This window comes from Pristis pectinata, chromosome 6 (genome assembly GCF_009764475.1).
Source record: "Pristis pectinata isolate sPriPec2 chromosome 6, sPriPec2.1.pri, whole genome shotgun sequence".
Classification (NCBI taxonomy): Eukaryota; Metazoa; Chordata; class Chondrichthyes; order Rhinopristiformes; family Pristidae; genus Pristis; species Pristis pectinata.
The window spans coordinates 23,524,711-24,678,143 of record NC_067410.1 but is presented as its reverse complement, the minus strand read 5'-3'; the positions used below and the strand labels follow the sequence as shown (position 1 = coordinate 24,678,143).

The following is a 1,153,433-nucleotide window of genomic DNA, read 5'->3' as shown; positions in this document are numbered from 1 at the left end:
CCTCCCAGTATTGATTTGCATTGATTTAATTATTCTAACTAATAATTTTTGGTTTGGACTCAGCACTGCTCTTATGATTTTGCAGTTTGATCATTCAAAGTGATACATATTTGTTTGTTATGTTCGTATATCCTAGGTTCCATGTACAATGTACCATGCAGTTTTGACCCCAATTTCAATGTATTTCTATGCAAATTGCCATATCTGTGATCAATTGTAGAGAATGACTTGTATTCTTCACCAAGAACAATGTCTGGTCCAGAGGAAACCTTGACCAATTATGTTCCTTAATCTGGAATAATTAGCTCAATTGTCTTAACTTGAATTAATCATGTTTTTCTGAGTTATCATGTTGTGTCAATAATTAAATCATGTTTTAAATTGAGATAAAAGCAAGTGAATCAAAGTTTAGCAAAGTTAAGAAGGAGTATTAAAAAAGATTAACAACCATCTATAAAGGGGAAACTGAGGTTTTGTGAAGATGAGTAAATAAAGGGCAGTGTTGAATATACATGAAAGCCTCATGAATGTGAAAGAATGATAGAGATATCAAATAAATGTACTTTTCACAGGAATGTGTGGTCATGCTAGTAAAGGTTACAAGGGTGGTTCATTCAGATAGGATAACTATGAGTAGAGGGATATTCCTGGAAATGTTGGAGGAACTCAAATGTACTTAATGATGCATTCCATCCTTGAATCGTGAGAGAAGTTATGAGCTATAACCACACTGTTTCAAGTTTCCAAGGTAAGAATGTTCCGCCAGGATTGGGCAATCACAAATTTAGCACTTCTATTGGGAAACGATCACTGTTGATCAATGAGTATAATGTTAAGATAAGCATTAAAATTAATACTCACTTTGTGAAATGAATCTACTGACTTCACCTCATATGGTAGACAAAATATGTTTAAGAATTCTTTAAGAAGTAAGTTGTTCTTAAAAGATAATACGGTTGGCATCATATTCATGTGTTCTTTTTTATATAGAGAGCAGTCCAATCAACCAGATTGCTCTACTCTTTCCTCTTGGTCTTACCTTAACAGATTTATCCTATTCCTTTTTGAAAACCACAATTGAACCTGCATCCACCACAATTTAGGGCGCTGTGTTGCACTTTATGACTGCTTGCTAGGTTAAAATAAAAGATTTGCCATATTAAATCTGTTTTGTTTTTCTGGTCCTATATTCCTCTAATATGCAATAGATTTTCTCTGTTTACTCTATTCAAATAAATTAGGGTTTTGTGTACTTCCATCAGACTTCCCCTTGACCGTCTCAGCATCCACAGTGCATCTTAACTGCATTATGTACAGTGCTCCCCGATATGTGGTGACCAGAATTTCATGCAACATTTTAATTGTGACCAAACCAATGATTTTTAAAGGTTAATGGTAACCTCCTTGCTTTTGTACTCCATACATCCACTAATAAAGCCTAAGATTCCGTATGAATTATTAGCTAGTTTCCCAATATGCCCTAGCACTTTGAAAGGTTTATGTACAGTATGTATTAAACCAAACTCTTCCTGTTCCTGAACCCACTTTAGAATTTTACTATTTAATCCACGTTGTCTTTCCTCATTCTTCATCAACCACAAAGCAATCATTCCACTAACATCTTTGTCCTATTACCAAATTTCCAAGCTTGCAGTGTCATTTACAAATTCAGAATTTTTACTCTGCACATCTACATTTAACCAATTAATATATTTCAAAAACAGAAGGAGTACCACTATCTACCTCCATACAGAAAAAAAATTATCATGGTCCTCTTATTTCCACCTTAGGCCAATTTCTTATTTTTTCAGTAACTAACCCTTTTATTCTGTGGGCTTCAATTTTTATAACCAGCCCTTTAACACACACACACACACACACACACACACACACACACACACACACACACACACACACACACACACACACACACACCTGCACTATTTTTATCAGTCTTTTCTGTTAGCCATTCAAAGGAATGTAAAAATATGGCATGTCTGAGGTTGATGAAATTAGGATGCAAGGCAGTAAAATAGAAGAATGGCTCAAATGTAGCAGGTGAAAAACAAGTAATTTAGCAATGAGTGTTGCCTGTCATCCATGTTCACTACTGCATTCCCCATCTCACCAAAATTGCCATCTTTGGCTCTGGAAAGCTGATCTCATTGGACCAAGTGGTTCTAGAGTTGAGGGACTAGGGTCTGAGTGGCAACAGAGCCTTGAATAACAAAATTGGGTGATGTGGACAGGTTGGAGCCCATAGAACCCCTCTAAAAACAGCTTTGCTGTTCTGTCACAGCCATCTGAAGTTTTTTGTACCTTTCTGAATATCTGACATTCACAAACGTTTAGTTGTTTAAAATGAACCAAATTATTCTCTTAAAAAAATAACTTTTCGAAAAAGAAGAGCTCTCAAAAAATATAGGAACAAATAAAAATATTAGCCTGAATAATAATGAAAAATAATTAACTTTTCTATTCTTTCCTATTTATTCTGCAACTCTATATTCCAATAAATTAGTGGGCTCATGGATCCTCTTGGAGGTCTGATCTGACAAAGGATTCATGAGCAGATTTCCCAAATATCTGCTTCACCACTAGTCTCTAAGGGGAGTCTAACAATGCATCACAGCCAGTAAATTGTTTGTGGAGTTTGGCCAGTGAGTTTGGGGCTTCCGTGGTTGAGTGGGAGTTCTGAAACCTACCAACATTTTGTTAGAAATTCCAGGAATTCCGTGCAGAACTGCCAGTAAAATTTAGCAACTTTCAGGTATTTTCTTCAGCTTAAATTTATTTTGTTATAATACACCCTCCTTGATTTTATCCTGCCAAAATAAAGTGTTGCTTTGGTATAAGCCAGAGAAAATTGAAAAACATGAAGGCCACAGTTTTTTTGCAAGTTGTGCTGATGTCTGACAGCTCATTAACAGCTCCTCGCTTGTTCCTTTCTATATTATAGGGTGCATTTGCTTTGCTTGTAATTTATGAAAATACAGACTTGTGGGAATGCAAATAACATTGCAGAGCACAAGTGCACCTTGCTACATTCATTATTAATTTGATCTGTGGATAGGATAACCACCATGATTTTTGTAGCACTACTTCCTAACATTGTCTCCATGCAAGAAAGATAAGACCATACGATATAGGAGCAGAACTTGGCCATTTGACCTATCGAGTCTGCTCCATTATTCAATTATGGCTAATTTTTTTTTTACAACCCCACTCTCCCACCTTCTTCCCATAACACTTAACCACTTTACCAACCAAGAACCTATCAATCTCTGCCTTAAATACATGCCAACACTGATCCCTGTGGAACTCCACTAGTCACTGGCAGCCATCCTAAAAAGGACCCCTTTATCCCCACTCTCTGCCTTCTGCCAGTCAACCAATTTTCTATCCATGGTAGTGCCTTGCTTCTAACACCATGGGCTCCTATCTTGCTTAGCAGTCTTGTGTGCGGCACCTTGACAAAGGCCCTCTGAAAATTCAAGTAAATAACATCCACTGACTCTCCTTTGTCTAACCTGCTTGTTATCTCCTCACAGAATTCCAACAGATTTGTTACTCAAGATCTCCCCTTAACAAAACCATGCTCCATTGTATTATGTACTTCCAAGTTATCTGAAATTTCATCCTTAATAGTGGACTCTAAAATCTTACCAACCACTGATGTCAGCCTAACCAGTCTTAATTTCCTGTCTTTTGCTTCCTTTTCTTCTTCAACAGAGGGGTCACATTTGTGATTTTCCAATCCTCTGCGACCCTCCCTGACTCCAGTGATTCTTGAAAGATGCCTCCACAATCTCTTCAGCTACCTCTTTCAGAACTCTGGAGTGTAGTCATCTGGTCCAGGTGATTTATCCACCTTCAGGCCTTTCAGCTTCCCCAGTACCTTCTCCTTAGTAATGCCACTACACTCACCTCTGCCCCCTGGCTCTCTTGAATTTCTGTGTCAATCTTCATACTGATGTCTTCCACTGTGAAGATTGATGCAAAGTACCTATTCAATTCCTCCACCATTTCTCTGTTCCCCATTACTACTTCTCCTGTGTCATTTTCCAGCAGTCCAATATCCACTCTTGCCTCGCTCTTACCCTTTATGTATTTAAAAAAATCTTTTGCAGTCTTCTTTTATATTATTGGCTACTTTACCCTTGTATTTCATCTTCTCCTCCCTTACAGCTTTTTTAGTTGTCCTCTTGGTTTTTAAAGGCTGCCCACTAATCTTTGCTATATTGTATGCCTTCTCTTTTGCTTTTAGGCTGTCCCTGATTTCCCTTATCAGCCATGTTTGTCTCGTCCTCCTTTTAGTATGCTGCTTCTTCCTTGGGAAGAAATTCGGCTGTGTCTCCCAGGTTACTCCTAGAAAAGCTACAGTATGTTAATGTTTTATCTTCATAAAGCATGAAATATTAGAAATAGAATATGAGAGTCATGGAGTCATACAGCACAAAATTAGACCCTTTGACCAAATAAGTTCACGTCAGCCACCATGCATCCATCCACATCCATCTTATACAAACCCGTTTTATTCTCACTACGTGCCCATCAACTCGTCCGAGATCCTACCACTTGCCCACACAATGTACAGTGCCCAAATAATTTACCAACCTGCACATCTTTGGGTGGTACCACTCAGACATGGCAGCCCCAAACTCACATCTATGAGAGGAAACAGCAGCACCTGGAGGAAACCCACACAGTCACAGGCAGAAAATGCAAACTCCACACAGGTTAGGATTGAACCTGAGTTATTAAAGTTGTTAAATGATAATTATAAATAAAGGGGATGACTTGTATCACATCCACAAATAAATCATTGAATCTTGTTTAGAATTAAAAATGTATGAGGAGACAATGCAGTGTTTTGTATTTAATATACAATGCACATTATTTCATAAAAATTTGTTTAAAGAGTGAACAGAATTTTTACCAAAGCATTGTTATGAGTTTTATTGTTGTATCATACCAATTGTAAAATATAACAAATAGCTAATAGTTACAACTGACATTTTCTTGGCCCGTTTGCTTCTAATACTACTTGGTATTATTCCTTTTGCTTTTTGGGGTCTCTAACCCAGCCAGTAACATAATGCCAAAAGCACGACATTTTACATACTGTTCTTCAAATCCATAGAGAGGGATTTTCTGTTTCATATAATTAAAACAAATAGAGTACCATTGATGAAGGAATCTGAATTTATACCTGCAGTGAGCATCACTCCTTTGACTCCACAAGATGAAATAATTGCCATTTTTATTGCTACCTGGCAACTGTTCACCTGGTTAAAAATAACTTGGAATCTGGGCAGAGTCCAGCATCTGTCCTTGATGCTGAATTATAAGGCTGATAATTGTCCTGTGGGTGGTTTATTGCAACTTTGTCCATGTTGTTTTATTTGAACTTAATTATTATCACATCTTGTTGGATCATGGCTAAGTTGGAAATTTTGTTTTTTTTCTGCCTATTTTCCCAGTCAACCGGATTGTGCACCCCCACAATACTGCCTTTATTCATATGCTGTGGCAATAACTTTTCGAGAAGTGACCAGCATAATGCTTTCACATTTGACATGATAATATCTTAAAAATTGGACAGTCTGGTTCTACGAACTCTTCCACATCTGTTACTCTAGACCAGAAATAATGGATGCTCAGTTGCAATATCTTGGGGTACATGCATGCTTCTATCATTTTTAGATGCCCAGACCAAACTATGTGTGAAGTGAATAAGCAATTTTTCCAGACTTGCTTTAACATAAAGCAAAGTTAATGTCCGGCATCTTGCAAATTTTATTTCCCCCTTTAACTAAGTATCTTGGTATAGCAACTCTGTCATAGGCAGAACTAAGTCGCCCAGTCTTGGCACATGCAACGATTAATTGAACTTGCTAAAGAACAAGCTTGCCTTGGGGATCAGGCCTTATCTGTGCTTCCTCTTGAAGCATTCAAGTGCTTTGGAGATACAAAACCAACTGCCTGATTACATTTTTTAAGCATAAATTTTTGTGGTTTGGTTATTGAAGCTGTGGCTTATAGCAGAACCTTGTTATAATAAACTGTGTTATTGCAACTTTGTTCCTCCCTCCCCGTCCCCACTTTTCCCCCCTTCCCCTACACACCCAAGGTTTTGCAAAAACCTTCATTATAGTTGAGAGAGGACTTTGGAATTCAGTTACATGCATCTATGATTAGAACTGATATTTTTGTGGTCTCCACAAGTTTATAATGACCAGATTCAGTTACTTCTTAATGAGATGTCTTGCTAATAGCTGTTATTATTACATTGCTTTAAGTTAGCAATAGTTGGATCCAGTCTCTTGGAAATATGGCAGCTCAGGATGCAATTTTTATTGCAACTAAAATAATCTAGACATGGTGAACAGAAGAATTAGACAGAATTTTTTCATGAAAACAGAAAATGTTGGAAATATTCAGCAAGGCAGGAAGGCTTTGCATTCTAACATTGCAGATTGATGACATTTCGACAGAATAGAGATGTATATTTGAGTATGTGTTGACCAAAACTTTCAGCTGTGTAGTAAAGTAATAACTTCATATGATGGCATGTGAACGTTTTTAACCACTCAAAACATTAACTGAGACACTTATAATGTATAAATTATGGAAACTTTTATTGCATTCTAAAATTGTTTATAGGATTCATAGTAACAGCAGCTTACAGCATTCATCAGTAATATGCTAATAAAGTTTTTGCATCACTGTTAGGGTGGCATGGTGGCACAGCCAGCAAAGCTGCTGCCTCACAGTGCCAGAGACCTGGGTTCAATCCTGGTCTCCTCTATCCACTTGGATTTCCTCTTTGTGCAGTGGTTTCCTTCTACATCCCAAATACATGCTGGTTGTTAGGTTAATTGGCCACTGTCAATTGCCCCTAGTGTGTAGGTGAGTGATAGAGTCTGGAGTGGTTGCTGAGAACCTGGGGAGAGTTGATGTGAAGAGTGATTGGTGTTTGGTGCAGACTCAGAGGCCTAAGGGCCTGTTTCCATGCAATTCTTTTATGATTCTGTTTTATAAAATAAAAATCTAGTCATTTATTGTTAGTAGCAACATGCAAAATGGACCAGTCCTGATGAAGGGTCTCGACCTGAAACATTGACTGTCTATTTCCCTCCATAGATGCTGCCTGACCCGCTGAGTCCCTCCAACATTTTGTGTGTTGCTCCAGAGTTCCAACATCTGCGGTTTTTCTTGTGTCTCCATTCATTGTCAATACTTAGATTGCCTTTAATTGACAGGATCACTTTTTTTCATTTATAGGAGAGAATTATAGAACGTCTCAAGGAACAACGTGAAAGAGATGACCGTGAACGATTGGAAGAGGTTGAATCATATAAAAAAGAAAATAAAGATCTTAAAGAGAAGATTAACAACTTGCAAGCAGAACTGGCAGAGAAAGAGGTTAGTACTATCAGATTACAGCTTGTGTTGCAAGAAAAGTGACAATGGTCATTTCACCACAGGTAAGTAGGTATCTCAAGGCACTTGAACAATGCTTTCAATGCTAACTCTGCAAAATCCACCAAATTGACTGGAAGAATAAGTGAACCAATGTTACAATCCTCCCAGGCTAATATTTCCAGCATTGAGGCCTGAGCTACTCTCAGTTGGCTATGTTGGGCAGGCTTGACACCACTCCCAAAATAAACACTCTAGTCTGATTTCTGTTGTGGGAGAATATTACCGAGTGGAGAGAGAAAAAGCTTCATGGATGTGTTCAAAACTTTTTTGAAGAAGTGCAACATCTCTGACTCCTGCAAACCTCTTGTCCATGACTGCTCATGGTGGGGAAGGTATTGGCCTCCTGGAGTCCATGCATCGGAAACACACAGATGCCCTGCGCAAGGGACAAAGGAGCACACTACCCACCCGTTCCATCAGCCACCACCTGGTCCAGAGATTGCAGTTCCCACATTAACTTCATTTCAGAACCCACAAATTGGAGTGGAAGCAAATCATTCTCGTTCATGAGGGACTGCCAAAGAAGAAGGTGACCAAATATTCATTGGCTCAAGACACAGTGTTACCGATTATCATTTACTAATAAAAGTTTAGACCAGCAATGTTTAGCTGGAATCCACTTCATATAATCTAATCTTCCATAATATTTTATATGGACAAATTTAACATTTTCACACTCCGCCACCTCCCCACCCCCACATCTCCTGTCCACTCACCTGACACTCAGAAGATGAGGCACCCAAGAGACCTGGGCTGTTCTCCAACTTTCATTCCCATCAGGTTCAGCTTTTAGGTGAACTTACAGTAAATCTCTGGAGTTCAGTACCAATGTATTATTACTAAATTAAAGGATGTGATTTATATATGTACAAGTGCAGAATTAAGCTCTCTTAAAGAGCAAGCTTTACTGTTTATTTTTAGATTGTAAGCTATAGAACATGATCTGTTACTTTAAGTGATAATTGTTTATTTTCTTTCAGTCTAGTTTGATTGACTTGAAGGAACATGCATCTTCTTTGGCTTCAACAGGCTTAAAGAAAGATTCCAAATTAAAATCTCTAGAAATTGCTATAGAGCAAAAGAAAGAAGAATGTAGTAAGTTGGAAGCACAATTAAAGAAGGTAAGGATTACATTTTGGCTGAAGGTGTTTCTTGTTCATATTTGTGGAGAGGTGAAATAAAATCTGTTCCTGAATTAATCTTGAATTAGTGTAGGACTCGAGCTAGGATTTTTAAGAAAACTGACATCCAATCAGTCTGAATCAAATTCTCAAAAGACCTAGACTTTCCTGAATGAAACAAATATTTAGACTGCCTTCTTAGTATGCATAGTCACTTGTGCTTTGATTCTCATAAAAGCATATGTCCTGTTCTGTGCAAGGTGTCTCTTACCCTGAGTTCATTCTAACTTTATCACTTCTTAAAGGAACTCTTCTTCAGGATTCGTGTGCTTTTTTATGCTAGTGAGAAAGAAGCTTTTTTTTTGATTTGCAGTGATTCAAGGGATCTGAAATGCTTGTCAATTTATGATAATTACCCAAGAATAATTTTTTGTATTTTGTTTTTAGTACACTTTGAAGTACCTAAATAGCCCCCATGAGGCAACATCCATTAAAATGTATACTGTCAGGCATTACTCCCATTGTATTATGAGTCCTGAGTCACTGGTTAGACAGGAGAGAACGGTTTTCTGAAATTCATTTAGTGGTAGATCTCTAATTTAGTCAATTAGTTTTTAGAAATAGAAATATAGGCTACAATTTCAAAATGCTTCTAAATTGGCACTGTCTAGTGAATGAAATTTTATTGAAAGCTTTCATAATTTTACAATGGTTTTAAATACAAGAAGGATAGTTACATTGTTAATATTAGGATGTTTGAAATGATTAGGAAAAAATAAATCAGTTGTTTCTCCAACTTTATACATTAGACTTTCTCTCTCAGTTTGTTTTGAAACAATGTATTTGACTTCTTTCCCCATCTAATAATCTTTCTGAGCTGTCAAGTAATCCTAACCTTTTTTTTTGAATGTAGCTCCTAGAATCTCAGGGAGAGGTGTTCATCACTTGCAGTGAATAGTTGATAATGGAACTTTTTAAACATATTTCTCATTAGTTCTCATTTTCAAACTCTGATCTATCAAATTTCCCAGTGTGGATTCTTTTGTGAAGTAACAATATCGCGGTGGTGATTTTTGTACAGCTGAGATTGTGTATGGGGTGCAGTGTTGGGTTGGGCATGGGTGCTGAGCAGTGGAAAAAATTAAATTTGTTTAGTTCTGATCTCCAAAGTATCTAACCAGACCCCATCATTAATAATTATACTTCTTGGTTGAAAGAAGGAATTTCCCATGTAAGCAATTCTGTGATTTACAAGACATAAACTGGATCTTTGATGAGTCGAGAAGAAGATTGTTCTTTTGCTGAGAGATGGCAAAAAATATTTTTGGTACAATTAACATTAGAAGTTGCATTTGCAAAATAGTACATTCTTAATTCATACTGTATATTCCTGTAATTTTTGTAGTTGGATATTAATTGCAAAGAGAACCATGTATTCTTTCATTGTTCATTGAAAGAGGAATTTCAGACCGTACAATTTTGTTTCAAGTAAACAACACAAAGATCTTCTATACTTGACAATTTCTTGCTTGCTGGAATCCAAACTGATCATTATCAAAACTAGCAAAGTACAAAGAGTATTTGCAATGCAACCACTGAAACATGTGAATTTTCACGTAAACACTTGGCATACACTTTTTGTTAAATAAAGACACAAATCAAATACAAGCAAATTTTTTCAAATCTATTCTAAAATAAACTTTGGAAACCTATATTGTGTGAATCACTGCTGCTGATTTTCAGTGAAGTGATAATTATCTCAGAGATGTAAAATAATGCAGTGATAAGCATTCTGCTGGCCCTGTAATTTTTGCTGGCTCCCTTTGTGATGCAATTTAGTTTATTTTGGCTAAAGTTATGTAGACGGAATCCAAATGTCTGCTGTTTGATGTTTAAGTATTGTTGGTCTTCTCCTTGGTAATGAGAATTTTTAAAGAAAATCATTATTTAAATGGATAATTGATTTTATTTAAAATATTTTAATTAAAGATTCTTCAGATTGTCCAGTAGCAAAAGATTGTATTAAAAATGTAGAAGTGCATGAATTTAATAAAAAATAAAAATACAATAACCTGGTGAGAAAGTTTTTAAATAACTTGGTGGTTACTTCCTTGATGCCAAAAAATATTAGATTTTGACAAGTTTCATATACCAAGTATGTTTTGAAGTAATTTGTTATTAAGTGTCACTTTTTCATTGAAATGGATCCCGTGGGCAGAAAATTCTGCTTAATTTTTAAAATAGTTCTAATAGACCTGTCACCGCATTATCCACAAGGTATCTCTCTTCTCCTTTACAACCACCCCCTGCCATTCAAAAAAGAGGAAATTGTTAGAAGATGTCAAAGGAATGTTTTTAATCCTTAGGGTGTGATTAAAATAAGTATTACTCCTTTTCATTTAATAGAACTGAATTTTATTGTTCTCTCTGCACAGCATTTCTAGAATTATACTGCATTGATTTCACAAGTTCTCCCTTCATCAACATTTTCAGGAAAATCATACTTAGAACTAATTAACAGAATTTGGAAAAATAACATTTGTTTAGAACTAGCAAGTATTAATCAACAAAAAAAAAACAGATGCTGGAAATCTGAAATTAAAACACAAAATGCTGAAAATACTCAGCAGGCCAGGCAGCATTAGTAGAGAGAGAAATAGAGTTTACTCTATTTCTATGTTACTCTATGTTAACTCTGTTTTTCTCTCTCTACAAATACTGCCAAAGCTGCTGAGTATCTTCTGGTTTTATTATAGCAAGTATTAACAATCATCATGGTCAAATTAATATTGAAATCTTTAGATGCTGAAGATGCTAAATTGCTTTTTATACTGCATGTTTCTTTAATGTTTGGTTAAAATTGTACCTCTCTATTGTAGGCAGTTAAAATTTAACACATCTGGTATTTCATATTCAAAAAAAAGCAATAACCAAACATGATAGTTTTTTGCTTAAGGGCATTTATTGCATTAATTTGCTTTTCTTTTAGTTGTGGGAGGAAAATCTATGAATTGCATCCGATAGAGCCTGCTTTATGGAGCAGACAATGTGCTGATCTTCTCAGAATAGTAATGTTATAATGACTTTGGTTAAAATGCATGGAATAATTGAATTCCCAATAGCTTAAATTATCACGATGCAATACCATGTACACACCCAAGACGTTTATAGAGAAAGCAACTGTTTTTCACAAGGTAATAGAATAGCCTTACCCTATAAGTTCTAGTCCCAAGCTTCTGGTTGCGAGTCATGCACACGAGTCGCATATTCATCTCCCCATCTCCCATTATGGTGTGAATCACAGTGTAGCCCAGAGCTCTGTACTTGCATTAATCCAAAAATAGAAATAGTGCTGCAGTAAGGAAGGTGTAACTGTTCAACACATTCATTTAAACTGAAAATAGAAAAAAATATTTGGAACACTTACTTTATAAGCAGTTTTACATTTGAGCTCTCCAGCTGCCTTAGTGAGATTTGAATTTCTTTTCTAGGTCATTACTTGAGACTTCAGGATTGATTAATCTTACCTAAAAAAAACAGCTTGTGTATTGCAGCTAACTGTGTTGAAAAGTTATGTTATACTTTTAACAATTCATTGCAAATGCCATCATTATGAAACTAACACAGATGTTTAGTTATATTTAGTGGCTGCTGTAATATTTTCAACAACCTTTGTTAGTATTTACCACAATCTTGGTAATTTTTCACTGACCTTTGAACTTCCACTAAATTAATTCAGTTCAAGTAGGAAATTATCATGCTATTATTAAAATTCATTTTTCTTGTCGAACCAATTTGTTTTGAATACCGTCATTTCCCCACGTGGGGAAATCAGGATTATAGTCACTGAATAAGGGAACCTTCCATAACCAAAGATGTCATTTTGTTTTTGAGAGGAATTGAGAATGTTGAATTAAACTTGTGAATTGAATAAATACGTACTGATGATGGCAGTAAATAAACAGTTAAAGGTAATGATGTGTAAATGAATTATAAAGTTAGTTGGTTAAAGGCAACAACCATCTATGGGTTATCATGCCAAAATTCCACTTCCTTTGATATCTATTAAATAAATTATGTTGGCATTAGAAGAATAAAACTTTACATTTAATAATCTGATTTAATCAAGCTTATCATCACAACTAACTTTGAAGCTTTTTGATTAATTATAGCCTTAATAAACCAATAGGCCTGTCAGTAATCCATCACTTGAGCAGAACACTTTAAATGTATCATCAGTGGTGGGAAGCTTTCTTTGTTTCATGGACTATTTAACTTGGGGAATAAAGAAAGTAATACAAACCTAAAAGTTATGATTCAAGTTATTCTTTTCAATGAGCCAAAAACAACATTTGTGTTTCCTTATGCCTCTCATTTTCACTGTGGAATGTTTGGAAACTTGAAATTTCAACTAAAAGAGACATTTTTCTGTGTAAATTCATTGAATTTGTTGAGCTAATGCTGTTTTCCTGAATCTTTCCTTCTTCCTGTCTTTGCTTCATTTCTTCCCAACTTTACAATATAGCAAGCTGAGCAGTTGTTCAATCAGATGTACACGCCAGTAAGTGGTTCTAAAATGCCCTCTGTAACATATGAAAGCATGAGGACCCATTGACCTAGCAATGTGCTTAAACCTAAGTGCAGCTCTGCAAATATTTTAGACTTGCAATTTTCAGCCATATTGGAAGTAAACTCTGTAGACTTCAAGGTTTTGGTTGTTTTTGGTTAAATGGTTACAAATTAAAAACTGACAAAATAAAATTGTTTTTTGTGATGTAACCTTTACGTCTACAGAAATTTGGTAAAGTGGCAGTTTATGCACAGACTAAATTCTGTTATATTTTGGCATACCCCAATATTTTCAACTTGTTAGGATGTGATAATTGGCAAATTGGTGACACTGGTACGTTTTGTAGCAAAGGTTTACATAAAAAATTCTTTTTCAAAAAATCCTTGATTATCAGGAAGAGTGGTAATGGGGAACACAGACACCTTTTGTTCTGTGCCTAGACTGTTGTCAGACAGAGGAATTCATTGCAGAACTGGGAGCACTTAGAGGGTTAAACATTTTTATAATTAAATTAAGTATTATAAAGCTTGCATGTTTCAGTTGCATTGTTTCAAGTCACTTAAATTCCTGCTTTTTTCTGCACTTGAATGATTTATGTTCATTAAATTATTCAGATTCCTAATATTTTAAGTGACTGATTTTGTTCACCATCTAAAAAAACGTCATGTTTCTTGCTGTTTTTGTGAACTTAACGTGCAAATTTTCAAATGTAACACAAATGCCACTGTTTTAGCTTCCAGTAAAATCAAATTTTGATGCATCTACTTCTGGGCATATGTCCTTTCACAAAAATACAGCAACTTTTGAGATTAGACCATAATTGAAGAATTAACTAAAGTGACTTTATTCTTAAACTGGATCCATGGACTGCTGGCATCTGAATGAACTATTATATGTTAACTATGCTCTCTTGAGACTCCGATCATGGAATTAATACTGTTAACAGTAACTTGTTTCATTGTGTTCATTACCTTTTGGAAAGCTGGTCAATCTGCTTTTCTTCATCCTGCCAATCTAACATAAATAAATGACAATAAATGGAAAACATTTTAATGTTGAATGCAGACATTAAGATGTTTTATTGCTGATATGTATACAGCAATATAAAGACTACTTTGCATTGTCTTTTCTAGATTTATTTCAGTGGTATTTAAATTGGCAATGAATGAGGAATTTGTTCTCATCTCCCCTCTCTTAATCTGTTGCTACATACCTAATAAATTAAAGGTAATAAACCACTGGTTTTAAAGGCATATGTTTAAGTACTTCAGAATGATAATATATAACAGAATGTTGTTTAGTTTGGCAGTACAAAGAATCAAGTTTACTGAAAAACGATACATATAATTAGTAACAGTGGTCCTATTTACCTTCACATTTAGAAATGTGTAGAAAAAAGCCCAGCAGTGTCTATTTAAATCACAAAAAAAACTAACTGTATTGTTTTGGATGAAGCAGATTTTCTTACTCTCTTGATCAGTTTAGCATCTAAGACAATTTAGCGACACAAAGCATCATTGCAAAGAATTTTAGGGTCCTCAGAATAATGCTGTATTTTTTCATTCTGTAACAAATTTGCTTTCGTTTAATTTCCTTTCTCATCTTTGATTACCTTGTTTTGTCTTATGTGCTTGGTTTTGTTTTCAAGATACCAATTAGGAATTATGAGGAAAATAGGGTAGGCCACACAATGCAGTGCTTACTTCTTTATTTTGTGTGCTTGCTTGAAGTCTCAAGTATTAAACTTAGGCTGTGAATTTTCCTGCAATATCGTATTTCAATCACTATCCAACATAATTGAATTCCTTTAATGGGAAAATTGTGCTGCATTTTAAAGCATGTTTGTTAGGCTTGTTCTGCTACTTATGGAAGTGTGTGTGTGTTTGTTTTCAATATATTTTGAGTGTTGTGCTGTGGTGTCAAATTGCAGAGATTAAAATGTGGTGTTTATTTTGATGATGTCAGTTTCATTTTTCTTTCCTATCCACAAATTAGGCTCATGATGCTGAAGAAGATGCTCGCTTAAACCCTGAAATGGGTGAGAAAATGAGACAACTTGAGAAAGATGTGGCTTACTACAAAGAGGAGTCTGATAAATCCCAGGCCGAAGTTGATAGACTCTTAGAGATCTTGAAAGAAGTGGAGACGGAGAAAAATGACAGAGATAAGAAAATAGCAGAGCTTGAGAGGTAAGGCTTAACTTCCTGTTTAACATGATAAAGAGAATTAAGTAAACCAGAAACTGTGGGATCTACTTTGTGGGAAGAGGCTATTCCATTATTGATTGAAGTATATAAAACACTTTCAAAAATTAATACCATCAACTGTGGCTTTGAACTATTTCCAAAGCTTGATCATGACAATTATGTTCAACTTGTTTGAGTTTTTAGAAGAAGATGAAGTGTAAGACATTTTGAAGGCATGGCAACTTTCACATTATGAAAGGAAGCCCTCCACAGGTGCTTCAGAGGAGCATTATCAATTGAAATTTGGCACAGCCACATTTGGATCTGTTCTTAGCAATAACGGGAGTATGATCAGATTTCATATCAAAGTTGCGGACATTCTGGTTTAGCCTCATACTGGGGCTAGGGAGAGGAATAGAATAAGTGCCCAGGAATTAGATTTTGCTTGTCACTAAAAATAATTTTTGCTCATGCAGTTAAGTTTAGATTTAGAAGTCATGAGGTCGAGCAGAGTGTTGCAGATATCCATTTGAGAACTGATCCTGTGTTTTTGGATGTCTTGCTGAGTGATGACATGTAGATTAGTCATAGGGGTATAGAGTCGTATAGCACAGAAGCAGGCCTCTTCACTAATCCCATTTGCCCACATTAGGTCAGTATCCTTCTATGCCTTGCCTATTCAAGTCCCTGTCGAAGTGTCCTTTAAATGTAGTGATTGTATCTGATTCCGCCACCTCCTCTGGCAGCGAGTTACAGATATCAAGCAATATTATAAAAAAAAACTTTTCTCTCAGGTCCTTTAAACCTCTTTCCTCTCACCTTAAACCTATGCCCTTCTGTTTTTGATATCCCTATATGGGAAGAAGATTCTGACTATCTACCCAGTCTGTACCTCTTATAATTTTATATACCTCTATCAGGTCACCCCTCAGCCTCCTTTGCCCTGGGAAAACAAGCCCAGCTGATCTAATCCTTCCCCAGAACCTATGCCCTCCATTCCAATCTCCTCTGTATCTTCTCCAGTGCAACCACATCCTTCCTATAGTGTGGCAACTAGAACTGCACACAATGTCCAAGTGTGGTCTAACCAATACTTTATAAAGTTGGAAGATAACATCCCAACTTTTATATTCTGTGCCCTGATCTCTGAAGGCAAGCACGCTATATGCCTATTTCACCACCCTATGTAGCTGTGTTGCCACTTTCAGAGAACTATGGACTTGAACCCCAAAGTCCCTCTCCTGTGCAACCTTCCTTAGTTCCCAATCATTTACTGTATATGTGCTACCCCTATTTGACTTCCCAAAATGCATCACTTGTTGGTATAAAATTCCATCTGCTAAAGATCTGCTCAACTTTCCATCTGATCTTTATACTGCTATAGTCTTAGACAACCTTTCTTGCTCTCCACAATACTACCAAATTTTGTGTCATCCACAAAATTACTAATCATACTTCCCACATTCACATCCTAGTCTTTAGTACGTATCACAAACTATGAATGTCCTAGCACCAATCCCTGCAGTACACCAATGGGCACAGACTTCCAATCAGAAATGCATCTTTCCACCACCACCCTCTGCCTCCTATCGCCAAGCCAGTTTTGGATCCAATTAGCCAACTTACCTTGGATCCCATGTGCCTTAACCTTCCTACTTTGCGGGACCTTGTCAAATGCCGTACTAAAGGCTATATTGACAGTGTCTACCTCTCTGCCTTCATCAGCCTTCTTTGCTACCTCCTCAAAGAACTCAATCAAATTAGTGTGCCAAGAGATCCCAACACAAAGCCGTGCTGACTATCCCAGATCAGTCCCTGCCTTTGCAGATGGCACTCATCCTATCCCTATAACTTTCTCAAATAATCTCCCTCCCACTAATGTAAGGCTCACTGGCCTATCCTTGCCTTTCTTATTCCTGTTGCCCTTCTTTTAAAAAAGGAAAAACATTAGCTTTCCTCCAGTCTTCTGGTACCTCACCTGTGGCTAACAAAGAAGCCAGAATCTCCATCAGAGCCTCAGCTATCTGCTCCCTTGCTTCTCATAGCATCCTGAGATTGACCTTATCTGGCAGTAGGGATTTTCAACCACTGGGTGTTCCGTGACCTCTAACATTTCCACCTTAATACTGACATGCTCCAGAATATCAATGTGCCCCATCTACCCTCTTGCTACAGATGTAGAATGTCTTGGGATTCTCCTTAATCTTATTTGCCGTGGATATTCCATGGCCCCTTTTAGTCCTCCTACACCCTCTATATTCCTTAAGGGACTCTCTCTATCCAGTTGCCTATATCGGTCATATCCTTCCTCCTTTTTTCCCTGACCAAACCTTCAAAAATCCTTTGTCATCCATCTTGCCATCTTTATCTTTCACCCTTACCAGAACATGCTGGCCCTAAACTCACTAATTTTCTTTTAAAAGGTTCCCACAAGCATCTGCTCCCAATCTACATTCACCAATCCACTTGTGCTATTGAAATTAGTCTTTTCTCCAATGTAGAATCTTAACGTGAGCATCAAGCTTATCCCTTTCCATAATTACCTTGGAATTTACAGTATTATAGTCTCTATTCCCAAAGTGTTCTCCGAATGACACTTCCACTTCCTGCCCAGTTTCATTTCCTAAGATAAGGTTAAGTACTGCCCCATCTCTTGTAGGACTCTCTGTATTGTCTCAAAAGGCTCTCTTGGGCACACTTAACAAATTCCACCCCATCTAAGCTCCTCGCACTAAGGCAATCCCAGTCAGTATTGGGAAAGTTAAAATCCCCCACTACCATAACCCTATTGCTCTTGCACCTTTCTGCAATTTGCTTACATATCTGTTCCTCTAATTCCTGCTGACTATTGGGAATCCTATAGTGTAACCCCAGCAAAGTGATCACCCCTCTCTATTCCTAAACTCTTTCCTAAACATACTGACTCATTGAATGATCCCTCCAGGATATCCTCTCTAAGTACTGTCATGATGTTCTCCTTAATCAGTACTCTGACTCCACCACCTCTTTTGCAACCCCTGTATCATGTCTGTAACTTCAATACCCCTGGAACCTTAAGCTTCAACCAAGTTTCAGTGATTGCAGAGATATCATAATTCTAAGTGTTGTTTAGAATTATGTTGTTTGCTTGAAAACAAGGTGGACTGTTGATGTCCTCACCAGCTTCTTGTGCTCTGCAAGCTAATGTCTATTGTTTTGCTCCATGATCCAACAGACATCTGCTTGAGCAGTCACACTCCCCATTCTTCTGCACAGCCAAGACTGCTGACAATATGCAGGAAACCACTTTAATTAACCATGTTAAGCAGTATTATTAGGCTTTTTTTTTGAAGCAGCTCGTCTGAAGTAATTTTATGAGTGGTTTCGAAAGGAACAGTGTCCGTTTTTTTAAAATAAGAATGACTTGCATGCATTCATCACCTGCAATGTCGGAAAATAGACCAGAGCAATTCTAATGAGTGAAATTAGATAAAAAAAATGACCAAGTGAAAAAGTTATATTTTGGGGGAGATATTTAAGAACTTAACAGGTTTTTATGGAGCATCTTAAGAGAGGAAGGGAGAATTGAAGAGATTTATGGAAGAAGTTCAAGAGGTGGGGCCACTTGGATGAATTCATAATATTGAGTTAAGTTGGGTTATGTAAAAGACCATAGCTGAAAAGAATTGTAGAGTTGCAATAGTTATGAAGTTGTGGAAGGAGATTGTAACATTGAGACATAGGTGGACCAGGAGCCAATATAAATCAGCAAACATAACGTGATGGATGGATGGTACGGTGAAAGTTAGGGTCTGGGCAGCAGAGTTATGTGTATGAACATCAGTTTATGGAGAGTAAAAGATCAGTATTTTGGAACTGATGTCATATTTGGAGGTAACAGTGTGGTTCACCAAAGATCATGCACAACAGGAGTAATGCAAGTATTGGATAAGAGGAGTTTCTTGCCATGTCTAATAACAATGACTTTAACCATCTGAGCTCTGAAACTCTCTCACAGGACATGTCCAGTTTGATCCCTTTTAAAATCCGTTTATCTCCAGCTAAGCTTTTACTCGTGTACTACTGTCTCCCATGCTTGACTGAGTTTAAATTTTCTTTGATAACTCTACTGTGACATGAGAAGTCTTGCTATTTTAAAGATGGTTTATAAATGTGTGTTGTCCTTGAATTTTTCCAATGTTTAATTAGGGGTGTTTTGCACATTCTGTGTTGGTGTCTGATAGGCAATCTTATAATGTGATGCCAATACAGAGGTTGAAGGAGATATTGGCAAGTTAGAATTGGGTGTCACCATTATACAAATTAAAGATGATCTGTTTTTGGATGATGTCATTGAGGGCAACACGTAGATCAGAAACAGAAACAGAATGTGCAAAACACTCCCTAATTAAACACTAGAAAAATTCAAGGACAACATGCATTTATAAACCATCTTTAAAATAGTAAGACTTATGTCACAGTAGAGTGATCAAAAGAAATTTAAACTCAGTCAAGCATGGGAGACAGTAGTACACATGAGTAAAAGCTTAGCTGGAGAGAAGGACTTCATTCTTTAAAATTCATAGTGCCCAGAAAGATCAGAGTGGCATGAGGAGAGAAGAGCAGGATTAGGCTATTCAGCCCATCGAGTCTGCTCTGCCATTCGATCATGGCTGATTTAAAGTTTCAAGCAGAGTTTCAGCATTTAACTTACTTTGATCCTTGCATGTGGACATTTGGCTGCTCCAGATATTATTGAACATCATAAAACATATAATACTGCTCATAAATTTCTTGTTCCCATTTTGTCATTTCACTCATCTGATTGCTGCTAGAACAGAGTCGATGGTAATTTATAAGTAGATAAGTGATGTTATGTGCTGATTATAAACGTTCATGTGTGTATTTTGAGCTATAAATTTAAGTAAATTCACTGGATTTAAAGAAACTACGTGTTACCAAACATTTAAGGGTCCAATTGCTCAAACTGTTCTTTTTTTCTCTACTTACTTCTTTCTTAAAAGTATAGCAAATATAACTGAAGATCACCAGAAAGTTAAAAATCTTGATCCCAACTGAATACTGTTTCCAGAGCTTATTTGATGATAATTAGTCAGTTACATAAACTTTCCTTGCCTCGGATTATGAAAGAAACGCTGATTGACTTAAATAACTTGCAAGAAAATTAAGTCAGTCACCAAATTGTAAACTACCTATCCTTTTTTACAAATTTTAAAATGCAAATAATCATTGTATGTTATTTCTGCAAGATGGTATTTTTAGCATTTACTGTTTTATTGACTGCTAATTCATGGATCATAAAATACCTAGTTATACCCTCCAAAAGCTTTTAAAGCTTTTCACCAAGTAATACAAAATCACTGAGTGACCAAAACCTGAAAGAAAAAGAACCAGTCTGGAGAATTTTTGTTTAAGAGATTAACATTTTGACTTCATCAAAAATGGAGGCAAAGAAACTCTTTGAATACAGGTCTAAGCTTTGAGTGTTGTATTCAGTTCTCAGTACTATATTCACTAAAAAGTCATAGAGTCATACAGCACGGAAGCAGGCCCTTCAGCCCAACTTGTCCGTGCCAACTGAGATGGCGACCTGAGCTCATCCTGTTTGCCTGCATTTGACCCATATACCTTTCCTATCCAGGTACCTGTCCAAATGTCTTTTAAATGTTGTAATTGTACTCACCTCTACCACTTCCTTGGGCAGCTTGATCCACATATCCATCGCCCTCTGTGTGGAAAATGTTGCCTCTCAGGTCCCCTTTAAATCTTTCCACTCTCGCTTTAAACCCATGCCCTCTAGTTTTTGACTCCCCAACCCTGGGAAAAAGACTGCGACCATTCACCTCATCCATGCCCCTCATGATTTCTGCCAACTATGCTTCAGGGAAAAAAGCCCTAGCCTATCCAGTTTCTCCTTATAACTCAAGCCCTCCAGTCCTGGTAACATTCCTTCTGAAACTTTTTTGCACCCTTTCTAGCGTAATGACATCCTTCCTATAGCTCGGTGACCAGAACTGCGCACAGTGTTCCAAATGCAGTCTCACCAATGCCTTGTACAGTTGTAACGTGAGTGATTAATCACATTACTAAATCATTTGCCAACACAATACATTTAAAGGTTGTTTGCCAATAGATACTATTTATAGCAACTAAAATCTGAGGCTGTAAATTCATATAGGTTTGCATCTAAGAATCCTAAGTGTGTTTAGATTTATATTCATTACATTGCCTAGCTATAGTAAGGATGTCATTGTGCCATCTGCCATATGTTTGGAGAAATTGGAACACGTGTTGATGAGATGTTTTCCCCGTTTTTGCTGTTTTTACCTCATCACCAGTGGCAGAGCACACAATCAGCAGCGCCTCATGATCTCAGCCCTGCACCAGGGTGGGGGCGGTGGGGGGGGGCGGTGGGGGGAGGGTTAGGGGGTTGGTTTGGGATTTCTTGGGAAAGTGAGTGCTCTGCCTCAGCATGCATTGCAAATATTCCATGTGCTATGTTATTTATGCACATGCCCTAATGACTTGTATGTGGTGGTTTTCATACATTTTGAATTTTGTTAAATATGCAATGTCCTGTGTTTGTTGGCCTACAGCAAGTATTAATATACCATCAAGCGATGAACAGCTTTTCTATTCCATGCAGTTTGGGAATGTTCAAGTGACGCCTGTGTTGTATTAAGATCTCAAATGATAATAGACAATCAGATACAGTAGTGAATATCTGAAGGGATTGATTCTTCCCATTCTCTGGGTGATTTTATAAAAACACATTTCCCTTGATATGCCAACAACAAATGCTTATGCAAAAGCAGAATAGTACTAAATTTGTGTTTTAAAGATGAACTATAGATGATTGGATCAAAATTTCTTTTTCCTAATTTAGTGCCTAAAGATTTAGATCTGTTACCTTGACTGCCCATGTTGTGAATGCTCCAGGTAGGATAGGATGTAATGTATGTGCCATTTCTCAGCCATGCAATACTTCATTGACCATTGACATCATGAATAACGAATACTTAGTTGAGGTAACAAAATGTATCAACCATAGCACACACTTGTCTCTTAGTACTGTACATTCAAATTCCACTTCAGACTTGAGTCAAACACCTAGCTGATACTCCAGTGCTGTACTGAGCAGGTGTTGTGTTGTTGAACATAGAACATAGAACACTACAGCACAGTACAGGCTCTTCAGCCCACAATGTTGTGCCGACATTTTATCCTGCTCTAAGATCTATCTAACCCTTCCCTCCCACATAGATAAGGTATTTATTTGTCACATGTACATCGAAACACATGGTGAAATACGTCTTTTTGTGTTGCTAAGAATGTGCTGGGGGCAGCCCGCAAGTGTCGCCACGCTTCTGGCGCCAACATAGCATATAGCAATATAGTCCCCTATTTTTCTATCATTCATGTGTCTAATAGTCTCTTAAATGCCCCTAATGTATCTGCCCCCACAACCTCTGCAGGCAGTGTGTTCCATGCACCCACCACTCTGTGTGTAAAAAAAAACTTACCCCTGACATTCCCCTTATACCTTCCTCCAATCACCTTAAAATTATGTCCCCTCCTGTTAGCCATTGTCGCACTGGGAGAAAATCTCTGACTGTCCACTTGATCTATGCCTCTTATCATCTTGTACACCTCTATTAAGTCACCTCTCATCCTCCTCCTCTCCAAAGAGAAAAGCCCTAGCTCGCTCAACCTATCTCCATAAGACATGCTCTCCAATCCAGGCAGCATCCTAGTAAGTCTCCTCTGCACCCTCTCTAAAGCTTCCACATCCTTCCTATAACGAGGCGATCAAAACTGAACTCAATACTCCGAGTGTGGTCTGACCAGAGTTCTATAGAGCTGAAGATGCGATCTTTTAGGAGAGGTGCTAAATCAAGCTGTGCTTGCCTCCTTGACATTATTTTGAAGACCAAGGGAATTCTACCTAGCTCCCTGGCCGCTATTTAAATTCATCTAACATCACTAAGATATATTATCAAGTTCTTATCATTATTGATGGTTCTGGTATGATCCAGTATATAATTTGATTGCTATCAGGGAGACATTTCCAACAGTGCAAACAGTGACTGCACTTCAAATCTTAATTTGATTGTAAAGCACTTTGGATGTACTAAAAGCTATATAACTGCAAGTTCTTTCAATTACTTCATAATAGAGTCATAGAGCTATACAGCATGAAAACAGATCCTTCAGCCAACTCATCCATGCTGATCAAATTGCCTAACTGAGCTCATCCCATTTGCCTGTGCTTAGCCCATATCCCTCTAAACCTTTCCCATCCACGTACCTATCCAATTGTCTTTTAAGTGTTGTAACTGTACCCACCTCTACCTCCTCTGGCACCTCGTTCCATGTACCCACCACCCTCTGTGTGAAAAAGTTGCCCCTCAGGTCCCTTTTAAATATTTCCCCAATCACTTCAAACCTATGGCCTCTAGTTTTGGGACACCCCTACCCTGGGAGAAAGACTGTGGCTATTCACCTTATCTATGCCCCTCATGATTTTATAAACCTCTATCAGGACACCTCTCAGCCTCCAATGCTCCAGGAAAAAGTATTATTGGTATTGGTATTAGTTTATTATTGTCACTTGTACCGAGGTACAGGGAAAAGCTTGTCTTACAAACCGATCGTACAGGTCAATTCATTACACAGTGCAGTTAGTACAGAGTGCATTGATGTAGTACAGGTAAAAAGTCCTAGCCTATCCTGCCTCTCTTTATAACTCAAACCATCTAGTTCCAGTAACGTCCTCGTAAATCTTTTTTGCACCTTTTCCAGTTGAATGACGTCCTTTCACATGGAACTCCCTTCCTCGAAGGGTGCTGGAAGCAAATACATTATAGTTTTTAGGCAGAGGTAGATGGACTCTTGATAAGCAAGGGAGTGAATGGTTTCTGCAGGAAAGTGGGAATGAAGAGTTGAAGTTACAATCAGATCAGCCGTAATTTTATTGAGTAGCGCAGCAGGCCTGAGGGCCAAGTGGTCCACTGCTCTGACTCCATGTGTTAGTAAATTGATGAATCTTGGATGAAAAACATTGTTGTGGAATTAATGAGTAAAGGCAGAAATTTGGACCTCGCTCCAATATTAAATGTCAAAAATTACTTTATCTCAAACTAAAGACAAAATTCAAGCATTGAACAAAATCAAAAAACCAAATTCACGCAAAACATAGGTAGCACGGAAATAAAAGAAATTTGTCATACATTTCATGTGCCCCCTCCCAATATTTTGATGACTTCATTTAATTATTCAGATCTGTTAGGTCTTGTTGATAAGCTTTCGGATATGTCTGACTTTTCAGCTGAGGAAAACTAAAATAATCGTGCAAATTATTTCACAAAAATAGGCTTTTTTTAATATATAATGGAGCAGCTAACTACTTTAGCAGGGTATCTGTTCCACATGTATTTTTGCTGCAATTCTGATGCTATTTCCATGTTGCTCTTGATGGAAGAGAGCTGCCTGAAAGAGGTAATTTTCATCAGATGCTGAGCATATACCCCACCAGGCACCATCAAGGCTTTGAAATATTCCACTGTGCTAACATCACCACTTTAATTAGCTAAGTAATAATTTACCCGCAGGCACGCTAACCTGATGAATGGCAAACTGTGGGAAAAACTCGTTAAACTGTTTGTTGCATCATTTAACTGCATGTCTGGTTGTCGAAAAAATGTGGATTTGGATGTTTAAATAAACCATTAAGAGAAATGAACAATTGTAAACTTCACTAAAAACTAAACAAGCAGATGATCTACACGTTTTTTTAAAAACTTATAGTTTATTCATTGTTGGTGGTTTGAGAATTCAGTTGAGCAAATATTTGGGATCAAAGGCCGTAAATTTATTAAATGTTCTTTCAATATCAGGCATTTTCTATGTTAGTGAATTTGTCTGTCGTATCTTCAAATTGTTCTTAATATTATATAGTCCCTTGTGTTGACTTAACCTAATAAAGCAGTCATAATACTGTTAAGTGTTCACACAGACCATATTTCTTGAATTCTGATTGGTTAAGTGTTTGACATTAAAGCAAATGAAAATTTTGTAGAATCCTGAATATTGAACTATTGACCAGACCACTGAATTAAGATAACTAATCACTACCTTAAAATGAAAGTAACCTTATTAATATCTCAGTATCTAAAAATAGAAAACACCCTTTTTAAATTGTGCCTTTGACCTTAATCAAGTCTTGTGTAACTATCAAGCATTGAAATCTTGCTTCCCTTCTGAAGGCAGGGATGATCAGATGAGGAAAGGGGTTGTTTATCTGTTGTAAACAGACTAGTAACTATAGGACAGTCAGTTTAACCTCAGTGATTGGTATGCTTTTAGAAATGTTGATGTGGGAGAGGATTTACAGAAGAAACATGGATTAATTAAGGCAGGCCAACAAGGCAAATCTTCTTTAATCAATTTGATAGAATTTTTAGATGAAATAATGGGTAGAGTTGATGAAGATAACGCCATCAATGTGGTCTACATGGGGTTCCTGAAGACTTTAGATAATGGGCTTATCAGCAAAGTTGAAGCACATGGTATAAAAGGGACATTGATAGCATGGAAGTGAAGTTGCTTTTTGGACTGGAGAATGATGAATAGTGGAATTTTCCAGGGATTGGTGTTAGAGCCATTGCTTGTATTGATCTATATTAATGACTTAGACCTGGGATTGCAAGCCATAATTTAAAAATTTACAGATGATGCAAAACTAACTCCTCTTCTGTGCCAGATCCCCATAGCCCTCAATTCTCCAATCTTTCAAAAAGTTATCTAGCTCTACTTTAAATATTTATAATGATTTAACCTCCTCAATTCTCTGGGGTACAGTATTCCAGCGAATGACTATACACCATGAGAAGAAATTTCAATGTACTTTGGTTTTAAACAACTGGCCCTTTATCTTAAAATTCGGTTCTGTCTACCCTGCAAATACCCTCTTAGATTCTACAGGTTCCCTTCTATCTACTCTGCATGTTACATACTCAAAGAACTCATGAAATTGTGTTAACCAGGTTTGATGATATTCTTTCCTAAATGATTAGCCATTTCTTCTTTTAATTATTGGCTCTAACATCTTGCTAACATAGAGTATAAAAGCAGGAAAGTCATATTGAGCCTATATAAAACACTAGCCTTGCCTCAGCTGGAGTATTGTGTTCAATTCATTGTGGCCTTCAAGAAGGAGTTGGATAAATATATGCTGAGAAAAATTTACAAGGCCTCAGAGGAAGGGCTGGGGGTGGAGCTAGTGAGTTGTGAAGATAGACAATCAACGTGGATATCAGCCAAATAGGCATGTTCTGTGCTGTATTCAATCTGTGATTTTATGATTGTATAGGTAAAGAAAACAGTTTGGAAGGCAAATGGTATGTTGGTCTTTATTACAAGACCAAACATAGAATATTATTTATTCTAGAGTATAGTGATTCTTTGGATTTCTTTACTCAAGAGGGCTGTGGAGGCTCAGTTGCCGAATATATTGTTATACTTGTTGATTTTAAGAGAATCATGGGATTTGAGGTTAATGTGGTGATGTGACACTCGAGTAAAAGGTCAGCCATGATCTTCTTGAATGGGAAAGAGACCTGAGTGACATAATAGCTGCCTCTACTTACATTCTTAGTTCACTCATGCTATCCATGTAGATTCCTGAAATGTGCAACTTCTGTAGGTCCGGGGATATTGCAATTTTCATAGGCCCACATTTTGTGGTGAGCAGCAACCAAAAGAGTCTTTGCCACTCTTTGTATTCTTACTGGCCTACCAAATTTATTTCTTGGGACCTGGGAATTGTACAACCAAGGGAAGGAACATCTCTTCAATCAATCAGATGAAGGAATCTTCCCTGAGGGCTGCAGTCTGAACTTGGACTTGTTGGTTAGAATTGTTTTAAAATCAGAAAAACGGCAGATGCTGGAAATCTGAAATAAAGACAGTAAATGTCTCATGTTGCTTCAGCAGTCAGACAGCACCTGTGGAAAGAGAAAAATAATGTTTCAGGTTAGAGATTCTTCATCAGAACTAGGAAAGAGAGAGATAAAAGGTAATTTGGAGTTGCAAAGGAGGTGGCAGAAGAGTTAGATGAGGGGGAATATCTGTGATAGGATGAGATGAGGTCAAATGAGTAAATGGGGCAGTTACAGGGTGATTGTGCTTCTTTGTGTTATGTAAGACTAATGGTATCACTGTGGTACATGACCCAGGAAGCTGTAGTAGAGAGGAAGAATGGAGTCAAGATCATAGATGCATGACTTACAGCAGAAACGGGAATGGCCAGTTCTGATACAGACTGGAAAAACGAGTTATCTAAAGTTGGAGGAGTTGAAGGCTGTAACATATACAGATGAAGAAAGAAGTGTTGTTCCTCAAGCTTATGTTGGGCCACATTGTAACAGTGCAGGAGGCAACAGGGAGAAAGGTCAGAGCGAGAGTGGGATGGAGAATTAAATTGGCATTATTATGATTAAATTAATTGTTGGGTAGAGTGCAGAAAAAATTCATTAGGCAGGCACCAGGGATATTAGGTTTGCTGTGTGAGGTGAGATTGTGTAAACTAGGATTGTATTCTCCAGAGTTTAAATCAATGAGAGGAGACTTACTGAACCTTATAAAATTGTTAAAGGGATTGACAGTTAAGATGCACTGGGGATGTTTCCCCTGACTGAGAAGTCTCAGGCTGGGGCACAATTTGACCATTTCGAGTAGGCCATTTAAGACTGAAATGCGTAGAAGTATTTTTATTTGGAGCACGGTGAACCTTTGGAATTCCCTAATCCAGAAGACTGTGGGGGCTCTGTCACTGAGTGTCTTCGAAACAGAGATCATTGAACATCTGGATATTAAGGGAATCGAGGATTTGTTGATGGTACTGGGAAATGGCACTGTGAGAGATTGATGAATGGTGGACCAGCTGCCTCCACTTGCCTCCTATTTCTTATGTTCTTGTGCTATGTAATTCAAAGTTAAGTACAGAAAGCTAAGAGTGGGAAAGAAAACCTGTGTTAAGGGATGGAGAAACATTAGTTATTGAAATCTCCAACAGTAATGAATTTCTGATTGTATGTGACTCCATACTTGTAAATGGACATTTTCAGTGTCAGCAAAATTATTTGACTATAATCAAGGGTCACCATGGGCAATTGAACAGGTATGCCATGCCATGCCATGCCACTTTCCAATGTGTACCTAGTGGATAAATACACAATATCACAGTTTATGTTTTTATGCAGAATCTCTTAGCAAGGTGAGGGTAAATTGGGAGAAATTTCTTGATCTCCATGTTTAACGCAACGTGTTTAAACACTGTAAAAATTGCCATCTGATTTATTCCATAATAATCACCATTTGCCTCACTATTATTCTGAGCACAAAATCTATCCCTTTATATTCATTTGGAGAGTAAAATACCAAAGTATTTCTCCTTTCAAAACAATGTGTTGAGATAGGAACATGAGTAGACCATTTGGATCCTCAAACATGTTTTACTATTCAGTAAAATCATGGGTCGATATATTTACATTTTCCTCACTTTCCTTTGATTTTTGTTGGATGCAAAGATATGTCAATCTCACCTTTAAAATTAACAGCTGATTCAGCATCAGTTGAGAATGGAAGTGAATATATTTATTTCTCATGTCTGGTTTACTTTTAGATTATTAATTATGAAAACAAAATGCCTGGATGTTCTAGCAATTTTCTGACTTTAAGTTTTTTTTCAGGCTGCTCCCATTAAAGTAGTGACATGATTCATGGGCATTCACTGTCTGCAATACTCCACAGTATGGGCATTCATGAGGCATACACCAAAGCAATGAGTGTTGGCAGGTTATTGGACCTTGGTTCACATTCATATTCAAATAACACCAGCCAGTGCCAAAGACTATAGACTTCCAGGGTAAACAGACATTGCTTCACAGGAGAAAATAAAGTTCTACAATTTTTAGAGTATTCAAGAGTGAGTAAGGCTGCCTACAACTCTACTCTTTAAGAGCAACAGTCAGTGTCTAAGAATATCATTTTCACCATATGTGCAAAATTTGCCTTTCCCTAAAATTGGATTGCCAGATAAAATTGGACACATGTCACTCCACCCTTGTTTTTTCTGTCGTGCAAGCTTGTGGACTACATGTGTAAAATATTGCCAATCCATTTCTGGTACATCATGGTCTAGATTTGGCTGAGTTTGCTGGCAGGCTTGCACAGAATTACCAACATTCTCAGCATAAATGACAGCAAGTTTCAGGGGATGTGTGCTGATGTGGAAGTCCTGAATTTAATGACAAAGAGCCATCAGCCATTTCCTGGCTGAACTCAGCTGCTGGGCGTTGTATGGGATCTAACAGTGGTGTAGAAGCTTTTCAAGATTCCCCCATGTTAATGCTGGGGAATTTGCACCCAGATTGTGCTCCTGGTTTAACAGTGCATGATTAAGAAGTCCTTTCATTTGAATGGCTACAAGGAAGAAAGTTAAGAATAAAGTATTATCTTTTCCAATTGTGTTTTGTGTAATGTTTTTGATTATTTTGTGTTTTGAAGTGTTCTTTGTTGATTTTAATTTTTACTTTTAATTTACAGTTTTCCAATTATTCATTACATTCTTAAGTTTTTGAATGCTTCTGAATATCAGTTGAAGCTGGCGCCAGGGCTTTGCCTTCAACCAACAGCTTCCAGCAGAGTATTGTGGGCAGGGCTTTTTCTGATCTGCCCATATCACCCAGTTAGGTTGCTTGAGGTTCTGCTCTTATTACTGGACCCCAGGGCAGTCTGAGCTAGCAGGAATACCCCTCCAGATTTGAGAAGGAAAATTTAGAGGATTGGGAAGTGGATCCCTTTTGGGAAAGTCTAAGCCAATGTAGAAGTGATTACCTGAATGTAGATATAGCTATGTGTGATGGGAAAACAGGAAATAAGGTCCAGTACACAGGATGTCAATGCAGCCAGAAAAAAATCTTGTCCATATATCTATACATCTGTATGCATTTCTTCTCACTCTTTCTGTCATAACTGCCTTTCCCACCTTTCTAATTAAATTTTTTAAACCTTTATAATGAGATCACCTGTGAGTGGGTGTGATAAATTGTATTTGCACCCTTTGTCCAATTACTCTGTGCCACCTTACATCATCTCATACCTGAAAAATAAACTCAACTTCCTATCTCTGATGCAACAGTTATTTGAAAAAGGTACTGTATGTACATTAAAACCAGTTTGAAAGAACATCATCTCATTCATTCACTCATCAAATATTTACAAGATTAGGAAAAGAGGAATTGAGCACAAAGACATTTACTTTCTCTTTTAAAATTAATTTGTTGTTAAACCCCATTGTTTTCCACAGACTGAGATGGTGGGTGAAATCTGCACATCAGTCCTTTATTAATTTTGTTAAATACTAGTCACAGGGAGGTGTCCAAAGATAACAAGCTTTATGTAAAGGAGCATCTAATATGTATTTGAGAGTTAGCAGCCTGAATTAAATATGCATCCTGTCATTACATGGTTGGGGACTATATGCTTTTTCTTCTAAGGGCTAAATCTATTGTAATATGAATTAGGCAGAAATCAGGCCACTGGTGTATAAATTGAATACCTTTGTAGTTTTAAATTTAAAGTTTTAGAATCCATTCTGGTGCCACAAATGGTTAAAGTGGTAAATAGTTGTGTTTTAGAGAGGGGAAATCCAAGATTGATTATTAGTCTGTCCAGAGTTAATTGGTTCTAGTGCATTTGGATTAGAAATATAATCATATCAAATCATAACCAGATAACAATTGCCATTGAGCTAAGGAAGATATGAAGCAGACCAGAAACTGGGTTAATTTGTGTTTTAAAGTAGAGTGGGGCAGTAATTTGGAACTTGGAGCCTAGATGCTTAAAAGGCTTGGCTACTAATGTGTGCCAAAAGAATCAGAGGAATCAGTATTTTGTGGATTCTGGAGCAAATGAAGATTATAACGAGATTATAATATTAAGGAGGGGGGATGCTATGAAGGTCTTGTTCACACAATTATTTGTGACATTGATTAGTGGCAGTTTAGTGCTCTGGCAAGGATAAAAAATTGATTGAAATTCAGATGCGGAGTTAAAGGAAACATTGACTCACATTTTAGAGATAATGTGGTATTTGAGGTAGAAATATGCGGGTTCAGGGCCATAATAACGTCTAAGTTTTGGTTTGACATTGAGGAAAGAGAACGAGATGCGAGTTGAATGGATATTCTCAGTCTTAGCCACAAAGAGGTTTTTGAAGTCTTAGCATATTGAAGATGAAAGGTGAGGAAATGATGAGGAAAGCTTTATTTTTACCTTTTGTGAATGAAATATAAATGTTGCCATGAAGAAGATAGGTGAGGAATTTAAGATAGTAGTCAAACATGGCACTGCCTCTGATTGAGAGGGCATGAGTAAAGAGGCACCATGAGATGGCACATTCAATAGGAGGTGGGAGAGAAAAAATAGAAGGAGAGATCTGGAGAGGATAAGTGTGACGTGAAAGGAGGTCAAAGTGAATTGAGATGGAAATAGACGTCACAGATGAGGAATGTTTAATATATGGACTAAAATAGAATGAGGGAGAAAGAGTGATATAGTGGGTACTAGGAGATGGCAGTTTTAGAGAAAACATTCCACTGGTGAATAGATCAATTTGTGATTTGATGCAGCCGTCCATTAATTTTTAGGAAAATCCCTTATTTCCATATTAAGAGGCTGAAGTTGTATGCTTTATTATGGCCACCCTTGATCCAAGCTTCAGTCAAAGCAAAAATATCATTGCAACAAACAATCTAGAACAAAGAACAGTATGGACGCTGCGGCCCACAATGTTGTGCCGACCTATATAAACCTACCCCATAATCAATCTAACCCTTCCCTCCTGCACAGCCCATAATCCTCCATTTTTCTTAAATCCATGTGCCTCTCCAAAAGTTTTTTAAATGTTCCTATTGTGTCAGCCTCTACCACCACCTCCAGCAGTGCATTCCAGGCACCCACCACTCTCTGTGTAAAAAAAAAACTACCTTTGACATCTCCCCTAAACTTTCCTCCACTCATCTTAAATGTATGTCCTCTGGTATTGACCATTGCTGCACTGGGAAAAAGGTGCTGGCTGTCCACTCTATCTATCCCTCTCATAATCTCATACACTTCTATGAAGTCGACTCTCATCCTCTTTTGCTCCAAAGAGAAAAGCCCTAGCTTGCTCAACCTTTCCTCATCGGACATGCTCTCTAATCCAGGCTGCATCCTGGTAAATCTCCTTTGCACCCTCTTGAAAGCTTCCACATCTTTCCAGTAATGAGGCGACCAGAACTGAATACAATACGCCAAGTGTGGTCTAACCAGAGTTTTATAGAGCTGCAACATCACCTCATGGCTCTTGAATTCAATCCCCCGACTAATGAGGGCCAGCACACCATACACCTTCTCCTTCTTAACCACCCTATCGACTTGTGTGGCAACTTTGAGGGATCTATGGACTTGGACACCAAGATCCCTCTGTTCCTCCACACTGCTAAGAATCCTACCACTAACCTCGTACTCTGCCTTCAAGTTCGATCTTCCAAAGTGTATTACTTCACACTTTTCCGGATTGAACTCCATCTGCCACTTCTCCACCCAACTCTGCATCCTGTCTATATTCCATTGTAACCTATGACAACCTTCTACACTATCCACAACACCTCCAATCTTTGAGTCATCTGCAAACTTACTAACCCACCCCTCCACTTCCTCATCCAAGTCATTTATAAAAATCACAAAGAGCAGGAGTCCCAGAACAGACCCCTGCAGAACACCACTAGTCACCAACCTCCAGGCAGAATGCTCTCCATCTACTACTGCTTTCTTGGGCAAGCCAACTCCGAATCCATGCAGCCATGTCTCCATGGATCCCATGTCTCATGACTTTCTGGATGAGCCTACCATGGGGAACTTTGTCAAACGCCTTACTAAAATCCATATACACCACATCCACTGCTCTACCTTCATCAGTTTGTTTTGTCACCACCTCAAAAAGCTCAATTAGGCTTGTGAAGCACGACCTACCCCTCACAAAGCCATGTTGACTATCCCTAGTAAAACTATACTTCTCCAAATGCATATAAATCCCGCCCTAAGAATTCTCTCCAATAGTTTACCCACCACTGATGTAAGACTCACTGGTCTATAATTTCCAGGATTATCCCTGAACAATGGAACAACCTCAGCTTCCAGGCACATGTTTCCCCCTTTCATCTTTGAATGGTCCTACCCTCACACCTGTCATCCTCCTGTTCTTCACATACGTGAAGAACACCTTGGGGTTTTCCTTAATCCTATTCGCCAAGGCCTTCTCATTTTCCTTTCTAGCCCTCCGAAGTCCCTTCTTGAGCTCCTTCCTGTCTACCTTATAATTCTCAAGAGCTCTGTCTGATTTTTGCTTCATAAACCTTAAGTGTACTTCCTCCTTCCTCTTTCATCGCACAGATGCTGCTCGAAGCAATGAGTTGCTCCAGCAGATTGTTCGTTGCTCCAGATTCCAGCATCTGCAGTCTCTTGTGTATCCAGGATATCAGTGAAGTTTGGCTATAACAATATTTTTATTTATAAGACATACAGGAAATGCCAAGTGGAATGCTGAGTATCAATCTGATGATAGGAGATCCAGTAAGACCAGCAGTCAGTAAGATGAGCAAAATAGGGAGATTGCATATAATAGGTTTTGGTATTGAGGCAACAGGTACCTAGTTGGGTACTTGCATTGAAAGCAAACAGAAGGTCACCAGATTCTTACCAAAAGTGGTTGAAGCTTGGGGTTATAGCAAGAATGTAGGAAGGTAGTGATTTAGAAGTAGACAGAAAAATGATTGGTTGGAGAGATTTCATTTTCACTGAGCGACAAGTCAGCTGCATTGCTGGAAATGCATGTAACAACAGGTTCTGTCCCATAGGTTATAATTAAATTTTAAGTTGTAACACATTTAGTATTGTGGCCCCACACCTGAAAACAATTGGATTTGAGTCTTCCTATGTAAATTTACTTCAGACATGGAATTGACACAGTTAATTCCTTTCCAGACTGATCTGCAGCTGGAACTCCAGAGGTGAAAGTTTTAATTTGCTGCATTACCCACTCCTGGGCACATCATCTTTAATTTTCTAATTTTAATATTTGGAGTTGGAAACAAAGATCCTTCACTTGCATCTGTTTGTTTACATTTTAAATGTTAGAGTCCCAATTCGGAGCTGTATGTTTTTGAGCTTTGTCAATGAAGTTTAAGTTTTCAATTTGGCTACTGAATGGGGCATCGCACAGAAGCAAGGAAAGTAATCTTGGGTTGGGGAGGTGAATTGACTGATCCTAGCTTCTCCCTCTTGAACTATGCTACAAGTCAGCTGATTACAGGCCAGTGCCTACAACAGCAATGGAGGATCTTGCAACACAGTTAACCCTTTCCAACAGGAATTAAAATGTTCACAGAAATCGGCAGGGTATTTTTTACCTCTAGTGACTTCAGATTGTACTATCTTAAAGTCATGTACACTTGAGTTGATTGTCTGTGTTGAAAATATGTTTAGTGGAATATTTAGTTGTAAATACAACCTATGGGAATTTTGAACTTTGGCCTGTAATATACTGCTAATCAAAATGAGACATTCCGTTAATTGTTAATTCTTACTGAAATGCACAGAAATATTTTTTGTTTTATTTTTCAAAGAACATGTTTTTTTGTTGCTTCAGTAATTGTTTTTTCCACAGCCACATGGAATCAGTGCCATGGAAATAGATAGTAAATTCTTTTCAGTCCTGATTAAGGAAAGCCAGTTATAAAAGACACAGCATTTGAACTGCAATACTTTTCTGCTGATATGCCCAAGTGAGCAATTCATAATGCACCTAACCCTTAACCAGTGAAGGTAACCACCTGAATAATATGTATATTTTCAGAAATGTTAATAAAGGGTCACCTTAAACATTTGGTCACGTGTCTCAGCTTACTTTTCATTTATTATCCATAACGATGTATCGAATAGTTATGCAATAATGTAAAATAGTACATTTTTAAAATGATTTAACTGCCTAATATATTCCTGTCTTAAAAAAATTAAACACAGCAAAAATCTTAAAATTACTTCTTTAATGTAAACAGTAAAAGTTAAATTGAGACCAATATTCAACCACTTTATCTTACTCTCTCAACCATAGAAGAAGCAGAGACTTGATGATCCTCATCTGCAACATTTCCCATTCCCATTTTTGTTTTGCCATTGACGTAAGTTAGGAAAATGATTGTGGAAAGTAGCAGTTAATAACTTTTAACAATTGATTATCCCATTGGTTCTTAGTGTTTTAAAAGAAATGTACAAATATGGCATCTGTGGAGAATTTTCTTTTAAGTTATAAAATTTTGTATTTTCTAATTTGAATAACATGTTAGATAGAACTGATAGGTTATTAAGCATGATATGTCGTTAGTTATAAGTTAAAAGTTATAAGTTAAGATAAGTTATTAAGTGGATATTTTCAATGACCAAATACTTAGCACTATCTAGTAACTAGTCCAAAAGCTGAATCTTAAGAACTTAAGCTGAACTGTTTGGTTACATTAATGTCACCAGGTCCTTAAGAATATTCAAATACTTGGAAGTTACTTATGTTTGTGTAATAATGTTGAGTAATCCTAAACTAATCTTTTTCTACATTATTCTCAACTTTGTCTGGTATCTCCTGTCTGTACTTCAACCTCCTGTTTCCCTTGCTTCAATCAGCTTGGCTTCCAGGTCAGTACCTTCTGCTACCTTTTAATTTGTGCCATTCTTTGTCTTAATTAATATTTGATAACTCCTGTTCTGCTTGCTTCCAACATATTTCTTAGATTCCTGATTTAACAAAAAGTGTGACTTAACTAAGTGACAATTTAGAAGTCAGTTACCAGGTATTTCATCAAACTAAGAGCACACATAATGTGTAACAGTTGAACAAATGAGGAAGTAAAAGAAATTAGTGATAAAGTTTAACACTTTACAGTATAATTAAGCAGTAATTTTTTGCAAATGTTGTCATTTTCCGTATTCCAATAAATAAGCCACGAGGTCTGTGTGCATTAAATTATCTTGCTTGCAGTTCTACTTTTAATACAAACCTACCCATACCATTGCCGAAGTCATTTTTCTTAGGGATTTCAATTACAGCCAGCAACTAGGGAACAAAATGGAAATTTTTTGTATGTACGTGCTGAGGATTTTGATTCAATATCCTTTGCACCATTGTGAGAATTATGCACTGGAGAATTACTTCACATTGTATTCCTGCATGCCTTGTACTCACCCACCAAGGGAGGGAAGATAGCTGAAATATTAAATCTGTCATTCTTGAAGTTTCATTATTTGTTTTATGATAAGACCAGAAATTTTCCATTTCATTACAAATGTGAAAAATAGGTAGTAGGAGCAGTTGACATTCTTGCAATTAATTTTGAACATGTACTCCTTAGGTCATAGACACAAATTGATCTCTTTCAGAATGAAAAGAGAGGTCTTTTTTCATGGTTCTCTTGTCACTTGATGTAGAATAAACACGTCCCCTTTTCTTGTAGAAATATTCTTTATATACATATCCTCTTGGTCAGTAGGTTAGAAATAAAATTGCAATAGGACTAAATGTCGATTTTCTGGAATTGTTTCTAAAATAAACATTGTGGAAAAATAATGGATTGACATTTGATATTGATTTTAAGCAATTTTTATTATTTTAATATTCAATGTCTGTCTGTATCAAAAATGGAAATCTCTGCAAAGCTAACCTGAATTATAGTTAGATGCTGTTCAGTCAGCACTAGACAGTGCAATATTTTCATTTGCGATTTGTTAAAATTACCAACACAAAACCCATGCTATATTTTTTCCATGAGGAACAAACTGGGAGTTCTTCACTTTCATTGGATTTCTAATAAATCCATTTTTGAAATAGGCCATCACTTTCTCCATCCATGCTTCTCTTTGACTTGTATTTAACCATTTTAAGAGGCAGCCATTTATGTGTAAGGACATACAATTTAATATTTTGCTATAGTGTTTGTTGAGAATGCTGCTTGTTTTTAGTTTACTTTTCTAGTTTCTGCTAAATATCATGCACGAGAAGGACTACAGTCATTCAAAAATATGGCACACTATCACCTTATGAAGGGCTGTTAGGATTGGGCAATAAATACTAGCCTTGCTGTTCATGTTAGATTCTGAATAATGAATGAAAACTTTTAAAAAATGTGACAACTGGGGGGAGAATTGTAACAAATGTGGAGAACACAAGAGCTTGACTGTGAATGGGTTAAATCTCAGTTACAGTAGCAGGATTTCAACATGTCTGCACAACCATCCTTAGTTTTATGGAATGTAATTTTTAGATTGGTGAAAAGAGGCTGCAAAGCCTCACATTAGCTCAACTCTTGAACAGAATTTAGTAGATTTTTGCTTTGGAGCAGATGTAGCAATAACAAATGACAGTTTCAAGAGCAGATTGAATGTGTTGATTGAAGATAATTTCCTTGGAGGAAAAAGGTGCTACCCTTACTTGTAATATGAGCTCAAAATTGAAAATTGTCTTTGAAGCAAGGATGCAAAGAGGCCTTGAAGTTAATGTTTATTGACATAGCATAAACTTACCAATCACTGTCTCTGATTAGAAGTGTCTGATTAAACTAGCCTTTTATAAATTTAGTGCTTGGAGATATTAATTTCCTTCTGGCTTATCCTAACCTAAATTTTTATGCTGGAGTATAGATCTACTGGTACCACTATTAGTCCTGTGCTAACTTACTTATGTTCATAGTTCATAATAACATCAGTAAACTATACAATCTTGAAGGTATTACTGCATGCCTGGATCTGTAGATGTTTGTCCTGACTACAGTTATTGAATAACAATAAAGAGTAGTTTAATTTTCTTCCTGATATGAGTTGACAGAACCCCATGTTTCTTAAGCAGATCATTATTCCCAAGGGAAGCTCACATATTCGACTGCTGAGAAGTGGAGAAGTTGGCGGTGGGGAAGGGAATGATTGCATGCATCTCAGTTGGTAGGCATGACTTGTAGTCAGTACCTTACAGGTGTTCTTCCACAAGGCAAGACTGTTTTACTCCCTCTTATAAAAGACTTGAGTGCTGCAACTTTTTGCAGTGGCCTGAATGAGAAGTGCTTGGATTGTTCAAAGAATTGAGAAGGAATCTATTTTCAGAGAACCCCCATGTTACAGGAGGTTGCATTCCTAGAAAATAGTCCGTATTGCGATTTTCCGTAATGTGAAGTCACGTTATCTGCACGTGTGTCAAGAAACACAAGTTTAAAAAAAAATAAGTTGTGTTTATTGATTTGCTTTTTTCACATAAATCTGTGGGAGTGAATTTTATTCCATGTCTTCAATTTTTGGGTAGTGATTTGTGAATTCTGTAAGGGCGAATTTCTCTTACCTAAATGGCTGTAACATGGGGGTCACTTGTATTGTTATTTCTGGTACCTAGTAGGACAATCTTGTGCATTTTTGCTGAAGTAGTTATCCTGACAGTGAAGTAATTGAAGCAAAAATGTATGTATGTTCATTGCAGAGAATACATTTTCCAGAACAGACTCGGTAGCAATCAGCCATTAAATTGGTTTTCAACATGTCAGGCGTAAAAGTAGGATTGCCTTTTAAATAAGAAGTGTGGACTGGGAAATTGTTGTGCTTAGCAAGGAATTTCATTTTCAAATAACTTGAATGTAAGTCAATTAGATAAAGCATTTATGTTAATGCTTCAAATTACAATAGTACAGAGGAAGTTAGATAATGTACAATTGTGTACATATGTTGAAAATTTGCTGCTTAACTTTGAGTCAACTTTGAGAGTAGCAAAAAAAACTGTACATGATGCAGATAGATGTTCATTTACAAGATTGTGATATCTAGATTTATTTTACTGAAAGACCCAGTCATACATTTAATTTGTTTCTTAAATTAAAGTTGCAGTTCAAATTCAATGATTTATTGTTTCAGGCATTAAATTTCTGTTTTGCTTATGTATTTTTGTTGCTTAATTCAAATGAATGTTTGGGTAATTTAAATATTTCGATGAAAATTGACATCGGGTATAGACTGTAATATTTTACAACACTGCAAAGAAATCCCACAAAATTTTGTGTAATTTACTTAAAAAATGTAGCCATTGATATGTTTCTTCTAATTCAATGCCAGGCAATAGAATGTTGTAGGTTTTGAAGTTTAGCCATTGATATTTAGATAACTTCACAATGAGATCTAGCCAAACTGCAGTGAAATAATGATTAGTTAATCTGTGATTACTTTGATGGTGTTGGTTGGGAATGATTTGTTGGTTAGATGGTTGCATGTTTTTTTTATACATACAAGCTGAGGGATCTTTATATTTGGGGGGATTGAGCTTTGATTTAACATCTCTGAGTATATGGTATTGTCTTATTATTGTCACATATCAGAACCAGGTTTATTATCACTGACTTGTATGTTGTGAAATTTGTTGTTTTATGGCAGCAATACAGTGCAAAGACACAAAAATTTCTATAAATTAGAAAATAACAAAATAAATAGTGCAAAAACAAAGGAATAACAAAATAATGTTCATGGACCATTCAGAAATCTGATGGTGGAGGGGAAGAAACTGTTCCTGAATCATTGAGTGTGGGTCTTCAGGCTCCTGTACCTCCTCCCTGATGGTATTAACGAAAATAAGTCATGTCCCAGATGGTGAGGGTCCTTAGTGATGGATGCCACCCTCTTGAGGCATTGCCTCTTGAAGATGTCCTCGATGGTGGGGAGAGTTCACATATACCGAGATAAAGTGAAAAGCTTTTGATTGCGTGCCATCCAGATAGATCATTCCATGCATAAGTACATTGAGGTAGTAAAAAGGAAAACAGAATGCAGAATATAGGGTTACAGTTACAGAGAAAGTGCAGTGCGGGTAGACAAATAAAGTGCAAGGGCCACGACAAGATAGATTGGGGGATCAAGAGTTCATCTTTTAGCATATGAGAGGTCCGTTCAAGAGTCTGATAACAGCGGGATAGAAGCTGTCCTTGAGCCTGGTGGTACATGCTCTCAAGTTTTTGTATATTCTGCCCAACAAGGGAGGGGAGAAGAGAGAATGACAGGTAGGAAGGGTCCTTGATTATGTTGGCTGCTTTCCTGAGGTAGTAGGTATTGTCATTGGACTGAAATATCAGCTTAGATTATGTGTTGAAATTCTGGAATAGGATTTCAATCCACAACTATCTGCTTCAGAATAGATTTGTTAAAAGAGAAGTGGTTTGTTATGAGCTTGTAATACACTCCAGTATATACATAACCTATGGTATGAATATGGCATAGGTTATGTATATACTGGAGTGTATTGTGTGTACACTGAATAAGCATTGTATAAAGTATCTTAGATATATAACCTTTTTGTACAAAATCCTAATTGCTGAGCATTGAATTATAGGTATATGTTTAATTGTTGTCTTAAGAGGATTTCCAAGGGAGGTATTAATGTAGATTTTGGAATTGGGTGCACCTGATGAATGGATGTAAATTGAGTGTAATATATCAAAAAATTGGCAGAGATCCATTATGCCAATTTCCTTACGTTTAGCACTTAATTAGTTTTCCAGTTGAATCTTATACTGGCACCAGAGGTTTGTCCCACTTTGCAATTCATTAGATTAAAATTGGACTCTGATGCTGTAATTTAGACATTGTCACAGTTTCCTGACATGTACACTTGTATAGAGTTTGAGTGTCTACCAGCTGATAACAAAATAAGTATCTCGGGCTGCAAAAGTGCATTTAAAGAGCTCTGTAATAAAAACTGTAAGATAATTTTAATTTTTTTTGTACCTTTTGTTACTTAGTTGGGTAAGAGGATCTTTGTCAAGTGTTCTGCTACTATGTTTTCTCTAATGTCCACTGTACTCGGGCCATGGGCTTCCCAGTAGGAGTCTCCCATATTCATTTATAGATTCTATTCATTTCCATCTCCACAGTTGAATCTTTCCTGTCCCTGCTGGATTGAGTGATCTAGATGAAAGATAAGTAAATGGAGTTGAGCTTTAAATCAGCCTTTGACTAATTTTAATGGCAGAGCAGGCTCCAGAAGCTGAATGGACTTCTGTTCCTCTGTTGAACACCCTCTTATCACCTGTCCTGTTCTGGATGCTGATCACTTTCATGGAATGAATTCTGTCTTGACAGTGTCTGCTTGCATCCTGTGTCAATAATGCTGCTCAGTTTTGCCTGTTCTGAGGAATCCTCCACCAACTTCAGTTCTCATGTTGGTACTGCTGTTTCCAGCCTTCCATGCTTCTCATTACTTTCCATTTTTATTTGCATATGATCCTATGGATTCACATCTTATACATGCTTTTAATTCCTGCTATTCCTTTATTCATTTGTTTACATGTTTACTATTATTTGAATAGAACGAAAACTTCTAACAAACTTAAGTTATTGTATCCTACTTTTTCCTAATTATTTTGGTTCTTCACTTTCATTATTAAGTACAATTTTATACCAGCTTTTTTAATTGTAAAACATTTGACAAAAATGCTGAATAGTACCTGGAAATTTGACCTGCATTGCTACATTATCTTGGTTATTATGCTGCTATTCAGAGAAAGTGCTCATTTGAGCCAGGCAGTTCTTAAAAAAGCTACTTTGTGGAAAAAATGCAAATAGAAAGTGAAAAGAGAAGTGTTTTCTTGTATTCCTCTTGCAACCCCCCCCATTCCCTTCCTTACAGACCATTATTTTGTAGTTGCTCAGGTAGTTTGACCTGTATTTTGGGCACTGGCTTCTTTGCTGTTGCAACATTGCTAAAGAAGTTGGCCCAGCAACTCAAAATTTTCTATCTTTAATTTTCTGTTACTCTTTCCTTTGCTTATTGCCTTTTTTTGGGGACATGGTCAAGATTAGGAACTACATGTGATTCGTGTGGCAGTGCATTGGTATGTCCTTGGACTGAAATAATGGTACCTCTCTAGGATTATGTTGATAAGACTATAATTACATTGTACTCTCATGGACAAAACACTGAGAATTCAGACTATTTACTTTTCTTACAAATGCATGCTTTATGTTGCAATCAGTGGACAATTCTCCGACTTGATCTGTATTCTGGTTAATGTTTAAATTTCTTTCTGTAGACAGCTTTTTTCTTGATAAATAATGCTTCCCAGAAGTCTGATGAACTGTAAGCAAAGTCAAGCTATACTGAAAGAAAACTGAAGAGCTACACCATGTTTCAGTTGGTTATTGTTTCCTTGCCATTATAAGCAATATATATCTCTCTTGAATATGCAATGCACTGTTTAAATATTTTGTTTGAAAATTTATCATTAGTAAATATAAATTTTGTGTTGGAAGATTACACTGAAATTTACATTTAAGTTGGTGTATTTTCTAGTGGTTACTCCACTGAGTAAAACAAAATCGAAATACATCCTGGTCACAGAATAAAAAAAATTGTTGCTTTTGCTTGGGTGTGCTAAAGGAGCAAGCATTATTTATTAGCTTATGAGATTTAGAATAACATAAGGATAGAGAATAGCTAATTGGCTCTGTCAATCTAATGATGCAAGTGTTAAGAACATTAATATGTGAATATTATCTAAATGTCAGGATTACCATACAGTTTTATTACGATGCTGTCTGTAAAACCCTTTTATGGTTGTACACAAGGCATATGGAGTGTATTTGTGAAGCTTAAGCTATGTGATGTAGGACAAAGTGTTTTACAGTTGACTGAGATTTCCCTGAAGAAGAACTATAAATTATGTTAGGTACTGTTTATTAAATAATGCATACTGCCTCCAAAACCAATTGACCATCAAACTCTGTGCAAGTTCCAGAGAGAGGCCACAAATGACCAGACACCAAATTTTATAGGTTATGGAGCAAATCACCTAATTAAAAAAGGACATCTGATTCCTGTGCTACCACATGTATTGTTGGTGTCCATTTGCCAGACTCTGAAAATTGTTTCCCAGTACATCTGATTGATAGAAGGAGGATATGATTTATAATCATATCACTGTTTGTCCAAACATTGGAAACCAGGTCTGGTGTAGGACCAAAAGAACAGAGAACATAGAACAGTAAAGCACAGGAATGGGTCCTTCAGCCCACGATGTCTGTGCCGTCTCCGACGTCTCCTGCACATGGCCTATATCCCACCATTCCCTGTCTGTTCATGTGCCTGTCTAAATGCCTCTTAAATGTTGCTATTGTATCAGTTTCTACCACTGCCCCTGGCAGCGCATTCCAGGCACTTGCTTACACATCTCCTTTTAAATTTTCCCCCTCTCACCTTAAACCTATGCCCTTTGGTATTTGTCATTTCCACCCTGGGGGGAAAAGACTCTATCTACCCTGTCTATGCCTCTCATAATTTTATATACTTCCATCAGGTCTCCCCTCAGCCTCTGATGCTCCAGAGAAAGCAATGCAAGTTTATCCAACCTCTCCATATAGCTAATACTCTACTATAGGCAACATCCTGGTGAACCTCTTCTGCACCCTCTCCAAAATGTCTACACTCTTCCTTAATGCAGTGACTAGAACTGCACACAATACTCCAAATATGGCCTAACTAAAGTTTTATATAGCTGCAATTATACTCAATGCCCCAACTGATGAAGGCAAGCATGTCATACGCCTTCTTTACACCCTATCCACTTGTGTTGCCACTTTTGGGGAGTATGGACTTGTGAAAGAATGTGGATAAGTACTAGCATTACTTCCACTCTCCTTAAGGTCTAGTCCATGGCCTTGTAACCCTAGATGCGGGACATTCTGACAGCCGTAGGCCATTACGGCTGCAAGGATTAACCCCCATAAAGCACGGCATTGGTAGTCTGGAGCCAGGGGCATTGGAGGCCTGGGAGATCTATCTTCAGCTAGGTTTTCTTTGTTGAAGTTGAAGAAAACCTAGCTGAAGAGGGGTCTCCTAGGTCTGGAGAATTAGCAAGCTAGATTGCAGTAATTTCAGTACACTTTCTCCCCTAATCCTACCCCCAACCAAGTATCCAAGTATTTACACAAAATCATAGTTTTTGGAACTTTAGTATGTTAAGCCAAGAGCACTTTGGAAGAAATCTGTGTCCTTAACACTTTACAATTCATTTTTCCCACCTAACCTCTACATACCCAGAGACATTGCAGGTGAACTGACTTGCATTAAAGACATCCCTGCTGCAATTCCAGACAACTTAGACTAAGTTAGACTTTGAAAGCAATCTCCAAAGCTCATTACAGTGGACTAATCAGATCCTTTTACCCCAGATTGTTGCCTGTACACCCATACTGGGTCTCACTGGCCTGAAGCATCCTGAATTCAGTGATGAAGTCTTGCCCAAAAGCAGCTTGAAATCTTTAACAATTGGCTAAACACGTTCAGCAACATTTGGAAAAACAGTGAAAATTAAAGTAAATAATTTTCAATTGATATCTAAAAATTTGAATTTAACTAAAAATAATATTAAAGGGAAATAATAAGACATGTAAAAATTTTTCAGCTTTGCCTCCTAATTCACAGCCCTACTATCCCCAGTGAAGTAAAGGTATCATGGATCCTATGCCTGGATTTACCAGGTACAGGTTTGAAGTGGCAATTTTTTTCCTTGTGGCAGCAGCAATTGTTAGATCCTGGAGTTGTGCTTTTACACTTCTAAACTCAAGGTGAATTCTTAATAAATTTGTAAAGTTTAAATATGTGAACTTGAAGGCAATATTTTTTGCCAGCTACTCTCCAGCACACTAAATGTGAAGTTGAAAGAGGAGGAAAGTCTTGAAGTGCTTCACACTAAAAGTGCTTCATTTTGTGGGCAAATTTTTGCAAAACAATGGAAGAAGATATCTCCTACATGTTGGTGAATGATTACAATTTGGCCATTCTTTGAATTAGTTTAATGCGTGTTCTTATAAAAGGGAATCAGAGTAATGGAATCGGTTAATTCATACAAACATCCACTTCTGATAGCTCCTCTTGTTGGCCCAATATGGTCCTGCAATTGGCAGGTTTACACCAATTCAGAGAGTAAGTTTGTTTTAATTGTGGCTAAATTGATGTCTGACTTCCATATCCGTAGCCAATATCAAGCTGGACAATTATTGATCTATCTTGCTAGCAGTCATATTCATCAACACAAACTGTTGTCTGCAGTTAAGGGAGGCTTCTTGAGCGATAACTGGAATTAAAAACTACATGTTGTTGCACTGAGAATTCTAGTTTCATGTTACTTTTAAGCAAGTTTTTGGCTGTATTTTCCAATTTCTGTCAGTTAGTTTGGATTTCCAGGAGGATTTACGTTTAAAGGTCAGGAACCTTGATTCCTGTGACCTCACAGGCTATTGTGGAGATCAGGGAATATCTTTTTCTATTTGCACAATTTTAATAGGTTTTCATGAAGAATTTCAGGGAATACAAAAAATGGATTATGTATTATTATGTACTACAATTAGTTATGGAAAAAGTAGTTGAGAAAACTGTATTTGGACTAAAGTTGTGGTATCCCATGAGGTGGTTGATAAGCAAGGTTAATTCAAGAGAACTGATTCTTTGATACAAGTCTATATAATTTAAAAATGTATTTCATGACCATAATGGAGCTGTTTAATGCATTTTTGATGTTATTGCCTTAGAAGTTATTGAGTAGGATTGAGGTAAGATTAGCAAAAGGGTAATGGATGCACCAACTATGTGGATATCCTGAAGTTTTTGTACCCTCATTTGTATATAATAGTTATGTGAGCAGGTTTGAAACCTATCTTCTATTTTCATGTTTTTTTTTTGGATAACTTGTTACTTCCAATTTTAAAATTCCTGGGTAGGAGTAGCTTCTGTTTTAAAATGGTGTTTTGAAATCATCTTGTCTCCTCTGAGTGAAATCGCACACTGAAGTTATGTGGAATCTTGTTTTGTTTTCATGTAATGTCTGTAATTATAGTGTAGCAGTAAAAAGAGAACATGGTAATTTCATTAATTGAATGAAATTGCAATGTACATTTTAATACTTGCTTAAAAAGAAAGCTATTCATAATGACTAATTTAAATGTAGGGTTTAAAGTTGAATTTATTTTGATGCTGTTGGAGTAATTAAGCTTGTACCTTGTTATCCATCTATTGTTATGTTAATCCAAATTTTGAGCAACTTTCAGGAAAACTGAAGCATATTTAATTTTGCACTTCTCTTTCATCTAAGAAGCCTGTTTTCTGATTACTTTTAAACAGTTTACACCTCCCTCTGTCAGCTAAGAAACCTGTTTTCTAGTTATTGCTGATGTGCTTGAGCTAGCCACCAGTCACTATACAAAAGCAAAAGTAGAAAATGCTGGAAATACCTTTGGGGGGGGTGGGGGGTTGCGGGGGCGGGGAAAGTTGTCTCTGATAGGATAAAACCAGGTTGACCATGGTTATCTGTCAATGAGTTAATGGGAACAGTTAAAGAGTGAGAACATGAACATAAAAGGATGTAGGAACTGTGAAATGCAGTGCAGGAAGACATGCTGGCAGGTCAGACTGGTCATGTCCTCCACTTCCAGATGAAAAAACGAAAACACAAAAATGAGCAAATATAAAAGATGGATAATTGATGTAGATAGATAAAGTTCCCTGAAGTTGTATAGAATTCTGGACTCGATATTGAATTAGTATAATATATCACAATACTGTATTGGTATATTTTGCATTTGGATTTTTAATGGCTCCTTATACAATGTATTGATGCAAGTACTATATGGTGTCAAATCCAACAGAATTTTATGCATTTTTCCTTTAAGAAATAATCAGATTTTTCACAGATTGAAAGCAGTATTAGTTATAGTTTTGTAAATAATGGTTTTTAGTCTTCACCAAGCAAATATTTTGTCCAGTTCTCTTTGTACCATTGGTATAGTTAGGTACCATATCTTCCTTAGGACCTTTCTTTAATGAACACATAAAACATTCAGTGTTTTCTGAGTTTTGAGGAGAAAAAGGCCTCTTGATGTAAAAGCAATGTGTTCTAACTTGGCCATATCTAATAACAAACGGACCCAATCTTCAGTTTCCTTTTGGCATTGTACTTTTCCAATGCTGTAGGATTTAATTCCTTGCCAGTGTCAACATTAAACACAGTACGCTGCCACATTTAAGCATTCCCCATTTCTTGTCTTTGTCAATGATCCCAGTCTGGGGAGCCTAAGAATTTTATGTCAAAAAAAAATTCTGGAGTGATCATTCTCTGCAATGAGTCATGACTGGGCACTTAAGGATCCTTCACTAAACCAAAAGTGGCTCTCCTACATATCTCTCTTTTACTTTTCCACCATTTAGAATTATTTGAATATTTTTTTTCCTTTGGGCTTAATTGGCTTATTTAAAAAAATCAGTATTTCTTTATACTTATATAACAGATGTAATGAAATTGTCTTGTGAGCATGGAGTTGTGGCATAAATGGAAAGTAACTAGTCAGACTCCTTAAGTATTTGCACTTTGTTTAACAGCAGAATTTGCAGAAGCATGTCAAAAGATATCCAATCAGTTTGCTTGGTGAGGAAATGTGTTGTAAATGTAACATGGGTAATAAAATAATTGTTGGTGGGGCAAGGAGGAGTGTGAGGGGTGTTTAGAATAGAGACTTGCAGCTTGGTAGATCGTATTCTATTAATTTGAAGTGTTTCTTTAAATTATTTGCCTTTGAGTTCCAAAATTCAAGGTAATGAGAAGGCCTTTAGTCTATTACCAAGTGTTTTGTTGTTGTTTTCATTTTCCCTAATGGAGAGTAATAATTATCACATAAGCTGTTCTCCTTATTACTTACCACACTTCCAAGTTTTGTATCAATTAGGCTTTTGTTTGGGATATTATCCAATGCCTTCTGAAAATCTATTTAAACAATATCACTATATTCCCTTCATCAAGCATTATTATCAAAAAATTCAGTCAGATTAGTCAAATGTGATTTTCCTTTAGCCAATCTATGCTGAATCTCCTTTTTCAATTCAGACCTTTCCAAGTACCTATTCCTTTTCCCCCCCCCCCCTGCAAAAAGCTTCCCCACAACAGAGATCAAACTGGTAATTATCTTGCATGTCCTTACACCCCTTTTTGAACAAGGCAATCATGTTTGTCATTTTCCAGTCCTCTGGCACTTCCTTGTATTTAGCAGAGACTGGAAGATTATTGCAATAAATCTGCCTCAAAGAGCCATAAATTAAAAACATGATCGGCTATGAAATTCATGCCATGACTCGATGCTGAGAAGGCAATTTTCGTGGAGTTTTCAATCCAATGACACCTTGTACTTGCAAGTAACTAACTCCCTGGTAGATCTGGTCATTTTCATCCACTCAACCTGGTTCTTTCCGGTAGTGAGACCAAGAGTCTTCAAGTTGCTGAATATGATTGACTTCAGGGAAGTCCAGATACACTGCACATCATGTTGGCTGGGAGTTGAGGTTTTCAGTGAGGCGCTGTCTATAAAGAGCTATCATTGTTGCACGCTGGAGAGCTTTAACATTGGTTTTCTTGCAACAAATTTGAATATCTCCTCAACTGCAAAGTTGTCCTTGACATAACTACCCTTGACTCCATCTCAATTTGGTTCAGTCATTTCACTACCCATAACTGACCAAAGTCACAAAGGCGACATGCTAATTGAAAAAGCAAACAAACACTGGGAACAGATGGTGACCCTGCTGAAGTTCTAAAACTTGGCAGTGAGGCACATGAGTCACAAATCCAGCAGATCTCAGAGATACCATAATAATGACCATCTTCAAGAAAAAAGACAACTCTGATTGCGGTAACTGCAAAGCAGTCCCCTTGCAATTTTCCACAGGAAAGCATAGCATCATTGTCCAAACATTTTTTTTCATTCTCACTGCAGTCCAACAATCTTCCCACTGGAGTTAAACTACTGTGCAGGATGAAAGAGAAACTGTTCAATTTTTGTTGCTTTCACACCAGAACCAAGGTTATCCCATCCTCAGTAGTTGAGCTTCTGTATGCTCATATGCACATGTTCAGAGACAGAGATCTAACTCATTGTGACTCATTTTCTTGATTCATATGAGATAAAATGCAACATTTCCTCTATCTCGTGGGAATCCCTAGCCCATGAGTGGAGGAGGAGCAATTGGAATGGCACTGAGAACCTCTGGTCCATGCGTCAGGAACGTGCAGAAGCCCAAACCCCATCACAAAAGGCAGAAGCACCACACCGACTTCCAAACTACCCACCCACCAGCCCTACCGAGCACCCCCTATCTCCTACCTGTGACAAAATCAGTAGGCCCCACATTAGCCTTATCGGTTATCTTGAAATCCACATAACTGGAATGTAATATGATCATCCTCAATCCTGAGGAACTTCTTAAGAGACAAGAAGGCTTGTTAACTTTTCTGATTTTATGAGAGTTATTTTTCATTACTGCCTATTTTGTTTAGAAAAATAAACAACAACCTGTCTTTCTGAATTGTGGAATATATGCCATTGAGAAATGGGTCAACAAGAATCAGCCCAATCTTTCTGGTGCAGTCACACGGTCTGTGGCCACTCCAAGCCTATATCTCCTGCTCCAGCCGTGGAGAGCATGTTTTGCTGGCCTAATGTTTCCTGGACTCCCAAGAGCGTGGCCTGATCTCCATTGGCACACTGAGGCTTACCATGATTCTGAAATGCCCCTGAAAGTTCTGCTGACCAGCAAAGCCCCATTGGCAGCTTTGTCAGCTGTAGCTGTAGAGAGGTAGCACAGGAGACAGGCCTTTCATCCCACTGACCATCAAGCACCCATTTTTAGACCAATCCTACCCTAACCCATTTTATTCTCCCCACATTTTCATCTATTCCTCCCCCCCCCCCCCCCCCCCCCACCATATCTGCCACTCACCTAAGCACTGCAATTTACAGTGAACAATTAATCTACTGACCCGTATGCCTTTGGGATGCAAGAGGAAACCAGAGCTTCTGAGGGAAACCTATGCAATCATGGAAAATGTGCAAACTCCATTGGATGTCAGGATTGAGCCTGGGTTGCTGAAGATGTGAGGCAGCGGCCCTACTAGCTGTGGCACTGCGCTGACGAAAACAAAGAAAAATGAGCATAATATGAAATATTTAAAAAAATGAAGTAAATAAAACGTTTTAAAAATTGGTTAAAAGAAAGCCCGAAGCAACTGAAACATTGTTTAGCACTGCCTTATTATAAGCAAGACTACAATCCCCATTGAAATCAATGCAATTGTGTAACCTGCATAGGTTAACCTGGCACAGGATCAGAGACGGAAGTGCTGGGAATTCTTGTCAAAGTGTCAATGTGAAAATGAGTGCATTTTTGCACCCAGGTATATTTGAACAGCAATTACATTTTTCTTTTCACGACATGTTGAAGATTGCTGTAACTGTTTGGCACTTTTTGAGCAAGGCAGTTGTTAATATATTTGTGACTTGATATTATCTTTTCACATTTCAGTTCATGAACTTTGGCCCTGCTTTTCAATCCAGGCTTTGTGACCAGAATGGAATGCATTTATGCATTGTAGATACATAACATTTTCTGACTTGTAGTTCTGAATTTTATTTGGAATTGCTTCGCTACTTTTTCTGGTTATTAAAATTGATGATTGCATGTTTACTTCTATAAGTCCTTCTCTTAATTTATTGTAAGCTTGTTATGTGTTGTTTCAGACTGCTGTCAGCCTTCTCTCTGGAGTGTTGTTTTTCATAGATATCTAGGAAAAGGCACACAAAATGATTGAACAGCAAGTTGCTCTCTGTTTGTCAGCAACTGAATGTACTAGTGTTTCAAGATAAGTTGTTCTTTGGAGGAGAGGAAACAAAAGTGCCCCAGTGTCAGTGCTATGCAACATCATCCTGCACACTCTTCAACGGTATTATAATTGTACCCCAGGGATTTGAAATATATTTACTTGTGTCAGTGAGTCCTGATAACTGTTGTGGGTCAGAAATCAGTCTGAACAAGGGTAATTCTTCCTTCACTCTTGAAATAATAACAATTTATCTTAAAAAAAACAGCAAAATATGATTGCAAGTTAGCTGTGTAAAGTCAGGATTCAAGCAGCTATTCTCAAATTAACATTTATTTTGGTTTAATGTTAAAATATCTGAATTAATTCATTGGTACGAAATTACTGCGAAGTGTTTATGTACAGAAAACCTGTATTTACAGAAAAATGGAAAGAACAGAAAAATGTGATGAACAGAAAAATGCCCTGTCCTCCTTTTCCGATCTTATTTTATTTCAATATGATAAACAAATTACTTAAATGTTTATGCAGTTGAGGTTTTCTTCCCACCAGTCAGCTCTTGAGCTCAGTTCACTGCTCATAGGACAAAGCAGAGAAGCGACGAGCATTTACAGTTCTATGTGGGACAAGAACTGCATTGGTAAAACAGTTTATATTTCCTCTTCCACCTTGGCTTGAAGGAGGCATATGATCCAGTGAGACATGAAATGGGAGAATATAAGAGTAATAGTAAACACTTTAAAATCATTAATCATTTAAAACATTAAGTGCATCTTACAAAAAATTCAATCACATTAACAAAAAATAAAGTCGCAGTTCATTGTCGGCAGGTTTATTGGCAAGAGTTTCCTGGGTAATGCTGGCTATTCACATTTACCTCTTTTAAGTAGTCAGAAAGTATGAGACTTCAGCATGAATATGGAAGTCCCAGCCTTGCTGGCTGTGGTCTAAAGGTAGATTCTGCATGGACTGAATTAGAACAGATGTAGGTACAGTGAGCATGGTCGTTTCAATGGAGCGGAACAGCTGAGAGGGAGATGGGCAAGTACAATGTAATTTTCATGTTTTTTTAATTATTTAGATTTATTTTACTGTTTTAATTCCCTAAGACATCTCCAAATGATTTTAACAAATCATTTTTTGTAAATTTCATATTTTTTAAATATTTTTGAATGAGAGACATTCAAAGCTTTTCAGATGTTTGACAGCTTTAACAGTTGACAAAGTTTGGATATGTGGCTTTGCCACCTGTCATTGAATTTTTTCAGCTATTTCATGGGCAGGGCTTATTCTGGCTTGCTCAGATGACAACGTTTTTTGGACTGTAATGACAGACTATTCACATTGAGCAAACCCATGCTTGGAAACAGTGAGCATGCTTTTAATTGCCAATTGATTCCAAATATTGTTCCATGTTGTTTAACATTGAAATGAAGATGAGGGATTTTTCAAGCTTATTTTCCATTGTTACCTAATGTTTGTTGAAAATACTGGTTAATAATTATTTGTGATCATCTTTGTTACACTAAGCATCAATTTCAGAAAAGCTATCTTGTTAGACTGAAAAATTATGCATGTCTTTATCCCTTTAGATAGCTTTTGCCTGTGGACTTGTCTTGTTCTTGTCAGTTGATGATTAATCGAGGAAAAAGTGGTTGATGTTAATGTAGGCGTTACATGTTACTTTTTAAATTTATTTTTGTGATCTGGGAATTACTGACAATGCCAAGCATTTATTATCCATTCCTAATTGCACTTGAGAAGTTGGTAGTGAGCTGCTGCAGTCCTTCTGGTGGAGGTACTCTCACAATGCTGTTGGGGAGGGAGTTTCAGGATTTAGACCAACAATGTTGAAAGGCTGGGGATACATTACCAAGTCAAGAAGGTGTATAATTTGAACCTGCTGCCCTTGTCCTCCTTGGTGCTGGAGATTGCAAGTTTGGACAGTGCCTGGTTGAATAATCACATTGCATTATGTAGAAAATACTCAATGTGGCCACTGTGCACTGATGGTGGAGGGAAAGATGTTTAAGGTAGTTGATGGGATACCAATCAGGTGGGCTGCTTTGTCATGGATGGTGTTAATCTTCTTGAGAGTTGTTGGAACTACACTGATCCAGGCAAATGGAGGGTATTCCATTGCGCTCCTGACTTACCTTTTGATGGTGGAAAGGATTTGGGGTGTAGGGATGTGATCACTTGCTGCAGGATATCCAGCCTCTGACCTGCTCTTGTATTCACTCTATATTTGTGGCTGGTACAGCTGAATTGCTGATGAATGTTGCTGCATCCATCCCCCCCACTCCAGGATATTGATAGTGGGGGATTCATCAATGGAAGCTTCATTTGCTGAGGAGTTGAAAATAGAATTGAACATGTGTAGTCACCAGTGAAATCCCCACTTATGAAGGAAGGTTGGTCCTTGATGAAGCAGCTGAAGATGGGCCAAAGACATTGCCTTGAGGAACTCATGCAATGATGCATTGGGATTGGTATGATTGACTTCTGATAACTAAAACTATCTTCCCTTATGCAAAGTATAACTCCAGCCACTGGAGTATTTTCCCTTTGCTCACTTACCCTGGCTTTACCAGGGGGCCTTGATGCCACACTTGGTCCAGTGTCACATTGGTGTCAAGGATACAGTCTCATCTCAACTCCAGTCCACATTTAAACCAAGGCTTGATGGGGACTGGAGCCAAGTAGCCCTGGTGAAACTCAAACAAGGCTAGGTAACTGGTGTCATTTGACAGCATCACTGACCACTGCTTCTATTGCTTTGCTGATTGAGTGTAAATTGGTTACGCAGAAATTAGCCAGGTTGGATTTGTCCTGCTCTTTGTGAGCAGGACGTACCTGGTCAATCTTCCACATTGTCAATTAGATACCAGCATTATAACTATTCTGAAACAGCAATGCAAGGGGTGAAACTTGTTCTGGAGAGCAGGTCTGCAGTACTACAGCTGGGATATTGTCTACTCTCATAGTCTTTACTGTATTCAGGGCTCTCAACCATTCCTTGATATCATTTGGAGTGAATCAAATTGGCTGAAAGCTGGCTTCTGTGATGGTGGGGATTTTTGGAGGAAGATGGATCATCCATTTGGCACATCTGCCTAAACATGGTTACAAATATTTTAGCTTTTTCCTTGGCACTCAAATGCTGGGCTTCGCCATCATCGAGAAACCAAAAGTTCTTGGGCCCTTTTCCTTCCATCAGCTGTTTAATTATTCACGACTAATAAAATCAGAAAATGATGGAAAGAATACCAAAGGCATTCTGTGCCATATGCCTGTAGAATGGAGATTGTTGGGGGGGTGGGGTGGGGGGGAAGATCAAGAACATCAACAGTCCTCAGGCACATAGCAGCTATGTGTTATACTCCGCTTCTGAAATTGGATTTCAATTCATATCATGAGCAGAAGATCTACAGATACTGGAATCTGAATCTGCCCAAAGAACACAACAGGTCATGCAGCATTTGTGGGTGAAAACAAATTGTCAACGTTTTGGGTCCAAACCCTGCATCAGGACTGAGAGCGGAGAGGTGAGATGGCCAGTATAAGGAGGAGAAGGGGAGTGGTGATAAAGGATTCTGAGGTGAATGGTGGACTGAGGAGGGGTGTAAGATGATAGGCAGGTAGTGCCAGGTAGGAGGGGTGAGCGGGGTGGAGTTGGAAGACAGTGGCAGGTGGATGATAGATGGAGGCAGACAAAGAGAGACGAGGAAAAAAACAGATGGAGCAAGGTGGGGGGAGGGGAGTGTGAAGATGGGAGACAGCTGCTAGAGGGAGATAAGTAGGAACACAAAGTGCTACTGGAGCTGGATTCAGATAAGTAAAGGAAGTGAGAATGGGAACCAATAGGGGAGAGGTGAATGACAGTGGAAACCTGATGGCAGGTGGGGCAGGGGGAACCTGTGTGTGAAGTGGGTGAATGGAGCCAGGAGGATGAAGATGGGTGAAGGGGGGCTAGGGAGAGTGTGGGAAAGGGGACAAAAATGGGAGGACTGGAGTATCAGAAGGAGGGGGGGAAGAGGGAAGGAAAAGGAAAATGGGAGAGATACCTAAAATCGGAAAACTCAACATTTGTGCCATTGGGTTGTAGACTACCCAGGTGGACTATAAGGTGTTGCTTCTCCAGTTTGGTTTGGGCTTCATCCTGGCAGTGGAAAAGGCCAAGGATGGACAGGTCAGTGTGGGAATGGAAAGGGGAGTTGAAATGGTCTGCAACTGGGAGCTTGGGATGGCCATTGCGGACAGAGCCTAGGTGTTCTGCAACATGGTTGCTGAGTCTGTGCTTGGTCTCTCTTTCCACAGATGTTAACTGACCTGCTGAGTGCATCCCACATTTTCTGTTTTTATTGGCTGATGTCTACATCTGAGCAGCTGGGATGCAGTCTGCATAATTCCACACATTCAAGCATCAGCATTATGGTCATCTAAGTATTCACATTTGTATTCATTATTTATAATGGATTCTCTTAATAGAAATGCATCTGATGGATTTTAGAAACAATACTTACAGCAGGAAGCTCATTGTCAGCACTTGACACTTGCTGGAGTTATGATGAATATGTGCACTCCTTTTGGGTTAACAATTAAGTGAATGAATGCATTCTATGTCAGACCACTCAGCATACCAGTAAAGTGGAAATCAGCACTTGTAGCCATGATTCAGGGCTGCCCATTTCCACCTTGGGTAATCGTTCATTTCATAATTATGTCATTAATGATGATGAAGCTTTGTTGAACTGTTTTGGAAATTGAGCTATGAATTTCTTATAGAGATGAGTAAACAAAATCCTTAAAAGTTCCAGTAACATTGATAGCCTGCACATGTAGGATAATGACTATATATTTAAGAAATGCTTGTTTAAGAGGATTTTGAAGCTTGTCCGGTTTGTCCTTTTGCAAACAATGGAATTCTAATTTATAAATCAGATTGGGACAAACAGTGTAAGAAATAATACACAATTTGAACCATTTAGTCCTTAAAGTTAGTGTTACTGGTGTTATGTGTCTTGAATAAACGTTGAAGTCTACAAGTTTATGCATTACATTTTTAAGACTTAACTGGTAAAGATAATGATGAAACCACAATAGTATATATTGAAACTTGAGCTGAAATCTAATTCTGGGTTAATGAACCATTGGGGACTCAGTTGATGGCTTTTGCTGTGGACTTAATTTTGTAGAAAAAAACATTTCCTTGCTTTTTGCTCTATGTACAGGAAATACTTCACAGTCTTGAAGTGCATGGTGAAAGGAAAACCTTTCTCCTCAGGTCAACCACACACCAATGATGGCAAGATAGTAAGCTGACTTAAAACAACAAGCACTCTTTTTGAAGTTTTCTATCTAAAACTGGAATAATTTTTGTGCCTTATTTAGATGCTATCATTTAAATAGACCAAAAACTCATGAGAAAACACTTCCTTTTGAAAAAGTTTCATGCACTAACTTATTTAATGTGAAATTTTGCAGACCGTGCAATGTATTAAGCAATACTTTGTGATTTTATTTCTGTACCGTTTTGTAAAAAGATTCCATGTTTTATTTATGTCAGCAATTAAGTACATAAATAAATGAGTCATGTGCATGGTTCAGGTTTCAAACCTTTATATTATGTCCTATTTATTGCTCGTTTAGATTTAAAAGAAATTCCTAAAGTTTCCTTTAACAGTCATAACGTCAAATAGTTTGTAGGTTCAGGATGGTAAGGGACTTCAAGTGTAATGTATAGTTTAAACGTTTGATGACTTCCCTCGCTTACAAAGAGCTTTCCTTAAATGTTTGTAGATTCTTCAGTTTGATTATGAGCACTTAAACTTAAATAGCTAAGTACAGCATTTCTTCAGTCTGATGCACCATAGATAGCACAACTTTGTTTATTAACAATCAGTTCTCTAAATCTGCTTAAAATATGGTGGTTTTTGTAATGTAGTGATCATCAAGGCCTCATATTTTAGATTTGTATTTGCTGAATAAATCTTTACAAGGATCTATCCCAAGGAATATTTTACTTGAATTGATCCAAACCAAGTAAAAATGGCAAAGAATTTATCTTTGATTACTACTGAAACGATAACTTCAAAAAAAACCTCAGATCTTTTTGTTCTTGGTTGGGCAACATAAATACATAAATGGAAGCTGCAAGTCTGAAAATGTAATTTGCAGTCTAGTGTATTTGGCTGACAATGCTTCTTTCCATTCCATAAGTACTTACTCACTTATTGCTATCATTATTTAAATTTCATAAGTAAATGCCTGTGACACCTTGTTAGTTAAACCATCACTTTATTTAAAAAGAATGTTATGTGGAGGAAAATATAAATGTTGTCTACTCATGTAGGTAAATGAATATATTCCTTCATTAACAACATTAGAGGACTTTGACTAATGAATTTAAGTCATGTGAACTCTTCGTGTGAAATGTCACAGCTAATCAACCTTAAATAAAAACAGTTCTTCAGCTATCACCATTCCTCTGCAAAGCTAATCATCTTCATTTTTTTAAAATTAAGTATTGTAAATGAACTGTTTGTTCTTAAAAGAGAGTTTCTGCAATTTTGTGAGAATTTCTGCAAGAGATTTATTAATTAATATTTAGCTTAAAAATTACAATGCATCACTGTTTGATCAAGAATATGTCAATTTGCCTGAAATTCAGTTATGTCCAAGTACCTTACTTGCCAGATTTGATGCTGAGTGCATCACTCTCACAAAGTAGTTAAAGCAACTGGAAAAGTTCAAGCAAAAATTTGGGTATTGCTTGGGAAAGATTAAAAATAAAATGCTAGTGTGTTATCAAGAACTTGTATTACTTGACTGATTCCCTTTTGAAACTTGCAGACAAGTAAAGGATCAGAATAAAAAAGTGGCCAATCTGAAGCACAAGGAGCAGATGGAGAAAAAGAAGAATGCACAATTATTGGAGGAAGCACGAAAACGAGAAGATAACCTGACTGATAACTCACAGCACATGGAGGTGGGTCAATTGATAGCTCTCTTTTGTAAGGCTGTAGTTTTGACATCTGTGATATAAAAAGGCAAAAGTTACCACGAATCCTGATGACAGTGAGATAACAAAGTGACAAAATGGGTAGTAACAGTTTTAAAAAGAGAATAGGAAAACAACCTTACAAGTAACATCAGAGTTGACACAAATTGCTACTATAGGTCAGGAACAAAGTGGGACCTTACAAGTTAACAATGGTGATAGTGTAAATGAAAAAGAAGAAATGGTAGGCATGTTGAATAATTACTTTCTATGTATATACAGTGGTAGATAAGGTTAATATGCCAAACATCCCAAGAAAATTAATAGTGAATCAGTGATGAGGACTCACCAAAATTAACAAAAGCAAAGTAATAGTAATGAAGAAATTAATGTCACTTTGTGTGATGGATTTCCAGGACTGGGTAGTTTCCATCCTGGGGTTTTAAAGAAAAGAGGTTGGAATATTGTAAAGATCTTAATTATAATCTTCTAATGTTTTGTTTTGGATTGGAAAATAGCTTATGTCATTAAGAAAGATGAGGGTGGAAGCCAAGGAATTGTAAACCATTCATCTTACTGTCTGTTGTCAATAATTAAAGATAAAATGGCTTTGAAAATTGTCAGCTGATCATAAAGAGTTTGCATGCATTCAGGAAAGGTCATGCCTGACTAACTTTGAGGATGTATCTAACACAGTTGATAGGGGAATGTCAGGGAATTTTATATGAACTTTGATTAACTCCCTCATAAAAGACTCAGCTGAGGTCAAATCTTATGAAATGAAGGCAAACTATTGGCTTGACTCAAACTGTTGACCAGCTGGAAACAGAAATTAGCCATAACAAGCAAGAGGTGATGAAAGAATCTTTGTTGGGGGCCACAACCATTCAAGGTATTTGCAAACAACTGAGGGAAGAAAGCTGCTTTTCTATATTTTACAATAATAGAGGTTGATAACTTTATAAGCAGTGTAGATGGAAGCATTAAATTGTAAATATAGATTAAGTGAATGGACAAAACTCTGACAAAAGAATTACAATGCTGTCAAATATAACCTTATTCAGTTTTTACCTAAACAAATATAGAAGAATAATTTCTACATGGTGAAAAGCTAGAAGCATTGAATGTCTAAAGAAACCTGGAAAGCCATTTACCTTGTTAAATGGCAATGGGCATGTACAGAAAAGCTGAATTTTGCACTTTTATTGTTGGAGAGCTCAAATGCAAAAGAAGTTATGCTACAGCAATATAAACTCATGATTCACCTGGAGTATTATTATGGAGTTCTGGACTTCACGCTTTACAAAGTGTGTATTTAATCTTGGGAGTGGAGTGTGGAATGAAATCCAGGCTCCAGGGTATAAACTACAACTAGATGTTGCATAAGTTTAGTCCATGGAATTTAGATGATTATAATTCCATTTAAATGAAGAGTTGAAGATATTACAGGGAAGGGAAACTATATTTGCTGGTCAAGGAATTGATGATTAGAGACATATCCTGAAAATAAGCAAACTTTTTAGGTGTGAAATTAGGAAACACTTTTTCATGCAGAGGGTGGTGGGACTTTAGATTTTATTCTGAAGACACAGCTCCAGATCATTTGTTAATTTTAAATTTAAGATTGCTAGGTTTTTTTATTTGCCTAAGATACTGAAGGATATAAAGCAAGAATGATTACGTAGTAAGAGGTTGCAAATCAGCTATTTTCTTATTCAATGGCAGAGATTTTAAAGGATGAATTGCCCAATTTTTACTGTTATTTTCCCCATGTAGCTTTTTGTGTTCACATGAATGCACATGTACTTGCACATGTGTACACACATTCACATGCATAGGCACCTTACCCACACATGTCACTCACAATAACATTCAAACACACTTGTGCTCATGCCCATTCTCTCACATGCTCATGGACGCGTGCGTGCATGCGCGCACACACACACACACACACACACACACACACACACACACACACAAATCAAAATGAACTTTTGAATACTAAAAATGCTTGAATAGCGTATGTACTTTAAAGACCCAAAACTGGGGAAAAGTGATGAACACATATGTTTCACATGCATGTATAACTAAATTTAAACATTTACAATTCACTCAGAACCATTTCATAGAAGGATTCTGATCAAAAATATAGCTTGAATTTTCAATGCATGCCTGACGTTGTGAAGAAAATTGTTATTTTGATTTCAAGAATTAGATTTTAAGATATTTTTGCATCTTCTGTCTAAAAATTGGGAAGAAATGATCAACATTTTTTCTGTGGTTTACCAGGCTGTAAGACTGAGGCAGAGTGAAAGTAATTTAAGTTTCCTATTGATATAGTTGCATTTTTAACATTGCTGATTTAATCAATCTGTATTGATTTCATTACGTACATTCTTACCGGAATGCCATAGTAGTCTACTTTCACCTCTGGACTTAACTAACCTAGTAAATGGGTCTCCTGTCATAATATGTTAATGTTGTATTCTCTAGCAGTTGTGGAAAGCACCTGACAATGGAGGATAGTGGTGGTTGCAGGTTAGAGTCATAGAGCAATGTAGCACGGATACAGGCCCTTCGGCCGAAATGAGTCCATACTGCCCATGGTGCTCACCCACCTAGTCCCAACTTTCTGCATTCGGCCCATATCCCTCTAAGCCCCACCCCTCTATGTACCTATACAAGTGCTTCTTAAATGATACTATTCTACCTGCCTCAACCATTTCCTCTGGCAGCTTATTCCATAAACTCAACACCCTCTGTGTAGAAAAAGTTACCCCTCAGGCCCCTTTTAAATCTTCCCTGTCTCACCCTAAATCTATGCCCCCTAGTTTTGGACTCCTCTACCCTGGAGAAGAGACTGTTAACATCCACCTTATTTATGCCTCTCATAATTTTAAACATCTCTATAAGGTCACCCCTCATTCTCCTGTGTTCCAGGAAATAAAGACCTAGCCTGGCCAACCTTTCCCTTTAACTCAGGGCTTCTAGTCCTAGCAATATCCTTGTAAATCTTTTCTGCACTCGATCCACTTTAACCACATCTTTCCTGTAACAGAGTGACCAAAATTGTACACAGTACTCCCAGTGTGGCCTCACCAACGACTTATACAACTGCAACAGAAAGTATCAATTCCTATAATCAATGCCCTGACTGATGAAGGCCAGCGTGCCAAATGCCTTTTTCATGACCCTGTCAATCTGTGAAACCGCTTTCAAAGAACTATGCACTTGTACTCCAAGATTCCTCTGTTCCATTACACTCCCTAGTGTCCTACCATTCATAGTCTAAGTCCTATGCTGGTTTGATTTGTCAAAATGCATCACCTCACAATTATCTGTATTGAAATCCATCTGCCACTCCTCGGCCCACCTTCCTGACTGATCAAGATCCCCCTGTTATCTACGATAACCTTCTTCACTACCAACAACACCTCCTAATTTCGTGTCTTCAGCAAACTTACTGATGAAGCCTTGTGCATTCGTATCCAAATCATTTATAAAAATAACAAATAACAAGGGTCCCAACACCAACTCCTGCGACACGCCACTAGTTACCGGCCTCCATTCCGAGAAACGACCTTCAACCACCACCCTCTGCTTCCTACCTCTGAGCCAATTTTGAATCCACCTAACTAACTCTCCCTGGATTCCATGGGACCTAACCTTCCAGACCAGCCTACCATGCAGGACCTTGTCAAAGGCTTTGCTAAAGTCCAAATAGACAACATCCACTACCCTACCCTCATATACCTTTTTGGTTACCTCTTCAAAAAAAACTCTAAAAGGTTTGTCAAGCACTACTTTCCATACACAAAGCCATGCTGACTCTCCTAATCTGACTCTGTCTATCCAAATGCTGGTAGATCCTGTCCCTCAGAACACTGACCGGCCTGTAGTTCCCTGGCTTATCCTTGCTATCCTTCTTAAACAATGGAACATCATTAGCCACCTTCCAGTCTTCAAGAACGTCACCAGTGGCTAACGATGAAGCAAATAGTTCTGCATGGGCCTCCACAATTTCTCCTCTAGATTAACTGTCCAAAAAATGACTGATAATTCTAAGGAGTTTTGGTGCAAGACAAGTAATTTTTTTCTTTATCAGCAATTAAAATTTCACATGTTCTCAAAATATGAGGCCATTTGGCCCATTGAGTCTTTTCCAGCTCTCAGTAATCCCATCAATCCTATTCCCTAAATCCTCTCTGCAACATATTCTTTCACACATGTCTGTTAATCTTGACGATTCTCTTGCCATTCACTTACACTAGGGGTGATTTACAATAACCAATTAACCTGATAACCAGCATGTCTTTGACATGTGGGAGAAAACTGAATCACTGGGGAAACCCAGAAAGAAAGATAAGCCTCCACAGAGAAAGCATTGGAGGTCAGAATCAAATGAGGATCGCTAGAACTGTGAGGCAGTTGACCCATCTGCAGCACCACTTCAAAAGCTGTTGGATAGCTTCTGCTTAGTCATTGAATTATTCAAAAATAAGAAATTAGAATCTATTTTCCAGTGCAGTGGTGGTCTTCTGTTGTAACGTCGTTCTTTGCAATGCGTTGGTCATTGTGGTTCCCTGGATGTTGCTCTTACGTGACTTTCATTTGGACCTGCAGCATGGAAAAGTCCTTTAGACCAGTTAACCAGGATGGCCAATTTCTGTACTGTAAATTCTTTATAATACCACAAATCAGTTTCCAAAGCAAAAATGGCTTGTGAACCCGAATGTCAGTGTGAGAGAAAATTTCTTTGCAGGTCATACAAGCAAAGTCTGTAGAGCAAATGATTCATAGAACATTATCTCATTTTAGCCATCTTGAAGGCAATCTGGCAAATCGTGTGGTTGAAAGTTAAATGTGGACCAATCTAATCTGTTGGATGAAAATCCAGTATGGAACATCGGTCTTTCCGGAACAATTACTTTTGTGTTGGTGCTTGGTTAATTTGCAGTTTTTATTTGGTGCATTCTTATTTAGCAAGAAAATTGAAGTGTATGTCTGAAGAATGGTTAATTTAAACATGTAGATTGAAAATGTAGCTGACATGATAATATTTTCAGTTTTGACCCTTAGTTTATTTGCTTCGGGATCATTACTTGTATCTGCTCTGCGTAATTTGTACCATATGATTAACATCTTTCTTTTTGCCATCCTAAATCAGTCTACTTGTGTTAGCTTGCATTAAATTCAGTTCAATTGCTTGACAGTCATGACAGAATTTGGGCATACTTGAGTTTTTCTCCACTGTTATAAAGGACGTTGATCAGACAGCAAGGCTTTCAACACCACTTTCTCTCTTGAATTTCACACTTTTCATTGCTTGCATTGGCTGTGGTTTTCTTACTAAATAGTTGCTTGCAGCAAAGGCAGACAGCTTTAAAACCGGGGTGACAAGTTATGTAAGCAACTTACACAAGGACAAATTTAAAAATGCATTTGTAACAAATGGGAGCAGGTGTAGGCCATACAGCCCCAGTGCTTGCTCTATCATTCTACCCCATTCATTCTTGCCCAGTCTCCATTTTCATTGATTCCCTTAGAGTCCATTTAGTTCCTAAACAAGATGATGCTGGAGAAGGGTCCTGAACAGTCCTGAAGAAGGGTCCTGACCTGAAACATTGACTGCCTGCTTTCCTTCTCCAGCATCATCATGTTTTTCATCTAGATTCCAGCATCTGCAGTCCTTTGTTTCTCCACTTAGTTCCTTATTAAACATAAAGTGTATTGATCACAGCTTTGAATGCATTCCAAAACTGATTATCCACAGTCCTCTAGGTTGGCAAATTCCAAAGATAGGCAGACCTTTGTTAAATATATTTTTGTCCCTGGTCATAAATAGCTGAATGTTAGTCTTGACGGAATCGATGTTGTCCAACTTGATCACCGGGTTCACAGTTTATTTGACTTCTGTGGCTATTTTTTGAGGTTATTTCTAATGAAATCAATGATATTGGTCTTTTACTTAGATAAGCTCCACAGGATGGTTGTGCAGGAAATCACTTAAGTGGATTTAGCCTAACCAGAATGGAAGCTTAAAGGCAAAGGTGTGCCCCAGAGCCCCAGGCTTTAAACCTCTCTTGCGGACAATATTTTTCCCCTCAATCAAATTTGCACATTTTTTGTGAAGGAGTATTTTTTTCTGTTTTTTTTAACAGAAAAAACAGTGATAAGTGGTGGAAGTAAACAGTTCCAAACAGAGCATTTTAAACCAGTGACAGAAAATAAGGCCAACATCTATCAGTGAATAATATGCAGTGGAATAAAGTTCACAGTGCTCATATTTTAAATCAATCAATCACAGTATTTGAAACCAATTGGTCTTTATCTGCTCTACCAAATAGAGTATTAATATATTTCAAGATTGTTAACTCGGATGAGTTTGTATGCATTTGTCTTCACTTGACCTGTGGGGGTTCTATTAAGTAGTGGATAAATTCCATATGTGCTGCTGAAATGTGTCTTGAACTACAGCCAATATTTTAAAACTATGTTCAGGAGAAAAACTGTGCCATTGTTGAAAGAATTTAATTTGAAGAAGTCTGCAGCTGAGGGGAAAACACAGGAAGGTTATAAAAGCCAAGTTTGCACAGGTCATTAAAGTCAAAGCAGTGCAAACTAATGTACAAATATTGACTTCCACAGAGGCTGCTACAAAGTGAAATTTATTCCTTTGTAAATAGTGCTAACTTCATAAATTTAGATATTACAAATGGAAGATATTTCAAGGTATAAAGTTGTCTGGTATTTAATGCAAAAATTTGAAGAAAATCCTGCACATCAGCTGCAATTCTAAAGGACCAATCACACGTATATGTACAAATGACAAATAATAGAATCTGCTTCAACCAACTGTGATATATTTAGTTATACTTAACAGAAAAATTATGAGCAGTTCCTACAGTGTAGCATTGCAGCATAAGGCATGTATGCATTATATCTTTGCAGGCATATAAAGGTCCATAGTTTGCAATAGCATTTCTGTGAATAGCCATGATCAATGAAGTGGGGTAGAATTATAGCTACATCATGTTGCGTTGTAACTCTTCAGTAGTGAATTTGCTGTAGTTGTGTTATCAATACCCACCATGCTACTGGGGGAAAAAAAGACATTCTAATTCCAGTATAAGTAAAATTTTAATGGCATGTTAAGTCTACTTGCTACCTTACAAGCTCTTATACTGGAAACTAATTTTCACATATGATGAGTCTCATTCTTTCACAACTTGTAAGATCACTTTTCCTTTATCCCTTTTGTCTCTCATTCAGTCCCACCTGCCTTTCCCTCTTCACTTGATGTATCATAGAATTAAAGTTTCTAACTTCCATTTCCTGGTTCAAAGTTTACTTTGTTCAGTAAAGAGCCTTCAGTCAGATTTGTTAATGAGGTATACAGATGCTTGTCCTCCTTGCATGGGTTCTGGAGGGTGTTTTATCAAATTGGTTTCACAGTTGCAACAAGGTTGAGTATAGAGCCCCGTATAAAGTCTGTGGGCAAGGGTAGCAGTAATAAGTGATTGGCATTAGTTGCTTTATCACTAACTGCAAAGTCCAGGCAATAGTTCTCTGCCATAAATATGAAATATAGAAGATAAGTTAATATGAATTTTGAGTAAGTTCTTGATGCAATCAGCCTATGTTTAAATCTTAAAACAACAAGAACAGGTTAATTTGGACATTTGTTATCCAGTGTACCTTTATTACAGTAGGTGAAGATAGAACCAAAAGTACTCCCTTAAATGAAGAAGATGCATGCTAAACTAATTAACCCAAATTTTATAGTTTAACTGTTCCTTTGGGATATTTTAAAGCTTTCCTTTTGTTTTTTTGAAGTGTACACTATTTTCTTTCATAAATATACAATCCTACATATATATTTTTTTCCACAGTTTGGACATTGTCACATGCACTTCGCTCAATAAAATAAATTTTCAAATAATTGAAAAGCTGGAGGTGGCTGAAATGAATCATTGTAATGTAATGGGGAAGTTGTTTCTTAGGTACCAAGATATTCTTAATTTATTTACGAGGTGTGGGTGGCATGGGGATCGTCAACAGCTACTCCTCATTCCTAATTTCCCTTGAGTAGTACATCCAGTCTTGGAAATGAAGATTCTGTCATTATGCTGTTGGTTAGGAAGCTCCAGGAGTTTGATCCAGAAATGAAGTATGGCAGATATTTTTTATTTTGAATCTTAGATAACATTAAATTATACTTAGCTTTCCTATTGTTAGTTGATTAGTCTGACAAAGCATTGAATGGGTTTGAAAAGCTGAGGTAGTTGTGAAAATAAGACCATGAGACATTAGAGCATAATTAGGCCATTTGGCCCATTGAGTCTGCTCCGCCATTTGATCATGGCTGATTTATTAGCTTGAAGCACAGTCTGAAGCACACATTTGAAAAAAGAGTGTTTAAAATATTATAGTACTGATTGGCAATCTGATTTGAAGATGGGAGGGGACAGAGATCACGAGGTACCCCATTAATGCAGCTGCCCAATTCTTTGAAGTATTGTTGTCCAGTGGAAATAGGTTTGGCTAGAAACTGAAGGAGATTAATTCAGGTATGTTAACTCCATACCAGCTGAGGCAGGTAGTTCGGTACACACAAGGTTGGAATGGTGTTACTTTGTGGAGAAAGGTGGTGGGGGAATGTTAGGAATTAGAAGGGAACTTAGTGGGCTGAGATCAACAGAGTTGCTATAAGCAGGTAGAGGTGAGAAACCAGTAGGTTTAAGGATTAGACAAGGGTCAGGATCACAGGTAGAAGGATCAGGATCAGTTGGAGAATTTAAGGTGAGAGTTGGTAGGGATGGGGATGAAGGTTAGCTGCTATGGATTGTTGGGCAGCACAAATTCCTTTGTTGATAGAGAAACAAAGGACTGCAGATGCTGGAATCTAGATGAAAAACACGATGATGCTGGAGAAAATCAGCAGTCCAGGCAGCATTTGTGGAGAAAAGCAGGCGATCAATGTTTCAGGTCAAGACTCTTCTTCAGGACTCCTGAAGAAGGGTCCTAACCCAGGACATTGACCCCCTGCTTTTCTCCACAGATGCTGCCTGGCCTGCTGAGTTCCTCCAACATCATTGTGTTTTTCATGTGTTGGTATGATGATTGTCAGCTGTGGTGGGTCTATCAGATCGGTAGCTCTCCAGGGTGAGAAGGCATTTGAATCATCAGACTGCAGGTGAAGATTGTGAGCTGATAGGTAATTGCTACTGGGGTGGCTAGGGGCTTAGCAGAGGATCAGAGAAAGTATATTTGTTAGGTGAGAGCTTCCTGAGGCTGGTTGTTAGCATTGGACTTCACTGGCTGGCACTTGTTCAAGCATGGCACCTTTAAGTAAGGCTAAAGTACGTCACACAATAATTGGCCAATCTTGTTTCTGCATGGATTGGCTGCAGATTATTTGGGCGATATTCATGTGGATAAAATCCCAGAAATGATGTTCACTTTGGCATCACATAGGAAACAGACTTTGTAGTTGGATGATTCAGTGAAGGGGAAGGTGAAATCCTAGTACACGTCTCCATAAATAAAGAGAAGTTACCCGATTCCTTAGCAGGCTTAAAGAGAATACATCCCTGGGGCTGGGTGAGATTTATCCCCAACTGCAATGGGAGGCAAGGGAGAAGGGATTGCCACAGCTCTGAAATGGATTTTTAATTCTTCACTGGCATTGTGAAGTACCAGATGACTGGAGGATGGCAAATTTAGTCCCCCTTTTCAAGAAGGCAGCAGGGAAAAACCTGATAATTACAGACCTGTGAGTCTAACATCAGTAGGAGGAAAGTTATTGGGAAAAAAAGTCCGAGTGAGGAATTAATGATCACTTGAAAAGGCAGGGACTAATCAAAGGTCGTTATTATGGCTTTGTCAAGGGCAGATCTTATCTGACTTGAGAGGTAATAAAGTGCCATGATGAGGACAGTGCAGTAAATGTGCTTAACATAGACTTCATTAAGGCCTTTGACAGGTCCCACATTGGAGACTGGTCCAAATGGATAGGGCCCATGGGAGCCTGGGTAAGTTGGTAAATTGGATCCAAAATTGGCGATTGGAGGAAGAGGGTGATGGTAGAAGGTTGTTTTCGTGATTGGATGCCTCTGACTAGTGGCATTCCGCAAGGATTGGTGCTGGGACCCTTGTTTATAATATATTTGAATGATTGCTGGGACCCCTGTTTGTAATATACTTGAAAGATTGGTATGTAGGAGGCATGATCAGTAAGTTTGCAGACGACGTGAAGATTGGTGGAATTGTTGACTGTGTGGAGGGTGGTCGTAGGCCACTGAGTGATATTGATATGTTGGTGAAATGGGCTGAGAAATGGCAGATGGAGTTTAATCCAAATCAATCTGACATGATGCATTTTGGGAATACTAATAAGGCTAGGACATACAGAATGAATGTTAAGGTCCTATGGTCTATTGAGGAACAGAAGGACCTTGGTGTTCAAGAAAAAGATCCTTGAATGTGGCAGTGCAGCTAAGTAAAGTGGTTAAGAAGACTATGGGGCACTGCCCTTCATTGGGCTTCAAATGCAAAAGTAGAGAGGCTATGCACCAACTTCATAAAACATTGGTAAGTCCTCTGCTGGATTACTGCGTGTTGCTCTGGTCACCACACTATAGGAAAGATGTGATAGTTCTGTAGAGGGTTCAGAGGAGATTCATCAGGATGTTACCAAGGTTGGACCATTTCAGTTATGAGGAGTGACTTGAGAGGCTAGGTCTGTCTTCTCTGGAGTAGAGGAGGTTAAGAGGGTATGTGACTGAGGTACATAAAAGTATGAGGGCTATTGATAGGGTATACTTGCAAGAAATTTTTCCCTGTATCAGTGGTAGATAAAACTAGAGGACATAGATTTAGGGTAATAAGTAAGAGATATAGCGGGGATCTGAGAAGAACTTTTTACACCCAGAGAGTGACAAGTACCTGGAAGACACTGCCAGAGGGAGTGGAGGAAGCAGAGTCACTGTCAGCATTTAAGAAGTGTCTATATGAGCACTTGAATCACCTCGGTATGGAAGGCTATAGGCCAAGTGCTGGGTGGTGGGATTAATACGGATGAGTTCCCACTGATTGGTGTGTTCAAAGTACAAAGGTCCAGAGGGAAAGTTATAGATTCATGCACAAGTCCCCGAATTTCCATTAGGTTTAATGTGTAGCTGTCTAGCACACAGATATATGGTAGTACGCAATTTAGTTTCCAGGCAATTCTGTTATTGAGAGCCATCATCTCATTAGCACATGGACATGAATAGGTTTCACAGCAAAAAAGCCATGTATCTGAATTTTATTGTTTTGATATTAATCTGGCAATTCACAGAAGTATTCCATTTTGCATTGATACAACCTCTTTAATATGAAAAAAACTATTATTACAGAATGAAAGATTTTACGTTTAGGTGCAAAAAATGAGTAATAGTCCCCTGTAATTGCAGGGATGCCAGTCACTCAATTCAACGGCTGTTGTCCTGTGTGTAAAAAAAAATGTACTAAGTAATCCAGAAAACATGATGCTGTAAATTGGTTTGCAGTCTTTAACATGCCATTTTAATATCCTCACTCACTATTCAAGGAGGAGATGCTACTGGACAAATATTAATTCATCCTATTTTCTATTCTAATTTCACAGCTTCACCATGGAGTTGCTTTACCATGGTGATGCGTGCACATTAACAAACCTTGATTAACAATCAAAACTGATGGTATAGGGAATTTGAGAACTGTTCACCATTCATTTTGTTAGCTCTGTGTAATATTTAAAAGTACTAATGAGGGACTATTTTTGTTGTCTTTTTGAATAAAGCATGACTGTTTCTACAGCAGATAGCTTCATCTAATATTGAATGTACAAGGAAGCATGAAATCAGAAATAGTTCTTTAATTTTTTTATATCATGTCATCCATCTTTAAAATGAATACTGTTTAGAATTATTTCCCATGACAGTAAATTTAAAACTTTTAATACCATCTTCTGAAGATTAGTTTAGGTGGATGCATAAAGGAAATACAATACGTAGCTGATGATCTTGGTATTGCTGCAACTCCCATCTCTAACCACACACATGATTCTGAAGTTTGATCCTAGATACATAGAATAGACTGCAATAATGAAATAAGAAATGGGCAGCAGTTGGCCAGTCTATTCCCTCAACCCTGCCTCATCATTCAGTAAGAGAAACCATGCATGGATTGGACAACTGTTTTGCAGAGTACCTGTGCTCTGTCTGCAATTGCCATCTTGAGCTTCCGGTTGCATGTTATTTTAACTCTTCTTCCCGCTCCCATATTGTCCTTTCTGTCCTTTACCTTCTCCATTGCTACAGAGAGGCCAAACACAAATTGGAAGAGGAACATATATTCCACTTGGGTAGCTAATGGTATGAACATTGAATTTTCCAATTTCAAGTAAACCATACCGCATGTTCTCCTCCCGCACACACTTACCTGTCCACCTAGTTTTATTCTCTGTATGTTCTTCCTTCATATCCCCCTCCTACCCACCTGGTTCCATCTGCCCATCATCCCCTCCCCATCTGGTTCCACCTATCACCTACTAGCCTCTGTTCCATTTCCCTCCTCCACCCAGTTCCACCTCTCCATCATCCCCTCACCATTAGGTTGCACTGATCACTTACCAACCTCTATCCCCTGCACCCCCTGACCAACTTCCTACAGCTACATACTGGCAATCTTTCCCTTTCAGTCCTGATGCAGGGTCTCAACCCGAAATGTCAGCTTACTCTTTTGGCCTCCACAGAAGCTCCTAGACCTGCTGAATTCTTCCAGCATTCTGTTTTCATTTTGACTCTATTTTATGTTAGTCGGCCACTCCCCTATCCATGTCTATATGTTACTTCCAACCATGAGTGCTCTTATTTTATGCAGCAACTTTTTATGTGCACCTTATTGAATGCCTTACTGAAATCTAAATACACCACATCTTTGCTTTCCCGTTATCCATGATGTTTGTTACATCTTCAAGGTACTCAAGAAAATATGTCAAATATAAATTCATAAAACTGAGTTGACTACTTGATCACATTTATGATTTTCTAAACGTCCAAATATCATTTCCCTTATATTGGATTCCAGCATTTTCCCAATGACAGGTGTAGGTCAACTGGCCTATAGTTTTCTGCTTTCTATCTCCCTCCTTTCTTGAATAGTGGCATTACATTTGTGGTTCTCCAATCCTGTGGATCCACTCCAACATCCAGACTATTTTGAAACATTATAACCAATGCATTCACCATGTCTATAAACACTTCATTTAAGACCCTAGGGTGCAGGCACCAGGCCCAGTGACGTTTTTTTTCTCCAAAGTAATAGTGATTCAGTTCCTCCCTAACTAGGCTCCCCTGACTACCTTTTAGTGTCTTGTACTGTGAAGATTGATCCAAAAGAATTTTTATGATCTTTGCCATTTCTCCAGTCTCATCCTGCAAAGGACCAACGTTTACTTCTATCTACTTTCTTTTTATATATCTGTAGAAGCTCTCAGTATTATATAATTTAGTATTTGCTCTCATATTCTATCTTCTCCCTCTTTACAATGTTTAATCATCATTTGTTGGTTTTTCAAAGTTTGTTAATCCCCTGGTCTACCACTAATCTTTACAACATTGTATGCCTTTTATTCCTAAATCAACCATGAATGGCACCTCCTTTTTGTACAGCCTTTCTTGCTCACCGGAATATATCTTTGCTAAGATTTATGTGCTATCCCTATAAATGTTTGCCACTGCTGATCTACCATTTTACCCAATAATCTATATTCTCATGCTACCTCAGCCAACTCTGTTCTCCTACCGTTGTAATTGCCTTTATTTAAGTTGATATTTAGGTTGATTTAAGTTGATATTTAGGTTGATTTAAGTGTTTAAGTTGATAGCTTCATGGTATTTTGCCATGCCATCATGACTGTTTTCTAGGGGACCCTTTACTATGAAATCATGAATTAATTCAGATCTGAAGTAACCTGTTCTTCAGTTGATTCTTCAACATTCTGAATACATTCTCAAGACTACCCTTACTAATTTGATTTGTCCAATCTACACGATAACCAAAATTTCCCATGATTATTGCAGAACCTTTCTTACAAGCCCTCATTCCTGGATTATACTCTATCCTACAACATATAATAAACCCTTATATATTGCAGTTTTGTGATTTTGCAGTGGAAACCCAAGACTAATTCCAGATGAGGCTTCTGTGTGGCCACAGTGTGATAGAAGAACTAGTGTGAGCAGCATTTAGTATCACTCCCATCTATCGCCATCTGCATCTCATAGTCTTAGTGGCCCCTAAAAGAAATATGAGTGTATGTTCAGCCAGTGAAATGAAACCCAAGAGGCAAAAGAAAGTGATAACAAAGTTAAATTTTTGGACAAACTAAAGGGTGGGATTATTGCTCCAGCCATTGGCTACTTGTTTAGGGTGAAGAAGTTGATGGTGAGGTTTGTCTTTAAGAAAAAAAAATGAAATTTGAGATACCCATAATATCAAGTGCCTCAGCCATTGCCAAAGTAACTTAGCAAGTTTGTGACAAAACATTAGTGAAAACAGAGAAAACTTTGAGCTTATGAATTGAAGACATGCAGAGGACAAGAGCTTATGGATGGAATGGTTATCCATAAGAATATCATGTGAATATTTTTGAAAAGCCACAGTTAGTCAAGCCTTCTTTAATCTGAGCAAAGGATGGTTTGAGGACTTTAATAAAAGGTTCTTTCTTTATAACGTAAAACTATCTGGCAAGGCTGCATCTGCAGGTCATGATGCAGCACAAGTGCACATCGCCTTATTTTGCCGTCATGCTTTTTTAACTTTCCTAGTTCCCTAAACTCTGCCTGCAGGACCACGCCTCTCTTTTATACCTCTGTTATTGGGACTGGTGTGGACCACGTCCTCTGGCTAGGGACCTCACCCTAGAGGATGCTCTCTAGTCATTCAGTGGCATCGCAGACTCTGCAGGAGCTCCTGGACTGCATGCCTGCTCCTCTTGATCTGTCTGGTGATTACCTATTCCCTCTCTGCTCGCATATTCTTAAACTGTGTTGTGACCACCACTCTAAATGTGCTATCTGCCAAGCCCTCAGCCTTGCAGGTAAACCATAATGATTCCAGCCACAGCTCCAGCTTCAAAACCTAGAGCTTAAGCTGCTGCAGCTGGAGACACTGTCTGCATTTGTGTCCCTGGAAGAATCCACCAGTTACTAAATGCTACAGCATTTCATTCAGCTGAGCTGCCCTGATGTTCTTTACCTTTTAGAGTTTAGAATTTATAAAGCAGAAATTAAACAACTGAAAAGACTGACCAGCTATCCACTAATCAGCTTACAGTACCTGCTTTCTACCAACATCTCTTTTGAACTCTGGCATCAGATATTCAAACTGTTGCTTTTCCTAAACTCTCCAAGCCTCTGTTTCACATTTTTTTTAAAAAGTCAGTACGATAAATGTTGTTTATATTTGTTTTCAGATGTGTTCAGTGAGGCATTTCATTTATTATCTGGTGCTATTCAATGTTTAGATATTTGGTACAAAGAAATTTAATAACTTGGATGTGTGACTGAGGAGCAGGAAACAGAGAGAGTTATCAACCCACTATTTGAAGTTAGTTGCAAAGTAAATCTGCTACTGACATCAAAGCTTCCCAAGAAAATCTAGCAAAAACACCTCTTTCTGACATCAGCTGGTGACAAACAGGAGGTCAGTGAAATCTCTGACACCCTGTAGTTATGATGTTGTTACTTTGGCAAGGCAAGAATTCTCACAAAAATCTACAAGGTAGTGTTCCCCCCTCCAAAATAAAGGATGTGCATTTGATTAAAGTGGAGGCTGCAATATCATAAATAACTTTTTCTATTTTAAGTTACTTTATTTTTTGAAACACTTGGGTAATGAATTACAATCCATATGCATAACTTAAGTTATTTTTTAGGGCATGAGAATTTGCCCCACAGCAATTATGGATTAGTATGCCATGAACCTCTTGCTGACTTCATGTAATCAAGCATCTGACTCTCTGGATATTTTGTAATGGGATTAGTTTAGAAGTAGCTGAAATTCACTTTGGTTCAACTGGTTTCTCTTGATTATGGTGGAAAAGACTAGAAATATGCAGCCTTCAAAGGTGTGCTAAATTAGTATTGGCTAGCTTCAACATTTGTGTTAAACTATACAAGTAAAAAAAAATGTAATACTTGGTGTCTCTTTTCCAGACTATTGATGACAAATGAAAGCAGTTTCAACTTTTTACTATCACAAAATCGGGTCAATGACTTTAATCAAGATGGGCATATGATGCAAAACTCCATGGGTTCCACTATAGTTCTCACTGTAGATGATGATTTTGCTTTGAGTATAAAGAGCTTCACTTTGGATTTCTTTGGACATTGAAGGGAGTTTTGGAAAAGATCTGGACAGTTAAATGAAATGAGTGGATAATTGACAAATACAACACTGCTGAGAAGTCTGATTTTGGGAGGGTAAAATAAAATGTAATTATCCGTTCAGAATATTCCTAAATGATGTGGATAAATGGAAACCGAGAATTTCAAATATGTAATTCCATCAAAAAGCTTGTGATAGGTAAAGCCATCTAAAGGATAAATGTTATTTTATGTCTTGAAAATAGAGGTATAACAGTGCAAGGCAGTGGCTAGGTCCTTGTGTCCATTTTGGAGACCCCTTTTGAGCAAATATACTGTGTATATTAACCAAGTTAATACCAGAGTAAAGAATATATAGGAACGAGTGTTTTTCTTTCAGAAGAAAAAATTAATAGAGATTTTTGAACCATAATTGGTTTCGTAAAGTGAGTAAATTCCACTAATTCTTCTGTTTGGGGATTAATTGAAGAGAGGCCATCAATTTAAAGTCATCATTGTCAGATTACACAATGACATTAATGGAAAAATTTATAAAGTGGAGGAATATGCAGGCTACATGGATAAAAGTAGACCAAATTTGTTTGGGATTTCTGTCATCAGGAATTGGCATAAATATGATGGTCAAATAATTTTACTTCTTAATTATTTACAAATAATTTTCACTACATACTTTGAGCATTTGGGGAATGAGGAGTAAAGCGTTTTTATGTATGTATTTTCAAAGGAAGTTTATAGATAGATGATGATTTATTTGACTATCAAATTTAAATACTACATTTTATCAAAAGGAAATTTTAATGCTCTATTCTATAAAAGCCAAACCATTAATTTTCCAATAACTTATTTACTGTATTTAGAGTTTACTTTGAAAGGTTAATACATATACAGTACTTCTGCTTGATCAAATAACCCAAATTTACTTAGAAACCATTTTTGCACCCCTTTCTTAGGAATTACAATACTTGTGAATGTTTGGTATATAATATGTCTTTGCTTTTTTGTTCTGTTTCTGGCTGCACTTACATCTCATTTAAGGGCAATCTCTCAAAATGCTTTTTTTTTCACCAATGTGCTACAAAATTCTGAAAATAGCCCCATTGTCAAGTTCCACATATGGATTTAAAATTGCCCCTTCAGTATTGAGGTGGGTAACACATTCACTGTTGATTTTAGTGAATTAAATTGCTACCATGCTGTCAAGTTCAATTTATATGTTGGATAACCGTCACACAGTGTCCCTGTGTGACCAGTCAGCTCCAACAACAGCTTATGTATCTTTTATTTGTTTTTGTTTTGTTTTCACTTATAGTTGTGAAAAGGACCATTTTCAGAAATTAGAAGCCACAGATCCATACCATTTCATGATTTGATTAACTTTCGTCTTGTGTGTACAATTTTTCAATGTCTAGCCTATGTATCAACAGTTCCAGAACATTGGACTGAATTGGCTCTCTTTTAACGTTTCTAATTGCAGGTTTACCTTTCGACTCATCTTACATCTATAGTTGAGTGGCAAAATGTTGAACATTGCAGGGCAGGACCATTGATTAGTGTTCTATTTCTTTTATACAAAATGTACTTTTGGTAGATTGTGATGATTTATGTATATTTCACCTCTAATTTTTATCATTTCAGAGTTTTATTCTGTTTTAATTTTAATCTCTGAGAATGGTTACGCCCGGAAACATGTTGGGAGAAATACTAACAGTTATCCTTTGAAATAATATTCCTAGTTTTCCTGCTTTTTCTCAGGAATCAGTGCAAAAGAAAGACGAAAGAATTGAGGAATTGGAAGAAGCCCTGCGTGAGAGCGTACAGATAAATGCGGAGAGAGAGGTGGTTCTCGCCCAGGAAGAGGCTTCTAGATCTTCTGCAGAGAAACAGGTCTGCATGAGAGAACTTGCCTTTACCCTTTCTTCTCAGTGGCATAATGTCAGGGGACATTCAATGGATTTCAAATTTTTAACCACACTCCCTCCCATTGTGTGTTTTTTTTAAAATAACTTCATTATTTTGAAAATCTGTAGCATCTTTCATTTCTGAGAAAGGATTCACAGTTGAAATACAAATTGTCTGGACAAATGTTGCCCAGTTGTTTAGCTTTTGTCCTTTGCAAACAAAATGTTAAAGAATTTGTTTATTTTGTTGAATGGTCAGAATAACTTTAAGCTAATTTTACTCAAATTATATTGTAAATTTTAATGACCTCTTATGGATTAAACTGAAGATAAACAGAAGTGGCACTTTATTAAACATGAAAGCATTCTGTGAGTGAGTGATGAAATATAAGCCCCACTCATTCAGGAAGATTTACCAATCTCTTTGTAACACAACTTGTAATGTTTTTTTTAAGTCATGCAGTTTTAATTTGTAATGGTAAAGGCAGTAATAAATGTGCAGAGCTAAATTTCCTTTTCATAAGAGTCATTTATTTATTTTTTCCTGAGTTGCCATTCTTAATTCTGTTCTAAAGTCATGTCAACTTGCTAGATAAGAGTTATAAGCTGCGAATTGACTTAATAATGTTTGGTTGAGAGCAATCTGTCACAAAGATTGACAAACCTCCTTGTATGAGAGAAAACGTATTCCATTGGTCAAACACACAATTCTTTCTCAGGCACGAAAGTGTCACTTCTATTTATCTTTGTTTGAATCCTGCATTGAATGATTTAATTTGATTGCCAACTAAAATTAGCTGTTGGTGCTTCAGCAAGATAATTGTTTCATTTTAAAACTTCACATTCTTCCATGCTAATTGTGGAAATATTCTTTATTGTTTCTGTTGATCCGCCATTGTTTTATCCTGAGCTGAGAACCACAAAAATGTAGTCCACAGGTGTTTCCATCCCTTCACTGTCATCCATCATAAATCCAGTGACTGTTCCCTGACAGAAGCCTAATACTAAAAGTTCTTTCATGTCCTGTACTTTTCATTCTCTGTACCTTTCAGCCAGGCTTCACCTAATTATAAGTATGGAGCCAGCAGATATAGAATGAAACTTTTTCATGGTGAATGCTTCAAGTTGTGACTATTGCCACTATATTCACTTGCTCTTCTTCCAGTCCTCATTTTTCAGTTATTTCAAAGTGTGTAAGTTATGTTTAAGACCATTGAACATTGAATAAATTTTAACTGTTTGAGTACCATTGATCAAAATGCACATTTATGTTTTCTGGAATGAAATATTTCAGTCACACAAACAATTTGAAGTATGACTTGTTTATTCAGTATTATATATGTAGTAACAGTTTCTAGCACCCTAGAATTGCAACTTAATTGATAAATATTGTAAATCTATTTCACTTTTGTATTATTAGATTAAAGCTGTGTACTCAAATGGCTAAAATAGCAATTGCAGTAATGAGTTTCATATGTAGAGTTCTATAGTATATACGGTTGAGATGAATCAGGCATCTTCCTGCTGAAGAATGCAAATAACTTTTCTTATTCTTTGAAGCAATGTTAATTTTACCTTATACTACTTAAATGGTACATAGCAACCATAGAATCTCTTATCACTGTAACTTATTTCCTTGTAGTTCTACTTTTACTTACCATCTAAGCTACTGTTATTTTTATAAATGCAACTGCATGATTATTCTATGTAATAATGCATTCCTGTTCCTAATCTTATCTACTTAAAATTATGATAATGCAAAATATCTCTTTTCCACACCACTTCTTGATTTTGAATCTCAATTGTGATTTCCAGGTACATCTTCTGCCTGACTCTTAAATTTCCCTCTGTTTACTTTCTTTCACAGGGAAACAAATTTTGATCGCCTATATATCTATAGTGATTATGAAACAAACCAACTAACTAACTAACTTGATTTCTTCCAGATATCTTAACCTCTTTCTCTATTTCATCCTTATTTCATTCTGCTGACATGCAACTATTCAACATAACCTTCAACTAATATTGTTTGGTTAATCTGAGTCATTCAATGGTCTTTCTGAACATCTACTCATTATGCAGCTCAAACCAAAGAGGTATATTGACTTCACAATTGCTGCCTGTGGTAATCATGAATTATTTGGAGATTCGTATTATTGATATTTTGTTTGGCTTTTTGAATGGATTTTTTTGTCATAAAACAACTAAATAAAAAATTGCAAATACTCAACATGCCTGACAGCATGTATGGAGACTATGTACGAGAGAGAAATAGTGAGAGAGAGAAAGAAATAGTGAGGGAGAAATAGCTAGAGAGAGAAAGAGACATAATGAGGGAGAAAGATAATAAGGGAGAGAGAGAGGTATAGAGTTATTATTTTAGTCCAGTGACCATTTATCAGAAATATTAATGTGTTTTCTTGGTTAGAAGGGATCTATTTATTAGGAATGTTTGTTGTTTCAGATTGGCAGTTTGGGAAATACCTCCATGCAAAAAAACTAAGCTTTCCAATGTAATTTAAATTGCTTTGGATTCTACAATTTGAAAAGTCTTGTGTAAAGTTGATGTTTGTTAGGAGGGAGATTTTTATCAATGAGCGATATTAAATGGGTTTTGGGGGAAAATAGAAGATGGCAGATAGCACATGGTCCAGCCCAGAAATTTTAGCTTGTGAACTACATTTCCAAATCAGAGCTTAACTTTCCACCAGTGCCAGTGGGATCCTATTTGGCCAGTAGATGAGAGGTGAATTTCAGTTGGAAGAACACTGTTACTAAGTGTTCAAAGTTGATTTTGAACACTGGGGTTTAGAATCCTAACCCCAGAAGCAACAATGTTCAAGGGATGAATTAAGGTGCAAGAAGTCTCAAGGAAGGGAAGAAACCCTTGTCTTCTGATCCATAAGGAAACACAAATAATTTCTAAGTATTTTTATTTCACGGGGCCTTTTCTGACCCTAGATTAATTTCCTGGAGGTTCAGCTTGATAGCCATGTAGGACCACCATTATGATCTGAATTACACAGCAATGAGACGCAAAGCAGGTGCAAATTGTATTTCAACCAAGTCTCCAGTAAGTTTGGTCCGTGGTGTGGGGATTCCATAGAGCCTCTAGTGTAAAGTCTTGGATGTCTGGATTGGAGCAGCAGGCTGGTAATTATCCTGCTTTATTTGTAGCTATCACCACTCTACCCACTGCCTGGCCTCAGTTGGTGAAAGGGGTTAAAACTTGTTCATAGTTTATAAGAGTTAAATTGAGTAGCTTAGAAAAGTAGAGTGAAACAACGGTGGTGTCTTCAATTTTTTTTTAAATGCTAACAACTATGTTGAATGCTGGTTTCCAACCCCGCATCTATATTAATTCTCATGGGATGGCTATGGGCTTACTGCCTCATGTTAAGGAGCTACTGTTAGGATGAGTGCAGGCTGACAACTCTATTCCACATGCAGAGGTTTCTTGAGCAAAAACTGTGCATCTCTGGGGTATTTACATCCTGTTCCTATATGACCTGAGAAAACATAAGCAGTTTGGTTAATATCTCTGCCACCCAGAATCTTCATTCTCAAGAAATGGCAATGCAACTTCTTTTTAATGAAGACAATTGACCTCAAATCAACTTAAGGTCATTTTGTACACCACACCAGTAACTGCTATCCAGGATAATGCACTTTGTCCTATCCCTGTTGATTCCTGTTCCTTTTTTATGATTAATTATGATTGTTAGCTTTGTATCCACTGTATGTTAATACTTTGCTCTTTAAACCAATGTTCAGATCATTAGTTTTTTGTTACATCTATTGAAATGAGCAGATGTCATAGTACTGAACCATGGAGAGCACTATTCAATTCAGTCTGAAAAACATCTGTTCAGTTTAAAAAGCATCCATTAACTGTTGCTCTGCTCTCACTCCTTTTAACCAGCTTCTTGTCCATCCAAAATCCTTTGCATTTCTATTATTAATTTTCACTCAGGTCCAGTAACAACTTGCAGTTTTCAGCTTTTTCATCGTATTGAAACATCTGAAAGCACTTAACAAAAATTTGACACCAAGCCACAGAAAAATCAGGTTTGATGACTAAACACTTAGTCAAAGAGTCAGGTTTGAAGGAGAAGATATAAGGTTTTAAGGAGAACATTTCAGAGCTATATGCTGAAGAATGCAGAAAGCATGGTGGTTAGTGATGGAGTGATTAAAATCAAGGATGTGTGAGTCAGAACCTGAGGACAGATCCAGAAGTCAGAACCTGAGGAGGACAGATCCAGAAGTGTTGTAGGGCGAAATGTAAAAGTGTTATCAGGGTGGGAGCCATTTCAAGATGTAAAATGTAAAAGTGACCGTTATCAGGGTGGGAGCCATTTCAAGATGTAACAGATAATTGAGATTTGGAGCAAGTTAAGATACAAGCAGCAACAGTTCTAGCTGAACGCAAGTTTATATGTACCAGTAAACGTGGGGAGCCAGAATAGTTTTGGCGTAGTCAAGGACAGAAATAGCAAAGGTACCAATGAGGTATGGATAAAAATTTAATTCCACACAGTATCAAAGTTGCAAGCAATCTGGCTCAGCTTCAGGCTATTCCTAGGGGTGGAAATGGTTGCCATGGAGCTGTATTGATGATATGTACCAAAGACAATGGCTTCAATCTTCCCTGTATTTATTTGAAGGAAACTTCTATTCATCCAATATAAGATGTCCAACGAAATACGTGACATGTTTGAGGCAGGGGAATGGAGCAGGGATGTAGCAGTGAGATAGTGCTCAGTATTATTGGTATACATGTTCAGTTTGTTATGGCTATGAACTATATTGAATAGAGGTAGCATGTAAATGAGAAACTGAAAGATGCTTTTGAACGATTACAGTGGTAATGAAGCAGCAATGGGAAGAGAACATCTGGGAATGGTGGGATCTGGGAATTAAATTGTTATAATTTGGAACAACATCTGGTGTTAGTAATAATGGTCATGAAAAGTACTGGATTGTGCTTAGGGCAGTACAGTAGTGTGCTGCTGACTCAAAGCTCTCAAGACCTAGGTTCGCTTGTGATCTTGGGTGTGGTTGTATGGAGTAAGCACATTCTCCCTGTGATCACAAGGATTTCCTCCCACATGCCAAAGATGTGCCAGTTGGTAGGGTAGTTGATCACTGTAACTTGTCCCTCGTGTTGGTAGATAGCAGGAGAATGGGGTGGGGGAGGGAGTGATGGTTAGGGGGAGAGTTGATGTGGATGTGAGAAGAATAATGGGATCCGTGTAGGATTACTGTAGATGAGTGCTTAACATGGTGGTCCTGTTATATGACTCTGACTCATTGCAGATGATTCAGCTTGTGATTCAGTGTACAAGAATCAGCCCAAGCCAGAGAAGTCCCACCATCTGAGTCATAGAACAATGGAGTAGATAGACACAGATTTGGAAGGTGACAATGCTTTTAAAGACATTGGATAGGAAATAGAGTATTGAGAAGAGGTAATGATTTGCAAGAATAGTGATGTTAAGGTTGTTGTTTTTGAGCTAGGAAAAGGATGATGACAGCAGATTTTAAATTGGGTAGAAGGATGATACTTGAGGAAAAACATTTACGTTGTCATCAACATTGGATTCAGCTAGTGAAGTGGGTTTCATATGAGACTGGTTTTGTGTAATATGATCTTGGAGAAAAGAAGATGCTTTAGAATCCTAAAAGGGACACATTTTCAAGACTAGGGGAGAGGAACATTGTTATCATCTTTGACTGTTGTCTTTGTTAATATTGATTTTGAGCCTGTTTGTTAATAGCAATGCTTTGGGACATCTGAGGAAATGAAAATTCATCCTTCCAATTTTCTGCTTATTGCCCAAGTGTAGCAGTTTAGTTCAACTGTTACAATTGTAAAGGTCTGTATAATATTATGTGCTTGCTTTACCTTTGCACTATTTTTCAATCATCCAACATTTTCATCTCTGCTGGGATTTCTGAGTAGATGACATGTTTGTGCACTGTACTAAATTATAACAATTTTTATTTTGGCAATGTGTTTAGGCCTATCCTTTGCCACCAAAATCTGATTATGATGGTCCATTGCAAAAGTTACCAGTTTATGTCAGGGTTGATGAAAATTCAGGCATTTTTCTGTGCTTTATTACAGCGATTGCATTGACTGATGGCTGAAATGTGATTTTTCCCAATTTTTGCTCAACAACTGCTGACAAATAACTGTCTAAAAGTAATCCTTTTTGTTTCTATCAGTTAAATGAACAATTTAACTTAATGGAAAGCATTAAAGGATTGCTATTATGATTTAATTAAGTTACTTTAATTAAATCATATTATTAGCAATTATATTTTAAAAATGAATGATCCATTAATTTTGTAGCAATTCATAAATGATCCATTATTTTTGAAAAGTGGAAAATCAATCCTATGATAGATTTCTTGTTATGGAGATAACTGAATAATTAGTGGAAAACATAATCTAAATGCTGAAAGTCTCTTGCCTGCATACTTGATAATTGGATGTTTTGAATTACTGTGAAGTTTATAGCTTGACATCCACAGTATGTGATGGGAAGGGAGTTCAGGGCAGGAGGGATAACGAGCTCGGAATTTACCAGAATACAGTAATCTCACACACAGGTGTTGATTCATCATTTTGCCTTGGGCAAGAGCTCAGACATGCAGCTGTTCTGTGCATTCTGGCAGCATGACACAATCATAAGCAAAGAGTATTTCCTATTGCTGTATTTCTTTATGTGCGGCAGGATCCAGGTGTCTTTCATTTAATAAAAAAACGACAGCTCCAGAGGCACCAAAATTCACTGCTAACGTAAAGTTTATACCTTGCAGCTGCAATGTTGCCATTCAATGAAAGCCATTTTTTTGATCAACCTATTATTTTTCTTAATTTCTCCTTGTGTTACCTGATTTGTTTTGGGTCTCTTTATAGAAGAGTTTAAAACTGTCAGTGGCATACAATTTGAAAGATTTTCTGTAGTTCAGCACTGGTGCATCCCTTACTTAGATCTGCACTTAGTGTTGCTGACATTGTACAGAGTTATCAGATTGACAATACGGTTAATTGCATGATGCACAATCCAGCTCCTTGCTCTGGCACTCACATTCCCGCATTCCTTTTGTTTTAAAGAAAGATGTTCAACTAAGTCATTTCACATAAGTCTGATACTTACTCCGTTTATAAAACAAAAATATATCTTCATTTGACAATTTTACAATTCAGATAGCCTCGTGTATAAACTAGAATTTTCAGGAAAAGAAATGAAAATCTGTTGTTACTCTGAACTGATAAGCTAAGGGGCAGGATGGAGCCATGTTATCATATGCAAATGGTCAGTTGTCGACTTTATTAATCTTTCTTATGAAGTATTTACATACAATATTAAAACCCATGTCAGTATAAAATCAGAGGAATTTGTTACTGTGTGAGCTTCTCCAGGAAATTCTTTATAAATGGGGGTTGAGTTGATCATTCCAGTCACAGTCTTATATAAACAGATGTGCATCACAGAACAGCTTCAGATAATCTCTTTTATTGCCAGGGTCAAAAACGCCATGCAAATGGGCATTTATAATCAGCAAACTTGCAATAAAAGCTTGTAAATTCTTGGACTGGTAGTGCAGTGGAAAAATGAGAGTACATACAAAGGACCTGGGTGTTTTCTATTGCGCAATTGAAATGTTTGACACCCTGCTTAAAATATATGTGTATTTTGTTGTGTATTTATCAGATTTTTAAGGTTGAATTATTTAAAGTATTTATCTTGTTCCTTTAGTTTTATTAGACTGAATGCAATTACCAGTGGAAATGTCTCCACAGCACAAATCTGCTCTCATTCCTCACTATTGCTTGAGTCTGATTCCGGAATAGAGATAAAAATGGAAGTGTCAACAAGCAGTAGGCAGTTATTTTGAGGTTTTTTTTAAAAGTCTGGGCTTATTTGATTGCTTTACTGTATCTGACTTGGGACCGTTTTAATGCTGATGTTCGGTCATAAGTATGAAAATTTGTCATTCCCAAGAGAATGTCCTTGGTTTGGTTTGTTCTGTCTTGCCCCAAATTTTTCAACATAATGTGTGAATATAAAGTAGAAATGTGTTGTGTTTGATTTAAACTTAATGGAAAGAAACATAGCTTGGTTTTATTTTTATTCAGCATTTTGTTCAACTCTGACTTCCCTTCTCTAAGCTGTGACTGACATTGCACTCTGGGTGACATAAAATGTCTTCCCTTTCCCAGCTCCACCTGGTGGCAGAGCATTTAGTGTTTGCAGATCTTGTATTCTGGAACATTTGCCCTCTACACATTTTGAAAAGCTTGTTTCAAAACCTACTTCTTCTCTGATTCTTGTGCTATCACCACTTCCATCAGTTTTTGCCTTTGTAAGGAAGTTAGGGCATTAGTGTTGTTTAAAAATTCCACATAAATGCAAGTGGTTTTTCTTCTTGATTGTACAACATCCAGAAATTTCACACTCAAAGCCTTAACCATTTATATCCTCGGCAGATTGCCGTTGAATTTTGAGTGGCCTTCTACGTAAAAGAAAAATCTCTAATTAAGGAGTTGGGAAATAAAACTCTGATAAACTTTACATCATCAAGGATAAGTGAGTTAATTTGTTTAAGAACATGTTTTTTTTAAGTGCCAAACACATCTTAGGAACATAGTGTGGAACAAGTGACACTTTCCATTCTAACATTTCGGAAATGCTCCTCCCTACCACCACCACTCCCTCCACTACTACCAACCCCTACATAGAAAGAGAAGCTTTTTAAAAAAGGGGATTTATTACAGGAATGCACCATATTCTGGATCAAACATTTTGACCAGTAAATCCTTTGTGAATCCAAGCATTCTTACATTCTGTTTGACCATATGCACTATCATAGTTGACCCCAATACTGTTTTCACACTAAATATGCAGAAAGATGTGCTTTCCAGTGCAGCCAATTCACTTCAAATAGCAAGTGGAAAATATGTGACTTTTTTCCCTTCTTTTTCCCAGAACAATAAGGTTAATTATAGTGTTGCAATTAGTATCTTATCTGAGAACAACAAACCCCAAATAGAATAGGAAACAGACCTGAGGAATTATAATTTTTGTGTGATGGTTTATCAGTGGGTTGTGCTTTTACCCAGTGGGGGGTTTTGGAGGAAATCTGTACATTACTCTTAACATAGTGTTTTTATAATTGTGTTACAATATGTGGTTTTATTTCCCATGGCCTACAGCTAAGGTATGTTTGCATGATTTGAATACAGTAAAAAAAAATTAAAAATTCTAGTGCACTATAGAAAACTATAAATTTGTGAACTTCAAGCTGATTTATAGATTATTCTTTTCTATTTATTGGTTATATTGTGCTTTCAACAATTAATGAGTTTCATCTGCTTTTTTTTAAGAAAAATTCCATGCTCTAATTAAGAGAGAGTAAAATCAAGTCATTTTTCCCAGAGTTCAGGCCTCCCATCTGAGATCACCCATCCTTGATAACAACCAGGTGGCTCTACATATTCCAGACAGCCTGTTAACCCCTGTTGTGATCAAAGCATAGGCTTTCCAGAAATCAGGGACATCTCTCTCCTATCCCATTGATAGCTGAGTTAATATGATGTAAAAGGTATATAAAACCCAATAGTACCCAGACTCCTATTTTCCTTGATACTGTTGGACTAGCCATTCAACCAGACATTATGCAACTTCTTAAGAAAATAAAAACTGCTTCCTCTATGTTTCATCAGATGTGTGTTTTGTTAGAGGATAAAATATTCTACATTAACTTACTGATTAGTATCGATTCTTTCAAAAGTTCAGGAAGCTTAGAAGTGTTTAATTGTGTAGGTTTATGTAGTCCTACTTCCTATGAATAGAAAGTAGATGCATAGGTAAAACAGTGTAGATATTAGAGACACATAGAAATGAAACTGATTCAGCAAAATATCCTGTATAGTAATTATTGTTGCAAATTTACTCCCTCTTTGGCACAAGTATTCAAGATCCATATTGATATTCCAATAGGAATTCATTTATTTTCAAGGGGTTACCATGAGTGGTGATATTGCTCAGAAATTGTTTTAAAATAGTACTGCAGTAGGATATTGATATTAATATTGTGCTAAGGTTTCTCCCACTTTGGATCCATAATTTTATGAAGCATAAGACAGAAACTTGTTGGAACTGCACAGTCAGTGCAACTGTGAATCCTCTTCATTTTAAGTTTGTTTTCTTCCCCCCAATGATTTGAGGTAATAAATTGGTTCTCTTTTATGATCCAGTTAGAGAATTCCAGCTTGGAAAGATCTGATCTGAACTGAACCTATCTATACCAGCTTACATCTGTCATACTTCAAGGATCAAATTTTCAAATATTATACAAACAAGAGGCTCAGCTGCCCTTTTTACTCCAAGTAATGGTACCTTGAACCTGAAAAGACACCATAAACTGTGCTACACCCAGAAAAAAAATCCATGTTAAATCATGAAATCCTCCTTAAGAAACAGTTTAAACTCTGACCAATAGTGAGTAACAAAAGAGAACTGGAAGAAGTCAAAGTGGCCTGCTGCCATTGCTGTACCCTTCTTAAATCATCATCGTAGCACTCTAGATGTATTTGTCATCCTCTTACTGACTAAAATTGAAATGCAGATAATTTTAAATAGAATGAAGGGTCCCTTTGAAAAAAATAAAAGCTTCTCTTACTTGCACACAGGTTGAGACAAGCTCCACTATTATTAAACACTGTCAAAACATTCAGATCAACAGGCATCAGGGCATCATTGCTTTTGATGTTGATCAGAGAAGTGATTCTGGTTTGTGAATTGAAAGATTATTTGATGGCTTAATGTGCTTCTGCTTAACAGTTAGAAGAGCTAATGGCCACTCTGGAGAAGACCAAGCAGGAACTAGATTCCACTAAGGTCAGGCTGACCTCAACTCAGCAGTCTCTTGCTGAGCGGGAGGCACACCTTGCCAATCTGAGAATAGAGCGGAGAAAACAGCTGGAAGAAGTGCTAGAGATGAAGTAAGTACTTGCTGAAAAATTATTGTAATCTCATACAGATCTTATGTAAAAAATGTTATATAGTTTTAAATCTGAAACTGAGAGATTGTTACTTGAACAAATATTGCATAATTTTATTTTGCTATTAACAATTAATAGTGCCATCACTGGGAACACACTGAGATTTTTAAAACTATGGTTGACACCATCTGTTCAGCTGACCCTGGCACTTTCCTCCTTTTTCTTTGTTTTCTACTTGCATCTTTTTCTAATTTCTCTCTAATCTTCCCTCAATCTCTCTTGAACATTACCTTATCCATGAGATTCACCTCAAACTCCCTTGATTTTGTTTGTGGAATTCACCTCCCAATAAACTGCTGACTCCCCCTAACTTCCCTCCTGTCCCCCAATTTAGTTGGTGCTGTAAGCTGTTCCCTCCTCTTCAAATCCACCATGATCACCCCACTCTTCAAAAACATCTGTTGACCCCTATAACCTTGCAAACAAGTCCTACCCTCCTCCACACCCTAACTCACCCCCCCCCCCCCCCCCAATCTCTAACCTTCCTTTTCTCTTCCAAGTCCTTGCATGTGTTCTTATCTCCTAAATCTCAGGCTGTCGCAGGATTACAAAAAATGGAGATACAGCAACAGGCCATTTGTCCCAATTTGTTCATTCTAGCATTTTCCACTCCACATTGTTTGAAGCCCTCTAATCAGGATCCTCCTTCATCTTTTCAACTCTTTCATCCAACTGGGTGGCTAGCTCCATTTTTTTTGATGTCATGTAATAAATGGATGATCACCTGCAGTGGCTACTTTACTGATTTTTCCCCCCCCCCCCCCCCCCCCCCCACCACCTTTTCATTAATATCTGGGTCCCTTTTTTTCATCTATTTGTTACTCCTCTATCCGTTAAAAACACATTGCCTCTTCCTCACGTGCACAAATGACAGCCAGCTCAACACACTACCACTTCACAGCCCACCTGTTGCTTCTGTTTCATGCTACCTACACATTGTATGGTTCTACATAGTCCCCAGTCCAATCTTCCTTGATGGTCTGCTCCCAGTATTCTGCACAGGTCACTGCTTCTGATGTTAATATGGCCAAATCCTGTGGCTTATTGGTTAGGCAGAACTAAGCATGGGAAAGACATATAAGCATTTTTTTTGTCTGACCTCAGCTCATCTACTGCTTCAGTGCTCTCCTGGCCACCCTTCTACCCACCATTCTGCACAGGTCACTGCTTCTGATGTTAATGTGGCCAAATCCTGTGGCTTATTGGTTAGGCAGAACTAAGCATGGGAAAGACATATAAGCATTTTTTTTTTGTCTGACCTCAGCTCATCTACTGCTTCAGTGCTCTCCTGGCCACCCTTCTACCCACCATGAGTCTCAGCTCATCAGGACACTTATCCTGTTCACCCATCACTGCTGTGCTCACCAACTTACTTTGGCTCTTGATACAACAGTGCTTCAATTTTAATATTCTTATTGTTGTCTTCAAATACTTCATCGCCTTACCTCTTGCTATTTTTGCAATCTCCACCTGTACTAGAACTCTCAGATCTCTGCAGTTTAACTGGGCTTTTCAATCATCCCATCATTGGCCATTGCTTCAGCTACCTAGACCATAAAGCTTTGGAATTCCCTTGCTAAAATCCTCTCTTTAAAACCTACCTTTTTGACAAGATTTTTGTTAGTTGTATGAATATCTCCTTATTTAGCTTGGTGACAAATTGTTTTCATAGATATTCCTGTTAAGTGCCTTAGGACATTTTGCTTTGCTAAAGGTACTATGAGTGCAATTTGTGATTTTCTATTAGTTGTATTGGTGCATTGGTTAAAATGCTCTCAAATGCATGATAGTTAGTAACAGTTGCTACTTCTGTTCATGGAATTGTGGCAGGAACAGCCATGAAGAGCAGTACACCAAATGTATGAGATGAGTAAGTTGACTGCTGTTAGATTCAGTGCAGTTTAGTAGCTAGCTTAGCTGATGATGGAGTTGGAACACATATGGTAAAAAATGAAATGATTGTGAAGTAAACTGCCTTGGTCACACTGACTTGGCTACAATGACAAATGTGCGTTATCAGGCTTGTTATTAAGATGTATTGTCTTCAGCAATTGCTACAACACTGAAAAATTTCTTTCCAGGTGCTCTCAAAAATACAAATTGAAAATTATTGCTATTGTATAGGTGCCCGCACCCCCCCCCCCCCCCCCACCACCATTATGGCCATTTGGGTAATGGAATTTCGCCCTGATAGAATTCACAAATCACTACCTAAAATTTGAGATGCAAAATAAAATTGACTCCTGTGGAATTTGTGTGATAAAAAGTAATTAAACAAACAAAATTTTTTTTCAACTTGTGTTTCTTGGGGATCACCTGTAGGTCAAATTGATTAGTCCTCCTATTATAAAACTGCACGAGTAGCCAATAACTATATGAAACTTGATCAGCTGTCACTCCAGTGTCGTCAACCAACCAGTCTTTTAGTGGAATGGAATTGTATGATTTTTGATGGTCATTGTATTGGATGCGTTTCAAATTATTTGGTCATTAAAGGTGAGAATCATGTACTCGCTAATTCCCTTTGTTGCTTAAAGTCTGAACGCTCGGTGGGAGTGTGGAACAAGGTTTCAAGCTTCTTAAAATTGATCAGCTGTTACTAATTGCCAATGGAGCTTTTACTAATTTTAATATTGAGGTTTTGTAATTTGTAGAATTTGTTAGTAAACATTTGTTAGCATAACAGATTAAGACTGTCAAGAATTCCAAGTTAGCTACAAAATCAGTATAAATTAACAATACTTCCTTATATTGGTTTCAGCTATTAATGAATTCTGAGTCTTTTGTGACTGTGGAAATCTAATGTAAAAAGATTGCTTTGGCAAAGTAGTACACAAACCTAAAATACATACTTATGATAAAATTATATTGCACTATTGGTCACAGATGTATGCACACAATTTCTCTCCCCAGTCAGCAATTTTTAATTTTATTTATTCCTTTGCGAGCACAGGTGGAAGTAGCCAGACTTCCTTATTATTGAAAAGGCTTTGCAGTAAGCTAATAAAGTACACAGAAGGTTGATAGACTGAGTATTTTTAAAAATGTGGTTTAACACCCAATTTGGTTTCAATGTATTCCAAGTTGGAATGAATGATTGAGAATAAATTCCCTGCTGATCTGAAAATAACAGAAGACAACTTAAGTTCGTCTTATTAATAAAGGTGTGGAAGGAATCAATGTGCTAAAAATGTCTAATTAACTGCAGTCATTTGTTTTATTTAGCTGGTTTTAAAGCAATATTCTTCCATCATTATCTCATTGCTAAAGAATTAATTAGGCTCTCTAGCAGATGTTGAAATTCTGCATTTTAAATATAATTTGTAGGGCCCTGCCTGTGTGCAATGTTGCAACTTCTATAAAATATGGCCTGCAGTGAGCCGGATGATCCTATCTGCTCTTGCTTCCAGGGCTCTGGCCTTCCTCTCTGCAACTCACAGGGTTTGTAGACTGCTTACCCAATCTTAGACTCCAGACTTGCTCCTTTTTGCAATAGAACACATGGACCAAGCCAATAATGTCCCTGGATCAGAGCAGTGAGAGTGAGGGAACATGTTTTGAGGGAAAAAACTAACAGTAAAACACCCCACTGGCATGGTTTAAATGCCATTCAAAGTGCAGTTCTGCCTGCCCAGAAACAAATATGTTTGCAAATGAAGACAATTAACAAAATTAAATATTATTTTTGTCATGATTTTGTCTTTGTTTGCAACTCAGCCAGAGTTTTTGAACTTCATCTCACAATTTAGGTAGGGCCTTAATTACGTATTTTGAAAGGGCAGGAGAGAATCTGATACAGATTCCTTCCAATTCACTATTACACCAGGGACTTCATTAGAGTAGCATTACATTTTTAGAGAATGCTGTCTTCCCAGTCAAATGTTCATCTGTGCTTGCTACCTCTGGTATGCTCTATTGTTATCATGTCTGGCTATCAGAACAGGGTACAGGGAATGTTACACTCACCCAGTTCCAAGTCATTGTTATATTTTCCCAAAACATCTCTATACTTTCCTGTAAACTATCAAAAGCTATGAATGCAGCCTGTAAAAGGAAATATTTGCAATTAGGCTATTTTGTGGTATAAAAAATGTCATCTGTTTTTTTTTGCCAGTTCATTTATAAGGCCATCTGCAGCCCTATTGTTTTTGCAATTTGAAGTGCTTACATTAGCTATGACTGGAATGATCCAGACCAGCATATGTATTTGTCCTTGTGCAAATAAGTTTTCAATAGAGTTTTTCTGTTCACATATGAATTGCTGGCTGATTTGGGAGTCAGGGCATCATACTGGGAGCAATGTGTGCCCAGCAATGCTCTTAAGAATGTTGGGTTGTGCTTTGTGAGCTAAATTGGAGTTCAAATCTACCTGGGATGTTTGACTTTGGTACAGCTTAGATTCTTGAAACTCTCTTCCAGCCTGTGTTATTCCCAGTCCACATTCTAATCCTGTTCAATAAATGCTCATTAACTGTGCTTTGACAACCCACAGATGCAAATGTTTTGCACTGTCCTGCACACAAATTGATGGACATGGTGAATGTTAATCCTAACTTGACCCACCAGGTGGTGTACTTAAGAGATGCCTGTCTTCTTCAAATACGTTTTCTTTCTTCTCACCTATAATACCAGCAATGTGATTAAGAAGTTCCTTCTAAAGAACTACTAAGAATAAAACTAATTTGAAATTTGAGTATTGTTAATATTGTAGCAACACCTGCATTACAGCCCATATCATGATTTTCCGCAACACACAGCCGGTTCATCTTTGCATGCGTCAAGAAACACACGATAAAAATAACTTTGTATTTATTTATTTACTTTTTTCCCCATAAATTCTATGAGAGTGAATTTTATTCCATACTTCAAATTTTTGGGCAGTCATTTGTGTATTCTCTAAGGGTGAATTTCCATTACCCGAAAGAATACAGGCGACTAATGCGGGGATTGCCTGTATTCAGCACTTTTAGAAGACTTGATAAGTCGTGAAAAAGAGCACAGGACTATTATTAGGAAGCAGAAGTTAAAGAAAATGCAAAAATATTAGTGCAGAGATTGGAGGTCAGTTGTACAAAGCAGCTGTTTAAAAAACTAAAAATTATGAATTGCATCATCTTGAGAAGAATTGTGAAGCTACATATGTAGTTATTTTAAGTATTTTTTTATTACTTGGGTAATATTTGGATTATAACTTTGTACAAAAATTACAACAATTCACGAAGAATTCAAATGTTTGTCCTATAGACATGAGGAGTGGCTTACAGAAATATTCACTTGAATTGCTTTCTGTATTCTTATGATATCAGTGAAATAACACTTTAAAACATGAGTAATTACTGAAAACTGTTTACAGCCTACAAACTTATAATGCACGGTCCACTTAAAAATTTAATGGTGAATGTTCGCAAAACTAAATTGCTCAAGAAACTGTACCAGTTACTTGTTTTACTTTTTTTTGTCTTGTCCATCTGGATCTCAAACACCACCCCAAAAAGGGAATTGCCCTCAAGTAGTTACTTTCTAGAATTCATGCTGGGAGCACAAAGTCATATCCACAGTTAAATACTTCACAACACACAAAACAGCAGGATGTTGATACAACTGTGACTTCCACAGGAAGTTATTTGAATTGTAGCAGGCGTTCTTAAAAAAACCACCTACTTGGTAGAAAGTCTCCTATGACAGTGTTTGCATCTTAGCAGACCTGTAAGACAACAGGCCTTGACCAGCTCTTTTCACACAAGCTTGCAAACATTGTAAAGATTAGAGGAAACCCAAATAAAGGCTTTGTTCACAGTGTAGATGAAATATATTGGAGCAAGGTGAGGCAATTCTTATGTGAAAGGATCTAGCAAATGGGCAGAAAGCAGTAAAATTCCTGTGAATAAGAATGTATCTAAGGATAGCAGTCATTTATTTGGCAGTAAAAACTTGAATCAAATAAAAAAAAGTGTGGTTGCTATGACATTGTTACATTTGTTTATTATATTTGGAAGACATTTCCAAAGTGTACCAGTGTGATTTTGTTGATGAATTATAGTTGTAGTTTGCATGATTTCAAAATAGAACAGAATTACTGCATTAATTCAAAGCAAAATATCTTCAATTAAACTACACAATGAATTTTAAACTTGTTTTTGAAATGGCATTAGCTTTGTGAGATGTTGAAAGGTTTTAGATTTATACCCACTAAATGAATCCATTGTTTATACAGGAAAATAAATTCCTGTTTGTAAATAAATTTTTTAGACTAATAATGTTGTGGGAAATGAAAGTTTTACTATTTTAAGAAATCTGGAAAATTTAACCTGATATGGAAGGTTCTAAGAAAGATGACATTTTATTCCATTTTTAACATTCTTGAGAAACTAATTTGAAGAGATTTTAGTAGTCTTTAAATTTATCCCATCCTTGGAATACAAATTGGGATCTGCCATACAATGCTACTGAGTTCAGTGCTATCACTTTCTTTTAAAGAGTCTGGATGCCATTCTTTGGGATTTGACTTATACTGTTCATATTTTCTTGTGCAACAAACCCTTATAATTTGAACTAGATTTTTGTCCCTTTTGAGCACAGATTTGTGAAGTCTCTCTTAAAGGAGCAAGAGTAGAATATAGCCACTTGTGCCTCTCTGCCATTTACTGACTGAGCTGATCGTTGGCCTCCATCTAGCTGTTTGATCCCCATGGGGTTTGGTTCCCATATGGAGCAAATATCTATCTCAGCATGAAATATACTCGAATAATTCAATAAACAGAACTAAATTGACACCAGGTCAGGAAAAAAAACTTGGTTTGAATGACAATAAACTCGACTTTGACTTTCTACTTCTTTATTCTGCTGTAAGGTTAACATACAAAGTTATAGCTATGACCAGATTCAATCAATGTAGGTTAGCTCCATGTAAGCACTACTACTACAATTCATTCTTGTATAAGATGCACTGTAGACCCAATATTTCTGTGTTTTGCTAAAATGCCTGGCTGGTAAATGGAAAATGAAGTTACTGGTGTTATTGTGTGCAGCTTATTGCTTCTTAGGCTGTCTCTCGGGATCAAGGATAATTCAGACTGTGGATTTTTAACTAAACTCTTCACATCAAATGTACATAGAGGTGGCACAATAAGTCTTCTGACTGAAATTTCTTCAGATGTTTAAATTTCTGACTTTATTCATTCTTTCTCATCGTGCAGCCATTGCTGGCAAGCTTTCATTTGTATCCCATTCTCAATTGCCTGTGAGATGACATCCGAATGATGAATAAAGTCCCTTGGGGCTATTTTAGATAAGGATTTTGACTCAGTGACAATAAAGTTTGTGGGAAGTTCTGGACATCATGAATCCTAGTCAGCACATTCTGCAACTATCTGCATTACATAGTCTCACAATCTTCTTATCATAATGATTCCAAAGGAGGCCATTCGGTGTACCCAATCCATATCTGCTCTCACGAACTCCCTTTAGTCCCTTTTCCCCTCTCCTTATTACCCTTTAGCCCTGCAGCTATTTCTATCCCTCACAAATACCCTTTGATTCTTTTTGTCATTGATCTTGTTTAAGTGGAAATCTACAGGAGCAACTTAGCCTACCAGTACATCCTTTGGATGTATGAGGAAACCGGACCACCTGAAGAAAACCATGCAGTCATGAGGAGAATGTGCACAGAAAACTGTTGAGATCAGGGTAGAACCCAAGTCTCTGCAGCTGCAAGGCAGCAGCAGTAACTACTGCAAGACTGTGCCAGCCATAATGTTTTCTTCTTAGTATCTTCTCGTCATCATTTCAAATGATTGGTAATTATCAATTGGTTTAGTATTGTCACATTTACTGAGATACAGTGAAAAGCTTTGTTTTGCATGCCATTCAGACAGATCATTCCAAACATAAGTACATCGAGGTAGTACAAAAGGAAAAATGAAAACAAAACACAAATTAATAATCTTCTTTTCCATTACTCATATGCAACCACTCCCTGAGTTTCTGTACTACTTTGGACATCCTCAATATTCAAATATAACAAATTCTCTGGTTATGAAGACACAAAATACTGCAAGTGTTGTAATCTGTAGCAAAGAACCAACTGCTGGAGGAACTTAGTGGGTCAGGCAGCATCTGTGGAGGCAGAGGGATGGTCAACATTTCAGGTCTGCTGCATGGTCATGACCTGATACATCAACTATCCCTCTGCCTCCACAGATGCTGCCTGACCCACTGAGTTCCTTTAGCAGTTTGTTTATTGCTCCAAATTTTCTAGTTATATTATGGCACTATTTAATCAAGCAGCTAGTGCCTTGCATCTTCCTTTCACGTATTCCATCAGGCTGTCCAAATCATTAGTAAGAGTGGAACTGGCCATCTCTTTACCACAGTACGTCAGTTGCATGACCGCCAAGGAAGATCTACAGTGAAGCAAAAGAGGGAAAGTATTCTTGGTGATGCCAAAACAAACACTTCAAGAACTCCCTCAAGTCCTTCTTGAAACATTTTAACATTGAGTTGGAGTCTTGGATGTTGCCCATGTTGTACCTGGCTACACTTCATCCATACTTGAGCAACTGTCAATTAACAGAAGAGAACTGCAAAGGCAGAGCAGGAGTACAAGCAGAGTGAATCTCACAATAGCAGTACAGTCATTATTAAAGCAATATCTTTTGCTCAGTGTGTCACAAGTGGTTCAAAGCACACACAGGTCTGATCAGCCTTTCACGCGCACACACAATCCAAACTTGCCATCATTGTGTTACCTTTAATCTCTCTTGGTCCTACTGAGCTACAAATTTGCCGACCTGTTTGATTAGTAGACTAGCATAGGGATTTGTTTTTGATCATATTTGATGTCTTACCTATGTGTGCAATGTTATAAAGTAATTAACGTGTGTGACTACCTATTTTAGTGTCTTGTAGCCTGACCCAGTAATCACATTCCTAAATTGTTTGGAACTATCTCCAGAATTCTATCCCTCAGCATTAAACAGCATAGGTCTATTAAGAGTCATATAGTAATACAGCACGGATACAGACCCTTCGGCCCACCGAATCCATGCCGACCTTGGTGCCCATCCAGTCAGTCCCAATTTCCTGTGTTCGGCACGTATCCCCCCCAAGCCCCGCCCCTCCATGTACCTATCCAAGTGCTTCTTAAATGATACTATTGTACCTGCCTCAGCCACTTCCTCTGGCAGCTCGTTCCATATACTCACCACCATCTGTGTGAAAAAGTTGCCCCTCAAATCCCTTTTAAATCTTTCCCTTTTCACGCTAAATCAATGCCCCCAAATTTTGGACTCCACTACCCTGGGGAAAGGACTGTTACCATGCACCTTATCTTTGCCTCTCATAATTTTAAACATTTCTATTAGGTCACCCCTCATTCTCCTACATTCCAAGGAATAAAGACCTAGCTTGGCCAACCTCTCCCTATAACTCAGGGCCTCTAGTAATGGCAACATCCTATGCACTCTTTCCAGTTTAACCACGTCTTTCCTATAACAGGGATACAGTACTCCAAGTGCAGCCTCACCAATGACTTATGCAACTGCAACATAATGTCCCAACTCCTATACTTAATGCCCTGACTGATGAAGGCCAATGTGCTAAACACCTTTTTCACCACCCTGTCTACCTGTGATGCCGCTTTCAAGGAACTATGCACTTGTACTCCAAGATCCTTCTGTTCCATTACACTCCCTAGTGTCCTACCATTCATAGTATAAGTCCTATGCTGGTTTGATTTGTCAAAATGCATCACCTCACAATTATCTGTATTGAAATCCATTTGCCACTCCTCGGCCCACCTTCCTGAGTGATCAAGATCCCCCTGTTATCTACGATAATGTTCTTCACTATCAACAACACCTCCTAATTTCGTGTCTTCCGCAAACTTACTGATCAAGCCTTGTGCATTCGTATCCAAATCATTTATAAAAATAACAAGGGTCCCAACATCAACTCCTGCGACACACTACTCGTCACCAGCCTCCATTCTGAGAAACAACCTTCAACCACCACCCTCTGCTTCCTACCTCTGAGCCAATTTTGAATCCACCAAACTAGCTATCCCTGGATTCCATGGGACTTAACCTTCCAGACCAGCCTACCATGCGGGACCATGTCGAAGGCCTTGCTAAAGTCCAAATAGACAACATCCACTACCCTACCCTCATATACCTTTTTGGTTACCTCTTCAAAAAAAAACTCTAAATGGTTTATCAAACATGACTTTCCATGCACAAAGCAAAGCTGATTCCTCCTAATCTGACTCTGTCCATCCAAATGCTGGTAGATCCTGTCCCTCAGAATTCCCTCCAGTAACTTCCCCACTACTAATGTCAGGCTGACTGGCCTGTAGTTCTCTGGCTTGTCTTTGCTACCCTTCTTAAACAATGGATTAACATTAGGCATCTTTCAGTCTTCAGGAACTTCACCAGTGGCTAACGATGAAGCAAATATTTCTGCAGGGGCCTTTGCAGTTTCTCCTCTAGCCTCCCACATAGTCCAAGGACACACTTGGTCAAGCCCTGGGGATTTATCCACCTTAATATGCTGTAAGACTGCAAATACCTCCTCCCTGGTAATATGAATGTTCTCCAAAACATCACCACTTGTTTCCCTTATCTCTTAAGCAACCATGATTTTCTCCTCAGTAAACACTGAGGAAGGATATTATCTGATCTTTATCTGATCTTCTTTTGCATTCCAACCATATCTGCCAAGTGAGCTTGACAATCATTTCTCTTTAAGTATTGTCCAGAATCTTATTTAGTTTCTTAACTTATGTAAGCTGCAATCATCACGTCACCAGCCTGAAAGATGACACACAATAATAATCTGGTGCTAATAATAATCAGAAAGTTCTTCTCCGTCAATTTTTCACCCATTGTGGTGGGTGGTTAACAATTTAACAGTTCAAATACGTCAATAAACTATCAATATCAAGCACCACCTATAAACTTAGAATTAGATACCTTTTATAAAATGGCAAGCCCCCAAGAACATTGATATCGTTTCCAGGACTTGCTGATGATGCAGGCTTCTTTGGCTTTAAAAGAATGGATATACCAGGCAACCTTCATATAGTCATTTTGCTCAACTGAAACAGAACATGCCATTCTAACTTTAAGCTTGTTACTTTTTATCTTAGACTTTATCTTAAACTTCACCAAACATGCAATGTTTTTCAAGCATATTTGGATAAACTATTTTTCTGATCCCTTGAAATACATTTGACAGATACTAAATGATGGACATTTCTCCCTTCATAGGTGTAGTATATTGCACACTGAACAACTTGCACCCCAGGAGCCCAAGTGTTGTATGGAAATCTCAGTGAGGGATATGCATTTCTTGTTTTCTACATGGCATTGTGTGGCAAATAAATGTCTTGCTTTTTGTGGAAATAGGCCTATGCTTTCAGTTGGGTTCTTGAAGAACAATGTTTCACTTTATGTTTATTTCACCACATAAACCTATTCTAAACTTCCTTAGAATTGTATCTGGATACTGCTTCTATGTGTTGCCTCTAATCTCTCCATGCATCATGTGGATGAAGTTCATGCACACAATGAGCGGCTGTCCCTATCTTCAGCTAGGCAGCATAATGCATAGCCTACATTGCCTCCGTTAGGTAGGTAAGACGTAAGGATATGACTCTTTCCGCTTGAGGAGTAGTAAAATCTGCTTTTAAAAAAATCCAAAAACAATTTTTCTGTTAGCCTTCTCTGAAAACTCATTCTTGAGTGGCTGTGTTTGCTACTTTTTTGGTGGTACTTCTTAGGCAATGTCTAAAAGCTTGATACTTGACTTTTATTGCAGTAGCATCTCTCTACACACAAAAAAATGAACACACATCAAAGTATTTTTTTCATGAATACTGTGATAAGGCTATTAAGTTGTTAGTTTAAACGGTGTTGTAAATGTTTAATTCTTTTTTGTGATTTTTTTCCTTTTATTTAGCAATTCTCTTCAAAATAAAAAAAAGTGGTTATCTGCCTATGTGAACATCGGGTTTCTCCTCAAATGACAGCAATTTGGGGAAAAAGTTGATACAGGTAGTGAGCAGTGGAATTTATAGACTGGCATACAACTTCATTCACAGCAGGGTTCCAACATACCATTTGGGAAGCCATGCTTCAAAATGGAGCAATTTTAGGTTTTACCTTTGGGAAACACTTTTCTGCAGTTTGTTCTTGCATATCTACTTTTAAAACTCAACACGGTATTTTAATTGGTAATGTTTCCATGTGGTACCTCTGCTCCTGATAGAAATGTGCATGTATGGGATAATAGCTGCAACGTCAAAATGGTTAGAGCAGTTTAAAATTAAATTCAGTGAGGTATTTATATAGAGTTTAAATATATCTTGGGGCATTTCCAGTAATTTTGGTTGGAATGTGGTCATGTCAGAGTTTAACGGCAAATAAAAATGAATAGGTTACAGGATCTCAAATTTCATTGCACCAGTGACATGTTTTAGGCAATAGTATAGTTTTGTTTATTCTCTTTTTGCCCCTCTAAATTTTCTATCCTCTAGGCAGTGATGTCCTGACAGTGATGTTTATTAATTATTTCCCACAAGTGACCACTTTGCTTGCGTGAATGTAAGCAATGAATGCAAGCAAGCTGTCAGATTGTGAATGCTTCACTGATGACAGTTGAATGAAATGATTTATTCCCTTATGTCCTTTCACTTGCATTTCCTAGTAGTACTCACTTGATAGTGATTAGGAGCAGAAACATTGTTGATGTTATTTTGGTTCTCAAATTGGAAGATCATGCACTACGATTGACCATCACCATTACAAAACAGTTTAATTTTTTTTACTATTGGAGAGATTGTTAAAATAATCCAATTTTTTTCAAAAAGCCTATCATCTTCAGTTTACAGGATGACCTTGCAGTTGACTTGAAAGGCTATCAGTTGCAGTGGATAAGTTGCTAATAGAAAACTTATTCTCTTTTAATAGTCAGATGATAGAAAGAAATTGTCATTAGATAATTTAATATCTCTAAAATAATGGAAAGCTATGGAAACATTTTTTGATCTCTGATTTTTATTAGTGCTACATTGCATGAATTTATTCATGGTGTTCTTACATTGTAGAAAAGTGAAAATGCACATCCATTAGTTTTGATAACTCTCTACCTTGGCTGATACAATGCATGTCTTTATACTCATGTACATTATACATATGTACAAGTAGTTATTTATGTCAGAAACTTATTATGCAGTGAATGGACTCTGTTCACATATTTCAGCTCCAATATTCCTCCCTGTAATACATTAACAGTTTTACCTTGATACAAGAGAATCAAGAATATATTGTCGTAAAGCTGGCCATTTATCCTGGGAGTTAAATCCTGGGAATCAGATCATGATCTAACACCTGAGTCACTCTCACCTATTTCTTTTGATCAATACCAAGGAAGTACAAATTTATACTCCAGAGAACGTTGGCCACAATCAGAGAACAAGGTAGAGTTGACAGTGAGAACTCTGTTATGTTGGTCAGTAAACTATTCTTGACACCATGTTTTAATACACCATTTGCATTAAGCCACATGTGCATTATTGGCTGTTTTTGTATCTCAGGGCAACTTTCAAGATGTTAGGATCGGCTTTGTAATAAGTAGTGCTAATTAGTGGTTTCACATCCTAGTGAGAGAGAGAGAGGGATATTCTTTGAATGAGCATATGTCCAAAGCAAGTCTGCCACTGTTAATCACCCCATTTAGATGTCATAAGGTCCATGTCTTCAATTCACTATCTGGTAAACGTAAGTGAGCTCTTGGGGTGATGCATCTGAGCAACAAATACATGAAACTGAAAGCATGTGGTATACTTTTGAGGAAATGCCTATGAAACACCTCTGCTGATATTTTGTTAGATATGCAAACTATCATCCGTCTGAAGGGAAAATTGGACTTCCTGTGTCTTTTATTGTCTTTACTGAAATAGACAAAAACTGCACAGTAGAAAGGCTTGCTATTATATAGTGGCTTATGGGGCCTGGAGTTGTCTCAAAGCATTTTATAGCCTATGAAAAACTTTTTGAAATGTTATTGTTGTAATGCAAAAAAATGCTGTAGCCAAATTGCTGCATTGGGAATCTACATGTGCAATGTGATCATGATCAGATCTGTTTTAGCAGGGGTGATTGAGGATAAATATTGGCCAGGATACTGAGAATAACTCCCCTTCTGTTCTTAAGCATGATGCCAATTGGATATTTTACATTTTCATAAAATTGTTTATGACTATATACTGTTAACAAAGCATATGAAGTGTTTGAGCTTCCTGTTTTTTTAATAAATTTCCCAGTTATATATCTTGGAATAACTTTCAAGATGTTAGACTCGGATATAAGGCCACCCAGTATCTGTTTCCAAGGGCTAAATGGCCTCCTAAGCTTGCAATATCTGGGTTAGAAATGTTATGCTCATTACATGCCAGAATGACTGAAGCAGTGACACATGACAAGAATAGAACAAAATTGATCCACAAGCCTTAGTGTTTCAATTTCAAATACCTCAAGGGAGTAAAAAAAACAATTGGAAAAGTGATAATTTTTTGGTATATGTGCTGGCCCTGACCCTTTCTTTACATTAGTATGAATGTTTCCATTAACATAGCAGACATGACGGAGGATAGGTGAAATAAGGAATTTGCTGTGTTAAGATATGTGAACCTGTAGCCTGCTTAAGAATAAGGGAAAGACTATTTTCTGAAGTTACATGTCACTGCACCCAGATCACGTGTCTTGGGCACAAAGTCTGGAAGCCCATTATTTTGATTATTCATTATGCATACAGTTCTATAGGTATTGCAACAGCCACAGGTTTAGTTTTAGAAAAATTGGAGATGTTGACACAAAAAATCCATGAGGAAAGACAGTATTTCAACAATGCACATAAATATGAGAAATCATTTAATTACAATGCAGATGTGAAGCATATTTTATACACTAGTTTATGGAGCATTCATTCTGACCAAATCAACAGATATTGGTGCTTAGCATTTTATCCATTCAATCAGTCCAACAATTACATTGCTTTCAGGTTTGGACTCCATACTCCCATGTATTTATGTGTTGCTAACTAACCATAATGGATGCATTCAATATGAATCAAAGAAAAGAATGATTCTAACCTCTTGGTCAAGACAGCTTGAGATAAATAATAACTTAATGGCTGGAATAACAGTGTAACAGAGCCCCTGTTCTTAACAACAATATGATATGGAATATAATTAAAACAAAGTATTTAGGACAACAACATACAATGATTACATGTGTACTTTTAAACATAGAACCTTGTTCTTTCACAAATGTGCCATTAGATGTAAAGTTATAAACCAGGAAGAATGCAAAATTTTAAACACAAAATTTTGGAAATACCCAATAGTTCAGGTAGCATCTCTATAGGAGAGAAACAATATTAATATTTCAAGACAATGACCTTTCATCTGGGTGTGAATTTGCTGTATTTACCCATTAGATCCCCAGTAAACTCACTAGAAAGAGTTAGGCCTTGTATATTACTTGGACTGTGGAACTTGATTCCATCAGATCTTACCTAATGGAGATACAAAGAACATTGGGATGGTTGCTCAATTAAGGAAATTGAGTAATTGAATCTTTTTAAATAGCAAGCTAACTGTCATTTTAATCAAATTGTTAAGCTGTAATGGAATATCAATACCAAATGGAATACTAATATGTACATGTTTTTCCATATTTTCAAATATTGAGCTCAGTTGAGGCACAAAGTGAACAGCATTCGCTGTCCCTAGTTATGCTCTTGCTTTTAATGTATGTATACAATGCCTTGGGACTCTCTTTAATCCTACCTGCCAAGGAGATTTCATGGGCCTCCTGATTCCCATGTTTAAGTTCTCTCCTGCTTCCTTTATATTCCTTTAAGTCCCTGTCTGATTTCAACTTCCTAAATCGTAGGTATACTTTTTCTTTTTAATGAAATTTGCAACACTTTTCATCATCCAAGGTTCCTAAATCTTGCCATCCTTGTCTTTCTTCCTCACAGGAATGTGTTGGTCCTGAATTCTGACCAGCTGGCATTTAAGCAACTCCCACATGTCAGATGTGGACTTGTCCAATAACAGCTGCTCCTAGTCTTCTCTCCCCAGCCCCTGCCTAATACTGTTGTGATTAGATTAGCTTTTCCCCATTTTAGCACTTTGCTAGTATTATCCTTATCCATAACCATCTGAAAATGCTCTCCCGCTGAAACTCCAATCACCCGGTCCTGCCCTGGTTGGATTATCTACATTCTGTGCCAAGAAACCCTCCTGGATGCATCAGACAGCTTCTGCCCCTTCTAAGCCTCTGGCGCTAAGGGAGTCCCAGTCAAAATTATGGAAGGTGCTGCTTTTACATCTTTCAATAATCTGCCGACATATCTGTTCCTCTATCTTCCCCCCTGTTATTGGGAGGCCTATTAGTATAACCCCATCATAGTGATTGCACCTTTTTTATTGCTGAGCTCTACCCACATTGCCTCACTGGATGAAGGATGAGCCCTCTAGGATGTTCTCTCTAAGTGCCACTGTGACATTCTCCCTGATCCATAGTGCAACTCCCCCACCTCTATTAAATCTGGATTGCATCTGAATCCTGGAATGTTGAGCTTTCAGCCTTGCCCTTCTCTCAACCAAGTCTCTGTAATTGCTACAACATCATAGTCCCATGTACTAATTCAGGCCCTAAGTTCATCTGCCTTACTTGTAATACTCCTTGTATTGAAGTAAGTACACTTCAGCCCATCAGCCCCACTGTATTCATAGCCCTGCCTATCCTTCCTTTCAGCCATACTTGAGCTAGCCCCTACCTTCTCTTCAATCCCTCCACTTACTTACCTTCTGCTCTAGTTCCCATCCCCCTTCCGTGGTAGTTTAAACTCTGCTGGGTAGCACTAGGAAACTTCCCTGCGTGGATATTGGTTCCCCTCCAGTTTAGGTGCAACCTGTCCTTTTTGTACAGGTCTCACTTGCCCTGGATGAATACCCACAGCATCCAGCGACCCTCTGATCTCTGTCTCAGAGGCCGGTCTCAGAACATCCTTCAAGAGGGTGAACCCTTGCAAGGTGTTGGGTGCCGATGGTGTATTGACAACCTGTGCCAACCAACTGGCTGGAGTGTTCAAGGATATCTTCAACCTCTCACTGCTGCGGCCTGAGGTTCCTACCTACTTCAAAAGGGCAGCAATCATACTGGTGCCCAGGAAGAGCAAAGTGAGCTGCCTCAGCAACTATCGCCCGGTAGCACTCACACCTACTGTGATGAAGTGCTTTGAGAGGTTGATTATGGCTAGAATTAACTCCTGGCTGAGCAAGGACCTGGAACCGCTGCAATTTGCCTATCGCCACAACAGGTCTACAGTGGACGCAATCTTACTTGCTCTGCACTCTGCTTTGGAGCACCTAGACAACAGCAAAGCATATGTCAGGTTGCTGTTTATCGATTACAGCTCAGCATTCAACACCATCATCCCCTCAGTATTAATCAACAAGCTACAAAACCTGGGCCTCTGTACCTCCCTTTGCAACTGGATCCTAGACCACAGTCAGTGCGGATTGGTAACAACATCTCCTCCTCATTGACGATCAACACAGGCGCACCTCAAGAAGGCTTAGCCCATTGCTCTATTCTCTCTACACTCATGACTTTGTGCCTAAGCACAGCTCAAATGCTATCTGTAAATTTGCTGATGACACCATTGTTGTTGGCAGAATCTCAAATGATGACAAGGAGACATACAGGAGTAAGATAGATCAGCTGGTTGAGTGGTGCCGCAACAGTAATCACAAACAAGGCATGCCCATGGCTCTACTTTGTTAGGAGATTTGGTATGTCACCAAGGACTCTTTCAAATTTCTACAGATGTACAGTGGAGAACATTCTGACTGGTTGCCTCACAGCCTGGTACGGAGGCTTCAATACACAGGATCACAAAAGGCTGCAGAGGGTTGTAAACTCAGCCAGCTCCATCACGGTCATAAGTCTCCCCGCAGTTGAGGACATCTTCAAGAGGTGATGCCTCAAGATGGCAGCATCCATCACGAAGGACCCTCACCATCAGAGACATGCCTTCTTCGCGTTACTCCCATCGAGGAGGTGGTACAGGAGCCTGAAGACCCACACTCAACGATTTAGGAACAGTTTCTTCCCCTCCATCATCAGAATTCTGAACAGTCCATGAACACTACTTAGTTATTCCTTTTTTTGCACTATTTATTTATTTTGTAATTTATAGCAATTTTATGTCTTTGCACCGTACTGCTGCTGCAAAACCACAAATTTCACAACATATATGTCAGTGATAATAAACTTGATTCTGATTCTGGAGAGAGCCCAATAATCCATGTAACTGAAGCCCTCCCTCCTGCACCAGCAACTTAGCCATGCATTTAGCTGTATTATCCTGCTATTGCCTTGCCTTGCTAGTACATGGCACAGGGAGTAATCCTGAGATTACAACTCTAGAGGTCCTGCTTTTTTAACTTTGTGCCTAATCCCTAAATTCCCTTTGCAGGACCTTATCTCCCTTCCTGCCTATGTCCTTAGGACCAATATAGACCACAACCTCTGGTTGCTCACCCTCCCCTTTCAGAATGTCGTGTGTCCACTTGGAGACATCCTTGATCCTCGCATCAAGAAGGCAACACACCATCCCTAAAGTCTCACACGTGGCCACAAATATGCCACTAACTGAAGCACTAAACTCAATATTGCTTACCTAGCCATTGACCTACCCTGCTGTACAACAGAGCCAGTTGCGGCACAATTGATCTGGATGCTGCTGTCATTTTCTCCTAAAGAGGTCATCCCTCCCTCCCCCAACAACAACCAAAATGGTATACTTGTTTGAGAGGGGAACAGCTATGGGAGAATCTTGCACTGCCTGGCTACCACTCCTGGCGACCATTTATCTATCCGACTGAACCTTTGGTGTGACCGCCTCCATATGACGTGGTGACATATCAAATCTCCTCGGGAGGAGCGTACCACTCCACTGACTGCCATCACTGCCCCTTTTAACAACTAATGGAATCAAGAAAAGGGAAAAAAAATCATACCTTGCCTCACCTTGTTGCTGTTTGCCTGCCCCACTGAGCCCTGCTTGGTATTGGTTTATTATTTTCACTTGTACTGAGTTACAGTGAAAAGCTTGTCTTACAAACCGATCGTACAGGTCAATTCATTACACAGTGCAGTTACATTGAGTCAGTACACAGTTCATTGATGTAGTACAGGTAAAAACAATAACAGTACGGAGTAAAGTGTCACAGCTACAGAGAAAGTGCAGTGCAATAGGGTGCAAGGTCACAATAAGGTAGATCATGAGGTCATAGTCCATCGCATTGTATAAGGGAACTGTTCAATAGTCTTATCACAGTGGGGTAGAAGCTGTCCTTAAGTCTGGTGGTACGTGCCTTCAGGCTCCTGTATCTTCTACCCGATGGAAGAGGAGAGAAGAGAGAATGTCCCGGGTGGGTGGGGTCTTTGATTATGCTGACTGCTTCACCAAGACAGTGATAGGTAAAGACAGAGTCCAAGGAGGGGAGGCTGGTGTCTGTGATGCGCTGGGCTGTGTCCACAACTCTGCAGTTTCTTGCAGTACTGGGCAGAGCAGTTGCCATACCAAGCCATGATACATCCAGATAGGTTGCTTTCTATGGTGCATCTGTAAAAGTTGGTGAGAGTCAAAGGGGACAAACCAAATTTCTTTAGCCTCCTGAGGAAGTAGTGGTGCTGGTGAGCTTTCTTGGCCATGGCTTCTACGTGATTTGACCAGGACAGGCTGTTGGTGATGTTCACTCCCAGGAACTTGAAGCTCTCAACCCTCTCGACCTCAGCACCATTGATGTAGACAGGTGCATGTACACCGCCCCCTTTCCTGAAGTCAATGACCAGCTCTTTTGTTGACATTGAGGGCAAGGTTGTTGTCATGACACCATTCCACTGAGCTCTCTATCTCCTTCCTGTACTCCGACTCATCGCTGTTTGAGATACGGCCTACAACGGTGGTATCATCTGCAGACTTGTAGATGGAGTTAGAGCAGAATCTGGCCACACAGTCATGAGTATATAGGGAGAAGAGTAGAGGGTTGAGGACACAGCCTTGTGGGGCACCAGTGTTGAGAATAATCATGCCAGAGGTATTGCTGCCTATCCTCACTGATTGTGGTCTGTTTGTTTAAAAAGTCAAGGATCCAGTTACAGAGGGAGGTGTTGAGTCCGAGGTCTCGGAGTTTGGTGACAAGCTTACTTGGGATTATTGTATTGTAGGCAGAGCTGTAGTCAATGAATAGAAATCTAACGTAGGTATCTTTACTGTCCAGATGCTCCAGAGCTGAGTGAAGGGCCAGGGAGATGGCATCCACCGTAGACCTGTTTCGGCAATAGGCAAATTGCAATGGGTCCAGGTTGTCTGGTAGGCTGGAGTTGATGCGTGCCATGACCAACCTCTCAAAGCACTTCATGCTGGTGGATTTCACCAAAGCCCACACTTTGGCTTCACCAGCAGCACTTTGACCTCAAATAGTAGTTGATTGGTACATTCTGCTGGCTGATCGTTCAAAATTATCCTAAGGAAAGCACATTAATTGCAATGAATCTATAGGAAACACTTTGCCTTGTTCAGTGGATCAATTTGAAGTACTTTGCTTTACTTGTGGTTCAGTGAGCAGTCTCACAACATCAGATTATTGGAGCAGCAGGGCCATGGTTGGGGATAAGAGGGCTCTGAGTTGGGATGCTGGGGGATGGAATCAATTGAGAAGACTGATTCTCATTCTATTTGGAGAGAATGGGGAGGCAGATTCCGAGTCTGTTGAAGGTTTTGGGAGCCAGGAGGAAGTAGATGCAGAAGGTTCTGAGATTTGAAGTTCAAGGCAAAAACATGTCTGACATCTGAGGATGCAATGTGGATGGCCAAATGTGGACCTTGGCAGGTATTGCACAACACTTATTTTTTGAGAACCATTGTGAGTTTTGTCTCTCTCCACCCCAACTCCCCATTTTACTGCTTTTTGTGTCTGATTGTGCAGGTTAACAGCCCTAATTGCTGTTATCTGTGCCTCTCTGGTTCAGTCCCATCTTCTGTTCTTTCTCTGTTTTATTTTTGTGATTCTGATTTGAGTTGAATATTCTAAATGGCAATTCCTTGATTTTACTTTGTACATTAAGAAGAATTCCCCAGTTTGATTGGTTAAGGAGACGTATTGTTGTTTGCCCTTTTCTAAAAGGGCCCTGTAAAGGGTGCCACTCTGAAATGGATTTCTGGTTATTGTTGGATGAGTTCTAAAAGTTCACTCCAAGTCTGCGGGCAGCTTTAAGCTCCATAGATGATGATTTGGTTTTTCACCACCAGCACTGAAATCTGAGAATTTTTAAACTGAGGTATAATTATTGACTATTACAGCAGGCAAACTTCTCTCCTCTTCAAGGAGTGTTCTGAGGAATTTATGATTCTTCTTAAATAGTGCAACATCCCCTCAGCACAGCAGTTAAATATAATTAAAGGTTATGTGGTCAAATCTTTAGAGTTTGGGTGCCTTGTAAAGTCATTTTTTATCTTGGAACAGAAGGCCACAAGATTAAATTTTTGCCAATGCTTTCCATGCGCTTGCAACAGTTGTTTGATACTACCTGTGGAAAATTCTACTGTGCATACAAGGCCTGCAAATGGTGCAAGCCTTGAACACTTCAATAGACCTCAACTAAAAGGTTGAAGTCTCATTTCCTGTTCGTTGAAATATATGACCAATGCTAGGGGCCCCTCAAAAGTTCACAGTATATCTCTTCCATGCAGATCTCTTCTCACCTTCTCCACCCCTCCCCCTTATCTCAGTCCTCTCTCTGATGACACCCAACTGCAGCTCTTATTTTCTCTTCGACCAACTGACTCCACCCTCCCCCCCCCCCCCCCCCCCAATACTCCTTTACAGGTCCTATCCCCAACGTTTCCCTCCCAATCCCAAATGTTTTGATTGAGACCCTTTTCCCCAGGGTTTGATCCTCTCTCTGACATTCCCCTGTGCTTGTTAGTACTGCCTGTCTGTCCACCACGTCAAGGACCACCATGAATCCAACACTATAATCCTCACTCTTTGCTGCAGCTGGAGAAGATCATTGGGGAATTCTATAATCTTGGACCTTATGCATACTGGAATGTCTGAGAACTGGCCCAACACAGTTGTTCAGTCTGCCATTGTCATAGAGTCACTGAAAGATACAGATTGGAAACAGGCCCATGCAGACCATCAACCACCCTTTTTTCCACTAATCCTACATTGATCCCATTTTATATTCTTCCCACATTCTCTTCAACTCTCCACAGATTCACACTCTCACCTACACACTGGAGACAACTTACAGTGGCCAATTAATCTATTAACCTGCATATCTTTGGGATGTGGGAGGAAACCAAAGCACCCAATCACAAGGAGAATGTGCAAACTCCACAGAGTACCCAAGGTAAGGATTGAGACCAGGTCTCTGGTGCTGTGAGACTGTGACTCTACTAGCTGTGCCACCCATCGTTGGTATTGGTTTATTATTGTCACTTGTACCGAGGTACAGTGAAAAATTTGTCTTGCAAACTGATCGTACAGGTCAGTTCATTACACAGTGCAGTTACATTGAGTTAGTACAGAGTGCATTGATGTAGTACAGGTAAAAACAATAACAGTACAGAGTAAAGTGTCACAGCTACAGAGAAAGTGCAGTGCAATAAGGTGCAAGGTCACAATAAGGTAGATCGTGAGATCATAGTCCATTCATTGTATAAGGGAACTGTTCAATAGTCTTATCACAGTGGGGTAGAAGCTGTCCTTAAGTCTGGTGGTATGTGCCCTCAGGCTCCTGTATCTTCTACCCAATGGAAGAGGAGAGAAGAGAAGAGAGAATGTCCTGGGTGGGAGGCGTCTTTGATTATGCTGGCTGCTTCACCAAGACAATGAGAGGTAAAGACAGAGTCCAAGAAGGGGAGGCTGGTGTCCGTAATGCGCTGGGCTGTGTCCGCAACTCTCTGCAGTTTCTTGCGGTCCTAGGCAGAGCAGTTGCCGTATCAAGCCATGATACATCCAGATAGGATGTTTTCTATGGTGCATCTGTAAAAGTTGGTGAGAGTCAAGGGGACAAACCAAATTTCTTTAGCCTCCTGAGGAAGTATTGTCTGGGATTTATTGTTGTAGGGTCATGGTCTTTTGTCTCAGAGGTGAAATTGATGGAATGGGTAGAACAGGTCATCTTTATTCTTCAGAAGCTTAGTATTGTATCATCCAGAAACTTAAAAACATTAAGCAAAATAGGAAACAGTGGATCCCAAAACAAGCTGAAAGTACTTAGTAGGCAGAGAGAGAATAGAATTCATGTTTTAGGTTGATAATCTGGCTTTATAGTAATTCTAATGAAAACCATCAATTGAAAGCTTCTCGGCTCTTTTCTCACCATAGATGCTGCCTGACTTGCTGAATATTTCTAATATTTTGTTTTATTTCAGGTTTCCAGCATTCACTGTATTTGCTGTTATGTTAAGGAGGAAGTTACAATGGTTATATTACATGCATATCTAAGTGCTATATTTAATATGCATTTTCTCAGCACTATGCAGAGAAATGGAGAATCATCTGACTCTATAAGGTTCTGTCATCCCAATGCTGGAGAGTATTTTTTCTCTGTGGTCTCTACTTTACGGTCACCCCCCTTAGAGCAGGTAATTCTGGAGTCCAGGAAGTAGATAGAAGGGTGACTGTCGAGGGAGGGAAAAAGAAAAAGAAAATGAACAGGCAAATAGAGCAGAGGACCCCGGAGGCTGTTCCCCTCAGTAAAATGTCTTCCGCTTTGGAGACTGTTAAGGGGGATGACCTGCCGGGGCCTAGCAGCAGTAGCCAGGTCTGTGGCACTGAGACCGGTCCTGCTGCTCGGAAGGAAAGGGAGGAGAAGAAGAAGGCGGTAGTGATAGGGGACTCAATAGTCAGGGAAACAGATAGGAGGTTCTGTGGCAGTGAGCATGAATCCTGGATGGTTTGTTGCCTCCCAGGTGCCAGGGTCTGGGATGTCACTGATCGGGTCCACAGGATTCTAGAGCAGGAGGAAGAACAGCCAGAATTCGTGGTTCATGTTGGTACCAACGACATAGGTGGGAAGAGGGATGAGGTCCTGAAAAGTGAGTTTAGTGAGCTAGGCAGAAGGCTGAAGCACAAGACCTCGAGGGTAGCGGTCTCAGGATTGCTGCCAGTGCTACGTGATAGTGAAGGTAGGAATAGGAGGAGATGGCAGATAAATGCGTGGCTGAGAAGCTGGTGCAGGAGGGAGGGTTTTAGATTTTTGGATCATTGGGATCTCTTCTGGGGAAGGTGGGATCTGTACAGAGAGGACGGGTTACACCTGAACTTGAGGGGGGCCAATATCCTTGCGGCCAGTTTTGCTAGAGTGGTTCAGGAGGGTTTAAACTAGATTGTGAGGGGGAAGGGAACCAGAGGAGTAGGTCAGAGGAAGAAGAGGATGGAGAAAAGTCAGATCTGACAGGTAGAGAGGGTTTGAGGAAGGAGAAGCAGAGTACAGGCTACAAAAGTAGTAAGGTGGATGGGCTAAAGTGCATTTACTTGAATGCGAGAAGCATCAGGAATAAGGGAGATGAACTGAGAGCTTGGAGAAGTACATGCGACTATGATATTGTGGCTATTACAGAGACATGGCTGACATCGGGGCAGGAATGGATATTGAATATTCCTGGTTTTCAATGTTTTAAAAGGGATTGTGGAGGGGGGAGAAGAGGAGGAGGGGTGGTGATACTGGTCAGGGACACTGTCACAGCTGCAGAAAGGGTAGATAATGTAGAAGGATCCTCCCTAGAGTCAATATGGGTGGAAGTTAGGAATAAGAAAGGGGCAGTTACCCTCTTGGGAGTATTCTATAGGCCCCCCGGTAGCAGTAGGGATACTGAGGAGCAGATTGGGAGGTAGTTTTTGGAGAGATGCGAAAATAACAGGGTTATTTTAATGGGAGACTTCAACTATCCAAATATTGATTGCCACCTACTTAGTGCCAAAGGTTTAGACGGGACGCAGTTTGTTAAGTGTGTCCAGGACGGATTCCTGACGCAGTATGTTGACAGGCCGACTAGAGGGAATGCCATATTAGATCTAGTTTTAGGTAATGAACCGGGTCAGATGACAGATCTATCGGTGGGTGAGCATTTGGGGGACAGTGACCATTGCTCCATAACCTTTAGAATTGTCATGGACAGGGATAGGAGCAAAGAGGACTGGAAGATGTTTAACTGGGGAAAGGCGAATTATGGGGCTATAAGGCGAGAACTTGGGAGTGTAAATTGGTGTGACATTTTTGAAGGGAAATGTACTATGGAGATGTGGTCGATGTTCAGGGATCTTTTGCAGGATATTAGGGATAAATTTGTCCCGGTGAGGCAGAGAAGGAATGGTAGGGTGAAGGAACCGTGGGTGACGAGAGAGGTGGAACAACTAGTTAGGAAGAAGAGGGCAGCATACATAAGGTGTAAGCAGCAAGGATCAGACGGAGCTCATGAGGAATATAGAGTAGCAAGGAAGGAGCTTAAGAAAGGGCTGAGGAGAGCGAGAAGGGGACATGAAAAGGCTTTGGCGAGTAGGGTTAAGGAGAATCCCAAGGCTTTTTTCTTGTACGTAAAGAGCAGAAGGATGGCTAGGGTAAAGGTAGGTCTGATTAAAGACAAAGGTGGGAGGATGTGCCTGGAAGCTGTGGATGTGGGTGAGGTTCTCAACGAATACTTCTCTTCAGTATTCACCAAGGAGAGGGGTCTTGATGATGCTGAGAACAGTGTAGGCGAGGGTAATGTTCTAGAGTATGTAGATGTTAAGAGAGAGGATGTGTAGGAGTTGTTAGAAAATATTAGGACAGATAAGTCCCCAGGGCCTGACGGAATATTCCCCAGGCTGCCTCGTGAGGCGAGGGAGGAGATTGCTGAACTGTTGGTTAGGATCTTTGAGTCCTCGTTGTCAACGGGGATGGTACCGGAGGACTGGAGGGTGGCAAATGTTGTCCCCTTATTCAAAAAAGGTAGTAGGGATAGTCCAGGGAATTACAGACCGGTGAGCCTTACGTCTGTGGTGGGTAAGCTGTTGGAAAGGATCCTAAGAGATAGGATCTATGAGCATTTGGAGAAACATGGACTGATTAGGGACAGCCAGCATGGCTTTGTGAAGGGAAGATCTTGCCTCACAAGCCTGATAGGGTTCTTTGAGGAGGTGACCAGGAAGATTGTTGAGGGTAGTGCAGTGGATGTGGTCTACGTGGATTTAAGTAAGGCATTTGACAAGGTTCCGCGTGGTAGGCTTCTTCAGAAGGTCAGGGGCCAAGGGATCCAAGGAAGCTTGGCTGTGTGGATTCAGAATTGGCTTGCCTGTAGAAAGCAGAGAGTTGTGGTGGAGGGAGTGCATTCGGATTGGAGGGCTGTGACTAGTGGTGTCCCGCAGGGATCGGTTCTGGGACCTCTACTTTTTGTGATATTTATTAACGGCTTAGATGAGGGAGTGGAAGGCTGTGTTAGCAAGTTTGCAGATGACAGAAAGATCGGTGGTGTTGTGGATAGCGTGGAGGGCTGTAGAAGCTTGCAGAGGGATATTGATAGGATGCAGAGCTGGTCTGACAAGTGGCAGATGGAGTTTAATCCAGAGAAGTGTGAGGTGGTACACTTTGGAAGGACAAACTCCAAGGTGGAGTACAAGGTAAGTGGCAGGATTCTGGGCAGTGTAGAGGAGCAGAGGGATCTGGGGGTTCATATCCACAGATCACTGAAAGTCGCCTCACGGGTAGATAGGGTAGTTAAGTAAGTTTATGGGATGTTAGTTTTCATAAGTCGTGGGATCGAGTTTAAGAGCCGTGAAGTGATGATGCAGCTTTACAAAACTCTGGTTAGGCCACACTTAGAGTACTGTGTCCAGTTCTGGTCGCCTCATTATAGGAAGGATGTGGAGGTGTTGGAAAGGCTGCAGAGGAGATTTACCAGGATGCTACCTGGATTAGAGAGTATGGATTATGAGGAGAGACTAAATGAGCTAGGGCTGTTCTCATTGGAGAGAAGGAGGATGAGGGGAGACATGATAGAGGTATACAAGATATTGAGAGGAATAGATAGAGTAGACAGCCAGCACCTCTTTCCCAGGGCGCCCATGCTCAAAACAAGAGGACATGGCTTTAAGGTTCAGTCATAGAGTACTACAGCACAGAAACAGGCCCTTCGGCCCATCTAGTCTATGCCAACCTGATCATCTGCCCAGTCCCATCTACCTGCTCCTGGACCATATCCCTCCAAACCCTTCCCATCCATGTACCTATCCAAACTTCTCTTAAATGTTACAACTGAACCCACATCTACAACTTCCACTGGCAGCTCATTCCACATTCGCACCACCTCTGAATGAAGAAGTTTCTCCTCAGATTCCCCTTATATATTTCACCTTTTACCCTAAACCTCTAATCTCACCCAACCTGAGGGAAGAAAGCCTGCATGCATTCAACCTATCTATACCCCTCATAATTTTGTACACCTCTATAAGATCTCCCCTCATCCTCCTGTGCTCCAGGGAATAAAGTCCTAAACTATTCAACCTTTGTCTATAACTCAGGTCCTCAAGTCCCAGCAACATCCTTGTCAATTTTCTCTGCACTCTTTCAAGCTTATTGATATCTTTAGGTTGGTGACCAGAATTGCATACAATACTCTAAATTCAGCCTCACCAATTTCATATACAACTTCAACAATAACATGCCAACTCCTGTACTCAATGCCCTGATTTATGAAGGCCAAAGTGTCAAAAGCTCTATCTACCTGTGACACCACTTTCAAGGAACTATGGAACTGTATTCCCAGGTCCCTCTGTTCTACTGCACACCTCAGAGCCCTACCATTCACTGTGTAAGTTCTACCTTGATTTGTCCTCACAAAGTGCAACACCTCACACTTGTCCACATTAAATTCCAGCAGCCATTTTTCAGCCCATTTTCCTAACTGGTCAAGATCACACTAAAAGCTTTTATAGCTTCCTCACTGTCCACTATGCTCCCATTCTTGGTGTCATCTGCAAATGTGCTGATCCAGTTTACCACACTATCATCTAAATCATTAATATAGATGATACCAACAGACCCAACACCGAAGTTCAAGGGTGATGTCAGAGGGAGATTTTTCACCCAGAGTGTGGTTGGTGCATGGAATGCACTACCTGGGGTGGTGGTGGAGGCTGATACATTGGACAAGTTCAAGAGATTGTTAGATAAGCATATGAAGGAAGTTAAGTTAGAGGGATATGTGGGAGGAGGGGGTTAGATAGTCTTAGGTGTGGTTTGAAGGGTGGCACAACATGGTGGGCCGAAGGCCCTGTATTGTGCCGTATTGTTCTATGGTTTACAATATATTCTTCCTGATGGAATCCCGCTGCCAAAAGAAACTAAATTTTACAGCACAAAGCATGCAAAAAAATCTTGCAGACAATGTTCAGAACAAAGTGAGTATGAGAAATGGAATATCAATATAACTCAGAGTGTAGTTATACTTGGCTGATAATAATACACTCCAAGCACTGAATACTGTTGGCAAATCATTTCCACTTTCAGGCAGTTTGTTTTCTTGGTAAATTAGCCAAATCCCAGATGGAATGTATATTATATCACCTCAATAGAACCCTGATTTCTGTTTCCCTGCCAAGGAATGTCGGGCATTCAAATTGTGGTTCTCATAGTTCCTTTTCCTCGAGGAGTTTCACCTCTTCACTAAACCAGATGAGGAAGAACAGTTTTCTATAAGAAGGAAGAGAGGTTTGGTGATCTGTATTGACCACATTTTGTGTGCATGGTTAAGAAATGGGCTTAACCATTAATAAATGTCAATAGAGATGATAATTGCTTTTATTCGCATTTAGAAAATATATATGTATATAGGGATGAAAGTTACTAGATGCCAGTATAACGTGAGTAATCCTATTATATATGACAAGAGCTGTGTCTTATCTGGAATACTTATCAAACTGAAATATTTTACTTCCCTGGGCTGTAAGCATTTGAGCAAGTAGTATTGAGATTTCATTTCAAATTCCAAATAGGAATTTGAATTCTTCCCTACTTGAGGTAGCAGTATTATACATTTCCTTCGAATTTCACATGAAGCTGAGATGTGAATATGTAAAGATAATTGCTCACTGGATAACATCTGTCAAAAATTGGTATCGCTGTGCCTGAGAGGCAAGCAGGCTCCAGATTGTGTCCTGCTGAGTCCTGTTCCCGGATTGCCCTGACAGCCTTTGATAGCTCATTGATGAGTGGGAACTTGGTGGAGGCAGAGAATTCTCTATTTGGAGATTTTAGATGTGGAAACGTCTTTGAGGCATAGGAAACAGGGCAGACCATATATTTAGGGGTGTCAGAAGATGTAGGAGATTTTGTTAAGCTCTCTTTAACAAGAAGCCAATAAGAATAGAAATACCACAGCAGATTTTAAATTAGAACAGGATAATTTAAAGTGTAATGTATTTCCTTGAAGTATCATAATAGATTGCACTTGATTGCACAAAGCTTAAAAAGTGCAAATTACAAATTATAAAATGAATTGGTTGAGTTTGGTGTTCCCTTGGGTTCTGTCTCCGAGTCATGTGGTTTTGATCGTCTGAATTGTTAAGAACAAAGTTGCTTCTATCTCATTTTGTGCTGGCTCAATACATTATTGACTTGTGGCTTTTTTTAAAATGTCTGTGGTTATAACTAAAAGGTACCGAGTATGAATAGATTAAAAAGGAATCATTTTAACTAATTATATATAAAATTAATTACAATGCATTCCTAAGATATAAATCTCGGTGCTTGTTTAAAGGTATTTACTTGTATGCAGGTAACCTTTTCAGCTGTGTAGAGCATTCTGTGTGGTCCTTGAAAAGGGGAAATGAGTTACATACAAGTCTATGGGGCTTCGTGTGGTATTGAGTGCTAGAGCTGTAATGGGCTTCATATTCAGCAGCAGGAAGGCAGGCTTCGATTGGAACCGCATGCCAACAGCAGAGCCACCTATAGCATGCCATATTTTTCATGCTGATATCCAACAGTCTAATACATTTAATCCAAGAGAAATGAATTGACTATTTTGGAAGGATCAGAAATTCAGCCTCTGAAATATTGCAAATATCAAATTGTGCAAGTGAAAATGAATTAGTTCCAAGTTTTTGGAATGTAACCTTCAATGGTAAAAACCATTCAAAAGAAAGTAATAATAAAAACATAGTTTTATTGGGTGATTTAAATTGTGTTACTTTTTACCAAGATGATATAATGCTTGATTAGTAATCAGATCTAATTGTTTTCATTTTATGCTAACAAAAGATGTACTTATTCCAATGAAAATTAACAAATAGTGAGTTGCTAATAATCTGGTTTAGCTCAATATTCAGAAATTCGTATGTAATCCTGATTTGTTACAGTTATAATGTCTGTAACTTCAATGAGGCAGTATTCCAGCTAAAGAGGTTTAGACCTAAATAGTTGTGGCATAAAATATACAGCCCTGGTGGGACTTCTGGTAAAAAGAGAAAGTTAATCCTTCAAGATGAAAATTCAAAGATGTAATTCTGCAGAAACATGTTTAAGGAGTCATTCAATGCATTCAATTTTTCAAGAACTTGTACCTCTTAAATTTTCAAATTGATTTTTAGCTGAAGTTACATTTTTACGATCTTGACAACTGCTTGATTGAAAAATGGATATAAAAATTTGTGCTTAATGCTAGCAATATAATGTTTTCATTCTGAAGCAATGTGACACACAGGAAGTTCCTAGTATTCTTTACTGTAACACCTGTTTGGCTTAGGACAGAGGAACTAACGGGCTCCAAGGAAGACTTTGCATTCAGTGTATGCTTTCCTATCCTACACCATATGATTCCACTTACATCTTTATTGCTTGTCTGTATGAATCTACAATTAGGTTATGTTGGGACTATTTCAATGTGTATATGATAGGCTTCTTGATAGTCATTTACTTTTTCATGTAATTTGGCTCTAATCCATATTCAGAATAGCATTAAGTAATCCTGTTTTGTTACATAAGAAGATTGTAACATCACTCGGGCAGTTATCCAACTACGGAGGTTTAGACTAAAATAGTTGTGGCATACAGTATACAGCCCTGCTGGGACTTCTGGTGAAGAGAGAAAGTCAAACTGTTGAGCTGAAAATATAAGGGTGTAATTCTACAGAAACTTATGATTTTTGTTTTGAAAGGAGAAAATATATTTAATTTGTTTTTCAAGGACTTTTACCCATTAGACCCTCAACCTAAATTTTAGTTAAAGTAGTTGGCAGTTGTTATCACCCAAGAGTAAACTGAGTAGAGGATTTTAAGTTTAATATCAAATACAGTCCTTTTACTTAATTTACCTTTTACGAGTTAGAATCATGGAAACTAGCATATGGAATATAGTGCAAATATTTAAAGCAATGCAAATAATCAGGGAATAATAAATACCTGAGAATGGTTACAGCAGAGTCTTCTAATTGAAGGGATAGAATCATAGAAACTTATAGCACAGGAGGAGGCACTCTGGCCACCATTTTCTTGCTGGCTAAAGAAGAGTTGACCATGGAATCCCACAAGTCTACACAACCACTCGGTTAAGTCATGGATGATTCTGTGCTGTTGTTGTATTCAAAGTCTAGTTCTCTGCCTTGTCCTTATTGTCCAAGTTCTGTCATTCACAGCCTTGAATATTTAACATAAAACAGTACAGCACAGGAACAGGCCCTTTGGCCCATGATATCTGTGCTAATCACAATGCCAAATTAAATTAAATCTCTTGTGCCTGTACATGATCTATATCCCTCCATTCCCTGCATAATCATGTGTCCATCTAAAAGCTTCTTAAATGCCACTATCATATTTGCTTCCACTACCACCCCGGCAGCCCATTCCAGGCACCTATCTGGGGAAAAAAAATCTGCCCACACATCCCCTTAAAGTTTCTCCCTCTCACCTTAAATTCATGTCCTCTATTACTTGACATTTCTACCCTGGGAAAAGGTTCTGATTCTCTACCCTATCTATGCCTCTCATAATTTTATAAACTTCAGTCAGATCTCCCCTCAGCCTCTGATACTCCAGAGAAGACAACACAAGTTTGCCCAAGCTCTCTTTATAGCTCATACCCTCTAATCCAAGCAACATCGTGGTAAACCTCTTTTGAACCTTCTCCAAAGCTTCTACATCCCTCCTGTCATGGGGCAATCAGAATTGCGCACAATTGTTGACAACTAAATACCCACTTCCTCCAGAGAAGAAAATTCCAAATATTTACAACCTCATGAGTAAAGAAATTCCTCTACCTTTCTATCCTAAAAGGCCAACCTCTCATCCATGAGTGTGCTCTCTAGTTCTAGACTCTCCATCCTGAGGAAACAGTCTCCCAGCATCTACCTCGTCAATCCTGAGAATCTATTTTGTCTCAATGAGATAGATTCTCATCTGAGAATTCTTCATCATCTAACATCCAGTGAATGCAGGCTGATCTTGCTTTATTTTGCTTCAAAGGACTACACCCTAATCCCAAGAATCTAATTAATCTACAATTCACTAACTCCAAACAAGTATACTCATCTTAAATGAGGGGAGATAACTGCATTATAATACTCCAGGTATAGTCTGTATTTCCTGAAGACTTCCTACTCCGACTACAAACCCCTTACAATAAAGGCCAACTACTATTTGCCTTCCTTATTGCTTGCTCTGCCTACAACTTTATTTTCTGTCTTTCATGGACAGCATTCCAAGATCCCTCTGTACAGCCATTTTTACTAGTTTCTTACTATCTTGTTCATCCACTGCTTGTCCAAGCACTTAGGGTTTTTGCCCAACCATCATTTCAGACTGTCAGTTTCAGATAACTACCACCCTCTGGACTGAAATAAAATTCAGTTCCTCTTTAACCCTTTCACCATCATGTAGGAAGATAAGTCCTACTCACTCTATCTGGACTCTCTTAATTTTGTATGTCCCAAATTAACTGTCTTCCTGGTTAGGTCTATTCTTCAAAACAAAACTTCAGACTAGAATTGAATGACATTGAATTAAGTGAAGTAGATGGGTTCACTTACCAATCTAGTAACTGATAACAGATGATATCTTCAACACTGATGACTTTCTATTCTAAATTATTAACTGAATTTAAATTCCACAGTTGACATGGTGGGATTTGAACTCTGGTCTCTGGATTTTTACCTTAATCCTCTGGATTACTAACCTTGTAATTTAACTGCTGCGCCATCACTTGGCAAACATCCCATTATCCTTCTTGATTATTATCTCAAAGGCACCCACGGTGGGTGCTGTATGGCCAGTAGGGCAAGATCTCTCCCAATAATTCTTAAACACTTTAATGATGCATGTGTATGTGAGTATGTGCATAAAATCCGTATGCTTGAAATGTGTAGAGGGTCCTAATGCATGATTCATAAAAAGTTGATATGTATGTACAGCACATAGATCACAAGACAAGGGAGCAGAAGTAGGCCATTTGGCCCATCGAGTCTGCTCCAAAGAAAAGGGGAAAAAAAGAGAAATTGGGGGGGGGGGGGGACAAAGAAAAACTGTTCTAACCCCAATTTCCAGCCTTATCCCCATATCCCTTGATACCCCGACCAATTAGATATCTATCTATCTCTTCCTTAAATGCCTCCAATGATCTGGCCTCCACTGCTGTACGTGGCAAGGAATTCCACAAATTCACCACCCTCTGGCTAAAGAAATTTCTCCTCATCTCTGCTTTAAACCTGTACCCTCTAATTCTAAGATTGTGCCCTCTGGTCCTGGACTCACCCACCAAGGGAAACAGCTTGGCCACATCTACTCTGTCCAGTCCTTTCAACATTTTAAATGTTTCTATGAGGTCCCCTCTCATTCTTCTGTACTCCAGTGAGTACAGTCCAAGAGCCGACAAATGCTCATCATACGGAAGCCCTTTCATTCCAGGAATCATCCTCGTAAATCTCCTCTGAACCCTCTCCAACATCAGCACATCCTTCCTAAGAAAAGGGGCCCAAAACTGTGCACAGTATTCCAAATGAGGCCTCACTAGTGCCCTGTAGAACCTCATCAACATTTCCTTACTTTTATGCACTATACCTCTCGAAATGAATGCCAGCATAGCATTCGCTTTCTTTACCACCGATCCGACCTGGTGGTTAACCTTTAAGGTACCCTGAACAAGTACCCCCAAGTCCCTTTGTACTTCTGTACTTTGAATTTTCTCTCCTTCTAGATAATAATCTGCTCGTTTATTTCTGTTTCCAAAGTGTACAACTGCACATTTCTCAACATTGAATCTCATCTGCCATTTCCTTGCCCATTCTCCTAAACTATCTAGGTCTCTCTGCAACCTTCCTGCCTCGTCAATACTCTCTACTCCTCCACCTATCTTGGTGTCATCCGCAAACTTAGCCACAAAACCATTTACTCCATCATCCAAATCGTTAACGTACAAGGTAAAAAGAAGCGGCCCCAACACCGACCCCTGCGGAACACCACTAGTAACCGGTAGCCAACCAGAACAAAATCCTTTTTTTCCCACCCTTTGCTTCCTGCCAACCAGCCAATGCTCCACCCATTCTGTTATCCTACCTGTAATTCCATGACCTCTCATCTTATTAATCAGTCTCTTATGCGGCACCTTGTCGAAGGCCTTTTGAAAGTCTAAATACACAACATCTACTGTCTCTCCCTTATCCGCCCTACCTGTGATTACTTCAAAAAACTCAAAAAAAACAAAAATGGGTTGGTCAAGCAGGATCTTCCCTTCATGAAACCATGTTGGCTAGGACCTATCTTGCCTTGCATCTGTAGGTATTCCATAACCTCATCCTTGAGGATCGATTCCAATAACTTTCCCACCACTGACGTCAGACTAGTAGGTCTGTAATTTCTGTTATGCTGCCTCCCACCTTTCTTATACACCTTTCTTAAAGCTAACAAAAGTTATTGTTTTTCATTATAGGTACTGAATACAAAAATAGGTAATGCTTCCAAAATATAGGGCATTCGTGAGACCATAGCTGGAATATTGTGTATATTATTGAATATTGTGTATACTATTGGTCCTTTTTCTCAAGAAAATATGTTTATGTGTTGGAAACAGTTCACAGACTAATAGTTGGCATGAGTAGTTTGTCTTTTGAGGCTTTTATCTGGTGGAGTTTAGCAGATTGAGAGGGGACTTGATTGAAGCATATAAGATCCTGAGAGGTCTTGACAGGAGGCATGTGACATGGATGATTTTTTCCTTGGGAGAGAATAAGAGGTCACCCATTTAAGACAGATGAATTTTTATCTTTGAGAGGGTCATGGGTGTTTGGAACTCACTTCCTCAAAAAGCACTGGAAGCTGGGTCTTTGAATAGTTTTGAGGCTGAGGTAGATAAGTAATTGATAAGGTAGTGAAAGATTAGTGTGGATGGACAGGAATGCAGAGTTCAGGCTACAGTCAGACTAGTTATAATCTTATAAAATTAAAGAGCAGGCTTGAAGGGCAAAATAGCTTATTCATATGTTTCTTCATATTTTCCTCCCAAAGCAGTTGAAGTTAAATGCCTGGGCATCATGTTGTATTGTACTGAGCTGTGCCAAAATTGGTTCATGTTTTCCTACATTACAGTTCAAAAGTTCTTCAGTGGCTATGATGTACTTTGAGTTTGTGAATGCTATTATAATAAATGCAAGTTCCCTACCTGTCAATCCATTCTTGAGACCCCCACAGTAAGTCTGTTTTAAAAACAAATGCATTTGTTTAATTTAAGCATTTTAATTGGAGTGAAGTTGACAGCAGTACAGTTTTCTCCGAAAGGTATGTTAAAGTAGAAATGTGTTTAAATATAACTTCCTACCAATCAGTATCCAGGAATATTTAACAAACATGTATTTCAGGTCAAATATGAAGTGAGCTTTGAGCTACTTGCCTTGCCTATTACAAAGAGTGCATATTTCCACTTTGGGTATCACCTGACTTTGCTCTTGCCTCACTTACTACTACTGCAATTCTGAGTAATTAATGTTGGAAATCTGAAATAAAAACAGAATATGCCAGAAACATTCAACAGGACAGGTATTTGTGGAAAAAGAAATAGTTTTCGGGTCTAGGACCCTTCATCAGATTTGCTCTAATGAAGGGTCCTGCACTTGAAACGTTAATTGTTTCTCTTTCCATAAAGGCACTGCTCTCAGTTTGACTCATCCAATGCTCTGATGGTCAGACTTCCTCTTCATACTGAGTACAAGTCATCTAAGCTCCAGCTCATATCCTAGCCTAAGTCCATGCAACCATCACCCCTGTGCTGCTGACTTATAACAATTCTCAGTAGAGCAACATCTTGGGTTCAAAATTTTCATTCATCTTTTCAAATTCTTGCATGGCTTTGACCCTTCCTGGGTCTATAAACTGCTCCAGCCCTACAATTTTCAGACAGATAGGCTCTTCCAATTCTAGCCTCTTTCTCAATCATTCCTGATTTTAATTGCTCCATCATTTTCAACTATGCCTTCAGCTGCTTGGACACTAAGCTCTGAAATCCTTCAAGAAACCCCTCCACCATAGGATCTTTGTCCAATTCTTTGACCAAACTTCTGTCAAAAACCCTAATATCTCATGTTTTGGTTGGATGTTACATTTCATTTGATAATATACATGACATACATTTCATTATGGTGAAGCACCTGGGGACATTTTAAACCATGTTAAACATGTTAGATATGTACAGGTTGTTGGTGGTTTTATAATTATATGTAATATCAATTTCTTAAATGCCTTTGCAATGTAGACATTCTGATTGTGTGAGTGTATCAGATCAGTTTCCACTTCTACTATAAATCAGGGAACTTAGATAGATAGATAGCATTATAAGTCACGTGTACATCGAAACACACAGTGAAATGCATCTTTGCATAGAATATTCTGGGGGCAGCCTGCAAGTGTCGCCATGCTTCCGGCGTCAAAATAGCGTGCCCACAACTTCCTAACCCATATGTCTTTGGAATGTGGGAGGAAACTGGAGCACCTGGAGGAAACCCACGCAGACACAGGGAGAAGGTACAAACTCTTTACAGACATTGGCCAAAATTGAACCTGGGTCACTGGCGCTGTAATAGCGTTGCGCTCACCACTAGAATATCATGCCACAAAAGCAATGAAATAATTGCAAGGCACTTTAATCACCTTATAGATAAGGCAAACCAAATTTGCTAGAGTAGCTTGGAAGGAAAGTTCATGGAATGCATTTAAGAATATATTGGCCTAGAAATGCTGAAAAACAGTGCTGTGCTGTTGAAATAGGCTTAACCCTATGTTAGACCAATTTTGCGCTTATTTTTGGGCATCTTAATATGCAGTGGGATTTCTTTGTTAGCATTAGAAACAACATTCTAACTTAAAGCTCACCCAACGACATCAGCAATATCAGTGTGCAATATTTATATCCAGCATGATTTTAGCCACATGGGTATGAAGAGCACTGGTTGTTTAATCACTGAGCAATAAAGGAGCCATGCTGAAACTGCATTCTTGCCAGCTGCTTCTGAACTCTGAAGTCTCACTGTTCCCTTTACACAGTTCACACTTAATTCTCAGCTTTTCTTGCATCCTTAATGACTTCTGTGCACTCCAGACAGATTTCCAGTGGGGATTTATATGCACCTCTTGCTGGATGGCATGGAGATGGGCCATAGATTCAGAAATATCAGAAGCAGCCATGGGATTCCTGTGGGAGGAGGCACGGAAGAGTACATCAGTCAAGACCTCATCTCCCATCCTCTCATCTCTTTTTAGTTAAGCTATCAGGGTTGAGGATGACTTCAGTTCTGTGGGTTCTGAGGTGATTGAAGAGCCCTATGCAGCATCCTCACATAGCCATAGGTGGGGCAGGTGATTCTTGATGGGATGTGTGTGTCCTTCTAAAATGTCTTGTCACGACAGAGTCCAGAGCAGTACTTGTTTCAAGTGCCTCAGGTCAGGTTTTCAGAGGCATACAGGAGTGAGATAGATCAGCTGGTTAAGTGGTGTCGCAACAACAACCTCGCACTCAATGTCAGCAAAGCCAAGGAATTAATTGTGGACTTCAAGGAGGGGAAGAAGACAACCAGTCCTCATTGAGGGGTCAGCGGTGGAAATGGTGAGCAGCTTCAAATTCTTGGGTGTCAACATCTCGGAGGATCTATCCTGGGCCCAACACATTGATGCAATCTCGAAGAAGGCATGCCAATGGTTCTACTTTGTTTGGAGTTTGAAGAGATTTGGCATGTCACCAAAGACTCTTACAAATTTCTATATATGTACAATTGAGAGCATTCTGACTGGTTGCATCACAGCCTGGTATGGAGCCTCCAATGCACAGGGTCACAAGAGGCTGCAGAGGGTTATAGACTCAGCCAGCTCCATCATGGGCACAACTCTCCCCACCATCGAGGACATCTTCAAGAGGCAGTGCCTCAGAAGGTGGCATGTGTCACTATGGGAACTCACCATCTGGGACATGCCCTCTTCTTATCACTACCATCAGAGAGGAGGTAGAGGAGCCTGAAGAATCGCACTCAATGATTCAGGAACAGCTTCTTCCCCTCTACCATCAGATTTCTGAACGGTCCATGAAACCCATGAACACGATCTTGTTATTCCTTTTCGATGCACTATTTACCTATTTTTGTAAATTATAGTAATTTTATATCTTTCACTGTACTGCTGCCGCAAAACAGCAAATTTCACGACAAGTATCAGTGATAATTAGACTGATTCTGATGTGGCCAACTCATCAGAGTTGCCTAATTGTTATTTGAGCCTCGATGCAAGAGATGTCTGCCTGGGACTGTGTGCTTATGTTGATTTGCCTACCCTGCCTATGGATTAGGAGAATTCTACAGGGACTGGTAGCGGTGGTACTTCAGTGCTTTGAGTGGTCTACTGTATGTCATCTGTGTCTCTGATACACATAAAATGGTAGGAATCCCTTCTGCTCAATACACCAGGAGCAGAGTGCATAGTTCTGAGGTCTTAGTCTTAAAACACTCCTTCCTCAGTGAGGTAAGAACTATACTGATGCAGTGAAGAGAGTAGTGAATTTAGGACTTTGCTGAGAGATGGGTCCCGAGCTACAGAAAATAAACCATTTTTTCAGGAATTCATTGTGGATCTTGATTGCTGGGAGAAAGGGGAGGGGTGCTGGTGAGGTTGCTGTGTGGTGCGACAAGGACAGGTTGGTAAGGAGCTATATCTTCTGGATATTTAATGTAAGGTCCATTCTTTTCCACACTTGACTGAAGGAGTCAACAATGACTTGGAACTTGACTTGAATGTGCACATACATTGTCTGTGTGGTGTAAATTAATGACTGAGGTTAAGTGATCTTGGTTCTATCGAGAAGACCTCAAAAGTTGACATTTTCCTGTTCATCTTATAAATTCACTCCATTCTAGCAGGAACTTTGTTGGAGATGAATTATATCATGACAGTCAGCAAGAAGATCCTCTGTAATTATCACAGTCAAACCTTTCACCGTTATGGAACATGGAACAGTACAGGTACAGGCCCTTCAACCCACAGTGTCTATGCCGACCATGATACCAAATTTAATTAATCCCACCTGCTTGCACATGGTCTATGTCCTTCCACTTCCTGTCTGTTCCTGTGACTGTCTAAATGCCCCTTAAATATTGCTATCATATCTGCTTCCATCACTTCCCCTGGCAGCATGTTCCAGGCACCTACCACACCCTCTGTAAAAAAAAACTTCATGTGTAAATCTCCTTCAAACTTTCCCCCTCTCACCTTAAAGCAATGCCTTCTAGTCTATGACATTTCCAGCCTGGGAAAATGACGCTGACTATCTGCCTTGTCATTGCTTCTCATAATTTTATATACTTCTATCAGACCATCCCTCAGCCTCTGATGCTCCAGAGAAGACGATTCAAGTTTGTCCAGCCTCTCCTTATAGCTAATACTCTCCGCTCCTAAGGGTCTTGCCATTTAATATATACCTTCCTCTAACATTTGATCCCCCAAAACAACAGCTTACTTACTTACTTACCAGATTAAACTCCATCTGCCATTTCTCTGCCCACATTTCTAACTGATCTACATGCTGCTGAAGACTTTGACAACCTTCCCCACTATCCACCACTTCACCAATTTTTGTGTTATCTGCAAACTTGCTAATCAGCCTACCTGCATTTTCATCCAATATATATGAACATCACAAATAACAGAGTCGCAGCACTGATCCTTGTGGAACACCACTGGCTACAGACTTACAGTCAGGATAACACCCCTCCATCACTACCTTTTGCCTTCTAAGGCCAAGTCAATCTTGAATCCAAGCGACCAAGTCTCTTTTTACCTGTACTACATCGATGCACTTTGTACCAACTCAATGTAACTGCACTGTGTAATGAATTGACCTGTACGATCGGTTAGTAAGACAAGCTTTTCACTGTACTTCGGTACAAGTGACAATAATAAACCAATATCAATACCAATCCATGTGCCCTAATCTTCTGGTTCAGCCCACCATAAAGGAGCTTGTCGAAAGCTTTACTAAAGTCCATGTAGACAACATCCATTGCCCTACCCTCATCAATCATCTCCATCACCTCCACAAAAGCTCAATCAAGTTTGTAAAACATGACCTCCCATGCTATCCCTAATATATCTATGCTTTTCCAGTTGTGAGTGGATCCTATCCCTAAGAATCTTCTCTAATAATTTACCTACCTCTGATGTAAGGCTTACCAGTCTATGATTACCTGGTTTGTCTCTACTGTTCTTCTTAAACAGAGGAACAAAATTGGCTATTTTCCAGTCCTCTGGGACCCCTCCTGTGGCTAAAGAGGATTCAAAGATCTTGGTCAAGGCCCCAGCATTCTCCTTTCTTACCTCTCTCAATAACCTGGGATAGATTCCATCAGGTCTTGGGACATCCACCTTAATATTCTTCAAGCGACTCAACACCTCCTTTTTGATGTCAACATGCTCTAGAATATCAGCATACCTCTCCCTGATCTCGCTATCCTCTACGTCCTTCTCCCTGGTGAATACTGATGCAAAGTACTCATTTAGCACCTCACCCATTTCTTCTGGCTCCAGGCATAAATTTCCTCTTTTGCTCTAGAGAAGTCCTACCCTCTCCCTAGTTACCCTCTTGCTTTTAATGTATGTGTAAAATGCCTGGGGATTCTGTTCAATCCTACTTGCCAAGAACATTTTCTGACCCCTTTTAGCCCTCCTGATTCCCTGTTTGAGTTCTCTCCTGCTTCCTTTTATATTAATCAAATGCACTGTCCGATTTCAGTTTCCTAAATTTTACATGCTGTATGTTTCCTTTATCTTTTTGACTAAATTTTGGCAACATCTCTTGTCATCCAAGATTTCCGGACCTTCCATCCATTTCTTTCTTCCTGACAGGAACATGTTGGTCCTGAATTCTGACCAACTGGCCTTTAAGCAACTCACACGTGTTGGATGGGGTCCTACCCAATAACAGCTGCTCCCAATCTACTCTCCCCGGCTTCTGCCTAATACTGTTGTAATTTGCCTTTTCCAAATTTAGCACTTTCCCCTAAGGTCTTATCCTTATTCAGAGCTATCTGAAAACACATGGAGTTATGATCAATTTTCCCAAAGTGCTTTCTCACTGAAATTCCAATAGCCTGGCCAGGCTCATTTCCCAATACAAAGTCTAGTATGGCCCCATTCCTGGTCAGATTATCTGTATAATGTGCCAAGAAACCCTCCTAGATGCACTGAACAGATTCTGCCCCATCTAAACCTCTGGCACTAAAGAAGTCCCAGTCAATATTGGGAAAGTTAAAGTTGCCCTTTACAACTACCCAGTTGCTTTTGCATCCTTCTATAATCTATCTACATATTTGTTCCTCTATCTCCCACTGGTGATTTGAAGACTGAAAGTACAACCCCATCATAGTGATTGCACCTTTCTTATTCCTGAGCTCTACCCATATTAGTAATGGGTTTATTATTGTCATATGTACCAAGATACAGTGAAAAGCTTTTGTTTGCATGCCATCCAGACAGATCATTCCATACATTAATACATTGATGTGGTACAAAAGGAAAACAATAACAGAATGCAAAATATAGTGTTACATTTACATGAAGTACAGTGCTGGTAGACAAATAAGATGCAAGGGTCATGACGAGGTAGATTCAGAGATCAAGAGTTCACCTTTATTGTACAAGAGTCTTATAACAGTGAACTAGAAGCTGTCCCTGAGCCTTGTGGTACATGTTTTCAAGCTTTGGTATCTTCTGCCCGATGGAAGGGGGCAGAAGAGAAAATGACTCGGGATGGGAAGGGTCTTTGATTATGATAGAAACATAGAAAAACTACAGCACAATTCAGGCCCTTCAGCCGACAAAGCTGTGCCGAACATGTCCCTACCCTAGAAATTACTAGGGTTACCCATAGCCCTCTATTTTACTCAGCTCCATGTACCTATCTAAGTCTCTTGAAAGACCCTATCGTATCCGCCTCCACCACTGTTTCTGGCAGCCCATTCCACGCACTCACCACTCTCTGAGTAAAAAACTTACCCCTGACATCTCCTCTATATCTACTCCCCAGCACCTTAAACCTATGTCCTCTTGTGGCCACCAATTCAGCCCTGGGGAAAAGCCTCTGACTACCTACCCTATCAATACCTCTCATCATCTTATACACCTCTATCAGGTCCCCCCATCATCCTCCGTCTCTCCAAGGAGAAAAGGCCGAGCTCCCTCAACCTGCTTTCATAAGGCATGCTCCGCATTCCAGGCAGCATCCTTGTAAATCTCCTCTGCACCCTCTCTATGGCTTCCACATCTTTCCTGTAGTGAGGCGACCAGAACTGAGCACAGTACTCCAAGTGGAGTCTGACCAGAGACCTATATAGCTGCAACAATACCTCACGGCTCCTAAATTCAATTTCCCAGTTGATGAAAGACAATACACCATATGCCTTCTTAACCACAGAGTCAACCTGTGCAGCCGCTTTGAGCGTCCTATGGACTCGGACCCCAAGATCCCTCTGATCCTCCACACTGCCAAGAGTCCTACCATTAATACTATATTCTGCCAACATATTTGACCTACCAAAGTGAACCACTTCACACTTATCTGGGTTGAACTGCATCTGCCACTTCTCAGCCCAACTCTGCATCCTATCTATGTCCCTCTGTAACCTCTGACAGCCCTCCAAACTATCCACAACACCCCCAACCTTCATGTCATCTGCAAACTTACTAACCCATCCCTCCATTTCCTCATCCAGGTCATTTATAAAAATCACAAAGAGTAAGGGTCCCAATACAGATCCCTGAGGTACACCACAGGTCACCGACCTCCACTCAGAATACGACCCTTCAACAACCACTCTTTGCCTTCTGTGGGCCAGCCAGTTCTGGATCCACACTGCAATGTCCCCTTGGATGCCATGTCTCCTCACCTTCTCCATAAGCCTTACATGGGGTACCTTATCAAACGCCTTGCTTAAATCCATATACACTACATCTACTGCTCTCCCTTTATTGACGTGCTTAGTCACATCCTCAGAAAATTCAATCAGGCTCATAAGACAGAACCTGCCCTTGACAAAGCCATGCTGACTATTCCTAATCATATTATACCTCTCCAAATGTTCATAAATCCTGACTCTCAGGATCTTCTCCATCAGCTTACCAACCACTGAGGTAAGACTCACCGGTCTATAATTCCCTGGGCTATCCCTACTCCCCTTCTTGAATAAGCTTTCCCGAGGCAGCAAGAAACAATGAAGTTGTTTTCAGTCCCACTAATTTCTCTGGTAGTATTTCTCTACTAATATTAATTATTTTTAGTTCCCACACTTTAGTTAGACCTATGGGATGCCCTATAAATTTTGCTATGTTCTTTTTGCCTTCTACTATGAGGACAGACAAAATATTTGTTAGACATTTTTTTCATTATAATGTCACTAGTCTCTGCCTCTAAGGGATCCATGTTATGCTATCCATGTTATGTTATCCATGCATTGGCTGCTTTCCCGAGGCAGCGGGAAGTATAGACAGAGTCAATGGAGGGGAGGCTAATTTTTGTGATATACTGGGCTGCATTGACAACTCTGCAATTTCTTGCAGTCTTGGGCAGAGCAGCTGCAATACTAAGCAGTGATGTGTCCAGATAGGATGCTTTATAAGGTGCATCTGTAAAAATTGGTGAGGGTCATTATTGCCTCACTGTATGAGCCCTCCAGGATGTTCTCTCTAAAAATGGAAATAGGAAGAACATTAGCTAAGGTGATTGTGGGCCTTTTACAGACTTAGCAGGAGAAAATTACAGAAATGTTTTGAGTCCATCTTTGTGGAAGAGGACAAAGAAAATCTCGAGGAAATAGTGACAGAGTACCCATCCAGCACTGAAAGAAGTTAACATTGGTTAAAAAAATAAGTGAAAAGTGATTATGGTCAGAAATTAGAGCAGGAATAAACAATTCTTTTTCAGTTTGGGAGGTTGTGACTAATGGGTTGCCACAGGATTGGTGCTGAAGCCCCATCTAATAATGATCTATTTTAATAATATAGATGAAGGAATTAAGGATAGGTAGGGGACTGTGTGGATGAGTCTCCACTGGAAGAATATGTATAATTTGGTCTTACCAATTAAAGAATGATATACTTGTGATCGAGAGAGTGGAGAAGGTTCACCGAATTAATCCATAAAAAAAATTGAAAGGGCTTTTATAAGTACAAATTAATGTAAAAAGGAAACGGATAACAAAAGTAAACATGGATCCCTTAGAGGCAGAGACTAGTGACATCATAATGAAAAAAATGTCCAACAAATATTTTGTCTGTCCTCACAGTAGAAGGCAAAAAGAACATAGCAAAATTTATAGGGCAACCCATAGGTCTAATTAAAGTGTGGGAACTAAAAGTAATTAGTATTAGTAGAGAAATACTACCAGAGAAATTAGTGGGACTGAAAACAACTTCATTGTTTCTTGCTGAGTTACTCTCATTGTGTTTCCTACTTCCTTCAATTTTTTTTGGTTATTCTTCACCAGTTAATAAAACCTTTCCAATCCTCAGACATCACAAAATTAGCAATGTCAGAAGTCTCTCGTAAGAACATAAGAAATGGCCTACATCCTACAGTTTTTAAAAAAGTGATTGTGCATGTTGTGGATGTGTGGAATTTGATCTTCCAGAATTCCCTAGGTTCTAGAATGGGTCTTGCAGATTGAAAGGTCACAAATATAACCGTTATTTTGAAGAAATGATAGAGGGAAAACAGAAAATTATAAGTCAGTCTGGCCGACTTTAGTAGAGAAATGCTGGAATCTATGTTTTCAAGAAGTATTTACAGGGGTTCTGGAAAATCACAATGCTTGGGTAGTCAACATGGTATTTTTGAAACGGAATCATGTTTGACACTTCTATTAGAGATTTTTGATTGATGTAACTGCCAGGTTAGATGAGGGAATTATATGTTTGGATCTTCAGAAGATGCTGAAAAAAGTGCCACATGAGCAGTTTTTACACAAGATTGAACTGATAGGTATGGAGTTAACATGAAGGCTTGTTTAATGGATAGAAGACAGAACAGGAATAAATGATTCTTTTTTAGGAGGCTGCAGCAAGGGGAATAAACAAGGAAAGTGCATGTAGTACTCAGCTGGTTAGGCAGCATTTGAGGAGAAAGCTGCCAGTAGAGAGATGTTAACTGAGTATGTTCAGCATTTTGTTTTACTTCATATTTCCACCATCTGTATTTTTTTGATTTTTAATTTCTTTAACTCGGGGGGTACTGCAAGGATAAGTGCTTGGGCCTTGCTCATTCATTGTCAATGTAAATTACTTGTCTGATGAGATTGTATGTGACATATCTAAGTTCAGAGATGGTACAAAGCTAGAAGGGATGAAAGCTATGAGGAGGATGCAAAAGGGACAGAGACAACAGGTGTATAGACAAGAAATCTCGGAGGTGGTGTATAACCTGGAGAAATGTGAAATAATCCTTAAGAGTAAAAAGAATGGAAAAGCAGAACAGTTTTTAACAAATGAAAGACTATTAAATGCTGGTATTCATTGATAAAAGGCAGCTATAATGCACGAGTCACAGAAAGGGATGTGAAAGCCATGTTAGTCTTTATTGCAATTAGTTCAGAGTATTAAGTGAAGAGCCTTACTGCATTTATGTAGGACTTGGGTGATATCACACCCGCAACCCTGTAGCTAGTTTTGGTTTCCCACCGGAGGCCTCTGAGGTGTGCAATGAAGCAACCTGGATTAATCCTTTGTGAGGCTGACCTATGATGAAAGGTTAAATAGAATTGTTCTCTTTTCCCTGGAGTTTAGATGAATGAATGGTGATGTCATTGTTGGATAAAATTATTACATGATATGATGGGGTGGATTCTGAGAGACTGCTTCCTCATGCTGGAGCGCATTGTACTTTAGGTTATAATCACAGAGTAACGAGTCTGTCATGTAGGAGTGAGATGAGAAATTTCTTTACTCGTAAGTGTAGTGAATCTTTGGAATTCTGTGTCTCAGAGGGCTGTGAATGCTGAGGTGATGAGTACATTCAGAACTGAGATTAATATATTTTTGGACCCAGAGTCAGGAAATAGGACAGGAAAGTGAAAGTGATCTGTCAGCTTGGCCATGGCCTTATTGAATGGCATCACCCAAGCTTAATGGACAGTATGGCCTACTTTTCCTAGTTTAGTGTTTCTACATTAATCTCAGTAAATATTGAAAGGAAAGCAGAGTTCCTATTCTTCCTAATTATATTTCCATATTCGGTGCATGTTCATTTGATTTGTTCCTTCCTCACAGTGCAATTGTGCTTGAAAAATTAAAGTTACCCTGTGTGTGTGCCAGAAATAGTTGTTTAAGATGTGTTCTCATCTATGACGGATTGTGAAAAAAAAGATCATTACTGGTTTAATTTGGCATTTTAGGCAATGCCGTAGAATATTCCCACTGTCGTTCTGTGTTTAGTTCAACTACAGAAAGTGTCTAGATAATTTTCACTTTAAAGGCAGACTTGTAGTTGGCAAGCTAGGCTGAGTAAGTTCTGTAAGTTCTAACAGCTAAATAGTTGTTTGAAAAAAAAATTGATATGTTTTTATCTGTGGCAAGCAGGCATTGCAATCTAGCCAACATATTTTTTGTGTGCATAACAAATAATTGTTCTGCTTCATGTTGTAGCCATTGATCTTTAGAATGCAAACTGAATCCAGATGAATGGTTGTTTACTTGGGGAAGTGCTTTGTTAATTGCCACCCTCCTAGTTTGTTACACATTTAGATTGGTGTGTGTATATGAGAGTGAGAGAGAGATTGTGAGTGTTAGGCAGCCATTCAAACAGAAGTTTTGTTTCTTTCTCATTTAAAGACGCAGCCAGTGACTGGTAACCTGAGTTACCCAGGGTATTGTAAATTGTAAAACAAAGACTCACGATAGCTATGAAGACATGTATTCTGAGTTTTGCATTTCTGGATCAGTGTTTTAAGCTTGGGGTCTTCCTTCTGTCCACCAGACCTTGCATACTGATATTCAAACCAATTGAGGAAACATTTATTCCTTTTGCTACTGTAGCACGTCATCCAAAAAGAAACAGAGAATTCCAACTGTCATGTGGCTAGCTGGCAGGGTTGGGCAATATCAGGTATGACTTGTAACTTTTAAGAAAAAAATGGGTAATATCATATTTAGAAAACAGTTTTATGTCTGATTTTCACATAACGTGGCTGGCAATTTTCCTTTAGTCTAAGTGATTTCAGGGTAATACTCAGAATTCTTGATATACAGAACAGATAGATTGATATAACCAGGAGATGCCATTACAGTTAGAAGTATGTCTTTGGCAACCATATTTGTTCTCTTAAGGCAAACTTCTAAACCTTTGAGGACCAACAAAGTTTTTCAATATATGTGTTTGTTTTCCACAAGATCATCCTCCTCCCACAATGAATTGAAATGATTGAAATTGTATTTTACTTAAATTTAATTTGAAACAGTATGTATAAAATTATACTATGTTCACAGAAAAAAGTGAACATTTTGAATGGTCTTTTATTTGTCAAAGAATAATACATCTTTTTTGAAAATGTATAATATATTCTAGTTTATTATTATACTTTATCATTGAAAATATGTTTATATTGCTTGGTAATACTTCTTCCATTTTATTGATTTAGTTGCCATCTATTCACTGAAAGCCCTTCACAAGATATCATTCAACCTTTGCAATAGTGTCTTCCATTTATTAGAACTTACATGCTTTTTAAAATTGGCTATGGCTTGAATCATATGAGTCAGATTTGAGTCCATGAGGAGTCATCTCAGTTCAGCTGCATTTTAAACAAACTTGGGAAATGGTTCTTTGTTCTTACTCTCTTCTGCAAATGGACTGAGTAGGTGTGTGTCTGTGTATGTGTCCAATAATGTACTCAAGCAGACCAGCACTTTTATTGCAAAGCAAACAGAACCAGCCATAAAAGTATATTGTTCTAGTGTTGCCTTCAAGATGTCACATTTCAAGAACAGAAGTAGTGTTAAACAATAACTTTTTGCTACAATATTGGAAGCCAGCGGTGAGAAAGGCCTGTAGTTTAAAATCATATATTTTTACTTTACATAATCTTGGAAGTTAAGGAATCGTTATACCAAGTTATAATATGTTTGAGCACTTGGTTATTATTTTAAATATGTACCTCACTTTTTCAGGCCTATTTGAGATAATTAACTGCAATTATAATGATGCACTATTATCAAATTTCATAATTCTATTTAAAAAAAACTAAAAGCAAGAGCCTGGGATAGCTCAGTGACTACATATTCAGCCTACAGAATGACCTGCAGTGGTAATATCGTTATCCTCAAAATTAAAAGAAAATAGTCTTGCATTTATGTGGTGCATTCAGCTAACTCCAAATAACAAGAAGCTTTGTAGCCAGTGAAGAATTTTTAAAGTTAATTTACTGTTGTGACAAAGATAAATGGGACACCCAATTTGAAAAGAATAAGACTCCAGAAGTCATAATTAGCTGCACGATCACCTCTTCTGTTCCAGTAGGCACAAGAGACAGCAGATACTGGAATCTGAAGCAACAAACGAGACACTGGAGGAACTCAGTAGGTCAGGCAGCATCTGTGGAGAGAAATGGACAGTCAACATTTCAGGTTGAGACCCTTCATCTGTTCTGTGTGTCCAGAATGAATGGTCTCAACGCGAAATGTTATCTATTCTAGGATCTGATTGATGAATAAGTATTGACTAAGCACATGAGAATGGCTCTTATGCAGGTATACGATTAATGCAATGGGTGATAGTAGGAATGGAAATTCACAAAGTGCTGGTGATCAGAGGTGACAATTCATTGACTTTGTGGATCAGAGATGGTACTTCTCTGGGATCAGCAATGCCAAGCCAGTTTTCTAGTGGGTATCAGAGGAGCCAATTCCAACAAAAGGTGAGGATCAGAGGAGACAATTCCCAAGGAGTGGGGGTCAGAGAAGCCAATTCCCAAAGGGTGGGGATTGGAGGTAGGAACTCTCAGAAGAACCCTTGCAAGTTTTCCAAGCCCTTGTCAGCCCCTGCCATTGGTAATTTTTGCAGCGAGGTGGCTTTATACAGATTGAGAGCTAAATGCCACAGTAATTATGCACAATAATTGTTCAGGGAAGCAAATGCCTTCATTGAGCCCTGCGAGATATTCGGACCAAATTTTTCTTTGAGGCACACTTTAATTTTTGTCAAGCTGTTTTGCTTAGTGAAGTTTTTCACCAATGGGCAGGTCACCATAACAATCAGGATCTGGTTTTTGATTCATCTAACTTAATGCATCCTCTGTTCATATCCGGAATTCTCCTCCTCCAGTTTTCACTGTGCAAATTGTTGTTGGCTGGAATGTAGTATAATGTTATTGAACCCTTTGTGAATAATAAAAATAGATTTATATTACATTGGAAGAGTAGTAAGAGTAAATGACTGTAAAATACATGAACGTGGCCAAGGCTAGTTACAAGTTCAATATATATTGTGGATTATATCAATGGGTGACAATATTCAGTAATTGGTTTATTATTGTCACATGTACCAAGATACAGTGAAAAGTTTTTGTTTGTGTGCCACCCAGGCAGATCATTCCATACATAAGTACATCGAGGTAGAACAAAAAGTAAAAACAGAATGCAGAATATAATGTTAAGAGTTACAGAGGAAGTGCAGTGCAGGTAGACAAAGTGCAAGGCCATGACGAGGTAGCTTGAGAGATCAAGAGTTCATCTTTGTTGTATAAGAGGTCCGTTCAAGAGTCTTATAACAACAGGATAGAAGCTGTCATTGAGCCTGGTGGTATGTGTTCTCAAGTTTTCAGAATCAGGTTTATTATCACTGACATATGTCGTGAAATTTGTTGTTTTGCCGCAGCAGGACAGTGCAAGACATCAAAATTACTATAAGTTACCAAACATAAATAAATAATGTTAATTGTGCAAAAGACGAATAAAGAGGTAGTGTTCATGGACCATTCAGAAATCTGATGGCAGAAGGGAAGAAGCTGTTCCTAAAACGTTGAGTGTTGGTCTTCAGGCTCCTGTACCTCCTCCCTGATGGTAGTAATGAGAAGAGGGCATGTATCTTCTGCCTGATGGGAGGGGGGAGAAGAGAGAATGACCTGGACTGGGAGGGGTCTTTGATTACATTGGATGCTTTCCTGAGGCAGCAGCAAGTGTATACAGAGTTGATGGATGGGAAGATGATTTTCGTGATGGACTGGGCCGCATTCACAACTCTCTGAAATTTCTTGCAGCCTTGGACAGAGCAGTTGCCATGCCAAGCTGTGAAGCATTCGGACAGGATGCTTTTTATGGTGCCTCTGTAAATCTGAATCTATTACGATCTCTCCTTGCCTGAGTGTTATACTTCATCCAGCCTTTATCTGGGTCTCACTACTTTATGCACTTTTTATTTGAACACCTGTACTTCAACCTGATTTAATGTAAAGTTCAAACAGGAAGTGCTGGAAATACTCAGCAGGTCAGGCAACATCTGGAGAGAGTAAAAGAGTTAACATTTCAGGTCAAAAATCTAGATTTCCGATGAAGGGTCATTGATCTTAACTATTAACTCTGTTGCTCTCCCTCCATGGATGCTGCCTGACCTGCTGAATATTTCCAGAACTTTGTTTCTGTTTCAGATTTCCAGCGTCTGCAGATTTTTGACTTTCAAGCCAATTTGCCGGTCTCCTTCCTGACTCCCGTGTATCTCCTTTTTGCAAAAACTCAAAGGGATCCAAGTCTACACAAATATGAGGAGCTTCTGTCTTAATTGGGCAGGCACATTGCTTATCGGGCCAGATCATACTGATCATTAGCTGATGGTTCCATAGAGAACCACTGACCAACTACAGGGCATGGATCAGCTCCTCTCGTCTCTTATTTTCATGCCTGTACATTGAAATACAGAAGTTAGAGACAAGCTGGAGGTCACGTGCCAGCACATCTAGCTGTTATTTTTGCCATAAAGTTCGGTGGTAAAAGGCAACGTCCTGAGCTCAGTGGCTTGATGAATTTCACATTCAGTCATTCAAGTTTACACCAGCTGTAGCTTAAATAGCCCAATTCCATTCATTTGGATGAGTTCAGCAAGCTTGATTGAATGATTTGTTTATTTTTTTTATCTTTCTTGATAATTTTAGTTTAGGGTATTTTTAATTAAATTTATTGCCATTCCTTTTTAAAATTTTTACTTAGTTAAATAGATTATCAGAGGCATTTAAAGCAGTTCTAAAGCTGTGGAATCCACACTTCTGCAGCTGCAAAAGCTAAGAGTGGCTGCATGAAAAATGCAGGAGTGAGTGTGGGTGGCGGGTCGGATTTGATCCATTATTTACACTTTTTGAGGAAATATAAAAGCTAACTCATTGGAACTGCCTAAGTATTTGGCGTTGCTTCAATATACAGAGCAATGGCAATTACTGATTCTTGCATATCCTTTCTGGTTCCAAAGATTCCCAAAAGATGACAAGTCCCTAAATAAATATTTTAAAATTTAAAAAAGTATTGCACACGAATGTTACCATGTAATTAATGTATTGCTGCAGTATATCTGCAGCCTAGTGAAGTAACTTGTAAATCAGTCCACAAGTTATTAAAGTTGCTTATTCACTGCATGTTTAATTCAGAAATATATTTCATCTCAAGCTTGACAGAACCTTGTTACAGATAACTCAACAATGATACCTAAATTAGTGATAGCATTACGGTTCACCAAGCCGCACCTATTGCATACAATTAATGGATGGAGCCTGATCTTGGAACTGTTTGTGCTGCAATGGGAAAGTGAGTGATGTGTCGGGGGGGGGGGGGGGGAAAGAGGACAGAGCTCTGGCGAGAGCACCTGGCTGGATGTCAATCTGCACATTCCTTGGACCTATCAAACTGGTAAGGGTGCTGTAGAGGAATTTGTGGAGTGTCAGGGATTGTTTGTTCAAACAATATGTACCCAGGAAGAGGCTGTTTTACATTTAGTTATGTGTAATGAGGTAGAAATAATAAGAGATCTTGTGGTTAAGGAACCCTTAGGAAGTAGTGACCACAACATGGTAGAATTCCAGATACAGTTTGAGGATAAGCAACCCGAGTCCAAGTCCTGTGTCTTTGACTTAAATAAGGGCAATTACAAATATATGAGGGTAGAGTTGTTTAGTATGGATAAATAGGCTAAGAGATATGTTGGTGGATGAGCAGCAGCAGATATTTGAGCAGCTAATTCATGACACTTTTATCCATATTAGAAAGGGAGATTCCATGAGAAAGATTAACTACCATGGTAAGGATTATGTTAAGTCAAAAACTAGTGCATACTGTGTGGCAAAGGCTTGTGGAAGATCAGTGGACTGGGAATTTTTCCAGGAAGCAACAGCAAAAGACCAACAGGTTAAAAATGAGGAAGAAAATTGATTATGAAAGAAATCTTCCAAGTAAAATCAAAATGAACAAATGAATAAAGTAAGAGGATAGTTAAGGTAAGTGTAGGACCCTTAGAGGCTGAGACAGAAATTCATAACAAAAAAACATGGAAATCATGGATATGTTAAGCCAATACTTTGCACCAGTATTCACAGTGGAGGACACTGTAAATATCCCAAAGGTAACAAGTTAGCCAGTTTGAAATAGCACGGAAGAATTTTTCCCTCATGATCGGATTGTTACAAGTTAATGAAGAAACCAACAGGACTAAAGGCAGACAAGTCGCCAGGACCCAATGGCCCGCATCCAATGTGGCTACAGAGTTGATGGATCCATTGGTTGAAGTTTTTCAAAAGCTGCTGAGTTCCAGGAGGGTATTGGTGGATTTGAAAGCAGTAACTGTGCTTCCCTTTTTCGAAAAAAAGAGGGAGACAAGACATGGGAAGCTATAGGCCAGTTAGTTTTACATCAATTGTTGGGAAGACGCTACCAGAGTCAACAATCAAAGAAGAAACGGCTGATCATTTGGAAAAGAACGTAATCAAACCAATCAGCATGGTTTTAAAGAAGGTAAATGATGTTTGACAATTTGCTTGAAATCTTTGAGGATGGAACAAGAAGGGATTCAGTAGATGTTGTTTATTGGATTTATAAAAGGCATTTTGACAAAGTGCCGCATAAAAGGTTGGTGCACGAAATGAGAGTTCTTGATCTTAGGAGATGTGTGTTAACTGGGACTGAAGGACTGAAGTACTGAAGACTTGTTATCACATAGAAGGCAAAGAGTCATAATAAGTGGGTCATTTTCAGGTTGGAATTATGTAAGTAGTGAATCAATTCTTGGTCCTCAATTGTTTGCAGTCATAATAATAGCCTGGGGAAGGGGGCAGAGTATAAGGTATCCAAGTTTGCCGATGACATGAAAATAGCAAGTTCTGTGAGGATAATTATCACTCTGCAATAGGGTAAAGATAGGTTGAGTGAGTGGAAAACTTTGCAAGTGGATATGAATGTGGTGAAGTGTGAGATTGTGCACTTTGATAAGAGGAATCAAAGACAGTGGAAAGAGATTGTAAGTGAGTGATGTGCAGAGGGATTTAACCGTTCTTGTGCATGAATGGTAAAAAGATAGCAGGCAGATGCAGCAAGTAGGAAGGGTTGCAAGTGGCATATTTGCCTTCCTAACAAGGTAGTTGGAATAGAGAAATAGGGAAGTATTGTAACAGCAATACAGGGTGTTGTTGAGGCCATACTTGGAATACTATACACTCTTTCGGTTCCCTTGTTTATGCAAGGAAATGGTAATATTGGAGACAGTCCAAAGGCATTCTCCAGGCTATTGTGATGATAATCCTATCCTGTAAGGCTAAAAGAAATTTGATCTGTATTCCTTTGAGTTTAGAAGAATGAGAGGTGATCTTATTTTATCATATAACATGCTAAGGGGACATGACATACTAGATATTGAGATGTTTCCACCAGTGAGAGAGCCACAGATAAGGGGAGATAGTTATAAGATAAAAGAATGGTCATTTAAAATCGGGATGCACAGAAGTTTCTTCTCGTAGAGGGTAGTGGATCACTTGGGGTTGTGGAGGCTAGATCATTAGAGGTATTTAAAGTGCAAGGAGAGACACTTTTGAAAGATTATGGAATTGATGGCTAAGGAGAACTGGCACAAAAGAGGAGTTGAGGCCTGAGGCAGGTCAGCCATGGTCATAGTGAATGGTGGAGGAGGTTTGAAGGGCCAATTTGTCTAATCCTGCTCCCTTTTCTTGTGTTCTTGCATTCAGATAGTGAAACACATCTTTGTTTTCAAGGACATTTAATCAGTGGATACTGAATGATTTCATTATAAGTTTAAGAAAATTATCAGTAAGTCAATCATATTAAAAATAGCAAATTTTGCACTAAATTGAAAGTACTTAAATAAGCTTAACTATCAAGGATGTAGACATGGCCATAACAGAGAAAAATACTGAGACATAAGAGATTCTGCAGATGCTGGAATCTGGAGCAACACACACAAAATGCTGGAGGAACTCAGCAGGTTTCCTTTCCAGTCCTGATGAAGGGTCTTGACCCGAAACTTCAACTGTTTGTTTCCCTCCATAGATGCTGCCTGACCTGCTGAGTTCATCTAGAGAAAAATACTGTCATTTTAAAGGCAATTAATTGTTTTACTACTGACTAAGGAACCCTTCAGGTGGGCTTGACTTGGCTATTTGCTTGTATTTTATTGATGAGGGAGGCAGGGGTTGGGATTATGTTTGGGAAATGGCTAGCTTCTTCTTCCCACGGTTAGATTCATTGGTGTGAAATCTGACAGTGACAAACTTATTCTGGTGAAGGTCCGGTTCCCATATGAGATTTGGTTGAGCAGAACCTGGCTGTTGTACATGGCTCTCAGGGAAGCCTTTAGTGGATGGGAGAAAATAGAAGTAAAGTACTCAGGCTGGACCCATGCAGAAAGCAGAGAAAGTTATTTGAAAAGGAAGAAACAGGAGCAGAGGGTGGGCAAAATAATTTGAGGAAAAGCATAAATCGGCTGTAAGGTATCAAGGGAATGCAGTAAATTGACATTTTCGTCCACTGATGTCTTTTGTTTTTTGACATGGTTACAATTCATCAATTGTTAACACTTTATGGGTTATTACAATATCAAATTTTACATATCAAAGACTTTATAGTCTAGTGTTACGGTGCAAAAACCAATGTTAGAAGCTTACATGAACTATCCTTTGTGTTACTGAGTAAATCTTTCTTGGAGGTTTTCTGCATAGCCAGCTCATAGGTTGAATGGTGCTCTTCAAAACCTCTGTTGAGAGTGAAGGAAAACAGCTGTTTGATACACACCCTTTGCTGTTTTACACTTAAGTCAAAACTACTTGTATTTTCTTCTGGGATTCCTATACCTCTGGACATCACTAAGCTAATCAAACATGAAGGTGCTTCTTCACCTGTCTGCAATGCACAACAAACATGTTAGCTGTTGGTTTCTTTTGGGGTTTATTTATGTTTGACATGGTAAAGAGAGGCCTGCAGTTTATCATCCCTGTTCAGTATTTGCATAACCTTTCCAAGCTAATGGCTGCCACCTTGACACATTAAATTGGTCTCTTTATGGAGTAAAATCCCTTGGACAAGCTTGCCCCTGCCTCATTTCAAATGGTGGATGTTATTGAGCAGATGTCATTAACAAATTGGTTACAGGTTCTCATTATACAAGTGTATGAAGTTCAAGGGGAAGATAATTGTCTTAAAAGTTTTGAAAACACCACAGAGATATTTAAGCACTGACCTAAAATTAATTATTCAATGATTTGTTACTGTTGGGATATTGTAAACGTGGCATATTAAACAATACATTAATGTTGAAATCAGAAAAAAGTGATGACGTTTGTGTGTTGTAGGCTGGTGTGAACTTGGAGGCAAACTGTTCGGATACATGTGTGAATAAAGGTTTAATCTTCAAAGTTGTCTGTCTTTGTCTTATATTACAAGCAAGATTGAAAGAAAAGTCATCAGAAATCTCTAAACTGAATAAAATTCATAAGTTTAATTGAAAAGAACCTTGCATTTTTTTCAGTATCTCAAACACTACTGTAAAACAAAATTCCGACAGAAACCTGAACTTCACTTAGGACAGAAAGCCAGAAAGAAGTGAAATTTATACAGAATTTTGAATTTCGTCTGGACATCCCAAAGTGTTACAGCTGATAAACTTATTTTGAAGCATTAACACAGATTGCATGTAACTAAATGTGGCTGCCAGTTTTACTCACTCAAACTGCAATAGAGTAAATGACTGGTTATTCTCTTGGCTTTGTTATGGTTTTTGTTCCCTTACAGTTTTTATTAAGGGATAAATGTTGGTCAAGGCATTTGAAGAACTACAACAGTTCTTCCACAAATAATGCCACAGTCTCTTTATTGCCCACCTGAACAAAGTGTCTGTGATAATGAATTCCTAACTGGAATTAAAACAGGTGGTAAATATCTTATTTACACATGAAAGAAGGTGAGATGCAAGAGACGGCAGATGTTGGAACCTGGAGCAGAAAACAAACTGCTGGATAAACTCAGCAGATCAAACAGCAACTGTGGAGAGAAAAGAATGGTCGACCTGTCGGGTCAAGACGCTGCATCAGGAAACATTGATCATTCCTTGCCCTCCACAGATTCTGCCTGACCTGCTGAGTTCCTCCAACATTTTGTTTTTTGTTTGTGAAAGAAGTTGAACCTGTTTTGATGATAGCCTGCAGAATCTAACAATGCACTTTCAGGTTTTAAGTGCCTTTGGAAAGTAGGACTTTGATCAAAAGTATTAGGCCTCATCATATCGATTCTACAGCTAGTTAAAAAAAAACACATCAATGTCCAGTTAGCACCCCACAATATCTGGTTCTTTCCCCAGCTCAATTTACCATTTATCCCAAAGTTTATCTCAGATTTCTGTTTTATTTCTTTGGTTTCATTCTCACCTTTAAACTTATGAATATAGAGAACAAACATTGGGTTAAGCATTTTCTGTCTGTCCCACTTGGATTCTGTAAGAGTGCAATGCTTTTGCATTTAGTCTACCTAACTATCAATATTAGATTTATGCTACTGATGTAGTATTGCGATCATTCATTATGTAATTTATGCAGTCCCTTGGGATTGAAGATGACTCACTTGCACTCTGGTTTTCTGAGGTGGTTAGTGAGGCCATTGTGGAAACTGTAAACTTTTCCACAGATGGGGCAGGAGGTAACTGACGGGACAGCAAGGTGGGCTAGTTTGTAAGCTGGGGTGCTCCTTCCACTGCTTTTGCAGAGCCTCTGTGTGCTCTCAATGCATGACTTTGAGGTTCTCAATACCATTCCAAATGCTCTTTCACCACTTTGAGCAGCCATGAACCAGAGATTCCCTTGGGTCAGTGAGGATGTTACATTTCTTCAAGGGGCCTTTGTGCATATCTTTGAATCTTTTCCTCAGTACACCTGGTAATTCCTTCCCATGACAGACCTTGGAATTCTGTATCCTTTTTGGGAATCTGGTGTCAGACGTGCAAGTGATATGACTTGCCCGATGTAGTCGACTGAGTGTAACTTGGGATCAATTCTGGGCATGTTGGCCTAGGAAAGGACACTGATGTTGGTTCACTTGTCCTTCCAGAGGATTTGGAGGATTTTGCTATGAATTGTAGACAGGGTGTATTCCAATTAATGGCAAGACAATTTTTTTTGTATTTTCAGACTTCAGAAAATTAAATAATCTTATTCAGAATATTTTACACTCTGCATTGTATCAGCATAAGTATGTGTTGTTTCCGTTTTTGGGATTACATTATGCACAATAAACTATTGCATTTGTCCAATTCTTGCACCGCCTTAATCCTTCTTATCACATTCTTTTAGGATGTAACGTGGATCACAAATTTATTTCATTCAAATACTGACCTTTGCATAAGCAGTGAGCAGTTTTTATATTGGGTATCTATTTAATGTACTTGTGTATTTGGGGAAAAATCATTTAGTCATAATGAATGCCTGATCTTTCTTGAAATTGCCAGATTCGTATCTATTGCACTCCTTATAAAAATTGACACCATTGTGTAGAACTCAGTTTTAACTCTATAAATGGCAAATTGAATGAAACATAAATACCTTCATGAGTTCTGGTAACTAGATTAAGGAGCATAGCTGCATTGTTTTAAGGATTATGCTTTTGAAAGATTGTTAGTTTGTATAGATTAGGTCCTGACCTATCTATCTTTCCTGTCAGATTGGTGTAAAGGTCATGGTATGTTAAATAAATTTACTTAGAGTAAGGTAGACCATTGCAGAACTTGGCCATACTTTGAAAGACTTTTTGACCAGATACAAATTGGACAAAAAAGCAGTGAGTGTGATCAACTTTAAATGCTTTCATTGCATAATTCAACAACATTGACATGCATGTGTATTTTTGAAAGCTTTTCCATTTGGATATTTAGAGATCAATCATTGGTACTTGAACTTATTTGTACTTTGGTGTAGTCAGTGAAAACAGAATTTTATTTTCATCAAGTTCCTAATCCAGCAAGGCATGGTAACTTTAAAATGTGTTTGTTGTGGAATATTTTGGGTGAGCCTGCAAAAAAGAATACTGTTTTTTTAAAAGAATTCTGTGGAATGTAGGGGAGAGGTGAACTTTAGTCTGAAAATTGTAATCCTGATTTTGCTGACATAATGTTCCCTTTATAAAAGCTGAGGTTTTTAATATTGAGTAGTAAAACCATCATTATCAGATTGTACATGGAATCCAGTGTGGTTGTTAATCAAACCCATTGCAGCATCTGGTAAAACTTAGTCAGTATGGACTTGTTACAATTAGGGGTTTGCCATGTCAAAGACATCATTCACTCATTGCAGCGACCCATGTTGTGCTGAACAAACACATGAGTTTTTAATACAAAACAATAGTCTAACAAACTCTTTCCCAGCATCCTTGAAGGAAAGGTATGTGCCTGAGGCAAAGCTTGGCCTTAAGTCATGTTTCTATGATTCTGCTTATTTGAAGCTTTCACCCGCTATTGAATAAAATTAAATATGCAAACAATTCTTACAATTGGGCACTAGAATGTAACGACTGTGTAAGTATAACAGCAGTATGACATTAAATTAAAATTAACACACAGATAGTACCTTCATAGCAATCTCAAGAAAAGGTTAAAAACGTTGTGTAAAGCAATAGAATAAAATGTTTGTAAATATTAAACTTGCAAGAATTCATGATATAATTTATCCATTAATAATTCATATTTGGTTAACAGTTTAATAAAATTTCATGTTTGATATTAAGGAAACAAATAATAATACAGCAATTGTATTTTCTAAGCAACGGTCTTAATGTTATTACCTGTTACCATTGTTGATATTACATTTACAAAAGGAAACAATATTAGGGAAGCAATATGCATCACACAGAATGCATATGTATACATTGGAAAAAATGGAAAAGTTTTGTTATGAAATAAGTACTTGAATGAAGTAGCTACTGATCTGGCAGCAGGAGGAGGAAGTGATGCAAATATCTTGGAAGCAGTGATGTGTGCAAGCAGCATCCCGCAGTTTGCTAATTTTGTAAACCCTATTTTCTGTAATTCAAGTAAAAAGTGAACATTTAAAAAGCACTGTCTTCCATTCAGTGGGATGCCATAGAACATTCGATTAGTGACTACATATCAAAGAACTTCATTGGGTGTAAATTGGGATGGCCTAGGGCCCTGAAATATGCTTTTTAAATGCAAGCCTTTCTTTAACCAATCTGAGCATTTGTGTCAGTTTAAATCCAAATCATGACTGTGGTTCTAATCCTTTAATCTGGAATATTGATTTATACTTGCATCAACACTTTATGTATGGTTTCTATTAATATAACTTTTATAAAGTTGAACAGTGCCAACCTGGAGTTTTCATGCTGAATATGTAGTCATGACCTGCACAAAAGCAATTTGATGAAATATCGTGAAAATAGACATTTTGACAAAATGGGGTAGCATAAATGGAAGTCCCAGACTATGGGAGATTAACTACTTTCCTACGATTAGCCTTTTTCAAAAGTTTTGTTTCCATACTCAATGTTGTTGGCAAGTTTCTATTTGCTAGGTATTTTTCTTTATTAGGAGGTAGATTTATTGAGCCATTTTATTGTGGCTTTGGGCATAAGGGAATGATGTATTAAAGGACTCTCAATATGTGGGTAATATTTGGGTACTAAGCATCATCTCCGCAAGCGAGGACAGGAAAACATGGTGGGAAAATTGCATGTCAGGAATTGAGCATACCTGATTATTTTTCCCCATTGAAATTAACAGGTGCTGAATCTGGTTGGCGCTGTAGGTGGAACATCAACAAACTAAATTTTCTTTCTACTCTTCACCAGGCAGTGGTTAAGTTTGATTGTTTAATTAGTGAAATCAAAAGTCTAACCTAATGATTAATTTCATTGCTAAACCTAGGTTTGATTTAAAACTGGCCACATGTAATAAAGTCTGTTCTCCTGGCATAAGGTCTTGCCTTAAACAAGTTTGATTCTCTTCAAATTACATCTCAGTGGTGATGAAACTGCTGGATAAAGTTACTCATAGTTTCATTTAAGTCTCCTCTTCTTCATTAGCACTAGGCTGATAACTTAATTCAGAACAAGACTTTGAGGATAGATGATGTGAGGCAAGAAACTAATATTAATATATTGCTGGAAGTGAATTTACAACATGTTGTTGGAGAGAAATCATGTGAAGTTCACTCTTTGTTGAAATATGAACCTCAAGTTATTTGATACAGACCTCGAGTAAATGCAGAAAAATGTTTCATATTTCAAATTTAACATCCTTTATTTTCATCAGTAAACATTAGTTTAAAAATATCAGTTGAAAGTATTCTAAAGTCTTCACAACATTTTGTTCATACTGCAACTGAAGTCTCAGAAATATTTAATTGTGAACTATACATTTTGTGTTACATAGTTCATGCATGCTATATAATTCCCTAAATTCTCCATAACCCTTTCTGTTCAATGGATTTTCTTGACTATTGTTGGAATAATATTGACCTAAAATTTGCTGAAAAATAACAGTTTAATGCGCACCCCATTATTAACATGTAAACTGCTCAGCAATTAGGTGTAGAAGAGATACACCATTACTTGGGAATAGAGAGTTGAATGATTTGGGCTGCTCCACTTTTGGACTTAGTGGGCTAGTGGCATCTAGCTGAGAACTTCACTCAGTGTCAAGAAATAGTTAAAGTTGCAAGATAAATGCAAAGTAAATTTATTGTGAGAAGCTGGACCTGGTGTTCAGCACCACATGGTGACTTTTCATTACAAGACTTGCATTGCAATTTCATTCACCTCTCCAGCCTAGAAAGGGCAGAAATAAATTTGAAAATCAGTTTTCTTGCAGTTAGAAAATAGTTCTACGACACTTCAGATGTTTTTTTACATACTTTGAATTTCTGTCTCTTGCTTTGTTCTCTCACTTATCCTTCTATTTACTTTTCTCTACCTAATAATTAAAATATTTTTGTTCTCTAGTTACTCTGCTGATCTGCTCTAGTAAATTCTGGCCCATTATTACCATTCTCTTGTGTTGTTTTACTCTCATTTATTATGAGTTAATTGGAATATCATCTTGCAGCTTTGCATTGAACAACCAAGATTATAACAAGAACTTTCTTTGCTAATCTTTGTACCATCAGATGCGATTTGCTTGTTCGGATGTTACCTGGCAGAATTTTGGTTTAAGTATTTAATCCATGTCTGAAGAAAAACTGCATTTCTGTGGGCACGTGAAATAAATGTTGATTAAAAATTTAAATACCACAACCATGAAGTGGATGTGGCAGCATGGGTTTACCTCATTATTATTTAACTTTTATTTTAATGTTTTACTTCCAAAAATGCATTTTGTTTTCATCACGAACAACTCTGTCCATAAATTCTTCCCCCTATTTTTGAGAGATAACAATTCTGTTTATAACCACTTTATTTACTTTCACATTAAGCACATATAATGATTTTGTTAATGAATGTACCGGTCACATATTTCCTTCATAGTCAAAGCATAAATTTGGATTTCTTAATATTAAAAACAATGTGTAAAATGTTCAGCAGGTCAAGCAGCGCCTTTGTTGAGAGAAAATGAGTTGTTAGCAAGTCAATAACCTTCCATCGGTTCCAATGAAAGGGTGTCATCCTAAAATATTAACTGCTTCTCTTGCAACAGATGTTGCCCAACACACTGAGTACATCCAGTATTTTCTTGTTTTATTTCAGATTTCAAGGAACCACGGTATTTTGCTTATATTGACATTCTTAATAAATTGCCACAGCTTTCTCATTTTTAACTTCCCTATTTTCATTCCTGCTTTGAATTCTGGTTAGGGCCACTACATAACATTTCAAAATAGAACTGGAGCTGGTCTGTGATTTCGTTACTGTGTGCATTTTGATTATAAGAACAGAGGAAGGTGGCCTTATTTTGTTACTGAATGTAATGTATATGTTGCAGTGTGCACATAGAATTGAATGGGCCCTCGGATGACACAAACTGGATTTTTTTTTACTGGGAGATTCCTCTAGTGGACTGGGAAAAGTGATGTATTAAAATGTTCCTCACAAGGAATGATTTCCAGACCTGTGCCTTTTTACATTTTAAAAATGCAGTGTATGACATGCACAGGATGTTGATCAGCACCTAAAAGTAGATCTGCAGAGAGCAGTTTGCAACACCATTTCTGAAAACACCATTTTGCATTATTAATTTATTTAGTTGTTAAAGTTACCAACTGAAGGTGTTGATTTAGAGTAATTCAATTAAAATATCATTAATGTAGGTACTCTCTCATTGGTATTGGTATTGGTTTATTATTGTCACTTGTACTGAGGTACAGTGAAAAACTAGTCTTGCAAACTGATCATACAGGTCAATTCATTACACAGTGCAGTTACATTGAGTTAGTACAGAGTGCATTGAGGTAGTACAGGTAAAAACAATAACAGTACAGAGTAAAGTGTTACAGCTACGGAGAAAGTGCAGTGCAATAAGGTGCAAGGTCACAATAAGGTGCAAGGTCACAACAAGGTAGATTGTGAGGTCATAGTCCATCTCATTGTATAAGGGAACCATTCAATAGTCTTATCACAGTGGGATAGAAGCTGTCCTTAAGTCTGGTGGTACGTGCCCTCAGGCTCCTGTTTCTTCTACCCGATGGAAGAGGAGAGGAAAGAGAATGTCTCGGGTGGGTGGGGTCTTTGATTATACTGGCTGCTACACCAAGACAATGAGAGGTAAAGACAGAGTCCAAGGAGGGGAGGCTGGTGTCCGTGATGCGCTGGGCATCACGTGATGGCTGGTGTCCACAACTCTCTGCAGTTTCTTGCAGTCCTGGGCAGAGCAGTTGCCGTACCAAGCCGTGATACATCCAGATAGGATGTTTTCTATGGTGCATCGGTAGAAGTTGGAGAGAGTCAAAGGGGACAAACCAAATTTCTTTAGCCTCCTGAGGAAGTGGAGGCACTGGTGAGCTTTCTTGACCGTGGCATCTACATGATTTGATCAGGACAGGATGTTGGTGATGTTCACTCCCAGGAACTTGAAGCCCTCAACCCTCTTTACCTCAGCACCATTGATGTAGATGTGATCACAGAGCAGATGTGATTATGAACCAATGTTGCCTTATAAATGTGTGGTTGGTTAGACTCATTGTAGGTATCTTGGAAAAGATTTCAACATCCGATTATCTTGATGTGTTGGGATTAGGTTGCCAGATTACCAATGAAAAATTTTGTAAACTGCATTGAAGTCCATTTAATTGCTCTTATGTTCATAATTAAAAATCTATAAATTGACAGTCACTGCCAAAAAGATTGAAGATTATCTGTATCATCCAGTCAGATTGGTAGTAGGCAGAATTCAAAATTTACTTATTTGAAGGTATTTTCTCCTGTGGTTGGTGGCACACATCTGCAGATTTAAAAAGTTTTCAGGTGAGTGTGTGATTTGTGATAATTGCAATGTGAAATCTTCATTGTGCCAGCAGGTGTGTGTATTTAGCATTTGTTGCTAAAGATAGGTTGCTAAAATTGATTTTTTTTTCATCTAAGGAACATTTGGGCGCATTGTTCTGACTCAGCTGTTTTATATAAAGACTCAAATTCATATAACGGTATTGTGCTTTTTGTGATAAGGTGGATGGTTCATCAGATGTTCTTATTCACATTTTGTGGCCAAGAAATGTTTTTATACGGATTAAAAGCTTTATTTTCATGGTTTATTCATGTTATATTTTGCCTGGGGCTTTAAGTGCATGAAATGAGAAATGTACAGTTCCATACCTTGATGACAAAAAAAAGCTTGCTTTTTGTTAGCATGTATAAAGTCTGAGTTATATATAAAAATCAAAGAATTGATGCAGGTTTCATCCACATACAGTCAGTGTTGTGGTTGGTTCTGACTTTGTGCTATTTTTCATTTTGCACAAGCCTATTTTTTCTATGCTTCCTTAATGTTCTTAGCATTCATTATGTGCTAAATGTCTTCAAATCAGATGCAACTCAATTTCTGTTATTTATAAGCTGCTTTATACTCTTTAGTGCATTTCTGACCATTAAAAACTTGTCATGTTGTAATTGTACTTTTCCATCGTGTCAAAAAACTGAAGATACTGGAAATTTGAAATAAAATAAACTGCTGGAAACACTGAAGGACCTTTGAGCTGAAATATTCACTTTGTTTCTCTTTCAACAGATGCAGAGTGCTTTCAGCATCAGAGTGTTTTCTGTTTTATTTTAATTTTGTATTTCCCAGCTCCTAACCTTTATATCAGTAATATATATATATCAAATGAATTTTTTGGAAATGAATTTTTTTTCATTCAGATGATTATATTCACAAAGTAGCAACATTATAATTGAAGGAATTGAGCAAATTGAAAAAGAAGAAAATAGGTAGAGGAATTATAATCAGGGAATTACTAAGGATATTTAAAAATAGCAAAATCTATTTTTATAAAGTTTTGCTGTTTAGGGAAAGAGAACAATTTTGGCTGGGGTACTTGAGATAAATTTTCGGATGAGTTGAAGTTCACAATTTGTTGAAAAATCGGATTGTGGGGGGAGAGGGGCTAGTTCTTGACAATCTCAAGTGGTGATAACAGGAATGGCAAGAGTTACAGCATCATGACATGGGGGTGGAAATAGAGAGTCTTTATATTAAAGATGATCCAATTTATATCGGCAGACCTGAATCAGTTGAGGATTAGTAACAACATCTCCTCCTCACTGATCATCAATGCAGGTGCACATCAAGGATGCAGGCTTAGCCCCCTGCTCTATTCTCTATACACACATGACTGTGTGGCTAAGCACAGCTCCAATGGCATCTTCAGATTCGCTGCCAACACTACTGTTGTTGGACAAATATCACAGGTGGCGATGAGTCAGCTTACCGGAATGAGATAGGAAACCTGGTTGAGTGGTGCCACCAAAAGAACCTCTCGCTGAAAGTCAGCAAAACTAAAGAGCTGATTGTTGACTTCAAGAAGGTGAAGGAGGGCGAATGTCTGCCAGTCCACATTGGGGGATCAGTGGTGGAGAGAGTCAGCAGCTTTAAATTCCTGGGCATTAACGTATCGGATGACCTGTCCTGAGCCCAGCACATAGCTGTAATCATAAGGAAAGCGTGCCAGCGTCTTTACTTTCTTAAAGAGGTTAAGGAGGCTTGGCTCGTCACCAAACACTCTAACAAACTTCTACAGATATACTGTTGAAAGTATCTTGACTGGTTGCATAATGGTCTGGTACAGTAATTCGAATGCACAGGAACATAAGAAGCTTCAGAGAGTAGTGGACTCTGCCCAATACATCATGGGCACATCCCTCCCCACCATTGGTAGTATCTATAGGAGGTGCTGCCTCAAGAAGGCAACATCCATCATCAAAGATCACCACCTGGGCCATGCCATCTTTTCACAGCTACCATCAGGTAGGAGACACAGAAGCCTGAAGTCCTGCCCCACCAGGTTCAAGAACAGCCACTTCCCTTTAACAATTTGGTTCTTACACCAACCAGCAAAAGCCTAATCACTACAGTTTAGCAACACTATGACCACTTTGATCACTTTGCACTAAAATGGACTTTTTTTTGTTCTAATTGTGTTCTTTCTTGTAAAAATTGTGTATAATTTATATTTTTCTTGTGAATGCTGCTTATGTGATGCTCTGTGTCTGTGATGCTGTTGCAAGTATGTTTTTCATTACCCCTGTGCATACATGTACTTGTGCATATGACAATAAACTCGACTTTGATACAGGATCAGAACCACAACTCTGCATCAAAAAGGTCAAATTGGTATTATTTTTTTCTGAGCTTTAATTTTAAGCAGGTTTAAATGTGACATAAATTAGGTAACAGCTGGCTGAAAATGCCATTTGTCACAGTGTCATGGCTCCTCCTGGGCCCAGCAATATTATTGGACTGAGTCATATTGGACCAGGCCTGTTACCTAGAATTGTCACATGCTCACACTTACCTGGGGTCATTCCACTGCCTTCTGCTAGAGTCTGGCAACTTGACTCAAATGTCAGCAGGCTCTCAGGTAACATACTGTGGAGACTATGCCCCGAAATGCACCTGTCAGGAATTAATAAATAGCTGCCACTCGTCCCCATTGAAATCAATTGGGATTTGGGTACTATTCAAATCTGGCAAAGGATCTGAAAGGCAATTTCCCCAGCAAAATGCTGGAAAATCCAAGCAAAACTAGACCCTGCTGTTAGAATCCATTTGAAAAGTGCGTGAGCTTGTTTCTGAGCACGGGCAGTTATGATTGGACTACCAGCAAGGCTTGCTGCTATCTGCCTGTTAGCTTGCAGTTGATTCAGGCAAAGCCTGAGTATCCACTCTTCATTGGGTGCCTAAATTAAAATCACTTTTATGGTTTCTTGAACTTTGGTATCAAAATCTACACTCTGAGTCAAATTCTGTATAGAGAACCATCATTGCCTCCAAATTAGTTAATGGTACTTGCATGAGCTAATATAATATTGTCAGTGATACAAATCTACTTGTGTCCACAGGTTGAATTGCAAATTGTAGTGATGGATTTATGTGAACCCCATGTTGGTCCATAATTATTTGAGCAAACAAGACAAGTTAACATTTAGAATGTAAACCCTTTGTCAGAATGGGAAATTTAGTGATCAGATAAATCACAATCTGTTAGGATACGCACTTTTAACTTTTTCAAGGACTTTCATTGGAGAGATGTTTCCTTATCCTATTTTCACCCAGCAACATAACTCCACTCTGAGACATATGAATTGCTTAAGTCACTAATTGCTTAAGTCTTTGTTAAAATAAATTTGCCTACCCCAAAATGTCATGCAGCAAACTAAATCTACAGTAACATATCAAGGGAAACCATAATTTTCAATGTTGTCTTTCTTATACATGCATGCATTTTACTTTGTTCCTAGAGGTAAGATAATGGAACAAAGTAAAATATAGCACTTTTAGGCATATGGAGCTGACAGAAAATACTAAAATACCAGCGTTGTGCCCATTAAACGGGTCTGTCAAATTGAAGTTCTTTGCTCATCTTTATTTGCCTGTCTTCTATTGACCGTTACTTAATGCACAGAAACCTCTTAATAATGTTTCTAAAACTTGTGTAAGTATGTCTTATTAATTTCAGCATACTTATGGAAACATTAAGAGCAAAAAAAAGTAAACTTGGCTGGAATCCATTCCAAGCGATTCAACTGTAAAGGTTCCCAAAATACTAACACCAACTAATACTTCAGAGTGATCAAACAGAGTTGTACTGATTGATGAATGAGCTTCATCAGTTACTGTAGATTAAATGCTGATGTTCAGAGCTTCACACACACGAATGTTTAATGCAGTCTGGTAATGGATTTAGGGGAGGTATGACTTTACATTTTCGGAGTGTTAAAATTTCTGTGCCATTGCACAAGTGTGACAGCCCAGGTACTGTGATTTCTACTTTGTTTTGCTGTAGAGAGCAGTAATTTTAACTGATTGATGGCTTCCTTGTCTTTACATGCAATGTAAGATTAATCATCCTCCTTGTAGCTTGGTATCAGACACAAAAGATCTGCCAGCTTTAGATTTGTGCACACTTCCAATTGAGGATCATTCCTGACAATGGTTCAATATTTAATCTAATTACACGTGGCATGAATCTTCCCTTGTGCATTGATTCTGTGGGCTTACATTATCTTGAAATATGTCAATTGATAAGCAACTGGAATGTTCTGAAACAATTTTGGACCATGCATATGCTTCATTTTATGAGTATATGGCTTTAATTAATAATGAGATGTTCAACAACGCTGAAAACTTGCTTTACTTTTAAGATGGCATTTGGTTTTAAGATGTTTGACAGTATTTGTGTATTTTAAGAATCCCTTTTTCAAAGTTTACTGCATTGGAATAATCTTTTGTAATTTATTGACATTTATGTATAATGTCTTTTCTTTATGTCTATCCATGTAGAGTTTAAAGGAATTTCCATTCTTAAAATCTGCCAAAAGAGTTAACAGCAGTAAACCAAGAGCTATAATATGGTCATTGAAGTGGACCTGAATAAATAAATAGAAATAGAAAACTCTTTTCCGCTTGTGTATTGGAAAAGAATTTTGACCGAGATTACTTACGTAATGCATGCTGCTCTCATCGTATGTTTAAAAGAAGATCCAAAAATACAGCTGCAAGTATAAATAGAAGTCCAATACCTATTGCTGTCATATTATCCAAATATACTTCATAATGTTTTGTTCTGTTAATGTGTCTGCGTAACTTAATACAAAGAGAAAACAACCATAGCTCATCTGTTTTCTAAGGGAGATTATGTGGCTTATATTTACTTAACACTTCCTGTTAATTGACCTTAATCTTTGCTTTAAAGAATATTATGAATCTTTAGGAAATTAATGCTAGATTTAAAATTATTTGTTCATACAAATAATTCCTGTAAAGGGGTTTACTTAGTCTCACAGTTAGTGTTTCACTTCATTGAATAGTGAAAGATAAATTGTTTATTTTTAAATTAAGGACCTACACTCTTGTCTACTTTCTTTATGCCTGCTGAAAAGTCATTGCATGTTACCTTCTCTACTTGTAAAGTATACTTTTTCAGCCACTCCACCCAATCCATTGTTGCCTTGTTACCTCTTCTCTCTTTCAAAGGTTTCATAAATATCTTTTTCTTTCACCATGGCTTTGGTTTCCTGCTCTCTTCAAATTCATCCGCTTCTTGTTTGGTATTCAAAATCCTGCATTGTGCAGTGTTCTTGTATATCTTCTGAATAATTAAGGTCATGTAGAGTGTGTTATAACTAACAATGTTTGACTTGAGTTGGTGGATTGAGATGTGAGGGCAGGGGTTTGTTGGCAGTGGTTCCTGCTTTTAAAAAGTGGTGAGAAATGATATTGAATTAAACCTGGCTTTTCTTGGAACCTCATTGTCCCACTTATTTTGTTTATTTGATGTAATCTCATCTTGAAATGCCTTTTTTGATAATTCTAGAGGATGACAACTTGCTGGTAACATCTACCAGTGACATTATTAAGGAGCACACTAGGAAGTGTATCAGAATAGCCTGGGGTGATGTCCCCTCCTTCTGTTTGAAGTGCAGATTTCTTTGTGGATCCTTTGAAAGCATGCCAAAAGTTGTAAATTATCAAAATATGGAAGAGGAAGACAAAAAAAACTTGTGTAACTGCATGGTTTGACTTAAAGTGTTGAGAGTATTTTGCAGCAGTTTTGTATCACATTTTTCACCATGGCAACTTCAGTAAATCTCTGAAGGTAAAATTCAACTATGACAATGGCATAAAAAAAAGCAGATTTACTGCCAATTTTGTACCTTGCCTGTGCTTAATAATAGATAAGTCAATGGGTAAAATTTAGGATTACTCATTTGGTGTTGCCACCCTAAACCGAATTTCACTTTTTTTTGCATGGCAATCTTGTCTTTGTTATTGCTTCCCTTCAAACCCAACTGATTTAAAAATGTTATACAACTAAGATACCAGTATCTGCATCTTTAATAAACTGTTCAAATCTGACTGGTAATGTTTCAGATTATAGACACTTCATCAGAATTTTCTGATTAAATGCTGTCAACCTGAAATGTTATCTCTATTTCATCACCTCCAGAGATGCTGCTTGCCCTGCTGCGTGTTTACAACATACATGGATTTTAGTAAGACATTTGACAAGGTTCTGCATAGTAGGCTTTTTCAGAAGGTCAGGGGCCAAGGGATCCGGGGGGCTTGGCCGTGTGGATTCAGAATTGGTTTGCCTGTAGAAAGCAGAGGGTTGTGGTGAAGGGAGTGCATTCGGATTGGAGGGCTGTGACTAGTGGTGTCCCACAGGGATCTGTTCTAGGACCTCTACTTTTTGTGATATTTATTAATGACTTAGATGAGGGGGTGGAAGGGTGGGTTAGCAAGTTTGCAGATGACACAAAGATTGGTGGTGTTGTGGATAGTGTGGAGGGCTGTCAAAGCTTACAGAGGGATATTGAGCTGGGCTGAGAAGTGGCAGATGGTGTTCAATCCAGAGAAGTGCGAGGTGGTACACTTTGGAAGGACTAACTCCAAGGCAGAGTACAAGGTTAATGGCAGGATTTCGGGCAGTGTGGATGAGCAGAGTGATCTGGGGGTTCATATCCACAGATCACTGAAAGTTGCCTCACAGGTGGATAGGGTAGTTAAGAAAGCTTATGGGATGTTAGCTTTCATAAGTCGTGGGATCGAGTTTAAGAGCCGCGAAGTAATGATGCAGCTCTACAAAACTCTGGTTAGACCACACTTAGAGTACTGTGTCCAATTCTGGTCGCCTCATTATAGGAAGGATGTGGAGGGTGCAGAGGAGATTTACCAGGATGCTGCCTGGATTAGAGAGTATGGATTATGAGGAGAGACTAAAGGAGCTAGGGCTTTATTCATTGGAGAGAAGGAGGATGAGGGGAGACATGATAGAGGTATACAAAATATTAAGAGGAATAGACAGAGTAGACAGCCAGCGCCTCTTTCCCAGGGCACCAATGCTCAATACAAGAGGGCATGGCTTTAAGGTAACGGGTGGGAAGTTCAAGGGTGACGTCAGAGGGAGGTTTTTCACCCAGAGAGTGGTTGGCGCATAGAATGCGCTGCCTGGGGTGGTGGTGGAGGCTGATATGTTGGGCAAGTTCAAGAGATTGTTAGATAAGCATATGGAGGAATTTAAAATAGAGGGATGTGTGGGAGGAAGGGGTTAGATAGTCTTAGGAGTGGTTAGAAGGTCGGCACAGCATGGTGGGCCGAAGGGCCTGTATTGTGCTGTATTTTTCTATGGTTCTATGGTACTGTTCTTTCCTCCGATTTCGAGCATTTGCAGTAAACTTAACAATTTGGTTATTTTTAATTTTAAATAGATTATATTGAATATTCCCTTTAGGTAAACTTACAATTTTTTGTTTGAGTCATATATTGCTTTATTTGTCTCAAGCTTGCATTTATTTAACATCCAGAGTACGGCAGCTGAAAAATCTCCTGTTTTGAAAAGGTTCGTGTCTATTATATTTGTACAAGTGAAATGTAGTTACACCATTCAAGGGGTCAGCTGATATGAAGACTGATAGAATAAAGCTTGAGGGCAGTTTAGGCACCAAACTTTTGTGTAATAATCTTTCACCACGAACTGTTTTATATAATTCAGTCACCCCCTTCACCACATGAAGGTGTCAGGAGCTGTGGTAGCAACCATGACTTGGCTTGACCTGCTGAATAGTAAAATTACCATTCTTGCAAAGACAAGTGCTACTTTTTTTAAACCACAAGTTCTCTTGCCGTAACCAAATGATAAGTACAAAATAAAACTTGGCTTGCAATATTTCACCATTAGGCAATTCCTAAAGAATCTAGAGAAATGAGTGCCAATATTGAAAAATCAAGAAGAAAAACGTAGCTAAATGACCTCAGCTCTTCAGCTTCCTCATAAGTATGTCTTCTAATATGCAGCTTTCCTAGAATTAATCCAATCCTGCAGGCTTTCTGTCTTCGAGGAATCAAATAACTAAGTCACTTGAGCTTTACAGCAGAAGATGAGTAAACACAGCAAAAGCAAGTGTTAAAAGTGTGTATGCCTGAATGTTGCAATCTGAGATTGTCTGCCACCTTCTCTTTTGTTATACTTTTTATTAGAAATGGGAAAGAAGAGAATGTAACCTTTCTGCAACCTATCCTCACATGCACCCTGTCTTTTGATGTCTAGAGCCCTTGCAAGAAAACCCCATCCTACATCTTGCCTAAATTGTCACTTACCACTTTGACGTAAAGCAACACTGAGTAACACGAATTACACAAATGTGCAATTCATTGACATTTTTGTGATATGTTTATTTATTTTCCTCCCTTCCCTTCCTGTGGTTAGCTGGTGAATCATACCAAGGACATCTAAAGGATCCAGAGTTCAGAATGAGGGGAAGATGGAGAGGGTGTGTGGAGGTGCTGTGATGTGGGTGCAGGAAGTATGAGTAGGTGCAACAGATATAGGCAGTCAAACTGGGGAAATTGTGGAGTAGATACAAAAGGCTTTGCACAAAATCTGTGGAATAGGGCAGGGTAGGGAATGGTGAGGAAAAGAATGCCATGGCATATTGTTCAAACATTTTGCACATCAGAGCTCCAGCGTATTGTGGCTGTCATAATTTGATTTCATTATGGGTTTATTGTTGCATCAGGTGATTCACAACATGTGACTGTTTGAAAATGTTCAAGGTTGTTTCATTGAGATGTCAGATTCTCTATATTAAAAAGTTTTTTCAGTCTGTGTTCTAGATAAAATTTCACAGTAACAATTAAGCTTAAGTTCTATCAGTGTTGTTTTTGCAGGATGTGGTATAAATTTAATTTCCTAGTGACTGTTCGATTTCTTTGGTACTGATACTGAAATGATCTTTGGCAACGTATTACTGAGTCTGCCAGAAGGTTTAAAACAGGATGGGAAAGTTATTTTTACCTCTTGTGTGTCTGAGGATAAAAGGACCAATGTTGCTACAGCATTTTATAAAAAAAATCCTTCCTGCTACTTTGTTTTTCACAGCCGCAAACTCTTCCATCCATGGAACTGTGGTATCAAATAAACCAGGCATGCCATAATTGGCACTAACAACAAAGGCACACGCACTTGTAGCCTCCAGGCAGTTTAAAACCCAGACTCTTCTCTTCACATCCTCTTGAGTAACAGATGCAATAGTAAACATCTTTTCAAAAAAGTGTTTATTTAAAATAATTTTGAAATGTGTCCTTGCATCTGTTTTATTCTTACATTTGAAATAGAGACCCTCACATTTGGGATGAGTATAAAACCAAAAATACTAATAATGTTTTCCTTTGATGTTGTTTATTTTTTTAACTGGTACCTTATAAATGTAAACAACCAAATACTCTCTCATAGATCTGGCTCTTTAACTTTCCCAGTAAGTTCCTGAATTGTGGTTTCAACAACTGGAAATGAGTCCTGGATCTTTTGTTGCTTTAATCTATGTGCTTGTTGAGTAATTATCAATTATTTTGTGGCAGGCTGAATATTTTTGTGCAGGATGTGTTAATTTTTTAAAAGGGCAAATAGTCTATGATCCAATTATAGTTTTCTAAGGATAATCTATTTGTAACGCACAGTTTAATGTCGCTTCAATAAAATATCCAACTATATAATTATTGCAACATGATTTCTTAAGCTTATGAAATCTGCATTTTGAAAGCTTGGTAGGCTTTATATTGGTAAACTGTGTGAAATATTAGGATATAGTCTTTCTGTATAATCCCTTAATGCTGCTACATTCCTGATTTCAAACCTTTTCCTGTGGAATAGTGAGCAGAAAGCAAGCTCATTCCACAAAGAAATAAGGACTCTCAAAGTGAGAACCTCTCCACGTGCAACTCCATGCATATGGTACTCCCAGTCCTCAAGGCACTGGAAAAATGCCACCAATGCTATTCCTACAAAACTGTCCAAATTCACTCTAAGGATAAGCAAATCAACAGCTTCCTGTCCCAAGCCAACATACCTATAACTGAGGCCCCATTTACTCCCAGTCATATATGTTGGAGTGACCACATTGTTCACATGCCCAATACCAGACTGCCCAAACAGGGACTCTACCTTGAGCTTTGTCATAGAAAGAAATGACCAGATGGACAGAGATAAAGATACAAAAATGTGCATAAAGCTACTTTGAAGAAGAGCAACATATCCACTGGCTCCTAGAAACCTCTGATGCTTGACCACTCAAACAATAGTATTGGGAATCTTGAGGCTATGCGTTGGGAGTCCTATGTAAGTGGCAGAAAGAGCATGCCATCTCACAAACTACCACCCATCTGCCCAATCAGCCACTTCCGGTCCCATCTCTGGAAGAGTCTCTGGTTCTCAAATTGACCTCATTAGCCACCTCAGAACCCATAAAGTTGGACATGTGGCATGTCATCCTTGGTCCCAAAGGATTTAAAGAAGAAGAGGGAGGTCACATCTGATAATGTAGGGATTTGGGGAATTTCGCTTGTGGGGGAAAAAAAAACACTTTTTTTAAAATAGACATAGAGCTAAAATTTTCATTTTCCTAAACTGATGTGATTGTTGTTTAGGTATTCACTGACTGACTTGCTCGACTACATTCTGGTTATAGAAATTGTCTGTTTACTCAAGGTCCATGACTACTTGTGTCATGTAATACTCCAATATTATGTTCAATGTCATGATTTCACTCCCATTTCATCTATTATGGGCTTCACAATTGATTTCTGCAGAAAAGTGACATATGCTCCTGGACATGATCTATTATTTAATTATATTTTTCTTGGTATTGCCCAAGCTTGTCTGCTGCTTCAATGCTCTATATCTTTCCCTTTCCTGTTAACAAATGTAGAGCTTCTAAATCTTTTTAACCTTGGCCACTCCATTTTTCCTCCTTCATTGATTTGTGCAGATTTTCCCCTTGCCTGCCATATTTGTGTAAATCTTACCCCACTGCAAAGATAGTGTTGATACTGGTTTGATCTGGATGAAGCCCATCCCATGAATAAAACCTCTCCCTGCCCAGACATGTCTTAACACCTTGGAAATCTGAAACCAATCCTTCTACACTATTTGTTAAAGAAATGTGTTGACATGTTTAATCTGCTTTTCATAACTTTATTCAACAGGTGACGCCATCAATAATCCCGAGGTTGCTTTGTTTGAGAACTTGCATTTTGCTTTAGAACCTAATTCGTGAAGTTTCCTGTGCAAGATCACCATTCTATTACTTTTTGTCCTATCGGTTGCCATTTTACCTCCAACCTGTGGATGATTTCCTTTTCTCTACCTGATTTTTATATCTTTTATCCTGCAATTCAGGACCTCCAACCACAATTGCAAAATGGGCTAATAATCCTTCAGTTGTCAAATCCTATAGAGCTGCTATTCCCTTGCTTTATATTTGTTTACCATGGACAATTGATTACCCCATTGACACTCCTCTCGATAGCCTTTCCCAGTCTCTCCATCCTTATCATTCTTGCTGTATATTTTAAAAATATGCTTTTCTATTGTCAGTTCTCCTGCCTTTTCAGACTGTTGTTTGTTGTAAGAATTTTGAATGCTTTAGTAATCTTGTCTATGTAAGGTGGCCACATTGTGGAATGTTTTCCAGAAAGCTTTCCTCCCCATGAATGTTGTAGGCAGCAGGCAGCTAGTCACTGATCTGCATATTCTACCTGAGCAGCATACCCCTCATGCAAATCACGTAAGCATCTCTTGGGTAGTTTACAGATTTGATTTGATTCCACATCATTTTGTCATACATCACAACATTAACCACAGAAATGATTTGTGTTATTGCCTTGCACAGTATCGGTTAATGTGTTCCTCCAGCTGTAGAAGTGAAGTCTTTGTTGTGACTGATGTTCTTTACAGGGAAATGTGTCACATGATTACCCAGTGTTCTGCAAAACTAAGCCATTGTAGATTGGGAGGATCATAGGATCTTTGACTCTTGATCATAGCTGAGATTGCTAATTTCTCATTGATATATTTTAATTTGCTTTGGTGCTCTCTGGTAATGGAGGTGGGAATTGTCTAGGGGTGCTCCTCTTGATTGCTGTCTGGCAACTGCAGACAGAATTGAATGAACAAAATACTACAGCCAAGTTAGTTCTCAAAATTTACAATGAAAGCTCACATAGGGCAGGCATGGTAGTGTAGCGGCTAGCATAACACTATTACAGCACCAGTGACCCAGCTTCAATTCCGGCCACTGTCCGTAAGGAGTCTGTACATTCTCCCCATGTCTGTGTGGGTTTCCTCCGGGTGCTCTGGTTTCCTCTCACATTCCAAAGACGTACAGGTTAGGAAGTTGTGGACATTTCTTGCAGGCTGCCCCCAGAACACTATGCAAAAAAATGCATTTCACTGTGTGTTTCGATGTACATGTGACTAATAAAGATGTCTTATCCTGTCTTATCTGAACAATCTCCATTTGAGTAGCTTACCATTTAACTTCCTTGTGACACCTCAGAGAGTTTCCAAAGGATAATTATTTTGAAGTAAGTTCAGGTGTATGTAAACTAACATCGAGGCCCATTACATATAGCTGGGGCCTTCAGAATGTAAAATAGAAAAATTGGCAATTAGTTTGGTGTTTTATTTAGGTTGTGTTTGCTGAGGAAGAAATTTTGCCCAGGACAGTAAGGTAGCTTTCTCTTGGTTAAAATTATGCCATGGAATCTTTCCATCCAGAACAGATCGACAGGGCCTCAATCTGATGGCTCATTCAAAAGTCTGCATTCCTAAAACATTGCCATATTCTCATAATACTGAAATTGACAGCCTAAATTACATTCTGAAATCTTAGAATGGGGCTTAAGTACTGACAACTAAATCAGATTGGCACTTTCAGTTCTCTTGATTTTATGTCTATGATTTTGATGTCTTTGAATCATAGAATATGGAAGGAGACCATTTGGCCTATTGAGTCTGTACCAGCTCTTATGTAAGAGCAATCCTGTCAGCCCTCTCCCTTAGTCTCTCCTCTTGGCCCTGCAAATTCTTTTTACCCAGATACTTATCCAGCTCACTTTTGAATGCTGCTATTGAATCTGCCTTCAATATCGCCCAGGCAGTGCATTCTACATTTTATCTACTCACTGTGTAAAGAGGTTTTTCCTCATGTCACTTTTGGTTCTTTTGCCAATTACCTTCATTCCAGGTCCTCTAGTTCTTGATCCTTCTACCAACATTAACTTTTACTTATCAACTCTTTTTTTATGCCCTTCATGATTTTAAATATCTCTATCAGATCCTTCACAAAATCCTCTTTCCTGAGGAGACCAACCCCAGCTTCTCCAGTCTGTCCAACAGAAGTCCCTCATTCCTAGAATAATTTTAGTAAATCCCTGCTACACCTTGTCTGAAGCCTTTACATCTTTCCTGAAGAATGGCACACAGGACTGAATAAAATTCTCCAGATTTAGATGAGCTTCCAGTGTCTTATACAGTTCATCCAGTGTCCAGTGACTAAAGGCAATTTATTCTTTAAAGTTACTATATTAATAGGTTTATATTAGAAAGTTTTAAGCAATTATTACAAAGTATCCTAGGAAGCAGTCATTACCTCATGAAGAGATGATGGAAGAACTTTGTGGAGAAAACTCAGAAGAAAACTAGAGGAAATGTGCCTCTCCCAATTAAAGCTTACACTTCCCACTAATAAAATATAAGCAGGTCGCCTGCTCAGCAGATGTCTGAGTTGGCTGAAGGATGTCTGTTTTCTGAAAAGTGTATCAAATAATAGAGGTCACAAACAAAAGAAACCTGTGGGGTCTGGCACTTCTGAAGCCAAGTGCAGGCAAGAGACTGGGATTAGTAATGGTGGTTGAGTAGGAGACAGAATAAACTCACAACAGCGTTATTGTCTCTATATACACAGCCACTCATTCCTCAAATCCTGGATTGTGCCATTCCCTATTTCAAAAAGTCATGGTAATTATCCCTGACTTCCCATCTTCCCAAACATGACAAAAATTTGCATTGCTAGGAAATTCTTCAAATAGCTTTTAACAATCCTCAAAAGCTTAATTCTGACATTTCATGCTTGCAGCATTATTTTAAACATTAAGCCCCTAAATTTTAAGTAGCTTAAGGGTTGTATTTGTTTCATTTTAATGAAACTAATTATAGTTCTTGTGGATTCAATAGAAAGAGGAAGATAATGAGATGGTTCCAATTTTTCTTAAACATTTATGTTTTATGCAGAGCTATTCATAACCTCTAACTGACGTGCAGTAATTTATGCTGTAATTTTTCACATCTGAAATAAAGTTGTATTTTATTTCCTTGGCTGCATTAATGTGTGTGTATACATCTATTGTAAACAACATATTAGAAGTTATAACATTTTGAAACTAGATTTGATTGATATTTCAGAAAGGATAGAATCACGCAGCTCACCTGTCTCTGAAATATCAGTCTTGAAACATTGTGCATTGCTCTTTTCATCCATTGACTTAATTGCTCTTAATCTCTTTATAACTCTCCACCCTGTATAACTGACAATTTTACAAACCTTCACTACGTGTACCCTGTCCTAAACTGAGTCTTCCTTACCCATCATCTTTATTCTTGTTGATCTAAGCCACTATGGTTTAAACTAATTTTATTCCTTTTGCAATCTCCTCCATTGTCCTCCTTACACTAGTTGATTTTTCATTCTTTGACTGAAACCTTTTATGTAAGTTACCCCCCCCCCCCCAATCTCTTCATTGGTTAAACCCATTTGGCCAGATCTTAGCCTCTCTGCCTTATTAACATCTAAGTCTATTTTCTAATCAGCTTTGTGCTGCATTTGTGTTTAAAAACACCATATAAAGGTAGAAAATGCTGGAAACACTCAGCAGGTCAGACAGCATCTTTGGAAAGAGTAACAGAGTTAATGTTTCAGGTTAAAGACTTGACTTATTTTGATTTTCACAATGAAAATGCAAGTCGTTATTTGTAGTTTAATTTTATAAGACTCAATCTAAAAGAATTCTTTAAAGAATTAGGGAAAAGAAGCTATTTTTTCTTTTAGTTTTGGGAGCAAGGGGGCTGATGTGGCAGGGTGCACATGTGAGCAGAACAATTGTTTGGCTTTAGTTTTGCAAAAAAGTCAGCTGTTGAATCATATGTTTTTTTTTATCATTCATGTTCCAGCAAGTCAAGTTCCATCAATTCTGGTTCACTTTGAATTTGAACTTCTGTATCTAGATGATTGATACATTTTTCAGCACTGTACTCTTATGATATTTAAATGAAATTGTTGACGTAACCAAGAGACTTGGGTGTTTTTTTTCCCCTTTGCCCACTTTCTCATCTCTTTTACTGTCTACCTGTCTTTCTGTTTATTATCTGCAGCTGCAAATTTGTTACAGCGGCAATCTAATTTCCTCTTTCAAAAGAACTGCTCTGGATAGAGTTGATATTCTGAATAAAATAAAGTTGAACCAAATGTGTTCTTTGGAGGTACCGATTTGCACGCGCACATACGTCACACTACTAACTAGTGAAGTTTTGCTTGGCCTTAAGTCATCCTTTTAGAAACAGCTTCATTAAATCTCATGGGTTTTATTTGATCACCACTATTTGGGAAAAATTAGGCTGTAGAGTTTGTTTGGACAATGTCCAGCATATGATTTACTCTTTATGAAGGTTAATGTAATACTTCACGTCTAGATCAGATAAAATTGCTCCAATGCATTGATATTTTGGATTAGTTTCTCAGCTCCATTTTAATCAGAAATTCGGCATCTTCTAATAATGGTTTTCTCACATCTGTGCTTGTTGAATCTGCATCGTACATTATTAATTTGATTCTTCGGTTTTTATTTTAAGGACAAGCTTTTGCTTTCGTAAGATGATATGAGTGCAGTGTTAACTATTCCAAACTTGTCTCATTTCCTGACATACGTGTCATACTGCAAAATAAACATAAACCATGCACTGTTTCCACTATATGTTTTCTGTACATGGCGTTGAATTCTCAACGGCAAGCCAAGCTTTTGAATAGGAAGAAGCTGAAGATTAAAAAGTATGTTTGGAATATTTCCAACTAATAAATCATGTTATATCCACTACAGATTGCATTTTTCTCTTTTTTTGATGCTTCTTGTCATGGATATACTGTAGTTAATAAATTAGACTGTAACTTGTGCATGGTTTTCCTGACAAAAGAAGGAACATTTTAAGTATTTTTCAGTCTGTTGGGGATATATCCCAGGGACTATTGCTGATAGCTGACTCATGGAGAATGGCCACCATATGAATGTGCCAATTGGCATTTTTCCATAACTTAAAAGAACAGAGCTCTTTGAGTTTTTTGCTGTCAAAAACCTTTGTTTGCAACTCAGCAAACAAATTTTTATTAAAAATAGATCAGGATAATAAACTGCATGTTGAGATGCTTGCAGGGTCTAAAAACATTAGAAATTAAATGTTTAAGTGGTAAATACAGGCATTTCTGGGAATCAAAATCCATAACAAATCTTTCATGTAAATGTTATTCTCAGATGAACTGTATTATATCTTTATAAACAGGAAAAAATATCAAACTTCATCTTCACCATGCTGAGAACAGAAATGTGTATTATTTTACCAATAGTTTAGGCAGTAATCCTTTCCATTTAAAGGAGATTTGAGTTTGGTTGATTAGCCTTTCGCTTTGATAGATCAATAGTAAAATCTAATTTGGAAAAACTGCACAGATCCCATAATGTCATATAAATGATTTGGATGAACTGAAAAAGCAAATTTCTCATTTGAACAATTCAGGTTGCAGCTTCATAATGACTTTGCTGGATGTGAAAAAGAATGAACAGAATTTTTTTTAAACTTAGTGAATGAACAGTGTAAGTATCAAATTCTTACAGATGTAGCATGACAAGGGGTTTCTTCAACTGATTTGTGTTTCATAATAACACTAATTGCCTCTGAGGTTTGGTGTGGTGCGTGGCAGTAGTAATGAGACATCTCTATATTGCTTCACAAAAATTTACTGCTTCCAAGTAACTGGAGTGGTCTGGTTCTTGCATGTGTTTTCTATTCTTACTTTAAGCTTTAAGGAGCTGAATTAAACACTGGAATTAATTATAATAGATCATTAGGTAAAAGTAATCTTGTTACTTTCTTTGAGGGAAAAGACATGAAGTTTTTTGTCTTGTGTTAGTGTTTGCTAGGAACCTTAGCTTGGCAAATTTAAGCCGATGTAATGGAGGAATGAAGCTGGGCACCTTGGTTTTCTATTTAATTGATTTTGTGTATGCCTTACTCAGTAGAAAGCAGTACTGAATGTCTTCTTTTAATTTAATTTATCAGATGTTATGGAACATGTTCCACATGAGCAGAATGTGTTTTGGAGCCTGTGGGAGTTAGAATTAATCCTGTAAACTGTCAAGTGTACTTGGGTCATAATCTTGAGTTGAGTGAATTTAGTATTCAGAGGTCTCCAATGTATATTCTGTTCATATTATACAGCGGTTGAATTTGCATGTTTTGCAGCCACTTTCTATCACTGTGAGATGATGTATTATTTGGACGTGATTGAATCATTGCTTCCCTTTGAATAGATTTGACAGAAACAGTACTTCATTCATATTAAACCATTAGATAAGCTGAATTTTTCATTAGCATATAAAATAAGGGGTCAGAAATAAGGTAAACATCATAGTTCATAAGTCAGAAACCCTGTTAAAGTCAATATCACGAATGAAATTGTTTGGAAACACAAAATGATGTCAAACATGTCTGTGTGGGGAATTCCAGGGTATACTTCATTCTAATTTCCAGAATGCAGTGTCAGTTACCAAAATGAAAACTGATTAATTGGAAAGAGTCTAACTGGGCTGAATCATGCTCAGCCACTTCTATGCTAGTAAGACCCTGCCTTGCACAAAACCCATTTAACTCTGGGATGTGCTGAGTGACAGATGCCAGCACATTACTGGACTCCAAAAGTGGAGTCCTGTCTTCCTGGGACTCCCCAGCATTATCGTGGGAAACCTGCCTCTCCAATTCCACAACCTGTCAGTTTGGAAAATCAGAGGTATTTAAAAGCTGTACAATAGTCTCACAGGTTTTGACTCAGCTAGTTAGGCAATGCAGGCATGATAAACACATACTGCAAGAGCACAGAGCAGACAGCAGGAGATGCCAATTACTATTCGGGGCTGATTTTACAGCAGCCTCGCTGTATTAGACTGCAGTAGCCAGCTAAAAGCATGTGTAATCACACATTGTGGACCTGGTATTTAGCGGCAGGAATTGTCCTCCCACGTGTGCTATTCAGAGGGATCCTCATTGACTTTCAGTGTTAGCTGCTAAGTAGGAAGTCATTGGATTTGAAAGAACAGTGCTGAGAGTTATTCTAAAGGTAAAACATTTTCCTCTGACATAAGTATTGCTGAGATTCAGAGGATCTCTTTCTTGGGAAGATGTGGCTGCTTTGGTGGCAGCCTCGCTGAACCTGTGGCATGGTGCAGAGGAACTGCTCAAAAGTCAGGCTTGAGCAATGAAGCAGTGAGATGGGCTCTGGCAAAGAGGGCAGTCCTCTAAGAAGGAGTTTGGAGATGCAGGTTGTCCAAGGAGGTGGACAATGCGCATGTATTTTTTGCATTTCAGGCAGCCATGATAGAGCCTAGCTGTGTCTAGCATGAAGGAAGAGCAACATGCCCACTATTCAGGGAAGGGGATCTTGCTGCGTAGGTAGTGATTACCAGATAGCTGGGGCACATGACTTCCCCATAGTACACCTGGGGCCCCATATCTTCCAAGGCCTCAAGGAGTTTTCTTTATTTAATGCCTCGATAGTCAGCAATAATGCCAACAAATCCAAATGGCACTCAAACAATTCCTGATCCCTCCCCCGAGTCAAGCGTGCCTAATGTTTTCATACCACTAGGCCAGACCTGGTGTCTACTGCAGTTATTCATCCAACACCAAGCACAGTTAAACCACTTGAAATGTAATGGAGTCCACTGTTGCCTGGGCTGGTTCAAAGGCTTATTCCAGCAAACATCTGCAAGTCTCTCACTTCCCTTTGACTTGTGGCCTGCACAAACCTGCCATTATGCTGACACATGCCTGCCTCAGATTTTGCAGCAGGAAGGAGGAGGAGGATCCATAAGCAAGTGATAATGAACATCTCTTTTCGGTTGTGCTCTTGTTTCCCCCTGCTAATAGCTAGGAGCCTATGCACCATTAGAGCAGGTCGTTAGGTATTAGATGGAGATGTACAGTGTAGAACATCTAGTGGCAGAGTTGTTGGAAGATGGTTTATGAGTATCACATGGCTAAAACTTTTTCTGACATTACATACATGTTGATTGACCCCATTTGCAACTTTCTCACACTTTTACTTCATGATGGACCTGGATGCATTCCTTGGTCCTTGGAGGCAGATGACATCTCTCTTTAGCTAAGGCTTCCAGAACTGTGTCAAAAATTCGATGTGCTTACTTTCTGCCCCGTTCTGCCATGCCTTCCCAGTGTGTGACTAAAAGTTTGGAGTGGTTTCTAGAAGTGGGTAGAAATAATAACATGTGTTGCTTAACTTACAACTTTCTTGCTTCAAGTATTGCTGAAGTTGCACCATGTGAAGAATTCCCATTTCTATAAGCTGAGCATCAGTGAAGTGAGAGCACAAGTTTTGCTTATGGCTTGAACTTGTGTCACACTGGTATGGATTAACTGCTCATTGCTAGTCCTGTGCATGTGTCTTAGAGCTGTTCTATTTCAACTTACAAGGAGCTTAGAATCAGTTTAACAACTAAAACTAGTATTTATAATGTACATAGTAATTTTTTAAAAAATCATCAGGTACAAGTACAGGATCTACAGATGTTCTTTCAAGCAGCCTGCTTTACTATTTGATTCATTTTATTGTATTTCCATTTGGCAAGAAAACCAATATTGAAATAAGTTTGTGGAACATATCACATTGGTGATTTAAAACCCTGGCTTGAATTTTGCTTTAGGAATAACAGTAAGGTGGTTGCTCTGTGCTAAGGGAGTAAGTTGGACATCCAACTCCTGGCATCCACACATGCATAGTCAAGCACTGAAATTAGGAAGTTTCTGTCCAATTTTCTTTGCTTGGCCTTGTGGTTCACCCCACATGATACCTTGCAGAAAGTTTTGGCATTAAGGCTGTGAAGTATCTATTTGTCCATTAATTACTAAACATGGAAGCAAAAATTAGGGCAGATGTATTCAGGTATGTGATGTTTATAATGCTATGATAAGTTTTAGTTACAGCAAAAAAAAACTGGCACTGGAAATTTAATTTTAGGAATGAAGGGTTTAATTTCTTGTTGAATATGGTCATTATTAGTGGTTTTTGTCTCCTTTTCTCTCTTTTAATCTTACCTTTTGCTTCATTTCTCTTTTTGATCAAGGCTTTTGCACTGAATTAAAAATTTTACATTTTACTTCCTGATGTAGATATTAAAAGAATTCTCAATAAATGATGCAGTCTGATCAGAGCCATGTTGTTTGGCCTGTCCTTGCATGCAACAGAGTACTTTGGAGGACTGCTTGCTGAAAGGTTTTCTCATGACCATAGGTCACCAGTTGAAAGCCTAAAGAGAGTCTTTGGACAGCAGGTTTCCAAATAATGAATTCTAGTAGTAGTTCAATGCTTTGTCCATAAGCTGATACGTAGCAAAAGTTGAATTATTAAATAACTTTTGATTCATCTCCTTGTACAATTCTATCTTTTAGCTATTGATGGAATACAATAAAATGTCAATCAAAGACAAAGCAGATTTCTAATGGTCCTGGATTTCATAAGGTGTGCAAAACAATGGACCAATAATGTGACCTTTTGTGTCATTATTTCCTCAGTTAATACATTGTGTTCTGAACTGAAAATGGAAAATGCTGGAAATGCTCAGCTGGTATAGTAGCATTTCCAGAGAGAGAAAGTAAGTTAACGTTACCGGTAATAATCTTTCATGAAAACTAGGGAAATCAGAGATTAACAGATCCTAAACTGCAGAATAAGGGCAATCTAGAATAAAGATAAGAGGGGGTATCTGCATAGGATTGAGGTTAAAGGCCATTTCACATATACTACAAAGACACCCATAGGAGCTCCAACAGCTAAAACATTTTATCTGCAGCAAATGAATAGTCAAAGAAGAAATTGTTCAATGTGAGAGCAAATTTATACAGATGGACAAAGTTGATGGTGGAAGGAAACCGGCTGAAGTAACAAAATGCTGAAGGAACTAAGTGTAACTAAGCATGCATCTGTGGAGGGAAATGGACACTCGACATTTTGGGTCGAGACCCTTCATCTGGACTGGGAGAGCGGAGAAAGCCAGTATAAAGAGATGAGGGGAAGGGGTGGAGCCAGAGCTGGCAAGTGAAAGGTGGATCCAGGTGAGGAGGGGTGATAGACAGCTGGCAGAGGGGAGAGTGGAAATAGTGACGGAGGGTGTGAGGTGGTAGGTGGAGGCAACAAAGTGCTGCAGATGATGGAATCTAATGGGAAAGGAAGGTGGAGCATGGAACCAAATAAGGGTAGTGGCGTAGACAGATGGGGACAGTCGGCAGAGGGGACCTAGTGTGAGGAGTAATGTACAGATGGAGTGGGTGGAGGAGGGGAAAGAAGAGGAATAAAACAGTTGGGTGTAGGGGAGACTGGGTAGATTGGGGGGAGAGAGAAAAGGGATAGGGAGAGCAGGTTAACTGAAAGCTGGGAATTCAGTGTTCATGCCACCGGGTTGTAGACTACCCAGGCGGAATATGAGGTACTGTTCCTCTAGTTTACATTTATCCTCACCATAGCAGTAGAGGAGGCAGAGGACAGGTGTGGGAATGGGAAGGGGAATTGGAATGGCTGGCAACCGTGTTCTCCAGAAGATCACGGTGATTGGATTTCTTTTAAAGGAGGAAATGAAGGATGCTCAGGCCATGTTGTTGTCGAGGGATTAGATATCCAGGGAGAAAATGGGATACTTGGGTCAAGGAAACTGAAAACCCTTAAAATGCCTGAATGCACAATAGGTGTTGCATATATAGGTGGGAAGAGAATGGCCAAGGGACAAAAATATAATTAGGATGGCAAGAAATCTATAGGAATCCATGTTTCTGAATCTTGTGTACTGTTGTCTCTCTAAGTGGGGCAAATTGCATTCTGCAGCTAAATGACAAATTGCCATGGTTTCATAAAATGCCATTTGTAACAATACATTCTAAGAATTGCTAGTAAATGTGTAGTAAGCACATGACTCAAAATATGCCGGTTGATATCATTAGCAACATAAATGATTGCTGATTAGATTAAAGTGCAAGGCACTCAGTTGCAACTTGTTACACTAAATGCTTTTAAATTAATTTATGGCATTTTTTTCTATTTGAGGCATAGTAGATCCACTGTCAAGTTTCATTTGGAAAGAACAACATTTTAGTCGTTCAGGATCATTTTTGTGCAGAATGTTGTTTTAATTTTTTTTGATGCCTTTGTTTTAATTAACTTGTATAACAGATGATGAATGGCATCTAGAATAAAGATCTAAAAGTTGGCTGTTTTATCTGTGGTTTCCAGAAATCCTGATCCAAGCATAAAATAGTCTGTAAACGAGCCAAACATCGAGCAGGATTCAGCCAGGGTGCACTAGGTTTCTATCGCTGACACTTCCACTTTAGCAGCCAAAGAAGTGATGAGTTTGAAGGGGCACTGTCACAGTTTCACTGCAAAAATATTTTTGGCATGAATAATTTTATAATTGCTATAAGTTACTGTTTTCAGTAGTGACAGGTTTGTGAAGAATTTATTACATTGTTCTTAATAACTGCTATCTCTGATTAGACAAAGTATTTAAAAGGAATAAAATTTGGAATGACTCATTGTGGAATCTCCATTATTTGCAAAAGTAGTAAGGCCATTACTACATTCCTCTGTCAGATGGACAACTGCAATGCACAAAATGTGGTGCATTTATTTATGCTTACATCTGTGTCTAAGTTGATCAGTGCTGAAGTTTTACTGTGGTTTGATTCAATTTTTTTAAGGCAGAACAAGTCCTCAGATTTCAGGTGCTGTTCTCAACAACTGAAGTTATTTTATCGAGCAAGCATACTCATTTCCTTTTGAAGCAAGTTACTAATTTGCATGACAGTTTTAATGGATAATTGTGTATAAGAGTAATGGGTAGTGGGGATGGATCGGGCCTCCATCAGAGTACCTCAAACCATTCAGCCTCGGATCACTCTTGTGCTGCATCCACTTAAAGTATTCAGATGGCTTGTTGGATTTCCTGAGCACTTTTTAAACTTAGCTTAGGGTCCAATTTTAGCATTCATGACGAAATAGATGCTGCTACCCCTTTCTCTTAACATGTAAAATTATATCACAGGCAAATGGAGCTCCTCCAATACTTTTCAATGTGTGTACTCAGGGCTGTCCTCTTCAGATGACAACTGGGGTGTTGGTAGGTTATTGTACCAGCACTTTGTATATAATTGAATCTAAGGCATTGCATACTCATTTTCTGATCTCTACGGTCTTTTATCATATGGCTGTTACAAGCTATGTGAGACGTTCAAATCCAGCTATTCATAAAATAGCTGCCATTCAGTATGTTAACCAGGTCTTGTTTCCGTAATTTAACATAGTCTCAAACATCTGCAAAAACATTTTGTAATGCTAAAAGCCAGAACATGAATACTAAACTTCTTACAATCTGTATGTACTTTTAACAATTTTGTTGGGCTTGACTTCTTTCCCATCTGCCAGTTCAAATGATCTGAAGGGAGAATTCTCAGCTGGAGCAGGACAAGTGGTGCCCTTGTCTGATGACGACAGCATGAGGGTCTGGTGACTAGCTCTAAAAAAAATAATTTGCATCTGGTTACTTGTCAAAAATGGATAGAAAGTCGTCTTTGACTTGGAATAGCAGTTTGGGTGCCAGGAAACTGCCTGCTAGCTCCAAAGCAAACCCACTGAGAGTGAGAGAAATTTTAGGAATGGCTTCACAGTAAGGAACATGGTGGGGCTGTGATGAAGGCAAGGAAGGTTTATACTTGGGGGCCCTGGCAGAGCATTTCTATTCAGGATTTGGGATAAATGTTACATTGTAAATGGCCACCACTAATCCCTATCTTGCTCTTACTGACTTCACCTGGTGACAAGATAGCTAATGAATAACCCTCTCTGATCAGATATGAAACTATAGGTACAGCTCACTTTTATCTACATGTTTGAGAAGCATTCCACTGGCTTTTGGTTGGCCCATTTACTGCCTGCTGAGGGAAACAAGTTAAAGAGGAAGAGATCCAAGTGGGGCTTTGGTAGGATGGATCAAGTTTAACTTTTCAACATGGTTTTTTTCCCTGAGCAGAGAAGGGTGATATTTACTCCCATATTCTTTTGATTTACAGCTGGCATGAGTTCACAGCACATAATTTTTAGTAATTATGCATTTTTAATATTTGAAGCTTTATCCTTTTAATTTGTGCTTCAGTGGGTAAAATGGGCTATTCATACTTAGGTGACCGATTCATTTGACAGATTTGTGAGTAGTACAGTACAAGTACAATCTAGTAGCTTCTTGTGCTAAGTATGAAAGCACATAATCTGAGAACTTCAAACAATATTAATGAACTTTTTTGCTTCCTGTTCTTATTACCTTATCTGTTGGATTGATAGTCTGCATTATAGTCTTCTTGCTCTCTTTGGGTTTGTTCACACTTCTTTGATTCCCCCATGACTCTGCAGTTTCCTTTGACTTTTCTCATTTCTCAGACCCTCTCATAAAAATTCTTTACCGAAGTTTTTTATTATTCCCATCACTTGTCTTGTTTCATCTCCCCCTGCCTCCACACCCTTCCATTTCTATTATTTTTCTGTATCTCTGGTTTCCTTTTTGTTTCCAACATACTCCCTTGATGCTTAGGAAGTGAAAGAATTTGAAGGCCATGAGAAGAGTTGTAATGAAATGAAACTTCTTGAAAGATTGAGGGAAACCTACTTAATGGCAAAAGAAGAAAATTAGACACAAAAGAGAGCAAGTGGAAAGGCCAAAGTTGATGAGTGTACTCTGTAAGAGGGAGAAGCAAGTAAGATTTCTTTATTAGTCACATGTACATCGAAACACATAGTGAAATGCATCTTTGCGTAGAATGTGCTGAATGCAATCTTTCATATGAGTTTTTTTAAGCTACAGTTTGCTGGCCTACATTGTATAATTTCATATAGGTATTACATTTACGATTAAGCATCAATTTTTCCTTTAATCTCTAGTATGTCCTATAATTTTTTGATGCTGCTATTAGAGGAAAAATGTATAGCAGTCTTTGACACAATGTTGCAACAGTCACGTAACGCCTTAACAAATACAAAGATTAAATTTCTGATATCATCACTGAACATCCAATAATGGAAGGAGAGCCATGTGATGCAGGGGTGCAGCATTTTATTGTTTGTTTATAGGATGTCACACTGCTTCTTATGGATACTTTGATAACGTATACAACTTCAGCCTCAGGTTTCTTGAAAATTTCCCTTCATCCTCAACAACTTTGGTCAGGCAATACCACTTCATAAGCATTGGGCTTTACAGTACCATCTGAGTGTCTGAGCCCCGGTATAATCTGAGGAAAGGTGGTGACATCACTGCTCATCTGAGCTTTGAGCATTTGGGCATCTTTGCTTGTATTGCCATAAGTTGATATATCACAACTAAGGCTTGGTAAATATTAGTTCTTTACATTCAGAATAGAACTTAATCTCCAGGTTATCACAAAATTCAAATATTATCACGTAAGAAAGAGAGCTAGATCCTGTATTGTCATCTTCAGATGACAGTAAATTTATATATAAAGTAACAACAGTATTACATATGGTTCTTCAGTAATGGAAAATTTCCCAAGAAAGTTTATGGAAAAAAACTGCAAAGCTACTAAGTAGTCAAAGAATTGGAGCTAGCCAAGAGGTAGGATTTAAGGTGTTTGAAGACAGATTGAACATTACAAAGACAAAGGTTCAGAGAGTGTTAAGACCAAGACCATTGAACATTGTACCACTAAGTGAGGAGATGTGGAAAGCAGAGAAACCCAGACTGAAATAATAAGAGGACCATAGGCATGGTCTTGGATGTAGAATTGGGGATGCAGTGTTGAGGGAGAATTGGATGAGCCAAACCACAGAGCGATTTGCAAATAAACACTTCAATTTGTTTCTTTTGGTGATGGCAGCCAGTGAATATCAATGTGGAATAGAGTTTTGAATGAGTTGAAATTTTCATAGACCATTGAGGAGGCTATTGCAGGAATTGAGTCTTGAGGTAATGAATACTTTGATACAATTTTTGAAAAAGGACTCAAATTATGTTCCATAAAAGGCAAAGTAATTATTTCTAGATTAAATTATTGAGAGCTTTATTTGTTCAGTTGGTCCCTGTGGACATTTTGGATGGTTGTTGGAGTGTTTGCAAATAAGTTACTTCGTCAAGAACTGTGTCAAATAATGAGTAATTTAAGATATTTGTCAGGGACTTATGAGAGTTGGTTAAATAGCTTGAAGCATTTGAAGAATAAGTTTCATCTTAGCAATAAATAGAAAGTAAACTTAAAATGGTGATATTACATAATTAAATTCTTTATGCTGCCAAACAGAACCTTTGACTGTTTACAACCACTATTTTGGGGATGGACAATAATTTAAATGTTAATAAAATTTTAACTTGCAAATATTCTAAATATTGTACAGTTTAATTCTATTATTCTCCTCATTTTATGAGGAAATGGCACTCTCCAGGTAACTGAACCTCATCGTATTTCCGCTTCCCTAATTCTTCTATGATAATGACAATGGCAGTGATGAATATAGAATTTGCATAGTGATTAGTATTTTATGCAGATATATTTGTAAAATGGTGTTTGAACTTTTTGAACCATTTTTCATTCAATATTTGAAGAAGTATTATACGAGCAGCTGTCTATTGCCCGTGATCTCATGTTTGTCATTTTCTGAAAATCATTCTTGTAATTATTCTGCTCAAGATAGTTCATAAGTTAGTACAGTTATGGGTTGAGAAATAAACAGTTTAATCCATAGCAACTGAAGATGTGTGTTTTTGTTTCACGTAATTCAACAGTCTGGCAAAATCATCACAGCTGGTAAGGTAGCATCACTGTGGTGTAATTTAAGTTTAATATTCTTCTGAACAGTTAAACCATGACCTTGCCTGGCTTTGCATCTGGGTTCATAGTGTATAAAAGGCCCTTGCTGTCACTGGATATCATATGGCTGTGTTCCCTCTGCTTCTTTGTAAGTCATGCCATCCATGTTTTTTCCCAGTTTACTCAGCACATTAGTATCCATGTTTTTTGATGTTACATTTCAAACGGTAGCTTAACTCATTTCCAGTCTAATCTTCTAGAAGAGGTGGCTGATATTTGGGAGAAAGTTGAACAAGCTCATGTGTGGCGCAAAGATTCCACAATAACGTCAGCTATGTTCAGAGAATTTTCCTCCAAACTGTGGTTTAAAAAACTATGGTTCATGGCCTGATAATTATTGTTGTACTTAATATTTAGCAAGACTCCTGTTACATGTATAGGAGCACTCTACTGTTATTTTCTTTCTATAACAGTGGATGGAATTCAGTGGATTTAAATGCATGCCTTCATACCATTAATTTAGTACTTTCACTGTTTCATTACCGTTGTATGCCAAATAAATGTCTGTTGTTTCCCTTTCACATGTCTTACATATGATTTTAATAAATAGCAGTCCAATATGTTTTAACACAGGCCAGTTTCAGTGATGTAGTTGAAGAACTATTTTTCAGGATATAACAGTGTCTTATTGGTGTGCCTGGACTGTTTTTCCCTCAAACACCAGATTGCTCTTATTAGGAGTTGTCATTCTTTTCAAACCACTTTTAAACCTAAGAATGTGATACAGACCCTAAGTATTTAAACGTGGCCATTCCTTTTGAGTACATCAAAGCCTTAATGTAAGATATAAGTAGGCTTTTCTGAATTAGATTGTGTTTCATTGTGAAATATTTGTTCTATCTTGTTTAATTTTACTGCAGCATTTCTTCCAAAAGAAAGAACTTTACTAAACAGGGTTCCAGACTAAATATTTTTGGTGACTGCTGTGGTGACCTTATCAGCTTCATGGTGCATACCTGAACTGGAAAAAACAGAAAAGTTCATTCGTTGGTCCATATTGAATTAGCAGCACTCAGTTGTGACTTTTTTGGAGACACAATAATTGACTACTGCCTTTGCGGTGAGGAAAGAGAAAACAAAGCAAGGTTCCTGGTGAAATTTGGGGCACTGAGTTGAAATTGATGCAAGTAGAAGTGGGCGTGGCTATGACCTCCCCTCCTCCTCCCTCCCAGCCAAGCAGTTGAAAAGCTTGCTGATGCTTGTGGTAAAAATCCATGTGAACAGTGGATGAAGTACCGATGGGTAATTGTTAATCAGAAATTGGAAGCTGGTAGTGCTTTCAGAAAAGGAGACAAGAAATGGCCATAATTTTGTTTTAACTATTGGTGGCAGTGCAGCATATTGTCTTGTGTCATTATCAAATCTTATCACAAGATTTCTTACCATTTGCTATTATAGCAATTTTCTGCCTCTGTTCAATACTTTGAGATTCCTTGCCTTAGTGGGTGGTAACTATATTCCTTTAGTTGTTTTTTACCTCCCCTTTTTATTATTTTTGAAGGCTGTTAGCTTGGCAGTTTTGACATGTGTTAAATGTTGTTGGTGCTCTACACACCATCTTCCATTTTCCCCCATATTTGTTTAAGAACTATCTTTTGACAGCTGTTTAGACTAGAGTTTGATAAAATAATACACTGTATTTGTTTTTATCAGTATTCAGCAGCTCCATTTTGTGGATTTTTGCCCTTTGATAATGTGTCGCCTTATCTATGTTTCAAATGGTATTAAGTTTCCCTATTAAATAAAAATCCTTTCCCTATCATTTGCCAGCTGTCTCAGGAATTGTGTTTTGCATGAGTATACCGTTTTCTGTTTTATAGCCATCTTAAGCCAAGCACATATTCTGTAACCCCAGACAATATTTTGTGGATTTATATTCCACTACTCTCAAGTTGCTTGTTTATTCTGGTTCATTCTTTTTGAGTAAACTAAGAATGAAAGGATTGGGAGACAGAGCAATATTAAGTTGAGGCAGTTGAATGAAATGATTAATGTTGCGATTAGGCACAGAATCAGAGCCAGGATTCTGTGCTAGACATAGTTAATTGAATATACTAGCCAGGTCCAGATGTTTTCTTCAGATAATTGCACCAAAAGACGTGGTGCTGAATTCCAGAAGAGTAATGTTGTTTATTTTCAGTATGGATTAAAATATAAAAAATGGCCTTTATTTTTAAAGAAATAGTTCTCGATGGCTAGTATTTTTAACTGAAGAGGCACTTCAGATGAAAATGGCATGCACCAAATGTGTTACACAGCTGTTGTTTTCTAATTTCTTTTAGTAATAGCTAGAGTTTACTTGAACGGTCAAAGCAAATGGATATTTCTTTTCATGTTTTGAGGGTACTTGTAGAGTACAGTCAGACCCCAGCTTTGTACTGTATTAAATAAAACCGGAGCATATCCTATAGGTAAGTCAAGAGTACAAAGTCCTTTTGAAATCCTACAGATCACTTTGAGTTGGCTTTTGAAAACTATTATAAGCAATTATAAGCAACTATTATAAGTAGACTTAAATTCACATTTCAAATTCTCAGGAATAGTGGCAAAATATGTCAGAAGGGTTTGGAATAAGATGTGTGGTTTGTATGGACTGGAAAACACTTAACACAGTGTCAATTAGGTTTGATTTTAACAGTTAATAAAAAGTCACTTTGGGCCCCAACAAAGCTTTAATGCCCTAATGAGATCTGTGTGAAGTAGACCTATTCCTTATTTTAGATTTTGTTTTCAAAAAGAAATTGACAAAGCACCCCATAGTCATATTATCTGCTGGCCACTGGAAAGAGACCCAACTGATTTGCAAGCATAATCTTTCAAGGCAAGAGTCCTGAAAATTTGATCTTTCTGAATCTGTAGAGGTTAGTCTACTTAGCTTAAACTTTGAAATAGTTTATGTGTTCTTTGAACACATTTCTTTGAATATTTAATACAAAACAATGTATTTAATTTCCTTTTACTTTTTAATCTAAATATTGTGATTTGGCAAATACTAATTATTCAAACACCCAAGTGAAAATTTGAATGAAGTAGCCAGAAAATATGTGTAATTTAGTAGAAAATGGTTCATTAATGCAAATGTATTTTGTGTCTGAAAATAAATTATATGGAGGAAAAGGGAATGCTTATGATAGTGTAGAGACCAAGAGAGATGTAATGACACAAGTGAGGATGGTAGAGGTTTGTTAAGCACAGCTGATCTGTCTGGAGGACAGTAAAAAGGAGATAAGTACAAAGGAGGAAAGAGAGAAAAATTGCTGGAACTGTGAGATACAAAACATTGCAGTTGTTGGAAATAAGAAATAAAATAGAAAGCAGGAAATTCTCAGTAGATCAGCCAGCATCTGCAGTGAGAGAAAAACAGTCAAGATTACAGGTTGATGACCTTTCATCACAATAGACCAGTTCTGGTACAAACTGATATAAAAAGCTGATTAATTGAAGTTGTTGAATTCAATGCATGGTAAGAATGTCAGTGCTGGAGAATGATTTGGGACACTTAGTGTCCAAAAAACTTTCCCAGATTCGGATTACACAGCTAAAAGCAATACAGTGCTCCTTACAGATTAACTCAATAATATTCAGTCTCAATCTCAATGGAGCACCTACTAGTGTATCAGTGTGGCATTTTTACTATTTCACTTCTTCAGGCCTTGCATTGCAAGTTAGTTCCAATTTTGTATCATTACATTTATCTGAAGGTTCCAGTGGGTGTAAGCACCATGCAGCACCACGTGTAAGCTGCCATTGAATATATTAATGCAATTGCTTTAGAAAAATGCGCCACTAGTGCATAAGGAGCGATCTGCTATGACTGTGAACTACTTATTGAGTCTGAGTGAATGGTGTTTTCCTTGGGTTTTGGAGATAATAAACATGAAATCAGAAAGTAGATTACTGTGTTCTGGCAAGCATGTATTTGAAGAAATATGACAAGAATAAGGATTTTCCACGCAAGTACATGAAGTAAAATCTCACAGGGTGGCTTATCTTTACCACTGATAGGTAATAATCATGATGTATTGATGTAGCTGTGATTTTTGTTGCAGACAAGAAGCACTACTGGCAGCCATCAGTGAGAAGGATGCAAACATTGCCTTATTAGAATTGTCTGCCTCCAAAAAGAAAAAGACACAAGATGAAGTGATAGCTCTTAAACGTGAGAAGGACAGACTTGTACAACAGCTGAAACAGCAGGCAAGTTGAGCTATTCTATAAGAAAAGACATCTTTTAACACTAGAATTTTTTAGCCTATTAACCTTCAGTGTGATATGGGAGTTGGAATTAAAATTACTAAGTAAAGAATAAATGGAATGTGTGAAATGTAGAAACTACTTGAATTCACATTAACATGCACGAAAGGTGCCTTGATGATCCTGATGAAATGAGAAACAAGATATATATTGAAGGAAAAAAGCATAAGAGTGTAGAAATGTGTCCTCTATTGTTTGCACTGGACTTGCATCGGTAGTGATGACTGTATGTTTCACTCCATTTCTAAAATTTCTCCATACAAGGCTACTATACATATACATTTAGTGCAAGCAGCTAAGGGTCCAAATTTCAACCCCAGTCTCCACTGAAAAAACAGCATTGCTAATGTTTTGCAAGAGTTCATTTTAACTTACTTTGCTGTTCTGAAAAAAAGTGTATCACTCATGCAGGTTCTCCAGATCATGCTGGCTTGCCTCAAACCTTCAAAGAATCTGAAAGATATAAGTGAGCCAAAATAATGATCCAACAACACCTCTTTTTACTTAGAGCAGCTTGTTAATGCAGGCACAATTGACCCAGGTAGAAATGGATTTGATCCAAATTTTTGTTGTTGCCCAGTAGTTTTGCAATTTGTTTTAAGTTGAGGATTCCAGTATTTGGAACTGCTGAGAGACCAGCACTTTTTCTACAGGTAATTGGATATGTAAAGCATTGTGTAAATACAATCATGTTTGTTGCAGAATAAGATATTAAAAAGTGTGAAACATGGTCCTGTGGAAAAAGTGCAACCTAATATTGCCTGTCTTCAAAGGATGAGCTTAATAAATTGAGAAGACTAAATGTATATTAAACATGAAAATAATTTTCACAAGGATTTATTGTGCTTAATGCTGTTATTCTGTGTAAAGTACTTGTTTTTTTTAATTGGGCTCCAATTTCAAGGAAGTAGTTTGCCTGGGTGCACTAATTGTTGACACTGTTTGTAGCAACACTCCACTTTACATAGTATCTTTCAACTAAGTTAACTCCTGATTGTTGTCCAAGTCATTTAAATATCACTTTATTCTTGCAAAGTTGCTGCATTTATTTATTCACATTTTGAATCCGAGTAATATTGTATGATTTATCCCATTCATTGGAATTTAGGGAAAATGTGAAATTAATTCCAAAATGTACTGAGATTTACTTTTGATCCCAGTTCTTATGAAGACAGTGAAGTAAAATCATATCCCAAATGATAGCATACTGAGGCTAGTTAGAAATAAAACAGAAAATTCTGCAAGTGCATAGGTCTGCCAGCATTTGAAGACAAAAGGTTGGTTAATCTTTTAGGTGTATCCTCATCAGAACAAGCTTATCATCTATAGTTTATGTTCAGGCTATGTGTAGCTGGTTTCATTTTCAAGTTTTTCTATGACATTGCATTCCAAGAGATCAAAAGTTTATCGAGGATCTCCACCTGGTAGTGCATTACATGCTTTCTGCGATTTCACCACGATTCACAGAATTGGTGGTGATGCTGCTGGTATTCTGTGAAGTTCCAGCAGCATCAACAATCCACTCAGTCATTACTGTGCATTCCTGGTTTTGATATCCCAGTCTCTGATGCTGTCTCTTTGCACATTATCCAGAGGCGAGACAGAATTCCATTATCGTGAGGTTCAGTTTTAACCTTCAGTACTTGAAATGACTGTGTTGTTCCACAGAACAAATTTTAGTCTCTGAATTCATTTCCTATTTATATTAGAATGTATGACTTTGTTCCTTAATGATCAGCAGTATTACAGTTACACAGATAAGATTAGCAGTACTTTTTTCAATGTTTCACAGGCAAGCAAGATTTTTTACACCTTGTTGAGCAACTCATTTAGAACTGCCTTTGCGATAAAATCTGGCTTTGCCATTTATTTCCTGCAGTTTTTCTCACTGACTTAAAATGTGTAGCATTGTCTGCTCTGTGCTTCCTTTGCACAGCAAGGTGAAGGGAGATTTTGTAAAAGTATAATTGATGGAATCCTGAAAACTACCCTAAGAGTTCTGGTGAAATATTCCCACATCTCATGGAAACCAGATGAAAAGCAAAATAAAAGTCACTGAAGACTAGCCATCTAGTCAGAACCCTGATAGTGAACGTAGATAGGATGTAAATACCCAGATGTTAGGTTTGCACAACTATATTGACCACTACGTGCTGCCTGTACTTCTGTCTTGTACCTAGTATTTGTGACATTATCCTGCTACTTATTTGTCCCCTTGGCTCTGGTGAGGTGCAGTCCAGCATTGATTTGATTACAGCAGAAGCTGGCTGAGTTAAGAGTCTTAGAACAGTTCATTTTGACTGTAACCCACATTCATTCTATGCCCCCACTTTTTTTTTCTCCTTAATCCTTCTGTTGTGTTGCCACCTCTTCTCAATCCTATTCATAACACCTTGGCACACCACTTTCATTCCTCCCTCTCAGTACTTTATAGTTACACTTCCCTGATCTCAGTCCTTCACTGCAACATCTCAGACACGAATCCCTCTTGAATAAGCCCACAGCTATCCTTGGTGCCTCTCTTGTATCCTACAAAGAGTCAATCAAGGTGTTTGCCTCCACTTCATTAAGAGCAACAGTTGGCTGTTTTAGAAACCAAACTTGTCTCCCACTGTCCAAACCTTTTTCATCCTTGTCCTTCCAGTCTCTGCCAACAGATCAGCAATTGTCACCATGCTTCACAGTTCCCTCCAGAATATCCATTTGCAAAAGTACTTCTACCACCTATGATCATATTGTGGATAATTCTCCTTATTTAATTTGCTAAATCCTTCTTTCTTTGTCTTCATCCTCTGGAATTCCCAATTCTCTCCCACGTAGATAGCTAAGATCATCTTGAATTTGCAGGTTCATGAGAGCCAGTGCAGGGAAATCCAAAAGCACAGTAAAAAGGACAAAGAGGGGATGTGGTCAGAAGGAGAAGAAAGGGAGGGCAGAAAAGAGATGATAAAGGGCAAAGAGGAAGAGATGGGAGAGGGATCTGTGTAGTGTACATGGGAAATTCTGTCAATGCGAGAGATTGGCTGCCGCCAATTACCAGAAATTTAGGTGGTTGTGGAAGCACACTGCTAAAGGCAAAGCACTCAGACTTGCTTGGGGGTGGTAGGTTGAAGGCAAGCCTTGCTGTCACTGTGGATTGGGGCAAAAAGAAGATGAGCTGGGACAGTGGGAAGTGAGTAGTGTCATGGAATTGGTGCAGCATTGATGGATACCATTCAGGCCATTCAGTCTGTGCCAGTTGTTTGTGGAACAATCCATTGAATCCTATCCAAATGCTCTTGCCCTACAGCCTGGCAGTTTTAACCTTAACATGTTCATCCAATTTTCAGTTAAAAGTCACTCAACTTATTTTTAAAATTCTCCATCATTTTTAGGCAGTGACCTCTAAATCATAACCACTTGTATTGTAAAATTATTTTTCCTTATGGCATATCTGGATATTTTGCAAATCATTTTAAAACTGTAACTTATTGTCCTTGACTCTTCCACTAATGAGAGCAGTTTCTCTATTTTTACACTATCTAAACTTGTCAAGGTTTTTCACATTGCCATCAAATCTCCTCCAAGCTTTAACTGCTCCAAGGAAAACAACCTCAGGTTCTCAAGACTATTCTTCTAATTGAAATCCCTCATCCTGGGAACCATTCTTATAAAGTTAATCTCTGTCAAATTTGAGTAACCTAATCTGACTTCTACAAATTATCATTTGTCATGCCTTTTCCATTTCATTTGATGTGCAGAAACTCTGATTTGGGCTTGGGACTCAGCTATTATCCAGCCTTGCTATATTTCTCATCCTTTTCAGCTTTATGCCTTCAGTTCCCTTACCATTCACAATTTCCACTTTTCCCCAACTCCATGCCTTTCATTCTCTATCACGGGGGAAGGGGGAGCTGTTCTTAACCCTGATACTCAGAATTCCCTCTTCTCTAATCTTTCACCCAGCAAAACACCTCCAATCACAGACTCAATTGCTTCCTCTGTTATGCTTTCAACACCATCTATGCTCAAGTCTGTCGGCCATAATGTAAGCTTGACACGAGACTGGCCTAATAATTCACTGTTAGATCTTGCTGCATTATAATGAGGTCAACCATAGCTGGGGATCTGAAGTAAAAACAGAAAACTGGTCGGGGAACATTTATGGAGAGAGAAGGATAGGGTGTACATTTCAGGATCTGTCTGATGAAAGACCATAGACCTGAAATGTTAACTCTACCTTGCTCCCTCCACTGAGTATTTCCAATATTTTCTGTTTTTGTTCAAGTATTTGAAACTGGTAAGTGAGTGAGTTAACCTTGAACCAATGTGCTGAATAAAAATACGCTTATGGAATTATGACAGGAAATTATTTTCAGACATTTTCTAATTGATGATCTGTCTTTTTAGGATGACATAAAACTTAGGAGGAATAAAAGCTTTAAGAGTCACTGCATATTGTTTCTAATAGTAGTCAGCATTGAATCTAGTGCTAATGCTGTACCCTGTTTCCAGATGGAAGAAAGCATACAAATGATTGATGCTCTGGATACACACCCCAGGCTTATGGTAGAAGCTATTGTTGTATATTGTAGCTTTCTGAATGAATAAACTATGCAGTATTATTTTCTTGCTAATATTTTCTAGGATTAATTTTCATTAACCAGGTTAACCTCTACTTGCCAAGCAAGATGATCTAATTCAAGGATTTGCTTTTGAATGTGATTAAACAAAAGCTTTTCCCATTTTGACTGAGATATTGCTTTCCTACAACTATATATTTTTGTTAAATCTGTTTTTTTGCATGACAACCTGAATATCAGTTGCATTGCCATAATTTGCAGGACGAGCATTGGCTGTTAATGGACTGTTTACTTCTCTCTTTCTTTAGTGGAGCTTTTACAGAATGAAAGTACAAAATTATGCAGAATTTAAGCATGCTTCTTTTCATTATTTCTTTTGTTATAGTAATCGGCTATGCTTTGGATTGATTTCAATTTCAAAGGCATTTTGGCTTGTATCCTATTACAACTATTTGAAAAATTAGACTGTTTAGTTAATTCCTTTTCTTTCCTTAGACACAAAACCGGATGAAACTCATGGCAGATAATTATGATGATGATCACCACCACCATCACCACCACCACCATCACCATCGTTCACCGGCAAGATCACAGCACAGTAACCACAGGCCCTCTCCTGATCAGGTGAATATCACTTTGTACCAGCCATTTGATAAATTCCATTTTGCTTCCGTGTCAGATTAGAAAGGTTAGGGCCTGCCACTGATGATGCAAGCTCAACCTTTATCATAATTGATCTTCGGTTCAGTCAACAAGGCAAATTTATTACAAGTGTTTGCTCTCTGTACTTGCCTTCCATCTGAATAGTTCTGCCAGCTACAGTTAAGGAAATGAATAGTTAGTCTTTGTGAGTGTTGGTGTATTGTTGTTTAAATGTGCTGTTGCATTTTACTTACGTTCACATTTTGAGATAAATTATTTACTTTGCTGTTATTGCTGCTTATAATGACAATTTGTTCCTAATCCAGAAAGCAACTACTATGCATGCTTCATGATGGAATTGTAAACATGTACTTTAATATTAAAGTTGTTTCTCAAAGCATTAGTAATTTTATTATCTAGCTACTTTAATGGTTTTATTTGCTGATAGAATGGATGCCTATGAAATATGCTGCTTTATGTGTTCATTTTATTGGTAAACTAGTGATACTTCAGAATGCATTCCTTTCAGGATTCTGATGTTTTCAATTATATTGTGGAAATGTCTTTGCCTTTATCTTTTGCGTGAACTGATCTTTTCTTGGTCACCTGTCACCTGTAGCTAAAGGCATGGGAATAGGTTATCTTCTTTTGCCTAGGTAATGAAGAATAATAACTTAATTCCAAACTTAATAATATTACTTTGATAGTTCAAGTGTTATTCAGATTTGAAGTTGCATTTTCATTTCATGGCCTTGAACAAGAGTTTAATCGTGGAACATCAATACAGTATTTATGGTGGTCAGTAGAATGTGTCCTGGTTCACAAGTACAAAGGCTTTGATAGTATTTCAGTTGATACAATTCATAAAGAGTAATATATGTGTAGGTTGCATAAGTTCACAAGTCAAGCTCATCTGAAGGTCTTTCAAGTCTATGTGATCTCATCCTTTGAGAATATCAATTTAACAGTCTTCCATTTGTTTCCCAGATGAACCCAGTTTCCTGGTCTCAGAAATCCTTCTTGCATCTGTCCTAAATTTGCCCTCGAAAACTCATCACCCATAATATTCCTGCAGTTCTGGCTTATTTATAAAGATGGATTGCAGTTTACTACATTGTATTTATTTAAGTACAAGGTCCCTTCTGATTTGCATTTCTTGAAGTCTGACGAGTTTAAACTTTTTTTATTCTTAAGGAAACGTAGGAAATAATATAAGAGGATAGGAAAAGGCATAAACTATTTAGTGCCTGGAGCCTGTGCAATGTTTAGACTGATTGTGGCAAGTTAGTGATCAAACTCCACATACCTACCAACTCTCCATTTTGGTTAATGCCTTTAATTAACAAAAAATCTGAGTCTAACATTAAAACCAACAAATGTAATAGCATCAATTGCTCCTTGCAGAAGAGAGGTCCAAACTTATGTTTCTATTTGAACTCCCAAAAGGCTGGCTCTAATTCTTACACAATGTCCCCTAACCCTACACTTCCCAATTAATGCGGATAATTTCTCTGCCCAAGCATTTCCACCTTCCTGTCTTGAAGACGTCAATCAAATCACCCTTTAAATTTCTAAATTCCAAGGAATGCAATCCTAGTTCTTGTAATTTTTCCTTAAAACTTAACCTTTGGAGTCCAACTGTCATTCAGGTAAGTTTGTACTGACAGTTCAAGACAAATATATCTTTGCTAAAGCATAGTGCCTAGAAATGGCCGGTAATTCAGATATGATCCTTCCAGGGCTTTATATCACTGTTGGCAACTTCACTCCTTTTGTACTTTAGTCCTTACAATTTAAAGACCAACATCATTGGTCTTTTTCATTGTTTTCTGTACTTGTCCAGGACATTTTAATTATCTTTCAAATGAACCTGGGTTTTCTTTGGTCAACTTCTGATTTTAGCTTTGCACCATTTAATAAGCACCTCTTTACATTTTTGTTGGCTCTAAAGTGGTTTGTCTTAAATTTTCTCGTTTTGAAATACGTTTGCCACCATTTTACCCATACTCTTAATTCACTGCTCCGAAATAATGCTTATGTGTGTCTTGCAAAATTTGATATGTGACTCTCTGTCCCAAACACTATGCTACTTATAAACATGATGAATATTAGTAGCCCCAACACAGCTCCTTGAAGAACACCATACTTCATATCCAGCCATTCCAATTACCAGGCCATCTTCTTTATCTTCATCTCTGTAACTCTGTTAGTTTCCTAATCAGTTCAATAATTTGTCATAGATTCTTTCAGGAAGCCTCAACATAGCTGACAGCTTCCTGTAAAAGCAAAAGAAATTGTCTGTTCAAAAGATCATGAATTATCTACCCCCAGTCCACTTTCCCAAATAATCCATATAATCCCTGATTCCTTCATTATTCAACAACCTATTGATTGCTGCCTAAAAGATACTTGCTTGCAGCGTACCCACAGCCCTCTGAGGTGGGGAATTCCAAATTTGTACCAAGAACTATCATACTTACCCCCTTTTTTGAGACACTAATACCTACTTCAGGACTCTCTAGATGCCTGCTTCTGGACTCTGTAGCTTCCAGATCTGGTTTACTGATCTACTTGGCTAACTTGTTCCTCATACAGTGGCATGCAAAAGTTTGGGCACCCCTGGTCAAAATTTCTGTTACTGTGAATAGGTAAGCGAGTAAAAGATGACCTGATTTCCAAAAGGCATAAAGTTAAAGATGTCACATTTCTTTAATATTTTAAGCAAGATTACTTTCTTATTTCCATCTTTTACAATTTCAAAATAACAAAAAAGGAAAAGGGCCCGAAGCAAAAGTTTGGGCACCCTGCATAGTCAGTACTTAGTAACACCCCCTTTGGCAAGTATCACAGCTTGTAAATGCTTTCTGTAACCAGCTAAGAGTCTTTCAATTCTTGTTTGAGGTATTTTCGCCTATTCTTCCTTGCAAAAGGCTTCTAGTTCTGTGAGATTCTTGGGCCGTTTTGCATGCACTGCTCTTTTGAGGTCTATCCACAGATTTTCAGTGATGTTTAGGTTGGGTGACTGTGAGGGCCATGGCAAAACCTTCAGCTTGTGCCTCTTGAGGTGGTCCATTGTGGATTTTGAGGTGTGTTTAGGATAGTTATCCTGTTGTAGAAGCCATCCTCTTTTCATCTTCAGCTTTTTTATAGACGGTATGATGTTTGCTTCCAGAATTTGCTGGTATTTAAATGAATTCATTCTTCCCTCTACCAGTGAAATGTTCCCCGTGCCACTGGCTGCAACACAAGCCCAAAGCATGATCGATCCACCCCTGTGCTTAACAGTTGGAGAGGTGTTCTTTTCATGAAGTTCTGCACTTTTTTTTTCTCCAAACTTTCCTGCGTCCTCACCACAAAATTCAGCGTCAGAAGTTTGCAAAGGAACATCTAAACAAGCCTGATGCATTTTGGAAACAAGTCCTGTGGACTGATGAAGTTAAGATAGAACTTTTTGGCTGCAGTGAGCAAAGGTATGTTTGGAGAAAAAAGGGTGCAGAATTTCATGAAAAGAACACCTCTCCAACTGTTAAGCACGGGGGTGGATCGATCATGCTTTGGGCTTGTGTTGCAGCCAGTGGCACGGGGAACATTTCACTGGTAGAGGGAAGAATGAATTCAATTAAATACCAATAAATTCTGGAAGCAAACATCACGCCATCTGTAAAAAAGCTGAAGATGAAAAGAGGATGGCTTCTACAACAGGATAACTATCCTAAACATACCTCAAAATCCACAATGGACTACCTCAAGAGGCACAAGCTGAAGGTTTTGCCATGGCCCTCACAGTAACTCAACCTAAACATCACTGAAAATCTGTGGATAGACCTCAAAAGAGCAGTGCATGCAAAACGGCCCAAGAATCTCACAGAACTAGAAGCCTTTTGCAACGAAGAATGGGTGAAAATCCCTCAAACAAGAATTGAAAGACTCTTAGCTGGCTACAGAAAGCATTTACAAGCTGTGATACTTGCCAAAGGGGGTGTTACTAAGTACTGACCATGCAGGGTGCCCAAACTTTTGCTTCGGGCCCTTTTCCTTTTTAGTTATTTTGAAATTGTAAAAGATGGAAATAAAAAAAGTAATCTTGCTTAAAATATTAAAGAAATGTGTCATCTTTAACTTTATGCCTTTTGGAAATCAGGTCATCTTTTACTCGCTTACCTATTCACAGTAACAGAAATTTTGACCAGGGGTGCCCTAACTTTTGCATGCCACTGTATATAAGATTTTTGAAAAGTTCAAATCTACAACCCTAATTATAGACTTGACTAAATAATTCTTAAACTCAATATAAAATTCAGTCATATTATGATTGCAGTTCCCCAGAAATTCTTGTTGGCTATATGATCAGATATTTTCTTCTCGAAGTCTATTTAAATAGCATTCCACTGGACACAACATAATTCTTCATTCTTTTTATTCAATAGATTTTGTCAGGCATGTGTTATTCTTTACAGATAAATACTGACCTGACCGTCTCCCAATCAGCTCAAAATGTTCAATGGATTCTATCTTCTTAATTAGAGACTCTAGTAAATTCCCAGCAACAGATAGTAAATGGACTGCTGAGTGATTCTCCGGATTCTGCACCTGTTCCCCTCAGCTTCCTTAAGCTGTGGAGTGACATGCAATGTTCTAGTCCAAGAAAGCAGTTTTGTAACAGTGTCCTAATTGTATTTTGTTTTAGAAATAGAAGCAACAGTAGGCCAATCAGCTCCTCATGCCTGCTGCACTTTGCAATAAGATCATGGCGGTTCTTGTACCCCACTGCTGTTTTCCAGCTCTAATCCTGGTGCCTGCAGATCTTAAGAACGACACAGACAGATCTTTTAATAATATACACAACAACTGGGTCTCCCCAGCCCTCTTCAGTTAGGCAATTCTAAATATCCCCAATCATCTGGATGTAGAAATTTCTCATCTGCCTTGAGTGGCCAACCTCTTGAGAGAATAACCTGTTGTTCTGGACACCTCAATCTAAGGGGAACTTTGTATCAAATCTGCTACCCTGTCAAGCCATGTAAGAATTTTGTACATTTCGATGAGATCACCTCTCATTCTTCTAAACTCAAGAGAGCATAAGCCCAGTCTGCTTAGTCTGTTGCAGTAATTACGCAAAATGTCCACCATTTCCTTATTTTCATTTACAATACTGATACCAGTTTTCCCTAGGGCTCCTAACCCTCTCTTTCCCTAATATAGCAAAAAAATCTTTACTCGTTTGACTGTGATATTCCATGCAAATTAATGGTCACAGTCCCATTATATATCTCCTACTCTCTTTTTTTTTCCACCTTGTTTATTTTGTTTCTTTGCCATTTGCCAAGATATGTTTGTTCTTTGCATTTCTTTTCCTTTCAAAACTTTTAGCTTTGTTTTGTTCTTGATGTTTTTGGTCAACCATTTTTTTTTTGGCAAATGGAGTTCCTGCTCCTTTGTGCAATATAATGGATCAGTTTTAGTTTTTTTATACCACCTTGTACAAATTTTTCTTTATTTCATCTATTGACAGATTTGACTAGTTAGTGGACAGCCCGTCTCATTACACTCAAATCAGATTCATGCAAATCTTGGCACACAATAACGTTTTTTCCTTTTTTTTGTAAATGGCATTGAACTTGATCGTGTGATGGTTGCTGTTGGACAAATAGAGTCAAAGAGAGCTACAGTATGGAAACCAACCCTTCGGCCCACCGAGTCCATGCTGACCATCAAACACCTATTCACACTAATCTTATATTAATCCCATATTTTATTGTCCCCACATTCTTATCAACTTCCCCTAGATTTTACCACTCACCTACACACTAGGGGCAATTTACAGTGGCCAATTAACCTACCAGCCTGTACATATTTTCGATGTAGCAGAAAACCGGAGCACCCAGAGGAACCCACGCGGTCACAGGGAGAACGTGCAACTCCACACAGACAGCATCCAAGGTCAGGATTGAACCTGGGTGTCATGCTGTAAGGCAGCAGCTCTACCAGCTGTGCGACATTAATGTTCACAATTAGTAGACTGTTAATTAAATTTGTCTCATTATTCATTTCTAAATCTGATATGGCCTTGTTGCATGAATCTATAACATAATCGGAACAAACTCAAGACAATCACAACCTTTCTAGTATTTTATAACATCACTACAGCTTGGTCTGTGTTCAGGTAACAAGTAGAACTAGAATATTTAAAACTGCCATTATCACCTTCACATTTGCTTCCAGATGGTACTTAAGTAGAAAAATTACAGTGTCTAGTTCGGGGTCATATTTCAGTCTGATTCCCAACTGCACTAAACTATTATGTGTGAGACCTTTTTTTAATATAGTATCATACCACTTGAATGAAGTGTAGCATGACACCAATCCAATGCAATGCCATACTTTATATTGCCCAGTCTGTAGACACTCTCTCAAACTTTATAAAGTGAATACTGTAACAACATAGGAAATTAGCTGTCCTGTGAGCAGAATGCTGTGAGCATTCAATAGGCAAATGCAGAAGTTAATAAGAGCTGTAATAACAACATAAGAAATAGGAGCAGGAGTAGGCCATCTGGCCTGTTGAGCCTGCTCCCCCATTCAATGAGATCATGGCTGATCTGGCCATGGTCACAGATCCACCTATCTGCCTTTTCCCCATAACCCTCAATTCCCCTACTATGCAAAAATCTACCTAACTGTGTCTTAAATATATTTAATGAGGTAGCCTCTACTGCTTCCCTGGGCAGAGAATTCCACATATTCACTACTCTCTGGGAAAAGCAGTTTCTCCTAATCTCTGTCCTAAATCTATTCCCCCGAATCTTGAGGATATGTTCCAGTTCTAATCTCACCTACCAGTGGAAACAACCTTCCTGCCTCTATCTTACCTATCCCTTTCATAATTTTATATGTTTCTGTAAGATACCCTCTCATTCTTCTGAATTCCAGCGAGTATAGTCCCAGGCGACTCAATCTCTCCTCAGAGGCTAACCCCCTCATCGCTGGAATCAACCTGGTTAACCGCCTCCAAAGCCAGTATATCTTTCCTCAAGTAAGGAGACCAGAACTGCACGCAGTACTTCAGGTACGGCCTCACCAGTACCCTGTAAAGTTGCAATATTACCTTCCTGCTCTTCAATTCAATCCCTCTAGCAATGAAGGCCAACATTCCATTTGCCACCTTGATAACCTATTGCACCTGCAAACCAACCTTTTGCAATTCATGCACAAGCACTCCCAAGTCCCTCTGCACAACAGCATGCTGCAATCTTTCACCATTTAATGTAAGTCTATTAGCTGAAAATTGCACTGCACCGGTACTGTTATGATTATGTTTTAATTATCTTTCATCTAGGTACATGATCTTTTAAAGGTATCCCAATATGAACACCCAATGTTTTTTCTTCACACTTTCTAGTCTCTCAGTATTAAGGAATATGAAGATCCTAATTCAAGTGTAACATTTAATGGCAAATTATTCCCTGTGGCTCTGAGAGAGTTGAGGAAAAGCGCTTTCTTAATGGTGAAAGCAATCATGAAGCCAAAGGACTTGTGATTTCATGTACATAAGTCACAAAAATTTTCAAAATACAAGTTTGATATATTTTTGTTAAGTGCATTGAACAAAATGGGGAAAAATGGGTAAATAAAGTTGAGCTCTAAATGTTCCAAGATTTGATAGAGTGGCTATAGGAATAAATGATTACTCCTTTAAAAAAAATCATACCAAAGGCCATTTAATCATCCATTCAACAATTCATTATAAACTTCAGTGCTTTTTATACTTGCCAGCTTTTGCTAATTTTTCTCAGTCAAAATTTTCTTCCTCCCATATATTGTAAGTTGTCTTAACTGAAACCATGCTGTATTAATCACACTAGAATTATTTCAGAATTAAGTGGTTTGAGCTAATCAAAACTGGAAAAGGATGAGGTTAAATAATCTGAAAATAGCTGCTTCTCTTTGTTCTTTAAAAAAAGCATTGTGAGCTTTCCTGGGACCTACTATTTCTTCTGGTGTTCAGGATGATGGGTTGCAGACTCAAGAATTTGTGGGTCTCCATAATGATTGCAACTTTAGTTCATTTATCTCTAACCTACTTTGAAAGGATATCCAACTCAGTAACCAAATCCAAACTAAATTATTTTGCACTCCTCTTATAAAAATTTTCTACTCTTTAAAAGTAAGGTAAAAAGTGTTCTTTTGAAACTATAATTGCCGAAGCCCTGAGAAGATCCATTGCATTCTGAGTAGAGATTAAAGCAAACTGATCTGATGCTGTAACAAGATAGGTATTTAAGTGTGAAATGGGCATTACTTGTTTCACTAGAAGCAAGTGATTAATTTGCCAATCCATTGCTAAGTGGCAGAAGTAGATAATTGCGGTTGGTTCATAGAGGCTCATAGCTGGGTCATCCGTCACCTAATGCTGCTGTGATTAAATCTGTATGTGTTTATCTTCATTTTTTTAGTGAAATACTAGAACAGCTATAGTTCTCACAGTCTACCGCTAAAGGCAACAATTTGACACGCTGCTTGTTGAAAGCCCAAATCCGTTAAGCCGCATGTTCAAATTGATCTCTCCATTGTTGCAATGGTATAACCAATCCATGGATAAAGATCCATTTAAATTTCTGAATGTCCTCCTTATGTTATTCGCTTTGGACCCAGGTGGCCATGGGAGCAAAAGTACCTAAAGTTTTTAAATGAAAAATATGTTCAGAGTTTGTTGAAGTGAATAAGATTGGTGTAGCTACTTTATTTATTTTTAAGACATTGTTATGACATGTAAGTTAATTATAACTTCTTGGCTCTGCTGAATTTTACATGAACAACCTATTTTGATGTCAGCTATTAAGAAAGAACATTATTAATTTAACAGGAATTAAAAGGATCCTTTGTTTTGCAGGGTATATTTTCAAGTCACTGCAGGTCTCTTAAGAATATCTAACTTTTTTTTTGCACACTTTTCTAGGACATCTGATAATCTATTGTTGCAAGCAGGTAAATCCTGGCATTGAAAACAGACCTAAAGGAAGTTAATGCAAATTGAAACTGGTTGACTGAATTAGCAGCAAAATTGGTGTTCTGTAATTAAAGATTAATAATTCATGATTGCAACTTTGTGAATTCATGATCTGTATTTTGTATATCCATTAAGCTTAATCCCCATCATCTCCTTTTAATTAGAGTTTGTAGAATTAATTCAGAGGTCCAGCTTGTTGTTTGGATTCTGAAGGAATTGTGTCAGAATAATTATTTTTTTAAACTGAATGTCTAGTGGCACATATATGAGTCACTATCATGAAATTGCATAGTCTAAGCCTGCATAATATTTGCCTTTGTTGGGATATTGTTTTATGAGGATACCAATTGTTTGTTAGAGAGTATACAGGGATTACTAAACAATCAAGAAACATCCTTCAAATTCTAAACTCTTTTACTGGGTAAGTATTTCTGTAAAATGGATTCTGCTTGTTTTTGCTTTGGCTTCTGTTTAGTAGGTTCCAAAGGGGTGAAATTGTCTCTGTAGACAATCTGTATGTTTGTTTATCTTTGTGCTGAAGCTGCGGGCTGTCTATTTTAAACAAACTCACATTTTCAACCAACAGAGATAAAAATGTCCTAATGTGTCAAACTGACTAACCCTCTCTTTGTTTCATTCCAATGCTGCCATGCATGTCCTCAAACATATCGGCCAATAGGATGATGAGGAGGGCATATGGGCGTAACAGTACACATGAACCAAAGCTACAGTTTTGTTCTGAGGGGTGAGAGCCTGGATTTTCTCTTCTCAGATCAGATTGCACTGGATGCTGTAATGCTCAAATATTCTGCTCTGTGTGCAATGTTTCTTTGTGTGTGTTCTCTCTTTGTTGTTCCTGTGTCACCATCTCTCTTTCCACATTGCTTCTAAAGAAATGTGAATTTGAAACTGATTTTGTGGCAATGCAGGTGAGAAATATTCACTATAGTAATTCTAGCAGTGTGCATAAAAGTAATACTTAAGGCCTTGGAAGAGCAACAATTAAGTGACATACATTCCAATGAAGAGATGCACTGCTAGCCAAATATATTATTGTATGGCATTTCCTGGTGGCAAAATCCTTGCATTTTCAAAAGATGATTCTGCACAGCAGTGTCATTTTTGAAATTGGGTCTAGAATGCATTGCCAATTTTCCAGAATGGAGGAATGTGAGGAAACAAATTCAGAATAGGAAGGAAAATTGGGCTTAAGCTCCCAATAACTGTGAAGTTAACCCGCTGTTTTACGTAGGAGATCCTTACCAGATACAAATTGTTCGCCTAATCAAGTTAAAAACCATTTTCCCCACAGATTTGTACCGAATTCCTTTGATCCTTCTTGATCAAGAGAGTTTGTATTGAAATGTTTTGTGATTAAAAAACCACATGTATATTTTCCACTATAGCATATAGTGGCTGATACTGAAGATGATTATGCCTAAGATTGCTGTTAAAATTATGTGTTCAGTTAACCTATATTTTTAAAAGTAATGTGCCATCAGTTAAACACACGGTTGATGTTTACATCAATTTTGTACGTCTGTATTCAAAAAAATCAATGTGCATCATTCCTTAATATTTTTCTATTGATTTGAAAAGGTGGAAATTAAGTTAAAGTTGAAGAGTGGCAATTTTGCTGAACCACTTTTAGGGATCGTGGCAGTCGTATAACTTACAGTTCATTTTTAAATGCTACACATGAAAAATAAAGTTTGCACTATTACAAAAATCACTAATTAATTCTAATTTCCTGTCTCTTTTGGAAATTGAATCATAATAAAAGAAAACACAGAAAAAACATTAAGGTTACTACAGACATCCGTCTCTGTACTCCTCAAGAATTTTAATACAAATTTGTTTTGACAGTTTGATGTTGCTTGTGCAGGGACTTTTATGGTCTGTGAAACCAGAGATTCTTGTAGAGACTTATTTTGAATTGGTGTTTAATCTCGGTGTTATACAAACAGTTGAGCTCTCATCTGATCGTGAAATTCCATTCTTGTGTCAGGAGGTGTCAGTTACAGAGTTTGGTTCTTTTTTCCTTGCATGAATGTCTAATAGAAAATAATTTTACTACTTAATATAATGATGCTGTTACAGGCTAAGTATAAATGTGTATTTGCAGTTTCTTCTTCAGAATGAATTGAATCATGAAAATGTCACAGAATAATACATATTTGTGACATGATGATGCAGTAAAAATGCTCCATGAGTGATCCTTTCTAATTTCACATACCTTTCCATGGATCTCAGTATTAATTTGTTCTGTTTTGTAGGCGAACACCACACTTGCTGGAAGATGGTCATGGCCCATTTTCAATATGTAAATTGTGTTTTGGTGATCTGGCCAGAGCCCAATTACATACTTGACTATTTGCCTTGTGGCTTCCATTTCATGTTAAATCTACTAGGAAGAGAATTTAGGACCAGAAGTGTCCCAGGAATGTAACGTTTCATTGTCTGCTAGCTGGAGCTGGAATGCTCATTGGCACTCCACAAGAAATTCCTGGGCCTTGCCCTCATGCTTCCTTTCCACTCAGATGGGAAGGCATTAGATAAGGTGCCATGTAAAAGCCTGGTACACAAAATCAGAGATTACAGTACTGGGGGGTAGGGGGGTGATGTTGACATGTACTGAAGACTGGTTATTACATAAAAGAGAGAGAGTTGGAATAAATAGGTCTTTTTCAGACTAAAGGGACGAGCAAGAAGCCTCAAATATCAATTCTTGTCCCTCAATTATTTACTGTCTGTATCAGCGACTTGGAGGAAAAGGCAGATGGTAAGGTATTCAAGTTTGTTGATGACATAAATATAGGTGGAGAGCATGCTGTGATGAGGATACCTAGACTCTGCAAAAGAGTTAGGTAGTTTGAGTGAGTGGACGAAAAGTTGGCAAATAGACTTTAATGCAGGAAAACGTGCAGTCATGCATTTCAGTAGGAAGGATCAAAAGGCAGCTATTAATGGAGAGGAATTGCAAATGAGAGAAATATAGATGGATATAGGTATTCTTGTGCATGATTCACAAGAAGTTAGCATGAAATCACAGCAAATAATTAAAGAGGAAAATGCCATATTACCCTTTATTGCTAGGGTGTTGGAGTTTAACAGTGGAGAACTATTGTTACAATTTAACAGGGTGTTGGTGAGGCTGCACGTGGAGTACTACGTATAGTCCTGATCACTTACTTAAGAAAAGATATACTGGCAATAGAGGCACTCCAAAAGAGATTCACTAAGCTAATTCTTGGAATGAGAGGATTGCCCTAAAAAATGGATAAAAAAGTTAGACTTGTTTACTTTGGTGTTTAGGAGAATGAGGGGTGATCTTATCAAAACATACAAGCTCCTAAGGAAACATGATAAGAGGAAATTTTTAGATGTTTTTACTAGTAGGAGAATCTTGAATAAGGAGGCATATTTACAAGATAAGAGGGCAGTTATTTAAAACTGCACAGGAATTTCATCTTGCAGAGTGTGGTGAATATCTGGAATTCTCTATCCCAGAGGGTTGTGGAGACTAGACAACTCAAGGTATTTAAAGAGGAGCCTGACAATTTTTTGAAAGATCTGGGAATTGAGAGCATAGAAGAGAAGCTGAGGCTTGGGACAGATTAGCTATGGTTATTTTGAATGGTGGGGCTAAGTGAACCACTCGTGCTCCTCTTGTACAACCACTTAAGCTTGGAATACACTTCCTTCAGATAACTTTTTTATCAAGAGGGAAAAACTTTAATACGGTCTGTGTTGTGTCTGGCTTTGGATAGTTGGCCAGGGATAGTTAAGGTGTGTTTAACATTTTAGAGATTATCTTTCATATTTGAACAGTTGACAAATGATTAAAAATTTGCATAACTCTGCAAACATTCCTGTAAATGAACACTGTTCCTACTTCCATTTGAATTGTTCACATTGTCTTGCATGCTTTTAAGGAAAGGAAAATTGTTATTCCATCATCTTATGTAAGCCAAGAGGTCTTGGGTGGGTAGTGTGGGTAGGCAAGAATCATGCATTTCAAGAAAATTATTCCATTAATGTATTTTCAATCTCCTGCCAGAAATATGTAACTTAGAAGAATTATGTTGTCAACTCTATACTTTCCTGAAACAAAATGAGTTCTGCTCAAATGGTCATAAAGTTAAATTCTTCAGAGAAGAACTTCATTTTGATCATATTATGAACTATTCCTTCACTTTGTCAACATACAGAAACAATTATTTTGCTTGAATTATAAGGAGAGACTGTATTCCCTGGAGCAAAGGAGGCTGAAGGGGGACCTTATGAAGGCTTATAACATCATGAGAGGCAGAGAAAGGGTGGATAGTCAGCCTTTTTCCTGGGGTAGGGGAGTCTAAAACTAGAGGGCATAGGTTTAAGTTGAGAGGGGAAAGATTGAAAGGGGATCTGAGGGGCAACTTTTTCACACACAGGAGTTTTGGGTATTTGGAATGAGCTGCCAGATGAAGTGTAGAGGCAGGTACAATTACAATGTTTAAAATACATTTGGACAGGTATATAGATAGGAAGGGTTTGGAGGGCTTTGGGTCTAACCCAGGTAAATGGGATTAGCTTCGGTAGCCAACTTGGTCAGCACGAACGAGTTGGATTGAAGGACCTGTTTCTGTGCTGTATAACTCTATGACTATGTGACACCGGCTAGCAATAAAAAATTATGGCACAGAAGGTAATCATTCAGCTTATTGTATTCTTGTTGCCAAAAAAGAGCTATTTAGATTACTTCAACTTCTCAGCTCTATGTCTATTGTCCTGTTGGCTAAGGTATGCCGAGTGGTCATCTATGTATGTTTTAAATGCAATGCATGTTTCCGACTACATTAATCTTTCAGACATTGAGTTCCAGACCCCACCATTCTCTGGTGGAATTTAGTTTCTCCTCAACATTACTTGAAGTCATGTTCCTTAATTATTGACATGTCTGCTGAAGGAAAAATTCACCCCATCTATACCTCAGGACTTTTTGAACATCAGTTAAGCTTCCTTCAGCATAGCTAATCTCTCTGCTTAACTAAAGTTCACCAGTCTTGATAAAGTCCTTTATAAATCTGCTTTGTACTCCAGTAACATCTTGCCCTTCCTATAATGTAGTGAGTTTAACTGGACACGAGTACTTTAGCTGCAGCTTACCAGACAAATGATTTATAAAGTTCCAGCAGGACATCCCTCCTCCTAGATCATGTGCTTTTACAACAAACGTAGGTATTCTATATCCCTCCTTAAGCACCTTATCTAAATTCAGGAATTTGTGGGCATGCGTTTTAAGGCCCTTCTGTTCTACACTCCTACATACCTGTAATGTTTGTTCTCTGTTCCTTTTGCCTTGTTTGCCCTTACCAATTGTACTAGTTCATAAGTCTCTCCAGATTGAATTCAATTTGCCTCTATTTTGCCCATGTGACCAACCAGTTGCTATCTTCCAGCAGTCTACAGATTTGTTTCTCACTGTCAACCACGTGGTTAATTATGGTATCATTTGCAAACTACTGTTTCATTGCTCCAACATTTAAATGAAAAAACATTTATAAATTTACCACAAGAAGCATGGGACTACAGAACACCGCTACAAATAATCTATGAGGAAACACTGGAACACCTATTTACCATCAACCTGCCACAGAACCATATGTGGTTCCAATTTGCCATTTTCCTCTGGATCCCAAGAGCATTTTAATGCAGACTGTCATCTGTGATCTTGTTAATGCTAAAATCCATGTAAACTGCATCAAATGTATTACTTTCATCAGCCATTCTTGTGACTTCCTCAATGTATTCCATCAGGTTAATCAGAACAATAGTCCTTTAATAGATCCGTGCTGAATATCCTTGCTTCATCTATGCCTTTTCTAAAGGTTGAATTGTTCACCCTCAAATTTTTCCCAGTATCTTGCCCACCACCAATATAGGGTGTTTGGCCTGAAAGGACTTTATCTGGTCCTTTTTCTTTAAAGAAGAATATCAGTTCAACAGTCTTCCTTCACTTCACACCACACCATTAGGCTAAGAGAATTTGAGAGTGATCAGAGCCATCACTCCCTTGTTTCTCTTAAAAGTAAAGTCAGGATTATAGTTCTTCTGGTTCTAGTAATTTAGCTACTTTTGAGAACACAGATCCTCTTAATATTCATGTTCACAGTATTTCACACCATTCCTTCTTAACTGCAATGATTGTATTGTTCCTCTTCTGTTTGAAGGTAAAAAACGTTCATTTAGAACTATAACATTCTTCTGTTTCTACATTACCCCTCTAAGCTTTCTGCAGTGTTGATCTCTGGGCATCAGCCTTAACTTTCCATTTATCATACTCTTTATGATCCTTGGCATTCAAGAGGGTCCAGACTTGGCAATCTCATTCTTTTTAGTAGGACCATATTTGCTCCAAATCCATCCTATTGTCTTCGTGAATTAATTCCGCTACTCCACCACTAGTTTATTGTCATTAAGTTACTTCCCATTCACTTTTGCAGAATACCTCAGCCCCATACAATTAGCTTTACTCATTTTGCGACCTGAGAGCTCTGAAAATAAGTGCTTCAAAGAACAACTTGTTTTAGGTTGCAAATTGGTGGACAGACAACCAACCACGAAATGTCTCTCCATAGTCAGTTGGTTGCACTGGATACACAAAAATGATTTTGTTGAAGCACAAAATTTTGGCTATTGCTCAAATAGGATTTTAAGAAAAGTGGTAATATCCATACACAGTGTTCAGAACTTTAAGCACTCTTACTTTGGGGCCAAAATATTAAAGAGATTATTGACATTAAAGCTTGCAAGCCAACTCATTTATATAATCCTTTTAGGAATCCAGTTTGTACCAGGTTCCGCTATCTTTTTTCAAACATGCTGATTTTCAGTTTAAGCTAAATTTATACTGTGGGTGAGGTGCATTGTCATCATTAGACATAGGAACTTTAACAACTTAAATATACATTTTCATTAACATTAGCAAGTGATGTGACGGTGTTTGTAATTGTGGTTTAGCCGTCCTTCACTAGGTATAATTGGAGTTCATGAAATGCTATCCTATCTTGTTTTCTGCTGCCACAGGAAGATCATAATGTCCAGTCTTCCTTTTGCCATTATTTATCATGTAGCCATCTGGCCCTTGCCTCCTGCACTTTTGCCCTAAAACCTGTATGAATCCCATGACCTCTGTCACTAAGATCGCATCCTCTCCCTTAATGAGCAGATCAGGCCTCCTGCAGGATTCTTATGCTCTAGTTTTGAATCAATTTTTGCAGTGCTTTTCTATTCCCCCCCCCCCCACCCCCCACATCCTCACATCTTGTAGGAGATCCACCTTCTTGATTACATTTCCAATAAACTGTTGATCTGCAATTTATCTTCCTGGTATTCGTGCTATGAGATCTTGTAGCTGGGTTTGTCACCTTTGGTGATGCTATTTCCTTACAGGACCTGATCATTAACTCACTTCATAAAAAAACTGATGATGCTCATCTGCAGCTTGTTAAAGTTCGCAAAGATGTTGTCTCCTCTCTGGTCGGTGCCTTTTTTTTAATGTACTTTCAGTCTGAGTCTCTTCAATCAGATTAATATCTTTGAATAGCATTGGAAAGATCCTGACCAAGTTTGCAAATGACATGATGACTATCTTGCAATTTCCCTCCTAATTCTCCTTCATCTCTCTGAAGCTACTGATACTGTGCTGAGCTTCCAAATTGTATCCTCTGTATCAGAAAATCTGCCCCTATTTCCAACTGCATAATTTTGCTCACTCTGACTCCAATATCATTCCATCTGTCACTGAAAGCTCTCCCTTCCACATCCAGTCTTGCTGTCCCAGTGCTGTGTTGTCTGGCATACACTTCTCTGCTCTTGATAAATTTCAGCTCATCCACATTTATTCTGCTCATGTCTAATGCTACAAAAAGTCCAGTTGACCTGCACCCATAACCTTATTGAGTTTTTTCATTGGTTCTTTGTCCCTAATGCCTCTTTCACAATCAGCAAATGAAATGTTCCTTTTTCTAAGCTCCTACGTGATTTTTGTTGGTTAGGGCAATATAGTTTTGCCATTCCAACACACCCCAATGGCCTCACCACCTCCCAAATGCAATACCTGCAGCTTGCAACATTCCTGTGGCATAGTAATTTGTGTGCTGGACCTGTACCAGGATTCAAGTACACAATGCTGATTTATATGTGTGTCCTTGCCAATTTCTTTGGTGGAGGTTATGCAGATTAAAATAGTTTTTGGTTCAGTTGTTCATCTGGTATTTCATGTTAAGGTATCTTACAAACTCTTTTTTAATTTTGTTGGGGATTAGTGAACCTGAGGTGGGGATCAAATGTCTGAGGAAGGTAAGTATATGAAGCCTTTCAGGATCAGCAGCTGGGTGGCATTAACCAATGTATTCGCATCTGATGGTAGTGAAGGGCAGGTATGAATAAGCACTGAGCTCTTACTGATCTGAATGATGAAAATTAAAAATGAAGATCAAAAATCCTGAATATGATAGCATTCAGTGAGGAACACAAATGAGCTACAAAACAAAATTCACTTGAATTGTAATGTTTTATAAGCTTAAACATTTGGCAAACAACTGATTGGTTAATGCAGTGTACAAACATGATAGCAATTGTAGTTTTAAGTTAGTTGTTTTGCACATAATTCTTAATGTGATATTCACTATATTCTCATCCAGTAATTTTTGCTCTTAGCCTCATTCAAATATCCCTTTCTTCATTCTCGCTTGCTTTGAATAATCTGCACACTGCATCACTACCTGCCAGCACAAGCTGCTGTATAATGGTCTGTTTATTTCCAGAAATACTCAATAATTTTCTGTTCATCGTTCATAATAACTAGTTTTGTACAAATGAATACATTCTTGGCCATATCCACCCTTGCCAGGAATTGTTTGTTATTTAAATAGAAGCCGAGGCAGTCAGTTGAAAAAGTGTTGTGACTATAACCCATCGACAGATTTCAATATAGATGTACTTGAAACTTGTAGAAGAAATGTAACTGAGTAAGCTATCAATTGCTAGTTGTTTTTGAACAGTTAATAATTTACATTTTTTTAAAGAAGTATCTGCATTTGTTGTTCAAAATTCATGCCAAGGAATTGCTACACTGTTGAATTTGAATGAAAATAGCTAGAAGTTTCCTTTCTCTACTATCTAAGGATTCTGTCTAAATTAAGTTTGCTAAGTCTCAACAACTTACTTTTAAACAACACTTCAACGCAGTAAAACATCCTATGTTGGTCAACGTGTTTGATAGTGGTAATAGGCATGTGGTGCAAAATTGTCCTTGTAACTTACCACAAATTAGGTGCTTAAACTCAAGTTTTGTCAAGCTTTTATTGTCAACAGAGAAGAAGAGATTTTTCCAATCAGTATATACTGATTTAAAATTCAGTTTCCAAAATACTTCATCTACTGTGCCATTCCAGCTTTAGTAGAAGGTATCGTATATTCTCATGTGGAATGTAGAAGAAATGTAACTGAGAAATGTAAATGGCCAAGAATGTATTCGTTTGTACAAAACTGGTTATTATGAACGATGAACAGAAAATTATTGTGTATTTCTGGAAATAAACAGACCATTATACAGCAGCTTGTGCTGGCAGGTAGTGATGCAGTGTGCAGATTATTCAAAGCAACTGAGGATGAAGAAAGGGATATTTGAATGAGGCTAAAAGCAAAAATTACTGGATGAGAATATAGTGAATATCACATTAAGAATTATGTGCAGAACAACTAACTTAAAACTACAATTGCTATCATGTTTGTACACTACATTAACCAATAAGTTGTTTGCCAAATGTTTAAGCTTATAAAACATTACAATTCAAGTGAATTTTGTTTTGTAGCTCATTTGCGTTCCTCACTGCATGCTATCATATTCAGGATTTTTGATCTTCAGATCCAAGGTCATCTTAAGCGTGGCTCCCCCATTTCTATGATAGAATCATGGAATTAACAATGCTTTTTTTAATAGGATGGAACAGATGTAAAAAAAAGCTTTGACAACATTGAAAAGTTTACCCATGTGGACTGTGTTATACTTGAAACTTAGATTTTCTTCTTCCTTGCAATTCACTTTTATGTATCTGCATTGGATTTTGAGGATGACTTTGCCGTGATTGGTAGTGGAGCATTTATGCAGCATTGAAATAAAATGCAGTTTGAAGTTGCAAGAGTAAGTGAAGCAAAATGGAACTGAGTTACTGACATCTTTCTGTATGTTTATAGCATTCCTTACATAGAGGAACATTGCGGCTGCTTAACAAATGGGAAAGAAGTTAAGTGGGAGATAGGAAAGCTTAAAGAGGAAGACTGCAGGAATGATTGAAGAGATTTGTTTTAAGCAGCCTTTGAAGCAGGAGAGAGAAGCAGCAAGGCAAAGTAGCTTAGGGAGAGTTACAAAGAGCAGGAACATAGTGACTGAGAGAATGGCACCAATTATAGGGCAGATGAAGTCAGTCCAGAAGTTTGAATGAGGTAATGGAACTTGTTTCGAGCCCAACATATGGAAAAAGGAAACCAAAACAAAATAAAATTAAGATTGAAGGACAACTATGGAAATAAAAAGAACTATGTCAATATAAAGAAACAAATAAGTTAGGAATAAAGGAAAATGGCAACAAATTTAGTTCTGAATTCTCTAGTCGAAAGGGAGGTGTAAACCTATTATCCATAAATACTGATTATTTTCATTCTCAGTTTTGTCCGGTTTATTCCTATTTAACTAATGAACTTTGTCTTTATTCATCCATGGGATGTTGGTGCCTCTGATATACTCAGTATTTAATGCCCATCCCTGTGCATTTTTGAGGAGGTGGTAGTGAACTGCTGTCTGAATTGCTGAGATCTTTCCGGTGAAGGTATTCATTACTGTCCCATTAATTAGGTGAGCAGCTTCAGGATATTGACTCACCTATGATATAAACATTCCTATTTCTGACCTTGTGGTAGAGGGAATTTACACTGAAGTAGATGAAGGTGGTTGGTCCTGGGACTTTGCTCTGAATAACTAATGGATTACGTTGCTTTGTCACTATTTGACTCGTTATATTTATTTAATACATACTGCAACCATTGTCAGAATAGCATAGCAGTTTTCAAAGAGCCATGATTAGCATTATAATCCTCATTTTGTTTTTGGTAACAGTCTGCATATTTGAGACCCTAAACACAGGAGGTGCACTAAACTTTTATTTAAACTGCATAATGTTGATAATGTATATTTTATATGATTATAAATGACTATGGTATTAAACTTAGTGACATTTAGTCTGTACAAATTAGCTGATTTGTAGTCTAGTTTCACTGTTTCATGAATATTGGTAAAACTATGCACTTTGGGTGGCATCATTCACATTAGGTATGGGGCCATTTAACTGACAACAAATACAGCATCTTGAGTGTTATCTGTTTGATTGTGTGAGGTCAGAAAAATCTCTGTAACCTCAGAGAGAACCACCATCTCAAAATAGGTTGGTATGAACTTCAACACTGCATGTTATCCCTCATAACGTAATACCCATTTTGGTTTAAGTCCTAAGGTTTTGGTGAGGAGAACTTTAAAGATAAACCTTGTCATTTCCATTGGCTGGGTCATTGCCAAGGTGGCCTGTCTGAGCTTTTACTCTTATAGTAGTTTGATAAAACTGCTTAACTTGCTAATCAATTTCAGAAGAAGATTATGAGTCAACCATGTTGCTTTGGATCCAGAGGCACATTACATGTCAAACTGATTAAAGAAACCAAATCTGCTCCATTAAAAGACACTGCTGAATCAGGCAAGATTTTACAATGATCTGGTAGTTTCATAGATTCAGGAGAGATAACATACAATGTAGAACTGCAGGAGATGCAGCATCTGCTGTTTTACCTTGTCCCTTTCCGTCATCCAGAGTCCCAAAGAGTCCGCCCTGGTGAAGCAGTGATTCATTTGCATTTCTTTCAATCTATTGTATTTCATTCAGTGCTCATAATATGGTCTTTTCCACATTGGAGAAACCAGCTTTGTAACTAACTTAAATTAAGCTTTGTATAGCTAAATTTCTCAGCTAAAATAAAAACAGAAAATGCTGGAAATACTCAACAGTTCAGGAAGTATCTGTGAAAAACAAAACACTTTCAGACAGGACTCTGTTTATCAGAACTAGGGCAGTGAGAAAATAAGTTAGTTTTAAATTGCTAAAAGTTAGGAGAGGGAATTTCTCTGATAGGCTGAGGCTAAGATTGGGATAGCCCAAGTAATCCCAATGTTAACACAATCAGTAGATTGAGGGAAGTTAGAGAAACTTACAAATGGAAGTGTTAAAGCTGTGAAATGCAGTTCAGTGCTGTTGCTTAAACCAAAAGGAGAATGCTGGAAATGCCCAGCAAATAGGCCATTGCTTAGTGAGAGAGAAAAACTGAGTTAATATTGTAAATGGAAAACCTTTAAAGCAGAACCAACAAAAAAAAGTGAGTTATCTGAAATTCCTGAATTTTTTATTGAGTACTGAAAGTGGCATCTTACCTTGATGGAAGATGAGGCGCTATTCCTTGAGCTTACCTTGGGCTATGTTGGAAGAGATCAAAGTAAGAATGAGATGGAGAATTCAATTTACAAACAACTGGATTCCTCTGCATCTCCTGCAGTTGTATGGGAATGTGTAGTGAGAAGAGGTATTGCTGAATGAGATAGAAAAGTAGACCAGAGAGTTACAAAGGAAATAATCCTTTCAGAAGACTGGAAGAGGAGGGAAAAAAAGATGTGATTGGTGGTGGAAACTGCAAAGGATGATCTGTTGAATGTGAAGGCTGGTGTATGGAAGGTGAGAATCAGACAACCCTATTCTTGCTGTGGCTTGGGGAAGATGGGGTGAGAGCTAGAGGTTCAGGAGATAAAAAAGATGTGATTGACACTCCTGTCAACTATGACAGAGGAAAAGCTGTGGTAATGGAAAAAGGAACAGGAAACTGTGTGCAAAGTCTTGTCATCGGAGCAGATACGACGGAGCCAAAACAACTTGGAAAATAGATTGGAGTCCTTACAAGAAGCAGGGTGGGAGGAAGTATAGTTGAGATTGCTGTAGGAATGTGTGGGCTTGTAATTGTTTGCTAACATATCTCCTCAGATGGAGACAGAGATATCCAGAAAAGAAAAAAAGTCAAAGATAGACTGCTTGAAAGAGAGAGCAGGATTGAAATTGGTAATGAAATTTCCGAGTTCTACATAAGTGCGGGAAGCAGCATCTGTGCCATTGTCAATGGACTGGAAAATAAAATGGACGAAGGGGGTCCGAATAGTACTGAAACCAGAATTTTTGCACCTATCCCACAGAGGGGCAGGGATAGCTTAGGAACGTGCGAGTTCCTGTAGCTGCATCTTTGATCTGGGGAAGTGAGTGGAGCTGTAGAAGTTGTTCAGTGTGAGAATGAGTTCAATTACACTGAGAATGCGTGTGTTGGTACAGGGGAACAGGTTGGGCCTCTGTTCAAGGAAGAACTGGAAGACCTTTAGACCATCCTGGTGTGGGATGGAGGTGTAGAGGGATTATTCATGGTAAAGATGAATTAGTTCGAACCAGGAAACTGGCAACTGTCTAAGTGGTGAAAGGCATTTGAGGTGTCAGAGATGTAAGTGGGAAGGAACTGGGCCAGGGGAGAAAGGTGAAGCCAATGAAAGAAGGAATAAGTATAGGGCAAGTCCAGGCTGAAGATTGATTCATTACTGGTGGAGCACCAATGAGGGGGCAGGAATTCACATCAGGTTCCTGGCACAGCCCAAGGCAGATGTTCTTCTTTTAAGTACAGGAGAGTTGTACCTGTAAATATTCAGACTACCAGACCAAGAGTGCTAAAATGAATCAGCACTGTGCAAGATAATACTAGACGGGGTACTAGTGTATTTCAAATATCTGATTAACTGGGCAGAGAATTTCTAGTTCAATATTCCTTTTAATTTTCTAAGGCAGATCACTTGCTCCCTCAAGATTGCCAGCTGACTGTCCTTGGACCATGTTGTTTTCTCCATTGTGGTCCAGAGCATAGTCTTGTGTTGGAAGCCAGCATATCGGCATGGTGTAGGATCTGCCTCATTTCAAGCAGCTGGCTGTGCCCACTGAGCCACTTTAATAGCCAATAGGATCCTGATCCTAGATTCTGGCTGTCAAAGCTGTCATCGTCATTGAATGTTTGAGGATATCTAACATTAATAACCATTCAAAATCACTTGGGACACATTTGAAGAAATTAAAATAATGTTTAAAATATTGAGGTTACAAGACTGAAATATGCACACACATAGACACAAAAATGGGAAATCTGTGGTAATTAATGCTGCACCTGTGGACATCATAAAGAGTCCATGGATGCAGTAGAGGTGTACTGTGGACAGCTTGTGTATAATACAATTCTGGGCTTACTTGTATGCAGATCTGCGCCGTTTTCAGCTGATGAGCTGTCTTTTACATTACACATAATGTAAAGAACACCATGCTGGAAAACCTACAGTAGAGAATCAAATGAATTCATTAAGTACAGTAATACTCCAATAATCCGGCACGCTTCGGGCTTTCCTAGTGCCAGATTACATATTATATGGACTATTGGATGTTACTCTCAAACACATTTTTATTTTACTTTCCTTTGCATGTTACACAGAAGTATAATATATTTTCCAATGTTTCAGTTTGGAGGTTTTGGCTGTCAAACAATCTCTCTAGACATCAGCCCATACTCCAGACCCCCAGTGTTCCTGGCACTGCTGCACACCGAGCTCACACTCCAGACTTCCGGTGTTCCCAGCTCTGAACTTGACCCCAATCCACATTCTGGACTCGGGTATTCCTAACCCTGGCCGGGTCTGCATACCCAGCCCACACACCTTGTACTACACAGTTGATCTTGCAAGTATGCAGATCCACGGATGGCAGTTCTGTGGATACGAAGGACTTAATATACCAATGAGTGAGACAAATGCTGAACCACTGGAATTTTTGAACAATCAGAGTTTTGCTATAAAACTGAAGATGATGTTTTGAATAGATAGTTGATTAATTCTACCTTTAGTGTCTGAATTATTTTGTACAAACTTTAGCTGCAATTGTCTAATCTGTTAATAAGCTTTAGTATTCATTATAACAAAATATTTTCTTGCAGTCTGCAGTCTCTTGTGTCTCTAAAATAATTTCTTTTTTGGTGCTTTAAGGATTTCCTTGTTTATAAAACCAAATTAAGCTAAAATAGTGACTCTGACATCTTGCAAAATATATTGTAATGCACAAGAATGAAACTTTCATGTGTAATAAATACATCTGCTGAAAGCTGCAGTTTAACAGCAGCTGTGGATTTCTTTAATCTGATGTATCCGGCCTACATACTTGATATTTCATAACATAGTTCATCATAGCTTGCACGAAAGACTGGTGCGGATCTTTTGGAGCAAACTGGGTAGTAATTATATAGCATAAAAGATTCAAGCTGAAGTTTCAATATTTCTTAATCAACATGTCTGAGACAGCTACTTTCATGTCATAGCTACATGATGGTTTTATCCAGCAGTTTCCCAATGTCTTTTACAAATCCGACTGGAAAGCAGAACATCTGATCCATTAAAAGCACCAGATTATAAATACTTCCTAGTAATTCACAGTCCATTGGTAATCAGCAGCTGCTTTTATCTCCTTTCTGATAAATCACAAAACCCTTTTGTCCAATATTGTAAGTTAGCCTCCAGTTATAAATCACACCAGCAACACCAGGTTGTTTGAATAATAAATGCAATTTCTTGTGTATCAACTGACAAAATTGACTTTTGCTGTTGAGCAGAGTGCCAGAGTTCTTTGTAATATTTATTCATATGATAGGAGCAGTTAATCATTAAACTAAATTTTTTTGAATATAATGTTTTCCTCAATAGAATGAACTAACTCGGTATTGTCTCTTTGCCAATGTCCCAATCTTTATGCATCTGCTGAGATGAGTAGAATTACTATAGTTCAAATGTAGTTAGATACATGTTAACCAAGTTCAAAGTGATCAGAATAAATTAGACTAACAAATGGGAACTAGCATTCAATGTGGATGTGGAAGCTAATGAAAGTAAAGTAAATATATTTTGTGGAAATATAAGCTCAGTGACTGATTTGAAACATGGGTTAGTTTCTGCTTCTACTAGTATGTGCATTCTTTTTTCCATATGACAAAAAAAAGACATTGAAGTATTGGAGAGAGTGCAGAGGAGACTTAAAAGGATGTTGACAGAACTGGAAGTATGTACTATCAGACAAGCTTGAAAAGGCATTGGATTTTTGCTCTGGAAAGGAGCCTAATAGGACGACTCTTGAGAAACTGTTTCCAATTGAGAGGGAGATAGAACAACATGGCATTAATAAACGATAGCCACCGAAAGATCAAAAAAGAGTTTAGAATAAATTTCCTTACGTTGGTAAGAATGCAAAATTTCTTGGCATGTGGTATGATTGAAGCAGACATTATTGAACGCTTTTAATGGAGAACTGCTCTATACACAAAGGGGCCAGGGTGAGGAGAATGATGAGAAGATATAACTAGTTGGGATGCAGCCTCATGTGCAGTATGAATATCAGACCGAATGAATTTTTTCTATGCCATAATTCAGGATATAGTTTTGGGAATATTGCTAGAAAAGTCAGAAACAGACAGCATATGTATTGTAGTAGCTGGATTTGTGGATGTTGTTAGAAGAATACAGCAAAAATTGCCACGTATAATGAATCTGTGCAGACTGTTCTTTTGACCAACCATGAAGCAATCTGTGCAGTTTTGATCTGCATATTAAATCAAGTATTTCTAGACGTTGGAGGCAGTACAGAACAACTAATCCAAGAAAAGTTTTAAGTATTTGAGCTATGAAGAATCATTGGAGGCCTGAGCCTGTTGTTCTGTGGAAGAGAAGATTCAGGGGAAATATTATTTAAGTAATAATCATCTTTAGTGCACATAGAGTAGTTGGACTCTGAGTACATATGAGATTTCCACAAGCAGAGGAATCAGGGAACGCAGGAACTAACCCAAAACTTAGGTTGGCAAACTAGTGAAGTTAACTGCACAGAGTCAGTAAAGACAGTGCAGATAAATTTTGAAAGCATTAAGGAAGTGGATGTTAGAGTTATAATTTTTTCTGTAACTTAATGTGAAAAAAGGAAAAAAAAAGGACTTGCATTTATACATCTCCTTTCACAATCTTCAGATATCCAAAGATCAAACAGTCAATGAAGCGCATTTGAAGTGGTTGCCATTACAATGTAGAAAATGCAAGAAATAACTTAAGTACAGTAAGGTTGCTGAAACATGGGTATTGTAGAGTAAAGGTGGACTTGATGCAGGTTTACAGGGTTTAGAAAGAGATCGATAAAGTAGAGAGAGAGAGAGACAGAGAGAGAGCAACATTTTCTGCCAGTTGAGATGAGGACAAAGGAGCATAATCCTAAAATCAGAGGTAGACCATTAGAATGATAGAATTGTTTCAGCACGAATGAATCCATTTAGTCCATTGAATCTGTGCCATCTTTTATGGACCAATTTAATAATTTCCATGTCCCAAAGCCCTGCAAATTCCTGTTCTTCAAATATTAATGCAGTTCTTGCCTGAATGCCACAATTGAATCTGCATCCACCACACTTTCAACCAGTGAGTTCCAGATCATAACTGCTTACTGAGTAAAACTGAGTTTTCTCATGTCACTCTGGATCTTTTGTCAATTCCTTAAAATCTGTGTTCTCTGGCTCTTGACTGCTCCTTTAGTGAGAACATACCTACCTACCCAAGCCAACCAAAATTTTGTACACCTCTTTCAGATCTCTTCTCAACCTTTTCTGATCCAATGACAACACACTCAGATTCTCCAGTCACTCCTTGAAACTGAAATCCTTTGTCCCTGGAATCATTCTAGAAAATCTTTTCTGCACTTTCTCTGGTGCCTTCACAACCTTCTTAAAATGCTCTAATGAGAATTGGATGCTACCTTCCAGTTATGGCCTTACCAATGTTTTATAAAAGTTTGATATACACACACAGACACAAGAGATTCTGCAGATGCTAGAATCTGAAGCTACACACACAAAATCCTGGAGGAACTCAACAGGTCAGGCAGCATCTATGGAAGGAAACAGTCGATGTTTCGGGTCGAGACCCTTCATCAGGACTGGAAAGGAAGAGGGCAGAAGCCAGAATAGAAGGGGAGGGGGAGGACCACAAGCTGGCAGGTGATAGGTGAGCTCATGAGGACCATAGCAAGCATCCATTTTCTCTAATCCGACATTAATTCCATTTTATCTCTACTCAGTCCCCTAAACTTCCCCCAGACTCTACCACTCATCCACATACAAGGGCAATTTACAGTGGCCAATCTGCACATCTTTAGAGTGTGCAAGGAAACCAGAGCACCTGGAGAAAACCCACGCAGCCACAGTGAGAACGCAGCACCAGAGGTCAGTATTGAACTTGGGTTGCTGGAGCTGTGAGGGAGCAGAACCTTTCGCTGTGCCATTGTGCCGCCTTGGGTGCTTTGGTGCTTATGTATCCGGATCTTTCTGTCCCTCCAATTCCTTTAGAATTGTACAAATGTCTAATTTTTTTCTCTCCTTTCCAAAATATATCACTCTGCACTTTCCTGCATTAAGTTTCATCTGCTATGTGTTTATTCATTCCACCAGCCCCCTTATGTTCCCAAGAAATCTATTTCTATCCTTATCACTGTTTACCACGTATCTAAGAGAAAAGCTTGGAAATACATTCTCACAGGTGTGGAACAGCCTCTCATAAAAATTACAGATGGTAGCTATTTTTAAATATGAACTTGATAGGTTTTTGCTAAACTTGGTTATAAAAGGAACCAAAAAATTAAGATGCAGATCAACTGTTGTCTCTTTGAATGGTGTAATAGGCCTGAGTGGCTTTTTCTACTGCTGTTCTTCTTTTTCCATAAATAGCAATGAATTAACCAATATTATATTTTAATAAATTTGGTTAAATTTTAGATATTGGTCATGGGAAGAGTTCAATTGCTCTATGTTGAAACATGTCATAGGATCGTTTGCTTCCACTTACAAAGCAAATGGGGACCTGGTTTAACCTTTAAATATTAGTTTCTCTAATAGTATGGCATTTACCAAGATTTAAGTGTTAGCCCAGATTTTGTAATGAACTCTCTTGATTGGTACATTACCCTTACCTCATGAGAGAAGCATTTGTGCATTTCGCTATGTAGTTCCACAAGGTGATTCTAAATAGTGACAAGAATATGTTTCATTATCTAATTTTAGATCCTCAGAATATGATGATACATGCGGCATGAGAAATTGAAACATTTTAATTAAAATATCCCACAGAAACTGAATGATATTTTCCAGATCAAATCAAGAAAGATTAATGCTTGTTATGAATAAACTGAAATCTGTTGGTAGCCAAGTAAATCCTCTTATCAACCATGGGACTCAGTTTCATTAAATTGAGTATTGAGATTGTTCTTTTCATGACTAAAGTTAAAAGGAATAGTCATAGCACACTTTTGTGTGGAGAAAACTGGTACTGGAATTGGAAGGTGCCCTTGAATGAAAAGGTGCTAATAGATTTCTAGGCTAGCGTGCCTCGAAGATGGCTTTGCTTGGTCTTAAGTGATATGCTTCTGCAGGTGTAGTTTTTAACATTAGTTTCTCTGTAAGCCTTTAGTAACTAATGCTTAATCTATTTGATTGTCATTTGAGACATAAACTTTACATCAGTAAACATAAATTACAGATAACTTAAAAGAGTAGCAAATTTCTGGACAAACTGTTATGGTTTGATATATGAAAGAAGCTGGTTCCTCTTCAGTATTTAAATTCCTCTAGAAATTACTTAATTTGGACAGTTTTGATGACCTTCCTGTGAAAGGACCACAAATTGTGTTTGGATTATAACCTGGTGCCTTGAGTGATGGTATGCAATAAGTAACGAAATACTTGGTATGAAGAGAAATACTGAAATTTATCCCTACAGCAATGGGTCAGTTTAAAGAGAGACAGGATGTAAAGTAAAACCATTGCTTGTCCCTTTGATCAAAGGACAGGTTACCTACCTCCACCCAGCAGGCGATGAACACACAAGTACATTCTGCTTTAAACAGTGACAATGTGGTGCTAACTATTTGAAGAGTGCTTTCTAACCCAAACAGCAAGTATGCAGATAATTTAAGATTTTTCCTATATTTGTGTGCAAATACACAAGGATTATTGTAGCGCAATTTGCATGTTGATTTTAAACCATCTTTTACAGTTCAAAGTTATGATTTTTTTCCATAAATTCTTTAATGTAAGAGCTTACTTAGAAACGTATTACTCTATAGTTGACCTTCAAAATATTGAATGATGAAATGTCAAGTTGATCTCTTTTTGAGTAGTTGGGAAATTAACAGTATCTGAGTTGAGACTGATAATTATCTAATATGTAAAATTATTGATATGATTACCTAATGTCTAAAATTATCTATTTTGTAAAGTTTTAAAATTTACATAAATCATCAAAATTATGAAACAAATTCAATGGAAGAAACTTAAACTTGTCTTAAATAAAGAAGTAACCCTAAGTAGAATGTGAAATAGATCATATCATTGCCTAAATTGTGTAAATTTTGCTTTCTAATCCTAAATTGACACCACACATGCACAGCCACAAACAAGAGTGCTTAGTATTCCGTATGACCTCACGATCTACCTTGTTGTGACCTTGCACCTTATTGCACTGCACTTTCTCTGTAGCTGTACTCTGTACTGTTATTGTTTTTACCTGTACTACATGAATGGGCTCTGTACTAACTCAATGTAACTGCATTGTGTAATGAATTGACCTGTATGATCAGTATGCAAGACAAGTTTTTCACTGTACCTCAGTACAAGTGACAATAATAAACCAATACCAATAAACAGAAGACCTATGTCACCCAAGGCGACTCCAGTATCCTTCCCTGTGGAGAAGAGTTTGGCCTGTGGTCTAAGGTAGCCGCCCTTCTAAACTGTTTAAGATTGAAAAGCAAATGAGCTATTAAATCAAACAGAAAATGCTAGAAAAACTTGGCAGGTCAGGCAGCATCTGTGGAGAGGGAAACAGAAATGATATTACAGTCAGTGACATTCTATTACAACTTTTATGGAGATTTTACTTTATCTTCTATGCAGTAGTACATTGCAATATTGACAAAAATCCAAAGAAACTATGGAGAGAAAGTGGAGCTTGAACACTTAGCTGCCAGTTGGACTTACAGAGGTCATAAAGAGATCTTTTATTAGAAGGAGACACAGGAGACTGCAGATGCTGGAATCTGGAGCAACGCACAAATGCTGGAGGAACTCCACGGGTCACGCAGCATCTATGGAGGGAAATGGACAGTCGACGTTTCGGGTCGAGATCCTTCTTCTGCACTGAAAGCTAGAGAGGTGATAGCAAGTTTTGTAAGAAGTCTGAGTGAAGAGAAAAATCAGTTGGTGGTTTTAGGTCCATCAAAACAAGGTGAAGCAGCTACAAGTTCTGTTACCAGTTCTTGTGCCAAGAAAACAAGGACGTATAGAAATCCTGTTGTGGAGTGTGTAAGGGTATTGAAGGAATGTAAGTTTGGAGGAGTTTGTAGAGAGGATGGAGCAGGATCATAGAGGCTGCATTGAAGAGTCACAGCTGGTGCAAGCTAGTAAGGTTGGTGGAGTTGAGCACAAGAGACAGAGGCTCAAGAATAAGGTCAAGAAAAAAAAACAAGACTGAGTGACAGAAGCAAAGGTAATTTTTTTGGCAGCAGTGGGAATGAGGTGGGATGTAGATGAAAGATGATACAGAAGTAAAAATAAACATCCTTGGTGTTTGATGGGATTTGTTTGGACATGAAATCTAACCAATTCATTTTTTTCTTCACTCATTCAATGTGGGTTTCGCTGACATTTGTTGCCAATCCATAATTGCACTTGAGAAGAAGGTGGTGGTGAGCTACATACTTGAACCAGTGCAGCCAATTTGGTGAAGCTGCTCCCAGAGAGCTTTTAGGTTAGAATTTCCAGATTTTGATTCCATAATGATAAACAATAGTATATTATGAAATCACAATAGGGTGTGACTTTTTGATGGTGGTATCCCCATGTGGCTTCTGCCTTTGTCCTTCTTGGTGCGTGAGGTTGTGTTTTTTTGTTGCTACTGTCAAAAAAGCCTTATCAGCCTTCTGCAATTCAGCTTCTAGATGGTACAACATTGGTGGAAGGAGTGAGTATTTGAAATGTCTGATAGTGTATTGAAATAGTGTATTGTATTCAAGAGAACAGCTTCATCCAAGATGAGGCTACTTGTATTTTGGAGCTAAGTAAGTGGAGAGTATTCCATCACACTGTAACCTCAGGAAAGACTTTCGGAAGTGAATATTTCACTGCAACATTCCCAATCTCTCAACTTGTAGCTACAATTTATATGACTTGATCCAGTTATTTGTCAGTAAGACATTGGTGTTAGAGGATTTGGCATTCACGATTACCATTGAACGTTAGGAGGATATAGTTAGACACTCTCCTGTTTGGCTTGGGCTGGTCTGGCATTTTTCTGGTGCCATTTACCAGCACCAGCCTGAATGTTGTCCAGATCTTGTTGCAGCCAAATGAGGACTAGTTCATTATACTGTAAATGGAACTCCCTGGGTTAGGAATGATGTGACTTATGGAAATCCAACTTTACACAAATTCTCCCATACGTTTTTAAAGCATTTTCCAAACTAATGATAATAAAATGTTTCATGGTATTCATTAATGACTGGATACAGTATATGTTCATTAGTTTAATTATTGATAGTGTTAGGGTGACTATTCAGTGAAATGAAAGAATTATAGCAATTATATGTGGAGCGATACAATATGGCTAGCTATAGAAAACACATTTCTGACTTACAGAGAAATCAGCTTATGGATAGTCCTCAGGAATGGAACCTTTGCATAACCTAGAGACTAACTGTAGTATATAATCATTCAGTGAACATTCACTTTTCTGACCTTCTGTTGGAAGGATGGTCATTAGTAAAGTAGGTGGACCTAAAACAATGCCCTAAAGAATTCTACAATAATGACCTGGTGCTGAAATGATGTCTTTTACAACAAAACCTATATGTAAGTGATATTACTCTAGGAAGGAGACTATTTTCCCCTGAATTTTATTGATTTCAATTTTCCTGAGGCTTCTTGACCCTACATTGGTCAAATGTTACCTTAATGTAATGGACGTTCACTCACACCTCACTGTGGAGTTTAGATTCTCAGCCAATGTTTGGGCCAAGATTAAAATAGCATTCTGGAGCCATATGGTCATGTTGGGATCCAAACTGAACATCAACGAGCAAATTGGTGAGTAAATGTCACTTGATAGCATCGTCAAGCACATTTGTAAAGAACATGAATGTATAAAGAATGCAGAGTTGGTGTCAGACAACACAGCCAACCTGTCTTGGGAACTAATAGTGCATTTAGAATATATTTCGGATTTAAATCTGAGGACTTCAACTAGTTGTGAAATAAGGGTAATATTTCATGTCCTTATTATTATCTAGTAGTTAGTACATTAAGCTGTCCCAATGATGTAAGTGATTTAATAAGGGCATCATGTTTCTATGGATAGTATGTGATTACAGCTGCAGTGCCTCATAATTACAGTTCCTCAATGTATGTGGCATTTTTTAAATTTAAATTTCCAGGTATTCTTAGCAATGTTCTATTAAGTGCAAGCTTCATCAAACACTGCTAAAGTCCATGACAAAGAGTTAGTTTAGGATTTTCATTCTAATGTTCCATACCTAAAGTGGGAATATCTGCAGATTAAAGGTATGGAATTTTTTTTCTTGAAAGTATCCAGTTTTGCAACATTGCAGATACCATAAGTAACACTGCTGAGTACTGAATAGATCCCATGATAATAAATCAATAGTCATTAAATGTTCACCAATTTAAAATTGTTTTATCATGCATAATATTTCAGTAAATGCTAATTGTGAGCAACACAGTTTTGCTTAACATTCCAAGCACCCTTTAACACCCAATTATTTTTCTACAAAATTTCCCTTACAGTAGTGATTACTTACCAGCGTTTTATATATAATTAAATATTGGGAACACTTAATAACATCTTTGATTAATCCAGGTCTAAAAATTCATAAGCATGCTCCTAATGAAAGGTATAAAAAGCTAGCTGTAATGTTCAGGTGATAGGTGCGTGATTTTCAAAGTAGTTCAAACTTAACCAAAAATTAATTACTATCTTTAAAAATAAATTTACATTTACCTACCCACCAAATATTGTGGATATTCTAATTGATAAACATTAGCTAACCTTCTGTTGTATTAGTTTAAAACAAGTGATAAATGATTTAATTTCTTCCTTTTAAAAGAGGAAGTGGTAACAGTATTTTGAATTAAGGATGTTTATAAATGTATTGCAGCTGATTAATCCTTTTAAAGTTCCCATAACTACACAAATCTACAGTGTATTTGTTGTTAGATAGCTGATATGTTTGGGATTGGACTACAAGATAAAATTAAAGGTTTCAGCCATTCAAGAATTTATCTGATGCAGAACAAAGTTACTAGGAATGAATAAGGATCTCCACAAACTGCCTTCTCTGACCTTTGTCTGCTATCTTTGCCTATCAAATAAGCAACATCTTTTACTGTCTCCAAGAATTAAAGAGCAGCTGTGTGGATGTTTCAGACTCCTCTAGTTGGGAAGATACTGGAAAAAGTGCTGAGGGAAAGGATTAATGATCATTTGGAAAGGGAGAGACTAATCAGAGACTGCCAACATGCCTTTGTTAAGGGCAGATCCCATCTCACTAATTTGATTGAATTCTTTACAGAGGTAACAAAGTGTATGGGTGAGGGTAGGGCAGTAGATGTGATTTACATGGACTTGAGTTAAAGTCTTTGACCAGGTCCCACATGGAAGACAGGTTCAAAAGCTTTGGACCCATTGATTCCAGGGCAAGATGGCAAACTGGATCCAAAATTGGCTTGGCAATAGAGACAGTGGGTGATGGTAGAGGGTTTTTGTGTTTGGATGCCTGTGACTAGTGGTGTTCCACACAGATTGGTGCTGGTAACCCTGTATCACTTGGATGTGGATGTGGTAGTCAAGATTAGTAAATTCGTGGATGATGCAGAGATTAGTGGAGTTGTTGATAGTGTGCAAGATAATCTTAGGATACAGAGAGATATCGATGTTTTGGTGAAATGAGCTGAAAAATGGCAGCTGGAGTTTAATCCAGACTAATATGAGGTGATGCATTTTGGGAGCACTAATGAGGCTAGGACATACACCATGGATGGTAGGTTCTTAGGGAGTACTGAGGAACAGAGGGTCCTCCAAATACAGGTTCATAAATCCTTGAAGGTGGCAACACAGGTAGACAACATAGATAAAAGCCATATGAGTTACTGGCCTTCATTAGTCAGGCATTGAATACCAAAGTAGGGAGGTTGTGCTCCAATTTTATAAAATCTTGCTGATACCTCAGCTGGAGTACTGCACACAGTTCTGGTCACCAAGGTATAAGAAAGATGTGATAGCACTGGAGAATATGCGGAGGAAATTCACCAGGAATTTGCCTTGGGTGGAGCAGTTCAGTTATGAAGAGAGACTGGAGAAGCTAAGTCTTTTTTCCCTGGAGCAAAGGAGGTTAAGAGGAGACATGATTGGGGGTGGGGGGAGGGGGGGGTAAATAAAAGTAAAGGATATAGGTTTAAGGTAAGTGGGAAGAGATTCAGAGGGGATATGTAAAGGAACTGCTTCACCCAGAGACTGGTACATACCTGAACTAACTGCCAAGGTAAGTAGTTGAAGCTGGATCACTGACAGCAGTTAGGAAGTGTCTAGATAAGCACTTGAATCACTTTGGCATGGAGAGTATGGACCAGATGCTGGTGTTAATATTGTAGGGTGCCCAGTGGTCAGCATGGATTTGTTGGGTCAAATGACCTGTTTCCATGTTGTACAATTCTACCTATTCCTTTCCTCATACCCAAATCCAGCAGCAGACCTCATATCTCTACTGACCCCCTTCAACATCCTGCACTCTTCATCACCACTATAAGCCCCTCCACTTGCCCCATGCTGCAGCTTCCCTTCTATCTCCCTGATCCCTATCCTTGGCTCCTACTGGAATTCATCACCTTGCCAGCTCACCTATCATTCCTGTCTCAACTCACATCCCTGCTTCACACTTCATAGCTGTATAGTTATCAATGTCATCCTTTCTCTATCTGACATAGTCCCATTTCCAGTATTTTCATCTACCTTACCTGCAAACTGCCCTTCCTGAGATGCCCCATCACATTGTCCTTACTGGTTATTCAGCCTTCTAGTCCACCCAATTCAGTTTACTCTTGCAGTAAGGTCCCAATGGTAGAGGCCATTGATGGCATCCTGTATGACTGTGACTGTGGATCACTCCTTATGTTATTCAATATCTTGGTTGTCTCTTGAACTACTTTCTTTCACAGCTGATTTGCTTGAATTTACTGTGATGTGTTCCATGATTGTAGCCATAATCCTTCCCACTTCATCACTTGTACACTACCCCTTGGCTTGATCACTTTACTTGACCTATAGTTTACCTTTTCCCTCATTTGATCTGGACTGTTTTCTTTCCCCTACACTGTATGATCCAGTTAGAGTGATGTTACCCAAGTTCAATTATAATTTGCAGTGATTTTAAAGGAAGCCCTTTAACTTAAATATGTCTTTCACGATAGCAGGATCTTCCAGAACACTTCATAGCCAATAAAGTACTCTCGAAGTGCACTTGATCCAGTAATAAGGTGTAAGAAAAAAGTGTAAAAAGAAAGTGATTTGCATTCAGCATGGATCCAGTGAGATTAGAGGCCAAATAAACTGTCTGTGATGTTGGTTCTGGGACAAATCGTGGGTAACACAACAGAAGGATTCCCATGTCCTCCTGAATAGTGTTTTGGGATTTCTTGCAACCATTCAAAAGAGAGGTGGGGTCTCAGTTTAAAGTCTTGTGCGAGAGGTGGAACCTCAGACTTTGAAACCCTCAGAACTGCACAGACTTGTCAACCTGAATTATTCTGCTGAAGTATGAATTCGTAGACAAGGGCTAGGCTGAGACTTCAAGGCTCATTTGAGATGGTAAATTTCCATTGTGCTTTTATCAGGATGACATGAGTGCTTTTATCAGGATGACATGACATAACTGAAAGGTGTAAATTTCTGACAAGGACACAATTATTAATTTTATGATGAATATTCAGTTAACTATCTAGGAAATTTGAGGGTGGTTTCTACTACAGATTTACTTGTGGGTTGTAAGATGATTCAAGAGTCCCAAAAACACAAACCCACCTGCAAAGGTACGGACATTTCCTTGTAGGTTGGTTGCTTTTCTTCTCAGTTTAGAGCGCAGAGTACTTCCCCTCGAAGCAGGCCACTACCTAATGGAGGATGTGGTGCCATTGAGGCTGATTGTTTACATGCTCCACCCACCTTGTGGTGTCTACATATCTTTTTCTGAGATATGTTTTTAGTGTGTAGGAAACAGCCAGTCAATGAATAACCTGCAGGAGATAGTGCAGGCTTACCTCGTCACAGAGAGTAGTCTTAAGTGGTTTAGAAAGTGTACATTCCTGTTGCTGAAATCATAGATGATTACCATATGAAAAGAGACCAATGACAGGAGAGACAAATTCATTTATTAAGTTAGCAGCTGGGAAATTTAAATAAATTAATTAGAAATCTTGCATAATAGCCTTGAAACAACCAGATTGTTGTCAAAGCCCATTTAGTTTGCTAATATGAATTTGGGGAAAGGATTCTGCCACCCTTTCCCTTCTAGTCTTGTATGTGATTCCAAACTGCAGACAAGTAGTTGACTCTTAAATACCTGCTGGATAGGCAATAATGCTGACATGCTCAGTGGCTCTTACTCCTGTGACTGACCTTTGCTAGTACAATCCAGTATGAACTCCCACTATTTTGGATTCTTTCTCCCATCCATGCTTAATTTCTCATGCCACGTCGTCAAAAGGTACAATAGGTTCTCCTTGTACTATTTCTCTGATGAAGCAGTTTATACTGAAGTAACTGTCTGCATAAATATATTTTTCCAAACCCCTATTCTTACTTCATTGTTACAATTTTATATAGATGATCATTTGTCACTGGTTCTCCAACCAGAGGAAACGGCCTCTTCCTGTTGATCTTATCAAAAGCCCTTCAGCTTTTTTTTACACAGTCTTATTTGTTTATTATGCTTTAGCACAAGTTAACCAAGCTCTAAATACAAAGTATCACCAAGTATCAAAGGCATCCTTGGGCAAGAGTAGAAAAATACTAACAGTGACATTAAATTTGGTTTAACCTGATAATTATGCAGCTTAAGGTGGGAACTTGGATCACCTTTGAATTTATGTTATTGAGTATGTTGATATCTCCAGTTAATTAGATTGTATTGTTCATTTTTTAAAAATGTATAATTGCATTTTAAAGTGCATTAATCTGTGATTGGCATGTTGATAATTCTTAACAGGATGTTGGAATCAAAAATAAGCTTTGCTATCATATAAAAATGTTTACCCCACTTCAGCCTTTTTTCACATACACCAAGTATAGATGTTTGCCATTTTTAAATCATTAACTTTTATTGTACTCTTACTAAACACCATTCAAACACATTTTGGACAATTAGTAAATATCAATATGCACCGGAATCCTTTTATGTTGTGAACCTAACAAGCTGAAACTAGTCAAAAAGTACACTCCCAAAGCAGGTGCTGAGATCAGACCTAAGTGATCGGTTTTATGCTGTCATCTCATGTGAAACTAGAGGGCTCAAAGGCTATTCATTGCTCTGTTTACATGTTAACTTGCTGAGTTAAATAAAAGATCAATTCCTCTATGTTGCTGTTTAAGCCATTCTTATCTGGGTGCTTTGTGGAGTACTGACAAGTGTCTTTCCCTAGCCAGCCCTTGACATAATGTCACAAATGCCAATCACAGAGAGCCTTAAGTAATCGGGCTGCGCCTGGGGTGACTGTTTGTTTGCTTTTCTGTGTTTCCTGTCAGTAAGGCCACTGGGCATTGTTACACCTGTAGGTCATGAATGTCACTGACTTATCACCTTTTCTGGCATCAAGTGTGAACTTTAGTTAGAGCAGCATGTTTTACCATTCAGTCTGGAATACAAGTCACTAATTAAATAAAGTTCTTTGTCTGGAGTCCATTTTAATGGTGGTATCTGTGACAAAAAGCAGCTATTTAACAAATGAAAAATGTTTGTTTGATAAACTGCAATCAGAGGTGATCTCAGTTGATTTTTATTTAAATGCATTTTCCATCTTATTAACAGCCTACTGCAAGGTAAGAAGGTCATTGCAGTCCCAGGTTTTTAAGAGAAATTCACCAATGAATTGCTTTTCTCAGTTCATTTATTTTATTTCTGTCAAAAGTTGTGTAATTTGAGTGAACCTAAATATATCATCAATATATTTAATGTCAGCTATTATTTTAAAGTGGTGAAAAATCAACATTTGGACAATAAAATGTTAATATTTAAATCAATGCAGCCTACTTCCACAAAAATTCTATCCATTTGTGCCAATTTGATTAGGTACTTTTCTATAGAATTCCAGTTCAGGAGGGCAAACCTGAATCCTAGCTTAATTTTTTTTGTTATCTGCACATGGTATAAGGGTGACATCTCTAGTTGCCCTTGAGAAGGTAGTGGTGTGCCCCTGTCTTGGACGACTGCAATCCCTATGGTGAAGGTCCTTTCTCAGTGCATTCAGTTAAGGGGTCCAGGATATTGATGGGGGTACAACAATATATTTCCAAGTTGGAATAGTGCACAGCTTGGAGAAATTGGAGTTCCCAAGTGGCTGCTGTCCTAGCCAAGTTCCACCAGCAGTGCAGGAAATGGCTGTTTGTGGTAGAGGATGGAGAGCCAATCAAATAGTCTGTTTTCTTTTGGATTGTGTCAAGCTTCTACAGTGGGTTTTTTTGAGCTACACTAATTCAGGTACACGGAAAGTGTTCCACCACACATGGGGAAGTTCTGAGGTGAGATGCTCGCTAAAGAATGCATGGTATCTGATGTCCTCTTGTAACCACGTTATTTATTTACTGATCTAGGTTCTCACAATGTTTAGCCTCTGGTTATTCATGACACTGCCCACTAATTTCACGGTTTGGTAGAATTTGGCAATGTTAATGCCTTTGAACATCAAGGTGAATTAGTTGGACTCCCTCTTTTAAAGATGGTCAAGTCAGCATTTTGTGGTATGACTTGGCACTTATCAGTCAAATCCTTAACCTTGGTAACGTCTTGCTGATGCAGGCAATCCTGACTTCAATATTGGAAGTTTTTCAAATAGAGCAGAACACTGCAAACATCAGTGAACTTCTCCATTTCTGACCTCATTATGAAGGAAGCATTATTGCTGAAGCTGTTATGGATTTAGGGCACTGCCCTAAGGATCTCCTTATAGTGATGTCCAGGTGCTGAGATGTTTAGGCTATTGGTGGAGTTATTGGCTGGATTAGATTTGTCCTGCATCTTGTGGGAAGGATGTACCTGGACAATTTTCCACTTTGCTGGCTAGATGCCTGCTTTTGTAGCCATATTGGAACGGCTTGATTAAGGCCGTGACTGGTTCTGAAAGTCTGTAGTGCTGCAGCCCATGGCCCTTGCTATATCTAATGCACTCAGTGTTGCTAGTTATTGTGTGGAGTGAATTAAATTACCTGAAGCTTGGCTCTGTGATGATGGCAGTCTCAGGAAAAGGTAAGCTGGTTCATCCACTCAGCGCTGCCAGTTGATCAAGGTGGTGACAAATGCTTCAATCCTGTGTTTTGCATTCATGTGCTAGACACTGACTTGTAAAGGATTGGCATGTACATGGACCCTTTTCCCTGTATTAGTTGTTTAATTGTTCACTACCATTCACAAATGGATATGAGGATGCCTGGACTTTGATCTGATCTGATCTGTTATCTGTGAGAGTTCAGTTTTTGTCTGTGCAGCAAGCTGCTTCTGTTTTTAGCATACGTGTTGTCCTGTATTGTACCTTCACTCAGGTCACCTGATCTTTAGGTGCACCTGGTGCTGCTCCTAGCATGCTCTTCTACACAATGAATCTGAGTTCGCCAGTTAACCTGATTGTAATCGTGGAATAAAATATGCTGAGTCTTGAGGTTGCAAATTATGGTCAAATACTGCTGCTGATGGAGTACAGTGCCTCATGGATGTTCAGTTTTGGCCTGCTAGTTATGTTCTGAATCCATCCCAATTAGCTTCAAGGTATTGCTGCACAATATTTCGGGGCATAGTGGTTGAGAAAGCAGACTGGCATCCAGAGGCTAGACAATGGATCCAAAAACGAGAGGTGCAATCCCACTGGAACAACAACAGAAGTTATGTTCAAATAATTATATAAATCTAGAATTTAAAACTGCTACCAGACAAATCCCTGAGGAAAGGAAACCATCATTCCAGTCCCCAAGAAAAATAGTTTCCTGTCTTGATAACAACTGACCTATAGCTCCAACATCAACCATAATGCAGTCCCAGTCTCCCAGACAATGTAGACCCCTAACAACGTGCATACAGGAAAAATAGGTCTCTGAGGACGCCACCTCCTTTGAACTACATTCAGCTCTGGATCACCTCGACAATAAGAATGCCAATGGCAGGATGTTATTCATTGACTACAGCTCAGCCTTCAACACCATACTCTACTCCCTGTATAGCCATGACTAGGTGGTCAGGTACAGTGCCAACTTGATCTTTAAGTTCGTTGATGATACCACTGTTATCAGCCAGACCAACAGCAATGATGAGACGGAGAACAGACAAGAGGTTGTCAACCTTGTGTTATGGTGTCAGAACAACAAACTAGCCCTTGACGTTAGCGAGATGAAAGAGTTGGTTGTTGGCCTAAGGAAGCAGGGGGTTTGAACACAACCCTGTCCTTGTCAACAGAGCTGCTGTAGAGATAGCTTCAAGTTCCTTGGCATCCATGTCACCAGCAACTTCATCATGTCCTTTCACACTGATTTTTTTTTCCTGATCCCACTGGCCCCCATCACCCTCTCTTTCCCCTCCCCCACATCTCCATCTGCCCAGCACCCATACCTTCTTCCCACTGGTTTCCCTCCCCACCTCCTTCCCTTTATTCCATGGTCCAGTGTCCTCTCCTATCAGATTCCATCTTCTTCAGCCTTTTGTCACTTTCACCTATCACCTCCCAGCTTCTTACATCATTCCCACTCTCCCTCCTCCCCCACCTGCCTATCACCCCCCTCACCTGGATCCATCTATCACCCACCAGCTCTTGCTCCACCACATCCCTCCACATTTTTATACTGGCTTCCAGTCTTGATGAAGCATATCAACCCGAAATGTTGACTGTCCATTTCTCTCGATAGATGCTGCCTGACCTACTGAGTTCCTCCAGCTCCTTTGTGTGTTGTCACACTGATAGTGCATCAGCATATTCACTTTCTTTGGCATCTGAGAAGATTTGGCATGTCCACGAGGATTCTCTCAAACTTCTACAGATGCACTATAGAAAGTATTCTGATAGGTTGCATCTCTGCCTGGTTTGGCAGCTACTCTGCTCTTGACCATTGGCACCTCTAGAGAGTGGTAAACAGTCCAGCCCACCACAGACTTGTCACTTCCTTCCATCCAGTCCATGTTCACAGTGCATAGCTTCAGGAAGGCTAGTAGCATCGTCAAGGATTCATCCCACCCTGGCCATTCCCTTTTCTTTCTTTAACCTTCTGGTAGAAAGTACAGGAGCTTGAAAGCCCAGATAACCACACTTAAGAACAGCTTCTTCCCTACTGCTATCAGATTGCTGAACCAGTCCTCTATTTCACACCCCTTTCCCAGTGGTGCTGCCATGTTCTCATACCCTTAACTCTACCTCTCTTGGTTAGTCCACTGTTGTCATTTCAGTATCTTTTTGCACAAATTCAGATTGCACTACAATCTTTGCACCATCCTGCTGTTTTGTATTTGTCATGGTATTTATTGTTGGATTTATTACTACCGTGTATACTGTTTACTCTGAACTTCATGTAAACAAGGAATTTAATTGTGCCCTGATATATATGACAATAATCTGATCCAACAGTTTTGTAGGTATACCCACACCTCAAGGACTGCAGTAGTTCAAGAAGGCAGCTCATCACAACCTTCTCAAGGGCATTTAGGGATGGGTAGTTAAATGCAGGCTCAGCCTATGAAGCTGACATCCCTTGAATGAATAATAATAAAAATAGAAGGCCCACCAATGTAGTTGACACTTTCCTGTCTTCTTGGTTCGGGAACAATTTTGGATGCATAGTAAGTGCTGGCCCTGCCAACAATGTGCACTTACTGTGAATACACAAAGAAGTATAGATGCTGTTTTCTGTATGACATGGATTGAACAGCAGTCACTTTTACCCAGAGTGTCATGGACAGATGCATCTCTTAATAGCTATATTGGGGTGACAAGGTGTCACAGGCTTTTCCCACTTGTTGCTTCTCTCATCACCTGCCACTGTCCCAATCTGCCTTTCATGGCTGCAGTCACTGGAAGCACCACTAAGCTACTTTTTCTAATTAAGAGAGTTCAAAGGATGTGGATTACAGCAAGAACTGGTGTTGGGATAAAATATCAGCCATAATCTTATTAAATTTCAGAGCAAGTATGGGTGGCTGTATCGCCTACTTCTGCTTCTATTCCTTATTTTCTTTCATAATTAACTTTGATGTTCCTCTTCCCTTCAGAATATGTTCTGTGCTTTTGCTGACATAGAGTTATAGAGTAAGACAGCATGGAAACAGGCCCTTCGGCCCAACTTGTCCACGTCAACCAAGATGTCCATCTAAGTTAGTCCCATTTGCCCTCATTTGGCTCAAATCCCTCTGAACGTTTCCTGTGTACCTGTCCAAATGTCTTTTAAATGTTGTTTATTCTAGTGGCAGCTTGTACCATATACACACCATTCTCTGCGTGAAGAAGTTGTCCCTTGGGTCCTTTTTAAATCTTTCCCCTGTCACTTTAAACCTATGACCCCTAGTTTTTGATTCCTATTCTCTGGGAAATAGATGGTGTGCATTCACCCTATCTGTGCCTCTCATCCCAACCTGCCCAAACTGTACCTATAACTCAGGCCCTCGAGTCCTGACAACATTCTCATAAATCTTCTTTGCACTCTTTCCGGCATAATGATGTATTTCCTATAACAGGATAACCAAAACTGTACATAAAACTCCAGGTGCGGCCCCACAACTGCGACAAATGTCCCAAGTTTTATTCTCAATGCCCTGACTGATGAAGCCAGTGTGCCAAATGCCTTGCTATTCATTGTGAAAGTCCTACCCTGGTTTGACTTCCCAGAATACAACATCTCACACTTATCTGAATTGAATGCCATTTGCCATTCCTTAGCCCACTTATGGGTCTCCAGTCTGGAAAAAAGCCTTCCATCATCACCATCTGCTTCCTACCATCAAGCCAATTATGTACTCAGTTAGCTCTCCCTGGATCCCACGCAATCTAACCTTCCAAACAAGCCTTGCATGCGGGACCTTGTCAAAAACTTTGCTAAAGTCCATATCAACAAGGTCCACCACCCTGCCATCATCAAGCCCTTATTGTTTCTTCTAGCATGGAGGAGATTTGACTTGTCAGTTGAGGGATGACATTGAGTGGGAATCAGAAGGTTGCTTCCTTGTTACTTTTGAGTTGATGCCATGTGATTTCATGGAGTTCAATGTCCTTGCTGAAATCTCCTAGGTCTGGTGTGACAGGACATACTTGGGAATAGTGATGGAGGAGTCTGGCTTGACGATTGGAAGATACAATTGTGCTAGTATGATTACATGTGCCTTTTGGCAGGTGTATGTGGCAGTTCTGAGGACAGTGGCACAATGCAGAAGACTTTGTAAGGTTCATGGGGCTGGGATTAATGCTCGATTACCTCAGAGAGGCATTTGGAGTCAACAACATTGTTCTGGGTTTGTAGTAACATGATCTGTGACCCTAAATGAATCAGTGGTGAAGTTGACAGGCACAGCAAAATGACCAAGGAGACATGGAAGGTAAAAATAAACAGGAAAGGATAATTGAGATTCCAAGTTTGATTGGTGAGATTCCTCTGTCCTAGAAAGCAATTTATATCTTGATGAATGGGCACAGTCAAAATGTTTCAATATCCGACTGCAGCACTAAAGACCTCTTCACCAGAATTAGCTGCTATTGCTGTATAGCATTTACCCAGCAGCGCAGCAATTAGCCTACATATGCCTTATCCACAAAAAAGTGATATATCTAACCTAGCCAATTTCTGTTCAACAAACCTCTTCCAAATTACCAGTGAAGTGGTGAAGGGACGTTACTGGTCATTCATGCAAGAGACATATGCATGCCAATGATCTGATTACCAATGTTTATGGCAGAATCTCTCAGCTTCAGTCCTTTTACAGCCTTGAGCCAAATGTAGCTCATTTAACTGAAGGAAAGCAGAGAGTTGAAAGTGACTGTCCTGGTGTTATGAGAAAGGTTCTTTTGGATCTTAAAGATAGAGGTATCTGGACACACAGTCTTTGTACTTTGAAAAGGAGGATTTTATTTACAAAGACCGACACGGGAACAGGATGTGAAGGAACAAATGCACACTCACACACTGGTGATTGCAAAACGTGGGGGAAGTCGCAACAGGGGTGAAATGCACACATGCACGCACACACGCATGCAACGAACTAGTACAAATGATCAGGGAACGAACAAATACATTGTCTGAACCCCCTGAACCTGGACAAACAACAGCTCTACACTACTGGGAATCTACTTAGGACACTCCTAGACCCCTGTGGAAGTGCACCCTCTCACCTGTGGTCTCGACCCCGGCAGCAATCTGAAAAGAGAGAGAGCTGCCCACGTGTACCATCTTTTATAGGGCTGGAACTGGGTGGAGCCTGTTCAGGTAATTCAAGCAAGTCAAGAAAGGTGTGTTACCAAGCCAATCCTTAGGTGTGCTCTTAATGGGTGGGGCGGAGCCGAACCCTTGATTGACAGTGGTGTAGCTTCCGACCCAATGGGCAATGCTATCATCCGACCATGGGGGTCAGTAGTGTTGTCACTGTCATCTGACCCCTTGCCTTTCATATTACACCCTGTCCTCAAGATAATATGACACCAAGGGATTCTGGAGAAGCTGGGCTCTATGGACAACAGAAAAAAATTCTGCAGTAGCTGCAGTCATACCAGGTATTGTGTTTGTCAGCAGTTAGTTATTATGGCCTTAATATATCAGTGTATGAATTCAAAAGATACTTCTCAACTGGTATTACCATGTCACCCACTATAAAGATTTCGGGAGCATAACCATTGACAAGAAACTGAACTGGGCCAACTATATCAACACCATAATTGCAAGTCTAGAACTTGTGATAAGGGATTCATTTCATAGCTTCTGCACTCCCTGCAAAGTTTAAGGCAAGATTGTATGGGAATACTCAACATCTGCCTGGATAGATGCAGCTGTTGCAACACTCAAAATGTTTTTAGTGTGGTTATTTTTTAAATTTTTAATGGGTTCCTTTATTAAAGGTTTTGAATGTGTCTGGATATCAGGGATATTTTGAAGCATTCAAAGCCCTTAACAGCTGACTGTCAAGGTTCTTCCAGTCATTCTGTGCATGGAGTTTGGTGCAACCAACTCGTGGGGGCTTTACATTGAATGGTGGCATTGCCTTGCCATTCAGGATTGGAGTGGATTCAGGCAATACAATGACATAAATGACTGCAGAAAAGTAAATTCATATTTGCCTCAAAGGTCAGCAGTAAATACATGCAGCTCACTGCTGGCTGCAACCTTTGGTCCGAGCTGCATGCCCTGTCTCTCACTGGTACAGTTAATACAGAGCTATTTTCTGTTGTTGACGGAACATCCATCCCTGCTAAATGTGTGTTAATTTATTTTATATCAACTGGTAGTGTAAAGATCTCTTTTTAGAATTTTATTACAAGAAGGAAATGGAGTTTTTTTTCTATGTTGAGATTTTAAAATCCTTATGCATTCTTTGTTGAAGACAGGGAACCATGTGGTTAAGATACCAATAAATCAGTGTTGATTTTGTTCAAAAAATAATCTTTCCTTTAAACTGTCAGAGCAATCAAAAATACTTCACACCCATTGTACCTTTGAACCACTTTTGGGGCTATTAATATTTAGAGATCAAGCATAGGCAGGCAGCCAGGTTTCTGTAATGGAATGCTACAAAGCAATCCATTAGGTTGCAGTGCAGGAGAGAATAATCGGATTTTGACAAGTAAAGTGGCTCACTAATGTGGGGAAGTGTGGTCTGTTCTTTATTTTGTGTTATTATGCAAAGATAAAATGCATCCAGTTGTAGCAGCTTTTCTCTATGTCCATCTCCTGTAAAGGCTCTTATCAATTATCAATTTGAATCAACTGTAATTTCACGAATGCTTTTGCATGATCTACCTTTTGAGAGATTGAAGTAGCATGTGTGAAAGACAACATGTGGGCCAGATCACAGAGTGTTCCTATTGCAACATTCCAGGGTTTATTAACTTTTGAATATATGTAGGTGCTGGATTATTGGAGTTTTACTGTAAAATGGAAGTTTATGTAGAGATGCCACTATAATTGTACATTTGGATATAAATAAATGGCCAAGAGCAGAGATGTTTGACTCGATGTTAAATTTCATAGCTTCTTAATAATTTCTGAGTTTATTACTAATTAGTTTATTACTGGTTAGTTTTCTGAGCATTCTGAGAGTTTGGTGCTTGTAGACATGGCCCTACTCCCCTCTGTCTTACAATGAAAATATAATGGGGAAATAAGAGGACTCCCATTATGTTCTGAACTATCACATCTTTTGCATCTGTCCTCTTTTCCAGTTTTACACAAGGAAGACTAAGAGGTACTTGAGTGAAATGAGGGAAAATATAGACTGTTGTACTGGTCTATTGCACAAACTGCAAATAAATTGTAAAAGTACATTCTTCTTAGCTGAATCCAAGTCCTCCCATATAAGCATATACAAAGTAATAAATCGCATCTTTATGTCTTTCATGCTTCAAGTTTTGTCCAGAAGTGACCAACAACTATTTCTTGCAGTGGCAACTTCAGTTTCTTGTTTAAAACCTACTTCCATGACCCTTTATTTTCTATAAATTCTGTTCCCAGGAAGTAGTGGTTTGATCCAAGTACTGAATAAATCAGCATGTATGTCACAAAACTGATTACCTCCTCTCTATGCATAAGTCACACCATGCCCACATGAAAAGATTCATCTTCAGTACAACAGATATTGTTTAGAATCTGACATTACTCATGGTTATCCTGCCTCATCTGGTTTTAATACGTAATGTCTTTTTAAAAATATGTTTATGTTGTTTTAAAATTAATCTCAAATATAACTTGATCAGAAAATCCATTCCACAAAATGCTAACATTTTTTCTGATGATAAAGTTAAAACTGGCTAGTCACATGCACAAAATGCTGGAGGAAATCAACAGGTCAAGCAGCATCTATGGAGGGAAATAAACAGTCGACATTTCGGATCATCAAAGGGTCTTGACCTGAAACATCGACTGTTTATTTCCTTCCATAGATGCTGCCTGACCTGCTGAGTTCCTCCAGCATTTTGTGTGTGTTGCTCCAGATTCCAGCATCTGCAGAATCTCTGTGTCTCCGTAAAACGGGCTAGTGTTTACAGTTTACTTTATTACCTGGACCCATTGTTACCATTCATGGCACACCAGTGATAGCAACCTTGATGTTTGTGCAATCAGGAGTGAACAAACAACAGTGGAATAATGCAGGAAACCAATGAGACTACATAGTGTGGGGAGTGACATTTGCATTTTATGTGAACCATTTTTAGAAAACACTTCTGGAATCATGTGCTTGGATTTACTGGGTTTTGTGGAACTGCTGAGATTTGGTACCAATAAGTTTTGCAGAAGTGGCAAACCTCTGGCTGAGCTCTGCCAGCACTTCCCTGTCTGCTTTCATCAGTGGACTCAAGGATCCAATGGTGAGCAGAAGCTTTTTCTGTATATTCACTTCTCTGGTTCTGGGTATTAATGTCAAGGCCAGCATTTATTGTCCATCCATTATTGCCCATTTATAGCAAATAATGGTGCTGAGTCACCTCCTTGGACCCCTGCATTCCTCTGGATTGTGACCTAGTGGTGCTGAAGGTCCTGGCAGTACATTTCCATGTCAGGATGGAAGATGACTTGAAGAGGAATCTGCATTGAATGGTGTTTCCATGTGACAGCTGCCCTTGGTCCTGCAGTAGTGGTCATGGATTTGAGAGCTGCTATCAGGGTAGTATAAATGAGTTACTACAATGCCTTTTATTCCACAGCCAATGTATTGTGGAGTATAGGGAATCAATGTCTAAGTTGTTTAATAGGGTTCCACTGAAGTGGCTTTTTTGTCCTGGATGGTGTTAAGCTTCTTGGGAGTTTGTTGGGAGCTGTACTCATCCAGGCAAGAGGAGTGTATTCCATTACACTTCTCACTTGTGTGGCGTAGATGGTGCAGAGTCTTTGGGGTGTCAGGTGGTGAATCACTCACTACAGGTTATCGTGACCTCCTCTTGTAGCTGTAGAATGTATGTGTCTGGTCAATGATGACCCCCAGGATGTCGATGGAAAATAAATAAAACTGTAGATGCTGGAGTATGAAAGGAAAACAGAAATGCTGCAATAATTCAGCCAGTCAAGCAGCATCTGTGGAGAGAGAGAAAAAACAGTTAACATTTCAGGTTGGGTCAAATCAGAGTTGCCGGAACAGGAATGAGATATTTAATTCTGGATTCTCCCGCAAGGGGAAACATCCCCTCATTATTTATCTTGTCATACCCCCTGTCGTTCTTCCAAACTCCCATGTATATTATCCTAAACTGCTCAGCCTTTCCTCATATGCTAAACCCTTCATTCCTGGAATCATCTTTGTAAACCTTGTCTGAACTGCTTCCAATGCAAGTATATTGCCCTTAGATAAGGAGAACAAAACTTTTTTGCAGTGCTTCAGGTGTAATCTTTTCAGTAACTTATACAGTTACAGCAAGACTTGTTTACTTTTATATTCCTTCCCTTTGAAATAAAGAGGAACATTGCAATTGTACACCTAATTATTTGCTGTTCCTACATGCTAGCTTTGTGTGCTTTATGTGCAAGGACACCCGGATCTCTCTGTACCACAACTTCTGTTGTCCCTTTCCATTTCAACAGTATTTTTTATTTATACTTATTAAAATGTATAACCTCTTATTTACCCACATTATATTCCATTTGCCAGATTTTTGCCCAGTCACTTAACCTACCTATATCCCTTTGCAAACTCCTCACCACTTGTTCACCCACATATCTTTGTACCATCAACAAACTTGGCTACAACATACAATAAAACTCTGATATTCCAATATCTGATTGTTCAGAAATCCCGATGGTTTAGCACCTGGCTCACTTTGGCACCATTTCCTGCTCCCTTCAAATTCACCAGAGCCTCATTTCCTGCACTCCCTTTAAACTTGCTGGGGCCAGATTTGCCATGTTCCTGTTAAACTTACCAAGGCTCTGTTTCCTACACTCTCTTGAACTGTCCAGGGCCACATTTCTCGTATTACCTTTATAGTCATTGGGTCCTGTTCCCTGGACTCTCTAAACCTATCTGGTTTCTTAGAAAATTTATTATACTACTATGTAACATCTTAAAATTAATAGTATAGTTGGTATTAAGAGGAGTAATATCCAATAGTACAGCGCCATCAAGGTCCGAAGGGTGCCAGAATATTGGAGTTTTACTGTACTGAGCTTCTTCATCCAAGTCATTAATATAAACTGTAAATAGCTGAGGCCCCAGCACTGACTGAATCCTGTGGCACCCCACAAATTACTGCTTGCCAATCTGAAAATTACTCAGTTATCCTGATTCTCTGTTTTTTGTTAGTTGCTAATCCTCGATCCATGCCAATAGATTAACCCCAAACCCATGTGCTATTCTCTTGTGCATTAACCTTTTATATGGCACCTTTTCAAATGCCTTCTGGAAATCCACCCTGTTAGTTACATCCTCAAAGAACTCTCATATATTTGTCTTGCATGATTTCCCATTCATAAAACCACATTTCTGCTTGATTGAATATGATTTTCTAAATATCCTGCTACAACTCTCTTAAAAATGGTTTTCAACATTTTCCCAAGCACAGACCTTTCCAAAATCTCAGGAATTTTGGAATATCACAACCATACATTATTTTAAGTTCTTATTTTAAGATCATAATATCATAAGTTCCAGGAAACATTCACCTTTTGCCCTACTTACTTTGCCTTGTACCTCTTGTTTAGTGAGGGTGATTGTTGTAAGCTCCTCTCTCCCTTTTACCCCTAATTTTCCACTATTGCTGGGCTTCATTCAATGTCTTATACCATGAACGCTGATGCAAAGTCTGTGCTATTTCCTTATTTTCCATTATTAATGTCCCAGTCTGATCTTTTAAGGGAACAATATTTACCTTGGCTACTTTTTTCCTCTTTTTATGTATTTGTAGAAGATATGCCTGTTTTTACACTTTTTAGCTTACTCATCATAGTCCCTTTCTTCCTCTTTATTTCTTCTAGTTATCCTTTGCTTTTTTGTAAACTGTTCCCAATCTCTGGCCCAACAACAATTGTCCTAGTATTGTTTTCCTTTCCTTTCAAATTGATACCATCCTTAACTTATTTAATTAGCCACAGAAAATTCATTCTCTTTTTGTATTCTTGATTTCTCAATGAAATATATATTTGTTGAGAGTTAGGCTGTGACAAACATTTAAGGAAACATTTCCTATCAGCTGGCCTACTCTTAATCTATTTTTCCTGTCGGTGACAGAGTAGACTATGCTTTATAGCTATCTTATTTCAGACACTAGTTTTCAAATCTATGTTTCTCACTCTTAATCTGAATATGAAATTCTATCATTTTATAATCACTCTTATTAGATCTTATTTAATCCTACTGATTACACATGACCATATATAAAATAACATGATCCCTAGTTGGTTCCACAATATTCTACTCTATGAAAACTGCCCCAAGTGCATTTGAACATATCCTCTGGGCTACTTTTGCTAATTTATCCAATCATATGAAAATTAATGTCACCATGATTATTGCAGTACCTTTCTTACAGACCCCAATTACTTATTTGATCTATCTTCAAATGTACAATTTTACTATTTTGGTGGCCTATGGATGACTCCCACCAGTGATTTCTTGCCCATGCTATTCCTTATCTCCTACCAGTCAACGTGATCCTCTTCACCAAGATTATTATTTACCAGTGCACCTTGAACCACAAGTTTGTAAGGCTGTCACATCATATCCATATATTTATATTTTGCTATCATTTATAAGATCACAGAATGGTTACAGCATGGAAGGAGGCCATTAATCCAATGAATATATATCAGCTCTGTATAAGAACTGATCTTGCTTGTCCTCCTTCCCATAGCCCTGCAAATTCTTCACTTTCAGATCTTATCCAAATCTATTTTGAATGTTTACAACTGAGTTTCTATCTGTAATTACTCCTGGCAGTGCATCCCAGACCTTAACCACTTGCTCTTTTTTTCCCTCAAGCCACTTTTGGTTGTTTTGCCTGTCACCTTCATTCAACATCCTCCGTTTCTTGGTGCCTCTGACCATGAGAACAAGTTTTCTCCAACTATTCTATATATGTTTCATGACTTTATCAGATTATCAAATCTCCTCACAACCTCTTTTGTTCCAAAATTACCTTCACCCTCTCCATTCTATCCATATAACTAAAGTCTCTCATTCTTGGAATCATATTTGCAGATCTCAGAAGTCAACGTTGAGTTTATTGTCATATGCACAAATACATGTATGCACAGGTACAATGAAACTTACTTGCAGCAGCATCACAGACATATAGCATCAGATACACAACATTAACAAGAAAAACAAATTAACATAAATTATGCAAAATTAACAAGAAAAAACACAACTAGAACAACAAAATAACAAAGTCAATTGCAGTGCAAAGTGGTTATAGTGTTGCTTATACTGAGGTAATGATTAGGTTGTGCAGGTTGGTTCAAGAACCAAATGGTTGAAGGGAGGTACAGTAGCTGTCCTTGAACCTGGTGGTGTGGGACTTAAGGCTTCTGTACCTCCTGCCTGATGCTAGCTGCGAGAAGATGGCATGGCATGGCCTGCATGGTGGAGATCTTTGCAATCCTCTGTGCTCGTAATCTCCTCTGTACTCTCCCTAAAGTGTGTACTTCTTTACTAAAGCATGGCACCAGAACTAGATACAGTATTCTAGTTTTAGCCCAACTCATGTTTTATGACAGTTCAAGACAACTTCCCTGCTCTTGTGCTCTATTTTTCAGTTTATTAAGTGCAGGATCCTGTGTTCCTTTTCATTCATTTTCACAACTACCCTGCCATTTCAATCAACCATGCACATATACACACAATTTCTCTATTCTTGTATTCTTTTTTAAAATTGGTGCCTGCTAGTTTATACCACCTCTCCTGATTCATCCTGTCTACAAGTAAAACTTCACAATTCACACCATCCAGTTGTGAATGCTGCTTGCAATAAGATAATATTGACACTAATTGCAGGTGCACTAATGCATTTGTATGGTCTGACCCTTAGGGTCACACTATGGTTTATCATTAGCCATTTTGCTACCCTGCACTATCACGTTGATCCTTTCTTTTTAATTTTCTAATTTTTCCTCACTTGAACCTTTTCCCTCCCACCATATAGTTTTAAAGCCCTAACTGCAGTCCCATTTATTCAAATTGCCAGGACACTGGTCTAATCCTGATTTAACACTGAACTTAGCAGAAGAGCTCTCTCCTTTCTTGCTCGTGGTGCCTGGTCGCATTAACAAAAACCCACTATGAGCCACATATTCAACTTTCTGAACTTAGTAACACTAAACCATTTGTGCACAGTTCAGTTTGTAATCCAGAGATTATTATCCTTGTGGTTCTGCTTTTTAATATAGCTAGTGGTACTCCCTTGGTGCTTTTCTTTAGTCCTCCCTATGCTGTTGGCACCTATATGGACAATTGTATCTTTCATGGCTAGGACTTGTTCTGGGCAAGCTGCATTGTATTGAACAAGGCCACTGATGGTCCTTGCCTCTCAACTCTGGATTGTGGGCAGGCAAGATCAGCCTGCTGAATCGGCCAAAGTTCAATGAACATGGATGATGAACAGAAGTGTCAAGTCTCTGTCAATAAACCTGGGCAATTGAATGTATGTGTCATTCCATATACAACCTGAACTGAAAATACTTAAAGCAATTTGACAATTTATATATTACAATTGAAAGCTCATTTTTCTGCTCCCACCAATTTTCCAAATTAGATAGTTTGATTTCCACAGTATGCTATAAGTTTAGTTTAAAGCAGATGTGATTTGTATTGCTACTTTGATGACTCTTTTTTACTGTGTTTAGGTTTTATCCTTCCACTTATTTTCCAGTAAAGCCCAGATAAATTGAATAACAGCATTCAGTTCTCCACATTCTAGATGTAGTCAACAGACCCCACCTAAGACTGGAAATCTCCATTCCCATTAATTTACTGTGCCTAGAAAACTATGCCAATTTTTGTTTTGTAACCATTCATCTGAAAGATTTAGGACATGTCATAAATAAGCAGATTAATACTTCTGGCACTACTGAACTTGAGTAGATAAACCAATCCCAGCCTCCCTACGCATTGCTATTATGTTGGCAGCTGTAATATCTGTGGGAAGTGTTTGCTATGGCGCAACAGTAGACTGATTTACTCCCTTTAAGGAAGCATTTGGCTTCCACTTTGGAAACCTGTCTGCGATTGACAATCTCTTGAGTGGGGCATAATAGCCTTGAATTTTCAGACTAGCACGTCATGGCTCAGCATGTGGTATTGTATACTTTGATACCGTGCCCCCAAAAGTCTGAAATGCTTTAAAAAAACATTTAACCGTATATACAGTCTGTGCTGCAGTTCCATACATAATCAAATATTCCCTTAGGCAAACATTTTTGAAGCTACTTATTCTGCAAAATGCAGAAAAGTTTATGAATTACATCAAAAAAAAACTGACTACAGCTTTGGTATAAATGGACAATGCAAAAGGAACAATGAAAAATATCAAGATCACTGCCTTCTGTTAATTGCATTGGTTAAAAGGCACTTCTTTTGTATTAGATTATTCTATGCACCCTGAAAAACTTTGTAAACTATCCAAAATGGTCCACCCCTCATAATGTACTATATATTAATACTGACTTTGAGAGATTTATCTAGAAAAATGATAGTTAACATTTAGCTAGCCTTGTGGCTGCCAGCTGGAATATGAGCATGAGCAGAATGCCAATATTGCTTGAACAGTTGGAATGGTGTGAATCTGAAAACAAATCCCAGAATTAGGGGATACATGATGATGAACAGATAGTCCAGCCAGATCATCCAGCACCACTTTACACAAAGGTTTTTAACCAAAGTAGTCAGCTGTTAACTTGCATTAGTCATAGAGTTATTCAACATAAACACAGGGCCTTCAGCCAAACTCATCCATGTTGACCAAGTTGTCCACCTGAACTACTCCCATTTGCTTGCATTTTGCCCATATCCCTCTAAACCTTTCCTATCATGTATCTATCTAAATGTCTTTGTAATTGTTGTAATTGTACCTGCCTCTACAGCTTCCTCCGGCAGATTATTCCATATACTCACCATCATCTGTGTGAAAAAGTTACCCCTCGGGTCCCTTTTAAATCTGTCCCCTCCGACTTTAAACCTATGTCCTCTAGTTTTAGAGTTCCCGACTCACAGAAAAAGACTGTGACTATTCACCTTATCTATGTCACTTGTGATTTTATGTAGCTCTGTGTACAGTTTTGGTCACCTTGTTATGGGAAAGATGTGGGTAAACTGGAAAGAGTGCAGAAAAGATTTACGAGGATGTTGCCAGGACTAGAGGGCCTGAATTACAGGGAGAGATTAGTCAGCTAGGTTCTTTATTCCTTGGAATGTAGGAGAATGAGAGGCGACCTTTTAGAAATGTTTCAATTATGAGAGGCATAGATAAGGTGGATGGTAACAGTCTTTTCCCCAGGGTAGGGGAATCCAAAACTAGGGGGCATAGATTTAGGGTGAGAGGGTAAAGATTTAAAAGGGACCTGAGGAGCAACTTTTTCACGCAGAGGGTGGTGAGTATATCTGTCAGAGGAAGTGGTTGAGGCAGGTACAATAGTATCATTTAAGAAACATTTGATAGGTACATGGAGGGGATGGACCTGGAGGGATATGGGACGAACACAGAAGTGAGACTGGCTAGATGGACAATGTGGTTGGCATGGACATGTTGGGCCGAAGGGCTTGTATCCGTGCTGTATTCCTCTATGACTCTTTGACTCTACAAGGTCACTTCTCAGCATCCTACACTGCAGGTCCAAAGCTTGTGAATAACTGAATAATTGACTGGTTTTGAAAGCTTCCCAAGATGTACTGTTAATAACTAAATTCTTTTTGTGTCTTATCCATGACCATTTGAAATGACCAATGAAACAGTGGTGGTAGTTACTGATGCATACAGTTGTTATTGAGCCTTACATCTCATAAATTTAACTTGACATCAGAAATCAATGAATGCACACTGGTACTGATCCATTATTTTAATTAAAGCCTCAGTGGGTTCAAGCACTCCTCAGGAAGGCAAAGGAAAAAGAGAAGAACGATAGTGCAAGGAAATGGCAGGTAATAGTGCAAGGTAGTGACAGGTAATAGTCCAAGGCACAGATAACCAGAATGTATCAGGAAGGCACAGAAGGTTGAAAGAAAAAAAACACTCCAGCAACAAAAATCAGAGTAAGGAAAAATGATAAGATAAAGTTAAAGGCAAAAATGGAAAAAGAAATGGGAAAAGTGGTTAACACTATGTTAGATCTGCATAATAATTTTTACTGGGATTAGTAAATATGGAAATGAAATAACTATATGGTATGGTAAATAAGATTGGTGAATGACAGGCAGAGTGTGGAATATGTTCTGGCATTAAATATTGGAGACACAGGACTACAGATGTTGGAATCTGGAACTTCAAGAAGTGGAGCCTGTGGGTGAACTATGTATGGTGGGGTGGATGGAACCACGAGGGGGAGTGGGACAAAGATGGGTGATGGGGGGCTTGAGGGAAAGGGGACAAAAATAGGAGGACTGGACGGAGTGAGGGGGCAAGGGGAAAGGACCCACCAGAGGGAGGGTCACCTAAAATTGGAAATCTCAATATTCATGTCATTGTGTTGTAGACCACCCAGGCAGAATATGAGATGTTGTTCCTCTAGTTTGGTGTTGAGCCTCACCCTGGCAGTGGAGAAGGCCGAGGATGGACAGGTCAGTGTGGAAATGGAAGGGGGAATTGAATGTCATGTAACTGGGAGCTCGGGATGGCCACCACCAGACCGAGCATAGGTCCTCTGCAAAACGTCACCCAATGCACAGAGGAGGCCACATCGGGAGCATTGCATGTAGCAGACGAGGTTGGAGGAGGTGCACATGAATCTTTGCCTCGCCTGAAAGGGCTATTTAGGTTCCTGGATGGTGATGAGGGAGGAGGTGTAAGAACAAGTGTTACACGTCTTGCAATTGCAGGGGAAAATGCCATGGGTCATGGAGGGGTGGGTGGGGAGGGATGAGTGGACCAGAGGGTCACAGAGGGAGTGGTGCCTGCAGGAGGTGGAAAAGGGTAAGGAGGAGAAGATGTTGCTGCTGGTTGGATCTCGTTGCAACTGGCGGAATTGACAAAGGATGATACGCTGGATGTGGAGGCTCATAGTGTGAGAGGTGAGGACTAGGGGAACTCTGTCTCTGTTCTGTATGGTGGGAGGTGGGGTGAGAGCAGAAGTACTAGAAACAGAGGAGATGTGAGGGTGGGGTCTATCAACCACGGCAGAAGGGCATTAGGTATTCTTGGATTCTAAGTGTTCAAAAAGGTTAGGAAAGGAAAGAAAAGAGGAGGGGTAGCAGTAGTGATTAAAGAGAATATTAAAGTGTTGGAGAGAGAATTTCAGAGAAGATTCAGAGACAGTCTGTTTGGTTAGAACTAAGCAACAGTAGAGTGAAAATTAGACTTCAGGGTATATTCTGTTATTCATCAATGAGTAGGAAATATAGAGGAGCAAATATGCAAGGAAATTACAAAGACTAATTGCAAAAACCAGATTTTAATTATAATGGGGATTTAAGTTATCCCAATGTAAACTGGGATAGTAATAGTATTAAGGGCAGAGAGATTGAAAAGTTTATAAAACGAGTCTTGGATAATTTTCTTGAGCACCTTGTTTCTGGTTCAACAAGGAAGAAGGCATGCGTTCTTGAGCACCTTAATTCTGGTTCAACAAGGAAGAAGGCATGGTTCTGGGGAATGGAGTGGATTAAGTGCACCAACTTCCAATAGGGGAATACTGAGGAAATAGTGGTCATAGTATCGTAAGGTGTAGGTTTACTGTAGAAAAGGAGAAGGAACCATACAAAATAAGAGTAATTAAGTGTAAGAAGACTAATTTTAGTGGGCAGAGAATGGATTTGGGCTGGGTAAATTGGAACCAAAAGTTGACAGGCAAAATTATAACAGAACAATGGGCTGCTTTAAAGGAAAAGATGGTTCAGGTAGAGTTGAAGCACATTCCCATAAGGAACAAAGGAAGAATAAATAAAAATAGATCTCCCTGGATGATGATATGCAAGGAGATAAGGCAAAAAAGTCTCCATACGGGAAAGTGCAAGTACCAGTGCACACCAAGCTGATTGTAAAAGATTCAGAGGGGAAATGAAACGTAAGCGAGGCAAAGACAGTATATGAGAAAAGATTGGCTGTCAACATAAATGAAACTCCAAAGTATTCTTTAGGAACATAAATTAACACTTCAAAGAGAGTAGCGAGGAAAAAAAAGGAACTTACAAGTGAATACTGAGGACACTGTTAAGGTACTGATGAATACTGTGCATTCATTTTCGCTACAGAGGAGGGTGCTTCCAAAGCAGTAGTGTAGGAGGAGATAGTTGAGACAGTAGAAAGATTAAAAATTGATAACATGGAGGTCATAGAGTCATTAAAAATATGCAACAGAGAAATGAGCCCTTTGGCCCAACTCGTCCATGCCAACCAATTTGCCCACCTGAACTGGTCCCATTAGCTGCATTTGGCCCATATCCCTCTCAATCTTTGATCGTCATGATACCATCTATGTGCACGATGCTCATCTCCTAACTAAAGACTGGAATTCCTACAAAATTGTGCTACCTATGAGTCCCTGTCCTTTTCACTCACTGTCCTTCAAGGAGTCAAGTGTGGACAGTGTCACTGCTGGGTCATAGATATCCTGTCTATGTGAATGAGGACTGATTGGCTTCAGTAGTAGGTCTGTGAAACTTACAGCAGCTATTAACTGCAGAAATAAAAGCTTTTCATCTCTGCTTGCATCATAATTTTGGTGCCTAAATGTGACTTAATAGCTCTTGGGGCAGGGGGATGAATGTAAGGGCAAAATCACAAAGGATTTCTAGAACAGTGAGGATGGAAGGATATTTTAATTTAAGCATCTTTTGGAAGGTGAGCATCACTGGTAAAGCCAACATTTGATGGCTATCCTTAATTGCCCTTGAGAAGCTTGTGTTGAGCTATCTTCAATTACTGAGGCCTTTCTGGTTGGGTGGGAAGTTCCAGGATTTAGACCCCGTGACAATGAAGGACTCATATATTTCCAAGTCAGGATGCTCTGTGATTGGAGGGTAATGTTCCCCTAGGCCTGCTGACCTATGCACCTTGCTGAAAGAGGCCACAGGTTTGGGAGGTGCTGTTCAAGTAGCCTAGGCAAGTAATTGCAGTGCATTTTATAGATGATACTGCAGTTACTGTGTATCAGTAGCACAGGGAATGAATGGTTAGGATGGTGGATGAGATACCAATCAAGTGTGCTGCTTTGTCCTGGATGCTGTTGAGCTTCCTGAGTTGGAGCTGCACCCATCCAGGTAAGGGGAGAGTGTTCCATCACACTCCTAACTTGTGCCTTGAAGCTGGTGGAGAGTCTTTGGATGTTCGGTTGTGAGTCGCTTGCCACAGAATACCCAGCTTCTGAGTTGTCTTTTGTTATTGCCTACTTCTTTTTGTGGTGGAGATGTTGCCACTTTTCAGCCAATGTCTGTATATTTTCTAGCTTTGCAGTAGGCAGGTTTAGACTACTTCATTTCCTGAGGATTTGCAAATGGCATTTAACATTGCACAAATCATGCATGAACATTCCTACTTCTGACCTAATGATGGAAGGGAGGTCATTGATGAAGCAGCTGAAGATGGTTAGGCTTACGGCATTGTCCTGGGGAACTCTTGCAGTGATGTCCTGGCGCTAGGTTCTTGACCTTCAATAAAATAGGATCATCTTTATATACTCAACATATCACTACAGCCATTGGTATGATTTGAACCTTTGGAGGGTTTCTCCAAGATACCCCTTGACCAGTTTTATCAGGTTGGGTCTGGTTGAACTGGTTGGGTCTGGTTGACAACAGACCCAACCAGTTCCCTCCACCATCACCCACCTCTGAGCTGGTACTCACCCTCAACAACTTCTCTTTCGGCTCCTCTCACTTTCTCCAAACTAAAGGTGTAGCCATGGACACTCGCATGGGCCCCAGCTACGCCGCATTTTCGTCAAGTACTTGGAACAGTCCATGTTCCAAGCCTACACTGTAATGGTCCCCAACGCTTTCTCCACTACATTGATGACTGCATTGGTGCTGCTTCTTGCACCCATGCCAAGTTCATCAATTTCATCAACTTTGCCTCCAACTTCCACCCTGCCCTCAAATTTACTTGGTTCATCTCCAACAACTCTCTCCTCTTTCTGAATCTCTCTGTCTCCATCTCCAGAGACAGATTAATCACAGACATCTTTTAAAAACCCACTGACTCCCACAGTTACCTAGATAACATCTCTTCCTACCCTATCACCTTCAAGGATGCTATTCCCTTCTCTCAGTTCCTCTGCCTCCTCTGCACCTGTTCCCATGATGAGGCTTTCCATTCCAGGACATCTGAGATGTCCTCCTTTTTCAGTAAACAGGGTTTCCCTTCCACCACCATCAATGCAGCCCTCACCCGCATTTCCTCCATTTCCTGCACGTCTGCCTCACCCCATCCCCCCACAACATAACAGGGATAGGGTTCCCCTTGTCCTCACCTACCACCCCACGAGCTTCCGCATCCAATACATCATTCTCCATAACTTCCGCAACCTCCAAAGGGATCCCCACCACCAGGCACATCTCCCTACCCACCACCACCCCCCCCACCCCCCAACCTCCACTTTTGGCAGGGATTGCTCTCTTCTGCACAGATGACCCTCCTGGCACTTATCCCTGCAACCGCACTAAGTGCTGCACCTGTCCCTACACCATCTCCCTCACCACCATTCAGGCCCTAGACAGTTCTTACAGGTGACGCACCTATGAATCTGAGGGTGTCATTTATTGCATCCAGTGCAGCCTCCTCTGCATCGTTGAGACCCGACGAAGATGACCGCTTCATCGAGCGCCTTTGCTCCGTCTGCCGCAAAAGCAAAGATATCCCAGTGGCCATATCCTTCAATTCTTTATCCCACTCCCATATTGACATGTCTATCCATGGCCTCCTCTACTGCCACGTTGAGGCCAGACGCAAGTTGGAGGAATAACACCTCATATTTTGCCTTGGTAGTCTCCAACCTGTCGGCCTCAACATCAATTTCTCTAACTTCCGGTAACCCCTCTCCTCTTCTTCTCCCCCCCCCCCCCCCTTTATCTTCCCTCATTCCTGTGGCCCCCTTGCCCCTTCTCTTTCCCCATTCCCTGTCCTCATGACCTGCCCATCTATTCCCCAGCTCCTTCCCTTTATTCCATGGTCCACTGCCCTGTCCTACCAGATTCCTCCTCCTTCATCCCTTTGCCTCTTCTACCTATCACCTCTCAGCTTCTTACATCTTCCCCCTCTCACCTGGACTCACCTATCACCATACAGTGTGTGCTGCCCCTCCCCCAACCTTCTTATTCTGGCTTCTGCCCCCTTCCATTCCAGTCCTGATGAAGGGTCTCAACCTGAAATGTCGACTGTTTATTTCCCTCCATTGATGCTACCTGACCTGCTGAGTTCCTCCAGCACTTTTTGTGTGTGTTGCTCCAGATTCCAGCATCTGCAGAATCTCATGTGTCCTAGTTTTATCAGAGCTCTTTAATGCCACGCTTGGTCAAACAATACCTTCATGTTAAGATGAGTCACCCTTGCCTCGGCTCTTTGGTCCTGGTTTGGACTAAAGCCCTTCTGAGATCTGGAGCTATGCTTCCCTGGTGAAACCTGTCTTTTGCTGTATCCAGTGCTCTCAGTCATTTTTTTTGACAGCATGTGGAGTGAATGGAGTTGCTTAAAGATTGGCTTCTGTGCTATTTCATTTAGCAAGATTAGAGTGTTACACACCATTATAGAAACATAGAAACAGAAAAACTACAGCACAATTCAGGCCCTTCGGCCCACAAAGCTGTGCCAAACATGTCCCTACCCTAGAAATTACTAGGCTTACCCATAGCCCTCTATTTTACTTAGCTCCATGTACCTATCTAACAGTCTCTTGAAAGACCCTATCGTATCCGCCTCCACCACCATTTCCGGCAGCCCATTCCACGCACTCACCACTCTCTGAGTAAAGAACTTACCCCTGACATCTCCTCTATATCTACTCCCCAGCATCTTAAACCTATGTCCCCTTGTGGCCACCAATTCAGCCTTGGGGAAAAGCCTCTGACTATCTATCCTATCAATACCTCTCATCATCTTATACACCTCTATCAGGTCCCCCCTCATCCTCCGTCTCTCCAAGGAGAAAAGTCCGATTTCCCTCAACCTGCTTTCATAAGGCATGCTCCGCATTCCAGGCAGCATCCTTGTAAATCTCCTCTGCACCCCCTTTATGGCTTCCACATCTTTCCTGTAGTGAGGTGACCAGAACTGAGCACAATACTCCAAGTGGGGTCTGACCAGGGACCTATAGAGCTGCAACAATACCTCACGGCTCCTAAATTCAATTCCCCAATTGATGAAGGACAATACACCATATGCCTTCTTAACCACAGAGTCAACCTGCGCAGCCGCTTTGAGCGTCTTATGGACTCGGACCCCAAGATCCCTCTGATCCTCCACACTGCCAAGAGTCCTACCATTAATACTATATTCCGCCAACATATTTGACCTACCAAAATGAACCACTTCACACTTATCTGGGATGAACTGCATCTGCCACTTCTCAGCCCATCTCTGCTTCCTATCTATGTCCCTCTGTAACCTCTGATGGCCCTCCAAACTATCCATAACACCCCCAATCTTTGTGTCATCCGCAAACTTACTAACCCACCCCTCCACTTCCTCATCCAGGTCATTTATAAAAATCACAAAGAGTAAGGGTCCCAGTACAGATCCCTGAGGTACACCACCGGTCACCGACCTCCACTCAGAATACGACCCTTCAACAACCACTCTTTGCCTTCTGTGGGCCAGCCAGTTCTGGATCCACACTGCAATGTCCCCTTGGATCCCATGTCTCTTCATCTTATCCATAAGCCTCACATGGGGTACCTTATCAAACGCCTTGCTTAAATCCATATACACTACATCTACTGCTCTCCCTTCATCGATGTGCTTAGTCACATCCTCAAAAAATTCAATCAGGCTCATAAGACAGGACCTGCCCTTGACAAAACCATGCTGACTATTCCTAATCATATTATACCTCTCCAAATGTTCATAAATCCTGCCTCTCAGGATCTTCTCCATCAGCTTACCAACCACTGAGGTAAGACTCACTGGTCTATAATTCCCTGGGCTATCTCTACTCCCCTTCTTGAATAAGGGAACAACATCCGCAACCCTCCAATCTTCCGGAACCTCTCCCGTCTCCATCGACGATGCAAAGATCATCGTCAGAGGCTCCGCAATCTCCTCCCTTGCCTCCCACAGCAACCAGGGGTACATCTCATCCAGTCCCGGCGACTTATCTAACTTGATGCTTTCCAAAAGTTTCAGCACCATCTCTTTTCTAATATCTACATGCTCAAGCTTTTCAGGCCACTGCAAGTCCCCACTACAATCCCCCAGATCTTTATCCGTGGTGAATACTGACATAAAGTATTCATTAAGTACCTCTGCTATTTCTTCCGGATCCATACACACTTTCCCACTGCTGCACTTGGTAGGCCCTATTCTTTCGCATCTCATCCTCTTACTCTTCACATACTTGGAGAACGCCTTGGGGTTTTCCTTCATCCTGCCCGCCAAGGCCTTCTCATGGCCCCTTCTGGCTCTCCTAATCTCTTTCTTAAGTTCCTTCCTTTTAGCCTTGTACTCCTCCAGATCTCTAACATTACCTAGCTCTCTGTACCTTTTGTATGCTTTTCTTTTCCTTTTGACTAGATTTATTATAGCCTTCGTACACCACGGTTCCTATATCCTATCATAACTCCCCTGTCTCATCGGAACATGTCTATGCAGAGCTCCACACAAATACCCCCTGAATATTTACCACATATCTAACGTACTTTTCCCAGAGAACATCTGTTCCCAATTTAATCTTCTAATTTCCTGCCTGAGAGCATCATAATTCCCCTTACTCCATGTAAACACCTTTCCAGCCTGTTTGTTCCTATCCCTCCCCAGTGCTAACGTAAAGCAGAGAGAATTATGATCACTATCACCAAAATGTTCACCCACTGAGAGATCTGACACCTGACCAGGTTCATTTCCCAATATGAAATCAAGCACAGCCTCTCCTCTTGTAGGTCTATCTACGTACTGTGTCAAGAACCCTTCCCGAACACACCTAACAGACTCCACCCCATCTAAACCCCTCACTGTCTGGAGATGCCAATCGATGTTTGGGAAATTAAAATCCCTCATCACAACCACTCTGTTATTCTCACACCTTTCTAGGATCTGCTTCCCTATCTGCTCCTCAATAACCCTGTCACTATTGGGCGGCCTATAAAAAAAACACCCAGCACAGTTATCGACCCCTTCCTGTTCCTAACCTCCACCCACAGAGACTCCGTAGACAATCCCCCCACAACATCCACCTTTTCCGCAGCCGTGACACTATCTCTGATCAACAGTGCCACTCTCCCACCTCTCTTACCTCCCTCCTCTCTTACCTCCCTCCCTGTCCTTCCTGAAACATCTAAAACCCGGCACTTGAATCAACCATTCCAGCCCCGGAGCCATCCAAGTCTCCGTAATGGCCACCACGTCATAGCTGCAAGTATCGATCCAAGCTCTAAGCTCATCCGCCTTATTCACAACATTCCTTGCGTTAAAATAGACACATCTCAAGCCTGACTGAACACGTCCCTTCTCTATCACCTGCCTATGGTACTTACTCCTAGCCTCCTCTATTTGAGAGCCAAACACCTCTTCCCCAGTCTCTCCAGTACGGATCCCACCCCCCGACAATTCTAGTTTAAACTCTGCCCAGTAGCCTTAGCAAACCTCCCCACCAGTATGTTGGTCCCTCTGGGATTCAAGTGCAACCCATCCTCTTTGAACAGGTCATACCTGCCCCAAAAGAGGCCCCAATGATCAAGAAAACTGAGTCCCTGCTCCTTACTCCAATCCCTCAACCACACATTTAACCTCCTCCTCATTCTGTTCCTATACCTCATTCTGTTCCTATATATGTTCATATTGTATCATCAATATGAAGACTGGAACTGTTTCCACAAGGACTGTGGAGTGTGGTGGGGGACTTACCTCTATTAATGCTGTCATGGCGAGATGCATCTGCAATTGATAGATTGGTGAGGACACAGTTTTGGTTCACCCACTATCTGTATGATTGATGTGTACAATCAGTATGCAAGACAAGTTTTTCACTGTACCTTGGTACAAGTGACAATAATAAACCAATACCCATACCAATACCAAACACACTCTGACAGCTTTTTCCTTCAGAACCCAGCCAGCTAAGTCAGCTGTGGTGCCATTAAGCCACTCTTAGTGAAGCATCCCACTCTCTGTCTATTTTTGTGCTTTTTATGAACACTCCTCATCTGAAATGATATTGGGCCAGATTGAGTAAGGATGGCTGCTTTCCTCCCCTGAAGGACATTTGTGAACCAAATGTGATTTTTACAAAAATCAGTAGTTTCGTGATCATCTTTACTAAGACTTTTTTAAACATAAAATTATTAACTGAATTCAAATTGCACAGCTGCCAAATTAATTTATCCACTAACTTAACCACTGTGCCATTATTGCAGCCATGCACAGATATGTTGTAGACACATGTTCTCCACACCTCTTCACTCCATAGTAGCCATGTGCAACTGCATTGTGGCTACCATGGCTAGTGGCTACTGTACCTATAATTTGAGCAACTGTCGCCCTTCCCAGGGAAGTTTGTGGGAATTACATGTCAGCTTAAACTCTCAATTGGGAAGTGCACGAGCAATGTTTAAGCAAAGGAAACAAGGTACAATCTACCTAAATAATATTTTAAAGATAATTTTCACCAATTTTGATGTACGTTGTTTATGGATCCTTCACTTGGGTGTTAGGGCACCCATTTAGTTCACCAGGAATTGGCGCAGTCTAGTTTCAGAGAGTGTAGTTGGTAAAGTAAAAATGAAACCAAAATAATCAGCAGGGTAATGCCAACAGGAGTAATAAAAAAAAGTCAAGAAAATGATAAGCTCAAGTGAAAGAAAGATGATGGAAATGACAATAATATTTATTTATTTTAATGAATAAAAATGATTATGCAAGAATAAATAAAATGTATATATTGTTTTGACAATTTATTTTCCTGATTTGGAGAGTGATAAAATTGCCTTTGATTATTAAAGTAAGATTCTTATGTCAGGACGGCACAGTAAAATGCTTGCTCAGTTTATGCACTATCACTTGAAGTATCAGATGGTGTCATGCATTGTTGACAGTGTATTTAAGAGGATATTACTCACACAGTTATTTTTCTGTTATCTTTCTTGTTTTGGATCACATGTGGCACACCTTTCATGCAGTACTATATTTTATCTGTTGCTTAAGTGAACGTTACTAAGGTTTTGCATGCACTCTTGAAGTTCAAGCTATAAATTATACTTTCCTTACAAACATGTTTTTGATTCAATGCTACTAAGTTGGCAGCATACTCACAGCAGTGAAACAATCTCTTCATCCCTTAGGCTGTCTGCAGAAATTGGAAAAGAGTTACTTTAGTTACTGAAAAGCAAATCTAGCCAATTGAAAAGCTCTAACACTTAGGAATAGAAGCGGGTCACTCAGCAATTTATTATATTTTTCTAGATTGATAAAATGTACCAACTGTTGATTTTAAATTATTCATTCCCCTAGCACAAAGTAATGATACTTGAATGATCCATGTATATTGATCCCCAAGGATTTCTGCTGCTTCTGGCTTTTCACTATTAGAAAGTATTCTATTCTATCCCTTTTGGTTCTGAAGTAGATTGACTTCACATTTGCCTATACATAAAGCATTTGCTGAAGATTTTCACATTTGTTTCAACCTATTACTACCTTTTCATAATTTATTGCTGCTATCTTGTTCCTTACAATGTATTTGTACCATTAGCAAATTTGCATAAGTGGTTTTCTGTTCCGTCATCTAAGTTATTAATAATCCAGTTGACCACCGATCATTGTAGATACCATGAACCACATTCTGCTATTTGGAGTACTTGCTCATAATCCTTGTTTGTCTTCTGCTGCAGTCTGTTTCCTAACCAAGTCAATAATTTGTTTTCAATTCCATGAAATTTCAAATGTTAAGTTCCTCAAAAAAGACTGTTAGCTATCAAATGCCATCTGGGAATCTATTTAAATATCGTCTATAAGATTTTTCTCATCAGCTACTTTTGTCACCTCTTCAAAAATGTTATCTGCTTCATCACTATGAGCTGTGCTTTGCCTGGCTTTGATCAGCTGAAAATTTTTGAGCTGTTCAATCACTCTCTCTTTAATCATAGACTCTAGTATAATTTCCCAACCATGTATGTTGCAATCCTGAGTTAAGACAACAGTTCTTCATTTCCCTAAGTAAAGTGACAGTGGGTAGTTGTATCACTTGTATTTGCTCTTTCTAAAGGATGTTTATACAAAGTTCCTTGACTTAATAGATTACATCTTGCTTTTTAAAATCATGTGGAATATGTGTTAGTTTATATTGGTAATACTTGAACATTGCCATTCAAAATGCATGGCACTACCTGTGAAATCAAAATAATTCTGTTTGCTGGTGGATTTTATTTTATGTTAACATTTCTTCACTGCAAAATCTATGCACATTATTTTGGTTACATTAGATATCATATACACCACCATACCAACCCCAACCTTACGTTCCTCTCAAGTTTTCTGAAGAGTTGTTGCCGCCAAAATCCATACCCTTCTTTCACTAAATGCCGTCTTTAAACCTGTCTAACCAGACTTTTGCCTTGTTCCTTAATAGAAATCACAAGTCGTATCCTTTATTACTTTGATTGGTTTGCCCTTTTATTTTCATATCGTAATTGCACATACACATCTTGATTAGCAGTGCCAAGCAGTACATTGAGATTGCTGTATTGCCTGGTTATCAATCTTTTAAATGAGATGGCAAACCAAGGACGGATATAAAAGATCCCGTGGCACTATTCTGAATAAGATGGAACATCCTAACTGATATTTCTTCCTTAATAAATATCACAAAATAAGACACATTTTCTTGTCATTATTATATCAGCATGTTAACTTACTTCAAAAGTAATTCATTGGCTGTGAGATACTTTGGGACACCTTAAACTCATGAAATGTGCTACAAAAATGCAAAATGTTATTTTTTCTGTAATTGCTGCATTGACTGCAAATGTTAATGACGTTTTAAAGTTCTGTTCTGTGGAGACAGATGTGGTTGTAATAGAAATATTGGTTTAGGTTGATATAATGGAAAATGTGAGAAGGGAAATCTAGGCAAGCAGATGCTCAATATTTGATATTTCTATTTAAATCGTTGTTTAGTATGTTTATTTAATGGTAATGTTCTGCTTCCATTTGAGTTGTTTCACTATCAGAGTATTAATATTTGTGTCGGTACTACTTCATTATAAACATTTTTAATGACTGGCCATAGCTGGAATCTAATGGTTAATTTTGTTTAAAAAAAAGGAACATTCTCACATTCCATGGCCATGTTCCAGAGGTGCCAAATCCTCGACTCATCGAATGCTCTGTGTAGACCTTGCATTACAGGGTCTGTTTAATTAATCAGCATACATTGCTGTATTCTAATAAATAGGAGAGCAGCAAAGTCACCGCATGGGATTTCAAGAGCCTATAGCAATAGACTTCTGGCTTCCTTTGGAACATTTCTGTTTTCTGCCTGGTGTGTATCAGCTTGACTTTGCATTTGGCCTTTGAAAATAGGGAAGAATGCAAGGTCCTGCAGAAATAAAAATAAGTATCAACCTTCCCTTTCAATGCCCAATAATGCTGAAAACATTGATTGCCTAGAGTGCTTCCGTCACTTTGTTGACTTTAGTTCCTTTGCTTTTTTAAGTAATTATATTGAAAGCACAAATAGTTCTCTTGGATAGTCTACATTTAAGATTGACGAAGAGCAGGTCCAAGTGATTGTGAAGTACTTGTCATGCCAAAGGACTGATTTTGTAAAGCAAATCCAATTGGATTTTCTTCAGAAAGTTTAACTATTGTTATTATTGTTTTTGTTAATCTGTTTTTGTCCTATAAATGAAGTGAGATCAAATCAGTGGAGCTGTTAAAGGTTAATTTGGAATTTGTTAGAGAGTCTTGCCCAGGCAGAACCTAAATACCACAGGGGGTCATTTTGGCAGGAGATTATCAGAACCGCATAGAGAATAGCATGAACCTAATTCTGTTGAGTCCCCACTATTTCAGGTGATTTCCACTGTAACTTTCAACGTTCATCTTAAGAAAAAAAAACAAATGATAGACCGGAGGCAGAAGCTGCAAAGAAAACTGCTTTCTGGATTAAAGCAATGGTGAGGTGGTTTGAGCTCAGCCAGAGGAGACCATTCCAGCTTCCTGAAGAAAGGAGCAGGGCTGATGTCAATGTTATTCTCTGAGTGAAATTTGCACTCACTAGCCCCACACAAAAGAGATGCCATCCCTTTTACCCAGATGTTCTGTTGGGGTTAACATTGGAAGGCAGCAGGAAGAATCATGACCCGTAGAAATGTGGGGTCTCAGGGTTACATATTCAACATGCTTACTTTGAAATTTTCATTCAATGGAAATGAATTTCCTCCGAGATTCTCTGTTATTTAACCAGAAGTACAATGTAAATTCCATTAACCTGCATGGAGGTTTCTGACATGCTTTCAGAGAAGTTGTAATAGCAGAACAGGAAAGACTCAGGAAATTCACTTCCCAGAAGTATACTTTTTAAGTTGAACAGGCTGTCTCTAAAATTTGATTTTATAAAACACACTTCTAAATTTCTGACCTAGAATAAATAGCAGATGCTTGTCAGATCATGGTATCTACTGACCTGCCCTGGCTTGTGCTGAATCTGTGCCACTCCCCATCCTTCACTTTGAGTTCAGCCATTAGGTCACCATAATACTTTGTTTTTATTTTGTTTTAAGCCATTTTCTTGCCTGCTCACCTAACTCTTGCCCTACCATTAGCTCACAAGCATCTACATTGTGCCAAGAGTTAGTTCAGATAATCACAGTATTAGAATTTAAAAATCATTCTCACATCCTGTAAAATCATCGATGATTTCTGAGATGCCTGCATAATCAGTAACTTTTTTTTTAATTCCATATGTTCAGACTTTCTTTGTTGCTTTAACTCAGGCAGGTTCTCTTCTCTTTTGATGTTCTGCAGTCAACCTAATCATTATAATTCAAACAGTTGGTATGTGCACAGTGTTGATCCTCTGTTATGATGAGAGGGCAATATGCTCTGTTTACAAACAATCTATGCCCAGTTTTATGCAATTTGCAAAGTATGTAAATTTTGTCAGCACTTTTAAGTAATATGTAATAATATATTTGTTCTTCATGGGAAGTAAATTAAACATTTTATTTTAGGTTTAAGTTAGAATATGGATGAAGATATGTGAATAGAACACACATCTATAAATTGCTGTTTAGCTATTGTAGAATTCTGTTTAATTTTGTGAAATATGCAGGACTGTTCCCTGGCTTTAAACGTTCTGATGGACCCCATTTAACTATAGATATGTGAATTGCATTTCATACGTCATCAGCCTTTATTTCCAAATACCGAGTTGAATAGAAATCGTCAAATGAAAGGGATTCATTGTTCAATAAGATTGTTTACAGTGTCTCCTAAGAAAAATTGTAAATTGGCTTTGAATTATACGATAGCAAAATGAGAGGACTGAATTTGCAAATTGACTGAGAATGATATGGTGTTCAATAGCTTTTATCAAATAGTAATATCATTTTTTTTTTGCTAAATATCTGGGTGTCCAGCTGTTTGGCATCATGTTCACAAGGTTGACAGCATTAAAAAGAAAGGTGATGTATGTAAATATGACCTTTTTTGATGGTGTCAAAATAGGTTATATTTTTTAAACATGTAAAATGCTATTGTAATTACGACAACTTTTTGAAAAGCTAAAAATGTGTTCAGTGAGTAATATTTTCATTTTCAAGCTGTTGCCAATGACCTATTCACTGTCAGGTAATTTTAAATGTTTGCAAAATAATTTGTTTATGCCACCGTTTTCTGGGTTATTTAGCTCATTTCCTGTAGTTAGGGAGTGTGCCTCAAACAGTCTTAAATTTAATTGTTTATCACATGTGACTGCTTGTTATTTCTAGACTGTGAGTGATCTTATTAGTGGTTGATATTGGTGATTCTTTTAGACTTTAATTGGTATGGCTAATTGCCGATCTTTGTGTTTCATCAATGGTTGAATAGTAATTTAGTCTCATCCAATTTTAATTTCATGGATGTCCCTTAAAGTTTGCTTGTCCTCATTCACGCAGCTTAGCTCTTGAACAGATGCTTTTTGTCTGACATCTTTTTAGTCGACATCAAGGAATGTTTTGCAAAAGGGACAGAAATGTTTTGTAAAGGCTGAGGGAATGTTGCAGACACGTATGCAGTAGTTATTCTAAGATCTTTGCTTTGTAAATGTGATATGCTATCCATGTGCAGGGGCTTACATTCCCAGCTACTTAAGAGTTTAGGAAATATGTATCTGGTATATTTTATTCTGATTCATGAAGACTGAAGACTGTAGACAGAAATATCAACAATTAGCACAGTACATTGATTGCACCTCATGCAGATCAACCAGATAATAAAATGACTGGTAAAGCAAATTCCCACCCTAAATTTTCAAGCCATTAAAAAAAATGCATGGAAATTGAATCTTTATTTTTTGGATCTTGTGATAAATAAGGTTTCAGAATAGTGAGTAGTCATTTTGGAATGGACAACAATGCTGAGTGTGCAAAGAAAATCCAGGCATATGAAAAGCGAAGGTTAAAATAAGATTTATTAGTGTGTAAAATCATGAAGGATTTCCTATTGCAGGAGGTCACGGGTTTAATGTGATTGGTATAATGTTAAAGATGAGATGAGGAAACAGCTTTTTTTTAAAAACACAATTAGTTGTGATCTGGAATGTATTGTGATCTGAAAAGATAGTGGAAGAAGATTTAATGGTCCCCCACAAAAAAGAATTAGGTAAGTACTTGCAAGGAAAATAATTCAAAGAGCAACCAAGGAAATGTTATGAATGTGATGGGCTGATTGACCTCCTTTTGTTCTGTAAAATGTACATTACAGACATAGTTCGTTTTCCTCTTGTTATGGAAGCATACGAGAGAAAGTTCTTTGATTTCATGTTCTCGAAAAAAGGTTTCGTCATTTTGCTTTGCCCAATAGATGGATTTCCATACCGAGTTCAAGTTTTCAGCAACCTAAAGCTAAAATGGTCCTCTTTCATTGTCATTTTACAAGTTGAAATTATAGTTCGCAACTTGAATGTTGCTTTCTGCACTTTCGTATATACTTCATCATTCTGATGCATCTGACCTTATGGCCAACACACTTAAAATCACCATATTGAGACCATTCCTTTGTAGTTTTCAGGTTGAAATTGTCGTGCACATTATGTAAAGTCACCTGAGATTAAAACCAGTCTTCAGCTGAAATATGATGTACACTAAATTGTCAGCAGGAACAAACAAAAATGATGAAAAGGAGCAGCATCTAAAAATGACAGCTACAAGATTATTTCTTTATGATAGTTATTTGATTCCAAACTATTTTTTTAAAACATAACTTATGGCATTTGTAATTGTGGTTAGAAGTGCTTATATTCTTGACAGTACACTGATCTGGAAACTGGATACGTGGATGTTAAATGCAATAAGTTGTCTAAAATATTTAATCCTTTGATCCTTTTGATAAAGATGCATATTTGAAGGATTGCAGTATTCTTGAGGTAAACCTATAATTGAAGGTTTTTAAAAAAAAACTGATTTTAGCTGGAGCAGAGTTGCACTTGTTGATTTAGACCATTCCCATTTTGTTTACAAGAGGCAGTCTACTTCAGTCTTTTGTGAAATTTGTTAAAGCTAGGTGACAGGAAGGAGATCAGTTTCTCTGTGCCTTTTTAATCAGTTTGGCATTTACTCCTGTCTGGATAGGAGCTTGGCTTTGCGATGACAGACTTTGCACTAAGATAAAGATCAAAGATTCCTAATACAGAGCTTTGTCTTCCAACAGAAAATTCAGTGTCAGAGTTATACTGTATAACTTTTAATTTTTTTTAAAGTTTACCTGTATGGTCCTGTTAATTTTATTTACTTCCCTTGGCCTTCACGTATTTAAGTCAAGTTCTTCAGCAGGTATATTGTTAAAAAATTGTTTGAGATACCAGCTGATTGGTCCTTTCAACTGTAATTATCTCAGTAAAATCATAATAGGAGCTAACAAATAATTTGTCAAAATATTGAGTGGTTATCAAGAGGAAATTTCTGTACATTCAGGATTACAAATCCCTGGATCAGTTTAAATCATTGAAGTATTAAAAGTATTAAGCACAGAACATAACAGCACAGTACAGGCCCTTCAGTCCATGATGTTGTGCCGACATTTTATCCTATTCTAGGATCTCTCTAACTCTTCCCTCCCACACAGCCCTCCATTTCTCTATCATTCATGTGTTTTATCTAAGAGTCTCTTAAGTGTCCCTAATATATCTGCCCCCACAACCTCTGCCGGCAGTGTGTTCCACGCACCCATGAATCTCTGTGTAAAAAAATTTACCTCTGACCATCCCCCTTATACCTTCCTCCAATCACCTTAAAATTATGCCCCCTCATGTTAGCCATTTTCGCCCAAGGAAAAAGTCTCTGACTGTCCACTCAATCTATGCCTCTTATCATCTTGTACACCTCTATCAAGTCACCTCTCATCCTCCTCCTCTTCAAAGAGAAAAGCCCTCGCTCACTCAACCTATCCTCATAAGACGTGCTCTACAATCCAGGCAGTATCCTGGTAAATCTCCTCTGCACACTCTAAAGCTTCCACATCCTTCCTATAATGAGGCGACCAGAACTGAACACAGTACTCCAAGTGTGGTCTAACCAGAGTTTTATAGAGCTGCAACATTACCTGGCAGCTCTTGAACTCAGTACCCTGACTAATGAAGGCCAACACACCATACGCCTTCTTAACAACCCTATCAACCTGCGTGGCAATCTTGAGGGATCTATGGACGTGAACCCCAAGATCCCTCTGTTCCTCCACACTGCCAAGAGTCCTGCCATTAACCTTGTATTCTGCCTTCAAATTTGATTTTCCAAAGTGTATCACTTCACACTTCTCCGTCTACCACTTCTCAGCCCAACTCTGCATCCTATCAATGTCCTGTTTGGTATTGGTATTGGTATTGGCTTATTATTGTCACTTGTACCAAGGTACAGTGAAAAACTTAAAAAACCAATCTTACAGGTCAATTCATTACACAGTGCAGTTACCTTAAGTTAGTACAGAGTGCAATGATGTAGTACAGGTAAAAAAAACAAAGTACAGAGAAAGTGCAGTGCAATAAGGTGCAAGGTCACAACAAGGTAGATCGTGAGGTCATAGGTCATAGTCCATCTCATTGTATTCAATAGTCTTATCACTGTGGGGTAGAAGCTGTCCTTAAGTCTGGTGGTACGTGCCCTCAGGCTCCTGTATCTTCTACCCGATGGAAGAGGAGAGAAGAGAGAATGTCCCGGGTGGGTGGGATCTTTGATTATGCTGGCTGCTACACCAAGACAATGAGAGGTAAAGACAGAGTCCAAGGAGGGGAGACTGGTGTCCGTAATGCGCTGGGCTATGTCCACAACTCTCTGCAGCTTCTTGCAGTTTTGGGCAGAGCAGTTGCCATACCAAGCCGTGATACATCCTGATAGGATGCTTTCTATGGTGCATCGGTAAAAGTTGGAGAAAGTCAAAGGGGACAAACCAAATTTCTTTAGCCTCCTGAGGAAGTAGAGGTGAGCTTTCTTGGCCATGGCATCCACGTGGTTTGTCCAGGACAGGTTGTTGGTGATGTTCACTCCCAGGAACTTGAAGCTCTCAACCCTCTCGACCTCAGCACCATTGATGTAGACAGGTGCATGTACACCGCCCCCTTTCCTGAAGTCAATGACCAGCTCTTTAGTTTTATTGACATTGAGGGAAAGGTTGTTGTCATGACACCATTCCACTAAGCTCTCTATCTCCTTCCTGTTCTCTGATTCATCACTGTTTGAGATACGGCCTACAACAGTGGTATCATCTGCAAACTTGCAGATGGAGTTAGAGCAGAATCTGGCCACAGTAACCTTCTACACTAACCACAACACCATCAACCTTCATGTCACCTGCAAACTTACTAACCCACCTTTCCACATCCTCATCCAAGTCATTTAAAACAAAAATCACAAAGAGCAGGGGTCCCACAACAGATCCCTGCCGAACACCACTAGTCACCAACTTCCAGGCAGAATACGCTCCATCTACTACTACCCTCTGTCTTCTATGGGCGAGCCAATTCTGAATCCACTCAGCCAAGTTTCCCTGGATCCCATGCCTCCTGACTTTCTGAATGAGTCTTCTATGAGGAACCTTATCAAACACCTTACTAAAATCTATGTACACCACATCCACTGCTTTACCTTCATTAATATGCTTTGTCACATCCTCAAGGAAGTCAGTCAGGCTCATGAGGCATGACCTGACCCTCACATAGCCATGCTGACTGTCTCTAATCAGCCTATGCTTCTCCAAATGCCCATAAATCCTGTCTCTAAGAATCTTCTCCAGTAATTTGCCCACCACTGAAGTAAGATTCACTGGCCTGTAATTCCCAGGGTTATCCCTACTCACTTTCTTGAACAAAGGAACAACATTTGCCACCTTCCAATCATCTGGCACTAGTCCTGTGGCCAGTGAGGACACAAAGGTCATTTCCAAAGGTGCAGCAATCTCTTCCTTCACTTCCTGTAATAACCTTAAACGTATCCCATCCGGCCCCAGTGACTTATCTATCCTCATGTTTTTCAAAATTCCAGCACATCCTCTTTCCTCATGTCGACATGCCCTAGCATATCAGTCTTTTGTTCACCATCTTCACAAAGGTCAAGGTCTCTCTCACTGGTGAATACTGAAGCAAAGTATTCATTAAGGACCTCCCCTGCCTCTTCCAACTCCAGGCATACGTTTCCTCTTTTATTCCTGATCAATCCCACCCTCACTCTAGTCATCCTCCTATTCTTCACATGTATACAACACCTTGGGGTTTTCCTTAATCCTACTTGCCAAGGCCTTCTCATGCCCCCTCCTACCTCTCCCAAGTCCATTCTTAAGCTCCCTCCTGGCTACCTTGTAACTCTCCAGAGCCCTATCTCATCTATGCTTTCTAAACCTCAGGCAAACTTTTTTCTTCCTCTTGACAAGATATTCTATGTCTCTTGTCAGCTGTAGTTCCTTCACTTTACCATCCTTACCCTGCCTCAGTGGGACAAATCTGTTCAGAACACCATGCAAGTACTCCCTAAACAACCTCCACGTTTTCTTTGTGCACTTCCCCAAGAATATCTGTTCCCAATTTACGCTCCCAAGTTCCTGCCTGATAGAATTATAATTCCCCCTCCTCCAATTAAATACTTTCCCATATCATCTGCTCCTATTCCTCTCCAAGGCTATGGTAAAGGTCAAGGAGTTATGGTTACTGTCTTCAAAATGCTCTCCCACCGAGAGATCTGAAACCTGATCAAGCTCATTGCCTAGTACCAGGTCCAGTATGGCCTCTCCTCTCGTCGGCCTGTCCACATACTGTGTCAGGAATCCTTCCTGGACACTCCTAACAAACTCTGCTCCATCTATCCCCTTTACACTAAGGAGGTGCCGGTCAATATCAGGGAAGTTGAAATCACCCATGTTATTTTTGCACCTTTCCAAAATCTGCCTCTTGGTCTGCTCCTCAGTGCCTCTGCTGCTATGGGGGGGGGGGGGGGGGGGGGGTCATCTGTAGAATACTCCCAATAGAGTGATCGCTCCCTTCCTGTTTCTGACTTCCACCCACACTGACTCAGTGGACGATCCCTCCAGGACATCCTCCCTTTCTACAGCTGTGATACTGTGTCTGATCAGCAAAGCCACTCCCTCACCCCTTTTACCTCCATCTCTGTCCCTTTTGAAACCCCAGAATATCCAGCAGCCATTCCTGCCCTTGTGACAGCCAAGTCTCTGTAATGGCCACCACGCCATAGAGCATGAGTAAGTACATGGAACTGAGTTCATCACCCTTGTTCCTGATACTTCTCGCATTAAAGTAGACGCACTTCAGCCCATCCAACTGATGGCAATTTTGCCCTTTCAACGCCTATCCTTCCTCACAGTCTTTCTACACGGTGCATCTACTTGCACACTAAATGCACCAACCTCTGACCCATCACTCAGGTTCCCATCCCCCTGCCAAACTAGTTTAAACCCTCCCCAACAGCTCTAGCAAACCTGTTGGCAAGAATATTGGCCCCCCTCCAGTTCAGGTGTAACCCGTCATTTTTGCACAGGTTGTACCTTCCCTAGAAGAGATCCCAATGATCCACAAATCTGAAACCCTGCCCTTTGCACCAATTTCTCAGCCACGCATTCATCTGCCAAATCAACTTATTCTTACCCTCACTGACACGTGTCACAGGCAGCAATCCAGAGATTACTACCCCTGAGGTCCTGCTTTACAGCTTCCTACCTTGCTCCCTATATTCCCTCTTCAGGACCTCATCTCTTTTCCTACCCATGTCATTGGTACCAATATGTACCACGACCTCTGGCTGTTCACCCTTCCCCTTTAGAATGCTGTGGACCTGATCTGAGACGTCCCTGACCCTGGCACCAGGGAGGCAACATACCAACCAGGAGTCTCTTTCACATCCACAGAATCTCCTGTCTGCTTCCCTTACTATTGAATCAGGTCACTGTCCTCTCCTCTTCTACTTCGCTTCTGCACTACACAACCGGGCTCAGTGCCAGAGACCTGGTCGCTGAGGCTTCGCCTGGTAGGTTCCCACCTCCCCCCTGTGTAGACTCTTGCAAGGTGAAACACACAAGCACACACACAGGGACTCACCTCCTTTCAAAGCTCCCACTCCAAAACATTTGCAAAGTAAGTTAGGTATCTTTTGAAGTAAGAGGTTATTGTAAGAAATTAGGTAACTAACAAAAATCTTTTCAAATATGCACGAGAGGCTTTGGAGCCCAGTTTCCTGATGATGCTACCTCAGCATCGGACAGATACATTGTATCTGTCCCAGCCTAGTTATGCCTGAATTTGATGGGTGGGTCATTCACATGGTTCAATAACAGGTTTGCCTCCTGGCAAGGCTTTGTATCTGAAAAAGGTGACAGAATGTAAGCAGGCTGAGAACTCGTAGCTACTAGCTTGGAGAAATAGCAAAAGCACACACGAGCCAAATCTCTTGTGGGTCATTGCAGTAAAAGAGGAACCTACTTTTGGACATTGGTAAATTGCTGGCTGTCTTCCTCATATGCTGTAAGTGAGAGAAGTTAAAATATAAAGCGTATATTAGCATCTTGGTGTATATCTAGGCTTCAGTAATAAATTGTAATACGAGATCAGATGTGTCCTCATCTCATTCACATGTGCTTCTTATGTACCTATTGCAGGATGGTCACTGGAGCCATACATACACTTGTGGATACAATAAGTCAATACCAGAGCAATTTAAAAGGGTCAGACATCTGATCTGATATACAGTCTCCAACCATTTTTCAATAAAATCAAGATTATCAGCCTTTCAGCTTACAATAATGTGATTTATAACTGTTACATTATGTTTTATTGACCACCAAGGGAATCATATAATGGTAATTGTAACTGAGGATTATACTAACCCTAAGGCATGCTATACAAATTTTTGAGCCATGTGGGAGTTAACATAAACATAAAGCAGTACTATCATAAATAGAGCAACACTTCAAAAGGCAAATCACATTTTTTTTGTAACATGAAAATTGCAAGAACTAACCAAAGTGTGTTTAATGAACCTGAAGGCAAGCCTTCAAAGCAAAGCCTATGGTTTTACCATTGCTGGGGCCATTGCCTTTGAACTGTGAAGAAGTTGTTGATCCACAGTTAGGTTGATCTTTCAGCTGCCCTCCTAATCTGGTGAAAAAGGCCTGAGCATCAAGTGTTACCCTCATTACCCTCATGTAAAAGTGACAGGTTTGGATAAAAGTGATATATAGGCTGTCCCTAGGTTATGTAAGGGTTATGTTCCTGAGAACTGTCTGTAAGCTAATTTCTCCGTAAGTCAGAAACGTTAGTTTTCTGTAGCTACCCATATCATATCACTCTGCATTCACTTGCTATGACTCTTTCATTTCATTGAATAATCACCCTAATGCCACCCCATAATTAAACTAATGGAATATATACTGTATCCACCCATTAACAAATACCATGAAACATTATTATTGCTAGCTTGAAAAGTGCTTTAAAAATATATGAGAGAATTTGCATAAAGTCTGATTTCTGTAAATCAGGTCATTCATAACCCAGGGAACCCCTGTATAGTTACAAATTCTGGTCCTTTAATTATGTGTACCTGAATAAAAATTGATAACCTCAAAGATTAAATATCTGTAGTGAATCTCAATTCAAGAATAATCCTATTGAATCTATTTTCTGAAGCAATCAGTCAAATTACAATGAAATGCAATTATTCTGCTTTGCCAAGTAAACCTAACAGGTAGATTCTTTGCTTTGCATTTTTATTATAGTTTAAGCACATACTGAACAAAGCTACTAATTTTGACTTTAACCAGTTGCTGTCATCAGCCTCTTTTTTTCTCCAAAATTGAGAGTACAACTTAAAATACTACTGAAAATATTGAGTGCACAGGGTTAAAGAGATTATTGTGATATATTGTGAAGTAAATGTGTGATAATGTGCACATACTTCATCATGGGTGTACAGACAAGGTAGGGTTACACAAGGCATATGAACCATTTCTTTCGTTGTCAGTTTCTTTTGTCCTGTGAGTGGAGTTCTTTGAATACAACACATTAGTTTTCACACTTTCCAGTCATTTTCAAATATGTCATTAAAAACAACAAAACACAAAGCTCCCACTGGCCAAAGTAGTTTCTTGTTCCCAGACTCTGCTGAACATTCTAGTTTGTGATGATGGTGTTGGAAAACTATCTTAATGAGAAGAAAACATTATATAATCCTTTACCCTGTAGTCCTTTCAAAAACTGAACCAATCACCTGAGCAACAATAACCCAGAGGGCTTGCATTTTCAGGCGGATTTAACTTCAAAGTCCTCGGCTACTGTTAAGTAACTGCAACAGCTTTCAAAAATGAATTAAAAAAATATACCATTCAGCTATGATTCGCACAACATATCATAAATGTAAAAGCAAACTTAATACATGTATTTAAAGAATATATGCAAGTCAGTACTTGATGGCATTTATTTATGGTATTCACACTGCTCTTTACAGTGACTTTCTTTATGAAAATTTAACACATATTAGAATAACATTTGTATCCTTGGTCTTTAATTAAATTCTGACATTTCTACTTTTAAAAAAATCTTTGCTTGGAATGTTAGTCAAGTCAAGATAATGGGTTGTCACAAAACTATTGGTGCAGCTTGAAGAATAGAACTATGTATTTTGTCAGGTGTGTATGAATATAACATTTTTAACTTTACATTTGATCTTCCTATGGATAAAAGTGTGACTGACATGGGTTCATTTCTATGTCATGTTATAAAATATTTCTGTGTTATGTGAAATGGTACCTGGACCAAAACACTCAGATTTTTAATGGAGTAACATACACTGTTGATGTAAAAATTTCCTTTAGCCCAACATCAGGTCCTGGGTGTTTGTAATTATGACTGTTGACCAGAAGTGCATTGTGATTCAAAGAGGAAATCCGACCTATGTTTATGGTATACTCTGTACTTTGATTTCCACCAGGCTGAAATTGTTTGACTAAGATCTTAGATAACATATCTAAGTTTGTCAATAAATAGAGATATAGGTATCATCTATAAGGACTTGACTATGAATTGGGGAAATATGTCAAAATTAAGACACTTAACAGAAATTCTGAAAACAGTTTATATGGGAGCAAGTCAGAATAGCAATTCTAGGTCCTAAAATTCACTTGTCCAACAGTGTTTTGTAGGTGCAGTGGTGAAATAGGACTTGTTGGGAAAAATAGCATGTTCAACAAGCTTAATTTAAAGAATCTGAAAAAGAATGGAAATGTTTTTGTTGATTTCATTCATTTCTCATTCTTTGATCACATGTGGCCAACTTACATGAAATAACAGGCCAGATTATACTTAAATGGCCTGCTCCTTGGGCTTGCTGTCCATGCTCGCCCCATGTCACACTTTGTTTTTGAGGCCCCACAATCCAAATTGAGCTCTGGACCTCACTGCCATTGCCATCCCGTCAGATGGAGCAGTCTATGCTCAAGGGGTTACCTTTCAGGCACTGGATCCTGAGGCCCTGCCCCTATGCATTGATAATCTTTTCATAACTTGCTGCTGTCAAAGGCCATTGAACTGCATTAAATTGTCTCTGATATGTAAAAATAGTTCATAAAGTGTTCAAAGCATTGCAAATTAATTATAAAATAATTTAAAATAATTAATGTACTTGAAAATTCAATTGACATTAATTTTAAAAATCAAATAAAATGAAGGGAAAAAGACTTTGCTGCACCCAGCTTTTTAATGAGGGTCAGCAACATCCAGAATACACTCAACATGACTATGCACCATCTGTGGACTGAATGCTGAGCTCTGACCTCCAGCTCGCTGTGATTTCCACGCTGCAAAGTGCAGGAATGAAAGTTGGGTTAAGCTAATCATCAGAACACCTCCCCAGTTGATTTCTACCAAATCAATATCAAAAAGTAAGCACATTTCATACCAGTGATGTGATGTCACTCAGTGAAAGGTTGATGGCTAATCCTGGGTAAAAATATTCATTCCATACGTAATAGGTAAGGAACTGGCCATCTAAGACAGAGGTGAGACCATTTTTTTTCTGTCAGAGCTAAATCTTTGCAACTCTCTTCCTAAAAGGGCAGTGGAAGCGACATCTTTGAGTACTTTAAAGGCAGAGTTAGATGAATTCTTGGTAAGTAAAGGTGTGAAAGACCACTTAGAGTAAGCAGGAATGTGGAGTTAAGGTTACAATCAAATCAGCCACGAGAGGTCAGCTAGCCTACTTCTGCTCCGAACTTGTGAGTTCACATGGATCATGGATAAATATTGAAAGAGCAGCCAACGTGTAATGACTTGGGTCTGTATGGAATCATCTTCAATGGCAAAATGGCAGTTCATACGGGAATCAAGAATATAACCCAGGAGCTGAGAGACAGAAGTGACTGTGGTGTTCATTCCCCTGCTCTAAACAATCGTGTAAAAAGTGAAGGGTGTTAGGTGAAAGGCAGCATTCATATTGTACAGCACCTGAGCAGTTGGTTTGTGCACCTTAAATTTCAATAAGAATAAAATTCAACTTTAAGCAATAGATGCATTAAAGCACAATTAAAAATCATTTTTTTTAAAGTAAACATTGGTATATATTACAATGTTTATGTACATTTAATGTGTGTAATATATATGTATAAATGATTTTAACTGGGTCCTTGGTGCCACAATCAGCATTAAATCAATAGCAGTTGTTGTGACTCTGTTTATAGTATTAACCAAACCAACAAATTAGCTCTTTCCTTATCACAACTTAAAACATTTGCTTATTTATTTGAGTTCTGCAGCTACCAGCTGAAGTAATTAGTTTTGAATTATCTGTTAACCTTTATCTTAAACTTGCTGCCTGTAAGGGTATTGGAAACAGAGTCAATCAGAGCTTTCATTGGGAAAATGGATAGGCACTGGGAAAATAATTTGTTGGGTTGCAGGGAAAAAGCAGGAGAAAGGGACTGTTCTGTAGGAAATGCATTGACCTAGTGGACCAAGTAGACTCCTAGGGTGCATTGGCCAATTCTCTGCCTCTGTGAACTTTCTGTTAGTTTCAACTACCGAACTTTAGGAATAGAGCTCTAAAAGTGCCCTTAAAATATTAAGTACTTTTACATGAATTTAAGTAATCTTAATGTTTAATTTTGTTCATGCCATATCCAGTGCCAATTTTTAAACATTAAATGCAGCTATTTGGTTGGATAAAATGCATGGTGAAAGATATTTAGATCTTTATTAAAATGACAGTTTTGTGTTATGTGCCATGCTTGAACACGCTATATCTATTTAGCATATATTTAGAGTAGTTCTGTTTGCATTCTCTGAGAAGCACAGTTACCCTAAAGCAATTTTAAAACGCAACTGTTTCTTCAAGGATCAAAACTCTTTCAATTTCTGTCACTATTTTCAGCACAGTTTCTTCCAGTCTTATAAATCCTAACTCTGTTTTCTCCACATGCTAAAGGTTTGCTGGTAAGTTCATTGGCTTCTGTAAATTGCCCCTAGTGGAAACAAGTGGCAAAAGAATCAAAGGGAGGGGTGTGTGAGGGACAGCAAGTTTCGGAGTTACAGGGTAACGAAGAGGGAGAAATGGGACTCTTGGGATCGCCCTGTTGGGAGCCAGCATGGGTCTGCTGGGCCAAATCATCTCAATGTAAGTAAGTGCAATGGGGTGCCTCAGAAACACTGCTCCACCACTGATTACTTGTGAGTTATTTATCCCTTTGGAAATGAGCATGTTACAATTTATCAATAACACCAGTTTCTTCAAAGAGACTTAAATAATTCCGAAGTCAGAAAATATTTTTCAGATCAAACTGCCATGTTTTTGGAGGCAGATATTGTGAAGGAAATGATGTATAACATGAAATTAACTTGATTTTTGAAATTTGTGCCACCTATCCCCCATGGACATGATGATTATGTTATCAAATTATTATCATTTAATCTTCTGTCAACCTCGTTGTGGCCTTTAACCTGATCAGCAAGACCATCCTCCTCTCCTCCATTGTGCATTTTTGGGAGAACTTGTCTTGAACATCTCCAGCAATAGTTTCTCTTCCACCCTCTCTCTGTGAAGATCAATATCTTTGGAATCCCTTGAAGATCTACCTTGCGCCCCTTTCCCATCCATATCCTGCTTCTTGGCAATATCATGTACAGCCCATGGCTGAGAAATTTGTCTTGTATCTGAAACAAGTGGGATAGAGCTAAGGAATTGCTTCATGCACCTTCTGGATCTGCCCTGCCAAATGTGGCATTCAGTCTTATTTGAATGAAGCTAGCAAGCTATGAGCATTAACTGTTGGTACTAATGGGAATGGCTAGTCATGTTTAGAGGAATTCTATTCTGTTCTAAGACTAGAAGTGAAACTTACCAGCATGAATATGAGTGCCATCAGAATGTGAATGTAGGAGGCATCACTAGTAAGTTTGCAGATGACACGAAAATTGGTAGTGTTGTTAGTGAAGAGGACAGTTAATGATATTGATCAGTTGATAAGACGGGTAAAGCAATGGCAGATGGAATTTAATCCTAATAAGTGTGAGGTGATACACTTTGGGAGGACTCATAAGGGTAAGGCATTCATGATGAACGGTAGGGCCCTAGGGAGTATTTAGGAACAAGGACCTCAGAAGGTGGCGGCACAAGGTGGTAAAGAAAGCATTAGGGATACTTTCTCTATTAGCCAAGCATAGAATAAAAGAGCAGGGAGATTATGGTACAACTTTATAAAAACATAGGTTAGGCCACAGCTGAAGTACTGTGTACAGACTGGTCATCACATATAAATAGGACGTGATTTCACTGCAAAGGGTGTAGAGGAGATTTACCAGGATGTTGCCTGGGATGGAGTGTTTCAGTTACAAGGAAAGACTAAGTAGACAGGATTTATTTTCCTTGGAGTGGAAGAGGCTGAGGGGGACCTGATAGGATTATACAAAATTATAAGGAGCATAGATAGTCTCAATAGTAGGAAACTTTTCCCCATTGCTGAAGCATCTAAAACCAGAGAGCATAGGTTTAGGGTAAGAGGTTTAGAGGGGATCTGAGGAACAACTTTCTCACCCAGAGGGTGGTTAGAATCTGGAACACACTGCTTGAGTGAATGCAGATACTGTCACAACACTAAAAAAGTATCAAGAGGAACACTTGAACCGCCAATTCGTAGAAGACTAACGGCCATTGCTGGCAAATGGGATTAGTATAGTTAGGTACTTGATGGTTGGTGCGGATATAGTGGGCTCAGGGGCCTGTTTCTAAGCTGCATGACTCTGTGACCCTATAAGAAACTTACACTTTAATATGATCACCTCTCATTTCTCCTAAACTCGGGAGTAATCTACTTAATCTTTCTTCAGAAGACAACTCCTTCACTAGAAGAATCAATCTAATGAACCTTCTTCAAATTGCCTGTGAGATTCGTGCATCTTCCCTAAAATAAGAAGGCCAGTCAGTCCTCACCAGGCAGTAAACCTTAGCATTTTGGTTGTGCTGGGAGGGGCAGAAGTGCAATATAAATGTTCTTGTAAAAACCATTGTGGTCATTTCATGAGCGGCCTCCAGTGGTCTCTTTAAGGACTGCTATTTAGGCTACTATAGGCCGAGTGAACTAAATCTGCCCACTTGTACCTGAATTCTTTTACAGGATCCTGCAACCCATGTTATGATCCTAATAAGTATAATCAAAAGAAGAGTGCCCTCAGCAACAAAAAGGGGCTGCTTCCAGTACTGTGACTGGCATGTTAATGGCTTGGATAAGGAAGGCCATAATCCAGAATGAATGTCCATATCATTCATTTTACAATCAAAAATAGATAAGGCCAAGCTGAATTTCTGTTGTCAGATTCCACCTGTACAAAGAGCATACCCTGCTGCACATCTCTTGACCCTCCATGTATCTGTGTTGTTGCAGCTAATTTGACATCCAGTCTTGGATGAATTGCCCTTTGCACTGGTTGAACATGAGGAGAATGAAAGCTGTTGCTTTTGAACTCTATCGCTAACTGCCACTAATCCCAGCCCCATCATTGCAGTCTTGGGTTTTAACGGGTTATTTGCAACTTCTTTTGTGAACATAAACTTCCAGAGTCTCAAAAATCATAATGTTCAGTGCCTTAACCCATTTGCTGCAAGTCATCCCTGCCTCTCTTAGCTCTGACTTCAACCATTTCATTTGTCTCTCAATTGGCCTTCCTTTATGTGTACCCAAAATTACACCCACATTCTGCTCCTAACTTAATTCGCACATCAGAACTAATGCTGCATACCTGCTTTGACTTCTGAACCCTAGTGCATTCAATTTAAAATTCTTATTGTCTGTAAGTTCCTCGTCCCTTCCTATGTCTTTAATCTCTTCCAACTCTACAGCTCTCAGAACTATGTCTTTCTTGGCCTTTTGTGCACCCTCCTTTCCCCCACCCAACCACTGGTTCCTCCATTTTCAAGTCTTATCGTTCCCTCTGTAATCCCTACCTCCCTTGTTTACATTTTCAGCTTTGTCTCCTTTAATGCTCCTATAACTCTCCTCCTTAACAAGTCTTCTTTGATGATGTCCATTTTTATCTGATCGAGACTTTGCTTTCGGATGCATTTTCCATTAAAGGCATTATGTTAGTGCAGAGACATTATGGTTATACAGTCTAAAATTTCTAATTATTTCTAGATACATACTCAGTGTGAGTATAATATTAACTAGATCACTAATAAAATGATATTTGAAATCAGCAGGAACTTGATTACTTGCAATTAAAAGTATTATTAACTTGATGCTGCTTTAGCAAAGACAGTGGAAAAGCTGTGGTTGTGTGCTTGTTCACTGTGCTTACACTGGTAAAAGCTTCCTATGTTTACATTGCTAAACCAAATCCAGTAAATTAGGATGATAGAGACATGTAAAAATAATTGGACAATAATTCCATCAGCACATGACACTTCTGTATTTGAACCAATTAAACATGTGTAAAAGTGGTGGTGTATTTGAACATAAAAGTACTTTGAATCTCCTTCACTTGGAGAATGTCTGAAGACTTTGTTTATCCAGTGCAACACACACAAAATGCTGGAGGAACTCAGCAGGTCAGGCAGTCATAGATGCTGCCTGACCTGCTGAGTTCCTCCAGCATTTTGTGTGTGTTGTTCCAGATTCCAGCATCTGCAGAATCTCTTGTGCCTTTGTTTATCCAGTCACAGGATTGAGTAGTACAAGCAAGAGCAGCATTTATTGGCCATTCGTACTTGAAATTGGGAAGATGCTGGTGAGCTGGTGTCTTTAATAGGTGTAGTCTGCGGTGAAGGTATACCCATTATGTTGCTCAGGCAGAAGTTCCAGAATACTGACTCAGCAACATTTGCCTTATGCTATAATTTTGGATGGTAGAAATGGTGGTATGTTAGGTGCTCCTAAATAAGTCTTGGTGAGTAGCTGCAGTGTGTTGAAAATGGTACACATAGCAGCCATGTTACTTAGATGGGGGAGAGATGAATTGTACGTGTTGAGTGGGTGGGGAGTTGGGGGGCAATCAAGTGGGTTGCTTTGTTCTGGTTTATATTAAATTTCTAGGATAAAATACCCCCTTGATCAAAACTCTCATTCCCTCAACCATTGGTTACTCACCTCAAGGTGACGAAGATGGTTTTGGATGTCGGAAATAGGAAAATACAGCGTTGTGATAATTAGAAAGAATTGGATAAGGTTCCTGTTTGCAAGAAAGTGGAAACTGAATTGTTTTAAACAATGGTACATAATGAGACAAAAATGTACATCATTCTGTTTGTCAAAAACACTTAGTTTGTGGTTTCTCTTACATTTGATGCTCAAGACTATTGGCGCTCAAATCCCTTGCATTTTGAAATGCAGTATGCCTGAACAAAATAAGTAACGTTCATTATTTTGTCTAAATAATGACAGTTATCAACAGCACAAAGATTTCTTTTATAAAAACTAATAATGCTTCAATTTTGTGAAGTTCCCCTAAGTGCTGTACAGTATATATGCTTCAGCCTTCTTATATTCCATCTAATTACTAAGTACGTTATGCATTCTTGTGTTCTTTCCTTGTCAGTAATTCAGAAAAACTCTATGATGTGATGTAACCATTCTTGTCCTAGAAATGTTCATTAATCAGTGTAAAATACTAACTGAATCCCTCTATTAAGGGAACAGTTGTAAGCATTTAGTGAGTTTCCCTTGTACCTCATTTCAGATGTCTCTTCTTTGTTGTGTGAAATATGGCCTTATAGTAGCTACTGTTGTACGTTGCAATTGAAGATTAATCTTGTTGACCTAAGGTTGCTGTAAATTCCAATGGAAATGGTTTACAATATCTTTGAAGCACTTCCGTTGTCCTTTATCAATGACTGCATCTCTTATCAGCAAGATGATGCATTTTATAATTGAACATAATTAAGTTTACAAGCTTCCAAAAGGTCTCTTGATTCTTTTTGTTCAGTAATTTGCAGCGAATGCAAGCAACTTTGCAAAATTCCAGATTAGCCAAAATGTAGGTGTCTATTTCTAACATTTGTGGTTACATATGTCATTGTAAATATTGGAAATAACTTTATTCTACCATTGCACAATGAATGCTTGTGAAAATGCTGTAAGTTTGGAAAAGAGATTGCATGGTTGGGAAATTTTTTTGTGAGTTTTAGCAAAGGATTGTATTCCTCTATGTTTACTTCTCTGGCGTAAATCAATACCATTTTCTGTTAGATGATCCAGTCACTGTTGGAGGCATTCAACCACCGCATCAAATTAAAACTGTACATCGATCACCTGACTACACTTTGCCTGGAGCGGAATCCACAAGTCTTGGCAGGATTGCCATCATTATCAATCAAGGAGGAAGAGGAGGATGAGGTTTCCCGGGAGAGTCAGTTGCAGAGTTTGACACCTGTACAGGTGAGATATTCTAATTACATCCTTCACAGATTGTTTTGTGTTTTGCAGTGTTTCTTGAGATCCTACAGCTGGAGGAAGGTACAAAACATGTAATCTACTGGTAGAAATGCCAACTTTTCTTCAATCAAGAATGAGAAAACTGATCACTGTACTCGTCACAATTGATTGTAAAATGAAAAGTCTTAGTTTAAAATTTAGTTGGTTCAGAGTGAAACCCTTTGTAAATAGTGATTTTGAAGAAATTGTGGATTCTGTGCTATTGGTAAGTTTTTTGGTGCTGCTTCCCCATCCATTGCTTCATTAACACACACACACTCACTTTCAGAGAGAACTGGAATGGACAGAGAGAGAAAGAGATGCGGCACAGCGAGGGGGGGCATTGCAGAGGGGGAACAGTCTATGTGGCCTCAAGTCAGGAGTCATTGACTATTAGCAGGAAAAATGGTGGGTTTGTCTTCCAAAGTGCAAGGAAGTCAGCTTGCCTTCTGGTGAGGAGCAGTTTCAGGCTAGTGAGATCTGCCTCTGGGGCTGGATTGAGGTAAGTGTTGTGGCTGAGCTTCCCACAAAATGAACATGAGAGGGAGAGAAGTTGTAACTTCCACCTCTAACCCTTGACTTTGGGCCAGTAGTGCTGAGTGACACCTACACTCACTTCCTGATCCTTGCTGAAGAATAGTGGCTGACGGCTGAAGAAGAACAACAGCTGAACAGGAGCCACAAGACAGCACCATTCTTAGCAGGTACAAAATGTTTTTCAAAAGTGTAGGCATTTATCTAGTTTAAGCTGTTTTTCTTCCTAAGTCATTAGAAATAAATATGCTTGCTGATATTTGCAAAACACCTTTATTAATTAGAAAGTCAATATTTTTTGCATTTTTGTCTGCCTTGTCTATACCTCAGCTGCAATTTTTTGAAGTTCATCCTGCAATTTAGGTAGGGGTTTACTTGTGAATAAACAATCAACTTGAGCCTGTTCTAAAATGGAACATTTACCCATGTCAAGCCAGAGTTCTTTGTTTCTATAAAATAATGAAAATGGTATCCCTATTGTACATATGGATACTGAGAATGAGAAGATGCTGAAGAATTTGTTACATAGGTATTTGACCTCTTCACCCAAGCCGTGCTGAGTGGTATCTGTAAATCGCAAAGAATTCATTGAAGTACTGCTCCATTGAAAATAAAGAGAGGTTTTCAGATTTTGCTGCTTCGCAATAATAAAAGTTAAGCAATCTGAACATATGCACCAGTGGGTGCACAAAAGCAACTTTGAGCTATTAAATAGCTCATTATGTAGCTTTTAATCCAGTCACATGGGAAACTACGAACTGTAACAACAGCTCATGAAATGTGAAACTATGGGAACAGCTGAGTAAATGCAAACACATTCTGATTTTAGAAAGCTGATAATATGAAAGATAACTGTGAGAGACCACTTCTGTTGTGGTTACATTAAAAAATAGCTTGGATTTTATTGAAAAATATGTAATGTAAGCAGTTCTTTTTTAGAAAAAGTGAAGCTTTTTAATGAACGTCCATATTTGAGCCCTGTGCACAGTTATCATCAATGGAAGATTTGTTGTCAGCAACAATCCAGTGGTGTAAACAGCGCAGCATTGCAGTGGCCTCATCCATTACCAAAGGTATGGTTTTCTATGGTTGCTTTATTGGCAACAAAAGCAAAACATGTGCTTGCAGATGGAAGCAGCTTTGATTTTTCTTTGACTGCTGACAAGCTGAACAGCTTATCTTGCCCACACAGGACAGTGAAGCTGTTAATGTGCTCACTGGCCCATACAGACCTTCCCAGCCATTGCAAGAAGGTGTATATACTAGTATTATGTTAGTACACCATAACATTGTAACAAACATGCATGTAGCTTTGGAAAGCAAAACTTGGGCTACTGTAAAACTATTTTCTATATAATGCCCAAGACCTGAAATACACATTGTGAACAGTTTCCTGATGAAATTGTTTTCTGTTTTTGTGAACAAATAAGGTGGAGGCTGCAAACTCAAAAGCAAAGAATTGCAGAAATTCTGTGGCTTTGTAGTTCTAGGAATATAATAGAGACTCCGACTGGGATCCACACTGCCTGACATTACATGTGCAAAGATTCAAGTTGATATACGTCTTTAAGTATTTATTTGAAAATACCGACTTATTGATCACGTGTTGAATCTGTCAACAAGAAATAATAGCATTGTTTTAACCCCTGACCTTCACAGGATATGAATCCTTACTGGTCTTATATAACAGAATTTATACTTCTGCCTCCTGACACCAACACTGATAGCCAAAGGAAACACTTTCTGTATACCCACAAATTATCAGGCTTCTCGAGGTGAATACAATTATTTTGGTGCAACAAAAGCCTCAAGGAATGTGCAGTATTAGGAGAAATCCTATTGAGCTAATGATTCCCAATTTCATTTGGAAAGCAAATAACTTAAAAATGTATCTGTTTTACTTGATATTATCTAAAAGAAAAAAACAGCTATGCCAAGACAGTAGCAGCCATCAGCTATTTCTGGGTTTTAGTTTACATTTTCTGCAGACTTATAGTTCCAAGTAGGAAAGTAAGTCCAGTCCTCTTCCAACTTCAACTTCCTCAGCACTCATTCATCCAACTTCAGAAATGAGTCAAATCTTTAACGGAAATTAAGTTTTATTCTTATAGTATGCTGCACTCCCAGTGAGCGGTCTTTTCACACCTCCCATCACATGAAGAGGGTGAAAGAGCTGCCCACTGGGAGAGCAGCATGGTGTTGTAATGAAGTTTTTATTTCAGTTAAGTGCTTGACTCAGCACTGAAATCAGAAGAATACTGGACCTAGCGGTTGATATTCCCACATTATTATGTGTTATTTTAAGGTATTATAACCCTCTAAAAACAAGGACAGGAATAAACTCAAGTAAAATTGTGACTGTAACTGCTCTGTGGACTGAGTAAATCATTTGTGGATTAAAAAGCCAAATGGGTCATATAAGAAAGAGCGGTGGATACTAGTAGTAAAATTTAACAAACATTTTTGTCAGCCGTCCTTGAATTATTTATTTCAAAAGTTAGAATTATGAATTTTTTTTGTCATTAAGAATTATATGGCATTGATGATTTTAATTGTTACCACTAAGCAAAATATTGGTTGGTGTACATTATCTTCGTCTAACTGTGCCACTGGTTATTGGTTGGTGTACATTATCTTCGTCTAACATACAAACTGTGTTTGTATGTTCTCCCCGTGTCTGCGTGGGTTTCCTCCGGGTGCTCCGGTTTCCTCCCACATTCCAAAGACGTACAGGTTAGGAAGTTGTGGGCATGCTATGTTGGCGCCGGAAGCGTGGCGACACTTGTGGGCTGCCCCTCAGAACACTACGCAAAATATGTATTTCACTGTGTGTCTTGATGTACATGTGACTAATAAAGATCTTATCTTCTTTTCATCAACATCTTTATTTTTCCCTGATTACTCTTCAGCGTCTTTCTATGCTAAAGGGACAATGAGATCCAAGTTAATTACAGCGATACTGGGGAGGTTTTCTCTTTGTTTCAAACACTAGTGCTAGATTGTTTCACTGAAATCTGCTGCAGAATGGCTTCTAAAAGCTGTCGCAAGTCAATTGGTATCTAATCTTTGAAATAGCATGTCTGATGGTACTAGAAAAAGGGTCAACACTTCCTTCAATTTGATTCAAGATGCATGGAGTATATTTAAATACAGTTTCTAGTTAAATCATAAAATTATAACATTACTAAAACTAATCCAGCATTGGCTTTTCCATACAGAAAGATGCCATTCAGCCCCTCATTTCTGTACCATTTCTTTTCCTAAAACAATTCAAAGCTGTCTTGCTCTTTTCACGTCTTTGATTTTTTGTTTATTTCAACTGTTTACCCAATTTTTTTTCAAGATTTATTGATTCACTTTCAATCTCAATCCTATACCAGGGCATTTTATGCTCTAATGATCTTAAGTGTAGTGAAATTTCACTACTCCCTTCATTTTTTTATTGGTCAGTCTAAAGTTAAACTCTCTTGTTGTGATTTCATCAAAAGAGGAGATAGCTTATCCCTATTCTTAATCATTTTAAAAATCATCACCATATTTTCTTTCAGCTTCAGTGGAAATTGATTGGGCATCCCGGAGGACTGGAGAGTAGCAAATGTTGTGCCTTTGTTCAAGAAGGGAAATAGGAATAATCCAAGTAATTATAGGCCAGTGAGCCTCACATCAGTGGTAGGGAAGCTGTTGGAGAGGATACTGAAGGATAGGATTTATGCGCATTTCGAAAGGCATAGCCTACTTAGGGACAGTCAGCATGGTTTTATGCAGGGCAGGTCATGCCTTACAAACTTGATTGAGTTTTTTGAGGAGGCCACAAAGGTGCTTGATATGAGTAAGACAGTGGACTTCAGTAAGGCATCTGATTAGGTCTCTCATGGTAGGTTGATTCAGAAGATAAAGATGCATGGGATCCAGGGTGAATTGCAAGTTTGGATTCGGAACTGGCTTGCCCATAGAATACAGAGAGTAGGGGTAGGAGGCTGTTACTCTGACTGGAGGTTTGTGACCAGTGGTGTTCTGCAAGGATCAATGCTGGGACCTCTTGCTTGTGATGTGTATCAATGATTTGGATGAAAATGTAGATGGGTGGATTAGCAAGTTTGCGGATGACACCAAGATTGGTGGAGCTGTGAACAATGTAAAGGACTATCAAAGAATACAGCGGGATCTAGATCAATTACAGATATGGGCAGAGAAGTGGCAGATGGAGTTTAATCCGGGCAAGTGTGAGGTGTTGCACTTTGGGAGGTCAAATGAAAAAGAGAAAGTATACAGTTAATAGTAGGCCTCTTAATAGCATTGAAGTACAGAGGGATCTTGGGGGACAAGTCCATAGTTCACTGAAAGTGACTACGCAAGTGGAGAAGGCAGTAAAGAAGGCATACGGCATGCTTGCCTTCAGTGGTGGGGTGTTGAGTATAAGAGTAAGGAAGTCACCCTGCATCTATATAAAACCTTAGTCAGACCGCACTTGAAGCATTGTGTGCGGTTCTGGTTGCCCCTTTAGGGGAAGGATGTGGAGACTCTGGAGAGGGTGCAGAAGAGATTCACCAGGATGCTCCCTGGATTAAAGGGTATGAGCTATAAGGAAAGGTTGGACAACCTTAGGTTGTTCTCCCTAAAACGTCAGAGGCTGAGGGGAGACCTGATAGAGATTTTTTAAATTATGAGAGGCATAGATTGGGTGGACAGTCAGAATCTTTTCCCCAGGGTAGAAATGTCAAACACCAGAGGACATGCTTTTAAGGTTAGAGCGGGGAAATTTAAAGGCAATGTGACGGGCAAAGAGAGTGGTAGGTGCCTGGAATGGGTTACCAGGGGTAGTAGTCGAAGCAGGCTAGGGTTTAAGAGGCTTTTAGATAGATACGTTAATATGAAGGGAATGGAGGGATATGGATGATACACAGGAAGAGGACATTTAGTATAAATTGGTATCAAGATCGGCACAACATCATGGGCTGAATGGCCTGAACGCTGCTGTACTGTTTTATATTCCATTTCAAATTGCTTCTCGTTGTTTTGCTGTCAGCTTTGTCTCAGTTGGGAGCACTCTTATCTCTTGAGCCATTGTGTTTTGGGGCCAAGCCCCACTCCTGAGGCTTGAGCACAAATCTAGCTGACGCTCCTAGACAATGCTCTGCTGGGATATTAAACTAATGCCCTGCCTGCCATCTTGGGTGCATGTAAAAGATCTCCAGGCACTGTTGCAAAGAAGTGGTAGGGAGCTATCTCTAGTGTCGCTGACAATATCTTTCCCTCAATCAACATTTCAAACCAGATCATCATCACATTGTTTGTGGGAACTTACTTTACAAATATTGATTGCAGCATTTACTACTTTACAACAAAGACTAAAATGGAAGAGTTGGTCATTGCTGTTCATTAAGACATTTTGAACAAGGTGGGCAAGTCACTATGTAAGCTGCGATACAAATTGTATCTTTCCTTTGTATAATTCTGCTAAATCTACCCTTTGGCTTTCCTCTACATTTCTTAATGGAGCAATACAATTGCATATAGCATTCAAAGCTATATTTTTAATTAAATTAATCATTGCTTCTTGAAGAAGAAAGGAAGATTCGTAGTTTTGCAGCACCATTTATACTGCTTGCAGGGTCTCGCGAAGCACATTATAACCAATGCAATAGTTTTGAAGTGGAGTCATTTGTAGGAAAAGCTGGAGCCATTTGCCTACAGCAGACTCTCATTGATAATAATGTAAATAATAACCAAGTAATCATGCTTGGTAAGGTTGGCTGAGGGGTAGATATTAGGAAAACACAAGCTTACTCCCCTGGTAATCTTCAAACCACTGCTATGAAATCTATTATGATCATCTGGTACCTCGTTCAACATCTTATCCAAAGGACAGCATCTGCAAGAGTGCAGTACTCTCTCAGTACTGCACCAGAGTGTCAGTCTAGGTATCTGCTCCACTCTGGAGTAAATCATCATCCTAAACATCTTGATATAGAAGCAAGAATTCTGCCAACTGAGCCATAGATGACAATTTACACTGTACCTTCATCTATAAAACATAAAATTCTCTTGCACTTCTCTACGAATTTAGTTACTTGCATTTATCACTTCCAGATAAGTGTGCTTTGTAATCCCCATGTTACTGTGCTGTTTCATCCTTCAGTACTTATTCATTGTTTTCAATCCCAAAATAGACTGAATCTACAAATTGTTTGGTCATTCTGATAACTCATTTCTTCCAGAAGCATAATTACTGTTATTGTCATGGTTGCCAAAACTTCTATTTGTATGTTGTCAACAAATCTCAAGGTCGTGTTTCCCATTTCTAAGTGCAGATCATATCTGGACCGAGTCCTAATCTGGGGTGCCATCCTTCAAACTCTTCTCCATGCAATGCTACATGTATTTTTCCTGTATGGTTTCTCTCTGTAGGCCAATTTTCTGTTTCTATTGCTGCACTTTTTTCTTTTGTTATGGATCTGAGTTGATTAGGCCAGAACCCTGCTCACTGCTGGACTACGAGGTACATATAAATTTGCTCTATCTGGATTGACTGGCATTGACTTGCTACCCAAAGCTATCCTGATCCTAAATGATGAGGTTCGATATCACAGTGTTGTATAACATAATAACATTGCATAGATAGATCAGAACAGCCCTATTAGCTTTTTAAATTATTTGTTCACAAGATGTGGACAGTGTTGACAAGGCCATCATTTATTGTCTATCCTTAATTGCTCTTGACTGTGATGCTTGCTTGGCCATTCTAGAGACCAATTAAGAGTCAACCACATTGATACATATAAAGCAAGCTGGTAAAGATGGCAGATTTCCATTCCTGAAGGACATTAATAAGTCAGATGACTTTTTGCAACAATCTGGTGGTTTCATGGTCACCATGATTTCACATTTTTAATTCCAGATTTTATTCTCCTGCTGCTGTGATGGGGTTTGAACTTGCATCTCCAGATCAGTAGTCCAAGCATTTGGATACCAGTCCCAACTCTTAAACATTGCACTATATATCTAAATGGACACTCCATTCTTAAAAACCTACTAAAATGCCTTTCTCAAATATTCATCGGCTTTACTTGATTAACCCCTGCATTTCAAATTGATCTTATCCCCTAAGTTATAGACTTTAATAGTTTGTCTGTGACTGGCTTTATACCACAGACCTTAATCTGACAAGATCTGTAATTAGCCAATTTATTTTTCACTCTGTTCTTGAACAAAGGATATGGTGGCCTATCCACTCAAGTTGCGCTTCTTTTAATGAGGCCGTTTTCTACAGGATAGCGGTACACTCTCATATAACATATCTTTGTTCTCTTCACCACCATGATTAAAAAAAAAGTAAAATATGTGTTTAATATCTCTGCCAAATTTTTATCCTACAGATTAGACTTCTTCATTCCTAACTGGTACTAGCCTTGTCTGTTGAGCAAATTTATTACTTTTTATGAGCGTATAAAAGCCATTGTAATTTGCTTATTATCTTTTTTCATATTTCCTTTTAATTTCTCGAATGTCCTCTTCATCCCTATGTAGTAATATTGGCCCCACCTACCAAGTGCCTTACTCTTACGTTTCAGTTTATTTTTAAATATCTTTATTAAACAAAGGAACCTTATATTTTATCACATTTTCTTTCAATTCATAAAAATGTACAAACTACTATAGCAATAGGACAAAGTTCAAAGAAATAAAAAGTAAAGTTAGAAATGATATCAGGAGGTTCTTCACACAAGAATGACCAATACATAGTAGGAATTCTTAGGTAACATAGAAAACCAAATAATGTTGGTAATCGCATAGAAATTGTTTAGTGCTGTGAACAACTCAAGCTTTCCCTACACATAGCACAGGATATATCATGCCCTACTTATCTACTGTGTTTATTCAAATGCCCCCGCCCACCCAAGTGAAAAGGATTGTCCCTCCAGATTAATTAGAACTACTGGTTTCTATTGTATACAACCTTAAAACTATAACCCATAAAATTGGAAAGTTATCTTTGAATATAACTAATAAGAGCTTGAAATTGCAACCGATGTTGAAAAAAAACTTATTGTTCTACTCTGCTATAAGAGACCACACAAAAAGAGGAGGATTTTATTAAGAAACTGAGCATTTAAAATGAATATATGACCCAGAATGAGGCATTTGAACAAGTGGTAAAGATGGTAAATATATTACATAGACAAGCTAAGTTTTTTTTAGCCTAAAGGGGAATGTCATGAAAAATAAAATAGTTTCCGTTTAATTCCTCTCTTTTCCTGTCTAAAGAACCACAGTTATATTAGTGTTGTCTTTGCTATTATTAAAGCAGGATTATTGCCCTCATACTTTCAGTGAACCAAGGCAGTAGACCCCTACTGTCATTAAACCAAACATTCATAAATATACTGGGAATATTGGTTGCTGATTGTCCATGACCACGCACTAGATTTCTCTCCTACATTGACCAGTAATTGAGCCTAGGGGTATACTCAAACAGTGACTGCATTAGTTTCTGGCAGTGGTAGAAAAATTATTTCTCCCCCTTGGTTTCAAGTTCCCCCTAGTGTATAATAATGCTTGTTATAACACCCTCTGCACACTCTTTCAATTCACTTGAGGCAATACTCTTATTATTTATGACATTTTTCTACTGTGAAACAGATACTAAATTAAGCATTGAAGCTTAGTTGAGAATTTGAGGATCGCTGAACAGGATTTTAAAAATATCCATGGTATCCTGGAAGGAATGCTGCTGCATGAAATTGTATGCAAGTTATTAAATCCTCTGTTTGTCTGTGCTAATTGATGGAGAAGATTGCATAGAATTGTTCATGCTTTCTGCTGATGTTTAACATACTTGTAAAGTTATTTACTGAAAATAAAAATGAAATCTGCTGATTAAATATTCTGTGGTGAGCTCACATACTAAGTGAACTGAAACAGTAGGAACTCCTCTTGAATGAGGATTTATGTGATTATAGATTGTTCAAGCTTTCCTCTCCAGTTGAAACGAATACGTTTTCTTTTTTTTTAATGGGAGGTGTCCATCACTTCAAGGCCAACTTTTACTGCCCGCCCCTAATTGCCTCGAAGGAGATGATAATGGGACACTTTCCTGAAACGTTGCAGTCTTTCTGCAGGTATCATTGTTTCTATGCTACGCCACAGCTTTGGAAGGTGCTATCAAAGTGCCATGTGTGAATAGCTATGATTCATTTTCTGGATGGAACACACTGCAGCCACAGTGAAGGGAAGAGGAAATTAATGTTTAGGGTGGATGGGGTGCTAATCAAGCAGGCTGCTTTGTTCTGAATGAATGGTGTTGAGCTTGTTAAATATTGTTGGAAGTGCAGTTATGTGGACAAGTGAAGAGTATTTCATCACACTCCTGATTTATGCCTTGTATCGGGTGGAAAGACTTTGGGATGTCAAGAGATGAGTCTTGCAACTCTGGATGCCTAGCCTCTAACCTGTGCTTGGAGCCACAGAATAGAGTCATAATACAGCACAGACACAGGCTCATCAGCCCAACTCATCCATACTGACCAAGATGTCTGTCTGAGCTAGTCCCATTTGCCTTCGTTTGGCCCATTTCCCTCTACACCTTCTCTATCCATTATGCAAACCATGACTAATGGTTACCACCCCATCGTTGCCCACCACCCCATCCTTCCCCCCTCACTTCATGGACTGCTTCATTTTCTAAGGAGTTGTGAATGGAATTGAACATTATGTAATCAACAAACATCCCTTCTCCAGACCATATGCAGCTAAATATAGTTGGGCCTAGGAATTGCCGTTAGGAACTTCTGCAGTGATGTTCTGGGAATGGGATGATTGACCTTTTTTGTGATGTATAACTAAAATCATTGGAGAGTTTTCCTCAGCATCCCTATTGACCAGCTTTACCAGGGCTGCTAGATGCCATGCTTAGTTAAATGCTGCTCTTATATCAAGGGCACTTACTTTTGTCTCAACTTTGGAATTCAAGTCTGGAGCAATTTGACCACATTTGGACCAAGGCTGTGATAAGGTCTGAAGCCAAGAGGTCCTGACAAAACCATACTGAGGATCAGTGAACAGGTTGTTAATGAGTATGCGCTGCTCAAAAAGCACTGTTGACATCTCCTGCCATCATTTTGAAGGAAGACTGCTGGGAACATAGTAAGCTGCTTTGTATTTGTCCTGCTTTTAGTGAATGGGATAAACCTGATCAATTTTCTTACATTGCTGATACATGTCAATATTGACCAGGAAAAGTTTGACCAGAGCCACAGCTGGTTCTGCAGTGCAGATCTTCAGTACTACAACCAAGCTGTTTTCTTGTTCCACATAGCTTTTCTATTTGCAGTGCTCTCTGTCTTTCCTTGATACTATATGGGATGAATCAAATCGGCTGAAGATGGCTTCTGTAATGTTGGGGATGTTGGGAGTTCGAAATGTTGCGAGGAGTCTGAGTTAGATCACCCACTTGGCATTTCTGACTGAACATGGTTGCAAATAACTCAGGCTTATATTTAACACCCACATGCTTGGCTCTGCCATACTGAGGATGTTTGTGGAGTCGCCACCTCTTAATGGCTAATTACTAGGTAAAGCAAGACTGCAGTTTTGATTTAATTCATTGGTTGTGGGATCACTTAGCTGAGTCTATTGTGTACTGCTTTTGCCGTTTAACTCACCTGTGGTCTTCTGTCACAGCTCACCAGATTGGCACCTCATTTTTAGGTTACCCTGGTGTTGCTCACAGCATGTCCCTGTACACACCTTATTGGACCAGGGTTAATCCTCTGGCTTGATTGCAATGGTAGAGTGAGGGATATGCCAGGTCATGAGCTTGATGCCCAGTTTTGAGCTGCCAGATCTGTTCACAGTCCATCCCATTTAATGCTGTGGTAATACTACACAATGGAGAGTGTCTATGGTATAGAGACATTTCTTTATCTTCATAAGGACTGTATGTCCTTGTCATTCCTACCATGCTGTTATGGACAGGTAGATCTGCAATAGGTAAAATAGTGAGGATAGTGTCAAGTAGCTTTATCCCTTATGTTGCATTACCTGCCACAAACTATGTCCTTCAAAATTTGGACAGTTCAGTCAATTGTGGTGCTACTAAGCTGCCCTTAAGGATAGGGATTTTCAATCCCCCAAACAGTGAATATTCTGTGCTTTTGCTACTTTAAGTGTTTCTGCAGTGCTGTCAGCACTGGGGAGCACTGATTCACCAGCTCACAGAGGATGGTCAGTGATAATCAAGAGCATGTCTCCTTGCCCATGTTTAACCTGACACCATGAGACTTTGAGGTCTGGAGTCAAATTTGAGGGCTTCCGGGATAACTCCCTCCTGTCTGTATACCAGTGCAGCACCACCTCTGGGGGTCTGTCCTGTTAGTGGGACAGAACATCCTCAGGGATTCTGATGAAGCAGTCAGGCCTATTGTTTGTAAGATATGATTCCCTGAGTATGACTATCAGGCTATTACTTGACTAGTCTGAAGGATAGTTCTTCAAACTTAGACACCATTCCCAGAAGTTTGAAGATGACTTTGCAAAGTTGACTGGGCAGGAAGTGATTTTGTTCTGTCTGAATTGGGTGTCTAATATGTTCATGCAAAATGCATTTATAAATTCTCATGAAAACTACATTTATAAAATATAAGGGTGTAACATGTGCAACACTTTTCACAACGTTATGTTACTTCAAACTATTTCATAGTCAATGATGTTCTTTTAAAAGTAGTGACTATGGCAAGCAATGAAAAATAGCAGCCAATTGCATGGAGCAACATCTCACAATGAGATAAATGACTAGGCATTATGTTTTGATGGTGTTAGTCTTGATATAAATGTTGGTCGGTACTACACGAACATTTCCCTGCCCTTGTTTGATTAATGTCATGGGATTTTTTTTTATCCAGGTAAGAGGGTAGATAAGTGACTTGCTTAGGTAAGGTTTTGTTTAATTTCTCACCCATGATAACACTACTCTCTTAGTTTTGCATCAAAGTGTCAACCTATATTACATTCTTGGATCTCTGGCATAGAACTTCAATACAGATCTATCTCAGGTTGCTATGGGAAGAAAGGGAGGGGATAGCTTGGGCCCTGAGAAGATTTTTGCATCTTTGTTAGCAGCAGATGAGGTGCCAGAAGACTGGAGGATAGCTAATGTTGTTCCATTATTTAAGAAGGGCATTAGGGATAAGCCAAGTAACTACAACCTTACATCAGAGGTTGGGAAATTATTGGAGAAAATGCTAAGGGATAAGATTTATGAACATTTGGCAAAGGCTGATTAGGGATAGTCAACATGACTTTATGCAGGCAAAATCCTGTCTCACTAATTTGATTGAGTTTGTTGAGGAGGTAACTAAGAAGATTGATGGAGGCAGGGCAGTTGTCTTTGTGTACATGGACTTTAGTAAGGCATTTGACAAGATCCCTCATGGTAGGCTGATCCAGAAGTTTAAGGCACATGGGATCCAAGATGAGCTGGCTATTTAGAAGCAAAATTGGCTTAGTGATAGGAGATCAAGGATAGTGGTGAAAGGATGCTATTCTCATTGGAAGTCTGTGACCTGTGGTGTATTGCAAAGATCAGTGCTTGGACCCATGTCATTTGTGATATAAATGATTTGAATGTGAATATTGGAAGCTTGATTATTAAGTTTGTGGATGACATGAAAATTGGTGGTGGTGTGGATAATGAGAAAAGTTGTCTAAGTCTGCAGTAGGATATCGAACAGATGGAAAGTTGGGTGGAGCTTTGGCAGATGGAATTTAATCCTAATAGTGTGAGGTGTTGCATTTTGGGAAGTCAGATAGGGTGGGACATATGTAGTGGATGGGAGGGCGCTAAGGAATGTTGATGAGCAGAAGAACTTTGGGTTCAAGTCCATAGTTCTCTGAAAGTGGCAACAAAGGTAAATAGGGTGGTGAAGAAGGCATATGCCTTTCAGAGGTCAGAGCATAGAATATAAAAGTTGGGATGTTATGTTACAACTTTACAAAACACTGGTTAGACCTCACTTGGAGTATTCCGTGAAATTCTGGTTGCCACACTATAGGAAGGATGTGGTTGTGTTGGATAGAGTGCAAAGGAGACTCACCAGGATGTTGTCTGGATTGAAGGACTGTAGTTATGGAGAGAGATTGGATCGGCTGGGTTTGTTTTCCCTGGAGCAAAGGAAGCTGAGGGGTGACATGATAGAGGTATGCAAAATTATAAGAAGCATAGATAGAGTAGATAATCAGAATCTTTTTCCCATGATGCGGGTTTCAAAAATGAGAGGGTAGATGTTTAAGGTGAGAGCGGTTGACTCACTGCCGGAGTAGATAGTGGAGTCGGATACAATCAGTACATTTAAGAGATATTTAGGCGGGCTTTAAAATAAGAAAGGCATAAAAGGATGCTGATCTAATGCAAGCAAATGGGTTTAGTGTAGATGGGCAAAAGGATCAGCATGGGCTTGGTGGGCTAAAGGGGCTGTTTCTCTGCTGTACAACTCTATGATCAAGAGATGAAATTAGTCCATGTTAGTAACACAAGGAGCTGTTAGCAAATCTACAGCTTGTTTAACACTGCATCCAATTTTGTTTTCCTGAAAGTAAAATTGGATGTAGTGTAAAACAGATTTCCATTCACCCCCAGACTGTTTTGTTCTGCTGGGTTGACCAATTTTACCCCAGCTTAATCAAAGCTCAGCATACTAGTAATGAACTGAGGCTAAAGCAGATAAACAAAAAGAAGAAGCAGATTTATACAATACCGGGATAACCCAATGTGTCTTATGATGAATGAAATACATTTGGAAGAGTAGTCACTAATGCAGTATAGAATACATGGCAGTTAATTTGTCACGCCAAGATACCATGCACAAATGAAATAATGGCCAGATAATTTATTTTGATTATGTTTGCTGAGAAATAATTATTGTCCAGGACACTGCTGAACCTCCCTGTTCCTCTTAACTTCAAATCTGCTAACCTTAAAGAAAAGGATATTAACTTATTCATCCTTGCAAGCTTCCACCCCCATCTCCTACCTCCCTTACTTAATAGACCATAAAGGTTCTTTCAGCTCCCATATCCATACTATATTTCCCAGAACTTCATGTCCTTCTAAACAAATTTATTTGCCTTCCACAGTTCCAAAATTGTTTTTTCGAGCCATAGAATTGTACAGCCTGAAAACAGACATTTCGGCCCAACTCATCCATGCCGACCATGGGCACTCTTCCATATTAATTCCATCTGCCAGCACTTGGCCCACAGACTTCTATACCTAGGTAATTCAAGTGCTCATCAAGAAACTTCTTAAGTGTTGTCAGCACCCCAGCTTCAATCACTCTGTCAGGCAGTACATTCCAGGTAGTTACCATCCTCTGGATGAAGGTCCCCCTCATCTATCCTCTAAATCTCTTCCCCCTTACTGTAAACCTATGTCCTCTAGTTTTATCTACCTCTGACCTGCAGTCTACCTAGCTAAACCCCTCATAATTTTATAATAACTGGGATTGCCTTGGAGTTAAATGCTCAGGGGGTGGAATTTTTGAGGTGTGTCCAGGAAAGCTTTTTGACACTGTAGGTAGATAAACCAATGAGTGAGGGAACATTACTGAACCTTATCAATCAATCATGTCCCCTCTTAACTGCCTCCACTCCAGGAAGAACAGACCTAACTTCTCCAGTCTCTCTTCATAAATGAACTGCTCCATCCCAGGCAACATCCTGCTGAATCTCCTCTGCACCCTCTCCAGTGCTATCACATCCTTCCTATAGCATGGTGACCAGAACTGCATGCAGTACTCCAGCTGAGGTCTGACTAAGCTTTTATAAAGTTGGAGCACAACCTCCTTACTTCTGTATTCGATGCCCCAACTAATGAAGGCCAGTATCCCGTATGCCTTCCTGACCATGTTTTCTACCTGTGCTGAAGGATCTATGGACTTGTACTCAAAATTCTCTCTGTTCCTCAGTACTCCCTAAGACCCTACCATTCATGATATATGTCCTAGCATCTTTTTCCATAACCACTTTGAAATATACAGAGTTATGGTCACTATCTCCAAAATGATCACCCCATTGATACTCCCACCACTTGACTGGCTATATTCCCCATGTTAAGATTCAGTAATGCTCCTTCATTCATTGACTTATCCACCTATTGTGTCAAAGAGCTTTCCTGGACACACCTCAAAAATTCCACCCCCCTGCGCCTTTAATTCTAAGGCAATCCCAGTTAGTATTTGGAAAACTGAAATCCCCCAGTACGATTACCCTATTTTTATTGCATCTCTCTGATATCTGCCTACATACTGTATCTGTTCCAAAGTCATTAATGACATTCTATATTATTGTGACAAACTTTCCCTTCTCATATGTCTCCCAAGGATCTATCCTTAGCTGTCTATTTTTCATCCACATGGTTCTCCTTGGTGATCTCATATGAAACCAACATCATTTATGTTGATGATACCCAGTTCTACAACTTCACTAACTATCTACTATCTTTAAATTGTCATATTACTTGTCTGGAATATATTGGAAAGACTGAAACCATTGGGCCAGATAGAGCCAACAGGGTCTAACCCATGGGTCTGGAGAAATGCATGCACACACTGAAGAGCAGAAGTAGAGACTGCACTGAATGTTGGATGTAGGCACATCTTCTCTATCTCTAGACCTCTGAGTCCAAAGGTTTCCCATAATGACCTAAACTGATGGACTGGATATACTTAGTATGACTAATATAGCTATCACAGCCCCATTCAATAAAAAGATGAATGGTTTGGTTTCTTTTTATTTCGTTTTAACTAATTTATGCCCGCTTATTGTGTTTTACATGAATTTATTGTATTTTATTTTTAATTAATGCTTATTTGAAAAATCCCAAACAACTTGCTGGATGACGATCAAGGTGGTCCATAAGCAGGGTCTCAGTTTGCATTGTCTGAGACTTAGTGGCCTGATTTACTTCACAGGTTATTTCTACCATTCAGATGAGCAGCACATAAACTGAGGCCAGGGGCAGTCAGGAAATATTACAAAGTCGGGAATGGGGCATCTTAGGGAAGGTGTAGCTATGTGGTCCAAAGATCATCTTGGGGTCAAATGTGGCATCAAGGCTCTGAACAGTTTGATGCAACTTCAAACAGCTATCATAAGGAGAGGTGGGGTCAGTGACAAGGGAGTGAAGATTATGGCAGAGACGAAAGACATTGTGCTGGACCATGCTGCACCTGTGCTGTGCTTCGTAGCCATTCCCTGCACTAGCCCTATGGCTATGCTAACCTTCTGTAATTGGGCAGAGAAGTAGAGAAAGAGGATTAAAGATAGACAGTGCTCCAAAGCTCAGTATTAGGGCATCAATATATATTGGATTGCAAGCTTTGACTGTTATGATGTTAAGCAATGGCTTTCCATAAAATCCATGCATTCAGCCCTTTGAGCCTACTCTATCATTCAGTATGATCAAGGTTGATCCTCCATCTCAATACCATATTACTTCTCTCTCCTTGATGCCATTTGTGCCCAGAAATCTATCATCTTCTTATATATATTAAGTGACCCACAGTACAACTTCCCTTGTGTCAATTGCTGCTTCTCTTGAGCCCTTGCTGTGATTAACAACTCCCTACACTTCCACCCCAGTCAAGCCTTGATGTGCAGCATGCTACACAATTACAATTCCGAAGTACCATGCCCCAGGAGTTCCAAATTACAGCTTGCTCTCAAAAATTATAATGAATTTGCAGTTAAATTCAGCATGACCTCCACTTTTCCAGCCTTACCAGCTGGTGTAGGCTTTTAATGCAAACCATAAAATCCTAAATTCATTCCTTGGTTGGACTTGGCTGAATTTACTGTTGGTTAGGGCTTTGGGTTGGATTAAAGTGGTGATCAACAATGAATTTTTTGGAATGTTTTCAAAATGTGAATTACGTTGATGAAGATCATATTCACTATCCCTGGTTATCTTGTGAAGGCAATATCCCTTTTTAAGTTAATGATGAGATGTTTTCTTCCAGAGCATTGACTCAACAGTAGTGAAGGAATAGTAGCAGATGCTAGTGTTGTAGGGCTGGGATGTACCATTAAGGTAACTTGATGAAAACAGTGTTGAAACTCCATGTACTTGGTCATGAAATGAAGATGGGGTTGGACTGTAATATGGTCCCATGTTAGATCAGCCTGCCAGTTTGCATTGTTTCAGCTCATGTGTGAAGAATGATCATCCTGTTAGCAAAAGATGTGCAGAATGTGAAAAGGTTTGCTCCAACAAGAGTTATTGCTTTCTATTCAGTTGGTTAAATGGGCAAAAGAGATGCGTTTGCACACTCCTAAATGTAGTTTAAGGTCTAGATGTTAGAATCCAGTGAATTTGAAAATCGGAGAAATTAGCATTTAGATCAGAAATATTGTTATTCAATTTCATTTCAATGCATGACTAACTTTACTTTGAAAAAATATGATACATATTGCTAATTACTATTATTGTACTAAATTGTGCAATTCAAGTAATGCATTTTTAAAAACACTAGCATATTCAATACAATTTTAATTTGTGTAATATATATTCTAGAACTCATTATATTTGTAAGTTTTACAATGTTTCCTAGTCCTTTAATCTGGAATAAATATTGGGAATAACATGGTTCTCTCTACAGTATGGAACAGGTTGTACTATGCTAAGCTTCCCACAGATAGACACATGTCCCATCTTGCAAACTTGACTTTTGCACAATATAACTGGTTGTACAATATCTATGCCTTTTTGTATAGTTTTCTGCAGTGTAGAATGTAAATAAGGGAACTATAGAACTGAAAATGTATTAAGTCTTCCATTTGGCTTACATTTTTTATTTTAATTCTCATACAGTTGGCACTGCTTTTCAAACTTCAACACAGGAGCTGGGTCATCTTGATCATCATTAAATTACCTTTCAAAATTAAATTAGTCTTGCATATTGTCAGTGTAGATAAACTTCTGGTTCAGTGCCCTACAGTATTTGGCTTTCTAACAATGTTTGCTTGCACAGATTGCGCAAACTGCAAGGTTCACAGCTGGTTTTAGGTTTAAAAATGAATGTCTCTGCATGTCCCGAAGCAACAGCACTATTGGCATTTTTCCTCTAAAAGACAGATGTTAAGTGTCCCACAAAAACACCAGTATATGTGCATGATTAGTCTAGGTGAAGTTTCTGACTTTTTTTCAACCTAAAATGGCATGTGAGTTATATACATGCTGGTTTAGCATGAGGCTTTGTGTGCAGAACTCCTCTGTATATAGATTCAAATTAGAACATCTTTTACTCTTGTCAGGCTTGTATCTGTCAAGAAATGGACCAGTGGTGAGTGCTTTGTTGCACATTCTACCTGGAATGTTCAATAATTACCGACAGTCAGCTAAAACCTTGCTACACAAATATTGCTTCCACTCAAATTTCCTTCACCACCACCTGTAGTGCGTGCCATTCCTTGGCTGGCTGCAAAAAACAAGCATATCATTTAACAAGTTAAACGGCGATCAATGTCAAGGTGCCAGGTGTGCTGGAGACATGGTACAGAGGCATAGTGCATTCACTTGGGGTTTTATTTCAAGTTGCCTGCATGCTGACCAGAAAGTTTCATATACATATCCTTTCAGCACCCATACATTGAATTGCAACAGACAGAAGCTCTTGTGCGTTGCCAATGCACACAATATATGTGTAACCAAAGGGACTGTAAATTTACAGTATTGATCACCTGGCCAGCAGCTGATAAGTTCAGACTGACTAACCTCTTCCACTCTAGTCCACGAACATTTTGCAGTGATTTTGAAACAATAAAGGTCATATCTCAAAAAGAAAGTACTGGCAAGCCCACGTTACAGAGGAATGTTGCGTTCCTAGAAAATAGTCTGTATCATGATTTTCTGTAATTTGAAGCCACCGTCAGAATGCTGTTATTGCACAATTTCTTTTGCATTTAAATGAAGGATTCATCACCTTATATTGATTTTCTTTTTGTTCATTTTGTAATTATACATTGTTGAATCATTTTCAGTATGTCATTCTTGCTCTTTTTGAAGTTTTTTTTCAAGTGCATGATATTCACATAATATATTCAATGATGTTTTCCATTTGCAGTCAATAAATGAGCACAGAGCAGTGCTACACTTTCCATACAATTTATGAGTGTTGCAGCAAGTGCCAGTATATATTGCTACCATATTTGAATGGAAATTAGCCCAAGTTAGAGTAAAACATTCTGTTAATAGCTCCTGCTTTTAATCTTAAAACCCAAAATTTAGACCATACTAAACTGCATTTAGAGAAAGTTATGAAATTACATAATCATTGACCTTGGGTGTTAGTTTTTGTTCAGTGGTTGCACTGTCATTGTGAAGTCAGAACTTTTATTTATTCATTTTTCGGGATCTGGGTGTTGCTGACAAAAAGCCAGCATTGCTTACTCATCTCTAATTATCCTTGAACTGATGATTTGCAAGGCCAATTCAGAGGCCATTTAGGAGATAGCCACATAAATTATATAGACCAGACCAAGTAAAGATTTTGAACTTCCTTTTTTGAAGGATGCATCTTCACAACCATCTGATGGTTTTATGGTGATCAGTACAATTGACTAGTATTTTTTCTCAGTTTCAGATTATTAAAGAAGTAAAAATTCCACAGCTGCCATGGTGCAATTTGACTCCAAAACTCTGGATTGTCAGTCCAGGCCTCTAGATTATTAGTCTATTAATTTAACCATTTACCACTGTAAATACCCGGTACTATTTAGGCCTTGCTGCATGTAGGCATAGATATCTTCATTTTCTGACAACTTGTCAATGGAATTGAACGTTGCATAATCATCAGAGAACATCCCACTTCTGACCTTGTGATGCAAGGAAGTTGAAGGTTGGGCCTAGTACATTACCCTGAGCAAGTACTACGGTAATCTTCTGGAGCTTGGATGATTGACCTTCAATCACACCACCTCTTTTGCACAAGGTATGACTCCATCCATCAAGAGTGATTCGCCTTGATGCCTATTTCATTCAGTTTTACCAGGACTTATTGATGCCATACTTAGTTGGTAGTTTCTCTCACCTCAACTGGACTTCATTTCTGAGGTCCATTTTTAGACTGAGCCTGTACCCAGTGAGCAATTTTTTTAGTCTGTAAGTGCCATTGGCACCTTTCTCCACTTTTCTGGTTGGGAGTAAACTGATTCATCAGGCGGTAATTAGCCAATAAGATTTGTCCTGCGTTTTGTGAACAGGACATACCTGGGCAATGTTCTACATTGTTGTATAAATGCCAATGCTGTACCTGTTCTTGGAATGTCTTGGATAGGGGCTTAGCTAGTTCTGAAGCACAGGTCTTCAGTACCACAGCCGAGATATTGTTTGGTTCCATAGTCTTTGCTATTTCCAGTGTTCTCAGCCTTTTCTAAATGTCACATAGTCAGAATCAAATTGTCTGGAGAGTGGCTTCTGTGGTGATGGAGGAAGTCGAATTGGACAGCTGGCTGAATACTGTGGGAAATGTGGGTTTAATTCCCAATCCAGTGACGTGATCGTGATCCACACTTAAGGCAGTATTGGTCTGAAAAAGTTTTTTCTTAATGAATTGTAAACCCAATGTCCTATCTGCCCTTACAGTTGGCCACAAAAACTCCCATGGCACTTCTAGAGGAGCAGACGGATTCTCTACTGGCCTGGTCAATATTTATTCCTCAATTAAAATCATTAAACCAAATTAGCTAGCTAATTTATCTTATTGTTTGTGAGATTTGCTGACTGCAAATTGTTATGTTTCTAACTCTACAATAGTGACTATGCTTCAGAAATGCTTCATTGTCTGTAAAGCATGTTTTGTGAAAAGTTGTATAAATGCAATTTTTTTTCTTTTCGTAAAGACACTTATTAACAATTAGTTGTTTGTCACATTAAATTTGCTATATCTTAACTGAGATGAATACTTTAGAATGATCCACAGTTTTTGTTAGTAAGAGACCGTCATAAATTCGTCACAACACACAAAGTGCTGGAGGAACTCAGCAGGCCAGGAAGCATCTATGAAGGGAAATGGACAGTCATCATTTTGGGTTGAGACTCTTCATCAGGACTGTCCTGATGAAAGGTCTCGACCCGAAACATCAACTATCCATTTCCCTCCATAGATGCTGCCTGACCTGCTGAGATCCTCCAGCACTTTGTGTATTGCTCCAGATTTGCAGCATCTGCAGTCTCTTGTGTTTCCATCATAAATTCGTACAAGTCTTGGCATCAATTGGCTTTAGAATATGCTTCATCTTTGCAAGGCACAAAATAGAATGGAATAAATATTTTAAAAGTAAAAACATATATTTTCCCCAAAAATTCAGATAGTTTATCCAAACATTAATGAAGGTTTCAGGTTTGTCTGTTAACTGATTTCAACCATGCCAATGGCAGCAGCCCACCAGTGTCCTTAGTACCATTAAGGTAGAGCTGAAGGTGCAGTATCAAATTGTGCATTTAGTTCAAAGCTGCAAAAGTATTATTCTTGTGTCCCTGAGAACTACTAGTCATGGATTCACTGCTTACTTCCTATGTAGTTCCATTCAAAGACCAAAACTACTGTAAAACAAGCCTAATATTAATTAAGTGACTAAGATTCACCAATTATTTTTGTCAAATTGGGACCATATTTAAGGGTCAGCTCAAATGTTGAAATGCATGTTTCAACTCATTTTTAAGCCTGAAAAGGAGTGCAAGACCAGTAGCTGCAGTTCAAATTTCATACAGGCTCTACCCTATTTACACAATTTGGCTCCTACCTGGCTGGAGCTCTAAATCATCTTGCCCAGGAGAGAGCTCTGCAAAACTGTAACTGTAGAGAGAACAGAATGGATAATTCCCTCTGTATGCATTTAAATTAAGGTCAGGTTGGTTTAGTAAGTGTCCAGTGGGTCCAACAGTCTCCCTGACTTTATCAGCAAGATTTGAGACCACCAGTGGATTCACACACTATTTGATATCTAACCCTAGAGGTGTGAGATCACTTTCTCCAGGGAATCTCATTTTACATTGCTAGGGAGTCAGGTTGGATTCTAACGCTGGATTTACACTGAAGGTTTGCTGTGAATTTGCAATATAAATATACCCTTAGAATATCAATAGCGGTCTCTTTATGGGAATCAAACAATAGAATCCTAATCTTAGCCTGAACTAACAAATTTCAAAAAAAAATTCTTGTGAATAGAGTAATTGTTAACCAAAGAATGATTAGGATGATTAAAGAAACCCAGTAAGTTAATGGTAAGGTTAAGAAATTTAATTGCAAAATAAATGCATTTTCCTCTTCCAGCTCCACCGCCATACAGAAAAAAACAGACATTAATCTTGTGCTTTGATCATGGCCTTCTTTCCAAATATGTGTAAACTGAGCAACATGTGGTCCATTTCTAATAAATCCAGTGTAATAGTTTGTAACTGGTCCATAAAACACATAAATTATGAGGTAATTTTGTACATTTTTTATCTTGTTTGATGAAGAACAATTTAGATATGGAATTCAATTTATTTCATGTGATGCCCATCATGCATTGACCGTCCATGACAAAGCAGCTTTCTTGATTGGCACCCCATCAATCACCCTAAACATTCCCTCCATCACCTGTGCACAGTGAATGCAATTCTACAAGATGCACTGCAGTTATTCAGCCAGGCTACTCCAACAGTACCTCTCAAACCTGTGACATATGCAACAAAGGACAAGGGCAACAGATACATAAGAACAGTAACAGTTGTAGGTACCCCTACAAGTCACAGACCAACCTGACTTGGAAATGTATTGCCATCCTTCATCCCCACTTAGTCTAAATCCTGGAATTCCCTGCCTTACAGCAGTGTGGGAGCATCTTTATCTGAAGGACTGCAGTGGTTCAGGAAGATGACTCACCACCACCTTCACAAGGGCAGTTGGGATAGACAATAAATCTTGGGTTTACCAATGACTCCAAAATCCCAAAAATGAATTATGGATGCACATACCTGTCTTCATTTAAGTCCCTGACCATGGAGTGTAGAATTCCCACTTTTTTAGGAGGGATGCCATTACTCAGTTTTACCTCCAACATTCTGTCCTGCACAAGATCTCTTACGTGGAATTGAAATGGGAGGGATCGTGGGATGGGGTAGTATAATGGAACATAACTGGACAACCTTATTTTGGAGGATGATCTGCAGATGGATTGCGTTTACACTGTTATTAGCAAGAGCTGCGGAATAGTACTATCTGCTTGTGAAGAGCTGGGAGTGTGTATGTGTATGAGTTCACATTCTCACCACTCTTTGAGGGGAGAAAAATAATTCCTGGTTATCTATTGGGTTTATTAGTGACTATCTTATTTATAGCCTGTACTTCTGATCTACTTGCATTGGAAATATCTCTGTGATTATCCTATCAAATACGGGCAAATGGGACTAGCTTAGATGGGCACCTTGGCTGGCAAGGATCAGTTGGGCTGAAGAGTCTGTTTCTGTGCTATATGACTCTATGACTTTTTATAACTGTATGACAAACCCTTTGATGGTCTTAATCTTTAATAGACCACCCTTGAGTCTTTTTTTCTTGAGAAAAGACCTCCAGCCTGTTAAATATTTTAATCATGTGTAATTTCTAAGTTCTGATATCAATTAATCTCTTTTGTACTTTCCCCAGTTCTATGCTTTTTTTAATATAATATGGAGACCAGCAATGTTCACAGCACTACAAGTTTAATGTAACTATTCTGTTTTTTTAATTTTAACCTTCTAGAAATGAGCCTCAGTACTTTCTTTGCTTTTTTTGATGGCATTATTAATCTGCACCACTAATCTTAGTCATCTATGCCTCTGTACTTCTCAGGGGAAGTTACCAACCTTAATTAAGGAAGTAATCTTAGCCAAGTTTCATATCTTTTTTCTTTATTTCTCTGAATATTGATACTTTTTATTTAATCAATGATAGCTTAAAGTGTTCAAGTAAATAATTTTCAATGTTTTAAATTATATAAATCATCAAAAATTTTTAAATGTCTCTGATTGTTAGAGACACTTAAAACCAGTGCAACATGCCAAGGAAAGCATAAACTGATAGAATCCCACATCAGGGTGTGTTCCAGGTCTTAGGTTGCATCCTCCAGAGGCCTGGTTACCACCTGCAGCCTGATGCAAGCATGGAACGCAGCCCAGGCGTCACCAGCAGCCACAAAGAGTTAGCGTGGCTGGGGATGGCAGTGCAGGTGGGGTGGGAGGCCAGTGGTTCAATTGAGTACTGTCACTTTATCCTTATCTCTTCCGTTACTTCTTGAAATAATTCAATAAGATTGGTTGAGTGTAACCTTCCCTTTTAAGATCTCTGCAGATTATATTTTCAATTCCCAGATTTTTAAAAAATTCTATCCTTGAGTAATTCTATTATCTTTTCGACAACAAATGTTTGGCTAATTGGTCTATAGTTCCCAGAACTACTTTTATATCCCATTTCCATTATAGGGGTCACATCAGCCCTCCTGCAAGTCCACTGGCTCTACTTTCTTTTCTGATTAATTTTTGTGTCTTCATAATTGTATCTCTGCCATCTCTTTCCTACCTTCTATTACATGCATCTGAACCAAGAGTTTTATCTTCTCTAAATTTGACTATTTTAATTGGTAATTTACCAAGGTACAGTGAAAAACTTTGTTTGCATGCCATCCATACAGATCATTTCGTCACATCAGTACATCGAGGTAATACAAGGGAATAGCAGTAACAAAATGCAGAAACTGGTGTTACGGTTACAGAGAAAGTGCAGTGCAGGCAGACAACAAGGAGCAAGACCATGATGAGGTAGACTGTGAAGTCAAGGGTCCATCTTATCGTACAAGAGGTTCGTTCAGTAGTCTTATAACAGCGGGATAAAAGCTATCCTTGAGCCTGGTGGTATGAACTTTCAGGGTTTTGTGTCTTCTGCCCAATAGGGAGAATGTCTGGGCTGGTAGGGGTCTTTGATTATGTTGGCTGCTTTATCGAGGCAGCAAGAAGTGTAGACAGAAGTTTATTGTTTATATCCTCTCTCTTTTCCATCATATCTTTACACAGAAATCAAAAATAATATAATATCATATCCTCTATTTTAGTTAGGCAACATAATTATTTAATAGCATTGTAATTTTGTAGCTATGACCTGTGAGCATGTCACATGCATCAGTTGACGGCCTTGTCTCTAACCTGATTTTCCTTTTACTATTTGTGTCTGTAAACTGTTCTACCTAAAACATTAATGTTAGAATCACGTAGTGATTTAACTACTGACCTTAATGCAGAACATTTACTATGTTTTAAAAATAAACAAACTGGAAAGCAAAGAAGCACTTTTACTGCCAAGGCTACCAATTTAAATATGCATTAGTGTGGGGAATTCCATTTGTACATTCTGCTCTCCTGCAGCCTGGCATCACGCCCATAATAGTGTGTAGTGCATGATAGCTAACCAAGCATAATGTTTAATGTCCGTGAGTACCTTTCAGGAAATGATGGCCCCCAAAATACTTTCAAATACAGGTTTAAATAGAAAGATATTTTCAACATTTTTGAATAAGTGCCATAAGTATGAACACGAGCAGAAATGTTTTCATGTCAACTGGAGCATCAACCGCAATGACAAGTAGATATGTGGTGTCTGACAGTCAGAAGGAAGAAAAAATTCTCACAGGCCATATTTCACTGCTTCTACTGCAGGCATTGAGTTACAGTTTTGTGGGCTGTGGACATATCTGTGGTCAGCAATCCACCTGCCTGCAAATGTTGCATCAGAGTGTAACTTCATATCATTCTAAAGCAGTTCAGTGACATGCACACAACCAAGAAAAAGAGAAACTAAAGTTTATAATGAATCTTTTAATTATATGGCATTTAAAAAGTAATTACCTTTTCTTATCTATGGGTGTGGGCATTGCTGGTGAAACCAGCATCTTCTGCATGCCATGCAGCAGATTCCTGAAACAAGAGATTTCCAGGAGGATGGAGAAGACTCTTCAAGATTATTCCTACAGTTTCCTAGAAAAAAATGTAATATTCTCTCAGGGACCCCTGACCCATGACTGCTCAAAATGAAGATGGAATACACAGGATTCACCCCCGTAAACTTTATGGGCCATCTCAGAGCCCACAGAACTACAGTGGAAGCAAGTGTCCACAATCCCAGGGGGCTGTCTAAGATGGTGCGCATTTATGTGAATTGTTGCCCATCCTTAATTATCCTTGGAAGATGTTTAACCAACATCTTGAATGGTGAAGATACTCTCCCAATGTCAATGGGTAGACACTTCCAATATTTAGACCAGTGATGGTGAAGGATTGACAATATATTTCTAAGACAGGATGGTGTGTGGCTTGGAGGGGAACTTGGCAGGTAATGATATTGTGAACCTTCTGCCCTTCTCCTTGTTAGTAAAGGATAGAGGTTTTAGAGGTGTAGCTTAGGCAAGTAATCACTGTGGATTTGTAGATAGTACATGCTGCAGTCGTGGTGTGTTTGGTGGTGCATGGTTAGGACTGGCATCAGAAGTTGATTTCTGCTCTGTATCAGTACCTTATGTTAAGTGAACAGTAGATAATGGTGGGATATATGCTGAACAGATTTAAAGAAATACTTGGTATTGGTATTGGTTTATTATTGTCACTTGTACTGAGGTACAGTGAAAAACATGTCTTGCATACAGATCGAACAGGTCAATTCATTACACAGTGCAGTTACATTGAGTTAGTACAGAGTGCATTGATGTAGTACAGGTAAAAACAATAACATTACAGAGTAAAGTGTCACAACTACAGAGAGAGTGCAGTGCAAAACTTCATGTGCCAGATCTGATTTTGTGAATGTCATTAGGCCGATTTCATTAAGATGGTATCCTTTCCCTCCTTAAATGGACTTCCTACTTTTCCAGGACAATGCCACAGAAAATGATGTTTGGCGTGGGGAAGTGGGCAGGAACCTGTTGGAGCCATGAGATGAAACCCTTAGTTTCATTGCATGAACCACTTCTAACAGGCAAAAGAATACCTCATCACCGTATTCTCAGCAGGATGATTCTTTCATTTTTGTGAAACAAATAGATACCCCTCAATGTGTTCTTCAAACTCTGTTGAATGTGGCTCACAGCTTCTGCACAAGTTGAAGCTAAGTAATTCCTGTCTGGTGTGTTTGTTTGGGATGTCTTGGGCCTTCTAGCCTGCATGCACAATACAACATGCAGCAGACGTGTCTTTGAATGGTTTCAGGAAGATTTGCTGGTCTTTAGCTTGCTCAGTGGCAATCTTTTAATGTTCTGCTGTGATGGTAGCTGCAAGTCTATCCTTTAATTACAATAAATAATGAATTATTATATTATTGGAAATAATGAAAAGGCCAGGAGAAAATTTTGCCTTTGTATTAATTTTTTTTTAGCAAAAATGCTTGTAAATCTATAGTGTCTGATACGTAAAGCAGTTTAGTTTCAAATCTTAAACAACTAATGGGTATTTTATACTTTCTTGTCTGTTGGAAATGGTGCATGTAGTGAGGGCAGGGATTTCATGTTGTAATCCTTACGGGTTTCTGCCTGCCAACACCTCGTCTAAGGGGTGGAAGTAACAAATTTCTTACTTGTTCAAATGTATCACTAATGTTAAACCTATTTATACCATTGTACAGCCACTTTCTTACTGGTACACTGTACAAGCTTACCTTCCCCTCCGAGTTCTGCTAAAGGGGAAGGGTCAACTTAAGTAGTGAAGGGACACCAACTTAACTGAAACCCTACTGATGGTCACCATAAACTTAAATCAGTTCCATTGTGGCACAGAAGGTTCAGTTTAATTTTTTTAGCTTCTACGGGTTCCTGTGGCCCAGGAGGAGTAAGAATAAGCTCCCCGAATCTCTTCCCACTCTCCTTGTTAGTCACAATCTGCCCATTTCTGCTTCCTCACCCAACCCGCTGGAGATGATTTGTGTGTGTACCCAATGCAGCCTGACCATAAATTTCTCCCAAATTTTCATTCCCATCCACTGGCTGTTCCCTACCAGGGTCATGCAGAGATCAGAAAAATGATATTCAGGACTTAATTCTGCTGGCGTTCAGATTTCTGCAGGGGGCAAATAGATTTTTCGGTCCTTCAATCCCCATTGCTGTCCCATATTAAATTTGATGTTGTTGCTTTGTGTCTGTTCATATGCTGAGTATTCCCAGCATGAACCAGCTAGAAAGCCTGAATGTTTTCCTTTTTTGTAAATGTTTTCAGTTTGTAGTTACGAGTAGTAAATGACTAGCCACAACCTTAAGGTTATGATTTAATTAAATTCCGCTAATTCACTACCAGTCTTCAATATTACAATGCATCATAGTTGTATGAAGTTGCATGACACATTACAATTACAATTTAACATACAAACTCCACAGGAAAATTGATGTCTCAGCCCATCATTCAGATTTTTAAAGCAGTGCTATGAGGTAACATGATTTCTTTGAAAACCTTCATGAACTGTGATGTATTTGTACCCTCTGCATCTTCAAAGACAGTTCCACAAGCATGAGTTTTGTTTTGCCCTCATTAAATTCATTTCTCAGTGTTGGATGCAGATGTACAGCTTATTAAGGGGGCCTCTTGGGTGTAGTAATATTTTAACCACTTAGTTTATCACAATTTCCAAGTATCCTTGCATTCTCTTCCCTGATTTTGCTAAAATAATTACAGCTGAATATCAACTTAATTTATTTTCTTTAACCAAACCTCCGACAAATTCTTGACTGTGACCCTTTAAGAGTTTTCTTTGTTGATGGCTGGGATGGGGTAAGGGAATGGTTTCATTACTTGTTTATTAGATACCCTCATGGTCATCTTTTAATATCTCCTCACATTTCTGTTCTTTGTTCTAAGTAATATGCATTGATTATACTTTCTATGTCCAACCCAGTGGAGATTGCCAAGGGATCAGATTATGATTGATGGAACAACAAGTTAGGCAGAAAAGTCACCTGCTTTTCTTAGAAAATAACAACACTTCAGAAGGAAGCAGGTAAAATTATTTTTATCTGGTTGAACACCAAAACACTAGTTTGCTTTTGTTTAACTACTTAAGTTTTACTGTCTTTGAGATTTTAGAATAGTTTCATTGTAAAACCCTGAACCACACACAGTAGATTGTGTATTGTGAGATCAATGATAACGTTTCCCACATGCAGGTTTGTAAGACATAAATCTTTTAACTATAGTGGAAGAAAGTGTGTTTTATTTTATTGCCTACATAAGCTATATTACAGAACTTTTAATAAAAGTTACATTTACATGTATCAGTCATAAAGGAATCCTCCAGTGGTTGAAACATTTTGAAGCAATTCTCACTGTCTGCGAAGGATTTTGTGAACAGGTGCAGGTACATAGTAAATACTTCTGTACAGGATGCCTTTTAAACATTCACTATATTGAGCAAAAAAATCTCAGTGCACAGAAATAACCATTGACATGAATTGGCTACGATATTATGATACTTTAACTTCAAGAACAATTGCAAGTATTAAGGTAAAAATACAGTTACTACCTATTTACGGTAAAGTCAACACCAAAACTCTATTGTTGTCTTGCATCTCTTGAAAATCTTTCCTTGAGCTGAAACGGTACTTCATCTAATAATGCCAAACAAAAAACAAAATTCAGCCACTACTAAATTTTTTCTCAAGTCCATTTTCTCATACTTGTTTATTCATACTTGACTTCAAATGTCTCTTTATATCAACCCCACCTTTCTCAAGTCCTGATGCTCAACTTAAAAAAAACTGTTTGATGACCAGGGTCCAACCAAAGTTGTGATCTTGTGGATTCTGGAATAACAGACCTCTACTGCAATGGATTGAACTATCTGATCCACTTCCATTTCCGGTGTCTCTGGCCTCCATATTGGTTAATCCTTGAGTTTTTGATCTCCCTTTCTGCTACTCCTTGGCTTTGCTATCTGCCTACCCAATTCCAGCGGTCAGACTTGCACATTACTGCAACTAACATTGCAAACAAAGCCAGGATTGTAGCAGTGAGCTGCAGTGTACCAAGGGATATATGTAAAAAATTATAATTGAGAAGGTAAAGTACTCCATAGATATAATACATTAATACATTTTTTCAAAGTATTTATGAACTTCATTCTGCTTTCCCCTGAGAATACCTTAACCTATTGACTTTTGTAAATTACCATAAAAGTAAATATTACTTTTCTGTAATTTTATCTTTGTCTGCAACTCAGGCAGAATTGTTTGAAATTCATCCCACAATTTAGCTATAGTCTTACAGATGATGTGCATTCCATCATCAGCAATGATAGTGAACTGATGATCCAAGAGTTTGCCCTGGTTGACATGCCCACTAATTTTCTATTTCATCTCATGGGCATATAATTTGCTTCTGCCTAGTACCTTCTCAAGGACTTGCAAGGCAGTAAATGCCTACAATTTTGTAGAGGGTGGAAAGTATTTTTTACATTGTCCGTTGCATGATTTAAGTCAGTAGTATTGAGCTACAGATTAATTAGGCTTCAATTGGTTCAAGTAATAAAATCATATGTAGGTGATCCTTCGGCCACAGGGCCTCATTTTGTGATTGTACAATCCAAATTTATGGTGATGGCAATGTTTTTTTTTAAGTAAGGTAAGTGTCCAGTGTCCTGGCCTCAACGACCAAGCAATCACTTCCAGCTTTTATTAAGCTCTTAGAAAAAGAATGCTTCCTGATATTTGTCTGAATCTGACCTTGAACACCCTGCATCTCAGTTGGTTTACACCAGTTCATTCATCCTGTAAGTGCCTTCATTGACCTATCTGAGACAATTTTAAAGTTTAATGAGCATTAACATATCACGTTGTTCTTGTTATTCTGCTCTGTGCTGACCTTACAACCTGAATTTATCTTTTATGTACACTTTTGGGAGCTGGGCATTGCTAGCAAAGCCAGCATTTATTGCCATCTCTAATTGCTGTTGAGGAGTGGATGGTGAGTCCCACTTCTTGAATCACTGTAGTCCTTCTTGCAAAAGTACTCCCGCTGTGCTGTTCAGTTGAGAGTTCCAAAATTTACATGCAGTGATGGTGAAGGACAGCAAGTGATTTCTGAGTCAGGATGATGTGAAACTTGAGGGGAAACTGCAGGTGGTGGCGATACCATTCACCTGCTGCCCTGTCCTTGATGGTGGAGGTCGCAGGTTTGGAAGGTGCTGTTGGAGTAGCCTTGAGGGAGTAACTGCAGTGCATTTCGTAGATGGTACATGGTGTAGCCAATGTGTGCCAGTGGTGGAGTGAATGAATGTTTAAGATGGTTCCTGGGGCGTCAATCTATGGGATTGCCTTGTCTGGCTGTTGTAGAACTTCTGAATGGAGCCCCTTCAATCACAGTAACGAAAGCTGTACATAGTTTGCTAATGCTGCAAGAATTACAAACTGTCTTCCCAACCCATGCGATATGATAGGCCAAAATACTTTCAGCACCATACCACTTGATCTCTGAACCAATGTTTCATCCTTTAACTCATGCAAACTAAGAGCTCAATTTCTTCATACTCAAGAGGGATGTTTATATAAATTTCATACATTGTTCAACAAGAGGCAATATTGAAAAGGTACTGGTTTGTCAGAGAGAACAGCAATAATGCTTCTGAGAAATATACATTTGCCTCCAATCACCTGAACAATGTGTTCACCACACAAACTTATGAGTTTACCCTAGACAAGTGTGGGGTGTTGCACTTTGGGTGGTCAAATGTAAGAGGAAAATATACCATGAATGGCAGGACCCTTAGGAGCATCGATGTACAGAGGGGTCTTGGGGTGCAAGCCTTAGCTCCCTGAGAGCAGCAACACAAGTAGATAGGGTGGTAAAGAAGGTGTATGGTATACTTGCCTTTATCAATCAGGGCATTGAATATAAAAGTTGAGAAGTCACGTTGCAGCTGTATAAGACTTTGCTTAGGCCGCATTTGTTGAATTGTGTGCGGTTCTGATCACCGCATTACAGGAAGAATGTGTAGGCTTTGAATGTGATGTAAAAGAGGTTCACTAGGATGTTGCCTCGATTACAGAGTATTAGCTATAAGGAAAGGTTGGACAAACTTGGATTGCTTTCTGTGGAGCGTCAGAGGCTGAGGCACGAGAGGTATAGGTAGGATAGAGAGTCAGTCTTTTTCCCACGGTGGAAATGTCAAGTACTAGAGGGCATAGATTTAAGCTGAGGGGGGGAAAATTCAAAGGAGATTTGTGAGGCAAGTTCTTTTTACACAGAGAGTGGTAGGTGCCTGGAACGTGCTACCAGGGGAAGTAGTGGATGCAGATACGATAGCGACATTTAAGAGACATTTAGGCAGGCACATGAACAGGCAGGGGATGGAGGGATATAGACCATGTGCAAGCAGATAGGATTAGTTTAAATTGGGATCATGGTCAGCACAGACATCAAGGGCCTGAAGAGCCTGTTCCTGAGCTGTACTGTTCTCTGTTCTATATATGTTCTATGAACCAGAGTTCTGAGATGTTATAACTGATGACAAAGGAAACAATACAAAATAGTGAATATTGTAACGCTCCTACTGACCTGACCTCCTCAGATAACTAACATGATAAGTGATCATTTCACCAACATAATTTATTACTGAGCTGAAGGGGAGAACTAGAGAACAACTTGTGGAATACTTAATAATGTAAAGGGATTAAATACAAGAGCATTATACTAGTAAATTTGATACAAAGGTGTAAGGAGATATTGATGCTTATTCAAAGAAATAGCTGGACCAGTTAATATTGAGAATGCCTACATTCTCATGCATTGGTTTCCAGAATTAAAGAACCTCATATATGGTGGAAAATTATTGTTTTGGAGGAAACTGTAGAGATAGGAGAGGGTGCACTTAACAAATTCCACTCCACCTAAGCCCCTTGTGCTAAGACAATCCCAGTCAATCCTGGGAAAATTAAAATCCCCCACTAACATAACCCCATTGCTCTTGCACCTTTCTGCATCTTGCTTACATATCTGTTCCTCTAATTCCTGCTGACTGTTGGGAGGCCTGTGCTATAACCCCAGCAAAGTGATTGCCCCTCTCTTTTTCCTAAATTTTACCCATATAGTTTCATTGGATGATCCCTCCAGGATATCCTCTCTCAGTACTGCTGTCATGTTCTCCCTAATGAGTAGTGTGGCTCCCCCTCCTTTTTTTGCATCCCCCCTATCGTCTGAAACTTCTGTCCTCCAGAACATTAAGCTACCAGACCTGCCCTTTCTTCAACCACGTTTCTGTGATTGCAATAATATTATAATTCCAGGTGCTGATTCATGCCCTAAACTCATCTGAATTACCCGTGAGGCTCCTTGCATAAAAATAAATGCAATTGAACCTTCCATCCTTCTCTTGCTCCCTAACCTGCCTCGGTCTGCTCTGTCCACTGGACTTGCATGATTTATCCTCTACATTTGTTGGTCTCACCACCTGCTACTATGCTTCCTATCCATCTGTCAGGTTACTTTAGACCATGAGCAAACCTCCATGCAAGGATGTTGGTCCCCTTCCAGTTCAAGTGCAACAAATACTGCTTATAAGGGTCCCACCTACCTCAGAAGTGATCCCAATGACCCGAGACCCTTCCTCCTGCACCAGCTCTTTAGCCATACATTCAACTGTTCTATTCTATTTATTCCCTCACTAGCATGTGGCACAGGGAGTAATCCCGAGATTATGACTCTAGAGGTTCTGATTTTTAACCTTCTGCCTAACTCCCTTTAAATTCACTTTGTAGGACTTCATCCCTCCTCCTACCTATGTCATTAGTACCAACATATACTATGGCCTCCAGCTGTTCTCCTTCTCCCTTTCAAATATTCTGTAACCAATCCAAGACGGCCCTGACCTGGCAACGGACAATTCTGGAGTCTCACTTTCAGCCACAGATGCACCTGTCTATTCCCCTCACTAATGAATCCCCCACCATGACGGCTCACCTAGACTTTTCTCTGCTGTGCATCAGAGCCAACTGTCCAACTGTAGGACCATACACTTGGCCACTACTGCTGCCACTTTTCCCTGAGGGGCCATCCTTTGCCCCATCACAACCCCCCTCCCCCAAATTGCATCCAAAGCAGTATACCTGTTTGAGAGGGGATGACCACAGAGGACTCCTGCTCTACCTGCTTGGATTCACTGCCCTTCCTAGTAGTCACCCATCTCCTTTCTTTCTGTGATATGACTACTTCATTCTGCACTCATGTCATTAATATGTATCAGAAAAAGTGATGGTCCCAGCACTGATCCTTGGGGTATACAACCATCCTCTAGGTTAGGAAACAACTGGTTACCATGGTTGCTTTTTGTTCTTAAGGTATTTTTTGTTAATCCACACTACCATTAGCCCTTTTACACCAAAGGCCTCAATTTTGTTCATGAATCATCTATCTGGCACTTTGTCAAATGCGTTCTGAAAATTCATATCGATGAAATCCATTGCATTCCCTTCACCAGCCTTCTCTGTTATCTCATCAGCAAATGGCTGTGTTGCATACATTTTTTATCCAAAAAAACAAAGACTTCAAAGACCATGTAGTATATTGGAAAGAAACCTGCTAATCTCAAAATTAATGCTACATGGATAGGATGAGACAAACAAATTAAGTTCTTAATCTACCTATGTTAACAAACTGTAAGAGTTTACTACCTAGTAATGGTGAAATATATCAAATGGAGAGGCTGTAGATTTGGTGTCCAGTCCTCCTTAGTTGATTAGGCTTAGTGGTCATAGCAAGAACCAAAGCAAGAAGTATTAAATGAGAATTGTTTCTGTATCAGAAGAAATTGGTGTAGTAACAAGGTTTACCTTTTGCAGAGTAATAATCATGGCTTCTGGGTTTCTAGATGAGGTTTGCTAGTCTATGCTAACAAGATGTAAATAAGAAAAGCTTGTGGTTTTTTTCCTAAATAATTTAATTTCATTCACAGATTGTGTCTATTGACAGGGTATTCAACAGATGTTTGGTATTATCCACAGCAAAGTTTTTTGTTTGCAGCCATCAGAGGAATTGAAGGTGACATCAAAGTCTGGATACAATTCTTGGATCATTTCAGTGGAGCCACCTACAACTCTTTAAATAGCTATTTTATAAATTAAGTGCACCCAGATGTTACTGTCTATAGTTGGCAACATATCTACAAGGATGCAGCCACAATATTAGAGGCAGCAACAAACCTGGAGCCCTCTATGACATCACTGGGCATACTTGTAATAGAATAAGAGCTATTGCTTATTCTATGCACTGAATATTGACAATAATCACATAAGTTTTATATAAACACTCCAACATTATTGGAGTTATTCCAAAAAAAAGAGTTAACATCTACCTCAATGTCCTTGGCAATAAATATAAAATATTCATCTGCTTGCTAGCATTTTCCATTCAATCCAGAACCTTCATGCGGTGCCTTTTAGATTCTCAAGAAATTCCAAAATAATGTCGCAATGAGTGGTTACTTTAAGACTAATTGGTGTTTGATACAAATGGTAAATGAATGTTTTACCAAGCGTTGGTTGAAAAAGGAATGCTGTCCTGGAAAACGTTTTCATTTTCAAATACTGATGTGATATCCTTTTCTTGTTTCTGGCCAGATAGATGGAGCCTCAGATTAACAGTTCCTATCAGTTCACTGCTCTCCTGGTACTGTACTGAAGTGCCTGCTTCAATTACATGGTACCACATGAGTCAAAGTACTTCTTTGCTTGGATGTAGGTATACAAAACAGACAAAGTGTTTGCCAGGGAATGCTAGGTTAAAGCTACTCAAAGTAAATATGCTGCCTTCATGGAATTGAATAAATCTTCTAGAGTAAAATAAACTTGTAAAATGTGGTACTGAACTTCATGTGAAAAAAATCAAGTACATTTAACTGAAAAAATAATTTGTGTATTTTCAAAATGAACAACTGATGGCAGCAATAATAATACATGAAAAATTTTGAAGCAACATCATTCTTGCACATTTTTACTATGCCTCAATATCTGTTTTTGGGTTAAAATGACAGTGGATTTTCCTAACATGGTCAGTGCCAATCAGCATATTTGAACTGGCTTCTCTGCCAGTTTGTGTGCAAACCATATCAGATCTACAGTTCCTGTTGCCAAATTCTCTTGGCATATACTATTTGCATCCCCACATTCCCACAATAAATTAACTGATCATTCATTCATTTGCTACTTGTGTGCAGATTGTTTGCCTACACCATAAAAGCAACATTCTTGGTTGTGAAGCATTCTGAATCACACAAGTGTGCTGCATAAATGTACATTGTCCTTTTACTTGTTTGATGCATAAGCTTGTATTTTCATCTGGATTCAGCAAGAAAATTACTTGAAGTTTTATGTCTGCCCAATGTTATAGTTAGTCTTGTTTTCTATTCCCTAAATCTGTTTCTTTCTCTCCTCTTTTTATAGACATCCTTTCTGTCTCATTTTCTTTCTAAGTCAGAGCATTTACTTTAAAACTCTAAATCAGGTATTTTAACCAAGAATAACATAAGAACAATATAAATAACATTGTTTGGTGAATTCTTTCATTATCAACAATGTATGTGTTTAATATGTGGAAGTGAGGTAGCAGTTAATAATACAGTAATTAACTGTTTATATTCCAAATGGGTTAGTGAAGAAATGTGTTTTTACATTTTTTTAATGCATTATTGTAAAACTTTATTTTCTCTAAAGTATTCTCCTTCCATCATCTATATTGTATCCTCCATCTCCCTGACTTTTGTTTGTCCTCCTGTCTACATCTCCCCACAATCATTCATTCACTTAACTGTATATCACTTCCTCTTTCGGTCATTTTGACCTGTCATTTTTTTTTCAGTCTCATTTTATTTCTGTTCTCTTTATTCTTTTTATTTGTTTATTTCCATGTCCTTTTGGATACTGTCCTTTTCTGCTCTTATTCTTCCCAAGATCCCCATCATCACGGGAGTGCATCTTCAGCTGATTTGACTCACTCCACGTGATATCAAGAACCGGCTGAGAGAGCTAGAACTATTGGCTGCGGTACTGAAGAATTGCAATCCAGAACTAGCCCAACTCTAAACCAGCTACTCCAGTACAGTTATAACACTAGTGTCACTCGACAGTGAGGCAAACTGCCCAGGTATGTTCTGTCCACACATTAAAAGAGGACATGTGAGTGGCACAGTTGTGCAACTAATAGAATTATTGCTTCACAGCAGCAAATTGGGCTCAAACCTGATGTGCCCCCCCCTGGTGCTGTCTGTGTGGAATTTATGCATTCTCTCTGTGACCGCATGGATTTCTGAATGCCCTGATTTCCTTCCACGTCCCAAAGATGTGTGGGTTGGTAGGTTAATTGGCTGGTGTAAATCGCTCCTAGCGTGCAGGTGAGTGAAAGAAATTGGAGGGGAGGGGGGAGACTGTGGAGTGAATAAGAAGGAATTAAGTGAAGGAATGACATAAATGAATGCTTGATGCTCGCACTGGCGCTGTGGGCCAAGGTCTTGTTTCTGTGCTCTATGACTGACTGACTGCAAGACAAAATCCAATCTGGCTAATTACCAGTCAGTCTACTATCAATCATTAGTAAAGTGAGGGATTTTTCCATTGACAGTGCTATCAAGTAGTACTTTCTCAACAGTAACCCACTTAAGAAGTGTGAGATTGAGTTTTGTCAAGACCACTCGGCTCCTCGATTGTTCTGAATATGGGCCAAAAAGCTGAATTCCAGAGGTAAAGAGAGAGTTGAAACAAAGGCAGCATGTGACTGAATCTGACATCAAGGAGCCCTAATAAGACTGAAGTCAATGGGCGTCATAGGCAAACGCACCAATGGTTAGAGTTATACTTGTGCAAAGGAAGATGGCTATTGTATTGACTCAACCACCTTCAACTGCTCCATCTTCAGCTGCCAGCCTTGATGAGTATGCCACCACCATCACAGACTTTATCAGCAAGTGTGTGGAGGACTGTGTACCAAAGAGGACAATACAGGTGTTCCCAAACAGGAAGCCATGGATGAACCGGGAGATCCACTCCCTACTGAAGGAGAGGACTGTTGCACACAAATCTGGTAATCCTGATCTGTACAAGAAAGCGAGATATGACCTTCGTAAAGCTATAAGGGATGCCAAGAGGCAATACCAACTCAAAATAGAGTCCCTGACCAGCCGCCAGTTATGGCAGGGCTTACATGCCATAACAGGCTGCAAGACGAAGTCAGGCTGCATAGCTAACAACAGCGCATCCCCTCCTGATGAACTTAACGCATTCTATGCACGTTTTGAACAAAAAGGAAATGGATTGTCATCATCCACTCTGACAGCCACCAACGCAGCTGAACCTGTGATCACAGTGGAGGACGTAAGATCAGTCTTCGGAAGAGTGAACACAAGGAAAGCACCTGGCCTAGATGGTGTCCCGGGCCGCGTGCTCAGATCTTGTGCTGATCAGCTGGCAGGAGTATTTGATCTCAACCTCTCCCTGCTTCAATCTCAGGTTCCCTCCTGTTTTAAGAAGACCACTATCATCCCAGTACCAAAGAAAAGTAAGGTAATATGCCTCAATGACTACCGACCAGTGGCTCTGACATCCACCATCATGAAGTGCTTTGAGAGGTTGGTCACGGCACGCATCAACTCCAGCCTACCAGACAACCTGGACACATTGCAATTCGCCTGTCGCCGAAACAGGTCTACAGCGGATGCCATCTCCCTGGCCCTTCACTCAGCTCTGGAGCATCTGGACAGTAAAGACACTTATGTTAGACTATTGTTTATTGACTACAGCTCTGCCTTCAATACAATAATACCAAGCAAGCTTGTCACCAAACTCTGAGACCTAGGACTCAACATCTCCCTCTGTAACTGGATCCTTGACTTTCTAACAAACAGACCGCAATCAGTGAGGATAGGCAGCAATTCCTCCGGCACGATTATTCTGAACACTGGTGCACCTCATGGCTGCATCCTCAGCCCTCTACCCTACTCCCTATACACTCATGACTGTGTGGCCAGTTTCTGCTCTAACTCCATCTACAAGTTTGCAGATGATACCACCGTTGTAGGCCGTATCTCAAACGGTGATGAGTCGGAGTACAGGAAGGAGATAGGGAGCTTAGTGGAATGGTGTCATGACAACAACCTTTCCCTCAATGTCAACAAAACTAAGGAGCTGGTCATTGACTTCAGGAAAGGGGGCGGTGTACATGCACCTGTCTACGTCAATGGTGCTGAGGTCGAGAGGGTTGAGAGCTTCAACTTCCTGGGAGTGAACATCACCAACAACCTGTCCTGGACAAACCATGTGGATGCCATGGCCATGAAAGCTCACCAGCGCCTCTACTTCCTCAGGAGGCTAAAGAAATTTGGTTTGTCCCTTGACTCTCACCAACTTTTACTGATGCACCATAGAAAGCATCCTATCAGGATGTATCACAGCTTGGTATGGCAACTGCTCTGCCCAAGACCGCAAGAAGCTGCAGAGGGTTGCGGACACAGCCCAGCATATTACAGACACCAGTCTCCCCTCCTTGGACTCTGTCTTTACCTCTCGTTGTCTTGGTGTAGCAGTCAGCATAATCAAAGACCCCACCCACCCGAAACATTCTCTCTTCTCTCTTCTTCCATCGGGTAGAAGATACAGGAGCCTGAGGGCACGTACCATCAGACTTAAGGACAGCTTCTACCCCACAGTGATAAGACTATTGAACAGTTCCCTTATACAATGAGATGGACTATGACCTATGATATCAATGGTGCTGAGGTGATCAATGGTTCCTCACAATCTACCTTGTTGTGACCTTGCACCTTATTGCACTGCACTTTCTCTGTAGCTGTGACACTTTACTCTGTACTGTTATTGTTTTTTTTTACCTGTACGACATCAATGCACTCTGTACTAACTTAATGTAACTGCACTGTGTAATGAATTGACCTGTAAGATCAGTTTGTAAGACAAGTTTTTCACTGTACCTCGGTACAAGTGACAATAATAAACCAATACTAATACCAATGAAGTACCTCTCATCCTCCAACATTATGGATATGTTTGTTGATGATTGCACAATGTTCAATTCCATTTGCAGCTCCTCAGCAGAAGAAGCAATCCATGTCTGCATGCAGTAATAATGTAGCATTCAGGCATGGACTGATAATTAGTAAGTCAAATGCAGACCGTAGTGACTAGTAAGAATCAGTCTACAGTTCTGGAACCTTGCATTTGTGCACATTTTGCCAAAATCTTGAACTTGCTGGTATTTATGTACACATTACAGTAAGTTCTCGGCTAGTAAGCCTGTCTGTCTATGTATCTGTTTTTCTTTGTAGGTAAATTTAAATATTCATAGTTACTTGTCTATTTCTGCCAGCTATTTTCCTCTCAATTCAAATTCCTATCACCATTTCAACATCTCCCACAGATAAGAACAGTTATTAATAAACCTTAAAGTTGCACATGCACAACCACATAAGCATGTGTGGTCAATCCTGATACAGGTGTAGCATAAAGTACAAGAAATGATCAAGTCAACAAATACATCTGAAGTTCATAAAGTGCTGCAGACAAACCAGAAGTTCTCATAACAACAACTCTCCCCAAAGGAAGACAGTTCTCAGTACCACTACCAGATCCTTTCAGATAATTAGAATCCCTTGTTTTGTACACCTAAATCAGAATTATCACCCACTTAGAAATTAAAATACTACCCTGTCAATGATCCCAGACAACATCACCATTCTCTTCCAATTGGTCCCAATGTGGGAATACCCAGTTTCACATTAAAACATCGCAAATTTTCCATTGCTACCAAATCCCCAGTTAATTCTGCACCTCATCGTTCCCCTTTGCAGTAGGAGATGCTACCAAAAGCACCTTACCCAGTGCTTCCAGACCCTATATACATCTTCTGTAATAAAATATATCAGAAATGTATCCTACTGTAGGGCCATTTCCCAGCGCTCCTATTCCCAGGAGTCTTTTTCCCAACTACTACACATTTTGAAATGCCCTCTTTTGTTTCAACTACTTGTGAAACATCAGGCCATCTAGTTGTGCACCCAAGCCCCTTCTTACTCCTTGCTAATTATTAATATCTCCAGGACCATCCTCCAATATGCGATCAGGTCTTGAGGATTTATAAGGCATTAGTCAGACTGTATTTGGAATATTGTGAGCAATTTTAGGCCCTATATCTAAGGAAGGATGTGCTGGCCCTGGAGAGGGTTCAGAAGAGATTCACAAGAATTATCCAGGGAATGAAAGGTTTAAGCAATGAGGAGTGTTTGATGTCTCTGGGCCTGTAAGAATGATGAGGGGGAATCTCATTGAAACCTACCAGATACTGAAAGGACTGGATAGAGTGGACATGGCAAGGATGTTTCCATTAGTAGGAGAGTAAGGAGGAATTTCTTCAGCCAGAGGGTGGTGAATCTGTGGAATTCGTTGTCATAGCGGGCCATGGAGGCCAGGTCATTGGGTGTACTTAAGGTAGAGATTGATAGATTTTTGATTGGTAAGTGGGGTAAGGGTTATGGGGAGAAGGCGAGAGAATAGGGTTAAAATAATCAGCCATGATTGAATGGTGGTGCAGACTCGAGGGGCTGAATAACCTAATTCTGCTCCTGTATCTTATGGTCTTAAGATCACTCCACTTTTAGGACATTGCTGCTCACTTCTCTGGTACCAGTAATGTATACAATACTGCTCTTTCTGTTTTCAAACCCTATTGCTTCTCCCTATCCTTCTTCCTTTCCTGCCATCTACCTAAGTTCCAGGGACCTTGCTGTAAATTAAACTTCCATTTCATCCCAAGTGCAATACAGCTACCACCATGCTATTAAAATCCAGAACTCCAATAATTGCTCCTAAAACCCACATCATCTCCCTCCCATTACTTTTAAATCTTGTGCCTGCCATCTTCCTCTGTATCCTTTGCTTTTAAAAGGGTAAGAAACAAATTAAACACATAGGCACAGGAAGCTTAGTTCAGTTAATAGCACTCTCACGTCTGAGTCAGAAGGTCATGATAGGATTTTTTTTTTACTGCCAAGCACAGCCTTTTGCAAACTGGGGGTTGCGAATAGGAGCTGTGTTTTGTGGAGCATTCCCTATTTATGATCTCATTGGAATGCAACTTAGTGATATCAAATATAAAGCAGCAGTTTATAGCATTAACCATTGTAGCAAGGACAAAAGAGAGGCAGAATGAGTACCCTGGCTGGGATTGTTATTCGGCTTAATGGGATTGCAATTGTGGACTTGTACCTGTTTTGTAATGGAGACATTGAAATAAAGTTTAAAAATTGCTGTCACGCACAAATGTGTCCATGCTCACAACCACATAATTGTTTTATTTTATAAGCAAAATGTACAATGTTTGCTGAGGCAATTTTTTTCTGGTTTGATAGGAAGGCTAGAGGATAGCTGTGGCATTACTTCCATGCAGATTGGTAGCCAACAAGAACTATAGAGTTGATATGGGTGTGAAGATAACTTCTGCATGAAACATCTACATGAGGATTCCTCAAGCCAGTGCTGGTGATCTTGTCCGTTGATCTGCTAAATGTGGGTGCCCATGCACCCTGTTTCCTGCAGGTTCACCATTTTACTTTGTTTATGGAATGCAAGCATTACTGGCAAGCCGAGTGGTTATGTCCCAACCCTAACTGCTGTTGAGAAGATTGTGGTGAACTGCCACTTTAAACCATTACGGTCCATCAGGTAAATTATCACTGTGTTTTGGATAGGAACTGAAGAAGTTGTTGTGTACACTCAAATCAAGATAGTATGTGACCTTGAATACAGCTGAAAGTTTTTAAGAGTCTGTTAGGTAGCAGAGATTGTTTTTTTGAGGTGGGTTGTTAAAGAAGATTTGGCTAGTTGTTACAATGCATTCTGTAGATGATGTGCAATGCAGCCATAGTGCCCTGCTGGTGGGGAGTGTTTAAGGTGGCAGGTGTGGTACCAATTGTGTTGACTGCATTATCCTGAATGGTGCCAAGTTACTTCATTATTATTGGAGTTGCATTCATCCTGGCGAGAGAAAAGTACAGCATCTCATTTCTTTGTAGAGATGGTAAAAAAAATATTCAGGAGTTGCTAGACACCCAGCCTCCAAGCTGCTCTTATAACCACTATATTACTGTGGTACCTACACTTAAGTTTCTGTTTAGTGGTGATCGACAGGATATTGATGGGACTTGGTAGTGGTAATGCCATAGGATATCAGGGGCAGGGGTTTAAACTCCTTGTTGCAGATATCATTGATTGGCAGTTAAGTGGCCAAATGTTGCTTACCAGTTATCAGTCCATGCCTGAATATTATGAAGCTCTTGCACATTGTGGACGTGACTTGCCTCATTATTTGTGGAATTGTGAATAGATTGAACATTGGACAATCAACTGTGAACATCCATTGCTCTGACCCACCATGGGGAATGGGGGCAGTGGTGAGCAGGGTGAATTCATCGATGAAGCAACAGAATATTGGTGAGCATAGGCACTGAGGTACACCTGCAGTGATGTCCTTAGGACAATTCAAAAGTAGTGATGATTAGCTTTCAATAGCCACAAGCATGCTTTTCCATGCTCAATGCAACTTCAAGATGTATTTGCCCCTGATATCTGTTGATTTCAGATATACTAGAGCTCCTTGATGCCACACTTGGTCACATGCTGTCATGATGTCTTGAATGGCCATTCACACCTCACATTGGAATTCAGTTCATTTTTAATCCATGTTCAGGGGAAGCCTGTAAATGCAAAATTACAGCAGTAAGGTGTTGGTGAGTAAATTTTTTTTGATAGTACCACTGATAATGCATTCCATTATTTTGCTGATGATTGGTAGTTGGCTGATGGGATAGAAATGAGCTGCATCAGATTTGTCCTTCTTGTGAATGTTGTTTACTTTGGCAATGTGGAAAAATGCCCCTGTTGTTGCTATACTGGAACAGCTTGTTTGAATCAATACAAGTCTTCAGCTCTGCAGCCAGAATGTATCTGCTCCCGTGGCCTTTGCTGCATCCTGTGCCCTCCTCTTGATATCACCCAAAGTGAGTCAAATTAGTTAGAGACCGTCTTCTTTGATGGCAGGGATGACAGGAAAAAACTAAGATGGATTATCCAAAATGGGTGAAGATAGAAACTGAAATGGAAATTACAATTTTTGGTGGGAAGTTTCATATTTAGTGGGAATAAGCATCAACTCATCAAGGCACAAAACATTTCAAAGGTTGAGTTCCCAAGAATTCAGAGAACAATTGATGGTACACATACTTTGTAAATGATTTGGGAGTCAAGATAGAATGGTATTCTATAAATGTGTGGTTTATATATTAACATTATTGTTCCTGGATGTTGGCAGACCCATGTCAATTGGATGTTGATACCTTGTAAGTCTCACTGTTTTACCTAAATACTGTACTAACAACATATTAAATTCCATTTTTCTAAAAATCCTGATGCACATATCCTCAGAAAGCTACAATTCCAAATCTTTTGTTTCCACAAATTGTGCTGTGAGATTGGAATTCCGCAAAGTATGATCTAATCTGGTGAAGGCTAACATTTTTTAATGATTTTATTACCATGTAGCATTGGCAGGAGGGTGTTGCAGATTAGGTTTCCCACAGAAGCTTGATGTGCTAATTCCAGGGAAACAGGAAGTTTACAGCAACACTTTACATCTGTGCAATGGATGCTTAAAGTAAATTATTGCTAACGATAATTCATAAATTGTTTTTGCCACAAATGGTGAGCCTCTTAATCATAAATTCCATTGATAGTCCTGGTTGCAGTGAATTTAGACTATCAATATCTTAATTGGAAAATCTCAATTTTCTCAACTTTTAATTTATTTCTGCTTCCTTTGTTCCTTGAGGACAAAGGATGCACTGCTGAGTTAAGTGTATTTGATGTAATGCAGATGTGCAATTCAATGACGTCTCCACTCCCTACCTCCCCCAGGCAACACGAAAACGTACATTTGTTAGGCCTGTTGTTCTATGTCAATTACTTTACTGCAAATATAAATTGGTGCATGTTTTCTCCTCCTTCTCCTGTTCCTCAGCAAAATAATCTCATAAGTAAGTCGGTTCTGTAGAATGACTTTGACAATAATTTTGTTATTCACCTGGAATCTTGAAGTTCTAAGTGTGTGTGTGTGTGTGTGTGTGTGTGTGTGATTAACTACAAAGTGCTATTTGACATACTTTTAAATGCTAAAGATCATCGCAGGATGCAAAATGGTATTCTGAAGATTGTTGTTATATGAATGTAAAAGAGCATTCTGTATTGAAGTTACCACATTTCTTTAATGTTAAGTTTTGGAGTAACTCCACGAAAACAAAATTTATGAAGTTTTTGGGATATAATAGGAATTTGTTTTGCATTGTAATTCATATGTAATGACAGAGATTACTATTCATGTAGTTCACCCCATCATTCTGTGTGGTACTGTTTGCATTCTCTCAGCTTCTGTTTTCTCAGATGAAGAAAATTATGTAATTAGTTGTGGGATCTTTACATATTATTTGAGAGATGCTTTTCATTTAACTCTGAGCTTACTCCCTTCCTCCATTAATAATTGAGTCAATCACCAAAATCGTTTCAGCTTGATTTGATTTTGAGACTTTAGATTGATCTGAATAATGTCATGTTTCAAAGGGAAAAGGATATAAGTGATCAAGTTAGTAATGGTCAAATAAAGGAAAAAAATATTCTTCTCCTTTCTGAAGCTTATGGTGCTTTGGTTCTATCTGAAAGACAAACATACCTCCCTTTCACTCCTAAGTTGCACTGATACTGTCTTTTTTAAAAATGTGATTTTTGATACTGCCAGCTTGTCATTCTGTCACTATGCATCGCCTGTAAAAACAATACTTAAATAATGCAAAGAATGTGGAAATCTGAAGGTTTGAAGAATGTTATGAAAAGATTAGTTTAAAATAGGATCCAGAGGGAGTTAACGCTGGTAACTTACAGCTGTAACAGAGTACACAAGCTGCAAGAATTATCTCAGAATCAAACTATTCCAACTTTCAGTCTCCTCCAAGTAAACGTCAGCGCATTGGAGAAATGTAGATCAGCCATTCCGAAAATGTCAGCAAAAATTATACTCTGCTGCAACACTACATTATACCCCATGGAGTGATCACACTCTGAATAAACAAAAAATCAGGATTGCAATGGTGATTTTAATTCTGAGATATATATTCCAGAGTTCAATGCTGCTTAGAAGCCATTTTTATGTCGTTTGAGTATAAAAAGTAAAGAAGACAGCATAGACTTTGAAGTTGATAAACTCGCACTTTTGTTGATCACTGGACTCTGTCAGTAACACCCAAGTTAACAATGACAGTAAAATCAGTGGAAAAGAAGGGCACTAATTTAACCCCTTAGGTAATCCATGTTGTAGTTTGTAACCACTTAACTTCTAAATACATTATCAATTGATAAAGAGGTCCAAGTAGAGCTCTTTATTAGCCCTGTACAAATCCAATAAAATTTAACTTTTACCATCTTCTTCCTACCCAATTTCAAAGAATAATCAGTTTTGAAACCCTGTTTAACCTGTTCACTTAATTTATTCTTTTTTTGCTAGGCACTTAATCTGAGTCTGGTTTTTAGGGGAACAGATTTTATTCAGGAGATGCTACATTTCTTTTTACCTGTCACTGTGATTATGGGGGTCCTGAGAACTGCTGTAGCTCTTTGCATTATATGACCTTTGTGCTTGTTGATGGATTTTAGCAGCTGATTAATAACCAATAGAATTAAATTGACTGCAATTAATGCCAAATAAAAGCCAACCTTCTATTCACCTCTTTACTTTTAGGTGACATATGTATATGGAGATCTACGTCTCTTTGCTCTTCACAGCCTCTAGACTCCCACCATTAAGAAACTGTTATAATTTTTCTTTCTCAGATCCAAAGTGAATAATCTCACAGTAATCCATTTGAACTTTATCTACCATAGATTTGCCCAGCTAAGTCGAATATGTTTTTTTGTAACTTCCTGTTCTGCTATTGCTATTCCTAATTTAGTGTCTTCAGATTTGAATAAACAATTCTTTGTTCCCTCATTAATGTTGTTAGTATATATACAGCTAATGAAAAGCTGAAGCCCAAAAGAGAATTCTGAACGCCACTATTTTTCATATCCCAACCATCAGCGAACCAGTCCATAGTTATGAATTTCTGTCTTCCACCAACAGCTCATTTATGGCTTCAAAATTGGTTACTGTAGTGCTTGATGCTTGAATTCAAGTGGTAACATGACTGAAGTTGTGTACAGACACCAGAAGCTCACAGAGTAAGTAGATTGCAATGTTAATCAGTTTGCTCCACTAATTTGAAGCCAGCATTATCAAAATCAGCTTCCCTTAACAGGGAATCAAATGTTACGGGAATAATGCTGAAAACCGGTGCTGAGGGTAAAGATCAGCCATGATCTTAATGAACGTAAAGTAGACTTGTAGGGCTGAATGCCCTACTCCTGCTCCTGTTTCCATTGTTCTTATTGTCACATTGGATGTCAGTAATCCAGTTAACATCAAGCAGCTGGAAATTACCCTGCCACTTTCATTGTTTGAAGGAATTAGCAATTACTTGTAGGCTTATTGGTAATGGTTGAGAGTTGTTCAGTATGTGGAGAATATTGAATGAATCTAGAACTAGGGAGAATGTCTCTTAAATATCCATTTAAAAACTGAGATGAAGAAGAATCCTCTTGGTGGACCATGAATCTTTTGAACACTTCTAATTCATTTTTGGAATCTAGATGTTGCCTGCAAGGCCAGCGTTTGTTGTCCACTTCTTAATTGCCTTTGAAAATGTGGCAGTGAGCTTCCACTTTGAGCTACCGCAGTCCTTCTGGTGAAAGTACTCCTGTGGTACTGTTGGGTGAGGAGTTCCAGGAATTAAAGCCAGTAACGATGAAGGACCAGCAGTATTTTTCCAGATCAGGATTGTACGTGACTTGGATGGGAACCTCTACTTAGTGGTGTTCCCATGCACTTGCTGCATCGTCCTTCTTGGCAGTAGAGGTTGCGAGCTTGGGAGATGCTGTTAGAGTAACATGCACAAGTAACAAAATATAGTTAATGCTGCAGTTACAATTACAGTTGCACATTAGGAGTTTGAGGAGATTTGGTATGTACCAAAGACTCTGGCAAATTTCAATAGATGTACAGTGGAGAGCACTCTGACTGGTTGCATCACAGCCTGGTATGGAGGCTCCAATGTACAGGATCGCAAGAGGCTACAAAGGGTTGTCGACTCAGCCTGCTCCATTGCAGGCACAACCCTCTCCACCATCAAGGACATCTTCAAGAAGTGGTCCCTCAGGAAGGTGGCACCCATCATTAAAGACCCTCACCATCCGAGATATGCCCTCATCTAGTTACTACCATCAGGGAGGAGTCTGAAGACCCACACTCAAGGATTCATGAGCAGCTTCTTCCCCTCTCATCAGATTTCCGAACAGTCCATGAACACTACCACATTGTTCCTTTTTTTTGCACTACTTATTTATTTTGTAATTTACAGTAATTTTATGTCTCTGCATTGTACTGCTGCTGCAAAACAACAAATTTCACATCATATTAAGACAGTGATAATAAATCTGATTCTGAGACCTGAACTGTGTTGCCAGTGACATCAGCCATGAATTTCTAAGCATTTGAGTCACTTCACACTTGTTCTGAAGACACCAGTGACATATTGTAATTGCAGTTGTAACTGGGACTTATTACTTCCAGGAGAGTCAAATTCAACTCCTTTGCTCTTTGGAGAGAGAGAGTCAGCAGACAGTTTATGTGGATCCAGAAGGATAACAGACTTTGCAGTTAGCCAGGGTGCCCTAGACTGCAGCCACAACACCTTGAAGGTTCATCATAAGAATCCTGAATATTCAAGAATTACAAGGAATATCATTCTTTGAATGTCCATCTGGTCTGCACCCATTCACAGAGGATCATGATGGTCAATATCCCATTATCGAGGAACAATCACAACTCACTGTAATGGCCCAATGCACCCCTTGAGTCAGGCCAAGATGTGGCTTCTTGGTGGCATCATACTCTGACCACAAGACTCCTGACTCTTCTCCAAAATCCACACAAGGGGAATGCTTATCCATCAAGAACTATAGAGTCATAGTCATGGAGATGCAGCACAGAAACAGGCCCTGTGGCTCACTAAGTCTGGGTGTACCATTATGCTGCCATTTTTACAGTAATCCTATCGTAACCCACTTTATTATCCTGCATTCCCACCAACTTCCCTCCAATCCATAAATTCTACCATTCATCTACACATTAGGGCAGTTCACAATAACCAATTTACCTTCCAACCCATGTGTCTTTGGATGTGGGAGGAAACCAAGTACCAAGAGAAATCAACACAGTCACAGGGACAACATGCAAACTCCACACAGACCACACCAGAGGTTGCTGGAGCTGTGAGGAAATGGCTGTACTAGCTGCCTCACAGTGCTGCCACCAGCAGCATAATTGAGCAATCCATCAGTGCCCTGAAGCAAATCTTTCAGTTCCTGGACTGCTTTGACAACATCTTACAGTATGCTGCAGAACAGTTCTCTAAATTCATTGAAGCCTGTTGCACAGTTATTAACCTGGCAGTGATGTGGGCTAAGCCCTTTCCTGCAGCTGCAGAGCAGAAAGTGAAGGAGCAGGAGGAATAGCAGGAGAAGAAGTAATGGAGATGTCAACATGAGGTTTTTTTTGCTGGACTGATATGGACTTACTGCTCAGGTTGCAAGTTCAATAGACATTCCCAGTTCCCCATTTACTGCTTCTATCTGGTACCCTCTATTGTTGCTCCTCTCAATCTTTACTTGACCAAAACTACAATCTACAAGATCAATGGAGACACCAAGAGAGTGCAGATGCTGGAATTGGAATAACAAGCAAGATGCTGGAGGAACTCAGCAGGTCAGGCAGCATCTGTGGAGGAAAATGGATAGTCGACATTTTGGGTCAAGACCCTTCATCTGGACTGCACTCGTTCAACTTTCCAATCCATATTTATACAATCAACCATAGAAAAAACATTCAATCATCAACTAATCGTTGTTGTGTATTCCAATAGCGTCCTCTAGCACTTTTCTGTCCCAGTACTCCGACACTGGCTTCTTATTAACAGTAAAATCCAATGATAATTGGTAAAATTTATTCATCATTCTGAAATTGCATGTATTTTCCCCCAACTTTTGTCTGTAGGATATTAGAACTTCATCAAGATTTTCACCCAGCATTTTATGTATTTACTTCCTACTAAAGAGTTTGTTATCTGTCTGTGCACCTTGAGCTGAAAGTTGATGATTTTCAGTCTGATGGCTACACCATTTACATACCCTGCAAACAGCCAAATACTGAGAAAGAAGTGCATGCAAAACATAACGAAGGACATCAGTACTGAAAGGATCCTCATCATGGGTGATTTCAACTGCCCTCAAACAAGCAAGGAGCGAAGCTGAAATTGCAGACGGGAATGCTGAGTGTGTACATTGCCCGTTTTGTAAGGTAGGTAAAAATCCAAACGTGAGAGAAAACATTGCCAGACCTAGAAGGAAGAAATAACCTTGAACAAATATGAGATCTAAGCATCAGGAAGCAACTGGGGGAGTCTGATGGAGAGAATGTGGTGAAACTGTTTCCACTTGAGGCTAAGTTTAGAACAAGGTGATATTAGTACAAAATAATGATTAGAAAATCAAATATTGGATAAATTCTTTAGTGATAAAAATGTGGAGCTCTGCCACATAGAGTGGCTGAAACAGACAGTGTTTAAAGAGGTAGTTGACGAAAATGGGAGGGAGAAGAAAATAGATGTGTGTGGAAGACATAATTAGAGTGGGAATTTGTAATCAGCGTGAAATATAAACATTGTCATGTGCCACTTGATCCAAATGGTCTATCTCTGTACTGTAGTAATTGTATGTGATTACTAAATTCTTGTTCCTATCCATTATTTCTACCACCTATTTTTACTATCCTAGCGATTTATTATTTCCTAATAACGTCAGTCCTTTTATCTTTGGTTGCAATCATGTTTCTATGTCAATACCATTGTTAACTGCATAGACCTCTAATTGCAGTAGCTTATCAATGCTCCTTTCATGAGTGCAATAGAATTTTAGCTTTCAAAACTATTAACCCTGATTGCAAATTTTATTATCTTTGCATTTCTTTCAATGTTGTTTTTGCTATGGTCCGGGTCAGCAATAACTGTTTGCTTATGTTCTTTGTTTACTTGAATTATTAATTGCTCCCTTCTAAAGCTAGATTAAATTATGCCAATTTACTTATTATCATTTATGTCAGTAGCTTAGCTTACTGTGTCTTGTGTAGAATACCCTTGTGATATTCTCCTGCTTGAGAAAGCTGTCCAGTTTATCTGCTATGTTGGTTACTTTCTGTATGCACCATTCCAGTAATATCTTGTTCAAATATGCTTATTCTTTGCTAATACTGAAAATAATTATGATACTGCCTCAGCACATTTTATGTTTTTACTTGCCTACAATATGTTTATATTCCTCCTTTGAAAAACCTTCTATATCCTTTTAACATATTCATTGTGGAGCACCTTACTAAACACACATTGAGTGTTCTATTTGAATGTTTTATCCAGGGAGGCGCAACCCCAGTCAAAGGCAGGATTTCAATCCACCTTCTACTACTTTATTTGTTTAATTTATCTGTTGCTTGCCATTGGGGTATTGGTTCTGGCATTACTTTAGTTAACCCGAAGCACAGTGTTGTGTGCTTATCAATAGTCTCCATAGCATTGTGTTCCAAGAGTGTATTCATCATTCTGACCTCTTGCAACTTATTGTGTTCCTTGAGCTTTTACTGTTTATTTCCACTTCTTGACATTCAATCACTTTAATTTTCAACTAGTTGAATTGGGAGTTGATCTGTGACTTTTTTTTCCTATAGAAACTTACATTTACGTTATAGTTTAATGGAACTGTATATTTTTATTGCTCAATACATGTGGGCATAAGGCACTTTGTTTGAAAGGTTTCCGGGAATTAATTAGGTTTGAGTTTCAAAGAAAGGCTCTGCTAATTGCAGAACTTGTTGTATGAGGCTCTTGGTGTCCAGCGCTCTGAGGCATGCACGGAGTTTGGGTTTACTGGAATTTCAAACTTCAGCATGCTCTTTCTAATCTATTTGCTGTCTGGAATGGTTGAAAAGTGCTGGAGGTGGTAGAATTTTTAATGCACATCCAGGAGAGCTTTTTGAGCAAGTACATGGATGGTCCTAATAGAGAAGGGGCAGTAGTGGACCTAATATAAGGATTGTAGCTGGGCAATGGTTGAAGTGTCAATGGGGGAACATATTGGTGATAGTGAGCATAGCTCTGTAAGTTTCAAGCTAGTTATGGGAAGGGATAAGGATGCTCTGGAAATTAAGGTCCTGAGTTGGGGGAAGGCTAATTCCAGTATCATAAGGAAGGACCTTGTAAAAGGGGAATGAGAGCAGCTACTTGCAGGTAGGTATACATCTGACAAATGAGATTAATTCAAATGTGAAATAATAAGAGTTCAAGGCCACCATGTTCCCAAAAGGGTGAAAGGTATGGACAGCAAGTTCAAGGAAGCCTGAATGGCAAAGGTATCATGGGCTGGATAAAGAAAAAGAGAGGAAGCATATTGCAGGTATAGAGAACTGAAAACAAGTGAGGCCCTCCGGGAGTACAGTAAGTGTAGAAGGTACTTAAAAAATAATTTAGGAGGGCAAAGAGAGGGCATAATGTATCACTGGCAGATAAGATTAAGGAAAATCCCAAAGCATTTTGTGAATATATATTGAAGGCAAGAGGGTAACCAATGAAAGATAAGAGCCCCTTATGAAGTAAAGGGACAATCTGTACATGGAGACAGAGGAAGTAGATGAGATCTTACGTGAAAACTTCTCATCTGCATTCAGTAAGGAGGATGTTGTAGTTGGAGAATTCAATGAGGAGGTGGTGAAATTTCAAAACATGTAATCATTAAAAATGAGCCAGTATTTAGTGTCTTAGCAGGCTTAAAGGTGGATAAAGGTGGATAACTCCCCAGGGCCTGATGAGATACATCCCTGGCTGCTATGGGAGGCATGAGAGGAGACTACTGGGGCCCAGAGAAAAACATTTAAATCTTTGCTGATTGCAGGTATGGTGCTAGAGGACAGAAATTGTAATACCTTTATCCAAGAATGGCAGCATGGATAAACCAGGTAATTACAGGCCTGTAAAGTCTAACTTCAGTCCTAGGGAAATTATTGGGAAAAAAAAATCTGAGGGACAGGATTAATCTACACTTGGAAAGGCAGAAATGGTTCAGAGATAATCATCATGGCTTTGTTGATGGGAAATCTTGTCTGACTAATTTGACCAATTTTTTCGAGGACAGCGCAGGTGAGGTAGTCTACATGGATTTTAGTAGGGCCTTTAACAACTATATGGGATACTGATCCAAAAGGTTGGAGCCCATGTGATCCTGGACAAGTTAGCAAACTGGATCCAAAATTGGCTCGGTAATAGCGGGCAGATGGTGATAGTGGAGGGCTGTTTTAGTGATTGGAAGCCTGTGTCTAATGATGTACCACAGGGATCTTGGGATATACATTAACAATTTAGATATGACTGTATGAGGTATGGTTAGTAGGTTGGCCGACAACACAAAAATTGGCAATGGTGTTGATGGAAGGATAGTTTTAGGCTACAGGATGATACTGATCAGTTGGTAAAATAGGTAGAGCAATGTCAGATGGAACTTAATCCTGATAACTGCAAGGTGATGCATTTTGGGAGGACTAATAAGGATAGGACTGCATATTGAATGGTGTGGCCCTAGACTATACTGAAGAACAGAGGGATATCGGTGTGCATCCAAGGATCCAAGTACTAGGCAATGAACCTGGTCAGATAACAGACCTCTCAGTGAGCGAGCATTTCGGAGATAGTGACCATAACTCTCTGACCTTTAGCATAGCCATGGACGAGGATGGGAGCAGGCGATATGGGAAAATATTTAATTCGGGAAGGGCTAATTATGATGATATTAGGTAGGAACTTGGGAGTGTAAATTGGCAACAGATGTTCTCAGGGAAATGCACAGCAGAAATGTGGAGGTTGTTTAGGGACCACTCGCATTAGGGTTAGGGGTTCTGGATAGGTTTGTTCCACTGAGACAAGGAAAAGATGGTAGAGTGAAGGAACCATGGTTGACAAGAGAGGTGGAACATTTAGTCAAGAGGAAAAAGGAAGCAATAATCAGACAGGAAGAAGGATCTAGGAAACAATAATCAGACAGGGCCCTTGAGAATTAGAAGGTAGTCAGAAAGGAGCTTAAGAAGGGATTTAGGAGAGCTAGAAGAAGACATGAGAAGGCCTAGGTGAGTCGGATTAAATAAAACCCCAAGGCGTTCTACACATATATGGTGAACAGGAGAATGACTACAATGAGGGTAGGACCGTTCAGGGATAAAGGGGGAAACATGTGCCTGGAGGCGGAGGAGGTAGGGGAGGTCCTTAACGAATACTTTGCTTCAGTGTTCACCAGGGAGAGGGACTTTGACGAATGTGAAGTCAGCGTAGAACAGGCTAATGTGTTGGAGCACGTTGAGGTTAAGAAAGAGTTAATGTTGGAGCTCCTGAAAAACATTAGGATAGATAAGTCTTGGGGCCGAATGGGATATACCCCAGGTTACTACGGGAAGCGAGGGAAGAGATTGCTTGGGCATTGACGATGATCTTTGCATCCTCCCTGGCCACAGGAGTGGTACCAGAGGATTGGAGCATGGCAAATGTTGTTCCATTGTTCAAGAAAGGTAATAGGGATAATCCTGGGAATTATAGACCAGTGAGTCTTATGTCAGTGATGGGTAAACTATTGGAGAGAATTCTTAGGGACAGGACTTACAAGCATTTGGAGAAGCATAGTCTTATTTGGGAAAGTCAACATGGCTTTGTGAGGGGCAGGTCGTGCCTTACGAGCCTAATTGAGTTTTTCAAGGAGGTGACAAAACAAATTGATGAAGATAGAGGAGTGAATGTGGTGTATATGGATTTTAGTAAGGCGTTTGACAAGGTTCCCCATGGTAAGCTCATCCAGAAAGTCATGAGGCATGGGATCCATGGAGACTTGGCTGTGTGGATTCGGAATTGGCTTGCCCACAGAAGGCAGAGGGTGGTAGTAGATGGAGAGTATTTTGCCTGGAGGTCGGTGACCATTGATGTTCCACAAGGGTCTGTTCTGGGACTCCTACTCTGTGATTTTTATAAATGACTTGGATGAGGAAGTGGAGGGGTGAGTTAGTAAGTTTGCAGATGACACGGAGGCTGGAGGTGTTGTGGATAGTGTAGAAGGTTGCCATAGGTTACAATGGGATATAGACAGGATGCAGAGTTGGGTGGAGAAGTAGCAGATGAAGTTCCATTCAGAGGAGTGTGAAGTAATACACTTTGGAAGATCGAACTTGAAGTCAGAGTACAAGGTTAATGGCAGGATTCTTAGCAGCGTGGAGGAACAGAGGGACCTTGGGGACCAAGTCCATAGACCCCTCAGAGTTGCCGTGCAAGTTGATAGGGTGGTTAAGAAGGAGTATGGTGTGCTGGCCTTCATTAGTCAAGGGATTGAGTTCAAAAGCCGGGAGGTAATGTTGCAGCTCTACAAACCTCTGGTTAGACCACACTTAGAGTACTGTGTTCAGTTCTGGTCGCCTCATTATAGGAAGGATGTAGAGAGGGTGCAGAGGAGATTTACCAGGATCAAGCTTGGATTAGAGAAGATGTCCAATGAGGAAAAGTTGACTGAGCTAGGGCTTTTCTCTTTGGAGTGACGAAGGATGAGAGGCAATTTGATAGAAGTGTATAAGATTATGAGAGGGATAGATAGAGTGGACAGCCAGCACCTTTTTTTCCCAGGGCGGCAATAGTCAATACCAGAGGAGATCTGTTTAAGGTGAGTGGAGGAAAGTCAGGGGTGATGTCTGAGATAGTTTTTTTTTACACAGAGATAGGTGGGTGCCTGGGGTGGTGGTAGAGGCTGATACATTTAAGGAACATTTAAGACTCTTGGATAGGCACATGGATGTAAAAAAATGGAGGGTTACAGGCTGTGTAGGAGGAAGGGTTAGATTGATCATGGGGTAGGTTTATATGGGTCAGCACAACATCATGGGTCGAAGGAACTGTTCTATGATCCCTGAAGGTGGCTGCACAGATAGATAAGGTAATGAAGAAGGCATATGAATCACCAGTGCACAGAAATCTACAGGCCAAGTGCTAGTAAATGAGAATAATATCAATAGGTACTTAATGGCCAGCATGATCAGAGTAAGCTGAAGAGCCTATTTCTATGCTATGTGACTCTGACTCTAGGTTATCACATTTGTGCAACTTTGTTTGTCCTGCAAAACATGTAATCTTTGAACTATTATTAAAAATCTATATCTTACTTTCTTCCAAAATACCTATTATCTTCAATAAATAGTGGAATTTGTGAATAAAAAATTGTTATTTTTGGAAAAGCTGCTAATTTATTGGAAGCTTTATAAGAATACTTTAAACCATCCATGTTGCCCATTTCTCATTATCCCACAACTGATTAGCTCATTTGACCACTTCAAATGACAATGGGAGTCCTTATGGTCTGGACCCCAGTCATGCATAGGTTAGACTGGGTAGCAGGGAACTTGAAGGGATAACTTTGATATCTACGCCAGTCCTGCAGCTTTTATGGTATTTTTCTGGTGTTAATTCACAAATACAGAAAGATATATCACAATATTTTTTCACATCACAAATGAATCCTTTTTATATTCACATGAAGCAGGTGGTGATATCATAAAATGTGATGAACGAGGCCAATAGAGCAGAGCTCTGTACTCCTCACCATTCCTCCCTTGTTATTGGAATGTCCGGGTCCTGTTTCTAGACTGCCTGCAGGTATTATATCATCTTTGGCTACAGAGATGAACATGGTGCTAAAGATTTGAGAGTGGAAAAGGAGCCCCAGGGATGATGGGTCATCCTGAATTCTGTTATTGCAGATATTGCTAGGATTTTTGGTTGATTCTCCATCTGTGAACAACTGCTGTTTGTGTACTTATACAACAAATAAAATTACACTTTTTAAAAACTCTTCCATCAAATCAGTTAGTTTTTCCAAGGACATGGCCTTTTTTGTTTTAAGTATTTGTTCAGAAATTTTTATTGCATATTAAAGAAAGGAGTGCTCTTTGAAAAAAGGAAGATGTAGGTGTTTAACATTCAGAGTTCAATGCTTTTGATTATGCAATTAAGTTTTAGAAATGTAAATCCTCACTGTTTAAGTAAAGTTTTAATACAAAATTATTTTTGTAAAATATCAGAGCAAAAACATGTTTCTGAAAGCCTTTCTGTTGTATTAATAGGGTACCGATTATAATTTTTAGACTTTTGAAATTTATTAGCTGAATGGTTAGGCAAAAAACTTTAAGTATGGTACTGTATCTCCTCAGGCAGTTAACTGTAAAAATTTTAATTGCCACATTTAAGGTGCTTGGCCAAGATTGCAAGTAACAATTTACCACATTCCTGAAGGGTTTTACAGAAATATTTTAATTTAAAAGCTTTTAATTATTACAACCAAAAGCTGAGTTTTATATTTTGGCATGAGAGGGATGTGGTTCATTATTGTGTAGTCTTTCTTCTGTTTCATAATGTTGTAGGATTATTCTTGTACAAAACCCTATTGTTCACAATGTGTTCAGTTACTTAAACATGTTTGAAACACATTGAAGTAGTTGTTACCACGTTACTCCTTAAATAGGCTCAGTGATCACAACCACACAGACTCTAAAACATGTCAGCAAAGAGGAGGCAATGCTCATTTGCACTTAGCAGTTAAAGCTGTGTCATGGTAAGTTACACTTTTGGCAGCTCAGCATCAAGCTGGCTAGTTCATTTGATGCTTATATATTGTGACCATCTTTAGCCACGAAAGCCCAGCAGGAGTTGAGTAGACAAGCCGCAGGCAAGGGCAAATAGAGCATAACAACTTCCTAATAAGATTCCTGCCATTTGATTGGAAATTTGGCAGAGCATTGCTGGCTGTGTATAGGGTCACAAATGCAACACAATTCGCATCTTGGGCTTCCTGTCTGCACTTGCTTTTGCCCTAGGGCAGTGCCTGCTGTTGAAGAGAAACTAGGCTGCTCCCAGATGGCAGACAGGCACACTGTGTTATTAAAATCCAGAGATTGCGAACCCTTGATGTTGTTGTAGACTCCTAATTAGTCCCTTGCATAAAGGTAAATGGCATCCCACGTTAATAAAAAAAAGTCTTGGCAACTATTTACTACCAGGTCAGTTACTAATTTTTCAGATTATGCTATAACTTGAAAAATCAGATCAGTAATTTAACTTTTTTTAATTTAACCTTTATATTTGTCATTGTGTTTAGATAGTTTAAAGAAAATCAAGGGGTGGTGGAATGGGGGTTGGTTGTAATTCCTGGTACACTTAAAGATGTTTTACTGATTAACTTTTTATGTGAAACTTTTATGAAAAGCAGTTTCAGGTGACATGGGGTGCATTTTGATGGACTGCAGTTACATGAAAGCTGGACTTTTCACATCCACATGGCCCAACCTTGTTAAAATATCAATTGTGTCGAGTCACGAAATTAAGCATGTTTGCTCTCATTAATCTGAAGAGTGCAGACAGAGATTTTAATACTCTTTTTGGTATTTGCTGTGGTTGCTTATTGTACAGGGGTTCTGGAAGCAAACAGCAGATGCTTTTGTTTCTTTTCAGTTTGCTGTCCTTTCTGGAGTGAATGAAGGACAGTGAAGGAAGTATTGTTCCTTCTATGAATTGTTTGTTGTATTAGAGTAAGGTTTGGGATTGCAAATTCAGCACAAAAGTAATTAAAGCATTGCTTATTCACAAATGTAGTTTTGTTAATGGCACTGTTTAACCTTTCATATGAAGACTATGAAATCAAGTCATTTCACAATATAGTTGTACTTTTCCACAAACAACATTCATGAAATTAAGTGTGTGTTGCTCTGCATTTCATTTTCTATATTTACCACCCATTGTTGGATTGATGAAAAACATAATGTGAAGGTGTTTCAGGTTTACCAAGCAAATACTAAGTTGGTGCTGAATTCCTTGGTTTGCATCAATACCACATTAAATTCTCATTGCATTTTCTCCTTTAGCTACTGTGTCCAAATTCAAGAAAAAATGAAATAGTGGGGGTGAAAACTATTAAAGTGAATTATAATTTACTGTTGATGGAAACCTAACTTTGGCAGTGAATAATCCTCTTATGAAATACTAGGAATGCACTTGCCTCCCATGGCCCTCCCAACGGAAGATACACCAGAAAATTCCACTTCAGACTTGCCACATAGCCTAAATCTCTGATCACTACTCCTCTCTGCCAATATCAGTTTGCTGGACCACCTTAGTCGATTGGTCTGCTTTCAAATCCTCAGTACTCTTATAACTCCTTTCCCAAACTCTGTATAAAATCACTCATTTAAAATTGTGATCCATTTCCTTGCTGTAGCTAAGCATTTGGAAGATTGATGGTCTGCCTTGATCTGCATTATTAGAACTTTAGTGTCCCTAGCAACCAATGTCTGGATTTTTAATACAGTAGCACATACAGTTGAAAAAATAGTAACAATGCTATTTTATAGTTCTGAATGAATGAAGTGCTAGATGGTAAATGTGCTTGTGCTGTGAGGGAGTGCTCAAAGTAGCTGCATTAAACAATTGTAACTAGCAAGGACTTATGAAGCCAAAAAATGCAAAACTTACTTTGGGTCTGTTTCTTCCAAGTGACTCAGTTGGAACTATGTATAATGATGATAGCCAAAACAAAGATCTAGGACATTATAAGTTCTAAAACAGAAGGAAAATTCTGATTTTTTTTCCAAAAACAAATATGCAAAATAGTGCTCACATCGACAAAATAACCAAGAAGAAATCTATTTGGCTTATCAAGCTTGTGCAATTAACCTGTTTCCCTCTACACCCAAGCCTATCACCTCCTCAGTCATCTAGTCTCCTAAAGAAGAAATGATGTTGATGTGTCATGTTCTTTTTGAAATGTAATCCTGTATTCATGGGCATATTCAGAAATGGGAAAGAATACATTCTATAATTTCTGTTCTTCTGAACACTTGCTCGAAGGACCATATTATTGATGTGAATTTATCCCCTCCTTTCCATATACTCCCTTTTGCATTGTGAAAATGAAGGCTTATGTTAGCATTTGATTTTAATAATCCACTGGCAGCTTGTCCACATGCCTTGTTGATGTGTTGATTTCTAATTCTCTACCTCAGAGCACTGTGGAAGCTGAATTGTTAAATATGTTCAAGGGTGAGATGGACAGATTTTTTGGATTTATTGGGAAGTCAAGGTTATCAGGATCGAGCAGGAATATGGAATCGATGGCATATCTGTTCAGCCATGATATTGATAAGTGGAACAGGCCCGAGGGGTTGTGGTCCTAATCCTATTCCTATTTCTTGTGTTCTTATTAGTTCAGAGATTACAACCAGAACTTTTTTTGTTCTATATGGCTTGGTTTCACCCTGTCACATTATGGGACTACCATCACCAGCAGGACCACAATGGTTCAAGAAAGTGGCTCTCTCCCACCTTCTCAAAGGTAATTAGGGATGGGTAATAACAGCCAGTTACTATTGATCAATAATGTCCACATCCAATAAAATTAATAATATTTAATATAAAAATAATTCTGTGATCAAAGTATTAAAAATATTGAGATTCAACTAATCAAGATGTTGAAAGTACCTGAAACTACTTAATGGCTGTGAGGCATTTTAGGAATTTATATTATTTTCAGTGGGATTTGGTTGACCACTGTTGGAATTCTCATTATTTTCATTGGGATTTGAATGACCACTTTTAGGTTGGAAAGTGCTAGTCACAGGTTTGAACTTTGGCAGAAGTCAGAATAAATATGTAGTCATCCTGTTGCAAACTATGTGGCACTGCTCCCATTAGTATTAAAGCCATATGTGGTCTTCTGATGGAACAGCTAAACAAATTATTTCATTCCTTGGGATACAATAATTAAAAATGATTTACAAAATCTTGCACAGAATTGTCAAAAATATCTACCTTAACAGTCATCCTCAAATGAGCTTATCTGAAAAATAATACTTCTTAAGATAGAGACTTAATAATGCATTAGATAGCTTTTGCATTGATGCTCATATCCCATAAATGAATTGTAAAAAATTCACAATGGCTTATGGATTTAACTTTTCCAGTTTAAACACAGATTACTCCATGAACATGATGTGATATACGTATTTTTTATGCATCTTACTGGGTCAGAAGATTACTTCAATGCTCAATTATAGTACCTGCATTAGTATCTGAATAAAAATGTAGCTGCCTATTTTTTGCCAATATTAATTATCATGTCTATAGTTTGTGGAGTATCAGAAGGAAGAAATATATTTTATATTCTGCATTTGTAACAGTAATATATCCCTATTACCAACTTGCACAGTAGATTTTTGTTTTTCTGCTGCCTACAAATTTTATTGGCAGATTTGGAAACAACATTAAAACAAATACAAAACCTCAATATGAATGCAAAAGAAACCAATATGGAATTACATTTCAGTGTTTTTAGTCAGCTTTTTACTCTTGGATTCAGGATGCCAGACGTCTCGTATCGGCAAACCCTCACTCTCTGTACTCAGATTGTTCTTTTACTTCCCACATCTAGATCATTTGTATCAATACTAGGGATTGATTAGTTAAAAAATGGGTCCTTTGGCTGAGTGGCAATATTATTTGTTCATTTATCATTCCTCAATTGATTGATTGCCTTCCAGAACAGAAATAGAACACATTTCAATCCAATGTATTGGCGATCTATAGATATGATTGATAAGCTTAATTGATCATACCTATAAATTATTACCAATACATTGGATTGAAATTCCAGAAGATATAAATAATTAACAATTGCATTCAGTGCACAAAACTGCAATGTAAATTGAATTGGACAAATGATCTTAAGATTTGGTGAAGAATGGGCACCAGCAGCCTTTTAATACTCCCAGTCAAATATTCACTTCTATCGATGCCAATTTATTCTTCTGCACTAAGTGATTTTTGTTTTGCCTTTGGTCTGAATATTGCCCTTCGCTTTATGATTTGTTACTTTGTTAGTGCAGTCTGTTTTCTATCTCTCTGTCACTAATAACTTAAGAAGAAGACTTATTCAAATTGACCAAACTGGTCTGAATATTGAAAAAAGTAACAAAGACAAAGGAAATTTAACTGTTTCTGTTGAATTCAAGAAAACATTACAATTGAACACTGACAGAAGACGCTGACAGAATGGTTATATTTCAATTGACTGACCACTTATCTTTTCCTCAGGTTTCTAAAACAATATAACATTTGTTTTTGCAAAATTATGTATCAAAAGGTGGTGGGACTGGATTGAAAAGGTGTGATTCAATTTGATTTCTAACTCTGCTAGAAAGAAAGAAACCAATTCCACTCTACACCATGAACAAAATGCTTAATGTTTTTTGTACAATGAACTGTGAAAACAATGATTATAATCAGAAGTCCAAATGTTCTCCTGTAGAATCCATTTGACCTTGTTTTGGCAGCAGTGATGATCCTAAGAAGAGATCGGTTTCAGATTCAAGATCTGGAACCTACATCTGAAACTGATGATTATGATATGTTTTATCAGGAAATAAGAATGTTTCCAAAATACAGTATATTGAGGAGAGCACCAACCCCATACACTTTTGTAGATTCCCAAGATACATGCTGTGTTAATGTACTCAGGAAATTATTAAAAAGAATGCAAGCCTTGATACAAAATGGCAAATACTTCCACTGGGTCATTCTCGGAGCAGGACGAGTTGAATGCCAAGTTATTATTTTCCTCAAAATTCCCATGTAGCTGAAACATTAACAGATCATTTTCTGCTACTTGTAGCAGAAGAGATTAAATGTAGAAAATGAGAGTGACTACAATGGTGCTTACCAAATAATGTGAAACAATAATTTAATTTATTATTTAAATTCTTAAAGTGTAATTTTGGTGCATCTACAAGGAATTTGTACTCTAATTTAGAGTTAACTATTGAAAGATCAACTTTTTACTTTTTGTGCCTGGACTTGATACAGGAGCAGTCTGCCCCTACGATACAGGTTATTTCTCCCCAACTCCCGTTCCACATCAGTTTTATTTCTATATGTCAACTTTTTAAGTCAGACTGAAATTAACTCATATGGGTTTAGTTGTAGTCATGCCACGAGGGACTACATTAAAATTGTCCAAATTAATTTCAACTAAACGCCCTCCATTCATCCTACCTGTCTAAGCCGGAATCAAACCCAGTTCCTTGAGGTGAAAGGACAGTATATTAACCTACTGTGTCACCTTGTCCTTCAGTATACACAGTTTTCTGAAAGCTAAATTTAACTCTGCCTTTGTATTATATTAAAATGTGATGAAAAACATATTGGCTAAATTTTTGTTATTCATGGCTGTCAAAGACATCAGATGGAAATCCACATCAAAAAACATTGCTTTTGGTTATACTTCCCAGTTTTGGAATATAGTATTATTAAATTAAGTACTACAGGGTTGGCTTAAGGTGACACAAAGAATAGTGGTTAGAAGTCATATCTTTGAATTACTACTTTTTCTGCAATATAATCACATCAAGAAAAATAAGTAATTGAGAAAAAAACATTTTTCCTTTGATCACAGAGACAATAAATAAACCTCCAGGGAAGAAAGAATTGCATTGAGGCAGAATTTCTAAGATGACAAGTTATGATATGATCATTTAGTTCTGGAATTCATACAGGCAGAATGCCTGCTGCGACTTTTAGCCAGAGACAACTTTAATACCAGAGCTTGGCTGGAAACTCCTTTTTCAATAACAAAATAATACTCTTCTGTTTTGTTAAGCTAATTTATCCAATTGGTATTTAGTCTTTCCTTCAGGTGCCATGTGTGTCTTGTTAGAGATAGGGAAAGCTGTTTCTTCAAATGCTATTCCTGGATTTCTGCTGTGGTATCTGGACACATGTTCAAAGCAACATTTGTTGGCCACATGTAACAGGGGAGGGGTTTTTGCCTCAGATCCGAGGTCACTGCAAAACAGATACTTTTCGGAATGTGAAGTATGTGGTAATGAAGGTGTGCTTAAATGTATCCTACTTTAAATTGAATGTCCCTGGTGAAAATAGATAGTTTATTTTAACTTGTATTTTATTGTTATCACCAAAACAATGAATCTTTATGATGAACAAGCAAGATTCTTTTGAAGAAACATAATTAGATTTGTCAGGAGGGCTGCCACACTTTTGGTTTCACAAATGTGCAGACTATAGTTTTGCAGGGGAGCAGTTGCTCTGGGTCTACACGAGTTTTGAATATAAATATCTTATTTAATATTTGCAATACATTGGTTTTATTTGGATATCAGAATAAATGGATAATGTAACTTCAGTACATCATAATAGTGCAGCTGAACCCCAAAGAAAAATAGAGACTCAAATTGCAATAATAACAGTGTGCCCTTTCTCTCTATGATGTACTTTAAAAAAATTACACTCTAGAGAGGGGTAGGTTAACATGTATGCAAGGCCTTTATCTCTGCAGGGACGCAATACTTTTTGTTTGAAAAATATTAAAATGAAATATGAGAAAACAGACTCATTAAATGTCAATGTTAACTCCAGCAGATTGGGTAGAGAAATTGTTTGCTAATGAGGTCATAAAATTAAATAATCACAAGTACTACTGACCTTGCAATTCAGGTAGGTTATTTAGGTCACTGATCATTAGTTTACTCCATTTAATGAATGCTCAAATGTTCAATAATGCCACGTGTTGAAGAGAATGTCTTAATTAGTACCCTTTTAATTCTTTTCTGATGCAGATAAGTGATACATTGTGTTGGGTGCAGACATTTATCGTGCTGGTTGGCTTTTTGAATTAACTGTTCCTGCATAAATATCAAAGTAAATTTTGAAGGGGTGCAGTTCAAATTTATTTAAGAGTTTTTTTTAATCAGTTTCTTGTGAAGGTCAAATGAAGTTAGTGTGGAGAAAATTTACCATCACAAGTGGGAATGCATTGTCCTTTTATCTTTTGTTGTTAGGTACCTTTGTAAAAATCTAATTAATGTGTGCGAATAAATCAGGTGTGTGTATTTTTATCCGGGTGACAACTTAGAATCAAATTGTGTTTAATGATCTCACTTACAACACTATTTTCTGGACCTCTAAAATGCTTTGGTCACATAATATCAACAAAAGAGCTGACTTTCTCTGAGATTTGATACCTTGGTAGATTTAATTAATCTATATGAATTTATATATAAGAAACCTCTTCAAAGTGCAGTATGACAACTTTGCATTGTTTAGGTTTTAAATAGAATTAAATCCTTCATCTCTGATTCCCAAAGTATAACTTAACTTTAAGAATGGCCTCAGTGCATTAGTGGTATTATAAACAAAACTACGCAACATTTTCAATATGAATTATTTTTTGTAAAGGTTATGTTCTGTAATTTCAATCATTGCTGATACTTATTCTATACTGTGTTTTAATTAAGAGATGTTATCTTTAATTGCACTTTGGCAATTTACCACAACTCCTGTTCCCCGAGGACTTTTTTGTACTTAATTTAAATGATTGTTTTTCATCTTTATTTGTAAATTATTGAACCCTTAATTACTTTTTCATATCCTCCTCTTCAAATATGTTGCATTCTGTATGCTTTACCATATAATGGAAACAAAAACATAGATTTTTAACTCCTGCTTGGAGCAAAATACTTGGGCAGTCAAGAGTGTGAAACAGAAAACTGCAGGCAATGGGTCCATGATTTTCTTACCTGAAACATTGTGGCCTGGCACCTCACCATCAGCAAGGACTGAAATCAAATCCTTAAATATCAGCTAACCACATTGGTCTTTGAAAATTATTAATGTTTTGTTACTAACCCAACTGCTTTTTTTATTATCCCAGTGGACTCTGTTATTGAAGTAGCTTTAGTCATATTTTTCCTTCCATCATATTTTACGCTGCATCTTGATTAAATCATCTCTGCTATTCTGCTGTTCCCATGCAGGACTCTGCTAATTAAACCTAATGGTTTGATCAGTCTGGAGTATTCCAATCTAACTTTATTTCTTCTTATAATATCTACAAATTGACAGTTAATGCAACCAGCAAAACTTTACTGAGGGAAAAATGTCAATTGTTTTAGAACAGCTCGTGCTTCTTGTATCTTATATAGCTTTTCTTTATCAATATTCTTGTTGCCTCAATTGCTAGCTTCCCCAAACTGGCATTTTTTTTGTTGACTTCCTTTTACTCCTCCAACTCTTACTCCATGGCCTTGGAATTAATCTCCTCTCTTTACCTTACTCTTGCATTATGATTGAGACCGTGTTTTACCTTTCCCCATCAGCTGGATCTTACCTGCAGCCAGAAAAATATTTCTAAACTGTGTTTACATTATAAGGCTATGCCCCACCAAAATTAACTGTGTTTTGACAACTTTTTTATCTTCTTTTCTTCAAATCTATGGGTCCTTCTCTCTGGAACAAATAGTGATCTATTTTACATTTCAAACTACCATTCTGTTGTTACATTTGTACTTTATATAGTTGTGGAAATTTGTTATATTTTAAATTGTCAGTCATTGGGATATTCTAGTTTCAGTACATGACCTTTTCTCTGGTAATCTTGCTGCTTATGGTGAAATGCTCTTTGAGCGTTACTAAGATATTTTTTTTCTGGCACATTGATAAGCCTCTTACTGAGCTGGCACCACATATTTATAAACCAGTTGTAATTAAATAGCATACCACGAAATTTATGTATCTGCCCAGTTCCTTCTCAAATTGTTCTTTTTTTCTCTGTTCAGTAGTTGATGGGTTATCTTTTGACTTTTATCAGAGCTTTGTCCTCATTCCTGTACCACTTCTTTATACCATCAATGACCTGCATTCATCACTCATTGTTATCCATCCCTGTTGCTTTGCATTCATCAATTTCCTGCATTTTCAATCAGTGTACACACACCCTGTCGCTTTCACAAGTAGAGAAACTAAGTCTCTACTCTTAAACTCTAGGACATTTGATTACTAAATGAAAATGCTGTTTCTTTAAGTTTCAAAAGACAGATTTTCCATTTTTCACAAGTCCAACCAACAGCTGGGATCTCTTGCTTACTGATGATCCTATTCTTACAGTCAGTTATACAAGACAGACAACAGCCCTTAGGCCCAATGAGTGTGTGCCAGCCATCAACCACCCTTACACTGATCCTACATTAATCCCATTGTTTTATTGTCCCTGCATTCTCATCAGCTCCACCCCCCCCCCCAGATTCTACCATCACCTACACACTAGGGACAATTTACAGTGGCCAATTAACCTACCAACACACATGTTTTTGAGACGTGGGTGAAGCCAGAGCATCTGGAGGGTCTCAGGGAAAACGTCCAAACCCCACAAAGGCAATGCCTGAGGTCAGGATTGAACCTTGGCCTCTAGTGCTGTAAGACAGTGGCTCTACTACTTTTAAAACCATCTCCAAGGACAGTTTCCATCCAAAACAGATTGGTCTTACAACCATATGAATTAGGAGCAGGAATAGGTCACATGGCCATTTGGCAATGCTCCACCATTTATATCATGGCTATTCTAATTGTAATCTCAATTCCATTTTCTTGTCTATCTACAGTAATCTTTCACCTTGCTGATCAGGACTCTGTTTACCTTTACCTTAGAAATACCAGAAGTCTCTGCATGTACCACCATTTTGATGAAGAGTTGCTAAGACTCGCAAAGCTCTAAGACCAAAACTATCGCCTCATCTCTATCTTAAATGGGAGATCCCTTATTTTTAAACAATAGTTCTTGGTTCTCCCACAGGAGGAAACATCCCCTCCACATCCATCGATCAGGATCTTGTATGTTTTAATTGTGTAGCCTCCTCTCTTAAAAACTGCAGCAGATATAAGCCTAGCCTGTCCAGCCTTTCCTCTTAAGAAAACCCATTCCAGGTGTCATTCTAGTGAACCTTCTCTGAACTTCAATCCATTAATATTCTTCCTTCATAAGGGGACCGATATAGTACACAGTACCCCAGATGTGGTCTCACCACTGCCCTATATAACGGAAGCATAAATTCCCACCACCACCACCACATTTGTATTCAATTTCCCAAGAAATAAATGAAAACATTCTGTTCGCTTTTCTAATTGTTGCATCTGCAAACTAGCCTTTTGCTACTCGTGCACGAGGTCTTCCAGATCACTCTGCATCTCACTGCTTTGCAATCTCTCACCATTTAGACAAGATGTTTTTTTCATTTTTCATGCCAAAATAGACAATTTCACATTGTCTCACATTATACTCCATTCATCAGATTTTTGCCCACTCACTTAACCTATGAATCTTTTAGCCTCCTCGTGTCCTTTTCACAATTTACTTCCATACCTATTTTTGTGCCATCAGCAAATATAGCAACCATACCTTCGGTGCCTTCATTCAACTCAATAATATTAATTTTAAATGTTGAGGTCCAGCATTTATTACTGTGACACACCACTCCTTACATTCTGCCAATGAGAGAACAAATTTTTTTATGCCTGAACCTGTTTCCTGTTAGCCAACCAGTTTTCCATCCATGCCAATGTGCTGCTGCGCACACCTTGAGCTTTTATTTCCTACAATAACCTTTGATGCAGCAGCTTATCAATGCCTTCTGGAAATCCAAGTATAGTGCAGCCACCAGTTCCCTTTTATCCACTGCACATGTTACTTCTTCAAAGAACTGCAATAAGTTGGTCAAAAATGATTTCCTTTCAGAAAACCATGTTGAATTTGCCTGATCAACTTGAATTTTACTCTGCTGTAATATCTAAAATAAGACCTTTAATAATAACTTCCAACATTTCCCCAGGACAGACGGTAAGCTAACTGACCTGTAGCTTCATTCTTTCTTTGTCTCTCATGCCCCGTCTTCTTTTCTCAATAAAGGAATTACATTTGCTGTTTGCCAACCTAATGGAACCTTTCCTGAATTGAGGGTATTTTGTCATTTCTTGCAAGACCATCAGGGCCCAGAAACTTGCCAGAAGGCTTTGTTAACCTATTTTCCATAACCCTAGATAGCTTACGTCAAAATGCTATCATCTGATGGTGTACACCTTTTCTAGCTTTTGGTTTCTCTAAACCAAATCCAATTTCTCTCTTTAAAAGAAAGTCTAATGTTTATCAAATTCATTAGATGCTTTTTTGAACTTCCTACAACACTTTTCTATCAGCGAGTACCTTTTTTTAACACAACATTCTGCCTCACTGCATGTGTCACTGTATTAAAATCAAGACTGTTCACATCTTTGACATGATCTTCCCCAGGACTCTAAAACTGTGGACATCTAATTTGCCAACCTAAAGTAAATGAGTCAATGAGCTTAGACATTTGCACTCCTAGAGAATACATTTACTGAGCTTCACTCGTGCCCCATTTCTTTTTTTCCTTTATCCCTTGATGTTGCCAACTTGGAATACCTTCTTTGTTCAACATGGCTTCTCATCTGAAGTGCTTAACTGAATTATGAATATATATTATATTTGTATGACCATTCTTTCTTTGCATGAGATATATGGATAATTTGAGTAATTTAAATTCTATAGTATTTAAGTAAAATCTGTGTATACGTTAATTTATACTTTGAACCCTTTAAGGAATGTAGAGTGGAATCCATCCCACAGTGTTTATTATAAAAGAATTGCATCATGTTATTTACTCTTCTGGTTCCAATCACAGAACAAATGACACTCATATTGCTCATTAACATTAGAAAAGCATCTACTTGTTCCAAATATCCATTTGTGTATGAAATCTAAACAGTGCATTGATGTTTTTACTAGCTAGCAGAGGAGCTGGAGCGAGGAGAAAAGGAAAATGTGGCACTGCAGGAGTACACAGACAATTTGCTTCAACGAATTTCAGATCTATGCCCGGATGTCCTAGAGCAAGTCATCAAAATGTTGGAAGAAGCAGCTTGATACAGTAAAAAGTGAGGTAATGGTAGCTCATTATGATGTGAGATGAAAAGACCCCCTCTTGCCAAATTCAGTATTTACACAATTAAATATTGTTCTAAAGCCAATCTTTATCCAGCTGTATTTATTTACACCTTAATGGTATTATGATTATCATTCCAAAGATAATTGGATTCCCAATAATTAGTAAGAAATAATCAGTACTCTGAAAGCCCACATTATGATTGGATGCACCCTTCTTGAGATGCCCATTGCTTGCAATTCTTTCTTGTTAGCTTCAGCCTTCAACCCAATATTGTCAACTTCTGCAGGTTCAACAGTCAAAGTGGGTTCAGGGATTTCCTTGGGTAATCTTATTCTCTCACTCAAATCTGAATATCCGGATGAGTAGGAAAGAGAAGAACTTTTATAACCTTTTAACATCATAGTGTACAATGCATTAAATAGTAAGCTTTTGTGTAGAGAAAAAAAGTGTTCAATTTTTAAGGTGGAAGAATTATCAAACAGTTGACAAGGATTATCCTTCTGAACAAAAACAACCTGTGCCTCTCAAAATGTACTGTACATCTGAATATGTTCATTAGCTGATTGATTTACAATAGACATTGCTGAAATGGAGGAGTATTCAAAATTCAGGAACTGGCCCATCAAATTGGGATTGCTTTGTGTGAAGAACATGTTCAGGAAGAAGGAAATGTAGTTCCTTCTTGCTGATGTAGTGAAGTGCTCAGATGGTAACTGTTGTACTTCATTATGAAAGATTCTTGAAAATACTTAATAGCTTCTTACATCTGATTTATAAGTATGGAAACGTGCATTTGTATGATTTGAATTCTTAGTGCATTATCACACTTAGCAGCAGAGATACTTCACTGCTGTGAGTGGAAATGCAATAGAAAACTTTCTACTGCTTAAATGAAACCAAACCTCAGAGCTTTCTTCGGTAAAGGGGCAAAGTTCTTTGGAATATGTTCAGCACATCTGGCAAATTTTGCACTCCTAGAGAACACAGGCAACAAGAAGCAGTAAACAACACTGTTGTCACATTGGGGCTGTGATTCTTTGAGTGCCCTAACAAGCAGTTCTCTATGTTCTATAGTCCAACTGAATACTTGAAGTAGGAAATTCTTACCACGAGGACCCAATGTTAAGTAAATGTCATAGTAAAAGCATAAGAACAGTGATGTTTAGCTGTTAGTTCATTTATATGTAATGTGCCAATTTTGGAACAGTTGGGGAAATTAAGTTGTTCCCAGATTATAGTGATACTGATCGAAAGGTTAACCTCAAATCAGGGTATCAAAACAAGACTTTTTGGGGAAAAAGAAAACTGTTCTACCAATGGAAAAGAACATTTCTCATTACATGTTTTACAGAATTTCAAGATATTTTCTTTTGATACTTCGGCATAGAACACTGGTTAAGATAAACACTGTGACAAACTGACAGTAACATTTTAGTTTTGCGTCATTGGTAGACATCTTGCTTTGAGTCCTAACAAAAATATGATTACCATTAATGCAACTTCTCTTTTCCCTGGGCTTGTTTTCAAATAAATAACTTGACTGGTGTTCTGATTGTTATTACGCCTGTATTATATACTGTGTCAATTACTGTACAGTAATTTTTGTATTTGAGATTTGTGTATTAAAATGCACGCAATTTCTGTTTGACTTTTATTTGAAAGTGGATTAAAAATATAATTTCCTAATAGTCTTTACAAGCAAACCATAAAAATATTGACACAGTGCTTATCTGCAACGTAATTGTGTAGAATGGTGTTTGGATGTGATGTGCTGGAATATGTATATCAGCAATTCTCCAGGTTGCCCCTTTTAAGTGTTCTGTCAGATTTTAGTAACCCTTCTTGTCCTATTCTTTTCAAGTTTGTGGCATGTCATGGGCTCTGCTGTTGATATGTAGTGAAGATGTTGACATGGTACCAAAAGGAATCCTTGAGTATGGTTAACCACCATGGGCATGTTTTAAAACTGTTACTGTGCATCATTATCTCGTGGACATGTAGGGGTATATAAGGTTCAAAACATTGTTATTAATGTGCAAGAAATATTTAGTGTTGCCCAGCTTGTTTATATATTCATTAAATAAAAATTCCTTTCTGATATTACAGTTGTTGTTTAATAAAGAAAAGTACTTTTTTGTGGAATCCCTGCTTTTTAGTTTATTTAAGAACCTAAATCAGCCATTGTAAACAATTAATGTATGGTATAGCTTACACCAGCTTCTCAGTGTCACTATTTCCCTCCTTTCATATATGTTGCATTGTCCATTTAGCCCCTTCCTCTTCGGAGTGCTTCCTCCAGAGTGGTCATTAGTACATTTCAGTGATTTTCCAGCAGAGCATGCAGTTTATGCCAAGAGGTGTCAAATTTTCCCTTCTCAGAGCTGTATCTTGGCCTTTATTTCTCACTCCATAGGATAGTACAGAACTGGAACAGGCCCTTTGGTCCAAGATGTCTGTGCTGACTATGATGCCAAATTAAACTAATCCCATGTGCTTGCACATGATCCATAGCCATCCATTCCCTGTTCATGTGCCTGTCTAAATGCCTCTTAAACATCACTATTGTATCTGTTTCCGCTATGCCGCCTAGCAGCACGTTCCAAGCAAAACTTACTTGGAAAACAAAACTTGCCTCACATGTCTCCTTTAAACTTTCCCCCCTCCACCTTAAAGCTATGCCCTCTAGCATTTGATATTTCCACTCTGGGAAATTGACTCTGACTGTCTACCCTATCTATGCCTCTCATAATTTTATAAACTTCTATCAGATCTCCCCTCAGTCTCTGACACTCCAGAGAAAACAATCCAAGTTTGTCTGACCTTTCCTTATAGCTAGTACTCTCTAATCCCAGGAAACATCCTGGTAATGTCTTTTGCATCCTCTCCAAAACCTCCATATCCTCCTTGTAATGCAGTGACCAGAACTGGACGCAATAATCCAAATGTGGCCGAACCAAAGTTCTATACAGCTCCAACCCGACTTTCCAACTTTTATACCCAATGCCCCGACCAATGAAGGCAAGCATGCCATATGTCTTCTTTACCACCCTATCTACTTGTGTTGCCATTTTCAGGGAGCTATGGACTTGCACGCCAAGACCCCTCTGTACTTCAATGCTCCTTACTGTACTCTTTCCCCTTAGATTTGACCTCCCAAAGTGCAACACTTCACACTCATCCAGATTAAACTCCATCACCTTAGCTGGCCAAGTCAGAACTATCAAAGGTTCTGCAAACTCAGGCAACTGATTCTGAGTTTAAACAAATGCCAACTCCTAAGCTTGTGACCTGCCTTAAGGTCAATCTATCAGTTGCTTGCTCTCAACAATATATCTGTATCCTAAGGAGAATATTTATTTTTGCATAATCATTTTGATGATACAAAAATTTACAAAAGTGAAATGAGAGCTCATGTCTATTAGTGAGAATGCTTTGCTGCTAATTCTGTAGAAACTATGTTGGTGTAAGTTTATAAAAACTCAAAACCTTTGTGCGTTCTACGTACTTGTTTCATTATTCTGATTTCATTTTGCATGCTCCAACTACTAAAATACATAAAGTGTATCAGTTATCTAATTATTTTATGCTGCACCTCACTTTTGACTGCTAGACTCTGTGGAATTTAAGGTTTAAAATATAAATATGCAGAGATCACTACACACAATAGTCTGAATACAATCACCATTGGCTAATCAAATATCAAGGGACTTCAGAATGAAAGTATAACCATATCAAAGTTATATTTTAACCAGATCTCAGTTGTTCTCTCAACAATGAGTAAAAAGCATACATACTACCAAGAATGCTTGAGAGCTCCACATGCAACTGGAGGTAGGGTAGTTAAGTTAAAATATTTTGCAGAGGAACAATTATTCTGTTGTATGATTTTCAGCAAATTCTATTCTTATAAATTTAAATTAGAACTTTTAAGACTAATTAAGTTTAAGTAACCTTCAATTTAGCGAATGTTATGGATCAATGTTGAAATGGTGGTATTTTATTGAACCTATTAAGAAAAAAGATGCATTATTAAAGTTGATTGGTTATGTCTGAATTTTGATCATCAACCCCTTTAGAATGATTTTTATAGTTGAACACCTTAAACACAATGGAAAAACATTATCCATAAGGATATGATAGTATAGATATTTTACTACTGGGCTAATGATTCCACTGTCATCTGTTCAAATCCCAGTCTAGCAAGTTGTTAATTTAGGCTAATTACACCTGGCAATTTATGAGTGGACTTCAGAAAAAATTACCATGAGCACTGCCAACTTTCAGAAGAATGAAATGACTTACTGATCTCTGTTGCACACTTTGTTGACTCCTTATGCAAGGCAAGCCATTCAGCTGTAACTGGTATTCAGAAAGCTGATCAGCATCTTGGGGCAACTGGCCTTTGAGCAATAAATGTAACTTGGCAATGTTGGAAAGCTCATATATCCAGAGAAGACATTTTAAATTAATATCTTAATGCATTCCTAAAGTAAAACAAGCCTCCAAACTTCTCTTTCACAATAATGATTTAACCAAGCAACTTAATATTTGCATTAACTTGTAGAGCAAGACTATACAAAATCACCCCTGAAGTTGCATCATGTTGAGTGTGTTTCTACAGGTGTGAAACAGGCACTTAATGGGTCATTATTTATAAGGGAGCTTATGCATGCTCATACCATGCCAGAGGTTTGCTATCATCCAGGCATACCTGTCTCCTCCTGCTTGGGTTAGGACTGCATCACAAGTCCTGGGTACTATCTCTACCTCTGGTATTCATTTCTCTATTTTTCTCTACCATCCACTGCTCTTTAAGAGGTGTGGGTAATTTTTAAGTGGCATAACAGTTGTCCTATTTTTCCACCAGTCTGCCGCACCAAAATTCTCCAAAAAGGCCAAAGGTAATAAATAATACTGGTTGTATGCCTGGCTTATGAATCATGAATGAGAATTTCATTGTTGCCTTTGTACCTATTTGAAGAAGTTCACATAACAAACATCACTACACCAAAATCCCTCTCCCATCCCCACCCCTCCACATACCCATTTTAAGGTGCAATTGAATTTCTAGACATATGTCTCTAAACTGAGTGCAAGGAAGGTAACATACATTTTCCACAAAATCGACAGAATTCTAGTATTCAGTATTTAAAGATGTTACTGAATTCAGAATAAAATTAAAAGAAAGTTATAGCAATATCAGTCTTGATTTCCATTTAGCACACTGAAGACTGGCCTTAATTGTTTGATGAAAGTTTCACTTTGGGAACAGTTGACTAGGTCCCACTTTGAAACTTGTACAAATGAAGTGCTTGCAATTGGACAGCCTTAGTGTAGGCTGAGGAGGAAACTCCCAGTGTGCATCCCAGAATACAGTTGTGAAAATCATCGGTGAGGCCACATTTGGAATAGATTAAAAGAAACATAATAGAACCACAGAATGAACATTCACCAAAAAACTAGTACTGAGAAAAACTTGAATCAATTGTAAGTAAGCAGCAGTTACATTGAGGGGTTGAAATAAGAAGAAATACTTGCAGCTTAATCAAAGTTAAGGAGGAAATAGCCAGTAAGTGTCATCTTTATATTTATTAATCTATTTTCTGAATAGATCTGTTGAATTGTGCATTCAGAATAAAATCTAAAGTACAACTTTCTGATTGAACTGGAAAAGATCCCAGTTAGCTTCTAGCTAAAGGGTGTACTTTATGGAACAATTTAAAATTTTTACCATAAATCTTTTTTTAATTAAATGTTCATGATTGGAGTACAGAGTAGAATGATCGAGAATGTTTTGGTGTTTAAGGTAATTGATATCCTGCTCAATAACTTGTTAATATGAGAGCTGGTCGAACTAGGCTGATTTTCAGTTTATTCTGAGGAACTGTTTGTGAGCATGAGGATTGTTTCTTAGTAACCATTACTTTGCATTCAGTGGTAATATTCTCACTTTACCTAGATTATAAAGTGAAACTTCTAAAAGTTAACAAGTAAATTTAATGCCATAATTTGCTGATGTTATTGACATTTCCTTATTTCATAAGGACAAAAAGTGTTACAAATCTTTTAATATTCGAGTTAGGATTTTCAGTTATGTCCCAAACAACATAACTAAGACAAGATTGTTTTACAAATTCCTTAGAACAGTAATATCATGTCAGTCTGTAACAATTTATACTATGCACTATATACTGTTCATTGGAGAAAGCAGCATACAATGGAACTCAAATTACAATATTATGTACCTGCATATTGAGCACAATTGGGGAAAGGCTGACAATTTGCCTTTGCTGCATTGGAATTTCTCCAAAATATGTTTATAGGATTTTTCATTTAATCTATTTATTCTGCCAATCTAATTTAATGTTTATATGCTGCAGCATTTATTTTTTCCTACTGTCAACGATGTTTACCATTCAAAGTTATGTGTTATAATGGTGAATTTTTATTGTTATTATCTTATGTGCAACCACAAAGTATTGATTACTAGATAAGGGATCAGGATAAGGAATGAAATATCAGACCATAAAATTGATTCAAATCAGTTGAATTTTAGGATATTTTCTATTTATTATTGTGTAGAGGCAAATCCCTATAAATGTTACAAATTGACAATAGATTCCAAATTATTATCATTTGTACAATTCTCCTTTGACATTAATTCCTGAATAAGACACAACATTCCCCTGCCTAGCATCGAATCTGTTGTCTTCATCCCCACTATTCCTTTGTTACAAACATTCTCCCTGACCCAAACACTTTGAAACAGATCATGAGTAATTTTACTGTTCTGTTCAACTTCATACTGAACTTTAAACCCCATATCCTATCCATCAGCAAAATGCTTACTTTGGTTTCTGTGATATTGCCTACTTCTATGGATCTTCTGCCACTAAAACCTTTCTCTTAGCCAATCCCTTAGGATTGAAGGTAACTTGCTTTCACTTCAGTTCTCAGGTGGCAGAAGAGTTTTATGGAATTTCCCATTGTAAAGACTCAAGGTGTTTGGTGCCCTCCTGCTTGCTTCTTTTCCATCAGTTGGTGTGAATGTTATATTTTTTCAAGGGCACTGTGTGAATCTCCCTGAAGCAGTTTCTCTGTCCTCTTGGAAATCCCGTGCCATGACAAAGCTTAACCTTGCTCATAGCAATAATGCACTTATCTCCAATGAGCTTCATGCTGGAGTGGAGTTAATCCACAACTTGAATGGATAACTGTTCATTTCCACTATGGAAGCAAGATCACCCAACCACAGTCACCAACTTACAATAGGCAGACGTGACTTACACATGTGCATTTTTGGAATCTGAGCTCCAATCTATCACAAATCCCTTCACTGAAATGAATGATAGGAAGTGCCATACACTAAGCATCCAGCAGACAAAAATGTCTTCTAATGACCTCCTTTCATTGCACAACACTGCCTCCTGACAGTTAAAATCCATGACAAGACACTGGAAAATGTGGATCACTTTCCATATCTCAGGAGCCATCCCTCAGTGAAGATGGACTTTAGTGATAAAATTCACCTCTGTGCACCAGCATAATCTTCAGCTGACTGAAGAAGAGTGTTCATAGAACAAGACTTCATGCAACCAGATCCAATGGAAAGTCACATGGTCCACATGCTTGACACCGGACTTTCAAAACGAGCAATTTCCTCATAACTCCTTCACTGCAAGATATTTCCAGGATGAAGGAGGAAAAATATTTTAAAAACTTATCCGACCTTTGTCACTCCTGCATTGGATGCAGTCTTTTGCTGGCTTCCCACACTCCCCCACCCAATCCCCATTAATTTAAACTTGATATAAGCCCGTTCAACCCCGTCCTGCCTCTTATTTCCTTCATCCACTGTCATAGTCCTTGCTAATCTGCATTGATTTCTAATAAACTAGCAGGATCCTACAAAAAAGATGAATAAGTTTTCATGATTAAGTCATCTTTTGCTTAGAACATATATGCTAAGAAATTAAACTGGTTAGCACCCTCTTTTATGCATTAAGTGTGCGAAGTCCATCACACTCAGAGTTGATTGTGCCAACAATCATTTCCAAGTGAAGTTATAACTGTCACAAAATGGAACCAAGGCACTTCCAACCAGGATCCACACTAGCACATCTGGCATTTATGTGACATCAGGAGCACATGCAATGAAGTTTGACACCCCACTTTTCACCCTATTCCCACAGAAATTGGACCCACCATGTTGAGAAAATGACTTTCATATAACTGTAAAACAAAATACCAGGAGCAAATCCCACTAAAGACCACCAATGAAACATGAATTATACTGTTTCCACTCTAACATCAATCTATTAAGCACAGCATCTATCAGCATTATTTTGCAGTGCACAAGGTTTCTGCAAACTCACCAATGTTTGGTCCAACAAGATTATATCCTCTTTATGTTATGCAGCTCATTGCAACATAATGTAATCTTGGTCTTGTGGATCATCCATAACCTCGCAATGTTATGGAACAACACACAGTATGGGACTCCATCAGGAGACGTGGTTGTGTGGTGTGGTGGGGGTGGCCACATGCACATGGTCATCATGTTTTCCCTCACCCAGCAGCCTTTTATGGAGTTGGTCTGTGGGTGCCATGGGGTGAGGACTTTAAGATCTGATGAACCTTCCCAGTGATCAGCACAGCAATGACATGGCAATTGTGAGCTTCTTGTGCAGCTTCTGTGGGAAACATACAGCTCGAGACATTCTGCTTCTTTTGAGGTAAGAAATACGATAGCATGTATTCAAAGACCTTTTCATCTGATTTAACTATTTCCTTTTAGGTGGGACCCAAAGTGGTGTTGGCATTACATACAATAACATCTTAACTGAGCCTTATCAGTCCAATCCAATTTCCAGGCAACAAAGTCTGCAAAATTACTTTAAGTGTTCAGATACGGGTAACAGGGCAACCAACTTTGCAGAGCAAGTTCCCAAAAACAATAAGAGCCATATAGTTATGCAGCACGAAAACAGGCCCTTTAGCCCAGCCCATCCATGCTGACTGTGGTACCTCCTTGAGCTAATCCCATTTGCTTGCATTTGGCCCATATCCCTTGAAGTCTTTCCTATCCATGTACCTGTCCAACAGTCTTTTAAACATTGTCATTGTACCCACCTCTACCACTTTCTTTGACAACTCATTCAGTATACCCACCACCCTCTGTGTGGAAAAAATTTGCCCCTCAGGTTCCCTTAAAATCTTTCCCCTCTCACTTTAATGCTACGTCCTCTAGCTCTAGACTCCTCTGTCCTGAGGTCACCCCTCAACCTCCTTCACTCCAGGGAAAACAGTCCCAGCCTATCCAGCCTCTCCTTGTAACTCAAGTCCTCCAGTCTCTAGTTTAATCCAGTCCCGGCAACACCTCTAGCTTAATCACATCCTTCCTATAGTATGGAAACCACAACTGTACACAATATTCCAGATGCAGCCTCGACAATCGTAACATGACATCCCAACTCTTGTATTCAGCCCCCTGTTCAATGAAGGCAAGCATGCTATCTGCTTTCTTCCCACCACCTTGTCTACCTGTGTCACCACTTCAGGGAACTATGTACTTGTACCCCTAGGTCTCCCTGTTCTACAACAGTTGTGAGGGTCCTGTGTATGTCTTGTCCTGGGTTAACTTCACAAAATGCATCACTTCGTGCTTGTCTCAGTTAAAATTCTATCTGCCATTTCGTTTGCCCACTTTCCTAGTTGATCTAGATGCTGTTGTAATATTAGACAACTTCATGTCCACTACACCACCAATTTTGGTGTCATCTACAACTTATTAATCATGCCATCTGCATTGTCATCCGAATTGTTAGTATATATGACAAATAACAGGGGACCCAGTACCAATCCCTGTGGCACACCACTGATCACAGGCCTCCAATCTGAAAAACAACCCTCCACCATCACCGTCTGATTCCTTCCACCAAGCCAATTTTGTATCCATTTGGCTAGCTCACCCTGGATCACATGTGATCTTACTTTCTGAACCAGCTTACCATGCGGAACCCTGTCAAAATCCTTACTAAAGTCCATGTAAACAGTATCTCCTGCCTTGCCCTCACCAATCCCTTCAGTCACCTCTTCAAAAAAAAAACTCAATCAAATCCAGGAAACACAATTTCCCACTCACAAAGCCATGCTGACCATCCCTAATCAGTCCTCGCCTTTCCAAATGCAGATAGGCCCTGTCTCTATAGACTTGTCCTTGCAGCCCTTCCTAAATAAAGGCACAACATTAGCCACCCTCTAGCCTTCCAATACCTCACTCATGGCTAAGGAAGTACAGAAATCTCGGCTGTGGTCCCAGCAACTTCTTCTCTTGCTTTCACAACATCCTATGATATACTTGGTCAGGCCCCAGGGATTTATCTACCTTTATGTGCCTCAAGACAGCCAACACCTCCTCTTTTGTAATACTGATATGTTTCAGGACATCACTGTTCACTTCGCTTAATTCCTTAGCTTCCATGACCTTCTCCACAGTAAATACAGATGAGAAGTATTCATTTAAGACCTTGCCCATCTCCCGTGGCTCCACACGTAGACAACAACATTGATCTTTATTGTGACCTATTCTCTCCCTATTTACCCTCTTGCTCTTAATATACATAAAATCTCTTAGGATTCTCTTTTACCTTATCTGCCAAGGATATCTCATGTCTCCTTTTTTTCCCTCCTGATTTCCTTTTTAAGTGTACTCCTACATCCCTTACACTCGAGGGATTTGCTTGATCCTAGCTGCCTATACCTGACATATGCCACCTCCGTTTTCCTGATCAGAGCCATAATTTCCTTCATCAACCAGGGTTCCCTATTTCTGCCAGCCTTGCCCTTCACTCAGACAGTAATATGTTGGCCCTGAACTCTCCCGCTCACTTTTAAAAGCCTCCCACTTGCCAGACATCCCTTTATCTGGTAACAACCTCTCACAATCAACCTTTGCAAGTTCCTGTGTAACAAGTAGTATTGGAATATTGGAAGCAGCAATCCAAAATATTCCCTTCAGTGATGGGAGTGGAATCAAAATATATTGCATTCCTAAGTTTCTCCAAAATGTGGTATATAACTTCAAACTTTGGTACAGGTGCATAAAAAGTACAAGTAAATGCCAGTTTTCCAAAAATTCCAAGACTAAGGGGAGCACACAGCCATAATGTACAGCATAATCAACATAAAACATTTAACTACTCTTCACTGCTAATTGTTCGTTACCAGTCTGAAGTCAGCCTGCAGAACTAGGTTCAAAAATTCAAAAGAAAAATTTAGACTGGCTGTCTACATCTCTCAGAATCAAGCCACAGTCACCAAATTCATTGTGCTAAGCACTGAATCATACATGCCAACTGAGAAACTAGTTAGTTCAGAACAAGAGTTTTAAGAAGTTAATAACTCAGGAACAGCCGTAATATGAGATAAGAAGCTTTGTAGCTTAAGCATTTACTTCACTGACATTTGTTGCCTTGAATTAGAAGACAAAAAAAAATGAAAACCTGAAGTGAAAAATCTGAAAAGGCAAAAATTAAAGTGGTACCTGCGCATAAGCTCCTCTGGAGAAATTAAAATACACTATTAAAGTATACTGGCTAATTTTACACATTTTAATATTTAACAAGACTTTTGTTCAAAGAGAGAAAAAGCAATGACCTATTTGGATTTTTCTTGAACCAACCAGGTTGCCTAATGATTATCTGAGTAGACAGCTTTCTACTCTCTGTAACTCCAAACTCCAGACCACAAAATCCCTGCACCTCAAAGACACTGCACTCAATCCAACACTTTTGCTGAGGTTTTAAACAAAGGGCTATAATTAAGGTCCAAATTTTAGGGATGATTGCGAGGAAGGCCTAGGGATAGCTTAGGTTGGTCAGAGATGTTTCGAGAAGTTGGAGTGTAACAGGTGTGGAGTCAGTACATTCTTAGCTCTTGCCAGAATGATTAGAAATGCAATGTGGAAGAAAAAGGATGGAATTTTGGAAAAGGAAGCTCAGATTGGCAGAATAAAATATATACAATAAGCAAATGGGCAGATCAAAGGTAGATATGACTGAATGTAGACTATTGTGAAATGCCACGTGTAGGAGGGAAAATAGGTGCGAGATACTCTGTAAATGCCATTGAAACAAGAAAGGGTGAAGCTAAAAGACACCCAAAGGAATTTAATGGACATCACAACAGATAAGTTCACCAGTTAACAGCAATTAATAAATATTATAGAACTAAAGCAAAGGAGTATAAATTAAAGGTGGGATCAATCAAACCTGCACAATGTTCAGTTCAAGCCACACCTTGAATTTTGTAATGTGCTTGCTAAGCTATGAGAAACTTTCCAATGCTGGAGGCAGTTCCAAGACCTTCATTCTGAAATCCATTGTTTGTTTGATATATGAGAATATAGTGGAGATATTTTCAAGTAATAAACTTATCTTAGGCACTACAGCTCACTGTATATCCCACTGTATTATGAAAATATACCCCTTGAAATGTTCAACCTATAGACATGAGAGGATATTTTGATGGGTGTATTGGGTTACGTGCATTGAAAGTAATCGAACATAGAACATTACAGCACAGTACAGGCCCTTCAGCCCACAATGTTGTGCCGACCTTTTAATCCACTCTAAGATCAAACTAACCCTTCCCTCCCACATAGCCCTCCATTTTTCTATCATCCACGTGCCTATCTAAGAGTCTCTTATATGTCCCTAATGTATCTGCCTCTACCAGCACTCCTGGCAATGCATTCCATGCACCCACCACTCTCTTTGTAAAAAAAAACTTACCTCTGATATCCCCTGTACTTTCCTCCAATCACCTTAAAATTATATCCCCTTGTATTAGCCATTTCTGCCCTGGAAAAAAGTCTCTGGCTGTTTACTCTATCTATGCCTCTTATCATCTTGTACACTTCTATCAAGTCACCTCTCATCCTCCTTCGCTAAAGAGAAAAGCCCTAGCTCGCTCAACCTATCCTCATAAGACCTGCTGTCCAATCCAGGTAGCATACTGGTGAATCACCTCTCCACCCTTTCTAAAGCTTCCACATCCTTCCTATAATGAGGTGACCAGAACTGAACACAATACTCCAAGTGTGGTCTAACCAGAGTTTTATAGAGCTTCAACATTACTTCACAGATCTTGAACTCAATCCCCCGACTAATGAAGGCCAACACAGCATATGCCTTCTAAACAACCCTATCAACTTGCACGGCAACTTTGAGGGATCTATTGACTTGGACCCCAAGATCCCTCTGTTTCTCCACACTGCTAAGGATCCTGCCAATAACCCTGTATTCTGCCTTCAAATTTGACCATCCAAAGTGAATCACACCACCCTTTTCCGAGTTGAACTCCATCTGCCACTTCTCAGCCCAGTTTTGCATCCTATTAATGTCCCGTTGTAACCTACAACAACCTTCTACAGTATCCACATCACCACCAACCTTTGTGGCATCTGCAAACTTACTAACCTATCCCTCCACTTCCTCATCCAAGTTCTTTATAAAAATCACGAAGAGCGGGGTTCCCAGAACAGATCCCTGCAGAACACCACTGGTCACCCACCTCCCGGCCGAATACTCTCCATCTACAACCAACCTCTGCCTTCGATGGGCAACCCAATTCTGAATCCACACAGCCAAGTTTCCCTGGATCCCATGCCTCCCAACCTACTGAATGAACCTATCATGGGGAGCCTTATCAAACGCCTTACTAAAGTCCAGAAACACCACATCCACTGCTCTACCCTCATCAACGTGTTTTGTCACATCCTCAAAGAATTCAATCAGGCTCATGAAGCATGACCTGCCCCTCACAAAGCCATGCTGACTATCCCTAATCAGACTATGCTTCTTTAAATACTCATAAACCCTGTCCCTTAGAATCTTTTCCAATAATTTGCCCATCACTGAAATAAGATTCACTGGTCTATAATTCCCAGGATTATCTCTACTCCCTTTTTTGAACAAAGGAATAACATTTGCCACCCTCATAATACTTCAGAGGATTCCTATAAAATTAACTAGTTGATATAAAATTAGAACCCACAGGTTCATAAAAGTAAAAAAGAAACTTTGACTAATATTGGTCCATTTTGTTCGTGCAAAGAGTGATTCTCTTTGAAGTAAATTTCGGGGGGTGGGGGTGGGGGGGAGAGAGAAATAAAACATGAAATAATTTAAGAAGCATTCATCTGTGGAGTGATGTCAGGATCAACCTGAACAAATGTATTGAAATGGGCTGAACTGCATTCTCAGATGTATGTATCCTGTATCTTGTAAGATCCTGTCCTAGAAATTGTTCAGCAGGTGGGATAAGTTGGTAGTTCATTATGGACCAACAAGTATTTTTATTGGATGCCCACTACTGAAATATTCTAATACACATGAAGCCTGTGGCATCATTTACTTGCGTTTTCCACCACCATAGAACGAATGAGCAAAACCCTGTAGTTCATGGGTTCAGGCAGTGAATCTCAGATGGAGCACTCCTGGAGAAGCAATACAAAAGTTGGGGTAGGTTGGAACATCAAGCCAGAATGGAGGAATGGAGGATTGGACCCTTGAAATCAGAGAGCATCAGGAGGGATGAGTGGTAGCTGCGATTGGAGGGTGGGTGCCCTGGGAGACCCATCACGAAAGGTAAGTAAACTGCTTACCTGAAGACTTACCTGAAGCCAGACTCCACAACTTGCGTCTGCTCAGGCCTCACCCTTTAATTAACAACAAATCAGGCCTCGCATAAAATTTCTCTAATGTATTCTTACATCTTACTCAGACATAAAAGGCTGCCAAGTGACGAAAACATTGTGACCTCGTTCCTGTGGTCAGCCCCACCACGCAACCACATGTCCTAATGTACTTCCATGCTGTGAGTTATGCCACAGCATTGCAGGGTGATGAGTGATAAGTGAGACAGAGATTATATGTAGTTTGCATTGAGCTGCATAAGATAAAAAGGATATAATCTTGATGGACCAAGGAGATCATTTCAGCCTTGAGCCCCTCTCAGAACTGGTTGACATGAGGGTAAAATTATCTTAACTTTGGCATAAAACTACTTAGTCAAAGTGGTCACACCTATAGAAATTTTGCAGAAGATAAAAGAAAATATTGCATCTTGAAATACAATAGAAAATTTCCAGTTCTAACTGTAAATAATCACTCAAAGCAGCAGTGGATCAGACTGATGTACCTCCCACTGTTTGGAAAGGCAGGAGAGGTATATGTCATGTCATTTATGAATGTTTGCCTATTAACTGCTAATGGGAGCTTGGGGTTGTTTTGCAACAAGAGATCTTGTACAATATGAAATGGTTACACTCATCCTGGTGATATGATGCCATGGAATGTCTATAAGAACTTTACGCATTCCATCATAAAGTATTTGAGAATTGTACACAGTGGAGCATACACACAGAAACGACTCAGCTAAGAAGTACTGAAACCAAGAAGTGAACATGACTGTTAAGGATGATAATCTCACTCCCTTATATCAAGAATTGGAGATGCTTCATAATTCACACTTCACATTTCATATGTAGGTTTACAACTTTGACCTAGCTCTTTACAAATAAATGGTATATTAAATAAGAAAAAAATGTTCACTTTTGAATTGTTCTATTCAGTGGCATTTTCTCCCCAGAACGGAGCACATGCAACAAAGGTGGCTTGGGTGAGGTAGTACACTTTCATTCACGTCCTGAAATGCCTCACTGATCCAATGAAGTGAGAATGAAATCAGCAAACAGGTATAGAGACTGACTAAACTTTCTGTTCTAAGAGTAATATTTTGTACTCCAAGACTAAATTGTTTGATGCGATTCAGCTGATACATTGGTACAGCCTTTCATTTACATTTGGATTATTTTCTGCAAAATGCTTGAATCCTCCTTGTTCAATCATCAAAAAGAAAAACTATAAAGTGACACTAAGCAGCTCAATTCAAAATCCAATCTTTGACCATTGAAGATCATGGAGAAATGTACAGTAAAACTTACCAAGTCTTTCAAAAGACCATTTTACTTCTCAGCACTATGGATGACCAGTCAGGTTGCTTTCCATGAAAGCATGGATAACACTTAAATGTCTTTGACCATTATAATAACCTTCAGCACAATCGCCTGCTCCTGGCAGAGCTGCTTGGTCTGATTTGGAATTGATTCTATTTAGATTGTCAGTTCTGATTTTTGTGAATACGTCAGTAAATGTTAGAGTTAAGAAGAGAGATGAGAATGTAGCATTGGAATCTTTCAAGCTGAGATAAAGGTATATCTCACAAACATCAGCCTTTGAACCAGAATTGCAAAACATTCAAAAGATGGTACCAAATCCATTCAATTTCACCACAGTGTTAAGCTTTGTAATCTAAATGGAGATCTGAGAGGAGCAGGCACAGCACTGTAAGTTCGAGTGCTTGTGTCACTGGGGACAAAATGAGCTGAGGTTTAGTGCTACAAAGTGAACTTTTCTTCCCAAATCGGAATTCTGCAAAAGTAGCATTTCAGAGTTTAGTGCAGGGCCAAAGTTTACGGTAGAAATTTAGGCGATGCTACTTAGTTGTTCATTTGCCTTCCTTTTCAGTACTGCGCCTTCCAGTGTAGAGGTCATAGCTGAATAAAACTTGACACAAGAAAATCTTTTGAGGCAGTTTGGAGAACTGTAGTTTAAAAGGAGCAAGAGAGACAGAAGTCGCCTAAGTTTAAAATTATTGTGGGCAACAGAGGCTCCATACGATGAAGAGAAGCATTGGAGACGGGTCCATTGTGTTTGAAAATGCACATGAGATAAGGGCCCATGAGTTGAAAAGCATAGTGGAAAACAGAGGCCTTGTGTGTTTAGAGCCATTAATATATGCTGAGCAATGACAGCAGATGAGTGAGATGCTTTTGGTCCTTCAGGATGAATCCTTCTCCATAGGATGGAAAATTGCACCCACCGGGAAGCCAAAATTTGCTGACATCAGTCAGCTCCTGGGAAAGCTGAAGATTGTCCTAATGTTTGCCAGGAGAGTTCCAAGGGGTCCCAGGCTAGGCTGCTGGCTCTAGGCAGTGGAGCAGCTGGGACCGGGTTTGGGGCAATCAGAGCAGCCCCAAAAAAGATGAGCAGTAGCTTGAGAATGGGGATAGACAGGGACCGCAGGGTGGGAGAACAGGGGAATTGAGAGGGAAAGAAAGAGACAAAGAGCCAAGAGAGAGGGAGGCAGTTAGAGGAAGTGAAAAGAGGTAGAGAGACTGAGGGAGGAGTGTCTGAAGAGGGAAGGGATAAGGGTGGAGCTGTGTGAGGGAGGAAAAGGGGCATAGGCAAGATTGTGTATGTACCCAGGTGTGTGTGTGTGGTCAGTGTGCATTTGTATTTGCTAAGAGACCTTGCGTACAAAGTTCCTGCATGTGGGTGCTCGTGTTCTAAGTCACTGCAGCAGAGCCTGGTCTCCAATCATCATCTTTATGATGAGCAAGACCATGTGTAACAGGTGGGCAACATTAACAGAATTCACATTTTGGCACTTCCACTCCTTAGAACTGGAGCAAAAATAAGCCCTATTCAATCCCAAGGGACTGCCCGAGAAAATGAATAAGATTAAGATGAAGAGCCTTTCCACAGTGTGCTACCACTGGACCTGCTCTCAGACACTTTTTTAGATATTAATGTGAGTCAGGTGATGAAGAAGACATTTGGCAAGCTTGCCTTTATCAGCACAAGAGTTGGGACATCATGTTACAACCTCTCAAGTCATTGGTGAGACCACACTTGGAGTACTGTGTGCAGTTCCAGTCACCCAGATATATGGGAGGATGTGACTAAGCTGGAAAGGGTGCAGGAAAGATTCACGAGGATGTTACTAGGACTGGAGGGCTTAAGCTGGATAGTCTGGGCCTTTTTTTTTTCCCTGGAGCACAGGAGGTTGAGGGGTGACCTTATAGATGTATATAATATCATGAGGCGCAGAGATAAGGTGGATAGGGGAGTCTAAAACCAGAGAGCATGGATTTAAGCTAAAAGGGGAAAGATTTAGAAGGGACCAAAGGGGCAGCTTTTTCATGCAGAGGATAGTTGGTATATGGAAGGAGCTGCCAGAAGAAGCTGTAGATGCAGGTACAATTACGATGTTTAAAAGATATTTGGATAGGTACATGGATAGAAAAGGCCTAGAGGAATATGGAGCCAAATGGGACTAGCTCAGATAGACATCTTGTTCGGCATGGATGAGTTGGTCCAAAGGGCCTGTTTCTGTGCTGTATGACTCTGTGACTCTATAATCCTACTAAAATTAGGACGCATCATAACATCATTCAAGATGTTCACAGTGGCAAAGCAACATTCCAGTTTTATGAAGGTCTGTTAGTGAAAATCATCCTGTTAATAAGAAGCATATGACAACCTATCTTGTGATCTGAGTGAGTTATGATAAAGTGATGTTTAAGACTGAATAGTATATGCCTTGGAGATTTAGTCTGAAGAAAATTGTAATTTGTTTGACACATACACAATGGAAGCAATTTATTTTTGCTTTTCAGCCTTTATTCCACACAATTTTATTCATATTCACAACTAAACTATAGATCTCATATGTAGTCTAAATCCCTTGTGAAACTATATCTTTATTCTTCATGCCCAGTTTTAACCATTATATCACTTGTAGAATACATGGAATCCCTGCTGCATGTTCTCATCACTTTCAAACGAAAATAACAGGCCAGTAAAGCAATGTGCACAGACTAAAGCCATTAGATTTAGATACATTCAAATAATCTACAGAAGCTAAAGGCTACCTGGGAATCATTTTTCTGTAATTCTCACATGGGATGAGGGTGTTGCTGCAAGACCAGTATTAACTCTTGTCTAAATCATTGCCAAACTCCGAGACCTATGACTCAACACCTCCCTTTGCAACTGGATCCTTGGCTTCCTGACCAACAGACCACTATCAGTAAGGATAGGCAACAATACCTCTGCCATAATTATCCTCAACACTGGTGCCCCACAAGGCTATGCCTTCAGCCCCCCACTTTACTCCCTATATACTCATGACTGTGTGGTCAGATTCTGCTCTAACTCCATCTACAAGTTTGCAGATGATACCAAAGTAATGGGCTGTATCTCAAATAACAATGTCAGAGTACAGAAAGGAGATAGAGAGCTTAGTGACATGGTGTCATGACAACAACCTTTCCCTCAATGTCAGCAACACAAAAGAGCTGGTCATTGACATCAGGAAGGGAGGCAGGGAGCATTTGCACTGCCCCCTTCCTGAAGTTCAATGACCAGCTGAGGTCGAGAGGGTTCAGAGCTTCAAGTTCCCAGGCGTGAACATGACCAATAGCCTGTCCTGGTCCAACCACATTGACACCATGGCCAAGAAAGCTCACCAGCGCCTCTACTTCCTCAGGAGGCTAAAGAAATTTGGCATGTCCCCTTTGACATTTACCAACTTTTATTGATGCACCATAGAAAGCATCCTATCTGGATGTATCATGACTTGGTATGGCAACTGCTCTGCCCGAGACCACTAGCAACTGCAGAGAATTGTGGACACAGTTCAGTACATCACGGAAACCAGCCTCCAATCCATGGACTCTGTCTATACTTGTCACTGCCTCGGTAAAGCAGCCAGCATAATCAAAGACCCCACCCAACCCAGACGTTCTCTCTTCTCCCCTCTCCTATCAGGCAGAAGATACAAAAGCCTGAAAACACGTACCATTAGGCTCAAGGACAGCTTCTATCCCACTGTTATAAGACTATTGAATGGTTCCCTAGTACAATAAGATGGGCTCTTGACCTCACAATCTACCTCGTTATGACCTTGCGCCTTATTATCTACCTGCGCTGCACTTTCTCTGTAACTGTGTCACCTTATTCTGCATTGCATATTGTTTTACCCTGTACTACCTCAATGTATTGTGTAATGAATTGATCTGTATGGACGGTATGCAAGACAATAATAAACCAATTCCTAAATACCTTTGAGAAGGTGGTGGTGAACTGCCATTTTGAAGAGCAGCTTTGGGAGCTCTGTGGAGGAGCTACTGGGCATTTAGTGGTTGAGACACAGTGCTCCATATATGGATGAAAGATGTAAACATGGACTGTTTCATTGTCTGGGGAACTTTGAATTGAAAACTGTATATTCATCAACAAATATTCTTGCTTCCGACCTAAAGGGAAGGTCATTCATGAAGCAGCTGAAGATGACTGCAGGAAATCTGGCATGATTAACCTCCAACATTTGAGTTTCTGGTCAATGGTAACCACCAGGATGTTGATGTTGGGGTACTCAGTAATGTTAATGCCATTGAATATCAAGGGTGAACATTGAGCAGCACAGCACTAGAACAGATCCTTCAGCCCGTGGTGTCTGATCAAAACTAATCCCATCTGCCTGCGCATGGTCTACACCCCTTGTTGGAATTGGTCACTGCCTGGCACTTTTGAGGCACAAATGGTATTTGTCACTTATTAGCCTTTATTTAAATGCTGTCTAGGTTTTGTTACATGCAAGAATTGCAGTGACTTGATAATGGAATTGAACATTGTGGAATCATCAGCAAACATCGCTGCGCCTGCCCTAATGAAAGAAGGGAGGTAATTGATAAAACATCTGAAGATAGTTGGGCCTAGGACACTGTCCTGAGGAGTTCCTGCAGTGAAATCCTAGGGTTGGAATGCTTGACCCACAAGCGTTGTCCTCTATGCAAAGTATGGCTCAAGCCACTAGAGATTTTTCCCCTTGAAGCCCACTAACTTGATGCCACACTCAATTAAACATGGCCTTGATGTCATCTGGAGTCACTCTCACCTCATTTCTGGAATTCAAGTTTTGCGTCTATGTTTGGATAAGAATGTGATCAGGTTGGAAGCAGAGTGATCCTGGTGAAACCCAGGTTGAGTTGTGGTTATTGATAAGTAAATGATTCTTGATCGAACAGAGAACGAAATAGTGTATCACTTTGCTCAGGATTGAGAATTGACTAATTGGGTGGTAATTAACCCTAACCTGTCCTGTCCTGGGCCCAGCACATAGATGCAATCATAAGGAAAGCACATCAGCGTCTTTACTCTCTTAGGAGGTTAAGGAAGTTTGCCTTATCACTGAACACTCTAACAAACTTCTACAGATGTACTGTTAAAAGTATCCTGACTGTTTGCATCATGGTCTGCTATGGCAATTTGAATGTGCAGGAATGTAAGAAACTGCAGAGAGTAGTGGACTCTGCCCAACACATCACAGGCACACTCCTCCCCACCACTGGTAGTATCTACAGGAAGCGCTGCCTCAAGAAGGCAACATCTATCATCAAAGATCCCTGCCATCCGGGCCATGCATCTTTTGACAGCTACCATCAGGCAGGAAGTAAAGAAGCCTGAAGTCCCATACAACCAGGTTCCAAAAACAGCTGCTTTCCTTCAACCATTCAGTTCTTGAACCAACTGGCAAAATTCTAATCACTACAGTTTAGCAACACTGTGACCACTTTGATCACTTTGCACTAAAATGGACTTTGATGTTTTTGTTCTAATTATGTCCTTTCTTCTAAAAATTGTGTGTAATTTATGTTTAATTTATGTTTTTCTTGTGAATGATGTTTATATGATGCTATGTGCCTGTGATGCTGCTCTAAGTAAATTTATCATTGCACCTGTGCATACATGTACTTGTGCATATGACATTAAACTCGACTTAACCAGACTGGATTTTTTTTTGTGGACAGGACATACCTGAGTAATCTTCCATGTTGTTGGGTGGATGCCTGTGTTGTAACTGTGTTGGAACAGCTTGGCTAGAGGCAGAGCTAGTTCTGGAGTGCAGATCTTCAGCAGCATTGCCAGGGTGTGGTCTGGCCTCATGGCATTTGCTGTATCCAGTGCTCTCAGCTGTTTTTTGGTATCAAGAGTGAATTTAATTAGCTGAAGACTGTCTACCATGATGGCCAGGGTCTGAGGAGGAAGCTGAGATAGATCCCCCTTAGTACTTCCGGCCAAACCTAGTTGCAAATGCTTGGTAAAATGGTAAATTGGTTTATTATTGTCACATGTACTGAGGTAGAGTGAAAAACTTGTCTTGCATACCGTTCATACAGATCAATTCATTACAACAGTGTATTGAGGTAGTACAAGGGGAAACAATAACAGTATGCAGAATAAAGTGTTATAGTTGCAGAGAAAGTGCAGTGCGGGTAGATAATAAGGTGCAAGGTCATAACAAGGTAGATTGTGAGGTACAAGGTCATAATGAGGTAGCTTGCTTCAGCCTTTTTTATAGAAATTACACATTGGCTCCCACCCTCTTTGAGAATGGAGATGTTCTTCAACTTTCCTCCTCCTCCCATTAGCTATTTAATTATCTATCACGATTCTTGATTGTAGAGCAGTGATCTGATCTGTTGGCTGTGTGATTGCTTGAGTCTGTCTGCTACAGACTTATTTTTGTTCTGTGCACATGCATTTCTCTGATGCAGCTTCACCAAGTTGGCAACTCATTTTTAGACACACCTGGTGCTGTTTCCAGCATTCCCAATTCTAAACTCTTCCCTCCCTGCCCATATCCTTATATTCGCTTCACCCTCAGATATGCATCAAACCTTCCAGTAAATGTATGCTGCTTTCTGCTCCAGCCATTCCATACGGCAACATTCCACATTCTTACTATTCTCTCTAAAGACATTTATACTAATTTATTTGATTTCCTAGTTGCTATCTTGTATTTATAGCCACTCATTCTGTACATATGGACAGGTGGAACAGTCTCTCCACATACACCTAATAATTTTGAAGACTCAATCAGATCTTATCTTCATCTCCTACAGCTTTGCATTTTTCTATGTAAACTGCATCTGCTCTCTTCATCCCAGATTTGCTAGGGACCTTCCTCTGTCTTTTCACACAGTTTTCTTTGTGGTTTCTTAACAGTTGTTTGAAAGAAGTGTAAACAAAAAATATACACCCTGCTACGGAACAATAGAAACATCCTGACACCTACAAACCAATGGGCTCTTCACACAAGTATACAGACCGGCATGCAAAAAGTGTGTACACTCATATCCAAAGGATGCAGGCACATAAATGAAAGTGTACACATATAGTTAAATACTGTGAGTTTACGAACAGTAATTGTACAGAAGGTAGAATATTGGCTCCCAATGTGCCTTCAACCAGTGCTTGAAATGCAAAATATCAAAGACCAAAAATAACTACAGCTTTTTTTTTATTCATTCAGGGTGTAGTGGGTGGAGCAATAAAGTTTTCAGCCCAATATCATAGTGTCTGACTTCTGGACTTTTCCAACCTACATGTTATCAACCTGGAGTAGCCTTCTACCAGCTGTGCTCATCAGGGAAGTACTCTGTAGACGTGCTGGATGTTATGTAAGGAAAATATCATGGATTAGCACAGATACTGAGAAGCAAAAGATTTGAACAGAGGAATACGTATTTCAGAACTGGAGCATTGATTGACCTGTGTACATTGGTCAGGTATGACTCCAGCATCTGTAATGTCTTGTGTCTCCAGGTACGATTGGTTAATGGACTTAGGTTATAAGCAACGGAGTTTTGGATGAACTTATGTTTATGGAGGACAAATGATAGAATACAGTTAAGAAGAGCATCACTCCACACCCATTCTATCCTCACTGTATTTGGACCTTCAGTCTTAGATCAGGCAGGGGTCTTCTGTTATGCAGATCCCATGTACAGTTCTTGATGCACATCATTTTACAGAATCCACCACACAATCAGGAGATTCTGCAACAATTTGCCAAACCTGTCCAAGCAGTGAAAGCATTGAATAATCAATGGTATGCTCTGGTGATTCCATGGCCTTCCAATATCTTAGTCTCCTGGTTTTATAAGTGGTATATATGGGAACTGTTATTTTGCCACATCTTTTAAAATCTGCCATCTCCACATACTTAACTTCAAGTTGTTGCAGATATTCTGTAGGACTTTGAGTCTGGCTGCCACCTCCTGACAAGCATGGTATACTGCTGTACCCTGAGGAGTCTTCTCTGGAGTGCCAACAGGCCATCCATATGTTTACCTTACCAATCACCAGACATGGGCTCAAGTTCTTTGCCACTCCATCCCTTCCCCAGACACTCTTAATGTTTCTGAATCAGGGTTTCTTTTACGTTTCCCTCTCCCTGCCGGATTTGGCAAAGGTTGACAAATATTTGAGATTCATTTTGAAACTTTATCAAAATTGAAACAATATTTGCCTTCATGTGGAGCTATTTGCCTTTAAGCAGCTGCAGCCCCTCAAGTTTGAGCTGCTGCCTTTTAAGGGCTGCATGCAAGACAGATTTTTCACATCTCTCATTAGACTTGCTTTCAACGCAAGGCCAAAGCTGTTCTGGGATCTCAGGATAATCACCCATATGAGCTGACCTCAGCACCTTGGCCAGCTTTGGGATAGCAGCTAACCAATCCTGGCTCCACTTCACCAGGACTGGAAAATCTACAATCTAATGTGCTAAAAATTTGACCATGAATAAAAGATAATGGAGAAATATGCATGCATGGGATGGGATTTTTGTCTCATTGCTATAGTTGGATCAGAATGGAACAGGAAATGGTTTGCACATTGGAATTTTGTGATGGGGTCATTTGGGTAGTTATATGGAGTTGCCTATGATAGGACGGGAAAAAATTCTCCCATTGATTCTTTTAATCATTCTGTTGTGGCTGTTCTGAATTTTCGATGACTTACTTCTGTCTTCTCTGAGTCTGGACTGGAAGAGTGCCACCCAGAAACAAATACAAGAGTTACGTCCACCAGTGTCATCAAGCCCCAAGTAGAAACAAATTTCATACACCGCTATGTTCCACTTCATGAGGAATTCAAATCCCCTGCCAGATTTCAAATTGAAATAAAAGCATCCTTTATCTGAAAATATTTTACTTTATATCCTAGCAATGAATTTTTAAAGTCATCTGCTTCTGCAGAAAGGAGACACAAGAGAGACTTCAGCTGCTGGAAATCTGGAGCAACACACATGAAATGCTGGAGGAACTCAGCAGGTCAGGCAGCATCTATGGAGGGAATGAGCAGTTGACGTTTCGGGCTGAGAGCTTTCATCAGGACTGGAAAGGAAGAGGGCAGAAGCCAGAATAAAAGGGTAGGGGGAGGAGCACGAGCTGGCAAGTGATGGGTGAGTCCAAGTGAGAGGGAGAAGGTAGATAGGTGGGGTAAAAGGGAATGATGTGAGAAGCTGGCAGGTGATAGGTGGAAGAGGCAAATGACTGAAGAAGAGGGAATCTGATAGAAGAGGACAGTAGACCATGGAATGAAGGGAAGGAGGTGGGCAGGTCCTGAGGGTGGGGGAGGGGAAAGAGAAGGGGTGAAAGGGCCACAGTAAGGAGGGAAAACAAAGAGGGGGGGGAAGGGAAACAGGGGAGTGGTTACTTGAAGTTAGAGAAATCGATGTTGATGCCATCAGGTTGGAGGCTACCAAGATAGAATACGAAGTGTTGCTCCTCCAACCCGCGTCTGGCCTGAACGTGGTGGTAGAGGAGGCTGTGGGCAGACATGTCAGTGTGGGAACGAGAAGTGGGATTAAAATGGCTGGCCACCGGGAGATCCTGGCTGTTGCGGCAGATGAAGTAAAGATGCTCAACGATGCAGTCCCCCAATCTCCCTTGGGTCTCACCAATCTAGAGGATGCCATACCGGGTATTCTGGCTTCTACCCTCTTCCTTTCCAATCCTGATGAAGGGTCTCGGCCTGAAATGTCGACTGTTCATTTTCCTCCGTAGATGCTGCCTGACCTGCTGAGTTCCTCCAGCATGTTGTGTGTGTTTCTTCTGCAGAAAGGAGCTTTCACAAAATGGCGGTGGCAGTGAACTTCTACTGAGAAAATGGCAATCCTTATTTTAAATTATAATTGCTATAGTCCCTACAGCAGTCATTCAAGTAATTAGAAAACATTTTTTAAGTGTTACATTTCCTTTCCTGCAAGAGGCTGTTAAAGAAAGAGCTAAACGGTGTCAAATAAGCTAATTAACAGATGCTGACAAAGTAATGGAGAAAACCTATAGAGGCAGCAATGAGTAATCAGGAAGCAGTGAATCATATTGTTCTCAAGTGTTAATGGTTCCCCCCCCCCTCAAGTAAACAATGAAAAATTAAAAGCAATCATTTTTACTCACACCAGAGCACTGTGGTTGCACAGTTGATACCTGCAAAGCACAACATTTGCAGCAGTATGTTGCTGATAACTGTGGGCCTCTTTGTTTGAAGTCTAGTGGGGAAAAACATTGGTTTTCCACAGAGAACACTGACATCTGTTCTTCAAGGCTGCAAAAGGTTGGGTTGGGCCACAATTAAAAGCACAGAATTCACTTGTTTTCTGTAAAGGGAGCATCTTATTCACTTCAAAACTCTTTAAGACACGCAATATGGCACAGGTTTGCCTGTGTTATTACTTCAGAAACTCTTCGATAGACACATGAATGATAGAAAAATAGGGGGGCTATGTGGGAGGGAAGGATTAGATTGATCATAGAGTAAGATAAAATGTTGGCACAACACTGTGGGCCGAAAGGCCTGTATTGTGCTGTAGTGTTCTTTGTTCTATGTTCTAAACATGGTTTACTGTTACATAATATATATAAGGTGTACATAATGCATGAGTGTTGAAAAACTGAGGCATGAATCAGCAGTGTGCTATTTTATCTATTTTATCTATTTTATCTGTCTACATTTTGATCTCATCCAAGCCTAAATATTGGAAATTTATCTCCCTTCAGTTCTTCAGAGGAATGAAGGAAGAAGTTGGATTGTGCTGGGAAGTGTGCACTGGAATCATGGGCTGGAGAATGTACGACTGGAGTCATGGGTTGGGAAACATGGACCAGTTTTACCTGGTGCAGGTTGCACTGAAAATTTATAGATCCATCTTATTTTCATGATTGGAGTTTTCAGTAGTGGCATTTGCTCTGTTTAGTGCATTACTGCACACCTATGTGGTGCAATATTGGGAGTCACAAGCATCAAATGAAACTAAGTGGTACTGATTGAAACCTGTCCACATCGTGCAAAGTCAAGGTGACTTTTACCTCCAAGCACTGACGGGAAGTGTAGACAAGCCATGACGGAGAAATGAAAAGAGCAGATAACCAAATTTTGTGTTGCAACTCTGAATACTGTATTTGACAAGGCAGAGGCTCCAGACCCAGGGGTTCAGGAAACCTCCAGATGTATCATAAGTCATTGATGGCAGAAGGATGCTAATGTACACAATGGCAGGGGTGAAGCACCTGGGTTCAGTGCCAGAGAAAGTTTTATGACTTGTGTATCTTCATCACTTATCTAACAACAGCCCCTATCAATTACATCATACCCAGCTCATATTTCACGCACCCTCACATGATTACAACAAATCCAACACTTACACCCACACATCACATCTTACAAAGACTTCCAGCTTTTTGATTGCAATGGGCATTTCACCCAGGGAAATCCAAACACATTCATTGACACACTTGCCTCTCTCCAGTAAGATGAGGTTACACACAATCACTGCCAGCAATATCCAGGGTAGAGAGTGCTGGCCATTTTTGGAGTGGTATTTGCAGGACTCAAAAACAGTGGCGGTGCAGTGGTCAATGGAAATGACAGGTACGCTTACATCTAATCTGCCTTCTTGCATCTCAATTTCCCCTTATCCCACAATCTTTGCTGAAGATGGTGTACGCATGCCCTCGTACCTTCCTGCTTTCAGTTAGCAATGACTTCACGTCTTCTCAGACTCCTGCCTCAAGGGAGTCACAAGAGAATCAAGAACTGTACAGCCCATGACTTGATTTGAAGCCACCAGCCCAAATACCATTACTTCATGCAACACAGACAGTAGACCTAATGTAAGACCAGCACATGGTGAGTCACTAGATCTGCCTCCAGGGCAAGAGGTAACATTAGAGTCATAGAGCTACACAGAGTGGAAAACAGGCCCATCGGCCCAGCATCCATGCTGACCAAGTTGCCTAACTGAGCTAGTCCCATATCCCTGTGTTTGTCCCATATCCCTCTAAAATATTCCTAATACCTGTCCAAATGTCTTTTAAATTTTATAATTGTACCCACTTCTACCACTTTCTCTTCCAGCCCATTCCATATACATCACCCTATGTGTAGAAAAAGTTGCCCCTCAGGTCCCTTGTAAATCCGTTAGCCCAGTATCTCAGCAGTTCTAATAACCTGTTGGCTGACATGTTGCAGAAGTGCCATTATACCTCCAGTATAAAAAGCCAAGATGGGTGTAGTCTAGATTGGCGTTGCAGCAAGCTGAACTTGCATACCAAGGGTCTTTTACTGCAGCACTCATACATTAACCACTGTCCCAGAGGGCGAGGTTGCACAAATACTTTGCTCCCAGTACATTTAGATGAAGACCTTGATGAAACAGCCAATGGAAGGAGGTTGCCAGTCATGCAGAAGGTTTGTGTCAAAAGGAGCATGGGTGGTGGGGTGGGTGTGGCTTGTGAACAGTGCAAATGCTTTGCGATGATGCAGGAAGAAGAAAGCAAGAATTGACATGTTAGCCCTTCATACCTGTTCCACATCTCGGTGATATTTTCTTCTGATGCAGCCCCTTGGGAACAAGAACAACTTGCTTCATCTCCAGTTCTGTGGCTGAGAGGTGGATGCAGACTCTGCCACAAGTGGGGCAGGAGGTGCTTCGTGGGGTGAGTGGGTGGGTAGGTAAGGGGGTGGTGCTCTCCTTCCACCCTTATTCTGAATTTCTGTATTCTCCCAACAAAGGGACAGAAGGTTCTTAATGCCATCCTGACAGCTCTTTCCCCATTCCATGGACCATGGATTTCTGCATGTTGATGGGGATGTTACACCTTTTCAAGGCATCTTTGGGAACATCCATGAATCTTTTCCTCTGTCCATGTGGTAGCCTCCTGCGGTGTCAGAACTCAGAATAGAGTGTCTGCTTCGGGAGTCTGCTGTCAGGCCTGTGAACAATGTAGCCCGCCCATTGAAGCTGATTGACTGCTCCAGCTCTCTTTACCCCCTGTAACCATTATGTTTTTTGTTGTGGCACTTTCAGTCTGAATTTTCTTCTTTTGCTGCTTGTAAGCTAAAATTCTATTCCTTACAGATGGTCTCCCTCCACATTTGCTTATCTGAATGTGACTATAAGCAAATTTTTGGAAAGCCACATCAGTGCCATGATGAATGAGGAAGCACAGTGATCTGGCCTTAATCAAGTCTGGATGTTTTTGTTCCATTTACTTGGTGTCTTGAATTTTGTTCTCAGGCTTCTAGTCAAGCACTGTCACTGTGGTAGGAAGCACATATGTGCGTGATCATTTGTGCAGTCTTTTGCACAAATTTCTCATACTATTTATTATTGCTTGAATAAGTGTAGAGCAAATTCCTCACAGCTTGAAGCAATTAACAATAAATAGTCATGGACATGGAGTTGTCCTGAGAAAGCTGGATGAGTCTCTTCAGATTTCCTTTGAAATCAGTAATGATTCTACCAGCTTGACTAATCTGCTGTCTCCTAATTCTCCTTTAGTATTTTGCAAAGGTTCCATGATACCTTCAGAATATCTTTGCAGTGCTTTCATTGATTGAGATAGTTGGAGTCACCACCATGCTGTATAAAAAGAATTTTGTCCAACTTGTAACATCTGCCTACAGGATGTGTTCGGCAATGCCTTCATTATTAGTGGCCATTTCTTGATGTGTTAGTTGATACATATTATGCTGTTGCAATCGATATGTTGGCTAGTGTAAATCTTTTATCTAATCTCACCAAAGTAGCAATTCTGATGATTATTTATTTCAGTTCTTTTTTATGGGATCCACCTGCCCAAATTCACATCTTAGTTTCCCTATATTACAACAGTAGTCACATTTTAAAAGTATGCGACTGGCTGAAAAGTGCTCAAAAGGTTTTGGAAGGTGCTTGTATAACTGCAAGTCCTTTTTTAACTGTAGGGCTATTTGAAGGCACAATGTTGATAGCCAGGAGCTGAAAAAAACTTTGCTTCTGTTTTGGCCTTCTTCTTTGCTTGAAGCACATAACAGTAGATGTAAAATAGTTTATGATGTATTGGAACTTGTGATCTGCCTAGGCTATCAGGACATTAGAATCAGCAAACAGAAGTTCATATATGATTGTTCCAGAGACCTACATCCTACCCTGGAGCTGATTAGTGTTGCATTTGGAACTTGTTCTTAAAAGTCAGTGTTCTCATGGAAGATGTAGCACTTCGTAAAAACTTAGCAGATAAGAACAGCATAGAAATAACAGGCACATGCCAGCAATACAATGCATTTCCTTTTGGCCTTGCTTCAGTTCCAGGTTTTACATTTGCTGCCTAACCCTGACAGAAATACATGTTCCCAAAAAGATTAAATGATTCATGAGTCTAATTTCTCAGAAGAGGAAGAAGGGGAGATGTTGGGCAGATAGTCATAAATGTGCAGCAGTTGTGATTGCCATTTAGTCGAGGCAGTGAATGAAGACGGGGAGAAGCACGTCCTCACAGCTGTAGGAAGAAGAGTTTTTTATTGCTGATGGTACTCTGATGAAGCGCATCTGTGTCAAGTTAAAGTTAATAAGGAATATGGTTATCATACTTGGAGAATGTTATAAACCACAGAATAAAGTGAATACATTAAGATTTGTAGGCAATATCTAGAAGTTTACAGTAGTATTGTAACAGAAGACTATTAAGATAAATTGGATAGGCAGATACTTTGACCAAAATGAGAATTACAGGATCTTTATTATATATCTCGAACTGTCCCTTGACATGTTGCACTTCTATTCGGAAAGAAACAATGTAGATTTATTTCCAGGTAATGAAATGGGACATGGTTTGATCCACAGGTAGAAGAGCATTGGCTGAATAAAGAAAATGGTCTAGAACTTAGTTGATGCTGTTCCCAATTTACCACTCTAAAACAGGTGCTGGTGGTCCAGTTTACAGGTAGAGTGGGATATAGGTTCCATACTGCCAAAGATTGAAATGCAGGATCAAGAGCCAGTGTCTGAAACAGATTTTAGTCCCTCTGTGTGCAAGGTGATGCCCTAACATCTGATTGAAGCCTTTTTCCTTAAATGTAGTCATTGCCAGCCAATTACATTCAGGGTAGCTAAGTCTATTTGCAACTCATCGAGTGGGCCTTTTTGGGTGTGCTAAAGGCAGATAGGATTAGTTTAAGCTGGCACCATGGTTGGCACGGACATCAGAGGCTAAAGTGCTGCACTGTTCAATGTTCTAACCATAGAGATAAGGTATTTAAAGAAAAATATACGTCCTTGAACGTGGAACTGGGAGGGGCACCAGTTCCCCCAGCTCGATAGCATTGCCTAAGTCCAGTGCTGCCTGTTTGGTTCTCTCCCAATCAACTCTCACCTGTCTGATCCTCTTCTTCCATCTTGGTCAACTATGCCCTCTTGGTCAACTACATCCCTCCTGATTAACTTCCCCTGCCTCCTACCCCAACTGCTCCTGATCATACCTCTTCCCCACCCCCTCTGTACCAGGACTTGTATAGAGGACACTGCGTTGCAATGACCCAACACATCAACAGCTCTGCCTATGAGCTGATTGGGGACATGTAGCAGACATGAATAACCTTATGTGTTACAAATTACAGCATTGATGTATTAAGTTGGAAATTAGATAGTTGAAGTGGGATGAATGTATCAGTTCAGGAATTACACTGGTGATCAAACAGTGAACTAGCAGTAGAAAGTATACTCATTTATAGTTGATAATTAAGTTAAATACATGATAAATAGAAATAATATGCTTGTATTGGGGCTGCTGTTCCTTTGATAAACAGGAGAACTAGATTTAAGGATAGATTTCACAAAGAAGCATATGTTAAATATCAATAGAAGAATACTATGAGGAAAATAATGAAGCAAAAAGAAATGTTGAGAAGCCAAAGCAGAAGGAAGACTGGCATTAACATGGAGCCTTTTTAAAGGGACCACAGGAGGATAGTTAAGGAAGTGGCGTGATCAGTTTGAGATGAGAGGGGCCAGCTTGTACATGGAGCCGAGTCAACTGTGGAGGTGTCTCCGATTTTACAGAAGGTGAAAATCAGGAGGAGGTGGCAGATATATTAATGCAGTTAAATATTCAAGTAGAGACATTTTGAAAAATGAATGAGACTAAAATTTAAAAAGTCACCAAACTGAGATGAGAAATAACCCAAAATGTTGAAGGAAAGTAGGGTGGGAACAATCATCCTTGATTTAGTGCCACATGTTGGGTCAGGGCTAAGATTAGGCCACGTGGATATTGGGACAAAAAGCTGCATTGACAGCAAATAAACTAAAAATAGATAGCAGAGTGTAGGGCAAAAGATGATTATTCAGTATATGGAAAGAAATGTAGCAGTGGCCCACAGGCATCCATACAGGGACCACTTGCTTTCATTAATTACATTAAGGACTTGAACTTGGTAATAAGTAACCCAGTATCTGAGAATACAATTTAAATTATGTGGCAAATGGATTGTAGCATCATAGAATAAAAGAATAACCCAATGCAGTGGGTGGCACAGTGGTGTAGCTAGTAAAACCATTGCGTCACAGTGTGGAGTTTGCGCATTCTCCCTGTGACTGCATGAGTTTTAACTAAATGCTCCAGTTTTCTCCCATATTCCAAAGACATATGGGTTGTTAGGTTAATTGGCCACTGTGTTTTGGCACCAGTATGTTGGTGAGTGGTAGAATCTGGGTGGAGTTGATGGGAATGTGGGGAGAACAAAATGGGATAAGTGTAGGATTAGTGTAAATGGGTGCTTGATGGTCAGCATATGCTCAGTGGGCTGAAGGGCCTTTCACCTTGTTGAATGACTTTATGACCTGAGAAAATAAGGCCATTCAGCCCATTACTGCTGTGTCCAATTGGGCCCACTCCCATACTCTTTCTCCACTTCCCTGAAAAGCTTTTTCCTTTCAATTACTAATTCAGTTATCTTTTGAAAATTACTATTGAATCCTCTTCCACCACTTTTTCATAGAGCTCATTTCAAATTACAACACTCGCTCTGCAAGGAATGAGCTTTCTCGTATCCTTTCCTGCCTTTATGTCCTCTCATCTTTGGCCCTTCTACAACTGGAAATAGTCTTCTTTTCATCCAAAAATGACCAAGGATTAAAACTGAGCATCCAAGGCTATTCAATATTTCAGACGGACAGGCAAAAGGGGGGGAGGAGGTGAAGTGGTTGTTAGTGAAAGAGGTAATCAATGCAATGGCAAAGATGGACATTGGCTCAGAAAATCCTGATGTGAAATCTGTCTGGGTGGAGCTAAGAAAACCAAAGAGCAGAAACCATGTGGCAGGCAGTGACCTGTGAGGTAGTGCATGGATCAGTGCTTAGGTCCCAGCTATTCAACCTTGAACGGTTCCCTTTTACAATGAGATGGACTATGACCTCACGATCTACCTTGTTGTGACCTTACACCTTATTGCACTGCACTTTCTCTGTAGCTGTGACACTTTACTCTGTACTGTTATTGTTTTTTTTACCTGTACTACATCAATGCACTCTGTACTAACTCAATGTAACTGCACTGTGTAATGAATTGACCTGTACGATCGGTTTGTAAGACAAGCTTTTCACTGTACCTCGGTACAAGTGACAATAATAAACCAAACCAACACCAATACCAATGTAACTTCACAAAGTTTGTTGTTGACACAAAGCTGATGAGGAATGTGAGCTGTGGGATGGATGCAAAGAGGCTTCAATGTGATTTAGATAAATTGGGTAGGTAGGCAATTGCATGGCAGATGCAGTTTAACATTAACAAATGTAAAGCTATCAACTTTGCTTCTAAAAACAGAAAGACAGATCCATATCTGAATAAGTATAGATTGGAAAAGGGGAAGTAATGAGACCTGTGTGTTCTCCAGTAGTTTTTTTTTGTTTGCTGAAGGTAAATGGTATGTTGGGCTTTACTACTAGAGGATTTGAGTATAAGGATGAGAATGCTATGAGGCTCCACAGAGCCTTGGTAAGACACCATCTGGAGTTTTGTGTGTAGTTTTGGTCTCCTTATCTGAAGCAAGATGTTCTTCTCATGGAGGGAATGTAATGAAGGTTTGTTAGTTTGATTCCTGGGGTGGAAGGACTGATGTATGAGGAGGAATTGGGACAATTAGGCCTATATTTACCAGAGTTCAGAAAAATGAGAGGGAATCTCATTGAAACATGTAAAATTATCACAGGACCCAACAGACCAGATACTGGGAGGATGTCCCTGATGACTGGATATAGATCTCAGGATATGAAGTATGCCATTTCAAATCAAGATCAGGAGAAATTTCTTCACCCAGAGAATGGTGAACCTGTAGAATTCTATATCACAGGGAGCAGTGAAATGAAGTAATTAAATATATTCAAAAAGGAGGTTGATGGATTACTAATCACTAAAGGGATCAAAAAAATGGGAAGAAGGTGGGAACAGGATATCGAAGTGAATAATTAGCTATGTTCATGTTGAATGGTGAGGAAGGCCTGAAAGACTGAATGGTCTACTCCTGCTGCTATTTTCTATGTTTTTCTGAACACATATTAAAACCTCTAATCTATTCTGCAGTAAAGGGAGAACTTTCCCAATTTTTGCTGTATCTCCACACAGCTGAAGTCCCTCTTCCTAATATAAGATTCATAAAGTCTCTTTTATAGCTTCTCTTTAGCATCTAATTTTTACTTTAACAGTGCTTTATGCAGTATTAGCATAGTTTCCTTGCTTATATACTTTATTAATAATAAGTAGATTCCATATGCACTCTTAACAGCTTTCACAATCTGTGAAAATTAAACATTCTCAGATTAGAGTACACACCCTCCCAACTTGTATAATTTCTACATACTCTTCAAAATTGTATTATTTAGTTCATAATAATGTTTTTCCTCATTCTTTCCCTGAAAAACATCACCCTGAAATACATCTCTATTTAAATTTCATTTCCCACATCTGTCCATTTCACCAATGTCCCCTTGAACCCTATTATTATATTTCTCATTGTTTACTCCATTCTAAGCTTTATATCATCTGTGAGCTTTGAAGTAATGCCCATATTCCTATGTCCCCTTTATTACTATATATCAAGAGAAGCAATAGTCCTGACACTGTGCCTGAAATATTAACATTGTTTCTCTATCCAAAGACGCTGCCTGAACTGTTGAGTATTTCCAACGTTCTGTCTTAGTTCTTAGTTTTCCAGAACTTGTAGTAATTTGCTTCTGGAGTCCTAACAGCACCACCTGAGAACACCCCTGCATATGTCATCCTGTCTGAAAGCAACAGTTCACCAATATGTTTTGTTTGGCTCTTGGCTGCCACTGTCTCTTCAATCTATGGGCTTAAATATTGCAAGCAAATCTACTTTATGATGTTTTATGAAATAGTTTGATGATGTGTTTGTGTAATTGCATTACCTTAATCAACGTCTCTGTTTCACCAAAGAACATAATCAAGCTAGTCAAATAAAGTTTACTTTTATAAAAAGCAAATGGACTTTCACTTATTACTTTTGCAATTCATTTTGACCTGGATTAATGTCACCAAAATCTTCTCCACCACTAATTCACAAGTTAACTGCCCTTTAATTGTCAGGTTTATTCTTCTTTTGTAGCGGTTGCTACCGCGGAATAAACCAAGACTCTACTCGGAGGATTGCCAAACAGAACTGGTTTATTTTCCTGCCTTGCGCGGGCCCTTTAAGGGAGAATGTTCCCGCCCAAAACAACCGGTAATGACGTAAGTCCTACGTCATCAGGACTTTCCCGCACGCGGGTTCTCCCCGTCGCTCAGAAAGACGAGGCCCGCCGCCATCTTGGGCCTCGTCTCTCCGACGCCGCGCGACCCGACTGCCGAGCCGGTTCGCCCGACTAGACGGTGAGTCGCCACACTTTCTTTTTAAACAAGTGAAATATCAGCAGTTTTCTAATCATCTGGTAGCACCACTCCCCCACCCCCCCCCCCCCCCCCCATCACCCTCCATCGAAGGAAGCTTGAAAGTTTCTGGTCAGAGCCTCACAATTTCCATTCATATTTCCACTGCATCAAAAAATGCAACCCATCCAGCCCTGTAACTATTCTACTTTGAGCATTACAATTTTTAGTACCTCTTCTCTACATACTATATCCTATCAGACATCCTTAGAACCTTCTCCTTTGCTGTTGCATTAATGCTCTGATCATCCAGTACTGATGCAGTAACTGAAAATATATTTTTATAGGTCTACCATTTGGCAAGAACAGGGAACTGATTAGACTTTTGTAAGCAAAAGCAACTCAGCCTTGCTAGTAGACTCAGGAAGAAATGGAATTACACACAGGTTAATCTGGTGGCACTGCCCAAATCCGTGACCTCCAGCACCAAAAAGGACAAGGCCAATAAAAGCATGGGAATACCACCACCTATGGGTTCCCCTCCAAGTTACACATCACCTTGACTTGGAAATAGATTGCTATCGCTTCATCACTGTTGAATGTAAATGCTGGAACCATACCCAACAACGCGGCAAGAGTATTTCCAAAAGAAGGACTGCAGATGCTCAAGAAAGTAGCTCACCACCACCTTCTCATCAATGTTTAGGGATAGGCAATACATTTTGGCATTGCCAGCATTCCCTACCTTCCATAAATGTAAATAAAAATGTTGGCTGAGCAAGCTATCGCCAGAAGGAACACGCCAAATTTTCAGTTAATGTTTTAAACATATTGCAGAGCGTGAAATGAGATTAGATCACGCACATAAGGCATAAATTGAATTAAATAAACTCTTTAACTAATAAAGCTTTCATTTAACATCCTCTAAATTTTGAAATACTTGTTTTATTTTTTATGACCAGAATTTGTTAGTCCATAATTATGGCTTGGTACATCATGAAACCCTCATTGAGACTTCAAGCAACAAAATATAATGCATTAAGGGTATTTTAAAGTGCAAGGAAACCTAAAGTTTGTGTCAATTCAACTGATTCCCCTTTATTATAGTAGAGTTGCCTATAAAAAGCCCGCTGTCTGAAGGAATATAAATCACTGTAAGTAAACAGGATTTCCACATTAAAGTCTATGTGTGTGGAAATCCCAAAGTTGTGATCAGTTTTACAGTGTAATGGCAATGGCCTCCAATGCCTTTCTCATCATTTCAACCTCAGAAACTGGGAGATCGTTGTTGTAACCCATAGTGATCTTATCACTATATTTATATATGATTTGGATAAGCGAATAGAGAGCTGTATTCAGTCCCTACCTCAAGAAGGATATATTGGCCTTGGGGGGGAATGTGGTTCAGATTCAAAAGCAACATACCATGGTTAAATTAGATTAAGTTTTTAGATCAGGATGCATCCTTCATGAATATAAAAGGATCAGATGAGATTTCCTTAATACAGTTAAATTATAGGATTTGATCAGGCAGACAGAGAGGAACTGGTTCCTCTGGTAGGTGAGCCCAGAACAAGGTGTATAACTTTGAGATTAGAGGTCGGCTGTTCAGCAATATTGTCAGGAAACACTTCTTCACAAACAGAATACTGGAAACCTGGAAATGTCTCCTCAACAATCTGATAAGCCTCAATCACTTGAAAATCTTAAAGCTGAGTCTGATAGTTTTTGTTAAGCAAATGTGTTGAAGGTCTTAGAGTTATGGTGGATTGACAGAAATAAATAAAAGATCACCTATGATCTGATAGAATAGCAGAACAGGCCTTGGGTGATAAATGACCACTCTTGTTCCAATCGCAGTTCCATTAAATTATTTGTAGCAGTTATACATCCATTAAAAGAGGCCACTGCTGCTATCTGGATAGAAATGGAACTGTCAGAACTTCCACAATAGAAAAAAATATGCTGAGCTGCCAATGGGTGTGGGAGTACATTTTCAACATCTCTCAATTAGCAATGTGAAACTGATGATAAAGTAGAATTCTACTCTTCCACCAACCCATTATTCACTTGAAGTCTTAAATTAAAATATTACAGTAGATACCATTTGATGATTCATAACAACAGAAATTGATGGAAATTTTCAGCAGGGCAGACAGCATCTGTGAAGAGACCTCTCAAGCAGGTTACATGTAGTCTGACCGTGCAGTTCATTTTGAAAGTTATTAGAGCTTTTCTTAGTCCACGGATTTATGATGGGTTGTAGATTTAGTGGTTTCATTCTGTCTCTAAATAGAATGGGTTTGGGGGTACTTTGTTATGACAGGTCTATCTAAAGTTTTCATATAACCTCAATGTAGTGATAAATGCAATTTCTATTGTGTAGAAATTGACCAATAAAGACTAAGGTAAATTCTTTATTTAACGTTTTAAATTCAAGGCCTCGAATTTATTATTGCCCAGTGTAGGTCCTGTCATATTGTTTTCTGCTTTGGTTCTACAGTCACTGGATTCCTTGTCCCATTCTATGTTCCAATTAGAGGGTGATTAGTGAATTGGCCATTGTCCCCCAACAACGACAACATGGGACAAATTCCGGTGACTATTTTATCGAGTAATAAAATGATCTCTCAGTAATGAGATTGCGTAATATGGCGAATGACAGAATACTAGCGTTACCCTTCATAGAAAATAACAAACGTTTGAAGTGTCCCCGATTAAAATCGCAAATGCGGTACAACTTCTTGATTCACAATTTCATCTACTTTATCTGTTTAAAAATGAGGAAGACAAACACAATTGGTTGTTTTTCATGCCAAATAATAATTACACTAAGGACCCGTTTTTGCTTTATTTTACATGATGCTTATAACGGGGTCAACCGTGCAGCAATATCTGAAGGATTTGATATTTATTACGTATTTCCCTCGGAAAGATGGCTTGAAGTGCTGACTGATTATGCGAATTTCAATCCCACGAGTTTAAGCACGAGCAATGCCTTGCTCACCCTAACATTGTATTCGCGCCTTTGTACCAACACACGGACGTTTCTACAATAGCCTGACTTTTGTGTCGAACATTATGTGCATTTTATGTGAATTTTGCATGTGTGTGCCAAAATCAGCTGGATTCAGTGGATCTTTCCGAAAAGCTATGAGTGCTCAAACTTACAAACCAGTAATTGCAAGGGGTTGCATCCTGTTTAGACATACGACTGTAGACAGAACAGGCTATTTCTTTGTCTTCCTGAAGTGGAATGGCTTCTTACAACCATGGAAATCGTCAGTCTAATAGGAAATCTCATTAATATAAAATACCACCCCTTTTATGAACGGCACTTTATTGCTGTTACCCCGAAAATGTGGCTGTAACAGACAAGATATCGGAACGATCTCTCTCCCGCTCGCTCGCTCGCTCTTCCACCCTTTCCGGACGTAAGACCGCCAGTAATTACAGCGTTGGAGATGCATTAGGAACTGAATGACACTGAGAGAGACCACAGCATGATACATGGACTCCCTTAATGAAAGATGATAAAAGATCCGACAATTCTCTGGCTGTAATAGTGAAGTGGGTTATATGAGACTCTTCTAATCTCAATTCAATCTAGCGGTTGTGTGTTGAAACTGTTGACTTTTTTCTATTGCGGTTCCATAAATAACCAAGGGACGCTTCTCTAAAAGCTGGGGAGGCCCTATTTCGATTATCTCCTATTAATTTCACTTGCTTCTTATTAAACTTACTGGATGCTTGAAGAATTGCTGATCAGAGTCGCCGGCTGCAGGGCAGCAACTTCCATTTGCTGTCTCGTGCGGCGTTGCCCGTGAAATTGGGCAGTTTTATTCTCTGAAAAGAAATACCTATAATAAACAAGGGGGCTTTTTTCGGTTGCCATTCTATTTATTCCGAAGTGAAATCATCCCAGCTGTAGGGACAGCGAGAGTTAGCGATGTTTTAAACAAACACTTTATACTGCTAAAAGAGTTGTAAACCTTGGTGCAGGTTATGTATGAGATGACATCTAAATCCACGGATATCCAGTACGCGGCTCACGAACTCTTGCCCAACAAGCCGAGCAACTCAGCCGGACTTGTGTTTACATTTTCTATTTGCTGTTTTTATTATTATTTGTTCGAATGTACTGCGTCCGGAGTTTGGGTGAAGATTCTATGTTCATGCCCTTTGCTTTGCTAGTGAACAAATCCTAAATCGGACCACCACTACCTCTACATATACATACAAATTAATGAAACCAAACTTTCTCTGTATACACACGTGCCACTTAATCATGTATGCAGCGAGACGAACGTTTGGACACTGTTACGGTGGCTTTCAATGTTCTCACATTGCTGATGAACTGATACTGTATTTTCTCCCACCGGCTTATATGAGAATTATAAACGTGTGGTTGGATGATTTCTGTAAACATTCGGTTAAAATACACACATTTTACTCCTTTGACCAAAGTTTATGAATAAACCATTACCTTTTCATAGTTTTCGCCCAATTATAAATGTGTGGAAATGTAGACATCATCCAGTATTGTTACAGTTTTCATTGCTGGCTTCAAGTTATTTAAAAATGCAAAGTAATTGATAATAGATTGTTACTCTTCGGTAAACATCCGGTGCAAAATTAAAATTAATTTTGATGTCTCTTTTTTTAATGGTGGAATGAGGAGGGGAGGGGACAGAACACCCAGCTTTAAATCCAAATCTGCTGAAAGTTGGGTCACAGTGCGAGTGGCGCATGCGCGAGCGGCGGAGTCGGTTGCCCGCGGGAGGAGTCAAAGCTTCGAGTCGAAGAGAGGAGCCAGAGTGGGAATCAGAGCGGACAGGTGAGATCGAGGGACCGAAGCGACGAGGAGGAAGGCGGTTGTGGATCATGGTCCTCTCCGACTCGCACAGCTTCGCTTGAGCCGTGTTTCCAGGCTGTGGCTGCAGACGGCAGTGGATTGTATGTGAAGGGCTTGGGGTTGTGTGGTGCAGAGCCGAAGGGTGAGCCGCAGAGTGGAGCTCAGGAAATACTTAGCGGCTGCAATCAGGGGGAAATCTCCAAGCTCTTAAACACAGGCTTCTGACCACAGCCTCAGGATGTCAGCAAGAACTTTAGAACCATGTTTGCAAGACGCATTGCTACCAGCGAGTTTGGTTTAATAAAAGTTCAGAAGACTGGAAAAGAGGACTGCAAAATCTCAACCGAAGTTCCAGCAGAAACTTTATTTGGACTTGAGAAAGGAAATCTTCCCGGAGATTGCCTGTTTGAAACCTGTGCCAGCGGAGATCAGAAGTGTGTGAGCGGGGGAGGGGATGGGGGGCTTCGCTCTGGAAGTTTATTGCTGACGATCTGGCCAAAGGCATTTTGTTCCTGAATATTTTATTTCTTCCAAAGTGTTTCCGCACATCACGCCCACAGTTTGTTAGGAGCACTAATTATTTCTATTGCAGATGGACATTGTTGTAAATAGCCTTCATTCCTTGGAAGAGAAATAGCCGTGTTATTCTCCGCTTGGATCAGTGAAAAGGGGGAATGCGGTTGAGACGATTAATTCATTGATCTGGGTTTAAATAGTTCGATTTTCACCGCGTTGATCCTAGGAGCCCTTACTGCAAAGACCGTTTCATGCTTTGATGGTAGGGATCAAGACTTTAAGCACAAGATCATCGCAGAGGAATTACCTGCTTGATACTGTAATCTTGGATTACTTGGTGACCGTTTTGCCAGAGAGATATGGGGGTAGGTCTGCAATGAGACTACAACATCGCTCGTGGCTCTGTTTTAGATAGAGATGTACGTTTTGTTACTGCTCCATTAGCAAGGCACTCGACAACAATTCTCTGCGCAAACTATTGTAGAAGCGTGTGGTAGCTGTGCGAAGAGTGACCATTTCCAAACTCGGACGTGGTAGTAAACTAACGTTAGGCTCTACAAGGGTGTGCATCTGTTTGCTGGCTGTTTCAGTCGGGGAACTTGCATAGACAAAAACTGCAGAACATTTTGCTTGCACAAAATGGCCTTTCTAACAACCAGACTGCAACTAACGCACCATCTGATAACCCATTGAAACATCGACTAACACAATTTCAAGTAGCACAAGGGCTCTTTTCTTTTTACTTTTTCCTATGTAAGCGAACCTATGCATGGTAGGATGCAATAGTAGTAAAATTCTTACTAGTTCCGACGTGGATAAACATGCACTTTGTACCAAAAGGTAGGGCAGGTATTGCTGTGCTTGCAGCGGTTAAATGTTATATTCTTTGATCGGATGTACAGTATTTGTTCATAACGCGAAACACACAGAAAGAACGCCTAATCATGAATATATTAAACGTTAGAAGCATTATTTTAAACCGTGTGGTAATAACCACAAGTTCCAAAGCGGTGTGTAGCCCCATCTAGTGGAGTTGTCCCTCGTCCGTTTGTTTAACTCTGAAACCCCCTCGTTAATCATTTTAAACACACATAACTCAAGCCGAAAAGTCAAAATCAGCTTAAGTACTATTTCATCAGAATTATTGTTAACGCTCTAACGCCAAGGTATTGTCCACTAACAACCTGATATATTGCAAACAAAACTTGTAATGACCCATTTTACTCCAGGTTGAAATCAAAGTAGGCACAATAATGCACGAAAAATCATACTTAAATCTCTGTCCGTTGCGGGGGGGGGGGGGGGGGGGGGGAAGTTGATGCTTCGAGAATGTGGAGAATTGTAACTACAGGAAGTATGCTGAGCTTCTCCAATGCAATAATTGAACGTGCAAACTCCTGCCGAAAAAAACCAGTAATGCGTGACTAGAACGAATATGATTTGATTTACAACCTGTTAAATTCACGATTTTAATTAAGTGCCGAAGAAAATAGTGCTGTGTAGTGGTCTCAGATGACCAGTGAGCTGAAGGCTTGTTAACCCCAACCACTGCTGGCTGACCCGGGCAGGAAGGACTTCTGAAAGATGTGGTTCTGGGCTTGCCAAAGGATGACAAGTAAAACCAATCTCTTCAGATGTTACGTTCTCCCAAAAAAAAGTTCGGCGAAGTTAATAGACGCAAGACCCGGATTTTCGAGCGCCATCGGACTGCAAGAGTAAGAAATAAAAGTTAAACTGGTGCATTTGAGAAAGTAGGTTCTGCTGCCAAAATTATATTCAGACGGCTAAGCCGAAACCAAACCAACTTAGAAAAAGTGCCAGGTTTAAAATGTAACATTTTCTTAGTTTGCAGTCGTTGAGTGGCTCAAATTACATATTTATCAGAAAACCATCCCTACTGTGTTTAAACGCATACTACGGGGTCAACTGATTAGTTTCGGCGAATGGAAAATTCACACCATAAAAAGAGCAACAGTTAATTCCAGAACAATCCAGACTTTCTGGTTTTAGAACTGTTCATCTATTTAAACATCCGGAAGATCATGAATTTAATATTAGTGACTGAAACCAATTAATGAAGCAATTTTTCTTTCATACGTAATGCTTTATTTACAGAGGTGAGGCGAATTTAAAGGTAAAAAAAACTATATTATTCCAACCGTTGCGATGCTCCTGAATTGCTGAAGTTACGGACTTACCTTTAAGGGAGTGTAATTGTGCAAAGAATTTGACACAGACAAAGTTAGGGGGCCGGCCTTTAATGGGGACAGTAAGTACCAGAAGAAGCAGTCAGTTGCTTAGTGTTGTGAGTTGGGGCTGGGATGGGGGTGGGGGTGAGGGTCTGCGAGGTAGGGAAAAGGAAACTTGTTAACAGTAGTAACCGGGAACCTGGAATGATGAGCGTTTGTCACTGTTAAAGGGAGGTGGATGGACGTCAGTGAAGGCAATAGGCTGCCTGCTACAGGCAAAAGTAAAATGTTAGTAAGAATAACGTGCTGGTGATTCTGAATTCTTCACAGAGAAGGGGAGAGTAGCGTGGGTGTGGGAGAGAGAAATATGTCGAGGGGAGAGAGTGTATGGCGCTGTGCAGTTTACTATTAGAGGTGACAGATTCTGTGCAGTTGGAAGAGGCTTGGACACGATTCGCTCTTTTGGGATTTGGGAGAGCAGTGGCGGCTATCTGGTCTTTTATTCCCTCCAACCTGATCGCTAGAGAACCGTCAAAAATAACCAGCATTTTCTTTTGGTAGAAGTTGAACATTTGAGACTAATTTCCGCCAAAAGGTGTTTTAAAATACACATTTATAATTTATCAGTTGTTTTTATTTCAGCCAATATTTACATCCAAAGGACAATAGCTGTGTATGAGTTTTAATAAAAAAATCGTTGTCTTGGAACTTGATTTTTGTAAAAGGACCGGCGGTACACTTTGGGTACTTTAACAATTTTTAAAAAAATTGCTTTGACTGAGTATTATCATTGACTTTGCGATAAAGGCTTCCGGATTTTTTTTTGGCAAAAAAAAAGTTGGCCTAAATGTCACTTTAAAAAAGAGGGGAGGGGGGTCTTTCTAAGACACAGATCAACTGGATCATTGTTCAATATGTAGAAGCTAAATTCTTTTAAGAAAAAAGGTGCAAGAAAATATGTGGTGTAGTTGTTATACCAAGGTGCAGTTGGTTGTAAAATCGTATTTTAGTTTTAATTGATCGATAGGAGCAATAGAATCTACTCCGCAGTATTAAAGTGCTGAATGTGAAATAGTTAAATTGTAGAAGTACGATTAATTCGCCATTTTGCCGAAAACTGCTAGACGGTCAGTGCCGATGTGGGAAAGTGTAGAAACTATTCCGGAATCACACAACCAGAATGAGCAGTGTCCTTGATAGCCTCAGTTATTGGCTTTGAGATGATTTGTTTTCGGAGGAGTTTTGGCTCTTACATCGCGCTCTTTCATATCAACATTTATAGGGGAAAGGGAGCCCCCAAGTGTTGAACACGGGACCTTTGGAACCTCAGCCCCCCCAGTCAGGGTTTGAAAGTGCGGCCTTTGCCACTTCGACTGGAAGTTTGGCGGGAGGGGAGAAACTGTATTCCAAACTTTGAAACTAAATATCTGCATGCGTTTATTATATTAAACAGATGGAGTGTTTACGGTCGAATACAAATGCTGAGCGATTGTCCGGTGTTGTACTTTCACATCTCCACTAATTGCTACTTTCCTGCGCTATAAAAAAATAATAATTTATTTCAAAACTGCGAAAAAAATGAAAGAAGTTGCCAAATAAAATTCCAGTGGATGTCATGTGAATCACCTAAAAACTAAAGCTGAATTCTCATCTTTTATTTTGATAGACATTGTTTAACCATATTCTGAATAAGTTTATATGTACAAAGCTTCCTCCGCCCATCTTCCGCTGTTGCATGCAGTGCAGCACAACGTTAGTCACTGGCTGAACAACACATTGAACTGTGGTTACCTTGTATACATTTCTCGCTGAGCGCCTCTGCTTACTCGGAACCTTGTGCACATAGACGATGGTGTTGATGTTTTTCAATTTGGCTTTGGACATTGGCATTTTCAGATAAGTAAGTTTACCTAGAGACAAGCTTAGTGATAAATGAACAGGCTGTGACACCTTGGTGATTAATGTTGGGATACGGATATAAGGTGAAGTTGCTCAGTGCAGCTTCGTGTTTGGTCACAGGACAGGAACTAGCTTGAAAGGGATGTCTGGTCCATTCTGCTCTTCCCTTTCGTCATTTCTTCGCTTCTAAAGAGCATCTTAAGACTGGCACAGTTACGAGTCTACGTTTATCATTTGCATTCGAGGAATGTAAAATGATAGCAGAAAGATCAGAGGAATTGGATTCTCTACTGGAACAAAAACGGTGGCTCAACAGGGCCCGAATTCTACTATAGTCCGTTCCCTTTAAAAAGCGAATAGTTCCAATTCCCCAAGTGAACCTGATAGCAGTGAGACTCCCATAGGTGTGAATATTCTTCGTTCGATGTCTTGCAATCGATCATTCGTCTTATCTCTCCCTCTCACTGGCAGTAATTCGGAAATCAGGGGTTTTGGCAGTATATTTTACAGTATTGTCTGTTTTCTACAATTTCCACCCTGCTTCTATGATTCACAATCTTTCCTGTCTCAGTATTTCTGCTCGGGAAGATATTTACATAACTTTTTGATGCGACCCTAACATGTGCTAAGTGCACTTAGTACATTTTATGTAAACAAATATTATGACTACTAGCGGTAGTGCGCTTATCTCCCATTGATTATCATCAAACAGCCGTAGAAGGACGGTTGACTCCACACAATCCTATCATCTGTTAGTGTATCAGATTGCAGTCTGAATATTTCAGTGATAAAACATGAAAAGCAAAACAGAGCCTACAAGACATGTTATTTTATCTATCGGTCTGAAGACTGGAATTAACGTGAACCATACCCTCACTAAAAAGACTAAAGGCATGATGAAATTGGATGTTACCGTTACCGTAAACTGTATACTGGCATCGTCAAATATTTCAATTCATGTTATCTACTTTATGTTTATATTTTTTTATAACCACGAGGTCCGTTTGCCTAGGTTTGTTTATTAAAAATCACTTCACATTATTCTGCTGCTGGGTGATATCCTCTCATTCTACCACAGACCCCGCAAAATAGAAACGCTATCTCAGTCCAGCAGTGGACCAACTTTAATGTTTAACCTAATTAAATTGGTCCGAGACGTATACTGTATGCTTTTGTTTTAAACGCATTTGAACATCGCTGAATGCAATATGTACTAAATTCCGTTGTAACCAACAGTCCGATTGTGTGAGATCACATTGATTTATTCTCACTACTTTCGTGTTTTAATCAGAATTAGATTTTCACTGACGAGGGTTGATACCCATTGTCTTGAAGCTATCATTGGCTCTGGTTTAAAGTTAACACTCGATTTCGGAATTTATTTCGAGAGCTTTAATTATCTCTATAATAATAGAACACAGATGGCATTTGAATTTCTAGTGCAGCCAACTTGGAAGGAGAGATCGGTAGATTATGGCATGTGGACATATTGATGCACATAGTTCATACCTCACAAGAAAGATCTGCTTAAGATTAACTTTAACTTTCTGGATCTATCTATATTTCGTACTGACAAACTAGATGTTTTACGTCTTGCTTTCTAATCACTTTTAAATATCCAGGAACGTGCCATTTGGTTCAAACTCATCTTACCATATGGCAGTTGCTCTGAAAATTCATTTGGGAGATTCACACTTAATATACTTTTAAATGTTTGGCCCAGTGTTTTATTTTAAAACCAGTTTAACATGCATCATTTCATATTTAACCGTTTGAAGTAATTGATAAATGACGTCTTCAAGTATTACATTTTTCTTCCACCTGTCTATTCGCTGTAGTGATTATGGGCAATAAGTGAAAGCTATGAAGGTAAAACAAAACGTGCCATGATAGACCTTTAATGTTTCGACATTCACTTGTAATATATTTGTGTACTGAGGACTACATGAACACCCTCCCTTTACAGGCAAGCGACCAGATCTTAGGCTGTTGTAGACGTTTCTGAAAAGTGATTAAAGTCTTGGGTTCCAATTGTCTTCAGGTCTGTCTTGGTGGAGAATCTGACCTTTGTAGATATTGGAAGATTAGACATATTTAGAACAGACTAATCATTTGCGATACACCGGTTAGCTCTTTGAACTAAATTATAATTGCTCGAAAATGAGTAAGAGCAAACTTTGGTTGTAAGTGTACGTTTGTATGAGTGTGTGTGTGTGAGTGAGTGTGTGTGTGTGTGTGTGTGTGTGTGTGTTGGGGAGTAGGGAGCGGTAATAAACTAACTTATCATAATTAAGTAACATCTGCACTGGTTTACAACTAACAATATTTAATGAGGGTACCTGTTGAGTATAGCTCACCTCCAAACACCTTGTTTTCAAACTGAACAGAACGTAATGTTATCATCTTCAATCCATGATGCGTTCCCGTTTACAAACAAAAATCATGTTTTTTCCATAGAGTTTTCGTCTTAGTCTGACAGAAAGCTGATTATTGGATGGGTGTTTCATTTTTGTAGGAGATGCGGGAGAAAATCAATGTTACGTTAAAATTCCATGTTCTAACATGTGGAGATACATTTAACAATATAATAATAATTTGACAATATAACAATATATTAGGTAGCCCTTTGTAAAATGAAGATTAATCTATTGAAAATTGCAGTTTAGATTAATAAAAAATTGCGAACACCGTTGGATTACATTTTAATGTGCCTGACGAAAAATGCTTTTAAATGCTGGAGATGAGTTCAACTATATACCTTACAAAAATCTAACATAACTTGTATATATCCATTATATGTTATAATAAAATGGATAATAGAAGCCTATAATTTGAAAAAGTGATGTCTTTTTGTTCATCTTCTTGTTTAATAGAAACTAAACATTAGTCTTCTTTCAAGTTTATGGACTCCTTTTGATGCAGTTACACCACTTCCATGAGTGTTCAGCATCATTGGCCCGTTGGCAGTAAGCTCTTAGACATTTTCACGCCAAAAAGCACAACTTGTAGAGCTATTCAATCATATCCATATGCCCAATTCTGGCAATCAATTTAAATGTTTTACATTGCATGTGGATCGCACTGCAGTGGTGCTTTTGTACTTTTGATTCTTTAGGGGAAATGTTTTCGTTGAAATCTAAACATTTTAAGTGTCACCCAAGTTTTCAAACAAGTCCGTTGGATTAGATTTTAATGTGCCTGCAGCCATTAATTGATTTTGCACAACCCTAAAATGAGAGAAAAAAAACTAAATGTCGTGTCTCTATCGTCTGGCAAAAATAGATTAGAATGTCAATATCAAAGGACCGAACGGAAATAATTACAATATGTAAATTGTGATGAAAACTTCTCTCGAATAATTTGATATCATGCTTCACAAATGGAAACCAGCAAAAGGAGTTGCGCAACTGCTGTAGAACTGCAGTCTGAAATTGGAAACAGGGACACAGCTAGGCTGGAAATTGAAAGGATCTTTAATTTATGGGCGCGGTGCAGTTCTATTTAGGATTTTAAAAAAGTCAGATACACTGCAGCATGGTAACATAGAGAACAGATGTTTCAGTGGTAGGATTTGATTAAACATTGGTGACGGAAATATTTATATGGCTTTGTAGAAAATAAATACTTTAGAAATTTCATACTTTGACAGTTAAGTCGGGGTCGACAAAGTGCAGGGAATAAACTAATTAAGAATCCAAAACACAGATCCCTTCAAGTTCGAACAAACTAAATATATTTTGGGTGAGTACTTTGTCAATAAAATTAATTTGTTCTAACGTTGCCAAACACTAAAGATCGTTTAGAGAATTGTGCTCCAAATGGCGTTTGTGTTTTGGACCTGGTATCTGCTGTGGAATTTATGGACTTAGTTTAACTGTGGTGGGCATTTCCATTATATTCACCTGGTGAATCGTGGGCTTGTTAAAATAAGTTATCCTTTGTGAAGCTCGGCAAGTTGTATTTCAGAAAATATAATTCTTACCCCAATACAGAACCCCACCATATTTACACAAGACTAAAACTTGGAAGTGAGTAGGTAAACATATTGAATAGCTGCAGGACTGTCCCACTGCACAGTAATATGTTCCCTAGAATGTCCCTTAGTTTGCCGTGCTCTCACTGACATGCATTTCGTGAGGACTTCCTTTGGATGTGACTTGTGAAAGAAAATCAGTAAACTAACTTGCTATGTTTCTTATTACTATTATGTTTTCAGATTTCTATTGCTACAGTTTGAAGTGAAATAGCTTACTGCAGATCAGTTTTTTGACATCGTATCTAAAATGATGGTGGGCGGCCTTTGCTTTTATTTGTTTTAAGATTATTCTGGAAAACGTTTAACGTTTTCTGAGTAGTTGCTACCTTTTGGAGAAGTGTTTCATCCCGGGGGAAATATCGTTCAGTCAGTCGAGGCAAAACTAAGTGAGTAAATGGAGTTTAAGCTTTACAGTATTTTGCTTTTCAATAAGTATCCTTAAAACGATTACCTGAGTTTATTTATATGAATTTTTAAATAGAAGTATATCCTTACCCAGGAGAAATAAATACTTAGCATGTCAACAAACAGCTATTTAATCTAATTCCCATAGCTATTTGTTCTTTTGTTATAAAGTCTAGCACCTACTTTGGTATAGTGGGCGATCATACTTCTTGTACCCGAGTTCCGTCTTTCCTCAGTATGAACTCGCATGAACTTGGATCTATTCGCATGACGATCAGTATCACGACTAATATTTACATTAACGACCAGCGGGCATAGGAGTGAAATTAGTTGAGCCGTGATTACTTATTATGCATCGTTTCCCGAAGATGAGAATGATTCTGGTGTTCTGAAGAATCCCGTCTCAACATGTCAAATTCCTTCGGAAGATCAATTCTTGTATTTTGTACGTCAAACCTCATAGTAGGAGCTCCTACCTCTTGGCGAGTATTTACTGTTAAATTATCACCTCCTATGAGAATAATTAGGGGAGTTCTCCCTTTTGATTTCATTATTTTGGCTATAATTCAAAACTATCAAAAAAAACCCAGATAGATACACGATCATTGGATACAGTCCGCAAACATGCGAGGGGATTTTTAAATGCGTGAAATATTCATTAATATTTTGAAAGTGCCTTCCACATTCCAGATTTACCGAATTTAGCAGGTCCAGCTAGGAATTTATTTAGAATCACGCTATGGTAATGTTGCTGCTAATATTATTCCAAGTAGGCAATCACGTCATACGTTAGCCTTTGTTTCACTGAGGCGTAACGGCAACCTTATGACAAATGGTCTTTTTTAAGACCATCTTGCCTGGACTGTAATTGTCCGCCAATTACGGTGATTCAAACACATCTGGTAAATTATACCAGATGTATGTGAATCAGTGTAATTGATGGTCAGCCAATAGGAGATTAAAGATGGTCCTTGAACATAAGGAGCCACCTTTTCACCTAAAGGTTCTTATTAGCGTTATTGTATAGCTAGTCAAAATTCTGATGAACGTTTGTCTATCCTCCCTGGTTTCCTTGATGTGCATGAGTTGTGATTTATGTTGTGCAGAGTGGAGCGGAGACAGTGCAAGGAGCGGTTTACTCAGCTTTGAAAAGTGCCATGGCCTGGAGGTACCTGCTGGTTACTGTCACTCTCTTATCGGGCTGCAGACAGGCCCTAGTAGAAGCAAGCTCGTGGTGGTGAGTCCGCTTTTGGTTAAAAAGAAATCTAACTAATATGAGTTAATTTTCAACGTCATGGGTGCAGATTTATGACTAGTGCCCATTCGAACGCAACGATGTTATAAGTGCACATACATATAGATATTATCCAGCCTATAGCTTTTCGTTCAATGGGAATTGAAGCAGTAGATAATATTCGTTTCACGTTAGATTCTTGAAATAGTTAAATCGCATAATCTAAGTCCACCAAAGTGCTCCTTTCGGAGATGGAAAATTCTGAAATCCCACCGTTTGCTGTAGAACCCCTGCTGCTCCAGTAAACCTGTCCACAGCTCGGTGACTCGTCCATTATTGGAATGTCCCAATATAGAGCATGATGTTTCAGATGACTTCAAAGGAGGATCTTTCCTCGTACAGATGAATCTTCCCATTAGTATTTTTTAAAAACCAAGTTGCCACTTTAGGGAACCGAATTCGTCTTGTTTTGGTAAAGTCTGAGTGAGCCCGTGCTGGTGTAGTCATTCCTTCCAGCTTCATCACTTCTTACCCCTCTCCGATGCTTGTCAGAATAAGTACAACGCTAGCTATCTTCACATATCTTTATTGCATCTTGCTATATTATCGTTCAGAGGTGATGTACTTGAATGGCGTCGTTAGGTTATTTCTGTTACACAAAATGGGACAATATTAAAAACTCAAAACCAGAATTGGAATGATTAGTTGGAAGGGGAAAAAAAAGACTTTTATTATCTCCAGAGAGCAAGTGGAGATCCACAACAATGTTTCAATAAAATTGTCATGTTTTTATAAACATTCACGCAGCATTGGCAGAAGTAATTGCACCTTTATGGCAAACTAAAATATATGAACGGGAGATTTCAGTTGATTATTAGTGTTCTAAGTAATTCCACCGAGCCAGAAAAAATTCTGATTATTTTGTCTATGTAAATCAATGTATTCTACTTTCAAATATTCCAGGAATGGTTAGAATCTGGGATATTTGCAGAATAAAAATAACAAATCAATAATTTCTAATAAGTAAAATATCACTTCCAAATAGTGAAAGATTTAATTAAGCATTTCACAATATCAGAGAGTCAACTTAGTTTTCACCAAGGACTTCAACTCTGCAGGTAACATTACAAGATGATATCTTGAATTGCCAACACTGTTCCCTTCCTTTAAATGCCCCCCAGATTCCATATATCTTACATTTGCCCAAATACATGGAACACTTTGAGGTTTTTCTGCAGACTACAGTTGTTATAATGCCTGTGAATAGAGATGCTACCTTCTGCTAAACTTTTTTTCCCCACTCCAGGTCTTTAGCCATGAATCCAATTCAAATACCCGAGGTGTACATTATAGGAGCTCAACCTTTGTGTAGCCAGCTGGCTGGGCTTTCTCAAGGCCAGAAGAAGCTTTGCCAGTTGTACCGGGATCACATGCAATATATTGGAGAGGGTGCTAAAACTGGCATCAAGGAATGTCAACATCAGTTCAGACACCGGCGGTGGAATTGCAGCACAGTTGATAACACATCTGTCTTCGGCAGGGTCATGCAGATAGGTACATTTCTCTCAATAAGTATGCAATGTCTCTTTAGGAATTGTGTGTTTGGGTGTGTATTTTTGCAAAGTTGCGTTTCATTTCCTACTCAACATAACTGTACAAATTGGAATATTTCGTGTGCACATTTTGTCTGTCATATTATTTTCCTGCTTCCTTCCCTATATGTTCAAACCAATGAAAATTGGTTTTCATTCTAATTATCCTCAGCTTTTTAAAAATCTGTTAAGCATTACCATTTAACAGCACATTTAGTTCTAGGCCAGAAGTCTTCCCATTCTTGTCCATTAATTTGACTTTTTCTTTTCTTTTTTTCTTTTTAAATTATGGTCTTGGAAGTAATTTTATCTTCCTATCCCATCTACAAATAATTCTTCTTATCTACTATATCCCATCATCAAGAACCTAACCAACTACAAGTAGTGGTCCATTGTACTTAAAGTAAAACAAAATTAGCCAAACAATTCAAAATATTCCATTTAATGACAGTTTACCAAGGAAAGGTTTCACTTATATTCTGAGACCAATGGGTGTAAATTACTATTTGTAGTTGACGAGACTCATGTTATACTGTCACTTTGTAAATCCCTCGCCATAGATGTCTCTATGGTGAAAGTTCTGATCATTGATGCTCAAGTATTAATGTTAAGAGAATCTGGATAGAATTGCTTGTTTCACTGCTAGTTAAATTTACGATGAAGACATGTAAAAACTTAAGCAAAATAGGAATTTGTACTTAGTGACTTAAATTAGTATTTTATAAATCCAACCCCTTCAAACTGACTAACTTCATCAAAGGTATAGAATCTGCTTAGCTTTCACATCTTGATGAGAGCATTTGGAAATTTTTAGGAGCAGAATGATTGTAGAAGTTAAAGGCTGTGGTCATGAAATTTGGTCTTCAGTGGTTTTGAGTTGGTTTTTGAGATGAAATTTGGTCTTCAGCTGGTTTTGAGTTGGTTTTGAGAGGGCCACATCAGAAGAGTCATGCTGAACCAGTCAGAGATATATGTTATTTAAGTGAAATTTAAAAATAACTGTAAATGCTGGAAATTAAAACAAAAGCAGAAAATGCTGGAAATACTCAGCAGGTCAGGCTACATCTGTGCAAAGATGTGGCCTGACCTGCTGAGTATTTCCAACATTTTCAGTTTTTGCTAGTTTTGTAATGCATGTTTGAAATGGAATTTTTTTGAATTCATTCATACCAAGTTTTACATTCTTCAAGCTTAACAACTTGCTTCTACAATTGGATTCAATGGTTATCCTTCAATCAACGTCACAAAAAAAACTCATTATCCAATCATTATCACAATGCTATTTGTGGGACCTTACTGTGAGCAAATTGGCTGCCACATTTCCCACATTACTACAATCACTAAACTTCAAACGAAGGAATTCATTCATTGAAAGCACTTTGGAATGCCCTCAAGTCATGAAAGGTGCCATATAAATTCAAGCTTTCTTATAATATGTGAGAAGCATTACTTCCAGTCTCAAAGTGCTGTTATGGAATCACATTATTTATTCAAACCAATTTACATTCTAGTTATCCTCAGTATTTTTTAAATCCGTTAAATATTACCATTTAAAAGCACACTTAATCCTGGGCAGGAGTTATGTTCTTCACAACTACAGTTCCCAAATCCATTTCTGGCTAGTGTCTAGTGAAACAACAGATTTTGTTTTTGAAGTATTGAAAATTACAATAACTTTCAGCCCTGTTTGTATTTGAAGACCATTTGGAACCACACTCTGATGAAAAATATCAACGAATGTTGCCCATCCTTCATGTCCTATGCAAGGTCTGGTATAGTGACTCAGATTCATTTTATTTCTGTTTTGTATGATGTTAGAATTTTTATTGCTTTTCCTTTTCACTTTGGCTTTAGCTATTCTGTAGCACCACTGGCAAGATGCCTTGGGCTAATTACTTTCCAGCTTTGGTCAGCTGAAAAGCATAGGAACCAGTTTGCTTTCAAGTTGCATTCTTCCATCTGGAACCCCTCATATTCTCTTTGCTTTTCTTCTGCATCTGATCCTTATGTGGCCTTTTGTAGAACTTCTCTAACCAACAGGAAAAGTTCGTGCCTGTACCAAAGCTATATTTTATTTAATTTTATTTGCTTGGGTTAAAATGACAAGTGAAAAGTTAATCTGGACTTTTATTACTCCCAAATGGCAAGCAACCTTTTCAAACATTTTGTCAGTAAAAACTGCATTATATTGCTGTACCAATCATAAGGAGAGTTAAGTTTATGTTCTTTCTCTTCCTGAATTTTTGTTGAATTTCAGATTTTATTTACTAGATTGAATAGGGACTTGCACTTCTGTTAGTATGCAGTTCAGCTCAATTCACACCAGATCAGCCAAACTAATGTAAGAAAATGAGTAACTTCAAATGTAGGGAAATCCAATTTCCACAATCTTTTGTGCTAGTTGAAAATACATTGTGCTGGAGTCCAGTCTCATCTACAACAATGGCCACATGCCTACAGTGAACTAACTAAACCTGCAGCTTCCCAGGAATTGCTCCATGTGTGCATCATCCAAAAGGATCTTAATTATTTTTGGAAGGACTCTAGTAGGTGAATTTTAAATGCTTTAAAAACATTTCTTTTTAAATCTTCTAAGTAATTGCGTACTGTGCATCAATGTAACCAGTAACCAGTTCTGTAGTATTTTTAATGTCACCTTCAGTTATTAAAATTGGGTTGCAGGGAGAGGACAAGACTGATTAAAATGCTTACTTTTTGTGCAATATAAATATATTTTTAGCTGTAATAATAAAAAGGCACCATTTACCATTCTTAAATCTATGCAAGGGAACTTCCAAAAATTTATGTGAACTGCTTCCTGATTAGGCTGGTGCGTGGAAGATTCCATGTTAAATGATATGCAAGTGAACTTGAGCAGAAATTTGAGTCAAAAATAGACTTCTTATATGTTGGGCAATCTTGAGCACAATTTATGCCCAGATTGCCAATTATGTCCAAAGCAGGAACTCTTGGCTGAGTTAACTTCCTGTGATGCAGATCTATCCTCCATTGGTAATGCTCAAAAGATTTTTCAGGACAAGGTTGCAAATTACACTAAAGTGCTAATTTTATTTTTCTTGTTTCAAGGAGATCTTAGTTAGAATGTTAATTATTAAAACTCTGTGAATAATTTGCATATCCTTAACTATACTTCAGAATCATGCAACAATCAGTTCGAGGGAGACAGCTACACCGCTCTGATCTGGCATGAAAGCACATACTCCCCTCTTCGGATAATATGTAAAATGTACAACTATTTCGATTATGAAACTACTAAAACCCTTCAAGATTCCCCACAGATAGCAATGACATTATGGAGGAAATAGGTTACTAAACTAATTTGAATTTGTCTTTTGTTTAAACTCAGGTGATTGATTTACTCTTCTGCATTGAAGCCATTTGTGTTTTTTATTAGGAAGCCGAGAAACTGCCTTCACTTACGGGATTTCTGCTGCTGGAGTGGTGCATGCTATCAGCCGAGCTTGTCGTGAGGGGGAGCTGGCCACGTGTGGCTGCAGTCGTGCTGCAAGGCCCAAGGATTTACCACGTGACTGGCTATGGGGTGGCTGTGGAGATAATGTAGAGTATGGCTACAGGTTTGCAAAGGAGTTCGTGGACGCCAGGGAGAGGGAGAAGATCTATCAGAAAGGAACTTATGATAGTGCCAGGACATTTATGAATCTGCATAACAATGAGGCTGGAAGAAGGGTAAATCATCTTTCATTTCTTCTTATTTATGATATAAAGTTCTAAAGTTCATCTATAGAAATAGATTGAAAATGTATTAATTAATTTTCATAGTTTTTAAATTATATTTTGTAATTGGTAAACTATGGGATAATGTTTATTGCATGTAAGTGGAGTAGTTCAAAGCTCTTTCAGTTGAGCTGGGATATTCAAACATGTCCACATTACAAATTCTATTTCCATGAATGTGGGATTCATCTGATTGTGCATATGATCAGAAACGAAAAAATGGTCCATGATATCAGATCTAATCATTCTAAACTAGAGTCATGAGTATGTTATAAGGTTGATTCATTTGGGTTGTTTTATTTTTCGTAAAACATTGCTGCTAAATCAGGCATAAATTTCTCCTACTGCATTTGAAGTCAATTTAATCTCGTTATACTTTATTGGACAAAGTGCTAGTACTTGGTTCTGAAGTAGAAGAGGGATGAAACCTATTGTTTATGAATGTCAGTCTCTATTTGTATTGTTTAGGGATATATTACTGACAATTGCACTCCAGAAAGGCTGGAGGATTATGAGCAGAAGTGTTAGAAAAGTCAAAGGAGAACACTTAAAGTACACTTGAGAGAATTTTTGCTGGCAGGTTTAACTATTTGAACAGGAAGGAGCCGGGTATAATATAGATGCATAGGAGGCAGTGAAAATGTTTACATAGAGATTTGGGGATGGTAGGTAAAGGTTTGTTCTGGTGATGATACACTCAGGTACGTGTTGGAAATCTCATTAATTGAGATTTCACCCGTTCTTTTGGGAACATTTCTTTCTGAACTGACAACACCAGAAGAAGACAATCAACCAATTTTCAGCTTGTGGCATCTTGCTGTACATATATTGGTTGTCACATTTAATCACATAATAGTAATTACATTCTAACATCAGTTGTAATATTCTCTTGCTTTGCAATTGAAGAATATATGAAAAGTGGAAGAAAATAATCAAAAATATTGACTCTATGTTTTTAATGCACCCACGTCAAGTGATCTATTCTTCATATTCAAATAGTTTTGTACTTCACTGATTTCAAAATTACCAAAAAGGATGAGGATAGCAGATTGTTTTAGAGGTTCTTCATTGCTTTGTACTAAAGTATTGAGAAAATCTAATTGATTTTGGCAGGAGCAGAAGTTGTTCAAATTTCAACATTACAATTGTTTTTACATTTCTCTTTTATCCAAGCCAAATAGTTTATACTTTGTCTCTATGTGCACTAATGTGTATAATCAACTTCTTAATGATTGAGTCTGGACCTTGCACTGACTGGCGTAATCCCTGGCAGTGAAATATGGTCCAAAACTCACAAAGGCCTATATGAGTGAGTTGTTTACAATAGTTTTTTAAGATATTTAAATAGATTTTTTTTCTATATGTCCATGCTTTAATCATACTCATAGGCCCACTGTTTGGAAACACCATTGCAGTAAGAAGAATGTGTTCCTCATTTTCATGCCACTACACATTTGTACCACACATACACTTCTCAAACCTAACATTATCTTTTAGTTGAGCCAGAGAAATGCTGAAAAGGTTAATGTATTGAAAGTTAATAGAAGCATAAAGGATCAATTGTACAAAACTTCCAACAATAAGTAGCCTTGACTAACAAGAGGACAAGTTGGGAGATTATGGACACAAGCTCCATAATTTTCTCTTCATTCTAGATGGAAATCATGGGCAGCATTAGAGAGATTTCTTGCTATACAGGAATGATTACACAACTGATCCCGAATTCTTGACTAAGCCAGGATCAGAGTTAATATTCCATATGCATATTTGGCATTTTGAATTGTCTGCTTTTAAAATGCAGTAGAAAGTGGGCATCAGTAAAAGTAGACCAAAGTAACAGTGTTGTAAAAATCCAGCTGATTCACTTTAGTCCTTTAGTCCATCCATCCTTATTCAATGTGGCTTGTGACTTAATACTCATGCAGCAACGTGGGTTATCTCTTAAGCATCTACCCTCCAAATTGGTCTAACAAGTTATTCAACCACACCAACAGATCCTTGCACCATGCAGACTACATTGGTTCAAGAAAGTGGCCTCTACCACTTTCTCAGGCCATGTTAATAAATTTTATGCCAGCATACCTTCAGAATGTCCAAGTTGCCTGCTAGAAATGGGCATTTACAAAACTAGTCTCAATATGCAAAATGGTTCAAAAATTAATATGTGGGCAAGGGCTCCTCAAATAAAGAATATGTGACTCTGTGCTGGCACTTTGGGTGTTTGGAAGATTTAGTCTTTGTCTAAAGCCTTTGCATAAAATTATTTCTAACATCTAATTAAAAGCAGCCAGTACTAACTGCTTTAGTCATTATTGCTAATTTTTTTTATTATTTACAGACTTTGGGGAAAAATTTCACAATATGGCATAATATGAATTAAGCATATTTACATGAATGGTTTATACAAAATTCTGTTGTCCAATTTTTTTAATGGCATTGCTAAGCCATTTGAATGCATTTTTCCACGCAACTGACAGCTAAGGTTCTACAGGGTGCTGTAGAGGCAATATTGGTATATTCAGGCTGACTTGATATGAAAATGGCATCCAGAACAAGGAAATGTATGTTACTGATAAGTGAATTGTGGCACCTCTAGTTATTTGATAGCGTATGAATAAGTAGACTCTGCTGCAGTGTTGTAAGAGTTAAGATTTATTATTGCTTTAGAGAACTAAAATAGCTTTGTTTTCTTGTATGGTTTAGGTTATCTGAACCTCCTGATTGGATTATCGTCTTAACTTTTCTGAGATCCATTTATTTCCTATTCAGTACAAGCTTTGTGTGCAGCAGAGTTGAATTGAAGCTGTAATTTTATATCAGGTATAGAAGAAATTTCATCCATACTAGATGAAGCAGGTTATAATAGTAGCTTTTAGGCAACTCATGTGGATCAAGCAGCATTTGATACATGCCCGTAATCTCAAGTATATGAAAAATAGATTTTAGTGTACATGAAATAACCTGACACAAGATATTTTTCCATGAAACATTGGTATGTAAAAAAACCAGCTGTTTGCTACTCTTTGCTCAGTTAATGAATACACAACTGTACCTTTGGCAATTCCATTCTTGTTGATTTCTCTGAGCATTCTGTTGTGTCAGCAGGCTGCATAAAGTCCTTGATCATTGAGGTGTGGCCAGCTCACTAAAATAATTTTCCCTGAGTGCTGCAGTTAAATAAAATGAATCCCCTCCCATTCTGATCCGTTGTTTGGGCATAATAGGCCCCCATTCTGCTTTGTATTTTCTGCATCATATGCACACATACATTTGCAGTATGACCCAGAATGATGTCTGAATTGAAAAGGACAGCATTGCATGTGACACTTGCACATGCTGAATTACAGAGTGGCTGTGACATTGATCAGTGTGTTACACTCATTTGTTGATAATGCTGGAAACTGGACTCCCAAAATGCAGATAATGTGTTCAACTTGCATGGAAGAGCCAGCAGGGGAGTCACAACCCTTGGCCAGTGCTACTTAAATGTACCATCAATGGTTTGCAGATCTGCAGATGGTTGATGTGTCGAGAAATACTTGATGATGTTTGCAAGCATGGTCACAGTTTCTGAAAGTTACATGGAATGGTACTGCAGAAGTGAACATTTTCCTTGTTTATTGGCTTCACCCAGACTCTGTACCTGGGGACTTCTGTGCTCATTCCTCTCAGTGTGCAGTATGGTGGGTAAAGTGAGGAGGATAGGGCAACTTGTTGGTAAGAGGAGTGGGGGCAGCAGAGAAGAGGAACTGCAGGTCTACTCCCCCACCCCCAAGGGTGTTTTTAGGGATCAGTGCTCCTATGAGCAATATCCTAGGAGATTCTCCTGCAGCTGCATCTGGAGCCCCAGAGCAGGTCTAGAGCTGCAGTGTCAGTGGCAGTGAATGTCATGGTGGCTGTCCTGGACCTTTCCAGATGATGCAAGAGATGGCAATAATGTGTTACAGTTTTCATCACACAGCTGCAATATGGAGATACCAGTTACTCTCAACTTCGGGAGATCCAAATTCATCTCCTTTCCTCTTGTCAGAGAACAGCAGACAGCAAGAGAACAAGGTCTTGCCAAGACTGCAGGCCTTCTGGTTGTACAGGGAATCATTGACTGCTCTGATGAGGCCACCACAGATGGATCCTGTAAAGTCCCATAACTCCAAAAGCTTGCATTCCCTGAATATGTAGCTGGTCTGTGACCAAATTTAGATGATCTTGGTGTTGCAGTTAGATACCGGAGCAGCAATCACAGCACTTTCATTTCATGACCATCTGCTTTGACCCCCATTATTGGACCTCCATGTCAGACCAAAGGGTTGGCAGTTGGAGCCAAGAGCTACACTCTCATGCATTGGCTGCTGAGTCCAGACTGAAATTCATACAAAAGAGCAGCAAATGCCTACAACAAGCAGCTGACTGTCACCCTAGTGTTGTTGATCAGATGACTGAAGTACTTGAGCAATATTCTTACTGCATGGACTGCTCTGGAGTCATTTTGCAGAACATGGCAAAGCAAGTCTACAAGTTCATGGTTGTCTGCTGTATGCTTCACAAGATAAGATAAAATAAGATTTCTTTATTAGTCACATGTACATCGAAACACACAGTGAAATGCATCTTTTGCGTAGAGTGTTCTGGGGCAGCCCGCAAGTGTCGCCATGCTTCCAGCTCCAACATAGCATGCCCACAACTTCCTAACCCGTACGTCTTTGGAATGTGGGAGGAAACCGGAGCACCCAGAGGAAACCCACGCAGGCACGGGGAGAACGTACAAGCTCCTTACAGACAGTGGCCGGAATTGAACCAGGGTCACTGGCGCTGTAAAGCATTGCGCTAACCGCTACACTGCCGTGCCTGCCGGGAATCATGAGGTTTCAACCCATAACAGCAGCTGCAGAGTAGAAAGAGAACAAAGAAAAAAATGCCCTGTCTGAGCTGTCCATGTCCAATCAATGAGCTGTAATCTCCACCAATCACAACCCAGTTTTCCAGTACACTACTGTTCTTATCTTTCCCTTGCTCTGGTTGACCATCACAACATTAGCTGATCACAGAAATAATGAAAGCCAACATCCCACGTCTTCACAAACTATATTCATAAATACAACCACAGAAACATCCACTGATGCCCTTAGTGCCTGTCATCTGGGTACCTTTACCCAGCCTGGTGCTCCTACTCTTGTGCCTACCCAATTGCTGCAGCATGGTTGGTGGGGGCCGTGTGGGGGGCAGTGGAGGAAGTTGCAGATGACCTGGAAGGACAACTTTGAGCAGCTCTGCCCCTAAAGGACACAGTGTCAGACTACATCTTTACACCATGAGCAGTCTGCACTTAATATCTCCTGGGCAACATCAGGATCACCTGCAGAGTGATAGTGGTCAAATGGTGAATACTGCTCACCTGAGAAAGGTCAGCAAGTTCTTCCTCCACAGAGCTACCGGCACTCGACAATGAATCTCAAAGTTATGGACAGAGATTGCAGTTAGGTGAGTGAAGTGGGTGTGGTGCATTGAGTGGTGCTTAAAGCTGGTGGGTGAGGAGAGGTAATGATGTAGTCTCTGCCCATGAAACATGTAAGAGTTAAATGGAGCAGTGTTGTCCATACCAGTGAGGGATTACTTCTTGTGTAGATATTGACTGTAGACTCCTCCCATTACCTGGAGGGTTTTGTGGTCTGCTGCAGTAGATAACCCTTCTGTTCTTCTGTTGAGATGATGAGATGAAGATATGATGAGATGATGAGAAGATATCATCATCATCATCATCATCATCTCAACGGGAGCACCTGGAGGAAACCCAGGAGTTTACAAGGAGAGCATGCAGACTCCAGACAGACAGCACAGTAGGTCAGGAATGAGCACAGGTCACTGGAAATGTGAGGTAGCAGCTCTACTAGCTGAGTCACCGTGCCACCTTATTGAATAAGGTCCAGGAGCTTGTTTATTTTCTCTTAGCCAACACTTCCCATCAAAACCTGGAGATACTGTGACTCCACTGTGACTGCAAACCACTCTGCACTATACACTTACCCAGAATATGGAAATCCATTACTGTAATGTTATGTGTAATTGAATACAGATATTGATTCCAAATCCCCGACTTTCATAATGTAAGTACCAGGATGTACTTACAACTGTGACAATTTCTAGCAGAAAATGTAATTGCAGAAGTCTGTCCTCTGTTAAAGTGGATTTTTGCAAGCACGTTTTCTAATGATTAACACAGCACCATGAACATTGCATTTTTTATAGATATTAATTATTGTACCCTGCAGTTTGTTCATACTAATGTGACTTATCTGGGCGCAAAGGTGAATTTAATAGAAATTTTCATGATAAGTGGATGCCGTGCTGGCACAGTAACTGTGAACTGCACTATGGTGGAAACAATTGAGTTCTTTTTTAATACCTCTAAAAAATACTCACAGGACTGTACTTTAGTGTTCATAACTCAAACAGTTGGAATCCATTCTCATCACCTAACTAAGCACAAGGGCACAAATGCTATATATGGAATTCTTTTATGAGATCCAGTAATGTGTATGCATTGGAAACAATTAGATCTGCAAACCTAGTAACTGCAATAGTTGTGTTAAACTTTAAAAAAAAAGGTATTAAATTTTGATACTAGTCTAAATCATTATTTACAATCGGCTATTCTCATTTGACAAATATGCTGCATTTTTGTCTGGACATTTCATATTGGAAAAATTATTAAGTTCTGTAACACTTTTATAGGCGAACAGCTTTTCATAGTGGATTATGGTGCAGCATTAATGGTGTCCCCAGAGAGGGCTATAGACATTTTCTGGAGGTGTGAAAGGCACCCTGAGTGCATAGAAATGTTCAAAAGAGGAAAGAAAATGCAGCTTGATTAAATGTTTAAGTCACAACTGCAATACCATTAATTGTTCCATTTTCAGTATGGAAACTAGGCAAGATTTTATTTTTAAAGTGTTAACTTTTAAACTGTCATTGGATCTAAGAACATTCCAGTTTTTAGAGGCCAACCATTTATAAACCAATTTTAAGTTCACCCACTTACACTTGACTACTTGAATCTAAATGCTGGTTTTACTGAAATTTGGATTTTAGACAAATGAAATAAACTATTAAATCTTTTAATAACATCAGCACAGTGTGCTTCCTTTTCCCACATTTTTTAATCTAAACTTTGGATTACATTTAATTGTTTCTAATTTGTTTCTTTTTTTTCTTCCCATTTGGACATAGTAAGTTGTAGAATTCGAGCCTTGATAAAGCCTTGAGTTGCTTTTGGGTCCTGAGTAGCATAAGTTAAGACTTCTGGATCGTAAAGACAACTAGGGCACCTTTTCCTTCTGCTATCAGAAGAACAAGATTGAATCTCACACAACAGTAGCAAACTTGTCATACCATGATGAGAACCTCTCTGTGTTTCAGGAAGGGATAATTTAACTTTTGTTTTGCAATGTGTCATTACATTGCTAAAATAGGAAATAATTGGTTATAGTAATTTGTGCAATGTGCAATCCCATCAAATTCATTTATCTTTTAAAAAACTTTAATTAGATCATCATTCAACCATCAACAGTCAAGAAAATACAAAAAATGCTGATGAAATCTGCTTTCACAATTTACTGTTTAAACCCTGATTTCATTCTAGTGAATCCATGCTGTTCCCCTTCCAAAGCCAATTTCAAGCCACATTTTGTTGAAGACATAAAATGATCTTTGTGACACAAGCCATCATTGACATAGAAGTCTGCCAGGAAATCATAGCAGAAAGGAGATACTCCACGACTTGCTGGATGATTGGTGGTGTTGCAATGTCAGCTTCATGGAATGGCATTTCCAATATCATTTCCATGAAGTTGCTACAATTGCACATCAGTTGCCTCATAAACTTTCCACAAAGTTAATTCTGGTGAATGATAATAAAGTGCCTTTTAGTGGCATAGTAAATGTTAATGGTAGCCAATCAACCTCGTTTTCCAAGAGAGTGAACCGTGTGGAGTGCTGTCTCACTTTTCCAGCTTGTGAATTATTTTAGGAGATTTTAGTAATGACAAATATTTCTATTTCTGATTCTTCTTTCTTTCCCCTCTCTTAATCCATGCTTTCTTTCACTCGCTTTACTTCACTTGGCAGACTTGATTAAATCATGGGCTGGATTTAGGTAGCTAATTTTGCCACTTCTAGATGCTCCATTGCTATTTATCCATTTAATCGGCAATGTCCAGTACTTTCATGTATTCGGTGCTGCACCTGTCATTTCACTCTGCCGTTAGTTTCCATGTGCAATCCTTTTTATTATCAGTACTTATGGTGAGAAATTGTCTCTTGATCTGGCACTGTCTCTGAAATTCCATTGCTTTCAATCGGAATTATATAAATGAGACTTGGGAAGCTGAGGGGAAGTGAAGTTACTTTTTTAAAAATTGCTTTAGTTTAATGTTTTTAATTTATGTGTTTCGCAATACTTTGGATGACTATTTAAAGCAAAAACAATTTAATTTGTTTAAGTGGTTGATTTTAATGGCTTTTAAACACCTCCAAATTTCAGAGACATTTAAGAATGGTTAAAAATTATACTGTCACCTTTTTCAGGTGACAAAATTGGTGACAGGCTTTTCCCAGCTGCCAAGGCTCTTGGGGTGGGGGAGGGGGGCGGTGGGGAGAGGGGATTGCAAGTGCAGCTTCTTTGGTGCGTCATTGAAGACCTTGCCTTCACAAAGACCATGTCACTGGAGTTTTGGTTACTCCGGTAACAGGGTGTGCAAATGTCAACAAAAGGGACAGCAAAATTGATCCTCTGCATCGCACGCGGGCAAGTACAGATTTGGAAGAAACAGGACGGACGGTTCCAGTACAGGGATCTGATCAGCAAAGCCTTGCCCAGTGAATGCATCTAGTCTAATTCGTCCTCCCTCTTAGTCCTCTCTCTGTTTATTCTTAAATCTCCTCAGCTAAGGGGATCTGTTGGTTATTCCATTATTTATCAAGACCTGAGATGCCCTGGTTTCTTGTTTTGCTGTTTTCCACTATCTAACAGCTTTATGGGCTAATGATTTAAAAGTCTAAATGTGGCAAATGATTTAAAAGTCTAAATGTGCTCAAACCCTTGCAATTAATGTTGCATGTGACAAGTTGCCCACTCTCGCAAAACATGGCATAATGTATCATGAGGCTCAGGGGATAAAACTAAAATCAGTGCTTATGAAAGCATCCGATAGTTGAAGCATAATTTCCTTGTTTCAGCATTCCAGCATTCTAGAGATCAAGGACAATGTTTCATTAAAATTTTTATCCCTGCATGCATGGAAGGAGAAACTGTCAACGTTTCGGGTCCGGGGACCCTTCGTCACAACTGTTTGTTTCAGTCACTTCGAGACCAGGGAAGTGTCCCGACTGCCCAAACCCTGGAGCCCGTGGAGTTGCCAGTTTCCCAGCCCACCACCCTGTTCCCCCGCCCTCCGAACTGAACCTGTTGACATCCCTGGACCTACAGACTTGGCTCACTGATTCAGTCACTCACCCTTCTCCCCAGCCAACTTCTGTGGACGTTTCCCAATTCTAAAGGCTAAATACTCCACCCCCATATCATTCAGACTCTTAATCCTATGGGCTCAACCCACAGAGAAGAACCTATACCCACCTAGAAGCCCACAATCACCTCCCAGCCTGTCCCTCTCCACAAGGGGAGGACTTACAGTAACATCCCACTCCCACTGTTTAACATAATAAGCAGACCAAATGCCATTTACTCCTCCACAGAATATATTTCCTTAAAAATGCACCTCTTTGTCTTCTTTGGACCTGTTGGGCAACCCTATACTTGCAGTTCATCTTCTGCATTTTGACCACTCACTAAGTTTGATTTTCGCTGTAATTTTCTCTTTCCATTTTGAGAATAATATATCATTTTGAAATGAACCACGTTTAAGCATTAGGTAAGGGGAAGAATTACAGACATAACCAATGATTTGCAAAGCTATACTACTGGGGTCACTTCTGCTTTTAGCCAAATCATCTGGTGCAAGAGTTGAATATAATTTAAACATAAAATAGAACTGCCAATTTTATGTGTTGAATTTATTTATACTCTAAAACATTGATAATAAGAGGATATTAAAGCATAGTTTTTTTTGGAATTGATGAAGGGAGGAGGTTGGTCAGACTTCTCAGTATGGGTTTAAGTGATTTCTTACAGTCTCATATTTTCTCAGAAGCTGTAACCGCACAGATTTTCCAAATGCCAATCAAACTGATACCAACAGAGATAAAATGTTATCTTATCAAACTCTGTGACATAAGCATTGAATCTGGAGTGTTGCCTGCCACAATCACTGGTTATCATTTCTATACTGAATGAAGAATTAAGTTGCCTGTTGTTCTTTCCTTTGTAATTTGGAACAGTTGAAACTTAAGACTGGTCATTCTATGGAAGAAATATTTTGGTTCACTAAAGTAATGAATAAATTGGACAAAGAACTGCAGCAACATGAGGAAAACCATGTTATTCTAATGTTTTCATGGATCATCATCCGGTGTTATGGTGAAGCAAGATAATTCCTGTTTAATTTCACTCCCCCATTAATTGAATTGCTTGTTATTTGCTAGCATATTGTCTTTTTCAAAATAAATACTGGTTAAAATAAACCTTCTATTTAATTGTTAATTATTTTTCATTTCCTAATGGGTGATACTTTAAACTATATTCACATAACGTAGACAAAATTTTAAGTGAAATGTGCACATTTGGCTGCTGGGCATTCCAGTGAATTCCTTCATTGCGGATATCGGATACAGTGGTACATACACAGAACTTATCTGGAAGTACACAAGACTGAGAATGGAGATTAACTATTTTCTCAATTTGTGTAACTTTGGTTCTAATGTTATATTCAACTGCTTCTGTTGATGTAATGAAAGCTCAAGTGACACTTAATAATGCTCCATTTTATATCATTGTTATATGATCCATCCAAAAGAATTATAGTTTATAGTGCCTCCCAAACCATGATTTTTCCATGATTTGCAAGAAAAAGTAACTGGCAACTAATACTAATATTGTTGCCGTGAAATGTTTCAATCTAATTGATCTAAAACATTTCTGGCCCTAATTCCTAATAGAGAGTTGTTTGTTGAAGTGTTAACTCGTATTTCTCTTCACTTTTGAAAGGAGTTTGTATTTATACAGCACTGTATCATTCCCCTCACCTAAATTACCCTTGAAGGAAATGTAGTCATGCTAAACATGACAACCAATTTGTGCTTATCTAGGTTCTATAATCAGGAAATGTTTGCCTTTTGATTGCATCCATTATGGGAATATGTTGTTCAGAACAACATTAGAATACTCTTCTCAGCAAATAGTACCAGAAAACCTAGTTATGTAAATTGTTCATCAATGACATCTTAGTTATATTGTAAAGTATTTATAATAAAGATTCATAATTGTAAGTATGCAATTATTTTAAATTCACTGCTTGACTATCATCGCTTTCATAGCAAACTTTCTAAGTTGGCAGGGAAAGACTGAGAAAATTCAATATGGGTCAGTAGGAGCAAACCTGCTTCACACAGAGGTAGACAGGAGTGCCTTAATTATTCAGTCCCCTGGCAGTCATAATTTTTTTCCTGCTGCCTGTCCAAAAACAATTGTTTAATGGGTATTTTATTGATCTTAAAAAATCTGCGCATCTGTGGATGAAATGTCATTGCAGCTCCCTTAGGAATTTGCTACTGACAGATTAGTTAATCAGGTCTTTAAAAACGAAACTTTAATGACATCTCTGTATTGCTTTCCCTGATATATGTATTTGTGTTTTTGCACTGCTTTTCCTATAAACTGTAGGAGGTGAATTTAACAGCAAACTAGAAAAATAATTTAAGTTAACCATGAGATTAACATAGAACTAGTTCCATGCATCTAAAAACAAGTTCAGGTATGCAACTTCACATAATTTCACAAACATATAGGAACACCTTGCATTTTTATTGATCCAAAATGGATGAACAGTCTTGAGACTGGTTTCAAGATCCTTGGGAATGTATGTCTTTGATTTTGTCCAGACTCCAAACTATCTATACTTGAAACTGCTGTTGATGTAGTAGATTTAGGCAATCCTCACACTTACTGTTCCTGTGCAGAAATTATTGATCCAATATGGATTTGGTTTAAGTTTTTATGGACTGAATATATTGAAAAGAGATGCATTGATCACCTAGCTTTAGACTGATAAAGGTAAGAATTTTCACAGATTGTATTTAGATTTGAAAATTATATTATCCAGTAAAAAAGTTATATTATCCTGTTCCTCAGGAGCAGAACTCATGCCACAATTACTTATAATGACATGAATCAAAATATTTATAAAAGCACAAAATCAGTATTATTTTATTAGACAACAATACATTTAAATTTCAATCAGTTTATGTTTATGGTTAAGTGTGAATTAGAAATTAGGCATTTGACCAGAGTTTAGTGTTGCAATTTAGGAATGTAGGACAAAAGGAACAGGAGGTTTATAATCTTGTTTTGTCAGCAATGATCTAGACTTTACTCTGTTGACTCACTATTTTCCCCTATGTCTTAATATATTTGGTTAGAACAATCTACCAAATCAGAGATTTACAAGCTGGCTTGAACGTTTTACTGACCAACAAGTTGCAACTTTGCCGAGATGATAATTCATAATTTTCAAAACCTGCTTTAACCTGTCACCAGGCACACTTTTCTGTTGGAAGCTGTCTCCCAGCAGATTAGTAAGTCCCAGAGCAGTGCAGGGCATTCTCGATCAAAAAATAACAGGCTCCACCTCCAGAATTGCTTTGAGAGCCAGTTAAGCCCTGCCCTCAGGCTTACTGGCTTTGACATTCACAACGGTTCAAAAACTAAAAATTAAAAATATAAAACTATTCCTGCATCAGGAAACTCACAAGCATAAAAAAGACATTGCAATTAACTGAATTAAATAATGAAAAAGGAAATTCCTTGTTCAAATGCTGGAAGATATTTGGAAGCTTGTGCTCCTGTGCTAGACTTGTGGGAAGTCAACCCCTGGCCTGGGATTAGATATGAGTCAACCAGATGATCTAAGCTTTCACCTTTGCTCAGACACCCCAAACATCCACCCCATGATGTGTAACTGTTGTATTTTTATAGGAAGACCCAGGCCATTGACAAACGACTTAGCGTCAATTGCTCTTTGCTGAAGAGAGTTCCAAACTTCTACCTCTTTTGCATGCAGAAGTGTTTCCTAAATTCACTCTTAAAAGGCCTGGCTCTAATTTTTACATTTTGCCCCCTAGCCTAGACTCCCTAGTCAGCAGGAGTCATTTGTCTCTATCTACACTATCAGTTCCCCTTAATATCATTGATGAAATCACCCTTTAACCTTCTCAAACACAAGGAATACAACCTTAGTTTATGTTATTTCTGCTTTTAATTTACCCTTTGGAGTCTAGAGATATAATCCTGGTAAATCAGTGCTGCAATCTCTCCAAATCCAATATGTCCTTTCGACAAGACTCTCAGAGTATCCCAGGTGTGATCTAACTGTGACCTTACACCGCCATGGAACAACATCTACCCTCTTGTACTCTGGATCTCTAGAAAATCATCCATTGGCCTTTTTGATCATTTCCTGCAGCTGTATATATTTTAAAACTCCATGCCATTAGCCTTGTATCTTTTTGGGCATCCATCGCTTCCAATTTTATTCCATTTGGAAAATGCTCTTCTATCTATTTTAGTTCATGACCTCACATTTGCCTAGATTGAAATTTATTTTCCAGCGATTTCATCTACTTGGTTAATCTATTAATATCTCTCTAATTTAGTGCTTCTATCTATGCTGCTTAAACAGTCACCTGTGTAGGTCACAGATAAAACATGTGACAACATGACTCTTTTGGCGATCAGCACTGTGAAATTTTACTTGCACTTTTTTGAGGATTCTGGGTATGTCACACACCTGTGACCAGTAGGACTGGGATGTGAGAGTCATGGTATGGTGAGCAAAAATGCCTTCTTAGCCAGAAATACCAACATTAATTGGCTGGAAAAATACTGCCTTATTTTCGCCGTTTCCAGTTGAATGCTGTTTCTGTATTTGATTTTGCTTCCAGTTTGTATTTCTTTCCACCCTGAAATACTGAGCAGACTTTAAGTCAGCCAGGTGTTTGTACAGCAGATTATGAGCTGCGAAACTGGTTGCAATGTAGGTGCACACCTTTGCATCCAGAGATTTTGAATTGTTCTGAAAGGACGCGTGGCTGGAATTCTTTAATGGAACGCTAAACAAGAGCCTGGGGGTGGAGTGGCGGTGTCTGTTGGACTGGCAGCCACTGCTGGCTGGGGTTGGGGGAGAAGAGGGAGTGCAGGTCTTGGGAGTGGGATGTTACTGTGAGTCCTTCCCTTGTGGAGGGGGACAGGCTAGGAGGTGATTGTGGGCTTCTAGGTGAGTATAGGTTCTTCTCTGTGGGTTGAGCCCATAGGATTAAGAGTCCGAATGAGATGGGGTGGAGTATGTAGCCTTTAGAATTGGGAAACGTCCACAGAATTTGACTGGGGAGAAGGGCGAGTGGCTGAATCGGTGAACCGAGTCTGTAGGTCCAGGGACGTCAACAGGTTCAATTCGGAGGGCGGGGGGAACAGGGTGGTGGGCTGGGAAACTGGCAACTCCACGGGCTCCAGGGTTTGGGCAGTCGGGACACTTCCCTGGTCTCGAAGCAACTGAAACGAACTGTTGTAACGAAGGGTCCCCGGACCCGAAACGTTGACAGTTTCTCCTTCCACAGATGCTGCCCGACCCTCTGAGTTTTTAACCCCCAGCATTTTCTGGTTTCATTTCAGATTTGCAGCATCTGCAGTCACTTTTTCATGAACTAACTTTACCCGGGGTTGCCCGAGTTTTATTTTAACGTGTCCCCTCTGTGTTTGCTGCAGACGGTGTACAACCTGGCGGACGTGGCGTGTAAGTGTCACGGGGTGTCGGGCTCCTGCAGCCTGAAGACTTGCTGGCTGCAGCTGGCCGACTTCAGGAAGGTGGGCGATGCACTGAAGGAGAAATACGACAGCGCCACGGCCATGAAGTTGAACGGGCGCGGCAAACTGGTGCAAGTCAACAGCCGCTTCAACACGCCCACCACCCTGGACCTGGTCTACGTCGACCAGAGCCCCGACTACTGCGTCCGCAACGAGAGCACCGGCTCCCTGGGCACCCAAGGGCGCCTGTGCAACAAGACCTCGGAGGGGATGGATGGGTGTGCGCTCATGTGCTGCGGCCGGGGCTACGACCAGTTCAAGACAGTGCGCACGGAGCGCTGTCACTGCAAGTTCCACTGGTGTTGCTATGTCAAGTGCAAGAAGTGCACCGAAGTGGTTGATCAGTTCGTCTGCAAATAACACCCCACTTTCCACCCCCAGCCCCCGCCCCCCTCAAAATACAGCTACACAGGGACTCCGAGAACTAGAGACACCCAGGGGCACTCTGCCGTAGCTGAAACAGTCCATCTAATACTTGAGCTAATTGAAAATTAATTGATCAAGCCAAAGAAAACAAAATAGCACATGGACTCTTATCCCCACGACCCATCTATAAAGTCTGGCCAAAGTGGAAGTAACTAACATTTGCCGTTCAGTGATCTTCGATACTGGCGGGTTATCAGTCCAGAACAGCAGGGCAATGCTGGACTCAACAGTGCACTCAGAACAACGGCCTCGCCTCTTATTGGAGAGAGGGCAGAGGTGGGGAGCAGCAGAGGGAAACTTCGGCAGCTACTCTTGTTAGCTGATCCCGTCTGTAAAATGGTCCAGACTGGCCACATGAAATAGTTGGCATTGACTAATTCGAAGGATCAATGGCTAAATTCTGAGCGTACTTTTCTATGGATCTAAAGGAGAAAGATGTCAACTGAACGCCCGTAACTCGCCCTTTGAGGAAAACGACGCCACGCCAGCAGCCCGATAAAAGGATTATTTTTTAAATATAAAAGTGACAATTTATTAGATATATTTCAGAATATGCATTGAAACATGCAAAAAAACAATTATGCTGACAGTCGTTCATTAGCCAGTCTGAGACTTAAACTTACAGGGTTCATGTCATCTGATGGAAACGTCCATTTTTATGTCGCTTTCGTATATTTAAAAGCATGGTTTACTTCATCGCTTGTCAAGTATTTATTTTGCGGAAAATATTTGCTCTGGTGGTTGTCCGGTTTCTGTGCATTTCAACTTTCTTATTCAAACATGTCACGGTTAATGGGAGCTGCCTTACAGACGGGCAATAACTTACTGATCATCTTTAATTGCAATATTTTAGTTTCCAAAATAATAGATATATAACTGCAGGTCGAAAACGGGAGGACTTGCTGGGATGGTAACTATATATTACGGGCAAACTAAGGTTTATTTGGTGTCTAATATTCCAGCTTTGTATATACGTTTACAATCAGCGATTTAAATTGTATTTATTTACAAGTTATATTTAGAATAGAGTCGTCTACCTTTCAGCGTTTTAACGGATTTGCTGTATTAGTGGTCACCTAACACTTTTCATTGGTTCCTATTTCTTTAAATCCGTGGAAATGTCGCGCGAATTGGGCATTGCTTCTGTCTGTAGGATGTTTGGTTTTCAACCCCGGGAGCAGTTTGGGAACATTCAGTTCCATCGGAATGTTGCACTGACATAAGTTGTAAAATTGTTACAGTCAGCACTTGTGCACCCTACATTCCCATTTATTAAATCGTCTGGGGCACATTTTTTTGAGGTTTGAATTGGTTCATAATTTGTGTTACGTTTGTTCCGAAAGGCATTTTATTATCGGGTTAGCGCAGAAAATGCCCACCCGGAAAGCATAGCACCTGAACTTGGTGGCTTCTTTAATAAGACAATCATTGTCTATGTGGCACTCACGTTTCTGGCACCGTTTCATTATTGCTTCGCATTCGACGTGTCTTAAATGTTGTACATTTTTAAATGGATCTTTTTTTTAGTTATAACAGTACAATATTGCAAAAATAGATATAACCCAGGCCAGTAAAAATGTCATCGCAATTAATTTAACCGTGGATAACTTTAATCTAGTATAATGTGTTGTATGCTTTTGGTGGTCTGATTGAACCGTACCTTGATCAAGGTTCACCGAATAACCTTAATCCTTATACCACCCCTTAATGTTTAATGGCTATTTATAAGGAGAGTTATTTTCAACGTTGAAAATAAAACTGCTATAGTTGAAATGTGTTATTGTTTGTATATTGACATGTGAAAACGTGTGTTGGTTCCAGAAATACTTTTATTAATTCAATATTTTCTTTCTTTTTAAAGCCCTCCCAAACTTTATTTCAATCGGAGCGGTACCCTTCCAATCGTATTTCTTTTTAGTCGCTATCAAGAGTAACATTAATCGGTTTAATACTCAAGGCATTAACGAGAAGCATCAGCGATTTATTTTGCTTTTCAATAACAGGGAACCAGCTTCCTTCTCTTTCCAATGATGCTGCCTGACCTACTGAGTGTTATTCCAGCATTTTCTGTTTTTATTCCTTCTTTTATTGATTTGAAGTACTATCAATTGGAGGCCAAGGCGCCAACATCGTCTAACAGGTTAGCGCGGGAAGCAGGTGGGAAGAGTGGGAATGAAGTGTCATTTCTTCTACTATCTTTGGAAGATCCAAATGAAGGTAGGAGCCAAGCGTTGGCAGTTTCTGCCTCGGCCATCCAAGGAGGCGCTCCGGAGTTTTAAAGTATTGCCTCTGCCACTTTAAAAGACACAGTCCTTTGTAGTGAAGCCTGAGAGTTTCTTCTTCATCACTGATTTGGAGACAGGAAGACATAAATTGAAGGAAAGATAACCTTGTTAAAATCTTCTTCATGTTCCGATGCTGCAAAGCAGAGCCGCTCAGGGGGTGCCGCTCTCGGATTCCCTCGCCATTCACTCCATCTGTTTCCAGACCTCTTTAAATGAGAAAATACTGCTCCCCCCTCACCCCCCGTCCTCCTTGTCTTACTGGAATTTAGTATTAACCGAAAGTAAGGCAGTCAAAAGCAAACCCATATGCTCTAAAATACCCCGAGGTATAAATCTGAGCTCGCTGGGTCTTCCCAAACCCGCCTTTCGTTCAAATATTTCCAGCTTACTTTGTCAGCTTCATTTGTTGTATTCTATTAGCAGTTTGATGTCGCCGCACTCTGAGAGAAAATGTTGTATTTGATCTGAAAATGTCCATCGGCATCCACTTGAATGCAAACCAGATATTCTAAAACCAGTTTGCAATAGCTATTTTGGGACTGTTAGCATTTTCTAGGGCACGCATCCTGTCTGTCAGAGTGGGATAACCGAGGGGGCAAAAAGACATCAACCGGGCTAAACTTGAGCATTCGGTTTACCGCACTCCCAGCAATTTGAATTTTTATCCTAATTAGTATGTTTCCTTCAAAAATCCACTAATAAAATCACCTCCTCCTTTGACAGACCCTCAAAAGATGATACATGCACTGACATAACTAAATGAATTTGCCAGATATTCTGTTTCTGTCCAGTACCTTGGACTGCGCGTAAACAACTTCTTTTACCAAACTCACGAGGTAATCTTCCACTTGAACAAATTTGTCAAATGTCCATTTGACGATAATGGACACTCTTGTTCTGAAACTTCACCAAGTTTAACAACAGACCGCTAAAGGCATCATTCCAAATATAAGCACTCCATTAGAAACGGTTTCTTTGCAGTAAAATAATTTGTGGTACTTTAACAGTGAACAATCTGTTTCAGTTCTCTTTACCCACAAGACCCCTCCCCCAACTCACATACACTTCTCCACATTATTGATCAATGCTCTCAGTTTGGGAAAATTTACATGTCAGCGTTTTTCCTCTGTTCAGATGGCCCGTCTAGTTTCTGCCTCGTTGCCTACAGCGTAGCTTTCGGTCTTACAAATCGCCTTCATGTACATCCCTTCAAATCAAAGGCGCTTTTTAAACCTAGAGAACCTCGCAACAATTACTCCAATTGTGTATTGCACTGTGCATAATTGGTAAAACTAAACACAAAACAATTGACTCCTGTATATATTGTCAGCCTACAAGCACAAGACCCACGGATAGGTTTCCCGGGAACTAAATGAACGTGTTGGGTAGCTGATAGATGGACACAGTTCACATGTCTGCAAGATCCCATTCTCTGAAAGTACCGCCGAATTCAGATATTCAACTTTCCTGAAACCTAAGTATGTTTGGCTAAGTATTTGTCACCCCATCCTCACTCCGAAATTGAGGGACGGGGAGTAAGTCAACGCTTTGATTATTCCAAGTCAGCAATTTATGGAATGACCAAGTCATCGGGGCACACCTGGGAAATTTGTTTTGGAAGTCCGCTGAATTCTCCGACGTGACACAAAGGTGTTTAATTAGTTAGAGAGCTCGGGCAAAGGAGTGGTGGCGGATCGCTTCCTGAGATGAAGAATGGCAATGTTGAAATGTACATTCCTACATTCATTCGGGGATTGAATAATCGTGCTTTATTCGTCTCCCAGTAAAAGAGCTGTACAGATAGGTAATGAAAAATTGCTCCTGAATGTTATGGCAATAGGGTAACAACCAACTTTCTTTGGGCATTCACACTTTGACACTTCATAGCAGGTGAGTCAGCTTTGAAAGTAGGAAGATAAAGGCATTTATTTTAATAAACATTGTCAAATGAAAAAAGGGATAATGGTTATTGACCCTGCTTTATAACTAGAAGACCACAGGAATTAACTGTTTAGCCCAAAGAGTAACATTTCAGAACTGATGAAATAAACTTTTAAGTTAACTTGATGTGCATCATAAAGTATTAGGGGACTCAAAGCAGGAATAACAAAGCCTTTACCCATCATCTTTCAAATAATTCTTGAATATAGGTTGTAGTTGAGATTTGGAGGATTGCCAATATAACACTTCTATTTTAAATCAGTGAGTTATGGAGCCAACTATAGGTACTGGTAGAGGATAAATGTCTACAGGCCATAACGTGGGCTTGTAAATACTCACTTGTAAAGATATGAGCTAGTTAAAAACAGCCAGCACACATTGCAAATGATAATTTGGATTTTTCAAATTTAATAGAATTCTTAAGGAGGTTAACAGTATACTGAAAAGGAAATGCAGTAAAAGTTGTGTATATGGAATTACAAAGGCATTTGTTAAAAAGCTGTAAAGCAAGCTTGTTGATAAAATGAACACATAGTATTGAATAACATATGGCAACTTGCAGAGCAAACTGGTGAAAGGACAAAGAATATAGAATAGTGGTAAACTTTTCTTGGGGTCAGAGGTTTATAAGCAGTAGTGCCTAGTTATGTTTAAAAAAAGAATTTAATAATTCGTAGGTGAATTTATGGGAATCATTGTCCACGTCTGCAAACGCCAAGGAAATCAGGGATTACCTGTGATCAATGAATAATGAGAAACATCAGATAATATACTTTGGGGGAAGACTGGGAAGAGGAAACATGTATGAAATATTAAAACTTTAAAATGAGCAAAAAAGGAAGATTTAGAGATTCATCAACATACTTTTTTTTAAAGAAAGAAGTAATGGTTAATAAAATGTTAATAAAGGCAAATGGGATCATAGATTTTATAAATGGGGCCATGAAGCTCACAGAAAGATGTAATGCTAAACTAATGAGATATTTGATTGGGCTGTGGTTGGAATAATATATTTAGTTTTGTGTGTCCTTCAGAGGTTACTTCAAAGGCACAAAAAGGGCAGAGAAATTATTCACTTAGATGATGGCAGGGATCAGGCAGTAGCCATGGATGAAGGGTAGAGAACTTGGGATCTTTTCGTTAGAGCAGAGCAAGTTAATGGGAAATATGGCACAGGTTACAAAGTTATCTCCGTTTTTAAAATGCTAAATAAAGGAAAATTATTTCCACTAGTTGGTTGGAGGACACAGATTTAAGGCCATCTCTAAAAGAACTAAAGGAGCAAATTATAACAATTTGTTTATACAGAGGGTTCATCATTTGGAGAATTAGAGTCAGAATTCATGTGGCTTTAGAAAGGAATGGGACAATTTATTATTCAAAAATGCATAATTGTAGGAGAATGGAATCAAGTTGATGGCTCTCTTAAATAGTCAGCAGGGCACAACGAGCAATGCAAACCCATATGCTTGGGGGGCATATTTAAAGGTTGTATTCCAATTGATGTATTCTTTTCATTCCCTTACAGAGGCAGATTGGGCTATTTGTTGACCATCTGCGAACCAGTCTTGGATAGAAAATGGTAAATGCAATTGTTTAAAGACTTAAATTAGTTTGCCACTAGCTTTGTTCACATAAGGTTAACCTAAGTGATAGAGGGTGCGTCTATAATTAACTGCAGTAGAATTGAAGTATCAATGTTTGTAATCAGGAAAACAAGGATTGTACTTCCAGAAATATCTTAAAGATATGACATATAGGCAATGCTTGTCATTATCTGGAAGGAGCTAGCAATTGACAAGGTTTCCATTCAAAGTCATCAACTACAATATTCTGACAATAAAAAAAACTTACACTTAGACTTTCGCATGAGATGTATGATGTGCTCACTATGAAACCACATTGATAGCTAATTGGTTTAATAAAGACAAATGAGATGAAATAGTTTAATTCGCTATTGAACTATGCAATATTGTCTGTTACAATTTCAAGAAAGGCAAGAAGTGCATCAGGTACTCTTCTTGAATCTTGATTTAACATTACTTACTGAATGATGATATTCTAAATAATTACAAAAGAAAATATGTGCCACTAATGGACCTTTATCAGGTTTTTAGAAATAGGCTAGTTTTCCTAATTGCAAATGTTGCAGTTTTAATTCTATTGTAGTCACTGAGTTACTTTTTATGAAAAAAGCAGGTGCTTCTTAGAACAAGACATAAACTGCAGCACTTACCATTAATAAAAATATCAAATGTTTGCAAATATTTGAAATTTGTTACAAAACTGAAAGAATCAACGTCTGCAGAAAGACATCTATAAGAATACATAGGGCTAAAAACTTTCCAAGTTCTGCTCCAGGACAATCTGTCACCATGAAACATAATCACTATTGTCAAGGACGTTTATCTTGTTCTGGAAAATAAATGTAGTTTCAGGGTATGGTGATTATAGCGATGTGTGTGCTAAATGTCTGCCAAATTTCAACTTCCACAGGCTGCTGATAGGGTTCCAGACTTCACATAACAGTCTCCATTTTCTGCTTTAATAAACTATTGTGGAGAGGATAGAGAAATAAACCATCAACATCATCCAGCTACAAATCTCACTTAGATATGCTTTGTATTTACTGGAAGTTGTCAGTTTCAGCTAAGTCTATACATTCTGTGTTTCTGTATAAACGTTTTCTAAATTCAACCATTTATTTCCATTCCATAGCATTTGAGAACAAACTAATACATTGATTGCCTGGATTCTTTCAGTTAAAATGTCCAGCAAATTAAGTAGTCAATTTAATGAGAAATTTAAGTAAAACAGAAAATAATATTTTAAAAAATTGTATTTTCTCATATGAATTTATAAATGATTGTTGCTATAGGGAGCATGCTTTGGAACTCATAATTTCAGAAACATCCCGTCTCGCATTCTGAGGTTTGGTTGCACGGTTAATATCTCTACTGTATCCTGATGGACAATAATTTAAGATTAAAAGTTCAGTTCATATTTATTCAATCATATCTTTAACATTGATTTTTCATTTCTTTTGGTTCCAAATTAGCTGCTTCCCCTGTATTTCCTTGGTGTTTGATCTCGCATGTACTATTCTCTAGATATTCTGGCCAAGTCAGAACACTTCTAGTGCTGTCCTATGATCACTTGAGCTTTGCTTGTTTCCTGACTTCCTTTCTTAGTGTGACTATGATTGAAACTTATTTCGTAGATGGTCACGGATTCCAGCATTATATCTTTAGGGTTTTATACATCTCATCACCATGCTGATGAATTCAAATTTACCTTTAAGCTTAGTAGGTACTGAGGGTGAAAAACATGAAAGCTTATCAGCATTTCATGGTTAGATGTTCTTCAAAAAAATTGCTGGCAACTTAATCCCAATATTTTACGAGTGATTTTAGATCCCTAGATAAAAAGGCAGTGGAACAGCTGCAGGGTTGGTTACTGCAAGTTTGAACATTTTAACAAGTAGGATGATTAAAGATGGCAATCTCTCCAGAATGGGCTAATGACTTAAACAAACAAAGTTGTCTGTAAATGAATTTAGGTCATAGGAGCACAATCAATAAAATAAAAATGTATGTTCTAAAAAATGAGTACTTGGGAGCTACATACTTAAGAGACGAACAATTGATTTGGAATTCCAGGAAGGTTGAGTTGTTACTTAGACTTAATATAAATATACAGTGCAGAAAAAATCTGGGTTAGGTCCAGCCATAGTTCCTTCCTGTCAGTGAGTAGTTATCAATTTCAGTTAATTTTGTCATATGGAACTTCTATTGACCATGCAAAACTTTTTGTAGGGCTGAGAACCACAAACCCAGCTGCTGTAGGAGTAACTGACAAGTGCTGGAAAATACCTATCATCAGTTTTATAATAATAAAATGTAATTTAGTAGAGGGATAGCGTCCCTATTATGGAATTCTGCCAAAATGTCACGCTACCAATTGAAACAAAATGTAAATTAAATCTGGTGGTGATAGGTGACATCTTCATTTAACAGCATTGTAAGCAAGAAGTTCTGAATACCAGGCCTGAAAATCTTGTGAAGAAACATAATCAGCAGTGGATTCAGTATTGGGATTTGACCAGTTACTTTCACTGCTCATAGTATTATGGTAAAGCAGTTATCAACCATGATTTTAATCTGTTATATGATTTGGTATTGCTAAATAATTTTCTTAAATCTATACAGTTTTATTGGAATTGATAATAATGTGGCATTTTCAGTCATTGCAGGTTTAGTAGGATTTAGTAGGATGTATATAGAAAGTACAATGCTGAATTTTTTAATATCTGACTTTTTTATTTGACATTGTAAGTATGATAACCAAATATGATTGGATGGTTTTGAAAATATTTTAGCAAACTAATTTTGTGATTAATTATAATATTGAATTTGTTACTGTCTATGAATTTTGGAAAACATCTTTTTATTGTGCCACATTCTTTGAAATAGTTTGAAGCATCACAAGCCAACGGAAACATAATTCAAAGCAATCAAGTTTTGAGAGGATTTGGAAGAGAAATGTGGATTTTCAAAGTGATTCCCTAAATTTTATGTATGTGCTATTTCATGAAATAAAGTTAACTTCTTGTTTTCAATTCTGTGCTCATGAAGACAAGGGATGTTGATGTTGAGGAAAAGAACAGTTTCTATTTCAGGGATTTATTTGTCACCATCTGGAACTCCAGTTTTGGTTTAGGTATAGACTAATGTCTGTTCAGTTTTCTTACAGTGGTCACAACACTACAGCTCCAGCCTGATAGATACATTCCTATTTTTCCATTTTCACACCAGCCATCTTGAGATTGGGGCAGTTTTATCGCTGTGCAAGTTTGATGCTGTCAAAACTAATTGCCCTTAAGAAGGTGGGAGTGAACCACTTTCTTGAACTGCTTTGGTGCCTCTGGTGAAGGTTGTCCTAAAATGAGGTTGCATGCGGAGTTCCAGGATTTAGACCAGCAAAAATGGCAATATATTTCTGAGTCAGGATGGTGTGCGACTTGGAGGGCAAACTGCAGATAGTGTTGTTCTCATGCACCTGTTGCTCTTGTATTTCTTAGGGTAGAGGTCACAGTTTGAGTGATCCTGTTGCAGCAGCCTGGGTGAGTAACTGCAGTTTATTTTGTAGGTGGTGCACAATGCAGCCACTGTGTACCTCTGTTGGAGGGAATGAATGATGAAGGAGGTAGATGGGGTTCAAATCAAGTGGCCTGCTTTGTCCTGGATGGTATCAAGCCTTTTGAGAGTTGTTAGAGCTACGCTCATCCTGGAAAGTGGAGAGTTTCCCATCATGCACCTGATTTGTGCCTTCTAGATCGTGGAAAGGCTTTGGCTGTCAGGAAATGAGTCACTTACTGCAGGATACCTAGACCCTGACCTGCTCTTGTGGCCATGGTAATATGGTTGCCCAGTTGAGTTTCTGATCAATGGTGACACCCAGGAATAAAGGAAACACCTTATCTAAATATTAAGAGATTGCAGAGCTCTGAAATGCAAATGGATCAGGATGTTCATGATTTGGAAAAGACAGAGTCAGCAATTAGTTAGTGATAGTAACAGAATGCTTGGAGAACTGGATACAGAAGTAGTGATGCTATGCCTCAATCATATAGGGAACTGGTGAAATCACATCTGGTAAACTGTACAATCCCTTATTTAAGGAAAGGTGCTAATTGATTGGAAGCAGTTCACAGAAGTTATACCGGACTAATATTGTTTTATGAAGAAAAGTTAGACAGGCTAAGTTTGTATGCACTGGAGTTTAGAAGCATGAGAGAGACTTGACTAAAACATATAAGATTCTGAGGGGTCTTGATAGGATAGATATGGAGAGGTTATTTCCTCAGACATCATAGAGTCATGAAGTCATAGAGGATCACAGAGAGAAACGGTGAGTCCATACCAACCATCAACATTTACACTAACCCTACATTTATCCATCTTTTAAATTCTCCCCACATTGTCATCAACTCCCACCAGATTCTACCACTAACCTACACACTGAGGGCAATTTACAGTGGCAAATTAACCTACCAACCTGCACGTATTTGCAAAGTTGGAAGAATCCAGACCATCCAAAGGAAACCCATATGGTCACATTGGGAATGTCGAAACTCCACACAGACAGCACCCGATGTCAAGGTTGAACCCGGGTCTCTGGTGCTGTGTGGCAGTGGCTCTACTAGCTGCTTTACTGCCCACTGTTACAAGTTACTGTACCAAAATAAGGGGTCACTCATTTCAGACAGAGATAAAGTGATTTTTTTTCTCGGTCAGAGAGTCATGAGTCCTTGGAACCTTTATTGTCAAAGATAAATCGAAGCAGTTTCATTGAATATTTTAAAAACAGAATTCTTGATAAACAAGGGAGTGGAATATTATTGTGGGTGGGGTGGAATGTGGGGTTGAGAGGACAATCTGATGAGCTATGATCTGTTGGAGCGTGCTTGAGGGGCCTGCTCCTAATTTGTATGTTCGTATGCATATACATAAGCTGACTCAGTTGATAGAGGGAAGTACTCTTGCAAAGGGAGCTGATTAATTGATTCTGACAAGAATAAATTTGTATGGTTCAGTGAACAACCAGGTACATGCTCACTATGTAAAAACAGGAAATGTACCTGAGAAACACTTTCTATGAGGCTATCAACAACAAGGTGAAGAGAAAAACCTTAATTCTACCCATATGAAAAGATTAGACTGAACCAGACAGTACCTGTGGAAATATCCATCCCATTTCAACATTAGATTTGGTTGAGGAATATCAGGAATGTTAGCTACAAACCATTTATTTGCCGATCAAGGTACCTGGAAATAGATAATATCAGAGGTACATTGTAGTTTTAGGGAATTTCATGGTATGAAAGATCAATAAAATCTCCACAATGTGTTCTTTCCACTGTGAATGCTGCTGTGACTTCACTGAGAAAGTGGAATAGATTCATGGATGAAAAGGGGAGAAATCATAAATCACAATCCAAGCAGGAACTAAAGAAACAATTGAAGCAGAAAGGAGGACCTAAAAGAGGCACTTCATAACAAGTGAAAAGTATTAAAAAAGACATCAAATAATAATCTAAGACATCCAGATGCTGCATCTTGATCATTGATAATTTAATATGTGGTGTGGATGCGAGGGCACAATGAGAGAAACCCAAGGGGAAAGGAAGACTCCACCTGGATGCCTTTACTGAAAATGAGCAGACACCCTTTTCTCAACTGGGGTCTGGATGGGGCTGAATTTGTTAAATGTGTTCAGGAGAGTTTTCTCAAGCAATATGTAGATGGCCCTTCTATAGAGGGAGGAATGTTTGACCTCCTATTGGGAATGAGGCTGGGCAAGAGGCTGAAGTGTCAGTGGGGGAGCACTTTGGGACCAGTGGCTATAATTCTATTAGTTTTGTAATAGCTATGGAAAGAGTTAGGACTGTCCCACAAGTTAATGTCCTGAATTGGGGCAAGACTAATTTTGATGGCATTGGACAAGAATTTGTAAAGGTTGATTGGGACAGGCTGTTTGCAGGTAAAGGGGCATCTGGCAAGTAGGCGGCTTTTAAAAGTGAGATAGGGAGAGTTCAGGGCCAACATGTTCCTGTTAGAGTGAAGGACAGAGAACAGTGATGTCCTGAAACATATCAACATTACGAAAGAAGGGGTGCAGGCAATGTTGAGGCACATAAAGGTGGATAAATCCCAAGGCCTGACCAATTATATCCTTGGATACTATGAGAAGCAAGAGAAGAAATTGCAGAGTCCCTGGCAGAGATTTTTGTATCTTTCTTCATTAGACGGGGCATTGAGTACAAGAGTTGGAACGTCATGTTACAGCTGTAAAAGACATTGGTGAGACCACACCTGGAAGATTGTGTGCAGTTCTGGTCACCATACTATCAGAAGGATGTGATGAAGCTAGAGAAGGTGCAGAAGAGATGCTAAGACTGGAGGGCTTGAGTTATAATTGGAGACTGAATAGTCTGGGACTGTTTTCCCCAGAGCAAGAAGGCTGAGAGGTGACCTTATAGAAATCTATAAAGTCTATTAGGTTTAGATAAGACGGATTGTCACAGTCCTTCTCCCAGGGTAGGGGAGTCTAAAACTAGAGGGCATGAGTTTAAGGTAAAAGAGGAAAGATTTAAAGGGGATCTGAGAGGTAAGTTTTTCTCAGAGAGGGTATATGGAACGAACTGCCAGAGGAACTGCTAGAAGCGGCTACAGTTACAATGTTTAAAATACATTTGGACAGGTACATGGATAGGAAAAGTTCAGAGGAATATGGCCCAAGTTCAGACATATGAAACTACTCAGGTGTGCACCTTGGTTGGAACGGACGAGTTGGGCGAAGGGCCTGTTTTCACTCTATGACCATGACTCCATGAAAAGGTAATAACGCAGAACATTTATTCAGAGGAAATTACATGAATAAACAAATAAGAGGATGATTGAGTTGAGAACAGGTTATCTGTGTGGATAGTGGAACAAAAAACTATGGAGACTTTTTTTTCTTTAAAATAAAGGATGAAATGACAATTAGTTCCAGAATCACAGTGTGAAAATATAAATGAGGTCGAGCTTGTTCAAAGCTTTACTGCATTGAAACTAAAACAGTGGGTTACCTCAAAAGTAAAGGGTCTGTTTTTGTTGCCTGAAATCAGTTGAGTCAGAGAATGGACACCAACCTTTGGATTTTATGATGTCTCAGAACATACCGTGAAGTATCACATCTGTGTGGTTACCAGCACTTTACATACTGAGATTATCATCAGTCTTGATGTCATAGGATGTCTGATGACAAAAAGAAACAGAGATGAGAAAATTGGTGGACTGTTGGCAGAAAGAAACTTGTGTAAAGATGAAACAAGACAGTCTTCCCAGACTCCAGCTAGCCCACTGTGATTGTTATGCACTCGGAAAGATATATTGCAGCTGTTGTTAGTTTGTGTTATTTCGTTCTCCATTCTGTTGAATGAAGGCAAAATAACACAACGCAGTCAACAAAACATGATAACATCTGGCTGCATCCCTGCTTGCACTCCATAGCCCTCATTGCTATTCAATCATTCATTGGCAAACACCAGGCTAGATAGAAGCATTCAAGAAGTGTCAGATGAGTGATGAGGGAGGTCCTCAGGTGGGCAACACGTACTCCCCTGATAGCCATTAGGAATGAGGAATGGAGGAAGATAATGGTAACATCTATGATGCAAAGTCCTTGTTTGTGGAGCTTCTGGACATGCTTTCTGTTGAAGGATGCAACTAGAACTATGAACCTACGAGAAGCCAGTGCAGACAGTATCCCGAAATATGGTGTATTCTTCTGATCAGCTAAAGGAATCTATCTTTAGCATACTCATGGAGAGTGGCTCTTACTGCTACAACAATCTCTGAAGAACACTTACATAATTAGGAACCCTGAGATTTTGTCTGATTTGTGAAAGTTAGTTCCAAGATGCCAGGGAGACCTTGAGCATCTGCAGTGAGAGGATCATAAATAATACGATTCACAATTCTGATTGAGATCATATGATTTGTTTTCTAGTAAACCTACATTGCTTCAAGGAATAAACCCAGCAGGAGCACTTTGCTGATTTAATTTCTTCTTGGAAATCTTCTCAGTAAGTTCTGGAAGGTTCCCCAGAGATGTGACCATGCTACTTCACAGAACTAGATTACTTCAACCCTCTGCCTGATTTGGAGATACAATCAATAGCCAATTCTTGTGATAACAGTTTCTGTTATAGATAACAACCACTTTATTCCTCAACATTCATGTAGGCAAACAGCATGGAATAATTTTCTCCACCTTGACCAAAAGTGACTCCCAAAGATGTTCACATAAAGTAGAGATAATAAAACACACAGAAGCACAATGGTCAAAACTTTGGAAACTGCTATCTTGTTGCTATAAAAGTGGGTGCCGCTACTTGACCTCAGTGGCTGCAGTTCAGGCAGAGAGGTCTTGAGAAATTCCATTGAGTGCCTGTGGACAACTTAGGTATTTCTTATTGGTTAATGTCTAATTTGCCATTCTGGTTCTGGCAAGTGACTATTTTTGTAATTGAACTTTTACATATATGGAACAGGGCTCAGATGCTATTATCTGGGAAAAAATCTTCAGATTTCAAAAAATCAGTGTGTACAGCCTTGAAGCTGTGTTGTAATGTGTAAAGTGTTGTGTTGTACTTAGGACTACTGTCAAAACTCTTGTTTAAATGCTAATGCTTCTTGGGATTTGATCCTTCTCTTTAATCTCACTCACCCACAACTGATGGAATATTCAGTTGAATAGGCCCAATGCTGCCTTCCCCTCATCCTGGCTCACTATGGCTGTTGCTGACTCCTCCTTTCCTGATCATCAAATAGAGATTCCATGAGCCGGATTCACAGTGGATCTTTCTCTCTTCCAGGGATTATGATGGGGAAATCGGTGCTAACCATTGAGGATGTTGATGGTAGCCCTCATGCTCTCCCCAGCTTGGGACAAACATGCTGTTGTGCACACTTGGATGAATCACAAGCTAGAAAACAGGGTCAGAATCGCAGGAGGAGAGATGGAAAATTGCAATCCATTTGATTACCTCTCCCCAAACTGTGTAATGTCATCCACAATTAATATATTTTCAATTCCAACCTCAATCTGGTGATTTCAAAATTATGTTCCTTGTCTAGATAATGATTGATTCAGATTGAATTCAACCATTGGAAGGAAAGACATCGAATGGAGGTTGGACAGTTATCAGTTTTAAAATGACATTGCTATGTTGGAGAAGTACTTCAGATCAAAGGAACTAAAGGCATGTGTTTCCAAATATTTCTTGTGGGAAATTCCAAATCATATTTAAATAATAGAACAAATCTGCCAGGTTGGTTCTGTTCCAGCTGTTGGCGATCAGATACTAGAATAGATAAATGCTGTAACTTGTACGTAACTACTCAGGAAAAGGAGGCACCAACAAGTGCTTTATCATGACAATATTTATGTAACAATATTGATCCGTGTGTTTAGGCTGAGAGGGATAGCTTGATTTTGTACAATTTCTACATTTAATTTTTCAAATTGAAGAAGATAACTATTTTATAGTGTTGCCTCTCTTCAGCCACTTCTAAATTCCTAATACATGTTTTCCTGTTAAATGACATTAAGTGCCTTCCTCACAGGCCTGCCCTCCTTTCTAGCTTCCAATTAATCAAAATCCCTTCATTCAAGACTCATCTTGTACATTAGACTTGCTCATTATCAATGTCCTCTGGTAGTTGTTCCTCACATAAGGTTCATTGTCCTTTTTTTTCATTTACAAATCCATCCACAGTTTTGCACCTTCATTCTTGATTGAAACATTCCCACTAGGCAGATTACAGAGATGTGGAGGGAACTAGACATAAGAAAATAAGAATAGGGGGAGCAGTCGGCCATATGATTCCTGCCTTACCATTGAACAAGATCTAGATGTTCTGATCCTTGACTTCAAAACCACATTCTTACCCAATCTCCTTAATCCTTATTGTCCAACACACTACCTATCTCATCCTTGAATATATCAATGATTTAGTATCCTTAGGTCTTTGGTGGAGACCTACCAGAAATTCACAACACTAAAAGCAGAAATACTTTTTTATTTGTCATATCCTAAGACTGCAATCCATTGTTCTAGACTTCCCGACCAAGGGAAATATTCTCACAGCATCTACCTGTCAAGCACCTCAGAATCTTATATGTTTCAATGCAATCACATCTCATTCTTCTGAGCTCCAGAAAGTTTTGCAGAAGTGTGAGTATTTTAAAATCAAGGTTTTGCTCAACTGAGAGCCAATGTGGTTCAACATGCACGGACCTTAGTGCAAGTTAAGATATAGCCAATGGAGTTTAGGACCATTTCATATATTTACAAGAGGAGGAGACTGGCCAAGAGTAATTTGGAGCAACCTAGAGGGATCAAGTGCATGGCTGTAGGTTTCAGGAATAGGTGAGCTGAGGCAGGAGGAAAGAATGGGTGGTCCTATCAATGGCATTTATAAAACAATCCAAAACTCATCTAGGAATCAGACATATTACCATGGTTGTAAACTCTCCGGTTCAGTTTCAGGCAAGGAGAGGGATAAAGGCTAGGGAATAGAGCTTGTGATTATGATCGGGGGTGCTGGCTTCTGTCTTCCCAATACTAGGAGTAAATTCTGCTCATCCATTACTGGATATCAGACAAGTAATTTGACAGCTTAGAGAGTGGAGGGTTCAAGAGCAATGGCGGTTGAATTGAGGAAGAGCTAATGTCATCAGTGCACATTTGGACACTGTTGCTAAGTTTCAGAAGCTGTACCATAAGGGTAGTGTGTAGATGAGAAAAAGGAGAAAGCCATGGATGTATTATCGAGGAACAGCAAAGGCAATGTCAGAGTTGCTGGGAACGAAACCATTGCCAGTCGTTCTTTGAATAGTTATTCTCTGGTTAGGACTATTTAATTGATCATGTACTGTCCACCTTTTAGGTTGAATAGAAAATGTAATTTTTTTTCTGCTTAGGTGTATGCTAGTGGAACAATTTTCTGCCATTCTAGAATTAAACATTATAGTCAGAGTTGGAACATGTTGTTTCAGGATTTCACTGTAGTGAGGTTTGGAGAAATAAGGCTCAAAGGTGTTTTATAGTGGAAAATAAGCCCCTCCCTGGTGATTAAGTCCAGGGATATTACTGGATGAGTTTTTATTGCTGGAAGAAGTTTAAGATCAGTAAATGACAGATATTGTATGCACAGGGTTGCAAACGGGAGCTTCCGCTCCCAACTGTGACCTTGTGTGCTTTTTAATTGAAATGCCAGACTTTATTATGGTGGGTTGATTGGTGCTTCATTTCTGTTTTCACAAGGGAATGACTTATTGTTTCTTCAGAAGCAGCTGCTGGAAGCCAGTAATTTTTTTTTGTGTAGAAAATGTATTGGATGTTTTCATTTCTTTCAATATGGTATTTTAATTTTTAAAGTATGCAGTGATTTTTGATTAATAATGGTTGGACTTCATAAAATCTGTAAAAAATAAATTGTTGGTGAATGGCAAGCAAGAAACTTTAAAGCAGAGAAGTTCCATGGATTTTTAAAATTAAATAGAGAGAGAGTCAATAATATTTAAATGCACCTGAGTTTTACATTCATAAATCTATACAGAACACTTAGATACTAATACTTCCAGAATATAGAATGAAGAGTAGATCATTCATTTCACAAGCCTGTTGCATGTAGCATAATTCTTTGAACTTCAAGAAAATTATTTCACTCTATGTAATTTATTTTATATTCCCAATTTTTAGTGGGGTGTGCATAACATACCTATCTTCCTTTTATGGATAAACAAAGATATTTATCTGGAGTATGAATAATTATAACATAATTTATTGTTACACATTTTCTATAATTAGATTTATTGGAAGTTTATTCAATGGTTATGCATCTCAAGAACACAATATTTGCTCTGCCTGTTTTCAAAAGAAACTCAAAAATATCAGTGGCACAAATCCCTGTGGGCTTAATAAAATATGATATACTCTGTGCCCATTTGTACACGTCAATATTTATCTCCACTCAAATTTCCTGACAATCGCTTCAACACATCATGGAAAATAGAAGTATACATAAATAAGTGGACATCAGGGTGTATAGATTGAGCATCTGAGAAAAGAACCAAACACACCAATTTTTAAGTGTGAAAATTAAATTTTCAAGCAATTTAGCTATCATTCCTGCAAATTAGGCCAGCATGTTTAATAATATGTAATTGTGGAAGCTTTTCAGCTTTTAATGGTGCCATGAAAATTTATTCAAGGAAAATACAATGCTGGTCTCAGTGAGGATTAAAAAAATCTCAAAATGGCAATAAAACACCAGAAAAATTGTTATTTCCTGCTGTAGCTAAAATTCTGGGCTTAATTTTACAACTGATTTGAACCTTTCTGCAGGAAATTCATGTATACAGCTTTTTAGCCTAAGGGTGGAGCCATTATGTAAACCAAGTTGTAATCAGGACAGAGACTGATTGATACGGTTAAAAAGCGAGGAAATTCAGGCACAGCATAATTACATGTGTATCACATTTACAGCTAAGTTTCTTCAACCTTTTTTTTACCTGATAATTACGTTACATTCTGATTACAAATTTTTGGATGAATCTCTGGAAAAATCTAAAATATTAAGATGCAGAACTTAAATTATATCCTACTTATTGACCAACTAAACAATTGTACATAATAAAATCATGCAGTCTCACAGATCTGGGAACTTTAGGCCAAGTTGTCAAAAGAAACAAAGTTTATTTTCGTATCCCCTTCTGTCATTTAAGTAGCCCACATGAATAATATAACTTCAGAGGAGGGTGTTAAAAGATTGAAATGTTTCAGCGGTTTGTGAAGAGCACCCAAACCTAGAGTGTCTGATTGCTTTAATGGCCCACTTATTTGCCTCTCTGGCCATATCAGCAAATAGTACTTCTTTAAAGTATCTTAGCAGATTTTTTTTTCCCTAGAAAAGGAACACAGTGGCACAGCTGCCATCTCAGAACTCCAACAGCCCAGTTTCAATTCTGACCTCCAGTGCTGACTCTGTGGAATTTGCAAGTTCTCTCTGTCACCTCATGGGTTTCCTCCTCAATCTCCGGTTTCCTCCCACATAGCAGATCTGTGGGTTGGCAGGTTAAATGGCTGTTGTAAATTTCCCCCAGCATGTAAGTGAGTGGTAGTTGGTGGAGAGTTGACGATATGTGTGAAGAATAAAATGGGATTAGTATAAATGGGTGCTTGGCAGTTTGCGTAGACTTGATGGGCTGAAGGGCCTGTTCTGATGTGTACAACTCAGCTCACAACCTGAAGATGAACCAAAGTGCTTGTGCCAGAGCCAGATGGAAATCAACTTACCTGAAGTAAATTTATGTAATGTAAAGACAGGATATCCTCTCAGGTATTGGTTGAGGGTCAGCTCACCTGTCTCTTCATGTATTTCATGGGATCTTTTATGTCCAACTGAAAGGGCTTTGGTTTAAAGTGTTATCTGACGGATTGCACCTCTGTCAATCCATCATATCAATGTCAGCTTGAAAAGTCTGCTTAAATATCTGGAAATGCTGTTTGAACCCATAACCTTTTGGCTCAGAGGTGAGAGTGCTACCACTGAGCCACAGCTGATGCTGCTACAATTGAGGAAGTAATTGAGTTGAACAGTGATGAATGAAAAGAAACCACAATTATTTCACATGACTTGGATTGAAGTTTTCTTTTAATAAATTAACAACAGGAAATTGTGCATAATGCGTACATCCCATATGGATGTGCGGTTAACTTTCCACAGCAGGAGACAGCAGAACCACAGGTGATAAATTACACTGGTCCACAAAAACATTCATGAGACCACCTACAGTTTAATTATTTATAAAATATTTTGATTTAATGCTTTATCAAAATAATTAAGATCTAATTTTGACAAAAAAATCTTGTACAAAGAAGTTGCCAGCCGAGGGCAAATCTTTTTGCACTAAGATCTTCAGATGCTGCATTATATAATATAAAAATAATTATTTTTTTTTAGTCATCTACTTGCAAAAACAGAATACAAATACACTTCTCATGTTATAGGTCTGAGAGCTGGTACTTAGACTTCAAATAAGTTTTCTCTTAGCTGCACAAGTTTAACAAATAACATTTTAGTTGTCTTACCATATACTAGAAACAAATACAGCTTAACTAATGTCTCACTGAACAAAACCATTACCAATTCTTTGTCCAAATTCCATAGCACTAAATAATCCACTGGTGTGAAAGTAATTTCTATTTCCAAAGGGAACAGTTCTGAGATTTAGTGGCTAGCATGTGTGAAATTTCTCCTACCAGTTACAAGCATAAATGATGTCAGTTGCTGCAGAAGGAGGGATCACAAGGAAGTTCCAGTAACAGAAAGGAAACCCTATCATGTCCTGGGAAATTTTTGGGCAGCAGTAATGTATGTATGGTTCATTTGTACTTTGTGCACAGATCAATGAATGCTTTTTGCAGTGTGACCATCTGTTTCTAAACCACTTTTTTGGGTCAATTTAAACTCCTGGTTATATTTTGATTAATTAAGTCAAGAAGATACGACATTAAGACCTGTTACTGCACATGGTTACACACTGCCACAACTGAGATTTGAAGTTCTTCAGGTAAAGTTGGATAGCAAGAAAATGTGAGAATAATGAAACAAAAATACAATAAGAATTATATAATGCTGAAAACCAAAGAATGCAGAGGGCATTAACACTGCTTTGGTACTGATTTGATCTGAGCCGGAGGTGAGGCAAGTGATTGGAAGCATACTCCCTGAATTACTAATGACCTCCCTCAACAAATCTGGGATAAGGGAGTCTTCATTGCACAAGACAATTTTATTTTCCTATATGGATAATAGCTGTAAATTTAAAATGTCAGACTATATTAAAATGCAAAATGCTACAAATTCTAGATATTTGCAATGTGCATCATCACTTTCTTTTACACATTTTCCTTTAATTATTTCTTCACTTTTATTTATTAATGCCTCCTACTGTAACACATGGTTTTATTTAACAATACTAAAAACCATTACACAAACTACTGGCCAAGGGGAACTAAATACTACGGGGCTGCAGAGGATAATCACATTCTTCTGCCATTTACTATCTGCCTATTTTTGCTGTGTTTTGAAGGGAAGGCAATCATCACCACTGCTTTATGTAGGATTAGACTTTGAATGGCACATGACTAGACCTCAGCAGGATGGAGCAGTAAACAAGCTTGCAATACTGAATTCAGCATTATGTGGATTCTGAGGGTTATTCATGAAGCTCTTTCTCTCCTTACTCTCACAAAGAGATACAGTATGTATAGCCACACAAAGAGCCTACCCAGTTTGTATTCTGTAATCTGAGACCTGTTGGAAGGCTCTGTCATAGTTGGTACTCTAACAGCAGCCTTGCTAGTGTTTGCGAAGCCCTAAGGCAGCAATTTGAAGGTGTACCTGCCAGGACAAGCCAGCAGTGTGGCGATTCAGCTAGGAGAATGAGCAAACAGCTATAGCGGCTTGAGAATGTGTTGTGCTGTTTGTCTGTGATGGGTGAGTTACAATCAAGATCTGGTATGAGGGTTATGTAGTTTGAATGTGTGTTAGGCTGATGAATGTGGTGATGTCCAGAATGGACAGAGAGTATATGGAAAATATTATGCTTGCCTGGCCTCCTGGCATGATGCACTTCTTTCTTCATTGTTGATTAGTTCTGAGTGTGAGGGGGGTTCATAATCAATGGTAGTTCTAGATCCCTGCCTGACTGACATTGGTGCAAAAGTGCAGCTGCAGTTCTGATTAAAGGATGCTGATTAACTCTGCTTCTGTCTCCTCAAAAGCTGTATGATGTGCTGAGTATTTACAGCATTTTCTGTTTTTATGATTAACTTTGTGAGAGAAAGACACAGGAATATGAGACTCCTGCAACCCCAGCAAAGGCTTGAAAGGCCTTTTCATCAGTTATGCTTCTGCATGCTGCCATGGCCAAGTGTCAAATAGTCACAGCTGTGCCTAACTGCAAATGATGATCCTAATCTTGGCCGATGCTGCCAACGAAAGATGCCTTGAAATGATTTGGTGGAAATTGCCAGGATACAACACCTTGTTGATTGGACAGTAATCTGTTATTCCTGAGGTGCATTAAAGAGTTACACAGCTATTGCTTGGAACTTTCCTAAGCTGGGTGCGGTTCAGGGTGGGGTGGGGTGGCGGAGAGAATCATCAATTTACTCCACTTCTACACTCAAATTCAACTAATAAACATTCAATGAATTTTCCAGGAATCTGGTGTGTAACTCCCTTTGATGCTAAATTGTAAAGTTTTCTGCCTTAACTATAATATAACGACATAGCTGAAACTGATGAAATTCAGGCACATTGTTAAAGAGCTTGCAAATATTTAATTTCTGTTTCTTCAAATTTGGGACTCTGAGGAGCTTGGTTTTGGTGCCTTGTAATGAAAGGCAACAATGCAACTTTACAAGGTGTTTGTTCAAATATCAGAATGAGAAATGGGTGTGCTGATATTTTGTATCAGATGTTGCAGATGTGTGTAATAAGGCTTTTGTTCAAACATACAGGGATGATTGCCATGAACACACTTTAATGGAGACCTTTAAGATTGCAATTCCAACTGTTTGAATAATGACATGTTCTCTGGGGGAAAATCCACTATTTCAACTTATACAGTTACTCATTGAGAATGCTGGAGAATTGCAATAGTGGCTAAATGATGGAAAAGTTTGTAAAACTGAACTTATTTTCTTTCAAGAATAATAAATAGAGAGGGAATTAATTCTTTAAAATGCTGAAAGGCACTGATAATGTAATAAAGCTGATAATTTAAATTCATATAATTAAACATCGTGCTGGTTTGAGCTCTTAGAATGAGCCACCAAGTTAGTCTTCTGCCCTCTCTCTGTGGTCTTGAAAATTTTTCAGTTTCATCTATTTATCTACTTCCCTTTTGAAAATATTACCAAATCCACTTACAGTCCCTTATCAGGTAGTGCTTTCTAGATCACCCCAACTCACTGTATATTATTGTTTACTTTTTATTACCTTGAGTTCTTCTGTCCCATTTACCTTGAATCTGTGTCCCTGATTACTGGCCCCTGTGCTATTGAAAATGGTTTTTCCTAATTTATTCTGTCAAAACCACTTAAGTTTTTTGGTATTGGTATTGGTTTATTATTGTCACTTGTACTGAGGTACAGTGAAAAACTTGTCTTGCATACTGTTTGTACAGATCAATTCATTACACAATGCATTCACCAAGGCAGCGAGAGGTCTAGACAGAGTCCATGGAGGAGAGGCTGGTGTCCGTGATGTGCTGGGCTGTGTCCATAACTCTCTGCAGTTTCTTGTGGTCTTGGGCAGAGCAGTTACCATACCAAGCTGTGATGTATCCAGATAGGATGCTTTCTATGGTGCATCGATAAAAGTTGGTGAGTGTCAAAAGGGACATGCCAAATTTCTTTAGCCTTCTGAGGAAGTAGAGGAGCTGGTGAGCTTTCTTGGCCATGGCGTCCACGTGGTTGGACCAGGACAGGCTATTGGTAATGTTCACTCCTAGGAACTTGAAGCTCTCAACCCTCTCGTCCTCAGCACCATTGATGTAGACAGGTGCATGTACATTGTCCCCTTTCCTGAAGTCAATGACCAGCTCTCTTGCTTTGCTGACATTGGGGGAAAGGTTGTTGTCATGACACCATGTCACTAAGCTCTCTATCTCCTTCCTGTACTCCGACTCATTGTTATTTGAGATATGGCCTACTTTGGTGGTATCATCTACAAACTTGTAGATGGAGTTCGAGCAGAATCTGGCCATGCAGTCATGAATATATAAGGAGTAGAGTAGAGGGCTGAGGACGCAGCCTTGTGGGGCACCAGTGTTGAGAATAATCTTGGTGGATGTATTGTCACCTATCCTCACTGATTGCGGTCTGTTGGTCAGGAAGTCAAGGATCCAGTTGCAGAGGGAGGTGTTGAGTCCAGATCTCTTTTTAGGCATCTCTACCAAATCTCCTCTTAGCCTTCTCTGCATGAAGGAGAACAATTGCAGCTTCACTAGTAACTGAAATATTTCATCACTGATACAACACTGTGATTCGCCTCTGTATCCCATTCTGAGATGTAGAGCTCAGAATTACCCATAACACTCCCTCTGAGGCCTAACCAATGTCTTTTAAAGATTTGGGATAACTTCCTTGTTTTTTTACGCTATTTTCTACTTATAAAGCCAATGGTCTTGAATGCCTTTTAACAGTCTTCTCAATTTGTACTGCTGTTTTTAAAGCTGCACATATACATCTCTGATCTTTCTCTGTTCCTGCACTCTCTTTTAAGTTGTAAGATTTAGATTATTTTACCTCTCATTCTTCCTATCAAGATAAATAACCCTACATTTCCCTGCATGTCTTTTCAAAGTCTATTAGTTTCCCCTTCATAAAAACATAATAAGTAGAAGCAGGAGTAGGCCCTTTGAGCTCGCCCATTTGCTTCACCATTCATCGAGACCATGGCTGATCTTTTACCTCAATTGCACTTTCCTGTATTAACTTCATATCCCTTGATTCTCTTAATATACAAAAATCTAAGCTGTCCATCTTGAATAAACTGAACAAATGAGCCTTCTTTGGTAGATAATTCCAAAGATTTGCTATCTCTTCTCATATCAGTCTTGATGGCCAACCCTGTATTTTGAGTCTGTAAATCCTTGTTCTTGATACTTCAGCCAGGGGAAACATTCTCCTGGCATCTACCTTGTTAAGTCCTGCAAGGATTTTGTGTGCTTTAATGAGACCATTTCTCATTCTTTAAACTCAAGAGAGTGCTGGACCGGTCTGCTTAATCCTTCCTCATAGGGCAATTCATCCATCTCAGGAATCTAGCTAGTGAACCTTTGTTGCTCTCCTCTTTATTACAAGTATATTCATCTGCAGTTAGGGAGACCAGAGCTGTGCACAATATTCCAGGTGCAGTCTCACCAGGCACTATATAATTACAGCAAGATGCATTTACTATTGTACTCAAATCCTCTTGCAATAAAGGCCAACATACCATTTGCCTTCCTAATTGCTTGCTATAATTGCACATTTCAGTGATTCCTGTACAAGGACATTAAGGTTCCTCAGAACAACAATACTTTTCGACTCTCACTGTTTAAAAAATACCCTATTGTTCTATTTTTCTTCTACTGAAATGGATAACCTCACACTTTTCTGCATTATATTCTATTTGCCATATCCTGATCCAGTCACTTAGCCTATATTTATTCCCATGAAGCCTCTCTGCATCCTCCTCACAACTCACACTACTATCCAACAGACTTGGATATATTACACATGGTTCCCTTATCCAAAGCAATGATAAAAATTGTGAACAGCTTACCTCTATGGCATCTTACTGATTACAGCCTTCCAACATGTAGGGACAACTCTTTTATTCCTACTGTATGTTTATGGCCATCAGCCAATCCTCATATTACCTTCAATCTCATATGCTCCAATATTGTTTAATAATCTCTTGTGGCATCTCATCAAAGGCTTTCTGAAAGTACAAATACAGCACATCCTCTAGTTCCCCCTTATTGTTCCCCCTTATTTATTCTGATAGTTGCAACCTCAAAAAATTCTTAACATATTTGTCAAACAGGATTTCCTTTTCATAATTCTGAAAGTTTGCACAGTCCTACTGTTATTTCCTTAGTGCCCTATTGTCTTTTCCTAACTTATAGCTTCTGATGTTTTCCCTTCTACTGATGTGAGGTGATCTAGTCTATAGTTCCCCTTTTCTCTCCCTCTCCTTTCTTAAAGAGTGGGCTTACATTTGCTAAGTTCCAATCTGTGGGAACTGTGTTAGAATATATGGAAATTTGGAAGAAGATATCGGTTCTTCTATTGCCACCTTTTTTTTTAGAACCTTGTGATGCAGGTTACCAGGGCTTGGGACAGACACAAAATATTTGTATAATTGCCCTGCTATTTTCTTATTACTCAGTATAATTCCTTGTGTCTCATTCTGTAAGGGACTCACATTAACTTTTGCTAATCTTTTCCTTTTCAAATATCTATTGAAGCTTTTACAATTTAATGTTATGTTTCTTGCTAGATGACACTCACATTCTACTTTCCATTTCCTTATCAGATTCTTGGTCCTCTTCAGCTAAACTTTGATATCTTTCCAATTCTCAGGCTTAAACTTTGATCTGATGCCACCTTCAAATATAAAAAAACACCACTGAACCATTTTTTCCTGTTGGGTTTATGTGCCTTAAGGGGAAATATATTACTTGTGAACTATGATTTAGTCCTTCAGATGTTTGCCATTGTTTGTTTACTTTTATGCTTTTTAATGTCGTTTTCCAGACTACTATAGCCACATACTTATAGTTTGCTTTGTTGCTTTCCAACTGAATACAACCACTTTCAAACTTTACCTAAAATTCAATCATATTATAATCTTTGGATGACTTATTTCCACTCTGGTTTTGTGGATTCTGAGGTGGCCAATGAGGCCAATGTCAGAACCACAGACTCTTCCACAGATGGGGCAGGTGATGGCTTATAGGCTGGGCAGACAGATAGTTTGCAAGGTGACCTGCTCTTTCTGCCACCTATGCAGGGCCTTTGTGTGCTCCCGATGTGTGACCTCTACATCCTCACCACCATCCTGAATGCTCCATTTCCACTTTGAGCAGTCATGGGCCAAAGATTCACTGGTGTCAGTGGGAGGGAATATTTCTTCATGACTCCGAGCATATCCTTGACTGTTTTCCTCCATCTGCCTGATAATCTCTTCTCATGGCAGAATTTGGAATTGATTGTTTGATTCAGAAATCTGTCCTTGGGCGTGTGAATGATGTGGCTTTCCCAAAGTAGCTCAATTTTATGATCCCATCTTCCCTTAATTACAAGAGTATTAATTAACCTTATCTCAAGGTAGATCAAAAGTAGCCAGTTCTTTAGTTGGTTCCTCAATGTACTGATCTAGAAACCTTCTCGTGTGAATTTGTCCTATACACTACTACTAATTTGGTTGCTCAGTCTATATCTAGATTTAAGGCCCCATAATTGTTACATTACCCATGTTACTTGATTTATACTGTGCCCATTCTGTTTATTAACTTTATTTTTTGGGGTTGTCTAGACAAGTTCAGTAAAGGCTACACCCAAACTAATTGTACTTGATTTTCCATGTTAAGTTCCTTTCTCTCTGTTGCCTCTATCTCATCCCTTATTATCAAGGTTACCAATTCTTTTTTTTTGCCCAACCATTCTAAAAGTTACATTTCCTAGAATATTTAATTGCCAATCTTGGTCATTTTGCAACAGAGTCTCTATGATAACCAGTGGATTGTACCCATCTATTTCCTTTTGTGCCGCTAATTCACCCATCTTGTTTCAATTACTGTAAACATTCAGACTGAGAAAATTGGATTTTCACCATTTCTCCTATTCTGACTCTAATTAGAGGAATACTCTTATGTTTGTATGCTTTGTCCCTTCCTAATAGACCCTGTTTATCATTACCCATTTTAATATCCTGCATTATTGCCTTGTCCTTCTTTAACTTTCTAAATTTGCCCTCCCCACCCTCTATTTTGTTTAAAGCCTTATTTGCAGTCCTAGTTATTTCATTCACCAAGTCACTGATCCTAGCAAGGTTCGAGTGAAGCCCATCCTAATGAAACACCTTCTTCTTTTCCCAGTATTGGTGCCAGTGTCCCAAGAATTGAAGCCCATTTCTCCCACACCAATCTTTGATCCATGGTGTCAGGTTTTGTTGACCTGATGCCAATTTGCATCTGTTTCATATATTTTGAGATTGTTATCTTTGTGGTGCAGTTTTATAATTTTGACCCTGGTTGTTCATACTCCTTGAACAGAAACTCTATCCTAGTAGTAGCTACCTTTTTTCTTACCTGGTCCATGACAACACGATCTCTTCCCACCCACTCCATCCCTAAGGATGTCCTTAATCCCAGCACCAGGAAGGGAACACAGTCTTTGAGGTTCACACTTACCATTGCAAAGAACAGTATATATCACCCTAACTATACTGTCCTCTATCACTACTACATTTCTTTTCACCACTCAGTTGGAGTGTCCCCTGTACCATGGTGCTATGGTCAGTTTGGTCATCCTCTCTGAAGCCTCTGATCTTATCCACATAGGCTGCAAGAATGTCATTCCTGTTGGGCAAATGTAAGGGCAGTGGTTCCTGCACTGCCTCATTCAGAGTGTGTCACTCCTAATGCCTCACTCATTGTCATGCATTCCCATACCTCTTGACTGACCAGTTCTGCAGTCCCTAATCTAAAGGGGATGACTGCCTTGTTTGGAATAAAGTGTCCAGATAACGTTCCTTTTCTTTGATGCTTTGTAGTATCCAAACCTCGGACTTCAACTTTCCAACTCTGGGCTAAAGTTCCTGCAACTGCAAACTGTTTTACTGTGGATGTGTTCACCATGGATTACAGTGGTTTTAATCAGCCCTCACAATTTACATCTGCACATGTTACCTGTCTTGCCATGACTGACTTCATATTATTATTTGTTTAATTAATATATTTAATCTTTTAAATATAAAGCTGCATCTTTTTCCTTGCCTCACCAAAATCTCTTACCACCAAAGTCCACGCTCCACAGACACTTGTTGGGCACGACAGGCTGCACTGAGCAGTCTGCTCCACTAACCAGAATTTTCAGACTATTGGATGTCATTCCTATTAATATCCCAATGCACTTTTAATTCACTTTTTTTTTAGTATTATAATAGATTTTCCAATGAACCTGGTAAATTTAAAGGAAGCAGGAAAAAGAGAGCCCTGGTGAATCAGAAGAGAGCCGAGGAACTGAGATCTTGGTGAGTAGAAAGGGAGCACGGGAACTGGGGCCCCGGTGAGTGGGAAGGGAGTGTGGGAACTGTGACCCTGGTGAGTGGGAAGATAGTGTGGAAACTGAGGCCTCAGTGAGTGAGAAGGGAATGTGGGAACTGAGGCCCCAGTGAATGGGAAGGGAGTGTGAGAACTGAGGCCTCAGTGAGTGGGAAGGGAATGTGGGAACTGGGGCCCCGGTGAGTGGGAAGGGAGTGTGGGAACTGAGGCCCCGGTGAGTGGGAAGGGAGTGTGGGAACTGTGACCCTGGTGAGTGGGAAGATAGTGTGGAAACTGAGGCCTCAGTGAGTGGGAAGGGAATGTGGGAACTGAGGCCTCGGTGAATGGGAAGGGAGTGTGGGAACTGGGGCCCCGGTTAGTCGGAAGGGAGCACAGCAATCATCAGCTAGTAAACCAAATGCCAAACCGTCAGGACATCTGAATAGTTGGATAGTGGATAATTGAGTTTTACCATATTCATGCTGGCTTGAACTCCAAAACCCATTCACAGGTCAGGGAGAATCTGCTGGCTTTAAAAATATTACATTATACCATATAATCTGAAACTTTTCAACAAAATAAAACTTAATTTTTGTCTACATGATCAATAAAATAACCTCTTTGAAAATTAAAAAGCACTGTTTGCGCAGAGGGTTAAAAGTAAGCTGGTCTCAGTCACTTCAATTAGTAGTCAGCACGATAAGCTAAATTGTTTTTCGGCTTTCTGCTGACTGGAACACCTCCAGCTGCTGAAAATCTCACTCATTAACTGGATATGAATATGTGCTGGTAGCTCATATTGCAGCTGTGCTGCACTGATGGTTTAAGACTGGTAGCTACCATGTGTGAAGCATAACCAAGAAGACAGGAGTTACACAAACTAATTCTCTGATCCCATGCACCCAGCGAGGAAGTGGCTTGTGAAGGAACTGGAGGTCAGATAAAGTGGTGCAATCTTGTAGCCACAATTCTCTGGCCTGCATTCGATATGACTGTAGCTCTTGGCTGGCGCCCCAGAATTAGCCCTTTACTGAGAGATGTGATTATCACTCTTCTTGCATACACAAAGCTCTGATTCCCCTGTGGCTATTCCTTAATGCGTGTACAGTATAAAAATAACTGAGATGGCCCCATTTGATGATAATTCATACTGCTGTGCTCTTGAACTTTGCGGGATAAGATTGACACTTGACTCTCTTCTCACACAGACATTTATACGTGGATGTGTATCCGAACCCACTTTGCATTTAGCATTTTCGTCGAAACAAGCATCCAACATGACCTGTCCTTGATGGTTTGGGAGTCCTGATTCATTGCTTTATTTGCTGAATAAAAAAGAGTATATTATCTGCTCCAAAGATGACACGAGCAAGGTCAGTGTCTCTCTATGTTCTGGAAATGGTCATATAATGTGTAAACTGGCTGTGCCACAGTAGCTACTGCGCACACCACCATCGAACTGGATGTAGGTGCAAGCCACACGAGTAAAGGGATTATTTCCACCTTTCCTCTATGCCCGCACTTTTGGGCTCAGGTGAGGATCTTAGGCTCGCAGGGGCTGAGCGCTTGGTGGTCCTTGGGCAGTGACTTGTGCCTCACTCCAGGAGTGAACAAGCTGCAGCAGTGGTAATAGGCAGATGAAAGACTCTTACTTCTGTTGTCCATCCTGCTGGCCCCATGGCAGGAAAGAATGACCCGATGTCCTTCGTAGATCTCTGGGTACAAATACCAAGTGGTGCCCTTGGTGTACCTCTGCCAAACAGAGACTTTGGAAAATAAGACACGAAGAACAGGGTAATTGCATGGGATTACTACCCTTCTCATATCTCCCTTCTCTTCTGCCACCTGCCTTTCCTACATATTGTTTAGTGGTCGGAAGGAGCCATTTCCCAACCCCAAACACAGCAGACAGTGGTGCTTTGCATATCGGCTGATCTACTACTTCTTGGAAACAGCCAGTAGTGAGAGCTGCGTTGCTGCAGTTGCTTTTATTTTTATTGTGAGTGCTGATCTGAGTGGTTTCTGGAGTTCACACACAGGCATTCACCAAGGACCATGTAGGCATCATACATTCTGCATCAGGGATAAGAGGTCTCCTCTTCTTACAGCTTGAAACTTCCTGGGCCAGTAAATCCTCTTTATTGTTGATGCTTCTCCTTCAAATGAAATATATGAGTTCTTGAGAGTAGAATATCTAGAACATAGATCGAAGATGAAAGATGACATTTAAATCAGGAACAGGAGTAGGTTTTTGATACAGATGTAAGATTCTGTGAGGCAACAACCAGAATTTGTTAATGAAGCAAAGGCCATGTCGATATATTGGGTACATAGGAAGAGGAAATAAAGAGAAAGTGGAAACAATAGGATCCTGAGATTAAAATGATTGCATGTGTTGCAGGTTAACCTTATATCTTATTGCATGTTGGACCTCTGACTGGTTGGTTCAACCTGTTTCATGTTGTACTGTTTATGGAAAAAGTTGAGCCCAAACAAGTTTGTTGCTAAACTATACTAAACTATAGTGAAGACTTCTCCCACCAGAAGTATCTCCTCATCTGCTCACTACTGCCAAGACCTTTCAGTTTTTAAACGCCTGCTTTAAGTGTATGTACCACAGAGCTAACCTGCTTTTGAGGAACTTACCAGCAGAGCAGGCCGAGGAACATAGGTCTGATGTCCAGTCAGTAATCTAATAGCTCTAGAAGATAGAAAGAGAGATGTCTAGATAGATAGATAGAGAAAAAGAGAGAGAGAGAGAGAGTAGGCCAAGGTCCTGCTAGAAACTAGGAAAGTTTTAAAAAATAATTGCTTAGTATTTTCTATTTTTGTATTGTTTATCAATATGATACCAGAACTGTTTAGCATTACAGTAGCAAACATCAGCAAGGACATGACAAAATCTGCTTGGTATCTATAATGCTCTTCATTGGACAGCACTTACTTATAATTCTCTCTTTGTTCACTTACATAAGTATTAAGCTGTTATTATACTGAGGTAATTGTAAGTGACAAAGATAATTGAATGATACAAAATATGTGGGAGATCATATACATTCTGAGATCATGGAATCATACATTAGTACATCATATAAAAAGTCCATGCTGAGTCTGCTCTGGCCCATTGGAAAAGCAACCTAGTTTATTCAATTTCTCTCTCTTTCCTTATCTCCCATGCAATGTTTTCATTTTCAGGAATTCATCCAGTTCGCTTTTGAAGGTTACCAGTGAAATCACCCGACAAGGAAGTAGGTTCTAAGTTTTAACCAATTATTGTGTTAAGAGATTTTCCGTCTTGTATTTCTGATTCTTTTGCCAATCACTTTAAGCTTGCCAATCACTGACTAAAAAAAAAACTGGTAGCACACTGTCACCTGGCAACCAGGCACTATGAACGTTGTTACATTTGACTGCCAAGCCTGGAGGTGCAGTAATGGTAAATGTAAGCCTGGCAAATAATTGCAAATCTAAATCAGGCTGAGAAAGGTAATTCTGCTAAACCTGGAACCTTAAATTGCGATGATATTTTGAGTGAAGACTGTAGGTTTAAAATAGTCTTCATATACTTAGGATTGCTTAACAAGTGACTTGTATTTCTATTGAACACAAAAAGAGTCTCAAGAGAAATCTAAAAGCAAAGACACTGCACCTGTGGAGTCACTAAAGTCTTAGCTTTTTACTGGTTTATGCAATTATTGTGTATAAAGTTGAAATGATGGCTATTAATATTCTGAATCAATTTCTTCAGTCATGTAAATTCTATTTTGCATAATAGCATACTTTTGTTCCAAGTAAAACTTTATCAAAATTTATACCATTCACTGTGCACGATAACGTCTCAAGATGTAGTCAATCTACTTCATATGAATATAGGTTACGCTGCATTAGGAAACATTTGTCGTAATTTATTTATTTGCTTATCAGGAAGCTAAATCTATATGAGTATTAATTGACCTTCCAGTTCCCGGGTTGACGAATGAGACATGCATGATTCACTTTCAACAAGAGACAAAATACCTTGGGGAACTATGTTTTTTCTTTACAGACATTAGGTCTTGAACATAAAAGGTGCTTGAATTACAGGAATATTTGAAAGAAAAGATGTGCACTCTGTGCACTGTCCAGCCCATGATGAATATTGTAAGCTTAGCATTACAAGATGGAAACTATTAAGTGTACTGACAGTAAAATAATCTCTGTAAGAACTGCCAGGGTGAACATAGGGGAATAATTTTCACAGTCAGTAGTTGTAAATTTATGAAATATGTCCTGCTGTGAATAGTTTGAAGTGGAATGTTGACTTGGTATTCTGTGGTATACTCTACAATTCGTTCCAAAGCCAAGATTATATTTCGGAAGCAATTGCTTAAGGGTTAAGAATCTATATATTTTTCTTAAGCAATGCAATTTGTGAAAATAGCAGTTTTTTTCTAAATGCTATTAATTTAAATGCCAGACTTTCCCCAGATAACACTGTGGCGAATGTTTTAAACCTCTGGGTGGTCCAGGAATCCCATCAAGAAATCATGCTTGTTAGAAAAAAATGTACAAATCGTGTTACTGTAACAATTTTCATCCAGCAACTCCTGCCACTTCAGAGGCACAGCAAGACCCAATTTCCTTCCATTCTGCGGACGCCCCTCTATTGCTGATTATCTTCAGAGAATCAACTGCTTTTAGCTGAAATTATGATGAATCTTTCTTGGTGACCATTGTTATATAATGAAAATTTGATTGTACAGCTGTTTCAGAATGCTGTGATTACTTGAAACTATTTGAAAGCAAATGATGGAGTGGAGGGAAGGACTGTGAATATAAAGATGCTTCCCACTGTCCTCCATAGTAATATGACAAAGCTTGTTGCAGAGGGCAGCCCACTTAAATGTGCCACTGAAAGATCTGAAAAAGATGCTAGAGCTCATGCAGTGCAAGCTGTAAGCACTTTTAAACATTTATGGAAATGGTCCCAGCAGCTCATTTCAATATCAAAACAAGGGTTGTGCTCATTTCAGACAACTGCTGCCCAATAAAGGCCTTAGTTCAGCAGTGGACCGGACGCAGGTACAGATCAGATGCACACCTTCCCAATGATAAATTTACTATTGTTTTACCTCTTTCATATCTGTGAGACATTTGCAATAAACATGGATTTCAAACCCAAATCCCCCATTGTTTCACTGCGATCGGGAGGCTTGGTGTCTATGGACACCTGTATGTTCTTGCATCTTTTACTGCTCCTTCATACTGCTGATAACAATTCCCCTCCCTAATCACCCTGAATGCACTTCAAGTGAAGGCATGGCATGGAGGTAATTATAAGATATAAAATAAAATTTAGATGAACTGGATGCTTTCTTTATTTGAAATAGACGATGCTATAAGCTTTATTTCAACATTTTATTCCTCAATGTTGCCTGACACATTGTTGGTGGTTTTGTTTTACTTTTGATACTTGTGTAGTAGCAAAAAGATTGAGAACTCAATGGATCTAGGATATGGGTGGGTTCTATAATGGGGAGCAAGCTTCTTCATTAGGAGACAACCCAGGAAAGCTGACCCTCATCTGTTGTTAGAATAATTAATAGAGTTATCACATATGCTTTGATACATCAGAGTATTGTGGAGAATTATGATTGTTGATGAAGTTAGGACCATCTTTCTGATTATGGTCCCAAGGTGGGAGAGGCTCATTTTCCGATACAATTTGTATGAAACATTTCAGTACAGCAAGTACTTGCACTACCTGCGGAATGTTAACTACTATATGGTTTACAATAGAAAACTGCTGATTTCAGCTGGATACCCATCTGCTTGTGACAGAATGAGGCCACAATGCTTTTAGCTCATTAACATGCAACCAGCAGAAATGACTGCTGAGGAGCAGGAACTCAGCTGGACAGTGGCCAGCAAGCAGAAGTCAAATGCAGGGACCCTGGTTTTGGGTGGAGGGTGGCTGATGGTGCTTGCAGTACAGATGTAGCGGCTGTCTTTGGCACTGGAGCCTCAAACTTTCCTTCCTATATGTAACTTCTGTTACATATGGCTATATGAAAGAAGCTGAAACAATTATCCTAAATGGTCTCCACTGCTTCTAAACATCTTCTCACTTCATCGTAACCGGCAGGAAAGAGTTCCCCACTCAGGTCATTGTTAAAATTGCAGTCAGACTTCAAGCTCCATGTTTAAAGAAGAATCCTCTCAGCAAGACCATTCAGTGGGTGACTTTGATGCCTGCTCCAAAAGAGCAGTTTAAGATTGAAGACAGTAGGACTCACTTGAAAACTTGGTGGGTAAGTTACCATTGAAATTTAATAACCCACCAGCCTAGTTTTCACTGGTGGGTAAGGTTAAGTAATGAGTTTGCCACTTCAGCATTAATTATAGGAAGATGCAATATTTATAGCTTAACCTGTTCAACTGTTCATCTTGTAAATGATTTGCAATATTTTGCTGCACAATCTTTTAAAATAACTTATCATTATGTCATGGAAGGCTGAAATGTTTTGGTGTGATGAAAGTTATCACATTATTGTGAGCATTTTGTTTATATTAATAATAGAAATTAATAACATACATTATATTCCTATTTACAGAAGTTCTTGTAAGTACAATTAGACTATCATTAGTTATATAAAGGTCACAAAAGTATTAATAATAATTTATCTCTGGAGCAAGAAGTTCATGTGCCACCCCATCAGTGCATTTGATCATTCAGTATAGTTGTTAGAGATACTTACTAAATTTCACTGGTAACAATGAACTCACATTTTTACATTAAGATTTTAGAATGTTGGGATAATTTCTCTGCAAAACAAGGGATGAAGGATCGAAGGCAGAAGACAAGTCATTCAACGTGGCCTTGGGTTACTGCTTAACTTTAAAAAAATGTCCGAAGTCTATCAATTCCTTTTGGGACATAATGCAAGAAAGGAGGAAAGAAGGGAATGCCGGGGGGTGGGGGGGGGGGTAGCAGAAAATCTTGTGAGAGAGAAATAATGGAAAGGTGATGCAGTGCTAAAATTAACAACTAGTAATGTGGAGATCTGGGCTAACAATTCAGTGGTCCTGGTAGTTGGGGAATTTAAATTCAGTTGATTAAATAATTTAATGACAAAAAATTGAGCTCAGTGACAGTGATCATGAAATTACCCAATGGTTATATGTCCAACAGGAAGGGTAATCTACTCCTCATACCACATCCTGAGTGACTCCAGATCCACTGCAAAGTGCTTGACTCATAACTGATCTCTGTAAGGTGATTTCTAGCAAAAGGTGCTCTGTATAATCAGAATTAGGATAAAATCAGATGGATTGCATGACATCAGTGAAGGCAATGAGTTTGAAAACAGCAAAGCTGGTTCAGCCCCTGTCAACCTTGCCATGCCCTGCTCGGGTGCATTTGGGACTCTAAATTAGGAGGGAAGTCCACAGACAGGTCAGCCTCACACTGGCATACCCACAGGGGTCTACCTTAAAGCCAATATGCCAAACCTCTCCATCACAATATCTGTGTATTCAATCCCATTGGCAGGGCACTCCCACCAGTACACTACAGCTGTGCAGTTGTACAGTTGTAGTATACTGTACAGCTGCATACATAACAAACACACAGTTGTTGTGAAAAAAAATTCTGTCTTCATAATGATGACACCCTCCATTATGTTGTATGGTACAACCACCATGTAAAATGAGATAGACTCAGATGTGGCAGCTTAGAACTGAGCATCCATGAGGCACAGTGGCCACGAGCAGCAGCAGAAAGTTGTTCCATCACACTCTGCATGTCTTGGCAAGCAATTGAGGGGCTCAAAATGGTGCAGTGAGGAGTTCAGAAGGGCGTGCTGGAAGCAGCACTGGACATATAGAGAAATGACCTGGCAAAACTACTATAGCCGTGCTAAATAGGAATACAGCATATTATAGACAGAGCTAAGTGATTTCCAAACCAAATGATCAGATCACAAATCTGCTCTTATCACACGGTAGCAGCTAACAGGAAGAGAAGGCTCCAAGAACATTCCCAACCTCAATGAAGGCAGGGCCCACCATATGAGATCTAAAGATGAAATTGAAGCACTTGCAACCATGTTCACTCAGAAGTGCCAAGTGGATAATTCTTCTTGGTTTCTTCCTGAAATTCCCACTATAACAGAAACAAGTGCTCAGCTCACTCAGTTGACTCCACATGATATAAAAAGATTACTGAGAACATTGGATACTGTGAGATCTATGGGACCAGATAGCATCCCAGCTGTAGTCCAGAAGACTTGAAATACAAAGCCGAGCTTTATAAATATAAAGCTGACCTTTAGCCGAGCTGTTCTAGTGCAGTTAAAACATCAAAAACTATATGACAATGTGGAAATGTGCCCAAGCATGTCTTATTCATGAAAGCAGGAAATCTATTCTCAATCATGACTGAAACATTGGGAGGTATAGTCAATTGTGCCATCAAGCGAACCTTAATAACCGGTAACATGCCACAGGTGTTCAGGTTGGGGTTAACCAGGAACACTAAGCTCCAGACCTCATTAGAGCCCTGGGCTAAACATAGACCAACGAGCTGAATTGCGGAGGTGAGATGAGAGTGATCATCCTTGACATTAAGGCAAAATTTGACAAGTGTGGCATCTAAGAGCCCTGTTAAAATGTGTCATTGGGTAATTAGGGAAAATCTGCCAGAGGCTGGAGTCATACTTCACATTAAGGAAGCTGCTTTTGTGGAGAACTCTTTGTCTTTAAATTCATTTTCAGGATCTGGGTCTTACTGGCAAAGACTGCATTTATTGTCCATTCCTAATTGCCCTTGAGATGAAGTGATGATCCATCTAGTGAAGGTTCTCCTAGAGTGCTGTTGGCAGGGAATTCCAGGATATTAATCCACTGACAATGATGCAATGGTGCTATATTTCCAAGTTAGGATTGTGTGCTGCTTAAACCACACACTGTAGGTGGTGATGTTATTGCTCTTGTCCTTCTTATGAGCTGTTGTCAGAGTAGTCTGAGTGAGTAACTGCACTAAATCATGTGGATGCTACTCACTGCATTCTATGCTTTTGCTATTTTCAGTACCTCCTCTTAGTATTGTTCAATATGGCTAACATCATGGATAACATCAGCTGAGGGAGGATGGTAGGTCAGGAGGAAATTTCCTTGCTTATGTTTGTCATGATGCTATGAGACTGTGGGTTCTGGAGTTGAATTTGAGGAATACCTCCCACCTATAAAGCACAGTGCAGCCACCTCTGGTGACTCTGTCCTGCTGGTGGGACATACCTAGGGATTGTGATGGAGGAATCTGGCACATTGTAAAGTATGATTCTGGAGTATGACACCTCTCCCATTTAGACACCAGTCCCCAGATGTTTGTGAGGTGGACTGAGCTGGGAGAGATTTTGCCACAGCAAAATATATTGCCTAGGTAATCGATCCTGTTTCATTCCTCCTCTGTCTGGTAATGATGCTGACTGTCTGAGTGGCTTGCTGGGGCACTGCAGAGGACATTGAAAAGTAAATCACCATAACTGGGTCTGGACAGATCAGGTAAGGCTGGCATATTTCCTCCCTGAAGGGCTTTAGTGAACCAAACTGGTTTTTATGACAATCAAGTAGTTTTCATTTCCATCATTACTAAGACCACTTGGTGTTGTACTCCCCCACAATTCAAGATTCTTAACTGAATTTAAATTCCATAGATGCAATGGGTGGGATTTCAACTCTGATCCCTGGATTATTACTCAGTTAATTTACAACTTGCACTGAGTATTAGTATCAATCATACTGCTGCAGGAGCTCCTAGGCCTAGCCCTCTTCATCTGCTTCATTAATGACCATCCTTACATCAAAATTCAGAAGAGGGGATACCAGCTGATGATTGTACAATGTTCAATTCCATTCATAGCTCCTCAGAAATTGAAGTGGTCTACACCTGCATGCAGAAAGATTTGGGAAACTGGCAACTGCTATGTGTGCCACAAAATGCCAGGAAATAAATATCCGTAACAAGGAAGAGTTCAGCCATTCAGTGGCATTACCACTGCTGAGTTGCCCACTATCAACATCCTAGGGTTCATCATCACTGGGTCTAAATCCTGGAACTTCCTTCCCAACAGTATTGTGAAAGTACTTTTACCAGAAGGGCTGCAGCAGTGCGTCACCACCTTCTCAGAGACGATTAGTTATAAGAACAACACCTCCCCCAGTGCTCCTTCCCCACTCCCACTGGTCCACCTAGGTTTACCTGAGGTGGTTGTTCACCTTTTCCATCCCCCCACCCCCCATTACCAGATTTGTCACCCTCCCCCACCTGGTTCCATCTGCCCATCACCTACACACCTATCTGCCTGGGCTTCTTCTCTCTTGGTCTACCCTGCCTATCCCCTCACCCATCTGGTTCCAAATACTTATCATCCCTCTTTTATCTGGTTCCACATCGCCTTCCAGCCTCTGTCCCCTTTCCTTCTCCCCACCTGGCTCCAACTGCCTAATATTTTTTTCCTTATCTGTTTCCATCTATCACCCACCAGCCTCTTGTCTCTAAACTCTCCCCTCCTTCTCCCCACCTGGTTCCATCTGCCCATCATTCCTCCACCTCATTTGGTTCCACCTATCACCTACCAGTCCCTGTCTCACCCCTCCCTCTCACTTCTGCATACTGGCTACCTCCCCTCTATACTGTCAGTCCTGATGCAGCATTTTGATCCAAAACATCAACCCAGAGGCTGCTTGATCCACTGAGTTCCTCCAGAGGTTATTTTTTGATCCAGATCCCAGCATCTGCAGTCTCTTGTGTCTCCACTAGCAATAAATATTGGCTTTGCTAGCAATACACATATCCAGTAAAAGGATAAAAAAATTGCACACCATTTTGACCCTTGAAGTTGTTCCATCAGTCAGTGAAGTCATAACATACGTGCTCTATCTCCATCCACCTACCTTAGCCCCATCTCCTTTAACCTTTCAAAGTGCTGAAAGAATCACCTTTCAACAAGCCCTCACAGGCAAAAATCTCCAGATTCTTTCCAATGTTATCTCTTGCTAGGTTTATTTGAAGTTGTTGATGGCACTTAGCGTATGTAGACAAGGGCTTTAAGCCCTGTACCATGATAATAGATTCCAGCCACGCAGAAGCATAAAATGTCATTTTATTTCAGGCTTCTCCCGCATTCCCTTTGCATATTGCCTGCTGCATGTCTGATACAAAACTGAACACAATAATTCAGATGCACTTATGTCAAAATCTTGTACCATTTAAGAGTCCTGCTTTTAGTGTAAAAAACATCACTTTGCATAAAAAACACAACCTAGAATCTTATTTGCATATCCTGATGCTAAGAACACAAGGGAACATATCTGAAAAAGTGACTACGTACATAGATCGTACAGACAGAAGAGCAACAGGGACCGAGGAAATCCTGCAAAGAGTATAATGTCTAAAAATTAAGTTATTTCATGACCAGAGTAATTTGAAATCAAGCTAATTCTATCATTTAAATATAATTTAAACATCAGATGTTCAAGAGACTCTGAGCAAGCAGGAACACTCCACCTATTCCCACTTCAACAATCATCTAAGAAGTTTCCATAACTTGAGGTTATGGGCATGAACACGTGTTGATCCAACATCATTAAGCAAACTGCCAATGCAACAGATGACCACAAATCCTGGTCCTGCCATCTCCTGTCTTTTTGGCTGTTTCCTTTTTCTCCCCACCCTTAAAAGAAACCAACAACCACCACAGTAAATTTTGAAGGCTATTTAACCTTTAAAAGTGGAAGTCAGAAAGCAGCTGCAAAGTCAGAAACCAGGCCAAGAAATTAACAAGCAGCCTAAAAACCGAACTTTTTGATGTACCACTTACACATGGAATAGATGAAGACTTTAAGTGGTACAGTCATAGAGTTGCTTAGTGAGTTTGTCAATATTATTTAAGGGTTCAAGAACAAGCAGAGTATCCATATTTAAATGAAAATCAAAACCCATATTTAAATATTTTTATAAATGCACCTGGATATCCACAAATGAGCCCAGTCCAACAACATGAGTGCCATACCTCTGGCCTGGCTACACTGTGCACAAATTGCTTGCAATATTTGATAATTAAAGTCCAATATGCCTGCAATATAGTTCCAGGCCTTTAACTCTTACTGTACAGTTCCAACGGGACTAGTCAGAGGATCATGACATTTTATTTAAAAAACTATGTACATGCACTCCAGTAACATTATATTCAACGTTTGTATCTAATATTGATTTTTACTGATATGTATTTTAGAAGTTCAGATAAGCGGCGTTCAGCTATGATTCCTGCCCACAGGGTGGCGCTGTGAAAGAATTACACTAACCCCCACTCCCCCCCACCAAGAAAACTAACAACACTCTTCCAATGGCATTTCCTGGGATTTGTCTAAAATGTGCTATAATTGTATGGAATTAAACTTCCAATAAGCCTAAATGGGACTAAAAGAGAAAATGACAAGTTACATGGGGAGGATGAAAGTAATAGGTTTTAGTCCCATTACAAATAAATCACAAGTTTGCACCATACTTGGCACTCCAAAAATGTTGGAGAATTACTTTTCCTGCATGTAGATTATCTGCATCAATAAAAACATGAATTTAATCAGTATCCTTGCACAGATCAATTCACAGTGTTTGATGCTGGCTGACATTCCCTCTCCACATCACTCAGCTTTGTTAATTGACTTCCCACTCTCAAAAGCCTCTACAAAGCCTGTCCTTTGACTGCATCTTTTCTTTTCTGTTTGATGGTCATCCCTCCCATTTTAAAACACTTAAGACATATCGAGGGCCATTTTAAACAGACAAGGAAACTAAAATTAGACAAAGGGTCAAAAAAGGCAGCTGATCAAATTCTTCAGGGTGTGTTTTAACCAGCCATTCTAGATTAAAATCACCACCAATACCAGATTGCACCTTTTGCTGAGTGGGAGTATTTCTGCTCCTGAATCAGAAGACTGAACCTCACACAAAACAATTCCAGTTTGGAGATTGGAATTCTTGAAAGTCAGTCTCTGAATTCTGGGTTGACATCAACTGGGATATCTGCATTTCGTGGATGTGTTGTTTTGCCCACCATCCCCTTGCATCTTTTGTGACCTGACCAGACCCATTAAAGCTTCCCTCTGTACAGATCTAACCACATTAATGGCTGGTGTTAAAATGGCTTCATCATGGAAGGCATATTCATTTCTGTAAATCTACATGCTCATTTTAGGAACTAAATGCTCTATAATTGCCATTTTCTTTTCATGGGTTTTTTATTTGATTAATTATCTTTTTAATATGCAAAATCAGACCAACAGATCTGAGAGTTTTCTCCTTTTGAAATGGAGATTAATCTATTTTAAAAAGTGTAATCCTAGTTGTCCATCTTAATATGTCTTTCTTGCTAAAAACTTCATATGATCCATCATCTTTTACAGGTTCCTTAACCAAATATCTTGTGAAGTATCCCTGATATTTTGTTAATCATTAATTTGTATTAATATAACTCTATTACTCTGTTGGTGTCATGTGAATTTTAATATGAGATTTCAGACATTGCCAAATGTTTGAGCACATGAAAGGATTTATGTACATTTTAGTTTCCAACATTTGTTTGAAACTTCAATCATATTTTAAGTGGAGTCGGGTGAGGAATTTGGTCCTGACTTTTTTGCCTTTCTTGATGGGAATGCAATAAATTTTGTCAACGGTTATTTTTGCCCACATTTTCATTGGCACAAACAGTACCTGGGTGTACAGCCAAAAGCTGGCCTGGTGAAATGTAGCTATTATGTGGTTATATGATTAAAAGTCAAGATGACATTTAAAATAGCACCATACACATTTGAACTGAAACCAGAAATGGACATAGAGTTGAAGAACAACATTTCATTGTTTGCTTGCTTTGTAACTAAGAATGAGCAAGGGAATTACGATAGAGGGTGAGGCCTGTGGTAATTATGGGGTACTAAAGGAAACTCACAGAGCTGATGAAGGCCTTATTTTCCATGTTTCTAAAGTTTTATAAACAGAAAGCTTAAATAAAAAAAAAACCCACCCTTTGGTTTCTCTGCCTTGGTCTCCGCTCCTCATAGCTATTGAAAGGCAGATTACTCTGCACTGCAGTCATGTTACAAATCCCAGACCAGATAGAAAGAGATACTAAAAGGTTGATCAGTAAGTCTTTGTAATCAGGTGAAAATCCCTTCAGTGCTGTTCCACATGGTACAGATGTGGCCCCTATCCTGCTTCTGTGTTGCAGCAGTCATCTAAGCCATCTTCCACTTTATCTGGAGACTGAAATTGGCTCGAGCCCACAGAGATGCAATGTAAAATCCTCCAGTGAAAGGTGAGAATAATGTATCCAACATGGCCCTCCATTCTGATAGCTAACTTTGTGTGTGGCAGTGTCAAGCTGTGTATCAAAAAATGAGTGTCATTTTGTGCTGAGGTTCTATCTATCCCTAGTGTTGCAATAGATGGGCCTGGCAATGTTGCCACAGATTGTTCCATCCAGTTGGACCATGCTGTTCAACTTATCCTTCATAGAAAAGTTTGTGCAGAAGAACACCCTTGATCAATGAGATGGTACTCTACACAGAATGCCCTTGTGATCCTTCGGGAAAGGGGGATGGTGGATCTTGATGGGCTGTTCCCTGACATTCAAAAACACTTTGCAGAATGTCTCATCACCTGAGTTTTCCAATAAGCATCAAGACCTTGATCGCTAATGGTGATAAGGACTCTGATTGTCATACCATTTATGCACAACTGGGATCCAATCGCCATTGAATACAAACCTTGAGGTGGCTGCGCTAGGAATAAGACATTATCCATCTCCTTTTGGAATGTGCATTTGCCAAGAAAGTCTGTAAAGAGATCCAGTGACCCTTGTTGAAGTTTATCCTGTACAGCTGCATAAAACAGGACTATATGCTCTATGGGCGGTCCCAAGGAAACCATTTCAAGATAAACATCAGCTGATCATCTCCTGGGTGATGGACATGCTTCCTGAAATTTGCCGATCTTCCAGTGCAAGGTGCTGTTCACGAATGTTACATTCAGACACATTCCAAGCTCTAGGACTGAGAAATGCACTGAAGCTTGGTGCAGCCCTGGGCTAAAGTTCTCCCATCACTGCACCTTGAGAGGCTGGAATCTGTGGAGGAGCTTCTAGGACATTACCCCATTGAATGTAAGTGGTAGAAAAGTAGATGTTATGTTGATATAATGTCAATTTTGTAAGTAAATGGAATGATATCTCTTGTACGATGGATAGGAACGTATGAATATAATGTATCATATATTTGAAAATTTTACGAGAAAAGAATACACTTTGGACCAAAAATATAATTTCTTAAACTCGTCTAAGTGGAATCTTCTGTTTATCTTCATTTTGTCACTGTATCCTTGACAAAGCCTTACTGCAGAACATTATAGAAACCTTGTTTCTTTGAGGGTGAAGAAAACAACAGAATAAAGTCCGTTTAAGACATGCAAAAAATGTTGTTTGTTCACCCACTCTAACCCTTCCTACCACTTTCCTGGAACTTAATTGGCCAGGATATGTTTTTGTTTCTTCTGGCCATCAAAAATATCCATGACTGTGTAACTCCGGTAACCAACAACTGTTCACTGAATGGGTTACACTTCTAGATATTGTGTAACTAAGTCAAGAATAGTTTGTGGAGCAGAATAGTAAGAGAGCCCAGCTGGTCATCATATTAGTTTCAAGCAGTAACACCCTGTTCTGTGTCTCAAAGCATTCTGAAGTCATTACTATTCTCTTATTATTTGGAGAGATCTGGAAGTCTTTCTGTTAGGACTTTGGGGTCAGAATTGAATTCCGGTGGGGTAGTGGGTGTGATTGAGGTCACACTGATTCAGTAAACATTCCCCAGAGAATCCTATCTGTAATTGATTCTCTGAAACCTCCATGGGTTTTATAAACCTAAGCATGGAATAAACTCAAGATGAAATATCTTACTTTGATTTCATAGCTTTTTTTTATTGGTTTCAGTGGTAATTGAGGACATACTTTATGCAAGTGCTAATATGCAAACCACTTTCACATTTGATTTCATTTTCAATTTTTTTTTACTATTATTGAAGGTGTTGCAATACAAATGATTGTGCAGTGCAGAGTAATAGCTGATCCAGTGGTTTTATAGAAGTAGGTAGCAGCAGCACTGGGTTGGCTTTGGAAACCTACTTATTCTTTAGGAATTCCTGTCTTGATGCTCAAAGCCAACCTTCCAGGAGTACTTGCTCCATTAGTTTATATGTGTTGTAGAGGAGGGAGGTGTCCCAGGCTTGAGAACAGCAATGACCCTTGTGTGCCTGTAAGCCTGTGGAAACTCCTCTGATGTTTGTGAGAAGGGTTCCCATTCAGTCTCGTCTGAAGTGCTTGCAAAGTGTTTACTTCAATGTCAGTGGCCTCACTGGATTTAACCTTCTGTGAGAATGCACAAAATGTGATGTTGTTGTGACACTATTGTTGCTTTCAAAGCTTTGCTTTCTAGGTTGCAAGGAACATAATTTCTGAGACTACAAAGGCAAGTTGGAGGCTGGATATTGAATGGTAACTTCTGACCTCACTAAGCCTTTTGGCAATCAACAAGACAGGAGTCAGGTGTGAGGCAAATATTCTCTAGATGTTGAGATGAATGCATCTCCAATGGCACTGAGGAATATACTCCACTTACCTGAATGAGTGCAGCCCCAGCAGTTATTAATGCATGTCATTCCTGTGCATTTGCTTTCCCAACAAGGGCATAATGTGAGGTCTATTTACACCATCTGCATCTTGCAAATCAGGAGAGATCGTGAGATGTAAGTGAACAAGTGAATTAAATATGAGCACATCCATCTCTGATTTTTGTGCTGTCACAGATGCTGTGGTGGAAATTCCAGTAATGGGCAATGCTCTGAGTACTGGGCTGCTGAGTTAATGAACAAAGTCCCATTGCCATTAACCCATTAACCTATTGCTGCTGGTTAATGTGGGCCGTCCCTTCCTGTGAGAGGGAGAAAAATATGTTCGCTACAATCTGTCTGTGCTTTGTGTCTGGCAGAGTGGACCAGTTGCCAGATTGTGTAAACTGTGAAGATGCTGCTGTGAGTGATGAATGATAGTAATCTGTATGAAGGGTGATGGGGCTTTTGAATGTTTGGTAGGACTCATGATTGATAGAGATTGTTGTTTGGTGAGTGATGAAGATGCATGACGTGGAGCAGTGTGTGAGCCCAGTCGTGTGTGGTTATTGCGAGACTGGATGTGTTGATGTGTTGCACACTTTGACTCAGTATGTTGGGTTATCGTCCAACATGACATCAGTACCAGGGTGAGGCTGTGGCAAATCCCCAGCACTTTATGCTAAAACTATACAGCTTAAGCCAAGAGCAGGAACAGCAATCTCACTCAAGTGGGATGGATGCAAAGAGCAAGAGAAGTAATAAACAATTTAAATTATTTCTAATATATATGTTAAATGTGTTCTTAAGTGCTTTAGTTTTGTATTTTATAAATATTTTAAATATATGCTTTCATAGCTTGATTGTTGAATTTCTGAATGTTTCTGATTGCCAGGGAATTTCAGGAGCATTAATAATTTTTGATGGGCTTGACAATGTTCTTACTATTTTACCATTTGTTTCATGTACGGCTTTGCTTCAACCCCATACCCATCTCCATCCCTCACTGAAATACAACATTTATGAGTGCTAGGCCCAAGCACTGTACGGAACCTCTCCACTGAAGACTGCCCTGGCGCTTAGCAGCAAGATGACACCTGGAGCCCACAAAAGATAGATGTTCCAAGGCTAGCTGCTGTCTGAAATATCTGGCCCAACAAAAACCTAGGATGAGGTTTTAAAAGAATTGGAAAAATCGCCTGCATAATAGGTGGTTTCTATCAACTGGTTAAATTGGTGTTTAAAGTTTTCGTTTAGAACAATGACATTTGATTAATTAAGTTCTTATTGCAAAATGCCAAAGTACCATTGGTATTTGAACAGTACATTTATTGCCATACTGAAAAGTGGGCACTTTACTTTGCACTTTTCATTTTCTCTTGCTCTGAAGAGTCATTTTCTGAGAAATTGTGCTAACATTCCTTGTAGTACTTTAACAAAATGCTCTATGCCCAGGAAGTTTGTGGGGGTAGTGGATAATTTTCTATGGGGGATGTCGCTCACATCTAATTCTGCCCTCACCAAACATCTGTATAAAGTACTTTGCACCAGGGATCACTGTGATCCAGAGAGTGTGTGTTGGTTGTTATATTTGTTTTCTTGTCCGACTCCAAGAAGATCTCACTGGCACACCAGTATTCCAAACCTTGAGACCAAGAAGTTGAAATTTCCCCTACACATTTTTTTGCACATTTGTTAATCCAGTCTTGTTACCTGTTTAAAATATGTTAAGAGTATTGGTTAAGAATCAATAAAAGAAATTAGCCATGTTGTTAATTTTGATGACAAAGTGTAGGCAAACTTACGTAGCATGGTACTGAAAGGGTTCACCCTGTCAATAATGGCCCTGACTGTCTTCTCAGGATAATGCAAAGAATTCCACAGCATCATAAATGGGCTAAAGACTACGAAATTGGAACGTATAGGGTGATTATAAAGCTCAAAGGGGTACTTCAAACCCAATATTTTTCTTCCAATGCAATGAGCAGGCAATATCATTTAGGAGAAAAATAATTCAACTGAAAATTTACTTTTGGAGCATAAATTAGACTAGTTGACATTGCATTTTTTTCTGGCACTCATCACGATTGGCAATTTATGGATAGGAATAATAAATGGATGATTATGGACTTTGAAAACTTGACTTCCTTCCATATTAGAGGTATGTTGTACTCATTATGAGATGCAGGCAGTGAGATATTTTTTTCTAGAAACACTTTTAAGGCTAAATTGTGCTTCAACGTCATATTGCTAAAACTGAAATTCAATTCAGATTGCCACTTTTGTATTGGGAAGACCCACTTCAGGTCAACAGTATAATTATAATAGGGAGTTTTGATCAGTAGTTTCTAATGAGCTAAATTTGCAGACAAGGGTCATTCTAAAGGCTATCAAAATTCTATTGGATTTATAAATGAATTGGTAATTGCAAAGCAGCTAGGTGGCTGGCCAGTTGGATAAATACTACACAGATATGTTTTTTTTTAATCAGTTGTAAACATAAATTTGATGGAGAAATAGAGAAGTTAGTTTTTGGTTTAACAACCATTTAAATAAATAGACTTTCATTCATAAGGTGCCTTTCATTACTTCAGGAGGTTGCAATGCCCTCTTACAATGGCCTTTGGAACCATATGTTTGATGTCCAGCTACTGTTGTAGTGCATCCTAGAAATTCATCTGTGCTTCAAGCGTGTGATAAAATGATGGCGTGCACCGTCTTTTTTCTGAGTGGGCTGTTCTATTTGTGGACCTTTAATGTACAAAGGAATTTTGGACAGGTAATCTTGCAATATGTGTTGGTTCCTGTTTGACATCACTGCACATGTCTGACTGGCTCCATGCAAATACACCCCAGATACTTAGATGACCCTTGTAAAACAATGACCTAAGAATGACCAGGGATGGTTCAAATGCTTCGACGACCTGGAAAAAAAAATTGGAAGCCATGCCACCCATGTACAAAGGATTTGAAATGTTACTCCACATTTTTTTTTAAATTCCAGGAATTATTTTCCAATATGACACACGTTAATACTAGACATTTCATGTGACCAAAACAGTAAAATTAGAATAACAGTAGACCAATGTAATAAATAGTACAGAGCAAGATTTGACTATTAGTAATATGGCAAAGGTAGGTTGATTAGTGAATAAACGCAAGTGAGGACACCAAAAATAGCTCACAGCTATTCCTGGAATAGTGAATTGGGATTTTTTGTATCTAATTGAAGGAGAAGAATGAGCCTGGGTTTAAAGATGCCATATCCAACAATGCAGCCCTCCCTCACTGCACTGGAGATTCAAGCTATATGTTTGGGTTGCCACCCAAACATATAGCCTATATATATAGCCTATACAAACACCCCATACTGTTTTCTGACTCTGGCAAGAATACTATCACTGCACACTCCCACCTCCCCTCTTCCCTTCCACATAGACAACTCTCTCTCTCTCTCTCACACTCTCTCTCTCTTATACATAGTTTATATATCTCCCCATACTTCATTTCATTCCCAACCTTTGTCCCTACTTTTCCTATCTTTCCTTTAAAAGCTCCCTTACTTCTGCTCACTCTCCCTGCCTCCTTTCCAGAATGCCTTATCTCTATTCGACATAATATTCTCCCCCTCTCTTGCCCTCACAGTTCCCCCTCTCCCTTATCCTCTTTCTCTCTTACTCTTCCTTCACTCACCCTCTACTTCCCCTTTCCCTTTTCTCTCTTGCTTCCCCCACTTCTGTTTCTGTTTTTCTTTTCTATCTGTGTCCCCTACTGCTCCTGTTCAAAGGCACTTGCTTTCTCCTCTCTCTGCCAGGGCAGCCTTGGCAGTAAGAATTAGAGACAAGTGCTGTTCACTGTCGTTGCTAAGCATTGGTAGAGTAGGTAGTTATGCCTTCTCCCCAGCACCTGCAGTTATCGAGGCAGCAGGAATGACAGAAAGCTTTTCTGCCCTTCTTTGATACAATGCCATGGAATTCTTTGCATTATTCAGAGAAGACAGTTGGGGCTTTGATTCAATGTCTCATTCAGAAGACAGCATCATTGACAGGATGGTACCCTTTCAGTACCACGTAGCTGAGATTTTGCTATCAAGATTAATTATATGGCTTGTCCTGTTTGTTGATTCTATTGTTTACAAATTGAACATAATCAGAACAACAAAGTCAATAAAATTCTGAAAATTGGCTCAGGAATGACATATATTTAGATTTTTGTCCTGAAGTAATGCATCTTATGTTGAGCATATTGTATCAGTTTTAAATGTTTGTGTATCTTTGCTTAGTTTCATTCATCTCAGGAAATGGAGTTCTGTGTACATCATTGTCAGTCATCAGCATCTGTGCTATTTATACTATCCAGTGTAATTATTCTGTATACAGCACTAATAAACAATGACCAAAAATTGCTGGGCTACGTATTTCACAATCAATGCCATGAATTTGATTTCTTGCTTCATCTTTGTTATTCTATAGTTTCAGGTAGCAAATTGCTGGAAATGTGAATTACAATGCCACATTACCATCTGGGTATAATAAAGCTCAGTTAATCTGGCACCCTTGGGGCTGGCAGAATTTCTGAAATATTAGATGTTCTCCAATTAATGCTTCAATACACTTTAAATTCATTTTCTTTAACTTAGATGTTGCAAGTACAGTAGGATAATAATTTTTCCAGTGAACCCAGTAAGTTTCAGGTACCACAGGGAACAGAATCAGGTGAGTTTCATAAAGGGAGCATGGGAACTGGAGGTCCTGTAAAATTAAAGGGAGCATGTGATACAGGGTCCCTATGAATTTATGTGGAGCACAGGAACCAAGGCTCCAGTGGATTTAAAGGGAGTGTGGGAACCAGGATTCCAGTGTGTTAGAGGGAGTGTGGGAATCAGCATCTGGTGAGTCCAATGCTGAACTGTTGGGGTTTCTGAACAATTGATAATTGGAGTTTTACAGTGTCTGGAACCTCATCACCATCTGGTCTAATGACCTCAATCAAAGACTTTTAAAGGTAGAGAGAAACTGAGCAAATGTCAAACTATTACATAGATGGAGAAAGAGAAATAAAGAGGAAGAGATTAAGAGAGACAACAACATAAAGCATGAATTTGAATAAAGACTGATTTTTTTTAACAAGACACCAGGAGCAATTTATCACACGTAAGAATGAGATTCCATGCTTTCACTGCTCCTTTTGTGAGCCCCAGAGTTGAGCTGCATGTCATGATCATTAATCACCCCTAAACTGTGACATGAATTATCAGTCCTAAATGACTGGAACGAGAGAACTCATATCTGCAGTACAAATCATGGTGAATGGGAGGTTGCTAGAGAGGACCAATATTTGTGAGACCAACAGCTAAGCATAGTCAATCATTCAACAATTTTTGCATACCTCTTCCTTGTCTCAAATTGCTATTCTTTCGGAGATACAATCAATGGCAGCCACCAATAACGGCAGCCACCATGAACTTGTTATTTTTCCAACAGTATCTGAGCCAATCCTCAGCAATCTTTTTTTTTCAACATTAGAGATAGCTCAATAACCTGTTCTTGATTTTCATTATAAGGCAATGTTCTGACCACACCCTTTTTATAATTAAGGACTTGAGTTCCTTTCAGACATTAGTATTCCAACATTCTTACCTGAAGGCCAAAGGTTTCACTGGATAATATCTACTTACAAATGAACTCTTTTGCCTACTATGTGAATGAGTCTATTTTGATAATGAGCCAAAGCAGAATTGGTTCTGGGATTCAGAATAGAGACATGACATGCTATTATCTCAGCTATCTGGCAAAGCTAGACAGGAGACACAGTGATTCATTTGAGGTGTAATAAATCTCTTTATATACATTATAAAGATACTGTACAATGTTTACTTAAGGTAATAATCCTGCATGAATTCAAATGTACTACATGAACAATTGTGCATGTATGAGTTTAATGCTATGAGAAGAGAATGTAATTGAAAATATAATCAAAGGAAACTCTGGTGCAATTGCAGGAATGAAGAATGAATGCTGAATGCTCTTATCCAAATCATTATAAGGACACTGTCTGCTAAATTAGTCTCAGAACATGTGACCTTTAGAGTATATTATTTCTGAGCTGACAGGTCACCCTCACATACCAGCTGGCTAACCCTGTAAGCTTCAAAGTGCCTGCTTGGCTTCTTGCCTGAGAGCATGACAGACTGGCTGCCAGCCCAAAACTTGACAGCCTGGCTCTCTGCCTACAACCTTGGCTGACAGGCTTACTGCAAAGCCCTGATGGATGTTTTCTGGCACCTTGCAGAAGGTCCTGACTAGCTGACTATTTAAATAATATCCTGTCAGAGAGGTTTGAGTACAACTTTGAACCCTCACTGCCTGGTTAGTCGGCAAGTCTCCAGATGAGGTAAATGTTCACACCCAGTTTTTCCTTCTTGTCTGATGTTCTTTCATACTTTAGCTAATTCAATAGGTAATTCCTTAATTGTTAGATATAACCACATGAAAATCTTATAAAATTTATAATTATCAATGACAACCTGAATGAGTTAAAGTTTCAAATATTTTATCATTTACTGTCCCATGTTTACTCCATACCTTATTTTCAAAACAATGTTGAAAATAAATGAATTTGTGTTTCTATTAAAATAATGGAAAATGAGAATTCAAAAGAGTACAGAGGTATATGTTTTCAATATCCCACAGCATGGTTTCTAGTGAGTTAAACAGCTTGTTTAATTTATTATCTGTATTAAATGTCAGAATCCAGGTCTTCACATGCTCTTACGCCTTTGTCTTTTACTTGTCATGTGGCACCAACAACATATATCTGACATCATTATGTAGGTACAGGCAATACTGAGTTTTAGTTGATAAGGGGAGAAAAGAAAAGTCAGACACGCAAATAAATTCTTAAGTGCCCTGTCCATGATTTGAGGTTTGGCATGATGTGAGGCTGCATCAGAAGGTTTTCTTGGCTCTCCAAGCAAAGTTTTAAGATATGCATTTGACTTGGCCCCTGATTGTCCCAAAAGATAATATTCCTTGTGTTAATCTGATCGACATTTCTTCCTCCCCGCCAGAGGGATGTCTTTTTAGACAAGCCCTCCCAGACCACCTTCTGATCTATTTCAGTCTGCCATACACCTTGCTACTTGACACATCTTTCCTTCCTCCAGCAAATACCTAGAAACAACTCCTAAATTCAACTAACTTTATGCTCAGGTTCTAGGTGATTTTAATTTTCATCTCTGATGCAGCCTTTAAAACCATGTAATTTTAGAATTTATATTAAATCTAATTTTAACACAGAAGTCATTATTTAATGCTTGGAGTATGATTTATTTATTAGTTATGTGAAAAAGATTGTTGAAGCAAAAAACTTATTTCATGAAATAAAGTAAGTGCAGGGCCAGCGTAACATCTATCAATAGTGGTTCAAGATTGACCACAAAATTGTATTTTGATAGCATTCTTTAATGTGGAGACATATCCCAGGCAGCTTCATTAAAAAACAGAAATGGAAACTGAGATTGCCTTGAGTAATTGGTAAAGGTAACTAAAGGCATGGCCAACAGAGGTTTTGAAATGTTTTTCATATTGAATACATCAAAGTACTAAAAATTGAACCAAATGATGGACTTCAGTAAGTGAGTGAGTTCCAGAAAGTGGGGCCAAAACAACCAAAGTATCTGCCAGTGACGATCAAATGGAAAGTGGGCAGATGGGCAGCCTGCCAGTATTAGAGAAACTCTAAGGAAGAAATACGAGTCAGATTGGACAAGGGTGGGAAGGTCACAGTCGGGGTGAAACCACGGTAGAGCTTGTAGATAAAGTTGAATTTATAATGTGAAATTAATTCAGACATTTTCAGTACAGTTGCTAGATCTAGAACACATTTTTGTAATGTAGTACTAATTTAATAGCATACATAGATGGGCCACAGGGAAGTTTAAAGGAGATAACATTTACATTGTATAGGGGCTGATGTTCATTTCTTTGTTAAGACTTTATTTGTGCTGATGAATCAATGGATCTTTGCTCTACAATTAGCCATGCTTTACATTGATGTGTCTACTGGTGCTATAGGTGCCAAAATGAAAGCTATGTTCCAGGCTGCAGCAGATCTCATAATTTGATGCTTAGAAATAGAATAGAACCAGAACATGTTAGTTAGAGAAAGATGTAAGAAAAAAATTAGAGAAAGAATGGAAGACAAAATGATTTATTCCAGTCTATTACAGTTCAATAGGGCAAATATATATTCCATGGGCTTAACTGGTATTTTTATGCACAAATATTTGCTAATCAAGTGAGTATAATCATGTCTAATGGATTTCATTTTAAGCTTGGAGTAAGACATATTCATCTCCATCTTCTTGCCTATATTGCGGAGATATGCAAAATCTCCACTGTGTATATACTGTGATTCCCTTCACCACTGTCAAGGATGAATGATAAGGTGCTTAAATTGAAAGGAATGTTAGTTGTTGGACTGTCCTTTGGGATGGAGGTTCACATCAGGAATCTGTAGATTAATGACAAGTATTGTAATAATATAACTTAGTGATGCATGGAAGAAAGGAAATATGGAGTTAGTTAAACTGTATATTCTCTATTTCTTTTTAAAAGTTTTTTCAATATTAAGCAATATTAGCCAATGTTTTTCACTGGGAATATGTGACCACATGTAATTTTATTCATTACTATTAGTTATACTTATACAATTAGAAGATATCTGTGACTTTACATTAAATGACAAAGCAAAAATGCCACAGATGCTGGAAGTCTGAAATGAAATTCCAATTGCTGGGAATACAGTTCAGATAGCAAATGTGGAGGGAAAAGCAGAAGTATAGTTTTGGGTCAGTTACCTTTCATCTGAACTGTGGAAGGTTAGAGATATAAAGCTTATAAGATGCAGTGAAAGTAGGAAGGGGAGGAGAGAACAGGGGGAGGGTTTGTTATAGGGTGGAAGGCAGGAAAAATTAAAATAGAGTGTACTAGGATGCCCATTATGCTTAAAGTCCTTTCTGAAGCACTTGACATAATTGACCACACCATCCTCCTCTAAATTTTTTTTCATTATCTAGCTTCATGAAATAGCTTTTGATTAGTCCCTCTCATCTATCCAACGGTACTTCCGTAAGCATCTCCATTTTGGTTTTCCTTCTCAGCCCATAATGGTAAATTGGTGTTACTCAAGGATTTGAACTTGGGTTCTCCTCTTTCTCATTTGAAAGCTACTTCTCACTGCCTATTTACCTCCTTTTTTTTACTTTACCCTGTTAAAGACCACCATTTTCATTTTCTTCTGCTTATTCATAAAATTAACGCTATTTCTAATTTTTGTGATTATCATTCTCTCAATTATTTTTCTGGATTGAAAAAATGTGCATGCAATCTATTTCTATTTTCAACAAACTGTTTGGATTAGATTTTCTATTGTCCAATGATACTTCAAAATGTTTTCAGTGCAATGGAAAATTGACATCGAAAAGCATGGTTATCAAATTTCCTCTTTTGTTTACTGGTGGCTTTATCTTGTTGTGCCTGTCGCTATTTAGCATAAACAAGTTCATGGCTCCCGGGAGAAGGAGCATGCAGTATTCATGGGTACAATGGGGGATTTCCAGGACCGGTGGGCGCCTCAGGGGCTCGATTACATTCTGTATAGTGATGACTGTGTTAGAATTTGAAACTGTAAATAGTGTGAATCATGAAGTACTGGAATATTGTATTCATGTGATTCTATAACCACTGAATAAACCACCTTTGGAAAAAGGAAAAAAAACAAGTTCATGGCAGAAAAATCACTAGAGGAAATTGGTGTCAGCGTTATGAAAACAGCCTCAAAATGAGACTGGTTAATGTATCTTCCCACTAACCCTGATTGTTGGGCTATTGGAGCTATCACATTAGATCCATCATTGGGGTGTCCAAAACAATAGACTTTTGCAGGAGGAAACCTATGTTTTATATCTTCATTTGGAGATCCAGGACATGGGTAGGACCCAAATGTCATTTTTAAAGAGACAAATTAGGATGAGAGTGTCAGTTGGTTTGGAATGCCCACTTGCAGCTCACTAGATGGATTTAAACAGGACCTTGTCCTTAAGAACGCAGGGTCCTTTTGCTGCCATGAATTGCATGGCAGTTTCATAGAAAGTGTAATGTGCAAAATAGACCTGAGTACTTTTGAACAAAAACGTATTCACTTTCTAACATCATAATCTGTTACCCAGAAAAGAAATATCCAGGGACTTTTCTTCAGAATATTTGAAATTCATTAACTGTACAGGGTCTTTGACTTTGGACTGAATTAAGAAGTGTTTTGACTTCTCTTGCACCAGCTCCTTTAATGTTGCCTCCATCATGAGACCCTAAAGCCATTCAGATCTCTGTTGCAGATAGAAGTAGCAAGCAAAAAAGATTTGGCTCTGATTATTTTCCATTTACAGACTGTTGTTGCCAACTAAATGAACAAAAGCAAAACATATCTAACCTTTTGAATGCAAGTTAGACATTTTTTGTTCTTTATTATGCATTGGTATGATCATAATAGATATATTATTTTGGTTTTGATTATATTAGCTTTGAAAGCATATTAGGGCGCAAAACAAGTTCTGAGGCAAACACAGGCAAATGTGAGTTGAGACTCACAATACCATGGGCTAACCTTTGGGTGTGGCCAGTTTTGGAGTGCATAAATAGCCCAATTGGGAGGCCTAAGGCGGGCCTAGAATTAGACCTCTGCCTCATTTGAGCTACCAGTGCCTCCTGTGTCTCTCAGGCAGCAATCTTGCTGGCAATGGGCCTCAGTTCATTCCTTATGTGTTGAAGTAACAACAGAGGTGGGGCTAATTGTGAAGGCATTGATATTGTTGGCACAACTCCTGCTCAACAGAGATCCTCAGTTACATTTTGCTTTAAACCTTCTCATTTTAAGGAACAAGTGACTCTTTATTGTCAGGCACTGAAGAATCCACTTGCCACAATCCTACTTCCTCTATGAGACCTAAAGAGATCAGTCAATCCTTCAAGTTCATATGTAAGGTGCCTACTTTGTGTGGCTGCCAGGGACACCTGAAAAATGATTCCATTCATTATCAGGTCAGGCATCTTTCGGTTGTCCCTGGACACCGGTCCTTTGCGTGCCACTTTCATAACTATAAAATAGTCTCATCCAGGACAACTTCCAAGCACCACAGCCCTGACATGAGACTGGAAGGTATTAGTCCATAAGTGCTTAAAGTATTCATCTGATATTACTTTCTCTGCTTTTCTAGCAGGGGTGTTGACCTATTTATTTTAAACAGCTTGGGATAAGAGTATAAATGTTAACATTCCACCATTTAAATTTGGATCTAAGTTCCATCATCTTACCAGAATAATTGTGCTGACTTTCTATACAACCAATGAATGAGAGAAGTCACGATCTAAGTCTTTAAAGTAAAAGGTAGGGATAAACTTGACAGAAGCAAGGCACTTAACAAACTCTGGTCACAGGTTAGAGGAAATAAATGTAGAGTTAACAGAACTCTGCTGAGGCCAGAGATTATCAGTTTTTTTTCCCTCCCCTGTGGAGTATTAAATTTGTGGAATGGACACCTCGCCCTCCACTCCCCCACCACCCTCAACTTCCCCCTCCTCCATCACCTCCCACCACCCCCACAGTAAATGCTATTATGATTAACGGCTTTCCAAAATAACTGGAGAGATATCTGGTTATGGAAAAGCTTGAAAATTGTAGAGATAAGTACAAACAGAGATGATCAATTCACTTTGGAGTATTCAGGCTCTTGTTCTGCAGCAGCTCCCTGAGTATAATTTGGCGAACGCACATTGTCATTAATATATCTGGTAACATTCAATTGCTATTGTGGAAATTTCATTCAATTGCTATTTGGCTCAAGAAGAAAATTAACTTTCTCTTCAAGCTCTTACCTGTAGTAATTTACCTCCCACTGGAGATTCAACAAATTAGAGACCCCAAAGGATTGCAAATTGTATATGCCCAATTGGAAAAGCAGACACATGTTCCAAATGTGCCTTTTTGCCATTCATTAAATTCTTTCTTACGCTCTTAATCAACTGCCTGAAACAAAATTAATTCCAGAGGGGATAGTTACAGAGCAAAAATCAGTTGAATTGTTTTTGAGTCTCCTGATTTGTTTGGCAAGTTTTCAATAGTGTGCATACATTGTTTGCTTTTCGTAATGATTAGAATTGTAAATGGTATTTTAATAAGAATAGATGTAATATTCCAAATACTTATACTAATTAAAAAATTTCCTCTTAGTTGAAGATATACATCTTTGAGAGAAATTCAGCTTTGGTTACTTAGCAGTGCTAAGATCACACTGTAATATATTGAGTGAATGAAAAAGGAATTTAAAATCTAAAACAGATAAACCATCTATGAGTTTGGAAAGACCTGATATGCCATCACCCTTGCTCTGTATCCCTCATGTTCCCATAGTCTTCAATATGCTGCTTAAATCCCTTTTCCTTCTACAAGCACTTTGAACAAAACTACATGCTGGAAAAAGGAAGATCTCAGCCTAGGAAATGCCAGGAAATGTCATTATTTTATGACTGTATCAACATGAAGGAACATGTTGCTTCATACTTGACTCTTTTACAGGGTGATACAGTCGGCAATATTTTACGGTATTATGGAATTACATGAGCAAGTCAGTACATTTAGAGAGATGGCTAATAAGATAGCACACTATGTTCTCTTCCTCAGATTACCGTATGAGCAATTAAAGATGTTTGCAAGATTAAAACAGAGGCGCATGCTTATATGCACACTTTGGCAAATGTGCAGTCTGAAAATATCTTCCTCACCTGCTCTAGGTTAAGCTTTGTTTCAAATACTTTAAAAATTGCTCTGGAAAACTTGAGGTTTCATCAACACCACTTTGCTTTTACTGATTTACCAAACCAGGGTCACAAATCTCTACCCTTCTGGAGATGTGTTCAACAGCAAAAATTGCAACACCAAGGAGTTATCTTCAAGGATTAAGTTATATCCATAACATTCCATTCAAATACCCATTGAAGAATGCTTAGGCTCTGTCATCTGCCACATTAAAACACTTGGCATCTACAGTTTCATGTATATGTTTAAGAATATGTAGTGATGTTTATAATATATGTAGTTACAGATATTGAATGCATATAGTTGATAGTTGTTCTATTCCAGCAGGTTGGACAGCATCCCTTTCCATGCAGAGATCATCAAGTTCATCACCTATGTCACCAACTTCCACCCTGCTCTCAAATTCACCCAGAATATTTCTGACACTTCTCTTTCTTTTCTGGTTCCCTCTGTCTTCATCTAAGGAGATAAACTACCTGCGGTTACCTACTATAATCCTGCAGACTTCCACAGCTACCTCGACCACACTTCCTCCCACCCCATATCCTGTAAGGATGACATCCCCTTCTCTCATTTTCTCCATCTCTGCGGCATCAACTCGCAAGATGATGCTTTCCACTCAAGGGCTTCAGGAAACATGGCTTCCTCCCCTTCCCCCACCCCCCACTGTAGTTGATGGAGCCCTCACACACATTTCCTCCATTTCCCACACATCTGCTCTCACCTCCACCCCTTCCCCAGACAGAACAGAGATAGAGTTCCCCTCTTCTTCACTTTTTACCCCACTAGCCTTCAGGCACCTCTTCCCCCTCCTGCCTTTCTGCTTTCCGCAGAGACCACTCCTTCCGTGATACTGTGGTCCACTCATCCCTCCACCTCTTGTTACCTAGACACATCACCCTCCCCCACTGGTACCCTTTGCCATCACCCTCATAACCATCTACTAGGCTTCTTCTCCCTTGGTTCACTTTTCCTATCTCCTCCTCCAGCTGGTTCTGCCTGCCCATCTTCCCTCCCTTGTCTGGTTCCACCTATCATCTGGTTCCACGTACCACCAGGCTCAAGGACAGCTTCTATCCCACTGTGATAAGACTGTTGAACGGTTCCCTTACATGATGAGATGGACTCCTGACCTCACAATCTACCTTGTGGTGACCTTGCACCTTATTGTCTGCCTGCACTGCACTTCCTCTGTAGCTGTGACACTTTAATCTGTTACTGTTATTGTTTTTACCTGTACTACCTCAATGCACTCTGTACTACCTCAATGCAGTCTGTACTAATTCAATGTAACTGCACTGTGTAATGAACTTATCTGTACGATCGGCATGCAAGACAAGTGTTTCACTGTACCTCGGTACAAGTGACAATAATAAACCAATACCAATATCAATGGGCAGATGGATCCAGGTGTGGGAGGGGGAAGCTGAAGTGTTGAGCTTCTGCCTCAACAATCCAGCTTCCCCTTCCCCACCTGGTTCCATCTGCCCATCATGCCTCCTTTGCCTGGTTCCACCTATCACCTACCAGCTTCTGTCTCAACATTTCAGCTTCTCCCTCCCCCACCTGGTTCCATCTGCCCACCATCACCCAACTTCTGGTTCCACCTATCACCTACCAGCCTCTGTCCCACCCCTCCCTCTCACTTCTATATACTGCTACCTTTCGTCTACACCCTCATTTACTGCTGCAGGGTCTCAACCCAAAACATCGACCATCCCTTTGTCTCCACCAATGTTGCTCGACTCACTGAGTTCTTTCAGCAATTTATCTTTTGTTCTAGCATCCTTTCTCAGTTCTGATGAAGGGACCCAGACCAGACATATTTGGGAGAACAATTTGTCTTGCCACAGATGCTGTTCCGTCTTCCGAGGTTTTCCAGCATTTATGTTTTTATTACAGCAGGAGCAATGGTACTTTTGTGGGCTTATTTTGTGTCCTTATTTTGTTCTTTGGCAGACACGTTTTGGTTCATCTCTGTAAGGGTTGTGTTAGCAGACATGTGAACTGTGTAGGCTTGAAGAAAATAAATAAACTTTCTAAAGGATGAAACTCCACCTCCATTTTTTTGTCTGTTAAGGTACAACATAGTGGGGATGAGGAAAATTGTTCCCGATGTCTAGTAAGACCAAAAGGAAACTCTTTTTCAAAACAGAAACAGGGAGAGAAAAGGAAAGTCTAACAACTGCCTTCTTAAAAAAATAATTTAACAAAAATCACTACAACAATAAGTTCAATTTCAGCATTTGATTCTCAAATCCAGTTATGGAAGGAATATCGTGAGATACTATCACATTTCTTTGCTGCAAATGGCATTGATGATGAAAATAAACAGAGGTCTATCTGAATTAGGAGCTCCTACATACTGCCATGAGTGACCCGCTGAGCCCAGAGAAACCCAAAGGTGTAAGGAGTTGGTCGATTTGGTAAAGCATCACCTCAACCCAAAGTCAAATAAGGCTGTGCAAAGGTTTAAGTTTGATTTATGGTTAAAGAAATCAAACAAGGTGGTGGCTAAATAAGCAGTCAAATTGATAAAGTTACCACAAAGCTGTGCTTATGGTAACACACTGTCTCGGATGCTAAAGAATTGGTTTATGTGTGGAACCAGTCATGACCACATTCAGAAGTGGTTGTATCAGAGGTGAATCTGATCTTTGAGAAAGTACTGAAAATTGCCCAAGGAACAGAAACAGCAAGTATAAATGTTCAGGACTTGCAAATGAGATTAGCTGTTCCACACAACAACAAGCACTGTGGAGAAGAAGCAAAACACTGTTCTAAAGCAAACAGAAAATAATTTTTCAAAAGTAAACAAAGGCTATTACTGCTGTGGAGGGAAACGTATGCCATCTGGTTCAGGCAAGAAAAGTGTCACATATGTTGCTTAAAAGGTCACATTTGCAGAAGCTGTTGGAATATGTTGAGCAAGCAAATTGAAAGTAAGAAATTAAAGGAAGGATCTCAAAATTTCTGGTTCCTATAATTCTCACCAAGTGAAGGATGGAAGTGAAGACTATAGTACAGAGGCAGTGCTCACATGTTTAATTAAAAAGGGACAGGCTTACCAAAAATAGAACCATTGATTGCTGTCATGAAAGTGTATGACAGAGATATGACATTTGAGCTTGACTCTGGGTCTCGTGTTGCACTGATGAATCAGAATGAATATGCAGCAGGATGGACAGAAAACTCCACTTAAAAGGGTACAGTTAAATCTGAAAACCTGTTCAAGTGAAAGCACTGTAGTAGTTGGAGTTTCAGATATGACAGTGAAATATTGGTTTTGGTTTATTATTGTCACTTGTTCCGAGGTACAGTGAAAAACTTGTCTTGCATACCGATCGTACAGATCAATTACTAATGGCAGACTAAAACCTTAATACTAGCAGTCTTAGCAAGCTCTGACCCAAACCTGTTGGGAAGAGGATAGATGAATGAAATTCCCCTGGATCGGAGGAGCATTCATCACATTAAGAAGATCTCTTAAGATTTCTTTATTAGTCACATGTACATCGAAACACACAGTGAAATGCATCTTTTTTGTGTGGAATATTCTGGGGGCAGCCCACAAGTGTCACCACGCTTCTGGCGCCAACATAGCATGCCCACAACTTCCTAACCCATACGTCTTTGGAATGTGGGAGGAAACTGGAGCATCTGGAGGAAACTCATGCAGACACGGGGAGAATGTACAAACTCCTTACAGACAGTGGCCGGAATTGAACCTGGGTCGCTGGTGTTGTAAAGCGTTACGCTCACTTCTACACTACCATGTGTGATGGAGACAAAAAGAGCTGGTTATAATAAGCACCAACCCAAAATTCCTGTGGATCCCAACAATCTACCATAGTTCTTCAAGCCAAGGTCGGTGTCTTATGCAATGAAATGAAAATTGGAGGCAGGAACTCTCAGTGAGAAAATAATTGAATCTCTTGAGAACTCTGAATGGGCCATAGCCATGGTGCCAGTGTTGGTAGATCCATCAAGAGTTGTGGAGATTACAGCTGATTGTTAACTGAGCCCTTGGAACAGTATCCCACTCCTGGAATAGAAGACTTATTTGCAGATTTATCTGGAAGCGGCAGTTCACTCAAGTGGATATATGTCATGTCTATCAAAGATAGTTTTACAGGAACGATCTAAGAACTTTATGACTTTAAACACCTAGAAAAGACTATTAAAATATAACTGACTACCTTTCAGTGTTTCATCTGCACCTGCTATCTTTCAGAGAACCATGGTGGGGTCACTGTATACTACTATGATATCCTGCTTAAAGGAGCCTCAGGAGATGAACACCGATGGAATGCAGAATAAGTGTTGAGCAGAGAGGATTAGACAGTGCTACATGTAAAGAGAAGTAAATATACATTTTTGGTGAATGGAGTACTGTATTTGGGAAATTGTGTTGATGCTAATGGACTACAACCAGTTAAAGAGAAGTTACCGATGATCTTTCACCAGCTGATGTAACTGAGATGAAGACATATCTGGGATTGTTGAATATTTTTTTGCCAAATCTCTCAACGCCCTCAACTTCATTGCACCAATTGCTGCAGAGTTTATGAAGTGAGGTGGACTAAAGATCAAGAAAAGGCTTTTGTGCATTCCAAGGAATTGCTATAAGCTGCCGATGTGCCAGTCCTCTACTCCAGAGACAGAGAGCTAGTCTTATCTTGTGATGCATCACCATGTATTGTTGGTACTCTGTTGTCCCATTGACCTGAAGGTGCTTCTGAAAAGCCAGTAAGGTTTATGCCCAGATCACTGACAACAGCAGAGAAAAAATATTCTCAGCTGGATAAACAAGGTTTACAGTCATTCTTGGAGTGCAACGGTTCAGTAATTACATTTATGGGCATCACTTTACACAGACGACAAACCCCTTGGTCTTCCTCTTCCATGAAACAAAGGCAATGCCTCAAATGGATTCTCCACAAATTCAAAGCCGGGCTTTGACTTGGAGAGCAAATGAATAAACTATTGTTTTCAAAGCCAGGAAATACCATGGAAGCACAGATGCTCTCAGTTGTCTTCTAGTGCCAAAGATGACTGCTGATGAAAGAGTAAAGGGCCAAATGCTGATAGTGGACCATTGGGACACTAAGTATGTTAATACTGGGTAGATCAGTCAGAGGTCAGATAAGGTTTCTGTACTGCCTCAAGTTTGTGAGTATGTCATAGAAGAATGGCTCAAAGAGAAAACACCACTGTTAATGACCAACCATTCCCTGAGCTGAGTGTATGGGACGAATTACCTGGGGCTATCCAAGTGGTACATGCCATGGCCTAAAATGGACTCTGACATTGAGATAGAAGTTCAGTCTTGAACCAAGGGTCAAGAAAACAGAAATATATCTGCTTCTGCCCCCTTGGGAGTGGCACAAGCAGCTGTAGAGTAAACTCCATGTTGATTATGTGAGGGGCATGAAATGGCCGTGTCAGAAGAGGTTTCCACTGGAGAAAAGAGGTCTGAGAAACAATCTGTTCTGCCTCAGGCAGAAGTCAGCTGCTCCACTGGGGGAGGGAATGTATACAATTTAAGTAGTATTATATCTATATGTAAAGTTGAATGTATATACTTGATAGTTGCTCTCCTCCAAGCCAGCAGGGTTCATAGTACTTTGGGGGCTCATCTTGTGGCAGACACCATTGTGGTTGATCACTATAAGGACTGTGATTGCAGATTTGTGATGAAAATAAACTTCCAAAAGGATGAAACTAATACTCCATCTTTTTTATATGTTTAGTTACAATAGACGTATAAAGAAGTACTGGGTTGCCTTCTTCCTTAGAAACACAGATCCTTGCAACTATCCACTTTGCTTCCTCTACCTATTAGGCAAGCACAAAGTACAAAAGACACATTCTATGTAGGGCTTTGTTTGGGAAAAAGCACACTGAATGCACGTAGCTGTTCAAAATTAGGTCAACAAAATGTGATCAGTGTTAAGTCCCATTTCTTTCTAAAAACCAATTTAGTTCCTTCTGGTAACTCATTTAGGTTTCTTGTGGCAGGACCTCAAGGATGTCAAGAAGCAACTTAATGAGTTCTTGTCAACAAATATATTTCAAGATAATTAGAAATGTGCCAAAGGAATAATGTGAATAGGTAGGTTGGATGAGCCAAAGATAATCTGCCTGAAATTGTTACTATGTTACATTGTTATAAGGACCATATGCCAAAGCATATTCAGAGCTGTTATCACCTTGACAGTAATTGAAAGGCAGATTTCCCTCTCTTGGACTAGCTGAAGGAGACACTAGATCTGACCTTCCTTGAGAAATGCAGTGGCAATTTTCAAAAGCTGCCTGCCTGTTTCTCATCTATATCTCAGATTTCCTGGTGTTTGCCCAACAGTCTTTTCTGTGGCCTCTAACCTGAAAATCAACGTTAGAGTCCAAAGCAGCAGTGGTAGTATGTGACCTCACCCTCCAGCATGCTGGAACCTGTGCCATCCCACCATCCAACATCAGCTTCTGCACACATGTGGCACTACTTCATCACTTGAAGACTGCATTTTGTAGCCAAAACTCTGAACTGCAAGCAGTGCACTACTGGAATTTTCTGCACCTGACAATGGTGATAAGAATTGAGAACAATATTCAAAATATGACATTATGATTTGACATGTGGTAACAGTTTAAATTCCCAGTAGGGCGCAACAGTGAGAATTGTCTTCCTATCTGTACTATAGATGTATTTAATATACTTGCGGCCATATGACTTGCATCATACGTAAAAATGCAACCTGTCGTTCCGTAATTCTTGATGTCCTACCCTGCATAATATGCTTCCTGTACAAGCAACAGGTTCAGAATGGAAAAATCCACCGCATTTCAACCTGCTAAATGTTTAACCCTTTCAGCAATCTTTTGCATTCACTGAAAAATTGTAATTACATCAAAAAAGCCTTCCTATTATTTTAATGCTTACACAGGTCCCTCCCCATTTTATGTCCTGGATGTGACGGTCAAGGAAGTTGAGCTGCATTGGTGCTATGAGTATGAGACAAAAGAAGTGAATGGGATGCTGTGATTAAAAGAGAATGAAGTGAGATAGGTCAGGGTGAATCATGGGGCTGTGGGCAGTGTGTGCCAGCAGAGAGTAACTGAAGTAAGATTCTTACTTTGGCAACTCTGGTGAGATCATCAAGTATCATTTGGCATTGCAGAAATATGATCTCCTTCCACCAATAATGAGGATTTTTCTGGATGGCAGCAGGATATCCCTTGTCTTCTCCACTGACTGAACCAATTTCTCCAAAGAGGCATCAGATATAGTGTCATCCAACCTTCCTGCAGCCAAACACACTGGCTGTCCTTAAGTGTCAGAGAACTTCATTTTTTTGAGCTCCTGCATCGACCAAGCCTGCAGGCATAACAATAACGAGTTTGTGCCTGACATAACATACCCAACTGTTAGTTCCTGTTTTCCCATGTTCACTGTGCTCCCCACCGCTCCACCTCTCTGCCTTTGAGCACATTCGAGCTCCTCAGTACTTTTCCATTATTATTGTGGGCTCTGGTAAAGCAGGACTGCAGACTGGACCTCAGGCTTCAGGGCTCAGTGTCCAATAGCGTAGATAAACGAATTGGCAGTTTCTGGAGTATTTTTGAACTTAGAAAAGGAAAGGTCTAGTTCTTGTGAAACCAAAGGGAAAAAGAATACAAAAGCTAAAGGAAATGAAAAATGAAGATGAATGGAAATAAGCTGAAATGTAAAAAAAGAGGAGAGTTACTGGACAACAATCGTTCCTTGTCTTCTAAACTTAGGACAAATAAAACATGTATAGATATGGGCTATTTTCATTCTTTTTTACATTTTTCACGGACATATCAATGCATCATATTACAATTACTGGAACTTTGAAATTTTGTTTGAAGAGAATGTTCAAAGCGTAAACATCCTGAAACCACATCACACAACAATAGAATAATTAGCACTCATACGGGCTCCAGCTGCACTGGAACCAATCCATAAAAGAATTGCACCATTAAAACCATCTTTTTCAAAAAAAAATCTTCACTCAGTTCTTTTACCAGATTAACTTCTAATGCATTATGTGAACCAAATACATATGAATACCCTTGGGATATGATTTACGTCCTTCTTCTTTTCTGACCATAACCTTTTTGTGGCTGAATTATTCGTTATACACTATAGTATGTGCCTGAAGGTAAGGCAGCTGGAAGATACTTTAGGCATGATGCTTCAGTATAGATGGAATGACTTGCAAAATCAGAAAAAGAAATGGACAGAAATAATCTATGATTTTGTTGCAGTTTGTGTTTGTAAAGAAAGAGGAAAGGGCTTGCAATTATATGGTGTCTTTCATAGCCTCAGGTGGTTCCAGACACTTTACAACCAATAACATACTTTATGAAAGCAATCACTATTATGATATAGGAATTGTGGAAGACATTTTAAACAGGGCAAGCTCCCTTAGACAGTAGTGTCATATTGAGCAGGTAGAATTGGCCAGGACACAAAGGAATGTACTGTTTATTCTCTCTGAAATATGAAAACATAATGTTAAATAGTTTTAATTTTGAAGATGTGTCTTGAATCAGAGGATGCAGATCTAAAGCCTTTAGTGAAAAAAATACTGTGGGGAATATGAGGAGAATTAGTTTTTATGCAACAAATGTATTGTCTGATAGGAGAGTGGAATAACTGTCCAAAAGCTTATTGAGGATAGCAAGAAGGATAAATAAGGGAGGATCAGTGGATGTAATTTATCTGGATTTTCAAAAAGCATTATATAGCCACAAAAAAGTTTTCCACATAAAATAAAGACTCATGATGTAGAGGGTAACAAATTAGCATGGATAGGTAATTGACTAAAAATCAGAAAAGAGTGAAAAAAACATTGTTAGTAGTTTGTTATTAATGCACAAAGATCTAACTTCATTTTTACGTCAACTAATTCTAATCGATATTGACAGATGAAAAGACGGTATATAAGCCTTTAGTGATGATGCAAAATTAAATCAAAAGTAAACCATGAGGATGAACCAATGAGACTGCAAAGAGATAAGTAAGTAAGCAAGGTAGCAGATAGCGTAATTATGTAGGAAAATGTGAAGCTATTCATTTTGGTAGGAAGAACAGAAAAACAGAATGGGCCAAAGCCTTCCAAATCTGTGGAAAACTGCATGAAATTTACCCACATAAATTCAAAACAACTTTGACACATCCAAACATGGACATACCATATTTCTGAAACATCCATCTGGTGAATCTGTTGGCATGATCTGGTACCGGAATCCTCCTAAAGTTCAATGATAAATCCATTCTTAATGAGATTTCCCACTTTCTAGGAAACTTTTCTATGAATCTACTGCTAAATCAGGTCTGGCAGAGGATTTCAATAGAGATATTCTAGCTGAAGAAAGAAAGGTAAGAATAAGCTATGTTGCATTGTTTTTAATTATTTGTAATTATTGAACTAATTTTTGAATCTTATTTTTAATAGTCTTAAAAATATTTCTGAATTCATTCAGAAGCACTGCGAAAGTTTGACGACTTTGACAGATGGCAAAGCTGGGACCATGTCTTTGTATTCTTCCAAGGATTTCCTTAGAACTTTGGCACCTGATTCCTCTTCTGGCTCCCTCCATAACTCATTTACACTGCAATGATACAGTGACTCATACCTGTCCTCCAGGAAGCTTTCAGCCAACTTATTCAGTTGTCTAGATCTGAACCAGGTAAGTAAAAGACAATCTGAATTTACCTGAGCAGCAAGTGTGGGCAATGGGTTTCACTCAGCAAAATCCAAGCCAATATTTTCTAAATTGTGGAATATGGTATATGGAGGGAGCTTGCTGAGTCTGTTCACAAGACCCAGAAAGTAAAAATGAAAGTGCAGGAGGCATTTTAGAAAAGGTGGCAGGTTGCTTTCATTTCAAGCAGGGATGAAGTTGGAAGTAAGGACACCTTGGATGTTTAGAGGGCTTTAGTGGGAACATAACCAAAGTACTGCATGCAGTATTGGAGTCCGTATATGAAGAAAGGATATATTTGCCTTGGAAGTGGTATAACATAGCTTCATTGTATTGATTCCTGGGACATGGGTTTTATTCTACAGAGGAGAAATTCAGCATAATTGACCTATCCTTTCTGGAATTTATGAAAATGAAGGGTGATCTCATGAAAGACATGTTGACGTGGTAGATGCTGAGAAGCTGATTCCACTGCTGGACTGTCTGGAACTAGGGGACATAGCTTTAGGCTAAAGGGTTGGCCATTTGGAACTGAGATAATGAAAAAAATTCTTTGGTTATATCTTTGGAATTCTTTACTCTAGAGAGTTACAGATGCTCAGTTGTTGATCTCCAAGGGAATCAAAGAAGAACACATTAATGCAGGAAAGTGGACAAGGTAAAGGAACATTTTATTGAATATCATAGCCAGCTTAAGGAGCTGTATGATCTATTCCTGCCTGTATTCCTTTAGTTCTTAATAACTTGTAATGCCTTTGGGAGTGAGTATGGAGACAGTCCTTTCAACAGCAGGCACTAGCTTGGTGAATCTCTTTGTGCACTGAACAATTCTATGATTCCATGATTTTAACTACTGTAACTTCTTCAACTCATAATTAGTAAATGCCAACAGCTTTACTAAGTTACTGTGTTTCAATCATAATTTTAATGTCATTATTAACATGAGATGATTAAATTGATTATTATGCCTCCAACCAGTCTAACTAGTTATCTATCAGTGCATCATCAGTCTGTAGTCATGGACAAATTTCAAGTAACCCCTAAAAAGTTTTAGACTGCTCTTTAACAAGTTACGTTAAGTTGATATTGTAGCGGCTAGCTACACTACTATAAAATAAAGACATGGAGTCGGTTGCTTGGAGTCGGAAGTTGGTTGCTCGACAGGGGTGTGGTGCACCTTTTATTCCCGAAACTCTTCCTGCGCTTCAGTTCCCACGCTGATGTCACGCGCGGGTCACCTGACCTTCCCGCGCGCAAGCTTTCCTAACCCAACGAGGGAGAAGAAGGAGGGCCCCGCGCCATCTTGGGTCGGGGCCTCTGACGATGCTCGCCATCTTGGGAGCCAGTTCAACACTGGTAAGGTGAGTCGCCACGTAACGCCCCCCCCCCCCCCCCCCCGAACCAGCGATTCAGTCGCGAAACCTAGAATTAAATAAACTATGACTTGGGTGGCCTGCCCCTGCGTCACGCTCGCTGGACCACTATCAGTTGGTCCAGGTCTAAATGAGCCGGCTTCAGCTGGTCAATTGTAAAAACCTCCTCACGCCCCCCAATGTTCAGCACAAACGTAGACCCATTGTTCTTGATGACCCAGAATGGCCCTTCGTACGGCCGCTGCAGTGGTGCTTGGTGCTTGCCCCTCCTGACAAAGGCAAACTTACAGTCTTGGAGGGACGTCGGCATATGGGTCGGGGCCTGTCCATGTCGTGAGGTGGGTATCGGGGCCAGGTTGCCAAGCTGCTCGCGCAGCCGGTCGAGCATTGCAGCAGGTTCTTCCTCTGGCCCCTGAGGGGCTGGTAGGAACTCGCCTGGGACGACCAAGGGCATTCTGTAGACCATCTCCGTGGATGAGGCATGCAGGTCCTCTTTTGGTGTGGTACTTATCCCCAGCAGGACCCAGGGGAGTTCGTCCACCCAGTTGGGCCTCTTAAGGTGGGCCATGAGTGCCGACTTCAGGTGTCGATGGAACCTCTCCACCAGCCCATTGGATTGCGGGTGATAGGCGGTGGTGAGGTGGATCTGGGAACCCCACAAGTTGGCGACGGCAGACCACAGGCCAGAGGTGAATTGAGCTCCCCTGTCTGAGGTGATATGGGCCGGGACACTGAAACGGGCCACCCAAGTTGACAAAAGGGCCCGTGCGCATGACTGTGTGGAGGTGTCCGTGAGGGGGATGGCTTTGGGCCAGTGGGTAAAGCGGTCGACAGTCATGAGAAGGTACCGCGATCCTCGGGAGACTGGGAGGGGACCGACCAGGTCGACATGGATATGGTCAAACCGTTGGCGGGTAGGTTGAAAGTCCTGCAGAAGGGCCTTGACATGCTGCTGTACTTTCGAGTTTTGGCAGTGAGTGCAGGACCGGCCCATTTGGAAACCTGTTTACGCAGCCATGCCAGACGAACTTGTCGGACACCATCTGGACTACTGTCCAGATGGATGGGTGTGCCAGGCCGTGGATGGAATCAAACACCCGTTGACGCCAGGCAGCTGGAACGATGGGGCGGGGTTTACCGGTGGAGATATCGCAGAACAGGGTGCGCTCACCGGGGCCTACCAGTAGGTCTTGCAGTTGCAGGCCCGAGACTGCGGTGCGATAGCTGGGCATCTCCCTGTCCATTTGTTGTGCCTCTGCCAAGGCGCTGAAATCCACCCCCTGGGACAAAACTTGTATGATGGGCCGTGAAAGTGCATCCGCGACCACATTCTTTTTCCCGGACAGATGGCAGATGTCAGTGGTGTACTCTGAGATGTACGACAAGTGCCGCTGCTGCCGTGCTGACCAGGGATCTGAGACCTTGCTGAAAGCGAAGGTCAATGGCTTGTGGTCGGTGAAAGCTGTAAACGGCCTGCCCTCTAAGAAGTATCGGAAGTGTCTGATGGCCAGGTACAATGCCAACAGCTCGTGGTCGAAGGTGCTATATTTGAGCTCTGGTGGTCGAAGGTGTCTGCTGAAGAACGCCAGCGGTTGCCAACGCCCTTCGATGAGCTGCTCTAGAATGCCTCCGACCGCTGTGCTGGAGGCGCTGACCTCCTGCTTGGTTTTGATGAAGGCGGTGTCAGCCTCCTCTGACCAAACAATGTCCTTGCTTCCGCCCGACAGGAGAGCAAACAATGGGCGCACGATGCGGGCCGCAGATGGTATGAACCGGTGATAAAAGTTTACTATACAGAGAAATTCCTGCAGGCCCTTGGTGGAGGTGGGTCTGGCGAAGTGGCGGATGGCGTCGACCTTTGCAGGCAGGAGTGAGGCACCGTGTTTGTTGATCCGATGGCCCAGGAAACCGATTGTCTCGAGCCCGAACTGGCATTTGGCTGGGTTGATGGTCAGGCCGAAATATCCTCAGGCGAGAACAGAGTTGGCAGAGGTGTGTGAGATGTTCCTGGCGGCTGCTGCTGGCGATCAAGATGTCGTCGAGGTATATGAAGACGAAGTCAAGGTCGCGCTCGACTGCATCCATCAGTCGTTGGAAGGACTGAGCAGCGTCCTTGAGGCCAAATGCATCCGGACGAATTCAAAGAGGCCGAAAAGTGTGATCAGAGCTGTCTTTGGAATGTTGTCCGGATGCACTGGGATCTGGTGATAGCCACGGACGAGGTTGACCTTGGAAAAAATGGACCGCCTGTGCAGGTTGGCAGCAAAGTCCTGAATATGCGGGACGGGGTACCAGTCTGGGGTAGTTATGTTGTTCAGGCGTCGGTAATCGCCACTGGGTCGCCAGCCTCCAGCTATCTTGGGGACCATGTTTAGCGGAGAGGCCCATGGGCTGTCTGACCTGCTGATGATCCCCAACTCCTCTATCTTCTTAAATTCCTCCTTTGCGAGGCAGAGCTTGTCTGGGGGTAGCCGTCGGGTGTGGGCGTGGAGGGGAGGGCCCTGGGTGGGGACGTGATGCTGGACGCCGTGCTTGGGCAAGGTGGTGGAGAACTGGGGCGTTAGTACAGACGGGAACTCTGCCAGGACCCTGGCGAACTCGTTGGTCGACATAGTGACGGAGTCGAGGTGTGGGGCCAGTAGCTTGGCCTCACCTAACGAGAACATTTGGAAGGTCCTGGCATGTACCAAATGCTTACCCCGCAGGTCAACCAGCAGACTGTTGGTGCGAAGGAAATCTGCCCCAAGGAGCGGTTGCGCCACGGCGACCAGGGTGAATTTCCACGTAAAGTTGCTGGTGCCAAACTGGAGTTGCACTGAACGGGTGCCAAAGGTCCAGATGGCGCTGCCGTTGGCAGCTCTGAGGGCGGGTCCTGGTGTGCAGTTGTGAGTCTCGTGGCTGTTGGGAGGCATGACGCTGACCTCGGCTCCGGTACCTACCAGGAAATGATGGCCAGAATGCCTGCCCCACACATGCAAGAGGCTATCCGGGTGGCCAGCCACCGTAGCCATCAGCGGCTGCTGGCCCTGGTGTTTCCTGGAAACCTGCATGGTGGCCGGCACCTGCGAGCGTCTGCACCCCACCGCTGGTGGTAGAAACACCATTGGTCGGTTGGTGTCTCAGACCTGGTGGCGGGTGGGGTGCGGTTGATTACCGGGTCTGGCCTGCTGGGCTGCTGGGTACGTGGCGTGGCAACGCGCTCGACATATGTCCTGCTTTCCTTCTTTGCCCGCCAAAGGACATCAGCACGGGCGGCCACCTTCCGGGGGTTGCTGAAGTCGGCATCCGCCAGGAGCAGGTGGATGTCGTTGGGTAACTGCTTCAGAAAGGCCTGCTCATACATCAGGCAGGGTTTGTGGCCATCTGCCAGGGCTAACATCTCGTTCATGTGCGCAGAGGGGTGTCTGTCACCCAACCCATCGAGGTGGAGTAGGCGGGCGGCCTGTTTGCGTTGGGAAAGGCTGAAATTCTCGAGAAGGAGGGTCTTGAACTTATCATATTTCTCCTCCTCCAGGGGTGCCTGGGTGTCCTTGACCTGGGCTGAGGTGTCTTGGTCAAGGGTGCTCACCATGTAGTAGTACTTGGTGTCGTCCCTGGTGATCTGGCGAATCTGGAACTGGGCCTCGGCCTGGTCGAACCAGACACGTGGCCGGAGGGTCCAAAAGGTGGGCAGTTTAAGGGCTACTGCCTGTACTTCTTGCTGTGCAGACATCGTGGGTCCAAAAACGTTTGGACCTGTCGGGGTCACCAATGTAGTGGCTAGATACCCTACTATAAAATAAAGACACGGAGTCGGTTGCTTGGAGTCGGAAGTCGATTGCTCGACAGGGGCGCGGTGCGCCTTTTATTCCTGAAACTCTTTCCCGCACTTCAGTTCCCGCGCTGACGTCATGCGCGGGTCACCTGACCTTCCCGCGCACGGGCTTTCCTAGCCCAACGATGGAGAAGAAGGAGGGCCCCGTGCCATCTTGGGTCGGGGCCTCCGACGACGCTTGCGATCTCGGGAGCCGGTTCGACACCGGTAAGGTGAGTCGCCACAATATATTCTTTAAGTAAAATGTACTAGTAATTGAATATATGAATCATAATTGCACATTTGAAGGGCTTAAGTAACAGTTCTGCATCACTTCAAAGATACCAAGTAAGAGATTTCTGATTTTATTGTGAACTAAGTTGTGCCTTATGTCTGCACTTGGTTCTAATTTTGGTTTTAGGAATTCACCATTATGATTTCTCCAAAATACCATTTCAGAAAAAAATTAATAGGAAACACGTTTTTTCACTGAAAGCAAGAAGAGTTCTTGGATTGCAGAGGTTCACCTTGGCAGAAGAGGGACATCTGCCTAGGGTTCGTGCCTTAAACTCTTTGTGCTTCAAGAGGCTACAAGTTAATGAAAATAGTGTGTCTGAAGTACTGGAAGATATAAGCAGTTGTAATTACTACCGGGTGAATCGTGCATTGTAACTTGTTTTGCCTATGGCTTGTGTTCCTACTTATTATCTGTACATTTTGTTTTCTTACCAGTATATTTCTCAGTATCCCGATACAACCAGATGTAACTATTTTTAATGTAAGTTTGGTAACAATGTTCCTTGGAAAGGTTTGATATTTTATTAGTTTTTACTGTATTTGAATATGATCAATAATTTTATGAAACAAAAGTATCAGTAACGGAAAAGAGCCAACACATCTATTTATGGTTATCTCCTGAAAAAAAGTCCAAAGCTTAGCTGCAAAGGTATTCTACAAATTTGAAAAGTCCTTCCTTTCCTTAGAAGGCATTTATTTTAATGATTTAAATGACAAACAGGATTTTATAAAATGTTTTTATCATATCTTCAGTTTTGATGACATGTAGATAATATATACTAAAATAAAAACTGGCACTCTGCATAATTGTGAGACTGGTAAATTAATGGTTCTTATATTACTCAGCTTGTCTGTAGTCTTTGCCTCTGTTGTCCACATCAGCCTCCTCCCACTCTCTCTTGAGAGGCAGTCTTGAGGAGGACTTAACAGAATGCATCTGTGATAGCTTTCTTGAACATCATGTTAGTGAACCTACAAGGGAAAATGCTATCTTAGATCTGGTCCTGTGCAATGAGACAGGTAAAATTAATGATCTTGTAGTTAGGGATCCTCTTGGAAAGAGTGACAATAGTATGATTGAATTTCTCATCCAAATGGAAGGTGCAATAGTTCAATCTAAAACCAGTGTATTATGCTTAAACAAGGGAGACTACAATGGGATGAGGGAGGAGTTGGCTAGTGTAGACTGGAAACACAGGCTATATGGTGGGACAGTTGAGGAACAGTGGAAGATTTTCAAAGAGATTTTTCACAGTGCTCAACAGAAGTATATTCCAGTTAAAAGCAAGGACTGTAAGGGTGGGGAGAGCCAGCCTTGGATAACTAAGGAAGTAAAAGAAGGCATTAAGCTAAAAGCTCATGCATACAAAGTTGCCAAGAGTAGTGGGAAACTGGAAGATTGGGAAAACTTTAAAAAGCAACAAAGAACTACAAAGCACACAATAAGGAAAGGGAAGATAAATTATGAAACTAGCACAAAATATAAAAACAGATAGTAAAAGTTTTCATAATTATATAAAGTGGAAAAGAGTGGCTTAAGTGAACACAGGTCCCTTGGAATTAGAAGGGGGAATTAATATTGGGTAATATGGAAATGACCAAGGCCTTGTGTTGGTCTTCATGGTGGAAGATACATCTAACATGACAAAGAGAGATGGTATGGATGCGATGGGAGGTGAGGACCTCGATATAATCACTATCACTAAAGAGGTAGTGATGAGCAAACTAGTGGGCCTAAAGGTAGATAAGTCCCCTGGTCCTGATGGGATGCATCAAAGGGAACTGAAATAAATGGCGGTAGTAGAGGTGTTTGTGATAATTTACCAAAATTCTCTGGACTCTGGGTAGGTCCCGGTGGATTGAAAGACAGCGAAAGTCACGGCACTGTTTAAGAAAGGATGTAGGCAAAAGGCAGGTAACTATAGGCTAATTAGCTTAACGCCTGTAGTCGGGAAAATGCTTGAAGCTGTCATTAAGAAAGAAACAGCGAGACATCTGGATAGAAGTGGTTCCATCAGGAAGACACAGCATGGGTTCAGGAAGGGCAGGTCCTGTTTGACAAACTTCCTGGAGTTCTTTGAGGACACAATGAACACAGTGGATAGAGGGGAACAGGTAGATGTTGTATACTTGGATTTCCAGAAGGTTTTTGATGAGGTGTCGTGTAAAAGATAAGGATGCATGGGGTTGGGGGTAATGTATTAGCATGGATAAAGGATTGGTTAAGGATACACTGGCTTTTGAGATGGTGCAGAGAAGGCTCACCAGGTTGCTTCTGGAGATGAGGGGGTAGCCTATGAGGAGAGATTGAGTTGCCTGGGGCTATACTCATTGGAATTCAGAAGAATGAGAGGGGATCTTATATAGAAACATATAAAATTATGAAAGGGATAAATAAGATAGAGGTAGGAAGGTTATTTCCACTGGTAGGTGAGACTAGAACTAGCGGACATAGCCTCAAGGTTCGGGGGAATAGATTTAGGATGGAGATGAGGAGGAACTGCTTTTCCCAGAGAGTAGTGAATTTGTGGAATTCTCTGCCCACTGAAGCAGTGGTGGCTACCTCATTAAATATACTTAAGACACAGTTAGGTAAAGTTTTGCATAGTAGGGGATTAAGGGGTATGGGGAAAAGGCAGGTATGTGGATCTGAGTCCATGGCCAGATCAGCCATGATCTCATTGAATGGTGGAGCAGGCTAGACAGGCCAGAGCCTGCTCCTATTTCTTATGTTCTTATGTTCTTATTTTGATATTCAAGTGATCTGTCCTTGTTTGCTTCCATTTCTATCTGTCCTGTCATAGATAGAGAATCATCTCCAAAAAGTTCTTTTCGGCTGCTATTACCTCTGAAGTCCCCCAAAGATCTATTCTTGGTCTCCTCCTTAATCTTTTCCCTTCATAATATCATCATCAGTTTTCATGTATGCAATGTTGCTACTCAGCTCTGTAGATCCTTCCTCTCTCTCTTTCTCTGATTTGTTACTCTCTTTGTCTAACCTAGTACTGGATAGAAAGACATTTCTCCAATTAAAAAGAGGGCAACTTGAAGCAACTGCCATTAGTCCCTGTCAAGATCTCCACTGTCTAGTCACCTACTCAATCCTTCTCCTTTACAAATGTTTGAGACTGAAGCAGATGACTTGTCATTGTCTTTTCTCATCAAACATCTGCTCCATCATTTAAGATTGCATATGTCTCCCCACAAATTTGCTCCCCACATCTCTTGCTTCAGCACATCTACTTTTGATATATTCATTCATGAATAGATATCTCGACTTGGTTATTCTAATGAATTCCTAGCTAACAATCTACCATCCTACATAAACAAAAGCTCATTCAAAACTCTGCAGCCGATATCCTATTTGCTTAACCTTCTTCCAACCCTACAAGCTTGCAAGATCTTTCAACTCCTTCAATTCTGATCCCATGAACATCTTCAATTGTACTTGCTCCACCACTGAAGTTCACTTCCCTCAGCCTCTGCCTCCCTGTACTTTCTTGACACTTTCTTCTGTGACCAAGCTCCTGGTTATCAATCATCTCCTTAGGTGACTTCTCCATAAAATTATTTTGCTAATTGTTCTGTGAAATGCTTCAGGACACAATATAAATGCAAATTATTGCTGGTAAAAGATGCTATAATGTTACTGGATATTTCCTCAGCAAACCAATCATGATTTTTGGCTTGTGCTATTTTAATTGTCAGTGAAATTCCCATGCTTATAATATGAAATAAAAGTCACAATTATCAATATATTTGTAATATCTTGAAAAGTGTCATGTGGAATGAAAATTCAACCGTCAAGGTGCCAAGATTATTAAGCATGATTTTAAATTGAATGTGTTCAAGTGATGATACAAGAACTGCTATCATTTTGTATACCTTGAATTCAGTTATATTTTTAACAAGACAACATGGATTTTTTAAATGTACCATTGGTATTCCCTTTTTGTGAGTCTGGTGATAAAATTCAGCATAGTATTTATAATATGACAATATGATTTGACATGTGGTAACATTTTAGAACAACAGAACAGTGAAGTAACCAAAAATTTTGTTCCCATCCATGCTATGATAATTGGTGTACTTAATCTATAATTTTGATACTTATGGCCATATGACTTGCATCATGTGTAGTACTGTGACCTGTCATTCCATAGCCGTTGACTTTTTTCACTGTATTACAGGCTTTCTTTACAAATAGCAGCTTGAGCCCTGTCAAACCCATCACATTTCAGATGATCATCTAATCCTAGCTTCACTCTGGAATTTCAGCTTGCAAAATGTTTAACCCTATCATAGGGGCCTGGCCTTCACTGAAAAGCTATGTTTAGGATAGAAAATATCTCATTTACATTTCTTACATATGTTATTTTTGCATGGCTCGATGCCCACTTTTCCTATTCCCTTTCTGATACTGTGCAGCTCAGCTCCATCTGCCAACAGTACAGGAGATAGTCTTGATGAAAGGCACCAGCACGTGCTCTATGACAGAATTTGTATCATCCTACTTGTTTCCTTCAACCTCTTTTGGTTTCTATTTAAAATGGTAAAGTTCTCCAGTCATCTCTCTCTCAATTGGCTACCCTAACAGCCTTCTTGATTTCTCCTTCTCCTTTTCCAATGCAGCCATCACATCTCTGTAACAGTAGCTTCTGTTCCTATCCTGCGCAGTCACCTTGGATAAACTACAGATTTGCGTTACACTTTGTGATATTACCAGCTTCCATATAGATGCTTGGTTTTATTTTCTTGCATGATCCTTGCTCTCTTTATAACCATATGATCTCATTACTTGCTAACATTCAAGTTGTGGATGTGGCAGTTGAGACTGAGCCTGACGAAGACCAGGCTTCAGAAAGTTTACAGCATGAAAGGAGGCCAAAAGGTCCATAACAACTCTATGCAAGAGAAATCCACCTCGGCTCCATCAGTATCTTAAAATAGTCAATTTAACTTTTAAAGTAAGTTTTTCTGTTGTCTTGGTCAGCACGAGCTCCTTCATCCAACTTTACAAATCATATTAGCATGTCATTCTCCTCTTTGTTGTTTGTGGGATCTTGCTGTGCACAAGTTAGTACTCAGGAGTGGATTATGTAACAACAGAAATTGTGGTTCATAAATCTGTAATATGCTTCAGCATATCCAGAGGTTGTCGAGATTCCATACAAGCCTTCTCCTTGATGCTAACCACTTCACCACAGAAGACAGTGTTTTCAGGCATTTTTCTGAGCATTTAAGATATTGACATTACAATTAAAGATTGTGTTTGGTGAATATCTTGTTTTTTTAAATAGCTGCATAATAGTTTTGCGTAAAAGAAATAAATAAAATTTGCACATAATGTAGTGACAAGGTAAAAATCAATGATGTTCAGTGACAAAGTATGTATTGACAACATCTTGCTTCTCTCCGGGTTGTATGGAGTTTTAAAAAAATTACCTTTAAGTTTGTACATTATGTTAGTTAATTCTTTCCTTTTTGCGTAGTTGTGGTACAGCATTGAAGGAAAATTGCAAACATCTGAACAGATTTATATTAGGTAGTATTTTGCTCAAAACTACATACTTAGTTTCACTTCTTTAGTTGAAGATCAAAGGAGTGATTTTCTTTGCTTCTTAGAAAAAGTAGTTTTCCTTATATATACAGTGTACATATCTGGTCTGCTTGACTCGTAACCTGTTAATTTATCTGAAACTCATACCAGGAGAATTGATGGTCATTTTCCTCAAACTTAATGAGAAACAATATTTCCTCCCAGTTGTAGCTACCATTGCAATTAATGATGGAAGTGCATTCCAAAATAATTTTGCAATTGCTGGGAAATATATCGACCGTGTATTACCTCAATTGCCTATTTAACTGCTTAAATTCCATGAATAGCAAAATGGCCTAGTCTCCCCAACCCACTGAGGAGCATCTGTAAATGAGAAGGGCAGAAGAACTCCTTTTTGTAACAGATTATCCAGTTGACATCCCCTGGTGTCTGAATTTAATATTCACTTTTCATGCTCCTACAAGGTAGTAATCCAGTTGCTATTGCAGTTGCTGGTCTTGTTGACAAAAAGCAAACTATAACACCTGGTTTACTGCCAGGGCAGTCTGGCCCAGCTGACTTCCTGGTATGAAGATGGGCAGTGGTTGAAGGGTTGGTAGATGAGTAGGCTGCTGTGATTCTGAGGAGGAACAGAATCATCACTCCAATGTCATCCACTGACATTGGTATGGGCTTGAGCTTCAATCGTCATGCTGATCTGTGGGACAGCAGATTGCAGGAGGGCAGTAGCTACATGGAACCTCCATTCTACACATTCTTATCAGCTGGAGATGATGGAGTACAAGGAATGGCAGCTACAGTCTGAACTTCCATCCGAAGTTCTGTTGCTGAGATACTACTGATCATTCACAGATGTGATTTCCTGCTCCATTGCTGACTGTTTTATCTTGGCACCATGTGCAACAGTTCTGCACAGTTTGGAAGTGGACTGTGCTCCCTCTCTCAGACATAGTGCAATGGCTCCTCAATGAGCCATAAAAATGTAGCAAACAATTGATGATCTGGAACTCCAGATTTGCAACATGTTCAGCACAGCTGGAATGTTAGCTATCGCTCCTGGATAGATGTGCTCTTTGCCATTCTTTCCCACAACTTTGCTTCTGCTCACCTGAGAATTACCAGTGGAAGCCCCTTTAGTATGTGCTGCTGATTTCTGAGGTGGTGCTTGCAAGTGATGAGGCAGACCTCTGAAAATGAAAGAGATACGCACTCAGTGCCTTAGAGGGTTGAAACTGATGATCAGCTAATCTATGGACCACTAGGTTGTCAGTACGTGAAAGAGTTCAGTGCAAAGAGAAAACTGGCCAAGCCCCCCGTCTGCACTTCTCCAGCTTCACCACCTTCTAGTGTTTGAACTTCCTACCTGCTTACAGCATCCATCATTGCCTTCTCCATTATTGTGAGATCCTGAATTGATGCTAGCAGGCCCGGGGAGTCCCTGCTATCGTGTGCTAGCATGCCTTGCAACATGAGCAGAGAATGTTAGGTGAGATTAGTTGGGGGATGAGAAGGTGCCTATTGCAGCTCACTGTAGTTTTTCATGGTGAGAGAAAGAGGAAAATGCCCTGCAGGGCCAGAATGTGCATATGGAAGCAGAAGGCGGTACAGTAACGTTAGCTGCACTGATTGGGTGAAAAATATGAAAAGCAAGGTTTGGCGGGCCTGGTTAGTGCTAGAGACAGTCCTGAATGTAAGAATGCTGTGAGTGACAACTCTAGTCCAGCTATCTTCTCATGTGTCTGGGAGGCTTATGGCACTTCCCTGGTATTTCCGTCTTCAATGACCTCTGCCCACTTACCTTCGCTGTGTTTATTGGATGAAGCACCCTGCCCCCTCATGAAGGAAAATGCATTTTCTTCCTTTTAGCCACTATTAAGACCCTCACAACATTGGGAGAGAAGTGGTGGTGGTAAGTCTAGTGAGAAGGATGGTGGAGGGTGTAATAGTGCAAATATTTTTCAGGCAGCAGCAGCTCTGTGATTCAACATTGACCAAAGGCATTAAACAATACACTAGATTTCTCATCAACTGGTGGGTCAGTTGGCAAATGCAAGTGCTGACAATCAGTCCTCCTACAGCAAGATAGCATCCATTTTGAAGTGCCATGTGCCTTGTGCCAGGTTTGCAGTCTGCCCCTTTTACTCCTGTTTTGGAAACTCAATGAAAATTTTCTCTTGCCTTTCGTGTCTCCATCTGTTTGCAATTGGACAGAAAGGAAAGCACGTATCAGAGTAAGATATTAGATTTTATAAATGTGCTGATTTAAGGAAGATAAAATTCTGTCATTTCTATTACACTGATGATCATTCTCTTGACTGACAAAAAGCCTTTGCATTAGCATGCGTACCTAAATACTTTGAAAGTGGCGATCAGCTAGAAGTGTTAAATTTATTAATTTTGTATATTTAATTAATGAAACATTTTCATAGTTTCAGTTGTTCACTGAAGTCAATGGGCTGTAAATTGTGGACTCGTTTCTCTGGCTGATGGCAGTTCTGATCACATTGTATTTTTCCTGTGCATCTTCCCCATGTAGTGAGACCTTCCCTGTATCATGTTCATAGCTATTTCCACAACTTCCAGATGCAGCAATCAATTCTTCCTCATGATGTCTCATTTTGCATCACAAGCTGCAATGATTCTTGCAGCTTTCTCTGAGCTGAATAGCAGCCATTTGGCTGCGTTGACTGGTGTTGAATGTTGACCAAAGCATCATATCAGTTTCCTGATCATCATGTAAGGAATGAGGCATCCACAAATAAAAGCCAAACTTATTCATAAAGTTAAGCTATCATCATTTGGGGCTCTGAATGCCTCAAAAATTCTGTCAATTTCTTCTTGCACAGTCTGTAGAACTGGATTGATCTGACTCTTGGTTCTTTTGGTTCCACTGGCAAGGATATCAATGATATGGCCAGAATTGCTGGCTTTAATAACAAGCATGCTCATTAGAATATATTGCTTGTTGCAGGATAGCTCCCTTGAGTTGAAGACTGTAATGTGCTTTCAGAATGATGACCAACAAGCCCTGATCCTCTGAGCTCACCACAAAATCAGAACCAACATCTATCCTTTTGTTTTTGAAATGTGGCTAATTATAATGATTATGTCTAAGATATCAGATTAAACTTTCTTATGTTTTCATAGTGAATTAATCAATAACTAAGCGTTACCAATGAGTTTTGAACAGTAGGGGAGCACTTCTTTATTTTATATAATTTCAAACAGAGTAAACACAATTTAAAATTGCTTTAGCCATCTATGATGACTCTTGTTCTGTTGATTAATACATGTAACTGATTGCATGTAATCAATCTGATTTGTGCATTCATTAGCAAACATCTGTTGCAAAAATATTTCTTTGTTATTTTCAATGCCTTAGTGCACTACACCATTAGGTCTAAATATTGCTTATTTTGAAAAGTTAACATTACCAGGTTAGCAGATTGGGGACTAGACAATTCCAGAGTCTTCATACCTGAACCATAAAGGGAAATGCACAGAGGAAGAGAGAAAGGTCAAGGTTTTAATACCTCATGCCAGAAGAGATCTTTGAAATCTGCTAAGCTCTTAGTCAGTTTCCTTGCATCAAAGAAATGGTTGTAAAATGAAACGTCTCTTGGCATAAATCATAGTCCATATGGGGAACATTTACATTGCATCAAAACATCTTCTTAAAAAGGGAAATCTAATCATTTAGAGATTGGAATAAGCTTCAAACCTTTTTGTCATTAATGAATGTTCTGGAGCTCAATTCCATTTATCAATCCCACTCTACAACCCTTAATACACTTAATTAATACAGATCTATTAATTTAAGTTTTGAAATCTCAAGTTGTCCCAACATCCATAGCCCTTTGGGAAGACAACTCCAGAAGAGATTCACCAGGATGTTGCTTGGCTTTAGTTACAATGAGAGATTGGATAGGCTGGGATTGTTTTCACTGGAGAGCAGGAGGCTGAGAAGTGACCTTATGGAGGTTATAAAATTATGAGGGGCATAGATAGGGTAGGTAGTCACAGTCTCTTTCCAAATATAGGAGAGTCTAAAACCAGAGGACATAGTCTTAAAGTGACAGGGGAAATATTTAAATGAGATCTGAGGGGAGGTTTTTCACACAGAATGTCATGGGTTTATGGAACAAGCTGCCAGTGGATGTGGTAGAGGCAGGTACAATTACAGTGTTTAAAAAGCATTTGGACAGGTGCATGACAGGAAAGAATAGAGGGATTTGGGCCAAGTGCAGGTGTTGCTTGACTAAAGCTTATTAATTTTTAGTTTATTAATACAACTGATCCTGTACAAATAAATGCACACCAATCCATTGTTAGCTCATTATTCTTTTAACTTTAACTCCTAATGTTGATGTGTCCTAATTTATAATTTATTTCCTCATGACTTTTGGCACAGTTTGGAAAGATTATTAAAGATTATTACAACAATAAATATTGACAGCTATAATCAAAAGAAGCAAATGATAAGAAATGGAAATCCTTAGTTCGGTAGATAATTGATATTAAAAGAAACAAATGTTCTAAAACTCATTATCCGGAAAAAGATTTTTAAGGCATAAGCTGGCAGAAGTAAAAAAGACTTCTTGTAAACCCCAGCTTACTGGTTTGTGGTGAGATCGAAATATTGCACATACATTGGAGCTTGGATTACATTCTCAGGATGTGGTGTTCATTCCACCGACAATAAAAGATTGCCAATCCAAGCAAGAAGGCTTCTGGTTTTAACTACATAATCCCATGCTCCCAGTTATGACAACAATTAATTTTAAGCAATTTCACATTCTTCATGTTTCTTCAAGTTGTAGATATTATGTAAACTACTGTCCATTTTTCAGATAAATTTGTTGAAATTGAGTTTTAAAAAAAACATGGATATGGAATCCATATTTTAATCTACTTGGAAATATTTCAGAAGTGTAATGCTTACTGTAAAACATAACTATGGTTAAAAGATCATCCAACTTGCTCAGCACTCCTTTCGAGGCAAGATTTTGGCAGCCAGCTGGGAGAATGCTTCACTGGATGATAAGATTGGGCCTCAGTTACTTCTACACTTCAAAGGTTAAGAATGCTGCAGCTCACCAAACTTACACTGCTGAGGCCTAAGGATGAACTTCTTTCGGTCCTCCCTGTTTCAGTATATCATTGCTGCATGCTGCTAAAGTTATGCCCAGTTTTAGCACTAACGAATCCTGGCCCCATTTATTGCTAAATATTTCCAAGATTCAATATGTGCCAAAATTGTTCAAAATAAATATGTTAACACTGGGGTTAAAATAACGTTGATTGAAAAGGCTCGGCTTAATATCTGCTTCAGGCAGTGTATGTCACGTTGCCTTGATTCACCTGAGCAAATGTGATGTACAAGAAGAAATAAAGTATCATCTTATAAAGAAATTTGACCACTGTTTATTAATATGTTTTCAATGTAGAACAATAAAGTAATATTGTGATCAATGTGTCCACTAATTTGGAGAATTAACTGCGGTAATGGAATTAAAATTATGATGGAAACCATCTTGTTCACTCTGCATTGTACAAGAGTGGAAGTAAACATGCCCCCTTTGGTAATAAGGGAAAGAATAAAATAATATGATTTATCAATTACTGTAACGTAATCAGCAGGAAATCAATCCTTTTTTACTGACTTTGAAGAATTACGATTTATTAACAAAGTAAGCAACATTGATATCATCAAAAGTGAAAATATTTGTAGTACTCAGTTACAAAAAACTAAACACAAAAAATGGAGCTTCCACTGCATCTGCTATAATCTATAGATGAGCATTCCATACTTAATGACCAACTAACTATTGGAAGCCCATAGATAGCTAGCAAGCAATATGAGCCATAGACTGAGTAAGCTTGTCCCTTGTAACTATTGTAAAGCTTAGCCAATTTGAGAATCGTCCTTCATGTACATAGAGCCAGAGATCTGAGGTTCTCAAGCCAGTAAAGCAAAGTAGTTGCAGAATGGTGGGTGTGGATGGCTGAGAAATAAGATGGCACGTGTAGAGCCTGGGTGGTAAGGGGAGGCTCTCTTCACACGCTGACACACACTGGTGGTCTTTTTATCTACACATCCACTTAGCTGTCTCCACCTTCACTCTCCCCTCCCCACACCTGGCTCCATCTGCCCTTTTTTTGTCTGCCTCCATCTATCATCCACCTGCCTCTGTCTCCAAGCTTCACTCCTTCCCGATCTGGCTCGATCTACCCATTATTCTCGCTCCTCCTTGGTCCACCAATCACCCTCTGGCTCCTGTCTCACCACTCCCTCTCTCCTCTTTATACTGGCTATCTTCTCTCTCCGCCCTTAGTCCTGATGCAGGGTTCTGACTTGAAATGTCGACAGTTCCTGTTGCTCCACAGATGCTGCTCAGCTTGCTGGGTTCCTCCAGCAGATGTTTGCTACTCCTCAGGCCCCACCCTCAGAAGGCCTGAAACTGTTTTAAAACATTTCTAATAATAATTAAAAATAAAACATAATCATTCCTAAACACTTTAAGTTTGAATAAATCAATTAAAGAAATTAAGATAAACTAAATTAAAGTAACTAGCCAATTTTCCTGCACACGTCTTTTTAAGCAGGTCAGTGACTGACTTCATGTGATTGGGGTTACATTATCTATGCCAACCATGACTGGCAAACAGTTGAGGGACCTTTGCAACGTGTATTGGATCCCTCAGCTGCATGGTGTGTGCACTGACCAGTGAGGAAGGAGGTGATAACCGACACTTTTCCAGGGATCCATTGACAGAGGTGAGCCCAGTATCCCCTATATGTGAACGTAGAACATTACAGCACAGTACAGGTCCTTTGGCCCACGATGTTGTGCCAATATTTTATCCTGCTCTAAGATCTATCTAACCCTTCCCTCCCATGTAGCACTCCATTTTTCTATCATCCATGTGGCTATCTAAGAGTCTCTTAAATGTCCCTAATGTACCTGCCCCCACAACCACTGCTGGCAGTGCGTTCCATGCACCCACCACCCTCTGTGTAAAAAACTTACCTCTGATATCCCCCTTATACCTTCCTCCAATCACCTTAAAATTATGCCCTGTCATGTTAGCCATTTTTGCCCTGGGAAAATGTCTCTGACTGTCCACTTGATCTATGCCTCTTATTATCTTGTACACCTCTATCAAGTTACCTCTCACCCTTCTTCTCTCCAAAGGGAAAAGCCTTAGCTCACTCAACCTATCCTCATAAGACATGCTCTCCAATCCAGACAGCATCCTGGTAAATCTCCTCTGCACCCTCTCCAAAGCTTCCACATCCTTCCTATAATGAGGTGACCAGAACTGAACACAATACTTCAAGTGTGGTCTAACAAGAGTTCGATAGAGCTGCAATATTACCTTGTGGCTCTTGAACTCAATACCCCGACTAATGAAGGCCAACACACCATATACCTTCTTAACAACCTTATGGCCTGCACAGAAACCTTCAGGGATCTATGGACATGGACCCCAAGACCCGTCTGTTCCTCCACACTGCTAAGAGTCCTGCCATTGACCTTTCATTCTGCCTTCAAATTTGATCTTCCAAAGTGTATCACTTCACACTTATCCAGGTTGAACTCCATCTCCCATTTCTCAGCCCAGCTCTGCATCGTATCAATGTCCTGTTGTAATCTGTATCAACCTTCTACACTATCCACAACACCACCAACCTTCGTGTCATCTGCAAACTTACTAACCCACCCTTCCACATCCTCATCCAAGTCATTGATAAAAATCACAAAGAGTAGGGGTCCCAGAAAAGATCTCTGCGGAACACCACTTGTCACAGACCTCCAGGCATAATACATTCCATCTACCACCACCCTTTGTCTTCTATGGGCGAGCCAATTCTGAATCCACACAGCCAAATTTCCCTGGATCCCATGCCTCTTGACTTTCTGAATTAGGAACCTTATCAAACACCTTACTAAAATCCATGTACACCACATCCACTGCTCTACCTTAATCAGTGTGCTTTTTCACATCCTCAAAGAATTCAATCAGGCTCGTGAGGCACGACCTGCCCCTCACAAAGCCATGCTGACTGTTTCTAATCAGCCTATGCTTCTCCAAATGCCCATAAATCCTGTCTCTAAGAATCTCCTCCTGTAATTTGCCCACCACTGAAGTAAGACTCACTGGTCTGTAATTCCCAGGGTTATTCCTACTCCCTTTCTTGAACAAAGGAACAACATTTGCCACCCTCCAATCATCTGGCACTACTCCTGTGGCCAGTGAGAATGCAAAGATCATCGCCAAAGGCTCAGCAATCTCTTCCCTCACTTCCCATAATAACCTTGGATATATCACATCTGGCCCCGGTGACTTATCTATCCTAATGCATATGAAAAGTCCCAGCACATCCTCCTTCCTCATGTCGACATGCCCTGGCATATCAGCCTGTTGTATGCCATCCTCACAAACGTCAAAGTCTCTTTCACTGGTGAATACTGAAGCAAGGTATTCATTAAGGACCTCCCCTATCTCTTCTGACTCCAGGCACGTTTCCACTTTTATCCTTGATTGGTCCTACCCTCACTCTAGTCATCCTCCTATTCTTCACCTACGTGTAGAATGCCTTGGGGTTTTCTCTATTCCTACTTGCCAAGGCCTTCTCATGTCCCCTTCTAGCTCTCCCAAATCCATTCTTAATCTCCCTCCTGGCTACCTTGTAACTCTCCAGAGCCCTGTCTGATCCTTGCTTTCTAAACATTAGGCAAACTTCTTTCTTCCTCTTGACAAGATATTCTATGTCTCTTGTCAACCATGGTTCCTTCACTCTACTATCCTCACCCTGCCTCAAAGGGACAAACCTATCCTGAACCTCATGCAAGTACTCCCTAAGCAACCTCCACATTTCCTCTGTGCACTTCCCCAAGAACATCTGTTCCCAATTTACGCTCCCAAGTTCCATCCTAATAGCATCATAATTCCCCTCCCCCAATTAAATACTTCATCATATCGTCTGCTCCTATCCCACTCCAAGGCTATGGTAAAGGTTAAGGAGTTATAGTCACTGTCTCCAAAATGCTCTCCCACCGAGAGATCTGAAACTTGATCAGGCTCTTGGGACTAGAAATTAACGTGGAAATCCTAATGAGCAAAATAAGGTTTTTAAAAAATTATCAAAGGATGAGCTGGAGTAGTCAGGAAGAGAATTGCAAAGAATAGATTTCAGCAGCTGAAGGTACAGTTCACAATGATGGGGTAAGAATGTCAGATGATGGTTATATTTATCCCAGCATTCAGTCCATTGACTTTAGTCAGCTTTCATTGACTAGGGGATGGTGTGACTAAATGAATGGACAATAGTGGGTCCATTGAAAGTTGTGAATAAAAGAATGACAATTTTAAACTCATATACCCACTTTTTCTGACACATAGTGCAAACTGTGGGATGATGAAAAGCAAGGTGGGAGGTGTTAAGTAAGATATGATGTGGGAGGAATACATCTATTTCTAGTGTCTTCATCAATGTGTGACATGCTGCTCTCACTGAAGATTTAATACTATGACTCATGTTTATCAGATCTTTTAAATTCAGGTCATAAGTTAAATAATTGTTAACTGTGGTTCATTTGGTGGCACCCTTGCTTCAGAATTTGATGGTTACAGGTTCAAGAGCTATAGCAGGTTTGAGGACAATATTCTCGTCTGGCGATCCAGTGTAGCACTGAGGGAGTGCTTCTCCAATGAAACTCTTTTCTTTCAATGAGATGTTACACCAAAGTCCAGTCTACCTTCATGTATATATAGATCCCTGTGGCACTACTTCATTGAAGAGCTGCAGAGTTATCCCCGGCATCCCTGCTATTATTTGTTCCTCAACCAATTACATAAAAACGAATGATGCGATTACTACTAAATTATCATGTACGTGACTTCTTCGTGTTTGCGAATTGGCTGCTGTATTTCCTTTGTTACAGTAGCGACTGCATTTCAGAAGTACTGATTGTAAAATGCTTAATGAATCAAAGGCTATGAAAGGCACTATTTAAATACAAGTCTTTCTTTTCATTAATATCAATTTTAGAATTTATTTTCTTGACTGCTGAAAAATTTTGGGGTGGGGGAGATAGACTGAGGAGAGGGAGGTGAATGGATGGAGCCTGTTGATATTCCAAAAGTTTAGTATTTGGCAAAATATGGGTAAATTCAAAATAAACCTGAGTAATTGCTCATTGATGGAACATTGAAACTGAATAACACATCACAGAATAAGAAATATCCTCGTAATTAGATATATTTAATGCATCTATTTACTTGTAAAAATATTAAATACATAATTAAAAATTGAACAACTGTATAAATTCAAATTATCAGTCATCTTTGATTGTAAGTTTTATTATAGTTTTTTTTGTAATCTGATTTGATGTTAGTCTTATTTTGTCAACTAGAAGAGAAACAAATGTATTTATGTGACATCTTAATATACTCACCATGAATGTGGGAATAATTTACTTGTTTTACCTTGTTATGCACAAAGCACATTGTGGGTTTCTTGATGCCTTAAAAAACATTTTAAACCAGATGTATTTCCATTTTGCAACAAAGGGACAGCTCTCACTGTTGTTCATGAATAAAACTGACCACAAAGATTAAATGGGATCTGTGGCCTGGACTTCTCCAAAGTGATTTGCAATCTTTTCGGGGATAGAGAGCTTGTTCACCAGTAATTACATCTCCATATGCAATTAAAAATCCAATTACAACTTGCTCAACAAGGTTTAATATTGTGAACATTGTTACAGCAAAAATGATGTATAATATTGAAGTGGACAACAAATCACTGTGTTTATGTTGATTGCATTTGGAAATATAGCAAAACTGACAGTAACTTCATGATTTCTGTCTTGATTTGCATGTGTTTGGATGTCAGTTTTCATCAGTTTTATACATTAATGTATTTTGCCATCATAACAACCACAAAGTCCAGACATTGTTATCTTTTAAGAAACAAAAGAGGGGTGAAAATACCACATGATTGCTTGTTTACAAAAATTGCACTGCTAGATGTTTTGAGAAATGACATTAAAATATCAAAGAAACCACATAATATCTAACCATTTTTTTATTACTTACTCAATCTGATGTCAAATGTCCAAGTAAATTTCCAGATGTGTTCCCAAGAGCGTTGGTCAGATATTTTCAAAAAACAAGTGCCACAGTAGAAAACAAGTATAAGGGACAATGGAAACACAAGGTCCTATTCGGTTTCATTGTTTTGACCCTTCATAATGTTTCAAACGTATGTATTTAAAATTTCATCAGAATGTTTAGTGAAAAGGTTTTGCTAAAATTAACTTTATCAAAATAATATTATTACTCCAATATTAACTTGTAAAAGAAAATACTAAATATTAATTTGCAAAAGTAAATACTGTGAATGATGGAAATAAATTTTTCAGACAATGTCTATGGATGGAAAAAATGAGTTAACATTTCACATTGAATTCTGATGAAAGCTCTCAAATCTGAAATATTGGCTTGAAACTTGAAGTAAGTGACTTACCGCTCACATTTGTGGCTCAAATCTTATTTGTACCTGATTTGTACCTGGAAGGCTGAATTTACCAGCCAAGTTTTGCAAGGCCCTGCATGGCAACAGGGCCATACATTAAGTATTCTGGTCATGTGAACAGATCAGAACAAGCCTTGTCCATGAGAAGGTCTTTGAAAGATGGAAAGTCAGAGAGTTGGTTTCCAAGTATTACCGTCTGGCTGTGACATTCCAGTCTGCCTTGGCAAATAAAGCCACCAGTGGTGGAGTGATTAAAATTGGAAATGTGCAGGAGACCAGAATTGGAAGAGTGAAGATAATTAAGAGGACTGCTGGGCTGGAGGAGAAAACAGTGATAGGAAAGAGCAAGGCTGAGGAGATATTTGAAAACAATGTAAACTATAAAAACAAGGTATTGCTCTGATGAAGGCCAATTAAGAAGGTCGAAAGGTGAACGGATTGGGTGTAAGTTAGGATCCGGGCAGCAGTGTTTTTTGGTGAAGTTAAGTTAATTAGCTTGCAATATCTAGTAGCCCAACTGCACCATTGGACACATTTTTCACCCAACTCTTCTTTTCAAGTGAACTGATTCCATTATGTTTCACAACGATGCTTTCTCAGGAAACCACTTTCATTACCATAATTAAACAATGATTAAAATAAAATTTGATTGCAACACATCATCTGCAGAAGGGAAGCTTGGCATTTGAACACTGGGTTATAATTCTTGAAATGGTTGGCAGGAGGCTGAAATATCAATGGTCCATATCTGCAAACTACTTTTCAGTCTTCCTTTTTAAATGTGATGTGAAGTAGCCAATAAGATCATCAATAAACTTTTGGTTTCATCTTTCTATTCTGAAATGCATCCAAATCAGACTTATTTAGCCACCTACATAGTTGCAGTCAAGCTACCCTGAAATAAGTTGTAAATTCATTAATTTTTATTTTCAATTCAATGCCTAAATGGATGTTCTAACAGTTTTTTTGTGTGTTAAGGATGAAATGAAAGCAGAAATGTGTGTGTGGTTAGAGGGAAATGGAGTTGTACAGCACAGAAATGGGCCCTTTGGCACAGCACATCCATGCCAACCTTTTTGGCCATCTACACTGATCCCATTTGTCTGCATTAGGATGGTAGCCTTCGATGTCTTGCCTATTTAAGTGTCTGTCTCAATGCCTTCTTAAACGAAGTAATTGTGTCAGATTCCACCTCCTCTTCTGGTAGTGCATTCCAGATTTCAACTACACTCTGTGTAAAAGACTTACCCTTCAGATTGTGGGATTCATGCTCAGAAACACAGCTTTCTTCTGTATTTATTCTGTTCTCCTGTTGTGACAAATGGAAGAAGCCCAATAAAGTGAAATGAAAAAACTGCAGATGTAGGAAATCTGAAATAAAAAGAAAATGCTGAAAAGACTCAGCAGGTCAGGTAGCATCTGTGGAAAGAAACACAGAGTCAGCATTTCAGATATAAGATACTATTTTCCATCATTTTCTGCTCTTATTTCAGAAGCCCAATGAATGTTTGCACGGCCATAGCCACTGTGACTGACTTCAATAACATGCAATAAATATAAGCAATACACTGCACATGTGATTATTCTCTTCCAGATCTCTGAGGGAAGGGAGGAAACCAAGGAGACATGGATACCTAAATGGGGACTTTTCTTATAATCATTCAAGGGATGTGGGCCTCACAGGCTGAGCCAATATTAAATTGCCATCCCTGGTTGTCCTTGAGAAGGTGGTGGTGAGCTGCCTTCTTGAACCGCTGCAGTCTATGAGGTGTGGGAATTCCCACAAATGCTGCTGCAGCTAAAATCTCCTTTGGACAGATTCAAGATGTACTAGCTTCCTGAGGAGATAAGATTCAAACACAAAGGAAAAAACTGCATTTAATAGAAAGCTTCCATCAATGTTATCTTTATAATACCAATTCATTGAGTAATTAATCAAGCATTGTATTGAAAGCATAATATCTGACTGTTTCAAAATCTGGACAATTTGCTGCTTTCATTTGATCATCTAATGTTCCAGGTTGCTCCTTACACTTATCTTGAGCTAGGTTAGGAAGCAACATGTCCATGCTTAGCTGAAGTGATTTTAATTTGCTGAAATCAATGTTAAGTAGCTGGCAATGGCATTGCAACAGGCTCGGTAGACTTATCTGCCACTTATGCCTGCTGCTAAAGGGACCCACCACAGCTTGCTGAAGCAGCTGTGTGTTTCAAGCAGTAGGCCCTGAAAAAATAAGTATAAAATTACTTTTGAGACTCCCTCCTGGCCTCCCAAATTAAATACAGGCATGATTGCCCTGGGCTCCCCACCTTTTCCATGATTGCAATTCTCCACCACCCACCTCCCCCACCCCTCCACACCCCCCCCATGGACTTACCTTGCTGCTGGCTATTAAACACTGTGTTAAGCGTCGCGAATTTGGCGAGCTTCATCGTGACACCCGCTAAGTGCCTGTAGGCTCAGGCCTTAAAACGGCTTTGGTCTCCTTCCCACTGGAATGTTTCACTAGCTGGCAGCTTGGAAGTTAAAACTGACCCAAGTCTCTGTTCCTCCAAGAGAAAGAAGCTCAGCTCCTTGAGCCTCTATGCATAACTTTCAGACACTATCAGGTTGCTCTGCCTCAAAACAAATCTTTTTACAGGTAGGCTGTCAAAAGTTGTTTTTCAAATTCGAAACCACTAACCACAATGTTAAATTAAGTTGTTTTATCTCATAGACAAATAAATTTTGTAAACACAAAATTAATTTAGCCAAAACTTATTGGTGAATGTTGGTAATTGTGTGATGAGCTGTTAGCACTTACCCCTTAAGCGTCTTCAAGTTTAGGACTTCAATGCATGTGCTTCTTAACATGCAGGTCCTGAACATGACAGATATCAGCTGTCGAATCTGTTTATATGCTCCAACTTGCTGTGATTCCCCAACACTTACACTGAGTAAACTGCTCACAGATCTTGTACAAAGCTTGACACAAGTCCATTCAGTTCCAAAGATATTTTACTGCTGTGAGGAAGAAGGGTAAGGATAAGATAAATTACATCATATTTGATAGTTTGTGTTTTTAATTGTTTGAAGGTATTTTAAGTAATTTTATCTATTTCGTTGTGTGTTTCAATTTTCAGCTTCTGAAAGTCATGGGTAAGTCTAAAGCAATGCAAAAGCCTGACAGCTTGACAGGTATCAAACCTGGGACATGGAATTACCAAACATCTAAAGTTTTCTCATAGGTTTCATGGGCAGGCCTTGTTCTGACCGACCTATTATCCCAGTTATGTGACCCAAGGCTCTGGTGAAGCTTAAGACCTCACTGCCTGGGCTCAGGACCCTCCTGACCAGCAAGTTCTATCTTCCAGATCTGAACCAAGTAAGTATGAAACAACGAGTGTGATTGGGTGGCTCCAATCAGCAGAATTCAGGCCATGACCTGAAAACTGAATGAAAGTTCAATAAACTACAATATTATTTGGTTTTTCATCTTGTCCAAGAGAATAAGGGTGGGACGACTGTGTGGGCTTGCTTTATCCATGCACCTGTGTGACCACTGGGTACTTAAACAAGGAAATGAAATTGAGCTGCCATCTCCTAATCTATTATAAATTTGGCAAAAGATGGCACAGCCACGATATCAATGGGATTGACAGCCGACAATGGCTATTTACGCTTTTCTCTTGACTTCTGCTGGACTCCCACTGAAGTCATGGCAGAACATTGGTAGAATGGAATTGTTAAGCAAAGGTCTGGATTATTCAGTGCCAGTGGACACTGCAGAATGTGTATTGCAACATGTTTTTTTTCTGAATCCGCCATTTTAATTTAATTTTTTACTTTGACTTAATAATTTTATTTACATTAATCACTTTTCCCAGAATTACTAATATGCCATGTGTGTTGGAGTGTGTTCTGGAATTAGTTGAACCACTTGCAATAAATTGATCTTTCATTCCCAGCGCATCTGCCTAATGGAGTAAGAAACTGTAGAGTTTTTGGTGGATGTAAATGTTACGCAGATATAAATAAGCTGTGCTGAGTTTTAGTGAAGGCATTGTTTAGTGAAATGTTTAAATTTACTAGTATTGGGGTTGTAGCTATTTTTAAAGTCGCATGTGTATTGTTGGGCAGGGACGGGGGCACTTTATGGTTTAACAGTGCAGAATAAAAGCAAAATTCATACCTTTTTATGGGCTCAGAAACAAATTCTTAAGTAGGATGTGGGCACTGTTGGGAATGTTTTTGCTTAGTGTAACACATATGTAAGTGTACGTATTTTGAATGAACTAGTCATATTATCATAGCAATACATTTTTTTGTATAAACAAAATGACTACAACTTGTGGGGATATTAAACCCAAAAACAAAACAGGCAATTTTGCTTATTCACCATGAGACCACTTCAACTCAAGGAGAAAATGTGTGTTGAAGAATCTGTGGATGTTGCCAGTTTTAAAATTTCAATAACTCCTGTAGGCCAGCATAAGGAATAAATTGTATATGAACTTGAATGACATACTATAATGATTGCCTGATGGTAAACTGCCATATTTAATTGATTACACATATAAATGACATTTCAACAAACTGACAGGAATTATACATGAATTGTTTTCAAAGAAAATTAAGGCTGAATGGCTCTTGGATAAGGTAAATATCACTGTCATTATTCAGTCATATTTTAATTTTTCCTCAAGACAGCTTGCAATATGTACAGTCATATCATGGATCTATTTGTTATAACAAATTTCACAAAATATGGATTGTCGCCATAGGACTGCCTGGTTATTTCTAAAGTTTTAATACTTCTCTTTTTCATACAAGTCACATCCTCTCAGTTTCAGCAACAAGTTATGAAGTATGTAAACTTCCTACTTTTAATTAATGACATTATAGGCTCAGGAAATTCTGCATTCTTTTGATTCCTATTTTTAACAGATATTTTAACACCAGGACTTCCAGGTCTTTGATATCAGCACTGTTTCTGTTGACAGTCATGCTGGCACTCTAACCTAAAACATATTGGAGAAAATGCAATAAAGAATTAGAATATCTCCCACAATCTATGCCTTTAATAAAATGAAATAGGGGGACTTGCAGGAACATGATGACAGTCTTCGGTTAGTGAGTTTATCACCACCTATTTAATATTTCATCATTTGCCTGGAATTAATCCACCTCCAGGTGTTGATTTGCTTCCTGAAGTTATTCCTAAAAATGCTCCAGGCTCTCAAGGTAAAATAAAAACACTTGTGGTTATCAATAACACTAATACTGCTTTATTGGCTGTGACTTCCAAGGCAACAGCATGTTAAGTTGAAGTGTCCTGACTTTAAAAATTCTCACGGTTTGGCAAGTTGCAAAGATTTGAAAGCTATTGGCCCAGAGATCTGTTCATTTAAAGCAAAAGTTTATTATTGAGCAAATGGAATTCTCTATCTGCAAATTCGAAGGAAAATTAGAGGATTGCATACAGGAGAGATTTGAGCAGCTCACAGCTTGAGTGGCTAACATCTCTGCAAAGACAGATGACCTAGACCGTTGGTGAAGGAAGAATAGCTTCCAGATTTTTGATGTCCCTAACAACCTCAAAGGAAAGAACCCTATCAATTTATTTCAAAAGCCATTACGTTACAGGACCAATTATGCAGTTGGGTGCATCAGTACTAATGGCACTGATTGGGCAAGCAGGGGGCAAAGACTCAGAAGAGCAGGCCATGGGCCTGTTTTTCATTAAAATGCAAAGGGAGCTATTCTGCAGCCAAACCACATTTCTAGCACAGGGGCTTATGCACTTTTCTTATGTTATCCTCATTAAGAGGTCACAAATTATGCTAATTACCAAGAGGTGGAACTTTCCATGTTTACTGTCAATAACATGGTGAAGTTAATCATGTCTTTATCATCCCCACTGCATGGAATTAAGATAAAAGTAAAGGAGCAGCACAGTTATATGGAGAGGCTCATGGAACTATTATCCTGGTTCAAAAAAAGACTCAGAATTTCTTCATCATTTTGGCTACAACCTTCTGAGAGCTACACTTTCTTAAGGAAATTTCCTGAGGCACTTTAATGACAGAATCTTGCTATGTGTGAATTACCTCAATCGTTTATGCTGTTATACTCTCCAGAAGTACCTACTTGTTATTAGCTCTGCTCCTATTATGTGAAAAAAGAGAGAATATGCAAATCTTGCAATTATACCAGTTGTGAATGGACTTCAGTTTACAATCAAATACTTCAGCAAAGTCCAAAATGATGTGATCAATTTCTAAATGGAGTAATCCATATTATTTATCATAAGTGCAAAATTTATGAATATTGGATTATGAGCTGCCATGTCACATCTTTCCTGAAAGCACATCATCTGCCATAATTTTGGCCTAACTTCAATGGGGTTCTCCTTATAATATTTAAGTAAGGGTCAGTTGTCTTACTTACACATTGAAATGTGGAAGTGTTGGATCACACATTCTCAATCCATCATCTGCTGCCAAGCAAGTTGAATCAGCCATATCTAAACAGATCCTGAGCAGCACATGGGTCCCTTTTGCATGCCTGCCATTCTGTGCCTATCTTGTCTGCTACTGCATTTGCAAAACTTGTAGAAGGTGATTTTTAGGAGCATCATCCACTTTTATGCAAGGGCTCCAGTTCAGTATTGGTGAATGGTCAATATGTTGCTCGGGCTGTTCTTGGATCTAGAGGATGTGATAAAGGGAGAGCATTCAATTAATGAGTAATGTTACAACCCCATGAGCTTCAGCAAGGGCATCCTAAAGTGAGCATGTAAATGCAGGAATTCTACGCTGCTTGTTGGCTTGTTTGTTGGAACAGAAAAATTGACTTTGGTGTATGGAAATCTGTTTAGGTTGGGTATCTGTGCACCAAAATCCATTCCAATTAAATAAATGGAAAGGAAAAGCAGGCAGGGTATAACACAGACAACCAGTATACTGGTTGCTGCCACCACCAATATGAATACTGGCCTTGATAATTCTGACAATGTGCACACTTATGTAATAAACAAAGCTGATTTTGAAACTTCAACTTTCAGAAAAAGTGATGATGACTTTTCATTAAAGAAATGTCTTTAAAAAAGCCCAGATCTCTTTTCAGTAAACAGGTAAAAAGGTTGCTCATCATTTATATCTTCGTTCTTGTGAGTCAACCAACACAGACATAGCAGCCAATTTAAAATCATACCCATGTCTGAACAGACCATCGCAGCACTTATCCTGACTCAAAGAGACACGGAGACAAAATAAATCTCTCCCCAAAAGGCATTATAAAAGACATTTAAAGCTGTTATGATACTAATATAGCTGCACAGTGCTATAAATATGTATAAACAAAACTGCTAGATGCCTGTCCCATTTCCATGCTAGCCAACATTATGGTCTCACTTTGGCTGCCAAATGAGAGATTACTCTGCACTATGGATTTGCACAGACTGGGAACTGGACTGAGACTGTCCCCAACTTTTCATTAATGCTAGTCAATGAAAGGATATTGCCAAATCATAAATATAGGCTGAGGCTGAATGCAGATTGCAGAGAATAGAGGTTGCCTAGACATTAGAAGGGTCAGAAAAGGACGCCGGTCCAATGATTCCTGGCAGACCCCAAGGAACAATTTGTTTGTGGGCTTGCTGCTGGAAAATGCAGAAGTGCTTGAGGCCCATGTGCTTCTGAAAAAAGCCTTGCACTCTCTAGGCTTTTCCTTTACATGCTCTGGCATTAGGCAGGGTGTAAATGAAACCAGATAAATTGAAGGCAGCTGTAGATCTGGAGCCGGAGGTTGTGGGATGCAGAGGCTCAAGGTTGGGGCTAGGGATGGGAACAAAAGGAGTCAGGGAAAATTGATGGGTGGGGAGGTTAGAACAAGGGTCATCTGTTGGAGCGAAGGACCACAGGTGCAGTGTTGGTCTGCCTCTACAAGGGTGAACCACAAACAGCATTAAATTGCACAAGTTTAGTTGCATTTTGCAAGAGTTGTGAGCTTGGACGCAGTTACACGTGCATCAGTGTGTAAGACACAGAGGAGATTATTGCATCATTTATTCTGATTCAGTACAAAAAGCACGGATGGTGCAACTTGCAAAAGGCCTCAGTTTTCCAGTATGATTAATTTTTCTTTGAAATTGCATTGATTTTTTTTCACAAAAAAATTGCACTTTGTAATCTAATTTCTAGGCCAGTGCTTTTTCCAATGTACAATCAATCTACCAATAGCAGTTTATTTTAAATCATACATCGCACTTTGATAGTAATGCTGGCATTTTTGTTTACACATCCTGAAAAGCTGAAAAGAATGCAAAGAAGCTTTAAGAGAATGTTGTCAAGACTCAAGGGCCTGGGAGATCTATAATCCATATTATTTATCATAGGTGCAACATTTATGAATATTAGATTATGAACTGTCATGTAACATCTTTCCTGAAAGTATATTGTATCATCTGCCATAATTCTGGCCTAACTTCAATGGGGTTCTCCTTATAATATTTAAATAAGTGTCAGTTATCATATTTACAAATTGAAATGTGGAGAGTTGGACAGGCACGTGGATAGGAAAGGTTTAGAGGGATTTGGGTAAAAGGTGGGCATGAGGTGACTCACCTTACTGGTATCGAACAGGCTCCCGACATCGCGAGCGTCGTCAGAGGCCCCGACCCAAGATGGCGTGGGGCCCTCCTTCTTCTCCATTATTGGGCTAGGAAAGCCCGCGCGTAGGAAGGTCAGGTGACCTGTGTGTGACGTCAGCGCGGGAACTGTAGCGCGGGAAGATTTCGGGTATTAAAGGCGCACCGCGCCCCTGTCGTTCATTTGACTTCTGACTTCAAACAACCGACTCTTTGCCTTCATTTCATAGTAGTGCAGCTAACCGCTACAGGCAAATGGGGCATGGATGAGTTGGACCAAAGGGCCTGTTTCTGTCCTGTATGCCTCTATGACTCTATGACATCCCTCATTGCCCCTGAAATGAGGAAGCATTTAAAGTTCAACCACACTGGTGAATCTGGAATCTCATATAGGCAAGACCAGCTAAGGAAGGAAGATTTTGTTTCCTGTCAGATATTAGTGATTCCAGTAGTTTTATATTTCAATAATGCCATAGTTCCTTGATTACTCTTACTAACTTTATCACAGATTTTTCATTTTTTAATAAATGAATCCCCCAGTTGTCTTAGTGGGATTTTAAATAACATCTCTGGATCAATGGTCCTGAACACTGGCTACTAGTCCATTAACTTAGCCACAATGTTACTGGTTGTTGGGGTCTCTCTTCTCCTATGCTAACCAGAGACCTGTCTGTATCTACCATCCCTAACAGTACCAGCCCCAGCCCCCCAAAACACCCTAGCTCTCCCCTTTCTCATATCCAAACATTAACTGCATACATCAACTCCTACAGCCAAGGGAGGCTAGGAACTCTATGGACTTTAGAAGGATGAGGGGGGATCTCATTGAAACCTACTGAATATTGAAAGGCCTGGATAGAGTGGACGTGGAGAGGATGTCTCTAGTGGGAGAGTTTCGGACCAGAGGGCACAGAATAGGAGGATATCCCTTTAGAACAGAGATGAGGAGGAACTTCTTTATCCAAAGGGTGGTGAATCTGTGGAATTCATTGCAACAGACGGCTGTGGAGGCTAAGTCTTTGGGTATATTTAGAGCGGAGGTTGATAGGTTCTTGATTAGTAAGGGTGTCAGAGGTTATGGGTAGAATGCAGGAGAATGGGGTTTAGAGGGAAAAATAAATCAGCCACGATCAAATGGTGGAGCAGACTCGATGGGCTGAATGGCCTAATTCTGCTCCCATATCTTACAGTAGGCAAACAGCAGCACAAACCTACATTTTTTGACTGGGACTGGGACCTTCCAAAAAGATCTTGGAAAACTGTTTCCTCATAAATCTTCTTCAGAATAACTATAATAAATATAAGAGTAATTTATTTACTTGGAGAGTGGTTACAATATGAAACTTGTTACCAAATGGAATAGTTGAAGTGTAACACTCTTCACTTTGCCAACTGTTAAATCATCAAACTTTTCAAAATTTCTGTCTAACATACAAAAACTATTAACAATCAATAAACCAAATAGCATTTTAAAAAAATGTTTGAAACATTTTAAGAAGTAAATCAATTAAAAACACTTTTGAACAATTAAAAACATAATTAAATCAAAACTTTGTAAATTATCTGGCATTCTTTTGAGGAACAGCTAAAAGGGCAATGAGGTGGAAAGGAATAGAAGGATGTGATAAATTAGTAGAGGAGCAGAAGGGGAGCAGAGAATAAACATCAAAAAGATATGATTATGGTTGCGGTGAAAGCACACTTGAAAATATTAAACAAGTCTCCATCAGGGATATTCCTTTTATCCTCTTCATCCCTTCCCCACTCTCTCGGCAACTTAAAATTAACTTCTTTTAAATTAAAATTCTAAATTCTGATGAAGGGCCTTTATGTTGAAACATTAACTCTGTTTCTCTTTCCACAGATGATGCCAGACCTGCTGAGTCTTTCCAACATTTTCTGTTTTTATTTCAGATGTCAAGCATCTGCAGTTCTTTTAATTTACCTTAGAAAATTATATTGGGCCAGAACCTGCTGGCAGTAACAAACTAACCAGGCTGACCAATGGAAAAAAAATATGCACTTTCCTTTTATGGATCACTCAGTATCTACTCACTTGTGAGTAAGGGACAGATCCAAAATGGTGAGCTCCTACCTGGCAGCAGAGCTTTGTATGATGTCATTCCAGCCTATAGGCTGGACCAAACAAGCCTCTTCCACCAGTTAAATTTGACAGGCAGAGAAGCCACAACCCCAGCTTTGCTGATTGTCAAAATTATTCAGGTTTCTGAGAGTTCTGAATATCTTTGATGTCAAAAGCATTAAAAAGCTGTTAAAAAATTAAACAGAGAAAATGTTTTTAAGAATGATTGAAAATTAATGTAAAGTAAATCAATTAGAAGCATGTTTAAACAATTATAAACATTAAAGCAAATTTAATTCAATCAAAGCATTCTGAATTACCTGAAACTTACCTTTCTCCCTCTCCACTTAAGTGAATTACTGTTTGTTCCTGTTAGGCCTGGCATATGCTGAGTGGGAAGATTCCCCAGTGTAAATGCTGGTGAATTCAATAAATTCATTCTTTGTAGAACACAGCTGGGAAATTGATAGTAAAGCTCAGAATCAAAATCAGATGTATTATCACTGACTTAGATGATACCAAATTTGTTGTTTTGTGGCAGCAGTACAGTGCAGACATAAAATTCCTATAAATTACAAAAATAAATAAATAGTGCAAAAATGAATAACTAAGTAGTGTTCATGGGTTCATAGAAAATTCAGAGATCTGATGGTGAAGGGGAAGAAGCTGTTTCTAAATCATTGAGTGTGGGTCTTCAGGCTCCTATACCTCCTCCCCAATGGCAGTAACAAGAAGAAGGCATGTCTCAGATGGTGACGGTCCTTACTGGTGGATGCCGCCTCTGGAATACGTGTGCAGTTTTGGTCTCCACACTGAAAGAATATGTTTGCCTTGGGGTAAGTGCAGTACAGATTTATCAGATTGATTCCTGGGATGAAGCTGTTGTCCTATGAAGAGAGATTGAATAACTTTTGCATTTGTCCACTGAGATTAGAGAACGAGAAGTGATCTCCCTGAAACAAATAAGATTTTGAAAGGGACAGGCAGCAAAATACAAAAAGGTTCTTTTCTCTAGTTGCAGAGTTTGGAATGAGGAGGTATTGTCTCAAGGTTAGGAACTTTTATTCAGGACTGACTTGAGGAGAAATTTCCATCCAGAGGGGTTTGTAAATCTTGGGAATTCACTTTCCAAAGGGCTGTGCATACTCAGATACTGAGTGTATTCAAAGGTGATACTGACAGTTATTTGGATACAAAGGAAATCGGGAGCTATAGAGTTCGGGGGGGGGGGGGAAGTGGATGAGACACAAGAATCAGCCATGATCTTATTGAATGCCAGAGCAATTTCGAGGGGCTCTATGGTCCACTCCTGCTTGTGTTTCTTATGCCCTATAATTCTCTGTTTTATTCTGGGTGAATACCTTCCAGGGCTGCTGACTTATGAAGTTTATCCTTCCAATAACCTTCTAACTGTTACGACAATGCCCTTCCACAAGCTTTCAAAGATGGAGATATCTGGTATAAACCAGGATGTGCAAGATAAAGTGAATTGAGTTATACTTATGGTTAGAAGTATGCATCCAGGAAAAGCCCCTGGTCATGATGGGTTTCCTGCAGCTTTACTTTATAAAGATGACTTCCTGAATTAGCCTCCCCCTCACTGTTTGAGTTATTAGATTATATGATTTCTAATAAAATTACGTTTTTATTCCTGGAGGGAGGCCACAGTATCATTCATGCACAAGATGGAGAACTGTCATTTTCTTTGCTTCTCCCTCACTTTTTATAAACACTTCATTGTGAAATCAATTTATGAAAGTTGAACCTAAAGATATTGAAGAACTTTTGTATACAAAGGCATCAGATATTTACATAGTGTTGCTTTCTAAACCAAGCAAGTGTTGGGACTTTAGTAATATATTGAATGATTCACATATGAAAAATCAAAGGCACCATGTTCATACTGCTAGTGTGAAGGAATATTTGGCAGAGCTTGGGTGCTAACTGTGTTGAGTTACTGCCAAACTCTTAATGTCCACTATTTAGACCCACTGCATAGTAATTTATTGTTGGTGATAAATTAAGCTGTCCAACTGCTAGACCAGATGTATAAAAGAGTCGTATTTCTGAATGAGGCAGAAATGTATCATTGGCATTTCCATGTAGCTGCAAAGCAACAGCATCAGAAGTAGGGAATGGAAAAAGCAAACCAGAACATAAAAAGGTGAGAAAATGCATATTTATAGTACAGTAGCTGTAGCTTGCGGTGGAAAATTAATGGCAAGGCTGAGTTGATTTCAGCAATTACAATCTTCTAGTGCTTTGGTACCACCTTTTATAGATATATAGGTGACATCAAATGACTGCCAAATTGCAAAAGCAGAAAAGGGGAAACATAGAACTTACAAGACAGTTGGTTTAATTCTGGTGGTGGGAAGCTTTTAGAAACAACGGGCTGGATTTTCCACATAGAACTGCCAGCATTTACCTTGATACTTGTCATGGTGCTCACAATGCGAATGTACTAATTTTCCTCACTTGCTCTGAATATGTTGGCATCAAGAAGTCTCTGAGGATCCTCTCAAACACAACACATTGGTGGAGTATTGGGGAGGTTCTTTCTGCTACAAAAAAATAAGTTTCCTTTACATGATATTAACACATGAAAATAGTTACGTATTCATGCTCCATTTTGGCAGTGGTGATACCAAATCAGTTTTGCACAAGGATTGATAGCCACCATTGTCTTCTCTGAATAATCCTGCATGTGCTACAGCAGTACCCAATTCACCAAGTAATACAAGTGACATCAAAAATGTGGATTCACAATTGACAAACTGAACTGGAAGCAATTTGGCATCCATTGACTTCCCAAAAAAACAGGCTATGTTGCATATCTTTGTGGCTCCTGAATCATATAAATTTGCAGCACAGAAGCCATTTGACATATTGTGTCTCTGCAGACTCTTTGAAAGGGCAGTTGTGCTTGGCTCCACATCCACAATCTTTGTCCATAGTCCCGTCAACAAACACCCCATATTCCTTACAAGTATCCAGAGTTCAGTAAATTCCTCATTCAAGGGAACTGTTCAAGTCCATTTTTAAATTATTAATGGAATCAGTTTCCATTAGCCTTTTCAGGAAAGGCTTTCTCCTCGTCTCCTGTTTTTAGCTTAATAATCATTGTAAAAAGTCTATGATCTTAGTTAGTAAATCACATATCAATTTTCTAACTACTCTCAAGATGCCTCTTTATCTTGAAATCCTCCACTATATCATCTTTAAATCTTTTCTTAAGGACAATAATTCGAACTTTTCCAATCTCTACTCATAACTGAAGTCTCTCATCTGTGGTAACTTTCTGATAAACTTGCACTTTTCTCCTTTTACTGTCTTTATATCTTTTCCATTGCGTAGGACCAGGACTCTCCAACAAGTAAAGGAGCTCTAGCATGATCGCTTTGCCTTTACATTGTAATCCTCCCAAACAACCCATATTCCTTTCAAATACCCAATTAACTTGTCCTTGAATCCTTTAAGGATTTGAGCAGATGGACACCATGGATAATCTGCATTATCAGATTTTCCAATCATATTTAATTAGAAATCCACCCATAAGACCATAAGACATAGGAGCAGAATTAGGCTATTCGGCCCATTGAGTCTGCTCCGTCCCCTTTTGGTAACACTAAATTCCCTATATTATAGTGACTGAGTGTTCTAAATTGTTTCCAAATCTTAGCTCCATTGACTTTCAAAGCAATAGTGTTTCTTCCAAATGTCTTTGTGACTCACATTAGTGCACATTCTTTCTGCGGAAGACGTGGATCGTTGATTGGAGTGATTCAAATGGAGAGTGACGAGAAAGAAAATCAGAAAATTGCAAATGCCAGAATTCTGAAATAAAATGAGAAACTGCTGGAAACACTCAGCAAGTCAGGCAGCATCTGTGGAAAGAGAAACAGTTAATGTTTCAGATGCGAGACTTTTCATCAGAAATACAGAATAGAGAAAACAAGTTAACTTGCAGAGAAAGTGGCTCACCCCTTATTCTTCTAAACTTCAAAGAATAAAGATCTAATTTCTTTAGCTATTCATTATAGGACTGGCTTCCTATCCCAAGAATTAGCCTAGTGAAACTCTTTTGGACTGCTCCAATGTCGGTATATTCTTTCTTAAATAAGTGGACCAAAACTGTGTGCCATACTCCAGGTGTGGCCTCACCAACACCATATATAATTATAATAGCACTCCAAATCCATCCCTCTTACAATAATGGCCAATATACCATTTGCTTCCAAGCCACTTCATAACTTTTCATGATTCTTGCATAAGAACACATGAATCTTACAGCACTTTGATCATCTGTAATTTTTTTACACTTAGATAGTAGTCTACCTTTAGGTTTCTCTTAATGCAGTACATGACCTCACACTGTCACACATTAAACTCCATTTGCCAAGTTTTTGCCCACTTACTCAACTATCAATAACCTTTTGTAGAGTCCAAAGATCCTCATAGCAACAAGCCCTCCCGTCTATTTCTGTGTCATCAATAAGCTTGGATACCTTACACTCCTCCAGATTATTAATATGCATAGTAAGTAATTGAAGGCCAAGAACTGATCCTTGGGGCACTCAACTACTGACATCCTTGCAGTCTGAAAACAACCCTTTTTTGAACTTTCTGTCTTCTATGTGACAACCAATACTCAATCCATTCTAACATATTTACCCTAATACAATGAGATCTTACCTTGTGCAGCAGCTTTTTATGTGCCACCTTGTCAAATTCCTTCTAAAAATCCAAATACACCACATCTACAGGTTCCCTTCCATTGACTCAGCTTGTTACATCCTTGAAGTACTCAAATGAATTTGTCAAACATTATTAACTTCTCATAAAACCATGTTGATTTGATTTGATTGCATCAAGCTTCTCTAAGTGACTTAGCTATTTCAATCCAAGATGATTGTCTAGTCAGTGGTTAAACTACTCCACAGTAGGGATTCAGTCATAGTCCAAGCCCCAAGTGGTGCTGGCATCACTTTGGCACAGTGTACAATAGTAGACTTCATTAGCTTGACATTTGATCAGTAGCTTATGCAGTAATACTACATGTGATGAGATCAATGTACCATGGCTTCCTCTTTGGCTCATATAGGATTCTGAATGTTCTCACAGTCCGAACGTTGAAAAGAATTCAATATATAATAACATTCAAACACCTGGCAAATAATGAATTGCTATATTATTGACTTCTAAGAGAGACTGGGAACTGCATTTTACCCATCTTGATTGTATTGGATGAAGTAAAAGAGTCAGAGCGTAGCACTGCCCTCTCTCTTCCAGCTAATTTTCCACAAATAATGCATTGAGGAAAATACAATATTCTTTCATGTTATAAAATCTATCCATATGCTTACTGAGGTAGATGGGAATATTAGATTTCCAAAGGTCTAAAACGTGATGTGCACAAATTTTAGTTTTATTAAACTAGGAAATTCCATACAAGAAAAAAAATGTTTGAAGAAACTCTTTCAGAAATTGATTGAGTTGTGGAAAAAGTGTATCTGACGCGTGGTTTCCTGTACAACACTACATTTATCTTAAAATATGACAGGAACTGGAATGTATTTATTCCAACTGCAAACCATGCATATTGAGAATTAACTGAAGTATGACATTTGGAGAATACCCCTGAACAGAATCTGAGTAAATAAAAAACCTCACATACCAGAAACATAAATCAATTCATGAAGCTGGAAAGTCACAGGAGATAGAAATTCTTGCAAGTATGGGCTGATTTTTCCAAATGGCCATATCAGTACAGCCGGCATGATTCAAATGTGTGGGAACTGAAAATTAAGTACTGATTACTTCCACCCAGTCCCTGATGAAAGCTGTCCAGTTAATATATGACATTCAGGTGTTGGTCGAATTACTCCCTTTTTAGTAATCGAGTGAAAGGCTCAATTTGGAGGAGGGCTGTTTGCCAGTGATAACCTTTAGTAAGTCTTTCAGTGGTTGAGCAGAAGTACCACCTAGCATTCCTTTTGGGTAGAGAAAGAAATATATTATTTTGGGTATGCTTATTCTGTATAAAAATTCAGATTTGCATTAGATTGTGTTTTGTGTTAGTGCAGTGCTCAATCACCGTTTCTATTATCACTGATAGGTTAATTGTAGATAATGAGATCTCTAAAGAAACATCATTTTATAAAGTGGCTCCAACAATATTAGCATTTATTGTATCTCAAAGTTCACTAAGATTGTTATTATGTTAAAAATGTCCTAGTTCAGTGCATTTCATGCTTTAGTCAATACAACTTGCCAATATGTTAATCTGAAGTGGTGAAAGGAAATTACATGGTCAAAATGATAAAAGTGCCTTTAACATAGCAAAACATTTCAAGGCATTTAAGAAATTAAACTCAATTTATTTCTCTATTTCTGCTCAGAATCACTGAATTTATGGCTTCCTCTAGGATGTCCTGTTCTCTTCCACTGTTTCCTCAAATAGCCGCACAAATAGCCTTGCTCTGTCTACTACTCTGGTGGTTGCCTATTGCTGCCAGGATTTCTATCATTTTGGAACAGTTGATGGAAAGAACCAGAAATGAGAGACAGCAGTCTAATCTGTAATAATTCCTGAATTACCCTTGCTGTTCGTCCATCTCTCAGAATGCACAAAGAATGCTCTTCTTTGTAGGCCATAACGAAAAAAAAACTGATGGGTGTACAAATACTCCATCCATCCAGATAAAAAACAAAAGAAAAACCTGCAGATGCTGGAAATCTGAAATAAAACAAAAAACATTCAGCTGGTCACGAAGCACTGGTGAAGAGAGAAATGGGGTTAATGTTTCAGGTCAATGACCTTTGAAAAGAACCCTTCATCCAATCACTAAGCATGTTGAAACTGGAGAAAAGTAACCTTTACTAAGTTATAGCCATAAGCCCCTATTGGGGAAATTTGATTACTAATCAGAAAAACAGTCATTCAAGAATTGTCCCACACTCTTTGGCGGATCTAAATGCTCAGAAGTTTTGTGTACAGCAGTAGAGATGTTACTAGCGAGTTCACTTGACTTGTAAGATGCTTGGAACATTCCCGAATGACTGGATAAAATGTTGCTTGGATAGCATAATTCCTAAACAGCCTCTGTCTCCTGCCACTTTAGGATATGACTAAGCAAGAGAGGGGTGCAGAAGAGATTCACAGGAAAGTTGCCTGAACTGGAAGACTTGAGTTATAAAGAGAGATTAGATAAACTGGGATTGTTTTCCCTGGATTGAAGGAGGTTGAAGGGTGACCAATAGAGGTCATGAGAGGCATAGATAGGGTCGATAGTTGCAGTCTTTTTCCAAGGGTAGGGGAGTTTAAAATTAAAGAGCAAAGGTTTAAGGTGAGAGGGGAAAGATTTCAAGGTTATCTGAGCGACAAGGTTTTTGCACAGAGGATGGTGTGTATGTGGAATGGGCTGTCAGAGGAGGTGGTAGAGCCAGGTACAATTACAAAATGTAAAAGACATTTGGACAGGTACATGGATAGGAGAGGGATATGGGCCAAATGCAGATAAATGGGATTACCGTAGATGGGCATCTAGGTCGACATGGATGATTTGGAACGAAGGGCCTGTTTCTATGTTGTATAACTCTGAGTCTCTGAATCTATGAATTCTCTGTGCTCATTCTCCCACGTTCCAATGAAGTTCAATACAAACTTAAGAAGCAGCACGACATCTTTCATGTGACCACATTGTAGTTTGGTAATTACAGACTGCACCGTCATCCCTTTTATTGTTTAATCTTTCCTGCTTTCCTTTTTAATTCTAATTCTCCTCTTGTGGCTAGAGTTAGCTAGTTGACCTTTTTCTAGTTTTGATGAAAGATCCTAGATGTAAAATATTATTTCTATTTCACCACAGATGCTGATTGACCTGCAGAGCAACTCCAGTATTTTCTGTTTACATTTCAGATTTCCAGCATTTGCTTTGTTGAAGTTGAAGTTGTCTGTACTGGGACTGTGAACAGTGCTGTGAACAGTGAGACACACAGGATACTAGCTGTAACTTTGGCACTGGCGTTCAGCCTGACATCTTATTCAACGTCTCTGTGAAAATGTCTTTTATCAAGATGAGGTCATTAGTTTGGAATGAGGTTTATTGAGTTTCAAACCTCACATATATTTCATCTATAACACGGCTGATATTAAACTCCATAACATTATGTGACTCCAGCATTGCCTCAGTTTTTGCTGTTGCATCAAGTTGCTTATATGAGAATACACAAAACAATTTAATGTAATTCTTGAGGTTATGAATAGATTCAACACTTTCTGCAAGAAGTAATTTCTTGTCATCTCAGTCCTGGGACTGTGACCCTTGGTTCTAGACTCCTCATCCAGGGGAAACATCCTCCTTTCATCCAGCCTGTTGAGGCCTGTAAGAATTTTGTAAGTTTCAACACAATCTTCTCTCATTCTTCTGAACTTTTTTGAGTACATGTCTAATATACTCAATCTTCCCTAATACAGCAAATTGGCTATCGATGGAACTAGTCTGGTCAACCTTTATTTCATTTCTTCTATTGCAAGTGCATTCTTCCATAATTAGAGACACCAGACTTGCACACAATATACTAGATGTGGTCTCTTTACAACCTCATCCTACTGATGACTTTACTTAGTTTTGTATCATCAGCAGAATTTGTTCCCTCAGCCAAAATGTTGATGCAGATTGTGAATAGAGCTCCCTGTGGTACATAACTAGTCACAGTTCTGCCATCCTGAGAAATACCTGTTTATTCTCACTATGATTTCTGCATAACAACCAGATCTCAATTTATGTTAGAATATTACGTAGTCGCCCAATCTCCCGTGGGACTTCATTGAAAGCCTTCTGAAAAACCAAATACAACACATCCTCTGGTTTCCCCTCAACTATTCAGCCAGTCATATTCTCAAAGAACTCCAGTTGATTAATGAAACTTTATTTTCCTTTTATTTAACTATACTGACTCTGCTCAGTTATATTATTCACATCAAGTTGTTCTGTTATTACATCCTTCACTATGGACTGCAGCACCTTCCCTCCTACTGGTGTTTAGCATGTCAGTTTAGTGTGACTTTCCTGGCACAAAGGTATCTCTAGGGCCTTAAATATGAATGGAGGTAGGTTGAATGTGGCTTAACAAAAATGATAAAGTACAAAAAGGATTTTACTGAGTTAAAACAATACAATTACCAGATATAGAGACTGATCCCCCACGCTACACAGTAGATCATTATAGTTTTTTCTTAGCTACTTAAACTCCTAAATTTGACGAAGTAGCAATCTTCTTCAGCAGGCATTTTCTAAGTGACTCTTAAGACCTAGAGGAGCCCTGTATATAGTTTCTGACTGTGGGTCTTTCTGTCCAGTCTTTTCCCCTTTCCTTAGGGTGGTATAGTTTTAGCCGACTTCCCTCATTTATTCTAACTGCAGACAAGGAAGAATTTTGAAAGCCTGCAAATACTCAAACCATACTATAAACTAGGTATTGCAAAATTTTAATTAGAAAGTTTTGTTTGTCATGGTTCCAGCACTAAATTATAAAATTTGCCCTATTATTACTTTGGATCTCCTGGTACAGTGTGCAGACTAATGTGTGCCATAGAATGATGTGGTGCATGTCTGCATCTGTAATTCTCTGATCTCAGCTGTGCTACCAGGACACAGCTTTAAATGGTTTGTTGTAAGGATGTGGGAAATAGCAAAGAATGAGCCTGCTCATCCCAAGTCTGTTTCAAAAATCACATTGGCAAAGACTTAAGAGCAGATTTCTTGCCTGTTTGCTTGGCCAGGGATCATGAGAACAACTTACAACTGAGGGGGATGAGGGCTGGGGAGATGGGGGAACTGAAAAATAGTAGAAAGTTTTTTAAGATAGATCTTTTATAAATGAAACAAAATATAAAATCCTCTGCCAATTATAACAGCTGCCACATGGAAAGCTTTCTGTGGTTACGAATATACTTCAATGATTTATTTTTACAGAACCTGATTATAAGCTAAGGAAATCATAAATGTAACCTAAGGAGCAACAACTTCACTCTGAAACGTTATTCATTTATGAACCAGACTGCACCTAGCTTTTGAATGCAAGTTTACTTGAAGCATTTTAGAAAAGTAGAAGATTGCATTTTGGTGAGGAAATGGAGTGATGTAGGCTTCATGTCATGGCTGGGAGGAGATGAAAATGATCTGAGTGCGTACTGTGTTTGAAGAGCTTGTAATTGAGTGAGTGAGATCTTTTCTCATTCTTAATATTTCTGTTTTTTAGAAAACTCTAATGGAAAAACATACTTCTTGAGGCATTATTTACATTATAATCTATCCTTTATGCAAATGCTTGGTTAAAATGGACATACAATAATTGAAAAAAGCATAAAACCAAGTTTCATTAATGTATTTGTAGGTTTCAAGTGATTCCATAAATAAAAAGCAGCAGGAGCATCCTAATTATCTCTTTAATTGACTTTTCCTGCTTAATTAAGTTCTTGGAAACCACAATGACCATGATTGGCTTCTTAGTCTTGCAACCTCAACTGTATGCCTGCTGGGCCTAATTAGTGGAAAGCTCCCCTTCCTCCCAACCCCAGCAGCACAGCCCTCATCATAAACCACAGTAAGAGGCTTCTCCAGAAATAAGAGGCCACAAATTCCCTAGTCTGTACTGCCACTGTGATGCCAGAATTATGATGAAAGCTATTATAACAGACAAGGAATTTCAGAAAATTATGGGGACTGATATTGCACCAGAAACTACACGGATCTTCAGACAGACAAGCATGTCAATGAGCAACCACTGAGGAATCTGTGGTACAGTCTTCAGTATAGGGAAGTGCCAGCCACAGGACACTTGAGTTATAAGGAAAGATTGCAAAAGCTGGGTCTGTTTTTCCTGGAGTGAAGGAGGCTGAGAGGTGACATAATAGTGGTATATAAAATGACGAGAAGCATAGATAGGATAGATAGCCAGAGTCTGTTTCCCATTGCAGAAGTGTTAAAATTAGAGGGCATGGGTTTAAGGTGAGATGGAGGAAGTTTAAAAGAGATCTGAGGGGTACATTTTTCACATAAAGAGCAGCTGGTATCTGGAATGAGTTGCCAGAGGAGGTGGTGGAGGCAGAAGCAGTAACAACATTTAAGAGGCATCTGGACAGGAACTTGAATGGGCAAGGCATAGAGGGATATGGAATTAATGCAGGCAAATGGGATTAGTATAGATAAGCATATTGGTCGGCATGGATGTGGTGGGCCAAAGGGCCTGTTTCTATGCTGTAAAACTCTATGACTCTATAACCTTTCCACGTCCACCCTGTCAATTTGCCTCAGGATCTTGAATGTCCTTTCTCACTCATCCAAACTCCAGTGGATTCAAGTCTAGCCTGTCCAACCAATCCTCATAAGTCAACCTGCGCATGTCAAGTACTGATATAGTGAACGTTCTCCTAATTTTTTCAAACATATCAACATTCTTCCTTTAATAAGGAGACCACTACTGTAGACAGTTTTCCACATGGGGTCTCACCAATACCCTATGGTACTGAAGCATAAGTTTCACTTGTATTCAGTTACCCCAGCAATAAACATTAACTTTCCTAATCACTTGCCATGCCTGCATACTAGCCTTTTCTGAATCATGCAGGAGGATACCCAGATCCCTCTGCATCTCAGGGCTCTGCAATCTCTCACCGTTCAGATAAGCTGTTTCTTTTTATCTTTGGTGCCAAAATAGATAATTTTACTTTTGCACAATCTCACATCTGCCCGCATTATACACTGTTCACCAGATCTTTGCCCACTCACTTAACCTCTCGTTTCCCTTTGTAGTCGCATTATGCCCCCTTCAGAAATGACTTTACTGTCAATCTTTGTACCATCAATAAAGCTAGCAACCGTACCTTTGGTCTACCCATATCTTTATCCTTCATCCAAATTATTTATGTAAATTGCAAATAAGATTATACATTGAATCATACAGCACAACACTCATTAAATATTGCTGACCAGAAAAAAACCTTTTCCTAATCTTTGTTCCCTGTTAGCCAGCCAAACTTCCATTCACACCATGAGAATTTATTTTCTGCAATAACCTTTGATGCATTCTGACAGTCTAGGTATGATATCTAATAGCATTGGAAAGGCATCTACTGATTAGCAAAATGGCAGGAAAGATTATCAATCTCATCTCATGGGTCTAAAATGCTGATCTATCAGGTCTGCACGCTTTACATATTGCTGCATGATGGTGAAACATGAACTACATTCTGTTGTGAAAAAAGAAGCAACAGCTTCCATCTTCAATGTCTGCAGTGTATTCTTGACATTTCGTGGAAGAAACAGTCCCCTCAGAAGCCAAGATGCCAAGCATTCCAGCATTCATCAAGCAAAGCAACCTGCACTGGCTCAGGCTTGTGCACAGGATCAAAGATGGCTGCATTCCTAAGGAGGTACAGGAGGTGGCCTGGGCCCAATAAACAGTGGCGCAGCCAAAGCTCCATTTTAAGAATGTTAGTAAAAGGGATGTAAAATCTTTCAGCATTGTTTGTGACAGGTGGGAATATGTAGCTGATGACACAAGCAAGTGACAACATTGGCTATGGTTAGGGATGAATCAGCCAATGTGATTATCAATCGTTTCAACATCTCCATGGTAAATTCTAATACTGCAAGGCCACAGGCTATAGTCCCTCAACATCAATAACCAAAGATATGTACAGTTGTGGCACTTGAAGTAGATGTTGTATTTCCAGAATAAACATTAGTGGAAATGCAATATGTATTTTACAATATGGTCTCCCATAGTTTAAAAGCTACATGTCCATCACCGTACATAGCCGGAAGGATGCCAGTGAACCAGTTTAGTTGGTTACCATTCACTTCTAAATATTTTAGAGTCATGGAGAGCGATAGAGTCGTACAGCACAGAAACAGGCCTTTTGGCCCACCTTGTCCTTGTTGACCAAGTGCGCATCTACACTAATCCCATTTACCAGCACTTTCTTTTAAAATCATCACCAGGTTTATTCGGGGAAACTGACAATTACAGATTGAAAACTGGAATATAATTTAACTGCCAGGAATGTGAATTTGAGCAATTTAAAAGCAACAGCAGGTTCTGACCACCACCAACCCTTCAAAGCTGCATGCTTGGTCCCAATAAGAATTGCCTTTTTAAATGCATGGATGAGGAGTGGGAACCCGAGTAAGCAGGTCCAGGATTGACCAAACCTTACCTTTCAGGTTCAGTAGGGGTGGAGATGGGGGAGAAGGAACGAGAGAGGTAAGAGAGAGGGAGTGGCAGAGGGCAGGGGCTAGCGTGGAAGAGAAAGAGAGTGAAATGAGAGAAAAAAAGAGAACAGAAAGAGATTTCTATTAGTTCTAGATCTATGCTCTCTCCTGAAACCCAGCTCTCCCACTCTCCACCTCCACTCCCTTCCCTTGTCCCTCCACCACCCTCCTTCCCCCTTTTTTCCCTTCCAGTTCTTGTTATTTCTTTCTTCCATCTCCCTTACCCGGCTTCCTGTCCTAAGGCAACATCTGAGCCAAATGGCCTTACTGCAGAGTGCAGTCTTTGGACTGCAAAGAGGCTTTCAGCCCTGTGGTTCTGTCAGGGTGTGTGGGGGGTAGGGGGAGAGGACCGATGGTGTCCTGGTGCTGGGCTGGGAGGAGGGTCTGACCTGGAAATAACAGGGGATGCAGAGTTAAATTAATCAGCCCTGTACATTTAGCTGAAAACTACACTCAGAGATTGAACTACAACATATTTCTGAGTGTAGTTTCCAGCTAAGCGTACAGAGCTGATGTACTTGACCTTGCATCTCCTTCTATTTCCAGGCTGGCTTGATGCTTGTTTGAGGTATGATCTTAAATTTATTATCTAGCATGGAGGTCACATACTGTACATACAGGATCAGGTTCAATGCATAAGCTACTACTGAAAAAAATAGGAATGTATTTTGAACAATGTTCAATCTGTTTAATGTATATATTTCTTTGAAATGCTTGACCGATGATTAAATAATCTCATGGGTAAATAGATCTATGGTGCATGTTAAATAATTAAGAGTTGTTTGATTGTTTCCCATGGTGTCAATAAAATCAAACTTGCATACACATGTTAAGAAGATGAACAAAACTGAGTGTACATCTCAAAACACTGAGAGTAATTTGATAAGGTAATGTGGTGAATATGTCACTTTTAAACAGACTGATGCAATATGTGGCATGCCTGAATCATGTATCAACGTATCCAGTGTTCAGTGGCCTTGAATGTTTCAGCTATGCTTCTTAACTGACATCTTTATAAATTCAGTTATGAATATGATATGTTCCTAAGGTCATATTTGAAATGTTTTTAGACGTAAAGTTACATGCATGTCAGCTGGCACTGCAACTGAGCTAGTGTTTTAATATTAAGGAAGCAGAAGAAGAGAACTGCTGGGAATGGGAGCGTGTCAGCTAAATGTGATTTCACCTCTACAACCTGTGCGAGAATCAAGCTAGATGTGTTGCTTTAAGATCTTTTATTTATTTAAGCAATCCATGTATCTAATCATGATGAATTTGTAAAGTTTTGATAAAATTCCAGGTGGCCATCAGTGTACAGCACAAAATTATAGTTTAGGATTAAAAACAAATGGAACTAAAAATGTTACAGTTAAATCTCAACATCAAATGTCTCTTTAATAGCTCAGTAGGTTTCCACAGTGAGTCGCTCGGCCTCATTCAATCAGTTGTCCATGCTGGGTTAAATGATCTTATGGGAAACATTAATCCTTGTTCACCTTAATCTGTTATGATATGGTGAATTGTCCTCACACATCAAGACCATCAAAACCTTCCACATCATTCAAACATTGAGGGATTGACTTACACAAAAAACAGAAAAATGGGACAAGTAGGCTATTAGGTCCTTCAAACTTGCTCTATATTCAATATGATTATGGCTGATCTACTATCTCACTACCATATTCACACACACTCTCTCCATGTACCTTGATATCTTTTGTGCCTAGGTATCTATCTACGCTCCTTATTAAATATATCTGGCCATTTGACTTCCATGGTCTTGTGTGGTAGAGAATTCCACAGGTTTACCGCCATCTGAGTGAAGAAACTTCTCCTTATCTCAGTCCTAAATGTTTTACTCTGGATCCTGAAACTGTGACCCTTTGCTTTACATCCTCCCAGCATTTAGCCTGTCAAGCCCTGTCAGAAATTTCTGTTTCAATGAGGTCTCCTCTCATTCTTCTAAACTCTTATGACAATAAACTCAACTTGACTTGACTTATGAACACAGGCTTAGCAGAGCCTCATATGACTGTGCTGCCGTGCCAGGAATCTATCTGGTGAACCTTTGTTGCAATCCCTTTGTGGTGTATATCCTTACCAAAACTGTAAACAATATTCCAAATGTGATCTCACCAAGGCCTTGTTTAATTGTAACAAGACATCCTTGCTTATGTACTCAAAACATCTTGCAATGAAGGTCCGCATACCATTTGCCTTCTTAACTTCTTGCTTCACATCCATGTTTGCTTTCAGTGACTGGTATTCAAGGACACCAAGATCCTTTTCTACATCAGTGCTCCTCAATCTATAAACAATTAAATAACACTGTCTTTCTGTTTTCCATGTCATTTATCCGTGTTAAACTGCATCTACCATGCATTGCCCACTCAATCAGCTTAAAGCCTCTTTGCATTTCCTCAGAGACTCACAATTCCACTGTCATTGGTAAATTTAGAAATATTGCATTTGGTATGCTGATCCAAATCATTGATGTATACTGCAAATAGCTGGAGTTGAAGCATTGATCCTTATGGCATCCTATAAGGTTTTCTGGCAGATGCATTGTGGGCTAAAAATGCATTGGGTCACCAATTAGCCTATTGATGCATGCATTTCTGTCATTGTCCTTTAAGAGTTCATAAGGTGTATGGTCAAAGAGCCTCCTTGTTTCAGATTGGATGGTGATTTCAATATGCAAATTAAATCCCAACATTGCATTTAACGGCTTTGAGCCAGACTATGTGTGCCCATAGTACTTGTACTAGTACAGAGAGAACTAATCCACAGCATTTAAAAGGGTCATTGAAGGTTGCTCAAAAACATGCTAAATCTGATTTCAACATATGTTTAATGGGGCAAGGAAGACCATTCCTGTTACTTAAAATCCACTGAAAAGCTCCCCTGGCAACCAATGCAGAAAGCCCCCATACCCAACAGCCACATACCAGATTGTGTGTTTTATGTACCAACAATGCATTTAACACTAAACGACTTATCAATAATAATGACCACTCGTGATTATTTTCCAGGAAATCTTGCTTAAAGTGCTCCGATGTGGATAATGGATCAGGAAAAGCTTGGATTCAAATTCAGCTGTGATAGATCCTGCAGATGATTAATCTAGTGATACATTTAGTCACAGCATAGTTTTGTATAATACTGCTTGGGTTTGGTACCAGAAAACTATCAGTGCCTCTGAAACCACCCCAGCTAGTAGTCAAAACTAGCCTGTGGAATGGGAGAAAAAGATTATTAGATATCGAGATAATAATTTGTGTTTTTTTTTGTCCTGATGATTGTCCAATATTTCTCCACTTTTGACTTATTAAATAGTGTGACAGTACATTCTAGAGAACTGCAAATTACTACATTTTGGAGACACCATGTTGCTTTTCTTTAAATTTCATGAAAAAAAATATATCTTCACATCTGAAATAAATTCTTCATGACAACATGAGCGGGTCAAAAGAGATGTTGGAAGTCCATCCACATAGCTGTAATCAGCTGTGTCAAAAGACAGTTATCAATGTGTGGTCTTCTGATGTGTTCTTGGAGTCACCATTTTGAAATACTTCTGTCGATAAGGATAACCAGAGTTTCAGATTTCATGAATTTATATATCACAAGGATGATTAAATATTCTCAAGAATTGGGAAAGTGGATGATTTCCTCAAATCAGAAGCTAAATAGTTAAAGGAATGGGTGATTAGGTTGAAAAGGCATAACTATCTAAGTAAAATCAGAAGTCTTATTCTCTATGCAGAAGAATGAATGCTTTTGATTCTAACAAACCTGGAACTAGTGTATAGGGGGCATCGGTTGAAATGTAATTATTTGCAGTATCAATAGCCTGCAAAGCAAAATTTAAAATGCATATTCAGGGCATGGAAAGGTTAACTGGTTTTATCTTTTAAGTCAGCCCCAGATAGTAATACATTTTCTCTAGTTTCAGAAAAAGTTAACTGTTCTCACATGACTGTGCAATACAATATTCTTGTAGCTTTACTTAATGATACCTTTGACTTCTTAGGCAAAAGAATCACAAAAAGGTGTATAGAAAGTCTCTGTGCAAAGCATCTGCTGACAGTAAAATGGAGTTTAATTGACTTTCATTTACTGCTGGACAAATGTCTGAACTTACATTTCTGATGCATTTATTCAAATTATGTCAAGTCCCTGTTTAGCTACACATTCCTCCAAATGATTTTTGAGCTTCTCTGAAAGAATGACTGCAGGAGATAGTGAGAATTGATTTCAGCACAATAAGAATGGAAGAACATAAGGTATAGGATTGTACAACAGCTTGGAGTGAGCAAGTAGTTGCAGAGGAAAATTATCATTATGTATTGTGTACACTATTCATTCTAAAGTAGGGGTGAAAAAGAATGTTTCAATGAAGACATTTGTGAGGCATCAGCTATCAAAAAATAAACCTGAATCTCATTACTTCTTCAGCATTGACATGCCTCTGAATTAGAGTGTTGCTGGGTTCACTTCCACTCTAGGTATTGGATATATCATCTATCCTGACTTTGCACAAAATATAAATGCTATTAAATAAGTCTATTCATGATTCAGCTGAATACCTAGAGTTCCGTGATGCTTTCCAATGATCTGCAAACATTTTCCCCGGCTCAACAAGACCAAATTATAATTAGTACGTCATTCATCTCATTGTTACTTTGAGAATATTGCTATTTGCAGAGTTTCTGCTCTTGTTCACTAAGTGTGATTAATGGTGAAGGGTACTGATATGAAGGAAGAATATGTGAAGGATAGGGAACCATAAGGAAGTAGGGGGACAATAATTAGGAAAATAATTACTAGTTATGACAAAGATCATGCTCAAGAAATATCTCTGCATCTCAAAAAGCACTAAAGGTGCCATGCATTTGGGTGGTAGTGCAGGTATAATATATGTACATGCACATAAAGGCCTTTGTTCCATTAGCTTTGCCATCAAGAAGATTGCAGAAGTCAGTAGCTAATGGCTAGTGTCATAGAGTCATAGAGTAATACAGTACCGAAACAGGCCCTTCGCCCCAAATGCTGTCCACAGCATCCTCTCTGCTAGTTCCAGTTGCCTACATTCGGACCATAACTCTCCAAGCCCATCCCCTCCATGTACCTATGTGTCTTGAGGATTGTGGTAAGGTGGGGGATATTGGTTGGGTGAGGCCCTGCAGGATGAGGAGTTGCAATAGGGAGTGCTCAGACTCGGGGGAATACGTTGAGACTGAGCATCAAGCCAGGACATTTGAAAGCTGAGCAACAAACAAAATGCTGGAGGAACTCAGCAGGTCAGGCAGCAAGTGTGGAGGGAAATGGACAGTCGACTTTTTGGGTGGAAACCCTTCATCTGGCTCCAGATTCCAGCATCTGCAGTCTCTTATGTCTGCATTTGAGAGTCATGTCAGGACGAAGGATCAGAGATGCAATCAGGTGAGGGGATGTGTGGTTAGGGAAATGATCAGGTCAGGTCTGGGACCAGATACATGGTCAGACGAGAGATCAGGAGTCCTAACAATGTCAGAGAGCTAACAGTGAAGACATACCAAGGACAGTAATAGAGAAGTAGGCCTCAGCCACCTTATTGAGATTTGCTAATATGGGACTAGCCACTGGGATTTTTGTGCTACAGACACACAATATAATTTTGTGCAAGTGATGTACAAATGTGTGTTTCATGGTTCTATGCTTGTGTGTGCCATTCACACGGCAATGCAAAAGGAGTATGGGAAATCTCCAATGAGACTGGTTGCAAAGAGGCTTGTAAGAGACCAAATACATAGAAATGTTTCTTGAATACCCACTGGAAAATAAATTTAACAATAATGGATATCATCAAGCAGGCATGGTAGTGTAGCGGTTAGCGTAACGCTGTTACAACACCAGCGGCCTGGGTTCAATTCCAGCTGCTGTCTGTAAGGAGGTTGTATGTTCTCCCCATGTCTGCGTTGGTTTCCTCAGGGTGCTCCGGTTTCCTCCCACATTCCAAAGATGTAAAGGTTAGGAAGTTGTGGGCATGCTATGTTGGCAGTGGAAGTGTGGCGACACTGGCGGGCTGCCCCCAGAACACTCTACGCAAAGATGCATTTCACTGTGTGTTTCAATATACATGTGACTAATAAAGTTATCTTATTTTATTACCTATAATCAAAAATGATGAATAATTTCTAAATGTATCATTCTAGCACCACACTTTATAAAGCTAATATATTGATTATTTATTTTTGATATGTTTTTCCCTTGGTTAAGAAAAAAGAAAATTACTTACATTTCAAAAATGTCTTTACCATCTTCAGTATGCCCCACAGAGCTTGAAATAGCCAGTTACATTTTGAACTATCATGCCAATCATGCTGGAACCAGTGGTACAAACAATGAAGGGAGCAGAAGTTTATGGTAGAAGGAATAACTGATAACTTTGCTCAGTCAATACATGGCAAGCATTTTTGAACCTCATTCTCACAAAATTGCATTTCTGGAAGTATTCTGGGGATGGAGGTACCTTTCTCCTGTTAATTTATCTGATGTTACTAAATCTTTTGTACCTTTTTTCATGTCTCCATTGTGGTAATTCACTGCTGTCAAAGCCTTTCATTCCTTTGCAGACTGCAGCAAACCGATGTCTTGCATGAGTGGCCATGATTCCACAACCAACAGTCTTTAATGTTTCCTTTCTATTTCATTGGTTATAAATCATGCATCCTAACAGCATGGTCACCCCATTGAATATCATAACCTCAATGTTACTTTCCTCAGTATGTTCAGAAAGTTGATGTTTGTGTCCCACCACCTAAGTTGCAGTGGCTTTTTGATGAAATGTACACAGCTATTGAGAATGCTTTCTACAGAAGGTCCATGCTTTCATCCATTTGGGAGATGGATAAGGATGACTGGCCTCTAAACAAATGTTGACTGGAAACCTTCCTAAAATAAATAGTTAGTTCGGTCTAAGGGCAACACTGCCTTTCTGTAAGAATGTACTACTGCAACAATTCATCCAGTTAAAGGAAAATGCAATTAACATAAGGATCACACAAAAAAGGCAGCACCAGGAAATTGGAAAACTTTCTGTAGAACATTTACAATAAAGGTTAAAAGGAATCCCATTGGAAACTGTTCCCACAAAATCCAGGATGAGCAAGCTTGCAGGTTACATACAAATTAGACAAATAAATTTGATACAAAAGTGGAATACATAGGTAGTAATATGTTAAGGCTGTTCAATTTTGGATAATATGTTAAATGGAGTTTCATTCAAAACATTAAGATGAACTCAGTTTTATGTTTTTTCTCTCACTACTGTGAAGACCACATGCAGTTCTGCAATCTCTCCCTGTGGTGGAGGAGAAATAGGTGAAGTGCTGTGCTGAATATTTTTGGAGGACTGCTATGCATAAATGCCTTGTTTCTCAGAATCATCTGATTTCTAAATACAGAGCTAAATGTGTATTAGATCCGTTCCGATGTTGCAGAAAAATGCTAGGCCTTGCAGAACGACCAGATGTTTTGTTACCTTCCTCAGCCTCAATGGTTGGCATTTTCCTTCTTGATTTTGATGGGGCATTGACCAAAACTCACTCCCACGGCCACATCCCTTTCCTCAGCAAATGGTTCCAGCTCCTGCTTATTTCAAGTGGATTCCAACGGAAATGTCAGTTGTCACAATTTAGCACATGATCACAGATAGGTTCAAACTATCCAGTGTTTCTCTACTTACAGTTCTCATCACATCCTGAAATCCATGTGTAATGCCATTCTTTGATACACACATGCTCTTGACTTCTCTTTCAACAGCACCAATTTATCTTAAAGTTGCTATGGTCCACAGTTTTACTTTATCTTTCATTGTAATCACTGCTTCAACAAAAAAATACTTCTCTTTTCTTTCAGACATCAAAGATTGCAAACTTCAACTATTCTTGACTTTTAAAAATCTCCTTTCTTCCTCTTCACTTCCTTCTGTCTCCATCCTTCCCCCCAGTTCCATCTGTTGCTGTGTTTTCCTTACCCCTTTTTGCCTTCCCCTCTCTGATCTTGAATAGTCAATTCTGAGCAGAATCCTTAGCTTCATCCCCCTATGACACTGAATACCAAGCCCAACAAGATATTAAACTCTTCTTCCATCACCTTCCTGTGCTCATTTCTTTGGCCAAAAATCCTGATCCCTGGCTATGTACCATTTCTCCCAACTCCAGAACTTCTGATCCAACAGGACCTTCCTTCTGGCCTCTAGATCTGTTCATCACTAACTGCTGAGACATTGACCATCTCAATTTTCCCACTGCCTCTACTCACTCTGAACTAATCATCTGAACTTGCAGCACTCTGCTGAGGAAGGATCAACCCCAATGTTGTCATCAAACCTGCTGTTAAGGGTGGCGCTGCTGTGGTCTGGTAAACTTTCTACTTCGTATAAAGCAAACATCAGCTCTCTGACACCTCATAACTCACTCTGGACTGTGAACCCATCACTGAACATCATTGTTTCCCAGTCACTGACCTTATTTCCCCTGGAGCTCTTCCCTCCACAATCTTAGCCTTCATAGCTTCCCAACCCTGTGCATCCTGCTTATACCTGCTCCCCAAGATACACATACAGGACTGTTATGGTAGACCCATGGTTTCAGTCTGTTCTTCTCCCACAGAATTTGTTTCTTCTTAACTTGACACTAGTCTTTCTTCCTTCGTACAAAATGTCCCCAGGTTATGGAAGACCTGACTTAGGAAAATCCAACTTTAAGCAAATTCTCCCAGATTCTGCTTTCAAGTACAATACTCAAATCTGTTCACCAGGAAACAATGCAGAGATCAGCCATAGAAAAAGTCAATGCCTTCCCCAAATTCTGCTTCAGGTGAGATCAAATGTTATAAAGCCCAAGCCACCTCTCATTAGTGTACACTTCCTTTTATTAAACTATTGATAGTTTCTCATTGGTTAGCAGATCAGCTTCCACCGTCACATTCAGCTACATTCAGACAAATATTTGTCACAGTTCACTTGCTGTGATCAACTCTTATCACCTGCATTGACCTTCCCCAGCCTACTCTTTGCAAATCAGTCCCCTAGGGCTGCTGAGGCTAAAGATTTCACATTACAATTTTGGGGGAAGTTGTTCATTTCCAATTTACGGAAAATTCAATTGATGGACTGTTCTCAGGGACTGAACTGCTATGTAACCCCGGCGACACCCCCTACAATCCCTTCCCACATACAACCATGACTCCTCTGATGCCCACTGTCACTTTGATAGAAAGATGCTTGGTTTTGGATGCCCCCTGTGATCCTTTGTTGGAATCATTTTATGGAATCTACAGGATTGAAGAGCCCCTGCCTGTCTGTGTTTTCCATCAATAATTAAGTACTAAGTTGGTCAGCAAACAAAATGCACAAAAATTCACTACAGAATCTCCATGCAACAAAGTGTATCCATTGCAGGTTAAGCAAGTGAGGTCAATTGACGTTTGTTGTCACAAGTGAGATCCAGAAAATATTGCAGGTTTTATAATGACTCAATATATTTATACCCTGCACCTTCTGTTGTGTCAAGGATGCCGTGGAAAGGGAGAGACCAGAGAGACAAATGAGGGGGAAAGAAAAGTAGAGGTGAAATATTTGGTGCTCCAAATGCTTTCCATGATGAAAATGCAGGCAGGTATGGAAAAGCTGAATTATTTACGTTTACGACTCTGTGTAAGCTTGAATACTACGTCTGCATTGAGCTGCTTGGTTTCTTCCTTCTGTACAATTTGTGTTGGCAGCTTCGTATGATGGCACCAACTATCTATCCTCCTGCAGCAGGAACTCTTGTCATCAGTAGTGAGAAGAGCAGTTTTTCACCTTTTATTCTCAGGAGGTTCTCTACTCTGGAAACTTAGGTAATTGAAAGATAAGATCTTAGTGAAGCCTGACCCACACTATTAACATGGTGGGAATCACTTTGGACAGGTGAAGCCGGGTTTCAACAGGATTATATAATTCATATTATATTATTGCTATTATATATCTTGCTGTAAGAATTTATGTTTTATGCAATCTCACTACTCTAAGTGCTTTAATTTCTTCAGATGTTGTTCAAGAATTAAGAAAATGCTTATTTTTGAATCGACCCTGCACATTTTCTACCCTGTTATTTTTTCTGTATTTCTTCCTATCTGTTGCACTTTTAATCCTTCTTTCTCTTTGATTGTCAACTCTCTGTATCGCTTTTTATCTTCCTTTCTCTCTCTTCTGTGCTATTATTTCTGTGCCTTCTAAACCACTGACGGCAAACTTGATGGAATTTCTTCTTGCTTCTCTATGTATGTCTCTGTCTGTCTGTCAATCTGTTCCTCCTCACACCCTTTAGGGTGTTAGATACAGGTGCAAGTCAATCTCTTACTTACTCACATAAAGAAATCGACACACACCAAAATCAATGTATTCATAACAAATCCTAAAATGCATTTTTCTGCAATAGGTTTCATTTTCTTTAAACACATTGAATTTTAACTCAAATTCCTCTTCAAATTAGTAATTACTAGGCACTTATATGTGCTATATATTTTCAAATATTTTTAGAAAGTATTAACAGCAGTTCTACCTCACGAAAACAACTAATTCATTAAACATATATGCCACAGCAAATTGCATGTCACAATATAAATATATTATTTTAAAATTACATCTATCACTATATTATTTAAACAAATCAGTGCAGAGCTGGTAAGAGTTTATATACAGGAAAGATACTGGTCTTTATAAATAAGATATTTATATGTTGGTCTGTCATTGATTGACCATTCAACAGCAGTCACTGTAGAAAGAAGGTGTAGTAAGTGAATAGAGAAATTCAAAGTGTATACTTGTAACCCACCCGCTATCTAATGATTCCATTAGCAAATGTTTTAATTATTCCTCATAAAAATCCAATAGTGTTCTGCACTAAAATAAAAAAAAACAATAGCATTACAATATTTCTCTTTATTTAGAATTATGTGAATGATCAAATATTCTATGCATATTCATACATTTCTCCAATATTCCTCTCATAATATTTAGCATCACTGGGCATATCATACAAAACGTGCATATTTGGAAAGCTGCAATGAACACTTTTTAAGATTAACTAAGAATTATCCTTGCTACAATATTCCTAGGTTTTGAAATATGGAAATGTAGACCTACAATAAAGCAACAAGTTGCTAGTTTGAACAAATAAACATTTCAATTGAAACATAAGTTGATGCAATAATTATTTAATTTATTTTTGTTTTTAAAAGGCTGTTGAAAAGGTGATTTAGCATTCCATATCTATTTCTATCAGGACTCTAGCAACTAGTCGAACATATTTTAGCACTGTAAACAGTTTTTTGTACAGAAACAACTAGTTTCCTTTATAGTAAAGTCACATACAAGTGATATGCAGAAAAAAAACAACGCAACCGTGAAACATAGAGTTAACAATCGACACAACAAAAGGTACTCCATGCTACATTGAACCTGCAGTTTTCAAAAGATAATTTATTAAAAAATGTACACAAACATGTCCAATCTCTTAAGGATAAGGCAAGGCTCAAAACAATCAATCACCAATGATGCCTGCAAAGTGATTTTTTTAGGCTCACAGTTTATGGTTACCATAATGACAATACCTGTATATGTTTTGCATAAGATGCACATCTTTTGCCTACTTCTGTTCTGATATTTATCTTCAGTATGATTCCACCAATAGTTTCCATTTCTAATATTTTGTGTAATGTAGAAGAGGTTTTCCACTGCTTGACATTTCCTTTAAACTGTGTCATTCAGTTTTTGATTCATCATGCCAAAATGCTGACACTAGAGTTTCTGTCACCTCTGAGATAATGCAAGGATGAGAGGCAGCAGCAGAATTGCAGGGCAAGGTCCTAAGCCCAGTACACCTCCACATTCTCTTGCATTTTCCTAAAAATAATGAAAAGTGTTATAAATCTATAAAAGGATGAATAAAAACAGTAACAAAGGGACAGATAAGGAATGGCTATTTTCACGAGTAAACATTAATGACATTACTGATCATTGAGCACTAATGATCCTATTGGAACTTGAGCTGAGTCTCTGATTTCATTTGCTTTCTATCACAAAGACCACATACTTCCAACTGCTCAGCTCATCTGCTACTCCACTGCCTTCATCACCTCCATGCCCAATAACTTCAATGCTCTCTTTGTTGCCCTAACATCCTCCACCATCTATAAACTTCACTTTATGTCTAAATCTCAATCACCAATCATACTTGTCCCCACTGACATAAATTGTCTCCACCAATATGCCAAATTAAAAACTTTTTTCAATAGGTTTGTATCTCTGTTGCCTGTTCTGCCCTACAATCCCAACCCTATATTCTTCCTTCTTTTAACTTTGGACTCATGCAACATCCCCTCTCTTTACTACAACACTGAAGGCTGCATCTTCAGCTTCACAGACTTGATGCTTGGATTTTCCTCCTTGTACCCATCTATCTGCTTGAGTTCTTGGTCAGCACTCCTCATCGCATTTTTTTCCTTTTAAGACATTCCATAATATTGACCCTCTTGACCAATCTGTTAGCTACTTATTTTGATAACATTTTTATTATCTAACTGCAGTTCCTGTAAAGTGCTATAGGATATTTAACTACATTAAAGATCCTCTATAATGTAAGGTCCTGTGGTCACCCAAGTCAATGCACTATTGCAACCTTTTGTATTTCATATATCCTTAAATTGAGAACTGTTATCTTATAACGTCAATCAGAAGAACAACAACTGTTAAGTGTTGTTTTATTGCCTCTTTATTTAGTTCAAAGAGGGCAGTAATAACCTTTATAGGGCATTAAAGGTCACACCTAACAGCCCACTCATAGGGCTGAGTTACCTCTTGAATAATTCAAAGGATTTCCCCATGATACTCTGTGCTAGTTACATTGCATACATGGTTGGATGATTTCTGCTGAAACATTTTAAAAAATGAACTATTATGAATTTGCTGGAAATAGAGACTGTAGAAAATAATTTTGCTACATTCATTCATCAGCCCTTAGGCCACATTGAGGAAACCATGGATTCTCAGCACACATCCATCTTCATTTTAAGTTCACAAATCAAAGGATACGTAATTTTTACACCATTCAAAAATGCACTGCTTCCTGTCCATTCAAGTCACTACTTGAAGTTCACATCTCTCTGATAGGTACTACCTCAAAGCACTGTTGTAATGAAATGATTTGTATTAGTGGCATGCAAAAGTTTTCACTGTACCTCGTGACAATAATAAACCAATTGACCAATTTACTAATTTCATTAAAAAATGACAATTCACTATACCAATGTAATTAGCTGAGCAGTTAATAATTGCGGTTCCTATTAAGCAAGTGTTAGTTAAACGTTTTTAACTTCCATTGGAAAAAAACAAAATTCCTTTGTAGAACAACAGGTTAACAATTATGTGATGTCACTTGAATGGTCTGTTTCAAATATATTTGCTTACTTCAGCATGGAATGGATGACAGGAGTCCGGACGTCTTCTGATTTTCTGAGATCTGAGATGATCACATTTCATGGATTCATTATGTTCATTGCAGTTAAGGGATAAGATTTCATACACAGACAGATGTCAGTTATGAACTTTTTTTAAAATTACTGCATTTTAGTGCTTGTTTCTGACTGCAAGGCAACTAAACTGATTGGAAAGTCATGTTCGGTTTCAAATTTAGATTCGAGACATTTTAGATATGATTCCTCCTGGCCAACCTGACAGACAGTGAAAACCCACAGAATTAAGGGACAATGCCAAATTCGATCCAAATTTGGTTCGGTGGCGTGAAGCAAAGGATAATGGTCAACATTTAATTTAATGTCTACAAGGCTTTTTGCTGTGGGGTTCTTCAGGGTTCAGTGCTAGGTCCCATGTTTCTCATGATACTGTATATATCAATGATTTAATCTTAAATGCAGAGACCATGCCTAAGAAGCTTGCAGGGGATCTAATAAATGGCCGGAGTTGCTGGAGAGGTAAAATATGCAGATGGCTGGAAATCTCAATGGACTAGGATGGGTTGAAGAGTGTAATACAGTCCAAAAAAAGTGAGTTAATACATTGAGAAGAGAAAACAAGACAAGGGAGTACTGAATAAATGGTAAGATACTAAAAAGTGTCAAAAAATTTGAGGATCTTAGAGAGCTTGGCCACAAATCCCTGAAGGTACCAAGTCACATAGGACAGGTCAAGAAGGCCTGTGAGAAGTCTTCCCTATTTGCTCAACAATGGAAGAAAAGAACAGGTCAGTCATCCCAGAACCGTACAAAACACGAACTGACACGATTTTTACCTATAAGGAATAAATGGATAGGCAAATTTGTTTTCTTTAGAACAGAAGACATTGAGTGGAGATGTCACTGAGGTGTAAAAGATTATGAGGAGCCAAAATAAATTGATAGAATTAGCAAATTTTCCTTCTGAGAGGTCAGAAATCAGGGGAAAAGGTTTAAAGTTATTGGTAAAGAGGACTTGTGGAAAATCTTCTCACATTAAAAGAGTGGCAGGGGTCTGAAAGCCGTTGCCTAAGGAATGGTAGATGAAGATGGTCCTTGTACTTAAAAGCTTTAGGGATGAATACTTTAAGTCCTGGTAGTGTAATGGCTATATTGTTACAATGGGATTTTAACTCATTCTCTCAGAAGTTGAACTCAGTTAATCAAAAATCTAGAAATAAATACATGGTACCAATACAAATGCAGACATGAAGCTTATAATTTGTTGTTAAAAACTCATTGGTTCATGAATATCTTGCAGGAAACAAAAGGAACAGTTCTTCCTTGATCCAGCCTTCTTGTTGCTCCATTCCCAGAGGTGGCCATTAACAACCTCCTGAAATGATCCCATAGCAAGACAGTTGGTTTCCCTGTTAACTCTCAGCACATATAGTGACAGAATAAATGCAGAACTTGAAACTGATCACTGTCAGTCTCTGGTTCATGTAACATACTGTAGACTAAGCCAATATACCAAATGCCTTTTGATTGAATTCAGTGAAATTTTCAGAATGAATGACTTGCTTGACAGTCATATCCTGAGAACTAATAAACCATCTCCACTGGAATTATCTTGGAATATTGAAATATAGGAAGAAGATGGTTTAAACCAGATAGTTAATCTGAGAAATGATTTAAATGTATTCAACACGGTTCTAAGAGAAAATTATGACCAACAAATTTGAAAGGGTGCTTTAAAAAATGTAACCAGCAGGGTAGGTATGATAAAGCTAGATGATGTGGCATGAATGCATTTTCAAAAGGCAATTAATGAAATACTACATAAAGAATTCTTATACAAGATATAGTCTCATGGTGTTGGGGGTAATATATTACTGTGGATAGAGGACTGATGAAAGAGCAGAAAATATAGACTATGAATTGGTTGGTAGATAGTAACTAGGGAGATGCTGCAATGATTAGTACTGCTCTCACCTATTCATAACTGGTGCTGATGATGGTGCAAAGCTGAGTGAGAAAATGAGCTCTGAGTAGGAAACCCTCTGACTGCAATGGGATGTAGAGAGTCAAGTGAGTAGACAAGAACATGAAGAAGGTGGCAAAGGTGGCAGGTAAATAATAATGTGGGGAAAAAAGTGAGGTTAATCACTTTGATAGGAAGAATTGAAAATCAGGTTATTTTTTAAATGGCGAGAAAGTGGTAAATATTCATGGACGGACCTACCTTGATGTACTGGTTCATGAGACACAAAAAGAAAACGTATAGGTCCAGCAAAGAATTAGAAAGACAAATGGTATATTGGCCTTTTTTTTACATTGGCTTGGAATACATGTTTAGATTGCCTGGCTTTGGTAAAACCTCATTTGATGAATTGTGCATGGTTTTCTTCTTTACACTGAAGAAAAGATAAACTTGGCTGGGAGTCAGGCTGTGCAAACTCACTGGATTGATTTCAGGGATGAGGGGTTTGTCATGTCAACACAGACTGTGGAAACACAAGAGACTGCAGATACTGGAATCTGGAGCAACACACAAGATGCTGGACGAACTCAGCAAGTCAAGCAGCATCTGTGGAAGGAAATGGACAGTCGACATTTCGGGTCGAGGCCTTTCATCTGGACTGAAAGATAGAGGGAAGGGATGGAGCAAGAGCTGGCAAGTGATAGGTGGATCCAGGTGAGAAGGGGTGATAGGCAGATGGAGGAGGGGAGAGATGAAGGAGGTGATAGAAGCTGGGAGGTGTTAGGTGGAGGTGACAAGAAGGGCTGAAGATGGAATATGATTGGAGAGGAAGGTGGAGCATGGAATCAAGTGAGGGAGGTGGGGAGGGCAGACGGGAACAGTGGGAGGAGTGTGTGGGTGACGGGCAGATAGAATGGGTGGAGGAGGGGAAAGAAACGGTGACGGGAGCTGTGGTGAGTGGAGAGAAGTGGAAAATTAGCCTATGCTCACTGGGGTCTAGAAAAATGAGAGTTTATTTCAGTGCAACATACATGATTCTGGGTGGGATGTAGGGAGTTGTTGATAGGATAAAGCCAAGGTGCCCAACCTACTGCCTGTGAGTCTGATCTGACCAGTGAGATGCTGCTCACACTCACCATTCTGTTACCCCATGACTTGTCTTTAAAGCTGGCCCTTTCCCACTGAAATGCCTTGATGATCAGCTCGGACACATCTCCAGACTTGGAGACACAAGAGACTCCATAATTAATGGCTGCACATCTCTGTACCTAATGGCTTTCAATATTGTTAAAAAATTTCAAACATCTGTGAATGTATCAAACATGCACAAGCATTCAAAATAAATTAAAAAATGACAAAAAAAATCTTAAAAGTGCTCTAACATTAGTATTTTGAAAAATTAAAAAATTAAAATATAAAACAATGGAAAACATAAATACAATTAAATATATTTAATTTAATTAAAATGCAAACCATCTCAGACTTATTGAGGGTCTTTGACCTGAATTGTTAAATCTGTTTCTCTTTTCCCAGATGGTGCCTGATCTGAGTGTTTCCAGCATTTTCTGTTTTAATTTCAAACTTACCTCTCTTGATCATTGAAGGTAATCAAATAGCTGAATCCATATCAGGTCGAACCTAGCACAGGTTCAGCAAGTGAGTTTCCCAGCCTAACTACAGTGAAACCATAGCAGGGTGGTGTTCCACCACTGTATTTCACAAGAATTCCAAGCACAGTCAGAATGACAGCATTAAGATCCTCCTAGCAGATTTGGGACTTCTGTGTTCTTGCATTAATTGCCCTCAGAAGCGTTTCCATTCATCAGTCTGGCCCTGCTTGCAAGAAGTTGTGCAACATTGGGATGAAGGGCTGGGTATTTAAGACTGAGATGTGAATTCTCCATTTCAATGGACTGTAGATGGTCAGTTGTAGATCACAGATTATGTGGATTGACTGGGTGAGTGGCCTGCTCCTGGGTCTTATGTTCTTACAGCAGCTCTTTTTAGTTATGGCTACAGCATCTGTTCACAAGTAGGCTGCTTCAGAGTTACTTCTAAATTCAAACTTGGGTCTAAATCTTTTCTTGTTCCTTTCCCTAGAAATATTGAAAAATGCAGAATAATCCTCACAATTGTGGGCAAAGGCAATATCCACCATTGTCCTGAACTGAACTGTCTGGAAATGTCCCTTGATACATTCCTGAACCATACAGAGCTGATGAGGATTGCTCAGTGTACAGGAACGTATTATGTTTGGAGTACCGGCATGTATTCTACTATTATTATCCACTTATTCCACTTATTTGTGGTTGTAATGATGAGAAAATTACTAGGGCCAGCAATCATTACACTGTGACCCTGACAGCAGCTTCAGGATTTCCACATATGGATAGTTTCATACAAAATTCCCAAACTTGCTGTTAGTGATTCAACCTCCTCCCCAGGATGTGCTGTCTTGCATCCTCCCACTGTTGCAATCAAAGGAAATCAGCTGAACTGATGAAGATTTCAGGGATTTACAAACTAGCCTCACTGTCAAATATTCTGGAAATGTTAGGCTTTGCTTCATGATGTCTATAAACTTAATGGTGTAATAACCATACTTACTGCTTGGCAAATGCCCTGGCCTAAAAACTAATCTATGCATAATTTTAAATAATAGCTTTACACATTTTGAAATGTTTACTTATATTTCAGTATCTATCAATTGTATGTATGTTCCAATCTTTATTTAGGCCTCAGTAAAACACTTAAGTATTTCATTGTAACTTGTACTTCCAGTTTCCTGGTTTATATTTGTGAGAACTCATTAATGTGATTGGCTTCTCAATCAACCTAATAGCATCAAGGTGGCTTGATGCCAGGAATCCCATTGAAATGATGCTTGACAGCAAACAACATTGAGTAAGACTACATCCATACATTGGGATCATTAGATCTTTGTGAATACCATTATTCAAGGCTATTGGCCAACACTTTTTTTTTGCCGGGGGGGGCGTGGGGGGGGGGGGGAAGGGGGATATGATAGCACCTGAGAGGGTGCAAAGGAAAATTACAATGACTGTGCCAGATCTCGGGAATTATAGGTATGAAGAGAAACTGATTGGGCTTCAGTTGTTTTCTTTGGAACAAAAGAGACTGAGTAAAAGTGCACAAAATTATGAGAGGCCTAGGCAGAGTGAACAGGAAGGACCTATTTCCATTGGCAAAGAGATCAATAACAAGGAGACATAGATTTAGATTAAGTTAATTAGAAAAAGGATTAGAAGGGAGTTGAGGGGAAGAAAACTTTCAGTGGGAGTCTGTAACTCATTAATTGAAAGGGTGGTGAAGGAAGAAACTCTCAAAAGAAGACTTCTGTGAGGAATCGAACCATATCCTACAAGTCTACAGCCTGAGAGCCGGGAACTGAAAGTAACCTATGTCAATTCTTTTTTTAGTCGACATGGACATAATGGGAAAAATAACCTCCGTCTATGCTAAAAATTTTGAAGTGATCTTACATGATTGTTAGGTGAAAGTACGCTGGTATGGGCCTGTATGGTGCATCCATAGTGCAGGAGGCTGAAGCTTTATTTGTGATACAGCCGTACCCATAAGAAACTTAAATTACTTTCCTGTCTGCAATGACCACAAAGTCCAGGCTCAATTATGTAAATCTTCAGATATCATCAATCATGATTTGTTGTCTTTATTATCAAGATTCAGATGATTTCCATGCATTAAAGTCCCTTGATCTTCTGAATAATAGTACCGGCTGAGATACTGCTGCATTAGCGCTTTATTACTTCTTACAGTTTATTAGTTTCCAGCGCTGCTGGTCTGAGATGCTGGGGCCTGAGCTCTGCTGCCAGAAGTGCAGTGAAGCAGGACTCCAAGGCTCATGCTGGAAAGTCTTGGGTGGCCTCTGTCAGTTCTCCCTGCATGATTTTTTTGTGTTCACCCAGGTGATTCAATAGCCCTAGGCAGAGAAACAGGAAAATCTGCTCCAGAGTAATTTTGAAATTCTTAAAACAAAGACAAAAATGGAACAGTATCCAAATAGGGGAAAATAATTACACAATCAAATTAAATTTAAATGAAACTGAATAAACTGACGTGAAACAAATAGAGGACACCTGCTTGGGTGTCTTCCAAAATAACTAAATAACAGTCCTGTCTGCTGCCAAGTTACATATGCAATGCTTTGTACAAACAGACACATATATTATACTGAGGTGTTTTTATCATACATCTGCTTTGATACTTTGGCTTGTCCGCACACTTGCATTCACAATATCAAGAATTTTTAAGAACTCATAAAATGCATAGACTATGTAAAAGGATATATATAATTTCTATGGGGTCCATTGTAATTGGTCCAATACTGCATTCACAGCTGGCATCTACAACTACCATAAACAGGTTGCTGCTTGGAATCTGCTGGATCACAAATGACCTACATCAAAAGCAAAGAATGCATTAATCAGGCGTGAGCTTATTATGAAATAGGTATCATTTCCTTAAACATTCAATCATTATACATAATTCCAATAGGTAGTGAAGATAAAATTTACTTTTACATGAAGAGAATTTTTTTGTGGTCATTCCCATTGTGTCACAGGGTAGAAAAGGTCAAAGTTCCAATGTGCATTTGTCAGCAATCCATACTTGATCTGAGATGTCACAAATAGAGGCACAGAATAAGAAATAAGGTGGTTAGGTTCGTGGCGGCACGCACACGCGGAACTCGAACTGCCATCGGGCGCCGCGGGCACATGCGCGGAAGTGCGGCTTGAACTATCTCCCGGGGTCGGACCTTCTGGGAACGTTCTGACGTGGTCGGGGCCTGCACAGTGGTGGGGGCTTGTGGGTAGAGTGTTTTTGGCGTGTTTTGGTGTGGTTGAAGTAAAGTTTTTGGAGATCAGCTCTCTCTGCCTCTGCATTGTTTATTCCCTAGCGCACCGTGATCGGCTACATATTGGCGACCCCGACGTTCCAGACGGCATCTGGAAGCGACGACTCAGCGCCCAGCCATGAGTTCGAGCAACTCACACAGCATGGTTGCTCTGAAGCTCCCGACTTTCTGGGCCACTCAGCCCCATGTTTGGTTCGAGCAGGCTGAGTCCCAGTTCGCCATCAGAGACATTACATCCGAAGCCACGAGGTACTACTACGTGGTCAGCGTGCTCGACCAGGACATGGCAGGCCAGATCATCGCACTCCTATGCCAGCCAGCAATGGAGGACAGGTACCCTCGGATTAAGGTGCTCCTGATCCGTACTTTCGGACTCTCCCGCCGCGAGCGAGCCGCGTGGCTCCTACACATGGATGGTCTGGGCGACCGCACACCATCCGAGCTCATGACCAATATGCTGGCACTCATGGATGGCCATAAACCATGCCTTTTGTTTGAGCAGTTGTTCCTTGAGCAACTGCCAGATGATATTCGCCTCCTCCTCGCGAGTGAAGATTTCAGCGACCCAAGGGGGGTCGCGGCCAAAGCAGACGTCCTTTGGCAGAGCAAGCAACGTGAAGCAGCCTCCATCGGCCTGGCCACGACCGCGCGGCCCAAAGCCAGGCCCCGCAATCGAAGCCGTCAAGACCCACGGGGCAGAAGGACGAAGCTTCGGAACAATGGTGTTTCTTTCACCGAAGATGGGGTTCAGGTGCGCGCTGCTGCTGTCCGCCATGTGCCTTCTGGGGAAACGCCGGGGCCAGCCGTCGCTAATGGCTACGACAGCTGGCCAGCAAGACAGTCTCCTCTACCTCTAGGACCGACACTCCAGGCGGCGCTTCCTGGTAGACACCAGGTCCGAAGTCAGTGTACTTCCCCCCTCGAACATGGACACTCGTAACACGGTCCCAGGCCCTGAGCTCACTGCTGCAAACGGCACCAGCATTCGAACATATGGCTTGCGAACCATCCTACTGCGTTTCGGGTCCAGCCGTTTCACTTGGACTTTCACGTTGGCAGCGGTGTCGCAGCCATTACTAGGGGCAGATTTCCTATGGGCCAACTGCCTCCTGGTCAACCTGAAAGGCCGGCGTTTGGTCCACGCCGAGACATTTCAGACTTTCCAACTCAGAGAAGCCAAGCTACCGGCCCTCCACCTGGATTCCGTGACCCTCTCGGGTAATGAATTCGCCAGGATGTTGGCAGTATTCCCCTCCATAGTCACCCCGCAGTTCTCCATGGCTGACCCCAAGCACAGCGTGCAGCACCACATTCCCACGCAAGGACCGCTGCTGCATGCCCGAGCTCACAGGCTCCCACCCGACAAGCTCCACCTCGTCAAGGAGGAGTTCCGTAAGATGGATGAGATGGGAATCCGCCAGTTCCCTAAGCCCCGCACGGTCAAGGGCCTGCAGGAGTTCGTAGGGATGGTCAACTTTTATCATTGGTTCGTGCCGGCGGCGGCACGCGTAATGAGACCCTTGTTCAGCCTGATGGCCGGCAAGGCCAAAGAGGTGGCATGGGACGCGAAGTCCACGGAGGCGTTCAAGCAAGCCAAGGAGACGCTGGCAAAGGCGACCCTCCTAGTACACCCGAGAGTCGATATACCCACGGCACTCACTGTCGACGCTTCTGACACAGCTGTCGGTGGAGTCCTGGAGCAGCTCGTCGAGGGCCAGTGGTGACCACTCGCTTTCTTCAGCCAGCACCTACGGCCACCAGAGGTGAAGTACAGAGCTTTCGACAGAGAGTTGCTAGCGCTCTACCTGGCTGTCCAGCATTTCCGGTATTTCCTCGAGGGAAGGGAGTTCGCCATCTATACAGACCACAAACCCCTCAACTTTGCACTGGCCAAGATATCAGATCCATGGTCAGCTCGGCAGCAGAGGCACCTGTCCTTTATTTCAGAGTTCACCACGGACGTCTGCCACATCGTGGGGAAGAACAACGTTGTCGTCAACACACTGTCTTGCCCCTGCCTCCACTCAGCGGGCATATCGTCCTCAGGCATTGACTACACAGCACTGGCAGAAGCACAATATTCGGACACTGAGATCCCGGCTTACCGCACCGCCGTTTCGGGACTCCAGTTGGAGGACGTCCCCATCGGCCTGGCCGCGATTCGACTCCTGTGCGATGTGTCTACTGGCAGACCCCAGCCCGTGGTACCAGCAGTATGGAGGCACCGGGTGGTTGACGCGCTGCACGACCTGGCCCATCCGTCCATACGGGCATCCATCAAGCTTGTAGCGGACAGATTTGTCTGGCACGGTTTGCGCAAGCAGGTCAGACACTGGGCCAGGACCTGCGTACACTGCCAGACCGCCAAAGTCCAGCGGCACGTGAAGGCTCCCCTCCAGCAGTTCCAGCCTATGCACAGGAGGTTCCAACACATCCACGTGGACATCATTGGCTCCCTGCCAGTATCCTGGGGCGCCAGGTATATCTTTACCATGGTGGACAGGTTCACCAGATGGCCGGAAGCCGTACCGCTGGCAGACACGTCCACTGAGTCCTGTGCCAGGATGCTCATTGCGAACTGGGTCGCCAGGTTCGGCATCCCTACGGACATCACCTCCAACAGGGGAGCGCAATTCACATCTGGTTTGTGGACAGCACTGGCGCAGCTCCTGGGCACTCAGCTGCATCATACCACAGCGTACCATCCCTAGTCCAACAGTTTGGTCGAGCGGTTCCACCGGCATCTCAAGTCGGCCTTGATGGCGTGCCTCAAAGGCCCCAACTGGACAGACGAGCTTCCCTGGGTTTTACTGGGCATCCGCCCAGCCCCCAGGGAAGACCTGGGCACCTCCTCAGCGGAGTTGGTCTACGGCGCTCCCCTGACGGTCCCAGCCGAATTTGTACTGGGGTCCCGCGGTCCAGGAGAAACTCCGGCAGAGGTGCTGACGAGGCTGAGGGACAAGGTAGGGACCCTGGCACCGGTCCCGACCTCCAGGCATGGTCCCACGCTGGCCTTCACCCCTAAAGATCTCCGGGACTGTGAGTATGTTTTTATTCGCAGCGGCCTACGCAAGTCACCTCTACAGCGACCGTACGAAGGACCCTTCAAAGTGATCTGACACAACGGATCTACGTGTGTCGTGGAGGTGGGTGGCCGGGAAGAGACTTTTACAGTGGACCACCTCAAACCGGCATACCTGGACATTGAGCAGCCAGTGAGGGTACCCACACCCCGCCGGCGTGGCCAGCCACCTCAGCAAGCCACACAGATTGGGGGCTCCACTTCCCTGATGGACGTTTCTGGGGGGGGAGGTGGTGTGGCGGCCCGCACATGCGTAACTTGAACCGCCATTGGGCGCCATGGGCACATGCGCAGAAGTGCGTCTTGAACTATCTCCCGGGGGCGGACCTTCCAGGAACGCTCTGACGTGGTCGGGGCCCGCGCGGTGGTGGGGGCTTGTGGGTAGAGTGTTTTTGGCATGTTTTGGTGTGGTTGAAGTAAAGTTTCTGGAGATCAGCTCTCTCTGCCTCCGCGTCGTTTCTTCCGTAGCGCGCCGCGATCATCTACAGGTTGAACCTTTATAAAACATTGACTAGGCCGCTACTGGAATAGTGCATCAAGGTCACCAGACTTAAGGAAGGATGTGACCATTCCAGTGAAGGTGCAAACCAAACCATAGTGAACGGGGGATGAACAATGAGGGATTTCAGCTGTCGGGTTAGACTGTGGAAGCTGGGTACTTGCTTGAGGTAAACAAGACCATGCTGGATTTAGAAAGGGTAAATTGAGGGAAGGAGTTTAAGATTTCTAACAACTGCAGTTTTTAGCTATTCAATCTCTGGCCAGTTCTGATGTACACAGATTTTCTCTCTCTGCAGACGCTGCCTGACCTGGTGAGCTGTCCCGGCATTCTCTTTTTTTCAAATTACCAGAAGTTGCTGGTGCTCTCTTGCACAGCCCTAGCAGCTTGTTTTCCTCTTTTTTGCCTTCCCTCTATTTCTGCCATCTATCGTAAACATTCTATTTATTCTCTTCATCCATCCCCTTTCTCCGCAAGTTTAAACATACTTATTTTCAAAATGTTTCCCAGTTCTGGTCATTGACCTGAAACATTAACATCTCTCCTCACAGATGTTGCCTGACCTGCTGAATATTCCCAGGATTTTCTGTTTTTCTTTCAGATTTACAGCATCTGCTTTTTTTTTGTTTTTCAGAAATATGGAGAAGTTATTCTCATTAGCTTATGGTTCAAGAAGAAAATGACACAAATTCAATGTGATGGCCAAGACACAGGGGAGTTGTGAGGGACATTTTTTTTTACTCAGAAGTGGTTATACTTTGGACTTCACTTCCTGTAAAGTTGGTGGAAACAATCAAACAAGGTTTTCAAAAGGGAACTGGATATGCATTTGAAGGAAATTAATTTCCAGGAATACAGGGATAAAGCAGGAGAGCAGGACTGCTTGGATTGCTCTACAAGGATTCGGCATGGAAGCAATGGGCCATAATTATTCTGTGAAATCCAGCTATCTCTAAAGGATATTGCTCGCCTTTTCTTAACATTTGTTACCTTTGTTTCCTGTGCTCTGCACAGATTGTTCAAAAACAATCAGAAAATAGGCATTTTCTTGGCAAGTCAGCTACAGGTATTAAATAATGTCTCACAATTACTTTTTTGTCCTATAGGTTTAGCAGTTGAAAGCATATTACTCTGAATAAAGATAGTAGAAATTCTAAAGCATTCCAGAAACAAAATAATCTACTCATACTTACCTACAAGAATCAAACAAAGACATTGGGCAAGAGAATGGATATTACATTGAAAATCAGAAACTATTAAACTGACAGCATTCCATCTTTTCAACATTACTGAAAGACTTATCGCATAAAGAACTCCATTAATGCACTGTATCAAAGTGTAAGCCTTTCTTTACAGACTTCCCCTCCTTTCTTGTACAATGACAGTTCTTTCAGGATTTCATTACCTCGAGTTAATGGCTTTTTGTTTGTTCTCCCTCAGCTAAGAAGAATTAACTTTCCTAACGATTCACAATTTGTTACATAATTTGTATGAATGACAATATTTCAGATGTCATATTTGCAAGGGACTAATCCAATGGCTTAGAATTTCCTGCCAGTGGCAAGACTCCTGGAATTGCAGCTAATCTACATGGTAAATCCTCACGTACTGTAGCTGATCCTCTGGTGTCGATTTCCTGCAAAGTGCAGGCCTGATCCTCAATGACAAGGGGCTACACACACACAGGGCCTTCTGCATTTAAGTGCCAGAAAAGACTCAGCCCATGTCTCTGACATTCAAAACTATTAAACATAAATCAAACAATTAAACTATTTATTTTTTAAAATTTAGTTTTTTTTAAAACTAAGTACAGTGAAATACCTGAATCATTTAAGAACAATTATCTATGAGTATATGAACCTGGAGCAGGAGTGGGTTACTTGGCTTCTCGGAATTGCTCCACCCTGGAGTAAAATCATGGCTAATCTGACTCTAATCTCAGCTCCTCATTCCCATCTACCTGCAGTACTCTTTCATCTCCTTCTTTATCAAGTGTCTATTTATCTCTGCCTTAAAGATATTCTGACTCTGTTTTCACCTCCCTTTGAAGAAGATAGTTCCAAAGACTCACAACCCTCCTGAGAGAAAAAAATTCACCTCATTCATGTCTTAAATGGACGATACTGGATTTTTAAACAGTTATCTCCAGTCTAAGGTTCTCCCATAATGAACTTTTTTCTTTAATTTTTCCAGCCAAAAAGGATAATTTCACATTTTCCCATATTATGTTCCATTTGCCAGATCTTTATCCATTTACTTAACCTATCTATATCCTTTAATACTTCCTTCTGTCCCTTTCAAAACTTACTATCCTACTACAATGAAATCCCAATAATCCGCTATTCCATTATTTGGAAATCCTGATGATTCAGAATCAGGTACACTGGAGAGTCCATTCTCATGCTCACTTTAAGCACATTAGGGCTCCATTCCCTGTACACCCTTTAAACTCACTGGAGCACTTTTCCCAAACTCCTTATAAACACACCAGGGCGCCATTCCCAAACTCCCTTTAAACTTACTGGGTTTTATTTCCCATGCTCCCTTTAAACTCAACTAGTTTACTGGAAAATGTATTGTACTACAGTGTAAAAGGTGCATTAAATGCGAGTTGGCATACTAATAGTGCACTACTAGAATGCAATAGTCTGAAAAAGTCCAGAGGGTGTCAGATTATTGGAGTTTCACTGTAACTTTGCGCCATCAGCAAACTTAGCTACCATAGCTTCAGTGGCTTCAACCAAGTCATTTTATAAGTCATTTAAAGTTGAGACCATAACACCTATCCCTCTGGCACACTATTCATTACACCTTTCTAACTACAAAAAGACTGAATTATCTCCACTATTTATCTCCAAATTCACTAAAACATTTAACCGCACTCAATTAATTCCAAAAAAAATGTAAATTAGCTAATATTTACCTTGGTCTGTCACAACCATTCCTCTACATTCTGATAAATGGAGCCTCTGTTCCTAAGCCAGTTCCAAACTGGGATAGCCTTTTCAAATAGATTCCCTAGTGTAAGTCTGGGAATCTGTTGCAATTTGGAGAGTCCAATGTTGGAGCACAGACTGGAATGGTTAGCAAACAGCTGCCAGCAAATTTGGGACTTCCGTATTCACATGTGAATGTTCCAGGAATCAGTAACCTGATGGAACATGGAATTGCTGGCATTTCTCTACAAAATCCAGGCCAATGTTTCATACCTTAGGTGGCTACAACAGGGACTAATATTAACAACAATATTTGACACGAACATATATCCTACTTGATTAAGTGTTGAACAGATATAATAATGTCAAACCCAGGACTGAGACAATTCCAGCTACAGAAACAGTAAATCTTCAGATATGTTCCTATTAATTTCTACTACTGTAGATTCATGAATCAAAGGTATGGAAAATTGAAAGAAGATACACTCTGGCACTTTAACCTTAGGAAATGGAAATAGCCTACAGTGAAATCTAACAAATCCAAGTATAGAATTACAGTATAATATTGCCATTCACTCCAATAATATAGCTCTGTTTTGTATAAAATGCTTTGGTAAATATACTTATGAGTAGATCAGATTTCAATCATACCAATAGATGGATCTCATGTGACAATGTTCATCTATCAAAAATGTACATAAGTAAATATTATGCCCTTGGTTATTTGTAGAAAAATGAAAAAAAAACAGGATTTTGCATCTCACACTATAGTTATAAAAGTAAATGTATTTCCATATATGGCATGTCTGCATGCAAATCACAACTTTCTGAGCTTTATCAATGGAGGCATAGAGTATAAAAGCAGCAAAGTCATGCAGAAACTTGATAAAACACTGGTCTGGCTTCAGCCAGAATATTGTGCTCATTTCTGGTCACCTCTTTATAGGAAGAACGTGGAGGCATTGGAGAAGATCCAAAGGAGATTCACAAGAGTTGATCCTGGCATGAGGGATTGTAGTTACAAGGACAGACTGGAGAGACTGGGACTGGCCTCTTCTGTGCTATGACTCTGGCTCAGTCCAAAGGTAACGCTAAGTTCTCCCTCATGCCCTTCAGTTTCTGCCTTTCCACACATTCAGATTGAAAGTAACAAATGTACGCAGAATCTGTTGGGGTAACCTGAACTCACAAAGATTGCATTTTGGAATCCTAATGCAACAGGCAGGTACAATCCTTGTCACGTTTAGTGTACGTGACTGAGAACAAATTTTTACCCCACTGGCACTACTGATTTAAGTTTACTTTCATTTTGGACGTTTTCATGGGAAAAGAGTGTTATTGTGGATGAGAGGTAAAACACTGTGGGCAGTCATGGGAATTTTGCTAACATTGCCTTCTTTAAAATGCCCTGGCTCCAATCCCAGTAGGCAAATCTGCTTGTTCCTTCCCCCTCCTCTCCCCTTCCCCTCGCCAACCAAGTCCTTTGCATCAAATCTACATCCCTACACTTGACTCTGTCGTACTTAGGGCTGGAGAGTATAGTGGGCCTGGGTATGGAAAAGAAGCACAAGGTGGCCCAATCTGGCTGAAGTAAGTGCAAAATGTCTTTTCTCTGCAACTTAAAACTCATTTTCTCTCTAACTTTTCCTAGTTCTAATGAAAAGTCATCAGCTTGAAAAATTGATCCTGTCTTTTTCTCCCTCCATTGTTGCTGCGTGTTCTGCTTGAATTTTAAGCCTTTTCTATTTTTACTTTGGATTTCCTGTATTGTAATATTTTGCTTTTGGGTCAAGCCATACCCCAGGTTTACCACTTGTTAAAGCTGTCATGAAGATTGTCTCTGATATTCACAAATATTCAACATATATCAAAAGTTAAAAATTACATTAAAAATGTCTTAAATTATTAATAAAATAAATTAAATATTTTAAACACCAGCAAACAATTAAAACACTTAAATATATTCAACTCAACTCAACTAAATTGGGAAAGGAAGGAAATTATCTTGCACATATGCTTCTCTCTCCATCTGTTTCTTCACATTAAATTGAATGGATCCACTGAACTTTCAGCAGACAGATTTTCCAGCCTAAAGCCCTGGGAATCTGTGAAAGTTTGTGCTCCTCCCTGCTCCACTCTGATAGAGTCCAAAAGCGGACACGGTTATCTTAAGAACATTACATGTCTGGGACTTCTGCCTTTGCTTAGGAGCCTTGAACTTCTGCACATATAGTTTTGTATGTAAAGGCCAGCAGATATGAGTGGAGCCGCCAGCTTTAAGCAGAAGATCTGAATGTTTATTTTAATATAATAATGATACTGTGACTCAATGAATTATTGTGATGAGCATTTAAAGGAATTAGCAGCCAACTAGCCAAGTATACAATTACAATATACATTAAAAGAACTCTAGTGTAGACATCTTGTTTCATTGGTCAAGTGAAACAACACATTACAACAGTGACTAGACTAAAAAATTGCTTGAATGGCTTTGGGATGTCCTGAGATCACAAAAGGTCATAAATCAAAGTTCTTTTTCCTTTCCCCCATGTAATGGAATCTGAATGTACAGAATAATTATTGAAACAGTAACTTTTAATCCAGTTAGCAAAACGTTTCAGTTCTCTAAATCATTTATTTGTAAATTATTATATTCACTGCACATGAAAGACCTGACTTATGTAAATTTGGCATGAGGTTTTTAAAGGATCTATAATTAACTTCACAACTTATACCAGTTTGATGTGGATTAGTTTTATCAAGAGCAGATTTTATTAATCTCCGCTGAAAATCTTTTATGACTTTTGTCAGATAATAATACAGAGATGGTCTTGCATTTATGTTGCGGGCTTTGATGAGCTAATGACATCCTAAAGTGCTTTACAGCTGGTGAAGTAGCCTTGAAGAATGGTCACTTCTGTTAAGAACTATGACAGCCAATTACCACTTGTCAAGATTCCATAAACACTAACACTCTGATAACTTTTTATCAGTTGTTGTTTGGGTGGCAAATATTGACGAGAGGAGAACTCTCATGTTTTTCTTCAAACAATGCTGTGGGATCAACTGAGAGGATAGATGGGCCATCATATCATAAAATATGAGTTCCATCATTGCAGCACTCACAGCATTGTACTGGAGCATCAGCCTGAATTATGTGCTCAAATCTCTGGAACTGAGCTTAAACCCATGACCTACTGACTCAAAGAGAAGATTACTAACACTAAGCCAAGACTAACACATACATAATACACACAGATACTTTCACAACCTCTCCTCAAATGTAATAATCCTGTCAAGGGGTTCCTTTTAATGCTCCAGTTCAATAAAAAATAGCACACTGAAATCAAATAGAACATCAGCATCAGAAATAACAAGGCTGTGTAGAAACTCTGCTCCCATGTCTCTGCCAATGTAGTTCTTGACTAGTTGCCAGGAAGTATATAAGCAGTTGCCAGGTGGAAACATGAACAGATTTTCCCTTCCTCCACTGGAAAACAAATTATTGAACTCAACTAGGATATGAACACAACAGAATGGGGGATTACACTTGTAATCCTCTATATTATGCAATGTTCACAAGTATCCTTAAGAAATCTGCCATTCTTCGCTGGTCTGAATATTAATGTGACTCCAAACCAAAGCAATGCAATTCCTTTTAACTGTCCTAACTAGCACTCAGTTGTACCAATTATAAATAACATGAATAATATTAGAAGGTCCTCTGGTTACTTACTGGATTCTGATATGAAAAAGGTATACCCAAACTCATCATCTCCACAAGGTCCACCGCAATAACTTCTGGGTGCTTAAATTCTGAGAGCTGTGGCACGGACTAGTCAAGAAAAACAGCCTGTGGAGTCATAATCACAGAACCATACTTTTCAGCCAACATCCTATATGCGCTATTACCTCCTTGAGTGTGCCTTGTCTCACCCGCAGGACAAACCTGGCAGAAACGCTAGAGGTATGCAGTTGGGAGGAAATTGCATGGGAGTCTTCAGTATTGACTCCAGACCGCTTGAACTCTCATGCCATCAGGTTTTTCATCTTCTACCTTTTGGCTATGGCAAGAAATGGCCGGAAAGGAAGGGCATCTGGTCAAATATAGGACAGGAAATGTCCTGCTGATGACCACCTGCCAGCCCCCTTCTGCTTTCCATCCATCTATCCATGACCATCAACAGTCTTTGTGGAGACAAAGAATACACTGAGGACACCTTACTTTGTGTAGTGCAGCACTACTACTGAGCTCATTGGAATAGAGTTAAAATGAATCCAGGAGATCAAAACTGTGTTTCATGAGCTATGACAGTATTCCTTCACAATTTGTAATTTTATATTGGCATATCATTGATACTTGCATTACTATGAAGTCATGGAATAAGTGCTGTTTAAAAGAGAACACCAGCAGGCAGATCTAAAAAAAAGAGCTGCCAACCTGGTGAAGCTAAAGGACAAAATGTATGAATAAGACTGGAAGCAGCATGGTATAGTGATCCCATAATTAGCAGATCAAATCTATCCAGTTTTCAATGGTATTGGACAATTGAACAACTAATAGGAGGAGAATCAATGGATAACCACTTCCTCAAATGATAAGACAGCCCAACACATGGGTGTAAAAAACAAGACTTAAGCACTTGCAACCATCCTCAGTCAGAAACACCAAGTGGATAATATATCTTGGCTCCTCCATGAAGTTTCCACTGCCATGGAAATCAGTCCTCAACCAGTTCAATTCACTCTACCTGATATTGCGAGATAACTGAATGGAATGGATACTAAAAGCTCTGGCAACCCCCCAGCTGTAGGCCTGAAGACTTATGCTCCAGAACCAATTGTTTGCCTAATTAAGCTATTTTCACACATCTACACAAGCAGCATCTGCACTCCAAGTGGAAAACTGTCCAGGTGCATCATGCGTTCAAAATCCAATCTGACCAATTGCTGTCCCATCAGTCTACATCATCAGAAAAGTGGTGAAAGGTATTGCTAATAGTGGTACCATGCAACATTAACACATCAGCAATTTTCTCACCAATGCTCACTTTGGATTCTGCCAGAACCACTCAGCCCCAGACCTCATTACAGCCTTGGTTCCAATATAGTCCATTCCAGAAGTAAGTTGAGAATGAGTACCCTTGACAGCAAGGAAGCATCTTATTGAATATTGCATCAAGAAGACCAGTAAAATTGAAGTCAATGGGAATCAGGAGGAAATTGACTGAAGACTGGAGTAACAGCTAAGTACAAATGAAGTTGACTGTGGTTGTCATAGCCAAGCGTTTTAACCAAGGACATTTGAGCAAAAAGTTGGAGCGCAGGGTCCCGGGCTCAACCATCTTCAGGTGGTAAATCAATAACCAGCACTCCATGGGAGGGAAATATTAATTTATGATAATAGGCTCCAGTTCCATTTGCAATGCAGATAATGAAGCAGTGTGAATCTGCATGCAAAAAGGTAAGGAGCAGAGGAAGCACAAACAAGTCCTGCACTCCCTGGCTGACACAAGAGAAAAAGAGGAAGGTAAATTTTTAAAAAAAGGCTCCTTATGACAACTGTCAGGTTGTAACTACGAGTGAGAATCAGGCTGATTACAAAAGCATCAGAGCAGAAGTGAAAACTGATAAGAGAGGCAAAGTGTGTATGTGAGAAAAGATTAGCTGCTAACATAAATGGGATACTAAAAGTATTCTATAAATAACCATATAAATAATAAGTGTGGTGTATGGAGGAGTGGGGACCATTGAGGATTAAAAAAAGGGAACTTGTGCATAGACGTAGAGGGCTTCATTAAGATACCAAGTGAATATTTTGCATCTATCTTCACGAGAGAAGAGATGCTTCCAACGTATTAGTGAAAGAGATAGTTGAGACACTGAATACATTCACAATTGATAATACGGAGGCATTAGAAAAGTTGTCTGAACTTAAAGTAGGTAAGTCAGCAGGGCCAGATGGGATTCATCCTAGGATTCTGAGGGAAGTACAGGAGGAAATCATGGGGCACTGACCAAAATGTTTATATGCTCTTCGGATAGAGTTGATAAGGGCAATACAGTCGATGCGGTGTATATGGAGTTCCGGAAGACTTTTAATAATGTTGCAGAACAGATTATCAGCAAAGTTTAAGCTGATGACATAAAAGGAGATAAATAGGATGGATATGAAATTGGCTAATAGACAACAGAGTGTGGTAGTGAATAGTTAGTTTTGAGCCGGAGGAAGATGAATTGTGATATTTCCCAGGGATTGATATTAGGGCCATGCTTATTTTGAATCCATGTTAATGACTTTGACTTGGGAATGCAAGACACAATTTCTAATTTGCAGATGATAAAAAACTTGGCTATACTGTGAACGGCGAAGAAGATAGTGGTAAACTGCAGCAGGATATTAATTAGCTGGTGGAATGGGCAGACATGTGGGAGATGAAGTTGCATGCAGAAAAATGTGAGGTGATGTATTTTGACAGGGAGAATGGGAGTCAATATAAAATAAAGCATGTGTTCTAAAATGAGTGCGGCAGTGGTGGGACCCGTGTGCACAAATGAAAGTGGCAGGGCAGGTTGAGAAAGTGGCTAATAAGGTAGACCCAAGTCTGGACTTTATCAATAGAGGTATAGTATGTAAAAGCAGGGATGGCGTACTGAACCTTTATAAAGCAGTGGTCCAGACTCAACAGGAGTACTGTTTTCAATTCTGATCACCTTGTTATAAGAAGGCTATGAAGGCATTAGACAGATCCAGAAAATATTTATGAGAATGGTTTCTGGGATGAAAGACTACAGTTGCAAGAATAGATTAGAGAGACTGGGATTGGATAGATTTACAGCAGAGAAGGATGACAGAGTTTTGATAGAAAAATATGCAATGAGGAATGGTCTGCACAGAGCTGGAAAGTGGGGAGGCTGAGCGTGATGACTTGAGGCCGCAGGTACAAAATAAAAGGGAAGAGAAGTGCGAGTTACCTGAGGAAAAACATGTGGTTGGGGTGTGGAATACATTGCCTACAAATGTGGTGGAGGCGGGTTCCACTGTGACCTTCAAGAGGGAATTGGATACATAAATGGTGAGGAAAAGTAAATACATGGAGAAGTGGCAGGGGGTAGATCTGGTAAGTTGCTCTAGTGGATGCTGAAGTGGGCATGATGACCTGAATGGCTTTCTTCTATGATTCTATCCTACATTCAGGTTTACAATAATATGTGGTATAATTTTGAGCCACAAAGGAATCAGGCAATAACCATCTCAAAAAGGGAGAGTCTAACCAGCAATTCTTACCATTCAATCGTATTACCATTCATGAAGCCCTCTGATTACCCTTGATGATGATGTTGAACTGCCTCCTTCAATCACGACAGTCTTTGTAGTGAAGTCACTCTCATTGTGTTATGGTAAAGCAAAGACATTGAGCCCATTTATGGAGGTCCAGATCCTGTGGCTGCCCACAAAGCTGAGAGACCATAAGTAGTGACAAGGCCTCAGGAGGTGAATCCTGAAGCCCTGCCCCAGAAGGCTGCTGTCAAAGGCCTCTGATAATCAGAGATATTTAAAAATAGCTCAAGTAGATATAAATCATTTTTAAAATGCTTAACATACATTAAACTACTGGAAATAATTAAAACATAAAGAGGCCACTTACATGCATTTATTTTTTTTAAATTTAAAGTCAGTGACCCCTTTCAAACACTGTACAAAGTTGCATCCAGTGCCTCAGCTCAGGACATTTGTGCTTCACAGCTGGATTCAGTGCTCAGTCCAGCAGTGTAGTGGAGCTAAGGTGCACTGGTTTGTGAACTGCAGCTCATCTCTGACTTATGCCTTTCAATGCACTGGCACACAAGCCAGAGATGATTATAGTTAGCTGCTGGTTCCTACATTTAGGAGTATATCACATGCACACCCACTGAAAGAGGGAGAGTGTGTACAGGTAACACAGCATCATGTAATGTGGGTTTCATGCTTATCCTATGAATATGATTTACTTATTTGCAAGAAATACAGTGTGTGGAACATGAACAGGAAATCAAGTCTGAACAGCAGGACCCAGCCCTGCAGCTGTGTAATTTAACAGGATTATCCATTACTTGCAATTTTGTTGGAGATTCATTTGGAGCAGAGCTCATAGGAATTAGCAACAGAAAATCAACAGAGCTGACACTTCTGAGATTTCAGCACACTTTGGAGGTGAATGCTTCCATTTTCCTCAGAAATATATGGCTGAGGAAAGGTGCAGAAGCCTGGTGTCCTCTACAAAGGAGGTTGAAGGAGGACACAGAATCACTGTTGACCAGAAAATGGCAAAGGATTCAACTCAATAGTTTGCAAAGCTATTCTACCACCTACAAAGCTTGAGTTTTCTGTACAGAACTACACACTTCTGTACAGTTCCAACAACACCAAAGGATACTGTCTATGAACCATGGTGAGTGGAGCCTGGAGGTATGGAACAATGTCCTACTTTCCAGCAAAAACACCCTACTGCATTACCAGCCCCATTAATCACGCTGATCATTCAATGCACTCCAGCCCTGAAGCAATGCCTACGATGTGTACTATGCCAAATGGATGGCAGCAAAGCTTTCCTCCCAAACACAAGGAAATACTTTGAACTGCACCATCCAGAAAGGCAAGGCTAACTGTTCCTTGAAGACTCCAACACTCACAAGGAACACTGACTTGGAATGTACGTGCAGCAGCCCCCACAATATCAGAGTTCCTCATCACAAGCACTGCAGTGGGTTAGGAATGTGGCTCCATTTACTGCCACTGGCCGTTCAGAATGAGCAATTAACAATGACCTTGAGGCGACACTAAACACCCATGAGTGATAGCAAATAAAAGAAACCCGAATCCTTATGGTGGCACTATTCCCATGTTACCATGCTTCTGTTGTTGATCATCATATTATCCGTATCTGTACAAATCCTGAAAGCCAGAATCAAGCAGATCAACATACCTGAACTGTTATGACATCCAATCAAGATGAAATTCATTAAGTTGGTGACAAAGCATCCTTGTATAAACAGCAGCACAATGGTGGAGCCAGTAGAGCTGGTGTCTTGCAGTGCCAGTGACCCGGGTTCAATCCTGACCTTGGGTCCTGTCTGCGTGAAGTTTGCATGTTCTTCCTGCGGCCGTGTGGGCTTCCTCCTGATGTTCTGGTTTCCTCCAGCATCCCAAAGGCTGGTTAACTGGCCACTGTAAGTTGCCCCTAGTGGGTAGAATCTGGGGCAGTTGATGAGAATATGAGGAGAATAAAAATACGATTCGTGTAAATGGGTGGTTGATGATCAGCATGGACTTGGTGGGCCAAAGGGCCTGGTGTGCTGTATCTCTTTATGACTCCATAATCCTGTAGTAATTGGCTCTTCTTTGACCTTCTACCCCTATGCCACATTCACGACATGGCAGCCACCAAACAGATAATGTTCATCAGCTGGCTACAAAGGGACCTGGGCCAATTTGGACTGCCAGAGGAGTTCCTTTCTCCCCCTACCTCCCTGTGATGATTCACCACACGTAGATCCCACCTGTAAACTATCCTCTTCTCTCTGTTAAATGCTCAGATCGAAGTTGACTGATCCAGCAGTCAGATTGAATATGTGGTATGTCCTTCAGTCTCTAGAGGCTCATCAGCCAAGCCTAGACTGCCACTGCTTCTTAAGTAAAGGAAAGGCACTGCTGTATGATTGCTGTGAGAGCAGAGTGCAAGGGAAAGTAAGGTGTTTTAAATATCTGAGTCTTATAAGATAGAGGAAAGTGTGAGTTGAGGGGGAAGCGTGGTGTAAGAACTCTTACATAAAAGCATGCCATTGTGTTTAATAATCTCTGATCCTGCAGTGTGCTCTAGCACTCTGATTATTACCAGCATCGTGTCCTCAAAGGGGCTAAGCTTGTGAATATGGCAAGTACTACAACTGGTATTTACTAGCCATCTTCTCCAGTAAGATTATAGGAAGTTTGGGGTGTGTGTGTATATAACATATATGGCAGATGAACTTTATTCCTGCTTGCTTGGGCCTTCACCATGTCTGAGGTGAATAAACTTCTTTATCCACTTGGCACATCAGTCCTGGCACTCAGCACTTTAGCGTCCTCCTTTCATTGTCTCTTCCTTACATCAGGCCTCTGAGTGTCCTGACCTATTTCCAGAAAACTACCTCTTCAACGATGATATTGATGCTGGATTACAACTCCTTAAGGGAACGGCTACCACCATATCTTCAAAGGCAAAGAGCAAAGAGTAATACAGCTGAAACTGACATCATCGCTCGAGGATACAGTAACACTAGTCAATTATCTTCATGAATTCCAACAGTATTTATACACAATTTCATAATTCTAGCTTAATTCTTTCATCACCTCTTTCCAGCTGATGAGCAGCTGTATTTTCATATCTTCAACGTAGAATAATTATGCTTCAAAGATTCAGCTGACACTTTGTGAATTTAAATCACAGCTAAGGGAAGAAAGATTAGGCCTGGAGTCAGATGCAAAATATGGAAGCTTCAAAGCTGAACTCTCAGTTTTGAACTGCACTAAAATATATGGAGTTTCTCAGCTTCTTGATACCATTAGCACATCATCTTGAGAAAGAGGTCTCATCTGATTAGCCAACATTCCCTTCTCATACAGTATTTAAGCTTAATTCATCAACATCTGTTGATGTTGAAAAAGCTTCTTTTACTAGGCTAAGTGTGAAACTCAGTAAAATAATCTTTATTTAATTTTGGATTTCACTTGAAATAAGTTGCCCGTAATTTCCCCTCGTCACACATATGAGCCTAGAAATTGTTCCACACCATTTTGTTCGTGTTCAAACTACCCTTTGGGATACCCTAACACTCCTAATTAAAGGTGCATGAAGAGTGGGAGTTTCAACTGCAAGGTTTGGAGAGTGATATTGTTGCATTTCCCTTTGGATCACTGTGCTGAAATTGCCATCTTAAATAAACATATCATCATATAAGCCTCACTCCTCCAGCTGTAGAGGCTATAGCTGCTGAATAAATAGATGCCATAACAATGGGAGGTGAATGGGAAAGGTCACAGAGTCCTGGACAAACTGGTGGAGATAATGCCCACAGGAGATATGTTTTTTGCTCATGGGGATGATGGAGATCTCCCAGGGTCACCACCAGGTGTTCCTGAGAGGAGGTTGCCAAGGAGGTCTCTATAAGGACAAGACTCCACACTATGAATGTCTGCATTTTGGAGAAACCTGCAATGAAGGCAAATACTTATTCCCATTCTGCCTGTCCTTGTGGGCTGAAGGAAAAGTAAATGACATGTCCTCTCCTTGAGAATAATATTTGTACAACCCCCTGAAATCAGCAGTGAGATGTGGTAAGGATCAACAGCAGCAGCCTGAATGATGCTGAGGCTAAGGAGCTGAAAGCAACCGTGACTCTGACCTTCATGGGTAAAACAATCAAATAAGATTGAGATAAGGGAAGGTTTTAGATCTGTGATGATAAAGTATGCAGAACAAGTGTTGGAAAATAGGATTAGTAATAGCAGACTGTTCTGTGAATAAATAAAGAATTGTCATTTCTCAGACCACTGGGATCAAAAAGCTCACAAGAGATGAAGTTTGCATGTAGTGCTACTATTAACATCATTTGGGGGATTAAACACTGGAAAGAATATGCTGGGGAGAATGAAAATCCTGCCAAGAAGGGAGAAGTTTCTGAATGGGCTCAAAGGCACCCAGTAGTTAGTGCAAAATTCCTCTACTCCTGGTTAACCCAATTTCCCAACAACACAATCCTGATGCACTTGGAGAACATAATGAACTTCTTTAAGCGGTTTGGAGCTTAATTTTGCAAACTATTTAAAACATGCACAAAGAAAGTTAGTAAAAGATGCTTAAATGCGAGTTCAAATCTCCAATACACATATTTGGAAAAGTTATGAAACACTTTTTCTCAAACTTTGTATAGAATAATTGGACTAAGATCCATTTTGTAGGCTCTTATGATTACAGTGGGATGAGAAAGGAATCTAAGAATCATACATATTCCATCTAGCTGTAAACATCAGCCTGTAGAAGACATACCTGTGGCGATTGAAGCTGAAAATGAGAAGTGTAGGGCTTCATTTTAGTCATTCAGCTGAGCTGCAGTTCTGGTGTATGAACACAGCTCATTTGTCAGGGCCTGATCAACACCAGCTACTGGTTAGGCCAGGAGACAAGTCCAGGAGGGAAGTGGATGTTATCTGGTAGAGGAGGTGCACGGATTGGCAGCTGCAGTCCTTTAGAAATACCCTATTGGGGTTATCTTAAGAGATACCATATTCCTGTTAGCTTTGAAGCACTATTTTTTATTTTCATCCAATAGTGAGCTCTTGTTAGGCTGCTCATGGGATCTGGACCTACCAATAAGAACTTAGGCATCACAGCTCCTGTTCCAAGCAAATTTAATAATCTGGGTTGATGTTTCATTGAGAAACTTTCATCTATTAATCACATGAATAGTGGACTTAAAAACCTTCTCTGCTAAAATAATTAAAGGTGGTTTCTAAGACTAATGTTACAGAAAATCATCAACTGCAAAATATTTGGAATATCATACCAGAACTGGAGGATGTACAAACGGCTTGACCTGTACTGTTGTTTTCAAAGTATCATGCAAGGAGTGCTGGACATGGGTAGTGTCACATTGGAATAACCTGTATCTCAGAAACCAAATCCTGAAAATACAAATTATTTCCTAGTAATTTTATAGTTTTCAGAAATTTTAAGGAGAATGTATGCTCTCAGGCAATTATTTTATATTATTTCATGTTAGTATGATATTGATGGGTCTGATTTTATGATTTATGAAATAGATATGGAAATTTCTAGCAGCCACAAGATCATTATCATCTATTTGTTTATATGACCAATGGTTTCAGCATCATCATACAGTGTAATTAGAATCTCTTAGTTGTTTTACAGTAAAACTTCAGAACACTGTGCTTTTCATCAAATCTTGGAATATTTCATGAAACGTTCCTGTTTGCATAAACCATGCTTGGGAATACAACGATGTGGATGGTACACAAGTTAGACTGAGTTCTTTTCCTAATCAGCAGTGGCATTACAACATGCAACTTAAAATAAATCCCCACAAAAGTAATGTAAGGAAAAATTTCAAACAGACTTAAGGGAGGCTAAATCTGATTTAACAGAATTGGGTCATGAAATGAGAAAGCAAGCTTAAAGATGTCTGCCTGAGCTTCAGACTTCCTGAACTTCCTGCAATCACAAGTTCCTGATATCGGGTCTGCCTACATGAATGCTACACCTGACAGCCAAGAAGGTCAACAGTTTAATTTCCTGCAGCAGGGCACACTCATGAACAAAGTGAACACATGCTGTGTTAGCTGTTAGCCTGATGTCAAGAATCAGAAGGGCAATATTTTGCGATGCATTTAAACATAACCAATTCACATTTTTCTCCCCAAAAAAATCAGTCACTGGACACTTCTCTTGGGACAATGGTGGGGTGCATGCTTCTTGACCTTTGCAGAAAATGTTGTGAAGGCACACTGACTGCACCATCCATTAGAGTTGCAGGATGTTGATGCTGATGGAGAAGCCATATATTTCTAAGACAGGGTGATGTGTGACTGGGAGAGGAAATGGGGGTTACTAGTAATCCCATTTGACTGCTGTACACATCCCTCTCAGGATGGAGCTTGGGAGGTGTTGTGGGTTGACTGGGTGTTGAAATTCATCTTGTAAGTGGCAAACAATACAGCCAGTCATAATGGTGATGGGGCTGGGGGAGGGGCACAGGAAGATTTAAGATGATGGATGAGGTGCCAACCAAGTAGGATGGTTAATCTGCTGTTTGTTGTGTATTGTTGGAGCTATACTCAGTTGGGCAAGTTGGGAGTATTCCATCATAAACCTAAAGTGATAGCTACATGGTGGAAAGGCCTTGTGGAGTCAGGAAGTGAGTTACATTTCCCATAGTATCTACATCCTAATCTTCTCTTGTTGTCAAAGCATTAAGGTGTTTTGTTCAATTAGATTCCACTGGAGGAGCTACTTGAGGTAAGGCCAAACATATTTTTGCAAGTCACTGAGCCGTACATGGAGCTGTAGGTTTGTATTACTGAATCAAGATTTACTTATGGCACAATCATCAATCATGTCTTCACACGAAAGGTTCCTGCAATGTAATCTTAACTGTCAACTCACATTTCTGCAAATTTAAAAGACACTGGATTTATTGAATAAAACTCCATACTGTATATATTATGGCATACAATGTAGTGATATAATCTGTGCTTCATGAGACAATTTTATCTATTTTGTTAATCAGACCAGTATATTGAATGTAAATGATGCAATAAGACCTTGCCCTGTAAAAGCTCACTTCCTTTGAAACAAAATAAAATGCAACATGAAAAAATGAACAAAAACTGGTGAGATTCAATATGTGACAACTAGTGTAGTGGTTAGCGTATCACTTTACAGCGCCAGCGACCCGGGTTCAATTCCGGCCACTGTCTGTAAAGAGTTTGTATGTTCTCCCCGTGTGGGTTTCCACCGGGTGCTCCAGTTTCCTCCCACATTCCAAAGACGTACAGAATAGGAAGTTGTAGGCATGCTATGTTGGCGCTGGAAGCTCGGTGACACTTACGGGCTGCCCCCAGCAAAAGATGCATTTCACTGTGTGTTTCGATGTACATGTTACTAATAAAGATACCGTATCTTATCTTAAAGCATTCATGCAATATCATTTATTAATTTATTACCAAGAACTGGCAATGTTACTTATGTGAGTTAGTTTGTTTACAAAAATCTGCTTTTTAGTAGCATAATATATGCAATGGTACACTGGTGGCATAATGGTTAAACTGCCAGACTTCTAATCCAGAGACCTAGACTAACAATCCAGAGACCTAAGTTTGAATTCCACCACAGCCGATGGGCAATTTAAATTCAGTTAATAATCAGGAATTAAGGGGAAAAAACACCATGAAAAGGACCAGATTGTTGTAAAAATCCATCTAGTTTACTAAAGCCCTTCAGGGGAGGAAATCAGCCGTCCTTACCCTAGCCTGGCTCTCGAATATTCTTGGAAATGGCCTAGCAATCTACTTAATCGTACCAGTACTGCTTAAACAGAGAATGTATAAACTGGATGGATTACCCAGCATCGAATTGGTCATCAAATTCAGGCAAAGTCGCTCCCAGAAAAGTGAACCTTGCTAAGTTCTCCTCACAACCATCTGGGGGCTGGTGAATAAATTGGGAGTGCTGTCCCACAGGCAGGACAGACCCACAGAAATGGTGGCACAGTGGCATACAGGTGGGAGAGAGTAGTCCTAGGGATCCACAGCATTGACTCTGGACCCCATGAAGAATCATGGCATTGGGTCAAACACAGACAAAGAATCATCCTCCTCGTTATCACTTACTGTCCTCCCTCAGCACTCACAAGGACTGTGTAGTGGTCATTTCTACCAGTGTTATCATGGGCAGATGTATCTGCCACAGGTAAATAGGTAAAGACCAAGTAAAGTTGGTTTATCCTTCATGTCCGTTCACTCACTAACTGCCGTGGACTCGGTATGGATGCTAAGTCTTTTAGAATTGGTAGATCTACCTTGGTGATACTACCAAGCCTCTGTTAGTGATAAGTCCCACACCCAAGCATTTTCTGTGACCTTGCTTCTTGTTGTGCTTCTTCCAAGTGATGTTGCTTTCCATGCCCTAATGTGAACTCTGATACATTGTAGAAAATAAACAGTGTGATCTCCTCTGCATGAAGAATATGCAGGGTAATTACTTTGCAGAAGTTCAGTCTGCAAGGGCAACCCTGAGCTTTCAGTCACTTGATACATCAATTCCCTCTCTTACTTCCATTCTGACCTGCAAGCTGATCTCCTAAACTGTTCCAGCAAAGCCTGACTTAAGCCTGAGGAATAACATCTTCTGTCGAGGCACATTGCAGACCTCAATTTCTGATGACCAGCTTTTCCTATTGATTTAGAGCTATCCAGTTTTGAAGTAAGTTCATTCACCTTAAGAGAGAGTTTTTTCCCTCTCCACATATGTAACCTGACTTGCTAAGTTTTCTCAGTATTTCCTTTGGCTTCAGATTTCCAGCAGCTACTGTGTTTTGCCTCTCACAGTTCCAGCCATCATTTACCTATTAACTCGGCAGCCCCAAAGCTATTATGTCACCTGCACAAGCTTGGTCTCCACCCCATCCTAGGCCTTTTTGTTGTTCTCTCTGCCTTCCCCCTCCCTGCAACTTAAAACACACTTGTTTTCTCACTTCTCCAGTTCTGATGAAAGGTCATTGACCGGAAACATTAACTCTATTTCTCTTTCCACACAAAGCTGCCTGACCTGCTGGGTATTTCCAGCACCTTCTGTTTTTAATTCAGTTTATTGGTTCTACTGACAGTTTTATAGCCAATTATTTCATCAGAACAAATTGATTGAATTAACTCACTGCTATTTTAATTTTGCTTGTCTACCTTGTAATATACAAATGTTAAGGTATCCTTTTCTGGATTTAATCAATTTAAAATAGAAATTGTTAGCTTTTCACATTTAAAATTATAAAACACATTCAAATCTATTTGTAATGATTCAGGTACACTGCACTTGCTATTGACTATTCAATGAAATTATGTGCAAATAATTATTGATATCCGTGTTACATTAATTTTATATTATAACAGCAAACACTTTTTTAAAGAGATTTGGATCATATGCACATGGGAATATTTTAAATGCCTTAAAATATTCTGAAGGTTCAATGTTTAATTCCCGTTTGCAAAAATACTTAAAATATTGATATCAATAGAAAATGAAATTAAATATCATTAGCTCTGTTTAAAATGTGGAAGGTAATTTTCAGTGCTGAGAAATAATGTAATCATGTCAGGACAAATAGGCATTCTGCAGAGTTGCTCACACTTGAATCTATAGGATAGCAGTGGTTTTTAGATGTTAAGCTGCCCTGTCTCTTTAAGTCCATTGCTGAATATTCCTCAGGGAAGGTAATAGAAACAGGGAAATTCAGGTAATTGTACTTGCTTTTAATCCTAGGGTCAATCAAAGAGCAATTGTCACTAGTTGTAAATTTTTGGCTCCAGGACAGAGGAACCTATCGTGAAATGGCTGACTTGATTTCTCAGACTTTTTATGGATTGTTTTATATCAGTAATAAAATGTGACACTTCCAGCGTCCATGCCTGCAGTGACCATATTTATAATGAAAACTGCTTGAGAAAACTATAAGTGCATTATTCTGTCAGTGGTGGTATTGCAGAACCTCCACTGGCAGGGCAGTGTAACTACAGGTTAATAAGTTTACATTGATAATTTGCACAAAAATGTGGTGATATAACAAATTGTAAGTATATTCAGATGCAAAATTATGAATACATTACTACTGAATTTCCATTGACATTACTCCTGGTCTGTAAGTGAATATTAATTTTGTGCTCAAGATGGTGACAAAATTGGGGAATGGATATCAGAAACTTGATATACAGCCTTTCCTTATGTACTGAATCCATTGGGTAAGAAAATTCATGGTATTGATTCATGGACAAAATGTTTGTCCTGTCCCAGAAGGAAGTCTGCATTGTCAAAAAAATAACCTTTTGTGATCTTAGAGGCTGTTCCTGACAGGTTTTGCCGGAGGGGGAAGTTATTGTTAATCTCCCACTCAGGCCACAGGACCTGAAGACATTCTATTTCAGTTATCCCTCCATTCTACCCTCTCCCCGCCACTTCCACCTACCTTCATCTAGGTAGGGAGAGTTAGTGTGTACGGTACTTGCAACCTAAGAACTGAATATAAGAAAACCCACCAATGGGAATGACCACATTTTAGCTTCTCTTGTATTGCTCCTGCTGGTCACTGATGAGAATATTCTTGAGGCACTGAAAATAAAATCATTTGTTTATTATCACACAGATAAATATGGTTAATTAGGCACAGCCGGAAAAAAAGTGATTGGATTACCTGAGTGAAAGTAAAAATCAGTCATAATTTTTAGAAGAAATTTAGGCTTGAAAACTATTCCATTCTTTCATCAAATTATCCATGATTGGTCAATGTTTAGATGATGAGTCTGTGAAACATTTCCCAAGAAATATAACCAGACAGTATGACAACCATTCAGAGGTTTTTTTCAAGATGGGGTGGGGTGGTGGGCACATTACACAAAAGCAAATGGAGTTCCTAGACCAAGCAATGAGATACTCCAGGTTTCCATGCCTTTCAAGTCTATCCCAACCTGACTGCTCTCTTACATTTGAAGCAGGGGGTATTGGAATCATTATAGCATGAAAGGAGCTCCACTTAAAATTCGGTGGGCAATGATTTTGTTAGAGATCCTTATAATCCTTGAGAGCTGTCTCAACCTTTTCCCCATAGAGCTGTTTTCAATTAAACTGAAACTCTGAAAGCTTCACTCAGAGGTCTGTGGAGATCACATACTCTGACCCCCTGGAACAAGATACCCAAAGTATTATATTTTATGCATAAATTGAAGACATCCAATATACACTGTTGTACACTGTATTTAAAAGAAAGGCAGATAAGCATATGAGGCAAAAAGGAGTACAGGAACATATTAATATGGTGGAATGAGGTTAAGTGGGAGTAGCTTCATTTTCAGGGAGACCTAATAGGCCAAATTGCCCAATTCAATGCTGTAAAATATCCATGTAATCATTTATGTATATTGTTGTCCTATTGTCTTAGTGCCTCTTAGATGGCTAATGCACATTAGTCATATGCTGTATTGTAGATAAACCTGCAACATTATCATTTGGAGGATCAATAGGAGACATGCTGGTAACTATAAGTTAAAATAGGTCATTTTGCTATTCTATTTTGAAATAAGTTAAGGAAAATTTCTATCATTTTAGGTGGCATTCCATACTTTTCAACCTGAAACATTACGAGAAGGGACAAAAGAAACACAATGATACAAGTTTCCTGACAGCAAAATGCTCTCGTCAGAGTTTGTTCACTTTAGCTAGGACCCTTTATTTATTTGAGTTTCCTAAATCCCTGAAGTGCATATTCAGGAAACCAGATCCTAAGATAGGCTTAGATCTACAGCAGAGTGTTATTGATGGATGCCAAAGAAATGAAGTCAGTTGGTTCTGGCCCTGATAACCTGTTGGTCTCCATGTATTGGCCTGGCCAGTTAATCTGCCATCCTTAGTTTAGACTCCACATATGACACAGATTCAAAAGTCCTCCAATTGCATAAGTGCACTTATTCACCAAAGATTGCCATTTGATCTACAATACTGAGATCTAGCCAAGTGACAGACACTGTGCCACAATTTTAAAACCCATCCCTTTACTGGCACCATGCATCCTTGTAAAATGTCCCATAGTTACTGACTGCTGCCAGATATAAATGATGCTTGATGTGGGATCCAAAGTAGTCATGATCTTGCTCTAGTTCTTTGAATTAGATCAAATTGGTGTCAAAATGCTGAGAGTTTTAGTTTGTTGCTGCTGTTTGAATGGTAAGTGTAATGCATTTATTGACAGTCATTATGAAATGAGATGTAGATATAATTAATATTTTTTGAACAACAATCCTAACATCTATTGCAATTCATTCAACTAACCAAATCAGATGGAATCAATTTGTGAGATTGCTTTAGTGTTAGCGTGAAAGCCATCCAGGCTCTGTGCAGGCAATGTAAGTGTGTCAATCAAATCACTTCCTTGTTGGGGTTTGGAGTTCCCTTCTGGATGATATGCTTCCACCTCTTGAGATGCTTTCATTGAGATGTCTTTGAAATGTTGGAGCAATGCAAGAAGTCTGTGAAGTCATGCTGCATTAGAAGCTCTGGTGGCATGCCCTATATAGTTTGAAATCCCTTGGAGGCACAGATTGCTCACTTTGATCAACCATCACCTGTCAAGGTAAAATGCATGTCAAATTTTAGGGGCTTCAATCCAAAACTTTTCATCTAGAGAAAATAATATATTTGATGTCAGTCAGCCAAAATAAAGTTAGATGCTGATTCAGTTTTTTCATAAAAGATAAAAAGACTTCTAATACCACAACCACTACTTTTCTATCAAGACGCACCAACAAAAGTTCACATGCATAACTGTTGTGAGTCACCCCTCATTAGCATGCTGGAGATGAACGGATAGCACGAAACAGCGGCTTACTTGCTCATTGTAAGATGGGAAATCAGATGCTACAGCAGGCTCTTAAAAAACTGACAGCAACCAAGGGGAGTAATTTTTTTTACTTGTGACAAATCAATAAAGGCAGATTATAAAGTTGCAGGAAGATGTCTGGGTGCAAGATAATTTACAGCAGGGTCTCATTTTTGGATTTAGCTGTTCAGTGGTTGGTGAAGCACATTAATGAATGGAAAGGCTCCTCTCCTCTCGGCAGGTGTCAAGGTGAGTAAATGTCTGTGGTACGTGAGTGGCATTTTCCAAGATACAGATACACTTCAAAAAGATCTCATTAGCAGTGGCAAAGTGAGACTCTTCTTCACATCCATTGATTCTTTCTACCTAACCCTGTAGGATTTAACCTTCAGCCTCACACAACCAATCACTTCTACGTTCATCTGCCGTGGTTGGTCATTGGTAAACTGGGACAACTTCAGTCTGCTGCTTTCACCCAATAGATGCTCCAATTTCCAAATATTTCTGCCTTTTCATTTGTGGTTTCTTGGTTCTTCTTCTTCCTCTTCATAGGCAATCCCTTGGGATTGAGGATGATTTCCTTCCACTTCAGTTTTGTGGATTCTGAGGTGGCAAGTGAGCTCACTGTGGACACCACAGCTCTTCCACAGATGGGGCAGGTGGTGGCTGTTGGGATGGGTGAGTGGGTAGTTTGTGAGGTGGTTCTTGACATCATTGCACATTGTGCAGTAAGCTGTGTGTATTTTCAACTTTTCTTGCAATATGAGTTTCTTCATAAAAGAGGGCAAAAAACCAGAAGAGGCAAAGACCTTGCCATTGAAGTACAGACTCCAAGGGGAAGAATGCAATAATTAGCGTTTATGTTCATTTTTCTACCTCTTCACTTTGTCCTCAGCCCTTCTAGTCACATTCTCAATGTCTCCTGGTGTGAATATACATGGCATAAAAATGTCATCATAATCCTTTCCCTCTTCCTTTTGATCAAATACTAGTGTCAGTCAGAGTGAAGATAAAAATCACACCTGTTCTCATTGTAATATTCCCATGCTGAGCAGATAATCTATTATTTAGTGTATGAAAAGTATCAAAAGCAGAAGAATCACATTTCTACCATGCTCTTACTTTTCTTTCACAGAGTGGAACAAGGTCACAAATCAACAACCCATAATACAACATTAATCACTGCCTGGATTATAACGGGTGCAAAGTGGATACAGCGCCAGCTCATCTGCAAGGTGATATTTTCCTCAAGCACAGCTCAATTTGCAGGCACACAGTGATGATATACAACTCTGTATTCTGCTTGTAACCATGGTTACCCCTGTGCTGTCAGACTGCCTGTCCACATCACAACAGTATTTACTCGCATTTGGAAAAGCATGCGTTTATGAGGGAAAGTCAGCATGACTTTGTGTGGGGCCGGTCCTGTCTCATAAATTTGATTGAGTTTTACGAGGAAGTGACAAAAATGATTGATGTGGGTAGGGAAGTGGATGTTGGCTACTTGGACTTTAGTAAAGCATTTGACAAGGCTCCTCATGGTAGGCTGGTCCAGAAGAAAAAGTCACATGGGATCCACGGTGAGTTGGTAAATTGGATACAAAATTGGCTTTTTCATAGAAAGCAGAGGATAGTGGTGAAGGGGTGTTTCTCTGACTCAAGTTCTGTGTCCAGTGGTGTTCTACAAGGATCAGTGCTAGAACCTCTGTTGTTTGTGATATATATAAATAATCTGGATGAATATGTTGGTAATCTGATTAGCAAGTTTGGGGGTGACACAAATATTGGTGAAGTTGTAGATAATGAAGATTGTCAAATGACACAGCAGGATATTAATCCAGACAAGTGTGTGGTGTTGTATTTTGGAAGGTCAAGTGCAAGAGTACAATAAATGGCAGGAAATTTAGGAGAACTGATGAACAAAGGGATCATGGTGTGCAAGTCCATAGCTCCCTGAAAGTGGTAGCACAAGTGGATAGGATGGTAAAGCATACGACATATTTGCCTTCATTGGTCGGGGCACTGACTAAAAAAGTTCAGAAGTCATGTTGCAGCTGTGTAAAACTTTAGTTAGGCTATATTTGGAGTATTGTGTGCAGTTCCAGTCACCAGATTACAAGAAAGATTTGGAGGCTTTGGAGAGGGTGCGGAAGACGTTCACCAGGATGATGCGTAGACTGGAGACCATTAGCTATAAGGAGAGTCTTAGAGCAATACAGCATGGGAACAAACCCTTTGGCCCAACTCGTCCATGCTGACTATGGTGCTCACCAAGCTAGTCCCATTTGTCTGTGTTTGGCACATATCCCTCTAAACCCCTCCTATCCATGTACTATCCAAGGTTAAGTACATGGGGTTGGACAAACTTGGATTGCTTTTGCTGGAGCGTCAGAGGCTGAGGGGCAACCTGATAGAAGGATATAAAAGAATGAGAGGCATAGATAGGGTAGATGGTCAGAGTCTTTTTGCTGGGGTGGAACTGTCAAATACTAAAGGGCATAGTTTTAAAGTGAGAGGGGGAATGTTTAAAGGAGATTTATGAGGCAAGCTTTATTTTTTTACCCAGAGAGTGGTCAAAGCCTGGAACACGCTGCCAGGGGAGGTGGTGAAAGAAGATACAATAGCAATGTTTAAGAGGCATTTAGATGGACACATGAACAGGCAGGGAATAGAGGGATACAGACCATGTGCAGACAGCTAGATTGGCATCATGGTCAGCGCAGACATGATGGGCCAAAAGGCCTGTTCCTATGCGATGCTGTTCTATGTTTTATGCTTCACGCTAGCATTGGGAAGGCCAAACACATTATTTCTTCCTTCACCATTAATTATATTCCTTTCTCATTGATTCCATCCTCTTCCTTGACCACTCACTTCAGCTGAATACTTTCTACAAGGCGATGACTTTCAGTATTTTAGAACATTTTTCCCAATGCTCTTGGATATTCTGTCAAATTTACAACAGACAAGTGCAAGAAACTTTGAGAAAGTTTCCTGCACTTGTCTGCTGTAAATTTGACAGAACATCCAAGAGCATGTAAAAACATGTTTTTATAATAGCAAACTTACTAACATTAAACATTCTTTCCCTAATGAATGTTGTTTAATTTTAAGTAATCTTTTGTAATTGTACTTAAAGTCTTTCTCTGAGCATCAACTCTGAATAATTAGAATTAATACGATATTCTAGTTTAGAACAAAAACAGAATGTGCTGAAAACACTCAGGAGGTCAGGCAGCATCTGGGAACAGAGAAACAGAGTTAATGTTTCATCAGAATGGGTGACACACAGAAATTATTTCTCTCTCCACAGATGCTGCCTGAATGAATTTGACCAGGACAGGTTAATCACACCATATCTGTACATCAACATATAATGCTACTCCAAATATCAGACTATTTATTTTTATTTCATGAGGCTGAACCAGAAATTACTTTGCTGTAGAACACTGAAAGTTCAGTTCTGAGAGTACACTTGCCTGTGATTCAGAAGGTTGTAGGTTCAAGCCAAATTCTAAGTAGTTGAGCAGAACAAACTGGCACTTCACTGCTCTATGAGGAAGTGAGAGTTAAACGAAGGTCCCTGTGTGCCTTCTCAGGTGGATACAAAGGTTTCTACAGCACCACTTGAAAAAGAGCTTCTATTAGCCAAGTTTATCCCCTGGCTATTACCTAAAACATATATATTTCATTGCTGTTGTACAATCTTGTCAAGTGCAAATTAGCTGTCACACTTCCTATTTTACAATAGTGACCACATTTCAAAAGTATTTCATGGGCAATTGAGCATTCTGGGAGGTCTTGAGTTCATAACAGGTACTAAATACCTGTAAATACTTCACGTCAAGAACCAACTGTTGACAGAAAATACTTGTTTGGAAAAAGTAAACCAGTGTTAGTCAATAAATTAAAAAAGTCTTTTGCTCCACGTGTATTTTTTGGCATTAAGATAGTAACTTGGGTCCTAAAAGAGGACTTTAAAAATGTCCTCTAAAAACTTTAAAACAGCAATGTGAGTTTTCCTGTATAATGCCATGCTGAAGCTGACATTTCAGGTGGGCTGTTAGTAGTCAACACTTAATGGGGCATTTCACTAAACAAGCAATACTATTCCCGTTGCCAATGAATCAATGGATGTTGTAGTGATGTGAGGTGGGTGGGAGAATCTTCTGAGGGGTTCAGAGAAACCTGGATAGCTTCGTGAAGAACAGTGCCCACAGGAGATTTGTTAAGCATTATAGGTTTACTATATTTCTTATATAGTTTCTGTAAAGACGTGTGTGCCGTCTATGAATGCCTACACTTTGGGGAAGCCTGCAATGTAAAGAAATACCTATGTCTGCACATCAGTCAGAAGGTGCATCTTATTCTGTTTATAACTAATAAATTATCTTGAGTGTGTGATCAGAGTGCATTCTTCTGCAGATGCTCAACTGTAAGTCACTTCATGATCATGTATAAATACATCTCTATTGGAAGTCCCAGTATGGACTGCCTTAAAGAAAGATGCAATCAATAGTTAGAATAATATCAATGTTATGATTGGCTGGACCAGTCGACACGTACTAATTATAGAAAATTCACTAATACCAAAACATTTCATTTCCATTTTGCCTCTGCAATCTTCCTACCTCTATTTGCTTCACACCAAGTGGTTGACGTTCACCAATTGCATAGACACAAAGTTAACTTAAAAAAGGAGGCTGACCTAGTGGCCACTGCTTGGAGGTATTTCAAACTGGGGAGGGCAGCCAACACTGTATCTTTCATTTCATTAAAATATGTCTTATGGTTAATTCATGAAGAACAAAGATCACAAAGGAATCTACTGATCTACCAGTTGTAGACAGATCCATTAAAATGGAAAGGAATTTGTGATAAGTAGCAAACAAATGAAACTTGTGTAAAACTAGAAATTTTATTTATGTGCTGCTAAATGTTGGCTTTGAGATTAGAGTGCTTTAAATGTTTAAAAATTCTTCCAGTGTATTGTGTTGCCAGCTTTGTAAAAATTGCAAACCAGTTGTAATACTAAAATGTAAAATCTAAAACTGTATTAAGACACAAAATAATTATTTGATCAGCATATTTGCAAATAGCAACAGATTACTGGCAATATGAAATATTCACCAATTTAAATAATTTTAAATAAAATATTTAAGTAATAGCATTAAAGTCAAATCTGCACATTTCAAAGGGTAGATGATCTGAGGTGCTTCATAAAATGTAAACAAATAGATTACTTAATCAAGATTTTTTGAGATATATTTCAGATTTATTTGAAATTGCTCAAATTTCCAAAATTATAATTTGGATTCCATTTGTTCTTTTGACACCTGCATGCCTTGCTTACGTCAGATAATTTCATAGAAATATCAGCAATATGTCTATATTTTATTTTATCAAAAACTATTCTTAACAGACAGTTTAGCCAGTCATAGTGTGGGGTATGCTGACTTTATCCCATCTTCCATTGCTATATCTGAGGTTTGGCCACATGGTCTGAATTAGTTGTGCTGTTCAGACAGCTACATTCCAGCCCATGTCCTGTCATACTGCTGGAATAAGACCAGATGCAGGGCATACCTGCTGCTGCATGGTGGTCTTGGCAAGGCACTAGGAATATTTAATATCAAGTAGAAAGCTAATAAGTAAAATCCATGGACCCTAAGGGTAACTGAAATATTAGGGGAGGAATTTCTTTTATATTCTTAAAATAAATAAAAGACCTACAGAATTAATCTCCTATTTGAAGAGCACTTACATGAAATACACAATGCTTGAAGAAATATTTTGTTCTCTTTGATCCACTAGCATCAATTAGAAGCACACTCTATTGGTCACTGTCTTCTTGGTAAAAAGGTAAAATTCAGGCTAAAGGAACTTTTTGTTTTAGAGAGCTCTGGCTGATAGCAACAGTCCAATTCAGAAATGAAAACGATATTATTTCAAAATTCTTATGGACACTCCAGTAGTTACAGGGTTGACATTAATTTAATGTTTATGCACTTGAGAGATATTGACTGCTTTGATGAGAGCCTTGTAATAATTAAGAATGAGTTTGTTTGTGGAGGGGAAACCGAAACGGCAATAGATATTTTATACGCATTCCTTCTTCCATGATCAAAACAAACCCCATGGTCTACTTGGTTTTCTTGAATGATGGAAGCCACAGAAATAATTTTTGACCTCATAGTGTCAACAGGTAGTGTATATTTCAGATCTGGGTGTACGCTAAGTCTGATTACCTAACCATCAATTTAAATGCTGGAAAACCAACTTAATGTCCAATAAGTGCTGCCAATGGGCAAGGTGCCCAAACAGCAATGTAAGATTAGTAAATGTCTTGTAAACATTCACAGATGAAATACTTGCTTAGTATGGGAGTATAAGAACTTTTAAAAAATGAAATGTTTCAAGTATGGAAACAAAAACTGAAATGTGGTAAATACAAAGATGGTCTGTGAGGCACTGTATAAAACATAGGTTAATTTTTTTGGATGTGGACCTTGGTTATTCCTGAAAATGGAAATTATCCTGCTCCTTTTCTTCCACAGTGGAATTCAGGGACAATCATTAAGAAAATAGTCAAGGACCCGTTGTTAACTTGGGCTGCTAATTGAGTCAAAGCAATATCCCCACATTTTCATTAGTGAAAGGCTGGGGTCATTCTAACTCTTGGACCTCAGTTGCATTTGGCTGAGGGCTACTCTCCAGTTCAAAATAGAAATCACACAGCCTACCCCATGAATAACATAAGTTATAATGTGGCCCTTCAAACCTACTTAAAATGAACATGCACCTCTTGAACTGAAATGGCATTCCCTGCTTTCAATTTTGTTTATCCAATTTTTCCAAGAGGTTTTGCCAACAGAGATGAGTCAAACAGAAGCTTCCTGCTCAAATTGATGACAGGGCAAAGCAGATGATGGTTACCAGCAGCCTCAGTACTATGCGCACGGCCACTGTCAGAGAGAACAGAACTGACAGACAGGATGACTGCCATCGTACTAACCCCGTTTTCAAATTTAGAAACATGTGCCTCTCTACAAAGAGCGGCAAGGACAAATACAGCCCTTTATCTCCTCAAACAAAAACAGAAAATGCAAGGAACAACTCAGCTAGTCACGCAGTATTTCCGGTCCAAAACATTAACTGGTTTCTCTTTCCACAGATGCTGCTTGACTGGCTGAGCTCTTCCAGCATTTTCTGTTTTTGTTTCAGATTCCAGCATCTGCAGTTTTATTTGTTTTCCATTTTTCTTTACCTCCTCAGCTGCCCCAGAAGCACTTGACAACGGTCTTTTCAGCACCATCTCCTCCCTGCCCATCCCAACCCATGTTCCCACAACCACCAACAGTTCCCTCACCTCCATTTCATCCTTCAGCGCAGAGTGGCAAGTGCAGAAAGAGAATGATGTCATAGTGAGGTACAGACAGTGTTTTCAGCTTCCCTCTGTAAGGCCATGTTTAAACTATTGATGTATCAATGTTCTTGCAGTAATCAGTGTAGACAGGAAGGTGCAACCTTTGCAACCAGCTCCTAAAGGGGCATAGTACAACACAAGCAAAATTCTTCCAGCTACAGGGAAGTGTTGGTACTGAATGAATGGATGCGACAGTGATGGGAGGGAGGTGAGAGAGTGTTCCCAAAGGATCAGGGTGACCTAAACAGGTTGATGAAGAACAGTGATACAGGAGGAAAGTTCTTTGTGCAAAGGGGGTATTTAGACCCCCAAGGGCTTCAGGCCATGTCTGAAGAACTCTAGAGCTCTCTGCAAAGAGCGACACCACACGAGTACAGTCGATTAATGCCTGTTCTTTGCCTATAAGATGATTGACTGTACCACTCAGCCTGTTCCTGTGGGCCAAAGGATAGATGGATGAAATGTCCTCTCCCTCAGTAAGGAGTTTGGGTGACTTCTCTATTGCAGCTGTGAACAGCAATTTGGAATCATTAGCAGCAGCAGCCTGGAATGATCCAGGCTAAGAAGCTGAGAATGACCTTGATCTCCATGGCAAACCAGTCAAGGGATACATATGAGATAATATTTGAGGTTGCAGGTGGTCACGATTTTCAGTGAGAACAAAGAATGCAGTTTGAGTGTTGGCTCTTTGAAGTAGCAGGTCTCAGGTGACAGGGCGTTGGTTAAAATTGGCTCTTCTATGAGTGAGTATTGCTTTTCAGATGACTGAGGTTGAAAATTTCATTGCAGATGAACTTTGCTGCACTAATGTTATTACTGTTTGGGGGAGTTTTACTCAGGAGAAAAAAAATATGAGGAAAAATGAAATCCCTGCTAGAAACCAAGTTGGTGAATATCCTGCTGTGTGCCTAGGCACCCAGAAATGTGTGCAAAATTGTTCTACTCTAATTTAATGAGATTTTCCACTGAAAAGCATCAATTTTCTTGGAGTTGTGTGATTGTGTTTCTGGTCCTTTAAATCTACAACAATTAGGTGTTAACTGTCAGGAATTGTATGATTTGGATTCCAGCAACTCTGATATGGGGGGAGTGAAGGATATTCTGTCACCAACATATACAAGTTAAACTTAGCTTTTCAGTCATTTTACTTCGCAGAAAAAAAGCAATATTGCTGAAGAGAGTGAATTAAAATCCAGGAGATTATTTACATGCCAAAGAAGAGAATCAAGCAACCTGGGTGACCTGGTTCTTTTGAACTTATTTTTTAAATTATTTTTTAAATTATTTTTCAATAGCACATCGCTTTTTTTTGAGTTGTGTGAACAAACTTCTAGTCTTTAGGTTCTACATTGTCGGCAATGGTGGAGTGATATTCTCTATCTAGAGAAGACCAAGAGGCCCTTGAGATAAATATCATGAAGGAAGTGGTAACAGATAGCTTCACAGGTCCGCTCCAAGCACATGGATGCACTGTCAAAAAATAATTCCAACAACCTCACACTTATGGTCAATGTCAGATAATATATACTCCTAACTACACTAGAAGTTTGAGGCATTTCTGAATGCATCACATCAGCACTTGCCAGCTTTGCACCAGCCTCTCAGATCTTGCATACAGTCACACTTACAGTCATTCAACCATTACTGCCACATCACCCGGACACATTGCACTGCATTCACTTATGTACTTCCCTCCTTCACCCTGTCTGAACTGAAGCACAGTCAAAGCAACTAGAGTTGACCAGTGGGAGAAAGGCACAGTGGAAATCAGAAACGAGAGAAGGTGATGGTATCCAATACTTCATTTCTTTCTCACACCCTACTACCTGGCGTCCCGTCAGTACATTTGTGGACCTGTCCGCGATGCAGCAATTATGATGACTTTTATGTACCACCTATGCATATTGGGCAGCATGCACACAACAAAAACTATGCTGCCATGCAAAATATGATAGAACAGATCATGAGATATTAATGGCTTTCTCTTCAGGACAAAAAGAAGCTACCTAATAATTGAATGCTCAGTGGAAACTCAATGTTTGGTCCCAGAACCTCAGCTTGCTACTTATCAAGGTTAAGAATGCCTGTATTCAGAAGGCTCACAGGTTGTATTGGCAATTCAGCAATGTGTGCTGCAAAACACTGGTATCATGGCTGAGATGAGTGGTAGTGTTTTCACGGAACATTAACCTGCTGCCCTGTTTCAGGATTAAAGCATTTATCTTCTCATTATTAGCCCTCCTTGCTGGTTCTTGGAAGTCATCCAGCCCAGTCTCCCACTGCTTATTCATGGTGCTGTCTGAAGCCAGCCCTTTTAGGCCTGGAGCTGTTTGAGGTCATCCTCAAAGGTCATCTGAAATCTCTTCCAATGAAAGTCAGCAGCCTTCAAGCAGCCAAGCTGCAGCTCCTGCAAAAGCAATGTATAGGAGTACTAGGACAGGTAAGGATACATGCAGGATCCAAGTAAAGGAGGTTAGTTCACATTTCCATACAAAATGGTCAGTGACAGAAGAAAGTCAAGAAAAAGACCTTTGATTAATAGAGAATTAGGTTTTTGTTTGTTGGTCAAATGAATTAGTTACAAACAGTTAAAAAACACTATGATGCTGGAGGAACTCAGCAGGCCAGGCAGCATCCGTGGAGAAAAGCAGGTGGTCAACGTTTTGGGTCAGGATCCTTCTTCAGGGTCCTGACCTGAAACATTGACTGCCTGCTTTTCTCCACGGATGCAGCCTGGCCTGCTGAGTTCCTCCAGCATCATTGTGTTTTTCATCTAGATTCCAGCATCTGCAGTCCTTTGTTTCTCTAGCTACAAACAGTTGGTGCAGAAAGAAATTTGCATTGTTGCTTCCTCCCTGTTCTGGTCCTCTTCCTCCTACTTGGTGGCAAAGCCCATATCGTTAAGTAGTTGTGGTTTTGCAGCATTCAACAGAAAACCATGAATGTTAACAGTACTGCAGGGCTGTTCTTGCTGGTCATTGAGTGGGAACCTTCAGCATGCAAAACATTCATCCCATTTTGTGTGGCAACATGTTTTTTGTGGTTTGCATACTGTGCTCGAATCACCAATCCTGATATCCACAAGCAACCCTTGTCACCCCATAGAGACCCTTTGGAATATTGTGATGGTTCAAATCAGATGGCACACCAGATCATGGCAGTATGCAGGCATGGTAATGTAGCGGTTAGTGTAAAGCTATTACAGCGCCAGCGACCCGGGTTCAATTCCGGCCACTGTCTGTAAGGAGTTAGCACATTCTCCCCGTGACTGTGTGGGTTTCCTCCGGGTGCTCCGGTTTTCTCCCACATTCCAAAGACGTACAGGTTAGGAAGTTGTGGGCAAGCTAAATTGGCGTCGGAAGTGTGGCGACACTTGTGGGCTGCCCCCAGAACACTCTACGCAAAAGATGTATTTCACTGTGTGTTTCGATGTACATGTAACTAATAAAGAAATCTTAAAGGCATCATTATTGCAGTCAGAATAGAGGGTTATTGCCTGAATGATTTCCTGACTGCTCACTCACTGGTTGAATGCTGATGCACTGTAATCCCTTTAGATTCTTGCATGTGGCAAAGTTGAAATACATTATTGCATAGCACCACCTGCATAGCCAGTGGCATCTCATGCCATGGGAAACCTGCAACACTTGCAAAGTTGTGGATTCATTTTGGGACCCAGACGTTAATTGTTTCTCGTTCCACAAATGCTGCCTGACCCGCTGAGTGCTTTCAGCTTTTCTGTTTTAATTTCAGATTTCCAGCATCTACAGTTTTTTTTGATAATCAGCTCATTCCACCTGCTGCTCTCTGGCAAGTCAGCACTCCTAAAATAAAGAGTTTCCATTACTTTTTTATACCAACCAGTGCCTTGCTAATGAATAATGGCACAGGTAACCTACCGCTGGAAAACAAATCAAGAAGCCAATTGCTTCTTTACAAAACAACCATATTTTAACAGGGTCACTGGATAGCAATCAGGACTGAGACTCCATCGATGTTCCAAGAGATGGCTGACCATTGGTAGCTCTGGCAGTGCTGCAGCTAAGATTAACCTACAGCACAATATAGGGATTCAACCTGGGCTGTCCTTTTTGCTATAGTATAGCAAGTCCCAGGATAAATTCAACAGGACAATCTGAAATATTCTTCAAAATAAATCTGGTTTCACATAATTTTATTCCACCCACGTGGTTGACCTTTGACTGCCTGCCTCCTTAGTTCAGAGGCAGTAGGGATGGATAATAAATCTTGGCATTGCCAGTGATACCACATGCTCGAAATGAATAAGTAAAAAGATGTTCATTACAAATTTTCCAAACTATTTAGGATATTGTCAAAACCTGGTAAGATCAGTGGCTGCATCACAGCTGCAATGTTGCTGTCAGTACTCTTCATCCTTGCCATCTACCTCAGCATGATTCACTAAATAACGACTGGTAATTTGGTCAGTCACTACTAATGGTGCCGATAAAAGTCAACTAACTCAACACCTAAGAAGTGTCAAACTGTGGGTTCCACTGGATTGCACAGTTTAAGTTTGCACTGCTTGCTATTTTTTTAAATATGCCAGTGAAGCCTGCTTAATAATTCAGTGCTGGCTGCACTCTCTGATTGAAGCTGTGTGTGAAGGAGATTTGAAGTGATGAAGTATCTCATCATCATTTAGCCAAGGAGCCAAGTTAAGAAAAGCTGAAATTCTCTCAAGAAAACAGCCCTCCCTCAGTCTCAAACTACTAACAAGCTGCTTTCGGCAGCAAATGCCTTTGTACCTGGGTTATGATAATCGTTATGACTGACATCTCTTTTCTGAGCTGTCAGAGTAAATTTTTTCATTGGCAGGAAAGTAATTTATTTTCTTTGAATGCTAAGTCAGTTATTAGATAACTTGGCTCAGCATCCAACATTAGATCTGGCACCTTAAAAGTTGATCCTTTGAAAGAGCATGACACATTTATCATCCCTCCTGAGATGGCATGAGAAGGTGGCACAGTAACTTTTTTTAAATACCTGCAGTCTATGTGGGGAAAAGGCTTCTGCAATGCTGTGAGCTAGGAAGTTACAGAATCTTGATCTGGTTTCTTTGAACATAGAGCATAGAAGAGTACAGCACAGTAACAGGCCCTTCAGCCCATGACATATGTGCCGACCATGATGCCAAACTATTCCTGTTTGTGGACATGGATTGCTTCATTATCCAAGTACTTTGGGATATTGCTGAGCAGTTCAAAATCATTAGCCAAACAGACCAACCTTGGTCCTTTGAATAGAAGTCCCTGATGAAGCAGTTGTATTTGGGTGTCACTGAAGGAATTCCATTTGCAGTGTCCTAGAGCTTAAAGATCTAGCCTCAACAATCACAGTTGTCTACCTGAGTGCCCTTTTACCAGTCATGGGTGATTTTCCCTTCTGCTCCCCAATGGCTTTCAATTTTACTCAAAATATTTTGATCTTCTAAATGCTGCCTTGATACTGAAGGAAATCATTTTTACATCTCCACTGGTGTTCTACTCATTGATACATGCTTGAACCAATGTTGTTGAGACTTCATGTATTCTAATCAACATGTTACCCGATACAAGACTGTAAACTTTCATCTGCATCATATTGCCTGTCTCCCACCCAGGCTCAGTTCATCTGCTGCTAACATTCACATTCACATTCTAATCAACAACTTCAGTGCTCTCCTGCCAGCTTGCACTCACTGTAAACTTGAGCATGTCCAAAGTTCTGATATCCAGATCCTAACTCACACCATCCCACTCACTTACTACTGTGTGCTCTTACCTACATTGCCTCCAAGTCTGGTAACACATGGATTTATCTGTGGCTTTGTCCTTATCTAACTCTGGGATTTCCTTAAACCTTCCATCCCCTCATGATTGCTATACCGTTCCATTTCTAGCCTTCTGTGCATCCTAATTTTCTTTACTATTGATGGCTGTGTCACTAGGCCTAATGTTCTAGAACCACATCCCCACCCCCCCATGGCCCTCCATACCTCTGACCTCCAGTTCCTAATCCTCTTCATCTCCAAGTCCTCCTTTAAGTTGCTTCTGAAAACCATTCAGCTCTTCAGTTGTCTCAGAATCTCCTCATGTGACCAGGTGTCAAAATAATGATAATGGTGTCAGAGCCCACATGAGTGCAAAGGTGGGTGGCAATCTACTTCTGGTTTGCAAAGTGGTGAAGTTCTGCTGCCACATAGCTTCAGGGGTGTGGTTTAGACCCTGACCGGATGCTATCTGTGTAGGGTTTGTACATTCTCCCTGTGACCGTGTGGGTTTTCCACAGGTGTCCCACTTCCCTCGCACATTCCCATGCATGCTGATAGGTTAATTAGCAACCATAAATTATCCCAAAGTACATAAGAAGCAAAAGAATCAAAAGGGGAGGTAGATGGGCATTAGAGAATAAGAACTTGTAGGGTTTGAGGAAAGTAATTTAGGGAATAGGATTGATGGGATTACTCTGCAGGGTATGGCATGAACCTGATGGGCAGAATGGCCTCTGTGTCATAATAAGTAAGTAGATTAATCTGTCATTACTGATGTCTATCTCATTCATCTGAGAGCCACCTTTAATCAGGAGTGGTAGGAAGCAGGAGGTTATTCTATGCAGATTACCATGTCAATTTATAGTCATTACCAGCAATAATTACATAGTGTAAAATGCATTCCGGTTTTCACATCGTTCCTGAATGGTCATTGGTAGCACAGCTCATTATTTATTCGGGCACTATTCAGGAACACACAGGTCAGAGACCACATCGGAGCGGTGAAGGTAGGTATGTCACAAAACCCTTCCTTTTTATTTTATTTGTTCACAGGATACGAACGTCACTGTCATTTATCAACCTTCTGTAATTGCCTCCTGTGCTACCAATGACCATTCAGGAACAATGTGAAAACCGGAATGCATTTTACACTATGTAATTATTGCTGGTAATGACTATAAGTTGACATGGGACATAATAGATCATTTCAGAGGGCAGTGAAGAGTCAACAACATTGGAGGCTGATATAGGTCAGAGTGGCTAGGATTGTAGACTTATTTCCCAGGATGAATTAGTGAACCAGATATCACAAATACCAACACTTTATTCAAGGTTTGGTTAAGAACTGGAATTTGAATTCCCCTGTTGTGATGCTGCGATTCAAGCTCATGCAGCCAGATCAATAGTCAAGGTCTCTAGATGCTTGAGTAACTTAAGCAGAATGCCATCACACTCCTTGATGATATGAGACCTAACTTTTGTGGAAATTTCATGTTCCATCATTTTTCCAATTCATGAGTAACTAATAATTTGTAACATCAACAGTATCTTGAATAAAACATATTCTCTAGCCTTTTCTTTCCCTTTCTAAAATTAGAGCAACAGCTCATTCCTGTCACAATAAGATAAGAAACTTGAAAACATGAGGATGAGATACAGGGCTCAAATTAATTATAATCCCACTTACATCCAGTAAACAAAAAGCACTGAATTTTTTTTTAGTCTAAGTGATAACTAGAATGCGTTACATAAGATATGAACTTGTACTCTGTATTCATTAGAAACCTAAAAACCTAAACCTAAAAATGAACTGAATTTTCGCTATAAATAAGTCCCATGACTTACTATAGACCCTGCCAGCCAGTGTCAAGTCAGGGAGTGAACAAATGCAATAAATTGCTCAAATGAATGGAAACTATAACAAAGGCTGGTTGACCCAAATAGTGTGATTCCATGTTGCAACTTCTGCATAAATCTATGTATCTGTGACTCTACAGGTTCAACTTTAAACAGTATGTATAAAAATAATTACGTAAATCAGAGTGTGAATTCTATTTCATGATTTCAGGATACAGGTGATTCCAATTGTGACATAATGTAAATGCACAGATTTCTACCTTTATATTGAAATATTATGTTATGTCTTCATAATCATAGATATTAATTATTATTGGCAGCAATATTTATTGACTTAATTATGGAAGGCCATTCTGCAGCTGTTTCTCAATTGGCTCCAAAATGAACAAGTGATCGTTATAATGAATGGCATAGCTTTTGAAAACTATTGGCTCACACCTGCAATAAATAGTCTACCATGAAATATCATGTGGAAATGAAAAGGTTACACAGTTATCATGAACTTAGAAAGAGTAAATTTTCTGTTTATCCAACTAATAATCAAATACAATGACCTTTATTGCAACAAAAAATCTAATCTATGGATCAAACCTTGACAACTTCATATTGCTATCATAATTATTTCAGCTGCTCGGCTAATGCTTTACTCCATGTTGGGTCAGCCAGTATAGAAACTGCTACATCAAAATAATCCCATCACCCACTGGGAATGTTCAGTTATTGAAAATCCCTCAAGGTCATCTGCAGAGAGGACATTCTAATTCAAATAACTCACCATGCAAATTCATAAATATATTGTGGTATCAATCTATCCTCATAACTGTCTCTTCTTGATGATCTATGATGCATAGAATCTTGGATAATGTCTAACTGGAGGAGCTGTAACCTCTCCCACCTGTCAGTGTGGGTTTGGGAAAGGGAGGATTCAGCTTTGACCAATATGCTTGGAAGTCTGTGCATGGCATTTGAATCGTTTTTCATAAACTTAGTCAAACACTCACATAAATCACTGTTGTAGGAGCTTATTTTAAGTTCAACGAATTCGCATACTTTTTCTCCGTCTACTGAGTAAAAGGAGCAAAGGATTTAGAATCTGTCAAAGGCTTTAAAGTTAATTCACAGGATTAATGGCATTACTTTAGATGTACTTTATACATCCAAATGCCAAATCAGGAAAATTCAAGTAAGAATGTAAGATAAGGTTTCAATCAAGGCACAGCTAAACTTTTCATCATGCAGAATTAAAGTAAGCATTTATTTGTGTCTTCTGTGTGATTCCATTCCTGAAAATGTCAGAAATTTTCTTTGGGATGATCTATAACTAGCCTAACATATAAAATGGATTTGTGTGTGCACACAACCAGATGATTGTAAAACTTGCTTTGCGCAGGATTATTGATTGTACGATGCTTTAGAGGCCTTAAGATATACAAGATACTTACTATTATAGAAAATAAATCCATGCTGATACCTATGTTAAAATACATCATGTGGGAATTGTAACTAACTGCCAGAATCAATCTGGCAAAAGGTTAATGATCTGAAATCATAACTACAGCAATGGGCAAGATGGAAATTCAATCCATTTTATGAGCTACGTTGCACTTAATATAATACTTATATGGTATGATACTTTATTGAACCCACTGTTGCCACTGAATGCTTTGCTTATTATGTTACATGGAACATGAGATATCTGGCCCAGACTTTACCATTCATATTTTTCTTAAGCAAAGATTTCAGAAGGGCATGCTTCTAATAAGCTTGCCTCACAAGTATAAGGACAATGTACAAACTTAAAATACTTAGTTTTGGCAATTGAGCTGCACCAATGTGGTAGGATCTGGATCCAAACTTAAGACTCTCCAAGCATCTTGGCTGCCAGTAGGGAAATGCCAAGCAGAAACAAAACACACACTGGAAAGGAAATCAAAGCATGCACACCACAGGCTCAAGTGTGAGTTTAGCAATGTGAGTGCAGCTTTCCAATCTACTGTTAGTTAGGTACATAAAGACCAAGGAGTGGAAGTGACAAAACTGGAGGGGCAAACAAACTGAAGGACAGTGTAAGGGCTTCATACTTGCATTAAATCAGTTCTAGGAGGGACCTCTAGTGAACATAGGTCCAAACAGAAATGATGCCCATATCATCTTGACCTTTGTTGAAAAATGATGTCATTCAACTTGAGTGATCAGCAAAAGGGTATGCGGAAATGTTGCCTACCTTTAAAGATGAAACTAAAAGAATGTATTAGTCTTACTAATTATGTGTATTTTAAAATGGATGGTATGTTGTGGTCAGATATTTCACACAAAATATATTATTCTTGAAAATCAATTAATACTATAGATAGAAAAAATATATTTAGTTTCCTTCAAATACTCATTATGTAACTGACTGGAAAATGTTCCTATTATTTTTGATTAGAAATAGAATGTCTTGTGCTCATATGGTGCTTATTACAACTTAATTCGATTGTTATTGAAATACTTTTGTTGTGTTCATTGTTCTAATGTAGGAAATGTGGCTGTCAAGTTGTGCTCAATAAGCTCCCACAAACAGTACTGTGATAGGACCAGATCATCTAAATTTTGGTAATAATGATTGAGAGTAAATAGTTGGCAATTCGCTTGCATAATTCCTCTGCTCTTTGATATCAAGCCATGAGGTCTTTTACATTACTTGTTAGAACAGATTCCAGTAAGACAGAATTTCCAATAGCGCAGCACCCTCTCAAGCTATTGTCATCCTGAATATTAGGCTCCAGAATTAGTTTAGCGAAATGAAGAATCATTAACTCAGTGTCAGTTTCATAAAATCAGAAAAAAATTACAACGGAATGTTCCCTTTCACATAATACTGTGATTACCATTTCTAAGTTTTGGGTCTCTGTCACAGCTTCTCTCAAAGTTCAGGAGTTACCTTCCCTTTTCCACAAATGGAAACAAGTGTCTGAGGCAGTATTTTGGATTCTCGTGGTATTTCATAGAGCTGGACAACTTACATTTCTACTCCTGCGATTATTTGGCATCTACAAATGGATCTGGCCATTGAAGTCACCAGTGTCTTTTGTAGTTTAAAGGTATTTTGATGTCATTTTGAACTGTGTATATATTCGCACAATTGATACACATTTATGCTTGTAATCATTTCTTACTAGCACAGTACGCTTAACAATTTCACAGCCAAAGTGCCATAAGAGCAAAGCAATAGCATTAAAGCTCCTCCTACAGGTAGCAAATATTTACCAGCATTGCGGAACAGATTTTAACTTCCACTGTTACGTGGAAAACCTGTGTTGGGGATAAAGCCTTCAATATACAGTAGCAAAAATTTCCTTTCCATTTGAAAGGAAAATCCAGCACAGCATCAGGTCAAACATGGCCAAGGAAACCTCCTCCTGATTACTACCTACCATCCTCTCTCACTGATGAATCAGTGGTCCTCCATGCTAAACAACACTTGGAAGAAGCACAGAAAGTAGCAAGGGCATAGAATGGACTCCAAGTAGGCATCTTCAATGTCCATTACCAAAAATGGCCTTATAGCACCATCACAGACTGAGCTGGCTGAGTCCCGAAGGACACTTTTGCTAGAGTGTATCTGAGGCCTACTTAACCTTGTCCTCACCCATCAACCAGTAGCGGATCCATTTGTCCAATGGTAGCATTGGTAGAAGTGACCACCACACAGTATTTGTGGAGACATCTTCATATGAAGGACAACCTCCATCATGTTGTGAGGTACAATGAACATGCTAAATGGGATAGACTCAGAACAGATCTGGCAACTCAAAACTGGGCATCTGAGAGCAGCTATGGACCATCTGTAGCAGCAGAGTGTACATGGCTACAGTCTGTAACCTGAAGGCCTGAGATAATACTTCTACCAAGAGAGGGGATCAACCCTGGTTCAATGAGGACATGCTGGAAGTAGCAAAAGGCATACCTGAAAATGATGAGATTTTAGTCCAGTAATATAAGATACAAGTAAATACGGCGTGCAAGAGAGAGAGCTAAGCAATCTCAAAAGTAATGGAACACATCAAAGCTCTGTTGTCCTATCACAGCAAGTTATGAGTGGCTAACAGAAGGAGGTGCCTAGAACAACTACATTCACGTTGATGCAAGGACCACATGTGAGCGCTAAGGAAAAGATTGAAGCATTTGCAACACCATTCGACAAGAAGTGCTAAGTAGATGATTCATTTCTGCTTCCTTCTGTGATCCCCTGCATTGCAGAAGCTAGTCTTCAGCCAACTCAATTCAGTCCATGTGATATCAAGAAATGGCTGAGAACACTGGATATCATAAAGGCTACAGGATCAGACAACATCTCAGCTGTGGTACTGAAGACCTGTGCTCCAGAACTAGCTGTATCTCTAGCCAAACCATTCCAGTGCAATTACATTTACCAAACCATGTGGAAAATTGCCCTGGTACATACTGTTCAGGAAACAACAGAACAAATCCAATGATGCTAATTACCACCCAATCAGGCTGTTCTCAATCACATTGAAGTGATGGAAAGTTGAGAGTGCTATTAAGTAGCACTCACTTATCAATAACCCACTCACCAATGGGTTTCACCCTGATGACTCTGCTCCTGACCTCACCATCGTTTGGTCCAAGTGAACCGAAGAGCTGAATTCCAGAGGGGAGGTGAGGGTGACTGCCCTTGGTGTCAAGGAAATATTTGACCAAATGTGGTGCCTGGTAAAATTGGTCAATAGTCATCAAAAGGAAAACACCCAAATGATTAAAATCAGACCTCACACAAAGGAAAATGATTTTGGCTGTTGAAGGTCATTCATCTTGGACCGAAGACTTCACTGCAGGAGTTCTTCATGGCAGTGCCCAAGAACCAACCAGCTGCATCCTCAAGTTCACAAATGAGTGCACAATATTCAATTCCATTGTCAACTCCTCAGCCTAATAATCCCACATTTTTAAACCCTAACCCTAATGCAACCAGTCTGAGGCAACTTTCAGGCATGGTCTGGTAAACAGCAAGTTATGTTCACAGCACAGATACACCAGGCAATGACCATCTCTAGCAAGGGGCTAACCAAATACTCTTGACATTCAATAGCATAACCATTGCTGACTGCCACACCAAGACTATCCTGGGAGTCACCACTGACCAGAAACTCAACTAGCTCAACTATATAAATACCACCACTACCAAAGTAGGTGAGAGGCTACGTATCCTGTGTTTGAGTGACTTAGTTCTTGACACCCTATGGTCTCTCTACTATCTACAAGGCACACTACAAGGCACAAGTCAGGAGTACACTGAAGTACTCTCCACTTCTCTGTATGAGTGCAGCACTAACAACTCTCAAGAATCTTGACATCATCCAGGACAAAGCAGCTCACTTGATTTTATCACTATCAACCACCCTAAACATTCATTCTATCCACCACTCAGGGACAATGACCATCTACAAAATACACCACAGTTTCTCTCCTCGGCCACTCTGACAACACCTCCCAAACCTGCAACTGCAAGAGGGACAAAGGCAGCAGGTGCATGGGAGGGAGCAACACCATGTGCAGGCTCCCCTCCAAGTCACATGCAATCCTGACTTGGAAAAATGTCACAGGTCCTCACTGGGGCTAAATCCTGGCACTCCCTGCCCAACAGCACTGTAGAAGTGTCTATACCAGAAGAAGTACAGTTGTTCATGAAGGCAGCTCACTATCACCTTCTCAAGGACAATTGAGCAATGCCAGGAATCCCCAGATCGTGAAAATTAATAAAAAGTAAAAAGGTTGATCTACCCATAGAGCTGTGGTTACCACTTGGGAGAGGAAGGTATAATCCATCCCACAATGTTTATTTTATTATCATGGCAGAACGTACTTAAAATTAAAACTCAGGAAGCCAACTGATGAAGGATGGAATACTACAGCCAAGTCATTACTGCTTGTAAGCCCTTATTCACAGTGACACACATCCCATACTGTAATTCCCCCAGTTAATTACCTGCCCTTCCTAAGCCTCTGCACTTATAAATGGACATAAGAGAGCTCAACAAAACTGACATAAGTAAGAAAAACTAGTGTTGGAAAAATTAATGAGACTGAAAGCTGATAAGTCCCCAGAGTCTGAGAACCTTAAATCATATTGCAGCAATTGAATCACAGAACTATTGCTTACCTGTGGGCGCAAACAGCGTAAAGAATGTTTCATCAATATGCACAAGATATACTAAGTTTACTAAGCTGATATAAAGGCACCGTATACTGCAAAACAATATTTAGAACGCTGCATGTTAAATCAAAACAATTAAATGCAACCAGTCTGAGGCAACATTCAGGTCTGGTCTGATTAGTAGCAAGTAACATTCACAGCACAGATGTACCAAGCAATGACCATCTCTAACAACTCGTTTGGTGACAACACAGAAACCTTTCCTCCACTTTATAAACAGAAGCATTTACTGACAAAGTGTTCATTGGTTACACAATATATCAAAATACATCATTGCAAAAAAAAATCTGAAATAATCCCACAAGTTTAAGTGACTGATCTTGTGAGTGCCAACCACAAATTGTTAAGCTTAAATCCTTGGCTGCACTTCCCAGTAACTCGTTTGCTTTGATTAGGTGATAGGGAGGCATTCTACCACAGAAAGATGAAGAAAATGCAGAGCAGAATTCAGCTCTAGTTGCATTCCCTATTGGCAGATCATGTGTAGACTTTCGATAGAACATAAAGTCACCTATGGTTCACTATGCCCTTTCCAGAATTTTTTTTATGGGAATCTGCAGCAACCATAATTATATAATGAACATTTGAACAAATGTTTGAGCTTTATGATGGCAAGTTTAAATATTCAACCAGTATGTTTGTTTTAGTTTACAAGAATATCATTATGCAAGCTTGTCGCTGAATTGTTTGAACAGATCCGCCCTGTTTGAACTGAAGCTGGAAGAAAAATGGAAATTGCCCTACTTGTGGCAGCCATCACAGCTGATTGTCCCCGTAGTTTCCTTTATCGTCCGTTCAGACACAAAAGCTGCATATTCAGTGTCACATGGCTGGAGAACTTGCTTAGGTCTCTGTGCTGAAAGAAAAAAGCAGAAGCAACAATGTAAGTCATGATTCATACTATGAAATGCATTAGTCCATTGGTTAAACTCCATTATACAGAGATAAATCTTTAATTACCATCAATAAATGAAAATGATCAAAAACTCTGTGATAACAGTAGATTTTGGCTTATGTACTACAGTAAGTTTTACATTAAAAATTGGATTTGATGATAGAGTTAAATGTGAAAAATGTCAGTTTTCAGACAATGCATTTCTCTCGCCACCTTGTGGTAATTTCGGGCAATTGCTGGGAGTCTCTTTAACTAATTATGTTCACGTGTTCCATACTGAAGATCCATGGCATATCAGATTTCCACCACTCTCAAATTCAAGCCAGGTGGTTCTTTTTGGTACCAGATTTAGTTTAAAAATAAACTTGATAGTTCTAATCTTTATGTCATTAGTTTCTTAGAAAAATTACTTATGTCAAATATTTTCCCAGAAATTACAATTGTTGAAAAGTTAAATGGGGAAACAGTACAGAAGTTTCATTTTTCATTCAGAGATCCTAGGAATACTCTGACATTTCAAGCTTCATTGAGTTTCCCCTTATAAAAATCTTCTGTTTTAATAAGTTGCTTGAATAGGATAAATAATTGTAAATGGTCAATTTACATCTCTGCTGCAAAGACTACAACCGACTTCAAAGGGTAAATGGAACCTGTTAAGAATCTGGAAACCTTTGTGCTTTCAGTTATATACCATATCACAAAGAAACAAACTGAATTATTTACATCTTTTATGTTCTGCTTGTAGGATAATTTTGTGAAATCACTGCTTTGGACCAGAGAGCTCAGTACAAATTAACTTGTCTATTAAATGTCCTGTGGCCCAACAATAACAGCAATTACTGGAGCAATTTTATCATTTTTTTTGCACAAAGGCATGATTTTGGCAGTGATTCTACAAGGACTGTGCTTATGGCATAACATGGTACATCAACCACCTGCTTTGGCGTCATGCCAGCAACATATAGGGATTATGTTTTAAGTGCTGGTTGAATGCTCCCCAGTACTAAACAACACATCTTTTGTGTCTTTGGGCCCAGAATAAATAGTGCAGTAAGGGAAAAGAGAATTTATTCATCTTCCTTCATTTGTTAAATTTCATAAAGTCTGTATATGTGTCTGTTGAGGAGAAATTAGATGTAGCTATTTAAATAGTTTTGTAATATATTACAATGATTGCACTATTATTCTATCATTCTTAATGTCTACACTCATTGTATCATAACTCTGAAAATTACAGATTTACCTTACAAAATCACAAAGTGCAGATGATAGTGATGAGACGAGACTACTCCCCCATAATTGTCCCAATTTTTCCCATTGACTACTGGCTTCCATCCCATTGGCAATGTCTTGTCTTAACTGACAGCTTCTATTCTATCTGGTGGTGCACAGTCTTGATTACAATCTCCTTCCTTCCAATTGCTTGACAATGTTTCATCAGTGTTAATACTGTCAAAACTCATGAGCCGTTCCCACGGAACAAGTGATGATTTCTGCAATACAGCTTAACAGTGATCCAATAAAATACATTGTAAAGCTGCTAAGCTTCAGTATTTATCACACACATTCCAGTTTCATCTCTTAATCTATCCAACTTTGGCTGCACTATAATAACACACAAATAGCCAATGAATCAAGCTGAATGGCATTGGTACTTCTGGCTCAGTTAACAGTGCTGCTACCTCTGATTGTGAGTCGTGTCTCACTCCAAACACTTGAAGATTTTGAGTGGTGCTGCTTTTTTGGTGGTAGTACCTTTTGGATTAGAAGTTAATGAGGCCCCATCAGCTTTCCCTTGTAGTCTTAAAAGATCCAATGCCACACTTTCAAAGAAGACCAGATGAGTAAGTCTCTGGTGTCTGAACAATGTTTGCCTCTCAACCAACACCACTAATCTGGTCATTATCATATTGCTATTTGTGAGAACTTGTCATGCACAAATCCACAAGGACTTTTGGCCCCCAACAACACCTTCCTTCCACCTCATCACCATTGTCTGTCTTATGGCAGTGAAACACTACAGTATTAGGAGCCCCTGTCCCCACTCCAGTCTCCTCCAGCACAAATGGTTTTGTTGGGGAGATGGAAAGGAGATGGCAGTCAAAGGTAATACTTTTGGTCTCCTGAATAAAACTGAGATGTGCTGAAGACTGCTTCCACTCTGGGTGTTATGTTTGTTGGATAGACAAGTTGACAGCATGGAGGTTGCTGTGGAAAACTTAGGAATGCTTACTCCCATTCCTGTTCATTGCGCTTACATGTTGTTTTAAACAATAAAAGGCTTGCAACCAGTGGGAGTCATTCAAAATGGAACAGTGAGAGTTCAGGGCCAACGTGTTCCTATGAGGGTGAAAGGTCAGGTCAATGTCCAAGGAACTCTAGATGTCAAGGATATTGAGGGCTGGGAAAGAGAAGAAGGTAGCTTCTGGCAGGTGTGGAGAAATGAAAACAAGAAATCCTAAAGGTAAGTGCCCATAGAACCCAGGGCAATTTGGCAAACTGGATCTGAAATTTGCTTGGCGATAGGAGACAGAGGGTGAATGGTCAAGGGTTGCTTGTGCCACTGGAAGCCTGTGACCATGAACATTTGTGGTATTGTTAATAGTGAGAAGGTATTCTTCAACTGCAAAACAATACTGATGAGTTGGTAAGATGAGCAAAGCAATGACAGATGAAATTAATGCTTAAATATCTGAGGTGATTTGTTGTGGAAGGACTAATGCACAATAAATGATGGGACCCTCGGAAGTACTGAAGGACAGAAGGACCTTGGTGTACATGCCAAAGGATCCTGAAGGCAGCAGTAGAGGTAGATAAGGTGATTAAGAAGGCATTCAGGATATTTGGCTTCATTAGCTGGGGCAAAGAATATAAGAGCAAGGAAGTTATGGTACAACTGCATAAAACATGAGCTAGGCTAGAGCTGGGTATTGAGTGCAGTTCTGGTCGCCACACTATAGGAAGTTTGTGATTGCACTGGAGAGGATCAAGAGGAAATTGACCGGGTGTTGCCTATGAGGAGAGGCTGTCTAGGCTAGGTTTGTTTTCCTTGGAGTGAAGAAGGCTGAAGGTAGACCTGATAGAGCACTACAAAGTTATGAGAGGCATAAGAAGGGTAAATAGTGAGAAACTTTTCCCCTGAGCAGAAGTGTATGTAATCAAAGGGCAGAGGTTTAAGGTAAGGGGTGAGAATTATAAGGGGCTTGAAGTAGAATTTTTCACTCAAATGGTGGTTGAACTCTCGTATGCATTGTATTGGGGTTGGTGGAGGAAGGTACTTTCACAATATTTAACAATTATGTGGATGAACACTTGAAACACCAAGGCATAGAAGGTCACAGGCTAAGTGCTAGTAACTGAGATTAATATAGATAGCTGCCTGATGGCCAGCATAGACATTGTGGGCCAAAGGGCCTGCTGCCATCTTGTATGACTCTATGATTCTAAAGTTATCCATTCACAGAAAATTAAGTGTTGAGGATCTTAGCTATCTCTTAAATTATCTCTTGGTGTCATATCTGATTTAAGTAGGATGGTAGATTGAAAATGAATAACTTGTGTTTAATGATAACCTAGTCACCAAATCACCTTAATCCATATCAAATATTAAACCAATGTGCCTTGCTGAAAGAATTTAATGCATAAGGAATTTTACTTTAATAAAGACAAACCAACAGAAATGGTTTAGACATTGGGATCTATAAATCAGCTAATGTTTGGTTTCGAACATGTAATGCCATTCCAGGGAAATGCATGGAAGGCAAAAAAGTATTTTCTGACTACAATATAGCACCTCCTTATACAATAAGTTAACACTAATTTATGAAATAGTTTGTTTTCCATAACCAAAGAGCTACAGAAGATGAAACAGATGTAATTGATAATTCATTGTAATTTTTCAGTAAGCTGCAGGGGGAATTTATAACTATAGCATATTTGCATCCAAGGTTACTGCAGAATTTAAAACTATTGAATGGGTTTCTTTGTGGAATTCCATAAACAAACTGGTAGAGTCTGCAGTGAAAAGATTGCCATTAGATCATTCTGGCTCTTGATAATTGCCTTCAAGCAATGTGAGAATTAAATCATCACATTCCCAGTATAGTTCGGAAGTTAACACACTGCTCAAAAATTGATTATGTACCATTCCAGCAACCTCAGTGTTGTACGATAAGCCCCTCTAAGTTACATTGAAATTGTTGTTTGGGAAACTTCTATTGAAGGTCTTATTAGGAGGGGAGGACATATTTGAGTTGGCTTCATTCCTAATCCCGGAATATTGTGTTTTTCCAGATTCTGATGTGGGTTGAATCTAGACAAAAGCTACACAAATATGGAATAGTTCACTAACTAATTCTTAGTTTCTCAGCACTCAATTACATCATTGAAGTTGTGATCATAGAAACTTTGCAATCCTGGCAGACCTTGAAGTCTGACTCAGTTTCAGCCACCCACAATTTTCAGACGGTGAAAATAATATCAAATTTAAGAAATGGATAGGAGGCCTAAAGAAGTTGGGAAGAATTAATATTTGTAATATTTAGGAGGTGGACTTCAGCAGAGGTTCTCTTGATCAGCCACTGTAACTTTAGTGAAAGAGCCACAGAAAGTCAGGGAAACAATTTGCCAAGGTTTCTGTGATCTTTCTCCCAGACCCAAGGCAGGTGATCAACATGATCCATTCTGGAATTTATGTCCTGAGAGTTTTGATACAGAAATTAATGCTGGGGCTATCTAGGGCTTAGAAGTGAAATAGGGAATGTTCAGTTCAGTTTTGGAACAGAGGCATTTTTGGAGGGAACCCAGGTTAGAGATAGAGCAGCAACATTGTAAAGCCAATTTTTTTGATCCAAATTTCCCTGAATTCAGCTCCCTCTGGGAGAATAGAATGGATAAAACTACCCATATTGCATTCATTGTGCAGATTTAGTTATGTTAAACATATATCACAGGCAAATGCGTAACAAAAAAAATCTGTTGATTCACATGAAGGAAAGAAATGTATTTATGTAACACCTTTTCTGACCACAGGAAAGCTCAAATGCCTTCAATGCTAATCTTTGATATTTAGTCAGTATTGGGAAATGCAACAGCTATTTTTCATTTAGCAAGATCTCACAAAAAAATGAAAGATGAAACAAATCTTAGTGGCACTAGTTAAACGTTCAACAGAGGTACACTGAGCCAAGAGACCTGCTCTTCTTCAAATTGGGTTGTGGGATATATTAAAGCCACTTTGGAGTGCAGATGTAATCTCAATGTAAAGTCCCCTTGGGGAGAGGGTGGTGGATCTGCCGATGCAAAGTACCCAGGTGTAGCTCCAAGATTATCCAATTAGGTGTTTGTATGTAGAGTGAGTCCCCAACTCATCACCTCCAGCTTCAGGGCAACATTGGCAAAACAAGAAGACTCACAACTTAGAAACAGCAGGGAATTTTATCTTGAGTCATCCAGGGTAAATGCAGTGGTGACTGCTCTAAAGTGGAATACTATATGTTTTGTCATCTGTCAGTCATGAACCTTGATAGATAGGAGTTTATTTAATTTACTATGCTCCCTTTCACCAAACTAGACTAGCAATGAGTTGCTAAAACAAATGAACCAACAAGGAGAAATGGATTTTAAGACAAGTTATAATGGAAAACGAAAGTAGGAGCTTTAATTCTTTATACTTCCATTATTGGTGTTCATGTTTATCCATGTAGATTGCTATAGGTTATGGGAAACAAAAAAATCAAACGGTTGATGGGTCAAACTTTTTTCAGCAGTGAGTTATTGTGATCCAGAATGCACTGCTTGAATCTGTGATGGAAGCAAACTCAGTTGAAATGGAAATTAATATATATGAAGACTTTGCAGAGTGATAGAAAAGAGCAGGTGAGTGAATCAATTGTACTGCACCTTCAAAGAGCCAGTGTAGCAGATTCTATGCACGTGCTATTGTAATAGGGCTATAGATGTGGACGTCTTCAGAGTCATAGGGAAATACAGCATAGAAACAGGCTCTTCGGCCCATTGAATCTGAGTCAATGACCTAGCACCCATTTCCACTAATCCTACCATAACCTATTTTATTCTTCCACCATTACCATCAACTCTCCCCCCCACCCCCAGATTCTATCACTTACATATATATTGGGGGAAATTAACCTACCAACTCGCTTGCTGTTGGGATGTGGGAGGAAACTAGAACACCTGGAGGAAACCCACACGGTCACAGGGAAATTGGGCACATTCAAGAGCAAGAGTGAACCTGGGTCTCTGAAGCTGTAAGGCAGCAGCTCTACTGGCTATGTGACTGCTTCTCCCTCGTTCTTTCTTTTCACAAATCAGACTCTTTTTGATATAAAATTTCTTCTTTTGTTCTTTTATTGTCTAGGTCAGAATTTTGATGCACAAACTTCAGCTTTCAAACTTGAAAGTAACACATACTACTGGTCACGATAAAAATTCAGGGAAACAGCAGTTATTAACAATGGCTGTCAGGCTTGCTTCATACCCTGACGTTTCTTCTATGACCAGATTTAATTTACAATCTATTTGGGGTCATAAATTCTTTGATATTGCCAGTAACAGGTACTAACAATTACAAATGACCTGCCAACATTAGAAAGTAAGTGCTTACAGACATTTCTTGACTTTGGTTTATTTACTAGTCTAGTAGTTTGTTTAGTCAAATAGGTTAACACCCATGGTAAAATTGGAGATGGATCTCTTACTAATATTGATAAATAGTAATTCTGAGCTATAGCCTTTCTTGCTTACAAGAGAAACTACTTAAAAGCAGAGAATGAACATCTTTAGTTCTATGGACAATATCCTCATTGTCATTTCTGTAATATTGTTAAAACTAAAGTCACAATCAAGTGCCAGTTTAGATTAACATGACAGCAGGAACCTTTCCAGATTGACATATGATAAAAGCTCTAGTAAACAATAAGATTTGTTTTGAATTTTCTTGAACTTCTTCATAAAGAAGTTCTATTTTCTGAACTGGGAATGAACCTAGTTGGATGGAATTGTGTTTTTTCCAATTTCAAAGTGTTAACTGTTGTCTTATATGCACGTGTTTTAAATTGTTCTGTTTATTCTGTTTCAAGGAAGATTGATGCTGAATTATACTTTTAATACATTGAACACTGAAACAATGATCTCCGATCAGCTTATCCTATGTTGTACAATACAAGTGAATTGGTTCAATTGTTGCCTACAGATGCACTGACACAGTTAATAACTGATGAAATATTATCTTCCGTTCGATAATATAAATGAAATAATTATGTCTGGACCTAACTTCTGGCTGTCATGTGTTCATAACTAAACTGTTAAAAACTTCATGATGTGACTCAACAATGGTTCAGAACTGTAAACATTTTCTTTTAATGCTATCATCCAAGTTGCACTATGATGTGTTGAAGTGGTTTACAAAGGGAATGTATACATTTCAAAGCTATCAGTAAGTCATAAAGCTAAAAGTTTCAGCGTCTCTCTAACCATCAGGGAAACTACAGTGAATTTAGAGATGTAACAGATCATTTAATTTAAATTTACACTTCAAAGGCACTGAATAAGGCAGCAAAGTACCACAAAAATAAACTGAAAATGATTCATATGTCTGCATGGACAATTAAACTATTCACATACTTATCATAAAGCCCACGAAAATTAACTCATAAGTTACTGTTAGGTCAAAGGAAATTCCAGTTCCTCTTGGATTATCTTTACTTTAAGATTGCTGGAACAATGAAATAAACATCACCATTATAGTAATGTATCAACTCAATTCAACTATGAATGTTCTTCCCATAAAATGTAATCCTGTGCTATAAAAATAAAAGCATTCTATGATGAAAATAAAGATTTTAAATATTTATGTGTTGTCATACAGTTTATTCTTTTGCATCTGTATTAAATTAGCTTACTATTCTCCTATGTACTTTAAACCTTCGCGTACGTTTATTACACTTTTGATCACTGTGCAATAGCAGGTCAGTTTTCTTTTGCACTAACTTACAAGTGAAATTCTGTCTTCCTGGTCTATGGTATCCTTTAAGCTCTATTACTGGACTAATAAGACAGCAGTCGTGAGATTGAATTGCATCGTGGCAGTTGTGAAACCTAATTCAATAAAATTCCGGACAGGGTGGGGTAATGGCTAAGTTATTGTCTTAGTGATCCAGAGCCTTTGAGTAATAATCTGCAGAAAATGACTTCAAAGGTCACATTGGAGCATTTTAATTCAATTGAAAAAGAAAACTGGTAGTAAAAAAGGTAGCGGCAGTAGAAGTAAATGAGTTGCCTTTTAAAGAAAGAAACCTGCAATAATTAACCAGTTTAGCCAATATATTAGACCTAAGCCTGCACTCATGTAGTTGACACTTAATTGCTTCTGTGGTTGCCTAAACAGTTAGTTACATCAGACTGGTACAAAGAATAACAAGAATTAGGGTGGTTCATGGGGGTGGTTCGTAGGGTGGTTCAAACACTAGAAATTGCTAATAAATACCTAGCTTGCCAGCCATCCTTAAATCTTGAGAATGAATAAATAAAATGCTTGTTAGTGTTAGTAAAATAATCATGAAAGCTTTCTGACTTTTATAGAACCACTAAAGTCCATAATTGAAGGAAGTCTTGTGCTCCTTTATTGAAATACCTAGGGGTCATAACACAGAAACTGGCCATTTGTCCCACTCAGTCTTGGTTGGTGTTTACCATCCATGTAGGCAAATAGTTCTAATCATATTTACATAACTTGTTTCATTATCTCTTCATTCACCTAACCAAACTAATTTTATGTGTTAATGCATTTTCTAACTCAGTCTCAGATTGTGGAAGCAAATACTACATTCTTAAAATGCTGCCCTTTGCTTTCTCTTGCTCCGTTCTAAATTTCCTGCGTTTAGTCTATTATCCATGCACTTCATCCTCAAACCATTGGAAGTCATCTAGTTCTATCAACTGTGTCTCATCTTTCCATATATTAAACAGTCCTTTGTTTGGTGTTGTAAAGAAAAATGAAAAAAAAGACATTGTTTTAAACCTTCACATTATGACCCACATATGACTTTGGTTTCACAGGATGTCATTGACTAATTTGGCTCTCTAAATAGTCCACCAAGCCAACCAGTCATTAAAAAAAAAGTCACCACAAAGATGAGGAAGCCATTAAACTGATAGAATTTACAAGAACTCAGACATTATATGACCATTAGACTAAAACAATCCTAGTCCAGTCATCATTACAAATAACAGAATAATATCTATGAGGTGCCTTGGCTGAGAAGCTGTCCAGCAGGTCATTTAAGCAAAAAAAACATGCTCACAGGATCATCGTATTAGCCAACATTTCATACCAGCTAATTCTCCTCTGACATTTAGTGCAAAGCTATCATCAAATATGTGCTGAAAGTTCATCTACACCAGGAACTGATCTGAGATTTCCATCTCTGAGCTGGGCTCAAACCCATATCACAGATTTGAAATGATGGACTGACACTGCTTCATGGAAATGCTGTTTGAAGTTGACACAATAACTCTGCTTGGTGATCTAGACAAACAGTTTTCAAACTTACCCTTTACCGTGAAGTCAGAATTCCACCAACTACAAAGATTGAATTCCACCAGGAATCTAGCAAAAATTACAAAGGAACTTTGTTAGGACATCTATAAAAATTACCTCACTAAGACATTTGTTTAAGTCTGCTCTGGCCAAAATTATCAAGACTAATTTGACAGTTTGCTTAGTAACATACTGCAGTGTAAAAACAGGATATGTCGAGATGTTTATTTTACTGCTTTCTTCAAAAGATATTTCTGCTCAAATATTATATAAACAAGGTAATATTAATTCTGTATTTTTCCCAAATTAACAACATAAAATGTTGTTATTATTATTATTATTAGTATTATTATTAATAAGAAGGACATATTTACTTCTGAACCTTTTAAGCAGGTACAAGGAAGATATCGTTAAGCTGACAGAGAGAAAATGCATTATTAAAAGCTTCCTACAAAGGTCCTCACTGGTTAAACTCAGGTGCCTTTGCAGAAGAGAGGTTGAATTGATTATTAAACAGTGCTCCTTATAAATGGATGGTTGTCTTATACTTTAATTCCTAAGAACATTATTTGTTGTATGCTGGAATATAACAAGGTGAATGAATATAATGCAGGTGTCTTATTTATGATAAAAGAAAACGTGCATTTTTGTTGACACATAGCAACTAATGTTATTAATTTTCAATTATTGTCCTAAAGTATTGACTGCAAGCAGTAAATGAAGCGTTAATGCAGCAATGCAGGCACAGTAGTATAGTGGTTAGCATAACGCTATTATAGCGCCAGCGACCCGGGTTCAATTCCGGCTGCTGTAAGGAGTTTGTACGTTCTCCCCATGACTGCATATGTTTCCTCCAGGTGCTCCGGTTTCCTCCCATATTCCAAAGACTTATGAGTGAGGACGATGTGGGCATGCTATTTTGGTGCCAGAAGTGTGGCAACACTTGTGGGCTGCCCTCAGAATATTCTACACAAAGATGTATTTCACTGTGTGTTTTGTACATGTGATTAATCTATCTATCTATCTATCTATCTATCTATCTATCTATCTATCTATCTATCTATCTATCTATCTATCTATCTATCTATCTATCTATCTATCTATCTATCTATCTATCTATCTATCTATCTATCTATCTATCTATCTATCTATCTATCTATCTATCTATCTATCTATCTTATATATATACACACGTACATACATATATATATATATCCAGGTAAAACAAAATTGAGTGCTAATCTGCAACACATAAGCTTATAGAATATTTCTTGAAATATGAATTTTGATCCCCTTAAAGCTACAATTTCTGGTACGCTTCTGATAATGGTTTTAAAGTCTAGGTTCAGTTTAGACAGTCAATTGAACAAACGAGGCAAACAAAATACATCAAGCAGGCTACATCAGATATTACAGCCAAGGACAAGGGTTAGAAATAACAGTAGAAGGGACAGACTGGAAGTAAACATGACAATAGTTAGACTTAGACTGGCAGTTTATCAGTAGAGCTGATTTTCTCTTTTACACCTGGCTCTTGGCAGCTTACCAAAGCAGAACATGAAGCAGGCCCATCTAAAGAGAGGTTAGATGGAGGGATTGCACACACAATTAAGTGGGGGATGTTGGACAGATTATTAGGATGGGAGGGGAAGAAATCAGACTCATTAGCGGCTTGTTTGGGACCAAACCCAAGCAAAATACTTAGAGAAGACTTGTCTACCAGATGTTTGTGCTCTTGGGACTCCTCAGCTACAGAATGGATAAGTATGGTCCCCTTTAATGAATGCTGAAGCAGATCAGCATCAGTATGAGTGCAACTGAATTTTGCACAGGTGCTATCAAGATATATGTGTGTGGTATGGACAGAGGACCCAGAAATGCTTGTAAGTTCATGACCCATAGTGTGCTCTGGATTAAATTCCGTCATGTAGGATACAAAAACTATGCACTATCCAGAAGAATTATTAGCATTCTGTGTGCACACTGCTTTCCTCCTCAAACATTCCTGAATAATTTTATAAAGAAATCAAAGTGGCCAAAGGCAGCCTGGTCACTTAAAATAATATAAGGTCTTGCATTGAACTGGGCTTGTATTTCAAATATTCCAAATTGTGTGCTGTTGTCTACCAGGCAGAGGCTCACATCTTCCAGTTTCTGTGTTCTGTGCAGTTAGATCAAAGTTCTGATTTACAATACAGTTCTGGCAATGGAAACCATTTTGCCTCAAATGAGAATAAGATAATGGCGCCCTTGTGATCCGTTTTCCAGAGAGGAACAAAATCACTGAAGTTTGCATGGTTCAGAATGAGTATGTCAGAGGAAGACAAAATTCTATTTTCAAATTCAGTGCTCCAATAACATAGACAGCAATGAAGTCCTCCATCCAATCATAGAAATTTGCGAAGATTTTGAGAGTTCCGATTTATGTTTATATATTTTTTCACTGCACAAATAATGAATTTTTGACTTCTTTCTGCTTTCAGCCCAACCCAGTTGCACAAACGATCCAAGGTGGGAAACATTATTTAAAGCACTTGACTGCAAAAGCATTTTGCCAGCTGAGTATTATAGAAAAAATAACCACCTGGGATCACTTTAGTTGGGAAACCTGCCCACGGTGAAGTCACTTTGTTAAGAGAAAATGATAAAATGTCATTCTCAATGTCCTTTAAAAAAAGTGCTGTGTTATGATCCATTTTTTCAAATGCAGCTGCATCCAGTTTACAACATGAGACAAAGAACTATGTCGATGAGTAACTTATATGAAGCTGATTATTTTGACAATAGACCAAGAACTCTTTTAAGATACTATTCATTTGAAATGGGCTCAATCAGATTGCTCCTAATGTTCTGTGACAATATTGGTTAATTTTCCATTGGAACAGGCTGTTGGTATCCCCTACTGTCTATTCACATAGTACACACATTCCTTCTTTATTTCAAAGCAAAACCCTTGCGCAATAGCAAGATTATAAACCATAATCATTTCACAATTCTGGCTGGTCCATACTATCAATTAAAATATAATGACACTGCAATAGGGACAAGTACTATTTCTTTGTTCTGAATTGTATTGTGGGACATAGCTTAATTCCCTAAACAACCAGCCTTCCAATGAGTCATTCCATTAAAATGCCCCAGACATAATCTTTTAAGGACAAATGCATGGGAATCATTATGGGTAATATAGGAGTTCCATGCACTTTGCAGACCAGTCTAATGTCGACTAACTGTCGTACTGTTTGAATCATGGAGTGATACAGCACGGGAGGCATCCATTCGCCCCACATTTACGCAAATCATGGTATGGATTGTGACTGAATATATTTCCACATAGCTGTAAATAAACAATATCCAAAATTCTTGGGAACTGTGCAATGCCACAAAGTTAAAACAAAGTAATAGCTGAAATATTTAGCAGGTTAGGCAACACCCTGTGGAAAGAGCTGTTCAGAACGGCTATCCTTTTCACCACTTTTGATCCTACCTGATCTGGTGGACATATAAGATTTTCAGCATCAGCAGTGCTTGGCTTCAGTTACAGCACAGGATTATTGGGTCTGATATTGACAGGAAGGTGGGGATGGAGGGAGGTACACAGTAGTGGTGAGGAGACCAAGTTAGAACTGTTGGATGTGGTCTCAGCAACAGGAAAACACTGCTGGTTGGTGGAGCATTTGGGCAGGATGAGATTCAAGACACTGGTTGTGAGGGCCACTGTGGAGGCGAGTTGCTCATAGCAGAAGATTTTGCTTGAGGTGCGGAGGAAAGACTCCTGCTCCTTATGGCTCAAAAAACACTTACCTGTTTTATCAAGTTACCTCTGCCTCCCTTTAGCTGCTAGGTTTAAATCTCAAATTAAATGGGCATCAGGATGAGGGAAAGGGAGGTTCATTAAAATAATCACAGACTTCCTCTCCAGTGTGACCTGATTGGGCACTTGGGAACTTACAATGTTTAAAAGAGAAGCAGAAGTTTTATTGGCAGTTTCTGGGTCAATATGTTTGCTAATCTAGTTACTTTCCCAACCCTCACTTTTCTGTTGTGGCCATGGGCAGGGGGTGGTGGGCAAATGAATTTAAAATTCCTTTGCCTGTTATCCCTCAACATATCCATGGGCATGGATACACCTGCAGTCCCTCTTGAATAATGCATCTGCCATACATCTTAGATTATGCCAAAAGGTGTGAGACTTGAGCTTTGTGGAGAGGCTGGTGAAACTGCAGTTGTTCTCACTACAGAGGAAAGGTGTAAGTGAAGATATAATAGTGATGTTTAAATTCTAAACAGAAAAGTAAGTAACAGCCATTTCCACTAGCAAAAGCTCTGGTAACTAAAGGAGATAGAATTAAAGTAAGATAAGGTAAGTTAAGGGCAGGCATGGTAGTGTAGTGCTTAGTGTAATGCTTTTACAGCGCCAGTGACCCAGGTTCAATTCCGGCCACTGTCTGTAAGGAACTTGTACTTCTCCCCGTGTCTGCGTGGGTTTCCCCGGGTTCTCCGGTTTCGTCCCACATTCCAAAAGACCTACAGGTTAGGAGTTGTAGGCATGCTATGTTGGAAGTGTGGCGACACTTGCGGGCTGCCCCCAGAACACTCTACACAAAAAATGATGCATTTCACTGTGTGTTTTGATGTACATGTGACTAATAAAGATATCTTATAAATAATTAATAGAATTAAGAAGAATAATTTTCTATATGCAATAAATTGTTATGATCTAGAATTTGCTGATAGAAAGACCAGAAATTGCAATAATCTGCTTCTCAGTTATTCATTGTATGAATTCTGGCCCTACACATGCACCAACGATACAATCTGAACTTGAATGTTCCATGTGTGAATTTACCACTGAACCCTCTCTCATCTTAAAGGATGAGAAGAGTCATGGTTCAATTATAACTTGCAAAAATAAATTAGAGAAATATTGAATAGTAAAGATCTGCAGGGATGTGGGAAACTAAGTTGGATAGAAGGACTTCTGGGACTGCTTTTATAAAGAATTGGCATGTGCATGATGGACTGAATAGTTGTCATTTGTGTTGTCACCTTCTATGATTATATTTTAACTAATGCAAACTATGTAACATAGTGGAAAGGCAATTCACATTGTGAAGGGATTGTCAAACTACATCCTATCAATTACAATAATCCGCTTCTCAATTATTCATTGTATGAATTCTGGCCCTACACATGCACCAACGATACAACCTGAACTTGAATGTTCCACATGTGAATTTACCACTGAGCGCTCTCACATCTTAAAGGATGAGAAGAGTCATGGTTCAACAAAAATCATTTTCCCTTTCTCTTTTTGCTAGCTTGTTAGTTTCATTAGTGTTGATTACATGGTCTATACACAGATGTAGAGATCTGCTTTATTTCCAGAAATCAGACTCTACAAAATGGCCAATAAAATAAGGAAGGTGTCTCTTGCACCAGGTGATGTGGCTGGTTACATTACTTCCCTTGCAGAAACACGCTTTGGTATGGATAATGGATCAGCGGTCCATAAGAAGGGAAAAATTATCCAGCCATTATTATAGGTCAGCTAACTTTTGCTTCCTTCTTTTATCTTGATCTATATCCAAATCACCGCTGTCATGAAACAATGATCAATGTAGGTATGGAGACCCCAAATAAATGAGAGGGAAAATTTCTACACAGTAGGGGATACATTCTTTGTTTCTTATTTTTAAATTTACAAAGTTGAAGCAATACTTTGTTTTAAAAATACATGCACTGAGCTTTCTTTCCCTTTTAAGTGCAGTGCTGTTCAACAGCAACCTCAATTTCACCAGAGGGGCATTGGATAAACCTTTCCATTCATAGCATCTTGAAGTCTTTTCATGCTGAGATTAAAGGCATCCAGCTTACTTGAAGGATTTAGAAATCATTTTGTGATATAAACTAGACTAAAATGCCAAACACATGTCACTTTGAATCTTTAATAGACAGTAGCTGAGAGCTAAATTTTACCCATCAGTACTGAGGAGTTCTTAAATGCTGACTTTTTGAAATGAAGTGTAGTTATCATTCAAGTCTGCAATGTTGCTATTTGATGGTGGTGGAGCATGTGGAAAAGCAGCATCTACCCACACTAAAAAACAAAAATAAGCTAAAACTGAAGTCCATGAATCTTGGTGTTAGGTTTAATAAATTATTATTAAAGCAGTTGATTGAAAATTTATAAAAATGCAAAGTTATATAAATTCTTTACATGATCCTCACAGAAATCTCTCAGAAGAAATGGGAATGGAATATTTATTTTATTAAGTTCTAATTTAACTGAATTGTACCCTTGAAAACTGAACTAAAAGTGCTTGACTGTGAACAACTGCTGGCATTACAAATATTTAAACAATGTCATTTACAAATATGATCAACAATATCAGATTTTATTATAAATAAAATGAAAAGGGTCAATTAACATATGGTTTCCTGTTTGAATTTATAAGCACTGAAATCAATATGAGTAACAAATCATAATTCAGGACTCAACAGAGAATTTACTTACAAGATAAGTTCTGTCATAATCCACTTTACTGCAGCAAAGAAGACATAATAAGGCTGGAGAGAAGTAACTGAATTAGTTTAAGCAGCTGTGAATACTCTGTTCTCCATTAGCACCAACAAGTTAGAAAATCATGGAAATAGCTCATACCAAGATGTGGATTGTGCTTGATCTTAGATATAAAAAGTGAAGGTTTAAAAAGAATTATACCTAAAAACTAATCAGAGAGCAAGTTCATTGATCCTTGATTCTGCTGTTCCAACAGAATTTTCCTTTAAATATATCCTTTTTTTTAATCACTAGGATGTAGGTATGCATCTTGTTATTCTCTGTGGCAACTGAATACAACTGAATGGATCCTAGGCCACATCTGAAGAGAGTTAGGAAACGCCCACCCTGGTATGGGAACGCAGTTACATATAGGCCAGACTGGGTTAAGGACAACTGAGTTCCTTACCTAAAGATCATAAATGGATCATTCATTTTTCTTTCCTGAGAGTCAGAGTCCAATGGCAAATTGCTGGCATTTACAATGGGGGAATCTGCTCATGGATAGGTTTGGTGCAGGATAAATCAACTTGTTAATCTCAATAGTAGCCAGATAGAAACGTAAGAATAAGGCATATTAAAACTTTAATTATATCTGTTTCTTGTTTTTTTTACTGTGAGTGTTTTCAGGTGATTTTAACTTTTTTAAAAAAAAATGCCTTTTAATGTTCTTAAATAATTAAGTTTTGATGGTTTTTGAAAGATTCTGAATGCCAGGAACAGTTATGGACAGCTCAGTGGTACAGCTGGTAGGGTTCTGCCTCACAGCACCAATGTTCAATCCTGACCTTTTATGCTGTCCGTCTGTGGAGTTTGCATGGTCTCCCTGTGAACATGTGCTTTTCCCGGTGCTATGTTTTCCTTGCATTCCCCAAAGATACAGGGGTTGGTAGGTTAATTGGCCAATGTAAATTGCTCCTAGGTGAGTGGTAGGATCTGGGGGGAGTGAGGTGGAGGAGATAGGTTACACAGAAAAATTAGTGGGGTAATGGGTTGGGTCTGTGAGCTGGTATAGACTCAATACGCTGAATAGCCTCCTTGTCTGTCATATGGAAATATTCAGAAGCATTTAAAAACTTTGACAATTGGTAAAGCTTGAGGAAGGGTATTGGTGTTAGTGGCTTCCTCAACAATTTTGTGGTTGGAGCTTGTTCTGATCTGCCCAATTACATTGTGCACAGCCTTCCAATTGGGTCTATGTCATTCTCGACTGGCACATCCTCCATCAGGGATAAGCACGAGATAACTTCGGGAGAACTGCATATCTCAATGGCGAGTGCAGGCAGCATGATCTGGATTATTACATTCATGGTCATTGTTTTACTGAAATTAGCGTCTTTATTTTCATATTTTAAAAAAATTCAATCTAAATTCTCAAATTATACTGGGATGTTCTATGGATATTTAATCCACAGTTTCTATATTACTAGTTAACTAAAAGAACTACTGCAATATTGTAATCTAAAACTAGTTATCTTTATTATTTGCATGAAACTGCAGTCAGCAAAGACATAAAAATGCCATTGCATTTTCTCTGCTTTTATATATTTAGATTAAGGAAGTACATCCAAAAGCAATAATCTATACATAGCTGGTGTAAGCAGTAACAATATCAATACATTAACTAAAAGCAGTAAGAGACTCCCCTTGCACATTGACAGTATCCTTATGCCATATAATAAGTAGATCTTTTATTTTAAGATTGCTAAAACTAGTTTGAAGATTTAATATTGGGAACCTATTCAATTCTTTTCAAAATTGGCACACCCCTACAAAAACATAACACCCCTAATTTGATTTCTTTGCTCATCAATCTCAGTATATGGAGCATTTCTGTCACGCTCACTCTACTTACATCCAGTAAGCTATGTGCACTGTCGCTATTGTCTACGGTTGTTCTACACATGGCTTGGTAGTCATAAAGTGTTATTCTAAAAAAGAAAAGCAGAAAACTACTTAATGGGAAAAGAAACACAAGCAGATATTAAAAATCAAAATGAGAAACAATACTTTAACAACGGACTATCATAACATAAAATAATGGAACTGAAGAAAAGAGACAAAATACAATAGATCAAGGCATAGTAACAAATATAAAACACTATCACAATAAAAGTGTTCTTCCACAAGGGATTGGTGAACATTTCCACCATCTAATGAGTTAAGGAAAACCAGAGGTTACAAACACATATTAATTTCCGTGCAGCAGACATTGATGGAAAAGAGCTGGATAACTAGACTTACATTGAACAGGTGCTTCCTTATCCAATCCAAGTAAATGAGAACTACAGCAGTTTGCCATTTATCCTGGACCAGCAGGAATACATTACTTAATAATGTACTCCTAATTTAATCAGCATTAGTTTTAAGGCATTACTCAGTTGTGAATAGGCTGCTGTTAGTGTGATGTTTTATTCTATTGGCAGTAATAATCCATTTAAAGAAAGTTATTTGTTAACATCAGGCCTGTAATGGTGACTTCTGTGCATGATTTCTTCTCTAGTGGAGTATTATTGTTTAAATTACAATACTCAAGCAACTAAGCAGCAAGATTTTATACTTGTGAAATGTGATTTCAATTCCTTTAATGTTCAATGTAGGAGAAAAATGTTGCTATGCCCTTTTCAGTTTGCAAACTTCCACCCATCTCCAAAATTCCTATTCCTCTTTAAAGCCCATGAATGTATTGTCATTTGCCAACTCCATGAGCATCATCCCCAAAATATTATGTTTGAATATGTCCAACCAATTTTGAAAGTCTCAGAAAGGTACTTCTGTTCCTCCTAGCTCAGAAGAAATCCTTCAAAATTTCTGTTTCTCTAACCTTTGGAAGCTGGCCAGAGTACATGGAGCAACATACTACCAACAGAGCAACTAAACTGGCAGTGGTAGGGAGCAAGAACAAACAAATCCATACTATATCCATATTATTAATTATCTAAGAACCTATCTCTGATTGTATCTCCCTGATCTTATTTGAGTTGATTTGAACTGTATCCTACCTGAAGCCACTTGGAATAATGGCCAAGTGGATGACAATATTAAATAACGTTAGAGCTGTTAGGAACCCAAGGGAAAGCTCCCTCACAAAGAGTTGGTCCTGGGGTTTCCTAGCTACAACTGAAGAGGAAGGGAAGGCTTGAGCTGGAGAGGCCCAAGTCATAATGTTACTTCTACTGACCAAACACGTTAAGGCCGGTTGCCTTAACAGATGTGTACCTGCTATTCTTCTCAGTTAAAAGTCCATCACAACACAATCATCAGGTTGCAAGATCTTAATGCTACTTATCCCTTGTTTCTCTGTGCCAACAGCTGTTCTGAACAATTTTCTTGCTGACTTAAAAGGAGCATCAAGCTTCTGAATGCATGACCCACTGACCTTTTTCACATTGGACAGGTTGAGATGCTATCAGAGATTTACTATGGAAAATTAAATTCCCATACACTGGAATCATTAAAGGAATAATCCTGATTATCTTGTTCAGTTTTATTTGATGAATATTTTACCCTAATAAAGAAATGTTTGGAATCACTGTCATTTTTAATACAACATTTAGAAAATGAGTCAAATTTAAAGCCACATGATTTAGTTCCATCATGGGTTATTCTTACCGTTTAAATGAGCCCATCAGTAACAGTTTATTCATAACAGCTCCTTCCACTTCACCAAAAAACGTTCCAGTCTAGGAGGAAAAGAAACAACAAGCAATTTTAGAGGGACTGCAAAGTACAAAATTGAAAGTGACAAAGACTAGTATTTGACATTTTCCAATGTGACAGTTACAAAGATAGGTTTTGGAGAGCTCATTAGTATTCAGAAATCACAGAAAACACAGCAGTCAAGATGGGTTATGAAAATAATGCACTACAGATCAGATGAGGGAGCCAATACAACAGGTGAATTATGTAGCATACAATTTTTAAAGAGAAAATATAAATTTTGTGACAAAATGTGAGGAAATATGAGTAACAGTTTTAAAGTTTCCATGTGGCAAGCAATTATTTATCGATAAATAAATATTCCACATGATGTATGGTTCACACAGCTGGCATTGAACATCTGATCCATCAAAGGGATAATCATTTTTATAAAATGTGAAATCTAGTAATTAATAAAAGGAATTAAAATGTAAATCTCAAATAGGAATTGAAAATTACTGTTTGGAAATAATCACCATTTGAAAAGTAAAGTGTCATAACCAGGTACAGCAGAAGCTGGAAGCATTTGTACTCTTTGTTAAAAGACATCTATATTGAACTAAGTGGAGTCTTCTTTAAATAAATTCACATCAGTGAAATGCTAAATCAGACAAAGGCTGATTTATAAATATATAGCTGTTTTTATAAAAGAGTTTATTTAGATTTCAATTGTCTTCAAATTAGGTTTCCTCTTATGGTCACTCCAAGTTAATTGTTAATACAGAAATTTGTCCTCAGTACACAGTGCTGAGTGTGCAATATTATTTGCTGTACATTATACTCCACTTCCTAACTTCAGTTTTACTGAGATGAACTGAGTTTTAGAATCAGAATACAACCTACAACCTATAATGGATTACGTGAAGATTAAGCCTCTCAGAGTTTTTAGAAATTACATTCATAACAAAGCTAAAGCGTTGGTGGAGTTCATAAATTGAGATAATCTAGAAACTGATTCTTGACGTAACTGTGCAATGCAAAACATCATTATACTTCCTTTTTTATGTAAAATGATAGTTTCTCTGTCAAAAAAGAGTATGTAAATAAAAACGGTTCCTGTTATTAGGCAAGCTCATCTAATTCATCGGGTTGGTTGAAAATCTTTGTTAAGGTATCAGTTCCAATTAACATTGTGGATAAAGGTGCTGTCAAAAAAGCATTATTTGGTACAAATATTATTTTATTTGCTTTTTATGCTTATTTGTATATGTACATCATTCCATGTATTTCATCATCCCTACACAGCTTATAATTTTATGTGAAGATATACATGCACATATTAGGCTGGATTGGGCTTGATCCAGCCCATGCCTTGCTTTCACCTCCACCACTCTACGCCCTGTGCACCATCATCTGACCTCCATCCTCCCACACACAGAACTGGAAATCAAAGATGTGGTCAATATTGGAGGGCAAGTTGGAGCTCAATTACTCCCAATTTTCCTTAAATCTCTTAATGAGCTATGAAGCTGAAGTAGAGCACAACCATCATAAAGCTATGTTATTCCAGTGCCAAAGCATGGTGAATGACAGAACAGGCTTTGCACACTTTGTACAAAGGCCTTTCCTCTGTTAGCTTCACAATTGCAGAGAGCATCTGGGTTGGTAGTTACTAGATAAGAGAAATAAGGTAAGATTGGGCTGGATGAGTTGCATTTGGAGACAGGGATTCAAGGTCTGGTGAAGGGGATTGAAAATTAGGGTAGGAGATTGAGATGGTGTGGTAGAGTCAGCTGGACAAATGATCAGGAACCAGGGGCAGATGGGGAGTGAACACAAAGAAAACCACTTAAAGGAAGCATTTGATGGACACCTCAAAGTCACCAGTTCACCAGATGTGGGTCAGGTAACGTTGGGTTTCTTTTAACTGAGCCAAAGCACATCTTTGCCTTCCATTTAATGTCTGATTCAGCATGATTACTAATTGCTGTCTACAGGCCTTGATCATGCACAAGAATTTTGTGCAAGTGTTGTAGAGTCATATTGCATAGAAACAGTCCCTTTGGTCCAACTGGTCCATGCTGACCAAGATACACATCCATGCATGTCCCATTTGCCTGTGTTTGGCCCATAACGGTCTAAACCTTTCCTATCCATGAACTTTTCCAACCGTCTTGTAAAAGTTGTTATTGTACCTGCCTCAACCACTTCCTCTGGCAGCTCATTCCATATACATACCACCTTCTGTGTAAAAAAGTTGCCCCTCAAGTTCCTATTAAATCTTTCCCCTCTCACTGTAAACCTATGCCCTTTAGTTCTTGATTCACCAATGCTGGGAAAAAGACTGAGTGCATTCATCCTATTTATGCTCCACATGATTTTATACACCTCTATAAGATCACCTCTCAGTTTCCTACACTCCAAGAAAAAAGTCATAACCTGTCCAACCTCTTCCTGTAACTCAGTCTCTCAAGTCCTGGCAATATGCTTGTAAATCTTTTCTGCACTCTTTCCAGTTTAATAGCATCTTTCCTGTAGCAGGGTGACCAAAACTGAACACAATACTCCAAGTGTGGCCTCACCAGCATCTTGTACAACCACAATATAACCTCCCAACTTCTATACTGAATGTCCTGACTGATGAAGGTCAGTGTGCCAAGAGCCTTCTTCATCATCCTGTCTACCTGTGGCTCCACTTTCAGGGAAGCATGTACCTGAACTCCAAAGTCTTTCTGTTCTACAACCCTCCCCAGGGCCTTACTGTTCACTGTGAAAGTCCTACTTTGATTTTGGTATTGGTATTGGTTTATTATTGTCACTTGTACCTAGGTACAGTGAAAAACTTGTCTTGTATACCGTTTGTACAGATCAATTCGTTACACAGTGCATTGAGGTAGTACAGGTAAAAACAATAACAGAGTACAGAGTAAAGTGTCACAGCTACAGGGAAGTGCCTTGCAGGTAGACAATAAGATGCAGGTCATAACAATGTAGATTGTGAAGTCAAGAGTCCATCTCATTGTATAAGGGAACCATTCAACAGTCTTATCACAGTGGGATAGAAGCTGTCCTTGAGCCTGGTGGTATGTGCTCTCAGGCTCCTGTATCTTTTGCCTGATGGGAGAGGGGAGAAGAGAAAATGACCGGGTGGGTGGGGTCTTTGATTATGCCGGCTGCTTCACCAAGGCAGCAAGAGGTATAGACAGAGTCCAAGGAAGGGAGGCTAGTTTCCGTAAGGTGCTGAACTGCGTCCACAACTCTCTGCAGTTTCTTTTGGTCCTGGGCAGAGCAGTTGCTACACCAAGCCATGATGCATCCAGATAGGATGCTTTCTATGGAGCATCAATAAAAGTTGGTGAGTGTCAAAAGGGACATGCCAAACTTCTTTAGCTTCCTGAGGAAGTAGAGGCACTGGTGAGCTTTCTTGGCCATGGCATCTACGTGGTTGGACCAGGACAGGCTATTGGTGATGTTCTCTCCTAGGAACTTGAAGTTCTCAACCCTCTCGACCTCAGCACCATTGATGTCAACAGGTGCATGTACACTGCCCCCTTTCCTGAAGTCAATGACCAGCTCCTTGTTTTGCTGACATTGAAGGAAAGGTTGTTGTCATGACACTGTGTCACTAAGCTATCTATCTCCTTCCTGTACTCGGAATCATCATTATTTGAGATATGGCCCACCACGGTGGTATCATCTGCAAACTTGGAGATGGAGTTAGAGCAGAATCTGATAACGCAGTCATGAGTATATAGTGAGTAGAGTAGAGGGCTATGGACGCAGCCTTGTGGGGCACCAGTGTTGAGAATAATCACGCTGGAGGTGGATTTGAATTTGTAAATGCAACACCTTGCACTTATCTGAACTAATCTCCATTTGCCATTCCTCGGCCCACTTACCCAGCTGATCAAGATCTCCCTGTAATTTTTGATAACCTTTTTCACTGTTGACAACACCACCTATTTTAGTGTCATCTTCAAACTTACTAGCCATGTCTTGTACCATCAAAAAGTGATATCAGAGTGTGTGCTGTTATGCTGCACAGTGTCAGTACACCTGTTTGATGCCCTCTGTGCTTTTGTGGGCTGCCAAGGTGTTATAGACCAAAGCCCAACTGAACTTGTAAATTCTCCATTTACTTTGAAACTTTATTGTATGCTCAGTGGTAGTCAGGATTCAATAGTATAATAGCTGATCTGATCTTGGTCTCACCTCCACTTTCTTGTTTGTTCTTCTTAACTTTTGCACACCCCCCTCCCACCCATAATCCAAAGATCTGTCCAGTTAAGCCATGAAAATATTCAAAAACTCAGTCTCCACATGGAAGTCAAGGAACAAATATCTGGAAATGTTCTTCCTGCCCATTCAGACAAAACTTAATTGTGTAAAGATGTATAACTTGCCGATCATGAATTGTTCATTATCTCTCCAAGAATGCTGTGCACAAAAGTGTTGTGTGACTGATGTCAAAGCACGTGTGGCTTCCTGTACCACATCTCTGTGATGACCTCCAGGATGAGGGTGTTCTGGGTTTCACCCTCTTGGGGGACTTTTCCGGGTGCAAGGGGACCATAGATCCATACATACCACTCATTTCCTCTATCTGGCAGCTATCCTGTTGCCTGGCAGAAAAGCTAGAGGCAATGAGATGCATGATAGGCTGGCTAGTTGCCTGGCAGAAAAGCTAGAGGCAAAGAGATGCATGGTCAGGGACCTTGTGGGACTGTAATGGAATTCACGATGTGGGAAAGAGAGGAAGGCTGTTACTCTCAGCGGGTAAGGAGAAATTGTGATTAACAGAGGAAAGCTAAGGATTTCCTTGAGAGCTGGGGTCAGCTCCAAAAGGAACAACCTTATTTAACAGGTATCTCCTTGTTGCAGGGCTTGCCATTGTCATGGAAATCATGACTGGCTTGTAGAAAATGGGTGTCCTGTTTTGAAATTATTAAAGCACTCATCTCCTCCTGAACCTTTCATCTTTTCCTTTTACTTAGATTCTAGGTTTGGGTAAGACTAGCTTCAACTGGATGAGACTGATTTTGTCCACAGTAAACTCAACCATCAGTGGAAAGAGTTGTGAAGAGAAACCATTGTGAAACTGAACCAGATTTTAGCCCTCAGAGAAAAAGCTCTACTTGCTGAAAGAATGTCATGAAGCGGTATGGGATGATATAAAACTAAAGGAAATACATACCAAAATGTGAAAAATCGTGGAAATCTTGGCAAGAGAAAGAAATGCAAAGACTTGCAAAAGATAACAGTTATAAGACGTGAGTGTGAAATGAAGTACACAAAGAATATCAAAAGCAACATTATGTACGGAATAAGGTGGTCAAGAACAATGTGGGTTCCTTGTAATCTGACAAGGGCATTGTAAACGAAAATGAGGAAAATGCGGACAAGTTGAATAATTACTTTGCATGGTCTTCACAGAAGAAAATTAAGGAAATTAAGAGTGAACCAAAGGAACCTCACCAGAAGTGGCAGGTGGCCAGTATCAGGCTTTTAAAGTAATTGGGTGAGAACACCAAAGTTGCTCTAACTATATTCATCCAAGTTTTCTGTTCCTTTAAAAATTATGCAGTCTCTGTGTTAGTTAAGAAATGTGAGAGAGGGAATCCGGAGAATTATAAACCAGTTATCGTGCCATCTCTTGTTGGCAATTAGTAGAGTGCATAATTAAGAACAGCCACATCGAAAATTTTCAGCTGATCAGAAAAAGCCAGCATGCATTGATGAAGGGCAGAGCATGCAGGATGAATCTTACAGAAAGTTTTGAAAAGGTGGCTAAAGGAGTTGATAAACAAAGTCAGTTGATGTTATTTACATTGATTTGATTAAAGAAGAATGTTAAAGCTCATGAGATTAAGGATATTACTGATCCATTGAGTGGTAGGAGACTGAAAATAGGAATAAAGGAATGGTTTTCTAATCAGCAGAGTGTGACTGGTGGAAGAATCTGTGTGGGGGAACCACATATCCAAACATTCTGATTAACAAATTGACAGCGCGATTAGCAATTTGGATGGAAGCATAAAGTTACAGAGAGGTATCGATGGATTAAAAGTGTGGGCAAAGTTCAGGCAATGGAATTCAATGTCAGCAAATATGAGTCAATCTATTTTAAAAATAAAAATAGACAAATGGTAGAAATAGTGCAAATCAAAACAGACAGATCCACACGCATAGATTATTAACTTGTCAACAAGTATAGGAATAGATAGAAGCAAATTGAATGCTGGCTTTATACAGAAACAGGAATACATGAAGACAGAAGCAATGTTAAAGCTACAGAACATCTTGGTTAGATCACACCTGAAGCACTGTGAGCAGTTCTAGCCACAACATTTCAATGGTAGACCTTCAAGAGTGTTGCAGTTTATCAGGATGAAACCTGGATACCAAGGATAGATTACTCAAACTAGGATTGTATTGACTGGAATATAAAACATTATAGTTTGCTTCGCACTCTGAAGTGTTTTTGCCACTTCAAATTCCACAATCCCAATGATCTTCTGGCTGATCTCTAATCAGCCGACATCCTTAAAATTCATCTCATTAAGAGCCTGCTGATCCAACCCCATTTTCTACTTATCCAATGACCCCTGTCACCTGTTCCCATGACACCTCAAAAATAGAATTAGCACTTTTGTGCTTAAATCTGTTCTTGGCTTTCCTAATCTTGATCTCTGTAATGTTCTCCAGCTCTAAAGCCTCTGCACTCAACCTCTACCCTCACTCTGCTCCCAAAAAACCCTCTATCTCTCTGACTTTAGTGCACCCTCTTCTTCCTTCCTCCTGCTGGTAAATAGCCTTCAGTCATCTCGGGTCACTTTTCTGGAATTCCTCCCATGAACATCTTTGACTCTCCAGCATCCACTCTTACTTTAAAATCCATCTCTTTGTCCAAGCTTTTTGTCGTCCCTCTTATGTCCTTTTTCAGCTGGCACATCTGTCTGCTTATACTTTTTTGTTGTTAATTATCTTTCTGCTCCTTTAGGTCCTCAAAAAATAAATTAGGAAAAATAATAAAAATCATTTCAAAAGTTATTATCCCACCAGGGAGTTGAACTAGACTTCTATGAATATTAGGAGACAAATGATTTTAAACCATAATTTTACTAACTGTAAAAGATCACCAAAGTGAATTCAGGGAATTTGGGTATTTCCCTTAATAATTCCTATTCTCTTTGGCTGGAACAATATTATGATCAAGTGGAAATTATATCCTTTGTGAAATGAGACATAGATCAGTTTCCTTGGCAGTAGTACTGCGATTACCTACATTTTGCCAGCAATTAAACTTAATTCAGCCGTGCAGTTCAGTAAATTACATGACTTTGAAAATAGGTTATTCAGAATAGACGAATAAATTGATTTGATCAAAATACAACAGCAGGCTTATAATCAAGGCGATTTATATCGAATGCTTCTGCATTATTATTAGAAAACTGATATGTGCAATAGTGGAAATTAGTTGAGGAATCTGATGAAAAATTAAGTAAGATTAAAGACTGCTTCAATTTTATTTTAAATGCTCCTTTCATTAAATATGAAACCTGTTTATGGGATAGTATTTCAGTGGGAAATCTGATTATATAATCTCCAAATCAACACACAAATGTGTGTTGGAAATAGGAAACACATGGATTTCCTCTTTCACAAGGTTATTTGCATGAAGACCAATCATTCCTATTCAAACATGATAAAAAATTAATTTTGTCTCTATTTTATTCGACTGGCTATTTGAACTTCAGATTATTAATGGTCAAGATTCTTTTTCTGTTTCCAATTCATTTTGGGCTCTAGCTTGAGAGGAGGGATTGAAAAAACATTTAGCCATTCAACTATGTCAGATATTTTGATCTTTCTGCATTTAATATAACTGTTTGTTTAATAAAATTATTTTTCAGTTTTTAGGAATGTTTCTATAAGGAATCAACAGGTGGATTGAATTAAAAAATACAACATCTCGGTTGTTTCAAGAGCCTGCATTTATTTGTGGGAAATGAATCCCATGAATAATTAAATCCATTCTTTTCCATGCTGTTGTTATGCACACATTATATTTTACTGTCGGCCTACACACACTATCACTTAGATTATTTAAAATACTACTCGATCTTCCATGATGTTGCTCACAAAAATAAATAAACATTGAACATAATTTGGAATTCTGAAAAATCCTAAATAATTATTTTGGATTGGTCTTCATGCTAGAAGACAACAAAAACATCCCAATCTCAATATTAATGGAAAATCAGGGCCTGTAGGGAGGAAAGAAATGAAAAAAAATCCCTATTATTGGGGAAAAAAGCAGGAAAACTAAGTTGCCTGGACCTGTTGGCTTGCATCCCAGCGTCTTAAGGTGACTGCAGAGATAGTGAATGCATTGGTTGTAATCTACCAAAATTCCTTGGATTCTGGAGAAGTCCCAGAGGACTAGAAAACCATAAATGTAACACCACTATTCAAAATAAAGGACGAGAGAGAAAACAGGAATGAAAGAACAATTAGCCAAACATCTTTCATTGGGAAAATGCTGGAATTCATTATTAAGGAGACAATATCAGGACATTCAGAATATCACAAGACAACCAAGTAACATGATTTTATGAAAGGGAAATTGTGTCTGACAAATTTTCTGGAGTTCTTTGAGGACATAGACAATAGGGTGAATATAGGGAAACAAGTAGATCTAGTGCATTTGAAATTCCAGAAGACATTTGATAAGGTACACATATAAGAATACTGCACAAGAATGCATGTGGTTGTAGGTAATGTATTGGCATGGCTAGGGGAGTGGCTGACAGAAAACAGGGAGTCAGGAGAAATGGATGATTTTTGGACTGGCAATCAGCTTCTGGTGATAACGGAATAAAAATAGAAAATACTGGAAATATCCAGCAGGTCAGGCTGCATCTGTGGGAAGAAAAACAGAGTTAACGTTTCAGGTCAAAGATCAAAGATGTTTGCAATCATGGACCTAGAAAGCCACAGACTACAGATACAAAGCACCTTGGACAACTGGAACTGAAGTCAGGCTCCCTTTGGATACTTGACAGATAGAGTAAATGGACATGGGCTCTTCTTCCTCGGACTCTCAGACAGTCCTGTGTCCAATATCTGTCTGCAAGTTGTAGATCATGCAACACATATACTGGGACCAACATAGATGCATCCATAGCAGAGACAATAACAACAGTAAATCTCACCCAAAGTCAATCTAATAATGTGCAACTGGCTCTTAATTTCCCAGGTGGTCTCCCAAGTATGGTGCAGTACACCTCAGAAGTAAGTGTCAAGTGAATAAATAACTCTTTAAAGAGTTCAGCTGCTATCTTTGGAGTGCTATGAAAACCTAGTTCCCTACGAGTGACCAACAATGTTTCTCAGCCACAAAGCACCACCCACTTTCAGCAGCAAATGTTCACAATAAGTGTAACATTACAAATTATGTTGTTCCTACATAGCAAATATTTTAAGTGTGTTAGATGCCTAAATCAAGTTTGTGATTCACGCAGAATAATTGTGTTTCTGCAACTTACATCTAAAAAACTCAAAATTCAATCGCACAGTGCTGAACAAGGCAGTATTATGCAATCTGATTTAAAGGTCAAAAGGCCAAAGGTGGCGGGTTGTCAGAAGAAGAGCAAATAAAGGAATGAATAATTCACATAGAAATGAAAAGTACACCAAAGAGTGTTCTTTCTAAAGTACAGACAAGCAGATTGATGGATCCTACACAAAATAAAATGGGCTTATTAGGTTTGAAGAAATGAGGAACTAATTGCAGATTAGAAATAATGAAGAGGATATTCCGCCAAATTAGGCAAGTGACCAAAAGAATAAACCACTGGTCCACCACTGACGAGCCCTGGCCCACTGTGGGAAGCAGCTTCTCATGCACCAGCCTGCTAGACAGTGTCTGCACTCTGATATTCCTGATACCCCTGCTGGACTTGAACAGAAGAAAGATAGGTTTCTGCAGAGAACCCATTGTTGGAGGACAGAGTGAGAAGAGTAGTGGAGGATGATTCAATACTAATATCCAAAAATGAACTTGATTAGATGAAAGGAAAATATCTGTTTTCCTTTATTCAGTTCACTTTTGTACATCACGATTGAATTTTCCTCCACTTCTGTTCCCACTCTGATGCGAGAGAGTGGAGGAATGGGACCAGCTGGACTGCATCAAACTGGCCTGAACTTGATGGGTTAGATGGCCTCCTCCTGTGCTGTTATTCAGTTTCAGTTATTTGATTTGTGACGGGAGAGAAAGAGCTTAATTGCTTGAGTTTTTGTGGCAGGGAGGAGATGAAATAACAGACAGATTCACCTGCTTTTCTTAGATTGCTGAATAATTATTTTTAGAACAAGAACAATACAGCACAATACAGGCTTTCGGCCCACCATGTTGTGCTGACCTTCAAACCACTCCTAAGACTATCTAACCCCTTCCTCCTATATATCCCTCTATCTTAAATTCTGCCATATGCTTATCTAACAATCTCTTGAACTTGCCCAACGTATCAGCCTCCACCACCACCCCAGGCAGCATATTCCATGCACCAACCACTCTCTGGGTGAAAAACCTCCCTCTGACGTCACTCTTGAACTTCCCACCCATTACCTTAAAGCCATGCCCTCTTGTGTTGAGCATTGGTGCCCTGGGAAACAGGCGCTGGCTGTCCACTCTACCTATTCCTCTTAATATTTTGTATACCTCTATCATGTCTCCCCTCATCCTCCTTCTCTCCAATGAGTAAAGCCCTAGTTCCTTTAGTCTCTCCTCATAATCCGTACTCTCTAATCCAGGCAGCATCCTGGTAAATCTCCTCTGCACCCTTTCCAACGCCTCTACGTCCTTCCTATAATGAGGTGACCAGAACTGGACACAGTACTCTAAGTGTGGTCTAACCAGAGTTTTGTAAAGCTGCATCATTACTTCGCAGCTCTTAAACTCGATCCCACGACTTACGAAAGCTAAAATCCCATAAGCTTTCTGAACTACCCTATCCACCTGTGTGGCAACTTTCAGTGATCTGTGGATGTGAACCCCCAGATCCCTCTGCTCCTCTACACTGCCTAGAATCCTGCCATTTACCTTGTACTCTGCCTTGGAGTTTGTCCTTCCAAAGTGTACCACCTCACACTTCTCTGGATTAAACTCCATCTGCCACTTGTCAGACCAGCTCTGCATTCTATCAATATCCCTCTGTAAGCTTCGACAGCCCTCCACACTATCCACAGCACCACTGATCTTTGTGTCATCTGCAAACTTGCTAACCCACCCTTCCACCCCTCATCTAAGTCATTAATAAATATCACAAAAAGTAGTGGTCCCAGAACCGATCCCTGTGGGACACCACTAGTCACAGCCCTCCAATCCGAATGCACTCCCTCCACCACAACCCTCTGCTTTCTACAGGCAAGCCAATTCTGAATCCGCACGGCCAAGCCTCCCTGGATCCCTTGGCCTCTGACCTTCTGAAGAAGCCTACTATGCGGAACCTTGTTAAATGCCTTACTAAAATCCACGTAGACCACATCTACTGCACTACCCTCATCAATCTTCCTGGTCACCTCCTCAAAGAACCCTGTCAGGCTAGTGAGGCAAGATCTTCCCTTCACAAAGCCATGATGGCTGTCCCTAATCAGTCCATGATTCTCTAAATGCTCATAGATCCTATCTCTGAGAGTCCTTTCCAACAGCTTGCCCACCACAGATGTAAGGCTCACTGGTCTGTAATTCCCTGGACTATCCCTACTACCTTTTTTGAATAAGGGGACAACATTTGCCACCCTCCAATCCTCCGGTACCATCCCCGTGGACAACGAGGACTCAAAGATCCTCGCCAACGGTTCAGCAATCTCCTCCCTCGCCTCATGAAGCAGCCTGGGGAATATTCCGTCAGGCCCCGGGGACTTATCTGTCCTAATATTCTCCAACAGCTCCAACACATCCTCTCTCTTGATATCTACACACTCTAGAACATTACCCTCACCAACACTGTCCTCAGCGTCATCAAGACCCCTCTCCTTGGTGAATACTGAAGAGAAGTATTCATTGAGAACCTCACCCACTTCCACAGCTTCCAGGCACACCTTCCCACCTTTGTTTTTAATCAGACCCACATTTACTCTAGCCATCCTTCTGCTCTTCACGTATGAGTAAAAAGCCTTGGGATTCTCCTTAACCCTACTTGCCAAAGCCTTTTCATGTCCCCTTCTCGCTCTCCTCGGCCCCTTCTTAAGTTCCCTCCTTGCTACTCTATATTCCTCACAAGCCCTGTCTGATCCTTGCTGCTTACACCTTATGTATGCTGCCTTCTTCTTCCTAACTAGTTGTTCCACCTCCCTTGTCACCCATGGTTCCTTCACCCTGCCATTCCTTCTCTGTCTCACCGGGACAAATTTATCCCTAACATCCTGCAAGAGATCCCTGAACACTGACCACATCTCTATAGTACATTTCCCTTCAAAAATGTCACCCCAATTTACCCTCTCAAGTTCTCGCCTTATAGCCCCATAATTCGCCTTTCCCCAATTAAATATCTTCCTGTCCTCGTTGCTCCTATCCCTGTCCATGACAATTCTAAAGGTTATGGAGCAGTGGTCGCTGTCCCCCAGATGCTCACCCACCGATAGATCTGTCACCTGACCCGGTTCATTACCTAAAACTAGATCTAATATGGCATCCCCTCTAGTAGGCCTGTCAACATACTGTGACAGGAATCTGTCCTGTACACACTTAACAAACTCTGCCCCGTCTAAACCTTTGGCACGAAGCAGGTGCCAATCAATATTTGGGAAGTTCAAGTCTCCCACTATAATAACCCTGTTATTTTTGCATCCTTCCAAAATCTGCCTCCCAATCTGCTCCTCAGTACCCCTACTGCTACCAGGGGGCCTATAGAATACTCCCAGTAGAGTAACTGCTCCTTTCTTGTTCCTAACTTCCACCCATACTGACTCTAGAGAGGATCCTTCTACGTTATCCACCCCTTCTGCCGCTGTAATAGTGTCCCTGACCAGTATCACCACCCCTTCTCCTCTTCTCCCCCCCTCCCTATCCCTTTTAAAACACTGAAAACCAGGAATATTCAATATCCGTTCCTGCCCTGATGTCAGCCATGTCTCTGTGATAGCCACAATATCGTAGTCCCATGTACATCCAAGCTCTCAGTTCATCTCCCTTATTCCTGATGCTTCTTGCATTTAAGTAAATGCACTTTAGCCCATCCACCTTACTACTTCCATAGCCTGTACTCTGCTTCTCCTTCCTCAAAGCCTCTCTACCTGTTAGATCTGACTTTTCCCCATCCCCTTCTTCCTCTGACCTACTCCTCATCCCCCTCGCAAACTAGTTTAAACCCTCCCGAACCACCCTAGCAAACCTGGCTGCAAGGATATTGGCCCCCCTCAGGTTCAGGGGTAACCCGTCCTCTCTGTACAGGTCCCACCTTCCCCAGAAGAGATCCCAATGATCCAAAAATCTAAAACCCTCCCTCCTGCACCAACTTCTCAGCCACGCATTTATTTGCCATCTCCTCCTATTCCCACCTTCACTATCACGTGACACCGGCAGCAATCCCGAGATTGCTACTCTTGAGGTCCTGTTCTTCAGCCTTCTGCCTAGCCTCCTAAACTCAATTTTCAGGACCTCATCCCCCTTCCTACCTATGTCGTTGGTACCAACATGAACCACGACCTCTGGCTGTTCTCCCTCCTGCTCAGGAATCCTGTGGACCCGATCAGAGACATCCCGGACACTGGCACCTGGGAGGCAACATACCATCTGGGATTCATGCTCACTGCCACAGAACCTTCTATTTGTTTCCCTGACTATCGAGTCCTCTATCACTACTGCCTTCCTCTTCTCCTCCCTTCCCTTCTGAGCAGCAGGACTGGTCCCAGTGCCAGAGACCTGGCTACTGCTGCTAGGCCCCTGCAGGTCATCCCCCCCAACAGCTTCCAAAGCGGAAAACCTGTTACTGAGGGGAACAGCCTCCGGGGTCCTCTGCTCTATCTGCCTGTTCGTTTTCTTTTTCCTTTTCCCTCCCCTGACAGTCACCCTTCTATCTACTTCCTGGACTCCAGAAGTACCTGCTCTAATGGGGGGGGGGGGGGCGACTGTCTCCTGATGTACAGTATCTACATAACTCTCTCCCTCCCTGATGCTCTGCAGTGTTTGAAGCTGTGACTCCAGCTCATCAATTTTGAGCCGAAGTTCCTCCAGCCTCAAGCACTTACTGCAGATGTGGCTGTCTTGGACCACAGCAAGGTCCACGAGCTCCCACATCAAGCAGCTGCAGCACACCACCATGTCCTCCATCTGAACTAATTCTTCCCCCCCCCTCTAAATTTTAATCCACCTAAATGCAAAAGAACTACAAATGAATGGAGAATATGACATATTGCACAATGTGATAGATATTACAAGCCCTTCATTGTTCTTTAATTATACAATTAGCATCACATTTGGACCTATTGACTTAGATAAAAAATTAATTGGTGTGTCATAGTACAGGGTTAACACAGCACCACGTGAATCTTGCCTAAACCAATGTCATTTACTTTAACAACTTAGATATGAAATGACAAGACATTTGGAAATATTTTAATTAGGAATGTGAGCTGCATACACTGTTTAATAATATTGTATTGGAAACATCTGAATAACTGTCAGAGTCTGTTACTTCACTCACAAAGATGTCCGTGCGCAGAAAGTTCAACATTAGATTATGATTACATAAAAATTCACATTAATACCGCAATTTAACCACAAAAAGGAAATAGCCAATATTTGTTTGATTTGCAAATGGGAACATATGTGAATTTATTCTGAGTCACCAATTGCTGTCAAATGCAGATAAACATTCTGGCATTTTTGGCCATAATTTTGTAACTAACTTGACTTTGAATGCAAAGTTAGTTGTTTTGAATTGCCACAGCATCTGCAATATCATGACTAGAATTATACTTAAGCATATTTTTTGATAATTAAGATGATCTTTACTGAGAAATTCGTCCTCAGTTGGGAAAACTAAACACAATAGACAGTTGCATCAGCGTGTTGTATTCTGCCTCCAAAATCCATTGCAATGTATTCCACAGAATGAATGAGGCTGACCCTATGCGCTAGTGCATTTGGTGCTACCAACTGGCCATGAATTTCTAGGTTTTAAGTGATTTACTTGCTGTCATATGTTTACGAACAGATCATGAGAACTTCATCTGCAATGACCCACATGTACAACAAGTGTTTTTTAGCCATTGCATATAAATACAAAAGAGGTGGGGTAATTAATCCAATCTCCTTGACAGGAGACATGCAGTTAAGGTAGCAGAATTCACTCAGCACTCATCTTGATTTGCACTTTATTTTTAGGTGGCCAAGATTCCTGCCTGACTAAAGCTAGTAAATATACATTGGATTCATGTGTCATTCAGAACCCTGCCAGAATTTTAGAAATGCAGGGCACTTGCATTTTGTGCTGCATGATTTAGTAAGCTGACCAAAGCCACCTGGCAAACAGGCTAAAAAGGAGGTCCCTACCTCGTTTTAAAATAGTCCCCTCTCAAAGTGACGACCTTTGGAGAATTTGACGCTCATCCAGCCACTCACCTGCCTGACATAAGCTCTGAGGTAACGAATGCTAATTCTAAATGCTGAGAAACAGATGGATGCAAATTGCTCATGCAGTTCATTACCTTCAAAGTCTTACTTGGCATAGGTGGTATTCCATTGTGAGAACTTACCTCATCATAATTTTCCGACACCAAAATAAATCCATTGTTATCTATGAGGTAACAGTTTATTATCTGCAAATATAAAATATTGAAATATTTGTAACATATTGTCAAAAAGAAGCAATTTTGCATCAAGGTATCAAAATGTCACAATCTGAGATAAAGGTATGGTATGACATGAAATATTAACACAATAAAAATGTATTATTTTTACCGGATATTAACACACATTTGCCAAAAACATTTAGTCTTCTAGTAATCAGATTGTGCCTGTAAAGATCCCATTGCAGTATGTGCTGAATGAGTCTAACAAACTGGTCTGCTGGCCTCATTAGGAAAGTTCCCCAAGCCATATGTCTGTTAAAGTGGTGTGACATGATCTGATTTCCTAGGCCCATATACTTTAGTATAGGTTGGCAAAGCCAACTATGTGCTTACCCTCATCGTCACAGCTAATACTGCATTTACCATCAAGTTGAAGCACACTGTAACAGAAGATGGACACTGTTAACCACTAAGAATAAATACAGAACATGCCCCATAGTTAGAAGCCAAATTTGTTTAATTATGACATTAAACTATTGCTTATCAAAAAGTTGGCAAAATCCCGTTCGAACATGTCACCTTTTTTGATGAGCTAGATTGCATGCAGCACTGGAGCTGCTATTTTGGATTCCAGAAGATATCTTCATGTTGCCGATGAACGTTGACACCACACCAAGATTGGCTCCACCCTCACCATGTAAACACTGCTGGGATTCATTGCCAGAGGCTGACAAGACTCAGCAGGTCTAGCTGGTCCCAGCTATCTGCATCCCAAATGCATGAGACCCCTGCACAGGTGTCTTCCAAGCGCTTTCATTGCAATACAACAAAACAGCTATATTTACTGCTTTTCCACTTCAAATTAATTCACCTGTTTGTGAAGAAACTTGAGGTGTTGCAGAGATACAAAGTACAGCACAAAATGAAGTTTTTCCATCTTCCAAATATGAAACAAAATAAATTTGTTAGAATAAATTAGCATTTTATTATATTTTATCCTATGAGGAAATACTTACTGATAACATAAATCCCTGTACAATTCTAGTAACAGTTACAAGATATGATTTGTATTTGATGCTTTTATTAACAGGGGTATCCATACCACTATACATTGTGCAGAGTAACAACGGACTTGCAAGATGTTGGAATCTAGATGAAAAACATGATGAGCTGGAGGAACTCGGCAGGCCAGGCAGCCTCTGTAGAGAAAAGCAGGCGGTCAATGTTTCACCATCTTTTGCCCACCCCACCTCCCCTCTTTTGTCCACCTATCACTGCTCTGCTTTTCCTTCCTATATATTGGGCTTCCCCTTTTCCTATCTTCAGTCCTGAAGAAGTGTCCTGACCTGAAATGTTGACTGCCTGCTTTTCTCCATGGATGCTGCCTGGCCTGCCAAGTTCCTCCAGCATCATTGTGCTTTTCATACATTGTGCCAGACTTAACCCACAGACTAGTTCCAAAAGACTGGCTATGATAAAATGGAAACATCTCAGCTCATGCATTTTATTGCTGAAAATAATTCTGATCATTCTAATAATCAGGTCTCTCATGATTGGAGGCCCTGTGACTTGTGGTGTGCCGCAGGGATTGGTGCTGGGCCCGTTGTTGTTTATCACCTATATTAATGATTTAGATGATAATGTGGTAAATTGGATCAGCAAGATTGGGGGTGTAGTGGACAGTGAGGAAGGCTATCAAAGCTTGCGAAGTGATCTGGGCCAGCTGGGAAAACGGGCTGAAAAATGGCAGATGGAATTTAATGCAGACAAGTGGGAGGTGATGCACTTTGGGAGAACAAACCAGGGTAAGACTTACACAGTGAATGGTAGGGCACTAAGGTGTGTGGTGGAACAAAGGGACCTGGGAATACAGATCCCTTGAAAGTGGCATCACAGGTAGATAGGGTTGTAAAGAGGGCTTTTGGCACATTGGCCTTCATAAATCATGGCATTGAGTACAGGAGTTGGGATGTTATGTTGAAGTTGTATAAGACGTTGGTGAGGCCAAACTTAGAGTATTGTCTGCAGTTCTGGTCACCTACCTGCAGGAAAGATATCAATAGCTTGAAAGAGTTCAGCTAAAATCTACGTGGATGTTGCTGGGACTTGAGAACTTGAGTTAGAGGGAAAGGGTGAATAGGTTAGGACTTTATTCCCTGGAGCACAGGAGAATGAGGGGAGATCTTATAGAGGTATACAAAATTATGAGGGGTATAGATAGGGTGAATGCATGCAGGCTTTTTCCCCTCAGGTTGGATGAGACTAGAACTAGAGATCATAGGTTTAGGGTGAAAGGTGAAATATTTAAGGGGAGTCTGAGGGGGAACTAGTTCACTCAGAGGGTGGTGTGAGTGTGGAATGAGCTGCTAGCAGAAGTGGTGGATGCAGATTCAATTGTAACATTTAAGGGAAGTTTGGATAGGTGCATGGATGAGAGAGGTATACAGGGCTATGGTCCAGGTGCAGGTAGAAGGGACTAGACAGAAAAACAGGCCAGCATGGACTAGATGGGCTGAAGGGCCTGTTTTTTGTGCTATAGTGCTCTATGACTCTAAAACAAAACAATTCAAATGACAAAAATAACTTTAATACAATGATATAAACAGACATTTTATGTATTCTTGCCAGATTTCTCCCTTCCTTTCTTTCCTATGAACCAGAAAGCATCTGGTGTGGATCCAAAGAGGCATCATTCAAGTCTGAGGATATCTTAACTGAGTGCTTGATTCAGCATCGACATGTACAGATGTTCACTTTGAACATGGATGGTCAGCAAAAACACATTTAGGAAACTGAATTGATGCTGTGGCCAACTGAACAAGCTCTGCCATTGCCTGACATCAGTTTGAACTTGGAATCAAACCCTTCTGCACTTTCTGCTGGATAAATTTAATAAGCCACAAGACTGAGTTGCATCGGGCAACCTAGTAGTTAGGCTGTTAGTCTGTGATGCTAATGCCTGTCTTAAAAGTGCAGATGAGGTACATTATGACACTAATCAGTGTGCATTGTTGATTTGGCACTAGTGCTGTCCAACAATATGCAACCCAATGCCTTCTTGTAACCTTGTACAGCTGAACAAACACTGAGCAGCAGGCAAGATCCCCACCCAGTATGATTTAAAGGGATCATAAACTGGCTGTAGGTTAGATGCTGATTGATTTCTACTGCTATTACAATCCTATAAAGATTTGGTCCTTTCCAAAATCAAAGGGAATGCAGAACAAGGTTTGATTCAAAGGGAGGGGTGTGCCACAGCAGTCATTCCTAGATATGGTTGCATCAACAGTTGTTTGCTTTGGAAGACAGCAAGACAATATACCTAAAGGGGGAGGAGCAGAAGAGTAGGTCAGAGAAGAAGGGCTTTCAGAGGATGCCAATCCATGCTGGGTATTCAGGGAGCAAATGTCCTCTTTGTGCTTGAGCAAGGAACAGCATATGAGGTGCCAGTACTTTAGTAAGGACATCCTCAAGGGAATATGCCAGCTGCTACATCAACAATTCCAATCGCAAGGCAGAACGAAGATCGAGTTTCATAGTGATGCAGCTGGTAGAGTTGTTGCCTCACAGCTTCAGCATCCCAAGTTCAATATGACCTCAGGTGCTGCACATTCTCCCTGTAACTATGTGGGTTTCCTCCAGGTGCTCTCATCTCCTCCCACATCCCAACTGCTTGCAGGTTGGTAGGGTTAATTGGCCACAATAAATTGCCCCTAATGTGTAGGTTAGCGATAACAATTCCGTCAATTGTCCAAAGACTGCAAGTAGCAGTGAATTCATTCATTAATGTCTATCTTCTCCGAAAGGTGGCTCCCAAGATATGGAAAGTGGTCCATGTTTTCCAAGGTCTCAAGGTTCTGGGGTGTCAATGCTGTAAGATGAACAGTTTCACATTAGTTCTGAAGATTAGCTCTACTCCTGCAGGAGGCTTATTGGAGGGGAAATGCAACATTACAGCAAAAAAGAGTGAGAACAGTGTTGCAGGAATGGTGAGATTGGTTCTGTTGTAGATCCATTGGTGAGGTTCATGGCTTGCACGCAGTCATGGAGCCATCATAAATGGAAATGAATTTCTGTGGGCAGCCATATGTTAGGAAGGTGTTCCACAGTCCCTCCCAATTGATGGAGTCAAAGGCTTTGGTGAGGTCAGAAGAGCCTCTGTTTTGTGGCTCTACCGCTGTGCTACATACGTGAAGGTGTAGTGGAGTATATGAATGAGAGTGCTAATTGATAGTGAATGTTGGTAGGTGAGTGCCGGGGTGTGGTGCATTGAGCAGTAGCTGAGATTGTTGATGCAGATGTTGTAATTTGAACTTGCATCTATTCAGTGTGACCATTCATGAGGACACTGATTGGCCTGTGACATTTTCAGTCTCTTGGAACTACTACTGTGGTTGCTTCTGAATTTCTTCTGATTGTGTTTGGAGGGCACCAAGTATAGTGTCTTCTCTTCACTCTGCATCAATGACGTCAAGGAATTTTCAGAACACTGTGGAGTCTATCCTCTCCCATGCCGTATTCCAACGTCCCCCAGATCGGCTTCAGTTAATGGTCTTCAACCTGTAATGTTAGCTCTGTTTCTTTTCCCATGTGGTCTGACCTGCTGAGTGTTTCTAACATTTTCTGTTTTTATTTCAGTTCCAGAATGCCAGGCAGCCCCTGTTACAGCCACAGTGAAGTGTAGGCTGGCTTTAAGTATGAGAGACAAACTGTAACTAGGATAGGGTTGTTACTGAAGCTAAAGGCTCAATGAAATGTATGGTTAACATAGGCTGGATGCTGAAGTCATTATAATGAATAGGGGCCACTTATGTACATGGTTGAATCAGGAATGCTTAATTGTACACCACAATAACTGCACACATTCTTGGTCAATGTCCACTTCAGTCCTCCATCAATTAATACAAAATGTATGTTTAAATTTTATTTCACTTTCTTCATCTGTCTGATATTTACCATTTACCTCAGAAATAATTTTGGAAACAATTTAGGATTTGAAAAACTATAAGTCAATTCCTAAGACCATTTTTAGTTCATAACATAGCAGAAGACAACAGTACTTAGAGAGGATATCTTGAAGTGCCATATGGGTAGAACTCAGGAATAAGAGAGGGTGATCACTTTGCTGGGGTTGTACTATAGGCACCCCAATAGTCAGCTGCATTAGATGAATGAATATGAAAGCAAATCAGAGTAAGGTGCAAGAGTAATAGGGTTATGGTAATGGGGGATTTTAACTTTCTCAATATTGACTCGGATTGACTTCGTGCAAGGGGCGTAGATGGGGTGGAATTTAAGTTCATCCAAGAGAGTTTTTTAAGACAATATGTAGATAGTCGGAGCAGTACCTGACTCACTCTTAGGAAATGAAATCAGGCAGGTGATAAGATCTTTATTAGTCACATATACATCGAAACACACAATGAAATGCATCTTTTGCGTAGTATTCTGGGGGGCAGACCGCAAGTGTCGCCATGCTTCCAGCGCTAACATAGCATGCCCACACCTTCCTAACCTGTACGTCTTTGGAATGTGGGAGGAAACCGGAGAACCCGGAGGAAACCCATGCAGAGACGGGGAGAACGTACAAACTCCTTACAGACAGCAGCGGGAATTGAACCCGGGTTGCTGGCACTGTAAAGCATTATGCTAACTGCTACACTACTGTGCCTGCCCCTACACTACCATTGTATGGAAGTACCGTTGTACCGTGGAAGTGTTGTTGGGGAATACTTTGGGAACAATGACCATAATTCTGTAAGATTCAAGGCAGTAATGGAAAAGGATAAGGTTGGTTCCATGTTAAGGTCCTAAATTGGGGGAAGGCTGATTTCAATTGCATAAGAGAGGGCCTGGTGAATGCATATTGGGGGAAAACCCAAAACCCAATTCTGGCACCGCATAGCTGGCTGGTCCAGACAGTTAAGTCACATGGGATCTGAGGCAAGCTGGCTAATTGGAACCAAAATTGGCTTGGTGATAGGAGGCAGAGAGTGGTGGTGGTAGGTTGCTTTTCTGATTGGAAGACTGTGACCAGTGATGCACTGCAGGGATCACAGCTGGGACCTTTGTTGTGTGTGATATATATTAACAACTTGTATTTAAATGTTGGAGGAATGATCATTAATTTTGTACATGACATGAAAATTGGTGGTGTTGTGGACAGCAAGGAAGGTTGTCTAACTTTACAGCAGCATGTAGATCAGGTGGAAAGTTGGGTGCAGTGTTGGCAGAGGGAATTTAATCCTGACAAATTTGTGGTGATGAAGTTTGGGAAGTCAAATGGGGTAGGACTTATACAGTAAATGGTAGGATGCTGAGGAAGGTTGATGGACAGAAGAACCTTGGCATTCAAGTCCATAGTTCCCTGAAAATGGCAATCTAGCTAGAAATGGCAGTGAAGAAGGCATCTGGTATACTTGCCTTTATAGGTTGGGGCATAGAATATAAAATCTGAGATGTAATGCTGCAATTTTACAAACCTTGGTTAGACCACACTTGGAATATTGTGTGCAGTTCTGGTTGCCACACTTTAGAAAGGAAGTGGTTTTTTTGGAGAAGATGCAGAGGAGATTCACCAGGATGTTGCCTGGAGTGGCAGACTTTAACTATGGGGAGAGATTGAATAGGCTGGGCTTGTTTTCCTGGAGCAAAGGAGGCTTAGGGGTGACCTGAGGTATATAAAATTATAAGAGGCATAGGCATGGACTGGCAGGCAATAAGTGGAACCAGGTGGAGAGGGAGATGATGGGCAGATGAAGCCAGCTGAGGAAAGAGAAAGGGTGGAGTCAGGAGACAGCAGCTGGTGGGTGATGGGTAGAGACAGATAAGGAGAGAGAAAAAAAGGGGGCAGATGGAACCATGTGGGGGTGAGGGGAGGGTGGAGGTAGAGACCAGAGGCTGGAAGATGATAAGTGGAAACAAGAGGCTGCAGATGCTGGAATCTGATAAGGAAAGTGATAGGTGGAACCAGATAAGGGAGGGATGATGGGCAGATGGAACTGTTTGGGGGGAGGAGATAGGAGACCAGAAGGTGCAGTGTTTGGGTGGTAGGTAGATGGAACCAGGCAGGGGAGGGAAAACATGTCTACTTGTAAGTGACCAATTAAACAATACAACATCTGGATAAGTATGCACTTTTCTGAATGCTAATTGTCAAATATAACTATTTAAAATTCTAAAATGGAATTTTCACAGATTTCCATTTTAAATCTGCATCAGATTTAAGGTTCTAAACTCAATACAACATTACACAATAGTGTTTGTTTTGCTTCAGATATTTCTAGCATGCCTTACACTTATCATGTTATAAAGTATTTACAAAATAAAGGCTGAGCTCTACTTTAATTTGGCAGCTTATTTTAGGCATTGCTCTGCTTCTGATGACCATATATGTCCTGGATACCTTTGGATTTCACACATGCAATTATGATCATTACTCTGGTGTTTCTTTCCATTAAAGGAAATAGAGTATATCATTGTTCAGCTTTGAAAACTTCATGATTACTTCTTTTCACCTTTGCCATACATATGTCAGCAAAAATGAAGAAAAGGGAGTCCCTGGAGATATCAAAATCTGTGCTTGTTAAGTTTTAAATTGTTGGAAATTTCTGTTTTAGCTGAAACAGCTATTGATTTTATCTAGGCTGGAGTTGAGTTTGGATAAAATCAGCAGGAGTATAAGCCATAATTACTTGTTACTGAAGCAGCCAATCATTGTGGACATTCCTGAAATGAAATATAATTGATTTTGGTACGAACTGATTAATTCTTGCCAAGCAAGCGGGCAACAACTGAGAAGAAAGCAAGTCATCAAAAACAGAAGTCTGAGCATCTGAAAATTGTATTTCTGGTTTTTGAGAAGCTGACTAATAACCTGAATTTTTAATGCAAGTTTTTTTAAGTTTCTATATATTGAAAGAAGTCTTAACAATGACAATTTTCTTTAGCTGATAATAAAGTAGCTTCCTATGTCCAGAGTTTCCTATTAACAGACTTTCAAGTTAATTTCAGGCTTAACTTTGATTTTCACCACAATACAGTAGTCTATAGTAATTAGCTTGTACCATATTCTGTACAGCATACTACTTGTACCTTTTTCGTTCTGAGGTTCAGAAATTTGTATATCTCTTTAAAAGGGTAATGATGTATTCTTTACAAAAAATAGGTTATGCATACTTGTTTTATTCTGTAACATGATGTACTTCAGGAGATTAGTTTGAATTTGAACAGATTACTGCAATTTTTGGGTTACCAATGATGGATTCTGGCCATTTACCTGCCTCAGCTTGTCGTATGATTGCATTTGTTACATTAGTAGCCAGGAGATCCATTCAATTTAAGTGGAAAGATCCTAAAGCTCCTACTACATTCCAGTGGTTTTCGCAAACTATAACATGTTTAAACTTAGAAAAAATTAGGAGTGGTACTATTAATCTTTCGGTTAAATTTGAAGAAACTTGGAGCCCATTTATTCAGCATTTTCATATGATGTAAGTTGACCTTTTCTGAATCCTTTTCAATAACTTTCTATTCGAATATAGAGGAGCGGAGTTAATGACATAATAATGCTTTTAACCAAAGAAATACGACAGCCCAGCTTTTGTTTCGTTTTTGGTTAGTTTTTGTTTATTATTACTTTTCTTTTGTTTTGTTACTTTTTTTTAAATTTTGGATTTTTTTCTTCATATAATCAAATTTCTTTTTAAATCTTTCTCATGTTCAATTATGAAGAGATTGGGAGGTTCAGATTATGTATCTTACTCTTTGTGTCTGTATATGTTAACTGTTATTATTGTAATCCCGATCTCTTTGTATCATGTGTATAATTAATATTGTTATGTTTATTAATTTGAAATTTAATAAAAAGATTAAAAAAGAAAATAATTTGAACAGATTGATTTTAAGAGATTTCAACAGACAAAATGTATTCAAAGATATCTTTGTTATTACAGAGTCACAAATGATTTTAACCAATGTGTGATTTGCCAACATTTGCAAATGTCCTTTTATCTTTTTCAGCACAATTAGGATACTAAAGCAGATAATAATAAGCAGCTCACCTGACGGCTTGCAGTCCAGAACTTCTTTTGGAAAAACTCCAACTTCATTTGAATACCCACAGCTGTTAAAGAACAGAAGAATATCTTTCAGATATCCTTGACAATCGTTTTTATCATACACTAATCAATATTTTTGTTAGGAGTATATGTTGAACTTTGAAAAGTATGCTTGGAACAGAAATATGGATGGCAGTATTCATCAAGTGTTTCTACTGATAGATCAGGACTATTTTTTGTAACAGCCCAAATGGGCCTAATTCCCATGGTGTGTATCATGATGCAGAGGTCCATATTAAGTACGTCCTTGAGTTTTTATAATCAGATTCCAATTGGGAGCCCTGATGCAATGTGTACTGGGACATTAACAATATTGTATTTTAACAAGACTTACAGATATGTCATTTGGAAAGCAATGGATGGTGGAACAAAAGGGGCCAACCCATTCAAGGTTTGTCCATGGGTCCTTTGATGCAGGCAACTTCCCAATTAACAGGATGTCAGAAGTTTGGGGGCTTTAATTTGAATGACATCCTGGACTTCTTTCAAATTAAAGATACCTTTCAGAGTTTGTACAAACACATTTCCCAACAGTTTTTTGAGCCACAAATATAGGAGCATTTTGTCATAACTAAACCAAGACCACCATCCTCATCAGGGCCACCAGAGCAACTTAAAAGTGATTCCATCCTGTTTTTGGGGTGGATCTCCATGTAGTTTGGTCTTGGGCCTTTGCTCTGCTAAACTGATCATCAGTATTCTGGTCATGGACTCATAAATATAGACTCCTGTACGTTCTCTATATTTCTGAACATAGCATTTTTTAGAAGCACATAATATTTTACATCTTTAAGAAGCCTGTTGAAAGAAGAGAGATTGTAACATAATTTTACAGGAATATTTTGAAGGATATATGATAAAGAATTGGTGCCCCTTCATCTTTCCAAATATTCCTCTTCCTCCCAATAAAATCAACTCAAGCTGAAGTATGGCACATAGAGGTATCAATGTCACTTTCAGATCATGTCTAAGTGTATGATCAAAGGTTGTCAGAAGATATATACGTCATTGCAAATCTCATAATAGAGAGGGTAAAAATTAGCAGGATCTAATATAATACCTGTGTCATTATCAGGTAATCCAAGTACTATTGTCAGGATCTTTTTGAGCAAATAAGTATAGTTAAACTTCCAAACTTCTCCTCATCACCCTTACAGAGACGTTGAGGACATTGCAAGATTGCTCTGACCACACCTGCCTAGTCTCGATGTAAATGGTGAGCTTTTTAGTAATTTCATTGTAAAAAAAATCACCCTGCCAATCACTACCTGTATAATAGAAATGTATAACATTCTTTGAAGTTCAAGGTCAAAGGTTCAATAATTATTTTCTATATATGGTAACAGCAGAAAATCCATAAGAAGGTAAAACCTTACACTGACACCAAATTCCTATCAAACCTCACCCGTTATACACTTCATGCCAAATTCTAAATGGAAGCTTGTTTTGTAAGTAGTCACAATATAATTGCATGCTTCTGTCAACGAGGTTACTAGAGATTTTTACATAGATTTACATACGTGGCAAGTCTATATTGGTTCCATTACATATGTGACAATATATATTCACAAGGTTTCATTATAAATGTGACAATATGAATTCATAATGCAGGTCCAAGAATAAGGACAAACTGGATAAATCTCAAATCTTGACAAAACTAGACCTTCTATCCCCCAGCCCCCACTTGACCAAAGTCTACACTTGGTCTTGATACTCATCTGAAATGCCCAAGTGATTGGCTAACAGAAAAGAATTCTAAAGATGCACTGCCCTTGGATGACATGTTAGATCTTCCAATACATGAACAAATACTTCAAACCTTGTCAATTCTCTATACCACCGAGATAAGTTTCCAACACTGGTGTACACTTCATCTGGTTTAATATATTTCAGAACTTCAGATGGATGAAGCATACTTTTCTCAATTTTTTTTGTTTTTTTACCCCTGCATATGTAGCTGGGATAAAGTAAGAAAATTATAACTCATATCTCTTTCAGAGATTAACACATTGTAAATTAGGAACATTTCTTAGCTTAGAAATTACTATCAGCGGTGATAACGTATGGATATTTAACATGAGATTCCCTTGTACAAAGTTTAAATTGTGGTATTTGTTTATTCATGTGGGTTAATATCAAATGAAAATAAGATATAATCTGCAAAATTTGGCAATGTTTGCAGTATTTGTTTATAAGAAGCCATAATTCTCTGTAATGGTGTTTAAGACAAATGCCAAAACCACAGTGATGTTATAAGGGCCTTCAATGAAAGGATTTTTTGTTTGAAAGCCTTTGATTATATCCATGCTGTGGAATTGGAATGTCAACCACGCCTTGGGTACATGGACATGTAACAAGATCCAATACTACTCTCCAAAATACTGGGTAACAGTTTCTATTAGCACCATTCAATCAGCACCATTACAGTTCCAAAGCCTGTGCTTTTACAAGCTTTTTACTTCCTCAGTACATTTTATGGAATGGAGTCTGGTGAGTTCAGAAAGAACTTATCAGTGACCGTGGCAGACCTAAGGGAATTCACACACTGTGCTTCCATCTCCTTGGACCAAAATTAGTTAGGAAAAAGGTAACAGGAAAGCAAGGCTAAATATCCAGAGTGACAGAAGAAAACTATATAGTAACACCTGTCAAAAATAGTTAAAAATGAATAAGGTGAGACAAAGTTTTGAGATAATTGCAACAGGTTGTATTTGAAATGAATTACAAGAAAGTAATTTAGTTACAATTATATAAATTCTTTTATCACCGATCTACAAAAGGTAATCTGATAATGCAAATAACATTAATTGAGTAATAGATATTGGACAGGATACCAGAGAGAACCATACCACCCCTCCCCAAGCCTCCCTCGGTGCTGCAATGGAAAATCCCATGGAATCTTTCATATACTTTTGAGATAGAACCTCGCCTAAAAGGTGAGTGCTCCAACAGTGCAATATTCCTTCTGCACCTAAGTTTCATCCTCAGGAGTTTGGGTTGCAGTTCAAACTTGTGACCCCGGGTCAGAAGTAGAATTCACTATCATGCTCCAATGTGGACTGAAAATAACTAGTATTCAGTGACACATCTAAATATTATTCACTGCTAAAAATTATATCAAAGAAATGCATTTTGTAACAACATAACATGCGCTTGCACTTAATGAGAGCAGCATAGCTAATTTATGGAACAGAGCTCTTTCAGAAGGATTTTCTATATTGTTGGCTTTTTTTTGGAGTTCAGTTTAATTTTATTTACTTTATCAAAATCACACAATGCAAAATTTGTTCTGATCAATTACCAAACAGTATATTAAAATGTTACTGCAGAACTAATTCTTATAGTTGGTCTTAACATCATCAATGAATAACATGGTACATAAGATATGGATTAGAGGCTTAACACATGCCATCAAGGAACAAGATACAGGAAAGTAATTTTCAACTTCAGCCTCTCATTATTGAAGATGCTGGCCTTCTTTCCCATCGGTTATAATGGGAAGCACAAATCAGGAGGGTTCAGTACAAAAGGGGCTCTCCAAATGGTCACCTTGTCAACCAAGTGAAAAAGATGAAAGTTTTTGGATAAAAATATTATGCACCAAGAGTTTTCACCAGGGGATCCCATGTAACTATATCCTAATGTGTTCCAATTAAAATGAGTAATTAGCTTTAATTTGTCCTGAGTGCTATTCAATTTAGTGTTAAAAATCCATTTCAAATGTTGATGCGTCTCTAAGTACACCCAAAGGACTACAAAGAATATAACACACAACTTCACAGGCAGTGTGTTTATATTAATCTGAATAAACTATATTGTTTTAAAAATTCATACAATCACTTGCAGGTTGTTTTTATGCTCGTACCATGAAATCAAATCTGCAGTGTTTGCTGACAGACAAATATTTCTAGCATTGAAACCATGGATGGTTTATCCATGTGCAGGTTTCCAGTTATAGCAAGAACATGAGATGAGCAGCTGCAAACCAGACAAGGCAACTGATACACAAGAAGCTTGGATCTTCGCCTGCTGTAAACAGCAATGCAGCTTTGATGACAGTTAGAGAAGATGAAAATAATGAGCAGTCACCAAGGAACAGTTAAAGACCAGAGTAAGTGCCCTTGTGCTCAGTGTGCATAATAGATCAGTATCCTGAAACTCAAAGATAAAACTTGCTTATTAAAAACATAATGGAAACATAACTGAATAGATGTGTGAATTTATGTCCTGCAGTTCACAGCATCTCTGAAATGTGACAATATTCATTCTATGATAAAACTATGATATTCAAAAATACAAGCAACAAAATACAAGAGGGGTTCAATCTAACAATTCTGCATCTTTGATTTCGGAATCAAGTGCTGTGTAAACAAAAGGAGCTGATGCAACTGGGAAAGGACCCAATACCATTAATCTCTTTGTTCCTTCAGACACAATAGATTGGCAGTCATTGGCAAGCACTCACTCTACAATCCAGGAAAATACACATTATACGATGTCATAGCATAGATTCTGCCATAAGCAATATTTGAAAGGGTTATATTTAAATGCATAATACTATTTTTTAGCAAATTCACAGCCCTATTATAAAATACTGGTGTGCTTCTAAGTACATTCAAAGAAACTAAAAAGATTATATCACACAATTTTATAGGTACCACAGTCAAAGAAATGAATAAAGAGAATCATTATTTAAGGTGTTATTGGCCTCGAGGCAAATCAGAAGATCACTCCCACTAGGAAGGTATCTTATATTTGGGACATGTCTATCTGGCTTCTGGGATAGTACTACAAGTCATTACTCTGGTACACTGTTTCAAACAAGAAGTTGTGCCATAACAAATGGTCAGAACCAGGCTTGTAGATTTGTTGGAGCAATTTATAAGAAACACTCAGTGTAAGAAACAGAAGAAATAAAATTAAAAATGCTGGAAACATTCCGCAGGTCAGGCAGCATCCGTGGAGAGAGAAACAGAGTTAATGTTTCAGGCTGATGCCCTTTCAGTAAAGCTGAAACATTACCCATCCTTCTTACTCCACAGATAGTTCCGAACCTGCTGGGTATCTCCAGCATTTTCAGTTCTATTTCTAATTTCCAGCATTTGCAGTATTTTGTATTTGCATGAGGAATAACGATCATTTCAATTCCTACATGTCCTTATTGAAATGCAACAACCAGCTAAATATGCAGATTCTTTCAACTTCTTCTTCTATTGAAAATAGATTCAAATTTCCCTTCCTCCAAAGAAAGGTATAGATTACTTTATTAAATAAATAAAGATTACAAATGCAAATTTCCGCACCACTGCTCCCCACCCAACTCTAGAACAACGATCAGATGGCTTTCTACACCCACCTAATCATGCGCCCGCATTGGGGTGCAAAACACATCAAAAGTGAAAGGGATGTATGAGAGTGGAAAGAAGCATTAGCAGTGTGATTTTTCTGCAAAAAATTATCCTGATAATCTCTTGCTGTCAGAGAGATTAATGGGATTTTCATCATCTTGTGCTGGTTGAAAGGTGTCAGTTTCAAAGTAATTTGAGGAATAATGTCATATTGGTCTGCCTTATCTCGTTAGAGTCTGTAGCTTCCTGTCAGACGCACTACCTACATACCCAGGGATGCGACAAAGGCTAGTACTGCAGCAGACATCTTACAAATCTTTCTTTCTTTCAGAATCTTTCCACTCTTGGACTATATGTTACACAATGTTTTTCAATGACTTTCAAACAAAGATTCAGGCAACAGACACATTCTGGTCTGCAAAAATAAGCAAGCCTAAATTAAAAAATACAACATGCGCTCATTTAAAATTTACCAGAATACTTTCAAGGTCTGATCTGCATAGGGAGAACTAAATTTGGATAGAATAGATGAGAGAACCACATTCTCCCATTTGCTTGGAGATGCCTGTTAAACTAATATTGCTGGGAAAATGGGTATAATAACTTACTTGGTTATATATCCAAAACAGAAGATTGGAATGGAATAATACCAGTATAAAATTAATGAAACTGCAGAGATTTTCATTTCTCCCTTCTGCACAGGCCCTGATATCAGTAAAGTAGCAGGGAGGACAAGTGACTTACTTCATAGAAAACCTGTAAGGCCTACAATGAGGAAATCCTTCCAACTGAAATAAGATGCTGCAGCCTCCTGTCTCATGGGTATGCAAATTAACAGCCTTGTCTTTGGGCAGGAGCTCAAGCAAGTGGAAGGAAATCGCAAGTTCAGATGGGTGGGGATAATCCACAGTAGCAAATGTTAAGGAAGTGCTTGGGGCTATGGGATGCTCAAAGGTTGGTAATGGGAGACAGAGAGGCCATCGCCGCAATTAATAAGGTTGGAGGATAGATCCAACAGTGATTGGGAGAAAGAGTACAGTCTGATACAAGGGGAGACCATGGCCTGGAGGTGCTGCCCTGCCCCACTTGAAAAGCTGAAAAAAATCTTCAGTTGATCCTCTTAGCCTTGTCAGCCTCAGGTTCTGACACTGCCCCTGCAGGCCACTGGTCAATATTGCAAATCAGGACCTGATCTGCATATTTAAATTAGGACTGCGTCCCCTACTCAAACATTTCACTCTGCATCTTCCCAATGCTACATTGCTCAAACATGCAAGTCAATGTAGAGGCACTGTGGGAACAAAACTGTATCAAAGAGTCCAGTTATTTTATCTGCACACCTGTCTGATTTATGCCAGCTCAGAAAATTGAAAATTGGGACTGATATGTCAGAATTCTGCAAGATATGCCATCTCCAGAAGAGAAACAGGAGCAGTTGTGACATCTTGTATTGAAATGTTGGGTCACCCATCATTGCCTTGAATCAGGATCTTGGCAAGTTGAAAAACTGGTATGATCTTATCTAACTTAGAGAGTTTATCAGTGCAGGGCTAATCAGTGCAAAGAATTTAACATTTGCCCTGGATTTCAGAAGGCAGGTTTATTTCTGTCTCCTGAACTTCAGGCAGATTAAAAAAAACACGCAAAACCTGAACTGTCAAATTTTGATTTGTGAGGCACAGCTGTCCTCTATAAGCTGACAGCTACTGCTCACATGGTTTGTGAGACTTTGAAACCTGGCCTTGACTGTGTGTAAAAACTATGGAAAAATAGTCTAATGCAGTAAGAACTAGGTATCCTACAGAGGTCACAGTTAATAACTGATGTGTGACTTCATGAGGTAACAAACGTCTCTACAGTTTGCAGTCAAATGGAGCACTAGACCATTATCTGTGGAAATCTAAATCAGTATTAAATCCTGTGTGTTGATTTTATGTTGTATAACTACCTGGACTTGTTCAATTCTTTCTAAAAGGAAAGAAAAAGACAAAATACAAACAATGAAAGGTAAGAGCTGTGTTTTAAATGCCTAATCTGATATATTTTTGGGAAATGCTCATTTAGAATTTCTCTCTTGTATGTTTGTCTCTTGATTTAGTTTTTGAAATCAATATTGGACCTAAAGCACTGATCCAGGTTTTGCTGGGTTGGGCCAGTTTGCAGCCTACCCTATGAGTTTATCACAGTTTAGATTGAACATCTATTGCAATGCAAATTGGAAGAAGTACAAGTTGATAAAGCAGGTACAAAGGGATTTTCAGAGTGAAGAATGGGCAAACAGTTCAGTTCCTTAATGAGATTTAAGTGCTGAGAAAAAAACAGAGAAATGCTGGAAAGGGAAATAGAGTAAATTAGAGTCAAATCAGGTCCAGAAAGAAAAACAGATTTCAATGAGAAGGACACAAAGGAAAACTAATAAAATAGTAAAATTTTAAATCCCAGCAATACACTACAACTTCAATTACATCCTATCCATGTCTGTGCACTTTTGGCTTTGCTGGAAACGTAATCATGACCTTAAAAGACTACTTAAGCCATTAAGTGCTAGGTCTTATTTTCAGTGAACAATTTGATTGGTAGTTAGTGGATTGTTGGAGCAAATTCTTTAATGTTGTGGGGAGGTTGTGCATGCTCCCATTTTTGTGAGACCAAATCATTTATCAAATTCTGATGATTTATCAATTAAAGGTTATCCTCTTCTTGCCACAGGTTGTTGAACTGTTTGCACACTAAAGTCACTGTTACTCAGTTATGAAATTTTGTCGCAAAAATCTGAACATCTCAATTAAATAGTAGCACTTTCAGAGCCAATACTGCAAATCGACAGTGAAATGAACATCCAACAAATCTTATCCTATTCCTTTATTCCATGTTATGATTTAAGAAATGTAACTTTACATGCTTATGTGCACCATTCTAAATAATATTCAACAAGAAAAAACATTACTACTTTTAGATATTACATAAAAGAATCAAGTTTGTAATTTGAAAGCTTTTTTTTAACAATAGTTGGAGTTAAGCATTTTACATTCTAAGTAAATCAGAAATACAAATCTGCAGCGTATATTTCCTTTCGAGTGCTATAAGTGTCAATCTTTCAGTCCTCTCAAATCCCTAACCCAATCCTTCAAGTCTCCTTGACCTTCCTATTTTTCCGTTTTCATTCTGGGTTTGACTCTCTTAAGCCTAGAATATCCCTCTGTGTCACTTGCAGCATCAAGGTTGCTTCTGTTTGAGCAGCAGACCCAACTGTGTCATCCCACTCTCCCACTGAACTCCTCACCCAGCCTACCCACTGGGGCTAAGCCAACAGATCTTCTAAATGCTCAACTAACTCCATCCCATGGTCTCTGCAGGATCCAGAATGTCCATTCCCTTAACATTGTCCTGCAGGTCATTGTATCAATATTGTGGCCTCTGAGGAGGGATGATACCTTCTCCCAAAAGAAGCATCCACACTTGAATATACCTTCCACCATTTGCTATGCCCAGACTGTCAGTTGCCAGTGTAGGTCACATCACCAAGCTACTCTTCTGGCCTTTGCTCCTCCATAGGGCATTTGATCTTGTTGCAAGCCTCTTGTCTCTCATTTAAAATCCTCATTCTCAACTGGCACCCAAGTGAAATGAAACTTTTCTCACTGAGGTATCTTTACCACTTACTTTACTCAGCCTTTGCACTGAGCAATTTTTCATCCTTCATTAACTCGAGCTCCAGCTCCAGCTCTATAGTGACAGTGTAGAAATTGACAGCACAAGCCATTTAAAACCTAAGCCCCAGTAGGGAACAGATTGGTTTGAAATAGCCATTACTTTAACACATCACTCAATTTCACATTCCAGTGCAGGAAAGTATGACTATAATTGGTGCCAATGTATCAAAGTGACAGATCACATCTGATGTTTTGTGGAGTATAATGCTCCTAGTTATGTCACGAGTCACCAATATTACAGTTGTAGTGAAACCTAAGTCATTTTTGTGCTTCTCTTGTATTAGTTTGCTTAGTTAACTCAACAGGTAACTGAATTTACAGCTGCCTATTTTCATTGGATACAGGTGAAATCGGTTTGGGAATTATCGTTTTCTTATTTGTACATTCAGTTACTGGATGTCCAGAAAGATGTCAATGCAACATTACTCGAAAAGAAGTGAGCTGCACAGGGAATGGACTGTCAGAGGTTCCAAAAGATGTTCCTCTTAACACAGAAATTCTATACTTACAGAATAACCACATTCATACAATATCAAACACTGCATTCACTGGTATGTCTCAGCTACAAATTTTAGACCTGTCCAACAACATTATTTCAAGTTTATCATCAAATATACTTGATGGACTGCATAATCTTCTCAACCTAAACCTTGCAAATAACTCCATCAACTACATGGACAACAAAGTCTTTCATTCAACTGGAAACCTCAAGCAACTGGATTTATCATTTAATAATCTTACTAATTTGCCTGAGGGTTTGTTCAAGAACCAAAAGAATCTGACCTGGCTTGCTATGCATCAAAACCAACTTCATCAAATCAGCAGGTCCCTAATGGATTCCTTGTCAAATCTGCAAGTACTTTTGTTCGAGAAAAACCAGTGGAAGTGTGACTGTCACCTGACTGGTTTAAAACTTTGGTTGGAGAGCTTTCTGTACAAAGGTCAGTCAACAAATGTAATTTTACCTCTTCAGGAGTTATTAGTGCAGTAGTGCTTATGGTTTGCAGAGATTAGCAATGCCATCCCTTTAAGAAAACCTACAAGCTTTAACATTCTGTCAGTTCTGCAGTGACACCAGCTGATATTCAAAAATCACAACAATGTCACAATGAAAGTTACAGGAGTGAATCCTTTACTCATTAATCAAAGATATCTTATTTTTTAAAATCACCTTCCTTTACATGAGATTATTACTTACTTCACCTCCTAGAATACAATGGATAAAAGAACTGGATTGAATAATGGATTAATACACACAAAATGCTGGAGGAACTCAGCAGGTCAGATAGCCTCTTTGGAGGGAAATAAACAGTCGATGTTTCGGGTCAAGACTCTTGATCAGAATTGTCATAATGGATTAATAGCTTTTCCTTCAAATAATTGTGCATAATCACATAAATTATGATCACCACAAAGTTATTACCAGCAGCAGGTTGAGTTGCAAGGAGCAGGTTTTACTGAGTGTGAAAATGCAGCAAAAACAATTTAGTGGAAAGAACGATACAGACTATAATAATGGAGGACAACTGAACTTAAGCTTATTTTGTTTTTAATAGAAGTTAAAATGAAGGAATAGCTGAGGGCATTATAAACAAAAGGTGGAAAGGAGAGGTGAAGGACGATTATTTAAAAATTGTGATTAAGAATGTAATATTACAAAACTGTAGAGCACTTTTAGGTGCATTGAAGAATCCTTAAAAAATACAATGCAGATGAGATTCTGGATATTATAATTTTTTTCAATAAATTAACAAAATTTGGACAGAGCCTTGTTGCAGGCCTACTAGCAGGTTGCATGTATATGTTCTAAGTTAGGAACTTTGCATTTACCACTGCATGTTTGTCTGATTACTGCAGTTGTCTATCTCTCTGCCAGTCATGCCATCACGACATCCACATCAGATCCATCATACCTTCCACATGTTCAGACTCAGATGTCAAGGTTTCCACCTACAGTTGCCTTGTTTTTGGTTTGAATGTGGGCATGTTCTCAGAACTTCCTTAATAGAAAGGGGCTTGTGTATCTTATGTAGCAGGAAAGGATATTGCCAATGAGTTCTGTTCCTCAAAGAGTCCTACAATTCACAATTTAACCTTTTTATGTGTTCTCAGGTCCTTGAAATTTCAGGTTCTTATTGCTTTCACATGTGAATGCAACACATTGCTGTTGTGCACATCTTCTATTTTTTTTCTAACTATCCACAACAGGGAGTGGAAAATCAGTTGCTTGAAAGTGACAGTGGTGAAATAATCAGTAGTATTTTCTGATTGTGGGTGGTGGAATCTTTCTCTTGATATCAGGGAGCCCTGCCCACCTATGATCACAAGCTCTAATATAGCAATGAGTTCATCCAACCACAAGTACCCTTGGTTCATCATCCCTCAGAACCAGCCCTCATCATTGCAATATCTAATTGTCTTTCATATGTGTTCAAGTTTTGCATTGTCCAATCTGAGTGAACATGTAATCAAAGTGTTCATTATATTATCAAGAAAAGCCTCCTGATATCAGTTCGCAAGTCAGAATCCATGTCTTCTTGTCCTAATCCAAAAGTATTTAAAGTAATATTTTGGATTCACCTCTTGTTTTACAACAACTTCTATTTACACCACCACTTGAATATAGCGAGAACACCTTGAAGTGTTTCATGGTAATGTTATCAAACAAAATATTAAGGCAGATGAACTAAAAGCTGAGAAGTCAATGACTATATCAGGTCATGCATAGCTGTCCAGAATTGGAGAAGCATAGATATCTCAGAGGATTAAAGGGCTGGAGGTGATTACAGAGATGGTGAGGAACAAAAGCACGGAAGGATTTGATAATAAAAGTGAGAATTTTACTCCACTATTCAACATAATTATGACTGATTATCCATCTCATTAATATATTCCTGTTGTTGCCTTGTACCCCCTTTGAGTCTGGAGATTTCTCCATCTCCTTCTTAAATTCGTTCAGTGACTTTTCTCCACCACTAAATAAAAATCAAAAGAAACTGCAGATGCTGGAAACCTGAAACAAAAACAGAAAGTGCTGGAAACACACAGCAGGCTAGGCAGCGCCTATGGGAAGAAAAACGTAGTTAATATTTCAGGTTCAGTATCTACTTTTTAAAAAAAAAATTATCCATATGAAAGTTATAAAACTGAGGTGTTACTTAACCAAGTACCATGTACTTCACAAAAGCGAGCATGATGAGTAAATGTGACAGTACAAGTTAGAACACAGGCAGCACAGTTTTGGATCATATCAAGACTGTGGAGAATAGAATGAGAAAAGGCAGCCAGGAGTGGCTCTGATATAACCAAGTCTGGAGGTAATAAAGACACAGATAAAGGTTTCAGTAGGAGATGAGTTGAAATAAAGCTCGAATTGAGCAATATTATGGAAACAGAAATGGGCAGACTTAGAGATATGGGTCTGGATATTAAATATCATATCAAGGCTGAGCATAGCCTGGTTCAGTTTTAATCAGTGGCCATAGAGAGAATTAGGTTCCTCATCCCTCAGTTCCAGACATCATCATTGGTGATCAAGGAGTGGTGATTGTGGTAGGAGCAGACAATTACAGCTGTAGCCCTCCAATGTTTAATTGGGTGATACTTCTGCACAGTTCTGGACACTGGATGTGATCTGACATTTTAGAGTCAATGGAGGGGGACATGAGGTGAGGCAGGTATAAAGCTGGATGACAACAGTGTTCATTTGGAAACTGACATGGTATTTTCTGATGATATGGCAAAGGAACAGATTGTAGATAAGAAATCAGAAGCTGCTAAACCCAGATCAGAGTAACAGAAGCAATGGTTTGGGTGCAGGAAGTGAAGTCATCACAGATGATTTTCTGGATGGATAAGAATGGAATCAGCAAGTTCAGTCCCATCCAGTTCAACGGGGGGGGGGGGGGGGGGGAGACTTTGAAGGAGAATGATATCAATGGCTGCAGGCAGGTTGAAGAGGACAAGGTGGAAAGGATCATATAGGATGTCATCGGTTACTTTGATCAAAGCTGTTCAGTGCTGCAGTAGGAACCAAGACTAGGTTGGAAGGATTCAAACAAGGAGGTCTGAGCCAGCTGGGAATCAATTTTACAGGTGTTTCTATTTCACTTGCTTCTTTTTAGGATACACTTCATTCTGGCCTGGTGATTTATTCACTTTAAAAGATGCTAGATCCCTTTCTGTGTCCTTGCCTTCTCTGTATATTATTTCCAATACTTTTCATTGTTTATTTCCCGTTTATATCAGTGCCTGTGTCACCCCCTTTTGCTCTGAAGATAGTTGCAAAGTATTGATTTGTTCTTGTACAACTGCCTTCCCCCTGCACATATAGGCAAAAATTGTGTCTCTAAAAGGACTCATTGTTTCCTTTATAACCCTCTTTCTTTTCACATAGTTATAAAATAACTTCGAAGTTTTCTTCGATTTTACCTTGCATTAATTTTTCATGTACCTTCCCTTTCTTCTAGGTTTCTTTTTAATTTCACCACAGTACCTTCAACACTTCTGTTGGCTTTCTGCAGTGCTGAGCTCTTAGTATTTGACATAACATATAAAGATATCAATTAGGAGCAGGAGTAGGTATCCTGATCACTTGAGCCTGCTCCCTCATTCAATAAGATCATGGCTGATCTAACTGTATCCTCAAATCCACATTCCTGTTGACATCTGGTAATCTTTCACTTCCTTGCTTATCAAGAACCTATCTATCTCTGCCTTAAAAACATTCAATGACTTTGCTCAGATTGCTTTATGAGGTAGAGTTTTCCAAAGACTCAGCTCCCTGAGAGAAATAATTTCCCTTCATTTCTGTCTTAAATAAGTGGCTTCAAATTTTTAAACAGTGACCCTTAGCTCTAGATTTTCCCACAAGAGCAAACATCCTCTCCACAAATACCCTGTCAAGACTGCTCAGGATCATATAAATTTCAATCAGGCCAGTTTCAGTCTTTTAAACTCTAGCAGATGCAAGCCTAGCCTGTTCAACTATTCCTTGTAAAACAACCAGGTAAAACAATCAGAGAAGTCTAGTAAACCTTCTCTGAACTGCTTCCAGCACACCAACGTCCTTCCTTAATAAGACCAGTACTGTACATGGTATTCCAGATGTGATCTCACCAGTACCCTATGAAACTGAAGTATAATGTCCATGCTTTTGTATTTAATCCCCAAGCAATAAACAATAATATTCTGTTAGTTTACCAATTACTTGCAGTACCTGCATACTACCCTTTTGCAAATTATGCACTAGGACACTGAGATCCCTCTGCATTTTAAGCTTTTGTAATCTCTCACCTCTTGGCAAAAAATGCTTTATTATTTTTCCTGATAACATGGAGAATTTCACATTTTCCCACATTATTCATTTGCAAGATCCATAGTCTCCCTAATCCCTGTGTGGCCTCCTAACATCCTTTTCACAACTTACTTTTCTACTTGTCTTCATGTCATCAGCAAATTTAGCAACTATTACTCCCTCCTTTTATCCAAGTCATTAATGTAAACTGTAAAAGGTTGAGGCCCCAACTCTGATGCCTGTGCACACAGCCATTACACCTCTCCAACCAGAAAGACACCCATGTATGCCTATTCTCTGTTTTCTGTTAGCCTGCCAATCTTCTATCCATGCCAATGTTATCTTCTGCACCATAAGCTTTCATTTTCTGCAATAACCTATGATGTGGCAATTTATCAAAAGCCTTCTGGAAATTTTAGTGCACCCACTGGTTCTCCTTTATCCACAGCACATGTTACTTCTTCAAAGAACTTCAATAAATTGGTCAAACATGATTTCTCTTTCACAAAACCATATTGACTCTGTCTGATTACATTGAATTTTTCTAATTGCCTTGCTATAACATCTTTAATAATAGCTTCTAACATTTTCCTTATGAGAAATGTTAAACTAACTTGCATGTAGATTCTGGCCTTTTTGTCTCCCTCCCTTTCTAAATAAAGGAGTTACATGTGCTAATTTACAATCTAATGGAACTTATTTGAATTTAGGGAATTTAGCTTCCATTTTTACCTTTATCCTATCCTCTATATTCTTTAACATTCATAGGATCTAGATTTGAGAATTTCTGTTTTCTTTTCTTGGAGGAACATTCTTGGTATAAACCCTATTGCCTATTTGAATGTTCTTCACTACTTTAATAGTGATTTAACATCAAGTAGCTGTTTCCAGTTGACTTTTGTTATCTCATTTCTTTACTCTTGGTCTATCATTGTGTTCTACTATAACAATGCTAAATCTACCTGAATTATGATTGCTGCCTCCAAATTCCTTTCTCACTGTCATCCTTTGTCCATTTATGTAGATTCAGTCCCCCAAACTAAATCCAGTACTGTTGCTCCAGATTCCAGCATCTGTCGTCTCTTGTGTCTGCCTCCTCTCTTGTTCTGTATACTGAAAAAAAAGGTTCTCTTGAACGCTTTTCAGGAACCCTACTCATCCTATATTCTTTACTCTACTACCATCCCAATTATTGTTTAGGTAATTCAGCAAGTAGTCTGTATTTTTGCTCTTCCACTTACCTCTGACTGGGGGCTTCTAATACAGTCCCAGCAAGTTAACTACCCTTTTTTTGTTCCTCAGATCAAACCATCTGGATTTGTTTCCTTATCTTCTCAGTATATAATCCCTTCTCTCAACTATAATTGTTTCCTGAACCATTGTCATACTCCCTCCTTTTTTACCCCTCTGCTCTCTACATTGTAACTGGAACACTGTAACCAGGAATGTGGAACTGCCATGCCTGGCGATGTTTTAGTAATGGCAACAATATTGTACTTCTTTCCTTTGCCTCCCTGATTGGTTTATTAAATCCTTACCTTCCACAACCAATTTTGCATTTCTCCTTTCTAAACCTATTGCCAGGACTATCTGTGCCCCAAACTAATTCTTATATTTTCAAGATTTTTTGCATTAAAGTATATACTAGTAGCACTGCCAAAATACTTTGTGATTCCTGTCTCCAGCCTTTCTTTCCCCTGCCTTCCTGATTTGTTTATTAAACCCTTACCTTCCACAACCAATTTTGCATTTCTCCTTTCTAAAACTATTGCCAGGTTCCTATACCCGCTCCAAGCTAACTTAAAGCCCTCCACAAGGGATCAGAATATAAAATACATGGCAGGAAAACATCTCAGTTTGTCAGTATTGAAACAATGAAAAATGTTTTTTTTAATCAGCAACCTTATTGGTTGCTCCATTTATTGAAAGATTTCTCAGAAGTAAAAATAAAAAAGTAAGAGGAATAAGGGAAAATGGGAAAGGACTTTGAATTCCTCTATTTGTCTTAATTGTCTTTTCAGTTCCTCCAGGAATCCTTCCAGATGTAATGACTGTACAGCTTACATGAAAATGCATTTTCTCTTTACGTTTTCTAAAAAAAAACCACAAATTGTAAGAAAATGTTCCATACAATGACTCATTCTGCTTTAATACAGGAGGCCAGATTGATGAAATTCTGTGTACAGAACCAGAGGATTTAAGAAGTAAGGATCTTATGAAAATTCCTCATGAATTATTCAAGGCGTGTTCCTCTGTTAAGTACAAGTCATCTCATGTTGACTCCAACCACAGAAGCTCCACCACCCAAAACTTGCATCACAAAATCGAACATGACCACAATCCAGATTGCAGTCCGAAGGCCAAGCAACGGTCTGGCAGTTTACGTCATGCTATTGCCACAATTGTGGTAACTGGAGTCATTTGTGGCATTGTTTGCCTGATGATGCTGGTGGCAGCAATTTATGGATGTTCGTATGCAGCTGTTATGGCTAAGTATCAAAGAGAGCTAAAGAAACTGGACCATCTGGGTCCAGTTGTTGAACAGGGAAATGCTGAAGAAAAGGAACCTCTAGACGGTTCATTGGTATGAGTTTCCATTTTCTGCCTTGCTTTTCAAATATCAAGACAAAATGTTGGAAACAAACTGTTACAAATCTATAATCAACATTTCTTTTATAAGGAAGATGGCATCTAACATCCTAGACTGTTTTAATTTGCTAAAGATCTTTGGACCTTGATTAGTTTGCATGTAAATCATGTATTATGTATATGAGTTCAGAATGGCTTTAATCAGTATCAACAGAATAATGAAAAAGGTGAAGAGTTAATACGGAAAGGAATTATACATAATTATTAAACACATCAAAGGAATGTCATCCATTCCAGGTTATTATGCAAGAAGGATCTTTTGTCTTTTTCAACTGACTACTTACTGTAGGATAGTTTTGCTTTGTTCATGGCTCTATACGAATATAAGTCAGTGTTGTGGTTTATTCTAGGACTATGTTACAACTGGGAACACATTGGTATCCTTTACTAAAGATACACTTTAGCAATTTGTATTAGGTTTTTGGGCTATAATTATTCATATCCAGTAAGATGTGAATACTATGGCCTCAAAATTATACAGTGAAGTAGTGTGGGCCACTGGGTACTGCAGTCATATGAATTCATTTGTCATATTTCAATAGAAGCATATATTCACTTAATGAAGTATATTTAATTAATCATTTAAAAGTATTATGTTCTCATAAGTAATGTTATCACATGTAATTTCAAAGTCTATGTCACTGGAAACCTAAAATTACTTCAGAATAAACTTCTGAAAATGTTTTCATGTTGCCATGACCAATAACAGTACTGCTCCATTATTTTTTAAATGGAAAATGAAAGCTAATGACAATCAAGATTTCTGCAAGAATTCTGGGTCAATAACATTAAATTAATAACAGAGAAGGTAGATAATACTGTAAAAATATCATTTAAAATATATGTTCTGTGAAAAGTATTCTCTGTAATCAATAACAAACATATCTGAAATTTCAAATTAAAATGTTGACAAAGTTATGCACATCTGTTTTCGTTTTTCTTCCCCAATTACCTCAATATGTTTACAAAACCACTGTGCTCCAAGATATAAAATAGACTTTATAAAACTCTTCATTGCTTAATATGTGTTGCATGTTTTATTTTTTATTTTTCTTAGTTTATCTTAATGCTATCAGTAAAAATATTTTTCAGTAGATTCTGCTATGTGCCGAAAGTAGTCTCTCAGTGGAAGCATGGTTATGAACCAGAGTAATTGAACCAAAAGAACATCTGCAAAGCATGTCCATGAGGCCCCAGATGGCCATTTGTATGGGCCACAGATGTCATTATGTTTGATGAACATATGACAATTTTCAAGCTCTTTAATCTATGACCTATATTCATAATACCCTTCTTTCCTAAAGAAAAGTTTTGCATTAAATTTTTTCTACAAAATGTATAGCTATCATTATACTTTAGTTTGAGCACTTTAGAACACTGGGTTTACAAGCAATTTAAACCAGAACAACAGGGTAATATAACCCAACAGGTCAATAATGGTATTTATGCTCCATGTGAGTCTCCTCCTACCCTACTTCATCTCACCTTATCAAAATATTCTTTTATTTATTCCATTCTCTATCACATACTTATCCATCTATCTTTCACACTTATCTTCCCTATACAGTCCCTCTGGATCAAGGATGACTTGTTTCCACTCTGAGTTAGCTATTGAGGCCAATGCAGGAACCACAGACTTTTCCACGGATAGACTATGTAGTGGCTGACAGAGCAGATGGGTGGGTATTTTATGAAGTGCTGCACTCCTTCCATGACTTGTACAAGGCTTCTGTATGCATCCAATGCACGGTCTTGAGGTTCTCAAAATGCCCCGATTGCTCCTTCTTCATTTTCATGGTAATGGACATTGGATTCCCAGGAATCAGTGGCTGTATTGCAGTTCTTTAAGAAGGTTTTGAGCACATCCTTGAAGGCTTTTCCTCTGTCTCTCTGGTGATCTCTTCCCATGATTGAGCTCAGAACAGACTGTCTGCTTTGGGACAAAAAAACAAAATGTTGGTGGAACTCAGCAGGCCAGGCAGCATCTGTGGTGGGAAATGGACAGTCTATGTTCTGGGCTGAGACCAATGCAGTAGTGGATTCCCCCATTCACATTCTTGTTGTCATTGAACTCAAACACATTACCCACCATACTTTTAATGCATCAAGTTTTTCAGAAACCACTGGCAAATACTTGCTGCAAAACTGTCATGTGTGTGGCAGAGTTTCCACTTCAGGGGCTCATTTTCAAAACAGGTCAACATGGGGTTCATTGGCTTTATTCCAAATTGCACCACTGCTGGAATAAATTCATGAGTGATGTCCACCTCTTCTTCAGTCTCCTTTCCCATTTGGGTTACAGTCCATGTTAGTGACCTTTGTACTGCTTCAGAAATTGAGACTGGATACGTTAATTTAATGTACAATGTATGCCACCTGCAGTTTTACTCTTCAGGCTTTTTCCACTCCTGTCAGGGCACAGACCAGTGAATCCCACAAACAGATGGGATTGGTCAGCAGTCTATTTGCACATTTTGAAACTCATGTGCTGCATTCTGAGAGCAAAATGTAAATTCTGCATGGTAAACATTTATTGCTGACATGGAGTTTTATATGTGAAACAAATAAAAATCCATTTTTCCAAGTAGGCTTTTGAAGTTGTTTTTTTTTTGTAATTAAACCAAAAAGCTCTATGTATAAGTGAACATAACATTTTAAATATATGTCAGGACCACCAACATTCAGGAAAATGTGTTATTTGGTAAAGACTCAGCTAGTACATGTATTGGTTTGTCTTGAAATTGAAAGGGTTATAATTTGTGAGCAAATTCCAGCATTTATTCCCTTGAAGTGTCTGGATGTTTAGGACTCTGATGCAAACACAGGAGTAATGAACTTTCTGACCAAGCTTCACCAATGATTTCTTGGCTGTTCTCTGAATTCCCCATCAGTTCATCTGGGGAATCTGCACAAGGTTAGCCCTAGCAAAGGAACAGCGAGCTCATCAATTTCAGTGGAAAGAACAGCTGCAAGGGAGAAAGCAAGTAGAAGGCAACTTACACGTTTATGAATTACTTGAGTTTGTTTGATATTTCTAATTGTTTAAAAATATTTTAGGTGCTTTACCTTTTAGCATTTAAAAAAATTGAATATTTGTTTAACTCACATAATAGCCTTTGAATGTTTCTGAAGTGACATAACAACTTCTTGGCGACTTTGATAGCCAACAAAGCTGTTGGATGTGACTTTGTTGGTATGCAAATTTTTTCAGCTGTTTCATGGATGGGATTTGTTGTGACCTATTCAGTTGATGTCTTTATGTCCCCTGGGGGCCTGCAGAAATCCCCCACCCCCCAACCCATTTCGAATTGGTAAGGCACTTACCAGCAAGTTGATACTGGGTGATCTGTAAAAGGTATTTCAACAAGCTCACCATCAGCAACAAGAAACTGCCAGATATTAGAATCAGAATCATAATTTATTATCACTGACATATGTCGTGAAATTTGTTGATTTTGAGGCAGCAATACAGTGGAATACATAAAGACAAACAAATTACTATAAGTTACAAAAATAAATAAATAGTGCAAAAGAGGAATAGCGAGGTAGTGTACATGGGTCCATGGGTCATTCAGAAATCTAATGGCGGAGGGGAAGAAGCTGTTCCTGAATCATTGAGTGTGGGTCTTCAGGCTCCTGTACCTCTGATGAAAGGTCGTTGATCTGAAAAATTAATTGTTTTTCCTTCACCTACTGAGTATTTATAATGTTTTTGGGTTTTAACTTCAGATTTCTAGCATCTACGGCATTGGTATTACCTAATACAACTATTTTGGTTGAGGAAAATGTGGCAACAGAATTTAAATATTTCAATCAGTTTTTAAGACTCAGATGAGGTCATAAGCCCTGAGCTAACACTGTAGTCACCCTGAGGGACTACATTTTTCATTTGCCTGTCTGTTTCTATTGAATATGCAAAGTATTGGAAGTACTATGTGAACATGACAGCTATAATTTGGCTGCCCACTTAGTAAATCTCATTATTGGCATAAGTGAATCAGGCTCATACAAATTAAGTAGATACAGAGAGATTTAAATTCAGATTATACACATCAAATTCTGGAACACTTTACCTAAAGCTGGAGAGGGCCAGCATAGTGTTTGGAGGATGAGATTCAGTGCAGTCAGACTGCAGACTGTTTACTGTGAATTTTGTGGCACTTTTACATTGCTATCAGCAACAGACACAGGACAAGTAATGTTTTAGTTATGCTGCAGATCCTAATTAAGTGTAACATTCTTTGGTTCCTTTATATGCCCTCTTATCACATAGTTAGTGTTCAGTTTCATACTGAGAAGCATAGAATAGTGAGAATGTAACAGGAGTTCATAACTAACTGGATTGATGAAGTTATTTTTCCATTTCATTAAACTAATTCCAGTGACATTATGAGTGGTTTCAGATGACTATTGATGCAATTCAGAGATCACACCAGCAATCTGTCTCTCAAATACATTGATGTGAGAGCATCACAACACACTTTATGAAATTGCTTTTGAACTATTTTAGTCTTAAGACAAGGTAGAATTCACTACTTGTGCTGTTCCAGCATGAAAAATTAACTGCCCTGTAGATGGATCTCCATTCTTGCACAGAGGTGCAGAGTTCCATTCTCACTGAGCTCATTGTAGAGTGCTGTGTTAAAATAATGCAATTGTAGTAATTATGAAGTACTCAGCTACAGTGATATTTACTATTTATGTGGATGATCAAGGATGTTAGTGAATTTTATAGATGGTGCACATCACTGTGCATCAGTGGTAGAGGAAATGAATGTTTAAGATAGTGGATAGGAAGTTTTAATGATGTGGAACTTCTGGAATGTTGCTGGCATTGCATTCATCAAGACAAGTTCAGAGTATTCTATTACAATCCTAACTTGTGCTTTACAGTTGGTGCAAAGGATCCAAGATGTCAGGAGTTAAGTCCCTGCTATGGGATACTTGACCTCCAATCTTTGCTTGTAGCCACAGTATTGATGTGACTGGTGCAGCAGAGTGGTGATCAATGGTAACTCCCATGCTGTTAATTCTATTGGATGTCAAGAGTTAGTGGTTAGACTCCCTCTTGTTGGAAATGTTCACTGTCTGGCACTTTTGAGGCATAAATGTTACTTGCCACTCACTTAACAATTGTCCAGATCTTGCTATATGCAGGCATAGACTGCTTCACTTGCTGAGGAATTGCAAATGGAATTAAATATTTTTTAACCATCATTGAATACCCTCACTTATGATCAGGAAGATGAAGCAGCTGAAGATGGTTGAGCTGAGGACATTGTTCCAAGGAAATCCTGCCGTGATGTCCTGGGGCTGGGACAGCCACACCTTCCTCATCTGTGTAAGTTATAACTTCAACCATTGGACTGTTATCCCTTTGACTTTAGTTTTACCAGGACTCCATGATGCCACACTCAGGCACATGCTGCCTTGATTTCAAGGGCAGTCACTCCCACCTCATCTCTTGAATTCTGCCCTTTGGTCCACATTTAACGATAGCTTTGGTGATTAAGAGTAGACAGATTGAGGGATAATTAGCCTGATTAAACTTGTCCTGCATTTCTTGAACAGAACATAGCTGGGTATTTTTCCACATTGGCAGTTGGTTGCAGGTGTTGTAAGCTGGAATAGCTTGGCTAGAGTGTAGCTAGATCTGGAGCATGAGTCTTCAGTACTATAGCCAGGATACTGTCTGGTCCCACAGCCTTTGCAGTCTCTAGTGCTCAGATTTTTCTTGATATCATGTGGGAAGAATCAAGTTGGCTGAAGGCTAGGCTCTGTGATAGTGGAAATATCAGTAAAAAGCCAAGATGGACAACCTATTTGACCTTAGGCTGATCATGATTGCAATGCTTCGACCTTGTCTTTAGCACTGCCCTGCTGAGCCCCGCCAACAGAGGCTGTTCTTGGCACTTTGTCATCCCAGTAGCTGTTTAAATGTCCACCACCATTCATGTATAGATGTGACTGCCAAGTTTTGATCTGATTGTTGATTGTACTCTGTCTGCTGCACATTGTTTCTGCCGTTTAGCATGTATGTATTCCTGTGCTGCAGCTTCATCAGGTCGGCAACTTATTGTTAGGTAGGCCTGGCACACCTCCCAGTGTACTCTTCTTCACTCCTCTGGCTTGACAGTAATGGTAAGAGAAGGAATACGCCGGACCATGAGGTTACAGATTCTGGAGGTGAATGGAGCTGAATTTCTGCTGCTGATGATGATCATCCCCTCCACCCTCATCTCTCCATTTCACAGATGCTCAGCTTTGAGCTGCCAGCTATATTTTGAGTCTATCTCATTTGGCACAACTGTAATATCAAACACAAGGAGAGTGTCCCTTATGTGAAGATAGGAATTTATCTCTACAAGGACTGGATGGTGGTCACTTCTACCAATGTTGTCATGGTCCAATGCATCTACAGGTAGACTAGTGAGGACAAGGACAAGTAGGTTTGTCCTTTATGTTGACTTGCTCACTAACTGCTGCAGGCCCAGTCAGGAAGTTATATTCTTCAGAATTCAACCAACTCAGTCAATACAATGCTACTAAACCACATTTGATAATGGACATTAAAGCACCCCTCCCAGAGAACATTCTGTGCTCTGGTTACTGCCATTTAAGTGTTGTTCAATATGAAGGACACCTCTTCAACTGTTGAGGGAGTTGGTAGGCATGAATCAGGAGGTGACTTCCTTGCCAATATTTGTCCTGAAGCTACAGGACTTCATGGGTCCTGGAGGAAAATATATGCAAAATCTTGCAAAGAAAAAGTTATTAACCTCACTTTTGCATGTTCATTCAGAATTATAAAGAGGAAACCTCGATCAATTTAGTGTCATTGACTGGACAGTTTACAGAGTGCTCAGCACCAACACCTATTATGCCAGCAGTCCATCAAAAATCTCATTAATAATTGTTAATATTCAAAAGATTCAAAAGAGTCATATTGAATGAAATACGAGAGTTCTCCCTTGTAAACTGATGCTTCATCAGATTAATAATTTAAGGGACGTGAACTTTATGTACTGCTGCATGACAGAATATATGCTGTATTTAGAACAGACCATTGAATAAACTGCTAAACAATTTTCTGTTCTTTCAAGTTAATTTAAGGATGCATGCTACAGAACTAATAATTTAAAATAAACTGCATTGTTCAAAATATGACTTATGAGCTGTTAACTATTCAATGATCATTTTTAAATACACTAACTCTGCTAAAAGTTGGCAGTTTATTTCATTTGCTTCTGAATTCCTCAGCGGTAGAATTATGTCCCAAACCGCAACATGGGAATCATTTGTATCGCCACCTTTTAATTCCCCATTCGCCCACTGGAAGCCTGGTGAAAAAGCAGCTGATGGTCATTGGGTAACTCTTGCTAATGTACTACCTGTATTATGCTGCCTTCAATTTCAGCCAACAGTTCTGACAGCTGGTGCAGGAGCCTACCTGAAGCTGGGAGGGTTCTTCTGAAAGGGCAGATGGTATAATTTCCCTAACCACAACAGTAGGTCTGACTTGATTGGGAAAGCCAAAGCAGTTTTCCTTACAAGTAAGTTCAAATGAGAAGTGGATCACAACCCAAAAAGTTAATTGACTGTCTATATTTCACTTTCCTTTCTCGGCCTGGAAGTGAAGGCCACAAGGAAATTTTAGGCCTCCCTGTTCTGGTTCTAGTTATCTCCCTGCTGTAAGACTGGTACCCTACCTCATCTATAAAGGCTGGAACTGAGCCTTTCATCACTGGATTTGCCACAATCTTATGGCCTGTTCCTTCCCACCTTTTCCTCAGCCGAGATAGATCTCAGAGGTCAAAACTGCTCTGTCCTCATCCTGCTTGCATTGATATCTCAGTGAAGTTTTTGGGTAATGCTTCAAATAAAACAGTGAACTGAAGCCATCCTGAAATAAAAATGGAAAACGAATCTGATGAAAGGTCCCATACCTGAAACATTAGCCATTTCCCTTTCCACAAATGCTGCCCGAACTGCCAAGTTTTCCAGCATTTTATGATTTTATTTAGGATTTCCAGCTTCTGCAGATTTTTGATTTTCTTTTTTAAAGCAGAAAATACTGGAAATATTCAGCAGGTCAGGCGCCATTTATGGAGAGAGGCACAGAGTTAATTTTTCAGGTCAACGACCTTTCATCAGAACTAGAAGTGAGAAATGAGACATGTTTTTTTGATGCCAAAAAGGGAGTGGAGAGGACAAAGCGAATTTCTGCAATAGTGTGGAGACCAAGAGAGGCAGAATAACACAAGTGGTGGGGTTGCAGGCTGAGAGAAGGTGGCAAAATCTTGTTAGTCCCAGCTGACCCGTCATGAGCAGATATAAACAGGAGACGAATAAAGACAATCAATTTCCTTTTAACAAAACATTATAAATAACCTGCAAAATCATTTCAAACCCAGTGCCACAGACTTGGGAAAGTTATATGTTTGGAACTTACAATCAGAGGTTGGGGGGAGACAATCCGAGTTTAAACAGTCATTCTAAAAGATCTGTTGTGGCATTAGCAATCTGGTGCATCCATGGATCATGCAATGGTGAGATGAGTTGGTATGCAGACCTGCTGATTAGTATATCCAGTCCAAGTTACCAAACTTGCTGGATCTAATGAGCATGTACGTTGATGGAAATTGCCTCCAAATGGCAAAGGAATTTTGGCCAGCACAGGTTGCTATAATAAACATTAGTGTTAAATGCAGACCAACAGTAAGAGCAATGATGAGAGTTCTCTCAGAGACTGGCCACATGAGTGTAAGTGATGCAAAAGCATGTTTGGCAGGAAATTCTGATACCAATGCACTGAGAATCACTTAGCACAGTGTGTCTGTGAGAACAGCAAGGTGCTTTAGTTGTGTAAAGCAAAGCCCATAGCCTTTGCAAAAATAGGGTATGGCAAACCGATATAGTTGAGCAGCATCCTAATGGAAGGGAAACAATTCCAATAGAAAGCCGCAGAAGGAAGGTTAATTTAACATTGAGGCTGATGAGCAATGCAAGGAATATATGCCTCTTGTGGAGGTATAAAAATGAAGGGGTATTTCAACATTAAAGATAATTAATCAACAAATCAATATGAATTTTTACATGGTCACTGATTGCTCCATCATGGGAGGGGAAACCACAAGACCAGGTTTGGTAAGGCACCATTTGTAAAAAGAATATTAAAGCTGAGAACATGGTCTGGAGAAATGCTGAGAACATTTAGACAAATGGAATGCATAATCCTTCATAAAGAGAAAAATTCAAGGCTATCAATTAAAGCAACTGAATATGTGAAAAGATTAACTTTGCTAGGAAGAGACTGGCTTTAAGAGTTGAGGATCAATTGAAAAAGTATATTTAATATAAATACATCTGCATCATTTTTAAAGAACATATAGGAACATTATGAAGATAAGCTGAAGAATTCATACATGGGCATTAAAGGTATCAAGCTTGCATATATATTAAACCAAATATTAAACTGATTTATTGCAAACTTTGGCTGGTACATAAATGTTGAGAGCTCAGGTGAAAGACGAGCTTAATAAACTGGAGTATCATGGTGTACTGGTGAACATGTCACAGAATAATTGAATGAAAGCTTTCACGGTTGAACCTGAGGCAGTAAGACTGTCTGGATTGGCAGTGATTATAATGAACGATACGACAAAAGATACCTTCTGGCTTCACCTCAAGATCTGTATGCCAAACTAGCAGCAGCTGAGGTCTTCACTAAGTTAGACCAGACTCATGCTTATGCATAACAAAATAGACAAAGAATGGCAATACTACTTGACAGTTAACAACCACAAGCGATTTTTACTTTCATACTAAACTACTGTATGGGATAAAATTATTATCAGAAATATTTCAGGAAACAATGGATAAAATGCTACAGTGGATGAAGTATTTTTGTACACTCAGGATGTCATTCTTATTGCAACCACCATGGAGAAGGATAATTTTTGCATATTTGAGGAAGTGTTTCAGAAGACTCTATTAACACAATGCTAAGCTTAATAAAAAGCATATGCACCTTCGAGCAGAAGGAAATGATTAATCTGGATCTGCAGGTAGCTGAGAATAGGCTGTCGCTAATTGTAGAGACGTTTGAGGCCATGATCACATGCAGCAAAACGAAAAACATTATTGTTTGTTGCTAATTTTCAGTACGATGCAGTATTGTGCCAGATGTCATCCTGACCTTACCACAGTGTTGACTCCATTTTTATGTACTCCACTCATCAAGGAAGCATGGTAAGTGTTTCTAGAGTTCATATAGGTATCCAGAATCAAGATATAGATCAGCAGAGGTGTCCAATGGACATATAGTTTTGAAACGATGTTTACTGCAGGTGGAGAAAAAAGCACAGCCAAAATTGGATGGCAGCTAAATAAAGTGTTTTAGGAGGCTTGACCAAAAGCTAGAGATGAGTTGTTAAAAGTTGCTGGAAAGTTTGAGCTGCATCTCACTGAACACACATGGAAAATAATGTGGTAAAATTTCTCTTGCCAACATCACATTTAAATGCAGCTTCCAATTGTACAGATAATGTTGGTGACATACACCCTAACATGGCTGAACATAATTAATTCAGATAATAAACAAACAAATATATTGAATAATAAGAATTTCAAAAATATTTACCTGCAACCACTGGTGATTTTCTGTTGTCCAAAAGCTGCACAGTTGTACTGGCTGTCACAACATTACTTTTATTTTCTGCCTCTATCAAATTGAATCATAGCTTATTAGTATCAAAGTAAAATGATTCAAACATGAATATTTATTGTAAACATCTTCATTCAGAGAAATGCTGAGAAGTATTTCAGTTGTTTAAAACTTGCAGTGTTGCAGGAACCTAATGATACAGGCCCATATTATTTCCCGATGCGCATGTGCCCTTGTGGAGGTCACCTCAATGGCCATGTTTGTACAACGATAGGAATATAAAATAATCCAGGACAAGGAAAGGCTATTCTGTGGCAGCTTAATGCCAAATATGGCCAATCTACAATGGATTTCATTCCCACCCATTTGCAGCGCTTGACTTAAGAACCAGCATTACATCCTCATATCCTCTCGAAAATAGTACAAGAACTCTGCAACTTCTTGTGGGCTGCTGGGATGGGGAGAAAGTGCTATTGGCACATTATCTGCTGCAATATATTGCAGGTAACTGACTACATTAGTGTTATTCTATTTATCACTTACATTTATTTAAGAGCTTTGATTCATTGGAAAATTGTGGTGACTACCTTTCTATTTTGAACACAAGTTAACATTACTATGGGGAAAGCCAGAACTGAAACAACTGGCATTGGGGTAATTAGAACACGGAGCACAGATTAATATCTCAAGTTAAATAATTTCTACTACTGACTCTCATCTTTTTTGGATGCATACAACTTGAAAATCAGAAAACTCCTGAAAGAATAGCCAATTAGATTTTATATATTTACTTGAACAATTCTGCATCAAACAATGTCAAATCCCCGATTGTGTCCCTTATTTTTGCTCTCCTTCCAGAGTTTAAATTCCGTAAAGTATGACACAAGGATTACGAAGCATTTTTACTTCTAGTTTTTGCACCATGGAGTTTTATTTCTATTGTCATCTCCCTGCCTGTATCTCTCCTGTAAACTGCTTCCAGTCCTGTTGTGAAATATTTAATCAAGCAATAAAGAGGATGAGAGTTCCAGATTCTGTCATTATATTACTGGATTATTTTACAAGAGCACTGTAGCAGGCAGCTGAACATTATGTATGAGGAGTGGGCATCATTACTTGTTAAAAACTGTAAACAGGGGAAGAACTTAAGGAAGGTGACAGGTGCCAAGATCTAAACAAAACACTGCACTGGGCAAGAGATGGTGAAGGTGGAGGTAAATAATCACAAGGGTTTTGAAGAGAAGTAATGGATTCAAAGTAATAGCACGTAATAAAATCTCAGGTGCAGTGAAAGGGCAGAAAAAATTAATAAATAATGGCAAAATTTAGAAAACAAGAGGAATCTTTGAAGGGAACATGAAAAACAAAAATGAAAGTATTGAAGTAAAAGGGGAAGAGATTGGGAGACCATTTTGACTCCATTAACTAAGGGTGATTATCTCACTCTATTTTCCCCTGTTCAAGTGATCCATATACCTGAATACAGTCAATCTGATCCATTTTTACAGTATATGGAAATTGATTTCTGGTTTTAGGTCAGAATTTCATTACATAATTTTTCAGATGGGGTTACTTTGTGGTGGTTGTATGAATTTTAGTGGCGGGTGAAACAGAAATGGGGTAGATTGGGCATTTTGTATTCTGAGCAACAGAAGTTTTTTTTATCTGGTATAATCTTAGATGTTACTTTAATAGCTTCAGTTAGGTAGCGCCTGTATTAAACATATAGGCCTATAAATTCTACATTGGTTTTCTGGTGTTACAATGTCTTTAGAGGTCACCTTAACATTGTTTCAGAAACATCTAAAAGACTCCATTAAATTCTTCAGCACCAAAACAGCACTTGCAGGCTGCATAATGTTACTCTATTTCAGAAAGAGTGGATGTTAGGAGTTGAATTTCCCACCGAATAAACCTCAAGTAGCAAAGAAAAACAGATGCCTGCACTACTCTCAATGTCAGAATCAGAGTTATCTCAACTCTCAGAAACCTTGCTTCTGGATCCTAGACTATCTCTGCTGATTTAAACTACATTTGATACTTTGATGCCTGCTGCTGTGTTTCAGAAGTGAAGAATATCTCTTCCAGTAAGATGGGGGCCTTCTATTTCCAATAAATACATTTTTTTCCATTCACACCTAAGAAGAACATTTGGGTGCTGTCTAGAATTCCCCAAAATACAAGAATTCATAGAGGGCACTCACATCCTTATGGACACTTCCCTATTAACACCTTGCTAGGAGTACCCACCTAATGCTGTCTTGTTAGATGTCTTTTTTCCAGCCTTTAACCCACTTCTGGTCAAATGAACATTGAAACATTTCACTTCATACAGACTTTCTTCTGGCAATTAGTGTTCCCTTGATTTTGCAGAGAGCTGCTGAAACCAGCAGGTGGTGTGGTCACTGGGATCCCAGTTTCAATCAGTCTATTTGAGATTTGTTTGCAAAGAGTTAAGCAGCAGCCTGCTTATAGCTGTATGACAGATATTTTTGACACTTAATATAATCTTCAGTTTGAGCCTTCAGCATTTATGAATATGTGTTTTTCTGTGTGTAAACAGCAGCAATAATAATTCAAACCAAAGGAGTTCAAAATCTTGCCAGAAACGAATTTTGGGTACAGTACACATGCTGATGTTATTTGGATGAGATAGATGCCAGAAAATAAGTAGAAAGGGACAGAAAATTCTTACACCATTAAGTCCAGACCTTATTAATGACTAGCATTACCCCAGAAAGTGCACAGAATTTGTTAATGGGATTTTCATCTGCACAACATTGGTTTCTCAGGCATTGCAAAGACAAATTTCTCAGCCATAATTTGGGCTGTGTTGAACAAAGTTTCAGATCACATTCTATAGATAAATGCTTCAGTTATTTACTGGAACAAAACCTCTAGGCTTGACATTACACTGAGGTACCACCAGCAGATCCACTGGTGCAAATCTAGCTCTGGAGCAAGGCCAGTCACAACCTTTGATTTATCTTTTCCATAATCATCAAACACTGAAGGCCAGTCTGATAACTTGATGTAATCAATTTGTTGTCATTATTCAGCTTTTGGGCCTTTGGATTTACATGGTTATAAAATATATTGATGACTGATCAGTATACTCTTATTTATAGATAGCCTGTTGTTTTAGTCTTAGATGCAGCTATGCATCAGAATTATATGTAAAGGAAGCAGTTCACTCTGTGTAATAAGTGCCAGAGTCCAAAGACCATATGAATGTGTGTGTGTGTGTGTAGATATAAGTTATGCAAAGAAACATATTTATAGTTCTCAAGGATTTCAGCATCATTTTGTACTCTGCCCAGAAATAAGACATCATTATCTTAAATGACAGTCATATTCCACATATTTGGCACACAATTCAATGGCATCATTACTTAAGTTCTTGACATATAAAAAGGATAAACTTTATTCTGTTCTATAACATTCTAAGTTCTTCATTAAGTTCTTAAATGTATTTAAGCAGTAAGTGTGTGTGTGTGTGTGTGTGTGTGTGTGTGTGTGTGTGTGTGTGTGTGTGTGTGTGTGTGTGTGTGTGTGTGTGTGTGTGTGGTACAGAAATTTGCATGTGGGAAATTGGGGAAATAGGGTCTTACCTAAACAGATTGGGTAAAATTGAGCTGACCAACAGCCGGCAATTCAGTTGGGGACCACTGTTTATCAGACATTTGGGCTTCAAGATACAGCAAACTTTTGCTTATGTTCAAGCAAGTCTGAGGCAAATCGGAGGTCAGATGTCAGTGTATGAAGATCCGATGTCAGTGTATGGAGATCAGATGTCAGTTCATGCAGCCCAGTGAAACAGCACTGATATGCTGAGGAGAGGGGCTTGATGCTGTGGGAGTGCCAGGGCCAACTGGTGGCAGAAGGGTGATTTGATTCATGTGAATGGGGTCACTGACTACAGAAAAAGGCAAGTGAAGGTAAATACTTGAGGTATTTTACTTTATTTTAATGCTTTTGGTTGTTTGTTAGTATTTTACAGTGTTTTTACTTCAATTCAGACTTTACCTTTTAAACTTGTAATTCTTTTAATTATTTAATTCTATTTGAGTAGCATTATGTGTCCATATTCGAGAGATGTAAATATAGTTCAAAACCTTTGACAGCTTATCATGGTCGGAGATTGTGTGCATATTCATGAGCCAGTGCCTTATCAACATACTAGCTGTGGCCGAGTTTTTGTATGTTGCTCCATCTCGGGGTATGTCTCAGGTGCAGAGGGTCAGTTCATTGAACCCTCCACTTCTGGGAAAAGTACATTCAGGGAGCAGGCTGGGTCCAACAGGATCCAGCCCATTATAAAAAGTCTGAAAAGCAGGGGCTGCATGTCAGTTTTGCTCTTACTGTGTAATTACATCAATGTAAACAATTGTTGGATGATAAATGGTACATTGACACCAGCTGGCAGTTTGATGAGATCTGTTTACACTTCAGTCTAAATATCTACAGTGGTGATAGCTATTCAACAATTGGTAATTGGTTTAAGTTAGAAACCAAACTGCATAGGTGACTTATAGCAGCTTGCTTTTACTTGTGAATAAAACAGGCAGTGCCACTCCTCTGGCAGTACACTCCAAGTTGGCTGTCTGTGAATATAACCTTCATTATGACTTCTGTTCCAAACCACTCAAAATAAAGTTGATGGAAAGACAGACACCAGTTTATGGTTTTCATTGAAAAATGAACAAGTCCACAGAATGGATTCATTAAACTACCAGCAAATTTTCATATAACAAGAATGACATGGGACCTTGAATTCAGTCAGTGCAGACCCATAGATGTATTCAGAAAAAGATAATGTTGAGAAACTAGACACCCAAAAGTTTCTGTTTGTACATAAAGTCATAGCAAGTTGTCAGGTATCTGAAATATCATGTTGTAAAAGTAGTATTTAACCAATTAGGACATTGCCATACAGAACTCGCTGTGAACTGCATTCCTGAAGTGGGATTATTTATAAATGGTTTTAAGAACCAAAATAAACTGCGATAGAAATGCACGTGTCCAAATGTAGCATAGCTAAGTAGGAAGTAGTAGATAAATATTGCTAGTAATTGAGGAGATAAAGGATGACTTGCATAACACAGGGAATAATTTACTGAATGAAAGTTTAAATCAACTTTATGAAAACATTTTAAGTAAACACACTATTTGTAAACTACATTAAACTTATTTCAAAATGTAGAATTAATTCTATTTAATTCTAATTAATTCTATAGAGATAAAAATCACTAACCTGTACTAAATGGAATGGAATAGACAAAAGTTCCTGGAAGTTGTTCTGCTGACTTTCTGTACCACAGAGGGAAATGATCTGCTGTAAAAATATTTTCCTTGTCTTGTGGACTCAAGAAGTCTCTTGAAGCAGGGAAAAAAATATGAATTGCATATAGTTATTTTTTTAAATTTTCACGGTTAGTGGGTCACAGTTCCAAAACACTGTTTCCACTTCCACTGCTTCTTAACCTGCTATAAAATTATGTGGTCTGGAATTAGATCCAAAACAGCTGCAGTTTTGGTCAATGAAGTGAACACATTTGACTACACCCTTATTCTGAAAATTAATCTTTAAACTTCTGTGGTCTATTTAACAATTTCTCTTTCCATTCAAGGAGCGTGACGTTGCTCACTGAAGCACTAATGAATGGCACATAGTGTTGTATCCCCGTAGGTTTAATGTACGCTTACTGTGAATTTCCAGTTTTTGCTGTACAAAAACTAAAACCTCCTCCAGGGATTAAAAGGAAATACTAAATGACAATCACCCCTGAGAGTTTGCAGATGATACTTTGGGTTAACTGATCTTGGCAGGTGTTACCACATGTTCGGTTTCAAAGGCAGACAAAATGGATATTTATATTCATTTATGGAATGAAGATATCAGTGTCAAGGCCAGTATCTATTGCCCAACCCTAGTTGCTCCTGAAGAGTTGGAATTATTCACCATCCTAAAGCACAGCAGCCCCTCTGAATAATCCCATGGTGTTGAAGGGGAGGTTGTTCCAGGATCTAGGCCCAGTGACATTGCAGGAATGGCAGTATATTTTCAAGTCAAGATAGTGTGTAACTTGGAGGGAAACAGGTTACAGGGTTCTCATGCACCTGCTTCCCTTGTCCTTCTTCCAAATATTTACAGATTTTCATAGAACAAAGTTATTTCAGCCCATCAGGTCCACATCAGTTCACAGAGCAATCCCATCACCCCACTAATTTTTTCTGTAACCTGTTCTCTACACTTTCCCATCAACTCCACACAGGTTCGACCACTCACCTATGCATTAGGGGCAACTTACAGTGGCCAATTAACCTACCAACCTGCATGTCTTTGATACGTAGGAAATCAGAGCAGGGGGAAGAAACCCACACAGTCGCAGTTACGCTGGAAGAAAAATCTTTGATAAGTGAGCGAAGATGACTGGGCCTAGGAAGTTGCCTTGATGAACTCCTGCACAGATGTACTGGGAATGGGATGACTGAACAGCCACAACTCTCTTCCTTTGCGCAAGTTACAGCTCCAGTCAGTGGAGACTTTTCCCCTTGATTCCCATTGACTTTAGTTTCACCAGGGCTCCTTGATGCCACATTCAGTCAAACAATGATTTCATGTCAGAGATAGTCATTCTCATCTCACACCTGAAATGTAATTCTTGGGTCCATATTTGAACTAAAGCTGTAATGTGGTTCTGAAGCATAGAGGTGAAACACAACTGGGTGTTGGTGAGATTATTGGAGAATAGGTGCCGCTTGACAGCATTGTCAACAATACCTTCTAGTATTTTGTAGATGATGGCCTTCAGATTAATGAAGTAGCCAAACTGGATATATAGAGTCATAGAATCATACAGCACAGAAAAAGGTCCGTCAGCCCACACTGGACCCATCAAGTACCCATCAATGCTAATCTCATTTACCAGCACTTGGTCTGTAGTCTGCTGTGCCCTAGTGATTCAAATGCTCATCTAGATACCTCCTAAATGCTGTGAGAGTCTCTTCCTCCACCACTTTCTCAGGCTGCACATTCCAAATTCCAACTGCCCTCTGGATAAAAAAATTCTTCCTTATTTCCCCTCTAAACCTTACCTTAAACCTATTCCCTCTGGTCATAAATACATCTGCTATAGTGAAATATTTACTATCTATGCCCCTCAATTTTGTATTCCACAATCAGGTCACCACTCAGACTCCTCCTCCACTTCAAGCAAAACAAAGCCAGCCTATCCAGTGTCTCCTCATAAAAGAGACATTCCATACCAGGCAACATCCTGATGAATCACCTCTGTAACTTCTCCAGAGCAATCACATTGTATCTATACTGTGGGGATCAAAAAGCACACAATATTCCAGATGTGGCCTCACCAATGTTTTACAAAGCTGTACCATAACTTCCTTGCTCTTATATTCAAAGTCCTGGCTCATGAAGGCTAGCATCTTGTATGCCTTCTTTACCATTCTATCCACCTGTGCTGCCACCTTTGGTGATCTTTGGATTTGTACATCAAGGTCTCACTGGTCCTCATTATTCCTTTGGGCCCTAACATTCATTGTGTATGTCCTACTCTTAACTGATCTCCCAAAACATGTCACTTTCTGTGGACAGGACATACCTGAATAATTTTTCACATTGTCAGGTAGATGGTATTGTTGCAAGTGTATCTGTAGGGTATATAAATAAATGTCATGAGACTGCATGGGTATTTGATAATGTGAGTGCTGTTGTACGCACACCAGACACAATTTCTAGCTGCTAGATCTGTGTTTCTTGTGTATTTTACTCTCCACATGCTGCATGCCACTGCACTGAAGATCAGGAACCTACTGGGGCGCACACATCTAGAGATATAGCTGGTTTTGGAACTAGTTTTAAGCTAGATGTTATCTGGTACTGTACCCTTTGCTATATCCATTGCTCTCAGCTGTTTCTTAATATCATGTGGGATGAATCAAATTAGTTCAAGACAGGCTTCAATGATGCCAGGGGCTTCAGAAGGAAGCATTTCTGGCTGAACATAATTACAAAGCTTCAGCCTCATCTTTGGCACTCGTGAAGTAGGTTTTGCCACTGACGATCTGAACATTATTATGGTGTCCTCTTCTTGCGAGCTACTTCATTGTCTACCACTATTCATGACTAGATATAGCAATACTGCAGACCTTTGATCCATCATATCTATCAGTGTGGCAACACTAAGCTCTATCTTTGCCATCTGATCTTGCTCACATAATCCTGTATTGCTTCCCTGGCTTGATGGGTATGGCGGTGTAAAATATATGTTGGGCCTTTATGTTATGTATTACATAAGATTACATGGTATATACAGCACAGAAAAAGGCCTTCAGACTCATCTGTGGTGGACTTTTGTTCCACTTAATCCTCCTCCTGTCTTCTCTCATCTAAATCTATCAGCATAACCCTCTGTTCCCTTCAGCTTCCACCTTAAATATATCTGTGCTGTTTGCGTCAACCACTTCCTGTGATGGTAAATACCATCCTTTCACCATTCTTTGGGTAGACAAGCCTCTTCTGAACTCCCAACTGGAGGAATCTGGTTCTGCTGCTTCTGATGGTCCACAGAAGTTCATAGATTTCTTGTTTTCAACCATTCAATCTGTTCCTAATCCACTTGTTTTAATAGGGCAGAAGTGTCACACACATGATGGAGAGCATTTTTAGTGTAAAGGTGGAGTTTAAAGTCTACAAGGAACATCATCTGATTGATACATATGATGGTTGGGGGAAGAGGCTAATTGATGTTTTAATCACCCTAAAATTTCATGTCCGACACAAAGTCATTGTTTCAGTATTTTTTGTATTTGTGGGCTAATGGTGATTTATTCAAAGGAAAAAAAAAACAATTCAAATCTGGAGCAATCATGCAAGCTTCAATTTTTTCTTCTTATCATGGGCCAAGAAACCCTCTCCTACCTTTAACTGAACCAAGCGAACCTATCCAGTTTTATCATAGGCTTGTGACCTGGAATAATGTGTCTCCTAATCTTGGACTGAGATAAGTACGAAAGGGTAAGAATTCCCGATGCCACAATAGCATACAATGGGCAAAATTCTGCTCTTCAGTTCATGGCTTATTTTGGCTTTATTTCTACAACATGTAATTTTGTCTGCAAATCCGTATGTTAACCTAGTATACTGGGTTATTTTAACCCTGAATTTATTATGCTTTAGAGCCTTCTGGATGAAGCAAGCTCACAATATACAGCAATGATACAACACTAAAAACAGTATGTGCACTATTAAACTCAATGGAGATTTCAGCATTAAAAGCATGTCTGAAATGCACACATTCAATCACAGAATGCTCCATTTCTTCAGCAACCCTTACAAATGAGCATTCAGCACAAACTGCATCATTTTATATGTAGACAAGTGTAAACTTCCTGTGATTCTGTGAATACATTAAGGAAGAAATTTCAAGAAAAAATTCGATTGGATGTTAGTTAATCAATTGAAAGAACTAATAATATGATGCCAATTAACGATATAAAAAGTACCTAATTATAAATAAAGGTCCTAATTTGACATTAAGAGTTACTTAATATAATTCCTTAAACCTAATTTTAGAGCAGATTAGAAAGTCACTGGAGAAGGCACTAGTATTACTATTTGTCTCTCTCAACTTGTAAATTTCAATGTTAGGACTAAATTTCTCCACATGTGAAATTAATTTTAAATCTACATCAAAAATATTAAGTACGAATAATTTTATTCAGGCCACCTGGTTCTAGCGATGATGATAATTGGTTCAGACATGTCACTGTCAGACAATGGTGTCATTGCTATCAACGATGCAACGAGGCAGGAATGTCAGCTCCCAAAGCAATGGGTCCTACAACTGACAGTCAGCCTATGTCACTTGGCAACTCATTTCTAATGGTAATTTTAAACATGTCAGTTTGAGACTAAACAAAAGAGAATTCAGGAGAGTCACCCAGAGCACTGCTAATTTTTTTTATAATCTTTAAACAGTTTCTTATTCATTTACAAAAAGTCAATCTAGAATCTACAGAGGATGTGATTTAAAGCTGTATTCTCCTTTTTAATTGCACCAAAACATTGCAGTGACCTTGGTTTTAATTAAAGATGTAAATACCATTGAACCAATATTGAACTGGCCATTTCTATGTGTCATCATTTTGGTTCAGTTTTTCCTTTCTTCTGCCTGCTTGGCATGTCCTACAGCCTTGCTATTATCAACATATTACACAGATTAAGAGGCATAATCTGATCCTAACTACCACTGCTACAGCTACATTTACTCATTTAGTCTCACCCTATCAGAGATGTTCCCTTTGTTCTAACCTTCCCTGCCCCCATCTTCTCTGTTACTGACCACTAAATTGTTTTGTCTCTTCCCCATTTCTGATGAGGGGTTCTGGACCTGAAATGTTAACTCTTTCTACGGGTGCTGCCTCACCTGCTGATTATTCTTTTCTTGTTTTGTTTCAGATTTCCAGCATCTGCATTTTTAAAAAATGTTATTATTACATAAGTACTGTTATGCAGGGAAACTTGGGAGCCGATTTCTGCACAAAAAGAGACTGGATAATCAAGGGGTACAATTGAGAAGCATCTAAAATTGATTCATCACCACATTGTTATTGAAGAGGGTTTGAATGTCAGTGATACTGGGTGACTCAGGGGTACATTAGTACTCCATTGCTCCTGGGATGACACTGAATGCTTCTACAGTCAGATCTCTGTATGGGAACCATGCAAAGGAAGCACTACTCCCAAACACTTTGTGGAGTTTCTGAACAAGACTTCATGCTGAGTTGTGAATAATTTTGTGCAGTCAACATTCAGTTAAAGGGAAATAAATGATACTGCAAAAATTTATCTCACTTTATCACTTGTAGACAGAAATTTGAATGTCACCAGTTTAAGCTAGATCGGAATCACAATCATAAGAATAAAAATACAGTTCTAATGGACTATTTTACTCAATCGTTTAAACACATTGATTTTTAAGAGCTGTATTTTGCACATTAACTTCAATGATTCCATTTGCGGTCTGAATTCTTTTGATGCTCTTTGAAGTTGTTAGATGTGTAAATGCATTATAAAATTAGATTAAAAGGGCACGATTCATGTGTTAAATTTTAAAGTACAATAAACTCACTGCAATTATAAAGAGCTGAGACATATGTGCTCTGATTAATATACCAACGTTTATATAGAAATGGAAATCTATCTAGTGTCTGGATAAAGTGAATAGGGACAGGGTAGATCAAAAGACATTGTACGACTACGCCTACTCTCAAAAAAAGAGAAGGCTAGAGAGTTCCTAATGCAAACTTTTAAAACATCCTTGTACTTGTTCCTCTGTTCTAAAAAAAATCAATTTCCAGGTGGCAATCACTTCCTTTTTTTGAAGTACAATACAAATATTTTCCACAACGGCCCATCAACTTAATTGGGCATTTTGTTAACTTAATTGTGGTTAACAGCCATCACCTTTGTGCATACCCTGCTTTTGGAAATTCAGTTAATCAGGCTTCAGGTGTTACTGGATTTGGAATTATATGGGACAATTTCACACTGACTGAGAGTAAGTAATAATTCTTTACACTGCAAGTGAATAAAAAGGAAGCAATTGTATTGATCCAAATCCTAGGTCTCATGAAGTTAAAATTGCTCTATATTTCAATGAGCTGGAATTTTGCAGGAATGCTACTATTAGACTGCTGTAGTTCCCAAACTCTAAATATGATTTTGTGTCATAACTTACTGAACAAATAATTAGCATGCCCAGAAAAAAAGCTTAGTGCTGTGTGTGCATATTTTATTACCAGTTGCAAAGCTTGCTATGTGCACAAGGTCAATAAAAATTCATAAGAAATATCAATTGAAAGAAAAATCTGAGCATGTCTTGCTGTTGGTTTCAATGTCTAGCAGCCTGAGTGATGGAGTACTTTAATGATCCTAAGCACTTCACCAGCAATATTTCACAGTCTAGTTTCTGTTATGGTTGTAATGACAATTATTCAGCAAACTTGATCTTACCACTAATTTTAAGTAGGATGGGTTATGATAATTGGTATTTTTTTTTTGGTAAGTGGCAATATGGATTAGAACAAACATTCTAGAAAATAATTTTAGGACTGCCAACCCTGCTGCACTTTCCTGGGAGGAATAGTTTAAAGCAGTTAGGCATTTCAGTTTGCTCCTGTCAAAATGCAACATAAATTACTAAATATAAGAAGTATTTCAAAGTAATCTGTTCTGTGATTTGGTGTAAGGATGTACCTGCAGTTCTTCAAAGCTACAGTATATATTAATGTGCTGGATGTTACCTCTAAGGTGTTTTAGGTAGGATTGAATCATTATATCTCCATTACAATCCTTTGCAATCTGCAAGGTTGCCACTATCCATGATACACTGCAGTTCAAGCTCAGGTATACAACGGCAATGTGGCAAATGTGGGATCAATTACTCGTCCACCCTGCACTTTAAATCATAGCTGAATTACCCTTTGGATAGTGTGAATGTGGAACAGGGACCTACCAGCAGTAAATAGAGAATATGGAGTGTTAGCACTGGCTCCATGTGGCATTGTTCACAACAGCTTCATCAAAAGAAATACTGGAGCAGACTGCACATCAAACTTATTTGTAGGTTACCCTACACAAAATTTGCCTCAATCCTATGGAATCCAACATTCTAGCAATCTAGAATACAGAACATACAACAGTGCAGCACAAGAAACAGGCCCTTTGGCCAATCATGTCTGCACTGACCATGATGCCAGTCTAAAGTAATCCCATCTGCCTGCACATGGTCCATTCCCCTCTATTCCCTGCCTGTTATGTGTCTGTCTAAATGCTTCTTAAACATTGCTATTATATCCGCTTCTACCATCTCCCCTGCCATGCATTCCAGGCATCTACCACTCTCTATGCAAAAAAATCTTGTCTTACAAATCTCCTTCGAACTTTGGAGACACAAAAGACTGCAAGTGCTGGGATCTGGAGCAAAAAAACAAGCTGCTGGATTAACTCAGGGGTCAGGCAGCATCTATGGAAGCAAAGGGATAGTCAACATTTTGGGTCTGGACCCTGTGTCAGGATTTTAAACTTTCCCCTCTCACGTTAGAAGTACATTTAAAAACATCAAAAATCTTTTAAAAATTTGCTTTAAATATTTCCTTTGTTATGTTTAGGATGTAAGTTTGCAGCAGGGCATTTGCTCCTGTCTTGCTTGTTATTCTCAGCACTCAAGATTATTAAACTGCCACTTTAATCTGGCTCACACCTTCATTCCCCCAGTGCAATTCCATTTGCCTTTACCCACCCAAAACTTGCAGTATATTTGAGATTTCAGGCTAAATATCCTATCACTTTAAAGAAGGAGCAGTCATGCTTACTGATTCAGGCTGCTGACTTGACAAGCTGGGGCAAAAGTAAGGTCAGATTGATAGTTAATAAGTATTTGCCTTCAAGATTCTTTGTGGGGGTTTGCTTTGGACATGTGATTTATTTTTCAAATTATGAGCTGGGGAGTTAATAATTCACGTTTCCAACAGTTTGTGGTACAAAAATAATTGGAGATAAAAGGAGAGGAAAAACTCAGACCACTCACTGCAAAGTGTCTAATTCCATTATGTACCAGGTTTTTATTTGTATTTTTATTTTCATAAAGTATTTAATAACCCATACCTGTGATAATCAGGAGTATTTTCAAAACCATTTCATTATTACTGATTGAATCATTTAGTTTCATGATGAAAGCTGGCATATTTAAATGATAACATTTGGAGAAAAGCCAACAAAGATAAGTGCAATTAAACCGCAATGAAAAATATTTACAGATGATTTCAGAATTAGTTTCCATGTTTTCATGGTTATAAAAACCTGGAAACTAATCCTGAAATCATCTGTAAGTATTTTTCATTTCATTCATGGTTATAATTATGAGCTTTTAAACAAGCAAGTTTCTTCACTGGATAAAGATACCAGGATTATCATTGTGAATGTGTTATAATACTTCCATTGAACAATAGATCTTTTTAAATTAAATCATCAGTTACTTTGCTTTATGTAAACTACACAGCTTTATGGTTAATTCTTTATAAGAAATAGCATAAATAACTGGTACATTTTTGTTGTTAAATATACTATATTAATTGACAATGAGGCTTACTGATCAGTACGTTGTTCCGGTCCAACAAACAGATTGACACGACTTAGGCCTGTGCGAGTTCCCAAGAAAGAAACTTCAACTCCTTTGTCAGCATTTCTGGAAGAAAATTTTCAACGCAATATGCATACATGGAACAGAACAATCAACACACCCAAAATGGAATCCATACCTCAGCTGCAAGTATGGAAAACTACTATGTTATTTTGTCACTTTTTAGGTACTGAATAGGTAGCTGGCAATATTACAGAAGAAAAAACTCAAATTAAAGACAATGAAGCATGAAACAAAAACACAGACATGAAGGAAAAGGAAAGAAGCTAAAACTGTACAAACTAAAAAAGTATAAAGTCCTGAACCAAATTCTATAAGTGGAGTTCAGCATACTTATGCTGCTGTGTCATGTGTTTAGCGCATGGGGCCAAGAACAAATGTTAACCCCCTGAATGTGTGCTTATTATATTTTGACATGGGAATAATTATAAATGCCAGAATAATTATTAAAATGTCTCTGGGGATCATAGAATGTGGGATTCTGTGCAAAAAGCATGTACTTAAATGGCAATCTGGGCTTTATGTAACAGCATTTTTACACGAAGGTTAGCTGACCATTATAGGGACTATTTTTTCCTGCTGTTCATTGTTCACTTAATTTAACCAAAGAAAATGCTTTGAGAGATCTTTCTGTAGATGGGAAATGATATAGCAATAAAATTTGTTAATAAAGAATCCCCCTTACATTTTGTGTTTTGCTACATGCTATCCAGAAATACCAGAAAGGTAGTAACAAACAATCTGCTAGAGGAACTTAGCAAGTCGAGCAGCATCTATGCGGGGAAAGGAAATGGTGACTCTTTGAGTCGAGAATGCAGGGTCTCAACACACAGGGTTGATAATTCCCCTCCATAGTTGCTGCTTGACCTGCTAATTTCCTCCAGTAGATTGTTTGTTGCTCCAGATTCCAGCATTTGTAGTCTCTTGAGTCTCCAATATCAGAAAGGTCGTAAGAGTCTTAACAAAACTGGATGTTGAATTCTAAGCCCAGATATTGGTTTAGAGAAATTCTATTTGTGCCCATTTTTAAAATGTTAATCTCACGTAAAATGTGATTTTGGGTGCATTTCGTATTGTTTGCTGCTAAAACCCCAGCCATCGGGAATTCACCCTAATACCAATGTTATTTCCCCATGATATTTTGAACCTGTAATGGCATCATCGATGTGTGCAAATTGTTTTATTTACTTAATGGAAAAAATTGGATCAGAAGTCTGTAATTTATGACCTGAGTAATTAGCACAAATTGTAATGGTGAAAGGTGTGAATCCTGTGTATTTTAAAGGGAAACCGTTTTTATTGTTAATAAAATCACTGATTATTTCTTCTGGAGTGTTATTATAATAAGAACATCTTCCACCTGTGGCACACAGATTCATTTGCAGCCCTGGCCCACCCAACTCAATTGAAGCACTTGCCACTAACCCACCGCTGCCCCACCCCTGCAAACCCTGGCCCATATGACTGCTTATCCCATAGACTCCATACTCCAGGGCTCCACGCACTGTTAAAACCTTCACCCACCCTGATTCTCCCTTCCTGATTTCCCATCCCCTTGATTACCCCCTCTCCCACTCTATTTCCTCCTCTCTACCCACCCTTAGGCCTGAGGCTGCCATGGAGGCAGCTCTTTAGTGAACTAATTTAACTCCAATGGGTCAGTGCATAAATTATATTACTGCTGCTAGCCTAAATGCTCAGGCTGGGATTTAACATCTCTTAAAGCATGTAAATCACACAAAATTTACATAAAACAAGAATATTTCTAATTCTGTGGGTTTTGTTTTGTAGACAACATTTGGCATTCCTTTAGCACATATTTAGTGCACCCAAAATGAGTTCAATCCAATTTCAAAGCACTAGCCTTGTTGGAAATTAAGAAATGTTGATTAATAGAAGTCATTTTTTAACTCCAGCTTTCAGTTTTTTTAAATTTGAAGTTTAGAGACCAGAACATTTTAATCTTTCATGTGTATATTTATCACAATCATTTAGGACTATCCATCTAACAGCACAGGAGGAGTTGTGTCATTCCTGATCTGTTCATGGTGGAGCAATCAACCATTTGGTCTGTGGACTAGAAATGTCATCAGAAATGAATAAAGCATCAACTGTGTGCTCACCAGATTAGAGGCATGGAATAAAAGACAATGATAATAGAGCTGAAGGTGGGATAAATCTGAAATAATAGCTAATACAATAATTGAACAACTTATTGTAATAAGAGAGGTTCTTATTCTGATTATTCTTTTCTGTGCAAAAAGGACAGAATTATAGAGCACAGAAACAAGTCCTTTGACCCATCATGTCCATGACAGCCATCAAGTCCTACCTATTCTAATCCCATTAGTTAAACACTTACTCAGATCTGTTCAGAGCCAAGCTGGTCCAGTAAGCTTCCAGGGGTGCTGTCACTACAGCATCAAAAAGTACTTCCTGGATTAATTCTTTGTCACCTATGGATGCAAAATTAAAGCATTTCTTTTTTGTCTTCTTCATTTTGTTGTCATGCACCATACTAGAGTAAAATTGTAAAGCATTACAAAATTTTACTTACACTGTAGAAGTGGCTCTTTCCCTGTGAGGAAGAGTTTGACAGCTTCAAGCTGAAAGAGGTTACGATACTGAGGATGTATGTCAATATTACAATAGTTCCTGAAATCAGAAGAAAATCCATCATGTTAATTCCAAGTGCCTTGATTAATCTAGTATAGTATACTCAAATTTGCTTTGTCTTGTTCAGAATAAAGGTCAGCAGTGCTCTGTTCTGAATATTCTCCACTTTGACCTCAGTTAGAATGACCCAAACTTCCCTGAATTAATAACTGCTAACATTTGATCTTTTGTTGGGTAAAACTTACAGCAATGTCTAGTATCCACACACATGAAAATGGAAATCTGAAAGCTACTGTCAGTAATGAATGTGTCCGTCCACGGACTGCATTATTGCAGATTACTCTTGTTATGATGAACATAAGGTAATTATCACCTGTTATTGCACCAAAGGTCAATGACTCACTCTGTGTTTCGATGTACATGTGACTAATAAAGATATCTTATCTTATTCAATTAGCAATCAGTGAGTTTTAAGTCTAGTAAATCAGAATTATTGCTGAGCAACCTCTCTGGCTCTGAATAATTCATTTTACAAGCATAGAGTTCTTTTCCCCTGAGGAAATATTGTTGATTTTTTAAAAAACATTATAAAGCTTGTGTGTTTTGCTTCTCTGTCTTTTTTAATCCATAGTCTTGTTTTGCTTCCTGTGTCACATAAGTTTTTGTACTAGTTCTTTTTTTTTGCTATAAGGCTTCTCCAGTCTGGCTTTTCAGCTCGCAGATGTCACAGATCTTCTGGAAAAGTTGCTGTACTCAGATAACAGGAAACTAGATATCTGATGGACTCGCCCACTAAATGTCTGTGGACAGCTGTTTGCAAGATGAGGAACAAAAGCTATTCCTTCACTGTTCACAACAAAATATCTTGCTTTAGGAAATCAGTGTGGGCCAGTCTTGAGGGGATAAATAGGTCCCAGAGCAAGCTATCACCAATTAGCATCCTCCTTTTTCTGCTTTGCACTCAAGAAGGGAAGATTCCCATGTGTAGTGCAGAGGAAAAATCATCCCTTGGTATCAACTCCATGCCAGAATTTTTTTAATGCATTTAAGTCCAAGGGACTTTGTCAATTAAACTCATATTTCCCATCAACTGATTTGTGATAACGTGCACGAAGACACAGATTTTATTGTGCTGGTAGTTTTCAAGGGATTGGGCATTGAAATACATGGAAGGATGTGGAGTTGCAGTAATTATGGGTTGGATAGTACTATACTTGACCACAATTGTTCAAAGCACCACCCTCTCTGGGGCAGTAGGGGTGGGCAATAATTGCTAACCTTGCCAATATGCTCACACATCATAAATGAATAAAAATATGACACTCAACAGAAAATGTCAATCTTGTCTATTCCATTGCATAGGGATTGTTTACAGCATAGATTGTAATCATTGCAACCAACTTCTCCAGCACTGAAAACTAATGGTTACAATCGTTCAGTTTCATTTCTTTGAATTATTATTAGAGAGAGTAAAAAAAAGTGAACTTTCACATTCTGTTTCTTTTCTCTCTCCCTCTCCCTTTTTCTGATCTTTTCTTCTCCTTTATTTTGGTTTCCATTGCAGATTTGACATTCAGTTTTCTAACTGACAGCAAGGATTCTTCAAACTGATTGATTAAAAAGATGCACAACTCCTCAGCCTCTTCATATAGGTCAAGTCCCTTTTACTAGTCGTTATGCTGAAATAAATTTCTATTCTTCCAGGGTAAAAGCGCAAAGAAAGCTCTGGGGATGCATGAGTGTCATAATCAACTGATGTCATTCATTCACAGGACTGGTGGCTGAGATGATGAGTCACTGGAAAAATAATTAATCCCTCTTTACTGATGTGTTGCACAAGGAATAACGTCAACTATCATTGTATGTTTCAGATCTGTAATACTAGATCAATAATATCCCAGGCTAAAGCTATGAAGCCTTTATTTAATCTTCCTTCAATTGGCAGTTGGTCTATATGGTATAGATGAAGCACAACCGCAGTCCTTTCTTGTAATATTTTCAATGAATCCATTTTTCTTTGAACAGCTGATGTGTTGGGAGTCTGCTTTAAGTGCAATTCTCACATCTTGGTCCCAAATCGAAATCAGCATTTGTTTTGACATCTACTACAACTTTCTGTTTTCCAACTTTTTTTGCAACCCAGCCAAAAGCAAGAAGCACCATCAGATAGTCTGCATATTATTTCTCCACCAATTGAACAGACTAGATGCACATGCTGATAATCAGGACCATTATCAATGCATACTTTACTGGTAATAAGTGTTAATCATCTTCACTGTTATCCCAACTGAATTCATTCATAAAGTCACCAACGAGTTCATTGGTAATGTAGAAAAAGAAGCCTAGAAAATTAACTTCACTCTTATTTGCTGTGCTAAACATTTATTGCATGATATGCTAATGCAGATTTGGATCCATAGCAAAAATTCCTGATGTTTAAAATGGTGTTAGAATGGTTTTCATTCAAAAACAAATGCTTAAATGTAACCTGTGCATTTCCTGATGGGGATCACACTTCATTCAGTGCAGCTGCAGACATTTTCTGGAATACCAAAGACATTATAGCATCAGCCCTTCAAGACACTCCCCAAGGCAGACAGAGACCAGTGAAACATAGCATGGTTGCCGTGGAGGAAAGACGCTGCAGGGAAAGGGCCTAGCTTTACACAACGTGACAACAGGTCCTGATGCAGAAGGCAGAGGACTGGATGGATGGCTGGTGTTGAATGGGGTTGTGGGGTATGTGACTGACACAGGAAAAACACCACCCAAGGTGAATAATGCATGGAATTTCTTGGGCCAATTTCCTAATGAGTCAATTTCACCTGCAAATGATTGTAGGTGATATCTGCAAGACCTAACCTGCGTATATGCATAATGTGCACATTAAAAGCATTTATGTATGGATTCAATTTCTTTATTTTTTTGCTTTCCTTCCCTTATTTCTACCTCAATATCTGATTTGACATTGAATTCACCTACAATAATCCCTGTAATATTTTGATATGATTCTTCAACGTGATTGATTACAGAGATACAAAGCCCTCTTTTCCTTAATGCGATGTTATCAACTTGTGCTTTAAGTAACATGTCACATAAAATTTTGAGGGACTTAAACATTTAAGTGCAAGCATAACAAGATGCTATGTACCCTGCCATAGCAATTTGGAGCACAGGATCTCTTACCATTCCTCCATCAGTGATAAATCTGGGTGATCCAGGTCATGCAAACCTTAATTAAGACAAAGTAAATAGGTTAAACAGTTATCATCATTCATCAAGATCCATGCAGTATACCATCAACTATTTTCTGTGAATGACTGTAAAACTTCTCTGTCTTTCATGCTTGTATGCTATTATGAATGTTAGTGGTGCAAAACTAATATTTATATGATTTCCTATTCCTGGAATTAGCTTTCACTATTAATTGGCATTAGCTTTCTATTTTTAACATGAATTTTGTGGAAATATGCTGGTTACATGAAATCAGTGAAGTTTTATTCCAAGTGCAATGGTGCTGATGTTAGTTTTTGGTACATTTTGTCTGCAGCTGCTTTAAGATGTAATTCAAGCATACCAGGCAATGTGACCTAACAGACTGCTGCCCACAACTGAGACCATTCTAATTTCAAGTTGAATCCTGAGGTATCAGAAGTCAAAGTTCAAATTGTGCAGGCATTTCCATTAGATTGTTGGAAAGAGATTGCTCTAATTTGTAGATGGCTGCCAGACTGAATGCCAACTCCAGAGCATACATGGGAAACCTAGAGCAAGTGGAAGGCAATGGAGCTATCAGGATGGACCTTTTATGGAGGAAAGTCTCTCAAGACTCATAAATGTTCAGGTGAGTGAGGTTAAATCATTTACAAGTCCATTCTGTTACATTCTAAATGTTCCTCTTATAGTTAGGCCTTTGCTTCAGTTGTTTACTGATTCATTTTCTTCTTCCTTATTCCCTTTCTTTGCACTTATAGATTTCCAGTGAAAATCCTCTGGGCCCAGTTGTTTGGAAGCCAAGGGGGACTCTAGGAAAATTCCACATTGGTTTGACTGTCTGGGACATACTCGATTGACTCCTGCACCTCTGCATTTAAAGAGGTTGGTGAAGTTAACTGCCTCTGGCAGACATAGTGCTGGTGGTGCCTTCTCCTCTGGAAATAAAAGGGCAGCCAGTACCTCAATGATTGAGCAATAATTTATTCATGTACAGACACAAAAGGTAGCATAAAAGGATAATGGATTGTTGGCCTTTATTTCAAAGATATTGGATTCCAAATGTGTAGAGTTCATGTTACAGTTCTGAATAGACCCCATCCAGAGTTTTGTGTCTCTACAAGGATACATTGGCCTTGGTGGAGTTGTGGTGTGAATTTAACAATGATATCAAGGCTAAAAGGTTAATTATGAGGATAGACTAAGCTTGCATTCCCTTGAATTTAAGACTAAGGGGTGATACAACTGTGTTGTTTAAGATAATTAATGGATGCAATAGTTATGGAGGGAAACCATTTTCTGTGATGGTAGATCACGTAGCTGGAGGACATGGCTTTAAAATTAAAACAAGGCAATTCAAGAGTGATGTATAAAGTATTCTTCATACGATAGGGAGTGAGAATTCAATCCGCAAAGGATTTGAAGCCAGGTCAATCGAACATAACAAAACTGAGATTGATAAACTTTTGTTAGACAAAGATATTAAAGAACAAAGATAGCAAATGGAGTTGCGAAACAGATCAGTTGTGAAGGGCAAGCAGACTCAGGGGAGTGAATGGCCAATTCCTGTTCTTATATCTGAAAGCCTGAGCAGTCATGATGCTCTGTGATTCTTTAGGGGGTCCTTATTCACCATCATGCATTAGAAACATAATTCTTAAACTTACAGCACTGAATTAGGAGGGATAGGCAACACTGAGGATTGTTGCAACAAATTATAGGTTGACCCTAATAAGCTTGCATAATGAAGATAATTGGCAAAGGAAATTCAACACGGGTAAGTGTGCAATAATGGGCCATCTTGATGATCATCTTGCAGGCACAGAACTTGTCTGGAGGTGGAGTGCCTACCTTGCAGGTCTTCCACATCCAGGGATCTGGCATTGTAATTCAAACAGCAGCAGAGGGCCCTAATTATGAAATGCCTCTGAAAGCCTTTCATAGCTTGCAAAGCTTTGTCAGCTGTAAAAGCTGTCAAAGACTCTAACATATTTTTGATATGCAGAAAAAATATTTTATTTATATTTTTAAAATATATATATGACAGATAATAGTTAACCAAAATCACTTATAAGTAAAGCAAAACAAATTTTTTTTTTAAAAATTAACTTATTCTTGCCTCCTATGTTTTTATTCTACAATCCCCATTAACATTGATGGGATCTCAGAAGGCTGCACCTAGTCTGAGCTGATACAGAATCCAAGAGGTGATGCCTGAGCTCCCATCCTCAGAATGCGAATTAAATAATAGCTTCAACATGTATCTGGCTTGGAAATGACTGTGTTATTAAAGACTGCTCAGAGAGGGTGAAATATCCAAAAGCATCAACACTGATATTTCACCTTTTTTTATCTTTGTTGATTTATTTTTACATAGACATGCTTTTAATCTTACATTCAGTTTATGACCTTCCTTTAAAAAAAATTGTAATTAAAACCTGCTGACTGAAATATACTCTCAAGAAATTTCTGCACCTGTGGATCTATAGAATTGAGCATAGGCTCAATAACTGAGCATATTCAAGACAGATATCAAAAGATATTTGGATATTAGGGAATAAAGAAATGTGTGGTTAGTGCAAAAAGCATGGTGCTGAGGTAAAAGATCCATCATTATTTTATTGAATGGGGGAGCAGGCATAAGGGACCAAATGGCCTATTCCTATTTCTATGTTGTACATTCACAACCATTTGGGATGCCATGTGCTTTTGCATTATTAGTGAGAACTGTGATAATATTTAACAATAGCTAATACTTATTACAAATAATGTTAGAGATAACAGGATCTGCTGTTTCCTTTATTGATTTTGTTTTGGAGAGTTTGTGACTGATTCCACAACTACATGCATATTGCTTGATTGTTCTGAAGCTGGACAGTCCAAAAATATTAAAATAAACAGTTGATTTTAATTTTCCATGGTGGCAAAAAGCAGGTGTTAATCGATCAGCAGCTTGTTTACACCCTGACTAATTTTCCCTTTTTTTCATTTTGTTGGAAAGAAAAATCAGATGGAATATAAGAAGAGTTCCTGATCTGCTACTTGTCATTCCCTGGAACCAATGGATGTTCAACCCATCTGTCAAGTCTATTTTAAAGAATTGCACATATACAGAAAATTAAAGTAACACCTCTAACTTCTGCATCATTATTAAACTTGCATTTACTGCTTTTTTTACTGTATTTTTCTGCTTATGTCTTCAGTATTATATTATCGCTTTAGTCATACCTTCTTCCAGAGTAACGTTTCCCTGGAGGAAGTACTTCCCATGCCCTCGAGATAAAGCCACACCTAGACTATACACAGGAGATTGGAGATAATTATATGCTGGCATCGAAAACTTTTTACCTCAATTCAAAAAAAGCTTAGTAAGTAGAAAAATTATTAAACTTACCTGAAAGGAGTGCCTTTGATGTCTGTGTAATAGTAATCATTTGTCATCACAAAGACTCGTTTCTAACATGAAAAATAAAGCAGTAGTAGTAACAGGCAGACAAATTATTGGAGATTGTACAAGTCTCAGTGTATTGCTTCAATATCTGTAAATCATGTCACCACTGTAGAAGATTTCTTGTCACCTTTGCTGCAAATATCCTTGAAACTTCACTAGACCTATCACTTCTAAAATTATGTTATACCATCTGTAAGAATATCTAAGTCACTGATGGTACCATGTAATAAATCCTGAGCAGAGTTTGAAACTCGAACAAATATTTCAAAAGAACAAGGTGATTAAAATTCTTCTGTATATCCTGTTTTGTCCTAACACATGATGCTCTAAATCATATATTTAATCTCAACAGTTTCTACTGTGCCATATCCTTTGAACACATACCTGTCATTCTGTCCATTCTTAAATGCATACTTAAAAGACAAAGTTCACCCATGTGTTCTAAACACACTTATCCTACAATCCTTTCTGCAACCGCTTAAAAAGCCTAATGCCAATGTAGCAATGGTGAATGTGACACTGTAAACTGAGTAAACATTTATGTGAACTTCTACCAATGTAAAATCTAAAATTATACCCTCAAAGTAACAATTAAAATGTGATTTTATAACAATATGGCCTGAAGTCAATTACAGAACAATGTCGAAATTAAATTTTAAAGGAGTAGCATCAATATTTTAAAGAAAGCTACAGGATTTCCATTATGTACAAGCAGTTTGTATGTGAAAGAAACATAGAAGATAGCTTGTGCTAACTTGCATGTAAAGCAATTCAAAACAAATACCAGTGCTCACAGTTTATCCATATCCTTGTAACTTTTTCTTAAGGGTGCAAATATCTCTAGATCAGGCACTCCATATGCCAAAACATTCAATGCTCCAACACTCTTCATCTGAATAAATTTCTCTGAACATATCTTTATTCTTTCAGTGGTAATTCTAAATTGATAACTCCTTCTCAGCAACCTGAACACCCTATCTATATTTTTCATAATTTTAAAAAGCTCAGTTTAATCTCCTTTTAGGTGTCTCTGCCCCAGTGGAAATATGCTATCTTTAGTTTCTCTCCTTTAATGTTAAATTCCCATTCTTGGTATCATCTTGGTGAAACTTTGTCAAATATTGTCTATGCCTTTAATGATCTTTTAGCTCCATTAAAGAAAATGGATGGTAAAACTGGGTATGGCATAAAATGTGCAGCCAATTGGATCATATCAGCTTTCTACAGATGGGTTATGTCAATATTACTCCCCTAATTTAACTTGATCTGCAAAACTATGTATTATTAACATTCAAGTATTTGACCCAAATTCATAAAAATAATATCAAGAAGTTTTCAAGAAATCTTATTTTAAACAAAAAACATTTTATCTTTTCCTACACTGTTGGATGAATCTCAACATTCTGTAGCAAATCACTAATTTTTCCCTAAAATTATTAGGAGACTCCTTTGTATAAGTGAATTCCAATAAAAGACACAACAATTTGGTACAAAGTTTCTTTTTGTTTAATCAGAGAGGAAGAAATGCCTTACCCCTTTTTCCACAGTCTTTTTCACCTCCATAGAAAATTTTCCTGTTTTCCGGTTTACCATACCATTGCGCAGCTATGAAATAGTGCAAATAATTAATATTTTCACAGAACCTCCACATTTACCACTGAGACAATGTTCTTAGCCAGCTTTGTGGTGATGGGTAGAATAGCTGGTTAATTAATCATGAAGTTGAACTATGAAATTTATAGTAAAGTAGTTATATTTAAATATATAGCTACGTCTTATCATTTTGAAGATTAAACATGAAGTCACATAATATGGAAATTTCCACAATGTACACATTAAGTGTATGGAAGATACTGGAAATTGTAGTTGATAACAGAAACATTCCATAAAGGTAATTTCTGACTTGCTGCTAAGGGCATGGAAACCCATATGCCAAGATCCCTGATTAAAATTTTACTGCTCACGCTTTTGTTACTATGGGTGACCACTGTGTTATGGCTATTTGGGTAGTGGAAATTTACTCTTACAGAATTCACAAATCATGACCCAAAAATTTGAAATACAGAATAAAATTCACCCTCATGGAACTTACGTGGAAAAAAAAGTTTCTGATATGGACCGTTTTCTAGGAACACAACCGCCTCTGATTACATGTCCTTTTGCTTTTTGGAATAGGTGCATCTGCCACATCAGGATTTTACGCTTATATTTTATGCATTTTTATTTTAGATCTGATCTGGGATTTTTTGCTTTTTCTTCATTTTCTATAGACCTTCCACAACTTTAGCTTTGGCTGTCACTTTTTTAATGCTTCTAATTATCTAAATGAGGTGACTTGTTACCTCACCAAACAGTTATTCTATTTAAGCCTTGGTTTTACATGTTTTAAAATCATAACTTCAGTGTTAATTTACTGGAATGACCTGAAGCTCAAGAACTAGATATGACAGGATCTGGCCTCATACAACAGTTTGTGGATGAACATGTGGACTGTTTCTGCTTACCCAGTCACTGGTTTATAGAGTAGGGGGAATGCCTTTAACTGGGATTACCAGAATCTAAAATATGCAAAGGTGAGAAACTTGTAAAAAGCTAATGGAAAAAATAATGGGACTTAAATTTCAAAGCCCTTAAGAATATTGACAGATATTTACAGGATATTTAGTGCATAATTTCAAATTTCACTCCATTGTTTAAATGAGGGAATGGTGGAAGTGTGGAATGAAAAATCCAATTAATCACAGTTCTGTCTGGATGATATGTTAAATTTCTTTCCTTCTCAAAAGCACCATTAAGATTTGTCTTTAACAGATAAAATGAAAATTAAACATCAAAATTAACGAACAGGTAAAAAGATGAAACAAAACGTCTAAAAGAATGTGGGACTTTAGTTGAAGAGGAGTAGAATGAAAAAATGAAAAAGTGATCTTTCATTTAAACAGAACCTTGATTAAACTCAATCTGGAGTATGACTTTCAGCTCTGGGCACAACACCTCAGGAATGCTTTGAAAGAATTTCAGTGCTGATTAACCAGAATAATGAAGGGATAAACAGTTAAAGTACATTGATTGGATTTGTAAATTTGGCTTCAATTCCTTGAGTTTAGAAAGCTGGAGTAGATCTAATCAAATAGTTCAAAATGCAAAAGGGAATCAATAGGCTAAGGACAATGCAAGGAAACAATTTTATCCCCTGGCTGAATCTAGAACAACTGGGCATAATCTTAAATTTAGTGTAAATCTACTGAAGAGTGAAATCAATAGGAAAGAAAAAATGCACAGACAAAGACAGGAATATATATATATAGGGTCTTTAAGGCACCTCAAAGTATCTTACAACCAGTAAGCTGGTTTTTAAGTTTTATAATGAAAGAAATATGGCAGCCAATTTATGCAGAGTGGTGGAGAGCTGAAAGGCTTACATAGTGTGTTACATACCACTGGTTGAGGAATCCCCAGTGAAACTAAGACATCTTTAGGTCATTTGCATGGAACGCAGCTTTATCACAGCTGATTTTAGGCCTCTTTGCTGGGTTGGGGTTAGTAGTATCCAAATGACTTTCCATATCTTTCTCACTATTCATTTAAGTGTACCTTTGTTAGAAAAAAAGTTCCCATTTCTACTTGTACATCCCTCAATTATTTATTGTATTTGGGGAAAAAATCACAATGCAAAATGTGACTATTCCCATTTTCTCCACAAATGTTTTCAGCAACTTAGTTTTTAATTTATTTTGTTCTTTTGTGGGTGGAGCTAAGACAGATGTAGCACTATATAAAAAAAACACATTACAATGATTACAATGTATTTTGATTACATTTTCTCGAAGAGGAATCCTATGTGCTGGCAATGGATAACAGAAATTTGAATGTATTTAATTTAAAAGGTTAACGTGCACTTGCATTTGATGTTTATCCATCTGATGGATAAAGAGCATTGCAAGCACAAAGTTAGAAACCTAGACCTGAAATGCTGCTTTAAAAAAAACCAGGACAAAATAGGGACTTACAATGTTATCCTTGTCTTCCCATTCCAGTTCAGAGAGGTCAACACTTTTATAGCTGGGTTTTATCCTCCTTTTTCCTTCTTCATACTTAAAATAAAACAAAAGGTTAACGTTCACTAAATTTCATGTTCATTCATTATTTCTTCCACCTTTGAGTTGGAATAGATAGACACAAAATAATGATTAATAGATGACAAAGAAATGAAAGATTAATAATTATTTGCCATTTAAGTTCCTATTCTTCAACTGACCAGATGAACAAGCCCCTATACTCAGTATGCAACTTTCTGAAGTTTGCAACAAGGAAAAAAGTTATTATTTAGAGGCTACAGCAGTGCCCGGTGTAAAATGTTGTAAACTGTTATCAAACTGGTTTAGACTGTTTTCTCACCTCTTAGCCATGAAAAATCAGAACACTGGGACAACTTCACCAGAGGAAACAGTTTTAAAGGCTGGCTAACCATTTGAAAAGTTGTTTTAAACCTGGTAGACTTGGATTTCCCTCAACCCATGTAAAGGGGCAACCATTCACTGTCACTGGGAAAAAAGTAGATAGGAGTAGTGGGAAACAATGCACTGCAGCCAAAAAAATTAAAGCTGCTTCAAAGGGGAAGGAAAACCTCAAGGCTGGCCTCAAGAGTGAGTTCAGTTGTGTTCCTGGCTATGAGCATGGAAATGTCAAAAACCAGTTAAGGTTTTAAGGTCTGAAATCTAAGCCCTTTTCTTTCAAGGCATGTCAAAATGGTGTCTTGCTTATACTTAGGAATAACCACGACCCATCCTCTGATGATCCTGGGCTTGTTGACTGCAGGAGTGAACACAAGGTATTTGAGGAGTTCAGTATACATCTTCTCCCCATTATCATTTACACGTGATGGGTCTTTGGTCAATGGCTTGAAACTCACAGGAAACCTGAGGCAGGAATTCAATAGTGAACATTTGTATCCAACTTTTTGGATCTTGGTGAAGAATATGAACTGCCCTGTTAATTCTCAACCTTATGTTGAATACACAACAGGCCACCAAAGCAGGAACTCTCTCCAGTGTGTTCTTGTGCAATGAACATCCAATTGTTCAATTTAAAAGTCCATGTACTTTCCACAGACCTCTTACTATTGATGAAGGGTTTCTGACCTGAAACATTAAATCTGTTTCTCTTTCCACTGATCTGATCTCCTGAGTGTTTCCAGCATTTTCTATTTTTGTTTCAGATTTTCAGCATCTGCAATTTATTTGATCTTCCCTTACTACTGGAAGTTTTTTAGGAGGATCAGGAGCAGCTCCAAATTCCTCACAACAGATATTCTGCACTGACTAGCTTCTAGTGCACTATTCTTAAACTGCCAATTCAAATATGGCGGGTTCATCTGGTTGCACCCAAAAATTGTCTCTGCCCCTTCTAACATTTACCTTCACTTACTTCACAGTCTCTTTCATGCCCTCAGAGTCTGGTGCACTCCAGGGTCCCACATTTTGCTGCCTCTCTATCACTTATCATGTCATTTGCTCAATTGTCCACATGACTACTGCCAACTATATTATCAACTTAGAGGCCTGGATGAACCAAAACTTCCTCTGGGCATAATGATTTAAAAAAAATCAAATCCAATAATTACTGCATAGCATCTTCCTGAAGAGGCCTACATGATGGTCTTTTCACTGTCATTCTTCCATTGTCCAGTATCGTGCATTAACTTTGATGAGTTCTACTTTTACCTTTCTCTCTGCAGCTGGAATATATTCAACTCTTTCTGTTGCCACACCACCACCTTGGATGCCTCCATGAATCCACCTGCTCTTCAAGTACATGTGGCTCTTCACATCATAATTCATAGAAATGGAGTCCATTTCCAATTTTCACTACCTCCTTACCAGCTCTACCCTTCCATCACCTCTTTCAAACTCTCCTCCACCTCCGTGCCCTTCAATTGCTTGGCAGGCATCCAGTAGTGGAAGAGCTTTAACTTTCTAAAGTTAAATGTTTAGTATCTTTTACTAATCAGGTCTGAGCCAGAGTACTTTGTCTATTTCTGGAAAAGATGTCAGCACCACCAATTCCACCTTGCTCCATGGTTACTGGTCTTAGTCCGAACCAGACTGTGGCTCAACCTCGTTGCCATGTTTGAACCATTCCTCAAGCTCCACACAAAAAAAGGAAAAGTGGCTGTACACTATACCAATAGCAGAGGCCCTGACAATGATATGAGAAAGAAAGCTGTATATTACCAAGTTTCTCTTTAAAAATTGTGTGATATTAAACCACTGAGTTGCAGAACAAAGTAGCAGGACAAAGAACAGAGTGAATACGTGAATTTCAAATTTTACTCAGAGCTGGAAATTGTTCTGTGGTACAGGTACAGAAAAAGCAGAAGTTGAATGGCGGTTGTGGATCATTGTTGAGAATTGATCATGTGAATTAAATTTGTCTAATTACGCACATAAATAATGGTAGGTATGATTAAGTATGGCATTGAGTATAATAGGAGGTCAAATGTAGCAGTCAATATATGTAACCTTGCAGTTGGTTATAAATAGACATTACAAAAATTGGATTAATTCTATAGAAGGATTCGCAATTAAATCTGAAAAAGACAAAGGGCAATGCAAAATATGCAAATACATCTCTTTCCTTTGCCAATATTCAACGTAGTTATTTTTTGTTGGACAGGATCACTTTGGCATTTTGAAGTCGACAAAGACCATGTATAGTGCCTGGTGCTGCTCCCCGGATCTTTTTTCATGAGTTATTGCCTGGTGAAGATCATGTCCACTGTGCATCTGGGTAGACAAAATCCACACTGTGATTTGGGGAGCAGCTCTTCAGCCACTAGCAGGAGGCAGCTGAAGAGGTTTTCTCCACCCCACTAAAACATTTGACTCCATCAACTGGGAGGGATCGTGAAGCACTCTTCTCAAACTTAGAGGGCTACCAAAATGTGTCTTCATCTCCTGTTTGCTTCAGGATGGCCTGGAAGCCATGATCCGGATTAGTGGGACTGCAGCAGCTGATCTCAGTAAAGACTGGTGTCAAACAGTACATTTTCCAATCTTTCTCATTGTAATGCTGCACCTTACTTCCATCAAAATTCCTGCAGCAATGGAATTAATTCTTCCCAACAAATGGGAAACTGTTCCACCTACAGCAACTGCACTCCAGAACCAAGGTCACCCGAATCTCAGTCATCGACATACAGTTTCAGATGAGGCTTATGATGCTTGCATTTACACACACTCAACGGTTGAGTTCCGAGCCACCTGAACATTTAAGAGGATGGGCCTTATACTCAACATCCACAAGACAGAGGTCTTCTACCAACCTGCCACCATGGTGCAACAAGGCCATCTGACAATAAAGGTTCGGGGTAAAATACTGTAAAACATGGAGCACTTCTCATACGTCAGAAGTCACCTTCCAGTGAAGGTTGAAGCAGTTCACTATTGCCTTCAATGCAACAAACAGTTTTTGGTCCATGGAAGAAATGGTGATCTAGCACAAAACTCATGACATATTGCAGTGGTTTTCAAAGTGGGGGCTGCAACCCATGGGTGGGACATGGAATGTTTAAGAAAAATGGGATGCCAATACCAATTTTACTCATGGCTCGACCATGCATAGGCAAGAGAGAGAGAGAGAGAGAGAGAGACATTGTCTGCTGTGTACACCTCAGCTGTTGTTACAACAGACAGCAGCTTGTTAACACCTCTTCACCTTGTGATTTTAAAACTGATCACTGCTTGTAAGGATCAACACATTCAATAAAAGTAGTTTGAAGGCTAATAATAATGGTTTGGTTGTGCCTATCATTAAATTTATAGGTAGCTAGTTATTATTATTAAGTCACATGGGTGAACCATCTGGTTAAGACTGCTCGCCTGAAAAAAAGTTTGAAAGCTTCTGGTCTTTAGGGCAGGATTCTGTCCTTCTATATGATCCTGAGATCTGGAGTATCTACAGCAGGCACTTCAAGGCACCAGAAAGATATCACCGACACATTCTCTAAAAAAATTCCTCCAAAGTCATTGAAAGGATAAAGGAATCAACAACAGTTTCATCTCCCAGGCCAACATCCCCATCACTGAGGCCCCACTAACTCTGTTAAGAGACCACACATTCCCCCCATCAGACTCACAGTACAGATGCACTATTCTGTCATGGGGAGAGATTGTCAAGTGGACAGAAGAAAAGAATCAAGGATGTGTGAAGAAATGCAGCATCCCCACTGTTACTGGGGAATATGTGGCCTATGACTGCTCAAGGTGCAAAAGGAGCTCTTGAGATGGTCTTGAGAACCTTGAGTCCATGCATTGGGAGCACACAGAGAACTTGCATAAATTGTAGTAGGAGTGCAGTAGCTCACAAACTAGCCTGCCATGTGGTTCACCATGCACCTCCTGTCCCAGCTTTGAAAATATTTGAGGTTCCCACATTGTCTTCATCCATCACCTCAGAACCCACAGAACCAGAATGGAAGCAAATCATCCTGGATCCCAAGGATCTGCCTAAGAAGAAGAATATAGCTGGAAATTAGATGAGCTTGGCCAGTCTTGCAAAGGCAGGCCCTTGCAGTACTTCTTCAATATTTTTTATGCACTGCAGTTCAATTTCAAATCAAATGTAAAGGAATTTCGGGGATTTACGACAGGTTGCACAGAGTTTCTCTTTGTCCCTGAGTCCTTTGTATGTCTCAAATGCTAACCTTAGAAGAATCAGGTCACATCAAGTGGTATCCATTATCTGGAAGTGTACATTGTTTGACATGATTCTGGGATTTCTGCCCTTGTATGCATGGCCCATGGATGATTAGTCCACTCTTGTACAGGTCACCACGGTGTTTGTGAGGCCTGCTTCAGCATTAATTAAAGGGATATATATTTCTGCTGAATAGTTTCAACATTTTCTGTCTTTAATTAAAGGGAACCTGCGTGAGGAGATCCCAGCCTTTGAAGTCTGGCAGTGGGAATCCACCTCCAATAGCTCCCATTTCAGTAATGTACACACCCAGTTTTTACTCCCTTCTTCTTCCACCAAGTCATAACCTCCATCCCCTAAGTTCATGACCCTCACCAAACTTCCTAGTCTGCTTATCATGGTCCAATCATTCTTCCCCCAACTTCCTTATTTCAACCCAATGATCTCCCCTCTGATCCTGTCCTGACACAGCCCTGCCAACCTTCTCGTCCAACACCCTACCAGCCTCCGACTCCGACAACCTTCCTTCAGTACCAGTACTCAACAGTGAGCCACTGGGCAAAATCTTTGTTGGTTCATTGTGCATCTACATTTGAAAGCAACTGCATAGGCTCATTCATTTTCTAGGCATTGATTTACTTGGGTAAATATATAAATCATACAAAGCCACAAGATGGCACTCTATTCCCATTAATGGCCACACAAGGTTAATTGTGCACAGATCAATATTTTTTCATTTAAAGAACACATCATAGTTTATTAACTTTTTATTGTAATCACTGCTACCCCTTCCTGCATAGCTCTGTGCCCACCTGCTTAAAATCTTCTCAAGTAAACATTTGGCTCCATACACTTCCACTTTGACAGGTAAGTTGACATTTTCACACCCAGCTGAATGGTACATTCATTTGTTTATAAACAGGCACACATGTACGAATTATCTAAGGTGGTAATTTATCTTGAAATGATAGTATTCTGCCTTCCAACCCATGTTCCTGGAATTGTTTTTGCTACTGTTTCTTCTGATAAATTTACAATTTTTCTCAAAACAAAACAGTTAGTTTCAGGCATAATGGAAAGTAAATCTGCATAGTGAAATTTCTTGATGGCTTTGTGGTTTTCCTTCATAAGCCCTGCCAAAGAAACCATCCAGAGAGCATCACCACTCCCAAACTATAGTGACTCTGCCTGATGTTTGATAGTGACAGTCATGGTATGTGTCTTTAGATGAGAATATATCCTGTACTGGTCTCAGGAGAGTGAAAGGCAGCTGGCAGTGTCTAACCCCACCCAGGAATTGGATACAGCAACAACATACCTGGATTCCCTGGATGAAGGCAGATAGCAATGATGGAGAGAAACCAAAGAAAATCTGGACTTCTCAAAATCCAGCATGAATCTCTGAGCCTCACTCCACAGGTAATGCAGCCTCAGAGCCCTAACGCCAAAGGTTAGTGCCATTGCTGTTGCACCCAACCTCCTAGCCCACTCAAAGACAACAACAATCTCCCAAAACTGAAGAAGCTGCTTAAGAATTCCCTGCTTCACACACAACCTTCAAAACATCCTGGCCAAATGAGCAGAGAGTCTTCAGAAAGGGAAGAATTTGCTCCGACCCACAATCAACACTGAGGCAAGGTTTCAGAGGAAGATGAAAACTGGAGCTGTATTCAAAGACTTACCACAGTCTGGCATGAAAGTCCACAGCTGCAACTTTCAAGAATCATCCAGTGCTGCAAATCTCTCAGGATTATTGGAATCTCATTGAAAAATTTAATTTCTGCAGCTACCTGGGCAAACTGACCTGCCACTAAAGTATAAAAGTTCATTTTTGAAATATTAACACTGCAACAAGCAACATGCACTGACTGGTGTGCTATTTGGGGACCTGTTGCCCCTGGTCCAGTACAGATAAGGTTGTAATATCAATGTTCCATGTGAACAGCATGAACTTCAGGTCTCCTTCTATGGAAGGCTGCTTACCCAAGTCTCACCCTAATATCTTCATGGCATCATAGGTAGATGTTTCATGCACTGATCTTATCTAACTAAAGCTAGCCAAAAGACATAAACAAGGGTGAGTCTGAGATGGAAACTTGGACAATGTCTACAACAACAGCACTACAACACTTGCCCTTCGAGACCCTGCTGCAGAATTCTGCTTTAACTCAAGGTCCAGCAGGCGCCACACAAAAATCATAAACATGCTGGTTGCAAAGCAAAATTTGTTTTAATGGATGAGTATTTTATTTCAATGCTGTAAAGCTGAAAATTGTGACTCCCTTTGAAATGTGCTCTCAGTAGTGGCGTAACATAAAATAAACTCTGTCCTTTTGGTCATATATAATGAATTTAATTAATCTTTATCAAATGAATAAAAATAAATATCATTACAATGTATAGATGACTTGCTTCCACTTCAGTTTTGTTGTTCACAGCTGGCTTAAAAGGCCAATATGGGGACTGCAGACATTACCACAGATGTGGCAGAAGGTGGCTGATGGAGTGGGTGGGTGGGTAGTTTGTGAAGTGGTGCCCTCCAATCACCACTTACAAAGGGCTTTTGTGTACTCCTGATGCATGGCCTCAAGGATCTCAATATTATCCTGAATGCCCCTTCACCACTTTGCATGTTTGTGGGCTTTTACTGCGCAGTTTTGCTAAATATGTAAGATGTTCATATTTAGTGTTTTGAAGGGTTGCCTTGGATACCATAAGCCAAGTAGCCTTTTTCTGTGGCACAAATATTTGTGATTCTCCATGAATACCAGCATGTTCTGCTGGTATTTTTAAACGGCATTCCTAAATATTTTCTTCGCTATTCTTTGTGGTCCTTAATATAGTTTTTGATTATTAAATTAAGTTGTTTTTCTTGTTAAATAAGATATAAGCTTGTAATAGTTGCTGAAGTCTTAAATTATTTTTGGTAATTGCTGCACAGGGCTTTGCAAGGATACCATGGCAGCAGGGTATTCTAGCTCTATAAATCAGAATAAATCATTGACAAAGACTGAACAGGAGCAACAGAGTTTTCTGAGATAATGAAAATTATAATTTGGTATTTTATTAAGGTGTTTCTGACCTTCAACTTTTGACTGTCAACAAAGCTAATAGGATTTTGTTGTGCTGCTTGTCAGAGGACAGACGTGATTAGTTCTGTTATTAACAGGTGAAGTTGGATGCCATCAAACATTTGTCAGAAGTTGATAGATGTTAAAAGAATTTCCTGGGGTCTTGACAGTTTTCAGTTAACTTACAAAGTCAAAGTCGAGTTTATTGTAATAAGCACAAATACATGTATGCACAGGTGCAATGAAAAACTTATTTGCAGCAGCATCAAAGGCATATAGCATCAGATAAAGCAGCATTCACAAGTAAAAGACACAAATTAAACAAATTATACACAATTTTTACAAGAAAGAACACATTTAGAATAAAAAAAGTCAATTATAGTGCAAAGTGATCTTTGAATTTTAGTGCAATTATAACTTGTAAGCAATTTTATTTGAAGAATGTGGTTATTCTTGGTTTTATTTCTTTCAGTAAAGTTTTCAATGTGTTACAGTGTTCTCTCAACAATCCAAGACTGAAAGGAGATGTGATTGAGGCGTATAACAGTATCAGAGACCTGGACAGGGTGAACAGATATTATGTATTTCTGTTAGTAAACAGCACTGTAACTAAAGTGTATGGTTAAGGTTGAGAGGTGATTTAAAGAAAATCTTCTTCACTCACCAAAAGAGTGGGGTTTGTTTGGGGCGATGGTCTGGAATTCATCACCTGAAAAGTGGTGGAGGCAGTAACTGTAACCACATTAAACAGAGTTGGGGTGATCACCTGAACAGCCACAACCCACAACACTTTGGGCTAAGAGCTTGGCAGTGGAATTAACTGTAAAGTTCACTTTGGTCAGCTTGGACGTAATGGGCTGAATAAACTTCTTTAGTGCTGTGATTTTCTGTGATTCTATGAATGGTGGGGAAGAAACATTCCTTAGGGCATATTTGCTAGCAAAATTTCCTTTCAAGCAGATATTGTGTGCAAGTAAGTAAAGACCTGGCTTCAGCAAGATTTCCTGTTTATCTTTGTGATTGGGTGTCATAAGCAATGGGAGTGACCAGCATCTGATTTGCTAAAATAGCAACCCATCCTATGTGGAAAGAAACAGTATTGACAGCAAATGGCAACTCCCCAACACTGAAGCAATTCTATTACCAGAAGTTTCATTTAACAATCTTAAAAGGTCAGTAAAGGGATTAATTTTTCAATAAGGGATTAGTCAAAAATTTCTTACAAATTGTTCAATAGTTGTCAAATAAACAAGTTTGCACCTGATAATAATAATCATTTGGCTCTTACTCACAAAGAAGATGAATGTAATTTGTGGAACAGCCAACCATAGGAAGAACAAAAATAGGCACTTCCAGTTAACCCATCAGAAGGAACAGATAGCATATAAAGCTTAGACAATGGGACAAGGAGACACAAGAAGTCCTAGACCCAAGGATGGTCCATACTAATGTTCAAATATCCCAGAATTTCAGGTTTCTGATAAATCACATTCTAGATGGATCCCCATGTGAGCAGAATAGAATGAGAGGGATATGTCCAATCCTTACTGTAGTTTTCTGCCTTCTTTTTGTAGGTACTGGGAATACTGTATCTAGAGCAGAGAGAAGACCATTGTTGGAAACCAATCATCATAAGCCTGAGAGTTCACCATATAATTGTTTCTGGCAACATTCTAGATCCAATTATCCAACTGTGTTTCCTCAAAGACCTTCCTCTATTATAAGGTTATAAATGAGGCTACTTTTCTGTCAATTAAGTAGTGTTAATTTTTTATTAGACATATTTTAGATTCCATTGCTTAACATTTAATATAATTTTGATGCAGATGATCGTAGCCATGCTGGATGTGCTGAAGATGCTTAGCTTTTTATATGGCTTGGGTTTTGTACTCAGAGTCTTAGAACATCTCAGATGAAAGGAATAAAAGGTAACATTGTGGAAAGTAAAATATTCTAAAAAGACAATGTTATCTGGAATATATCTAAGGGACTGGTACAGGCAGACTGAGTTTCTGACTACACTGTAAACTAATCAAATACACCAGGAACTCTACTGCAATCCAACTGTTCCATCGCCATACAATTTTGATCAACATGATCAGAATAAAAATAGAAGTCACATAAAACACTGACCTGTCCCTCCAGATGTAACATAAGCAAAATACATAACAGCACGGTTTATTATGGAACATTACTATCTTACTAAACCTGGATAACTTAGAGATACAGCACTCAGGGAGAATTAAAACTACAGTTTCCTACAATATATTGTTGATAAGTGCCTACCTATTAGCCAGCCATGGCATAAAAGTAAAAATTTCACACTCAATCTTTTGGCATGGATTCTCTAATGTAATTTTATATTACTGTATTAAAACAACATATTTCTCAACATCTAGCTGATTATTTCCATTCATATGTCTTTGTTAATGAATCAGCCTTATGGTGAGCAGCTGTTTTTCCCATTATTATGATTATTGTACTATAGAAATTAATTACAACTGTTTGTCAGTTTATTTTGCACTGATTTACTTATAAATTTAATTATCTTAACTATTAATCCAAAACAAGCTTCTTCATGGAATATATTAATTGTTCTAAGACAATCAGATATCAAAGCAATTGTAAGCCTACTTCTCTTCAAGCATTTCTTTAAGATAATCCCTTCTACTTGATGTTCAAAAGCAGAAATAAATATTTATTTCACTGAGCTCTTTCAGAATCACTTTGGCCCTGTAAACAACTGATTGTATTGACTGAAATACTGGTGATATTAATATGTGGCTGTACAGATGGAATTTTTGTATCTGAGTATTCTGATACTATATTAATCAATTTTGTACAAACAGGCAATGTTCAAATGCCTCCTTATTTGGGGGAAATCACATCCTTCACTGTGCAGGGATGTGACATTGAAGTGGTAGCTGCTGGCACTGCTGCAGGCTTTGCCATGCTTCATCTAGAATGGGACCTGTCAGCAGTGACACCCACTGAATGCTGCAGAAGGCTCTCCCTATTAGTTTTACCACACTCCGTGGACTTTAGAAGGTGTCTGCAATGAGTTGTGAAGGTGCCCACTCAGGAGTCCCAATATCAGTGGTATTAAATAGCAAGTTAAGCAACAATATGCTCTAACTATACTGAGACTTGCCCATGATGGTCGCAGTTTGCACCTTTATATTGGTGAGGACAGAAATGGACTTTGTGTGAGTACTAATGCAATTAGGAGACACAAGAGAGACTGTAGCTGCTGGAAGTCTGGAGCAACACACACAAAATGCTGGAGGAACTCAGCAGGTCAGGCAGTATCTATGGAGGGCAATGAACAGTCGATGTTTCGGGCCAAGACCCTTCATCGGTACTGGTCTGGTTGAGCACAACATCAAAGAGGGCTGGAGAGCAGCAGAGGTCACAGAGGGTGAGCAGTGGGAGAGGGTCTCACAGAACTTCCATCAAAGAGAGGAGGAAAACTTCTTCAGGGTAGGCATACCTCAAAGAGACTTTGCAGTGGAGCAGCAACATGGAGACACAAGAGAAACTGCAAATGCTGGAAATGCTGGAAATCTGGAAAAACACACATGAAATGCTGGAGGAACTCAACAGGTCAGACAGCGTCTATGAAGGGAAATGAACAGTCGACATTTTGGGCCGAGACCCTTCAAGAGTCTCGGCCCAAAATGTCGAATGTTCATTTCCCTCCATAGATGCTGCCTGACCTGCTGAGTTCCTCCAGCATTTTGTGTGTGTTACTGATGCAATTATTTATATTTCTGATGCCAGAAACAAATCAGGCTCACTTATGTGATTAGCACTTGCTCGGTCCAACATCATCCAGGAAATGATTGCTGTTGCAATCTAGCCTGGGTTAAATCTATTTTTTGTGTGATTTGCACATATTAAACAGTCACCACAATCCAATTTCTGGACAATTACAGGAAACAATTCATTAAGAACAGTTAACTACTTCGTAATTTTGTTTTAAAGTAGGCGTCTACCTATTAATTAGATAATATCTAATTATATCAATACTTCAGCCATATATTTAAATGGGGGAAATGTACATTTACAAAAAAGTTAATGTTACACTTTTGATTTATCTGCCCCCAGAACACTCTACGCAAAAGATGCATTTCATTGTATGTTTCGATGTACATGTGACTAATAAAGATATCTTATCTTTCGTCCATATATTCTTCCAATTTTTTAAAGTAAAATATACCTTTCAATTAATGTATAATTCATCTTTAATCTGGTATAAAAATTAAAATGATGTTTCAGAACAAGAATACACAATTAGCATTAATTTAGTGAAAACTTTATAACTGAGAATATTGTAAATTTTAGCAGATTATTAATAAAAATATGAAAAATAGCTAATGAGAAATCTGTCATTATTTAAGTCCTGTAAACAAGGCCAAGAGCCTTGCCATCATGCAAGACGTTATCAAAATTTTTAAAAAATAAAGTAGACCTGACTCTGAAAATGGTGATTAGATTGTTACCATGTTTGAGATACAGAAGCCTGGATTTTATGAGGAAGAATGGACCAAAGAAGATGAAAATTCCATACTTTCAAAATCCTGGGAAAGAATGAATTATCCCAGAATTTAGCAATATGGCATTTTATAATAGTAGAGCTAAATTTATGATAATCTTATCTTATTTACTCACCAAAGTATTGCTGAACAGTTATTACCAATGACTTGGAAATCAATTACTGAGATACCTACCTTTATAGCACTTTAAGAAATATTTCATGGGATATTGTCATAACTGGCAAGGTGACCTGTTACTGCCCATCCTTGAGAATGTGATGGGAAGCTTCCTTTTCAGTCTTTGTAGTCCAACTGGCGAGGGTGCACTTTTTGTACTGATGGATGGGAAGTTCAAGGATTCTGACCCAGCCACAATAGGTTCTGGTATTCTTCTAGACATCGCTGATCATGGATGGGAGATGCTGAGAAGATACCTTGACATGTTCCTTGTGGAAAGTTGCATGCTACAGCTGCAATGCTCAGTGGTGGTGGGACTCAAGCTATAAGGAGGTGGAGATGTTGCTAATCAAATGGGTTGCTTATCTTAAATGGTGAAAATGGCTTGCATGTTGTTGGAATTACACTCATCCAGGCAAACTGATAGTATTCCATTGCACTCCTGAATTGGGAAGCCAGTGGTCAAGTCATCCTGCAAAATACAGCCTCTGATCTGCTTTTGTTGCCATAGTATTTATGTTATTGGTCTAGTCAAGGATGTCCTGAATGCTGACTTCCCAGTATGTTGATGGTGGGTGATAATCATGGTAATATCATGTATATCATAGGGGAGGTGGTTGCACCACACCACTACCAGGCAGTGAACACTTATTGGAAGTGTTCACTGCCTGGCAGTGGTGTGGTGCAACTGTTATTTTTTATTTCAAAGTAACTCTAAAATAGACATACCCATGCTGGAGCAATGTAAAATTTAACTTCAAATATTTTCACTATACATTTTCTAATTTCTTCATTTAAATGCTAAGCCACTTAGCATTACATCATTCCAAACTAATCATCTTCAAAACACATCTAATGTCAGATTGTGAAAGAATGGTAATCTTTTTCCTCTGCAGGGGCTCAAATATATTTATCTGAGATATCAGATAAAAATAATTGTTGGTATACAAACATTCAAGAATACTGATTTAATTTACATGAAAGCATCAATCTCTCGATTTTAAGTAATGTTAATATCTTGCAATTAAGTGGTAGTGGAATAGTTGCATAAGCTTATGCATAATACAAGGTTAAATACAGGTTATCTCACATTCCAGACAGGGTTTCTGGAGAGGAATGAGATTGGTTGCATATGGATGATTAACTCCACACAAGAACATTCCAAGGAAGATAAGTCTAAACAGGAAAAATAATTGGTTCTTTAAATGTATGATCATAAAAATAATTTAGTACTTATTTTCAAATGCCTGAGTGAATGTATTCTGATAATTTAACAATAAAATGGCAGCTGGGCTCTGTCACATTTGAATTAAAGGGACACAATCATATGCCAAACTGTTTTTCCATACAATTTGTAAACAATAGTAAGTTAAGTATAGTAATGTAAGTTATAGTAAGTTAATTCCTGGCTGTATGACTTAAACAAAAGGAGCATGCAAACTATAATAATGAGTCCACAGTTTCTGTGGTCTTTGTACCCTCACAGTCTCTATCGCAGACAAGGCAACCTCTAAACGACTTTGTTAGCCACCGACATCTTCCTATCCTTTCCAATCAAATAAAAGACACAGGGGAACTGGGGGAAGCAGTTTAGCAGCGAGACTCAGATGTAAAGGCATACGTCTGATTTTGCATCAGCTTGCACATGTAATCTCAGAGGTAAATGCATAGACAAACAGAGAAGTTACAATAAAGCAGTCTGTTCCACACAGCTGCAAATTTCAACAGCACTCTCTCATAACCTAAATGCACATCACTGATGCATACAATGAAAAGAGGTGGTTCCAGAATAACACTACCCATTTCTAACTACTCCTAAAACTGCATTACCCCACTCTTTATTCTCTCCTGTCTAATAAATGTTAATCCAGTTTGCTATTTTGTAACTAATTCCAAACTCTTTGTTTCTCTTGTAATCTTCCATGTCACAGATTTAAAAAACTTCCCTGAAGTCCATATGTGCCACACCCACAGCACTCCTCTCATCTTCCATAAATCACAAAAGAGTTTGGAGGTCCAACTGCCCCTTTTGCAATCTCTGCTGGCTATGTTTAACTGTTTTCTCAATATCTGGATGCATGGTAATTTCATCCATAATTAGAGACTCTAAAATTTTCTGTACCACAGATGTTAGTTTAACTGGCTTGTAATTGCCCTGATTAGTTCCATATTCCCTTTTTAAAAAGCCGTAATATATTGGCTACTCTCCAGTCTTCTGGCACACATCTACACTTAATAGAGCACTGAAATATAATTTCTAAGGCCTTGGCAATTTTCTCACTCAGAATCCTAAAATACTGTGCATGGGCACTTTGACTTCCTCTGCCTTAAAATGTATCTAAAATTTTTCATTATCCATATAATATCGCCACTATCATGCAACCAGCATTCACAGTCTCTTCAATCACCTACCAAATATTATAGAAGAGTTTCATCAGAAATATTATTTTAAACTAAATATTCAGGAATGAGACAAAGACACATGGGTTCAATCTAACAAAAGTGACACTGGAACTAAAAGTAGAGGATTTTTTTCACACAGTTTGTGATCAACATATAGAGTGGACTTCTGAGTCTTGGCTGTGTCAAAACCATGGGATCATTGAAAACACTATTAGATCCAGTAATAGGAAAAGAGTGTGCTTATTTGCTGGATAGATGTTTTAAGATATGCTGAATAGTCTTCCAGATCTGTAAGTAGCTTAAAGGAACAAATTGCTCTTCTGATGCCTCAGAAATGTTCCACTGCAGACAACATGTACACGCTTAAGTGCAGGATGCATACATGAAGGAGAAAGGAATAGATGAAATAAAAGTAAGCAAAAGGACATAACTGGAATAGGGGAAGTTTGTGTGAAGCAAAAGCACAGATGTATAGCTTATTCTTAAATGCTATAAATTCTCTATAGCTAACAATGCTGTATCTTGTTCCTTAGCAATGAAAGGTTTCATTTTGGAACAGGGTTCCACTTTGCACTGTTACAATCCATGACCCAGATAAGAGGGAGATTGTAGCAACTGGTGAGTTCTTGCAAAACCACCTGTGCGGTAAGAGGGAAATCCAGGCTCTCATATTATTGAGCCTGAGGATGGTATACCATAACACGTTTAGGTGAGATACTGGAAGCAAATTATTGGTTGTTATTTGTCTGAGAGCAAGGCACAATGGAAACTCTTCTGGAAAAGAAGAAAAGCAAATAATAAAAAAATCAAACACTTTATTAAATATACATGAAGGGGAATTCTATTCCACTTAGAAGCAACCAGGCATCAAGTCAGATTGGACATGGCTGAATGACAGTATCATTGTTAAATGAGGAAGAATAGGCTGGATCGTGTTGGTCCAGTTCCCCCATTGTGAATCATTGCCTGAGTCCATTGCACTTACCAGGGCCAAAATGTAGAGGGCCCATCTGAAAGACCTTCTGCACTTGGAATCTAGTATATGGTTACCGGGCCTCAATCAGCAAAATGTGGAGCTCCTGATACCTTCCTAGCAGCCAGCAAAGCTGGCCGAGGGGCTCTGCCAACTTAAAATGTCATTGATTTTAATTGTTCTTTGATGTTTCCAACATTCAGAGACATTTATAAAGTATTAAAGATAAACACATAAAAATATAAAATTAACTGGACACATTGATAATTAAAAACATTCAATTAAAGTAAAATAATTCTATAATAAAGTTAATTTTTAAGGCTTCCTAAATCTTTGTCCCATAGTCCCCATGGAAATCATGGGGTCTCAGATCCTGCACCAGTCTCACTAAGCTCCTTGGCAAGATTGGGCCCAGCATGGAATCCCATGTGGAATTCAGCAGCGGCGTACTGCAACAAATTCAGTCCTCCCAGTGTCATAACATCCCAGACTTCTGCATTTCACAGCCAGTGCACTGAAGTCTGGACCTGCATTCAGTTTCAAAGATTGAATTCTAGCAGTTCCCTTAAGTCGGCATGACCTGGCACACGTGCTTTAATGTAAATTTGAGGATATACTTTTCACAGAAAATATTGAAAAGCAAGTCCTTATCCATGACAAAATATGTGAAGCTACCTCTATAATTTCATATTCATTTTCATATTTTACAACCAGTTCACCACTAGTATTTCTTCAGTGACATGCCCAGCATTTACATTTCCACATAAACTCAAATGGCACGTTATAAAAGAGATAGATTTCAACTTGTAAGGAGAGGAATTTTGAACTAATCCCTATAAAATCAGGTCTGATTTGGTTTTTGGTTAGTGAGCTGACAGGTTCATGTTCCAGGAGAAACAAATTGATGTACTGATAGCAGAACAAAATAAATCTTTCTGCTTCTGGAAAAAAGAATGTTAAAGTTAATGGTGGCATAAGATCGAAGTACTGAAGCCAGAGCTTCCTTTCACAAAACATTAAAGAGATTATGGATGATAAGTAGAGGAAAAATCAGATCTTCATTTCAAGGTTAATATAATTTGCCTGCATAGTAAATAAAAACATGTGAACAATGATGACTGTCAAATAAATTAAAATTGAATGTGGTAAGTGCATTTCCCCTAATATATCACTGATTACAGGAACACAAAATTTTAACCATCAAGTTTTAACCAAAATTTGCCTCATACAAAAAAATGTCCTTTCATAAATATTGCACTAAACACACAACCTTCAACAATTTGATGATAACTGATACAGTGATTGTCATTTTTAAATGCATCCTAAGGAAATATATTTATCATCACTAGTTGCTCTGAGAAGGTGTTGGTGAACTGTTTTCTTGAACCACCATAGTTGTGTGATGAAAATGTTATAGCAATTTTATTAACAGGGAGTTCCAGGATTTGACAAAGAACATTGAAGGGACAGCAATAGATGTTCACATCAGGACTATGCTTTATAGAACATAGAGCATTAAAGCACAGTACAGGCCCTTCGGCCCACAATATTGTGCCGACATTTTATCCTGCTCTAAGATCTATCTAACCCTTCCCTCCCACATAGCCCCCCACTTCTCTATCATTTATCAGTGAGGATTTATAAATGGTGATGGAATTAAAGGCAATTGGAGTTTTCAATTGCATAGACCTTTGAAGAAAAATAATTTGAAGGCTATATGGGTACACGGATGAAACACAGGAATGAGACTCATGATTGCTTTCCACAGACTCTTTCTTGTTGGAAAGGGTCATTATCCAGCACTTGGACGTTGTGAATGTTTCTTGCTGCTTAACAGCCAAATCTGTATATTGCCCAGGTCTTGTTCCAAGTGGACATGAACCAGTTCAATAACGAGTAATTGAGAAAGGAGCGAAACATTGGGGAATCATGTTGTGAAAGGTGATTTTAGTGTCAAAATTAAGAAATCAGCAAAGGATAATCAATATATAAAATACATGTCTGCAAGATAATAAAGACAATAACCATGGAATCACTTACTAAAAAACTGAAATGAAAGAATACCATTACAGGGAGACATGTGAATTAAGATGGGCTGAAAGGTTGGCTTCAACTGTTATAAAAATGCAACCAAAAATTTTGAAGTAGATACCTTCATGTGGATAACGTTTGTCAATAAAAACACACAAATGTTCAGTTCTAAAGCACTTTCAAGGTATGGTTGAGTTCATATGTAAATTGATGTTCTTTCCTACTTTTGGGTGGATTATAATTTCTCTGAACAAAAAAAAACGACAGGTGATAACTACAGAACCAACACTACAGGAGGAAAAAAAAAGCAAGTACTGTACATAAGCTTGACTTCAGATTCCTGAATCTCTAACTCATGTGGAATGTAGTCATTTGACTGTGAAATTGAATCTTCTACTACAATTGATTTATAATCACAACCTGCACTGACAAAAACATACATATCTGTGTTTTCAATTGAACAATTTGATTGATTGGCAATTGCTTATGATTTGTGACAACTATACAGTGGGTCTCCTGAAATATGAGCAATAAATCATTTTGAGTAGCCAGACACTTGATGTGACATGTATACATGAATTATGAAATGACAATGTCATCTTGGAGGCTTGGTGTATTTTAAGTATTCTTAGCATTGGTAAAATTTAAGGTCAATTGTTACCAATTACAACAACACTGAAGATATAGTTGAATAATGTGTTCGTTGTCCCTCCTTGTTATGACCTGGCTCAGTCACAAAGTGCATTATAAATGCATTTCTATTATCTACCAATACCTATATTAAAAGGTTAAATTTATCATGAATTTTAATTAGCAGTTTAGCTACTTTTCATCTAAATATTAATAACAAAGTGCAAATTTACAGTGCACTATTTTTCACGATTCCCGTTAATTGCGCTCTGCAGCTTTAGAACAAATTTTAGCTTTTTTTTGTGTTGACAGTTGGAAAGGAAAGTCAAACAAGCAGAAACACTGTTTATAATTTTAAATTAATTCAGCTTCTTTAAGGATTCAAACTAACTCCAAATACTGGAAAATTGTATCAGATACATTGCTGCTTTATTAGGAGTTAACATTTTATTGCTTTATAAGTAACCCTTCCAATGCTAGAATGACGTCCTATAACAAAACTAGCACATCAAGATTCAAAACATAATTTTGCAGATGTTCTTTAAAAGGCACACTCAACAATAGAAGCACTGTTCTGGAATTCGTAATAAAAGCTGCAAGGCTATCAAACCTCAGCAATATACAACAAATCTGACAGCAGCTCCTGGACTACATGAAAGAGTAGTTAATTGTAAAACCTGGAAGTTGTTGCCGCAGCCGTCTATTACTTAGTCAGTAAAGGTTAATACACCTTAGATATTTGCAACCTATTTTGGCTGTTCAAAAAGTCCTGAAAGTGTTAAGCCTTTTTTGAATAAATTGTAAATGAGTTTTTAAGGTGTGCTAAGCCATTTTTTAAAACAAACACATAAAACTAATATTACATCTGCTGAATTTAATTCTCTCTAGTTATTTTATCAAAATCCATTCTTTTCAAAATATTAAAAATCATATTTATTTTCTTCTGAAGTTAATTTGCGATACATCAGCTTTTACTTCAATCTCTGTGTCCCAGTAGTTATTCTATTCCTTGAAAAATATTTAAAAAATTTGTTTAAAGTTAGAGCCTTAACTTCCTGGTGCCATGTCAATGAGAATTCTTCAATAAGATTAGCTACTCACCCTGTTTGATGACATCACTGTTGCAAGACACCAGAGATTTCTTACAGATGGTGCTCAACAGCAACCAACATTGGGAAAGAGTAAAACAATGCAACAGTGATCATGATATATTTGATGCTGCTTTCTTAAAGTTGCCTTTGCTTTGTCAGTGAATGCATAATCTGAGCCATTGGATAATATAAACCTGCAGCAAATAGGTATGCTTCCAAATGTATAAGAAGACCTTAGCCTTTACTTTTTGCCCTTCCACAAACTCCATGAGCTCACCATTACTTTCATTCCTCTCCCTGGCTACTCCCTCAGGATGAATTGGATTATTGGCAACTTCAAATTTCTTCAAACAATGTAGCATTCTGACAGTACAGAATTTTTAATAAATAATTTTAAAATCAATACAGCAATAAAATGTTTTATATCACAAAAATAAAGAGAATATAATAAGACAAATCACAAAATATTGATCAACATATTATTAGTTCTAAACAATACTACAGAAAGATTTCTTACCGGTGGTCTCAGATCTGGATGTGTCAAAACGTAGCCATTGTTTGTTATTGCAAAAGCATATCCATGAATGCCAAGCTGTAATAAAAAATGTAAAACAAGCTGCAATCAGACTTCACTGCATAAAAAAATTGACATTCTAAAATCATATAAATATAACTGTTGTATTTAATACGAAACTATGAAAGTAAATATAAACAACAGCAGGTTCCTATAACACCAGATTTAGTACTACCATGTGCAGTGACTGATGCATTATTAAAAGACAGCATTTATAAAACGTCATTCAACATAACCTTAGCTGACTAAAAACAGTTAAATGCTGTTAACTACTAGTTTATACAAAATAGTGCTTTTCTCACATCAATGAGAAGAAGAACTATTAGAGCTGAGAAATCCCTCAGTTCTACTCTGGTTCCACTAGTGTAGCTTTACCACAAGTGTAATACAAGTCTCATTTACTAATACACTTCCACTGAAATAATACTATTATATCCAGCATAATTTTTGTTTTTGCAGCTTTCAATGTAAAAAAATAAGCAATTAATTTGTTCTTTAACTCTCATTACTAACTTCAGTTTTTGAAATTAGGTTTGCTGTGGTTTGGTGTTTGTGCCATTTGGATGCTTATTGTTAGCCAGCTGGTTCACCTGTTTCTAAAGTACATTCTGTGCATTCTGCCAGATAAGAACTCTCAGAATTTTTTGATTTCTAGTTCAATTATCAGACAATCCAAATGTTTAATTTCTGAGGACTGAGACATAAGGAAAAAGATAGTGTCCCAAGTGTTTTTTAGGCCAGTCATCCTCAGACTTTTTAAAATTAATATCTCATCAGTCTAAATGTTTCAAATACTTACCAAGCTTAGTCTTTTTTAACATTCAGAATGTGAATGTAATAATTAATGCAGTAACTAGAATATTCTAAGATTCAAATGATCTAAAGCATACCAAAATTCAAAACTGCTATTTATGATATACTTTAGCCCCATACTGATTCGTAAGAAACTAAATTTGCTTGGAACTGCAGGCAATGAAAAATGATTGTACAATCTGTGAAGCGATATTAGTGTGGATTGACATGTTACTTAAAAAACAGTAGCTCTAGTGGACACATGGTAAAGCACATTTAAGCTTCTTGCAGAAGACCTATAACCACAAATACTCTCTCCTGCTTTATTTTGCCCACTATAGGGAAAAATTATTACTATTATTGTATTCATTTGGACATCTAAAATTTGGACAAAAATGTGATAGAACAACTTTAAACTTAATGCATTGTCATTAAGTCAGCCATTGACAATTGAGGTGTTTGACTTCTGGTAGCTTTGCCAGTAAAATCCCTGGCACAGGATATAGATTACTGGAAAATAAAAAAAAACTATTACATGAATTATAATAGAAATATAAACATTTAAAATAAAAAGGGCATTCTACCATGAGGCCCATGCCAGCTATAAAAGGCTATTGAGGCTAAAGGAAACAGCATTCAACAGTATTCTATGCCTGTGCCAATAAAGGAGAGAATCCCATATGCTTTAACCACTTTCAGTGATCTATAAACATGTCCTCCAAAGTCCTTCCATTCCTCAAGACTTTTCAGCTCCTCCATTCATTGATCATTTCTTCACCTTTCTTCAGGCTGAATAATATTTGCCACGTTCTTGCCACCTTTGTCACATGTTGATACCTTCCAGCTGTGTGCAGTTTTCTTTCTAACCATCAACCATACTGCCAACTTTTATATAATCTCCAGACTCTTTAGTTAAGGCTCCCACATAAACCATGAAAGGCTGGTACCCTGCCACTGACCCTGCAGAATCTCACTGCAAACAGCCTTCCCGTGACTTAAAATCCCGTCCACCTTTACACTTTGCTTCTTACCATTGAGCCAATTTTGGATCCAACTTGGCACTTACCCTTGAATTCCATGTTTTTTATTTTTCTTATTGGTCTGCCATGTGGAACCTTGTCAAATTGAGTTCCATGTGCACCACCCTCATTCACCATCCCCATTACCTCTTCAAAATTTTATTCTCAATGTCCTAGCGATTACTAAAACTCACAGGTCTATATTTTATCTCACCATGAAATAGTTAATCTTTACAAGCAATTCAGTTATTAAAGAATATATTTAAACAGCAAGAGAACCCTGTTTTATTGACAATCATAGATCCTTTTTAGTTATATACTGTAAAATAGGGTACATTTGTAATTGTCCAAAGTTTTAATTTTAAAGACAACTACTGACTTTGCACTTCAGTGCTGTGAAAATGGAACCAGTAACAAACATCAAAAATCTAAAAGTCTAAAATAAAACCAGAAAATGCTGGAAATATACTGTATAACATGTCAGGCAGCATCTGTGGAAAGAGAAGACAAGTTAACATTTTAAGTTGAAGACCCAACATTATGGGTAGGCAGTTTCCAAGTGCCCCTGCAATTATACTCTAAGCAAAAGCCATGGGACCTAAGCCTATAAGTGCTTTTGGATCTACAGTTTTGTTGTTGGCATGTCATAGCATTAAGCATTTAATTTCTCTTCATAAGGACTGTCATCGAAAGCAAATTCACAACGGTGAAACAGAACATTAATAGAGCTTTCAGAGCTACATCCTTTGAAACATACAGTCTGACTTGCATGTGCCATATGAACATTTGCAAGGAACTTTTATAGCAACTCAATCTAAAATTTCAAAAATGAATTACAGCTAGGCCTGAGACCAAATGACAAGATTAGAATTGGCACTAGGGAGTTCATTTTAAACCATAGCACTTCTTGCGCACATGGTGAAGTAAGTGATGTCACGAACCAGCAACAAAAGAAACACACTGAGTATGATTTAGTGTTTGAAACTATTTTATTAATCACTACTTATGATAATACGTAAAATAAAAGTAAAAATGTTAGTATGTTAGACTTCAAAAATGTTAAACCTTGAACGTTAACCCCAAAACTAAACTCTTCGTGTGTGTGTGTGACAAAGTCCAAAACTCCCAGTTCCGGAATGGTTCTTAAAGTTCAGTTCCGCAAGCCATAAGGTGAAACATGAGCAAGGGCTTCTTCAACAACCACCGTTGTCTGAAGATAAGACGTAGACGTAGAGAAACATAGAGAGAGTACATACGAAATCCAAATGTTCCACGATGGAACCCCAGCGACACTTCAGTGTTTACTCGGTAGTGACTTCCTCACCCCGAAAAGCATCCGAATCGTGGTCGTCCACACACACAAATACCTGTTTCCTTCTACAGGTCAGCAACAAAGTGAACTCCACTGGATTACTTCCAACTTCCATACATGGATTTCAGTGGCAGACACAGTTATTGTTTCTCATCCATCGATAGAGAAAACAAGCAGGCTGGTGTCTCTCTCCCTTCTCTCTCTCTCTCTCTCCTTCTTCTTCTTCTTACTACTTCAACAACGTCATTACGTCCTTTATCTTCTATTGATGTAAGCATGCCACACACACAAATACACACACTCTCTATCTTAAAGGGACTTTCACTGAGTCCGTAACAGTGAAAAACACTCTCACAAGAACAGATTTCAGACCTAGGGTGTTCTAACCTTGGACCTCAAAGTGGTAGGTAGGAAATGGACATTTGGAGAAAGGTCCCCCAATTGTTGCCACATGAAGGCTCACCAGCAAAATTTTAAATCATGGGAGAGGGGTTTTGGGTAGATCTCACAATAATGAAGGAGGGGATTCCAAGGCAGGAGAACCAGCAACTTTCTCTGTGGAGTCCAGAGATCCAAAGGATCGATCGTGATGTCCCTTTGCAGGCCTAGGCTAAAATCCACTTGACATCTCATTACAAAATCTGATAAAATTATAAAGGGCCATGTCTCGATCAGTCATATCCTTTTGCCACCAAACTATTGTGACCAGTTAAAATGATGATATTTTTACATTATATTTATTAGCATTTAACTATCGGCAAGACTCTTTGAACTTAACATAAAACATAGGACACTACAGCACAGTACAGGCCCTTCGGGTCCACAATGTTGTGCCGACATTTTATCCTGCTCTAAGATCTATCTAACCCTTCCCTCCCACATAACCCCATATTTTTCTATCATTCATGTGTCTAAGAGTCTCTTAAATGTCCCCAATGTATCTGCCCCCACAACTTCTGCCGGCAGTGCGTTCCATGCACCCACCACTCTCTGTGTCAAAAACTTACCCCTGACATCCCCCTTATACCTTTCTCCAATCACCTTAAAATTATGTCCCCTCATGTTAGCTATATATGGAGTGAGGGACAGTGAGAACTTTACTCATCCCCAACACATCTGTTACTTTCCAAAATTGACTTGAATTTCTCTGAGGGTTCTACCAGCCATTTACTGCAATTTTCATGGAGGGACATCAGAAAGTCCGGGGAAATATTGCAAATGACCACTTGAATGAGTTCTCTAGTTTTTCTCCCAACATTACAATTGGTGGATTACTGTGAAAACCTTCACATAAACAACAAAAAGATTTTATAGGTAGACTTACCTTATACTTTGGAATAACCTTCAAAAGCTCTTTCACAGGAACGTCCGTGCCCACCACACCCAGAAGAATACCTTGATTGCGCTGTCAAGGCAACAAAAACATCAAAATAACTACTTCCCATTAAAAGAACCCTGTTGTTTACCTTCTCAAGGCACAGGATAGCCAGAGGAAGTCTGTTTCTAATCCTCTTGCAAGGCCATTCTTGGTTGATTTCAGGATGTATATGAAAGCATGTTATGCTTTTCATCAATATCATCCCACAATATTACAAGAATTAAAAACTGCATTTAGATATTATATCTTCTTTGCCTCAAAACAACTTTACTACTAAGCTCATAGTTTTTGCACTTGTTGTTAATTAGAAATAAAGTGAATACCTAAATTTAATGAATTCAAGGCATACTCACTGTCTCGTTTTTCTTGCTAAATACTGGCATTGCAATTGTGGTCATTAGAACACGATCTGAATCAACGGACAGCTAAGGAACAGAAAGGACAATTAGCAGAAAATATGATTGTATTATGGATGATTTGAGCCACATTGTCCATTATAATGGCCAGTAACACAAACTAGTCAATTTTCAAAGCAGAAGCTTTCAATATTATTTTGAGTTTTCACCACTGAAGAGAGATCATTAATTCCCACATGAAGCTTAGTTTCTAGTTAATTTCCAGCTGTGATGCACAGGTTTTATCACCCACAGAGTTAACCTTTCTCTGAATATTATCGTAATTCTTAACCATTGTTGTTCTTAGTGCTGTAATAATTGCACTCCTTTAGAAATAATTTAACATTGAATAGGTTAGTCAACAGAAGCAGAAAATACGAATTTTTAATAGCTAAAGAAACATGGGGGCTAAATTGGAATTAAATGACACATTGATTGCAATGCGGGATTAACTGGCATCCAATAGAGGATGCCTACTTTTGCTGCATGTTAATTTATAGGATTGTAGTGTACAGCCAACACTTACCATTGTGTTGAGTGGCAGCATGTCTCAGCAGAGGGCTAAAATTGTAGGGGCTGGTATCACTTAATGCGTGCTCTACCACATTGTGAGGTGCCCAGCAAATGCATGTCTGTGGAGTGTAGCCTTTGGTGAGTGAGGAAACTTATGGAGGTAATGGCAAAGGTGCAGCTTTATACTTAAAGAATTAAATAAATCAAACTATTTAAATAAATAAATGAAATTAAGACGGGCAGGGCAGTTGATGTGTTGCAGCTCTTCAATGTGGGAGCTGTTGAAAACCACTGTGATCCATGGCAACCATATTTTAGGTAAGTGTCTGCAGCTTGAAGAATTTCTGCTCAGAGAAGATGAAGTTGAGTCTGAAGTTCAGATGCTGTGAGTCCTGGATGGCTTGTATCAAGAGGCAATCACCCCTTTAGATTAAGAGTTGTAGCATTGATCCATCAAGAAGAACTGGAGTGTGACATGAGTGAGGTATGATGAGAATCCAGAAGGTGGCACAGGAGGAGCCCCAGCCCTTCTATTTGTCCGATGTGTTCTTGAAGCTTGTGTGGACAACAGCAAAGACTGCACTGTGCATAAGCAAACTGATAGCACAATGACAGAGAGCCATTCAATTTGGGGGTATAAAATGTGATGCAGTTGTGAAAATGGACAGTTAGAGGAATAGATTACTGTTCTCTGCAGGCACATGCATGAGTTCTGAATGGTGCATTGCCTGCCCATTGCCAGGGTTCAGGATAAGGTGATAGTGCAGGTCGTGAAATGAGTAATGTTAACCAGGTCCTGTCAGGAACGATTGTTCATATAAACATAAGAATATACCTCCAATAAGAGTCAGAGAGGGAAAAATGGTGGTTAAAAAAAACTGTAAGTTCTTTACCTGAATGCATGCAACATTCATAACAAAATATATGAATGAATGCATGTGCCTGCAGAGAACAAGTAGAAGTAAATGGGGATAATCTAATAAGCCATTACACAGATAAGATTTTAAAGTGACTAAGAAAGGAAACAAAATATTCCAAGAGACTTAACTTAGAAAAAAATGGACAAAATGGAAAAGGAGAAGGGGTAGTCATAATAATAAAGGATGGGATAGTGTAGAGAATGGATCTTAACTAAGGAACACAAAAAGTAGTATCAATGTGGGCAGATCTAAAAAAAAGCAAGGGGCTGAAAACATTGGTAAAAGTCCTTTACAGACCCTTAAACAGTGCTGGTAATGTAGGTCATGCTATTAATTAGGAGATTAGAGATGTAACAAGGGTAATATAAAAATCATGGGGACTTTAAACTACTTCTAGGCTGAGCAAACTAACTTAGTAGTAGTAATATGGAGGATGGATTTATGAATTCTCTAAGAGGTTGTTTTCTAGACCAGTATGTTAAGGAACCAGCAAGGGAACAGGCTATTGTCGATGAAGTATTTTGAAATAAGAAAGAGTTAATTAATAAGCTGGTAGTTAAGATACCTGTAGAGAAGTGTAATCATAATATCATAGAATTTTATATAATGATTAAAAGTAACTTTGTTCAATCTGAAACCTGGGCCTTAAATCCAAACAAAGCAAGCTTCGAAGGTATGAGGTTTGAGTTAGCTATGGTAGATCAGGAAGCTAATTAAACAGTCAACAAGTAATGGCTAACACTGAGTTATTACCTAGTTGCAACGTTTGAGTTTTAATGCTTAAAAACTCAACAGGAAATGTGTCTAGCAGTGATTAATAAGGTAAATTAAAGAAAACATTCAAAGGAAAATACTTAAAATGTCGCAATACAGGGTACAGAGCTTGAGGAGTAGGAACATTTCAGAACTCAGCAAAGGAGAAGTTAGACAATGATAAGGAAAGGGAAAGTAGAAATTGAGGATAATCTAGCAATAAATATATAAGCAGACTTCAAAAGATTCTAACTGAAAAGATTAACAAAAGATAATACAGGTCTTTTACAAACTGAGACCAGAAAAATAATACTGAAGGTTAAAGAAATGGCGGAACAATTAAACAAATATTTCCTGACCCTACAATCATCAACATCAACAAAGTGCATCAATAAATAGCCGAGAAAGTGCAGATGATGCACTAAATCCTTTCAATCTGTTGTGTTGGTCTCCCTGCACTGAATATAACATTTCAGTCAATGATTCCCTGAACGTTTCATGGTAATGGCTTGTTACAAATTCTCGGCCTTTTCTGAAGAGTGGCCCCTTGCTTAAAACAGTAATGGTCAATGCTCAAAATATACTTTGCTCAGATCAGCTCCACTCTGCAGGTCCAGACATTGGTTGAGACCTTGAACCCTTCGGACTGCTGCTCAGCATCAATCATAGTTAGTCAATATTGTAGCCATAATTGTTGAGAGTAATCAGAGAGGCATTCAGTATGTGGGAGGATGCACTGAGGGTCTAATATTTTAAGTCAATGAAGTTCACAATCAATTAGAAGTGAGAAATCCTGAATTATATGCCAGTTGAGGTTCCCTTTAAGCCATTACAACTGAATATTTCCATATACACAATGGGACAGAACTAACTCATCAGGCAGTGAAAGCACTGTTCAGCTTGCAACATTTGGACTTGCCTTTCCTACATCATTTCTCATTAATGTATTCTCATTTACTCTTGTCCTTTTCAACCACCTGCTTAAAGCAGGGCTCCAAGGGCAACATGGAGCAAATGTTTCATTCCATCCTGTGACCCAGCTCACATTTCTCTACCTCTTGGAAGATTCCGTCTCTCAACAGTGGCCAAGAAAACAAACTAAGTAGGGGATAAGATAGTATCACCCTCCCACTGTGGGTCAGATACAATCACTGAAAGCACATCTGATCATGTTGTTGAAGTCTAAATATTTCAGAAGTGCATGGTCTGCTGCAATAAGGCTATTACTTGTAAGGAGAAAACAATACTCAAGGTCCAGCCTCAAGGCTTAGGTCAAGCATGACCACAGGACAGGCATGATATTAGCAACCTTTCTAGGTAAGGTATATGCAGTGAAGACAGCAGTTGCTACATTAATGTGACTTATCTCTGCAAAATTATGTCAATTATTTGCACTAAATGAGAATATAATTCAACAGTCTTGAGAATGCTGGTAACCATGTCAGATCAAATTAACGAGGAATCATAACATCTTTCACAAAAATAAAGTTTGTGGGTTGTGATGTCCTACTGCCACATGGTGGTCTCCCCCTTTTGTACAGTCTGGCTGCAGAAAGGCTGCTCACTTTCACTTTATGTCCACACAGATGCCCTGGATAACCCTCAAGAAGCTTTTGCAATGTATGAGCCAGCTTCAGACTGCTGCCCAGCAATTGAAAGAACAGCCTGTGATGGTTGATTTTGGGGCATGAGTGAGTGTGTTGTCTGACAGGCCATAGTGTGAGATGCCGAACCAGACAATTTCTCAGTGGATACAATGGGCAATGGTGTAATTTTCTGCTGGCACTCACACCACTCTACCATTATTTCAACCTGTGGGCAGGCACGGTAGTGTACCAGTTAGCGTAACGCTATTAAAGCGCCAGCGACCCAGGTTCAATTCCGGCCACTGTCTGTAGGGAGTTTGTACGTTCTCCCCCTGTCAGCTTGGGTTTCCTCCAAACGCTTCAGTTTCCTCCCACACTCCAAAAGACATACGGGTTAGGAAGTTGTGGGAATGCTATGTTAGCACCGGAAGCGTGGCAACACTTGTGGGCTGTCCCCAAACCACTCTATGCAAAAAGATGCATCTCACTGTGTGTTTCGACGTACATGTGACTAATAAAGATATCTTATCTTGTCTTAACTTCTGGACCAGGTGACAGAGAGTCTGGTAGCATATTGGTTAAATCATTGGACCAGCAACCAGAATTCATCCAGAGACATGAATCCCACCACAACAGCTGGGGAATTTAAAATCAAGATATCATGTAAAATTTGGAAACAAGTTTCAGCAACAGTAACAATGAAATCATTGGTTGTTGTAAAAATCTAACTGGTTCACTGATGCTTTTCAGGGAAAGAAAGCTGCCATCCTTACCTTGTCTGCCCTTTAATGTGGTTGACTCTTAATTGTCACAGCCAGTTCAGGGGCAATTGAGGATGGAACAATAAATGATGGCATTGTCAACAACATCCACATCACATGAATAAACAGAGAAAGACCCTGATTCACCAGAGTCAACTGTCTGCCCAATCTGAAGACATGTGTGAGGTTGGTGTGGGATGGATGTCAGCGCTTCTGCAGCAAAAAGGCCAAATGCCACATGCAAGATCTCAGCTCCTTAAGAATAGCATTCTGCTCGCATGTGGCACCGCTCTGCCTCACTCAGGAGTGCCATCTGCTCATGTGCAGCATCTCTACGTGGAGAACAGCAAGTTGCTCATGCACAGTATCCTTCTGCTCCCTGTAACCCATGATCTACTTACTGATGGACTGCATTCATGTGCCCACTGCGAGTAGCAATCTACATGTGCCATTTCTCTGCTCAATGAGCACAATGACCTGCCCATGAGTGGCATCTCTCTCTTCTGTGAGGAAATCAATGCTCCTGGTGACATTATGTTGTTCATTTAGAGATTCATGTTGCTCCCATCTGGCAGAAACAAGACCTCTAACTGGATCAGTGTGTGACTCCATTGAGGCAGAAAGACTTTGTGTGGCCTCCATCTGCATCACCACAGCAGTCATCACCTAAACCAGCATATGCTATTTGACAGGATCCTCACTGAACCCTTGCAAAGAGGAGCGCAAGGCAAGGCCTCAGAGAGGAGGTCATAGTTTCCTGGCTCCATATAACTTGAGAGCAGGGAGTTGGACTCCTCCAAGCTCCTTGTCAACCCTTGCACTCAACTAGGTTTGACAGCTTGCAAACCACATTGCAGTGCAGCTGCATTAGGCTTGTCAATCCCAATGGTAGCCCTCGTCTCAGACAGTACAGATGTATGGAACCCCACCTCTACTCTACCAGATTCTTGATGCCTGGTGTGGGCAGGGCTATAGCTCACTGGAGGGAACAGAATGTCAAGGATGGAGTGAGGGTAAGGAGGTGGCATGTATAGTGTAATAGTCGTTGTGTGTGCGCACACCAGCACATAAGAGCAGTATTTATGTTGGTCCAGAGCCCATCTTGACATATTTAGTAGAGTCATGAATTCTCTTCTAGCATTACTCCATATTTCAGGGATTCTCCTGATCGAGAGCACTGCAGCCACTTCCTGCAAAGGCTCTTCTAAAGACAGAGCAAAAAATTGCAGATGCTACATATCCAAAATAAAAACAGAAAATGTAGATGAATGGGCAGCACCACTGGGGAGAGAGACATAGTTCATTTTTCAGGTCAGGATGCTTCATGAGACATGTTGGTGCCCTGCCCCTCCTATGGCAGACAAGACATGCTTCCTGGGTCTATTGCCTACACCAAGACTTTTATATCATGTTGTGTAAATCTAGGAGGTTGCTCCCTTTCTCCACTGATCTTCTCTCCTCCATGGCAGTCATGTCAGATGCTGCAGATATCTGGCTGTGCTAAAGTGAGTGTGATCCTGTTGGAAGTTGAGTGTGTTGTATTTTAGTGCGTGTTTCTGGGTGTAAACCACTTGTAGTGTTTCAAATGGCTTGGTGCCAAATTTCATGATTTTTTTTCATGATTTAGGATCAGCGTGAAAAGCAATAATGGCCTAGTCCACAAATAAAAGGTGATAATCAATTTTTAGGCTCTCAAATCCTCAGGGTTTGCACTAATACATAGTGGCATGAGATCAGTTCAGACTTATGCCTGAATAAAAACACAACACTGAAAAAGAAAAAAACAAGTCAAGAAAATGAGCACCATGCAGCAGGAATGTAGCTGATGGCACCACATTACAACAGCAACAAAAAGGTGGCATTTTTCGGTAAAAATACATTTACTTGGTCAGTTATGACTACTAGAGAGCACTGGCTGAGAGTTCTGGACTCTGTTGTTAATAATTACATTTTATCTGAACAGAAATGTCTGAGTACTGTAAGGTTTCCTTTGGCTGTCATGCAACATCAAAAACTTAGCAGGACAATTTCCTTAATTGCCCTTTGCAGTGAGTTCCTAAATGTGATCTTTTAGAAGACATTTACAATTCAACTTGAAAATCTTCCTGGTAAGTTTATAATGTCACTGACGCTGAGGGAATCATCCCCATAAATGTTAGAGTTTGTGAATGGGATTAAGTTGCCTAGGGAAACAAGATACTCTGACAATTTAGATACCATTATCATACTGTAAAAAGAAAGTAGGCTGGATGTTAAGACTAAGCACATGAATTTTTAAAACTGTGAAAAGGAACGAACTGAACTGGTATTTGTTTTTAGCCAAGCCAATACAAAAGAAAAGCTATGCATGATAATAAATCCAGAAACAATAATGGGATAACTACACAACACAATCAATTTTAATTACAAAAAGATGAAATATTTAAAAACTGAACAAACACAAATTAAATTGGTGAATGATGAATGATCTGGTGGATGGGTGGGTGGGTAGGTTGATGGGGATGGGGTTTGGTGGCAGTGAGCTGGATGTGCACCAACATGACAGACTCTGAAATAAAGCAATTTTATATTGTGTCTCATCTAAATGTCATAGGTGGGAAGCAACATCTCAGAACATTTACAGGCAGCTTCCTGTTTGTGTGGCAATGGGTAGGAATCATACAGTTATTCTGGCAAGAGAATTGCCCAGAAAATCCAGAGTGTGAAGGTGCCCTGATGCAGCAATTTTTTAGTCAGTGGATCTCCACTGAAACACTCACTTACATTTGAGGTGCCTGGAGCTGAGAATGTGGTGCCCATACTTCTTTTGGAGGCCAAACTCAGGGAATTAAAGGCCAAAGGGCCTAGTGGATCTGTGCTGTGCGTTGGAAATTAAAATAGGACTGGTATTGTGTGAAGAAGGGGGGACGGGGGAGGTTAAATGATCAGAAATGCAGATTGTTGAAGGAGTAGGGGAACAGGGACATGAATCAGTCAGATCAGCCTGTGGTCAGTTGGGTAGGGGAGGAGCTTGAATATGGGGTCAGGGTGGGCTACAGATTGGGGTGATAGTGAGGGTGGAGGGTGAGGATGTCACAGCAGTCAAGGGTTTAAGTTACCCCAAATATTGGGGCAAGTAATTTACTACCTGGCAGGTATAAGTGCTGTGCTGGGAAGATCAGGTTGTCCCCAGATTGCCTAACAAGACTCACCTCCAATGTCAACATGCTTGACGTTTCCTGCAAAGATCCAGAAAGAGCAACACATAGGAAATGACCCTGGCCTGCTTGCTGCTGATGGAGTAAATGTGTCGTGGTTGCAATGCTGACACAGCAAAAACAGTCTAGTCAAATTTACAATGATGTGAAGTGACCTGGAAATGGCTATTATCATCTTTTACAGGGGAAAAATAATGATTTTCAGCTGCATGTGTTGGGAAAACAGTAATATGCCAAAAGTTGATTTGGACATGCTGCAACCCCACATGTATACAAGGGATGGGTATCTTAAGACAGTTTTGAAGGCAGTTAATGAGGATACACGAGGTATTTTTAATATCTCTTAAGCCTACTTTATGCCACTTTCAGAGTATTCAGCAGCACACTTTTAGTATCAGTCCTCTGGGGAAGGATTTACTGAAATGAAAGGAACCATTTGCCATCTAAAGGAAAACTGCAAGGCAGTGAGAGAACAGCAGAAGACTTTGTCCTAACATGAATGCTGTGACTAATGGCTTTGGAGCACTTGAAACAAGACACCATTGTTGCCAGAATTCAGTCTGGGGAATTATTGCAATCTCGCATCAAAGATACCACACAGATTACAGGCTACACTGTTAGGGTGCTCAACACCAGGTGTATGATAGGAGAAAGGGTTAATGAGACAACATTTTTTCAATTTGCTCATAGATCCTCCTGCTCCACAAAAGCTTGGGGAACTGCCAGATAATGGACAGAAGCTGGTGCTTACTGTGTGATCTGAGATGACTTAGGTGTTGTACTTCACATCAGAAAAATTCTTTGCCTTTATGCTGCCTTTTATAATTAAACAACCAATGAATGAATTCAGAAGAAACTAAATTTTTGTGCAGGAAGTCCTATAACGTGTAAAATTTACCCTGCACTGCACTTCCTTTAAATATTTTTATGCTTTCCCTGTAAATTTATATTCAACGTAAATATGCAATTAATCTTCCCAAGAAACAGAGAAATTGTATAAATATATTTACAGGTTGAAATGGAAGGTACCACTTCCTGATAAGATAAGATAAGATAAGATAAGATAAGATAAGATAAGATAAGATAAGATAAGATAAGATAAGATCTCTTTATTAGTCACATGTACATTGAAACACACAGTGAAACACACCTTTTGTGTAGTGATTTGGGGGGCAGCCCGCAGGTGTCGCCACGCTTCTGGCGCCAACATGGCATGCCAATAACTTCCTAACCTGTACGTCTCTGGAATGTGGGAGGAAACCGGAGCACCTGGAGGAAACCCACACAGACACGGGGAGAACGTACAAACTCCTTACAGACAGTGGCCGGATTTCAACCCGGGTCGCTGGCGCTGTAAAGCATTATGCTAACCACTACACTACCGTGCCTGCCCACTGTGTAATTTAGTGTGATGAGAAATTTTGTAAGAACTGATGTTGAGAAGATAAAATGCCATGTTAACTTAAAGTTGTGAGAAGGTATAGATCAAGTCAAGACCTATTAACTAATTTATCTAATACAACTAATTTTCTTAAGCCCTTACACTGCCAGTAGGTTCAGGGAAACTTCAGTCTTCCTGCATTGGCCAGTTTTGCACCTTGATGCTGGAACAACACTAATAACATAATAAAATCAGGAGCAATCATATTACTGTTTACACAAGACTACAGCTAAACAATTTCACACACAAACTACAATAAATTAAACACTTTACTTATTCAACCCCATTCTCCCTTTCCTTTTATCATCTGTAGTTACTATTCCTTTTTTTTACCAACTGTAATATTGATCAACACCTTTTTGTTTTTAGTCCAGGCCCTGATTTTAGTCAAGGTAGGTTATGGGTGAGTTTATAGTGGGGGTGAATTTAAACTTGTCTGCTTTCTCAGATAACAAGGCATTTTAACTTTGGTCTAGGGTCAGTTTCCTGACCTGGTCTGCGGCACACACCCACTTCACACAATTTCCATCAGACCTTCCAGAGGATTCTTTAAGTCTAGGCTGAAACCTTTCAGTGAGGTAAGCATTCCTTGCTGCAAGATGTCATTGTTATGGTTGCATAACAATGTTGTGTATCTAACTTTGAGCAGACCTCACCTCTCTGTTATCTTCTGAATTAGCCACCGTGTCATTATCACGGTTTGCTTCCTTTCCTTGCCCTGCCTTACACTGCAGCATGTAAATTTGAAGAAATTGTGGGCTGGAGGGAGGTGGTAAATGAGAAGGAGAATTAGGAATGAGAGTACTTTTGTCTTCAATGGTTTCAGCCTTCAGAAAAAGGCATTCCCTATGAGGATAAAGATTTAAAAGCACACCTATTCCCTTATGGTTAGTTGCCACTGTATATGATTCTATGCCACCTTGTCAACTAAGAAAGAGGGAAGCACATGAGTAAGTGTATTCGGGGAATATAGCTCTGTTAATTGAATAGTGGCAGTGTGAGCAAGCTGACATGCGAGGCTTGCCTTTGTACTAAGTGTGTGAGGGTGCAGAAGAGCAAATTAATGCTAGGATTGATCAAGATCATTGATAATGAAGAGCTAGTGTTTGGTGTATTTTGAGCAGTGTGTAAGCCTGGTGGTGCAGCTGCAGTGAAAGGTGCATTCACTGAACTTGTCCATGTACACAAGGGCAGTGAATTCTTTCAGCCATGCCCCCAGACCCACGAGTATGAATCTAAGTGGTTCCTTGCCCCCTGTTCGACCCTCTCCAACAAAGACTCCTGTGCAGTGTCAGAAAAACATGGAGCCTGTGCTCTCCATTGTTGCACCATTCTTCATAGCTTCCCAGGTCAGATTCCCTTCCAGAGTGCCTGTCAGTACCTGCTGCAGGCAAAGTGGACTTCTCCTTTAAGATCTACAGGCTGGTTTTAAGCAATATAGAGCAGTTAAACTGGTGCTTGCCACTCACAATGTTGCACCACCCTGCTGAAGCACTCACCCAACAAATGGCGTGATTACTATGGGTTGTAGCTACAATCATAAGACCAGCAGGAAGCCAGAATTTTATGTGGCCTGCTTTTGACACTGTTGAATATGGCTTCCAAAGACTTGTAAAGAAAAAACAAATTATTACTTCCAAAGTTTGGTCGATTAAATACATTAATGTATTCATCTAAGGTGGCATATTTTGGATTCAAAAGGCTCACCCTAAATAAAAATTTGAATCTGTTTAAGCCATTAAATTCCCCAAACTCCTCCTGTCACAGTGGCCTAGAAATTTATGTGTGCCCATTGTTGGGTGTGCGGAGATCCTGGGCATTTTTAGGTCAAAACAGAAAATGCTGAAAATTCTCAGCAGGTCAGTCAGTATCTATGGAGAGAGATATAAAGCCAACAATTCAGGTAAATGACATTGTATCATTTTTTGCTTTTTGACAATCCTCTTGGCTTCATATTCAGTTCAGTTTGAACCAAGTCTTGCTGTGAAAGGTCAACACGTGAAAGGCTGGGACATTCAAATGATGGATGCTCCAAGTCACACAACACCCTGATTTAAATAAATTATCTTTGGCTTTAAACTTTCCCAATTTGTGCTTCTGCCATCAGCATCTTTATCTTATTCAATATGGAGGGGTGCCTGAATTGCACGTAGGTTTCTTGTCCACCATATTTGGAACTCAGCAGACTGTTTAATACATGAAAGACAAGTGATATGTGACCACATTTCTGGCCAATAATTGCATGAAGCACAGATCTGAGCACAATATCAGTGGATTGGACACCATGATGAATAGATTGCCAAATTATTTTTTTGTTTCTGATTTAAATGACTGCTATTCTTGTCTTGAAACTCAAGATAGATTTACTGTAATCAAACTATTATCTGGATATTATTACTGCAAATTTGAAATAACTGGTGACTGGGTGACCTGCAAAAAAAGACATAAACCATATTCTCAAAAGTTAACCATCCTCCCCTTTCAAGACATTTTCCCTGGAGACAAAGTTTATGATGCATAAATGAAAATTGATGTGCTATTCCATGAGTATGATACTTCCAAGTAAAGCCAGTTTACCAGCTTGGAAAATTGATGGCTGCATGTAAAACAAATATATCTGAATCTCCTTCAACAGAACTTTTACAACACTTAATATTTTTTAACAGTGTGTGCAACAAGCATCATTCATCTGAGACTGCACTGCAGTTATTAAAGAAAACTGAGGCCTGCATTATGGATAAAGTTTTTCCACATTTATACCACATTTAATTACTTCAGTTTTTACCCTGATCCAAAACAGTGGTAGCTAACAGTAAGATTGATTGCCTTTATTCTTCTTGATCATTTACAAGATCCACTTTTAAAATTACATAGTCAAGCTTCTATGTGTTAAGTGACTCTTGTTTTAATTTTTGCATTTGGATTTTCTGATAACCTTTGAAGATAATTTCACAGGTTATTTTAAGTACAAGATAAAGTTCAATGAATTTTGGCACCTTAACATAAATTTAACCATGTTATCCCAAACTTTTTAATGTATACATTAAGTTTTATTTCTATTCAAATAAATACATGCTTGGACAATATAACTGAACAAACTAACTTGTTACCCTGATACAATTAAATGGTATTGATTTGGTAGTGGCACTTGTGAGATTAAATGGAACTGAATCAAAATCTTACCTGCTTAGCCTGTGGGAGCTGATGCATAGGGCAAAAAAAGAAAACAATTAATGACAGTGTCTTGTCCACTTAACGACTAGACATAATCTTTTAATGGATCTCCAATGCTGCTATAGAACAGTACTGCCTCACTATTAATTGAGAAATCATAAACTGCAATTAGATGGCTAAGTGATTAGACGATACATATGCAATACATATTTTTGAAATACATTTCTCTGGAACAATTTTATTTTAAATATGTAAATCTTTAAAACATTGTTGTAAATGAAACAATTTCCAGTTGAAGCTTTAAGGAATATTGCCTTCTAAAAAAGAATTACAGAATCGTCATGTCTCTGGAAGAGGCCAGACAGCACTTCAAGATTGTGCTAAAGATTTGTAGAACAATCTGCAGCCCTATCTCCCCAATCCTTCCCAGTATCCCTTTAAATTATTTTTGAACTGTTCATCAGGTTCATCATTTAAAATCCTGAGTGACCCTGCTCCAGCACTATAGACAATGAGCTCTGGATCTTAAATATTTTCTGCACAATCCTTCCCACCATCAAGGACATTTTCAAGAGGAGGTGCCTTAAGAAGGGTCAACCATCTTTAAGGACACTCACCAACCGGGATATGCCCTCTTCTCGTTACTACCATCAGGGAGGAGGTACAGGAGCCTGAAGACTCAAACTCAGGAACAGCTTCTTCCCCTTCACTATCAGATTTCTGAACAATCCATGAACTCATGAACCCCATTATTCCTTTGTTTTGTACTATTTATTTATTTTTGTAATTTATCGATTTTTATGTCTTGCACTGTATTGCTGCCACAAAACAACAAAGTTCACGCTATATGTCAGTGATAATAAATCTGATTCTGATTCAAAAACACATTACTTCACATTCACCTGATCTTTTGTCCTTCAAAATGCTTAAACTACATGCTAGCACAGAGTGCCTCTCTAAACCAGTTGTAATCCTGCACATCTCTATCGAGTCTTGTCTCAACCTCCTTTGCCCAAGTGGAACAACCCCAGTGGCTTGTCTAACCTTGTGGCTGAAGTCCCTTCTCCCCTCTAGAAAACAAATGTTGTAATTTATGTTTCTAAAAGTTGTCTATTCTCAAAAGTATTGTTTATGATTCATTACTATTATTGTTAACCACTTTTATTACATTTTTATGTTTATTTGTTAGGATGTATAGTATAAAACTACATTTTATCCCAGTCTATTCTCCGAGCATCTGTTTCGTGGGTGCTGCCAACCCTTCTAAAGACCTGCTGTGATGGCTGAGAAAGGGGAATATTACCAGATGGGGTCTGCTGCCCTTGATAAAGGATAAAGATCAAAAGAATGCATGTATGCCTATATTTCAAAGAGGAATATGAATAAGAGCGTAATGCCTTCTTGAGGCTTCCTTTCTGAGAGCAGTTCAGAAACAAGATAAAGGACTCTGATTTCAAAATCCAAATGAAAATGGGCAATGTCAACAAGTGACATACAATCCCTAAATTGGTCAGTGAAAGCTTATGGAGATCTTAATTTTTTTTTAAATTTTTATGAGCCAATAACATGCATGGAGAAGAAAACTGCTGTCTGTTTAAGGTGTCAGCTCTGACTTTATTCCCATTCTAAAATCCAGGCTGACACTGCACTGTAGTACTGAAGGAGTGCTACATAATGGAAAGCTCCATCTTTTGGACAAAATGCTACACAGTAACCTTCTCTTATCAGATGGGCTTATAAGATCTGATCTACTTTGTGAAAGGTTGAAGAAAAGGAAGAGAGTTATCCCCAGTGTCATGTTATCATTTAGCCACAACATGACAAAAACAGATCATCTGGCCATTATCTCATTGGTGATTGTGGGAGCTGATCTGTGCAATAACATGCAGGAATACCTTGCATTGAGAAGAAAATAAACTATTGTCCATTTAAGGTGTCAGCTCTAATGTTATTCCCGTTCTAGGAACTTGTGCATGGAATTCCAGGCTGATACTGCAATGTGGTACTGAAGGAGTGCTACACAATGGAAGCTCAGGTTACCACACTGGAACAGTCTATGCACATCAGTAGTACTTCACTGCTGTAAATCAGAGCTTTGGAACATTTTGAAAGGGGCAAAAAAGGCTTTATTAAAATATAGATCATTCTTCTCTCCCTGAGGTCATCACTGCCACAGTAGAGGCCTCACTTTCTCTTCCTGTCTAGCAAGCTATAATGGGGCACCTGTCTGCCATTCACACCTTTATATCATCACTTAAGTGACATCTAAGCCAAATTTGTTTTGGGTCTCAAGCTACATTTGGAGCTTTACAACTTTCTTCGAGGTAAAAGCTCATTGTCAACAGAATTAACTTTAATACCACCTTGTGTCAAAGTTGTATTTCACCACAAACATTTTCAATGCAAGTGCAACATCTTTCAACCTGAAATAAACACAGAAAATATCAAAAAAAGCTCAGCAGATCAGGTCGTATGTATGGGGAAAGAAACAGAGGTAATGTTTCAAGTCATTGACCTTCCTTCTGATAAAAGGTCATTCATCTAAAACTTTAAATGTTTCTCTTCTAATCTGCTGAATATTTCCTATACTTTGTTTTTTTTTATCCTTGACATAGGATTGGAATAAATATTTTAATCTTTCCAATTATGTGCTTGTCATGGAGCCAATTTTCAAAGTTCTTGATGCCAGTGGGGAATCTTATCCACTGACTGCACAAGCTGGAGAAATCACATGACACACGACTGTCCATTTTCAAATAGCTGCGTGGGATTTGATAATCATTCCTGGATTTACTTATGGGGCTCCACATTTGCTAAATCCTCTCAAAATTTAAACCAGATTAATGTTTGGATTCTATTCAGAGTTTATTCTGCATGTCTTCTAAAGACTCCAGGCTAGGAACACAGCAAAGTAAGTGGCATATTCCTCTGAGAATGATCGCAGACAAGATGATTTTAACATAAAGACCTCATCAGCATGTCATTTGCCAAACTCTGGTCTGAAAGGTAAAGGAAGGTACTGGGAGTTGGCTACTTGGCTGCTTGGCATTAAAAGGTGAATTGTGGTCCTATGAGGTGGGAATGCTTGAAGCAGAGAATATTGAAACATAAGGACAGGTGCTGGAGTAGAACTTTCCCCTGGTACTTAAATAGAGCAATTTCTGCTCTTCCCTGTCTACAAGGGTTGATGTAAAATTTTAAGGCTTATTTACCTTTGGACAGACCTTTAATGCAGGACTAGTATAATTATTATTTTCATTATTATTGATATTTTTACAGATGATGAAATCCATTTTTCATTAGCAATCTTGTGGTTCATTAGTGCCTCTTTGATGAAGCACAAGCAATTTTTAGAAAAAAAATCCAGTGTTAGTAAACAATCACTGGGATTTTAAATTAAGTTTTTTTAAAATTTTATTTACAGAGTGGTAACAGGCCCTTCCGGCCCAACAAGTCCGCGCCGCCCATTTTTTAAACCCAAATTAACCTACCCGTATGTCTTTGGAATGTGGGAGGAAACCGGAGCACCCGGAGGAAACCCACGCAGACACGGGAGAACGTACAAACTCCTTACAGACAGCGACAGGAATCGAACCCCAATCGCTGGCGCTGTAATAGCATCGCGCTAACCGCTACGCTACTGTGCCGCCCCAAAATTGTTCAATTTTCAAAAGCATTGTTCAATGCTTGTGCAAAAATTGCTTAGCAGAATAGGCACAACCTACTAATGTACAATTGCATACATTTATATGAGGACTGACTGCATTCCAAGGCCAAATTCAATCTGACATCATGGCATTATGCACCTACATTCCCATGTCAAACAGTGCTTCTTTGAGATATATTTAAGCGCTTTATGTAAACATGATAATTAATTGGTAACCCGTGTTAGATCTTGACTGATATTTACAAAAGTTATAAAACAATCTTTTGATTTGCTATTATTCTTTAAACACTGCCACATAAGATAAAAGTATCCCCAATTGGGGAAAATAGCTTAAAACTCTCTACTGTTGATGTTGTTTGTTACGGCATCTTAGGGTACTCAGAGGTGCTGCGACCATTTCTGATAATAACCTGCACTATGGTTTAGTATTTGCACAATGAGATATGAAGTGTCACGGTATGTTTTTCTTATGGATGATGCTGTTATTAAGCCCTCTGGAGACTGCTAAAATTAATGAAACCATCTGGACTGGAATGGATGACCAAATGTAATCAGTTTTGCAGTGTCACAAACTACAGATGGCAACACTTGTTCTCTTATTCCATCTTATCTTTCTCGTCAGATTTACTAGTTAATCTGAATGAATTTCAGCTACGAGGCATTCCTTCAATTTTTACTGTTTTCATCTGTTTCCTATTTCATTCACTATATTTGCAGAGTTCCAGTTGGTCTCCCTGAAAACATTGCAAAATAAAAATGCTTCTCTTTCCTTTAACTTGACTTTTCCCCTTTTTAATTATACTTCTCTACACCTGCAGTAAACAGTCAGAAATAAACTGGAACAATTAAAAATACAAATTCAGTGTTAAAATCAAAAACACAGGAACATACTTTGGGATATGGAACATTTACTCAAAACATTTATTGAATGGGTAGCTAAGGCTTCTGGAAGAAGACAACCTGTTCCTTTTCAAACATTGTTTCCATCAGTAGTTTCATATAATTATTCCTGCCTTATCTTTCACTAAGGAGTTTTTTAGTTCCTTGGAAATGTAATGAGAACTTACAGTGCTGTCAATATAGGCTTCAGTCCACACAATATCATGCTCCTGGTCAATGACCTTTGGTCTGCTTAGAACATGAAGGTATTCCATCACATTTTCTTGCACGTCAGCCAGAGTAGAAATCTGAGTGAAATATCCTAAAACAGTCAGAGTTCAGATAGAATGAAAATCTTTAAACCATTACAGCAATTACTGTTGAAAATCAAAATAAAAACTGCAGATGCTGGAAATCTGAAATAAATGCAAAAATGCTGGAAACACTCAGCAATGAGTGTTCCCAGCATTTTCTGTTTTTACAGTAGTCACTGTTATCAATCACAAAAACAGCAAAGAATAAGATGTAAAGCTCTGGAAGAGAAAATAGAAAATATCAATGAAACAAGTTGAAAATACTAAGGAGCAATTAAGCCAATCTTCAGTTGGGTTGACAGTGGCAGGAACACCACACTCCCCACCAGATGTCATCAGTGAAATGCCCACACTGGTGAAATGTGGATCAGACGGTTAGGGATCCACTGGCTTTTCCTCTAACTGAGCCATTAGAGGAGAGAAGAAAGAGTACAATAGGCAAAAGCTGAGGATGCTGTGGGGTTATGTGGGGGTTGGTGGTGGCAGGTAGAGGTGATGGTGAAGCAGGGGGACCAGCAATAGGCAGGGTGATTTTCCTGGGCCCAGTGGGCTAACCTTACTTCATTTGGCACATAAGTGTTACTAGAAAAAGACTGGTTTGCAGCATAGTCACTGTTAGTCCCTTTAAGAATCATTAGTTAAGCTACCCTAGACAATGCTTGTGCAGTAAGAAAGTTGCTCAGCAACAGGCGAAAACTTTACCCTGCAGATATCATTGGATCTCAATTTACAAGAGCTTATGAGATGCCTGCCTAAATTTTGTGATGGACCCAAACAAAAGAGTGGCAGTCCGGACAGTTAGTGCTGTGACATGATTTTCAGGATGCAACTCTTGCCCAAATATACAGACATAAATCAGCTCCAATGACCTATTCCTGCTAATTCACTGACAGGACATTGGATTTGGAGCAAGTATATGCCACATAGACCATCCCACACTGCTGGAGATATAATGAGCCTACACCTCTCAGATCAGCTCAGAACATTCAATCACTCTAGTTTTCTTCAGTTTCTACTTTTACTTGGATTAGTGCTCCACCGTTTCACTCCAATCTTGTTTTAAAATAATTGTGAAGCATTTACTTTAAATGTTAACTTTTATTTTATCACTAAACTTGGCAACGATATTTCCCATTGCTATAGAAAGATGTAAAACAAAATAAAACAGAATAAATTTTCAAGGATCTATTTTTTTTGTCAAATTATATAGAAGCATGAAGCAATGACCTGGAAATTCAACTGAATAACAAATGTTTCTTTTAGCATTATATTATGCAAATGAAAATGAGTCCTGAGAGTCATCATCATTAGGCACCTCCAGACATTATGGTCCACAACACAGCACAATGCTAGTAGGGCTGTAGGGTACATAAATTCATACCTCCTCCCTCACACTGAAATGACCCAGATCACCTCCACTCCTCCCAACAATCTCCAGGCTCCCCTTCAGCTCTCTGCTCTATAAACTACCATCCCAGTTGGCTGCTGTCCTGATCCCTGAGCCCCAACGCTACCAGTCTCCATTCCCCGTTCCCTGAAAACTTGTTCACAACCAGCACAACCAGAAAAATGATAAATTGTTGACATGTCCATTTTATGGTGTAAATGGCATGATATAAATAGAAATTCATTTTTAGCTCTAATGGCGATTAAAGAAGAAACAATGACAATAAATCATGTCTTAGGCAATAGTACAAAACATCCTGTTTCACAATCTGCTTCATTATCCCACCATTAAAGATTCTGGAAAAGAAAGTCGGCATTGAAACAGTCTCCCACGATGTTATTACATAGTTTGTGCTACCATTCAAAACTAATTATAACCCAATGTTTTTGGTGACCTAAGCCTGGAAGTGTTTCAATCTCAAGCTTGCAAATCTGGAGCACATTATCTATGACAGTATATTACAACTAATTACGTTAATTAAACTGTGATTTTCTGACTCCGTGAGCCCTGTAAAACTAGTAGATTCACAGTTTAAGTAGAAAGATTAACAAAAAAATTATAAGTAAAGTCATGCACTGAATTATAGTATTGGATAAAATGTAATCCTGGCAAATGCATGGCCTTCGGAGACAGCAGTGCATTAATTAAAATGTTGTTACATACTTGAAGGTATTTAATATATTTCATAGCTTTGTCTTTGAAACAGCACTAATTGTTTCACCTCCTTTTGACCTTCTCTGTTCTAAAACACACTTTATAGAAACACTAAAAACAGGAACCATCAGTAGGAAGCTTTCATGAAGAAAATCATTGTGAGAAAATTGATGTTTGCTCTGCTCACCTCTCCGACACCAATGTGCTCTGGACCATACAGTCTAACTGCAGTGCAGTCAGTCAACCTGAACTCAAATCAGCTTTTAGTATAAGATTGTACTTAGAATTTATCTTTACCTTGGCATTTGCTGTGCCAATAAGTTGGTTGGCAGATATAAATTTAACTGGCATAATTTGAATACTGCTATCAATGTACTTCACATTTGCAAAAAGAATTTGCATTTGGTGCATAATCAGAGTCAGTGAAGAGCTTTTTTCAGAAAATCAATTTTCTATATCACAGGAACAACAAAGCTTAGAATCAAATCAAGTTGCGTGTTGGAGCAGTGATTCTCAATTATTCATGCTAGACCCCACTAAAAATTCTTGTCAAAATAAAATTTGTTAACAAGATCATTGGTAGGGCTTAATTTTTTTCAGGTTTTATTTCAGGTTTTATTTTTGATTCATGTTTTCCTAATTATCATTGTTTGGCAACATCAGGTATTTTTTGGTTATTAAGAATAACTTTGAACAAATGCATCAATTTTTGTTTGTATAATAAATTGCAATTAAATTGATAATGACAATAATTATATAAGCGCATTGAAAACTGCCCTCTGCCACTATTTCTGGTCTTTTTCTTAGTAACTCCAATAATGTCGCTGTGTAGCATATTCTATAGTATCTATAAACTGATCTGATAGAGATCTTGTTGGATAATTCCAGCATTCTCTTTTGTTTCAGATTTCCTGCAACTGCAGTGTTTTATATCTCTCACTATCAGCATATACTTGGTCTCTCTTTCTCGACCTCATTCATCTTCAGATAGATCAACTGCAATTAAAGAGCCCTCACCATCCTGTCTTAGCTTACACCACACCACTCCTGCCACCATTCTCTCTCCCTTGATCTCCTTTCTATCGCAGATATTTCCCTTGTTCTATCCTCTCCTTTCCCTTTTTCTGCAACTTAAAGCATTTTCAATTTCTAACTCTTGACTGACCTGAAACATTAGTGCTGTTTCCCTCTCCATTGATACTGCTTGATCTACTGAGTACCAGAATTCTTCTCATGGTCCTGCATAATTCAACCTTTACCACCACCATCTCACAACTAGCAGATCTGATCAACTGTCACCATCCAGGGATACACAATTGAACAGGTGACAGGAGGAGGTGACTCCATGAATCCACAACAAGGGCAGAGCTCACTCCATGAATGCAAATGGCATTTGCATAAATCACTTTGAACCGTTTTCATCTGAAATTGCTATGTGGATGATCCACCTTGGCCTCCTCTTAATACTGTAACCATCTCAGATGCCAGCCTTCAGCTCATTTGATTCACTCCACATGATATCAAATAATGGTTGGCTACAGCAAGGATTATGGTCTCCAACAAATGAGGACTTGTGTGACTAGATCTGCAGCACATCTAACCAAGCTGTCCCAGTTTTGCTACAACTATAGCATAAAGTGGATAATTGCCCAGGTGTGCTCTTTCAACAAAAAGCAGAATGTCCCATCAGGCTGATAACAGCTCATCAGTTAACTCTCAATCATCAGCAAATATTGAAGGTATGGTTGCCAGGGGAATCAAGCAGCATTTACTCACTACTAACTGGCTCACTAATGTTCATTTTGGGCTCTGCCAAGACCATTTGGCTCTACACCCAATTGCAGCTTTGGTTCAAACATTGATGAAATAGCCAAGTTCCAGGGTAGAAGAGTGGAACTACTCTTGACATCAAGGCAGTACTTGACTGAGTGGGACTCAAAGCACCATCAGTAAAACTGAAATCAAACGATTTGGGTAAGCCTTAGTGGCTGCAGCCAAGCTGAGCACAAAGTTAGTTATCTCAGTCTTGCTGTGATAGTATACTCTCCACCAGCCCAGGTTAGTTCACTTCCAAAAGCACTTGAAAGCTCAACGCCATCCAGGATATTGTGAGTTGAGAGTGCTGTGAAATTGGAATAAAAGTTAAAGGAGACTCACATCTGTCTCTTCTGTTTAAAGTTGTGTAGTTGAGCCTTCATGAAGTATGGGTAAGATACGCAGAAGAATTATTAGGGTTTTAGTTGTCAAAAGGACATCAGCACCATACATTATAAATATTAAAAAGTGATAACTTGTCGACATACTAAATGTAACTAAGGATCTGGCTTACTGGTAAGCCAACCACTATCACCACAAATATTCAAAAGGTTGCAGTGTGTACCACCAGAGGATGCACATCAGCAACTTATGAAAATGTCTTCAACTATACCTTCTAAACCTCTGACCTGTCTCTCAAAAGGACAAAATTAATAAGGGCATTCCACACCACTGATGCCAAGTTCTCCTCCAAGTCATAGGGACCTAGGAGCAGGAGAAGGCATCTCAAGTCTGCTCCACCATTAATCATGGCTGACCTGTGATCATCCACCATATAGAAACATAGAAACATAGAAAACCTACAGCACAATTCAGGCCTTTTGGCCCACAAAGCTGTGCCGAACATGTCCCTACCTTAGAAATTACTAGGCTTACCCATAGCCCTCTATTTTACTCAGCTCCATGAACCTATCCAAAAGTCTCTTAAAAGACCCTATCGTATCTGCTTCCACCACCGTTACCGGCAGCCCATTCCACGCACTCACCACTCTCTGAGTAAAAAACTTACCCCTGACATCTCCTCTATACCTACTCCCCAGCATCTTAAACCTATGTCCTTTTGTGGCAACCATTTCAGCCCTGGGGAAAAGCCTCTGACTATCTACCTGATCAATGCCTCTCATCATCTTATATACCTCTCTGCATTCCAGGCAGCATCCTTGTAAATCTCCTCTGCACCCTTTCTATGGCGTCCACATCCTTCCTGTAGTGAGGCGACCAGAACTGAGCACAGTACTCCAAGTGGGGTCTGACCAGGGTCATATATAGCTGCAACAATACCTCTCGGCTCCTAAATTCAATTCCACGATTGATGAAGGACAATACACCATATGCCTTCCTAACTACAGAGTCAACCTGTGCAGCTGCTTTGAGCGTCCTATGGACTCAGACCCCAAGATCCCTCTGATCCTCCACACTGCCAAAAGTCCTACCATTAATACTATACTCTGCCATCATATTTGACCTACCAAAATATATTTACCCATTTGCCCATTTCTCTTAATATCTCTGGTTAACAAAAGTCAACCAATCTTAGATTTCAGGAGTTCCAAAGTTCAATCACCCTCTGAAGAATGAAGCATTTCCTAACTTCAAAGACCTGACTGCTGCTGGAATCCCTAACTGCCAGAAATAATTTCTTCTCTCTCTACACTATCATTTCCCTTTGAAAACAAGACAATCATTTCAATCACCCCTTAACCTTCTAAACTCCAGAGAGTACAGTTCTATTTTCTGTAATCACATCTCATAAATTAACCCTTTGAGTCTAGGAATCATTCTGGTACATCTACACAGTATTCCCTCAAAGACAAATATATCTTTCCTCAGGAGTTGTGCCCAGAAGTACCCATGGTGCTCAAAGTATAATTTAACTAAGCTTTATACAGCACCAGCATTACTTCTACCTCTGCTTCTCCAGTCCTTTAGATACGAATAAATTCACCTTTTGATTATTTTCTCGTTGTCAATGACATTTTAATGATCTACTGTATATTGATGAAATTCCATTGCTTCAAGTTTTTGACCATTTACGAAGAACTTCTTCTACCCTTCTAAAAAGTACAACAAAGCTCTCTCCCATTTGGCTGTGATGAAATCTGTGTTAGCATTAAACTGAAATTTCTTTGCAGTTTAATTCTAATTTGTAATTCACTGTGCCAAATTCTGGCACTTTGGGTGTACCTTTCTGGCACTATGGGTGTACCTTTCTGGCACTATGGGTGCACCTTTCTGACATTATGGGTGTACCTTTCTGACACTATGTGTGTACCTTTCTGGCATTATGGGTGTGCCTTTATTGCACACATGAATGCATGAATAAAAAAGACATCTGAAAATTTAACACTGTCCAATACTAATCATTACTAATGTCCAACAAAGTATGCAAAATGTTATAGGATGTAATTGAATATGAGATTCAGTCAAGTGGTATTTTTACTACCTCTGATGCATCAAGGCTATATGCAATTTTAATGCAATCTGGCTGCATCCCAGTTAATTATTCAGGGTGAAAGTACTGTTTGGGCTTTTAGACTGTGATTTTCTATTTACTTAGCTTAATGGATGGTGTGTCAGGAGCTATGCATCTGTGATTTTTTTGCACATCCAGTGAATACCACTAATCATCACAGTCACAAATCAGGAAATGGAACCTTTGTTACAAATCTTGGCTTTTCTTGGATTCCAGGGACTTGAGAATATAATTTGTTGTTCAAAAAATATGATGCACATTTACCCCCAGATCTCTCTGTCCTTGTACAGAGAGGGTGGCATGGTAGTGTAGCGGTTAGCGTAATGCTACTACAGCACCAGCGACCCAGGTTCAATTCCCACCGCTGCCTGTAAGGAGTTTGTAAGTTCTCCCTGTGTGTCTGCGTGGGTTTCCTCCAGGTGCTCAGGTTTCATCCCACATTCTAAAGACGTACGGGTTAAGATTTCTTTATTAGTCACATGTACATTGAAACACACAGTGAAATGCATCTTTTGCATAGAGTGTTCTGGGGGCAGCCCTCAAGTGTCGCCATGCTTCCTGTGCCAAAACAGCATGCCCACAACTTCCTAACCTGTACGTCTTTGGAATGTGGTTAGGAAGTTGTGGGCATGCTATGTTGGCGTCAGAAGAGTGGCAACACTTACAGGCTGCCCCCAGCACATTCTCAGTAATGCAAAAAGATGCATTTCCCTGTGTGTTTCGATGTTCATGTGACTAATAAATAAATATCTTATCTTATCTTACCTGTTTTAGGGTTATGCCGTCAGTACTATTTCTGTCACTTACTGATCAATAATGATTTCTGAAGCATAGATTCTTAAGTGTATTCAGGGGAACTTTCTTGACCAGTATGTCCTTGGCCCAACAAGGAAGGTAAAATTGCTGGACATGGTTCAAGGAAATGCGTCAAGCCAAGTGAGGAACACCCAAGAAACAACGGTCATCCTATCATAAGATTTGGAATAGCAACAGAAGAGAAAATAGACTACTCCAAGGTAAAACTAGTCAATTGGAGAAGGGCCAATTTCATTGGGATGAGAACAGATCTGGTCCAGGAAAACTAGAATCAAAGCATATTTCCACGAGGGAGAAAGGTAAGTAAGTTAAAACCAGAGCTCACTGAATGGCCAAAAAGACAGAGTAAAACAGACCAAAAATGCTAGGTCATTAACACAAGTGAGAACTGAGCTGATATCAAAAAAGTTCAATGGGATATTTAACAAAGGAATAAAAGAAACACTAAGAGAAAGCAAAAGGCAGATAGTAAATAAACCAAGAAAATTCTGCAAGTGTGTGGATAGGAAAGGGGTTATAGGATGAATGGTGGAGCCAATCAGAGACCAAAAAAGAAATTTTCCAAATATCTATTGGTGTAGGTTCGGTACCCACGGACTGAAAAAAATGAACCATGTTATATCCTTGTTCAAAATATGGGTGTAGGTATAAACAATAACTGCAAACTGGTTTAACCTCAATGGTGGGGAAAGTTCTAGAAACAATAAAAAGGAAAAGAATTAGCAGTTGTTTGGACAAACATGGATTTATTAGAGAAGGCCCGCAGAATTTTTTTAAAGACAGATAATGACTAACTAACTTGATGAAATTTTCTGTGGAAATAAAAGACGGCCATTGAAGCAAGTGCTGCTTCCTCAAGGTGTTTGATATAGTGACACACCAAGGCTTGTCATCAAGAATGAAGCCCATGAAATAAAGGGGACTATAGCTGTATGGATAGAAAATCAGCCGAGTAACAAGGAACAGGAGGAACTATTTGCTTTTCAGACTGGGGCATGGGTTGGTATCAGACCACTTCTTTTACAAATTAATGACTTAAACTTGGGTGTACAAGGCAGAATTTCCAAGTCCACAGGTGACACAAAACTTGGAGGTGTTGCGAAATGTGAGGATGATAGTTACGGACTTCAAGGAAATAGGGAGGCTGATGGAATGGGTGGATAGATGGCAGATGAAATCCAACACTAAGAAATGCAAGGTATTATATTTTGATCGGAAGAATGAAGAGAGACAATATCGAGGGCGCAATTCTAAAAGAGATACAAGATCAGAGAGATCTGTGGGTATATGTGCATTGTTCATTCAAATTGCCACCCTGATAAAATGGTTAAAAAAAAGACATGAGATCCAGGGCTTTATAAACAGCAGTGCAGAGTACAAGAGCAACGAAGTCAAGAAGAACCTTTATAAAACACTGGTTTATTCATAGCTGGAGCTTTGTGGATTATGCATAGCTGGAGCTTTATTCTTTGATAAAGATGTAACAGCTTTAAAGGGAGTGTAGAAGAGATTTATTAAATGATTCCAGGGATGAGGGACTCTAATTATGTGGATAGGGTGGAGAAGCTGGGTTGTTCTATTTGGAAGAAACCAGCTTGACCAGGTTGTGAGAGACAAGTTAGACAAAAAATGCCCCCTTTAGCAAAACAGTCAAGAACCAGGGTCACAGAATGAAGGTAACTGACAACAGAGCCAATAGTGACAATGAGAAAATATATTTTAGCACAAAGACTGGTCAGGATTTGGAATGCACTGCCATGGGTAGTAGTAAAGACAGATTTACTCATATAGTAATATTCAAAAGAGAGATGGGTAAGACCTGAAAGGAAAGAATTAGTAGGGTCAGGGATATAGGATAAGGAAGTGGAACTTGCTGGATTACTCTTGTATTAAGCTTTTATGGACTCTGTGGGAAAATGGCCTCCTGCTGTGCACATTCTGAGTGATTAGTTGAATTCATCATCCAAAATGCAACTATTGCTCTGGGTATCAGAACTTTCCATTTCAGTCTATCTGATTTTCAGTCCTTTGATAGTAAATGTATTAGCTGAAATGTCTGCTTAATATTTAAGTTTATGAATTTAAGGTGGTGTACACCAATTAAAATGCTGCATACTATTTGAGTGTTACTTTCACTGTGCCTTGCTCCCTTGATGCATCTATTGCTACATGAAATGGCTGGCTATACTATATTGGAGTGTCACAGGAGTTTTTTTTCCCTGAGTGACGGCTTCATGTCTGCAAGGCAAACTATTTTGGCACTTACTGAGTTGGCCCAAACAGAATTAACCTGCAACAAATTATTCAATGTAATGCAAAACCTGAGGTTTACTAATGATTGTGTTATGGGATTTGTTATCACGGAAAGTGATGGCACATTTTCAGGGTGAAGAAAATCTCTGCGGTTTATCTCTGCAGTTAGCTGAGAGTAAATTAAAACTGTGCACTGGGATAATTCATCAATTTAACTACTTTGTAGTTTTAAATGTTGTAGCAGAATTGTTCAATGTGACAGGTACTATATGATGAATTTGCTGCTTGGTTATTCCACTTGTTAGCTTGTGATATGTTTGCTCTGTTCTATAAGATTCACTAATCTCTTGTTTAAATGAACCATAAGAAAGCACAGAATAAAAAAAGACCATTTTGTCAACGAGCCTATTATTTCCATAGACCATGAACAATCTACTTCAGTAGGAATTTAAGCAAACCATATAATCTTTCAAAAGGGGATTTGACAAAGTTTCTCCTCCAAGTTTCACACCTCCTCAAACTAATAAACCTAGCAAAACTTTGGAATGCCTTTTTGATCTTTCACACATGATACATATTAAAACATTTCTTCCTTGGCAATTATATTTCCACAGGTACATTGCCTTATAAGCAACTTTATGATTATTAAAACTGCATTTAAATGTCTAAACAAGTCCTTGCAAATATGTGTTTGAATACCATTTTGTTTTACCATTATTTTTCTGAGCAGGTACTCTGATTCCAATGTAGAAATATTTCCGACCACTGCTAAGAATTTACATGATAATGCAGAATTATTTTACCTGGATATTTTAGTAATATTCTGGGGATGGCACACAATATTGGGCAATGACAAGAGTAACTGTTAAAACATCATTTAGCTTATGTTTTTGGTCTAATGCTTTCTGCAGTCCACTGGAGGTCGAAAAATGAGGATTGGGTGCTTCAAGCCCATGCAGAGAGGGTGGCCTCGAACTTGCAGTAAAACTCGAGTTACTATGGTGTTAGCTGCAAATCACTTCAACACGTTAAGTGTTCAAAACCATGAGCAGGTTTTTTTGTATACTTGTCCTTAATGTAGGCACTAACACACCAGCTGACCATCAAGCTATCTATTACAACATAGTTACAGAGGGAAATAATAACTATGTCATGAGGTGACCAAAAGAAATGGAAAGAAGGACATTTATTTTAATAGTAAAGAATATCCCTTAAGGACATAGCAATATAACACATAATCATTCACTGAAAGAAAATTGCAAACTCAGTTGGGTAATGCTAAGAAATAATTATGTGTAATAGCCTGAACCTAATATCCTCTTCCATTTGCTAATTTCTGCTCATTTTGATTGTGAAATAATTAACATAAAATAGATGTAATTGGATTTTCATGAAAATTAGTGCAATATAGTGCAGGTGAGACACAAGAGATTGTAGATGCTGGAATCTGGAGCAACAAACAACTTGCTGGAAGAACTCAGAGGGTCGAGCAGCATCAGATGCAGGGTTTCAACTGAAATATTGACAATTTCTTTCCTCCCACAGATGCTGCTAGACCTGCTGTGTTCCTCCAGCAGATTGTTTGTTGCATATTACAGGCAACCCCTGCATTACCGGGGGGGGGGGGGGGGGGGGGTTGCGCTCCTAGAAGATGGTCCGTATCCCAATTTTCTGTAATGTGAAGCTGCATTATCTGTGCATGCATCAGGAAATGCAAGTGGAAAAAAAATTGTGTTTATTTATTTACATTTTATCACATAAATTCCATGATTTTTGGGTAGTGACTTACGAATTTTCATTATCTGAACTGCCATAACGAGGGGGTCATCTGTACTCCACATAATATCAGGATTAAAATAATGACCATTGGACAAATATGAGTTCAAGTTTTCACATACACATGTTAATCTTTCAAATAATAAATCTACATTTTATCACACAGAAAAATATCTCGTTATGCAGAGCTCCAAGACAAAATACACAAAAACCCGAGACTATTATATGAACTGGATCCTCTTTTGCTTATCCTGGCTTTAGCCAACTAAAATCATTTGTTTACAATCTCTATGCAAATATCAAACACAAACCTTTATTTGCACAAGCCATCCATTTCAGATTTTCAGAAAATACAGCTTCACGTCCAATCAAATAAGCAAATATACGCACCTGAAAAAACAGAAAGAAGCCTCATTAGACTCTTCTGTTACAAGTAATTTTTTTTGTATATTGCCATATTTGCACTGTGATTGAATTCTGAATGAAATGTCACAGTAATTCAATGGGGAATAGCCCTAATTCTACATCTCTTGTTGACAATGGGTCAAATCATGCGAGAGCTGCCCAACCTTTCCAAAAAGAATTGATGGTGTTCAGTCATTGACACTGAGAAATGGAATTGCCGGACTTACTGACAGATTGTGAGCCCAAATTTTTCAGCTTGATCTGCTCCTGGACTCCAGATGGGACCTAGACTCATTGAGATTCCCTGGCATAATGCTAAGGCTGACCTGGCACAAGAGCTGAAATAACAGATTTCAGTGGGGATTGTAGAGCAAAGACTGAGGAGGCAATAGGGAAGGTATGTTACTTTTTCCAAAATTATTTAGTTTAATATATATTAGTTAGATAGGCACGTGACTTTTGTTCTATACATGACTTTTTTTGTTAACTTTAATTCTAATTAAAATAGTAACAAGTATGATTTTGATTATTTACTACAAATTTAATAGATTTTAATTACCTCTAAAAGTTAGAGATATTTAAAACTGTTAAAACTGATAGCACCTCTAACAGAAGGCAAAGATCCACCCCAATCTTTCTGGGGCAGGGGCTCTGCTCAGCATCACCATGGCCCAGGCACTGTTTTGGTCTTGCTGGACTCGAAGGCATGGAGGGGCGATAAGATATGCCCTCTGCATCTTGTCTGGGTAAATGCAGGAGTGTGGGTAGTATGAATGGTGATTCTGAACAGAGGGACCAGTTCAGCACAATCCAGCCCTACATTTTACAGAACAGCATATCTAGTAGATTAGAAACAGAATTAGATAAATATACAAAGATTATTTTATGTTTTAACTTATATCCATGGAACAATAAACCAAGAAAAGTAGATAAATGCCAGTCACAGTTATAGAGCCATAAAATTATACACCATGGAAATAGGCCCTTCAGCCCAACTCATCCATGCCAACCAAGGTGCCTCCCTAAGATAGCTCCATTTGCTTACGTTTGGCCCATATCCTTCTAAAACTTTCCCATCCATGTACCTGTGCAAACTGTCATTTAAACATTGTAATTGTACCTGCCTCTAGGTCTTCCTGTGACAGCTTGTTCCATATACCCACCACCATCTATGTGAAGAAATTTGTCCCTCAGGCCCCCTTTTAAATCTTTCTCCTCTCATGTTAAACCTGTGCCATCTAGTTTTAGACTCCCCTACCCTGGGAAAAAGGGCCCATCCACCTTATCTGTGTCCCTCGTGATTTTATAAACCTCTATAAGGTCACATCTCAGCCTCCTTCACTACAGGGAAAACAGTTCCAGCCTGTCCTTACAGCTAGTATACTCAAATCCAGGCAATGTCCTGATGAACCTCTTCTGCACCCACTCCAAAGCCTCCACATTATTCCTCCAGTATGGTAACCATAGTTGCACACAATACTCCAAATGTGGCCTAATCACGGTTTTACACAGCTGCAAATGACTTCCTAACTTTTATATTCAATGTCTCGACTGATAAAGGCAAGTATGCCATATCCCTTCATTACCACTCTTTCCACTTGTTATATTTTCAGGGAGCTGTGAACTTGAACCCCAAGATCTCTTCTAAGAGCTCCTAAGGGTCCTGCCATTTACTTTCCTCTTGCACTTGACCTCCTAAAATGCATGACCTCACACTTGTCCAGATCTAACACCATGTGTCATTTCTCCGCCCCAATTTCCAAATGATCTGTATCCTGCTATATCATTTGATAAGCTTCCTCGCTATCCACAACTCTATCAATTTGTGTGTCATCTGCAAATGATGCTAGATTTCTGCAGCTATGTTCAGGTAATGCACTCTTCATTAGTTGAAGGTAACAGAAAGGGGAAGTGCTGTTATCATAGCTGGCCTATGCTATTTAATGATAGCCTGCCTCTCAAAGGAAGATGCATTGTGATCACTACAAGTGATGTCAGCAAGTATAATGATCTTGAGGATGATGGTGGCTCAACCTGCAGGTGTGTGTACCATTGTTTTTTTGATAATCCACTGGAGAACTTGGAGAAAGATGTGGAGAGGAGAGAAACACTGTGTAAACACAGAGGTGTAGGAAACCTATGTCACATCTGCTCTGTGGCAGCAAGAAGAAACAGCAGCAAAGGTCAACACCAGGAGTGTGGAATTCCAAGAACCCAATTTAGAAAGAAGTTTAATGATCTGACACAACCTGTCAAGGTGAGCAAGCCTAATGTTCAAATACATATCCTATCAATGCGCTACTAATGTTATTCACAGCTGAATTCACATCATCCTATCATACACCTATCAATCTCTATTAATCTAAACTGTACCCTTCAATTTAAATGTCTTACTCTTACCCTCAAATACCTGGCATTTCTGCAGTCACACACAATGGCAATTACACAGCCATGACAGCCACTTGATCCAAATAACTTGTAGAATATTCAGTAACACAATAAACTTGCTTGCTGGAATGGCTCGTAATGTTTTCTATTTTCTGTAATGTTGACTGAACTGCAACCTGCAATCTAATTTATTTTTATTTCAGATTTAAATAAAAGATTTACATATCCTATTCAGCAACTACGTCACATATTAAAACAAGTTGCAATAAACATGAGATTGCCTGGTTCACCACAATTACATATATACATGACTACCTGAAATCTGATACCTTTAATTTTCTAGTTTCGCATTCTTGGTAGGTAAACTGAGTACAAAGCTTCCTGCCCACAGATTTAAATTTCAATATACGAATTGCAAGGCACCCCATGTAGATGGGTGATCTAGCATATTCCAGGCAACAATGGTATGCACATGGAACATCAAAAAACTAATTGGTAAATTTAGTAAGCACTCTTGCTGCCTGCTCTATTTTGTACTGTGTTACTTTTCAACCGAGGAACCACATAACAGTGTGAGACCTTAAATTTGTTGCAACAGTGTTTGGGACACTGCTCTAAAGAATTCAGATATATTGTGTAATGAAAAGGGGAGACGTATGAGGACAGTATCCAATGAGAACTTCCAAATACTTTTGCTTCAAAGTACAAATTGTCACATTCAGTTTACATTTAGAAGTCTACCTGTGTTTCATCCTGTAAATGTTTAAAAATACCTTCAAACAAATTTGATAAACCTCAAAAATTTTCTGGTAGTAATTTATATTTAGGATCTGAGTTTCTAAGCACTTAAAGCATTTTCAATCACATACTTTAACCTAGTTCTTTGAAACTTATATCTGTTGCTAATGTTTATAATGTTTAAATGAACAGAGTTAACTTTAATCTTAAGAAAATGAATAATAGTAAAAGAAAATCCATGTCAACAACTATTTACTCTTCTATTGCACTTTTCAGGTATAAAATGTTATGAGTACACTACAGAAGGGTGGAAAAAAGGTTAATTGATTAGCTACATATCTAATAATAATCAAAAGTAAAAATGATATATGCTGTACAATAAAGGCAAGACTCATTGGGGCAGAATTTCTGTGATGGTAGCAGATGCAGTGAGAGAGTGAAATAGGATGAGCATGCACTGAAACAGCAGAAGATAGAGCAGAAGATCTTTAGCTGAGTCGAGTCTATTTAAATTCAATGAGTTCCTAACTTATATTGGACTGGGTGTTTGGAGTTTGACAAGGAAATGTAAAATGGCAAGTTAGCAACTAAACATGAAAAGATCAGCCATGACGACAGTGCACAGGATAGACAGGAACAAGCTGAAATAAGAGGAGGGCTGTAAAATAAAAGGGCTGACTTTGAAGTAGCAGTTTTCATCAGGCAGGAAGCGACTAGATTGAGCCAAATGCTGACGGAAGTGGTCGGATGCACAAGCTGCTTTCCGAATCATGTCTCACTTGAATTCTGTTAGTGAACCATTCATATTTTTATAGTAATCTGGCTGCTCCAAGACAGAAGCCAGACAGTCCAAATAAATAAGAGGCCCGTGATCCTAGAGCATAGCTGTCAGGGGTCAGGTGCCAGTGTCTGTAATTTTACCAAGTACCAACAGGTGGTGCATCATTATTATCCATGTTGCCATTTGTACTTGAAAATTTAATGGGATGCATGAAGCACTATGAAGAGCTGATATACAATAGTGAAGATGGACCTGCCCATTTTTTGGCACGCTCTAGGACTTCATATTTCAAGGCTCCTTACTAAATGACAATGACCAATATGTCAGTGAAATGGCACAGCAAGCACTCTGACATCATTCTTATTGGACTGCCACTGTGATCCCACCTGACAAGGACGTGAAAATCTTGCCCTGGAAGGGTTAAACTCCCCCCATTCTCATTATTGCATATTTTGACTATGGAGGAAGCATCGACATTGAAATTACCAACCTCAATCAAGTCCAGACTCAGATTAGACCTGATGCAGGGTTTTGAAATGTTGAGAATTCCTTTTCTCACACAGATGCTGCTCAACTCGCTGAGTTCCTCCAGCAGATTGTTTGTTGTTTCAGACTAATACCATACAGTTTTATATATTATTCTCCCAATGCACACAAATGAATTGGGCACAATAGGCATTTCGTATACACGAGCTTTGTTGGAAAGTGCCTCTTGGAAGCAAATGGAAAACGACAATGATATTGCTACAGGCCCAGGAATAGCCAACAGCTTACAGGAGCCCTGCACCCTCACTGTGCTCATCTACAGACAAGTTATTGAGCTTTAGGGTGTCACACCGGTTGAATCACAGTCCAGAGTGAGGAAGAGGTTAGAGAAGGAGATGGATGGTTGGTTTATGGGCATTTCTGGGATGTGGACATCATTGGTAAGGCCTGCATTTATTATCCATTGCTAATTGCCTTCAATTAAATTAAGAATCAAACACACGGATAGTTCTAGGGTCATAAATGGTCCAGATCAGGTAAGGATGTCAGATATCCTTTCCTGTAGAATATTTATGAATCAAAAGAATTTTTATCATCAGTTTGGTAGTTACTTTGTGACAGCTACTGCATATTTATTTAATTAACTAAATTGAAATTCCTCAGCTGCTATGGGAGGACTGGAATCCATATTTCCAAATTAACAATCCAGACCTCTGAAGACTAGTCCAATAACTTAATCACTTTGCTTCCATACCTCATTCTTTGTTCAATGGGAAAATAAACAAAAACACTGGCTATATTGATCAAAGCATTAGTCACCTCTTGGACACATATGTGGCCAGCACATTGTCTGGTTTTTAAATTATCCCTATTCTGGTCTGCAAGAAAGCAAAAGCAGAAATGGTGATGGTGACTAGTCATGCAATCCTTAGGCTTAAAGTTTACAACAGATGTTTTGCAATTAGGAATGGATAGTAAATGCTGACCTTGCCAATGATGTCCAGGTCTTGAGAAGCAAATAAATTTTAAAAAATCTACCTTGGTGCAGACCCAGAGTACATGAAGCAGCTTATTCATAGTCAATGTTAGGTAAATGTGCCAACACCTGCTTTCTAATGGTTAACATAATAGGACAGACAGGCATTTAGACTGTGGTTTATGCACATTTCCCTGTAGGGCTTCTTTCTAAACTATATCACATTTAGACCATGAAATAATGAGCCAAATTGTGCTGACTGATGCAACTGTCACTCACTTCCAGCACCAGTCAGACCTAGTGTCGGATCAGAATTCCCCATCCATTTAAATCAGCATTTGCAACTTGGAGATTAAGAAGAAAATGCTTTTTTACTTATTTAATTTTTAAAAATAATTCCTTAGTGCCTTAATGTTTTAATTAATTTTATTTTGAATTGTTCATCACCTTTTAAATATCTCAATATCAGACAGAAAAAAATACACCCCATTTCAGTAAGAGGTGAGACTTCACCCCTCGCCTAACCCTGCCTGTCAGGAAATTGTGGGCCTGAACCTTTTGTTCAGCCACCTGAGGCCTATTAGTTGTTGAGGGCTCACTATGTAACACTGCCCAACTCCTGGGAGCTGGAGAGTTAGATAACCTCCTCACCTGGCCCAAACTAAGAGCAGGTGGATAAGGGCTCAGATGGAAAGTAAAATCCAGCTCAATTTGGCTCAATACTATTTAAATACTTTCAAATCAACCCTTATCAATGATTTTCAATTGCCCTGTCAACTGTTATATGACTCTACGGCAACCATTAAAATACATATGCAGGAGTAAACATATGCACTGAAGCCTTTCCATGCCTTCTCTTCTATTGCTACTGTTATTCTGAAGCTGGATAATAATCATACCCTGCAGGATTCCTGGTGCTGCTATAAGCACTCAGAATTTCAGAAGCCTTTCACTAATAGTGGTGCAATATGGACATTCTACATAGACAGCAATCAATTGAAGTCTGATCTTTGTTAACCAATGCAATTATCAAGCCAAGGGAATGGCTGTTTCCTAAATAGTGTAGTTCTAATTAATTGTGAACGATTATCTATGTTACACCTGCAAATGAGCAAAGAAAAATCTCCAGAGGCCTAATATTAACCTTCATCATCAATTTGGTACAAGCGAAAAAATATAAATGCTTTAATTAACCTGTTCCAAATTGCCAATAAATAGAATTTACATACTTTAGGGTATTAACATATTATGGTACCCTTGGGATGGGACCAATTGTTGTGCCCTATTCAGATCAGTCATGCGGAATAGAACTCAGAAGAGTTGTGCTCTGTTTCTCATCACATTTTCCCTAAATTAATAAATGCTTGAAATATTCCAGCTGCATTGGCTTTGAATTGGCAGAAAGAACATGCACTGCATCCAGAAATGGACTTGCAGCTGTTCTGTTTAAAATGGTTTCAGGGAACACAGCTGTTCAGGTTTCTGTTTAGATTTCTTTGAATACATAAGCACATAATAGCCCTGGAAAATGACAATAGGGTAATTGCTTCCTTATTTATCTGGGAAATACAATTGGTATGAAGTCTGAAACAATTTTTCAGATTGAACTAGTAAAAGTTGTATGTTAGTTCAAACAAACAAATAAAATATTTTTTTATTTGTGACTTCAAATTACTTAATGTCCATTTATTACAATTTTCTATATATTTATTACACACAAATATATGGTAGTAACCTTGGCTATTAAAAAGCATAAGGTAATTTTTACAATTCTGTGCTACAAATAGAAAGCTTCATAAAACAGGATCTGATATTGGGAACTTGGTGCAGAGGTTCCTGCTCTTGATCCACATCACGGCTGGGCTCCATTCACTGAATAATGAATAACCTACATATACTGCTGTCATAAGAAGTTCTTATCCAAGCACTCTGAACAAAATAATCTGCAGTAGGAGCAATTCTTTAATACAACAAAACACATTTATATGTTTTGAAAACCTTCATAATAATTGCATCTGTAAAGTTTTAAAATAGAATTGTCACTTTCTGTTTTTTTTTTGAATTGCCACATTTAAAATAAACATTTCAGAGCATCAGAAATGATGGAAACATATATTATGAGATTCATCAAAAAATTTATATAATCAGATATTGTAATTGGATTTCACCTATTTCTGGGGTTTTAAAATATTGTTGGGAGTAGCACTGGCACCAATTCACTCCCTCTCAAATTGTCAAAATGGTCAAAAACAAACGTTAGCATGTTTCCATCCTAGAAGCACTGAACTGCAATGTGTGTAGTTCCCAATAGAACCAGCCTAAACACTACACAGCTGCTGACACTGTGCTGCATGTCAGCCCATTGACGGCACATCCCTGTGGCAGCCAGACAGGAGCAACACACACTATGAATGTCATGGAGGTGAGAGAAGCTGCAGTGGGGAGGGAGAGAGCCAGCAGGAAGGGACATTGAAGTGTTGAAAGGTCCTGAAGCACATAGCAGGAGAGAGGTCCTAAGCATCAGAGGAGCAGGTCATCTGCCTGGACCACTGTAAAAAGACCCTGGCAGGAGGTGGTTTGAGATATGGACTTTAGCAAGGCTTTTGACAAGGTCCTTCATGCTAGGCTGGTCTAGAAGGTTGAATCACATGGGATCCGTGGTGAGCTAGCCAACTGCATACATCATCAGCTTGGTGGAAGGAGTCAGTGGGTGGCAGAGGAGGATTGTTTTTCAGATTTGAGGCCTGTGACTGGTGCTGTGCCTCAGGGATTGGTGCTGGGTCCCTTGTTGTTTGTCATAAATATTAACAATTTGGATGAGAATGTAGGTGGCATGATTAGTAAGTTAGTGGATGACACCAAAATTGGTGGCATAGTGGACAGTGAAGGAGGTTGTCTAAGGTTACAACAGGATTTAGATCAACTGGTAAAGTGGGAAAAGGAATGGCAGATGAAATTTAGCTCAGAAAAATGCGATGAGATGCCTTTTGTGAAGTTAAACCAGGGCAGGACTTGCATAGTAAATTATAGGGTCCTGGGTAGAACAGAGAGACCTAGGGATACAAGTACATAGTTCCCAAAAGTGGCTATGAAGTGGTGAATAAGGCATATGCCATGCTTGCCTTCATTGGACATGGCACTGAGTATAAGAGTTGGGACGTCATGTTATAGCTGTATAGATATTGCTGAGACCACACCTGGAATATTGTCTGCATTTCTACTTGCCATACTATAGGAAGGATATGATTAAGCTAGAGAGGGTGCAGAAAAGGCTCACAGGGATGATGCTGGGACTGGAGGAATTATAAGGGGAGACTGGATAGGCTGTGCCTGTTTTCCCTGGAGCAAAGGAGACTGAGGAGTCACCTTATAGAGGATTATAAAATCATGAGGGACATAGATAAGGTGGGTGGTCACAGTCCTTTTCCCCCTGGGTAGGGGAGTCTAAAACTAGAGGGCATAGGTTTAAGGTGAGAGGGGATTTAAAGGGGGCTGAGGAGCAAGTCTTTCATGCAGAGGGTGGTGGGTATATGGAACGGGCTGCCAGACAAAATGGTAGAGGTGGGTATAATTTCAATGGTTTAAAGATGTTTGGACAGGTTCATTGATAGAAAAGGTTTAGAAGGATATGGGTCAAATGCAGGCGAACGAGACTAGCTCAGAAAGTCACCTTGGTTAGCATGGGCAAATTGGGCCTTCTTCTCCAGGCATGAGAATTCCCATAAAATGAGAAAATGTTGAAATAAATTTAATTAACTAAGAAGATATGTCAAAGTCAGCTGCTAACTACTAAAAGATATTCCTCTCAACAATCCACACTCATCCAGAGACACACACACACACACACACACACACACACACACACACAGATATTGGCACAAACTTACTCAATACACACGTCCTGCCCACAAATCCTAAGCTCTTCTACCTCATTTCCTACTCTCAGCCCACCTTGACATTTATTCCTTCCGACCACACCTCACTCACCACTGAGGTCAATCTTTCAAATATAAGATAATCATTGGTTATTTGATGTTCTTCAGTTAGGCTATAACAGCAAGTAGGATGGAGGTCACCAAAATGGGAAGGGGCTCTCGAGTGCAGCACCTCACCAGGCTCGAGATGAAGATGCTTCCCCTCTTAGGCAGAGGGGTCACTGAGGTGCTAACCTCCCCAAAAGCAAAGGCCAAATGGAGTCTGCCAGATACGTTCGTTCACAATGCCTCATTGTGGTTAGTCCGTTCCCTCTGAATATGATCTAAGTACAAATGACACCATAGTTGCCATACAAGTAAGGGATGAATGAGTAAGGATTGCGATACAAAGTCAATTCCTATCTTGGCATTTTTCTCCCCCATTTGGTCTGCTCCTCAATAACTTACAAAGGCAGGTGGGGCTCCTACAAAAGGCTAAAGAATAAGAAAAGTGTCACATGGCAAAATGCGGCCAGCCTTTATTTGCACCTGGGATTAAAAGCTACATAAAAAAAGACGTACAGGTTAGGAAGTTGTGGGCATGCTATGTTGGCGCCGGAAGCGTGGCGACACTTGCAGGCTGCCCCCAGAACACTCTACGCAAAAGATGCATTTCCCTGTGTGTCTCAATGTACATGTGACTAATAAAGATATCTTAATCTTAATCTTACAGGAACAAGTGAGATAGTGACAGTCAGAAGTGATTCCTTGAGCAGGGTAGTAAAGAAATACTCATTGCTAAATTGGCTTGAGGTGGTCACCCTTCAATATATCTTCCTACCCTTGCTTGCTAATCTGTTCAATGTACTGTATACATTTCTCTCAGCTGCAGTGGCTCCAATGATGAATATCCATATTAATGCTGATCAGCAGGTCAAAGCGTGAAAGCTCTGAACAACTGTTAACTCCTGCAGTGCGGAGCTCCTCCGTGGAAAGTGTACTTTGTATAGTGGATGGAGTGCATTAAGCAAGGTGCCATTCATCAGGAAATACTGTGATGTTTTAGAAAGATGTTTAAATTTTTTTACATTTTATTTACAGCGTGGTAACAGGCCCTTCCAGCCCAACAAGTCCACGCCACCCATTTTTTAAACCCAAATTAACCTACCCGTACGTCTTTGGAATGTGGGAGGAAACTGAATCTCCCGGAGGAAACCCACGCAGACATGGGAGAATGTACAAACTCCTTACAGACAGCAACAAGAATCGAACCCCGATCGCTGGCACTGTAATAGCATTGCGCTAACCGCTATGCTAATGTGCCGCCCCAAGTGCCGCCACAGAAACAGGGATTCATTCATTGATGTGTTATAAGCAGTAGAAGCAGACTTCCAAAGCATGTGTTGGAATATTATACATGGTCCAGGCTCTCTTGGCTGTTTATTGGTGCAATGCAGTGGTGGTAATGGATGAACGGAGTGTGGAGGTCAGCTATTCAAAACGATTGTGGAGGGTGTTCATGAGCATTGTCTGTGTGAGAGAATCCCTTGATGCCTGTCCCACACTGGCCTCATCCTTTGCTCAGCAAGATATTGAAGCTCATGATGTTGCACAGGAACACCTCCTTGGAGCTCTCACCATCCTTCAATCCTCCTCATCCTGCTGGTCTTCTGGTTGTGCTTCCTGACCCTCAGCCTGCATCTCCTAGCTACTCTTCCTCAGGCACTGAATGTTGTCTCATGTGGGGCAGGTTATCTATCATTCAGGACATTATAATAAGGTTTCTGAACAAGCTGCGACTCTGCAATATAATTTTCCAGAGACCAATGGTATTCTCCACGACTGTTCTATTATTCATATTTTTTGTATTTTCTTACAACATTGAAGGGGAACATGCAAGCCCATCGAATCTATGCTGGCTCTCAAAGCAATCCCATTCCCCCAAATCCTACACTAATCTCATTTTTTTCTCACACATCCCCATCAATTACCCCATCTCCTGATTCTCCTGCCACCCATCTACACTAGAGGCAACAAACAGAAGCCAATTAACCTACCAACGAGCACAATATGAGAGAAAACCCACATGGTCATAGGGAGAATGGGCAGACTGCTCAGAAAGCATCCAGGGTCAGGATCGAACCTGGGTCTCTGGTGCTGTAAGATAGCAGGGACAATCCCTGTGCCACTCCATAGTTCCTGTATCAACAGTGTGCTTCAAACAGGGATCAAAACGAGCTGAGCGGTCACCCCTTATTTCTACCAATAATTGCTTAAAATAACCAACATCCTCAACTCCAACTAGTAACAAGCCCTATTTCAACCCATAGAACAATAAATTATATTTCTTTATCCCTTCCTCCCTTCTATTCCATGAAGCCCAGTCTCTCAAAGATGAACATCGAGGTGTTTAGTGGCGTAGGATCCTAATCTACATTTTTCCAACTGTGCAGTTTGTTGGGTAAGATGCAGATTGGTCTAGAATAGAGTCACAGAGTCATAGAGTCATAGAGTACTACAGCACAGAAACAAGCCCTTTGGCCTATCTAGTCCACGCCAACCTGATTTTCTGCCTAGTCCCATCTACTTGCACCCAGAACATAGCCCTCCATACCTCTCTCATCTATGCACCTATCCAAACTTCTCTTAAGTGTTACAATTGAACCCACATCGACCACTTCCGCTGGCAGCTCGTTCTACACTCGCACCACCCTCTGACTGAGGAAGTTCCCCCTCAGATTCCCCTTAAATATTTCACCTTTCACCCTAAACCTATGACCCCTAGTTCTAGTCTCACCCTACCTGAGGGGAAAAAGCCTGCACGCATTCACCCTATCTATACCCCTCATGATTTTGTATACCTCTATAAAGTCTCCCCTCATTCTGCTGCACTCCAGGGAATAAAGTCCTAACCTATTCAACCTTTCCCTATAACTCAAGTTCTCAAGTCCCAGCAACATCACCAATGTCTTTACAAACTAAACATAACATTCCAACTCCTGTACTCAGTGCCCTGAATTATGAAGGCCAATGTGCCAAAAGCTGTCTTTACGACCCTGTCTACCTGTGATGCCACTTTCAAGGAACTATGGATCTGTATTCCCAGATCCCTTTGTTCTACCACATACCTTAGTGCCCCACCATTCACTGTGTAAGTCTTACACTGGTTTGTTCTCCCAAAGTGTAACATCTCACACTTGTCTGCATTAAATTCCATCTGCCATTTTTCAGCCCATTTTCCCAGCTGGTCCAAATCACTTTGCAAGCCTTGATAGCCTTCCTCGCTGTCCAGTCTTGGTGTCATCCACAAATTTGCTGATCCAGTTTACTACATGATTATCTAAATCATTAATATGGATGATAAACAACAATGAGCCCAGCACCGATCCCTGCAGCACACCACTTGTCACAGGCCTCCAATCAGATAGACAACCATCTACTACCACTCTCTGGCTTCTCCCACTAAGCCAATGTTGAATCCAATTGGCTACCTCATCCTGAATGCCAAGTGACTTAACCTTCTGGACCAGCCTCCCATGCAGGACTTTGTCAAAGGTCTTGCTGAAGTCCATGTAGATAACATCCACTGCCTTCACTTGATCAACCTTCCTGGTAACCTCCTCGAAAAACTCTGTAAGATTGCTTAGAAATGACCTGCCATGCACAAAACCATGTTGACTATCCCTGATCAGACCATGTCTATCCAAATACTTATATACACTGTCCCTCAGAATACCTTCCAATGATTTACCCATGACTGACATGAGGCTCACCGGCCTATAATTTCCCGGCTTATTCTTAGAGCCTTTCTTAAACAACGGAAACATTAGCTGTCCTCTAGTACTCACCTGTGGCTAAGTACGTACTAAATATCTCTGCCAAGGCCCCTGCAATTTCTGCACTAACCTCCCATAAGGTCTGAGGGGACACCTCATCAGGCCCTGGGGATTTAGCCACCTTAGTTCACCTCAAGACAGCCAGCACCTCCTCTTCCGTAATCCAGATACGGTCCAGGACCTCACTACTCTTTTTCCTCAGTTCTATAGACTCTGTCTGTCTCTCAAGTAAATACAGACACAAAAAGTTAATTTAAGATCTCTCCCATCTCTTTCGGCTCAACGCATAGATGTCCACGCTGATCTTCAAGAGGACCAATTTTGTCCCTTACTATCCTTTTGCTCCTAATATAGCTATAGAAACCCTTGGGATTCTCTTTCACCTTGTCTGCCAGAGCAACCTCATGTCCTCTTTTAGCCCTCCTGATTTCCAATAAGGATATAGTATCATTTACCACGTAAGCCAATATTTCACCTCATAATGGTGAATAACTTTGGGACTTACTGTTGAATGAGGGATGAAGGATTTCAGCAATAAGGTTAGAATGGAGAATAGATAAACTGGGATTGGTCTCCTTAAGTCAGGTGGAGATTTGAGAGAAGTGTACAATAATTGGTTTAGAAAGGTTAGATAGAGGGAAGCTGTTCCCATTTGTGGAGTGTTCATAGACAAGAAAACACAGATTTAGCCTTCTGCACACAAGAAAGTCGGGTAGAAACATATTTTCATAACTTGGTTGAAGTGCAGATCCTATACTAAACCAGTTTTACCTAAAGAGAACCTAACATCCAGAACAATAGAACTGGAAGTAATCTAAAAAGCTTCAATAAATATACACTGGTGATCATTTATTACATCAAAGAAAGTAAAGTAATGCACACAATCTCTGTTATTTCTCCTTCTTAAATATAATCCCACTTCTCTGTGAGTAATTGTTTAAAACAACCAGGACCATCAGAACAGCCAGTGGCCAGGAACTGAAGAGCAAGACATGCAGAATGAACTACATGCACCCAGGACTGAGGACATGGGGAACAAGGACATAAATCAACTACTATATTCTGACATCAACACTTGCTATTTTCAACTTAAAGATATGTATCATTCACACAACTTTGCTTCTCTAACATTTGGAAGAAGACTAAAATCAAGGATGTGTCAAGAATTAAAAGAAATAACCTTTTGAAATTAGGTCGTTTAGATTACAGTTATGCACAATACTTTACAAAACCCATTGCAACTATGCCAACTTTTTCTCTCACAAAAACATTGTTTTGTCACCCCTCGAATCCTTTTATCCATATAGATGTATAGCTGCACAGTTCACATGTCACTGGGACCTTGATTAAAGTAAGGCTACTGCAGAATGTACTGAACAGTAAAAGATAAGAAGTCTTCACCAGGAACACCATAGTAATTCCTGTGGTAGATGTGATACTGTTTGTGGATTACAATGATTATTTTGTGTGTGACAAGAAAGCAATTATACAATGTGTCTGATTAATACGTTATACAATTGTCTGAATCATACAAATAATCTATTTGAAAAATACTTTTGAAGTCAAACTAATATAAACTAAGACAGCTTCCACAAACCTAGAATCAAAGGGAATATGGATGCTGTTTCTTTAAAAAGCAAAATACAAATGAAATTAAAGACTTAATCAAGAATTAAGTACATATTATATTTGTTGTGTGGAGATTAAATCTCTGACAAACATTGAAAAGTACCATAATAGGAAAGAGATAGAGAATGTATCTTGATTTTATTGGGAAAAAATGAATAAGAATAAAAGTCAGCAGACGTTTTCAGAAATAAAAATAACTGACAGCGCAACTAATAAAAGCAATTTCAATGATAAAAGTTCATAAACACCTTCATTTGTTACTGTCAGTCATGTCTCCAAGAGCTATGATTCACTCCTGCTAGCACGGTGACCTTTGTCATGCCTGAACAAACTGCTCCCCTGCAGTGCACTGACTGAGTTAACTGAAGAATGGCATTCTTACTGAACAGCCAGATGGGGCAGCTTTGCTTCATTATTTGTGTCTCTGAACTGGAAATTGCAACAGAAGGATTCATTACTATTGGGAACAACTCTGCAAAGCCTGTATGATTTATTAGGGCATAAACTGCTGTGGAGACTATTATGAGACCTAAGCACTCTGTAAGGTCTATGAACTGCATGATGATATAAGCATTAGCAATGAAGGATATCACCCTTTTATCTTAAAAGGTTGATTATGACAGATGTGAAAAACCTATATTCAATGAATGTAATAGTATAAATGATATAAACCAATAAACTTTAATATTTGACTCATAAATGCACATAACTAGAACTCAAGAGTGCAAGAACTAGGGTTGCACAAGTAGACAGTTGAGTAATTGCAACATAAGTCATTAAAATCATTTTGCTTTATTTTCAATCAACATGGCAATCCCAACAGCTTTACTGATAAAAAAAACGTATTTCATTTCTTGAACCTCTAATCTCCTGGCCGATTTTGACTCCATTATCTTTTGCTAGTTAATAGTTGTAAATATTACAGCAGTTCTCTGTTCATGGATATATGCCTGTTTAAAGTGAGCCATTTCTTGCTTTATTGTTTATATTTTTCTCCTTAAATTTGGCTGAGTGCAGCTGCTCAGTGGGTCATGTTCCTTTACATGGCAGGTGTCAATACTGCTCCCTGATTGGCCAGCAAATTGTGTTCTCTATAATTGTACTGACCTTGGTAGCTTTGTCTCTGTTCCTTTTGTCTAATGTGGGCATTTTGCTGTCAGAGAGCATCTCATGCAGCAGCCTGACCAAGCACTGATTAAATTTGATCAATGAGGGAAGACAAGTTCAAATATCATTTGGAAGTAGGATTCAAACTCACTCTACTATCAGATCTAGCAGATGACTGAAGGGAATTGAAATGAAACTGAGTCATTTAATTTACAAATACCAGTCATCACCATATAGGTGAATATTTCACATCTCCTGGGCTATACAATAATCCAAGTCCCAAGCACAGTTCTGCATAACTTTATATTTAAGCATTCATTGTACAACTTGAAAAGCACATACATTCTGTGTTTGTTCAGTAAATAATGGCTAATATTTTGTTGGCCAGATTTGCTATCCAGAATCTGCACACAGCTCATGTCTGTACTAATCAAATTCAGGTGGAGAGAGGCTACCCTGTTGGGCTGAAGAGTCCTGGACTCTAGTGGTAAGGGCTGAAAGGTGGCTGGGTTTCCAATGAAGTGCAAAAGAAGAACTGACCAAAAATCTGACTGAAAGGCCCGATAGCTGCCAAAGACCCACCCCTAGCATTGCTGCTTGTCAAGGGAGTGAGGATCTTTTTTATACTTTTAAGATGTCTCCAAACATCAGACACTTCAGAAATATTATGGAAGTGGGTATTTTTATTTAAAAAAGTGCTAAAAGAATCTAAGATACTTTTTAAATATTAAAAACATAAAACAAAACTAAAGTAATTTTTAAAGTAAGTTTTATTTCCTTTTATTACATACCCATGGCTTTACAATCTCTACTGGAATCAATGACATTAGATCCTGTGACAGATCTAACCCAGTGCAGGATGCAAGACCAGATTCCCCAGGGAAAAGTGCTGGGGAGGCTTGGCAAGATGGAACTCCAGTGCTAGACTCCGTGGGGAGCTTGGGGGTGGAGAGAACTGTTAGATTGGCTGTTCCAAATCTGTCAAACATGGGAGATTCTCCATTTGTAAGCGCAGTCTTTCCATGTTTGACTTACTTCCATTTACCAACAAGATCCAAGCAATTACATTTCACAAAACTACTCACTTATTCCAAATTGATAACTAAATATTTAATTTTCTAACTCAAATTATATTAATTGTTTGTATAAGATTTTGGTCCTTATTTTTATGATCAGATTTAAGGCTTTTCCTGGATAGATGATCTTCTCGAATATGTTGAACATTATCTTCCCTGTTGGTCTCACTGGATGGAATGCATGAGCATTTTTTGATGAGTTACTTGCTGATTTTCTGTTATGATTTATTTTACCTCCAGGCACTCATGCATGAAATTTCTGCTGAAACCATTACAGGCAATATATTCCTCCATATTATTAATGAAATACTAACTGAAAGACAGGCTTTTGTACAACTAGTTATTGGCTTGAATTTACTTATGGCAGGTAGTTTGTCAAAATATGAAGAAAGTGAATTGTACTGTTATATTAGAAAAAGGTTTGCACCTGCCAGTGGTTGGTACAAGTACTTTCACAAGTGGATCATACCCATTATAGTAATGATTCACACAAATTTATGCGAAATGGATGAAATATGATGGTATATATAGAACATAGAATGGAGTCTTAAAAAAAGGCTTCCATCTGTTCACTTCAGTGGCAGACCAAAGGATAACCAGGCCATGCAACATTTGACTCACTCAATTAACTTCCAGTTAATTTATTAAGTTTCTCAAAAATGTCTACAGCAGGACTATTGGGAACACAGCATGATTTCTGGTCACAAAAAATATAAAAGTTTCTTTCTGACTCAAGCCAAACTGGATGGAATTACATTAAGAAGGTAGTGCTGGGTACATGTGTCTCAGAACTATGATGTCCTATCTTGAAGAAGGCGGCACTAGAATCCAGCAGCAATTACCTTCCCTCACAGGCTGCTGACCAGTAGCACAAGAAGTCCAATAACCTCAATTCAGCAGGAAAAGAAACACACCATGTGTTTTTTTTTAGTTTCACAGGGCAAAGGACCTGTAAGTTAAAAGTAGTGCAGAGATGGGAATGGGAATAAAGGGAATGAAAATGAAAGGGTGTGGCTTGGGGTTGGAAGCTGTATGAGCAGCAGTAGCGATGTTCATTGAGTGTTATTTTGGGAGGTGCACAAGAAAACCATTCTTGGAGAGGAAACCTCAAAAACCCATTAGGTTTTCTTTCTGCTCTCAGGAGTATTTCAGATTTAGATAATGAATGACACCTACCTTCCGCCTCTCTCCCGGACTCTCCTATCACCTGAACTCACCTATCACCTGCCTGCGTATGCTCCTCCCCCTCCCCCCACCTTCTTAGTCTGGCTTCTGCCCTCTTCCTTTCCAGTCCTGATGAAGAATCTTGGCCCGAAACGTCGACTATTTATTTCTCTCCATAGATGCTGCCTGACCTGCTGAGTTCTTCAAGCACTTTTTGTGGATTATTATTTCTAACAAATGTCTTGTGGGCATATATAGAGCAGGAAATATGCACACACTTCCTGAAACCTGTCTGGGGCCTCAGTTCAGGTAGAATCCAACCAAAAGTCACAGCATGGCTAAATCTGTTGGCTTGCAACACTGCCAAGAAAAAGTATGTATTTTAGTTTATATACATATTTCTAGCATGATTTGAAAAATTGCACCTTACGTGCATTGCATGACTTAAGATTTTACTTTGTAAGACAGCACGACAATGTGGTTTCACTAATCACCTGCAAGCACGCAGAGTGTATCCTGCACGGTTACCCAATAGATTTTTTTTAGTTCTCCATTATTTTCATGTCCCCAGTTTTGTCCTTTAGATCATTGTTTGTATTTCTCCAGCATTCCTTTCTCTCCGATAGAAGCAAAAATATTCAGCCCAAAGAGATTCAAGGTTTTACACAGACAGCAATGACATCAAGTGTAGGATAAGTGATTAATAATGTTGAATTAAATATAGGTTAATTAGCAGCTTTGCTTTTGAAATAATTATTTCTCTCTCCAGGGAAAAAAGTCCTCTCTCACATATCTATCCCAGCATCAAAGTCATGATGATTTTGTTTGCACGCAGCGTTACAACTAATTTATGCATTAATTTGTATGTTAGTGTTAATGGAGCGTGTTAATGTGCTTCCACTGCATTAGTGGTGCTTTAGTTTGTTAAGGACATGTCAAGGAGAGCTTTTCCTTAAAATCCAAAGGTTTGACAATCAACAGAATCAATTGCTGCAATAATGAGTTTGATGGTGAACAACATTAATTGGACTTTTATGACATCACACTAAATTGTGGTAAAAACACTGCAACTTTGAGCCGATATTAAATTAAAGCAAGAATGTAAATGTTTCATTAGGGACCTCATGAGTGTCATATGGAGTGGCTCTCCCTAGCCAAAGAAAGAAAAGGATAGAGAAAGTAAAAAAAGGCTGAATTTTATCCAAAGTAAATATAAAAAACAGTATATAAAGAGGGATAGAAAGAGACTGGCTTGACAGCAAGAGGAAGAGAGAGACAGACAGATGAAAAGGGAATTTAAAAAAAAATTAGCTCAGAAAAGGAGCATTATAACAGAATTATGCTTGGTATTGTAGGATGGCTAAGAATTTAGTAAATGAAAGACAAGGAGTGTGCAAACAACCTTGGCCAGTGATGTATGGAATCAATGACAGCCATCCTTCATGATCAGAGAAGGTGGGACACACCGTGGATATGTCACTGTGCTGTTTCTATAGGAATCTAGGAACAGCTAACTAACAGAAATGAGGATGGAAGACTGGACAAAAATACACCAAAAGGGATAAGAATTACATTAAAATAAACTTCGAGGAATAATTCACTCGTTGCCAGAAAGAGGCTTCACTAATTTCCTGATCCCTCAATGAGCTTTTTAAGTTTTGTACGCCAGCCATAATCGTATCTTGAAGTTATTAAAAAAATACTTCAATTGCCAGATCTAAGTGCCTGTAGTTAGAATAATTTATAACAACATGGGAAATTCATCAGTCATCAGGGTCATGGGAGGAGAGGACTTTTATTGGATTTGACAATGGCAATGGCTATCAATTTGCATGGAACTGTGTAATCATTACATATCTCCTTTAGTATGCCAATTCCGAGATTAATTTTTTTACAAATTAATGATAGCTAGAAATATTCAAATGATGCTAACAGATGTGGTATGCTATCAGTAGAAATAACAGAAGGATCTGTAAAGGTATCTCAACAGAAGAAGCAGGAATGGTGTAGCTTCATGTCACTTATAAATGACTATCTTGAAGTTTCATGCTGAATTTCCATCTTACTTGACCTTTTGCCATATAAATTCAGAATGTGAGATGTCCTGGACATGACCTGCTGAGCTAGCTTGGACTTTTGTTGCATTTCCCTTCCTGGTTAACCTTTCTTTTGTAACTTGCAGTTAGTTAATTGCACCATCCATGGATGCAAGGTAGAGCTTGCTGAGCTAATTCTAACAATGCTTCATTAATAAAGGAGTGGTTTCACCAATGGTCAAGAAATGCACTTGCCTGGACAAGTGCAAATTCAATGACACTCAAGAAGCTTGACACCATACAGGACATGGCAGCCCGCTTGTTAGACACCCTGTCCACAACCATTCATTCACTTTACTACTGAGGCACAGTAGCAGCAGTTTATACCATCTACAGGATGCATTGCAGTAACTCACCAAGACTCCTTAGACAGCATCTTCCAAACCCATGACCTCCACCAGCTGGAAGGACAAGGGCAGCAAAAGCATGGGAACACCACCACCTGGAAGTAGCCTGCCAAGCCACACACCATCCTGGCTTGGAAGTATATTGCCGTTTCTTCACTGTTACTGGCTCAAGATCCTGGAACTCCCTCCTGAACAGCATTGTGGGTATACTCACACCTCAAGGAATGAAGCAGTTCAAGAAAGCAGCTCACTACCATTTTCTCAAGGACAACTACTGATTGTCAATTAAATGCTGGCTCAGCCTGCAAAGTCCACGTATCTTAACTTAATAAAAAAAAATGCAGGTGTAAAGATATCAAAGTTGCCTTCGTCATATCCTTCAAATAGTGACAAGAGAAATGGTGAGGGGCAAATCTTGGGCACAAGACTGAAGCTCTCTCTTCTTCAAGTAGTATATCTTCCTCAGTATGGAGGCAAGCGACCAGTAATCGAAAAACCTGTGTCTTCTGAACACAGTACTCCATTATTTCTCTGCAGAAGGGTCTTAAGACATTAATCCTGTTTCGCTTTCCACAGGTGCTGTTTGATCTACTGAGTATTTCCAGAATTTCCCTTTTTATTTCCAATTTCCATCATCTGCAGTTCTTTCGATTTTCAAACACCTTTGGATCTTGGGAGGTTTGCTTGTGAGGATGAGTGGCCCGACCAGGTCAGGGACTGGTCATCAGATTAAGGCCTCGAGGCCAAAAGATTGATGGATTGGGAGTGCAGAAGTTTGTAACTGATGGATTAGGGGTTGAAAGATATGTCAAGGGTTGTGTGCTGGGGGTGGGGAGAGAGAGAGAGAGAGAGAGAGAGAGGGAGAGAGAGAGAGAGAGAGAGAGAGAGAGAGAGGGAGGGAGGGAGGGAGGGAGGGAGGGAGGGAGGGAGAGAGAGAGAGAGAGAGAGAGAGAGAGAGAGAGAGAGAGAGAGAGAGAGAGAGAGAGAGAGAGAGAGAGAGAGAGAGAGAGAGAGAGAGAGAGAGAGAAGCTAAAGGAAAAGATTTCAGTGAATATATTAAAGGGAACTTAACCCGGATCAAAATCTCAGTATCAGAGTGGGACTTCTTTGGTGACCTGAAGTACTTAAATCTAGCTGTTCTGACAGTGTCTAGATTGGTAAATTGGTTTATTATTGTCACATGTACCGAGGTACAGTGAAAAACGTGTCTTGCATGCCATCCATACAGATTAATTCATTACAACAGTGCATTGAGGTAGTACAAGGGCAAACTCTGCAGGAGCACTGCATAGAGAATGATGTCATTAAGTAGGCAGCTAACATGGACATTGAAAGTACAATTCACAACCAGAGTACCAGATAAATTTCTGAAATGGTGCAATTGTAATCACATTCAACACTGGAAAAAGGTCTATTTTCACTTGTGTGGCACTGAAAAAAAAGCCGAGCAATGCATCTAAGTTTCTAATTCAATTTATTTATTGACTGAGATTCAAAGCTTTCTGCATTAGTTGAAGACAAATAAATACTAGGTTAAAAACCTAGAAGACCAAAGGAATACCTTTGGCATCCACAACTGCTGATCACACTGCGAAACAATCCAAAAGCAAACACTTGGCTATCATCTCCACCATTTAAAATATTTTGTAGTCAGCTACAAAGAAAGAGTAAGCGTGAAAGGGCATAGTTATCTATAGTTCATCTGATATTACCTCCTGCAGGCTGAAGCAATTCTCAGTTTGTCTCATCAGGTGTCTCTAATACTCTGCTAATGTGCTAACATATCTAAGTTTATTCTGACCAACATATTATTTTCTGCCAGTGATTGTGTCTGGTTAGAGAAAGCAAAGCATTCATGATTGAACTTACAAGTGTTTTTTTTAAATCTACAAACAGTGCCTATCGAACCTAAAGCATTAAAGCCAGCTTTATTAGTTTGTGCCAGGATTTCTACAACACATCAGTCTTTTAAACTGCATTTTAAACAATAGTTGACAATTCCACTCCAGTATTGATGTCCATTTCTTTCTTATCCCAAAATCTAGTACTTCATTTACTGAACCTAACCAAATTACCCTTTATAAAGTCTCTGACACTTGCGAGAGAACAAATCAACTCCACTTAGGTCTCCTCAATGGATTTAAAGATGTTGCCACCTTTTCAATGTCCTATCGATTATGAATCCTGAAGCACACAATGGCTGCAACAGTGATTGCATTTGCTTTTGAAGTAGTTTTCACTTTAAACAAAGCTTAAAACTGCCCTTTAAATGATGTGCAAATCCAGTTATTTTACTACCAGTGGAACAAGGGGTTGAGATTGTAACAGAGAATGCAGAAAATTAGTTACACCTTCACAAAATTCTTTGAGCATCTCGACATTCAAGAGTTGACAATGCTTCAATTATGCAGACTACAAGGGACAATTTGACTCCCTGCACTACAACAAAAAATATTCCATTTGAGGTATTATCATAATAAAACAGTTCAATTACACACAACAACACAATGGTAATCTGACAGTTTTAACAGAAAAGGCCTCTTATGCAGAGGGTCTGTTTGACTAATTTAGAACTAGCTCTTGTCAATGGATTATTTTTTGGCATACGGCTGAGTAAATAATTTGATATAAATGCTGCATTTCCAATGGTTAAAAAGTTATCAAAAACTTGTGTCAAACGAGCACATCACTTATTGGCTTGACAGGTTAAATGCTGAGCAGCAAGATACATTTTTGAAAGATTAAGCAATTGAGGGCTAAGTGGAACTGGTACAGAGTGGAATTGAGGGCTGGGACAGAGCAGCAATGATCATATTGAGTGGTGGGGCAGACTTGAGGGGCAGAGTGGCCGATACTGTTCCTATTTTCTTGTATTCTTTTGGAGAGCTTTCAATTGGAGTTATAATCTCGGCATAAAGGTTTGTCATTTAGGACCGAGATGAGGGGAATCTTTTTTTCACTGTGAGGTTGTGAATCTTCAGAGTTTGATATTCATGACAATTGTGGATACTCAAGTTACAATTATACTCTAGAGTGTGACAGATTTTTCAGCACCCAGGGAATCAAGAAGTATGGAGATGTTGTTGATGCTGAAGTTCAAATATTATCTTATTGACTGGTGAACAGGCTCGAGGGATTCTATGGTCTTTTTTTGCTTCTGTTTCTTAGATGATATCACAATCATCATCTGGCTTCAATGCCTAATTGCAATTTTCTCTATATATTTTAAACATATTAGAATGTGTTAAGACTGCAATGCAATCAGTGTTGTGTAATTGAATCAGTTATCATTTGTCTAAAGGTGAGGTGGCTGCTAAATGGATCAGGCAGTGCTTAGTTTACACAATTAACCAGTAACCCTATGAAGATTTTTAAGAAGACACAATTAGGAGAGATGTTTATGTGCCACAAGGAAAGAAAGAAGAAAACATGACTACCATCTACCTTGCAGCTTTCACATTCCTGTCAGAATGTCTTAAAGTTCTTACAGCCAGTGAAGACTTTTGAAGATTAATCACTTTCTATTGTCAGATATACAGAAGCTAATTTGCACACAGCAAGCTCTCACATATGTGATAACAATTAAATAAGCAGTTTTTTAAATAATAATTATGGGAAAATATTGCTCAGGTTAGTGTGAATAATTCCAATGAGGTTCTTTGGCATAGTACTTTAAAATCTTTGCATCCATCTGACAGCAGGGAAGGTCTCGGTTTATGTCATTTATGAAAGTCAGCACCTCTAGTGATATAGCATTCCCTCAGCACTGAACTGCAGTGTCAGTTCAGAACTTAAGATTCCCAGCCAATTAGTCCAAGAGCACAATAGGCAACTGTATAATGATTAAATAAATCCTAAAATTTAATGTAAAATGTTTGATGCTTACCTTTCGATCAGGCCAGTTGTATTTTGCAAATACAGTATCATATGTATCCACTGCTCCATCAGTAACAAGCATAATAGCTTGGCTGCAACTGCTTCCATGACCTGTGCTGTTAAACTAGAAGAAAAATAGTGGAAACAGGATGAGAGAGTTATTTCTTGCATAAAAAAATATTGCTTCAAAATTTGAAGTAAACCACCTTCTGCACAATTTTGTTTTGCGGAATAAACATATTATCCTCTGTGCTTCTCTTATTTTTCTTCTGTTTGTTTCAGTTAGGCAGTATTAATAGGTTACCTTGTACTTCCATTAATAATAAAGGAAAAAGGAAAGCATCTCAATGAATGGACACTTTGTCCCCAGTGATTGTGAGAGGTGTAATAAGCAATCATGTGTCTTACAGCCCCTTTTATTTTGTTTCATTTGTCACCATTTATTTTGAAAGGGATGAAGCAAACTTTTTAAAATTGATTTTCAGTCACAAGTAAGTCTTATCTTCTGAAGTCACTAATTCCCTGTGAGCAGTGTAACTATTGATCTGTTACAGCTATCAAAAGTTGAGGTCTGCATAGCTGTGAGGTAATTAATGAAGGAAAATCTAAAGGCCACTCAGGCTGAGCAATCATTTCGTGGCACTTGCCTCTCAGGGTTTAGTTTTGGACACTGAAGAGTTTATTGCATTGGGCCATGAGGCTAGCAATGAGATCGTGTTGTATGAGGTTTGTCAGTATTAAGCACATAAAAATCCATTTTACCCAGAGTACATCATGCCAATGTCATGACTTCTCAATCTACCTTGTTATGACCTTGCACCTTATTGTCTACCTGCACTGCACTTCTTCTGTAGCTGTGACACTTTACTCTATACTCTGTTATTGTTTTTACCCTGTACTACACCAATCCACTGTGTAATGAATTGATCTGTACAAACGGTATGCAAGACAATTTTTTCACTGTACCTCGGTACAAGTGACAATAATAAACCAATACCAATGGTTATTTCTGCTGTCACTGACATAAGTTGGAGCACAAAGCACCACACGATGACCATCGTGGAAGAGTCTCAGTAGAACTAGGAGCACATTGTAGTATTCTGTTGCTTTCCTTGCCATTTAAAGGGATACTCTGCTGACAGTGGGAGATGTCACTGAGCAAATGACCACAGGCTACTTACATAACTTACAAATTCAGCAGAGTGTGCTCAAGCTAACATTCATTCCAGGGGTCACATGGCAGTGACACTGAACGACTGACACTCATGGAGGAGACAGAAGTTGCAGGGAAAAGGTAGACTATGTTCCACAAATGGTCATAGCTTGGACCTCTGAGTTTCAGTTTATGTTGGGTAAGGTACAGATAGGCTTTACCTGAATAAAGATGTCAGTAGGTGCGTACTTGATTTCAAGAAAAAGATCAGGTGCCCAGTTCAAATTTGTGATTGCTGCAATTTCACCCAGAAATGTTTGCTTGTGTGATCAGCTCTGGGCAAACTCCCATTTGGCATAATAATTCCCTAAAAATAAAATGCCAGACAATCCTATTTCTGGGCACATATATATAATCTTGCAAAAGTTGTAAAGCAAAATGGGCTTTTGTGGAAAATAGTAACATACAATAAGTTTTAAAGTAACTAATGTGCTTTTTTCACTGGCCTCAACCGTTTATTGATACAAGAGCAGCTTATAATTTATTTGCCCAAACTTTCTTCCAAGTTGATTGCCACTACTTGGATTGACAGGGCTGTTGGTTGGTTTACTGTGCAATTTGTCCTGCGTTCCTCTAGATGGCAGTGATAGAGTATAACTGCATTTCATTTGGGTTTTTAAAACATGCATAAAAAATGAATTTACAGATATTCTCATGGAGATCCCAACAAAATGTAGAACAGTCATCCTCCTGGGGTTCTGGGAGCTCCTTCAAGTAATGGCAGAATTCATTTAACCTGATATTGAAAATGTTTTAAAGAACATCTCATGGAATTAACATGTATTCAGTTCTCTCTGAACATCTATTTAAAATGCTCCTTATATTAATTATCCCAGTGGTTATGGAACCTGTTTACATTATAAATGTCAATGACAAGCATTTTGTGATGAACTACAATTAACTTCTAATGATTTATCATTTGGCATGGAAATTTCAATGCATTCTGACATTTACAGTCTTTATTATGGTTACTAGTCATTCAAGTGTCAAGGAATTTGATTTAATTTACTATATAAAATAAAAAAGGCCTAATCATTGGTGAGACTGAATTCATTTGCAGAAAGATAATTGCAGTTGTTACAGGGCACAGTCAGATGACAGCTTTCATAATCTCCTGTCATTCCTGGAATAATTAATGGATTTTTTATGGCTTCCACCAACAGAAACAGCTCTGATTTACCTTTGAAAGTTTTTGATTCAGCTAGTGTCTAAAGTAAAATGAAAGATCCATCACTATTGTTTACCTGACTAAAGTCTATTGTTGTGACCTATCAAACTGCCAAATCTAGATTTTGCACTAAAGCAATCCACAATGATATGATTTGTGCAATATTCAGTTTATTGTAGCGACAAAAAAGCAAAGAAAACAGATTTTTTTTATTCTGCAGCCATTCAAGTTTTGATGCATCTTTCATATATAATGCATTTATGTTACATTAAATATTTACTATAACCTTTCCTTTCTATCCACAGGATGCAGTGTGACAGAACAATAAAAATATGCATGTTATACTTGCTATTGCTGTTGACATGCATTGCTTATTTTAGTTATTTATAATGCACTAACAAGGTTAAAGAAATGCTTGAGCAGTAATTTTTTAAGATGGTTCTCCTAATCATCTGACTTAGCTTCAACAAAGAGTCACATAACCCCAGGAAAAACACTTCAAACTTTCACTGTCTTCCAGGGTTTTCTTGGATCTCTTATCAAAGTTGGAGAAGACGACGCATAGAAGCTCTATGGAGTTCTCATTCCATTCCAGACTCTGAGACATACTTCATAGAATATAGAACATTACAGCACAGTACAGGTCCTTCATCCTATGATGTTGTGCCGACATTTTATCCTGCTCTAATATCTATCTAACCCTTCCCTCCCACATAGCCCTCCATTTCTCTATCATTCTTGTGACTATCTAAGAGTCTCTTAAATGTCCCTAAGGTATCTGCCCCCACAACCTCTGCAGGCAGTGCATTCCACACACCCACCACTGTCTGTGTAAAAAACTTACCCCTGACATCCCCCTTATACCTTCCTCCAATCACCTTAAAATTATGCCCCTTCATGTTAGCCATTTTCGCCCTGGGAAAAAGTCTCTGACTGTCCACTCAATTTATGCCTCTTATCAACTTGTACACCTCTGTAAAGTCACCTCTCATCCTCCTTCTCTCCAAAGAATAAAGCCCTAGCTCACTCAACCTATCCTCATAAGACATTCTCTCCAGTCCAGGCAGCATACTGTTAAATCTCCTCTCCACCCTCTCTAAAGCTTCCACATCCTTCCTATAATGAGGTAATCAGAACTGAACACAATACTCCAAGTGTGGTCTACCAGAGTTCTATAGAGCTGTAACATTACCTCGCAGCTTTTGAACTCAATACCCCGACTAATGAAGGCCAACACTCCATATGCCTTCTTAACAACCCTATCAATCTGCGTGGAAACCTTGAGAGATCTATGGATGTGGACCTCAAGATCCCTCGATTCCTACACACTGCTAACAGCCCTGCCATTAACCTTGTATTCTGCCTTCAAATTCAATCTTCCAAAGTGTATCACTTCACACTTTTCTGGGTTGAACTCCATCTGCCACTTCTCAGTCCAGCTCTGTATCCTATCAATGTCCTGTCGTAATCTACAGCAACCTTCTACACTATCCACAACACCACCAACCTTCGTGTCATCAGCAAACTTACTAACCCACCTTTCCACATCCTCATCCAAGTCATTTATAAAAATCACAAAGAGCAAGGGTCCCAGAACAGATCCCTGCAGAACACCACTAGTCACTGACCTCCAGGCAGAATACACTCCATCTACAACCACTCTCTGTCTTCTATGGGCGAGCCAATTCTGAATCCATACTGCCATGTTTCCCTGCATCCCATGCCTCCTGACTTTTTGAATGAGCCTTTCATGAGGAACCCTATCAAACGCCTTACTAAAATCCATGTACACCACATCCACTGCTCTACTTTCATCAATGTGCTTTGTCACATCCTCAAAGAATTCAATCAGGCTCATGAGGCACGATCTGCCCCACACAAAGCTATGCTGACTGTCTCTAATCAGCCTATGCTTCTCCAAATGCTCATAAATCCTGTCTCTAAGAATCTTATCCAGTAATTTGCCACCCACTGAAGTAAGACTCACTGGTCTGTAGTTCCCAGGGTTATCCCTACTCCCTTTGGAACAACATTTGCGACCCTCCAATCATGTGGCACTACTCCTGTGGCCAGTGAGGACGCAAAGGTCGTCACCAAAGACACAGCAATCTCTTCTCTCGCTTCACATAATAACCTTGGATATATCATGTCTGGCCCTGGTGATTTATTGATCCTAATGTTTTTCAAAAGTTCCAGCATGATGATAAAATAATAGGTCACTTAAAATATTTGCAAGAATTATTCTTTAACATTTTTCACATAGTTAAAGTGCTGTTTAAATAAAATAAATGATGAAAAGTCTGAAAATAAAAATTGATCCTGAAACATTAAGTTTTCCTCTCCACTGATGCTGCACTACTTGCTGCCAGTTTTTATTTGTAAGATTTAATAATGCTGTTGCATAGTATGCAATATTTTCTCAAAATGAATGAATGATAAATTGCAGAAACTAATTCTTTCTGCAATACTCTGCATGTCCTTGTCAACAGCATTATCAAGAAATAGGATAGTGTAGAGTAGCTTGCAGGTCACTCAGTCTGATCCAAAATACCATGTACATGGAATTTGAGTTATTACACTGATTAAACTAACGGCTGACATTGCTCTATGAAACTGACAGCAACTTCAAGATTTTGGGAGTTGCTGTCAGTGATTCTGTATGTCTACACTGGCTGCAATGTTCACAGCCTATCCCAACAAGTTTGAGGAAAATCTCTTTAACTGCTGTGAATTTAAGCTACTTACAAACTAATCCTGCTATGCAATACCCTGAAAATATTTCACTTGATCACACAGGGTCAAAATCTATCTGATTCTCTAATGTCTTTCAGGGAAAGAAATCTGCCATCCTTACCCCAGTCTGGTCTATATGTGACTCCAGGTCCACCAATGTGGATAGCTCTTAACTGCCTCGTCAGCTCAGGGGCAGTTAGGGATGGACAAGAAATGCCAGCAGTTCCAGCAATGTGGATGAATAGATAGAAAAAATAAAGATGACCTTGTACTAGCTTAGTCTCTCTCTCCAGGCTGGCTATACCAAAATAACTGGTCATCATCGAGCACCTTTGCTCCGTCCGCCACAACAGGTAGGATCTCCCAGTGGCCAACCATTTTAATTCCACTTCTCGTTCCCATACTGACATGTCTATCCACAGCCACATTGAGGCCAGATGCAGGTTGGAGGAGCAATACCTCATATTCCGTCTTGGTAGTCTCCCCCCCTTTGTTTTCTCTCATTCCTGTAGCCCCTTCACCCCTTCTCTTTCCCCTCCCCCACCCTCATGACCTGCCCACCTTCTTCCCTTTATTCCATGGTCTACTGTCCTCTCCAATCAGATTCCTTCTTCTTCCACCCTTTGCCTCTTCCACCTATCACCTCCCAGCTCCTCACATCATTCCCTTTTACCCCCTCCTCCACCTATCTACCTTCCCCCTCTCACTTGGACTCACCTATACACCCGCCAACTCATGCTCCTCCCCCTCCCTGTATTGTGGAGGGTCGTGGCTGTCACGTGACAGCACTGCCCATTACCTGGTCGAAAGGCACACTACTGTCAATCAAGGTTTGGCTCCACCCCACCCATCAGCACACACCTGACCATTGGTCCCTTTAAGCAACTTTGTACTTGGCCTTGGGCCATTGGCCTTTGTAATCGATTAGTCCTTGCTGGCACTGGGCCATTAGCCTTTGTAAATTACCTGGGCTGGACACCACCCCCCCCAAGCCCTCCAGCACTATAAAGAGTGCCACATGTGCTCAACTCTCTCTCTTTGTCTGCTCCGAGGGATCACCCTGCTTCATTCCAGGCCGAGGACTGTGGAATGGCACTGGAGAAATCATTGGTGAGGTGTGCACTGTTAAAAGGGTTGGGAGCATTTTAGTTAGTGTCCCTAGTAGCATAGAGCAGTGCCTGCACTGAGTCAAGGGGTGGTGGGTATCGTATTGTTTTTCCTTGATTGTATGTACCTAGTCTGTTTTGTGTGTGTGTGTGTGTGTGTGTGTGTGTCTTACCCTGTTGAGATTTTCCCACACTCGCTATAAACCGTGCACGTGTGTGTGTGTTATTCCCATTACCCTTTTCCCATGTTTGTCTTCTGTAAATAAATCATTTATCTCCAAGACTGTGTTCAGAGTCCTTGCCTTCTGAGACCCTGAATCTGTTTCACATTTGGTGCTGCGAGCAGGGTCTCTAAGGGCTTGCTGAACACAGACGTGGGGAGGGATGTTCTGGAACAGGGGCAAGAAAGCCAGTGCAGGCACCGAGGATAGGAGTCCTGGGTGGACCAACGAGAGGAAGGGATTTGGGAGCCTGGCCAGCATGCTGGAAGACCACGGTAAACCAGTGGACTGGGCTGAGCAGTTAGATCCCCGTGGTGAGAAAATGGGGCACCACGTGGTCTCCCTCCTCCAGAGGTTGGGGTTCCCGAAGGCTAAGCGGAGTCAAAGGGGTGCCTTCTGGCTGTTTGCATCCTTCCTGAGATGCCAGGTCAGGATTACTGGTCAGATATAAGATATGTGTCACCAAAAAGACAAAGAGATAGAGGTGCTCCAGCAGCACTACTCTGCCCTGCAGGGGGCAGTCCAGTTGCCCAGACCCAAGCCAACGACCTCGAGGCCAGAGGTACCGAGGTCGCCTGCAGGCTGATCCAAATGCAGCAGGTGCAGGCAACCCGCCGGTCTGGCTAGCAGCCAGACCCACTCAAAATTCGAGCCCTGGCCCAGCACAGCGACAAACTGGATGCATGGCTGGGGGAGGGGGATATATGGATGGATAATGACAAGGAGGGGGTGCCTGAGGAGCCCTCCCCCTACGCACCCAAACTCTTGCATGCTCGACCCGTCAGCACGTGGTCACAGGTCCACCACAGAAGGGAGGGGAGTGAGGATGAAGACCCCGCAGGGGAAAGTGCCCTTGGTCCCTCTGAGACTACGGAGACCCAGGATTTCTCAGCCAAGGAGCTGACCCAGCTGGCAGATCTGTACCCCCAGAGGCCGGGTGAGCACCTGGCTGCACGGCTGCTCCAACTGTGGAATGATGGGGCCCCCAACGTGAGCCTCTCTCACCAGGAAGCGAGCACCCTGGGGAGCCTGTCCGACCAGCAGAGTGTCAACAATGCCCTACGGGCGCCACAGGAAGGGATCCGGGATGGCACTACCCTGTGTGATTGGGTAGTAACCGCCGTGAGGGTCCGGTACCCTACCCTTCTCGAGTGGGATTTATACGGGCGACCGCAATGGAGTATGGTCAGTGAGGGCACCAGAGTCATTAGGGAGTGGGCGCTGGTGACTGGCATCTATGAGAGGGCCCACTATCATGATTTTTTAGAAAATACCAGGGTGACCAGCATGCTAGCAGGATACCTGATTGCCATCATGCGCCCCGAGTTGAGGCTAGTGGTCCTGCACCTCATGGGACTGGCTAATGGTAAGACCATGCGGGATGCCATCACCCTCCTGGAAGGGCTAGAGTACATGCAGCGGGGGGTGCTCACCCAGGTCCGTAGAGCGGAGACAAGGGCTGGAGACGCAACCCCTCGTTTTACACGCAAACGGCTCTTCTTGGACCTGCTGTGCACAGGGGTGGACCGCGCCAGCATAGATGGGATCCCAACCTCCACCCTTTACGTGTGGTGGAAAGAGCTTTGCGGAGGGCAATCTAGCTGGGGGAAATCCAACAACCACCCCGGGATCAAGCCTGACACAGGGGGCACCCCCAACCGCCAGACCACGTGGGCTGCCCCTGCTGACACTGACACGGCCTCTGACCCTCCCCCACTCGAAACAGTCTCTACTGTCCTCAGGGCTGAGCTCCGGGACCTGCTGAGACAAGAAATGTCCAATCTCCGCCAGCAGGAACCTTCACCCACGGGGTGGCAGACCTCCACCTTCCCACCTCCCCACCCACCCCCCAGAGGCCCCAGTGCATTTGTTCCATCGCCCTCCCCCGCCCGGGGGCCCTGAGGCCACATATACAGTGGCATGCAAAAGTTTGGGCACCTCTGGTCAAAATTTATGTTACTGTGAATAGCTAAGCAAGTAAAAGATGACCTGATTTCCAAAAGGCATAAAGTTAAAGATGACACATTTCTTTAATAGTTTAAGCAAAATTACTTTTTTATTTCCGTCTTTTACAGTTTCAAAATAACAAAAAAGGAAAAGGTCCCGAAGCAAAAGTTTGGGCACCCTACATGGTCAGTACTTAGTAACACCCCCTTTGGCAGGTATCACAGCTTATAAATGCTTTCTGTAGCCAGCTAAGAATCTTTCAATTCTTGTTTGAGGGATTTTCGCCCATTCTTCCTTGCAAAAGGCTTCTAGTTCTGTGAGATTCTTGGGCCGTCTTGCATGCACTGCTTTTTTGAGGTCTCCCCACAGATTGTCGATGATTTTTAGGTTGGGGGACTGTGAGACCCATGGCAAAACCTTCCACTTGTGCCTCTTGAGGTAGTCCATTATGGATTTGAGGTGTGTTTAGGATAGTTATCCTGTTGTATAAGCCATCCTCTTTTCATCTTCAGCTATTTTACAGACGGTATGATATCTGCTTCGAGAATTTGCTGGTATTTAATTGAATTCATTCTTCTCTCTACCAGTGAAATGTTCCCCATGCCACTGGCTACAACACAAGCCCAAAGCATGATTGATCCACCCCCGTGCTTAACAGTTGGAGAGGTGTTCTTTTCATGAAATTCTGCACCCTTTTTTCTCCAAACTTTCCTGCATCCTCACCACAAAATTCAACATCAGAAGTTTGCAAAGGACCAGCTAAACAAGCCTCATGCATTTTGGAAACAAGTCCTGTGGACTGATGAAGTTAAAATAGAACTTTTTGGCCACAATGAGCAAAGGTATGTTTGGAGAAAAAAGGGTGCAGAATTTCATGAAAAGAACACCTCTCCAACTCTCCCAAATGCATGGTAGTCCCCCACCACTCCCCTCACCACTACATAACATCTCTTCCAGTGATCCCCGATGAGGTGGGTGTTTCAGGAACTGGTATTTCCCTCCCTACAATTTGACCTCCACCTGAGTCCGGACTCTCAGGGTCGTTCCACAGCCGGTGAGCAGACCTAAGGAATGCTGGTGCAGGCTTTCCAATGAGCACGGTTCCACCCTTTCAGTTGGTCACAGCGACTGCAAGTGAAACCGGTATCCGGGTGCCCTAGTGATCACTGCCGATGGTGCCACTAAGCTGGGGGCTCCCTGGACTTTGAATGGGACCCACTGGATTTGCGGCCACCGTGCCTACCCGTGGCTCCCCGCGAGCTGGTACTAGACCACTAACATCACTACACATGCAGCTTTTTCTCCCATATGTTTTAAGTTCTACAAGATAAACTGTGAGTGGTGAATGTGAATGCCAACCGCCTCAACCTCACACAGTGGTGGAGAATTCTCAAAATTAGTCATATTGAGCTGGACGGATGTGATCTCACAGAGGTTGTCTTAGCTTCCTCAATGCAAAAACAAGAGATGGATCTGGGAGATCCGACTAAGGGAAAGATATTAGACAATAGAAACCTCTTTGTACAAAGCCCTGGGAATGTGCAGCACTGATTTTTAGAAAGTCTTGACCAATGACAAGCACAGCTCTTCCAGAACCCGAAAACTATGGCAAATAAAGACCTTGATCTAGGAGGGGTATCTCATCAAATCATGTCAATCCCATCCAGGGGACACAATCGATATTTCAAGCTGAAACTGGCACTGAAGCTATTCATACAAGAAAGATTTAACATGAAGATATATGTGTAAAAAATCAAGATTCACTTTGTGAAAGTGTGTTAGCATTCCCAGTTATACAGAATGTTTTTAAAAAGTATCTGCTGTTTGTGTTCAGTATCTATACGAGAACTGAAAGCAGTTAACTCCCCATAGTGTTATCTTTGTCACTGGAAGTGTTTAGTTCTGCTTGTGTGAACTAAATCCTTGTTATTCGTTGATTTGCTGTCCAGGGATCCACATATTCACAAGGTTGGCTCTGTAATACTAGGAGTGTCGCAAAACACTGCACAGTCCTCCAGAGCACTTTCCTGGGGTGTCCTTCTGCTCAAGGCTTCCTGGGAACAGGACCGTGTATCCAGCATCTCCCTGTTTAGGGCAGGACCTTATTATGTGGAATGGGAGCAAGGCTAAGCACTAAGTTACAGATGCAACACCTAGAAATCGTCCCAGTCTCACCAGCTTCAGAAACACATCAGTGGTGCAGCTTCAAAAATAAAAGAGCAGTGGCCATTTGTCATGGGTATGAGTTGTTAAGAGTTGGACTTGTGGAATTTGAGAAGCCTTCGATTTATAGTCCATTGGACTGCATCACACTATGGATGCCACTTCCACAATTATAATATACATTAGAGAGCAGAAGCAAACTACATACTTTGCAAAGTGCGTGTTACATCTCTAAAGTTCCGTTACAAATACTTTTGCATGGAAAATGTACCATGGTCCACGTTCATTGGAACTCATAGGTCTGCAAATTTTATATAGTTCTTCCAGTTTACAAGCTCTCTTAGCAGACAGTGACTGCAGAATTCAATTCCTTATTACACCTTTGTTGATGTCAAAGTGCAAAATAGTTCAGTTTGGCACCTGATGTCGGCATGCAGATTTTAGTGTGGGTAAATGCCAGATTTCACACTTGTGATGGAATTGGTCCATGCTGAGCCTAATGCTGTTGGAAGTACGCAGACTGTGACATTCATCACAGTGCAGTGTTGATATAAGCATTGCCATTTTGCAGCTCAATGCACCAGCTAACTCACCTCTCTTAATCTTGGAGAGCTGAATACACATTCAGGAGCAGATCCCGCAATATAAATGCAGTTTAAAAGGTGACAATAATTATCAGGATTGATTTCTACTTTCTGTTGATTTGAATCTGCAAGTATTTGGTGGTTTCCAAAATCCACAGGAAATAATGTGTCAGGTGCTGGGGGACAGTATTCTGAATTCAAGGATTCTGTATAAATCAGTTGCCCCTTGAGGTGAACTGCATAGGAAGATATTGCCTTTGTAGTGCAGCACAAATGAGAGCCAAGCCAAGCAGGGAAAGCTACTAACTGAGGGAATAGAAGGAGGGGGAAAAGGGAACTCAGTGGGAGGCCCGTTATGTTCAAGTTGTGCATGAACCAATTCTCCTACCAGAACCTCAGTGAGAAATAGGCACATGAGAAGCCTGCACTTCAGGGAGGAACCCATCACCAAATTCAGCCATCTAGTCCAGTGCAACAAGTAGGGCAAGGACTGCATTGATGGTGGCTATCAAGGTGACCATCAAGGTGACCATAGTCAGTATTGTGTTGGAATTTGTCCAGAATGGAGCTGGTGATATTTGCAACATTTACACTTGCACTTCTGCCATCCATAAGGTAACTCATTAATGCTCCCTGTTCAACCACCTACCTTTAATTCTCTCTTGCATGAGAGGAACCAGCAGACATAACGTACAAACTTATGATGTTCGAAGGCTTTCTAAAAGTGTGGTGTGCCATTGACAGCACGGACATCATTTTGAAGGGCCAAATATAAATACTGGGATATATCTCAAGATCCTCACCATCACGAGGGATGGATGAAGCCTTGCCACCAGCTGTATAATGAGTAGGTGCAGAGGAGGAAGAAGGAAGGCAGGGCACAACTTGAACAATCACTTTCTGTGCAGACTGTATGTGAAAGATTCATCTGACTGGGATAATAGAAAATATAAGCCCAATTCACCATTCATTGTCAATCCCTTCTACCTGTTACTGAACAGTACAGCATGCACTTGAAACACAAAATGTACCCAGCTATTTAAACCAGCTGGAATGATAACACTCTGTCAGTGGCAGTGGTCTATGAAGTGATATGAACAGCATCAAATATCACCAGTCATACTGCAACTGAAACCAACACAGACATCGATACTCAAGAAGATAATACTTATGAGTTTAAAGAACTACAAGGTGAGGTACCACACCATGGTGTATAAGTTCGGAAGGTGCAAGGGACAATGAGAATTCAACAGTAGCATGGCGATAACCACACCTATCCTCCATACTTTTTAGCTGGTGAGACACTCGAGTGTGTGCTTTTCATAAGGATGGTGGATATCATTTCCTAACCTGATATCCCTACCCTATAAAGAAAGCAGGAATTTCCTGGACAACTCTCTGATTCATCATGGGCAGTTCATGTTCAAATTGGGATTTTAACTTTTTGTGTGCTATTCATGCCTCTCCAGCCAAAGGTATAAAACATGGAATGGACTTAAACATAAAGATTATACAATCATAGAATTGTTACAATTAGGCCATGCTGGCTCCTAGTTGAACAATCCCACCAATCTCATTCCCCCCCATCTCTTTTCCCATAGCCTTGCAAACTATTCTCTTCCAAGTGACCAACCAATTCTCTTTTGAAGGCACAGATTGATTCTGTTTCCACCACCCTTACAGCCAGTGAATTCCAGGTCAGAATAATTCTCTGTCCAAAAAAAGGATTTTCCTTATGTTTCTCTTGTATATTCTTCTCAAACAGTTAAATCACTGCCATCTGGTCCTTGAGCAGTTCACTGATGGGAACAGCTTCCCTCTATTTACCCTATTTAAACCAATTATATTTCTACACACCTCTATTGAATCTACTCTCAACTTTCTATGCTTCAAGGCAAGCAACCCAATCTCTCCTTGTGAGCCTTATAGCTCAAATCACTCATCTCTGGAACCATTCTGGTAAAGGCAAATCCAAAATGGTTTAAAAGGATAATAACTGTAGGTAATAAGAAGTGATAAAAATACATTAACTGGGGAAGGATAAATAAATGAGAAAGAACTGGAAATTTGTCTCAAGTTGCAATGAAAAATAGGTGATTTCAGACAGACTGTTCTTAAGATGTTGCACTTAATATGCAGTTACACTGCAAAGAATGAAACCAAATATATGGCTGAGATCAATTCTGTGTCAGAATGTTATACAGACCTTATAAAATGTGAGTTTGGTGCGAAGTGAGGATTGATCCGTTCAAATGATGCATTAATATCATTAAGCAGATCAATGATAATAAAACAGTTCTTCTTGTTCAGGTGAACACTAAAGGAGTGAAGTCAACAACAATAGTGGAAAATAAACTAATGGTGAAATTAGAGTTTGTTTCATACTGCACCCGATTTATTATCAGCCCACTGTATTTCAATAGGTGCTGTGGAATTATCAGGCCAGGAACTTGCGGCTGTAACACCAGTGAAACTATCTTCTGCTCATGCATAGTTTAATACACAGATCCTGAAGTTACTCTCAGTGGCTCAGTACTCTGCAGGTTGCATCAATTTGCTGCTTTCTCCACCAATATCAAGAGAAATGAACAATCTAACAAAAAATTCAGGTACATTCCAACAATTCTCATCGTAAAATGCCCTGAAAATGTTATCCTTTCTTGTGGGTGAATTCTTAATGGCAAATCAGACAATTATCATTGTTTTGCAAATGCTCTGGTTCTAAACATCAAGGCTATTTTTAAAATGATTTTTTATACTTTTGCTTGTACTTTAATGTCCTGTGTATGTTCTAATTTTTATTTTGTACTCTGTAAAATATTTTAAAAAGTAGTTGAAAATCTTGTGTCATTGAGACTATCATATTATTGAACAGTGGAACTTCTCTTTCTCCTACTTCTTATATTCTTATGTTCCTGTGTTCCTTCCTGATTTGGTCTGTGAGAATTCTCTTATGAAAGCTAGCATGATGGCATTGCTGACCGTTTCAGTTAACAGATAGGAGGAAGTTCAGGCCACAGGTCCTTCTCAGCTACTTTTTTCAAGGTCAGTGGTGAGCTCTGTTCTTTGCCACTGACCGCAGAATCCAGGTTGGATGTTGAAATGGTTATTAGTTGCTGCAATGTGTTTAATTTCTACCATCAGTAAAAATTGCTTTGTCCAAAATTGGCTGACAATGTAGAAGAAGGTGGCAAGTGTGTAGAATTGAGAAGGAGCTGGGAAAAGTTAGCATTCAAACAATTTTAATGCAAGAGATAACCACAATCTATTTATTAATGGATTTATCAAACAATCAAAATGATGAATTCTGTCTCTTGTGTTAACTACTGCAATTCAGTAAGTACACAAATACCATCTTTTGTTTTCACTGATAGTCTGCAGGATACCAGATCTGTTTTGCCTTTGTCTGATTCTACCATGACATCAATTTAAACTTACCTCAAAATGAATTATTATATGAAAAATATACCAAGCAAAATTGCACATCGTAAAGAGGTCTAATGGCTTAATTGTAACAATTCTATGACTATATAATCTTTATGTTTATGTGTATTCCACATAAAAATGGTTAATTATACAATATACATCTTTTATCCTATTTTAGCCTCTTAAAATTCCTGTGCCATTATACTTCTTTCATCTCATTTTAAGTTGAGTATAAAAGTTAAGAACAGAAAGTGCTGTCATTTAATGCCACTACCTGATTCAGAAGGATGAAAGCCTCTGTCAAAGCGTAGCCCAGCATTCCAATTCCTTTTGCATTCAGGGTATCAAGGTGTTCTCTGAAATGCTAATTAGTAGGAGAGAAAAAAGTAGCACAGTAAATTTTTATTTTCGTACAATTCCTTCAGATGTTATTTTTCAGCTGTTATAGAGTGATAATCAAATATATAGTCCATTTATGTTGTAGTTATTTAATAAATAATTGAATACAGTACAGAAGAACCTCATACTAAGTGAACTTATTCTGAGACAGTGCAGCAAGATGGCTTATTGTAGAGTCACATATTACAATGTGAGTTCCCAATCACAATCACCACAGTGCCAAGAAGCCACATCATGCATGTTTGCAGATGCCTAAAGAAACAGTAAATCCTGGAAATACATAGTAGGTCTTGTTGCTCTGTGGAGAATTGCTGAAACATAAACCTTGTCATATAATCTCTCCTACTGCAGATCTTCTCTTTAGTTATCCCTACATTTCCTCTCCTCTCTGCAAATTTAAAACTCGTTTACTCTGACTCAATTGATCAGTTCTGATTGAAGCTTATTCACTTAAAATATTGTCCAGTAGCTTATTTTCCTGGGCTTGCCTCCCCAGTATCACTGTTGACCCTGTCTCCCCATGTACATACTTATCTGCTCTACTTGAAGGGCACATCTGGTTGACCCTGACTATCCTGGACTCCAGCAGTGTGGCCTGGATGGCAACAAAGCCTCCAGCAGCCCACCCTCAAAACATACCGGAAAGGCTTTGAAATCCAGCAAGGTCTCACGAGAGTTTTTAAACGCTTTCGAACGTCAGGCACATCTCCAAACTATTTAAAAAAGCCTATGTGGTATATTAAAATTATTAATATATTTTAAAATAAAATCAACTAAAGGCACCTAAAACAAATGTAAGTATTAGAAACCTTGCACTAAATGGAAGGTTAGTGAAAAGAAACATGTCACCCCTTTTGCCTCTTTCCCCGCAACCCAATAATCCACAGTGAAATCTGTGGGGTTTGGATCCAGTGTCAGATCTAATCAGAAGTGCTGGATTAAATCAGCAAGATGGAGCTCCGCTGCTGGACTCCCCATTGTCAACCTGCCAGTGAGTCTGTGACCTTTGCATTTGATAATGCATGTGTGAAAGCCCCAGACTTGTTTGCATTTAAACAGGAAAATGCAAGCAAAACTAAAATTGTTTAGAGCTGTTTATTCTGTTTCTGATTTTAATCTGGATTTCCACCATCTGAAGTACATTAAAGTCTTGTTTATCCAGTATTTATGCATCCAGAATTCTCATGCAACCACCAAAAATGTCTAAGGATATTAAGCGATTAGAAAATTGCTGCCAAAGTATTTGAAATGTCTTAAATTTTGTTGAGCAACAAAGTTGTTTTTCTGCTCAAGCTGTAGTGCTGTTTCATCTTCTTCATTCACACTTTTTGCATGAGGGAAGGAAGGCATGCAAGCAAGTGGACAAAAGGGATGTATTCAAGAAGGCTAGTAAGCATAAATCTCCTCAGCCTTCGACTTTCATTCCAAAATGGCAGGGAAATAAATCGCGCTGCCTTTTGGCCTATAATAAAACCAGAAAAAGATAGAAATACTCAGCAGGACAGGCCACATCTGTGAGAAGAGAAACAGAGCTATAGTTTCAGATCAAAGGTGCGGGCTGACAGGTTGAGTATTTCCAATACTTTCTGGTTTTACTTTAGTTTACCAGAATCTGCAGTTTCTTTTTTGGTTTTCAAGGCTATTTTGACATTTAGCATTAAGTGATTTTAGTTTAAGTGGTAGCCTACAGCAGGCTAGGCTATGCATAAAAGTCTATGCATAACCTGTATAAGGTTGTTTTGCTTTTATAAAAATAAGCTCAAACAGTGAATTTTATTTTAAGTATTATGCAAAATAAGTGTGAAAACATATTTTTAGTTTATTTACATTCATGTATACAGCAAGGGCAGTACTGTTGTAGGCTGATGAGCAGCAATATTCCCTTTGAACATTTGCCACAATGGTGAATACAGTCATTCATTTAATGTACTTCTGCTGTATTTCACATTATATTGATTAGCCTTAAAATATACAATTGCAGTGTAAAACATTGTTGTTTAAAGGAATAATGAAATGAAATATGATTCATCAATGCATTTAAGGTTTATGCAAGGAATACTAGTGTGTGATGTACATTAATGTTTTTTGAGTAATTCTCATGCAATCAGCATACTTATGTAAAAGCACCCCCTGTTTCCCATAGATGCTGGATGGCTAAGAGTATACTGTACTTGGCTTGTGCAAAAAGTTATATTGGCAGGAAGAAAAATTCCTTTGCTCACCATTATCAATAAATAGTGAGCAGAAAAAATACTGTCATAAAGCAACACTGATAGGCATCTGAGGCTGGTATATTATGTGAGGGGGGCTTAAAATGGTGGCAGAAAACATGAATTATTAATATAAAAGGCAAACAGTAAATTGGGTTATAAAAATACATTGTGTGAGTATGTTAGTTTCACAATAAGAATGAATATAGGGCTAGAACTTGTTGCCAGTGACAAGCATAGCACGCTCCCCACTGTTCTAATGTAAACCTGAGAATGTTAGTGGAATGGTGTCATGACAACAACCTTTCCCTCAATGTCAACAAAACTAAAGAGCTGGTCATTGACTTCAGGAAAGGGGGCGGTGTACATGCACCTGTCTACATCAATGGTGCTGAGGTCGAGAGGGTTGAGAGCTTCAAGTTCCTGGGAGTGAACATTACCAACAGCCTGTCCTGGTCAAATCACGTAGACGCCACGGCCAAAAAAGCTCACCAGCACCTCTACTTCCTCAGGAGGCTAAAGAAATTTGGTTTGTCCCCTTTGACTCTCACCAACTTTTACTGATGCACCATAGAAAGCATCCTATCTGGATGTATCACGGTTTGGTATGGCAACTGCTCTGCCCAAGACCACAAGAAGATGCAGAGAGTTGTGGACACAGCCCAGCACATCACGGACACCAGCCTCCCCTCCTTGGACTCTGTCTTTACTTCTCGTTGTCTTGATGAAGCAGCCAGCATAATCAAAGACCCCATCGAACCGGGATATTCTCTCTTCTCTCCTCTTCCATCGGGTAGAAGATACAGGAGCCTGAGGGCACGTATCACCAGACTTAAGGACAGCTTCTACCCCACTGTGATAAGACAATTGAATGGTTCCCTTATACAATGAGATGGACTATGACCTCACAATCCACCTTGTTGTGACCTTGCACCTTATTGCGACCTTGCACCTTATTGCACTGCACTTTCTCTGTAGCTGTGACACTTTACTCTGTACTGTTATTGTTTTTACCTGTACTACCTCAATGCACTCTGTACTAGCTCAATGTAACTGCACTGTGTAATGAATTGACCTGTACGATCAGTTTGTAAGACAAGCTTTTCACTGTACCTTGGTACAAGTGACAATAATAAATCAATACCAATACCTTATACTTAGCTCTTATGGATCTCTTGATGTCGATTTGTTGGTAAGATGCTGATCCAAAATAGAGATGCCCTTCCCAGCATCAAAACGCTGCATAACGTAATGTCATCCCAATAAACCTGCCTACAAAATGGCTGAAAAAAAGCTTTGACAGCTGGCAATTTTTCCAACTGTCTGTGATATTCAGCAACACTCAAAACCTATTAGCCACTTAAAAGAAATAATAATTATTGGTAATTTAATAAGAATTATTTAAAATAATTAAATATATTAAAGCAAACATAAATAATTTAAAAATGTAAATCAGTTTAGTTTTCCTTCCCACTCAAAACTGTTCACGTTACAATGACTAGGTTCACTGTTCCCATACAAGGTCTTGACTGATGCACATTCAACGAGGATGACCAGTGCATTATACAGGATTCAGAAAATTTGTCCTCCTCCATTGGATTCCATGAGGCATCCAATGTTGGAGCACACCTAGGAAACCACTGACTCATCCTGGCCAGTATAGTCGCAGGCTTGCTGACATGATGGGGTAAATTCCAACAGTTCAGTGCAGGACTGCCACTGTTCCACAACAAGTTCTGTCTCATAATTGTGTGAGATGATGTTAACATGCTGAAATGTGACTCAAAGAAAAAAAATCACCAGATGTCAGAAGACTATGGTTACACCAAATTGGCCAGACCATTCAAGGATCCAAGATGCCCTTGTATTAAAAATTCTGCAGTTATGTTATCTCACACATTTTACAGACTTATGCTATTTTTACACTGGAAGACAATTTTCTAAAATAATTAATATACACTAGATTACCTAATCTATAAGAAGTCTGTTCTCAGGAACATTTTTTAATATATTGCAACAAATGTACCAAATGCTCGAGATTATTACAGCACATAATGCAGTATAATTTCTTGTAACATTATTGTAGAAATGTTGTTACAGCTTATGAAGTTTTTAGGGAGGATGAGATAGTTTTTGCATGCATATAAGACTGTAATCTCTAACACTAACACATTGCTGACACTTTCCCAAAGGCAAAGAGAGTCTAGATTACCTTAATGTGTGAAAATGAAGGCAGATACAGAAAGTTTGTAATTTTTCTTTCAAAGCAATGTCATTTACTTTCAGCAGGCTCCTATTCATCATTATTGTTTCCACTGGGAACCCTGCCATCACACTTCTATCCCACCTGGAACCAGATATATTACATCGAACTGCTAAGGTTACTGGGTTTACGCAAGCTGAGATTTGCACATATTGCTGACAACACAATCACCTACAGTGCTATAATGGGGAATTGCTCTGGAACCCTTTGAGAAATGTACAAATTATGAAGTGTCTGGAGAAACCTAGTCAGATTAATTGCAATGTCCCTCCAGTTAGGTCATTGCTCCAGGTTATCAAGCAAGAGTTGCTAAAGTAGACCTAATAATGCACAGTGAACTTGATTGATATTGAGTTCATTTTATCAAGGTAGGCACTTGTTTATATCGGGTATTTACCTACCTATTTCTTTTCAGACTGGAAGGCAGTAATACATTTCTTAAACTGTCACAAAATCTCAGTGCATTCTAGTAGTACAACAACTTACAAACATAAAGCAAAATCTAAGGAACAGGTAAAAAGTCATTTACATATTCAGGCCAAACACTGGGGTTGATCTTACGCCCCTTTATCCTTCATGAAAGGAGAGTCGGGAGAATGCCAATCACATTTGCAGGCCCAGATATCGGTGCCAAGGTATTTTAATGGGTGGAAATAAAGCAACTGGTCAACAGATGGGAGTGGAAATGCAGGTAGTCAAGAGCAAGACAAAGCTCACTTTTAACAATATATATCACAGGGAGGGAGCTTCAAGAGGAAACTCCTCCTGCTTCCTTAATAAAGTCAGTCTTTTTTTACATAAAAATCTAATCGGCAGACTTTTTTTTTGTAGCCTGATACGGCCACAGTTAACCACAGAAAAGTTACTGAGGGACTGTGTAGTTATAAGGAAATTTTGCAAAGGAATCTGGAAATAGGTACAGAGCCCTCATTTTAAAACTGAAATCTGCTCATTTTAGGAGGCTCTAAGCCAATATAAGAACTGACCCTGCCAAATATAGCAGCAGCAGCAGCCTGGCCAGACTCACGGGCAGGTCAGACAAAGACTTTCCCACTTGTATATTTTTTTCAGCATGAATGTCAATAGGATTCACAATAGAGGCCAAGCCGGCCAAATGCAAGCCATCCGCACCCTGAACATTGGAGAAACCTGCCATGTGGATAACATGCAGTTTCCTCATGTTGCAAGTGGTTTAATGAGGAACATAAAGAAAAAGCTAATCATAAATTCATCCAAAGATATCACTCCACTTATGCTCACCAACTACTACAGGTTGTCTGCCCATCTAATTTCAGGACAAAATTGATTTTTGTACCCAAGAATTCTCATCGACAGCAGAACGAACCCAATTAATAACATGTGGAAAACTTGTTGAAAGTATCCAGTTAAGACCTGACTTTTTCCTTCTTCAGATAACCCTAATGCCTGTTGTTTAACCATGAGTGGTGTGACTTAGCAGGTAGGCATTTCCAGTTTTAGTTAAATGAATCTACAGTAGCAGCAAGAAAATGTTGGAAACTTGACTGGAACTCATTTTTACTGAAGTCTCTGGTGGGCTTCAGCCTTGAAGCTTTCCAATAGTTTATTTTCTTTGTATGATAGGCACTACAAAAACTTTCAGTGCGCTATTAGCACAATTTCATTCCCAATGCTTCCAGCTGGCCTATTTTAAGTTGCTGCTTCAGGCTGTTCTGTTGACCCACCCTTCCAATCCACAAGCTGCCTTTCAGATGTGCAGTGTTGGCAGCTTATTGATTCAATGTTAATCAGGCCTGACCATGAAAGCTGACTGAGCCTTTCACTGACTTCATCTGGGCAGGCAAGGGAGATCACTGCCCATAACTGATATCTGCTAGAAACAAGAATCTTCCCATGTTGCCCAGCAACCAGAGACTCAGATAATGCCCTCAGCTTTGACTGTGTGGAAAAGGCTGCTGAATTGGTTTTAAGGGAACCAGATATCACATAGATGCCTCCTGAATCTCTAAAGGCTTGAAACAGGTACTGCAAACATGCACATTTAAAACTGAAATTGTAGAATGTATTGGCATAGATTACATTATTCAGAAATAGTTTTTAAAAATAGCTAAAATGAAAAAAATAGATGAAAGAGAAAGAAAAGAAAATGACTGGATGATAGAAGGCAATCTAAGGAGATATCTCACAGTTATGAATTGCTCTTGACAGCTGATTCGCTGTTCCTGCAACATAAGGGCTTGCTTGAATGCCACAACATACAAGCTCAACCTTGGAATCTGCCAAACCCAGATGCCTAATCTATCTTTACACTCTGATTGTCTCTCGAGTTTTTTGCTCCTTTGTTTCTCTCTCTCACATCCTTTCTTTCTTTAACTGACCTTAATTGCTACTGCCTGCTGCTTTTACACTTCAGATTTTTAGGATGCTAATTTTTTTATTCCTGATGCCTAAATTGATAAATCTCTCTGTTTATCTCTGTTATATCTTTTTTTCTTTGCTCACATATTAGTTGTTCAAATAGGATTATTTTTCTCAACCACACTACAACTTGAGCCTTCAGACATGAACAACTGCAGCCATTTCTCCTTACTTCACAGAAAGCCTGTGGTTCTTCTGAAGACTGAAAACTCGCAAGTTTTCAGATCCTGCCCAATAATTTATAACTACTATATCAGAAGACCTTTAGTCAGGTAACATAATTCAGCCTAAGACTCTGGATGACTACTGCAGAATGTTTTTGGTGTTGTGTTTTCTCTGTTATTCCTTGATGAAACTGACCAACGTTGGAAATAGGTCCACTTGCACTGGATTCTATTTTCCTATCCATGTGACCAGTTTCCATGTGAATACATTCAATGTGAGTATTGATAGTCTTCAATATGTGGACATTAGATTCTTCCTGTTGTCACTTGTCCCAGGAGCCACTGGGACAAGTGACAACAGTAGGAATCTAGCTAACAATTCTCTTAATCCTGGGATTTTGAGAGCAATCTCCACACTACCCCACGGGGTCAGTTAACAAGTAAAGATTAAAGATTGAAAATCAAAAAAAAGATGCTGGAAATCTAAAATAAAAACAAAAATGCTGGAAATACGCACTTCCATTCTGCTCCCGTTCATTCATTGACCAGATAACCTTGTTTACAGCTAATCTCCAATGGTTACCTCGTTTTACCCTATCAGAGACATCACCCCTCCCCCACCATCCCTGCAGTTTAACAAGCTTCTATTGTTCTGATGAAGGGTCTTCAATCTGAAACATTAACTCGGTTTCTCTTCCCGCAGATGTGGCTTGACCTGCTGAGCATTTTCATTGTTTTCTGTTTCAATTGACTGCTTGTGCTGTTTATATTTTGCCCTAGAACTGGTCACAGAGCAGTATGGAATGACATCAGTTATGGGTAAGAATTTAGATTGCAGATTTTTGGTTTAGCTGGTCAGTGTTTTATTTATTGGCTAGTGTTTTGGTGGTTAGCATTTTTATCAATGTTTTTATAATTGGTTAAACAGTTAACTACCCTTAAAATTAAAATGAAAGCTTAAAATAACAAACAGATACAATGGGAAGGCAGCTGCATCTACTCACATAGGTATCCCCTGGCACTGGGAACTCCAGAACAAATCTCAGCTGTAGAAAGTGCTGCCAACTGTGCAAGATGAAGCTCTGAGTTTTGAGTATTGAGGGGCAGTGAAATGATGCCAGCTGCCAATTCAGTGTACATGGGAAGCTGAGAGTTTTGTAGACAGCATCCAGAGCCACACAGTGTTCAAGAGGAGAGGAAGTGGGCAGAACCATACAAACTTGGACTAAGCAGACAACGCAGGAATCCTCTCAGAGTGGCTCATGTCTAAATGTGAATTCAGTACTGAATAGACCTCAGGGGAGTGCAGTCAGATGTAAATTCTGTGACACAGCTCTGTGACAAAATCAGCTACACTGTGAAGGGTACTAAAGACAGTATGGAAATTCAATTATTATGGGGGATTTCATAGTAGAGGAATTGACAGTTGTTTCTGAAACCACAGATATGAGTCTTGAAAACTGTTGTTTGTTTCTCTCTCTGCAGATGCTGCCTGACATGCTGAGTATTTCCAGCATTTTGCTGTTTTGCCTCAAGTACTCTGTTGCACCTCTGGCATTAGTATAAAGGATCTAGTAAAGACTCATGTCTGTGATTGCAAAAACAACTGTCAATTCACCTGACTATGGAATCCCCTATAATAACTGAATGAGTGCACAATAGCTGAAAAGGTAAGAATAAAGTCTGAAGTAGTGGTTCATGCTGGGACTAATTATACAGGCAGGAAAACGTTTGAAGAGGTACAAACAGAATTCTTCAGCTGGGAGAATGATTAGAGAATGCCTCAAGGATGATAATCTCTAATTACTCCCATGGTGCCACACAATAATGAGTAAAAAACAGAAAGATTGTGCAGGTAAAATATGTGGTTGGAGAAATGAGTTACAAGAGAGGACTTTGGACTCTTGTGACATTGGGAGTCAATTGCAGAGCAGAAAGGACAAGCACAAGGTGGTTAACTAGTAATTGGGGAAAGGTTGAACTAGTTTGGCAAGAGAGAGAGAGAGACACCACAACATTGGAAAAAAGGGGTGAGAGAAAATCCATGGAAAAATAGAAGGGAAAAACAGCAAAAGAAGAAGGAATAGTGATGAAAGGGCTAGATTCAGATGGAGGAAATAGGTAAAGCTGTCTCATATATCGTTTATATGTGTTGATGTAAAGAGTGTTGCAAATAAATATAAAAATAATGCTGGAAATAGTCAGCAGGTCAGGCAGCATTGTACAGAGAGAGGGAGAGAGAAAACAAAGCAACTTCATTGACTTTTCAGCAGAACTGGAAATAGTTGGAGATATTGGCTTGTAAACAAGTACCGTGGCAGCAAGAGAGCAGCGATGGCCAAAGAACAAAAGGATAAGATAGAAGATTAATGATAAATGAGGTAACAGTACAAGGCAAAAGGGGTTGGTACTTTCAATACAAACTTCAGAAATACACTGCCCCATGTGTCTGCCCCACCAGTCAATAAGATCACGGCCTCAACTCTACTTTCCTACCTGTTCCCCATAACTCTGGACTCCCCTATAGATAAAATAATGTCCATCCAGGCCTTGAATATATTCAATGGTTAACCCTCCACAACCCTCTGCTGTAGAAAATTCTAAAGGTTCATGACTCTCTAAGAAAGGATTCCTCCTCATCTCTGTCTTAAGACTATTGAAAGTAATATTATCATTAAGCAGAGTCAGTATGGTTTTATGAAAGGGAAATCATGTTTGAGTAAGCTGGAGTCCTTTGAGGATATGTCTGGTACAGTAGATAAGAGGGAATTAGGGGATGTAATGTATTTAAAGAAAGAGTAGGAGTAAATGTGTCCTTCTCAGTTTGGCAGGCCGTAGCTACTAAGGTACTGCACTAGTGAGCTTGATGCTTGTAATGTTTTCAAGTTTTCTGATGACATGAAACTAAGTGAGAATATACAGTGGCATGCAAAAGTTTGGGCACCCCTGGTCAAAATTTCTGTTACTGTGAGTGAGTAGAAGATGAACTGATCTCCAAAAGTCATAAAGTTAAAGATGAAACATTCTTTTCAACATTTTAAGCAAGATTAGTGTATTATTTTTGTTTTGTACAATTTGAGAGTGAAAAAAGGAAAGGAGCACAATTCAAAAGTTTGGGCACCCCAAGAGATTTGAGCTCTCAGATGACTTTTACCAAGGTTTCAGACCTTCATTAGCTTGTTAGGGCGATGACTTGTTCACAGTCATCATTAGGAAAGGCCAGGTGATGCAAATTTCAAAACTTTATAAATACCCTGACTCCTCAAACCTTGTCCAAACAATCAGCAGCCATGGGCTCCTCTAAGCAGCTGCCTAGCACTCTGAAAATTAAAATAAATGATGCCCACAAAGCAGGAGAAGGCTATAAGATAGCAAAGCGTTTTCAGGTAGCCGTTTCCTCAGTTCGTAATGTAATTAAGAAATGGCAGTTAATAGGAACGGTGGAGGTCAAGTTGAGGTCTGGAAGACCAAGAAAACTTTCCGAGAGAACTGCTCGTAGGATTGCTAGAAAGGCAAATCAAAACCCCCATTTGACTGCAAAAGACCTTCAGGAAGATTTCGCAGACTCTGGAGTGGTGGTGCACTGTTCTACTGTGCAGCGACACCTGCACAAATACAACCTTCATGGAAGAGTCATCAGAAGAAAACCTTTCCTGCGTCCTCATCTCAAAATTCAGCGTCAGAAGTTTGCAAAGGAACATCTAAACAAGCCTGATGCATCTTGGAGACAAGTCCTGTGGACTGATGAAGTTAAAATAGAACTTTTTGGCCACAATGAGCAAAGGTATGTTTGGAGAAAAAAGGGTGCAGAATTTCATGAAAAGAACACCTCTCCAACTGTTAAGCATGGGGGTGATTTGATCATGCTTTGGGCTTGTATTGCAGCCAGTGGCACTGGGAACATTTCACTGGTAGAGGGAAGAATGAATTCAATTAAACACCAACAAATTCTGGAAGCAAACGTCACACCGTCTGTAAAAAAGCTGAAGATGAAAAGAGGATGGCTTCTACAACAGGATAATGATGCTAAACACACCTCAAAATCCACAATGGACCACCTCAAGAAGCACAAGCTGAAGGTTTTGCCATGGCCCTGACAGTCCCCTGACCTAAACGTCATCAAAAATCTGTGATTAGACCTCAAAAGAGCAGTGTATGCAAGACGGCCCAAGAATCTCACAGAACTAGAAGCCTTTTGCAAGGAAGAATGGGCGAAAATCCCCCAAACAAGAATTGAAAGACTCTTAGCTGGCTACAGAAAGCATTTACAAGCTGCAATACTTGCCAAAGGGGGTGTTACTAAGTACTGACCATGCAGGGTGCCCAAACTTTTGCTTCAGGCCCTTTTCCTTTTTTGTTATTTTGAAACAGTAAAAGATGGAAATAAAAAAGTAATCTTGCTTAAAATATTAAAGAACTGTGTCGTCTTTAACTTTATGCCTTTTGGAAATCAGGTCACCTTTTACTCGCTTAGCTATTCACAGTAACAGAAATTTTGACCAGGGGTGCCCAAACTTTTGCATGCCTCTGTAAGTAGACACAAGAGTCCAATAGACTTCAAAGGGATAAAGATAATCTAAGTGAGTAAAGTCTGAGTATTATGTGAAGAAATGTGAGGTTAACCATTTTGTACATTTTAAATGGTGGGAGACTGGGAAATGTTGATGTTCAAAGGGATTTGGGCATCCTTGTGCACAAGTCACTGAAAGCTATGCTACCATACAGGCATGTCAGGCAATTAGGAAGGTAAATGGTATGTTGTACTCAAATTATATTACAAAAAAGACCTGTGTCCAATGTTCATCCCCTTAACTAAAAAGGATAAACTTACTACAGAGGGAGTGCAATGAAAATTCACCAGACTGGTACCTCAGATGGCAGGTCTACCAAATGAGGAGAGATTGAGTCAGCTCATCCTCTAGTCTCTAGAGTTTAGAAGAATGATATGTGACCTCACTGAAGTATATAAAATCTTAAAGTGGTTAGGAGTTTAGACGTGAGAAGGATATTTCATTCAGGACCAAAATAAGGAGAAATTTCTTCATTCAGAAGGTGGTGAATCTTTGGAATTCTCCACAATGGAAGGCTACAAATGTTCAGGCATTGATTGAATTCATAACCAATATCAGGGCAGCACGATAGTGTAGTGGTTAGCGTAACGCTATTACAGCACCATCGACTCGGGTTCAATTCCGGCCACTGTCTGTAAGGAGTTTGTACGTTCTCCCCAAGACTGTGTGGGTATCCTCCTGGTGCTCTGGTTTCCTCCCACATTCCAAAGACATATGGGTTAGGAAGTTGTGGGCATGCTATGTTGGCGCCAGAAGCGTGGGGACACTTGAGGGCTGCCCCCAGAACACTCTACGTAAAGATGCATTTCACTGTGTGTTTTGATGTACATGTGACTAATAAAGAAATCTTATCTTATCTGATATCTTATTAGAAGTCTGGATATTAATGGGTATAAGGCTTATGACGGTAGGGTAGGAAATAGTGTTTAAGGTAGAAGATCAACCTTGATCTTGCTGAATGGTGAAACTAGCTTGAGGGTCCTATTTCTCAAATTCTTGTGTTCTTAAATTGACAATCTCTTATTCCAAAACAATACCCCTGAATTTTAGATTCCCCCACAGGAGGAAACATGTTCTCAGGGTTTACCCTGTCAAGCTCTCTCAGAATCTTATATCTCAATAAAAACGCCTCTCATCCTTTAAACTCCAAAGAGCATAGGCCCAGCCTGCTCAGTGTTTCCTTATGAGACAACCCATTATCACAGGAATCAACCTGATGAACTTTCTTTGAACCACCCACAATGCTACTATATCCCTCCTTAAATAAATAGACCAAAACTAAACACAGTTCTCCAGGTGTGGTCTCACCCACACTCTACATTTGGAGAAGACCTCCTTACTCCAAACTCCTTGCAATGAAGGCTAATATTTGCCTTCATAATTATTGCTGTACCCTGCTTACTAACTTTGTATGTCAGTACGAAGCACCTAGATCCCTCTGCACAATTTTGTCGTGTCTCTCCATTTGAACCATATTCTCCTTTCCTAATAACCCCAAATTTCCTCACATTACATTAAATTTGTGTACTAAATTACAAAATATTGCCCATTCATTTAACCTATCTGTATCTCTTTGCAGACAGAATCTCACTAATTAGAGTTGCTAGCCAGAAAATGATTCATTCATCCTCACTCTCTGTTCTCTGTTACTCAGTCTTCTGGTGAATATATTACCCGCCAATGCCATGAATTATTACCCTGTGCAGTAACTCTTGTGGGAATGTTGAACTCCTTTTAGAAATCAAAATACACTGCACCAACTGATTCTTCCTTGTCCACCCTGCTTATTACATTCCCAGAGAACTCTAATAAGTTTTTCAAACATGATATCCCATTCATAAAACCACGTGTATTCTGCTTAATTGTATCACGATTTTCTAAATGTCCTACTACCATTCCTTTAAAAATTAATTGCAACATTCTCCCAATGACAGGTGTCAGGCTGACTGACCTATAGCTTCCTGCTTTCTCTCTTGAACAGGAGAATTACATATGAGCTTTTCCAATCTGTGAGACCTTTCTGGAATCTAGAGAACTTTGGAGGATCACAACCAAGGTATCCATCATGTGTCTGTCTAAATGCATCTTAAACGTTGTTATCATATCTACTTCCACCACTTTCCCTGGTAGCACTTTTAAGCATCTACCACCCTCTGTGTGAAAAGAAAACTTGGCACGCAAATCTCCTTTAGACTTTCCTCCTCTGACCTTAAAGCTATGTCCTCTGGTATTTGACATTCCCATCCTGGGAAAAAGACTCTGAATATATACTCTGTCAATGCCTCTCATAATTTTATATGCTTCCATCAGGTCGCCCCTTAGCCTCTGATGCTCCAGAGAAAACAATACCTTTGTCCAACCTCTCCTTCTAGTTAATACTCCCTAATCCAGGCAACATCTTTGTGAGCCTCTTCTGCATCCTATCCAAAACCTCCACATCCTTCCTGTAATGCAGCAACCTGAACTGCACACAATACTCCAAATGTGGCATAACCAAAGTTTTATACAATCGCAATATGACATCCCGACTTTTGTACTCAACACCTCAACTGATGAAGGCAAACATGCTGCATGCCTTATTTTTGCAAACCTATTGGCATGCTTTATTTACCAATCTATCTACCTGTGTTGCCATTTTCAGGGAGCTATGGACTTGCACCCCAGATCCCTCTGTACATCAATGCTCCTAAGGGTCCTGCCATTTATTGTATACGTTCCTCTTATATTTGTCCTCCCAAAGTACAACATCTCACACTTACCTGGACTAAACTCCAATGCCATTTCTCTGCCCACATTTTCAACTGGTCTATATCCTGCTGAATCCTTTGACAACCTTCCTCACTACCCACAACTCCACCAATTTGTGTAGTGTTGTTTGCAAATTTACTAATCAGCCCTTCTACATTTTGTCCAAATCAATTATATACAGCACAAACAACAGAGGTCCCACCACTGATCCTTGCTGAACACCACTGGTTACAGACCTCCAGTCCGAGAAACACCCCTCCACCACTACTCTCTGTCTTATGGCCAATCCAATTTTGAATCCAATCTAGTCCCCATGAATCCCATGTGCCTTAATCTTCTGGATCAAACTACCATCAGGGACTTTGTTGGTAGTACAAAAATTAAAAGATACAGTATAATCAAACCAGGAAAGAGGAATAAGAAATAAATTTAAAATATGTGAGAGCTGAAGAACAGATTCGGGTGTGTGACCCAAATAAATATGCTTTATTTAAACTTTAGGAATACAAGGAACACATTGAATGAATTACAGGTGCGAATTCAATCTGGAGACATAATATAATCACCATTACTGACATATGGCTACAGGTCAGTCGGGATTGGGAACTAACTACACTAGGTTATAAGGCCCATATGAAACACAGGAAAAATAGTGAAAGGTGGGGGGTAGCCTCAGTAATTAAGGATAAGATCACTTTAATGATAAGACTGGTAATAAGAAGAAAGCATTGTTGAAGACTTTATGGGTAGAAGGAAAAAATAAGAATCTGAATCGATTAAAGTATTATTAATCCTCCAATTATAGCTGTGAAGTGGTGTAATGCATAAATGCAGAGAATAGAAAAGTATGCAGTATTGTCATTGGAGGGATTTACGTTTCACATAAGCAGTTCGGCTTACGTCAGAAAAGTCATGAATTTCTTGGCTGTGCTTAGAATAATTTTCTGAAGCAAGATGCTACAAAACCAATAAGGGAGTATACCACATTAGTCTTAGTAATGTGCCGTTGTAAAGTAATAGACTAACCACACAAACATTTATTAATAATGATCATAATATTAATATGATGTTCAAATTCAATGTAATGTTTAAAAGTGAGAAATACAAAATAGTTTTTAAAAAAAGACAGTATGATTCTAGATATGGGTAAGACTAACTGCTATATGAAGGGGCAGACACTGCCTATGGTAATCCAAGTTAATCTACTAACAAATATGGTAAAATGACAGAAGATCAGTAGGTGGTGATCAAAAATATGATTTAACGTGATGCAGAATCTGACTGTGTGCTGAAGTAGGAACATCTGCTCTCGCTAAAAACAAATGCAAGAGGCCAAAGAGTTAAGAAAGAACATAAAACTAAAAGAAAAGGTACACACCAGAGATGGTCCTGTGCCTGTTACAATGAGCAGGATTAGGGCGTAAAGCATATAGTAAGAGATACAAAAAAAATATAAAACCAGCAAGAAAAGTTTGCAATTATAATTTGCAAACAAATTTGTGGAAAAAAAGTGGCTGGGAGCATTTTGAAAACTCAAATGGTACCATAAATGAAAATAAGGAAATTATAGGCATGTAATTTAATTACTTACATTAGTATTTATATTGGAAGAACAGAATAGCATGCTGGATATCTTCAGAAAACAAATATTGAATCAGAGATAAGGACTCATTGGAAGCAATGCATGCAATATAACAATAATAAGGGAAATAATGCTACTAAATACTGAGATATCTTTAAAATTTCACTAACAATTTTTTTAATGTACTACATGATGTAGTATATATACCTACCCTGACTGCCACTGTGGATTAAATGTATTGGCACAGTATATCTTGGTGTTAAATTCCCAGATGCCTCTTGCTCGGCTCTGAGCTCATCAGAACTTATGGGAAATGAATGACTTTTAATTTTCTTCCTGTAGGCCTATGCCTGTGCCAACTTGGAGAATGTCTGTGGCTATCATCTCCATTTGGAATACTTGTTGGATGCCAATCTGTCTTTGGGACAGTCGGTATGTCTAGTATCTGCACCAGCAATAACATGAAGAATTATTGCTTGGAATTCCTGACCCTTGCCCCATCCACTTGCAGCATTGGTCTTTGATGGGTGGTAGCAGCTCCTTCCCACAGAAGTCAACATATTCAGTTTTCAGCCAAGCTTTTTGATTATTGAGGCAGTGATCTGCTAGAATAGCTGTGATTTTTTTTTTGCACATAGAATATTGTGAATATAAATAATGGAGTTTGAAATAACTTAAAATTACTGCTATTCATTCATTAGTAGTTTACTTGTCATGCCAGTGCCATTATGGTTAACATTCAGATTTTCAGATTGTGATATCATGTGTAGCTATTGGAAGATAACTGCAATTACTGGATTGACTAACAACATAATTTGTAAATTCAACATTTTGTGGATGAGATGGAATTAAACTAAATGATGAAAGTTCAAAGCAGTGGGGGTTTAATTGGATATTGCCTAAAAAAGGGCGTGGACATTGTAATGCACAATTAACTTAGTTCAACATGGTTCAGGATGAGCATCAAGTTAATTTTGCCTGCTAATTATAATGATTTTAGCATCTAGCCATCAGGGCCGTTGATTGCCTGAGCAAATCAATGGGCAACTCAGCATTGTGATGGGCTACAGTGAGCAGCTTAAAGCTAGACCCCACCTCAAAAAAAAGAGGTGAATTGTGTTTACAGCAAGTGGCAGAAGTCATTTTGGAGGTGACAGCAACTTGGCAAAAGACACTTTCATGGGAAAGTCTGGGCCTCTACTTTCAGATACTGGACTGGAGCCCCTGCATTGAAGAGAAATGTCCTCTATCAGCAGGGACACAGGAGGCCCTCCAATCTCATGCTGAAAAGCAAACTGGAGTTGACAACTCTGAAGGAGTCAAACACTGAGAGCCTGGATGCAATGCCAAAAAGAAGTTCAGTAACCTCACACAGTCACTGTCAGTAAGCGTACTTTGCATGTCACATTCCACCAATAGCATCACTGGCCTCGTACACTACTCAATGCACCACACCATTATCATTAACCCACCATCAATTTCTGTCAATGAGAACTTGCATCTAGCATTCCTGAGCTCCACTTATGCTCTTCCATGCTTGGCACTGCTACAGAGCTCATACCTACAGCCTAAGCACACAGCCGGCTATTCAACCACAACAGCCAGTTCACCTAGACGCAATTGCAGAACCCTCACAAACATAGTTCCCTCCTTTTTGCAGAACAAGGTAGCATCAACCTGGTGCCAACACCACTGTATTCCCCTCCCCCCCCACCCCACCCCCCCCGACCCCCCCAGAAGAGATTCACTATCACTGTAGCTGCCACAATGGAATCTTGGCTCAATGAAACTGATTCCACCAGAGACGGCAGTCTTATCATACTTAATCCGTAAACTCACTCCCCCACAGATCAATAGTTTCTACAGTAACAACATAAGTGCAAATTGTGTGTCTTCAAGCTGATATATTATACACAAAATAATAGTTCAATTCCCATCCCTGCAAAATACTGACCAGTTCTGCTGAAACATTAACTGTTTCTCTCTCTCTGCAGATGCAGCCGAGCATGCTGGGTACTTCCAGCATTTTTTAAAATTTTAATTCCACAATTAAGGTGTCACAATGCCTTATTTAGAAAAGGGGGCTCTGAGTTATTCATTGCATCTAATGCTTATTGAAATATAGGATGAATTTTCTTTTTAAGGAATATTTGAATCAAAACATGATCTGATATATTATTTATATACATTTACAATGTGAAAGGAAGGTTACAAGCTATTATTATGATATATACCTATAAGTGCCAAGAAATTGAATCACAAGCATTGTGTTTTCAAGCACTATTCAATTGAAATTTTAATATTTTTGTGTGTAAATTATAAAATAATTGGCATTTCATGAGAATTGCATAGTTTGCAAGATTCAACCCAGCACTTCTAATCACAGTATGCATTAAACATCCATCAGACATTAGGCACTTAGACGTGTTTGGTGTTACAACATCCATACTGTAGTACTTATTTGGAGCACCTCCAACTGAAATTGTATCACTTTTTCCTCAATCTTGGAAAGATCAGTGGCCATTCACAAGAAAGCATTGTAATCCATTCCCTACAGTTACACAAGTTGAAGGGCTATTCACCCATTTTACACTGCACTCTTTCAACTAATTCAGGACACAGTGACACAGTCGTTTGTGCTACTACCTCACAGGTTCAGTAACCCAGGTTTGAGACTGATCTTGGGTGATACCTGTGTGGAGTTTGCATGCAGGTATGTGAGTATTCCCCACGTGCTCACATCCCAAAAGCATATGGTTGGTCAACTGATTGACTACTGTAAATTACCCGATGTAGGTGAGTAGTGGGAGAATCAGGGTGGAATTGATGGGTACGCTAGAGAGAACAACAGTGAAATGTGTGTGGGGTGTAATTGATTGGATTGTTTTGAGAATCAGCACAGACTCGATGGGTTAAATGGCTTCTTTCTATACTATAAGAAATATGGCAATCGAAGCATGAGGAGGCTTCTGTAAGGTCACATTACAGGTGAAGTATATCACCATTTCTCTAATTATCACCTCCCTGCCATGGCTTCACCCATGGTGTTCCCACTGGGTGTACAGCATGAGCTACGGTTGCAGGATAGATGTCAGAAGCAGATGGTTGCATGTTGGAATCCAAGCAAAGGGCTCATGTTTGAAGACTGTATTTGGAACAAGCAGTCACAGAACTACATTCCCATCTCTAGCCTTCTGTTGAGCAACGTTTCCAAGGTGGTGGTGATAGGATTCCATGACCATGTCTGGGCAGAACTGTGCCATACATCAGTGTCTGTGTAGTTCTGTCCCTCAAAATCAAGGTCACTATCCCTCTGTATTTCCTCATCTCTGGACCTTTTAGTGCCAGGGGTTGATCTGTGCAAATATTGCCTGCATCACAGCATTAGGACAGTCATTGAGTTCTCCATTTCAACAGAGAGAATAATGTAGAGGAAGCATTTATAAGAGATATGGGCTTCCTGAAGAATTGGGGAAGAGTAGACTGTGCTCATGAGGCACTTCAGCCACCCCTTCAGAATGTGAAGCTCCACATGAATTGCAAGGGCAATCACTCTCTGAATGTAAAAATCATGGTCAACCAAGTGAAGAAATTTCTTACAGCCAATGCCATGTGTTACTTACTGAATCAGGCAGTCCATATTCAGCTACTGCCGCTCATGGAGGGCTAGATTTTGGGGAATATAGATTTTCCCTTTCCCTTGGCTTCTGACTATTATTCATGCTCCGCCAAGTACAACTGAGTGCAATTATAACAGTTGCCATAAACCACTAGGAGCCTAATAGAGAACGTAATTGACTTCTTAAGATAACATTCTGGTGAATACACTGCTCCGGGAACATGCTGCAGTGAGGGTTTAGTTATTTCATCTCCACAGACCGTTGTCTCCTGCACGACACTGAAAGGGCTTGGCCTTTGTCTAATGCCCTCTAAGAAGGAGTAGACTGTTCCACTGTGCACTGAAGGCTGATTCAGAAAGCTGCTGCAAGTTCAAACTGCAGCTGAGGTACAGTGTTTTTCTGTTTACTGCCTCTCCCACTGAGTGGAGTTCCTGCTATGTGCATTCCAAGACCAGAAACTACAGGAGGGTTGTTGGGATGTGCTGTCAGGGCTAATTTGAATGATGCCATTCCAGTCCCCAACCCCACTGTATAGTCTGGTAAGAGGGCATCAATAGGGGAAGTGACACTCTTACACCACTTTCCTTTGGTATCCAATTGCCAAGATCCAATGTTAAGAGTAAATGAAAATCAAAACATCTGCAGATCCTGGAAATCTTAAATAAAAACAAAATTGCTGGAAACACTCAGCTCAGGCAGCATCAGTGGAAAGAGAAGCAGAATAATAGTTTGAAGTGCAAGGGCTTTGTCAGAACTAGGAAAGAAAGAAAACAAGTTAGTTTTCAGTAACAGAGTAAGTTAGGGAGGCTTGGATAGGACATATGGAATATTTCTGATAGGATGAGATCAAGAGAGTTAATGTGGCAATTAGAATCAGTTTATGCTTCTTTATCTATGTTGAGTTGCTTATAGCAAGGCTGTGGGATAAGCCCAGCAGGCCAGATTATACAATAGCAAGAGGAAAACTGAGCCAGAATCACAGATGGATAACAGGCAGAAATGGCCAGTTCAGATAAAGACAGAAAGGAAAAGTGAGTTAACTGAAGCTGGACAATTCAACCATGCATCCTGTCATACTCAATATTGAATTCTCTAAATAACCCACTTTTTCTTTCTGCCTTAGTAGAGAGTGTTTTTTAAGGGTTAAAGCTTTGAAATCAATTAGCTCTGGAATGAACTGGCAGGTAAATAATATTGAGACACTAATAATCAAAACTTGTGCACTAAGGTTTATGGCATTGCTGTGTACCCATAATATGCTTAGTTATTTTCAAGAGTATCTTAATGGAATGCCACATCCAACACACAGCAGCATGAAGAGGCACAGGTTAATACTGCACGTTTATGCTCTTATTTAGGAACCATTCTATTTCTAGGCAATAAGCTTTAAGACAGTCAATTTGCACATGTTGTTACTATGGCAATTATTGCCATAGGCCACAATATAATTAGACTGTAATGGCAGAATGCATGTGAACTGTGCAGAGATTGTATCTTAAAGTAGCATATTGCAAGAAACGTTCAGTGGCCAATTTTTAAAGAAAATATTCGAAAAGGAAATGGCCCACAAAGAACAAAGAGCTACTCTTATTGTAAAAGTATATATTAAAACAATCTTCAGACAAAATTGTAAACCAGAAACTGCTGTAGAAGAGAAAATTTTTTTTCAAGGGAAATCTATAGTTGGTTGTTGAATCTTAAGCAAAATATGAATGCATTTTTATTAATGCCTGCATTTTATTGGTCAGGGCGCTGAATAGTCACGTCTGAAATTACAAAGAAATATATTAAAATTTTAATAACAAACTGGCAGAGGCAGAGATGAGTGATATTACACAGTAGGAAGTCGTCTTGATGAAAGAAAGGAAAGGAGATTCCAAACACAGTCCAGATTAAATTTGAGCATCAACTTAATCTGGGCTGTGAACAAACAGGGTTGTAAACAGTTTGATTCAGCCTTGGTTAAAGTTCAGGAAGGATGAAGGAATCAGTGAAATAGAACAAGATGCTAAATGTTTGGTCTCTAAAAATGCAACTACTGCAAACTTAAGCTCATCCAATATTCTGCTAGCCATATCCTAACTCAGACTAAATTCCATTCACACCAACTGTGATGTCATAAACTGCTTTAGCTCTCAGTCCAACAACCCAGCAATACTACTATCTGAAATGTGGAACCTTTGTTTAAACACCTCTTAAGCCTCACCCCATCCCTATTACCACCTTCAGCTTAACCACACTCCAATTTTCATCCCCTCTAATAGCAACCACACCTTCCTTTGCCTGAACCAACTCTGAAACTTCCTTTAAAACCCTTCACCTCTCTATTCCTTTATGTTGCTCTTAAGGTCTAAGTCTTGCAACAAATCATAATCTATCGATGTCTTGACCCCAAATATTGTCTGATAAAGCTCTAGTGAAGATCCTTGAGATGGCTAGGTTAGTTAAATGCAATTATTAGTGTTGTAATATTGTTGCAGCAACTGATGTAAGTCACTAGCAAAAGGATAACCTGAAAGTATCAAAAGTCCACATTCCCATCATTAAATACAATTTCATGAAGCAATAACTTGCAATTGTTATTCTATGGCTATGGCCTCAGGATCTAAGAAGCATGTAAATACTTGGAGACTTCTGTGTTATAGTTCATAGTAAAGACGACAATACCAGCTTTTGGACATTTTTTTTAAGTCAAGCCTACTAGTTCTCTTGAACACCTAGTGCTGGTGTTAGTGGTTTAAATAGTTATGTTGATAAATCAGGTTAATCTAATGTTAAAGCTACTATTAATTTTACAAATTCTACAAAATGGATTTCAGGAGATCAATAACAAACATTTTAAGCCAAAATGATTTTTTAAAATTGCTTTCTCAACGTGCTCTGTCACTTTATATGAACAATACATATATACTCCCACATCTTGTAACTCTTTTAGAGTTGTATCCTTAAATACGTATTGCCTCTTCTCATCCTTCCTACCTAAGTGCAACATTTAGATTCTCATCATTAAATTTTATCTGTCGACCATTCTACCAGTCTGTCTATATCTTGAAGTCTATTACTACCCTCACAGTTCACTGAACCACTATTTTGGAAATTGTGCTGTGCACACTCAAGTGTAAGTCATTAATATACTGTATATTAAGAAAAATAGTCATCCTACTACCTACCCCTAGAAATCTCCAATAATAACCTCCTCCAGTCCAAAAATAAAACAACCTTTCACTCTGGTCCATGGTACTTAGCCAATTTTCAATCCATGCTGTGACTACTGATATTTCCCCTGAATAGGGGCACACTTGAGAATAAGGGGTAGGCCATAAAAAACTGAAATGTGGAGAAATGTATTCCTTCAGAAGGTGGTGAACCAGAAGGCTGTGGAAGCTCAGTCATTATGTTCAAAACGGAAATTGAAATATTTATTGGCATTAAGGATATCAAGGAATACGTGGAAAATTGTGCTGAGGCAGAAGATTAATCCTGATCTTGATGATTGGTGAAGCAGACTTGAAGGGCCATATGGCCTACTCTTGCACCTATTTCTTATCTACATATATATGTGTAAACCTCCTTCCCCAGCACTAGCAGACCTCCCCACAACAATCTTGGTCCCAGCTCTATTAAAGTACAATCTGTCCACGCCATATAGAAACCACCTTCCCCAGAATTCCTACACCAACGATGCTGAGGTCGAGAGGATGAGAGCTTCAAGTTCCTGAAAGTGAACATCACCAACAGCCTGTCCTGGTCAAATCATGTAGATGCACGGCCAAGAAAGCTCACCAGTACCTCTACTTCCTCAGGAGGCTAAAGAAATTTGGTTTGTCTCCTTTGACACTCACCAACTTTAATCATGCACCATAGAAGCATCCTATCTGGATGCATCACGGATTCGTATGGCAACTGCTCTGCCCAAGACTGTAAGAAACTGCAAGAGTTGTGGACACAGCCCAGCGCATCACGGACACCAGCCTCCCCTCCTTGGACTCTGTCTTTACCTCTCGCCAGCTTAGCGAAGCAGCCAGCATAATCAAAGACCCCACCCACCCGGGTCATTCTCTCTTCTCTCCTCTTCCATCAAGTAGAAGATACGGGAGCCTGAGGGCACGTACCACCAGACTTAAGGACAGCTTCTACCCCACTGTGATAAGACTATTGAACAGTTCCCTTATATGATGAGATTGGCTCTGACTTCACAATCTACCTTGTTATGACCTTGCACCTTATTGCACTGCACTTTCTCTGTAGCTGTGACACTTCACTCTGTACTGTTATTGTTTTCACCTGTACTACATCAATGCACTCTGTACTAACCCAATGTACAGTAACTGCACTGTGCAATGAATTGATCGGTATGCAAGACAAGTTTTTTCACTGCACCTCGGTACAAGTGACAATAATAAACCAATACCAATACCAATTGGTCCCAAGGCCTCAGGAACCTAAAGCCCTCCCTCCTTCAGCCATACACTTCTCTGTCTTGTCCACCTATGTCAATACTTATTGTTATGTGTTTCAGGGAGAAAAGTGGAGATAACCACCTTTGAGATCCTGCTTAATTCTCTTAACTATTCATAACTGTCTGCAGAACCATAAGGTGCTCATTAGGACCATGACCTCTGTCTGGCAATTCACCCCCCGCTTAAAATTCTGCAGCCACTTAGTGATATCCTTAATTCTGACACCTGGGAGGGAACAGACCAACCTGGAATCACTTACATAACAACGTCCTTCTACTCCTACTGCAACAACCTCTTTAATTATTGCTCTCTTCACCATGGTACAATTGAGCGAGCCATGGTGTTGGCTCTGGCTGCCCTCCTCATGGGAAACCTCTTCTGCATCAGTTTTCTGAAATGCGGGTGGGTGAGAAAAGTGACCACTAGGGTCTCCTGAACTACTTTTCTGCTCTTTTTTGTCTGTCTGTCAGTTGCTTTACACTCAGGCTGACTTCCTCAAGAACTGTGCCATCCATAAAACCATAAGACATAGGAACAGAATTAGGCCGTTCAGCCCATCGAGCCTGCTCCACCATTCGATCATGGCTTATTTATTTTTCCCTCTCAACCCCATTTGCTTGTCTTCTCTCCGTAACCTTTGATGCCCTTACTAATCAAGAACCTATCAACCTCCGCTTTAAATATACCCATTGACTTGATGTCCACAGCTGTCTGTGGCAATAAGTTCCACAGATTCACCACCATCAGGCTAGAGAAATTCTTCTTTATCTCTGTTCTAAAGGGACATCCTTCTATTCTGAGGCTGTGCCCTCTGGTCCTAAACTCTCCCACCACTGGAAAAATCCTCTCCACATCCACTCTATCAAGGCCTTTCAATATTTGGTAGGTTTCAATGAGATTCTACCCCCCCCTGCCCCCCGTCTTTCTAAACTCCAGCGAGTACAGGCCCAGAACCATTAAACACTCCTCACACGTTAACCCTTTCATTCCCAGGATCATTCTTGTAAACCTCTTCTTGACGCTCTCTAATGTTAGCACATCCTTCCTTAGATATGGGCCCAAAACTGCTCATAATACTCCAAATATGGTCTGACCATTGTCTTATAAAGCCTCAGCATTACATCCTTGCTTTCATATTATAACCATCTCAAAATAAATGCTAACATTGCATTTGCCTTCCTTACTACCAACTCAACCTGCAAGTTAACCTTTAGGGAATCCTGCACCAGGACTCCCAAGTCCCTTTGCACCTCTGATTTCTGAATTCGCTCCCCATTTAGAAAATAGTCTACATCATTATTTCTCCTACAAACATGCATGACTGTACACTTCCCTACGCTGTAATCTATCTGCTACTTCTTTGCCCATTCTCCCAACCTGTCCAAGTCCTTCTGTAGACTCCCTGCTTCCTCAACATTACCTGCTCCTCCACCTATCTTTGTATCATCTGCAAGCTTGACCACAAAGCCATCAATTCCATCATCCAGATCATTAACATATAACCTGAAAAGTAGCGGACCCAACACCGACCCCTGCAGAACACCACTAGTCATCGGTGGCCAACCAGAAAAGGCCCCCTTTATTCCCACTATTTGTCTTCTGCCAGTGAGGCAATCTTCTATCCATGCTAGTACCTCTCCTACAATACCATGGGCTCCTATCTGGTTTAGCAGCCTCATGTGTGGCACATTATCAAAGGCCTTCTGAAAATGCAAGTAAACAACATCCACTGACTCTCCTTTGTCTATCCTGCCTGTTATTTCCTCAAAGAATTCCAACAGATTTGTCAGGCAAGATCTTCCCTTAAGGAAACCATGCTGACTTCGGTCTATTTATCATGTGCTTCCAAGTACCCCAAAACCTCATCCATAATAATGGACTCGAACATCTTACCAACCATTGAAGTCAGGCTAACTGGCCTATAATTTCCTGTCTTTTGCCTCCCTCCCTTCTTTAAGAGTGGAGTGACATTTGCGATTTTCCAGTCCTCAGGAACCATTCCTGACACTAGTAGTGATCTTTCAAGAATCACTAATGCCTCCACGATCTCTTCAGCTACCTCTTTCAGAATCCTGGGGTGAAGTCCATCCGGGTGACTTATCTAAATTCAGACTTTTCAGTTTGCCAAGCACCTCCTCCTTAGTATTGACGACTCCACTCACTTCTGCCCCCTGACTCGAATTTCTGGCATGTTGCTGGTGTCTTCCACAGTGAAGACTGATGCAAAATACTTATTCAGTTTGTCCACCATTTCTTTGTTCCCCAATACTCCCTCTCCAGTGTCATTTTCCAGCGGTCCGATGTCCACTCTTGCCTCTCTTTTACTCTTCATATATCTGAAAAAACTTCTGGTAAACTCTTTTATATTATTGGCTAGCTTACCTTCATATTTCATCTTTTCTCCCCTTATTGCTTTTTCAGTTGCCTTCTGTTGATTTTAAAAGCTTCCCAATCCTTTAGCTTCCCACTAATTTTTGCAATATTGTATACCCTCTTTTGATTTTATGCTGTCTTTGACTTCCCTTGTCAGCCACAGTTGCCTCATCCTCCTTTTAGAATGCCTCCTCCTCTTTGGGATGAATTGATCCTGTGTCTTCCAATCACTGCTAGAAACTCCTGCCATTGCTGCTCTATTGTTATCCCTGCTGGGGTCCCCTTTCCAATCAACTTTGGCCAGCTGCTCTCTCATGCCTCTGTAGTTACCTTTACTCAACTGTAATACCGATACATCCGATTTTAGCTTCTCTCTCTCAAACTGCAGGGTGAATTCTATCATGTTATGATCACTACCTCCTAATGGTTCCTTTACCTTAAGGTCCCTAATCAAATCTGACTCATTGCACAACACCAAATCCAGAATTGCCTTTTCCCTTGTGGGCTCAACCACAAGCTGCTCTAAAAAGCCATCTCATAGGCACTCTACAAATTCCTTCTCTTGGGATCCAGTACCAACCTGATTTTCCCAATCTACCTGCATATTGAAATTCCCCATGACCACCATAACATTGCCCTTTTTACATGTCTTTTCTATCTCCTGTTGTAATTTGTACCCCACATCATGGCTACTATTCGGAGGCCTGTATATAATTCCCATCAGGGTATCTTTAGTCTTGCAGTTTCTTACCTCTACCCACAAGATTCTACATCCTCTGATCCTATGTCATTTTTTGCTAAGGATTTGATTTTGATTTTTACCAACAGAGCCACCCCACCCCCTCTGCCTACTGCCTGTCTTTTCGATAGGATGTGTATCCTTGGATGTTTAAATCCCAGCTGTGATCTTCTTTCAACCATGACCCACATGGACCACGACAAGTGGATCTTTCCCCTCCCATTCCGAATTTCTCTGCAGGTCAGATGAGATATCCCGAACCTGGGCACCAGGCAAGCAACACAGCCTTTGGGTCTCTCGATCCTTACGACAGAGAATTGTTTCTATTCCCCTGACTATACTATCCCCAATTACAATTATATTTCTCTTCCCTACCCCCTCTTAAATGGCTTCCTGAAGCACGGTGCCACAGTTTGGTTGCTCATCCTTCCTACAGCCCCCACTCTCGTCCGCACAGGGACCAAGAATCTCAGACCTGCTGGACAAGCTCAAGGGATCAGGCTCCTCCAGCACTACCTCTTGGATCCCCCTACCTACCTCACTCACAGTCACACCCTCTTGTTCCTGACCACAGACCGAATTTGAAGTTGTTAACCTAATGGATGTGACTGCCTCTTGAAACACAGTGTCCTGGTAACTCTCCCCCTCCCTGATGCGTTGCAGTGTTTGAAACTCAGATTCCAGGTCATCAACTTTGAGCCTGAGTTCCTCAAGCACCCAACACCTGCTGCAGATGTGGTCACCAGGAACCACAATGGGGTCCACCAGCTCCCACATCATGCAGCTACAACACATCACCTGATCCTGCATCCCTACTTAATTTAATTAGTTATAATTTGATGTCTTTTTATTTAACTACTATAAAAAAAACCTATCCTGTTCTTACCTGCTACTCACCTGTGCCTCCTCGCCAAAGCCTCTTGAGCCAAAGCCTCAGAAATCCCTCTCCTACACTGGCCCAGGGAATACACTTAGCCTCATGAACAGATCGTAGCAATACCAGGGGTGGCACAATCTCCAAAATGCAGAGCATGAGCTGATCCAGATGATTACAATTCCTGTGTCTCCAGATGAAAGGTCTCAACCTGAAGCATCGACTGTCCATTTCCCCCTACAGATGCTGCGTGACCCACAGAGTTTTTCCAGCAGTTTGTTTTTTGCTCCAGTTTCCAGCAACTGCAGCCTCTTGTGTCTCCTGCACCTGAACTTGTCCAGGATAGCAGAAGCAGCCTGGAATTCCCCAGAGGACAACCTTGTATATTCCACTGATCTGAGCTGCCCTGCCATGCCTCTAGTTATTAGATTAACTTGACCAAAACAAAGAATGCATTTAAAAGATTATCACTAGTAGGTCACATAATGTTTTGCTTACCCTGAGGGAACTTTTCAAGTTCATTTGCTTATTGTTCAAACCAAGTGATTGCTTAAATGATCCATGATCTTAATGAATACTAGAGCAGGTGTGAGGAGACAAATAGTCTACTCATGCTTTAATTTCTTATGTTCAGGATTTGCATGTTGCTTTCCTTTATCCATGATGATATAGCTACCTATTCTCTGTATCAGTCATTTTCTTTATGGAAGCAATGTAATGCATATTACCAGTTAACAATGTCCATATTACCACAAAGAGCACTAGTCAAAATAGTTCAAAGCAATTAATACTTCTGGGTGAAACATGTTTGTCCTAGAGTTGATGGCAAGTCCTCCATCAGCATGGCATACACATTCATCGCTTTCCTGGTGACCTGTAGTTTTTGAAAGTATTGTACCTCTTGATATAATAGCCATGTAGGAAATAAACCCTACATGGCTATTATATCAAGATTGATCGGGTGAAGAGTGTAGAAGAATTTGGTCTTAGATGCTTCAATGTGTTGTGTGCAAGTTAACGTCAAAGATATTGGTGTTTGGGAAACTATCGGACAAATAGTTAAGCTGGAGACTGAGGGAAATTAGTACAAAGTTGCCCAAATGGTCAGGTTCTATATATTTTGTTTTCTGAAAGTAAACCAGATAAATAGCTTAAGAAGTTGGGTTCAAGTTAGCTTTATAAAGTTTTTATTTGGTCATGGAGATTAAAGGAACCAAACATTCTATCTGACAATATTAAAATTTAAAATCTGGAGTTGTAAGTTATGAACTGGTTTTTCCCACAGATCAAACTTGTAATTTTGAATGCTGAGCCATGTAATACAACTATCTTCCTATATAAACAGTCTGCTGACTTTAATCTACTTTTAAAAATAATTTTGCTGTTTTCTTCTGCCTTTATAAAGGTTGCTTAAGAAGCACAGCTGTATGGAAAATAACATTCCTGTAAATGCAGTGACATGCATAGCGACACTGCAGATGTTTGGAATACTGAATGTACCCAAGCATAAAATCAGATTGTGTTCATTGTATCAAGCCTTCAGATGGTAATTAACTACTGAGCTTTGCAATATTATTCAAGCAGGCTTGTGATAAACAACTGGAAAGGTTAATTGCATCCTCACAAAATCTACATACATTAAATTTTAATTCACCAAGGAATCTTAGGAAAACCTACTGAAGAAGGGTTAGCCTGATGCAGTTAATAAAAAGTATATTTTTCAAAGAATCAACTGCTGTAAGTTTTCTAATCAGCTTTCACACACATCATATTCTCAAGCAGCTAAGCTCTTTGATAAAGGCTTTCAAGCTCAAATAATGAACAGTAGAGGAGACAGCAGATAGCTGTGTGTATTCAATACACACCAGAAGCAGTGAAAATAGGAAACAAGTATTTCTTTAAAATATACATACGGTGATGATGTTGACTCACAACAAATTTTATTATGTTAGATACATTTTGATGTATACAGTTATTGAAAATTTGTTTCAAAATAAAATACATGCATTTTGAATTTTAATGAAACCATGTTAGCTGCCTCTAGGACATTTCCAGAGCAGATGCTGCTCTGTCATTGTGCTGCATGACTGAATCAAAGGTTTATAATTCTTTGTGATCAGTACTTGCTAATCGGTTACTACTTAATTCTGTAGCTTCATCTTCATCAAAGCTACTGCTCTTATTTAATCATAACCAGTGTTACATTCCTGTACGAATTGTGACTGAGTCTGTAATATTTTACCAAGCACAGCTTGAAATTGTCAGGCTACATAAAATGCTGCTTATTTTCATGTAATGAAATAAGTTATCTGCCCAAACTTGCACTTGTATTCCAACTCATCAATATTTTTCATGATTAAACTATAAAAGGCAAGAGTTGCAGAATTATTTCTCGGTAAACATATATTCAGGAATAGCTGCAGGATAGTTTCTGATATATTATTAACATCAAGAAAAAAAGGTAAAATTTCAAATTAAAGGTGCCATATCTCTGTGTGCACAATATATATAAGATATACTTAACATTACAAATCTTTTTTCAGCAATAAATTTATGGACTGAGAGAGTTTTAGGAAGCAGCTATGAATGGCAAAAAATTAAGGAAACAGTCGATAGATTGTGAGAGTAAGTTATGAAAACATGTAGACATAGACTGCAAGAGCCACCATAAATAAGCAAGAGAACAATAAAAGTTAAGCTGAGCCCATTTCCACAACGACAGGAGACATTATTGTTGTTTAGAAAGAAATGGCTGAGTTACAAAACGACTATTTTGTATTTGTTTTCACAGCAGAAGGCACAGTAATTGTAACAGAAATGGAGGGGCACCAAGAGCCTAATCACAGAGAAAGTAGTGGATAAAGTAAGGAGACTAAAACTGGATGAGCATTACTCTTTACCCTGTCCCAACCAGCCTGCCAAATACAATTTCCTGCATCACAGGATTCATAAAACATGGCTACAGAGATGGCAGATGAATTAATGATGATCTTTCTAGATTATGAAACAGTCCCAACAGATTGGAGGGTAGAAAATGCAATGTCTATATTTAAATTAGCCTGACATTTGTTGTGATCAAAATGCTGAAATTATCATTATCGATATGGATAACAGGGCACTTAGAGGATATAATATAATTAGATAGTCAATATGGTGTATTGAAGGTGAAATCATGATTAACACATCTAATAAACACAAGGGTAGATAAAAACACATCAGGAAGTAGTATGCCTATATTTCAAAAGCATTTCATAAAACATCATACAAAAGATTGTCACATTAAATAAAGGTTCATGGGGTTTGGAGCAATATGCTAACATGGAAAGAATATTGGTTGAAGAACACAAAACAGAAAGTTGGAAGAAATAGGACATTTTTTTGTTGACAGATTGTTACTTGTGGAGTGCCACTGGGATCAGGAGTGGGCTCTCACTATCCATAATTCATAATAATGACTTAGATGAAAAGTATCCAAGTTTTTTTATGATACACATCTAGTTGAGTAAATGAGCTGTGAAGAGGACAAAGAATCTGCAGGATAAGTGACTGGGAAAGGCGGTGGCTGACAGAAGTATAGTTGAGATAAAATGTATAGTTATTTATTTTAGAAAGATGAATAGAAAAAGAGAATGCTGGTTAATGCAAGTGTTTATGTACAAAAGGATCTTATTATGCTGCATCCTTCCTAATTGATTGAAATACATGCGACCCCCCTCAATACAGGGGGTTAGGGGTTGCGATCCTAGGAAACTGTCCTTATCACCATTTTCTGTAACGTACATGTGTCAAATTGGTAAATTGGTTTATTATTGTCACATGTACTGAGGTACAGTGAAAAACTTGTAACTCAGTACATGTGACTGTCTTGCATACCATCCATCAGACCCATTCATTACAACAGTGCATTGAGGTAGTACAAGGTAAAACAATAACAGAGTGCAGAACAAAGTGTTCCAGTTCCTGAGAAAGTGCAGTGCAGTGCAGTGCAAGAAACACGAATTGAAAAAATACAAATTGTGTTAATTTACTATTTTTTCCCCACATACATTCCACAAGAACAAATTTTATACCATATCTGAAATCCTTGAGTCTTGATTTTGTGAATTCTTTAAGTGCAAATTTCTGTAACCCAAACAACAGTAACTGTTAGGATGCCAAATGAGGTATTGGCCTTTGTTGCAAGAAGATTAGGGAACAAAATTAATGAAGTCTTCCAAAGTCAAAGTAAAGGTGAGTTCATTGTCATATGCACAAGTACATGTATGCACAGGTGCAATGATAAACTTACTTGCAGCAGCATCACAGGCACATAGCATCATATAAGCAGCATTCATAAAAAAGGACTTTCATTTCTAATATCCAGGTGGTTGTGAGGAAGATGAGCAATAAAAGGACATTGGATGGACAGGTAAAGAACCTCCAGGAGAGGTGCTCAGGGTTAATGCATTCCACCAACATCATCCCAGTATAATGAAGGAGCATTTAATAGCAGTGTAGTCCAACATGGAAAGTGGTATTTCTGTAGCATCCAACAAACTCCTCTTGATGTTTTATTTGTGAATAACTGTAAAACTCTATTCATAAAGCAAATGGGTTTTATAATTATCTATGGAGATGCAGCAGAACTGAGACTTCTATTTAATTTATTCATCTTTAGGATGTGGGGATTGCTGCCAATTGCAGCATTTATTGCCCATCCTTCAGGAACCCTGAACATAGTGACTTGCTAGGCCATTTCTGAAAACATTTAAGAGTCAACCACATAACCATGGGTCACATACAGACCAGACCTACTAAGGATGGCAGATTTCTTCCCCTGAATGGCATTTGTGAACCAAATGGGATTGTGTGAGAAACCAATAGTTTTGTGGTCATCATTACTGAGACCAGTTTTTGCTTTAATACCGAACTGTTAAATGAATTTAAATACTGCAACTGCCAAGGAAGGAGTTGAGCTTGGATCTCTGGATTGTTAATCGAGGCTCCTGGTAACTTAACTATTCCACAGGCTCCAAAATGTAAAATACCTCTTCATTAAAATGGCTTTTCTATGCTGTGACCATTGGTGCAATTAGTTGTCACAAAACAGACTAAACCAATTTGGTTTTTAAATTGCCAGAGACAGGAGCAACTGTTTGCGAGATTGGAGGTCTGCAGGAAGAATGGAGTAGGAACAGGCATGAATGATCTGTGTGAAGGAGATAAAGGTAAACAATCACCAAATTACCCTGAGGTGTTGACTTGAGTGGAATTAAAAGGTCACATAGGGTCTTCATTTGCTGTGTTTTTTTGACCATGAGAGTCAATGAAGTCAAATGTCTTTGTTAAAGTCCTTAGGTGTTGATTGCAAACATAAGAGACTGCAGATGCTGGAATCTGGAGCAAAAAAATAAACTGCTGGAAGAAATCAGTCAAAGCTTCAACCCAAAATATCAACCATCCCTTTGCCTCCACAGATGCTGTTTGACCCACTGAGTTCTTCCAGCAGTTTATTTTTTGGATATTGATTGAATGGCTTTAAAACTTTAAAACCTAAAAAACTTTATTTATACAGGACGGTAACAGGGCCTTCCAGCCCAACGAGCCTGTGCCGCCCAATTACACCCATGTTAACCTACTAACCATGTTAACCTTGGAATGTGGGCTTTGTCTAGGCACATGGAAGACCACACAGGGTTATGCCATATGAAGAGACAGAAGAGAGGAGAACAGACTGAAGAGAACATCACCCAACTTTAAAGGAGCTCCAGAGACCGAGACTATGAGCAACTCACAAACTGTTGAGTAGTGAATTTTGAACTTAACACTTCCACTGTGCACCAGGATTACCTGGGGGCCTTTCAATCCTTGTTCTCACAATGAACAATTCTCTTATAATTCTACTTACTTCCTCCAAGTCAAAGCCATTGCTATGGGAATCCACATGGATACGACCTACACCTGTCTCTTTGTGGGGTATGGGAACAGTCCTCGTTTCAGTTCTCAGCTCCCCTCCCTTATCTCTTTCATCCTATATATTGATGACTGTAGTGGTGCTTCTTCTTGTTCTTGTACAGAACCCCAATGTTTCATCACCTTCACTGCTGATTTCCTTTTTGTACTCACTTTCACCTGCTCCCTCTCTGACTCTACCCTTCCCTTCCCTGACTTCCCCATCTCCATCTTGGGTCAGAAGATAAGTTAGCATTCAATATGCATTACAAACCCACATACTCCCACAGCTACCTTGACTATGCCTCCCCCCACCCTGCTTCCTGTAAGGATGCCACTACGTTCTCCCACGCTCTCTAGTTCTGTCGGACCTGTTCTGACAACAATAGTGTCATGTCACTTTCCCTTACAACCTCAGAAGATGCAACACCTGCCCCTTTACATCTTACCATCTACGCTCCAAAACAAACATCATCCAAAAACTCTGCCCAGTTAAAACAATGATTCACTTGTATGTCTTCCAATTTAGTGTACTCCATTTAGTATTCATAGTGTTTTCTCCTTTACATTAGAGAAACCAAATACAGATTTGGTGATCACTTTGCAGAACAGCGAAATTCAGTCTATAAGAGTGACCCTAAGTTTCCAATTGCCTATCATTTTATTCTTCATCCCACTCCCATTCTCTGACTTTGGCCTCCTACTCTGTTCTATAATGAAGCTCACTGTAAGCTTGTGGAACAACATCTCATTTCCTAACTCAGCAGATTATAGCCTTTAGGACTTAACAATGAATTCAACAATTTCAGATATCCAGAATTTCTAGTCTGTAATAAGTACTGGCTAATCTTGATGCAAGTTTGTCAACCTATGACATGACTCTCTCCACAGAAGCTGCCTAACCAACTGGGATTTCCAACATTGTTTTATTGCAGATTTCCAACATCTGTACTGCTTTATGTCTCACACACTGATTGTTTCTTTCTCGATCCTCTAGTTTCATTCATTGCCTCCTTTTTACACCTCCATCAGAGAGATGAGCTGCAATTAACAAGCCTTCAGCACCCTCTCTCCACTAACACCACCACTACTTGTGTCATTTGGTCTCCACCTATCACAGACATTCCCATTGTTCTCTCCACCCCTCCCCATTTTCTGCCACATAAAACATATTTAATTTCTAATTTTCCTCGGTTATAATGACAGGTCGTCAACCTGAAACATTGACTCTGTTTCTCAATCCGGAGATGTTGCCTCATCTGCTGAATTTTCCAGCATTTTCTATTTTTTTTCAGGTTTCCAACATTTGCAAGTTTTTGGTTTCTCATACAAATGCAGGGTTTTTTTCCCCCAATTATGGACTGATAATCTACCTCAGATGGTGAGGAGTGAAATAATTAGAATAAAATGTAACTATTAGATAAGGGCTTCCCAAATTTTTGCAATAGATTTTACACACCATGGTAAATTAAAAATTTCCATACGGCTATCAACAAGATTAGCTTCTTCAAGACCAGCGGACTTAAGCACGTTATGCAGTTAATTCAGTGGATGAATTTAAATTAACTTCATTTGCTTCTTTCCAAGTTCTTTGCTGGGAAGATAATGATGTGAAATGCTGTTGTTTTGATACTATTGGAAAAGTGACGACATAGGATTGGAATCCAAAATTAACTCACATAATTGCCTCTGAGACAGTCATACGTTTTAGTTATACTGGTTTTATTGATACCATTGACTGAAATTTAAAACATTTGGTTAGATATTCAAAGACATTACACTAACCTGCCCAGTTTACCCATCAATAAGCAATTTGTACAACACAAATGATAATAAATGATAATAAATATGGAAACTGACAGCCAGAACAATACGTCAGATCAAACTTCAATTAAAGGAAAATGGGTGGAGTTCTCATTGAATACAGAAGGAAATTAGTCTACTCTGTTTGGAAAACAAAGCGACAACATTTAGTCCAGCATCAACAGTGATGTGAACCATTACTGTGATCTGTCCAAAAGGATTAATACATTTAAATTAACTGCAAGGGGTTAATGCTATGAATATTTTCCTGCATGAAATGGTTTGAAAACACTCCATTGTACTTTGCAGCAACCCAAGTCTGTGAAAGGTGCCATATAAAGTCTTCCTAAGACATGGAAAATTAAATTCTTGATATTTTGCTGTGGTAATGACACTACTTGTTGTTCTAGGCAGCCGTGGACCTTGTTATGCATCGGAATAATTTCTAAATAGAAACAATATAATAGTCATTTGGTAATTAAAATATTCACATGTCCTTACCATAAAATTCTACATTGATTGTTCACCTACATGAGGTAATGCAAAATATTTAGATCTTTATATGATCTACCCAAATAGATGTCGGCATGACATGATTTCATACCATTATACCACAAGCTGGATATATGTGGCATGGAAAGTTCTCTCCCTCATTGGCCTTCTCATCATAAAGGACGAAATGACTTCTTTAATGGTACGTAATGCCACCACAGAGAATACCACTGAGTTCTCTGAGGGAAAATCTGTGGGAATGTGGCTGTGCAGCTAGTACTAGGTTTTTCTTTGCAGTGCTTTGTTTAGTGTGCAATTATGGGACTGTCCTAGATCATACATCATATGATGGTTCCTGCAAAATTCAGCACTAGGCCTCAGGCCACGAGATTTGCTCTTACCTCAGGAATGAGTTTTTGAAAGTTTTCTGTTATGATCTATAATGGATGAAATGTCCCTGTATAAAAAAATACAGCAGTACTTTTTTTTGGAGGAGCTGAATTTAGTGAATTCATGTTCCACATGGCTGACACCACACTCAAAACAACCACTCAAAACAATCCAAGTTCTTTCATGGGCAAAGAACTCTAGAGAAAACACCAAGGGTATTCTCAAAGATTCTAACATCTAACATGATTTTTTTATCAGACAAGTATATGATTCAGTGGACTTAATCCACCACGCACTGTGACACTGCAACTGCAAATATATAAGGAATCACCACAGATTTAGAGGCCTCTGCATCTCAAATCGATAGTCAATGCAGGAGAGATAGTTTCTCCAGGCAAGAATAATGTAGCAACAAGGTGATGCTCCAAGGAGAGCTGGAGGGACAAGACTTAAGTTGAAGACATGGATAGTTATTGTCAGTGAACCTAAGGCTATTGGAACACCATTACAGTGATCAGATCGTTGTGTGTACTATGATGGATGAACAGCTATAAAGGATTCAGATGTATTTCTCTGCCTTGCATCATACACTTGCTCTGCAGTTTTCTATGGAGAAAATGGTGATAAATGGTGGTAACATGGTAAAGAATGGTGCAGTGGAGATTTACCAGGACACTGCCTGGTTTAGAGAGTATGCATTATGAGGAGAGACTAAGGGAGCTAGGGCTTTACTCTTTAGAGAGAAGGAGGATGAGAGGAGACATGATAGAGGTGTACAAAATATTAAGAGGAATAGATAGAGTAGACAACCAGCGCCTCTTTCCCAGGGCACCAATGCTCAAGACAAGAGGGCATGGCTTTAAAGTAATGGGTGGGAAGTTCAAGGGAGACATCAGAGGGAGGTTTTTTACCCATAGAGTGGTTGGGGCATGGAATGCGCTGCCTGGGGTGGTGATGGAGGCAGGTACATTGGTCAAATTCAAGAGTTTGCTAGATAAGCATATGGAGGAATTTAAAATAGAGGGATATGTGGGAGGAAGGGGTTAAATAGTCTTAGGCGATGTTTAAAGGTCAGCACAACATTGTGGGCCAAAGGGCCTGTATTGTGCTGTACTGTTCTATGATTCTATGAATATGGTAGCATAACTGTTACATTTGGCATGGGAACTACAATGCAGCTAAGAATGGTCAGGATCGCATGGTCTTGGAGTACTAAAACTTGAGGATGGGTTTCTTCAATCTTACAAAGTTTCATTCACGTTATACACTGGGACTCTGTATAGCGCTACGTCACAAAACATTGATTATTCACCTGCATAACAAACACTGACAAGTACGTAACCCCCTGCACTTTGAAAAAGACATTCGACTGGGGTATGCACTGCTGCGTTGGGAATATGGTATGAATCTCTGCCCTTGGCTAATGTTCACATGACAAAAAACCATCCATAGCCTGATGTTGAGTGACCAGTTATGGGTGCTGATGTTGAGTGGGCTGAGAAGAATAATGTGGCTACTCAGTGCTGATAAACATGGTTTAGGGCTGCACTCTGGCTGGCACAGTGAGTGTGGGTCATTTGGGATGCTGAGGTCTCTCTCTAAAGTAAAAAGCTCTTCAATTAGCAACCACCATTGAGCTTGTTTTTGTGGAGAAATCACTGGTAAGAGCTGTGCAGCCAAACAAAGAGATGTGGAGACTGCAGCTTCCTTCACATCCAACAGGAAGTACTAAGAGGCACTATAGGATCCAGGGTCGTTGGTCAACATATGGAGCTGCCACTGTATCCACCACAACCACACCACCCCCCCCCCCCCCCACCCCCCCCAGCCTCCAAGAATGGCCCACACTCACCATGGTGGCCAGGGCTCAGCTGAGTATAAAATGAAATCTCCTCCATGGAAATTAAGGTTCTTTTTACACTACAGGGGTAACTGTCACACTTGGCACAGCTGGTGTTGGTTGTGCACATTTTGCTGAGTGCTGCAAGTTTTATTTTATCTGTTTACCCGACAAAGAATTCTAAGCACCAATAAATACTAATTCATTAATGCTGACCAAGGAAAACTGCCAGTAAGTTTAATAAATTAAGTTTTCATTGCCAAATAAAATCTGTTTTTTTCTTTTATTTTAAAGGAAAAGCTGTAATAAAAACTAATAATTAAGTAAATTGGTACCATTTCAAAAGCAGTGAAATTTGGAACGTAATGTGTTCTAAAAGTGAACTAGAAGTGAGGTTTAGATAGGAATAATATCCAATAATATGGAAAATCTGCTAGCCTGGCACCACCAAAGCCCTGATCATGCCATATTAAGGGACTTTTACTGTGGTCCTTTCATTGAAAAACTTTACTCAAAAATTAATTGAAGAGGGAACATTTTGGAACCAAACACATCGACCAAAAGTTTAGAAAAGAATTCCGTAGGGTTACCAGTCTCGGTGTTCTCTGGAAAATTGATGATTCTTAAATTTTTCCTCCTGCTGCGTCCTTCCAGGTCAATGATCCTCTGTTGTTGCTTTTCCAGGTTTTGCTTGGTTGTAATTAAAGCTTTTTCAAGTGAATGGAGTTTGGCATCTCTCTCTTTACTAGCTTGGTCAAGTTCAGCAATTAGTTGCATTTGTTTGGCATTTTCCTGGATAAGAGTATTTTGTTTGTCTTCAAGGTCCTTTAAAGTGGACTTCAATTCGGCAAAGCTCCGGTCAAACTTTCTATCCAGATTAGAAATAGCTTCCAAAGTAGGTTGGTCTCCAATACCTTTACCATTAGCTGACGCTTTAGATCGGGTGCTCATTTTAACAGTTAAAGATCAAGATTAAACTTGTGCCAGTATTGTAAAAGACTTATTAAAGAGTGGTAAATAGTAGATTGAAAAGTGCCTGGACCAAAGCCAAATTAGGACTTAGTCCATCGAGCGCCACCAACAGATATCTTGGGAGCTTCATACTCAGAGCAAGATTTTGATGTTTTATGACATATCCAAAGTAATTAATGTGACATTCCTTCTTTGCCACTACAAAGACAAAGAAAATAATTCCAGCTAATTGTCTTATTTCCACTGTTGCTTTAATTATCTTTGATTATCATATTGAAGTGGAAGGCCAAAGTCTCTTCCATATGGTCCATATTTTTCCTTTGCTGCATTCTTTAGTCTATTGTTCATCCTTTTGACTAAAAGACAGTAGCGGGAATTATTCTACTTTTAAACCATAATTTCAAATGCAACCTATTCATGCATAAGCACACGATGTGATTCTATTTTTCTATTTTCTGCTGACTAAGAAAAAAAGTCTTCATTATACGCAGATATGAGGTCTGTTTGATGCAAGAGACCGCCTTTGATATTCTTCTACCTTCAAGTAATAAGGGATAGCAATACTTCTAGTGTCTATTGTCTATTTCACTTCTGTCTATTTCAAAAGCCTGAGGTTTGAAATAACTTCTGGTTATTCACATATACAGGTATTTTAATTATTAATATAAGTATGGATGGTGGGAACACAGCAGAAATTAACTCATCATTACTTAGGAGATGGAGGAGCAGACAAGTATCTTGGCAAAGGCTAAACATTCTTACAGACATTTAATGTATTAAATAGTTGATGTCAATGAATTCCCTTTGCTCCCATTGTGTCTATCATGTCAATTAATGCACAATGGCAACAGTAGCACAGTGCTTGAGTTACTGGACCAGCAATCCAGAGGTCTGAACAAAAGATCTGGGGACACAGATTAAAAATCATACCTGCTGGGGAATTCAAATTCAGTTGATTAATTAAAATGTTGATATTTGTAACAATGACCATTGAAAAAACAGATTATAATAAAAACAATGGGGTTCTGTCGAGCTACACCACTGGCTAAACTGCTCCAGTGCAATAAGAACACCAGTATCTATCCAACAACGTGGCAGAACGCCCACATATGTCCTGTTCAGAAAAAACAGGACGAATGCAATCTGGCTAATTACCACTTCATCAGTCTACTCTCAACATCTGCAAATTGTTGACAGATGCATCAGGCAGCTCTTATTCACCGTTTACCTGCTCACTGATGCTCAACTTGGGTTTCAGCAGAAGCATTCAAATTCTCAATCTCATTACAGCCTTAGTAGAAACGTAGACATGACTTGTTCAAACATAAATTCCAGATGTGAAGTATGGCAGCATTTAACTGAGTTCAGCTTCAAGTACCCTGAGTAATGTTAAAACCAAGGGGGAAAATGCTTCATTGGTTGGAATCATATCTATCAAAGAGGGATACTGTTGGAGATCGATGCACTCAGTTGCAGGACATGACTACAGGAGTTCTTCAGAGCCATGTCCTTAGCCCAAACATCTTAAAATGCTTCATCAATGACTTTCCCTACATTAAGGCCTGAAGTAAATATTATGCAATGTATGATTCTACTTGCAACCCCTCAGAATGAAGTAGCCATTGCCTGCATGCATTAAGACCTGAACAACATTCAGGCATGGGCTAAGATGCAGAAATTAACATTCACACACCATATGTCAGGCAAAAATCATCTCAAAAAAGAGATGGTCTAACCACCCCCCCCCCCCCCCCCCCCCAGTGAGTCAAAGGCAGTATCATCACCAATCCTTCTGCCACCTACAAGAAATGGCAGGATCATGACAGAATAATCTGTACATGCCTGGATGAGAGTGGTTCCAAAAATTACTCAAAAAAGCTCAACATCATCCAGGACAAACTAGTCCATTTAACTTATAGCTAATCTACCACTCTAAGTATTCACTCCCTCCACCACAGTAATACCAAGGCTGCACTCTGTACCACTACCTACAAGTTATACACCATTTTAACTTGGAGCTTTATTGAAATCCCTTCACTGTCACAAGAGCTAAATACAGAAACCCACCCTAAAAGCAGCAGCAGAGCACTTTTGCTAGAGTAGTTCAAGATGGCAACTTACCACCACCCCTCAAGAATGTATAATAAATCCACTGATATTTGTCAATGCTTTACTTGTAGTTAATTGATGTGGATATTCAAACAATATTGATTTAAAAGTAAAAATAAAATCCCAGAAACTGCATTAAAAAAGAACTGCCCATTACTTTTTCATGTTACGTGTCAGAAAAAGTTAATACATTGTGGTAAAACCAAATAATACGTCTTCAATTTAATATCAAAAGCAAATAAAAATTGAAATTGCTGGAAATACTCAGTAGGTCAGAGACCATCTATGGAGAGGGACAGAGTTAACATTCTAGATAAAGGGTCATTGACCTAAAACATCAACTTAATTTTTCTCTCCCACAGATGCTGCCTGACCTGCTAAATATTTCCAGCACTTTGTTTTTATTTCAAATTTCCAGCATCTGCAGCTTTTTTTTTATTTTTAAATCAACATTATTTGAATATCCACATCAACTAACTACAGGTAAAGCATTGACTAATATTAGTGTAATTTCAAAATATTTGTTATTATTTGAGCTTTAAAGTGTAATTTTTAGGTTCTTAAAAAGCACAGCAAGATAAATCTGAATTGGCAAAATTAATTCTGCTACTTCCGAATTAAATCCTGGCTTTCTATCCCATCAAAGTAAAATTAATAAAGAAAGATCAAGACTATTATGCCACTGTTCATTTTGCATTTTAATTTAAAAATGCAAACTACTCAGGATCAAACTTTACAGCTTAAGCATTGAGCAAAACATTAGTAAAGCTCAGTTGAAATAGTCATCTTCAATATCTAGATAATAGTTTGCAATTATTATAAACTGAATTCAGTATACTGTACAACTACAAGAAATATTCACTAAGTAGTTTCTAAACATATTCTGAAAATATGTAGCAAAACTGCCATGTGACAGTCTTATGTATTTAGTTCCAATATACCACACACGGCATATACAAATCTCCTGCAATTAACCACTAATTATCTCTGCAATTCTGTGATAATTATATTACCAAATCCTTTAATACCCATCTCCGAATGTCACGATGCAGGGTTTTCCTTTGCCAATTTACTTATCACAGAAATCCACAAAGGATTAAAACATCTCTGAAAATTATGGTATAATTTTAATTGCATTTATTACATTAGGTATATGTTTCTGTTTGATCTTGCCAATAAATATGCGCATGATTTCTTGACCTCAAAATTTCCTGACAAAAAGCAGACCAATGAAGGTATCGACTTTAACAAAATAAACTGAACTTCCAGTAGTTTAATGGATAACTGATCCATGAACTCATGGAATTTCCACCACCTTCAATGAGACTTTACAATTAGTCACATCTTTCCCTCTGCTATCATTTCCCTTCCAAAGGGAGCTTTCCCTTCATGACTCCCTGTCCTATCTTCTATCTCAAACAATCCCTCCCCTTCTTATACCACTTCCCCACAGGAGATGCAACATTTGATTTTTTACTGATTCTCTTCTCACCATCAAGGCACTCAAACAGTCCTTCCAGATGAAACAGTACTCGACCTGCAGTTTTTCCAATCTGGTGTACTACATTTGGTGCACATAATGCAGTCTCCTCAACGTGAGAGAAACCGAGTGCAGACTGGGCAATTGCTTTGGGGAACACTTGCTTTCAGTTTGTAGGAGCAGCTTAGAGCTTCCTGTTGCTTGTCACTTTAATCCTTCATTCCACTCCCGCTTTGACCTTTCTTTCTGTGAGCTTGTCACTGTGCTGATGAGACCCAACGTAAGCTTGAGGAGCAGCATCTCACCTTCCATCTGGGCACACTGCAGCCTTTCAGACTCCATATCCAATTCAGAAAATTTAGGTGATTTGATTTCTTTATTTGTATCAGAACTGCTCAGTTCTGCTATTGGTCATCCATCTGTAATATTAACTCATTTTTTCTCTCTCCACTAGCACAGTCTTGACTTGCAGGACATTTTCTACAGTTGCACATTCTCAGATTTTACATTCCTGTATACATTTTTTTTCTTTCTAACTTCTCTTATTAACCTATCAACCAGATAACCTCAATACCTTATCTCCACAAGTCAGGCCTCAAACTATCTGGAATCTTCCCTTGGACCTATCCATATGCCTGCACCGTCCTCTTTTCTGCAAATTAAAACCAACTTGCTTTCCTCTCTTTCCCGGTTCTGATGAAGATTCTTCAATCTGAAACACTAACTCTGCTTCTCTTTCCACAGATGCCTGCTTCCTGACTTCCCTAGTGTTTCTAGCATTTAGTGTCTTTATATCAGATTTCCAGCATCTGTAGCTCTTACATATTGTATTAACTCCAGCCTCCCAGATAACCGCAACCCACTGCGATTCACCTACCGCCGAAACAGGTCAATGGCGGATGCCATCTCCCTGACCCTACACTCATCTCTGGAGCATCTGGATAGTAAAGACACCTACATTAGACTATTGTCTATTGATGACAGCTCTGCCTTCAATACTATAATTCCAAGCAAACTCATCTCCAAACTCCTAGACCTGGGACTCAACACCTCCCTTTGCAAATGGATCCTTGACTTCCTGACCAACAGATCACAATCCATAAGGATAGGCAGCAACACCTCCACCATGATTATTCTCAACACTGGTGCCCCACAAGGCCACGTCCTCAGTCCCCTACTCTACTCCCTATACACTCCTGTCCTGGTCCAACCACGTAGACACCACGGCCAAAAAAGCTCACCAGCTCCTCTACTTCTTTAGGAGGCTAAAGGAATTTGGCATGTCCCCTCTGACCCTCACCAATTTTTATTGATGCACCACAGAAAGCATCCTATCTGGATGCATCCTATCTGTATGGCAACTGCTCTGCCTGTGACCACAAGAAACTGCAGAGAGTTGTGGACACAGCTCAGCACATCACAGAAACCAGCCTCCCCTCTATGGACTCTGTCTACACTTCTCACTACCTTGGTAAAGCAGCCAACATAACCAAAGACCTCATCCACTCCAAACATTCTCTCTTCTCCCCCTCCCATCAGGCAGAAGATACAAAAGCCTGAAAGCACGTACCACCAGGCTCAAGGACAGCTTCTATCCTGTGGTTATGACACTATTGAATGGTCCCCTAGTACGATAAGATAGACTCTTGACCTCACAATCTACCTTGTTATGATCTTGCACCTTATTGTCTACTTGCACTGCACTTTCAGTGTAACTATAACACTTAATTTTGCATTCTGTTATTGATTTATCTTGCACCACCTCAATGCACTGTTGTAATGAAATTATCTGTATGGATGGTATGCAAGACAAGTTTCTCACTGTACCTCGGTACATGTGACAATAATAAACCAATGTACATTGCTGTGCTACGATGCTAAGTAAGGGTAGCTCCTTAATGGATGTGTAGACACCTCATTTCAGACATTATCAGTGGAAGTCTGAAACAATTAGTATTGCAGGGCAATAGCCTTTCATCAATGTCACAGCAGTTTGTATGAAAAGTTGCCAACCTAGAATTTTAACTCTAGTACTCTGTCTACCAATGCTGCCTGATCTGTGGAACATTTACCACAATTTTTGGTTTTATTTCAAATTTTCAGCATCCATAGTCCTTACCTAATGTGTTTCAATTTAAGATGGTGCTCAACAATGTACCTCAAAACCCAGACTCGAATAATAAACAAAAAGCAATCAACACTGCAGTCTTTATTGCAAATTGGTGACCTCCCTTTAGAAAGAGTACGTATAGCAGTGATAATAAGGGTCAGATGTGGTTGTATATAATCAATGGGCTCAAATAAGGCAAAAACCTTTAAATAAGCTATAAGGGGTACTTGTGTCTCTTGATTTTTGGCCTACCGTCAGTTACTGCCTAAAGGAAAGTAATTAGAAAACTGCAGATGCATGGAGATGGTACTCAAAGTGAGGCTGAAGGGAATAACATGGCACACTTGACCTTACTCTTTCTTCAAATGTTGGAAGTGAAGCCCCATTCCAACAGCACATAGGAAGAGTGATGTGTTTTTGACAGTGCTGTCTTTACAACGTGGATACAAAACTTCAGTAGTACAGTCTTGTTATTCTTTTACAAATATTCTTTGAACATTTGGGGTCCAAACTAGCTCCCAGCAGAGAAAATCCCATCAGTCTCATTCCCCCTCTTATTTCCCTGTAGCCTTGTAACTTATTCTCTCTCATGTATTTATCAACGTTCCATTGATTCTTTTGCCATTTACCTATATGAAGGAGTAGTCTACAGATTTGGGATATGAAAGGAAAACAGACTACTTGGGGTAAATCAACATGATCAGAAGAAGAACATGCAAATTCCACCTACCCAAGATCAGGATCAAACACAGGTTGCTGGAACTGTGAGGCAACAACACAAACTACTAACCCCGATGCCATCCCCTTTTTCCTGCACTATCTCTTCTGTGTCATTTAATTTTGTCCACCTTCTGCCCTAACAAAGAAATTTCATTTTACTCTCTCCTCTTCTTCCTCATTTCTCTGCCTCTTAAAACTTGCTTTATCACTAACTTTTCCAGCTCTGATGTGAGTCATTGACCCAAAATATGAACTCCACAATGTAGCATTCACTGTTTTGATTTCAGATTTTCAGCATCCATCGTGTTCTGCTTTTGGAGAATATTCTGATTCTTTGAATTATATTACACAATTTTTTATTTGAATATTGAAACATAATGGACAACATCCATCTTCACCAGCAAAATACAAACCAGCTAAAAACTGCTGAAGTACCTGTTTGGAAGTTACATATTTTCATATAGTAGTTTTAATTGTTTCGTATTACATTCATATAATATTGTTCCTCAAACTATTTGATTTATCAATGTATGATTAATTAATTGTCAGTAAGAATTTGTTAGTTATTGAAGGATGGAGCACCAGCACTGGTTGGATATTATTGTCCAGATTGCTATAAATCAGAAACAAGCTTTGTAACCAAGTATCTCTCTGTAAATTTTGTATTAAGCTTTACTTCGAAGATTACGTTAAATTATGTATTAAATTATGTCACACAATTATTGCCACACAGTGCACAGCTCTTTAATAATCTCTAAAGCATTTAAACAAACTAACGATGGGCTGATTATGTTATATTTTCCAAATCAGTCAATATTTTCAGGACATTACCAATGTGTGCCCAGCCTGAAAATAACAAATATTTTAGGATGGAACATCTTTTATAAAGACCAAAATGAAACAGATTTATCAACTTACCTCTTTGTTGTTCCTGTCTGCTTGTACTAAAGTGTTATTCAAGCAAGGTTCCACGTAATGGAGCTCTTCATTGTACTGAGGAAAAAAATATAATACAAATTATCTTTTCAAAAAGATGATCCTCTGTTCATGATCTTACTTGACTAGTGCAATTAAAATAGTCCATATGAACAGTTTATAATTAAATTATCAGTGCTTTATAATTACAAATGTGTTAACCTACATTTTCATGTTTTTACACCAGCCTTCACACCTGTTGTAATCATTGCTAATTTTTATTTCTCAAACGGAACAAGTTTTTCAATTTATCTTGTTCTGATTGCAAAGAGTAGTTACGTTGGAAGTGAGATAAAAAAATTCCTTTCTTTGTCCAAAATCTTTCATATTCAGATAAAATAGAATTCTCCCTTTCGGTGCCTCTTTTTGTATATTACATGAAGAGGTTTGAACTAAAATCGAGTTATTAAACCTATCTGATTCCCTTCTGCTGAGTTTGAAATTTGTAAAACTTGTTCCTAGTCCTCTGTGTATTGGAAGCATATCTGCATGGAGGCTGCCAGATATGCTCAGTAATGTCAAATGGCAGTAGTGAATGCTTTGACATCACACGCACTAAAGAACCATTATATACAAGAGATATGTGACTGGTGCAGCACACTTACACTGAAGATTGGAGGGCTACTTCTAGATTACCTAAAAGGTACCAACCCCTACCCTGTCTGCACACTGGAGTCCAAGGCATCAATTTCCATCGGAGACTTTCTTCAAGAATTTTGCTTGGTGTTTGCTCTCACCCAAACCCCCATCCTTTGCTGCCATTGCTGTCTCATCTACCCACCCATTCCCTTGTCCAACTCCCCCACCCAACCCCATCCTATTAATATCTCTAGAACACTATGCTATATTCTCCAGTTCTGTTCTCATTTTCAGGTCCCATTCCACCCTCCCCTATTCACTTCAGGTCCAACACCTATCGGGTCCAACCCCCTTTCAAGATGTCCCTCAACCACTCCTGGGTGCCCCCTCTCAATCAAACCTTGCCTATCACCTAAACTTGCACCATGATTAACAGCCTACTAATCCAATCTCCTCCACAGTTAGGCTTTTTATACATTTACGTGTGCAAGATCTACAAACTGCACCTGACATCTTGACCCACGCATGACAGAATGTGGCCACTGAGAAATCTGTCACAGATCCTCACCTTGCTCATTTTTAAGAGTTTAAGGATTTCCACACGAATATCCTACCACTATTTTGTGATGATCTTGTGGCATCAACTTTTTTACCTCTGCAGATGAGATCAATAAGTGATATCCATGCCATTTTAGCTATTTAGTGGATAACTTTTAATAATTTTACCAATAAAAATGATAGCAGAAACTATGTTTTGTGGCCATCTGAATGTTTGGATCATTATTTATGGTTAAAAATACACCCTTTGATCTCATGTTGCTAGGTAAGGATTTTAATGTTTTTTAGCACTTATTCCTTTCTTGCTTTCCAGAACAATTTAAGATATCCCATAGCAAAAGTGTTAGATACATTGCTGATTGGTCTAAATTGTAACTCTGGTGGAGGGTTCCAGCCAGTAAAACCTTTCATTCTCAATTAACTTGCCATATTTTCGTTGGTATGTGAACATTGTACAAGTTGCTCTAGAATGGACCAGACTAACAACCCCTTCTCAGGGCCATTCACATGAACATGGAAGTCCCAAACTTTCTGAGAGATTTTTTGCCACTATCACTCCATTGTTGGAATCCAGAGGCAAAGTGCTGACTTCCTGCAGTTTTCCAGCAGTGGGAAATATGGACAAAGCATCTGCATTGTGTTACACAGCCATCATTTCAATAGAGAGGAACAGCTCCAATGGAGAGAGGTAAGTGTAAGGTCATTTACATTTTTTTAATGAGTTAATCTCAAAGTATTTTATTCTTAACCAAGTTATTCACATTTATTTAATTGTTTTAAATGGATTTTAGTGTTTTAAGTATTTTAATCTTTTTTAGCTCTTCAATAGTATGATTAATGTTTTAATAGTTTTTGAATATCTTGTAAATACTTATGAATACCGAAGACAGCCACAGGCATTCAAAATGCTCCAATGGTTTTGACAGTGGACAAGTCTTGGAGAATGGCTTAACTAGAGAAACAAAGGAAATAGGAAAAAAGAAACATGCCATTCTCCCTAATGGCATGAACATTGAATTCTCCCACTTTAAATAATCCGCACAACCACTCCCCACCCCACCCCCAAACCATGCCTTTTCTTTTCTTCCATTTCCTAGCCTCTCTCTCTTTTTTCTACCCCACTTTTTTCCTCCTTACCTTTGACCCATCCACCGGTGGATCTGCTCTCCCCTCCTCCCTTGCACCTGCCTATCACTATCTCTTACCAGCATCTACCTATCACCACCTTGTGCCCACCCCACCTCCCCTCTTTTGTCCACCTGTCATGGCTCTGCTTTTCCCTCCTACTTATTGGGCTTCCCCTTTTTCTATCTTCAGTCCTGAAGAAGGATCCTGACCTGAAATGTTGACTGCCTGTTTTTTTCCACGGATGCTGCCTGACCTGCTGAGTTCCTCCAGCATTATAGTGTTTTTCAGCAAGGCTTAACTGGCAGTCAAGAACTTTTGGGCAGGCCTTGACCTTTACATTGGGAAGGTCCTGTGCTCCACATAAACTCTGGTCAGGAATTAGATTTGGAGATCAAGTTTCCACCACAGGTGAGATTACGTGAAGGAGTATTATTGGCTGTTAGCATGTCCACCCCATTCCTTGGGGTAGACCAGTCAACAACCCCCTGGACCTCACTCACACCTGGGCCATGAGCTGTGTTTTGTGCACAACTGAGGTACACATTACAACCAATCTGGGATCAAAATCTCTGGATGATTTCTCCCTCATTAATCAATGTGTGTTTAAGCTAAACAGAGATACCACAGCCAAGAGACTGAGCATTTAACCTGTACATTTTTGGTATATATGACCATGGCTCTACTGACCACTGGAAAAACCTACATACACTAATAGACTATTTGAAACACACTTCAGTGTATGGGAACATCAAACAACACTCAAGATAAAAACCTCATCTCACCATAAATAAATTGTTTTTATTTAAATGGTTGAAACTAAAGTTCACCATCACTATTAGTTAACTTGATTATCTATCCAATCTGAGGTATCATGCATAAGACAAAATACTTACTGCAATAATATTGAAAAAGTCATCATCTCCAAGTGTGTCGAGGATGGAAGAAACTGTTTGTTTGGCTATTGTCATGCGAAGCCCTTTCATACTTCCACTGACATCAACTAAAATGATAACATCTTTGGGTGAAGTGGCTGCCTGAATGTACCTGCAGGTAAACACAGATAAAGCTACAACATGTGGTCTCCAAAAAGATTTTGAAAAACAAGCAATGGCTGTAAACTATTACCTACCATTTGCGGTTTCTGCAGTCAAATGCAATGACTCCATTTTCGTCTGGCTCCCATTTTATACCTATTTCCAAGGAATCAGACAGTTTAGCAAAATGATGAGAATGAGAAGAAATGCAAGAAAAATAATCAGTGAGCATCTGTTGGTCTGCTTCACATAAAATAATAATTATACATTTTTCTCATAAATTTTACAATTTCATTTTACATAAAGACAACGAAGGAATAAGATCATTGCTTTATATTTCTTGTTATAAGTGCTTTCATGCTGCTGGCTGCTTTCCAAGATCAAACTAATGGGTTCATTGTGCCTGGTTTAGAATGCACCATTAACCTGGAGAATTTAAGTATACAGTGAAGGTTAGGAAACGTGACAAAGGTTCTTTAAAAGGAGCCGGCCAAGTAAAAAATTGAATGCACTGTTACCTTTAGGGCCACAGACTTTGTTCCCAGTCCTGGAACTCTCTAAATGCATGGGAACACAAACGTCACAGAAAAGAAATAGTGGAGCTCTGTTACAGTCACCTTTTGGAATTTTAAGAGGAGATTCTATAGAGAACCTCAAGGCCACGCACAGAAGTCCTGTGTAAGTGGCAGAAGGTGTGAACTACCTCAATCTACCTATCATCAGGCATGCCCTGCCCTATCTGTGGAAGAGTCTGTGGCTCCCGCTTTGGCCTCATAAGCCACCTGGGAATCCACAAAACTGGAATGAAGGAAATCATCCTTGGTCTCAAGGGACTGCCCAAGAAGAATACTGTTTACTTAGTATGCAACCTCATCCCTGCAGTTTCCCATCCAGGCAGGTAGGGTTAAAATTACCCAATGACTATATCAAAAACAGCTTTAAGGAGAAAGGGAAAAGGCCTCCCTTGTAATTTCATACAAACTACAGGACTACAAAATGTTATTCATGCTCTCTATTTGCATTCTGATCTCTGCAATGGATTTATCTGTATTTGACCTACCTCTTTATTGATTAGTTTTATTTGTAAATGAGATTTGACATGAGGTGCAATCAGAATCTGTATGGATCAAGAAACCCTGAAAACTTCATCGACAGCAAAAACCAAAGAGTGAGCTATTGATCTAACCTACCAAAGTGTTATTCAAAAGCAACCGAAACCATAGGGTCCTTGCTAACATCAGATGGGAAAGTCAAAGCCTGGTGAATGTCAGTTGAGGTACTTGGTTAAGTTACAAGCTAAGCCAAGTATTTCAGAAGGCAATGTCACTTTAACTCCTACAATAGAATTTAATTTCTCCATGTCTGAGGAATAGCCAAGTTGAAAAGGTGCTTGGAACACAATTGCATCATGTCAGGACTAGCAGATACAGCAGAAATGAGATGAATAAGCGTGTTGCATGGGGGATAAAGCAGAGATTATTCTCACATCATTCATCCTGACAGGACGATGAAAGTGAAAAGTATGACACAGTGATGGGAAAATTTGATGGGCATTTCACCATCATTAAATTGTCACTGCTCAAAGCAGGTGATCCATCCTGTGCTCCATAAACTGAGACAGCTGTAGATGCAATCAAAAACACAGGCAGGAATTTATGTAATATTACCTGAAAGAAGCATTGTAATAGATGTTGTGCACTCCTACATAGCAAGGAGGATGCCCAGCTGTACAGGTTAAGTGCCACAATGGGGAAAAATGGGTATCATAGATCAGGTCTTAATCAAGATATATATATGCAAAAAGAAAATGATGATGTGATCAAGAGAAATAGCCCTTAAAATTGTTAGAACATGCAGGGTGCTTTTAACATCTGTCATGAGTGGAATAAAAGGCTGCAAATTAGGCCAGAAATCATGGAACCTTAGCTGGGATTGCTTCTCATGGGACCTTTGCGTGGAGCAGAAACATTGTCGATCCTAAAGGTTACCCACATTGGAGAGGGAGAGGAAAAATGTTCAAAAAACAGGTCATGAATGCTGATGGCCTGACTCCTCCTACCATCTGCCACCCATGACTGGAGCACCACTGTGGAGGAGACCATAGATGCCCTGAAGAATAATCGCAAGCTCTGGGCATAGAAGGTGCAGTTTTATATTATACCTTCTCGATATGTGCAGCAGCAATCTGGGCTGAATAGCTGAGAACTGACAGCAAGGCCTCTGATGGAATGACAGAGCTGATGTCTTATTCTGAGAAAGAACAGCAGGTTTGTGCTTCACTCCCAATACCCAGGGCGGTGTGTCAGTATTGTTAATCCATTGGAGAAAAGATTTCTATTCTGCTACAGGACCCTGTGAGCCTCTCTGTTTGAATATCCAGGAAAGGGGCAAGTTGACCTTGATGGAAAAAATCTGAGCTTGAAAATCAAGAGTGGCATCATGCTTGCACAGTCACCCTTTCTCACTGACCATCAAAATGTTTACTTAGTCATAATGTAAATGCAAAAAGTATCACAAAATACATGTTACAAATATATAAGCAAAACTACACCACATTGCATACAAAAATGAATTATAATCCTAGTGCATTCCATTGGTGTGTGTCTTGCATGTGCCATTGCCTGTTTAGTGCTCCTAATGAGTATCTGCTGCAATCTCTAATAGAGGAGACTGCAGATAACTTTGGATGACAACCCATCCAGCTTCTAGCTAAGAAGACCTGGCTAAAGATTACACCATCTTAGTGTAAGCAAGAAGTCTGGGCTGAAAGACAACATCAAGAGCACGGGCAGCATGGTAGATCTGGGAGGGCGAATAATGTTTTCCTGAGACAAAAGCATGCTCCGTGGAGTCACTCTCCCATGTTGCTATCTTAGTTGGTCTAAGGGTCACACAGAGGAGAGTTTGCTGAATTCTAAAAGCTGCCTTTGCAGTACTGAGCCTAGGCCTTCCTCTGCAGCACCATGTTACAGTGGAAGCTGAGACAGTAACCATCAGCAGCACAGGTCCAAGATTGTGCTAAAGGAGTGGTCTATCACTTCCAAGTGGCAAAGGATGGGATGCATGCTCTCCGTAAAGCTCTGCCAAATTCATGCTGGACACTTCCATGCTCTTAGAAGCTCCAGTAGGTATGATAATTCATCCTGCATTTCACTGTGCAAACCCATAAACCTACTTCAAAATCCTCATTCGAGTTCTCTGCAGCAAACTCGTGTGTAATCATAACTATTGGCAAACTGGCTACAGGTCTCCCTTGCCTCCTGTCCTGGCAACAGGTCACTCATGCCCAGTATTTCATTACCTTCAGGTCCTACTTTGCTATTCTGTGAATGATACACTGTATTTGCATTTAACTTTGCGGGCAAATTGTTTTCACTGTCTCAACATCCTTAGTGTTCCTCTGCTTGCCTGTCCTGGTTGCATTTGTTGAATATTTCACTTGAGATAGTGGAACAAGGGAGATGTGGCTTGTGAGATGAGATTAGACATAAGGATATCATCACCTTCATTTCTTTCAACTAACATTTTGAAGCGCTTGTTGGGCAACACCATCTCTTCAGCGGAGGTTAAGGTGTGTAAGGGAACCCTCTGGATAGCTCCTGATGATGCCATTTGGCAATAGAGAAGAAATAGAGGAGTGCTGTGAAATCTGATAGAAATTGTTGTAAGGTGAGTGATGGAGGTGTGGTGCACTGAAGCGAGTGATGAAGCTGGTTGGATATTGTTTTGGAGAATGCCTTCATTGACTTTCTGAGGTCATTTATCTTCTGTGGCACTCCATCCAATTCAGTACTGCTTTCTGAGTATGAAGCTGAAAGTCCTCCTGGCTTCATATTGATTCAAAACCATTTTTCCTGCTGTCCAGCACCTGTTCACCAAGATTTCCTGTGCCATGCACTAAATCACAATCCCGACATTGTGCCGTTTTTCATTGGCCCCAGGTCCAGTTCACTTCCTCCATGACTGCTGGCATCTGCTCCAACTCCCTTTTTGGAGGTATATCAGCTTCAAGCAGTGTAGACCAACTGTAGCCGGCAGTAGCCTCTTATAATAATGGCCCTTACAGATGGTTCAATTCAATCACTGGACCCAAATGAAAATGGCCTGCTTCCTGCACGCAGTCAAACTGTTGCCAGCTAGTCGCTTGTTTGGGGTATATCAAAAGCCAAAACTCCCCACAACCACCTCTCTTCTACCTGCCTCCAGTGTCTGAGGTATTACCTACAGTGTTAAGATTATGTACAATGTATAAAGTGAAGCTACGTGAGCAAAAGTACCAGCTGTTACTCAAGTAGAAGTATGTGTTTCAAACTGCAAGTTATGAACCTTGGAATTGAAATGATTCTTAGAAAGAATGTTTGTGTATTAGCAAGTCCTGTAATAAAAAAAAGTTAATTTAATACTGGTTATCAACAGGATAAGCTTCAATCAAATTTGCATACGCTTTGATCCCGAGGATTTAACAAAACCATCATAAGGGAACAATGTGTATAGACAAAAACTGAAGACAATGCACATAAGCTTGCTGACATGCAAGGAGCCCTTGGCACAAAGTCAAGCTGTAGTCAGGTAGTTTCTGATGAGCAAAACAGGAGGTTAATGATGCTCAATACCCTGATTGGATGATTGAGACATTCATGTATGCCTTTTGAATGTTATCAGCACAGTAAATGTTCCAAAATACAGCCCATGAAGAAATAGATCAGGAAGACCTAGCCGGAGCAAAGGTGATTTTCGATGATATTATGTTGTTTAGTGTCATAGAAAAATGCATACTATATGACATAAAACTTAAGAGCACTACCAAGTATGTTGGTTATTGAGGATCAATGAACTGAATTACATTTGCAAGGCATTTGGTGTGGACAACAACCATTGACAGTCTTCAGCCAGATTCTAACAAGGCAGCAACTGAGGTCTGAGACCTCCTGAGAAAGAGAAAACTGAACTTGTTATGGTTAGGTGTATGTTGAGCTTTTTTAATGGAGTTTGCCTCCAAGAGTAATGCAGGTGATGGAGCATATTCAATTGAATCATAAAGTGGGAGAAAAAGCAAAATATCTCATGTTCTGGAATAAAACAAAAATGCTGGAACATAAAGCATTAGGCAGTGAGTGGAGGGTATGGGATTTGGTTAACATTTTGATGAAATATAAAACGTGAACCCAACTTCCTCTTTCTACAGATGCTGCCTGCTTTGCGTTTCTTGATCGAAATGGAAATGATTACAAATACATTCCAATTCGGATTAAGCTTTTGAAGAAAACTGCAATTGATCACAAAATTTCCAGATCAACTAATGTTTGCACCACAGCAAAGTTAGGGCCGATCCTTTAGGCTGGCAGTTGGCTTATAACTCTACGTACTGAAAGAACACAAAGAATTAAAGCCATTTTCTATAGTGAATGCAGAAAATTCTACATATATGGTGTTAAGTTGCAAAAAACCACAACTTGAGAGGATCACATAGGAATAAAAGCATTGAATGCATCACTGTGGTTCAGAATATTCCAATTATTGCCCACTCCTAATTGTCCCAGAACTGAGGAAGCAGTGAAGAATCAACCACACTGGTCCATCTGGAGTCATATACAGGCCAGATTAAGCAAGGACAGCAGATTGAAAGGCATTAGTGAACCAGATGGAGTTTTACAGCAATCCAGTAGTTTGATGGATATTATGGAGACCAAATTTCCTCTTAATAAATTACTTGAATTAAAATTCCCAGCTCCAATTCAAACTGACATATCTGGATCAATAGTCCAAAACTCTAGCTGCTAGTTGAATAACTTAATGATCACGCTAACATACTACTCAGTGAAAGGGCTGTGGAGATGTCCTATACATACCAGCAAAAGAAATCACAAAGCAGATTCCTGTTGTAATGATTCAGTGAATGGAGATATTCTGATAGAATGGGGCTTCTGTTCACTGCTCTGACATTGATAGAATCCAGGCCTAGGTACATTGGTCAAGGTTAATCTAGTTTGTAAATGTGCTTTTGTCAAGATTCCAGCCATCAGAGAGACTACCATCGATGGGACACAAAATGATGCAATGGTACCACAGGAAGGTAGGAAAAGAAGCTCCTACACGCACAATCAAACAATTAGGAAAACCCAGAGCTATTCATTCCAATTTCTAAAGCCTAATGTCAACTTCCACTCTGCAGTTCCAGAAAGTGGTGGTCAATAGGGTAGGTATTGAGGAACCTACAGAGTGAGGTTTGTCTCATTTGTATGCAATGAGTGGGAAGCAAATATGGTTACATCTTAACATAAGTCTATTATGACCCAATAAGGCACTCAGTTGTATAATAGTGCTAACAAGATCATGGAAAACTCTAACAAACATTATTGTGGTGTACATTTCCCTTGTGGATAGTGCTCTATTTCTAATTGATCCAGAGTGAGCAGTACTTTCACTGTTGTTTTAGTGCAGTGTACAACATGAGTAACATTGAATGAAACTTTGTATTCCCTAATAATGAATGAGATACATCTCCTGCTTATGTATACATGACGGAATACCGGAATTTAACCACTCACTTATCTTGAAGTAAATCTTTTAATTCGGTAAATCTTTGAATTCATAATGGAAGAAGACTTCATCTTATGTGCTACTGCATGTCTAGTGCTGAACATCATATTATTGGTCACTAAAATAAGAGCATACCCTGCCTACACTGTTGGACTATATCCCCACTCCACTGCCTGGATAGTGAAGCCCTAGAGAACCATTCAGTTCTGTCGATGTCTACATGCTGCAGGTAAATGGGAATTTACAAGCTTTGGTTTGTAACCTTTTCATACCTTGTGATCTGAGTAATAAGCTTTCCCATACAACATGGTATTTACAAGGTAAGTAGCTCCCAGTCATGTGGTTTGGAAACAACTTGTGAAAAGATGCCAGGGAATATTTAAGCAAGTGTTTTCTAAAACTAAAGTCCCCCATAGAATAATTACAGCACAATTCAGGCCTTTTGGCCCACAAAGCTGTGCTGAACATGTCCCTACCCTATAGGAGAAGAGTTTTGGGTGAGAAGGAATTGGGTGGAGGGGTAAGGGAGAGGGATAGGTGATTTTGATGGCTGGGTAACTTAAACATAGCTGCAACACACAGACTGGATTTTACAGTAACTTTTCTGGAATTTGGAAATGCACAGGTCTCTCCTTTTAAGTTCAAACAGTGAAGTTAAATGCAGTTATTATTCCACATAGCTGTTTAGACAGGGTAATGTGTAATTTCTTTTCATACCTGGATACTGTCTGAAAAATCCATTGGCACTCCCAAAATATTGCCATATTAGAGAAGGGTCACGTTCAAAATTGTCAACAAAAACTTTGTTTAAAGCTTCAGACCAGGAAACTCCATTTACGATAGCGGGATCTGTAAAGTAACAACAAAAACTTCTGTACAAAAAGTGAAATTCGCCACAATGTTCACACCTACACAAGAAGAGTTTCCAATTTCAGCTATGAATCTGGAGGGAATGTGAATGAAATTACTTAAGGTTAAAGTAGGAACTGGATGGTGAATGACTGGAATCAAGAAAAGAACTGTATGTAGGACCCCTGTCAAGCTTTCTCAGATGTTCAAAAGTACACCTTAGTGAGCAATAGTACCAGATTTGAATAATTTAAAAAGGAACTAAAAAAGCAAAAATTAAAATACTTATTTCCCAAGATGTTAGAGCTGAGGGAGGCAGGCAAATAAAGAGTATAAAAGAGCATTGTCATGCAGACAATATAGTCTCAAGTTTAGTGCTAGATCTATGCTGAGACAATCAGATCTTAGCTGGTTAATACAGTAATTAACTTCCTTTTCCCCAGGTAATGTTAAGGCAAAATAGTTCAGATCTTCTGTTCACCTGTTGAAACCAAGTCTGAATATTGGGTTAGGTCAGAATCGGACTACAGATGAATAATATGAACATTACAGTAGCAACTACATTTCAGAAGTCTTTTCATTGACTACAAGGCACATCGGGTGTCTGAGATTTTAAAAGCCACTGTTTAAATGCAGTCTTTCCTGTCTTTTTTAATCAAATTCATAAATAGGGTTCACTCAACTGTGGTACTGCAGGGTGTTTGGAATCTATTCTTCCATGATAGATTACAGCACTGAAAACTGGTGGCAACAGAGGGGGAAAAAAAAGGACTATTGAGCTGAGAGATTGTGTACAATTAGCTGTAGCTATAAAAGATAAATGGATCAATTCAAACTGTACTATTGACCCCTGATTCCACATGAGCTTTCACATTCAACAAATGATGGCACTATGTTTGTCATTCAACCATTCTTTGATCAAATCCCTGTTAAGTGAAAAATCCAGTAGCAAAGCATTAATAAACCTTACAGCATTGATGCAATACACTCCATCATCTTACAGTAGTCACTAGGGTACCGTGAAACAATAAATAGAATACTGTGTACTTGGGTCTCCCTACCTAAGGAGGGATATACTTAGGATGGAAGAAATTCAATGAAGGTTGACCAGATTGATTCCTGGAATGGAGGGATTGTATTAGAAGAAATTTCTTCACCTGGAGGGTTGCAAGTCTTTGGAATTTTTTACTTGAGAGGGCTGAGGCTCATTCTCCAAATATATTCAAGACTGAATTTAACAGATTTTTGGATATTAAAGGAATGAAGGGATATGAGGTTATTTCAGGGAAGTAGTGTAGAAGTACAGCCAGGATGTAATTGAACAGAAGCGGGCATGAGGAGCTGAATGGCCTACACCTGCTTCTATTTTGTTTAAGGTTCTTTTGTTCCTATATCTGTGGAGAATATACTGCAGTGTCAAAAACAATAAACGTGTATTTGTGCAGCAAGCCAATAAAGAGAATTGGTCCTCATTATCAGGATCTTGCAGCAAAATATGCAATCTGGGCGCTCTGCCAAAGAAAGACAGAATTTTTTGAACATTTCCTAATTCAGCCTATTATCCCCATCCTTTACAGGAACAGAGCTGATGCTGAAGTTTTATATCACATTCACAGTCTTATATGCAATTGCACTCCCCTTTATCTAATATTCTCAAAATGGGGAGTAAAAATAAAGTCAAGAGCCAAGTTAATCAGTAAATAAGTATCATTCCACAGAGTTGATTGCCTATAATTTTAATGATCATTACTTAACTTAATAAACCAAAAAACTATTAAATTTGTACTGGAACTTCAATTTTTAAACAAATCATTTTCTGTCCATAGTTATGTGACTAAGATCTGATATGTGCATTGAAGCATTAAATTGGATTTGTTTGCTAGAGATACTCTATGTCCTAAAATTCAGCTAGTGCTCAATTTGGGGGAAGGGCTAACATTTATTTCAGGAACCCTTTTGACAAAACTAAGCACTGATAAAACATTCAAATTAAGGTTGAATCTGTTTGCCTCTTGCCCATTTTGCTAATATTTTTTGAGCAGTTTTGTTTAAACTATTTTAAATACTGAAGACATGGTCTGAACTGCCCTGCAGCATAACAGTGTTAATATGGATTTCAATTATGTGGTAAAAAGAACAAAACAAAATGAAATGCAAGACAAACCTAAAAACAAACTTAAGTAAAATAACAATTAATTTAAGGGAGAAGAGCAAGTAATGCGACTGTTGAAGGAAAAGAAGCAAAAAAAGAAGTCAAATCAAATGGAAAGGCATTAGCATACTTGATAAGTGACTGCAAGTTCCAACAAGTTCCCATGTTAGCAATAAAAGTAAAAGTATGTACAATGCTGCACAACCTCAGGATAACCGAAAAGCTTTACAGTCAATGAGTTATTTTTGAATTTAAGTTTACTCTCTAATGTAGGGAACACAATTCTGTGCTCGGCAGGGCCCAGAAACAATAGAATCATTACCAGAGTATCAGCTGTGCCAATGTTGGTTGAGGTATAAATATTTCCCAGACCACCCAGGAGAACTTCCCTACTTTTCTTTGAGCAATCCTGTGGGATCATTTACATCCAATTAACAGGTTAAATGGAGTCTTGGTTTAACATTTCAGAAGAAGGATGATTGCTCCAACAGTGCAGTATACTTTCAAAGCAGACACTTAATTCTCTGGAGTGGGGCTTTAACTCACAACCCTCTGCTTCAGAGGCTAGGGTCCTATCACTAAATTGGAACAACACCAAGTTGATCTGCCCATAATGATGCCCAGGAAAAAAGTTTAAATCTGATATGAAATATTTTGTGTTCTTCCTGTTTACTGAGCATCATTCAAAATTACAAGAAGACTCTGAGTCATTATGACACCAATCTGAAGACAACAGATGCAAGCCTACAATTTTGTGTTGATGGCAAATAGGTTGGGGGGGGGGAAGAGGGGAACTTAGGGTAGGAAGTAATTTTAAAGTTGCCCCTAGTTTTTCCTTGAAAGTGAAAAAAAGGCAAAGATAACAGTTATAATTAAAATTTTTGAAAAAACACAATATAATAGAAACCATCACCAATAAGTGAGCAATGTAGAATTTTATGAATGTAAGGAGCCTCGGGGTATCTTGAAAAATATACTGTTACATTCCCTGTCATATTGTTCACCAGAAAGTACAAATAGAACTCTCATCTCAACACCCACTTTTTCTAGTAACTAAGGAACATGGCACACAATAGGAACATACAGCACCAGAAGGAGGCATTTACAGACCCCTCAGACAAAAATCATATTGGTCTTTCTGGAGGCACAAGCACAATTATTGTTCATTGTAGCATGCTGCCTCCAAAGATAGTTGCTAGGATACAACTGCAATATGAAAATATGAATAAGTAACATCCAGCAATATGTTGACCACAATAGACAGAAGTATTGGTTTATTTATATTATTAAAAATGGTTAAATGTGTGATATGTCATTAAGCACTTCTCAAGTATAAATTGCTACTTTCATGCAAAGCCAATACACCATGTTTACCATCAGTGCATATATCTTCTGTGAAATGTACAACTGGTTCCATCTGGCTCTAACTTACTCCAGTTACATCAGCAGTGTTAACAAAAGCCTTTGATTAAATATGCTGCAAATATATTGTAAAAGGCCTGCTTTATTAAATATAAATGTCAAAAGAACTGAAGAGCACAACTTTGATAAAATGTAGCTTTGAAGGCACTATTGTTTTAAACATATTTCAATATGTTGACTGGCATCCTAGAGCATGCTGTTTTCATCATGATGCTATCATTGTTTCATCCTCAATTATTCTTTTGATTTCCTGCAACATGGTATAATCAAGGCACTGCCTTACAGCTAGGATAGAGAAAAATGCTGGCCATAATGCCAGAGAATTTACATCATTTGGAAAGTATTGTAAACCATGGCTTTAAAGCTGTTAATTAAATGTCCAGTTGAGTCCTTTAATATGGTTTCCTTAATTATTTTCAATTATTTCAGTCTTTGTGAATACATCTTAAATGTCCATCAGGACTACTTCAAAACAGCTCAAAAGTCTTTGACAGCAGTGAGCCATTAAAAGCCATTAGAAGATTAGGGCTTTCTGAAGGCAGAAGATCAGGATACAAGGTCTGAGGACTAGTCACTACTCGGAGCCTGGTCTGTCTCTTGAGCCTGGCTGGCCCTGCATCCAGAAAACATACCAATAAGCAGGTACGAGCTGCGGGCAGCAGGACAGCCTACTATTCTCAAGGGTTAAAGCATAATGGATCCAAAAGTCTATGATATGTAATAGGCTGGGACTGTATGTGTCGTAACATAGCACTTCCCCAGTTTCCGCCATCTCATTTCACACAGAGTGTTATGAGCCCTCATGCTGAGGGCTATGGCCAGGACTTGGGACTCAGACCACAAGATCCCTTACCTCTGGAGCACTGTGAAAAAGTGTAGAATGACACTGTCCAATGGAAATAGTTAAAAAATCTGAAGATTATTTTTCTGACTGATGTCAGAGGGAGGTTTTTCACCCAGAGAGTGGTTGGTGTATAGAATGCGCTGCCTGGGGTGGTGGTGAAGGCTGATACATTGGTCAAGTTCAAGAGATTGTTAGATAGGCATATGGAGGAATTTAAGATAGAGGGATATGTGGGAGGAAGGGGTTAGATAGTCTTAGGTATGGTTTGAAGGGCTGCACAACATGGTGGGCTAAAGGGCCTGTATAGTGCTGTATTGTTCTATGGTTCTATGACTGGTTATAAGCCCAAAGAGACAAAACTGATATCCTGTCAGAGAGCTGACAGCACATCCATGTTTCCACCCTACCCCCCACCAACACCCAGTGTTGGGTACCACATACCTGAATTCAAGGTTCTATTGACACGAGTAAAATGCACCCCTAAGTGGAGTGATTGCCTGCTCCTAGAATATTCAACACTTAGGCAATCTCTTTTTGATTCCAGATATTTTGATAAGAGAAGGACCAAGAGTTCTGGCAATCTATGCTTGGTCTCTTAGTCTCCTATGAGTCGCAGAATCGTGTGCAAACATGGAAACAGACTATTTGGCCCACCATGTCCATGCCAACAGTGAGCCCCCATCTGTATTAGTTCCATCTTCCAGCAGTTGACCCATAGCCTCTATACCTAGGCAATTGAAGTGCTTGTCCAGACACTTCTTAAATGCTGTCAGCATTTTCTGCTTCTACCATTATCTCCAGCAGTGCATTCCATGTACTCACCACTACTCCGGGTGAAAAAAGGTCTCCCTAAGATTCCCTCTTACCCAAACCCTAAATCATATGTCCTTAAGTTTTATTCACATCTGATAGGGGAAAAGGTTTCTTGCAGTCAACCCTATCTAGATATCCCTCATAATTTTATATACCTCAATCATGTCTCTTCTGCTCCAGAGAAACCAAACCTAGCCTCTCCAGTCTCCTCCTCATAATTAAAATGCAACATCCGAGGCAACATCCTAGTGAATCTCCTCTGCACCTTCTCCAGCTCTTTCTTTGTGGTTTACAGAAACTGCACGCAGTATTCCAGTTGAGGTTTGACCAATGTTTTATAAAAGTTGGGGCATGACCTTCCTACTATATATTCATTGCCCCAAAGAATGAAGGCCAGTATCTCATATGCCTTCTTGACCGCATGATGTATTTGCACTGCCACCTTCAAGGATCTTTGAAACTTGCACATCAAGATTCCTCTGTTCCTCAATATTCCCTAGGACATTATCATTCCTGGTGTATATCCTCCATCTCATTAGTACTCCAAAAAGTGCATCACCTCACATTTATCAGGATTAACTCCATCTGCCATTTATCAGGACCATTTCACCAACATAGCAATGTCACCCTGTAGCCTGAAACCACCCTCCAGTGCTGTCCAACAACTCTACTTGCATGTAATTTGCAAACTTACTGATTATCCCTTCGACACCCAACATCCAAATCATCACATATATCACAAGTAGCAAGGGACCCAGCACTGAATACAGGAGAAAATCCTTGTATATCAATGGTGAGATACCAGTACACTCAAATTGGCCTTTGGACTTCATGACCAGCAATATGTAATTGCCAGCCAAAATGGTTATGAAGATCAGGTCATTCCCAGTGTCAGAATCTTAGTGAAGATTGGTGATAATGATGACAACAGGATCAAGGGATGGGGGAACCAGAGAGCAGGGCACGTATAGGCTGGTTTTATGAAGTACACTACCTCCATATGCCTTAGGACAAATGAACTATGCAGTATTATTTGCATAAACCTTAAAACTAATCCTAACACTGCAACAAAATGTACCTGGCCAATCATTCATTCCAGCAAGGATCTTTGGCCATTTTAGTGCACAAAGAATGGGCACTATCTAGCCAGATTCAGGCACTTTGTGTCTTACATTAGATTTTATTGCAGTTAAATTTAGCAAGTAGAAATACTGGTCAATGTTTTACCATATGATTCTCTTGCAATGATAGTTACATCATTTTTTTTTCTGAGTTGCTTTGAAATACCATCAAAAGTTCCATTCAGAGTGAGTGGCGACATTCTATCAACCACCTATTTTCATAAAATATGAAATGTGTGAAAATTATGTGGTTGCTCAAGGAACTAATTCCTTACATTAATTATTTGTATGGCCAAATATATTCAACTTAATAGTAAAATTAAATCACACTGTCATTATATAAATTTTATTCGCATAATTATCAGTATAAAATAAGTTGTGATGCTGAAGCTATGAAATTTTCACAGCAATTAAAATATTCTGTTGCTTCCAGAGCTCAATCTCACCTAATCTGCATTTGACGACACTTGAATATGAGTCACAATTATTTATAGATTAGGCAAAAGGAATTTTCCAATTTATTCCAATTTAGCAGCTAAGGAAGCTATGAATATCATTTGGTCAAAAAAAAACAACTTAAGTGCTGTCAAGGCAGGAGTATCCAGTTTGGAAACACTTTTATCTAATAACTTCATTCTTATACAATTCAAAGAACTGGCACTCCAAAGCAACTTTCTGACACTTCACAAAATTGAACTTCTATTCTATTTTCCTCAATATTGTTATTTAACCTTGAAAATAAATTTGACCCCACTGATATTTGGAATGCAATACAAATACTTCGGCAAGCCACTGGGGCGGGCAGGAAATGGGACAACCCAATCCTATGCAGGAGAGTCAGAAACTGTGATGGGTATCTATGGCTGGATTCTCCAGCTCATGTTTCTGCTAAGAGCATTATGTAAGCTTTGTAACTGGGCCAGTAAAAAAAGCTCCAAAATGCCTGAGAGAGGTGGGCTGTTCTGTCGCAGCGAGATTTCTCTGGAGCTTTTTTTATGCTGCACCACAGCAGCATGGCAACAGTTTAACTTTCCAGACCTTCACTGAGGACGAGGCATCAGACCTGTCGAGGCACGTTTACATTATCAGCAACCAGTCTGGTTATATTAATGACCCTGCCCTCACAATTTGGAAGGGAGACCATATGTGGCTTCATGGGTAATTGGGAGTTCCTAATGTCACACTTGTCAACACAGCAGATTTGGTGGAATTCTGACAGTTGTTAAAAGGGTTTTCCCTTCTCTATTGCCATTTTGCACTGTTGCCCAAAACGAATTTTACGCCTGTGTGTACTGTTGCAAATTCATTTCCAAAATTCCTCTCAAATACAAAAACCAAAACACAGACATAGTTAGAATTCTGGAATTCATGAGGGTCAAATTCAACCTGGGAAGAAGTTTAATAGGAGACTGTGCTTAAAAGCTCACAATAGCCCTTTTCAAACTTCTTTTCCCAACAAAGTTGAACTTGCACGTTGAAGATGCCATCTGTACATATTATGAGAACCAAACCACAATCGTTCCACATTAATGGATGTATTTCTAATATAATCAAGATAAACAATTTCCTAAATTTGTAATTTGCTGTAATTGCCATTAAATGAGCTGCATCTGCAGGAACTGAAAATGAAAGAGAAATTTTTGTTCTACCTCTTAGCTCAAAAGTCACTTTCTGGCAAATCAGTCAATCAGTATTGACAGTTCATTTTGTTTCATAGACAAATAGCACTTCCTAATCTTATGAGTTTCTCTTCAGGGAGCATTTTTCAGTACGTTACTTGCAATATATTCTGCCACATAGCAGTTACTAACCTTGGATTATAGAAAGAGACAGCTCTTTCTAATGTTAAAGTTAAAACATGACTAGTAAATCAGTGATCCTTAAAATGTGAACAACTCTTTAAGAATTTTGCAGAATTGATATACTAAACCAAATATATACAAAGTGGATTTTTTTATTGATAAGACATAGAGTTCTGCATTGTAAATTGAGAAGTGTGATGTATAAATCAATATATAATTATGCTAAAAACCAAGAACTAGTCCATTATTTGAAACTTGTGACTTGTAAATGTTTCTGCACAAGTTAAATTTTAATCCCTGATATGATAAAAATGATTGCTAATTCAAACAAATGTAAATACTTTTGATATTCATGATTCTCCAGGCCTTACTCCAGACAAAACCATTTTTAATGCTGAAAAAGTCATAAAAACCATAGAGAAATTGCCATTTGTCAATGTTTAAATTATTTTTCAAAAGCTACATCTGTCACTGGAAGATGTATCACAAAGTGATTTTCAGCCTTGCCCTGCCAGTCTCTACATTTCACCCCTAGTCCTGCCAAAGCACAGACTACCCCCCACTGTGCTATTTAATGAGGGGTTTTCTCTTTCTGGCACTGTACTTGTCTGGCTGTTAGGGTTCTCTCTGTCTCTGTCTGCCTGTCTCTCTCTCTCTCTCTCTCTCTGGCAAAGATCCAGCTCTCCAACATATAGAAGCAAAATTCAGCAGCCCTTGAAAATGGGTGCAAGGATTATGGTAGGTAATTTTCCCATGCCTGTTGTTTCTGACACAGGCAGAAAGCCAACTTTATACTGCCTGCTAATTACAATGATTGCATTGTGCAGCGAGCACTAACTGTGCTATTGAGTGGATGCATACCTCAGCTGCCAATATCCTGAGTGGCCAGAACCATTTAAAGCAAGCCTGCACTAAAAGCCAGCCAGTATCACCAGAAGGGCAAGTGCAATGTGAATGGATCAGAAGATGGAAATCAGCATCATACCTGTATTGATGTGGAAAAAAAAGTAAAATTCAATGCTGGATGGAAGGTCTTGCTGAAGGAAGTGGTAAGGAAGAGTGATGTATTCTAAATACTAGGCCAGAAGGTCTTGCACACAGACTGACAGAAGCAGACAAGAGACAGCCATGGAGATCAGTGTCAGAAATCAAGCCCTGAGTAGGACCTGCTGAACTGCTGCAAAAAGTTCAATAGTCTCTTGCATTAGGTTGCAACGTGGCATGCAGTGCCATAAACTGCACCACAACCCTCAGGCACCTCACCCCCAACTCTCTCAATCAGGACTATAATGTTACTTCACTTTTGCACACAGCTCTATTGCTGGGCTCACACTCACATCTCATAGTTTGCACATCCCTCCACCTATTAAATGTTGATGCTGAATCACCCAGATGCATTGTGTCACTCAGTAATACCCTTCTCTCTCTCTTGCGGGATGAGAAGCAGCAGCAGCACACTGGGAGGGTACAGATAGGACCCTTTACCCTCACTACTGTGAAGGGAACTGCTCTCTCCATCAGGGGAGCTACCACTGCTGTGCTGGTGGCCAGTGACTAGGCTGAAATGATACAATGACAGTTTCCTCATACCAAATCCTCCTCCCCATCTCCCACATGCCCACAATCTCTTCAATATTCAAATGTTGTAAGCAGGCATGCAAATCTTACTTTCTTCTGCACTCCTAAATACCTAAGCCTTTTGTCCTTTCAAATTGCCAGGAACAATATCCTGTTCATAATTCCAAATAGGGGATAGTGCTGAAGAAGACAACAACTAATTAGAGAAAGACATTATTAAATTTGTAGAACAGGCAAGTAATTGGTAAATGATTTCCAATACAAATAAATGCAAGGTAGTACATTTTGGTATGAAGTATAAAGAGACCATTTCTTACTTGGAAACTAAGACTCTAGTGGAATAGAGGAAGAAAGAAATCTCACAATACAAATCACATAATCACTACATGTTACATCACAGGTTGGCAAGGCTATTAAAAAAATGCAAACCAGGACTTATCACTGGAGGATGGAATTGAAAATTATACTTAACTATGGAAAACATATATTGAGCCTTGGTAAAAGCAAAGAGTTTTGATTGCCATATTCTAAAAAGAATAGAGAGGCATTCAAGAGGGTGCAGAGAAGGTTTACAAGGACAGTACTAGAAATGCCAAGATATAGACATCAGGAAGAAAGAACCAACTGGATCGCATGTTCTCTTGAGAAAAAAGGGCCCAGGGTGGTCTAATAGAGCTCCTTAAAATATGAAAGGTTTTGACAGAGAGGATACAGAGCTAATGTTTTTTACTTATATAAAATAAAACAAAATGCTGGAAACACTCAGAAGATGGAAAGAGAAGCAGAGTTAACATTTCAGGTCAAAGACCTTTCAACAGAATGTTCTTGCTTGTTGGGAAGAGTATAACCAGCATCCATTTATATAAGGCAGTCACCAAGAAATCTACCATGAAACTCAGAAGAAACTCTTTACCTAAAGCGTGTGAGAACATGGAATTCACTACCACATGAAGTTGCTCGTGTATAGTATTGGTGCAGGCAAAACGGGAGAAGCCTCTTTTGGAATGTAAACACAGGTATAGCCTCATTGGAAGGAATGCTGGATTATATTCCCTCTAATGCACTATAACTTGTGTGGGCAGTGGTGAAAGAACAAGTGGAAGAGGAGAAACCAGTTATAAAGAAACTTCATCACTAGATCTCACACTCAAATTCACCAGCTCAGGTATTGATCACAGAGGGGGAAGGGGAAAGCAGGGGCAGCTTCCCAGGGGACAAGGTTGCAGAAGAATTCTCCTGGGTAGCAGTCTGTTGAGTACTTTGATGGGACAAGCTACACAAGGAGCCTGATGGGTGCGCTTGACTAAAATACTTGACCCTCTGCTTGACCTACCAGAATGTCAAGGAGCACCAACTTTGCACAGAATTTTGCACAGAACTGGGAGTCCTTCATTTACAGCACAGGACTGATAGTCAACTCCATTTGCTTACTTATGCATCCAAACATACTAGAATTCCTGATATCCATGTCTCAAGTCTAACTGCTGCCATTATGGATGTGAATCCCAATGTACAAAGAGGATGGCAGGAATTAACAGCAGTTTTGCATCTGTCCATCCACTAACTGCTGTGGGAAATTAATCACTCTGTGAACCATGATGCTTTTGAACTCACTTAGGATTCCCCTAACATTCTGGCAGGGCCTTTGTTATTACTTGTAAGCTTGCCTGCCCAGATAGTTACCATCCTTGCTGAGATATTGCAGACTGAACCAGAGCCTCCTAGCACCAGAAATGCTCAAGGTCATCTCCAAGGCCATCTGCAGCCTCCCCCTTTGAAAACTATGATATCCAATGAAGTAGGGTACTCTGAGGACTGCTGGTGAATGGAGTGCATGTTTACTGCTACTGCAGTGTGGTGATCTATTCACAAATACCTCCTGCTCCACCATCTCCTCTTCCTCAGCTACTTGCATTTGACTGGAGGTAAGGGTTATACCCTTAGCCCACAGGAAACCACCACAAATAATCACACCTACTCTGACAAATACAACATGGCTCTTCCAGAGCAGGCTAGGCACTGAAACTCTTTCATCTGATGAAAGATCATTGATGTGAAACATCAACTTAGTTTCTCTTTCCATTGCTTGCTGACCTTGTGAATATTTCCAGCATTTTCTACTTGCATTAAAGATTTTCATCTGCAGTATTTTGCTTTAGGGCAGGCTGTAGAAGCATTGTTCTAACACACTAATGGTCTGTTCTTTCAGATTTCATGACTAGCCTTGCACACAAGCTGCTTAGTAGCCATATGTTTGTTGTGATGGTTCGGCAGCCTGCCGTAGAATGAAGGCATCATGACTGCTGCCAGGATACTGGGCACTGACCAGCATAGTATGGTGACTGTAGTTACACACCAGCTGTGCAAGTAGAATCCATTATGATTGTGGTACTTCTCAGTGCTGGCATATAGCACCTGTGATGCATATAGTCAGCAGCTCCCCATGCCTTGGGGAAACTGCAATCCTCACTTATTCTTGGTAAGAGAGAATGAAATGCCACTTGCTCATTTTGAACAGAACATCAGTGACATTCTTCCTGCAATGGTGAGTGGTAAATGGTGAGATGTTCCAATTGCCTTCAGCACCAACCTGGAAGCAATGCAACACATAAAAGTTCATGAGTCAGGACACCTTGATGGGACACTGTTGATGCAATCCTCTCCTGCTCTGAAGATATAGTTGAAAACACAGATGGCACATTTCAGTGAGTAGGTCCTTACGAAACCACAAATTCACACAGTTCCTCTCACAAAAGAGAATTCCTCCTTGAAAACCCTGGGTGAACATGTCCTCCTGCTGGCAGCACACCCCCCACTCCCCACACCTATCTCCTCATTGACCAAGCAGCCTCTCCTGTTCTGGGTGCCCCCTGCTCATTCACCTAGTCATGACACGTACTGGGGTGAGTATTTACATACTGTATGTCTCCATGTCTGGGAGAACTGGTCTACACAAACAACTTGAAATTAATCCCAAGTCCTTCAATACCTGCTGCACGATTCAAAGTAGATTTTAGTTACTTTAAAGAACTTTCTGAAGCTGCACTAAAGGATCATGGCGAAAAAAACTGAAACCCAGTTGAAGTAATTGATCATTTCTTTAAATGGAGCAGGCGGTGGGTCTGTCCTACTGCTGAATATATGTGTCCCTGTGTGCAAGGTTAGCCACTGCATTGACTATCTTATTCAGTTCTGATCTGACAGTGCTTACAACAGCTCTATACCAATGAACTTCTGTGAGAGAAAGGTCTGTGGAGCCTGCTAGTGTGTGGTTGTTGATGGAAATCCTGTTCCAACCCACCTTTAACAGTAAACACAACTTAGAGGAAAATTTGCTCCTACAATTCAAAATAGGAAGTTAGCAAAAGCTATGACACAGACACAATGTACCATGGAAATTGCTAAAATATTTTTGAAGAACTTTAGATGATTTGTGATTTTCCATTAAACTGAAGTCTTAACACCTGCATATGTCATTAGCATAAGAAATATTTAAACATTGCACAATTAAACTCATTCATCTTTTGTCTGAAATCCTTGGAATATATGCTTTCCACTAATTACATGAGAAGGCACAGCCTGGAGTTTATGCAATTTCCTTCCTTCAATCTCTTCAATTTCTAGCTGAACAGGCTGTAAGACTTACTGCTTTCATATCTACAGCTCTCAAATTTCTTTTTATTATTAACATAAAAACTGGCAATTCAAACAATACAGAATTTGCTGCTTTTAAATGCCACACAACCTGCGCATCTAGGGAAATAGAACAATTTTTGAATGTGTGGGAATAGGTTCTAAGTGGTTACACTAACTGCTTCCCTTTTTATCTTTAACTTTGTGAATCTAAATTGCTATCTACATGATAACAATTTCTGAAAGGAACAATCTGAATGGACCCTAGATTTGAATGTCTATGTTCATTTAATTAACAGAAAGCACCATATTTATTGATAGAGAAGGAAAGATTCAAACTTGTTTAATCATATTTGAAGTTTAATGTCTTCATTGTTATAAAGACACAGACCCAAACAAATAAAAGCTGCTCTCTCATTTTGCCTTGTATATTTTTCCATGTAGCTGCTCAGAGACTGAAAAGACAAAAGTCATGGTCTGTGACTGTAATTGCATCTTCCAGGATAAGAAACTTGTCCTTACATGAGAATCAATCGGCCATCATGAGGTCAAGGAATTCAGTTTTGCCTGTTTTTAAGACATCTGAACAGGAAGCTCCTCGATATTGGAGACTAGGCCTCATTTCCAAATATGGGAGCAACTAAGAACTGGGGCAGTCAGGATGAGAAGGAAGTGGCAGCACAGATGTGATGAAAGATGGTTGTTGGATGGGGGAAGGGTGCAAACAGAGGAGTGGGGGTCAATGAGGAAGTAGTCATGAGCACCAAGGAAACAGTGACTGGTGGTATCGCTGGGCCCACTCAGAAGGATTGGAACCCTGCCAGTCCCCCTTTGCACCTATAAAACTACTGTCAATCCCCACTCCTCATTCCCCACTTCTTACCTTGATGCTGATGTGGAACCTTCCTAAGAGCTTCCAAGCTACTGCTTTTTTGTTCATTTAGAATGAGCAAACAGCTCACAGGATGTAAATAAGATACAGCCAATAAAATCATCCAAGATCTCTCACACAGTTTCCTGGTTTGGAAGATCATCAATACCGCATGGTTGCCTGCTCAGGATCTAAAATTCTTTCCAAATAGTTAAAGCTAATTGACATATGGGACCCCATCCTATTTGATGCCAAGAAATCCACTAAATAAAATTCATGAAAATGCTACTTTAAATCAAAGCATCTAAATATAGACCAAGTGTCAAAATTGAACCATTATCTATGCAATGCTATGAATTTTCTAGATGTGCTATGGCTGTGTTCGGTTTCTGATTATTACTGCAGCAACTGCATTACATTATTCAGAAGAAATCATGTTTGGCAGTTCCCCATTGAATTTACTTGATGAAACAGAATTACAATGAATTTCAGTACAGTATCATGGCATTTGGCCCAACTGGACTAAGCTGGCATTATGATCTATACATGTCTCCTCCCATCCCATCAGCCTGCCATCCTTCTCCTGTTCTTGTCTTGATGCCTTTTGAAAGCTTTTCAATTATTTGGTACTTTCTATTACATAAGTTCCAGATTTCAGCCACTCAGAGTTTAGAAATTTCTCCATAGTTCTTGAATGGATTCACTAATCTTGTATTTATTACCAATTCCCCACTTAAAAACACACTTGAATCTGAACAGTGACATTTCAAGTTTAGTAGCAGCAGGAGATCACAGAGGAACTGGAAGACACGTTTCTTCTAAGTGACAAAAATGAAACGGAAGTCCGTCTCCTGCTGCTACACTAATGATGCTACCAGCTTGGACTTGTATCCAATATGCATTCTTCCTGGGCATACTTGTGAGCCAGCTTGGCATCCAAGACAGGTAAATTGTGAACTGTGCAGAAGAGCTGCAACACTGTGCCTGCATTTGGCAGATTTATTTCAAAGACGTCAACACACAAATTTAAGTTGGTTGTCAGGCCACTCTCTTCCACTGCTCAAGTCCAATGTGCCAACCATTTTATCAGACAATATCACATATTAGTCCATATAAATTTACAAAATTAGGTTTTAATTGTGAAAAAAGATTTGGTAATTATAATATTTTAAAATTTTCTAATAACATAAAGGAAGCCACTTTGGCCCATCAATCCTACACCAGCATCACAGGGCAATCTCATTCCCCCACTAATTTTCCCCATAATCTATTCTCCTCCCCCCTCCATTCCTATCATTTCCCCCCGGATTCTATCACTCATCCACACAACTGGGGCAATTTACATTCGCCAATTAATCTACATGTCTTTGCGATGTGGGAGGAAGCTAGAATACCTGGAGGAATCTCATGTGGTCACAGAGAGAACATGCAAACTCCACACAAACAGCAGGATTTAACCTGGGTCACTGCAGCTATGAAGCAGCAGCTTTACCATATGTGCCACTAAGCTGGCCCTTCCATTGACTGGCTATGAGATGCTTAGCTCTGTCTGCAAAGTTTGACTCAGAACTGGTTTCAGGAAAGATGTTGCTGCACTTTCCCAAAGTCAACACGCATAATGGGTGAAGTAAAAGCCAAAACAATATCTAGTCTTCACAGATAAACTTAGCTTATGAATTAACATATTATTTGCAGAATTTGCTTGAGGCTGTTACAAGATAAAATAGTGTACCATTGTTTGAGCAAATGTAACGTGCACCCAAGTTGTTATTCATTCATAGAATTTTTGGTGAAACATGAAGAATTCTGTAGCAGTATTAATGTTCTTCTGAAGAAAACCACAAGCCAAAACTGTAGCACTTTTTGAAAGGGCAATCAAGGATATATATTGGCACAGGCAAATATGAATTTATTCTTATCACTCAACTGAACATAATGGACAACTTCTTGCTTGTGGTTCCACAGGACACACCAGCTAGCTCCATTGTGCATGCAGGTATGTTCTGAACTTCCACCTCTGTGCATTGCAGTGTGGGAGAATGGAACATAACAAAGGATAAAGCAGTGCATCTGTTCTCCTGTTCTACTGGAGTCAGCAGGGATCATACTGAGTGGATCACACTTTGTATCTGGCCCCTCAGTTTTACACCAGCAACAGCTGCCTCATCTTGTGCAGCCTCATTCATTTGAATGGGATTGACAGCATTCATTAAAAAAAGGTAAGCAAAACTGAGTGTTTTTTTTTCCACTTTTGTTTTTAAATTTGCATCAATTAACTTTATTAAATTACAGGAGATAAAAATGTTTTTAGATAAATGTATTATTATTTATTTCTTTCATCATTTAGATGTTTTTCAATTGTATTTTGAAGTCTTTGATCATTGGAGACATTTTGAGACCGGAAGGCATTAAGGCTGGTCTGGGGCAGGGTATCTCAACCCAGTGCCCGAGGTCTACTCACTGCTCATGGACCAGTCCAACCAGCAGAACAGCCACAGCAGCAATGCCCCAGAATAATGGAATCTGCACAGCTGCAAAAAGTTTCTGTGACTGCAGGGAAACCACAGGAGGATGTGACTAGGGTTGAGCATGACCTATCGAAACACTGACAGTAACAACATGAGCTTTTTGTCAGTTTGAACAGAGAAGGATATCAAACAGCCCTGAGGAATCCTAAGCATGGCAAAAGGGTAAAAATAAAGTCAATTATTTTCACATATACATGTTTTGTTTTCAGTGTGTATATTTTGTTACCATGGCCCGAAAATTAATGAAACTTGTATATTTTGGCAGCTGACAAAGAGCACTAATGAAATGGCACTCCTAATTTTGAGGATCCAACATCATTTACAATATACAAACCTACAGGCAGGCATCTTGGCGCAAGTCATCAAACTAGACACAGGAAAACTGCAGAAGCTGCTGCTTGGAATGCAATTCACTAGGTTACAAGGCAGTTAAAATCTGGATGACTTTTATGGTGTGCGTTGAAGTTCCTTCGAGGCCCACAAAAATATTCCTTTGCTGGACCTCTGGTTTGCCACCACCCTCAGAACTGGGGCAAGTTAACTGAAAAAGTCGACCAGTTTGAACACAGGCCAGAATCTTTTAAAATGCCTCCAGCCACACCACCAGTGTTTACAAAGTGGTAAGGTCTCCAAACCTTTGCCTAGGTCATCATTGTAAAGCATTTATGCTCTCTAAATTCATAAGCTCTACCAAAGTACATCACAGAGTGTACAGATTGATACAGGTGCTCAAATTGTGCGCCATTTACTCAGCCAGGCTCCGGAAGTTTTTATAAAAATGTACACAGCCCAAAGAGCTCTTGGTCACATGACACAATCCTTAAAAGGGTGACACCCTTAAAGCATCAATTACTGTTCACAACCAATATTACACATCCACCACTCATTACCTTCTTAACGTCAAATGAAAAATGATGTTAAAAATGTAGTGCAATTGACTTCTGTGACTGACATTATGTTGCAAATGCTTAACAGGTTTATATCACATCCCTCTCTCTATTTTGTTCCTGTTCAATGTTCAGTGCTACAAAATAAGCTCCATATGTTTCCTTTTTAATGGAAAGTGGTTGTTAAAATAAATAAGGGACTTATTCTACATCTATATGGGATCGATTAATGTAATTCTTTTATGATTTATATTTTTTTTCTGATTTGCATCTTAATATCACTTTTTCATTTTTAGCTAACAATTGAACTGCCTCAATGATCAGTGCACTTTATTACTTTGCTGTTATGATAGGGTGAGTGTGCACTGTTTGTTTATATGCTGTGTTAGTACCTGGTGGATATTGATTGTGCCTCCAGAGCTTTGACAGCTGCCTTATTGGGTGCAGTAGAGTATGTTCTGGATGACGTGCATTAGTTCTGTCTGGATGCTGCCATTGATATGCTGACCAGCTGCTGGAAATAAGTCAAGATCTGAGACCATTTGGTTGAATTTAACCTTATCCTTCTTTAGATGTTGAGATTGCAATATGGTGACATCACTGGGATCTGACCATATTTTTAACTTCAATCTGGCTAGGGAAGCAGGTGTGGTTTTACCAGTTGGTAAAATCAGCTGAGAAGAGGGTCAGAAGCAGAAAAGGACATTCCTGCTAAGATCAGTTCTTTATATTTTTAGTATATCGTACATTTCATTAAGTTGAAGCTACCTTGCTTATTGATGAAAATCTGAGCTATCAGCAGGGAGTCTCACCTGCCCACTGTGTCTATGAGGGATACACAAAAGACTGCAGATACTGGAATCTGGAGCAACAAACCACTTGCTGGAGGAACTCAGCAGGTCGAGCAGCATCTGCGGGGGTGGGGGGGGGGGAAGGGAATTGAGAAGGGTTTGGGTTGAAACCCTGAATCAGCACTCAAGGCATTAAGACAAGAAAAAAAAAGAACTGGGATGAACTCATCAGTAGCAGAGAGGCAATTAACATCTGCTGGCACGAATACTTCAACGGTCTTCTCTGTCCTTCAGAGCTACTCTGAAACAACTTGGTCCTTGACTGAGAGTTCTTGACTCCATGCCACAGCAACTTGTTTGGGCCAGCCTTGTCACCACTACTGTTCACCAATGAGGACACACCCAACTAAAGAGTTACAAAGCCTCGGGAGAAGACAGTATCACTACTGAAATCCTAAAACCCAATGATAAAGAGCTTCAGACACAAAGTCATCGTCCACATTTAGGAAGAAAAGTATTTACCCAAGGCCTCAGAAATGCTGTCATCATCATCATGATCTTCAAGAAAGAAGACATTCCAGATAAGATTGCGAACCGTGAGTCCATGTACTGGGAGCACATAAAAGCAACACTAAAGCGGTGACAGGAGTGTACCGCCTCGCCAAATACCCACCAGTCACCTCTGCCCCTTCTGTGTAAAGCTCTGCAGTTCCTACACTGGCCTCATTAACAACTTCACAAAGTCAGAGTAAAAGCAAATCATCTGCGATCCCCAAGAAGACGACATCGAAAATCTGAAGAAGCTCCATCCTCCTGGATACTTAATCAAAAGAGTCCACAAGAAGCGGACTACAAGGCAAAGAATGATAGAAAGGCAAGCAAAATTCTTATTAAGGGACATCAAAGCTTAAAATCATGTGCTCTCAGTCATGGATGCAATATCACAGATTTCTGCCCAATTTCTGGAAACAATTCATGGTCAAAGGGCAGCCAATGCCCAGGAACACCAGCCAAATAAGAACCCCTAATAAAACTCACCATGGCAGAATTAAAACCACTGGATCAAAACATTCTCACATTTAAAATCACCGCGGAAGGAACCAAGCAGGATTTTTGTTTTCATTGATTCCGAATCTTAGTCACAGACTGCAGAGGCCAAGCTTCCCACAGCTGCACAAAACATGACCAAAAGTGTCACCCACCATGTGGTTTCCTTAGGCCATAAAATAGAGATGAATATTGAATGGAGATTATTATTCTTCTGTCATATAAGAATGCATGAATGGCAGGTGCTTTGTGCAAACCATGGCTTGGGCACTTTTTACTCCATGAATTGTAAGAATTTGCAACATTCATTCTTTTATTTAGAAAGGAATGTATATTTGCCCATTAGAATTGGTTCAGATATAAACTTCTATTTCATGCCTCCCTTATATCATTTAACAGAGTTCACTTTTGCAGTTAATCTGCCACGTGCATCCACTTTTCCACCGTGCAACTCTTACACCAGCTTCATCTTTAAACAAAAACCCCATAGTCCCAAGTTCATTCACTTCAAAATTGTCATCGTCTATCAGTCGGGCTTTTTAATTTTCACATGGCAGGATGTTGAAAATGTGAGGTGATAACATCGCAATGAGAGCTCTGATTGAACAAGGCAGGCAATTGTGTTATCTCTTTAACCACATTGAAGGACTGTGAGATTAACAGCCAACAGATGGAGAAAGAAAAGTAAATTAAAATGAATTGATGCCAAATAAGATACTGAAAGAAATATTAAGGCAAATAAAAAGAGTGGATTTAAAGACAGAAAGAGTGAATGAGAAAAAATAATTTTTAAAATTTCCAAGAATTACAACCTGAAGGAGAATCGTTCTAGCAACAGTTAATTTGCGGTTAACCATAATTCCCATTTACCACATTGTTAAAAGTGTATCTAAGCTAGCATGGACAAGAACAACTTCCTCTTTTGAGTTTAGTTCATACCTAATATAATTATTTTACAACACTCATTGCATTACAGTAGTAAGCCCATGGCAGGGTGCCATTTCTATGAAGCTGATGACAGAATGGTGAGCAAATTTTGGAGTTTCATTTGGGCTTTTGAGCAAGTACAAAAAAAAATTAACCACAATTTAAAAAAAATATTTGCCAGTTTACTCCAATTTTGAACACAGTAAGAGAATATCAATATTAGTGAATGGTCTAATGGAAAACATTTGCAATAATGTAGATTAAAATTTTTGTCCTTCTGTTCAAAACTTCTATGACATGCTCCCTTACAACCTCAGCAATTTCCTAGAGACCTATTGCTCCTAGATCCCTATATTCTTCTAATTTAGCCTCCTGCTGATTTCCTGCACCCATCATTGCCAACTGAGTGGCCTTTTATCAAAAGCTTGTTGACACTCAGTTTAGAGCCTTGGTACTGATGACATCATCCTCACAAGATGGAATAACATTTGATTTGATTGCAAGCCAAGCCAGCCATGGTACGTTGGTTGTCAGCACCACTGTGTCAGTGGGCCATTTCTCCTGGCTCCCCAGCTACGAGCATTTGCAAGACCCAAATGTTCACTCAAAGAGAATGTGTTAGGAACCCATATCTGAATAAAAATATTCTTCAAACAAATCTATTTTACAGAAATTAATTGTTCAAAAATTCAGAGCTCAGTTCACTTCAAATTTAATTATAATAAGTTGTTTTTGGAAGATTTAATTCTTGAATGCAATTACTTTGCATTTTATATACCCTTGTATAACAGGAGAACGTCAGATTAGTTTTCATTTGTCCAGGCTGAAGAAATTCGATAATTGACATGGTTATTTTTAGGGCCCTACAGAATCCTTTGTTAACACAACTGCTTCAAACACTCAGCTCCATAAGACAACAGGGAGTCCATGGATATGGCCAGGAATCATTTCATTTGGACAGACGGCTGTCCCAACCCAGAGTGACTTTTAATATTTTAATGTGTTTTTGTTAGCACTCAGATTAGAATGTTAAATTTAGTGCAGTAATTTCCTTTGTATTCATCCCATGCAGGAAGAACAACTGGTTGACAGCCCTGTTGTTTTTAATGTGTAATTGCACATCAGCCTCTCACCTGAAATGATGTACCATTCTTACGTAATGGCCACACAGGACACTGGATTTCTGAGAATCAATTAACATGTCCCTGGCCCAGACTCTGCCATTTTTCAGTCAGTTCTTACAGATGCTGACTGTAACACCCAGACAAATTTGGCAATCGCTAATTTGTAGTAATTCAGAAGCACAACAGCCTGATGCAACATTCAGTAGGAAGGGAAATATGTCTGCAGATGCAACCTTGTTAAAGCTGGCAGAAATTGCAAAGGATGATCTGTTGAATGCACGGGTTGGTGAGGTGGGAGGTGAAGACCCAGGGGATTTTAGGGGCTCTGCCAACAATGTTAGAGGGGAAGCCACCATTCAGAAAGAAGGAAGACACCTCAGAGGCCACTGTGTGGAAAGTCAGAGCAAATACGACAGGGAGGAATTGGGAGAAAGGAATGGAGTCTTCACAAGAAGCAGAATGAGAGAAAGAATATTCGGGAGTCCGTAGGCTTATAATGGATGCTAGCCTATCCCTGAGATGGAGGCAGAGAAATCGACGAAGAGAAGAGAAAAGTTAGATAAGGACCCTGTGAAGGTAAGAGCAGGGGAGAAGTTGAGAGGAAAAGTGAAGAAACTTTTGAGTTCTGCATGAGTGCAGGAAGCAGCAGCAATGCAGTCATCACGCACTGGAAGAAATTGAGGACTGAAACAAAGACTGTTCCACATACCCCACCAAGAGGCAGGCATAGTTTAGATCCATGCAAGTTCCCAAAGCTACACCACTGATCTGGAGAAAGAGAATGCAGTTGAAGGAAGAGTTGTTCAGTGTGAAGACAAGTTCAGCCAAGTGAACACTGATGGAGCCAAAATAGTGGGGCTTCCATTCAAGGAAGAAGCAGAGGGCCTTCAGAACACCCTAATGTGGCATGGAGGTGGACATCTAGTCTTTGTGTATTGTGCAAGTAGAATCATACAGCATGGAAACCGGCCATTTGGCCCACCACGTCCATGCTGGCCTGATGGTATCCATAATAATCCTATCTTCCCGCACTTGGTCCATAGCCTCCTGTGCCGAGGCAACTTAGCTGCTCATAAAGACTACTTCTTTAATGCTGTCAGTGATTCTGCTTCCACCACTCTCTCCAGTAGGGCATTCCAGGTGTGCACCACTCTCTGGGTGAAAAAGGCCCCTCTCAAATCCTCTCCAAATCTCCTACCCCTAAATCCATATCCTCTTCTTTTATATACCTCTGATAAGGGAAAAGTTTCCTGCAGTCTCCCCCATATATAACCCTCAATCATGTCCTCTCTTAATCTCTTCCATTCCAGGGTAAACAGACCTAGTCTCTCCACATAACTGAAACCTTCCATCCCAGGAAAGATCCTGGGTGTATCTCTTCTACAGCTCCTCCAGCACCATCAGATCCTTCCTATAGTGCAGCGACCAGAACTCCAGCTGAGGTCTGACCAATGTTTTATAAAGTTGGAGCACAAGCCCCCTGTATTCAATGCCCTCACTAATCTTCACATTCCCCCATCCCTAAGACAACACCACAGCTGTATTAGTGAAGGCATGCACTCCAGAACTAGCTGTGCCACTTATCAAGCTGTTCCAGTACAACTGCATTTATCGACAATGTGGAAAATTTCCCATATTTCTTATGTTTACAAAAAGTAGGACAAATCCAATCCAATGAATTACCATCCAGTTTACCCACAGTCATCAGCAAAGTGATGGAAACTATTATTGACAGTGCTATCAAGTGGAACTTACTCACCAATAACCTTCTCACCAATGCCCAGTTTGGTCTTCACCAGGACCACCCAACTTTGGACCTCAAAGCCATAGACCAAAGAAAAGAATTCCAGAGATGATACGAGAAAGATTACCCTTCTCGTCAAAGTAGCATTCGACTGTATGTGCTGCCAAGCTGCCCTAGTAAAACTGTAGTCAACAGACATCAAGTAGGAAACACTCTAGCTATACCTTGAGCAAAGGAAAGTGATTGTGGTTGTCAGAGATAAATGATCCCCATCGCAGGACATCACTGCACCAGTTCCTCAGACCAGTGTCCTAGGACCCACCATCTTCAGCTCCTTCACCAATGACCTTCCCCCCATCATAAGGTCAGAAGTGCAGATGTTTACTCATGATGGCACATGTTGAATTCCATTTCCAACTCCTCAGCAAATGAAGCAGTCCATGGCTGTATACAGAAAACTTAGACAACAGTCAGGTACCACCTAAGTGCCAAGCAATGACCATCTCCAATAAGAGAAAATCTAAGCACTTACCCTTGACACTGAATGCCATTACCATTTGTCGAGTTCCCCTCCATCAATATCCAGGAGTCACCATTGACCAAAATCTCAACTGGAGCAGCCAGACATATACCATGGCTATCATGGCAGGTCAGAAGCTGGGTATCCTGCAACTTCTGGGTATCCTCCTGACACCACAAGGCCTTTCCACCATTTACAAAGCACAAATCAGGAGCATGATAGAATAATCTCCACTTGCCAGGATGAGTGCTGCACCAACAACTCTCAAGAACCTCAGCAACATCCAGGATGCCGCCTGCTTAATTGCACCATATCAAGCACTCTAAACATTCATTCCATCACCAGTTCTCAGTGGCTGCTGTGTTGACAAAGTCCACTGCAGTTATCCATCTAGATTGTTGTTACAACAGCTCCCAAACCCACAACTTTGACTGAAGAGGACAAGGGCATCAGGCACATGGGAATCATACCACTTGCAGGTTCATCTTGTCTAGGAAATATATTGCCAGTCCTTCATCATCAATGGGTCTAAGTTCCTGAACACCCTGACCAACAGCATTGTGGGAGTGCCTTCACCAGGAGGGCCACCATGATTCTTGAAACACTTCACCACCACCCTCAAGGACAATTAGAAATGGGCAATAAATGCCGGCACTGCCAACAATGCCCATTTCCTGAAAATTAAGGTTAAAAGAACACAAAACAGCGGGAAAAAGCATCGTAGTATAGCGGTTCAATTCTGGCCGCTGTCTGTAAGGAGTTTGTACATTCTCCCTGTGTCTGCATGGGTTTCCTCTGGGTGCTCCGGTTTCCTCCCACATTCCAAAGACATACAGGTTAGGAAGTTGTGGGCATGCTATGTTGGCACTGGAAGTGTGGCGACACTTGCGGGCTGCCCCCAGAACACTCTATGCATGTTTCGATATACATGTGACTAATGAAGATATCTTATCTTAAAAAAATTGTGAGAGTCATCTAAGGATGTGATAACGTCAGAGAGGGTGCTTAGGTCATTTATAAGGTTGCTGCTAGAACAGAAGAATTACAGATATGAGGTGAGACTGACTGGATCAGGGAACAAAGGAGACAGAAGAGAGATTTAACTGAGGTGTATGAAATCATCTGAGGACTGGGCAAGTGAGCAGGAAGCACCTTTTTCTCTCAACAAGGGGGCAATAACAAGGGTACAATAACAAGGGTACATAGGCATTTTATTTAGTAGAAGGACTAGAAAGCATTTGAGAAAAGATGATTTCACCCAGAGTGGTGGTGGCTGGAACTCACTGCCTCAAATGGTGGTGGAGGCAGAAAAACTCATTCATTTGAGAAGTATCTGGATTAGCACTTCAAGAGCCTTTACCCATGAATCTCCAGACCAAGAGCTGGCAAGTGAGAGCAACCTACATAGTTCCAAATTTCACTGAAAGGGGCACAACAGGATGAAAAGCCTCCTCCTGTTCCACATATTTCCGTGATATATCTCAATAATTCTGTAGCCCACGTCCTCTAAATTAGCCAGCTGTTAAAGCTTCAAAAGCAGTGAATGGTTCTGAATGTTTTTGCCATTCAAAAAACATTTAAATCTGTTATAAACTACTCAAACCATTTCAAAGACATATAAAAATAAGTTTTTATAAACTAAAATTACATTTAATAAAATTAAACTAACTATAAAAATCTAGAAATACCAACACTTTCACAATTTGCAGTTATTTTCCACCATTGTAATCAATGGAAAAGAACTCTTTATCAGATCCAGCATTGTGCAGGTTTTTTGAGTAAATTTCCCACCATATGTGTTAGATGGCCTCCACAATATCATGTTCCCTCCTTGAACAACATGAGCGGTCCAACGTTAGAATGCATTTGTGAAATTTGTAATAAACAGCTAACTGCATTTCAGGTCTTATATATTCAAATAATACACTGAGGTGGCTGCCAGTTATGTGGGGAATACTTGCTTGGGAAAATCTGGGCCTTTGTTGCAGATGACATTTTGGATACAGTCCAGAAATTTACTGCCTTTTAGATCCAAATAAAGAAACAAATCCTTATTAAAACAACCTTGCCTCTGCTACATGCTTATCTAATTTCCAAATGTATTAACTCTACCACTTGACAATTCATACCAGAGGGTTTACCTACAGCTATAAAACAATATTAAATCTTTTTATACTTTGTAATTCTATCCATAAAATCTGAATTGTCTTCTAACCTTTCATTATATCTCTCATCAATGCTGAGATTTTACCCTTAAAGTACTGTGGGTCCTGTTTCCTCTACCATTTCCCATGTCTTTCCCATAGTTTGATCTTCTAGTCAGAATTAATTAGTTTGGTCACAGCCATATCTCAATAAATGTTTCCACATTATTCTCTCCCAGTTAAATCTACGCCTACCATTCATTTAATTTGTGGCTGGATACAAAAAAATGCTTATCTGGGGAACACACCCAAACTAGTTGTTTACATGTTTTACTCACACACTTTTTTCCTCTTCCCTAGTTCAATTACTTTATATCTTTTAGCTCTTGCTTAATGTACCATTTCTGACAATTATCTTTTTCTCTTCATTTGTTTCAGAACTATTATTAACTCTTTTGTTTTGCCCGAGCCTTCCCTGCTTAATGGATTTCAATAGAAAGTTAAAATTAGATGTATCACCTTGTGTGCCAATGTAGCAGAAACATTGGTTAGATACCTGTACGTCAGGAGTAGTGTCCTGAACTTTAAGTTGTAATAAACTTGGCTTTGTTATTAGGGGTTGAGCCAAGATTGCACTGTTGCTTTTGAAGATGAGTTTGAAAAACCAACAAGGTTGCAGAGTTGTAAAATTTGAAATGTAAAATCAATTGTAAAGTCAATTTTTGACATCACTAATAATATGCTTTAAAAAAACGACCTACTATTGAATAACGTAATTGTGCCCCCACAAGCTAATTATCATCCACAAGTAATTAATTGGTGAATCATAGTGATCCTCCTCATAAATTTGTAACACTATCAAAAGTAAGATTAGATTATGCAGAATATGATCTCTATAATGGTGTATAATGGATTCAGTTACAAATATGGTCAGGGCGAGGAACATATTCATAGCAATATTTGGCAAGTTATAAAGGACCTAGAAGACACAAATACCAAAGCCGTATGAGAGTTAAATGGTATTTCACTTGAGTGAATATCTGTGGCATGCCATCAATGGTGCAATATTCTGTTCATTTCATGGGTGATTTCTTTTATGTTTCATAACACTCCTTGCAAATCAGAACATTAAGTGACAATCCACTAAAGGGAACTATCACATTGCTGGGCAAGGAATTTATCATTTGCAGTTATGATATAAATATTCAATACAAAGAGCCAAGAGTTTTGAGAAACTAAATACTTCTCAAAAATCCATTGTTTGACAGGTGAAAATAAAATGATAGTTTCTCTTGAATCATAGGAAATGTATTCCATATAATCTTTCTTTTTCTCAATCAAGTATAAACTAATGAATGCCAGAATATCATTACATAATTAACATAAAATCAAAAATCATGCAAGGCAAGTGTAAACAATTAAGAACCATCATCTAAAAACAAGAAACATAAACCCAGGGAACAGACTACATTCTTGTAATCATTCAGCTGTACCTATTATTATTTATTTTGTTGTGTATACAGATGAACAGGGATTATATTACTTTTGGCCAGCTGCATATGCTATTCACAATAACTGCATACATGATATACATTCAGAAAAATTAACTGCTATAGTTTGCTAGGAGCACTTTGTCAAACAACAATCTGAAACAGATTTTTTTGAAATTGAAGATCTAATGAATGAATACAATTTAATTAATCACACCCAATATGGTTGTACAACTGCCTGAATTGTGAATAACTTTACAGAACATATATAAACTTAATGCACTTACATGCATTTACACACTTTTTTGAAGTATAAAGCATCTAATCTAAAACCATGTTTTCATACAATTAAAACTTCATGCTGTTTATTACATATTCAGTATAAATTGTTGGAACTGTCAGAAGCAAAACAAACAGAAATAATATAAAATTCCAGCATACCTTTGTTGTACTTGTTGGTTGGTACTTGGACGTCACTTAAGCTGACGTTGACAGGCAAGTTATTAAAATGTTCATTAGGCTCCAAAATAAATTCCTTCCCAAGTTCCACATAGTTGCCATTTTCATCTTTTTCGTTTATTAAAACAGCATTGAAGTATTCATACTGAAAACAAAATAAACTCACTATGAATAACTAACTCAATGCAAACCAAGTAGAAGACACAAGAAGTACATTATTATTAGAAAACAATATTACATTTGCACACAGCCATTTGACTTTACAGCATAACATTGTTGAATATAAAATATAAAACATTTTAAACAGTGTTAATATGACAATTTATGAAAACTGTGCTATCAAATATGTTTGATTGTCAGCTGATATACAATGGCTCTAGAAATAACAAACATTGTAAAATGCAGGCTCAAGATTAAACAAGCATAAGGAGCAGAGGGGTATTTCCACAAACTAATATAAATACAGTCAGGACAGAATAAACTGAAGTAGCGACAAAGATAGGGGAAGTTAAAATACATGTAAATTATATCCAAAATAACTTATTTGGATATATACAATACAATTTATTTAACTTGCAGGAAGAAAAGTAAGGTAAAAATTAGATTACTGGAATCCAGAAGCCTGGATTAAGGATTCAGTAAGAACAAAACTGAGGAAATCTCTACGAATGTTGGTATTGCTGAAAACTTCTGAAGCTACATGGAAGCTGGAATACAGACAATGAAATATTTACATTTTTCTTGGGAAGAATAAGTACTTTGATGGGAGTAAAGTCAGGGAGAACCAGAAGAGGAGGAAATGAGGAGGAAATAACATAATTTCTGGATATAAGGGACAAGTTAGTTGCTCAGTGATTCCAGTGACCTCTTCATTCTGCTGCCTTAAAAACTTACACAGAAGTCCCCAGGTATTATCAGTCTTTCTAACATCCTTCAACTTTCCCTAAATTACATGTTAATGAAAGATAAAAACATTCAGCCAACTCCTATATCAAGAAGTAACTGAGAATGTAAACCGAAAAGCTGCCGTTAAACTACATCAAAGAACCAAGTGTCAAATGTGCAAAAGGGAATGAATTTATTTCCCAACAACCATGATTGCCTTGAAATAACTTCTCACTCAAGTTGCAATCCAAGGCACCATTCTTATAATGAGGCTTCTGAACTCTACCTCTAAGTGTGGCTTCATTAAACTGTTGGAAGCCTGCAGTATGAAGATAATTCAAAAGGTGAAGGGTATCCACTGGAGTCCAGGATTTTGCATTGCCTACTTGCTACTAGGGTAAGGTCCATCTTAAAACAGCCAGAAAGGAACTTGGAAGTTAGGGGGAAGAACATTTTGTGATGCACGTCTGTTGGAACAAACAATGTTGGATAGGAGAGATTTTGCTAAGGCAGTATCAAGAGCTAGGAACTAAATAAGAAAGCTTGATTAGCAGCTTTGAATAATTATCAAAATGGGCTGCAGAAGAGATTTCAGCATATTATCACACTGTTCCACTGCTGTAATTGCTACCAACCATGTCTCATATAGATCTCAATTGTACTGTTAACACAAGCACATTCTAGAGTCTTCACAAAGCGTTACTCAAATCAAAACAATACAAATTAAACATAGCTTCACAATTCTGGACTCCAATACAGAACAATAATATTATAGTTAATCTTCAATTTACAAACTTTAGCTGTAATGCAAAATTGACTCTTTAGGTATGTGTCTTCAAATTGCAAAATTTCTTTTGCTATATCAAACAATATTTATTGTTCAGGAGCAGAAGGAAAGAAATACAATTGGTCATATTAATTAATGGGAATCATTATTAATCTTAAACAAGCACCAGCATGCAATCTAGTTCTATTGTATCCTATATTGAAAGTGTGTCAGCCTTCAGTTCACATTTAGTGATAATTTAAGTAATTAATGCAAACTGAAATCAGAGGTGCAGCTATGTCAACAGGATCACTGTTCATTACAATGACCATTTTGTTATGTTAACGCAGACACCTTGTAGTCACAGACACAGCCCTATGACATAATGGGTCCTTGAAACCAACCACAATTTTTACACAGACCACTTTTGAAACAGACTACAACAACGAAAATAGACTGTTCTATGATACAGTAAGAGTACAATGGGGAAAATCTTGATCTTCATAAATATGCAAGGATAATTAGTGGTAGCACAATGTTACCCCTGGAAGTTCATCATGTGTTCCTTAGGGAAAAGTTGTTAAAGTGGAAAAAATGGTAATGGCGTTAAATATGAGGTTAGAAGATCAAAATCTACATGCAAAGCCCTGAACTAAAGATGAAAATACTGGAAACATACAGCAGGTCAGGCAACGTCTGTAAAAAGAGAGAGAGCGCTAATGTTTTAAGTCAAAGAGCTCAATCAGAACTGAGAAAGAGAAAAAACAAGTTAGTTTCAAGTTGCAGAGAAGGTGGAGGGATAATAGGGCAAAGAGAATGCCTGTGAGTGGGTGAGGGCAAGGTTGCCACAGGGATAAGTTGTTGTGGTCATCTGGTTGATACATTTATGGGGGAAGTTAGAAAGTGAGAATACAAACAAAGCAACATAGAAGTTGCAAAATACAGGACTGTTGGACAGGTCCAACAGATCAGGTTGTGCTAGTGGAAAGAGAAAAACAGCTCTGGCCACATATTGATGATTTACAGCAGAAATGGCCAGATCTGAAAAAGAGAGCTATCTGAAGATGTAGAATTCAGTATTGAGTCCAGAAGGCTGCAATGTGCCCAGATGGAAGAAGAGGTGTTGTTCCTCAAGCTCCTCATTATAACAGCATAGGGGGCCACAGGCAGACAGGTCAAAGTGGAGGTGAGATGAAGAATTAAAGTAGCAGGGAAGAGGAAGCTCAGAGTTGTCCCTGTAGACTGAATATAGGTGTTCCCAAAGTGATCATCCAACCTGCATTTGATTTCTCCATTATGAACACAAAATGCACTACACTGGATTGGAAGAAATGCAACTGATTCACCACCTTGCCTGGAGAAAACCCTTAGGGCTCATGGAACTATTCATGTTGTCGGTGTTCTGCAGTGGTGAGTAATTCTGGAAACTTACATCAATCTCGTTATGGACAGGACATTAACGCGCACAATTTCATTTGGGTCCCTGGATGGTGGGAAAGGAAGAGATGAAAGGTGTGGCCATTTCCTGCAGTTGCATGGCCAAGTGCTGTAAAAAAAGAGAGAGGTTAATGGGGACTGAAGAGCAAACCAAGGACTGGTAAAAGGAACAACTATTTTGAATTGCTGAAAGGAGAGGGGAAGATTTTGAAGCTGGTGGGAAAAGGTGAAGGATGATCCATGGATTGCAAAGGCTGGTGGCATGGAATGTTTCCTTGCTTTGTTCAGGAGGAGAGGAGGTGAGAGCAGAGATGGGGGAAATAGATGATATTAGATCAAGGGCTTCATCTGTGATGGTGGAGGGGAAGCTATGATTTCAGAAAGAAGAAAAACATCTCAGTGGCATGCGTGGGGAATGTCTCATCACCAGAACAAGCACACAGAGGAACTGAAAGAACGGAACGGAGTCCTGCAGGAAGCAGGATGGGAGAAACAATAGTTGAGATAGCATTGGGAGTCTGTGGGCTTGTAACAGAAGTTTGTTACTGGCACATGCCCTGGCATGGAGTAGGAGAACCAGAAAGGGAAGGGTCAGAGGTGGAACATGTGAAGTAGAGAGCAGAGTGGAAATTGGTAGCAAAAGTACTGAAATGTTCAAGTCCTGTATTGAGCAGCAAGTAATACCAATGCAATTGTTGATGGACCGGAAAAATAGTTGAGGGAGGTCGCCCAAGTGGAGTTGAAACTGATCCACATTTCCCAAAGAAAAACAGTCGTAGCTTGGGCATTTGCAATTTCCCAAACCTAAACCATTGATCTGGAGAAAGTGAGTTAGGTTGAAGGAGCAGTTGTTCAATGAGTTAAACCAGGCCAATGAGTGTCTTGGTAGAGGGGAACTGGTTGGACCACTGTTCAAGGAAGAAGTATGCAGACCCTGGACCATACTGGTGTGGGATTGAGGTGTACAGAGATTGTATGTTGGGACTAGGGAACTGAAGACTGTCAAAGTGACCGAGGGTATTCAAAGTGTCACAGATGTATGTGAGAAGGGGCAGGACCAGGGTAGAAAGGTTGGAGTCAAGGGAGGAATAAGTAAGTTTGGTGGGACAAAGGGGGCTGAAACAATGGGTCTGTCTGGACAGTCCAGCTTGTGGATCTTGGGCAGGAGATAGAATTAAGCTTTGAGGGGCTAGAAGTTGTGGAGAGCAGGTCTCCCAAGGAACTAAGTGTTTCTCTGAGAATTAATAGCCTGATGATTGGTAGCAGGGTCATGATCCTGAGGGAAGTATGAAGATGTGACTGAGAGCTACTGTTTGGCCTCTGCAAGAAAGAGGTCTGTTCGCCAGATCATAATAACACCACCCTTGCTGGCAAGTTTGATAACAATATCAGAGTTGGTTCTTAGAGGTCAGAAGAGGCAGGAAGGAATGGATGAGGGGTAGAAAAATCAAGGCAATCAATGTTGAGTCACCAGTTAGCAATGAATAGATTGAGAGGGGGAAAAGTGACCAATAGAGATCCAAGTGAATCAGGAATTCTGGAGAGAAAATAAAGGGTCTGCAGTCTGGGATAAAGAACCCTGGTCAAAGGAACAGGCACAGAGACACAGGCAGTGGGAAAAGAGTTCAATGTCATGTTGGACTTTGGATTCATAATGATTGGGGCCAAGGAGGATGAGGCTGATGAAGAATGATCATTCAGGATCAGAGAAGGGAAGATCAGAAGAGATGGTGAAAACCTGGCAGGGATGGAACCAGGGAAGAGATGGAATCTGAGGAAATGAAGGGGGGGGGGGGGGAAGGTCAGGAATGATAGTGGAATTCATGCAATGTTGGAATTTGCTATCATTAACATCAGAAAGGAAGGAAAAATGTTGTCTAATGTAGCACTGAATGCAGTGAAGAATAAAATGGAAGCATGGACATGATAACTCTGAGATTGAGTTAGGGTTGCTGCGGGAGGTGAAGATCAAACCATGACATTGTGCGGATCTCAGGATGCAACAAGAACCAAGCTTCGAGAAATGCTGGATGGTTTGAAGATACCACTGATCTTGGGTGGATCCACATTGTAAAGCATGGAATTTCAGATTGGAATCCACGTGATGAGTTTGGTCCAGAGAGATTTGTTAAGGAAAGAGATGTGGTTGTAGAAGCAAGTGTTGGTCAACATATTATTGAGGATCAGAAGATAAACAGAAACCACTAAGGGTAAACAAGACAAAAGAGGCAGATGGAAATCCCACTGGAGAGCAGAGGAGAATTTCTTCAAGGTTGGCATTGCTTGAAGAAGCATGTGCCCCTGCGTTTGATGATGATCCAGGAAAAAATAAGATCATTATGGCAAGACTTGAAAGAATGTGAGGAAGGAGATAAATCTTCTGAAAATGCTGATACATTTAAGGCCAGCCAAATCTGCACAGTATTTATCTTGTGGAGGAGGCAGTAAGTACAGATAACATGACAGCAGAAAATTTTCCAAGGAGCTCAAACAAATTAACAAGAAACTTGGCTAGACAAATATTTAACATGGATGAGATGAGACTCTTTTGGAAGAAGATGCCCTGGTCCATGTTCAAAGGATGAGAAAACTGCACCAGACTTCAAAGCAGCCAGAAAAAAAATCACTTTACTCTTCTCATTGGAGGCAATGCCAAGGATGACTGCAAGCCTAAGCCTTTCTTAATCTATAATCTATTGTGACTATCTAACTGCCAAAATCATATTGCAATGCTTCTCTCCAGCCTTCACTGAAAGATTGTATGAGGAATAACCTGGACAACAGAGCTTTGCTCATTGTGGATAATGTCCCTGGACATCCAGTAGGCATTGGGACATGGCTGGCAACATCAGTAGCATTTATACCCCCCTAACACAACTTTATTGCTATGATGAAGGTTTACCACCTGGAAGGCATAACGAGGCCTGTCATTTCAGAGTCGAAAGGCAGAAAAAACACCATTCAGAAAATTTGGAAGGGGTACAATTTTAAGCTAGCTTTGATGAAACAGACTAGAGTGATGTTGAAAAGTTATTGGAAAAGTATTGGTATTGGTTTTTTATTGTCACTTGTACCAAGGTACAGTGAAAAACTTGTCTTACATACCATTTGTACAGATAATTAAGTTAGTACAGAGTGCATTGAGGTAGTACAGGGTAAAAACAATAACAGAATACAGAGTAAAGTGTCACAGCTGCAGGTAGACAATAAGGTGCAAGGTCAAACAAGGTAGATTGCGAGGTTAAGAGTCCATCTCATTGTATAAGGGAACCATTCAATAGTCTTATCACAGTGGGATAGAAGCTGTCCTTGAGCCTGGTGGTGTGTGCCCTCAGGCTCCTGTATCTTCTGCCTAATGGCAGAGGAGAGAAGAGAGAATGACCTGGGTGGGTGAAGCTGGCTGCTTCACCAAGGCAGCGAGAGGTATAGACAGAATCCATGGAGGGGAGGCTGGTGTCCGTGATGCGCTGGGCTGTGTCCACAACTCTCTGCAGTCTCTTGCGGTCCTGGGCAGAGCAGTTGCCATACCAAGCCATGATACATCCAGATAGGATGCTTTCTATGGTGCATTGGTAAAAATGAGTGAGTGTCAAAGAGGACATGCCAAATTTCTTTAGCCTCCTGAGGAAGTGGAGGCCCTAGTGGGCTTTCTTGGCCATGGCGTCTATGTGGTTGGACAAGGACAGGCTATTGGTGAAGTTCACTCCTAGGAACTTGAAGCTCTCAACCCTCTTGACCTCAGCACCATTGATGTAGACAGGTGCAAGTACGCTGCCCCCTATCCTGAAGTCAATGGCCAGCACTTTTGTTTTGCTGACATTGAGGGAAAGGTTGTTGTCTTGACACCATGTCACTAAGCTCTCTATATCCTTTCTGTACTCCAACTCATCGTTATTTGAGATACGGCCTACTACAGTGGTATCATCTACAAACTTGTAGATGGAGTTAGAGAAGAATCTGGCCACGCAGTCATAAGTGTATAGAGAATAGAGTAGTGGGCTGAGGACACAGCCTTGTGGGGCATGAGTGTTGAGAATAATCGTGCTGGAGGTGTTGCTGCCTATCCTCACTGATTGCAGTCTGTTGGTCAGAAAGTCAAGGATCCAGTTACAGAGGGAGGTGTTGAGTCCCAGGTCTTGGAGTTTGGTGATGAGTTTGCTTGGAATTATAGTATTGAAGGCGGAGCTGTAGTCAACAAACAATAGTCTAACGTAGGTGTCTTTACTGTCCTGATGCTCCACAGCTGAGGGTAGGGCCAGGGAGATGGCGTCCATTGTAGACCTGTTATAGTGGTAGGCGAATTGTAGTGGGTCGAGATTGTCTGGGAGGCTGGAGTTAATGCATGCCATGACCAGCCTCTCAAAGCACTTCATGATGGTGATGTCAGTGTGGCAGAGAGCTGACAAACAATGATCTCTTGAAGCCTGAGCAACAGAGGTCACATGAGGAACAAGGAGCAAATGACAATGCACCACACTACCCAAACAGCTCAGTATGAAAAAGATTTTGGCAGAGTTCTGCTGCATTGAGAAAATGATAACCATCTTCAAAGATAACAATCCAAATGTAGGGTGCAGAATAAGATGTGGATACATAATTGAACGTGCCTTGCTTTGCTCTAAGCAGTTTAACAGATGAAAAAGAGAGCTGTCCAGATTTCCAGTTACACATTCTTAAAGCCTTGTTCATCATTGTGGTAGTCAGAGGATCAAACTGCTATTGTAGAATAAAAGAATGGACTCTGTATACAGTTTTAACAGACCATGAGAAGTTGAGAGAAAAAAAAATTCACCTCATCTGTCTTAAATGAGCGAGTTCTAGAGAATGACCCTTGATTCTAGATTATTCCACTAGAGGATGTATAGTTTTCCCTGTCATGACCTCCCAGAATCTTGTATGTTTCATTTGGTACATTATTATGTTTTTATTACCCTAATTTAAGCAGTAAATGTTAATAGAATGATTTTTCACTATTTCAGATACTTCTTTTGATGTATGTTTTATTGACTCAGATCCTTAATCTCTGGAATGCAACCAGAGTTTCTGCATTGGAACTAATAGTAAACAGTTTTTAATTTAAAATTTTTGGCTGCATACAACATACCCCTTCATTAAATGATGAATATTCATGTTTGCAATTAAATCAGCTTACACTGGCCCTCAAAGTGACTGGGCCCCGTCCCAAAATGATCAGGAAGCCAACATTCCACTGGCCTACTATGCAAAGATTTGAAGATAGGAGCTATGACAGGAGAGGCGAGGATAGCCACGGTTCTGGGGACGTGGGAGGCGAGGTGGGGTGGGGCTATGGGGTGGGGGGGGTACGGGTGGGGGAGCACAGAGTAAGATGTGGATACACAATTTAAAGTGTTGGCTATGGCTAAAAATAATGAATCAGTCAAGGAGATCCTCCAGTTAATTGCGGATCAAATGACTTCCATAATGTGAATGTCCTTTCTGAGTTCAAGGACTGCTGCATCTCATCTCATTTTTATATTGTAAGAGGATGTTACAGGATGAGTGGAAGCAGCAGTGACGTTATTATTGATTGTCTATAACACAGTGAAGAAAACTGCTGCTCATGGTGTTCTTGAAAGCACTTTTATCCTGATTTTCATAGATCATTATGTTTCCAAACACCTACTAAGAAAGATTTCCTTGTAAATATCATGCATAAAGAATGCAAATGAAGAATCTATTCCCTGCTGGAATGTGTAGGTGTCGACACAAGAGCAGAAACTCAGCCTCCCACTTATCAAAGTATTTCAACCAAAGATGCAATCAGTACCAGGTCATTTCCATTCTTGCACTGTGAAGAGATTTTCAGGCTGACTTGAGCTCAAGTAACCTTCATCGGTTGTTGCCACATTACCTTATCCTTGTGCTGCAGCAGTCGTCGCAGCTCATGTACTTCAAAGATTGAGTCATCAATTACCAAGACGACGGTCCATCTATCAATTCAATTAATCAGTAATGATTAAAAGCTCTGACTATATTAAGTGTGATTTATGATAAACATGGACATTTCAGGTGAAAAAGTTTTGCTATCCCATTTTAACTTCTAACCATTTACCAAACTAAACAGTATTGTATAGCTCTGGGGCTCAAGAAATACATGGTATAAAAAGTGAAGTAGTTGTGGTAAAATTTAATGAAGTTTGCCATCAACAACTACAATATTCGTTCAGATTACCCAGAAGTAGTTCCCGTATTTGGTAATATGCCATAAGACAAAGATGATAGTACAATAATTAAACAAAATTATGGTCCACCAATAAACTATGCAGTAAAGTAGTATTCATAAGTTCATGCATTTGGTTATGTATGCAAGGAGAAAATTAGAGAATAAATGATTCACATCACTCTTGGGTACATCTATCAATCAACTAAATGATGACGCTGACAGAAATCGGTAGACAAATGTCTGTTACTCCTCTGAGCTGTGCATTGAAATATAGTGCCAGGGGACCAATCACAAGCTAGGTAGTAATACTAGGGTATAAATTTAAGGTAAATGCTAAGAAGAAATATATTTCACTTTTGGAAGGAAGTGAGGCATTGGTTATTTCTTTAAAATAATTCAATGAAGTAGCAATAAAATGTTGCAATGTTAAACATTATTCAAGAATACTATGTCTACTTTTGCTCATTTCACATTGATCTACCATGAGGATATTGGCAATACCAAAAAAATAACTCAGAGGCCATTAAGCAATTTAAGTACAATGGATAGCAGACCTCTAAATTCATTTAACATTTTTAGCTTAGTTTCTCTCTATGTAGTTTGGTTTTTTTTTTCCAACCTTTATTGAACGATGATATACTTCCAAATAAATACTGGGCTGAATCATATTTAATTACTTCCTCTGCTCGGACTTCAATCTGTTCGCACACACACTCACTTGGGGAATCTCACTGTGCCCTTACTCCTGAACTCCGGTGACAAGGTCTGGAAGGTGATTGGGCCTCAGACCTATCTAGAAATGACCCAGATGGCCTTTGACAGCCAGCAAATCTGAGGAGTTGTGGGGGAGGGGGGAGGGGTGGGGGAGGGAAGGAGGCACTTCACCAACTATTAAAGTTGTCATTGATTTTAATAGTTTACAAATTAAAATTGAAGTAGATAATTAAAAACAACAAAGATTAGATAAAATAAAAGCACAAATAACATATAAATATATAATGCATTAAAAGCTTTAAACCTTCTCCGTTACTTCCTAAGTTGTTGTGATACGATCCACAATAAAATCAAAGGGGTCCCAGAGCCTGCACCAGATCAGGGTACTTCAGCAAAACTGAACCCTCTGCTCCATGTGGAGTCAGACAGCAGAGCAGAATGGCAGAAGCAGCTTCCGCATTTGTCAGGACGGCCCGGACTACTGTATTTCGCTGCCTGGGCATGAACGTCCAGGTCTTTGTGAGCCAAGGGCCCGTTCTTGTGCTATACTGTCTTGCTTTAATTTTGATGTCCCGGTCAGAACTGCCAACAAAAGACAGCACAATCTAGCTCAACAGATTTTCTCCCACTCATCCGACTACCTTCATCATTACTACTGTGAGACAATAATTGGTGCAATCCAGACAAACTGGCCAAGAACTTTCCAATATATTAATAACATCTTTAGGCAGTGGATGACCACAGAATTGATAGTGGTGTTTGTATAAATTGTGTTCAATTTATTTTTCATGGTCTTTTTATCAGTTTCCCAAGTCTACCCTTGAGGCAGAAACTGAACAAACTGTGCACCATCTCTAAAGTGATGCTTAGGACAGAGAGAAGAAGAAAAGGAACAGGTAGAGTTACGCTGTAATCACTCACATTAAAGCAAAGCATGACTAATGATCGTGGGAGAAACTTGGCTACCTTTGTGGCTAGTGTGGCAGCTTATAACATTCAAATGTACAATTATCATGTGTTATTCTGTAATCAAGCATTCCAGGTAAGAAGATGGCCAGGACTGACAGGGGATGGACCTTGTGTAATTGTCAGACTGCAGAACTTCTTCCTCTCCATCATGTTTGGTTTCAGATGGTCATGCACGTCCCCCAGTCACTGGGAGAATTTCATCTGGGCACTGTGCTTGCAGCTCATTCACAGCAATCTGTTCACATCCCAAGACATTTCCCCAGTAATTATTTTACGCTCGTGTGGTCACACGTGTTCCACTTTAACCCTCAAAAGATTTTTATAAGGAATTCAGGGTTTCTATTGCATTCATGCTAAGAAGACGGTGCTTAACCAGAGCAAGACAAACAACCTGGAGCAATCTCCAAACGAGAAGCTAATAAAAGGTCTACATCTAAAATATCAACTCCTCTGCTCTCCACAGTTGTTGTCTGAACTGCTGAGTTTTTCCCCATATTTTTATTTACATTTCTTTTTAATTCAGCACCACAAATGCTCGTGCATTATTCTACACGTTCAACAACTATTGCACTCTGCACTTGCAAGAATCAGTAACATAGACAAACCTGTGGTCCTATTTCAAAATATTAATGTTATGCCAAATTCTGCAAAATAATGTGTTAGTTACCTGATGAGAGCGTTTCTATATAGCCCTGAGTAAACCTGAAATTAGCTGATATAATAAGAATTACGCCAGTTGCAATTTCACAGCCAAGATCGGGTAATCAGGACAGATAAACATGGTCCAAAGCCCTTTCCATATTTGGTGGCACAGCTACTGTATTAATTTTTGATGAAGTATGCTTGGCCTATAAATTCTTTGTAGGGTTTGTGGTGGGTGGGGAGCAGTGTGGTAGGGTGTTTGGGATAATAGTTGAAAGGGCAACTCCTCTTCATTTATTCTCTCATTTTTCTTGTCATTGTGACTTTAATCTTTGTGTGGACTGAATTAATCAAACTGGAAATAGAAGCCATGAGAAATTAATTCAGAGAGTGTATTGACAGTAGTTTCCTAGAGCAAAACATTATGGAGCCAACCAGGGACAAGCTATTTTGAATCTTGTGATATGTAACCAAACAAGTTTAATAAATTATTTCAGAGTTAAAGCAAAAATCCCCTAGGAAATAGTGATCACTGTATGCTAGAACTTAGCATTCAGTTTAAGAATGAGAAACTTGTGTTTGAAACAACTGTGTTAACCTTAAATGCAAAGGAATGAGGATAGAGACAAGGTGAAAGATTCTACAACTGAAATACCGTCAGAATCACAAGAGAATAGATCTTGTCAAACTAATAGGGCAAAATGCTTAAAAGTCCTCTGAACCTGAGGGTTTGTATCTGAGAGAAATGACTACAGAGATAATGGATGTATTCACTGAAAGTTTCCAAATATCTTTGGATTCCATGGAGAAATGGAAAGATTAGAAAATTGCTAATATGATACTCTTATTCCAAATGAGTGGGAGGCAAAAGCAAGTCACTAAAGACCAGTTATCCTAATAGCTATCACTGGGAAAATGTTAGAATCATTTATTAAGGAGATAACAGCAGAACGTTTGAAAAGTCATAACCTGATCAAGCAGCTTCATGAAGCAGAAATCACCACAAATTTCTTAGAGTTCTTTGAGGAAGTATCAGCCAGAGTGGATGGAGGGGAATTGATAGATGTAATATATTTGGATTTTCATAAGGCATTTGACAAGATGCCACACAAAGGGTTATGTTGCAAGATAAGAGCTCATGCTTTTGAAGGCAATATATTGGCATGTATAGAGGATTAGCTAACAGACTGGAAGCAGCAAATAAGGATAAAGAAATTATTTTCAAGCTGGCAACTGCAGGGATCAGTGCTGGGACCACAGGTATTGATAATATAAGTTAATGATTTAGAAGAAGGAAGCAAATGTACTATGGCCAAATATGTGGATGATACAAAAGTAGCAGGGGAAGCAAGTTGTGAAGACAATACAGCTTACAGAGAGATTTTGATAGGTTGAGTGAGTGAGCAAAAATGCCAGCAAACAGATAATGTGTGAAAATGTGAAGTTGTTCACTTCAGAAGGAAGAATGATAAAACAGATCATTATTCCTCATCAATGAACTAATCTGGTGAATCTTAACTGCACTCTCTGCAGCAAGTACATCCTTTTTTTGGGCAACCAAGTTGGAGTGACCAAGGTAATAAACATTTTCTCTTGTAAAATCAGTGATTGGGGCTTTAGAGACCTTGGACTCCAATTTATAGGAGTTGGATACCTGCTAAAGGCAGTTAGACAATGGATTCCCTGATAGACTATGGTTTGTCCTTTTGCAGAATGCTAGTCATCCTGCAGAGGTGTTCAGTATCTGGCACAAAGCAGAAAAGAGTATACATGAGGCAGCTCCCTCTTGGAACAACTATAAATCAGTTACACAGCTATGCGGCAGAGCACACCCTTCAATGGACTAAAGAAATATCAAATGTCACTAAATCAGGCAGCCACTGTTGTAGAGACACAAGAGACTGCAGATGCTGGAATCTGGAGCAACAAACAATCTGCTGGAGGAACAAGTGGGTTACAACTATTGTTGTAGGGTTATTTCAAGACCCTGCACCCAAACACAACTTGAGGCTTACCCTGACTAACTGCTGCCTGTCACATTTGCTCTTCCAATAAGTATTATCTTAGAAAATGGCAAAAGTACATAGGAGAAGCCATCTACTGGATCATCCTGGGGAAATAGGAGAGTCAGAAGTCTTTGCAAATGTAACAATACATTTTGATGGGAGGAAGGTATGGGGGAACGTCAGAGGTAAGTTTTTTTTAAACAGAGTGGTGGGTGCATGGAACACTACTGGCAGAGGTGGTGGAGGCAGATATATTAGAGACATTTAAGAGACTCTTAGATAGGCACATGAATGATAGAAAAATGGAGGGTGACGTGGGAAGGAAGGGCTAGATAGGTCTTAGAGCAGGATAAACTGTCGGCACAACATCATGGGCCAAAGGGCCTGTACTCTGCTGTAATGTTCTATGTAATATTATGAATTTCCATGTTGACAATTATATATAAATTGAACCCTTCACCAATGCAAACTTCAAATGTATCATAAAGGAACCAGCTTTTCAGCAAAAAAGTTGGCTTCAACATGCCATGTTAATGGATGAGTCAACTACTAATTTAATACAGGTACAGTATATCTGGGGAGGAACACAAAAGGAATTTACTTTTTCAGGAGGCTGAATGAAAGGCATCAAGCACACTGCAATGAGGGTCTCACCAGGCATCTGCACAGGCATTCTTCTGTCTGCTATTTTTTCCACTAGTGAAATCTGATGCACTACAGATTGTGCATTTCGTTCTCTTATCAAACCTCCTCTGCTTAGAGTGTGAATACTGATCTTATTGATGCTATCTCCCATGGATTTAATTACATCTTCAGATGTCATAAATAGAAAATCAGTTATCTTTCTCCTGCAATGCAAAGGACATAAAGTATGGACAATGAAAACTACATCAGAACAGGTGTAAGCCATTCAGCCCATCAAGGCTTTTCTGTCATTCAATTCAATCATTGTTGATCTACAGCCTAATTCCATTTATCTACTTTGGTTCCATATCTTCTTATGCTATTGCCAACAAATCTGTTAATCTCAATCTTTACATTTTGAATTGACTTGGATTCACAACTTTTGGGTGAGAAATTCCAAATATTGAGAGTGCTTCCTGAAAACACCCCTGAGCAGCTCAGTTCGAACTTAAGGTCACATCTCATTGATCTGCCTGCTCCATCAAATTCTTTAATTTTGAATCTCAATCATATCACTTATTAATATTCTTTGCATGTTGGAATACATCTATTTTTCTCATTCTTGTGAATCTGCTCTGTACCTTCTCTAAGCTGATATAAAATTGTGAATATCATTTTTATCTGAAGAGCAAAAGCTGTGCAACCATGAGTGATAAATGAGGTCTGTTTAAAATTTATCTCCTCAGCAACTGTTAATGGTCTGGATATTACAGTAAACAGCTAAGCTCCAACACTCACTGCTGACCTCGAAGCAAGCTGCCCACAAGGATATCAGTTGCATTCAGGTATCAACTGAAGGGAAACTTGGCTGTCTCACAACAATAATGTCATCAAGCTGGCTGAGCAGCCAACCACAATGAAGAATTCTCAGAGGCAACAAGCCAGGAAGTAAAGAGCACAATATACATTTTATAGACCTTGAAATGTAGCTTGAAGCATACAAATTAAGCTAGCATCTGAAACAGTACAATGCACTTTGAAAAGCAAAGAATTTTAACATCATTCTCTGAGGGAATTACATAGCCACAGATACAAAATTAGCTATTTAGAATTGGAGGTTGCTAAGTAGTAACTATGGCTTAAAATCTTTATCAATTTACTTGTACCTCATGAAACAAACTGTAACATTTTTAAGGTTCTTATGCAGCAGGAAGATTTTGTAAAATATTCTAATATAATCACTCATTTTTGACATTCTGCTAAGAAGGCTTCAAAATAGTCCTCCCACAGAGCAGCAGACAACCATTGACAGAAATTTAATCTGCATTTCACAAGCCATTTGTGACTATTGTTTAATAATTAATCACAATACACAAATTCATACAATTAGCTTAATCTCTTTAAGTTTAAATGAGTATTATAAATAGGCTGAAAATTTGTGAATGTCCACAGCATAGTATCTAATCTTCAACTTGTATTTTTATTTCATCTATTCAGCTCACGTTACTGTTGTCACCTCCAAATGCCACCCACAAATAGTTTCATTAGCCACAATTACACTTTAGTTGCTGCAGAATATATCAGGGTTTAGCTGGTTTACTACTTCTGACATTAACACATTCTTTGAAAAAGCATCATGAGAGATCCACTGTACCTTTTAAAAAGGGTGAACATCATTACATACAATAAATTGAGTTGTCAGTGCTGTTGTGAACTATAAATATCAACAACATTATCAAAACTTCCTGTAAAATCTAGCTTCAGCCTACTGCCAAAGCACATCAGATCCTTCAAGGTTATTAAACAAGGGACTTGGGTTATTTTCAGCAGCCTCAACTGGTCCCTTCTTTGCTTTGAGGAACTCCATCGATAATGTGGAGCTGAGAGATCTGACCTCAAAATAAGCCGCCAATTTATTTGCTTTTGTATAATGTATGGCTCCAGCCATGTTTAAGGTGTGCTAAACCCAGAAAACTAGTTGAAGCTTGTTCAGTGCTAATTCCTCTTAATTATTGTCTGATTTCACATGGGATCTGGATACCACCTGTTTTAAATGGGCACTCTGGTGATTAAATGTCACTAATACACTCCAGGGACCAAATGGGCAAAGGGGTAATGATCTAATTTTGGTTATTGTTTCACCTATCTGACATTTCATTTGAATAGGGGTGTTTCTAATTTTTCCTATTGTTATCATTATAGTACTAACAGTTCTACCATCAATAATAATAATTGTTGCAGTACTTAAGCTTGAATTACTTAAGCAAAATGTCAGTTATATTTTTGCTCATCTTCAGACACAAGCTTATAAGAAAGATGAGAAAAAAATTATGTTAATATAGCACCTTTCATAACACCAGAACATTGTTAAGGGATGCACAGTAAATGAAATACTACTGAAGTCCGGCACAGTATAACCTAGGAGGTGGAGCACCCAATCTGCACACAGCCAGATCTCACTGAAAGCCACTAAATAAATAAACAGAACTTTTTAAATATTTTCACTGAGAGGACACCAGAAGAATGCCCTGCTCCACTTTGAGATTGAGCCATGGGATCATTTACTTTCATTTGAGAAGGTAGATGGAGCCTTGGTTTAACATTTATCTGAAACACAACCTTCAACAGTGCCATAAAAGATACTGCAGATGCTGGAATCTGGAGCAATATACACAAAATGCTGGAGGAACTCAGTAGGTCAGGCAGCATACGAAGGGTCTTGACCCAAAACGTCGATTGTTTATTTCTCTTTGTAGATGCTTCCTCATCTGCTGAGTTCCTCCAGCATTTTGTGTGTGTCGTACCTTCAATGGTGCAATGTTCATTTAGCATTGTACTGGACTGCTACGTAGATAATGACTTAAAGTCACTTTTGGACCCATGAACTTCCAGAGAACGTGCTAATATTTGAGTCATGGCTGATACTCAAGGACAAGATTGTATTAATGTAGAATAGTAAGATATGCTGATTGACAAAATAAGCAATAAAGTTCAAGAGGCAGGCCAGCAATCTTAGTGCAAAACATACAAAACCAAGAGATGTGTCGTCAACACTTCCTCCTGGTATTGATACCATTTAAGTTTTGCTTCAAACAAAGTAAAGCTATAGTCTATTGGACTTGTCACAAACCAGCAACAAAAGAAACACACTGAGCATGATTCAGTGTTAAAAACTATTTTATTAATCATTACTTATGATAATACGTAAAATAAAAGTTAAAAAAAAATGTTAGTATGTTAGAATTCAAGAATGTTAAACCTCGAACGTTAACCCCAAAACTAAACTCTTCGTGTGTGTGTGTGACAAAGTCCAAAACTCCCAGTTCCGGAATGGTTCTTAAAGTTCCGTTCCGCAAGCCATAAGGTGAAACATGAGCAAGGGCTTCTTCAACAACCACCGTTGTCTGAAGATAAGATGTAGATGTAGAAAAACATAGAGAGAGTACATACGAAATCCAAATGTTCCACGATGGAACCCAAACGACACTTCAGTGTTTACTCGGTAGTGACTTCCTCACCCCGAAAAGCATCCGAACCGTGGTCGTCCACACACAAATACCTGTTTCCTTCTACAGGTCAGCAACAAAGTGAACTCCACCGGATTACTTCCAACTTCCATACATGGATTTCAGTGGCAAACACAGTTATTATTTCTCATCCATCGATAGAGAAAACAAGCAGGCTGGTGTCTCTCTCCCTTCTCTCTCTCTCCTTCTTCTTCTTCTTCTTCTTCTTCAACAACGTCATTACGTCCTTTATCTTCTATTGATGTAAGCACGCCCCACACACACATACACACACACTCTCTATCTTAAAGGGACTTTCACTGAGTCCGTAACACCTCCCACCTAAAAAAAAAAATTTCCCAAGAAAATTTTAACCGCGCATACAGTTAGTAATGTTAATAATTATCATGCTACACAACTACAGACTATCAGATTAGTACAGATACATGTTTCCCATTTAACATCGGGAAAGACAATCAGCAATCACATTATCTTTGCCTTTAATGTGAGTTATCATGAGATCAAACTCTTGCAAAATTAAACTCCAGTTTAACAGCCTTCTGTTTTTGTTTTTGACTCGGCTCAGAAACACCAATGGGTTATGATCTGTATACACAGTCAATGGTTTCTGAGCGGTGCAAACATATACACTGAAATGTTGCAAGGCTAAAACAAGCGACAGTAATTCTTTCTCTATGGTGGAATAATTCTTTTGATGCTCATTAAATTTCTTTGAAAAGTAAGCTACAGGATGGTCAATATCATCAAGGTCACCCTTCTGCAACAACACAGCTCCTGCAGCTTCATCACTGGCATCTACTGCTAATGAAAATGGCTTTTCAAAGTCAGGTGTTCTGAGCACAGGATGGTAGCATAAAATGGCTTTCAGCTTCTTAAATGCTTCTTGACAAGAATCTGTCCAAACAAACTTTACTCCCTTCTTCAGAAGATTAGTTAGGGGAAGAGCAATATCAGCAAAATTTTTACAAAATTTTCGATAATATCCAACCATTCCCAAAAATCTTCTAACAGTCCTCGTACCTGTGGGAATAGGGAACTCAGATATTGCTTGAACTTTTGCCTGAACAGGAGCTTGCTTGCCTTGACCTACAACATAACCAAGATACGTCACAGTGGCATGGCCAAATTCACTTTTAGCCAAGTTAACTGTAAGGTTAGCCTTGGAAAGTCTTTCAAACAACCTTTCTAACGCAGAGATGTGATCCTCCCATGTATCATTCCCAGTACTAAGTCGTCAATGTAGGCATCTGTATGTTTTAACCCATGAATCACTGAATTAATCATTCTTTGAAATGTTGCCGGAGCATTTTTCATTCCAAATGGCAAAACATTGTATTCATACAATCCAGAAGGGGTTACAAAGGCTGAAATCTCTCGTCCTCTATCTGTTAATGGAACACACCAGTACCCTTTTAATAGGTCAATCTTTGTAAGAAATTTTGCCTTTCCCACTCTGTCTATGCAATCATCCACCCTAGGAATAGGGTAAGCATCTGACTTTGTTACAGCATTCACTTTCCTGTAATCTGTGCAAAATCTAACAGTTCCATCAGGTTTAGGTACAATAACACAGGGCGAACTCCAATTTGAAGTAGAATGTCTAATAATATCATTTTCCAACATGTATTTTATTTCCTGATCAACAAGTTTACTTTTTTCCACATTCATTCGATATGGGTGTTGTTTGATTGGTTTTGCATCCCCAACATCAACATCATGGGTAATTATCGATGTTCTGTTTGGAACATCTGGGAACAGATTTTTAAATTTTAAAATTAATTCTCTCATCTGTTGTTTTGTGAAACTTGTAAATGGTCCAACTTCGTTTCAAGGTTCTCCAGGATATTTTGGTTTTTTAGTTTCGATGGAACAATATTTGGTCTAAATTGGCCTTCCTCAACATCAACATCAGGCATTCTAGAAACAACCTTTACATCATCCACCAAGGCCACCACTGAATCCCTCTCATTATAAGGTTTTAGCATGTTTACATGACAGAGTTGTGTTTTCTTGCGTCTATCTGGTGTTTTGATTATATATGTTAGATCAGTCACTCGAGATTCAATAACATAGGGTCCAGAAAAACGAGCTTGCAAGGGATTATTTTGGCTAGGGAAAAATACCAACACCTTTTGCCCCACTGCGAATGTCCTAGGCCGAGCACGTCTATCAAAATATGTCTTCATTCTTATCTGGCTTGTTTTCAAATTCTCTCTCGCTAGCTGGCAGACTCTCTCCAACCGAGTTTTAAATTTTTGGACATAGTCCAACAGACTCAAGTGAACTTCCTCATTAACCCATTGCTCTCTTAACAACTCCAAAGGTCCTCTCACCCTATGTCCAAACACAAGCTCAAACGGACTAAATCCTATTGACTCCTGGATCGATTCTCTAACGGCAAACAAAAGTAAATGGATACCTTCGTCCCAATCCTTGGTGTTTTCAAAGCAATAAGTCTTCAGCATATTTTTGAGAGTAGAATGAAATCTTTCCAGAGCTCCTTGAGATTCTGGGTGATATGCAGATGATACAATCTGCTTTGCTCCCAGCTCATAGACTATTTGTTGAAAAATTTTTGACATAAAATTACTACCTTGATCAGATTGGATTTCTTTTGGCAAACCAAACAAGGTAAAAAATTTTACAAGAGCCTTTGACACCGTCTTGGCCTTAATATTTCTAAGGGGTATTGCCTCTGGAAATCTAGAAGTGGCACACATGATGGTTAACAAATACTGATTTCCAGTCTTAGACTTTGGTAATGGACCAACACAGTCCACAATCACCTTCGAAAAGGGTTCACCAAAAGCAGGAATTGGTTTCAAAGGAGCCACAGGGGGTTTTTGATTTGGTTTACCTACCATCTGACATGTGTGGCAGGTTCGACAAAACATCACTACATCTTTTCTCAAACCAGGCCAATAGAATTGTTTCAAGATCTTCCCTACAGTTTTATTCACACCAAAATGACCACCCAAAGGCATACTATGGGCCAGGTTTAAAATCTCATCCCTATAAACTTTTGGAACAACAACCTGATGAATAACTTCCCATTCCTCAGTAACAGGAACATGAGGAGGTCTCCATTTCCTCATTAACACTCCATTTTTGACATAGTATCCAGTTGGCACTTTTTCAATCTCCTCACATGAGAGTGCTTTTTCTTTCAATTCTGTCAACTCAGGGTCCTTTGTCTGTTCCACCATAAATCCTTCCTTGACAAAGACAAATCTTTAAATTCAGGCTCACTATAAGGATGTTGATCCTCCAGTGAAGACAGAAAAGTCTCAGATAAGGCATTATAATTTTCTTCTTGTTTAGGACTGTCACAAGGAACCACATCAGACTGCACCGGACTGTCTGTCTTGGCTAATTCTCTAGCTCTAGCTCGAGTCACCGCACATGAGGGGTAAACATCTGGATCATCCTCAGACTCATCAATCCTTGGTTTGGTCGTTAACCGTACCACAGGATCACTTTCTCCATTTGCAAGGTCATTTCCCAATAACAAAGAAACTCCTTCCACTGGCAAACTAGGTCTTATCCCTATCTCAACTGGTCCTTCTACGAACTTTGACTTTAAAATCACCCTGTGAAAAGGGACAGACATGGTCTCACCTGTAACGCCTCGTACTAGATTTACTTCACCAGTGTCACTTTCTTCACCAAAATTTAAAACACTGTCCAGCAAGAGAGATTGACTAGCCCCAGTATCTCTAAGAATTTTCACTGGCACCTGGGGTGACTCATCATTCAGTGAAACAAAACCCTCTGATACATACGAACGGAATTCCTTTCTCACCTCCTCCAACTTTTCCGCTTTTCCCTCTTGCAAGGACTGATCTTTAACAGCATCTCCTAAACCTTTTTGATTTTTAATTGCCTGAAAGCAAGCATTGGGCCCAGCTTTTTCTTCAAAAGGGCACAATTAGATATCACGTGGCCAGGTTTCCTACAGTAATAACAAGTACGCTCAACAGGTTTCTCCAGCCCTGGCTTCTTTTCATCTTTTCCTTTTTGATTACCTCCCAATTTAATCTCTGGTTTACCTGGATTGTCTTTGTAACTCTTTTGAAAGGTTTTAGGTTGTCCCCATTTGGATTTATGGGTTAAAGCATAATCATCTGCCAACCTAGCAGTTTCTTGTAAAGTTTCCACTGCCTTTTCATTTAAATATGTTGTTAATTCAGCTGGAACACATCTTTTAAAGTCTTCCACTAGTATCAATTCTGTCAATTTATCATAATCCCCATCTACATTTTTAGCCAGGCACCATCGTTCAAAACATATTCTCTTTCCATTGGCAAATTCCATATAAGTCTGATCTGCAGATTTCCTCAAGTCTCTGAATTTTTGTCTATAAGCCTCAGGGACCAATTCATAGGCCTTCAATATAGCTTGTTTTACCTTGGTATAATCAGCTGCATCCTCAGCAGACAAAGCAGAATAAGCTTTTTGAGCTTTACCTTTAATCACACTCTGTACCATAAGAGCCCATCCTTTCCTTGGCCAGTTTGAACTCACAGCAACCTTTTCAAAATGTTGGAAATACTGATCAACCTGATCTTCTTCAAACGGAGGGACTAATCGAACCTCCCTGCTGGCTGAAAAACCATCTTCAGAATCAGATTCCAAACTCCTACGCTTCATTTGTAACTCATGCTGCCTCTGTTTTTCCTTCTCCTCTGCCTCAAACTTTAACCGAATTAGTTCCTGTTCCCGTTCAGCCTCTAACTTCATCTGAGTTAGCTTTTGTTCGGCCTCTAACTTTAACTGGGTTTGCTCTCGTTCAGCGTCTAATCTCTTTTCCTCTTGTTCAGCTTCTAATTTCTTCTGTTCTCGTTCAGCTTCTAATTTCTTTTGTTCTCGTTCAGCTTCTATCTTTAACTGGGTTTGCTCTCGTTCAGCCTCTATCTTTGCCAGCTGCACCTGTGCCTCAGAAATTGCTATTTCACTGCCAGGAAACTGTTTTAACACTTCCTTCTCAAACACCTTCTTTTCCACATAATGGCCAGCTATCAATCTCTGAATATCTGCCTTTCTCATAGACTGCTTTACTTCTGTAAGGTTTAGCCTTGTAGCAATCTTTATCAAATCATCCTTTTTCGCCACCTCCAATCCCTTTTGGGTTGGTGACTCCAAAAATGCCTTAATATCCATTGCTGCTGGTTTCCACACACACAAGCCAATTAAAAAGAATTTATCAGACCTCCCTCAAAAATCTTTGGATTGAATCCCGAACAAATCTCGTCAATCTGGGGTACAATCCCAGACGACACTCGTTAACCTTGGAACTATCCCGGACGAGCCCCCAATTTTGTCACAAACCAGCAACAAAAGAAACACACTGAGCATGATTCAGTGTTAAAAACTATTTTATTAATCACTACTTATGATAATACGTAAAATAAAAGTTAAAAAAAAAATGTTAGTATGTTAGAATTCAAGAATGTTAAACCTCGAACGTTAACCCCAAAACTAAACTCTTCGTGTGTGTGTGTGACAAAGTCCAAAACTCCCAGTTCCGGAATGGTTCTTAAAGTTCCGTTCCGCAAGCCATAAGGTGAAACATGAGCAAGGGCTTCTTCAACAACCACCGTTGTCTGAAGATAAGATGTAGATGTAGAAAAACATAGAGAGAGTACATACGAAATCCAAATGTTCCACGATGGAACCCAAACGACACTTCAGTGTTTGCTCGGTAGTGACTTCCTCACCCCGAAAAGCATCCGAACCGTGGTCGTCCACACACAAATACCTGTTTCCTTCTACAGGTCAGCAACAAAGTGAACTCCACCGGATTACTTCCAACTTCCATACATGGATTTCAGTGGCAAACACAGTTATTATTTCTCATCCATCGATAGAGAAAACAAGCAGGCTGGTGTCTCTCTCCCTTCTCTCTCTCTCCTTCTTCTTCTTCTTCTTCTTCTTCAACAACGTCATTACGTCCTTTATCTTCTATTGACGTAAGCACGCCCCACACACACATACACACACACTCTCTATCTTAAAGGGACTTTCACTGAGTCCGTAACAGACTACCTGAAAGCAATTTGGTGTACTTTTGAATACATATATCAAAAAATGAAGTATCTGGTTAAGGTGCAGAAAATATTAGAGCAGACCCAGTGGTAATGGACTAATGTTATGAGGAAAGGCTGAGGGGTGACAATTGAGAGAAGCTGTGATAGAAGTGTTCAAAATGATCCAATTGTTGGACAGGTCAAGATTTAAGATTTAAGGTGATTGGAAACAGAGCCAAAGGCAACATAGTTAGCATCTGGCATGCACTACTTGATAGTATGGTGGAGGCAGACTCAGTCATGGTTGACATAATGGAATTGGATCAGTGCTTACAAAAATCAAAAGTGCAAAGCCACAGAGAAAAGACAGAAAAGTGGGACTATCCACTTTGCACTTACAGCACTAATATAACGGACCAAATGGTTTTCTCTTGTGCTGTTATGGTTATATAATTCAATGAATCTAAAAAGATTACAGTTCAAATACTGCATCAAGATTTTAAAAACTATTCAGAACTCCTTTGTGAAAATTCATAGTCTGAGGACAAAATGAAAGTGGGCATCTTAAGTTTAACTGTAGGTTTGACAGCACATTAAACACCTCTGGTCCCAGCTGCATGCCTGACCAAATTCCTGGACACTAGCTCCCATGCTCCAGAGAAACACCCAACGAAGTTCGCAGTCCCTTGCTTCAGCCATACCCCCAACAATGTTCCTGATCCTGGCTCTGACTACACACCTACCACGTCCCTGACCCCCTCTTCGGCCACAAACCTACCACTTTCCTGACTCCCAGCTCCAGCCATAGTCCTATGCTCCTGATGCTCAGCTCTGCTGCACATCCAACTACCAAACATCCCCCAGGGGTGGAGCTAATCTTCAGAACTAATGGGAAACTGTTCAACCTGTAGTGACTACACTCCAGAGCCAAGTTCACTCAAAGTTCAGATTGTGCCTGTGTGTGCACATGCTCGGAGGCCCAGATCCAAGCCATTGTCGGCTGATTTACCAAAACGTATGAGAGGATGGGCCTTACACTCAGCATCTGCAACTTCTGTCCTCTACCACTTGTTCTGCTGCCTCACACTGCCCTCCCATAATAAAGGTTCATAGCAAGACATGGACCACTTCCTATACAGCTGGGGAGACTCTTGGTGAAGGCAGACTTCCATGATGAAGTTCACCAATGCCAACACAGCCTTTGGTCAATTGAAGAAAAGGATGCTTAAAGATCAAGACCTCAGACCTGATACAAACCTTGTGGTCTATGAGACAGCAGTGATTCCTATCCACCTATATAGTTCTGAGACTTAGACTACTACAGTGGGTATTGCTAGGCACTGAGAAAAGATCACCAAAATTCTCTCTGCAGAATCTTCCAAATTCACTGAAGGGATAAGTGAATCAGCGTCAATGTCCCAACATCTCCAGCACTGAGGCCCGAGCTACACTTTGTTGGCTATATTGAGCAGGCCATGTTATTTGCATACTCAACAGTCCTGAAGCAGATACAGTATTGTGACCATTGTCACAGGAAGAGGTTACCAGGTGGGCACTGGAAAAAAATTCAAGGATGTGCTTAAAGCATCCTTACAAACTCCCTGGTTTCTCTGGCCCAAAACTGCTCAAAGTGAAGATGCAGCATTCAGGATGCTATTAAGAACCTAAGCCTAAAGAAGGTCTGAATAACTGAATGAAGGAGTGCACCACCACACAAACTACCCATCCACCTGCTCACTCCATCAGGTGCCCCCTGCCCCATCTGTGGAAGTCTATAATTCCCACACCGGCCCAGTTACAGAAATTGTCCCTCATCTGTTTGGAATCAGTGATTTAGCTGAAAGGGCCAGTTGTAAAACATCCAAATTAGGTGAGAATACAAGCTATGACAGGGCTGCAAAGAGACTCAGATGGACATTGACAAATTAAGTATGGAAGACGGTGGCAGGTGTAACACAATGCAGAGAAATGTAATCTACCTTGCAGTAAAAGTAGTAAGGTTGAAGATGTTTTAAATGATGAAAAACTTGAAAATGTTGGCATTGGAAGGTATTGACAAGGACAATAGCATATGGGCAATTAACACTGGCCTTCCCAGCGATGTCCAGGCCTATTGTTTGTATTAAAAAAAAAATCAGGTTGAATTTGAAACACTTCATACTTTTGCGGCTCAGTTCGTTAATGTTAAGCAAGTGAGTTCCCAGGATTGCAGGATAAGCAGTGATTCATTTGCACTTCTTTCAATCTAAAGAGAGGACCCACCATCCATGGTTAACTAAAAATAGTTAGATAATATCATACATAAAGAAAAAGCAGAACAACAGGTAGTAGGTCACAAGATTGTTTAATGAAGCAAAAGGCTGACTGAAAGATTTAATAAGGAGGGAAAATTAGCGTATGAGATACAGCAAGCTAGAAATATAAAAACAGATAGATAATCTTACAGTGCCAGTGGCCCAAGTTTAATCCTGCTGTCTGTGTGGAGCTTGCACACTCTCCTTGTGATCTGCATGGGTTTCCTCTACCTGCTCTGGTTTCCTACCATGGTAGGTTAATTGGCCATTGTAAATTGCCTGCAGGGCGTAGGTGAGTGTTAGAATCTGGGGGGAGTTGATGGGAGAATAAAATGGGATTACTGTAGGATTGGTGTAAATTAATGGTTGACATTGATTTGGTGGGCTGAAGGGCCTATTTCCCTGATACATCTTTCTATGACTAACCGTACTGAATTTGGTGCTCAGAACATTGTCTCTTCTATATTGGAGAAGCCAAATACAGATGGCTGACTGCATTGTGAAGTACCTGCATTTGATCCACAAGGGTGACCCCGAGCTTCCTGTCACCTTCCCCTTTAATTCTCCATCCCACCCCCACTCTGACTTACCTGCCTGTGGCCTACTGCACTGTTTTAAAAAAGGCCAAATGCAAGCTTGAGGAAAACACCTCAGCTTCTGTCTGTAGCCTTCAATTTTGACTTCTACAACTTCAGGTAATTAAATTTCTCTGTTTATATCAGGATTGTCAGTTCTGTTGCAGGTTACCTATCTATAATATTGGCATGGTTTCTTTCTCTCTCTTAGCCCTGCCTGATCTGCTGGGCATTTGTTATGGCTCTGCATTTTCATAGCTTTTGTTCTTTTGTTCGTGTTCTCATTCTCTAAATGTTCTCATTACCCTATCAACTGGCCAACTTGACCAACAACTATTCCCCACAGCAACCTGGGTCTCATCCTATCAAAGATATTCTCTTTGTCCTATCCATACCATCCTCACCCTCTCTGCTACTTAAAACTAACTTGTTTTCCCTCTTTCCCAGTTCTGACAAAGAGTCTTTAACCTGAAGCATTAATTCTGTTTCTCTTTCCACAGACACTGCCCAACCAGCTGAATGTTTACAGTGTTTTCTGGTTTTTATCCCAGCAATGCTTGCCTGCTCTGAGGACTAATGTTTTTGATGGGCGATTGGTTGGATGCTGCAGACTTTAGCAGGAGGCAATTTGCGGCAAACGGCACACTGGAGGAATACAGGAGATGGTGTCGTTTGGAGCAAGTACACTGTAGGAGACAGTTAGTTATTTTTAGTGCCTGATGCCTGGGGGGGATGTATGTGCACATGGTATCTCCAAAGGAATCTGCATTCATGAGCATTTTGAAGATCAAGGGCCTTAGCTGATCTCCTTTGGTAAATCAAAGCATTGTGCATTTCCTTTTATAGAAAATCAGAAGTGTGCATGGTGCATTTCAGTGTCCTTTAAAGATTTAAATACTCATGATGTATATCCATTTTGCCACAAGATACCTTTGACACCTTCAATAGTTACAATGCTGCTTTCTGTTCCACTAACAATCTTTATTAAATGAGGCAGGCCAACAATTAGTGGCAGCTAATTTTTTTATGAAGGACAGGTGCTTGGACTGTTGCCACAGATACTGTACAGAAATGCAGTTGCCTTTCAGAGAGTTAATATTTTTAGTGTGCTCTTTTTTTTCCTCTCATTCCACTTACTTATCCATTTATTCATCATTCCAATGGCTTTAAGTGCTTAGCTGATCTGTTCTGTGTTAGAATCCTCCCTAATGGTCGATTTGCAGTGTTTGCAAAGGGTGCCACCAGCTTCCTAGCAACCAGCCTTGCGACCTCTTTTTTGATATCTGTGATTCAGTGCTTGTGGTTACACAGAAGCTGCACACTGAAGGTTGAAAACACAGGGCTGTGGCAGGTGCTCATGGAGTCACCAGCTTCTGGGAATCCTACCATTTCATATGAAATTCATATCGCAGTTGATAGCATTGCTGCTGGTTAAAGCCTTATTGCCTGACCTGAGACTGACAGGACACAACTGTCTAATTTGGGTTGACGCTCAAGTAGGATTAGGCTGTGCTGGCCCTTTATAAATAAATGCACTAATTGTTGCAGAATCATTACAGGATACTAATTATTGTTTAAACAGAAAATAAACGCAAATAAAAAAAATCTCAAAATGAACCGGCTCTCCCACTGGACTAACAACCCAACAGTACGGATTCAGGAACTGCCTCCCCAACCACCTCCCTCCAGCCAGTAACTCAAAGAACGATGCTGCAAGGCCAAGCTGGTGCTAATCACAGGGGTGGTCAGTGTAGGGTGAAGTGTCAGGGCCTCTGGGTGATGGGAGAGTGGTTGAAGCCATGGCAGTGACCAGGGCCAAGGATAGGTATTACTCTTACACATTTTGTGTCATGGGTTCACAAGGGGCACCCCAGAATCTGAATGTGGTACATTCGCATATTCAGATTGTTGGGTGGCAGCGTGCATGCCATAACCAGGGCAGGAGGCTCCATGGACTGGAGACCTAGGAGGAAAAACAAAAAAGTGAGGCTTGGAGGTGGACCAAGCATTGCTCTAGAGGTCCCATTGCGAGGCAGCTAAGGAGACTGGCCTGCCAATTGGGCCTCTAGAGCAATACTTACAGCAAATGCTACTGATAACTGTTGAATAGGTGAACTCCTAAGCCAGGGCAGCAGCCTTTCCCTTACCCACTCTGCCAGAGAGCAAACATCAGCTCCTGGTACAAAAAAAAGAAATGCCAATCAGCTGGGTGCAATGAATCAGGTGCCCAACCTGCTCACTGCAGTCAATCCAATACCCAGCCCAGCTTGCTGCAATAAACCAATACGATGAATAAATTTGCTGCTTAACTAAGTTCGATGTAATAAATCTGATGCCTTGCTCACTTTGGTCTAATTAATCCACTGCAAAGGATGAATCTGCTGCTAACCAGTGAAATAAATCCAGCGCTAAGCCCAATGAGTTTGAGGCAATGAATGAATCCAGAAAAATGAATGAATCCAGTGACGGGTCCTGGTCTGGCGAAAGAATTTGAAAAAAAAGGGCGAATTTGATGCCGAATCTAACTTGGGGCAATTAATCCAGGAAAATTGCTGAATCCTGAGCCAAGCCTGGTTTAGCAAAATGAATGAAACTGGTGCTGATTCTGTTTCAGGGCAATGAATCAGGTGTCAAGCCTGGCATGATGGCATGAGTCTGGTTCAATGCGTGAATCTGGTGTTAAGCCTCTCTGTGACAATAAATCAGGGACAATGAATGAATCTGCTGCCATAAATGAATCTGTTGCTGCGTCCAGCTCAGCACAAAGAATCCAGTACATTGAATGAAGACAGTGCGATGAATGAATGCAGAGCCAAGCCTAGCTGGATGCCATGAATCCAGTGCAATGATTACATTCGATGCAATCAATAAATCCAGTGCTATGCCCGGCTCATAGTTGGCAAACACGGTCTACCCCTTCCACAGTACAGCTATTCATGCCTGCACCTTCAAAGTAGCCTTCCCAAGATTCTCACGTGCAGTTTGCATCTGATTCACTGCATTGTCCTACCTGGCAGCTCTGGCTCTGTGGGTCTTGTTGCAACAGATTTGTTTAGTGAACCTAGCTAGGGTCTGCAGTGGCATTATACCAGATTCATTCCACCATCTTGCGCTCTGCACTGGATTCATTTGTTGTGTGGAGCTGGGTTTAGAAGGGTAGGTATTAATCTCACACATTTTGTGTCATGGGTTCACAAGGGCCACCCCAGAATCTGAATGTGGTATATTTGCACGTTAATTCACTGAACTGGATTTATTTCAATGAGCCGGGCACAGTGCTTGCATGTTAATTTTGCTATTTAGCACAGTTCTCATCCTGTGCTGCAGCTTCACCTGTCTGCAACTTCAATTTTAGGTATGCCCGGTGCAGTTCCCAGCATGCTCTTCTGTATTCTTAACCCACCAAGGTTGCTTCTCTAGCTTGATGGCAATGGTGCAGTGAGGAATATGCCAGCCCAAAAAAAATACAGACTAGTGGAATACTACTGCTGATGACCACAGATCCATATGGACACCCAGTTCTGAGATAGCCAATTGGTTTTGCACTCTTCCCATTTAGCATGACAGTCACACTGCACAAAGTGATAGAGAGTATCCTTGGTATAACATTGGACTTGATCTCTATAAAAACTCTGTTTTGGTCATTCCTACCAATACTGTCATGGGCAGGTACATAGCTGTTGTAGTGTAGCGGTTAGTGTAATGCTATTACAGCGCCAGTGAACAAGGTTCAATTCTAGTCGCTGTCTGTAAGGAGTTTGTACGTTCTCCCCGTGTCTGCGTGGGTTTCCTCCGGGTGCTCCGGTTTCCTCCCACATTCCAAAGATGTACGGGTTAGAAAGTTGTGGGCATGCTATATTGGCGCCGGAAGCGTGGTGACACTTGTGGGCTGCCCCAAGAACACTCTACACAAAAGATGCATCTCACTGTGTGTTTCGATGTACATGTGACTAATAAAGATATCTTATCTTATCAGATGGTCTGGTGAGGATGAGGTCCACCAGGTATATACCTCATGTTGGTTTGCTCACTGTCTGCTGCAGACCCAACCTGGCAGGTGCAGCAATCAATTAGGAATGCAAGTAGGATATTGGCCTTTATTGCAAGAGAATTTGAGTTCAAGAACAAAGATGCCTGAGCGCAATGATATAGAGCCCACATTAGATCACTACTGGAATATTGTGCATAGGTTTGATCTCCCTACTTTGCGAGGAAATGCCTGCAATAGAGGGAGTGGATAGAAGGTTCACTAAATTGACACCTGGGTTGGTAGGATTGCCCATAAAGAAAGATTAAGCAGATCGGGCCCATACTTTCTGGGGTTTAAAAGAACGAGAGGTGATCCCTTAAAAGTATACAAAATTCTTACTGAGATTGATAAGGTAGATGCCGAGAGGATATTTTCCCTGGGTATAATGTCAAGAACAAGGGGTCACAGTCTCAAAATCAGGTGTCGGCCATTCAGGACTGAGATGAGAACAACTTCTTCACCCAGAGAGTACTAAGTCTTTGGAATTCTATACCAAATAGGGCTGAGGGAGGGTCAGTCATTGAGTATGTTCAAGATAGAGATTGATAGATCTTTGGAAACTAAAGTACTAAAGCGAGATAGGATTAGTACATGAAAGTGCAAAAGAGGTAAATCAACAATAATCGTATTGAATGGCTTGATCAGGTGTGAGAAACCAGATTGCTTATTCCTGCTATTTCTTATGCTATTAAACCCATTTATTTCTCTCTGCGCCTTCAACTGTACACATTCAGATAGTCAATTCAGTTTTGTCCTTTCTGTAATTTTTTTCTTGCTCTAAATGTAATTGGACCTTTCCATTTACTGTAACTTTCTAAATTTCCCCTCACCTATACCAATCCCACACTATTTAGAGTCTTATCCATCTTTAAAGGAGGTTTACCCTTCAGCTGAAAATCTTTGAAGCATGTTACTATCTCATAACGTTTCGCACTGTAACTGTAAAATTATCTCGTGGTTTTTTGGCAAGGCTGCTGAGTACTAACTTCAATTAGCATAGTTAGATTCATTTGGGATGCACGTAAAATCTTTGCACTTGAAAACATTGCCTGTGCTTCCAACCCTAATATTATCTTTACACCGCCACTGCTGGTATATAGCAATAGAAGATGTTCTCCCTCAAAACTAAAATGATGTACAGTCCAAGAAGACACAGTTACAATTTCCTTGCAAGAAGCTGTACGATAAGACTCCATTCCAAAAACAAACAATGCCAGTAGAGAAAGCGCTGATGACAAAAACGCTTGGAATTTGTTCTGGAGGATATGGTGGATGGAGCAGAGATAGCTAACAGAGGATCCATGAGTAACATGGATTTGGAGATCTCAATCGAGAAGAGAATAGTAGAGTCTGCAGTACCTTGATTAGAAAATTTGCAGTATTTTATAGTTGAGAGTAAACTGATGTCATGTTGTACCTAAGGATGGATCATAGATAGAGCCTGCAGCATCTCACAATGAATGAGAGGGGAATGTGGAATCTTTGGATGCAGTCTGCTGTATTTTATGATGAATGTATTGTCTGTGGCATCTTGCAATTGATCATAGAGACTGCAATATTTCACATTGGGCAGTCAAGTCTGTAGGTCTGTAGTACCTTGTTATGGATATTGCACTCTGTGGAATCGATAGTAAAATCTGCACAGGAGACTGCAGATACTTGAATCTGGAGTCAAAAAAACAAACTGCTGGAAGAACTCAGCAGGTCAAACAGCAACCATGGAGGCAAAGGGATGGTCAACGTTTCAAGTCAAGACTTGGGACGCACCATAGAATGTGATATAGTGAAAGTAGGCTGTTGCACCCACAAATGGATCATAGTTGCCTAGCTGAATCTCCTTTTCAAATGCCTCAGCAAATTCCTTTAGCTCCATATTCCCACAGATAATTTCCACTCTTCTATATTCTGCCTGCTCTTTTCACCCACTCTCCACAAATCCTTCAGTTACCTCAGTTCCTCAGGTTAAAATTTCCTAACCCTCTCCAGATGGTTACTGTTGGCTTCAGAGCCTCTATAGGACCTACACCTTGATCTGACTATCCATCAACACAACCAGTCGTTGCCTCACCAGGGCAGAATAGCCATGCTGATTATTTCTTTGTGAAGCACTTAGCATAGCTCAACTAATATCTCTATATGAACATCTCTATATAATGTGATTTTTAAGTAATAACATAAGCTATTGCAGCAAAAAATTAAAAATAATTTGCACATTATAACTATCAGACAGGTTGCACATTTAGTTGATGACATTCCTGTGAACCTTCTACCTGCAGTGTCTCCAAGTTCACCACAATAGTTGTTTACAGTGGTGAGAATGTTACATCTTGTCCAACAGAGAGTCACCCACCCTGATGCCACATGTAGTTGGTATTGCTTACTACAGAGATTATACAATAAACACACATTTAAAAATTTCATAGTAACTTGTTTACATATTTTTTTAAATCCCTTCTGGATTGTTGTTCTTTAATCTACACCACGTAATCCTTTAGGGCTTCTGAAACATAAGATAGGAATTAAGCTCTATTCTTTAATCTATGCCTGTATATGGTAGCCTTTAAGTGATCCTCCTTCCCTTCACCATGGTCCCATTCTTAAAATATATTACCATAAAGACCATAAGATATTGGAGCAGAATTAGGCCATTCATCCCTTCAAGTCTGCTCTGCCATTCAACCATGGCTGATTTTTTTCAACCCATTCTCCCACCTTCTCCTCGTAACCCTTAAATCCCTTACCAATCAAGAGCCTATCAATCTCTGCCTTAAATACACCCAATGACTTGGTCTTCATAGCCATCTGTGGCAACAAATTCCACAGATTCACCACCCTCTGGCTGAAGAAATTCCTCCTCATCTAAGTATTAAAGGAAAGTCCCTTTATTCTGAGACTGTGCCCTTGAATCCTCGACTCTTTTACTAATGGAAATATCCTCCCCACATCCACTCTATCCAGGTCTTTCAGTATCCAGTAGGTTTCAATGAGATCCCCTCTCATCCTTCTGAACTCCATCAAGTACAGGCCCAGAGACATCAAACACTCCTCATGTGTTAAGCCTTTCATTCCTGGGATCATACTTGTGAACCTCCTCTGGACCCTCTCCAGGGTCAGCACATCCTTCCTTTGATACAGGGCCCAAAATTGCTCACAATATTCCAAATGCGGTCTGACCAATGCCTTATGAAGCCTCAGCAGTACATCCTTGTTTTTATATTCCAGTCCTCTTGAATTTGTCTTCTTTACTACTGACTCAACCTACCTTGAAGAAATCCTGAACTACGAGTCCCTTTGCACCTCTGATTTTGGAATTTTCTCCCCAGTTAGAAAATAGCCTACGTCTTTATTCTTCCTATCAAAGTGCATAACCCACACTTCCCTACAATGTATTCCATCTGCCACTTCTTTACCCACTCTCGCAACCTGTCCAAGTCCTTCTACAGACTCCCTACCTCCACGACACTACCTGTTCCTCCACCTATCTTGATATCGTCTGCAAACTTGGCCACAATGCCATCAGTTCCTTCATCCAGATCAGTAGGAATGAAACTGGTATATACTAATAGCACAAAAGGGCTAACAGAAACTCAGCAGCCAGTTTTACACTAGACTTCAGTGAATTGCATATGAAGGGTGATCCCTTGTTGCCCAAGATCCATGCTGTGACTTATCAGACTGCTTGGAATAAAAAGCAGCTCAGGGAATTGGCACAGGATGAATGAATCTTGAAAATTGCCAGGAAACTAGGCATAGGCATGCCTGTGATCACAAATGATTGTATTCTGAGAGAATACATGGAGAAAGTGAGGAGATATGGCAACTTGGAACCCGGGAAGCATGCAATATGGTGAGGGTATTGCTTTGCTGAGATGATGATATAGGCATTGCTCCTGGAGCACAGAATGTATACTAAGTCCTGGATACAGCAGCACACAACAAACTGGAAGGTGGGGTTCTAATGAAAGGTCACAGGCCTGAAAAGTTAATGGTGTTTCTCTCTCCATATATCGGACTGTTGAACATTTACGACTGTTTTATTATTCGACATACTGTATCTACCTGCTTCAGCCTATTAAGACACGGTTCTATAAATGATCAGAATGACAATAACCTTGACAGCCAAGGGCCTATTTCTAGTTCTGACTTCAGGCTTCAGTTTTGGCAGCAACAGGTGACAGATATCTGTTGGCGTCTGACACATTGTTCCACTGTGAAACTGAGGTTCATATTCCCTTCTATTTAATCTCCTCACACAGCTCTCTCCCACCTTCTGCACTTTAACAACCTCTTTCAGAATGTCAACAGTTGAGTGTGTTTTACAATTTACTCTTCTCTTCCGGGGAAAGTTCATCTCACTAAGGATATAAATAAACACAAAGTAATTTCCATGTTCTAAAAGGAAAATGTTGATCAATTATACTTGCAAAACTGCAGTACATACTTGCTTTCCTTTAATTCCCTCGGGATAAATAAAAGTAAATGAAAACATTTGGCAACATTCAACAGGTCCACAGGCTTTGTGCTGTGAAGCCATATATGGATGTTGGTCACATACCTGTGGAGCAAATTAAAGAGCAGCTCTGATAATTTGGAGCAGAACGAAGCCAACCTTTACCCTAATAATAGTTTATATTTCAATCTTGAGATAACCACTTATGAAAATAGCCTGAACTCTTCGAGCATATCTTGATAAATAACAACTTTTCAATTTGATACTTCCTATAGGTTTTGATACCCACACAAAGCCCAAGAAGCATGCTAAAAGAGTGAAAGACCAAAAATACAATGAGTAGCCATGGATGCAAGTGAAGTATAAGATTTTGCATAGTATAATCCCACGTTGGCACCACTATTGCTACTAAATTATAAATATTATAAGCTACCACTACTTAACTGTGGAAATTATTGCTCTCTATAAACAGTCATGACGAAAACTTGGTACATCCTCATCAATTAATCACCCAAAATAGTCAATAATTATTTTCTATTAACAAATTTATTTTGCATCATCTACCTCATTCAGATTATTTTTGAATTTCACACTGAAAAGATAAAAGAAATATGCCATTAGAAGTGAATAAGAATTCTTGTATATATTAAGATACTTTTTTTGGTTGAGATGTAATCACTTTAAAAACTATATTGAGCTACACCAATACATTAAGGGGCATTGAGGGATTTGTGAACAGGCATTATTTTAATATCAATTTGTAACATTCAATGAGTTTGAAAATAAGGAATAAATTTGGCTTTGGCCCAAAACATGCAGGACCCACATTTGCACTGGCGCCTCACTTAAATGCACACTATGTCACCAAATCAGCACATCAGAACTGGGAGTGTAAGAAATGGACCAGCTGCCCCTGAACTAGCTAAACATTCCAGACTGAAAAGGGAAAAGGGAATCCTGGGATATCCTCAATCAAACCAGCAGCGTGCAATAGTTTTACAGAGGGTTCGGGAAGAAATAAAACATACAAATTTTCTGGACTCATTTTAAGCAACTAAGTGCAATGATTATATTTTAAATTTGCAATTTAAGTCCTACAACAGAAGTGCAACTCAATTTGTCTATTTAAAAGACCTTTTTGGGAAGGAGGGGAAATTCAAAAATGTACAGGCCCACCTGAAAATTGATTGAGAGAAACGATCAGTTGCAAGTTAAAATATCCACCAATGTTCTTCAATTATTACACCTCAATCGCTAAACACAATAAAAATAAATACCACATTCACATCACTGATGCTTTGGTCATCCCATAAAATATTTAATTTTGAACATTAAATAAACTATTCAACAAATAAAAACATGCATTCTATGCCCTTTTGTCATTACAGTGGTCTGTTATCAGTTTCGGAAAACACCTGAAAATTCATCAAGAGAATGATCATGGACTTTATTTTCTGACTGTGAAACAGCTGAATGCTAAAGTTGAATGACTTCAATTTAATCTTGCTAGGAAGGTCAACATTTGATGTGACCCCAGTAAAAACAAAATCAAAGCCTACACCCTCTCAACAACGCTGAGAAAATGTTTTCTTAATAGACTGTAAAAGGATTTTTACACTAAGTAATAGCAATGACACTGCACACAGAACAAGAAATAGGTCTGTATAATTCATGAAGTGCATTTGTAGACAAAAACCTAACAGCATTTTATAATTACTTCTCCCCACTCTATTACAGTTCATTTGGCTTCTTCAATACGTTAGCAGTCAATGCTGTGCTGCTGCACTTTATCAGTTCAAGCACTAAAAGCCTTTTGATATTTCATAAAATTCTTCATTGGTTTTACAACTTCCCTGCTTGCAAAAAATAAGACAGATATTTGAGTCAGTTTTTGTGCATAATCTTTACAACATAAATTTATTTTTGTATTTAATTGTGGAATTTTTCTCACAACTAGAGTACGGATCATGCACTTAGGCCAACGGTTCTGCAGAAACCTACTGGCTGACTGCGTTGCAAGGATCAGTGCATTCCTCACTTCTCACCTAACCTCCTGCTCTGTCGTTGGACTCAGTTGCACTGAGATGATGCGCTAGGTACATTTTATATCCGAACCCTCAGATCTACGCCAGTCATGGCAAGCATATCTAGCAGACCCTTCTGCTAGCTATGCTTTCATTTCAAAAGGATCACTAACCTGGACAAAAAAGATAAGAGAAAGTACATTTTTTCTTTTGTCAATTGATATAAATGTTTTTAATTAAGTTAAATATGTTTTTTTGTAATTAGTTAAATCCATTTCAGCCATTTATAATTGCCACCTAAGATCTTGATGCTATTTGTGGACTTTTGCCTCAGAGGATAGTCATGGAGATGGGGCCTTCAGTTCAATTTCAGTCCACAAAAAGGTCAGTGTGACCACAGGGATCATTTGGGGTAAGTGCTGGCAGGGTGAGGTTTGGTGGTGGTGGTAAAAGTGAAATGTAGATTATGTTGAGTGTGATCTGGCCCAGGATATCACTGATGCAACTGCCCATTATTAATAAATAAGGTACGTTAACACCTAGTTTTTTTGATGCTATTTTTCCATTAAATTACAAACAGGTACAGTTCACAATGAACTTTGACCGAATGAGGCAAGAACATTAATTTGTTGCTTGTAGCTTTAATCTGAATTTACCATTTTTATAACTAATAAATATATTTTTAATGTTTTGATTATTTCAGTGCATAATTTAATTAAATATGTTCACTTACTGCTAAAGAGGGCACTTAAAATAAATAAAATGTCAGCAGGACCCACTGGTCCAATTTGCAAATAATAATGAAAGCAGAATGATAAAGAATTCTCCACAAGTGTAAGAATTAACATCCCCATCTTTCAGAGTATTGAACTTTAACAGTAATTAATGCCTGGACATAATCTGATTGCCAATTCCCCTTTAGTTAACAGTTTATTGAAAGAGCAATTCCAAAATGGCAATCAACATTCACAGGCAAAGGGTCTAACGAATTCAATCAACAAACAACTGAATCAATAAGTAAAAATGCATTTATAGTGAATACTTCTTCACCATGTCTCAGAAACTCATTAAGTTTTATGCTGCTATTTGATATTTTGCTATAAATATGAAAATTCTAATGTGATGCAAAAGCACAACATTTCTCATTGGAAGTCAGTATCTAAGTCCCACAGTTGACTGAGTTTCATTATCTCTCACCTGGGTCACAACATAGAGTTTCCAGCTGGACCCATAAAAAAGATTATATTATCTCATTTGTTCTGCTAGAATTATGCCTTCTGCTGACCACTTTGAGAAGAGCTTAATGTAGATGGTGGCGAATTCAGCAGTGTACGAAGTAGAGGAGCAGGAGGTTTCAATCATGAAGTCGAAAGCCCAATGTTTCTCCTTTAATGAACAATGAAATTTCATTTTTCAGTGTAATTAATGAACTTGCTAACACATGACAAGGATGTAATTCCTGAGAATTACATTTGTTACCTTCAACAAAATACTGCCAACCATAACAAAGGCAGCAGGAGCACAGAAACATCTTTGCTCCTTTTAAGGCACATAATATCCTGACTTGGACAGGTTTGTGCCTTTTCATCTCCAAGTCAGAATTCTGGACTTAACTACTTTGCAACATTATAGGAGCAAGCAAAGAGACAAAAGACAGATCTAGGTATAAATAATCATAGCAGAATAATAAGTAGGAGGCATAATTTTATATACCACTATCGGGTCACCCCTAAACTTCCTTCGGTCCAGGGAAAACAAGCCCTTTACTCTGTACTGTTATTTTACTCTGTACTGTTATTGTTTTTACCTGTATTACATCAATGGACTCTGTACTAACTCAGTGTAACTGCACTGTGTAATGAATTGACCTGTACGATCGGTATGCAAGACAAGTTTTTCACTGTGCCTCGGTACAAGTGACAAAAATAAACCAATACCAATACCAGTCTCTCCCCATAAATTAAGTCCTCCAATCCAAGCAACACCTTGGTGCATCTCTTCTGCACTCTCTTCAGCACAACCACATCCTTCCTATGGTGTGGTGAACAATAATACTCCAAGTCTGGTCTAACCAGTGTTTTGTAAAGTTGCAAATAGGATCAATACATACAGACACGAGAGTTGGAGATCAATGTAAAAAACCAAAGTCATGCAAAATGTCTTCTTACTTCTTTTTAAGCCATCCCTCAAGATCAAAGATAATTTGCTTTCACTCCATTTCTTCGGGGTTCTGAAGTGACTGATGAGGCAAATGTGGGAACTGCAGATTGTCTCACACATAGGGCACAAGGTGCCGGATAGGACGGGTGGGTGGGTGGGTGGGTAGTTTATGAAGTGGTATCCCCTGCCGCCATTTACATTGGGTTTCTGTGTGCTCCCAATGCGTGGGCTTGAGGTTCTCAATGCCATCCTGAACACTCCACCTCCACTTTGAGCTGTCATGACCCAGTCGACAGTGGGAATGTTGTATTTTCTTGAGGAGGCTTTGAAAATATCCTTGAATCTCATCCTGTGACAGAGCTCAAAATAAAGTGTCTATTTTGGGGAGTCTGTTATTGGATGTGTGAATAATGATGCCTCTCCAATTGAGCCCATTTGACTGTGACTAGGACCTGAATGCTGGGAGTGATGGCCTGAGAGAGAATAGGTTCACATCCTTGGAGTGGATTTGGAGCATTTTGCCTGGAGCAGTACCCTGAGGCGACTGCTGCTGGTTGTTCAAGTTTTAGAAAGAGATAAGAGGGGAGGGATCACTGCTGCCTGGTAGGTCATGGGTTCTGTGACACCTTTTCCACAGTTGGCTAAAGACTATGCTGGTGAACTAAAGGTGACCGGAAAATTCCATCATAGTTGTCTATCTACTCTGAGAGGTGGCTCCAAAGATATGGGAAGCAGTCAACCTTTGTTGTTGGACACAAGTGTTGGGCAGTGTGGGCAGGTTGGTAGAGGACTTTTATCTTGCAGATCTTAAGTTTAAGGCCAATTCTCTGGCATGCTTGAACGAACAATGGACAATGGTTAGGAGCTCGGCCTCCTAACACAAGTAAATGCAAATTGCATCTGCACACTGCACTCAGCTACTGAAATTGGGTTCTGGAGTATAGGTCCAAAGGTTGAACAATTTCCTATTGGTCCTGTAGATGTCCACCAATATCTGAGCCTTATTGTCCAGCAGAATCTGTTCTCCATTCATCTTGGTCACTCACTGGATCTGGGCTTCACTTACAGCCAGTAAGCAACAACTACCCCACGTTAAAAGAAAGAATGCACAGGCCATTTCTACACCACAATCTACAAGACTGACCAGCAAACTGGAACTGCAGAAAAAATACACTTTTTTAATAACCCAATGTTTCCAAAAACAATCTTTTTGAAGTTATAGGTCAAAACTTCATTTATAATGGTAATCGCATTCCTTTGCACACATTATTGTGTCTTGGAATCACAAAAGTAAATGTTAAATAAAATAAATATTCAAGAGCATGTGAAACAAAAGGCAAGGCAAAGATATCCAGGTCTAACATATCGCATTGGTCATTAGAGGCAACAAGACAAAAGCACCTTACCTACATTTCACTCAGGCTGACCTCTTCTAAACTTGAATGCTCTGCTCACATAAGTCATTTCTATTTAAACCTATGAGCAGCCCGTTCATTATATTATTCTCTCATCGTTACACCAGTTATTCTACAAATGGTAAGAAAGCACCAAACACATTTCATTGTTTTTTCAGTGTACTTTTTTAAGTTACAACACAGTACTTTAATTATTCCCACTCTGATAAATGCAATTAACTTGTTTGAGGTCAGTGTGTTGTAAAAAGAATGATAAATACAATTTAAACTAGAGGAGAGTCTTACAGCAGGGTCAGGAGAATGATCGTGCAAATGCTTATTCATGTGGAACAACCAAACTCATTATCTATCAATTTAATCCATAATAATTACCAACTTTAATTAACCTCCAAAAAAAGGATTGGGCTCTTACCAAAGTCAATCAACTACAACAAGCGCCCAGAATAATTTAAATGAAACTAGAGAAAGCTGAAAAACATTATTAGTAAGCTATAATGGAATATTGCAATATTGCTGCTTCCATTAGCCCAAAACATATAAACAGAATTTTTTTCACAACAGATATTTTTGAAGTATTTATAAATTGTTTAATGCCACAATTTCTTAACTTAAAATATTACAGTTGTTGATAAAAGCAGAAGGCAGCTTCACAGGTTCACATATCTGTCTGCCTTACAAAGTAGAACCTGTTTATATTAAATTAACTACTACCTAGAAATTTTGTTGCCTAGCCCATGTTTTTATACCCCATGCAACTGAACTGTAGTGTACAAACTGATAGGCAATTACAAAAAATACCTTATATCACGCATTGCAGATAATCCAACCTTGGATTGTGTGGTACACATCTGGCAGCCGACAGGATGTAACTCCCAATAGGAATCACTGCTTTGAAACTGATTCATGCATATGCTTTTAGCACTCTGTGTGTCCAAAACATTGAAAAGCAGGTCTAAATAGTAAGGACAACCCCTGCCCCTGCATTACTTAAAAGGATGTAAAATGAAAAAGGCTGGAGATAGTCAGCAGGCCAAGCTATAACCTAATCATTGTCATAAAACACTAACTCTGTGTTTTCTCTCTCTCCTCAGCTGCTTCCTGAACTGATGAATACTTTCATGTTTTCTGTTTTTATTTCAGATTTCCAGATACTGCAGGGTTTTGCTTTTCAATTTAGAAGGATCGTCAATTTAATTGTAGGATTGTTGAGTAGCCAGTTGGAGCAGGGGTGGAACAATCCTTCTCACATGCTGCCTCCCTCACTTTCAGGTGATTGGCACCTCCTAAACACACAAATCCTTGCACAAAATGGGCACCTGAAAATCATGCACGGAAGGGACTGGGACAGACCAGTAACGGTCCTCCAAAACACCACTTTAGGGCAGGTTTTTTGTGTCAATGTTTTCAATTAGAAGCCACAGGAATGTTATGAGAACCAGGCCTGCATTTATCAGCTAGTTTTGCACAATGCAACTGCAAAGCACTTGAGAATGCATTTTGTGGTCAGCTTCGAAGATAAAGAATGTGCCATTCACTATGCTTACAATTTCCCACTGACAATCCCAGGACAGTGTAGATGTGGTTAAGCTGTTTCCCTTGATGGGTGAGTCCAGGACTAGAGGGCACAGACTTGGAATTAGAGGGTACCTGTTTAGAACAGAAATGAGGAGAAATTTCTTTAGCTCGAGGGTCATGGACTTATGGAATTCTTTGCCACATACAGCTGTGGAGGCCCGATCATTGGGGGTGTTTAAGGAGGAGATTGATAGGTATCTAATTAGTCAAGGTGTCAAGGCATTTGGGGAAAAGGCCAGAAATTGGGGCTAGATGGGAATAGTTTAGTTTAGCTCATGGAGCAGACTCGATGGGCCGAATGGCCTACTTCTGCTCCTTTGTCTTGTGATCTTGTGAGTTCTTTGTAAGGTTTTGAGGAGCAACTTGCCCTTGTCAATTATCTTATTCAGCACAGCACTGACAACAGCAGGAACACAACACCCAGAGTTTTTATTGAGTGAAACAATGGTTGTGTATAGTAATTGTTGCTCCAAGAATCATGTCAGGTTACTAACTTGCCTCTGGGATGCAACGACATAGATGGAAAGTTCCAGGGGCAGTCGTGAAGAGCTCTTTAAATAACTGAATACAACTTGTTTGAGCTTCTCTTGTCTTGCGTGCATCAGTTAGCATTTAAGCTGCTTTAGTTTTATTTTTATTCTTTTAATAATTTTATTTTCTTATTAAAATCTATTTGAATAGTTTTTAACTGTCTCTGATATTTGACAGTGGTGGGCACTGTAGGTGGAAGGTCTAGGCATTGTAGTAGGATGGGTCCAACACAATCGAACCCATTGCCCTTGGAACTTAGTTGCCCGAGTGGTATTCTACCACTGCTTCAAGTCAGTGACAATGTATATAATTGGCAGCATAACTAAGGTACAAGACCAGAATAATACCAAAAGTTTTTCCAATATTAAGTTAGTATGATTATGCTCCCTCATTAGCAGTTGGAATTAATAACATAACTTCTGAATTTAAACTATTGCTAAAGCTGTGTTTTCAAGATAAGGTGGGGAAAATTTTCATTTAAGACATAATAGAGTTTCAAAGTGAATCCAAAAATGTTGTAAGTGTATCCTTAGAAGGTGCAAGGCACATGAAACCAATCATGGAAACCTAATGCTGATATATGAAATTGTGTGTTCTAATAAATGATGGAAGCAGAGCAGCATATGACCCTCTGACAGATGGTTAAAACTTCAAACTTGCATTTCAAAAAGCGGCTGATATCGGTGATGCTTTAGGGCACTCTACCTAAAAAGCAGTAGTGTACTTTGGTTGTCAGTAGATGCAGCTCACATTCAATGGGCTGAAGCAGGGTTCAGCTTGGAGGCATTGTGCAACCATTCAGAAGGAATCATCCATGTAATGTAATCTTTTCTACTGACATCCTCCTGAATCCTCAAGGCAAGGACTGCATTTGCAAAGCAGGTGCATAATGCATAAACTGCCTAATGACCTTAGTTCCTTCACATGTATTGTCCTGAGGACAATTTAAAAATCTAAACTAAATAATTTGGTCATTTATTTCATTCCTCTTTGTGGAACCATGATATACACAAATTGACTGTTTCACTACACTGTATTGTAACTACACTTTGAAGGACCTCATTGGCTGCATTGCACATGCCACAGTCTGAAGTTGTGAAAGGTGCTTTACAAGTACTGGTTTCTTCTTACTAAATCAATTATTATCTTGCACACCAAGCTTTCTTTCGGAGCTAAGTTCCCTTTACTTATTTAATTTCTTTTTACATATTCTTTCGCAGGATTTGTGGATCACTGGTAAGGCCAGCATATATTGTCCACCCCCTGAGATGTGATGCTCAGCCGCCTTCTTGACGTGCTGCTGTCATTCTGTCGAAGGTATTCCCGCAGCCCTGTAGGGTAGGGTGTTCCAGGATTTAGAGCCACCAACAATGAAGGACCAGTGATATGATGGCGTACAACTTCAGATGGAAATCTGCAGGAGATGGTGCTCTGAAGCACCTGCTGCCCCTGATCTTTTTGGTGGCAGCAGTCACAGGTTTGGGGGGTACAGTCGAGGTAGCCTGGGCAACTAACTGCAGTCCATTTTGTTTTAGATGGTGCACACTCTGCCACCATGCACTGTAGGTGGAGGGAATGTATGTTTAGGTGGCGGGTGGTGTGCCAATTGGGCTGCTTTCTCTAACTTGATGTTGGGCTTATTGACAGCTGCTGATACAGCACTAGTCAAGGCAAGTGGAGAGTATTATACCACACTACGGATGTGCTTTGTAATTGATGGAAAAATCTTAGGGTGTCTGGAAATAAGTCACCTGCCAAAAGATACCCAGCCTCCGACTGCTCTTTTCTATGTTTGGCTGGTCAAGTTGAGTTTCTTATCAATGGCGACTTCCCAGGATATTGATGATGGGAGGCTTGGTGATGGAAATGCCATCGAATTTCAAGGGTAGGTGGTTTGACTTTTGCTCGTTGGATTGGCCTGGCACTTTTGTGCATAAAGGTCACTTGCTACTTATCATTCCATTGCAGAACATTGTCTCAGTCTTGCTGCAGGGAGACATGTTTCCCTATGACAGAGGAGGAAGCCATTGGCACATCAAATCCATCTGGCTCCAAGATCAATCCCACTCCCCACTTAATTCCCCAGAACCTGTTCTCTCACACATTCCCACGAATAACCCCTTACCACAACCCCCCACCCCTCCTTTGTGCTATATATGATTCCAACCAGTGTTTTTTTTTTCCTTTTGATGCCCTTGGATTTGCAGATGACACCAAGATTGGTGGTATGGTGGACAGTGAAGAAGGTTGTCTGTTACAAAGGGAAAGTGAGCAAAGGAATGGCAGGTGGAATTTAACTCAGACGAGTGAAAAGTGATGCACTTTGGGAAGTTAAGCCAGGCCGAGACATACACAGGACCCTGGGGAGTGTTATAAAACACAGATACCTAGGGATACAAGTACATAGTTCCCTAAACCGGGCAACACAAGTAGAGAAGATGGTGAAGAAGGCATATGGCATGTTTGCATTCATCAGCCATGGCACTGAGTACAGAAGTTGGGATGCGTGTTACACTTGTACAAAACATTGGTAAGACTGAACTTGGAGTATTGTACACAGTTCTGGTAACCATGCTATAGGAAGGACATGATTAAGCTAGAGAGGGTGCAGAAAAGATTCACAAGAATGTGCTTGCACTGGAGGGCTTGAGTTATAAGAAGAGATTGGGTAGCCTGAGACTGATTTCCCTGGAGTGAAGCAAACTGAGGGGTGACCTTGTACAGGTTTATAAAATTATGAGGGGCATAGATAGGGTAGGAACTCACAGTCTTTTCTTCCCAGGGTACTGGAGTCTAAAACTAGAGAGCATAGGTTTAAGGTGAAAGGGGAAAGATTTAAAGGGGATCTAAGGGGCAAGTTTTCACAGAGGGTGGTGGGTATATGAAACAAGTTGCCAGAGAGAGGTGGTAGAGGTGGGTACAATTATATCATTTAAAAAAAACATTTGACAAGTACATGGATAGAAAAGGTTTAGAGGAATATGGGCCAACCACAGGCAAATGGGATTAGCTTACATTGGCATCTTGGTCAGAATAGACAAGCTAGGCTAAATGGCCTGCTTCCAAGCTGTGTAACTCTATGAATGCCCATGAATCAATGATTTCAATTTTACCAGGGCTCCTTGATGCATTACCAAGTCAAATGCTGCCTTAATGTCAAGGGCAGTCACTCTCACCTCACCTCTGAGACTCAGCTCTTTTACAACATTACCACAAGGTAATTTTTTTTTGTTTATCCTTGTCTGCTTCTATAAATGATCTTCTTTGCATATAATGGTATTGACAGTTGAAATACTATCCTATACAAAGGAAAAATTGCAAATGCTGCAATGCCCAGTAAGTTATTTAGCAATATAAACAGAACAGACAGGCAAAGAAATTTGATCATGTGGTGCTATTTATTTCAGTCCTACACAACTGAAATTGCACACTGGACAGAGGCAAATCAGATGACAACCATGCAAGATTCTTTCATGTCGCTCTGGAAATTCAATCAAGCAGTCTTGGTGTAAGTTGTGTTTGTGCACCTGGTGCCATTTTCGTATCAGCCATCATTCCTCATGCAATGCTCATTGCTGCAGATATTAGTCCTTTTTGTCTTGGGAGCAACCATCTTTCGCCACTCGTGGGACAAACCATGTTTTCGTAACACAACATCAGACAGGTATTGCACTAAGCTAAACTCAACTTTTCTCCTGAGAGCACTTGGGAGGGAAACAAACGCAGTCAAAGGGAGAATGTGCAAACTCAGGACTGAACCCAGGTCACTGGAGATGCAAGGCAGCTGTACTACCCACAGTACCACTATGTTGCCCGTACCCTACAATGTATGATACTTTCTAGCCTTGATCCTCTGAAAGCTGACACCATGCCATTCCCCCAGGCACCAATCTTCTGACAGCTGGTTGGAATCATGACACCACACCAAGACACCAACAGGGCCTCTGATATCTGGCACTAAATGTCCTGAATCCCCAGGCCCACCTCAGTCCCAGACAATGCATTTCCTAGGCACACTCTGCATCATCTGAAGGAAAATGAGCAATGTCACTTCAGCAGTCCTCAAGGCCTGTTCTGTAGTATCATGCAATAACTGTACAATGCCCATGACCTGTATAGCAATTATGTTTCAGGTGTGAACCTTTCTTCTGAGTACCCTTAACCTGATGAAGGGCATGTATCTGAACTGTCATAACTAGTCTTTTCTCTGTACCCTTGCTAACTCCACCACAATTCTGTCATCTGGTTAATGTAAAGGTTGCAACTGTTCACAGATGTTTGAAAGCCGAGTATAACACATGGTTGTTACCATATTGCGCACTAAGCACATGCAACCAAGTATGAAGTTCTACCCAGGAATGCCAAAAGTAACTATTGAATCAACTTGATCCTGCTAACAGAGAATCAGTTTAAAAGACATATATTTGAGGATGAAAGGTAAATGCAAAGAGATTGAGATTAGAATAGACACTTCCAGAAGCAAAGCTTGCACCAACGCAGTAAGGCAGAGTCTAATGCTTTCCTGACAGAGATTCCTCCTCTTCTGAAGTAACTCCATGTTTTGTTCTACTTCAATCAATGATTCATTGAATAGTCATTCTATTTTTAGTAGTCGAATCATTTTCCCAATCCTTGGGAAACATTGCAGATTGAGGTCAGAAGGACTAAATCCATACAATTAAGTGGCTTTGCAGCACTAGCTATGGGTCAGGAGGAGCTTAATTCCTTTCTCAGAGGCAATGAAGTTACCTGGTAATCCTTCCCTATCCCAATGTTTGATATGACCTCCATCTCTTCCTCCCAGCAACAAATGGATACCACCCACTTGCAAATGAGACCCCCACATCCTCTCCAATTTATGCCATTAGTATCTGTATATGATTGGTCTAACAGTTATTTATTTTTCTGCAACATAAATATTCCAGAAAGAAACAATTTAATTCCCAACTTTCATGCTATCATTGGGATATTTTCAATTGCTTAGTGCTACTTTTACTCATTGACCAAACTTAATGGCACTTATACTCCTCTCATGCTGTTAATCTATCATAATTGTTGTACTCCTGAATGGAATAAACAGCACTGGAAATTTTAAGTGCCAAGTTTAATTTAATTTATAGTGCATTGGCAAAAATGTGTCTACTCAGCACCATTCATCAGCTTTGCATCTATTCGAACAATAAGCTAACTCAGAGTTTTAAGGTGGCCATAACAGATCTCTTCTGAAGAGTTTGCTAAATCAGATGGCACACTTTTCTTTGCCGTTTTCTTGCATCAGTGAGGGGAAGGTATTCATTTTCATGTAACATTCATTAACACATAATTCACTTTCTATAGCTAGTCTAAAACTTAGGCCCTCTCAGTCCTTTCAAATGGACATTGACGATCCAAAGATCCAATTCAAGAATGTTCCAGGGAAGCATCAGTACTAGTATGCCCAATATTTACCCCTTAATCAATATCACCCAAACAGATTATCTTCTCAAAATGACATTGCTGGCTATAGGCTCTTTCTGTGCACAAATTGCCCTCTGCATTTCCTACATGACTCCATTTCAAAAACACCAGCTGCAATATACTTGAAGTTAACCAGAGGATGAGATAAGTGCAAGTAGAAATGTATATTGTTTTTCTTTCTCGAGCTTCAATATACATCTTAAGGAACAGACAGGAGATGAGCTGGATAAATTAAAAGGCTTGGTTATTTTTTTCAAACATTGTGCATATAAACAAAATATATAACATACCATCTGTTAGAATGAAAATGTTTATTGTGCTATATTGCCTAATTCATGATTGCATTGACAAAGCAAAGCTCCTGAATGACGATTAACCAATACTCTTCTATCAATTCTTTCAGGACCAGAGGGGAAATATCAACACCGTATTTGTCACAAAATTAGAACACAATATGTTATTCTAAAAACATTTTAAATTGCATGTCAATGCCAATGAGAAATCACCTTCATTTCAAGAGGATGAGAAAGCAGTACAAACTTTATCCAAATTGGCACAGGGTCAACAAGATCAAAAAGTCGAACACCTGTCTAATGCAGGGTCTCAACCTGAAACCTCGACAATTCCTTTCTCCCCACACATTGTAGCTTGACCCACTGAGTTTCTCCAGCAGCTTGCTTTTTGTTTCAGATTAAAGAGTAAAAAGCAAATCTCAAAGAATAATGTGGGAGAGACGGGTTTCCATCCAGGGGATATTGACAGCAAAGATGAGGAAAGTGGGAGGTGTTCAGTGGGACAAGCTTCATTTGAATAAAACTTGGATCAGTAACTTGGGCGATCAAATAACTAAGGCTATAGATAGGGCTGTAGGTGGGGACTATGGGGTGGCAAGGTGTTGCTGTTCAGGTGGAGATCTAACACTTATGTAATATTAAATGAGAAGAGAAACAAAGGACTGCAGGTGCTGGAATCTAGATGAAAAACACTGTGATGCTGGAGGAACTCAGCAGGCCAGGCAGCATCCATGGAGAAAAGCAGGCAGTCAACATTTCGGGTCCGGACCCTTCTTTGGGACGCTTCTTTGATACTAAATGAGCTCTGACTGAACAAGTAGGAAGAGATTGATTTTGCTAATTCTAACTAAAGGGGCAGGGCAATTATACTTCACAGGAATTTTCAACTGCAATTCATCATGTATGTGAAGAGGACAAATTTCAAGGGAAATGGAGAAATAACTGGGGTGGGGGACTAAATTGGACAGTTTTTCCCAATGAGGTTCCCCTGGAAAGCTTCCTCCTTTGCTGTAAGACTCTACAATTACATTATCTTTCAAGGATTATTGACACAGGTTTTCAAGCAGTGTCAACATAACTAAATTTATATCAATTCTCCAACTGTAAAATATATACTTACAGGAAATGTAATAAATACCAGGTTCAAAATTAAATATTATTCTATTCGTCTCTGTGCAGAGAGTGAAAAATTACATTTTAGTTTGATGAATGTAACAAGTGAATAGAGACAGAAGGCAGCCAGATAGTTCTCAGATGAAAAGCCTTATCACAAAACTAGACAAATGCAATATGAAAATTTAACTGACAACAATATCTGAAACTTAGCTATAAATTAAACCTGCCATGGATGAAAATGAATTTTTTTAAATAAATTCAATTGATTAAACGTAAATACTAACAACAAAGATTTATGTATTTAGTCCTGAGTCATATTCCCACACTCTTGAATATGAGGGAATGAGATCATGGTAATTTATACTGGCACAACAGTAACCAAAAATCTAGGAAAAGTCCTATTTTCTAGAATACCTTCACCAAAGTCTTGGAGGATGAATGAAAATTCATCCCTTGCTTATATTGTTCAGGTTGTGCTGGGATTAGAGAAAGTAAAATAATTAAAATGGGGCACTGGGGCATAACTCAGCTCCAGTTTTGAGGTAATACATTATTACAGTAAAACTCCATTCATCTAACATGATTTGGCGGTGCTGCACAAATGTATTTTCCAGACTATTGAATATTATTCTATGAACACTCCAAGAAACATTTAATTAAAAAGGAACATGGGAAATAAGGCCCCAGTAAGTTTCAAGGAAGCAAGGGAAACAGAACAAGCTGAGTTTAAAGGGAATGTGGGAATCAGAACAAGGTGAGATTTGTGAAAGCAGGGGAACCGGGGCCCCAGTGAAGAGTGAAAGGAAGCATGGGAAACAGGGCCTCGATAGTAAGAAGAAGCATGGAAACTGGGGCCCCAATGAAGTGTGCATGGGAACTGGGACCCAGTAAGTGGAAAGGAATGCAGAAATTATAACCCGGTGAGCTAGATGCCAAACCAATGCTATTCAAGAATCTTTGGATAGTGGATTATCAGTGTTTTACTTTTTATTATTATCATCATATTATAGTGAAGCAGATTTGCTTAGAACGAGAAGTGTTTTTGTTGTGTGGGTTGAAGAATTAACAAATGATAAACAGAGATATTGTGACACTACCAATAGTAAAAGGGTGTAATTAGAAATTTCAACTAAGAATATGTACATTGACTGTATAAATAAAAGCATGTAGAGAGGAACTATGTTTTTTTTAAATCAAGTCCAATTTTTATCCCTGTACACCGAAGATTATGAAAATTACTACTAACTCTTAAAGTGTTCATGATCTTGCTGTTTCCAACTCATTCTCCAGCTTTAGATGATGTTTAGCATGAGTTTCTGCTGAAGATCCCTTGGTCTTCATTATACATCACTGGAATATCATACAAGACAAATTGGAAATAAATTTGTCACTGCTTTGAACACCTCCAATGCACCTGACAGGATTTGGTATTGTACACATAACCATTTGTGTTTACGGTTTCTACCTCACTCTCAATCTGCTCTTTCTTTGTTGTAGACCATGACACAGTCTGATGCATTCATCCAGGTGTTTATCTAGTTTTCAGACTTCTTCCCTTCAGCTCCTTTCCATTACCAATTACAATTTCCACCAATCATCCAAACAAAATGACTATTCACTGTCTTCCACTTTCATTCTTTTCCAGAATCTCAAAACTATAGAACTTCTCAATCTCTCACAACCCCCAATTCCATCTACAATTTATAAGCCTTAAAATCCAGAGCCTGCTGTCATTCAATTTATTACTTCCATAATTTATTCTTCTTTCTGTAATTATTAATATGCAACATAAATTGTTTTAATGCATTTCAAAGAGTCCTCAGCAGGTCAGGCTGAATCTGTGGATAGAATTAATGTTGCAGGTAATAGTTTTCATCATGCCATAGATTTTGAACATTGTTCTTTTATCACGGTTCTCTTTCTCAGATGTGCAGAGTAATTCCAGCATTTATCTTAGATTGCAGTACTTTGCTTTTGCATTGCATGGAATTCTACTGCATTCAAAACAAAATCATAGACACAGAAAGATAATAATAATGAAAAATTATATTTCAATTAACTTGACTATTTACAAAGGCTTTTAAATGTTAAGGCATTTTTTCTTCTATTTTCTGAATACAGGAAGTCCACGACTTAAGAACACCCGTACTTACCAACCGACCTTCATGGTCGGTTCGTAAGCAGGCCCGGCCCCCGATCCTACCACGGCGGCAGTACACCTTCTTTGGCCCAACCCCAGGCCAAGTGTGCATGTGCGGCTGGGGAACCCAGGACCAAGTGCGTATGTGCGGCTGGGGCCATGTGCGGCAGCGATCCCCGGCCCAAGTGCACATGCGCAGCCGCGATCCCCGGGCCAAGTGCGCATGCGCGGACACTGTTCCGAGTTACATACAAAATTGAGTTAGGAACAGTCTCAAAAACAGAACTTGTTTGTAACCCGGTGACTTCCTGTATTGTTTGGAAATAGCCCGTCTTTGTACTAGACCTAATTCAGCAATAACACAGCTTGATGCTTTTCAAATGCCAAATATTTTCATGTCAAAGTACTGATGTGCATGGAATTAAACTTCTACCTTTATTACCAAATATCATCATGACACCTTTCTATATGGAACCACTGTGAATGCAATGAATATAATGGATGTTCCATTTTATCTCAGTATGAGCCTCACCAAGGGAAAAAGAATGAATTGCTCATTGCAGTTATTTTTCCACAATGAACAATTTATTTCCCTCAGTCTACAGGAAGTAGCAAAAGTAACAGCTGGAATTCTCAATATTGTGAAAAATCTATAATTATGTTTAGGTCAGGGCTTCAGTGAGTAAGGGGATGGAATGTGAAATTACAACAAATATATGCATGCAAGATACACTTACAGTTGTTAGAATCAAAAAGTTCCAAAATACTGCTCACTAAACAGTTACCCAAAAGATTTAACAACAGATTTAGAGATTATGGTTCATGTATTTATGGGGATTTCTGAATATAAATGGATGATATATAACTGTTGGTGAACTTAGTAGGAAAGACAGAAGAATGTTAGGACCAGCTGAGAGAAAGAGTCCTGATGTTAATAGGGAAGACAGTGATTGGGGCAAAGAGGCTGAAAGAAAAGCAAACAGCAAATAATGGTATCAGTAAGTTCTGGGCATTGTGTAACATGTTATAGGGCAGAAAAGTTAAGGAATAATTTGAATAGTTTATTGAAACAATGAATAATGATATGATGAGGAAAATAGAACGTAAAGGTAGAAGTAGATGCATGTGTATTAGATGTATGTACATTCAGAGAAGTTAAAGGGTAAAAGTTGAAGCAAAGGAATGTTGGCTTAAACTGATGGCAAGAGCTTACATGGAAATTAAAAGAACCATGATATAAGGAGAAACGAGCAATTTGAAGCCCAACATTATGCTGAAAGATTAGCAAAACAAACAATTTGGGCTGTCAATGCTGTCAGTTTCCAAATGTGAGACTTTTAGTTGTAAAAACAACATCACCTTGTAAAAACACAGCATGTCCTTTGCCTAGTTGTCATAGTCGAAAAGTCAAATGGTTCCAAGTAACTGAATTTCTTTGCACATTTTAACCACATAAGAACAACTTCAAACAAAAAGAACAGTGTTTGAAAAAGCCTGCTTTTCACCAATAAAAGTGCTGGATATGAATGAACATGGCATAAGGTGGTTGTACCTGAACTTATACAATTGGCCCCCGCTAAATCATCTTCAATTAATTTGGTTATCATTGAATAATTAAGAGAGTAGAATTGCCTTGCCTCAGTTTTAGGGTTTTAAATACTTAATCTGATATCATATTATTGAGAATCATTATTCCTTCTTGACCACATTCTGCAGTTTATCTAACTTTTCTTTCTTGTTTCCCAAGTTGTTTGATCCTTTAAATGGTTCCTTGTTCTCTCTGTACAGTCCTCTCCCCCTTCATTAAGTCTATCAATGTCCCTGACCTCTGTTACGGACTCAGTGGAAGTCCTTTTAAGATAGAGAGTGTGTGTGTGTGTGGGGCGTGCTTACGTCAATAGAAGATAAAGGACGTAACGACGTTGTTGAAGAAGTTAGAAGAAGAAGGAGAGAGAGAGAGAAGGGAGAGAGACACCAGCCTGCTTGTTTTCTCTACCGATGGATGAGAAACAATAACTGTGTTTGCCATAGAAATCCATGTATGGAAATTGGAAGTAATCCGGTGGAGTTCACTTTGTTGCTGACCTGGAGAAGGAAACAGGTATTTGTGTGTGGACGACCACGATTCGGATGCTTTTCGGGGTGAGGAAGTCACTACCGAGTAAACGCTGGAGTGTCGTTTGGGTTCCATCGTGGAACATTTGGATTTCATATGTACTCTCTCTATGTTTCTCTACGTCTACGTCTTATCTTCAGACAATGGTGGTTGTTGAAGAAGCCCTTGCTCATGTTTCACCTTATGGCTTGCGGAACTGAACTTTAAGAACCATTCCGGAACTGGGAGTTTTGGACTTTGCCACACCCACACACACACACGAAGAGTTTAGTTTTGGGGTTAACGTTCGAGGTTTAACATTTTTGAATTCTAACATACTAACATTTTTACTTTTATTTTATGTATTATCATAAGTAGTGATTAATAAAATAGTTTTAACACTAAATCATGCTCAGTGTGTTTCTTTTGTTGCTGGTTCGTGACACCTCAAACAAAAAACACAGACTTTTGACTTGTGGCCTTGAAATTTTTTCCATGCAGTTTATTTTTGACGTTAAAACAGAATTATGCATCACCCTGACATTGATCATGAAAGCTACATAAAGAGTGAGAAATTCAAGTGCAAATTTTACATGCTGTTAGGTTTCTCTATGTAATACTGCACTAAAACTGACATTGGCAAATTCTGCATGTAGCACTACAACTGATATATTGTGGGGGAATACATGTCAGAAAAAAAGTTGAGCCGAGAGAACAAAAAATCCCACTGAAAAAGGAGGAGGCAAATTTTCCAATTGGTGCTAAGCCTTCCAGAAATGTCTGCAAAATTGCTCTAGTCTGGGTTAACCTAATATTCAACTGAACAGCACTATTTATTTGGAACTGAGTGAACAAATTGTTAAGCTCTTGTGATTGCAGCCAAGAAGCATCAACAAAAGTTGAGAGTAACATCTTCTGGATGGCGGTCCATTAGTTTGGCTCATCTCCCTTAATCTCTCTTACACAAATAAAAAAACACAATCATCTCCACTATCCTTTCTCTGTGAAATTGCAGAGATATAGATAGGTTAAGTGAGTGAGCAAGGGTCTGGCAGATGGAGTACACTGTTGATAAATGCGATGTCATCCACTTTGGAAGGAAAAATCAGATCATTATTTAAATGATGAAAGATTGCAGCATGGTTGAAAGATTGGATCCACTCTTACCAATCACAACCACAACTGAAGCAACTTCACAATGGATTCTTTTCTTACTCCTACATCATTACCTTTAGAACAATCTAATCTTCCTCCTGTTCTGCTGGATCTAAATGCCTGTGATAACATCATCCAGACATGGAATGATTTTCCACTGATCACAAATCACATACAGTTCCCTTTCCACCACCCCTCCTGATCCCTCCTGCTTTTCTGCCTTCAGACTACTTCTTCACATCTGAGACATGGACAAGTTACAAGTTCCTTCGGTTAAACATTTGTAAGGTCAAAATCAGAGGTTTTGGCCTCAACCACAAACTCCATAGGACTAATTATATCACTTGTCCCAGTCACTGTCTCGTGCTGAACATAAATTGATAAAGTTATCAAACAGGAAGTAAAAAACATGAAATAGAAACTGAGGATGCTAGAAACACTCAACAGGTCAGGCAGCATCTGGGAAAGAGAAACAATTAACATTTCAGGTCTGGGACTTTTCATCAGAACATGGCCCAAATGAGTAGTAAAACTGTACAAAGTTAACAAAGCCACCCAAGATATAATGTTGATTAGTTCCTATAATGTCTGAAGAATCTCATATCGAGACATCAGATATGTAATATTTAAATTCGGAGACTAAGAACTTGTCAAGTGATTTAAAATAAACTGCAATGTAATCCAGTTATTCTTCTAATCTCAGATAAACACGTAATCCAAACTGAGATATTTTTTATCAACCATTTTATTACTAATGCTGTTCTTAATTTAATGATAAATAAAAAAACATCTTTCCCTTCTTCTGGATTCATATTCTTGGCCCTTTTTCAGCTGCCACCCAAGGCCATCATCATTCTTCTCTTCTAATTTTGTGTTTGTACAATATTGCCCTCAACTGATCCATTTTCTGTCCCCGTTAATGTCACTTGCTTATTAATGCCTCAAGACTCCCATTTCTTTCCTGTTTGTGGGTTTCTACAGACCTTTTTATAGGCATGCAATTACTTCAATACAGATGGGTAAACTAAACATAATCCTGTAAAATCGTAAAATAATAGCAACACAGAAGTAAGTCATTTCGCTCATTGGGTATGTGCCAACTGTTTAAAAAGGATAGCCAATTAGTTCACTGCCCAGTTCTTTCCACATTCCTTCTCCTTTTTAGGTTTTCATACAATTCTCTTCCGCCACCTTTTTATTCCAAATTCCATGCAAAATAAATACTTTCTCTCACATACCTTTTTTCCAAATTATCTTAAACAAACAAGATGCTTGCACTCTTAATGGATAGTATGTCAAGCAATTGTATATGCCACAAGAAGTATTCAGGAGACATTATTCTCAGGGGAAAATTACAACTTTAAGTTGTTTCTTCTGCAAAGTAATCTCTTTGTCTTATCTCACAATTAGCCTGAAAATAAATAGGCTTTTCAAAATTCTGTGCTGAAAAATTAAAGTTGAATACTTTTGGTAGTTACTTTGTACACAAATGTTTCTTACCCATTCACTATTATTAGTGACTACAAATCTTACCTTCAAATGTATCTCACTGCCATCTGGCAAACCAAGATGATTACATTCATCACTAAATAATAAAAATCTTAGGATATTTATTGGAACAACAGGTTCCCAACTCCAAGAGGATTTGGCTCTAATTTGCAGGAAATGTTGGTAGTACATTCTAAATATGTCCTCATTTTGTTAGGCAATAATTAAAAATTTAGTAATTGGAACAAAGAAACTGCAGATGCAGTGAATTCCAAGAAAAAAATAGAAAATGCCAGAAGCATTCAGCATCCTTGGAAAGAGAAATAGACTTGATGTTTTAGGTGAAGGATGTTTCATTAGAACTGGAAAAGTAAGAAAATGAGTGTGGCTTAGGTTAGAGAGAGGAGGAAGGGTGGAGAGAACAGAGGGAATGTCTGTGATAGATCAGAGAGCAAAGCTGTCAAAACTAGCAGTTAGATGCAGAAGAGGAAAAAGAAACAAATAAAACAGACATGTGTACTCTGCGCCGACTTGGAAAAGTATTGCAGTTCATTCATTGTCGCTGGATCAAAATCTTGAAACTCTCTACCTAAAAGTTAATGAGATGAGCGAGGGGCGTGAAAACAAGAATGAGAATATTAAAATTGAGGTGTCGAGCAACTGCAGCCAATGTATAGCACATTGTTATACATTATATACATCTGTGAGCACATTGGTAGTGGTTATATGGGACATGATGTAAATTCGGATACAAGAGCAGTATCTAGGATGAGTTCAGCTTAACAAAAAGTGCAAGTGGATGGAGTTGAGGTGGAAGTAAGCAGTCTTGGTGAATTATGAGATTGGAATTTTGGGTGATAATCAGATAATCTGCTTCAACCTCAGTGATTTGGAAACTAGATGGGAATTGTTAGGAACAGAGTTTATGGTTGGGCCCAAGGGCGCACCATATTAGTAATTCTTCTGCGATCTAAAATGGTGCTGTGTGGGGGAACTTACAGGAATGGATTTATCTTGGGGATGCACAAAATATTGTGTATATACTGTAAGGATCATCAATCCTGATTATGCACAGAAACTATGCTTATACTATGAATTTGCACACCATGGCAGGAGCTCTTAAAGCAGTGGTGCCGGTGCCATTAAGTTGGAAAGAATGCAAAGAAGATTTACGAGGATTTTGCCAGGATACGAGGGCCTGAGTTAAAGGGAGAGGTTGGGCAGGCGAGGACTTTATTCCTTGGAACATAGGAAACAGAGGGGTGACCTTATAGAGGTGAATAAAATAAAATCATGAGGGGCATAGATAAGGTGAATGCACACAGTCTTTTTCCCAGAGAAAAAGAATCAAAAACTAGAGAGCATATAAGGTGAGAAAGGAAAGATTTAAAAGAGACCTGAGGGGCAAATTCTCACAGAGGGTGGTGTGTATATGGAACGAACTGCCATAGAAAGTGGTTGAGGAAGATAATAATAACAACATTTTAAAAGATATTGGGACAGGTACGTGGATGGGAAAGGTTTAGAGGGATATGGGCCAATCATGGGCAAATAGGATTAGCTTAGATAGGCATCCTGGTCAGCATTGGCGAGTTGGGCCGAAGGGCCTGTTTCCATGCTATAAACTCTATGACCTATAAGGAGGTAGGTTTCACTTGACTTTTTTCATTACTTTTCAGAATAATTAATTAATATTAGTATTCATAACCACTCATCGGGAAGTAGCAGAACATGATGCAGCTTTCAAAGCATCTTCTAGTCACTGAAGTACTTCATTATATGTCCTCAGATTTTCAAATCCAACATTATCAAAAATAAAATGACTAGCACACTGCTAACACAATAATTTGCTTACCTCCAAATCTGAATTATATTCATGCTGCAAGTGAGCATTTTCAGCAGCTTCAACAAGGCGCTGTAAAGAAGAACAAAATCCAACTAAGTTAAAGAAGTTAATTGCAATATTATTTAATATTCACATTTTGTATATCATGATCATCATTAATCACTAACATAATCTTTGTGTATACAACCAGATTTTGAATTTCTGAAATGTAATTTGTTAATTTACTGTGCCACTGGGTCACACAGAGTCAAGCAAAGGAGTGCAGTCTTTGTGAGATTGCCCAATATCACAAAACAGCAGGATCCAAGATTCTAGGGAATGGATCATGTGGTAAAGGGTAAGGGAAGTTACTTTGTTTTAATTATTTTGCTTTGGTTTCGTGTTGTTAATTGTGAATAATTGTTTTCAATTGGTTTAGGTACTTCCTTAAATTTTTAAAATATTTTAATAATTTTGAATGTTTTTAAATTATTTTCAGGTTTGGCAGGGTAACAAAACTTTCAGGACAATGTTGGGGGGGGGGTGCAAATCCTCCTCACAGCACTATTGGAAACTGCACTGCCATCCAGACTGTGTCAGTGGAATCCTGAATGGTTTGGGCTAGCAAGATCGGCACCAGATCAAAATGAGCACACCTGTGAAGTGATGATTCCAGATGGGGGTTGGTAAAATCTGTCCCAACGTTTTTGGTCACATTATAACTATTCTTTGTACAGTAAACACAGTTACATTTAAATCTTACAGAATGATTGTATTTCTGTGAAGCTTCCTAATGCACAATAGACATTCTGATTTTAATGGTTTCGTGTTTTCAATCACAACATTATGTAAAGCTTTTAACATTATACCTTCATCATCATCTTTGACAATACACACAAAGTCATGCAGGCACGGTAGTGTAGCAGTTAGCGTAATGCTATTACAGCGCCAGTGACCCGGGTTCAATTCCGGCCACTGTCTGTAAGGAGTTTGTACGTTCTCCCTTTGTCTGCACGTGTTTCCTCTGGGTGTTCCGGTTTCCTCCCACATTCCAAAGACATACAGGTCAGGAAGTTGTGGGCATGCTATGTTGGCGCCAGAAACATGGCGACACTTGCGGGCTGCCCCCAAAACACTCTACGCAAAAGATGCATTTCACTGTGTGTTTCTATGTACATGTGACTGATAAAGAAATCTTATCTTATCTAATTACTTCAACTTGACTAGAGGATGCCTGCAAACTAAATTTCTCATTTGAGTTCGGGTGTCATCATGGCACATCTCCTAGCAGTGGAAGACTAAAATAACTGGAAATTGGATTTCAACCTTTTTTGCTGTGCTACACCAACACCCCGTATCACACTAATGCCCATTCAGCCCACAAAAAATAAACTGGAAAAACAAGTTTATACCCAGAAACAGGCAAAAAAACAGGAATGTGTCATTCCAGAACCTCACACCATTCTATGCAGCTGCCTGCACTTCCCTGTGCACCAATCATAAAAGGTCCTCACCCCACAAAGGTACAAGCACCATCAAAGCCTGACACAATTTACCCAGCATGATGAAGCAGTCCTTACTTGTAAAACTGAGGCCTGGAGGGATGATTTGAATGCAAAGGAAGAGGCTCTCCAGGGCCACCAGAGGAAGAGGGAGGACGTGACAACAGTGGTTTCGACTTGGAATGCAAATCCCACACAATGGGGCAGTGCCGATAAAATATTTCAAGATTTCAAGATCCCCCCTCTCTCTACGTCATCAACACTGCACACCCACACCCACACCCACCCCTGCATCACCTCTGTATTATGGACAAAAGCCCCACCAGGCACCTAACAACCTCCTGTCCACATGCTTTCCACAATCTTCGAGACAGGTTCATTAACATTGTTTCAGAACAGGAGAATATGGAGCAGGAGGAGTAACTGCAGAGATGGGAGGAGGAAAGGGATTATGATGATGATGATGAGTTCAGTGCATCACTGTGCTTTACACCCCACTGCACCACCTCAGAGACTGACATTGTGAGCAGATCAGGACAGAGTGACCTATATCACAGGGTGAGAAGGCAGATCCTTTTGGGCTGCAGCCTGGCATCAGGCATGGTGAATGTAATGTGATTTGTCAGGCAGAAGAGATTGGGGTAGGTACACAAATCTGCCCTGCCTCAGAGAATTCAGATGAGAACTGTGATGGAAGAGTTTCATGCCGAGTCTAAAATGGATGTAATCTGAGGAGCCCAGGCACAGTAATGTAGCGGTTAATGTAAACAGCACCAGCAACCCAGGTTCAATGCCGGCCACTGTCTGTAAGGAGTTTGTATGTTCTCCCCGTGTCTGCGTGGGTTTCTTCCGGGTGCTTCAGTTTCCTCCCACATTCCAAAGACATACGGGTTAGGAAGTTGTGGGCATGTTATGTTGGCGCTGGAAGCATGGCGACACTTGCCGGCTGCCCCCCAGAACACTCTACACAAAAAGATATATTTCACTGTGTGTTTCGATGTACATGTGACTAATAAAGATATCTCATCTTATCTTATACTCTCCAAGAAGGTTATGTGGAGCCATGCACATGACTTTGCAAAGGCTTGTTAACAACCCACTACACATTGCCCACTTGTTCTGATGGTAGTTGTGGTGGAAGCACAGACAGAGGCCACTCATATTCTTGCTGTATCTGTACATTCTCATTTAATCCCACTTGATGAGCAATCTCATCTATATGGGAATAGCTTTATTCTCAGAAGGAACAATGATAAGCCACCAGGAAGCAGCTCTACATCCTCAGTGAGCCACGAGGCACCACCTATCAGTGGAGATGGGCCTGCTACCCATAAATAACTCATCCCCCCATGAACAAGGAGATGCCACACATTAGCAGAGTGTGCTTCATTAGCAAAGAGATTCCATGTGTGAGCAGATCCCATGCTGACAGGAGCAGAGACATAGCATGTGAGGACTCATCTCTCTTCTGCAGCAGCAAATGTGCCCCACCGCTCCACACCACTCTTCATCCTAAGCACAGTGTTGCTGATAAATCATTGCAATCTGAGTCTGAGGAGTGAAGACAGAAGGAGCAGACACCTGCCAGGTCAGCTCCGAGTCTGGAGCTTGAAACAATGATGGAGCGGCCAGAGTGCCAGCAGGTGGTTTATCATTGTTTAACCATTCCCCTGACAGGTTGCCTGGTTTTCAGGTTTCGACACATTGACACACCCCCTGTGGGTATCAAGTCACCTCCCAAAATGGTCTCACAAGCCGCACACTCAGCAGTGCCCCATAGACAGCCATCCCAGACTGTCCCTTCACTTGGCCCTGGACAGCAGCCTGAAATCAGCTATTCTAAGGTCAGAGGTTCTCATGGTCATCAAGGATGTCTAAGCATACTCAAAGTGAAAGGGAGCAGCCTTCCAGCAAAGGGGACACTGCAGCATGATGTTAGGCTTTTGACACTCAGCTACAAGGCTGGGAAGTGAGGGAAGCACAAGGATGCTTTACTGTACTGAAATACGCTATGAATTCCTTTATTGTATAGGAATTTCCAAGACAATTGCAGCATTGAAATGTGTTCTAATTGAGTGCCGAGAACATGCTTGGTAGTGCAGCAATAAGTCACACTGAAATGGTCCCTGCTGTCAGCATTGCCTATCCTGCCATGCCTCACCTAGAAAGATCACTAAGATCTTGTGAACATACTCAAGCATAACCTTGATTATCCATACACTGAGTGCGGCTTTCTCCTTCAAAATCATAGCAACACTGTAGAAAGACCAAATGATCTTCAAATAATTAAACTCATGCAATAGTTGCCATGTTGTTGGTATTGATTATGACTGATCTGGAAAGCAAGACGATTACTATCACACGATTTTTACTCTTGCTCGTTTTGTTTCTGCAATAGTTACCATGGCCACCTCCGAGGGAGGGACACCCTCAAAAAGTTTATGGGAGATCGCAGGTTGAACAGACATATCTGCGGAATGTTTTCACTTCAATAGAACTCCCCTCTTATGCAGGGGATTGAAAGATCAGGATCTCTTCTGCTGGAGAACATGGCTGGTGGTCCTCTACTGGAACTCCCTCCTGGTAATCTTCTTCGTGCTCCTCTTACTCTGATCTTTGTCTGACACTGGCTGCTACCTTTGTTTTATTAGGTTGTGCAGTAGGCAATACACAATGATGAAGTCTCTGCACCCGACTGGCGTATATTCACCTCGGACTGATATGGAAGGTAGCTCTTGTCCCCCAGGGTCTATCCCCCTGGGCTATGGAAAATATCCTGTGATGGTGAAGGTCTCAGAAACATAACATTCATCATGAGGAACATCTTCTGGTGGTGCATAACCACCCAAATATTTACAAAGCAGAAAGCCTGAGTGTCATGGAAAAGGTTATTAAAGGACCCCCTTTGGGCACAGCGTGAGGTCAATGACCACTGTCAGTAGCACTCACAAATCCCAGTGCCACCTGCTCCTCAATTAAATCATAACAACTGAAATCATCTTTATGCATAACTCATACATAGTTGTCACAATTCAATCCAATTTATATGGAAAAACCTTATCAGAAATCCATTATTGGTTTAACACCTGGGAGAGAAATGAATTTTAGGTGACGATTGTTACGTTTGGTTATGTTTGGTGCTTTCATTGACTATGGGGTTTAACTGTAAATTTTGAGTTGGTATTAAATAGTCAGCTGAGTTACACAGAATTATGTAAAATATACATAGCACAAAAACAGGCCATTTAAAGAATTACTACTGCTGAAAAGAAGGCCACTGAGTCCATGCTGACTCCTTGTCAAGCATCTCATCAGTCCCATTTCCTGCCTCTTTCCAAACATCCCTGCAAATTATTCCCTTAAAATGCTGATCAAACTCCCTTCTGAAGACACTTGGCTCAAGTTGCCCATGCCAGGGTTTATGCTCCACTCTAGGTCACCTGCCAGCTGTTGTCATCTCACTCCATCAGCATAACCCTCTTTCCCTTCTCGCTCACTTACCTGGCCTTCCCTTAGATGAATTTAAACCACAGTATTTGCCTCATTCACTGCTACGCTAGAAATTTCCATATTCTCACTACTCTGAGGGTTAAGTAGTTTCTTCTGCATTCCTTATTTAATTTTTTGTCATTCATCAATAGCAACTAATTTTACTTCTTTAAATGTATGCATTCTCACTATGCCAATCAATGTGATTACTGGCTTATAAATTCATTCCCACCTACAAGACAGACTAAACTTGAGCTGCTCCGTCAGCCCACATCTGTTCAGCCCAGTACTGCTGGGACATGGTCTTTAATCACGATCCTTGTTCAAATGCATGTGTACATTTTAAGTGTGCTCCAAGCCTTAAAGGGTATCTTTCACTAAACCTCTGCTCTGCAGAGATAGTTGCCAGGGAAGCACAGCTAAGGACTGACTATGCTGCCTGCTTCACGGATACGAAGCAGCATTAGGTTGCAGGGAGGGAAGCAGCCGAGCTCAGTAGCAGAGTGCCAGAATGGCCCGCAGCCCTGAAATGAAGCACAACTGGCAGGTGGCGGTTACTGATAAAATATCCAGGAGCGAGGACCTGGCAGCAGTGCCGGAAGAAATTCTTTAACATTATTTGTTTTGTCGAGGTAAATCTTATGGTCTTCTCACACTTACTGACAAATGACAGTGTACGCACAGACACTCCACACCAGCAGCACTTACATGGGCAATCACACCAGACACAAACAAACTCAGTAAAACCATTCACAAACACACTGGGCAGAACAGGCAAACACATCAGACAGTTTGACAACAGACACAAACAAACCACACTAAAACAAATACATGCAGGCATACACATATAAACACTAGACACAAAAGGAGCTGCACACAGACACGTTAGACACAGGCTTACTCGATATACCAAGCAAAAACAGTCGGCATGGACTAGTTGAGCCCAAGGGCCTGTTTTACGACTCGAATTACAACAAATAGAGTGGAATTACAAAACTTAATGCAAGTACTTCAATAATGTTTTATCAAACAGGGACATGGACTTATCTGAGTGTATGTTACTCTCCAGAGTAAGGCTTTAGTAATGGAATCATTTATTTGCTATTACTAAATGTTCATATCAAACATTGATGCAATTTAATAATCTTTTCTCTGCCTTCTTTTCTAGTGTAATGACCACAGTTTCTTTTTAAAGGCTATGATTTTGAATCAGCATCTCATTTTCTGTTCAAACAGGCTTTGGGAATGACAAGGGCTTCCCTGGACCATAATTGTGCTAGGTGCTTCTACTTTACAGATTAACCAAATATTAGACCCAATCTCCATGCTAGGGCTGAGGTGGCCTAGAAGGCAACTTCGAGAGGTAATCAAGGATTGAAGCAGCAATTCCACTGAATGCAAAGGCCGGAATTCCCATTGTTTGCCCCATATGATATGACTTGGATACATTATTATATCAGGTGCTGCCAATGGGTGTTGCTAGCTACCAGTAAAGGATATTTGGCTGGAAGTTCTCTCCTGTTTACTTGCTTTACTAAACAACAATAGAGAGAAGAATCAATGCACACTACATGGATGATGGATTTGGGATTTCACTGCTGAGGTAACAATAAGAAAGTAACTAAATGAGGGGGCAAAGGAAATGGACTTCTGTACACAGAGCTATAATGGCGGCAGGCAGAGGATGTAGAGGATATTTTGGCAAGTTGCTAATCCTCCCAATTATAACACTGCAATATAAACTTCACCTCTTCACCTTCTAATTCCAGTGTATGGATGGTGATTCAACTAGACTGTTCTGTAACCTTGCCTTCTTGCACCTGAAGTAAAAAGCTACCATCCATACCAACAGTTGCTTTCTTGAGGCAGTTGCTTGCCTATGGGATGTGCATATGTGTTCTTAAGTAATTACTTGTCTCATTTTATACAAATAATCAATTGATAAAAATAAATAGGTATAGTACTCAAGGTTCGTTACTTTCTTTTAAAAAAAAGTGGAAAGCAATAAGAGCAGGAGTAGGCCATTTACTCCTTCAAGCCTGCTCTGCCACTCATTGTCATGGCTGATCTACCTCAGCACCATTTTCCAGCACTATCCACACATCCAAGCCTTCACCTGCTCTGTCCACCTATTTCTATACTTACTAGCATGCAGAATTGGGAGTAATCCTGAGATGACCACCTTTGAGGTCCTGCACTTTAACCTCTATTAGCTCCATTAATTCTACCTTTTGGACCTCATTCCTTTGTCTATCTGTATCATTGGCATCGATGTGAACCCACAACCCCTGGCCCTTCATCCTGTGCCTTCAGGAAGCTCTGCAGCCATTCAGTGGCATCCTCAACCCTGGCACCAGGAAATCAAAATACCATCTGGACTTGTGTCTAAAACACCTGACTCTCCCTCGAGGTATTGAATCCCCTGTCACTATTGCTCTCTCATTCTTCTTCCGCCCTTCCTGAGTGCATTTCTGAGGCCATGTACTTCATGTACAGCACATTTCGGGAGGTGGTCAACTCAAGCGTGAGCACGCACAGACAGCATTAAGTGACCAGCAGGTAGATTAAGGGGAGCAGGCAGGTAGTGCAGGACACCTGAGTCAACATAACTTTCTATCATATTTTCCCTTTTTAGACACCATTGTGGGTGATGGTTCCTTGCAATCAGAATCAGGATCGTGGCAGCCCAGCTACGTGATTTGCACCAATGTCACTCTCTTAATCCAAAAGCCAGCACTGAGAATCTCCTACAGACCCTACTCACTAAAGTCCCCACTCTTAAGACCTGTGCACTTAGAAGACCTGTTTACTTGCATTATGTTATTGTTTTCCCTTGTACTACCTCAATGCACTGTTGTAATGAAATGATCTGTATGGATGGCATGCAAAACAAAGTTTTTCACTGTACCTCAGTGCATGTGACAATAGTAAACCAATTTACCTTACTTACTTCAACAGGTCCTACACCCATGTTGATGGAGAGCCAAATGGAAGAATGGAAGTTTACCAATATAAGATATGATTTCTTTATTAGTCACACATACATCGAAACACGCAGTGAAATGCACCTTTGCATAGAATGTTCTGCAGGCCAGCCCGCAAGTGTCACCACGCTTACAGCGTCAACATAGCATGCCCACAACTTCCTAACCCATATGTCTTTGGAATGTGGGAGGAAACCAGAGCACCCGGAGGAAACCTATGCAGACAAGGGGAGAACATACAAACTCCTTACAGACAGCAGCCGGAATTGAACCCGGGTTACTGGCGCTGTAATACAGCGATACTGTTATTAGTTTGGGTAGTAAACAACACTTCAAAGAGATGAATAAAAGAAAATAGTGATTTTTTTTAGAAATATTTGTCAAAAATACAAATTGTGGTAATCTACATTGCTTCAGATTTTGACTCTGCAAGTCTATCTGCAGCAGACTTCCTTCCCATCTAATGTGCAAAACCACTAGCATTACACTGTAATCATGCAAGCCTCATATTCTACTATATTACCCCTGTATAACTAAGGCTAAGAACTTGCAACATCAGCTCCATTTCTCTAACATTGCTCTCCTGCGGATCTGTAGGTATGTTGAGATGTAGTCCATTTACAGAAGAAAGAAGTAGGAATGAATTAAAATGAAGAGGGAACTGGAAATATGCAGCATCCAAGCAGCCTCTGCCCCTGTGGCTTCAGCCAACATCGAAAGAAATAACTATAAATCAGATAAAGGTTATGAAACAGGAGGTCTGGCTCTACCACCATTGTTCATTAGATGTTATTTCTATCCCAAGTCTGCTGGCACATGAGTACCCTGGTACACTGATTAAGAGATATGATACCAGGATGCCAAATAGCAAATAATAAGCTCTCTAGAGGTCCAGTTCTGGTTTATTGTGTTTCCCAAAGTGTTGAGATATTTTATTTTTTACTTTCATCTGTTACAGCAGGTGATCATCTGGGAAGTGCCCATTGTGACTCAGGAGTTAACCCAACTTTTAGAAAATAGGCAACCTTCCTCTGGCCTTAGACTCATTAGTGCTGTGAATGCTGGAAGTCATAACTAAGTAGGTCCCAATATCTACATGAGGTTGAAAGTTCTGTGGGCTTTCAGCCCTTATGTCTGAGGACCCACGTAGCATTTTCTTGCCTATGCTTCCTATAAATTATGCATTTTCATCATCCAGCACATGCGGACATTTAATAGCAAGCACTTGTCACAGAGTCACAGTGTCAGAGAGTCGTAAAGCACAGAAATCAGCCACTCGGCCCAACTCATCCATCCCATCAGTGATGCCTGTCCACATCAATCCAATCTGCCTACATTAGGCCCATATCCCTCTACTCCTTCCCAATCTAAGGTCACCCCTCAGCCTCCTACATTCAAGTGAGAATAAACTCAACCTATCCAATCTCTGCTTACAACTACAGCCCTCCATTCCAGGTGAATCTCTTCTGCACTCTTTCTAATGCTACCACATCCTCCTTGTAGTGTGGCAACCAGAACTGTACACAATACTCCAAGTGCAGCATGACCAATGTTTTGTACAGCTGCAACATGACATCCCAACTCTTATTCTCAATGCCTTGGCCTATGAAGGCAAGCAAGCCAAAGGTCTTCTTCACTACCCTATCCACCTACATCACCATTTTCAGGGAGTTATGAACTTGCACTCCAAGATCCCTCTGTACATCAACACTCTTGAGGTCTCTGCCATTTACTGTATGTGTCCTGTTAATATTTGACATCCCATAATGCCTTACCTCGCACTCATCTGAATTAGATTCCACCTGTCACCACTCTGCCCAACTTTTCAATTGATCTAATGTCCCTCTGTATCCTTTCACAACCTTCTTCACTATCTTTTACTCCACCAAATTTTGTGCTGTCAGCAAACCTATTAATCAGTTCACCTACATTATCATCCAAGACATCCATGACAAACAGCCATGGTCCCAGCAACAATCCATGCAGTACACCATTGGTTACAGACTTCTAATCAGTACAACATCCCTTGACCACTACCCTCTGTCTCCTTTTGAACTTCTGCATCCACTTTCCAAACACACCTTAGATCCCAACTGCCCTAGCCTTCTGGACCAGCCTACCACGTGGGCTTTTGTCAAAAGCCTTGCTAAAGTCCACATAAACCACGTCTACCACCCTGCCTTCATCAATTTTCTCAGTTACCTCCTCAAAGAAACTCAAATTTGTGTGACAGGATTTTCCCATAAAACCATGTTGACTCCTCCTAAGCAGTCCCTGCCTTTCCATGTGAACATACATCCCATTCCTTAGAAACTTCTCCAATAATTTCCCTACTATTGTGTGAAAATTTTGGAGATGATTTAAACCCATTTATACTTAGGCTTTCCCTGGGTGAAGAAGGATGAACAATGGGGCAACATATTGCAGAGAGGAAGAGTGAAGATACAATTGATTCTGCCGTGACTCAAGTCCAGAATTATACACCATCAATGTTAAATGTCCATAAATAAATTGAAAACAAAACCACACAACTTACAGCAATCTTACTAAACACAATAGCAAAATTTTTTACACATCAAATTATTGTTTTTCACCCTCCACAACTTTTTAGTCATACGATAGTTTAATCTAGTCATTATAATTTTTAGAACAATAATGTTTGCTTGTGTGTAACTCCTTTAAATATAAATTTGCATTCTATTATAACAGCACTGTTCTGTCTCTGTAAACATCGAGTAAAAACTCTAAGTCCAGCAGTCTAAAAAAATGCCACTGTCAGTTTCTGTTGTCATCTGACCACTAGAGGGTGTTAATAACAATACAGAACAACCCTTAAAGAAACATTGTCTACGAAAGGATTACCAAATTCCCCTCACATGGATGAAAACTAAACTGCATAAAATACAGTCAAGAAGGTAAAATATTACAATAAAGTGGCAAGAACAATATTTCCATATTTACTAGTTCAATTTATCTGGTGGTTTCCTCAATCAATGAAAACAACCTCACTCAGTCTGAACTGGAATATCACAAGAAGCAACAATGTGTCATTATCACATTCTCCTCATCCATGAGAGAGGAAGGTCACATGTGTTAATGGTAGCAAGGTCTTGAGCTGTGACAGTGCACTGTCCAAGTATTCCTGCCATAATACAATCTCTCCCAGTATAGGCCTCTCACATGGAGGTGCACCAACTGGCAAATGATTCAGCACATCTGAATTAAATTACACTCTTCCACTCCAGAACATAGTCATAGCAGTCAATAAAAGCACCCACTTCTGCACAAGGCAGAGGCCATCTAAGCTGTCTCCTTACATAAGATGTAGGAAATTTTGACCAGTGAAAATCATGTGATCTTGGTCTACAAATATTTATTTAACTTCATCAGGCCAAAGACAATAACTAAACTTTCTTTGTCTAATTATGAGCATTATTTCTCCACTGAGGAGAGGACCCTTTGATGCAAAACCAGTTATTTGTTCATCTGCATTCTCATGCAATGTGAAAAAAAACTATACTGACACCTCAAGGTGATGCATCACACCACAAAGGCAGTGGCTTCACTGGATCATAACAAACAAGAACCCACAAACTCAGCAGCAATTCGTTTAACTCTTGTTTTTATGTACACTTTCATATTGTTGAATCACTTACCTCCCTCCTAATTCACATCCTTCATATCATTTTTAATTAAGCCCCTTTCTCAGCAAAGCTTCAATTTCTACTCATACCAATCTTCCTGCCCGTTACTTTATCATCTTTTAGCCTTAAGATAATTCCCAATATTCTTGCCTCCTTATTGGCTGTTATTTGTGGCTATCTGTTTGAAGTTACCATCTATACTTCCTTTGTCTGTTTGAAACACATCCTTCTGTGTGTACCAGTCTGACCTTTGTACTTGGTTCTGCTGTCCCCTGCTCATACTGCACCTAATTAGTTTCTGGCCCACTTGATTAACAAAGTTCACATGCAGTTCAAATAAGGTATTTTCTCATGGGCAGCCAAATTCCTGAAGGCCCCCTTACGATACTCTCTCTTCCTTTACAAAGGATAAGTCAGGAGAATGATGATAGAACTTTTCCTACTTGTCTGGAAGTTGGCAACACTTAAAGGGCTTAACATCATGCAGGATGAGGCAATCAACTTGATTGGCACTCATTCACCAGCAAAGCATCCACTCTCTCCAACAGGAGTTCATTGTGGCTGTTGTGCTCCACCTGCAAAATGTATTGAAACAAGGATTTTTCAACAACACCTCAGAACTTGCAGCTCCTACCAGCTAGAAGGACAAAGGCAGCAGCACCTGGGATAGCCACCATCTACAAACATCCCACCAACTCACACACAAATTAAACTTGTACCCATAATGCCACTCTTTCATCAGCGAAGCTTCCCACCCATTAGCAAAGTGGAAGAACCTACACCTAAGGGCTTCAGTGATTTACCACCACCTTCTTAATAACAACTGGGGACAGACATTAAGTGGTAGCCCTACTGGCAATGGCCACATCCCCTGAAAGAATCAAATCATTCTTAATATTATGGACTCATTCAGGTTAATAATGACTATTTGTTCATGCTAGGAATCTGCACGATAGCTTAATTCAAGGAAGTAAGGAAATGAATGACATTTGGAACAAACTCAGCAAGACGTTATAAAGGCAGTTAATAAAGAGACGCAAAAGATCCCAGTTGAGCCATTAGTTAAAGAATCTTTGAGTGAATTTCTAGATGTAATATTGCTCTAAGTATGTATCAAAAGCAAATTTTATTGCATTCATTGGTCACCAAGAAATTTAGGATATAATAAGATGAATCATAGGATCAGTAATAAGATAATCAGCAGCCATATCATGAAATTACACACTGAAAAATCATCAGAGCTACACATCCCTGCAATTCCACTCTTTAACTAGACAGATAAAAAGCAATCATCCATTGTTGAAAGTAGAGATTAAGCCATTATGTTGCATTTTGAATAATAAATGGCTACTGAAAATGTTATTTCTTTTTAAAAGCAAACATTCATTAATATCTATATCTCCCTTGTTATCTGAAAACTATGAAATAAAAAAATCACAACAGTACAGATCATGCTTGATCTGCCCTTTGCTCCATGCACAACTCCAAATGATCTCAATGCATTTCTGCCACAACTGTCCTGTGGTGAGCAGTTCACGATCACTGACTAGATTTTGTGGTGGATCCTGAGGCATTACCCCCAGGGTACCTTAATAGCCTTTTTCTTCAACTTGTGCTGTCAATGGCCTTTCCAACTGTTTCTATGTCTCTCTCTTGATGTGAAATACTTAACAAAACATTTGAAATAAATTTAAATAATTATAAAATAATACATTTAATAAAACACAATTATGTGATGCAAATTAATTAAGAAATTTATATTAATTAAAATAAAGGGAAAAAAACACCATTTCTTATTTTGGCACTTATCTTTTCCATTTAGATCTGCAACCCCATCCACAATATATAGCTGAGGACCAAATACAAAGTGAACTTGGTGCCTCAGGACAATTCAAACCACCCCTGGATGCAGTGGTGAGTACAGGGATGGAGCAAGAAGTCAGATGCATGGGCATCTGACCTCCACCACACATCATACTGCAGCACAGAGGACAGGAATTTATTGACCCATGAGGAGCACCTGGCTGGAGGTTCGTTGTGGAGCTAAGTGCCAGCAATTGAACAAAATTGAACTGGCAATGGTCAGATGAGTGCTCCTTTCCTTTATTGGGAAGCATCATCTCATGACAACCCCAGGACCATGACAACACCAGGACCATGACTGAACCATACAATATGCTATTAAGGATCTGGTAAATTTCTAGCCTGGTATTTAGTCAGTAATATTGTTACACTTATTACGGTTGCAGCCTTCAGCTGTGAAGCTAAGACAGTAGACCCACAAGTTTCTGAGCCTCCCACCTAACTATGCTGGATGTAAATTAGCAGCTCTTCATGTTACATTCAAGTCATAATACTGGATTGTCCTCACTGATTAATTTGATACCAAACCGTAAAGAGAATGTATCTGATCACAAGCATTCACTATTAGGGTTAAACAACAAATAACCTAAAATGAAACAGAAAATGCTGGACCTATTCAGCAGGGCAGGCAACATCTGCAAATACAGAAATAGAGAAAGAATGGTGAGTCCAGGCTCAGAGTGAGAGGTCATCTATGTACATATCTGACATCCTTGACTTCTGAGCTACAGTTCACTGGCACAGAAGTCTGTTACATGCTGCTGTGCACACTACAAGTTAGCAGGATATTCTCTATGGTTCAGCCAGTTAGCCATGAATGCATTCCAGTCCAATGTTTCAGATTGATCTGAAAGGTCATCAACCTGAAACATTCCCTCTGTTTTCCTTTCTAAAAATGCTGTCTGACTTGCTGAATATTTCCAGCATTTTCCAAATCATTCCAGATTTCCAGCATCTGAAATATTTTGCTTTAGGAATAAACAGTCTAATCTATTTATAATTTATGAGAAGATTAATTAAGATGCAAAATTTCATCAGTAATGGTTTTCATTTTTCCAAGAGTAAAAATTATATGTAACTATACACAACTTAGTGAATCCTACAGATCTTTAAGAGAAAATGTGACAAGTGATTAATTTTCCACTTTATACAATACAAACAAGGAAAATATGTCAATCAATTTTAAATTAAAAACTCAGTTACTGGTGAAATATTTTAAGGTAAGATTTCTTTACTAGTCACATGTACATTGAAACACACAGTGAAATGCGCCTTTTGCATAGTGTTCTGGGGGCAGCCCGCAGGTGTCACCACACTACCAGCGCCAACATAGCATGCCCATGACTTCCTAACCCGTACGTCTTTGGAATGCGGGAGGAAACCGGAGCACTCAGAGGAAACCCACGCAGACACAGGGAGAACATACAAACTCTTTACAGACAGTGGCCGGAATTGAACCCGGGTCACTGGTGCTGTAATAGCGTTACGCTAACTGCTACACTACCGTACCACCATTTTTGGAGTACAATTATTAACCCAAGACTTGTTAACTTTTAACTACAGATGGAAATGTTTTAATGCTAGGTGTAGCTATAACCTAGAATCAAAAAGCAGGTAGTATATACAAAATTGAAAAAGAAGCAAGGGCAGAGCCATGCAAGTTTGTTGATACGTTCATCAAAATAATTTTATATGATGAAAATCTTCTATGATGCTGCTTTTAAAGTTAAAACATGAAGATAAAATAGTTCCTAACACGTTATCCCAAGATTTGCAGGTCATGTTTTTGTTACATTCTAAAACATACAACAGCACAAATGCAAATTCTTTTCAATCCACTGAAGTGTAGATGGGCCACCAGAATAAAAGAGTCTCTGCTGGTTAAGTAATCCTTTTGTTGAATTACTGTCAAAAATGTTCAAGTACCAACAGAAATTGACTCATGAATAAATTTTTAACTATTATCCAATTTCTAACATCCTTCTCAAGGTTGTTTGAATGAACCTCTACATTTAGCCGCCCATCTTCACAATTCTCCGATGGAATTCCTTCAGTCTAGTTCCCGTTACACTAAAGCCGCCAAAACTGAATTGACCTATATCTGATGATAATCATCAACCTGAAATTTTAACTCTGCTTCTCTCTCCACAGATGCTGTCTGACCTGCTGAGCATTTCCGGCAGTTTCTCTTTTAATTTCAGATTTTCCATTTTCCATTTTCCATTTGTTCCTTTTCTGTTTCAATGTTCAATGATTCTCCTTAAATGCAGTGCATTATACTCCACCACCCCCTTTTGTTTTCACTACTCCATTCTCCAGGATTGTCTCTTTTTTATGACAGAGCCTTTCATGATTCCAAATCTACCTATCCCATTTCTCATACGCACATATACATCCACATAAACGTATACACCATAGCCTGGGGAAATAATCCCCTAAACCCATGTCAGGCACTATCTTTTATTTGAACTTGACATCCTTTTCAATCAAACTTCACATTCGATCCATCACAATCTCCTCTTGCCACCTCTGAAACACTGTTAGCTTGTCTCATTGCAACTGCTGCGAAACATGTACCCTCACCTCAGTAACCTCGAAATAGGCTGAACAAAAGTCTTCTTAGCTGTGCTGAACATTACACACCTCAATTCTTTCAGAGTTACACAACCTACGTTAAACCTGTTACATTCATTCATCACATTCATTTATTACATCCATTGGCTCCTTGCCTGCCAACAAACTGATTTCAAAGTACTTGTCCTCTATTTTGTTGCCTGTGTGGCATCCTCCAGCTCAATGTACCAACCTCTGTTCTGAGTCTGCATCACAACAACTGCTTATACGGAGCTTCTCATGTACTGAAACATTCCAAATAACTTAACGGGGAGCTAATTAAATGAAAATTAGACAAAGTTTCATACTGAACCAGAGAGGGAGAAGGTGGGTGGGAGAAGAGAGGTAGAGGGAGATGGGGAGGGAGATGGAGAGGGAGACGGAGAGGGAGAGGGAGACTGATCAAGAAAAATAGTATCTTAAGGAAAGGTGGAATAATGTAGTGAATCCACTGCCTAGTGATTTATTTTGTTTGTTTAATTAAATTAGCATGTATTTCCCCCTTGCGCTCCAGCACCAATGAGGGATTCCTCTGGAATTCTGGCCTTGTAGCTGATAAATCTCTTCTCAAACCTCCGTCTCTCTTCTTCCAAGATTACATTTTCAATATATCCTATGATAGTTTAATTCCTTCACATGTGGACATTGACTTTTCCTGATGGACTTTTTTGCTGTGCATGGAAGTGTAATCGGTACTGAATAATTCTGGGAAAAGTGACATGCGGTGTTATGTCTATTTTAGCTGTGTCATTGAATTAAGAAGGTCTGAAGAACCAACACTAGTTGTTGTCTTCCCATCCAAATTTGTGCTGAAAATTCCTGTCTTCTTGCTAAAGCTAGTGCACAATCCACTGAACTGACTGTATATAATCTCGTGGAGTCAGGACATTTAAACAGACATAAACTTTCCACACAATTTTAGTCTTGGGCTGCCAGGCTGGAGGATGTAAATCTGACCAGGTGGTCCAATTTAAAAGGGATCTGCCTTACGGAAAACAACTTATAACGCAAGTAGCCAATAACTTCAGCCCTTTAACATAGCAAAATGTCCCAAACATTTCACAGGAGCATTAGGAAAAAAAAATCAGAAAACAAATAAAACTGTAGGTGCTTGAAACCAAAAGAAAAACAGCAAATTGGAAAAACAGAAAACTGTAAGAACTCAGTCAGTCAAGCAGCATCTGTGGAAAGAGAAGCCAGCAAACATTTCTGGTCACTTCTTCTGGACCCTTCCTCGGAAGCGGAGGAAGAGTGGAGGGGTGCCAATTTTGAAAGTAGAGCTACGGGGAGGAGCAAGGTGTAAGACAAAAGACTATATGGAGATTGGACTCTGTTAGGAATATCATATGTAATAAAGGAGAGGCAGAGAGGCCGAATGATAGAGCAGCTTTGGGGCTTGGCAACTGAAGCTGCTTAATTTGGGGTTGATAAAGAGGCTAAAATTGAAGGAGCACATATATGAACCAGAGCTTTAGGGCTGGAGATGACAGAGATAAGGAGGGGTAAGGCCAGGAAAGGAGTTTGAAAGAAATACAGGAATTTTAAAGTGAAAGCCATGCTGGATCACGAGCCAATGTAACATAACACAAGGATGATGTTTAATTAGGCAAGAGCAACAAGAAGTCTGGATGATGTCAAGTTTACGGAAGGTAGAGCTGAGGAATACCAGTGGGGAGGATAACAGAACAGTTAAATTTAGAGCTAGTAGAGGTAGGGATGAGGACTTTCAGCAATGGAAGAGATGAGGCAAAAGCAAAGTCAAATGATGTTACAAGGTGGAAACAGGTGGTCTTAGTGATGGTGCAGATATGTGGCTGCAAGTTCATCCCAGGATCAAATAAAACACCTAGGCTATGTATAGTTTGATTCAGTTTCAGACAGAAGCCAAGAAGAGGGATGAAGCTAGTGTCTAGGGAACAACGTTTGTGATGGATATTAAAAGCAATAGCTTCAGTCTTCCCAATCTTTAGCTAGAGCAAATTTCTGCTCATCCAGTGTATTCTGAAAAATTTCTGTCAAACTGGTGAGATTGAGCAAGAAACTTGGCATCTGTCATTCCAAATAGCTTGTTCAATCTAGGAAAACAATATTTAAGTTATTAATCATCCCATGAAAAATTATCATGAATCAAGAATAAATGTAATCTGGTGTTGATGCCAGCTATCAGCTGAACTCAGGCCAATAAGACTGGTTAAGAACTTCCAAACATAAAGAAGACAAATTAAATTAGCATTACTCTGTGGTTCTACGTGGAAGTAGAAATAGGAAATTTAAAGTCTAAATTTCATTTGATATCACCCTGCAAAAATTTAGGCTCCATTGCCCTAGGTAAGGCCATGTAACTCAATACATCCTGAACTCTGTGCCCAATTTTATTCACATGGATAATTTAGAGTATAAACAAATAAAGTTGTTAAAATTGGATTGTCTTCTTCAAAGGTACTTGTGCAATGGAAAGTGCGTATGCTTGTTCATTAATATTTGAAAGTAGAACTGCCTCTCATAGTTCTACAATCACTTCTGAAAAGTAGCCTTGTATTGAATCATTCAACATACATCTTGTAACGTAGAACTTCACATTGTATTAGTTAATTACCTAAAATTTATATATATAGAATATTTACAACTCATGTTTGATCAGAAAATTACAACCTTGTCTATTTTAGCAAAAATCAGTTCATTGTCGTCTGAATCTTAGCTCAGGGTATAGCCTTAAAGTCACATTTTCGTTGGTGTTTTGTGCAAGTTTTGACAGTTTTTTGCATTGGCAATGTTCTCAGAATGGATATCCACTGTAGTATTCTTTATTCTTGATGTTTGATTATGTTTCCACAGGATGATCAATGATTTAACTGCAGATTCAGCCAAAAAACATCTGCTTCCTGTCACAAAGAAATTCCACGCCACAGATGTAATGTATGAAAAAAGACTTACAATTACATGGAAGCATTATTGCATCTTTCAGAAATGTCCCAAAATACTTCCCATACAACAAAATGCAGTCACTTTTGATCTATAAGTGAACACGTGAGTTATCTTTCACACAGCAACTGTGAGACTGTTTATTTTTACCAGAATTGGTTGAAGAAAGGATTTTTTATCAGAATCCTGCTGTGCTTTTCTTCAAGTGCTCTTACAAGATTTTTAACATCCTGAGGAGCCAGTGGAAAGGGGAGAAAAATCATTGGTTCAACTCCTTATCTGCAGTAATAGTACTGGTTTTCCAGTCCAGAATTTTTGTTTATATTTATTCACAGCATGTCATTCTGGCATTTACTATCCAGCCCTAATTACTCCTGAACTAAGAATTGGTGAGGCTGGAATCACACGTAGAACATGACTGAGTAAAGACAACAGATTTCCTTCACTGTAGGACATTGGTGATCTAGATGGGTTTTTACAACAAAACAGATATTTTGCTTGCGAATTTACAGCAGCAGTCCAATGTACCAGTGAATTAAGTTCCCTTTAATTAACATTTTTCTTACCAGAAGGTCGCTATTTTAAAAATAATTTCTAATCACTTTAACCTTGCATTGAATCAAAGAGGAATTGTAATTTTTTAATGCAGGATCTATAAACATATTTGATCACATTTTGGATGCAGTTTGTTTCCTGCTTTGTGTCGTGATACCATGAATTTTTCCCAGGTACTTTATACTTGAGTGGTTCACTGTATGCTAGATTGAGCTCACAACCTTTCGTATCTTCTAAACAACTCCCTTCAGGATGCATTCTGGCTGGTTGCAAAATTTCACTGTCTGCTGGTCTACCCATTGGACTGCTGTATGCAGGAACGTAACACTTATTCAGCTGACCCTGCCATTTTCCTGGTACATCTGCTGTGATTTCTGCAGGAATATTATTAGGCTAAAAACAATTAGTGCCTTGTAGATAGTAGCATCTGAGCTTCCCTGCCCATGTCTCTGCTTCTGGGCACTTCCTCAGCTGCCACTTGGTTGACACGGGAACAAATATGTGTGTAGAAATAAGATCCAAACAGATAAAGCAAAATACAGTGGCTGCTGGAAATCTGGAAATCCTCACTTCAGGATCCTTTCCATCTCCCCATCTAGCAGGGCTTAATGCGGACTGAACCGACCAGTAAATTCTCCTATTCAATCAATAACCTCTATGTTATAAATAGGTCATGCAGAATCTGTGCCACTTCGAGGCTGACACCTTAGTAACCTAACCTAGCCAGAAGTACTCTTTGGAGCAGATGAGGATTCCATTAAATCTCAGTTCTAAACATTGCTTACTGTTTCTTTGCACAATGGCCTAGATTATGGGGTCCACGGCAAAGGAATGATGCTCACCACAGACCTCAGATAAACCTGCCCACGAAGCTTTAGAGATCTGTGGTGTGATTTTTGCCCTTCCCAATGTCAGTTGCTGTTCAGGCAACAGCTCTTGCACTATGCTGGTGTCAACAAGAATGAGGTCATTGAGCAGCTAATCACAACAAAGTAAGCCACAGTCACTCACCAAGAAATGAAAAGGACAACCTTCAATTAACTTTTAAATATTCAATAGGGCAAGAAATAAAGATTGGAACATTCACCAGATTGAGACAAAAGTTGAAATATCAGAAATAAACCGAAAATTTTAAAAAAGTGATTTCAAACAGGAATTGAATGTTACGATTTCTGTATTTATCTGATGGCTCTTATTTACTTTTTATAAATGACAACCATTCAGCCCATCCATGCAGCCCCCAACAGAATCATCCCACCTATTCCCTCCTTATTTCTTGTACCCCTGCAACTAATTCTGTCAAATATCTTTTTTGATTATTTTGCCACTTACTTATACTTAAGGGTAATTTACAGTAGGTAATTCACCTACCAGCATGTCTTTGGGATATGGAAGGAAACAAGAGCACCTGGCAGAAATCTACACAGTTTTGAGGAGAATATATAAATTCCACAGTAACAGCACCCAAGATAAGGACCAAATCCAAGGTCTCTGGAGCTGTGATGCAGCAGCACTAACACCTGTGCCATCACACAACCCTTTTTGCTCCTTTAGTACAATTCAGCAGGAATTTTGCTGCAGCAACCCTTGAGCTGTTCTCCCTTGGGCAACTACAGTAGCTTTCATATTTCACTGTTTGATGCTTTTGATGCTCCATTGATCAGCTCATTGTCAGTCGATAGAGCACATGATTTAGCTTTCAGCTTACACTGCAATGTTGTAATGCAACAGGCAGGAGAAAATTCTTCCAAAGATATTCAGTAATCCAAGGTTAAGGCAGGAACAGCACATCAATAGAAATGTCTGCATCAATATTTCTAATAGTTCAATTCATCTGCATAGAATACATAAACTCAATAAAGCAGTGAAGGAAATCATAAAGTAAAATTATTCCATTAGGAGATTTTCCTCACTTTCACTCTAATACAGGAAGCACAGGGATAATTTTTCCAAAACAGCACAGTTTGGACGTTAATACTGAAGTTATTCAATGCATTGTATACGGTTATACAACTACTTTTGTGAACAAGTAATATATAATACAGTTGTAACCACACTGTGTAATCCATACTATATGAAGCACTTCGCTCATTTATTTTTGTAACTAATAGTAATGTTTATGTCTTTATGTCTTGCACTGTACTGCTGCCGCAAAACAATAAATTTCACAACAAATGCCAGTGATAATAAACCTGATTCTGAGAGGTACATTCTAGAATGAAGGATGAGGCCAAGCGATAGAAACTCAAATGTATTGCAGGATCAAAGGTCAACATACAGGACTCTTTGAAGGTGCAGGATATATTAATAAGACTGTTAAAAATGTATGATGCAAAATGGGCTTGTTTCATAGGAGTATCAAGTACAAAAACAAGTGAGTTATACTGATCCTATATGCCTCCTTGAGAACATTGATTCCAATTATGACATCGAGGCCTGCAAGAAAATGCAAAGGACACTTATCAAAATGATACTTGGAATGCAAGACTTCATTGAAAAGGAAGGGCTACAGAACTTGGGAATCTTCCCCTTTTGCCAGGTGGCAAGAATGTTTATATTTTTTTCATCTTTCAAAAGCACAGAATATAATTAGTCTGCTTTAATGCTAAATGGCATATACCTTAAAATGTAGAATATTGCCCAGGTGTGTCCTGTTCACACAAAAACAATATAAATCTTATCTGACTAATTACCACCCAATCAATCTGCTCTCAATCATTAGCCAAATGTCAGAAGATGTCATCGACTGAGCTATCATCAGCACATATCAATAACCTACTCTTCAATGCCCATTTTGGGTTACCCCAGGACCATTCCGCTCCAGACATCATAACAACCTTGGTCCAAACATGGACCAAAGAGCAGAATTCCAGATGAGAGGGACTCTCTTTAAAATCTCTCTTTAAAATCAAGGCAGCACTTGACTGATTACGGCATCAAGAAGCACTGGTAAAATTAGAGTCAATGGGCATCAAGGGGAAAACACTTAGGTTGGAATCATACCTCCAACAAAAGAAGAAACTTGCACTTATTTGACATCAATCATCCCAGCCCCAGTCAATCACTGCAGGTGTTGTCCCAGGGCAATGTTCTAGGCCATACCATCTTCAGCTACTTCATCAATGATCTTCCTTCCACCAGGATTGTGCAATATTCAGTTCCCTTTCCAACTCCTCAGCAAATTAAGCTGGCCATGCATGCAGGCAGCAAAACCACGACAGTATGCAGTCATGGCCTGGAAAGTGATATGTAACATTTGCATTACAAAAGTGCCAGTCATTGAGCATTTCTAATAAGAGAGACTATGACCGTTTCATAGTCAATGGTACTACCATCCACGAGTGCCCCGTCATCAACATCCTGGAGGCCACCAATCACATAAAGCTCAGCTGAACCTGCCACATAAATACTACGGCTACAAGAGCAGCTCAGAGACAAGGTACCCTATACCAAGTGACTTACCTCCTGACACTCCATAACATTTCACCATTTGCAAGAATGCAAATCAGAAATACACTTCACTTGTCTTGATGAATGCAACTGCAATAACACTCAAGAAATTTGACAACATTCACAACCCATCAGCCCACTTAGAGGCAGCCACCATCCTAAGCATTCATTCTTTCCACTATCAGTAGTGGTGGTGTGTACCATCAACAAAATGCACTATAGACTCTCATCCAAGCTACTTCAATGGCATCTCCCCAGCTCACGGCCTGCAAATCCAAGAAAGGTGAGCACAGCAGGCAGATGGGAATAACACCACTTTCAGGTACCCCTCCATGCATGGCAGTGTAGCGGTTAGCGTAATGCTATTACAGCGCCAGTGACCCGGGTTCAATTCCGGCCACTGTCTGTAAGGAGTTTGTACGTTCTCCCTGTGTCTGCATGGGTTTCCTCCGGGTGCTCTGGTTCCCTCCCACATTCCGAAGACGTATTGGTTAGGAAGTTGTGGGCATGCTACATTGGCACTGGAAACGTGACGACACTTGCGGGCTGCCCCCAGAACACTATGCAAAGGATGTATTTCACTGTGTGTTTCGATGTACATGTGACTAATAAAGATATCTTATCTTGTCTCTTATCTTATCCTATGTCATACCAGCCTGGCTTGGAAATATACCAGCATGATTTTCAACCTCACTTGCCCTCGTTTAATCACAGTAAATTGAATTTTTACAGATGCTGATTAAAGGGGCAATGACACTCAAACTGCATCCTTTGCCCTGGTCCTCCACAATCCCCTGCAATCTTACTGGTTACCTTATACACTGCACACATTTAAGACTGGGGCTTTGCTAGACCTTAATGACATTTCTGGTCTCAAAACATCCTTGCAAAAGCACCATGAATACACCAAACATTCCTCTTGCAGGATTGCGTGGAAATGAAACACAGCATTGGAGACACTCCAGTCAGCCACACGGACCATGTGACAGCAAGCATGTGGGGGTCATCACCCAAATCCTTATCCATCCAGGATTTACAAGGACTCAGATCTGGATTTCTCTGAGAAGCCACATGTATACAGGCTACACGTCACTGAGACGGACCTCATCAAGATCCTGTGACCTCAAATACAGGCTCATACATATGTCTGGACTGCTCACATTGACGAAGTCAAGGTCACTGTCACCCTCATCTTCCTGGCCTGAGGATCATTCCAAGCTGTTGCTGCTGATCTCTGCCACATCTCACGGTTTGCTTCTGATTGCTGCATTAGGGAGGACACCAAAGCTCCTTGAGAAGATGCTGTCTGCTTCTCCTTCAGCCTGGAGGATGGGGCAGACTGGACATAAAGATTTGCTGGCAATGGAGGCTTCCCAAATGGGCACTCCTGGATACTGCAGGCATGGGAGTTTCACTTCTAGCACAGCTCTCCCAGTAATCGCCTGCCAGGAATGCCTGGCCACTGCCTTGGACAACTTCCATGCTCTTCAGACAATACAAAACCTCCTTCCTGAAGGCAATTTCCTTTAATAAAACCTCTAGTTCTTTGTCGATGAACCTGGGTGTTCACTCCCTCAGCTCGCCTTCCTCCATCAGGCCTTCACCACACAGCACCTCATTTTTACAAGTCTCAGCAACAGAAGGTTGTCTGGTGCATGAGCCTTTAAGAGTTCAGTACTGAAGTTGCACCTGCACAACTTTACTACAGATTTCAGAAGCATGCATTGAACCAGGGAAACGCAAGTGTGGTGTTCAATGATGGCTGCATTGCATCCAGAAGACAAAGTGTTGCTGTGCCTGTCTAAGCTATTTTGTTGTTCCCAAACTGGAGTAGAAGAATTTTTGGACTCTGGTCTTTTGGGAGAAGTATTTCAAGGGAGTTGTTGGCACATAATTAATCTCTGCCTGTAGAGTCCTTTTGGAAAATCCTTGAGTATGAAGGTTCGATTATGATTGTGTCACAAAGAGAATAACAACAGAAGGAAAATTTCAGCCGCTGTCAGAATCTTAAAGCAAAGTATTCACATTGAAAGTCAATCTCTTTTCAGAGAGACACAGCTGGATCCAACTGTGAACCTTTCCTTTTAAAATGACTAAATGCCACTCAGGGCAGAAAGAGAGAAGTTTCCAGACAGCTGTCCTAAAAATACATGCATGTTTCAATTTGCTTGCAGGTTTTCTTTTCAGAACTTCCAGCCAGCAGAAATATTTCATAGGAGGAGGTAGCCGGAAGGTATTATTGGGGAATCCTGACGACACAGCATTCATTCAGTAAATTCCGTCCCCCTCCTTTGTTTCTATATCAATTTTGCCCCAGTGCTCTGAATGCGTGGACATTCAACCCCATTGGGAAACCTATTCCAGTTCTTACCCTTTTTCACTCTACTTAAGAAGTCATGCCAGAATTTCAGTGTGAATTCAGACCATCATGTAAGACAACTGATGTGATCTTCAATGTCCAGGAGATCCAAGAAAAGTGTCAGGCATGTCAGGACTTGTAAATAGCTTTCATCACCTTGCAAAGGTCTTTGGTTCGATAAATAACAAAAGCTAGTAAAAGATGCTAGTCAGATTTGGCTACACAATGAAATTTACTGAGATTCTGTGACTTCTGCATGTAGCTGGCAGTCAAGCAAGAGTGGAATAACCGTCAAGCAAGAGTGGAATCTTCATCTTCTTGCAATGACTCTAGCTCTCACAAAAGTATACTTTTCAGCTTTAATTAACATAAAATATAGAATGGATGGAGAGATCTTCAGATTTGGACACCTCTATTCCACACATTTGTCACTTCAAAAATTCCATCCTTCTCCTTTGTTGCCACTTTTTCTGTCCTTTTTTGCCCCAGCTCTTCAAGTGCTAACCCAGGGACCTTTTCAATGTGATGAGAGTTTCTGCCTCCACTACCCTTGCAGGCAGTGAATTCCGTAACTCCACTCTAGGTGAAAACATCTCTTCTCTACTCCTCCTCTCTTCAACTCCTCTCTAATTGTGTAACCAAATACCTCTCTGTCAAGGGAAATAGTCCCTCCTGTTCATACTATATTGGCCTCCCATAATTTTACACATCTCAATTAAATCTCCCTTCAGTACCCTTTATTCCAAAGAAACAAAAACAGACTGGACTGTATCTGCTCATAACTATAATTTTCTTGCTCTAGCAATATCCTCACAAATTTCCTCTGGATCTCCTTTGGTGATAACAAGTGCTTCTTGTACTGCAGTGATCAGAAATGTACACAGTACTTCATCTCCATCCCAGCTATTGGTTTATACACTTGCAGCATGATCACCTTACTCATATTCTACACCTCAAGGCAAGTACCTTCTATGCCTTCTTAATCAGCTTATCTAACTGTCCAGCTATTTTTAGGGATCTCTGGATCCCAATAGATGAACCCTTTGTTCCTCCATATTTCTTAGTTTACTATAATTCATCACATATTTCCTTTTCTTGTTTACCTATCCTAACAATATTAGCACACACTTCTCTAAACTGAACTCCACTTGCTACTTTTGTACCCACATAACAAATCCATTGGCACTTACTTGCAGCCTGCAACTTTTGGCGTCATTTAAATCAAATTATAAAATGGATCCTGCAGAACCCGACTGCACACAGCCTCCAATCACTAAAACCCTTGTTCACCATAACACCTTGCTTCATCTTCCAAGGTTTAGTCCACTTTCCTATTTCCCCTTGGAAATACTGCATTATTACTTTCCCAATTAAACTTCTTTGCCCTGTTCCATAACTATAAAGTAAATCTTACTGACTTATGATCACTACCTCCAAAATGCTGTTCCATCATCACTCTTTCCCACTTCTCAGGCTTCATTCCCGCAAAGCTAACTCCAGGACTGATCTTCCTCTTGATGGGTTTTCTACATACCTCTCTGTCAAGGGAAATAGTCCCTCCTGTTCACACAAAAGTTCTCCGGAATCCATTTCTAGAGTTCTGCAATTTCTAACCCTTTATTTTGTTCCAGTCAACATTAGGGGAGCTGAAATCTCCAATTATTGCAGTCATAACATTCTGAGCAACTCAGAAATGTGCCCACATATTTGCTCTTCTAAATCCATCTGACAGTTTCAGCAATGTGATTGTATTTTTTTGTTGTTCCTCCATTCTATGCAAATGACCTTACATGTTTATCTTTCCAGCTGATCATTCCTCTTCATGTCTAAAATTATTTCTGTGACTGTTATGGCTATACCTCCTTTTATTTTATCCTCTCTCTGTCTTGTCTGAAAACCCTGTAATTAGAAAAGTTGAGTTACCATTCCTGCCTATCTTTAAGCCATGTTTCAGTAACATCAATGATATTTTACTCCTACATGTCTCTCTGTCTCCTCAGTTCATCATCTATTTTCTTGGCTTACAACAGCTAAGCACTGCCAAATTATTTTGTTCTCATTGCTGTCTAGGCTCATTTCTCTGCTTCCAGATTCAATCACTAAACTCTACCTTCCATGCCCAATTTTGCCTCTCTCCCTTCTGAAACTGCTATCGAGCTCTCGGCTCTTAAGCCTTTACATTAGCCCTAACATTTCCCCCCACAAGTATATTGGTCACAGCCCTATTGAGATGATTAAATTGAACTTGTCCTAATCCAATTTGAAGATGTTATCTATCATAGAACAGGTTGAGGATGAAAATAAAGCACCTGGAGCAGTTCAGCAATGAACACAATACAAGTCAAACTGATATTCCAGTCAGGTATGTTACAGGCTTCCAGATTCAACAATTTCACAACTGGCTGATTCTGATAAAAGCTCATCAACCTATAATGTTAGCTCAGTTTTCTCTCTTCAAAAATGCTGTCTGACCTGCTGGATATTTCCAGCATTCATTTTATTTCCGATTTCAGCAACTGCTGTGCTCTGCATCTCACAATTCCAGCATTGTTAATTTTTCTATCTCTCTCTCCTGTGTCCTCTTTTATCTTCTATTGACATCTTACCCAGTTAGGTCTTCTGCAATTAAGAAGCCTTCACCACACTCTCTCAACAGGCAGCATTAACATTTGCATCACTGCCTCTGCTGGTCTCCACCCATCACAGACATTCCCCTTGTCTGTTCCGTCCCTCATCCTTCGCTGCAACTTAAAACAGGCTTGTTTTCTAACTTTTCATAGATCTAACAAAATGTCATCAACCAGAAACATTAACTCTGTCTTCCTTTCCACATATTTCCAGTATTTTCTGCTTTTAGTTCAGATTTTAAGCATCTGCATTTTTTTAAAATTTGGGATCCAAGTCAAGCTTCTTCATGCAGTCAATTAGAGTGATTTTTTTTTCTTTGAACGTGAATTGCTTTGACATTTTTGTGGAAGACCTATTTTCTTCAGTAAATCCTGGAAAAGTTACAACATAATAGAAATATGTATTAAAATTAATTTCATTTAAAATTTTATCAAACTGATGTTTTTAAATAGAAAATCACCTTACATAAATCTTACAAGACTCTTATTATAACATGCAGCAATTAAGAAGAACTTGTTTAAAACTTCTCATATTTTTCACTCTCAAAGCAAGTCATTTTATTTTACCTTGACAATGTTCATTAAAATGACTTGTGAATCTCCCATCAGTTAGAGATTTTGCTGTACTGAGAGAATTGTACAAATGTAAACTCTATTTAATGTCAATAGGAATACAATATTTGGGGTTGGCAATTGTTTTTCATGCTGCCAAGTAATGTGCTCATAGAATGTGTTTTGAATGGCTCAGTGAGGTGGTGAGCCGAGTCTGGAATGGAGTCTGAAGCATGGGAAGTGAAGTTTTGATTCACAGCCAGCAGGGCCTGGACCTCCAGAGAGTGAGACTTAGTGGTGGGAAAAGCAGTTTGGGAAATATCTGAAGCTGCAGGACAGCAGGGGAAAGAGCCCAAGATCTAGATTTAAACAAGCCAACAGAGTGAAAAATTATGACTTTCATGCAAGGCATATTTGTGGAATATTTTGGATAGCCTGAGTCCCATTTTTAATTGATTGTGTGCAACCATACTCATATTAATTAGAAAGATGTTACAGGAAAAATCATGCCAGTACAGTGCAAACATTCATGTAAAGATGGAGTAAATTATATAAGCTCCAGAGGGTCTCAAGAGGGGCACATGGTTTACACCTACAGAGCACTACTTATGCATCACAATAAAACAAAGTTGCTGACTAGACAATGGTCTATTTAATCTTTGTCCACAGTACAAGAGATGGTGTTGTTAGTTCAATTGAATAATACATATGTGTTCCTGGATATACTTGGTGACAGCAAACTGTCTAAAACTGCTGATGTCTCCATAATGAGACAAGAATGAACCACCACAAGACCATTGAATGGTAACAGAGTTGCTGCTTGATAACCCTTCACTAACTTTGACTCTGGCTCTTTTCCATAAGTCAAGAAAGATGATCTCTTCCATGACCTGAACTTGAAGCCTAGAGTATTTTTAAACACATTAAGGAGAGTTTTAACAAGGGCAGAAGAAGACTGTCCATAACTTCAAGCCTTGGACAAGATGACATCAACTACTGAATCAAGTGGTGTGAAGTTAGCATTCACAGAAGGAATGTATCTAAGGCAGCAGCAGTTGATGCCAGATGTTGAAACAGAAGTATATTATTTGCTTCAGCTGGACACTGGTACAGTATCTAACATATGTACTGTATTAATAGTAACTGAAAGATTAACAACCCTCAATTTTTATGTCAGTTCTGTCCAAGAAAGTGCCATGGACACTACACTGTTGGCATTCTGCTATTGACGAACATACACAGGCTGACAATGCCATTACGTTTGATACTGTTTGACAGCAGTAATACAATAAGATAATTCTACTCTGCAAATCTATCAGATTATGAGTATCTGGATTTAATCACACCCATGTTGACATTTGAGTTCCGAATGTGTGCCTTATATAAATCAAGGAGTTTTCATTATCCAGTGATATGCCATTATTAAAATTATTAAATCTTAAAATTGTGTACATGCCTCCGTCCAAGGTGTATATGGCTACTGTCATTGTCACACTGTGAGTAGCTTGCTGTTTAACTGTCCCACCTAGAGGAGGTAGAAGCCTCCTACGAACATTTAAATAAGATTCTAACAATTCAACGGGTAATCTTAATTAAAATCAGCATTTATCAGCAAGATTTCCCAACTTGGGAAACCCAGCTGGAGTTGCCAACTGAAGAAGGGGAAAAGATTGAGACAGGGACAAGAGCAACTCAAACAGCATGAAGAAAGACAGGAGAAAATCTAAAGAAAGATGTGAATTTGGGACTAACTAGGGAGCGATCTTGGAGGAGGTTTGGTTTTACATGGCATCTAAATTGAAGGTGTTTATGGAAGGATAAGCAATATTTATACTGACTCTTCAAGGAAGGCTCCAGCCTTCCTTCTGCCAGTGAAAGCCTCTCTCACATCCCTCCTGCATGCAACAAGCTCCCAACTTTCCCAGTCGACAACACTCATTCAATCTTTTGCTCTCTCCCTTAATTACTGGCTTCCTCCCTGTGAACGCTCTTCTCTTCCCAATCACCAACAATTAGCTTATCAACTGGGCCAGAGATCACATTGTTACATTTGGCATGGATGCGTTTACGCCATATAACAATGCTCGACAACACTCTCCCAAGTTTTCTTAAATATTAAACTCTATCTTCAGATGATGTCACTAAGAGGCAGTATACAGTACATATAAGAAATAGAAGGGCACTGGGGACAAAAAAAAAACAAAGGATTCTGAAGGGAAAAAGTAATTGCCAGAGATTCTCTGGCTACAACTGAATAGGTTTTGTGAAATATCAGACAAAGCCATTCTAATCACTGTGCAGCAGAGGAGGGCCAGTTATGAAGGAGCTGTGGTCATCCATGTCAACAGCTGAAGACAGGTCAAGAACGCTGAGGAGGGACTGCATCACAATCAGTCTCACAAAAGATTAATTGTAACTTTGGCTGGGGCATTTCAATGATGTAGTAAGCACAGAAACCCCTTGGGAAAGGTTCAAAGAGTTATAGGAAAATAGGCAAGGATATAAGTGGAAACAATAAGTTACCATTTTGGAAAGGAAAGATTAGAGTTGGAAGTAATAACAAAGGGAACAAAATGTGTCTTTTTCAAGGGGAAGGTGATATTGAAAGAGTGAGACAAATCCTGAGGAGGTAGAGTTGTTAACAATATCAGCAAACAAGGTCAGGAAAGAAAATTGAGTCGTCAGCCATTCAGTGAAAATTCGGTTTAGTGATCAAGAGGCAAGTTTCATGGACAAGAAGAATTCAAAGTATGTGAGGATAGATAAAATTGTCAAAGATGTGAGATCTGGGCCAGGCTAGTGGAGACTTTGGGGACATTTGTTTTTTATGGCATCAGAATAGATGTTCTTAATCTAGTGACACGGACGAACCTCTGATTGTATATTGGAGGTAAATGTGCTGGAAGCAGAAGAATGTGTCTTTGAGGGATTGCTGGTAGTGGTAAACAAAATGCCATAAGTTATCCCTGCCTTGCAGACTGATCCCGCAACAGTGAGCAATTTTGGCCAAGCAAGGTCAAATACAGGATCTGATCCACCCAGATCCAAAAATGAGTGGTTAAACCAGTAATGCCATTCATTTGTGCCATTGGACTGAAAAGAAAAGAAAATAAACACCATATCAAGTGGAAAGACCAGGGTGGCGGAACTGAAACATTCCACTAGGAACAAGGGCAGCGAAGGTGAGGTTGTGATTGAGCAGATCAGCACAAGAAGAATCAGTGCTCTGTCCTTTCTTTCATCTTTCCCTACTTGTCTGGCTCCTTCAACAGGGTTTTCAGAATCTACTTCCCTTTGTCAGCAATTTTCTTTTCTTCTGCAATATTGCTCGGTAAGCTCTGTCCCAGTCGCTGCAAGTGTTATTTCATCTTATAAATAGATTATAATTGAAGGTCACCATTCAATGCTTGAATTATTCTTTCTGCCAATTCATCTGATAGCCTGCTGTGCATGCATCAAAAGGGTTACGTATATTTCTATGATTAAAAGTTATGTGAGATAACATAAAACTAAAGAGCAAATAAAAGTGAAAATCCCGAGTGAACTTGTAGAGATACAAAGAATAGACAAAAATATCATCAGTGTTAAAAGGGATCAGGAAAAAAATTTGCAAGTATTAACGACTTTAATGCAAAAAGTGTTCAAGTAAAGTCAAGACTAATGTCAATCCTTTAAAAAACGGTCCAAAAATATTAATAAAATCCTGGTCTTGTTGAAGAGTATGTATCTGCCTTCACGCACGGTAAAGAACATATGGCTTATGAGCTATTTAAGGTACTCTCTTGCCATCCTTACAATCCACCCAATGCAGGGCCTGAGTGCCCAGGGACCATCCAATGGGCCAAAATCCCTCGGACCTACCTGGCAATGAACCTGGGGCCTGGTCTGATTATCAGGCCTGGTCCGTTCTTCTGGGTTCAAATCCCAGATCAGGTCCATTTCCACCTCTGGACCCAGGTACTATACTGTTTGTCTCAAGTCTGTCTCTTTATGAGGGTAGTGATGGGTACAGGTTTGTTCCTATACAACACCCAGTTAAAGTATTGACAGGCAATAGGGTGCAAGTCTGTCACTGTATAACACTACAGTAGAGTACGGTAGGACACAGATCTAGTAAAGTGGAAAGGTACACTGGAGATGTGACAAGTGGACTGGTGTGGCTTAGTAACCAGAGCAGCAGTCAGGGGAGACATGCAGAGGCAGGAAAGGAGCAGCAAGAACTATAGCATATGTGTTTTTTAAACATGACTGAAGATATTAGTGTATTGTTAAGTACAGCTGAAATAAAATGTGTTTCTCATGAGTGAAATAGCTTGGATTATAAATCTGGCCCTCCACACAAAAATAGCTGAGCACCATTGATCTTCAGTGTGGAGGAAGCAGAAAGTAAACCTGGCATTCTAAGGAAGTTAATGAACAAATCAAGAACTGAAGCCTACTAAAGTTAATATAAGCACAAAAGTAATGGCACTGAAAACTAACAAATCACTGATTCTTGATGCTTTCCACTCCTGGGTGTAAAAGATAATGTGAAGGAGTTGCAGGTGCCTCAGATATAATCTTCAAGAGCTCTCTCAGTTCAGGAAATATCCCTAAATTGCAAATATATTTCGATTAAGAAAGGCGAGCAAGAAAAAAAAGACAGGAAATTATAGTTAGACTTCTGCTGAGGAAATTATTTGAATCTATAAATTCAGAATGACTAAGTGTCAAGTTGAAAAATATGAGCTGGCTGGAGAAAGCCAATATGGATTTAAAGGGTAGATCATCTCTGACAGACCTAATTTTTTTTTTCCTGAGAAACAACTAAAATAATAGCGAGGGCAATGCATTTGGATGCAGCTTGTACAGACAAAAAAATTAATCCACTCAACATCCAAAAAAAAATGCAGGTGAACATAACATTAATGTGGCTTTAACCAATTTTGTGCCCATAACTGAGTAAGTTAAGGGCGGTCATTAATCAGGATCAACTTTCTAGTGTGAAAAACATATATACCCTGGGGCTGCTTCTCTGGCTACCTGCTTGCCTCAGTAACATCAACGGTAGAGAAATGCCCAAAATTTGTTTTGGATGGGATTTTCAGCCATATTGACCTGAAGCATGACTGGCGCTGTTCTCCCATGGAAGAAAATAGCCTTTAAATTTAAAGGCTCAAACTGAGCATTGATTAAAAAGGTTAGCTCCAACTCTCCTTGCATATTCTCTGCTAAACACATTAACTTGACCAAACCAAAGCAACATTTGATACCTCCCCCTCTGTCACCAAATCGCCAGGTGATTTCTGTAAGTAACCCCACAAAATTAAATGTCCAAAAACACCAGAAGAAATCCTACACATAGGTTCCATGGTAATCAGATCAAATCTGCAGAAAGACATCTTACAAAAGAGGTGGCATTATTGGCAGTAAGTTGCCAGGGAGACCCCTCTGTGAATGCCTGCAGTTTTGGGAGTTCTGCACTGCAGACAAACATCCCTTCCACACACGGACATAAAAGTGGCAGTAATCAGAAATAGAAGGTTCCCACTTTGCTGATTGAGCTATTCCTGACTTCTGCAATGCAGCAGTGAGCAGTGGAGCATGACATGAGCCTTAAATTAGTAGAAGCAGCCTGCAAGTTCCTGAGGCAAGGTTTCTGAGAATGAGGGTGCCCTGACTTTTACTTTGAGGACAAAGTAGACACTTGTGTTTCTTTGCTCCCTGGGGATTCCATATATTGCTCTCAAAGTCAATGTCAAGGTCACCCTCACTCTCAGGTTTCTTGCTGCTCACTACTGCAATTCAAAAATAAAGATAGCTCTACTGCCAAAGTGGGGAAACTTTCATTTCCAATGGACTCGTAATAAATCTTCCAAGTGTAAATAAATATTCAGACTTAGAAGTGTCATTTGGCTCCAGTATAGTTTCTAAAAGTGCAGAGATTCATAGAGGGCATTAATACCCCAGAGCATCTTCCTGGCAATTCTGTTCTATAAGTTCCCAAAGTACATGGAAGTGGTTTCCTGTATGGACTGTTCTTCAGAAACCTTTTCAGAGGACTGATCCACCCTCTCCAAGCATTGTTGCATGTAAGATAAGATAAGATATCTTTATCAGTCACATGTACATCGAAACGCACAGTGAAATGCATCTTTTGCGTAGAGTGTTCTGGGGACAGCCCGCAAGTGTCCCCACGCTTCCGGTGCCAACATAGCATGCCCACAACTTCCTAACCTGTACATCTTTGGAATGTGGGAGGAAACCGGAGCACCCGGAGGAAACCCAAGCAGACATGGGGAGAACGTACGAACTCCTTACGGACAGCAGCCGGAATTGAACTGGGTCGCTGGTGCTACAAAGCGTTACACTAACCATGACACTACCATGCCTGCCCGTGTACTCATTGATTGACCACATTCCCAAATAGCTGAAAGAGTGCTGGTTGTACTGTGACCTTTAAGGGCTTTATGCAGAGATCAGAGCAATGAGTAAAGGTACTAGTAATGCAGGAAATTCAACCACTGGTGCTGTACTCCTGAAAAAAGGGTAGCACAACACAAGGACAATGGAAGTGCTGCTTTGGAACTAGTGTTAAAGAGTCATAGAGTTAAACAGCATGGAAACAGGCACTTCTGCACAACTCACCCATGCCAACCAAGTTGCCTACCTGAGCTAGTTCCATTTGCCTGCATTTGGCCCATAACCATCTGAATCTTTCCTATCCATTTACCTGTCCAGTGTCCTTTAAAACGCTGTAATTGTACCCGTCTCTACCACTTGCTCTAGCAGCTCGTTCCGTATACACACTATCCTCGGTGTGAAAAACCTGCCCCTCAGGTCCCCTTTAGATCTTTCCCCTCCCACCTTACACCTGTGCCCTCTAATTTTAGACTCCCCTACCTTGGGAAAAAGACTGCAACCATCCACATACCAATACCAGTACAGTTTCTATGCCCCTCATGATTTTATAAAATGTCAGCCTTCTATGCTCCAAGGAAAACAGCCCCAGCCTATCATTATAATTCACACCCTCCAGTCCAGCAACATCCTTGTGAATCTTTTCTTTGTCCTTGCTATAAGTAGGTAGCCAGAACTGCACATAATACTCCAAATGAGGTATCACCAACGTCTTGGACAGCTGTAATATGATGTCCCAACTCTTGTACTTAATGCCCTGACTGATGAATGCAAGCATGCAAAATGCCTTCTTCATCACCTTATCTACCCATGTCACCACTTTCAGGGAACGATATATTTGTACCTGTAGGTCTCTCTGTTCTAAAACACTCTTTAATGTACAAGTCCTGCCCTGGTTTAATTTCCCAAAGTGCAACACGTCACACTTGTCTGAATTAAGTTCCATGTACAATTCCTCAGCCCACATTCCCAGTTTTTCTGTATTCTGTTGCAATCTTAGATAACCTTCTTCAGTGTCCACCATAGCACCAATTTTGGTATCATCTGCAAACGTACTAACCATGCCAACTACTTCCATACCAACTGACTATGCAGGACTTTGTCAAAGGCCTTACTAAAACTTTGTAGCACCTTTGTTAAAGCTTTTTGAAATAGTATTAGGAAGAATCCAACTCCAATTTAACACCGGAAAAATGGTGCAGGTGAATTTCTAGTCCATACGGTTCCAGAAGGGGTTCAATAAGGTACTGATAAAGGGTTTTCAACCTGAAGCATTAACTGTTTTCTCTTTGTTCAGATGCTGCTTGACTGGCTGAGTTCTTCTCGCATTTATGTTCTTGTTTCAGATACCAGCATCTGTAGTTTTATCTGTTTTCAACAAGGTATTGTTAACTCATGCATTTGAAAACAAATTGTTGCCTGGATTGGGAGATTGTTTTCTATTGCCTAACAAGTGAATAGCGGAAACAAATATTTACTCAATTTAGGGAACCTGTGCTGGACCTCAATTTTTTTTATCTTTATTTATAACTTAGGTAACATAACAGAGAGCCAGACTCTTCCCTATAACTACACTCTTGGTAATAAAGTAAGTAATCTTGAGCATAATATTTCAAAGGCACTGAGAGATTAAATTTGGGGGCAAATGGATTTCAACACAGATAAGTGTTAGTTAATGCAGTTTGGATCACATAAGAGAATAATTCCAAGTAATATTCAAAGGTGCACAGCTGGGGCTAGGGAGAGGTTTATATAATTGTGGCAAAACAGCTAATATATTGTTAACCTTTACAACTAGAGGGATGGAATAAAAAGAACAAGAGGTGTTACTACAGCTGGCAAAACCCTGGTTAGCCTACATTTGGAAGGTGATGCATGGTGTTAATCATACTTACCCACATTAAAAAGAAAATCTGGCTCTCCAATGAAGCGCATTGTAAAGTCGCCAATTACCCGGGCTCCAAGACAACACTAACTAGAGGCATATTCCTTGGAATGTGGAAGGTTAAAGGGCAACTGAACTAAATTATACTGTGGATAAAGAGAATACTTTTTTTTTGGTGACAAAGTCTGACAAGGAGACATAACTTTAAAAGCAAAGCCAGGTCACTGAGGAGTGAAGTAAGTGAATACACCTTTACCCAAAATATGGCAGAGTGTAGAACTCACTCCCTTAAAAATCAGGAGATGCGCACTCAATGAATTTTTTAAAATCTAAGATGAAGTGATTCAAGGGTATTAATAAATATAGAACCAAAGAAGGTGTATGGAGTTAAGATATCAATCAGCTATTGAATGGCAGAATTGGTTCAAGGGACCGAATGGTCTACTCCTGGAAATAGTAAAATCTGAACCTTACAAGCTAGTTTCATGATTTAAAGACCTTATACAATGCTAAATACAAACAATATATCAGTGAGTTCTTGTCTGGGTGAACCAATAACTTGCCATTACTCAATGTTGGGTATCAATAAGAAAGTACATAAAGCTCCAATAACCTGCTCGGGACTTTGATGGTCTAGCAGATAGTCTGGCAGACTTTCCAGACTATCAGTTTTGTTACTATTAATATCCCAAAAAATTTTAATTCACCTTCTTAGATGTTACAGTATTATAATGTTTCCAATAAGTTTAAAGGGAGCACATGAAAGAAGATGCTGGTCAGTTTAAAGAGACCATGGGAAACAGGGCCCCAATGAGTTGAATGGGAGTGGAGAAACCCAAGGCCCCAGTGAATAGGAAGGGAATGCGGGAACCAGGTCCCTGCTGAGTCAGAAGGGAGCACGGAAATGTGGGCTTGGCAGTCACATTTACTGACTTCTCAGGAAACCATTATGCATAACGAAGCAATGTGCCTGGAAGGAATTGAAAAATAATATGTCAACTGCTGCTGGAGATAGGTTGAAAAGAATAAAGAGGAATAGTTTGCAATGGGCTTGTAGAATGCCACTTGAACAGAGCTATAATTCACTTAACTCTGCTGGACCTTGAGCATCTGTTGCTTTTTATTGGAGAGAGTTCCACAGTCTGTCACCTTTTGGGTAAAAGAGTTCGCTCCTCAATAGCCTGGCTCTGCTTTTAAAGTTATGTCTCCTTGTCGGACTTCTTCACTAAGAAATATGTATTCTCTTCAATCATCATATAATTTAATTCCAGTTTCGATTGGCTAGCCTTTCAGTGAGTCATCCAAGCAGTGATCTATTTGTATGTTAAAACTCCCCCACTACAGGAGAAATCAAGGGAGACTCTACTCTCATTGTGGCATGTCAGAATTGCAATCAGTATAGTTAAGTGAATAATAGATTTGTTCAAATGACATTCTATGTGACCATGGCAAACTAGCCCTCATTATTTATCTCGATCTACCTCCAAGCTTCCACACAGTTAATCATCCTCCTTTTAGCCCTCCTCCTCCATCATCCAGCTGGTTGAAATAGTTCAAGCCCGATCCCATGATGAGAATTATTCATAATGTTTCTGTTTCTCATCTCCATGCTACCCCTTGACAATATCTTCCACAATCACCACATGAATTCCACTGATGGTATTCATCTCTCATCATCACTTGACTCCCTCCACTATCTTTGATTTCTCATATTGCTTGTCCAATACCCAATAATAGGTAAAAAGAAATTTCTCCCAGCTAAGTATTAGGAAGACTATAAACATTGTTGTCATTGACACAAAATCTGTTACATCACCATTACTCTATTCCTGTCAAGATGGTGCAGCTCAAATGAAACTCAGTGTTGCATTTGATCCTGAGTTGAGCTTCCACCATGTATCAATCACCAAAACTGCCCAAAGTAATTTCTAGATATCCAGCAGGCACAGGTTTTTGCTTATCAATTAAGATGGCCCAGTTTAAATTGCTTTACATCACCCACCTCTGCCTCATCTAAATACTGCTAAATCATTCATCCATGCTTTTGTTACCCCAGTCTTGATCATTCCAAGGTCATACCTAAATCTGTACTCCACCAATTCCCCTGCCACCAACCAAGATCAAACCTCATTCACCCCCCACAACAGTGGTAATTGGCTTACAGTGGTTCTGGCCATGCAACATCTCAACTTTAAAATCCTCATCACTCTTTTCAAGGCCTTCAACGTAATTGCCCTTCCAATTTTTATAGCTCTTCCTTCAACTTCAGATCTTTGCATTCCTCCAATTCTGACTTCTCACACAAGCCTCTTTTTAATTGTTCTGCTTACTGGCACCAGTGATTTCAGCTGTATTGGTCCTGAGCCCTGGAATTCTTGCTACATCTCTACCATCTTTAAGATTTTCCATAAAACCTGTCTCTTTGAAAAAGCTTTTGGACATATTTCCCATTATTTCCTTCAGTAGTTTGGTGCCAAAAATATTTTTACTGATATCTCTATTAAGTGCCTTGGGACATTTTGCTACATTAAAAGGCTCATTTTAAATGCAGCTTCTTGTTATTATCCGATTTACCACACATCTGGAAACCAACCTGTGGTATTTAATTCAAATTTTATCTTATTCTAACTTTCAAAAGGGAATTGGATTTATACTCGAAAAGAAATGGATTGCAGAGATTTGAGGAATGAGCATTGGACTGGGAATATTTGGATGGCTTTCAAACAGGCAAAAAGCTTGTTCTGGCTGCCTGATGCTGTGATCCTTCCTCCAGCTCTTCTCTTGCTTCTCCAGTTTCCCTATGAATGCATCATTTCTATTTGCCTCACTGTGGTAACGTGCTCCATATTTTTATCACTCCAAGGGTGAGTCCCAACTGATTGCATGAATGACCATTTTACATTTACATTCTCCAATTTTAAGACATTTATAATTTAATTATCACCTCAAATACAAAAGCTGGTAACATATATAAATGCATTAATACTTTAATTTTAAATGCATAATAATGCTAAATAGTTGCCAATTTGTATTTTGCTTATATATTCCACAAACATAAAAATTAGATAATAAGTTATTCTATTTTATAAAAATGAGTTTTAATTTTATTGTGACAAAGCCACAAGTATTTTCTAGAATAGAAACTGAGAGGATCAGTAAAAGGTGTTTACCACACCAGGCCACATTCCTACCAACTGGCTTGATGCCTGCCAAATTAATTTGTTATTTAATTTTCTGTTGACAAAGGTTCTGAATTGAATAATCAATTGTAAATTGATCAGTCCGTGCAGCCTGCATCAATGCTATGCAATAAATGTCTTTAAAATACAATGATAGCATTTGTGTCTGCTTTACTATTTTCCTATTTCGTTATAAACTCCAGTCTTAAGCTCACAAAATGCCTCTGATTAGTAAATCAACTGTAGATTCCATCAAATATTTAACACTGTGTATGCACGGAGTAACTTCATATTTGGTAAACTGACCAGAGTGAGGATGTTTACAAGCTATGCTAAGACATTAAAGATGACAAACACGTTGTAAATGCTACTTTGTTTCCATCTTTCATAAAGATAAGCCTTGACTTTCCAACCAGTGAGAGTATTTAATTAAAATCTCCTTACAAAATTAGCACAGAAAAAAATTCTGATAACATAATATTTATTTGGTGTTAATTATGTAACACAATATCATATATGGGAGTATCATTTCATACATGCAAGGCTACATACTGTTGAAATTGGTGGGAAATGAACATATAGTATTCCCAAAAATGGTAATAAACAATATCAAGATCATATCATTTAAAAGATGAATGTTTTCACTTATAATTCAGTCCACAAAGTAATGGGGTTCATATTACTAAGGCAGGTATTTCCAGATTTATTAGGTTTATTATAATAACTATTGCTTACAATAATTACAACACTCCCCAGGGCCTTACCATTTACTGTGTTAGCCTTGCCGTGGTTTAAATTACCAAGATGAACTGGGGAAGTGGGCCATAGAATGGCAGATAAAACTTAACCCAGACAAGTGCAAGGTGTTGCATTCTAGTAAATTGTGGGCAATAATGCCAAAGTTGGAACTGAGACTCTACTATAGATGGGGCTGGTGATGGCCAACAGGGCAGCTGGTGATTAATTTATAAGGTGATCCATTCTTTCCACTGCTTATGCAGGACTTTTATGCAGTGCTCCTGATGGATGGTCCTAAGGTTTTCAACACTATCCCAAATGCTCCCTCTCCATTTTGAGCAGTCATGGTCCAGAGATTCACAGGAGTCAGTGGAGTTGTTGCATTTCTTCAAGAAGGCTTTGAGCACATCATAATCTAATCACAGGACTCAGAATAGAGTGAAAATTAAAAAACATTGCAGATGCTGGAAATCAAAAATATAAACGCTAGAAACACTCAGCAGGGTCAGGCAGTATCTGTGGAGAAACAGAATGAACGAAGTGCTCCCTGACCTGCTGAGCGTTTCTGGCATTTTTTGGTTTTATCTCAGAATAGTGTCCGTTTCAGGAGTCTGGTATTGGGCACACCCAATGCAGTCGAGCAAGAGTAACTGGGGCCTCAATACTTGGGATGTTGACCTGGGAGAGGACATTGGTTCTCTTCTCCTTCCAGTGAATCTGGAGGATTTTGCAGAGACTGAGTGGTGACATTTTTCCAGGTAGTCCAGGTCTCGGAAACAGGGATCAATGCTGCCCAGTGGACCATGAGTTTTGTGACAGGTTTGAGGTCTTTATCTTCAAATACCCTTTTCCTCAATCGACCAAAGGCAGTGCATTGATGGCAGTGCTGAACTTCATCATCAATGTCTGCCTTCACCAAAAATTGGCTCCTGAGTTATGAGAAATGATTAATGTTTTCTACAGTCTCACCATGAACCTTTATTGTTGGAGGGCAGTGTCGGTGCAGGAGGGGCGGGATGGCAGATGGCCTTTACTTTGTGGATGCTGAGTGTTAGGCCCATCCTTTTGAATGCTTCAATGCACAAATGAACAATGGCATGGAGATCAGAATCTGCATGTTGCAGATCACCTAGTAAGATTTGTGTGACCTTGGTTCTGGAGTGTAGTCACCATAGTTTGAACAGCTTCCCATCAATTCTGAAGATTACCTTCACTTCCACAGTCGGAGGTGAGATGCAAGATTGTGGCAGGAAAGATTAAGAAATGTGTTAGTCCATTGTTGCAGCCTTGTTTGACACCAGTCTTCACTAAGCATAGTTCTGTTGTAGACCCCTTCCCCCCCCACCCCCACTTGTTAATATGACAGTCTACAACAACATTCATAGCAATTTTCAGAGCCAGCCTGTGAAGAACTCTGGAATACTGGTACTTTTTCTAAGCCTGGTTCCTCTCATGCTGGTTGAACACCACAATGGACTTTGTTTAGGTTTAAGAATCTAGTGAGCACACATAATAATTTAACATCTACAGTTTTTTTAATTCTTCAGATACATTATCAATAAAATGTGGGATACACAAGATCCAAACAGTTTCACTATAAAATGAATCCCCGACCACTTATATACTAAAAAGGGCCCCAACTATTTATAATAGGTGGGTGCTTCAGCCAGGTAATGGTACAAGCATGGTGGCAAGTCTATACCCTCATTTTAAGGCTCCAATAAGCGCATTTAATTTTGAAAAACAATATCAGTCTGGTCTAGAGATACAACTAACACCTGTTTTACACTATTTCTCAGGTCAAATTTCACCTCTCACAATACAGGTACAGGAATTTTTGTGTTCGATGTTCAAAGCAAAAATTGACAACCAGTTACACAAAAACTAAAAAGTTTGAATCAAACCAATTACTCATAACATGCAATCAAATCTACTGAGAACATGAAACAAATGGAAAAATAAGTGGAACTGTTTTTATTGAACTTGGCTGCACCAGATGGCTTCTATTTCTATGATTACTGTCATTAAAATAATTATCCCATCATAATGCAATTTCCTGATAGCAATCCAGATGAGTTATTGAATTTATCCGCCTGCTATCATGTTACAAGTCAGGAGAACACAACACGTTATGGATACGTGGAACTTCCACATTTAGCCAAGCCTGGAATCCTACAGGACACAGACAGCAGCAGGACTCACATCACAATGCAATCGCTACACCGGATGGATGTTTGCAACTTTGGGTGGATGACAATTTTCATTCTCCTCTGACATACGTTCACAGAGATTCAAGGACAGCTTCTATCCCACTGTTATCAGACTCCTGAATGGACCTCTTATACTCTAAAAGATGAACTCTTGATCTCCCAAACTACCTCGTCGTGGCCCTTGCACTTTATTTGTCCACCTGCACTGCACTTTTTCTGTAACTACAACACTATATTCTGCATTCTTTTTTTACTTTTTTATTACCTTGATGTAATTATGTGTGGTATGATCTGTCTGGATAGCATGCAAAATAAAAGATTTTCTCTATCTCAGTACTTGTGACAATAATATACCAATACTAATCTGTAGGTTTACTGTCCTGTTAAAGCTTACCCTTTGCTGGTGCCGACTAATTTACAGGGACTTCCACTGATGTGGCTTTTGAAACTGACAGTCTGCTGAGTGAGAAAAACTACATCTCCCAGAATTCCTTATAGCCAGGCAACACTCAAGGCAGCTGTTTCCATTTTGGCCCAACACTTTGGTCCACCTTGCATTCCTTTTTCCAGTCCTGATGTGAACTGCACCTTCAAGGGAGAGCTGTTCCACTGTCAAAAATTAATTTTGTGGAGCCTGGACTCACCCAGAGACATTAACAGCCCAGCAACACACTAAGCACCTACAGTGGCCCAGTGATCACAGTGCTAATCCCTTAGAGCTAATCCTGAGAGACCCCAGGTGCACTATGTGCTACTCTGAAGAGATGTATTACAGAAAGTGTTCCTATAAATCTATTCCTGTGCACTTTTCTCTGTTTATGTTTGATATTTTAGACAGCTATTTCAAATCGATTCATTTTTTTAAAGAGGAACTGGCTTCTAGATGCAAAGAAACGTACTTTGCTGGCATTAATCTGATATATTGGTGAAGGTATTTTTAGCATGAAGGTGTCATTCTTCAAGGCATCAAATGTAGAAATTGCTGCTCATGCAAGGTTAGTTGTGGGTTACTAAATGGTGTCAGCATGATAATGCCCAGTGATTTACAGGATGGTATGCTGGTTTTGGTGTGTGTGAACTAAGCGCCAGAGGTTGGCTGAGCAACTTCTCCCTGGTCCCAGAGGCCATGCTGTCTGATGCCTTCTGAGTATTGTCAATGCCAGGGTCAGAAGGAATGCAATTCTCTGGCAAAGTACAATTGGCAAGGGGGCAGTAGAGAAAGCTAATTTTAACATATGCTTGGAACACAGGCTTGTCACACATACCTAGAACCCCGTTTCATCAGAGTCAAGGGCAAGACCTCAAAGTGAAACCATTCATCTAGGCATCAGCACCTACTTGATCATCCAAGCAAGAAAACACAAGGATGTTCACATTGTCTGCACTGTGACAGGTACTGATAACTGTTAGACTGGCCACCACCTTATCTCCCTCAGACTAGCCTCAAAACAATGGCAGCCACAAGAAAATCATTGCTGAAGATCCCAAAGATGCTGCTATTCTCACACTGTACCTTACAGTCAACTTGACGATCCCCACGCAACTGGAGCCACAGAGTGTCCAAAGTGCCTGGAATGCCCTGCAGTTCACCATACTTGGTACCTCTGAAGAGATTCTGAGCCTTTCTACTGGAGAATAACAGGTGACAATGACTGGGAGATCCAGGAGCTAATTAAATGTGGACACAAGGTGTTCTTAAATTCAAAACTTCACCATGCCTATGGAAACACTTATAACACTGCAGGCATCCAAAGCTCAGCTCCAGCAGAAAACCTTTGAACTAAATAGATATTTGCTGGTAAGAATGCAGGAGATCCAGAAACTCATTGATAATGACAACATGTAAGGATTCTGCGGCACTGTCAAAACCATCTTTGGTTCAGATACCCAAGGGCACATTCCACAGAGCAACGAACCAGAAGATAGAGTCAGTTAGTTCCTCATGAACAGAATCATTCAAAGAGCTCTTCAACTATGACTCTGTCCTTGACGTGAAAGTCTTTGATCCCATTCCGCAGTAAACTAGTCCGTCCAGTCTCGCCACCGCACCCTACCAACAAGAAGACTTATGTCATTGAGAAACAACAGGCCTTGGGAGCAGTCTGTATTCCTGCTGAAGTCCTAAAACTTGATGGAGAGGAACTTCGGTCACAAAATCACAACATTGCTCATCACCTCTGGGCAAGGTAAGAGCTCACAGAACCGTGATAAAGAGACCAATCTGATTGCAGCAACTCAGTGGGGTCTCCTTGCTGTCTGCCACAAAGAAAGTATTTACAGGAGTTCTCCTCAACCACCTCCTCTCCGTGGCTGCAAAGCTGCTTCCCAAACCACAGTGTGGAGTTCTTCCATCTAGAGACACAATGGACATGACTTTTCACTACATAACTCGTTCTATCAAGGTGGTGCCAGAGCGGGGCAACTGATTGCAAGCTGCTCTCTACAGATCTACTCATTACCTTTACTATAATTGTTCTATACTTTTCTACACTTTACTCTGTACTGTTATTGTGTTTACCTGTACCACCTCAATGCACTCTGTACTAACTCAATGGTCCAATAGACTGCACAGTGTAATGAATTGACCTGTACGAATGGTATGCAAGACATGTTTTTCACTGTACCTCAGTACAAGTGACAATAATAAACCAATACCAATACCAAGAGAAATACAAGAAGCAGTACCTACCACTAAACATGGTCTTTTGTTAATCTCTATAGCCTGTATCTCCATTAATTGAGGGCAACTATGGAATATCCATCTCAAGTTTGTCTGCCATCAGAAATTCATCTTTACCCTACAGACAAGCCATGATTTTAATCAAAAGGTCCACAACTAACACTACTTCAGTGCAGATGGGTGTCGAGCAAAAATGTGTCATCACTCCAACAGTTTGCCCAATCTTTCTCAACACAGTGCAGCACCAAGCCTTCAACAAACTTTCTGCTGGTGAGGAGCTAATCTACAGGACAAATGGGAATCTGTTCACCTTCTTTCCATAACCAAGAAACTTCATTTTCAGTCATTGTGGAGCAATTCCTATATAACTCTTGCACCCAATGGGAGACTGAACCCCTCTTGCCCATTCACTCACTGATGCGTACAAGAGAATGGACCTTATGCTAAACATCGGCAAAACAAAGGCCCTCTACCAACCCGCCGCTGCTATGCAGCACCACACCCCTGACTGTAAAGGTCTACAATGAGACCCTAGAAAATGTGGATCACTTCCCATATCTCAACAGCCACTTCTCAGCAATCAGTAATCTCAGACATCAGTGATCAAATTCATTACTTTCTTCAGTATGTGTGCCTGCACAGCCTTTGGCCATCTGAGAGAAAGGATACTTGAAGATTGAGACAAAGCTCATGGTCCAATAGACAGCAGTGATCCCTGCTCTCCCAAACACCACCAAGACATGGACTATAGGAAGCATCTTGAAGCATCAATACCATCCCCACATCCATGTGCAGGATAAGCGAACAAATGCCAATGTCCTCTTGCAAGTCAACATCCCCCAAAAAAAAGAGACTTTGAGAAGGTAATTAGTACAATCTGCTTACTCCCTTTTAAGGGGCCATTAGTGTTCAATTAACAATAGATAATCATCATTCATACATGCACAGATTTTGCTGATATATGCCTGCATTTCTGCATTGAAATGCCAGCATTTACCCACGGAAGTGCTGGAAATTTCAAGACTCCATGAATGCCAAAAAGTCCTAAACCTACAATCCCAGCAATGCTCTGTTGCTGGATTCTTCATGGATTGCAAGAGTGAAGCAGGAGCTTGGCCCCAGGATCTAGCCCTTGGCCCCTGTGAAAGTTAATCTCAGAATCTCTGGCGTAAGATCAGCAGCTCCACTAATTTCAAAGGAGAGGAACAGTTGCAAGGGATTTATGTAAAAAATGTATATTATTTTAACTAATTGAGTTTAGTTTCATCTTTGCAATTGTTTTAAGTGTACTTGAATGACATAATGTTTTTAAATATAAATTTTAATAGTGTGGTTAATCTTTAATAGTTTGTAAATGCGTCTAAATTTCAAAAGCTCTCAGGCCTTGACCTTTTCTTACACATACAGGAATCACAAATGGAATATTGCACAATGGCTTAGCTGGCTGTGGAAATGTATTGTTTTTTGGGGACCAGATGTTGAAGCAAAGAAGGTTCTGAGACTGCACCAAGCCTTGGCAAAGAAGCTGGAGCCAGCTTTGCCAGGAGAGCAAAGTGTGGATTAGGGTGGCTCAACAGCATGCAGGTGCTGCCACCAGAACCAAGATAACAATAATTTACAGGTCAACAGCGTGTTGGCAAAAGCTTGGTTACACTAGGCCAAGCCTTGTTCAATAAACTAGTCCAAGCAAGATTTGCAATGAACTAACTTTTCCATATTCCTCCTCCTTTTTATGCTCCTATGAGCACTATGGCAGTAATATATTTGGAACTTTCATAACGTCTTGGCATACAAAATTTTCTGTGTGTTTTCTGATGTATAACATTAGTAGCATTGGTCTCACACAATTACAATTTCAAAAAATACAAAGTAGTTGGATACAGGTTTACAATTATGAAAAGTTTTTGATGATGCTAATAATTCTCCAAGGTGACCATGTTAAGAGCACAAGCTAAGAAGTTAGCTTAGCCTGTTGCCTTGCCCTGTAATACGTCCTGTCTTTCCACATTGCCAGCAGAACACAAAATGGCCCTAGTTATGAGGGATTATATTGTTTCCTTTTATCATTTTTCATTGGAATAGTTAGAGAATTTTGAAAACAAAACTACTAAGTTCCTACCTCACCACATCCAGGGGTATTCCATAATGTTCTGGGTCAAAGAACCAGAAAGATTTTGTATCTGGCCCCTTAGCTTTACAGCAGCCACATCAGTGCATTCTAGTGTGGCTCCCTTCATTTGAATGAGTCCATTAAAAAAGTGATGGTAAAGGGTTTAGTTTTGTTTAAAACTTTAATTAATACTAATGATATAACTAATTTATATCAATTAAATTTGCTTTTAACTGACTTTTTAAATTATTTATATGCTGTTCAACAGGTTCTCTGCTTTTAGTAGAGACATTTGCAAATAGCAGTAAGACCTTAGTCAGCATAATCTGTCAGAAGGTCACCAGGGTGGTCTGAAAATAGGAATTCCACCACCTGCAGCCTTATCACTGCCCATGAATGGCTCTGCCTCCCAAAATGACTGAGAGCAACACTAGCAGTGCATTGGGAGCCAAAGGTGCAAGAGGTTCTGCATGGGCTCGCAAGGAGGGGAGCAACCCAGGGCCCAGGATGGTTTCAGCAAAGTCCCAATCCATTGTCCAAGACCACTGCCTTTCATTTTGCTTTAACACCCAATCTGGTGTTTAGTCTTTCCTGCCTTTCAAATTTGCACAGACCTTCCCTTTTGTTCTTTCTTCCCTCCCCACTTTCTCTATATCTTAACACTAACACAGATACAACTACAACAACATTTAAATGATGTTTACAGCAGTTGCAATTACAGCATTTAAAAGATGTTTGGACAGCTACTTAGATAGGAAAGGCATAGAAGGACACAGGCCTAATGTGGATTAGCATAGATAGGCACCACGGTCGACACAGACAAGGTGGGCGAAAGGTTCTGTTTCTGGGCTGTATGATTCCATGATTTTTCACTCTGTTTTTCCCGTTCTGATGTAAGATCATTAACCTGAAATGTCATAATATGAAGAAAGTTGGGTAGGGACATCATGAAGAGCCTAGCAAGCAAATTATTTAAAGGGATCCCTGCTGAAGAAGTTTCCAGCACCAAAACTGGAAGCAGTGAAGGGAGCAGGAGTCCCTGGCACTGTTCTAGGCTTACTTTTGTATCGGTGACCTGTGAATAAAAATTACACAAAGTGGCATTCAATCTTGATATTGGACAATGGTCTATACAAGCAAATTCTAGCCATATATGCTTTAATATTAATAACATATTGATGATATCAGGCCAGAAATTGCATTAGAAGGACTCAAATTGGGCTTGAACTAGGCCACTCAGTTCAGGCCACAGCCAGTGTCAGTAATGCTCAGGTGAAAGTTGTGTTCATTTGAAAAAAAGCTTCTAAAAAAATGTTGGGTTACTTAATTATGCATATTAAAATCATAAGAAAGAAAAACACTAAATGAAACTGCTGAAGGGCACAATTGAGCTCGGCAAAATCTGTGGTCAAATGGTTCCCGATTTAACTAAAAAACTTCAGCCACATAAATACGGTGCTGCACTGTTTGCTGTGAGACTGACACCACAGAATAAATAAAAGGAACTACAGGTACCTGATCCATAATTAACAATTTAGCTGTTTTAAGTTATGAATGATAGCAATGCTTTCCTGAAATAGTCAATAGAGATTTAATACTTTATGATCTGAAGAGCTGACAATGGATTTCCCAATCCCATTAACCTAATTTCCAGGTACAAAGTGGATGAATCTGGTTGAGAAGCAATTGGGTTTGTTTGGTGCTGAATCATCTTCCCTTTTTTTAACCTTTCTTATATTTTTCATTGTTGTTTCAAGATATCATAAGAACAGCCCAGGAATGTTGGGCATTTTCTTTTTAAATCAGTTCTAAAAATTGATAACTTTTCTTGTAGAAACAAGGGCTTGCAAACATGCACCAGAGTTTGGAAAACATTTAAAGAACCCAGTATTGTTTAAAACAATTTTGACTTTTTGCTATAGTCCATGACTTTAACAGCTGCTTTAATATGTTACTAGTTCCTCCTCAACACATCACATCAGTTTTCCATCAGGAATTTCTCTCAACCTTTGCCTCCTGAAGAAAGCAGCAAGGAAGACTGCTCAAATTGGTCAATCAGCACTGGAGGTCCAGAGTCCTCTTCATTAACGCTTTATGAAAATGTTCATGGCTCCCTCAATCACCGTCAGGAGAACCATTTTAAGTTCTCTTTTTCTTTCTTTGAACTGGATACACCATCCGTCACTGCATCCAACATATGATCTTGCACAAACACCACCTCAGAGATGATGGTCTTCAGGAAAGTTGAAGGGTCCTCTTCTTGCTTATGGTTGAAGCAACATTATACATCAAGTTTGAAATTCATAAACCCCTGTATGGTCTTTTTTGAGTGAGAATTTATCTCAAAGATTTCCAGGATAGGATGTGATGATATCATCCATTGTTTGATCAGGATTAGTCCATCCACAGGCAGAGAATATTTTGCTACTTTAAGTGACCATGTTGTCCATGCCCCATTCCAGGAGTCTTGCTATCAGGTCTTGAATGAATTTTGTGTCTTGGATAGTGTTTTTGGTCCAGGCTTTATTCCATTGGTTGTCAATGCTAAAGATTCCTAGAAGACAACAGGAACTTCACCAGGAAGTACAAAATACTGAGAATAGCTGAGCTGAATTATTCTGTGCCATTTGTGATCCTGTTTGTTCTGAACTATTCATTGACATGGAGTCAAATATTATATGATTTGCACCACCAGTTTCTACATTGGCAATATTGTTTATAATGTAGTGAACACAGCCTAGTCTGTCACCAAAATATCTGGGAAAAAAAACTAAACTCCTATAATATTCTACTAGAGCAGGAGATGAAATGATACCATTATTTCACTGTTGAAGTTGACGAGCTAAGGACAGTGGAACCAAAAAGGGTTCCTCGAAACCACACGATGAGTTGGTAGCATCAGAGAGATCCTAATGTATTGGTGGTTGCAGCTTACTGAAGGCCCGACAACCCTGTGTGTGTTGCAACTTCTTAACAGATGCAAGAAGAGTCCATATTCAATCACATTGGGAGCCGCTAAATTGGGATTAAATTTAAGGATCCAGTGATTGCCTGCACAGCTTGGTTCAGCTGTGTGTCAGTGGCTTGCCAACCAAACTGTGGAGTGCAGTTCTCAGCAGGTGATGATGTATCTGCAAGAAGAGAGGTCCACCATACCTTCACGTTGACACTCCAAGGTTATGTTAATCAGTGTTTGGCCTTGGCCACAACCTTCTACACCTGGTCACAATAAGTCAGTGAGTTGTCAAGGGTCACTCTTAACTAGAGTAGTATTGAGTCATCGTGAATATTCTGGCCACAGAAGGTAATGTCAAATGTTGTGACCACCACATGGTTTGCCAAGTGGAATGCAGTGAACAAGGACTTTGCCGGGTTTGTTCACAGCCTCCACTTCTAAAAGTAGATTGTCTTTGCAGTTAGCACTCTATATCCTTGGTTTTTACCTATGTATCAGGTGTCATGACATTGTTACAGGCAAATCTGTTCAATGTGGCAGGGCATATCACTCATCTAAATTTTCAAAGCTTTATTGCAAGAATACTCCTCTGGGTTGTCCACTGTTGAGAATGGTTTACTGATTTTACCCCATAAGTAAACTTTCATGCTTTCGTTGCTTAAAACTGTCCACAGTAGGCAAAACAACTTAGCACATGACAGCAACTTGGAGAGCTGGAGCATGAGCCTGTGAGCATGTCACAGGCAGACGATAAGTCTTCAGACTATGGTGGAATCCAGCTTTAGCGTTCATTGTTAATGTCAGAACTCAGTTGCTGCAGGCCAAAGCCTTCTTGCTCATGGAGGAGAAAAGTATTGGTGATGGAAAGACAAATCTATTGAAGAATGACTTAAAAGGCTATGTACTGGTGTCATTTAGATCATTGATAGCTTGCTACAGATACAACTAAGGAGGCAGATATTGCTGGATGTGGGGGAAGAGTACATTGCTACATCTGACAATGTCTGCCTCCTTAGTTATATCTGCAGCCAGCTATCAATATGCACTTATGCTGACACTGATTTTAAACTTTCATTCAAATAATTATCTCAGGTGTTTTTGTTTCCCTCTGAATATGCCAGCCTAGAAATTAACCAACAGCTCTTTAAAAAAAAACACATCTGTTCAGGAAGAAAGGTTCACTCTTTACCTGTAATAGGCAAGGGAATGCCAGACTAAGCAGAGAGCATGAGATGCCAGAGATTTTACAGACATGCCCACAGTGCCTTGTTACCTGCCTTGATAACAGCAGATCAAGTGAGATCACTCTGAGTGAGGCATATCTGCTGATGTCCTTTTCTGCACATTCTTCATTGTGTGAAAGCTAAGATCAAAACAAAAACTTAAAGGCTGGAAATCTGCAATAAAAACAGAAAATGCTGGAAATATTTAGGTCAAATAGAACCTGCAGAGAGGGAAACTGAGTTAAGTTCTAGGTCAATGATCTTTTCTGATCAAACCTGAAATGTTAACTCTTTTTTCTCTTTCCACGGTTATTGACTAAACATGTGTTATCTTAAGCTCCCTGATGGCAAAAGGTTTATCAGGTAGATGCTTTTCTCATCATTGAAGATTGTTGTGACAATCAGAAGCCCTTCAATGCCAGGAAACAACAAATAGAGACACAGAATTGAACATCCATCTGCAAAAACAACTTCTAACCAAATACAACCTTAAAGAGGGGTGGCTCAGTTTCTCTAAGAAATTAGAAACATATAACTTAAGTATTCATCTTCAAAAGCCAAGTATGTGTCATTTTTATAAAAGCAACATAGTGTTGATTCTCCAAAGAAAACTTGAAATATCCCAGAAAGGAAAGCTCTTCCTCATTTGCATGTGTTTCACACCCTCAGTTAGATTTGCCTTTGTCTGATTGACATACAAGCTGCTTCATTACACTGTCATAGCAAAGTCAGACAATAATCACTGGCTTACTTCCTGGGCACTGTCAAATCGATGAATTCCAAATGAATTTCCCTTATCAGTATAACGTTACAGAAATGTTATTATCCTCATACCCTAAGCTCCTTCTCTCATTCCACTTGCCTTTACTCAATAAATCAATAAATCTTTTCTGATTCAGCAGCTGAAAATGATGCAAACATGCATTGCTTAATGTAGCATCACCACCTACCCTCTTCTTCACCCTTAATGAAATGCTTACCCTTGTGCCTTTCTTTCAACTGGCAGTAGAAAATGATGAAGACAGAACATCCAATAGATTTTGTGTGGGAAAAAGGCATTCATTGTATTCTTATTGCCCAATGTTGAAAGGTTGAGCCAACACGATTTGGCCAATTATGTTGAAAACAACTCTTTGAATTAAATCAGTCGAGCAAAAGTTCTTTAAACTATAGCATTTGATCAAAATCAATAAGTATGTACTTGGGTGGAACAGTAGTACAGCTAGTAGAGCTGCTGTCTCACAGCTTCAGGTTCAATCCTGATCTCTGGTACTGTCTGTGGAGTTTACACATGCTCTCTGTGGGTTTTCCTCTGGGCTCTCCAGTTTCTTCGTTTGACTGGGCTACTCTTGTCTTTGTAAATTGCCTCTGGTATGCCGTTGAGTGATAGTGGTTGAGTGGTACTTAAGCGTTGACGGGAATGTGGGGAGAATGCATTGGGATTGGTGTTTAATAAGTGTAAATGAGTGCTTGATGGTTGGCATGGATTCTGTTGGCCGAAGGGCCCATTTCAGCGCAGTGTTCCTCTTTGACTCTGAGTAGGAAGTTTTTCTTACAAATCATGTTCTGTGGGATAATGCATGTCTGGCACTAGTTGAGAAGATCTATCCAGATAAATATTTACACTTGACTACTACTTTATATAGAATTACTCACAATTATGGTACACTAGAAAGAACTGCAAATTTTTCAAGGTTCTTCTTTTGCTTGAATTAATTTTTTTTTAATTTTATTTACAGCGTGGTAACAGGCCTTTCCGGCCCAACGAGTCCGCGCCGCCCTTTTTTTTAAACCCAAATTAACCTACCCGTACGTCTTTGGAATGTGGGAGGAAACTGGAGCACCCGGAGGAAACCCACGCAGACACGAGAGAACGTACAAACTCCTTACAGACAGCGACGGGAATCGAACCCCGATCGCTGGCGCTGTAACAGCATCGCGCTAACCACTACGCTACCATGCCGCCCTACAGTGTTACCATGTTAAGTTTCTATAAACTATAGTCGTGGATCAAAAAGTTAACCAGTAAAATCCTTTCATAATACCAAGGAAACATTACATTAATGGAGAAAACATTACATTAATGTAAACAGCAATGCACTGTAAAAGATAATAGGATGTGACTATCTCACACTGAGGTTTCATGACAAAATTCTTCAACCAATACAACCATAGCACATCAGTGAACTGAAGTGTTACATGCTGGAATTGAATTACTGTACAGTAGCAATTACTTTCCATTCAAAAGCAATAATGAGCATTCATGTCATAAGACAAGTAGTCAGCAGCTTCTCTGAATAAAAGGCCCTCTGTACAAAACATCTTTACATCAATTTATGTATATTCAGAGATGTAATAACCAGAATTCTTAGGCCTTGTGCATTGTATCATCTGTTCTTGATCTTCTTGTGAACAAATAGGGCATTGCCCAAAATGTTTACACTTTATTGTTCCGATGTAGTTAATTACATCATTAGGTTTGCTTTTTAAATATGAATAACTATGAATTATGGACTATGAATGTTGAGGAAATGCCTTTGTAAATTGTCTAATTATCTTAGCTAATCGAATCACATCTAAATTGTTTCTCTTTTTGACATTTGGTTTTGAGTGTCTATTCACCAAGGACAACACATCTTTCATGTTTTATGTTCAGGTTATAACAAACGTATGTTTATCCATATTAAATTCTAACTTCATTCCTTTGCATTAATTTAATTTCTCTGATTTCTTTCAATGTTGTCAGAAAAAATTTCAATGCAATAAAAAATACATATCATTTGGAAACATTATAAAGACACAACCAAACATCTTTGTCGAGATATCTGTGGGTTCAATTTAACATTGCCTGTAAACAATATTGCCCGACTATCTTTTGTTTTCTTTTTACCCAGCTTATTTTAATTCACTTTGCAATAATGCTGCTGTATAATTTTCTATCGCCTACACTAAGTAAATGAAACAAAATTCAAAGTGCAGCCAGAAGTGACTATACATGAAATATGTAATATATACAGGAGTAAGACAGAGAGAGTAATGTATGTAAAATGAATTAGAAACCAAGGTATAATCTTCTTCTTGTGTACAAAGAACAATTATTTCAGGCACAAATCTTACCTGTTCCATTTTTATCCTTAATTTCTAATAGAATTAGAGCCTACTAAGCAATTTATTTTTACAATCTGTATCCGAATGAAATGTGTATATTGGGTACTGCTGGCATTTTAGTATGCGGTTAGGATTTAGTGATATGGCTTGGTGCTGAGAATCTCAGAAGTCAATTTGTGCTTGTTCAACCAAATCTTAACACTGGAGGCTTGTTCAGCATGCTTGCTGAAATTCTTTCAGGGTAGGCCAGTTGATGAGAGAAAAAAATAAGCAAGGCAAGTACGATAGATGCCAAGACAAAAGCCCAAAAGCAGAAATGGCAGAAAAGATGATAAGGTGACACAAAATTTAAAATAACAGTAATAATTCAAAGAACAATAGCTGAATAGAGTTTAGAGAAATGGTAGAAGTCATAATGAAAGATCACAAGGAAGAAGAAAATGATAATTAGCATTCAAAGGGAGAAAATGAGAAAGTATGGATTAGTGCTTCCCAATCTTTTTGAATGCAAGGCTTGCATGTTCACACTCAGTAAAATATACTCCCTTCCCTTACCCTCCATCCGCCTCCCAAGTGCCTAATGATGCCATGGGATGCTCCTTTTAAGGACCTGAGGTTCTTCTAGGGATTCCTCAAGACTGCTAGCAGCCGTACAATCATGGCAGCTAGCATACTGAGTGTACCTTTATTTTTTATTAACCTTTATAGTAACTTCCTAATGAAATTGCCTTAATATTATTGAAGGGTCAAAACTCCTTGTAATTTTTGCTGCCCTTTCCTACCTCCCCCCAACCTGAGGGAGTCACACCCCTAGTTGGGAACAACCAATATAAAGTAGCAATATTTTTAACCAATAACTGTACAATGTGCAAAATGTTCGAGTTTCCTACCAGCTTAATACTGTGAGTTTTTTCAGCGGGCATCATGCTACTAATGTGTTGTGATTTGTAACTGATAATTATCAGTAAGTAGTACCAAACTGACAGTAAAATAGGGAATGGAACTGGTCTGGATAGTTATCCCATTAAGAACAGTCACCCAATTTTATTTCTCAGAGTGGGCAGAGGAAGATAGAATGGCATAAAAGTAATATGAACCAGATTTTGCAATAATAATGATAACAAAACTACTAGGGTTCTCCATGAAATTGACAGCAACGTTGGGATTTCCACATACATCTGCTTAAAGCAGAAATTGCGAGGTTGACAACTTAGTAGTTTTCTACAGGCTGCACTGTTTGTGGCCTTCTCCAACAAAATCAAGGGTAATCCATGGAACTAATGTAAATTTAAGAGAGACCTGTGAAAGATATTTGTTGAGAAGTGGCCAAGCTGAGGTTTTAATATCATACAAAGTTACAATTATCTTTTAGCAAACTGACAGTAAAATGGTGATTTTATATGCATCTTATATATTTAAAATACATTTCAAAAGTTCTGACTTTATGGTGAACATCTGGAATTAATTACATTGCTTACAAACGATGAGTACAGGTGATGCAATTTTATCTCAAAAAAGTGCATTTACTTAAAAAATTTCAGTTCAATTTGCATTTCAAAATCCCCAAATAATTTATGATAATAATCACTGACAAACATTATTTAACAATTAGGATAAAATATATAACCTTCATTTCCTATTTTCCACAGCTGGTCTGTTTCTATATCCCTTTCCATCTTTACTGCTTTGCTTTTGTCTGTCTTTCACTGATCTGATTTGCAATCACTCATTTTAAAAAAAATGAAAGCTGCAATGTATAAGCTTCAAATTGCATTCAGAATGTCAGATCTCTGTCTAATGTGGAATTATCCAGAAACCACCCAGTCTGAAGACAGTCACTGTCACAAAGGAAACAAGGCAGAGGGTACAAACTCCCTTTGTCTGAAGTTTTCATTTCCTCAAACTCAGAAGCATCCCAAGCAGGTTTGGAGTCTAATAAAACAAGTGAAATGATACATTCTCTGCAAATTCTTCAGGTTCAGATTAGAGATTGACTTCTTAACATTGAAAGAAAAATATACTTTAAAAGTGGTCCCTGACAAAGGTCCTATGGTCTCATATGAGTCCCAAAAGTCATAAGAACCTGCTGCCCCATGCACTTTAGATGCCTTGTTCTTAATCCCCATACCTGAGTGAGGACTATAGCCTCCTTGAAGTGAGAATTGCACACAGTATCAATACGAGTGCAAATACTTAAATTTGTACTTGGAAATACAGATAATAACCTAGGTGTGCCCAGTTTTCATAAGCATCATTGGTAACTCTCCCAGTGCACTGGGAAAATATATCTAGTTGAACTCCAGACGTATGAGACACGCTGAGACCTTGAAATGATCAATGAAGCCACATGGAAACACTGAGTAATTTGATTGATTTGTTTTTCCCTTTCTCTTATCAGAAGGCCATTCAAGATCAGCAGTTTTCATCAGGAGTTTCTCATTTGTAGTTTTACCAAATTTTAGGTTGCACATTCCTGCCTTCAGTTCTGTCCTGTTGCTCTTTCATTTGAGTTAACCAGGAGTGAAATGTCCTCAATGATTTAGCCATTTTCCCATCAAATGACATACAGTGAACAGCCACTACACACTACGGCAGCAGTCCCCTATCTCTGCCAAAGCTTGTTTGACATAATCTGTCAAGAATACAATCTCCACCATCTCATCGGAGAAGGATGAGTAGACACGGGGGAACACAATCTCCCACATTCTCTTCCAAGCCACTATCCCAACTTGAACATAACACCCTTCCTTCATTATCATGGAGTCAAAATCCTGTAAATCTCTACCTAACAACAGTGTGGAAGCAGCTTCATCACATGAAGACCTCTCGTTGTCTTGGTGAAGCAGCCAGCAAAATCAAAGACGCCACCCACCTGGGACATTCTCTCTTCACTCCTCTTCCATCGGATAGAAGATACAGGTGCCTGAGGGCACGTACCACCAGACTTAAGGACAGCTTCTACCCCACTGTGATAAGACTATTGAACGGTTCCTTTACACAATGAGATGGACTATGACCTCACGACCTACCTTGTTGTGACCTTGCACCTTATTGCACTGCACCTTCTCTGTAGCTGTGACACTTTAATCTGTACTGTTACTGTTTTTACCTATACTACATAAATGCACTTTGTACTAACTCAATGTAACTGCACTGTGTGATGAATTGACCTGTACGATCGGTTTGTAAGACAAGCTTTTCACTGTACCTCGGTACAAGTGACAATAATAAACCAATACCAATACCAAGAGAGCACTCATCACCACCTTCTCAAGAGAAACACAATAAATGCTGACCTTCAAAAGACATCAAAAAAACTGTGCAGGCTGTAAATCTTAATAAATACAGAAAAAGGATGGAAATTCATTAAGGTGAACAAATCCCCAGGGCCTAATGAAATCTATCCCAGGGTGTGATGGAAAGCAAGGGACGACATTGGTGGTGCTCTGACAGAGATTTTTGCATCATCTTTAGCCACTTGTGAGGCACCGGAAAGCGTGGAGCGTAGCTAATGTTGTTCCCAAGGGCGGTAGGGATAAGCCAGAAAACTACAGGCCAGTGAGCCTTACATCAGTGGTAGGGAAACAACTTGAAAAAAATTCTTAGGGATGGGACATCATCAATTGGAAAGGCAGGGACTGATTAGGAGGAGTCAACATGGTCTTGTGCAAGGGAAATCCTGTCTCACAAATCTGATTGAGTTTTTTGAGGAGGTAACTAAGAAAATTGATAAAGGCATGGCGGTAGATGTGGTATACATGGACTTTAGCAAGGCTTTTCACCAGGTCCCACATGGTGGGCTAGTCCGGAAAGTTAGGGCGCAATGTGTTTTTGCAAATTGGATCTAAAATTGGCTTGGTTAGAGGAGTAAGGGGAGTGGTGGAAGGCTGTTTATCTGACTGAAAGTCTGTAATGAGTGGCATACTGCAGGTGTTGGTGCTGGGACCTTTGTTTTTTATCAGAGACTTGGGTGAGAATGTCTGTGGTCAGATAAGTAGGTTTGCTGATAGGACACGAAGATTGGTGGAGCTGTGGACAGCAAGGATGGTTGCACTGGGATACAACGGAAAATAGATTAGCTGGAAAGTTGGGCAGAATTGTGGAAGATAGAAATTGATCCAGACAAGTATGAGGTAGTGCATTTTGAGTCGTCTAATACTAGCAGGACTTGTATAGTAAATGGCAGGTACCTTAAAAGTGTTGATGTACAGAAGGACCTTTGGGTGTAAGTTCATAGCTCCCTGAAAATGGCAACACAGATGGCAAGGGTAGTGAAGAACATGTTTAGCTTGCTTGCCTTTATAGGCAGGGGTACTGAGTATAAGAACTGGGAAATCAGGCTGAAGGTGTACTAGACACTGGTTTGGCCACACTTGGAATAGTGTGTACTGTTCTGGTCACCACACTATAGAAAGGATGTAGTAACGCTAGAAAGAGTGCAGAAGAGATTCGACAGGATGTTGCCTGGAATGGAGGGCTTTAGTTACAAGAGGAGATTGGATAGGCTGGGATTATTCTCACAGGAGCGCAAGAGGCTAAGGGATGACATTATGAAGGTTTGTAACATTATGAGGGGCATAGATAGAGTAGATAGTTACAGTCTTTTTCCAAGTGTAGGGTAGTCTAAGACTAAAGAACATAGGTTTAAGATGAGAGGGGAAAGATTTTAAAGAAATCTGCAGGGTGGGTTTTTCCACACAGAGGTGGTGGAGGCAGGCACAATCACAGCATTTAAAAAACAGTTCATAGGTACATGGATAGGAAAGGAATAGAGGGATATGGACTAAATGCAAGAAAATGGGATTAGGATAGATTGAACTATTGGTCAGCATGGACGAGTTGGGCCAAAGAGCTTGTTTCTTTGTTGTAGACTCCATAACTCAAGAGGTCAAGCAGCATTTGTGGAGGGAGAACAGAGTTAATGTTTCAGTTCAATGACCCTTCATCAGAAATACTGACCTTGAAAAAGAATGTTTTAAAAAAATGTTTAAAATTGTGAACTTTCAAGTGCCAGAATTTACTTGAAACAGTGGTAGTGCCTTAAGGTAATACCTAGGCAATGATAATCACTGCTTTTGTCCCCTTCAAACTGTAATACGTTTATCCCTTCTACCATAGAGCTGATATGAAGTTAAGAAAGCCTTGTGAAAAATCCCCTGAAAATTTTAAAGCTTTGTTGAGATGTGGTCTAGGTGAGGTTTTAATATTATACTAAATTATAATTATCTGTTTGCAAACTAGCTGACAGTAAAATGCTGATTTTATATGCATCTTATATTTTCAACATTTCTGACTTTATAGTGAACATCTGGAATTACTTGCAATGTTTACAAATGTTGAATACAGGTGATGCAATTTTATCTCAAAAAAGTGCAGTCATTTGCTTCATTTGCTTAAAAGTTTTCAGTTCAATTTGCATTTCAAGATCCCCAAATAATTTATAGCACTGTAGAACAAGATGTTTAGGTTCAGCGCTATTTTGAGCTGTTACATTAAATACAGCTAAGGCCTTTCCTCGAACTAACCTTAGCCAGACTATGAGTGATATATCAGCATCCTTGAGCTGGCAACACTATCACAGTCCCTAATATTAACATCGAAGTATAATGCTACTCATTGAAATCAATAGGTAATGACTTATCAGTAATGTGTTCTATTCTTAGATCTAGAGGAAGGGCTCTAATCTTTAAAGGTATAATAAGGATACCTGTTATTCTTAGATGCTCTACCGGTGGCACTATAGCCTGTCAGGCTATTACAAAAGACACAGGTTACCAACACAAGAAAGTGTTTGTCTTTACTGCCTAAGAATAAAGAATTATATGGAATAAAGTACTCATAAGACAAAAGGAATGAGGAAGTCAACAGGAAACCATCTGAATTACTCCTTTCAAATAAGTGGCTCAAGAACCACATTTTTCAAATTAGAGCTAAGACAAAACACTATGAATGCGTGGGCCATAGATAAAGAAGTTATCACGTGCTTTGTTATAATTCTTGTTAAATCCAATAATCTAGCATGCTCAAGACTTTGGCAGTGACAGACTGACAGAGCTTCTAGACAATTGGATGTTATTTCAATTAATACCCCAACACATTTTACATTTTAAATTCATCTTCTTTTTTTAAAATAACAGTAATTTGTACAAATTCATAAAAATAAAAGCTGAAGTGTACATCAATATAGATTTTGCATAAATGTGAACCTTTTGTAACAGAGGTAAGGATTTAGGTTGAGAATATGTCATTGTTCTTCATATCTCCTAACAATTGTTCAAAATAACTTTACACAAAGTGAGTGCATTTCAAAAGGAACTCATTGGCTGTAAAGCAGTTTGGAACATCCTTAAGCTGTGAAAGGTGCCATAGAAATGCATGTAATTCTTTCATCTATTAAATGGAGTTTTCACCGAAGATTGGTAATCTCCAATTTTAATTACACAATAATCAAATCCAACTGCAAGCACATGTAACAAAGAGTTAAGCTGGAGAAAAATAAAGAGATCAAACAGAGTTGCAGCATTTTTGCACTTCTATTTTCACTCATTCACCTCAGCAGAAAATGTGAGGCTTTATTGCCAGCTGCAGTAAGTAAGTTAAATGCAATAAAAATAATTGTTTAGATTAGAGTGTGCAATAACTGTTTTACAGAATTAGTATTTCTTATGGTTTCTTGCAGTTTATGGGTAACACTTGAGTTGAAGGATTACATTCTTATCAGTGAGATGCAGATTCAATTTGCACTAATCACATGGAGAGTCGATGCTATAGCAAAGCATTTTTGCATGCATTTGCACCTAGGAAATGGTCTTGTCAACATTAATTTTTTTCAGAAGACTGTATTACATTTGAAGGTTTAGTAGTTCATATGATGCAAACTGAAAAGCAAGCAGCCTTCTATTGCAATGCACATCGTCAAAAAATTTTTTCCAGAAGTTTTATGGGTGTACTTACTCTTACGGCTTCAGCTTTATTATGAAACATTTGTTCCATATCCTTTGCCAGTTTTTTGACAAGCTGGAGGCCATCTATTTCCTTAACAGTGACAGTCTTTTCATGCTCTTTATACTTCTGTGGAAACAAAAAAGAAAACAATTAATACATTTAACATCATTCTTATTAGCTAGTATTAGCACCATACCATCTTCTACAAAACTAAGCAAGAAATCAATAATGACTACCCTTCAAAAATACTTCACTGGTGATAAAACCTGCTTCTTTCTTTGATGTGAATTCAGTAGCTTAAAAATTAATGTGATAAGTTATATTGTATAAACTGTAGCATCACCTCTCTTCAGATACATCCATTAACTCTTCCTTTAACTGGGTAAAGTGAATCACATGTGCTAAATGTTTGCAACATCCAGTCATCTTATATCATCCTGATCTCAAATTCCAAACAAATTCTAATGCAAAATCAACTCCTCGAGTAAACAGGTTAATATCTGAAAAAGATATCAAATTAGCCCAAATTTTAAGCAAATTAACACTTGAACTAACTTACTCTTCTTCAGACGGTTTCAAAAATTAGGCAAGTTATGAGAGATTCCCAGGAATGTACAATCACAGGATTTAAAATAACATAAGATAGTAAGATATAGGAGCAGAATTAGGCCATTCAGCCCATCGATTCTGCTCTGCCATTCAATCATGACTGATTATTTTTCATCCCATTCTCCCACCTTCTCCGCTTAACCCTTAACCCCCTTACCAATTAAGAACCTATCAATCTCTGCCTTAAATACTCCCAATGATTTGACCTCCACAGTCCTCTGTGGCAACAAATTCTACAGATTCACCACCCTCTGACTAAAGAAATTCCTCCTCGTCTGAGATTTAAAGGGATGTCCCCTTATTCTGAGGCTGTGCCCTTGGATCTTAGGCTCTCCTACTAATGGAAACATCCTCTCCATGTCCACTCTATCCAGGCCTTTCAGTATCCAGTAGATTTCAATGAGATTTCCCCTCATCCTTCTGAACTCCGTTGAGTACAGGCTCAGGAACATCAAACGCTCCTCACAGGTTAAATTTTACATTCCTGGGATCATTCTTGCGAACCTCCTCTGAACCCCCTCCAGGCCAGGACATCTTTCCTTAGATACGGAGCCCAAAGTTGCTCACAATATTCCAAATGCAGTCTGACCAACACCTTATGATGCCTGAGCAGTACATCTTTGCTTTTTTTTCTAGTCCTCTCAAAATGAATCCTAATATAGCATTTGCCTTCCTTATTACCGAATCAACCTGCAAATTAACCTCAAGGGAATCCTGAACTAGGACTCCTAAGTCGACTTGCACGTCCGATTGCTCAATTCTCTCCATATTATTGCCTTATTCTTCCTACCAAAGTGCATAAACCCACACTTTCCTACACTATATTCCATCTGCCACTTCTTTGCTCACTCTCCCAATCTGTCCAAGTCCTTCTGCAGACTCCCTGCTTCCACGACACTACCTGCCCCTCCACCTATCTTGATATCGTCTGCAAACTTGGCCACAATGCCATCCAGATCATTAATGTATAAAGTGAAAGGTTGCGGTCCCAACACGGACCCCTGCTGAATCTATGACACATGCCAATAGACGATGCAGCAGTGAGAACTGAATCACATGCAACAAAAAGAATAAAGTGACAGTGCGAGTGAAAAAGTCTTGCAACTAACAAAACAAAAATGGCTCAAAATCAGTCAGACAATGCATTTGGTGACATCGTGTGCAATGCCACGAGCAGAACAAGGGTAAATTTTCCACTTTGGGCGCAATCAGGAAATGGCCCCAAAACGTGCTTGAGGTTATGTTCATTAATTACCATGACCTTAATAAATGCCACCTCCTTTAGAAACCAGGGTTGCAGACCATCTGGTCTTAGAGGTTTGTCAGCTTTTAGCTCCTTAATTTCCCCAGCACTTTCTCTTTAATGATATTGATTACTTCATGTTCTTCACTCTCATTAGATCCTTGCTTCATCAGAAATTTCAGTACGTTCATTGTATCTTCTACTTTGAAGATTGATACAAAATATTTGTTTATTATCTCAGTAATTATTTCAAGTTTTGTGTGATTTTTGTATTAAAAATTCAATTTTTCTCAGGTCTGAATGTGGTTATCCTACTGAGAAAACAACACTGTTCATCAAAGAAACTAGAAACACAAAATTGTTTGGGCAATCAGTTTGTAGTTATTCAGTGGCACTTGCGCCTTTGAAAACTTAAAGAGCAATTTGAGGAATCCATTTTGTGTGGTGTGCGGATATGCTATTGGTAGCTTTTCCTGATTCTGACTAACTAATCAATCAGCATGATGAAGGTAGCAGATAGTGCCTATTTGAGGCAGTAAGATATAATAATTTACATTTGCGAGACTTTGAAGGTGTCATAGGCTATCTTCAATTAACAACAAGATACCTTATGTTGTTCTATCCAACATTTTAAAGTGTGGATTATTTTATAAGAAGAAGTTCATTTCTAGCCTACTTGTGCCTAATTGTCAAATGAAACAACCATGTCCCTTGTAATAATAAACTAGCAATTCATGCTATAGTATTACTTTTAGTAACCTTAGGGCCTTACAGCATGGTTTCCTGTCTCCTCTACGCCTGTGGTGGACAGGTCCCACACACTCAGAGTGCTCTGGTCCTTTCTATTCAGGAACAAGAGCACTGATTTTTTTTATTCTGTGTCAAATAAGTAGACAAAAGCATCCCCAGCTCAGGTTTGCCCATTGGCAAGATCTACTATCGAAAGGAACAGTTCAGTGGATGACCTAGTAGTACAGCTACAGATTAAAAAATATGACATTGTGGCAATCACCGAATCATGGCTTAATGATGGATGTGATTGGGAGCTGAATGTCCAAGGGTACACAGTGTATAGGAAAGATAGTCGGGTAGGCAGAGGGGATGGTGTGGCCCTGATGGTTAGCAATGATATAAAATCAATAGAAAGAAGGGACATAGGGTCAGAAGAAGTAGAATCCTTATCGATTGAATTAAGAAATGGCAAGGGTAAAAGGACCCTAATAGCAGTTATATATAGGCCCCTTAACAGCAGCCGGGATGTGAACTATGAGTTACAGCTGGAAATAGAAAAAGCGTGTCAGAGAGACAATGTCAAGATAATTATGGGGGATTTTAACATGAAGGTGGATTGGGAAAGCCAGGAAGGCAGTGGATCTCAGGAGAGTGAGTTTGTGGAATGTCTACAGGATGGCTTTTTGGAGCAGCTTGTGAATGAGCCCACTAGGGGATCGGCTGTTTTGGATTGGGTGCTGTGTAATGAACCTGAGGTGATTAGGAAACTAAAGGTAAAGGAACCATTAGGAAGTAGTGATCATAATATGATTGAGTTCAGTTTCAAATTTGAAAAGGAGAAGCAGATATCAGGTGTATCAATATTTCAGTGGAACAAAGGAAATTACAGTGGCATGAGAGAGGAACTGGCCCAAATTGATTGGAAATGTAAGCTAGTTGGAGGGACAGCAGAGCAGAAATGGATGAAATTTCTACAAGAAATAAAGAAAGTGCAGGACAGATATATTCCAAGAAAAAAGAAAGTTATGAATGGAAAAATGGCACAAATGTGGCTAATGAGAGAGGTTAAGACTGAAATAGAAGCAAAAGGGAGGGCATACAAGGAAGCAAAAATTAGTGGGAAAAACAGAAGACTGGGAAACTTCTAAAAACTTACAGAAAGAAACTAAGAAGGTCATTAGGAAAAGAAAAAATGAATTATGAAAGGAAGTTGGCAGATAATATACAAAAGGATACTAAGAGTTTTTTTTAAATATATGAAGAGTAAAAGAGAGACACGGTATTGAAAATGGTGCGGGAGAGATTATAATGGATAACAAAGAGATGGCAGAGGAACTAAATGAGTATTTTGCATCAGTCTTCACTGTGGAGGACATCAGCAATATACCTGATAGTCAGGGGTCTCAGGGGATAGAACTGAGTTCAGTCAAGATTACTAGAGAGAAGGTGCTTGGGAAGCTAGATCGACTAAGGACAGACAAGTCTCCCGGACCGGATGAAGTGCATGTTCGGGGTCTGAAAGAGGTGGCTTTAGAGATTGTGGAGGCATTGGTGATAATTTTCCAGGCATCAACAGACTCTGGCATAGTTCTGGAGGACTGGAAGGTCGCAAAGTAGTTCCACTGTATAAGAAAGGTGGAAGGCAGCATAAGGGAAATTACAGACCTATTAGTCTAACATCGGTGATCGGAAAGTTATTGGAGTCGATCCTCAAGGAGGAGGTTATGGAATACCTAGAGGTGCACGACAAGATAGGTCCAAGCCAGCATGGTTTCATGAAGGGAAGATCCTGCCGGACCAACCTATTGGAGTTTTTTGAGGAAATCTCGAGTAGGATGGATAAGGGACAGGCTGTGGATGTTGTGTATTTGGATTTTCAAAAGGCCTTCAACAAGGTGCCACACAAGAGGCTGCTTAACAAGATGAGAGCCCATGAATTACAGGAAGGATATTAGAATGGGTGGAGCATTGGCTGATAGGCAGAAAGCAAAGGGTGGGAATAAAGGGATCCTGTTCTGGTTGGCTGCTGGTTACCACTAGTGTTCCACAAGGGTCGGTGTTGGGGCCGCTTCTTTTTACACTGTATATCAATGATTTAGATTATGGAGTAAATGGTTTTGTGGATAAGTTTACAGATGACACCAGGATAGGTGGAGGAGTAGGGAGTATTGAAGAAACAGGAAGGTTGCAGAGAGACTTAGACAGTTTAGGAGCATGGGCAAAGAAATGGCAGATGAGATACAATGTTGAGAAATGTACACTTTGGAAGGAGAAATAAACGGGCAGATTATTATCTAGATGGGGAGAAAATTCAAAGTACAGAAGTGCAAAGGGACTTGGGGGTCCTCGTGCAGGATACCCTAAAGGTTAACCACCAGGTTGGATCAGCGGTAAGAAAAGCGAATGCTATGTTGGCATTCATTTCGAGAGGTATAACATATAAAAGTAAGGATGTGTTGATGAGGGTCTATGGGGCACTGGTGAGACCTCATTTGGAATACTGTGTACAGTTTTGGGCCCCTCATCTTAGGAAGGATGTACTGATGTTGGAGAGGGTTCAGAGAAGATTTACAAGGATGATTCCCAGAATGAAAGGGCTTACCTATGATGAGCGATTGTCAGCTCTTGGACTGTACTCATTGGAGTACAGAAGAATGAGAGGGGACCTCATAGAAACATTTTGAATGTTGAAAGGACTGGGCAGAGTAGATGTGGCTAAGTTGTTTCCCTTGGTGGGTGAGTCCAGGACTAGAGGGCACAGTCTTAGAATTAGAGGGTACCCATTTAGAACAGAAATGAGAAGAAATTTCTTTAGCCAGAGGGTCGTGGATTTATGGAATTCGTTGCCACATACAGCCGTGGAGGCCCAATCGTTGGGGGTGTTTAAGGAGGAGATTGATAAGTATTCAACTAGTCAAGGTACCAAGACATATGGGGAAAAGGCCAGAAATTGGGGCTAGATGGGAATAGTTTAGCTCATAGTGAGGTAGCGGAGCAGACTCAATGGGCCGAATGGCCCACTTCTGCTCTTTTGTCTTGTCTTGTGATCAGTCAGGCACAGCTGTAGCGGTGGAAAACCATCTCAAGCCTCACTTAAATGGTTCCTCTCAGCCAGCATTACTGCAGTATAGAGCAAGTACCACCTCCCAGACATCTCAGAGTTGTATGAAAGTCTCATGCTCTCCTCTATCTCTCAAGTTCCTTAATCAAGGCTCAGGAAAATTACTTCCCAAAGTGTACAATAGTTGCTGCACATGAATCACTGCAGGATTTTATAATAACATCTTCTGGTTTCTTGCTCCAAAAAATTGTCAAAGATATTACAGTACATTATTGACCCAATCCTTATATTCCGTTAAAAGAGATTGATAGTAACACTGCACTCAGCCTGAGTAGTGACAATCATTTGTTTAATGATTCCTTTAATTGTCCAAAGCATTAAATTACAGCATAATTTAACACGTATAATCTTTCTTATGTGAATTAAAAATGAATATATTTCTATTTATATTGATAGTCTGTAAAGAAGCATTTTTTTATTTGTGATATCTCTGAAATTCATTATTTGCTATTACTTTATCAAACAATTATTGCCTATAAATTACAGTAATTTTTCTGATGTTAAAAATATATAAACTGGCAAAATGGTCTCCCACCAAAAAACTGATTATTCTTTGCAATTTTTCTCCTAGAAAATGCTTTTGGTACTGTTTAATTTTTGTCTGTCTTCTTTTAATTTTGAGATCCTTTCCCTTCCATCACTCCAGGATTCCTTCTTGTTTCTATTTGTGTTTCATTTTTATACCACTGTCTTCCTCCACTCACAATCTAAGTTTTTCCACTCCTCTGCTGGGAATTCCACTTTTATGTCCGCCAACCAGGTTGCATGTTCACGATCTCCAGTCCTGTCATGTCCCTAAACCTAATCATCTGATCTTGACCTGGCATAATTGTCCTGTCATAACCAAATCACCCCATTTTACCCTGCTGTAACTGCAGGGACTATGTAGCAAGCCCTGCCACTATGACATGTACCACCTGCCGATGTGTATGCTCTGCCACATCTTGAACTACAGAAAGGCAGAAAATGTTTTGATTTTTGAGATCAATTTCTTCAAGTCTGTTAATTTGGATCAAAGCTTATCATCTCCCACCTTTGATGGGTCACCTTCGTCCTTCATACTACCATAGAAGTTACTGCTCAAAGGGATGTAATTTGTTCCTTTAATTTTAATCCCTTGCCCTGTCCTCTCTGTACATCTCTTCACAGGTATCATGAACAACATTAGAATGCAAAGACATAAAACAAATAATTAGACAACTTATTTCTTTTTAGCAGTAATTTACTCTACCTTTAACAATTAGAAATGTTGCCAGTATTTCTTTTTTCTCTCCACAGCAGTCTTTGAACTCTAATACAAAGCTGATCCTTAATTGTTTACCACCTATTTTGGCATGCTCAGTTTCACTTGGCAATCTTCACGCCAGACTTCACAAAGTATAGCTCAGAGAACGTCTATAATCCTCATACTTATCCATCCACACAAATCTACAAATCATAGCGTATAATTGTGTCAAATAACTCCAGCACTTCTGCTTCCACTATTCCACCCAGAAAGGCTTTTATCAGCTTTCCTCCATTGTATAATACTTTCTAAAACCATTTCCTTACACTTCACACTTGACATTTAACTTACGGTGCCAATACCTATGCTTAGAAATTAGATTTCACCCACTTCCAGTACATTTTTCACACAGAATTGTGCACTAAAACAGGACCAATGCAGCTTCCATCAGCAGCTGCGCAGAGAGCTTCCACATCCTTGCCGCACTGACCACTGAGATGTGAATTGGAGCTTAAAGGTTCTCTTCCCCCAGCAACCACAGACCAACTACGTAAAAGGTTGCTCTAGAGGCAAGGGTGGGAGTGGAATAGGGTGAGGGGAACAAATCTCCTGTGTGTGTGAACAGCCCTACATTATGGTCTGCCTGAGTGAGCCCCATGCCTTGAGTGACACCAAGCAACTGCAAGGTGTGGGCTGATGAATGAGCCAGTGCTCACAGCATGCCGCTCAGATTTGATTTGCATAAAACAGCTGCAAAAGGTGAAGGGACCACCTTTAATGCAGATTCTTTACTCCTGGGCATTGAAAACTGAGGCTGGCAGACACTGTGTGCAAGTTATTGAGTTCAATTGATCAATGAAGGTTATAGGTCACGTACAAAAACTCCAAGTCACACCAGCAGTGGAGGACCTGTCACATCATTAGGTGCGTGACTGACACCAGAAAAATGTCAGCCATGCTAAGGTAGGTGCAATGTCATCTGGAACTGATGGCTGGTGCAATCTACTCCAAGTATAATCATTTGAGAGACATACAAATAAATCCTATTTCTATGCCCTGTGATCTAATAAACCTCTACATATTATCTTTTATTCATATCTTTTGAAGACCAAAGAGATTAACTACACACACATACATACAGGACTAGAAAAATAATCTGCTGACAGAAGATAATCAACTTGGCATCCCTTGTGTACACTCCTTCCAGAACTCGTACTTTCTCTTGTACTTCAAAGACCAGAATTTAATGTAGTGTGCCAAGCACAACCTGACCAAAGCACTGTACTCTTCCAGAATCAGGACTTGATACTTATACTTCTGCTGGCCTTGCAACTTTGTTAATCAGTCCAGCATTCTGTTAATTCCCATTAAAATAGTAAACAATGTCAATACATGCAACATTTTGAGTGTACTATCCCTTTTGATTCATTTTTGCCTTCTTCTTGAACATTCCACCATGGGTGTTTAATTCCTCCTCACTTCCAGCTCCCTCCTGCATGATCTGAGGGTCCTACTATATTTCCTTGAACTGACACCCAACCTGTCCTCATACCCCACAACTATACACCATCTACCTGTTCTTAAAATGAAACTGTTCCACCTACTTCCTGCATCTAAAAGGAATTCTAATGAGTCATAACTGTCCCTTGCCTTTTTGGGGATATGCAAAACAGCTTCGTTACAGTGATACACAGAGGTACCCTTCATGACATATTTTTCTGGTACATATGTAGATTGTATGGCAGTGCACCCCTGTGGCCGTTCCCTCAATAACAGGTATACCACTTTGGATACTGTTGGGGGGGTACAACCTACCAGGGGAAAGCTGCAGTGACCAAGTCTCTGGCACTGAGCCTGGTTGTGTGACAGAGAAGGGTAGGAGGGAGAAGAGGAGAGCGGTAGTGATAGGGGATTCCATAGTAAGGGGGGCAGACAGGAGATTCTGTGGACGTGAAAGAGACTCCTGGACGGTATGTTGCCTCCTTGGTGCCAGGGTCAGACACATCTCGGATTGGATCCACAGCACTCTGAAGGGGAAGGGTGAACAGCCAGATGTTGTGGTACCTATTGGTACCAATGACATAGGTAGGAAAAGAGATGAGGTCCTGAATAGGGAATATAGGGAGTTAGGTAGGAAGCTGAAAAGCAGGACCTCAAGGGTAGCAATCTCTGGATTGCTGCCTGTGCCACATGCCAGTGAAGGTAAGGATAGGATGATTTGGCAGATGAATGCATGGCTGAGAAATTGGTGCAGGGGGCAGGTTTCAGGTTTGTTGATCATCAGGATCTCTTCTGGGGAAGGTACAACCTGTACAAACGGGACAGGTTACACCTGAACTGGAGGGGCACCAACATTCTTGTGGGCAGGTTTGCTGGAACTGTTGGGGAGGGTTTAAACTAGTTTGGCAGGGGGATGGGAACCAGAGTGATAGGTCAGAGCTTGGTTCATTTAGTGTACTAGTAGATGTAGGTTGTAGATAGACTGTGAGGAGGGATAGACAGTTGAAGAGGCAAAACTGCAGTCAGTTGGATGGGCTGAAGTGCATCTACTTTAATGCGAGAATTATCAGGAACAAGGCTAATGAACTGAGAGCGTGGGTAAGTACGTGGAGCTATGACATGGTGGCCATTACAGAGACTTGGCTGTTGCAAGGGCAGGAATGGCTGCTGGATATTCTGGGGTTTAGATGTTTCAAAAGGGACAGGGATGGAGGTAAAAGAGGTGGGGGAGTAGCTTTGCTGATCAGGGACAGTGTCACAGCTGTAGAAAGGGAGAATGTCCTGGAGGAATCGTCCACTGAGTCAGAAACAGGAAGGGAGCAATCACTCTATTGCAAGTATTCTACAGGCCCCCCAATAGCAGCAAAGATGCTGAGGAGCAGATCAGGAGGCAGATTTTGGAGAGGTGCAAAAATAACAGGGTTGTTGTCAGGGGTGATTTCAACTTCCCTAATATTGATTAGCACCTTCTTCGTGTAAAGGGGATAGATGGGACAGAGTTTGTTTGGTGTGTACAGGAAGGATTCCTGACACAGTATGTGGACAGGCTGACTAGAGGAGAGGCCATACTGGACCTGGTACTAGGCAATGAGCCTGATCAGGTTTCAGACCTCTCGGTGGGAGAGCATTTTGGAGATAGTGACCATAACTCCTTGACCTTTACCATAGCCTTGGAGAGGGATAGGAGCAGACGATATGGGGAAGTATTTAACTGGGGGAGGGGGAATTATGATGCTATTAAGCAGGAACTTGGGCGCGTAAATTGGGAACAGATGTTCCTGGGGAAGTGCACAGCGGAAATATGGAGGTTGTTTAAGGAATAGTTGCATGGGGCTCTGGATAAGTTTGTCCCATTGAGGCAGGGTAAGGATGGTAGAGTGAAGGAACCGTGGTTGACACGAGATGCAAAATATCTTGTCAAGAGGAAGAAAGAAGCTTACCTAAGGTTTAGAAAGCATGGATCAGACAGGGCTCTGGAGAGTTACAAGGTAGCCAGGAGGGAGCTTAAGAATGGAATTAGGAGAGCTAGAATGAGGCATGAGAAGTCCTTGGTGAGTAAGATCAAGGAAAATCCCAAGGCGTTCTACATGTATGTGAAGAATAAGAGGATGACTAGAGTGAGGGTAGGACTGGTCAGGGATAAAAGAGGAAACATGTGCCTGGAGTCGGAAGAGGTAGGAGAAATCCTTGATGAATACTTTGCTTCAGTATTCATCAGTGAGAGAGACCTTGATGTTTGTGAGGATGGCGTACAACAGAGTGATATGCTAGGGCATGTCGACATGAAGAAAGAGGATGTGCTGGAACTATTGAAAAACATTAGGATAGATAAATCACCCGGGCCGGACGGGATATATCCAAGGTTATTATGGGAAGCTAGGGAAGAGATTGCTGCACCTTTGGCGATGATCTCTGTGCCCTCACTGGCCACAGGAGTAGTGCCAGATGATTGGAGGCTGGCAAATGTTGTTCTTTTGTTTAAGAAAGGGAGTAGGGATAACCCTGGGAATTACAGACCAGTGAGTCTTACTTCAGTGCTGGGCAAATTACTGGAGAAGATTCTTAGAGACAGGATTTATGGGCATTTAGAGAAGCATAGGCTGATTAGGGACAGTCAGCGTGGCTTTGTGAGGGGCAGGTTGTGCCTCACCAGCCTGATTGAATTCTTTGAGGATGTGACAAAGCACATTGATGAAGGTGGAGCAGTGGATGTGGTGTACTTGGATTTTAGTAAGGCGTTTGATAAGATTCCTCATGGAAGGCTTATTCAGAAAGTCAGGAAGCATGGGATCCAGGGAAACTTAGCTGTGTGGATTCAGAATTGGCTCGTCCATAGAAGACAGTGGGTGGTGGTAGATGGAGTGTATTCTGCCTGGAGGTCGGTGACCAGTGGTGTTCTGCAGGGATCTGTTCTGGGACTCCTGCTCTTTGTGATTTTTATATATGACTTGGATGAGGATGTGGAAAGGTGGGTTAATAAGTTTGCTGATGAAACAAAGGTTGGTGGTGTTGTGGATAGTGTAGAAGGTTGCTGTAGATTACAACAGGATATTGATAAGATGCAGAGCTGGGCTGAGAAGTGGCAGATGGAGTTCAACCCGGATAAGTGTGAAGTGATACACTTTGGGAGATCAAATTTGAAGGCAGAATACAAGGTTAATGGCGGGACTCATAGCAGTGGAGGAACAGAGAGATCTTGGGGTCCACATCCATAGATCCCTCAAGGTTGCCACGCAGGTCAATAGGGTTGTTAAGAATGCGTATGGAGTATTGGCCTTCATTAGTCGGGGTATTGAGTTCAAGAGCCGCAAGGTGAGGTTGCAACTCTACAGAACTCTGGTCAGACCACACTTTGAGTATTGTGTTTAGTTCTGGTCACCTCATTATAGGAAGGATGTGGAAGCTTTAGAGAGGGTGCAGAGGAGATTTACCAGTATGTTGCCCGGATTGGAGAACATGTCTTATGAGGATAGGTTGAGCGAACTAGGGCTTTTCTCTTTGGAGAGAAGGAGGATGAGAGGTGACTTGATAGAGGTGTACAAGATGATAAAAGGAATAGATCAAGTGGACAGTCAGAGACATTTTCCCCAGTGTGACAATGGCTAGCACCAGGGGACATAATTTTAAGGTGATTGGAGGAAGGTATAAGGGGGATGTCAGGGGTAAGTTATTTTACACAGAGAGTGGTGGGTGCATGAAACGCACTGCCTGCAGAGGTTGTGGGGGGCAGATACATTAGGGACATTAGAGAGACTCTTAGATAGACACATGAATGATAGAAAAATAGGGGGTTATGTGGGAGGGAAGGGTTACATAGATCTTAGGGCAGGATAAAATGTCGGCACAAGATTGTGGGCTGAAGGGCCTGTACTGTGCTGTAGTATTCTATGTTCTGTGTTCTATGTTCTCTACAAGTCTATATCAGTGCCATTTTTCAATTTTCCTCTAAAATGGAAAATTTCATAACCATACTGCAAAATTTCCATCCTTCCTTCATCTTCACACTGCCTTTTTCTGACTCTTCTCTTTTCTTCCTCAACTTTTCCATCTTTTTTTCTGGGAATGGGCTAAAGACCAAGATCTACTTTAAGTCCACTTTCCCAAATTATTGATCAGTCAGGAGACCAGCTCTCCAAGCCCTGCCATACACAGGAACAAAAAGATAATTAGTGTCCCCTTTTCCAGACTAAATCAGTGGATAACATTTGTAATATGCCCCAACAGCCAAAACATATGATTTCTGGCATTTGCAGCAGTGGTCAGCTTCCATTGTGTTCAGGACATAATAGGCTACACTCATGTAAATGTCAGGAAAAATCTTTTAGTGGCACAGCTAAATTCATATGTTGGTGTATTAATATTTTAATAACAACTTCTTTTAAAGAAAGATAAATGAACAGTAGCTTCTGCAAATGGGAAGTAAATAATCCTTAATCAAGTTTTTCTTTGGTACATTAGAAGCACAGCTGGAAAGTCATTGTTTTTCAGTGGGAAATGCTTCTGCTTGGTAGGGATTTAGGCTCAAAGACAAGAGCATTTATCATTTTTTGACAGGGATTCAGTAAAGCATTGCTTCAACAGCATCCACTTTACCAGATCATTTCACACAAACACTAGGAAAGGAAAACCACTACTTCACTGTCAGCACATTTAATGCTTTTCATGCTTTCGAGTCACAATTTTTTCAAGATAACTGAGCATCTAGTAATAACCTGCCAAAAGTAAGCTAGAGGGAGTTCAGGTTTGAATGATTTTGGCAAATCCAAACAAATTGATATTAAAAAAAAAGTACAAATGAAAGGCAGGTTGGTCAGGAGTTGGTTACACAGAGAACAGAGCCATGGTGAAAGGGAGAAAAAAAACAAATCATACCAACCATCCTTACTTTCTTTTTTTTAAAAAAATGGAAAATTCATACCAGAAAGATGCAGGAAATTACAAGTGGTTACATGGGAGAAAGGGAACAGTTGATCCCCCAACATTATTTAAAAGTGTTGCATTTGTTGACTTGTATGTTAAAAATATACATAGTTACAAATATAATTTAAAATTCAGTCTTGGTATAGGTTTTATTTTCTGGATGTTTTTCTCTTAAATGAGAGATTTGCCACATTGTACTTTGTCAGGGTGAAAGTTTATCTGGTTCATATGTGAGAAAATTGCAAGGTAAAAATCCAAAGAATTTCTCTTACAAAACTGACAGATGCACCTCAGAAGTTTTTCGCATGTGAATTTTAGAATGGCTGGTGATAGACTGGTAAAATAATAACAGAGAAAGTCATTCAGCCCACTTAAATAAAAATCATCTGGTAAGTTTCCAATCCCCTCATTGTCATGACATTATTCTTTATTTCAAGAATGTTATTGCCTGCAATGCGTCCCTAGAAAAAATGTTGTTGGTATCAATCCTAAACCTCCTTTTTACTAGCTTGAACCAGTCACTCCTTGTTCTGCCAGAGGGCCTAATTAAATATTTTGATTAACTGTCTGTTCTCTTAATATTGAACAAATGTCCAGAACATGATCTCTCAGACACCCCCTTTCTTAGCTAAAAATTCCACATACCTCAAATTTTATTTAGTATCCTAGCCCTTTGAAACTGGAGATTAAGCTTCTGGAGTAACAGATATGTGCCATGCCGCTTGGCAACCAGAAATGGACATAACACTGCAGTCTGAAAGAGCACTATGTCTTCAGGTTTATGGTCTAACATTTTGCTTTGTGGTTTAATATTCTTTTGGTGGTATTGTTCTGCATTGGTTGAAAGCACACAGCGTCAACTCTATTAAGTAAATTAAGCTCCATTCACAGAATGCGTGTCATCCATCTACAATTGTCTTTATTAAAGTTTCATCTTAGGTTGTTTCTCTCACTTAAGCATTCTTTTCAATTGATCCCATAATTCCTAAAATGCTGCCTTGGTGTCCACTATCTCACCAAATTTGATATCATCTATAAGACAGCTAAATAAGCATTAGTGGCATTGAATTTCCAAATTCAGTTCAAACAGAATTTACTTTGATTGCTACTTTCTCAAAAATTGGTAAATTGGTTTATTATTGTCATATGTACCAAGCTACAGTAAAAAACTTTGTTTTGCATGCCAACCATATAGATCATTTCATTACAACAGTGCGTTGAGGTAGTACAAGGGAAAACAATAACATAATGCAGAATAAACTGTTCCAGTTACAGAGAAAGTGCAGTGCAGGTAGACAATCAGGTGTAAGGCCATTACAAGGTAGATAGTGAGGTCAATGGTCCATCTTATCGTACCAGGGGACCATTCAATAGACTTATAACAGCAGGATAGAAGCTGTCCTTGAGCCCGGTGGTACATGCTTTCAGGCTTTTGTATCTTCTGCCCGATGGGAGGGGGGAGAAGAGAGAATGTCCGGAGTGGGTGGGGTCTTTGATTATGCTGGCTGCTTTACCAAGGCAGCCAGAAGTATAGACAGAGTTCATAGAGGGGAGGCTGGTTTCTGTGATGTGCTGAGCTGTGTCCACAACTCTCTACAGTTTCTTGCAGTCAGTGGCATAGCAGTTGCCATACCAACCTGTGATGCATCCAGATAGGATGCTTTTTATGGTGCATCGACAAAAGTTGGTGAGAGTCAAAGGGGACATACCAAATTTCTTTAGCCTCCTGAGGAAGTAGAGGCACTGGTGAGCTTCTTGGCCATGGTGTCTATGTGGTTGGATCAGGACAGGCTATTGGTGATGTTCACTCCTAGGAACTTGAAGCTTTCAACCCTCTCGACCTCAGCACCATTGATGTAAACAGGAGCATGTGCACCACCACCACCCCATCCTCGAGTCAATGACCAGCTCTGCAGTCTGCTCCAGAAGAAAGCTCAACTTCTGAATTCACCTTGATATCCTTAATTGGTTGTCTTGTATGTGATCTTCAATTTTACTCCTGGTAATCAATATGATCATTTTACAAATTGGGTAAAGACAATGTGTGGTTTGGAAGTTGAGGGTAGAGTCAGAAAATGATGTCCATTCCAGATGCTGAAGTATCAAGTTCAATGGTATGGTATAAATTGGTGGTCTTGATATGAATGCAGATACATTCGTATTCCACTTAACATTCCAGATGACTCCAGGACTTAGAGTGTTCATGGAATCAGCTCTAAAAAGGGATCATTATGCTCTCATTGCTGAGCACCAATGATGTAATACAGAGCAAATGTGAACAACATGACCACATTTGGCAAGTTGACTGCAAGCATTCGGCAAGCTGGTAAGCTGGGTAAGCTGGTTCATTTTGGCAATTTTATTCCTTTGTTTCCTAGTACTTTTCTTTTCCCTGACCAAGAGCATTATAAAAGATCTATGTTCTGCAGGATAGTACCAACCAGGGTAACCAGCTTGTTTAGTCAGAAACTCGTCTCAGGGTTAAGGTTGGCACCAATATTGTGAACTGTCTGCTTTACCCTCAGTGGTTGACAGGGTGCAGGATAGAGTTAGTGACTGTGAAACAGTGGTGTAAATGGAATGAAAATGCAAATGCAATGGAGACAGAAATTTTGAAGGGGTGGCATTTGGGGGGGGGGGGGGGTCATCTCAGTTGCAGATTCCAATGTACATTGGGAGCTCCGAGCTCCTACATGTACAATGCTGTTATAAGGAAGCTTCCAAATTGGACAAGTCACAAGTGACCCAAAACATATATCTTTAGCTTTGCATTGGGAAGAAACCATAGAATTTAACTGAAAACAGCATAACAAACACCAGGCAATCTGCCCACCTCAATCCCATAGCCACTCCAAACTATGTTGAATATTGTGCTGATTTCAGGCTAATATTAATAATTCATTAATTACACATGAAAGGAATTATAGAGAAAGGAAAATATAGCAAGTGACCAGCAATTGTACCAGTGTGCTTTTTAGCATCACAGACAAGACCAGTGTTAATTGCCAGCCCTGATTCCTCTCAAGAAAGCCACTTTCTTGAATAGCTGCAGTCCTTGTGTTGAAGGCCCTCCCACAATGTAGTTGGGTATGGAATTCCAGGATTTAGACACTGCAGTGATGAAGGAACAATGATGCATTTCCAAGGAAGGAGGGTCGACAATTTGGAGGAGAACACAGGTGAGGTGATGTATTTTAGGAGGTCAAAAGCAAAAGGAAAGTATACAGTAAATGGCAGGACCCTTAGGAGCATTGATGTATAGAGGAACCTTGGGGTGCAAGTCCATGGCTCCCTGAAAGCGGCAACACAAGTGAATAGGGTGGTAAAGGCGGCCGCATGGCTTGCTTGCCTTCCTCAGTCAGGCCATGAGTAGAAAAGTTGGGAATTCATGCTGCAGCAGCTGTATCAAACTTTGGTTATAAAACTGAGGCCATATCTGAAGTATTGTGTGCAGTTTTGGTCACTCCACTTTAGGAAGGATGTGCAGGCTTTGGAGACGGTGCAGAACAGTTTAACCAGGATTCATATTCAGATGAGTTTATTGCCATATACACAAGGTTGCAATGAAATTCCTTGCTCGTGTAAAGCTCACAAAGTAAACAGCAGACATGGTAATAATAAATACAAAAATAAACACAACGATGAGTGCAAAACAATGGAATGGTGCAAAGTATAGTAGTGCAAACCAAAGTAGTGCAAAAAGAAATGCCAAAGAGACAATAAGGGAAGAGGTAGAATTAAGGATTCGAGTATGTGGCAGCACCACTGGGATGTGAAAGAGGTGACTAGTTCAGAAGACTAATACAGTGGGGAAGAAGCAGTTCCTGAATCTGGTTGTCTGGGCTTTCAAGCTCCCGTATAATTTTGTTGGTTTATTATTGTCACACGTTCTGGTATGGTAAAAAACTTGTCTTGCATACCGTTCATATAGATCAATTCATTACAACAGTGCATTGAGGTAGGACAAGGTAAAACAATAACAGAATGCAGAATAAAGTGTTACAGTTGCAGAGAAAGTGCAGTGCAGGCAGACAATAAGGTACAAGGTCATAACGAGGTAGATTATGAGGTCAAGAGTCCATTTTATCGTACTAGGGAACCATTCAATAGTCTTATAACAGCGGGATAGAAACTGTCCTTGAGCCTGGTGGTGCATGCTTTCAGGCTTTTGTATCTTCTGCCTGATGTGTGGGGGGAGAAGAGAGAATTTCTGGGGTGGGGGTCTTTGATTATGTTGGCTCCTTTACCGAGGCAGCGAGAAGTTCCCCTAGAAGGCAGAAGAGAGAAAAGGGAATGGCCAGGGTGGTAGGCATCCTTGATGATACTGTTAGCCTTCCTAATGCAACACACAGTGAAAATCAACTGGAAGTAAGGAAGAAATGAGTCTGTGATAGACTGGGCAGTGTTTACCACTTTCTGCAGGTTCCATCGGTCCAGAGCAGAGCAGTTGCCATTCCAGGCAGAGATACAACCCATCAGGATACTTTACAGAGCACATCTGTACAAGTTCAAGAGAATCCTTGTGGACAAGCCAAATCTTCTCAGATGCTGAAAATAGTACATGTGGTTTTTTGACCACTGCATCAGTATGGAAGTACTGGAAGAGGTTATTGGCCTAGGTGGAGTGTATTAGCTATAAGGAGAGGTTGGACAAAATTGGATTGTTTTCTCTGGAGTGTCAGAGGCTGAGGAACAACCTGATAGAAGTATATATTTCCCAGGGTGGAAATGTGAACTAGCACAGAGCATGGGTTTCAGATGAGAGGGGAAAAGTTTAAAGGAGATTGCAAGGCAAGTTTTGTTTTTACACAGAGAATCGTAGGTGCCTGGATCGTGGTGACACAGGAGGTAACAGATGCAAATACAAAGCAAATTTAAGAGGCATTTAAACAGTTACATGAACAGACAGGGAATGGGGGGACACAGATCATGAGCAGGCAGATGGGATTAGTTAGACTGGCATCAGGGCCAGCCCAGACGTGGTGGGCCAAAGGGCCTGTCCCTGTGCTGTATTATTCTATGTTGTTAATGTGAAGGTGGTGGTGGTCCCATGCACCTGTTGTCCAGCACAACGGTACAGGCTGCAAGGTTGGGACGTGCTGGGGATGAAGATTTGGCAAGTAACCACAGTGCATTTTGTAGAGGTTACAAACTGCAGCCACGGTGCGCTGCTGGTATTGGGAGTGAATGCTTGTGGGTGGATAGGCTGCGTCTACCTGAATAGTATCCATGATCTAGACTGATGTTGGAGCTGCATTCATCTAGGCAAGAGATGAGCATTTGAGTGCACTCCTGACTTGGGTGGTGGAAAGAAAGGCTTTGGTATGACAGGAGTTAAGCATTTGCCACAGAATACCCAGTCTCTGACTTGCTATTATTGCCACAGTATTTATCTGGCTGATTCATTTAAGCTTAAATCATTTAAAATAGATAAGGCAGCCAATATCTTTGATTCAATAATTAAATGTGATAAAAAGAACTTTTATTTATTGAGCAAATTTAATGTAATAAAGGATCCTAAGGCATATATATGAGTGCTCAAACCACAAAGCACACTTTGGCTCAAGTTGAATAGATTGTGAATCAAGATACTATAATTAAGCCCAGTCAGATCCTTGTTTTTTTTCCACTTCAAACAGATCAAATATATTCTATGCAATAGTCAGGTCAGTAAGATATGAAACATTAACACCCTTTCAGTTGGTATGAATGTTAACAGTGGGCTCTCAATGGATTGGATTGAAGAACATGAATACATTTGCATCCAGCAGTACAAAATGGTCACTAATGTGTAAAAAGCACTGCTGTTATTAGTGGCTGTGATGAAGGGGAGTTCAGACAACTCAATTCCATTTTGGAACAATAACTAATGCCAATTTTCATATGCAAAAATCATCCCTTTTTATTGTACAACTTTTTAGGGTTTTTTTTACTGAAAGCAATCACATGATGGTTAAACTGCTTCACATAAAGGTTGATAAAAAATATCAAATATCAATGTCATGTACAGGTATTGCCACAGGGAGTGACTCAGTAGATCATTAGGAGCATGTTATCAGAAATGTACAGGCTCAGAACTTGACAACTGCAGCTCATCACCCGCAATCACCACTATGACATGCAAATGTCCCACACACCTCTTCTAAATTACATAAAGATAAACTGCTGGTCAAGGGTATCCAGCAACCACATGGTGAGAATATTTGTAGCACTATGTCCGTGTGAAATATAATCTGGTCACAAAGGTAAATCACAATAAACCCTGCCCATAATACAGCAGAAGAAATCTGTGCCAGTCAACAAAACCACGCTATCTGTCAAAGCTTTCAATGCTTCTGAATGTTAAGGACATTTTGAAGCAATCAAAGACTTTAACATTATATTTTTCAAAAATGTGACAGAAAAATATTTGGTTTTGTTCTCATTTACATGATTGCAAGTCCAATAACAGTTGCAAGAAGCTGCTGGAGGAACTCAATTGGTCAGGCAGCATCTGTGGAGGCAGAGGCCGAGAACTGGCAACAGGAAAAGATTCTTTTGTCTCTACATATTACCTTCCTACCACCACCCTGCACCCCCTCTCAAGCTGGCTCCTTTTTTCAATCTCTCCTTATCCGTTTCTACCCATCACCCAACAAGGCTCTATCTGCCCATCATCCCCCTCCTCACCTGGTTCCAACCTATCGCCTGCCAGCAATTGCCTGACCCCTCCCTCCCAGCTCCTTATAATAGCTACTTCCCTTCTACACTCTCAGTCCTGATGCTGGGTCTTGACCCGAAACTTCAGCTATCCCTCAGCCTCCACAGATGCTGCCTGACCTGCTGAGTTCCTCCAGCAGTTTGTTCTTTGCTCCAGATTACAGTATCTGCAGCCTCTTGTGTATCAACAGTTGTAAGATACAAATTCAAATGAAAGGATTTGAATTCAATGCACCAAATCTAACCTGATACAGGAGCCATCTGTACAAGTGCTGGGAAATTCCAACAAGTACTTGCACAGTCAGGAAAGTGCTGCCAGAATTCACAATTGCATGGAGTCTTAAACTTAGTGATACTTGAGAAATGTCAACAGTTCCATGTAGAACTGCCAGCATTTCTCAGCTTAGCCTAGCCACTCATAGTAAAAACAGTTTCAAGAAGTCCCCAGATTTTAAGATTAAGAAAATGAAAATTCTGAGTATTATTTTATCATGTAGGTACATTTGTCATTACATTTCACTGCAATGTTTTTGTCTGCTGGCCCACTTCCAAATAATCTTTTGAATTAAAAAAAAACTTGTTTGACAAAATCAATTGCTTGGAAGTGCCTTTCCTGGTAGAATTTGTAATTAAAATCGTGATATATTGTTGCAAGTTTTCAATGAAATCTGATCAATGTCTTATGAGTCCTCATAACAAGGAAAACAACAAAATGCAGCACTCTACCTCTGAAAAGAAAACTTTTTACAGATCATTAATCTGTGAGCTTTTTATAAATACAAGCTGCATGACTTCCTGTTTTTCATGGTCTTCCTCAGGGAGGGAGAAAGCAAGACATTCCTCTTTCACTGTCAGATCCAAACTTGCGTAAACAGAACTTGTTGCAGTTAGAGAGAGTGTCAAAATTTGCCTCTGATTTTTCTACCTCATTTCCCCTGGTCAAGGGTTGCTTCACCGCATTTACAATATGTTACTGTACAAACAACAGCACATCCGACAAGGCTGGAGTAACATGTTCATCCAAAGAACATTCAGTTCAATGTCTGCACTGTCTTGGCTCCTCTTCCCCATAATTAGTTGTAGAAAATTTCTGCTTGTCTGGTATTGGAGATCAGATAAAGGCTGAGACAATCAATTGGTCCAGAGAAGTGGCAATGGGATAGATGTGAGCATCATTGGCATACATGTGTCTTGAAATGTTGTTGCTGAGATGTAGTACTTGGATGCAAATATAGAAAGGGGTCCAGAGCTAAACCTTGGGGCAATCCAGAAGCAGAGGAGTGGTAAGAGAATACACTGCACTCTGTCTGCAATTAAGTAAATCAGAAGGAAACCAAGGAAGAGCAGTTCCACTCAGCTGGACAACATAAAAGGGACAATAGAAGTGGATAGAGTGGCAAGCTCTGTTGGAATTTGCAGATCTCGAGATGGAAAAAAATAGTTTACCACAGTCAAGGTAGCAAAGGATCTTACTTGTGGCTTTGATAAGGACTATAAAGTGTCATGGGAGGGACAGAGTCTGCTAATGTTAGAGTTCAAAATGGCAAGGCATCACAGGGCAAACGATTTACATAGTACCCCTTTACATAACATATTAATGTACTTTCTCCTTATTGCAGACCCAATGGGCTGAATGGTGCTTAATTCTGCTCCCATATCTTATGGTCTCTTTAATTCTCAATCCCAATCCCACTCCCACTCTGACTATCTGAACGTGGCCTCCTGCACTCTTCTAATGAGACCCAATGTAAGTTTGAGCAGCAGAACCTCATCCACCATCTGGGCATGTTGCAACCTTCTGTTCTCAATCTCAAATTCAACTATTTCAGTTAACTCACTTTTGCTGTTTATATCAGCTCTTCTGTCAGTTACCCATCTGTAATATTAACTCAGTGTTTCTCTCTCTCTTCCTCTCTCTTCTTCTCTCTCACTCTCTCATTCTCTGTAACTGCCTTCAACAACCTATTAACCAGATAGCTTTACCAATAGGTTACAACCATGGCATTCCTGACCTCGCCCTATAACAAATATTCCTTTTGTCCCATCCATCCCTCAACAACTCGCCCTTTAACTTAAAGCAACTTGTTTTTTCCCTCATTCCAGGTCCTGGTGAAGGATCTTCAACTTTAAACTCTGATTCTCCTTCTAAAAATGCTGACTGACTGCTGAGTGTTCCCAGGATTTTCCGCTTTTATCCTCAATGCAAATGCCACCCAGGAAGGATTGCCGGTTCCCCAATCCTCCCCTCATCCCCGAATCTATCATCTGTAGTTCACTTGGGTGTGGCCCAGCACTTATTTTATTTCCTTTGTGCAATCTGCACTTGCAGAACATGAAATAAAGGTCTGAGTGTGTAAGATTTGTTCAATAGTACATAACACCTTGGAGTTCTTGCTCTATCAAAGGTGGGCTGATAAGCAGAATGCTTGTTGGACCAGCACAAGCAAACTTTTTTTATATATAAAAAAGGTATTAACCAAATTCTATCCATCTACTGAGGAATAAATGAGTCCCAACCCAAAATTAGAGATTTTGGAAGGAGTAATCAAAATGTTAGTCAAGAAGATGAGATTTAAAACAAATTAGAGCTGGAGAGGGTAATAAAGAGTAGAATGAATTTACGCAAGCAATAGAGAGATACAGCATGGGAACAGGCTCTTCACCATAATTGCAAAATGTGGGGGGCCAAGGTCACCAAGGGTGGGACAGTGAGTCAACAGGTGAATGCAAAGGTTATGAGAATATAGATTTCAGGGAAGTTGGCTTGGGCTGCATATGACTGTAATGCTCATAATGATTTGCTTTTGTCATTTTCAGCTTCCCAAGACCTACCTTTTCTCTTGCCCCATTATTATCACAAGCCCCTTGCATCATCACCCTCACTCTCAACTGGATTGCTCCTGCCTTCAACCCTATTATAGTTTTCTCCCATTTGTTCATTCCTTTCCTCCCCAGCCTTCTTCTTTCCCACCTCCTGTGATTGCTTACAATCTATTTCTGTTACATCTCTAACCTTTTTCAAATTCGGATGAAGGTTAATTGACCTGAAATGTTAACTGTACCCCACCCTGCCAGTAGCTGCTGGAACTCCATTTTGTATTTTTATTTCCAGTGCCTATTATCCACAGTATTAATAAATGGTGCTAGCTCATAGATTTCTTCCTATGCGTTGAATGAATTTAGGAAGAAGAAGTTGGTTAGTTCATTCAATAGTGTACTGTATCCCCTGGATGGTTGGCTTGTGTCACTTTTGATATAATTTGGATTGGGAAAAGTAATACAGTTCAGAACAAGCCAAAATATCTAATAATCTTTAGATACGGATGGCGAGTCTCCCGTCGATTCAAGATGTCTAATTGAGGTAGGCCTTTTGAATTATATTTCTTGCATGACTTACCTTACCAACTGCAGCAAAAGTGGTTGGTGGAGAAAAATTAAAATGTTATACCTGGGGAATTCAAATGCCCTTCATACACTCTGATGTTGAGTAGGCAAGGTATATTAAATAATACTCTCTGAATTTTGCTAGCTGTGCTGCACCATCCAGAGATATTTAAGGATCTGTTCAAAGCTTCCTTGAAGAAATACATCACCACTGAACCTGTGAGTCTCTATCCCACAACCACTCTAGGTGGAGAAGAATCATTTGGGGATGTTATTGAGAACTGAGTCCATCCATCAGGAGCACACTGAGACCCATAACATCGAAGCCTATGGATCAAATGCTGGACTATGAGATTAATTTAAAGTCTGTTGTTCGCTACAATGGCCATGAGGTCAAATGGCTTCCTTAAACACTGTAAATTTCTATGATTCTAAGGATGTGTTTAGTTAGAAAATATTTTGCAGTTAATAATTTATCAAAATAAATGCTTTTTCCCAAATAAAACATATATATTCAATTTTAGTGCAAAGATGAGCACCAAGCTGTAGCGTGGAATCACCTCTGCTGAACCTGAAAGACAATTAAGTGGTTCAGATTTCCTAATTTCAACAATTCAGTTTTCCTACTGAGTTATGTGTCTCCAAATTGCATGACTGCGATGGGGAAAAGGAAACAAAAGAATTATAGACCAGTTAGCCTGACATCTGTTGTCAGGAAATTACTAGGAGTGCTTATAAATTTGACCTATCCTGAATACTACACATTAGGAAATGAAGATATTTACCAGAAGGATTCCAGGGCTGAAGGATTGATGGATAGGCTGATGAAACTGGTATTATTATCCTCAAAGCGACAAAGCATAGGGGGAGATTTGTTGGAGCCAATTAAGACCATGAAGAGCTTAGAAAAAATAAATAAAGAGAATCGGGTTCCAATGGTTGATGGATCAGAGGGATCAGATATTTGGCACTTGTTGAAGAGAAATCTTTTATCTAATGAATGATTAGGGTCTGGAATGCACTGACTGATAGGGTAGTGAATACAGATTCAACTGCAGATTTGAAAAGGGAAGTGGATTAATATTTGAAGAAAATACAAGGATAAAAGGAGAGTGCATCAGAGCCTAAGAAACAGATGCAGAATAAGGCCATTTGGCCCTATTCATCTGTTCTGGCATTCAATAAATCATTCTTGATCTTTTTACCTCAGCATCACTTTACTGTACAAATCCCAGATCCCTCAATTTCCAAATTTATCAATCTCTGTCTTGAATATACTCAGCAACTGATCTCCATAGCCCCCTTGGGTAGAGGATTCCAAAGATTTACTGCCTTCTGGGTAAAGAAATTTCTTCACACTCATTCCTGAATGACTGACCCCTGGTCAATAGTGGAGTAGAGCTAACAGGATTGCTCATAGAAAGGAACAGTGCAAACTTGATGGGACAAAACAACATCCTTTTATGCTGCATTAAGATGGATTCGCTTGAAAATAGAAAAGAGGGGGCTGACAAAATGGGACAAAGGCTTGTCGCAGGACATAGCCTTAACTTACTCCAAAGCTAAACCTACCTGGAGAGTAAAAAACATCATCTTTTTCCAAGGGTTTTCTTTAAAAATAATTGAGCAGCATTGGGATTACCTATGAATTTTGAGATTTTTGAATTTTAGTAAGTTGCACAAATGGAGAAAAAGTAGCTACTTCAACACCCATTGTCCAGCACAACCATTCCTTCTGACAAGCAAAAATGGAAGACTGTTTTTAGATAAGCAGCAAGCAAAATTAAAAACTTGTATGTTTTGCAAGATCGCAGGAAAGGTAAACATTAGCATCATCCATCATTCATAGGGAAAATTCATCTCTAACAAGCTACTACTAACAGCAACCTCTAAACAGGTTATAATTTTTACAGACAGAAAACACCATTCTAGCATCCTGTCTGTTCATGCCAACATTACTGTAAATTTATAAATAACTGGTTTAACATCACAGAAAAATGTCAGTGGACTTCACCAAATATTGATAAAGGCAAGTTTGATTACCCTAAGTTAGGCAGCAAATCAGTCATTCCTGCCACTTCCTAGCTATATCATAAATTACACTAGGACCAGGCCTTATGATATGACAGCAGCCTAACAAATAAAAATTTGTATCTGAAAATATCAAGGCAAAATAAATGTGCAAAACAGTATTTATGCTGTCATCTTTGAGTCAATTAAAAGCAATTTCCACAAAACAACTTGGCTCCATTTGGCTGTATTTGAACAGAATAAAAATTGCAGCTAAATGTTTTTAACTCTAAGTCCTAGGCCAACTCAGATTTTGACAGTGCAGGGAAACTGAAGCCTTCTCTTCCTAGCCCAACCCAGAGACCTATCCCAAGTATCAGCAACAAAATAATTTACATTAGCAGGAGGCTTTTACAAACCCAATTATTATTTAGACCAGTGGCACAGTCTGATGGAATGCGTACTCTTCCACTGTCTGAAATGCAAGTTAATTCATTATATGAAAGCGACCAAACAAAATGGACAGGAAGAAAAAGCAAAGCTGGTTCTTCGTAGCTGTACTGTACAGTTAAGTTGCAATTAAACTTCGAGCCATAATATTCCCAGCCGCCCCAGCAGAGGCAAATAATATTCTTGGTTAATTCAGGAGGAATGAAGAACATAGGAAATTTCAATCTGGCATATAATCAGTGGCATATATTAAACACATAAAGTTATTTAGCAATTTGCAGAGAGCACGGGTTTGCTTAAGGGATTCACCTTCAATACTGAATATGAGAACCCATCTGGTGAAACTCAACAACATTACATATAGACCAAATCATTTCTCTCTTCCTCAATTCTGATGAAGAGTTCTTGACCTGAAAAGTTAACTATTTTTCTCTCCACAGATGTTGCCTGACCTGCTGAATATTTCCTGCGTTTTCTGTGTTTTATTATATGTAAGTTAATTACTGAAAGTCAATGTAGAGATAGAGGTGTTCAAAGTTTAAAACATCAGCCTTAAATATTTAACAAAACCAATAAAATAAAAAGCAGGACATTGTTAAATTTGCCGAATTATTTTTGTTGTATAATTAAATTGAACTCTAAAAACACTACAATAATTTCATTCAGATCCATTATTTTTTATTTTAGTTACAATACTAGAAGAACATGATAATATCAGTGAACACAATTGTTGTCCAACTCCACCATACTTCAAAAATGCTGCAATACCTTGAAAATATTGACCAACTATTATAAACATGAACATCACAATTTCTATATAATTTTTAATGTTGAAATTCAGATTTTAAAAATGGTAAGTATGTTCAAAGAGCATTAAATCTAATCATTACCTGCTAAATTACTTAATTTCTTTGTTCTTTTTAATCTGGATATGATCTGCATAATGGAGCTTGATTTTACACCACTGTGATATGAAGCTTGAGTACAGCAAACGCATTATGATGTCAGTCATGCGGGAAATGCAGCAACCATTGCTTCTTGCCAAGAATAAAACAGGTTTCAATGATGGTAGATGGACTTAATAAATTACAGATTTACTTTAGGAAAAGGTACATCTTCAAATTGCACAGGTTCAAACTACAGATTTAGACACTTGAACAATCCAACAACCACATTTAAACAATATGGTTTAAAATGTGCAATTTTAATTTAGACCTAATTTGCACAGAAAACTTCTTAAATAGTTCATTTGAAGAATTATTCCTACAACTATAATATTTACACTTAATTAGTAGCTTGATGGGAATATGGAGTTAAGTCAGGATTAGTGTAACAATGGGTCTGCAGTTGGCCAAGGGCTGCTGTGTGTCCCTTTTAGCTTCAGTTAAAAGTGACACATTTCTCAGAGGGGGAAATATTTCTTTGCTGAAATATTTCACAATTCACTGGAAGTGCTTTATGATCCATCAAACAAGTGCCACTTCTCAAACAAAATGAGAGAGAACAAATAATTAGCAGCATTAAATAGTAGCTTTCATTTCACATCAGTTTTTGCAAAGCTACTCTCTCATTTAATTTTAATATCCAACATACTAGACTTCCTAATATACTTAATATTGTTTACATATTTAAGTAAGTGAGTTTTTAAGATGGAAGAAATTGATACCGTCATGAGCAATAATACATACATAATAATTTAAGTAACAGACCCCTGATTTCATAACTAATTGGGCACTGGGTGCAATCTTTGGCCTGCCTGATGTGACTGCATGCTTTAACAGAAGCTATTAGTTTTAGAGCTAAGTACACATTATATTTATACCCTTGGTGGAAATACAAGCCCTGTAATAACTGGCTGAATAACAGCTTGCATGTAACAAATTATTTGAATAACAGATTATTCTAGAGCAGAGAGCATCATTTAGCATTAGTCCGAGAGGACAGTTCATATTTATGACTAAATGTTCTATCTACTTCTCAAAATCAGTAAGGTTGTCAAAATGTTACAATGTTGAGATTGTCTCACCCATTGGATCATAACTCACCACTCATATCGCAACTTTAGATTTCTCCCTTACTCCTATTCATTGTTGCATTATTCATGATCATTCCAATCATCAAAGTATAAATGTAGAAGGAGAAATTAAATTCAATCTATACCTTTGTACAATTTATGCTAAATTGGGTAATGACACAAAGATAAGTAGGAAATTAGGTGTGAAGAGAATATAAGGAAGCTCCAAAGTACCTAGAAAGGGTATGCAAGTGGGCAAAGATCTCCTTAATGAAGCTTTGTGCAGAAAAATGTGAAATTATGCATTTTGGCTAGAAAAACAAAAAAGCGTTATCTAAATAGCAAGGGATTACATATTATCTACATGAGAGGTATCTGGGTGCCCTAGCACATGATTAGCAGAAGTAATGAGAAAAGCTAACAGAATGTTTATTGTTTACTGCTAGGGGAATTGAATACAACATAATGCTTCAGTTCTATAGGGCATTGGTGAGACTACATCTGGAGTACTGCACTTAGCAGTAGTTTTCTTATTGAAGGAAGGATGTTATTGCATTGGAAGCAGTTCAAAGAACATTTGCGAGACAAATAGCTGGAAAAGGCAGGTTGTCTTATACAGAGAGGTTGAACTGACTTGATTTGTATTCACTGGTGTTTAGAAAAGTCAGAGGAGATTTGATTGATAGAGTAAAAACCCTGAGGGGTTGTGGCATGTGGATGTGGAGATGATATTTCATCTTTGGAAGAATCCAGATCTACAGGATCACTGTTTAAAATAAGCGGCTGGCCATTTAAGACAAATGAGACTTTATTTTTCTCTTAGAGGGTCATGAATCTTTGGCATTCTCTTTCTCAAAGGGCAGTGGAAACAGAATCTTTCAATGATTTGAAGGCCGAGTCAGATAGATTTGTGATAAACAAAAAAGTGAAAGATTACCATGGGAAGACATGAATGTACATATGAGGTTCCAGTCAAATCAGCTATGATCTTATTAAATAATGGAGCAGACCTGCCTCTAATTCATGTCTGCACTACTCATTTCATCTCAGTACTTCCTATTTCCATTGAGCTATTACAGTTAATGCAACTTGCCAGTTTGTTATCACAAAATTCTATTAAATTCCTATCTTCCAAAGTGAACCTACTAATCACATGCCTGCCTTTGAATCTCAGTAATGCTTTGATTTGAAACACTAAGTAGTGACTCGCCCCTGATTTTTTTGTGCGGGACCAGCTGTTGAATTTGCACCTACAATCAACAGTTATACCTCCCTAAATCTTAAGAACAAGTATGTAATGGCATATAGCTAATTTTATTGAGCAGACGGTTACTTGCTCATAAACTCTCCCGGTTCTCCAATGGTCAGTTTCAAAATGTCACCATCTTTGTAGACCTTAAAATCTTTTAAAATATTACTTTAAAAATGTTATTTTTCTACCAAAGATTAAAAGACAGGCCCTGAAGTCTGAGATCCTCAGAGAAAAATGAGAAGTGATCTGATTGTATCTGAAAATTATGAAAGTTTTGATAAAGTCCAAATGGAAAGGACAATTCTACAAGGGGGCAGTGTTGGGTTGGATGGGGTTGTCCAAAACCAAGATCATTAATATAAGATAGTCACTAATTACTCTGGTAACAATTCAGAAGAATGGTGAGAATGTGGAATTCATTACCACAGAGTGTTTACACAAACTAAGCAATGCATCTGAGAAGGGGAGTGGGGCGGTGGGGGGAGGAATGCAGGTTGTGCAAAGGGGGAAGGAATAGAGAAATGTGTTAAAAGAGTGAGATGAAGCAAGAGTAAAGGAAGGTGGGAAGACATAAACATCAGCAGCTCAAACAGAATATTGGTCGACTGAAAAGATAATGTAATTCTGCAATCAAGACTTCTTAAAACAGAACTCATTGCTTACACAGTTAAAACATATTAGGTGCATGGAATGGTGAAGGAATTACTTAGCAAAGAGTTTTGATATGAAAACAACATTCTGATGAAAGATTATCAAACTGAAACATTAAGTCTGTTCCTCTCTACACAGCTGCTGCCTAACCTGTTAAGTATTTCTAGTAAATTCTGTTTTTATTTCAGATTTCTTCAGTATCTTTGCAATTTTTCAAAAAATGAAAATGGAAGTTTGAAAAAGAATAGAAACATATCCCAAAGGAATTTCCTGCAACATGAACAACAAAAAAATATACTGTTGGAGAAAAACACCTAAGAAAGCTTATCCAAATTTAGGTTTACTCAGAACACTTACACCCCTCCTTTACAGAGACCAGTTAAAAAAATGTGAAAATGTGACAAGTGTAGTTCAATAAATTCATGCAGGATTCTACATCTGTACAATTGACCAAATTGAGCTAACATCAACTCAGTTTGTCTCATACTTCGCGAATGCTTAGCAACCATGGAAATCTGACATAATTTGGAGATCAAATACAGGGCCATCTAACTTCCTGCTCCACTGCTAGACTCAATCTCAAACTCAGATTTTCACCAGCAGAGAACTAGCTGAGAAACAGCGGCCCAAATTATTTGAATGGGGCTAGTGATCCTGCAGAAAATGTGCAGATAAGTTTTTGAGTTATTTTACTTCATTTTAATGGTTATAATTATTTGTTACTGTTTTATTTTATTTAATTAAATTAATTTAAAATGTCATTTAATTGTTAACTAGTTAAATATATGTGCACATTTCTTAAGTGTCTCTGAATTTCAGAGACATTTAAAAATGGTTCAAAGACTTTGACAGCGGTGAGCTAAAGATCATCAGGGCATTCCAAGAGAAGAGCTTCAAGATACACTATTTGCAGCCGAATTGCTGCTTGGCATGCACTCTGCTTCACTGAAAGCCTCTTGGGTGCAGGAGGTTATATCGACCAGCCATCTGTACCTGGAAAAAGTCAGTCTGGTGAGCAGAGATCCCAGATGATGAGTTTAGACAGACAAGTTTAGAACCAGATCCAGCAAAATTCAACCAGGTGGGTTTACATTGGATCCAGGCATTTCACTTCTGTACCACTGATACTAAATCATGGTAGTGTGAAAGAATGCACACACATGATGGAGCAATAATTATAGAAATCCAAAACACTGCAGATGCTGGAAATCAGAAACAAAAACAAAATGCTGGAAACACTCAGCAGGTCAGGCAGCATCTATGGAAGAAGAAATAGTTAATATATTGGGTCCAGAACTCTTTGCCAGACATTAGTTGTTTCACCTTCCACAAATGCTGCCTGACTTGCTGAGTGTTTCTGAATAATAATTAAATATATTTCAGTGCATTTTTAATCGATATGATAGAGGGTGCCCTCAGTATGAATATAGGACCTAATATTCATAAGAGTGCTCCTAGATAATTCTTATCAATGCTGTTGTGGACAGGTGCACCCAAGTCAGATGGACTTCTGACAGTGAGGCCAAGGAGATTTATCCTTCATGCTGGTTCTCCCATCACTTGCTGCACACCTAGTTTTGCAGCTAAGTCCTTCAGATCTCTGCCAGTGATTCTGCTACTAGTCAATCTTGGTGATGGGTATTGAAGTCCCTCACCAAGTGCACATTCTGCACTCTTAATGCTTTTTCAACAATAAGGAGCACTGATTCATCAAGTGAGAGGTCAGTTGTAGTAACCTGCAGGAGATTTCTTTGCCCACATTTGACCTGATGCCATGGGGCTTATTTGAACCCTAACAATGTTAAGTGCCACTCCTTCCAGACTGCATATTCTGATGGGTGCATTCTAACAGTGGAATGGGTTTTACCCAGCTATCATGATGGAGGATGTAACTAGCTGAAAGGTATGATTCTAGGAGTAAGTCTGGCTGATTATTTGTCAATGTATGGGACAGTTCTCCCAATTCCAGCATCTCTCCAAATATTTCCAAGGAGGACGTTGCAGGGTCAACTGAATTGCCCGTGCCTCGCTGTGCCAAGAAAAAATTTTACCAGTGGGCACAACGTAAAAACACACAGCTCGCTGTTATCTATGTTACAGCTTTTGCCACCTTGGTGGATGAACTGCCATAATAATTCTGTGAACAGCAGTAATTTGTCATCATAAATTCCTAATTGTGTTTAGAACTAGAGGATAATCAATTCTTAATGGAAACTAATTTATGACTGAGAATTTTTATCTGCTGTATGAAATAAGTTTTCTAATGTTTGCTGCACACAGAATAATGCCGTGGGTTCACATCTGTTTGTGCAGTTCTAGTTCACTAGATCAGAGAATAAAGTATCACCTCATTATGAAGCTGCCATGTATGAGTGAATTTGTAGTCTTTGGCCTCCTAACAAACAGACAAATCTAAACCACAGCAAGCACAGTGGCAGGTTGAAGATGAAATGTTAAGCTTATCTGGCTGCATCTGTACCATCACATCCTAAGTTAAAACAAGGTCATCAATTACTGTCTTCTCCTTGACTGCAGCTGCTTCAGGAGATAAAAACAAAAGTGAAGATTGCAACTGAAATGGCAAGGTGCAAGAATTAACTCTTCCATTAAAACCTGTAGGAATGAATTTGATGAATACTTGCCAACTGAATAAGCCAAGTAGAAATAATTGGCTACCTTTATTTTATAGTGTCATATAATTGTAGAATTTGTGTAACCTGTGAATTTCACTGCATATTCCTCTTTTTACCTCCGGGGTGTCCCAAGGGAGCAAGGATGATTTGTTTCCACTGTGGTTCTAAGGTGACTGATGAGGCCACTATGAGACCCATAGACTCTACCAGATATGAGGCAAGAAGTGCCTGGTGGGTCAAGCCAGTGAGTGGTTTGTGGGGTGGTGCTCTCCTTCTGCTGTTTCCTGGTCTTTCAAGTGTTCCTGATGCATGGACTCATGGTTGTTAGTGCTGGCCAAATGTCCCTTCTACATTTTGAGCGCCATGTGCTCGGGATTCTAAGGAGTCAATGGAGATATTGCACATATTCATGGAAACTTTCTGCATTCTGTTATATATTCAGCAATCTGTTATTGCTTTTCCCTTTTTACTACTTCGATCTACCTGTGTTTGGAATTATCTGTCTGGATGACATACAAAACAAAGCTTTTCATTGTATCTCGGTACATGTGACAATAATAAACTAATTACCAAGCTTTGAGAAAATGTTTGAGTCTTTTCCTTTGTCTGCTGGTAATCTCTTCCCGTACCAGAACTTAGAATGGTGTGGTATTTCAGGAGTCTGGTGTAAGGCATGCAAATGACGGCCTACCCAAAGGAGCCAACTGAGCTTAACTAGGGCCTCAAATGTTGGGGGAAGTTGGCCCAGAAAAGCATACTGATCTTAGTTCACTTTTTCTTCCAGTGGATTTGGAGGTTTTCGTGGAAACTACACTGGTAATTGGTTTATTATTGTCACATGTACTGCCATACAGTGAAAAGCTTTTGTTTGCATGGCTATCTAGATAGATCATTCCATACACATGTACATTCAGGTAGTACAAAAAGCAAAGAAAAACCAAATGCAGAATATTGTGTTACAGTTACAGAGAAAGTGCGGTGCAGGTAGACAAATAAAGTGCAAGGACCATGACAAAAGTAGACTGAGAGATCAAGAATCAAGTGCCTCAAGATACCTGCTGTAAAAACACCAGAACTCAGAAGCATACACAAGGTCAGGGATCACAAAACTCATGGTCTGCAGGGTAACAGCATATCCCAATACACAAATAACTATTTAAAATTTAAAATGTTTCAACATTGATTTTTTTTGTTTAGAACAGCATCTATACTTGATCTTACCGCCCGTAGGGCAATTAACTTTTGTTCATTTCCATTCAAACAATTAGTTGTTTCCGCAAATTCCTGCTGGTACAATCTATCACTGTGGCCCATTCGTATTACAATGTCCAATTACTCCTTCAATCTCCTTCTGAGCCTTTACCTTCCATTTCAGAATGAAGTCATCCCCTACTTCAGAAATACGTCTTCCTTTATCCCATTATAACTCCATCCCCCTTCTCATGGCAATCACAGCGCCTCATCACCAATCCCCCTTAGTGCAGTCTCCCACTTGCCCACCTTCACCTCCGTCCTTAGTGCTGCCTGCCCTCTCACCCTTCCCCCACCGTCTCTCATTCCTCATCCGTTATCAGAACATGCCAGCCTGCTCTCCACACCCACCTCCCAAATGCTGGACCTATTATCCTCCTCCTCTCACAAAGCCACTCCAAAACTGCCCCACAATCAAATTCAGTGTCTCCGCTCTTTATTTACTTTGCCTCCTCACAACAAACAGCAATGTCTCTGGACCTTTCCTTTCATCCCCCACCAGCTCACAACATTGAATGCAAAGACCCCCAGCTCCTGTTCTGTGGCGAACCTCCCAAGCTGGACCTTAGAGTGCATGCTTGAAAAGTTAAAAATGTGCAACATCCTATAACTTGAGAGTGAGGCCTCATTCAGGGCTGGCAGCTGATGTGGTGGGATATGTAAATGCATGAGTGTCATCAATTCATAGCATCAGATTAACTAGAAGGGATAACTATACATGGCATTACTGCTTTGTTTTTAAATAGACGAACATAAAAACAACAAAAATATAACGTAACATTTTAGAGTAATCATACCGCAAAAAAAACCTGTAGATGCTGTAAAACAGAAATAAAAACAGAATTGTTGCAGGTATTCAACAGATGAGGCAGCATCTGTGCAGAGAGAGTCAGAGTAACATATTAACTGTGTTCCTCTGTCCAGAAATGTTGCCTGCCCTGCTGAGTATCTCTAGATTTTTTGTTTTCATTCATGTTACATTTTACAGACTTCTTTGAAAAAAAATGAGCAGAAATTAGATTCTGCCCTTCGGATTCTGCATTTGCCAAAGAATTGATAAAGAAAGGGAAAATAGAATATGAGGTGTATTCTCATATAAAATAGACTTATGTAAAAAAAAGTCTCATATAAAAAAAGTGTAAGAGCTTCTATTGTTAGGTTAAAAGGAAAAGGTTAATCAAGGTTAATGTGGATCCCTTACAGACCAAGACAGGAAAATGATATTAGGAAGTAAAAAATAAGCAGATGGATTGAAGTATTTTGTCTCCTTGATCAGGGAAGACACAGAAAACCCCCGGACTTAATGGAGAACTAGAAGTGTGGACTGAATGCTCAACTCAAAGTTTGCTGATGATATTAGGCTGGGTAGCAGTGTGAGTTGCAGGGAGGAGACAGATGAAGAGAATGGTCAAGGACATGACAGATAGAATACAATGTGGAAATACAAGGTCATCCACTTTAGTAGAAAAAAAAGAAAGGTAGAGTATTTTTCTTTAACAGTAAGGGACTGAAAAATACTTGTGTTCAGAGGGATCTGGATGTTCTTATACTTGAATTACTTAAAGTTAACATGCACATAAAGCAACAAGCTGGGAAGGCAAAGGGTATGTTGCCTTTATTGCAAGAGTAATCTTGCTCAAGGCCCAAGTGAGATCATATCGATAATATTATGTAAATGTCTGCTCTCACTACCCAAAGAATATTTGCCAAAGAGGGAATGCAGTGGAGGTTCACCAGCTTTGTTGTTTGAGGAGAGATTAAGCAGGCTGGACCTATTTGAAACATGTAAAAATCGCCATGGGGCTTGACAGGGTTGATGGAGGACTGATGCTTCCCCTGGCCACTATGTCCAGAACCAGAAGACAGAGTCTCAAAGTAAGGGGTTGGTCATTCAGGACTGAGTTGGGAAGAAAGTTCTTCCAGCAGAATGTACAGACACTTTGGAATTCTCTACACAAGTCTGTGGAAACTCAATCACAGAGTATATTCAAGAACAAGGGAAAGACCTTAGGTGATTAAGGGAATCAAGGGATACAAATGCAGGATGGTGGTACTAGGGTAAAAGATCAGCCATGATTTTATTAAATGGTAGAGTGGGCAGGAGGGGCCAAGTAGCCGTCTCCTTTTTCTATTATGTTCTAATACTTGCAGCTCATTAAAAAATCTGATAGCAAAAAATTATGTTAAGTGTAATTTCTGACATTTTCTTGATTTCAATGCTTTATAAAGAAATTAACCAGCCTATGCACAACATGCAACCAATAACAATATCGTATATAAATGGCAGCATCCTGCATGAGGGATATGAAACCTTATCAATACAAACACAACTGGATTTATTTCTGTAGAAACAACCAGCAGTTGATAAAGAAAAGTGCCAAATGTAACCATAGCAATTTGCATCTACTAGTTACTGTTATTTGTGTTTATGTCACCAAGAAACAAAGCTTGCTTGTTCTTCATGGGTGGCATAATGCAAAAGTAATACATCTTCACTTAAAAAGCCCACCTGTAACCGTGGCAACCAAAACATTTCTTTGTAGTATTATGTTCCACTGGGGGAAAACAAGCTACTGTAATAGTTCAAAACATTGCTGAAAGAATGGATTTGTAATAGTTCTCAACAAAATAACAAGGAAACAAAACAGAGTGCAGAAGTAAGAAGTTGTAAAAGTGACATTACAGTAGAGCGGAAGTTTGTTAGGACATGGACTTTAAGTTCTCACCATTTGCTGGAAGTGCAGATAAAATCTCACCCACTCATATAAAAGGGTTTCTGTCAATCTTCCACTTGTCATGCATCTCTTCAAAGGCAAACAACGTTGTCACAATTTTTAAAGTGGTACTTCCTCTCTTACTTACATGATGTTTCTTTATTAATGTTTACAAATTTGCAAGAGATAAGTGCATTGCCTATGTCAAGCATACTAATATATTTCACTTCTTGCATCATCCATGCTCTGTGTCCAAGTTGCTAATAATGTACATTAAAATAATGCATTTTATTTTGAAAACAACCTGAAACAAAATATCAGATTTGATGAATGAAAAAGGTGTTACTATTTAATAAATGGCAGGTCAATCATCAGTAATTTGCCCAAAAATACCACCTTAGCCTCTCTTATGAGGGCTATCCGGAGGATAGGAATGTCTGGCTTCACAGAAAGACAAGGGAGGGTTAAATTATGTTTGCCCCATCCCTCCTGTGATGGATTCTTCCAGATCCTTTTAACACTAAGATCCTAAAATCTGAAAACTTGCAGATCCCTATATTTCTTTCACTGCAACCCATTCTTCATTCTTTATCTCCAGGAACTTTTCATCAGCAGTTCCATACTACAGGATTAATTCCAAGAGCTCCCAGATTCTGCAAGGCCCCTCTCCTTATACTAAGACATTTGTATGTGACCTGGATCACTAAAATCATCTCACAGCCAGGAACCTTTCTCCTCAATACCTCATTCAACAAATTCACGATATGGGATATTCTGATTTACACACACCCCAGCGTCTATTTTCTGGTCCACTAATCTTCTGAGAATTTTTTTTTCAGATCTCAGGATTTATTTCACTTCTTCCCAACTCATCCCCATTATTCTGTTTGTTCACATACTATGCAATGCGGCATGCTTAATTCTATATTAAAGGAAAGTTGTACATCTTTGAAGTCTAAGATGCTGACCAATTAATTAATTAGAGTTCAACTGCCCTTCAGGCTGCAGATGTTATTTCAATGAACAATGCAGTACCAGTGAGCTATGCAGTATCAATTGCTGCACATACTCAAAACCCCCAAGGCCTGGTTGTGTCAAGCCACACCTAAGTTCTCAATGAGAACATCCAAACAGCACTAGGATACAAGGTCTACCTGCATCATCCATGTTCTGTCTCCAAGCAGCTAATAATGTACATTAAAATAATGCATTTTACCTTTGAAACAACCTAAAATGAAAGATCAGATTTGACGAATGGAAAAGGTGTTACTATTTAATAAATGGCTGATCACTCATCAGTAATTTGCCCAGTAGATAAATTCTGGAAACTTTAAAATAATGATGGGTATCCACATATTTCTGACATCCAACCAACAACAACAAAAAATTATATGGTGTTTTCAATCCACCTTTGCACAACTGGAAAGTAAAAAAATGTCTTTGATGTCTCCAACATATATATTCTAATGATTACCGACTACCCATAGACTTAAATTCATATAGAGTACTTAAACAATCCATCAATGCAAGCTTGACCTCGACTGGTGTGCAATACATCAATTGATCCATCTCAGTGGAGGATTTGTCTTTAGCTGCAGTATAATTTTCATGGTCATTGCTAAGTGCTAATACTGGAGACAAAATTGTTCTACAGTTGCCGATGTAAGCTTTGTACAGATGATATTTGGAAAACACCAGTTGATTCACGCAACTGGGTTTAACAAAAACTTCCCCACACAATGCCTGCCCTTCTACCTTCCAGAATACAACTGCCTTTGGTGAGTCAGTAAAAATAGAAAATTATTGTATCATCTTTTTCTTATATTTCCTCACAACTAGGATTCATTATGCAAGATGGAGACACAAGAGACTGCAGATGCTGGAATCTAGAGCAACAATCTGCTGGAGGAACTCAGCAGGTCAAGCAACATCTGTTGGGGGGTGTAGTGAAGAAAGGAATTATCAATGTATCAGGACTAAGAGTGGAGAGGGGAGATATCCAGTATAAAGAAGAGAGGAGGAATGCCAGGGGTGGGGGGGGCGCGCAGGTGATATGCAAAGCTAAATGATGCTGATCAGATATACAAGACCTTGCAAGTCAATATTACTGCTTTCAACTGGGTACTTTAAACTAATTACCTATGGATTTCTCAGTTGATCTATTTCAGAACTGTGTTTCTGACTGAATTGTGTTCCTGAACTGACTATAAAGTGTTGAGTAGACATTCTTTCAGAATCTAACATTCAGAAGCTAGTATTGTTACGGCATGGTCTTATTGGCTATAAAATACTATCTACAAGAATTTCCTTTTCGGCTCTTTTGAATCGGTTACTGTAACTTTAGCAGATGATTGATTATATGCATTCTCTAGATTCTCGCCAAGTTATGGCGACTACCGGTATATCAGGATAATCCCTGACAAGATTGTCAGTTTATGATTCTTTGATGTTGTATGGCTACGCATCAGGTATATAGATTCAGATCCACTGATTTAAAATGGGAGGATTTCTGAAAGTGCATCGGTAGCCTGTATGTTTGGCTCATATGTAGACAGTGGAAGATAGTCATTGTTTTATTAGAGTCAGCAGTCAGTAAGAAAGAGGTTATAATAATTTTCTGCCATGGCTGTTGGCTGGATAAATGGCATGTTACATTGTTTTTTTATGACAGTTTTCTTTTATCTGTCTCTTGTTTTTACCAGCCTCTATTTTCCCCCATTCATAATGTGTGTAGGCTAAAAATATATACTATACAAAATGAATTTTATTGCTTTTGTAAAGCCTGCTATGCTTACCTTTAAGTAGCTGCATTTTAGGAACAACTACTTAAAGGCTTCTGTTTGAACAGCATTCCAGCTCCAGTCTTTATAAAGTTCCCAACATCTGCCACAGTTTTGTTCTGAGCTCTTTGGCCCTAATTAGTTGAATTTAAACAAGGAAAATCCCAAGAGTCCAGGATGTTGGAAAATCAATGATTGCAATTCCAGTGCTTTAGTGTGCAACTGCAAAATCTTTTGATATTGTACAGTGTAATTGCAAAGACTTAGTGTTAAGAAATTTTATGAATCTGTCAGGTATTCATGGAGCCATTTATTTTCTCTAATCAAAAATTATACAAGCTAATTATATTCAGCTTGACTTTAAAAATCAAATGTAGCAGTGAATTCAAGAAGAAATCCATCATTTGTGATCAGATCCATTGATTTTAAGTTCTGGGCTTTATTTACTTAACTCATCATCGACCCCTACACAAAGTTGGAGAATGGAAATGTAAATGTACATACTGTTACACAACCAACCAAGTTTAACAAAGCATTTTGCATGTCTTTAGAAAGTGAATGGGACTATACATATATATCATAAACATACAAGTCTTTCTTTTCTTCATATCTTTACATCTGCTTTACTGCAGAGACTTTCATAACAGGTATTAAAATTCTACCTAATTTTTACATTGTTCTTCAATTTTAGCAAAGGACATCACAAGATTCTTTAAACAAGGCTATGTTTCCAGCAGATAATTATTGATTACTGGACTAACAGCAAATGGACATTCTCCTAGGAACTTTATGCAAGCTTAATGTTCGTGATTGAAGCAGGATGAGCATTTACAAAATCAAGTCTTAACAACTTTCAGGATGTCAGAATCAATGTTATACAGTTTAATTGAGCACTGTATCAGCTCAGTGTTCTTAGCACTGAATGCAAAATTTAAGCAGGAAAGATGATGAAAGACAATTTCTCTTTTGTATCTTTGGTACACCTGGTTCTGGATTTTTAGACACTAAACAGAAAACATTGTAGTGGGAGACAATGAAATGATTCTCCCTTTCCTTTATGCTTTGAGATGCCTCCCAAGACATTTTACTACATATAACAGACACCCATTAAAGGAAAATGCTTCTTAACTGAACCTTAGAAATTATGCTCCATCCCTTTAGAAATGGGGGTCTATTATCCTCGTAAATGTAGGTAGAGAATTGTAATGAACCAGAAAAGAAGAAGGGTGCACGTGTTTGTGTCAATTTTGGGAGCACTCTCTGCCCGCTGCTGGGACGAATGAATGTGCCCTTATGCAATTTGGCCAAGTTACCTTTTTTGATTTAGGCACCTGCCCATGCACAAGAGTCATTCCATATTAAGACGATAACTGAACACTGCTCAAGACTTGAACTCTAAAACCTATTCGGATATGGCTGCACTCCAGTCACATGCACTTGATTGTGCAATGTATTTTGGGATATGTTGAACAGTTTGGGTGGGCAGAGGAGGTGAAAAACGTTCAAGTATGTCCAGAGCAGAACATCACAATCAAACAATCCTTTACATACTCAAAAGACATTTGCATTATTACTAATAATATTTTACTTTTCATTAAATAATTGAATTAACAACTGCCTAAGGCCATGTTTTTCTTGTATATTAATTATAGTAGAAAATCCAAACTTGCTTAGAATTTTTGATTAATGAACATCAGTGGTTCCAGACTATAATGTTAAAAGCTGAATGCTTTCTATTATCTCCCACTGTACAAGGTATTAGTAATAGCAAGCAGTGTGACATCACAACATTTTGATGGAACACCATCCTCATTTACCACACACTTGATTTGTTGGTTCTCCAGGCAATGCTAAAGAGATCCCATAATGACTCAAAACAGTTTAAGACAATGCAATGCTGATTGCTGAATTAAAATATTAAACTATTATTGCTCCAAGTGTGTTTCTCAACATAAACAAAACAGATATAAAAACTGACCTAACTAAATTTAAAACAGATGATACACCTGACTCTAAAGTAGAATTTTGCATATAATTGATTGTGGCAAATAGCCAGAGCAAGTGGCCATGTTCAAGTGTGAGTGGTACAGATGGTCTATTTAAGTACAAGTAACCTCAGAATTAAGTGGAATTGTGTTTTGACTGCAGCTTCATGCACAAGTACCGCCACAGCAGAGGTCACGGAATGGCATTTAGGAGAGTACATTGAAACTGATGTTCTTAAGGGAGGACATCTGTTACACACCTGACAGAGTTAATCCCAAACAAATAAAACAATCCAATATAGACACTTCTAGTTACTAGTGGCTCTCATGATACATTATGATAGATTTTCATTTTGTGTATGAGCAGGTTTGAAATCAAGGTTTATCAATATTTAGTAATAGGGGCCATGACAGCCATACCAACCAAACATATTTTCAATATTAAATGCATCCTAATTAGGAAGGGAATCCTGTTTTGACTTTTTCCCTCCAAACCCAAGGGTAGTTAGATCACTGTTAATGCCTTACCCAGGCTGTGATCAGCAAACTAATCATGGATTAGAACAAAGAGACTTTTGCAAACACCTGGATTAGTACATTTGTTCCATTGACAAGAACTACCATTTCCATCACAGAAACAAGAAAAATGTGATTACATTACACATATGAAATATAGCAAATAAAATTATTCTAATACTAAGAATATTGCTTTGTGGTACAGCAGACAACAAAAGAGAACCAAATGCCAGGACTGTAGCATTGAGAGAACCACTGCTCATACTGGAAAAAAACAACATAACCTACGGCTGAAGGTCACAGAGACCATTAAAAGATCGTGAATGTGAGGGTTCCAATGAATGCCTCACTCATCAGTCATAAGTTTTATGCAAGAGTCTCCAAAGAGCTGAACATCAATGATGATCAGTTGCTGAGGATACAACACAAGAAAAAAGGGATTCATGAATTTAGAGATTTGCACACCACTTGTAAAGATTAGGCACAGACCATTTCACTGTTAAATTGTTTTTCTGTGTGCTTTGCAACTATTTTACACCTGGAAAATGAGCACAATGCTTGCAAATTCAATCCCTGCAAGTTTATAGTTAATCTGAAATTCTGTATTAAAAGGGAATCCTTAAACTTTAAAAAAAACAGTTGAGTTTTTAAACTTAATGCATATAATCTAAAGTGGTGATAGAGTAAAATAATGGATTCTCTATAAACAATCTTTTTTTAAAACTGGAAAAATAAAGTATTGTTTATTATCCCGCTGTTTAATCTCACTTAATAACAGGTCTTTCTCTTCACATGTACCTCCTTTGGCTTTTTCTGAGAAGTTCATAATAGTAAAACATAATTGTAATGTATTTATATCAATTCAATACTTGCTTGAAATAAAACCATTAACAAGTCTTTCAAAGCCTTTTGCATAAAGCAAAGGAACCTTCCAGGGGCACACTTCTCTTTAATTTCTGACACACACAAGTGTTCAGGAAAGTTTAACAAACTGCACATACTCATACTGTAGTGCTGTGATTAAAAACATGCTGTTATATTTCCTGAACTTCAGGCATTTGAGGCAAGCTGAGACCTTTAAGATTATAAGAATGTCAACAAAGATATCAAGATATACATTTAATCACATCATTTGTGAAATATGCATTTCCTAATTATTTTTTAGAGCCTTATTTTGTACATTGAGGTTTAAAACCACCGTATGTTTTTTTTAACTACATTTACTCTAATTGAAATTTTATTGTGACTGAAAACTCTCTGGAGAAGTATTAACATGACAATTTTGTAGGTCAGCATATTTTCATTGAAGTACTGGTTGACATACAACCTGTGTAGAATTGGGTGTAAATTGCTTGGGTGCTTGGGCATAAGATTGCATCCTTTGAAAATGTAGGTATGGGCTGAAGGTTGAAGCAGCATAACAAGTTCTTATTCTGCCATACACAAATGAGACAGAGCCTAAGGAAAAAAAATCAAACCCTCAATTATTTTGGAAGTCCGATGTTTAGAGACATATCTCACACAAAGGAAAATGGTTGCACATTCATCCCAGCCCCAGGATATCACTGCAGGAGTTCCTTTGGCAATGTGCCAGGCCCAACCATCTTCAGCTGCTTTCACCATCATAAGCTTTATAAGTGGAGATGTTTACTCATGATGGCACAATGTTCAGTTTTCCATTCCCAACTCCTCAGCAAATAAAGCAGCCCATGTCTGCATTCAGCAAGACCCAGACAACAGTCAAGCATGGGCTGATAAGTGGCAGGTAACAGTTGAGTCATAAATGCTCTAAGCAGTGACCCTCCAACAAGAGAGTCCAACCACCTACCCCTGACATTCAATGGCTGTACATCACCAAATCCTGTAGTACCAACATCTGAGTAGTCACCACTGACCAGAATCTCAACAAGACCAGCCATATAAATAATGTGACACAATTCAATCCAATATATATACTGCTTAGACTGCATAGTCCACATGAAAGCTCCCTGTACATTACTTTTTATTACTGTGTAACCTCCCCCACATGCTTCAAGGTGCCCAAGAAGAGCAGAGTGAGCTGCCTCAATGACTGTCACCTGGTAGCACTCACATCTACTGTGATGAAGTGCTTTGAGAGGTTGGTCATGGCTAGAATTAACTCCTGCCTGAGCAAGGACCTGCACCCACTGCAATTTGCCTACTGCCACAACAGGTCTACGGCGGATGCAATCTCACTGGCTCTCCACTCAGCTTTGGAGCACCTAGACAACAGCAAAACATACATCAGGCTGCTATTTATTGATTACAGCTCAGCGCTCAACACCATCATCCCCTCAGTACTAATCGACAAGCCTCTGTACCTCCCTCTGCAACTGGATCCTCAACTTCCTTATCAGGAGGCCACTGTATCAACAAGTTCAAAGACCAACTTAAAAAACTGGAGTAGAAAATCTCAGCTGAGGATGTATTGCACCATCAGAATTGCCACCTTAGAAATATGAAATGAAATGTCTCCTTTCCAAGTGGACATAAATAAATCCATGCTGCCATTTTACAAAGGGCAAAGGAGTTCCCTTTGCTGTCTTTGCCAATACTTATCCCCCAATCAATACCATTAAAACAGATTATCACATTGTTGTCTGCAACCTTGTATGCAGAATCTGGCTACACTTCACTAGTATTTAATTGAGTGCAAAGTGTTTTGGTATATCCTGCAGTTATGTAAGGTGCCACAAAAAGTGCAATTTTTTCTTGTCCTTTGACTCATCAACCTGGTTTGGATTTGAACTCATATGCAGAAATAATTGACTAATAGATAATAGACCACTTTCTGTTCTCCCTAATAATTATAGTTCCTTTGGCATATAATCAAAAATTGTGAATTTCTTGCCTCTTATACAATGAAGTGAAAAAGCACTTTTGTTCATTCACAGGATTAAATAGATAGCATTTTCTATTTGCATTTCAATGGGGGTTAGCGTGCCTTTGATCTTGCAAAAGGGCTACAAGTGACAATAACAACTTTCCAGGTAAATACCAGTGTCAGTGCCTTTGTGTTTTTTCCATTTATGCTGTTCATCAGATTGTGCCTTTGGTCCATATTTCAAAAAGGCTCAGCTACCACATTTAAAGCAAAAGATTGTATGATACATTAGCAGTGTGAAATTGCATATCCTATAACATTTACATAACAACATTATTTGTATTAGAATTTTACAAATATTTCATTTGGTTTTTACAGCCCAGAATGTGACTTTGTTTTTTTATTATTATTCATTAGAATAGCTGGGTGGTCCGTCTTGGAATAGCTGGGATTTTAACTCAGTGAAATTGCTTTTTTCCTCAAAGTAATGAAATGGATCAAAGTGAGGAATTTGCTCCAGTTCTTCACTGCATTTGATTCTTAAGGTACATTCACACAAAAGAAACCCAAAGAAACAAAGGACTGCAGACGCTGGACCCAAAGAAATTTGTCTTGCACAATTCAAATGGAAATCGCTAACTGTGTTTTTAAAATATATTCCAGGGTAGCATTTCAACCCATTACGCTAACATATCAAAAAAACACAAGCAGAGAGCTTTAACAGATCATCCACGGATTATTTTAAAATATTGCTTGCATTTCCTAACATATACCTTCTCGTGAGTATTTGCTTCTGTGTATTAGGTAGGTAGAAATAAGCTAGACATTCATTCTGTATGAAGTTAGTTTGGTGTATAGTTTATTATCCATATATGTGGTAGGAAGTGTATGAAGGGCAGCACACAATTTTCCTCAATTTAGATTAATTGTTTGATGACGGTTGTGCTGCTTTTGTTAGAAACTATGAATACTTTGTGATAACTTGCTTATACATTTTTAAATGCCCATCATATATGGTGCTGGTTTGCAACTGCTTTTGTAATAAAAAGCAAAAATGAACAAGCTGAATACTTTTTAATCCAACTTTAAACTATGTCAGGCCTGTTAAAGGTACAAATCTGCTCTGTTATCTACACATGTGGTTCCAACCTAATTATTTGTGAATGGCCCTTAATCTGGAAGGTGCAGTTTTTTTAAAGAAATATTATTATATGCTGTATCATTGTCTTGTATGGATATATGGAGTAAAAATGTCCACTGCAAAATGAATGTATTCAATGCAGAGGTGCTTGAACTGTGTAATGATTAATATGTATTTGTTAGAAACAGTATTCAGGACAGACAGACATTTTAACTGCTTTTGCCAATGACACAATGCTACCTTTTCCAGCCATCCCTATTTATGGCTTTGTTTCCCAACATAATCTTCCACCTACTCATTATTCCTTAAATCTATGCTTGAAAACCAAGCTTCTAAGAAATTCCCAATGACAGACATAAATTGGAGATAAAAAAGAATGCAGACTTAGCAGAATTTAAAAAAAAATTATCCAAGCCATTCAAACCCTTAGTAAACCTACAGTTTCTCTGAACAAATGGGGTGGAAATTTGGAATCAAGAGCAATTATTGAGTGAATTCTCAAATTGTAGGCCTGTGGTTGTTGACAGAATTGTCAATTGTTACACTGGTGGAAGGAGAAAGAATAGCTTTTTAGATCTATCAGTGGGTTCTGTGAATAGATATTAATCCAGAACATCCTTCCATTCTTAGTCAATAGTGTAATTAATCACCTTGATAGAGTGTTTTATAATAGAAATAATTATAGTAATGTCGGCACTCACAAAGTATCAAGATTGTCCACTGAATATGTTAATGTGCTACAAATACCTGATTCAAATCAACGTACTATTGAAAAGGAGATGACAAGCGTGAAATTAATTGTTCCGCCATGTAAGACTGTGTTCTTTTGTGAGAGCAATTTGCTGTTTTATGTAGATTGGAGAACACCTCAGCTGCAATAGAATCACTCCCCATTCTGACACCAATATGCTTTGATTTCTATAATAAAAGATGTTCTTAGCCTGACTGATTATTAACATTAATATAGTTTAGGTAGTAAACACCTTCAACAATCAAAATTATGGGCAATGCTGAAAAAAAATCAAAATACATCAAAATGTGAAGACGTCTCCATAGCTTTTAGTGATACAATGGTTGATCGCTTTATGGAGCCTTATAATATTAATTATTTAAATACAAGTGATCCTTCGGTCCATTAATTATTATAATGCCCAAGTATACAATAAAAAATGTATATGAGATCAATCAGACCAAATATTTGAACTTCATTCTTGCTTACAATGTAGTTCTTAGGGAAATATATAGTGATTCAGAGTTAAATAGCAGAATACAAGGTCCACATTTAAAAGTACCACTGTATTGTTTACATATCAGATTTTTTTTTAATTCAACTTAAAATGGGTTATTTGGTTATGATTTCACTTGTGTTTTCCTCAGAGAAGATCTAGGAAAAAATAAATAATACAAATCTAATTAACAAAGACAAACAACAATTCATATGTTTGTTATTTTTATTAGAGCTTTTAATTTTCTAATAATAAACTAGAGCTCTGTTCAAGATATTAAGTATGAAGGGTTCTGAAGAAAAGTAATAGACCTGGAATGTTGACTTGGCTTCTCTCCACAGAAGCTGCCTAACTTGCTCAGGAAGTCACCCCTCACTGATGCAAAAGACGAAGTTTCTCACTAATATTCATGTAAATGTCTGCTGGGGTGGTAAAATTATGCAAAATGTTAAAAACAATTAACTCGTGTTTTGTTCACTTTCCTTGCTAAGTACAATCCAACCAAACACATTGCAAAATATTAGAAAGGATATCTGGCAAGGAAGCTCACGTGATCAAAAAATCCACTGCATTTTCCTTCTGTAGATTAATGAACTGGAATCAACAGACTTTGTAAGCAGCATGGAAACCTCCTGCCAGTATTTTGTTCTTCTGTTCGATCCAGGCAAATGCTTAATACCCAAGTGGAAAAGATGAAAAACCATTCTGTTATTTCTTCACTGTGTTTTTCTTTTATTTTTATTGTCATCTATATCTCCCTATCAAACAACAACCACACATTCTAATGCTATTGTCCCTGTAGATGGTGCTGCGAGAATAATACTATTTGAACACTGATTAATTGAATTTAAGCACTTTAGGTAAATTCTCACCACAAACTTCATATTTTCCACTGAATATTTCACAAAGAATTCAGATATCCTGTCAATACAATTCAAGGCAAATTTATTGACCTCACCTTGGAGCTCAAACAATTCATGTTGCCCTCTGCAGTTTTATGACTAGAATGCACAAGAACACAAGATAATAGGAGCAGGAGTAGGCCACCAGGGTCCTCAATCCTACCTCATCATTCAGTATGATTATGACTGACCTATGCTGACCTCAACTCCTCTTCTCTACCAGTTCCCCATAACCCTCAATTCCTCAATCTTTCCAATATATGGAGTAAGCACTCTTTCGGGGAACAATCCACAACCCGAGCGTCTTTGTATAACAATAATGTTTTTACTGCACCACTGCCTTTTGGACCAAGTGTTTGTACAATGCAGTCTCATAGCTGGGCCATTTACTTGCCAATACTGGGTACTCTTCAGTCCTTGCTTGATCCCCCAAATCCCCCTCCTTGATCTCCCTTTCCTAACCTTTTCCATTTCATTGACGTTTTTACCACAATCCCAAATTCTTCCTCCTATCCATTCTTTTCATTCCAAACTATCCTCTTATTTCTTCTCCCAATTTCTGCCACATACTCATCTTGTTTCAGAGTTTCATTGGTCTTTCCCAAATCTCTAATATTGGACCTGTGATCAAGTTGAATCTGTATCACGCAGCTTGCAGTCCCACCATGTATTGTGTAAATTTCCCAGGATGCTGCAATATTATTGTAGGTAAGTATTTTTTTTAATTCCTTTTCAGAATCTGGCTGTCACCAGCAAAGCCAGCATTTATTGCCATCCCTAATTGCCCTTGAGAAAGTGGTGGTGAGCTGTATTCACTGCAATCCTTCTGGGGAAGGTACCCTCTTAGTAGTATTGGGTGGGGTTTTCCACGATTTAGACCCAGCGATGATGACAGATCTGTGATATATTTCCAAGTAAGGATGGTGTGCAATTTGGAGTTGGTGTGCCTGTTGCCCTTGTTCTTCTTAGTGACAGAGGTTCTAGGTTTGAGCGGTGCTGTTTGAGTAGCCTGGACAAGTGACTCCAGCACATTTTGTAGATGGCAGTTGATTTGGGTACTGACCAAGTGGGCGACTTGATGATGTCAAATTTCTTCTGGGAGTTATTGGCACTGTATTCATCCAATCAAGTGAAGAATATTCCAATAAATTTATGATTTGTGCCTTGCAGATGGCAGAAAGGCCTTGGAAGTTTCAGGAGGTAAATCACTTGCTACACAATGACACACCCATTCAAATGCTACCTTGATATGCTCTTGTATCCACAGTATTTATGCAGCTCTTCCATTGGAATTTCTTGTCAATGGTGACCCCCAGGATATTGATGAGGGACTCAGATATTATAATGCCATTGAATACTGAGAGAGGTGGCTCGATCTCTTTTGTTGGAGGAGGTCATTGTCTGGAACTTCTCTCATGTAAGTGTTTACTGTCAAGTATAAGCCCATTCCTGAATGCCACCTAGGTCTTGCAGTAGACAGGCATAGGCTACTTCTCTTGTTGAGGAGTTGTGAATGGAATTAAATATTGTTCACTGATGATCGCAAATTCCTACTCCTGGTTTTAAACTGCTTCATCAGTGATATTCATCCATTGTAAGTCTGCCCTGGGGAACTCCTGCAGTGATGTCCAAGGACTGGAATGATCGACTGCATCAACTACAATCATCTTCCATGGAGTGAGATACGACTCCAACCATTGAAGCATTTTCCCTTTGATGCCAACTAATTTCAGTTTTACCAAGTGCCTTTATGCCAAATGCTGCCTTGATATCAAAGGAGTCACTCTTCCTTGATCCAGATGTGGACCAAGGTTGTGATGAAGCCTTAAATGGACCAATCCTGGCAAAATGCAATTTAGGCATTGTTTAATAGGATATTAGTGAGAAAGTGTCACTTGATAACACCATCAGTAATAGCTTTCATCACTTTGATTGGGCCATTAATAGACAGATTGGATTTGTCTTGCTTTTTGTGAATAGTTTTCCATATTGTTAAGTAGATCCCATATTGTAACAGTACTGAAACAGGTCTTGTCAAATTAAATTTAGATAGATTCAGGTAGCAGATTGGAGGGATGATTTTTCTGAGTCTCGCAGAAATGAGCACTATTGTGAAATAACTCAATACTTAAGTCAGTTTTCTACATGCCAATTTCCTCTGAATAATTAACAAAATGTGGGTATTACATGCTAGGTGTTAAGGCCTTCTTCTACTAGCCTGCAGCTTTGAAAAGGACAGTCAGTGAATAGAAAAAGGAAGTTATTTTCTTACCCTGGAAGCTGACACCAAGGACACGGATCCAATGCTGAGAAAGCTCAAAGGGCACCTGTATTCTGGTCCTATTACCACGTGCCCACTCATGGAATTCACCAATTAATGTCAGGCTAATTGAACTAAAGTTCCCTATTGTATCTCTTCAGGAGTATTGCATTGGCCACCTTTCAATCTCCTGGACTATTCCAGAACCCAGGAAACTTTGGCAAATCACTGCTATTATACATTTTCGCTGCAGCTGCTTCTTTTACAGCCTGGCATGTAAGCCGTCAGGTGCAGGGGTTTGGTCAGCTTTTAGTCCCCTTAATTTCTTCTATATTTTCCCCTTAGTGATCATGAATTACTTTATGTTTCATACCATCTTTGGGCATTTAGTTTCTCTCTGTTTCTGTTACATCTATGGTTCATACCCAGAAGATAGACAAATGCAAAATATTTGCTTAATGCCTCAGCCATTTCTTTATTTCCTATCAAAATGTCTCCTCCCTTTTGCCTCTGCAGATCATTGATTAGATATTTCCCCCTCTTTTTACATAGTTGTGGAATCTCATACAATTTTTTAATACATTTCTAGTTCCTCTCACATTTTACCTTCCCCTTCTTCATTAATTATTACTTCCTTAAACATTCCCAATCCTCAGACTTACTACTCTTCTTGGCTATAAGCCCTTCCTTTTCCCCTAATGATATCCCTAAACTTCTCAGGTTAGCCAAGAATGGATCACCATACCATTCTTATCTATAAATAAAATATTTCTTAGTATTTGCCATCCATTATCCACTGGCAAACTTTGTAATGTAATTTCACAATCTACTTCAGCCAATTTTCCCCTCACAAAAACATGCAAGTTATTTGAAGTAGTGGATAGTACAGTTCCATCACAGTAAAAATTATTTCTACAGAACTGCACGTGCAAGGATCTCATGCCCGAAATCACAGCAAAGCAGCATCAACTTTACAGTACAAGCTTCTACTCAATAAGAAAAGTCACAAGGTGGGATAGTATAGAGAGTATAAATCGATCACCATGCACTGGTGAGCAACAATGGACAGATTATAAGAAATCTCCTTATAGCATGTGATTCTCCCCATCGATCTGATTTTCCCCAAATGCAACGCACCCACACAATCAAATCCACCAAAGACCAGCAATAGGAAACTCTGCCACCAGTAGAATGCAGCATTTTCTTATCACAGCAAGGCAGATTTGTTAATCATAACATGTATATCAATCAGCGAGCAGGGTTCCTTATTGGCTCAAAGAAGCGTTATGCCTCATATCAGATGCCAAATCATTTGTGGTTATAAATACTGATATTTCCTCTGTGAAATTGTGTTAATCTTCAAAATTGATTTTCAATGAAGGACTAGAGCCAATAAACAGATTTCAATACAAACTGCCATCTAAAAGTACAGTACATGCCAACAACTTGTCTTTCACTGTGGAGCTTAATTCCATTAATCTAAGTTCCCTGTGGAGGAGAGAAGTGGCCGCAGGATTCCCAGCCCCAGATAATGACGTTCACAGCTAAATTTGATGTGTTAAGTAACTAAATCAACAGAGGCTGTATATGCTCTGTTGCTACTGCAAGTAGATTAATGCTTTCCCAACATTACCATCAAGAAGTGATGATGAGGAAGTTAGCACTAGGAAAATAGCATGAAAACTGCCAAACTCAGTTAGCCTGTAATGCTGGTGCTTAACATTAATGCAGTCTCAGAATATTATATGATGGCTGATAACTAAGTACATTACTTTTCACCTCCCGTTGTTCACAATTTTAAACTGAAAAATTCATAATTTTCTAGGCAACAGCAGTGGTGTTGCACAAGCATGGGATTAAAGAATCCAAGCTCTGGACAAAATCCAGTGCATTTATTTTGTGAACATTGTTGTGAAATTAACGTCTCAATCACATGGGCTAGACCATCCTGGACTTGGCCTCAGCCCAATCTTGCCTCCGGTGGTCCCTGCCAGTCCTATTTCTGATCACAGCTGGCCAGACAGAATGATCCTTCTATAGCAGAGGGATACCAGAAGAGGCAGAGGGACTCCAGGCGGCAAGTAGGCTTCAAGCAGAGCATCTCAAGGCCCTTGGATGTCCTAACTGCTTACCAGCAGTCAAAACTATTTCATAGTAGTTAGTCCAGTTTTTAATTGTCTCTCTTGGTCAGAGATATTCAGAAAATATTCAAGTAGCTTTAATGAAGTTTAAAATTATTAAAAGTAAAATATTTAATTAAATCACATCAAAACACTAACAAATAATTAAAACATTAAAATAAGTAAATTGAGTAAAGCACTTACTTCTTTACCCCTAAAGGGTTGGTGACCCCATTTATTTGAATGGAGCCGCCTTTCCTATGCCAGCCCTCCCTGGCATACAGCTGAAGCTTAAATATAAATACACTGGCCCTTCTCTTCAGTGAGTCACTGTTCTACTGATGGTCTCAATGGTGAGTCCAATGATAGAGCAGAGAGTCTCATGCAACAGCATCTGACCTTCGGGACACCTTAGACATCTGCATCAGGCTGTGAATGCACAGAAAATGAAGACATCCTGAGGAGTGACTGACTGACTGACAATCAGTGGTTCTCACTGCAACCACTAGTTATAGATTTGCACGATTCACATCCAGCATTTTAATTTAATGAAGCTATTAAAGAGGGTACTTTGGAATTTTTTTTTAAATAAAAGCAATTTCAGATCGAATTTTCCACAGCCTGAGGTGGAAAAAACCCCCAGGAAGTAGAAAATTCAATCCTGCAATTTAAAAATTTTCATAATCTGAATATTAATGCTTCTTGCTTAATATGTTGTGCAGGTACTTTGCCATACATAACTATGTATTAAAATGGGAAAACATCATTCTAAAATGGGAAACAGAAACAATCTCTTCACCCATCAGCTTTTCTCATTTATTGTATTTACATGGATGCTCACAGTGGAAGCCAGCTCCATTGCTGGTGCTCAATTGATGACAGAGGGAAATTGCAAATCGCTCAAACAGCAAGACGTCTACAAGAATGTTTTCATCTCATTACTTTACAACTCAAAAGTAATAACTAGACTTCATTCTTTTCCCATGTCCTGGGAGAAAAATACAAAAAGCAAACTAAAATAGAATGCCTTGCTCTTCTCAGACGCACCTTAATTTTCAGCATGGAGATAATGCCAACAAAGGAAAATGTACCTGTCATTTTCCAGTCAATCTGCAGCCCCCCATCTTTCCAACACCTCCGCCTAATGAGCAGAGAAAATTCAAGGTAGTTGCAAATGAGTATGTCTGTTGCCTCAGCTCACGTTATCATATACTCCTAAAACAATGATTTAATTAAATTCTGTGCAAGCTCCTGCCCACACAGCCAACTGCCTGGCAAAATATTCACATTAGAATCACAATGTAAAGGAATGCCATCATGTGCAGAGAATGAATTTTAAGTTGTCATTTTCTGGAACAGTTGAGATTTCTCACCAACATGCATTCTTATTCACTGAACCTCAGGCTGGACAAGGGACAGGTAATGAAGTTCGTTTTGCTTGACACCAGGAAGCCGCTGTTCATTGAAAAGACAGATTTAACAACTTTTGCAACAAGCAGTTAACAAGGTGAATGAAAATTGAGTGCCTTTAATATAATTGTGAATGAAATCCTACAATGGTTATTTATTTGCTTCAAAATGTTATTTAATCCAAGGAAGTGATCTACAAAGCATTGCCAACCGTTATTAAAGTGTTAATGTTTGCCGAGGATGCATTGGTCAATCGAAAATAGGCTATTGTGATGCTCAAGTTATAGGATCCTAATTGGCATTTTAAATGGGCCAATCAATTGACAAGCATCCTCATGCCACCCAACACTGCATGTGACCACAACAACTGAAAACAGAAGACCTTTTTTGGAACACCAATAACTTTTTACTGGTTGGTAAAATGGAAAGTGAAATTCATTTCAGGGCTGTTTGCATATGGCTTGAGGTGGCAGGCAGCAGATTATTCATGTCCCATTGCTCAAAGCAACACATGGTGAAATAATACTTACGACAGGCTTGCTGTTGGATCTGTCATCTCAGATTTGTGCAACACCAAAGCAAAGAGGATTAGAGCTCTACTTAAGCCATTCTGGATGTGGAGGGTGAGGAAAATCACTTAATTTTTAAACATCTTCATTTAGCTTAAAGTGTGTCCTTCCTTACACCAGAGTAAGTGAACAATTTAATTTTTTTCTGGTCTACTCAATAAATTCTGGCTGAGACACAATACACCCAACATGCTCCAAAGCAGTTTTCATTTTTAAAACATAGGCTTAATTTTAACACAACTGCTCACTCTTATATATATATATCTTCTTTAAAGTCTGATATTTTTAAACAGAAGGTGCTGGAAATACTCAGCAAGTCAGGTAGCATCTGTGGAGAGAGAAACAGGCCAGGGAGCCAGAGCCTACCTGAAGTGCAATATTGAGAAATTTCCACTTTATCAGGCCTCTTCCAGCAATGGGCCAAAGCGTCTGTGCCACCACAGAGATATAGCCTCCTCTTTGGCTGCTCCAAGATTTCAGACCTCTATCCCCCCTCCAGCTGCTTCTGAACTGCCGCCTCCCTCTAGCTTACAGCCCGTCGGCCCTCCCAGGAATGCTGACTCACTGCAGCCGACCCCTTCAACCAACCCTCTCACCTCCCAACACCAAAGAAGTGAAATGAGGATGGACATGAAATATATTAATAGATCCTAAGATGAAAGACTCCTCAGATATGATTTAATGGTATAAATAGTGCAGTTCAAGCTGCTTTTCTCCAGAAACTTATTTGTCTGCTGACCTTTGCAGATTACCACAGTTGTTCCTTTTTTACAACTTTGTCACTCCTGCTTGCAGCGCAGCCACATTTGTTTGAAGTTTTCCCCACAGTTTTGGGTAAATTAATCAGTGATTGTTCATCAGAATTGGGAAAGCAAGTTTTCAGACATAAACAAAGGGGGAGGTTAAAGCAAAAGTTCTGCGACAGGGTGAGACAAGAGAGACTGAGCGGCAAAAGGGGTGCACTTTACCAGTGCAGGGTGGGGCAAACAACAGGAACAAAAGCTCGGTTTGGAGATCGTGTAAATGTAGAATGATTACTGGCGGAAAGCAGAGCAAATGCAGGAAATTGAAATAAGAAGTTGCAAATGCTAAGTAATCAAAATCTTTCAGCCCATTCAGAACATGAGGTAGTTTCCTGAGTTTGCACTAATCTGGTTCAGGGGGCGGAGGTCAGATGGAGGAGGGACAGTGAATTAGAGGAGAAGTAAGTGGTGCAGTGAGGAGAGTTGCTGCCTCACAGCTCTCATGACCCAGATTTAATCATGACCTCCCGTGCAGTCTGTGTGGAGTTTACATGACTTCCCTGTGACTGTGTGAGTTTTCTATCAGTGTGGCAGTTTCTTCCCACATCCTGTAAAGGTGTTGGTTTGTAGGTGAATTTGCCACTGTAAATTGCTCCAATGTGTGTAGCTGTGTGGTAGCATCTGGGGGAAGTTGATGGAGATGTGGGGAGAATAAAATAGGTTAAATAGGATTAGTGTAAAAATGGGTGCTTGATGGTCAGTGCAGACTCAGTGGGCCAAAGGGCCTTTATCTGTGTTTCACCTCTGTCTGACAATTGGAAGCTCAATTCACACTCGCAAACTGAATGGAGGCATTCTTCAACTGATTACCTGATCTGCATTTAGACTCAATCTGGTCACTGAATGAAGCGTACTAAACTGAAAGAAGTATAAGTTAATGAGAGGTTAAATACTTGCCGGTCACATTGTCCTTCCCAGATGTTACCTGTTTTAATCAGAAGGATTCTGCAGGCAGGTGGGATAGCAGGAAGAGGGCTTATGAATTAATGCAAATCATCATCTCATTATCTCATAAAGTCCCAGACTTTAACTAGGGCTTGAGCTGAGAAGCTGTTGTAATTTTCTCCCCTGGACTGCATAGCCTATGGTGATATGCAGAAAGAAGAAGCCCTCCAGTATCAATGGAAAGCTTCCCTTTATATGACTAGGAAAAGCACAGTTGCCCTGGATTCTTCTCCATAGCCCACTTCTTCCCTATGGATCCTCATAAAATCTGTTCACGAGTAAACGTTCCCTCCCTCTAAGCCAGGGGCCTCTCCCTATTCAAATTTATGCTCAGAGCCAACACTTCACTGTTCTTTGCCACTCACTTAGGACAAACACCAGCAAGTCATTGAGGCCTGGGAGTTACAAAGGACAGAGAATCTATTCCACGCCCACCCCCCAATGCCTGACATCCATAGAACCATAGCACAATACAGGCCCTTCGGCCCACCATGTTGTGCCGACCTTTAAACCATGCCTAAGACTATCTAACCCCTTTCCTCCCACATATCCCCCTATTTTAAATTCCTCCATATGCTTATCTAACAACCTCTTGAACTTGACCAACGTATCTGCCTCCACCACCACCCCAGGCAGCACATTCCATGCACCAACCACTCTCTGGGTGAAAAACCTCCCTCTGACATCTCCCTTGAACTTCCCGCCCATTACTTTAAAGCCATGCCCTCTTGTATTGAGCATTGGTGCTCTAGGAAAGAAGCGCTGGCTGTCTACTCTATCTATTCCTCTTAATATTTTGTACACCTCTATCATGTCTCCCCTCATCCTCCTTCTCCCCAAAGAGTAAACCCCAGCTCACTTAGTCTCTCCTCATAATGCATACTCTCCAATCCAGGCAGCATCCTGGCAAATCTCCTCTGCACCCTTTCCAACACTTCCACATCCTTCCTATAATGAGGCGACCGGAACTGGACACAGTACTCCAAGTGTGGTCTAACCAGAGTTTTGTAGAGCTGCATCATTACCTCGCGGCTCTTAAACTTGATCCCACGACTTATGAAGGCTAACATCCCATAAGCTTTCTTAACTACCCTATCCATCAGTTTGTCATACCCCAAATCATTTTCTTAACTTCCATAAATCATTAAAATCTTCTAAAAATGAAATGTTCTGAACTTAAATGAAGTACAGATGAAGTATATTATGCACTGGTCTATCTTCAGTGGCTCCAGTTGTAAAATGCTAATATATCTGGAGAGAAAACTGCCAAATGGGGAAAATTTTAGAGCAGCAACAACTCGGCATAGATTTTTACATTTTGTTATGTGTTTTATTCTGGTTGTTCACGCTAGCTGTATTTCTTTCATGTATGCTTATTTTTAGAAGCAATTATCAAAATAAAATGATTAATATAGTAACAATAGAAATTTATAGAAGCATAGCATCATGAATGCACCACTATAAACAGTTAGCTATTAATCACATTTGTATTTTTAAGGTCACAGGTGTGGAGAAGTGATCTAAATAAACACAGCTCAACTACAGGTTAATTGGTGTTAACAAGGGAATTTTGCTGATTACAATCAAAGATTTCAAACATTATGCAAATTCCCAACTTAAGAGTAAATGATTTCAGCAAGGAATATGTTTTTCTTTAATACTCTGTAGAATGATATCTGATCTTTGACAATTGTAGTATAGTAAACAATATTAAAACCTTATGACAGTAGTGTTGTACTTGGTAAATTGGAGAATGCCATTTCTTTCTTGCCTGTCTCACTTCTCCTCCTGTCTCGCTTCTCTTCATGCTGCTGTTTATTTTTCCTCTTTCCTATTCACCTTCCATCACTTGCACTTCTCACTAGGAAACAATTTATTTTTCTCTTCTTACTTTACAGTTTTCCATTCATATTGAAGGTTATGGGGATGATCCAAGTGTAAGACTAATTTGGCAGCAGACTCATCGATAATGACATATATAAGAACCCATTGCAATATTTAGAATCAGAATCAGGTTTATTATCACTGACTCATAGGACATGAAATTTGTTGTTTTGTGGCAGCAGTACAGTGCAAAGACATAAAACTAATATGAATTACTAACTAACTAACTAACTAACTAACTAACTAACTAACTAACTAACTAAATAAATAAATAAATAAATAGTGCAAAAAAAAAGGAATAACAAGGTCATGTTCACATGTTCATAGACCGTTCAGAAATCTGATGGCGGAGGAGAAGAAGCTGTTCCTAAATTGTTGCGTGTGGGTCTTTAGACTCCTGTACCTCCTCTCCGATGGTAGTAACCACAAGAGGGCATGTCCCGGATAGTGAGGGTCCTTATTATGGATGCTGCCTTCTTGAGGCATCGCCTCTTGACGACGTCCTTGATGGTGGAGAGGGTTGTGCCCATGATGGAGCTGGTTGAGTCTACAACTCTCTGCAGCCTCTTGCGATCCTGTGCATTGGATCCGTCATACCAGGCTCTGATGCAACCAGTCAGAATGCTCTCCACTGTACATCTATAGAAATCTGCAAGAATCTTTAGAGCCTACTTCTGTAAAGGAGGCATCATGGATACTCAACTCAGTATTTGTGGGTTCCTAAGAGGAAGCCCCACAAAGGTAAGACTCAAATTATCCTGATGCATTTTTAATGATGTCAACCTTCCATCATTTTTCTTTCATTATAAATATGAATAAGGGCACATATAATTGTGAATAGAATATTTTTAAATTGATAGATTGAAGTGTAGCTTAACTGACTATTCTAAATCTTGGTACTGTGTATAAGTTAGGACCAGTTTCAAAGAAGTAAAAGAGTTAGAAACTACAGAAATAAGATTGTGGATATTTTCCCTCATTTAAATCCCATCAATCAATTCACACAATTCCAGAGAGGAATGGTTATTTTAGGTTCAATTTTTTGAAGTTGTTATAGCTCCAACTGGTTTTGGTGCTGGGTTGCCCTAGTAGTAAACTGCTATAGCTTCCCATTCTGGGAGCATATGTTAAAATTGCAGTTAAGTCCTAATGATATAAACAGGACCCAAAATTCTCATGTAAAAGGACACCACCAGCAGGACACAGGTCCTTTCTGGATGACTTTCCATTAGCCTTTGCTAATTACTTGCCCTACTGCCATGCTGACTCTTTGCTTCATGCCCTATGACCCCCTAGATCCCTTTGTACCTCAATATTTTGTGGACTCACTCTATTTAAATAACAAACCTTATTTAAATAATAAGGTTTTGACCTGAAACATCGACAATACATTACCTTCCACAGTTGCTAATTGAGCCATTGAGTTCCTCCAGTGGATTATTCGATGCTCTGTTTAAATAATAATTCACTTTTTCATTCATCCTTACAAAGTGGATAACCTAACATTTTCCCCTGTATACTTCATCTACCCTCTTCTTCTCCACTCACTTAACCCAACTGTAACTTGTTTGCAGGCTCTTCTTTCTCACAACTTCTTAAACCATCAATTTTTGTAGCAAATTTGTCAGTACACTGGGTTCCTTCATCTAAGTCATTAATAAGCAAGTTTTGAAGCCCCAGCACTGATCTCTGCAGCTTTCCAATTGTCACTTGATGACAAATCCAAAAATAATCCATTTATCCCGACTCCCTTATCCTCTCCCTTATCCATGCTGACATTACCCCCAATCCTGTGTGCCCTTGTACAGTAACCCTATCTAACCCATGAATTCCAAAACTAAGTTATCGTTGTGGTGCAAGTTATGTTACTAGACTGGTAACTCAGAGATCCCAAGGTCAAACCCTACCATCGTTGTGGAATTAAAATTCAGATTAATTAAAAATTAATGTAAAAAACTAGTCATTACTAATGGTGATCATAAAACTATTGGATTGGTGTAAATCCACTAATCTGGTTCACTAATGTTCTTCAGGGAAAGAAATCTTTACCTGCAGTCCTAACCTGGTCTGGCTTGTGTATAACTCCAGTGTGGTTGAATGTTAAATGCCCTCTGAAATGCGCTAGCAAGCCACTCAGTTCAAGGGCAATTAAGGATGACAATATATGCTGACCTTGCCAGCAATGCCCAGGCCCTGCCTATTACATAACGTGTTGAGCCTTGCAATGACACAGCCCCTAATGGCCCCCAAAATTCTTTAGCCAACTGTGCACTGCACACACCAATGAATTTCTAGGGTAATTCATAGAATCCCTCACCCACTCGTGCACTATTCTCTGAATTCTGTGACGTGCATCTGATGTCCTTCCACAGAATTGACAAACAGCAGCACAGCAGGGGGCAAAGATGTTCCAGAGGGCTTAATGGTTACCTGAATTGGCACAACTCACCCCACTGAAGAAATCAGTGAAAGGCTCCTTGAGTGACTTGGAGTTTATGTTTAAGTGACCTTGACAAAAAATCAGAGACCCTAAGCTAAGTGTGAAGGAGTCCCCTCATTGATCTTGATCGTCTCAAGTTGACAACTGTTATCTCATTTTCTCCTGGCTTATTCTCTTACTTCCAACCCTATCCTTAATAAAGAGTTTATGTGGTCATGAGCACATTGTTGTTTGTGAGAGACTGCTGTGCAAAATTGGCTGCTGTGTTGTCTATGCTATAATATTGATTGCATATCAAAACAATTGCTTCTCTTCTAAAGGAGGCTTGAAAGGCCCAATATAATACTGAACAAAGTACTGAAGAGACTGGAAATCCAAAATAAAACCAGAAAATTCTGGAAATACTTAGCAGGTGTGGAAAGAGAAACAAAAGTAACTGTGCCAGTTAATCATTGTCCTGAAACATTAGTCCTCTTGCACCCTCCAGAGATGCTGCCTGGAATACTGAGCATTTCCAGCATTTGCCAAACAAATACACTGGCAACCAGCTTAGTGATATCCACAGACCTGTGATCTGTTATTGCGCTCTAGGTTTTTACAGAATATGCTAAATAGTTGGCTATGTTGTTCACATTCGCTCTGTCAAGGGGAGCGCATTCCATAAATCGCAGTACATAATGACCTCTTTTAGAGTTAATGTAATTGGGACTTATTCCTCGGAATATATTCTAAGGTACCAGAAGTCTTTCCTTTTTAAATGAACGTGTATCTGAAACAAACTTTGACTTTCCTCTTTTCAGATATTCAAGGCTGTGTATTTCCAGCATCTTACAAGTTATACAGACCAATACAGCAGTACCCAACAGGACTTGCAGTAAACCAAATATATCCCTGGCTACTCACTCCGTGCACTGGGTACCTTAAAACCACCCTGACCCCAGCTCCAAGTTCATGCACAATCTTAAGAAGTATTCTCTAAAAATATCAGCTACAGTTTTATACTATTGCAACATTGAAGACACTTGGCAGTCACCAGCCCTTAATACTGGCAGGAAACAATCACTCTCAATTCAGTTCCTATGGACTCAAAAACCCGATGATGCACCTATGGTGATCCAAAGTTCATTTCAAAGTTACCGGAGCTTTGAACATAGAACAGTACAGCACAAAAACAGCCCCTCTGGCCGCCCATGTCAGCACCAACCATGATGCCAATGTTAACTAAACCGCCTGCCTGGACATGGTCCGTATCCCCCTATTCCTTGCCTGATCTTATAAATTACTAGAATATCCAGGAGTGTTTTTATTTATGTCCTTGAGACTTTTCTCCATGTTGAAGGTGTTTTATAAATGCAAACGATTGTTGCTTTTATTGCTGTTAACCTTAAGCATTGACAAATGTGCCAATATCCAACACAACAGAGTGATATAGGAAATTTAGCTGTGATGGTGATATTGATCTGAGAAGCTAGTCAGCAGGAGAGATCATGAAACCTTTGCATACTTGAAAAGAATATAAAACATCTTCTAATTCAATACTTTGGCAACATGTACATTCTGCATGTATTTTACACATTTGATGACTAAATTAATCCACTAATGTTTATAATTCTAATTACAATTTAAAGTTAGCGCAAAGGATTTGTTTTATAACATTGAGGATTTGTTTTCTTTTTTGCGGGGATGCAATTCTAAATTAAAATGTTTGCAGTTTACAAGTCAAAGTTAATGTCATTTTAATTAGGTGCTTTCTCCTCAGACCACTTAACAGAATAAAGGAACAGATCAAATTCAAGGCAACAGCATGGCTCAATAGCTGAAAACCCTCTAACTTACTGATGTTCTGTGAGAATATCATTATCTGGCTCCTATGAAGCTCAAAACATTGGGTCATTTGGGAAAAATTCAATACTGTACTGATGAAGGGTCATGAATTTGCAACATTAACTCTGTGTGTCTCTCTCTTCACAGATGCTGCTTGAATTATTGAGAATTCCCAGCACTTCCTGTTTTTATTTCAAATTTCCAACATCTGCAGTTATTTTCAATTAACATATATAACCTTATGCAAGAACTTGATGCACAGCTTAAGAATAATTTTATACAATGTCAAAGAGCAGACAACATCAACAAAGCCCACAGCTAAGAAGCCAACTGGTTGAGGAAAGGGACAGAGAAAGCTTGAGGGATGTTGGAAAGAGATTGACAGTTGGCTGATCAATGAGTGCATAAAAATGTTAATTGTTGGTCCTGCGGTAAATGTCTTTCCCCTTCCCATCCCACAAACATTGCCATAAATACACATACATAGATACAGCTTTTCTTCACTCCTCTCACCTGCCAGGTTTCTGGCCAGCTGGTTAAAAATGAAGATCATGTGAAAATGGAGGAATACGGCTTCCTTTTTAAACAAAACAATTCCAAGCATGGATTGGTCACTCGGCGATCTACCCCCTGAAAGTGAATTGATCATCTGTTCTGATCTTTCCTGTCCTACTCTATAATCCCCATCCCCTTGAGAGTGGGTTAGTCACCAGCAGTGATTCATCACCTGAGCACAAATTTATCCTTCAACAGCGAGGTTCCTCCCGCACATAGGCTGGTTGTCTACCCATGACCACTCTCCTGCACACACATTGGTAGCCCAGAGCTCCAACGTAGAGATTGCTCATCAACACTCAACCCTCTTCCTGAGCACAGACTGGTCATCTGTCCCACCTCCAAACTGACCTGTATTCTGAGCATGGATCATTTTTTCATATATTTTAATTTTCTTTCCTCATATTTTCCTTAGAAAGAGACCATTCAACTCATTGAGTCTATGCTGCCACTCAGAGCAATCCCACCAATGCTTTCGCTAGCTATTTCCCTGCAACCTATTCTCACACATATGCCCAGTAATCCCTCCTTAATCTTCCTCTCCCTACATTAGGGGTAATTTACAGTTACCAGTTAATCTACCAACTCATATGTCTTTGGGATATGGAAGGAAATTGGAGTACCCAGAGGAAACCAACACATTCACAGGGAGAATGTGACAGCAGCAGAGGTCAGGATTGAACCTGGGTTGTTGGCACAGTGGGGGAGTAACACTACCTACTGAGCCACTGTGCTTGTCCAGCCTTTCCTCCTGAATACAGATTAGCTATCTACCCCAACCCATTTCCTGAGCACTGTGGATGGTTTAAGTAGTATTATTTAACCACCTCTATTACTGCAAGTATAGAACCACTAAGCTTTGAAAACAAATAAGGAAGTCCAATATATTGGACTTTATTGTGTTATGTTATTAACTTGTCATTGTGCACGTTAGAGTGGCTAGGTATTGTTTTATAATTAAAATATCATTTTCACTTTACTTTCTATGCTCTAGGTGGAAATCCTTTGGTTTTCATGAAGTAACCATGGATGGAACCTGCACTGCCTATACCATCACAGTCAATATTCATGTGGAAATGATTAACATTCCAATGAGTAATAAATATCAGACAGGAGTCAGTGTGGCCTGTCTGACAACTAGGAATTATATGTTGCTGTATGGATGCCTCTAGCCTCCAATAAAGCACAGCAGGAATTCATGACCATGCCTACAATATAGAAGTAAGCCAAAAAATCGGTGATAATGTTGACAACCAGAAAGGTCATTTTTATGTACAAAAATGGCTTAATCTATGTGTGATGCAAAATCCTGTTGCCCTGAATACATTCTAGTGCTGGGCCAGCTTCCTTTGAGAAAGGCGAGTCTACATTTGGTCCTGCTCCTTGACCTTTGAATTGCCTTGTGGAATCCTGAACCCTATGCAATCTATATTTGGTTCCCTTGTGAACCATAACTTCGGAACTGTTTACCCTCCTATTCCACAGCTTCTGCTTCTGCAGGTTTCCCCACCTGCAGCCAGCCTGATCAACAGGCATGAAATCCTGCAGCACAAGGCCACCGCTGTATGAAGAATATGTACAGTGAGTGGGAGAGACCATGGTGAGGAGATCAAATGGAAGATGGTGCTGGGGAGGGGGGGTAACATTAATGTCTTGTCCTCAAAGAAACAATCCTGCTCCTCCTGACACACAACCACCTACCTCATGAACTCAGCCCCTCTTGCTTCCTTTCGCCAGCTGGGCTTCCTAAGGCTGGGGCAATAATGGTTAAAGTGAAGCCATGCATCTTCATTAAATGACCAAATTGCCTTACTGGAAATGGACTGCTTGCCTGCCCTTCATGCCACCTCCATTAAAACCAGAAGTGAACTCATTTCACATATTTCCGTCTCAGTAGAAGGGTGCCACTTGGCCCACCAAGTCAATGTTGACTCTCAGAACATTCCTATAAACCCTATTCCTCACTTATTTCCCTGCAACCAACTCTCTCACACATACCCATCAACTCTCCCCCTACCACCTACTTTAAGAGTAATTTACAGTAGGAGGAATCAGAGCACGAGAGGGAAACCAATGTACCCACCCCATACAGACAGCACCAGAGGTCAGAATTGAACCTGGATTGCTGGAGCTGAGGCAGCTGCACTGCCTGCAACTCCACTGTGCCACCTGTTGCACATTGGATTCCTGTTTCAGATTTTTAACTCTAGAACCTCCCACCCAAACCAGTCTGGGTTTAAGATCCATCCCCTGACCTGAGCATCTCTGAGAAAGTAACACTGCCCCAACAGTATGCTGAAGTGTCAGCCAAAATTATTCCTTTAGTTTCTGCACATGAATTTACAACCATAGCCTTTTGCCTCATACGCACAAACACTACCAACTGAATCAAACCACTACCTTTCATTTAATGGTGATATATGTTGTTCTAGAAAAAATATATATCTGCTTGAAATGCCCTATTATTGTAAAGTAAGAGTTTGAATCATGTTTCTTATTGCTGCCAGGTTGTTTGATGATTGATTATGACTTACCTGCTATCATCTGGACTAAAATATGCATTACAGATCTCAGCACAAAATATTTCGGTAGCTGAAATGGGTGGCAATTTGATTCTCCCAATTCTCCCACTGCTTTCACCATCAACAACTGAATGAATGATGGCAGTGCCGAAGGACAGAACTTCAATATCACTGTACTGCAACTGAAATCCATTCTCCCTCCACTCTGTATCTCTATATCTTATCTGGATTTAAAGCTGATACAACTGTGATTCCATCAAATACACGGAAAATGGAACATGGTGCATCTTTCCTATCCATACATATCCAACTTAATTGATGTTTCTTTGTTGTTACTTTACTATTGGAAAATTTTCAGGCATCTCAAATGTAAGTACTTTTACTTGGTTGGGACAGGAAAGTGACTTTGTTCTGATGGCTTGAGAAGATTTCCTAAATCTTTAAAATGTAGTTCAGCGTAGAATATTCAAACATTTAAAAATCCTGGAACTTAAAGTAAATACTCTGTTCTTCCAGCAAACAGAATATAACTGTGTTTTAAAATAAATGATTAAATGCTACTTTGTTGAAAATATATATTTTAACAGTCTCAGTAAATTTGTAAAATCATACTAAGCTAATAAGAGCATTTTGTTCATATCTGTTAAATTATATATTTTCATAATCTTCCATTTAAAACATAATTATCTCCCACTGCCTTCATCAATTCTAGCACAAAACTGCCAGGGTAGGAAAGGCTAAGTGATGCCTTTCAATACTGGCCTGTGTCAGCAGAAGGTGAGCAGAGCAATTGCAGTACCTACCCATGGCAGTTTCTGGAGACATGAAATACTTTGTATACTAGGCTTCAATCACACTGAGCTGATGATCTGCCAAATGCTCAATGAATGTTGACAGACACTTCTTGATCTGCAGATGGGAAATCCAGAAGCTCCATAACCAAGGCAAGCTAGAGGGACAATGTCCTCCCAATTGAAGCTTCAAGTGAAATTCTCTCGGGCCTGGGCAGTCAGGCAATGGGAGACTTCCTAATGATCAAGAGCTCTCCTCCCCATTTTCCAGCAAAATTTTGCTGCCATATCAACAATTGTGTAGGCATTAATATATCTGATAAACTGTAAAAATGCCTGGAGAGGTTCAAGAATCCTTACTCTCCACACAAAATGCTGGAGTAACTCAGTGGGTCAGGCAGCATCTATGGAGGGAAATGGACAGTTGACATTTCGGGCCAAGACCTTTCATCAGGACTGAGTCCAGATCTCCAGCATCTGCAGTCTTTCCCTTGTGTCTTATTCTCATCATGTTTCTTTTTTAATTTATTTTCTTTGCTAGCAAAGTGTCTTCAAGATACCACTAACAGGCAATCTTTTCATCACTTTTGTAATAAAGTCTGTGAAACAAAGAATTGTAATAAATTTTGCAGTTTCTTTTTGATATTTATTTGCTCCTTAGATATGGTGATAGCCTCCGAATATAAGTTCCGGGCAGAAATGAATTGATATGAAATCTTTATTAGCAATGCTCTTTTGTAACAAAAGCAGAGGTGCTGGAATAGCTCAAAAACTCAGATGGAATCTGCAGAAAAACAGAATTAGTTTTAGATCAATGACAAAATCTGCACAGACTTTCAGATATCTCTAAAATATTCGGTGTAAATTAAGCAATTTTCTTGTATTATCCTGAATCTCACACTCAGCACCATGCAAAGCATGTGCATGCTCCCAACCTCTTCTTCAGCAGCACTGTCCCATTCTATGACACAACTGTCCTGGTCAATCTTTTCCTCATCCCTCTTTCTCTGTTTTGTGCCTCAAGTCATACAGCATGGAAAGAGATGCTTCAGCCCAAATAGTCCACGTCAATCATCACATCCATTTACACTAATTCCATTTTTTTAAATTTTCCCCATATTCCCACCAGATTCTTCCAATCCCCAACAAACTACAGGCAATTTACAGTGATCAATTAGCCTACCAAGCCATGGCTTTGAATTGTTGGAGGCAACTGAAGCACCCAAAGGAAACCCACATGGCCACAGGGAGAACATGGAACTGCCACACAGACAGCACCCAAGGTCAGGATTGAATCTGGGCCATTGGAGCTGTGAGGCAGCAGCTCTACTAGCTGTACCACTGTGCCTCCCACAGCAATAGCAAGCTTCTACAGGTCTTGGATACCAATGCCTTTTCAGATCTTTTTCCCTTTTCCCTTTCCTTTGACCCCAGTCCTTCTCCTCATTTGACCAACTTCTTTCATTATCTCTTGATTTGCCCAACTGACTGCAAATGATCTGTCATCAGTAAAGGCCCCATTTTCATCTCCCAAAGTTCACAACTCAATGAATTATGACTTCAGCATTGTGTTACAATCTTCTTCTGTCTCCTTTATCTCTGCAGCCACTTCTTTGGCCCGGAGTCGCGCTCCTGCACAGGAGACCACCTCTCCCATCTTCAGAATTCTCATTCCACCTGGAACTTATCCCTTTGGCTTCAGAACCTTGCAAAATCTTTCCACTGGAAAGCAAAAATTCTTTTTTGTTATCAACCGCTTAGCAGTATATATGAGAGACCACAGCCGTGATTCGACCACCAACCTTATCTCCCTGCTTCCACTAGCCTTTCAACTGTACAGCCACTTCACAGCTGCATTACCAAACAATTTGACAATGAGTCACAGAGGCAGATATTAGGAGTTCTAAGCTTTAAATTAGAGGAGGAAAGAGAAAAAAGAGATAGAGAGGTTTAGATCAAGAGTGGGGACCCTAACAACTGAAGGCACAGCTGTCACTTGTGGAGTAACTAAAATCAAGGATGCACAAGACACTAGAATTGGGGAGGGTGCAAATTTCATGTAAGATTGGAGGAGGTTACAGGGATGAATACGGCATAGAGGGGTACGAGAATAAGGTTGAGAGTTTTAAGACTGAGGTATTGCTTAATGGAAGTTCAGCAGAGGTCAAGAGGCACAATGGTGATGGAGAAATGGGATTTGTGCATGCTAGGATACAAGCAGTAGCATTTTGGATGGCATCAAGTTTGTGGAGGTTAGATGGAAGAAGGTTGGCCAGGAGTATATTGAATATTCCAATTCTACAGGTAGCAAGGGCATGTATGAGAGCTTCAGCGGTAGATGAGTGAGCTGGGGGCAGAGTATGCCAATATTACAGAAGAGGGAATACACACTGTTAGTGATAGCATAAAGATGTGGTCCAAACCTCACTGGAGGTCAAATAAAAGAACTTCAGATAGTTGCCAGGAAGAGGGATGGATCAGGTAGATAGAGAATAGAGTCTGTGTTGAAAACAGAAGACAGTGCCTTCATTCTTCCCAGTGTTTAGAATGAGGACATTTCAGCTGATCCAGCACTGATGTCGGACAAGCAGTCTAACAATTTAGCAGTCGAGTGAGGTGGTAGAGAGATAGAACTGGGTGGCATCAATATATATGTGGAAATTGATGTGGTGTCTTGGCATGGCGTTGCTATGTAGCAGCATTTTACTAAGAAATGGTAGAGATGGAGAGGGTGTCAAGGACAGATCCTCAGAGAACATCAGAGATAATGGTGCAGCCACAAGATAAGCAATTTTCTGTCTACAACTGGACAGATAAGAATGGAATCCAGTAGGTGTGGTGTCACCCAACCTGATGACAGGGTGATGTTGTTGGAAATTAAGCATCTCCACAGTAATATTGCAGAGATTAATTTCCAGGCTTATTTGCTCTAATGTACTGGATCATCACTGCAGTTACTTAGAATAATTAATTTTTATGTTTCCCTCCACCCATAGTGATCCAATTATTGAATCTCAGAACTGATGCAAAAAAATCAATATAAAATATACGGTTTATGGGAGCACAAGATGTTTTTCATCTGAAATGCCAAGCCACAAAAATCTAGTGCTAATGATAAAAACAACAGCAGTAGATGGTGCAGTTATTCCCCTTGCTGCTTCCTGTGCGTCCTTCCATAAAACTGGCAAGTTATTATCACAGGGTTTTTTTTCCACACTTGATTTTCTAATAAGTAATTTCGTAGCTGACTGGTAAATGTTAAGAAGTCTTGATTGTGTACAGTTTACATTGGATGGCATTATCATATGTAAGGTACAAGCATAAGTCCACATACAGTGAAAGGTAAAAGCAAATGGAATATGAGATAGGCTGTCAATTAAACCGCTCTGTATTCCCACCTCACTTCCCCTTGCAACCACACACCCCCCCATAGCCTCACCCCTCGATGCCCTCTCCCCAGCCGAGTCTTACTTCAAGAAAATACTGAGCCGAGAAGATAAGCCTGCCGTTTCATGTAGTTTGTACATCTCAGAGGATTTATATTGGGCCAAACACATTGACGCAATCATGAAGAAGGCATGCCAGCAGTTCTTCTTCATTAGGAGTTTGAGGAGATTTAGTATGTCATCAAAGACTCTTGCAAATTTCTACAGATGTACGGTGGAGAGCATTCTGACTGGTTGCATCACGGCCTGGTATGGAGGCTCCAATGTGCAGGATCGAAAGAGGCTGCAGAGGGTTGTACACTCAGCTGGCTCCATCACGGGCACAACCCTCCCCGCCATCATGGACATCTTCAAGAGGTGGTGCCTCAGCAAGGAAGCATACATCATTAAGGACCCTCACCACCCAGGACATGCCCTCTTCACGTTACTACCATTGGGGACGAGATACAGGAGCCTGAAGACCCATACTCACCGTTTCTCCTCCACCATCAGATTTCCGAACGGTCCATGAACCCATGAACACTACCTCATTATTCTTCTTTTGTGCTATTTATTTATTTTTGTAACTTGTCGTAATTTTTATGTCTTGCATTGTACTGGTGCTGCAAAACAACAAATTTCATGACACATGTCGGTGACAATAAACCTGATTCTGATTCTGATTCTAAGAGCCATCAAGGTGGTTGGTGGACAAAGTGCGGCCTGGGATCTAGATGCCACGTTGCCCACTCCACTCTGTGCAGCAGCTGGACCTTAAGGTCATTAGGAGCTGCAGGATGCAAAGGGTTAGTGCAGTCATAGGATGAGCATGGGGCAACTGCAAATCGTGGAAAATGCAGCAGAATCCAGCCCATTCTGTACCTCACAACAATTACGACCTTAATTTCCGCACAGCGCATACCCTATATGCTGCATATAAACTGTCTCAACACATACAAGGACTGCACTGAGCACCAAACCTTCCTTATAGAGCAAACAACAGATCCTAAATGTCAACATTTCCATTGTTGGAAAATAGAAAGCTCAGTCAGTAATGAAAATTAAATCTAACAAAGACTTTTAAGTAGCAGATCTGGAAAAGTTACAAACTCATTCCTGGTAGGTGTATGATTTCAACGATACTTTGCTTACAAAACACTTTGTTTCTTTAGTATTACTGTTCCATAACTTCAATTTAATAAAGCATAACCAATATGATTAATTGCAACTTTATAAATAGGCGGCTAACAATTTTTGACAGTAAATTCAATTTATTCATAATGTCCTGCCTCACATAATAAATATAGGCCTTGCATGTCTTTACTGACAGCAAGATTAATGTGAGTACGTTCTAAGCCTTTCACACAATAAGCACAGCCTAAGTATTGTAAATGTCAGCCGCAAAGCAAAGCATCAAGGTGATTTTGTTCCCATCACCACTAATAAAGAAGAAAGATTAGGGAACCTTCCACTAAAAATAGTTCATTTGATATTTTTAATTCTAAGTCTTTCATCTTTCTTGGAGCTGTTAGCTTCCTTATAGAGTTTAATGAATATAACAAAATATCGAATAAAAGCCAAACTGAGCACAATAGCAGCGTAAAATGTATGCAAATCATTGTAGAAGAGGCATCGGCTATTTATTGGTATGACGGTTCGAAAAGAGTGCTTCACAGATGTATTGTAAAGCTCTGTTGTTTTCCTCGTGCTAAACTTCACCGTAGTTGAAGAGAAAGTAACCAATTTAATGTAAATGTACATTACAATTACTTACATAACTTGGAACAGCATTCATAGTTTTTTTCTGGTAATTTCAGACAATTATCCTGCTTTTGAAAACCTCTTGCAGACCAACTTTTTCTTCTTCAACAATTCATTCACTACCATCTTTCAACTGGCACTATCAACCGTTTTCATTATTAAATTTCTCTGGTTTCCACCAAATAACAAACCTTTCCTTCTCTGTCCATTTCTCTGTATTTTAATTTTCCCAGTTCAGATGAAAGGTCGATGATCCAAAATATTTCCCTGTTTTTCTCTCTCCATGGATACCATCCAGCTTGCTGAGATTTTCCAGCATTTTCTCTTTTTATTTCGGGTTTCCAATATTCACGGTATTTTGCTTCAGCAAAAAAAGTGTTTTATTGAATGTTTTGAGCTGTTATTGTGAGATAATCAGACTTACAATGCAATTTGCTTACAATGTGTTGTGGTATGACAGGAAAGTCAGTTCTGGATGTTCTAATGTGGGGTTTTTTTGCTGTAAATTTATCCTCACTGAAGTTTGCATTATATTTTCATCGGGTGGAAGAGGTTTGAGGGATCAAATGATCTGCTCCTGTTCCAATATTCTGCATCCTTGAATGCATTTTTATGGTATCAGTTTAAATCATATTAAAAATTAAAAAGCTTCCATTATTGCATGTTGTTAAACACACTGTGACAAATGTGCATGACTGGTAGTTAGATGGCTGGAAACTTTCATTTGCATACAGAGAAAAGGAATATCTGATGCGTGTACTTGGCACTTCCATATGGACTCTGATTATTTACTGTGATCGCCATTTGTTTACACCCATTCTTTTGTTCCAATCTAAAAAACACTGAGAGCAGCAAGGGCACAGAATGTATACTGGGTGGAGGATTTCAATGTCCATCACCAAGAAGCACCACCACTAATTGAGCTGGCTGTATCCTGAAGGACATAAGTGCCAATATGGGTCTGAGGGAGGTGGTGAGAGGATCAACATGAAGGATTGACCTATTTGACCTCTGCTGCACCAATCTACCTGTTGCAGTTGCATCTCTCATGACAGAATTAGGAGTGGCTACTGCACAATGACCCCTGGCTTTTACCATTACAGGAATATGAACTTCTGTCATTTCTCCTTTAAATGATTCTCACTGTGTAGATGTAGACTTGCCTGCAAGTAGATGCTCCCAGTCTACCTTTGCCAATAGTGCTAAGTGGATTCCAATGTACCATCATACCAAGGGACCAACTCTGATTTGTTCAGGAGTGTATTAAGAGTCATAGAGTGATACAGCATTGAAACAGGCCCTTTGGCCCACCACATCCAGCCAACCATTAAGCATTCATTGACACTAATCCTACTTTTACTTACATATCCCCAAAGACTCTAATCAATCCCATTCCCCCACTTAGTCTCATGCCAATCAACTGCCCCGAGACACCCACCACCACCTGCACTAGAGGTAACTCACACTAGCCAATTAACCTACCAACCAGCAAGTCTTTGAGATGTTGGAGAAAGCCTGAGGTCACAGTGAGAACATGCAAACTTCACGCAGACAGCATCCACTGCCAGGATGTGTGAGATAGCAGAACTAGCTGCTGCACCGCTGCGCTACCGAGAGGGCATGCAGGAGCACAATCAGGCAGAGCTAAATTTGCCTTATACAACATTCAGGCTGTTATGGTAATTAATATTAAGCAGACTAGTCACATAACTACCGTGACTATAAGAGTGGGTCAAAGGCTAGGTTTCCCCTGTTTGCCTGAATGATTGCAACTCAAACAACACCCAAGAAATTCAACAGAATTAGTAGTCTGCTTGATTGGAACCCATCCACTACCCTAAATATTCAATCCCTCCACCAATGACTTGGAATTGAAATTGGTTTATTATTATCAAATGTACCAAGGTACAGTGAAAAACTTGTCTTGCATACCATTCATACGGATCAAATCATTACACAGTGCATTAAGGTAAATACAAGGTGAAACAATACAGAATACAGAGTAAAGTATCACAGCTACAGAGAAAGTGTAGTGCAGGTAGACAATAAGGTGCAAGGTAGACTGTGAGGTCGAGAATCCATCTTATCGTACTAGGGAAAAAAAACAACAAGATGCTGGAGGAACTTAGCAGGCCAGGCAGCATCTGTGGAGAAAAGCAAACGATCAACGTTTTGGGTCAGGATCTTTCCTCAGGACTGAAGATAGGAAAAAGGGAAGCCCCATATATAGGGGGGAGAAACAGAGCAGTGATAGGTGGACAAAAGAGGGGAGGTGGTGAGTCGGCATTAGGGAAAGGGAGGAGAGGAAAAGGAGAGAGAAAAAAATGGTGGGGAGAAAAAAGAAAGAAAGGCTAGAAAAGGGAAGAACAGGCAAGGTGGGGGGGGAGGTTGTTGATTTACTTGAAGTGGGAGAATTCGATGTTCATCCCATTGGGCTGTAAGATCTCAAGACGGAAAATGAGGTGCTGTTCCTCCAGTTTGTGTTTGGACTTCTCCCGGCAGTGGAGGAGGCCGAGGACTGACATATCAGTGATGGAGTGGGAGGGGGAGTTGAAGTGACTGGGAATGGGGAGGTGCAGATCATGGTTATGGACAGAGCATAGGTGTTTTACAAAATGGTCACCTGGTCTGCATTTCAGTCCTGAGGACCTTTTCCTGTCTTCAGGCCCTAAACATTGACTGCCTGCTTTTCTCCACAGATGCTGTCTGACCTGCTGATTTCCTCCAACATCTTGTTGTTTTTTCATCTAGATTCCAGCATCTGCATTCCTTTGTTTCTCTTATCGTACTAGGGAACTGTTCAATAGTCTTATAACAGTGACATGGCCACATTGTGTACCATCTACAGAATCTACTGCAGTAATTCACTAAAGCTCTTTTGAGAGCACATCCAAAACCTGCAACCCCTACCGCCTCCAAGTACAAGGGCAAGAAAGTATATGAAAATACTACCACCTGCAAGTGCCCCTCTGGTTTACACATTATATTAGCATGGAAATATGATGTCATTCCTTCACTGTCACTGGGTCTAAATCCTGGAACTCCCTACCTGACAAGTCTGTGACAGTACCTTTTCCACAAGTGCTTCAGAGGTCACCACTACCTTCTCGAGGGTATTTAGAGATGGGCACTAGGCCAACAATGTCCACGTTCCTTATGTGAATATGAACAATTTAAATCATTGATAGGGGAATGATGTAAAGTGAGGTAATTGGCTATTAAACTAATAAAGCAAACTGCATGAACTCTGGAAAGTCTCATTAGCAGCTCTATTTTTAACTCAAATTATATTTGAGTTTTTCAGAACCCAATAATTACAATAGTTAAGGCTTCTATATATTCCAAAGAACAAACAAAAAAAGCATACTTATTGTTCAATTCCCGTATTTAAAGAAATAAATCTTTTTCTGGTTTGAAAGAATAAGTGAAAAATCTACTCTTTACCCTAATTCTGAGAAGCACCTAGAGAGGCATTAAACTGGGACAGAAGCATCCAGGAATTCGCCAGTCGGCAAAAATAACAAAAGCAAAATACTACAAATGCTGGAAATCTGAAATAAAAATCAAAAGTGCTAGCATTTCGAGAGGACTAGAATTTAAAAGCAAGCATGTAATGATGAGGCTTTATAAGGCATTGGTCAGACCACATTTGGAGTATTGTGAGCAGTTTTGGGCCCCATATCTAAGGAAGGCTGGCAATGGAGAGGGTCCAGAGGAGTTTTCTAGAATGATCCCAGGAGTGAAAGGGTTAACATATGAGAAGCATTGGAGTTTAGAAGGATGAGGGGGGATCTCATTGAAACCTACTGAATATTGAAAGGTATGGATAGAGTGGATGTGGAGAGGATGTTTCCAGTCATGGGAGAGTCTCAGACCAGAAGGTACAGCCTCAGAATAAAAGGACCTCCCTTTAGAACAGAGATGAGGAGGTCTTTCTTTAGCCAAAGGATGGTGAATCTGTGGAATTCATTGCCACAGGTGGCTGTGCAGGCCAAGTCATTGGGTATATTTAAAGCGGAGGTTGATAGGTTCTTGATTAGTAAGGGTGTCAAAGGTTACGGGGAGAAGGCAGGAGAATGGGGTTGAGAGGGAAAAATAAATCAGCCATGATCGAATGGCGGAGCAGACTCGATGGGCCAAATGGCCTAATCTGCTCCTATGTCTTATGGTCTTAAATACTCAGCATGTTAGGCAACCTCAGACAGACAAACTGAGTTAATGCTCCCAACTCCACCCCTCCCCCTCCACCACTTGGCTCCATCTACCTGTTATCTTTCAACCCTTCTCAGTCTGGCTATCACCTACTGGCCTCTGTCTCATCCCACCCTCTCTCCTCTTGATACTGACTGTTTTCACTCTCCATTCTCAGTCCTGATGTAGGGCCTTGACCCGAAACATCAACAGTTCCTTTTCCACCACAGACGGCTCAGCTTGGTACCTCAGCTTGGCCTGCTGAGTTCCTCCAGCAGTTTGTTTTTTGCTTAGTTAATGCTTCAGCTATACCACATTGAATAGCTCCAGTATTCAAGGAACCTAAACCAATATTTTAGTATCTGGCAACACTTAACGTAACTGAACATTATTACTGTGGTAAACTTAAGTTATATAAACATGCATCATGTAATAATATAAATTCAAATAAAGCATTTGCTCACTCCAACCCCCTTCTGAAACTTCTCTACATTCTTCCACTTTATTATCCTTCCACTTATTGTCAGTTAAGATGTCCTAAGTCAAAAATCCCCTTCCAAACTCTTTTAGATAAACAACAAATCCCCATGAGATCTGGAACCTATTAGTTACATTCAAGAATTATTGCCCTTCATGTGCCATCATCATTTTGTATTCTCTGAACCTGCTTATTCAAAGTATTGAATTTCTTCAGAAAGGACTGGAAGGAACCACTGCCAGTAGAATTCTGTGTGCTTTATTGTCTAGCAATCATTAATCTTTTTCACTTGTTCACTTAATTATACAATACTGAGATTTCCTGCTCCGTCCTTCAGGAGTTTGAATTTTAAAGGTGTGATTGACAGTTTAATATTGTGTTTTTTCTTTCTGGCTTTTTTTTTGCACATATCTATATTAATAATCTCTATTTGGATTATTACTTGTTGCCAGCATCACAGGTGAATTTTGGATCGACCGAAGCCCTTTTTACTGTAATCCAATGTTGATGCTGATTCCTTAGCTGCAACTTGAGTTCAGCACGCAAAATGCTCTTGGCAAAAGGCAATACCGAGTTTTTAGTTGGAGTATGTGTTCATGCAGATGAGGGATAAAAGGCAGGTTGATTGAAGCTCTACCCATACAAGCTTTCTCAAAGATAAAATGTTAATTTCCAGGCACATCTACCTGGGGTTGTCTGAGGAGAAATTGCTTTGCTACCTCTGCTTCATGAACTAGCTTGTCAAAAATGATGCCATCTTGTTAAGCTTAATTTCCAGGCACTACCTATCACAGAGACAACCCTATCCATAACTACAATATCTAAATTTTGACAAGATGATGATAGCTCCCAAATCAATCTGACTTCACTGCACTGATGCAGATAATCACTGACAGTTATGTTGCCATGGCAGAGGAAGCATATTCAGTGAAATGAAACAACAGCATAAGAGTATGCTGCTCTTTTACCAGAAGCCTCTGAAGCAGATTCTCATAAATGTATCTTCTGTAATCAGGTAGCTGTGTCGAACTACAGAAACAGTACAATACGAGTAAAAGCAGGATGTGCTGGAAGCAGTCACTATAGCTTCATTTGCTGGTTACATTTCATTCCTGAATAGGTACAACTGTTGTAAAGAGATTTCAATATGGAAAAGTGCAGATCTGTAACAGAAAGATTAGGATATTTCTCTAAACTGCAAGTCAAAAATGCTAGGGTGGAACAAAGGAATTTGCATACGTCTCTAAAAGCTAGTGCACAGTATAAAATACAATCAAATATTCTGATGTGTTCAGCCAGAAAGTTGTTGTTCAATTACTTTTCTAGAGAGGAGCACAGTACCTGGGCTGAGACTTCAGTGTTGCACAAAGGGAGTGCTACACTATTGGAGATGGCAGTTAAGAAATTCTTAAGATCTCATGGCCTAATTTGAGGTTCAAGATTATTATCTGCAGATAATCCACCTGGTAATAACCCTATTGTTTAACCTGTTATTGATGTAAGACTAATGGATCTGTAATTTTCCAGATTAAATTGGAGGCCTTTTTAAATATATGATATTAAATTACTTTGTTTTCCATCCAGCAACCAATGAGTTTCTAATAATGATGATGAACACTTCATAAACCTTCACCTTATTATACTTGAATGATTTACATTTGTAGAAAGAATGCAACAAGAAAATAATCATTCAGTATTTTAACAATTCTCCATTCAACAGTTTCATCTTCATTAACCTTCTTTAAACGTATCAACTCTTCACTGAGTGTTTTAGTGTTGAAAGAATTTTCCATGAATGTTAATGGAGAATATCTATCTGTTGGGTTAGAGTTCAGTAACTGTATGGTTCTCCAGCTTTTGCTTTCTCAGTTTGACCATCCTTCTGTCTCTCAAGGTTCTTCTAATCTTTCTGGATGATTTCTCCTTTTCCTTGCAGGTTTTGCAGAGATGGTGTTTCTTTATTCCACTTTCCATGCCTTGTTTATTAAGTTAGGTTATGGGTTTTTTAGCTTGTACTTTATACTCCTAAATATATACCTACTTTGCCACCTTTCCAGTGTCCCTTTTGATTTTAACTAGGTTGTTATTAAATAATTGCTCACAGTCAACGTATATGTTTTTGTTTGGTCCTTAGCAATGCTGAATTCAGATTGCTTCAAATGTTTTCAAGTTGTGATTGTATTCTTTGATATTTTCTAAGATTGTTGTAATTTTAACCCAGATGAGAATGGTGTTTAACAGAAAAAATAAGCTGATTTATCAAATCAACTGTTTTATCCCATGTGCAAAACACATCCTGACTTCAAATCATCAACTATTACTTCTATAGCTGCACTACTCTGACACTAATATTTGCATGCCCAATTTGATCATTGGGTGCCCTACAATTGACTCAGTCATAGGAACATTAATGTATCGGTGAAAAAGGATTTAAAGTATTTCATGTGATATACGAATGAGTCCTATCAGTTTAATCTTACAATCTTGATTTAGGGCCTTCACCAGTTTTGTAGTCAGAGTCTGATCTGTGTAAATTGAATTTTAAACCAGCATAAAAAAATCTTAGAAAATCTAAATTAAGCGATTCTCATCTACTCATTTTCTGTTTAAATTCACCCAATCGTCTTGCTATAATTAGCAGATATAAGCAGAAGCTTGATTCTAATGTGTTTTTTATTCCGTAATATAAGGGATCTTGGTGTTGGTGGAAAGGCAAATGCCCAACTCCACCGCCACCCCCACCCCCATCCCGCCGCCCCAAACTGTTCTTAAGAAGGTTGTTGGCGGCTGCCTTCTGGAACATTTTGAGACATTTTCATAGTAGGACAGCGTGTGATTTGGAGGTGCCATTTCCATTTGTCTTCTACCTTTGAATTTCTAAGTGGTGAAGGTCACAAATTAGAAAGAGGGTCACAGAATCCCTGATGAGTTGCCATGGTAGATTTTGTAGATGTTACTGCCTGCAGTCACAATACCTCATTGACAAAGGGAGTGAATATGGATGGGATAACAGTCAAATGGGCTACTTTATCCAGGGTGGTATTGCCCATCTTAGATGTTGCTTGTGGCAAGACTTTCATGAGTTGGGACGTGAGTCACTCACTCGAGGAAATTCAACCTTTTATCGAACCAGGTTCCAATGACATCCAGGACTTTCATAAATTAAGGAGTTACAAATGGAACTGAACACTGTAATCATCAGCAACTAGTCTCAATTCTGACTTTAGGATGGAGGTAAAGTTTGCTGATGGAGCAATTGAAAATGATTGAGCCAAGATTATCATTCTGAGGAACTTCAGTAACAATGTTTTATCATCCTATCATTAAAACAAGAACATTTTGTAATCAATATTTCCACAAAATACCCTGTAATATGTGGCTTTCAGCATTAGATCAGTAGAGGATCTCTAATTATTTAGATGCAATACACTATATTGTTTGCACACAGAATAAGTATGTCATTTTTAGTTCCATATGACAATATGATTTGAAAATTGTAACTAAGTTAGTGATGTTAAAGTACAGGTGATTGTTTGCAACCTAAAATTATGGTAAATATTGATCACAACTGAAAAGCAATATCTTCTAGAATATTGACACTTGAGCTACAAATGCAATCACAAATGTATATTGGAAAACAATCACATTGCCTTCATCCATTCCATCCTTTCCAGAGTCTCTACAATGGGTGAAATCTTCTGAATTCCAGATTACAGGCATGGATTATCAGAAAACTGAATGCAATGGTTGAGATTATCCTCTCATTATTGTCAATGGTTGTAAAATTGTTTTCAATGCACCTACAAGTATGTCATTAGTGCATGCAGATGGTAGAGACACTTCAAAACTTCTACTTATTTTGATATTTATATTACTTCATAGGAAGCTATACAAATATATGTGAAAGAAGTATAATTTATTATTTTAGAAGTCCCTCTGAAAGAGAGCCATGTGGTGCAAAACATACCAACAACATTAAAGCAAATGTTTCCATTTTGTTTTTTTCATATATATTTTTAATTATAACAATTACTGACAGTATCAGCTTTATTAACCATTTACTTATGTTAAGCCACTTATGCAGCATCCAACTTAAAACTTGTTATATATAGATAAGTACTAGAGAGTCTACTATTAAACATATAAACATATTGAGTTGAAGTAATTCACTCTTGGGATCTCATTGACAATCATTGACTGGTCTTTCAATTTACTGCCTCATCAAAACCATTAGATTCAGTTACCGCCCTGTGATTCAGTGTTAGCCATTAAGTTTCTATAAATATTTTCAATGAAGTTTAGATCCAAAAGTCTGATCAGTACATTTTTAAATGTTTTAGAGAATTTCAATCAATTATTAATCTTAAATGTATCTGATATTCTAATTACAGATGGTTTCAGATCTACAAGTCTGGATTATCCAATTAAGTTTGTCATATGTAAATTCAGGCACTCAAGTGAAAAAAAACAGGCACTTCATTATTGTCCAATTTACACATTAATATAATGTCCAGGGGAGAGAAAATCAGAAGTGGGGGCCTGCCTAAATTAGCTGGGAGATTCACTTAAATATTAAAAGGTGGCCTTGAATGCCACTTCCTAATATGTTTACTGATATTTGCACAATTGAATAATAGATGCTCAGGGTTTCAAAAGATCAGCTGTGAGATTTAGTTCCTTTAATGGGCAGTAAGTAAATTGATTGAACAATTCTAAAGCCATTTTCTTCTTTGCATTTCTTTTTTGCCTGCTGGCACATATTTGCCTTTGTACAAGTTGTCCTATTTCATGCTTTCACCACTGACACTGGTATTCTAGAGGTAGGAATGGAGTGGAGGTGTGGGTGCGGCAGTGGTGGGGAGGGCAGTCAGCATTATAGAGAGTGGGGCTTGGGACACTAATAAGAATCCTCTTGTGTGCCATGCTTGGAGGAAGAGATGGAAGGTGAAGAATGGAAGGCACCAGGCAGGTCAAATTGCACCAGAGATCTTCTACTTCTGCTTCAAATACCTCCAGATCTTTATCTATTGTCAAGGGAACCTTCCTCACATTGGAGGATGATTAGGGAGCCCTCTATCCCAACGAAAACCTGGAACAATGGGGAGAAATTTAAAACATTTAGTAAAGTTTGTATGAGGGAAGCTGAAGATCCATTAGAAATATTCCAAAATTATGAAAGGATTTGAAAGCTTCATTGCAATTAATGGAGCATTGAACTAATGATTATTTCTTAAAGCATAAAGGTAGAGACCAGAAAGAATATTTTTCAACAAAGAGTAACTACACACATCTGTTGAAGCACTTAGCAGTTATAAGAAATTAAATAAATATTTGCAGAAGAATCGTAAAGAAACAAAAATAATAATAAATAACCAATGGTGCAGGTAGAAGGTGGAATGTTATAAGCAAACTTTTTAAAATATAAAATGAGGACACAATATGCCAAACAATCCGCTTGTCCTAAATTTTTTCTCATTATTTGATTCTAAGCCATACTATTCATAATTTAATCTATTGTGGCGACTCATCGTCCGCACAGGCGAACTGGCTTGGCGGTCGGGGCGCGCGTCATCGGAGCAGCGGGGCCCAAGATGGTGCTGGGCCTTCGTCTTCCCCGAGCGACGGGGGAGAACCCACACGCGCGAAAAGATTTCGATGACATAGCACGTACATAATTTCCGTTTTCAGAAGGCAGGAACCGCGCGGCTTAAAAGGCCCGTGCAAGGCGGGTAAATAAATCAGTCTTGTTCCACAGCTTACAGACTTGTGTCTTTATTCTCGCATCGCGGTAGCGGCCATTACATTGGTGACCCCGACGGTCCAAATGGATTTTGGACCCACACAATGAATGATAACGCAGCAGCCAACACAGTGGCACTCAAGCTGCCCACCTTTTGGACGCTTTCCGACTCCACACGGTACTACCACGTAGTCAGCTTCCTGGACCAGGAGACAGCCGCCCAGGTCGGAGATTTCATCCAGTCTCCTCTGGAGGAAGGCAAGTACCCGGCTTTCAAGGCCCTTCTCATTCAGACCTTTGGCCTCTCCCGTCGTGAGCGTGCCGCCCGCCTGCTTCATCTCGACGGCCTGGGGGACAGATCTCCATTGGCCCTGATGAACAAGATGCTGGCCTTGGCTGAGGGACACAAGCCCTGCCTGATGTTCAAGCAGGCCTTCCTCGAACAACTGCCCGACGACATTCACCTGCTGTTGGCCGACGCCGACTTCAGCAACCCACATGAGGTAGCTGCCTGGGCAGATGTCCTGTGGAAGGACAAACGTGAGAGCAGTTCGTCCATCGGCCAAATCGCCAGACCGCGTGCCCAACGCCTACCTAAACCAGTCCCAGCAGCCGAGCGACCACACCCCAGAAACACAGACAACGACAATGACAACCAGCTGTGTTTCTACCATCGGAGGTGGGCCTTGGAGGCCCGTCGATGCCGCCCACCCTGCAAGTTTCAGGGAAACGCCAGGGCCAGCCGCCACTGATGGCTACGACAGCTGGCTGCCAACACAGCCTCCTATTCATTTGGGACAAGCAGCCCGGGCGTCATTTCCTTGTTGATACTGAAGCAGAGGTCAGTGTTTTACCGGCCGCGACACTCGTAGCAGGCAACAGGGACCCGCCCTCAAAGCCGCAAACGGCACAACGATATGGACTTTCAGTACCCGTGCAGTCCAATTACAATTCAACGACAGCCATTTTACCTGGAACTTTACCCTTGCCGCCGTCACCCAGCCACTCCTGGGAGCCGACTTCCTCCGGGCCCACAGCCTGTTAGTCGACCTGCGAGGGAAACGGCTAGTGCACTCCAGAACCTTCCAAACTTACTCTCTGGGAGAAGCCAGCCTACCAGCCCCACGCCTGGACTCCGTTTCCCTGTCTGGCAACGAGTTCACCAAGCTCATAGCCGAGTTCCCATCTGTTCTGGCACCTCAGTTCACGAATTCGATGCCCAAACACGGGGTGCGGCACCACATCACTACAATAGGGCCACCCCTTCACGCCCGAGCACGACAACTACCTCCAGACAAGCTCCGCCTGGCGAAGGAGGAGTTCCACTGCATGGAGGAGCTGGGGATCGTTCGCAGGTCAGACAGCCCCTGGGCCTCCCCCCTGCACATGGTCCCCAAAGCCACCGGCGGGTGGAGGCCCTGCGGCGGCTACCACAGGCTGAACAACACCACCACCCCAGACCGCTACCCAGTCCCTCATATCCAGGACTTCGCGACAAACCTACACGGGGCCCACATCTTCTCCAAGGTGGACCTCGTCCGGGGATACCACCAAATCCCAGTCCACCCTGATAACGTCCCCAAAACTATGCTCATCACTCCATTCGGCCTCTTCGAATTCCTTCGAATGCCGTTCGGCCTTAAGAACACCGCGCAGACCTTCCAGCGGCTGATGGACGTGGTAGGCCGCGACCTGGACTTCGTGTTCATTTATTTAGATGACATCCTCATCGCCAGCCGTAACCGCCAAGAACGCCCTTCCCACCTCCACCAACTGTACTCCCGCCTCAGTGACTTCGGCCTCACTATCAACCCGGCCAAGTGCCAATTCGGACTCGACTCTATCGATTTCCTCAGCCGCAGAATCACCAGTGAGGGAGCAACACCCCTACCCGTCAAGGTAGATGCTATCCGCCATTTTGCCCATCCCAACACGGTCAAAGGCCTGCAGGAGTTCGTTGGGATGGTCAACTTTTACCATTGTTTCATCCCTGCAGCAGCCCGTATCATGCGCCCTTTGTTCTCGCTGATGTCTGGCAAGGGCAAGGACATCGCCTGGGACGAGGCCACAGCTGCCTTCGTTAAGGCCAAAGAAGCCCTAGCAGACGCCGCGATGCTGGTACACCCCAGGATAGACGTCCCAACCGCCCTCACGGTGGACGCATCCAACACCGCAATCGGTGGCGTACTGCAACAACTAATCGAAGGCTGTTGGCAACCCTTAGCGTTTTTCAGCAAGCACCTTAGGCCACCCAAACTCAAATACAGCGCTTTTGATCGAGAACTACTAGCGCTGTACCTGGCAATCCGGCATTTCCGGTACTTTTTAGAAGGCAGGCCTTTCACCGCGTTCACTGACCACAAGCCATTGTCTTTCGCCTTCTCTAAGATCTCCGATCCCTGGTCAGCCCGCCAGCAGCGACATTTGTCCTACATTTCCGAGTTCACAACAGATATCCAACATGTCTCCGGAAAGGACAATGTCGTTGCTAACGCGCTCTCCAGACCGACCATCCACAGCCTGTCCCTGGGTGTAGACTACGTGACCCTGGCTGACGCACAGCAAGCCGACGACGAGCTGCCCAGCTACAGGACCGCAGTCTCAGGCCTGCAGCTCCAAGATTTCATAGTTGGCCCAGGTCAGCGGACCCTCCTGTGCGACGTTGCAACCGGTCAGCCCCGCCCTACAGTCCCTGCAGCCTGGCGGAAACGCGTTTTCGACTCAGTACACGGGTTGGCGCACCCGTCCAGCAGATCGACTGTCTGACTAGTCGCCAGCAAGTTCGTCTGGCACGGCCTGCGCAAACAGGTCAGTGAGTGGGCCAAGACTTGTCCGCACTGCCAGACATCAAAAATCCAACGACACACCAAGGTCCCGCCACAGCAGTTCGAGCCTACCCGTAGAAGGTTCGACCACATTCACGTTGACCTTGTTGGTCCCCTGCCAGTTTCAAGAGAAGTGCGGTACCTCCTTACCATCGTGGACCAGTTCACATGGTGGCCAGAGGCAACCCCTCTCTCAGACATCACCACCGATTCCTGCGCCTGGGCGCTGCTCACAACTTGGGTCTCGCACTTTGGTGTTCCGGCCCACATCACTTCAGACAGAGGCGCCCCATTTACCTCCAGCCTATGGTCTGCATTAGTGAACACGCTAGGAACGCAGCTGCACACCACCACGGCCTACCACCCTCAGTCAAACGGGCTGGTAGAACGTTTCCACCGCCATCTGAAATCAGCCCTGATTGCCCACCTGAAAGGTCCTAACTGGGTCGATGAACTTCCTTGGGTCCTGCTCAGCATACGCACTGCCCCCAAGGAGGATCTCCACGCTTCATCAGCCGAACTCGTGTACGGTTCACCCCTGGTCATCCCAGGGGAGTTCATACCCACCCTTAGGGGGCAAGAGGAACAACCCGCGGCAGTCCTGGAAAGACTGTGCGAGAGGCTCGGCAGCTTGGCACCGATTCCCACTTCACGACATGGTCAGTCCCCATCCTGTGAGCCCAAAGAACTACGAGACTGTAAGTTCGTTTTCATTCGCAGGGGCACGCCCCAGGCACTATTGCAACGACCGGGGCCGTTCCAGGTTGTCAGAAATAATGGGTCCAACTTTATTTTGGACATTGGGGGCAAGGAAGAAGTCTTCACGACGGACCGCCTCAAGCCGGCCCATTTAGACCTACAACAGCCGGTCGAGGTCCCAACACCGCGATGCAGAGGCCAACTACCTCAGCAACGGCTAGCACAGCCAGCGAACTTTGGGGACCGTATCGCCGGTTCTGGGGGGGTGGGGTAGTGTGCGACTCATCGTCCGCGCAGGCGAACTGGCTCAGCGGTCAGGGCGCGCGTTGTCGGAGTGGCGGGGCCCAAGATGGCACTGGGCCTTCGTCTTCCCCGAGCGACAGGGGAGAACCCGTGCACGCGAAAAGATTTCGATGACGTAGCACATACGTCATTTCCATTTTCGGAAGGCAGGAACCCCGCGCGGCTTAAAAGGCCCGCACAAGGTGGGTAAATAAATCAGTCTTGTTCCACAGCTTGCAGACTCATGTCTTTATTCTCACATCGCGGTAGCAGCCGCTACACTATACTAATTTCTTGGCCTGGATTTTGCAGTTATAATGATAACAAAACTATCAACATACACTATTATTACACCATGACACTGTCACACAAGATTCTGGTTAATTTTTCAACAGCATACCAGGCCACAATTACTACTCAGCAAAATCTCTGGCCCTAAAAGCTAGTTTTTGTGTGTGGATTGTAATTACTTCAGATAAACATTGCAAAATATAATAGTTTTTAAAATAAAGCACAATCTTTTACTTTACTTTTTGAAAAGCTTGCTTATAACATTCCACTTTCTAGGTTCCAGTCTTTATTTACTACTCTTTAAAATATTTATTTATTTAAAAAATTATTTTTGCTTCCTTATTTGCAATCTCTGAGAATATGATTGACTGTTGTGACAACTTTCCAACATCACTGTTGATAGACACTGGTGTCCCTCCTAAACACAAGAACACCAGGTAAAGGAGCAGGAGTAGGCCACCTGGCCCCTCAAGCCTGCCCCACCATTCAACACAATCATGGCTGATCTGCCCTCAGCCTCAGTTCTTCTTCTTTGCTAATTCCAAATAGCCTTCAGTTCCACTATTTTTCAAAAGCTTATTTACCTCTTCTTTAAATACCTCCTGTGATCTAACCTCCAAAACCTCCAGTGATGAGAATTCCATTGATTCACCAGTTTCTGTGAGAAGTTCCTACACACTTCAGTTTTAAATAACTGCTCCCTCATCTTGTAACAGTGTCCCCTCATTTGAAACTTTCCCACTAGTAGAAACATCTCAAGATCTACCCTGTCATGCCCATTTAGGATCTTACATGTTCTAATAAGATCACCCCTCAGTCTGCTAAACTCCAAAGGATACAGATCTAACTACTTTAGCCATTCATAATCTGACAAATCTCTCGGACCAGGAATTAGTCTAATGAATCTCTTCTGGACTGCCTCCAGTGCTAGAATATGTATTTTTTTAAAATAAGGACACCAAAACTGTCCAGAACATGCTATAAACAGTCAGTTCTCAAAAAATGAATGCAGCCTTTGAGTACAGATTACACAGTTTGCCAAATTTTTACTTGTTCCTCCATGTTTATGATTTGCAAAAGCACTGAAGGGGCTTGTGTGGGGGGGGGGGGGGGGGTCACCTGACGTGTAGTGACAAGCTGTGCAAGTATTGATGTCCCTTGCACAAAATTAATTTGTTCATCTGTGTCCCCCAAATACCATGGTCCTATGTGCAATAGACTAATGGTGCTGAGGGCTCTACAGAAACATGATGCTGCCTTAAAGCACCTTTTGAGCTGCAGAAGACTTTCTGGTCTATTAATTTTTTTTTAGGAGACCTTTTTCATGCAAGAATAGAAGTACCAGTTTTGTTATTGTAAACTAATTCTCTGAAATTATACATCACTCCATCAATGTTGGTGTACAAAATGTACTTCACTGAACTTGATTCACCTTGAACCTCTTAAATTAATCAATAGCATTGTGCTCAATAAGTACAGCAGCTGCAAGACTGGCATTTTCCAGTTGTCAATACTGCCATTGTGTTTGAACTACTAATGTATCACAATATAATTAGTCATCAGAAAATACATTACTCGTTGGGCAATCAGAATTGGTTTTCCAGTAAAGTAAAACACATTTCTTACTGACTTGCTTATTCCCAAACCAGCTTTGTGTAAAATTGCCTTACTATAGTAATGATGGTTCTACCTATATTTCATTATAGCACTACAAGCTATATTGGCACAGGCCTCCCAAATAATCTCATACCTGTGAGGCTTACACAACCCAAGATGTGTTCTGAACACCAAGGGTGGAAGGTTGAGGTTTTAATAATCAGAGTACATAGCTCAGTATAAGTGTATTTAATTACTGCTTATCTTGCAATGATAAGGGGAGGTCCTGTGATTCAAATGTCTTTGGTAAGCTAGGGGCACAGATGAAACAACCTCTCAAAGAATAGAATCATAGAAATGCACAGCACAGAAATGGGCCCATTTGGCCCATCTGGTCCATGCCAGCCATGATGCCTATTTACACTATAGCATTTACCTGCATTAGTACCATATTCCTTTGCATCTTTCCTATCCAAGTACCTGTCCAAATGCCTTTTAAGTATTGTAATTATATCTGCTTCCACCACCTCCTTTGGCAGCTTGTTCCAAATATTGACCACCCTCTCTGAAAAACTTACCCCTCAAATTTCCCTTACTTTTCTCCCTTCTCACCTTAAACCTCTGCCCCCTTGTTCTTGACTCTCCTGCCCCAGGAAAAAGATTCTGACTACCTATCTATCTATGTCCCTCATAATTTTAGAAACCTCTATAAGGTCACCTCTCAGTCTCCTACGGTCCAGTGAGAATAAACCCAACCGATCCAATCACTCCTTATAATCACTCCTTGTAATCGGCACGGTAGCGTAGAGGTTAGCACGGCGCTATTACAGCACCAGCGATCGGGGTTCGATTCCCATCGCTGTCTGTAAGGAGTTTGTACGTTCTCCCGTGTCTGCGTGGGTTTCCTCCGGGTGCTCCGGTTTCCTCCCACATGCTAAAGACGTACGGGTAGGTTAATTTGGGGGTTTAAAATGGGCGGCGCGGACTCGTTGGGCCGGAAGGACCTGTTACCACGCTGTAAATAAAATTTTAAAAATTTTAAAATTTAATTCCAGGCAACATCCTGGTAAATCTCTTCTGCTTTCTCTCTACTGCTACCACATCCTTCCTGTAGTGTGGTAGCCAGAACAGTACATAATACTCAACTACAGTCTAACCAATGTTTTGTACAACTACAACATGGTGTCCCATCTCTTATACTCAATGCCTCAGTCTATAAGGGCAAACACACGAAATGCCTTTATCACTATCCTATCCATCTGTGTCACCATTTTCAGTGACCTATGGACTTGCATCCCCAAGGTCACTCTGTACATCAAAGCTCCCAAGGTCCCTGCCATTTACTCTATATGTCCTAACAGAATGTGACCTCCCACAGTGCATTATCTCACACTTGTCTGGATTAAATTCCCTCTACTACCTCTCCATTCCACTTTCCAGCTGATCTATGTCCCACTGTATTCTTAGACAACCTACATTCTCATCCAAGTGTGTGTGTATATATATATATATATAACACATAATACAACAGAAGTCCCAGCACCGAACCCTGCGGTACATCACTTGTTATAGATTACTAGTCAGAAAAGCATCCTTCCACCACTACCTTCTGCCTCCTATTACCCAGCCAATTTTGGATCCAGTTTGCCGACACGTGTTGGATCCCTTGCGCTTTGATCTTCTGGACTAGCCTGCCATGTGGGGCTTTGCCAAAAGCCTTACCAAACTCCATGCAAACTATGTCTACTGCTCTACCCTCATCAATTTTCCTAGTCACCTCCTCAAAAAAGCTCAATTGGCTTTGTAAAGATTATCCGAAGAACAAGAATTTTGAGCTGAGGGCCCAGTCTCAGAGCAGGGATAACTCTTCATGGTAATTTGTAAATAATGACCTGCCTTTCCTCTTTAAGATGCTGAATGGCAAACTGTGTATTTCCCCAAATTTTAGGCTTTGTTTTACATCTGCAGCATTTGCAAGAGTTTCTTCTTATTTTACCTTTAACATCCAGACTTAGAGCTACTGCTTTAAAATATCTAGCTGAAAAAATTAATTAAAGATATTTGTATATTATTCTGTTACCAATTAAGTGGCTTCAACCTTAAAAATGCCTTCAACTGTATATACTTATTAAAGTTTCCCGAGTATATAGCCTACCTTATCTGCCAATCTATTGAATAAAACTGCCTCATAAACAAAAGGCTATATATTCCAACCCCGTGCTATTTTCTACAGGATAAACAATACATGAAAAAGAACAGAAATAAAGAAGTAACAATATGGCACTGACGTGGTGAAAAAAATGAACTAATAAGCTCATTGAAAACGTAGAAATTTTTATATGTACTGAACCCACGCTTCCTTCACTATTCCTTTAGTTTTCTTGGGATATACCATTGATACAAAGTATAGCAACAAACACTCAATATTAACAAAATTCCTTAATATACTTGAACAAAATACAAATGCAATATGACCTTGCTGAATGTCTGTTAGTTTATTAACTTTTCAAGACCAGAGTGTTGCTGACAAGGCCAACGTTCATTGCTCATCCCTAAGTACCTTTGATTAGGTTACGCTGAGCCACATTTGCTGCAGTCCCAAAGTGCTGTTTGATAGGGAGTTCAAGAATTTAGACCCAGGGATGATGAAGGACAAATGGTATGTTTCCAGGTCAGGATAATCTGCAGTTTGGAGGGGAGCCTGCAGGCGGTGGTGTTTCCTTGCATTTGTTGCTCTTGTCCCTCTGGGTTGTCGGGATCACAGGTTTGCGGGGCGCTATCACAGCAGCCCAGGAAAATGACTGCAGTGCATTTTGTAGATGGTACACACTGCAGCCACTGTGCACCAGCAATGCAGGGAATGAATGTTTAGGGGTTGTGGATGGTACCAATCAATCAGGCGGTTTTGTCCTTGCTTTCATGAATGTTAAGATTACACTGCATAACTTTTCTTTATCATAAATTGGTAATAAAGGAAATAAAGATGTTCCTATCTCTTTCTGGAACGACCTAGGAAGGGACAGAACAGAAGTGAAACACATCTGTTGAAAGGAAATTGGTCAATTTAAATGGCTCTCCTGCACCTCCAAGTGGACAGTTACACAACTACATCAATAGTTTCAGGTATAACACCTTCTCTGTATTTTGTTCACCATTGAGTGGTAAGGAAGAAAAATGTAAATGCAGGAAAGATAAATTAAAATTGAAGATTAAGGCCAAAAATTTTTACAAGTCCATAATTTGGTTGCACCAGAACAACATATTTATACCATTTACATGAGTACACTAAATGTAAATATTTAATGTTCAAACATCAATGATGAACAAATTGTCTATGTAATTCTTATATATTTAATCACTGAGTGGTAATGTCACTTGTAATTTGAGCATGCATTGGTTCCCAGAATAAACCACATATTTTCTTGCCAGAAGTTGCAAAGTCCTGTTATGTTTCGGCATATTGTGGTGAGAGGTAGACTGATTTCCTGGAGCAGCAAGAGTTGTCAAGGTGGATTAGGAGCACATAGTGTAGAGGTACACATGGATTGCACTGGCTGTTATCTCAGACTGCAGGTAATCTGAGGGTGAGGATGAGAGAGTGGCAAGTTTCAGGCTCACAAAGGACTGCAGGTACAGTTAACCATCTGACATTCACTGCCATTGTTTGCCACAATCAAAGGCAGCAGACTACAAGAGTTATTAAAAGTGATTTCATATTATTGAATTTTTCAAAGCCTGCTGTGTATACATCTGATGAGTTGACTGATCTAGTTGTCTGTTGTGTGTCATGAACTCTATATCTGGGACCTAAGGCTAAATGTTCTGCCAGACAGGGAGCTGCAGGGGTTACATTAGTGATTAAATCTGAGGCAGGCTGCTGGAGCTGCTGTGGACCCTTTGGTTTCAGAAGCAGCATCAACTTTCACTTGTACAGACACTGAACATCTGCTGATATCAGCATATATAACCTTCTTCTGCATTGCTCCATGTTCGGCGCTGCTGAAAGGCTTTTCCTGATGATACCCAAATATCTGTATTGCAATCAAGAGCTCTGAATTTTGATGTTCGAATGTGTGTTATGTATTATAATTACATTCACTAAATTACACATGCATGATTGGTGTTTACGGACATGTTAATGTGGCATATCACAGTGCATACTCAAGAAATCTTAACATTTCCAAAACTACCCCAAGCTTCTCTTTCAAAATCTTCCAATTGTTTCTCCATATCGAATGAAGCCTAGTGATTGTTCATCCTTTATAGATTTATGTAGTGCTGACGCCCAGCATAAAAACACAAAATTGGTAAAAACCTGGTTAAAAATAAAAGTCATTTGGGTGATTTTCACCCTGACTCATGTGCCAAGTCTTTTCCTGTGCCGTTCCCAAAAGCAGCTGTCTGCAGAGCCCACAGCTGCCGTTATATTGCCACACCGACCGCTTGCAAGGGAGTCAGACCCTAAGAACACTCTCCATGGCAACCACAAAAGAGCAGCATAAAAGGTTGTTGTGGAGGTGAGAGAAAGTAGTGAAGTTGGTGGGGGTGGGGGGGGGGTGGTGGTGAACATAGCAAACTTCTGTATGTCTGCATGCCTCCCCATGCAATGGGCTAGTTCAATGGACCCACATACTATGAGTGATTCCAAGGGCCAGTGATCACTGCACATGGATTGCAAGTGATTTTTTTAAAGAAGGCTGTGATCTGTGAAAGGAATTACCTGACACAATGCCAGCCACTGAAAAGTGAAAGTGCAAGATGCTGTGTGCACGACATTGAAGTGAACGTGAAGACCCTTTAAGTGTTGCCTCTTTCTCAGACCGTGTCACGTGTGAGCTCTTTTTTATGATTATCAACATCCTAAGTTGCCCACTAATGTTCCAAATTCTGAAAGAAATGGACAAAGTGTGTGCTGCTCAACCTATGACACTATTAGATATGCAATTGACATTGGATAAACTTCAGTCAAATTAAGATGACTGGCGTCCGGAAGTGCCCTAGCCAATTTCTCAGTCGTTGCCAACTGAGCCAGAAATGTTCACTAGTCCAATCTGATATGTATAAAATGGATTGTATGTGCATATTGTGCATAAAATCGGTGCACTAATGGATCAGTTTCGAGACACTGTTTCATGTAACTCTAGCTTTGACACGAAAGCAACAAGGACGAAGACAGAGTGATTTGACTCACAGAACTTATCCTTGCAATTTATTTTCTTTCCCATTATGGCTCACACAATATAATTTTCATAATCATGCTATTCTCCTTTCTACTATCTTCCTTGCTAGGTCATGGAAAATAGTTCTCTCAAAAGGTGTGAGTGTATTTCTTGTACCAAACACTTGCTTTTTGCTATGCCATGAAGCAATGCAAAAATAAATCAGCAAGGTCATCCAAGAGGTTGATATTGTGAACCCTTAACTATCAGAGGGAATATCAAAAAACATTTTAACAAAGTTTCAGCAAAAATGACTTACGTGTACATTTAGATTAATGTGATACATTTTGACCCTGATAAAATAAAAGTAAAAAGCTCTTATATTAAAGGAGTCAGTGACCACAAAGCTCACTGCAATATCACAAACCAAGATTTGTCACTAAAGAGTTACGTAATATTTTGTTGTGTAAATTATGAAGTGAATTATGAGTATGTCCTGTACTACGTAAGATATTGTGTGCCTTTCCAGTTCTTGCTATTTATCTTAAAACTCCTGTCATTATCATGTGAAATAGTGAATGTCTAATGCTTGCTCTTTTTTCAGAGATAAAGTAAAACTTACTGATTCATTATTAACCATTTGACCTCAGCTATTAGATACTAATACCATCTTTGTAAGAAGCACATTGACTGAAAACATTTGACTGTTCAATTTGATAAACCAGAGCACTGTGAGAGTAGTCAAATGGTAGCAAGCAGCTATATACCTCACTCTGACCCTGTTGGGTTGATATCAAGGAAATCCAGCACATAGAAAAAATTTGAAGATGGATAGCTGCATCAGAATGGGTGCAGAGGTGAGGGTTAAATTGGGAAACATTCCAAGCACATCTCAAAAGAAGCTCTAACAACTCAACTTTTTAGGCAAGACTCCCAGAAAGTGGGTTGGTATTTTAATTATATTATTGAGGCAATAAGCATCTGATTCCACCTAATTTGTAGGTTTTGCTTTGGACAGCTGGGATTAGCAGGACTTGGAAAACTGGAACTTATAAAAAATGTGAAGACATTTTCAGGGAGAATGAAAGTGTTTCTGACATTTAGAAGGGGTTTCCTGTCCAGCCCAAAACTCCATTCCTTCCCTCTCCCCGCCACCAAAATGTTCCTTCACCCTCACCCTGCCTTCGGATCCACTCACAGACATCTATCTGGGTCAGTGATTGGACTGACCCTTCCTGTTTTAGGACCCCACTTTCCCGACCCCTCCCCCCCCCCCCCCCCCCCCCCCCCCCCCCCCCCCCCCCCCAGGGGCTGTGGGTCAGTCCTATCTGTCCTGAGCCTGGGGATGAATAACCTTGCTGACTGGAAGTAAAGCTCATCAAGCAGACTGACTTCCAGGCAGGGAACCTCTCCTGTTGCGTAGCTACAGAGAAATAATTTAGATAACCATGCAGAGAAATTCTACTGTACATTAGTCATAGCAAAATTGTAAACACATTCTTTCCAAATTCACTTACCACTTCACTGCACCTGGAACACAAAGGAATGTCTTCCTCCTGTTTTTTTTTAATGTTTGATCATATTGTAGATATTTCCATTCACAATGGAAGGCAATAGTAGGATAATATTAGAATCTTCAAAAAGTGCACCATCCTATAAATGATTTCAAAATGCCATGTTGTCTAATTATTTTTGTTTTGCACAGCTTCTTTTTTTTATTTTTACTCTTCCTCCCTTTTCGAGCAAGGCACAAATATATTCTATAAAAAGCAATGTCATTTGTTCTTGGTAAAAGCATTGCTACATATTTTAGACCAAATTTAAAGAATTACACTTTATAAATAACTTAATAATTTAGGTAGTGACATTCGTAAAGGAAGCAAAAACAAAGACAATGGATTTGTGTATTTTTCTTAAATTCATCTGCATGGTAATGTAAATATTGTTGTGCATCTACTGATTTCATCTATGTGATTATTTTAAGAACATGCCACAAATGGAATATATTTGTGCTGAATGCACTTTGATTTGTTCATCAGTATTAATTAATCAAAAGGGAAATATACACACAGTATTATCTCTAGGAAAGTATACCATTTAACATAATGTACTTCCTACATTCTAGAAATTAGGTATGCAGTGACCATCATTTAGACTCAATCTATTACTTCTTGGCTGTTACTGAATCAGTGTTTAGGGAAAAGACTGCATATATACATTCTCACTCAAAAGAAAATTGTGTCTTTAAACCATATTATGAGTGAAAATGGAAGAAAGTGTTGGAAAATGGCGAGTTCTCCTTTGCCGGTAAATTCATAGTGCAGTTAACAGATAACAAAAGTACTTGCAAATTCTAAATGGAAGTGGGAGAAGGACTTTCAACAGAACCATTCTCCATCCCTTATCTCATATTCAGTGGTTGTGCCTCTGATGAAAGGAGCATTCTCTTTATAAAATATGATTTTAAAATGCAATGAAAAAATGAATTTATCAGCATTTTGCAGAGGATGTTTTTATTACTGATTAATTGAAAGAAACAATATAATTTATCACAGCATACTAATATAATTATGCTATTCATTTATACAATGATGGAAAAGATAAGTCTAACATCACAGAGATTCCAAAAACATGTTTATGATTGAGAATCAGGCACTTATCAGAATGTAAACATTTTTATATTTCTAGCTTTGAATGTTGACAGAAGTGAATCACCTTATTATTAATCTAGGATAGAACAATCATTTAAATGTGATGTATTATTCACTAAACTGTTGATATAGAATACATATCTAAGGATAGATGCAGCGCTGGGAAATGTACACACTTTATTTTTGTCAAACTATATTAATAGAATCTCTGAGTAGAGATAATCAATGTCAATTATCAAAATCAGATATCTTTAAACAGGACATTCCCAATGTAAGACTCTTTCCATTCGTTCCATAAAACAAAATTATAAAGCAGTGGCAGAGTCAAGACATTAAAGCTTGATATCTTCTTACAAAATATCTTAATCTTAATAGTACCATGGATGCAAATGCAAACATTATGGCCTGGTTTCTGCTGTAATGACAATTATGAGGTTAAAGTGCTCATAATTATTAGCAGGTGAAACATGTGCAGTTAAACACAAATATCCAGAAGTTGCTGAGAGCAGTCTCTTTCATCTGCAGTTTGCACCATTGCAATCCTTGCCAAAAGGTTTGACACTGAAATCAATATCAGACACTCTTAGGACACTTGCTCACCAGTGCCAAATTAAAGGTGACTAAAATAACTAGGCCTGGTGCATTTAACAGTTTTAATAGTGTAAAAAGTGATAACAATCGCTGGCCTGAAAAATTAATTTTGCAAATGTGGAGTTTTATTCCCTTAGAAGATTTTATTTTCTGTCTATCTCTTTTACCTCTTTTCTTGAATCCTGTCAATGAATCACAATACTTTGTTTTATCTATCATTTAATTCTGATTTATATTTCCTGTTTTACAGTTCTCAGTTTATCGAGTGTGTTTCAATGAAAATGCTTTGATCCCCTCTAGAGGGCATTGTGCTGGAAAAGATACCACTTCCTCCCCCCAAGTCCTCCATCCTACCCCCCACCCCACCCCACCCCCCTCAATTAGTGGAAAATTTCACTGAGAAGTCTATGAGAATTCTTTTAGTAGTTGTTAACAAAGTGAATAGTGAAAGCCATTCCTTTGCCACTTGAACAAAATCATTTCCCAATTTCCATGAGTTCTACTGATATGTAAAAATAAGGGAATATGAATTATGCCTTTCATATCCTGACTAGTAAATTTTGTTATCATTTTATAAAAATTACATTGTAATAATATTCGCTAATGGGAATAGAATGTTCATTTCCATTTATGATTCAAATGTTTAACTTACATAAATATTCAGTGTATTTTACAATTCAAATGTATTTATAGCTTTTGTTCCATCTTAAACTACAAACACGAAAACATCTTTCTCCTTTTCAAAGTTCTTTGTTAAAATTGTCTTTACAAACCACATAGCCATGCGGACTTAAAACAGTGTGGTTAAATGAGAAGATAAATCACTTTTAAAGCTCACTTATATTTCAAGCAGAAGATTGATGAAGAACTTTAAACAATGCAGGAAGAACAGCTGTTTCTGAATAGGCAATAAGTGTCTGCGGATTTTGTCACATTCATCCCGTGCACCTCAAAAATTCAATAATTTCTTTACCCCGATATTTTCTGCAAAAAAGGCAGATCTAACTTTCAAAATCATAGAAGTCCCACAGATTCAATTTTAAGCATTTTATCTAAAAATAACTCTGCGTATTCTATTGAAACTGATGGTTTAAGAAAGTACCATGTGTACAGGCTAAATTATATTTAAATGCTGTCAAAGACATAATAGTTAGCAGAGATGGTTTTGCTAAATCTCTCACAATGTAATCATAGGCCTAATGTGGGAGGCTGACAATCACTTTTATACTGTGAAATCTATGTGACAATCAGCTTTGTTTGTTATGTAGCAGTTTTTATCTATGTAAAAACATGAGAGGAAATATCTAATATAAGAAAATTTCATAAATCTCTAATTTGATAAATTACTCAGATTCATCACACTAATGCCACAATTCATAAATCATGATAACATTTGTTAAAATTATTGAATCTGCATCGATAGCGATTGCATTGCCTACAATAATGCTGAAAATATTCAAGACCGCATCAGCAAATTGATAAGATAGGCTAATATTTTTTGGTGATGGTAGTTCAAACCTTCATTTCTCAGCGCAGCACAAAGAAAATTTAACAGCAAAAGCGATGAGGTGAGGCATAAATAGAATCTTTTAAAAATAACAATAATATTCAAAGAATTATCTTCACTTTATACTAGTAATACATACAAGGTCGCATTTAAAAACATTCCTCTTAGTATGGCCAGTATCAATCCAAACTGGTTAGTTATTTTTACAATTTGAATGCTTTTGGTGTGTATCTTAGTATTATGTATTTCCAAAAAATTAACAAAATTGTACCATTTAGGAATATACCATAATGTACAGTATATTAATTGAAAATATAACATGCTCCAAACACATTAACTTCCATCTTGCTGTGATACATAGTGCCTCTCACATCCCTTTCAAGACATCCCAAATCACTTTCCAGCCAATGATATACTTTTTCCAATAGTAATCATTGTTCTAATACAGGAAATGAAGCAGCAAATTCATGCACAGCAAGCTGCCACAGATGGTAATGGGATAACCTGTTTTAGCACCACTGAGTGAGGGGTAAATATTGACTGGTGCTATTGGATCCTTTCAATCTGTCAGAGGAAAAGGGGCCTTGGTTTATTGTTCCATCCAAAGGACAGTTCTTCTGACAGTGCAATATCTCCTCAGTACTACACAGGATGCCAGCCCAGATTTTGTGCTCAATATGGGTTTAAGGGCAGAGGTTATGGTGGATTGAAATATTAATTGGTTCTTTTTATCTACATATTCTTTGATAAGGTTGCATCTACATTTCAAATTGTGCAAAGTATCTTCCAGCTGAGCTATCACAGTAAGAAAGCAGAAACATATCTTTCTAGTTGTACAATTTCATATTTTGAATATGACACACACCAACTAAAACTATTAAGGGATTAATGATAATGTTAAGATGAAACCATGGAGAAAAACTGAACGCATTTTAGATGTTTAACCATATGGATTTCAGCGCTATGTTTTGTACCAATGGTATAGATAACTAACAATTGTGAAATTTAAAAAAAAACAGCCGCTGTAAATTATGTCTTAATCCATTCATCACATACGTAGCAGATTATCTTATGACACCTAAGTATTAAATAGAAAATCACACAATCTCAAAATGCAATGACTTGAGATAAAAGCGCCATACATTAAAGTGTTCTTTTACTTGTGAGAAACACGATCTTATGCTACTTGTGCCTTAATGCGTGTGACATATGGAATCTTCCCACTTGTGAAAACACCCACAATGCAACATTACTACATTTATTTGTTATATTTTGAATTGGCATAATATTTTATCTCGAAGAATCATATTGCGGCATTAACAGTTTTATTTTCAAAGTTACCCGTTCCCTTTAAACAACAGGCTGATTAACAGCATACCACGTATTTTCCGTTTATAATCATTATGGCCTTATATTCATTTTGTTCAAGTTACTCTTTTGACACAGGTTTCAAATCGTATTCGTCATGACAATAGTAATTTAATGAACTGAGCAACATCTTTCAGAGGCTTGCAGCAGTGCACCGGAATATTATCCAGCAATGCACCTGAACAGTCAGATAAGATACTCATTTCTCTTATCTATAATGGTGTAATACATCCCACATTGGAGCGAGATGACAGCGGAATGAAGTTAGCATATGCGATGCAGAAATCACACACAACTGTATTGCACTCTATTTTCACGATATGTATTCAAAAAGTCGTGAAAAGTTAAATAGCTACCAGCCAAAACACTAAAGTTAATCTTGTACTCTGCTAACTCAGCCAAAAAATGGTCATTTAAATAAGCATCAGTCATAATACAATGACATATATCTTTGCTTCTGCAATCAAAAGCAGTGCCAAACGTGTTCAATTATATTCGCATCAGTTAAATTGGAATGACAAATACCATAGCTTTCTGAAGGGGCCAGCTACTTAACATGCAAGTCAGTTGTTCGGTGACAATTAAGTTCCAAAACAAAGGTTCTAAAATTAAAACTGAAAAAAAATATTGTTACCTTCTGCAGGAATTGTGAACCTGAGTATTTGGCTGAAATAGACTTGATTTCCCCTCCAAACGCGGAAGCCCATAGTTTTACCCTAAAAAGACATTAAAATACGGTAACATATATTACAATGGAGAAAGAGCAAAACAATTTAACTTCCGGTTGAAACCCACAGAAAGTAATTCTGTTTTTTTAATCAAACAACATTCGATTATTTTTGCCATTTGATAAGCGACGTATAGCAATTTCACATCGATGATGCTTGAGATGCGAATATTAGTGTGTATTTTCAACATATTAAGCTTTCTGAACTATGAATTTCTGACTATTCCGCAGAACATAATGTTATGTTTTATGATGCATAGAGATCTTGCAGCATTGCAAAACACTAGTATTAACCAACTTTACATTTCACCCTTAATGCAGTCCTTTAACTTCGAACACAAAAACTGAGGGACATGTATGCAAAGGAAGAGAATTCAAGACTTACACATTCAGGGGGATTTGTTGTGATTCTTTCGCGTGTGCCCGTGTAATACTGAAAAATGTCCACACGATTACAGAAAAGCTACAGAAAGCCTGCAAAATATGCATATCCCTCTTCATTATTGTACTTCCCCAGATCAGAACGACTTGCAGAACTGGAGTTCATCTGATTAATAATGGAGTAGCTCAGACCCAAATGGACAGTCGGTTCATCTTCATCTGTGGGACATCCCAGTTAAAACAAAAACAGGGAAGCAACTGAAAAGAGCAGTGAGTTCAAAATATTGCTGCTGCTGTTATATCCTTGGTAGGGAGACCGCTTCTACCTTTACTGCAGGATATTGCATTTACTTCTTAACAACTCTGCAGTATGCAGTCCCCTGTATATTATCATCATTCAGTGACCTACTGCCGGTCCAGTGTGCCCTCTGCTACAGGCCACAAGAGTCTATCGATTTCAACAGAGTAAGCTATCTTCTCACAATTAATGCTCACTGTATAGATGTAAAGCTGCCTGCAGGCTCCCTTTATCTTCCTGGTAACCTCGAGCATTCATCCCACATCTAGTCATGCAGCGCTGGTTCACCGGAGCAGGCATTAACGAAAAGTGCTGATGAAAGCCAGTAAGAGCACTGAGTGAAAACTGTGACACAATGCTTCCTCCCGGACTGATAGCTGGCTGGGTGAGGAGCACTTTGCCGTAGCCTGACAGGGGCTTCAGCTCAAAGTGACTCGCGGACCTAACACTTGAGGTGGTGAACACCCACTGGAGACGTCCCAATTCATTTAGTGCGCCGCTGTCGACAGCTTCTCTTATTCAGCTGACGGGGTGGAGTTGACTACAAACTGAATCGAGTAACTCTCACTCAGAAATAACGTTCACAGACAAATTATCACATAAAAAAATAAACTGGAGTCACTTTGTCGGTACAAGCTAAGATCACCTTCATCAAAAATCAGAAGTTTTAAAGTGAAATGACTGTGACCATCCGGTCTGTAACAAATTCAATTAAGTCTTACAGTCCAGAATTACCGCACTGGCGTGTTAAAAAAAGACTTAAAAGGCCTATGAATGAAAGGAAATGCAACATAAGTAAATCGATACAGAGTAAGTGACTCAGCCCTGTGAATGAATAATTAATTTCTTCATGTGGAGGAATCCCCTTGGTGAAGAGTGTGTAAGATCACAAGCTAAGGCATAACGTAATATCGCTTCAACTGGGACATCTGTCACGTATGCTCATTCCAGTTACACAATCTATCTGTATATTCCAAGTACTTTCTGTGTGGACGATTTCATGTCAAGTGGCTTTTTAAAGGTCGAAGTTCAAGAAATTAATAACAAAGTTACGCCAGCAATCCACTCAATCGACTACAGCTTTGGTGAAAGAAAAGCAAAGAAAGACTGCAGATTCTGTAAATCTGAAATAAAGACAGTAAATGAGCATGAAACCCCATGTGCCAGGCAGCATCTGTGGAGAGAGGAACATTTTGACAAGTCAGAATTAGTATTAGTGAATCTCAGTACATTCTACATGACTTGGCAAATATGCTGCATATCAGCGGGTCAGAATGGATCTGACCAGGATTTGCTTTTAAATCCTTTGGATATGCCATTACCACATTTGAGTAAACAAATCCCCTATGGATGGTGAGCCTGAAATGTTTTGAACTAAAAGCAAAAACATCATCAGATATGAGTTTAAATCACCTTGTTACAAAGTACCTTGCATATAAATGCAAGTTCTTGTGATGGTACTGTTCGTCTTTGCCATTGTAGTGTGTGGATCACCTAGGCTGTACCCCTCTATAAAACACCATTACTGGGTTGTTCCCCCAGTTAAAACTACTGTTATCACATCTCTTAAACATTCCATCCCCAAAACACAGTTTATTCAAATCTTCCTTCCTTTCCTAAGGTACTTTTGTAGGTTTTCATCAACTAGTTCCATGATCCCTCCATTATTGACTGATCAGTAGGTCATTACATTCTGGTTTTCAGCACAGTGCTGAGACCATCCCTGTTAATAAATGTGAATGGAGTGCATTTCCTCCTTGTTCACTTTAATCTTTCTCTGCTTCTCTCTTAGGCCTACTGCATGGGCTCATCTCCCTGGCACCACCACAGAGTCCTCTGCTACTTATCCCAAAATATTTAACGCACTTCTTGTAATTACTCCTTCTCGCCTTGCCTGCAAGATCATTTCAGCATTTCAATTTGTCTTCATGTATTATGCTTCAGTAAACCCAGATCTACCAATGCGAACCATATAATAAGAACAAAGGAAATAAAAATGAAAAACTGCAGATGCTGGAAATCCAAATAAAAACAGAAAATGTTGGAAAGACTCAGCAAGTCAAGCAGCATCAATAGTGAGAGAAAAGTTCAGATGAATGGTCTTTGACCTGAACTGTTAACTCTGTTGCTCTCTTTTCACAGATACTGTCTGACCTTCTGAATCTTTCCAACATTCTCTGTTTTATTCATGAAAGGGATTTGCTTCATTCGTTATTCTGTTCCCATTCATTGCCCAGTCATGAACAGAGCACAGTCTTAGTGCCTGTTTGACCCTAATAGAAGTTTTAATGGCTATTGGATAACGTGCTTCCTATATTATGAGTGAATCTATCTCAGTCCTTACCACCAATCCTGATCCAAATATTCATCACCTCCAGTTTCAACTTCTTCAATCCTCTCCTCACCAGCTTCCACTCTACACAAATCCCATCTCCTCCAAAGGTTTACCACATGTAGTTTATTCTGTATGAAGATCATATCAGTTAATCTTTTATTCAGAAACCTACACCATTTCTCCAAACATTTATTCAGAACCTTTGACCTTGTTTACATATTCCTCCAAGGCTTTGACTCACTTTAACACTTTAGTCCCAATTCACATGCACTAATCTTCTGACTGCATTCCTCCTGTGTTCAGACTCCATCACATTTTCATTCCATCATCACTGGTGGTAAAACCATGAACCAATGCAGCTTTGCAATTATTACTTAAACTCCTCTTCCCCATCTAAATGCTGCCCTTTGGAAACATTATTCAGGGACGTGTGGTAGCTGCCACACATTTGCTGATAATATTTTATTACTTCTCTCAACCACTTCTATTTCTCTGTTGTCAGCCTGCTTGTGCAACATATAAATCTTAGAAGAATTGCAGTTGCCTCCCAAATAAATATTGTGAGAGCACTGCTTTCGGAATCACCACCACCACCCCCAGCACAAACTATTACCAATTACACTCCTTCTCCCTGTAAAAAGGCTGAACCGAATTGGTCCAGTACGTAACCCTAGAGTGAGCTCAATCCCATACCATAGCTAATATATACTTTCACCTCTGTAACCCTGACACTTTCACCTCTGTCTCAGCTCATCTATTGCTGAAACTTTGTATGTCCTTTTGTCTTCTGTACCTTTGGCCAGCCATGTTCACCTCGTCGGCCTCCCAATTCACCATTCTCCATAAAATTGAGCTCATCTAAAATTCTGCCTTTATCCTATCCTACACCAAACCATGCTGGTATATTGTATTTGTACTTTCTCCCAAAACCCCTCATTCAAAATCTTCATTCCCACCTCCAGTTCCACAGCCTCCCCTGAACTTCTACATAACTTTAGAATATTGGTTTGTGAAGCCCACAAGGTTAGCTTTCTGCAATGTATTTACAGCATTGGTCTTCGAGTGAATATTACAAAATATATCCACATTGATTGTTTTGGATTCAGATTTAACTGTTTCCAACATTCATTGGTTCCACATTACATTTAGAATAGTATTGTTTGACATTTTGACCATAGCATGTACTGCAGTGATGACCAGTGAGTTTATAATTGAGCAACTTATGAAGTACATTGCTTCACACAGATAGAATTGTTGGTGACAAGGACTAATGTGGCTTACATTGCAATACATATCAAGCTCATCTTTAACACAGGCAAAGTTTTCTGTGGAAAGAACCGTATCCATCACATCTGGAGAATATAATTTGTTCAGTTCCCATTCTCTACTTAGATGTACAGAACTACCGAACTAAACTATTGCACTGGTTTGCTGAGCAAGAATGAAAAGCCTTGTGAATGAAAGGAATTGCAACTTAAGTAAATCAATGACTCAAGCCTGTGAATAAATAATTAATTTGTTGATATGGAGGAATCTCCTTGGTAAAGTAGACATATGATTGCAATCTGGCCAATAATGCGGTATCTATTCAGTTGGGAAATCTCTGACAAGTTTCTCCCTTCTGCTCACACAATGGGCTGAATTTTAACTCATGTAAGTAGCTAGGTTGGGATTGGGTGGGAGGTGGTTAAATGTGCTGAAAGTGTTACCACATCAGGAAGCCACAATCAACCTACTCACTTCTGCATTCTGACTTCAGGCTGTGTGAGAGCAACCCTCGAGAGAGACATAATGCCAATTTCAATATGTTGATCACATAGTTACAGTGATTTTAACCATGGGTTTGTAAGTTTAGCTGCGAGTCAATAGCTTCCCAGGCGTCTTGGAACTCAGCAGTGAAAGAATGGTAAAAGCACAGGAATTACATGTTCAATGGGGAAATGCAGGTCACTGAAGGCCATACCCACCACACAGGGTGTATCAACAAACAGTAAGCTTCCTAGATGTGTCTGGACACTAGTCTCTCAAGAAGCTGAGTCTCACACAAAGTGTAGAGGCACCAGCATATACGTAGATGTAAAAAAGAGGAATAAGATGCATCAGAGAGTGTGAGTATCAGACATCACTAGAAAAAGAAACAGTACCTTGTTAGATAGGAGCACACTAAGAAGGTCTACAAGAAATACAAAAAAAGGTTTAGTATTCACATATGTAAACCAAAGAAATGTGATAAATAAGGTTGGTGAGCGATTGGCATAAACAGAACAAGGTGCAGTGTCAATAATAGAAATGTGCCTTAAAAACGTTGAGGACTGGGTGCTTAGTCTTCATGAAACAAAGTATTCAGAAAAGGTAAGGAAGGTTAAAAACATGATACTGAGAAGGGAAGATATTGTACTTTAGGAAAGAATGGATGTTCTTGAGGGAATGAGGTCAGATTCTATTTGATTAGAGTTAAGAAGCAAATAGGGTAAGATCACCCTACTGGAAGTATTCAGCAAAGAGCAAGATGGAGATAGAGGAGCAAATCACCAGGGAAATTACAGAAGAGTGCAAGGAGTACAGAGTGCTGACATTGATGACTTTAATTACCTAAATATCGATTTGGGTAATCTTAGGGAACAGGGAAAGGCGGGGTGGGAGTAGGAATTTCTGAGATGTGTTCAGGAGAACTTGATTTCCAGTACGTTATCATCTCGGTCAGACTGAAACATTGCTGGATCTTATGCTGGGAGATGAGGTAGGTTAAATGGAGCAAGTGTCAATGGAGAACATCTGGAAAAGAGTAATCATTACATCATAAGGTTTAAATTAATAATGGAGATGGGCAAGAACAATAGAAATTAAAACCTCTCAATTGGAAGGGGGCTAATATCACTGGCATAAGAGGGGATCTGGCTCGCACAAAATGGAGCCACTGTGCACAGATAAAGTTGTAATTGAATAGTGGAGATCTTTGAAGAGGAGGGGTTTAGGCTAAAGAAGAGGATGCTGACAATTTTTTGATAGAAGTAGAGAAAGTAAAAGTAACAAGTAGGGTGAACACTGATAGGCAGGATGCACTGGAAAGGCTGCTTATGCCTAGAGTGGATGTCACCTAGTTCAGATGCCTTGCATCCAACATTATTAAGGGAAATGGGGATGCAGAAGGGCTTGCCGTAAACTTCCAATCTTCCCTAGACACACAGGAGGCAGCAAAGAAATGGAAAATGGCAAAAATGACACCATTGTTCAAGAATGGGTGTGAGGACATTCCTAGAAATCAGAGGCTGGTTGTTTTAATACTATAGGTAGGTAAGGTTTCAGGAACAATAATCAGGCAAAAAATTAATAGGCATCTGGAAAGTTTTGAGTTAATTAAGGAGAACCAGCACAAAGGTAGATCACATTTGAACTATTTTATTTTTTGATGAAGTATCTGAGAAGATTGATGAAAAGAATGCAGTGGACATTGTCTATATGCATTTAAGCAAGCATTTGACAAAGTAGCACATAAAAAGCTGGTTAACAGAAATTGAGGCTCATGGAACGAAATGGTCAGTGTTAGCTTTGATTAAAAATAGATGGCTTTAAGCACAGTAAACAGCAAGTCGCAGTAATTGGGTGTTTTTTATACTGGAAGCTGATGATTGCGGTTATCCCCATGGGTCAGTGTTTGCATTGCTGCTTGTTTGATATACTGAAATGAATTAGATATTGGAGTATAGAGAAAAAATTCAAAATTTGAAAGTGATGCCAAACTTAAAAGTTATGGCAAATTTTGAAGATAATGCCTATTGACTGCAACAGAATATAGAAAGGCTAGCAGAATGGACAGACGAGTGAGAAATAGAGTTTAACACAGAGAGTGCGAGGTGATGCATTTTGGCCAAAAACAATGGGGAGAGACAATAATGGAATAGTTCTAATGAGTGTGCAGAAACACAGGGACCCAGGGGTTCATGTGCATGGACCTTTGAAGAGGCAGGACATATAGAGTAATTAGCAAAGCATATGGGATCCTGGGCTTTATAAATAATGGTATTGGGTACAAATCTGGGAGGTTATGCTGGAAGTTTATAAAGCTCTGTTTCAGTCACAACCAGTCATTGAATCCAGTTTTGCTTACCACACTCTAGGAATGATGCGAAGATCCTTAAGAGCTCACAGAAGTGACTTAACCAAATGGGTCTGGCGATGTGGGATTGTATCTGCAAGGATGAGTTGGAGAAGCTGGCGTTGTTCTCCTTGAAGCAGGTGAGATTGAGAGGGGGATTTGATAGAGGTGTACAAGATTATGATAGGTTTATACAAGGTGGGAAAAGAAAAGTTGGTCCCATTACCTTAAGGACAAGGGGACACAGATTTAAAGGTTTGGGCAAGAGATATGGGGAAATGTGAGGAAGAACATTTTGTTGGTAGAGAGTGCCGATGACCTGAAAATCGCTGCCTACAAGAGTGGTGGAAGTAAAAATAATCAATAATTTCAGATGGAAATGTGGAAGCAAATAAAGTTGCAGGGCCATGGAAACAGAATGAGAAAATGGGAGAGACGGGACTACTCCAAGAGAGTCTTATGGACCTGTTGAACTGCATGACCTCCTTCTGTGCTCAATGACAATGAGTGGCACCAGGCTTCTGTACCCAACTGGGACAGGGCCTGCAATACAGTGGACCTGATGTCTACACTTCACCAGTACCTGTCAAAATCACCACCATCCTTAATTTCTTTGCCTTCGGATCCTTGCAGGGTTCAGCCAGAATTATTTGCATGACCTTGCGGTCACCAACATACCAATGGATAGGCTAGGTAACTAACAGCTTATTTGCCAGGGCAGCCAACTGTATCAACTTTATCTGTGATGAGGGACACCAGTATGAATGGGTGTTTGGGCTCCTGGCTTTGACAGGAATGCATTGCAATATGTAACAATCAAAGCACTGCAGGTTTTCCAGGAATGTTTAATAAATGCAATGCAGGAAAGCCTTCCATTCCATGAACATGAAGGCTGTGTGCAACCACATGATCTTGATGCAACTGTGCACAAGATTCTCAGCAGTTGCTGCAGTGCCTCCCATGATTTGTACCACAAAGCAGACAATAACGAGTTCTTTGGAGCAGATATCCCCTTAGAACCTGGCTAATTACTGTGAGGACTGTAATGAGGCCCAGGTATTCCCACCAAGGAGACCTATGATTCAGTCACTGGGCACTGGGTTGGCATCCAAGGGGCATCTGCTTCCAAAGGAAATAGAGTTGCCTTGGTCAGGTTAGTAAACAGCTCGCATAAAAATCAGTTCAATTTAAAAATAATCCAGAGGATGACTTGACAGAAGGAAACACAGTGGAAGAAATGGGTCATGTCAAATGCTGCTGGAAATAGAGAGAAGATCATTTATGCAATATCCTTTTCCTCCAAATATCCCCCTTTCCTCTCATAAAAATTCTATGTCATGCTTGAATATGGTTCTATTGGCAGTGGCAGAATTTTGGTTCTTTGTCCACATAATATCTATTTACACCTAAAATTAGAAAAGGTAATATTAACATCATAATTAAACATACAAAATGTCACGGGTAAACCTGATCAACCATCACCCAGCTTCCACCCACAAGCTGCAACAACTAGTGCAGAATACCATCCAGGAACAAACACATTTTTCCCTTTCTAACCCAGAAATACCAAGGCCAAAGGCAGAACAACAATTAACTTGGATATATCCTCTTTATACTATCCAGCAAAATTAGGCTTTGTATTCACTCCAGATCAATGGACAAACCTTGCAAATTTTCAAATATACTTAAAAAATACAAAATGTGACACAGATAAATATCAAAGATTAATTTTGATAATTAAGACTAAAACATTATTTCGACCCATATGCAGTCACATGCTTTAAATGTACACGTCCCTTTAAATTTAGTTTGCTGGCCAGATCCCTTGTTAAGATAACATAGCGCATGATGCAAAGCTGCATAGGCAACCATGAATAATTATTTAACTGGTTGTGGGAATTCCATTCACTGTGCTACTGGTTTGCATTGCTCCAGGAATACTGCTGATAGTGCAGAAAATTGCTTTATGAGGAATAAAAATTGTCTTTTCTATCTGTTTATACCTTTGTCAATGACACTTATAATTAAACCAGGATAGACCAGGAGCAAAACAAAACTTTGAAGGGTGGAAATTGTGATTAATGAGTTCACATTCACATGGTCAGTGTTTTTAAATTACACTCCCAATTGCACGATTTTAACAGTTTCAAAGAAATGACGCAACATACAAAATATCACAGAATCAAATTCAGTAGGAAGGTTCAAATGTTTCTGTACAAACTTCAATGATCAGACTTACTAATGTTCAACTGTGCTTATTTTATTTAATTTAAAACCCTGAACATGTTCAGGGTTATGAGATTAGATCCTAAGATATTCTACAGGACAGACATTCCTATTTTTTGAAATGAATAAGAAAAATAGCTGCTATTTAACAAAATTAATGAAGCATTTACTGGATCACAAGAATGCATGCTTCAAATACTATGATTCTTTAGTAAGCAATTTCATTAGCAGTAACAAAAGAATAGCAGTCAATCACAATGCACAAGCAATTATAATCTTTTAACACTTCAGAAATAGCTAATAAGCTATTCAGCTGGTATAAATGTCAGAAAGTTCATTCATCCAGCTGTGGATATTGCAATTGCTGAAGAAAATCACTGAATAGCCAACGTGATGGCTCAGAGAGAAACTACTCCCATTTTTAGATTGTCAAGATAAAGACTGTACTTCAGGCAATCTGACCCATCAGTCATTCCTCACAAAGACTGGTGTTGTTATTAAAATTAGGCTATCCAACGGTAATAGTATTTCATTGTCCAAGAAGAAAATCAGTCCCAAACATTTGTCTGTTAACAACCAACTGAAAATACATATTTTATGAAAGGATTGCTGATCTGTTCCAGGGGCAGGAATTCAACCACAAAGTTGAGGCTTCCAGGATACATTATAATTTTGTCATAAAAATTAAACCTATAAGGCAGTGATTTCAATTTCTTATAACATCAACACAAGCAGAACGATCTTTGTTCAAAAGCAAAATACTACAGATTCTGTAAAACTAAAATTAAAAAAAATAAAACATTGGAAATACTTGTCAGATCAGGCTGATCAAGTGGAGAGAGAAAAAGTGTTAACATTTAAGGTCGATAATCTCTGATTAAAGGTCATCAACCTGAACATTTCACTTGGTTTCTTTCCCCAAAGATACTGCTTGATCCATTGAGTATTCCCTGCACCTTCTGTTTCTAGAGCAAAGTTTGTGGTGCTCAGTAGGCTTAGTCTATGTCTCACATTTGCCCGTCAGGATGCTCGTGGCCACAATGTGCGGCTCCAATTGTCCTGCCTGCCTCACTACGGTCATTCTACAAGTTGGAGGACTGTGTGAGCGGATCTGAGCTCCTGGCATGGATCACTCCTGTGACATTTGCCTGCTAGAATCATCAGAAAGCATTTTTCATTGGTTCTAAATGTCTCTGATGATCTGAGATGCTAAGGAATGGTTGAAAAACATGCAAATATTTTTAAAATATTAATAAAAACTTAAAATATCTTTATTTAAAACACTTTCAGCTTATACACTTTCAGCTTATGTAAATTTCTTTAAAGCATTAATATTTATTAAAGTCATGTTAAAAACATTTATTTTCACTTATCTTTTTAATGAAAGTTGACGATTCAGTTCTAATGAGTGGGTGCATTAGATGTGCCAGCTATGGCTGACATAAGTTACAGAACTATCCAGTTAAATCCAGAGGTGCAGCAAGAGGTGCTACGCACTTCATTTGACCTCCAGCATATCCTGTATTCCAGTGCTGCAATGTGTAGATATGGCAGTCCAAAATGGCCTAAGGTGTACTGTAGCTTGCCAGCAGTTCTCTATAACACAAAAAAGAGAACTCTGGAAGAACTCAGCGGGTTAAGCAGCACCTATGGTGGCAACAGCTGTAGTATGCCAGTGTTTCGGGTAGAGACCCTGCATCTGCTTTTTGTTCTAGATTCCAGCATTTGCATTCTCTTTTGCCTTCATTTATCTATGGAATACTGGCTAGCTCTCTCAGTGATCTGGCCCAATACATTATATGCATCTGCTACTAGCGTATCTTGATCAAATAAACTTGGTGTTATCATGCCTTGTAACCCTGATTTTAATGATTCTGTCATTATGCAGAAAGTAATGCATCAGTTGTTAAAACAAAGTATACTGTATGTTAGATACAACAAAAATAACAAGTGGCAAATGGTGGTTCCTTGATTGCAAGCATGTCCAAAAGAAATCAATAGTTTCTAATTGCTTTGTTGACTGAATGAGTTGGCCAATGAGACCCTGTTTCACTTGTCTGCCTGCTCACCATTTATATCTACAGTTTTATACAAATCAATTAAATTTCCCTTTTGTATCCTCTTTTCCGAAGAAAACAAACCCAACCTAATCAATCTCTTCTCATAACTAAAGTTCTCCACATCTCACTAATATCCTTGTAAATCTTCTCCACAGCCTATCTAGTGATAACAAATCCTTCCAGTAATATGGTGACCAGAACTATAGAATTATAGCATAGTACAGCTTAGAAACAGGCCCTTTGGCCCACTGCATCTATACCAACAATCATGCCTATTTATACCAATCCCACTTGCCCTGCTCTTTCAAATACCTGAACAGATGCCTCTTAAGTATTGTTACTGATCCTGATTCCAACACCTCCCTCTGGCAGCTCATTTCAGATACCAATTACGCTTTGTGTGAAAAAGTTACCCCCCAGATCACCTTTAAACTGCCTCCCCCTCACCTTAAATCCATGCCCTCTAGTTTTACACACCCCTACTATGGGAGACAGACTCTGGCTATCTATCCTATCTATGTCTCTTGTAATTTTATGTACCTCTATCATGTCACCCTTCAGCCTCCTTCGCTCCAGGAAAAACAGATCCAGCTTATCCAATCTTTCCCTTTATCGCAAGCCCTCCAGTCCAGGGAGCATCCTTGTGAATCTTTTCCGCACCCTATCAAGCTTAATCACATCATTGCTGTAGTGCAGTGACCAGAACTGCACACCATACTCGTAGTGCAGCCTAACCAACGTTTGTACAACTGTAACATGACATTCCAATTCTTATACTCAATGCCTCAGCTGATGAAGGCAAGCATACCATATGCCTTCTTCACTGCACTGGTTATCTGCGTTGCCACTTCCAGGGAACTATGTATTTGTACCCCAGAGTCTCTCTGTTCAACAACACTCCCCAGGCCACTGCCATTCACGATGTATGCCCTGCCATGACTCGACTTCCCAAAATGCATCACTTCACATTTGTCCAAGTTAAATTCCATCTGCCATTTCCTTTTCACTTTCCCAGTTGATCTAGATCCTGTTGTAACATTCTTCACTGTCTATTATACCACTCATGTTGGTGTCATCTGCAAAATTACTAATTACGCCACCCACATTCTCATCCAAATCATTAATATATATGACAATCAACAGAGGAACCAGCACCAATCCCTGCGATGCACCACTGGTCACAGACCTGTAATCTGAGAAACAACCCTCCATCCCACCCTCTGCCTCCTACCACCAAGCCAATTTTGTATCTGTTTGGCTAGCGCACCCTGAATCCCATGTGTTTTAATCTTCTGGACCAGCCACCATGCAGGATCTTGTTTTGACCTGCTAAAGTCCATGTAGGCAACATCTACCACCCTGCCCTCATCAATTTTCTTGGTCACCTCTTCAAAGACCTCAATCAAATTTGTGTGGTATGATTTCCCACACACAAAGCCATGCTGGCTATCCCTAATCAGTCCTCACCTTTTCAAATGCAAATAAATCATGTCTTTCAGAATCCCTTCCAATAACTTTCCCACCACTGTTGTAAGGCTCAGCAGCCTGTAGTTCCCTGGGTTATCCCTGACACTCTTCTGAAATAAAAGCACAACATTAACTATCTTCCACCAACTATCTTTAAGTGATTAATACAATTCCAGCATGACCACATTTCTTTCCCATTGAATGTCTCACCAATAGAAGCAAGGAACTCATCTGCCTTCTTGATCATCATTTCTATCTGTCTTACAACCCATAATGAGTGTGAACACACATCCAGATCTTCCTGTTCTTTTGCACTTCTCAAGTATCCTACCATTTATGGGTATTCTGACAAAGAGTCTTGGGCAGAAATGTTAACTCTGTTTCTTTATCTCTTTTCTCTTTGGAGAGAAGGAGGATGAGAGGTGACTTGATAGAGGTATACAAGATGATAAGAGGCATAGATCGAGTGGACAATCAGAGACTTTTTCCCAGTGCGACAATAGCTAACAGGAGCGGACATAATTTTAAGGTGATTGGAGGAAGGTATAAGGGGGATGTCAAGGGTAAGTTTTTTTACACAGAGAGTCGTGGGTGCGTGGAACACACTGCCCGCAGAGGTTGTGGAGGCAGCTACATTAGGGACATTTAAGAGACTCTTAGATAGACACATGAATGATAGAAAAATAGGGGGTTATGTGGGAGAGAAAGGTTAGATAGATCTTAGAGCAGGATAAAATGTCGGCACAACATGGTGGGCCGAAGGGCCTGTACTGTGCTGTAGTGTTCTATGTTCTATGTTTACCTACAGATGCTGCTTCACTTGCTGAGTATTTCCAGAATTTTTTGCTTTTATTTCAGATTTTAAATCAGCATCTGCAGATTTTTTTTGAATTTCATTATGTGTATTCCTTGCCTGGTCTGACTTTCCTAAAATGATTACTTCACATTTCCCTGAATTTTCACTAGGGCATACATGTGTGGTCATTTTAGACAGATTGTAGCAGAAGTGGAGCAGGAGTGTCTGGAATGAAGAAGGCACAGGAGATGCATGAATCACAGTAGCTACAGTCTCAGGCAGTTTTGGGTATTCCAATGCTCTCAACTACTTGGGTATGGCAGAGGATCAGTGCCTGATGTTGCCCAGCAGGAGGTTATGACAAAATCATGCCATCTGGTCTACGAAGACCTGGAGGGACAGACAACCATCTGCCTTGCACGACCAGTGGCTGTTAAGCCCATGATTACCCTCAATGTTCATGCTATAATTAATTGCAGAAGGCATCTCAGATACAATTTTTTTTCTAGGTCCTGCTCTTTTAAAATGGTAATTGAAGTTTTGTTAAAACCAGCCCAAGCTAAATGTTGCAGGCAGAGCTGTTTCCCTTAGCAGGATGTCAATAACTAGGGGGACGGATTTAAAGATAATTGGTAAAGGGATTACAAACAGGAAAGTTGAGAAAAAAATTTCATCCATAGAGCGTTAGCAGTGTTCATCCACGGAGTGAAAGGATGAGAGAGGCAGGAAGCCTCATACTGTACTACAGCACAGTACAGGCCCTTCAGCCCACAATGTTGCACCAACATTTTATCCTGCTCTAAGATCTGTCTAACCTTTCCCCCTCACATAGTACTCCATTTTTATATCATTCATGTGCCTATCTAAGAGCCTCTTAAATGTCCCTAATGTATCTGCCCCCACAACCTCTGTTGGTAGTGCGTTCCATGCACCCACCACTCTCTGTGTAAAAAACTTAACTCTGACATCCTCCTTGTACCTTCCTCCAATCACCTTAAAATTATGCCCCCTCGTGTTTGCCATTTTCATCCTGGGTAAAAGTCTCTGACTGTCCACTTGATCTATGCCTCATCATCTTGTACACGTCTACCAAGTCACCTCTCATCCTCCTTCTCTCCAAAGAGAAAAGCCCTAACTCACTCAACCTATCCTCATAAGACATGCTCTCCAATCCAGGCAACATCCTGGTAAATCTCCTCTGCACACTCTTTAAAGCTTCCACATCTTTCCTATAATGAGGTGACCAAAACTGACCATAATACTCCAAGTGTGGTCTAACCAGAGTTCTATAGAGTGCAACATTACCTCGTAGCTCTTGAACTCAATATCCCGACTAATGAAGGCCAACACACCATACGCCTTCTTAACAACCCTATTGACCTGCGCGGCAACCTTGAGGGATCTATGGACGTGGACCCCAAGATCCCTCTGTTCCTCCACACTGCTAAGAGCCCTGCCATTAACCTTGCATTCTGCCTTCAAATTCGATCTTCCAAAGTGTATCACTTCACACTTTTCCGGGTTGAACTCCATCTGCCACTTCTCAGCCCAGATCTGCATCCTATCAATGTCCTGTTGTAATCTACAGCAACCTTCTACACTATCATCAACCTTTGTGTCATCAGCAAACTTACTCACCCACTCTTCCACATCCTCATCCAAGTCACTTATAAAAAAATCACAAAGAGCAGGGGGCGTCAGAGGTTAAAACAAAATGTTGGATGAGCTCTTGATGTGTTGTAGCCTACAGGGCTAAGGGCCAAAAGCCAGGAAGTGGGATTAGTTAAATAGTTCCTTTTTGGCTGGTATGGACATGGTGGACTGAGTTCCCTCCTCCTGTGAAGCAAACATCTTTGATTCTACTACTCTTCTAATTCTCACAATTCTTTGCAGTCATTGTATACATTTATTTTGTTTCTAAACAGTTATATAATATTTACCATTCAATGTGCTTCTACAGCTTTGATCTTTGAAATTATGCAGCATTCTTTAATAAATCCAACCTATTTTCTTATCCTAGTTTTTTCAAGTACAAATGTTGGGGGTAGGAAGTTGCAGACAGTTAACCTGTTGCTGTTTTCTACCAAATATTCAACCACTCGTTTTTTTGCACAGCTTCACAAATAAATATTTGAACTTGAGATTTTTGCTGGCATGATATATTTATAGCTTTTCCAGAGCTCTTTAACCTGCTGTAAAGTAATTGGTGCTTAATACACCGATTACTGCTTTTATAATCTACGGGAGCATGTGTTTGGGTTTGTCAACATCTCATTGCAACTTCAAAAGAATTTACTTTCATTTTTTCCCTAAACAGGAATCCAAAAGCTCGTTGTTAAGAGCAGTAAAGTGCACTACAGAGATAATTAACTCAAAATAATTATAGTGCAGTTGGAAAATTACAGCTTTGCCCAACAAGAAAGAAGAGCCTTTCATTTGTCTTTTTTTTTCTCTACCACCATGATTGATCCATTTTAGTCAAAATTGTTTGAAAGTAAAGCAAAATGCTGAATGGTATCTGAAGAGCATGGGCTGCATTTACAGAATAGTTGTAAACTCTTAGTTATGGGAAGCAGAATATTCACATTCCAAATTATTCCAGGCTGCCGTGAACCTTCAGATATTTTCAAACGGGAGGGCATGGGTCATGCTGGAACTGTATGTACCAGCTGATGAATTGGGCTGAAGAACTGAGTCAAGACGGTATTACACCACAGCTGATCTTTACAGACTTGAACTGCAAATATAATTAAAATGTTTCCTTCACTGAAAACAACCTGAGATTATTTGTTGTCCACTGATGCATTTTATTAAATTTTATACACCAAATATGACAAGGTAGTTTTGCCTTGAAATTTATTTGAGGAGATTTTAACAAACCTATGCTTAACATATTTGTTTGAAAATCATTTATTTGCATTTTACAGCACAGCTCTCTACCAATTGAGAATAACAGGTTATTTTCTGTATTGAAATAATAAATTGTAAAGTACCCTGCAAGTGCATTAAGATCATCTGATAATACTGCCAGGATATATTTCCACTTTCAGTGTAGTTTTTTAAATGAAAGTCAGTTATAAAAACAGTAAACTGTAGTCACTCACCTTAAATTATTATTGCTATCTTCCACACTATCTTCAGACAATAAAATTGAAGTGAAAATGAATTTAAACCTTAAACCCAGATTTTAACTCAGAATAGGAATTGGGGAGCTGAGGTTTGTTGGTCTTGCTGAGGCAAGAGTGGTGGAGAAGAGCAAGCAGGAGCTCCATCAGATGCAAATTCAGGAAGAGGAACAAAATCCTGTCTGTCAATGTCTTCATCCAAATGGAACAGCAAGCCCAAGAAGTCAGTGACTAACTAATTCCAATACTATATCAGCCAAATCTGATTGCGAAGTGTTGGCATATTACTTGTAATCCTTTGTTGACCTCAGCAGATATTCAGAATTTAGAGTATATTCTGAGGACTGTGTTCAGTAATATCAAAGGGAAGAAACTGGATAACATTGCTGAAAGTTTGTTGGAATTGTGATGCATAATTAACCAGTTGTGTGAACCAGTGGGGGGTACACGTAAAACATGTGCCTCTACCTCATTATTGGGACCCCAGAGTTCAGACAGTTCCTACCCCTCTGTTTATTGTATTGCGTATCCACAGGGTCCACTTTTATGACTAAATTGTTCTAGTTAACACCAGCTGGTGCTGCTTGAAGGCATGCCTCCATCCTTTAAAGGAAATGCTCTCTCTCTGAAATCAGTGGAGGAAGTCAGTCCACAGATTGAGGAAGCAAGTTGGAAATGGGACAGAGCACAAAAGAAAGTGGGTAACTTTATTTTCTTAGCTGGCTCTGGATGCTGGATACCTTGGAGGCAAAGTGGAGAGGAGCAGAGAGGTCCCCTAGGAATCCTTCCTTATAATGGACGACGATCCCAATGCACATCATCAGGAAGAAGCATCTAAGTCATGGATGCAACACCATAAAGGATTTAATGACCTCACAAAGATGATTTAGGTTTGTGAAGACATCACCAAATAAATTTCTGTTCAATGGTAACACTCAGGATGTCAATGGTGGAAGATTGAGCTATAAAAATGCCATTGGATGTCAAAGGGAGGTGTTAGACAATATTTTCTTAGAGATGGTGATTGCTTGCCATTTATCAACACAAACCCGAATATTTTCCCAGTCTTGTTGCATTCAAGCCATATACGACTTGTTGGTGTTGCTCAGGGTCATCACTTATTCAAGTGCTTATTCGATCCCTATACAGGACAGCCAGAGGGGTTTTCATTGTTACCTCCTATCTGCTCTTCCTCATTCAAGCTGTTCAGTCAGAGGCATGGATCACGTCTGTATAATTGTAAGTTGTGCAGGATGGAGCAAGCCTTGACCAAGTGAGATACCTTTCAAGAGGTTACTTGATTGTGGTCCCAGACTAGCCCATGTATATAAATCATTGCTTCAACATCCCAATAGTGTCCACTTTATTCCTTGTGGGTACCTGGCTCTCATTGTAAGAGCACTCTGCTCTTGAAGCCCTGCCTGGAATCAAGAGTCAGATGTACAGAGAATAGGCCTTCCCCCCAGCAGCTATTTGCTGGCCCAGTGTAGAAGCAAAATGACGGGCAAAATTGATCAATGAAAAATAAAAATGTGAACTTCCTGGTTGGGTCTTGAATTTACCAGGAGTCTTTTACCAATTAATAAAAACCCCTTTCAGGCCAGTAAATGTCTGGGTTGTTCCATGGGACCTTTAATGCACTGTGACTGTTGACAGCATGCCTGCCTTGTCTGAAAAGCCATGTGCCTGTACTGCCTGCTAGTCTCTACCTAAGGAATCATTGTCAGTTCCCTTTTTCAGCGGGTGCTGAAAAATGGGAGACACTACCAATGTCAGCAGCTCCTGCCAGAAAAGATCCAGAAACAAAAAATGCAAGGCCACAGTGACCTTAATCATTACAGATAGCATGACAGGAGCCTGAGGGTATGTACCACCAGACTTAAGGACAGCTTCTACCCCACTGTGATAAGACTATTGAACGGTTCCCCTATACAATGAGATGGACTATGACCTCACGTCACTTGTTGTGACCTTGTACCTTATTGCACTGCACTTTCTCTGTAGCTGTGACACTTTACTCTGTACTGTTACTGTTTTTACTTGTACTACATCAACGCACTTTGTACTAACTCAATGTAACTGCACTGTGTAATGAATTGACCTGTACGATCGGTTTGTAAGACAAGCTTTTCACTGTACCTCTGTACAAGTGACAATAATAAACCAATACCAATACCTTCCCAAGTAACTTTTCTCATAATGTACCCTTTAAGCTCTGGTAAAGCATGATTTGCTGCCAAGAATAAGTTGCACCCTGAACATCAAAGCAGCCTTTCATAATATGTGACGAGTAGAATTTCATTTTTGGCTGCAGTGACCGGCAGTCAATCACACTGCTTAAGTGCCTCAATCAGCTCTTGAGAAATCCACGCAGACCATGTTCTTGTCTGTCAAATATGGAACACACACTCTATTTCCTAACTTGCCGAGTCTTTAGTAACCTTGAAGTGATTCAAAATCAGCATGATCAAAGAATCTATGGAGAAAAGGTTGCATCATGCCAAACAGCTTGGTGTTTTAGATGCCAAAATCTAAACTACACATTTTCATCACCATCTGCTTACTAAGATTGAGTGACAGGCTTTCACAATGAGATACATCCATTATGATGCTAATTCTCCCTCCAACTCTTCCTCCAAAGTCATCAATACAAGATTCTACTGATAAACACGACACCTTTCTCCCCTTTCTTGATCTTTCTACCTTCTTCTCAAAAGACAAACTATCAAACAACATTTACTACAAACCCACTGACTTCCACCGCTACCTAGACTACACCCCCTCCCACCCTGTCTCTTGTAAGGACACCATTCCTTTCTCTCAGTTTCTCTGCCTCCACCTCATCTGTTCTCAAGGTGAAGCCTTCCACTCAGCACATCTGAGATGTCCTTCTTCTTCATAAAACAGGGCCTCTGCACCCCCCCACAACCCCCCCCCCCACTGCTGTGATCTATGGAGCCCTCACCCGCATCTCCTCTATTTCCCGCACTTCTGCCCTTACCCCACCTACCTCAGACAGAACAAGGATAAGAGTTCCCTTGGTCCTTACCTTTCACACCACCAGCCTTCGCATCTAACATCATTCTTCAACATTTCTGCCAGCTACAATGCAATCACACCACCAGCCACATCGTCCCCTCCCCACCCCTTTTTGCTTTCTCCAGGAATCACTTTCTCCATGACTCCCTGGTTTGCTCATCCCTCTCCACCCACCCCACCCCCTTCCCAGGCACTTTCTCCTGCAACCGTAGGAAGTGTAACACCTGTCCCTAAATCTCCTCCCTCACCACCGTGCAGGGACCTAAACTGTCCTTCCAGATTCACGTGCATCTCCTCCAAACTTGTTTATTGCATTTGGTGCTCTCAATATGGCCTCCTCTACATCAGTAAGACTAGGCTCAGACCAGGCAACCGCTTTACAAGCACTTGTGCTCCATCCGCCATGGCCATCTGAAGCTCTTTGTTGCCAGCCATTTTAATTCCCCCCTTCCCACACCAACCTGTCTGTTCTCGGCATCCTCCATTGGCAAGGTAAGGCCAAATGCAGACTAAAACAACAGCACTTCTCTCCTCCCGAATCTACCCAGTTCCTCCTACACACACTCCACACCCCAGCCCCCGATCACTCTGTTTCTTTTCCTCCTCCACCCACTCCATGTGCCCACCTACACATACCTACTTGGTCCCCTCCTCGCTCTGTTCCCAACTGACTACCCCAACTCCTTATTTGGTTCCATGCTCCACCTTCCTCTCCTATCAGATTCCATCATCTGCAGCCCTTTGTCACCTCCACCTATCACCTCCCAGCTTCTTTCACTATTTCCACTCTTCCCTCCTCCATTTGCTTATCACCCCTCCTCACCTGGATCGACCTATCACTTGTCAACTCTTGCTCCACCCCTCTCCCCTTCACCACTTTGCATTGTCTACCTCCACTCTACACTTTCAGTCTAGATAAAGGGTCTCGACCCGAAATGTCAACTGTCCATTTCCCATCACAGATGCTGCCTGACCCATTGAGTTTCTCCAACAGGTCATTTCTTATACAGATAAATGTCTGACCTTCTGCATTCATTTCCTTTCTAAATACAAATGTTCCACATGGTTTTGCAATGGATCTTGAACATGGACTAAAAAAAATCTTTCATTTTGTTCTGAGGAGTATTAGGATTATTTCTTAATGTACACTAGGCACTTGCTTCCATAAAAAAAATAACAAAATAGGTCAAAGGTCTTTTACCTCTTTCTAGGTAATAAACTAATTAGCTTAATATTAGCATCCAACTCAATGTTTTCAGTGGGTAAGTAACTAGCAAGCATGACCACGTTGCTCAAGATGGTGAGCAGAGTGTATTAGAACCCTAAATGTGTATGCCAATAATACAGGACCATCTGTTTAAAGGGATGACAAAATTCTTTCATAAATGCCTGGAATGAAACTCTCCCTTATGTTGCACTACAGCACATCAACAAAGGTATAGAAAGGAATGGCAAAGGACTCCTTGTTCCCAATGAGTTTCCCATATGAAAATCTAATTACATGGATCCTGGAATTGGAGCAAAAACAGAAAATAAGAGTTCAAGGTTCAGCAATGTATTCCTTCATCCTGTAACTTCGTGTAATGAAAGTGGATAGGTACAATGAAACTTGGATTCCTTGTATTACAGTGTTCCACAGCCTCCTATGATCATTTCTTGCAAGAGCAAAATCATTTGCAATTATTCCACAAGCCTCTAAAGAATCCAATACCTCTGTCACAACATCTTCAAAGAACAAAAGTAAACTATTTATATAGACAATTTCTCGTGGTTCTCAATCATTTCCATTTTACAGCACATTCTTCTGTTTCCATATATCATTTTCATTCTTTGGTTTTTCTTTCTCATTAACTGTTATGTTGGATTCATTATTAATTTTCTCTCTTTCTAAATTATCCTTCTAAATTTGACAATTTCTTTTTCTCAGTTTCATTTTTGGTGTTTTATGATTTTTAATTTTTTAATAATTTTTAATCATTTTAATACGGTGTTTATCTTTCATCCATCCTCAGTCCACAAATCACCTAATGGCCCCTGTCTCACCACTCACCCCTCCTCTTTATATTGGCTATCTTCCCTCTCCACACTCAGTCCTGATGCAGGGTTTTGACCCAAACTATCGATAATTCCTTTCCCCTGACAGATGCCGCCCAACCTATTGAGTTCCTCCAGCAGATTGTTTGTTGATTTTAATTGTTCTTGATTGTGAGTATCAGAGAGCTTTGACCTTCGTGGCAACCTGGGCTAAAGGTTTTACTGGAAATCAGACATTGCTGTGAGATCCTGAGCAGTGCAGAACCTCCTCTGTCAGATCTAAACTATCTACTTTGCAGAGGTTCCCATCTGGCATCCTGCTCAACATATGAGCGCACTTAGTGGGGAAGCAACAAACAAGCACGAGCAGAGTGCAGCTTTGTGAAAATTCCACAGCAATAACATTGGCACATTAGGATTCCACAGAACACAATCCCACCCCTGACCCCTGATAATCATGATTGGTTCTTTTTGTATTTGGTAGCTGAGCTCAAATTGTATTTAGCAGGTTCTCTGCCTGTTCTCTTCACTATGCTGGTGAGGCTATTATTGAATGTACGGCAATCTGCTGATCAACATTTACCTAGAAGCAATTTAAACAAATGTCATGAACTTGAGGCTGCGATTTACCAACTACATTGCAAGTACGATTGACAAGGGCAAAGTGAAAAGTCATGAACAACAGAATCCATAAACATAAAGGTTACAAATGGAATTAGGTTATTGGGAAGTGTATAAGACAGAGGTTCCCTATGTTAGTTTTTAATGCTTTTTTTAAATCTTGAAATACTGAAAACTGTACCACAGAAAGGATTCTTGATAAATTGTTTTCCCCATTAGCACACAATAATGTGTCATTGTGCAATTCTCTAAATATTGCTTCAAAATCACTGCACAAGAACTCAGCAAGGGTCAATTGAATACCAAATACTAATGCTTTTTTGAACATTAATAAGCACACGATAACTGAGCATTTCACTGATGTCCAGGGGAGCAATAAATTGTGCTATATCACCTACACAGCAAGCTATTCAATAGAACGGCAAGGTCAATAATGAGGTTAGCACCTATTAACAACTCTAAAGAGCAATTTAATATTTTACAGGAGTAGGAGGGAGAAAAGGGTAACTGCTTAAATTCAATTTTTCCAATGGTATGGACCTGGTCCATCATGGAAGAAGCAGATGTGATAAGCACCTATTGGAAGTGCTCCCATAGGATATGGGAACAACCAAACAAACAAATATATGACAGAAATGACCATGCTATTAGAAGTGCCTGGTGCAGCACCAACGACAACATAGCCTGCTGGACCTGGTAAAGCTGGAAGAATATCAGAAAGAAGGGATGAGTATTTCTGGTCATTGTTCCTGGTACTGCTGGAGCAACAGTAGAGTTGGAGATATCAAAAAAATCGGTCAGAGCTCAATTTGCAAAAATCTGTCTCATCTTGTGCCACATGCATATTTCGGAATATCCTTTAATTTCAGACTTGGGAACTTTCATTAAAAGTGGCAAAAGTTTACATAGGACATAGAACAGTATGGCACAATACAGGCCCTTCGGCCCACAATGTTGTGCCAACCTTTAAAACTCACCTAAGACTATCTAACCCCTTCCTGCCATATATCCCTCTATCTTAAATTCCTCCATATACCTATCTAGTAATCTCTTGAATTTGACCAATGTACCTGCCTCCACCACCGCCCCAGGCAGTGCATTCCATGCCCCAACCACTCTCTGGGTAAAAAACCTTCCTCTGATATCTCCCTTGAACTTCCCACCCATTACTTTAAAGCTATGCCCTCTTGTATTGAGCATTGATGCCTGGGAAAAAGGAGCTGGCTGTCCACTCTATCTATTCCTCTTAATATTTTGTACACCTCTATCATGTCTCCTCTCATCCTCCTCTCCAAAGAGTAAAACCCTAGCTCCCTTAGTCTCTCCTCATAATGCATAATCTCTAAACCAGGTAGCATCCTGGTAAATCTCCTCTGCACCCTTTCCAATGCTTCCACATCCTTCCTATAATGAGGCGACCAGAACTGGACACAGTACTCTAAGTGTGGCCTAACCAGAGTTTTACAGAGCTGCATCATTACCTTGTTGCCCTTAAACTCGATCCCTCGACTTATGAAAGCTAACATCCCATAAGCTTTCTTAACTACCCTATCCACCTGTGAGGCAACTTTCAGGGATCTGTGGATATGGACCCCCAGATCCTTATGCTCCTCCACACTACCAAGAATCCTGCCATTAACTTTGTACTCTGCCTTGGAGTTTGTCCTTCCAAAGTGTACCACCTCACACTTCTCTGGATTGAACTCCAACTGCCACTTCTCAGCCCAGCTCTGCATCCTATCAATGACCCTCTGCAATCTTCGACAATCCTCTATACTATGCACAACACCACTGACCTTTGTGTCATCTGCAAACTTGCCAACCCACCCTTCCACCCCCCATCCAAGTCATTAATAAAAATCACGAAAAGCAGGGGTCCCACAACCGATCCTTGTGGGAAACCGCTAGTCACAGATCGCTGTCCTTCCTGATGAACAACGCATTCTATGCGCGTTTTGAACAAAAGGATTATCACCATCCACCCTGACAGCCAACAACACAGCTGAACCTGTGATCACAGTGGAGGACGTAAGATCAGTCTTCCAGAGAGTGAACACAAGGAAAGCACCTGGCCCAGATGGTGTCCCGGGCCGTGTGCACAGATCATGCACTGATCAGCTCGCAGAAATATTTGCAGACATATTCAACCTCTCCCTGCTTCAATCTCAGGTTCCTTCTTGTTTTAAGAAGAACACTATCATCCTGGTACCAAAGAAAAGCAAGGTAACAATGACTACCGACCAGTGGCTCTGACATCCACCATCATGAAGTGCTTTGAGAGGTTGGTCACGGCACGCATCAACTCCAGCCTACCAGACAACCTGGACACATTGCAATTCGCCTATCAGCGAAACAGGTCTACAGCGGATGCCATCTCCCTGGCCCTACCCTCAGCTCTGGAGCATCTGGACAGTAAAGACACATACGCTAGACTATTGTTTATTGACTACAGCTCTGCCTTCAATACAATAATCCCAAGCAAGCTTGTCACCAAACTACAAGACCTAGGACTCAACACCTCCCTCTGTAACTGGATCCTTGACTTTCTAACAAAGAGACCGCAATCAGTGAGGATAGGCAGCAGTACTTCCGGCACGATTATTCTCAACACAGGTGCCCCACAAGGTTGCGTCCTCAGCCCTCTACTCCCTATACACTCATGACTGTGTGGCCAGATTCTGCTCTAACTCCCTCTACAAGTTTGCAGATGATACCACCATTGTAGGCTGTATCTCAAACAGTGATGAGTCGGAATACTGGAAGGAGATAAAGAGCTTAGTGGAATGGTGTCATGACAACAACCTTTCCCTCAATATCGACAAAACTAAGGAGCTGGTCATTGACATCAGGAAAGGGGGCGGTGTACATGCACCTGTCTACATCAATGGTGCTGAGGTCGAGAGGGTTGAGAGCTTCAAATTCCTGGGAGTGAACATCACCAACAGCCAGTCCTGGTCAAATCACGTAGATGCCATGGCCAAGAAAGCTCACCAGCGCCTCTACTTTGTCAGGAGGCTAAAGAAATTTGGTTTGTCCCATTTGACTCTCACTAACTTTTACCGATGCACCATAGAAAGCATCCTATATGGATGTATCACGGCTCGGTATGGCAACTGCTCCGCCCAGGACCGCAAGAAGCTGCAGAGAGTTGTGGACATAGCCCAGTGCATCACGGACACCAGCCTCCCCTCCTTGGACTGTTTTCACCTCTCGTTGTCTTGGTGTAGCAGCCAGCATAATCAAAGACCCCACCCACCCTTCCATCGGGTAGAAGATACAGGAGCCTGAGGGCACGTACCACCAGACTTAGGGACAGCTTCTACCCCACTGTGATAAGACTATTGAACGGTTCCCTTATACAGTGAGATGGACTATGACCTCACGATCTATCTTGTTGTGACCATGCACCTTATTGCACTGCACTTTCTCTGTAGCTGTGACACTTTACTCTGTACTGTTATTGTTTTTACCTGTACTACTTCAATGCACTCTGTACTAACTCAATGTAACTGCACTGTGTAATGAATTGACCTGTACGATCGGTTTGTAAGACAAGCTTTTCACTTGTACCTCGGTACAAGTGAGCAATAATAAACAATACCAAATACCAATACCCCTCCAATCTGAATGCACTCCCTCCACCACAACCCTCTGCTTTCTACAGGCAAATCAATTCTGAATCCACATGGCCAAGCTTCCCTGGATCCCATGCCCTCTGACCTTCTGAAGAAGCCTACCATGTGGAACCTTGTCAAATGCCTTAATAAAATCCATGTAGACCACACCTACTGCACTACCCTCATCAATCTGTCTGGTCACCTCCTCAAAGAACACTATCAGGCTTGTGAGACATGATCTTCCCTTCACAAAGCCATGCTGACTGTCCCTGATCAGACCATGATTCTCTAAATGCCCATAGATCCTATCTCTAAGAGTCCTTTCCAACAGCTTGCCCACCACAGACGTAAGGCTCACTGGTCTATAATTCCCTGGACTATCCCTACTATCTTTTTTGAATAAGGGGACAACATTTGCCACCCTCCAGTCCTCTGGTACCATTCCTGTGGACAACGAGGACTCAAAGATCCTAGACAAAGGCTCAGCAATCTCCTCCCTCGCCTCGCGGAGCAGCCTGGAGAATATTCCATCCGGCCCCAGGGACTTAACTGTCCTAATATTTTCAAACAGCTCCAACACATCCTCTCTCTTGATATCAATATGCTCTAGAACATTACCCTTACCAACACTGTCCTCAGGGTCATCAAGGCCCTTCTCCTTGGTGAATACTGAAGAGAAGTATTCACTGAGGACCTCACCCACTTCCACAGCTTCCAGGCACATCTTCCCACCTTTATCCCTAATCAGTCCTACTTTTACTCCCGTCATCCTTCTGCTCTTCACATAAGTGAAAAATGCCTTGGGGTTTTCCTTAACCCTACTTGCCAAGGCCTTTTCATGTCCCCTTCTTGCTCTCCTCAGCCCCTTCTTAAGTTCCTTCCTTGCTACGCTATATTCCTCAAGAGACTTATCTGATCCTTGTTGCCTACACCTTATGTATGCTGCCTTCTTCCTCCTAACTAGATGTTCCACCTCTCTTGTCAACTTTCACCCTGCCATTCTTTCTCTGCCTGACTGGGACAAACTTATCCCTAACATCCTGCAAGAGATCCCTGAACAACGACCACATCTCCATAGTACATTTCCCTTCAAAAATGTCATCCCAATTTACACTCGCAAGTTCTAGCCTTATAGCCTCAAAATTTACCCTCCCCCAATTAAATATTTTCCTGTCCTCTTTGCTCCTATCCTTGTCCATGACAATGCTAAAGGTTAGGGAGTGGTGGTCACTGTTCCCCAAATGCTCATCCACTGAGAGATCTGTCACCTGACCCGGCTCATTATCTAATACTAGATCTAATATGGCATTCCCTCTAGTCGGCCTGTCAACATAGTGTGACAGGAATCCGTCCTGGGCACACTTAAAAACAAAAAGTGCTAGAAATACTCAGCAGGTCAGGCTGCAGCTGTGGGAAGAAAAACAGAGTTAACATTTCAGGCTGAAGACCCTTTGTTCTCAAGTTATATGTAGTAACCTTGTGCATTTTCAAAGAGTCGCACTAGAAGCATGAACTTACAGGTGTAATCTCCTGCCAAGGCTGGAAATTCTAATTCAGTGTTCCCAGTAAGAACTGCTATGACAAGTAGTGGGTCTTAATTGGAATGTCAAAAAATAAATGACAATTTAGAGATTGGTACAGACACCACAATTAGGCATCACGGTGTCAGACAGTGGGCACTAGGGGGAAGCACATGAACACCCTGCATCCACCCACCCAACAGTTCACCATCACACCACCCCATCCCACCCCTGTTTGCAGCTCTCCCTGCACCCCCCTCCTCCTCCCTCCTCCCCACCACCCCCCCCCCCCCCCACCATCCCTTGAAACCTTCCCAAAGAAACCAGAAGGGCTCTCTGGTCTGTTGGAACAGATTCCTTGATTATCTTCATGATGAACTCTCAATCAGCGCCTTGAATAAGGACAACCCCTTACTCTTTATTCCCCTCCCATTCTGACCTCCCTGCCTTCTGCTGTTCCAATGAAGTCCAATGCAAGCTGTTGGAACAGCATCCCATCTTCCCAGTAGGCATGTTACAGCCCTCAGAACGACATTGAATTCAGAAGTTTCAGATAATCAGCTTTTACAGTTTGTATCAGAACTGGTCATTTTTTGATAGAAGACAATCAATCTGTAATGTTAATCTGTAAAGTTTTCTTCCTCCACATATGCTGCCTGATCTGTTTGGTACTTCCAGCATCTTTTATTTCACATTTCCATCAAGTGCAGTGATTTGTATCACACAGTTCTGGCAGCTTTATTCCCTACTTTCTCCTGTCCTCATTCATCTTCAGTTTACTTCTCCTCCATAAAATTCAGCTGCAATTTGCAAATCTTCATCACCCTCTCTCAGATGCACCAACTCCATCTTTGTGTCATTCATTCTCTCGATTTCCACCCTGTCACTGACAGTTACCTTGACTACACCTCTTCCCTTTTCTCATTTTTCTCCAAGTCTGGTGAAAGATCATCAACCTGAAACCTGTCAACCTGTTTTTCTCTCCACAGATGCTTCCTGACCCGCTGAGTATTCCTAGCATTTCCTTTTTTTTATTGCACCATTCTAATTAATTCTGAGATATCTGTGATTGTTATTACAATGAGGTTCTTTATGATTGTTGTACAGTTCCACACTTGAAATTTGCATTTAATAAAATTGAACTTTTCAATACAGGATATCGACAGATCTGTTGGAAGAATATTCATAATGGAGAAAAAAATAACTGTTACCTAGAGAAAAGAGAAAACAATAAAACAGCATTTTCAACCCAATATTCATGTGGTTTCTTTATATTGGAATTAATTGGCATGGACTCTATTGCTTTTACTGACAATCTGCTCCTCATACTAAGCATTATAAAAGCTCAATGATGTTGTTCAGTCTCCAAGTTATGCAATCATTCACAAATGGATCCTGACTATGATGTTCACACAACTGTGATGATATTCTTAGTCTCAATTTCTTCGATTATAGAACAAAATTCTTTTGATTATAGAACAAAAATCTCGAAAAACTTATAGCACTTTAGGCACATTGTAAGCTAAATTAAAATACTGCCTTCCTATTTACTCATTTCACACAGAAATAATAAGGGAACCAATATATAACCTATTCAATAAATCAATTCAGCTATTAGCAAGCTAATGATATAACGCATGACAATTGCCTGATGCCCACAAATGATTTGGTGAGTAATCAGATTGAATGAGAAGCACTGAAATTGAGTGCAGCCTTCATCTTCAACCATGGTAGTATTAATAATTAATAATGCAGTAACTTTTCAAATTCTAACTTAATTATGCACATAGGTGAAAAAAGTATTTATTATCACCTGGGCATGAACATTTGTTTTCCATGAACATTTGAATTCCCTCTTCAGACCTCGTCTTGGCTGACGTATCTTTTTGTGTATGGCCTGTCCACCATCTCTGCTCTGAGCACAACTATATTGTTAATAGATCATCTAGATTTGTGCACTTATTGATGGAATAGCTCATTTTCACCCCATCCCCACCGTATTCAGACAATTTGACTCAGTCAAACAAAGTATTAGTATAACTTGTCATGAAGATGTTCAGAAGCAAAGACTGCTTGCAGATTTAAAAACAGAAGTGCTGGGGTAGAAATAAGAATTTTGCACAAATCTTTATTTCAACCAGTAATTGCAGAAAATATAAATCCATGGTGGTACAAACTGCTCTCTGCATACCATAAAGCAAAATTCTGCTTCATAAGCCACAGAAATTAGCACTTAGTGGAAACATTCAGGATCAATCATTGCTCAGATATTGGATCCCATCACCTCATTTCTGTTCAGTGCAATGGGATTCAATACAGAGTGATCTGACAAAATAGTAGCTGAAATGTTTTCTGTCACATTTAGTGCTGTGCTGGAAATTCAACCATGTATTTTCACCCTTGAATCAATCAAACGCTCAGCACACACTGGGACCCTGCTTAGTGTTACACCACGGACCACTGATTCATTATGGTGCTCTTGGATCTCCAATTAGAATGATCACATGCACCTATCATGCCAAACTTTAAAAGAAGACATTCTCTTGTACCGCTCAGCAATGTGGGGTTCATGCCAGCCAGGGTGCAGTCCGAAGTATGAACACGAGTAGGCCATTCCACCCCTTGAGCCTGCTTCACCATTCAATGACATCATGCCTGATCCAATATTCCACAAATCTGCTTTCCTGAACTTTCCCCATAACCTTACTGATTGGAAATCTATCTCTCACAGCCTTAAATATACCCGAGGACTTTGCCCCCACAACTCTCTGTGACAAGGAGTTCAAAAGGTTCATAATCCTCAGATAAGAAAGTCTTCCTCATCTTAGTCTTAAATGGGCACCCCTTTGTTCTGAGGCTATGCCCTCTGGTTCTGGACTCTCCCATGAGGGGAAACATCCTCTCAGCATTTCTAGCCCCAAAGACTGAGTAGAGTCTCAACCTGTTTAACTTTTCCTAATAGCATAAGCCCTCCATACCTGGGACCCTCCCAGTGAATCTTCTCTGAACCACCTGCGGTGGAAGAATATCTTTCCTTAAATAGGGGAGACAAAATTATTCATAGTTCTCTACTCATGTTCTACACTTAACTTACCAACATTTGGCCCACTCACCGAACCTATCAATATCTCTCCATAAGTTGCTTGTGTCCTCCTCACAACTTGCCTTCTCACCTGTTTTTGTATCATCCACAAATTGGTTATCATATATTCACCTCCTTCCTAATTTCTGCAGTGTTAGAACAAAGGCTATACCACTGCATGAATCCACTGGTAAAATGGAAACTGAGAAGCTAGGCATGTGATGTTGTAGCGAGGCCATATCATTTAAGTCAGATGATTCCATTGCAATAATTGAGACTACACTTCTTGGAAAAGAGTATGTCATTCTTGACTTCTGTCTTCAGGGAGGTTTCTGTTGAGATGTGGAGAAGATTCAAGAGTACTGAAGAACCAATGAATGATGTTGCTTAGGTGTGGAACTACTGATGTGGGTTAATAACAGTGTAGTCAAAACGCATAAAAAGGGGCTTAGAATAGAAAGGGAAAGTCAGAAGGGTCAACCTTATAACATTAAAAGTGCCAGCAGAGAAGGGAAAAGGTCCAGTGTCCACAGGAAGCACAGTGGCCACAAACAGAGTGCTTGCAAAAACATAAAGATGAGAAGCCTTAAAGATCCAAATTAGAAAATATGAGTTTATGGTACTTGAACATTTTTTGGAAATAATATTACTATGGTAGTTAATGGGTCTATTTAAGTTTGGGATTATAACTAATATTCAGAAATGTGTGTAACACCATTTATTTTGATTATATATAGTCAAGGTAACACTTATAGCAGAGTATATTTGATAATTATGTTTGAAGTCTACAGGAGAGATGATTCATTTAGGTTATCAGTACCAGGAGCAGATATTGTGGAGATGTTCTGTTTAATTTATATTCATTATAGTCTGTAATTCAAAGGACTAGAACATGAGTGGATTTATGTTAGTTAACTTCTAGTTATTGATTATAAGTATGTATTTTGTGAGTCATTAGTTAATTGCATGCAGGCACATATATATAAATAATTAATTGATAACAATACATGTAGTAACTATTTTTCATATGTTTGCTACTTTTTTTTAAATAGAAATCAGTTTGCTGAGGGCATAGGTACCTTTAACAAATATGTACAGCACGTAATATAAGTTTTGAGACTCTGTTGAACCAGTCATGCTGTTAGTTGATGTAAATAGCAACACAAAAGGGCCCATAACACTACAGTTGTATTCCAGGTCGTGACAAACATCCCAATGGCACCCACATTATATTCTCAATACATGAACATACCTGCAGTTACTCAGTACCCATGAAATCATTCAAAATGGGTTCTCCTCTCTCAAGGGGAATGTTCTTTGTTCCCATAATTTGGAATTTATTTTTTCAATACTGAAGCACTACCCACAATTCTTCTCCGTGGATTGTCACCTTGTCGTGGTGGAGAAGCTTGTGTGGTCCCGAGATCCCGAGAGCGATACCGTCTGGAGCTATGCTCCTGGTAGGGTCACCCATGGCGGTAAGGTCGATGGTGAGGTCCCTGACAAAGAAGAATTCAACCAAGACCTCAACGGTGGAACAGGCGGACAAAGTTATTTCAAACTCAACGACTGTGAAGGCGGACGAAGGCTGCAACAAATCCATCAGCTCCAATCGTCGTGGTTTCCATGCCATTGGAATCAGTTGGTTGATTTGTGAAGTATCGTGTGCTTTTTGCAGTGCAACATCAAGTACATGTTAAACAAATACACGCACAGGCATCTTTGCTCTGTGGGCTACTTCTGATCAACGGAATGAAGACCATCATCCTCGACCTCGAGGGATAGCCATGACGATGACCCACAATTGCACCTAGCTCATCAAGCATCTATGGGCATCTAAGATAAGACCAGAAAATGCTAACAGTACTTAGCAGGTCTGGATCATCTGTGCAAAGAGAAACAGAGTTAATGTTTCAGGTAGAAGATCCTTCTTCAAAACTGGGAAGGAGAGAAAAGAAGCTCATTGGCGCTTGTGACTTTCTAATCAAATGGTGCCTGACTCACCTTAACAAACTAAGTTACATTTTGACAAATTTAGATCATTATTCATTTACCAGCCATTGATTGGTTTACCATCAAGCTGAGTGAGTGAATTAACTAATTATTGCCAAATCACCAAGGAAGAAGCTTCATCACAATTGATTCGCTAAATTCTATTTATTGATTGCAAATTGCATTACCACAAGCCTCAAAAGCACCCTTCAGGCAATGTATGGTCCCATGTTTCTAGTGTTCTTCTTCCTAAACATGCAGTTCCATTTTACCAGTGAAAGGAAGATGTCAGTCAGATGGCTGCTGGGCACCAGTTTCTTGCTCTAAGAATCAAAGCAATTTCGTACAGTCCTGTGGTGCGTTAGTGCATTAGCCTGCAATGACCAGTATTTATGCAATGGCTGCCTGGGCCTATATTCTTTAATATTTGTGGAAGAGTAATTAGGTTACTACAAATGCAATGCCGCCCTGAGAGACACCTACATCATCTGTGCTCACTTCTACCATTCCATTGTACTGGACATTTCCTCACCATGGCAATGGATCTCTGTGGAGACAGGTTACTGGGCAGCATTGAAACTGCTAAGGCCAGCATGACATCTGTCTCAGTCTGATTCCTCTACATGATTGAACCAATCTCAGGGGCAGATGGGTGTAATAGACCGTGAAATAGGGCAGAAATCAGTTCTGCTTGATTTCTGCCCATTTTGCACCTTGCTTGATTTCCTGTCTGTGGCTTTGACAGCAGGGAAAGCTGCTGTCTAAAACAAGGATAAGCTTCATTGATATATTTTAATGCAATTAAAATTACATCACTAGATGCCAGCACAACTATGTATCCTTCCTTCTACTGGTTCTTGGCCCTGGTCTCAAACTACTCGGGGCATATGATGTCTTGCACTTCTTCTAAGTGACACTCATTTGAGGAATCCAGGCTCCAGCTACTGGATACTATTTAAGATTTCTTTTATGTTGCTTACATCAAGAGATTTGATGATTATTAGGGGCATTTGTTGGAGTCCCTGATCCAGCTTCTGAGCACATAATCATTTCCATCACTGGAATAAGCCTTTCAAAAATCTCTCAAGTTGTGGACATCACTGGCAAGGTTCACTCATTGTTCATTCATATTCACAATTGAATGTCTTTACTCAGCTGCCTTTGAGAATCTTTGAAAGTCAATCTCATTGATAAAGGGACTGAAGTCACATATAGGTCAGAACTAGTAGGGAGAGTAGATTTCCTTCTCTAAAGGACACTCGAAACAGCTGGCTCCTTTGAATAATCTAACAGTTTTATGATCACTTTACTGGTACCAGCTTTTTATTCAAATTCAAATTCCCTGAATATCATGGTGGGATTTGTACTCACATTCTCTAAATTACAGGTCTTTGGATTATTAGCCTTGTAACACAAACACAAATACTATCCTGTCACCCACTCCTGTGATGGCACATTAGCAGCATCTGCCCCAAACCGCCTGGGAAATCTCAGTGCCGCACCATCCTGTTCCAATGTATAGCACAGTTTGAATCCTATCACCAGAAAATGGTTTGCAATGTTCTCCTTTATTTATAAGCAACCAAGTCCAGATACAGCAAATATCATTAAGCAGCAGACATACAGAGAAATAAATGATGTTTCTGTGTCTGCTTTTCCGGGTTGCACTATATCCTTGTGTAGTTGCTTTTAGTTTTGGTTCTCTCTACAACTTGTCAGCAAAAGTTTGAGATTTTTAGGCTTTTTTTTATAAACTCAGTAATTGATAAATAATTATGGCATTAATTTAGCTATGATGAATGTTGTTGTGAACAAAACTCTCCTGGAAGGTATATTTTATCAAAATAACAGAAGCCAAATGTTTTCATCCCATCTTCCAATGTCCTATCCCTCAATCCAAATCTCTCTAGACAAACTGCTACCAATGCAGCCAGTGAGGTACAGTTCTTACACATACTCTCATTTCAACAAACAATTAGTTCATAGCATCAACTAAATTGTAACCTAGCAAATCAAATTATAAAGCATCATGAAAAAGGACAACTTTTAACCCTTTCATTAATAAAAAAAAACAAAAGCTTCAATCACATGATAAATAAAATTAAATCATATCTTAATCTTTATATGTAATACTTGGGTGCCTTGCAAATATCAAAAAGGAGTACCTGAAAATTTCTATTCTCTTCTGTCTATTGTTGCCTGAAGTACACCCTTAACATGAAAGACATGGCAGGCAGACCATCTTTGTTCCTCTCACAGCAGAAAATACCAGAATATATATCATAGGACAGAGCCCTAGGAAGGTGACAATTCTATATGAGTTTTTGGCATCCTATCCACCTACATCCCTGTCAGAATTTTGGGGGTCTTGATGTGTGAAGATGATTTCCACAGGGGATTTTGCAGGGTTAGTTGTTGCCTGTACTCTTTATGGCATTGTTAGAGGGTGAAGGAAGAAGGAAACAAATCAGCAGTCTTGCTGAATGACAAGGATGTGGAAGGATGGTGCCTACACAGTCTCCCCTGTGGTGAGTGTGTGGGGAGATGACATTTTGCCAGAGAATCAATAAATAGGTCCCAAGGTTTCAAAGGTAAGCCAAGCACTACCTGTGCATCAAAGAGCATTGCAGACCAGAAGGCTCATGCTTTGGCTCTTACATATCAGCCTATCTGCAGTCCATTCAAGTATAATTCAGCTGCTGACGGCATGAGCTAGAATTAACTTTCCGAGTCAGGCAGTATATTGGATATTATGGATCAGTCACCTAATGAACCCAACCAATTGTCCTTTCCAAAAGCAAATGTCACTTTCTTCAGGGATATCCAAAACAACAGGATTGATCTCTGGAGTCTGCAGAGACAGCAAAAATCCTCAAAAATGCAGCATGTCATAGCATGCACATGTGCAGCACTCTGTGCTACCATCCACTGTACTGAAGTCATATTTGCAAAGGATGTCACTCTTTACGTTGTCAGTTTATGACTAATCTCCAGTCTCCCTATGCCTGCATTCCCAGTTGCTGTCATGAAGTTTCTGCTTCACATTCCTTTTATTTCTTTGACTACGGATATTAAAAGCATACTTGGTTTCTTGTGAGGTATGACTCCCGAGACCCCAACCAGCTGTATTTCTCTAGGTACTCCTTCACCCTATCCTTAATTATAGATTCCTATAACTTCTCCAAAATATATATTAAATCAGCAGATCTCTAACTTCCTGGTTTCTCTCCCTCACCTTCCATGAGTAATGGACTTACATTTGTAATTTTCCAACCTCAAGTGACAATTTCTGAATCAAGGGAGCTTTAAAAAATTATGCATTTGCAATTTCCCATCTGTTTCCTTTATAATCCTGAAATGGAAGTAATCAGGTTCCCAGGCATTTGTCAGTTTTTAATGATACTATCTTTTCTAGTGCAATTTTCTTTCTTATATTTTTTTCAAATATATGGCATTCTTAAGTGTTTTAATGATCCAGTTCTTCTACAAAAATGCATCTCTATAAATTTCTCCGTTTATTAGCCAGTATTTGTTCATTCTACTATGGGTTTCAAATGTGACATTGCATAATGTCATGTCACATTGGTAATTTTTGGAGATATTGATAAGAATTAATGACTCCTACATGGCTCATATATGCAGAGACATGGCAAACAAGTCAGCAACAAATGAACTAAGTAACAATGAAACAATTAGTCTATTTCTAAAACTATATTTGTTACAAGTAATTATGGCCTCCCTAAAGACAAAACTGCAAATACCCTCTCTTGAAGTATTGTCAACTAAACAAAACTGACACACTCCAATAGACATAACAGCTTGAAAGTCGTGATTCTCGATTGCTGTTATATCATGGATGCTTATTTGCCTTGAGGACACTGAACACATCTGTTACATCAACACACTTGTAGTCTTATCTTCTAGTTCAGTCAGAAAATCAAATGACTATGTTTCATCATTGATACCAGGAGTTCATCCCATATTCCTCCTTATTTTCCAAAGAACATCTATACCTACAGACATAATATCCACTTTACTTACTTTCATTTCCAGAAAAATTTCACCAAGACAAATTTGGCAGTTCTCAAAGTATAGGCTTTCCATTTTTCCTTTTTTAGTTCAGTGCCCTTTATAATCTGTCTTTCTGAATTATTGAATTACAAAGAAAAATGCTTGCTGGAGCAGTCAAGAAACAAACTTATTTATATCATAATGCCACCAGCAATTGTTGTATGACTGAAGTTCCATTTCACCATGTTATAGACTTCTATACAAAATTATTGTACAGAAGAAAACAATTATAGTCTATAAATGAATGAATACTGGAAGGCTTAATCACTGTAAGTGGCTCACATTATTTTGACACTGTTAGTTTTCATGGAATTTGCTTAGACACCAAAGCAAAAATACATCATCAAATTTTACATTTGGATTGAAAATACTTTGTAAATATGCAAATTAGAATGCTGGCTAGCTCCTGAAAAGGAATAATATCAGGTCTAACCATAAACCTTTTCCCTAGCCACTTCATCCCTTTCCTTGCCAATTTATCGTAGTTGAACCAGACTATTTATGACCTTGATGTCGTATTTTATTCTGATAAATTTTGGATTACATAAGTACACCATCAGCAGGACCACCTACTTCTGAACAACCCTCACCTCAGCTAATCTGCTGCTGAAACTATCTGCCTTGGTGTTTTTAACTTTCACCAATTCAATATCTTTGTGGCTGACCTCCCATCTTTCACATTCCATAAACATGAACTCATTCAAAACTGCCTGTAATCTAATTTGCATCAAGTTCCATTCATTCATTACTACTTTGCTTTTTACAGGCATTGGTGTTGGTCTGGCAACCTTGCATTTTAAAATTCACATCTTTCTTTCTGAATCCCTCGATGGCCTTACCCCTTTCTTTGCCCTGTAACCTCAAGATCTACAATCCTCTGAGATAACTGCTCCTCCAATTCTGGTCTCTTATACATTCTTTATTTTAATCACGCCAACTTTGATAACCGTGCCTTCAGTTCTTTAGGCCCTGAGTTCTGGAATTTTTACCTAAGCTTCTTTGTCTCTCTATTTCTCACTTTGACTTTAAACTCCTCTTTAAAAATTTCTATCCTAAAATCTCCTTAAGTGCTTCCATTTAATTATATTCCTGCCAAATGCCTTGGACTTACATGACGTACATTTAAGGTTCTATATAAATGCAAGTTGTCCAGTTTTGTCCTTGTCAACCTGTAAGTTCCAATAATATGATGCTCAGAGGAGGAATGCAGTAATTATGTGTTGCAGTCTTGTGAGACAATGTTGCCTCTGTTCTCTAGTTTGGTTAACTTTGCCAGCAGATATTCTTTAAAACTTAAATACTTCCATGAAATACATAGCCAAGCAAGCTACTGCCCTTCAACCTTCAGCTAGCACTGTTCATTTGACAGCTATACTCCAATGACTCCTTTTTATATAAATTTTATCTTGAACACTTCTCCAATCATGGATAGACTGATACAGAAAATTTTCAAAGCATCAGTGAACATACTATTTCTTTACTACGAGAAGAGCAGCTCAACACGCCACTTTTAAAGTGTGGGCCGCAAATATTCGTGAACGTGGAAGTTAAGATTGAAGTTTTTAAAAATTAGCAAGGTTTTGCATATCTGCAGCTATGATTTGATATGATATGCAGCTATTGATCTGGGCATGAAATAGATCTTAAGCAATACTTATTTATATAATTTTTCACCAATGAGCAAATAATTTGAGATATTAACTTTAGAATGTTGATTAATGTGTTGCCACATCAGATTTTTGATTTGCTGTGGTTTCTTCGACAAATTAATACTTAAGGCTCTTGCAGTTTGAAAATATACAAAATGAACATTGCCACCTGGTGGCATACAGTCCCAACAATAATATTCTAAAATGTACTCCTCAGATAATTTTGTTTTCCAAAAATTCTACAATGCATTAAAGACACTAATCAATCTTAAGCAAATTAGTTTATTTATATAAATCATCATGAATATATGATGCATTACCTCCATATCAAAACAACTCATACATAGTTTTAATACCAATTACAGATATCATTGCAAAGTTATTGTATAGCCACTACACAAACTCAGCAGCAGATAAAGCCACTGTATATCTGTAAAATCAAATTATAATTTTGTTTTTTTTAACAGAAGTAATTTGTAAAAATAGAGGTTAATAAATTTACTTTCCTCAATCTGGGGTAAACTAAATACTTGGGTCTGGAGTTTATTGTGAACGATTTTTTTTGAAGTTTCTAATTTGACATTTTCAGAAACAACGTCACACTTAAGTTTTAATAAATGATTTACTGAATCACTTGCACACTTTGAAAGGGAGAATAATACTAGACCTCTGTGAATCCTCACAGCTTCCAGTGACCCTGTGATGTCTATCTTGGAGGCCGATGTCAAAACATTTTTCAAGAGGGTGAACCCTCGCATGGCATCAGGCGCACCTCAAGGATGTGTGCTTAGCCCCCTGCTCTACTCTCTACACTCATAACTATGTGGCTAGCACAGCTCAAACACCGTCCATAAATTCACCAATGACACCACTGTCATTGATAGAATCTCAGATGGTGATGAGGAGGCTTAGAGGAGTGAGATGGATTGGTTGATTGAGTGTAGTCACAACAACAGCCTCGCACTCAACGTCAGCAAGACCAAGGAATTGATTGTGGACTTCAGGAAGGGGAAATTGGAGATTACACACCAGTTCTCATTGAGCTGTCAGTGGTGCAAAGGGTGAGCAGCTTCAAGTTCCTGGTTGTCAACATTTCAGAGGATCTATCCTGGGCCCAACACATTGACACAATCATGAAGAAGGCATGCCAGCGGCTCTACTTTGATAGGAGTTTGAGGAGATTTGGTATGTCACCTAAGACTCTTACAAATTTCTATAGATGTATGATGGAGAGCATTCTGACTGTTTGCATCACAGCCTGATATGGAGCCTCCAATGCACAGGATTGCAAGGACTCAGCCAACTCCATCACGGGCACAACCTTCCCCACTATCGAGGACAACTTCAAGAGGCAGTATCCCAAGAAGGCAGCATCCATCACTAAGGGCCCTCACCATCCGGGACATGCCCTCTTCCCATTACTACCATCGGGGAGGAGGTAAAGAACCCTCAAGACCCACTCTCAGCGATTCACGAACAGCTTCTTCTCTCTGCTGTCAGATTTCTGAACGGTCCATGAACCCATGAACACTACCTCATTATTCTGTTTTTTGCACAACTTATTTACTTTTGTAATTTATAGTAATTTTATGTCTTTGCACTGTACTGCTGCCACAAAACAACAAATACACGTCATTTGTCAGTAATAATAAATCTGATTCTGATTCTAATCCCTCAAAATCCATTGTTTTTATTCTCAGCAGTCAAATGTCATGTAAATTACCTAAATGCATTTTTAACTAAATAACTAATTGTTAATTAAGATAATAGGCATGAAGTTTGTCATTTCTTTACTCTGTCTTAACCATCAGTGAGAAATATTTAAGTTACTATTTCTCTTCATTCCATCTCTAATTGTCATTACCGCAGTTATAAACATTTCTGTTGAATGGCTGCAATTACTAATGAAAACTCTGTAATTATTGAAAAATGTTCTTTTTAATTTGTTACTGTATTTTGATTTAATGGTTCATTCTTATTCTAAGTATACCTTTGAAGTCTGTGATGTCCAGTTAAATCATGACTCCTGCAAATTAATTTCAGAAAAATACTATGGAAGTAGAGAGCTTTGTTGTAGAACAGAGGTTTTCAACCTGTGGTCCTGTCCGCGGCGGGTTGCCAGGGGGTCTGTGAGCAAGCCAAGAAAAAAATGGAAAAGCGACCTGTTACAAAGATGTAGCTTACTTGCTTGCTCCAGTTTTCCACTATTCAGAAAATTGGCCATATCTATTCTATCTGTTATAGGCGACAATCTTAGAGACTTAGACAGTGTTCCCTTCTGGTAAACTGCCGCTTAATATTCAATTTGTGTCGTCAGAGTAGTCAGTAGTGTTCACTACTCACTACTATTCTATTGTGCACTGTAGTGTTAGCGAGACTGAGTGACGTTGTTGGTGTGCCTTAATAATATTGCTTACTTACCGTGCATTTATCCCACAGTGACGTCACTGTTAAATGAAAAGTGCGCAAGCGTGTAAACTTCAGATTAGTTTTGTTAATTTTGTTTATCAGTAATAGTAATTAAACTGTCCAGCGTGTATTGCTGAGTATGGAGAAATTTCTGAAGAGAGAAGCTGACCAGAAACCGGAAGATTCTGATGACGAAGGGGATAAGGTTGACCGAAAGAGAAAACAACGCAAGTACGATCCAGAATGCATTTCATATGGCTTCATCGCGGTGGGGACAAATACAGACCAACCTCTGTGTTGTGTGTTTGCAAACACTGTCCCACGATGCAATGAAACCAGCGAAATTGAAGCGCCATTTAACAACAGTGCATCCAGATATTGCCAGTAAGCCAAAGAATATTTTGAGCAGCAAAAGGAGCTGTACCTCAAGCAGGAAGGCAAAATGACAGCCTGCGCCACTGTAAATGAGAAGGCTCTTCGCGCATCATATTTGGTAGCATTATGAATAGCACGTTCCAGAAAGCCTCACACAATTGGAGAACAGCTTATACTGCCTGCAGCAGTAGATATGTGCGAAGTTGTACCGGGAAGAGAATCCAGTCAAAAACTGAAAGCCATTCCACTGTCTGATAACACAGTAAGCAGAAGAATTGGCGATATGGCGGAAGATATACAGCGCCAGCTGACAGCACATCTTCAGCAAGTCAGATTTGCAATTCAGCTCGATGAAAGTACTGATGTTGCCAGTGCTGCGCAGTTGTTGGTTTATGTTCGATATCGCTGGGAAGGAGAGGCTTTGGAAGACTTTTTGTTTTGCAAGGCGCTCCCAGGGCGTACAACTGGTGAAGAACTTTTCCGTGTGCTTGACACTTTTTTTGTACAATTGGCATTGGCGTGGACACAGTGTATTGGAGTATGCACGGACGGCGCTGCCGCAATGACGGGACGGAAGTCAGGTCTGGTCGCCTGAGTGAAAGAAGTAGCTCCACCTGTAGCAGCAACCCACTGCATGATTCACCGTGAGGCTTTGGCTACAAAGGATATGGATGAAAATCTTGCCGATGTGTTTTCCATGTGCATTAAAATCGTTAACTTTATCAAAGCCAGGCCGCTCAATCATCATTTGTTTGAAAACACATGCCGTGAAGTGGAAGCCGAGCATAAGCAGTTGTTGCTACATACAGAAGTCAGATGGCTGTCACTAGGCCGCTTTGTGCAGCGTGTATATGAATTGCGAGATGAACTGCTCATTTTTCCAAATGAGCATAACGGATCATTGGCACAGTTCTTGACAGATGAGACGTGGGTTGCCAGATTAGCTTATTTTGCAGATATTTTCAACATTTTGAACAGCTTAAATCTATCATTGCAAGGACCTGGCTCAAATGTTCTGAAGACGCATGGCAAAATCAATGCCTTCCAGAAAAAACTCCGTATCTGGAAGGGAAGATGCGAGCAAGGCATCTATAATATGCTTCCGTTGCTGGCTGACTTTCTGACAGTGAACGAGACTAAGACAGAGGCCATTGCGAGCACCGTTTTGAACCATATTCAACAGCTGTCACATTATTTCCATGAGTATTTCGGCGACGATGACACGAGCATGTTTGATTGGATTCGAAATCCATTTGAATGCATGCTTACCGATTTAACTGGACGTGAACAAAAAGAATTGGCTGAACTGTCATCTAACAGGACTTTGCGCTTGCAGTTCAACTGAATGTCACTGTTGTCGTTCTGGATAGCATGTTCCCAGGAGTATCCACTGCTGTCCGGCAAAGCTGTCAATGTTCTGTTACCATTTGCGACCACTTACTTGTGCGGAATAGCATTTTCTGCAGTCACTGCCATGAAAACCAAATACAGATCAAGACTGAATATTGAGGATAACATACGCGTATGTTTGTCACACATGCCGCCACATTTGGACAAACTCTGCAGTGCAAAACAGGCACAACCTTCAATTTGAACTGAACACTGAAAGACACCGCTGGTAATTATCGGTGATTGACATAGTCACTATTTCAATAGGGCCTATGTGCAGTAATTTAAGTGTTGTATGCATGAATTATCGATTGTTTGATTTTGCGGGCTTTGGGGGGTCTGCTGTCTAACAAGGACATGTTCTGGGGGGGCCGCAGCATGAAAAAGGTTGAAAACCACAGTTGTAGAATACAAGTAGTTACTGGCTATTTTGGCATCAGATGTTGCAATCCTTTTTCATTTAGCTGTCCTGATCTTTTCTGAGGTGATAAACTACAAAACAAAATTTCACCAGATCTACAGCAAATCCCCAAGACACCCCATGCACTCAACTTCACTTTTGAGATTCTTCCAAAAACCTAATCTGAATACAACCTGAATAATGAGAAGAAGAAGGGAGGCCCCTGGAATGATGTATTCAAACACCATCCAATCCAGGTTGCATAAGAGATTGATTTACTGTGTGCCCACTTGCAGAGGTGCACAGAGAAGTTACGGGCTCCTTTAAACCAACCTTCCTTCTCCTGCATGATCACTGTTTCCAATAGACAGCTAGCCATTGCTTTGAAATCCTAGCAGTTCCGCAAGATGGGCAATCACATATCCCAGAGAGTCAAAACAAAGTCAGGTATCCAAGTGGAAGTTGTGTCTCATCTAATAAAGAAACATGTTTCCAGTGGCATGTCTGTAACATGGCATTTCTAAGAACAAGGGAGTTAAAATGATCAACTCGTAAGTCATTTAAACTATCCCCAATCAATGTAATAGCTTAAATTTGTGCTGCTTGGCAATTTTATGTGAACTTAGCCAGCATGCCCCATGCTGAAAGGGAGTTGCACAGAAGCTGCAAGAAATGGTTAGAGTGCTTTAAAAGATGAATATGTGCTGTGACAGCCTACAAAAATGAATAACCATGCAAGAGGGAAGCATCAAGGTTTTCTGAACTTGCTCTGGGGAATGACATCACTGTTGTTGGGCAAATCACGGGAGGTGATGGGTCAGTGTAAGGACTGAGATAGAACACATGGTTGAGTGGTGCCGCAATTACAACCTCTCATTCAATGTCAACAAAACCAAGGAACTAATAGTTGTCTTCAGAAAGGGGAAGTCAGGGGACCACATGCCAAATTTCTTTGGTAGGTCGCAGGTGGAGAGAGTTAGCAGCTTCAAATTCCTGGGCATTAACATCTTGGATGACCTGTCCTGGGCCCAGTATATAGATGTAATCACAAAGAAAGCACAGCTCTACTTTCTTAAAAGCTTAAGGGGATTCAGCATGTCACCAAACATTCTAACAAACTTCTACAGATGAACTGTAGAAAGTATCCTATCATCAAGGATACCCACCATCCGGACCATGCCTTCTTCTCACTGCTACCGTCGAGCAGGAGATACCGAAGCCTTAAGTCCCACACCACCAGGTTCAGGAACAGCTACTTTCCTACAACCATCAGGTTCATGAACCAAGCTGCACAACTCTAATCCTACCTCAGCAAACAAACACTAGGGTCCACCTCTTGCACTATCATGGATTTGTTTTTGATTGTGTTTTTTTGGCACTAATGTCTTGTTTTGCACAGTCTTTTTCTTCATCTTGTATAATTATGTTCTGCGTGTTGTCCGAACCTATGCGACTTTGATGCTGCTTCAAGCAAGTTTTTCAATATACCTGTACCTCACTGTACTTGTGCATATAACAAACTCAATTTGACTTAAAGTTGATACAAGATGTGGATATACCTTGTCTTTGCATGAGTAAGCATACAATAAAACTAACAAAATGTTTGTCTTCCTAATTGATGTTGGATCAACAAGTTTGGAGTGAACCTGTGTTGCTGGAGCTGTGAGGCAGCAGCTCCACTGGCTGCAACACTGTGCCTTTGTTCTGAACACCTTTCAGCCTCTCAGTATTTAAAAAATGCACTCCATTTAAATTTTGTTTTAACAAAGAGGACAACTTCACATTTTTCCACATTATGATCCATCTGCCATATCCTGCCATTTACTTATCCTAATTACGTACCATTGAAGCCTCTCTGCATCCTCCCCACAATCCATATTTGTTTTGTATCGTCACCAAACCTGGTTACATTAGACATCCAAATCATTGATAGAGATTGTGTACAGCTGTGACCCATGTGGTACCCCACTATTCATTGGCTGCCAACATGCAAATGATCCTTTTATCCCTAGTCTCTATTTTCTTGTCTATTAACCAATCCTCAATCCATGCCACCATCTTATCTCCAATCCCACGTGCTCTAATTTTGTTTGATAACCGGTTGTATGGCATCTTACTGAAGGCATTTTGGAAATTTAAATACATCACATCCATTGGTTCCTCTTTCTCTATTCTGCTAGTTCTAACATCAAAAATTCTGAAAGGTTTGTCAAACATGATTTTCCTGTCAAAAATCCATATTGAATCTACCCAATCTCATTATTATTTCCCAAGTGTCCTGTTACCATTTCTTAATAACAGGTTCTAGTACTTTCTTTGCTACAGATGTCAGACTAACTGGACTGTGATTACCTGTTTTCTCTCTCTTAAATAGTGGGTTCACATTTGTTAGCTTCTGATTTGTGGGAACACTTCTAGAATTTTTGGACAATGAGAACCATTATCTTCATATCCATCTTCTTCAAAAGTCTAGGGTGCAGGTCCTGGGATTTATTTCTTATCAGTCCCATTAATTTTTACAGACTAATTCTTTACAAATGCTAATTTCTTTGCGCTCTCGATTCACTCTGGACCTACTATTCTCTATTATTTCCAGAACCTTTTCTGTGTCTTTTTCCATGAATGACTCAAAACATGTGTTTAATTTCTCTGCCATTTTAATTTTCCCCAATATAATTCCTCCAGTCTCCGGTTGTAAGGGACGCACTTTAACTTTAGCTCAACTTTTTCATTTTTGTATAGCTATCTCGTATTCTATTTTCCCTTTCCTTAACAATTTCTTGGCCCTCCTTCCTTGAATCCTGAAATTTTCCAAACCCTCAGGCTTACTGCTCTATCTGACATTAGAAGCCGTTTCCTTTATTCTAATAATCTATTTAACTTCTCTTGTTAACCACACACAGCTGGATCACATTTCCTGTTGGGTTTTTATGCCTTTAAGAGAAATTTGTACTTGTAAAATGTATCCATTCTTTTAATGTTAGCCATTGCTTCTTCACAACACTACCATGGTTTTCCAACACTACCATAGCTAACTCATGCCTTGTACCTTGGTGGTTTGCTTTGTTTAAGACCATGGCTTCAATTTGAACCAAATCACTTCCTATCTTTACATATAATTCTTTCATTTTTATGATTATTCTTCCCCTTAACTATCAGTTTCTTAATTTACCCTTTCTCATTGCACAATTTGAGAACTAAAATAGCCTGTTCCCTCATTGCTTTCTTAGCATACTGATCTAAAAAATTATCTTTTATACACGCCATGAATTTGTTAGTTCTTCAGTACATCTCCTTTCCCTTGCATGCCAATGTCCTCTTTTTATGATGTGCATTACTCTCAGCTTCATTGGTTATAATGATGAATATTCATATTAATGTTGATTAGGAGGCCAACATGTGAAAGCTCTCAACAATTGTTAAAGTCTGCAAAGTGGAGCTTCTCCAGAGAAAATGAATTTTTTGTAGAGGTCAGAAGACTTTCAGCAAGTGCTATTCATTAGGAAATGTCAAGATGTTGTGTCAAAACACTAAAGTAATGAGAGCTGGGATGAATTAATATCAGTGTTATAAGTAGTACAGGTGACCTTGCAAAGCAGCATGTAAGGGGATATTACATATAATCTGGGATTTCTCAGCTGTTTATTGTTGCAATGTGTTGGTGGCGGTAATGAATACAATCATTTCTTTTGTAGGGAGAGCAACGATAGTGGTTGGTTTTCATGAAAATTGTCTCTCTTTAGAGAATCATTTACTGCCTGTGTGACACTGGCTCCCTCCTTCAGTCAGCAGGATAACGAAGCTTATGATGTTGCACAAGAACAGCCTCCATCAACCTCCTGAACCTCCTCCTCCTGCTGGTCTTCTAGTGTTTCCTGACCCTTCAGCTCTGGGTCTTCTGACACCTCTTCCTCAGGCACCAGCTGTTGTCTCATGTTAGCCAGGTTATACACCATGCAGGACTCTACAGTGAAGTCTGAACAACAATTGACATCTAATGCAGTACATCCCCAGACCACGAAGACACCACAATATCATTTACAATCATATACCACTACAATCTTTCTTGTTCTATTGCTGTTGGATCAACATTCAGCTCAAGAGGTGAGTATGCTAGGCTTGTATCCACTAGGCTTGTATCCACAAGAAGAATGAGAGAAGAGTTGACTAAAATATATTAGATCCTGAGAGATTATGACAGGGTGGATGAGAAGAAGTTTCCTCTTGTTGGAGAATCTAGAGTTAGGGGTCACTTTTAAAAATAAAGGGTCCCTGTTTGGGAAAGAGACAAAACAAAAAAAAATTTCTCTCAGACGTTTGTTAATCAAGGAGGGTATCATAGCTCTGTTAAGTTGTGATATAGGAGCAGTGGATAATAAGTAGAATTGATTTGGGTTGAAATCATGAATAGCAGGGGAAAGAAGAGAAGGGTAGGAGTACTCTACAGCCCCCCAAATTGTCACCTCTTAATAGGGCAGAGCATAAATTGGGAAATATATAGGGCATGTTTGAGGGAACTGCAATTGTCATGGGAGATTTTAATTTATGTATTGATTACGCAAACCAAACTGGCAAGGGTATCATAGAAGAAGAATTTGTGCAAAGTGTCAGAGATTGCTTCGTTGAACAGTATGTTACAGAAACTATCTAGGAACAGAATATTTTAGGTTTGGTCATGAGCAAAATTGGTGAATTGGTTTATTATTGTCACATGTACTGAGGTACAGTGAAAAACTTTGTTTTGCATGCCATTCCTACAGATAACTCATCACATCAGTACATCGAGATAGTACAAGGAAAAAGCAATAACAGAATGCAGAATATAGTGTTACAGTTACAGAGAAAGTGCAGTGTGGGCGTACAATAAGGTGCAAGGTCATGGCAAGGTAGATTATGAGGTCAAGAGTCCATTTTATCGTATAAGAAGTCTGTTCAATAGTCTTATAACGGCGGGATAGAAGCTGTCCCTGAACCTGGTGGTATGTGCTTTCAGGCTTTTGTATCCTCTGCCCAATGGGAGGGGGGAGAAGAGAGAATGTCCAGGGTGGGAGGGGTCTTTGATTATGTTGGCTGCTTTACCAAAGTAGCGAGAAGTGCAGACAGAGTCCATGGAGGGGAGGTTTTCGTGATGTGCTGAGCTGTGTCCACAACTCTCTGCAGTTTCTTGAAGTCTCGGGCAGAGCAGTTGCCATACCAAGCCATGATGCATCCGGATAGGATGCTTTCTATGGTGCATCTATAAAAATTGGTGAGGGTCCACAGGGACTTGCCAAATTTTTTTAACCTCCTGAGGAAGTAGAGGCGCTGGAGCGTTTTCTTGCCCTGGCATCTATGTGGTCGGACCAGGACAAGCTTTTGCTGATGTTTATTCCGAGGAATTTGAAGTTCTCAACTATCTTGACCTTAGCACAATTGATGTAAACAGGAGTGTGTGCATCACCCCGCTTCCTGAAGTCAATTACCAGTTCTTTTGCTTTGTTGACATTAAGGGAAAGGTTGTTGTCCTGACACCATTCCACTAGGTCATCTGTCTCCTTCCTGTACTATGTCTCATCGTTTAAGAAAGATTAATAAGAGATCTTGTGGCTAAAGATCCCCTAGGAGGTAGTGACCACATTTGGATAGAATTCCAGATGCAGTTTGAGGGTGAACACTGCAGGACCAAAACCAAATGTCTTCAAATTAAATAAGGGCAATTACAATGCAATGAAGGTGGAGTTGTCCTACGTGGACTGGGAAAATAAGCTGAGACAGGTCTGTAGATGAAAAGTGGCAGATATTCAAAAAGCTAGTCCATAACACTCGGCAGGAATTTATCCTAATTACAAAGAGGGATTCCATGAAAAAGGGGAACAATCAATGGAGGTCTAGGATAATGTTAAATTGAAAAGTATGGCATACAAAGTGGCAAGGGCCAAGGGGTAGACCAGAGGACGGTGAAGTTTTTAGGATCCAGCAGTGAAAGACTAAAAAGCTCAAAAGCTGGGAGAATATTGATCTTGAGAGGAAACTTGCAGGTAACATCAAAACAGACAGTAAGAGTTTCTGTGGACATATAAATAGGAAGAAGGTGGCTAAGATAGGTGTGGAACCCCTAGAGAATGAGGCTGGTGAATCATTAAAAGAAACAAAGAAATGGCAGATATTTTGAATCAATTTTTTGGATCAGTCTTTACTGTAGAGGACACTGCAAATATCCCTAAGATAACAGATGGGCTAATTTCAAATAACAGGGAGGGACTTGTAAAAAATCCCAATCACAAGGGATAAAATATTAGGGAAACACACAGGGCTAAAGGTAGACAAAGCTGAATATAATCAAACCTAGTCAACATGATTGTATGAAACACCAGTCATGTTTGACAAATTTGCTCAAGTTCTGTAAGGGTTTGACAGGGAGGGTTGATGAGGGAAACCTGTAGGTGTAGTGTATTTATATTTCCAAAAGGTGCCACATAAGAGGCTGGTATATAAATTTAGAGCCCAAGGTATTGGAGCAAGTACTGGCATCGACTGGCATCACAAAGAAAGCAAAAAGTTGGAATAAGAAGGTCCTTTTTAGGCAGGAAGGTGGTAAGTAGTGGAGTACCCCAAGGATTGGTTCTTGGCCTTCAATTGTTTACTATTTACATTAATGACCTGGAGGAGGGAACAAAATGTAAGGTCTAGAAGTTTGCTGATGATACAAAAATAGGTGGAATGGTATGTTGTGATGAGTACAGGATACAGATTGAGTGATTGGGTGAAAACTTGGCAAATGGAGTTTAATGTGGGAAGTTGGAGTTCATGTATTTTGGTAAAAGGAATCAAAAGGCAGATTACCAGCTAACTGGAAAGAAAGCACAAAACAGTGACATTCAGTGGGATCTAAATGTCCTTATGCATGAAACACAATATATTTATAGGCATGCCCAACAAGTCATTAAGAAGGCAAAGGACATTTTGGCCTTTATTGCAGAGGGGTTGGAGTTTAAGAATAGGGAGGTTTTGTTACAGTTGTACAGTTTTGTTACAGAGGCCACACCCAGAATACTGTGCACAGTTTTGGATCCCTTATCTGAAAAAGGACACAGTAGCATTGGAGGCAGTCCAAAGGAGATTCAGCAAGCTAATTCCTGGGATGAGAGGGAGGTCCCATCAAGTGAGGTTGGACAGTTTGGGTGTGTATCTCTTGGGAGTTTAGAAGAATGAGGGGTGGCCTTAATTAAATGTATATGATCTTAAGTCAGCATGACAGGATAGAAGTTGAGATGTTATTAGTGGGAGAATCACAAACATAGAGGTATTGAGTATTAGGAGGAGATGTCTCACAGAAAGGAGTTGAGACCATCATGGATCAACCACGATCATACTCAATTGGGGGGGGGGGAGAGGTAAACTTGAAGGGCCTTGCTTCTACTTTCTTATGATCTTTCGAACACTCTTCCTCAAAGGGTATTTGAATATTTTGAACACAGAGGTTGATAGGTTGTTCACAAGGGAATGAAAAGTTACTGCAAGTGGACTGGAATGAGGAGTTAAAGTTGCAATCAGATTGGCCATAATCTTATTAAATGGTGGAGCAAGCTCAAGGGGGCTGAGAGGAATTAATAGGGCAAATACTGTGAAGTTAATTCCTCTGGCTGGAGATACCAGGGCAGGGGGGTATAACCACAGGAAAAGGATCTGAAATAAGAAAAAAATCTTTCCTCAGAGGGTTGTAACTTTTTGGAATTCATTAACCTTGTGAATATGGACGTCGAGTTGCCTCTTATAATCATAGTGGAATTTGATTTTTGGACACTATTAAATTCAAGGGTGATGAGGGAATCAGGCCAGAAAATGAATTGAGGATGGAGGAATCAGCCATAATCCCAAGATGGCAGAACCATTGTTCAAACGACATTGACTGGTTGGTCTTTACAAATAACTTTAGTGGCAAATATGCATTGTGACACTATGTGGAGACACAAGAGAGACTGCAGATGCTGGAAATCTGGAGCAACACACAAATGCTGGAGGAACTCAGCAGGTCAGGCAGCGTCTATGGAGGGAAATGGACAGTTGGCGTTTTGGACCAAAACCCTTCATCAGGACTGGAAAGAGGGGCGATAGCCAGTATAAGAAGGGTGGGGGAGGGGGAAGTGAGAGCTGGTGGGTGATAGGTGAATCCAGGTGAGGGGGGAAGATAGGCAGGTGGGGGAGGGGGATGATGTCAGAAGCTAGGAGGTGATAGATGGAAGTGACAAAGGGCCAAAGAAGATGGAATCTGATAGGAGAGGAGAGTGGACCAAGGAATAAAGGGAAGGATGAGAGGAGGGAAACCAGACGGAGGAATGTGTGGGTGATGGGCAGATAGAGAGGGTGGAGGAGGTGAAAGAGAAGGGGTACAGGGGCCAGTGGGATAAGGGAAAATAAAGGGGGGACGGAGGGGAGTGGTTACCGTAAGGTGGAGG

General features: G+C 39.3%; 3 protein-coding genes and 2 long non-coding RNA genes across 20 annotated transcripts in view; 3 read left to right on the top strand and 2 right to left on the bottom strand.

The window, feature by feature from the left end:
* Window positions 1-350,391, top strand: part of LOC127571453 (ERC protein 2) — a 629,628-nt gene extending 279,237 nt beyond the window's left edge. For 5 of the 12 annotated variants that reach the window (XM_052017828.1, XM_052017823.1, XM_052017825.1 and 2 more), the window contains 11 exons: window positions 7,288-7,428; window positions 8,469-8,609; window positions 13,135-13,170; window positions 15,175-15,368; window positions 58,028-58,163; window positions 76,343-76,474; window positions 87,348-87,508; window positions 183,461-183,608; window positions 188,723-188,851; window positions 277,299-277,487; window positions 348,090-350,391. In XM_052017828.1, the coding sequence (XP_051873788.1) occupies window positions 7,288-7,428; window positions 8,469-8,609; window positions 13,135-13,170; window positions 15,175-15,368; window positions 58,028-58,163; window positions 76,343-76,474; window positions 87,348-87,508; window positions 183,461-183,608; window positions 188,723-188,851; window positions 277,299-277,487; window positions 348,090-348,227 (1,545 nt within the window). In that variant the 3' untranslated portion in view covers window positions 348,228-350,391. Of the gene's footprint in view, window positions 1-7,287; window positions 7,429-8,468; window positions 8,610-13,134; window positions 13,171-15,174; window positions 15,369-58,027; window positions 58,164-76,342; window positions 76,475-87,347; window positions 87,509-183,460; window positions 183,609-188,722; window positions 188,852-198,555; window positions 198,622-277,298; window positions 277,488-348,089 lie in introns of those variants that run through there. The other 7 variants (XM_052017834.1, XM_052017832.1, XM_052017829.1 and 4 more) reach the window with 5 other exon arrangements.
* LOC127571460 (uncharacterized) lies at window positions 237,592-316,761 on the bottom strand. The gene is made up of 3 exons (XR_007956476.1): window positions 316,663-316,761; window positions 255,195-255,228; window positions 237,592-237,678 (listed from the first exon to the last, which is right to left on the bottom strand). It is a non-coding gene; the product is annotated as an uncharacterized LOC127571460 (long non-coding RNA).
* A 38,535-nt stretch (window positions 350,392-388,926) lies between the features above and the next one.
* Window positions 388,927-420,054, top strand: wnt5a (wingless-type MMTV integration site family, member 5a). Of its 5 annotated transcripts, none has more exons than XM_052017843.1 (5): window positions 388,927-389,884; window positions 399,155-399,285; window positions 400,589-400,836; window positions 404,290-404,582; window positions 419,557-420,054. In XM_052017843.1, exons 1-5 carry the CDS (start codon window positions 389,879-389,881, stop codon window positions 420,013-420,015), a joined length of 1,137 nt encoding a protein of 378 aa, XP_051873803.1. In that variant the 5' UTR covers window positions 388,927-389,878; the 3' UTR covers window positions 420,016-420,054. The 5 variants fall into 5 exon arrangements, with proteins under 5 accessions (XP_051873803.1, XP_051873807.1, XP_051873806.1 ...); XM_052017847.1 differs by lacking the exon at window positions 388,927-389,884 and adding an exon at window positions 391,197-391,270; XM_052017846.1 differs by lacking the exon at window positions 388,927-389,884 and adding an exon at window positions 393,468-393,608.
* A 125,640-nt stretch (window positions 420,055-545,694) lies between these two features.
* Window positions 545,695-1,102,517, bottom strand: cacna2d3a (calcium channel, voltage-dependent, alpha 2/delta subunit 3a). Its single transcript, XM_052017619.1, is given in 39 exon segments — window positions 545,695-546,554; window positions 548,118-548,200; window positions 554,414-554,523; window positions 603,692-603,803; window positions 613,415-613,470; window positions 619,919-619,971; window positions 621,819-621,894; window positions 623,576-623,646; window positions 639,368-639,430; window positions 639,786-639,833; window positions 639,835-639,843; window positions 648,466-648,527; window positions 676,171-676,251; window positions 681,449-681,570; window positions 690,369-690,464; window positions 692,782-692,875; window positions 692,977-693,074; window positions 696,222-696,267; window positions 699,477-699,544; window positions 699,643-699,704; window positions 701,233-701,304; window positions 703,710-703,793; window positions 723,825-723,899; window positions 728,329-728,409; window positions 728,736-728,807; window positions 741,132-741,149; window positions 745,857-745,990; window positions 757,528-757,606; window positions 782,046-782,159; window positions 796,871-796,960; window positions 843,762-843,836; window positions 846,977-847,127; window positions 847,213-847,273; window positions 854,375-854,506; window positions 882,386-882,548; window positions 940,837-940,896; window positions 1,002,809-1,002,925; window positions 1,101,924-1,102,005; window positions 1,102,402-1,102,517. Coding segments are annotated over 39 exon segments (3,279 nt in total). The 3' UTR covers window positions 545,695-546,461.
* On the top strand, window positions 696,770-699,375 carry LOC127571461 (uncharacterized). The gene is made up of 3 exons (XR_007956477.1): window positions 696,770-696,879; window positions 697,010-697,133; window positions 699,250-699,375. It is a non-coding gene; the product is annotated as an uncharacterized LOC127571461 (long non-coding RNA).
* Window positions 1,102,518-1,153,433: the final 50,916 nt, after the last annotated feature.

Coding starts and splice junctions, on each gene's coding strand:
- wnt5a (XM_052017843.1), top strand. Junction 399,286..400,588: donor GTAGAAGCAAGCTCGTGGTG/GTGAGTCCGCTT, acceptor TCCCCACTCCAG/GTCTTTAGCCATGAATCCAA. Junction 404,583..419,556: donor ACAATGAGGCTGGAAGAAGG/GTAAATCATCTT, acceptor TGTTTGCTGCAG/ACGGTGTACAACCTGGCGGA.